At 41.5% G+C, this 1,105,900-nt stretch overlaps 4 protein-coding genes, 4 long non-coding RNA genes and 1 pseudogene across 43 annotated transcripts; 6 read left to right on the forward strand and 3 right to left on the reverse strand.

Moving 5' to 3' along the window:
- Positions 1-1,539: 1,539 nt before the first annotated feature.
- Lepr (leptin receptor) lies at positions 1,540-106,710 on the forward strand. 7 transcript variants are annotated; one of them, XM_087212860.1, is made up of 20 exons: positions 1,540-1,927; positions 36,433-36,678; positions 37,167-37,241; positions 46,330-46,650; positions 49,259-49,382; positions 60,107-60,315; positions 61,872-62,017; positions 63,503-63,647; positions 68,652-68,942; positions 69,099-69,216; positions 71,500-71,699; positions 74,772-74,920; positions 76,442-76,628; positions 76,709-76,791; positions 78,637-78,853; positions 80,699-80,881; positions 82,219-82,314; positions 83,337-83,439; positions 84,390-84,465; positions 103,055-106,710. In XM_087212860.1, the coding sequence occupies exons 3-20, from the start codon at positions 37,202-37,204 to the stop codon at positions 103,880-103,882; spliced, it is 3,516 nt and encodes a 1,171-aa protein (XP_087068986.1). In that variant the 5' UTR covers positions 1,540-1,927; positions 36,433-36,678; positions 37,167-37,201; the 3' UTR covers positions 103,883-106,710. The 7 variants fall into 7 exon arrangements, with proteins under 7 accessions (XP_087068986.1, XP_087068987.1, XP_012926448.2 ...); XM_013070994.3 differs by lacking the exon at positions 1,540-1,927 and adding an exon at positions 14,560-14,928; XM_087212861.1 differs by lacking the exon at positions 36,433-36,678.
- Positions 106,711-156,277: 49,567 nt separating this feature from the next.
- On the forward strand, positions 156,278-166,797 carry LOC110348380 (uncharacterized). Its single transcript, XR_015451909.1, has 4 exons — positions 156,278-157,426; positions 157,929-158,365; positions 163,638-163,745; positions 166,673-166,797. It is a non-coding gene; the product is annotated as an uncharacterized LOC110348380 (long non-coding RNA).
- A 47,525-nt stretch (positions 166,798-214,322) lies between these two features.
- Pde4b (phosphodiesterase 4B) lies at positions 214,323-755,871 on the forward strand. 10 transcript variants are annotated; one of them, XM_021255583.2, is made up of 19 exons: positions 287,778-288,018; positions 297,421-297,510; positions 298,168-298,430; positions 311,089-311,200; positions 317,577-317,815; positions 637,021-637,215; positions 650,220-650,256; positions 650,378-650,448; positions 659,192-659,241; positions 715,968-716,080; positions 738,220-738,313; positions 744,409-744,587; positions 745,781-745,879; positions 746,014-746,178; positions 747,336-747,435; positions 749,359-749,513; positions 749,610-749,732; positions 750,409-750,591; positions 753,616-755,871. In XM_021255583.2, exons 4-19 carry the CDS (start codon positions 311,159-311,161, stop codon positions 753,979-753,981), a joined length of 2,211 nt encoding a protein of 736 aa, XP_021111242.2. In that variant the 5' UTR covers positions 287,778-288,018; positions 297,421-297,510; positions 298,168-298,430; positions 311,089-311,158; the 3' UTR covers positions 753,982-755,871. The 10 variants fall into 10 exon arrangements, with proteins under 10 accessions (XP_087068779.1, XP_012926443.2, XP_087068776.1 ...); XM_087212653.1 differs by lacking the exons at positions 287,778-288,018; positions 297,421-297,510; positions 298,168-298,430 and adding an exon at positions 214,323-214,448; XM_013070989.3 differs by lacking the exons at positions 287,778-288,018; positions 297,421-297,510; positions 298,168-298,430 and adding an exon at positions 215,266-215,497.
- Positions 627,730-633,829, reverse strand: LOC110348443 (uncharacterized). 2 transcript variants are annotated; one of them, XR_002393692.2, is made up of 5 exons: positions 633,670-633,829; positions 633,213-633,327; positions 632,524-632,699; positions 630,861-631,893; positions 627,730-628,105 (listed from the first exon to the last, which is right to left on the reverse strand). It is a non-coding gene; the product is annotated as an uncharacterized LOC110348443 (long non-coding RNA). The 2 variants fall into 2 exon arrangements; XR_002393691.2 differs by lacking the exon at positions 627,730-628,105 and having other exon boundaries at positions 630,067-631,893.
- Positions 740,780-740,917, forward strand: LOC147827574 (U2 spliceosomal RNA; annotated as a pseudogene).
- LOC147827575 (uncharacterized) lies at positions 752,703-753,690 on the reverse strand. The gene is made up of 2 exons (XR_015451808.1): positions 753,543-753,690; positions 752,703-753,065 (listed from the first exon to the last, which is right to left on the reverse strand). It is a non-coding gene; the product is annotated as an uncharacterized LOC147827575 (long non-coding RNA).
- A 117,541-nt stretch (positions 755,872-873,412) lies between the features above and the next one.
- Positions 873,413-1,068,848, forward strand: Sgip1 (SH3GL interacting endocytic adaptor 1). Of its 19 annotated transcripts, none has more exons than XM_013070980.3 (25): positions 873,748-873,972; positions 903,535-903,769; positions 971,094-971,157; positions 975,038-975,062; positions 977,833-977,904; positions 981,475-981,531; positions 984,821-984,875; positions 985,547-985,722; positions 1,008,501-1,008,525; positions 1,009,405-1,009,456; positions 1,010,880-1,010,965; positions 1,013,621-1,013,713; positions 1,016,096-1,016,170; positions 1,018,373-1,018,873; positions 1,023,753-1,023,883; positions 1,024,824-1,024,950; positions 1,028,381-1,028,446; positions 1,029,372-1,029,431; positions 1,049,722-1,049,833; positions 1,058,569-1,058,724; positions 1,059,870-1,060,002; positions 1,063,448-1,063,650; positions 1,064,346-1,064,410; positions 1,064,991-1,065,155; positions 1,066,839-1,068,848. In XM_013070980.3, the coding sequence occupies exons 2-25, from the start codon at positions 903,574-903,576 to the stop codon at positions 1,066,859-1,066,861; spliced, it is 2,718 nt and encodes a 905-aa protein (XP_012926434.2). In that variant the 5' UTR covers positions 873,748-873,972; positions 903,535-903,573; the 3' UTR covers positions 1,066,862-1,068,848. The 19 variants fall into 19 exon arrangements, with proteins under 19 accessions (XP_087068998.1, XP_087068999.1, XP_012926434.2 ...); XM_087212865.1 differs by having other exon boundaries at positions 977,836-977,904; XM_087212868.1 differs by lacking the exon at positions 977,833-977,904.
- A 4,141-nt stretch (positions 1,068,849-1,072,989) lies between these two features.
- On the reverse strand, positions 1,072,990-1,075,281 carry LOC147827576 (uncharacterized). The gene is made up of 2 exons (XR_015451910.1): positions 1,075,166-1,075,281; positions 1,072,990-1,074,825 (listed from the first exon to the last, which is right to left on the reverse strand). It is a non-coding gene; the product is annotated as an uncharacterized LOC147827576 (long non-coding RNA).
- A 53-nt stretch (positions 1,075,282-1,075,334) lies between these two features.
- On the forward strand, positions 1,075,335-1,097,065 carry Dynlt5 (dynein light chain Tctex-type family member 5). Of its 2 annotated transcripts, none has more exons than XM_087212882.1 (5): positions 1,075,335-1,075,460; positions 1,076,590-1,076,711; positions 1,088,332-1,088,423; positions 1,094,410-1,094,534; positions 1,095,360-1,097,065. In XM_087212882.1, exons 2-5 carry the CDS (start codon positions 1,076,596-1,076,598, stop codon positions 1,095,561-1,095,563), a joined length of 537 nt encoding a protein of 178 aa, XP_087069008.1. In that variant the 5' UTR covers positions 1,075,335-1,075,460; positions 1,076,590-1,076,595; the 3' UTR covers positions 1,095,564-1,097,065. The 2 variants fall into 2 exon arrangements, with proteins under 2 accessions (XP_087069008.1, XP_004841554.1); XM_004841497.3 differs by lacking the exon at positions 1,075,335-1,075,460 and adding an exon at positions 1,075,473-1,075,599.
- Positions 1,097,066-1,105,900: the final 8,835 nt, after the last annotated feature.

Below are 1,105,900 nucleotides of genomic sequence, written 5' to 3' on the forward strand. Positions count from 1 at the left end.
GGATTGTTTCTTCCTGCAGTCAATATTCTCGTGAGAGGAAAAGGCAACAGCAATAAATAAGGAAAGCATACCTCAGGCAGGATTAAGGGACACAGAGGAGAATAAGCGAGGGTGATTGTCCTATGCCAGGCTGCATTTTGTGGTTACAAGGGCCTCACTGTGAGGGTAACATTTTAGCAAACATGCGAGGAAGACGGAAGAGGGACACAGATCCCTGGGCACAGGACGCAGGTAGAGGAGGTGACAAGTGCAAAGTCCCGGGGGTGGGGCGCTCTGACGTGCTCCAGGGTGACAGTAGGAAGCCACAGGGGCTGAAGTGTGTGGAGCTCAGGGAGGGGGAGTAATGTGTGAGAGAGATACTGCCACCGGGGACGAACTTGCAGAGGAAGCCGGCCACCAGGAGGGAGTTAATACAGAAAGGAGCCGAGGAGTAGACCGATGAGGGGGTGGATGTAGGAGGAAAGGAGAGAGATGAAAAGAGACAGAATCAGGGACAGAATAATTTTGCATGGTTCAGTCCTGGTGGGTAGCCAGCCAGGCTCAGCCATGTGTCAAAACCCATGGAGCTTTATAGCACAGAATGAGCCTTAATGTATTAAAGTGGAAAAAAATCACTGAGAAGGTTGGGGGACCCTAAATAATTCAACTATATTTTCTATGTTATAAAAATCCTCACTGAAGGGCCTGGGGGAAAAGCTGCTGATCTACGGAACTCTGGAAAGGAGTAGAGACTGCAAGAGTAATGGGGAAAGGAATTGCACGGAAGTCGGTACAGCTCCCCACAGGCGGGTGGGCAAACAATCCTTAGACCACCGACCCCGGGCCTGGGGCTCGACCGCTAAGTAAACGGGATTCAGAGGTGGGAGCCAGGGTTCCTCCTGCTGGAGTGAGGACTCACAGGTAAGGAAGAGGCCGAGGAGCCACGTGACATGGTGTGCAGCTGGAGACATCTGGATCCCCTCACGGCCCCGCTGTCACTAGACAGAAATATGCATAGGCATGTGCACACTCAGGAGTCAGCCACACGCACACACGCCTGTGCACGCACAGTTTTTTCTCCTGTCAATCGTGTCTCAAAGCAGACTCACCTACCCCCCCACCCAGATTCTTTTTTCTAGTACAATTTGTTCCAATGAAAGGAAGTGGAGATCTTTGGAGAAATGACTGCTTTATCAAGAAATACCCAAGATAAGTCTAAATCAGGTTGTAGTGCCATAAAGCAAAGGAAGACTTGAAGAAAATACCCATGGTGGTGGGACAACGTGTCAGAGAGCCAAAAGCCAATGCTAGGAGTGGCTCATGGCCAAGGGTGGAACAGTTTGAGCAAGAAAATAAAGGTGGATTGGATGATAATCTAGAATTTAAAATAAATCTCTGCATTCCACTGATGTAAGTAAATGATTGAGCAAGAAAATGAATGGTGCCAACATAGACTTCCTGTGCCAAGATGGTTTTAAATAGTCCGCAGGGCAGCTCCTTCCCCGAGGGGGCAGAGCAGACATCCTCTCTCTGTAAGCTGGGCCGCACAGAGTGCATTTTCCCCCAGAGCTCAGTAGGGACAGGAGGAAAAGGGCAACTGAGGGCTGAACCTGGTGAGCCAGCCCAGCAGCTGTTCCAGGTCAGTGTCGACTCCAGTGAGTCACGCAGACGGCCTGTGCCCTGGCCTGGGTGAGGCAGGTGGACTTCACCACTGTGGTCCCCACTGCCCCAACACAGAGCCACGGCTGATCGGGGGGAGACGCTATCAAAGCGTGACCAGCAGCCTCCCGCCGCCCAGGCCAACAAGATAAGAAAGGTCGGAGGAGCTCAGAGCAGCCTAAGGATTGCAATGCTGGCTACTGTCACACAGAGTCCTCGAGATCTCGGGGCAAAAAGAACTCTGCAGGGAGAACTGAGAAGTTGGAATCAACTTCAGTCGACACTCAGGGTAAGGACTGGCCTCTTGCTTGTGACCAACACACCACGCCGGTGTAGGGTGTAAACAGGAGGGGGAACTGGGATTAGGGATACAGGAAGACTACACTCGACCTTTTCCCCATCAGTCTAAAATTTCTAAAATAAAAGTTTATTGAAAGAAATCCTGATGCAAGTTCCAGCACAGCAGGCTGGGGCCCGTGGGGAGGCAGAGCGGGGTGCAGAGCCATGGCATTGTGACCCCCCTTATTCATGCACAGGGTTCGGCTCTCAGTGGAAGCTCGGAGTGTTTCTGTTTTATACCTGTGTGAAGTTGAATTTTTAATAATGAGCAGGGTAAAAATAGAGCCCTGGAACAAGTTGCCCACTTCAGCACCACTTGATGTCACACTAGTGGATCTCGAGCCACTAATTGACAAATGTACCAAGCATGTAATTACAAGCAATATTGTATCTTAACATTTCTCTTGTAACTTTCCTGCAATCAAAATGAAAATTAAAAAGGACGTGTGCAAGTACAGCTCTTCCTCTGGCCCATCACTGGTCTGTTAGGGGCTGCACTGGCCCTCGGTACAGTGCCCCTTTTCACCCCACATGGCTGCTCGGGGCCCCAGGAGGGTGGCACTAGGACTGCGGTCCTCCAGCTGGCCTGCCCTCTGGTTTCCAGTGGGGTTTACGCAGGACGGCAGCGATGGGTACTGTGCTCAGCCTCCTCTTCCTGTCCCTCATCATGGTCTTGGCAGGGCTGCATTGCTATAGCTCCTGTCACCTCTGGCTCTCATTCGGCTCTAAGCTTTGACCCCCTGGTGAGGAGAAATAAGGTTTCCTGCTGCTGTTAGTCTCTGAGTAGCTCACTGTCTCTTGTTTTTTGGTACCAGGGATGGAACTCTGGTCCTTGTGCTTGCACAGCAGGTGGCGAAACCACTGAGCTAAATCCCGGGCCTCAGCTCACTGTCTCTTATTGGAGGCATTCTTTAAACTTTCTCCATGCCATGTAAATTGTCTTCTTACTGAGTCATTTTTAGTTTAACCCTCTCAGAATGCCGCCTGGTTCCGGCCTGAATTCTGACAGCCATGACTATTATGTAGCTGTCAAATTTCTGTTCTTGGGAATTATGGCAATCACACCTCACCTCCCTTTTGGGTTAAGATGATGTTTTGTGTACTTTTGGGGCCTTAAAAATGTCCATGTTTGTGTGTGTGTGTGTGTGTGTGTGAAATGATGCTGAGAGTAAACATTATTTTTCCTGAATTCTTATTTGGCAAAAGAAAGAGTTGGCAAAACCTCTACTGGTTCTTCCCACATCTTTGAAATTTCATTTTTGAAATATGGAGTCTGGAAACCATTGATCTGGACAAGGGCTCAGCTTTGCACCATTCACGGATAGGGCTGTAATTCATTTTACCACAAGGATCTTAGGAATCTGGTGAAAGTTGCCAATGGCGCTCAAGTTTGGGTTCCACGGTTTGCATAACTTATTGTCCCACTTGTGGTAAAGAGGAAATAGTACTTGGGGAAAATAGAAGGAATTATAAAAATCAGTGTGGTTATTTCCTGTATCTGTCGCCGCGGGAGATGTTACAACATTTTGTGTTGCATTTCACTGGAGAACTGATGGGGAGGGACAAGGGAGGGGGCTAAGAGTTCATCTGGGCTTTCAGCAAGAAGTTAGAAGGACTCCTCAGCGAAGTGTGGCTATTTGGTGCCAGGGACAGAAATTCCACATTCACAGCTCCAGACATGTTCACCTCTGCACAATTCCAAAACTTTTCCACGATGCTCAGTGACAGGAAGTCAGTCACAGACGACCGCATCGCTAAGCAGCACACCTTGGGCATTGGTGTTTTTGGGTGTTGTGAGTGGAGTGCATCTCCTGACTTGAAGTTCAGCCGGTCTGCGACTGAAACAAAAACTGAGGCAGCCTCTGCTGGCCCGGCCCAGGAGAACATAGGCGTGTATCCAATAGTTTGGCCCCCTTGACTTTACACCTCTTCCATGTTGGGATGGTGGTGTCTTTCTTTGTAGGGTCCTCTCATGTTTAATTTTGACTGCAAAGGCAGTAACACTTTTTTTTTTTAGTTTTCACTGGTTTGGAAACATTTCCTTGTTTTCATTCTCATTACTTTTTTTCTCTATGTTTCGCTTACAAAGCAATGTTTTTAAAACGTATTCTTTCCCTCTATACTTTAAAAAGAGAGGGGACTTTTTATAGTCATCACCCAAACACCCAAGCTGTTGTCCATATAGCGTGAAAGAATTAGTGAATTTCCTTTCTTTTTCTGCTACTCAAACCAGGTAACGGAAACTTTAAACCCTGATTTATTTCTTCCTGATCTGGCGGTGGAAACATCTGTGGGAAACCTGAGAATGGTCACGATGTTTTCCACTGTGTGGAGAAACATGTTGATGGAGAGGAGTGAAACATACACCAAGAAGCTGCGGTCGGAGGGAGAGAAGGCTACTGGTGGCTGTAGGGCTCCGGTCTGTTCTTTCTTCCGTGAAATGAAAATTATTCCTTTTTAACTAAGCTCGTATGCTGGGCAGGATTCCCCAAGGTGCAAGGGGTAGAAATGTGGAGAAGATCAGGGTTCCATGAGGGGACTGAGGACAGTTGCTGAGGTGGCTCACAGATCCTGCACATCAGGCAGGCAGACGCAGGCCCTCTGGGGCCCCTCAGAGCCTAGGGCAGGTGTTCAGGGCTCACTTATGGCCTCTGCTCCTTCCGTCTGGTCTTGGTGTCCTCTGTGGAAGCATATTCTATTATCCTGTGTGTTTGGGCCAGCATGTTCTTGTGTTTATCCTGCCACCCTCTTTGGCTCCTTAGCAATTCTGTCCCATTGCCACCAGAGAGATGGGAGCACACTGTTGTGGGGTGTCTCAGGGACACAGGCCTGCTGCGAGCGCATGCTGTGAAGACCAAGGCTGCAGCCGTCCCATGTGAGTGGAAGAGGGAGGCCCAGAGTGGGGTGGGGCCTGAGCTGGCGCAGCCCGGGCCAGGACTGCAAGCAGGAGACAGCTCTGTCCTGGACTGTGGAGCCTGGACGCTCCCCGGGAGCCTCATGTGGCCCATGAGAGACTGGCTCCGGTTCTCCGTCAACATCCATGGATGCCAATGCTCAAGGTTTTGTGGAAAAAGGAACAGTATTTGCATAGGACCTGTGTACATCTCCTCGAGACTGAGCGGCCTCTAAATTATAATATTATAATAGGTATCAATTACAGTACCTAATACCATGTAAAGAGCTATTTTACTGTAGTGTTTAGAGGATGATGACAAGAAAAACGCTTGCATGTGGTCAGCGTGCACGGAATCATTGTCCTCCACAGCTGTTCGCTGGGTCTGGTCCTTGTCTCGGAGGAATCAGCTCTTCATTCCTGTGCCCTCTCGCCCTGGTCCCTCCTCTCAGATCTTGCTTGGAGAATGATCTTTAGCAGCCTTTCTCTGTTATGCTTCCTGCTCCCCCCAGTGATAGAGCCAGGCCCATCCCTGTTGCAGTTAGGGTTCTGGCAAGGGAATACATTTAATACAGGACACATAGTTCATAGGATTATTTTCTGATATCTATAGTAAAAGTAAAATACAGAGGAGCGCAAGAGATTAGCCGACACTAGAGGCCCAAAGGATCCAGCTGAGGGCCTGGACCCCACAGCAGTGTCCCACACAAGTCCACCTAACAGCCTAGGGTCCAAGGCAATGTCCTCCACCAGTGCCACCAGTGGCCTGGAGCCCATGGCAGTGTCTCATGCTTGTCTGTATCGAGGATCTGCACCTGGAAGGCCCAAAGACCAGTGCTGGAAGCCAGAAACCCTGTGCCTGTGGGGTGAAGGATTTGTGCCACTAGGCTGAGGGATCCACACTGGAGCCAGCAAGTGATGCTTATGGTGAAGATCAGAGCTCCCCTGAGGAGAACAGCAGCCACTCCCAGCCCTGAGCTCCTCCTCGGAAGAGAACAGTCAAGTTTGGACAAGAACAGCCAGTTCCTATCAGGAAAACCAGCCGCAGCAAGCTTCTCCTAGAAATTTAACAGCCTACAATCTTCCCCTCCAGTCCTGTTTTTATGGCTACTGGCAACAGTCCGCAGGTGGGTCTTCCACACCCAACCTGGCTGACTCAGTTCAGCTGGGCTCCAAGCTGACTGTTGGTTCCTCCACCACAGTTGGGGACCACGTGCTGCATGATCACTGTGTGACCTCTGCCCTCAGGACACCTACCTGGCAGCCCAACCCGATCCATGTGCTTGGAGTCTGGGGGAACCAGTTTCTCTACCAAAAGGAAACACTTTGCCAGAGGACAGGGGGAAGGGGAACTGGCTGATAAAAGGTTTGAATGGGGCAGTCTCTGCCCTGACCAGGCCAATGAGAGCCCCTGCTGGGGCATGTCCCTATGGTCGAGGCAAGAGACTAACACAGTTAAGAAGACACCTTGTCTTTCTTGACCTATGGGTTCAGAGCAGGACCTTGAGCGCTGGAGATGGCTTTCCCCTCATATGAGCTCTGCAGCAGCTGTGGAGGCCTGGTGGGCTTTGCTCTGAAATCCCATTATGTTCCTGCGGAGAACAAGGTGCGCGTGCTGTGTGCAAATCGGTTTGCAGTGTGTGTGTGTGTGTGTGTGCACGCGCGCATGTGCGCACTCATGGAGCATCAGAAACGCTGGCTACCTCCCTGGAAGGAGCCTGAATCTGAAGAGCATTTCTATGAAAACTTCGTTTAGTTGTGTAATTCTGAAATGATTTTATTCTAACCAACCATTTATTCACAGCAGCCTATTCAGGCAATATTCTAGGAGTAATTTTCGCATATTTACCCTCTTAACTTTAATTCCCAGTATATTCTTTCAGGTGCAAGAAAATAGTTAATTTGGTTAATATGTAAAATTTAGAGGATTTTGTATCTCTTTTTACACCCTTCTGCCCAGTTCTGACAAATATGCAAATAGATAATAAATATAAGGGCATATCATGAAGTACTGAAAAAATGTTAGTCAGAATTCCGTGAGGAAAAGCAATATTTTAGTTCTGGTACTAATTTTTTTTTTCCTGCTCAGAACTGCTTTCTCCACTGAGCCATCAGAAAGAGTAGTTCTGGTACTAATTTTAACTTTGAGGTTAAATAAGTTTTGTTCTTGCCACACAATTGTAGACAAACTATCTGACTAACTGGTCTTTCAACTTTAGACAGCTTTAGATCACAGCATAAACTGTGAGTGTTGTGGCACAGATGTCTGGCCGTCAAGGCGATGGGATTCTCCTGCATCCTTCCCAGCAGCACCTGAGGGTGAGGGTGGGTGTTCCCGCAGGCTGGGGTCCCACACCAGCCAGAGCAGCACCTGATGGTAACCAGGCTGCTCGAGGCTTTGGGCAGCATCTAAATGGCTCTACTTCCAAGGACGAACTTCTTAAGGACACATATACACAGATGTTTTCATATTTCTTTTTTTCCTCGACTATAAAAGTAACATGTAAACATTGCAGATAACTCAAAAAGGTAAAAATGAATAACAAAGCCATCTCAGCCATTATTCTATAATCCATTGGCTACCTTGTTTTCATGTTGGTACCTTTCTTTTTTCCCTGTGCATATATATTTTAATAATCTGTTCAGATTATATATGTATTTCCTATAATATATGTTCTATAGAAACTTAGAATAAATCTCTTTTCAGTATGTGAATTTTAAGTAGTACTGTAAGTATATAATCACTGAGAAATAACTGTGTAAAATAAAGCATTTTTGTTGTTTTTGTTCTTTTTAATTATACAGATGGAAACTACAATATTTGCCTTTTATAGTTTAGTCCGCTGCCTATTAACTGAGCAATTTCTATACCTAAGATACTGTCATAAATATTTTAGGGCATAAAGAAACAAACAACAACATTAATAAGATTCAACCTTCACCTTCCACCCATTTACATAGATACACACATAACTAAGTACTAGATGAATCAGGTAGTCTTTCACAATAAAAAGAAAACAAAATAAATTTCCAAATGATCGCAGGTCACAGATAGCATAGTTGCAATTTTGAAGATGGCATGGAAGGATGGTTATTTGGATCTTGGGAAATTGGCTAGAATTTCAAGCAGGAGATGGGTAATGGTGGAGACAGGGCTGCCATGGAATAGATGGAGAACTTCAAGATTGGAACAATATGAACCAAATCAGGAAGAGGAAAAATGAAAAAGGGCAAAGATGTGTTTAGCCAACTGTGAGCTGTCTCCTGCCAGGGAAGAGCACTGGTTAACGGGCTGACGACACACAGAGCGTGAATTTGAACCCAGACTGTTTAAACTTTCTTCAGGCAATGCACACCGCAGATACTGTTTTTTTGGTACTGGGGATCGAACTTGGGACCTTGAGCTTGCCAGGCAGGTGGCGAAACCACTGAGCTAAATCCCCGGCCCTAACCGCAGATACTTTTAAGCAAGGGCGTAAAGTAATCCAGGCTGAACCCCAGGAATACTACATGGGAGTTTGGGGTGTGGCTCAGGGGATGCAGAGGTCACCCAGCATGTGTGAGGCCCTGGGTTTCAGCCTCAGTGCCACAAAACAAAGCAAAACATACAAGAAGGAATATTACCCGGGACCTTAGACCTGGGACTCCTAGGAGGGATGGCATGGCCCTCTGGGAGCAGAGGTGTGTTCCTGTGACTGTTTTATAAACATCTTATTTCAAAAGTATAAATTACAGGTAGATACACACTTTTTGTACCCCGAGGTTAGAACTTCAGAGAAGAACACACGAATTTCTTGGTATTTTACTTTCTAAACTTCCTTGTCATTAGTATTTGTTTTTCACAAGTCATGGGTTGACAATAATGTATTCATTTTTTTCTGTGTATTATCTTCTTTCTTTGGCTTTTTTTATAACATCTTTCATTCACTCAAAAAGCATTTTTGGAACAACTATATGAGTAGACTGTTGTATGACAAGCTTAATAGGAACTATGTCTTCTGGATAAATTGGGTCAAATTCTGGGCCTGGGAATAGTATTTTAGTGGGAAAGATTTTGAATATCATTAATTTAAAGAAAAAAATTGCTAGTACTTAAGATAATCAAATGTGGTTAGTTGAGATCAATTATCCTGTCTATTAAAAATATTGAAACCTAGCTTTTCCTTATTTGTCCTTCAGTTTCCTTTCTAAAATTTTGAAGTACTCTTCTTTCATTGCATATTAACTGTTTTGTTTAACTTGGAGTTGCTGAAACCTTTTGAAAAATGGAAGGGGTACTGTTTTTGCTTAATGTGGAAAATTAATTTTAGGCTTTCATTAAATTGGGTTTTACATGATCTGTTCTGAACATTCTCTTGTCAAATGTAGCTTGGTGTAGGAAAGGTAGTAGCTCCTCTTTGCTCAAGTAAGTGAGCAGCTAATTATCTGCAGTGTGTCAAGTGACTTCTGAGTTAAAACGCCTTTATCTAAAAGGGTTTCCCCTCCTAATGTTTACTTTGGTCTTACAATTCAGTATTTAATTAAACAGTCATATTGTTTATCCAGTTAATGCAATTCAGTACAATTAAATATAAGAAGACATTTACTCAAATCCAAGAATATACTTGAATATTTATTGTTGATTGTACTGATTAGTTTTTTTGGGGGTGGGTACTGGGGATCGAACTCGGGACCTTCCGCTTTCGAGGCAGGCGGTGGAGCCACTGAGCTAAATCCCCGGCCCTGTATTGATTAATTTTTTTACTATAACAAATTCGCACATAAAGTTTTATATTCTTAGCTCTAAATATTTTGCATTCATTCCATAAAGTCTCATTTCTTATTCAGAGACCAAAAGTTTGCTACTCCATCCCCCTTTTCCAAGCAATGTTAGCAATACAAAATCATATCAAACACAAAGCTTTAGGGTCTTATCAGCCAAGTAGTCTCAAATCACTGTCATGAATTTTAATATTTATGTAATCTCCCACCACTTTTATTTATTTATTTTTTTGGTAGCAGTGATCGAACTCGGGACCTTGCGCTTGCGAGGCAGGCGCCGGAACCACTGAGCTAAATCCCGGCCCTCTCCCACCGTTTTTAGATGCTCATAGTAATGTCCGTTCACCTCTACCGGTTTGTCCGAGATCTCTTTGACATCACTGATGGGATAGGGAATGCGAAGCTGGTCAGAGCCAAGGAGACTTCCCCAAGTCCCCCCGGAACTGTCAGCACTAAGAGTTCCTGCAGGGTACTGGTGCTCTGGACCTCATGGATTTGCCCACAATCAGTCTGCAGGTCACAGCAGAGCAGATACAGCCACATGTTGTCAAGGTACCCAGTGGCTTTTTGCTTAACAGAGCTGGCTGAAGTCAAGACTTGTGTAGATGTATTTAAGTAACAGTCTGCATTAGTTAATTTTCCTGTTTCAGATTTGCAATTTACCCCAACCACCTTGAAAATAAGGTATCACTATATCATCTATCTGTCTGCCTATCTATCTATCTATCTATCTATCTATCTATCTATCTATCTATCTATTATCCATACCATTGAGAACAGATAAAGCAAAGAAAGCAAGTGAAGTAACCAGCACCTTTGGAAGGAAGAGCAGTTCATATTCTATAGCTGGTGGATCAACTGTCCCGGGACAGTAGGCAGCATTTTTACTAGATAACTCATCGCTGTAGTCCAGGTCATCTTCACGTCCCTGCTCTGAAGCTGGAGCCCCGCTCATAGGTTATCTGATGTGGTGGGGCCGTACCCATCACTACTCCAGTCCCACCTGTGCCATGGTGCTGCCCGCTACATCCTGTTGCACGGCCATGAACAGTTCTCTGAGAAGAGCCCATTTCCTCCCCAGGTAGTGCAGTCCACCTTCAATGGCCATGACAGCTGGAAAGCTGTCCTTGGGATTTGTATCTGGCTCCCTCTGCTTTCTGTCACCAGCGTTAGTTTGGTGTGCAGGAGTGTTATAGAATAGTTACCACAGTGGCTTCCTGGCCATCTTTCCACTGTTTGAAGCAATTCTACTTCTTCCCAAAGTGACTTTTGTCCAGTTTTGTTTGGTGTTGTTACTAAAATGCAGTCTTATTTCCCTAATATCTTTTTTCACATATCCTAGGCAAGTGGTTTACCACTGAAGTACGTCTTTATTCTTTTTTATTTATTTATATTTTTGAGACAAGGTCTTGCTAAGTTATCCCGGCTAGCTTTGAACCTACAATCTTCTGGGACAACCTACAATCTTCCAGGTAGCTGGGGTTACGAGCATGTGCCACCATGCCCAGCCATCTCCAGAGCTGTGTATCCCTCGGGTCTTTAGTGGTCTTTAGAATCTTTTCTTTTTCTTGGTGTGATTTGTGTTTGAAACTGAGCAGTTTTAGTAGCCTATTTCCTGTCTAGTGAATTTTGGGTATCTGAGAGCTTCCTTTAATTCTGTAATTTTATCTGTTTCATTTCAAGCTGGAAGTGTTTCTACCAGTAAAAAATATCCGAAGAACACTGTAGCTGTTCTGCGCATGTCAGAGAAATTCATTCAGGAGAAAAAGGTTTACGCATGGATTTTTCCCTAGATAATTGCATCTCTATTTGGGGCCTCTGCTGGATGGCTAGAAGGCTCTATAAATCACCCACTTAATCTCTTCCAAAAGCCTTTTGTGTGACTGAATACTTTGACTTTTAAATTTTTCTGAGGTATTAGGAAAAGACTGGCTGGCCACTCAGTTTACAATGTGCTGTCCTGACAATGAATCTCTTGCATTTTGCATCTATTGGAAACTAGATGTGTTGAGGACTCTACAAAAAAATCAAATCTAACAATTATTTCATAATTTATCTTTTTTCACACTTCATGATAAGCAGCAAAAAGCCAGGCTGCACCTTCTACGCTGTTTGGAAATCTCCTCAGCAATAACACTGTTTACAAGTTCTGCTTTCCCTGTAACTGCAGGGCCCAATTGGGCTGAGCTTCCTGCCACCAGATGGAAAATACTATCTTTCCTCCAGTTTCTGAAGCACAGTTCTCAGTTCCTCCTGAGTCCTGACTAAGCAGCCACTCGAATGTTCATGCTTCTACCAACACTACTAGCGACGACGCAGGTGTTCTACCAAGTGGCAGGCTCTGTCGTGGCAGGTGTGAATGTGGAAATCTCTTTCCTTCCTCCCTCACCTCCATGCCACTCCCCAGCCGCCCCCATTCTGTTCTTTTTCTTCTTTTTCCTGGAAGCCTCAGCGCTGTTTCTAAGTATTTCATCTGACTTGGAGGCCTGACTGAACCAGGCCGGCCCTGATTATCGAGGACAGCCCCTCTCATTTATAGCCAAGTGGCGGTGGACTTTAGTTGCATCTTTAAAATATTCCTGCCTCCTAGCTCCCAGATTGGTTCATGGTTGCATAACCTGGGCTGTATCCTAGTCATGGGGACACGGCAAAACCCAATCACCACAGAGTTTGCTGTCCCTCGTCTCCACTACCCAAAGCTGCCTCCTCAGTACCACACAGGTGTTGTCCCCTAATACTCAGGTTTACAGGGCTTTATTCTCAGAGGTATGCTAGGAATGAAGGCAGAACTATCTCTACATAACTGGCTAAAGACAAGAATTCTTCAATTAGCAGCTACATCTTGCAAAGTGAAAACTATTCCCCTACAAGAACTTTAAAAAGTTTCATGTATCTTAAACATAAATTTCTTTTTGCTGGAAGTGGCAACAGTATTGATTAAATAGTCTATAGCCCTGCGAAGGACCCACAGCACTGACATCACTGTGGAGCGTGTTAGAAATGTAGACTCCAAGGGCGCACCCCTGCACACCCAGGTCAGGAGACAGGGTCTCCCTATGTAGTTCAGGCTGGCCTCGACCTCACTGTGGAGCCCAGGCTGGTCTCAAACTCACAGCGATCCTCCTGCCTCAGCCTCCTGAGTGCTGGGTTTACAAGCGTGCACCACCATTCCTGTGTCTCAAAGCTTCCTATGCTGATTCACGTGCCTAGCGAAGTGTGAGAAGCACTGGCGCAAACTGTCGTCCCTGGCTCTAAGTTGCCTTTTTCCTTCTCTGCCTCACCCCACATACCTGATATGCTTTCCTCCTAAAAATCTGCGAACACAGTACCAGAGCGTAGGAGTTTGCACTGCTTCACCACTGCATCAGTGAAAGAGGCATAAGGTTGGTAGTGATCATGGTCTGAAGATCTTTCTATTAAGGGAAAGATAAATGGTGAAAATATAGCTACATAAGGTTTTCTAGGGATGTTATGAGGACTAACTGCGTAAAGAATGAGGAGATGTGACAGACTACTAGATAACTAGTGCTACTCTAATATAAAATTACTTTTCATGATAATTTAGAGGTGATTACGACCATCTCCCTTTTTCAAAAAAAGAAAGCAAAGGAAACAAAGGGGAAGGGATTTGTTCTTTCTTCGCGGCTCCCAGGAAGTATGCAGAAAGACTCAGGCCGTCAGGCTCCAGATGCGTGTGCTCCTCCACACTGCCTGCAGTGCAAATGTTTCCAATTTGTGTGGTGGACACATAATCTTAAATTATTATTTTATTGGAAAAATGTTGCAGAAAACATTCAGGGCGCCAATGAACAGGGTTAGGTGCCACTCTAGTTAAAACTACAGTCAATTCAACCACAAACCTTTCTGGATGTCTGTTATAGTGCATAGCTAAATCAACAACCAGAATACCTGGATAAAATGTTTTGTCTACTCTGAGCAATTGTGAGTTCAGTCATGCTTGGTGCTTCCCAGAGAGATCTGTACGTGTGTAAATAGGCAATTCATTCACTTTTCTTTCAAAGAGAAGGTAAGTGTGAGCTCATTAATTTCTTTTTTACACCAAAGTTTTCCTTTTAGGGATACTTTTTCTCTATTCAAGGAAATCCTGTGCGAGTCAGGGTGTTAATCTGCTTTGCTGTGCTGGTTCTAACTCTTCCCCTCTGTCTGTGTTTCGCTGTGGTGGTGATTACCTAGCAGATTTTTAGCGATCCTTTTGGAACTCATTGGTCCTTTCTAGCTCTTCAGCAAGCCCAAGACAAGCCCCACGCTTATTGCCAGAGAGAAGGAGACTCCGAAGTGCCCTGTTCCCCAGAATGTGAGCTGCACGGAGCTCCTGACTGGATCCCTCAGATCCCGGTGCATTGGAGGGGAGGAGTGTGCAGAGGGCCCCGAGGACCAGGATTCCGACTTCCAGCCTCCGGATGGGGAAGGGGTCATCTCTGTTGCTTTAAGCACCAAGTTCGTGGCGACCTGTTACACAGCAGGAAACGAGTACCTAGTTCAAACCAGAATCTCTGCTCCGATTCTTGCCTCTGCCCCATGGAGACTTTCCTCTGCTTTTCAGGTTGGGGAAAACCTGGAGGTTTGCATCTCTGGGTTGTCTTTGCTACCACAGATGGCGGAGAAGCTCAGTGAGGGCCCAAACAGAGAGTGCCCAGCTGTCGGCCTCAGTAAAGCTGCACCAGACACATGGACGGACGGACGGACGGATGGACGGACGCCCTGAGCGCCAAGGCCCTCCTGAAGCATCTGCAAGGCAGGAGACTCTCCTCACAGCTTCTGAGCCTCTCCACCTCACTTTCCTCCCCATTCATCCTTTCCCACGCCGCTGCAGGAGGGGCCTGAGGTCTGGGGTGGGGGGGACCCCATGCTGTGGTCGTCCTATTCATTTTTATTTATTGATTATTATTAATTTTTGGCTGTCCACGGGATTGAACCAGGGGCCTCTGCCCTCAGTACATCCCACCTCCTTTCTTACTACGGGTCTCCATGAGTGGCTCAGTTGCCCAGACTGAGCTGCAACTTGCGATGCTCCTGCTTCAGCCTCCCAGAGTGCCCCGCTCACAGGCGTCCAGAGCGGGTGTCTGCGGCCCCTCAGCGTCGCCGGCTCCCGCCCCCTGAGGGCTGGGGTCCTCCCCCCCCTCCGGCGCCGCCCTGCTCCTCCTCCGGGCCAGGAGTTCGCTGGAGCCGCGCGCCACGCAGGTGCCGGCGCCAGGATCGGATAGGGATCCGGATCGGATCGGATCGGCCCGACTCTGCCCCGGCCGGGCGGACCTGGCTCAGGCGGACCGGCTCAGGTGAGAGCGGCTCGTGGGGAGCGGGGTCGCGGGCGGGTGGAGGCGAAGCCACCTGCGGGGCCCGGAGGGCGCGCCCAGCCGGGGCCACCAGCGACCCGGGACGCGCGATCGCACCGTGGGCCTCGGAACCGGGGACCGCGACCCGAACCGTGAGCCCCGAGAGGGACCTGCCGGGCGGGCGAGGACTCGGCGCCGGCGAATCACAAAGCAACGGCAAAGCGAGCCGAGCACTCCCGAGCCCAGCCGGGCCCAGCCCGGAGCTTACTTGGGGGTTCCGTGGCGCGGGAGGCAGACCCAGCCCGGGCCCGGGAAGCCGCGGGGAGGCGAGGCCGGGTGCGATTTCCCTGCCCACCGGGACGGGGTGAGGCTGGGGAGCAGAGGTAACCCGGAGGCTCCCGGGACGCCGCGGGGTCGGAGCTCACTCTGGCAGGTGTTTTCAGACCTGTGCACTCACTCGGAATCACAAACACTGAGTTTGGGTACCATTTCCTATACGTTGTCAGCGTCGCTATGGTTACCTGAACTCCCGTGGGCCCCAGTTTCCTCATGTTTCAAGTGAACCAGTTGGATTAGGATAGTTTCTGCGGGCCTTTAAAAATAATACCTAACGTGTGTCACAGTTGAGAAATATACGATTCTTTAACTCTTTAACCTGTTACGAATATTGCTAATCTCACGAAATCAAAAAAGTCTGTGTTGAACTTGGCATTTGGCTTCTGTGCATTTATTATGCTTTCAGGAGTTTCCAGCCAAATGTTGTGGTGAAAGCAAAATATTTGTAAAGAGCTCGGAAATGTGTAGTTTTACCTATGACTATTTAGATCACTTCCCATGCTGACTTAAGGAATCATGCTTCTCTTCAAACCATTATTTGCAACACTGCCACAAAAACATGAGGCTTTGTCATACATAGCATACATTCTGTTCCAGGATTGTACATTTGGAGGAAATAAAGATTGTTTTGGAGGAAAACAAAATTGTATCTTTCCTGTCAATTACTGCTCTTGAAAAGTGTTTATTACTTTTTAGAATAAGGTTGTGTGCAGAATGTTAAGGAAGTGGTTTCAGACCACTTCTGAGCCTTTGTAAAATTAAGTGCAATAGCAGAGATGCCAATTTTAGCAATACATTCAGTTGTCTTGGAATGAATCCCAGAAAATAGCAGAGGTTAACTAAACAGGTAAACCAGAGATTAGGAATTCATACCACACACACACACACACACACACACACACACACACACACACACACAGAGTTGGATAAGGGGTATCATGGTAAAGTATCAGTGTACCTTTGCTTCCTTTTTGATTAAAAACAAATCTTGACTTGTTTAGCAGACAGAGAATGATAAATGAGCTTTGGTAGCTACTTGAAATGTTTTGCTGATGGTATTTTCGAAATTATTTGACATCTAGTGCAAGTTAGGATGAGTTTTGAGGTGTTTCTAGCTCTTTTTGTTGGCTTTGGCCTACAATCATAAAATCGTCTTTCCCACCCACGTGTCCTTGGTATGTAGTTTGGGAGAGTAGAATGGATTTGAAGTTTTAGATTATGAACATGTGTTAGCTGATTGTTAGTGCCTTTGGCTTGTGGGCTGCAAATGTCATCGATCGTGCTGGCATGTGGTGGCCCTGTGTTCTCTGGTGAAGGAGGTGGCCATCTCCTCTGGAGAGTCCAGTAAGTCGCTTGTGATGGAACCTGGGCTGCTGGTTGCGTGGAGAACAGCTGAAATAGTGGGCGTATTGGGAGCACACGGTCCAGGTCAACTCCCTGTGGCTCGGGGTGTCGCTGTGGGTGGCAGAGGCGCTTTCCCTCTTCTGCAGCGTGGGGCATCTCTTCACACTTAGATCACATAATGGGACCAGATGGCCAGTGCTGGTGAAGTGCAGTAACTTCGGGAGGTCTTGGAAATAACACAGAAACATCTCCAGAAAAAATAAAAAAAGAATTCTCTTGGCAGATACTGCACCGCATTCTTTATTCTGAGAGCCAAACACACAAACTAAAAACTAAGTTCTGTGGAGTTCAAAGAGAGAAAAAAGGCTTATGGTCTCGTCTGATTCTTAAGCTTTCATGTGATTTACACATTCCGATTTTAATTAAACTAGAAAGGCACAAATATTCACCTACCAGCCAGACTTAGTATGTGGAGCCTTTTGGAGTTTCTCTTCCAGTTTGATCTGCTTATAATTCAGAGTATTCCTTCTCGAACACTTTTCATGATTCCATAGTAAATTTCATCTGTTGTCTTTTAGCATAAGGGATCTTGTCTATCCCTACACAGTTTCATCACTTTGAACTATAACACATGTGGAGAGAGGTATGTCAAATACACATATTGGTTGACAAGCAATACAAGAAATCATAACACAAGGCAAATAGCCTGCTAATCATCTCTCAGGACGGGGAACACTGCTCCTGCCTTGCAACTTATTGCTCATGCCTTCCTTATCACAAGCCTCATTTTACCCTTTTTAAAAGAAAAACACAAACATAGCAGGCATTCTTTTGTAGATAGTTTTGCTTAACATTCTATGTATGAGTTTAAGTCATTTCTTCTTCTCTTCCTGTAAAACAGCAAAACATTCTGAAGGAATTTTTTATTGTCTCTGTTCACAACTCTTTACTTCTTCTTAACCCCATTCCCATTCAACTTTAGTTTTCAATGCATAGTTTCTGATCACATTTTAGAAATAAAATCTACCCAACTTGCAGGAGTTGGGAAAGGTCATTTCTCCTCTGTCCTAAAAGTAGAATAAATCTGAAAATACTCATAAGCAGGAGTTTGTTAGTGATTTATCAGTACTATGTAACAAATTACACCAAAATGTAGTGGCTTTAAACAGCAAGCATTGAGTATTTCAGATACTAAGAGTTGATAAATGCACGGGTCTGTTTTAGGCTGTATATTTCTCCTTTGGCCTCTTTGTGTGTATGTGCCAATGCCACATTGTCTTGACAACTACAGATTTAATAATTTTACTTTTTGATAGAGCAAAGCTCCAATATGCATAAGGAGTTAGGGAATGAATAATTGCATTCTCTGGTTTGTTATGCTGTATGTTACCCGAGGAAGCAACTTAAAGGAGGAAAGATTTATTTGACTAATGATTTTCAAGGCTGCAGCCCATGGTCTACACAATGACTACATTCATTGTAGGGAGTTGGTACATGTACCTAACATGACTTTTTAAGCCATGAAATGGCATTAGGATTGTCGAATGCATTTGTATTGAGATGATGATGTCTTTTCTTAGGATGGATTACATTTACTGATTTTCATAAGTTCAATCAACCCAGAAATTCTGGGTTGAATCATATTTGGTGTAGCAAATCCTTTTCACATTGCTGGATTGAGTTGGTAGTGTTTTTGCATCTGGTTCTTGTCTGGTTTTGGTATCAGAATAACTTTGGGCTCAGAGGAGGGATTGGGAAGTGCTGAGAATGCTTGGCTAGGACAGCTGTATTTTTCACTAGTGACCTTGTTGAAGTTTCCAGTGCATTAGAAAACTTACATGTAAATACGCCTGTATTTTCTGCCTTTCTCATTCTTTGTGAATAATGACAGTTTTGTTCCTTCTTTTATAATCTCCCCACCTTCTCCTGCTTCCTTCGCTGCACTGACCGACCTTCTAGTGTGATGTCCAAGTCAAGCTGATGGAGGGGAGCGGTCCACCCCTCAGAGCCATGTGGGCTGTGGGCTTTGGTGGATGCTGTGGTTCAGGCTTAGGAAATTCCCTTCTGCTTCTGTTTTGCATGTAATTGTCATAATTGAATGGTGACTATTATCAAATGCTTTTTTATACTTACTGATGTAATGAGACACTTTTTCTCCTGTAGTTTATTTTTATTTTTATTTTTTTTTTGGTACCAGGGATCGAACTCAGGACCTTGCGCTTACGCGGCAGGCGCTGGAACCACTGAGCTAAATCCCCGGCCCTCTCCTGTAGTTTATTAATGAGATTAATTATATTAGATGTTTTTAAAAGTATTAAGTCTTACTTGCCCTGGAATGAACTGCTTACCTATGGTACATGACCATTTATATGCATTTATGTTTCTTTTTCATTGATATTGGTTCTCTGTGACTTTTCATCCTCCTAAGAGTCACATTAATTTTATTATCTTTCCAAACACTGACTTTATAGTTGTTGATTCTCAATCTCGTATGTTTGTTTTCTTTGTGCTAGTTTTGGCTCTTTATTATTTTTTCCCTTTTACTTTCTTTGGATTGGATTTTTTTTCTGTTTTAATACTTAAATGAATGTTTTATTAAATGTTTATTCTAGCTGCTTATAAAGGAATAATAGCACATTATTACTCATCAATTTTCTTTTTATAAATATTTATGGCTTTGGGCTTCCTTTTATTTACTTATTTATATGAAATAAATTTGAGATACTGTTTTCACTTATATCAATTTAAAACATTCTCTGACTTCATTTTTTTTTTTGCCAAGTGACTTAAAGTACTTTTCATAATGTCCTGGCATATGACATTTGTGAAGTTGTAATTTTGCTACTTCTTTCTCTCTTAAAAAATTAATTAGGAAAGGTGGATTTTATTTATTTGTTCAACAAATGTTAATTGAGCACTTATGCTGGGTCAAGCATTATTCTAAATATTGGTCAGAACAGCTGAGCGTCTCTGGGCTTGTGAAACATAACGGGACCAGGTGAAATATAAATGTGCTAATGAGCAAGTTATAGCATATATTGGAAGCTGGCAGGCATTACAGAATGAACAAAAAGTAAAAGAAGTCAGTAAGAGGGGAGAGAGAGAGAGAGACAGACAGACAGACAGAATGAATATGATAGCGAGAGTGCACAAGTCCAAGTGAAAGAATGAATGACCACATCCTATGCTTTTTTGGGAGGGTACTGGGGATTGAACTCAGGTCCTTGCGCTTGTGCAGCAGGCGGTGAAACCACTGAGCTAAATCCCCAGCCCCCACATCCTATGCTTTGATCAGTACTTCTGTAAAGTTTGTGTATAAGTGTTTGTCTGCTTGTATTAGATAACTGGATGGAGCCAGTAGAGACCCAGAAGCTTCTATAATGGTATTGTAATAGGCTTTAAAAATGTAAAGTCGTGTTAAAGAACAGCTGTTACCAAATACCTGTTTTGTGAAGGCATAGGAGTATTTAATTTTTCTCACAATTATATTTTCTCATTTTATTTTAACTAGCAGCTGTTATTTGAGTTATGAAAATTAAGAATCTATAAACATGAGATAATAGAACAATTAGATTTCTGTATGTACCAACAGAACTTCTGAACCAAATAGGTCAGTGTTTCATAGATGAAAGAGAAAATAAATTATACATATACATAGATACACACATACACACAGGTATATGTATGTGTGCATTATGTATGAACAGAGAGAAAACATATTGGCACACACATAAGCACCCATTAATTATCATCACTATTATATTATTATAATATGGTGACATGGGCATCTTGCAACACAACTGCTAGTCACAAGTCTAATTTGGGGAAGAAAAGGCTTTTCACAGCACCAGGAAGTTGTAAAAAACAGTCTATAAAAGTCGTCTATGAAATAGGTGATCAAAAGCAGTGATGTGGGCAAGTGGCTTTTTGGTCTTTTGACTAACATGACTCCAAACCTGAACATCAGTTCTCACATGGGAGTTCCTAGTGCCTTTGCCCCATCCTTTGTTGATTTTTCTTTCTGCTGACCAGAAGTTCTGTGGGAATCTTACAATGCGTACAGGGTGCTTCATATTCCTCCCCATTCTTCGAGGGCAGTGTTATGGTTCAGGTCTAAAATGTTTCTCTGCAGTCTCAGGTGTCCAGAGGGGCTTTTGGAAGGTGATTGGATCATGAGTGCTGTAGTTTAATAGCAGATTAATTCACTGATGAGGTCACACTTGATGGCATTATTGGGTGGTGGTAGAAACTTATGAGGTGAGGCCTCGTTGAAGGGAGTGGGTCACAGATGTGTGACCTCAGGCTACGCCTAGAATTTGGCCCCTTCTCTGGCTCTTTCCCTTTCATCATGCTTCCCGGATGCCCTGACATGAGCAGCTCTCCCCGACCATGCCCTCCCGCTGTGTTGTTTCTGGCCCCTCAGGCCCAAAGCAATGGCCCCAGCAGACCATAGACTGAAACCTGTGAAACCGTGAGCCAAAAATAAACCTTTCCTTCTGTAAGTTGTTTTTCTCAGGTAATTGGTCACTGAGATGAAAAGGTCACTAACACAGGCAGTGAAATATCCACTTTATGAAATCATTCATGATTCTTAAACTAGAAGTAACCTACCCTGACTGGGGATAATTCCTTAAATCTAAGACACTATGCATTTTTAAGATACTTTTTTTTAACATCACTGACTTCTTTAAAAATTTCTACCTATTTTACTGTTTTACAGGACTCTACTCATTTAGAGTTTTGTTCTATGATTATTGAAAGAGTTCCTTTAGAATTATTTAGATAAGAATCATATCATTTTTATAAGGAAAGTATAAATCAAGTATTTTGATTAAGGAATTCTTTTTCATATTTAAAGTCTGTTTTATTTACTTGCTTTTCAACTTAGAGCTGTTGATAACAATATTTTTCCAAATAATTTCATACTCTAGACTGTCAAGAATAAAGACACAACAATTCAAAACAGAAAGGCTCACTTTTGCTTCTGAGAATGTTCCTGGAATCGAGATTAAAGAGATTCTTCCTTTTTTTACATGGACTATTTAATTGTTGCATTTGCTCAAAATTATGTCATATTTTATTTTGGTTCATATTTATATCTTGCTTTTTTGTAAAGAGTCCTCCAATTAATTTTACTTTTTCTTATTGGGGAAGCATGTGTGGGCCTCCATCATGTCTTCCTTCATAGTTTTTTTTAGTGTTCTACTTATTCTTTATATTTTTCAGAATACAGTTTTCAAAATCTTTTTTGTTTTTCAGAGGCCATGACTTCGTATTCTAATTTGGAGTTTCTGTCTTCTTTGCCTTCTCACATTTCCCTGCTTTAGCAGGTGTCGCGTTGCCTTCCATCTTGGGGCCATCGATTCTCTTCCTTCTCACACTGCAGACCCATCAGAGGGCCTGCTTGTCAGCTTTTCCTGAATGATCACAGCTCTCCTTTGCTGCTGGTCCTCCCCATTGTCCCTGTTGTCGTGAGTGATATGCTTTCCTCTACTGTAATTCCAAAGATGTCTCAGGAGGAAGAGAAGATCTTGACTCTTAACCTGACCGCCCATTGCACTGTATTCGTATTGACATTATGCTAATTTGATGTGTAAAAACACCATAAAATAAATTAATTCTTATATTTCCAGTTCTTTGTATAGTAATTCATATTTGTTAAATTCAGTATTTAAATGAGTCAGTTTATGTACAAATTTTAAGTTTCTGTGTAGGTGAGATGCAACCTGGTGACCCAGCTTTCTTGACTTGATTACACTGAGGTCTATGAATCATATTTTATCTTTCTGCATTATTTTAGGAATTAATTTCTGACAAGATTGCACAATTAGAGTCATATCAGGGTCATAGTACTTAAAATTATGTTTTCAAAGTGACAAATGCTTATGCTAGGATAATGGAACATTTTAAAATATATTCTTTTTTGTTTTTGGTACCAGAGATTGAACTCAGGACCTTGCACTTGCGAGGCAGGTGCGGTGCCACTGAGCTAAATCCCTGGCCCTAAAATAGATTCTTTTAAGATCATGATACGCAGGGTATTTACCATTGTTATTCTCTAATTATTTTGTAATGAAATTTTATTTTTTCATAGAAGTTTTTTATGTTTTCTTTATTAATGTCTAGTTGTATTACATTAAAATAAAAAATAAAAAAGATAGAAATTTTAAAAGTAATTGAAGTTTTAACAGTAATTAAATGAGAATAACATGACCAATTTCTATCCCACTCAAAGAAACAAAAGTAAATGTACTTCATGTTATAAGATTACTAAAAATAAGTTACCCCACATTTATTTTGTTAAATTTTTGATATTTGAAGAAATAGTGTTTCTTATTTATATTTAAATAAAATGCTTGACTGCTGTTATTTGAGAAAGAGTTGGATTCTTCTCTAACAAAAGGAAAATTCCAAAACTTAGGGGCAGATGGGGTTCGTTGAATTCGTTCATCAAAGCAATGGAATTATCCGAATTGCTCTTCTTACTCACGAAGTTCTCTATAAACTCAGAGGCTTTTTGAGATCACTGGAGCAAGTTGCAAATCATTTTCTTTCTGTCCAATTACTTGTTCAAACACTGAGACTGTTTTGTTTTGTGTTTGAGGACACTTGATAGACAAAAATAACACAATGATTCACAATAGAAATTAAACAGTCTGATTTCCCTCTGAAAACACATAATATGAGCATCCAATGGAATATAGTTTTGGATTTTTTTGTTTAAAGTTTATAGTAATAACTGAAGGGTTAGTGATACTTCCACTGTGCTATGTTTGATGTGTTATGCAAGTTGAGTTATTGGCTACACATCCAGGAATCATAGACACATCATTTACATCAGGATATGGAGGAGTCTTTGTACACATTATAAAGGTTTCTTCAAATATTTGTATATCTTAATATAGGTTTTTCTCTCTTTCTAAATTCCTAAATAACTGATAAAAGTGCTTTAAAAACCACCAGGATGGTTATTATCTACATAAGTGATTCAACAAATATTTACAAAACCTATGATGTTCCAGTGAATGTATGAAAATATTTGCTTTTTAAAAATCAAATATGGATGAGAAACACTGTGTGTTCTTTTCTATGTTCTGGTTAAATTGTATTGCACATGGCAACACTATGTTCTTAAGTAGGAAGGGAACAAACAAAATGCACAGCATTTTTTCTAATGTATTATTTGTATACAAACAATTTACCAAATTTAGGAGATAAATCTCGAATCCACCTAAGACCTTGATGAATGATCTCCCTGAAGAATCCAACTCAGGGGAAAGACTGAGGAGTTGTAGTGACTCGAAAGAGCAGTGGGGAATAATTGAAATGTAAGAACTCATGTTATTATTTCTGAAAAGTAGGGTTACAGATCTAATGATTACGCTGTTTTTAATAGACACCACTTTTATCTGCTTCGTAAGGTCAGTCATCAGTGTATGTTTATGAATTAGTGTACTTTGGAAGTGGAAACACAGATTGCATTGCTCATGTCTATAACTGTGGTTATCATAATAATTATTACAGCTGTAAGGGCAATTGGTTAGCTTTCTGTTGATGTGACAGATACCCGAGAAAGTACTTAAATAAGAAAGGTTTATTTTACCTCATGGTTTCAGAGGTGTCAGTCCACGGTCACTTGGCTCCAATGTTTCTGGACTTAGAGTGAGGTAGAGTATCACGGCGAGGCCTTATGGTGGTGAAGGCATGGTGATGGATGGAGTGAGAAATCAGTGAATCTTGAAATCACATGAAGCTCTGGTACTGTACTTGTTATCTTAGGAAGTTAACCAGGAAAAATGCCTACTTTTCTTAGTGTTAGGATTATTTATACTTTTCCCCTAAGCTATTTTACTTTGAGTACTCTGAATTTATTTGCCCATAAGAATGTTGAAAGCAAATTATGTCTCCTTCTTTTGGAGCATATTCAGATGATTGGTGTCTGGCATATTAGAATTACTTTGCTCACCTTCCCTCTAGTTTGCCCTTTGCCTGATTTTTTTCTCACAGTTTTACATTATCTATCATTCTTCTGTATTGTTTTTGTTTCTATAAACCTCTGTATGTTCTTTTGTTATAACTTAGGGTACACATAAATATTTCTTGTATTGAATTGATGTGAGATGGGACCTTTCACTGCTCTTGAGGGTTGTGTTGATGCCCTGGTTACACTTGTGATTGTATGTTTGTTATACAAGAATGAAACCTGATGCAAGCATTCAGACCATCAGAATAGCTTGTGTTTTCATGGACCAGTAAGTAAATGAATGGTTTTCTTACATAAGAATAACAGCTGATCTTTTTGATCACTTAGGTTAGTTGAGTTAACTTTGAGTTAAGTCAATTTTGGGGCTGAATTATTAGTCCTTAGTTGCATCAAAGCAATCCAATGGTATGTTGTATCTGTGACACATCCTGATTATGAAACTAGGACTAGAGTTTATTTTATAAGAACATTTTGTATCAGAAACAGGTAATATTAAGAAGCAGAGGGAATTTGCATGTATTAATATGACCAGATCATAATGATTCCAAACACCAGACCAGTTTCTAGAAATCCTAAAGAAATGTGAATCAGTGTACAAATGTGATGGGTATAATTGGATCTCGGAGTGGCAGGGGCTAAGTGGCAGCACTCAGCTACTGAAGGCAAGGTGGGTGTATTTACTGTAAAGGACAGCAGAGGCAGAGCACTGATGGGTATGGTCTGACTTGAGTGGACCTGTGGCATTGGCTGATTAATCACAGTGTTCCCAGAAGTGAAGTGGATAAGAAGCCTACTAAATTTTTACAAGCAGAAAAATTCCAAGGCAAGTAAACAAAAATCTACCTCAAATTATAACAACAGAAAATCATAGCACTTCAATCAATTCCTAGATTTGAGCCTGTGTACAGGCCCAGAGTCCCTTGAATGAAGGGTAGGTTGGGCCCCTTTGGGAAGAACTTTGATGCACTACCTATCTTTTCTCTCATCTTTCCTCAAAGGGCACTTATGGACTTTACCAGGATAATTGTACATCGAGAAAAACAAAATGATCAGACATTTTGGGGACTACTGGATCCTGGTTCTGAGCCAACACTGCTTCCAAGAGACCAAAAACATCATTATGGCTTTCCATAGGGGCCTTTGGAGGTCAGGTGATCTGACTCACAGTGGGTCCAGTAGGTCCCTGAATCCATCCTGTGGTCATTTCCCTAGTTTCTGAATGCATAATTGAAATAGATATACTTGTTCTTGGTAGAATTGCCATATTGGTTCCCTAACCTGTAGTGTGAGCACTACTTTGGTGATAAAAGCCAAGTAGAAGCCACTAGAGTTTTCTCTACCTGGAAAAATAGTAAATCAAAAACAATATTGCATCCCTGTAGGGACGGCGGAGATTAGTGCCACCATTGAGGACTTGAAAGATGCAGGGGTGGTGGTTCCCACCACATTACCATTTAACTTTTCTAGTATTTGGCCTGTGTAGAAGACAGGTGGATCAGATAATGAGAATGGGTTACTGTAAGCTTAATCAAGTGGTAATTCCAATTGCAGTTGCCATACCAGATGTGGTTTCCTTGCTTGATCAGAACATATCTCCTACAGCCTAGTATATAGCTATTGATGTGGCAAATGTCTTTTTCTTCATACCTGTCCATAAGGCCTACCAGAAAGAATTTACTTCTAGATGGTGAGGCCTGTAATGTACCTTCACTGTCCCACCTCGTGGTATATCAGTTCTCCAGCCCTGTGTGACAGCTTAGTTCAAAGGGACTTTGATTGTCTGTCTCTTCTACAAGGCACTGCATGATCCATTACATTGATGACAATATGTTGATTGGACCAAGTGACCAAGAAGTAGCAACAGCTCTGTACTTGTTGGTAAAGCATTTGCATGTCAGAGGATGGGAAATAATGCAACTAAAATTCAAAGCCTTTTTACCTCAGTGAGTCCAGCAGTATAGGGCATGCAGAGATACCCTTTCTAAAGTGAAGGCTAAGTTGTTGCATCTGGCCCCTCTGACATCCAAGAAGGAGGCACACTGCCTAATGGGTCTATTTGGATTTCGGAGGTAACACGTTCCTCACTTGGGTGTTCTACTTTGGTCCATTTACCAAGTAACTCAGAAATCTTCTACTTTTGAGAAGTTCTCAGAACCAGAGAAGGCTCTGCAACAGGTTCAGGTGGCTGTGTAGGCTGCTCTGCCACCTGGGCCATGTGATCCAGCAGATCTGATGGTACTTGAGGTGGCAGTGGCAGGTAGGGATGCTGTTTGGAGGCTCTGGCAGCTCCTGAAGGTGAATTGTAGTGGAGGCCTTTAGGATTTTGGAGCAAGGCTCTGCCATCATCAGCAGACAATGACCCTCACTTTGGAAAACAGCTTTTGGCCTGCTGTACCACTGCCCCCAGTTCAGAGGAACAGAGGCCCCCAGTGCCAAGCAGCTGAGCCTTTTGGGCTACCGTACCACCGCCTGCATCGCAGAGGAGCAGAGTCCCACCCAGTGCCGAGGAGGTGAGCTTTGTGGGTGCCAGCAGCATCCTCCCTCCCAGTTGAAATGAGAAAACACATAAACAAGTCTCAAAACGAGACTTCAGATCACCTAAAGCAACCACAAAGGGAAACGAGATGGAAAAATCTGATACTCAAACACCTGGACTCCCTGAACTAGCAAAGAAAGAGGATCTGGAAAAAATGAAATCAGAAATAATTCCTCAGATAACAGCAGAGATTGTGCCCATAGTGCAAGACATGATTAATAAATCTAGAGAGGACACAGATTAAAAAAAAGAGGAGCTGAGGAACATGATGGAATCCCAACATAGGAAACAAATGGAATCCATAAAACAGATGCAAACAGATTTCCAGGAGATTAAAAACACCACTGAAAGTTTATGCAGCAGAATGAGTCAATGTGAGGACAGAATTTCAGATACAGAAGATAAGATTGCAACTAGTGGCCAGGAAAAGAAAAATTCCTTTAAAATAGTAAGGGACCATGAGAAATCAATCCAACAGCTGCCAGACGATGCAAAGAAGAATAACATAAGACTGATCAGAATCAATGAAGAAACAGGAGAGAGTGCAGACAACATAAAAAAACTTCACAGAAGTAATGGCAGAAAACTTCTCAAGCAGGGGAAAAGAACTTGACATACAGATAAGTGAGTCATATAGGACTCCCAACTAGCCGTGATGAAAAAAAATCTACACGTAGGCATATAATAGTTAAGATTCCAGAAACCCAACAGAAGAACAAAGTTCTACAAGCAGTTAGAGAACAGAAACATCAGATACAAATGAAAGCCCACCAGAATCACAGCAGACTTCTCAGTGCAAACCCTCAAGGCAAGAAGAGCTTGGAGTGATGTATTTCAAGCCCTAAAGGAAAACAGCCTCAAACCCAGACTGATGTACCCTGAAAAATTCTCTTTCAGAATTGATGGAGAAAATAGATAGATCAACTAGAAAAAAATTAAGCAATGAAATACTAGAACTCAATTGAACTCTTGAACAAATGAACTTAACAGATGTTTACAGAGTGTTCCTCCCCGCAAAATCAGAATACACATTCTTTTCAGCTGCACATGGGTCATTCTCCAAAATAGACCACATACTCACACACAGAACATGGTTAAATAAGTGCAAAGGAATTGAAGTTATTCCCTGTATATTATCAGACCATAGTGTGATGAAATCGGAGATCAACAGCAAAAGAAACTGCAAAAATTTCATAAACACATGGAAATTGAACGACACACTTCTGAATAACCAATGGGTCACAGAGGAAATTAAAGAAGAAATCAAATAGTTCCTTCAATAAATGACAATGACAATACAACATATCGGAATCTATGGGACACAATGAAAGCAGTCTTATGAGGGAAATTCATAGCAGTCAATACTCATATTAGGAAACCAGAGAGAGCCCAATTAAGCAACCTGATGCTGAACCTCAACTTTCTAAAAAAGAAGAGCAGGACAAACCCAAAGCTCATAGAAGGGAGGAAATTATAAAGATCAGAGCAGAAATCAATGCAGTGGAGACTAAGAGAATGATACAAAAACTCAGTGAAGCCAAGAGTTGGTTCTTAAAAAGAATAAACAAAATTGACAAACCCTTAGCCAACCTTATCAGAAAAAGGAAAAGAAGGCCTAAATCCATACAATTAGAAATGAAAAGGATGAAATCACAACAGACCTAGCAGAAATCCAGAGGATCATCAATACCTACTTTGAGATTCTATGCGCCAATAAGATGGAAAATACAGAAGAAATGGACAGATTCCTAGATAAGTATGAATTACCAAAGTTGAACGAAGAAGTCCTAAAAATTCTTTTTTTTTAAAATTTCATTTTATTGGTACATTTTAGGTATACAATATAATGACATTCATCATTGGAAATTTGCGCTTTTACATAATCTCTCTTGGTTCTTATTTTCCCCTCTTCCCCTCCCCTCCCTTCACCCCTCCATCCCTCCCTATTTACAAAGACTTTGTTTCCATTTTTTTCATTTTCTCATATTAATTCCATTCCCTTCTTTCCTTTCCCCTACCCTTCCCACTTCCCCTTCTCCTTTGCCCCTTTTCTTCCTGTTGTTGGCTCTTTTATTTCTTATTTTTTCCTCCTTTCCCTTTAGTGTCTTACCTTGCTCGGTGGCTTCCCTCTGTTGGGCCTCATGGAGTTGTGACATTCATTGTCTTTTTCTAGGATGTTGCTTAGAATTGTTTAGAGTGCTGGTTTGGTGTTCATGAAATTTCTCAGGTGTTCTTTGTTGTGCAAGTATCTAATTTCCCCATCGATTTTTTTTTTTTTTGGTGCTGAGGATCAAACTCAGATCCTTGTGCTTGTGGAGCAGGTGGTGAAACCACTGAGCTAAATCCTCGGCCCTCCCCATTGATTTTGAAAGATAATTTTGCAGGACACAACAGTCTAGGTTGGAAGTTATTTTCTTTTAGGGCTTGAAATACTTCACTCCAGGCTCTCCTTGATTTGAGGGTTTGTGTTGAGAATTCTGCTGTGATTCTGATGGGTTTCCTTTCTAGGTAATTTGTTTCTTTTCTCTAACTACCTGTAGGATTTTCTTCTGTTGGGTTTCTGGGATCTTGACTATTATATGTCTAGGTGTAGATTTTTTGATCATGGCTAGTTGGAGTTCTATATGCCTCACTTATCTGTATGTCCAATTCTCCATCTCTGTCTGGAAAGTTTTCTACTATTACTTCTGTGAATAGTTTTTTTTAATGTCAATTGTACTTTCTCCTGTTTTGTCATGGACTCCTATCAGTCTTATGTTATTCTTCTTTGCATGATCTAGCAACTGCTGGATTGATTTCTCGTGGTCCCTTACTATTTTTAAGAAATCTTTGTTTTCATGGTCCTTCACCACAATCCTGTCTTCTGTATCTGATATTCTGTCTTCAGATTCCCTTAATCTACTGTGCATGCTTTCAATGGAGTTTTTAATCTCCTGAATATCTGTTTGAATCTGTTTCATGGATTCCATTTCTTTCTTATGTTGGGTGATCATGGTTTCCATTTCTTTCTTATGCCGGGCATTCATGGCTTCCAGCATATTTCTGAGCTCATCTATTTCTTTATCTGTTTCTGCTCTAGAGCCTCAAATCATGTCTTTCCCTCTGCTCACCATCTCTGTAGTTATCTGGGAGATTATTTCTGTTTTGAATTTTTCTAGAGCCTCTTTCATCTGTTTTGTTACTTCCTGTGCTATCAGTTCAGAGTGTCTAGGTGGTTGGTTACGGGACTTTTCCACCTCGTTTGCCCCAGAATTTGCCTTTTGTGGAGTGGAACCCTGCGTTTGTGCCTTACTTAAATGTCTTCTCATTTTTGTTTTTGGTACTGTCCTGGGTTTAGTTCCTGGGTTGATACTTTGAAGTTGTTTATTGTAAGTGTTTTTGTTGATGTATTTAGAACCCTTGTGGAATGATTGCTTCTCAGAGGTATCTTCCAGATATAGCTAGTCTTTAGGTTTTGAGTCTCTAATGGCTCTGAGGCTGTCTCATTTTCATTATACCAGGAAGGACAACTGATTAGATCAATCACAACACCTTAGCCCAAGTGATACAATTAGCAACACAATAGCATCCAGAACCTCTTAGAAAATGACAATTTGTGGTACTTATTAATCTATCACCTTTAACTGCGTGAATTAAATCAAAAGCAAGGACCAACCCGACATATGTTTATAGTGAATAAACTCTTCAATATAGCAACTTTACCCTTTGGAATGGGGAGTTAGAAGGAGTTGGGGAGGGAGGGATAGGTAGGTAGAAGGATAGGGGAAGGTTAGCAGTGAGGCCAGAGGACACAGGTGAGAGAAGGAAAGAGAAAAAAAGAAAAATAAAGATGAAATATGAATTAGGACCAGGACAGGAACATAAAGAGAGATGAAGAACAATGTGGGACAGCAAGGGAGCAAGGGAGAGAGAGAGAGAAAAGAGAAAAGAAAGAAAAAAGAGAAAAATAAAAATTTTAAAAGAGTAGAAAAACAAGGAAAAAAATTAAAAATAAGAGCAAAAAAATAGTGGTGATTTTGAAAATAACAAATAAAAGATAAAAATGAAGGGCCTCCTTCAGAGTATATCTCTTCTGTCAAAATAGACAATGTGGGCAGCAGTGTGGAGATACAAGCCAATGAGTCTCAGCAAGCCAGTAGCAGACCTGTGAGATTCAGGCAGATTTCTGGCTGCAAGTCCCAAGTTGAGTTCCCTGTTCTCCTGCAAGGTTGAACTCTGCAAGGTTCTACTGCAGGTTCCAGCTGCCCTTCCCCTGAAGATAGTCCAGGTTCCGGTGGGAGATGATGATCCCTCCAACTTAGCAAGCACGGTGGTCTGCTGGGCCTTTACTGCAGAGATTCTCTTCACTTTTCCAGTGGGCTTCAGTTTTCATCAAGGAGCCTGAGAGAGGCCCTCTCTCTCTTGTTCACTTCTGTCGCTCAGGACAATGGCCTTTATGTCCCCCTGTGCCTCTGTAGTGTGGAACCAGGTAGCTGCACAGTCAAGAGGCCAGAGGTGGCGGCGGTGGGGCGGGGAGGCTCTGTTGTTGCAGGCGCCCACGCGGCTCCACAGGGGCTGGTGGGTGCGCCCAGGGGGAGAGGTCCTTACCAGCTCTTGGTCGCAAGTAGGCGTAGCCAGCCAGACAGAGCTGGGCTCAGTCAGTCCTGGGGCTCAGCACACGCGGCTCTGCCCGTGCGGCTCCACGGGAGGCTGGTGGGCGTGCCCTGCCCCTTTTCTTCCTAGTTCACAGTATCTGTTATACCTTTTAGTCCTTGTTTACACTTTCAGTTTCTCACACTAGAGAAACTATTCGGTAGTTACATGTGTGTGAAAACCTAAAAATTCTAAACAACCCAATATCAATGAAATTGAAAACATAATTAAAAACTTACCAACGAAGAAAAACCCAGGTCCTGATGGCTTCACTGCTGAATTCTACAAGACATTTAGAGAGGAACTACTGCCACTACTGTTTAAACTCTCCAATGAAATAGAAAGGGAAGCAATACTCCCGAATTCATTCCTGGAAGCAAGCATCACCTTGATCCCCAAATCAGAGAAAGACCTAACTGAAAAGGAGAACTACAGGCCAATTTCACTAATGAACATAGACACAGAAATCCTTAATAAGATGCTGGCAAACAATGCAGAAGATCATCAAGAAGATCATACACCCTGACCAAGTGGGATTCATCCCAGGGATGCAGGGATGGTTCAACATACACAAATCAATCAATGTAATATACTATATCAATAGAGCCAAGGACAAAAACCATATGATCATCTCAATCGATGCAGAAAAAGCATTTGACAAAATCCAACACACATTTATGATAAAAACCCTACAAAAATTGGAATAGATGATCTCTACCTCAAACTGATAGAAGCCATCTATGAAAAACCAACAGCCAATATCATACTAAATGGTCAAAAACTGAAATCCTTCATACTAAAATGAGGAACAAGACAAGGATGTCCACTATCACCACTCCTGTTCAATATAGTTTTGGAAACATTAGCCATGACAGACAAGAGAAGGAAATAAAAGGAATAAAGATAGGAAATGAAGAAGTCAAATTGTCATTATTTGCAGATGACATGATACTCTATATAGAAGATGCCAAGAACTCCACCAAAAGTCTTCTAGACTTAATAACCAAATTCAGTAAAGTGTCTGGATACAAGGTCAACATACAAAAATCAATAGCTTTCCTCTACACGAACAACAGACTCACTGAGACAGAAATAGGGCAAACAGTTCCTTTCACAATAGCATCCAAAAACCTGAAATACCTAGGAATCAATCCAATGAAAGAAATCAAAGACCTCTTCTCTGAAAACTATAGCACTCTGAAAAGAGAGATTGAGGACGATACCAGAAAATGGAAAGACATCCCTTGCTCCTGGGTAGGAAGAATCAACATAATGAAAATGGCCATACTTCCAAAACTGCTACTTAGATTCAATGCAATTCTAGGCAACAGAGACATGGCAGGGGGTATCACATTCCCCAACTTGAAACAATACTACAAAGCTACTGTGATAAAAACAGCATGGTACTGGCAAAGAAACAGACCAGAGGACCAGTGGAATAGATTAGAAGATGCAGAAACAACTCCAGACACACTTAGCTACCTCATCTTCAACAAAGGACCCAAACACCCTCACTGGAGGAAAGATAACCTCTTTAGTAAATGGTGCTGGAAAAATTGGGTTTCAACTTGCCAAACATTAAAAGTACACCTGTATCTCTCACCATGCACTAAACTAAAATCAAAATGGATTAAAGATCTAAATATTAAAACAGAAATGCTGAACCGGCTGGAATGGAGGTTAGGTAGAACTCTTGAAGACATTGGTGTAGGAAAATAGTTTTTGAACAAAACCTCAGTTTCCCGTGAACTACCACAAACAATCAACAAGTGGGATCTCTTCTTAACAGAAAGCTTCTGCACAGCAAAGAGAAACGACCAGTAGTGTGAAGAGACTACCCACAATGTGGGAAAAAATTTTCACCTGCTGTTCCTCAGACAAAGGTCTACTATCTCCATTCTATAAAGAACTTAAAAAAATCAGACCTCCCAAATTTAAAGACCCAATCCAAAAATGGGCATCTGAAATGAACAGACATTTCTCAGACAAAGAAGCAGAAATAGCAAATAAACATATGAAAAAAATGTTCAGCATCACTGGTCATTTGAAACATGCAAATGAAAACAAAGCTGAGATTTTACCTCACCCCAGAAAGAATGGCTGCTATCATGAAATCAAGCAATAACAAATGCTGGTGGGGCTGTGGGGAAAGAGGAACCCTGCTCCACTGCTGGTGGGAGTGTAGACTGGTGCAAGCACTGTGGAAATCAGTGTGGTGATACCTCAAAGAACTAGCACTGGAAATCCCATTTGACCCAGCTATTCCTCTGCTGGGTTTCTTCCCCAAAGAATTAAAAGAATCATACCACAGTGATGTATGTGGATCCATGTTCATAGCAGCACAATTTGTAATAGCTAAAACTTGGAAGCAGCCCAAATGCCCATCAACTGGAGACTGGATAAAGAAAATTAAAAAAAAAAAATGGAGTACTGCTCAGCCATAAAATATGAGAAATTAGAGACATTTATAGTTAAATGCATACACATTGAGGTGATACTCTTAAGTGAAATAAATAGGACACACATGTGTAAATACCGCATAGTTTCTCTAGTGTGAGAAACTGAAAGTGTAAATAAGGACTAAAAGGTATAATAGAGAATGTGAAATAGGAAGAAAAGGGGCAAAGGGGAAGGGGAAGTGGGAGGGGTAGGGGAAAGGAAAGAAGGAAATGGAATCCATATGAGCAAATGTAAAAATGGAAACAAATTCTTTGTAAATAGGGAGGGATGGAGGGGTTGAAGGGAGGGCAGGGGAAGGGGGAAAAATAAGAACTAAGAGAGATTATGTAAAGTGCAAACTTTCAATTAATAAACCCCAAAAAATAGCTGCTGGCCTGCTACTGGTCCTTAGTGGAAACTGAATGCTTGACCATGGGACCCCAGGTTACCATGCAACCTGAGATGCCCATCATGAGGTGGGCATTATGTGATGCCCGAGTTGTAAGGTTGGACGTGCACAGCAAGTCTTGTCATTAAATGGAAACGGTATATATGTAATTGGGCCAGGGCAGGTCCAGAGGGCACAAGTAAGTTACATGAAGAAGTGGTCCAGAAGCCCACGGCTCCTACTCCTGCTATATTGCCTTCTGTTTCCCAGCATGCACCTGTGGCCTCACGGGGTGCACCATATGACCAGCAGTCAGAGGAAGAGGAGGTGAGGGCCTGGTTTACAGATGGTTCTGCATGTTATGCAGGCACCATCTGCAAGTGGACACGGCAGCATTATAGCCCCTGTCCAGGACATCCCTGCAGCACAGTGGTGAAGGGAAATCTTCACACTGGACAGCTCTGATGGGTTGATAGCTTGTCTACCAGTTAGTTATTGGTTGAAGCCCAATCGCCTGAATGAGGGAGCAGCAGGGGGTGAAAGAATAGTATACAAAGAACAAGAAATAAAGAGTAACAAACGATAGTTTATTACTTGGGGGGGGGCCGGGAATTGATCTCAGCTCTCTCCTGGTGAAAGGCCGCCTGATTTTAGCTCTCCTGGCTAAGACCGTGGGCTCGGGATCAGTCAGGGTTTATGATCCTACAGCACATTGGGGGCTTGAGGGCAGATGCAGGGAACAGCAGACCTGATGCACAGTGAGCCAGGCTGTAAAGGGGAGGAGCCATGCATACCTGTGAAGGACAGGTCACAAGTAACAGGCCACCTGTGCTACTGCAGGTTGCGGCTAATGAGCCACCTGCATGATCTTAGCTAACGTTTGATTGTGGAGAATGGCTGCACAGAGTCTTAGTTCCTCAGCTGCAGTGTTTCCTGGCTGTTAGAGACATCGCAACCTCATTGATCATTGAGATCTCAATTGTGGGTTGGCATAGGGAAGTCTGTCTCTGTACACCAGCCGAAGGCTCATTTAGCCATTCACACTTAGGCCTTGGAGCGACTCATAATTTGAATTCATAATCCACATCAATAATATCTGAAGCCTGCTGGTGTGGTTTCAAGCTGATCTCCTGCACAGGCCTTCAGCTAGTAATATATTTTGCTTGGAAGAGAAAATGTCCAGATGTGCTACTTAATATACCAATTCATGGGCTGTAGCCAGTGGTCTGACTAAATGGTCAAGGACTTGAAGGGAGCATGACTGGCGAATTAGTGACAGAGTCATTTGAGGAGGAGGTATGTGGATAAACCTCTCCTGTAAATTTCAGGTGTTGGACACTGTTTTGTCCTAGAGATAAAAAAATAACTAATAGAGGTAACAAAAAATGGGACTTTGCTCATGTTGGTGTAATGAATGCATGATGATTCCAGGCATGGAAAGGATTTCTAGAGATGCTAGACAGAAGTTGTGATGAGAGTTGTAAGGAACGAAAATCTCATGAAAAACTGATAATGTGAAAAACAAATATACTAGAGTGAAGATTATTTATTTTCATCTCTTTTCCTCCTAAGAGTATGTAAGTTGTGCGACCATGAAACCTGCTCCCCTTTCTATTACTTGTCACTTGGTGCCCTTTCTCAGGTATGAGTTATGAGACATGCTTGTCTCTTAATTTTATATTCTTTGCAGGAAAACTGTGATTTCTGTTTTCAAATATAACGTCTCAGGGTCATAGACAGCTCTGAAGGGGCTGTAGAGACCTACTGCAGTCTGATTTGTAGGCGAGAACCCTGATCGTCAGAGCAGCCTAGCCCGACACCCTGAGTCCTGGCCCGTGTTTACTGCAGATTGCACCTGTGTGGAGAACCGAGTTCGCAGTCAGAGGTCATAAAAAAGAGTGAGACATCTAAACCGCGAGTCCAAGCCCAATACGTGGAAGATTGACTACTCTTCTAATTCGTGATGCAGCAGCGCCAATAACAAACCTCATGTGACGTATTTCAAATTGAGTGGCGTTCATGGGAAGGCCTATCTCTAGCATTTGGACGTACTGCCATGAGACCTCTCAGGAATTACTCCACCAACTCTTCAAGGTGAACATCACCTTGTCTGCAAACAAATAATAGGTTTCAAAAACCACTTTGGATGGTTTTCTACTCTTTATGTCATTATCTGTGTATAGTCATTTGTCTTTGTAGTATCTTATAAAAGAGGAAGGTTTTAGAACATAAAGGGTATTTAAGCATGAAGTTTGAGCATGAAAACAACGTGAAGACAGTGATATTAATGGCGTTACATTGGCAGTTACATATTTAATCAGCATTGTGAAAACGTTTGTTTAGTTGACAATTCAGTCTTATCCTGTGATACTTGGAATATATGGAGACTGAAAGCTCTTTTCCTGGCTTATATTTTAACTATGTAAGTTGGCAAGAGTATAGCAATAAGTCTGTAACATGATTGAACAAGGAATACTTCTGTTACAGAGGATTACAATTTAAGGACATATTTATAGTCATTTTATATTTCTCAAAGACAACTTGTATACATGTGTTTTCCTATGTGTGTGCTTTTGTTGTAGATTTACTAACATCCGGTGCACATCTCTGAAGAAAAATGATTTTTCAAACATTCTCTGTGGCTTTGTTACACTGTGGTAAGTTATTTGCTATTTTTATGTCAAGCAGAGATTTTGCTCGTAGAGATGCCATTTCCTTATTGATTAACAGAATATTCTTTTTCCAGCTCAAAATTTTCATGCAAGCTCATGACGAAAAATACAACCAACAAAACTGTAAATGTAAAAATGAAAACCTCCCCCAATCTCCTAAACATGACTCAAAAGTGTATTTTACCAGGATTTTAACACAAACACACACACGTGCACGTGCGCATCACCCCCATAACTACAATTGCAAACATTTTGTTTTCCATGCTGCTTTTTCCACTTAGGTTTTTAATTTATCATCACAGTTTTCCTTATCAATATTTATTGGTGAACTTATTTATGTAGTAGTCAGATGACCGTGTATCACATAAATGTACCTGGCCAATTCTTGATCAATAGGCATTCCTTTTCTTTAACAGATAATGCTGCATTGAAAACCCATATATGTATCTTTGTATACTTGGAAGATAGTTTAGCTCCTAAGAAGGAATTTCTATTTTGAATAGTGTGCACATTTTAAAATTTGATACTGGGAAGTCTCCTTAGAATGGTTTGCATCCTTTGCTGTTCCAATAAACATATATGAGAGTGCTATTCCTTTGTATTTCCACCAAAGATGCAGGTTACTGTTCTTTACTTATCATCCTGTTACCATTCTTTACTTTTTGGCATTTCAATTTTATTTGTTTTATATTTGCGAGGTTGAGCAGTTTACTAACCAGTTATATTTCTGATTTTTGAGTTCATATATTTTCACCTGTTGTTGAGTTTTATTGGTCTCAGTTAAATGCTAGAAATTTCTAAAATGTAATAGATATTTAGTGCTGTGTTAAGGGTCTCCAGAGAAGCAGAAACAATGAGTGTGAGTGTGTGTGTGTGTGTGTGTGTGTGTGTGTGCATAGAGATAGAGAGAGAGAGAGACAGAGAGACCGAGAGACACACAGAGAGAGGGAGTTACTATAAGGAACTGGGGTGGGTAATTATGAAGGCTGAAAAGTCCGAGATCTACAGTCAGCAGGCTGGAGCCCAGAACGCCATGGGAATGGTTCCAGTCTGAATCCGGAGGGCTGAGGACCAGGTACCCGAGGTGCAGCTTCCTTCTGCACCCCCAAGAAGAACCCATGTTTCCCTTGCGGTCCGGGGGCAGGAGAAGGCTCAAGCTCAGCTCCGAGCAGTCAGGCCCAGGAGTCCCCTGGTGATTGGATGAGGTGGCCCACACCATGGACAGCGTCTGTGGGTTCAGAAGTTCTTGCCCCGGAGTGTCCTTGCAGACACACCGAGAAGGATGCTTGACCCATGGCATCCTGCAGGCCCCGACAAACCAGTGCAGATGCACATCTTCACGAGCCTTAAAAACTTGCTGTGTTTAAAAATATTTTCTCACTGCCCATTATTTGCTTTTAAACTTTATTTTCTTTTACAGTACAGAAAATGTATATGTACACACTGATACCTATATATGAACACTCAGAAATAAGATAGAATGGCACTTAAATATTTTAATTTTATTTAACAAATTTAACATTCAATTATAAATATATGTATATCAGATGATAGTCAAACATCTGCTTTATATTGGGAAGCAGTTTATTTGGTGATAATGTTGACAATAAATGACTGTGACACAAAGTGATGGGTTTATTCTCAAACAGAACAGTGAGGATGTTTTAAGAGCTATTTACCATTGTGACTCTGGGAAGTGATGGCAAATATTGTTATCAGGGGACATCATTGAGGCAAAGCGTTAGCATTGGAAATGGCCATCTTAAATGTCATCAGAATGCTTTAAGAAATTAAATAGTTGGGCATCATGGTGTATGCCCAGAATCCCAGTGCTCTGGGAGGCTGAGGCAGGAGAATTGCAAATTATAGCTCAGCCTGGGCAACTTAGTGAAACCCTGTATCGAAAATAAATAAAATTTTACAAAGATCTGAGGATGGAGGTTAGTGTGAAGGCCCTAGATTCAATCCCTAGTACCGAAACCAACCAACCAACCAAACCAAACCAGAAACCAAAAAGATAGAGTAAGAAATTAAATGCACACCTGTCCCTCCACTCACTCCCATAGGACTGCCTTACAGAGGAAGCCTCACATGATCTTTGAATGTCTTGCTTTTTTAACTGCTGCAAGCCATAACAATCTTATTTTTGAAGTTAGTCACACATTATCAATAACCTTTTCTTAAAACAGGAAAACCTATTTTTCATTTATTTATTTTCTGTTTTAGTTCTTTTTAAAATTCTATTTTTATTTAAAATATCAACATATGAAATTGTATGTATTTAGCTTGTACAACGTGATGTTTTGAGGTTGCTTCATGCAGTGGTTCAGTCTAATTACCAAGTGCACTGCCTCACATTTGTGGTGAGAACATTTAACATCTGTCAGCATTTTCACCAACACAACAAATCATCGTTACAGTCTCCGAACTGTAATTAGATCTTGGATTTACTCCTCCTCTCTAGCTTCAACTGGCAGCTCCCTAGCTTCCTGACCTGGGGAACCTCCTCAGCCTCTTATAACCCTCATCTCCTCTTGACTTCTTTGAGATCTGCTTTGCAGGTTGCATATGTGAGCGAGACCATGTGGCATCTGTCTTTCTGTGCCCAGATTATTCCTTTAGCTTCATGTCCTCCAGGTTTCTGCACATGGTTGCAAATGTCAGATTTCCCTTCTTTTTATGGTTGCATGGTATTCTGTAAAATTTCTTCCTAGACCCATTGGCTGCTTAGGATCATGTTGTTTAATCTCCATCTGTTTGCAAATTTTCTGAAGTTTCTCTTGTTCATTTCTAGTTTTATATCACTGTAGCCAGAAAAGACACTTGATGGGATTTCAGCCTTAAATTTGTTAAAGTTGTTTTGTAGCTCAACATATGATCCAGCCTAGACAATGTTCCCTGTATAGTGGAGAAGATTTTGTATTCTGCAGCTGTGGGCTGGGATGTCCTGTATGTGCCTGTAAGGTTCATTTGGTCTGCAGTGTGGTTTAAGTCTGTTATTTTCTTGGTTTTTCTGCCTGGATGAGCTGTCTAGTGCTAAAAGTCAGGTGCTGAAGTCTCCTACTATCATTTACTATAGTCTTTCTCTCCCTCCAGGTACATTGATAACTTGCTTTGGTTTTTTTTTGAGGGGGTACCAGGACAATTCAGGACCTTGTGCTTGTGAGACAGGTAGTGGCACCACTGACCTAAATCCCTGGCCCAGTAATTTGCTTTGTATATTTAGGTTTTCTGATGTTGGTTGCAAATATATTGGCAATTATTATATCTTCCTACTGTATTACCTTCTTCTCTCTTTACAGTTTTGACTTAGAGTCTATTTTATCTGATATAAGCATAGTTTTTCCTGGTCTATCTTGATTTCCATTTGCATGGAATATCTTTTTCCATTCTTTCACAGTCAACTTGTGTGTGTTCTTTCAGGAAAAGTCAGTCAGTCTTTCTCTCTCCTCCCCCCTTTCTCTCTCTCCTCCCTTGGTACTGGTATTTGAACCTAGGGCCTCACACATGCTAGGCCAATGCTCTAGTGCTGAACTACATCACCAGCCCTTTTTATGTTATTTTGAGACAGTCTCACCAAGTTGCCTAGGCTGGCCTCAAATTTACAATCCCCCTGCCTCAGCCTCCTGAGAGTAACTGGGATTACAGGTGTGCACCACACCTGGCAAAATGAATCTCTTGTAGAAAGTATATAGTTTGAATCTTATTTTAATCCATGGAACAACTAATTATTGGCAAACTCAATACATTTGGATTCAAAAGTTATTATTGATCAGTACCATTTTTTGTTTGCTTTCTAGTTGTTCCTTATCACTTCCTCTCTTACTGTCTTTGTGATCAGATGATTTTTCTTTAGTGGCGTATTTTGATTCCTTGATTTTTATTTTCAGTGTATCTGTTATAGGTTTATTTTTCCTTGCCAATTCCAAAAAGTATCATATTTGTAATAAATGCTCTCAAGCCAAAAACATCTTAATTTTGAGTGTAAAAACCCGGCACTTTCATTTCATTCCTGTCCTCACATTTTTAATTTTTAATTTTATAATTTACACCTTTCTTGTTACATATCTCTTAAGTTTTTATAGTTATTATTTTTGTTTTATCTTTTATCTTTCTTACTAAAGATGTAAGTGATTTATCCCCACCATTCCAGGTTTACAGTATTTGAGGCTGATGAGTCAGACTTATACTTTCATGTTACTCATTAGCATTGTTATTTTTTTTTTCAGCTTGGAGAACTCCCTTTAGGATTTCCTATAAGACAGGGTGGGTGGTAATGAACTCTCCCAGATTTTGTTTGTGTTGTTTCTGAGGAATAGTTTTGCTGGGAACAGCGTTCTTGGTTGGTAGGGTTTTGTTCTGTTTTTCTGCAGCACATTGAAATTACCATTCCAGTGCTTCTTGGCCTGTAAGAATTTCTCCTGAGAAGTCATCAGCAGGGCATGTTGGAACTCTCTTGAATGTTGTTTCTTTTTTCTGGCTTTTTTCAGGTTCTTATTTGACAGCTGGATTATACAGTATCTTGAGTTGTTTTATTTGGGTTGAATCTGATTTGTGACCTTTGATCTCCGTACCTGGAAAGATATAAATGTATCTTTCTCCACGAATGGAAATTTTTTTTCTCTTACTTCTTTAAACTTTTACCCTTTTATCCTTTTCTATTCCCTCTCTGAGACCCAATAACTCAAAATTTTGCTCTTTTGATGGTGTTGCATAAATCTCATAAGCTTTCTTCAGTGTTTTTGACTTTACATTTTCAATGAACTGTTCTTTGAGTTTATTCATTCTTCAGATTTATTCATTCTGCTCTTGATGTTGGGTTCCTTTTTTCATTTTATTCATTGTATTTTTCAGCCCCAGGATTTGATTGACTTTTAATACCATTATTACTATTTCAATCTCCATTAATTTTCTTATTCTGGTTGCTCTGTTTCCTTATTTCTTTGAGTTCGTCTCTGTAGCTTTTGAAATTTACCAAGCTATTTTGCAATTCTCTGGGAAGGAATTCATATGATTCCTTAGTATCAGTCCTGGTGGCTGATTTTGTTCATTTGTTGACACCCCGTTTCTCTGCTTGCTTTTAACCCAGGTGGCAATGTATTGATATTTGTGCACTGGAGAAGTACTCTGGACTTTGTACACTGGCCTTGGCTGGAACCCTCTGCACCAAGCCTGTGCAGAGCTCCTGGGCAGGTCTGTGCAGTGGGCTAGCACTGCCGGGGTGCCCAGCGCCGGGCAGGTATCTCCTGGCCACCAGGGCTGACACAGCATTGGATGTCCCTGCAGCCTGTGGGCACTGAAGCTTGCTGGCCTCCGAGGTTTGTCTGAAGCCTGTGGTGGGTCCAGGCCCATTGTGCCAGGGCAGGTCGGGAGGCTCAGTCTGCAGGTTCCACCTGGGTGTCTGCCTGGCACCGGAGTTACTGTGGCAGAACTGGTGTTGGGGACCAAGGTGATGCTTCCGCCTGTTTCCTTGTCTTTTCCCCAAGAGACCGTGTCTGTGTCCACGCCATGCTTCCTGGGGTAGTGTGATGCAGATGGTCTGAAACTGTCCCTTCTTCCTCCTCCCATGTATTTGCGCCTGGTTTCCTGAGCACTTGAGAAGATTTTTAATGTGGGACAGTTTGTCCCAACTGATGTTTCTGCTGAGCAATCATTGCTGGAGAATCCTTTTCTGCCATCTGGCTCCACCCTCTCCCATTATGGATAACATTTGGGCATGTGGTTCTCACTGATTTCTCACTATATTCTGGTGATATTCTGATTTTCTTAAATTTGAATCATCTAATTTAGTTATGTTTCAAGGTTTTGGAATTCAGGTCAGGCTATCTTTAACAAAACCTATTTTATCTGGCGACTGTTCCCCGGTGTCGGTGTCAGCTAGCTCTGGAGATCTCTCTTGTTGCTTCAGGGTACAGGTGGCCTTCAAGGATCTCTGCAGTTCTCCTTGCTGTCATGCTGTCCCTTCTCATTGTGGCCATCTGGGTCCTTACTGGAAGCACCCAGGATAGCTCCACTCATAGAGATGTCAGAAAACCATGCTGCTGGGGTCATCAAAGGAATAATTATCTTTTAAATTCTTCATTAATTTTATTGTATATATTTAAGGGAACCACACACACATTATCTTTCAGATTCTGCGATTTTTATTGGCTTCTACTTAGTTCCATATTGGCTTTTTGAAAAGTTCGTGGTTTGATCACATCTTAGGAACGAGATGAAACCCTGGATCCCTGCTGTCTGATAGCATGTGTCGCCAGATGACGGTTCTGAATCTGTCACTGTTTGGGAGTCATTCTGAGGGGAAGAAATATCATTTGCAGAGGAAGTGTGCAGACAAAATAGGCTCATCTTTTCGTTACACTGGTTCAATTGCTGCTGTGTTTGTTAGTTCATTAGTACTTTTTAGGTTTCGGTACTCTGAGAATGTCAGGCTAATTTCAATTCAGCTCACTGAATCTTCCCCGTGCAGCTAGAAAACATAATGGTTTCCATCAGCAGTACTGCACATTCATGGTTTTTTTTTAAAAAACAAAACACAATTCTGCCTTCATAGACGTTCTGATTTCAGAAGCATATGTCAGAAGAAGGAACGTCAAAGAAACACAGTCATAATGAGGAATTGGTTTTGTGGTGGTGTGATACCTAATCGTTATCATTGTGAACATAATAATGTAACTCGTGTTAATGAGTTTTCATTTTTATTTGTCATGTTTGCAGTAAGTGCTGGTTACGTTCATGTGGGGAGTTGGTGCATGTACATAACACATCTTAATTCTCTTCTTCTCTTTCCCCTCCTTCCTGTCCTCCCTCCCTCTATCTGTTGGCCTCTTTCCTATTTGCAAAAGATCTATCTATGCATATTTATATTAATTTGTATTTGTAGAGAGGATTAGAAACTAAGTCACTAACAGTTATTACTTATGCATTATTTACATATTTTTACTTATATTGATTTTTTAAAAATTAAAAATATATTTCTGAGGGCCAGAGAGTTAGCTCAGTGGTTTTGCCACCTGCTAAGCAAGCACAAGGACCTGGGCCTGATCCCCGGTACCCGCCCCCCCCCCCCATATATATATTTCTGAGCTGGGCATGTTGGTGCATGCCTATAATCCCAGCACTGGGAGGCTGAGGCAGGAGGATCACAAGTTTGAACCCAGCCTAGGGCAACTGTGTGGCTTAGAGAGTCCTTGTCTTAAAGTATAAATAAAAAAGCATTGGGGATAGAGCTTAGTAAAAGGGCCTGGGTTTAATCCCTAGTACTGAAAAAAATTATAATTGCTTTTGAAACATTTCTGCTGTATTCTATTTTTAACAGGCTTTGTTTTGGTTTAATTAGGATTCAGTCTTGTGTGCTCTGTGGGTTTTGACACAATCACACAGGATCATACAGGTTTGTGCAGTTGTTTCCCGGCCTGATTCCCCCTCTGTGTGCCACTTTACTTACCCCACCACAACCACTAGTCCTTTAAATATCTTCACAGTTTTGTTTTCTCCAGAGTGTCACATAGTCCAAATCACAGCCTGTTCAACTGACTTCTTTTCCTAATAATGTGCATTGAAGTTTCCTCTCTATCTTTTCATATTTCATTTCTTTTTGGAACTCAAAAATATTCCTTCATCTCAAAGTGCTGCAGTTTATGCCTCCATTCATCTGCAGGAGAGTGTCCTGGTCCTGGTTTCTTACATGTTTATGTTCCCATAATCCTTCGAGATCCCCGTACCATACACAATCCTCAGATTCTCATTCTCCATTAGTGTGTATATATGGCAACAAAGTTGTTGGGTAAAAAAATCCTAAAGATGAACTGTTTTATTTTCAAACAGTTATTTAGAGATACACTTAATATTTGAGGATTTTTTTGGGGGGTACAGGGCTATAAAAATGTGATCTTTGTGTCTAAAAAGTGATGACTAATCTGCAGCTGAAGCTCCCTGGACAGTCTGTTGGGTGTCATTTCTGGGTGAGTGGGCCAGGGCTCCTTTGTATGATGTCTTGTGTCCAGGGACATGGGCAGATTTGGGAGATGGTCCCGCTGTCTCCACATCATGGACGGACCCTCTCTATACATCATGGAGGAGGCACCACCAACATTCTGCTGTTGCTGTTGGTAATAAATATTAAAAGAGCTCTTTAATGTTTGTTTATATCAGTGCACATGCAGATATTGCTCATTTATGCTAGAAAGTAGAATAATTTTGTTATACAAAAGGGAACTAGAATATTTACTGTTAATTTCTTTCATTAAAATGTAGATATAAGGGGGCTGGGGATTTAGCTCAGTGGTTCCGGCGCCTGCCCAAGTGCAAGGTCCTGAGTTCAGTCCCTGGTACCAAAAAATAATATGTATATTATAGATAGATAGATATAAGATGTTAGATTAATGAGGAAAAATGATGTATGAATTTCCAAAGAGAGGTACCAGAGAGCAGAGTTATTTCAGTAAATCACGGAGCTCTCCCTGGAATAACACACTGTACACATAGCCAGGAACTGTTCAGTAGGCGTTGATTGAGCACTTTGAAAGTTAGATGACTATTTATTTTTCCATTAAGTTTATTGGTACATTTTAGGTATATAGTACAGTTACATTCATCATTGGGACCTTGTACCTTTCCATAATGCATCTTGGTTCTTATTTTTTCCCCATTCCCCTGCCCTCCCTTCACCCCCTCCTCCCTTCCCTATTTACAGAGACTTTGTTTCCATTTTTTTCTTTTCTCATTTTTTTTCTTTTCCCTTCTTTCCTTTCCCCTACCCTTCCCACTTCCCCTGCTCCTTTAGACCTTTTCTTCCTATTTCATATTATCAATTATACATTTTGATTCTTATTTACACTTTTAGTTTCTCACACCAGAGAAACTATTCAGTATACACGTGTGTCCTATTTATTTCACTTAAGAGTATGGCCTCAATGTGCATCCATTTAGCTATAAATGTCTCTAGTTTCTCGTTCTTGAAAGTTAGATGACTATTACCGAGTACTGCATGGTTGGATCTCAGATACTTTCTACTGCCATGTCTTAGGCTAAATGATCGCTTGTTTTCTGTGTCTTTTGAATGTCCTACCAGAATTTCTTCATGTGATAACCGCATTTAACTTGGCATATCCAGTCACTCCCTGGAGATTTAAACTGTCTTGCCTGCCATCAAATAACACTGATGACTACTCCCTCTTGCCTGCTGGAATGCCAAACAACACTTCGTATTTGAGTGGAAGTCATGAGTCAGTGGTTGAAGCCAGATTTAATTCAAGTGGTGCCGACATGGCTGATTTATCCCCAGCAACTTTCCACTGTTGCTTTTGGAGTGAGCAAGATAAAAACTGCCCTGTGCGTGTGGAAGGGGAGACCTCTGTCTCTACAGTGGATTCTTCTGTTTTTCAACAGCGGGGTAGGTATTTTAATGTTCCAAGCAGTAACTGTTCTGTTTTAGCTATATTGCACAAAGTGCTTTAATTTTCTGTCATACATGAAGTAGTTGCCTTATGGATGTGATTATTAACATACATTGTTGTATTAATATTAATAATAAAATTAGGATTCATTATGTGACAAAATTAATAACAAGCCCCCAGTTATTTAATATCCCATAGAATGTAAAAAGAGAACTCTTTTTGCTTTCAAAAAAACTAAAAGTTGAGATTCCATTTGATCTGGCTATTCCCCTTTTAGAGGTCGTCCTGAAAGAGTTAAATATATCAAATAGCACAATTCATAATAGCTAAATCTTGAAAACAACCTGTGTGTCTATCAACAGGGGAATGGATAAAGAAAATGTGTTGTTCACACATTGTAAAGTACTACTCTGCCATAAAAAGTGATAAACTTGAGTAATTTGTAGAAAAATGGATTCAGCTTGTGACCATAATGTTAAGTGAAATAAGTCAGATATACAGGCTTAAATATCATGTGGTTTCTCTTACATGAGAAACATAAAATATAAGTGACAAAATGAAAGATACATAATAGCAAGTAGGGGGATAGATCTTTCTCAGACAGGAGGAGGATTAAGAGTTGGAGGGAAGCAGATGGTGGGGGAGGGAAAGGGGTGAACGAAAGGAATGAAGTGTTACGTACGTGTGCCAACTCAACACAGCCGTTATACACTGCAAACATGGACAAGAAAAATTAAAACTTGAAAAGTAAGAAATAAAATTCACTTATATGTTAAAAAATTATAACCTTCGTAGTCTTCTAAATTTGCTTTGAAACAGAAAAAACATTTAATGTTAAATAAAAAGTACCAAATTATTAGTAACACTATTGAATTAGTCGCATTTAAAAATATTTATGAATGACGATTTTTTTCAGGCAAGGAATCTTTCTAAAACAGTGCCTATTTTAAATCAAGGGATAATTTTGGTTGTTTAAAGTATAAGGCATACTAATTCTACACCTGAAAATATAAACAACACAATTATTTCCACTTCTTCTGGAAAAGCTAAACAGAGCAGAGTCGGCTGACCTAACCATCTGCGGAGTGCTGCAGCCTGAAAGCACAGGCAGGCAGAAGTGCAGCTTTTACCAGGCAGGGTAATCGGGTTTCCAGTTGATACCTTGAGGGTTTGGGCCAGTTACCCCTGCCCAGGGAGCTGCCCTGTGCGTCGTGGGGTGCCTCACAGCAGTCCTGGCCTCCACAGCTGGATGCCAGTAGCATTTCCTCCCCAGGTATAGTAATAACAAAGAACCCCAGATAATGCCAGATGTCCTCTGAACTACAAAAATCGCCCCGCTTCAGTGCTATTGATTAGATGGAAGAAACACTCCAGTATGTGGAAATCAGGTTAGGAATAAAGGGAAAAGTAGCTATGCAATAAAATCAAGAATTGAAAAACAAGTTAATAGTAAGGACTCCCACTGTCTCCAGCTCAGTTCATAGCCATTCATTTAATTTTAATTTTTCTTTTTTTGTCCTGGGATTGAACTCAGGGCCTTTGCACTGAGCTATGTTCCCAGCCCTTCTTAATTTTTTATTTTGAGATGGGGTCTCACTAAGGTGCTCAGGCTGGGCTGGAACTTGTCATCCTCCTGCCTCAGCCTCCCAGAGTGTTTAAGTGAAAAACATTGGTAACACAATTTAACTTGGCCAATCAAGTGATTATTAAATATGCTAAGAATGAGCTTAATAAGTCAAGGTCTTAGTAATGAGGCTTAGAATGGTAAACTATATTAGCACCTTTTTTCAGTGACGAAGGGTAATGACTCTAGTGTTATCTGTTTTAGCTTTTATAGTGTAAATCAGAGCTAATAACTAGTTATTTCTCAGTGGAGTTTAAGCTTTCGTAACTAAAATTGCTAGGTTACATAGTGGTCACATGAGGGCTTCATGGATTCTTCTTCCTGGTAGACCACTTCCTTCATGGGCTCCCAGGGTCAGAATTCCCTAGTAGCCGGGCACCTTCTGGTGGTGCGGAAATGGGTCAGTGTGGTCTTACGTTAGCCTTGGTGTTGTCATGGTCTCCAATTGTTACTGTCCCTGCCTTATAAATTACAGATTTCCCATAGTTTAGCTTCATCATGCTCGAGAGAGTTCTCCAGTGTGCAGTGAAATTCGCTTTCATCAGCTGTGTTTGGGGCTCATCATATTACAGTAACAAAAACTGAAGATGAGAATCACAGTCCCAGTGTGGATCCTGTGCCTCTGTTTTCTGATCTGGCCACAGAAACACAGAAACAAGATTTGCTTCTACCTTGATATTTGACGTTCATTTTTCTCTTGATAAGTGCAAATGAACCGAACTAGTGAATTTTGAGCTCTTCTGTCCTACTTGAGTGGCAGGAGATTACAGACGAGTTTGAGAAGAGATGGTTGAATTTAATGATCTCACTTTAGGATAAGAAAACCGAGGGTCAAAGGGACTAAGGCGCACTCGTTGGAGTTGTTCTTTTCTCTCAGAATGGGCAGCGGGAGGCAGAGCCGAGAACTGATAAATTCTCTTCTCTGTCACTGTGTTGTTCAGAACGGTTTTCAGATTTAATGTAGTTTATTTTCAATTCAGGTGCAAACTGGAACATACAGTGCTGGATGAAAGGGGACTTGAAATTATTTATGTGTTCTGTGGAGCCCTTACTTAAGAGTTCTCTCAAGAATTACGGCCTCAAAGCTCATCTTTTCTATGTCCCGTAAGTACCAAGTAAATTACTTTGGTCATTTCTACTATGCAATTTTTTTTTAATACAAGAGCTCCACATAGCGAGGTGGACTAAGGGACCTCTCCTGTCCTCATCCTTCCTTTTGTATCTGTCGCCATCTATAGAGTGGCTTGTAGTTTTTATATCACATCCTTCTCCATTAGGGAAAAAATTTGTGTGTATTTCTTCAGGTGTATTTTTCATATTTGCTTTTTTATGAAATTAAAAATATGAATAATATTTATTTGTCCTAAGTGCAGACCCAAGATGGTAGTTTAAGTAGCTGTAATGCCAACAGGTAACACATTCAAGTCATCTTCTTACTCCAGTATTAATGTCCACGCTTGATTTTAACCCTTTAAAATAGTTTCTCAGTTATTCTTCCATCTGATGGCTGAGGAGTGACTTACCTTTTTCATTACTGTGGTTATTGAGATCGTACCATTGAGGAAAGTATGCTAAGAACTGTCCATAAAACCCAAATTACAAATAAAGAGAAAAATAAAAGACAGGTAGTAGGAAGCAGGGAGCTGGATCTTTCTCAGATGGGAAGGGGGAAATCAAAGGAGGGGGAGAGGGACAGGAGGGAAGGAGATTGAAGAAAGCAATTAAGACGTGCTAGGCACAGGCACTAACCCCTCACCGGAATGGGAACATGGTGTGCCGCGAACATGGGCTCATCAACATTTTAAAAACAGATGAATAGAGACAGAAAGCAGAATAGTGGCTGCCTAGGACCGGGAGGAGGGGAGTGTGAGATACAGAGTTTCAGTTTGAGAAGATGAAAACCATTTTGGAGCAGTATGAACGTACGTGGTGTCACTAAACTGTATGCTTACAGTGCTTACAGCGGTGCTTGGTATGCTGTCTGTCTTTTACTAAGGTAGACAGTTTCCAATCTTACCTGCAGGCTGGGCAGTGCGCTCAGTTTTAAAGTTCTGTGAACTTGTGCAAGGGCTTAAATTCTGTTATGCATGGACTGTAGTTATGTCTTGAGGTCTTCATTCTCTGAAAAAGAAATTTATATATAAATAAATATACACATTTATATAAATAAATCATTGTCTGTCTGTCTCAGAGCATTGACTTTTAATAGTAATTTAGCAATACTCGATAATTTCAAATTCATTTAGTCACCAGAGCAGTTATTGGTTAATTTCTCCAAATAGAAGGAGACAGAAAATAGTGGTAAATTAAGTATTTCTATTAACCTGCTTATTTGACAAATTATTTGACAGATTCTTTTGGCCTGCTTTTATTTTGGGCTCATGTTTCTGAATATTATTAATACAGTAAAATTCATCATATTGCACTCAGTTTGGGAAGCACTCTTATTTTTTGGCACCACATTATCCCTCTGTATGATGTGGTCAATATGTCCAGTATACCAATCACCACGTGCTATTTATTTCTGCCTTGAATTCTATTTCTGTGTCCTTTTTAAGCAGTATACCTCCAAATTAAGTAAGGCTCTGAATTTGATAATGATGAAGTATGGCTCTTCGAATTGAAAGGAGCTGGTCAGTGTAACAAATGAGACCTTTCACAGCAGCGAAAATCCACAGTGGTGATTACTTTAGACAGATTTTTCATCAAAATCACCTTTTGCTTACATTGGAGAATTTGAGAGAGAAATCTTTCAAAAGCGTTCACGCTTGAGCAAGCATATTTCTTAAGAAACTAAAAGCTGACAGTCACAAGGGATTTAAAAACCTATGAAATATCTGCTGAGGGGCAGCGCTGTTTGCGCTCAGATATTAATGTTTGTCAGTGGACCCGAGGAGAGATAGATACCCTAGAAATGCGGTACTTGGGAACTGCTTTAGACATTTTACCTCAGACCTCGAAGGAAATCCTTCCCTTTCTTTCTGAAGTGCCTACTGTGAGCCTGGCCCTGAGCTGAGCTTGCGGACAGTGCTTGGCCGGCCGTGGGGCTCTGCCTGCTCCCTGTCAGCATGGTTTTGGGGAGTCCAGTGCCTCTGTGTCATTTTCTGTGCTCGGCTTCTGCCTGTGTGTTGGTAGTTTAAGGTAGCAGTGCTTCGCTTCTGTCAGTCCTCCTTCCTTCCTGTCGCCTCTTCTTCCCTCCCTCCCTCCCTCCCTTCCTGTCAAAGTGGACTCATGGATTCTCGCTTTGTGGGACACAGTCAGTTGATACTGTTACTGTGTCACTCAGATTGAGCCATACTTGAGCAGGGGAGCCTATTCAAGGTGACTCTTGTGCTCTTTTATTGTGTTCCCATCTTTTTTTGCAGGGGTTTCTCACTTTCTAACATTATGGGATGTTGCAGGTTGATCTTACGCTTGTCCTCATATAACCTTGGACTCCTCCGAGGGAACAGTTTCTTTTCTTTTAGACAGTGGTCTTTACAAAATACAAACCAGTATCTGAAAGCTTCTCAGTGTACAGAGCTAGCTATGTGTAGTGCACACACACACACACACACACACGCACACACACACGCACACACACAAAGTGTGTATATAAAACGCACAAATCCATTTCCTGCATCTCTCTGTATGTGCATATATTGACTGTGTGTTCGTCCTAAGTGTCTCATTCTAGTTCAGAACCCCAGGGTCCGTTGCCGTATATTATAGCCCCCCAAATCCAGCTGCGAGAAACCTGCTTCTCTCCCCCACAGCACACATTCACGTGTCACTTTTTGCTCAGTCCTAGAGAACACAAAGGGGAGTTTGGGAAGGGCTGATGCATACCACTGAGAAGGACAGACATACCAAATAGAGCGTGGTATTGTTTACACTCACTTTGTCATCAGTAAGGCTAAGGGTGACATGGACAAAATATTATGTTTCACAGTTAATTAGGATGGGTCTTCTCCCCCAGTCACGTGGTTAAATTAAGCTGACAGATAGGAATGCTCTTGCTTTCTGTTTGTATTCCTTTTTTTTTCTTTTCCTCTTCTATCCTTGTTGATTTTCCCTTTGATAATATCTACATGGAAGAGCACTTTGTGTTTTACGAGATGTTTCTTTAACTTGCTCCTTGATAAGCACTGTCTAGGTCGGCACTTCTCACCCGGGCCAGATTCAGCAGGTTGGAGGTGCAGGTGGGTTGTTTGCACGTATCGAAGACGTAGACTCCTTGGCCCCAGACCTCCTGAATCCCTCCCAGAAGGCCTAGGACTCGAGTTTAACAAGTGCTCCCAGACTAGTTTGAGACACCAACCTCCTGTTTAAGTAATTTGGTATTAGCAAAGTAAAGTGTTGGGGTAGCATTTTTATAGATTACCAGTCTGAGATTTAAAATAAGTGACTGGATTAAGTGGTTTCCAAAGCTAATACTAAGATTTACATTCCTCTTCCCTGGTTTGTCTACTGTGCTTTGCTGTCAGTTGATATAATAATCGGAAACTTGGATGACACCCCTTTGTTATTATTCCTACAATAATTTAGCATAGATCTTTGCCTTAGTAAATTCGTAGAGAAATTTGAAAGAAAGAAAAACTGGACCAAAGGTCAGAGGACTAGCTGTGCTTTCTATAAACCATGTGTCGCCACCAAAAATGAAATTTCTGTTCTAAACATTTAGGTCTCTAATTTCTGAGCAGACAGTTTTCTCGGATGGTAAAATTTGCAAAGAAGCCAAATTTTAAAATTCATTTGATAAATGTTTTGGTATCATCTTTACCTTCAAGTAATGCTTATTTATATGCTGAAGGATTAAATAGCACCACTAAATGTGTGTGAGCAAAGCATAAAATATTTTGCTGTGTACAAAATTTCCAAGAATTTCACAAACCTTATGATTTTGTTATTTTAAGCCAAGTACTTCTGTTATTTTAAAAAAATTGGTGATTCTTTTATCCTTATACTTTATAATTACAAACCTTTTAGATTATCATTAGATGTGGTTCCTGAATGTGCTTCATATAATTGGTGATAATGAAATTTGATAAAATATTTAATGTGGTTTCTGTTTTTCTGTCCTTTGCCCATCCAGTACCCAGCACTGAGGCGTACATGATAGTTTGGGCTGTAGGCGAGGCGGGTACAGTTTTTCTTGAAGGACCAGATGGGCATAGATATTTTGGGCAGAGTCTCTGTCACAGCTGTTCAGCCCTACCCTGGAGCACACAACAGCCCTGGTTTTTACGTAGATGAATTAGCTTGATGGCTTGCATGGGTGCGGACATTTCAACTTTGTCATTTCCACATGTCATGAAGTATTTTCCCTCCTTTATAACATTTGAAAATGTAAGAAATCGTTCTTTAGCCCCAAGCAGAAGCCTGGACTTGGCTTGTGGATTGTAGTTTGCTGACCCTGTAGTTTAGGACATTCAGAAATTAGTGTTAGATTAATTTTTATAGTTTCATCACGGAATTTTCTGTTTGAGTGGTTTAGGAAATTTTTGAAAGAAGCTATTTATATTTTTAATTGAAATTATGAAAGACTATAATATGTTTTTATAGTATAGGTACTATATAATATATAGTCATTATGAAGGATATATACTCATTTTTTTTACATATGAAGACTACTAACAAAATGAAATTGAGGCTGAGTAAATAGATAAGACAACAGAGAGGTGATAGAGAAACTATAGCTAATCTAATTGGTAATTAACTATTTTCTACAAATGTCTGTTGTACTCAGAAAAGGATAGTTTGGTGAGACCACCGATATTGAGATGATGTGATTCTAACTTTTCTTCTTGTTTTAGAAGAGAAAAACACGAGTAGGATATACTATATTGGGGAGTTCTTCAGTCAAAGCATAATACCTTAAAATTATGTTTAGACTTAGAATACCACTCTTTATTCAACTTGCTCACACTCTTTTGTTTGTAAAACTTTTATTTTAATATTTGAAAAACATAAAAGGTCTGGCTTGATGTTTTAACAAATTGTACTTTGTTGTCTTCATTTAAACATGTGGGCAAAATTGAAAGCACTAAATCATTCTGTCTCCATTTTAAAACAAAATTTTGTGGGTGTGTAGCAATTAACATTTTTCAAAAATGCTTTTATGTAAATCCGGCCTTTGACAGTCCCAACAGCCTTGTAAAGATAGATAGTGGAGACATTGTCTTGGTTGTACTGATTTAGGAAACAAAGGCTCATATTATGAATGCCCTTGGTCTATGATCTTATGGCCAAAAAGCAAACAGAAGTGCTTGGTTTTAGGTTCATTGTTAATTTAGCATGCTTTCTACAACACTATTAACCCCTTATGCAGTACCCAGGAGACTGCTTTGCACATTATGGCTCCATAACTCTTTCCAAATTGATTTTCTGCTGCTAAAGTAATAATAAACCCAGTATCAGGAAACTTGAAAATCTACTGTCATTCAGAACATTTAGTACTAGTGGGCTGTGTGTGGAAAGATTAGAGGTCGCTTTTTCACAGTTTGTTTGTATCTGAATGTTTGTGCTAGTCCGTACAGTTGGTGCAGCCATGCTTTTCCACACTGAACTTTTAGCATTTATATTTATGAGTTACAGCATTTTTTCTCCAAAAGGACTGCGATATTTCGGAACGCAGTGAGTCTGACGAAGTTTTGGATTGGTATTTCCTCCCTTTGCCGGAGCTTTGTAGGGTTCGAATACCGAGTAAGGCCGTCGGTGTTTATGGACAGAACGGAGGGGCTGGTTCGACTGGGCATGGGGGTTCTGCTCCGTGCCCTGCTGCTCTGCTCTCAAGCCCTGGCTCTCACTTGCACTGAGGCTGCGACTCCCTAAGGAACTAGCACGATTAAAACAAACGCTAATAAATCACAAGCAACGGCTTTCTGTGTCTTTGTTGCATGCTTTATTCTTACTTTTATTTATTTATTTTTTTACTTTTATTTCCATTTATTTTATGCCTAATTTATTCCCGTGCCATAAGTTCTTGTTTCTTCAGTTTCTTCTGGGATATCTTTTTCTTCTGTGCAATTTCCTTCTCTGGTTTAGGAACAATTTGTTCCTTTTCAGTAAGGATCATCTCAGTGTGGCAGGGGGAGCTCATGTAAGGGTTAATCAGGCCATGAGCTCTGTACGTATAGCGGCGCATCTTGGGTGCTTTGTTCACCTGGATGTGTTCAGTAACCAGAGAATCGACATCTAAACCCTTAAGCCCAGCATGACTCTCCGCATTTTGAAGCATGTGCAGCAAAAATTCAGCACTCATTTTGGGCCACCGGCCCTGTGTCCAGCCCCACTGTTTGGCCTGGCCACACCTTCCAACTCCACCGTTGTCACACCTGAATGGCACACATTGCTTCTTTAATGTGACCTCCTTCAGATACTTGGTGGCCTTTCGGATATGCACACCCTGGATGGCCTGGGCAGTTTCACGGGTGTTCTTAAAGTGAACACGAAGATTTGAGCCTCTTGATTTGCATGATTTTGTGGGGGTTTCTGGGTCCAGAGAGCATCGAACCATTTTCACAGGTCCCCTCTGGCCGCTCAGAGGAAGCGCTCTTACTTTTATTTGACAGGTCTTGCTCTGTAGTTCAGGCTGGCCTGGCACTTGTGATCCTCCTGCCTCAGCCTCCCAAGTGCTGAGATTACAGGGCTGCACCACTACGCCTGAAACGTATGCTGTTATTTTTTGCATCCCTCATTAGGTCCCCCTACTCAGCTAATGACAACTATTTTTTAAGGTTAAACTACTCACAAGGTTTACAATACTGGGCAAATATTGCGTACAAAAGCCCTCTGTATTTTCTTTCTTTCCACTTTTGTAAATAGCTTCATTGAAATATAATTGACTTACAATAAATTATTCATTTAAAGTATAAATTTTGGTAAGTTTTAATATATGAAATTATGCATAAAACTGTCACTGTAATAAAGAAAATGAATATATCATCAATCATAAAACTTCCTCCTCTCCTTTACAATTCTACCCTCCTGCTCCTACCTGCCCCCATCCCTAGGGAATGACTGATCTGATTTCTGTCACCAGAGATGACTTTGCAAGTTTTAGAATTTTATATAAATGCATTTATGCAGTATTTTGTCATGTTTTTGCATAACATGATGGTTTTGAGATTCATGAATGACATATAAGACCACATCCAACCCTTTTCATTGCCGAGTAGCATTCTGTTAGGTAGGATATATTCTAGGACTTCTGCACTGTATTGGACTGTTGATAGACAGTTGGGGTGCTTATAGTTTGGGGATCACAGAGGAAGCTGCTCTGTCTCTGAACGGACGTCTACTTTTGGTTCCCTTGGATGAATATCTGAGTGTGGAATGGGGACTTCCGTAGGGTAGATGTATGGGAACTTAAGAAGTTGCCAAAGTGTTTTTAAAGTCGTGTCATTTTACATTTCCACCAGCAATGTGTTAGACTTCCAGTTCCTCCGCACCCTCATCAATACATGATATTGTTAGTTTAGTGTTATCCCATTGTGCTTTTAACTGTGGTGTGTGTGCGCATGTGTGTGTGCGCGTGTATGTGTGTGTGTATGGTACTGGGGATCAAACCCATGGGGAATCTATCACTTCTTAAAAATTTTAAAGTTTCGGGACAAGCTCTCACTAGGTTGCCTTGGAGGGACTTGAACTTGTGATTTTCCCTGCCTCAGCCTCCCTCAGAGCTAAGATTATAGGTGTGTGCTACTACGGCCGCTTAACTTGTGTTTCTTGAGTGACTGACAATGTTTAGCATCTTTCAGGAGGGACTTGTTATCTATATTTTCTATGGCAAAGTGTTTAATGATAATTATCTGTTGTAATCTTTTTTTTTGGTACTGGGGATCGAACTCAGGTCCTTGAGCTTGCCCAGCAGGCGGCGAAACCACTGAGCTAAATCCCCAGCCCCTATTTGTTGTAATCTTGGCGTGTTTTTTTTTAACTGGGCTTGTTTTGTTGGAATTTGAGTGTTGCATATATTTCACACATGAAATCTTTTATTAGATAAATAATTGACAAATGTGTTCTATTAGTCCATGGCTTGTCTTTTTGTTATCTTTCATAGAACAGAAGTTTTCAGTTTTGATAAAGTCCGCTTTATCAAATAGTTCTTTTATGGATTGTGTTTTTGGTGTTATGTCTATGAAATTTATTAACTAACTCAAAGTCACAAAACTTTCCCCCTGCATTTTCTTCTAGAAGTTTCATAGCTTTAGGTTTTCCATTTATCATTCATTTGGAATTAATGTTTTACCTGACTGAGGTAGAGATTAAACAACGTCTTCCTCCTCTTCTTTTTGCTTACTGGTATTCCTTTGTCCTGGAACAATTTTATTGCAACGATTATCCTTTCTCCCCAGAATTGCTTTCATACCTTTGTAAAAAATTTCATTGTTCCTATGCTCACCTATTTCTAGTGTTCTGTTTCCTTAATCTATATTCTGTTTTTACATGATTACTTCATTGCTTGATTACTGTAGCTTTATAGTAAGTCTTAAGGCATTGTTGTTCTTCAAGTATGCTCTTCATTTTCAAGGTTGTTTTGGCTATTTCTGGATCTTTTCTGTTTCCATGTGGATTTCGGTTTGATCTTCTATAACATAGTTTGCTGGGATTTTGATTTGCAAGTCACTGAATCTATAGATAAATATAAGGAGAGTTCACATATTAATAATTTTGGGTCTTCTAGCATTTTAATTAGGTCTTAAAATTTCTAACGACAATATTTTATAGTTCTCAGTGTACAAATCCTAGACATCTGTTATCAATTATCTCTCTAAATATTTCTATTTTTGATGTTATTGTAAATAGTATTTTAAAATAGTTTCAATTTCATCAGTTACCAAATATAAAACTGGTGACATACATGTATTCATATTATTCTTTTATTATCTCTTTAATGTCTACGGGATATGTAGTAATGTCATTTCTCTAACTTTCTATATAGTCCATTTGGGTTTCCCACAGTTTTTTCTGGCCAACTGACTAAAGCGTCTTCAATTCCATTGATCGTCTTAGCTAACTTTTTGGTTTCTTGTGTCTTATTTTTCTGTCCTCTCTTTTGTTGTGTTCTGATCTGATGTTTACCAGTGCTTATCTTTTGTTTGCTTAGGGTTAATTTGTCCCACACCCCATTTGTTAGAGCAGAGCCTGAGACTGGTTTTGAGACTTTTCTTCTTTCCTACTATATGCATTTAGTTACCATTTTTAGGACTATAAATTTCCCTGAAATTATCACTTTGTCTCAACAGTTTATCTCACAGTTCCCACAGCAATACCTCACAGTTTCTTATTTCTTTTCATTTTCATGTAAAGCTTCTTCTAATACCATTTTTAAAAATGTGTTCAGTGACCCATGAGTTATTTAGAAGTATATTAAAATTCAAATATTTAAGGCCTTTGTAACTACCTGTCTTTACTTCTTTTATTAACTACATTTTCGTTTGACTTGAATCTTCAAACTTACTGGCTTAGAATGTGGTCAGCCTGGTAAATGTGTGTGTTCATAAATAGAATGTGCACCTGCCGTTTTTGCTTGAGTGTTCATGAAATGTGCAAGGTCAAGTTGGTTGACAGTGCTCAAATTTTTATCTTTAATGATTTCTGTCTATTTGTGCTAATTATTGAGAAAAAGTTGAAATTTCCACCAGTGTTATGGATTAGTCTGTTTTCTCTCGTGATCCTATTGATCTTTTGGTTCCTGTATTTTGAAACTCTGCTATTAGGCACATACATGTTTTGGGTTGCTATGTCTTTCTAGTGAGTTAATCCCTTTTTTTATTATGGCATGACTTGCTTTATTCTGATAACTACTCATTGCTTTTAAATCAACTTTACCAGATATTAAAATGGCCTTTCCAACTTTATTTTGACTCATCTTGTAATGGTATATCTTCTCCCTTCCATGTCCTTTGCTTATTTGTGTTTCACATTTAAATTGATTTCTCATGAGCAGTTGATAATTGGGTCTTGCTTTTTCATCCAGTTTGATAACCACTGTCTTTTGAATGGGATATTTAGACCATTTGCACTGAATATGACTATTGATATGTTTAGGTTTAATCTTTTTATTTCGTTTTCTTGTTTCATTTAATCTTTGTTCCTGTTTTCCTATTTTATTCCTTCTTTTGCATCAGGTATATTTTTTTATTCCATTTAGTCTTTGTTGTTTATTAGCTGTATCTTCTTGATTTATTATTTTACTGGTTGCTGTAGGATTTAAAGTGTATGTCTTAATATAGTCTTGTGATATTATACCCTTAAATGATATCATACCACTTCACTTGTAGTGGAAGGTGATCACAACTATATCCACACAATCTCTCCTGTCCCAAGCTTGGTACTAGTGTTGTACACTTTATTTCTTTCTATCTTATAATGTCCACCATACATGGTGGTTATTTTTGGTTTAAATAATCAATAAATAATTACCCTGTTAGTTAAATTTTGTTTCTTTGCGTGAAACCCTATTTCCATCTGCTATCATTTTTTTTTTTTTTGGTCAGATGACTTCCTGTGGCATTTTGTTACGTAATGCAGATCTGGGCGTGATGAACTCTTTAAGTTCTGTGGTGCCTGAGGAAAAGCCTTTCCTCCATACCATTTTGAAAAATATTTTTATCAGATGTAGGATTTAGAGTTTAGGGCTATAGTTTTTCTTTCTTTTTAGGGCTTCATCCTTCCCTATCTTCCTCCTTGTGTTATTTCTGACATTTCATCCCCTGTAATCCTTTGTTTTTCTGATAGAATGTATCTTATTTCAGAAGCCCTTTAAGCTGGGTGTTATCATAGCTCTCCCATCCACCTTACTTTACATCCATGTAAATATTTAGCTCTTATTTTTCATATAGGTCTGAAGTGGTAGAAGATTTGCACCTGGCCCCCCAGAAAGGCCGCTTCGAGAGCGTCCAGTGCAACTGCAGCTTTGAGGAACCCTGTGGGTGTCAAATGCCAGTACCAGTAGCCAAGCGCAATGATACCTTTCTGATGTATTTGAGAATCACAGCTGCTGGGGTAACTTTTCAGTCACCTCTAATGTCAGTTCAGCCCTTAAATGTTGGTAAGTTGTGCATGAAAAGGATAAGAAAGCTAAACGTCAAGATGCATGCAGATTGCAGTTTGTTCACTGGTTGAAGATTTTTCACTGGCTTCTATCACTTTCCCTAGCCCTGTGAATGAGGATGAATGTAGTGCAGGGGCCAGATGGCAGCTGCTGGAGGGAGGTAACAGTGATAGAAATGGCTCTGCAGCCATCACTGCAATTCTTATAAAAGCAGTTTGATTTTCTAGACAGGCGTGCTGGCACAGGCAGCTGAGATGGGAAACAGGGAGGACTGGATGCAAGGCTGTGCTGGGACACAGGGCGTCTGAGATGCCTTTTCCAAACCCAGAGATGTCGAGTGGGCAGTTGGACGTGCGAGAGGTCAGGAGATACATGGAAGTTGTCAATAGATGGGTCATAGAGGACGACCCGTTCAGAGCTCAGGAAGGGCAAGGAGAAGAAAGGAGGGAAGATGTGTCCTGGAGGCATAGTGGGGAAAGGTGTTTCGGGAAGGTGGCTGTGCAGCGGTGAAGAGTGAGGTGCCTGGCGACTGGCAGCATGCTGGCTAAGGGCGGGCGCAGTGCAGCAGGCTCAGTGGGGAGAGGAGGAGCATCTGACCAGGGCAGGCCGGTTAGGTGCCCGGTGCCGGTGCCAATGACACACAGTGAGAACTGCCACCTCTTGGGGCTGTGACTCTGGAGGGAGCAGACAGAGGGCGTAGGCATGGAACTGGGGACATAGGAGCCCAGGGTGAGTGTACGTTTCCATTTCGAGTTCAGTGCACATTAATCCCAGAGAGAAAATGTACAATAGTGTGCAGTTTTATGGTCTCCCTCCACTTTTGCGTCTTTGTTTCATTTTGGTTTTGGTCACGGGGACACAATAAAGTTGACCTTGTTGTCTCCTGATTTTAGTATTTAGCTATCTCTGCTTTAAAGTAAAATTTGTGATTATCATATAAGATAAGGCCTAATCAATTTGGCTAAAAGAGGAAAGCTGTGTCTAAATTCTTGAAGCTATAGAAAGTGAGACACATGGCATTTTACTTACTGAAAATAACTTCAAATCAGTAAATGTGTCAAGGTCGCGGGAGTTTCTGTGTGCCAGAGCGATGTCTGCTGCAGAAACCTTGCAGTATAGACATGTGCAAAGAGGAGATTGCGTGCTCTCTCTTCTTCCACTTTGATAGGCTTCTGATTTTTAGTGCATATTTGTACACATCCTTTTATATTTAACAAATCAGGATTCTAAGTGTGAATGTGTGATAAACTTTTTAAACAAATAACATCAATCAGATTTTTATAGCAGGAAATCACAATGATCAAAGTAATCTAATTTACTGATTTATAGTCTTTACCATTTAGGAGGGAGGAAGTGAAGATACATGGATGTTTGTAATAAAGCACACCCAATATTAGATCTTTGTTTCAGTTCTGTAACTAGCCCATGAATAAACTTATCTTTTAAGTAGCTGAAAGGCAGGAGAAGCTGAAAATTCATGTTGACTTCATTGTATTCAGATATGGTTATATTGAAAATTGTTTGACTTAGAAGTATTGTCTTTTTTTCTTAAGTGAAGCCTGATCCACCATTGGATTTGCATATGGAAATCACAGAGGATGGCAATTTAAATATTTCTTGGTTCAGCCCAACACTGGTACCATTTCCACTTCAGTATCAAGTGAAATATTCAGAGAATTCTACCACACTCACGAGAGAAGTAAGTATATTTTAGTAAATGGAATGGAAAGTTGGGAAGCAACTAAAGACTCTCATGCTCTACAGAAATTATGGTCTACATGCTAAGTATCCATATCCCTTCCAGAGCAGAACGAACTGTCCCTGACTATCATGCATTGGAGATATGTTAGACACATATAGCTCTAGGAAGTATAGCTAGAAAAACTTTGAACTCCTAATCGTTTCTATTTCTGGACTACTGATTTTATATTTCAGCCTTCTTTCTTATTGCTCAATACATGTGTTTACACACAGCATATGCAGTTCCACTGTGACGTGTATAAAGTCTTTGTTTTTTGGTACTGGGGATCAAACTCAGGACCATGCGCTTTCCAGGCAGGCGGGACACCACTGAGCTACGTTCCTGGCTGTCAGGTCTTTTTTTAATCATGCAGTATTTATAGAGCAGGGGCTGCTTTATGAGCATCGGGTTGCTTTGGGATGGACTGTGGAGGAGGGTGTGAGGACTAGGACATGCTGAGGTGACAGTGTTGACAGTGAGTGCGTTGGATGGGGCAGGCCACTTGAGAGTGGCATTGGAGCAAGGGTGTGCCCCTGTAGGCCTGGGGGCACTGGGTTCCAGGCAGAGACTGGCAGTGCAGAGGCCAGTGTGGCAGAGGGGTGGAGGCAGAGCCCTCAGCTGGTGAGGGGCAGCAATGGCTTCTTGGCTCCTGTGAATACTTTGCCCCGTTGCATTGTGGACTAAGGGTTATGTAATTCAGAGATATTTTTAGACCTGGGCTAACTTTTTAAGGCTTTATTGTCACAAAGAGCAGGTGGGTCATCCTGTGTATGGAAAATGCTTTCTCTTGTGGACACTGGAGACCATAGGGGCATCTGATACTGTTCCCTGCATTCTGGGTGCTTCTGGATTACTTTTAGTCTATGATTCCCCTTCCCCCAGTCTTAAGAGACCAGAGAGTTTAATAAGTTGGAGAATTTTACTGGAAAACCGAGTGTTTTCAGTAAGCAGTCCTTACTCAGCTGGAGGTTGTTCCACACAAGGTTTCGTCCCGGATGTTCGCTGTGCTTTGTGAACTGGGTTTCGATTCCTGCAGCCCAGTTGACGACTAGGCGCAGGTTCTTAAACTCCTGGTGCCTTCCTTCCTTCCGTGGCCTGGCATCTAGGGGCTCTTCTGCTTCTCGCTCCAGCACAGTGTTTCCTGCCAAGGGCATTACAGAGCGGGAGCTTCCCACCGTCTTTGGCTGCATCACTCAACATTCTGAAAGTCCCATCTTATCCCTCGCTCACAACTTGTGCTCATTGCCGTGACTTTTTGGACCCATGACCAGTGTGCAGACCTTGGCGGCTTGGTCATTCATTTCTGTTTTAATTCCACGGTGGTCAGACGACTCCTCTGTGAGACTTTAATTCTTCAAATTCGCCGAGACTTGCTTGCGATCAACTTTGGGAAAGGTTCGTCACTGCGTGGTGTCGCTGATGTTTTAAACCAATGTTTGACAGGCGGAGGAGACGGTCTCTGTGACAGCCCTCCTGGTGGACAGCGTGCTTCCGGGCTCCACCTACGAGGCTCAGGTGAGGGGCCGGAGACTGGACGGCCCGGGGGCCTGGAGTGACTGGAGCACCCCTCGAGGCTTTACAACGCAAGGTAGGCCTTGGGGCCGTTTCCGCAGGGAAGGAATAGGCTTCCTGAATCTGCCTTTGGTGCATTGCAAGCGTCTTAGGTTTTGTGGCTCTAAAAGCAAAGAGGAGACACAATTTAACTTCTTATCTAAATTTTGAACAGGTTAATTTATTAATTAAAATGGTGTTGGTCCCATGTTCATGTGGTTTCATAGCAGTGATCTTGTTGAATTATTTTTCTTATTAAAAAGTTAAAAGTTAAGATTGAAGTCCTAAATTCAGAACATCATTGTATTGGTAATTCTTTACATGACAGGTGAAAACCAAGTGTCTTGATTTGATACACATTTTAAATGTTAACATTTTTATTTTAACATTGAATATACTTAATGAATGAAGGCTTTTTACTGTAGATGCTTGCATTTGACATTTTCAGTGAAAACTTTTCCTAGTTTTGAAGATTGATTGATTGGTTGTGGTGCTGGGATTGAACCCAGGGCTCATGAGTGCCAGTCCAGACCTGTACCACTGAACTACATGCCCAGTCCCTGAAGTTATTTTTAATCAGAAAAGCTGCAGTTTCCTTGCAACTTCCTATGTGGACACAAGTCCTGGAATAGTCCTACCTGTCAGGGGCTCCGCCGTGATTACAGAGGGACATTAGTGGTCCTTGTACATTTTTTCCATGTCCGGATGTACTCAGGTTGCTTTCAGATATGTGGAAATGTCCAGTGCTGTGTGAAATACCGAGCAAATATCCAAGCCACGTAGTGCAACAAGTTTATTTATGACTGCTTACTACTTAAAAAGTGCTGACGAGCCAGTAACAATTAGCACTTGACTCTTGATAAGCACCGGTAAGTATTAAATACTGTAGCTCACAGATCCACAACCTGTGTATTGAGCGACTCCCAGTCCAAAGCGGGCGCAAGGCTGATCTGATGTGTGGGGAATTGCATAGCACAGAGAAGAGCTCAGCAGAGTCTGAAGCAATGGGAGGGTTAATGCCGAAACACGGGATGCCTGCCAGAGGTGATGAAACCCAGGAAAATTGCAATTGGGTTCTGCTACATAATGAAAACAATATTAGAAGTGTGGAGTTCTTCTAATATCTTTATTAAATGCATTTTAATTGTTACCAGAGAAGAGAAGAAACTGACATAAGGCAGTTTCCACATTGTGCATGTGGCAGCTCTTGTCATGGGTTAGGGAAAATATTTCCCCCTTGAAGAAATACAGCTGCATCTGCTCCAAGAATAAAATAGTCAGAGGTGGGTGTGTGGCCCGGCAGGAGAGTGCTTGGCCAGCTTATGCAAGTCCTGGTTTCCTTGTTTCAGTCACAATCTGTATGCTTTTGAGTAGTTAATGCTGGTAATACTTGTAAGCAGAATATCTTCTTTTAATAATGTTCATTCATGAAGATCTTGCAAAAATATTACTACTTGGTCATGAGAAGAAAATTATTATTGTTCTCATTTTACTCATTGAATGTTGCATAACATCTTGATGAGAATAATTCTTTATTCAAATTAATTATTTAGCATTTACCTCCTGAATTTTAATAAATTTGTTCCATGTACATTTTATTTTTATTTTTAAATTTAATTTAATTTTTTAGAGTAGGAAAAATTTATTGGGAGAAAGAAAGCTTCTGCCTAAGAGAGACAGAAGGGGGACTGGAAAGTGGATTGCCTGCCCAACCCACTTTTCAAAGATGTTTTGTACAGCAAAACCATGTGGTGAGGCGGGTACAAAGTGGGACAAAACTGTAAGACCCAATGGAAATTTACAAGGTGGACATGAGGTGGGACAAAACCATGACCAACCAATAAGATTACATGTACAGTCACCCAGGTAATATTGATCAAATGGGGGTCAAATGGGGGAGCAAGTCAGGTAGCAAGTGTACAAGGATTTTCAGTAAGAATGGGGGTTGGGGATATTTCCTGGAGAGGCTGGGGTAAGACCTTGACCCCCCCCCCTCCACCCCAGGTGACTGATACCTGTTTGGAATATCAATCACTGCTATTTATCCCCAGGGGAAGCACAAGGGTGTGCAGTTTCTCTCCTTTTACAATTCTGGCCTTCAGTGAAAGTCTTGATTGTCCTCCATGTTGGCTCCTTGCTGTGTTGGCTCCTGGAGGGCCAGCCCTGTCTAACTGCATACAAGATGTCTAATTAACTTGCCTATCTGCAATATTCCCCCTCTGAAGAAGTACCCCTAACTGCTGAGAGGGGGCAAAGGGTGAAGACCGTTCTGGCTACTTCTGGCTAAAGAGGGTTGTAGTTGTGATCAGCAGTTAGAGTTACTCTACAGAGAGTCTATCTAAAGGCCCTGGATAGGCACCAGGCATTGTCATCTTGGTAGCCATATAGCTTTGAGTCTGGAGGAGACAAAGGCAAACAAACAGTTAATACATGGGCCAAATTATACAGTCAGCAGGACTGCTATGAATATAGCCAATAAGGGTTTCCACCGGGAGGAACTAGTAACAGCCTCACACAAGGAGGATAAGGAGAAGGTCCAGGGGACTCAGAATCCCAACATAGAAGTCGAATTGTATAGCTTAGCAGTTATGAGCTGTTTACAAGGTCGATCTGGTGGATCCCGGTAAAAGAAGTCTAGCATAATTGTCATTGGTTCCATTTGTATGACTGCTTGGAGTTTGGCAGCCTCTAGGCAAGAATAAACAAAACTTTTAAGAAATCAGAGCATATATAATTGAAGCATGAGCACGCTAGAATGGAAGGGCAGGTTGGGGAGAAAGTTGCATTTAGAAATTGAAATAGTGATTATAACCTGGTGGCTCTTGGGTTCTTTCATTGATAAAGTTTATGTATAAGTCTGATACTTTGTTATAAGTCTCTCTAGTTTTAGCTGTAAGAACGTAAGAGACAATTTGAAGAACAAATCTTGCTTAAGAAATTTAAAACTCTAGCTGAGCTCTTATAGATTCTACCATAGTCTTTTCCTAATGATCCATAACTGTGTCAGCTACTGGTGTAGCTAGAAACTTCCAGAAGGGGTCAGTGACTGGAGCCCCTATTTAAATTTAGCTTTATGACCATGGCATTATTTTATACCTCTTTTGGTTATTCTTTTCTGCTGGGTGTTTAAGACCAAGTTAAAGTGAGACCTGTGTCAATCAGGATGAACCTCTTGCTATCCGTCAAGGTCAGTTAAGTCTCCTCAGGCATTACTTTGGAACCATGCATAGAGCTTCTCAGCTCCTCTGTCAGTGTTAGCCATCAGGATGGTCATGGCCTTGCTTGACCATGTTGCTTTCACTGAAAGCATGGGAGATTTTTCCCTCTTTGGGATCTTCCTTTGGCACATGGTACATTTGTCCTCTGGTGCCCAGCAATCTCCCTGCTCAGGAGGTTGGGTGACTTACTAAAGATGTAGGATCCTGTAGAAAATGTTCCCTCATGTCCTGGATTCTTTGTTGACCTTGAGGGGCCAGGGGCAAAATATTGGCTGTCCTCTTAGCCCTGTTACCTTTCTAGGTTTGGTCTCCAGACTTTAGTTGTTGAACACCCAGAAGAGAAGATCAGTGACATAAGTATTTCAGTAGGAGCAGTGAGCTTAACTATTATAATAGTTAAAACATCAAGGACTTTTGAAGTATAAAGCACAGTTAGAGGGCTGTTATTTTACCAACCATGGTTGGTAAAATGTTAACAGACAACAGTTATATATTGTACTTAAGATCAAGAGCCACTGGTAGCATTTTAGCATGACAATCATGATGATATCTTCTTTGTAACACTTACTTGTCTCTCTTAGTATGGAATAGTCTTTCAGTCAGACATCTTCATCTGATCACAAGACATTAAATGACATAAAGAAAACTCTTTTTTGGACCAGAGATTTAGCTCACTGGTTCCGTCGCCTGCCTTGCAAACCCAAGGTCCTGAGTTCAATCCCCCGTACCAAAAAAAAAAAAAGAAAAAGAATTACTACTAAGAGTTTTCCTGTTTCTATTTGATTATAGGACAACAAAACCCAAATGTCTTGTGTGGATTGTAAATATACAGTTTAGCAAGCTGTTACAGAATAGAGAAAACTTAAAACCAATGAAAAATTTTTGTTTTGTTTTTAGGGGTAATTCAGGAGGTCTGTGTGAAGACAGTTACTCATATTCTACCAAGAGACAATGGCTTTAAATTGTGCAGTTGAGATGTACTGGTATTTTATACCATGTTGTGGTAGAAATAACCTCTTTCTGTGTAAATTATTATCTACTTTTATCCCGTTCCTCCTTGATAATAATGGGCAAACTCTAATAATAGATGACTGAAAGAATAGTATGGAACAAACAGTAAAATAGGAAAAAGTAGTACGGAACAATGTAATAAGCATTAAAAATCAGGTTTTAGGAAATGACTGATTCCCCTGTCCTCCATCACAGGATGCTGGCATCAGATAACTCAGAATGGTATCACAGATGAGTATTTAGGGTTTTCCCTGCTTCATATATGGGTACATTATTCATATGACATTTCCTATTTATTTTTATCTCATTTCTCTACTTTACATGTTTATTTGAAAACTTCATATATCCACACAAGACAATAGCAACAGCTCCGCAGCCCCTTTCTAGTCAGAATTTTGTCTTGGAGTGCTTTGCTCTAAGAACCCATGCTGTGTTTCCCTGAGACTTAGAGAGAGGTTTATGTCATTGTGGAACTAAGCCACATTTCACGTTTGCTGATTCTCTCCTCTCAGTTAGCAAGTGACAGGTACTGATGAACACATATCTTGTGTTGAATAACCCAGTGTGCTTAGAGGACAGCAGAAACGGGATCCTGGGTCATCTCCATCCACTTGAGGGGTGGAGTTCTTGCGATGCTAACTGTTCACCAATAGCCGAGACAGAGTTTCCAGTTTTTTGGTGCATGTGTTTTATTTTGGCAGTGTAACCCTGGCATGCTGGAATGTGGTGAATCTTTTGTCCCCGGGGCAGGTTGCTTGCATGATGTTTCATTTCTTCACCTGATCGCCTGCCTTTCTCTCCTCTCATTACAGATGTCATATACTTTCCACCTAAAATTCTCACAAGCGCTGGGTCTAACGTTTCCTTTCACTGTATCTATAAAAATGAAAACACGATTGTTTCCTCACAAGAGATCGTTTGGTGGGTGAATTTAGCTGAGGAAATTCCTCCAAGCCAGTACGATGTGGTGAGTGACCATGTTAGCAAAGTGACTTTCCTGGACCTGAGAGCGACCAGACCTCGGGACGAGTTCACCTACGATGCCGTGTACTGTTGCCAACAGCACCAGTGCCACCGTCGCTACGCCGAGTTGTATGTGATTGGTAAGAATTCTGAGGTTTTGTTCACTTTGCCACACACATTCAACTTTCATGATGGACCCTCTACTTAGAGTCCTATTAAAGATGTCAGGAAAAAGTTTTCATTAAAAATGATTGGTGCTTTTACTTTACATTAATATTTTAATGTGTTTTAAATAGATGTCAATATCAATATATCATGTGAAACTGATGGGTACTTAACTAAAATGACTTGCAGATGGCCAGCCAACCCAATGCAATCCCTCGTGGGGAGCTCCTGGCAGTTGAGATATTACAGGTACGAACTGTTTGTGCTGCTCAGTCTTCCTGTGTGCATGGTGAGGAAAACATTTGCTTTAGAAACATTGCTACAGCAGTAGCCTTGTAGATTGTGTTTCTGAAAGCAGAAGGTAAAATGTTAAATGGGAAATTTGTGAGAAATGGGCGATCCTTGAAAAACATTCATACCCGAGGTTTAAAATAATTATAATTTGTTTTTATTTCAAATTATCTTTTCTGACAACAAATCTGTTTCCTATAATTGCATTTTAACTCTTGGATGACATATAGAAAAAGTTGGTTTACAGACATTTTAATTTGACTTAGACAGTGGACTAGAGTAGAATGTAGGAGGATTTAAAAAGTATTAAATGGTCGCTGGGGATTTAGCTCAGTGGTTCAGCCGCCTGCCTCGCAAGCAGAAAGACCCGAGTTCAATCCCCAGTACAAAAAAAAAAAAAAAAGTATTAAATGGTCACTAAAAAAAAAAACGTATTAAATGTTTGGGTGAAGATTAATATTTCAGAGAAAAGAGAACGATGAAAAGATTCAGAGAAACAAGATGAACGGTTTTTTCAAACTAGATGAGATTATCTAAGAAATAAATACTTAATACAGTCATGTGTGCCAATAAAGAGAAATATGTGTTTAATTTTATCTTTGTTTTATAAATATTTAAGACATCTTCGCATAGCTTTTGTTCTTATCTCTATAAAGTGTGTTATCTAAAAGGATGTCACCCTTGATTAGAAGGCAGATAAATTTTTATTTTTAAAATATTCCTCAGTAGTTTTCAAGAATATGTATGGCTCTTAAGCACTATTCTGTGTCTTGTTTTTATTTGTACTGGGGAGCTTCATTTGTATAATATACTCATTTGTTCTTAAAATCTAAAATTTCAACTTGAAAAATAAATTGCCTTCCTCAAATACTGAGATCTGAATTTTATTCCTAGTGCTATAAGCGTACTCTTATTTAGCACAGTGTTAGAAAAATGGGGCTGTTACTGCCTTTATTCTCCTTTAGATGGAGATTTAAGAATCAATGCATTTAAAACAAATGTTACTTTTATAATCCATCTTCCTGTGCTTTCTATGTGTTTTCACACTAAGGAGAAGTTTGTAGACTCTCATGTAATCCCTGTGTGTGACTAATTACCTGACTCACATACACAGAGTAACTATGAAACTAGCTGCAGACAACCTGAGTTTCTTAACCTCAGTTTCTTTGGCTGTAAAATGGAGAGAAGAATAGAGAGCACTTACAGCATTTGTATGAGAATTAATGATATATTCCACATAATTATAATTAAGTGATACAACTACTGGACAACATTCAACAAATGATCATGGCTGCCATGATGCTAATCATTTGGTTCCTTGGGAACAATTTTATGCTTCTTCATCAGTCTCGTTTTCTGTCCAGTGATGATTCCTATCCATCGTTTTCATTTTCCCATTCACATTTCTTATTCCAACACACACACACACACACACACACACACACACATGCCACACACGTACATGCATGGAAATCTTGACGAAATAAAAAAATTACAAAAACAAGAAATGAGAGAGTATAGATTTTTTTTCCTTCTCATTTCTTCCCACCCATTCCTGTGGAAAGAGTATTTGCTACTTTCACTAATTAAATACTATACTCAGAGAAAATAGTGATAGAAGAGTTGTTTCAAAGAGGAGAAATACTTTGTATATTCTGAGCTGGAATGTTGGTTGGGATTCAAAATATTTTTCTTAATTTTCTTTTCTGAGAAAATGAGTATGATACTCTCCTACATGATTTGTGGATGTATCAAGAATTGATATTATTTTAGTTATATTAAAATATTAGGATACTGTCAGTAAAGCTATAATTCACTGTCAGTTACATTCTCAATTTGTAGTGAAATTTAATCCCCTGTATTAAAGTGTGAGGAATTTGTTTTCGTTTAATCCCTGGAATCCCCCATTACTACTTTTGATTCATATTTTTAAAATTGTATCTCCAGTATGTAATATTAGCGTAAATTTAAAGTAGTGTGGGCTCTGTCTCTAATGGCATTATATCCTCGTTAGAGCATTTATTTCACTTGCAACCCTATTTAGTGTCTAATAAAATATTTCATAGGAGGTACTATGTGTTTCTGTGCAAAGACGTAAGATTAGGAATTCAAGAATGCCTCTCTAGTAATAACATCTGTTATTAGATGGAGCAAAACTCTTTTAAATAAGAAATCAGTTCTGAAATATTTTGATGCTTTGTTGATGTGATATATTTATTGTCTATTTTTGTATCTTTTCAGGAGCAGCCTGTATTGTTCTGATAGTCCATCTATCTCTCCAGTATCGGAACCGAAAGATTGTCATTTGCAGCGGGATGGCTTTTATGAATGCATTTTCAAGCCCATATTTCTGTTATCTGGCTACACAATGTGGATTCGGATCACTCACTCTTTAGGTTCCCTGGACTCTCCACCGATGTGTGTGCTCCCGGACTCTGTAGGTGCGTCACACTGGGCTGCGTGCTGGGATTTGCTAAGCTTGCAGATCTGGGAATTGAAGCAGGGTCCTGGGCATGCTCGGGGAGAATGCTACCACTGAGTCACACCCCCAGCTCTAGCTGCATTTTTACTGGCATGTTTGGATCTAGATTGATTTAGGGTTAATATTGTACTTGCCATTTTTCTGATCATGCTAGATTTTGAAAAAAATGTTTCCATTTACAATGGAATTGAGATCACCCACAGAAGGTTTTATAGCTTTCAGTTTAATTTATATTATTTACAGTATACTTATTCAAGTTAGAATGTTTTCAACATGCTACTTGATGAATTGGTTGGGAGATTGTAAATAAAATGTTTTAATAATTTTCTTGTAAACAATATACGATTTTACATGTTTTGGTTCCAGTGTATTTATGAAAACATTTGGTATTTTTAATCCAGAAGTTTAACTTGGATATTCTAAGGGTTTTTATAATCTGAGCGATCATAACCCAAGCCTTTGATTTGTGAGGCTGAAAAACAAGCATTCAAAATATTTGAAGTGGAGTAAACAGGCAAAGATAATAAAATCCATCATGAATACTTAAAACATACTTTTCAAAAAGTGTTTTGATTTCCAAGGATTCAGAGCTCTTGAGAAATTTGATGTGTCCCTCTAATATCATTGTGAAATCTTTGAGAAATGACCCATTTATAATCATACAATGGAAGTTAAGACCATCTTTTGGTGCTGAATTCTGTTTTGTTAGAAACTATGGCAAAAATCAATATTTTATTCATTATTTTTTCAGTTAATACACATTTGAATTAAAACTACATTTTGTTAAGTGTAGGTTAAACTTGTTTTAATTACTAGGTTTCTTTTTCAAGATAACATTCCAGTCAATTAATTCTCTCCTCCTCTGTATAATTTCATTCTAAGGGGTTTTGTTGCAAGTGGTACTTTTCTGGTACTAAGTATCCTAGGATAGCCAGAAAAACGCCTACCCTATCCACACACACCTGTAACACATATGTTATATGTGACAAATGCGACATGGACTCAGTAGTACATTCTATCTGAATAACCTTTGATGGTTTGCTTTTCAAAACTAAAATGAAGGTTTAAATTGGGCTTATGTTGCCTTTGCAATAGAAAACAGTGTGGAAATTGAACTTACAAATCCAATCCCAGCTCCACCTCGTACTGGCTTTGTGAACTTGGACTAGTCCGTCACACGAATACTCTCTACCACCCTTAAAATGTGGACAGTTCCCATCAACAATTGCAGTTCGAAGAGCACTTCCTGCAAACTGAGTAGCTACTGAATATATCCATATCATTCAGATGAGTACAATCACATATTTAACTTTTTATCACCTCTTGAGGTTGATACTTCCTTTCTTGAAAAGAAATTCTCTATTCTAAATAAAAAAATATTCATCATCTTACTGGGTTGGTGATAATACCTGCTTTGAAAATGAAGAATTGAATAATCACGTGGATCTATATATTAATGAGAAATTTTAGGTGTTCTTGTATGAGCAGTCTAAAGTATTAGTGTTCACTATTTTTTTAAAAAAGTGATTTAAACAATGCTGTACCAACAGGAGCAGTGCTACACTTTCACACAGTGGTTTTGTGTAGAAAGTGAGACTTGGGGAGGAGGGAATTACTGACAGCAAACACCCACGTTGCGCCAGTCCACCACAGTCTCCTCCCTGTGTGTGCCTCGTAATAACATACGGAGTCCAAGAAAGCAGACCAGAACTTGTGCTGCCAGCTCTGTCAGTCTTCCTATGCATCATGTCTTCTATTTAGTATTAGTTCCAGCTTGGGTCGTTTAGGTGTTTCTGCTTGTTTTGGTGGGCTGGGTGCGTTCTTCCCTTTGCCCACTGGCTTTCCTCTCTGCCACTGTGGCCGTGGGACATCTTGCACTTGATATTGTCCACTGGCAGAGGTGACCTGCAGGGTAATTCCAAGAAGAGAGGCTTTCCAGCCTCAATCCTGATCAGGCATCCCCTCAGTGGGTGTGGGTCGTGGGCAGGTGTGGGGGGGATCCGATATGCACTGGTTTCGGAGGAGATGTTTTCAGGAGAAAAGCTCTTCACCAGGTAGCATGAAAGTATAGTATTAGATTTTTTAACAAGTTTTTCGGCATACCAGCTAACCCTGTGCCTTCTTGTTGTGGTAACGAAGACAGACTGGGGAACACACTCGGCATTTCGAAGGTGACACTTGGAGTAGAGGCCGGGTGCTCCAGTGGCTTGTGTTGTGCTAGAGCTTCTAGGCTTTTGTTTCAAATATGTCAGGTGTCCTTATTGTCCTTTGTCCTTAAAGAGTAGTCCTCAAAGTGACAACTAATAACCTGGGGAAATGTGCGGAGTGGGTATATGCCTATGCTAAGGTTTCTACTTTAGCTCTGGAAACAGCAATGTAAAAAGGTGAAAAGAGAACAAGATAGCTTTTTTCTTCACATTTCTATTTTTTTTAACATTATAATTTACATGTATCTTGCTTATAAGTTTGTATTTTTAAAAGCTGTTGTCTAAAAAAATCACTTGCTATTCAGGTCATTTCTGACTGTTTTTCTGGTTATTAAAAGCCTGTTCTTCAGCCTATAGAAAACCAAAGTTTTGCTCTGAGAAACTACCTCTGACTGTGGCCTTAGCATAGAAATAATTAATAATGAAGAAGAATCTGAAACTCGCCCAATTGGAAACTTATGCAGGGTGTGATTTTTTGCCTCAAATCGGAGCTCCATGCAGACCCTAGTTTGCTTGTTGATGTTTACTGTGTGTTTGGTGTGTTGGCTTTTTGCACGGGGTCAATGACTCAATTTCTGATCAGGCATTTGTATTAATCTGTAGAATGACATAGAGAATCTGGTGCTTTTTTTCATCTTCTTTGTTTGCAAAATAGGATATTCCCTTTCTTATACATCATGTAACGTTACAGGGGATCAGATGTGGTAATGAATGAGAAACTTTTGAAAACTATATTGTTTTATTAATGCGAAGTATGAAACGTAACAGTGTTAAGCATATTGCTTTCAATGACTATTCCATAATACCATTTTAAAAATTTCTAGTGAAACCACTGCCTCCATCCAGTGTTAAAGCAGAAATTACTGCAAATATTGGATTATTGAAAATATCTTGGGAAAAGCCAGTCTTTCCAGAGAATAAGCTTCAGTTCCAGATTCGCTATGGCTTACGTGGAAAGGAAATACAATGGAAGGTACCTTACTCTACATTTCTTTACCCTGACTAACTAAATGCTGTTTCTCATCATATTTAAGAGTTTTATTGCACACCATGTTGTTCTTACTTGCACAAAATATATCCTGCTGTATTCTGTGTTGTCATTAATTTGATTCTTCAAAGTCTAACTCTTTTAAGAACAAAATCTCTTGATCCACTGTTTCCCAACATAATGCTTAAAGAACACCAGCCTCATAAAATGTCCCTCTCAGAAAGATCGCGTGGCTAAGTCCCTTCAGGAGACTGGCACCACCGTCTCTTCATGGTGGGAGCTGTGGTATATCACCTTGTAAAGGTTTGGAGAGATCCTAACTTAGGAAACATTTGTGGCTTTATTAGCTCACCCCATATTTCCCAACCTCATTTATCCAAGGAATTCTTTTAACATCTGCTAATGTGCTGAGGTGCACATGTGTTCAGTGGAGTACATTTTGAAAGAAGCTGTTTTAATCAAACAACCAGAATCACAACCTTAGTGGCACTTGTGCACATGACGGCTTTCTGTGTCAGTTTTGTGACAGCAGGCTGCAAACACCTAAAACTGTCAGGAGCCCAAGTTATGTCAGTCGATCACAGTGATTTCAGGTCAAATGAGTGTGGAGTCGGGTGTGGTGGTGCATGCCTGTAATCTTAGCTACTCAAAAGGCAGGGGCAGGAGGATTCCAAGTTCGAGGGCAACCTAGGTGACATAGCAAGACCCTGTCTGAAGATAAAAAGGGAAGAGTATGTAGCTCAGTGGAAGAGATCGCCCTGGGTTTGATCCACCATACCACTTATAAATAAATCAATGCACAAACAAACAAAAGAATGCGATCATTTACCTGTTTAGTGAGGGAAACAGTATCAGTGAGTGTCTGTAGAGGGCCTATCTAACCACTAAGTAAATTCTCACAAGTCTTGGTGGATAGGGGGTAAGAGGGCGAGGGTTAGTAACAGGACAAGAGAGTGCCTGGGAAATGAAGTTGCAAGTGAAGCGATCCAAAGTCTTTTCATTGGCAATATCAAGAAAGTGTAAATAAAGATTAAAACGAATAATTGATAATGTGAAATAGGAAGAAAAGGTCCGAAGGGGTAGGGGAAGTGGGAGGGGAAGGGGAAAGGAAAGAAGGGAAAGGAAAAATTATGAGAAAAGAAAAAAATGAAAACAAAGTCTCTGTAAATAGGAAAAGGTGGAGGGGGTGAAGGATGCACAGGTAATGGGGAAAAAATAAGAACCAAGATTCATCATGTTCAGGTACAAGCACCCAATGATAAATGTAAACGTATTGTATACCTAAAATGTACCAATAAAAGAATTTAAGCAAAAATAAAAAAGAATCAGAGAAATCCTTGACTCGAAGGTGCTAACGCTCAGAGATGATTACCATGACTCTTCCTGAAGCCAGGTAACACAGTCAGTTCTCTCATAGTTCTGAAGTAGTGTTCAAGTTTGAAACAAAATGCACTCCAGCCTCTGCAGGCAGATGTCGTGATCGACCTAATTTGTGGTCCTTTGCAGACGCACGAGGTGGATGACGCAAAGTCGAGGTCTGCCAGTGTCCCCGTGCGAGATCCGTGCGCAGTGCACGCTGTGCAGGTGCGCTGCAGGAGGCTGGACGGGCTGGGTTACTGGAGCAACTGGAGCAGCCCAGCGCACACTGCGGTCACGGACGTCAGAGGTCTGCACGCCTTGTGCCTTACACTGCGTAAGAGCGTGCTTCAAAAGCGCCTGAAAATGCTACTTCCAAATCTGCTTCTATAGCTTGGTCTTCTTGTCCTTTTACAGTTCCCGTGAGAGGACCTGAGTTTTGGAGAAGAATTAATGGAGATATTACTAACAGAGAGCGAAATATCACCTTGCTTTGGAAGGTGTGCCTGTTTTTATGCTATTGTTAAGTTTTACTTCTGTGCTCTTGCTAGGTCTGATTCATCATTCATAATCCGGTCATCGCCGTTAACCTCTCAGAACAATCCGCAGTCCTGTACTTTAGTTCATTCTCAGGTGGGATTGCAGAACCAAGAGTGTAGTGGCTGGGGCATTGGCATGCAGATGGAGGCTTCAATTCTCGTGTCAGTTTAGTCTGCTATAATTAGGGTGTTATTATTTTGACAGAGTCACTTAGACGCTTTGAGGCTCATTTTCTCCATTTGGATAAGTGTGAGATTGGATCAGATGATATTTAGTGTTTCTTGAGGTCCAAGCTTTATTCATATTAATTCTGAAGAACATAAACGTGCCTTGCCTTCGCACTGCAAGACCATCTAAAACAAGAGACTAATTCTGTCCATAGGATAGCATATGAATAATGGGTATTTCCGTAAATGTATTCAACCTGGAAATTTCAGAGTATTCTTTCTACCAAAGGAGTTGATTTCTATCCCAAGTGAATAGATCATTTGATCAATAGATGGCAGCTCTGAGAGTGATTTGGGAATAGAACACATGAAGTACAAGGATATTTGTCACTCTAAATTTTAATGTGAAATTCATTCTTAGAAGTACCCAACAGTGAATTAATACATGTTTGAAAATAATTTCCTCATCTAAATCTAATCCCTGTGTAAAATTGGGGTATATAAGAGTTTATGTACATTTAGTTTGTAAATCCATTTACTATATGATTTCAGGTGGTTAATAAGTAATGTGATTTCTAGGCAGTTTTCCATTTCAGTATTTATAATGTAATGTTAGCGTTAAGAACTGCCACTGAGGGCCTGGGATTCTGCTCAATGGTTCTGCCACCTGCCTGGCAAGCACAAGGTCCTGAGTTTGATTCCCAGTACCAAAAAAAAACAAAACAAAAACAAAGAACTGCCACTGATATTTATGAAGCACTTACTTATTCCAAGGACCTGTAACGTCTGTGTCTCCCAGGGAATTCAGCATCTGCGTTCTGAGAGACAGATTGGGGAGCTGAACTCCCTGAGGAAGGAGGCTCTGCTGAAGGAGAAATAGCCATCTCACCGGGCATAAGAGTGGTGCACGCCTGTCATCCCAGCACTTTGGGAGGCTGAGGCAGGAGGGATCATAAGTTCAAGCCCAGGCTGCGCAGTTTAGCAACTTAGCAAGACCCTGTCTCAAAAAGTAAAAAAGGGCTGGGGATGTAGATCAGTGTGAAGGCCCTGGATTCAATCCCTGTATTGAGAGGAGAAATTCTGCACCACCATCTTTCCCAACAGGATCTTTTCTCTTCCTTTGTTTTACTTCCGGGACACCAGGTCCAGAGGCCTGCCAGTCTAAGTGAGGGACAGGTAGCCCAGTGCCCCTGAGTCAGGGTTAGGGCAGCCACGAGGAGAACTTAGTTGACACAGCTTTTCCTTTTTTATTTATCATCTCCCAGCTGTAGTGACGGCCCTCCGATGCAGGGTGCGGCCTCCCTCTCTCATGCCCCCAACAAAACTGTCCTAGGAAGCTGGGAGGTGCCAGGGTGAAGCTCTCCTCCTCTCCGCTTCCTTTCGACTCTCCGGGCAGCATTGGGGAGCAAGGCCTTGGTTGCTTCTTAGATGGGGGCCTCTGCTCCTCCTTGTCAGTCTTTGTTTCTTCAAAATGAGCGTGCACCTTCTTGGTAGAAAAGTGTCCTGATGGTGAGCTTACTTCATCATCTTCAAGGGTACAGTTGTTCTTGCTTTATTTTCTGGGCCTCAAGAAAAAAGCCCCGAAGGGAAAGCTGAGTTCGCCCGTAACTCGAGGTTCCCCTGTGTTGTTTTCCACAGCCCCTGATGAAAAACGACTCTCTGTGCAGCGTGAGGAGATACGTGGTGAAGCACTGGACTTCCCACAACGCAACATGGTCAGAGGATGCGGGGAACCAGACCCAGCTCACTTTCCTGTGGACGGAGCAGGCCCACACCGTGACGATTCTGGCCATCAATTCCCTTGGGGCTTCCCTTGCCAATTTGAACCTCACGTTCTCATGGCCCATGAGCGAAGGTAAGAAGAGGCGCCGAGGGGCAATCTGTTGCCGCTTTCAGTGTTTAACCCCTGCAGAGCCTTCCTGCTCTGGTTACTCTCCAGGCAGCCCGAGATTCTCTTCCCTCCTTCATTTCTTCTTTGTATGAAAAATAACAAAGGACCTTGTACATCGATTGTGCTCATGTGGTAAAACACTATTGAAATGGTATTATAATAAACGAGAAAGCTCTAGTGTATCTAATCTTTTAGAGCAGTGGAGGTTGTAGATCAACATTTCTCTTTCTGTAAAAATAAATGAATCATGGAACAAATTCTATGACCAGAATGGTGGAAAGAATTAAGCTCGTGAACCGAGGTACCAGTTGTGATGTATCGGTTCATGAACTTGATTCTTTCCACCATTATGGTCATAAGCCTAGTTGGATGAGAACCAAATTCAATGATTAGGGTCAGTGTCGACCTTGTGGAAAAACTTCTCATTCAGTTCTCATCCAGTTCAGTTTGGGACCAGAATCATGGGGAGAATTGAGGTTGTGAACCGGGGTAGCACTGTATATGTAAATCTGTAGTATTTATTTTATATAGTATACTAGTGATATACTATGTATTTTTATAATGTATATGTAATATACATTATATTTTTATAATGTATATGTAACAGTATGACAAGTTACATAGATGTGTGCTGATTGCTAAGGTTTGAAAATTACATTTAATGTGAGGGATAAACTTTTTAAAAATTAACTTTGGCATATTTGATTAATCAGAATTGAGAACCACTTTCACTAAGAGTTTGTAGTCTGGGTTATATATTCAAAGTATACATTTTTAATGGAAGATACAAATTTCCTGTATTTCTACCACCTGTAAAGGCCTTTCCAAGTGTTACTTCCTCTGTGAAGTTTCTACTTACATATCTCTCTTACCTCTTCTTCAAATTTCAGGGTGCTTTACCTTTCCTAGGATATTTTCACCCTGCCTTATATTATGATTACTTTAAACTTGCAGGGTAAGCTTCTTGTGGTTACTCGTTACTGTTTTACACTTACATCCACTAAGTGGTGGAAATTTCAACGTGAGAAACCTTATACTGCTGGCACCATCCAGAGTCTAATAGGTGAGACAGACATTAATCAAATCATCAGACAGTGAGAATCTATTTATAAGCTGAGATCGATGTTCTCAGGAGAGGAATACAATTTTATGAAAGAAAAGAAAAGAAAATGAACTTACCTGGCGTTGAGGGTCAGAGAAGCCACCTCGAGGACATGGTATAGAACAAAATATCATCTGAAGTGTGAGTTGGAATTGAATTTCCCTAAAAAGTTGGGGTGGAGACTGGTCCCCAACAGAAGAGCAGTCTGATCCGGTCCGTACAGGACAGGGGCTGCAGGAAGGCCAGTGAGGGTTCAGGTGGAGGTCGCGGTGGGTGGAGAGGTCTGTCTAGACTTGGCCCTCGGGGTCTCAGTGAACTGGAAATCTCATCCTTGGGACTCTGCAGGACGTGTTAAAATGAACACATGTGTGCTTTGAAAGCATTGCCCCATCAGCGAGAGAGCAGAGCTTAGAGGGAGTCGGGAGGAAGGCGGATAGGCCTGTGCAGGACTCCAGCAGAGAGCAATTTTGATTCTCTGACAAATTCCTTTTCTTAGATTTTAGGTAGAATCCCTTTCCTCCTCATATCATATATCCCTTCATCTATCTGTTTACATGACTCATGACGCCCAAGTATTCGCCATGTATTATATTTGTGTAAATTGTCTGCCTTCGCCCCTAAGCTAGTCGATTATGTGATCCTCAAGAGTGTTAGTAAATTTCCACTAATTTTGAATTTAAAAACAAATTTCCTTCTTTTCCCCTCAGTAAATATCCTGCAGTCACTTGGTGCTTACCCTTTAAATAGCAGTTGTGTGATTCTTTCCTGGGTTCTATCACCCAGTGATTACAATCTGATGTATTTTATTATTGAATGGAAGAATCTTGATGAAGATGATGAAATTAAATGGCTTAGAATCCCTTCAAATGTTAAGAAGTATTATATCTACGGTAAGTTTACTATATCATACATTTCTCTTATAAATCAATATGATACTATAGATTATCAACTCAAGTTATGTAGTTATGAATGAGAACTTCAAAAATATTGACAATACTACCATCTTAATACTTGTAATCTTAGTACCATATCAAAAATTTCATTTATTTACTTTGACCTTTATTATTGTAATATTTTATACAGTTGCAGTCATATATCATGTCCTGTATTTCTCCCCGATCTTTTCTACCATTATTTTAAGTGGTCATATCACATTTTACTCCAAAATCTACTTAAACTTTTAATTAAATTTGAGATTATTTATGTTGCTTCCAACTTCACCTTTTTAAATCCATTTTTAATGGCTTCTAATATCGACTGCCAAATTGTTGTCTCAAACTGTGTAACCACTTATAATGTCACTAGCAATGAGTGGTGGCACTGCGCCGAAGTGTGAAGATTTAGGACCTGGTGACCTAGGCTAGTGTACGCTCTTGGAGGTAGACCAGTTATCTCAAGAGGCGAGTAGTGCAGAGTGTGAGTGGACCACAGAGCTCCTGAAAGTCAGAGTGGGGGCCAAGGAAGTCAAGCAGGGAAGCTAAGGGTTGTGTGATCTTGTTACACAACATCATGCAGAGGACTCATACCTTCACTTCACTCCAGAGACCAAATGTAGCATCAGGTAAATTTATTTATGAATTGTTGATGGAGATGAATTCATTACGTCATTCTTCTCTGACTTTCTTTGAACCATGAGGATATAGAAGTTAGACTTCAAGAGATCTGCCTCTCTGGAATAATATTTCTATATTATTAGCATCTGGAAAAGGCATTGCTAGATCTGTTTTGAGCTTTGCTATGGGGACGGTCATTTTCCCTGCAGCTAGACCCCTAAGTGTTGCAGGAAGACTCTTCTTTGCATGGGAGTTCATGAGACTTTAGTGTGTCAGATACCTTGAATGGGGAAACTAAGTAATAAGTCAAACTCCTATAGAAAGGTAATATTGTCTACGTGGAGGACAAGGGAGAGAAGGGGCCGTGGTGTCCTGGAGAAGGAAACAAGGGAAGGAAAAAGCCCATACATCCTGAACTTGAACAGATTGGTTATATGAGGAACATGACTGAAAAAACTATGCTCTTCTAGATCTGGGTTAAATTTTTGAAAAATCATGTGGAAAACTATTACCGTTGCTAGAGACTGGAAAGCTTTGTTTAGGTTTGCAGCTACCTCAATCATCAATTTGGTCCCTAAACAACAACACATTTCTGTGTTTGCATACATTTTAATATGCAGGTTCCACTGAGTAGTGGTTAAATAAATGAGCTCTTGCTGTATTTTTCCCCTCAGATTATTTTATCCCCATTGAAAAGTATCAGTTCAGTCTGTACCCAGTATTTTCAGAAGGAGTGGGGAAACCAAAGATAATTAATGGCTTCACCAAAGGTAAAAATTTTACATTTAGTTTCCTTTTACCCCGATATGTATTTTCTAATTTGTTAGAAGTAATATTGCCATTGGATTATTATTTTTTATGGAATCATGGAAGAGTTCACAGCCTTATATGTGTAGATGTGTCAGAGGGTGGATCAGAAAGAAATATTGTTTCCTCTAAAAATAATACTGGAAAAAACTCCCTGGGCCTCTTGTTATTTCCTCTTGTTACTGGATATGGAGTGCCAAATTTTGATACTGGTTTTTAAATTGTCTTCAAATTCAAGCAAGTCAATAATGTAGCTTCAAGAGTGAACTGTCTTCTCTCTTTCTAGAATAAAAATAATTTTAGAGATTATTTGCATATTTTTCAAAAAGCATTTATAGAGCATTGTTCTAAAAACTGGAGATCGAATGGCAAATAAGTCTCTCTTAAACTCCAATATTCTAAAAAGCAAACAAACAAACTCCAATATTCTAATGGGATTGAGGGGCAATAAGTAAATTATGTAGAATATAACATCAGGTAGAAATAAATTCCATGAAGGAAAAGAAGAGTAAGATGAAGAGATGGAGTTAAAACATGATATTTTCATCAGGATGGCCAGAAGTGGTCTTTTTGTGGAGCTGATATTTGAGGAAAGCCCTGGATACAAAAGGGCAAGGACTTCAGGCTAAAGGACAGCATGTGCAAAGGCCCCAGGGAGTGAGCAGGCAGTTCCCCATGTGCCTGGAGTGCACAAGGTAGAGACTGGCAGGTGTTGTAGGTGGGCGTCTTCATCCTAACTTGGCATTTCGACTCACTGCGTGTGAGTTGATCAGGTGGAGACATTTGACAGAGAATTTTAAAAAGCTCTTTTGTTAAATTTGAAGTATATGAACATAATATAGTTTTATCTTCCTCTTTATTTTTATAGTTTTGAAGAAAATGCTGATTTATGATGAAACCAGAAAAAAGTCTACATAGTTTTTGATATAGAAGGAAATTAGTATTTCCTGAAGCTTGAGTTGTATGAATTGTCTTTCTTTTTCAGTTGATGAAAAACACCAGAATGATGCAGGTCTATATGTCATTGTGCCGATAATTATTTCCTCTTCTGTCTTATTGCTGGGAACACTGTTAATATCACACCAAAGGTATGGTTCTTGGTGCCAAGAATCCTTATGGCAAAACCTCGTAAACATATTTAAATCTAGATATAAAGCCCAAATCATGAGTATTATCGTACTAAAATGTTTTTATGTGCACTCCATGTACACTTAATGTAGCGTAAAAAGGAGAAGGCCATTCTCAGGAGATGACTTTCCTTTTTTTTTTTGTGGTACTGGAGATTGAACTCAGGACCTTGCGCTTGTGAGGCAGGCGCGGTGCCACTGAGAAGTCTTTTTGATAGGGCATCATAACTCCAAGGAAGCCCCTGCACCTCACACTCCACATAGTTCAGGAACGACACACAGGACGGCGGGAAGTCCTGGCAGCGTGCTCTTGGGTGTAAAGTGGTTGAGGCTTCTACGGGCAGTCATGGGCCTTTCGAAATGGACTTTCAGTGGTGGCCTGGTGCAGCTGGTTCGTTTCTGACCAGCAGGAGCTGCTGTAGAAGAGCGGCAGTGCAGGCTCCGTCTGCCTGGCCGTAGTTCCAGGATGGACCCAGGGTGCCATCTCTTTCTCTGTGCCAAGAAGCTCAGACCAGTGAGGCGATTTCAAACATCCATGTCTGTGGAGATGTTTGTCTTCTAGCAAAAAAGAGGAAAAGAAGTTTGTAGGGTCTGACTTTTAGTTTTTAGTCACGTGAGAGGATGGGCTGTGTGTCTGACACTCACATGATGACCATTTTCAATATTTTTTAACTATGCAAGAGGTAGCACCGTGCCTGCCACACAGCTTTCAATAAAAATGGGCTATTTTATTATGATAACTAGAGGGAAATTTGGCAGAACTCATCTTGGGACCGAATGTAAAAACGAATCTGATCCTACAGAGGTTAACTGGTCTGATGGACTAATTTCTCTAATGTACATTCATTAACTATTAATATTGTCAGTATGCATTTTTTGTGTGATTCTAATGCTTTGTTTATCCTTTATAGAATGAAAAAGCTGTTTTGGGATGATGTTCCAAACCCCAAGAATTGTTCCTGGGCACAAGGACTTAACTTTCAGAAGGTCACTTTTTCAATATTTTGAATCCAGAATATATAAGATTGCATTTTAGATGCCATGTGACTTCTATATCTTTAAACATTTTTAAGATTTAAATGTTTTTATTTTATTCATTTAAATATGAGTGTTTATTATCTATTCTTAAAGATAGTAGATGGAGGAATTTGTAACTAGAAGGAAACAAAATTCAGTAGTTTATCATATGAGAGCAGACAATTTATATCTTTCTTCTGGTCACAATACATAATAAAATAAATGTTAGAATATTAAGGGTCAAATCTGAGGAAGGATAGATTTTGGGCTACACTTTTTGGTTCAAACTGTCTTTGGGGAAAAGACTTAGAATCAATAATCTCTACTATTTAATACACATAATTATTTAAATCAATTTAAAATTATACATAATTATTTAATTCAACTTAAAATTATGTAAATAATCTTTTTTAAATGCTACAATCTGAAAACATGCAGTTATCCTACTGAAGCTTCTATTTATGGAGATATTCCCATTCAAGATAGAAGACTATGAAATCGTCAACTATAAAAAAATAATTTGAACTTAGTTCTATAATAGAATTTTTTGAAGAAACACTGGAGCTTAATGAATGCTTTGTTAATTAATTTTGCCTGCAACAAGGTTGACTTTCCACCTATAAAATTGGAAAAAATAAAATTCAGTCTGCGTGTAAAATACACTGTGTTTTAACGCAGTAATTAGGGGTTATCGTGTTCTTGATTACGTCTTTCTTAGATGTAATCTTTTTTTTTCTTAAATTCTTTTATTGGCACATTTTAGGTATATAACACATTTACATTTCTCATTGGGAACTTGTACCTTTACATGATGCATCTTGGTTCTTATTTTTTCCCCATTCCTAGCCCTCCCTTCACCCCCTCCACCCTTCCCTATTTACAAAGACTTTGTTTCCATTTTTTCCATTTCTCATCATTTTTCCTTTCCCTTCTTTCCTTTCCCCTGTGCCTCCCACTTCCCCTACCTCTTTGGACCTTTTCTTCCTATTTTGGATTATCAATTATTCTTTCTAATCATTGGTACATTTTAGGTATACAATATAATGACATTCATCATTGGAAATTTGCACCTTTACATAATCTCTATTGGTTCTTATTTTTTCGCCCTTCCTCTGCCCTCCCTTCAACCCCTAAATCCCTCACTATTTACAAAGATTTTGTTTCCATTTTTCCATTTTCTCATATTAATTCCATTCCCTTCTTTCCTTTCCCCTACCCCTCCCACTTCCCCTTCCCCTTTGCCCCTTTTCTTCCTATTTCACATTACCTATTATACATTTTAGTCCTTATCTACACTTTCAGTTTCTCACACCAGAGAAACTATTTGGTATTTATACATGTGTGTCCTATTTATTTCACTGAAGAGTATTGCCTCAATGTGCATCCATTTAGCTATAAATGTCTCTAGTTTCTCATTTTTTATGACTGAGTAGTACTCCATTTTATAAAAAACCCCCACATTTTCTTTATCCAGTCTCCAGTTGATGAGCATTTGGGCTATTTCCAAGTTTTAGCTGTTACAAATTGTGCTGCTATGAACATGGGTGGACATATATCACTGTGGTATGATTCTTTTAATTCTTTGGGGAAGATACCCAGCAGAGGAATAGCTGGGTCAAATGGGACTTCCAATCCTAGTTCTTTGAGGTATCTCCATACTGATTTCCACAGTGGTTGTACCAGTCTACACTCCCACCAGCAGTGGAGCAGTGTTCCTCTTTCCCCACAGCCCTGCCAGCATTTGTTATTGGTTGATTTCATGATAGCATCCATTCTTTCTGGGCTGAGGTAGAATCTCAGCATTGTTTTCATTTGCATGTCTCGAATGACCAGTGATGTTGAACATTTTTTCATGTATTTATTTGCTGTTTCTACTTCTTTGTGTGAGAAATGTCTGTTCATTTCAGATGCCCATTTTTGGATTGGGTCTTTAAATTTGGGAGGTCTGATCTTTTTAAGTTCTTTATAGAATTGAGATAGTAGACGTTTGTCTGAGGAAGAGCAGGTGAAGATTTTTTCCCACATTGTGGATTGTCTCTTCACACTGCTGGTGGTTTCTCTTGCTGTGCAGAAGCTTTTTAGTAAAAAGAGATCCCATTTGTTGATTGTCTGTGCTAGTTCACGGGCAACTGAGGTTTTTGTTCATAAAGTCTTTTCCTACCCCAATGGCTTCAAGAGTTCTACCTAGCCTCTGTTCCAGCTGGTTCAGTGTTTCTATTTTAATGTTTAGATCTTTAATCCATTTCTATTTTAGTTTAGTGCATGGCAAGAGATATAGGTCTAGTTTTAATCTTTGGGAAGTTGAAACCCAATTTTTCCAGCACCATTCATTAAAGAGGCTATCTTTCCTCCAGTGAGGGTGTTTGGCTTCTTTATCAAAGATGAGATGGCTGAGTATGTTTGGTGTTGTTTCTGCATCTTTTAATCTGTTCTACTGGTCCTCAGGTCTGTTTCTTTGCCAGTACCATGCTGTTTTGATCACAGTAGCTTTGTAGTATAGTTGCAAGTTGGGGATTGTGATACCCCCTGCCATGTCTCTGTTACCTAGAATTGCTTTTGCTATTCTGGGTCTCTTCTTGTTCCAAATAATTTTTTGTATATTTTTCTCAAGGTCCTTGAAGTATGCTGCTGGGATCTCAATTGGAATTTCATTGAATCTATATAGCAATTTTGGAAGTATAGCCATTTTCACTATCTTGATCCTTCCTACCCAGGAGCAGGGGATGTCTGTCCATTTTCTGATATCATCTTCAATCTCTCTTTTCAGAGTGCTATAGTTTTCAGAGATGAGGTCTTTGATTTCTTTCGTTAGGTTGATTCCTAGGTATTTCAGTTTTTTGGATGCTATTGTGAAAGGAATTCTTTGCCCTATTTCTCGCTCAGTGAGTCTGTTATTTGTGTAGAGGAAAGCTATTGATTTTTGTGTGTTGACCTTTTATCCAGATACTTGACTGAATTTGGTTATTAAGTCTAGAAGACTTTTGGTGGAGTTCTTGGGGTCTTCTATATACAGTATCATGTCATTTTCAAATAATGACAATTTGACTTCTTCATTTGCTATCTTTACTCCTTTTATTTCTTTCTCTTGTCTAATTGCCATGGCTAATGTCCCCAAAACTATATTGAACAAGAGTGGTGATAGTGGACATCCTTGTCTTGTTCCTGATTTTAGTGTGAAGGATTTCAGTTTTTAACTATTTAGTATGATATTGGCTGTTGGTTTTTCATATATGGCTTTTATCAGTTTGAGGTAGAGACCATCTATTCCAATTTTTTGTAGAGTTTTTATCATAAATGTGTGTTGGATTTTGTCAAATGCTTTTTCTGCATCTATGGAGATAATCATATGATTTTTGTCCTTGGCTCTATTGATATAGTGTATTACATTGCTTGATTTGCATATGTTGAACCATCCCTGCATCCCTGGGATGAATCCCACTTGGTCAGGGTGTATGATCTTCTTGATGATCTTCTGCATTCTATTTGCCAGCATCTTATTAAGGATTTCTGTGTCTATGTTCATTAGTGAAATTGGCCTGTAGTTCCCCTTTTCGGTTGGGTCTTTCTCTGCTTTGTGGATCAAGGTGATGCTTGTTTCCAGGAATCAATTTGGGAGTATTGCTTCGCTTTCAATTTCATTGAAGAGTTTAAACAGTAGTGGCAGTAGTTCCTCTCTAAATGTCTTGTAGAATTCAGCAGTGAAGCCATCAGGGCCCGGGCTTTTCTTAGTTGATAAGTTTTTAATTACGTTTTCAATTTCATTGGCTGATATTGGATTGTTTAGAATTTTTAGGTCTTCTTCATTCAACTTTGGTAATTCATATGTATCTAGGAATCTGTCCATTTCTTCTGTGTTGTCCATCTTATTGGCATATAGGTTCTGTAATTGGGTATTGATGATCCTCTGGATTTCTGCTGAGTCTGTTGTAGTTTCACCCTTTTCATTCCTAATTGCATGGATTTGGGCCTTTTCTTTCCTTTTTCTGATAAGGTTGGCTAAGGGTTTGTCAATTTTGTTGATTCTTTCGAAGAACCAACTCTTGGCTTCATTGATTTCTTGTATCGTTCTCTTAGTCTCCATTGCATTGATTTCTCCTCTGAACTTTATAATTTCCTCCCTTGTATGAGCTTTGGGTTTGTCTTGCTCTTCTTTTTCTAGAAGCTTGAGGTTCAGCATCAGGTTGTTTAATTGGGCTCGTTCTGTTTTCCTAATATGAGTATTCACTGCTATGAATTTCCCTCGTAAGACTGCTTTCATTGTGTCCCATAGATTCTGATATGTTGTATTGTCATTGTCATTTATTGAAGGAACTGTCTGATTTCTTCTTTAATTTCCTCTGTGATCCATTGGTTATTCAGAAGTGTGTTGTTCAATTTCCACGTGTTTATGAAATTTTTGCAGTTACTTTTGCTGTTGATCTCCAATTTCATCTCACAATGGTCTGATAATACACAGGGAATAACTTCAATTCCTTTGCACTTACTTAAACATGTTCTGTGTGTGAGTATGTGGTCTGTTTTGGAGAATGACCCATGTGCAGGTGAGAAGAATGTGTATTGTGATTTTGTGGGGTGGAAGACTCTGTAAACATCTGATAAGTTCATTTGTTCAAGAGTTCGATTGAGTTCTAGTATTTCATTACTTATTTTTAGTCTAGTTGATCTATCTATTTGTGACAATGGGGTGTTGAGGTCCCCCACTACAATTGTATTAGTGCATATATGACTTTTCATGTCCGTTAGTATTTGTTTTATATAGTTGGGTGCACTAGTGTTTGGTGCATAGATATTTATGATTGTCATCTCTTCCTCTTGGATTCTTCCCTTAACAAGGTTGTAGTGTCCTTCTTCATCTCTCTTAATCAGTGTTGGTTTGAAATCTACTTGATCTTCCCAAATGATAGCTACTCCTGCTTTTTTTCAGGTTCTGGTCGCATGGAGTATTGTTTGCTACCCTTTAACTTTCAGTCTATCAGTTTCATTTTGAATTAAGTGTGTTTCTTATATGCAGCATATTGTTGGATTTTCCTTCTTGACCCATTCTGCCAGTCTATTTCTTTTGATTGGTGAATTGAGACCATTAACATTGATGGTTATAACTGAAACATATTGACTTATCATTGTCATGACTTTTTCTTTTTGTTGGCTTCTCCCCTTTACATTTAATTTCTTGTTGTGCCTGATGGCTTCATTTTGCTTTGCTACCTGGGGTTGTGATCCTCATTTTCTTTTCCTAGGATATTGTCTAAAATTTTTTGGAGTGCTGGTTTGTCATTCATGAAGTTCCTAAGGTGCTCTTTGTCATGAAAGTATCTTATTTCTCCATGAATTTTGAAAGATAGTTTTGCAGGGTACATCAATCTGGGTTGGAGGCTGTTTTCTTTTAGGACTTGAAACACATCACTCCAAGCTCTTTTTGCCTTGATGATTTGTGCTGAGATGTCTGCTGTGATTTTGATGGGCTTTCCTTTGTATGTGATTTGTTTCTGTTCTCTAACTGCTTGTAGAACTTTGTTCTTCTGTTGAGTTTCTGGAATCTTAACAATTACATGCCTATGTGTAGATTATTTTTTGATCAAGGCTATTTGGAGTCCTATATGCCTCACTTAATCTGTATGTCAAGTTCTTTTCCTCTGCTTGGGAAGTTTTCTGCCATTACTTCTGTGAAGAGTTTTTTTTATGTCATCTGCACTCTGTCCTGTTTCTTCTTTGACTCCAATCAGTGTTATGTTATTCTTCTTTGCACTGTCTAGAAGCTACTGGATTGTTTTCTCATGGTCCCTTACAATTTTGAAGCAATTTTTCTTTTACTGGTCACTAATTTCAATCTTATCTTCTATATCTGAAATTCTGTCCTCACCTTGGCTCATTCTGCTGGTAGACTTTCAATGGAGATTTTCATCTCCTGGAAATCTATTTGCATCTCTTTTATGAATTCCATTTGTTTCCTCTATTGGGATTCCATCATGTTCCTCAGCTTCTCTCTAGATTTATTATTCATGTCTTGCACTATGAGCACAATCTCTGCTATTATCTGAGAAATTATTTCTGATTTCATTTTTTCCTGATCCCCTTTTGTTGCCAGTTCAGGGGGTCCAGGTGGTTGAGTATCAGAGTGTTCCATCTCATTTCCCTTTGGGGTTGCTGTAGGTGTTCTGGAAGTCTGATTTTGAGACTTATTTATGTGTCTTCTCATTTCGACCTGGGGGGGGGTGCTGTTGGTGCCCAGGCGGCTCATCTCCTGTGAGCTGGGAAAGGTGGGACAGCAGCTCAGAAGCCCCTTCCTCTAGGCCGGGAAGGGCGGGACAGATGGCAACCCGGAAGCCCCTTCCTCTGGGCTGGGAGTGGCGGGATGGATGGTGGCCTGGAAGCCACTTCCTCTGGGCTGGGAGTGGTGGGACAGTGGCTCAGAAGCCCCTACCTCTGGGCCGGGAGCTGCATGGCAGACAGTGGCCCGGAAGCCCCTTCCTCTAAGCCGGAGCGGAGGGACCTCTTAGATGTAATCTTTGTTAGAAGCCTTCAGTGGCTCACTTTAACCACAGGACACAGCTCTTCAGCCAGAGTTCAGGACCTCTCTCTATGCTGTTAGCCACCTGTGTGTCTGGGTATTTCTGCCCTGGGCCCTGGTTGTGCCTTTGCCATCTAGTTCATTCCAGCTTTGCAGAGCCTTTCTCCTCAAGAAGGCTCTTCTTTCCCCTTGCTGTCCTGTAAGGCACATACTAGTTCAGAAGAATTTCTACTCCACTGACATTCCTAGATCACTTTGTTGTTTAATGTGTGTAATGCTGAGTACAAGGGCTGTATTTTATCCATCACAGGTATCAGTGGAAATCTTCTTGCTATATGCAGATTACTAGAGTGGAATTCATTAAATAAGGACCAGCAACTTTTAACCAGAGTGCCCATTTATTCTAAGTCGCTGAGATACTCTTCCACTCATGTGGAATTTCCCTTTAATTCTCAACTTGTTGGTTTCCTTTTCTGTAAAATGAGGTGAGCCATGGCCCTGTTGGGTTATTTCGGAAATTACAGAAGCCAGCACTTGTGACAGAAAGGTCTCAATCAATATCACTTACCATTTTATATTACGGACATATTTAAGGTGATTATTGTCATTCAGTTACCCGTAGGGTAAGTATCATTATCTCCATTTATAGAAGAGAAAACTGATGCTCAGAGTGGTGAGGTTGTTTGTTTTGGAGTCAGGATTAGCTTCCTCGTTTGTCTGATTCTGCAGTTTGTCTGATTCTGCAGCTTGTCTTAAGAGTAGCTGTGCTATGTAACAGTGACTTTCTTTTCCTTTTTATTTGACTGTGATCCACAGTGAGAAAAACATTTGACCTTCCAACTCAGCACACACTTAGATATGTAAAAGTGAAAGGAAAGATGCACAAAATAGTTTACTACTTGCTTGAAGTAGAATAAATAGAACATTTTTAGAATTCTATTTCATTTGTTAACAATGCTGTTTTCAACCTGCTAAATTAATTTAATATTGTTCAAATCACCTATGATTTGCCATTAGAAAACATCACTTTACAGTGTATCAGAGAATGATAGACAAATAATATCGTAGACATAATGAACAATGTGAAAGATTCAGTCATACTCTTTCATTGGAACAACACAGTGCCCTGTTTTCAGAAGAGGCAGTAGTGTAGGTTTCCATGTAATCATTTGTCTTTTGGAAACTATCTGGCCTGACTCTAACTAGCTCTATACTTCTCAGCTACACTGTTGCTTACTATAAACTGTGGCATTTCTTTTTATTACAATACAGCTTCTGATTTTTTTCAATTTACAAAATACTTATTCCTCTTCTTTCTCTCCTATTATAAATTTATATAGTAACATTTCTTGTTGTCATGGTGGTATGTCAGGTACATGCATATGGGATTCATTCATCTGCAGTCAACACATTGTTGATAGGCTCAGTTTGAAGAAGTTCTCTTTACCATCCAAGAAATGAGACAGTGGAGTCAGAGCAGAGTGATTGGCCTGAAAGAATGGGAAGAACTTGTCTCTTTTTGCTTCCGTAAAATAGTTCATTCATTTTTTCATTCATTCATTGGTTCATTGAGTTCCTTTAGAATATTACTGAAGGGCTGTTTTGGGCTGGTCACTTTGCTGTTCCTTGGGATTATAACAATGAGAAAAACACTGTTCGCTCCTGGAGTGTATAGTTTGGTGGGGAGATAAGCACTAATCAACTTATCATGGAAATAACATTATCATCATAAACTATGGTGTTCTACAGAGCCTATGATGTGAGAGCCTGGCTTAGTATTGGGGTGGGGTAAGGGGATGCAGTTAAGAAAGTGACATTTGGGTGAAGATTGTAGAGAGAAATAGTCATTAGCGAGGATTTTGGTGGAGGTTTAGTGTCCTGGAGACAAAAAGCACCGTGGTAGCAAGGACCCGAGCTCACTCACAAACTGGAAAGAGAGAGCCTGGAGGAGACAGGGTAAGCAGGGGATGTTCTTTTCTGTAAATAGGAGGATTTTTGTCATCGTAACCAGCTGCTATCTAAACAAAACATTTAACACTTCACTACATCAGCATGTGTATCCGGTCAGGGAGTGACCGTCGTAGCATCTCTTGAGAAGACCCTAAAACTCTCTCTTGCCAACATGCTACATCTCACCTGTGAACCACTGTGAAAATGGCTTCTTGTATTTACCAGGGCAAGGCCAGACCCACCCCAGCAAGATGCAGTTTGAATCTGCACTGATGGAATTTTCCCCCTTTCAGAAAATGCCTGGCACAAAGGAATCTGGGTGGAGGTAGAAGGGCTGGAGCAGGAAAATATTTGTAGACTATGTCCTGCCCCAAATTCTCCCTTTAACACTTCCTGAAGGTGAGCAAAGCTCCTTCTGCCAGATATTACAGACAAGTAAACTGCAGTGAAACCAAAATTTTCCAGATTCTGGTAAAGAAAGGTAAAAAAATGTAAAAATATATAATCTTTCCTTGGAAAATTGATTGCTTTTTTTCCTTTTGCAAATATTTGACTTTCTAATCTTATAAAATATTTTCTAAGCATAATTGAGGCACAAAAGCTTAGCTTATTACTAGGGCTTAGTAGGTGCATTAGGAATAAATCAGTTTTGAAATATAATGGGAAAATTTACAAAGTGAAGAATACAACTGTAAAGATTTTATTAAGGATAAAAATTGTTCTAACAAAGATACAAACTTGTTTATATCTAACCTTTCCACTTTAATCTCCTAAATGACTAGCATGTATTTTGGGGAGGAAAATAAAACAGTACAACTCACTTTGTATTACTAAAGAATTAAAAGGCAACTTTAGGGTCTTCCTGTGCCTCGATGTTTGTGTTACTGCATTTCATTCTCTCAGAGGCCCAAGAGCTCAAAGCCGCCTGGGGAGAAGCTGTGGCTCAGGGTGGATCCATAGCTTATCTTGACTACACAGCCAGGGCATGTGAAAACCTGCGTTCAAGCCCCTTCCATCTGACCCAGACTCGTACTTCTCATCGATTCCTTATTAACCATGTGTCCTTAAGGCACTTAACACTGAATTACATAGTTAGAAATAGTTGAATTGGTAAATCACACACACACATATACATATATAAATACATGAGCAAGGACCTGACTAGGTATTCATCCAGACAAGGTGTGTACCTTGTACCTAACAAATGGCTGTTCAACATCATTCTACATTGGGAAGATGAAAGTCAGAAACATGAGGTACCACTGCATGCCTGGCAGGATGGATGTCATAAAAAAACCAGATAAATATTGTCGACAATGTGGAGAACTTACAGTAGGATCCATTGCTGGTGGGAGCATTCAATACTAGGGCAGCCCTTGTGGAACAAAATAGCTTCTCAAAGGTTAACTAGGCAACTTAGCAGTTCCACTCCTAGGTGTGCACCAACAGAAATGGAATCATTTATGCATGTGGAAGTTTATCTGTGAATATTTATAAGAGGATTATTCATAATAGCCAAAACATGAAAAAACCCCATGACCTTCAAATGATGAATGGGTAAACAATGTATGGGGTATCTCATTCTAGAATAGAAAGAACAAACAAGGAAGCAAAAACCTCACAATGGATTGCACAGCAAATAGATTTAAACACAATCATTTTTAAAGGAAGTGATACTTTTCTATGTAAAGTATTTTCTTTATTTTCTTTAATTTGTTCTCTAGATTCCTATTTTTAGGAACATTGATTGTTATGAAAGTATTCTATTTGGTCTTGTAATTCCTAGACATCACACATGCTCTCCAAACTGTACTCTAATATTAATTTCTTCCACTTTTTAACTGATCATTCTCCTTCTGTTTGGTTTATAATAAGTTGAAATCTATACTAAAGTAAATATGCAAATCAAAGATGCCAAAATTTTTTAAAAGCCAATATTTTGAGATGTTTCTAAAAGAAAACATTTCTTTAAAACTGTTACATGCAAGACATTGGTAATAACAATAGAGTGATTATAAATGAGATTCAAAATAATTCTCCTAATATAACTTCCTCAAGATCTTTCTTTTGTATGTTATACCCTTTCCCTTTCAATATTTCAGATAATATAAATACATAAAAATAGAATAACATAGGGTTGGTGCTGCTCAGTGGTAGAGTGGTTCACTAGAATGGGTGTGTTTGACAACCAGTACTGGGAAGAGGGGAGCAACTCTATAGACACCGAGTGTCTTAACATCTTACATATTTACCTCACTTTTTTCATAATAAGAAATATATATAAAGTTTGTCCTGCTTATTCCCTTTGCCAGTTCTAATCCCTCTTCCAAAATATAGTGCATGTTAATCCATTTTGTGCTACGCTCACATTTGTGTGTGTGTGGCCAATGGGCAGTCACCTTTTGGGGTATCATTAGCGTTGGTACACTGTCCATTTCATCCCAAAGGACTTTTCCTGCCAGCGTTGTTGTGGCAAAGTCTCCATGGTGATAGTCACTCCAGCTCACCCATTGGCCTGCTCTGTAGCGATGCAGCCTAGGGACCGACCACAGTTCATTCATCCACTTCCCTCTCGCTGCATATGTAGGGTATCTGAGCTCATTTTTTCATCTGGATGTTACAAACAGCTGCAGGAAGTATGGTTGCAAATGTCAGTTTGTTCTCTGAGGTGTGTACTTTAACATTTTCCATTACAGTAAAGAAAAGCTTTTGAAAGAAATACATGTGTGTAGTTTAATGTGAAATAGTATGAAGAACATTTATTAAAATATAGTCTCCTCTTCCACCCTCCTCTACTCTTAGTCTTGCATTTGCAATGCTCCTTCTTTTAACTGTCTGGCATTTCATTTTGCTGGCAGTTTACCTTCAGATTTCTAAAAATTCACATGCTTACACTACACTGAGCTGTAAACATGAGCTGATTTCCAGCTCTAATAAATGATTTGTTTACACAAGTACTTTTCCTCCCCTTCTCCTTTCCTCTTGCTCTTACTATGTACTGTTTTGTCATTGTTTCAATTCCTTGACAACCTCAGAAAAATGTGCTTCCACTTCCACTTCATATTCTTTTATTTTTTTGGTACCGGGGATCAAACTCGGATCCTTGCACTTGCGCAGCAGGTGGCGAAACCACTGAGCTAAATCCCCGGCTCCACTTCATATTCTCTCAACTAGAGACTTCCTCTTTTTGTTGTAAAATTTGTTTTATTTTTGGAGTACTAGGGATCGAACTCGGGTCCTCAGCTTGGGAGGCAGGCGCCAGAACCACTGAGCTAAATCCCCAGCCCCATTTGTTGTAAAATTAATACATTAATTCAGTTATCTTTGTCTCCATTTTCCCCTCTACTATTCAATCTCTAGAAATTACTAACTGTAGTTTTGCGAAAGTCAGAGTTGATAACATTCTGTAATATACTTTGCCCACGGGTTCATTTTTAAAAGTAGCAAACTATTATGTGGAATTTAGATTGTTACAATCATGTAAACACTCCTTGTAGAAACAGGTAGTATAATGTGATTACATTTCTTACTGGATCCGATGTCAAAGGAGACTTTTTTAAGAAAAAGACATTAGACACATTCTGCTTGATCAAAATTGTGCCAAATGTGAGTTGGCTTCATTTTTTCCACTTAGTTTTTACCCTTTTATTTCTTTTCCTAGAGTTTCTAATTGCCTATCGTCTGTCTACCATTTGCCTATTACTTATCATCTACTCATTAGCTATCATCTGTCTGTGTACCATCTGTTATCTGTCTGTCTGTCAGCTTAACCTTTTGTGTGCTTCTATTATATAAACTATTTTATACAGTCCCTGTCTTCACTGGAGACTTGTTCTAGTACAGTCTGTCCTGGGATCCCTTTCTCCTCCAACTTCAAAGTGGATTAGACCTTTTGTAAAATTGCTATAAATCATCACTCTTGAATGTTCCTTTAACTCATTTCTAGTCATTACTGTTTCCTGGCTTCCTTCTCTTCATCTTTCTTAACCACATCCTTAAGTGACCTTCTTAGAAAGGTTCTGGGTTAAACCTCAGTCTCTGCATGTCTGAAGTTCCTTCTGTTGCAACTTCCTAGGTTGATAATTTGATGGAATATCAATTTTTAGTTTGAAAAAGCCTTTCCAGTAGAATTTTGGGACAATTCCCGTCTTCCTTCTGTTCAGAGTAGCTTCTCAGAAGTCAGATACCATTCCAGTTCTTACATCCTACTGAGTACTTGTAGTTTTATCTTTTTAAAATCACATTTCCATTTCTGATGTTGTGAAATTTCAGCATTGTGTCAAAGGTGTTTCTTTTTTCATTTGACTTGGTATCATTTGAAGAGGCTCATTTTTTCCCTCGTCAGCTCTAAGAAATGCCATTATTTCTTTGATTTCCTTCCTGTCCTCTTGTTTTTTTGTTCTCTCTTTCACGTAGGTCTGTTTGTTGGCTGTTGACCATCTGCGTGGATCTTCTGTGCTGCGTATCTCTGATCTAATGTTTTCTATTTCTCTGTATTTTTGTTTTGCATTCTGAGACCTTTCTATTCTTCCAGTACTTTCATTGGACTTTTATTTATTATTATTATTATACATTTCTAAGTAGTATTTACAGAATGTTATATTCTGGTTTTATGCATGTGATGTTTGCTGCAGCTTTACTAGAAGTATCAATTAAAGGATTTTTTAGTTTGAAAAATCATCTTTTCTTTTTATTCTGTGAAATTTCTGTTTCGGTTGGATCATGTTTTCCTCTCAGCTATTCTTTTTTAAAAATTTCAGACCTCCCCCAAATATTTGGCAGCCCTTTCCCCTTTATTCTTATTTGGATGAGGCAGTAGACTGGTTGCTTGAGCGCCTAGGGCATATAGACAGGGATAGTCGTCCCAGGTGAGTAGCGAGGATTCCACCCAGATGCACAAAGATGTGCTCTGAGAGAGTAATATCCCAGGGCTGCTCTCTTTCTCCCTGACTATTCCTCAGCTGTTTTTGGGAACAAGAATCCCCTCCATTGGGATATGGGCGGTCTGTACACAAAGGCTCCTCTGTGCTCAGCTGAGTGTACAGAGCCCCTCCCTGTGCACAGCCTCCAGCCTGCCCCAGTTTCCAGCCCTGAGGCCCCTTTCTTCCTGGTTTCCACCTCCACTTCCTCCCTCCATTCTGCACTGTGTTCAGCAGGGCTAATGGACTTTCTCTGCAGCTGAAGCCCACTCTGGATATGTTCTGCTCTTCAGCTTCCTTTACTTATTTCTTTTGGTCTAACACTGTCCGTATGGTTTTCTATTTTTTACAAATGAATTTAAAATTATTTGTCCCCTATTACTCTTTTCAGATCATCCTTTTTGTTGTGGATCTGTATTTGATTTATTCATATACATTCATACTTACAGAATCTCTAAAGAGATAAGAAAGAAACATGTTCAATCTGTCATTTTGAATTTGAATTCTTCACACAATTTGTCTTTATACTTTAAAGATCAGAATCTTAAACAAAGACTGAGTCCTTGGTGTAGGAAAATATATTGTAGTGACTCAATAGCGTTGCTTTTCCTGTAATACAAATTTCACAAAATAAAAGACAACAAACAAACCTTTCTCAACTTATTTTGTGCTTTTTTTCTTTAGCATTTTTGCCTGATTATTTTTTCCCTCTAAATCCAAATCATCTGAAGCTTTTCCCTTTGAGATATTTTAAAACTTTTGATTTAACTTTAAGCCATTTCATTCTTTTGCATTTTAAAGTTTATTTTTTAATATTTTCTCTTCTTTTATTTTTCCTCTGGTCCAACTCTGTTCCTTTGTCTACATTTATGTCAGGTTTTCTAAGAATGTCCTTAACAACTTAATTGAAGGGGAACAAGTAAAACGAAAGGCAAGTGGATTTTTCCTGGCCATCTAAAGACTCTCCTGAATTATTTGTCAACCAGCTCTGGGCTTTTAAAGAAAGAGCTCAATGAGGCTGGGGATTTAGCTCAGTGGTTTTGCCGCCTGCGCAGGCACAAGGACCTTCCGAATTTGATCCCCGGTACCAAAAAAAAAAAAAAAGAAAGAAAGAGCTTAACAACTGTGAACTTCCAGAAGACTGTCACACAGATCTGAGTCAGAATTGTGCCTGAAATCGAGAGACTGCCCTTGCAAATGTGTAGAAGACCTGGTGCAATTTTGAGTTAGATGTTCTGTTTAGAAGTGGCTAATCTCCATGGCTAAACGTGTGTATTTCTGGGCCTAGAAGCATATATTTCACTACCCTCAAATATTATGTCAGTTTTGTTATTTCTTATGCCTTATATCCCTCAGGTCATGAGGAACCAGGAGAAAATATAATTTAATCGGCTCAACTCTATTCCAGCAAGTAGAAAAGGAATACAACATATTCTCCTGACTTTTTGTGTTTGGGTCTTCCTTCATCCTCCACTGTGTTTTAGAAAGATAGTTGGATCAGCAAAGAGAAGAACTAAGTCAGAGTCCTTACTGTGGTCTAATTGGCTGTATAACCTTAACCAAATAATTTCACAGGCCTTGCTCCTTTGTTTAAAAAAGGGAGAGCTGAACCAAAAGATTTATTAAATCTTTTTTCTACGTTAAGAAAAAAACCTCACAGCAAAGGTTCTGTCATTCTGTTCTTCACTATTTTAGTACTTCCTTCTGTTTATTTTTTAAATTTTTCTTCTCATTGTTCTATTCTTTTTCTTTCTTCTTCCACATGCTCCAATATTACTGTTGGTTTTATCCCCCTCCTTTTTTCCAGCTCTTTGTTGTTGTTTTTTTTTCCTTTTACCTTTTTCTGTTATTTCGCTACAGTTTTTCTTCTGCTGGAGTAATTAAAACCATCTTAGAGTATGACATTAAAGCACAAATGTAAAAAGCCAAAAAGCCACCTTAGTTTAAAATTTTTTTCCTTTCCTAAAAGGATGCATAACTATAATATAACACAAGAATTTAACTTAGAGTCCAGAACCATGCCTAGCAGAAAATGTTTTGGAATCTTTTATCTTTTGCCTCCTGAGTGACTTTTTTTATTTTGCTTTCTTATTTTATTTTATCTAAACAGAGAATGGACATTCTTTGAAGTCTAATCATGGTCACTGCTGATGAACTCAATGTACCAACTTCCCAACAGTTCATAGAATATTAGAAGATTTTTACATTTTGAAGAAGGGGAACAAATCTAAGACATAATTTGGTTGAACTATTGAGAACTAACATGTGGTGGATTATGTTTTTTAGAATTTAAAATAGATGTGTAAATTTGGGTCATGATATAGGTTTGAATCCACGTCAGTTTGGATGTGTGATTTTCAGGTCATCTAAAGTTTAAAAGTAATATTCATGATTTCTGACTTGTTCTGTGTCATTTTTATAGTCATAAAACAAAAAGCATTATGATTGTGTCTATTAGAACATATCTATCAGATACCATCATGTATCCAATAGATAATGCTGTAACCAAGTGGATTCTAGAGCTGCATCTTCTGACAGATAGCCTTGCAAACACAAGGGTTGTAACTGCAAGGTGCACTGCAAGTATTGGTTTTATATTTTTATGTCTCAAAATTTTCATATCAGATTCCTTTTTAGACATTTGAGCCCATGAATTGCCCTATTCTTTTGAATGTCTTGTAGCTTTGGTACATCTGACTTTGGCCAATCTGGAAATTTCAGTTTTCAATAGCCTTGATAATGCCTTATGAACCAACTTTCATTGCAGCCCAAAGAAAGCCAGAAGTTGTGGTTTGTGCTGGTCAGAGACCAGTGAAAATTACAGTTCATATCGGGATAACCCTACACACTCAGGTTGGAATGCCCAGATCAGAAAAGAACATGAAGTTCTGGTCTAGCTTTCTTGTGGAATTCCTGCCCAAATCTAATTTATTTCCATGGAAGTGTCCAAAACTTTTGGCAGGCAGGAAATGTGCCATGATACAGAGAAAGGAGATTCTTTGGAGCTTTTATAAATAGTTCATGGTGAGGATAGGACTGAAAATAGACCACTTGCCCTTGTATGAGTTTAGCATCCTAAGCATGCTCAGTTGCTCACAAACTAAACCAGAGAGCTTAGAGATGAACCCAAATAATATTCAAACAGGCTCTTTATGGATTACTTATATTTAGATTTTACTCATAATTTTACTAGGATGTCTTTAAAAAAACCTAAGAAAGCAGGAAGAATGTGTCTTTTTTCCCCCTTCATTGATGGTTTTTTTTTGGTACCAGGGATCGAACTCGGGTCCTTGAGCTTACGCAGCAGGCAGTGAAACCACTGAGCTGAATCCCCTGCCCCCATTGATTTTTAACAGATGACATTTGAGTGCAAAATCTAAGTGCGAAATTATGAACAGATATTCTTCAATTCTTACCAGCTGAGTACATATTTAATATGTGCCTAGACTGTTCTAAAATCTCAAAATATTAGCTATTTGTAAAATAATTTTAACCAAACATACTTTTAGTTAAGCTTTGTGACTCATATATTTCAATATTATATGGGTATGGGATTTCTTAGTATTAGTGAAATCTTCCATCTGAATGCATTTGAAGATGTGCAGTATTTGGTTTAAACAATTAGTTACCTGTTATGAAGTTTTAAGAAACAGTAACTATCTCAAACAGGAGCACATTTGAGCATGACTGCATGTTATGGGTTATTTGTGTGTATTTTTTAATTCCATATTGATAACATTTAATTCCTTTATTTGGTGATCTTAATTTCCAAGTTCATTTAAATTTTAAAACAATAAATTGTAAGCATGCACATATACAAACACAAGAAACTTTTAGAAGAAACCAGAATGACTAAGCAAATATTTGAAGGAAATCACAGATTTACAGATTTCTCAGAAAGAAAATAAACACAGGATGTCTTCCCTTCCTAAATCACGTTGGTAGAATAACAGAAAAAGTTGTATTAACACAGTATTTGTCATTATGCAGTATTTTAATACCTATGTGATTTTATTCCACTATTATTATATTTAGTGTTTGATATATTTATTCATTCATAGTTTTAACCACTAATATATTTCACTTAATAATTTGAAGATGGGCTAAATAAATTGTAATTTTATATGGACTATCCTTGCCATTATGAAGAACAGTTGAGGACGTCATTATCTCAGGCAATACATGTGAATTCATTCTATTCTAAAAAATGTAAAATTCAAAAGTTCAATTACATGTATGATATATAAACTGAACACATTTTCTATAGGACTTGATTCAGTTGTGTTAATTTTTCAATGTGATGTATCCACGGTATTTTTTATTTTGGATTTATTTTTTCCATATATGTTTCCAATATGTTCACATTGTATGAATTGAGCTTTTTACATACAGATTCTTGATTTGTACCTGCTTGTAAGATTTTTGTTGTGATGTAACCATCATTCCTATAAAAATATGATCTGCATTTGTCTTGTGTATTTGTCTTCATTCCATGTCTATAGTATACATTTTTATATGAAGTATTTATAAGGAGTAGTAATTTACAAGTCTGTTACTGTTTCTTCCATCATTGTTTTCAACACATAACCATTGTTAGCTCTTTCATACACCCTCCAACAGATTCTTAATAGTCACAGTTATTTTATCTGTGTATCACGTTTTATGTCATAGAATTGTTACTTTAAGTATCTTGAGACATGTTTTGCTCATTTGATTTCATTTCTATCTATTTTTTTCTACTTGGGGTTTAAATTTTCAGTTTGTAGGAATGTAATTTACCATCAATTATGAGGAATTCTTCAGAGGATAACATTCTCCATTACTGTAATGATTGTTTATTGAAAGCTAAGCACTTACAGATGCGATCTTATTTCTAATGACAACACCATGAAGCAAGCGTTAAACTCATTTTTACAGAAGAAGCAACTGAAAGGCAGAGAGGTTAATGTACTGGTTCGTGCTCACAGAATGAGAAGAACTCAAGCCTAAGTCTGTTCCATCCCATACAAGCTCCCTCTCCTTTACGATTTTGATATATGTTTTAGTCCAAAAGTGATTAATTTGTGGTAGAATTATGCCCCTTCTTATTAGCTCTACACATTTGCATTTCTGCAAGCATGGCCTAATGAAGTAAAAAAAAAAATTAATATAATTGAGCATTAAAATGTGTCTTTTCTTTTAGCCCGAAACATTTGAGCATCTTTTTACCAAGCACACAGGATCAGTCACCTTTGTTCCTCTTCTTGTGGAGCCTGAAACCATTTCAGAAGACCTCAGTATCGATATGCCGTGGAAACATGCAGAAGACACGGCGCCAGCAGCTCTGGTCTCACTGCTTTTGACGGCTCCTGATCCGGAGAAGGGCTCTGTCTGCACGAGTGACCGGTGTGACAGCCCTCTCTTCTCGGACAGGGGGAACTCTGAGGTGAGTTGGGAGCACGACAGCCCGGGGCCGCCCTCGGTCAAGTACGCCACGCTGGTCAGCAGCTCCAAGTCAGGTGAAGCCGGTGAGGGGCAAGGACTTCTACACACTTCCGTCAGCAAGGGCTTCTCTGGCAAGAGTTCTCCACTGAGAGATTCTTTCTCGAATAGCTCGTGGGAGATAGAAACTCAAGCAATTTTTATATTATCAGATCAGCAGTCTGACATGATTTCACCACACCTTTCGTTCTCAGAAGGATTGGATGAACTTTTGGAGCTGGAGGGAAATTTCCCTGAAGAAAACCAGAGTGAAAAGTCTATCTATTATTTAGGGGTCACCTCAATCAAGGAGAGAGAGAGTGGTGTGTTTTTGACTGAGGAGTCCAGAGTACTGTGCCCTTTTCCGCCCCACTGTTTATTTGCTGACATTAGCATACTCCAGGACAGTTGCTCACACTTGGTGGAAAATAATTTCAACTTAGGAACTTCTGGCAAGAAGACTTTTGTGTCTTACGTGCCCCAGTTTCAAACCTGTTCTACGCAGACCCATAAGATAGTGGAAAACAAGATGTGTGACCTGACTGTGTGATTCCACTCAAAAAACCTTCAGATTTGTGTTCTGATGGATCATAGGAAGTGTCCCGGGTTCCTTTACGGTGTGGACAGGAGAGAGAAAAAACTGTTCCAGGTCCAGTTTGAAAATGATTATGTCAGAATTATGGATGTCTGTCTGTCATTGCTCAGGAATCTAGACCAAACAAGAAATGTGAGGAAGCCTTTGTGAGCTGAGGCGAGTCTGTGGGCTGTTCCAGATTCTGTTCATGAACTAAACCTCTGGGTCTAGCTAGAAAAAAGCCCAGCGAGCACCTCCTTTCGTGAACCTTAGACCTGTGTAGAAAGAACTAACCTCTATTGCAGCAACATCTCTGAAGGAAGGTTTCAAGTTAACATTTGTGAGGTATAATTGTTGTTTCAAGGGTATGTTTGTTTCCCCTTGCATTGTTCTTGTTTTGCACTAATTCACACACATACAAACTTATGCTTAATCTAGGTACCCTTGTGCGTTTTGGAAGTACGTGATGTGTTTGTATTTTTGTTACCAGACTGTGTAGTAGGAAGTAGGCATTTCATTAAATGACGAATGTAGAAAAATTAGCCCTGGCCTAAGAGGTTGGTCTTCTGAAGACGGACGAGTTAGCAAGTGGTGATTTGGCAAATCTGAGACATGATCCACAGAAGGAGACTGCTCCTTGGAATGGCAGGACCCACAGCCAGTTCTGATGAGGACACGGGCAGCTCTGGAAACACAATGCCAGTTGTAACTCTGCGCTCCACAGTGCATTCAAAGGGCCACTTTGTGATCCAGTTTGGTTGCCAGGCGTCACTGTACCTGAAGGTGTGTGACTCACTGTCATCTGACCCATTCTCCACTTGCACTTAAACTGTTTTTCACTCACTTCCTGAACATTCTCTTTTTATATGAACCAACCACTGTGCTAATACTATAACTCATTTACTGCAATAATTGTAGGAGACATTTGTTACTGTTACACTCCTTTTAAAGATTAGGAGATTAAGTAATTTGTCCCAGGTCACAAAGTTACTGGGTGATGAAAAGTTTATTTCAGTATTATAATGTTTGATTGGGTCCTGGTGAAAACTATCTGCTGTTAAACGGTAGATTGGTATAAAAATTTAGAGAAAATTTAGAGTGTTTTATACTTTGGAATGGTTAGTTACTCCCCCCTCCCCACCAGGTCTTCTTTAAAAATAATTTAAGGAAACCAGGAGATAAAATACAAGCTTTGGGCTTTTAAGCTTATCATAAAGTTGAAACTTTTATTTTTTAATTTAAAGACTGTTAATGACAGCATAAGCTACTAATCAGTCTCTTTAAATTTTAACTTTATAAAAAAATTTATGAAGAGAAACTCAGAAATTAATCACGAGTTATGACTTCAAGTGCAAAAAGATTGTTCAAAGCTAAGTTATGGGTCAAGATTTGCAGAATTTTATATTTTCCATTTTTGAAACCCCCCAATTCAAAGATTAAAAAAACCTAGGCATGCTTCCCAAAGAGGATTCTGTTGGAATCCTATGTCCCCTTTTGAGATGAGCTACAGGTTGGCAGGAGGATCGGGAACAGATATCCTTTTTTCTTTAGAGCTAGTCTCCAAATAATAGAAGGAACCCGATGGGGTTCTCAAGCCAGTGGCAGATACTGGGGTTGCAATAAGGATTTATAACCCTGGTCACAACATTCTTCTAAGTCCTCTTGTCTTATTTCAAAAAAACCACCTCTCTTTCCAAATATGAAACTCATGGTCACATTCCTTCAGGAGAATTGATACTAACCCCCAGAAGGTGGAGAAAGATCTCCTTTGGCTGGAAGGCCTGGGTGTGGGGCATGCTGGCCCCCCGTGGAGCTGGAAATGTGCACATGAAGACCTCACAGCCATGGTTCCCGTGAGGGACCTCTCTAAACACCACCTGTGGTCTGCAGGAGAAATTTCTTCTGATTGCTATCTTCCAAACAGTCAGCTTGAGGTTACTTTCACAAACTCTCATGAAACATTTATTATTGAGGACACTTATTCTCAAACCATAAAACACAAAAGTGAAATTGTCCACACTATTGTGATTAAGCTAAGTTGGATTTGAAAAAAAGTAAACGTGAGTGTAAAAAACATGAAGAGCTATTCATAGAGAGTGAGGGAAGCCAGCAATTCCATTTCTTGAACAACTAGTTTAAAACAGGAAAGCACTTCTGTTCCTATTCACAGTGTGCATGGAACAGCTTCAAAGACAAAGCTGTGTATGAGAACTGAGGTACCGTTACATGTGTTTGCAAGCATCCCATAGGGTTTTATATTGAACGAGTTATTTTTATACAAAGTTTATCAAAATTTATTTTAGAAAGCTTCTGAAAATGTCTATTTTTCAAAATTAATTGTGCTTAAGATGTATGGCATTAAGTTTAATTTTATGAGGACCTCTGACAGGTTATTTTAAATAACACTTAAAAAACCTGGAGAATGAATTTGGAAGATATTTAATTTTGTAGTGACAAACATATGTTGTAGATATTGTACTTCTGGTACCTGTCTTTGAATATTTGGCAAGCAGCGAACTTTCTGTTTAGTCACCATTGGTATGGTAATAAATGTTATTTAAGTGTTGAAATACATATCACTAATTGTTCCATAAAATTATCCCATTTCTCCTTCATGTACCCAAATTCATAAAGTTTTGTATGAACAGATATTTTCATCTTTCTATCATTGTGAATCATAAGCAATGTTACTATTTTGGGAAATGAAGGTCCAAGGAGAATTATGAGTTTAAGTTATTTTAGGGTTATTTCATCCACTGTATGAAGAAATAATCTTTGTCGTACATAAATGGTTCATATAAAATTTTCATTCATCATCAGCCCTTGATTGTGTCCTCAAAATTCCTGCAAATATATTGCCTTGTGTTTGGAAGGGATCACAGACATTTCCATCCACAGGCTCGCTTTCACTGTTGCTCTCAAAACCTGCACCGTGGATCACCCCACACCGGGTTCTGTGGGCTCCCCAGCCACTTGTGATGAAAAATTACTCAGCTTACTCATTTTACTCAAGCGCTCTTTAATTTCATCCATATCTCTTTAGCAAGGCTTGATTTATAGTGATTGACGAACATAAATTTTTGTCAGTTAGGTTTCTAGTAAATTGAGTTTTTGCCACTATTTCAGCTAGTATTCAGACTTACTGTCCTTTTTGCTTTTTTATTTTAAAATGTAACTAAAACAAATGTACACAAGAAAAATTTCAAACAGCATGTTGGAATATGAAATAAAATTGAGTCTTCCTTCGCTCCCAACGTCAGCACTGTACCCCCAAATAACCTTTGCTATGACCCTACTACATTTTTAAAAAAATGCACATTATAGAGATAGTGGTCTGCTTGTTAGGAAATTAATTCTTTTCCCATAATATATCTCGATGAGTTTTCTATATAAGCTTAAATGTACCTACTTCATTATTTTAGTAGTCGCATACTATTTCACTTATCAAAGAACAATGATTTAACAATTCAAGATTGGTGAACTTGTTTCTAATTTTGTGTTTTTATGACCAATGCTAAAGTGAGCATTCTCATACATAATTATGTCTTGAATGGGCATACTTTTGTACAACTACTTATCAAGGCTCTTGATTGCAAATGTAAGGAACCAACTCAAGCCACACATAGTGATACACCCCTATAATCCCAGCTCTCTGGAAGGCTGAGGCAGGAGGAACACAAATTTGAGCCCAGCATGGGCAATTTAGCAACTTATTAAGAAAGACCTTGTCTCAAAAAAAAAAAAACAGGGGCTGGAAATGTAGTTCACTGCAAGGGCTCTGTGTTCAACTGAGTCTGCAAAGAAAACAGAAGAGAGAGAACCTTGGGCTCATGTGACATTTGGCATCACATATTACTCTATCACAAGATATCTCTCAGTTATCAAGTTAAAATTTATTGGAAATGTCCACAATCCAAGGTTTTACTGTATTTTAACATGGTATTTCCTGAAGTTCATATGCATATTATTTCTATATTGGCTTCCATTGTTTTATGTCTTGTTTTCCTATTCATATATTTAGTAGTTTGTGTTTATTATACTGGATATTATGAATAATATGGAGGCTCCGGATTAAGTTATCCTCTCCTAAAGAATGTTGAATTTTATCCTTCCAAGCAGTCTAATTATTGATGGGTCACTTCGATCCTATTGGGCTAGGCTCTAGGCTGCTTGAGGGAGGGTATAGTTTTGTCACATCCTCAGGCACAATCTTTACTGTTCCTCCTAGAAATGACCTTTCCAGGTGGCAGATAAGTGTCTTGGGTGTTCACTAATGTTTTTCTATTTTGGCTGAGCTGAAAATATAAATCTTCCCTAACAATGTTCCCTTAACCACTACTAAACTCTTATTCTACAAGCAGTTTAGGGTTTGGCTAAAGACCCCAGGTAAACCAGGTGTGCGCTTTTGAAGAATCCTCCCTAGAGTTGACTTGTAGGAAAATCTTATCCCTACGTCCCAACTGCCTTGCCTTTTTAAATTTATTTACTTATTTATTTTTTGAGATGAGGTCTCACTGTGTAGTCCAAGCTGGCCTTGAACTCACAGCGATCCTCTGCCTTGCCATATAAACCTCTGCTTCCCAGTTGGTGGAGAAAAAGTCCAGGGAGACCGCCGCGGTAAACACGGGGCTCGCTCTTCGTGCCTCCTCTCCTCCTCTGCTTGTGCTGCCCTCTAAAGCCAGGAAGCCCTGTGTTCTGTTTTCTCAGGTTTTGCAGTTGTTGATGGGAGAGTAAGTCCGACACAAGCACTTTGCCATGCCCATGACTGGAAGTGTACAAAAATTCTTTATGCCTTAAAATCTGTCCCTTCCTGAATACATGTAGACATTTCTTATATTTTCCATTTATATTTCAACTGTAGTGTTATTGCCATTAATACATTTTGCATTTTTACAGTTACCTTTTCTCACTTTTCCTTCATGCATTTTGCATCATGTTTAGAAAAGTATTACAAATTTGAGTTCTTTCTTTCTTTCTTTTTTTGGTACACAGGGATCAAACTTGGGTCCTTGTGAGGCAGGTGGTGGAACCACTGAGCTAAATCCCTGGCCCTCGAGTACTTTATCAATAACCAATTTTATGCTGTTTACTGCTATAATTTGGGAATTTGTATTTTTAGTTTATTTGGAACTTATTTTGATGTAAGAAATAGAATAATGATCTAGCTTTTATTTTTTTCTCCATGTGGCTAATCAGTTCTCAGCAGAATTTGATTTTGAGAAAACAATTAATCTTTTATTCCATTCACATGAAATGTCACATTTAGCAATCAAAAATTCTCATGCATATGTGTTTATTTATTTGGGGGCTTCCTATTATTTTTCATTGATTGTTAAATCCATTTTCTCTGGTACTAAATTTATTAATTATCAAAGCTACTCAATAAATTTTAATATCTGGAGGGCTAGACTCCCTATCTTGCTCATGTATTTTCCAGAGCAATTTTCATTAAAGCAAGTTTTTGCAAAAAAAAAAAAAAATTCTGTTGGTATTTCAACTAGTTAAAAGTGTTGAAAAATATCATTACAACATTTATTATTCCAAGATTGTATGTCAATTTTAAAACAAACTTGGGAAAGATATTACTTGTATCTTTCTAAAAAATGATCGAGAGAAATCATTCATATCGTATTTGCGGTATTAAATTTTCCCCAGAATCCTAGAAATGCGGTAGTTGCCCGTCGTCATCAGTCCAGGCTGCTATAGCAAAGCCCCACAGGCCAAGCGGCTTGTCAACCTGGAAGCTGCCTTCTTTCCACTCTGGAGGTGGAAATCTGAGCTGGGTACCCGTGTGGTCAGGGGTGGGGGTTCTCTTCTAGGCTGCCTTCTTCCACTTCTCTTCATATCCTCACAGTGCAGAAGGAGCGGATGTAATTCCCTCCCGAACGGTCTGCCCTCTAGGATCATAAAATGGGATTTCAGCATATGAATTTGGGAGGGGCATAAAACTTCAGGCTATGCCAGTGCTCCAAATGTTATGCCTTAAATGTGGGGCTGTCATCCCACCGTGTCTGTCCTTGACATATCACGTACAGCGACTCCTTTCCTGGGGGTCACACAAGAGGAAGCAAAACTCCACCTCCACCCGCTCAGCACCCTTGCTGGGTGTGAGAATTAAACTGACAGAAGAGAGATTATCAGAAGGGAAGCATACACATGTATTTAATACCAGTTTTCCATGGCTCAGGAGCTCTCACAAGGAAATGAAAACTCAAAGGAGTAGTTAGAGACAATCACTACTGAATTAGAAAAAGAATGGTAAATTGCAAAATGTGGAAAGGTGAAGAGGTTTGGGCTGAGGGAGCTAATTGGGCAGAAAAATAAGTTTAAGAAGTTTTGTTTGTATGGATTCCCTAGTCTTCAGTTTCTTAACTTTGATGATAAGAATGTTGCTTTTAGTCTGCAGATGCAGCTCAGGAATAGAGGGCTTGCCTGACATGCAGGAGGCCCTGGGTTCAATCCCCAGCACCATAAATAAATAAATAAATAAATAAATAAATAAATAAGTATTTTTAAAAAGCTCTCCCTGTGGAATAGGGAGGACATTTTTTTTTCAAACGAGAATTTCAATGCATACTTTTTCAAAGCTGGATAAGGCCAGAGTGCTTGTGTACCTGCTTTTCTTTTTAAGTTCCTTTAATTCAAAATTGTCAATATACTAACTAGAGCAGCTATTTTGCAGTAACATATTCTTACTCTTTCAACTTACATGTGTCCAAGTTTAGACAACAAAATATATGGTCATCCTAAGGGTAGACTCAGTCTTGCTGACAGTACTTGTTACTGCTGTTTCTGTCACCTCAACCCCAAATTGGTTTAGGCTCAGAACACCTGGAAATCATGGTACTCTCTAAAGGCCATCGAGAAATTGATTTCCCTCCCTTATAACACCGGAAAACAGCTACCTACTAGCAAACAGCTGTTATTTGTATCTAGTCTTCTGCTTCTCCAAACTTTCCTTATTCAGCAATGTGGTGAGTTAGATGTTCATAAAAATCCTTTCCAATATAACATAAACCAAAAACTGCTGCAGAACAATATTGCTTTAGTGTACAGATACATGAAACGAAAGAATTCCAGAGGAGGGGACTCAGTGTGGAGTCTGATGACCTCCATGCCTACCGCGGTTGGATCCTCTGCGTCTGTGCTGCAGAGGTGTGTGAACCGGAAGCTTAGTTCTCACCTGGTGAAGCTGAGAGGAAGTGGGGCCGCTAAGGAATGGGGCTCACTGGGGGTCCTCAGGTTGTTCAAAGGTGCTGCCCGCAGAAGGACTAAGCTATTCTAGCTGGATCCTGAGTCAGTTCTGACAGAGGTGAGTTCTTGTGAGGGGCCCTCCCCGCTCTCTGGCTTCCTGTCAGCCTATGCCCTTTCCCTTTGGGTATTTCACCGCGTTGTTTCCATTTCATAATGGAAAACTGATAGGCACAATTACCTACAGCCTAGTTTTGAGAAGGTAACATTTAGGGAAACAAAACAATGGAGAGGACCCCAGATGGGAACAGGATAAAACTGTCTAGGAGAGGAAGATTTTAGGGCTTTTGTGACAATTTTAGTCATTGCTCTGGAGTGAGCTGAAAAAAAAAGGAAGCGAAAGCACAGGTGAACACAGATTTCCGCTCTACAGCTTTCAGTCCTTAGATTTCGAGTTGGGAATCTCACTGCCTGTGTTCCAGAAAGACAAGGACGCACTTAGTTTTAAGAGTCTCAGACTCAAAGTATAAATTAAGAGCAAAATACAAGGCAACAGGAAACAAGGAGATCCATCTTCCGCAAAAGACCAGGCGACTGAGATTATTACAGACAGCTAAGTTAGACTGACGTACATACAGCAGGCAGGCAGGCAGGGCTGAGCCCTGGAGAGAGGACAACAGGTGAAACACACTACAGCCGCGGCCAGAGTCGCATCAGCGGGGGCCAGGCCTCAAGATGAGGACAAGGACCAGGCCTGCATCCTCCCCCAGGGATGAGACAGGTGGCAGCACCTGGTCTGGTGGTCTAGATGGCATCGTCCGCCTCCGTGCATGACCAGGACCCCAGACGTCACCTACCTGCGAAGTTCTTTGTTCTCTCTCTGTACTCTTGCTACGAGAGTTGCTTCCCCCTTGGATCACTGTTACCTAAGCGACCGTACTTGGGACCTTATTGGTCGATCACAGCTTTAACCCACGTTGTACCCATGTGGTTTTGCTCTACAAAACCTCCCCATAAAGAGGGGTCCTTGGTTACCCACTTGGGTAACCTTCTGTCTTTCTTTGAAGCTATCTTTCTTTCAATAAATATTTTCCTACTCTTTTTTTTCAATTTATATATTAGCTTTAATAATTGATTAAAATTCTTGATTCCAATCGATTTTTTCCCCTAAAACTTCACTCAACTTCTTTATGCTCTATTCCTTTTCTTGTTCATATGAATTTTGTCAGCTTAAGTCAGACAGGAAATCTGGCTGCAGCTTTTGTTTTGGTTTCGTTTTTTTTGGTACTGGGGATCGAACTCCGGACCTTGCACTTGCAAGGCAGGCGCCAGAACCACTGAGCTAAATTTCCGGCCCCCTGGCTGCAGCTGTGGCCAGGAGTCACATAGGATAGTACACTAACAGCAGAATCAAAGTCCCCTGGCCCCCACTCCCAAACATTTTAACATGTACTTCATTCTTTTTGTTGTTGTTGTTGTTTTCAGTACTGGGGAATGAACCCAGGGCCTTCATACTGATCTACATCCTCAACCCTTTTAACTTTTTATTTTGAGACAAGATCTCACTAAATTTCTCAGGTAGGATTTGAACTTATGATCCTCCTGCCTCTCCAGAGTGCTGGGATTATGTGTGCTACACCACACCAGGCTAAGAATTTGAATCTTAGACGTTAACCCATACATTAGTGTTTTTTTATTCATATCTTAGGTCTCTATTTTTCTTTTAGTCAGTAACAAAATTACATACTTTGTAAAAATGTGTCTTTCAAAGAAGGATAAAATTGACTTCTCTTACTTTTCTCGAAGTCTCTTCTTCATTAGCTCAGCTTCACTGAATTTTGTATGAGCCTCCTTAAATAGGGACGTCACCTGAAGGTTTAGCGTTTCCACTTCACTTCCAATCTGTGGTACAGGAAATGCCAAACATTCCCATGTGATTGCCATCAGATTTTAAGTGAACCTCTGAGATAAAAGTCTGAATCACTGCTATCCAATCAAGACTGACCAGTGAACAGATTCACCCCTCTCTCTCTCTCTCTCTCTCTCTCTCTCTTATTTAGGTTTCCAGTTTACACAGTTTCTGTTAGTGTTTCTCCTGGCAGCTCTGTATGTCCTGTAAATGAGTTTTACGTCTTAGAAATCTCAATGCTTCTCTGTTGGTGGCTGAATGAGTTTTAGGCAACAAGGTACCACTGTGCATGGGGTTCTTTTCACCTCTGTTTTCTAAATGTTCTTCATTATCATGCAGCTCCCTGCTTGAAAGGGCCGGCATTCGGTATTACATAGTTGGCATTCAGTATAGGTGGTTGAATAAATGAGTTAACTAATAGTTTTTTGTATAAATGCCTCTCACTTGAGCTACTATGGCTATTTTAACTTCATGTTTTCATTAACTTTCCCTAAGCTCAAGACTCTGCAGGCCTAAAGGCATAGCTCCAAGTTACCATGCAACACCAAATATATACATGAACCACTGTTACTGAAATGACTGTCCCTATCAGTGGTAGCATAAAACCAAGATCTTTCCATTCCATTAGTTTCTGAGTCATTCATCAAATGACCTCATTATAAAGCAGGTGAAGGTCCTTTGTCATTTAGTGGGCTAGTTCACTTCAGGATTTAGGAAATGAAATATTGGACTTGTTTCATAGAATATCACACAAATACGTGTCACTATAATTGACACTGAATAAAACTCAAAACAGGACAAGGAAATTGGAGGTGAGGCAAATCCCACCGTGGTAACTCTTATGTGGCCCGGGTGCGTCCAGCTGCCTTGGAATTGGGGTACCCACGGTCTCTGCATCTTTCTCTTCTTTCTCTTTTTCTGTGTTCCCCTCTGTCCAGGTCTCAATCTCAGAGTGATTATTTGCTTTCTTTTCAAACTCTAAAATTCTTTGGCTTCTTTGAGTGTAATTTCAAGCCTCTCCACTTTCTGGTTTTCTTCCCTCAGGCAAGCAGAAGCTGGCTCACAGTTAATTCCAATTCAAATTCCAAATACTTTCTGGTGCCTTCCACAGATTTACTTGCTTCAGGGGAGTCTGTTTTGGGGAGTCTTGATTTCTTTCATTGCCCCTTCAGCTTCTTTGGACATCTGAATTTCTACAAAGGAGTCGTCGCAGGAGCCGCTGGCGTTGAGCTTGAGCTGCAGCTGGGAGACCGTGCCCAGCAGGTCCGCCTTTTCGTTTTGGAGCCTAGCCACCTTTGCTTTCAGCTGCTCTACCGCCTGCTCTCTGCTTCCACCCTGGAGGCCGCCGGGTCCTCTAATGATCTTCTTGATTCCCTTCCTAGCTTTTCAAACTCATCCTTCAATTTTTCTTTTTCATGACTCAAGGCCATTAGGTTCTCTTGGCTTCTTTGCTCTGCATCTCAAAAAACTGGCGTCCTTCCTTCCGTTTCTCTGTCCCAGCTAAGAGCTCCTCAAGTTGTACTTTCACAGCTTGATTGTTTAGCTTCATGGGTTCTTTGATCCTTATGACAAGAGGCTTTGTTTCAGAATATTTTCCTACTCTTAACCTCCGTTAATTCATTCTTTGATTTTAGAGAACACGAAGTCAGCGTATCAGACATCTCACAGGTTGGGAGACAATATTTTTCATATTCATCTCATATCAAGATGGAGGGAGGAGGAGGGAAGAGAAGGTGATATAAAAAGAATTAAGATGCCTCGTGTACGTGTACCAACTTCCCACAAAGAATGCAATCATTATGTATCAAAAACAGGTACTTAAAAAAATGCTCCCCAGAGCTCATATGTCCCAGGAACAGAAAGTGACTACGCTGGAGTCCTAGATTGTTTGATCTCCAAGAACATCACAGGTACAAATGCAGGTGGCATCCGGGAAGGTCTTCCTTCCATGCAGACCTGACACCCTCAAAGACCCAGAGAACCTAAGAACCTAAGGTCGTTAACAGATCACACACAAGGGCATGTCCCCTTTAGTGAGTGTCAGCAGGAACAACGGGTGACAGCGTCGGAATCACAAAGACAGAAGACCAAGCCAATCCACCGAGGAAGGGAGAGGGTTTGGGCCTTGGAGACAGGACTGAATCCCTACCTGTCCTTCACTCCCTGCTTCGGTGCGCCTCAAAGAGTAGTTAATTGTCCTGGGGTTAAACTCTCTTAATTAGGTTTTCTGCTGACAGCGGGAACCATTTCAAGCAATAGGAAAATGACCCCTGGCTTGAGGGTGGAGTAACTGATCACAAAATAGCAATGCAGGGTGATCAATCCCGAAACGATCCCCATTACTGTGCTTCTGGTTTTGGAGACCCAGCCCTGCTAAATTGGAGAGGAAAGGGGGAAGTTCTCAGTTTGAGGGAAACCCATAATCCAGCATAAATACGAATACTGAGCCCCGTAAACCTGAAGAGCAGCTGGCATGTTTCTTCTTCCAGAAATGGTGAATGCAAGTCACATGAATTTCCCAACAGCACCCTGTGCCACAAGCAGAAATATGAAAAGAAGCAAGTGGCTAGAGGCCCTGAGACAGAAAGGGTCTTAACTAACAAACTTAAGTGACAGACACAGGAGGGTCTAGCCAGCCTGGTTGAATTCAGGTTCTCCTTGAGAATGTCGGGATGCTTGATCTTGATATGAATACCCCATTCTTCCTCACAGTGCAGGACTCCATACAAAAGGAGAGTGCATTGAATGCTTTTGGAAGTTATTTTGCCAGTGTGCGGGTACTTTCCCTAAGCCTTCTCTGTGTACGGAGACTGGGGGCTGGAGGGTTCCTGGATTGACTCTAGATTTGCAAACCATTCTTGCCCCTGCCTCACTTGGTGTAGACCCTCCCCTCGCTGGGTCTCAGTTTCCTTAAGTGACTAATGAAAAGCTTGCTTTGCTTAACTTCTGTGTGTTGTTCAACTCCAAATTTCTAAAGACCACGTCTCTTCCTAATACTCCTTTTCCTGAGATTGCTGACCTCAAGAACACAGACAAAACAGGTGCTGAGAAGGGTCCATTTTCACCCGCAAATGACCTTTCTTGATGCAGAACCCAGAGTTCTTGGGCTGTGGTTATCTCAGCTTCAGGGGCTCTCCTGAGGCTGCTTTGGGGGTGATGCCTGCTTGCAAGAACCGCGCCGCAGTGGCAATGGGTAGTCGCAGCTCTGAGATGGGGTTGCATGTATATAAAACTGGTGGGAGCTGTCAACAGCCTGAGGCAGGTGACAGCTGTTGACAGGTGAAGTTGCTTGCGGTTTCCATAGACTATATTGACAACACTAGGATGTAGGCTGGGGATGGATCTGTCTGTCTGTCTGTCTGTCTTCTTCAGCATCATCATTATCGATTATGTTCTATCATCATCATCTATTATCTATCTGTCTATCCATCTATCTATCATCTGTAGTACAAATGGAACAAGACACAGTGAATACTCCTGGTCTGTCTCATGAAAATTTCTTCAGTAAATATTCTGTCTACATCCTTAAAGCTTGGTCTTCCAATTCACTGTAATTTCATGGGAAAGCCTTCAGGGAAAGTCTTTTATCTGCAGGTGTTCATGGTGCCAGGCTTAGGGGGTGCAGTGGCACCACCTCCCCAGGTGTGTAGTGGCAGCACCGGCTGCAGCAGGGACGCAGCGGTGCTGGGCTGAGGGTGCCTGTGGTGGTATCATCTGGGCCGGGCTGGGGCAGCTCACCTTTGGCTCCAGGGTCATTCCGAAGCTTTGGCTCTGGGTGGCCCCAGCAGAGGATGCTCGTGGATGAAGGCTATGTGGTTCCTTAGCAGAAAAGAAAGCAGGGGTGACTAGAAGCAGGGGCTTCTGGGGCCTGGCGTGGTACCACCTGCCCCTCCTCTCCTTTCCCTCTGCTCGTCTGTGGACAGCTGTCAAATGATGGTATCCTGGAGGGATGGGGGCTGTGGCTCCTGCCTGCCATCTTGCTGACACCCCTCTCTGGCTGTTTATCTATTTTTCCTACTTTGTTGCTTGCTTCGGTTTTCCATCCATTTGTAAACACTCGTTATGTATTGTAGAGATCAGTCTTTTGTCAGGTACATGAATCAAAAGCAATAGTGCAGCATCCTCTGATTTTCCATTTGTTTAATGAGATCTTTTAATGAGAATTTAATAACTGTAATAAAGTATAATTTATTATTTTTTCCTCTGTTCAGTAGTTAGCATTATTTTTCTGTCTTGTTTAGGAAATATCAACATACCTTAGGTTTATAAATATATTCTTCTCTTCATATTTGCAATCCATCTCATACTAGATAAGAACTCAGGGTCTCTGTGCTAGTTTTCTTTATTGCTCTGTTACCAATCAACATACACTCAGCAGTTTAAAGCAACACATGTTTCTTATGTTACAATTTTACAATCACCGGCTTGAATTCAGAACATTCAGCAGGCTCAAATTTGGACCCACCGGCAGCCTTCAGCTGCTGCACATGCGACCCCCACCACACCTCTCGGGTTGGTCTAGGACAATACCCTTAGTGGACTGACTCCCTCCCGAGCTGTGGCACAGGTGTGTTTAAATGAAGACTAGCTCCAGCACTTCTGTAAACCCACTCGAGATTCATTTCTTAGGTATGGGCTTGGAAAGTCTTGTAAATCTACTTAGGATTCTTATCCTGTGTAGTGTGGACAGAGCGGTCACTTTAAGAAAAAAGCCAGTGGGACGTGGCCAGGTGAGGCATATGCCACCTTTGGGACTGGGATGGAAGGCTGGGCATTGGCTCCTCTATCCTTTCTTTTCCCTTCTGTTTATACGGAACCCATGACAACCTGCTTCCTGGAATGTAGATGAAAATAAAGACCCAGAGCCTGGTGGAACAGTACACTGCACCCTTGAATGGCCAACAGATGCTGACCTTGAGCATTCTCTCAAACTCCTGAGGGGAAAAGAAGCTTAGCCTCCTTAAAGCTACTGAATTAGTGTTGGGTCTTCTTGGTAGAGCCACCCACCCTTATTTTATTTAGTATTCATTGAATTTTAAAGGATATTCTCTTTCAAATTTTTCTACAAAGTTTTATGACCAAGAGATGTTCATTTTTTTGATAATTGCAACATCTATTGTTAATGTAGTTTATCAGGTATCATTTATATTCTGTGGCTAATAATGCTACCTTTTAAATCTATTTTGTTATTTCTTCTAAATCTAACTCATAGTTGCTTATTTACTCTTGTATATATTTCTTTAAATTTTGGATTCCTGTTTGAAGTTTGATTGAATTAAATTTTTTAAAAATTTAAGAGGTCCAAGTTGAGGATGTTGCTCCTTAGGGTAGATTTGCATATTCTTGTCTCTGGTATTGGAGCACTGTTACTCTTCTAGAACCTTATTTTTTAGCTTATAGTTTTACCCAGTGGGCTGTATTATAAACTTGAATTCCAGTCTCACATTCTCATGGGAAGATTCATTAAGATAACATTTTTTTCTACCCAGAAATGTAGGAAAGACATGGATTTCTATATTGAATCTGTTCCACAGAGGGTCCTGGCTCTCTGATTGTCTCCCAGTGTTTGCATGTGGGAAACCTGGCTTCCAGGGCCTTATGAGTATAAACCATTTGACCTTAGGGTAGGGTTGTCAGATAACACACAAGTCACCTGGAAAAATAGCATTTGAATTTCAGATAAGCAACAAATAATTTTGTAGTGCAAATATGTTCTCTGCAATATTTGTACCACTAAAATTCAAGTTTAGCTAGGTGTTCTGTATTTTTATTTTCTAAATCTAACATCTGACATTTGCTTTTCATATCTTTCTGGTTTTGACTCCCTGCTTAAGTTTTCGACTATCTATTAATATTTTGTTGTCATTGTTGTAATTGATCCAGCATTAGATATTTAGTGGTGGGATGTTTGTTGGAGAATATCTAGCCTACCCTCTCCCTCGAACAGGTTCTCCACCTTCTGTTTCAGTATGTCGGTATGTTCTGTTGATATGTTTGGTCTTGGAGCTCAGCCTAACCCCATAAGGTATGACATATCTCTTTGTAGGATAAGCTCTTTTGATTTCAAGGAATATTTATAACAATTCAAGGAAACAAATGTTTTTTTGGGTACCAGGGATCGAACTCAGGACCTTGTGCTTGCGAGGCAGGCAGTGGAACCATTGAGCTAAATCCCCGGCCCAGCAAATGTTTATTTTAAGAAAATAATTTTAGCTAGATTAATCCTCTGTGCTATGTTTCCTAATATACTAGGAATACTGGAAACACAAAAGGGTCACTTCTTTCATATTTTAGACCTAATATAAATCTCCCAACCTCTAGAAACTTATATGCTAGAATCTTTCCTGCTTACTATATAAGTGGTCCCAACTGAGTATAAATTATTTAATCTTTATGGAACTGATGCTTCACCAAATGAATGGGTGTGTTTTCCCTTTACTGTAAAAACTGCATTCTTCATTCCTTAGGATGGAAGTCGCCCCTCTTAATTTCTCAGCATTGATCCATGAGCACCCACCTGTGCCTTCAGCTTCTTCCAGTCTAGATAGGAACTAGAACTGGAAATCTGTGAGATACTGGAGAAGCTCTAGGGGAAATTATTTCATGATCTCCATTCCAGCTCCTACACTGGGCATCTCTCATGCCAATTCTGCTCTGAAATATATAGATTCAAGCCCTTCTCTATATTCCACAGTCCAAATTACAAGGAGAGGGAGTTTGTTAGTTTCCTGTATTCCTATTATTACAGTGTTATGCTTTGGTCTCATGTTGACCTTGGTTATGGGCTTCCCGTTGAAAAAATCACTGGCCATGGCCACTAATGAGTTTCCTGTGACCTCTTCCCTGAGGTGGAGGCGGGAGGAAATTTAAGGTGGAAGGGCATCTGGGCTGACGTGTCCCTAAGGGCTCAACTGAGGTCCCCTCTACCACTCATGGTGTCATCACATCTTCTATGCTTCATAATGTTGTCACATCCGAGGAAGAGGTGATTCATATTAAACAAATGAGGCCATTGGAGTAGGAGCACGCTGAATGGAAGCCCAGGCTTGGTGAGGAGGTGAGAGTCACAGGGTGGTGTGACTCTTTCACAGTGGTAGGTGTTTGTCCCACTGTAGAGGACACTTGGAGTCAGAAATGCTAATTACTTTCTCCATGGCAACTAACCCATTAAAGTCCTTGTCACAAATTAACTGCTTCAGTTCCCCAAATCACCCTGTCAGTAACTTTAGCAATATGTGTCCACTATTGTTTGGAGCAAGGCTATCTGCCATGTATGTCTGTTCATAAAAACTGGGCAGAGAAACTACTCTGTGTGGAGATTTATGGCTGGGTTCTGTAGCTTAGCCGGACACGTAGGCCAAGAATGCTGGTGAGGAAGGAAATCAGTAGAAGTGCTCTGGCTGTGGGGAGGGTAATGCAGCAGAAGAGAGGAAAAGAAAATCAAGCTGGAAGGGACTCATGCTGAGTAGTACCTGGAGATATGCAAAATTCAGGACGGTATGTAACCCTCAATGTCACAGGAAATACACACACCTAAAGCCAGAAAAGTGTTGATCCTAGAACATTACATAGGAGTGAATTTGCTTCTAAAATAAACATACGTTATAGACATGGAATACTAATTCTGCTCTTTAAAACTAACAAATTATGATCAGTAGCCTCACAATCTTACCCTGTCCAGGAGTGTCTTAACCATGAGAAGCCATGTGCCAGGGAATCTGCAAAGTGAAAATGATCGCCATTGGCAAAATGTGACCAGAAGTTAAACTTCAGCTTTGAGTTGTCTGGTCTGAACCCGGAAGGAAAAGCCAACTGAGCAGAGATAGTGGCCTTGGGTGTTTTTGTTGTCTGTTTCTTTATGGCTATGGCTCCCATCTGCATGCCCAAATGACTCACTCTGGTCAGAGTGTGGCTGACTTAGGGGATGATTGGCTAGATAAGCAAGTGCTAAAGAATCATTGTTGAGAAATGAATTGAGCCGGAGCCCAGTCCTAGATCTGGTTACCATCAAAGGTAATTCCTGATGACTGGTGGAAAGTATGACTATTTAGTGTAATAACATCAATTCTACAAAGATCGAATAACTTATATGCAGTTGGAATCAACTAAAATAGTAAGCGGGAAAGATTCTATTTTATAAAATTTTCTTGAGTTTGGGAGATTTATATTAGTTGAAACATTAAGGCTGATAAAGTGACTGTTGTGATTCCCAAAGTTCCAGAATATTGGGAAACACAGAAGATGTATCTTTGTTTTGCCCTTCTAGTTCAAGAGCTTTTTACAGTTAAATTTGAGAGAGCCATCCTTTTCTTTCAAAACTTTGCCATAATGAAGACATACAGTAACAAGATAGTAATTTCTTTATTAAAAATTCTGTGAAGGGTGGGGAAAGCTATTAAACACATTTTTGGGCATTTGCAAAAGGATGGACATTAGGTGACATTTAGAGATTATCGTCAACGTTCTGTGGATAACATATGGCTGTGTAGGAAAATATCCTCATTTTTACATGATGGATGTTAAAGTTTTAGAGGTGAAATGTCAAAAAGTCTGTAACTTATTTTCAAATGGTTCAATACATATTATATCCTTATGTAGTACATTAATTAAAATATAGAAAAATATAAACAGTTATTGAATGCTGGTTGTAGATTTATAGGTGTTCACTGTTATCATTTTTTAAATTTTCTGTCTGAAATTTTTCATAATAAAACATTGAAAGAGAAACATTTGAAAAGAAAATACAAGCAAAGATAAGCCTCATTCACCAGTGTATTTTAAAATATTACTGGTGTTCTCTCCGCCCTGAGGTCCTGAGCTCTTTATTTTGTACTGTTTGCCCACTAAGTCATGGGCTAGGAGTGGGGAAGGTGAATATCATCCAATGAAGACATCACCTTCAGCTTCAATCTTCAAAGAGCATTCATTTTAAGACTGTGGCCAAAACAATATTCTGGAAAACAATGACTTCATTTGAAACTGCCACGATTTTTGATGGTCATGTATAGTGTGGAAAGAGCCATATCTTAGAGAGTTATTAGATATTATATGAAAGGAGGTCTCTTTAAGATGGATTAAATCAATTGATATTTTCATACTATAAAAGAAAACAAAGTAGGAATGCCCATTCAATATGGTAAGTATCATTTTAGATATTTAGATGAAGCACCACCCCCTGGGGCTCTGAGGAGCTGCGCAGGCCACCAGCAGCAGACCCCCAACTCTGGCAACCAGGTTGCGTCAGTACCTGGATCCACACTACAGAGGTCATAAAGGCCATTGTTCTGAGCTCCAGAAGATCAAGTAGAAGTGAAAACAGAGAGAGGGCTCTCCAAGGTTCCTTGATGAAAACTAAAGCCCACTGGAAAAGTGAAAATTACTGCAATAAAGGCACACCAGACCACTGTAGTTGGTAAGTTGGAGGAATCACCACCTCCCATCAGAACCTGGACTATCTTCAGGGGAAGGGCAGCTGAACCTGCAGTAGAACCTTGCAGAGTTCAACCCTGAAGGAGGACAGGGAGCTTAACTTGGTCCTTGCAGCCAGAAATTAGCCTGAATCTCAGTGGACTGTGGGTGGCTTGCTGAGACTAATTGACTTAGATCTGCACACTGCTGCCCACATTGTTTATTGTGACAGCAGGGACATACCCTTGAAGGAGGCCCTTAATTTTTATTTTTTATTCTTTTCAAAGTTATTTTTTTCTCTTATTTTTAATTTTTTTCAAATTTATTTTTTCTCTTCTTTTCTTTTCTTTCTCTCTCTGTCTCTCTCACTCTGTCTCTGTCCCACCTTGTTCTTTATCTCTTCCTTTTTGTTCTGTTCTGGCCCTAATTTGGATTTCTTTTTTCTTTCTTTTTCTTTTCTTCTCCCAATTGTCATTAGTTTTAAAGGAAAGTTAATACAGTTTCTAGCTTTCCTATTGCTGTTAGTTTGTTCTGTTCTTGTCTTTGTTCTTTCATTCTGTCTTTTCTTCTTGTCATCAACAGTTTCCCAAAGTTTGCATGATCTTCCTGTGTCCTCTGGCCTCACTGCTAATCTTTCCCTATCCTTCTACCTATCTATTCCTCCCTCCCCAACTCATTCTAAGTCCCCATCCTGAAGGGTAAAGTTGCTATATTGAAAAGTTTATTCACTACAGACATATTTTGGCCTGGTCCCCGATTTTGATTTAATTCACATGGTTAAAGGTGATAGATTAACAGCTACTTCAAATTGTCATTTTCTATGCTGTGCTTGATGCTATTGTTGTTGCTGATTGTATCACTTGGGGTAAGGTGTTGTAATTGATCTAATCAGTTGTCCTTCCTGGTATACTGAAAACAAGATTGTATCAGAGTCATTAGAGACTCAAAACCTAAAGACCAGCTACCTCTGAGAAGCAATCATTCCATAAGAGCTCTAAATACAAGCAACAAAGATACTTACAGTAAGCAGTACTGAAGTATAAACCCAGGAATTAAACCAAAAACAGCACCACCAACAAAAACAGAAATGAGAAGACACTTAAGCAAGGCACAAACCCAGACTTCCAGCTCACCAAAGGCAAATTCTGGGGGAAATGAGGTGGAAAAATCTGATGATAACCACCTGGACACCCTGAACCTGATAGCACAGGAAGTAACAAAACAGATGAATGAGGCTCTAGAAAAATTCAAAACAGAAATAATTTCCCAGATAACTACAGAGACAGTGAGCAGAATGAGACATAATTAGAGACTCTAGAACAGAAACAGATAAAAAAGTAGATGAGCTCAGGACCATGCTGGGAGCCATGAATGCCCAGCATAGGAAAGAAATGGAAACCATGAACATCCAACATAGGAAAGAAATGGAATCCATGAAACAGATTCAAACAGATATTGAGGAGATTAAAAAGTCCATTGAAAGTATTCTCAGCAGAATGAGGCAATGTGAAGATAGAATTTCAGATATAGAAGACAGGATTGTGGTTAGTTATCATGAAAAGAGATATCTCTTAAAAATAGTAAGGGACTATGAGAAACCAATCCAGCAGCTCCTAGATGACCCAAAAAAGGGTAATGTAAGACTGACAGGAGTCCACAAAAAAGCAGGAGAAAGTACAAGTGACATAAAAATTGTTCACAGAATTAATGACAGAAAACTTCCCAAACAGAGCAAAAGAATTTGACATACAGATAAGTGAGGCACTTAGGACTCCAACTAGCACAACAACAAAAAAATTCTACACTTAGACATATAATAGTCAAGATCCCAGAAACCCAACAGAAGAACAAAATACTACAAGCAGTTAGAGAAAAGAAACAAATCACATACAAAGGAAAGCCCATCAGAAACACAGCAGAATTCTTCAACACAAACCCTCAAGTCAAGGAGAGCCTGGAGTGAGGTATTTCAAGCCCTAAAAGAAAACAACCTCCAACCTAGACTGATGTATCCTGCAAAACTATCTTTCAAAATTGATGAGGAAATAAGATACTTCCATGATAAATATTTAGATGATACTACAAAAATTAAGTCATAGCCAGATGTAACGACACACACCTGTAACCCCAGTTACTGGGGAGGTTGAGGCAGGAAGATTCCAAGTTGGAGGACAGCTTGGACAAACAAGTGAAATCTTGTCTCAAAAAATAAAAGGACTGTGGATGTAGTAAGTGAAAGAATACCCGTGGCTTCAATCCACAGCACCCACTCCAATTAAGGCACAGACTCACAAGCTTCAAATGGGAAGAGACTAAAACTAGGACCATTAGCACCTCGTCCTCTGTTGCTGACTCTTGTCAGTGTTCACTGGCTTCAGTAACATAGAGGGTTGTGTTTTGTAGTGCCTGAAGGGCAGATGAGGTGTTGGGCCTTTAGAGGATTAGAACTAAGATCAGGTTACTTGAAAGGCTCCATCCTCAGTGAAATCCTCCTGTTATCAAGGAGGTATAATGGTAAGCTTATCTGTTTTGTCCTGAGATTTCCAGTAGGTTAAAATCTTCCATGTGAATTTATAACCAGACTATATCTTGAATTTCAGAAAATGGAATTATCAGATATAGACTTTAAAATGAAAGAATAAGAATTTGTAAAACAAAGGAATGATCTATATGAGAAGAGAGAATATCTAAGATACACCTGCAGAAGACACAAATACCACTTCTAGAAGTTAAATATGTAGTCACTGGAATTAGAAGGTATGGGTGTGCTTCTGATAACCCAAGGTGAAGAGCAGGGGTAATTGCTAAACTTTTCTGCTGGGTTGAGCTCTCCAATGGGGCTGATCTTGAGCTCCACAGACAACTTCATTAAAGAAAAGTAGGCAAGCAACATTATGATGTAAAAGAGTAAACCAAGGACTATACACTATGAGAATAAGTCATCAGACCCAATAAAACCAGGGATAGGCCCATAAAAATGTTTTAATTAGCATGTTGATAATAACTAAAACACGAATTAAAACATCAAAATAATGTAGAAAACTCATTATTACCAATAAAACATAGCTTTTGAAAAGACTATGTGTCACCCCTAGAAACTGTAGAAACAGGCATTCTAGTTTAAGAAATAATGGAGACACCCTACCGAGGTCATGAGTCGGGTGGAACACACCGAATCAGCCCACCCCAGCAAAAATCCAATGGAGCCCCCCCCCCCCCCCCGCTCCTCTGTACAGCCACCTGGTTCCACACTACAAAGACGCAGAGGACACCCAACCACCAGACCACAGTACTGAGTCCCGCCACTCCCGGCCCAGAGGTAGGGGCTTCTGAGCCACTGTCCCACCGCTCCTGGCCCAGAGGAAGGGGCTTCCGGGCCACCATCCCTCCCATCACTCCCGGCCCAGAGGTAGGGGCTTCTGAGCCACTGTCCCACTGCTCCTGGTTCAGAGGAAGGGGCTTTTGGGCCACCATCCCTACCACTGCTCCTGGCCCCTGTCCCACCTCTCCCAGCTCAGAGGAGGTAATCCATGCAGGTGCCAACAGCACCCCCCCAGTTGAAATGAGAAAACACATAAGTCTCAAAACAGGACTTCCAGATCACCTACAGCAACCCCAAAGGGAAATGAGATGGAACACTCTGATACTCAACCATCTGGACCCATTGAACTGGCAACAAAAGGGGATCTGGAAAAAATGAAATCAGAAATAATTACTCAGATAACAGCAAAGATTGTGCTCATAGTGCAAGACATGATTAATAAATTCAGAGAGAACACTTAATAAAAAAAAAGAGGATCTGAGGAACATGATGGAATCCCAACATAGGAAACAAATGGGATCCATAAAACAGATGCAGATAGATTTCCAGGACATGAAAAACTCCATTGAAAGTCTACCCAGCAGAATGAGCCAATGTGAGGACAGAATTTCAGATATAGAGGGTAAGATTGCAAATAGGGACCAGAAAAAGAAAAATTTCTTTAAAACAGTAAGGGACCACAAGAAATCAATCCAACAGCTGCTAGATGATGCAAAGAAGAATAACATAAGACTCATTGGACTCAATGAAGAAACAGGAGAGAGTGGAGATGACATAAAAAATCTCTTCACAGAAGTAATGGCAGAAAACTTTCCAAGCAGGGGAAAAGAACTTGACATACAGATAAGGGAGGCATATAGAACTCCAACTAGCCTTGATCAAAAAAAATCTACACATAGGCATATAATTGTTAAGATTCCAGAAACTCAACAGAAGAACAAAGTTCTACAAGCAGTTAGAGAAAAGAAACAAATCACATACAAAGGAAAGTCCCTCAGAATCACAGCAGACTTCTCAACACAAACCATCAAGGCAAGAAGACCTTGGAGTGACATATTCCAAGCCCTAAGAGAAAACAGCCTCCACCCCAGATTGATGTACCCTGCAAAACTATCTTTCAAAATTCATGGAGAAATAGGATACTTTCATGACAAAGAGCACCTTAGGAACTTCGTGAATACCAAACCAGCACTCCAAAGAATTTTACATAATATCCTAGGAACAGACATTGAGGATCACAACCCCAGGAAGCAAAGCAGAATGAACCCATCTGGCATGACAAGAAATTAAATGTAAAGGGGGAGAACCCAACAAAAAGAAAAAGTCATGGCAATGACAAGTCAATACATTTCAGTTATAACCATCAATGTTAATGGTCTCAATTCACCAATCAAAAGAAATAGACTGGCAGAATGGGTCAAGAAGCAAAATCCAACAATATGCTACATGGAAGAAATACACTTAATTCAAAATGAAACTCACAGACTGAAAGTTAAAGGGTGGAAACCAATACTCCATGCAACAGGACCCCGAAAAAAAGCAGGAGTAGCTATCCTCTTTGCAGATCAAGTAGATTTCAAACCAACACTGATTAAGAGAGCCGAAGAAGGACACTACATCCTTGTAAAGGGAAGAATCCAAGAGGAAGAGATGACAATCATAAATATCTATGCACCAAACACTAGTGTGCCCAACTGTATAAAACAAATACTAATGGACATGAAAAGTCATATATGCACTAATACAATTGTAGTGGGGGACCTCAACAGCCCACTGTCACAAATAGATAGATCAACTAGACTAAAAATAAGTAATGAAATACTAGAACTCAATCAAACTCTTGAACAAATGAACTTAACAGATGTTTACAGAGTCTTCCACCCCACAAAATCAGAATACACATTCTTCTCAGCTGCACATGGGTCATTCTCCAAAATAGACCACATACTCACACATAGAACATGTTTAAGTAAGTGCAAAGGAATTGAAGTTATCCCCTGTATATTATCAGACCAGAGTGAGATGAAATTGGAGATCCATAGCAAAAGAAACTCGAAAAATTTCATAAACGCGTGGAAATTGAACAACACACTTCTGAATAACCAATGCGTCACAGAGGAAATTAAAGAAGAAATCAAACAGTTCCTTCAATAAGTGACAATGACAATACAACATATCAGAATCTATGGGACACAATGAAAGCAGTCTTATGAGGGAAATTCATAGCAGTGAATACTCATATTAGGAAAACAGAATGAGCCCAATTAAACAACCTGATGCTGTACTTCAAGCTTCTAGAAAAAGAAGAGGAGGACAACCCCAGAGCTCATACAAGGGAGGAAATTATAAAATTCAGAGGAGAAATCAATGTAATGGAGACTAAGAGAATGATACAAAAAATTAACGAAGCCAGGAGTTGGTTCTTTGAAAGAATCAACAAAATTGACAAACCCTTAGCCAACCTTATCAGAAAAAGGAAAGAAAAGGCCTAAATCCATGCAATTAGGAGTGAAAAGGGTGAAATTACAACAGACTCAGCAGAAATCCAGATGATCATCAATACCTACTTCCAGAACCTATACGCCAATAAGATGGACAACACAGAAATGGACAGATTCCCAGATACATATGAATTACCAAAGTTGAATGAAGAAGACCTTAAAATTCTGAACAACCCAATATCAACCAATGAAATTGAAAACGTAATTAAAAAAAAGCCGTGGGACCATTCCACAAAGAACGGGTGCTATTTTATGCACATTACAAGTCTTTTTTTCCCCATTAAGTTCATTGGTACATTTTAGGTATACAATACAGTTGCATTCATCATTGGGAGCTTGTACCTTTACATGACATATCTTGGTTCTTTTTTTAAAAATTAATTTTATTGGTACACTTTAGGTATACAATACAATGACATTCATCATTGGAAATTTGCACCTTTACATAATCTCTCTTGGTTCTTATTTTTCCCCCTTCCCCTGCCCTCCCTTCAACCCCTGCATCCCTCCCTATTTACAAAGACTTTCTTTTCATTTTCTCATATTAATTCCTTTCCCTTCTTTCCTTTCCCCTATCCCTCTCATTTCCCCTACTCCTTTAGATGTTTTCTTCCTATTTCACATTATCAATTATAAATTTTGATCCTTATTTACACTTTCAGTTTCTCACACTAGAGAAACTATTTGGTATTTACACATGTGTCCTATTTATTTCATGTAAGAGTATGGCCTCAATGTGCATCCATTTAGCTGTAAATGTCTCTTGTTTCTTGTTCTTTATGGATGAGTAGTACTCCATTTTATATAAAAACACCCCACATCTTTATCCAGTCTCCAGCTGATGGGCACTTGGGCTGTTTCCAAGCTTTAGCTATTACAAACTTGCACATTACAAATCCTAAGCAGGACATGGCAAAGGGATGGAATGCCACCTGTGACCCAGGGGTCGGTATGTATGTAGAGTCACATAACCAGCATCAAGAAGAATGGCAAAGGGGGAGCTGGCCAATTTAACTTCCAAGAAGTGTTTAAATGGATGCACACTGTAAGACGAACGACAGAGAGAACTAGATGCAGATCCTGCATTCCACTTGGAAATCTGTTTCTTACAAAAGTATGGGTTGAGAATTTATTTAGTTACAAGGGTTGAACAAATGTATAATCTATAAGGTGTGAGAAAAAATATATGGTGAATGTTTAAATGTTTAAAAATACAGTAAAAAATACACTGTTGATAACCCCCCAGTGGTTTGAACAAAATTATCCTGTCATTGTTACCACTTTCTGAACCAATGCTAAAAGTCCTCTCTCATGCCTTTACAAGGTTTGAAGAATCAACTGAGATAACTCACCACCTTCGGATCTTTAAAAAGTTTGATAAAAAAAAAAAAAGGTGAATGCTGTTGCCAAGCGCCATCCAAAGGGAAGGCAGCTGGTAAAGACATGACGCTGTGTCCTCATCCGCCTTATTCACAGGATCTGACACCAAGCAACTTCCGGCTCTTCCCCAAAGTCAAAATGACTGTGAAAGGGAAATGTTTTAAATCCATTCAGGACATTGAGGCAGCTATGACAGCACAACTAAAGACCCTCAAGAAAAGGACCTTCCAATGTCTTACTTGTCTTTGTCTCTTAGTGTTTATGATTGTGGCTGATACAAAATAGGTAATTAAGCATAATGAATTTAAGTGAAATGTCAAGAACAATAAAATGGTAACATTGGTAACACCTGGAGGATAGTTAGAAATGAGTTACCAAGGGAAATTCTGGCTTGAGAATCATCCTGTTTCTTTTGTATTTGAAGTGACACCCCCCTCATTCTAGATTTTCTCTATTCATTTCACCTGACTTAGAAGGGGCACCATAACTGACATTTCCTGGGGACTTCCTATGTGACAAGTGTTGTGCTGACCACATAACTCTGTGTTCTCATTTAAATCCTCATAATGCTTGACACCCCTAATGAGAAAATGGGGGACTTACTGACTTTTCTAGTAACTCCGAACCAGGACATAGGAGAATCAGAAGAGGACTCTAGGTCCCAAGTATGTAAGTATCAAAACCAGCTTGCAAACAAGATGTTTCTTGAGAAATATCTCTTCTCAACTTGGAGACTAGGTAGGGCTCTGCATGCCATACAAACAGGGACAGAGAGTGAGTGGGAACAGAGGCCTCTAGGCTCCACATCACAGGAGCCCTTCAGGGGTTGTTAATTGGAGAAGGACTCACTGAGTTACTTAGGAAGTGAACAAGTGGGTCAGTCATCACCCTCATGCAAAAGTGCTCCCGGTGAGGTGGCATCCTGACTAAACCCACTGCATGTTGAAAATATTGTAAGCTGAGGATGCATTTAATACAGCTCCCCTTTTGTACATCAGAGCTTGCAAACACGGCATGTGTTTGCTGCTTCCCTTCCTGATCCCAAAGGCTGACTGGGAGTGGCAGCTCTTTTTCCTTTCCTGGCATTGTAAGTATCACACTTCCTATCACTATTTTGGGAAGAAATCAAAACTTAAAATGTGAAGTATGGTTGCTACTGAATGGTGTCACTTTCTATCCATCACAGAGTTGGAAAGCGTTACGATATGGTAAGTGAGGAACTCTGTATAACGGTGGACACTTAAAAAAATTTAAAATAAAAAATAAAAATTTATTTCTCAGTTTTGGAGGCTAGGAAATCTGAGATTAAGGCACCTTGTCTTTCCCAGGGCTCCTGCAAGTTCCTGATTTGCACTGTGCTCTGCTGTCACCTGCTGGTCATCCAAGAAAAGACAGACGTATACCGCCCCACATGGTCAGTACTGGAAACCCAGCAAGATGCCAATAAGCTATGAACGCTTAGTTCCTGAATAAATTCTCATCAGCTGCTCGGATTTAACCTTCAGTCACCTTATGACCCAAGCCCTCTCCTAGGGAGGTAAATTTTTCATAAGTTTGTGGTACACAGCAAATACATGTATTGTGGGGGAATTGCACATCACAGCCGAATCCCCTTTCCTTCCCCTTCCACTTTCCTCCCAGCCAAAGAATCGCAGCTTTGCTCCTCCCACCCAGATCTATGCCCCATTCAGTAGGAAATAGATTGGTTATCACTTGAGTCCCTCAATAATGAGAAATGAACAGAGATGAGACTGAAACTCAGGGAAAGCCTGGACCAGCCACCTACTCTTAGTTCCTGAAAAGTTCCCTAGTGGTGGGTAACCTATGGAATGCATGCTGCGCTGGATTGTTTGTATCAACAAAGGCTCCAAAAGGTTCACCATCACTGCTCTAGACTTCTTCTGCTCCTGGTTACTTGCCTTTTAAAGATTTAACCAGGGTCACCTGCTCTGAATTCTGAACTATGATTTAGACTTAATCTATTCACCTGCTCTGAGTTAACCTCCAATCACCTGCATAAGTGTTTGTATTAGTCATTGTTTTGTGGCCAGGACATAATACCTGACATGCACAACTTAAAGGAGGAAAGGTTTATTTGGCTCATGGTTAAAGAGGTTTCAGTCCATGGTCAGCTGGATCCAAGGCAGAAACATCATGGTGGAGGAAAGTTGCTCACCTCATGGTGGCCAGGAAGTAGACAGAAGGGAAAGAGCCAGAGAAGAAGGGGCCAAGGAGCGGATATGGCCCTCCAGATCTCACTCCCATGATCCAAAATGTGCTTTGCTATTCCAGGCATCTCAAGCCAGTCAGGTTGACAGTCAAGATGAACCGTTACAATTCCAGAGCCCTGAGCTTGGGAGGCAGGTTTGAGACTTGGGTCTCCAATCTCCTTCTGCTTGGGTGCCTGTGAATAACTTGTCTTGTGCACTTTGCCATTTCAGTGATCAGCAAACTCTGCAGTGGGCACAGTGAATCTGCTCTGGGGACCCTCTGGGGTCTTTGCTAACTGAGCCCTGGTGAGTGACCACAGAGACCCTTGTGCTTACTCTCAGAGTAAGGGTGTCAGCTGTTGACACCCTTTGCTTGTCTCTGGTTTTTCAGGTGTCTCTCAAGTTCAGAGGAAAGGACCTGTGCCCCCGAGTCTGACATTCCAGGCTTCAAACGGGTGGGCAGAGGCTCTCCTGTGGGTCTACTGGCCCATAGTGGGCGTTGCCCATATGAGACCTCGGTCCTCTTCTTCCCCTCTTGTCACCAGAAATGTTTGGCTTCTGCAATCTTGCCATTTGGAGCACACTTGGAATCCAAACTAGTCCTGGGTGTGGGCCTTCTCACTTGTGGCTTAGGACGCCCGAGCCTACAAACATCTGCCGAGGACCTAAGCAAGAGAGCACCTCCGTTGGAGTAGTGCACAGCTGTGGAGTCTGAGGCAAAGCAGCAGGTGCCCTTGATTCCAGAGGATCCCACACCAACCAGAAACCACATGAACGACTCACGAAACTGCCCATTGTTTCTTCAGCCAACATCAGGGGAAGACATCAGCAGTGATATGGGTGTATATGTTCACACATATGCAAGGACCATCAAATTGTGAGAAAAGACCAATTTTCAGGAGTCCTTGTCTGATGGTGATGGAATTATTGCTTTCCCTTATCTGCATTTTCTGATTTATTTCTGGCATTAATGTGCTTTCACTTCCAGAGAGTCTCTTAACCAGAGTCTGGTTGTGTGAATCTGGGCTGGCTGTGCAGGCAGTGGACAGAGGGTTTGTCCTCCCTGATGCCATGGCTAGCTTGGCCTGGCACCAGAGTCCGCAGACTTGGCACCGGTCTTTCTGTCGCCATCTGTCCTCTGTTCTGTCTCTCCTATAATCTCCTTCCACTGCCTCTGACCCTGCCTCCTCTCTCAGTCATCCTATCCCTGCTCCAGTTTCTCTCTGTGGCCACTTGAAAATTTCACAAGTGAGGTGCTAGAAACTGCCATGTTTCCATTAGAATAATTCAAGGGACAGGAGAGGGGGGCCTAAAAGGACTTTTCATTTTTGCATTGGAAAGATTTGTACAAGTCAAAATTTAAGACTTATTAGCTGATACCTTAACTGGAGCTAAGAGGAACTGAATGAAGTTTCTCCCCATTAGCAAATGAAACTCCACGTGAGCAAAATCAAGCCCAATTTCTCCGAACTCCTAATAAATTGTCTCCTCTCCTTTCTGCAGGCTGGGCCGCCATTCCTTCATAATCCAAACATTGCACAGGGGGTTCCTTTTGGCTCCTAACCACCTCAGCAACTGCCACATCCCGAAGGCCTTATCTCAGGGTCCCTCTTCCCTCTTCCCTGCTGTGTCCCCTGCCTTGCCCTGCTGCCTCTGATGGTGTCCTGCTGTCCATCCACCTCCCCAGTCCGTCTGACCTGTCCATCGGAGGACTGGCATTGACGATCTTGCCCTGTAGCACTCATAAGCTAACCAGTATTGGCCAAAGAATGTCCGAATCCCACAATTTGGTATGCAGACCCCTTCATAATCAATCTCAGCCTTATCACTCACTGTTTTCCTCCTTGGCACCTAATCAGAATTATTCAGATTTGACTGTTGTCTTCCAGGCACTGAAGCTGACTCTGAAGCTGTCAAGGTGAGAGAGTGACAGGGTTTGCCCCCAGCAGCTCCAGTGCCAGCAACACTGTACAGGGGTGCCCAGTGCTGAGAACATCAGAGACTCCTTAGGCCGAGGGCAAGGAATAGGAGTCAGCCAGCCCACTTGGGGTAGGAACAGAGATAGCAGTGGACACTTCCTGGAGAAGCAGCTGTGGAAGTGACCCAGCGGATTGCCAGAATACACAGCAGGTGCTGCTTTGTGTGGCTTAAGGATGGCTGGACCACGGCCTGCAGGTAAGAAAGCAACTGAAGATGATGCTGGGGACATAATGACAGCAGCTCCAGCAGTGTCTTCCCGCGGGCCTGAGACTCTGCATAGCTTCTCCTATTGTCACAGGACACTGTGGTTTTGACACTGATTGTTATGCTACTGTCCATGTTTCTGTAACACTGGTACTTCTCATATGATGGGAAAATTGGGACATGATTTCCGTCTAAGAAACTTGGGTGGTTTCAGATAATTTTTTCCTTTGGCAAGGGAAAGTGGAAGAGCAAGGATAAAATTAAAACTTTCAGCAAGAAAAGAGAAAGCCCTCATCTCAGCTGTGGCTTAGACTGGGGCCTTACTGCTCTATTTTAAGAAAATTAAAAATGAGACTCCACCCCGGGGTTTCCTCTCCAGAGAGCCCAGGCTTGTGCCAGCTCCTAGCTCATGGCAGGGACGTGTGCTTCTCTGTCTATGTTCCCCACAGCCCCAGCTCAGAGTTCCACTTCTGTCTGCGTTTATTCAGCCCCACCTGATGCCATTGCACTGTGTAATTTTGAGCTTTTTGTTATGACCTTAAGCAACCTTTAGCCTCGTGGAGTGGCCTGCCTGGATTGTCCGAGTGACATCCTGAGAACCCAGTGATTATTTCTGTTAGTGCTCTGGCTGCACAGGTTCCATTTGTGTAAACAATTTGCACCATTTTATTTTTTCCTTGAGTCTTTTATTTTTACTATGGTTTTAGAAAATGAGTTGTTTTTTCAGGAACATATAGGTTGTACAAAGGGAGCATGTACTGTTTTGTTTCTCATTCTGTAGAGGAGGAAACAGAAATGTAGCTGCAGTAGCTTGCTAATGCTTGTACAGATGGGAGGTAGCAAAAGTGTATTTCACAGCTCAGGCTATGTTGCTTTGTGGGGTCAGATCACAGGGTCTTCCGTGCCATGTGTTTTCGCATTTAGAAAAGCTGCTACCTCTGCAACAGCCCACATCTGCACGTAGGATCAGTGACCCTGGGCCCAGGGCTTCGGGATCACATTTCCCAGTCTCCTTTGCCAGCCACTCTTCTGGTAGGTTGCACCAGTGGGGGCAGGAGAAAGAGGCTGGAAGGCGAGAGAGGGGAGGGCACTTCCTGCCTGCCTTCCTGCTCCTGACCTGTTTCTCACGGGCCACAGGCAGGTGCATCCGGCCCTCAGCTGCCAGCCTCGTGTGCCACTTTCTCCTCCCTTGGCTGCCACGGGACAGGGCAGGGTCCCACCTGCAGCGGGTGGGCCTCAAAGTCCTTGTCATCCGGGTCATGGCTGGGTTCCTTCTGCAGCAGTCTGAGCATTGGGTTTCCAGAACTTCCTCTCAGAAGTCTGAATTCCCGGTCTTCAGAACCTGCCCAGCTCTTTGTCTGGAAACTTCTCCTCCTTCTTTTAGGTCACCCCTTCCCTGGAGTTGAGGTTGTTTTCAGCAGTGCCCAGTCTCAGGATTATAGCAGTCGCCTTCGTGTACTATTTCAGCCTTCCAGCACGTGTGTAACTGATTCCTTGTACCAAATGCCCCCTCTCTCTAAGAAACCAAAGGCTCTCTGTGTCCCTCAGCAGACCCTGCTGTTACAACACGCTCAGAAAGATTACTCTATAAGAAAGGTGAGTCTTAGCGGGCATTTAAGTAAAAAAGTGACTCTTTTTTGTTTGTAATTGTCTTGTTTATTTGTTTTTTTAGTATGTGTTTGCAGTCTGTACTGATTATGTTTCTCTTGGGGAGCTGGTCCATGTACATAGTACATCTATACCTGTTTTTGTCCCCTACCCCTTGCCATAGATTGTACTTCATCACTGAGCAGCATGTGACTCTGTTGACAACTTTTTCTTCCATTGAACATTCCTTTGTCTTCTATAACATTGTGCTCTCATGATTCTTCCTACTTCTCTGGCATTTTTCTCCCCGTTTCCTAAGAAGACTTTCTTCCCTTATCTTGATGTCTCTTAGAGGCCCTTTTATTCTGTCAGTATACATACTTTGCCTGGAATGGCTCATTCATTTCCATTATTATCCGTTTTCTGATGATGTGTACATTCATGTGTTCAGCCACTTATTTCTCCTCAGTTCCAGACCCCTTCATCCAGGGGCCCCTGGACATTCCCATTCAGCACTCCTCTGAGTTGCTTCTGAGGTCCTGACAAAGGGGGACCCGATTGCCATCCAGAGTGTGGCTAGAAAGCCCCTGGTCTGTATCCCAACCTGAGCTGGTCCTCACCCCTTTCCCCCACCAACCCTCTCTCTCCCTCTGTTTCTGGAGTGAACAGCCAACTCTAGCATTCACCAGTTGTCCAGGTTAAGAGAAGTTCTGGATATATACTTTGACGCCTGCTTCTCCCTCACATCCTGTACACAGATTCGTCCTGTGGTTCAAGTCCTTCGAATTTACTTCTACCACTATCACAACCCCAGTCTAGCCCACCACAGCTTCCAACCACCTCCTAACCCATGTCTCAGCTTCTGGTCTAGCTGTTTAAAAATCAGCTTCTATGCAGTAGTTGGAATATCTTTTCCCCCAATAAAAATCTAATCAAAGTCTGTCCTATATTTAAAATCTTTCAGGTCCAATTCTACCCTTATAATAAAACACAAAACCCCAGCATGGCTTATCACGCCCTTTGCAGTCTGGTAGTAGATTCCACTAAGTGAGGGTTGTTTATTTCATGGGACAAGGTTGTCATTTAAAGGCTGTTGTAAGATGTTTACAGGGGAACAGCTGGAAAGCATCTTAGGAGGAGATGTTGCTCTGGAAAGGGTTGTGTGGGTCGTCTCTTTTGCTTATGTACATGCTGGATGGCTAGTACCATTGCCTCATGGGGAGGTATGACAGGATTCTGAGAAGTGTGGCACAGCCTGCCTCTTTGGGGGCACATGAGTGGTCTCCAGGAAGTCAATAGGGGCCTTTGAGTTTCCCAGGAACACACTTGACACCTTCCCTTTTGGGTTTTGAAGTTATTATAGATTCTTTGAGACATTAATAGTATCACCTGACAATATCCCCAGGCAACAAAAATCACCACGGGAGGAAGGGGGGCTTGGGTGCTAGAGATTTAGCCTGACATCATCGTGGTACAAGTGGTTCCCATCTTCGGTACTGGTACCAATAGAAGGAGGTTCTGAGCTGGAAGGGGGGCGGAATGACTGGTCCTGTGGATATGAAGCCAGCTTCTCTCCTTAGCCCTGTCATGGCTTATGCACTGAGCCCACATGAGTCATTTTTGGTAGGAAGAGATGCTATCCTTAAGGGCAACTGCATAGATTTATTCTAAGGCTGATCTACTGCTACTTTTGAGGGGAAACAGCTATATGGCCAGCTACATAATCTGAGAGGACCTGTGTTCAGAAATAATTTTTTTTTTCTCACTGGGAATTGTACCTTTACATAATGCATCTTGGTTCTTATTTTTTCCCCATTCCCTGCCCTCCCTTCATGCCCTCCACCCTTCCCTATTTACAAAGACTTTATTTCCATTTTTTCCATTTCTCATCATTTTTTCCTTTCCCTTCTTTCCTTTCCCCTGCCCCTCCCACTACCCCTACCCCTTTGAACCTTTTCTTCCTATTTTGCATTATCGATTATTCATTCTAATCATCGGTACATTTTAGGTATACAATATAATGACATTCATCATTGGAAATTTGCACCTTTACATATTCTCTCTTGGTTCTTATTTTTCACCCTTGTCCAGCCCTCCCTTCAACCCCTCCAGCCCTCCCTATTCACAAAAATTTTGTTCCTATTTTTCCATTTTCTCATATTAATCCCATTCCCTTCTATCCTTTCCCTTAGCCCTCCCACTTCCTTCCCCGTTGCCCCTTTTCTTCCTATTTCACATTACCTATTATACATTTCGTCCTTATTTACACTTTCAGTTTCTCACACCAGAGAAACTATTCGGTATTTACATATGTGTGTCCTATTTATTTCACTTAAGAGTATTGCTTCAATGTGCATCCACTTAGCACAATTCTTTGGTCAGAGAACACCTCTGAGGAGATATTTTAATGGTGTAAGTAAAGGATACATAACTAAGTGAGTCTTCCAGCATTATCACCATCCCTGTCTTCTGGTGACCCCAGGTCTTGCACGGACCCCAGGAAAATTCTGTTTCTCCAGATCTCCTTACTATAGACACTGATGACCCTAGGTCTGCAGATCAGTGCCAAGCCCTGTCCCCGAGCTTGTGCTGGGAGTCACATTCAGGTTTTGAACATGTCATGTTATCAGCCCAGCATCCACTGTGTCTGGGTGAAACTTCCAGTGCGAGATGTCACTTTGTCTAGGCCTGGCCAGCCTCTTCCTGTGGCTGGGAGTGTGTCCTCTCACTGCCCTGCACCAGTGGACAGCCATGGACAATCCACCTGTAAGCCTCACCTCCACCTGGTACCTCAACTGTGGTACCTGCATAGACTAAACCTCAGAGTTCAGAAAAGTGAAGAGTAATAACCAATGCTTATGTGCTTGAGCCTTATGTGGTTAACATGGTCCTAAGTGCTTTGCTTATTCTAGTTTATTTAATGTTCATAACAGCTCTACAAAGAAAGTATTATATCATTTTTAAAGATAAGGAAATTGAATACAGAGAAGCAAAGAAAATTGTCCTAAGATTAAACAGCGGTATGATTCAATCCAAGCCATCTAATTTCAGAGTTTGTAACCCTAAGTAGTAATAACATAATGAGCATCATTTTAGGCTGGAAGAATATTCAAGTATACTGATAGAGGTTAGTAGGTGGTGTCCATTCAGATAGGTTAGGAGTTTATTCTGTGTGTTAAATATTTTGAATATCATCTGTTCCCTTCAGGCATTGTGAGGAAAATTCTTGGGCATTTTTGGGGACCTGTTCTATAACTAAGCCCAAATCACTCTACCTGATTCTGGATTCCATTTTTTCCACTGCATTTTTCCAAATTTATATCAAGATATTTAATACTTTTGTAGTGGTCCAGGGACATAACAAAATGAAATTATCATATCTCACATTAAATGATCATATTACAACCAAAACATCCACTTCTTTAAATGCAAACTTTAAAATGAAGTATTTTATATTAAAGTGAAAAATTATTCTTAATATTATTATATTCCATGGGAAAATAATGACATAAATGGTTGCACAAAAAGGGAAAAATATTTACTAACAATAGTGTCCTTCCAAGTTCTTCTAATTAGACAAATATTACTTTTACAAACCGCTTAGTAATTGTTCAAGTTCACCTGTTACTGAAAGTTTCAGTATGTCTTCAAAAATAAACATGAGAGCTATGAAATGCACATTTATAACTGACCCAAACCAAGTGTTATTTATGGTTCCAAGCTAGTTCCCCAACTGGTAGTAATGAAGCCAAAGTCTGTCCAGCAGAGGCCAATCTATGTAAGCTTTATTGTTTGCTATAGCATACAATAATGTGAGACCAAAGTGAACCTAAGAAATGCCATCTTGGCCTGTAGATGAACTCCCCTTGTACCCCTCCTCTTACAGAGTGCTAACATTCCCCTCATTTTTGTAACTGCTCGCTCTGCTTCTGTAAACTTGCTTCATCACTTCTCGGAAAATGTTGGTGCCTGGTGCCTCCCTCTAACCACAAAATGTCCTAACCTGACAAGATAGCAAGATAGCTGAGTTGTGAAAAATATTTTGCACCATGTTGACCCCCTTTTGAACTTCTTTAAATAACAACCTATAAAAGCTGTGCTGTTCCCGGACTTGGCGCTTCACTCTACTAGAGGGTGGAGTCCATGTGCGTGAATAAACTCCTTTCAGTTTTAACTTTGTCATTTGTCCCAGTGTTTGGTGATCTACCGGGTCCCTTGGTACAACAATAATGTGCATTTAAATTCTTTCATTCTTAAAGCCTCTTCATGAAAGACCCTATCCATGCCATTATGAAGGTATTTCTCATCCTGGCCATGTAAATTCTATTTATTTTCAACTGGTCCCACAGCGAGGAACATGGCCCCAGTGTGCATAAAGAGGGACAAGACAAGTCCTTACCCTCAATCTTGTTATGATGGACCTAGATTAAAAGACAACAGATAATACGTGATTCAAGGTAGCTTACATAGAATGCCCACTAGTACGTATAGACAGAGCTGTATGGAACTTTGGAGAGAGAGAAACGTTACGGGGACTTCTCATGAAGGAGGTAGGATGTCAGCTGAGCCTTGAAGGAGATGTTGGACCTATAATAAGATTCAGAGCGTCAAGAGTACCATGTGTCCAATAACCAAGGTGATCTGAAATGGCAATCAGCACAAACAACTGCTAAGTGATAGGACAGTCAACATTCAAGCTTTGAACTCTGCTATGTAGGTGTTGATGAAAAGCGGAAGTAAACATCTGTTCTTGAAGATACATTCCAGAATGCTGACTAACTTCCTCTTTGTTATTTGAAACCAAGAACAGTGGGAGTTTTAATTAAGTTCTATTAGCATTTCTGATATAGTTGTACAAGGAGAAGATAAAAGTGTTCTTACAATGGACAAGATATTGAAGTGGAACTCAGGAATGCTTTGGGAGGAGGTCACGAGTTTGAGGCCAGTCTAGGTAACTTAATGAGATAGTGCTTCAAAAAGAAAATACATAAAAAGGGCTGAGGTTGTAGCTTGGTGCTCCCTGGGCTCAGGGCCCAGTACAGAGTGCACGTGTGCACATGTGCCGCGCGCGCACACACACACACACACACACACACACACCCCAACTCCCTAAGGGAGGCTGAGAAGTAAGGCTGGCAGTTATTCAGCTGATGAGAGTGAAGTGACTATTTTAGAGCAGCAAGGGATAGCAAGCAAGAATGTGACCAGATTTGAAATCCAACCTCTGTCCTTTGCTGGTAACTTTAGATATGTTCCTTGAACACCCACAGTCCCAGCTCATTTCCTCTGTGAGGTAGAGTAGTGCTTACATATGTGGGCTTTGTTACTGGGAGTTTTTATTTTTCATATCTTAGACCTTCAATTTCCCAAACCATAAAATGGAATAAATAATCATTCATATAGTTATTGTAGGGATCAATGAATTCATTTAAAAATTAAAATAGCACCTGGCAAATAGAAGTGCTTAATGAGTGTTAATTATGAAATCTGCCGAATAAAGCAAATGGCCATTTATGTCCTCATTTTCTCTCTTGTAAGAATTCTGTAAGGCAATAAAGTAAAATTGTCTAGTAAAGAATAGATACTCCACTTACACAGAAAAGATGACATTGTCTCTATGCTCAAGAAGCTTATAGTTTAATTTGGGACACACAATCATTGGTATGGTATGTGCTGGAAGAGGAGGTTAGATTCTTCATGATTCCTAAATCCCCCAGAGACATTTCCCCCTAAAATATCCATGAGGCATTTCAGATGTTTTCACTGTATATCTTTTATTGGTAGCATGTAACTTTGGAGCTTGAAGGATTCTGGCATTGGACTACTAAATATCTAATCCCAGATCCACATGATCAATAGGTAAGCCCTTCCTGCCTCAGTATCCTCTTATATATAATAGAGACAAAAATACCTACACTTCTTGGAGTGTGATGAAGATTAAGATTTAAAGTTGGTTAAAAATTTAGAAGTGTGTCTGGTACATAGGTAACTTCTATACCTACTACCCGTCATTAAGTCTGCCATTGCTTCCTTCAATGTTGTTTTTCCTGAGGGAAATATTTTCCTTTTCCTGGATAAAATTTCATCTCTGTCAGGTCCCTAAGGACAGTTCTGTCTTTTGAAGTTTCAAAGAAGTATGGATTCATTTGTTAAAAATGTCCAGTCCATGATACCAGTTTTCTTTTGTGTGTGGGTTAAAAGGTAGGACTTCCCTAGTTGGTGACCACCAGCTTCCAGGAATGATGTGTGTTTCTGCTCTCTGTCCACCTCCTCCCCAGGGGCCAGTTGCTCTTTCTGATCCTTACCAGGTGGCGGCACCATCTGTATTTCCAGTGGACTCACTTTGATGAGTGCTCTGGCGGCTGCTGTGAGCAGCAGCTTTGACGCTGGCAATGCTGGACTTGACTACCCAAATCAGTCAGCTCTTCTGTCCCTGAGACACAATACCTGAACCAGCAATTTAAAGGAAGAGAGGTTTAATTTGGCTCACACTTTTGGAGAGTTCAATCCATGGTTAGCTGGCTCCAACCCCATGGAAGAAGGGGATGGCAGGACAAAGTTACTTACTTCATGGTGGCCAGCAAGCAGAGCAGGGAAACAGTGCTGGAGAGGAAGGGGTGGGGACTGTATGTGTTCCTCCAGGCCATGCCTACATGATCCACCCAGACCCACCAAGAGTGTCCTTTAGTAAGCCCCAGTCCTGAGACCTATGACCAAGCCTCGGGCTCTGTCTCCAGCAGATTCTCCTTCATTGGAGTTCCTCACCCTTGAGATATTTGGCAGAATGTAACCTCACTTACTGAGGCTTTCTCTCCTGTGTGGCCACTATCAGGACCACAGGAACAGGTCCTTCTCTCTCACCCTGGCAAACTCTGGGAGTGTGTGGCCCATTAAACTGCGACAGCTTTTATCCTCTACTTGAATCTCATTTTATCTTTATCACATGAAGGCCAGGACAACATTCCTTAGAGTTTCCTGGCTTTAGAAAATAACTTCAAGCCCTCAGAGAGGCCAGAGATGTCCCATTAATAAGACTAAGGTGATGAATGTGATGCTTCCCTTGCTTTAGATGGGTCTCACAGCGAGCCATGTTGTCTCTGAAGAAGACTCTACAGATACTATGGCCATATGTACTCTTCTGAGCCTTTTGGAAACTCACCTGTCGTTTATATGCTCTGCACCACAGTAGTCAAAACTGAGATAGAAAAAGCCTCATTTTAACCTTCTGTTTTTTTAAACCACAACTGAGAACAAGAAAGCCCTCAGTTGTGTCTGTCTGTCTATCTGTCTTTTTCTCTTTCTCAGATGGAGAAGAAAAAATCTGGGTCAAGTCTTAGCAGAAGATGGCAGAATTCCCAACTTGATTTAAGCCTATTTTCTTTGTTGCTTATTTGATCCTTTTACTGGGAAAGGATGCCAATATTCAGCCATAGGGACTTGGTTAAAAGCTTTTTAAATTGATAGCTGTTGGATCTTGAAATGAATAACATTTTGAGGTTTAATAGTGGCTTTACTGAAAATAAGGAATTCTTCATACATTTAATTTAACTCCAAGAATAATTAGGAATGTAGATTTATATTAGTAGGAGTTAGAAATTTGAAATGAGGCTCCGTGATGTTTTATTAAATGGTGCAACAACCAATAATCCTTTAAAGATTCACTTAAATAACACTGGTTTTCCTTCAGTTGTCCTTTTAAAATCCGTATCAACCAGCTGCTCATAAAAAGACGTTACTTGGAAGGCTATGAGCACATGTATGGAATATTTGGTGTCAATGAGTGTGGGAAAGCAGGTGGTTTTACATAATCCAGGTGGAATCATTATAGCCTTTCTAAAGAATAAACTGACAGAAGGCCTCAGTAGCCTTTACAATTATGTAATCTCCAATTCATTAATCTCTTCTACAAATTTCTCTTACAGAATGAAAAAAGATGCAAACATATCTTTTCAAAGATGTTTTTGCAGTGAAGGAATTTAAAATTTTAACTATAAATGCTTTACTAAATTATCATTTATACATATAGTAGAATTCTATGAAATCCTTTACAGGGTAAACAAGGGTAGGCTATGAGCCCTTATTTATCAATAGAGAAAATGTTTAAAGAAATGCAGTGCAGAGGAATATGGAGAACCAGATTCCCCATTAAAAAATTTACATACTTATGTATAAAAATACACATAGTTCAAGAAAAGCCAACATTGTAACAGTGGATATTGAGCAGTGGAACTTGATTTATGCCTTTTTTACCTGTATTTTCTAACTTCTCCATAATGAATATGAATTATGATCATTTGAAAAGAAAATAATCACAATAGGTTTTATGTGATCCAAGATCAAGAAATATGGTTAAAAAGAAGGACAGTTGCATGAATCTAATATTAAACACATATAAACATGAAGAAAAAAATACAGCTTAGTGCTAATGGAAAAGAAAAGACTGGAATCTTTTTCAATGAATGTCATTGATCATCTGTTAATTGCATAATTTTGTTCAGCAGAGAATATTTAAGACATACAAAGTGAGAGAGCTAGATATAGTTTTCTCTATATTAACAAAATGAAGTATCTATTTTAAGCAAGTATTTTAATTACATTTCATAGATTCTGAATGAATGTCCTCAATAATTGATCTATCTATGTCTATAGATTTTGAATGACATAGTTTTTCTTACTGACTTGGGCAAGGTAGTATTTTACTTTTGCTTATTTCTCTACAGTAGACAATACCAGTTATGTGTAGTTAATATGGGGCACATGGTTGTTTCAGTTCATTTGAGTTTGGCTAATCCTTCCCGAATGACCTTTGTACCAAAACTTTTCATGTGCAATCTGTGTGAATTGCACCTCAGGGCAAATGTTTCTAAGAAAGATTTATGGAAATGGAAAAGCTCTAAATATACCAATTTACAGCTGAAGGAGAAAATTACATGTCCATAAATAGTGGATGTGATCATCTTGGGCCAGTGAAATAAGTGTTGCATGTCTGTTCAGGATGGAGGCCAGTCCTAAAGACATACCCCAACTGCTATGCATGCCAGAGAGAGGAACGTGCTCACATCATCTGCTAGCTCTAAAGCATGAAAGGGAGAAAGTGTTTGTGAGAGTAAATGGAAAATCATTAGCAGGCCTCTGTTAAGAGGGTAAGGGAGAAAGCTAATGCATTAGGGCCAAGCTGACTCTCAGAATGTGGTCATCAGATCTATCACCCTCCTCCCTCAATCCCCTCACCTTCTTTCTTTTCTCTTTGTAGTTGCCCCAAAGCCTTGGCCTGTAGGAGAGAGCAGTGATGGATATCTAAATTCTGTAAGTAAAATAGGCAAAACACACAGCCAGATACACACACACACACACACACACACACACAGACACACACACACGTAACTGAAATAGGACAGAAAAAGAACTTTTTCATTTAAGTGGACTCTACCCAATGTGGTGAGTTCTTAGACAAGATTAAAGCAGGAACTTAATCTGCACCAGGGAGACTAGTTTTGTGGAAGACAGTTTTTTCTGTGGATGAGAGTCAGGTAGGGGGTGGTTTGGGGATGATTCAGGCACATTATATTTATTGTGAGCTTTATTTTTATTATTATTACATTGTAATACATAATGAAATAATTATGCAAGTCACCATATGTGGAATCAATGGGAACTGCTATGGCTTGTATCTAGATTTCCCCCCAAGGCCTCATGCAGTCATAAGTGGGGCTTTTTGGAGGTGGCTCAACTTAGGGTGTGTGATTCTGGGATCAAGGATGCAATGGTAGGATTAAGGGTGTGAGAGGTGCCTGCTCTAAGGGTGGGTAGCTTGGATAAGACATAAGAGACAGGAAGAGAGTCCTTGCTTGTTGCTTGCTGCTAGCTGCTTGGCTGCTTCTGCTGCCTTCTGCCTTCTTTGCCATGGACTATTTCTTCTCTGTGATGCCCCTCTGCTGTGCCACCCTGGCTTGGAGCCAGCTGACTGTGGACTGAAACCTCTAAAACTATGAGCCAAAATAAGCTTTCTTCCTTTAACTTCTGATGTCGAGTGTTTTATCTCAGCAACGAGAAAAGTAACTAAGACAGGAACTCTGAGCTTGTTTTCTTGCAACTTGGCAGTCTCATCTGGGGCTGATGCAAGACAGTGAGATCTGTTTCACGTCACTTATGCTCAGTCTATTCCATGGCTGTTGTTGCTGTGAATAACCCTGCTTAACAAAGATGCTGTAAATGGAAGGTGGATTTTCAGTGCTTTTGTGGCAATCTCAGACTATCCCACTTTGTCTTTAATCAAGAACATACGGAGATTTCAATTTGTCTCAAGCACACTTTTTTTTTTTTTGGTACTGGGGATGGAACTCAGGACCTTGCGCTTGCAAGGCAGGCGGCAGAACCACTGAGCTAAATCCCCGGCCCCCTGAAACATACTTTTAAGACCACTGTCACTTGTGTTCTCAAGCAGCTGATCCTCTCCTAGCACAGAAAAGTCCGTGTATTCACAAATGAGCCGTGGATCCATGCCTTCCTGGTTTGGGGCTCTTTGGTCATGGGGTCATGGTGCTCAGACTCTTTTGAAAGCTGAGACAGATGCAAGGAAGAAGGTCCTGCCTCAGTCTCTTTCAAAATCTTGCTAACATTTGAACCATGTCAAACATCCCGATGTTCACTCACTGCTCCCATAATCCCAGTTTGGCTCTGAGTGCAGCCACTTTATCTGCCGACTCGAGCACAGTTGTTGTTCTCCCAGAAGTGACAGATTAAGTTCTTGAGCAGGTTGAATATGTCACATAAGTAAGCAATTTTTCCAACTGATTCTGTGTCACTGAAATATGCTGCCAGGGGTGACGATTTTCTAAAACAAATGTCTAGAGTGGCTCTTGTAACTCAAAAACTCTAGTCATTGATCTTCCTTTAGAAAGCCGTCTCACTTGGGTGAACAAGAGAACATGTGTGTGCTCTGTGCCCATCTCCTCACAGAGCTGTGTAAACAGACATGAGGTAAGGGCATGGACTTCCATGCAGTTGAGAATTTTAATCACTTCTTCAAATGCTATTAAGTTTAGATGACATTTTTTGGCTAGCTAGCGTTTCTCTATGGATGACATGGTGTGTAGATTTACATTCAAAAGCAACGTCTTTGACTTGAGTAGTGAAACCAGAAAGCTGTCCAGTCATAGCGGTCATTCTGCCTGTGCATATGCCAACAAAATCACCAATTCAGTTTTCCTGTATATAATCATTCGAAGACCGGAATAGTTCTGCAGTTGCAGTGTTGGTTGAGAACAACAGTGCACATCCTCCTGAAAAATATATCACACAAAAACAAGCATTGTTGTCTTGTTGTCAACATTAGTACACTCATCAGCCTGGATTGTGTATCACAGTTACTTGCTGATCCTTTTTAACAATTGTGCCTCAACTCTCCTAAGGCAGATCCAGGGGCCACCAATGGAGAGGAAAGTGAACACCCAGTAGTGGAGCTGTACAAACTGATTAAAGAAGAGACAAAGAAAGTTGGCGAGTACAAAGAAAGCATAAGCCAAAAATAATGGAACTACCATAGGAAATGACCAGTATGGACATGGGAGAAGAAAGAAAATATTGAAAGAGCTGACCAAAGAAGTTCAAAACATGAGTGACAAATTGATCAAAGATCGAGACTCCACAAAAAAGGTGTCAGAGAGAAGTACTGGAGATAAAAAAAACTGTAGGGCTCATAAATTTCAGAAATGACCAATGTGAAGACAGGGATTCTGAAACTGAAGGCACATGGTCAATTACTCAGAGAAGCCTTAAAAATTATATGAGAACAAGAAAAATTCTTCCAACAGCGAAGGGAGAAAGAGTTACTCAGACCCATGAGACCAAAGTATGACTTCTGTATGTGCTGGGCTCAGGGAGAACTGGTTACCTTCTGAGAATCTGTCCTTGAGGGAATAAACACCTTATTCTGAAATATTGGGTACAAGAACTTTGCCTGGCTTCTAGCTATATCCCAGAGCAGACTCCCTCTAAGACACATGAACCTTATTGGCATGAGGCCACCTTTGGGTAACATGCTATATAAGTTAGCAGGGAAAAGCAGACTTTGAGAGATTCCTAGACCAGCCGCTGTCTTGGGATTTCCCCAGCTGTCCTCTGGTGTTGAGCTGAGTTGGTACCCCGGCTGGTGACATATTACTTCTGTCTGTCATGCTTTCTTTTTACTATTCTTATTGCTTAAACTTGTAATAAAGCTATCTTTTTTTTTTTTTTTTTTGGTACCGAGGATCGAACTTGGGTCCTTGTGCTTGCACAGCAGGCGGCGAAACCACTGAGCTAAATCCCCAGCCCAAACTATCTTTACTTTTGCTTTCTTGCGGCATGGTGTGGCTTTCTTCGTGGATGGAGTCTCAATCTAACTAACTGGTGCACTCAAGTAGCTTGGTATTAACTCTTGCTACAACAATCAGCTGCTAGACAACTCTAAGAAGACCAAACTAAGGCTGATTGAGGTTAGAGAGAAATCTGAAGTCAGCATACATGGAAAATCTGTTTACAGAAATCATAATGAAAAACTTTCCAAGTATGAGGAAAGACATCAGCACACAGGTAAGCAAGGCTTACAAAGCACCAACTATGATTCAAAACAGAAGCTCCCTATGACCACATCTTACTCAAAATCCAAGATGTCCAACAAAAAGACAGAATCTTAAAAGCTGTTAGAGAAAAGCAAAAAAAAAAAAAATCATATATAAAAGTAAACCCATTTGGATTACAATAGAGTTCTCAATACAAACTTTAAAGTCCAGGAGAATCTGGATTGAAGTATTTCAAGCCCTAAAACAAACAACTTTCCACCCTGACTAGTATATCCTGCAAAACTCTTTCACAATAGATGGAGAGATAAGGACATTTTACAACAAAAAACATCTGAAGAGATAATCTGTACATCAAACCAGCACTCCAAAGAATACTCAAGAATACCTTAGACAGTGTCAATAAAGCCAACAAAGCTGAAAATTAAGATGGGATGAATATATCAAAGAAGGCAAATAGTTAAACCAAAATGGAAAAATAATGAAGTCAGCAACAGAAAAAGATTGCAATGACAGGAATAAATCAATACCTTTCAGTAATAACTCTCAATGCAGATGGCCTCAACTCCTCAGTTAAAAGGCACAGATTGGCAGACTGGATCAACAAACAGGATCCAGCAAGTCTGGTGCACTTAAGAAACTCAACTAATCTAAAAAGAAATTCATAGACTAAAAAATCAAAGGGTGGAAAACAATATTTCATGTACTGGGACCCTGAAAGCAAGCAGGGTGAATAATTTTACTCTGAGACAAAGTTCAAGTTAAAACTGATCAGAAGAGGCAAAGGTCACCATGTACTAGTTTAGGAAACAATTCAACAGGAAGAGATAACACTTGTAAATATATATGGACTGAATATTGGAGCACCTAACTTCACAAAACAAACACTGCTGGACATAAAAGATCAAATAAATATCAACACAATCTTAGTGGGTGACCTCAATACTTCACTTTCACAAAAAGACAGATCAACTAGACAAAGAAATCAACTAAGAAATGTCAGAGCTGGGCCGCATCTTTGAACAAATGGACTTAATAGATATCTACAGAGTGCTGTGCCCCACAACAACAGGGTACATGTTCTTCTCAGCAGCACACAGAACTTTCTCCAAAATTGAGCACATTAAATGCAGAAAGCCTGGTTAAATAAAAACTAAAGAATCAAAATCACCCCGTGTATATTACCAGACCATTGTGCACTGAAAGTAAAAATCAATTACAAAAGAAACCACAAAAAATTTATAAACACCTGGAAACTTAATAACATTCCTGAACACCCAACAGGTCATAAGAACTAAAAGGTATAATAGATAATGTGAAATAAGAAAAAAAGGGGCAAAGGGGAAGGGGAAATGGGAGGGGTAGGGGAAAGGAAAGAAGGGAATGGAATTAATATGAGAAAATGAAAAAATAGAAACAAAGTCTTCATAAATAAGGAGGGGTGGAGGGGGTGAAGGGAGGGCAGGGGAAGGGGGAAAAATAAGAACCAAGTGAGATTATGTAAAGGTGCAAATTTCCAGTGATGAATGTCATTATATTGTATACCTAAAATGTACCAATAAAATTAATTAAAAAAAAAGAAATCAAGGAAGAAGTTAAACAATTTCTGATATCAAACGACAATGCCAGTACAACACACCAGCACCTATGGGACAGAATGAAAGCAGTCCTAAGACAGAAGCTTATTACAGTCAGTGACCACATTAGAAAAACAAAGCTCAAATAACTAACCTAATAATGAACCTCAAAATACTTGAAAAACAATAATCCAAACCCAAACCTAGTTTAAGGAGGGAAATCATAAAGATTAGAGCAGAAATTAAGGAAATTGAGACTAAAAAAATAAAAAGAATCAACAAATTGAAGAACTAGCTCTTCAAAGAAATAAAATAGATACACCATAAGCCTAACTTACCTAAAGAAAAAGAGAAAAGGCATCTATGCAATTAGAAATGAAGAAGGCAAAATCAGACACTGCTGAAATTCAGATGATAGTAATAACTATGAAAGATTGTACTCTAACAAATAGGAAAATTTAAAGAATTGGGCAGATTCTTAGACACATGCAAATTATCAAAAATGAACCAAGAAGACATAAAAATTCTGAGCAAACCAATAATAAGCAATGAAATTGAGGCAGTAATAAAAAACCTACTGACTAAGTAAATCCCAGGACCTGATGGATTCACTGCTGAATTCTACACGACCTTTAAGGAGGTTATAACATCACTACTCCTCACAATCTCTAATGAAACTGAAAGGGAAGCAGTGCTCCCGAACTTATTTCTGGAAGCCAGCATCATTCTGATGCCCAAACCAGTGAAAAACCCAACTAAAAAGAGAAGTACAGGCCAATCTCCTTAATGAATACAGATGCAAAGGTTCTCAGTAAGATGCTGGAAAATAGGATGCAACAGATCATCAAAAAGATCGGACATCATGACCAAGAAGGTTTCATCCAGGGATGCAAAGAGGGTGCAGCATATACAAATCAGTGCACCACATAAACAGAAGCAAGGACAAAAACCGCATGATCATGTCAATAAATACAGAAAAAGATTTGATAAAATCCAATATCCATTTATGATAAAAACTAGAAGAAAATAGATATAGCAGGACCTTATCTCAATCTGATAAAAGCCATTTATGACAAACCAATGGCCAGCATCACATTAAATGAGGAAAACCTTAACGGTTTCCCTCTAAAATCAGGAGCAAGACAAGAATGTCCACTATCACCACTCCTGTTCAACACAGTACCTGAAACATTAGCAGGAGCAAAAAGGCAAGAAAAGAAATAAAAGGAAAGGAAGGAGTCAAAGTATCATTATTCATAGATGACATAACCTTCTACATAGAAGATCCAAAAAATTCCACCAAAAGGCTCATAGAACTAATAACCAAATTCTGCAATGGAGCAGGATATAAAGTCAGTCACAAAAATCAATAGCGATCCTGTGTAGCAATAGTGAACTCACCACCTCAGCTTCACCTGACACCATCAGGTATTAGATTCTCCTAAGGGGCGTGCAATCTAGATCTCTCTCATATGGAGTTCACAGTGGGGTTCCTGCTCCTACGAGAATCTAATGCTGCCACAGATCTGACAGGCAGGGGAGCTTAGCCAGCTCTACAGGTGCTTTGCACACTGGCTCACTGCTCACCTCCTGTGCATCCCAGTTCCTGAGACGGATTGGTTCAGACCTGTGGCTTGGGAGTTGAGGACTCCCGGACTAAAGAAAGGAGAGCATGATTTGTGTTATGTATACTGTATAAACAAGCAATAAAGTGCTAGTTTGCAAATACATAAATTTTGCTAGAGACTCTGTTTAGCCATGCATCTTTCTCCAATATGAGGAGCCTCATTATTGTAAAAAGTTTAACCTCGGATTAATATAACTCTTGGTAGAATCCCCCAAAATATTTCCTCCAAGCAATATTATCTAGAACAGGATTCTGCAAGCTGAGGCCCATGGGCCCCATGTAGGCCATTGCCTGTTTTCATAAATGCAGTTTGATAGGAACACAGCCACATCTGTTTGTTTAGGTGTTGTCTAAGACACCTTTCATAAACAAGCAGCATTCCGGGCAGTCACAGAAGCCATTAGACCTACAAAGGCTGAAATCTGCACTATTTACAGATGAAGGTCATCAGCCGCTGATCTAGAAGGAAAAAAGGCAAAGCACAAAAAAGAATTTGTTAAAATGAAAAGCGACAGGAGCATGAACTTTTATGTTTTAAACAAACAATATGCAAGGGCCCTTGTTTCCAAGGAATACATATTTTTGTATATTTTCAATGTCTTGGAATCAGTGTGAATGTGATGATAGATAAAAATATAAAATTACTGTTCACCAGATAAAATAAGTATGCTACAGTTGTCACTGCCTACAAAATTGGACAAATTTAACTTTCTATAGAAAATATCTCTCATCTTTGTTCCTGGATCCAAGTTATACATATTGTTAACAGTGGACACTGTGCAACAGTAATAAATATGAACTCATTTCTTTCCATCAAAAGTGTAAACATTCTACAAATATGTCCTAAGGAAAAAACATCTATAGAGATGAATTTGTAAGGATAGCAGCAATGTGACCCAGCTTTGTAAAATGATAGGTACGTACTTGCTTCTATGTACACGTATCTCTCTGGTCATCTATTCATCTACCAAGGCTGGAAGAATACATAACAAAATCTTAACAGTTGTTGTCCCCAACTTAGGGAATTATTATAGATTTCTCACTTTTATCTTATATTTTTAGTTATTTAATGATTTAGAAAACAGCATGTAGTTTTTAAAAAAGCCAAGTTATTTTAAATATTTATATTATTAATATAAAACTATTAAATAGTAAATAATGGTTATTAAATATCAGATAAATAGCTATTTAAAATATGTGAAATGGCGTGTATAATTTTTAAAGAAACAAACTATAAAGAAGAGGCAAACAGAAAATTGGAAATTTTGTAGTAGATTTAGCAAAGTGTGTTATTATTTTGTGATAGATGTAGATTATTATATATCAATATATATTACCTATTATATATTATTATGTGTTATTATTATGTAATTATATGTTATATATTATATATATTATTAATTGAAACTTCACTATTAACATAGTCAAAATTATGAAAAGTCACAAAAGAATAAACATTTTCAGACTGCTTGTAATCCAAGTAATGCACTAGAATTAGATTAATTTTTTTCCCATCTTCTCAAAATAGTAAATTATTTTTTGGAGCTAAACTATTTAATGAAGAGCATTGACAATTTTTTTTTGGCAGTGCCCCATGAATGTTGATTCTTCTCTGCACATGGAGGGATTTTAGCTGCATAATCACTTCTGCCTCTTCCTTCCGGGCCCTGACTCTCACCCTGCTACTTCCCAAGGGAGAGGTGAGGCTTGGAGAACTTGGAGGAGAAGCCAAACATGTGCACCTAAGCGCTTTATCATCCCTAAGGTGGAGCAGGCTGCCTGCAGGCAGAACCTGTAGGTCTGGGTCCATGTGGGCAGCCTGTGAAAATCCAGAGTCCAAGACAGAGCTGTAAATTCCTTTGGTTTATAGGTCCTCAGTTAACAAGCCAGCCTGACTATAAATCTAAAGAGTGCTTTGCAATTCATTGCTTATCAGTAATAAAGCTGGTGTTTTCTCCTTCATTTGTTTGCACTTTACATCTCTCTCTAAAAAATTCTAAGATCAAGGTTAAAATCATAGGGGAGCTAACATCCATTACTAGCAGCAGGGGAAAGGTAGCATCTTTCTGTGAGAAACTTCACAATGTGTTGTAACAGTCTTCCTCTTTGCTGGGTCATGTCTCTTTCTAAGAATTCTAGTAAATAAAACAATTAGAGGAATAAACAAATTATGTCCACAAGAATGTTTATCATTTTTGTGGTAGCAAAAATAAGGTGTTCAACTATAAAGTATAATTAAGAGAAATAGGAAGTGTTTGTATATTATTCAAGGCTACTAAAATCATGTTATGGAGAAGTGTTTTCAGCACAGCAAAATGTTCACTATGCATTGTTAGATTTAAAAAGCAAGCAGAAGCTGCAGAATAGCACATGCAATTTGACACTAATTCTGCATCATATTTATAAATCTTATAAATTTGAATAAAGAGTACTGGTAGAACACATACCAAAATATTAATAGCTATTTTTGTATCACAAAAGATATTCTTTTATTGCTTTTGACTTTCCAGTTTTCTGTATTATGTATTAATACAGTAATTAGAAAAATACTGCTAAAATATAATGAACAGTCAATGTAGCAAGTTAATAACTTCAATTTGTGATCATAAACTTTCCATTTAATATTAGTAATGATGTTCATGTTGATAAGAGTTTTTAAATGCAAGGAAGAAAAAAATTCTAATTGAATGAATGTGTCTTGAGTTAAAAACTGGGTAAATATTCTTGCTTTGTTATCTGTATGATTTATATCTTCTAAATCTCAGAGGATTAAGATATTTACTTTGCAGAGCTATGGAGGATGAAACATCATTTATATACAATTTTTTTTTGGTACCAGTAATTGAACCCAGTACCTTAAGCTTGCCAGGTAGGCGCAGCACCACTGAGCTACCTCCCCGGCCTAAAACATCATTTATAAATCTGTGAGACTGTGTCAAGATATGCTCTCAACAAACAAAAATTTTATAATGAGTTACATTTAAAATATACATTTGTAAATGGTTAATGTGGTCAGCCCTAAATCCTCTCTCCTCTAAAGCATGTATTGCAATTAAATAAGGGAGATTTTGAATTGTGAATTAAGAAAACAGAAATTTCATCAATGAGCTCCACTGTATAGTGATAGACAATTTTCATGTCACTTCATTTTATCAACCTATAGTGCCCTGATGAATTCTCCCCTGAAAATAATACTTTTACATTTTCCTGTATTTTGCGTTCTTGAGTTTGTACACTCTCGTGCAGTACATCGTGGTAAGATTCTGGATGGATAGAGGGATATGCACTTAAATATATTTTTTAAATAAGAAGGCTCCCCTATGATGAATGTGATCATTATGTCTATCTAAAGTGTACCAATAAAATTAATTCAAACAGTAAATAAGAGAGCTACTGTGAACACGGGAGTTGGAAATAACTCATCTGGTGCTAGCGAAGGGTAGGAGTTTGGGAGCTAGAAATTGATTCTTTTGTGGCAATCTGTAACCAAACGGCACTTGGAGCTTTCAGGTCATCTCAGGAAGATGAACAATGAAGACAGATCTGGGGGATGGGAATAGCTTTGCTCAGTGTTACATTTCTGGAGGAGCAGAAAGGAAGTAAACAGATACATGAGAAATGACAGTGACCCGCGTACATAATAGGACAAGCGGCGTCTGTCTAGGTTCACAGGGTGTCTATTACAGTTACTCTTGGGAAGTCTTTACGACGTCACTTCAAAGAGGTTAAAAAGTAGAGGTTAGAATTCAGAGTGTTTAAGTAGTTTGCCTAAAGTCAAACGAAAGAAAGTAGCAGAACTGGCCTACAAACTCAGTCTTTTGGTTCTGAAGATGTCCTAGATAACAGTTACTACTTACGCTCTATAAAGTCTGTGGCTATTTTAAATCTTTTTCAAAGATTAATATTTTATAGAAGCTCCCTAAAATAGAATCTCAAGTGTTTTATAAAGGAGTATGTAGAATATATAGGTTTTTTTTCTTACTGCCCACGATTTCTCTGAATCATCAGTTAAATGTTCTATTATTGTTTAGTTCTTGAATCAATACTTATAGAGCATGACAGTATGCATATGACTTGCAATCAATAACTCTCCCATGATAGTTTTGATGGTCTTTACTTTTCATGTAAAATATTCAGAATTTTAGCTTGGGATCTGAAGCATTAAGGAAGTAATATAACTTACTTAGCCAAATAGTATTTTCAGTTAATTAGAAATTAAAGCTGGTATATTATTTTCCAAAATATCCTTTCTTAAGATCCTCTTCTTGCATAAGTTTTGTCTCATTACAAATGATTTAAAAAGTACTATGATAATGCTATTTAAACAGAAGTTTTAAAATATATTTTCTGGCATACAATGAGTAATAGATTACATCTTCTATGTAGGACAGCCTCCAAGGTACAGTTCCTACATCCCAGGGAGATGAAAGTCAGGAATCTGACACAAAAACAAAGCAGGAGATGTTTGTCATACTAACTCATGTACATTTAAAGAAAGCATAATGTATAAGAAATCTCAGTTCATTCTAAAGAGACAGTTATTCAAATTAGAAGCATTCATCCAAGCATCTAGATCTGTGGAGTTCTTTTCACTTTAAAAATCATTTTCTTGAGCTTGGAACATGACTAGGAACTTTCCCCTGATAATTATATCAAAGGAGTAGATTTAAAAAGTAATATGAAGATGTTGCAGAATTTAGAATTGCAAGGAATGATTAGATAGAAGCGTAAAAAGAGAAGTGTGTCCAAAATACTGGCCCAAGGACAAATTCCATTTAATGGCTAAGGTTGGAATAAGAATAAAAAAGAAGGGCCCGGGATTTAGCTCAGTGGTTTCGCCACCTGCCTCGCAAGTGCAAGGTCCCGAGTTAGATCCCTGGTACCAAAAAAAAAAAAAAAAAAAAAGAATGAAAAAAGATAAAAAAACTTATAAGAGAATTCTAAGATCGTGTCTCTATTAACTTTTTATTTTACTTGTATTAAAATATTCTTTTCAATGAGATGATAATGATAGTTAATGGTAGTAGTTGTTTTTCCTTAATGCTCTACCTTGACCGAAAAAAAAAAAAAAGTTGACATCTTAGGTGAGCCTCTCTCTACTTCATCCTGACCTTACATCAGTAACCAACACCACGGGACCACAAAGACTGGGAAACAGGCCTGTGTAGGATCTGAAGGGAGAGGAGGTGAGTGCAGGTGAGTGAGGTCCTTCTGCTCTATTTCAATGACATTACGACCAGATTTCTTACAGTGCCCAGCAGTTCCTGCATGGCCTTTCCCTGTCCATGCTGCAGGCTCTCTCCGGCCATTCGCCCACGTGTCCACATAGCTCCAGCCACCCTGGCCTCCTTTCTTTTTCTTTAAGAGCAGCAGTTCTTGCCTTGTGGTCTCTGAACTCACTCTTGCAGGGTCTGCCTGTTATCCATTCCTTATAGCTCTTCCCATGGCCAACTCCTTCTGAGCTGGTGGCACTCAGCTCCCTTGACCACCCCCTCCGAAGTCCATAACCTCACTCTGGTCACTCTCTAAACCCCAGTCAGTTCCCTCCATTGCACTGTTAATTTTATTCTTCATTCTGCACTTATTTATTGTCTACCTTCTCCTGCTCCAAGACTGTAGAATGTCTTTTGTGTTTTTGATTTTTGTGGTTGTTCTCTGTTGTATCCCTATTTCCAAGAATGGTGTCTGGCAATAAACACTGGGTATGGAAGAGAAGAAGGGAGAGAAGGCAGGGAAGGAAGAGAGGAAGGTGGAAGGGAGGGAGGGAGAAAGAGTGATTACAGCAAGATGTAAAGGCAAAGAAAGGGAGAGGACAGTGACCATAGCAGGAGCTTAGGAATATCGGGCGACGTCTTGATTGGGTAACTATCTGTAACCTCCAGAACAAAAACTCTGTAGGGTGAGTACCTGTTGCTTTTGCACTATTGCATTTCCAATGTCTGCAACAGGGCCTGAAGCATTCGGTAAAGCGTTTGTTGAATGGATGGATATGCTGTACGATGAGCTCCATCTAGGAAATTCTGCGGAATGTGATTAAGAGAGAAGAATATCTGAGTGACAAGAGGTAATTTTTCTAGTGTTTGAATTTGAAAATAAAAACCAATATTATATATAATGTTAATTGGGTCTAGTTGACAATTCCATGACAACGTTTAAAATAACCGCAAATCATTTTAGTAGAATTCTTTGCTCCAAACCGAATTAATAAAGAAGAGAATATATATTAACACCTAGTGTGGCTGAGTGTCATTGTTTTCACTTGTCACCTTATGACAGTGAAATCATGTTTCTTAGATCTAGCAGGGCGTCGTGGCCGGGCTGATATTTTCAGGAAATAAAATTAGAAGTGGCCCTGTCAGTCCAGGCACGGCAGGGTACAGAGGCTCCTGGGGGGTGGAAGTAGGTGCTGCACGTCCCCTTCTGTGTCCCTTCACACCCACTGATGTGCACAGGAGCTGAGAAGTCGCCTGGGTAAAGGGCTTACACCCATCAGCCACTGGATTTCAAGGCATCTGGATGTGTGACAGAGCACGTGAGCTTGGTTTTTGTGGCTTGGATTGTTGCAGGTTTGGTCCCTAGAGTGGCACTGCTGAAGTCGTGGAGCCTTCAGGAGGTGCAGTCTCCTGAGAAGCCCTCAAGTCATGGGAGATGAGCCCTTGCAGGGGGGATTGTGATCTCTTCCTCTTCCACTTCCTGCCCATGAGTTGATCAGCACTGCTCTGCCACATGCGCCTGCCATAAGGAGCTGCCTTGGCCTATTCTAAAGCAATAGGGCCAACCAGCCGTGGACTGGCACCTCTGAAACTGTGAGTCAAAATAAAACCCTTCTGTTTACAAGTCGATTACCTTTAGTATTTTATTATAGTGATGGAAAACTTACACAAATGGATGCCAGATTTGGGGGAACAAAATGGAGCCATGGAGGGTGCCATTTCTTTATGGAAGGAAGAGGACTGGTCTTATAAGATAACATAACCATGTGGTTCATCCTTCTGAGGAGCAGGTGGGTTCCTTGGGGATCAGCGTGGCACTCATAATTAGATTTGCTCTCAATCTGCTCCCCTCTGTTTGTTTATTTCCATCCTGGGGAGAAACGGGCTGTATATCAGTGGGGGCTTCAGTTCCAGATCCCAGATATAACTCTGAGCATGAAATGATTTAACATCGATGCTTACAAAACTGTTGGAAGGACCTGAGGACCCAACATTGGGCTATTTCCAGCAGTGCTGTCCTGAGCAGGCAGGATATTACCATGTCACACCATGATGGCAAAGTAGAGGAATCAGTACATGGCTGGAAGCAGAATTCTCTACCTCATCCACCAGCTAGCTGAGAATATAAAAGATGCCACCACTATCGCTGGTTCTAGATCCACCCCCCTTCAGCCATGATCCATGCCAGCAAAACCAGCACAACAGCATCAGGGGCCTCTATCTTCACTGCTGCAGAAAATTCTCAGGCTTCCAAGACTGTGGTTGTCAGCAAAAGTGGTAGAAGCAGCAGAGAAGTGGCCTTCGCATCACTCTTGGGTTTAAATCTTGTGTGTGGAGGATCTGCTAGGAGAAGCTAGGTCAGCTCAGAATCAAGGCTGTTAGTTGGTCCAAGAAAAGCTATTCTTAATGTTTTACCCTCTGGAGTGTAAACAGCTAGCCTGCAGCACCTGCTACAGATGGGTGATGTGGAAGTCGTGTCTCTGGGCGCTGCAGCAGGCAGGAACACAAGCACTTCACTGTGGGGACTGCAATGAACACTTCTTCAGGCACCCAGATACCTTATAGGAACCTCCTCAGCTAAATGTCCAGAGGTATTCTCTTTCTCATTTTGAAGGAATAATAACAGAGATCTCTGGCATAGAAGTGCCAGGGTGATGTTTCAGGCCCACTGCTACCCAGGCATCTGTCTCAACCTCTACCAACCCTGAGCAACAGTGGAATCATGAGACACAGCAAGTTCGAGGAGCTGCCAGCCAGGAAGCTGTGGGCTCCAAGATAAGGCTGAGTTGTGAACACAAAAAATTCCATAGGCCCCTGTAGGAAACTGGGGAGCAGGATTTGTCATCCTAATATCAAAAAGGAGGGGTCACCATCCTCAAGATGCACATATTAATATAGCCTTGTTTGATTTTGTGAGGACTTTTTCGTTATATTGGTGAAGATAAGGAGCTTAGACAAAGTAACTGAGCTGCCTAAGTCGGGCAGCGGTGCAGCTACAATTTGCCTCTCTGCAGAATGGATATTTGTATCAGCTGAGATGCTTATGGCTGAAAGCTAATCTTGCTTCAAGTTCTCTTAAACAAAGAACCTCTATCCCCTTCCTGTGGCAGGAAGTCTGAGTGGTCCCATGGGCGGGACAGCAGTCTTTAGCTCCTCTCCAGTGCTGGCTTTTACTTCCCATTGGAGACAGGATGGCTGCCACAGTCCAGGGCTCATATCCGAGCATGATGGTGGCGTTTAGAAGAAAGGGCTCACTTTCACCTCTGGTTTCCTTAAGGCCCTGAAAACTCTTCTGAGAACCCAGTAGATTTCCTCTCATGTCTCATTCACTAGATGAGATTTCCTTCTCTAAACCTATCTTTGGAAAAAGGAATGAGGTGATCATGCTTGGCTCTTCTAACTAGGATCCTCCCCTGGAGCTGAGAGTGCAGAAAATTTCCCTGGAACCAAGAGGCTTTGTGGGGAAATGGTGGTATCTGAACAAAATCACTTGTGCTAGTAAGGAGAGAGTCACGATGTAGGCTGGGGAGGGAAGGGATGGGGTTTGTTGCAGTCTCCCTATTAAACACCTATTTTCCTGAGGGGAAATTATGAGAAAAGCACTCTTGTTAAGATTAGGCTGATAGCCCTTCTCGGCCTTTTGGCTAACATCAAGTGAAGATTAGGCTGATACAGTGGAGAATGAGGGAACACCCCGGAGCTGGAGGAAAAGAGGGAACATTGGGAGAGAATGAGAGAAAGGACGGATGGTTCCAAAAGACAGAACACAGGAGGGAATGCACTGTATGATCAGTACAACAGAAGTGCTTGCACCAAAGGTGTGAACCCTGAATAGTCTTTATGAGAACATCCCTGGAGAGGAGGCAGGACACAAAGAACTCAAGATTTAGAGAGAGAGGGGGGCCCGGTTGGAGGGGTAAAGAGAGCTATGGAAGAAGGTGACAGATAAGAGAAAGGAAAGAAAGGGCTGGAAGACCCACTGGCCTGCAGTTAGTCAGTGGCAGGTGCTGTTGCTGGGATACCTGCTCAGGGGCTGACGGATTCGCAGTCCTCAGCAGCTGCATTCTGAAGAGGAGTGGCTCTTCAATAGCTGACACCCTTTGTGCCGCTGGTCGTTAAAAAACATTTAATGATGAGAGAATTCAGCAGAGCTGCCATTCTGCCAGCTGTAGCCCAACACTTAGCACCTGGGAAGGGGCATTTACCACCTCATTGGTTTGGTCCTGACAGACTTGGACGCTGCAGAATCCCAGTATGTTCTGGGCAAGAAACAGGAGCTCCATGTTAAAATTAATGGCCTTCTGGCTCCTCCTGAATTTTGCCTAGAAATGTTTAATTCATTGAACCATAAGCCACGGCCAGGGCCCTCAGGGATGCTTTCTAGGAATATCGCTGTACAGATGCTTTCCAGATGTTCAATCCCCATAGGTTTATCTTCTGCCATTCTCGTCATGTTGGTATGAAGTTCAAGTGCATAGTGCCTGGAAACATTGCGAGCAGATCTACAATGAATGCATATTTCAGATCTACAGATGTTTTATGATTTATGTTCCTTGTATATAATGTATGAATACCTGGTGTTTGCATTTAAATGAAGCTCTGATGATCTAAACATAACACAGCTGAAAGAAGAAAAAGGCCAGCCTTACACAACAGCCCGCTCTTGGTGCTGCCTTAACCTATCCCACATTCCAACTGCTGTTCCTTGTCTGAGATCTCATGTTTGTATGTTGACTTTTTGCATTGGTCTGATTTCCATCTCTCCGCTCCAAGCATTCCTCTAATCTCAGCTCCAATGATTCCTGGAAAAGAAGTTTCTCACAATAGCCCTGGCTGTGCTGGCTGTAGAGTCAGCCCTCATAGAAGGGTCAGGTAGCCAGATAAATCCAAGCAGGAATATCTGTCTGCTCTTCAAGAGTCAAGCACCGAATGTGGCCCGCTGTGGTGCTATGCCGATTGCATTTAGAATGTGTTTAAATTGAGATTGAACCATATGGCCCCTTGGGAAGTCTAGGCAGAAAGCAGGTGAGAAGTTAGTTTTCCTTTGGAAAATTATGATTCATTACCAGGAGAAGAAAGCATAGATGGTGGGTACTGAGGCACACAACCATTGAACGATGATCTATACAATCATTCACTTAAACACTCCAGGAATTCAATGAGTTCTTTGTCCAGAGTATTTACATTTCAACTCTGTGCAGTGATTTCTTGTAATTTTGTGTTGCCTTGGCATCATTTTGAGTGTAAATTTAACTTTCTCATACCAGGAATGGGCTTAGTCACCCATGACATAGTTTCTAGTTCTGTTCCTCGTCCCAGTTCCTTAATGTGATGTCCACTTATGCAACAACCTCCTGGTGTCCACCTCCTTACAGGAGAGCAGGTAGAACCTGCTTTCTGCCTCACTGGTCCCCACACGTGCCCAGACTGCACAGAAATGCTGCAGCAACCAGCTCTCAGTGAGCAGGACCCCAAAGGCCTTAGGACTGCTGGGTAGAACCCACCAGTTAGAGCTCCCTGTGTGAAATCAGCTCAGGTTGCACCCTGCACCCCAAGTAAGTCTGAATGCCACACACCTCTGTCTCTCTCATGCTCCTCAGTCAATGGTTGAGCATGCAAGTCTTTGATGGCTCCCTCTTCTCGTTGGCACAGTCAGGCATGCTGCCCCGGATCTCTGGGCTTGGAGGTCCTAAACCACATCTATGATTTCCTGTGTTGTTGCTTTGTCTCCTCTGTGTCTCAGTGCCTGACACACTTCACCCTGCCTTCCTTCCTGGTCAGAGCTCTCCTACCAAGTGGCTGTCTGGGTAGGAGTAGACTGAACACAGGCCGGAAAGACCCACAAAGATGTGTGTCAGTATAAACATGTCTCCTGTGAGAGACCACCAGGTCATGGTCAGGCATTTGGGCAGCGTGTTGTCTTCCAGGACTAAGAAGTGTCCCCTGGAAGGCACATTGTAAATATTCATGATCAAGTCCCTGGAGACCTGTCAGGGCACAGCTGGAGTTTACAGTCACCCTCATGAAAGAAACTCCAAGACCAAGTTAGAAAACAAAATGCAACACCTTGTAATTGGATTTTTGGATTGCTAAATAAAATTTCAGATCATGGGGTCCAGAAACTCAAATCCTTTACATAACACATTCTGAGAATCTTAACTTTCTTCTTGGTTCTTTTAGTTATGGATTTAAGAAAGGTGTTAAATTTGGCTGACTTACAAAAATAGCAGATGATGTCACATTCTTTGGGATAAGTCAATATGAACTTGTTCCCAAATCACAGCACCTGGGAGAATCTCTCCTGCAAAATACATCAATTCCTCAGTTGCTTAGTTGGTGCAATTGCATAAAATGCAATGCACCATTAAAAGCATCAAAGCAAGAAGGGTTACAGATCTAAAGTTGAACATATGGAACAATCTTCTGAAGAGGAATTTAAGGCTTATGGTGACATTTGATTAAGTTTTCGCATAACAGAGTACAACAGCTCATACTTAACTGCCAAGAAATGCCTTGTAACAGTGGGGCATTGTTATGCAAAAATCATATTTCTTATTAGAGCGCAGACACTGTGTGTCCACCTGCTTCGTGATCACTCTAGTTTGCACCCCAGGCACGTACACTGCTTCATGCATGGCAGATTCAATTTGCAAAGTGGTATGCAGCTTGACAACATCCCCACACTGGCTCAATAAGAGTCAAAGGGACTGCTGGTCACACTTAGTGCTGCTGACCCTGTTCACACAAGCAAGAGACAAAACCAGTGTCATGCATGCCATCCTTTCCCACAAGAGAGCTCAGGGCCGACATGGCCCTGGGGGTGATAGGCCCCACCTGGTTCCTACACATAGGCATAGGCTGCAGGGCACCCCCAAAAGCTATAGATTAAGGGAATCAAAACAATTCACAGATATTGACATAGTTGACAAAGTAGCATCTTTTTCTTAGAAGTCACATGTGGATAGCAATCTGTGTCTCCAAAGTTTACACTAATGAATTTTGTTCATTGTGATTTTAGTTCTCCAGTTCTTTGAATACAAAGAGACTTTCTATCTGTTACAGAGATCTTTCTGCATTTGTCAAAGCTTTTGGAGCAAAGAGGAGGGGACAGCAGTCCAGGGTGGTGATGTGATGAGGTTAAGGTTGTGTATCACCAACCAGGGAGCCAAGGTAAGGAAATCAAAATTACTGGATGACGTAGCCTGTGGAGTTTGGGAACAGAGCTCATGCAATTTTTGCATCATAAAAATCATTTTTTCCTTCTCAGGTTTGTAAGAGTATATAGGTACAAGCCTGGCTCAGAGTAAGTGTTCAATACATAGATATTACATGATGAATTAATAAAATGTGAAAACACAACTACTACAGGATAATCTTAGTTTCTACCAGTAATGACTGCATAAAAATGATGGAATGGAGACGAAGCACCCTCTAGTATTTAACTGGATGAGAAAAGAAGTACTCATTCAATAAAGCAGACAAATCAAGCCAAAAATAACTTCCAGAAACATAGGGAAATTGGAATGATTTATGGTATAAAACTTAAAAAATATATGTATCCCTGGCACAAAAGAAAATGTGATCCTTTTTTGTTGTTGTTGTCTCCTAATTTGTGTCCAACTCCATAAAATCAGTCCAGGGAAAGAAAATCAACCAAACAAATTCTGATAATTTTCATTTGACCTTTAATATAGAGAGAAGAGAACTTAGGAAGTGGTTTTTAATTTTCTTCCTCTTTTGTCTTGTGGGGAATAGAAATAGCTTTGAGGACAGAAGGGCAACATGGAAAAAGTTAACAACCAGCATTGACTGGGTCTGACATAATGTAGGTGCCAATGGTGTACTTGAAATAACAATGTTGTCCACAGAGCAGGCTATACTTCCTCCAGGGCAGCAGAGTGAAGGGACAAGGTAGTTAACAAAGTGTCAGGAGGAGAACATAATCATGGCTTTCCTACAGAACCTGCATGGAACCCAAGCTGATAGCTCACCAAACCCATCCTCCACTGTCAAACTGTGGTCCACGTGGTGAGAAGAGCATCAGAGAGAATCCCCCTCCCAGGAGATCAGAGGAAGCAAAACGTCTGTCAGAGTAACCAGCATTCACGTTGGATGGATTTTCAAAAAACTGCATGACAGTTACATAAAACACCTACAGTGAGAATAGATGGGAAGGAGGGCACAGAACATGAAAAGGAAAACTTAAAAACTGAGGCTGAAAAAAATATATAACTCAAGAGTCAGAAGGCCATTGCCTTGGATAACTTTTGGCTACAAAAGAATTTATATCAAATATGAATTTCATATGACAGGAGTTCTGGTAAATTAATAGAACAAGATGATACAGGAAATGGAGGAGGGGAGACAGATGTGTTCTACCAAAATAACCTCCTTCTGTGAGGGGAAACACCAAGAATGGACTGTATGTGACTCATCTGAATTAATTCATTATTCAAAATATCCTTGAAACACTCCCAGAACAGACAAAAGAAGCTATGTTCTAGTTTCTGCCTCTGCTAGTCCTTTTGATTGCCTTGTGAGAGTCATTAATCTGATTGTCTCTCATTTTCTTTATCAAATTGGTAGGTCTTACTGTCCCAATTTTATGAAAAATGTATTTGTCCATTTTCTGTTGCTATAACATAATAATCAAAGTTGGGTACTTTATATAGAAAAGAGTTTTATTAGCTCACCATTCTGGAGATTCAAGTGCCTGCCTCTGACATCTGATCCGTTCCAGTAAATGTCTCATATGCTTGGCAAGACAGGACATGAGAGGCAGAGAGACCAGGCTCACTCTCTGTACAACCCCTTCCCGGAAACAAACTCACTTCTGCAAGACCCAGTCAGCACTCTGAGCAAAGCATTATCCATTCCTGAGAGTGGGTCTCCTGAGGGCCTAATAACCACCCCCCGGCCCCATTTGTTAAAGGTATCACCACCCTGACCTTGCTTCCACACTGGGACCAAGCTTCCAGTGGGTGAGCTCTGGGGGAACAAACCAAGCTCAGATCCTAGCAAAGAGGAAGCAGCTGTGCAGTGAGAGTAAGGAACTTGTCTGAGTGCATAGTAAACTTCCTGACTCAAGGCAGTGTGACTTTTCTGTCACATCACTGTCAGGAGGAAAAAGAGATAGCTCAGCATTACAGCCAAGTGTTACAGCTCTGTGGGACAGCTAAAGCAGTTTGAAGACACCGGAATCTGAAAGTCACTGGAAGAGGTGGAGAAAAACCAAGCTTTATTAAGCCGGCTGCCTGGCTCAGAGGAGTTTAAGCACTTTGAATTCTGACCCCCACATTGTAGTGAGAGTGAGTTTATATACAATTGGGGAAAGGAAGTTGAGAGGAACCTTTCAGGGCAGAGACATAGCTAGACGCAGGAACCTCCTGGGGTGGAGTTAATGGAACATTCTTGAAACCTTAGGTAGAAATATGGTGCAGCAATACAACCAGTTACATTGTTTGAACAGAACGCTTTGATACATTGGGCAGGAACATTGTGCAGCACAGTTATGTTTGTGGAACAGAACATTTTATGGCAAAAACATGGTCGGAGGGCAAAGGCAAAGGCCTGCCCTGTTGTGTTTGATTCCTTTATCACCACCCTGTGTTGAGGTAAAAGAAAGCAATAGGCAGAAAAGTTACCTACCTGTGTAAGGTCTACAGTGCCAGCTTAGTGGTGGCATTAAAGACAATAGGATTTAGAGGTAATTTCACATGTTTCCCTCCAGCTCAGACCTCTATTGCCATGAGAATAGGTCTATTTGCCTGTCTATTTGATAGTGTTTTGTGTTCTAATAGAATTCTTTGGGCTGAATGCTAGTAAGACATACTGTTGAAAGGCGAGTGACTCTCATTTCAAAGTAGAAAGTACCAATTTTATTTCTAGTAGGCCCCTTTTTACTGGTCCTCCTTACACCTTACACCTGGTCTTAACCATGTAACCTCATGCTGCTGTTTGTCTTCCTCCTTTATGTTTGCATAGACAGAGTTTCATTTACAATGCTATTTAATCACAGAGACCAGGAAAACTGTGCTCACTGCATGGTGGGGCAATGAGAAATGACGGCTTTTTCTGTTCTCTCTTTCGACCCCCAGATGATGGCCCATAGTTGCTGATTCACCCAACAGGAAGAAGAGCAAATGGAGTTTACTGGTACATCAGTACATGGAAGAAAAAAGAAACAGGAAGACAGCTTCCAGAAGAAATATTATGATAGGACATTTATTAAATAAACGTGAGTTCAAATATATCTCATCCTGGAAAATTGAGTTAAAGCATACCGCCTTGATGCACTGGCTGTTTCTAAGCCAGTGGCCGTGGGGCTTTCCTGAAGTTATCCAGACAGTGCCAGGTTAGGGTCTGTCCACTGTTTCAAAACTAAAACAGAAGAGACTATCAATGACAAAGCTCTGTATTTTCTGTGTCCTGTTTTAAAATCTTTATTGTTAGAATCATTCATTTCACAGCTATTTATTCAGTTCCTACTACGTGTTAGGTAGGACATTGAATAAGAAACTGTGGGCGCAATCAATGAGGCCCTTTGCAGATGGATGGTGGGTGTTCACATACTCACAGGACTTGACTGCTCAGGGTCTTTGGCCTGTCCAGGCTCCCAGAGGCCGGGCTGGCCTGACCACAGGGGTGGCCCGGCATGGCCAAGGCTGTGGTATTGCATTCTTTCTCACTTCCCTCTCCCTCCTCCTGGCCCTCATTCTTGCTCCTCCTTTTTCTGTTTCCATCTTATCTGCTCCCTCATTCTCTCTGCATAATACTGTATCTTCTGTCTCACAAGCACACAGCTACAGCCCCAGGGAGCTCTGGATTTTTATCCTTACAGATTTATTTCTGGGGAAACTCACCAGCTTCAGGTCATCAGAAAAACACGACTTGGCCTGGAGATTTGGGATTAGTACAACTCTTGGGCCACTCATAGTTATATTCCCACTCTGCTGGCCAGCAAGGTAGAGTATGCCACCAGGACGTGAGGAGTGGACAGGAGATAAAGGGAATGGCATTGTGTTGTGTAAGGGACAGCATCGCAGCCATAGCATATCATAAGCATGCTATAGGAAAACGTGTTTAGGGTTGTACATTGTTGTTCTAAGGCAGATAAAATTTAAATGAAAGGAGTACAAAGTACATGATCAGAAATATCTAAGAATAAAGCAACAAAACAGTAAAACATGGGTTTTAAATGTTGTAACCAACTTCCACTGATCATCAAGACTCTGCTTACATGTCGTTTCCTGTCGCACATTCACTTGTTGCACATGACTGCTTAGTTTCGCCTTATTAAACACATCTTCACAACACCAGGACTTCTCTTAGTGACCACGGTGACGATTCATTCTTTATTTGTTTAAAGGTTTTTTCCTCTGGTGATATGGTGACCTCAGTGAGCACAGCGTCGCGTCTAGAGTCCCACAGGCCTCCCACGCGGTAGGCGCTCAGCAGATGGTACCTTAGAGGAGACCACTGAACTATTCGGTGAATGTTTAAATTTTAAAAAATTACCAAAGACGCGCTGCCATTAATCCTTCGCAAAGTCACTTGGAATCGCGCGTCTCACTTCCAATTCACTCGTCCCGTCGTTGTCTCCGCTTCTGATGCAGCTCTGGAGTTTGTGTGTTTACGAGCTGTGATGAAAAAACACAACAATACAAAGACTGCTCCTGCTGAGCACCGTCTAACAGAAAGGCAGCTTGTAAAAACACGACCTTGTGTCCTCACCCATCTTAGTCCCCGGATCTGGCACTGCAACTTCCGGCTCTTCCCCAAAGTCAAAATGACCATGAAAGGGATATGTTCTTGCATCGGTTCAGGACCTCGAGGCAGCCAGGACAGCACAACTAAAGACACTCAGGAGAGAGGGCTCCAGAGCTGCTGCAGGATGTGGCGGGAATGATGGGACGCGTGGGTTTGAAGTGGGGGAGGGTTTTGGGGTGATTCATGGTAATGTCTTCTTTTGTCATAAATTTTTTTTCATCACATCTCACAGTAAAATGAAGAGAAAGCATGTATGCTCCTCTCCCTGTCTGTGCACGCCCTCTCTGCAGCTGCCTCCCTGCTGGGTCCCCACTGGGTCGCTGTGCACATCTGAAGATGTGAGCTGTGTGACCCATGCCATTCTCCAAGACTCTTCAGTTTCTTCAGAGCGGTGGAAACCACGCTCCCAACGGTGCCCTCCGGGGATTCTTTCTCAGTCCTACGGTACACGTTAGAGGTCTGTTTCCAACTGGCTTACAGATTTCTCATGTTAGCTTAGTAACTATTTACTTTAAAATCCCCTTTTAAATTACAGTGCAATTTCTGTCTCCTGGTTGTACTACACCAACACAGAAGGCTTGACAGAACAGTAAACACCTACATAAAGGGAAGGGGTCTTCCATTAATCTGGACCGCACGCATTGGTACTTGGCCAGTTAGTTAGTGATCTGTAAGAGCTTTATCTTCCGGTCAATAAGACACATTTATATTGATTATTGCAATTAATTCTGCTCGAATGATAATATAGATGAAAATGGGGAATAAATAAGCGAGGCTGCTAATCTTACAACACATAAATTATAGTTCTTTAAAGAACTAAAGGGCTATTTTGTGTATATATCTAAAACTCAGATACAAAAATATACATGATTCTCAATGGCAGAAAGCTCTTTTCTGTTTTAAAAGTACGGCAAGAGCTTCCAAATTGCCTCCTAATGGGTAATCTCATTTGATTTCTGTTTGAACAGAGTTAATGTCATTGCTCCTCAGTCAGGCTGGTGAGCTACGTGGCTGGTAAACTTCGGCCATGCTTAGCGCTTCCTAACACTTTAGGCTGCCCTGATCCAGATTTAATCTAGCACAAAGAACAGGAGAGCAAGGCAGCTAACAAATCTTTTCCCGAACTATTCCATGTCTCCCTTTACTGTGTTTTGTTCACTGTAGTTATCCCCCTCAACCTGTCTTTATGGCGGTGAGTTCTGCGGGCCTTAGCCGTCATCTCCCAGAAAAACCTCAAGTGGGTGAGGAAGAGATACGAATGATCAAAGCCACTTATGCATTCTGCCTGTAGGAAATTCCATGCCATGAGGATCATTGCAAACACTGATTAGTCTAGCACACAGTCACCCTGACTGGGCACGTTCTATGTGTCAAGCATGCAGTAGAGGTTGCAGGAAGTATTCATTTATTGTAAAACCTTTAAAAGCTTGCTTGTTGCACAAATATTTTCTGAATGAACATATGACTGTGAACCAATGATGGTGGCTTGGAGCAGGAATTCGTAGGGGAAGTCATGGTGGAAGGGATGTGTTTTAACCCTATAAAACCTTTATGCCAAGACAACGTGCTTTTTTTCCTTCAGAGCAGTCAGACTCTGGACACATTGTGAAGGCAGACCTGACTGCTACTCTGACTGTAAGGAAACAAGGCTGGAGTCGGGACTTGAATCCCAATCAAATGATACAGCCTAAGCATAGCTCATCTGAATGAATCACCATGAGCATTTTAAAAGAAACAGCTAAGCATTGGCTGGAAAATGCCCATCTTGTTCCACCGTCCAGATGGGGACAGGTGGATATACTTAGGACACAGCCAGTGGCTCTGTAGCTGTCTGGTCTGTTCAGGTGGGTTGGTCAGAAGGACATGTAGCTCCACACCTAGGAAGGAACACCCATTTACTGATGAGCTCCTACTGACAATTGAGGACACTCATTGGTTGTTTTCCCAAAATTTTAGAAACTCTTTGGGAGAGATAAAAACATTGAAAAATTACGATTGAGCTTTCTGAGAGATGTGTTTTGGTCAAGGAACCTTTGGACGCTCTTCTCTTTGCTGTTCTTCATACGGAATTTATGCAGCAAAGGAGGATGTGGTGCTTTGCAGTTCCCTTGGTGTTATCACAGGGGCTTTCAAGTAGATGAGAAAATATTTTATTCCTAAGATAAAAGAAGGAACTAAGCCTCTTTAGAATCAGTACCTATGTCTTCTCAGTTCTACCCCTATGCTCTCCACTGCCCATATTGCTCAAATACTATGACCCGGGCATTAGTGTGTTTATACTCGTGCCTCCTTGGGAAGCCATTCTGAATGCTGGAATCAAGTCATCCCACAGCGAAGGATTTACTGCTGTAAGGCAAATGATACCGTACAGCCTCAGCAAATCTGAAGAAGGCTCTATGGATTAAAGAACTCAGTGTGTCTCCTTTTAGTCCACTTCTTGTTTATGCTCACAGCCTGGGAGCTGCTGGTGTGAGCCACCTTCCATGTAGCCTCCTGTTTTGTTTATTTTGTGCTCAGTCACCTTTTCCTTCCTCGTTCCACACAGTGTCAGTGCTGCACACTCAGAATTCTTTCGCCATCCTGCTGTGAGAGCTCACTCCTTTCAAGTTACAGAGACATTAATCTATTACTGTCTAGACTTGGCAAATGTTGGGAAACAGACTTGTAAATCAACTCGGTATTCATGGAGATTTAATTGCTTTCTAATACCACGAACACTCAATAAACAGCCAATGAAAAATTAAAAGGTATCTTCGCAGAGGTGAATTGTCAGAAGAGTGCAATCCTACTGTGCGATTTCATCTGTTATAGAAGCATTAGTGGGCAGTTTAATTCTTCGTAGAAGATGAATACAAGGGAATAAAAAACAAAACAGTGAACTTTTGTGTGTGTGTGAGAACAGGACTTTTATAAGACCTGGAAGGAATCGTAATTGTCTCACTTTTCCCAGTGAGAAAGCTAATACTTCTTAAAGAAAAAAATAAACAAATTTACCTATATGTTCTCCTGGGAGCAGAGGCAAGACTATAAACCTTGCTTTTTAAACTTATTAGCTACCATTTTAACTTTCTTTTATTAGTATTTTGGCTAATAAGGTTGTGGAGTTGCTTTGTAAAAACTTTGCAGAGTTGCTGCAACATTTTATGGAGATTTTCCTTAAGTTTCACAACTAATTTACCTGCTCCATAGCCTTTGTTTCAAACATTTATAAGGAAATGTTCTTGATAGGAAACCATCTCAGTATATCAGAACAGTCTAAGAAGCATTTCAAAATGCACTTCTTTTTCTTTTTCTTTTTTCTCTTTTCCTGTTATGATCTGAGCTCAACACTGAAGGCTATTTCTGAAGTCGCTCTTTATAAAAATCCTTGGGACTAATTCAAAGAGGCACTGGGAAAATCATTCTTTCTCCCCTAGCCACTTAGCCAGTGTAATCACCAAGTCAGCCAAGGATTTTACTGACTACAAACAAGAGTCACAAATCACCCAAGCTTATCAAAACACAGAAAATAAACTAAGGCAATAAAATAGGAGAAGCAAATTACATTTTAAATATTCTTCCCAGGTCAGTAATCTCTGCATTGTTACTATAGTTGCAAGGAATTAAAAAATGTGTGATCTCTGTACAGTCATGTTCCCAATGGTTTGTTACCGTAAGATTTTTTTATTCATTAATTTTATTGGTATATTTTAGGTATACAGTATGCTGACATTCATCGTTGGGATCTTGTACCTGTACATGATGTATTTGGTTCTTATTTTTTCCCCATTCCCCTGCCCTCCCTTCTCCCCCTCCACCCTTCCCTATTTACAAAGATTTTGTTTCCATTTTTTCCTTTTCTCGTATTTATTCCTTTTCCTTCTTTCCTTTCCTCCACCCCTCCCACTTCCGCTTCCCCTTTGGAACTTTTCTTCCTATTTCACATGATCTGTCAGTACCAAACAGTTTCTCTGGTGTAAATAAGGGTCAAAATGTACATTACCATAAGGTTTCGATCTGACAGAGCAGTTCGAATGCATCCCTCTGCATTATTACTGCTCTGCAGAAGGGCTGGAAGATGGGCAAGAGCTTTCTAGACACATTCCAGGGGGTCACTCATTAGCTCCGAATGTGTATACCTGAGGAGTTGATTATAGCCCATCACGGTACTCGGATTTACCTGGCTTACCCAGTTTCTTTATGAAAGGCATAAGTGTCTGAAAGACAGCTTAGGTGTTTTCCAAAAGAAAGGCTCAGAATTGAGTGTGGAACAGGGGCAGAGTTAAGGAAACAGGCTCAGGACACAGGAGCAGAGTGCAAAGGAGGCAGAAGGAATCAGCGTGCCATGTTAGGCATTCCTGGGTGTGTTCTTGGTGTCCTTGTTTCCAAGCTTGGAAATCCTGACTACGGGAACACCCGACTTCTCTGAGAGCTTCCTGGCTCCTTCCACATGGGGCTGACCCCTCCGTTGATGTATAACTGTACAGTAGAGTATAACTGTACCTGTTGAACATGGGGCACTGCACCATTCGGCTTCCTATTTAAGCAACAGTATCCACTCACGGCCACTGCTGTCCCCCAGGGATATCCGATATGATCAGGGGAAGAAAATGGATCTAAAGTGTCTCGCCCTAGGCTGGCCAGGACTGCTGACCTGCAGAAATATGGGCCAGGCCAATCTGTTCCTCTCGGGATTCTGAAAGTGAAAAGCCTGTCCTGGAGAGAGCCAAGGTAGGAAATCATGGGAACACCAAGGCTGAGTCTGCATCAAGAAAAGACCTATAAGCTAGGCATGGTGGTGCACACCAGTGATCCCAGCTATTAAGGTGGCGAGGCAGGAAGATCACTAGTTCAAGGCCAGCCTGGTAACTTAGTAAGCCTCTGTCTTAATAATAAAATTTTAAGAAGGGGCTGAGGATTTAAGCTTGTAAGAGATCTGAAGCCACTCTGATTTTTTTTGGTCAGTGCTGTTTGACTTTGTAGGTCTGATAAATACAAAAATCACATGATTATAGTTACATTGCTGAGTCACAGATTCTAAAAAAAGGAAAAAGTTAAGTTGATATGTAAAACTTTCTAGGTGATTGTGTCTTAGTTACTTTCTTGTTGCTGAGCCACAATACCCAACACCCATGACTTAAAGGAGGGGAGGTTTATTCTGGCTCACAGTGTGTAGAGGTTTCAGTCTCTAGGCTCCAGGGCAGGCAGCATGGCAGAGGGGCATTGCAGAGGAGAAAAAGCTCATGGCACGGCGATGGGAAACAGAGACAGGTCAAGAGAGGAAGGAGGGAGACAGACCCTTCCAGGCCACGCCCCCAGTGGCCAGCTCCTCTCAACATCACAGTTAGCTATGAGCTCAGCAGTGGACTAATCACGTTCCCATGATCCAGTCACCCCCCCAAACCACCTATGAGGCACGGGGGCCTGTCTAGATATAACCCGTTACAAACTGTATGCTAATTATTGCTGACCTCTTTGTATCTTACATGCATTTGCATTCCCCAAGTGGACAAGCCTGAAATACAGGGCTGGAGAAGAACACCTGGGTGTGCTGATCTCCCCTCCCTCCCAGAACCAACCTTGATCATATGACAGACATTTTTAGGTTGTTCTCCTAACTGTGTCCGGATAATGAGCAAGATCTGCCTGAACACAGTGCTTTCCAGAATGAGGCACCTGAAAGGTCTGCCTGTGAGCCAGTGCATTCTACTTGAAAGGGCTCAAATGCTGGCAAATCTAGACCTATGTATTATGCTTCTTAAACTATTGTGCTGACTGGATTTGTCTTGCTCCTTTTTTTTTTTTTTTTTTTTTTTTTTGCCTTTTACAAACTCCTACGTATTTATTTTCTTGTAGTGGTCAGCAGTAAAATCCTTCCATCAAATGACTTGAATGTTTCTTTTTTAAAAAATTAATTTTATTGGTACATTTTAGGTATACATTATAATGACATTCATCATCGGAAATTTGTACCTTTACGTAATCTCTCTTGGTTCTTGTTTTTTTCCCCCATTCCCTGCCCTCCCTTAACCCCTCCACCCCTCAATATTTACCAAGACTTTGTTTCCATTTTTTCATTTTCTCATATTAATTCCATTCCCCTCTTTCCTTTCCCATACCACTTCCCCTTCCCCTTCCCCTTTGCCCCTTTTCTTCCTATTTCACATTATCTATTATACCTTTTAGTCCTTATTTACACTTTCAGTTTCTCACACTAGAGAAACTATTCGGTATTTACACGTGTGTGTCCTATGTCCTATTTATTTCACTTAAGAGTATCACCTCAATGTGCATCCATTTAGCAATATATGTCTCTAATTTCTCATTTTTGATAGCTGAGTAGTACTCCATTTTATTAAAAAAACTCACATTTTCTTTATCCAGTCTCTAGTTGATGGATATTTGGGCTGCTTCCAAGTTTTATCTATTACCAACTGTGCTGCTATGAATGTGGGTGCACATCTATCACTGTGGTATTATTTTTTTAATTCTTTGGGGAAGATACCCAGCAGGGGAATTTGGGATTTTGACCCAGCTGGGTCAAATGGGATTCCTGTCCTAGTTCTTTGAGGTATCTCCATACTGATTTCCACAGTGGTTGCACCAGTCTACACTCCCACCAGCAGTGGAGCAGGGTTCCTCTTTCCCCACAGCCCTGCCAGCATTTGTTACTGGTTGATTTCATGATAGCAGCCATTCTTTCTGGAGTGAGGTGGAATCTCAGCATTGTTTTCATTTGCATCTCTCGAATGACCAGTGATGTTGAACCTTTTTTCATATGTTTATTTGCTATTTCTGCTTGTTTGTGTGAGAAATGTCTGTTCATTTCAGATGCCCATTTTTGGATTGGGTCTTTAAATTTAGGAGGTCTGATTTTTTAAACTTCTTTATAGATTCGAGATAGTAGACCTTTGTCTGAGGAACAACAGGTGAAAATTTTTTCTTATTATCTTTATGTTACATTTTCCTTGTAAAACTTTGTAAGTGTGGTTTGGACTTCTGACAGACACCCTGCCCAGTATTTTAAGGTGATAGGCAATTCCCCACAAGACAGACAGGATATTGACACTCCCAAGATCTAGAAAAAATTACAGTAGGATTAAGGCTCATTATTCCTACTTTAAGTCTGGCGTAATTGACCTTCTGGGTGTTCAACAACAGAGGCCTGGACACCAAAGCTAAGGAAGATAAAAGGACTGTGAGGAGAGCCAGTATTTTGGCCCTTGCTTTTCAGGGGCATCCAGGACCCAGGGCTCAAGGGGGTTCCTCTGAGAGGGTCCCTCAGTGGCTCTGGTGAGTCACCCACCCTCCCAAGCAGGGGATTATTGGGCCCCAGAGAAGAACTGACCAATGGGCATTATGCTCAATGGAGGGTGACTGAAGAGGGGACTGTCCTCATGCTTCCAAGGGAAGCCACGTGGTCAGGGAGGGCTGGGACCCGCTGGGCAGATGGCACAACCGGTAAAGATCTGTAGGAGCTAAAAGGGGTCTTCACGTGTCCCCCACAGTAATGGTAGAGGAGCCTTGACTGACTGTGATAGTAAAAAGGAAGTTAATTCGATTACTACTCGGACCTGAGCATCCACAGGATGTATAATTAGAGAGAAGAATAGACTAAGGAGGATAGGGGATAAAGTCTGTGGGGGAATGACAGCCACAGCATAGTCCGGGGCCACCACGAGGACGCGACCAGGCAGAACCCTGAGCCCTGCCTGCTGCTCACTGATAGCCTGATCTGTGCTTTCTTTGGGGACGTAAAAGCTGTTTCCTGTGCACCGAACTCTGCCCTCGGACCCCAGGTGCCCCGCAGGTACCTGAAGGCAGCGCAGAGCTTGCCTGTGTCCCCTGCCCATTGTCGCCATCACCCCGGTCAGCTCCTTTCTCTGCTCCCCACAGGGCGAGTTGATCGTTCAGGGGGAGACTGTCTAGGAGCTGGGCAGGTGGATTTGCCCCGAGTGCACAGGATCCTGGCCCCTTCGGGACCGAGGACACCAGGTGAGAGGTTTACGGGGACCTCAGCTGCACCCGGAAGCCTCCAGCCAGGGTCCCAAACCCGCGATCGCCTGGATTCCAGGGCAGGCGGAGCCCGCGTGGCTGAGCGCCCACGGACAGGGCCGATGTCCCTGGGAAGGAGCCGTCCCTCGGCAGGGAGACAGTGCTGGGCTCTGAGATGACCGTCCCTGGACCCCAGTCCAGCGGCCGAACCTTGAAAGCCGGCCCCTGGCTTTGCCCCTGGCCCCTGGCTTTGCGGGTGACCGGTCTGCACCCCCAGGGTGAGCCCCGTCTGCCCCCGAGCTCGGGCTCTCCCGTTTTCAGGGTTCCAATGAAAGCTTTATTCCTGTTTAAAAAGCAGAGGTGGGTCGAGGGTGGTGGTCTCCGGTGGAGCACTCGCCTAGTGTGTGTAAAGACTTGGGTTCAACCCCTGTACCACAAAAAGGAAAAAGACACATTTCTCTATCAGTTTTATACAAGGAAAACAGGAATACATATTATAAATGAAAACCAATAATCGAGACACTATCCAAAACTTGCAAATAGACCAAAAAGATGACTGGTGTTTCCTTTAGGTCGATGAGGGCTTGGTTTTCTCAAGATGGAGGCCTTTATAACTCAATGTGAGCAACAAATGACTTAGAATGTTTTACCTGCTAGACAGCCACATAATTTCTGCCTGCTGGAGCAGATGTAACGGAACCAACTATTTACTCTCCTGGAAGACATTGCCCTGTATCCAAACCAGCTATCTTGTTCTAAGACTCATGTTTTGAATTCTCTATAGACACTTTACTACTAAAATATTTTTGGGGCCTGTTTTAATATCTTTCAGACTAATAGATTGAGTAAAACCCTTGCATGTATTTGTTTTATATCATAAAGCCGTGTTTTAAAATATTTTGTTAATTATTTTTAACAGTTTTGCAGGTCATCCACTGATGTGGCCAATAAAACTCACTTAACAGAGACGAGACAAGTCAGTTCTGTTGCCAGAGCTGTACACCTCCTGAGCTGCTAAGCTGGTGACAACTCTTGGCCCCTGGAGTAAATTCCAAGCAATAAGAGAACTTTAAACTGCTGATTCTGTCATTTCTCCCCTTCGACTTTCAGTTTTTGGCCCTGGTTTCCTTGTAGCTGGAATATTATCCCCCAACCCCCACCCCGTGGGTGAAGCTGGAGTTAGCTCTCTGAGCACACTGGGAGACGCTGCGGAAGGCTGGTGGGGACCCACTCTCTGTTGGGTGAGAGAGCACAGAACCTGGCTGGCTCGCTTATTTAGTCTGTGCCCACTCATGCGCTCAACTAAGATCTCATGCCTACTAGGAAGAAATGTAGTGGTTGGAGGTCTAGATGGTTGTCTAGACCTGGGCATATTATTGTGCTTACTACTTGCATCCGTGGCTGAGTTGTAAAATAAGCCAGCATAAGAGTGTGCCTGCGATCAGAAGGAGGCTCTGCCCATCATCGTGGCAGTGTGAAGTCTTTTCCTAATTCTGGAGAGTGTGAATACACGAGATTACTATGATCCTTCAATTACCAGAACTTTGTTCTGATTGGTTCAGTGAGATTAATAAATAGTTATAAAAACCGAATATTTACCAACTTCACAAAAATAAAGAAACTGGACCTCTGGTGAAAGAGTTCTAGACTTTTAAGGAAAAAAGACCTTACATAAGATACTATCTCAGAATCATTTTGTGTAAGAGTCTAAGTTTCCATAATTAGGATTAATATTCAGACAAATTAGATTGGTTTGATAATTTTTGCTTTAAAAATCAATGATAAACTGTTTGTCTTTGAAGTATTCACTATGCAGTGTTAAGTAAGTATATAAAACTTATATTTGTTTTCTCATGAAAAATGGGTAAAGGTAAATTTCTTGGCTTTCTCATATTGGTTTCCTGAACAAATAAATTAACATCACTCCTATGTACTGTTTATGATTATGAATAATGCAAAATTGAGTTCATCTGAATTAAATCATGACTCCAACAAACATTTCTGCAACTGAAATTATGTTTTATAGTGTGTAGCTTTAAATATCATTTTAACAATCCTTAGGTAATTTAGACATTTATGCTAATATGAAATTGAGTTATTTTTGAATAATTTTTAAATAGCTACATAATTTAGAAGGAAGATGGACTACTGAAACATAGTTGCTAAGGATAATTTTAAGTCTGTGATGTGCTTCTCATTCTGCTATGATCTATAGAGTGAGTGTATCTTTGGTTTATATAAAGGAACACATCCATTTTTCCTTCATTAGTAAGATAAGAAAGGGATGAGAAGAGAGGTATGTGGTTGGAAAATGTTGAATAATGAGTGTTCATTATGTCTGCTCATCTGTCAAAAACCTTATGGATGATAGGTCATTGTCAACTTTCTACCTTAATCTCTTTGTAAAACAAAAGTTCCTTTCATTAAAAGTTGTAACAGGGACTGGGGATTTAGCTCAGTGGTTCCACCGCCTGCCCTACAAGTGCAAGGACCCCAGTTTGATCCCCAGTACCAAAAAAAAAGTTGTAATCAATTTGGATCATTGAAAGCATCTTAGGAGAACTATAACTGAGTATTTGATTTGGTTTTTACTTAAAAGAGAGAGTCCTTTTGTCCTAAGGTAATGGGTCACCATCTTACAGAAAGAACGAGAGTGCAGAGTGACCTGGACCCTCAGGAGACCACTTCATCTCCTTGAGTTGATAGGACAGAAGCCTGCAGAGCACCTGTGCAGGGTGTTTCCTGTGGCAAAGTTCATATTGCTTTCACATGCACATCCACAAAATGAATTTAAGAAATAAAGGGAGTTTATGAAATTTTATGGCCAAATATATATATATATTTTCATTTTTATTAAATTCTTTTATTGGTACATTGTAGGTATACAACACAATTACATTTCTCATTGGGAATTGTACCTTTACATGATGCATCTTGGTTCTTATTTTTTCCCCATTCCTAGACCTCCCTTCACGCCCTCCACCCTTCCCTATTTACAAAGACTTTATTTCCATTTTTTCCATTTCTCAGCATTTTTCCTTTCCCTTCTTTCCTTTCCCCTGCCCCTCCCACTTCCCCTACCCCTTTGGACCTTTTCTTCCTATTTTACATTATCGATTATTCATTCTAATCATCGGTACATTTTAGGTATACAATATAATGACATTCATCATTGGAAATTTGCACCTTTACATAGTCTCTCTTGGTTCTTATTTTCTACCCTTGCCCAGCCCTCCCTTCAACCCCTCCAGTCCTCCCTATTTACAAAGATTTTCTTCCCATTTTTCCATTTTCTCATATTAATCCCATTCCCTTCTATCCTTTCCCCTATTCCTCCCACTTCCTTCCCCTTTGCCCCTTTTCTTCCTATTTCACATGACCTATTATACATTTAGTCCTTATTTACACTTTCAGTTTCTTACACCAGAGAAACTATTTGGTATTTATTCATGTGTGTCCTATTTATTTCACTTAAGAGTATTGCCTCAATGTGCATCCACTTAGCTATAAATGTCTCTAATTTCTCATTTTTTATGGCTGAGTAGTACTCCATTTTATAAAAAAACCCCACATTTTCTTTATCCAGTCTCCAGTTGATGGGGATTTGGGCTGTTTCCAAGTTTTAGCTATTACAAACTGTGCTGCTATGAACATGGGTGCACATATATCACTGTGATATGATTCTTTTAATTCTTTGGGGACGATACCCAGCAGGGGAATAGCAGGGTCAAATGGGACTTCCAGTCTTAGTTCTTTGAGGTATCTCCATACTGATTTCCACAGTGGTTGCACCAGTCTACATTCCCACCAGCAGTGGAGCAGGGTTCCTCTTTCCCCACAGCCCCACCAGCATTTGTTATTGGTTGATTTCATGATAGCAGCCATTCTTTCTGGAGTGAAGTGGAATCTCAGCATTGCTTTCATTTGCATCTCTTGAATGACCAGTGACGTTGAACATTTTTTCATGTATTTATTTGCTATTTCTACTTCTTTGTCTGAGAAATGTCTGTTCATTTCAGATGCCCATTTTTGGATTGGGTCTTTAAATTTGGGAGGTGTGATCTTTTTAAGTTCTTTATAGATTCGAGATAGTAGACCTTTGTCTGAGGAAGAGCAGGTGAAGATGTTTTCCCCCATTGTGGGTTGTCTCTTCACACTGCTGGTGGTTTCTCTTGCTGTGCAGAAGTCTTTTAATAAGAAGGGATCCCATTTGTTAATTGTTTGTGCTAGTTCATGGGCAACTGAGGTTTTGTTCATAAAATCTTTTCCTACACTGATGTCTTCAAGGGTTCTACCTAACCTCTGTTCCAACTGGTTCAGAGTTTCTATTTTAATATTTAGATCTTTAATCCATTTTGATTTTAGTTTAGTGCATGGTGAGAGATATAGGTCTAGTTTTAATCTTTGGCAAGTTGAAGCCCAATTTTTCCAGCACCATTTATTAAAGAGGGTATCTTTCCTCCAGTGAGGGTGTTTGGCTCCTTTATTGAAGATGAGATGGCTGAGTGTGTCTCGCATTGTTTCTGCATCTTCTAATCTATTCCACTGGTCCTCAGGTCTGTTTCTTTGCCAGTACCATGTTGTTTTTATCACAGTAGCTTTGTAGTAGAGTTGCAGGTTGGGGATTGTGATACCCCCTGCCATGTCTCAGTTACCTAGAATTGCTTTTGCTATTCTGGGTCTCTTCTTGTTTCAAATGAATTTTTGGATTGTTTTCTTAAGGTCTATGAAGTATGCTTCTGGGATCTCAATTGGAATTGCATTAAATCTATATAGCAGTTTTGGAAGTATGGCCATTTTCACTATATTAATCCTTCCTACCCAGGAGCCGGGGATGTCTGTCCATTTTCTTATATCATCTTCAATTTATCTTTTCAGAGTGCCATAGTTTTCAGAGAAGAGGTCTTTGATTTCTTTCGTTAGGATGATTCCTAGGTATTTCAGTTTTTTGGATGCTATTGTGAAAGGAATTATTTGCCCTATTTCTCTCTCAGTGAGTCTGTCATTGGTGTGGAGGAAAGCTGTTGATTTTTGTGTGTTGACCTTGTAACTTGACTGAATTTGGTTATTAAGTCTAGAAGGCTTTTGGTGGAGTTCTTGGGGTCTTCTATATAGAGTATCATGTCATCTGCAAATAATGACAATTTGACTTCTTCATTACCTATCTTTATTCCTTTTATTTCTTTCTCTTGTCTAATTGCCATGGCTAATGTTTCCAGAACTATATTGAACAAGAGTGGTGGTAGTGGACATCCTTGTCTTGTTCCTGATTTTAGTGAGAAGGATTTCAGTTTTTGACCATTTAGTATGATATTGGCTGTTGGTTTTTCATAGATGGCTTCTATCAGTTTGAGGTAGAGACCATCTATTCCAATTTTTTGGAGGGTTTTAATCATAAATGCATGTTGGATTTTGTCAAATGCTTTTTCTGCATCTATGGAGAGAATCATATGGCTTTTGTCCTTGGCTCTATTGATATAGTGTATTACATTGATTGATTTTCGTATATTGAACCATCCCTGCATCCCTGGGATGAATCCCATTTAATCAGGGTGTATGATCTTCTTGATGATCTTCTGCATTCTGTTTGCCAGTATCTTACTAAGGATTTTTGCATCTATGTTCATTAGTGAGATTGGCCTATAGTTCTCTTTTTCAGTTGGATCTTTCTCTGCTTTGGGGATCAAGGTGATGCTTGCTTCCAGGAATGAATTTGGGAGTATTGCTTCCCTTTCAATTTCATTGAAGAGTTTAAACAGTAGTGGCAGCAGTTGCTCTCTAAATGTCTTGTAGAATTCAGCAGTGAAGCCATCAGGGCCCGGGCTTTTCTTAGGTGATAAGTTTTTAATTACATTTTCAATTTCATTGGTTGATATTGGGTTGTTCAGAATTTTTAGGTCTTCTTCGTTCAACTTTGGTAATTCATATGTATCTAGGAATCTGTCCATTTCTTCTGTGTTGTCCATCTTATTGACGTATAGGTTCTGGAAGTAGGTATTGATGATCCTCTGGATTTCTGCTGAGTCTGTTGTAATTTCACCTTTTTCATTCCTAATTGCATGGATTTGGGCCTTTTCTTTCCTTTTTCTGACAAGGTTTGTCAATTTTGTTGATTCTTTCGAAAAACCAACTCTTGGCTTCATTGATTTTTTGTATCGTTCTCTTAGTCTCCATTGCATTGATTTCTCCTCTGATCTTTATAATTTCTTCCCTTGTATGAGCTTTGGGTTTGTCCTGCTCTTCTTTTTCTAGAAGCTTGAGGTTCAGCATCAGGTTGTTTAATTGGGCTCGTTCTGTTTTCCTAATATGCATATTCACTGCTATGAATTTCCCTCGTAAGACTGCTTTCACTGTGTCCCATAGATTCTGATATGTTGTATTGTCATTGTCATTTAATTGAAGGAACTGTCTGATTTCTTCTTTAATTTCCTCTGTGATCCATTGGTTATTCAGAAGTGTGTTGTTCAATTTCCATGTGTTTATGACAGTTTTTGAGTTTCTTTTGCTATGGATCTCCAATTTCATCTCACAATGGTCTGATAATACACAGGGAATAACTTCAATTCCTTTGCACTTACTTAAACATGTTCTATGTGTGAGTATGTGGTCTATTTTGGAGAATGACCCATGTGCAGCTGAGAAGAATGTGTATTCTGATTTTGTGGGGTGGAAGACTCTGTAAACATCTGATAAGTTCATTTGTTCAAGAGTTCGATTGAGTTCTAGTATTTCATTACTTATTTTTAGTCTAGTTGATCTATCTATTTGTGACAATGGGGTGTTGAGGTCCCCCACTACAATTGTATTAGTGCATATATGACTTTTCATGTCCGTTAGTATTTGTTTTATATAGTTGGATGCACTAGTGTTTGGTGCATAGATATTTATGATTGTCATCTCTTCCTCTTGGATTCTTCCCTTTACAAGGATGTAGTGTCCTTCTTCGGCTCTCTTAATCAGTGTTGGTTTGAAATCTATTTGATCTGCAAAGAGGATAGCTACTCCTGGTTTTTTTCGGGTTCCTGTTGCATGCAGTATTGTTTTCCACCCTTTAACTTCCAGTCTATGAGTTTCCTTTTGAATTAAGTGTGTTTCTTGTATGCAGCATATTGTTGGATTTTGCTTCTTGACCCATTCTGCCAGTCTATTTCTTTTGATTGGTGAATTGAGACCATTAACATTGATGGTTATAACTGAAATTATTAACTTGTCATTGCTATGACTTTTTCTTTTTGTTGGGTTCTCCCCTTTTACGTTTAATTTCTTGTCATGCCAGATGGGTTCATTCTGCGTTGCTTCCTGGGGTTGTGATCCTCAATGTCTTTTCCTAGGCTATTGTGTAAAATTCTTTGGAGTGCTGGTTTGGTATTCATGAAGTTCCTAAGGTGCTCTTTGACATGAAAGTATCTCATTTCTCCATGAATTTTGAAAGATAGTTTTGCAGGGTACATCAATCTGGGTTGGAGGCTGTTTTGTTTTAGGGCTTGGAATATGTCACTCCGAGATCTTCTTGCTTTGATGGTTTGTGTTGAGAAGTCTGCTGTGATTCTGTTGGGCTTTCCTTTGTATGTGATTTGTTTCTTTCCTCTAACTGCTTGTAGAACTTTGTTCTTCTGTTGTGTTTCTGGAATCTTAACAATTATATGCCTATGTGTAGATTTTTTTTGATCAAAGCTATTTGGAGCCCTATATGCCTTACTTATTTGTGTGTCAAGCTCTTTTCCCCTGCTTGGAAAGTTTTCTGCCATTATTTCTGTGAAGAGATTTTTTTATGTCATCTGCACTCTCTCCTGTTTCTTCATTGAGCCCAATCAGTCTTATGTTTTTCTTCTTTGCATCGTCTAGCAGCTGGTGAATTGATTTCTCATGTTCCCTTATAATTTTGAATAATTTATAATTTTTCTTTTCCTGGTCACTAATTGCAATCTTATCTTCTATATCTGAAATTCTGTCCTCACCTTGGCTCATTCTGCTGTGTAGACTTTCAATGGAGTTTTTCATGTCCTGGAAATCTATTTGCACCTGTTTTATGGATTCCATTTGTTTCCTATGTTGGGATTCCATCATGTTCCTCAGATCCTCTTTTTTTTTTTTTTAATCTGTGTCCTCTCTGAATTTATTAATCATGTCTTGCACTATGAGCACAATCTTTGCTGTTATCTGAGTAATTATTTCTGGTTTCATTTTTTCCAGATCCCCTTTTGTTGCCAGTTCAGTGGGTCCAGGTGGTTGAGTATCAGAGGGTTCCATCTCATTTCCCTTTGGGGTTGCTGTAGGTGATGTGGAAGTCTGGTTTTGAGACTTATTTATGTGTTTTCTCATTTTGACTGGGGCGGGGCAGCTGTTAGTGCCTGCACGGATTACCTCCTGTGTGCTGGGAGAGGTGGGACAGGGGCTGGGAGCAGTGGTAGGGATGGTGACCCAAAAGCCCTTTCCTGTGGGCTGGGAGCAGTGCAAGGGATGGTGGCCGGGAAGCGCCTTCGTCTGGACCAGGAGCAGTGGGATGGTGGCTCAGAAGCCCCTACCTCTGGGCTGGGAGTGGTGGGAGGGATGGTGGCCTGGAAGCCCCTTCCTCTGGGCCAGGAGCAGTGGGACAGAAGGTGGCCCAAAAGCCCTTTCCTCTGGGCTGGGAGCAGTGGGAGGGATGGTGACTGGGAAGCCCCTTCCTCTGGAGCAGAAACAGTGGGATGACGGCTCAGAAGCCCCTATCTCTGGGCTGGGAGCAGTGGGACTCAGTACCTTGGTCCGGTGGTCTGGTGTCCTCTGCTTCTTTGTAGTGTGGAACCAGGTGGCTGCCTGTCTGCAGAGGGCTGATTCAGCGTCTTCCACAAGATTCGGGACCTCGGTAGGGCATGCACAGACCTGCCTGTCTGCAGCAGGCTGATTCGGCGTGTTCTGTGTGACTCAGGACCTTCGTAGGGCGTGGGCCGACCTGCCTGTCTGCAGCGGGGTGATTCAGTGTCTTCCGCATGACTCGGGACCTCGGTGGGGCATGCTGGCCAAATATATTAATACAAAAGTAGAATTTGGTCATCTCGTTGATAAAATAAGAAACTGGTGTTCGAGCTTCACCTTTCATGTAATCTACCAAAATAGCAGAGATTCCATCTCTCACCACAGTAAACAGTTTTTGGTTTACTTTGCCATGTATTTTTGTTTTTAGGGCCAAAATTTCTTTACATGTAATAGAGCTAAGTTTTCATATTGTTTTTATGTCTATTTGAAAGTATTTTATAATCACCTTTATTAAATAGGTAACTGTTATTTCTCAGGGACCCACAATCCAATATTAATCCAAATATCATATACTTATAAATTTTTTTTGCTTTTTCCTGCTGAAGACTGGATTCTAAATTAAGGGGAAAAAAGAGAAAACTTTCAGGACATTTTTCACCTTGGAAATTGTCCTTAAGATTTCCCACAAGATTCCTGGAAATTTTCAGAGGTTTATTATTGTTTCTTATAAAAAGAGCTATGCTAAAATAATTAAGTTTAAGATTTCCCACATTTCTTAATTGGATTAACATTATTATAATAGTTATATGGAAAGAATAGTAAGTCAGAAGAGGTAGTCTCCCCAGGTTACGTTTATGTAGGAAATATGCTGTTCATAGCGACGTATCACACTGCATATACTGCATGAGAAGGCCTCTTAGGAAATAGGGATATACTGCACAGCAATAGAAAAATTTACTCTCCTTTATTCTGGTGTTATGGACCAGATTAAATAACCAGCTCTCAAATACACCTTTTTTCCTTTTGACATTTGCTCAAAGATCCTGCTGTAAGCTGCAGGGTACACTTTCATCACACAGGGGCAGACTCAGAGCTTGCAGAGGGGACCCTTGGTGCAGGTCTCCACAGTGACATTGCTTGGACAGCTTTCAGAATGTTTCAGGGTACTGAGTTGGAACTTTCGGTCTGGAAGTTGATGTACTGATGATGTGAGATCCATATTGGTAATGACAGGAATTTAATTGGGGTTTGGTTTTTACTATTGTTGATATTAACTTTAATCTTTTCTTTCTTTTTTTTTTCTTTTCTTTTTTTTTTTTGGTACCGGGATCAAACTTGGGTCCTTGCACTTGTGAGGCAGGCGGTCAAACCACTGAGCTAAATCCCCAGCCCTATCTTTTATTTCTTATGCTTATGTGAAGAAGTCTTTTTTCTTTTATCTTGTTTTTTTTTTTTTTTTGGTACTGGGGATCGAACTCAAGACCTTGCACTTGTGAGGCAGGCGATGGAACCACTGAGCTAAACCCCCAGCCCCTTTTCTTTCATCTTAAGCTATTTCATTTAAGCTGTCTTCATCTAACCTGCTTGATAGGTTATGTGTTTATAAACTGAAGTAAAACACTTTAAAATGTTATTTGATTCTTATTCACACCTCAGAATTCAATAACAGTCCCTTTCATTAAATCTTCTCATTTTTCAGGCTATATATTTATATATCTCTCTCTATATATATCTTGACCTCTTTCCTACTAGTATGTAATTGACAAATAAATTATGCATCCCAACCCATATCAGGAATGCCATACTTGACTATAAATATCATTTAATCAGGTATTACAAGTCCACTGGGAAGGAATAAGAATGGATTTTTATATGAGGAATCAATGAGCATAACTCTCCTAAGAAAACTGGTCCAGTACATGACAATGAATAATAAAGAAGGATAGTCCTTGGCAGGCTACTCCTTAGCAAATCTGGTGGTGGGAGGCTCCAAAAGGAAATACATTTAATCAAGTTAATAGGCATTCTAGGTAAAATCTGATGCAGAAAGTCAATTTCTTAGACTTGGGCTAGAAGGGAAAAAAAAATTTAAAAACCTTTTAATCCAAACTTCTTATGAAAGTTCCTGGATAGAAAAGAAGCTTTAAGAAAATCTATTCTTTTAATAATAAATAAGTAAATGAAAAGCTCTCTTGTATTAGTGGTGCATAATACTAGGTGGTTCTAATGTGTAGAGTAAACTCAAAGAGGTCTAACTAATCATTAGCATTGTTATTGCACTTACATAAATAGACCAAGCTTAATGAGATCAGCTATTTTTGTGACCATGAATGTTACTTGGAGATAATCCCAAATGATGAGATCAGCAGTAAAATTATAAAAAATGTAGAAACTGACAAAAGAGATTACTGGGCATACTTTCAGTGTAGTATTGGTCTTAACTTTCTCTTGACCAGTGTTTTACAACTTGGTAAGAATAGAGATTAATTTATAGATTTTTGTCCAACTCTCTTACTAAATAAATGAATGACCAGTCACCTATAAAATGAACAAGAATACCAGGAAAAATAATCAATATAAGCTTCTCCAGAATTCTGGAAATTAACTTTAAAGGTATGCAATAATCTAGGGTGTGTTTATTCAAGATTCAAGAGAAATGGCTGCATCTTGGTAAGAACTGAGCCTTTGAACTTGCCCGAATCATATGTCTCTCTTGCTCTCACTTCATGGTAGTCTTGAAAATCAACAACCTTGAAACTATGCTCACTGTGAAACAGCAGCCTAACAGCCACTGCAGGGTGCAGGATGGGTCCTAACTCCCCAGAAGTCACAGGTTTAGAGAACTGGCACTATTTGACCTCTCTGGAAGTTCTGAAAATTACCATTTTTAAGGTCTGTCTCCTATCCTTACATACGGTCACATGGGGACTTAGGGTTTCAGTATATGAACTTGGGGTCATAATTCAGACTATAGTACATCTGCCTAGTATCCAAAAGAGAGCTGGGTGTTCTTACACTAGTATCAGGAAAAGTAGGCTTTAATACAAAAATCGTTACAAGGAAAATCTAATGGAATTTTTATAATGATAAAAGTGTCTATCCATCAGTAAATATACAAATATAAATACATATGTACCTAACAACAGTGCCCCCAAATTTATGAAACAAAAAGGGATGGAAATGAAGGGAGAAATGAGCAATCCATTAGTAATGGAGGCCTTAGTACCTCTCTTTCAATAATGATTAAAACAATTAGGCAGCAAATTAAAAAAAAAACAGGACGTTCAACTCTATAAATCTGCTAGACCTAATAGGTGTCTAAAGAACACTCCACCACCAACATTTTCAGAGGTGAACAGGAAGCTTCCTTCAGCATAGACCGTGGTTAGATAATAAAACAAACCTCAGTAAATCTGGAAGGATTTAAATCATACATAGTTCATTTACTGACCATGATTATATTTATTGTCCATCTGGGATGAAATTAAAAATCATTAGAAAGAAAATCTGGAAAATTTCAAATATGGAGAAATTAACACATCCTGGAATAACTAGATGACTATGGAAGAAATCACAAAGATAAATTTAAAAATAAATGAGATAAATTAAAAATCTATGGGATAAACCCAGTGCAGCACCTAAAAGGATATTTATAGCTATGAACATCTATATTAAAAAGGAAAAAAGACCACAGGTAAACAACTTAGCTTTTTACCTCAAGAAGCTAGAATCAAGAAAGCTAAGTAAATATAGATAAATCAGAGAAAGAAAATAATAAAGACTGTAGTGGAAATAATGGAATATAATAAAAATGGAGAAAAGAAAAGCTGAAAGTTCTTCATAACAACCTATGAAATCACAAATCTAGACTAATCTAGAAAACAAGAAAATTCAAACTACTAAAATTGGTAATGGAGAAAGATATTGCTATCTGCCTTACAGAGATTAATAAAGAATTATAAAGAAAAGGTTATCAACAAAATTATTTGCAAGCAAATTGGACATTCTACATGAAATACACATATGTCTAGAACAAACTCCTGGAAAGGTAAAATCTTTGAGTCTCTAAAATTAACTATAGAATAAATAGAAAATCTCAAGAGACCTATGATAAGAGATTTTATTAGCAATAATTAAAAAAAACTTCCCATAAGGGAAAACTCAGGCTAAAATTACTTCACAGGTGAATTCTCAAAGGTTGTAAGCAAAATTAACAACACTCTTCCATACTGTTAAAAAAAACGAGAAGGAAATGCTTCTCCAATCATTTTACAGGGACAGTATTATCTTGATAGTAAAATCCTAGAAAGACAAGAAATGAAAACTACATACCAACATTCTTTATGAATATAGATTCAAAAACATCAACAAAATACTAGCAAATAAAATATGTCAGCTATAAAAACAATATGTACAATTACCGAGCAAGATTTATACCAGAAATGCAAGATTGATTAAACATAGGCTAAACAATCAATGTAAAATACCATATTAATTGAATAAGGACAACCCCCCCCCATGATCATCTTAATAGACACAGAAAGAAAATTTGACAAAACCCTACATTCTATTATGACAGAGACACTCATTAAACCAGAAATATCAAGGAGCTTCCTCAACTTGATAAAGGTCATTTATGAAAAAACTGCAGATAACATCTTATTTAATGATGGAAAACTGAATAGTTTTTACTTGCTATTTCGAAGAAATAAGACATTCAGATTTCCCAGGAAAAAGTACAGTTGTCTGTATTTATAAATGGCATGATTTATATAAACAAGATCCTAAGTAATTCATTGGACATATTAGAGGCAATAAATACATTCTGAAAGAGAGCAGCACTGGGGTTGATGGAAGCAAAACAATGGTATTTCTATGCACTTGGAACAGACAATTAAAAAATGAAGTTAAGTAAGCAAATTTAAAAAGCTTCAAAGAGAGTAGAATTCTTAGGGATAAATTTAACAAAAGAAGCATACATTTTGTAGACTGAAAACTACAAAGCATTGTTAAAACAAATTTTAAAAGACTTAAATAAATGGGAATACACTGCAATATTTATTCTTTGAAAAACTTAGTATTGTTAAGATGCTAATACTCTGTAAACTGATCAATAGATTTAATTCAATGCCTGTTGTTAGAGTTTATATTTAAGAGTCTCCCTAAAGCCTCATGTGCTCATAGATGAGACTTTTGGGAGGTGATTGGATCACGGAGATTAATCCACTGACGAGTTTATAGCTAAATGTGATGTTGAGCTGTGCCTGGTTGGAGGACGTGGGTCACTGGGGGGCGTGGGCTGGAAGGGTACATCTTTCCCCTTCCCTTTATGGCTCTCTGCTTCCTGCTTCCATGCAGGAAACACCACAAACTGTTTCCCTTTCACCGTGTTCCTCTGTCGGGCATTTCTGCCTTGGAGCCAGCTGAGATTATGGACTGAAAACTCCATAGCTGTGAGCTAAAATAAACCTCTCCTTTTTAAGTTTGGGTGTTGAGTATTGTGTCTCAGCAATGAGAAAATAACTAAGATACCTGTCAAAATTTTAGCTCTATTTTTTTTTTTTTGCAGAAATTGATGAGTGGATTCTAAAACTCACAAAAATCTAAAGGATACGGAATAGATAAAATACTTTTTTTTGGTACCGGGGATCAATAGATAAAATACTTTTTAAAAAGAACAAAGTTGCAGAACACACACTTCACATTTTCAAACCTTACTACAAAGCTACAGTAGTCAAGACAATATGGTTGTGGTTTAAGGGTACAAACAAAAATCAGTGGAATGGATTTGCGAGTCTAGCAGTAACTTCTTACATTTATGGTTAATTTATTATCAACAGGTTGGCAATAAAATTTAGTGAATAAAGAATAGTCACTTCAACAAATGGTGATAGTACACCTGTATGTCCACAGGGGAAAGAATGCACTTTTACCCCTGTCTCACAGCATATACAAAAATAAAAGTGGATCAAAAATTTAAATGTGAATCAGTCCAAATGTACAGCAAAATCTGTAACTATTAGAAACAAACAGAAGAGTAACTTTTGTGACTTTGAATTAGTTAATACTTTCTTAGATATAACAATAAAAGCATAAGCAATAAGTAAAACATGGATATACTGTACCTCATCAGATTAAAAGCTTTTGTTCCTCAAAGGACATCATGAAGAAAGTGAAAGGACAGCCCACATAATAGGAGAAAGGATTTTCAGGTCCTATAGGCAGTAAGGAGCTTTTATGGAATATATAAGAAAACTCTTACAACTGAACAATAAAAAGAGAATTCTATTAAAAATGAGCAAAGAATTCAAATGGACATTTATTTTTCAAAGTAGAAGAACAAATGGTGAAGAAAAGATGCTTAATATAATTAGTGTTTGGGGAAATGGGAATTAAAGCCACAAAGAGATGCCACCTTAAACACAACAGGATGTTGTGATAACGATGACAAATAGTAGCAAGTATTTGTGAGGACACAGAGACCCTATACTCCTCATACATTGCTATATGAATCCTCATGGACTGCTTGTGGGCATGCAAAATGATTCATCTGCTTTAGAAAAGAATTCAGCAGTTCCTCAAAGGTTAAATATTCCATTAACATACAACCTAGCAATTCCACTCCTTAAGAAAATTAACACCTCTACACAAAATCTTCTACACGAACATTTAACGCAGTGTTACTTATTATAATCAAATGTTAAATGACCCAAATATCCATCAATGAGTGAATAAAATATGATCTATGCATACACACATACGATGCAATATCATTCAGCCATAAGAAAATGAGATTCAATATATGAATAAACCTCAAAAAAATTATGACAAAGGAAAGAATCCAGATACAAAAGGCTACATTTATAAAATATGCCCGAAATTTAAACTGCAGAGCCAGAAGAAGAACAGTAGGGTGGGTGATGAGAGGGGTAATGGAAAGTTCCTCCTAATCAGTATAGATTTATTTGGGGGTGATAAAAATGTGTCTGGAATTGATGATGATTGCTGCACAACTTTGGGAATACACTAACACCCACTGAATTATACCCTTGTGAAAGATAAACTATGTGTAACTTGAATCATGTATTAATAAAAATATTATTTAAAAAAACCCTAAAATGTCTGTAATATAAGTAGCCCAATGAGTTTATGGAAACTGTGGTCTCTTGTGTCTTGTTGACTGATTTATATTTTGCCTGATCTATATTTCAGATTGACCACATCAGGTTATGTTTCCTTTCTGGGGGTTCAGATGGCTTTTTAAAATTTAAAACCATGATTCATATTTAAAAATTCTTTTTTTAAATTTCATGATGATTCGGTGTTTCTTATATCCTTCATGTCATTCATCTTAACTTTGCTAGCTTGGATTCCAGTGGCATTGCTGGAATCACTTTCTGATATATACCCTCAGCTTCTTCCACTGACCTGGTAAGACAGAGCCCTGGCTTGAAGCAATACTGCCTCTTCTGAGCCTGCAACAGAGTAGCTGAATGTGGCTAAAGAAAAATGCACCATGATGCTGTCTCCTCTTAATTACATTCACGGCCATTAACTTCAGGGCAATTCCTGTGTTGTCTGACAGACCTCTTATTAAGTCATTCTCTACTCTTTCTAAAAGAAAGTAAAGGAAAAGACAGAAAGTCAAACGTTATGACTTGTGTCTAGATGTCCTCCCAAAGCCTCAGTCGGTCATAGGTGGGGCTTCTCAGGGGTGGCTGGATCTAGGGTGTATGGTGCTAGGATTAATGATGTGATGTTGGGATGAAGGGTGCCCCACTCTGGGTTGTGAATGCCACACATCCTAAGTGCAGGTAGCCTGGATAGAATAGAAGGGTCAGAGAGAGGGCTGCTGTAGTTGCTTGCTGCTTGCTACTTTGCTGCTTCCCTGCCTTCTGCCTGCCATGCCATGATTTCTCTGCAATCCTCCTTGGCCATGCCACCCTGCCTTGGAGCCAGTCGGCTATGAACTGAAACCTCTACAAACTCTGAGCTGAAATGAACCTTTCCTCCTTTAACTTTGGGTGTTGGGTATTGTGTCTTAGCAACAAAAGTAACTAAGACATCAAACTTCTTTCTTCAACTCTCCAATACCTCCTCTTTTCTTAAATCTGTGCTGATAGTCCAGCATCCCTATTTTCAATGAGAAATGGGCAACTGTCCTTTCTGTCCAGGGTGAGATGGAGCCTAAATGTAGTTTTGATTTGATTTCCCTAATGGATAAAGATATTGAACATTTTTCATATACTCATGGGCCATTTGTATTCCTTTTAAGAAGTGCCTGTTCAATCCATTCATTATTTATTGATTGAACTACTTGATGTTTCTGGTGTTCAGTCTTCTGAGTTCTTTGCATATCCTGGATATTAACCCTGTGTTGGAAGAGTAACTTACAAAGATTTTCTCCAATTCTGTAGGCTATTTCTTCACTCTGTCAGTTGTTTCTCTTGCTCTGCAGAAACTTTTAAATTTGATGTAGTCACATTTGCTGATTTTGCTATTATTTCCTGAGTTACTAAAGTCCTATCAGGAAATTTTTTGCCTGTGCCTATGGCTTCAAGAATTTCTTCTTTGTTTTCTTTTAGCATTTTCAATGTTTTAGGTCCTGCACATAAGGTTTGGATCCGTTGTGAATTGAGTTTAATACAGGGTCAGAGATAGGGACCTAATGTCAATCTTCTGTAAGTTGATATTCAGTTTTGCCAGCACCATTTATTAAAGAGGCTGTGTGTTAGGGTTCTCTAGAGGAACAGATTGAATATAAAATATATGTATGATTGTGCAAAGGATATATGAAATAGGCTTACAGGATCAGAATTAGAAGCATCCCAAAGACCATCTGTTGCATCAGAGAGAGAGGGAGAGAGAGAGAGAATTCCAAAATGTTTACCCTGGTGCTGGAAAACTGGAAGACTCAGCAGCAGTCAAAGGCATGGAAATCCACTGCAGAGTACGGAAGCCACAGAGTGCAAGACAGTGTGAGAAGGGAAGAGCGGGGCATGGTGGGCACACCTGAATTCCAGCATTTGGGAGACTGAGACAGGAGGATCCTCGTGATTATACAACCAGTGTGAACTGCACTGAAAGGCTGAAGAGTCTCTACTGGAAGCCTGAAGGAACTGGGGACCAACATCCAAAGGCAAGGGCAAAGATGAGATCTCCTGATAGAAAGGAATCACTTCCTCCTTCTTTCCCTTTACATTCTGTCCAAGTCACAAGCCTACTGGTTGGTGCCACCCATACCTGGGCGAGTCTTTCCCCCTAGTTTGCTGGCCTATATGTCAGTCATTCACAGATACATCCAGAATTTACTAATCTGCTAGGCGATTCTTACATCAAGTCAACTATCACAATTAACTGTCATAGGCTGTGCTTTTAAAAAAATTACTTTTATTGGTGCATTTTAGGTATACAGTATAATGACATTCGTCATTGGAGATTTGCACCTTTACATAATCTCTCTTGGTTCTTATTCTTCCCCATTACCCTGCCCTCTCTTCAACCCCTCCATCCCTCCCTATTTACAAAGATTTTGTTTCCATTTTTCCATTTTCTCATATTAATCCCATTCCCTTCTTTCCTTTCCCCTACCTTCCTACTTCCCCATACCCTTTGCTCCTTTTCTTCCTATTTCATATTTTTGATTATACCTTTTAGTCCTTATGCATAATTTCAGTTTCTCACACTAGAGAAACTATTCAGTATTTACACTTGTGTGTCCTATTTATTTCACTTAAGCGTATCGCCTCAATGTGCATCCATTTAGCTATAAATGCCTCTAATTTATCATTTTTTATGACTGAGTAGTACTTCATTTTATTAAAAAAACCACATTTTCTTTATCCAGTCTCCAGTTGATGGGCAACTGGGCTGCTTCCAAGTTTTAGCTATTGCACATTGTGCTGCTATAAACATGGGTGCACATATATCACTGTGGTATGATTCTTTTAATTCTTTGGGGAAGATACCCAGCAAGGGAATAGCGGGGTCAAATGGGACTTCCAGTCCTAGTTCTTTGAGGTATGTTCATACTGATTTCCACAGTGGTTGCACCAGTCTACACTCCCACCAGCAGTGGAGCAGGGTTCCTCTTTCCCCACAGCCTGGTCAGCATTTGTTATTGGTTGATTTCTTGATAGTAGCCATTCTTTCTGGAGTGAGGTGGAATCTCAGCATTGTTTTCATTTGCATCTTTAGAATGACCAGTGATGTTGAACATTTTTTCATATGTTTATTTGCTGCTTTTACTTGTTTGTCTGAGAAATGTCTGTTCATTTCAGATGCTCATTTTTGGATTGGGTCTTTAAATTTGGGAGGTCTGATTTTTTTAAACTTCTTTATTGATTCTAGATAGTAGATCTTTGCCTGAGGGACAGCTGGTGAAAATTTTTACCCACATTGTGGGTTGTTTCTTCACACTATTGGTGGTTTCTCTTGGTGTGCAGAAGCTTTTTAGTAAGAAGAGATCCCACTTGTTGATTGTTTGTGCTAGTTCACGGGCAACTGAGGTTTTGTTCCTAAAATCTTTTGCTACACCAATATCTTCAAGAGTTCTTCCAAAACTCTCTTCCAGCCAGATTAGCGTTTCTGTTTTAATATTTAGATCTTTAATCCATTTAGATTTTAGTTGAATGCATGGTCAGAGATATAGGCCTAGTTTTAATCTTTGGCAAGTTGAAACCCAATTTTTCTAGCACCATTTATTAAAGAGGCTGTCTTTCCTCCAGCGAGGGTGTTTGGCTCCTTTGTTGAAGATGAGGCGGCTGAGTGTGTCTGGAGTTGTTTCTGCATCTTTTAATCTGTTCCACTGGTCCTCAGGTCTGTTTCTTTGCCAGTACCATTCTGTTTTTATCACAATAGCTTTGTAGTATAGTTTCAAGTTGGGGGTTGTAATACCCCCTGCCATGTCTCTGTTACCTCGAATTGCTTTTGTTATTCTGGGACTCTTCTTGTTCCCATTGAATTTTTAGATTGTTTTCTCAAGGTCCATGAAGTATGCTGCTGGGATTTCAATTGGGATTGCATTGAATCTATATAGAAGTTTTGGAAGTGTGGCCATTTTCATTAAGTTGAGCAGGGGATGTCTTTCCATTTTCTGATATCATCTTCAATTTCTCTTGTCAGAGTGCTATAATTTTCAGAGAAGAAGTCTTTGATTTCTTTTGTTAGGTTGATTCCTAGGTATTTCAGTTTTTTGGATGGTATTGTGAAAGGAATTATTTGCCCTATTTCTCTCTCAGTGAGTCTGTTGTTCGTGTAGAGGAAAGCTATTGATTTTTGTGTGTTGACCTTGTATCCAGCTACTTTACTGAGTTTGGTTATTAAATCTAGAAGACTTTTGGTGGAGCTCTTGGGGTCTTCTATGTAGAGGATCATGTCATCTCAAAATAATGTCAAATAATGACTTCTTCTTTTCCTACTTTTATTCCTTTTATTTCTTTCCCTTGTCTAATTGCAATGGCTAATGTTTCCAAAACTATATTGGATAGGAGTGGTGATAGTGGACATCCTTGTCTTGTTCCTGATTTTAGTGTGAAGGATTTCAGGTTTTGACCATTTAGTATGATATTGGCTGTTGGTTTTTCGTAGATGGCTTTTATCAGATTGAGGTAGAGACCATCTATTCCAATTTTTTGTAGGGTTTTTATCATAAATGTGTGTTGGATTTTGTCAAATGCTTTTTCTGCATCTATTGAGATGATCATATTGTTTTTGTCCTTGTCTCTATTGATATAGTGTATTACATTTATTGACTTGCATATGTTGAATGATTCTTGTATCCCTTGAGGTTCAGCATCAGGTTGTTTAATTGGGCTCGTTCTGTTTTCCTAATATGCATATTCACTGCTATGAATTTCCCTTGTAAGACTACTTTCATTGTGTCCCATAGATTCTGATATGTTGCACTGTCATTGTCATTTAATTGTAGGAACTGTTCAACTTCTTTAATTTTGTCTGTGATGCATTGGTTATTCAGAAGTGTGTTGTTCAATTTCCATGTATTTATGAAATTTTTTGAGTTTCTTTTGCTATGGATCTCCAATTTCATCACACTATGGTCTGATAATATACAGGGGATAACTTCAATTCCTTTGCACTTACCTAAATATGTTCTGTGAATGAGTATGTGCTCTCTTTTGGAGAACGACCTATGTGCAGCTGAAAAGAATGTGTATTATGATTTTTGTAGGGTGGAACACTCTGTAAACATCTGTTGAGTTCATTTATTCAAGAGTTTGATTGAGTTCTAGTATTTTGTTGCTTGTTTTTTGTCTAGTTGATCTATTTTTGACAGTGGGGTATTGAGGCCCCCCACTACTATTATATTAGTGCCTATGTGATTTTTCGTGTCTGTTAGTATTTGTTTTATATAGTTGGGTGTACTAGAGTTTGGTGCATAGATATTTATGTTTGTCATCTCTTCCTCTTGTATTGTTCCCTTTACAAGGATGTAGTGTCCTTCTTTGTCTCTGTTAATCAGTGTTGGTTTGAAATCCACTTGATCTGCAAAGAGGATAGCTACTCCTACTTTTTTTTGTGTTCCTGTCACATGGAGTATTGTTTTCCACCCTTTGACTTTCAGTCTACGAGTTTCTTTTTGAATTGTGTTTCTTGTATGGAACATATTGTTGGATCTTGCTTCTTGACCCATTCTGCCAGTCTATTTCTTTTGATTGATGAGTTGAGACCATTAACATTGATGGTTATTACTGATACGTATTGACTTTTCATTATCATGACTTTTTCTTTTTGTTAGATTCTCCCCTTTTGCATTTAATTTCTTGTTGTGCCTGATAGATTCATTATGCTGGTCTTCCTGGCATTGTGATCCACATTGTCTTTTCCTAGCATATCATCTAAAATTTTTTGGGGTGCTGGTTTGGTATTCATGAAGTTCCTAAGTTGCTCTTTGTCATGAAAGTATCTTATTTCTCCATTGATTTGAAAAGATAGTTTTTCAGGGTACATCAGTCTGGATTGGAGGCTGTTTTCCTTTATGGCTTGGAATACATCACTCCAAGCTCTTCTTGCCTTGAGGCTTTGTGTTGAGAAGTCTGCTGTGTTTCTGATGGGCTTTCCTTTGTATGTGATTTGTTTCTTTGCTCTAACTGCTTGCAGAATTTTGTTTTTCTATTGGGTTTCTGGAATCTTAAGTATTATATGCCTATGTGTAGATTTCTTTTGATCAAGGCTAGCTGGAGTCCTATATGCCTCACTTATCTGTATGTCAGGTTCTTTTCCCCTCCTTGGGACGTTTTCTGCCATCACTTCTGTGAACAGTTTTTTTATTTTATCTGCACTCTCTCCTGTTTCTTCATTGATTCCGATCAGTCTTATATTTTTCTTCTTTGCATCATCTAGCAGCTACTGGACTGATTTCTCCTGGTCCCTTATTATTTTGAAGAAATTTTTCTTTTCCTTGTCACCAATTGCAATCTTATCTTCTGTATCTGAAATTCTGTGCTCACATTGGCTCATTCTGCTGTGTAAACTTTCATTGGAGTTTTTAATCTCCTGGAAGTCTGTTTGCATCTGTTTTATGGATTCCTTTTGTTTCCTATGTTGGGATTCCATCATGTTCCTCAGCTCCTCTATTTTTTTATGTGTGTCCTCTCTAGATTTATTAATCATATGTTGCACTATGGGCACAATCTCTGCTGTCATCTGCGAAATTATTTCTGAATTCATTTTTTCGAGATCCTCTTTCGCTGCCATTTTAGGGATTCCAGGGGTTTAAGTATTAGATTGTTTCATTTCTTTTCCCTTTGGGATTGCTTTAGGTGATTTGGAAGTCTGGTTTTGAGACTTGTTTATGTGTTTTCACATTTCTAGGAGAGGTGTGTGTGCTGCTGGCACCTGCACGGCTCAACTCCTTGGCGCTGGGGGTGGCTCTGCTCTTTGACTCTGGGGGCCATGGTACAGCAGCCCATAAGGCTCCTCCTCTGTGCTGGTAGTGGCTCTGATCTTTGGTGCTGGGGGTGGTGGTATGGCGGGCTGTAAGGTTTCTCCTTGGTGCTGGGGTTGGGTCTGTAGGCTGTGTTTTTGCAATGTGTATTTTTGGCTCCTTTGTTCAGAATCAGATGGTTGTAATTGTGAGCATTTGTTTCTGTGTCCTCTATTCTATTCAATTATCTATGTATCTGTTTGTGCCAGTTCCATGTTGTTTTGTCAGTATGGTTTCATAGAATAGTTTGAAATGGGATATTGTGACATCTCTAGCCTTGGTGTTTTTGCTTAGGATTATTTTGCCTTTTCTGTGTATTTTGTGTTTCCATATGAATTTTTGTATTATTTTTTTCCAATTCTGTAAAGAATGTCATTGGTATTTTGATGAGGATTACACTGAATCTGCTGATCACTTTTGTTAATATGGAAACTTTGACAATATTAATCCTGCCAATTCATGTATATGAGAAGTATTTCCATCTTCTAATTTTTACCTTTTAGTGCCCTCTTCAATTTCTGTTTTCAGTGTTTTGAAATTTTTATTATTGAAATCCTCAGTTAGATTGTACTCTAGGTATATTTTCAGAAGCTATTGTGAATAGAATTGTTTTCCTCTTCCTTTCTCACCAAGTTTATTATTGTTGTATAGAAAAGGCACAGGTTACTTTTTTTATATCCTGCTAACTTGCTAAATTTGTTTGTCAGCTTTTAAAAGTCTCTTGGTGATGTCTTTAGAGTCATCTAAGCATGGATGATATCACCTGCAAAAAAGAATAATTCTACTACATCCTTTCCTATTTTTATCTTTTATTTTTTATTTTGCCTAATTGCTTTAGCTAGAATTTCAACAACTACATTAAATTGAAGCGGTGCAAGTGGATATTCTTGCCTTATTCCTGACTTTAGAAAAATTCCTTTCAATTCTCCCACATTCAGAATGATGTGGCTAGGGGTTTATCATATATGATTTTTACTATGTTGAGATGTGATCTTTCAATGCCTAATTCTTCAGGGCTTTTATCATCATGGGATTTGAATTTTGTCAAAGAGTTTTCTGTATCAATTGAGATGATCATGTGATTCTACCTATGTGGTGTATTATATTTATTTATTTGTATTTGTTGAACCATCCTTGTATTTCTGCAATTAAGCCAATTTGTTCATTATGTTTCATCTTTTTTGATGTGTTGTTGAGTTCAGTTTGTGAGTATTAAAATCTATTAAAGATTTTCACATCTATGTTCATCAGGGGTACTGTTCTATAGTGTGTGTGTGTGTGTGTGTGTGTGTGTGTCCGTCCCCTTGCCTGATTTTGGTATCAGGTGGGGATGCTGGCCTAGTAGAATGAGTTTAAAAGATTCTTTCCCCTTCTACGTCATGAGATATTTTGAGGAATATGGGTGATAAATCTTCTTTAAATTTCTGGTAAAATTCAGCATTGAGCCGGTTTGGTCCTGGTCTTTTTCATTGTTGAAAGACTTTTCACTAATGCTTCAATCTCATTGCTTGTTATTGATCTGTTTGGGTTTTTGGTGTTTACGTTTAGGTGTTCTTGGTTCAGTTTTGTTAGAACATATGTGTTTGGAAATTTGTTTATTTTATCTTGATTCTCCAATTCATTAAAATAGTTCTCTGGGTTTCAATGATGTGTATTGTACAGTCCTCTTTATCATCTCTAATTATATTGATTTGGATCTTTTGTCTCCTTTGTTTATTTTGGCAAAGGGTTATCAATCTTCAAGTACTTCAAGAAATGAAGTACTTGTTTCATTGATCCTATGTATTGTTTTACTAGTCTTTATCTCATTAGTTCTAGCTCTGGTCTTTATTATTTCTTTCCTTCTCTTGGGTTTGGTTTTGGTTTGTTCCTGTTTTTCTAAGACCTTAAGATGCATCATTAGGTTATTTATCTGAGAACTTTCTAATTTTTTGATGTATACATTCATAGCTATAAACTTTCTTTGTAAATCTGCCTTTGCTATAACTCAGGAATTCGAGTATGTTCTGTTTCCATTTTCATTTGATTCAAGAAATTTTAAAATTTCCTTCCTTACTTTTTCCTTTATTTTCCTTTTTTTTTTTTTTGGTACCAGGGATCAAACTTGGGATCTTGGGCTTGTGAGGTGGGGGGGGCATCAAGCTAATTCCCTGGCCCCCCTCACTGACAGCATAGATTGTTCAGAGTGACTTGTTCAATCTTTAAGTATTCATATAGTTTTTGTGGCTTCTATTGCTGTTCATTTCTAGTTTCATTTCATGATGATATGAAAAGATAAAGTAATTTGCTATGGTTTATACCTTGGATGTCCACCCAAAGCCTCAGGTATTTGGAGGTGGGACTTTGGAAGGTGATTGGGGGTACTGTGCTCATTAGTGGATTGATCCACTGATGATTTCCTGGCTGAGTATGTTATTAAGAGGTCAGAGCCTGGTCAAAAGAGACAAGTCACTAGGGGTGTAACTTGGAAGGGCATATTTCCCTCCTAGGCTTGTCTCTTCATTCTCTGTTTTCTGGCTACTATGATGTGAGCAGCTTTATTCCATGACAGATCATTTTGCCATGTCGTTTCTGCATTGCAGCTGACTGATCATGAACTAAAACTTCTGAAACTATGAGCCAAAATAAATCTTTCTGTCAGTTGTGGGGGTCACATATTGTGTCTTAGCAATAAGGAAAGTGACCTAGACAGATTTGGGTAGAAGATAAATGGAGTCATCAGTGTGTCTGTTCTTGATCATGTGGTTAAGAAGCATTTGGAGGGCCGGGGATTTAGCTCAGTTGTCCCACCACCTGCCTTGCAAGTGCAAGGTCCTGAGTTCAAACCCCGGTACCAAAAAAAGGAGAAGAATTTGGAAAAGGTTTTTAGGGTGAGTTTGGAAAGATCTGGAGATTCTGGCTGGAGAAGCTTTAAAATGTTATAAGCCAAACTTGATGGGAGGTTCTGGTTAGAGCTCAGAAAACCAGAATGATGTTAAAAAAGTAGAAGGTAAAGACCAAGCTCAGCTGGTTTCAATTCAGAACAAGTTTTCCATTGGCAGTTGGGCTTAAAAATATGTGTGTTTCCCTCTGGCAGGAAATTTGTCTTCATTTTATGTCTTGAGATTTTTGTGGAAGATTGAGATTAAGGTTGATGGACTGATTAATCTGAAAGAAAGTTTCAAGGCAGACCAGTGTTTAGGCTGTGACATGAGTATTGCTTCATGCTTTTACCAAGATCTAACATGAGAAGCAGGAGCAAATGGTAGAGTTAAATGATTAAAACATTTGCAGCTGCAAAGTTGGAGGAAAGGAGAGTGTGGTTACTGAAAAGATTAGCGTTGAAATGAAGCCAAGTACTTTTCATTTGATATGAAAGATGCTTGAAGGGGATATCAGTAATCAGAAAGACCTTGGGATTTGCAGGTTGAAATGTGCAAGAATGAATGAGAAAAATTCCTCTGAGAAGAGATCCACAGGACACAATGCTGGATAAGGACTACTTAGGAAATTGGTTCTTTGGGATTTGATTCACAGTACTCAGCCATCCAAGCACTCAGAGGTCTCTGCAGCCATGATTCAAGAGGGCCCAGCTACTGCTAAGTAGCAGACTTTGGTGTCATTCATGTGATGATGGTTTTATAGACATGAAAAGTGCAAGAGTTGTGAGGTCAGGGAGGTTTCTACCCAGGCAGTGCTCCCGATGAAGCTGTGAGAGTGAAACTGAAATTGCAGTGGAGATCTCAGGAAATTGGGGAAACCAGGATTGTAGAATTTCTGCTGAGAAAAACCACAGGCAGTGAGCAAAGCCATCCCAAGAGAGTCCATGAGGACTTCAATCAGCATTCCTATAGGGGTGTGGCCACTTAAGCCATTTGGAAATCATATCCTGTCACAATTTGCTTCAGAACATACAGCTATAGGATTTAGCATTTGCTTTACTGGGTTTTGGTTTTGCTTTGGTCCTATTTATTTCTATCTCTCTATTTCTTCCATTTTTTTCCCTGAAATTCTTTTATTGGTACATTTTAGGTATACAATATGTTTACATTTATCATTGGGTGCTTGTACCTGTACATGATGTATCTTGGTTCTTATTTTTTCCCATTACCTGTGTGCCCTTCACACCCTCCACTCTATTTCTTCCTTTTGGAATGGGAATGTTTACCATATGCCATTGTATGTTGGCAATGTTTAACTTTTGATTTTTATAGGGGCTCATATATGAGTTTGCCTTGAGTCTTAGAGGAGACTTTGGGCTTGGACTTTTTGGCATTGCTGGAACTGTTAGGACTTTGGTAACTCATAGAAATGGACTAAATACAATTTGCATAAGGAGATACAAGTGAGTCTTTTGGGATACAGGGATAGAACTTTATGATCTATATTTAGGTCCACCCCCCAGAACCTCTTATATCATAGACAGGAGCTTTTGAAGGTGTTTGAATCATTGGGGAGCTGTGTACATCAGTGAATTGATCCACTGATGAGCTTCTGACTGAATGTACTATTAGCAGGTGTGCCTGGGCAGAAGATGTAGGTCACTGGGGGGATAATCTGAAGGGTACATATCTCTTCCTGGCTCTTCCCTTTCCTTTCTGCTTCCTGGCTGCTGTGACCGGAGATGCTTTCTTCCATGCTAGACCCTTCTACCATGCTATTTCTGCATTGGAGCCAGACAACCATGGACTGAAACTCTAAAACTCTAAGCCAACATAGATGTCTCTTCTTTTAAGTTTTAGGTGTCAGGTACTTTGTCTCAGTAATGAGGAAAGTAACTGAGATAAAAGTATTTAAATTTTTTGTGTGTGTTTGTAAAGGCTTGCTACGTGACCTAAAATATGACCTATTTTGGAGAATGTTTCATAAGATTCTGAGAAGAATGTTTATTTTGTAGTTGTTGGATAGAGTATTCTGTACACATCTTTTTGTACACATCTTTGGTGTGGTTTAACTCTAATTGTTTTATTCATTTTTGTATCGATAACCTATTGAAGTCACTCACCATTATTATATCATAATCCATATATCCTTTTTGCTGACCAGTGTTTTATAAATTTGAGTGTGCCAATATTTGGTGCATACATATTGATAATTGTTTTATGTTTTTGGTGGATTGTTTCCTTTTCCAATATGTAGTGGCCTTCTTTGTATCATATGATCAATTTGGTCTTGAAATCTGTCAAGATATAAGTCAAGAAATCTGTCAGATATGAGTATAGTTTCTCTTGCTTGCTTTCTGGTTCCATTTGCATAGAATACTAGCTTCCATTCTTTCATTTTCAGTCTATGTATGTTTTTGCTAGTGAGGTATATTTTTTGTAGGTAACAGTGAGTTGGGTCTTCTTTTCTTATCCAGTCTGACAGTCTTTTTTAATTGGAGAATTAAAACTCTACATTCAGAGTTATAGAAAGGTACGTTCCAATTCCTATCATTTTGTTGCTTTTTTAAATGTCTGATCCCCCCCACCCCAATTCTACTTTTTTTTTTTTTGGTACTGGGGGTCAAACTCTGGACCTTGCGCCTGCAAGGAAGGTGCTGGAACTACTGAGTTAAATCCCCAGCCCTTCCCTCAATTCTAAATAGCTTATCTACTCTTTCTTTTCTGCACTTGATCTTAGCCAAAAGGCCGAGAAATGATTACTCTTTCTTTTCTATGTGTGGGATTCATTAAAGTGTCTTTTGCCATGCTGGCTAATGGTCATGAGTTTCTAAATTTATGTTTACCTTGGAAGGCATTTATTCTTCCTTCAATTTTGTAGGATTTTTTTTGGATACAGAAATCTAGGGAGTGATTATTTTCTTTTAGGTCTTCAGATATATTGTTCTATGTCTTCCTGGTCTTTAAGATTCCTGCAAAGAATCTGCAGTTATTCTGATGAGTTTGCCTCTACAAGTAACTTGGTGTTTCCTTTTGCAGCTTTCAATATCTTTCCTTGTTCTGTAATCTTGATATTTTAACTATAACATGAGATGGAAATGTTCTTTTTCAGTCATGCCTGTTTGAGGTTCTAGATGTCTCCTGTACTTGGATGTCTGTATCTTCTCCAAGATTTAAGAAATTTTCTGTTATTATTTCAGTAAATAGATTTCTGTGCCATTAGCCTGAACCTTGATTCCCTCTCCTAAATTAAAAATTCATAAGTTTGACTTTTTTAGCCATGTCCTAGAGTTCTTGGATGTTTTATTCACAATATCTTGGTTTTTTATTTATTAGTGTCTGCATGTGGCAATTCCTCAACCTTATCCTCAACCCTTGAAATTCTGGCTTCTGCTTGATTCTGTCTATGGACAAGGTTTCCCACTGAGTTTTTTTTTTTTTTTTAACTTATTACACTTTTATTTTCCAGAATTTGTTTAGTTTTTCTTCAGTGTCTTTTCTTGTCACCTTCAAAATTCATAAGTTTGACTTTTTTAGCCATGTCCTGGAGTTCTTGGATGTTTTGTTCACAATATCCTGGTTTTTATTTATTAGTGTCTGCATGTGGCAATTCCTCAACCTTATCCTCAACCCTCGAAATTCTGGCTTCTGCTTGATTCTGTCTATGGACAACGTTTCCCACTGAGTTTTTTATTTAACTTATTACACTTTTAATTTCCAGAATTTCTGTTTAGTTTTTCTCCAGAGTTTTTACCTGTCACCTTCACTGTCTTCCTTAATTCATTCTTTTTTTATTGTATCCTCTTTGAAGTCATCCATCATGCTATAAATTAGTCTTTTGAATTTGCTAGCATTTCATTCACTTATATATGCTTACATTCAGTTTTTGGTAAGTTATGGACATTTGGAGGAGTCATTTTGCCTTGTTTTTTCACACTTCTTGTGTTCCCATATTGACATTTGTACATTTGTTGGGATGGATGTCTCTTCCACTTTTATTTGAGGGTCTTATTAGTGTCCAGCCTTATGCCGAGGGCTTAATCTCTGGCATCACTCAGAGAGAAGGAAACAAACTGCATTAACATTGATGACACAAAGATAAACCAGCTATTAACATGCAGTAAAAATCAATTAAAAGCAAGAACTATGCCACTATTAATAATAGAAATGTGCAATATTAATGTAGAGTAAACTAAAAGGCTGAAATTATTAGTAATTAAAAGTAATAAAATGGAAGGAATGGGAAAAGGGAAAAATAGAAGAAGCAAAATTTGAAAAAGAAAGAAAATGAAGGAGTGAAAAGAAATCTTATGATTTCACAAGTCAAGATGAGAAAGAGGAGAGGAAAATTAGATTAAAATACAATTAAAGAATAAAAATTTATTTATTATTATTATTATTCCTCTCTATGTTGTCTTCTGTTTCTCTGTGATTTTAAATTTTCCTTTCAGCACTCTCTTGATTCCCAGAGATCTCTCTCTCCTCGCTAAGTAGCTGTTTCCCAGGTGTCTTGATTTCAGGCCCGTCAGAGGCTGTGATCTGCTACCAGTTTTGATTCCACTGTTGTGATTCTTCCCTTTATGACATTTTAAAATGTCATCACCATCATGTCTTGGCAGTGTCCTGCTGTGTTATCCTGTCCTTGCTCCAAAACTGAGGGTTTCTCCACTGGCACACAGGTGCACCTCTCTTTTCCTCCTCCATAATATTGATCCTACAAATGCTCCCTATTGCATCATCGATTTTTCTAGGCTACAGGGTTATTCCCACACAGCATACAAAATGTTCTCAAGTCTCCCTTCTTTAAAAGCAATTGTCCCTTTAGCTGCTACCTCATTCTTTCATTCCAAATTACAAAAAATATCTTCAGAAGACTTGCCTAAAATCATTCTATCTAGTACTTATATGTGTCCTCCTGCCATTTTTTTCTTGAATATACTTTATTTAAGCTTCTCTTTCCATTCCTTTGACTCCTAGCAATGTCACTAGTGATCTCTACCTGGACAGAAACCATGTTTGGGCCTCAGTATTTATATTATCTGAACAGAATTTAGTAAATTTTCTCTTTCAACACATTATTCCCTTGCTTTAAGACTATCATTTTCTTTCTTAGCAATCCCTGTGATTTTTGGTCTCCAATACTGGGTTCTCCTAGTCTCCATGGCCTCTCAGTATCAGTGTGATCCAGGTCATACCTCTTCTAAATTTATTGAATAGGTGAACCTGTCTAGATGTGTGACTTTATACAGCAGCTTCATATTGATAAATTCCTAAGTTATAGGACAACATTCAGTAGGATGGTTATGTGATAGTGTATGTGGAGCATCACAGCTCTAATCTTTCTGGCTGGTGGAAGCTACTCCAGTATTTCTTGTTGTAGGCCACCACATAGTTCTAGAAAACCAGGGTGCAATGATCAGAAAGATAGACTAGACTTTTCCATATCCTACTTCACAGCTGAAGTTGGATCTCTTCATCTTAACTCTGGATTAACTCTTGGACCTTTGTAATTTAGGCTTGTATAGTCAAATCATTCCTCCAGAAAAACCAACAGAACCTGGATGTTTGCCAAGTCCCTTGGCAGAGTCTCTTTTAGACTGGGGAGAAACAAAAGTCTGACCTTGATAATCATTAGAAGTTGTGATGCGTAGCTCACTCAATATTCTAATCAGCATTATTCATAGCCTATAGGGGTTTTCAGTATGTTTGATGAATGTTGATTGAATGAATGAGCACAGAGCAAAGGTTTTTAAAAATAATATTGGATATTAAATAAGGTTTTATTTTTTACAGCTTATTTTTCCATATGCCACCAGAAATGAGGATGTTTTCTGTCCTTCCCTACCTACCGAGTTAATGGCATAGTGTGTAAATAAGCTCTTTAGAACTAAATATACTCCATTAAAACTCATATTATTCATCCACTTTGGCATTTGTATGATTAATGGTGCTTGTGATGAAACTGGAACTACCCCAAATAATTTGGTAAATACATTGCTATAAATTCTCAGGAAAATATAAGTTTACAGATAATATCAGACCATTGATTAATAAATTATGGTTCATAGTTCTCCAAATTCTTAGTGACTTACTGATATATAAAAGGCAGGAAGAGTTGGTTGGTTTCATGTGGCCAAGCAAATTGATTCTGTTCACTAGTCAGAAAATAAATGAATGACTCAAATTCATGCTAAGAGCTCTATATACATTTTCTCATCTTAGCGCTCTGGAGTGCGTATCATTGTATATATTATAAGTTATCACATATTTCAGACATTCAAGCCTATCCCAAATCCTGGCAAACTCTTCTGCCAGGAGATCAGTGGAATCCTAGTATGTATAAAGAAAACTCTCAACTTCAGTAATAATTCTGTTCTTCTGGGGTTTGTTGTCGATACATTTAGTAGAGTTTCAAATATTACATGTCATACTCTGTATTTTACTTTTAAAAATCACAAGGAACTAAAGTTTATTTAGGAGGTAGCTTACAGGAAACATGACAATTTGGATTGCTGTGAAGCCACACTTTTCCTTCAAAGTAGGTCACTGTGGGTTTATGCTTGCTCTCCCGAAGGATGGTCAGAGAGGTTAAACGGAGAGCTGGTCTACAGTTTCCCAGGACAGTTAACCCTGTCGATCCAGGATTGGTAGTGACTCTTACCTTGAATTTTTGGCTAGTAGTTTTTTGTAAGATGAGCTGGACATTATTCTGAGGTTGGCATTATCTGAGTTTGAAGGACTCCCTGTTACCACTTAAGGCTGAGGTTGGACAACAGAGAGTTGAACTTGGAGATGCTACAAGTCTGTAAGTGGCTTGGCACAACTTTACATGTGGATGTCAGTCAATCTTGGCCTAGAGTCTAATACATTCCTTTCAAACAGGGCTACAGATAAATACATCATTTCTTTAGAAGTTGCCATTTCTTTTGACACTTGAATATGTGATTAACGAAAAAGGAAGAGTATGTACCTGAAATAACCATGTGAATCATGCCTGCTAACATGATTATACCTTGCATGTGAAAATTAATTAGTTTGACCTTTTCACAGAAAGAAATCTCTTGTACCACTATTACTGTTCTGTGGCACATCACATTTTTCCTCAAGATCAAAGAGAGCATGCCAGATAAAAACACATAATTCACACTACATTTAATGACTTTTAAATTTATTTGATTTAACACTGAACTAGACAATAATAACCACGGTTTTCAAATCAAACAATATAAAAATTCACTGAAACTTTTGCCACACACATCCCAGACCCCATCACACTGTAGAGATAAAGGCTTTCTTTGTTGAGTATCTGGAGGTTTTTACAACTAACATTCAATTAAGACAAATATATATTCTTGCTTATCTTCCTTTGTTATCCAATGGTAATCAACTGCTTTTTAAACAATGATTTATCTTGGAAAAATTTCCATATGAATACAGGAAAAGTTGTTTAAAAATGAAAGATGCAGTTAAAGTTTTCAAATGCCTCCTTAAAGTGTCTAGAAATAATCCTGTGGTTTCTGCTCTATAGAGTTTTCCTAATGATAATTTATGTGAATAAATTTACTAGTGCTGGTTATTCTTGCATTCTTGGGTTATGAATTTATAAGTAAGATTTGTTTATAAATTTCTTTTTGTGCAGACCTGGTTATATTTTGCTATCAATGCCATATACTTTATCAAACTGAATTGGAAGTATTCCTTATTTTTTATATTTTTAATAATAAATAATAATTTTGATATTGTAAGAATAATCCGTTCACTGATGATGTGGTAAAAATTTCCTGGGGAAACCATGCTGGCTTGGTCATTCATTGGAAGAAAATAACATCAAAATTTCTCAGGTGTTTTAAAAATGAATTTTCCTTTGAAATCAGCTTTAGTTATATTTCCCTCTAAAAATATCCATTGAAAACCTAGGTTTTCAAATGTATTTTCCTATAGTACAGGATGCATTCTTAATGGGGTACAATAGATCTTTGATATTGTAATGGTTAATTTCTCTCATTAGGGAGAAGTTCAATTAAACTTTGCTCTTGAGGGATCAAAAATGAAAAAAATGAGAAACATTAGAATAGATTAATCTTTAGGATTTTGTTAATATTCTCTTTTTAAATATTTTAATCCTTTATTTCCTGTTTCTACATTTACTTCTTTTTTGTTGGTTACTTCAATAATTATTTTACATGTCTTACTCTTCAATTTTTAAAACCTAGGTTTTGGAATTATGTATTGGTTCCAATCACCTTCTTTTAGTAACTCAGTTTTTGATTCCTCTAAATTATCTAGTTTCTTTTTTTTTTCTGTGTAATAGTTGTTTTTCTCAATTTTTGAGTTGGTGCTTACTTCATTAAAATAACTCATGGACCAGGGATTTAGTTCAGCGGTTCCAGCACCTGCCTCGCAACCACAAGGTCCCCAGTTTGATCCTCAGTACCAAAAAAAAAAAGAAGGAAAAAATTAAAAATAAATAAATAAAATAAAATAACTCATAAAATTCTGATAAGTAGTAACTTCATTTATCATTCTTTTGTAGAAATGCTACAATTTTCTTCATAAGAGGTATTTAACATTTTTTGTTTATAATTTGCAGATGAAAAGATTTATGATTTTCTGATTTTCTGTTAACTTCTACACTTATGGAATTGTGATAATAGAATATTGTACATGGTCCTTTATTTTTGCATTTTATCTTTATAGATTAATATATGACCATTTTTCATGAATATAATATTAGTCCTCATAAAGAACATATATTCTCTACCTTTGAGGCACAGAGTCTGATACATCCAGATTTAGACTGCAGGATGGGTAAAATTTCCCAATTTTGATCTGTTTCTTCCTTGTTTTTCTACCTCTTGTAATACCTGCAATGCATTTGGTTTATAAAAACTCACGAGGCACCTCTTCACTGTATTTTTAATCTTTTTGCATTATATTATACATCTTTTTTGTCTCACATAATGCTTATTGGTGCTGATTCAAAATTGTGTGATATTAAGGTCATAACTTCTGCTTTATTGTTGTTACTACTCTACCTTTGCATGTGTGTGTGTGGGTGGAGCATTATCTGAGTAAATTTTGATCTTCCTATTATTTTCAACCATTTGAACTTTGCTTTTCATGCACTTTGAAGATCTTTTAAAAGATACAGTACCTTAAAATATTTATTAGTTGAGAAGCATTTGTGTCAATTCTGATTTATGGGGTGTATGTGTGTGTACATATATGTGTATTTAGGAAGTTGTTCATTAAGGGGTAACTTTGCTTTCTAATTTCTACTTTTATAATTGTATCCCTATATAATACTCCAAATCCATTACTGTTTTAGATATAAGCATTCATCATAAATAATGGGCACGAACCCTCTTTTCCCTACATTGCATTTTATCCACTATTATGTGTTGTTGAAAGTTACATTTCTTTGTGTTTATATTTACATGGTTATACATGCTTGCTCTACTAATGCCAGCTTTAAATGTCATTTTGAACCTTCACCCTTATAGATGAGTCACTCAGAGAACTTAGTCCAGTCACCACCACCTTTTGCTTTTCCTTTTTGATTATACATGACTCATGTCATTTCTATATTCTCAAAGCCTGTAACATTCATTTTTTACTGTCTTCATTTCACAGTAGAAATATATTGACTGTTCACCACCAGTTCTCCTGACATTTTCCCTAGATTTGTTCCTTTTCATTCATTCTTCGACTTCTCATGTTTTAAAATTATGACCTTTGTATGTGATGAACAATTTGACTAGACAGGAGTCTTTTCATTACACTTGAGAGTAGCGTTACGTTTTGTCCCATTGTCATTAGGGTTTGAATGTTGTTGTTCTGAAGAAGACTGAGGGTAGGTTGATTTATTTTTCCTTCTAGGAACATTTCCTTTTCACTTTAAGACTTTTTTTTATATTTAATAAAATTGGTATGGTACAAGTAAAGTGAATCTGAAGCAAAACAAAATTTAGTAATTCGCTAGCGTATGTCTTGTTTCAACCATCATGAATAGTGTTTATGTTTAACATGTAAATTCAAGGTTTTTTCCAATATTAGCAAAGTTCTTTTTATAATTCAGTTTCAAATATTTGTCCTCTTCCACTGATGAGGTCCCCTTTTTCAGAGTCACAATTCTATGTGTGTTGGCTCTGTTATTGCATTTCTTCAATCATTATCATTTTCATATAAATAATTTAAAATTTTTTCTTTATTTTCATTTAATTTTGACCTCTCTCCTTATATCTGCCTTCACTGTCTTCTACTTAGCCACAATGCTTAATGTCTTTTTGCTTTTTTCTCCCCAAGGCTATTTTATTTCTGTGATGGTTTGGGTTTTTCTTCTTCCTATTTTATTTTTATCAGCTAATTTTACCCTCCTCATTTCTTACCTGAATTTTTCATATGTGTTTCGAGGTGTTCCTTATAACATATCACTTCATTAATCCAGTAGTAAATTTCCTTTATTTAGAAAGACAGTGTAGTGTAATGATCAGGACCACAGACCCTAAAGAACATGACCTACTGGGTTAAACAGGGCTCCTCTCCTAACTCATTTGCATTTGAACACCTGCATTTTCATCTTCCTAATAGGATTAGTCAGGTAAGTACTATGTAACTGTTATCTATGTTTATGAGGGTTGTTACAGAATTCATAGCTAAAATTTTCATTGCCTCTGTGGCAACACTTTTTTCACCTATTGCTAAGTTTTGATGCTCCTTTTGGGGATTTTTATTATAGTGTCTTGGTATCTGTCTTATAACAGAGGCTTCAAGGCAGCCTTTCAAACCCAAAGGCTTCTATCTTCTGTGGCAAACTGTTACATTAATGATCCCCAGCAGCCGACACTTCCCTGCATCCTTGCTCTTGTGTCACTGCTCTAGTCCTACTTTTATGATGTGTTTCAGCCAGTGGCACATTAGCAACCAGGACACATGCAGAAGAGTGAGAGGACATGAACATTTGGCTCGGCCTTGCTTTTGCTGCTGGAAATGCAACCAACTATCACCATGTGAAAATGTCCAAGTCACTTTTTGGAAAGAGATTCCAGGCGTTTTTCTTCTTCTGAGATTCAGGTCCAGAGGGAGACCCCATGAGGCCACACAGCCCCGAGATAATTCATCCCAGCTGAGCTTATCCTGTTTGCCACCTCCCTGAGTGGTAGGCAGATTGATAGCTTTTTAATCCATCATTTTAGGGGTCTGCTATGGAACAGTAGATTACAGACACTTTTGCCGCTGCCTCAAAAACAGACTGCTTCCAATAATTCTGGTGTCTCTGAATACTCACTTCCACTGAGTCCTGAGTGACTTAGCTCCAGAACACCTTCTGCCAATAGCTCTGTGCTTCCTAGTTCTTAGAAACAAGGCACAGGGCTTCTATGTTACAGCAGGACTTCAGCACCATGAGGTTTATAGTTTTGCTGCCCCTGAGACCTGTGACAACAGTATTCCTTGGAAACCTCGTCCTCTCCGAATCCTTAGCTAGGCATCTCTTCTGCCTTCCCCCTGCTTCTGCTGCAGGTTTTGAGACTTAGCTATCACATTTCACAGTATGTTCTGCGTTCCTGGGAGATGTCTTTGCTGGCACTTTCTGGTATCTATAGTTGGTTCCCTTTTGCCTCTTTCCGGGCCTTTTCATGTGACTTCTGCCCAAATGCAGCGGCTTTTTCCACCTTTACAAGCATGCTGGAATTTGGGGGTAAAATCTGTATAAGTTTATGGGACGCAGCATTTAACTCCTACCCCAACCCTTGCCCCTTCTCTTTGCATAATTTCTAGGAAGAAACAGGAGAGATGTTTAACTAGCTGACGTTGTGATCTTACTGGAGCCTATTTTATGCTTTCTGCAACAAGAACCCCTTGGACATATTTTTCTGAAGGTGATGTAATACCCTTAACACCCTTAGTCATCATTAATGTGTTTCAGAGTTCCAGTATTCACAGAGGTGGGGCATGCTCCTCTGGCTGGTTCCTTTTCTCAGATTGAATCAGTTTAGATTCCCATCCACATCGCCTTTGGGCAGTGGTCTCATTGTATTTAGTAAGTCTAACATGATTAGTTTATGTTGTCACCTTTTACAGACAGAGAGGTGTCAGCACTGAGACTGCACTGCAGGGTGACTGTGGCTCCCCCCAGACGTCCACTGCTCAGTACTACTCATTTGGGCTTTGGGCTCAGTTTCCAGGGAATGGATGAAGTGAGTATGTCGGTGCGAGAAGGCAACCTCCCAGCCATGGAGCCCGGTGCTCTTCACCCCAGCAGCAGGGAGCAGGAGTCCATCAGCCCCTTTCTTGGCAAGCTCCTGCTGGTCCTGTAACATGCACTTCAGATGGGATATAATTCCTGGCCCCGCTCCTCCTCCCCCCAGAGAAAACAGCTTCCACTCACGTCATTGTGTTTGTGCGGCGTGACTCCTGTTTTGGCCATTTGGGGCTTCCATAGCTGCTTCCCCCACCAGACGCCATGGACAAGCCCTGTGGCTGTGAGGGCCGCTCTGGCCTTCTCTGTGCTCCTGGCCCTGACTCTGGGAAGTGGCTCCGTGTGAAGTGGGTGCGGCCTTGTGTTCACAGCCCGGAAGTGAGAAGCAGGTGACTCCAACCCACGAAAGCCTTCTGGTCTCCAGCTAGTTAAGTGGTTCCATAGGCACAGCTACCCCATCTCTTCCTCTTCTGTTCCTGACGGCGACCTTCTTATCCGCGACTGAAAGGGCTTGGACAGCTGGGGAAAGGACACCTGTGTGTCCCTGTCCCTGGATCTCTTTTGCCCCACACAGATGCACACAGGCACAAGCACACACACTGACGCGCGCACACACATGCTCACACACCACAGACGCATGCGCGCGCACACATTCATGCACACACCACACATGCACGCGCACACACTTGCATGCACACACACTGCACAGACACGCACATGTATGCGGACACATGCACGCGCACACTTACGTGCACACACACCCCACAAACGCATATGTGCACACACATGCATGCACACACAAGCACACACACCACACAGGCGCGCACATACACACACCACACACATGCACACGCGCGCACATGCATGCACACACCACACAGGCGCGCACACGCACGCGGACACACACGCACTCTCGCAGGACCCCCCCCCCCCCCAGCTGGGAGCTTTCACGCTGGATGGTGCCTGTTGCTGGGTCCCACGCTCCCGAGTTGGGGGCCCACCCCAAGCGTGTCTCGGTGGCACCTCCCCGAGGTGCTCTGTCCCCTTGGCTCACCGGCACAGTGCTGACCCTCTGGAGTCCTTTGTGCAACAGGAGAGCCGCGGGCTCCCACGCTGCTCGCTGGCTGCTCCACCCCTGCCCACCCCATTCCCTCCCCCTCGTGCAGCCCAGCCAGGGCCTCGGAACCTAGCTAGGCTGGGCTGGCGGGGGCTGCGCTTGCGGACTGCGCGCGGGGCGGGCGTGGAGCGGCGGCCGCCGGATTATGAATGGGGGCGGGGGGGGGCGCGAGAGGTTCACCCGGGGATTTTCGGCGCCGCTGATTGATGGGCGCGCAGGGCTGTGCGTGATCCTTCGGCTCCGCAGGCGAGGGATGCGGCGAGCGCCCGGCACGGCTGGAGCTGTTTTGCAAAACTCCCCAGGTGCGGCGGGGCCGGCGAGGTAGGTGCGGAGGGCCCCGGGAGGGCGATCGGGCGACGCGGGGCGGACAGGTGGAGCTGCTGTGGTGACAGCCCGTTCCGGCACCGCGTCCTGCAGCGCGGCCACATTGTTCCCCGCGCGGGCGAGGGCGCAGCGCGCACAGCCGGTGGCCCCCGAGCGGTGTCCTCCGGGCCGGGCGGGGGCCTCGGAACGCCCGCGGAGGGGAGCAGAGCCGGGGTCCCCAATTCCTGTTCCCCGCGCCCCTCTCTGGCTTTGCGCCCAGCCGCGGGGTTCCCGGCCAGAGCAGGCGGCTTCCGCTCGCCGGGGCAGCAGAGGTAAGCGCTGCGGGAGCCTGCGGTGTCGTCCTGCGGCGTCGTCCTGCGGCACCCGGCCACGGCGACTCGGGAGCGCGAGGGGCAGGGGCCGAAGAAAGCGAGGGGCCGGGGTCGCCTGGACGGTGTCGCGGTCGCCTCTTGCAGTCCATTCGCCAGCGGGCCCCCTCCTGTCGCCTTTCCGTCCCTGCTTCTTGCCTCCGCCCTTGGACCTCTCCGCGAGTCCCTGGGAAGGACAGGCAGCCGAGGCAGGAGGCAGAGGCAAGGGGGTCGCGACTCGCAGCCCAGCGGCGGCAGCGGCGGCGGGCGCGTGGGGCCCGGGGTTGGACCGCAGGCGGCGGGAGCCTCGAGTCTCCGGGAGTTTGCGGGACCGGGTGGCTGGGGCATCAGATGGGGCTCGCGCCAGCCTTAGTGAAAGAAAAGACAGGAACTTCTGATAAGCTCTGCGTGGTGTTGGGTGAAGGGTCCTGGAGTGCGTTCCGGGACGGGACTGGGCCCTTTCTAAGGCGCTAGAGTGGGGTTGGAGACTCCCAGGCCCCCACTTTGCTGCTCGTTTTATTTCCTCTCCCTCTTCCTGTTTTGCTTCCTTCTTTCCTTTCTTTTCCCGTAGACCAACTTCCATGTCCCATACTTGACACAAAAATCGGAACCGTAGTAACCAACAGGTTTAAAGCAAATACGAAGAGGTGCGCAGAGAGGAGCAGCTCTCAGGGGAATAGCGCCTTGTTATGTATTCAGCACACACATGACACATGCATGCTTGGAGCAATGTTTAAGCGAGGCTTGGAGACTCCCCAGATGACACTGCATTTATATCACCTGTGGAGGATGCTGCTGAGGAGACGCCTTCTATGCAGTCTACATCTTAGACCTGTGTGAGATGAAACTGCTCCCTCTATCACAGGTGCCTTTTGAATCAGATTTCCAGCAGCTTGAAAGTTCCGAGTTATATGATGAGAATCAAAGGTACATTAAATTAAAGAATTAGAGTGAAAAATAATAAAAGTCCAAGTAGTTTTTTTGTGAGTGGAATTCCCTTTTTGCTAAAAGCGATTGTTATGCCAGTAATTTTCATAAAAACAAAAGCAATTTAAGAATTTCAAATGCTTTTATTTATGACGTGGGGAATAGGGAGGGATCTGAAATTTTTCTATGCATGAATTGACAAGAATGTTGAAGAGGCCAAAGGTTTCACTTCAGGGAGGAGGGAAGTCAGGGCTTTATCTCTGCACACCGCAGGGGAGAAATGTCTTCACTTTGGCCGTTGTCTTCTACATACAAGTCCTCAATCAGTGCTTTCAGGACTTGGCAAGTGACATATTTTGCTGTGTGTTTCTATGGTTTTTCTTTTTAAAAAACGCAGAATGCTATTTTGTTCATTTACAAGCAGAAAATAAGAGTTCAGTGGACTGGAATTGTTCAGATGGCGTGATTGATGCATGAAGCTCCTTAATCTATATGTCTGCCATCTTTCTGTATTCCTTAGCCAGTTGTGAATAAACAGTTTTGCAATATGCCTCCTTCTATTTTTCTCAGCTGATTTTCTTTTCAGTTTACTGCTAGCTTGGCATATTTTGCAATGATGAATTATCTTAAGCTTCTCTAGAGGGTACCTACTTGGACATGCTTGTTTGCTTTTATAATAGAGTTGGTTTTGATTTGATGAATAAGAAATCAATCATATATGGTGTTCTGAACTTGGAGTCTTTCACTCCTCTAGAAACACATATTTAATAACAGGTACTATGTGTGTACAAGTAAGGAGTTATTTGGTGAAGACACTAGAAACATACATTATTTTCATTTTGGTTTACAAAATGAACATTTAAAATCACCGAGGAATAAAGAATCCTAGGTTGCTCTTAATATCTTATTTGACTTACTTCGGCTAAGGAACAAGAGGTAGATGGAGAGGTCTTGAGTTAGAATGTATTTGGAGTTGGTAAAGGATTTGTCTTTTACTATTACGGATGAAATTTCACCCATTGCTCTTTGTAAGAAACTGAAGCAGCGTGATTTGGAATGGGTTCCTTTTGAGCACTTGTTGCGGCCATTTAGAGCAAAATGGTGGGAACTGTGATGTTCCATGTTCTTCAAGGAAGGACTTGTGGCCCCAGCTTCTGTGACTGCTGTCAACAGATGACCATCAATCATCAGGCGTTCCTGAGATTATCCAATGACTGACCCATGTCAAGATCCAGCATCTCAGCATAACTTGGATCAATCTGTAGGATCACCGTAGCTCTGGAGCTCCTAGTGGGATTTGCATTGAGCCCTCTTCTTTGGTTTGCCCATTCCTGCCTCGTCCCTCATCCGTCCTCTATGGACCCTATCAGGGCAGTCTGAGGACAACTGCACGTTGAACTTCCTGTCACAGCTGGCTCGCCAGGGAAGGCAACTCGTTGTGACACTCCTTTTTCCAGTTTGAACACATTTGTCTTTTCTTCCGTTCTTCCATATTTTATCACTCTTTCCTGACTCTTATTAGATTTATTGAATTTCTTCAGCCTCTTTTCTGTCTACTGCTTTGAATATTATATATCCAATGTCTATTCCTGGTGTTTGTTTTTATATTTTTAATATTCATTTTGACTTAGATGAAATTAATCAAAATATCCTTTCTTCTCTGGAATTATATAAGGCCCTAATGATGGGATGAATCTGATTATTCCTCATATTTCACAATGCTGTAGTTATATAGTTCCACCACATTTTATACCCCAATGTCAATTTTTAGGTAATTGCCTTTTCTTTTGTTTGTTTTTACAGTCAATGCTTTCTTAAACTTACCCATATCTTCTATGCCTTTTGGATTTAAATTCCTTCTTATGGAAGTAGTTCTTTGGTGAGCATGTAGAAATGATAAAAATCTCCTAATCTTTTTCTTGTTTATTTATTTGAAACTGTATTTCATCATACCACTTGAATAATGGATTATCTCTGGGAGCAGAATCCTAAACTGATGATGATTTTATTTTTTGCTCCTCACTTTGAAGGTGCTTCTAGCCTCTGTTGTTGATGGTGGGAGGGTTGGTGGGTTCATGGCTACACTTAAGACTATGCTTTGTGGCTGGTGTTGTGCAGTTGCATGGGGTGGCCTGCCCACATGTGGGTTTGTTTTTATTGTTCCTTTGTGGGATTTCCTGTGTTTCTTTAATCTGATGGCTCCTGAGTTTGTTGTTAGAAATTCGCAGGTTCGTCTCACCGTGTATTGTCTTGTCTCCATCTGCTCTGCTATTTCCTCGACATTCTTAATTGGATTTATATTGGACCTTCTTTTTATAATCTCTCATGTCTATTACAGCCGTATTACTTTTTTATTAAAATATTTTTATGAGGCATTTAGGTAATTATTCAGAACCACTTTCCAGCTAACAAATTCTGTCTTAGTTGGTGCCCCATCTATTGTTAAAGTTGTCCTTTAAGCTGTGACTCATTTCTTTGTAGAAGAACCGCTAGATGCCTTTTCAGAATGCCTGTTTTTCCCTCCTAGGTTTTCTATCCTTTTTTTATGGATTCTATCCTTCCTTTATGTCTTTAATATTGCACCTGTGTTTATTTTATAACCGTTGTCAGATTGTTCTCTTACTTGAAACTCTTCTGGGAGCTACTCATCCCGATGGTTGGACTCAGGTTATTCTAGAACTAGAAATTCTCTATAGTGTACCGTTTCTTCCTGTGAGTTGTTATTTGAGTTATGAACTCACCTTTGGTTGAGTTTCTGCTTTTGCCTTTTCCATTTGGTAATTTTATTTTTCCAGGCTATTCTATTGTGTTGTTCAGACTGGGTAAAGTCTACTGACCTGTCCTTGGGTTCACTGTGTATCCTCTGTCACCTGTGCTGTTCATTCAGTGTCCATTCATTCAGTGTTTATTTTTGGTGGCTGTGGATTGCAGCTCTGTAATTTCGGTTTGGCTCTTTTATAGCTTATACTTCTTTGCTGAGATTTTCTATGTTTTCATTTGTTTCTAGAGAATTCATATTTGCTTGTGGAAGCATTTTTGGTAATGGATAATTTGTAGTTCTCGTCTGGTAATTCCAACATCCGCTTAATTTTCCTGCTGTTGGCAGGTGATGGATGGTCTTCTTTTATTCAAGTTGTAATCACCTCCCAGACATTTTTGGTATTGTGTTAGGAGGTCTTGGGTCCTATTTAAATTCTGCATGTTTGCAGCTAGTTACTCTGTTTAGGTTTAGTACATAGGCTTTGGCTTACTTTGTGGGCAGTTATATTTCCAGAGACTTTAGGGTGGTGTTTTAGTCTGCCTGGTTTATTTGCTGCTTTTGGTGGAAGGAGCCTCTCCAAGTGGAGCCCAGGGTGCCTGTGGGTAGGTGAAGAATTTTCTTGGATTGCAGGGATCAGGGGCACTCTTGGGCCTGGGGCATGCTGTGGCAGGATTCCCCTGCCAGTGCTTTGAGACCACTTAGTTTTGTTGGCTGGATCCCCCATTGGATACAACGACAGAACAAACCTACCTGGACATGTTCCGCTGTGAATCCAGGCCTGAAGACTGTACCTGGTAAGTGCTAGTTAGGTTGGGTTGGAAGATACCCCTACTGTTTTTCCTGTGGTCTGGGGGTCATAAAAGGGTCCTCCACCCTGTTTCCACTGTTCTGAGTCCTCCTTTGGAAGGCTCTTGCCTTAGTTCCAGGGTTTATAGTTGTGCTTAGAGGGAAAGCTTGTGGAGATGAATGTATGCTGCCTTGACTGCATAGGAATTATGTAGTTACAAAAAACCCTCTTGTTTAATTCCTCAGCCACATTATCTATGAGTAATAATTGAAAATACTAGCCTTGATTATATTTTCCTGTAATGGATATTGGTTGTAGAAACATAATCCAAACATCAGTTTAAAAAAATCTTATTTAAATTAATTAATATTACTGTAATTAGAGATTGCAATATCAAGTTGCACCCTATCGGAGGAATCTAAGATCAAAATCTATGTCTGATACTTTCTCTAGAAAACATTTTTCTTTAAGCTGTCATAAATCATTTGAAAAATATCAGTACTCTTTTTCTGTGTCTACCTCTGTGGAAAATACTAAAAAATCCCATATCAGATGGACATTTTAAACCTTAGAAAAAATAAATAACATTATTTGTGCAAGCAACTTGCTGATGTTTTGAGAGGATTAAGGAAAAGATACCAAGATTCTCAGTCTTTGGCTGTCCTGGTTATACAACTGTGCTGAGTCATAGAATTAAGACATTTTTCAGCACTGAAGATGATCTTGGAAATCACCTAGTTCAACCGTATTATTTTCTACCTGACAAAAACTGAGACTTTGGAAGACCACGAGGAAATCTAAGTGTTTTTAATTTAACAGTGGGAGGGCTTTTTTTTTTCCTGTGTGGGGGAGGCAGGGATTATTTACTCTGAGTTCTTAATTTTTCCTAATGTTATGTTTCCTTTGAGTAATTAGAATTCCCTTCTTTTGAGAAGACATTAAACGTTTATAGTGAGGTGTGGTTTTTTAGTATCCTTGTCTTACTAAGAAAAATAATCTAATGAGTTGGGCTTGTATGATGGTCTTTTTAAACAAAATTGGCATATTTGAAAATTTGATGAACATATGGAGCAATTTGCCAGCAAAATGAACATATACCCCAAATTTGCATTTTTGTAATTGAGAGTGTATGAACTCCCAGGAAAGACCTCCAGATAGTTTCGTGTTATACTTACGCTGCTGTGGATGGTCTTTGCCGCTGAAAGCCCTTTGCAGATAGAATGTATCCCATAGCCAGTGTCACCCTCCCTGGCTGTGGGCAGTGCGGTTGCCCCGGGCAGAGGAGTGATGGGATGCTTTCCTGCGGGTTCTAGACGGCCCGTGGGCGGACAGGATGTAGTGGGACCAGTAGGTGTTCAAACAGTCCCACTGTCCAAAATACAAACAGGCAATTCAACCTACAGTGCCTGCTGTTTCCTCTGCATATGTGCGCATGTACACACACACACACACACACACACACACACACACACATATGCACGCGCGCGCGTGCACTGGGAGACCTGGATGACTCTTCCGTCTGTTCTGCCTCCTTTTCCCTCTCTTACTATAGAAGGAAGCCACCCTTTGAGATGAATATCCCCTTTTCAGTCGGGCTTTGCTGGTGTCACGTAAAGCTAATTTCGGTCATACCGAATCATTAATTTTTTTTTTTTTTTTTTTTGGTACCGGGGATCGAAATCTGGTCCTTGCGCTTGCGCAGCAAGCGGCGAAACCACTGAGCAAAATCTCCGGCCCCGAATCATTAAATGTTATCAAAAGGATGGAACATCATTTGCAGTATTCACTGGGGGATTTTTTGAGGGTAAAAACAAAACAACATCTATGCTTTTCTTGTATCATAGATCAAAATAATCGAAGACCACGGAATAATAGATGTCTCTAAATTCAGAGATCAGGATGGAAGGCCAGTATTTGTGAAATGAGGTAAAATTATGTTTAAGTGTGCTGCTGTTATATACTTAACAGACAATTCTATGTACTTCTCTTGACTAGTCCAACTCTCTAGATGAGAAAAAAAGATTGAGTTGTTTTACAGTGACAATCTCAAGGCAGAAAAAATGGGAAGATCATACAAAAAGAAGTCATTGATGAGACTTTTTTCGTGGTGCTTTCCCATCCTAAGCACTATGACAGATTGGAAGGACTTCAGTTTCAGGGTTTCTTTTCAGTGAGCGAATATGTGAGGACTAGGAATCCAGAGTCCTGAGTGCCAGTGTTGCCATGGTATGGTTGGCCAGTGGTGACCCCTGGGTAAGCCACAGGTGTGAAACAAGACTTAGATTACATCAGTCCCTAAGAGTCTGCTGGCCTTATGATTTGGTCACACTTCTGATTTGTGCATGTTGTTTGACAATGCATTAGGGGAATTTTGTGATAGCATGTAATTGAGTATTACTCACAAGAAAGCTGTCCAGGAAAGTAATTTCTGAATTTGAAATTGTTATCTTAATATGATCAGAAATTTGCAATAGTAGGAGAGGTATTAACTCATCTACCCAACTGCACAGGCCTGACACATAGCACAGATGGGGAACAAATCCCTCAGTGCTGGCAGTGCTCAAGCTAACGGTGGTGGTGCTCCTGGGGTTGGCGCTAGATCTACTGGGTCTGCAGACATGGAAGTCGCTGCAGAGGGGCTCATTCAGTGTCCCTTCGGCTGTTTGCTGTCATCTTCCTCTGCCATACCAGTTGGAAAGCAAAACATTCAACCTTCCAGCCTCCTTTGAAACTGGATGTGGCTTCAAGGACAAAGATGGGGTGGAGATTTCTGGAGAGTGCTTCCGTTCCGAACAAAATGCAGAGCTTCTCGAAGAGGAGGATGAGGAAGAGGAGGAGGAGGAGGTGGCCGCTGTCCTTCAGCTTTCCTCCTCCTCTCCGTGGGTCTCGGTGGCCTGCTCTGGGGTGAGCAGCCATCCGGCAAGCATGAGGAGTAAACCGTATGCTTAGGAGCCATGGAGCATGGAAAGAGACATAGCTGGAGCCCTTAGTGACACCTCAGGAAAGACCTATCAGCTCTGTGCTTCCTACCTCGGACTCGATGTTCCACGACAAAAAATGAGCCACTTCATTGTTTCTTCCACTAGTATTTTTTAGGTTTTCTCTTATTCCTAGCCAAGCACATTTCCAGCAAAATAAAATAGTTGTTAGGCTTTTGCATTTTATATTTTTGAGGAATGAAATTAATGTCTACAGGTGTTTGTAACTACTGATCCTGAACGGCAAAAATTTGGAGAGTTTGTATAAATATTCTCCTTCTGATGAAGCTTGAGTGTGAAAATTTTGGATAATTTGTAAAATTTTCATTTTATTCATTGCTTAAAGAACAGGATGAACCTCTAAGAGTTTCTGGTTTATATTGCCAAGAAAAGATTTCGAGTTTTATTCAATGGATGGAATTCATAAGAGGAAAACTATTTCTGTGAGTCACACCTCCTACTTAGCTATAATCTTTGATAAGATGGGGATACAGCTGGAGAATACCAATGCGTTTTGAAGAAAAAGTCTTCCCGTTTGGATTACAGGACGGATGTATAGCTGGGTAGGTTGCCCTGTTTACCGTTTAATGGAAGCTTCTCTCCAGCAGTTTCCTTCTGACTTCACACTTTCCCACAACTGAGAAACACTTTAAAAGGAGGATTTTTTTCCTTGGTTTTTCCAGACAGGGTCTCACTGTGTAGTTCAAGCTGGACTTGAACTCAGTGTGTGGCCCAGGCTAGCCTTGAACTTGAGGCTTCTGAATGCTGGGATTACCACACTCAGCTCAAAAGGAAGAGCTTAAAGGTTAAGGAGGGATGACCATTTGTAGTAAGTGGATGTGGAAAAAAAAAAAGGAAAATATGTGTCAATACAGAGAAGTGTAGATGTTGTATTACACACATTTTCCATTTTTTTCATATGCACTTATTACAAATGGTCATCCCTCCTTAACCTTTAAACTTTTCCTTTAAACTGGGTGTGGTAATCCAAGCATTTTTGGGTTAAGGTATATCATGAGAAAAAAAGAAAGGTCCAATTGGAATATAATGGTAATATTTTATTAGTTATGATTGCATTCATTTGGGAGTCCCCAAGAACTTGACATATAATGCTAATCTTATATGTTGTAAGTATCTGGAGGAAGACCACCATTCATAACCAAAGAGGTTATCAAGGATTTGAGCTTCTTGCTTTGGCTCCCCTGATATTAGTGTGTGCTGTTCATCTGCAGTGGAAAGACAACACCTGCCAGGTGTGGTGCTGCACCCCCAGCAGGAAGAGGGGCCAGGCAGAGAACAAGCACACAGCAGTTGAGCTTGTCTTTTTGATTTGGAAGAGGAGAGCTTCCTGGAAGAGAAGAGAGCATCTGGTAGATTTCTACTGATATCTTATTGAGAAGGTGATGTCAATGGCCATGCCTTCAGGAAGTCTGAGAAAGAGTGGCTTTTACCCTTAATTTTAATCTGGTTCCTCTTAAACATCAGAATTCTGTTATATAATAAAGGGGCAAATAGCTTTGGGGTTGGCAATTGCCATTGTCATTGCATATGAAAAATACTTCTCAGTTTTTGAAATTGTATTTTAGCATTGTCTCATAAACTTACAATCTGGAGAGTTCTTAAAATATATGACAGTTAAAATAGTTACTAGTTATTGTTTACATAAATTCATAGAAAGTACAGTCATTGAAAATTTTATATCAGCTGTCACTATATGTCAGGGTAGCTGATATATCATACTGAATGTAAATCTTGGTAGTCATTAGTATTAAGCTAACTGTGGCAAAACATCACAATTTCCTTCTAAACTTAAAATGTGAAATTCTAATAAATAAGACAGTGACAAAATTAGATATTCTTTGTTCATGAACTACTGTGCTTTTTGTTGTTTGAATTTGTATATGTTTTTGGGATATTTCATTGTTCCCAATTTTTAAGTGAGATATATGTTAATACCTAATAGCAGATATTTACAGATTTTGAAAAGAATAACATTGGCCGAATTTCAGCTATTTTACTTTCCTATTCTCTTCCAGAGTATTTGCAAAAATATCCCAAGTAATTAAGGGTTTATTCTCCAATTAATGTTGGCACTCTACTTAGAAGCTGTTCACCCTCAGTAAGAAGGACAAAAATATTACAATAGTGTGAGGCAAATGTTTTTACCACTTTTCAGGTGGATATTACAAAGACAAATGAAATAATGGATGTGAAGTCCATTACTGTGTTCTGGAGGGTGTTACATAAGTTCTATAAATACTAATGTGTAAACAAGATAATGGGTAATTATTTCTAAAACTGAGTATCATAACCAGGAATTTTGAGTGTGGTCCTCAAAGTCAGTTTTTTGAAGGATAGCAATGTAGCAATGCATTCTTGTATTGAAATATCAAAAAGTGTTATGGCTTGTATCCAGATGTTCCCTCAAAGCCTCATACCATCATAGGTGAAGCTTTTGGAGGTGACTAGATCTAGGGTCTGTGAATAGAGATCAAGAGTGTGTGATAATCAAATTACTCCATTGATTACTTTAGCATAGTTCTGGATGTGGATGATGGGAAGGCCACCCTGGTTATGAGTGGCATCAGTCAAAGGGCTTGTAGCCTGAATGGAATAAAAGGGAAAGGGAGGCTTGCTGATTCCTACTTACCCTGCCATGGACTGTTTCTCTTTTGCCATGCCGTTTTGCCACACTGTCCTGTCTTGAAGTCAGCTGACTATGGACCGAAGCCTCTACAAATAGTGAGATAAAATAAACCTTTCCTCCTTGAACTTGTGGGTGTTGAATACTTTGTCCCAGCAATGAGTAAATAAGACAAAAGGTAAACCTCACAGTAAGGAAAAGAGAATGTATAGAAAAAATTTCAAAGAGAGATGATTTATTGAATGATATAATGTAGCAATATATTTATCCAAATATGAAAAATCTTTTGAGCTTCTTAATTTTTTGGTGAAATGGCAAAATTCTTATTCGTTGCTGGAAATTGATTCTTAAATCTAGAATGGAACATCCAATGATCATATTTTCAAAATAATGAGGTTCTACTTGATTCATAAAAATCTTCAATCGAGGCTTTTGTAAAGTCTTCAACAAGGGTTTTGTCTTCTTTCTTTCTTTGCTTTCTTTTGTGGTACTGTGGGTCACACCCAGGTGGATACACATGCCAGGCAACTTGCCTTTCCTTTGGCTACAGTTTTTATGCCTCAAAAGACAATTTGAGATAGGAAGTTGTTCATCATTTCTAATCCAAGTGCCATGTTTTCTAGGTGCAGGTCATGGGGAAAATGAATTGCATGGTATAGTTACTGGAACACTTGACTGTGAGTCAAAGAGCAAGGTTTGTGTCTCAATTTTGCCACTAAATTTTTTTGTAAGAAGTGAAATTATTCAGTTTCTTTGTGTGAAAAAGCATACATTAAAGCGTTAGGTGTTCTGGACTTACGGTGCCTAAGATACTTGACCAATCGAGATCCCGGGGAGAGTCATGCATCCGAGGGAGGAACACAGGATGTCCTTCATGTTCTTTGTATAATAATGGATGTTTAATAATAAAATTGACCTGTGAAAAGTGGCCTAGAAATAGGAAGAATAAGGAAGGATACTTTTCTTCCCTCTCTGCCTTATTTTTGGGCAGTTTGTTGAAGATAAATGATTAGATCTGGGCTCGTAGGTGATATATGCGAAAGAGACAGTAGCTAAAATGGAGAAAAATTGGTCCAAATTTAAATATAGAATGCCATCCTTTGCAAGTCGGGTTGTTCAGATCAGTCTGATTGTCATGGCTGCGTTATGAAAAGTAAGAAGAAAGTCAAATTAAGGAAAGTGCTTAGAATGGGAAGAACTGCCCAGTAGTCCAAACCATCATGGTGGCAGCAATGATCAGAGAAGAGGATTCCAGTGTGAAGATGCAGGTGAGACTAAGAGGTTGTTGGGGAGTTGTGGCTGCCACATAACACTAGCACTGTGGCTGTCATTTTCCAAATGGGATTTTTCTTCCACTGTGTACAACAGGAATCTTTTTCGTGCTCATTTAACAATACTGAGCTATTCCCAGAGGGTTGGGAAAGTAGATTGGAGGATTCATTCAGTCAGAGCATGAAAGAATGGGGGAGTTTTATAGTCTGTTCTTGGGAGAGGCACACATCCCTCCCATTCATATCTCATTGTCTAGAATTCAGTCTTATACCCAACCCCTGACAACAAGAAAGGCTGGGATGCATGTTTTTTCTCTTAATCTGTCTAGAGAAGAGAAAATCAGTTTGGTGGATGGCCAGTGGTTCTTGCAGTATCATCATTTTGCAGATTTCTTTACTTCTTTCCACTGCCGGGTCCTTGTATCCTAATTTCCATACCCTGTTCTTTCTTGGTTTAATCCTTTGTATTGATGGATGGAACACATCTGCCAGCATCTTCCTACAAAGACTCTTTTGAAGGAAAAATTTCTGAAATGTTTTACACCTGAGAATGTTCTTCTATGTTACACCTGATAGATAGTTTTTCTGGATGTAGAATTCTAAGAAGTTATTCTACTTCAAAATTTTGAAGGCCTGTTTGTCTCTTTGTTACCACTTTAGCCACTGAGAAGTTTGTGCAATTATGAATCTTAATTCTTTAAAGATGATTTTTTTCCCTCGTGATCTTTGGAATTTTGAAATTTCCAAGACATGGCCCGGTGCCAGTCATTTCTAACTTCTTTTGTGTGGGGAACTCAGTGGGTCTCTTCTTTCTGGATGCTTGTCCTTTAGTTCTTGGAATTTTTCTTATATTACCAGTTTTGTAGATTCTCAAGTCAATTTTTCCTACAACTTCACATCTTATATCAGGTTATGAGGATGCACCTTCAGTTGATGATGCCTTCTAATAGCCAGTTGGCTGTTACGACTTGTTTATGTAAAAAATTCTGCTGACACTTTCTGATATAAAAAGTACCAACAACAAAAAGTCTTATTTCATAAAATACAGTAAATTTTCATTTATTTCTTCCTTCTCTTTTTCTAAGACTCCTATTACTCTAATTCATCTAATCTAGTACTATTTTGATTGTAGGAAACCCTATTGTTTTATCTATCACTATGACAAACATATTGATAAACTGCAAACAGTGTTTACTTGGTATAGATGATTAATTTTATTTTCATTTAAGAATATATTTAGACTTAATTATATATAAAATTAAACATGTATCTCTCCTATGAATATATACAAGGAAGCACATACTAAAATAAACTAGATGAGATATTCTAAAAACTTACTCACATTCAGAATTTTAAAATTCGCATTCACAATCCATCTCGTCAATCCCAAGACATTAACATCTGTGTTTACCCACGCATTACCACTTTTTGTGCCAGCAGTAGCTTGGTCCTGAGAAGATGCTTAGCAATTATGATGATCAAGCTTGCTTTGTGATTCCTGCTTTGGGGATGTTGTGAGCATGCTTGTTCCCCACTGCTCTGCTCCATTCCTCACAAGCACATGACTTCTAGGTGTTAAGAGATGCTTCATTCATTCTTGTCTTTTGCATTTTCTTCGAACCAAGGGAACAAACATCCATTGTGTAGGTTTCCATGAAGGTGCAGGTCTAGACACCAGACACATTACTGCTGCCTTTCTGAGAGCCATTGTAAGACACTCTCTACTTTAAGAGGTGTCCTGATTTCAGAGCTATAATAACATGAAAAGGTACATGATATTTAGGTGTTGAAATATCTGGACTAATCCTCTAAAAATTTATTATCTTTTAAAAACCGAGTTTCTTTATCTTCTACTATGTACCTTAGTTGCAAGGTAAAAAAGAATTTGAATTTTCTCAAAGAGAAATAGAAATGGCAAGAATCCCTGGGGTTCCTCTACCGTTAAATGCAGCACATGTGCCTGAAGACTCACCTTTGCTGGTCAGTGAGGAGACATAAGGAGCCCTGCATTACGGAGTCAGGCATTCCCTTCATGGGGCCCCTGGGAACCATGCCTCGAAGCCACAGAAAACACTTCTGCAGCTGACCCTCTGCCCTGACTCACAATCATATTGCAAATGTAGCTCCTTGACTTTTTTTCACTCAAACTTGATTAAAATGTAGATTTCTAGTATCTTTCTGAAGGAGTGTGTCGTATTCTCCTGAATAAATATAGTTCATTTAAGTCATTCTCTATGCAGATTCAAGTTGCTGTGTTTAATTTTTGCTTTGTATCAGTGCTTTGATAACCATCCTAATACTAGGGTTTATATTTGCTGAGCGAAAGGCTACATGTACTGTAAAAGGTCTTTGACACCAAGCTTCTTTCTTAGAAGATTATACCTCATTATTTCCATCAGAATGACCAGTTCTTTACCTCCCTTTAATTCTGGGTTTTGTTGGTCTTTGGTCAATGTGAGAAGAGGCAAAAGATTTCTTTGCTCTTTGACGCCTTCCAGGGAGCCTGCAAGACTTGTGAATGTGAGTGCTGTCCTTTGGAGGAGGACAGTGGCCAGAATGGAACAGCTGGGCCACCCTGTGGTAGGTGACAGGAGAGGATGTTTGGTGTTTGGCTGGCAGGGGAGTGTAGTCTGCGGATCCTGGGACCTCTGCCACCCTGAGGCTCAAGTCCTGTAGCCCTCACACACATCCTCCTGTTGCCCTCCGGATGTGGTCGGATGCCTTCCAGCCTCCACGGTTACTGCTGCTTTGAGCCAGTGTCTGTACCACACAGAGCTTCGGCCTCCACATCAGACTGGGTGGCCTGGGGCCAATGGACAGGTGCGGCTTTGAGTCAGTGGAGGTTCGAGGCAGGGCCTACCAGCCTGTAGAAGCACACAGATGTTCGAAGGTGGATGGTATGGGCACAGCGAGGAAACAGTAACTAAATAATCATCCACATAGGAAAGGAATGAGGGGACATGTTTGAAAGGTGGCCTGAGGTCACATTGTGAATTCTGAGTGTGCCTTGAATGTGAATTTAATGAGTTTGCTTTTTACCTTAATGACCATGGGGGAACATCTGAAATTTTTGGAAACTTGTGTGATGAGAACAGGCAGATTAGCATTGGATGGCACTGGAAATAGATGTGGGCGATACAGAAGGTTTTATTCCAGTTTCTCCATGTACTCTGTGGTTGGTAAAGGCTAGCCCCTTTACATCTGTGGCTCATGGGAGCCTGAGAGGCTGCAGAGTTAGCTGACTGTTTCCAGCTCAGGGTGGTTCTCCTTTACTTCCCAGAAAAACAACGTAGGAAGTAGCTCATTTTTTGATAGGCAGGTGAGGCCTTTGGAATATGTATAGCTTGTAAATGAAAGTGAAATTGTTTTTGAACATGCTGTGTGGTATGTGGGTAGATATTTGGCATATAAAATTGCAAAATGGATTAGAAAGTGCAGCAGCGACACCCTGTAGACTTTAAGATTGTCAGCTTTGCCAAATGGCAGCTAATGTGTAATTTCAGATGGAAACCACACTCATTAAGTCATTTAGACTAGCAAAGTTACATGTGTTAGACTTCATTTGTATATGGACGCATCTTTTGCATTCAAAATATTAGACTAAATGAAAAGAACTGAACACTGCCTTCGTTTGATTGGAAAATTATCTTAGGCACATGGAATGGGGTATTTTAAGAGGTCTTAACATTAGTAGCTTAGAATCACATGGTTTCTGATCATTTTTGTTGAAATTTATACTGTACATTTTCAAATGGCATCTATTACACTATTAGATATAATCTGTTTAGTCTAAGAAGTCGGTTCCTGAATAAGTGATTCCATCTCTGGTATCACTGTCTGACAAACAGTGATTTTCAGAGCTGGTCATGAAAACATCATTAATGATCATTTTTTAATTTAGGAAGGCAAATATCTTGGGATAAAGCATGTGTGGTTCTTAGTTTGTTTCTGAATAGTTACTGCTGTAGTTCTTTTCGGTGTACATAAAATGCAGTTAAATTTGTAGTTCAAAAATTCAATTTTGATTCTTCCGGCAGCTGCAGCCAAGGGCTGTCCTCTCATTCAGCCTAGATAAGTCACAGTGACATTCCCGGGGCAGCAGAAGGGTGCTGGCAGGGAGCTGGTGGTGGAGACGGGAGGAGGAGAGAAAGCCTTGCTTTCTTGGTCACGGGGCTTCTCCAGTCCGCAAGGTTCCAGGACACCTTGGCCCGTACTTCCTGTTCTGGTAAAGGCGTTCTTTTACTTGTTTATTTCAACCTCAGGACCTTTACAAAGATTTTGTGTTTCTTTTCTCCTTTGGAGACCAGGTAAATAATTATTGAGTCCCGCCCCCCCCCACCCGTGCCAACTGCCTTGCTGGTGTTTTAACTGCTCTCTTACTTCATCCTCACTGTGATTTTGTGATGAAAGCATCGTTTATGCTCATTTGAAAGATGAAAACATCAAAACCCAGCCAAATCATTTGCTTAAGTTCATGTAAGTAGGGATGATATTTTTGCCTCTCACCAATATAAAGACTAAGACTTTTAAAAAAAATCTATGCTCAAGAATCAATATATTAAAATTTTAAAAATGCTTTTAGAGAGTTTATTTTGTTTCAAACACACAAATTATCTCATTTAATCTGTGCCACAAAAAGAGGAGTAGATATAATTGTTTTTATTTTAAAGATAGGGAAAGTGCAAGGTTCAGAGAGTCTCAGCAATTCATTTAACACTGCACAGAAATAGGATTCAAATATAGATTTATGTGACTCTGAGCCTATATGCTTACCAATGATTGGCTCATATATGACTTTTTCTTAAAGGATTATATTTTAAAATTATTATTTTTTGCAATTACTTTCTTTTTTGCTTTTGCTCTTTAAGTACGAAGATTGTACCAGCTTTCTTGTAACTGTGATGAGTTCATATGGATGACCTAGTGAATGGTGTTAGCACTCTGATAAACGCTTTGTCCACATTAGAGTGTCTCAACCTTGACACTATTGACACTGTGGACAGGACGCTTCCTCCATGCGGGGAGAGAGAGAAGCTGTCTTGTGAACCGTAGTGTGCTGAGCAGCGATGCGGTCTTTATCGACTGGATGTGGATAACGCTCTGCCCACCTCGCCAAGTTGTGACCTCCAGAGCTACCTCCTGATGGTGCCAGGAGCCCTTGCTTCAGGAGGAATTCACCTGAGGTTGAGAACCGAGACCTACATTATGTCATCTTATCCTCAGAGCACCTTGTGAGCTCATATCATTGTGATTTTAATTTACATAGAAAGAATAACTTGCTGAGGGTCACATTGCTCAGAAGTGTTGTCTTTAGAGCTCAAACTCAAGGGAATAATTTTGGATTCATTTTTAGCATATCTTGTGGGCTGTAACTTGACTTCAGGCTCAGTGGAGAGTTCTGGAAGGCATGGACCATGCCAGACTCTCTCTCTCCCTCTCTCTCTCTCTCTCTCTCTCTCTCTCTGTGTCTCTCTCTCTTTTGCCCCAGTGGCACCTCTAAAAGGATTTGATGTCCAGCAGTGGTTTGACATGTTCATTAAGCCAATGACATATGGGTCATATTTAAGTAAGAGTTTTAACATAAAATGTAGCTTAAATGCAGTAATGGAGAATATGGGCTTTAGAATTAGAGCTATCACAGGTTTATACTGTATCCTTGCTATTGACTTTATAGAGTCCTGGAAAAACTTGATTGCTTTTAGCTTTGCTTTTTCTCATCTATTTGCCACCAATAATCCCTCCTATGGATATTGTCAGGAATTAATAAATTAACATACGGAAGCCACCTAGCACAGTACCTGATTCAAGGTTAAAAATTAGGTAAATGGTAGCTACTGGTAATACAACTAATCTTAATATAAATGATAATAAAATGGTTGGATTTCCCCTTTGTGAGACTATTGTATATACTTTCATTTCAGTCAAGTTAGAAACAATGTTTTCTGTTGTCTACCTGGCATAACTTGAAAGTTGCTGTTTATTTAGATTAAATGAAAATGAATAAAATAAAAAAGCAGACAGATAAGTGAGGAAAGTAGAAGGGAAAATAACGCTAAACAATGTCTATGTAACAGACTACAGTGATGTACTGAATGCCTGAGGTTTTAATGCAGAATGGAGTTCAGGCTGTTTCCTCCCAGGGAAGGACTATGAACCCTCTTGGTGGCCCAGGGCGTGGGCTTCTCCTGGCCTCAAGAATAGCTGACTTGACTCCTCCTGATCTCAGCTGTCAGCCTTCTGCTGCTTGGCATCTCCTGCTTCCTTCCCCAAGGTCTGACCTTTTGAGCCATTTTCTCTGACTCATTTTGGGTCTGCTCTTGGGGGTAAGTTTCTGTTCTGTGGTTTGATTTCCTAAGTTCCTGGGACTTCTTTAAGGGACGTCACCGGCTTGATCTTGATTCTCCACTTAAGCTGGTTCCTTAGGGAACAGTGCTTCATCCCCTGACGCACATGAGTTGCATTAATGGCTTGAAGGCAACATTTCTTACCTTCTCCTGTTTTTTCTTCTCTTGGGTCAACTTGAACAAACCTCTTCCAAATGTATTGGGCCATAATCGTGCAGGTAGCGATGTTGAATTCCTCAGGCAGTAAAATGCATTTTGACTTATAAAGGGAAGAAGGTTTTCTAGCTGCTGGTTCTGGAGGGTCTAGTCCGAGGTTGGTGGCCTCATTGCTTGAGCCTCTGGTGAGAGCTATGGATAGCAACAGTGCAGAGAGTGTGTTAGAGAAAACCACTCACATCAGGAGTGAGGATGCAGGGGGAGACAGAGACTGGGATTCCAGAGTCCACTTTCAGAGCAATGCCACCAGACCTAAAGACCTCCTGCTAACTAGGAACTACCTCTCAAAGCTTCTACCACTTCCCCATAGCAACACTCTGGGAACCAAGACTTTAACCCAGGGACTTTTGGAGATATCCATCCAAACCATCGTTGTCCCCAAACTAACAAAGAATGAGGCACTGGTTTTATATTCAGATGGAAAGGCTGGAATGCACTTGAAGGGCCAGCCGTTAAATATACATTTAATATCTTGCTTGGGAAATGAAGCTTTATTTATGCAATAAATTGATTATTGGCAGACCATCATAATTGCCATTTAGATATGAGATGTATAGGGAGAAAGAAGTCAGTAATAATTTTCCAGTTATTGTTTTAAGTAATAGAGTGGTTTTTGTTGCCATTGACTAAAGAAGGAACAGAAAGAAGGTACCATACAATTTTCGGTAGAGAGATGGTATGTTGAGTTTTGAACACCCCATATTTGAGATATTTGTGTGATATAAAATGACAGCTGTCTGGAAAGTGCTTTAAAAGTGGTTCTGGAATTCTTTAGAGTCAGATCAGAGAAACTAGATTTCAGATGTAAACCTTGGAGAGAGCCTGTATTTCCATTGTGGCTCTATAGAAATCATATGCAAAACCATATGCAAAATGTTGTACATTAGTGTAAACTTTTCTGAGAATTGAGCTCTCCATAATTTCAAAGAATTACTGCTACAGATAGTAATTAAGACCAAAGAACAAATTAACACGAATTACAGTTTATGAAGTAAAAGAAGAAAGTGAATCAAAGAGAATTTCAGGCTATTTTCTAGTTTGACAATAATGCAAGTGCATGTAAGACAAATTTTTCTGTAGATACATAATTAGAAATACTGAATTTGATTTGGGGCAGAACACTGGAAACACTACTTGTCCCATTGGCAGTAGAAATTTTGGCAAAGGAATCCAGGTGAGAATCTGTAGAATAGATGTATTGGTCTTCCATGGTGTGATACTGTTAGAAGCCTTGAGTGTAGCTGAGCATTAAACAAAAGGTTAGAGAATCATGAAGGTGGCCAAGTTCAGAGCTCTGGGCATTACCCAGAGTGGAGAGCCAGGTGAACAGAAGGGCTGGGGCACTGCAGGCACTGGGCAGCGAATTCAGCTGTGAATGACTACAGCCCCTTGCTTGCCAACGCCTTGTGTGAGGCAGCTGCTGTTGATGGAACATTCAGGATAGGTACTGGCACCTTGTCCTCTAGGGTGCTGGGCTGTTGGCCTCCAAATCTTTGTGTCCTCACATTACAGTAAATTTATTTAAAGCAGACTGTCATAGAAGTGTGCACAGATGCTGTCAACCTGAAAATAGAAGTTTTATAAAAGCTGCTGTAAATTGATAAAATGTTGAATTATAAGATATAGTTCTACAGCCAGTGGATTCTTTGTGTACCATTGACAATTTAAAAAGTATTTGTTGAGCTCTTGATTAAGTACAACAAATGACATTCATGTATAATGTACAGTTTGGTGGTTTTTGACAGATCTATTCAATTGTGGAATCACCAGAACAGAGATTTCCACCAACCAGAATAGTTTCCTGTTGTTGCTTTGTCCTTACATGGCTCCCTCCAGCCCTTGACAAACATGAGTCTGCTTTCTTGTAATGTGGATTTGTTTGCAGGCTTAAGAATTTTATATAAATGGAATCATATAATATGTATTCATCTTGTCTCTGTTCCTAAAAATTTAATGCCTTTTCTTTTAATTGCTGTATGGATATAGCTCAATTTGTTTATCCACTTATCTATGGATTGGCACTTAGGTTGCTGTAACTATTACAAATACACATTTTTGTAAAAGTCTCAGTGTGGACATATGTATTCATTTGTTTTGGGTAAATAACATAGTAAACACCTAGTTATGGAATAGTGTGGTTATTCTAGGGAATCAGAAAGTATATGACTATATAAAAGTTATTGCATTTCACAGAAGTAATACTTTCATTCATTCTTCAGCCAACACACAGTTTTGAGGAAACACACTTTGTCCTTTGTGAGCCCAAATTAAATATTACATCTCTGCTTTTGTAGAAATTTAATTTAAGAAGTGCCATTTTGGAAGGCATTTACTCTATGATTAAGTTGGTGTTTCAATTCATGGGAGGATACAATTATTTATCCAGTGTTTGATCAGTTTTGGAGAAGAAATTGAACACTATTGGCTCTATAAATCGCAAAGGAGTATAAGCAAAATTAAAAATCAAACAGATTAAATGCAACATGGTACCCCGGAATGGGTGGGGGAGCAGTAGGAGGACCTTCACGGGAAAATGAGTAAAGTGTTTATGAAAACTCTTATTGTCTTTACACTCTTCTGTAAATCTGAAGTGATTTTTTAAAAAGTTTTTTAATTAAAAAGATTGTAGAGATAGCAAATATATACTTAAGTATTTCTGATCAATTAGTCCTAAATCTAAAAATAATTAATCTGAGAAAACCATTTGATGTATATGACAATAGCACATCCTTATTAAATGCACTTAAATTCAATAATAAAAATGCTAATCCTTTGAAAAAATGGACTAAGGACATAAAGGTGAACAATAAAATAATTTAGACATATCACAATGTAAGAGAGCAATTTACCTGCCTGTTTCTACCAAAAAATATTTAGCTACACTAACGCATTGGCCAGCTTCCCCATTTTGCTATCTCTTATAAGAGGAGAAGATCTACCTGTCTCATTTTAAGAATTTGGAAGGAAAAAATTAAACATGGATGGCTCCCCCTTTCTCTTTTTCCCTTTTCCTTTGGATGAGTCTCTGCTTCTTCTATTTCAGTTGTAGAAGACTTTTGAGAGTTTCACTTGGTATCAAAACTCGAGTATTCTTTTGTGATTCATCTAAACAGTCAGAAACTATTTTTTGATCAATGTAGTTCCTTCTACTTTTAGTGATTGTTAGTGCACTGTAAGGAGGCATATGAGAGAGAGAGAGAAAGAGAGAAAGAGAGAGAGATCAGAGGTGGATTGGAAAGTGTGATTAATTATCTCAAATCCCAACAGCTAGTAAACATTTGAAGATATGTGACTTCTTTATAGTAATTAAAGAAATACAGCTTAAAGCAAGGACGTACAATTTTCCTGCTACTGAATTGATTAAGTCAGCTAAGTTTTCAGAGAGCAGGATAGCCAGTATTGAAGAAATGTAGGGAAAGGACCTTTACAACTGAGTAGAAATATTAATTCGTAAAGTTTTCTTAAAAGACAAATTCACCATTTGTATCAATAACCATAAAATAGTCCAGAGTCAATTTTGATTTTATGATAAATCAAAGGTAATGATCAAAGATGCCTCACAATGAATTATAAACAAGAGTGCTAATCACAGTGCTATTTATAATGGACCCATGTGGGAAATAGCTTTATTGTATAATATGAGCATATTATACTACTTATTAAAGCTGTGAAAAGAATTTTTGAAGAGCCCTTATTGAATTGGTTAAAGTAATATCATATAGCATGAATTAGATAAAAGCAAGGTACAACTCCATGCGTACAAACTGATCCATTTCCTAAGCACCTCTCCCCTCCCTGCAAAACATGTTTGGTAAAAAAACATTATCTTCTAAAATTATAATTTTGAAAAACAACTTTGTAACGCAACAAAACCAACCAAGTCCTAAACCAAACACAGTCCCTAATAAAGCAGAATATGGAGTCAGGTCATTCCTGTGTTCTGGGCTTGCTGCTGAGCTCCAAAGCTGAGAGCAAAGGTGAGTGGGAGTCTTCCGGGCAGTACCAGGGCAGGACGAGAGGCCCAGGGAGAGGGCCGACAGCATGCCTGCCATGTTCAGGTGTAGGAAGCTGAGGTCATCGTTAATCAGAGAAACAACAACCAGGGATAGAAGGAGAGGAAGGAGGCCAGTCTCCTGTGCTGTGTTAGGACAGGTTCATGTTTTTCATCTTCCTCTCCTTTAGAACAGTAAGGAGGAGGTGCCTAAGATGCCTCTTTACACTTACAACCTGGAGGAGTCAAATACCATTTGGCATGGGAGTACACGTCTGTAATCCCTGTGCTTTGGGAGGATGAGGCAGAAGGACCACGAGTTCAAGTCCTGCCTTAACTGTATGTGTTCTCAAAATAAATAAAAATGGGCTGGGGATTTTGCTCAGTGGTAGAGTAGCCCTTGGTTGATCCATAGTACCACACATATGCAAGAGTCAACAACAGTATAGCTTTCATTGGTGGCAAAATAGAGGAGTTTTAAATTTAGTTTAATGTTGAAATTTAAACATGAGAGGATTGAGCTTTAACTATCAAAGGAGGACTTCTATAATTCTAAGTGTGTGTGTGTGTGTGTGTGTGTGTGTGTGTGTTTTACTGAGGAATCCCAGTACATTGGAGTGTATTGGTTTTATTTTTTTCCTGATGTGATTTGTCAAATTTCAGTCATCCTCTGTTTATTTTTGCAACTCTTATTGACATATTGACCTGATTTTGTATACAGAACTGCTTTCTGTTTTTATAGAATTGTGCTTACATGTTGCACATTATGAATGAATGAAAGGGAAATAAGATTATGAACTAGAATTAATGCTTGCAGTCTTTGAGGAGTGAGATTATTTATTTTATTCACACCCTTAGTCTTCCTTGTATGTTCAAAAACAGATGTGTATGATTTATTATATCACAATAATGTATGTTTTAGAAACATTTTTATAAAATAGTCACTGAAGCTGATGTCTATGGTGTTGTTTGATTTACATTTTATAAGGACACATGGACTTTGTTTACACTTAAAAGATGAACACCTCAGGAAAACATTTCTCCAGGTAAGCGTGGAAGGTTTCTTTTCTCAGAGAGGGATACAGGGCCTCTTTGGCTTTGGGTATCTGAAAACAAAGCCAGATTCATTTCTCCTGTCCCTGCCCTTGCTTTTCCCCCCTCCCCCTCACATCTCATTTCAATGCCTCGGCAGCCCCCTGGCCATTCCTACTCTGACCTCCTCTGCCCCCAGCTCGATCCTCCCAGGGCCATTTCTGCAGGGCAGACCCGGCTGTGGTGTGTCCCTGCTTAAATTCTTCAGCTGTTTCCTGTGCCACAAAACCCAGCTCCCAGCCCGGCACCATGCCCCTCCATGCTCCACCTAAACGTCTTCCCTGGGGATTGCACTTCGTTCTAATTTGCATCCTGTTCTTCAGCCTCATTAAATTACTTGTCACTTCCCTGGAGGCTGTGGCTTTTTGTGATTCTATGGTGTCACTCCTGCTCTTTGCTCCTCCCTCCTTCATTTTTACGACTGGCTGCTTTGGTGAAGATGACTTTTCTATTAATGAGCTCAGTTTTACCTGCCAGAGTAATCTGTCCCTTTCTGGTGTTCTCAATCACATGTCCAGAACCATAGTATTTTGTTTTTTATAAATGTACATCTTCCCTATAAATAGTAGGAGGTCCTCAAAGGTCATAATCATGTCTTCTTTAATTATCTAAGCCCATGTTGTGCAGTAAATGTTTAATATTTATATGTATAACAGCTAAGAACTTTAAATACATTGCCTTTTACATTCCCTACAACAAGTCTTTGAGATGATGCACAGAAAAAAGTTGAAGCTTAGAGATGTTATGTTCATTTTGTTGTTATTTGCTCAATATCTGTCACTTCCACTGGATGCAAGATCAGCAAAGCCTGTGATGATACTAGTCAAGATAGGCTAGCATGTACTAGAGGGAAATTACCCACTAATTTCAGTAGCTTCTAAAAGCCACAACACGCCATGCATCTCATTCATACTATGTGCTCACTGTGAGGTGGGTGTGCTTCTGCCCACACTTAGATCTCACTCTGGGACCAGTCTGACAGAGCAGCTTTCAGTGACAGTGCCATCTGTTACAGCAGGTGCACTAGGGATGTGGAACCATACAATGGCTTCTGAACTTCTGCCTAGGTTTCATTGGCCAACCCCAGGCCATGGCCAACCCCTAGGACAGCAGGATAGGTATGCCTAACCCTTGTATTGGGAAGGCACTGCAGAGAAGAAAAACAAAATATTTGACAAATAACAAATCTACCTCAGAAATCCTGTTTTGTTGACCACTGCCCATCCAGTACCCTTATGCCTGTTATGTTCTTGCTTTGTTTTAAAATGTTCTTCAAATAGTGGGGAAGTTAGTTACTGTGACTATAAAAGAAGTTAGAGGAAGAATGGCCACAGAGGTAGAATGAGGCCAGGAATGTATAGTTTCAGACAAATCATGTTCAGAAAAATAAAATTTACATGGAAAAGAATAAGAGACAATATCAAACATACCAAAAGAATGACAGTAAAATTTGGTTGGCAAAAGTCTACACTGCCAGATGTTTTGGTAGAGTGATGGGGAAAATAATTGAATATTTTCAGATTTGATCTAGCTTAAAAGGTAGAAGTGGTAGCAGCAGAATTTCTCTTTCAGGGCATTCTGGGATGGGGGACAGAGGTACAGAGAGAATCCAACGTGAGTGTACAGAGAGGTTTTCTTTCTGCAGTCTACTCAGGAAGGCTGTGTCTCCATTTTCTCAGACACAGAGAGGGAAATATCTTTAAAAACAAAGGATAGATTCTATCTCTGAATAACCATAGTGATCTTGAAGGCCTGAAACCAACCTCAACAATGCACTGTAGAAAGAGAGTGCAACTTCAAATGTTGTAAATTACACAAGCACTTTTTGAGATTCAAGCAGTCTTATTTTGTGGTTAAAGTAAATATGAAATTATGAAGACTCCTTGAAGTATTGCTTTCTTGCTTATGAAATTAGATGGTATGTGGTCAGAAGTGCATATTAATGCAAGATATTCAGTAGGGTAATATGAATTTCCTTAGGAATAAGTCCAGAGGCAGAGAATAAGCACAATTCTTCAGGGAGGTGGATCTAGGTTGTTTTTGAAGTTATTTTACTCCTTGGATTTAAATTTTAATCCAGCCTCTATTCCTTGATAGCAGTGAGTCTATGGGAAGGTTAATCTCTTTGCCCCTCCTTTTGTAATCTGTAAGGGGGAGATACAATACTTGCTTTGACATTTTTAAAAAAGAATGCATATAAAGTACTGACAATTGGTGGACTATTAGAAGCAATTAAAGTGATAATTGCTTACCCATCCACTTTAGCTTTTAGGGAAGGGAAGGACAAATGAGATTAGAGGGATTAGAATTTGATCGACACGGATTTACTTTTTGTAACTTGATAATCTTGCTGTGTTTGTCAGCTTTCCATTACTGTGACAAATATCTGAGCTAAATCACCTTAAAAGCAGGAAAGATTTATTTTGGCTCATGGTTTCAGAGACGGCAGTCCATGGTCAGTTGGTTCCGTTGCTTTTGGGCCTGTGGCAAGGCAGAACATCATGTGCGGAGTGCATGACGGATCCAAACAACTCCTCTTCTGGTGACCCCGAAGCAAAGAGAGAGAAGAAGGGAGTGGTGGTCCCAATAGTGCCTTCAAGGCCACACTCCCAATGACCTCACTTCCGCCTACTATGCCCCACCTCCCAAAGAGTCATGTACCTCCCAGTAGCACCAAGAGCTGCTGACCAAGCCTGCAATGTGTGGGTCTTTGGGAGATCTCCTGAATTCCAGCTGTTACAGTAGGTAAGTCAGGCTTAATAGTGCTGCATGGGGGTCCCCAGCAGGGGAAAGCTATTTCCTCAGAGCCTCAGAATCCCATTAGATTATTCACATCTTAATAAAAAATGTCAAATGAAAGATGGTGCCTTGCCCATAACTTTGCAAATGGCATGGCTTGTCTGAATCCACTGAGGAGGAGACAGACACTGTCTCAGGATGGCTCCAGCTCATCACAGCTTGGTCAGGTGCAGTGAAACACAGCTCATGCTGCCCCAGAAAGCTTACTGTACTGTGCCATTTATAAACAGCTAGCTTTTTATTACTTAAGGTTGCAGGAGAATAATTGCCATAGCAACAGCTGTTCTTTCCAATTCAGATAAGAACAAGAATACCCCTTGGTAGAAAGAGTGGAGGTTTGGGAGGTTCGAGTCCTCTTATGATTTATTCAGAGACTCCTCAATTTTAAAGCACTTTAATTCTTTTGCCACATTCTCCTGGAAAGTAACACAGATTCTGGATGATAATTCTTAGGGCTATCTGCTATCACGGGAGGAAATCTGCTTTCTTTGGTCTTGGTCTTCAGCAGATAAATGCTCTCCATCTTATGAAAACTAAATGGAAAATCAGCTTCTTTATCCAGTTACTGTACCTTAAATATATTATGTCTATGTTTCTCCGTAATCCAGGTCTCTTTCTAACTTCCCATTTCGGTTAATGGTACCTGTTTCTCTTTCTATAAACAGAAGCTCATAATGGAGTGTTACATTATACTCCTTATCCCACAATCTAAATTCATTGATCTGCCACCTTGGTCTGCCTGCTCCAGTGCTTCTCATTCCTGCAGGTGTGACAGCCACCTGAATAGCCTTTAAAAGTGCTACTCTTGAAACCTATCCATGGATATATTGGGGTGTGCTGATGCATCCTTTGTGTTGTGAAGTTGAAACGGCAAACAAAGTACCATGTGAAATACAAAAATAAGATCCAATAAGATGACTGTTTGGCTACCACCTAGCCCACAAACTTGAGTATTAGCCTGATCTAACATTTCCTTCCCTTCCTTTTCAATGGTAATTCTGATCCTGAATATTACACTCATCCGTTCATCAGATTTTGTTATAGATATGTTCCTTCCTGAACAATAGATGGTCAAATTTTGTTGGGACTTTATATAAATGTTTCAGACCATATGTAATCCGTGACTTGGCTTTTTTATTCTCTTTATGATGTGAAGATTCATGCATGCTTGTGCTGGCAGCTGTGGCTCATTTATTTAGTGTACTATTCCACTGATGACTATAGCACAGTTTACTCCCCCACTCTCAAATGGATGACACTTGGATCATTGCCAGTGATTCTTTGGGGGGCTGGGGAGAGGCCAGGTACACATTAAACTGAGTCTGTCTGGCACATATCTAGGTATAGGATTGCTGGACCAAATCTTCACTTTTCCATTTTCAACTGTGTGGAATAATGCTAATTATCATCACTATTTTCGAAAGTGGTTGTATTAATTTCATTCCACAGTCATGTAAGAGAATTGGTGATGGTTCATATTTCCATCTTCACTGTTACTGCCATGGTTTCGATGTCTGTGTCTCTGTGAAATTCACATGTTGTGAATTTAAGCCCCAAAGGAATGGTATTAAGAAGTGGGCTCTTTGCACTTCCCAGTCTCCAGAACTAGGAGAAATAAATTTCTGTTATTTATAAATTATTTACTCTGTGGTATTTTGTGGTAGCAGCAGGAATAGATTAAGACATGACCCACCTTTTTGTTCTCAGTTTTCATGCTGGAGGGTACAAAGTGCTGGTGTCTCCTAGTGTTTTCATGCGAGGCAAGCACTCTCTCCTGCCGAGTTAGATCCCTAGCCCTTCATCATAATTTTGATTTCCATTTTCTGATAATTAGTGAGCTGAATATCTTTTCTTCTGTGTGTCTACCATTCTTGCTTCCTCTTCTGCAAAATTCACATAGCTCTCTCTTGCTGTGCATCTGCATCTTTAAAATTCTGCAGGTAGTTCTGAAGAGCAGCCAAGGGTATGAGTGGTGGCCCTGTCCCTTCTGTTCCTTCCTGGCTGTTATCCACCCTGGCTCTGGTCCTCAGCCCCTTAGACTGCCTCATCTCCTCTGAGTCTGCGTCTCACAGTCTCTGAGCCTTACTCTCCCCTCCATTGCATAATCGCACCACATCCTTCTTCCTTTGTCCCTGTTCTGACTGCTCATCTCCCTTATTCAAAATATTGGTGGTTTCCTATTTCCTAAAATTAAAGTCTGCACTTCTTAAGCATCTCTTCAATTCCTGTCTGCCTGAATCCCTACTGTTGAGTCATTCTAGTCTCCTCACTTGCCCTTACTTCTCCTGACCTTGATATTATGTTGGGCTCAGCATGAGGACCGCAGTTTCTTCCTTCCATACCTGGCCACCCATGAGTCCCTAAAGACTGGAGGGAATCTTATTCTCTTTCCCTGACTTCTACACTGTTGTAACATTTTGTGATTGTTCATATTTCCCTTATCCTCCTTACCACTTTCTACCTGGTAGTATAGTTGTTTCTGCCAGGCATTGAATCCATGAAGGTACAATCCTTTGTTTCTCCTGCCTCCATCTCTGTGACTTTATATATTAGGTGAGTGAAAGAAATTGTAGAGTGGAAGTAGAACCCAAGTGTAGGACTGGTCTTCTGTCTCCCTCCCATAAAACCAATGAATTCCTCCAAGCCAATAGCGGAGTCTTCTAAAGCCTATGTGTTCTTTTTCCTAACTATAATATCTTTCTTTTGCTTGATTAAAGATAATAGGAGGCCATAGGCTTTTTAATTTTTTGTTTAAGCAAACATATTTGACATTGCACCATCAACTCTACCCTTAAGACTAATGATACTTTGAAAACATTTCTTAATGATAAAAAATGGTAAATATTTTAGTGTGATTTCAGTTAAGGAAAGTAGTTTCATTTATTAGGAATTAAGCCTCATGAATACAATTAAGTAGTCAATACTACTTATAAGAATATCGACAAATCTCCATGCAAAACATTGAAGAATCAATTATATGGAAATAAAAATAAATATTTACTGAATGTCTTATTGATATGTTTCCTTAAAGTCATTTCTATGTGAATGTTCAAAAAAACATTTTGGAGAAGAGAATTGTTGAAAAATATGCCCCCAGTTTCTACATACATTCTCTTGTGTACAGGAAAGCTGTTCTTGGTTTGTTATAGTCTTATCTGTCTTGGTAGTGTCTGTGCTTTTGACGTTGAATGTGATGTAGCTTCTCCTATGCAGCAACAAGAAGGCTGTGTGAGACCAGGGAGAACCAGGCTCCTCAGTGTTTCCCGGATCATTGGAATGGTTACTCTGGGTGACACCAAAGGTCCATTACACCCAGTCTGTCTCTCACAGTGCTGACAGAAGAACTTCATTGTGAAACTCTCTGTCTCCTTCAGAGCAGTAGAAGACCTGAGTGGTGACTCCAACTTACTTATTAAGCCTCTAATACCAAAACCAGACAAAGATATTATAATACTCAAGATAGATTTTTCTCAGGAACATAAATACAAAAAATCCTCAACAAACTATTCGCACATAGAATTCAACAATATATGAGTGTGAAAATTATCCTGTTGACAAGTATTTAGAGCCAAATGGAGGCAAAAATCCTTTCATTAATTCATTCATATTTTCCCATTTAATCTATATTAATCCACATTTCTTCAGTATTCAGCATGTGCTCAACGTGTGTTAGGGATGGGCTATGCCCCAAACAATGACAAGAGGGCTCGTTTATGACCTTTGAGGTTCAGTCACAGTCATTGGTGCGTTACCTTTGAGACATACAAAAAATAACAAGATGTAGCCATGCCAGGATATGGCTGTGAGATTGATGTTACTCATAAAATCCTCTGACTCCTAGTGATATATTTTTAAAGATTGAAAGAAATCATCAGAATGTCTAGGGAGAGTCTCACAAAGATTTTGAGTTAGAAGGCGAGACTTACGAACTTGGGAGCACATGGGAATGCAGTCGGTGTTTCCATTGCAGGGTGAGATTTTAGAAGAGAGAAGAAGATCTGGAAGTTAAACAGCTGCTGTCTGTAAACTTGAATAAGAACTGAAATAGATTTTGGCTGACGATAAAAAAACATGATCTGCTTGCGAGAAGTGTGGTTGATTGGGATCTAGCTAACTTGGTCAAGAGTGACTGAAACTAAATGGGGATGTGGAGGGAGAACTCGGTCCAGGCAGACAAATGAGTGTGGCTTCTGTGGGTGGAGTGGAGAGAAGGGAGACAAGACGAAGAGTTCTGGTGACATTCAGTGATTCACGGGAGAAAACAGGGAAAAGGCCAGGAATGCTACAGCTGCTTCAGATACCAGTCCACAGCCCAGAGAAGCCTGCAGAGCGCTTTTCGCCTCTAACTTGGTGAAGCATCTTCGATCTTGTAAATACCACCAAGACCTGATGGGACAGAAATAGAAGCGGAGGCAAAATTTGTCTTCTGTAAACTTCAGTCACTGGTTTTCAGCAGAATAAAGAGCGGTGGTGGTGGTGAACGTCAATGTCATGTGGAACTTCTGAAGGTCTCACTGAGTACATCCTGATTGAAGTCATTAGGACAGGTGGAAATGGCATAGCCGAACGATTGGAAGAGTGTGGTACTGTGAGCACAGGGAGTGCTGCCCTTCCCTGCCTCTTCCCTGAGCTTCCTGTGACCGTGGAACATTTCTGTATTGTCTAAAAACGAGCAAAGTGATCAGTGTTATCCAGCCTTGGCACACAGTTGCATTAGAGAGAAATAAATTTTTGCTGTATTGGTTCACTGAAATTTTAAGGATAATGTGTTACTGTTGCATAATCGTATCTTCACTAATACAAAGATATGTGTTATTAGAAAAATTTGTAGATTAGTGGCAGTATAACATATTATGGAGGTGGATTTCCACCGGGCTTTAAGTGTGAAGGTGTTTTCTTGAGCCCGAGCTTCCGGAGACTGCCGATCCGTAAGGAGATGCTTGTGACAGATTGGTTAGAGGCAGAAGCCAGTGTGGTGCGCGCACACGGCCCCTCCGCGCTCCGCTCACCGGCCTTCAAGGCCTTTGAGGTCCTGGGCCCATCGGTGGAACCCTAAGGCTGAATGAAGCGCAGTTCAAACACAGCCCTAGAAGCCAGATTTGGACTCAGGAGGAGGAAGCAGCGTCTTCTCGAGAGCAATGTCCGCAGTCGGGATCAGAGCGGGCCTTAGGGCGCCGGCGGCGGCTGACCCTTTCCACCCCGGTGTTGGTTTTTAGGCTTCCTCCGGGGAATCCTTTCCTCCTTCATCTTTATCGCATGTTCTGCTTTCCATTTCTTTGCTGGGCTACTTGTTTCATATTAGAAATCAATCCATCTTCTAGTTATCAATTAAGAAGTCTGCTGAAGCAATTTTTAAATATTCAGGTATTTTTGAGCCAGGTGTCAAGTACAGACATTATTAAAAATTAAATTATGTAAAATTATATTTAAAAAACGAAGTAATAATTCCCAAAACTCATCACCTCCTCATTACTTCGCTACCTTTTGCTGTTCTCCGTACTCTCGAGCTGATTTACCCTCTGGTGTCTGGATACAGGAAACAATGGCTGCTCCTGAGCAACTCTCCCAGCTTTGCTTTGGCGTGTCCCTCTGGGGGTTTAAGACAGCCATGGTGCAGTGGCCCTCAGACACCATCATGTGCTACACGGCGGAGCATGGTGAAGCCTTTACCAGCACTCTGTCCTGCTGTATCTCTCTCTCCCTCCAGGACGTAGGTTCTGCAAGGATATAGATTTTGTTATGTTCAGTGTTGTCAGTGCTGCAGACGGGTTTATTTACTGCGCACACGAATGCCTGACTCATGCTGAGGGCACCAAAAATTTTAAAAGAAGCAAGATGAGAGAAACCAGGCAGGGTGAGAAGGAAGGTTCACATGGGCTTGAAGTCGGTCTCTGCTTTCTCCTGTGGCTGCCTTGGCTGGGGAGAGGGGTGCTGAGTAGGAAGTGGCATCTCATAGTGTTCCATTTGCAAATAGAAACGATCTCTTTCACTTCTCCAGAGGGCTTCCCAGAGCAATCCCCGAGCCATCCCCAGGTTCCTGAAGAAAATCTGGCAGTTTTTCTTCTCAGGTCGTGTTCAAAAGGGCTGACTTTATGGGCAAAGAGATGAAATCTCAACCCATAAAAATCTAAATCCCCAAACTTTGATCTCAACAAACCTAAAGGAAAAGATAGGCTGAAGAGAGGACAGGCTGTTAGTCCAGAGAAGCCAGCCTAACTGTGTGACCCTCGCGGAAGGCTGGCCAAGCAGAAATGAAGGCAGGCCATGGCATCTGGACAGGGATTTCGCCCAAAAGTCTCCTGAGGTGTCTGAAGTGTCCTGGCTATTGTGACGAGCCACATTTTAAACATGTTTTCTGATGACATTTGCACTGCTGTAGAGCAGGGCTCATGAGCTAGAAATCTGTAGGCAGTGTCTTGGCTATTGATATTTGGTTTGCCCATGGAAGTAGTTTTCAGCAGTTAAATATCAGATTTTCACTAAATATCTTTCTTCCTGACTTCCCTTGAAAGCAGGATATCCAGTAACTCTGGACCTATGCTCCGAAGGGCACAGGTCACTGGAGCCTAGTAATGCTGCCCATTAGGTGTCTGCATCCTGGTCCCTCATGACTATTGCCCCATGTCCCGCTGTCCACACCTGGTCCTCCCTGCTTTGTAAGGTTATTTGCGGGGTCCTTGTATCCCACTGATACTGTTGCATAGCCACTTTCTCCATGGAAAGTTGATTACTTGCTAATGGAAGTTACATACTGAAGCCAGGCATGGTGACACATGGCTGTAATCCCATCATCAGGAGCTCAGGCAGGAGAATTGTGAGTTTGAGGCCAGCCTAGGCTACAGAGGGGGACCCTGTTTCAAAAAACAAACTAAACCTCCTAAAACAATAACCCTCCCCCCAAGTCCAAACGTTCTATTCTGTTACTTAGCAGTCAGAAACCCTGCTCGCCCTCCTGGGTCTTACTTTCTTCAGGTGTAAGTGAAATGGTTGGACCAGGTGATGCTTAGGGCTTCTGTTGCCCTGGCTTACACTGAATAACTTCAACACCTATTCGATTCTCTTACAGCTTTTGTGTCCAGCTCTTTCAGATCTTTCTTATTGCTCCATGTCTCTCCATCATCTCCATCTCCACGTCTACAGCATGTAAAGCATTGCTGTTCCCTTATGGGGGTGTGCAGAGCAGGATGTCCATGCGTGTGAGGGAGGACGAGGCAAGGCATCCTGTGTGCCCATCCACTTCGTTCTTCCTCTTTACTAGAGACACTGTTCTTTGTTTTTTGTCTTCATAGGACTTGAAGCAGTAAAACATGCTGATTCTAAAAGGATTTTAGAACTCAGGAGAATACTTCCCTCTTACACCATTCTTTCTGAGTCTAATTCGCTCATAATATAATGTGTTCAATTGCTGGAAACGTTCACTGTACACGTCTCAATCCTAAGTGTACCCGCCAGTACCAGTTCTTTATCTTTAAGCTACCATGGTGATAGATATCCTAGATACACACATTTAAAGAACAATTTGCATTTTTTTTTACATATTGCACAAGATTCTCATTTATATAAAGGGCAAAGTGCTTATTAGATGTAAATGGGTAGCGTTTGAAATTGTAGTTTTTAAACCTGGTTAACACGAATAAAGATGCTCTCTCCAATGTGCTGGCTCCTCTGGCACCCTGAAAGCCACGTCGCGAGTTAAATAGCAGTGGGTAAACTTGCAGGGATGTGATTTTGTTTTATGCATACCTACTACAGCACTCTTCTCCTGTGCCACCTCGCTTTGGTTATAAAACATTGTGATAAAAACGAAATACATTTATTTTAGCTTTGTAGCTAGATAGGATATACATAGCTATGTGAAAGGATTGTGTTTCCCCCCTCAATTTCTTTTTTTCTGTTCAAATTAAAAATGTATCTCTGGCCAGGGAAGCCTCTGTGTGTAATTTGTATCTAGAGTGCCTAAGGACTGACATTGCTTTTGGAAACAGGTAAGATATTTCACAAACATTTTTGTTATTTTGTATTCTAGATCATCAAAAATATATAGTGACAAGAAATTTAGTTACCTCTTGGTTGTGGAGGATGACTTAGATAATGTGGAAATAAAAATATAGCAGAAGTATATGTTTAAGATTTAACCAAGTGCCTAATACAGAAAGAATTTCGGTTAGAACATTTTTCATTTTGATCCTATTGATTCCACTTTCCTGTAGATCTGTACACATATAAATGTATTCTATTCTGTTATGGCAGGAACAGGTGATGCTAGTGATCAATGACTGGGAGCCCTGAGAGACAATGTGATTTTGTCAGGTTACCTAATTGCATTCCTTTACTTTCTCTTCCTTTTAATAAGAAAGGCAGAAAAATGTTTTTCTGTGTCTCTGTACATTAAGAAAGACTCCTTTAGTACTAATCATTCCTACTGATTAATGAGATCTTGGATTTTTGCTGCTTAAAAATGACAAGTGCAAGGAAAGGTTTTTGTGGAATCAAAAGGCACTTTGAATCTAATAAATGCTTTGTATAATTTTTGTTGAAAGATGAATATAGAAAAGTTGTAGTAAGGAAAAGAATTTATTTCTGAAAAATAGTTGGAACTCCTAGCTTGTGTAGTGGGTATATGTGAGATATGTAAATTTTTGTGATATCCTTTAGGATCTGGAAATTGAAACATCATTATTTTACATTATTTATCTTCAGATTTCCAAGAATGGATCTGTATTCTTTTACTAAATTCATAGTTTGGTGTAATTGTAATTACAGAAAAAAATAAAAGGAATAAACCAAGTTAATGTAAGTGTGTTTAAATTATAAGACATGATTAAAAAAACTGGATTCCTATAATTGTAGGTAGCTGTACTGGGAAATCTAACCATATCCTTAAATGATTATATTGTTTCTCAACAAATATGGTAAGCATTCTGGTTTAAATATAAAAATATATTTATATGTATATCTGTATAGACATGTATCTATCTCTCTCACTGTGTAGACATGCATAGGTTTATCTGTACACACACACACACATACACACACAGTGATGGTAAAGTAAAATGATGGTAAGACAGAAGTGTTGTAGTAGAAGCAAAGGGATATAAATTCCTCTAAGAAATGTAGATTAGATCAAGAAAAAACATTCCCTGTAATACACTTTAAGGTAATGGGTTAATAGAAATAAAAAATTAAAAAGAAAAACACATAGATGTACTAATTAAATTTGATGTGCAAAATAGCTGCACATTGGCTTTAAAAAATATTTTAAGACCTTGAAATTGTCTTGATTTTTATAATAACCTCTTAAGAGTTTAGTTGGTTTGTCTTTAGCATTTTTCAATATTATGCTAAACATTAATAATACCAAAAACCAAAACAGCAGATTGATGATTCAAACTGGCAAAAATAGAAATAACAGTGAACAAATATTTGTAGAAAACCTGAGCTATTTACGGTGTGAGCCACCTCGTCAGTTGTTTTAGTTCCACAGATTCCTAGGAATGCACCCAGCTGCCAGGCCCTGCTCGGGGCAGACGTCCAGTCTCGGGACAGATCAGCGGCTGCCTCTGCGACTCCCTGTCATCTCTGCTTTTAGTACCTACTGTAGAGCTGAACACAGAAGGGACAATCAGTAGCCCCTTGTCATATTGAATAGAATATTTGTCGTTAGCGTGAAAAACAGATTTTAGAATTACTATGCTGAGTCACGTTCAGGTTCCTTAGAAATTGTGTAAATGGAAGAGAGTAGAGGTATCCGATCTCCTGAACTTGCTAGAATGCAGATTGTCTAACAGTGTTCAAAGGAGGTCATTGCAGTTAGAATTTTTAGAGTTGAATATTTCTAGTTATGTTAAGTTTAATATGATGGGCAAGTGGAAGAGTTGGGGCTGTAATACCTGCAGGATAAGACCTGATGAGCAGCTGCCACTTCAGAGCCTGAGATTTCTCCATCTCCAAAGTGAAGCCAAGGTGGGGTTCTCCGCCTGGAGTCACAGATGATCTTCTACTGGGCCCCGAGTGACCCAAAGGGTGTGCAGAGTGATCTGAGCTACTTGAGAATACGGGACTTTACTTGGAAAGGGTCCAGACCTCAGTCGATTTTATAGACGTGTGTACTTCCATTCCCCAAATTTACTTTCTGTTTTCAATCATTTAGAGTTTATTTTACTTTGAAAAAAAGATTTGATCAATAGATTAAAATTAGGAAACAAGCCTTTCAGCTTGTTATCATACAAGAGAAATGTCATGTGGGGTTGTTCCCTCTGTTCTACTCTAATAACCCATGAACCCCCAGTGGTTAACTGCTTGCTAACCACTGCATCTTCTGAACGGAATAACAGGGAGAGAGAGTGAAAGATAAACCAGTCTCTTCAAAGAGTCCACTATCAGCCTGGTCTTTCTTTGCACAGTAGTTGTGGAGATAAATCTTAAACCATGGAAAATTAGAAGGAAGCTATATTTAAGACTATGCTGGCATTAATTTAAATAATTATTTGTAGCAGATTTATTATCTATTAAGTTATTACCATTTTCAAGGTATAGAGCAAATCCATTCATGCAAGACATATTTACTGAGCACTGACTCTATGCCAGGTGCAAAAATATACTAATAAAAGCTGGGTGTGGTGGTGCAGGCATGTGATCCCAGCACTTGGGAGGCTGAGGTAGGAGGATCACTGCCAGGTTGAGGCCAGCCTGGGCTGCATAGTGAGTTCAAGGCCAGCCTGGACTATAAAGCGAGACTTTGTCTCAAAAAACATATGTGTGTGTGGGGACACATACATATCTATCTATCTATCTATCTATCTATCTATCTATCTATACTCATAAATAACACAGAATCTTTCAACATTAAGGACTGTTTTAGGGTAGGAGATGAATGCAGAGACAAATAATCATAGTATTGTGATTGAGTATTTTAATGCAGAAATGAAAAGGTTGCATGGGAAAACAGAAACCAAGTCACTCTAAGGTTGCCTAATTTGTTCTGTCCCTGCTGGTCTCAAGTGTCATTGAGAAGAACAGTGATATATAAGCAACTGAATCATAGGACAGAAAATGTCACAGCATCATTAGTTCCCCAGGGTCACTCTACCCCCAGGGAAGAGTGTTTCCACCCAGTGGGAGGGAGGGTGAGGCCCATCGGAACAAGGCCCTGTGAGTTCCAGGCCAGCTCTGATGAAGGGAGAGGAGCGGAGGGATGGCCCAACAGGGCACTGGCTCTGGGCAGCTTCCCAGCTCAGCCCAGAGCACAGATAAAGGAGCAGTAGGAAGTAGGGTCGGGTCTGAGCTTATCCTAGGGTTGTGGATTTATGCGCAAGGGAAAAATGAGAGGAATTGTGCTCTTTGAAGCTTTACCTGTGATGGGCTGAAATGGGAGAGAGGGACAGAGAGAGGAGAGCTGAAGAGAGCTGAAGAGAGCTGATGAGAAGCCAGACAGGGGACTTGGGGACAGAGAGGGAGCAGATTTCCGTGCGTGGCAGAGACATAGCAGCAGGTTTGGCGGTAGAAGAGGTGTGAGGTGAGCAAGATGACAGGCAGAGATGAGTCAGGGCTGCCTTTTTGTTTCCCGGGTCACTGGGAAGATGCTGTTGCTATTGGCAGTGATAAGAAAGTCAGAAGGATGCAGGTGTGCAGAGGAGCCATGGCAGGGAACAGCGGTAAGGGCAGAATGCTGGGAGCAGGGCATGGGGGCTTGGAAAGTGGGTGCTGACTTTGGGTCAGTGGAGAGGAGAGGTCTGGATCTTCCAGGGTCAGGGAGCAGCGTATACGAGGCTTCGAGGTGGGAATACCTCGAAATATTGTTTAATTTAGCACATATTTACTGAGTGTTACTGGAGTTTGAAGTTCTAGAGTTCATCTGACTTCTTACCCCAAGCTGTCGCCTTCCCTTGGCAAGTGCTTTGGTACAGATTTGCTGAACAGATAAAGGAAGACCTGCTCTTGGCCAGGAATTGGGCAGAATATTGAGAAGAGCGGGAGAGAAGAGTAAGTTCATAGGCTCCCAGGGCTCTGGTTGCACAGAATGGTGTGTTCTGCAGTCACAGAGCTGTTTGCAAAGCATGGAGGTCACTGCACAAAGGCACAGGGAGTCTCAGAGGCAAGGGTGGCAGCTGGGAGGAGGAGGAGGAGTCACCAGGCAGCGGGGGAGATGGAGGAAGGAAGTGCAGACAGAGGGTGCCCTGTGTGCGAGTGCACGGGTCACCAGAAGTGGGCGGGCTCATCAAATTTATATTGTGCATGTGGCGGGGGAAGGGAGAGCTGAGCCTGGAGACGCACGGGGGCCATTTATTAAAGAACTTAGCTGGGCCGGGGATTTAGCTCAGTGCCACCGCCTGCCTCTCAAGTTCAAGGTCCCGAGTCCGATCCTCAGTACCAAAGGAAAAAAAAGAACTTAGCTGTCACCCTAAGGAGGTGAATTATTCTGAAGGCCCAAGTTCTTCCGAGGGCTTACAAAATGAAGAGGCGATGTTGAAGGTACAGTCCCAGGCACAGATGCCACAAAAGTCAGGTTCAGAAGGCCCAGCTTGTACACCAGAAGCACCCCCACAGCCCTTAGGAAGGCATTCAAAAAGATTCACTTGCTGACATCTTCTCGACCATTTGCTTTTTACCCTTTAGGACCTGGACACTCTAATTCCTATGGGGAAAGCTGTCCTTTCCTTCTCTAAGGTACAAGGTATGATTTTAAAAATACTGTTAATGTTTAAATTTTAAAATAAAATTATTTTGGTAAAAACAGTGCCATGAATCCCCCTGAAAGTCCTCCCCTCACTTCGCACACCCTCATCCCACCGTCCTAGCAGCTTCCTAGAGCAATCTGGCGCCCTCTTTCCTGAGTGTCTTAGTTGCACTGTCCTGGCTACCTCAGTGTCCTGAACCCATTCAAAACATTTCCTTTTTAGGGTCATCCTGACTTTGGGGAGGAGCCGGAAGTCACGTGGTGCCAGATCCGGTGAAAAATGTGGAAAAGGACACAGTGTAATATGTTCACAAGCCCACATTTCCCTGGGATGGCACTCAGCTCTGGCATTCACTATATTTTTGATCATACCTTGTAAAGACAGTTGTGAAAGAGGACTTCCAAAGCTGCTTCAGAAAGTGGCAAGAACGATAGGACAAGTGTTTTCAGAGGTAGGGGCAGTATTTGAGGAGGTTTAATGGCAATGTATCTTTTACTGTATAATTTTTAAATTTTAATTTAAACATTTCACTGTATTTTCTGATCACTCCTTGTACATCTATTTTGAGAGTTCACGAAAACTTTTCCCTACTAAGGCCGTGGGGTGGCCATGAGTGGCATCTCATGTTAACTGTTAAAAAATAACAGTATTAAAATATACATGCAGCTTTTCTACTTCCTCACGTTCAATAGGTTATGTATGTATTCAGGTGAAAAAAGTGAAGGCTAAATTTTATACGTATATACATATATTTAATCAGTTTTTTGGCTTATGTTTAAATCAGTAGATATTGAAAGACAGGATATATATTTTTAGCAAATCAACTTGCTTTTTTCCTACATTTGCAAATAAGAAGTTTTGTACCCAAACATATCATTCTTCCAATTTTTTTTAAAAATAAAGATCTACTTTTTAAAAAGCTGTAATTTAAAATTTCCTTTTGGTTAAATATAATTATGCTTAAAATGGCATATCTCCACATATGCTTGCCTGGTAACATTGACTATTACTTGCCTTTTTCTGGGCTGTGATGTAAGTGGGAATAGGACAATTATAGAATTCCGGTAACAGAGTTACCATATAAGGCTTGGATGAATGGGTGGCTTAGTTTTTTTTTTAATTTTTAATTTTTTAAATTTTCTATTTGACCTTGAGAGCAGTTGATCACGTTTATCTCAAACATTTCTTATCCACATCTTCAATATTTAATTATAATGCTTGGCCCATCTGCTGTGCCTGGGACCTGGTATTCATCACTTGCTTTATAAATACAGACCCACGCCCCTTGGGCAAGGCAGCAAAAGCAGGCGCCAGAATAGGCACTTATTGACTGCTGATGATTACCCTGGATGCTGTAGGGGATAACAAAATTGAGAAAGAAAATATTTCCTGTGTTTTCAGGAAGCCTACAATTTAGCCAGGCAGTCCAAACACAAATCCTTTTCTGAAGAAGAATAAAATTAGGGCACAGAGGACTACTTGGTGTTGTTGGGATAATAAGTCTCACATTACCCAAGAAACATGGAATCGTGGAGACCATTGTATTCTCTCCAACCAGTGGAAATTTTGCAGTTAAACTGGTTCATTCATTACTGTTAACTTGGCCGACAGAAAAGGGTTGTCAGCTCGTTTGGCGTTGGATTTTAAATTTCACAGAGATGAAATAAAACCAAAACTAATTGGGAGTTCTTATAATTTCTTCTGTTGCATGCAGTTTTGTCAGTGGTTTTTATTACAGAATTATTCAGGAATTCTGAGGTGACCATGATTTGAAAAGCAGCTCTGTTTAGGAGGAACGTTTGGGTCACTTCAAGGGGACCTGACGTATGAGGTCTGACGTATGAAGTAGTGAGCGTTTGCCTGGACAGGCCTAGCTGTTGAATTTGCAGACACCATGCAGAGCTCTGCTCACCCCAGTCTGTCTGAGCCGCATCTCCACCTATCATGTCTGTACTCTGGGCTTCTAGGGCATGGTAAATTATTTTTAATTAGTATTGTAGACAGTTTTTTCCATCTGTAGATAATTCCTCAACATCCAACATAAGAACTTTGGCAGCTCAGAAGTGAGATTTTTGTAATATACTCATTTCCATAAGTATGAGCAATTGCAAAGGATTCATTGAGGGGTATACATTCCTTGCAATATAAACATGAAATATATTTATTTTTTCCAATCTAAATTTTCACCTTGCTCTCTGTCTTCCTTTTTAGCATCCTTTAACAATATCTGGGGTAGATTATGTGGCTTTCTAGGCATGTTTAATTGTTAAAACTTAGTTTCACCCAGCTTGAAACTTCAATCTTGTATGTGAGTCAAAGCTTTCTCCCCGGTGTGACTGTGGTGTGGGGCAGAGTGTGGCTCTGACACCTTCTGGGCTTTGCTCTCTGAGGCTAAGCTCTTCCAGTTTGGGGGAAGTGGGTCAGCGTGGAGCAGTAAGGAAGCAGAGATGTAGCCTCACGGGTCTCCTGTTGGGGGCGATGGCGAGAAGCCCTGCTGTGACAGCCGTCAGTCCGGGGCCTGGATGACCCTGGGCTTCTCTGTCCATCAAGTGCTGGGTCTGTCCTCTTTGGGGAGTGGGCAGTTTCACTGTCACCCTCTTATCCCTGGACTCCTTCAGAATGAGGTGGTCAAATCTTTCTTGCATTTTGCATCTCATTATTGGAATACACGAGAACCCCCAAGTCTGTCTCTAGCACCTTCTAATGAATGCACAGAGCAGCAGAGCGAGTCCTCATCTTGTCCTGTGAGGCGCAGTCCAGCAGCATTGTCTTCTCAAGCCTGGCCAGGCTGACCACTTCGGTGGGTTTCCCATCTTCAGAAATCTCTCTTTTCAGAGAAGGGGCCAATCTTTGTGCTCACATGTTCCCTTGAACTTCAGGGGCCATGTTCTGCACCCTCCTTCATCTTGCCCAAGTGCACAGCAACACTGGAAAGCACTGTACATCGCTTCTCCCTCACCAGCATCTGGCCGTGGTGGACATCAGGCCTTTCCAGTTTCTATGAAAGAGGATGGCGTGACCTCTGTCCGTGACCTCTGCAATCTCCAGAGTGTGTGGAAACCAACATGCTGCAGGGGACTGGGTTAAATATTGGATACATTATATACCAGCAGGTAACATAGGGCTGCACTGTGGGTTTTCAGATAGGAAGAAAAAATGAACAAGAGTTGAAGAATCAGAACATGTTTGAAGACAAAGATATAGTCACATTTGGTTGTGGTACAGAGAAATAATGAAAAATTAGCTGCAGGAAAGAAAAAACTTTGGGACATATTTTGGAGGATCTTAAATGCCCTGCTGACAAGCTTGAATTGAATCTAACGTGCCAGAGACAGCCCTGAACAGAAGAGGGACAAATGACTTGGACATATCTACATTGCATTTCAAAAACTTTTTTTGGGTAATAGCAAGTGGTTCTGAAAGCTGTAGAATTGGACCTGTGTGTCTGGTGCTTGGAAGAGTTATTACATTTATAGTTACAGAGAGTCTGAATGGTCTGCATTTCTGTTAGCTGACACAAGTGGAATGTCCTTTTTTAAAAACCAGAAATCTCTGTTATTGGCAATGCCTTAGCTTTGAGCAGATAAGTAGATAAGCCCCATAGTGCCAGCCCATGATGATCTTCACTTGGCATTACAGAGGTGGCAGTGTACTCTTGTACTTAGTAAATAACTCCTCTGGTATTGCTTCAATGTAGAAAGAACTCTAACAACACAGTGACGATATGCAATAAATTCTTATTGAAGACATTAACTGTTGTGGGTTTAAAAGCATAGTTTTCTACTAAGTCATAACCTTTCCTGCTATTGTTTGGAAATAGCATTGATTGCTCTTGTTATCACCATGGTCCTCAATACCATGGCAATAAACAATAACCACATAACATAAAATAATAGTAGCAACAAGATGCAGCACTTATTGAGAGCTTACTACACACCTGCCATTTTGCAAACTACTTCTCACCAGCTCATCTGAGCCCCAGATAGCCATGCAGGGAAGGAAATTGAAGCATGAAGAGGTTAAGTGTCCTGGTCAGGGATGCATGCCTTGTAAAGGAGGAGCCCGCATATGACCCAGGCGTCTGTGTGCAAGTGCTGAGCTCCTGGTATCGCTGCCCTGGTTGGGGAGTTTGGGAGCCAGCACAGAGCAACTGCCTTGGGCAAACATGGGCGGGATGAGGCGGTGGCTTGCCAGGAGACTGCACTGCCTTTGTGGAGTAGCCATGAGTTTCCACTCTGCTCAGCAGCCCGCACGCCAGCAGCACTGGGGTTCATGGTCCCCGCTTTACTGTCATCCCTACCTTCACCTAACTGCTGAGTACTGAAAGTCTGGCAGTGACTTGCGTAAGAGAAGCTCTCTTTACTATTAGCCCATTATTCAGCATCAAGCCTTTGGTGGAAACATCTGGAGATGCAGTTTTGTCAGTACAGTGAGAGTTGAGCAAACTCAGGGGACATTTCATTAAAATTAAATGAACAGGAAGAAAATGTATTGATTAATTTCATTAATTTTTAAATCAACCATGGGGCATAATTTTTAAATAATAAAATAGGCCCATTCTTGACATATAGCTTTATGAATTTTAACAAATGTAGTTTAAATTAATTCCCATGACAGTGAATCATCAACCACAATTAATAGGCAGAGCTTTCTATTATCCCAAAATGTCTCCAAGTTCCAGTCCTTCTCATGCCCTGTCTTTAATCCCTGGCAAATCATGATGTGTTTTTAATCATTGTAGATTATACTTTCTTTCTAAAGTTTCATGTAAATGGAATCATTTGCTCTTGTGTGATTGATTTTTCTTGTTCAGAAAAATGTTTCTGCGATTCACACGTTATTTCATGTATTGGTGCTTTATTCATTTCTATTACTGATAATGTTTTATCATATCAGGATACTACAAATTGTCCATTCGCCTTTGTTGAACATTTCAGTTGTTCCCAGCTGCGAATGAAGCTATATTGAAAATTTATGTGTGATTTTTTTGTAACAGCAGTTTTCATTTCTTTTGGATTATTAGTCAAGGTCTAATCAAGAGACAGTACTTTGAATAGTGAAAGTTTGATTTAATAATATTATTAAATCATAAATAGAGGACATCATTAGGAGATTAGAGTAATATAGAATTGACTATTAAGATAAAAGGAGAATTCTCCAGAGTCTGGGAAGAGTGGAGTAGGAGACTAAGACTGAGCCTGTGTTAAGACTAATCTGGAGCACAGGAAGAGGGGGCCTCTCCCTTCCTGGTGCTGAGGCTCAGGCTCATTGGAGAGGGCATGGATGAGCTTCAGTAGATGCTGGAGAAGTGCTGTTTGTGTCTCTCACTGGATATCTGCTTTCAGGAGTACCAGGGGAGGAGGGGAAGCGTCCACTGGGTGATGGTTCATTTGAGAACTCACTGCAGAGATTCCCAAGGGAGCCTGGGAAGCGGTCCAAGGGGTGGTGCCTGCTTGGTCACAGCCTGGGAAATTACTCTCTGGGTTGCCAAGGGACGCTGTTCACGCAGAGGGGGTCCATGTGGCACTCTGTAAGGAAGTCCCAGTGGGAGCTGAGCACAAAGGGGCCAAGCTGGCAGCACTCACTTGGTTTTGAAGCATCCTAAGAGGGCGTGGGAAGCTGGTTAAGTGGAGTTGTCCTGCCTGCCGGGGCACTTCTCTCTGGCTGGGGAAGGCTGTTCAAGGGAATGTCCTTGGCAGGTGGCACTGGTGGGCAGCCCACTGTCTGAGCCCTGGAGAAGGCTATTCCCAGTGAGGCTCCCTATCCCTGTGACCACTGCAAAGGTGTCTGAGGGATGCCAAGGACAGCTGTTGGGGAGGTACCGTATTCTTTTGACCACTGTGCACTACAAAAGAAAACCAAAACCAAACCCCAAAACCTGTGTGCTTTGCTAGAGTCCAATGTGAGGAATATTCCAGCAAGAGAATGAGCAACCCCTTTCCTTTATCGCCTTTCTGGACCATCTCTCCCAAAGCCTCACATGTACCGCCTGGTATAGGGGGAATATTAGCAGGATGCAGCCCCAGCATCGCAGAGCAGGCAGTGAAAAGTGGGTGTGGGGTGGAGGGTCCATGCAGTGGTAATGGGAGCCGCTGAGTCTTCTGTTACTACTACATGTTTGTGTAAGAAATCGGCAAACTCCTTTCCGGAATGGTGATGCCATTTGCCTTCCCATCGCAAGAGCTCTTGCTGCCTCCAGTCACCACCAGCACTTGGCTGTAATGCTGTTTTAAGTCAGTTAGTAAATTTTCTTGCAAGGAATTTTTATCAGTTTTATTGATATTTTCAAAGAGCCTGCTTTTATTTCCACATCCTCATTTTATATTTCATTAATTTCTGTTTTTATCTTTATTTTCTTTCCTCCATCTACTTTGAGTTTACTTAGCTTCTCTACAATCTTAATGTGAAATCTTAGATTATTGATTTGGAACCATTCTCCTTTTCCTTCTTTCTTATTTTCTAATTTAAATCCATATCTCTCATTGTAATACTACTTTAGCTGTTTATTACACATTTGTATATGTTTTATTTTCATTTTTATTTAGCAAGAACTGTTTTCTAACTTGTCTATTTGAAGATTTCCATGCTTTTTTTTCTACTGACTTCTAATTTGGCTGTTGAGGTCGCACAGCATTCTCTGAATTATTAGTCCTTTAAAATTATTTTTTACCTATGTTATGGCCTCTTCGTGTCCACTTGAAGAAAACTTGGGTTTTACTGTCACTTGGTATATATTTTGTAAATGTCAGTTTGATAAATTTATTGATAATGTTAAAAAATTCTTTATTCTTATAGATTTTCTGTCTGGTTATTCTTTCAATCACTAAGAATATTGACTTTTGCAATTATAATTGTAAGTTTATTTCTCTTTTTACTTCTGCCAGTTCTTGCCGCATGTGCTTTCAAGTCTGTTACTAGGTGCACACAAATTTACAGTTGCAATGTCTTCTTGAGCTGCTGATTCCTTATCTTTGACATCCTTGTTTGTTATGATCATATTCCTTGTTTTAAAGTCTGCTTTATTAGATATTAATATTTGAAATAGCAGCATTCTCATGATTAAAGTTTTTGTGGTATATCTTTTTCCGTTACCTTTTATGTAATTTGTCTGTCTTTATATTTTGAATGGTTTTTCCTGTAGGCAGCAAATAGTTGGGTCATAACACTAGCTGCATTTTAATTGGAGTGTTTAAACTTATATTTAATATCATTATAGGAATGTTTGAGGTAAATGTTTGAGTTTTTAAAATTTGTCCCATCTTTTCTTCTTTCTCTTCCCCTTCCTTTTATGCCATCTTTTGTTTTGAATTAAAAAAATATTTAATACTATTCTCCACTATTGGCTTTCTAGCTGTAACTCTTTGGCTTGTTTTTAAAGAGGTTTCTCTAGGAAAACCTTTAGTGTTAAAGGGAGGGAGAAAATTAAACTGTAGTGCCCCCGGTGTATCGATTGCAAAAAGTGAAATAAATTCTTAATTGTCTAATATAGAACTGGATATCTGCTGTTCTTTGGAAAAGTAATAAATAGTCCTTCACATAGTTTCTAGGCTGTGGTTCAGAAGAGAATAGTGCACTGATTATCAGTGCTGTACCAGGATTTACAACGTATTTGTCATAGTGCGCCATCAAACGATGCCATACCGCTTCATGTGTGTGAACAAACAGAATTCCTTCTCTGTCTCTCTCTTCCGGCATATATTTTGTCTCCACATATTATAAGTAGCTCAATCCACTATTCCTTTTGGTTTAAAGAGTAAATTTTTTTAAAAGAAATTAAAAATGTGAGTGATTTATTTTGTATTTCTCAATTACACATTTTCCTTTCTGGCTTTTGTTAGTACGTGCTTGGAGTGCGTAATGATGACATTCACTGAGGGGGTTGTACATGGACAGGATACACTTCAATTCCTTCTTCCTCCCGCCCTCCCCCCCTTTTATTTTATTTTTTTATTTTATTTTTCCAGCATTAGATTCATTTATCTTATAAGACCTTATAAAGTTAATTATCATGTATACAGATTGAAAAACCAGACTAATAGGCCAAAGAATTTATATAACATGTAGACAATTGTACCAAGTCAAGGTACACTTTTAGATACATTATCCACGCTGGATTACAATACTATTTTTCTTTTTTTCCTATTATCTGTCTTTTATTTCATACTTTATATGCATACAAATATGTATATGTATATATATATATTTTGAGTTTTTCATATAAGAGAAACCATGTTATATTTAAGCTTGTGTGTGTCTGAGTTACTTCACTTAACATTATGGCCTCAAGGTGCATCCATTTTCCTAAAGACAAGTCAAGTTTATCCACTTTTTGTGGCAGACTAGCACTTCATTGTGTATAAATACCTCATTTTAAAATCCATTCATCTGTTGGTAGACATATAGGCTGTTTCCAAGATTTAGCTTTTATGAATTGCGCTGCTATAAACATGGGTGTGGAGGCCTGGGGATTTAGCTCAGTGACGCTGTGCCAGCCTCACAAGCTCAAGGTCCTGAGTTCGATCTCTGGTACCAAACAAACAAACAAACAAACATGGGTGTGCATTCCTCACTGTGGCATGATGTCTGTAACTCTTTTGGGAAGACACATAGAAGGTCATGTACACATTTTCAAGCTCTTCATTCTGTTTTGTAGACTTAGTTTTCTTTTATCATTTTCATTGCTTGTAAAACTTGCTTTAATGTGTCCTATAGGGCATGCCTGCTGGCACTGAATTTTCCCAACATTTTCTTTGGTCAGAATAAATCTTTATTTTGTTCTCATTTTTTTTTGGGGGGGGGAACTGGAGATCGAACTCAGGACCTTGTGCTTGTGAGTCAAGTGGCGGAATGACTGAGCTAAATCCCTAGCCCTATTTTGTTCTCATTTTAAAAAATGTGTTCTCTAGGTAAAGAACTATAGGTTGACAAAATTTTTTATTACTTTAAAATGCGGTTGTATTGATTGCTGAAATGAGAAATCTATGATTAGTCTCTTATTTGTTTCTTGTTATGTAATATATCTTGCTCTCTGTAACTGTTTTGAAGTATTTATCTTTATCATTAGCCTTTAACAATTTAATTGATGTGTGAGGTAGGCTTTGCTTGTGTTTGTCTCATGTGGGTTTGTTTAATTTCTTAGATAGAGGTATATAATTTTTATCAATTATTAAAGTGTTAGCCATTATTTTTCTGTATTTTGCCATTTCCCTCTGTCCTTTTCTCAGGAACATCAATTATATGTGTGTTAGAATTTTTACTGCTGTGTTTGAGTTTGTTGAGTTTCATTTCATTGTTTTTTAGTCCTTCTTTTATCTATCTGTGGTTCATTTTGTATGTGAATATGTTTTCAATTAAACTTTTTTATTTTATAATATCTAATCCGTTAATATTATCAATGAATTTTAAAAAATATAATTTTATTTCTAGATCTTCTATTTGTTTCTTTTCCACATTTGATTAGGAGATGGTTACATTTGCTTTTATGTCCTTGCTGGCTTATTGAGTCATCTCTGCCAGTTCTGGGTTGGTTTTTATGGACTGACTTTGGATAAAAGAGTCATATTTTTCAGTTTCTCTTCCATGTATAAGAATTTGTCAGTTACGGGATATTGTGGGTTTTGTTCTTTTCCTTTCTGGTTTAGAGCTAAAATGTCCCACAAGAGCCTGGTGTGTTTGGGTCCTGGGGCTGCAGTTCACTGCTGAGTTTATCGCTGGCTGACACTGACGTGCTCTTAGGTGGTGGGGCATGGTCACTGGGGTGAGCCCCCTGGCGGGAGAATTCTCTCTCCAGGCCTCTCTCTTCTCTCTCTGCTTCTTGGTTGCCATGGGTTGGCATCTTTTCCTCTGCCGTGCCCCTCTCTTCCGTGCCATTTCTGCCTTAGAGCCAGCTGACCATGGACTGAAATCGTGAGCCAAAATAAACCTCTCCTCCTTGAAGTTGTGGGTGTGGGGTGTTTTGTCCCAGTGGTGGGAGAGCATCTAAAACATTTCCTTTGCCTTTTTTTCTAGCTGTTGATTAAATTCATTCAGATTATCCTGATTCTTTTGAGGCCTTTCAAGAGGTTTAGAAATCTAATGTAGCCCAGACTCCAGAGATGGTTCGGACTACTACTTAGGCAGGGCTTCCTGGTTCCTCCAAGGGGTCCATGAAGCTGCTCCCTCCTGGTTTGAACTCAGATGTGCCCAGTGCTGTGTGAGCTCCTGAACTGTCAGTTCAAGGCCTCTGGTTCTTCCGTGCTTGGCTTTGTGACGTGTCTGCTCACATTTGTGTGTCTTGGTATTCAGTGGACTCAAGGAGAGGTCTGAGCATACCTCTAGGGCCCTTGTGCTAATTCCTCCTCTTCCTTTTAACTTTGTCCACAGCTTCCAGCTTTCTCGGTCCGCCTGACATCTGATCTTGGTGTCCTGGGCATGCTGAGACTCAGCCTCTTTCCTTGCCATGTGTGGAGAGTGTGGCTCTAGGTAGAACGCCGGGCAGGTGAAGGGCTCATCTCATTGCTTTCCTTTAGGTGAGGATCTCACATTAGTTCTGTCTCTTTGTCTGTGTCTGAAAGCAGGTTTTTAAAAATATATTGCCCCCCAAAATATATATATATTTCCCCAGCTTCTTGTTTACAGTGCAAGTGTATCAGGACTCATTGTTTTATTATTAGAAGTAAAATTATCCCTGTCTGTCAGGTTTTGATGGAAGATAAAATTTCCTTGTGACTACAATACACCTACTAGCTGTCCCGAGTGCTCTAACACCACTGGGTAGACCGAGGTGATACTGAAAGCTTTCCTAGGTGGGGTTTCTGAAGAGTTTGTTTGCTTCAGCCACTGAAGAGTCTGCGCACACTCCAGTCCCTCCAGTATCTCCCCTGGAGGTGACCCCTTGGTTAAATGCAGTCTTGTGTTGTCAGTTGTCTCAGTCACTTTCCTTGTTGTCAAGACAGTACCTGGCACCTGCAAATTAAGGGAGAAAAGTTTTATTTTGGCTCACAGTTTGTACAGGTTTCAGTCAATAGCTGACTGGCTCCAAGGCAGAACAGCATGGCAGGGGGCCTGGGCAAGAATTGTTCATGGCATGGTGCCAGGAAGCAGAGGGAGGGAGGGAGGGAGAGAGAGAGGAGATAGAGCCTTCCAGGCCACGCCCCTAGTGACCACCACCTCTGACCAGCCTCCACCTCCTAAGTCACATTTAGCTGTAAACTCCTCAGGGGACGCATGCGCTGATGAGCATGACACCCCAGGATCCCATCACCTCCCAAAGCCCCATCAGTGAACACAGGAGGCTTTGAGGGGACATCTAGGTGTGAACTCTACCACCGTTGAATTGTGCTGAGTATCTTGGACTTATCATTGACTTCTCACCTTCTCTTTCCAACAACCCGATCTTTCAGGAAATTCTGTCAGTGCTACCATCAAATCCTCCAGCACCCTGTGGCTGTCTGCACTGCCACATGCTAGTGGGAGCTCCAGGGTTATTTTGTACCTGGAATATTGCAGCTCCCTGCCTCCCTCACAACCTGTGCACATCCCTCTCCCCAGTTTAGGGTTGCCATAGTAGCTAAAATAAAACTGTTAACATGTAAGTCGGATCATATTCATCCTTTATTCTACACTCTGAGTATTTTTCATCTCACCCAGGATGAAAACAACATTCTTCAGATTCGCCTACGAAGCCATACACAGACCAGCTTCAGTTCGTTCCTGCCACTGGCTCAGGCGTGATGATGTTCTTGCTATTTTTCAGTCATACCAGGGATGTTTCCACCCCAGGGCCTTAGAATTCTGTTCTTTGTGTGTGTGTGTGTGTGTGTGTGTGTGTGTGTGTGTGTGTGCGTGCATGCATGTGTGTGTCTGCATTGCTTCTCTCAATATCAGCAAATTTTCATTCACAGTCACTTTCTTTTTAAGTCTTCCTGATCAATCTCTTTAAAGTTTAACTCTTCTTCTTCACTGTTTCTTGATTTTATTCAATAGCATTTATCATCATTCAATATAGCTCTGATATTGTATCAATAAATTTATCTTATCTAGAATGTAATTTTTATCTGTTTTAATTACTGCATTATCTCAGTTCCCCAAGACACCATTGAGTACATAGTCCACACTCCAGAGAGATTGGTGGAATAAATGAATATTTGAAATCACTTGTCATAGTGATCAGATACTTCTGCCTTCCAGAGCCAGTATTTCTTTGCCCTTGACACTGTAATAGAAAAGCTGCCAGGTTCTTGATCTATGGTACTATTTTCTTAGACTTCTTGCAGACCACCCATCTTGCCAAATTCTCCCTTTTTTGCAGGCAAAGCTACATAATAAAGATGACTCAGCCAGAGCTTGCTTTGTATTCAGATATATTTTCCTGGCATTGAAAACTGGTTATTTGTCTTGGAGTTGGAGGTCCTCAAATAGACTCAGGTATATATCCTTTGGAGTGGGTTATTTCTACAGAGAACTAATTTTGTCATTTGCGTTTTCTTTTGAAACTTTCATTCTCAGATGGCAACATTGATTTAAATTCCAAGGTAACTCATTGTAGTCACTAGGAACCACTTTGCAAGTGATAAAAATGAGTTCAACTCAGCTGTGAACATTTGAGTTCGTATAATCAATGTTTATTCCTTGCCACCTCCTTATTATAAATAGTAGTTATGTGCACTGGCAAATCCATAAAAGCCTACTTCATCCACATGTAGCTGAACTGCAGTTCTAATAATATTATATGTACATGATTTATAATTTTTTTATACGAGAAACTGTGTCCAAGTTCTAAGCAGCTGTGAAGTATATCTGGCTACAAGTTCCAAGTAATTGATCTACAAACATTTTTGAAATATAGCTTTATGACAAGCTGGGATTTACAATTACTTGGGAACATTTTGTTATCTAAGACAAAATGTGCCAATCAATGTTGATTAATATTGTATACAGGAACTGGAAGTTTAAAAGTATTAAGTAGTAATATTTAGACCTAATTTTATAGTTTTTAAAAATTTTTATGTAATACAAGTAGATATTAATAAAGAAAATGTAAATGCGATTCTATGAAAAAATAATTTTTCATAACCAAAATTATTAGAGAATAACAACAGTAAATATATTGTGTATCATGATCTTAAAAGAATATATTTGCAATTGCTAATCTATCTTTCAGCTCATTTCTTAATACTGTACCATTTTTTGAATAAAATATTTTTATTATTAGCAAGGTACCTCACATTCGGTATAATTTTGAACAATTGAAACTGAAAGTGTAACTAAGGGCCAGAAAGAATAATAGATACTGTGAGATAATTTTACAGTTTTCACCCGTCTTTCATTGCAAGTTGCAGTCCGTCTTTCTAGCCTGGAGACAGTATTTTCTCCTTCTGTGCCTGTATCTCCTGGGTAAAGAGTAAGATCTTAGGGTTGTCTCTTTTAGCATTTAAAAGCGTAGTGATATTTGCTAACAGGAGAACAGAGGATGTAGCACGGAATGGCAAGGGGCCGTCCTTGTGGCCCCTGCTTGGACTGCTCAGGGACCTTTCGGCAGGCGGGACAACAGATGGGAGGTCTGGTTTTGCTCTGAACTCTGGTCTGCAACACCTGGGACCTTGCCACCATCATGCTGTCACCCTGAGCCATTGGGGTTGCAGAGGGATCTGTAGAAATAAGCCTCCTGGATCCTTCAGAAAATTGAGTAAACTTTTAGATCTCATGATGGCCATTAGATAGGATGAGATCGGGCTATGTCATGTCTCTGACATTCTTCAGGAACTTTACAAAGGACTTTATATGTGGCCTTACCTTTGTATCTGTCAGCCCTTCTTCCATTATGTAACAAGGCCCATCCTCTAACAGATCATTATCAAGAGAGTTGGGGAAACGGAGCCTTTTGCTTCCATCTCAGAGATGTTTGCCTTTGAGAATTCAGCAGGTGAGTTCTTGCCTTCCTTTGAGGACATCACAGTTTGACTGACATCCATGTGTTCTGACATAGATGGCTGCGTCTTGCTCCTCATTGCCCAGTATTTCTCAAATTGGCATCCATAGGTCCTTGGATCTTTAAGAACTTATCTTTCTTTATCCATGAATACAATAAGAATGTTTATATTTTCCATTTGGTGATGCAAAATAATTGATATAAAATATTCTGGGTTCTCTAGATACCAAAGTTGTGTGCTGTATTTACATCGGAACAAAGTGAACCTGAATTGGTATCACAAAAACTAAGTTTAACCTCAACTGGAATTGAGGGCACTCTGGAGAACCATAGGGGATGTGAAATACAGAAGAAGGTGTGCCAGGCCACGTTTCCCTTCTGGGTGAAGGTGCCAGGTGACTGAGTAGATCCAAACTTTACGTACATTGAAAAATTTCTTTTTGTTTTGTAATGCAATGAAGATATTTTGATAACCAATGTTTTAAAAATTTGGTATTTTAGTGTACAAACATATTAATTGTCACATATAATGACCAGTTGGTTGTCAAAGAGGACTTTGTTGTTAGGAAGAGAAAATACTGAATACTAATCAATAGCAGACGTATGCATTAAACAGCGTTAATTAAGCCAACAGTCACTGACGTAAAATGCATAAATACTGACCTAGTTAAATACAGCTTTTCACTAGTGTACTCAACATTGGCAACTCAACTCACTTTTGGAAAAGCATTATATATCACATTAAATTAATGAAGTTAAACTAATGCTTTTTAGGAAATTTCCCCATTCTTTGTATTTACCTAGAGAGATACACACTGGAAAAACTCCTCTGACATCTTGCTTTACAGCTTATGTTGTCTATGAAGGAGGAGTGAATTACATGATTGGAAGTTGATAACCTTCGATCCAAGGTCTTTGGTTAGGTAGAGCTGGTCTGTTGAAACCCTGCAGGGATTATGAATTCAGTCTCTCCCATTCTTATACTGTCTCCCTCCTCTCCAGTGTGGTGAAGCACATTGTGGCTGTGCTGTAGACCTACACGTAGGCTGTCCCTATATCTGGACTTGGATGGGTTAGGATAAGTAATGCTACTCTAACTCAAAGCAGGTTCCTCATGGGCTTTGTCAGCATGAGAGAAGCCATTGTGATCTCTGTGTCTGTGTCTTTCTCTTGGTTAGTTCTGATCTTGAAGGAGGAAGGGGTTGATCATTGTTGAGTCTCTCAAACCCCTACCGTTTTTATTCATCTTATAAATTTGCTTTAGTCCTTTGTTATTTATGAGTTATATGCAAAGGATTTAATTTCTTTTTATGTGAATAAATGTAAGTAAGATTATAATGGAAATAATGTAAGCCAGCAGAGACTCCTTGTGCATGCTTTCCTGTAATCCATACACAAGGGATAATCAATCTATATGATGAACATTTAAATTAAAAATATTATTACAGTAAAAGCCAGAATGCCATTAATCGTCTCAAAAATCTTCCCCTTCACTTCAGAGACATTTATCCCATCATTCTTGATACTTTCCAAAGCAGTTCTGGAAGTCCTCTTTTGTAAATACCTTACAAGGTGTGATTAAAAATACAGTGAATGCTGCTGCCAAGCACCATCCAATGGAAAGACAAGCTGTAAACATGTGACGCTGTGTCCTCACCCACCTTATTCTCTGGATCTAGTGTGGTGTGACTTCCAGCTCTTCCCCTGAGTCAAAATAATCATGAAAGGCCAACATTTTGAATCAATTCAGGACACTGAGGTATCTATAGACATTCATGAAAGAAGACCCCCAAACTGCTTCAGAAAGTGGCAAGAATGCTGGGATGAGTGGGTTTGAAACAAGAGGGAGGATTTTGAGGGTGATTAATGGCAATGTATATTTTATTGTAATTTAAAAAAATGTAAACATTTATTGTAGTCTTTGATCACATCACATATCACTTAAATTAGAGAAAATATGAGATAGAGAACTGTCACCAGTATGTCCAATACAAAATAAAGTCAAAAGCAGTTTCCCTAGAAATATTCAAAAAATAAAGACAATTAAAAACATATTTTTAGACTAATATAGTAATGATGAGTAGTTTTGGAATTTTCTGCATTTTAATAAAGCCAGTAGGGTGGCAAAAACCTAGAGACAATATCTATAACACAGTTAGCTGACAAGAGATGAATTACACAATATGACCAGGTCAGGGTAAACCACAAAGAGCAATAATACCCAGCATTAGAGAAACTTCTCGATGTGACTCCTTGTTTTCCTGGAAGTACAGCAGAGGTGCATGGTAGGCCCCAGACAGGAATATGATCCCCCACTCTGCTCTGTGGGGAGAATCCCTGTGGAAGGGATGGCTTCCTTAATGAATGCCTGAAAAATTAAAATGGGATAGATTAAAAGGACTTCAGACATATAGTGACATACTGATTAGCTGCAATGTATGATCATACAAGGGTCTTGATTCAAACAAACTATGAAAATTATAAAAAAACTTAGCAAAATAGGAATACAACTGAGTGTATAAGAATTATTCAGTTTTTAGGTATGATAATGCTATTGTGGTTATTTAAAAAATTTCTAACTTTTTGAGATTCATAATAAAATATTTTCATGTGAAATAATATGCTATCTCTAGGGAAGACGAGAAAATGAGGTATACGTGAATAAAATTGACCCTGAGTATTTTTGAAGGGGAATGATTGTGAGACATTATAGTATTCTGTCTTACTGTGGAATGTTTGAAATTTTCTAGAATAAAATTTTATTTATTTATTTATTTATTTATTTATTTATTTATTATTTATTTATTTTGGAACCGGGGATTGAACTTGGGTCCTTCTGCTTGGGAGGCAGGTGGTGGAACCACTGAGCTAAACCCCTGGCCCTAAAATAAAATTTTAAAAGATCCATTGAGTACATAAAAGAATATTTAAATAAAGCTATAAGGACCAGGGAATAGATTAGTAGATTTTAAAGGAATTGTTTCCATAGTACTAAGCAAAAGAATGCCAAAAGCTATTTTAAAATCCTGAGTATCTAGTATAAATCATTCCAATTCTGCTCAAAGATTAGGAATCCTTAGCAATCTACAATAACGGGTAAATGAAAAGCCATTTCTTTTTAACTTTGGAATATATTTTTGTTCTTGTAGTTAAAAAGTTCTGGCTGATAGATTGATGATTCCCTCGGCTATTTATTAAACCAGAGCTTTCTAACTTGTGTGCTGAGATTGATTGATTTTTTCACCCTTGGGGCAGCGGGGGGCCTCTGAATGCCTGGGCTGGGACTTCCAGTCTCTAGCTGTTTGCAGCCTCGTCTTTCTGCGCTAGTGGACTGTATCGATACTGTCTACTGTCGTTTTCATACGTGCCACACCCAAACAGGGAGACAGATCTTTTGCAAAGGGGAGGAGACCAAGGAATAGGGGTGGGGGTAGGGGAGAAGAGAGGAGGGGTTGACTAAAGATTTAAGATGTGTTACGTGCATGTACCAGCTCCCCACAATGAATGTAATCATTATGTACTACAGCTATGCCTTCACAAGAATTAAAATTAAAAAAATTATTTCGAGATTAAAAATATGCTTGGGAAGTACTGGACTCTATGAGAAGTCTGACTTGTGAATCTGTCTTCTTAGGAACTATTCTCTGTGTCCTACCTCATTGTTCAGAAAGGTCAGTATCTTTTCTTAAACAGAAATACATACTTCAAAGAGAAACAGATACCAATCTGTCAACCAACATGTGTTTATAGATTTCCTAGACATAGCATAGAGATACGACGTGTACTTTGCCTTGCTATCTGTTCTCATGAATTTTAAAAAATTCTGTACTGACTCAGATGTTTCAAATTCCACTGATGGCCATGAAGTAAACGTGTAACTCATGGATAACAAATGTCTGGCCAGGGCCGGGTCCTAGAGATAAGGAGGCAAACATGAGACATGGTTCTTGCTTCTGTATTTTTTTTTTTTTTTTTTTAGTTCTCAGTTGTTTGTCTTCATTGCTAAACTGGCCATTGCAGAACTCTATGTTATAGGAGTTTTATAAATCTTTTTTAAAAAAATGTAATATATTTTTAAGTTCTTGTTTGCATGCATAATGTTTACATTCCTTACAGGCAGTTTTTACATGCACATAACACATTTTAATTCCTTATTCTACCTTCTTTCCCTCCCCTCTCTCCCCTCTTCTCCCACCTCTTGATTCTCTTGATCTCCTTCCCATTTGTGAAAGATCTCTCTCCCTGCTTCCTATTATCTATCTTTTATTTTGCTCTTTATTTTTGCTGGCTATTTCTTAGACAGAGGACTAATATCTAGAATATATAAAGAACTCAAAAAGTTAGATTCCCCCAAATAAAAGACCAAATCAAAAATGGGCAAGTGAAATAAATAGACACTTCTCAGCAGAAGTGCAAACAGCCAATAAATACGTGAAGAAATGTTCTACATCATTGGCCATTAGAGAAATGCAAATTAAAACAACACTGAGATTCCATCTTATTCCAGAAAGAATGGCAATCATCAAGAAATCCAATAATAAGAAATGCTGGTGAGGATGTACTGGTGGGAAAAAAGGAACGCTTCTACATTGTTAGTGTGAATATAAACTGGTACAACTACTATGGAAAGCAGCATGGAGATTACTCAAAAAATTAAAACTAGAAATTCCATTTGACCCAGCTATCCCCCTTCTAGGTATCTTCCCAAAAGAGTTAAAGACATCATGTTACAGTGAACCATGCACACCCATGTTTATAACAGCACAATTCATAATGGCTAAATCTTGGAAGCAACGTATATGTCCATCAACAGGTGAATGGACAAAGAAAATGTGATATTTACACACAATGGAGTACTCCTCTGCCATAAAGGACAGACTTGAGTCTGCATCTTGAGACCATGATGTTAAGTGAAATAAATCAGACACACATGAGCTTCAATATTGCTGGTTTCTCTTCTGTGAGAACCCCAATGCATAAATAAAGCATGAAATAAAGGAGCTTTATTACTCTTAAGTACTCACATGGTTTGTTCAGATTTTCTCTGGCTCGAGCTCCATCTTTCTGAAAATTCACCAGTTGATGCTGTGTCTGACGAAGCTAGAGGCACCTCTGTCACCTCCCGTTATTTACAAGTGACTGAACGCCTGACTGTGCTGCGGCTCTGAGACCCCAGCCCTCCAGTAGGAGACAGACTCCTGCACACTGTGCTAGTCCCACAGTGGACGAAGGAGGGCAAATCCTGAGGGATCTGCTGCATGGCCAAGGAATGCAGCACAGAGGTGGCACAAAGGAGTCTGCGTTCCAAAGGATGACGCAGAGTCAGGTGAACATTTTCACAGCTCCTCTCTCCTCCACTAGCTGGGATAAGCCATAGGGCATTTGTTCATTTATTCACTCATTGAACAAAAATTTATCAAACACATAGTGTGCATCTGGGACTTTGCTCGGCGTTGATTCTGCAGGTGACCAGGCAGCCAGCCACAAAGAGCCAGGGTGGTCAGACCATGTCCAGGCAGGAGGGTGGAAACCCTGGTCTGAGTCATGACAGTGGCTGTGTCCCCAGGAGGCTTAGGACAGAGTTGGGGCCACGCAGCTTTGGAAATGCAGACAGAGAATGCGGTTAAGTCAGTTCTGCTTCGGGTACAGTGTGTGCCATCTCCATGGGTTCCCATCTCAAACGTCACCTTGGGCAAGGTTATCCATGCGTTATGTACTCTTTATGTTTGTAAATGCAAAAAAGGAGGAGCTACTCTACAGTCATTCGGGGTATTAAACATAATTTATGTAATTCAAGACTTTTTGTCACCTGAAGATGCTCAGCAAATGTAATTATTTAAAGTTTTGGGATTTTGAGCTAAAATTAGTTGTAGCATTTTCTGAAAGATGAAACAGCAAGGAGTGTGTGTGTGTGTGCATGTAGGGTAGACATAAAGAGTGCAGGAGTTTGCAGAATGACAAGGGAAGGATTAATTTGTGAATGAGCTACTGATGCGACCAATTATTACCAGAGCTTTAAGTTTCCAGTGAGAAGAACTGCACCCACTTTGTTTCTGGGAGAGAGGCTGGAGTGTTTCTGCATATTTGTCAATAGCCCACTTGATTCACTCTTAAAAGCTTCTGAGAGGATAATTGTATGAATTTATTTGTTTTAGTTTTTAGCCACTAGAGTGATGGAAAATCTGCACTAACTACTTGTCTTTAATATGTTTTAAACAATGTGTATTTTTGTATTGCTTAGTAGGAAAGACAAATTTTCAATATATTTTAGTGTATAACTATATATCTTTTATCAGCTCATAGAAATGCTATGGTAAAGACAATTAGAACCATTAGTCATTATCGCTGTAATTTTGCTTTTATTAGAGATGGTGAAAATGTAAGTACGTTTGTGGGAAGATTGGAGAACTCAGCTTGCATATGTCATAAGATTAATTTTAGACTAGATTTTTTTCTACTCAATGCTCACTTTCTTTCTCCATTTTTACAATATTTTGCTAAGTTTAAAATAACCAAGAGATTTCCGATCAGAGAGGCAGAGAGAATTGTTTCCCAAGAGGGCTGATTCATTATGCATATATGAATATATTCTTCTCCAAGGTGAATAAATTGCAGAGCGAGGCCGAGGGCAGTATATAGTTTTGCATATCCTGCCCGCATCTCCAGAACTAACATCTTCATGCTCTTGGATGTCATTCTGTTTTCAAAGCATGTCCCAAATGCTCACGGTAGCACCTCTCATTGTTTCTTGAGCATTACAAACCATTTCTCTACTTTTGCATGAACTCCTTGTCCTCCTTACCAGCTCCCCCGCCTCCCCCAAAATGACTAAAAGTTTAAGGAGTGCGATGGTTAAAAAGTACTTCCTACTTTAGGACACATCTGCATTATCCAGAGATTATATGAGGGTTAATTTAATAAATGAAACAAAGACAAATCAGTACATTCTGGCTGGCTACTTAGATGCCACTCCTTAAGAAAAAATCTGAGACTAACAGGAAAATCAGCAAAATATACACAACACACTAAAATTCATGTCTTAAGTCACCAATGACTAAAGTTTTTACTGAGAAGAGGGTGATAGATTTTTCCCCATGTACATTAGACTGTTTAAGAAAAACTAACTCGACATGGATCAAAAACCTAAATGTACAACCTAAAACTGAAACTGCTGGAAGAAAACAGAGAAAACACTTCAACATAAGGGCACAAGGAATGACTTTCTGAATAGGACTCCAGTAGGACTCCAGAAATAATAGCAATAATTGACAAATGAGATCATATCAAATCAAAGAGCTGCCACCCAGCAAAGGACATGATAGTAGATTGAGGAGACAGCCCACAGAATGGGAGAAATGTCAGCCAGTCTTCTGGACAGAGGATTAATATCCAGATTCTTTAAAAAAGAAATGTAAAAATTTAACACCAAAAAGAACAAATGATCCAGTCAATAAATAGACAAGAGACACTTCTCTAAAGAAGATACAAATGGCCAATAAGAATATGAAAAACATGCTCAACATCTTTAGCCATCAGGGAAATGCAAATTAAAACTACACAGATTCCATTTCATACCAGACCGAATGGCTATCATTGAGAATACAAAAACAAAACAAAAACAAGAACATGGGGAAAACAAACTCTAGTGCATTGCTGATGGGAATGTAAATTAGTACAGCCACTATGGATATCAGTATGGAGGTTTCTCAAAAAACTAAAACTAGAAACACCATTGATCTGGATGTACCACTCCTTGGTATATACCCACAGAAGTTACGTCAGCACATTATAGAGCTACCTGAATTTCCATCTTTATTTTGGCACAATTCACAATAGTGAAGGTATGGAATCTGTCTGAGTGCCTGTCAGTGGATGAACAGATGAGGAAAATGTGGTATATGTACATAATAAAGTATTATTTCATCATAAAGAAGAATGAAACCTTGCCATTTGCAGGAAAATGGATGGATGTGGAGAACATCATGTTAAGTGAAATAGGCCAAACTCAAAAAGGCAAGTATTTCATATTTTCTCTCCTTTCTGGAAAAATAGTTGACATGAAAGTAGATGGAAGACAGTGGGAAAGAAGAAGCGGATGGAGGAGAGGGAATGAGGGAGATGGGACTTGTTACTCTACGTAATCAATATGTGCTAATTGAAAATAAAGATGTAAAACAAAATTATCAGCAATAAGGTACGTGTCTTGTCACCATATACATCTGGCTAAGCCTATCGTTTAGAGCCAAACAAGATTATCAGATGGTATAGAGTCAGACAGCAGCACGCGACTTAGGCAGGCATTTTAATGGTCTAAAAGCCAGGGAGCTAAGTATGAGAGCGTCCTGGTCAAGACAGTAGAGTGGTACCTTGGTTCATGAATACTTTTGTTTACAAACAATTTGGTTCACAAACAGAGGCATTTGACAACATATTTTGTTTTTGTTTGCAAACTGCACTGGGTGACAAACACGACCAGCCATCTTTCCCACAGCCATCTTTTCCCATGAATCATGGCATCCCATGTGACACGTCAAATTTGTGATGTTGGCATAAGAGGATGGACCACAGTGACATTCAAGGGAGGTGGAGCAAGGGGTCACTGCTGGGACCCTGGGGAGGATATGCAGGCCCCAGAACAGGTGTGATGACAGGAACTGCATTACCAGGACAGGGTTTAAGGTAGATGCTTGCTCCCTCGGACCAGGTGGAAGCTTGGCTATTTGAGTGAATTCTGAAGTCAGAAACCTTTGTATGTCAGCCTAATTTGACCTTTTTGAAGAAAGCTTTAAATTTCTGTAACTAAGGTCCTGGACCTGGGCTTGTGAGAGAGAATTAAAATACAGACTAAATAGGACACACATGTGTAAATACCGAATAGTTTCTCTGGTCTGAGGAACTGAAAGTGTAAATAAGGATCAAGAGGCATAATAGATATTGTGAAATAGGAAGAAAAGGTCCAAAGGAGTAGGGGAAGTGGGAGGGGTAGGGGAAAGGAAAGAAGGGAATGGAATTAATAAGAGAAAAGGACAAAAATAGAAACAAAGTCTTTGTAAATAGGGAGGGGTGGAGGAGTTGAAGGGAGGGCAGGGGAATGGGGGGAAATATAACCAAGAGAGATTATGTAAAGACACAGATTTCCGATAATGAATGTCATTATATTGTATACTTAGAATGTATCCATAAAATTAATTAAAAATAAAATAAAATACAGATTTTTTTTCTGTTTATGATCCACTCCCTGGTGACACACAGCTCAGAACTGTCTGTGACCTTAGCTGTTGACTGGGAAACAGCATAGTGGTCAAAGGCAGAACTTTTAGTATTTGATGGATGCTCTTACTCACTTTGAGACGCACATCAGGCTATTGAACTTCGCAAAGCCTGTATTTCTTTATAAAATGCAAATAAAGAATTATTTCACTGAATTACTCATAGGATTGATAAAAACACTTGGCACATCCCCTGGCACTTAGCTCATTGCAATTTGTACTTTATTTTTATTTCTAACTAGTTACCAAGTAGGAAAAGAAGACTACATTTGCTGAAGAGTGACAGTCAGGTGCCAGGTGACACCTGCTTCCTAATCATCAGGCCCTGCATTCAGCAGGCTGCACCCCTACCTGTTTCATTGCACCTGTCAGCCTGGCTGAATGGTCTGACAGTCCTGTAATAGGTATCAATAAAAATCCTGTAATAATGCTTGTCAAGAAATATAACATCTGAAGTCCTAGCTCTGGAGGTCTGTTTAATATATTAATCAGTTTCTCCTAAGCTTTGCTTCCTGAACACAATACAGAGGTCTTTTTTTTTTTTTTTGGCAGGTGTTATTCTTTTGTGAAAATGTGAGCATTGCACTGAGCAAGATGTAAATGTGCTTTTCTTAAAAAAAATAAAGAATAGTCAAAGCAAACATGGTTCTCTTAATGGTTACTGGTTTGGTTTCACATGAAATTTTCTGAGAAAACCCTACATAAATTATATAGAAGTGGCTATCAGATTTCTTCCTTTTACTTATCAAACCCATGTTTTTTCCCTCAAATTTATACATCTTAGATTTAATTATGCTTCAGAAAATGTGAATTTTTAAAAAATGTATTCCTGCCTACTCACCAAATTATTTACAACTTTGAACTCATTCTCAGGAAAATGCTCAGGTTTATTAGCAATGAGATTACATGTGCCACTTATTAAATAATTGTTAATAATGAATGACACATAATGAGCCATAGTTGAGACAGATTCTGGCCTCACATAGTGTGTGGCCATTAAAATTGAGCATTTTCAGTGCAGCAAGGTCAGGGTCTGAGCTGACACAGGTTCAGTGGAGAAGGAGAAGTCGGCAAAGAACAGTGGTGGTTTTCATGCTTCCAGGACTCAGTACTTAGATCAAAGAGTTACGTACAGGGCTGAGCCACGGTAACTTCGTAATCCCCAGTGCTCAGTGACAGGTTTGCCAAAGGGCATGTCACTTTGCTTATTGTCCAGTGCATAGAGGGGCAGGCAGCTATGAAGCCATCACCATTTCCAGAGGAAGATGACACGACAGAGCTGAGGGATGTGGAATCTTCTCCATTTTCAGGCAACTGTCACATTTCACGGGATACTGGCTGGGTGGAGCATTCTGTGGAGGAATAGAAGAGTGTGTATCCTGGGCATTTGTGTAGCTCATCTTGGGGAAGGGAAATTCCTTCATGGACATCATTTCATGTGGTCTTTATAACATCTCCCTGAGGAAGGAATACAGATGTCATAATTTTTTCCCACTTTATAGATAAGACAACTGAGGTCTTTTGAGATTGAATGATTTGCTTCATGATCTGCAGAGCCGGCATCAGGTCCACAGCTTCGTATACCAATATTCATTTCTGCAGAAATATTTACTGAGCACCACTATGGAAAGAAAAGTAAAAACACTGTGGCCAGCACTGGTCCGTGGCTCGCAGGGCTCCTGTGCATAATGAGCTGTGGAAGTAGCACATTTCCGTAAGAAGCTGGATGTGGAGCTGGCAGTGCCAGTCAGTGAAATGCACTGACAACTAGGTAGGGGAGGAAGACCCTTGTGCTCTCGCAAGGAAGGTAGGGATTTCTGGCAACTTTGAAGTTATGCATGTGCGGGGAGCGTGCCCTTGAAAAGAAGGGGAGCTGCCTCTGCAGCAAGGTGGAACCAGAAGTACGAGGGAACTAAGAGGCAGCAGTGAAAGATGACTAAAAATAAAGCTCTAGCCAAAAGAGATCATGGAGATCATGGAGGGGTTTTGTGGATGAGAGTGAGCTAAAAAGATCAAAATTTATATGGTCGAATGTGCTGTGTCCACTATGACATGTGAGTTAAGGGTAAAAAATCAGTTTCTTATTGGTTAATTCAAAACACTAATCTTCTGAAATTAACTATATTGTACATGGGATTATTGTAATAGTGAAAATAGACTTAATTATTATTTTGAAATATGGAAAAGGTATTTAAAAGCATTTGGGGATAATTAAGAATTCTAATAATTAAGAATTTAATATAAAAGTACTCTGATTGACTGTATGGGATGAACAATTCTTCTTTTTAGTAACCAAGAGTTTTTTCATAAGACCACTCTGTCAGACTGATAGGCGTTTCATAAATGCATCGAGTTCTACACATCTGTGCTAGGGCTTGGCATGATAGTCCATGAGTGGAACTAGAGATTTTTAAACTAAATGTGATTATTTTTCTTCTCTGTGGTTTGTTCATGGACCTTCCCTCCACATTTAGATTTTTCTTTATATTATACTCTCATCTTCCGTCTTTTGCTTCATTTATTTTCATGGGTGGTAAAAATAGTTCAAAAATGAATATAAGAAGGGCAGGATGAGTTGTTTAGGATTTAAAGAACAATATAGATGAAAAGAGCTTTGTTACATACTCTAAACATTGATCTTTAACTGAATCACCTAATTATTATTTTATTATAGTTTTAATTGTAGATTTTCTCACTGTTACTAATTAGATGCATAGTATAAGTTCCTTAAAATTGTAAACATTCCTCAATGTGATTACATCAGTTCTTTTTTCTAAAAGTTAAAAAGTTTTATTGGCACATTTTAGATATACATAATGGTAACATTCATCATAGGGAATTTGTACCTGTGCATGATGTATCTTGCTTCTTTGTTTTTCCATTCCCTTTCCCTCCCTTCAACCCCGCTTCCTCTCCTTATTTACAAAAGCTTAGTTTCCATTTTTTCCTTCTATTCTCTTTTATTTTTGTCCTTTCCTTCCTTTCCTCCCCACCCCCTCCCTTGTTCCCCTTCTCATTTGACACTTTTCTTCCCTTTCCCAATATCTATTATACATTTTGGTCTTTATTTACACTTTCAATTTCTCACACCAGAGAAACAATGCAGTATTTAAACGTGTTTCCAATTTATTTCACTTAAGAGTATGGTCTAAAGGTGCATCCATTTAGCTAGAAATATCTCAAGCTTATCCTTCTCTATATCAAGGTAGTACTCTATTGTATTTATTTAAAAAACCCCACACCTTCTTTGTCCATTCATCTGTTAATGGGGATTTGGGCTCTTTCCAAGGTTTAGCTTTTACAAATTGTGCCACTATAAACATGGCTGTGCATATATCACTGTGGTATGATGGTTCTAATTCTTTTAGGAAGATACCAAGTAGGGGAATAGCTGGGTCAAATGGAACCTCTACTTTGAATTTTGTGAGGAATCTTCACACTGATTTCCACAGCGATTGCACCAGTCTGCACTCCCACCAACAGTAGAGAAGGGTTTCTTTTCCCCCACAGCCCCACCAGCATTTGTTACTGGTTGATTTATTGATGACAGCCATTTTTTCTGGAGTGAGATGGAATCTCAGCGTCGTTTTAATTTGCATCTCTTGAATGACCATGATGTTGAATATTTTTTCCATAAATTTATTTGCCATTTCTACTTCTTCATCTGAAAGTGTCTGTTCATTTCATATGCCTATTTTGGGGTTGGATCTTTAAAATTGGGAGGGTCCTGAGTTTTTGAGTTCTTTATATTCCTAGATATCAGTCCTTTGAGTAACAGCTGGCAAAATTTTTTCCTACACTGTGGGTTTTATTTTCACTCTGTTGGTGGTTTCTTTTGCTGAGCAAAAGCTGTTTAATAAGATGAGATCCCAGTTGTTGATTCTTTGTGATATTTCCTGTGATTGGGATTTTGTTCATAAAGTCTTTGAATACACCAATGTCTCCTAGAGTTCTACCTATTCTGTGTTCTAGCAGATTTAGTGTTTCCATTTTAATACTTAGATCTTTGATCCATTAGATATTAGTTTAGTTCAGAGTGAAAGATACGGGTTTAGTTTTAATCTTCGGCTTGTGGAAAGCACCATGCCAAAGCAGTTTTTCCAGCACCACTTATTAAGGAGGGTATCTTTTCAGTGAAGGTGTTTGGTTTGGCTCCTTTGTCAAAGATAAGGTGGCTGAGTGTGTTTGGAGTTGTTTCTGCATTTTCTAGCCTGTTGCATTGATCGTTAGGTGTTTTTTGTTTATTTGTTTTTGCCAGTACCATGCTGTTTTTATCTCAGTAGCTTTGTAGTATAGTTTCAAGTCAGGGATTGTGATGCTCCCCGCCTTGCCTTTGTTGCCCAGAATTGCTTTTGCTGTTCTAATTTTATTCTGGTTCCAAATACATTTTAGGATTTTTTTTTCTAATTCTGTGAGATATGCTCTTATGATCGGGATTGCATGGAATTTGTATAACAATTTTGGAAATATGGCCATTTTTGTTACATTGGTTCTTACCCAAGAACAAGGGATGCCTTTCCATTTTTTGATATTCTCTTTGATTTCCTTTTTCAGAGTACTGTAGTTTTCAATGTAAGGATCTTTTACTTCCTTCATTAGATTGATTATTAGATATTTCATTTTTGGATGCTATTGTGGAAGTTGTTTCCCTAATTTCTCTTTCAGTGAGTTTGTTATTTGTGTACAGGATCGCTATTGATTTTTCAGTGTTGACTTTGTATCCTGCTACAGTATTGAATTTGGGCATTAAATCTGAGAGTCTTTTGGTGGAGTTTTTGGGGTCTTCTATGTAGAGTATCATGTCATTCACAAATAATGGCAATTTAACTACTTCCTTTCTTATCCTTATTCCTTTTATTTCTTTCTCTTGTCTAATTACTCTGACTAATGTTTCCAGAACTGTATTGAATAAGGGTGGTGATAGTGGACATCCTTGTCCTTGTTCCTGATTTTGAAGTGAAAGCTTTCAATTTTTGTCCACTTAGTGTGATATTGGCTGTTGGTTTGTCATAGATGGCTTTTTATCTGATTGAGATAAAGACCATACATTCCAATTTTCTGTATGGCTTTTAAAATGAATGGGTGTTGGTTTTCATCAAATGCTTTTTCTTCATCTATTGAGATGATCATGTGATTTTTGTCTTTGGGTCTGTTAATATGGTGTATTACATTTATTGATTTGCATATTTTGAATCATCTCTGCATCTCTGGGATGAATCCTACTTGTTCATGGTATATAATCTTCTTGATGATTTGCTCCATTCTGTTTGCCAGTATCTTATTGAGGATTTTTGCATTTGTGTTCATTAGGCAGATTGGCCTGTAGCTCTCTTTTTTGGTTGGATACTTCTCTGGTTTGGGTATCAGGGTAATCCTTGCTTGTAGGAATGAATTTGGGAGTATTGCTTCCCTTTCAATTTCATTAAAGAGTTTGAGGAGTGGCGCCATTAGATCTTCTCTAAATAATCCATCAGGACGTGAACTTTTCTTTGTTAGAAGTTTTTTTTGGTTCTGAGGATCGAACTCAGGACCTTGTACTTGCAAGGCTGATGGTACAATCCCTGGCTTGGTAGGTTTTTAATTATATCTTCAATTTCATTGACTGATATTGGGTTATTTAAAGTCTTTATATCTTCTTGAGTCAGCTTTGGTAATTCATATGTATCTAGGAATCTGTCCATTTCTTCTGTGTTTTCCATCTTATTAGAATACAGGTTCTCAAAATAGGTATTGATGATCTTCTGAATTTCTGTAGGATCTGTTGTGATTTCACCCTTTTCATTCCTAATTGCATGAATTTGAGTCTTTTATTTCTTTTTTTTAATATAATGTTGGGTAAGGGTTTGTCAATTTTATTTAATCTTTGAAAACCAACTCTTTGATTCATTGATTCTTTGTATTATTTTCTTAGTCTCAATTGGATTAATTTCTAGTCTGATTTTTATAATTTCCTCTCTTGTACCAGCTTTGGGCTGGACTTGCTCTTTGTTTTCTAGTAGCTTGAGGTTCAACATTAGGTTGTTCATTTGAGCTTGCTGTTTTTCTGATATGAGAATTTACCACTATAAATTTCCCTCATAGGACTGCTTTCATTGCATCCCATAAGTTCTGGTAGGTTGTATTGGCACCATCATTTAATTGTAGAAACTGTAATTTCTTTGCTAATTTCATCTGTGACCCATTGGTTGTTCAAGAGGGTCTTTATGAAAATTTTGTGGGGTTTTTTGGCATTGATTTCCAATTTCATTGTGCTATGGTCTAATAATATGCATGGAATAATTTCAATTCCTTTGCATTTGCTTAAGCATGTTCTGTGAGCTAGTATACGGTCTGTTTTGGAGAATGTCCCATGTGCAGCTGAGAAGAATGTGTATTCTGATGTGGGGCAGGGACTCTTTAGACATCTACTAAGTCCATTTGCTTAAAAGTTTGGTTCAAACTTTTGTTTTTGTTTGAATCTTATTTGTTGGTTTTTTGTCTAGTGGATCTGTTTATTTGTGACAGTAGGATATCAAGGTCCCTCATTACAATTATATTAGTGCTTATTTGATTTTTCATGTCCATTAATATTTGTTTTATGTAGTTGGGTGTGCTGGTATTTAGTACATATATATTTATGATTGTTATCTCTTCCTCTTGGATTGTTCCCTTATCAAGTATGTAGTGACCTTCTTTGTCTTTATTAATCTTAGTCTTGGTTTTAAATCCACTTTGTTTCCAAATAGAATAGGTACTCCCACTTTTTTGTGGGTTCTTTTCACATGGAGTATTGTTTTCCATCCTTTGATTTTCATTCTATGAATTTCTTTTTGAATTAAATGTGTTTCTTGTATGCACCATGTTGTTGGATCTTGCCTCTTGATCCATTCTGTCAGTCTGTTTATTTTGATTGGTGAACTAACACCAGTATATTGATGATTATAACTGGTATGTATTGACTTATCTTTGTCATGATATTTTCTTGTTGCTGGTTCCTTTTTTTCTCTCTTCTCTTTAATTACTTGCCTTGCCTGGTGGATTTTTGTTGTTGTTGTTGGGGTTCATGGAGTTGTAATTCTCATTATCTCTTTCTAGAAAGTCCTTCAGAACATTTTAGAGTGCTGGTTTGGTGGACATGAATTTCTTCTGGTGTTCTTTATCATAGAAGTACCTTATTTTCCCATCAATTTTGAAAGATAGTTTTGCAGTGTACATCACTCTGGACTAGAGATTTTTTTCTTTTAGGGCTTGAAATAGTTCACTCCAAGCTCTCCTTGATTTGAGGGTTTATGTTGAGAAGTCTATTCTGATTCTGATGAGCTTTCCTTTATAAATGATTTGTTTCTTTTCTATAACAGGTTTTCGTATATGTGCTGCTGAAGTGAGCACACTAACAGGTTTTAGTGTTCTGTTCTTGTGTTGAATTTCTGGAACCTTGACTATTATATGCCTTGGGGTAGTTTTTTTTTTTTTTTTGGTAATGGGTAGTTGGAATTCTGTATGGCTCACTTATCTGCATGTCAAATTCTTTTTCCATGCTTGGGAAGTTTTCTGCCATTACTTCTGTGAACATATTTTTTAATGTTATTTGCCTTATCTCTTGCTTTCTCAATGACTCTGACCCATCTTTGCATCATCTAGCAGCTGCTGGATTGATTTCTTGTGTTCCCTTGCTTTTTAAAGAAATCTTTCTTTTCATAATCACTAACTACAATCCTGTATTCTATAGCTGATATTCTGTCCTCACATTAGCTCATTCTCCTGCATATACATTCAGTGGAATTATAAAATCTCCTGGATATCTGCTTGAATATGTTTCTTGGATTCCATTTTTTTCCTGTGTTGGGCATTCATGGTTTCCATCATTTTCCTAAGCCCCTATATTTTTTCTGTATCTGCTCTACAGTCACTAATTATGTCCTTCATTATGGTCACCATCTCTGTAGATATTTGAGAAATTATTTCTGATTTTATTTTTTCTAAGGCCTCATTCATCTGCTCTGTTATTTCTGCTGTTACAACTTCAGGGAGTCTGGGTGAGTGGCTTTCAAATGTTTCATCTCATTGGCCCCTGGATTTGCCTTTGGCAAGCTAGAAATCTGGGGTTGCATCTTGCTTCCATGTCTTCTTATTTTCTATTTTTTGTTTAAATCCTGGGTTGTGCTTATAAATTCCTTGTGGCAGATAGCTTTATTGGCAGTATTGAGAACCCTTAGGAAATGACTTACTTCTCAGAGTTGTCTTCCAAGTGTAGCTGGCTTTTAGGTTTGTAAGATCCTACCCCTTCAATTTATTGGGGATGAGAAGTTGCCGCCACTTTGGCCTAGCCCCTGGTTTTTTGGCATTGGCATATAGTATTGTTTATGACCCTCAGGCAATCTCAGTCTTGGCATACCAGGAAAAACAAATGATTACAACAATTATGTCATGTTGGCTAATGTAGTACAATCAGTAATAACAGTAGCATCAAACACAGTCTGTGGTAACTATTAATTTGCTATCTTTAACCATATGAACTAGATTTTTGGTTATATAACAAAATCTAAAATAAACCAGAAAATTATACACAGTAAATTGATTCTCAATATGGAAATTTTACTCTCAGGGGAGAAAATTTAAAAGGGGTTAGAAGGAAGAAAATAGAGAAATAGAAGAAGTGGAAGAGATTAGAAACAAGGCTAGAAGACAAAGGAAGATTATGCAAACTTTGGGAAACTGGTGAAGAAGACAGGAAGGGAAGAGAGAAGGAAAAAATAAAAACAAGAATAGAAGAATAATTTTAAACCCCCTAGAAACAATGTCCACACTCATAAAAACAAGAACAAACAAGAAGAAAAGAAAAAACAACAAATATCCACTTCAGGGCATGTCTCCTCTGTCACTGGTAGACAGAGTGGGCAGACAGCCCAGATATGAGCTGATTAATCCCAGAAAGCCAGCTGTAGATTTCTGGTGGGGTAGTGGGGAATCCCACCAAGCCTGCACCTTTTGTTCCCCTAAGTGAGGCTGGTTTCTGGCAGTGAGGCTGGAACCCTATTTGTTCAGCCAGAAACACTTCATGTGCCTCCTGTTGGCTTGAACTTGGCTCCTTGTAAGCTTGAACTTAGCTCTTTGACCTCCTGCTGACTTGAACTCAGTTCCACCTCATCTTGATACTGGGAACCGCTAGATGGAGCAAGCCTGTAGTTGTTCTGAATTCCAAGCTCAATGGGCCCCTCTCCAAAATGGTGACCAGACAATAGCCCTCTCCCAGAAGGCATCTGAACCTGAATAACTCACCAGCCACTGCAGTCTACTCTGTCTACTGCTCCCTTCCCCTGGTGCATTTCTCCATGAAGTCCTTTCGGGTCTCCAGTAGTCACCACTTGTCTACAGGTTTGAACTGCCCTTTGTATGCCTTGAGCTGGGGCTCAGGGAGAAAGCTCCACTGGCCACCTCCTTCTTCTGCATTGAGTCCTCTCTCTTCACTCTCCATATGGGCTTCAATTTTTGCTTCAGATCCTTGCTGGGACCCACTTTTCTCCTTCTCTTTCTCACAGTTTTATAGTCTAGCATCTGGACACCAAATCTCAGAGAGGTTGTTTCTCTGCTGTTTATCACTCTGCCATCTTCCCAGAAGTTTGCATCAATTCTTAGAGAAATTTAATTAACTGAAACAGTGTCCCTAAGAACATGTTAGTATCTGTTATTTAGGATCTTAAAGCTTTTCATGAATATCTGCACATAATGGAAAAATATTTTGTCATATGATTAAAACAAATATTAATACAGTTACACATAGGTGTATTGTATAGCACATGCATATGTCTGTTTAAAATCCTATTGTTAGAGTAAGGTTTATTAAATTACAAAAGTAAAATTTTTACTATAAAATCTTTTTTTTATGTTAGTGCAAGTGCATGGGCATTCTGTATCTTCAGGATCCTCATTGGTAAGTAATTTAAATTAGTGGGGATTAGTGTTTTCTAATTATATGATCTTACATCTATTGACTAATAAGTTTATATGATTTTTGACATGCTGCACACATATACAATTATTAACAGCTACTACTTGTATTCATATAATTTAAAATATTTTCGTTGTTGGAAATGACAGCTTGAAAATATGTTTCTGTGTAATAGTTTCAAATTAATGTGATCAGCAGAGAAATGTTCAAAAATCATAGTCAATATGAAAACACTTAGAAAATACTTAAATAAAGAGAATGACTCATTTATGAAGGGGTTATGATATACTATTTATTATGTAAGTTAATACACTTATCTTTACTGATGCTGTGTTTTATAATTTTCACTTTAGAAATGAAAGAACCAAGAGACAGGTTACACCATTTCTCCTCTTGCTTTGCCTTCTAGTCTCATCAGTGATTCTTTTGGCTGAATCCTGACTGAAGCCAGAAGACATGGGTGCCTGGGAAATGCAGTATCAAAATTCAACATCCTTGAAATATAAACCAAAGCAGGGAAGGGCGAAGTAAATCCCAGGGCAAACAAGCCCAGAACTAACACTGTGGAGCAGGCACAGGTGTGTGCGACTTTCCCCCTAGGTTTCGTATGAAATTTACTTGGCCATTCCTTTGTTTTAAAAATGATAAGCACTTGCCAGAGAAGTAAAATAAACAGCTTAGTAAGGGAAGAAATACGTTCACACACAAAAACCTAGATGAAACATAATATCACGGAATAAGTATGTATAAAAAGCATTAGAAAAACACAGATGAAATTGAATTTGCAATGCAGGGAGCAGAAGTCTGGGAAGGGTGTGAGATGAGGCAGGTTTGAAAGAAGAAGATTGTCTTGGACCCCATGAGGTCAATGTATAGGCACAGGATAAGCCTAAATAAAAACATGAGACATTTAAAGGGGGTTGTGAGTCAGGTCCAAGGACTAAGCCTGCACTGCTGTCACACAAGGAATCTAGGAGAGAGGGAAAGAGAATTGTCCGGACACCAAATCTGCCCATGCCCTAACCTTGGACTTCCTACCCTCCAGGACTAGGAGAAATAAGTTTCTGATATGTACAGGCCACTTAGTCTACGGGGTTTTGTGACAGCAGCCCAGACAGACAAAGACAGTCTCCCTGGCCTGTGGATTCCAGTTGATTTGGGCTGTGGGAGCCAACAGAAGAAGGGAAGAAAGGTGAAGAGGGTGGTGGAAGCATTTGTTACCTCTCTTCCTCCCTGCCTGACTGTGGGTTTTGGAAAGGCTGTGCTCTTCCATGAAGAATGAGGTGATGCAGCCCCTCATTCCTGACTCTTCTTCTTGTCAGGTTCAAGAGCACTGTGCCCCTGCTCCTTAGGCCTTGGAGCGGAAGCAACTTCTCCCTGTTGCAGGTCTTTGAGTTTTTGCTATTCCTTCTCCATTCTCTTGACCTTGTCTGTAGCTCTGCAGTGTCCCCTCATCTACTGCTTTTAAATTAAAGCCTTTGGTGACTTCTTCTTGGAGCTGATCAGCAGCCCCACCCTCAGGAATCCCTTTAGTCATTGCCTTTGTCAAGGTTCTGCCCCTTCATGAGACACATCATTAGTGTTCAAAGAATAATCACAGCATAAAGGTTTAAAAGGCCTGGCTCCTCTGACCCAAATGGGGACAGCCATAGGGTTATTTGAGACTGTAGTGTGTACTTTTTCAAAGCTCAGCATCTCCCTACCAGGCCTGCTTCCTGGTCTTCACTTCCACAAAGGTGGATCCACAGTCTCTCTGATAATTTTCTGGATCGCTGATCCCAGTCTCAGTGTCTGTTGTACAGTTAAAGCAGTTTACAACACCATCTTTTAAAAAGTAAGTGTGCTGGTTAATCCTTGTGAAGATTGCCTTCTCTTATAATCAGTAGTCAGACCCATGATGGACATGCCTTTGATTTTGTACCTTTTCATTCTTTTTCCTGGGTTCCTTTTGTGGTTCTAAACCCTTGTGTTAATCTATGCCCTTAAAAGTGATCTAGAAAAACTAATTAAAACAACCTTAAACTATATCAGTTTCTATGTACTACATCAGCAAACATTTTGAAATTGAATAGCTCCAGCAATATTGACGTTTTTATGTAACAGATGTATTTATCCATGGACGATGGTGTTGTAAGCCAAAATAACTCTTGAGAAAACCAGCATGACATTATGTATCATTATCCTACCTGATTTAATAAAGACTCTCCTGAAAATTCATTCTTAAGCAATTAGAATGAGGAACATATCTATAAGCACAAATTATCATGTTTTAGAAAAAGTGACCACTACTCAATATCTGAAACAAAACACAGAATTCATTACCTTTTTAAGCAAAGGAGAGCCCCAGTTGTGCGGCATAACACTGTGAGCAAAGCATGAAACTGATTTTATATAGAGTTTTGGGAAAGGCGGCATCCAGGAATACGAGGACCTTCTGAAGGGTGGCTGTTTAGTGCATGGGTTGACCTAAGTTGTAGAAGAATTACCAGTGCATGTCTGTTCCTGATTGGCTGACTCTAGAAGCATGGTCACCAATGGGAAGCTGTTTCCAATGGGCTGGCTTTAGAATCCTGAGCTGTCTTTGATTGGCTCGTTTCCAGAGACATTGCAATGGAAGTGAGTTGTCATTGACCAATGATATAAGTTTAAGTTCAGCTGGGTAGTTCCTTATTACCATGTCTACCATGTCACTCTTTTCCTAGAAGTGTAGAAACTTGTTATTCTCAACAACATTTTCTCTAATAGAAACCTCGACATAATCTCAATATCTGTTAATATGCCAATGGTTAAGAAAATGATGAAAAAGACAATAGGCTACTAGACAATTAATAACCATTTTTAATTTTGAATACTTTTGCATGATAAAAGGTCGATATAAAGGCAGGTTAAAATACAGGGTTTGAATAGAATTTTCTTGCTGATGGCAACACTTTGGAAGGAGGTGTGTGCATGTGAAAGGGCCAGCTCATAGCAGAATGATAAAGGGTGCTTTTAATGTCTCATGTGTATTTATGTCTATGTATGGGTGAATGCACATACCCATAATGCTTTTCAACATAGATTTTAAAAGAAAAGCAATCTAATAATCCAAGTGCTAGCAAGATTATTTGAAATTTAATAGATGCTGTGGTTTGAATATGACTTACCTTCTCTGAAACTCATGTTGAAACCTGATTTCCACTGTGGGTGTTTTGGGGGGCCTTTCGTGGGTCTTTGGAGGGGTCATGGTCTTGGGAGTGCATCCTTCATGAGTAGATTCATGCCTTTCTCTGGGAGCCTGTTCCTCCCATCCTGGGGCTGGATTAGTTACCATAAGAGTGGGTTGTTACAAGGCAAGGCTGTCTCTTGTATTTTGTCTCTCTCTTTCTCATGCACCTGCTTGCTTTTATTTTCTGCCATAAGTTGAAATAGCAGGTGATCATCATCAAATGCAATCACCTGACCTTGGACTTCTCAGCTTCTAGAATATAAGCCAAAATAAACTTCTTGTCTTTATAAATTACCCAGTCTCAGCTATTCTGCTATAGAACAGGAAATGGACTAAGGCAATAGGGATCCTTGCCTTTAAAATACAAACAAACTGATCTCCATTTAGGCCAGAGTGGAGAGGACAGTAATCTTGGAACTGATTCACATTAGTCTTTGGTGTGTCACATTATTGCTTGTCTAACTTTTGGCCAATCATTTGTTGGAGATTTGTTTGGTCATTTTTCAAATGAGATTAGGCATCATATATTTATTTCATAGGGTTCACAGGATTGGATGAGACTTCTATGTGACAGTGCTTGGTAAACTGCAGAACACCATGCAAATCCTGTTATTTAAGAGCCTGCTTGTCACACTTTAATATTTATACTATAAGTAACTCAAATCTAATAGCCAAAAATAAAATGAAAAAAAATTAAGTAAAATGCTTCACAATATGAAATATGTTTAGAATGGGAGCCAAGGGGAGCACATGCAACTGATGAAAATATTTGTGCTTTTGTGCAGGGCCAGTTAGCTCAGTATCTGGGCGATGACCTTCCTAGTGGACTGCATGGCTGCTGCTTTGGTAGGGCGTCTGAGACCATCTGCACTGGCAGCATGGGCCGCAGTGTATTTTTGTTGAGAAGCTTCCTTTGATTTGGGGTAGTAGTAGTCAGTAGACATCCTAGTGGAAAAGCTACAATTCCGTTGCTGCACATGTGTTACACTTGGTGTAAGTGATGAAATAGTAGGCTCCTCCCTACTGAAAAGCATCCACTGGCCTCACAGTCCTAGCAAAGCCTGCACATACCCACGGTGCATTATGCCAACGTTACACAGACATCCATTTGGCAAGGCCAAAAAAGCTAAAGTTCAACCTTTCAAAACATAAACAAGTTATAAACGTTTTAAGTCTGCAAAATACCATTGAGAAGATGAGGAATTTAGAATTGCTAGGCTTGAAAATCTTAAAATAACTAGAGGAATTCTGAAATTTAAAGCTTGATGAATATTTTCTGCCCCTATGGCAAAATCCAATGTCGTATATGCTTATTTAAAAAATCTCGATAGATTCTTCTACTTAAATGAAAATAAAACCTTTGAAGAGAATTAATTTTCCCTTTATTGTTTTACATTTTTGTGAAAAGATCATTTTGTAGAAAGATCATTTAATGTATATACTACTAATAAGTGGTAATATGTGTGAGGGTTTGAGCACATGAAATTTTGCAGTTATTTGCATAGAGTGAAAATACAAGCACAAGCCTTTCTTGCACTGAAAACTGGAGAATTCTGGAACTTAATAGGTGATAGAGTAGACATTGTTGCAGACATACTTAGTTCAGTTGTGTTTTTCTTGCTGTGGGAACTCAAGTATCCGAACCAATTAAATCAAGGAACAAACTGGAGATTGTGACTGAAACATACACATTCTCAGTCTCCAAGTACTTTCCTTTAGCATAGAAGACAAAGTAAAAGCATTGACCAATTATTGAATAACTGAGGTTAGCAGTAATCAGAGTTGAGAGGAGAGTCACAGAGGAGAGGCTTGTGAATAGTATTCATGACTGAACACAATGAGGAGAATGGACAAGCACAAGGCAGCCTTGTATGTACACCGCCAGAGGAGCGTAGCGTGGAATATTTACCACTCTTTTACGAGTTAAGGGTGCAGGTCTGCATAGTCAGTTTGAAAACACACACACACACACACACACACACACACATCTGAAGATCTGAAGAATCAATAAGAACAGGACTGGGATGAAGGAACTACTTTTCTTGTTAGCTCTGTGACCTTGGATGAATCACCTTTCTGATGTCAGCTTTGTTTATTTCAATGTAAAACGGGGATGGTTACACTCCTATTTGAAGGAAGTGTGAAATTTGAAAGAGAGAGGGTATTTAAAACAGTGTCTATCATGTGGCTAGATATTTGGTTTTAATTATCATTCACCATTTGTGGGCCATGTGTTCACCTTTTTGTTACCTTTAATTTATTTGTTTACATTTCCTTGGATTCAGAACCTGTAATTTTACTTTTAATTAATTGGTTCAACATTTACATTTGGAGCATCCATTTAAACCAAGCACTCCAGATAGATTAACTAGTGAAGGGCATCTGAACTTTGTATACTTTACGTGATCTTATTGAATTAAAGTAAATAATTATCAGTCAATAGCAGTATATAATGTCTTAAGGGCTGGTTATTTTTCTCATTTTTATAGTTCCACTAATACTTATTATATCCCTTATAAAGCTAGAGTATAAATAAATTATATTCTTTGGTGAATCATTTTCTTATAAAGAAATGTGAGTACCTGTTTGGAACAGAAACTAGCCTGTCATGCATGACCAAGATCATTGTTCCAAAACATGCTTATCTTATTTCAATAACAAAAATCTGAGTTACATCAGAAATACTGAATAGATTTCTATCACTGTAATTGATCTTAGCAATTTAATTTGTTATTTCAGTGTTTGAATAGATTTAAGATTGAAATGCTTTTAACATAATGAGAGCCAAAGCAGAATTTCCACAGTGCAATATACTAATAATAGTTGACGTAAATTGTTGTGCTGGATTGCATGATTAATGTTAGAAAGAACGTATTATTTGTGCTTCTCATTGTGGAAAATGATGCTGGTGTCTTTTAAAAGTCAGGGAGTTGTTCTAGGAATCATTACTGGAACTACATGCTACCTCAGTTAACCTGTGATGCCAGGCCTTTAGGATCTGATCATTTTCTTTGTACTTTGCAGTAAAGCTGCTCTGTTAATTTCATCAGTATGTATTTTGTCTTTAATTCCAAGTCATCTATGTGGTCTTTGACACAGGAGAAAGTTTTATAATAGTAATTCCCCAAGTTTTGCTTCCTTGCTTTTTAAGTTCTGGAAAAGCTGTAGGTCATAGAATCCTAGAGCTGGAAGGGGTTACAAGATATCGTCAGTGATTCTTTTACTTTATTAATAAAGAAGCCAAGGCAGCAGACTGACCATACTTGCGTGAAATCGTACTTTTGTGAAACCGTATTGGCCACATCAGACTGGAGCTAATGCTTGCTGCTTCCAAGTATCTCTGAACTAGAGAAATTCCTAATACTGATGCTATCTCATTCAAGTGCATATGACCTAAACATTTTGGCAGGGACTACCATAATTGAGCCCCTACTTTAAGTTGAGTGACATTGTTTAATTAAGTCAAGATCTTGTTTTGCTGTTAAAAGCAGTCACCAAGCACAACATACCCAAAAGCCTATTTATGCCTCTTGAACAACTAATAATTCCTGGAAGTCGCTATGTTTTAAGGTCCCTAATATCAGACAATATTTTTAGAAAGAAAATTATGAATAGTAGATACAAACCCTCTCTACTTAACCGCTCTCCCCATTTAAATTGTACCTGTCTACAGCCAAGCTCATCATAGTCCTGACCTCCTGCTAAGGCAAATTATCTACCTGTGCTATGGTTCTTGTACTTTTCTGTCAATTATTCTTGTGCCTTCAGGACAGCTTTTCATTTCTTACAAGTAGACTTATGCAAGTCTCCCAGCTAGAGCAGCAACAAAAAACTTTTATTCCTCTTCTGTGCTTTGGTTTTCTCAGTATCAGTCCCTTTCACAGTGACTGTGGAGCTAAGTTTCATGAATAATTTGTCTCCATTCACCCCATTTCATTAGTGCAGATGCACCCTGCAGACAGTTCTTTTCTAAGTTTTCATAATTTCTATAAATTAAAACGGTACTCATTGAAAACTAATGTCTAGACATGTACTAAATAATGGTGCAAAGGTAAATAGATATAGTTCATACATGAGTTATAATGTAATGAAGATTTATTGTGCTCCTAAAGGAAGGGGCAATGAATTGATGGTCTGTGGTAGTAGAAGGAAGGTGCATGGGAATTAGACTTTGGAAGGAATATTCTTTCAATACCATTTTTTGTCTTACCAGTGGTTGAACTAGTAGGGATTCATGGCTATCTTTCATTTACGTTGCACTTAAAAATAAAAATGGAGTGGGCTTATGTTTGATGAAGTATTGGTAAGATTTTTCCCTAACCATCTGAATAAACAATTTTGAATATGAAGAATAACACTGGAGGATTCACATTAATCAATTTTAGTACATTGTTGTATTTGCATATAGATAGACACTAAACATTAATAGAAAAAAAAAGAGAGTCCAGAAATTGTCCCATGCATATAGGATGAAATAATTTTCTAACTATGTTTCCCAAGTAATTCAATGAGGAAAGAGAATTTTTTTAAACAAATTAGTGTTGGATGTTTTGACATACAGATGGAAAAAAATTTAATTTGAATCATAACTTATGTCATGTATAAAAATTTACTCAAAGTAAACATAGACATACACATAAATTTAAATATATACATTTTGTAGGCCTGGGGATTTAGCTCAGTGGTTCCACTGCCTGCCTTGCAAGCGCAAGCACCTGAGTTCAATCCCCGGTACCAAAAAAACAAAACAAAACAAAACAAATTTAAAAATTAAAATAAATAAATTTATACATTTTGAGATGAAAATATAAGAACATGTTTTTCTATGTGATCATGAGCTAAATATAGATTTGTTAGAATACATAAAAAGTATATACCATAAAACAAAAAAATTTGTAAACTGTCAAACCATTTTCTCTTTAAAAGACATTATTGAGAAAATAAAACTACATATCTTGGCCTTGGAGAGAACATTTTCAAAACAAATATCTTGCAAAGAATTTGTCTTCAGAAAATATAAATAACTCTTATAAACTGATGAGGAGAAAAACAACCAAGTAAACTTAGGGTAAATAATTGGAACATATAATTCACAAAAGAATAAATGTAAATGGGAAATAAACACATCAAACTATGCTCCTCAACATTATCATTTACTAGTGTAATGTAAGTCAAAATTATTATAGCATGCTACTACCCTCCCATTAGAATGGGTAAACTAAAACAAAGACAAGTGGACACCACAGTAGAGAATTGTGCCGAAAGTACAGAATACCTGAACCCAACATTGCTGCTCAGAATGCAAAATACTTCAGTTATTTGGGTAAACAACTTGGTAGTTTCCTTTAAAGTTAAACATACACTTACCAAATGACTCAGAAATACCAGTCCTTGATAATTACCTTTGAGAAATGAAAGCATATGTCCTTATAAATGTTGTACTTAAATGTTAATTGAAACATTGTTCATAATAGCTCAGACTCAAAGTGAATCAAATTCCATGTTAATGTATAAACAAATTGTTGTGTATCCACTGTATGGAATATTCCTTAGCAATAACAAAAGAATTCCTAACACACATGAAAACATACATTGATATCAAAAGCTTTATGCTAAGTGAAAATAGCCATGCATGGAAGACTGCACATTGTATTATTTCATTCACATTAGGTTATTGAAAAATCAAAACTATGATGACTGAAAGGATCACAGTGGTTGTCAGGAGCTAATAATTGGAGGATTTATCACAAACAGGCAAGAGGGAGCTCTTCGGAACAATGGAAAGACTCTATATTTTGATTGTGGTGATGTTCACAATTGTGTGCTTTCCTTAAAGTGGGTGAATTTAATATGATATTTTTACTACAAGTGTACTGATTTTAAAATGGCACTTGAACAATTGGATAAACATAGGGTCTATATCAATATTGACCATGTTACCAGCATGTACAAACATTAATTTGAAATGAATTACAGTACATTATTTAACATAGAGGGGCATGGTTAAACATCTTCTAGAATAAAAGTTATTTTAGTGAAAATCAAAGGATATATACAAAGCAACTGAAAGAAAAAATAAAGATTTATAGAAGTAAATGGAAAACAAAACACATACATGAAAAATATTGACATATGACTAGAAAAAAATTTTAATAAACACATTGCTATTGAATTATGTCTGTTCATTTAAAGAGAAGAGAGAGAGAGAGAGAGAGAGAGAGGAGGAGGCTCTCCACAGAATAAGAATCTTGGAATACAAAATACATTGAAAGAAAATGATGTTAATTTGACTTTTGCACCCAGGGAAGGACTTGCATAAATACAGGAGGAACTCCTGCAAGAACGAGTAATCAGAATGTGAACCACCCAAATAAAAGTGGTTGAAATACTCGATCAGGGACCTAATAACACGTGACTGCTAGAGACCAATGGCACTGGAAAAGATTCTCAATATTCCTAGTAACTTGGGAAATGTAAATGAAAACCACAATTTAAGGCCATCTCATACCAACATTTAAAAAAAACACCTAATGATACAAATGCTGGTGAGAATCTCCAACTACTGGGATTTGTACAAAATATGAAATCCCTTTTGGAAAGCTGCATAGCAGTTTTTGTTAAATTTAAGCATACCTGAGTTATATTAAAAAGTTTTACTCCTAAGTAATTTCTAAGTGAAATAAAAACATATGAACACACAAAAACCTTTGCAAACTTTTTTGTAGGTATATTCATTATACCTCCAAATGGTAATGAATCAATTGTCTTTCAGTATGAAAAAAGGGTGAAGAAATTGTGACCTGTTCATAAAATGGAATATCTCTTAGTAATATTAAAGAAGAGTGAACTGCTCATGAATATGGTAAGCAAATGGAACTGACTGTAATTAAGCTGAACAAAAGCAGCTACTCGATAAAGAGTACATACTATGATATCACATATATAAAGTTCAGAAATATAGATAGTGGTAGGCATTGTTTTTACAATTTTTACTAGTGACTTAATTTCTGTATTGGAATCTGAAAAGATCCTTTCCACATTTCTGAGTCATTAACTTTACTATGATGGGATCATTATGGGTCACTTTTCTCCGAACGACATTGTATCATTTTGTTCTTTTTTAATGAACTTGTATTTCTAGAAAATTATCCATAATCATACTTTTAAATATTTGCCTTATTTGTATTACTGCCTTTTCCAAGTTTTTGTTTCCTTTTGGGGGAGACTGATTATGTGTTGACTGTTTTCTTTATCATTATGTCTCTAATCTCCTCAAACTCTTTGTTCATTTTCAGTTCACTCTGTGATCCTTAATGTGTTTCAAACATTGCTAATTCTCCTTTTGCTGCTTCCGTCTTGCCCTTTATGGCTATGCTGATTTTATGATTTATTTCCACCTCTTCACTACACTTTGCCTATCCGTGTTCTTCTACTTGTATTGATGCACGACAGTCTTGCATTTGACGTTTATTTATTGAATGTCTACTACCATCTTGGTTTTTTTGTGTTGCTACAACAGAATACCTGTGTCTGGGTAACTGCTAAAGAAGGAAAAGGAATTTCTTACAGTTCTGGAAGCCAGGAAGCCCAAGATCAAAGTCCCAGCTGGTTTGGTGTCCAGGGGGCCGGTCTCCATGTCTACATGGGACCTTGATTACTGGAAAGAGGATTGTTGTTCCTTGCCTGGCAGAAGAACCAAAGGGCCAAGAGAGAAGAACTACTCCCCAAATCCCTTTATAAAAGACACCAAACCCACCCTCCAGGCCTACTCACCTCCTCAAGGTACATTTACTTTGGCTGTTAGGGTTCTGCATGAGTTTTGTAGGGGATAGACTTTCAAGCCACAGCAATGATCATGTGTTATTGTTGTAGTGTCTCTGCTATGAGGTCATATTCTGTGGGGTTCTCCCTGTCTGCATCTCTGTCTCTGTCTCTCTCTCTCTCTCTCTCTCTCCTGTCTGTCTCACCCTCCCTCCCTGCAAACAAACACATGCAAATTAATGACAATGTGCTTAAAAATTATCTTCTAGTCACAGGACAGTATTTTTCATATAGTGTGCTTTGTCTTCCATTTGCTTATTTCTATATATCTTTATTTTTTCTTTCAGTTTCTTTGCCTATATTTTGTGTTCTATCCTTTTTGATTTTCACTCATTTTTGAGTAAAGTGAATTTTTGACAGTATTTGTTGGGATTTCATACGAGAGCCAGGTCTGGACTTTTTCTAGGAAAAAGAAATTCGTTTTTCATAATTCTTTTCAAGTAAGTGTGTGATTCCCTTGTATTCATCTTTATTTCTCCTCAACTGACCTACGTTGGCTCTGCAAGAGTGGTTTTATTTTAAATCCCACGTGGGGATACAGTGCAATCTTTGGGCGATTAGGGTCTCCCGTAGCCCCTTCAATCAAGCTTCTGCCTGTTATTTCCTGGAGACTTTTCAAAGCCGTCTAATGAGCACCTAATTTCACTAATTAGTAATCTTATTTCTCAATCCTTGTCTTGTTTGATTTTCCTATGTTAGAAAGGTATGTTTATTGTATCTCTTTCTTAATGTTGCTTACAACTTTCACCTCTGTTACTACTGTCTCTTTATTTTTCCCTGTCCTTCTGATATCTGTTTAGCCTTCTCACTTTTCTTCATTTAACGTCTGCTCTCATCAAATTACTCTTTAATTGCCACAAAGATACATTTTCTATAGCACAGAGCCAAACATTTTGATTCCCTGCTTATAATTATTGGACAGCCTTTCTTACCTCATTATATATGGACTAAAGTCCACACAGTTTAGCATTGCTGTAAAATGCCAGCATGTCTGTCTCTCCATCTTGTAGATCTTATTCTTTAGAGCCACACAAACTACCTTCAACCCCAGGTGCCTCATTATATCAAATGTCTCTGCCACATTTCTTCTGACGATATTCTGCAGTTGTTTTCCTTTGGTGGAGTCCATTCCTCCCTGGGTGCCATGCCCGGGGTCCGGCTGTGACCCCTCCTTCACAGCCCCTCGGCCACTTCCCCAGGTTGGGTTCTACAGAATGCACAGGGCTCATCACTGCCCATTCGAGCCCTGCCTTCTCTCATGAGCTCTTTGGTAGGCACAGTGGCTGTCTTCTGTTAGCAGTGTCTGTCACATAGTAAATAGGTCCTATCTGTTTCCTTTAAGTAAATGAATGAATGTCTCCTAAGATTCAGGATTGAAACCACTGGTTCATTTCTCAGCAGGTATTAAAAAGCATGACCAGATGATAATGGAGCAGGAAAACTCACAGATGGAAATTGTAGGGTATGAAAGTAATTTGCTCTCTATTCAGTATCACTTAGCAGAGTATTAGATTTAGCATGCTTAACAAATGTTAATGGTAGTTATTTGATTATCACTTAGGGTGAGATAAGGAAATAATAGTACTACCCAAAGCCATGTGTAAGAGTTACCTGAAATGTGAGGGATTTGATGGAACTATTACATTCTGTATTTGAAATTCAGTGTTATTTATTTTTAAGCAAATCAATCTATATTTCTATTTTTAATATATAATTCCTACAATACAGCCAGCAGAAGACTCTTTAGCCTGGATTGGCAGTTGTCAGTGACCCATTTTTAATGACAGTTTGAAAAGTAGGAGGCCAGTGGTATTTTGTGATCCAGGAAATGTTATTTCGCTTGATGATGAAAGAGAGAAATGGGTGTTGTTTCTTACTCATTACAAGCATGTTCGATAATAGTTTGTTTTTGCTATTTCTTGTAATCATCCATGAATACAGTGTCATGACTTTGGGGTTAATATTATTTGAGACGTAGCATTTATTCATCTTATTTTTTGTCCTTTGTGGTGATTGTAATGTTTACCTTGTCAAACTCATCTCAGCTACCTGTTCAGATCTCCGGAGAGTCTGTCTCCCTTGTCAGACACTTGGTACTTTCTCTTATAATAAGAAAATCCCAGCATCAATAGCATGGATGGAGAGTTCTGTAAGTCAGGTTATTTCACTTGTGCGATCTTTTAAAAAGAAAGTGAGGTTGAAAGAGGGGATCTTTGTGTGTTAAGGGGACTGGAATTCAGCAGACCATCTAGTGAGGAGCCACTGCCTCGAGACCCTGTCAGTGCCACAGTTCCACTCAGTCTGATGCCCTGAGCACTAACTGGTGGTACCATCATTTTCTAAATAAGGACAGAGTTTCATTGAGTTCACATAAACTGCTGAATGTACCATGGCTAATTTGTGGCAAAATTGGACTCTCAATTCAGTTTCCTGAATTTGTCTGGGGAGAGCTTTCCTGTGCCCTGGATTGCACTGAGGATTGATGATATTGGGGAATCTTCAGATGAGGCCAGAAACACACTGCTCTCGTCTCCCAAAAGCATGCAGCATCTTACCATTTTCCTACATTGCAGCCATGTCAGGTATATAGACAACAAATAATTGTGCACCAATAGAAATGACTCATTAATGATTGCATAGGTACTAATCAAGCTCTTACTGGTAGCCAAAGATTAGCGGGAAGTCTTATTTTGTTTATAAATAAATTAATCTCTTTCATCCCCTGGATAATGTTCTTATCTTACAAGAGAAAGCTTCCCTGGGCTTGTTGGCAGACTGCAGGAAGACGTGTGCCCATATGCTCTTACCGTGCCTGATAAGTACTCTAGCTCTCAGCTGAGACTGGGCCACCCTTGAGGGCACAGCTGTGCCTTCTCACCTTCTCCTCTCCTCCATGCCTCTGGAGTGAGGGCTCTCATTAGTGCTCAGTAAAGCTTTGTTGAATCAATGGTGCCTGAGTACACACATACACGAATTCGTCAGTAAATTTCATGGCGTTGAAAGTTTTAAAGTTTAGGGCGCTCCCTAAAGTATGAGCAAGAACAGCCCCTTAATTTGGAGGCAACAAATATAGACACTGGACCGGAACAATGGTGGACCGAAGGGCAGGTTCCTGGGGTTCTAGTCATGCCACTAATTAGGGGATGGCAAGTCATCTTTATGGAGTGCTGTGTTTCATGTGTAAAATGAAGACATGGATACGGCAAATGTTAGGAGATGGTACTTGGTAAATACAGTTTGAAAATCACTGCTTGGAGGCATTTTACAGGAGCACATTTTGGGCAGTGCTACAGTGGTATTCCAGCTTTGCATTTTAGGTGGTGGAACCGCTTGTCCACTAAAATCGTGCATAGATCGTTAGAGTGTAAAATAGATAAAAACCGAGCAGCTCTTCCTGCTAAGCCTCTTTGTCCTCTAATACCAGCTTGTCTGTTCTCTTCGTTCCCTGCATGTCAAACGTAGTGGATACTTGTCAAAATCATGGTGGGTTCATGCTCAGGGCAAAGCCTAATTATGTTATTTTAAAAAACAAACACAGAAAGGCTAATTTAGAATATAGAGGTACCTAAAGCCTCTCAGATGTATTTCTCTGTGCTCCTTTATGCTTTTTTTTTATGGTCTATCAAGGCGATATCGTCTGTTATTCTGGTATTACCATGTCTGTTTCTGCTGTCTGCTTTTTTTGGTTTGTTTTAGAGACAGTCTCGCTTTTGAACTCACTATGTAGCCCAGGCTTGCCTTGAACTTGCAGTGATCCTCCCGCCTCAGCCTCCCAAGTGCTGGGTTTATGGGCATGCTTCACCACACCCAGCTTCTGCCTTCTGCTTTTGGTATTTTTTTTTTTTATATGTCCATATATACCCAGATACACTGCCATTTCAGTAGGTTTGGGACAGAATGTTTGGCCCCAGATTGGGTTTCTGCCTTTAATTGGGGAGGAATTACTGCATGAATTAATGTCTAGTTACATCAGTCAAACAAGTAAACATTAATTCATTTGAGGTCCTGGAAAGACCCCTCATGTAACTGTGTCTCCCTCATCGGAAGTCTGTAATGATACTGGGTAAGGAGAGCAGAAATTTCCTGCGCTTCCTTATTGGACAGTGATGAACTGTTGCAGCTTACTGTGTTAGTCTTGTTCCCAAGAAAATAAAACGTTTTAATCAACAAGTGAAAGGCCTGGTATCTCCTCACCACAGTGTCCTTGCTAACGTTTTCCCTATGAAGGTGGCCTTCCCTTATCTGCTCCCTGAATGCAACCATTGTCTGGTCCTGTCCTGGCAGTCCCCCCACTGCACCGTGGCACATGCCAGGGATGCATCTGGCACTGAATAATCAGCGACTCTCCTCTTCTAAGACTCTGGCAGTGCGCTTTTGAAGGTCAAGGACCATGTCTTGTACATCTTTGTGGCACTCAACAGCATCTACCACTTGTTGTGTTCTCAGTCACTTTTCTGGTTCTTGTTGAGGAGCTGATTAAAAAGAAGCGGTTGATATTCATGATGGATGGAAATGGGAAGTTTGGATCATGAATGCCATTTAATTTTTTTACTACATTTAAAATTTGGTAATATTAATTAGTATCCAAGGGCAGTTGTAATAGGCCTATGAAAATTACCAAATAGCTCTGAGAGTGGCATTAGAAGATCATCATGGGAGCATGAGTAGGTGCAGTACTTGGCAGTATACTTATCAAGTGAATGGAATAGGTTTCAGACCCTTCATCTCTTTGTGTACCTCCTATGATTCATTTTAGGAGATAACAGACATCCCCCAATCCTTCCTAGACCATCCCTGAACACATCTTCACTTCACTGTGAGAACTCAGAGATAAAAATCCTTAGATGTCACGAGAGTTTGCAATACCCAGTTACTCACTTCTTTGAATACATGTGCTATAGTTTGGGTCTGAAAGTCCCTCGAAGATCTATATGGTAAAGACTAGGCCACCAACCTCGGTGTGGCCGAGTTGAAGGAAATGAGGTCATTGAGGGTGTGGCCTGGAAAGTGAAATTTGTACTTTGGTCTCTTCCTCTCTTCTGGTTTTACTTCTGGCCCCCTAGGAGAACAGACCTCCTCTACCATGAGCTCCCACCACATGGCCTGTGCAGACACAGGCCCAGGCAGCCAGGCCAAGGGACCATGGACTGAAACATCTGATACTATAAGCCAACATAAATCTTTGCTCTTTCTAAGTTGTTTATCTGAGATATTTTGTCACAGCAATGGAAAGCTGATGAATACAACAGGGGTCCTTTGTTCTTTTCCTGATATTTAAATTGAGACTCACAGTGGTTGGAAAAACAAAACAATTTAAATATTACTTTTTGATATTTTAGTCTATAAAAATTTAATTATTAGTAATAGTTACTTTTTGTTAGACTAGGAGAAATGATTTAATTCCTTAAAACTTTCTCACTTAGTATTTACTGCAGAGAAATTCACTAAGAAATCCACTAAGGTATAATTTATACAAGGAGAAACATGGGATTGATTTGTCATTTTCTCTTTATTGTATTATTGCTGGAAATTAACATTCATCAAAACAAATTGTATACTAAAAATTCTTTCTTTTTTGTCCACATGGGTATTGATTTCAAGTTTGTACCCTACCAGTAATTTACAAAGAACACATTTAACGGAGGAATTTGGTTTTAAATGGTTATGCAGGAAACAGTCTCCTCAGAGTACGACTGAGCATAGCTACTTTGCTGTCTGAAGACTATTAAAAGAATGCCATTATCTCTTCATTACTTATAATTTTCTCAGGCTAAGCTAGTGGTTTAAGTTCATATTAATTTCTAACACTTTTCAATTTGTATCTCAAAGTCTTTGGTGCTTGTTGCCTAATTGAACAAGCTAGTTTTTCTATGCAAGAGATATTTAAGTCTAAATTTTAGATGCAAATTTCAAACAGTTTTACACAGAACTTGACTTTTCTTATTGTGTAGACTTTTTTCCCTCAAATTTGTTTGCTTTCCATTATCTGCATCTTTCTGCTCCATTAATCTTTAGGGGAAAGCGCATTTGTCCATTTTGGTTACCTTCCTCATATTCGGATCTGAAAGAGCTAATTGAGTGCAGGTTTCAGAATTTCTGGAAGGGTGATGATATCAGCAAACTCAAGGGAGGAGTTTAGTGCTTTGTGGGTTGAATTCTGGACATTTTTACCTGGCCATTGAGTCTTGAGGATTGGGTTTTATAGTTTGCGTTTTTTCCCATTAGTTTCCTGGAAAGTCATTAGATGCATAAAGTTTACAGTTGATTATAATCCAGCTCCTACCTGAGAGTTGAGGAAACCAAAGGGTCAAAGTTTATGGATAGCAGTACCTAGAAGAGTGTAGGGCTGTGGGTAGAGATAGGAGTCCAGGCTCCTCTTTGCCCAGTATTTCTTCCTCTGGTTAATACTCTGTCAGGTGCTACCTCAAACCACACCCTCATTTTCTTGAGCTAGCTTTTATGCTACTTAACTTTAAAAAGTTAACACCCTCTGGTCTAGTGTAGACATTGATATTTTAGGAACCAGTAACATTTCCAAAGAATTAAAAGGCTGACAGGGTGGCCAATTTTTAGTTTTCTCAGTTAAAGTCCTTGAGAAACAAAAGGAAGAAATAGCCATGCCTCATTTTAATGTCTTCGTTTCATACATGGGCCTTTGCACATGGCAAAGGATGTTGAGCAGGGCATTTCCTTTTGGAGAAAGGGCAGCTGTAACTGAGCTGTGGATGAACAACTGCCAAGTACTCTGCACCCTCTAATGAGTGCTGTGTGCAGATGGGAGCGGGTACTGCTCTCTGTGCCTGAGCTCCCTAAGGTTCTGATTCCAACCACACCCTGGCCCCCTCTCCCCTCTCATCTAGGCAGACTCTGGTTGAGGATGGGGAGAATTCGACGAGGTGTTAGAGAAGGGAGTTACCGGCTGACTGAAAATGAAGAACCACTTCTAGAGATGAGGGGCTTCTTGTTAACAAACAGAAGATCAGCTTCTGAAATCCTTCAGTTCCGCTTAGGAAAACACAAGGAACATAATGCAAGACACTGATTGTGCAGTTATCGGATGATGAAAATGAAAAGGACAGCTAAGTGGCCCAAGGATTAAACATTCCAAGAAGCAGCTACCATTCTCGGGCTGAGGGAAGACAAGGGGAAGATGGTGTCACAAGAGTCTAGAAGGGCAGAGGAGGGGTCACTGGGGGGGAGCTGGGACCACCAAGAGGTCTCTCTGAAGCTGATGAGCAGACCCTGAAGGGTGGTGTCACAGGGCTGGTTCTGTGGCCGCCAAGAAGCAGTCCCCACATCGTGCATACTCCTGGAAGGGAGAAGAGGATCCCTTCTCTCCAGCTGTCCTCTACTTTCCACCAGTGACTCCATGGTCAGCCCCTAGAGGAAGCCAGCTGGTAAGTGGATCTGTGAAGTGTTGTTAGCAATGTTTAAACCTCACTCTCACGGAGCAGAGTTTAGAATGGTTGGCTTGGTACTGAAGGAGAATGGTAAATAATGGATGGCATCTTATTTCTCTATTGGTCACCTATGTGGAAGACTGCTTCATCTTCTCTTTTCATTTTCTTGTGGAAGGAGAAAAAGAAATCAAGGAATAGAGCAGGGCAGAGAGAAGAACTAGCATTAAGGCAGCCTGTACCTTCCCATCTTGTTCTGCATTAAAGCAGCCTGTACCTTCCCATCTTGTTCTGCATTAAAGCAGCCTGTACCTTCCCATCTTGTTCTGGACCCTGAGGCTTGAGCTGTCACCCCATTACCACTCAAGAGCGTACTCTCCTGGGCTGGGAGAACCTGTCATCAAGACTTCAGGTGGGCCAGGGCGCTTCGAACTGGGAAACAGCAGAGTGATTTCTTCCCATTGCGAAGCCTCCTACTCACTCCTCAGAAGAGTCAGCCTTTGTGTATCTGCCTTAGAGAAGGCATCAGCGTAGTCTGATTTTTGCCAAAGATTTTTGCAGTGGCACTTAAAAGAGGTCCATGTCAAAGATCAAGTTAAGCAGGATTGTGCCCTCTTTTGCTAATTTTTCTACTCTGCCATGGTGTGGAAGGGTTAGAACCCAAAGAACAAGGGAGGGAGGATGAAGATGATTTCCTCTTCTTGCTCCAAATCCCGTCCACTGGCCAATGAGTGTGAAAGGGGAAGGAGATGTGACTGAAAGCATTGTAAGATGAGCTGCGTGCATGCACAGCTGTAATCGCAACGCTCTGGGAGCAAGAGGCTGGAGGATCTCAAGTTAGAGCCCAGCCTGTGCCACTTAGCCACTTAGAGAGACCCTGCCTCAAAAAATAAAAAGGGTTGGAGATGTAGCTCAGTGGAGGGCCCTGGGTTCAATCTTCAGCCCTCTCCCTGCAGAAAAACCCCTGGAGTCATGGTCTCCATCTGAGCTGCTGTTAAGGAAGAGGAAATAGATTTGATATTGCAGATGGGAAACAGTTATTGGAGAAAAATTAAAAGCCAGTTCATTCATATCTGTACTCTACCAAGTTCAGAATGTTCCATAAATCTAAGCATTTAGATGAAATTTTACTGAACACCATCTCCAGAACAAAGGACAGCTTGTAACAGAAAGAGTAGTGTTCTTGAAGACTTCAAATATCACCTTTATTTTTCTCCTTTCTACGTGGTGTGGTCTAGCATGTAATCATGATTTAGTTTTTTTTGTTTTGATTTTTTCAGTAGTGGGGATCAAACTCAGGTCCTGACACATGTGTGAGGCAGGCACAGCACTGCTGAGCTAAATCCCTGGCCCTAGAGTTTTTAAATAATTGTGAGTATCCACTAAAATTCCTATCAGGCTGTGATTGATAGAGCTGATAACTAGAACCTGTTAAGAGTCAAATTCTCACAATTGCTATAACAGGCGGGTCCTCTTCCTAACTTCAGGGTTTAAATCACATGAGGAAAGAGAAATGCAGAAAAGGTGAAATTAGATAAATACTATCACAGTGCTTGGATGTAACAGAATGCTCAATACACATTTAAAAAAATCTTTTAAGTTGGGGAATAAATTATTGAAATATGTGAGAAATCAAATTTATAGTCACCACACTTATCACTTTAGACATTCTTAAAATGTTTTAACAAAATACTTTATGTTCTATGTACTGGGAAGTAAATTTTATATTGGAAGAATAATCTTAAATTAAGAAAATGTAACCTCTTATTTGACAATGTTGTTCTTAAATATGACAAATTTTAAAACTTCAGTATATTTTAAAATACTGTTTTCCTTTCTACTGTTAAGAGCACCATTCTAGAAAATTAATCAACCTATATTGTACTTCCAACATCAGAAGAAATAAAAAAATGAAATTATTTCACTCACTTCCACCTTACAAAGAGCTTAGTAAGACCCAGCCAGCTGTATGGTGATGGGTTAAGAGGCCTGGTTTTAGAACTAGAAGTTTTTTTGTTTTTCAATCTTAAGCTGTGGAAAGCGTCACCTTGAGCATGTTTCATTACCATTCTAAGCCTTGATTTCCATATCTGTCGGGATAATTATGCCTGCCTCATTTGGTTGATGCTCTTAAGAGATCTTTGAAATCACTTATGCAGAGTGCTTAAAAGGCACAAAGTAAATCCTTTGTCTGTGTTTATCTACACAAAAGGCAAGAAGACTGAAAAATCGGCAGCTATAGAATACGTACAATCCCTGTTATGTTTCTTACAATTCCCAAACAAAATCAAAATTGCTATCCATGAGTGAGGACATAAAATTATTTCTGCCTCATGAAAGCAACTTGAGATAATACCTGTTGGCACTTCCCCAGAGTACTAAAACCATTCAAGAACTTTAACTAGACTTGACTTGGAACCATTTATTCTTGGGACAATAATTTGTGGAGACACTACCTGTGTCAGTAACCATGCTAGGCACTGAGAGGGGATATTTTAAAAATTACCCTGTGGCTTTCTATGTCTTGAGATCAAGCCTTTATTAGGCAGGACTCTAATGAGAAACAGATTGAAATCCCAAAGGGAGTGAAAGAGAGATTAAGGTAAGAGGTGTTTACAAAATGAACCAAGGTTGAGCATGACCAAGATGGCGCCATGAATCACCTTGATGCTAACAACAGTTGGAAACCATTGTTTCTACCAGTTCTGTGCCTAAAGATGGTGCCTGAGGAGGTAACTTTGACAGTGCAGGACTTTAGCCATGGTTCTCCTCTGGTCATCGAGAGATCCTCTGAAACTAGCTGCCTCCCACTGGCCGAACATATCAGGGGTGGGAATGCTGGTGGAGCCCTGGGCACAGCCACCTAGAGTTGGCCTCCCAGGGCACAGGAGAGGCTGGAGAAGGAGGAAGTGTGGTCTGGAGGGGCAGATGAGGAATGTGCAGGAAAAACATCTGTCTTTCTTGCTTTATTTCTTCTTTTCTTCTATAACAGATGTTGGGTTTTTTTCTGAATATAAACATATTTTATTGTAGAACATTTGGAAAATTGCCTTGTAACTTGTAATCCTGCTTTTTCTTAGCTAGGGCATGTTTCTGGTTGAAGACAGGAATTCATTCAGCGAACTCTTACACTCAGTGAATTATAAAATATAAAATTCAGGGCTGGGGATTTAGCAAAGTGGCGCCACAACTGCCTCACAAGCGCAAGGTCCCAAGTTCGATCCCCGCTACTGAAAAAAAATCACACACAAAAACTTGGCTTTCTTAAAAAAAAAGAATTCATTTTCATGCTTGAGGACTCACAGAAATACTCTTGCTTGTCAACAAGATCTGCTGATATTCCTCTGGACCATTTTTTTCTCTGGCTATCATAAGTTTCCTTACTGTGGTATCTTCCTATATGTATCACATTCTTGACACATTACATCTTTTTCTCTATTTTTGAACACCATATAGTTCTACATAATCTTCACTGAACACGTTCTACCCATTATTTAATAGCAAAAAGAAAATCTCCAAAAACCCAGAATCAATTTTTACTGTTTTCCTTTCTTTAATATTTTTCTTATATTCACATTTTCAAAGGGCTATAGCCATTGAGTGTGTATACATATATATATATACCACATTTAGAGCTGAATTTACTCTTGCTTAAAAAAAACTTAGAAGTATAAACTTTTTTTTTTTTTCCAGGTAAGCCCTATAAAGAAACTTGAGATTAAGGGGAACTCTGTGATAAAATGTCTGGTCCTGACCTACTGTTGCTTGGTTTCAAGTAGCCGTAGAGTATAGGCTTTACCTTCTGCCTGCTGTGTTTTGGTTGGCATTAGAAGAGCACAGCATTCGTAGTCACTCCTTGATGTATTCTGAGGAAATTCTTTTCCTTGACAGGTTGAATCAAATACCTGAAGAACCTCCGAGATTCTCTCCCTTGCACTTACAAAGGCAAAGGGAAAATTTCTCCCTCCCCCAGCTCTCTTATCTACTTTGTCAGTTTTCCTGCCAACTTCTGCATAATATAGTCAAATTATGTGTTAGACATTCAACCCTGGTTTCCCGGGTGATGATACAATACCACTACTTAGTATTCCTAGTCACATAGCTATAATTCCATCATGCTCTTAATCTATATATATCTTCATGTTAGAGAGGCAGCCTTTTCAAATCAGGCATAGATTAAGCTTTTAAATATAAAGAGTGAGCAATATATAGGAATTCTTGGCTCAGCAACAGTACAGGAGCTTTTTTATACCCAAATCTTGTGAAACTGCCATATGGACTGATGCTTCCCGGACTTGATCATTGTATGGTGTGTCTGTCTCCAGTTAAATTCTGCAGACTCAGAATTCTTCCTATTCTCCTTTCATCTACTGCATGACAGGAATTTAATTTTGAACCTGTTTTAACAGCTTGAGCTTTTATAAACCAGGGACTAGTGTTCCTCTGGACCTGCAGAACCAGGGTGTGCAATTAAACTTTGGTAATGTCATTGAACTTTTCTGTTTCTTTCAATGACCTACATAAAACAGATGTCGTGACTGCTGCATCTCTACCACAGAAGAGCCAGGTTGATGGTTTAAACCAGGAAGTTCTAGCTTTTTCTGAATATTGGTTGCTAATATTACCTATGACAAATGCTTTATGTATTTACATAATTGAAAGATTTAAACTATTGGTAAAGACTGAGATTATGATTTTTCCCCAATGGGCATTTTTTGGTAATGGTTTACTTTTTCTTTTTGACAGTACAAAGGAGTTATATTTTCAAAATTCTGAATCTGATATTGTTTAATGGTGTTACTGTGGCCAAATAACTTTTCTGGCCTTTTCTTCTCTCTTTAGAAAAAATTCATGCAAATAGTTTTATAGATGTTATGGGGACCAAATGAACTATTTTATGGGAAGGTAGTTCGTAAGCTATAAAGCTTTATGCAAATGCATATTATTTTATATTCTTTATGGTCATTGATTATTTGGGAGCCTAATTGCTACCCTCTATTTTGTTTATTCTCTCTTCCCAAATGTCTTTGTACCAACCCCTTGGATTAGATAATTTGTGAGCTTCCTTCTCAGCATGTCAAATTTAATTGGCTTGGCAAATTGTGTTATCTGCTTATACATGGGCATTGTACACCTTTCAAATGTGAGTTTTGAGAAGATGCCACATTTTTTTGTTTAAAGGTATGGAGCTGTACCTTTATTGTATCTTTTTTCTCTTGTAGGTCTTAACAATTATCAGTGCAACTGCGTTAAACAGCAGCCTTGCTAACGGACATCTTTCCCACCTCTATAATGAAGAAGAGCAGGAGTGTGATGACTGTGACTGCAGATGATGTGAGTAGAATCTACTGTGTTCCCCCTGTGCTTTGCTCCATAAAGAAGTTATGTGACGATTTCTTTCCATGCAAAGGCAGACAAGGGAGGGCGTGTAACACCTCCACTCTGTGGTTAGGTCTCTTGCTGACTTGGGCGTGGCCAGCACCTGGACCCAGCATTCCACAAGGCAGTCAGCAGGAACAAGTCCCTCTCTGTAGCTTGCTGAGGGGCTGGGCTTCAACTTCGTAGTTTCAGTCACAAAACCACCAGCCTCCAGCTCATGTGGACACTCTCAGTTACTTCTTTCTTCTCTGCTGTATGATCCATCCTTGATCCTGCTGCTCCATGCTTTGACCCAGGCACAGCCAGCCCTTAGAAGTCACTCCCACGGTGGGCAATTACTCTTACGAAGTTTGTAGTACACACCTTGGGACCTTTGCTACCCGAGGATCAGCTTCTCCCAGCTGTTTCCTGGAAATGCAGACACACAGGCCACAGCTCAGACGCGGAGATCAGGCTGTACTTTAACAAGCTCTGAGGACCTATGCCTGTCGATTTTGTTTGAGAAGCCCTGCTCTAAATCATTTGAAGAGGTCTCTAAACATTATCTTCATAGCTTTAGATTTTGGCCAGTTGAGATTAATTATCTCCTTGCTTTCAGTTGAGCTGTCCCCCATTAGTGTGTCTTTAATGATCTATTCTTTACCCAGTTATTTTTGTAATTGAGCTAGAAGCTGTATGCCACTGTGCGAAAGGAAAGAAGGCTGGGAAGGAGGAAAGGGAATTACTCACCACACTATAAAGCTCCTGTTTCACAGGTTGGGGAGGGCCTAGGAGGGGTTTGAACTTGCCAATTAATGGGAAGCGCTGTCTTGGAAAATGTGTGTCTTTCAGGGTTCCTTTCAACTCTTACCCCTTCCCTCAAGTTACCTGGTGTGTGGGCAAATGGAGGACCCTTTGCTGCCAGCAATTAGATTCTCTTGGGTGTTTACTGGAAATGCATAGATAGGCCCTAGTGGAAGGGGAATAGAGGTGTGTGGCATTGTCTACTGCACTGGCCTTTTCCACTGGCTCTGCTGCTATCCAGTTTCAGAGTGGCTCGTGTTCCCAGGTCTTTGTTGTCGGTGTGTGCCCTGCACCAGCCCTGCCTGGGGTAGTGGCACGTGTGCAGGGCACGGTGCTGTCGGCAAGAGCAGTGCACCTTCTCAGCTCACGAGATGTGGAATGTCTCAGACACTGCCCAGGTGCCACTCCAACCTCTCTGGTCCTTTAAAGACTTAGCCCAGCTGACTGCCCTGCTCATATCTTTGAGGACTCACTTCCTGGCCTGCACCTTATGCTGCAGCAAACCCTTGGCAGGGTGCTGGTCCTCAGTCCCAGCGTCCTCCTGTGCCCCCAGGGCTGTGAGCTTCTGGTGTGCAGAGCCACATTTTGGTGTGCTGTTAGGGTCTGGCCTCTAAAACCCACCCCTTTGCCACTGGCACCTCCACTCTGTGTTGAAGAACCTGGTCCACCTGTTCTTTTTCCTCGCCTATAACAGCATCTCTGTTTTCTTCTCTCCCTGCACCTGCACAAAGGGAATGCCCCCTGTTATATGCTAACTTCTCCATACCAGTGACAAAAAGTTACGTTCAGATTTCCGTGCACAGCTTAGAATCTGCATAGAGAAACTTCTGGAATTTAGAAATTCTTTTTCCCTTAAAAAAAAAAAAAGAAGAAAGAGCTTGGGAGTGTCACTTAATACTATTTACAAACAGTGTGCTCTTAAGAGTCTAGTTTTGGGAGATTAAAACTGAGCAGTGTTCACAAATGAAGGTCAAACCATTTCTTTCTTCCTCACCGTATCCTGAAGAGAAATAATCCTGAAGGAATGGTTGCCACAATTAAAAGAGAAAGAAGTCTGTTAGCAAGAACCTGAAAAATAAAAAAAGAAAGCCTAAAACAGACTAGATCAGTACTCCCTGGATTTATCCTAGTCAGGAAGGTGGCCTCTCAACATGTGATTATTAAGCACTAGTCTGGATGGAAATATGTATGCTATAAGCATAAAGTAGACATTGAATTTTAAACATATGCTGCAAATATTTAAAAATGAATATGTTTAATAATGATATTGATTGTGTGTTGGAATGATAATATTTAGATAGAATGATGGGCTAACTAAAATTTAAATAAAATTTAGAATGATGGGCTGAATAAAATGTATTATTAAAATAAAAATACACCCGCTTCTGTATAATTTGAATGTGACTCCTGTGTTAGGGAATGCGCAGTGGTGCCCTCAGCCCTGTCGTGGCTCGCCCGGGTTCCTGGTGGGCCACACGCGGCCTTTCAGGACAGGGCAGGAGATCAGACTGCATGTTTTACAGCCAGTTCTTCCCTTACCACAGCACCAGGTCAGCAGATTATGTTTCATTTTCCATACCCATGACAGAAAATTTCACCCATAAGTCAGGGACGTTCTATTACATTAGGTGTTATTTTAATTCAGCAAAAATTTTATTCCGCAACTTAACATTCATTTAATGTTAATGTGTCACCTACCTGAGTCAAATACGGTTCTAAGTGCTAGAGAGTCAGCGAGATGAAGCATAATGTCTCCATCCCTTTGGGGCTTACAGTCCCGGGGGAAAGAGAAATGAATTATAAAACAATCCAGCTATGATAAGGGCTCCAGAGAACATGAAGCTGGGCAGGGGTGCGAAGCACGACTGAGTGGTGAGGACCGGGATTTGTGGGAGGAGGGTGTGAGGGGCTGACAGATGTGCAGAGAACAGCCCGGCCCTGTGAGAGTCTGAGGAAAGAACACTTCCGGTAACGGAGCAGAGGCTGCAGCGGCCTTTCCGGCCTGCAGACAATGCTTGGTGTCGGGAATGCGAGGGTGAATGGAACCCGAGTGCCGGCTATGCTGCTGTAGTGGGAAGGCGCCTGCAGTAGGAGACTAGGTGTGATGGATGTCATAAGCACAGTGGGCGTTCAGTGCTCCGCATTTGGGAAATAAATTCTAGAAGTAAGAGGTAAATGAAATGCAATCCAAATACTGAGCACAATTGTGACTAACGGGATTATTTACAGGGTAGGGAGCTGGAGGCGTGGAGAGGTGTTGAAAAGCGACTAAAAGGTCGAGGAGAGAAGAACCAGTATATGGCAAAAGAGGGAGAATGAATATATATTATATATGTTAATGTATGCATGGATGTGTAGTTACACGTAATAGGTACGTATGTAAGTGTGCATATACAATTTTAACAGAAGCACAGATATCCAGGTCCGTGTTCTAGTTGTAGTTTTGCATTTCTAATCAAGGACATTAGGAAATTGTTTTGAAGAAGTGAAAGTAGCCAGTAACAGCGACAAGAATTACTTCCAGGCAAACAATGGTTGGAATTGAGGATGACTGTCTTGATAAAATCACATTTTTTCAAAGGAAAAATTACTTTTGTTATTGTTTCATGGACCATCTTGATATTTAGCCTCGATGGGGCTCTCTGTGCCCATGGATGCCTCCTGTCATTTCCATCTGTGGTTTCACAGGGTTTGAACATCACTGGTCTGTGGTCCAAATAGGATGTGACCCGAAGAACAAACACCACATGTCCTTTAGGAAACGCTTTGTCTATTTTCTAGTTGTGAGTTTAACTGGAAGGAGTAAATTAGGAATACTCTCAAAATGACTGAACTAGACCAAAGACACAAACATAACAATAGCAATAAACCCTTTGTTACTTATGCACAAAAACCTGGACAGGTGTCTTGGCCTTGATATGAGGATGGACAGAAATCGGTCCCTTCTGTGTCCCCTTGCCCTCTTCCCTACAAGCTTCTCCTACACAGATGCAGGATTTCACTCTAGCTTTTTCTTTGTGATAACTCTTTGTAAGTACATTAGCAAAAATAATGATTTGTAAGCAAATATGTATACAGGAAGTTACAGTTAATCCAAAACTAGGTTGTTTCTTGAGGGATTATGCAGTGATCGGGTACATTTGCAAATTAGGATGCATTTTAAAAGTTGTAATTTCCAGAGACAGCATTCAGATTAATGTTCCATTCTCAAAAATCCCTGATACTGGCATGAATGTGGCCAGGTCATACTGGTTAAAACAGGAAAATAAGACTGAGACTGCAATGTCAACCTTTGAGAAATGACTGAATTCCATTTAGCTTTTGAAGTTGTTCATAATTTGGGAGGAGAGTAGTATAAATTACAGGTATGAATTATAGAATTTAAGTAATTATGAATAACTCGGCAGGAGTTAATAAGTGTTTTAAAGACAATATCAGTGTTTCCAGTATTTAATTTAGTTTTTGAAAAGCTACTCCATTAATCTTCTCTTTCGTGGCAATGCATTTCATATTAACTGGGGTCTTCTTAAAGAAATCCTTTTAATTCAAAGAATGACTTCAAGTCTGTAAGTTCAAGTTTCATGGAAAGTTAAAGTGGGAGATATTTTGTGGCAGGAGTGATTAGTTGCATTTCAAATAACAAGTAGAAAATAAGGACCCATTTAGCTTCTTTACTTCAACTACACCTGGTTGGTAATATTTTCCATTCCTAAAAGAGAAAAATGTCCAATAACTGTATTAGGAGGCACTAGTGGTTTAGCTAAATGATATCTTTATTTCTGTTCTTTAAGATGATGTTTCTCTCATAAGAAGTAAATAGCATGTTTGAAACTGCTTTCCACGTAACTAACTGTAACTTTTTTTATGTGTGTGTTTGGAACTAGACTGATTATTTACAGTTATGATTTCTGGCTTTTAGTTTGTCCTTAAATCTCTTTAGGAAGGTTTTTCTTTTCAATTAGTTTGTCAGTCTTTTAAGAAAGAAACATATATTCTAAGCTTTCCCTTTAGACTTTAATTTCTAACACACACAGACAGACATACAAACACACACACACACACACACACACACACACACACACACACAGGCCTAGGTGATGCTAGGCCCACAGTGGATTTGCTGTAATAACAAGTCACTAAGCAATAAGCCTGATATATTCTAAGGATATTTCATACCCTAGAAAATTCTAGATCATTGTCTACTTCCTGTTACTGAATTGTAGTTCTACTGAACTTCAAATACGTGATATTTCAAAACTGTAAGTCAAGCATGTGAAAATGGAATGATAACCCATTTCTGGGTAGGAAGAGTGGACTCTTGAAAATCTTCCAGGCTTTTCTTGCCCAGATTTCTGTCATCAGCTTATGGTCTTGTGTGGATCAGATGCGTGTCAATTGCCAGAATGCATTTCTGTGAGAGGAGATGCCAGGCTTCTTTCTGTGATTGAATCCTTCTTAAGTAGCACAGTGCAAAGCTACAATAAATGTGCATCAAATATTTGTTGAGTGAACTCAGCAAGACCCTCAGCTTTAGGTTTATTATTCTTATATGAACTGGCGTAGTGTTGGTTATGTGGAGGAGAGGCGTAGAGAACTTGTGTTAGCTTCCACTTTAGGATGCCAGGTCTCAGTCCTCTTGAGTCTGGTTTGATGGGCTGATGTTGGTGACCTGTTTTGCTAGGGCCCTAGGATGATTTTCAGTGAGCAACCTTGGCCTGATGGTGAGAGTTGCGTTATTTCCTGTTAAGTATGGAGCGGGGGAATCACAGCTTTTCAGGTGCGGGTTGCTCTCCTTGGACACTGCATTTCTGCCTTTGGGCAGACATGAATGGTGCACAAGACAGAGACTCACTTGGGAATCCCACTCCCACAGTACTGGGACCCCTGAGAGGTGTGGGAAGGATAAGAACTGTGATCATGGTTACAACACAGTGCTTTTCCCTTCATAAGTCGGGGTACGCGGTCGAGTGTGTCAGTCTAGGACTGGATAGACCGTTTCTCTCCTTTTTATGAGGGCTTACTGAATTTGACAAAAACAGAACAAAGCAAAATCTCCAACCAAGAGACTTTTTAAGTAGAAACAGGAGCAGCCAGTTGCCCACAATTATCAACACGCTTCTGTCTTAAGACAGAAAATATTTTCACTCTAAAACATGGAACAAGGAACTTCATATCTGATTATAGTTTGTTTTTGTGTTGCAGAATAACATTGACTTCTTGACTATATTTGTAATTTATCAATTTTCATTCTAGCAAATTAAAAAAAAAGAAATATGAAAAGAGTGAATCTGCCCTCCCCTCTGTGTGCCACTCTGGTCAACGTCATTGAGGCGCTCCAGGCCTGCGAGCCTGACAGGTGCTTAGGAGTTGAGATCAGCACCCCACTGACCCACGCTTTTCGCATCAGCATTAGATTCCCACTGTGAGAAAATCGATCGCAAATTCATAAGCGACAGCTTGATCGTTTCCTTTCTTATTTCACGCTAGTATTTTAAAATTTGAATTTCATTCTCTTTTCTTCTTTCCTCTTTCCCTGTGGTTCTTCCAGAATGTTAGAGATTATTTTGAATGCAGCTTGAGTAAATCCTACAGTTCTTCCAGTAACACTCTTGGGATCGACCTGTGGAGAGGGAGGAGGTGTTGCTCGGGGAACTTACAGTTACCACCACTGTCTCAGCGGCAGAGCGACAGGGCGAGGACCCCCGAGGGAGATGGGCTCTGCAGACCCACCACGCTGCCTCTGACGACGCTCCCCAGCATCGCCATCACCACTGCGAGCCAGGAAGGGTGAGTGGCCTCAGGGTTGAAGGCCGGTTCTCAACTTTATCTTCCAGTTTCTCCACATGCAACTTCATGGTGTTGAAATGTTAGTTATTTGTGGAATAACTGAGACTGCTGCCATTGGGAAAATTTATTTTGCTCTGCAAACATAGCAACATAAGATCTTTTACAGTCATAGTATTTTCTGCTTCTTTAGATGAAAGAAGCATGTTCTAGAGAGCCCAGCGAGGAAGGAATGAGAAGCATTCACATTCATGTCAAGGAAACACAAAATTCCTGCCTAGGGTCAGTTTTGTTTCCAAAATACGATTCAGAATTACTTTTTAATTTACAAGAGCAAACTCATTTCAGTCTACTACACTTTGCACGTATCCCTAGCTTCTTTTTATTATAATCCTACTTTGCTAATCTCATTTTTGATTATCTATAAAACACTTCAGTGTAAATTGAAAGAGGAAGGAGAATTGTGTGGAGAGATGTCCGGACTTTTCACAGTCTTACTTGTGCAAGAGGCTCTCTTGGACGAATGTTCAAAGGTTAAGAACGTGACTTCTTACAGCCATGGTTAGGGTTGTGCCGTGACCCGCCAGATGTGTGCTTTAGCATGCCTTAGCTCTTGGCACTTTCATGCCTTTTTTTCCTCTCTGCATAATTTTCAACTATTTTCCAATAATGGCTTGTATATACAACATGGGATCTTATCACTGTAAGGAGAAGTATTTTCTCTATGTAAAGTTTTAAATTATAAAACTATGATACTTTTAAAATCACTTTTTGTTTCAATCATTTATTGAAAGGAAGGACTAAACACATCATTTCACAACATCATTCCAATAAATTGTGGTATCGATGAATTTTTTTGGTGTGATGTGCCGTGTACCTTGGACCTTGCCACATGTGAGTCTACAGTGCTCATGAGTAGACCATTATGAGCTCTTGGAAGAGTAGAGGACATCTTTTAGCTTGTGTTTATTTACCATACTGAAATTCCAGGTATCATAGTTCACAACATGAAAAGGTTCATCAAACAATCTGTGTATAGTAGAGAAGCTAAAACACTGCAGGGAGCATGGGCTAGAACTTTGAGAAGCACTGAATCAACATTATTACACTTATTGCCAATCATGAGGAACAGAAATGGGTATGCTGCTTCTGTAAAGCTTGCTTGGTCACATACCTCCAGGTGATTAATTTTGGTTATGTGTCTGCATAATTGTAGGTTTGGAGCCCTAGAGACTTCTAGAGGGCTGAGAATGTAGCTTAGTGGTAGAGCATTTGCTTAGCATGATGGAAGCCCAGGGTTCCATTCCTAGCACTGAAAATGATACTTCTGTATTTAGTTTTCGGCAAGTTGGCACTGGTATACCAATGGTTATAGCAGTGGTTAAAATATTAAAATGCTATCACACCAGCTGATAAGAGTATGCTTCCCTAAGCTCTCTGATTGCCCATGCCAGCCAAGACTTCTCCCAGAAGCCCCCAGATTCCCCACAATCCAGCAACAGTGAAGTGATGACTGGCAAGTAGAAGTTTGGTCTCGGTGAATGTTGGAGCAGTGTCTGTTGTTTGGTATCTTGAGTAAAACCCTGGGTAAAATGTATCATATAGAGTTTGGGTAATTTAACTCAAAGATATTTTAGGAGTTATGGAATTGTGCCTTCCTTAGAAGTACCAAATCTAGATTCTAATATTTGAGGCAGGCTCAGTTGCCTCTCCTATGTTGAATCTTTTTATGCATACAGAGTTAGGGACAGTACTTACTTCATAGGCTACTGAGAGGATCAAATGAGTTACTGTTTAAAAGGTACTGAACTTAATGAAAAACATGTTAGGTAATCAGCAAGTTCCCTCCTCTTGATTATCCATTAAGGCCTTTGAAAACTAGAAACCATGTCTCTCAGCAGCCTCATACTGGCTAGAAACAGTGTAGGGTGAAGTGGAGGAATTTGCTGTTATCCAGACTTTGTGTTGTTTAGCCAGGAAGAAGGAAGAGGAGGAGAAAAAGGAAGGGTAAAGAAGGGAAAGAGAGGGGGAAGAGACCAACAGTTAAAGCTGGAAGACTCCAGAACCAGTTGTATTGCAAAAGAGGGAACAGATCAGTGCAATAAAATAGCCCCCAAATTTATGCACAAAATATAGTCAATTGATCTTTGGCAAAAGACAAATCTAATTCAATGGAGGAAGCTCTACATTGTCAATAAATGGTGCTGCAACAATTAGCCACCTAAGTGCATCGAGTAAAACTGAACACAAATCTTATTTCTTTCACAAAAATTAAGCCAGAAGGGATCAGATTACTAACTGCAAAGCACAAAAGTATAAAACTCTTAGAGAATAACATAGGAGAAAACCTAGGCTACTTTCATTTTTGCATTGAGCTTTTAGTATAACACCAAGAGTAGACCTATGGTAGTAAAAAATGATGAATTAGACTTCATTAAAATTCAGAACTTATTTTCTGTGAAAAACAATGTTTCTAGAATGAAAAAAAAAGCCTAGAGTTGAATAAAATATTTTTAAAGAACATATCTAATAAAAGATGTACCCAAGAACATACAAGAAACATTAAAAACAATACAATAAGAAAACAATCCAATTAGGAAATGGGCAAATGATATGAACAAACACCCTGGCAAAGAAGATATGCAGATGGCAAATAAGCATTTGAAAAGATGTCCAGCATCATTTGCTATTGGAGAATTATAAGTTAAAGCAGTGATAGACACCATTACACATTTGGTAGAATGGCCAATATTCAGAGAACTGGTAATACTAGTTGTTGGCAAGGATACAGAGCAACAACAAAAAGTACTCATTTATTACTGATGGGAATACAAAATGGTACTGCCACTTTGGAAGACATCTTGGTAGTTTCTTGCAAAGCTAGCCATAGTGTTACCATAATATGGATAAATTCCCATATAGTTTATATGGATATTAGTATCTATACTAAGACCTCCACAGAAATGTTTATAATAGCTTTATTTGAAAAGAAATCTACCAAAGCTCAGAAGCAACCAAGGACATCCTTTAGTAGCTGAGTTAATAAGTAAATTATGATGCATCCATGCGGTGGACTATTATTCAGCATTTTGACGCAGAGTGATACACTGAAGGAATGCAAGTGTTCATGGGGTGTGCAGGTCAGGTGAGCAGGTGTGGGTGGAGATGTGGCTTGAATAAAAAGCTGGAAAAACTAAGTTTGAAAGGTGGTCAGGGGTCAGATCGTGAAGGATCTAAATGAAAGCCATTGAAGTTTTTTTAACTAATGTGAATACAGATGTGTATGTTGGTGGGGTTATAAGGGACAGTATTGAGGTTGTTTGGTAAGAGAGACTGGGTGTTGTAAAGCTAGTGAGGAAAGTTTCAGAGTGTGGTGGGTGAAAAATGCTGAGGGACTTGAATAAGGGGGGAGCTGTGAAATGGAAAGGAAGAGGAAAATGTGAGCAGTAGTGGGCTAGAATAGTGGGAATTGGTGCTGAGTTGAATGTGGATTTGGAGGGGGAAGAAGTCATGCCTGAATCATGTAGAGGTTTCTGACTTGATCAGCTGGATGAATGGTAATGCCGTGGACAGTGACAACAAAGCCAAGCATGAAGTGAAAGAAGACAGCCTCAGTTTTGAGCAGAGTGAGTTTAAAACACACTGGACAAGTGCCAAGTGGACACTGCCCAGCATCTTTACCAATGTGTGTGTAGTCAGCAACCTGCGTGTGCAGTTGTAGATGGAGTTCATACGTGCAAGGAGCAATGAAGTAGGGGAAAAAGTGAGCTTTTCCAGACCAAGCATACTGTGATGAGTTAGTGTCAATCTTATCTGGAACTAAGGACTTAGACTAAGGAATAAAGGCAGAGTCAGAGAGGGAAGAGCAAGCGAGGGAGAAGGCCCAAGATAAGCAAGCAAGTAGGAGCAAGTGAAAGTACAGTAGAGAATTATTCTGAAAAAAATAAAACAGGAGTTGAGCCGTGGAGAAGGTTTGGTTATCAAAGACACATGCTACCCAAAATGCAAGTGTCCTGAAGACTGACAGAAGACTTCTGGATAAATCAATATCCTGAACTCCAGCAGCTGCTGACTCAGTCCAGAGACTGGGCTCAGACTGCACTGCATTTACCCAGGAAGGCAGAAGTCTGGGGAGGAATACCCAGCTATGTGTTGGTGACGTTCTGGCTCTGTTGGTACAGTGTTTTTTGCATAGTGAATGTTATATTAAAAAGTGATAAAGATGACAAATACATAAAACTTGAAAGAAGCATGCATGGCAGCCGAGAAAGAAAGGATAGCAATAAAATTTACTTTTTCAGTATTTTTGTGGGCAAAATGAAGGTAAGACTAGAAGCTGGTTGGGCATAAGCAGGATCAAGGGAAGGTGTTAGGTGGAAAATTGCCCACATACGCTGAGGAGAAGGAGCCTGTCGGTCAGGAAAGACTGAAAATGAGAGAGCCAGTTGGTAACTGATGTGGAGTATGATACACGGTGCACAGGGCAAAAGGACGGGCTCAGGAAGCGCAAAATGTCTTCTTTTGAGATATGTAAATCCATGGAAGAAAGGAATGAATTTAGTGGAAATGTCAAGGAGAAAAATAGAAGAACCTCATTTTTGAAGATGTCACTGTCAAGTATTAGACTCATCAGAAGCACGAGAAAGACTTCTTGAAACACAGACTTCTGTGTCTATAGGATCTGGGAAGTTCTGAGATTTTGTATTTCTGACAAACTCTCAGGTGATACTTGCAGTACTGGCCCAGAATCCTGGTTTTGAGAACTATTGGCCTAGGTTTTCTCAGTGATGTAGGAGGTTCGGTGATCTGCTGAGAACAGGCAGGAGTGGGCTCTGGACTCCGGTCAGCCACAGGCAGACTTGGTTCAGATGAGGAAAGCTGGGGGTTTTGCCTAGGGTGTTTTCTTTTCTATGCCCAGCCAGCTGGCATGGGTGGGCTTGAACTCACAGGTGTTAGGAAATAGTACTTCTCACAGCTGAGCAATGCAGGGGGCCTATTGTCAGCCTTGTTCTCAGTTGTGTAAGAAGAGGCACAGAATAAGGAAGGCAGGGAATCTTCTTCTGGGTTCCTTCTGTGCGCTGTTCATATGGAAGAGTTCTGTGCTCTCCTCTGTGGTTGCCTCAAAGGAGACACAAATTTGAGTTTGTCTCCCACCTCTGATTGCCTGGGGGCCGCGCTCTGCCTCTGTGAGTGTTTCAGTTGTGAACAGGTTGACTCTTCCGGGGCATCTATAACTTGGGTGTGATGTCTTTGGTGTTTGTTGTCTCAACTTTCACCTCCACTGGGGAGAGTGGTGACAGTTTGCCCACTGCTGCCTGAGCACAGGAAGCAGTTTCTGGTTTCTCGTTATCTGGGGGGAGGGCCGAGTTGTTGAGGTGGTGGCTCTGCATATGGGCTCCTGTGCCTGTCACAAGTTGATGGTTGGTCCGAAGAGGCTTTCCATACAAATATTTTATACTTTTATGCTACCTCTCAACTGCAGATCCTACAGCCCTCTTCTAAGGATTAAAATACCCGCAGATGTTGTGTGCAAATATGCCAGAGATTCAAGAAAAGCTGGTGTGAGGGAAGGAAATGGATGATGCATACATCTGAAATCTTTTCGCTAAAGAAACAGCATTAATGATTCATGTACAGTGTCTCCCTGTGCTGGGACAAGTCAGATTCAGAGAGCCCTCTGGCTCTCATCCTGGGTATGTGAAGTTATGAACATGGATATTTAATGTCTTGTACTGACCCCTCTATCCCTCATTGCTTATATATTCTGTTATCAATGTGGGTCTTCTAAAAAAGGTACCTAGGATAGATTCTGGCTCATATGCTTATAATAATGGTATAATGTTTTATAATACAGATAATATGATCACTGTAATACATTATAGAATATAATGTATCCCCCTATTTTACTTAAATTTTATTCCACAATAATCTTGCAAAGTGGATATTATTCCTTAAAGATAAAGCAAAAACCAAACAAGAGTGGCTGCAGATCAGTGTAATAATGGGGATAAGAGGTTTCATAATAAAGACAAGGACTCTGTTTTTGTTTGATGACTGACAGCCTTCAACTCTTCCTTCTCTCCTTCCCCCTCGGCCCCACATCTAGGAAAGATTTAAAACACTGATGTATGTTTTGAGGGGGATTGCATTGTATCTGTGGATCTCTGTTAGCAATGTGCCCGTTCAAACAATATTAATTCTGTTGATCCCTGGATACAGGAGGTCTTTTCATCTTCTAATGTCCTCTTCAAGTTCTTTCTTAAGTGTTCTGTAATTGTAATTGTAGAGGTCTTTTACTTCCTTGGTTAGGTTTATTCCTGGTCATTTTTTAAAGCTGTTGTGAATGGAATAGTTTTCCAGACTTCTTTCTCAGTGGATTTGTATTGGTGTTTAAAAGCTATTGGTTTTTGTGTGTTGATTTTTATCCTGCTACTTTGCTGAATCACAATACCAATGACATTCTTCACAGGACTAGAAGAAACAGTCCTGAAATTCATAGGGGCACACAACAGATTCAGAATAACCAAGGCGATTCTCAGTTAAAAAGGGCAATGCTGGAGGTTATCACGATATCCAGTTGTAAGATATCCTAGAGGCATAGTAACAAAATCAGCATGATATTGGCATTAAAAACAGACATGGAACAATGCAAAACCCCCCATAGCTACAGCTATCTGATTCTTGACAAAAGTACCAAAACATACATTGGAGAAAACATAGCCTATTTGACATATGGTACTAGGAAAATGGATATCCCTAGGTAGAAGAATGAAACTAGATGTCTTTCACCCTGTACAAAACTTAACTGAAAATAGATCAAAGGTCTAAATGTCACACCTGGAACTTTGAAACTACTAAAGAAAACTTGTGGGAAATATTTTAAGATATAGACACAGGCAACAGCTTCCTAATAGGATGCCAGAGGCTCAGGAAATAATTAAGTAGCAAGAACTGATAAATGGAGTTGCATCAAATTAAAAAGCTTCTATAAAGCAAAGGAAGCAGTCAACAGAGTGAAGAGACAGACTGTAGAACAAGAGCAGATCTTTTTCAGCTACTCTTGTAACAGAGGATTAATATGCAGAACATATAAAGAACTAAAAAAAAAAACACCAAAAAAAGAAAAACCACGATAAAGAAACCCAATCAGCAATCCAAAGGACGACTACACTGGAATTCCATCTCAGCTCCATCAGAATGGCTGTCATCAAAAATACAAATATCAATAAATACTGGTGAGGGCGTGAGGTAAAGAAACCCTCAGGCACTGTTGGTGGGAATGTAAATTAGTACAACCGCTATGGGAATCAAGGCAGAGGGGTCTCAAAAAGCTAAAAATAGAACTACTGTATGATTCAGCTACGCCATGGCTTGGAATATCCCTGAAGGAGTCAGAGCCAGCATCTCGAGAGATGCTGTGTATCCACATTTATTGCAGCACAATTCACAAGAGCAGAGCTGGCAACCAGCCTAGGTGTCCAGCAGTGGATGAGTGGGTAAAGAAAAGGTGCTACATGCACGAAATAGGGTATTAACAAATGGAATCAGGTCCCTTGCAGGAAACCAGAGACCATGGTGTTAAGCGCGATAAGCCAAACTCGGAAAGGCAAGTGTTGGATGATTGTTCTTATGTGTGGAATCTAGAAGAGAAAGAGAGGGGAAAAGACAACTGCAAGCAGAAGGGAGACTGTTCGAGAAGATAAAGGGTGCGAGGAGGGTGAGAACAGTTTTGGGAGACATGATCAGAGGATGATACGCGCGTGAATGTCATGCCGCAATGAAAGCCATTGTTCTGCATAACTAAAGGCACTAATCCTGAGGAACCAGAAGGAAAGAGAGCAAGGACACTAAGCACACTCTCCATTGGTATCCACAGTACCATTCAAACTGCCGCCTTTTTTAGGACCCTCATACCAGTTCCAAGTCCCTGCCACAAAAAACAAACAAACAAATCCAAGCTACCGCTACCTCTGTCTCAAGTTACTTCACGTTAAATAAAACTTTCACCTCTAGTTCTTTCCTGCCATTCACCCTGACATTCAGAGATTGCTGGGTAGGGGCTGCCCAGTGTCCAGCGAGGTGCACTAGGTGCCCAGATAAAGTCAGTTGCTCAGCATTTAGGGAGGCTAATTATGATGCTTTATTCCTTCAAATGCTGGTCACTTCAGATTAGAAAAAGGAGGGCCGACAGCTGAAAGGTGAACAGAACGTGACCTGTGCCCTCCCTTTTAGTAGCGACTGCCATATAGAAGAGCAGACTTACAAATTAAAAATGGCAAAGCAGTATAGCGCTGTATATTGCGTGGCCAAGGGACTGTGAGAACACGGAAGAGGGAGTGGAACAGTAAGCATGCAAAGTCGTAGAAGCACAGAAGAGCATGCCTGCGGAGCGAACTTGACGGAATGAAGTGCAGAAAGGACCTGTGTGTTTAGTTCACTCGGATGCAGGTGGAAGACAGATTGGAAGAGGGACCAGTAGACAACTCAGGGTGGTAGTGCTGTCGTCCAAGCAGGTGGCAATGGGGACCGGATGAGGACAGGTACCCGGAGGGAGAGGAGCGTTCCCGGCACAGTGCTCCATGGCTCAAGGAAGATGGAGCAATTCTGTTTCCATGAGGTTTACACTTTAATGGGGTGTAGGAGACTGGCTCCTCCACTGCTCCCTTCTGTAACAGTAAGAAAACCCCAGGGTGTGGCTGAGCATGTGGCTACCCTGGAACCCATGGCTTTGAGCTTTTCTTGTAGCTTCCTCTCTGTCTTGCCAGAACCTCCTGCACTAGATGCTGGCCAGATCATGCCCTGGGAATGAAGAGGCTTCCTTCTCCACCATATCCTCTTCTGCTCCTGAGATTTCTTGTCCTGTGTGCCCAAGCCTGGAGGGGCAAGAAGACCAAAGCATGAGGACACGTGTGTGACAACTTCATGAAGAAGAGAGGTCACACCAGACTGGATTCCAATGTGAAATAAGTTAAATGAATCTATTGCTTTGGGGTTTACTGTGTTACAGAAGCTGAGGGTACATCCTAGGTGATCTTGGCACGGGCATAAATGGTTATAGTGGAGATTGATGTGAACCCTGCTGTGGGGAGAGTTAGAGGGATGGAGGTGGGGATGAAATAGGGCGTCACCTGGGTGACTGATGGCTGCATATTCACCACAGGCTTATGGCTCTCTGTGTACCTGAGGAAGCTAGCCCTTGTGAACTTACTACGTGTGCTCAGTGGGTGCCCTCAGCCCCCTGACCTTTCCTCAACCCAGAAACAGAGGCTTAGATCACACCAGACTGTGAAACAGTGATGTTTAGAAACCAGTGTACCCCTCCAAGCATGAGCATGATGGTGCCCTAAGCCTTGGGAATCATTGTCACACCCCTCCTACCTTGTGGCGTGCCTGTTCCTCGGCAGCTGCTCCTGGCATCCGCAACCTCATCAATAAACTTTTGCCTTGAATTACTTTCACTTCTGACGTCCTCTTTTGGGGTGGGACCTGAATTCCTCATTCTCTGCTGGGACCTTCAGCTCTGAGCCAGTCTCCCCCCACTTCCTGTTTGTTCCTCAGCGTGAAGATGGGGAACCAGGACATGGAGGGCAGGAGGTTGTTGAGGACCCCTGGCCTCTCAAAGACCACCTGCCTGACGCTACACCATGAAGGAAGGCACCTGAGAGTATAATGTACATCACTTACGCATAAGCTGAGTCTGTTTAGCTTCCTGTATTCTTATTCAAAATAGCAGGAGCTGTATTTTGCCTGGAAGGAAGAGGTTTGCGGACTGCCTAAGCTCCTTAGACCAGAAAGATGAATGTGTGTGAGCCACTTGCATCTGAGTGTGCCAGCCAGTGGGATGAGCGAGCCTGGAGCTGGATAGCTGGGTTCTATGTTTTATTATTCACTAATCCTGGCTTCAGTAAGTTGGTTAATTAATTGATAAAGGCAAGAGTCTGTTCTTTGAAGTGTAAACTGACTGCCATAGTAATTACAGCCATTAACAAGGAGACTACAGGCTGAGACAAATGTGATGAAGAAGTAAGTAAGCAGGGTGCTGTGCTGGCGGAAGCGGACGTGGAGCAAGGGAATTGCTGCGTCAGAGAAGCAGCCCTGGAAGTTCTCCAAGAGGAGGTCATGTTCCCTCAATACCCAAGTGATACTCGGCAGCCTCTGCAGAAGTAGGAGGCAGGAAGGAAATTGATAGGCAGAGGGAAGAAAAATAGAAAAGGTAAGGAAAAGTCTCCGAGTAGGAGAAAGGATGCTGGTGTGGATGGTGAAGCCCCAGAGCCGGGAGCGGTTGGGTCACCTGGTTGCTTACGGACTATGGTAAGGGAGTTTGTTTTATTTTGTGTTTTGTTTTTGTTTTTTTTCAAGTTAGATGAAGAAGGACATCAACAAGTTCTCCTTTTAAAAATTTTTAAATTTTATTTTCAATTGACAAATAATAATTATATGTATTTATGGTGAATAATAAATTATGGAATGATTAAACCAGATTCTGGTACCTCAAATATAATGTCTCCGTGTTGAGGACATTGAAAGCTATCTCTTTTAGCTCTTTTAAAGTTTGCAATGCATTATTATTTTCCATAGTCTGCGTGTTGAGCCTTTGAACATCAGAACTTACTGTTCCTATCTAACCGAGACTCTGTACCTCTGGACTGACATCCACCCTCCCCCATCCACGCCCGCCACTCTCAGACTGGGCCCCTGGTGACCGCCATTGCTCCTGCTTCTGAGTTCAACTCTTCTCTCTTCCACATGTTGCCAGGTCAAGGCATCAGGAGGAAACCTCTCTGATCTTCTTGCATCGGCCTCTTCATGCTCCCACAATCTGAGAGCTGGAAAGGATCGACCCACCTATATGGCTGCCTCTTGGTATGAAGAAATTGAGGAATGGAATATGACTTATACTGATATAGATGTGAATTTGTGGGTGATCCCATGCCAGGCTGATTTCACTCAGCCTGATGTCCTCCACATTCATCCACATCATCAAAAAATGAGTTCCCTGGAGCTTTGAGGCTGAAGAATATTCTGTTGTGCACATGTACCATGTTTTTAGGATCCAGTCGGCTGCTGATGGACACAGAACTTGTTCCCGTATTGTGGCTGCTGTGAATAATACTACAGTGAACATGAAAGTTCCGACATCAGTATCAGAGGGATTTTGGTTTAGCAGCAGTGAGGAAGCCACTACACAGCTTCAAACAAACATGGTGATCTGACTTTTGAAAACCAGTGTTTTGTTTCTAGGCATGTGGCTCAGTGTTTGCCTAGCACGCCCAAGGCCCTGAGTTTGATCTCCAGCATCTAAAATAAGTAAGTAATCTGACTTTTGAAAAAATAGCATTTTGAGTATGGGTAAAATGAATGTTAGGGCCCAGGTGGAGGCAGAGACAATAGGAGGGAAGTGACCTGAAGTGGGAGACACCAGAAGCGTGGAGAGGACAGGACTGCAGTGACGCTTAGAAGATGGACAGAGCCTGTGACATAAATGCACATTGCATTTTTACATGGGAGAGGAGGACATGAAGAATGAATCCTGTGCTTTTTGCTTGAGAAGCTGGGTTGATACTGACACCATTTGTTAAAACTGAAAATACCTAGGGAAAGAATTTTGGAAGCTTAACCCAAAAGATCCTTTTTGGACAGGTTTAGTATAAAAAAGTGCCATTGAATTGTGAGGTCCATAGGCATTTTAGTATGTAAGTCTGGGAATCAGAGGAGAGCAAGAAATTTGGTAAGTCATCAGAATATATGGGGTTGGTACTTTAAGGTTCATTTTGTTAGCTCAACATGGTGCTGTATACCTTTAATACTAGCATTCTAGGAGGCTGAGGCAGGGGGACCCCAAATTCCAGCCAGTGCAGGGAGTTTAGCAACATAGTAAGATCATATCTCAAAGAAACAAAAAAAGGGCTGGAGCTGTGGCTCAGTGACAAGGCACTGGGGTTCAATCCCCAGTACAGCCAAAAAATGCATTTTATTTATAAAATATTGCAAATGAAGTACAGAAAATGATTTAAAATCAATGTTTATCAGGGTACCCACCATTTAACAAATGTTGACACTCCACCTTTTCGTGACACAGAAATCTAAGGAATATCATGTTGCTGTGAGGTTAGGGGAGTGAGCCTATTCGTAAGTATGTGGGAGACAGTGGCCAGAAGGCATCTTGGTTCTTGTCCACTCCCAGCTCTGCCTCTTCTGCAGAAGACTGGTCCTAGAGGACAAGGTGAAGCCTCAGGTTGGTCAGGGCCTTGCCAAACAGAAGCAGCACAGGAATTTCCTTTGGGAAAAGGAGAGCTTGGAGATTAGCACCGAAGAGCTCCAGGATGGATCCTGGGACAGTGTCGCCCTTCAAAGCTCATGGACTCCCAGAAATTCACATCTGTAGAACTGTGCCTAACGTTCTATTTCAGGACTCCTACATATTAAGGCACAACCAAGCAGGCGGGCGAGATCCTTTCTACCTCTTGATTACAAGATCTTAAAGAGGCCAGAGCAAGAAGATCACAGAGGTTTTCTTCCGGTGGCTTTGCTTCTTTTGATACCAATAAAGGGCCCACCTAGGCCCTAGTGAGTTGTGAGTGGAGACTTGCATGATTGCTATCACTCATCAGAGCTCAATACTCTAAGCCCCGGTGAGCAGACCAGGAAAAATGCCCATGCAGGTAAGGATTGTAGTTTACCGGAGAAATGCAGGGCAAGGAGGAAAAACAGAAGAGGAGACAGACAGTGACCTAAGGCGAAAGTACAGAGTCCATAAGGAGATTCAAGTATAGCATAAGAAGATGTTCTGGAGAGAAAATAATTTTTAAAAAATAAATCGCAGATGAATTGAAACAAAGTAAAATATTTGTTAGTATGGAAAACAGTACACACACAACCACAAATGCCCACACACAACTCACACATATAAGAACTAGTAGAGTTCTGGAAGATTGTGAAGGAAAACCATCTCAAATGAGAAAGAAAAAAATAAAAGACATCGGATGTATTACAGAAAAGAAAAATACTGGGAGGCTGGATGAACAAGCCCTAACATGTACACCATGCTCTGGAAGAAGAAAAAGAAATGCATAGAAGATAGCCAATAGGTGAATAAATATTAGTCCAATATTTTCCAGAGTTTAAGGAGGTCTTAGCTTGCAAATTGTAAGGGCTTCTAATTCCAGGAAAGGCATGAGAACTTCAAGCTCACATGTACACTCACTCTTTTTAAGCTTTCAGCAGCATAGAACAACTCAGTAACAAGAGGGATTTGTATAAGATATGATTTGAGTATTAGTTTCAAAGTGCGAAGCTAAATAAAGGAAAACAAATGAAGTGTATGATATACAGACTACCAAGGAAGAAGGAACCCAACCTATCCCTGTACCCAGCCAACATGTAATTTGCAAAATAATGGATGTGATTAATGCTAAGGGCCTTGATAATCTTGGATTACACAGGTGGGCTTAATCTAATCACACATATACTTAAATGCAGAGAATGTTTCCAGGCTGCAGAGAACTGGGGAAATGGTGCATGAGAAGGACTTGACTGCTGGCGCTTGCTTTCAGGATGAAGGAAGGAACTGTGAACCCAGGAATGCAGGTGGCCTCTAGAAGCTGGATAAAGCAAGAATGGGTTCTTCCTTTGCTATGGTTTAAATCTAAAGTGTTCTCCAAAAGTCTTGTGTGTGGAAGGTGATTGGGTAATGGGCCACCATATTCATCAGTGGATTCATCTATGGATGAGGTGGGAGCTGAATGTGTTGTTAGGAGGTGGGGCCTGGTTGGAGGAGATCACTAGGGCCTGCCCTGAAAGGCGAAGCTCTGATCTCCAGCTCCTCTCTTCTCTTCCTACTTCCTGACTGCCATGGGTCAAGCACCTTTTCTTCCGCTACGCCCCTCTGCCATTCTGTTTCTGCCGTAGAACCAGTAAACCATGGACTGAAACATGAGCCAAGATAAGCCTTTCCTCCTGTAGGTTGTGGGTGTCAGGTGTTGTGTCTCCGTGTCTCAGACAGTGGCTAAGATACCTGACAGCCTCCGGAAGGGAAGGCAGCCTTGTTTATCTTTCAGCCCAGTGAGACCTTTGTGGATTTCTGACCTGCAGAACTGTAAGCTGAAAACTTTTTTTGTGTTAAAAACTTTGTCTTAATTTATGATAGAAAGAACAGAAAAGTCATAAAAGTTTCTATGGGGACAAAAAAGGATTTAATTTTTTGCAATAGAAAGGTTTATAGCATTGATTATCTATATACCCCGGCTGAAGAAATTTCTCAATAAAAAAACTTTTAAAACTAGCAAATTATAACAGAAAACCCCAGGTAGAAGTTTGGAAACAATAATGATAAATGAATCTTGCAATGTTTAAAGTTAAAACTAAGTGGACAGTTGTGGAGTCTTGGGGAACAGAAGAATGATAATAAATAAGAAACAGAAAGTAAATGGACGCAAGGAAAGGAAAACTCCTAAGAATTTGGAAATAAACATAATGACTCTTTCAGCACAACTTAGAAGTTGGGAATTCCAATAAAGGTTCTCCAAGTTTCTCTTCTAAATGGTCTGGGGAAGGAGTATTTGGTGAGGGAAATATAAAATTCCAACCACACTGGCAGATATAGGAGAAGAGCACATGCTGCTGAAAGACATGGTCGATGTCTTGTTTTCCTGTGACACAGAGAAATTGGTGTGTGGAAATGTAGAGCAGCTAACAGTGGAATACAAGAGTGCAGCAGCTTTTCCAGATTAAAATGGGGAAAAATAAATGTGAATTAAATCAAATGAGAAGAAAGAAAGGCAGGAAGAGTAAGCATTTCCTTTTTCTTTAGCTTCATGGGGTTGATCATTGTAAAGATAATGAAAGACTGAAATACATTTGTTTTAACACTAAATGTTAATGGACTGATGATGATCTTGTTAAAAGACAAAGGTTGTGAAATTGGATTACATGCCCCCAAATCATCATGTTGTTTTAAACAAATAGTCAAAACCAAGTGTTAGACAAACTTCAAAAATACATATAGGAGGAGTTTTAATAAATGTGAACTCTGCTTCCAAAACACAGCAGATTTTACAGATTTTTTTAAAAAGCCATCCTAGACCTGAAATGAAACAGAAGATCCAGATAGTGGATTAGATGGAAGCCATCGTCTTTCCAGGTCCCAGGAGAGGAAACAGGAAGAAGCCAAAATCTTTGCTGGAGATGCTTGGCCTGGGGTGCAGACTCGCAGCTCCTTCTAGTCATGGTGGAACTGCAAATGAATCAAATAAAATAAGGGCAGGACGTGTGATCTGGGTTTGGCAATTTGAAGATCATTAGTGACTTCCCATTTCTCCACTTTAACCTCTGTGAATCTAGCTGTCTTGGTTCCTAGATGAGGGATCCTCCCACCGGGAACACATTAAGAGTTTTGATAAATTAAGATGACAGCTGCTATCTGGTGACTTTGGATTCTTTATGCCAACAGACCAGTGTAAACAGAAAAAAACCAAGTTATGGTATTGGCTGAGGTAATGGACCCCAGCCATCATGGGAAAGAGAGTTTCTGCTACATAATGGGAATAAGAAGCACACATATCCCAAGCAGAGTAATGGTGGATGAAGCCATGTGTATTTTTACGCCTTTATTCCCTGGCCTGTTTGTTTTCCCATTTGACACTGTAGAACCATAGAGTGGGTATTGGCTCATTCTTTTTCCTGAAGAATAGTGCCCTGTTGTTACGGTTAAAATTTAGATGTCTCCTCCCAGGAGGCCTTGGGTGCTCATAGGTGGGCTTGTAGAAGGTGAGTGAAGCATGGGGGCGATAGAGCTGACTTCCTGTTAGGAGGTAGAGCCTGGGAGAGGCGGTCACTGGGGGCGTGGCCTGGAAGAGTTTCTCTCCCTTTCCTGCTCCTTGCTTCTCTCTCCACTTCCTAGCTGCTGCGGTGGGAGCAGCTTTCCTCCACTGTGACCCTGTGCCATGCTGTTTTCTGCTTTGCCACCAGCCAGATGTAGCCATGAGGCAAAATAAACCTCTCCTCCTCTAAGTTTCCGGGCCAGGTGCTGTGACTCAGTGACTCAGAAAGTGACTAAGACACCCATCTTACAGGGTGTCATCTCCACACTGGCCCCTCAGTGGCACATTTAAGAGTTCATTATATTCTTCTCTAGGCTGGCAGCTTCTTCCTGGCGGGAGGATAATAGGATCAGTATGCCCTTTGCTTATCGCCTGTCCACTGTACTTCCTTTGCTGGATAGTGACCCCTTGGCCTGAGTTGATATTATATTGGATCCAGTTTGGTCATCCCATACTTTGAATCCTTGGGTAGTGGGTTGGCCAACACACTGCAGGTAGGGAAAGCAAACCCTAACCAAGAATACATGTTAATTCTGGCTAGATTGAACATAGCCTTTTCTTGGCTGAAAGAATCCTATGTAGTCAGGTTGCGTTCCCTTGAGAGATGGCATCTCCATGGCCTTTTGTTGGTAGCAGACTCAGCGATCAGAAATAGCGGTTACTTGATTAGCTTTGAAGAGATGGAGCCCATCATAGATGTATGCACAACCTCATCTCTACCACTGTGGCCATCTTGTTTACAAGGTCATCGTCGAGGCACCAGGTGGCCAAGAACAGAAAGTGAGTGACATTTACTGGGCAGGCCACCTTTTGGCTCTTCTCATCAGCAGTATGAACATACAATATAATAATTCCTGCACTGCCTGCCCACTCCAGCCTGATCGTCTGTATGCTTCTCACCCCAAATGTCTCATCCCAGTCTTTCAGATTGGCTCATTTCAAGGCCCTAACCAGTCAGTCATTAGTCTGCATGTCACAACTGCAGGTCACTTCTCTTCTTCTCTTATCTATCATTTTCCGGGCTCTTGTGTAATGCATTAGCAGTTCATTTTGAGCTTACACCCACATACTGAGTTGATCCATCCATGAACCAACCAAGCTTTTCCCTCCTCCTTCTTGACAGGACACAGAAGACTTTCCGTGAATTCATAAGCACAAAACAGGGGGACACACACTGCAACAGCCGGCACTGGGGCTTGGGGCATAGGGTTGTGCAGCTTTCTCAGACACTCTGGACCGAGTTCAGTTGGATCCCAGTTGTATCACATCCATTTTTTGGTGGATTGCTGCTGGAGTCACCAGACTATTCATGCCTTGTTGAGTCTGTTAGTATCACTGTGTGCTCGTAATGTTTAATACTTGCTCTAAAAATTTCTGCCCTTGTTTGAGATCTGTGGTATAAACATGTCCATCATGGGTGAGTTCAAGGGCCAAAATGATGCCAAAGGATGTGGACATGGAAGAGATGTGCTAGTAAACCTGTCTGGCTACTGCATCTCCATCCTGGGGCCTGGTTCCCTTTAGGTTTGCCTCCAGCCACAATGCCATGTCTGTGTTTTTTTGTGCTGACTTCCTTGAGGGCCCAGTACCTTTCTGAGTATATTAATTTTTATTTAACTTAGCTTCCTATAACACTAGGAGACAATGAATAACGTGCCCTTTACTTTGGAGCAGATGTTCCAGGGTGCCTAGAACACTAGAGCCCTAGAAATTCTACCCATGTGGCAGGCTCAGCAGTCTCTCTGGATTTTGTCTCCTCTGGAACGCACTTAATTTTCCAAAGACTCCAGGATACTTTCCACTTCCTGCTCATCACACACAATTACCTTGACAGCCTCAGCATGGTGGACCAGTGTGGTGATCTGCAGACTGCCCGGATGATCCAAGGCTTGTCTGACAATATGACAGAAAGCAGGAGAGCATGTCCACTCTTGTCTGCCTGTGTGAATGGGAACTTATTTTGGTTCTTCCTTCTAATAAGAATAAAAAAAGAAAAGAAAATGAATAGTTCAGTGGTGCCATGCCAGGTAGTCAGAACTGTATTAATCACTAACAAATGTCACATCTAATGAATCCCATGTTCAGTGGCTACAGCACAAGTGACTGGTTCAGTGGGATAGTCCACTGCAGTCTTCTACAGCTCTTCTCATTTTTGCCCAACCCAAATGTGTTAGACAGGGTCCTCCTGGGGACCACAACTCCCAGGTATTCTTACTGTACTCTTTCTGTGTTTACATATGCTCAAATACATGGACACTTACAGTTGTCTATAGTTCTCAGTACAGTAACCTGCAGGACAGGTTTGTAGCTGAGGAGTAATAGGCTGATACAGATGACCTAGGTATATAGCAAGCTGTACTATTTAGATTTGCAATGTGTGACTGCATCTATAAAGCAGCACCTTTATTGCCTGTCTGTTTACCTTCCCCCTAAGGACAAAATGTTCTGAGAGCCATTCCCATAAATTCTATGGGTCAGAACTCGCTGATTCATTCCAAACTTGCTAGAGATTATGGTAATTCCGTTCACCTTCCCTCTGATGGGTCTGTGCCGCCCACCACCTGGTCTCTGCTGTGCTCAGATCCTGTTACCCCATTGCTATTATGCCCCACCCACCATTCCTTCCAGGCTTTGGAGTGATGCAGGTATTTCCCTACCTTGCTGCGTGGATGAGGGGGCGGGTGTCTTAGGGTCTCCGTAAGGCATATGGGCAGTTACAGTGTTTTCTATTTTATAGAATGGACCCCTGTCCTTGTATTCATGCTTCACTGAGTCTTTTAATTTCTTACTCCATCATTTTCTGCAGCTATATTGGTATCTCTGCATGTTGGCTTTTCTTTTTTCAAGCGTTCAAGGGCCATTACAGCAGCCTATTATAACTGTCACTTGTGAAATCCTGTGTCACTGGAAAGTATCCCCATAGTGCAAAACTTTCCTAAACTTTCCTTTAAAATACAACTTTATATCCTGTCCCCCCTTGTTCTGTCTCTCTCCGGGATGCACTTTCCAGTCCCTATGGTTAACTTGTTATCTAGAGCTTGAAGCTTTATAGGCATATCATCTCTCTTTTATCTTAGCTGGCCCAGCACTTCCTGAGTCAAGTTATGGTGATATTTGATTCTAATTACAAGCCAAAGGTAGAAATGGAGCAAACCTTAAGAATAAGAAATGTGATCTAAGCTATGTGCTTTGAGGCCATAGAAGGCCTTTGAGTCCTTTAGGAGAGGGAATTGGCCATTTCCTTAGCATATAGGATTCATGATTCCAGGATAGCTGTGTTTGCATAGATATCCCATCCAAGCGTCAGTGCCACTCCTTCCCGATGAGAGCCCTGTGCTTGTATAGAACCAAGATTGAGCCATCTCAGAAGTGCTGCTAATAATTAAGACCTGTCCCTATTCAGCTATGTCTGCTGCAGGAGTGAGCGTTTTCCTTAAATGCTGCCAGAGAGGCCCTCTCATTCTCACACTTCAGTTAATTTGTTGATTAATAATTAAGCCTGCCATTTTTCCTTTTTTCTCCTCCATCACAGGTGCCTAGCAACAGCCAGCCGATTCCACAGTTCCTTTAGTTGTTATGTATTCATACCTCTAAAATACCTAGGATATTGTTCCAGGTATTGCATCTTTGGTCATCATTGGTGAAAGGCAGCAAAAGGCTCCAGCTTTCCGAAGACCACTGATATTCCAGCTGTCACCAGGGAATGGGTTCTCACTATGAACCAGCTGGGAGGAGATGGAGCTCCACATGGTCCATTGTCCAAGTCTGCTTCCTAGGAACACTTCTGGTATCAGTCAAGATTGATAAGGATCCTGGTTTAGAGAATTTGGGGGTGGGGGCTTTAAGGAAAAGGAGGTAAGGGAAGCAGAATATGGGGTGGGGAAAATATCAAGCCCCCAAATTATGGTCTTAGTAGAGATTATCTTCATTCTGATCTCACAAGACACTCTGTAAGACAAATTACATGGCAGAGCTTGTCCCACATTAGGTCAGAGAGGCTGGCCTTATACTGTCAGGCCAGCGAGTTATTAGCTGAGTCAGCCCTGGTGGGAGGATGGGAGAGGAGTACCCTGTCAGCTCCAGGGTAAGAGTGCAGCGTACTTCTCTGGAGTAAAGGTGAATGGTTAATTGTTATCCCTGTCACTCACAGTAAATGGGACATGGCACAGCCATTAGGAGGGATCCGGGTGGACACAGTAATGCTCAGCTGTTCTGAACATAATGATCAGCAAGTTGAGCCAATGATTCTGTATCCTGTTTGAGAAATATGTTCCTTTGGACTTTTGCAAACTTTTCTAGGTTTGGGCAGTGTTTTAGTCACTTTTTCATCTGGGGCAGATTGCCTGACATGCACAACTTTAAAAAGGAGAGGTTTATTTTGGGTCATGTTTTCAGTACATAGCCCGCTGGCTCCAAGGCAGGATGGCATGGGAGAGGGGCAGAGGAGGAAAAGCTGTTCACAGCATGGTGGCCAGGAAGCAGAGAGTGAAGGGAGAAACCAGGAAGAGAGATACACCCTACCAGGACCTGTCCAGTCAGTTCCTACTTCTACCATCACATCCACCTATGGTGCTCCTATTATTCAGTCACCTTTCAGAAGCCCCACCTATGAATGCACAAGGCTTTAGGGGCCATCTACATATGCAGCATAACATTCTACCCCTGCCCACCAAAGGGCTCATGTACATCTCTTTATGCAGATTGCATTTAGTGCATCTCTAAGAGTTGCGAAAGTCTAATAGTTCTAGCATTGCTGCAAAAGTCCATGTCTAAAGTCTCCTCTGAGGTTCAAAGCAAACTCTTAGCTGTGAGCCCTTGTAAAAATTGAAAAGAAACACTGCTGACATACAATGGCACGGGAAAACATTGCCATTCCTAAAGGGAAGACTAGGGGGGTAGAAAGTAATCACAGCAAGCAAGACTGAAATCCAGCAGGGCAAACATTAAATCCTGTACCTTCTGTGCCAGCATGCAGGGCAAGTTGTGGCCAGATGTGAACTCCCAATGGCTTTGGTGTCCCCACCTCTATGGCACCACCTGGCAGCCCCTACAGCCTCCTTCAGGCAAGCTCCACTAACAGCCTGCAGCTTTTCTCAGCAGGTATTCTGTATTCCTGGCTTCTCCAACTTCCTGGGGGCTCCACTGCACTTCTGGCCTTACTCTCACAGCTTCACACACTGCCCTTTTGGGGGCATGCATCCAGGCCTTCTTCTGAAATCTGGGTGAGAACTTCTCTGACCCTACAATTCTTATATTCTGCATGACTGTAAAACCATCACCACATGAATGACACCAAGATCTGCTGCCAGCTTGAACAGAAGCTGGGCCTCCTTGAATAATGGTTGCAGAGGCCTCTTGAGTGCCTGTATGGCTAAGCACTGTGAAATAATCAACGCACACCAATTCCCTAGGTGGCCCTTCTCTAGCATACTGCCCCAGGACTCTCTCCTCAAATGTAAGTTTTACAGCCTTGCATATTTTAGCCTGTGATGGGTAGGGTGTTGTGGATTCCTCACATGCACTCAAGACAGCTTTTCTATTGTCTTGATTCAAAATATTTAGCTTCTTTTTAATGCTGATATTTTTAGTAATCAAGCTCTCTTCAGCCAAAACTTTTGCATGCCCTTCCTTTTTGGGGAAACTGTAAATTTAAATCAGCAAGCAGCACCCATGCTACAGCTTGAACATTAGACTACCTAAAATTTCCTTGTCTAGATTAATTAGCCTGACACCCTTAGTCTCCCACAAACTCTCTAGACATAAAAAAAAGTAGACAAATTTTCTGCTAGATGTTAACACATATGATTTCAAGTCCATCTGCCAACAGAGTCCTTGTTCCCAATTGATACATTCTGAGCCTGGTCTTTAGCATTTGCCATTTTACCAGCATTTGGGTCTTCTGAGCTCTGACCAGGATCTCCCATAAAGCTTGGCTTACAGCACTCTAGGGATTTTCTAACTGGCATCTCAAAAATTCCTCTCTTGAACCAGTTCTAAAGGCTTCTGAGCCACATGGTTAGGTATATTCATAGCAACAGCCCCACTTATGTGGTATCAAAATTGTCTTAATCACTTTCTTCATAGCTGGGACAAAATACTTGACACCCACAACTTAAGGGAAGGGAGATTTATTTTAGATTTCAGTTCAGAATTTTCAGACAATGTGTGGTGGAGTGCCTGGCACAGAGGAAAGCTGTTCATGTCCTGGTGGACAGGAAGCAGAGAGTGGAGGGAGAAACCAAGGAGGGAGAAACTGTTACTGGCCACTTGGGTTAATATTTTTCCTCCCTCCTTTCTACCTTTATTCTACAGTTTGACTGGAGTGAGAGATAATGAAAAATCTGGTATGAGATACATTGTCCCATGTGGAATAGCATGGTTGCAGGAAAAGAATGCCTTACCATTTTGCTTTCCACATGCAAGTAAAGATGTCTCTGTTTTAATATGCATTATTTCTGAAAGGGGGACAGTAAGAAAGAAGAGAGGAAAGGGATGATCCAAAAGTAATGCATAATGGCTGAGAGTGAGATTTTGATTTTCTTTCTCTTTTTTTGCTCTTGAGAAAAAGTATAATCTCAAGTCAAGGTTTCATTGTTCTCAAAGGGTTTGGAGAAAACCCAGTGTCTCCTGAGTTGACCTAAGGCAATTTACAGTGAGGATCACCCTGTTCCTTCTTATTCCCCCAGAGTCTGAGCACACTGCTGAATGAGCAGTCTTGCTGTATCAGCACTGGAAACATGGTGATGCATGCTGAAGTGTTTGGAAAACTGTGAAAATAAATCTATGCAGAAACCAGGTATTATGGTTGCTTTAAATGAACCTTTCCAAAGTGTGAGCTGAAGTTATCTTTCCCCTTATATCCCATTTTCCACACACACAAACCCCTCACTCCAGCTGAGGTTCTTCCTCCCACTTGAAACAGAATGCCCTTTTTACTTTCTCCTTCCTAGGTATGGAAATTCTGCCCACAATTGAGTCTTGGCTTGGTTTGAAGCCACTCACTGTGAGGAAACAAATCCTGATGCTCAAAGGATTGGTAATAGAGTCAGTTTCTCTGTGGGGAAATGATGGCAGAAACTTGCAGGCTTCACCCTTGTCCACTAAGATTCTTCTTCAACAGAATTATCCTTCAATAAGACAGTGTTGCAAAGTGAGGACTCCAGGCCAGAGTCTTAGTATCACTAGAAAAGTTGTTAAAAATAAAAACATTGGTGCTACCCTATGCATAAGATGTAGAGTCAGCCTAGGTGTCCATCAACAGATAAAGAAAATGTGGTATATATACACAAGGAAGTATTATTTATCCATAAAGCAAAATGAAGTCCTGTCATTTGCAGTAAAATGGGTGGAATTGGAGGACAGTATTTTAAATAAACTGGATGTGTCATCTCTCATATGTGGGAACTAAAACAACAACAACAACAACAAACCCCCCAAAAACAAAACAAAAAAATCACCAGAAAGTAGAATAGTGACTGCTAGTTACTAGAGTTACTAGAGACTGGGATGGGTTCTGAGGGGTGGGAACAGTAGAAGAAGGGTGACTGGATGTGATCAGTGCCCTCTGTGAGTACGTATGGAAATAGTCCTTTGGATTCCACTAATATGTACAATTAATATGTACTAACAAAAATATAACACATACTGTGGCCATGCATCATGATAGGTCAACTTGAATGAATTAAGAAATGCCCAGAAGATTAGTAGAGCACGGGTCTGGGTATATTTGTGGATGATTGATGTGTAGGCCAGCAAACTGAGGGGAGAAGACCCACCCAGGTTGTGGGTGTCACCAACCAATAGGCTTATAGCCTGCATGGAATAAAAATGGAGCTCTTCCATTTTGGAGGGCATTGTTCTCCAGGGCTCCAGTTCCTTCAGCCTTCCAGTGCAAACTCCCATGGACAACCCTCTAGTGAGTTTCCGGGCCTTAGGCCTTGGCCTGGAGCTGTACCCTTGGTCCCTCTTGTTTTGAAACTTTCATCTTCTTGAGCTGAGCATCTGCTAGGTCCTCCAACTTTCCAAGAAGCAGATGGCTATGATGGACTCTCCCATCTCTGATCTTTAAGCTCCCCTAATAAATTTTCTAGAATAATTATACATAAAATTTCTACTGACCCTGTTCCTCTAGAAAACCTTAACTTACACACACACACACACACACACACACAGAAACCCTGAGTGCTGTCTTAGTTACTTTCTCATAATGGAGACACAATACCTGACACAGACAATTTGAGGGAGTAGAGATTTACCTGGCAAGCTCATAATTTCGGAGATTTTGGTTCATATTGGCTGGATCCAACACAGAAACAGCTTAGTGAAAGGGTCTGAGGGAGGAAAGCTGCTCACATCATGGTGGCCAGGAAGCAGAGAGAGATAGGAAAGGAGCTGGGGAGGGAGATAAACCCTTCCAGGTCATGACCTCCGTGGCTTGCCTCTTTCAACCAGGCCCTGCCTTCTAACACTCAGTCATGGACTCAGCAGGGGATCACTCTGCTGATGAGCTCAGCAGCCACATGAGGCAGTGACCTTCCAGAGTCCCATCTCTGAACACTTGAAGCTCTGAGGGGAGGTTCCAGCTCTAAATCATAAAAGGTGCTCCATAATCCACATTGTAATAAACTTTCCAGGTGAATCTGGGGGCTGCTAATCTTGGGGAACAATTGTTGAATGAGATGCCTTACCAATTGCCTTCAATACCATCCAGCTGGCCTCAAGGGGTGCTCCCCAATTTAGCATATCAGATCAAACGAAACCACAATTGTCATGACACAGTTGGAACATTTAAACTAACTTTGCTAATGGCTTCTCCATAATAAATGAGAAATGAATTCCCAGCATATTGTATAATTGGACACCATGATTCATAGCTATGGGAATATATTATGGTAGTTAAAAGTACCATGTTTAAAGCCAGACAAACTCGACTTTGATTCCACTTTGTCACTTAATCATGTTGATATTAAGGCTCTACATCTGTGAAGTGATGATAATAACTTTATCTACCTTTTAAGACTGCTATAAAAGTTAAGGGAGAGCATAAAAGCAAAACACTCAGCAGAGTGTCTGACTCATAGGAGGTGTTCATTAAATGGCAGTAAATTATTATTAGCTTAGTCATCATCAGGTCATAGCTCTCTTGTCTGCAGAGGTCTGTATGATTCCCTCCCAGGCCACATCCACAGGGCATGGGCCACTGTTTACCCTTGGAATTCAACAGCACCCCTAAGTGTGTCTTGAGTCTTTGGGGTCTAGGCCAAGAGAGATGTAGGAATTCTCACCTTCATGTATTACTCCCACAGTCAAAATAGTTTGCTACCTGTAGGCCTTCTCTCATCTAGGTTATTGATTTTGGAAACATCAGGCCTGCTCCTAACTAGGGCCTGGAGCAAGGATAGAAGTGGAGTCCTACATAACATAGATTTATATGTAAAATTTTCAGAGCACAGAGCACACTAAAAATATGTTATCCTTGAGTAGGTGGAGTTATAACCCCACAATCCCTAGCCTCTGTGAATGTGCTACCTTATGTGATAGCGGGCCTTGGCAGATGTGATCAGATGGAGGATCTGAGAGGGGAGATTATCCCAGATGATCCCGTGCAGTGTAATCACCGGCTCTTGATAAGAGGGAGGGCGGAGAGTCAGAGAAGGAAATGTGACAGAGGAAGCAAAACTGGGAGGCAAGAGGGGCTAGGAGAGAGGAAACCCAACAGCTCCTAGAAGTTGGAAAAAGCAAATAGTGAATTCTGGCCTGGGGCTTCCAGAAAGGACACAGCCCTTCCGGATTTCTTATGGCAGGCCTGTCAGATAATACATTTATGTTATTTTAAGCTATTAAGTTTATGGTGGTTTATTATTGCAGTATTAGAAAACTAATAACCCTCATCTTCATAACAGTAAAACATTTTAAATGCGTACAAGTATGCTTTTGTGACTACAAGTAACAAATATCAATGATGATTTAGTGAGTGATCTTTTGCATAGTGAATAGTCTGAGTGACCCACTAATATTTTAAGGAACAATAAAAAGGTATAATTTATTAATTCATCTGATTCCATAACACTTATTTTTCTCGCCTTTATTTCGGCACAGTTGAGTTGTATTGTTCAGAGAACTTTTTTTTTTTATTGACAATATAGACAAGCTAGATTAACTTTCTGGAGTTGTTTTAGTTCTTGGATAATTTAAAAAATTACTTCCAATTTGGAGAAGTGGCTCCGTAAAGGCAGTAGCAACTGAATAGTCATTACAACTCTTTAAAATAAACTTTTAGTATGTGATGCATCATTATGATTGCCAAAAAATCATCAGATATTTAAATTAAGCAGGTAGATTATTTTATACATTGTGACTATAAAGCAATATCTAGATGCACAGAGTTTTACTTTAATTCTTCATTTCCTCAACCTTTTAAAACTGGGATATTCAAAAGGAAAAAAAGTTTGAAAGTATGTATTATGCTCAGTTTGTTCAAATTGCTGTCTTCTGATCTAGAATGGGTGGACTGTAGCCTCAATTTACATATACCTGAATTCCCTTCTCCTTGTGCACATGAACAATTTCATTTCCTCTTTCTAATTTCCTTATATTTTATTTGAATGTCACTTTGTTGCATATTTCCCATGCAGTTTATTTCAATTTAGAAAAAACTGGAACAAATTAAAAAATACTTTTTGTTTTAAAGTTCCCAAAGCTAGATCTATGTGTGTTTTTGTAAGCTTTTCTAAGTTATAAATGGCAAGCAGCAATTCACACTGCACCAATCTGTGAGGACTTCGAAAACCATGGGCAGGAACATAGAGAGGTGTAGGAAAAAGGAGCTTGGGCCTATAGGAGAAATTGGCACATAATTCTATAAGAATCCACTGCATCTGTTCTATCTGAGAGGACAGATTAATGAGCTTTCTGTCTTTGACCCCAGTCGTTCCTTGTCCTCTGCAGCCATATCTGTCTCCTGTGTTGGATGTAGCATGGCCCATAACCCTTCAGGCCTGGCACACAATGACCTTTTCTTCCTGGGACTGAGACAAAAGAAATAGAGAGGCGTTTCCCTGGGGTGTGGACAGCTTACCATGTACCCCTCTAACACCAAGCCTGGGACTGAGAGAACTTCCCCTCTTGTATGGCCCCCTGTTTTATGAATTTCCTACCCACAGAAATGTGTCTTCTTCCTATTACAAAAAAAAAAAAAGACTACAACAAATGTATATCAAATTACTAAGTGGCCCATGTATGTGTGGAATCACACACGTACACACACACATACAGAATTTAGAGAGATGCTCAAAGTTGCATTAGTAGCAATCAGACCCGGGGTTCTCATCCTGTTTGGCTTTGCTTTGATCTCATTCTTGTCCACCAGCTTCTTTCTTCAGGAGCAGAATTTTATCCTCCTTTTTCTAGTTTAATTATCAAGCATTTTAACTGTGCTTGTCACTCGAAATCGGCTCATATTTAATTTCTTGGGGGAAGGCCCTTTGGTTCTCTTTTTAACTTTTATGCTTGATTTTGGTGTTACAAGTAGCACGTGATTTAATTATTTATTGGCTAACATTCTAGTCTACTGGTCCCTGAATTTCTTGAGCACAGGAATTGTGTTTTACTAAATTTCTTCATTTTAAGAACCAGCTAGTGTACAGGGAATATATTAGGAAGCTTTTGATTAAAAAAGAAATCCACTAGCCACCATAATTCAGCAAATATAGAGCCATTAAGTATAGGCATGACATTCAGAAGTCACTCAAATGTCTTTAGGGCCTGGACCAATAGCCTCTGGGGTATTTTAAGAGAAGTCCTGAAAAGATTTCAGTTTTCTTCAGTAATTTATTCACATGTGGGATGTTCCATGCTGTCAGCAAATTCTTTCTGATATTTAACCTGAAGCCATAACCTATGAATAATATACAGAGGCCCTAAGAGAGTTGCTGTAATTGCTAGCATTTCGTTCTCACTACTGTGGTATAGTTAAGGTATGGAATATCTTAGCTCAGCATACTTTAAAGGGTAGAATTTTCGGTTTCTTGGGAAAATAACCTTGTTCCAATTCAGGAAACAGAAGGTGTTGGTATAACTAACAGTACGATGGCACCTCAAATATTATTTCAAAATCTCTGAAGCCTTTTCCTCAGCCACTCTCTTTTTCTGTGTTTTCAAGGACTTCTTATTTAAAACACACATATACTTGCCTACAGGAGTGTGTGTGCACGGCCCCTGCTATCCCCCCATTACAATGCTATTTTATTTTATTTTTATTTTTATTTTTTTTTAGGTACCAGGGATCGAACTCAGGTCCTTGCGCTTGCACAGCAGGTGGCGAAACCACTGAACTAAATCCCCGGCCCTTACAATGCTATTTCAGATACAGGAAGAGGTACAGATCGTAGGTTTTTGAGTTTCTGAGGATTTTCTCCTTGTGTCTTTCCAATGTCCTGACTCCCAATAAATGTGAATGATGTAAATAATAAACAAGGAAAAGGGAGCTGGAGCATTTCCCTAGGGATACCCACCCCCACCCTTCCGGACTTAGCTTTGCCTGAAGAAAAGTGCCGTGTTCATGGGAAACGTGCATCCAGTGACTGTGGAGGGGGAGCTTCAGCTCAGGATAATTTGCAAAGACCACCTTGTTAACAGCTCCCTAGAGTCAGCGGAGTGAAGCCTTTCTTGTGACTGTATCACTGCAGTGTCCATGCAAACCCTGCTTCTCTCATCTCCCGGGTCTCGTGATGTCAGGCAGCCACCTTACCTACATGCAAATCTGTTTGAAAGTGTTTTCCTGGGAGACTTTGACCTAAGTCAGTCTTGTTTTCAAAAATATTTAAATCTAACATGGCTCCTTTCTTCCATAGAGTAACACTAAAAATATCTACACCAGTCCATGAATTTGAGTTCTAGAATTTATTTAAAAATAATCTAATCTAATATCATTCTAAAAAATCAAGACCCAGAATTTAATTAATTCATTAACTTGCTCAGTTTTCTCATGTTTTTCTCCAAACAAAGACACTGAATGTTCACCTTTAAGGCCCCTATAAGTTCTGTGATTCAAATTATCTAATGCCTTAGATACCAAAGCACTTACCAGCTTTAGTACTTCATTCTATCCCTGCCTCTTTGTTATATATATATTTTAATTCCTGTAAGGTATTTTTGAGCTGTGGTCATAAAAAAGGGTATAGAAAAGCAAGTCAAATGTATTATATCAGAGAAATTTAATATATCTTGCTTATTTCCCACAAAGCACTTCAAATTATTGGGCATCCAGGACTACCTTCATAGGCTTGGGCCTGAATCACAGGATCCTGCATTCAAAAGGGCTGATTTAATGCATGATCGCATCTTGAAATTCATAATCATTTTCAGCAAGAAATCCTATGTTTTGCTTCTCTATCAGCTTCATAAATAATGTTGCTAGCCCTGCACAGACAGTTTGGTATTGCATTAGTCACCTTCCCATTGCGGGGATAAAATACCCAATACCCACCCTTTAAGGAGGAGAAGTTTATTTTGGCTCAGGGTTTCAGAGGGCTCAGTCCCTTGAGTTAGCTTGAGTTGTTGGCTCCAAGACAGGAACAGTATGGTAGAAGGTTATGGTGGAAGAAAGCTACTCAACTCATGTCAGCCAGGGAGCAGAGAGGAGCAGAGCTGTGTACAAGAACACCCACTTTAGGCCATAGCCCGGTGACTCACCTCTTCTGACCAGGTGCCACCTCGTAGCAGCACATTCAGCTCTGAACTTAGTAATGCAACCGTCCACTTGTAAGTATGTCACCCTCATGACCCAGTCACCTTCCCAAAACACCACCTCTGAACACATGAAGCTTTTGAGGGACATTTTAGATCCAAACTATAATAGGTAGATGGAGGAAAGTGAGCTTTAGATGTCTGAAAGATGTGAGATCAAATCCTGCCTTTGTCCTTTATTTTTGTGAACCTCTTTCTTCGTTAAAATGTATTTATAACCTGCAAGTATTAAAAGCTTGCTAACCAGCAAATCAATGAGCAAATATAACTGTAGTAATCATCATGGGAATAAACAAGAATCGGTTTTAGTCAGTGGGTTCTGGAATTGGATTTCCTAGGTTTATACCTGAGTTCTATAATTGACTAACAGTGTGTATCCTAGACAGGCTTCTTAAATGTTCCTCTGTCTCATCTAAAAATCATAGAATTGTTTTGAATGTGAAATGATTGAACTGTAACTTCTCAGCATGGTACCTGGTCAATAGTATTGATTCAAATGATAGCTATTACTGTTTTTAGGAAAAGCACCTACACTCCTCTAGAACACACAGTCTAGGAAGGAAAATAAAGGAAATCCTTGTAGAGAAAAAATCAGGAACACATTTTAATGGCGCTATCATGCAGGATGTGACAGCTATTAACCACCGAGCCAATCCACCGCTGCACCCATCCATGTGTCCCTGAGGGTTAAGGGGCAATCTCTTGTCAGATGTCCTACATAGCTAACTCTGGTGCACAGTTTCACACAAATTCCCCATGGATTATATGTTCTTGACTTCAGTGTTGTATTCTTGGCACCTAATTGGAGCACAGTAACTGTTTCTGTCATGATTTATCACATGACTCATGCTCACATGAGAAGGAGTCCAGGATAAGCTCTGAAAGGAAAGTCCTGACTCTTAGGAGATTTGTTTTTGGGTGAATCCAGTGCATGGTGTAAAGAATAACTAAACCAAACGAAGGAGAGGTGTGTGTAAAACAGTCAGCCTTCTCCCTACTCTATGGAATGAATTGTACTCTTTCACATGTGTGTTTTGAATTCATAAGCCCCAAAGTAATGGCATTTGAAGTTTGACCTTGAGAAGCAAATAAGAACTGCACAAGGTCAAGGTCATGAGGGTAAACCCCTTGTGATGAGGTTGGTGGACTCCTAGGAAGAGGAGGAGAGGATATCTCGTTCTGTCCATTTGTGTGTGCTCCTGGGAAGCCCCCGGGAGAACACAGTGAGGAGGCAGCCATCATCGAGCCAGGAGCCGAGCCCTCACTGGAACCCATGCCTGCAGCCCTCGGGTCTCAAACTTTCAGCCTGCAAAGCTGTGAGAAAATCAGTTTCTACCGTTTAAGCCACCCAGGTTGTGTTACATTATTATAGCAGCTTGAGCTGAGGCAATCCCTTTGGATAGTTTTCTTCCATTATGTGTTTTTTCCCTACTGTGATTTGGAATGCCATTGTGCGTATGCTAGTAGGTTAGCTACCAGAAATATTTAGGTAAAAAATAGGAGGAATTCCCCTTTCTCAAGAGCATTAAGAGAGGATTTGCCTTTCTACTGTGGGCTAAGTTGTGTCCCCCAAAAGGTAGGCTAAGGTCATGACATGGCATGAAAGTGACCTGATTGGGAAATAGAATCTTTGAAAATGTCACCAAGGTGACGTTTTACGGGAGTAGTGAAGAATCCCTGATCCAACAGGGCTTGTGTCCATATTTAAGAGAGGAAAATGGAGAGACAGACAAGAATGCTTTCTGATGATGTGGGAAGACTGGTGGGATGCAGCCTCCCCAAAGCCAACTCATGCTAAGGAATGCCAGGGATCATGGCCCCCACCGGAAGTGAGGAAGAGGCCAGGAAGGACGCTGCCCAGATTCTCGTGGAAGGAAGCATGGTCCTGTGGACGCTGTTGACTTCAGATTTCTGGCCTCTAGAACCGTAATGGGATACATTTCCAGTCTTAGCCGTCTAATTTGTGGTACGTTGTTACAGTGGCCCTAGATGACAAATATTTGTTTTGTTCAATCAGTATTTCGTTTTTGGTTTTCCTTTTCCTCTCAGTGACTGTCAACAGTTGCATTAATCTTCAAAGAAAATGAATAAGCTTCACAGGAGTGGGAGCCGATTAAATTCAAGTTATCCGTGCTAAAAGATGACTTGGAGAAGAGAGTCCCAGAATCCAGGCCACCGTTCCCTCTAGTCCCTCGGCCCCATGCACTTTTCCTCCTGTTAAGTAAGCCCGTCCAGTCAGCAACAGACCGAATGTCCATGTGTCCTCTATGATGGGCAGGCGACTTCAGTCTCTATAAGCCGTGCCTGGCTCCGAATGGCCACCAAACGAGTGTGTTAGTGACGAGGGGGCTGTACAAACCGGGAAGGACAGCGGACTGTGTGTCAGGCATCACAGGAGCCCTCGGGGTGTGGAATCTCTGACTGTGGCTGTGTTCTTTTCAGAAATCCGTCTGAGCTGGGTGTGACCACATGCCGGTATCCCCAGCTGTGGAGGCTGAGGCAGGAGGATTGAAACACTGAGGGCAGACCTGGGGAACCTGGCAAGAGCCTGTCTCAGAATTTTAAAAAATGTAATAAAAGGAGCTAGGCATTGTTTCTCTAATATGAGAAACCCAAACAGTAACTAAAGAGCAAAATTAAAATGAGAAATAAGGAGATAGACCTTTCTCAAGTGGGAAGGGGATTGAGATGGGGGGGTAAAGGAGGGATGGGGTGCCAAAAGATTTAGGACGTGTTGTGTACATTTCCAACTCCACGCACGGAAGGTAAACATGTATGGCAAACATGTACTAATATTAAAAAGGGGCTAGGGATGTAACCCAGTGTGAGGTCCTGGGTTCAACTCCAAATACCATAAAAAGTTAAGCTTGCAACTACCAGTACGTTTCAGAAGAGTAATATGGGATATATTTGAATAATCATTTAAATTTGAGTTCATTCTGTGCCCCCATAAGCAAAAATATTTTCATGTGTTTCACTTTTCTAACACAAGGGGGAACCATTGTCGCACTGTTCATTTCCTGTAGGTCTCATGCTGCTGGATTGTGCGTAGGTTTAAATAACACGGTGCATCTCTTTCACATGGATAATCATTTGATAATTGTACAAACACAGACCCGGGATATTTGTTACCCACATGACATTCATTTTAATATTAGTTCTGAAAACAATACCCTGTGATTACCATTCATATGCATTTTATATTCGCTTCTTTGTTTCTGATTCTGTAATAATCATCTGATTCTAAGAAGACTTGGTACTGTTGTGTTTCATAGTGTTTACGTGTGATAATTTTCTGGAAATATGAATTCATTTAATCGACTTTTCAATCATATTGCTGAGATATGCGGAGGGTGCCAGGAGATAGGACTGTTTGACATCAAGGATGAGTCACCCCTACGGCTGATGAGCTTCCTGTCGGACGTGACACATGTCTGCAAGAGAATAACGCTGAGGCCGCGTGTGCTGGCAGGTCCCTGCACAGTGCAGCATCGCTATCAATAATACCAAGTGTCATTTTTTGCTACATACGCTATCTTAGGTCCTTTATTTACTTTACTTACATTTAAAACATAAAATAAGGTATGTGTTATTGCTCCCATTTTTGCAGATGAGGAAGCTTTGCAGATCTGAAGCTTGGCTTGGTTCACTCACCCCACACTTTGTGAAACTCAGAAGTAGTGGTGCTTTCTGGTAAACCCAGGCTGTGCCCCAGAACTCCACGCCGCCTTTTCCTTGGCAGGAAAAGACCTTGGCTTTGTGTTTCAGCAAATATCGTCATTTGACTGGACTTTCAAACTTCTTTATCCATGGCTACATCTAGGTCATGCATTTGAATTGGTCTAGGCCACTGCAAGCAAAATAAAAAATGTTCTATAAGTCTAGATTTTATTATTTATGTACTGCTTTCAGTGGGTCACATCTGAGCAATTATGTAATGCAGTAGGTTCAGGAATCTTGATCTCAAGAGAAGCATGGGGAGATTCCAGGAGACTCCAGTGTCTTCGGAGTGGTTGTTTCATTGTAGTCCTGAACCAGTGACTGAGAGGGGGCAGCTTCTCTGTGTGGCGGCAGTGGAGACTCACCTAACACAGGAAAACCAAGGCGGAAAACATAGGGGTCACCATCTTTGTGTCTTCCAGGGTGGACCTGGCAGGTAGAATTCCGTGTCAGCTTTGGAGAGACAGCACAGCAGTTGAAGCAAGACGACTGCTGACCTAGGTGGTCCAGGATTGCCAGGGGTGAGATTTTTGAGCTAGCGCTGTCTATTCCCGCCCCAGATTGAGTTATAAATCACTTTAGGAGTCAGAGATGCTTGAATTTGAGTCCTAGCTTTGCCATTTTCTGGTGTTTGGCCTTGGACAAATTCTCTGAGCATCAGATTCTTTACCTGTGAAAGATGAAAATGAATTCCAGTTCCTCAGAAGTGTGAAATACGTATTTACATATAAAACATATACACAGATACATATTTTTTCATAAATGTACATTCAGTAAATAATGGCCATATTTTCTTAATCTACCCTGCTGTGTGATAAAGGCATCAATCTCTTTAAACACAAAGCCATCTGCAACTCTGAGCAGTGCCCCCTGAGCCCACTAGGTGTCTCTAGAAACCTTCAATTTCAGGAATAAGGAAAGACATGTTTGGGAATGTGCTCCATAAACTGTAAAGCCTTACAAAAATGGGAGAACATTATAATGGCAGCTTTCTCTGAACTCAACTTCCAGTTGATAAAATGCCTATACTTTTGTTCTTATCTAATTAGTTCCGATCAGTAAACATTTATTAAGCACCTAATATCTGCCAGGGAAATAGTCATGCATTTTAAAATATTTAAATATTTCCTTGGGCCCTGGTGTTTGAACAGCGAACAGACGACAGGAATCCTTTGTCGCGAAGCTCGTCCTTGTCGGTTGGAGTGGCGAGTGCAGGTGGAGCAGATGTGTTGGATGTGAATGCTCAGTGTTGACAAAGACAAAGGAGAAGCCTTCCGGTTAGCGAAGGACGGAGCTGCTGTTCTGTGTAGAGTTTAAAGCCTTCTGTGAATGAGCGAATGTGAGTGAAAGAAAGAATGAGCTGCAAAGAGGTCTTGGAAGCATGAACTCCTAGAACAGGAAGCCAAAGGCCTTGCTGTTAGGGGCCATGCTGGGTGTTTGTGAAACTGCAGGGAGGCCAGGACAAGCCACACTAACGCTAGGGCTTTCTACAGAATTCATTGTCTCACTGACAACTAAGATGGATTATAATATTATTTTATAACTCCTTTATAGGAGTGCATTATAAGAATGACAGTAATTAGTACTAACTGAGTACTTGCTACGTGCTAGGTTAGTCCTTGCAGTTTTACTAAACACATATAATTATCTGCTGTTATCCAGTGAATCTGAATAGCTTTCCGAAGCTGGAAGTCAGTGAAGGAATACCCTTGGGTTCCCAAGCACAGGCTGCAGGGTGACCCAGTGGAATGACAGGGGACTGAAAATGCATAATAATGTGAAGGGCTACGGAACTCTACCAAGCGCACTGCCGAGTCGCCTGTGGCACGGAGGTGAGGGTGAGCTCCTGAGAGCCCTGCCTGGCCTGGTGGCCTGGACCTGCATGGTGTTTGTGCACAGGAAGTGGCAAGGGACCCAGGGCAGCCCTGGGTGTGTGCTGGTCCAGCCCAATGGATGCCTTCGTGCGTCCGCAGGCAGGGAGACCCAGCTGCTGCCTTGTCAGACACCTCCAGCCGGGGCTGATCAGGCACAGGCGGAACTGGCCCAGCTGTAGTGGAGTCTGCCCTTCACTGAGGAACTTGGGGGACCGAGGTTCTCCCACGTTATTGAAGCCAGGACAGGATGTGGAGGTTTGCTGCTCACTGTGGGCCCTGGAAGGAGGAGGGCCTTATCTGGTCTGGGGCTCAGGAAGTCAAGTGAGGCCACCTGAAAACTGGCTAGGAAACCGCTACAGAAGACTGAAAACGAGCAAGTGCAGAGAGGACAGAAGATTGGACATCATACGGCCTTGGGACAGAGGAGACGAGAGAACAGGCCCTCAGTTTCCGGTGCATTTCTGTTTCTCGGTCTTTAAGCCCCAGGGATGGCTATTTCCTCCTGGATCCCACCAAGCTCTGTCCCCTAAATTAAGGGGTCTATATAATCCATGATACACACCCACACACTTTTAAGACTGAAAGTGGGGGCTATTACTATTCTAAAAAGGGTGCTTGAACTGTATGGGATATGTTTTTAAAAATTTAAAAATTATTACAATAAAAGACATGTTGCCATGAATCCCCCTCAAAATCCTCCTGGCTTCAGACACACTTATCCTATCATCTTGCCACTTTTTTTTTTTTTTGGTACCGGGGATCGAACTCGGGTCCTTGTGCTTGCGCAGCAGGTGGCGAAACCACTGAGCTAAATCCCCAGCCCCCATCTTGCCACTTTCTAAAGCAGTTCTGGAGTCTTCTTTCGTGAGTGTTTTTACAAGTTGTGATAAAAAACGTGGTGAAGGCTGCCACTGAATGTCATTTAATGGAAAGGCAGCTCATAAAAACATGGCTGTGTGTCCTCGTCCACTTTATTCAGCGCATCTGGCTCTAAGCAACTTCTGGCTCTTCCTCAAAGTCAGAATGACCATGGAGAGAAACATTTTGAATCGATTCAGGACATAGAGGCTGCCAGGGTTAGGTGTCCTAAGAGGTGGCAGCTGTTGGTAGGAAGATGACTTCTGAATCGATGCTTTGGGTGCTGCAGGTCACCCAGCTGTGACTTACGCGTTGCCTGTCAGTGGCGGGAAAGTAACTGGGACAGCAGTCAACCCGCTCCTGGGGTTGTAAGGACCAGGCTCTGATGATCACTAGATCTGTGGGTTTTCAGCTCACCATCCTGCATGAAACTCCAGGCTTCATAAGCAGAAACTGAAGTCTGTGAATTCAGTTACAGGCGGCCTGACTCTGTAGCACTGGCTGATCAGCAGGCTTCCTGGCTGGATTGCGCTGGCCTGAGGCAGGTGTTGTCTTGTCCAGTCTCCATTCTCCAAGTAGCACAATATTCGCCTTCCAGAGAGAAGACTCTTCCATCCAGTTTTAGAAAGACACTGGTTGGCCAAGCTTATTAGTTGAGCTTGAATTATTCAGCTACATTCTTACCTGGATCCATACCTGGCTTTTCTGTTCCCTCCTTTCTACTCCTGTTTTTGTTGCTTATATGTGAACATCTTTACACATTTTCAGACCTGAATGAGATATCAGAAGAATTCGATTTCTACCAGATTTCCTAAAAGCAATTATTTTACTTGTTTCTGAGAAGTGATGAGAATGGAAGACATTTCCTGTGAATGTCCTAAATGTGTTAAATGATTGATTTGGCAATTATGTTTGGACAAAATTTATTGCAAGTCAAGCGTGTATATGGGAACACACACACACACACACACACACACACACCTTCTCCAGTAGTTCTCAGCTGAAATAGAATGAAGAGAAATAGCAATTCTGTCTGTATCCTAACATTTTCCTTTTTAAGTGAGTTGTTTAAACAGTTGTTTATTTATACAAGCCTTCCTAGGTGATATGCTAACTAATAAAAATGGTTAAATAATTAAAAGTTTTCTGAGGCAAGTTATTCCAAATTACTATACACGTTAAGCTGTGAAATCACACTTGTACCCAGAGACTGTCTCAGCTTTCAGCAGACACACATTAGTATCAAGAAGGTCAAGATTCTCTGCTCTTGCTACTTTTGGTTAGAGCAAGAGAAATAGCACTTTTATAAACCCTAGTGGGAAAATCAATTCACCGCAAAATCCTGTGTCCTTCACTGCATCTGTCCCTATCCGTGTTGATGTAAAATAATGACGCCATGAATCTAAATAATGGATGTTCTGTGTACAGAAATGTTGGCTAATATGTTATTTAAAATTCTGGAAAAAAATAGAAATTGTATGTGTCTAAGAAATGAACACAGTTCAGTTTTGCACTGTTTAATAATAAACTGCTATCGACCATTTAAAACCATGTTGTAGATAGAATATTTGCTATTGTGGAAAGATAATCCAAATATACTGCCAAGTGGTGAAAAAAGCTACAAAGATTTATGATAACGTTTTTTACCTATTGTGTGTATATGTGTGTGAATGTAACACTAGAAAAATATAATGTCTTAATAGTGGTTACACCTAAGTGCATAACTAATGGCCCATTGCTTCTTGCCTTGCTTTCATTTTTCTTTATGCTGTGTTGTTTTTATGAGCTTAAATTTGGAAGGGAATAGAGTTTTACATGATTTGCTATAAAATGAGGCATACACTTCTGCTAAATTAATGGAACAGGGACATGTACGTGGACCCCCGAATCCTTTCCTTTAGGGTAAGCTTTGGAAAGGTGAGCAGGTTAGGCAGGGGAAATGACAACACCTTTAACAACAGGTGCCAAAGGCTGCTGTGAAGAGTTAGGGCATCTCCTCCCTCCATGCAGCAGGCAAGGAGAACAAAGCCTTTACTGTCTATTAATTGGAGTTCAGCTTTGCATAGTCTGTGGTTACAAACCTCGAGGAAATTGGTGCAGGACCCTATTCTCAAAGGATTACAGAGCACGTATTGTTGTCCAAGTAAATCCAGTACAGAAAGATGGTAACTCTGGGGTAAAAATTAAATACATTTGGTATGGAGCAAACCGCCGTGGCCACTTCTGTAGGTGAACAGTTTTAGGGACTGCATCAGCTTTCTTACCTGAAATGAGTGCCTTCATTCTCTGGAAACCTAAGATTCGACAGTTTTTCTTAACAGTTTGTGATGAAAAAAATACTGAACAGTAAGTATTGTCAACAGTGATGATTCCCAATTAATGGATCAAGATTTCCACGAATTCATTTCCATAAAGCAAAAATTCATTCTCACCTTTCACCCCCATGCTTAGCACAGGTTGGGACACATAGGAGGAGCAGGTGAATGTGACAGAGCTAGGAAACGAGCTCACCTGAAGGTGCTCACCTGTGCTGCTCTTCATCAGAAGAGTTGGTGGAAAGAGGAACGGACTGAGGCTGCTGACTCGAGTTTGAATCTCGGCTCTTCTGTTAACCCTGTGTATAGCTTCTTCTATTTGTGACTCCATTTGCCCATTTGTTAAAAGGAGCGGATCCAGTGGGAGTTTCTTTCTCTCAAAACTGAGCACCTATAATTCTAAGGGATCCTTGGGGGTTTTCCCTTTCTCTCCCTGTTGCCCAGGCTCATGTGTTTATTAATGTAGCCCCAGTATTGTGCATTGGGCCTGGAAGGTGCACACAGAGCCAGGTATTGGGCTCCCTCTCCAAGGGAGAGGGTTGTACTCCTTTCCTGAGTCAGCCTCTCTCTCTCTCTCTCTCACCCCTCCTCATGCACATGTAATCTACTCATTCCTCAAGGTAAGATCATATTGGAGAGATTGTCACTGTAGAGTGCTCTTTGCTGAGACAGAGGACTTTAGAAAGGCTAACTCCTAATTTGCATTTTCTCAGTGAATTGTTTGGATGGACTGAAGGAAGGACCGACTAGAGGCTTTCTAGCTTTTTAGTGACATTGTAGGTGTATGTCCCATCACCTTGTAGATAAAAGGTTTAAAATGTAGTTCATAAATCCTACACTATAAACCATCACATTTTTAGTGTACTGGAATAAACTGACCATTTGAAAGAATGTTTTGCTTCAACACACAGTCAGATTATCATGGAGTTACTACTCAACCTGTATTTTTCTATTACTTATGATTTTTCTTAATGCACAGCATCTCCAAACTTTAACACAAAGGAGATAATTATACTAAAGTATTTATAGCCATATTTTGGCACAGAATAACTGTCTTTATTGCTTTGATCTAACACTATGCACAAGGGAGGATGTATTAAAATATCTCAACTAGTTTCACCTGAGAACCACTCTGCCTTCTCAGGGTGTAAATCAGGAAGTTGGCTATGATGTGGGAGCAAACAACTCCAAACCCTCAGAAGTGTACAACAGTCTGGATCTTCCTCCTGCTCATATTCACTCAACTGGGTGTGGACGAGCTGGACTGACAGCCACCCTAGAACCCAGGCCAATGGCAGCTGCCATTTCAGCCATTCTCCTGGAAAGGGCAAGAGGGCAGGAAGAGCCCTGCATGGTGTCCCCTGGCAGGGAACGGCTTACTGGTGTCCAGTTACAAATCACTGATCAGAATGGTCACATGTATCTGTTCGCTTGGGAGAGCCAGGAAGTGCTATCCTACCATCTGCAGGGGAGGAAGACAGCTGTGGTAGTTGATGAGTAACTCTCATCACTTTCATATCATACACATGGCTCAGAAGAACTGTTCCCAGCCACCAGCTCTCTTAAATTGCTTGGGAATCAATTAACTGTTGGTTATCCCAGCAGTGCCTTTATTTGAGAAACCATTTTCAAAAACAGAGTATTAAGTATTTTTTAAATTACATGATATATTGATAGAATTCCATAAATATTCTCAAATTTTAGATTTATGACAGTATTGCAGTGATGTATATTTCTACCCTTTTGTCCATGGATGTTGACCAATCACTTCATTATTGTGATTTTCCAAAGGTTTAAACAGGAGGAAGGAGAGAGATTATTAGGTTATAGTAGGGTTTTGTTTCTTTCATTCTCTTATTTCCCATTGTGTTTTCCTTGGGATTTCAGTGTTATTCCTGGCAATGCTCTACCAGTCCTTCCTCATTTTCCATTCTCATGTCAGTTCTGAGCCTGAGCAGAGAGGGCTTTCTCAGAAGATCATTTTCAGCTCTCAAGCACTTCTAGGGATCAATCTTGAAAGTTCATTATATGCTCAGCCTTTGTAGATAAAGTAGTAAACAGTGTATGAATGATTCTTAATGTACATCTTCAAGCTAAAGTATTATTTTTATCTATTCATTCACTTATTCACCATATCTTTATTGTACTCTTTCTATGTAGGAGGCACTCAAATTGGTTTCATTACATGCATAGTACTAAAAATTGATGTAAAGCAATAATTTGTAAAGTGAGTTAGTTATGTTTTAAGGGTCATAAAGTTCCTAGTGTTCTATATGAAACTGGAAACACATGCCCAACAGTGGAAAATGTGTCTTGAAATACATGTGTGGACTACATGCTTTCCTATGACCTGCGCAGAGGGGTTCCTGCTTTGGAAGACTGTTGACTATGTCACTGGTAAATATTCTGGCTCTAGGCTCTATTTCCTTAACCAGCACAAGGTGAGTGATTCTGTATCTACAGTGGGTTTACCCTGTAGCAGGAATTTAAGACATAAAGATCACTAAGGGATGCCAGACTGAATTCTCATGTAGTTCACAGTCAACTTGGAAAGTACATGTATTAATATGTAGTTAACAAGTGTATGATACAAAAAGTTCTGTGGTAAAAGCACCCACTGAGTACAATGGAAATACCAACTTGTGGACACTCAGTCGGGAGGTGTCAGGAGATCTCCCAAGACCGGGGTTATTGAGTGATTTTTGACCAGAGTTTGAGGTGGAGTGCACCGGTGTAGAGGAGAGAGAGAACATTATGAGGGTAACAAGTAGCGTGCATGATCACTCGCATGGAAGTGTGAACATATGTGTGTATGGGAGGGGGGGAGGCTGCAGGAGGTGTTGCTGGAAGAAGGTTCCAGGCCAGGCAGAGCAGGACCTTGCCTTGAATTTATCTCAGAAGAGCATCCTTTCCAGATGGGAAAGGAGAGGCCCACAAGCTTCTGGACAGACATTAGCTCAAAGGACTGGAGTCTATCTTGGCCATACCTAAGATCAGTGAGTTTTATAAAGCAAAAGACTGACTTGGTCAGGCAAGAAGTTCAGGAAGAGAATAAAGGAGAAACCAGGTACAGTCCAACCTGGAGATGCACAGAATTTAAATTGTGGCACCTTAGCTTTATTGTCTCATGACTAGGTTCTAGGGATAGGTGACTAATTCTTGTACTTTAATTTATAATACTATGACTATATGCTTAGAAAATGGCAGCTGGTCCTTTAATAGCTTAATTACTTTTTCTACACCAAGCAACTCCATTAAATTTTCTTTGAATGCATTCATTAGAGAGCGCATGCTGGGCTGGGGATTTAGCTCAGTGGTTCTGCCACCTGCCTCGAAAGCGCAAGGTCCCACATTCGATCCCCCGTACAAAAAAAAACCAACAAAAAAACCCCACAGAAATTATTTATTTTTTTATTTTTAATTTTTTTTGCAACAACAAGCCTTTATTAGGGGAACAGATCTGCCGGGCTGTCTCTGAACAAAGGAGAGACAAAAGCAATATGGCCAGGACAGCAAGTGCCTTTCATAGGAGTGGGGGTGGGGCTCGTAGGAATTGAGGAGCGGTTGAGTGAGGTAGTGGCTAGGGAATGGAGGAGCCGGTGATGTCACTAGGTGGTAGCAGGTGAGCGAGTATTAGGTTACTCTCTAGGTGGGAACAGGGGCATGCTGGGAAGAAGGGTTTGTTCTTTGGTGGGAGCAACCATCTTGGCATGACGTCACACAGGGGAGGGGGCAAGGCACCACAGGAAGAGGGCAGCTACTATGCATAATAGCTGCTGAGGTGGTGGGAGACCTATCATTCCAGGCTTTTGTTGCATGATAGTTGGGTGAAGGTCTCTTCTTCTGGAGCTGCTTCCTGCTGACTAGGGGTGAAGATCGGGGCTAGACCTGGATCTGGTGAGGCCCGTGGCAAGTGGGGACCTTTTCCTTTTGCCGTACTGGCTGGTACCCTGCCATGATGAACTCCGTGACTGTCCGGTTGGTGAATGCCCTCATTTGTTCCTGCAAGAAATTTTGAAAACAGCAAAAGAAGCATGGTCCAAAGCAGAGGATCAGACAAATACTGAGGGGTCCCAAGAGTGGTAATAGCCAGGGGAACCATAAGCTCCAGGAACCAAATGTACCCCACCATTGATTAGTACCTTGGGGGCATATCTATCTGGCCCATTGAGTCTTAAGTCTTTTTCATTTGAAGTGTAATTTTTTTTCATTATTTACATAGGTTTTACAGAGACAGCTGGTTGTTCAAGGGCTCATTTGTTATAGAAGAGACTGTTATAGAAGTAAAAGATCATAGCTCCTGATCTAAGGGCCCCTGTGTCATGTCTTTGCTCTTAGAGAATGAGTGGAAATGTGATAAACACAATTTATATAATCTGTATAATCTTTTCTTGGAATATAAAAGGTGTATGTAACTGAGCAAATGTCTTTTGGAGGCCAACATACCAATGAGTGTAGTGTTACTATGAACCTTACTTGTCCTTTAAATTCAAAGCCATGAAAACACACATTTTACGTTGATAGTTCCAGCAAAGCCATGGAATAGTTGTGTAAAGGACAGTTTTATTCCTGTATCTCTCAGTTTTTGGAGGCCTCCTAGATATATTTAAAAATAAAGAGAACTGGTAACCTCAACAAGGACATTGGCCAACTTAAGGAGATCAAGTGTAACATAAAAGGCTTGATCTTTTTAGACATGGGTAGGTATCCAGGAAATATGAGCACAGTGAGAGAAGAGGCATCATAAACAGAGAAAAAGGATGTACATTATTTTAAAAGGAACAAATCTTGTAGCTGCTTGGTATAGAACTTATCCTGACTGTGGCTAACAAGCAGGTAATTTTTTCCCAATACTCTTACTTTATGGGTTTTTTTTTTCATCACTACAGGATAGTTAATTAGTCATCACATAATCAGGAAAACACTTATCTAAAAAGAGAGATCTGGAGACCAGTGGTTTCTAGGATTGGACACCTGTAAAGAACTTATTTTAATTTCTCTGAAGAGAATCTATACACACTTATAGCTAATTAATGATTTTCCCTTCTATTTAGTCCATAAAGATTTTTTTGGTGTTTTTTTTTTGAAATGGCTGTGTCATGAGTGAACCAAAAGATTTTTATGGATGGGCTATGTCTTAATTTTTCTGAAGTCTAGCTTTATTATTATGTCATTATTTTATACCTCTTTTGGTTATTTTTCTGCCGGGTGTTTAAGACCAAGTTAAAGTGAGACCTGTGTCAATCAATATGAACCTCTTGTTATCTATTAAGGTCAGTTAAGTCTCCCCAGGCATTACTTTGGAACCATGCATAGAGCCTCTCTGCTCCTCTGTCAGTGTCAGCTGTCAGGATGGGTCATGGCCTTGCTTGACCAAGTTGCTTTCAGTGAAAGTGTTGGAGATTTTTTTCTTGGTGACCCTCCTTTGGCACACAGTACATTGTCCTCTGGTGTCCAGCAATCTCCCTGTTTAGGAGGTTGAGTGACTTACCAAAGATGTAGGACCCTGTAGAGAAGGTTCCCTCATGTCCTGGATCTTTGTTGACCTTGAGGGGCCAGGGCCAAAATATTGGCTGACCTCATAGCCCAGTTACCTTTTAGTTTTGGTCTCCAAACTTTAGTTGTTGAACACCCAGAAGAGAAGGTCAATAGCATTAGCATTGTAACAAGAGTAATGAATTTAACTATTATAATTTTACCTGAATAACAAGCATTTTGGAATTTAAAATATAGAGAAGTGTTATTGTTATCAGTCATGGTTGTTTTAGTAGTTGAATTCCTGTAGAAAATTTACAGAAAAAGAGCCACAAATAATATTTTAACATGACAATTATGATGACTTTACCTTTGTAACACATTTAAATGTCCATCTTGATATAAAATAGCCATTGTTAAACATACTCATTTTTTAAAAAAACACCAAAAGTTTTTACCTAAATTATTATCTTAAAAAAAAAATAAATAAATTATTATCTTTTGATAGGGTACCATCTAAAGAAAATATCTCAGCCCATAAATGTATCTGTTGTTATAAATAGCTGGAATGTATGAAAAAGGCAAATACCTGAATCAAAAAGAGGTTATTATCATAAATGAATATTAGAAAACCTGTACAGTCAGAGAGTATAAATACATTTAGTACACCAGAAAAAATAAAACCTTGTTATTGTTGTTTTTTACAGGATATTTAGTCCTTTAAAAATGACCAGTGTAAGCATACCATAATAGCATATTTAGAATTTATCCCTTTGATGACAACTGATGTAAACAGTATAATAATATATTTAAGTAATATTTATTGATATAAGTCTTTTATAAGGCTATGAAAACTATCAGGTAGTCTGTTGTCAGACAAAACTGTTGCGGTCCCCCTAGTGAACAAAGACTGGAAAATATTTCCATGCGGCCACTCCTTTGTTCACCAGGGGGAGCATGCCTTGAACTTAATAACCTTTATCTATAAACAAAACAGCTGTACGATTGGACAAAAAACAAAGATATAAGACAATTTCTAAAACTAGAGTGCACTCAAATATTTAGCCCAATGGAATTAAAATATCTTTATAATTTTTAGGTTAATTATAAATAAGACTATTCAAAACTTTTTATAAGTCAATTAACAGAGATCTGTTGTAGAATTAGAATCAGAAGGAATGAAAACTCTATTCCTGTAAACATTTTATAACAAACGTGAAACCAACAAGCAAACAGATATATTTCCTTCATAAATCATGATTTTTTTTTTTTTGTCTTATCAGAGTTAACAGACTTGTGAGTTGTCTTTTTTAAACTTTTATGAGGCAGAGAGTCAGATGGTCTCTGCGGCCTCTCTCTGTCTGGCCTAGCTGAGAGTCCCATTGTGAGTCTTTTCTGGGGGGACACCCTGCTTTCTCACTGGCTTGGTGTTATCAGCAGCATAAAATGTATCTGCTGTGGTCTGAGCCACCATCCAAACTCTTTTCTTGTCCTGGGGGGAAGGGTAGAAGTCAGCATCATATAGATTTTGTCAAGTCAGATCATAGGACAGAGTCAAGTAATGAAATTTTTTGATATAGACATCAGGATTAGAGAAGAAGGCGCCTAAGCATTTTTTAATTTGAGAAAGATCAAAGAAAGAGAACAGCACATGTACTCTAGCATTGCCCTCGGTCCCAGCAACCTCTCAGAGAGGCATCTGTGTGGCTGGGGCTGATGTTGGAAGGGTGGTAGTGAGAATGGGTTCAGGGAGATGGTGAGGATGGGGGAGGAGGAAGTAAAGAAAGGTCACAAGATGGCGGAGGAGAAGCATGGGACAAGGCAGAAGGGTTTAGAGGGTTATAAGGTGGGGGAAGTGTGTGTGGTGGGTGATCAGCTGGATCGAAGGTGTTGGAATCAGGAGTGGAATTGGGAAGGGTGGACGGCGAAGCTCAGGGTAGGAGTACTTGAGAAGGAGAACAGGTTTGACAGAGGGAGGGTCGAGAGCATAGGTAGAAAAAGGCTTGTATGTAAGGGATTTCTGACCATTTGCCATTGTGCTGACAGAAGTTGTGTAAATCATACAGTATGTTAAAATCGAAAGTGCCATTTTTGGGCCATGGAAACACATTATCTAATTTATGCTGAGGCCAAACCTGATTCCAATAGAAAACAAGTCTTTTTGGCTTAAAGTCTGGTCTCAACAATCTGAGGGTTTTGAGTTGTGCCAGGAGGTGGCCCAGAGGCATTGAGGGAGGGGGTTTGGATTGTTGGGCCCCCATATTAGAGTGGGTGAGGAGGAGGCAGCCCCCTGGGAGAGGGACAAAGGGGAGAAGCGTCCTTGTCTCCTTTGACAGTCTCCGAGTGAGTCTCCCATAGGGAGAGAACGAGAGGAGGCGGGCCGATGGGACGTCTCCCAGGGGCACGGTCCTGGGCCCAGAGGCCGTGGGGGTTTCTCTGACCAAGCGCTTGGATTTCTGAGAAGTCCCCGGAGGGAGAGAGAACGAGACAGAGAACCCGACGAGAGGGAGGCTGAACTCCCTACGCACCCAGACATTGGTGACCGGTGTGGATGTGTAGCGCCAGCAATGGCAAAGGTAGAAAGCCCCGGAGGGTCCAGGCAACGGCAGACAGGTCCGTTGGAGATGGCCAAAAGGTCGATCAACCCCGTCCTGCGGGGGATCGTCCATTAATGGACCATCTACCATCCGAGTCACGGCACCAGAAATGTCAGGTAGAAGGGCCAAAAACCAAGACCAGACCAGGCCACAACAAGCCTTTATTAGGGGAGCCTATCTGCCGGGCTGTCTCTGAACAAAGGAGAGACAAAAGCCCCACAGAAATAATTTAGAAAGCACATGTTAATGGCAGTCATTACCTCTCCCAGCTATGAAAAACCTATGCCGTAAGAAGTACTTATTTGGGTTCTTTATTAATAGATAGTCATGGGAAGTAACTGGGGAGGTTTCTAAGGGAACCATTTCACGACCAGCTTTATGTGACTTCCATGCAAGAATCCATGAGTGAGTAAAGGTATGTTACGTGTATTCCCAGGATGCTACGTAGCTGAAGTGAAATGAAAGTGCTGAGGTATTTATTTCAGCTGTATCAAGACTAGAATGACAGTCCTTGGCAGTGTTCAGAAATGATGCTGTCATCAGCACTATCAGCCGCTTAAGACAACTCAAGAAGAAAAAAGAATGATTAGCGTCAAAATCATTAACTGTAAACATTACTCCTAGAGTGCCTATGCAGGTGTTTTGCTGTGTTCCCATCACAATAACGATATGTAATTTGAGAGACTTCAGATAGAAGCATCAGCGTCAATAGCGAAACAAAGTAGGTCATACTCTCTTCTTCCTTTGGTTTTTTTTGGGGGGGTACCAGGGATCGAACTCGGGCTCTCGTGCTTGCGCAGCAGGCGGCAAAACCACTGAGCTAAATCCCCAGCCCACTTCCTTTGGTTTTTAAAATGCCATGTCCTGTATTTTAGAAGTAGAAAGCCGCTTTCTGTGCTACCAAGAAATGCCCATCACTGTTACTGCTCTGATATGAAATTTTACTGCTTTGGCCAGTTAGACTAGGTGGAGACTGCTACAGAAAACCTTTGTTAATGCATTGTGACTGCATTTGCTGAATTTTCTGTTTCCTTTCAGTAGAGTTGAATTTTAAACTCCTAAACATTAGGTTCCTTGCCCTTTAACTTCCAGGGGAGGGTGACACAGATGCCATTTGTTTGTGGATCCAGTTTGCCATTTAAGGGATCTGTTTCCCAATGGCCAGAGATTCTCCCTTCAAGGGGTCTCTGGGCAGGTTTGTACAGTTCTCTAGCTTGCCGTGGCCCCAAAGATTATCTACCATTTTTGTTATGCATCTATTTCTGTGATTGAGTTCTTCAGAAGTCCATGTATCTTAACCTTTTGAGTCTTCTGTTTATTTTTTCTTGTAACTTTATATAGATCTAGATTGCTTGAGAAGATATTATAAAGCTGATTATTCCTCTGAGGAAGGGACAATTTGAAGTCTTCAATATCAGCATTTTGGCATGGAAAGCACCTTTGGCAAAAGAGTAATTCTTCAATTTCTGAAAGTGGAATTAGAGGAGAGAGAGAATAAACCTGAAGTGGTACAATACTTACTGAAAAGTAGGTGAGAAGTGGAAGAAAACTTCTAAGGGATAGCACCGTCAGATGCACTCTGACTCAGTGTTTCTGCGTAGCTATTTTTGGAAGGCATTTCCAGTTACCTCTCTGACTTAGATGCAACTAGTCTTACAATCTATTTCAGCTGTCATACAGAAATACTGGTTGAAGCATATATTTTTAAGTAAAGGCAGGAGAAACTAACATACCCTGTGGTTTTCAACTTGTCTAGGACCAACCATGTACTGAATGATCCATTGCGTCAAGCATAAAGTCCAGTGTGACATATTGCCATCTTAGAAAAGCTCTGGATCAATGACTATTTTGTCTTGAAGATTCTTCTGATTGCATTTAGATAGTTCTAGGAACAAAGTGTTCTGTTGGCTGAAAAATCTGTTCTGGCTGTTTTTATCAAGAAAACCCAAGGCTAGCCAGCTATGAACATTAGCTAATTGACAATTTTGGAAAAAAATCAGCTCCAGAGCCAAGACCTTTTCCCCACTAATTGGAATACCACAAAATAATGTTCTTTAATGTAGTTCCATTTCCACAGAAGTAAACTGAGGGCATATAGGTGACAGAAATGCTTCAGTTCACAGGTAATTATGAACAGATGGAGGTTTAGTAGGCATTCAAAACCATTGACTTTTTATACTCTTTTGTGAAGCAATTGATTTTTTAGAGAAATCACTTTGGAGTGAGATAGGGCTCGGTTTGAATAGAGACTTCAGTAGTTTTCAGCTTTGAATCTCTGAACTTTAAGTGCACAAATGAAGTTGGAAATACATATTGTGCAAAGTTATTATATTTCCAAAGCTGTCAAACACAGTAGACACCCAGGAGTTGGTAGCTATTTTCTTTTTGTTGTTAATTTGTTTTTAATGAGTACTCAAGAGCTTGTATGAGGAAAATATTTCAGGAAGTTATTGTGGGAAGCACTCAATGGAAAAAAAATACAAGACCCCTGTCTTTTAAAGAAATTGCCAGTTTGGCTAGGGAGCTAGACATATTCACACATCAAACAAATCCTGAAACAATTCTCATGTCAAACATGCAAAACAAGGCAACAACTCTGGAAGGCAGAAATGTAGGGTGGGGATAATGCTTATGTCATCAGGCTAGAAATTCTATTCATGCCTGTCCTCTTTTCTAGTCTCTATTTAGAGGTCTCCTCCCCAGATGTGTAAGTAATGTGATACTTTTACTAAACTCAAAGATGCTCTTCAGAGCCACTCTCGGGCATGGTGGTGCATGCAGCCACACTAAGAGGGACTGTGTTTGTGATGGTCTTGGGTTGCTTTGGCTCAATTCCATATTCAGATCCCACTGTTACTTGCAATAACATAAAAACTGTCACAAAAACTGCATCTTGAAGTTGGCTCCTTGCATGGGAACTTATTCAGGTGTTAATAAAATCACGGGTGCTCCTGGGAGATCAGGTTATAATGCGTGGATGCTTCTCCCTCGTCCACAGCGATGTTCATCCTGGGTGTTTTGCCCCATGGAATGCAACCTCATAAACCTTTTATCTTGGTGTCTCTGGCAGTCACAATTATTTGGCTTAACTCACAAGGTGGAACCTGTTTTTCATTCTGACTTAAACATTTCTGAGTTTCAGAAAGCCCATGCTCACTATTTTAGCTACCATCTAGCTCAGCAAATCTGCATTTAGGAAACTGACCAAGTAGATATAATTCTGGCTTTTTTCCTTTGGCCTCTAGCTGTGCTGGAATTCTGTGATATCAACTTAGAAAGCATGGCAGAGTGCCGTGGTTCCAAACGATTGGCATGCATCACAATCACCTGAAAACTTTTCAAAGCACAGCCTCTGGGCCGAATCCCAGAGTGTCTGTTTCAGAAGGCAGCGATCTTTCAGATCAGGTAGAAAATACCTGTAGGAAAAATAACCCCAAGTGGTGCTGGTCATGAAGCTACACTTGCAAAACCATGGGTAACACGAAAAGTACATAGAATTACAGACAGAAAAGCCTTTGGAGCACCATTAGTAGTGCTTTGACCTGAAATTTTGTCAGCTTCACGTTTTCTCTACAAAGTCTTCTGTAAAGTAAAGCTTGTGTAGAGAAATTATGTTAAACATAACCTGAGAAATACTTCAAGTATTTAGTAAAATAATCCAATAATCCCTCAGGAAATATTTGTTCCATTTGTATAGTTTTTTGCACTTTGTAATAAAACAATAAAGATCTGACATTGTTCTCAGTACAGTAGGCAAATCAGGACAGTGAGGTATTATTCCTGCTCTTCCTTCCATGAAATTTTATGTATGCTAATCTCCAAAAACTTACTGTATGTTATTTTAAAGATCATACTATATTTGCCCTTTCCTTTGAAAGGCTTGCTTTTGTCCCTGAGAAGAAAATTTTATTTTTAAGTTTGTGCTACTGAACAAACGGTAATCCATCAAGTAACTGTGTGTAAACTAGGAGCCCTATTGAAACTGGAATTTCCTTCTTTACAGCGAATACCTATAAATGAGTGTGATCACATCTATAACACTTTTTAGATCTTGTAAGGAGTATACTATCCAAATATATATATACCAGATTGCATGGCAAATGCACTGCCATGTAAATTTAAAATTGTAATTTGTTCATTTACATGAATTACCCTGCATAACACTTGGTATGAACATTTCTGTCTGTGGCTGACAAACTGAGAAACAGAAAATTGCTTGAGGATGATGAAGAACCTGGTTTAGGTTTGATGTCAAAGCACAGACTCTTGATAAATAATTCATTCACTTAGGTCATTCTCTGCTTGATTGTTCTTCAATTTGCTGGGGGGTTTAATTTGTTTAAACAGAAGTATTTTCACATGCAGATTCTTTAAAGATTGCTATATTTTTGTGCTTAGTAATTTATTAAAAATATCAAGAGTACTGCTTAGGAAATACAGTGTTATCTATGGCAAGATAATTCTTAATTTTAATGCCATGTTTTTGGCCAGTGTAAGTGACAGCTTAGAACTGAGAAGGGAATTACTACACTTCCCATAAATCTCCCTGACAACCAGCTTAATGTTTTGAACACTGAATCAGTTAGAATTTTATACAGATGTACAAGTCTCTCACCTTGGCATCTTATTTCTTTATTATCCATCTGGAATTTTAATAGGCATTTTAAAAATTCCCACTAAACATTATAGGTTACTACGTATTTTTGGTGATCTACATTTGAAATGTTTGCCAAATTTTTATTGTCCTCCTCCTCCTCATTTTTCTCCAATATTTATTGAGCTGTGAAAATTAAATTCGAACAACATTCCGGTTTCTTTACTAAAATGAAGCCCCTTTTCGGAAGTCCACCCTAGAGAGAAAGGAAGGAGCCCCAGACCTGTGGTCTTCTACCTAAGGGACATGTGACGGCCTTGGGCAGTACCATCCCCCGCTGCTGGCCTTGAGTTTTGAAATCAAAGCGAGCCCTCTCCGCGGATAGCTTTCTGTGCAGATTGTCTTTCTGTCTTTGGCGGGGCTCCTGCTTCTCCTGTGAATCATTCCTTGGTACACAGTATCACCATTGTGCGATATGAAAGAGGGAATCCTGCTGCTGGCGGAGCAGCTACTCCATGGAGAAGGTCAGAAGTTCATGCCTGCCTTGCCTTCCATCTAGCAAGAAGTGTTCCCTCGAAGGACAGAGAATTGCACTCTGTCTCTGCTTATGGAAGGTTCAGCTTTCAGTGGAGCCCCAGCAGTGAGGGCGAAATGGCCATTTAGTATCAGCGAATTTAAGACAAATCTTCTCCTTGCTTGTGGCCTGCCGCTTGGAGCGAGTCTCTCAGCATCTCTTCTCAGTGGCTACAAAAATGAAATTGCCTGAGAATTTGGTTAAAGTGATGGAGAATGAAGCATATGGTGCTCAGTGGTAGCCCAGAGTAAATGCATTTGCAGTCGAACTACGTGAGTTTCTTTCTGAGGCAGACATGTGGGATACCTGCTGCATGCCAGGCCCCGTGTAGGTGCTGGAGCGAGGGTGTAAGTCAAACTTTCAATGTCCTTTTCCTCCTGGAACTTTTATTCTGGCTCAGTGGGGGTGTCAGACAGCAGCAATGCCCAGGAGTGATGGAAGTGATTGGAAGAACAAAGCTGAACAAACTGCAAGGGACGGTGGAGATGCTGTTTCCTGGAGGTCATTAGGCGCAGCTTCTCTGAGAGGGCACGTGAGCAGAGACTGGAGGGAGGAGCAAGGGCAGGACCACTGGAAGATCTAGAGGAAGTGGATGGCCCCAAGGAGAGAGTGGGCTTGGCCATGTGAGAGGGGCACACGTAAACTCAGTGTTTATTAGAATGAGGCTGTTCTGTTGATGTCCACTATCCACATTTATATACATACATTTGAAAATATTGAGAAAGAGCCATGACCACTTTAACAACCATGTGAATAGAGGAAGGCATCAAATAATATTTTCTGTCATGGATCTTTCTCCCAGTAGAGCCATTGCAGGGTTAAAACAATAAACATTCTACATGATGTACTGTAACTGCTTTTTTAACAAGTGAAAATGTACAGAAAATGGTGTTTTGACCGCCTATCTTTAGTCTTGAGCTGTTGCCGTCACGATTCAGAAATTTGTATCTCTGCCTTGAGAGGCACAATTCCTTTGCTGTAAAATCTCCGCTGGAGTCTACAACTGTAATCATAGGCTGTGATGTGAGAATAGAAATCACTTTTCTAAAGGGGGAGGGTATTGGTGTTCCTTTTCTCTTCATTTGGTTCTCTTTTGTGCTCACATTTTGGGGAGGATAAAATTGTCTTTGGCTACAGTGTATGGCAAGCAGACCTATTTTACTTTATTTTAGCAGTGACAAAGTTTATTTGAAAAAGTAAAATGAAGAGTGAGGGAGAAACTGGCTCTGCAGAGAGAGCTTGGGCAGAGCGAGTAAATAGAAAAAAGCAACATAAAAAGAAAACCCTGGAGGACACAGGGCTGGGTATTGTGAGGAAAAGCGAGACAGTAAGCACTTCTTGGTGCTGTGTCCTTTTATGCTGTCCAAATCTCGAGGAAACCAGCGAGAACTTCTACATCTGGGTGCTGACAGGCAGTGCTAGGATCCCACGTCTCAGGCTGATGCTGGGTGTAGGCATCCTACTGAAAACCTGCTCCAGTTCTTTCAAGTCCACATGCAGGGCTTAGGGAACCTTCCAAGAAACTCCAGTATGTATCGGGAAATCCAGGAAATGGAACCCAGAAAGGGTGACAGATAGACAGGAAGGAGAAACTAGACATCCCTGAGTGCGCTGTTCCAGCTGGTAGGAAGTGGCAGCTTGGGCAGCTTCTAAAATTTTATCTATACCCAAAATAATGCAAAAAATTTTTAAAGATTAAGGAATAGAATTTAGACTCTTCTCTAAAATTTCTAAATAAGCAAAAATAAAATGAAAACATTGGTTCTAGTTAATGGAACACAAATTAAACTTTAAAATTCCAGCCTAGTGTTTGCAAAATCAGTGTGGATTTCATACCAAAACACTATTCAAAGAAATGATAGTTATGGAAGTAAGTATTTAACCTAGGAGACCCTAAACATACATCTCAGGAATGTCTATTAGAAGGTACAAGGGGCTAGGATAAAATCCTGGGACAGTGTTTCCATCTCTAAGATAAGAAAGAAAGTAACACATTAAATTTTCTAGATTGTAGCAACACATGAAGGTCAAATAAATTCTAGTTGAACTGTGAATGAACAAACATACTACACCCCATGAGACCAATGATTCTCTTCAAAAGTTGGCTTAAGATTGACAAGTGTGCATTCAGACATAATTATTTTTTAAAATAACTCATTTATAAAATTAGTTTATTGCTGGAGTGAAACTAATTTTCATCACATACTCAGATTGCTTTGTTGCCCTGAACTATGGCATCTAGGCAGATACGTGCAAGATTCTAGTTTCAAATATAATGTAACTAGAATTAGCAGGTTTTTATACAGTGGGTTTTGTTTATTTAAGACATATCCGTGTTTCTTTTTCATTTTTCCTTTGCAAGGAAGTGGAGTGGATTAAAGTGTAAATTTTGAAATTTAATGGCTTTGGGTTCTAACACTAGTTGACATTGGATAATTCACTCACTCTGTAATTCAGTTTCCTTGTCTATAAAGCATAGATTATATGCATTAAAGGGATATTATAATGATGTAAATAAAAGTGCTCAGTGCGTAGCAAGCTGTCAATCAATGCCATGTATTAGATCTCATTGCTCAACTGACTTTCTTTCTCCTCTTCTTCCCTCCCTATCTCTCATTCTGAGTGAAGTCTGACACAGATCCTGTCCCCATCGTCCTCAGAAAGAACCAACCCTGCCAGCCCCCTGACTTCTAGACTTCTAGTCTCATAACTGAGACAATACATAGCCATCATTTATGATACTCAGTATAAGTAGTAGGGTTGCGCTGTAACTAATCTTTTAAACTGGAATTTGATCATGGGAAGTGACTGGAAGTGATTTGAGGTCCCTGAAGACACTGTTGGGTAGAAAAATGAATGGCAGAGGTGCTAGGGGTTGGGTCTTCGATGGAAACGAGAAACATACTGTTGTGAGCTGGAGAAAAGGTGAGTCTTGTTACAAAGTGGCAAATAACTGGACCTCCTTGGGTCTAGTTTTGTTGTGTGAAAAGTGGAACTTGTAAATGATGAAGTTCTTATTTGGCTGAAGAGATTTCCAAGCACAGTGTTGCAGGCACATCCTGGCTTCCATCAGAGAAGGAGTTCTTAAGCCAAATTAAGCAGAGCTTGAAGGTTTGGAAAATCCTCAAAATTCCCAAGGAAGCATATTGTGGAGCAAACATCCAAGGTGTGAAGGGCAGCTACTTCCCAAAAGGGGATGAGAACAGTGGGTCCAGTCAGCAGAATCAAGAAAGGCCAGGAGTTGAGAGGCAGTTCCCCAGGAGGGATCTGTGGAGGGCACCCTTGTCTGGTGGCTTTGACCCCTGTGAATTCCACTGGAATCCAACACGATTTCTCGGAGAGTTTTATATCAGTGAAAACCCAATTAACTTAGGCAGAAGGGGAAAGGAATGGGATGAAATGAAGGAAGACATAAACTTCTGGGATTCTACAGGCAGGAAAGGGTTGTTGGGGCTACGGGTGGCAGATGGGCTTTATGAGGAAAGGGCAGGAGGCCAGTGGGTGCTTCAGAAGCCAGTGATGCTGGCATCACCAGCACAGGCCCAGAAGGCACAGGGCTGGGCAGGAAGGCCGATCTCAGGTTCAGGTCCAGAAGGTGTGGCCGACTTCTTGATGTCAAGGAGTAGCTGATGCCATCACGGTGGTGGACTTTGAGGTCAGCAGACTGAGCCAAGAGTGATTATTCGCAAGCCTTAAAACCACATGGAATGTTCCTTGCTAGTTTTCAACCTTGTTTGTGACATTGCCTTTTTCTTTTCTTCCAAGTTTCCCTTTTGGAATAGGAATGTCTGGCCTATGACTGTCCCACCAGCATTTTTTGAAAACAGATAACTTCTCTGTTTGCAGATGGAGAGGAACTTTGTCCCAGTTCTACTCCAAGTCTCACTCATCACCGATTTGGATGATTTCATTGAGATTAGGGACTTAGGTTGATTAACACTTCTAGGAATGTTGGGATGGGGTGAATGGGCATGAATTTTGGGGATCAGCAGGCAGACTGTTGTAGATTGAACTGTGTACCCTGGAATGTGGATGTTGAAGTGTGCTATGATTGGGATTGGAGTGTGCTATGAGTGTCCCCCGCCAGTCCATGGGTGCAGCATGTTCCTCAGCGTGGTGCTGCTGGGAGGTGGCGGAACGGTTGAGGTGTGGGGCTGGGGGAGGCCTTCAAGCACCATGGCACAGCTCCCAAGGACACTGCGGAACCCCATCTCCGTCTTGCTGTGTCTTCTGGTCTTTCACTTTCTGACCATTAGGTGAATCGTTTTGCTTCTCTAGTCGACCCCACCACAGGATGCTCAAAGCATTAGAGCCAGCTAATCACAGACTCCCAAACTGAGAGCTAAAACAACCTTTTCTCTTTGAGGGTTATTTATCTCACGTATTTGTTATAGTAATGGAAAGCTGATTAGTGGAAAGTCCTGAGTGTGACCTAATTTGGAAGGTAGTCTGATTATCAAGTTAAAAGAAGGTCATTAAAGTTAGTATTATTCCAATGTAACTGACAGTCTTATAAAAGGGGGCAGCTGGGGCACAAAGATATGAATACAAGGAAGACAGTGTGAAGAGATGAGAGGAGAAGGCAGCCATCTGTAAATCAGGAAGAGAGGCCTGCACCAGATCGTTCCTCAGGCCCGCAGAAGGAAGCCATCCACACACACCTTGGACTTCCTGTTTCCAAAAGTGTGAGACAGAAATAAGCTTCTGTGCCTAAGCCGCCCATGTCTGGGCTTTGTTAGGGTGGCCCTAGCAAACTGCCCTCCCCCATTTTCATCGTATATGCCAGCGGTTTAGTCTGAGAGGCATAGAACATGGTCTACTCTCTGTGTATAGGGACTCGTCAAAAGAGCTGTAGTTACTCAGGACGGAAGGGGAACAGTGTTAGCATTTATTTGAAGGTTATGAATGCCTTACTCATTTGTAATTCCAGGGGGTAGAACTCGAACCAATAGAGGCTGCACTATTGGGAGTCAGGCTTTGATTAAATGTAAATAAAAATCTACTTGTTATTTGCAATAAAAATTGGACAGAGCTTTCCTGGTGTTCTAGTCAGGATTCAAGGAAAGGTAAAGTAAGGAGATTTTTTTAGTCGTTTGAGTTTGTTGATGTGTATTATCGGGTGGGCATCTACATGTCTTTACTATTTTAGGAAATCTATAGACTGAGCTATGAGCAAGAAACAGAGACTGACAGCGTAGACTAGGGGTAAAGTCCAGAACCTCTGGCCAAAAACACCTCTAGTATTTAATCTTACAGGACAGTCTGGATGAGGATAAAGCACTGTGAAACAAAGAAGAACCAAAGTATGAGGTAGATGAAAGAGTGTCTGATTTTATCTCCTTTTAAAGGAGAATAGGTGAATAATAGGAAATAAGTCTATAATTATGATCAGAATTAGACTGTACTAGTCCTGTATTAGAATGTAAGTATCATGAGGGCAGATGTAGGTCTAGCTCTTCATTGCAGTATTTCTGACTAGCACAGTGCTTGATTTGTAGTTGACATTTAGCGAATACCAGTTGAATGAATGAATAACGCCTATTCATATTCTTGAGTTTTAGACACTAATTTCTCATGTAAGAAGCATGTGCATTATGTGTGAAATAGTTTCAGATAAAGCAGTTAATGCATAAAGAATGAATTGTGGTCCTTATCTGATAAGAACATAGAGCTTTTTTGGTGAGGCCCATACATAAAAGGAAGCAATTATGTTCTTAGCTACTATACTATTATTCCATTTAAGATTTATTATGTATATAGAGAGTAATAGTTCACAAAATTTCAAGTAAAAAAGTTAATTGATAATGTTATATAGAAAAATCAAGTCACAGCTATAATAAAATTTTCATAAAGCTTTTTACATTTTTGATTTTATGTTTAGTAACAGATATGCAAACTTCAGCCAATAATTCAGGGTTACCAAAGAAAATGAAAATCATGTTCTTGCCACATGGTTCCTACTCAGTAAGTCTATGATTGAAGGCTGTGTGAATTAGTAGAAATATAGAACTAAGGAGGATGAGGAATCAGATCATGTTCCCTCTAGACCTCCATGTTTTGAGGTATTCATGGCACCAGACCAGCAGTGGAGAAAGGAGATTGTTGCTTGGGAAAGTGGTCTGGACAGAGCAAACAGATTAGGTGTCAACTGGAGTCCATGTCTAGAAGGCTTTTCTCTAAATTACTGTGAAAGACACCAAGCCATCTACTGTTCCCCAGCGATAGCTTCTCCCAGTAGCAATGGGAACTAACTGCAGCAGAAGTTACTCGTAGGAAATGACTGTGCGCAGTGCAAGATGCAAGGCTTATCTTGGCTCTGGTTTTGAGAGTTTACTTCATGGCTGCTTGGCTCCAAGGCAGAAATGGCATGGTGGAAGGTATGGCAAAAGAAAGCTCCTCACCCCAAGGCAGAGAGGAAGAAGGATGGGAGAGAGGAAGGAAGGGAGATAGGGAAAGAGAGAGAGAGAAGGAGAGGGAGGGGGAGACAGAGACAGACAGAGACAGATGGAGATGGACAGAGAGAGAAAAGAGGAAGAGGAACAGGAAGAAGAAGAAGGAGAAGGAGAAGAAGAGGAGGAGGAGGTGGAGGAGAAGCAGCAGCAGAAGCAGTGGGCAAGGGGGGAGGGGGAGGGGAAAGAGGAGAAGGAGGAGAGAAGAGAGAAAAGAGAGAGGAACAATGACAACAACACCTCCTTCCAGGCTGCCAGGGACCCGCCCCTCCCACCAGGGCCCGCCTGCTGACAGCACGGGAACTCTCTGAGGAGCACAGCGCCCCACGATCCAGCCATGGTCCCAAGTCTCCACCTCTGAACACGAGAATCTGGTGGGACATTTTAGATCTAAACCATAGCACAAGGTTGTAAGCTATAAAACCAGTTCAAAACTTTCAGGGTATTCTGATTTTATTTTATTAAAAGTTTTTAGTTCACTGAAAGGAAAGTTTTATGCTATTATCTCTTTGTTTCTTTTCTGTAAAAGAATCTTTTTTGTCTATGATTTGCATTGTGAGTAACATTTTGGTCATTTTTTAAAAGATTATTGTATACAGTGTATGAACTGGCGTTATTCTCTAATAATTTTGTTATGAAATTTAGTTTTATTTTTCATAGAAGAGAAAGTTTTATATTTTCTTTATTAATATGTGCATATGTTATATTAAAAATAAAAAGTGAAAACAATGTTCTGATTCTAGTTAATATAGGGTTAATATCTTTATTCTTTTTCTACCTGTGGATAGCTTTGACTGACAGAATGAATGAGTAGAGCAGGTAGTTGAGAACACCAACCTTAACCCTAACCCTAACCCACTACTGGTGGGCAGATGGGGGGAGACTTATAGAGAAAAGAATCAGTCCAATTTCAAAATGGGCAAAAAACTTCAGTAGACGCTTAACCAAAGCTTATATGTGCATAGCAAATAAGCAATGGAAAGATGATCAGCGTTAGCCATTAGGGAAACATAAACAAAAACTACTGTAAGTTACCACTGCCCATCTATTAAAATGGCTAAAATTTAAAAAACCCAGGCAAGAAGTGCTGGCAAGCTTGTGGAGCAGCTGCCACTCTCATGTATTGTAGGTGGAAACAGAAAATAATTCAACCAGTCTGGAAGACAGTTGGGCATTCATTATAAAGATGAGCGTACACTTACCACATGACCTGGCAGTTTCTCTCTTGGGTTTTGCTGTGAAGCACTGATGGGCCATTTCCACGCAAACACTACAAGCATTTGTAGAATTTCATTTCATAATTGCCCCAGTCTAAAAATGGCCCAGCTATATTCCAGTACGTGAACAAACAAAACAGATCTTGGCACTTTTAGACAATGGAATACCACTTGACAATAAAAACAGATAAACTATTAATAAATCTGGGCTGAACTTCACAGCCCTTGTCCTGCGTGAGATAATTTGGCTGAAAATCTTAAATATTGTATTACTGGGGAGAGGGCGACAGAACAGTTCTATATCCCGACTGCACTGTGGTGGTAATTGCACTAAGCTTTGTGTGTGTTAAACGTCATCGCAGAGAGATGTCCCAAAGAAGGTCAGTCTCATTGCATGGTAAATTAAAAAATGAAAAAGACAAAAAAAAAAATGACATAAATCTTCTAAAAGTATAGATTCTCTTTAGGAGTCTTTTCTGTAAAGCTCGGGATGCTTCTACATAAAGTATCTTAAGCCTGTGATTTTACCTGTGTCAATGTTGCACTGTTTTGATCGTATGAAATATTTATATGAAATTAAATTTGAATTACTTAACTCTAGAATTTCATAACTAGTCTTGGTCGACAATATTCTGTTTTCTTCATTAAAAATCAGGAACCCATCATTATTAATGTTACTGAATTTGAAAAGATTTCCAATATGAACAGATTTCAAATTAATAATCTACGTAGTGAATAAATAAACTTTGAAATTAAGTTAGGCAGCTTTGTTCTAACTCACGATATTTGAAGCATTTTTTCATGTTTATGTGTATTCTGCACACTTTAAAAACTCATTGAAATATTAACTTCATTTTTTTTTTTTTTTAGTACCGGGGATCAAACTCGGGTCCTTGCGCTTGGGCAGCAGGTGGTGAAACCACTGAGCTAAATCCCTGGCCCAGAAATATTAATTTCAGATAATACAGTTTCTGGGAAGCAGCTCACAAGGGTAAACGTAAAGGGGAAATGGACCCCGAGCAGCGCTCTCCTCCTTGGAGAGCTGAGGGTCACTTTCCCCTCTGTCCCTGATCTCTGCTCTGTCATGGTTCATCAGACTTACACACACAAGCATCTGCACTGAAAGTTTTAACTGCAGACTAACGCTGCATCGTTCTCATCTACTTCACAGACAATTGCTGGCAAGATAGAAAATAATAAAAAATGCTCATTTTTAGAGTAAAGTCTTTCCAATCATGCCTTTGTTTCTAACATTTTCTGCCTTCATCTTTGAGGTTTAATTCATTTGAAATCATCCATGTAGACAATTCTCTGGCAGGGTGGTATTATCCTTGGGAATTTTAGTACCCTCTTTTGGTGTGGTTTTTAAGAAACCCTGCCATGGGAACAGTTTCTCTCCTTGCATTTAAGCATCTGACTCATCCTGTCTAATATAACTTGATGCTAACAATGACCTAGAAAACAAAGAGGAACTTCGTGAGCACTTTTTATTCTATGCTATCTTCCTTCGCAGAATGTGCCCTGTGAAAGAAGTACCTAATTACTCTGCCAAAATCGGAAAGCTCTGAGAGGGGAGAGTTTGGCAAACCTGTCGTACTGGCGTGCCACCTTGAGAACCAAGATTACAATGCACTGGGATCCATCCTGCTTTTACATTGCAGTGAGGACAGCAATACTATTTTTTAAAACAAAGGTGATACTTAAAATGGTAAAGATTACTTTTTACCCCAATTTGAGAAAAGATAGGTTATTCTATTTTTGTTTGATGTGTCCCTCCCCATTTTATTCTGCACTTGGAAGACGGGCATCTATTCATTCTACTAATATTTCTTTTTTTTGGTACTGGGGATCGAACTCAGGACCTTGTGCTTGCAAGGTAGGTGGCAGAAGCACTGAGCTAAATCCCCGGCCCTATTCAACTAATATTTATTGAAATATTTGCCGTTTGGCAGACACTGTTTTGGAGCTGGGATTAGAAGATTGAACAAAGCAAAATTTTTTGTCTTATAAAACTTGAATTCTAGGGATGCTAAATGCATAGTAAATAGGTAACAAATATCTATAACATGCTGACAGACACTGGACAGCAAGGTCATTATGGAAGGTTCCATCAGGTGAATGCTACTGAGCAAACACTGGAAGCAGATGAGAAAACCATGATGCAGGTATCTTGGGGAAAGGAAGCTTGCATGACATAGTCAGTGAACAAGGAAGAGGCCAGTGTGGCTGCAGCAAGTGAGTAGGAGGCAGTGGAAGGAGATCATGTCCACTTCCTCCCTGATGGTACCACTTCCAAGAACCATACGAGACCGCACTCAAGCATCTACCCTCCAAGCTTCCCGTTCCCTAGGAACCAGCTGATGTTACCAGGTGTGCAGGTTAAACCTCAACTTTTACGGCACCACTTCACTAACGATGAGTGGGCGAACAGCATCACATGGGTAAAAGTGAAGCATTCACATCGCGTCATCTTATAAAGATGACAGGATAGATAACTTCAGACTTAGGACATCTAGTACTGGTGAAGATCAACCCCCAGCCATAAGACTAAGCCACCTGAGGAACATGCATTCTTTCTTCTGTCGCATTGGTTGTGTTTTCTTTGAAAAATTTTAGGTAGCATTGGTGTAATATAATAAAATGATGGAAGACCTGGGTTTATTTCATCAACTCTCTGACAGTTTTGTAATTCTGTATCTTGGCATTCTTAGCCGAAGACAGACCAAATAATGTACATTCAATCAATAGTTATTGAGTATCTACTCTTAGCCAGGCTCTATCTTACATTCTAGATACAAATATCATATGAGACTCAGTTCAGCCCTAAAGGATCTAATAGTTAATATCATGGGGAAGTCAAGCAAATTCTTTCAACAGTCTTTGATATATTTGGGAGGATCAAATTGAAAAAATATTATAATGTGTACTACCATGTGTGGAACTCAGTAGATAATAATAAATGTAAATTATATCTCTATAATCCTAATTTATTTAGTGGTGGTGGGATTAAACCCAGGTCTTGAGCATGCTAGGCACATGCTCCATGGCTGAGCTACACAGCCCAGCACCTATAATCTTTTTATTCTTAAGAATTTCCAGTTAACTATAAACTTCCAGGATGACTAGATGGTTATTTTCATTCAGTTGGATATTATCTTTTTTTCGGTCATGTTAGGATAATTCTCTAGCTCCATTTCTTAAGGCCAACATAGAAAAATTAAGTGATTTGTGGTGGTATAGTCATATGCAATGGTCTGTCTGCTGTTTTATATTGTTAAATAAGGCAACAGCTGTGTGCTTGTGTTCTATACTCACTGTGTTGCCTTTGATGGAAGAAAAGGGGTTTATGTGTCTTTAATTCAACTGAGTTTAATGGTGGCATTCAGGGGGTGCCTCGTTTTAGCAAAAAGGAGCTAGATAGTGAAACAGATATAATTGATCGTTTAACTGTTTATAATGACCGTCATATCTACTCTTCTATTTTTTCTTTCCATTTTTATTAATATGTTTGCCTTACATTCATCAGGAGGTGATGTGCATATACACGTTACATTTTCATCCTTATTTACTTTTTCCCTTCCCCTCCCTCTGGTCTCCTCTCTGTTGCCAGATCCCCTTTTATCTCCATGATGTCTGCCTCCCTTTTCCCTGCCATTTCTGTTTCATTTTTCTCTTTAAATTATTTATACTTTGGGTTTCTCTTAGAAGAGAAACCATGTAATATTTAACCTTCGGTGTCTGATTTATTTCACTTAGCATTATGATCTCAAGGTGCCTCCATCTTCCTACAATAACTCAGATCCATCTGTCTTCCCAAATATCCAGCTTTGTATTTACAGTAAATGAGAGCAATGTTATTTTCAGTTCACTGTTGTGCCAGGTATAATATTATTGTACAAAACCTGAAATTCCATGTCTTTAAAATGCATTTGTTTTATGATAGTTGAAAAATTGTCTTTGAGAGAAAATTTATTCCAGGTCAACTTTCAAAGTTCAAAGGATATTGAATATAAAAGAATGTAATTATTTTAATCTAAAATAATTGTATTACAAAGTGGTTGAACTTTTAAAAACATTTTAAACAATGTTACTATACTCATGTTATAAATTTATAATTTTCTTTGGTTTTAATTAATTGGCCTTCTTTTTCAATGTAGCAAAACTGAAATGTTTTCAATTGGTCCATAATATTTATTACATTATTTGATTATTATTGATTATATTATTTTGTTTAAAAATTTAATGGTAGTTTTACTATGATAAATTCCTGATTCTTACTGCTTTGAAAAATTGTAGATAGCAGAAATTTCATTATGTGACATGAAGACATAGCTGTAGTTGGAGTTCTCAAATAATTGCTCAGGGCAAATATTTGTACACTGATGAATTGAAAAATCACTCATTTCTCCTTTGCGATATTGAGAGCTAAGGATGCTGTGTGCACAGGAGGGTTTCATTTGCTCCTTGGTCTCTCACTGGACTCTGTGTACGGCACATGAGCTCTGTTTGCTTTCTCTTCTGTTCTTTGTTCAGATGTAACAGTCTGTTTGTTTTTACTCTTGTTTCACCATCTCCTGTTTCCTATCATCTCAATTCATCTTTGGCTTCAATATTTGGCACTGTGTCTTGTTTTTCTCTTATATTTTGACTCTAGAAACCAATTTTCTTGCATTTACCTGTGATCATATTCCCACTACCCACCGGTGATAAAGAATTGAGACTCACACACAGTCTGATTATCTTTCTAATTTTGTATTTCAGTTAACTTCCTTTGCTATTCTTGAATTTTTTTCTAGGGGAGGCAGAGTTAATAGGTTGTACCTGGTTTTGAGAACTGTATTTCTTAGAGTGATTCTGAAAGTGTTTTAATTGAGATGTTGGGGCAGTAGGTAATGTGAAAATGGTAACAGAAAGTCATGTGATGACACAAAACTGGAAATAAAAAATGGAAAATAATTGCAACTGGACTGTTTTTCTATGTTAGGTGCATTTATATCAGTGTTTCCTATTCTGAGCTGCAGTTAACATACAGCTAAATCTGGCTTGTGAAATTTGTCATAATATTTTTGGGAAGAAATTCCTAAAATGTTTAGTATAGTTTGGCAGCTTTGAAAAGTAAATATGAGAAATATCTTTTGTGGCTTCAAACTGCTTTGTTTTTGCTTATAAGTCACTCTGAGTAATGGCAGAAGCATACAATCTCATGTCCCAGTTTTAAATCATAGTATTTTTGAACAGAAATTTTCAGATTTTATATCATAACCCAGCAAATAATAGGCAGTGTTAACCATAGTGTCTCCCACAGTATTACTGTTGACTGCCTGTCTTCTCAAATAAGGTAGTCAAGATATCGCCAGGTGCTAAATGTGCACCAGGGCTACCTGGAGAAAAGCACAGCTTTGTGATTGACTTACAGAGCAATCAGGTGGGAATCAGAAAATATGGGGTTCAGTTTTAGCTGTAATGTCCAGTAACGGTATGACCTTGGACAAGTCCTTGAATTTCTCTAGCTCTGTTTCCCTGTCTTTGGAATGCATTGCAAAACCAGGTGATCACTGAGATTCAATACAAGTCTCAAATGCCATAACTATGCTTTTGTCCATAATATATTATAGTCATGTAAATACTGAGAACCTTTCCTAAGTACTACCTGTAAATCAGTGGTTTAAACCCTATTGTGCTTGAATCACTTCCTGAAGGGGTAGTGTGGGATCCACTTGTTCCTCTCCATTGGGGCCAGGGTGGTCTAATTTAGCCCATCTTTCACCAGAGCAGGTGACAGGTGTGACTGTCTAAGGATGAAAGACCTCATGCATTCATGGGAAAAACCGACGTCTTCTTTTTCACTGAAGTGTCACTGGGAATCCTCCCTCTTCTGCCACTTGCCATGACCAGCTCTAGTTCTGCTTTGTCAAATTCATTTGAGATTAGGTTGGCTCTCATAACAATTATTTCCAAAATACCTGGAAACTTTAAGCATCACAATATTGTTTCTACTTCCATTTGCTTTTTAAAGGATAGAAGCTGCACTCTAGGGCTAGGGAAATTGTCAGCTACAATATCTGTTTTTGGTGTCCACTCCCCATGGCACTCACATGAGTCCTTGTGAGCAAAGTGCACACGCACACTGAAGTATGCATACCCACACATAAGCCTGCAGTATCTTGCACACCTACCTGCGCACACCTACACACATGCACAGACGTGCATATTATCTAATTTTTGATTCCACACCATCACAGGGCACCCATTTTCCCCAGATGTCGCCTCCTTTTCAGTTTCAGGGAACCTGGCTGCCAGAAGAATTTGGGCAGCTAACACAGAGTGCAGCTGTGGGCAACTCATGAACAATGAGCTTAGACAGAAGAATGAGTGAAATGCTTGTTGGAATAAAAATTAAGCTTCAAATTCCTTGGAGGGAATGAACCAAATCCAATGTTTTCCTGTTCACGGACTTTTTTTTTTTTAATTGATGGTGTTTTGGATTTTCTGGGGAGGAGAAAAAGGAACTTCAGCAAATCAGCTCTTTGATTCAGAAATGGAATTTGGAAGGCTGTTTTAGCGAGGCTTCCAGACACTCCTCGATTTAATCCATCTTTACTGTGATAAAGACAGGAGCCTCCCAAATTTTGTGAAAATCTGAGCAATGGAGAGTGTTCTTAAGGGGGAAACACTGCAGTTGTTTAAATAATCCCGGGCCAATAGCATTTGGTAGGTGGAGTTTGTGTTGTGTGCATTACAAAGCAAGATAATTCTGAATGAAGACTTTAAACGTTACACACTGGGCGATTCTGATCTGCTCTTTGTGCAAATGAAATAAGTATCGGCTGCTATCTGTTAGTGAATGCAGCTTGTTTGATAAGATTTTTAGAAGAATACACTGCAAGGATTATCAGGCGCTCTTATGAATATTTCATGAGTTGGTATATTCAGCTGAATGAATTCAGCCAGTGTCAGTGTGTAGCCTGCAGACTCGCTTCACCCACAAGGAGGCTACTGACATAGGAAGCACTTTGGCGCATTTTCAGAGGCAAAGCCAGCCTGATAAAGCTCCCTGTGACAGCCTGACTTGCCATTCTTCCAGCATGCTGCTCTAGCTCTGAGCAGCTCCTCTGTTGGAACCACAGCTTCTCAAATTAAACCGAGGAGAGTTTGCAGGACTTCTCAGCCTTTTCACCTGCAACGGGGTCTCTGCTATGTTTGAGGTTTTTGTTTTAGGCGGTGAAAGCTAGCAGTTTATACAAGACATGACAGCAAAAAATTCATCAAAGGAACTTACTGCTTCTGAACCTGACGTTTGCATAAAGACATTCAAGGAGCAAATGCACTTAGAACTTGAGCTTCCGAGGCTGTTGGGAAACAGACCTACGTCTCCCAAAATCTCTCCACGAAGTTCGCCCAGGAACTCACCATGCTTTTTCAGAAAGTTGCTGGTGAACAAGAGCATCCGGCAGCGGCGTCGCTTCACGGTGGCTCATACGTGGTAAGCCGGGACGGAGAGGTGTCCGTGGGGCTTTTCAGATTCTTGCATTAGCAACAGTGACTTAAAATCTTGTAACTGGAGCATTTGAGTGGGTCCTGAGTACATACCAGAAGTGGGAAATGCATGGAGAGAGCAGGTCCCTGAAGAACACAGGCTCTGTGTGCTGAGCAACCGCTGTGCTACCTGCTGTTTCTGCATGCAGCATGCTCTAACTGCACAGGTGCTGCAAAATCTCAGCTTATAAGAGCAGGCAGGCACTTCGAGGTAAATGTGTAATGGAGGAGTTTTTAAAAGTCAGATTTTGGTTTCGTCTCTGCTGAAGTAATAGGTGACTTTTTTGGTATGTTTTGTGGTTTGGTATGATTTTTAGTAGGATATTTTTGGTACAATAATAAATACTTTCATCTTAGTTCTAATCTATTAAGACAGTGTATCAAGCCTACCTTAATTCACTATATTGTGTTCATAGTGCAGAAACCAGTGAGTTTTTCATTTATTTACTTTTATCTTTATACTGCTTAAGGAAAGGGACACTCTGTTCTCACTTCTGAAATGGCATGATTAATTTCTTTTATTTATGCTTTCAAATTGCTGTTATCTTTAAGAGCCTCTTTTTAATTTTTATTTTATTTATTTATTTATTTTTGGTACTGGGGATGGAACTCAGGACCTTGTGCTTGCGAGGCAGGCACTGGAGCCACTGAGCTAAATCCCCAGCCCAAGAGCCTCTTTTTTTAAAAAAACTTAAAATGTATAGATATTTTGGGAATGCCTATTAAATAAATTCAAGAAACCTCTGTAAAAACTTCAGTGAGCCTGGCACCTTTAATATATATGTTGAAAGAATGTAAATACACTTAAACCAGTACCATAAGGAAATATATGGAAAAACAGAGTGAGGTTAGAGTACTTTGAGGTGATAAACCCTGGCCACTTCAGATTTCTTTGAAGGGTCTGTTTTCTTTCAGATTAAGGTGCCTTCCAAAATTGGTTATCTGTCCCTGAGTTTTATTTAATAGAGACCATAGCAATAAAGGGAACTAATGTCTCCAAAAGACAATTCTAACTGGGATTCTGTGTTTACATGCTAGGCTCTTTACCAACACCGTAAATGAAGGTATCTGGTTTTTAAAAATTAATAGTTACTTGAATTGTTTTCTGCTCATCTTAAATGTTTGTCTGCCTAATCTCCTGCATAAACATTGGCCAGTTAGAGTCACCTACACAAAGATGGAGCTTGCTTTTGATGAATACCACATGCTTGGCCAACATGTACTTTACCTGGCTAAGTATGATTTGGTTATTCTTGTTTTCTGACAGTACTCTTATGTATCTAGTTGCTTTATTGGATAATATTTTGGTCATCTTCTTGGTGAATTAAATATTGCTATTTAATTGTAATTTATTACTTGTGGAACACATGTGGTTAGTTTTTCAAAACCTACCCATGGTGGGTAGCATGTATAAGAAGAGAAGGTTTACATAAAAGTAGGTACTCATTTGAAAAAGCCCTCTCTCTCATACTTTACCTCGCCCCTAACATATGTCTATTTTTAGCTGGTTTTCTGAGTAGTACAACTGAATAGGGAAAGATACATAGTTATATTGTCAGTTAGATCTCATAAAAAAGAAAACATACAGTTAAGTAGATGCATATGTCTTACTACTAAAGTGACTATTAAGCAGTTATCTGGATCCAAAGGACATTTAATTTTAGGTAGGTAGCTTTCAAAAAATGATAAATCTTCTTAAAACCTTGGTGATATTTTTCTTAATATATCATTTTGTTTCCTGAATATAATAATGTGACCTTTCTTTTTCTCAGAATAAATTTTTGATGTGCTAGGAACATTGAGCTATAAATACTAGGGATTTTTTTCTTTTCAAAAGAACCAAAATTTTAGAATGATTAAAGAGCCAGCTTTACTCATGCCTTACACAGATTTTCTTGCAGCAATTTGCAAAAAGAACAACTTAATGCTAACAGGTTAATTATGCTAATGAAATGATACTCTTTTAGGTGAGATAAAACAAAAATTTCCACAATTGCCATAAAAAAAAGCACATGGTTTGGTGTAATGTTCTTCAATACAGGCTAAAAGAATTCATTAATCATCAAACATATAAATTAACTTTAGTTATGACTATGATTCATTTTCACCCTTTTTTTCTTCCAACTCACACCCTCCCCTTCTTAAGTTTCTTAGTAAAGCTGTATCACAGTTTGTTTCCAGCTCCTGATTAAGTCTATATATAATTATTTCTATTGTTTTATCTGAGTATGTGCTTAATATTTTTCAAATTAATTTTCATAAAATATGTAATGACAATCTCAAGTTGGAAAATATACATACATCTTATGTATTGGAATGACTTCCTAATCTTAAAAAAATTATATGCTGCTCTTTTTTGGCATACTATATAAAATAGTTACATGAGGACATGAGAGCAGAAGTACTTTATTTTTGCCTCTTTTTCGTGATGAAATGCAACCAGCCTTTCACAATCAATGATTAGTGTTTTCCAAACCATGCATTTAAGTTAGAAATTCCAAGAGATGCACTTAGAAGTCTCATAAAACATGCCATTACTTTACAGTAGACAGTAGGCTTCTCTTAAGAAAATTGGATTATTTTGATTCCAGCATCAAAATTAATTTTCATGAAGAAGCTAAACAACGAAGAGGATGCTGTTTATATCTCAACCCATTGAACAGTTTTTTTAATCTTTAGCTATTTATAGATTTCATATTTTTTTACATGAGTGTATAGTTCTGATTTTGCAAACCCAAAGTATGGCAGAAGATTTGGGAAACATTTGTGAAATTCTGTCTTTGGGATTATTTTTGAGCTATCTGAAGAAAAATAGATGTTGATTGTGTTGTCACTAATCAGAATGTATACACAGCCTCCAATCTGGAGGACGCTTGTGCAACTGTCTCATCAGTCTCTTCTACCCCTGGGCAAAACCACACTTACTCTGTTTCTGACGTATAGAAACCTGCCCTACTTTTAAGACTGTAGAGAAAACATTTCTCTAACCTCACTTAGTATAAAGTTTTCCCATTTCATAGTCCAGATGCTGGAGAATTCTTCCTCATAATCTATGTACTCTTTGTATAACATGTCATTTTTTTCCTCTCAAAGGATAGTAAGAAAAGGCTTGTTAGAACCTACATAAATCTGAAAAGCATTATCAGTTGGTCCCACGGTTTTCTTTTTATTCACTCAACATATATAATTGAACCCTGCTGTGAGCAAGAAAAGAAAAAAACTTCTGAGTCAATCTACATGTATTTCAGCACCTGCTGTATTTTAAATTCTTTACTAGAATATTCACACTTATAATCTCACTTAAGTTGCATACTCCAAATTTAGGTTCTTTCAGTATTTAAAATGTTGGAGATATAAAAAGCACTCTGAATTTCCTGAGCTTCTTTTAAGTATATTTCTATTCAGTTGATCACTGTTTTGACTCTGAACCACAATTCTGAATTTCCAAATTCTGCTTTGGATTCTAACTGCTACCCCCACCCGCCATGGGTACCATGTTCCTTGTTGCATAATGTGAGGATGTATGGATAAAAAGCATGTGAACCCTTGCAAGGTGTTATTGGGATCTTCAGCATTGCTGAAAGGGAATAGGGAGATTTACTGCCCGGATTCTGAGGTCATTGTATTATTTATCCTGAAACCCAAATCTGAGCAACAGCTCCTGAGGCACAGTGTCGCCTGCCCTGGGTTGCGCAGCCCCGTTGTCTTGTCTGGCACTTGGATTCAGGGCGCAGTTCTTCAGCCTTCTCGTGTGCTGATGTCCCAGCCTCAGTCTTCAGTTCTCTCTGAAGCAAGCTGCCGCTGCTGCTCTTAGATTCACCCTGTGCCCGCTGCACACCTCCCTGAAGTGCTCTCTTCTTGAAGAGCGAAAGTACAGCCCAGCACCCTCCTCTGTCCGAGCAAGCTTGTGCAAGGCGACTAGCATGCCTTTGGTTAGCAGGCCCAGGAGAAGACCTTGTACTCTTCTTCCTCTTTATTCAGTCCTGCCTATTTCTTGAAAATCGTTCCTCAACAAAGATTCACAAAACATGTACTTTTGTGCCTGATATTTGAATATAAAAGTATTAAAAGCCACAGTTTATACTGTAAAGGAACTTATACGTGGTGAGCCACAGCTGGAATAACTGGAGGGGTAGGAAAAGAAAACAATGAATACAGCACTTGTTTGACCTTTCTCTGAATTTTCGGCGCACTTAGTGTAGAATACAGTTTGGTCCCGGTTTGCTAAATTTCTTCAATCTGTGTCTAGCATTATTTTTCAGTTGCCTTGAATTCTTTCCTAGTAAAGTGGAAATTTTTGAGAGATGTCTGTGTTTTTGTGTATTTATTGACCAAAGAAAAACATTGGTTGAGAGCCGACTGTGCACGGGGCCCTGCTCTGGGCTTAGTTACTACAGAGTGAGAAGGAGCCCTCAGCGAACTCATAGACTAGGTGGAAGGGAAATTTGTAATTTATAAGTAACCAGTGGAGTATGTGTGATGCTATTAAAGTGTGATGTTCAAGGTGTCACGAGGACACAGGAGACAGCCATCACTAGAAGGCGAGTCAGTGCGTTAGGGGAGGTGTCAAGAAGAAAGGTCACTTGTATGGGGTCTTCAGAATGCATAGGAGTGTTTCAGGAGAGGAGTGGAGAGAAAGGGCAGTTTTTGGCCAAATAATAATAAGGAAAGAAACAGTAAGTGCTCTCATTCATTCAGCGTTTGCAATGTGTCTGACATTGTTCAAAGTGTATCTATACATTCAGCCTCATAACAAGCCCATGACTTGGGTACTACACATTGACCATCGCCTACCGGAAATGCTTGGGACTTAAAGTGCTTCAGATTTTGAATTTTTGGATCATAGAGGCTCAACCTGTACTAATATTTCTATCTTATAGGCAAAGGAATGAAGGTAAGAGAATAGAAGTGATTTGCCAAAAGCACATGAGGTGAAAATGGCTGAGCTGAGATTCAACTCTGTGCATGATAGAACTGTGTGTGTTCTCTGGGTTATCATCCAAGATGGAAAGTGGGAAAGATAGAAAGCACAAGTGTGCTCCTCAGGGCTGTAGCCTGGGCTTCCAGGCTTGTTTGCAAGCCTTGGGGCTGTTGTCGGTCATCAGTGAGGAGCCACTGGGAGGTTATAAGAGAGATTGGCATCCACGGTTTTTCCTTTGGAGAGAGGCTGTGCAGGTAGTATAAGGAATGGATTGGAGAATGAGAGGTTAAAGGCCAGGGGAGAAAGGAGCCTGTGCATTTGTGAGGTGGTAGCTTCTAGTTGTATTGTGCATCCCATATCATTGGGACCTGTGCTGAAGACCTTCTTTGTGACTTGACCAATTACTGTTTATGGTAAATGGGAAGGAAGTTCATGAACTTGGTGTCCCTTGCATTCATTGGCTACAACATGAGGCTATGTACGGTGCTAGCTGTCACACTACCCCCACATGTGGCACAGGTGGTCATAGCCAATGTGCCTGGGAGGATGGGTGTGTCTGAGAAAGCCCTATCAGCTCAGTCCTAATCTACTAGAAGTGCTTTGTGTCATGCTTTAACTGGAGTCCCCTTGAGATTTTCTTTTTTAAAAACAGGAATTCTCTTTAGTCCACAATTTGAATCAAATGCTAGTGGAGATCTATGCCTCATAGATTCTGAGTCTGTTGCTTTCATCAGAGTAGATATTTTATCAGTAAGTCTGTCAATGGCATTTTCCTGGCCTTTTAGTGTCCTCAAGTCTTCAGTATATTATATTTTAAAAAGACTGTCTTTCAAAAGGTCTCACAAAGTAATAGTGAAAACCCTTAGGAGGAGGGCCAGAAGTGGCCCTAGAACCTTGCCTGCTGACTGACTCCAAAAATCTGAGGCCCTTTTGCAAAACTCCATTTGCTTTCTCTTTCATTTCTTCCTCTTTCATGATCTATCCCAGTTTTTCTCCTTTTACAGAGTTTCTTCTCCAACATCACTGTCAAGCGCCACGTGAGCTTGCTTTCCGCTCATCAGGGAGCCCAGCGCATTTCTACCCCTGGGTCTTTGTACTGGGCTTTCTTTCTGCCTGGAAGATTGGGAACATAGATGTTGTTGCTCACTCTTCTGTCCAGCTTCTACTTAGATATCAAAGTGGAGAGGTCTTGACTACTTCTCTTCTCCATACTACCTTTTCACTTTTTATTTCCTTATTCTGCTTTACTTTCCTCCTCTTCCTTCTCTTTTTCCTTTTCCTCTTCCTCTTCCTCCTCCTCTTTCCCTCCCTTCTTCCTCCTTCTACTCTTCTGTTGTGTGTGTGTGTATGTGTGTGTGTGTGTGGGGGGGGATATTGGAGACTGAACCTAGAGCCTGAACAGCACTGAACTGCATTCCCAGTCCTTTTTAAATTTTTTTTTAAGACGGGGTCTCACTAAGTTGCTAAATTACCCTGTCTGGGCTTGAACGTGTAATTCTCCTGCCTCAGGCTCCCAGACAGCTGGGACTACAGCCCTGTGCCACCATGGAACTTATTACCTGAAAGTGATGTGTTTGTTTGTTACATTGGTTTTTCATCATCTGGCACCCCTGCTAAATTGTATGAGGGCATTGATTGTGTCCTGTTTTTTTATATCCCAGAACACACAGCAAAGGGTGACATTTAGTAAACACTTGTTGAGAAAAATTAAAAGAACCATGAATATGACTTCTGTTTCCTGTTCTTTATTCTTAGGTCATGCATCCTTTACTCTGATATGAAGAAGGAGGAGAGGAAGCTCAGCTGGTACTTACCCCATGAGCATCCTCGCTCCTCCTAGTGGGAGAATGTGCTCTTTTTCTGCCAGAAGAGTTCCTCTAACTTGGTTCCTATCTTGTGTTGTGTGACTTGCAGATGCAGGTTTAATTATAATATCTCACTAGCAGCTAGTGTTTTACATGGCAGCCCATTTAATTAAGCCAGCATGTACCAATCCTGCTCCCTAGCCTGCAGTGTTATCATAAGTCAATATTTGTCTAAAACACTGCACAATTATTTATTTAGTTATTCTTCATGCGTCCAACAGCACAGTTGGTACTCTGGCTCAGGAAAGCTCTCCGTATCTCTCATTAACCATCTGAGTGGGATTGTGAATGGGGTAATCCATTTGTTATTTTGCCTTCAAAGTGTTTACATATTACAAATTACAGTACTCTATCATCTATATTTTTGCACTAGTACAACATTTGGAATACTAAAAGCTACAGTGATTTGAGTTTTTATGGGATTCCCTAGGGGAACACGGAAGTAAGAGTCCATGACTTGCAGATGAGAAGAGACATCACCAACATGGAACTTTTCACTTGGTTCTGCCTCCTTTTATTCTGACCTAGGCTGTTGGGGACTTTGGCCACTCGTGGTAACTTGTGCAACAGATACCATTGTGCATGTTAAATTAAAAAAAGGGACTTGTTGACCTTCTCAGGTTGCTTCTTGCTAGAACGTGTTTTGTCCTCAAGGGGGACTATTCATGACCAGGTCCTAAGACCTTTTGTGCAAGAAAATGCTTGTGACACTGCTTGTCCTCCTCTTCCAAACTATGCTTCTCACATCTCAGACTTGTTGAAAATTATGCAGATTGGAAATAGAGGGACAGGCATGGTGTGGCTTTGAGGAGAGCTTCTTTCAAACTCTATTTTCCAGACATCACTGTTGTAGGTGTCATTTGGGGATTCCCTGAAATAGGGGGTGAAGAAGATCTGCTTCCTGTCCTGGGTCCAAACAGAGAAAAGTGGTTGACTGTTGGCCTGGGGACTCTGGCGGATCCTCATATGGATTCCATAGGCTCCAAGTGCACAACACCACCAGCGTAAGAGATAAATGAGTGCAGAGAAAAGTGAAGTCTGTGTGGCTCTGCCCAATAAAGATACAGAAATTTCTAGGTTCTGTGCATCCAAGTGTCCAGGAAGGGTAGTTGGATAAATGAAGAAGATGAAATTATCTGTGGTTCAAAGAGGTCACTGGGGGTGAAATTTAAAATTTCAGAAAGTTGCATGGACAGTCCACTGAGGTCCCTTACTTAGACTTACTAATTGTTACTCTATTTCCATATCTACCTCTGTGTCTCTTTCCATGTGTAAAGTCATACATGCTTTTATTTGTGAGTGAAGAGAGCACATTCAGATGGACAGCAGTAGCATGTATTCTTAAGGTATGGAATTATTTCTGTTCCACTAGATGTTCTCATACCCAGTTTAAGAGTTTGATTTTTTGTTAACTTTCTTTGTTTTTATTTTTATTAATCCAAGTTTGCAGTGTATGATGAGTACCCTCATGGCGGGGAGTTGGTCCATGTCCACGGCACATCTTGGTTCTTTTTGTCTCCTTCTCCATCCCCATCACGGTCCCCTTCCCTATCCATTTCTCTGTTTCCTGTCATCTATCTTGTATTTTGATGTTGAATTTATTGATATTTTGGGTCCCTTGTGTAAGAGAAACCATGCGATATTAAAGCTTGTGTGTCTGATTTATTTTACTTAACATTAAGGTCTTCTTATCAGGGTGCTAACCTATTAACCAGTTAGAAGTAAATTTGTGGCCCTGTTCTTTTTTTTTAAAAGTAAACCATTGAGACACAATGGGAGGTTAGAAGGATTTATAATAGTTTGTGACTTTCCACAGTGATGATTTGTTGGTTTTAGATACTTGAAAACTTTCTAAAATGTCTTTAAATATGCAAATTTCCTTTTCGAAGACAGGAGGCAATTTCTTTTTCTGAAAGTATAAAATTTGTACCATTTGTGTCGAGCATTATATAATGCTTATATTACACAGGGGGCTATATCATTATATAATTTTGATGTTTACTTTTAACATAATCTTCTTAATTATTTTAAATTTGGAACCTTATATGTAACATAATTTTGTTTTGTGCTACTTCATCTAAAGTCAAGGAAGCTAAATTTAGCACCAACATTTTCTCTGGACTTACTGTTGAGATTTTAGGTTGACCAATTAACTGTCTTAAACTCCTTCATTTGCAAATTGGATAAAATAGACTATCTTCAAATATTTTCAAATGTGAATTTATTTTTAAAAACATGTCTATCTAGCCTGCCAGCAATCTATCTTTTGAGATAATGTATTAAAGTACTTAACACAATATTTACTGTATTGTAACTCACATAATAGATGTTGTTGCTTAATTATCTTCCTAAATCTCTAAACATACATAAACATTTGCATTATTGTCAGACTGGATCCGTGAAGCAGAAATTAATTTTTATTTTCTGAAAAGCGTTTCTGGGTATTGAATGTGAATATTTCATTCTAAAGTGCCAATTTGAAAAACTCAAAGTATACATAAGCTTGTAAAGAAATACATTTATAATATTCACACAGTAACAATTCAATATACCAGAGAAAGAAAATATAATTCATTTACTATCATGCAATAATAACATCCCAATGAACTGAACTCATTTATATTCAAATGCAGTAATGATCAGAGGGTCCCATATGAATTGCTTATGTCGCCAATAAGAGGTTTTGTTTTGGTCTCATCAATACATTTTGGAAAGCCATTTGTTATCATTCACTGTGTGAGAGAGATAGGAAGAGCCAACTTCGAAGTCGTTCTGCCCATTTGCCCCAATAAACTTGAAAAGAAAAAGGGAAAAAAAAACCCAAAACATAAGAAGATGCCTGATCTATTTCAGGATCCTGCATATGAAAACCCAGAATAGGATTCAGTGAACAAATGCCTGGGAAGAATTCCAGTACCGTCAGAAACTCATTCCTCACAAAATGTCTCCTTGCCACTCTTTGCATTGCTCCACAGAATTAATAAGCTCGGAAGCTGTAACAGTGGGGTGTGAAGATGCGTCTGTGGCTTGTGTCATAGTTACCTCAGCAGTTTGTACTGGGCACTTTTACCTCGTCATCAGGACGATTTCTGCCTCCTGAGGAGATGTCGAGAAGACAGGACAGGTACATCCCAGCTTTGGCATTCGGGTCCCTCTTGCTGGCATCTGAACCGCCCAAGACTCCCCTGGAGATTTTACCACTGAAATCCACGTGGAGCTTTTAACTTCATGGCACTAACCGGGCCTGTCCCTTACTTGTCATCCAGGTGTGCCTCTAAAGCGCTCCTGTTTAACAGAACAAGGAAGCTGTGGGAGGCCAGGGGCTATGGTTCAAGGATTATAGCATTTAAATTCCATCTGCACCTTTTACAGGACTTAGGTTTTGGGAAAACCATTTCACATAGCTTAGTTCCACTTTTTACATCTGCAAAATTAGAAAAATGCTACTTGCATTTCATTAGGGCTACATGAACATTAGATAAAGTCATGTGAGTAAAATAGTGTAGTCCTTGCCCAATGGCAGGAGACAGCAGACATCAGTTGATTAATATGTCCAGGGTGTATGATTGCATATAAAATTATATATAATATAAATCACTGAAGTATTTTATATAACAGATTATATAAGTTTTTATGGAGCAACGCTAGTGCATCTTAAATATACTTTTTTAGATCACTTTAGCTATTATTTAGTTTTAAGCATTACTTTATTTTAAAGCCTATATTAAGTGTTTTTGCCCAATAAAATTTTTTTAAATCCTCTATGTATTATAGGGTACGATCATTCTCATTCTTCACAAGGATAATAGTAAGTGACTTTGGCCATAAAAATAATCTTTCATTTTTTTCAAATTCCAGTTACAGTACCTTCTTGAATTTGATACTTTTCTCCATTAGTGAAACTAGATACCAATGAAACCCTAATTCTTTAAGTTAGTGCCAATATCTTTTTACTAAATTAAGACCATAATGAGATGTCTTTTTCAAGTACTAGAATGTCTCTAAAGTTGTTTTCCCTAGGCAGTAGACTCTAACCTGCTAGAGACCTGTTTATGTAAGAAAGTCTATTTACAGAGGTGATGGAAAAGTTCCTTAGATCTGGAGTCAAAGATCTAGACATACACCCAGGCTCCATCTCTTATGAACAGGTTTATATTTAACTTTTATTTTTGAGTAGGGGAGAGGTAGCCATTTAACCTTTGCAAGCTAAACTTCCTAATCAGTAAACTAGAGATAAAATAGTAAAGCTTATTTCTCTATATGATGTTTACAAGTATTAATTATTTTGTTGAAAACATGGCAGCAGGAAGGTAAATTTCCCAGACAAAATAATGATAAACCATTATCATAACCTGTGAATAAAACCTAAAAAGTGATGTGCTTGGCTTCGAGGCTGCAAGTGTATTTCGGGGGTATGGACAGAGGATCCTGCTAATTAAGCATCGATACCTTAAACCTTGCACCAGATTGCTGTTACAGAAGGTGAGTGATGTTTATGCTGTGTGTGCCCACTTAGGCGGGAAACTGGGTGGAAAGGGTCAGAATAAATGGGTCCTTCAGTTTTGTCTACCCCTTGGGTGTTGGTATCACTTTCTGGCTTCCTGAAGAAAGATAATAAGAAGCTCATACGACCAATATGTAATGCAGTATAAGTTGTATTTAACCTTTAGCCGGATGACATTACCACATCTAAATCAAATTACTCTTTATTTCCTGATGGTTTCCAAGAGTATTTAAGGATGAAAGCAGAAATAAAGGATATTGCTTCTCTTTGGACAGACTTCCCTCTTGCCTTATCGTCGATCGGGCTGATTTTGTCTCCTCAAAATTTAAAGGCTGGTAAAGGTCGCATTTTTAAGATAAGTATTTCTACTGAAATGACCCAGTACGTCATTAAAAATGGCAATATGGGTGAACTCAGAGCTTAGTGACAGGGAAAAATAAAGTAGAATACTTTTGGACTCCAGGAAAATCATGCTGACTTTCTAGTTCTATCTAAAATAATAAAAAGTAGGATTCTTAGGGACCTATCTGGAAAGTGTAGATTAAATTAAGCAACGGGCTTCATCTGAAGAAAGCCCTGCAGAGTGTCCTATTTTGAAGGAGCTATCTTCATAAGCACAGCACTCTCTTGGGAATCAAGGGATTTAAGTTTTTCTGCAGGCTGAATCCCAAATGCACAGAGGGCACGTGTGCGTATGTTTGCTGTTGGTAGCTCTTTTGTCAGCTGGGACTAATAATTACCTGCTCTGCCACCCCTACCTTGTGCTGAGAGATGAATATTCAATAGCAGTGTTTATGGTGTGGCCTGGCTGTTTGCAAAGGAACACGTTAGCAGCATTCAGAAGAGAGAGAAGAAAAACGCTTCTAAGAAGTTCTGTATTCATCAAATTTTTTAAATGTTTCAATTTTAAAATGCATGAATAAATTTTACATCTAATGTGACTCCTAAAAAAAATACTCCTGCCCAGTATTAGTGCCCTGTAAGTTGAAGCGTTTGTGTTTAGGGCTCCTTACAACACTGCTGTATTTGTGTATATTAGCCTTTTTTCAGGGGCTACAATCCAGATGGGCAGTGTCACTTGGATTTGTATTTATTTGAAAACATTTAAAAAATTTTAACCCACACAGAAAAGCATTAAATTGCAGATAAGGGGGTTACTGTGTTATGCTTCAATATATGTAAACATCGTGTAATGTTTAAATCGTGCTAGATATATTTCCTTCTCAAACATTTATAATTTCTTTATGGTGAACACTTTAATCCTTTCTTCTAGCTTTTTAGAATGTGTGGCGCATTATTGCAGCTGGTGGTCACCCTACTGTGCTGTAGCGCCACAGCCTCTTGCTCCTGTCTGGCTCTATTGATCAATCCCAATAAGCAAATATTTACTGTCCGAGGAGCCTCCATCTAGGTAGGGAGAATATGTAGTCATTGGGCTGTGAAATGACTTTAATTACACAGCTCCAAGTATGACCAGTATGCAAGTATGAACTATAAAGCTTCTTCCTTTGAAGCCAGGCAGTGCCAATCTGACTGGGAACTAAAGGTTTTGAGAGGCTCCAGCTCCTAAGCTCTGCTGGAAAACATCCAAAATAATCATATTTTCATGTCCCTTTATTAAAACCTTCCTTACAATGAGGGCCTGGTAAATTCATTTCTATTTAAGCATAATTGACTCATTGGGCTTAATAGGTGATTCCATTTTAAGGGAATACATATTAAACCAGAAGAATTAATCTCAACTTATGTAATTTGGCACATTAGAGAGAAGAGGCAAAGGGAAATATTTTTGAGGAGGAAAGAGTCTTTTCCAGTCTGCTCAAGGCACAGGACAGATAATGGGCCACATCCCTCCCAGATAGGTGCATTTACAAACCGTACACTCAGGCCCCAGGTCACCTGCCTTCCTGTTCATGCCTGCGGCTCCTCCTCCCCTTCCTGTTGCTGTGAGTCACTCTCTGTGTCTGGAGAAGGCCAGCTCCTCTGCTGTGTCCTGCATCTTGGTCCCTCTTACCCACAAGGCTTTGCACGTGTTCCTTCTGTTTCCCTCTGTATTAAGTGACTTCTTTAAGTCCACCAACATGCTGTCTTCCAGGTTCCTCACAAAGCCCTCTGACCCAGGCATCCTTGCTTCTTTTACCATTTATGGCAAAGCTCTCATGAATAACTGTCGATGCTGCTTTCCTTGTTTCTTTCCTGTCAGTTCTCTTTTGGAAACTTCTCGAGTCTCCTCCTATCTCCAGGTGTTCTTACTGAGTTTGTGTCATCCACGTGCTAAATAGCATGTCGTCATCCAGCTAAGTCTACCAGCGGCAGGTCACACAGTCAGTCACTGTCATTTTCCTGAAACACAGGCTTTACTCAGCTTCCAGGACGCTAATGTCTCTTCTTCCTCTTGGACAGCATGCTCTTTCTCTGTATTCTCAAGTGGTTTGTCCACGTGTCTGCAAACGCTCTACACACTGGGATGTCCCAGAGGACTCTCTTCTCTCTCCCTCCCTCCTTCCCACTCTCTGCCCCGCCTTTATTTTATTGTCTACAAGCTCTCCCTAGGCCAAGTATTTCACTTAGATCGCAGCTTTAAACACCATCTGTATGCCGATGATTCCCAAATTTTATCTGGCTAGATCCTTCCTCTGAACTCTAAACCTGTATATCTATCCAACTGCCTTCTTGACAACTAAAACTTAGCTCCTCCAAAACCGTTGTCATGGTTTTTGCCCCCTACACCCCACCTTTTTACAATTTCTTCCCAATCTTCTCCATCTCAGTAAAATGCAATTCTGTTTCCAGTTGCTCAGGCCAGAAATCTTGGAGTCTTGCGTGACTCTATTTTTCTCTGATATTTCACATTCCATATGCATCAACAAATCCTATCTGTTCCACTTTTACAATGAAGCCAGAATATGACCACTTTTTATCACTGCCAGCCAGCACTGTGATTCAGGTCACCACAGCCTTACGTCTGACTGTTAAATTAACCCTTACCTGTTGTCCTTACTCTCACACTGTCCACTCTGTCATATTCCCCAGGCAGCATCCGGGGCAGGCCTTCGTAATGGGCTCCTCCTCTCTGCAGGATTCTCCAGCAGTGTCCAGTCCGAGTCCCTGGCGGTGTGTATGCACCATGCCGGCACTGGCCGTGGGGTCTCGTCCTGTTACTTCTCTACCTCCCCTCCTTCCCCTCACACCACCCTGGCCATGCTGCTCTGTGTCCTGGGGTCCGCCGACTGAACAACATCTCATATCAAGGTCTCTGCATTTTCTTGTTATCAAGAAAGAATTTCTCCCAGACACCTGCATAGTCCTTTTCATCCCCTTTTCAGATCATTGCTTCCATTTCCTAATGGAGAAGACTTTCCTGATCGATCTTCTTTCCTATCCTCTTTAGATTCGCTTTAGTTACTGTGTAGCTTTATCACCACCTAATGTTTACATCTGCATGCATATCTGTATGTAACTGTGTATACCACACGTATATCCATATTCAGATCTGTATCGACTCTCTCTAAATCTATCTTACGCTCTACTTCTCCCCACTACAATGTAAACTCTAGTGAATGAAGGGTAAATAATAGTGAATGAAGAGACAAAGGAGTTGTAGGCTATTTGGGTCCCTTCCAGGTTTAAACACAGAGCCCCCAAGTTGAATGAGAGAGAAGTGTGAACAGAAAATCTAAAATGCTACATGAGAAATAAAATGAAATGGTAAAAGTAACTACCCCACCCCCACCCCGGGGTAGTTTTATCTGCAAATTATATATGAGAAAAACATACTGAACTTACAGTAAGAAAACTTAAATTCATATTTTGATAATACTGTTTAATAGTTTGGTGTTTGGCAGATAACAAGTCCACTCTCTTCTTCCCATCATGCCCAGCGTGCTGTCAAGTTTGTCTTCTGCATTTGTGCAGGGAGCTCAGGTAAGATGGTCCTGACAGGCTATACCTAGATACTGGTCTCCTCTGTTTGCACATTCAATGTTTCACTTTACATTTACAGGTTTAGTTCTGTGTAATGTCTCGAGGACTTTCTAAATTCCAACCTTGTTGACTTTCTTCCATTTTCATCCTGTAAGAGTTTTCTTTTTTTGGCATCATCTGATGCTGAAATCAGATTCACCCCTTAAAGACTAATCAACGTCCTCCTGTTGCTTTAACAATATCAAAAGAACTGGCGATTCCTTTAGTTCTGTTTCTGCAGGTGGAAAGCTGGACCAATCTTTACTGTAGGAGACTAAGTGAATATTCATTTTTCAGTTGGAAGTTTGTCCCTTTAACTCACACTCTAACTGTCATTCTAATTCACTAGTAGGTCAGTGAAAAGGATACTCATGGAGCAAATACAAGGGAAATTGCCCATAAAGAACATGACTTTTTTCTTTCTCTTGTGCAGTAGGCAGACTGTTGAAATAACAGCAGCAAGATGAATATTTTCAGGAGAGATATCACAATTGTAAATGCTATATGAAGGGAATTATGTGGAAGACAAAATTATCAAGTGTCACTGTATTAGACTAACCCAGCAGTGGCGAACCTATGGCACAGGTGCTGCAGTGGGCTGTTTGCATTGTTGAGAGCTCTAACAGGTTCGCCATCACTGGCCCTAATCTCTTTGAGGACAAGAGCTGTTTCTTTTTTACTGGCAAGTAGCTGTGGAACCAAAGTTCTGATTTTTTCTCTAAAGTGTCTGTATTTTTGTTCAACTGTGATGAATTTACATTGAGATATTGGCAGTCCGAGGGCGTCTTAATAATATAACATCTGAAATTATGGGCTATGAGAAAACCCACACACGTATTATTTTTCAAACAATTAGGATATTTTAAAAATGTGAGCAGATGTACAATAAAATTAGCAAAATGAAAAAATCCTTTCTAATATAAACATAATGAATTAATATATGCTTTTTAAAATTTTTTATTTTTGGTACCAGGGATCGAACTCAGGCCCTTGCGCTTGCGCAGCAGGAGATGAAACCACTGAGCTAAATCCCCGGCCCAAATGTATGCTTTTTAGGTGATGCTAATTTAGAACCTCTTTATTCTAGGGATTCAGTTAAGAATTTATTGTTAATTAAGACCTAGAACTTACTGTTTTCCTTTTTATATTATAATAGTAAAAAATACAAAGAATTAAGTCTTACCACTTTTGCCCAGACCCAAATATGATTTTTTGATCTTTCATGCCAGATATTTTTAGCCAATTTTTCATCAGTTGGGAACTCTTAAGGGTTGTTTAGTTTTCAGTGAAAGGCCATCTTCTTTGCAGTTTATGTCCTAAATATTTTCGGGTTTTGCAGTAGCATGCATGAGACATACTCATTGTGTTTGGATTGGGATTTTCATTTTTAACATGTTCTCACATTCTCTAGGCATTTAATGTTTCCATCTGGTCCTCATAAAAGATTTCCCATTTGTGATGCCGCTAAGGCTTCTGCTCCAAGTGCATCATTCTATTTCCACCCATCACTCTGGATCGACAGAGCACATACTTTTTAGACTCTGGGTTTCTTTTTGTTTTTGATTTTTTTCTTTCTTAAACATAGGAATAAAATTTGATTTTGTTGGTGCATTTCTCTCTGAAAATAATCTGAGCATGCAAAGCATGAGGGCGTCTTGCTCCCCACTTCCTTCTGTGCAGTTCGAAGCTGTGAGGGCAGGAGAGTTACCACCCCGTGAGCCCAGGCCAAGGAAACTGCTCTGTTAAAGTTTCTCTTCATTTAACAATCTGTCTCCAGCTGTCACAGGTGGAGGAGATATTTTCAAAGACTTGAACATGTTTTGGAATAGCCAAACAGCTAGGAATTCCCCTTGCTGGGTTAAGGAGGTTCTGGGGCACAGTTTGAGGAGAGTCTCTAGCTTTGGGCAGGCCACGTCTATGTAGCTAGATGTGCGTGCAGTTCCTATTTGTGGATTTGTTTCCTGAGTACACATGTGACCCTCACTATATGCCAGGCAGTGCTCGCTCATGACTTCACAAATATGAAACTGTTTCCTTCTCGTAGCAGCTTTGTGAATAAGGTACCATTGGCATCCTACGGAGGGATGCAGACACAGAGGCAAAAAGACCCCATCTGGCAGTGGTAGAGCCAGATTCAGAGTTAGGTGGGCAGACTTGAAACTCCATGGTCTTAACTGCTGAACCGTGCTGTGGCTGACGGGGTTCAGCTGCAGAGTTCCGAGAATCCACTGTTACGTTCTCCGAATTGAATTGCATATTCACCCCCACCCCTCCTGCACCATGCTTGACTCATAGTTGGCACTCGATGAATGTTTGTTTATTTTGGACTTTAATTAAGAGATACTGCAATAATAACTGAGTTGATTGTAATTTGAAACAGGCAGAAGCAAAGACAAATTCCTGGGAGAGCCAGGCTGCTCCTCTTCCTGAATGTCCGGGGGTCTCAGGACCCAAAGGTAACATGTGCCCAAGACCCAGGTCCTCCCAGAGAGATGCTTCAGACTTTGGATCTTCAACTCTTCCACAGTTGTCTTTATTTCACTAATCCTGTTTTTTATTATTTCACTAGTTCTTATTTAATGATATGGCTGTTTTTGAAGCAGCATTTGAGTGTGGGAAAACAACATAAAATTTGCCACTATCACTGTGTGCAGTTCAGTAGTGTCGGCACATTCACAATCTCTAAACTCTTTTTATCTTTTGAAAACTGTGTAACAATCAAATAATTCGCCATTCTCTCTTCTTCTGTTTATTCTTTTTTACTTTATTTATTCTTTCCTCTGCCCGTGGATACTTGGGTTGCTTCCATCTTTTGGCTACTGTGAATGATACTATTACGAACATGGGTGCACAAATATTTCTTTGAGATCCTATTTTCAGTTCTTTTGCTTATATACCTAGAAATGGAATTGTTGGTTTATACTGTAACTATTTTCTTTTTTTGCTGAACTACCACACTACTTTGCATAACAGTTGCACCGTCTACCAATTCAACAATGCACTAAGGTTGCACTTTCTCCATGTCCCTTCCAGTATTTGTTATTCTCTGTTTTGAGCATAGCATGTTTTAATGTGAAACCTATTCAAGCCCTTTGCATGTATTTTAGTTGGATTTTTTCGGTTAATATTCAGTTGTAGGGGTTCTTTTTTTTTCCCCTTAAATTCTTTCATTGGTACATTTTAGGTATACAGTATGTTTACATTTATCATTGGGTGCTTGTACCTGTACCTGATGTATCTTGGTTCTTATTTTTTCCCCATTACCTGTGCACCCTCACCCCCTCCACCCTTCCCTATTTACATAGATTTCCTTTCCATTATTTTTTTTTCTCATAATTTTTCCTTTCCCTTCTTTCCTTTCCCCTTCCCCTCCCACCACTCCTACACTTTTGAACCTTTTCCTATTTCAAATTATCAATTATTCATTTTAATCATTTTAATTCTTATTTACACTTTCATTTTCTCACACTAGAGAAACTATTCGGTATTTTCACGTGTGTGTCCTATTTATTTCACTTAAGAGTATGGCCTCGATGTGCATCCATTTAGCTATAAATGTCTCTAGTTTCTTGTTCTTTATGGCTGAGTAGTACTCCATTTTATATAAAAAATACGTCTTCTTTAACCAGTTTCCAGTTGATGGGCACTTGGGCTGTTTCCAGTCTTTAACTATTAGGGGTTCTTTATATATTCAGATATATTGGTCACTCATCATATCCCTTACCACATGTATCGGCCACTTTTCCACTGCTGGAACAAAATACCTGACACCCGCAATTTAAAGGAGAAGTTTATTTTGGATCACAGTGTCAGAAGCTTTAGTCCATGACTGGCTGGCTCCAAGGCAGAAACATCATGGCGGAAGAGTATGTTGGGGGAACACTGCTCCTCAGCTGGGAAGCAGGGAAAGGGAGAAAGAGCCAGAGCGGGAGGGAGGGCTGGCAACAGGGCACAGCCTCCGGAGATGCCTACTTCTTGCAACCAGACCCCGCCTCCTGACAGCACAATGGGCTGTGAACTCATCGACGGATTAATTCGTGGAGGGGTTACTACCACTTGATCCCATCACCTTCCAAGAGCCCCACCTCTGAGCACATGGACTTTTGGGGATTATTTTGGATCCAAACCATAACATCAGATATGTAATTTACATATATTTTCTCCCTTCTGTAAATTGTTGTTTCACTCTACTGACTGTGTCCTTTGAAGCAGAAAAGATTTACTTATGTCTGCTTTTATTCCCTATGCTTTTTGGTGTCTTTCCAAGAAATGATTGTCAAATTCAATGTCATGAAGATTTCCTCCCTGTTTCCTTAAAATTTGGGTCTTCTGTTTAGGCATTTGAGCCATTTTGAGTGGATTTTTGCTTATAGTATTAGGTAAGGGTCCCACCATGTTTTTTTGCATGTGGATATCCAGCTCTCTCAGTACCATTTGTTGAAAACATGGACATGGGTGTAAGTGAAACTCAAACTACATAGCTTTAGGCCTATAGTTTCCCCCATACTATGGTCCAAACCATAATACATTTATAGGGAATCATTTCTGCAATCCTTACCTGGAGCAATTTTGTCTCCTTGGGGACATTTGGCAATATGGGGAGACACTTTGGGTTATCAAATCCTGGGGTAGCAAGAGTAGCAGTTGCTATGTGTAGCTGTCAGGCAGAGGGCAAACATGCTGCTCAATGTCCTGTGATGCACAGAGTGGCTTCCTACAGCAAAGGGATTGTTGGCCCCTCTGAGCCTGTAGTGCTGTGGTCCAGGAACAGTGGCCTGGGGCACAGTGGGTAAGGGCAGTGGTGTGGGAGTGGAAAATTGGAGAATTCTGTTCTTCTTCTTCGTGATTGGAAGAGTTGATGTTATGATAACAGAAGTACCAATAAGGGCACAATTGTATGGCAAGTTGGTTTTGGAAGAGCACTGCATTTTATATGCATCTTGTTAGGTTTTAACCACAGAATGCTATTTGGTATCATATTTTTGCTTCTAAGACTGTTGTTTCTTACTTTTTCTTACCATAACTTCACCCATTTACACTTTCAATTTCTTCATTCATTCAGGAAGCAAATAAATAATTGTAGGTTTTATCATAGCATTTGAGATCCTATTAAGTGGTCTAATGGTCAGGGCTTACAAAAATGTCTAAAGTCTGCTTGGCCCAGCTACTGCTATTTACTTAGAGTTACTCCAGAGAAAAATGCCCAAAGGACAATATAAACAGGAAACAGATTATTTTACAAAAAGAAGAGAATTTATAATACCTGCTCTTGTATTTGATTTTCCAAAGCTTGAGTCTCTGCTGAACTGAGCCAGAACACACAGTAATATTGGGTGGTTGTGGTCAGGGAGGCTTTATTGAAGAGATCATGATTGAGCTCTTTGGAATAAGGGTTTTTCCACCAGAAAAAATAGAAAATTACAAGTGCAAAGGTCTTAAAGTGGGAGTGAGAGTGGCATGATCAAGAAATAGAAATGAGGCAGGTGAGGCTGATAATATGAGTTAGCAAGAATAGTAGCAGTGTGATTTAACAGAGGTAAATTCATATTTCTTTCTCCACGGGAAGAGAGGGAAATATTGAATTGAATTACTGCTGGAATGGAAAGAATCCTTGAGATTGTCTCAATTTTAGAGATCTGCTGTTGACAGATATGTTAGGCAGCTTTCCATGACTATAACAAACACTTGAGATGATCGATTTATAGGAGGAAGGGTTTGTTTGGCTCACAGCTTTGGAGGTGTGAGTCCATGGCCAATTAGCCCTCTTGCTTCAGGCCTGTGGCAGGAGCATGTCTTGGAAGGAGAGCATGACAGAAGAAGCCTGTTCACCTCCTGGAGGGGAAGTGAAGTCCTTCGAGGACACACTCCTCTCTATGACCAGTTTCTCCAGATTTCTGACCTCCTGATGGTGCTGCACTGGGTACCAAGCCTCTGACACAGGGTCCTCTGGGGAACCCTCCAGATCTCAACTGGAACAACATGTTGTGGAAGGAGTTGGTTTTGTTTTTGAAGGTTGACCCATATTAGTAATTATTATTCATCATTTATCAAAACCTACCAAGTACTTTCTGTATTCCTGGCACTGTTTTAGGGTTAGGAATTGAAAAGTTCAAGTTGAATAAGACAAAATGTTTATGTCAAGGAGTTCATGGTGTGTGTGTGGACGGGAAGTTTGCCGAAATTCTTCTATTATTGAATGAGACCTTGGATAGGTTCCTTAACCTTTCTGTTTCTGAAAATCTCCTCTATCTATAAAATGAAGGGTTTATTGTAGCTGCCTCCTGGAGTTAGGGGACTGAATGTTTTAATAACTATTACCTGTTATTGTTCTGATTGTTTTATGGAAGGAAAGAAAGAGATGAGGCAATTCAGTCTCAAAGGTTAGAAAAATTTAAAATAAGAGTTGAAGCTTGACTTCATTCATTTGCCATCTGTTAATTTAATGAATGCAGAGCAATTGTCTAACCTGTCCGAGATACTGCTCTTCTGCATTTGCACACACTTCCTTCTTGTAGCCTGGATTATCTTCAATACTGCAGTTCATCGGTCAAACTTTAAAACTTGCATCACTCCTTCAATGCAACCTCTTTCAAAGCAGAAAAAAGTGCATAATATGTGAGAAATATAAATACATAAAGAATCATTTAGTTATAATTGTGAAACTGATAGCAAGTGTAATCCAGCTAACGAGAAGAAAAATGCAACAAACACAATAAAAAGAAAGATGATGAACTATCCTGACCAAGAGATGAAATAGAAATAAGAAATACAAGACATCATAAGAAGAAGTGGAATAATACATAACTTTGCAGATTTCCTAATCTTGTTCTACTTCTACATCTGTCTTACTTTAATACTGTAGCAGTAAAACACAAACAAATGGGGTTTCTGCTTGTTTTGGGTCAGCCACAAATCGATAAGGCACAGAGAAATGTAGCTTGCTTTCAACTGTGGGTCAAACTTTACATGGGAGAGATGTTTGGGAAGAGGTTATTTATTGCAAGAGGAGAATATGTAGGATATCTCCCAAAGGAAAGAAGTCTAGGCTTTTTGAATATTTCTGGGAAAAAAAGGTCAAACAGAATGAAGATCAGAACTAGGCTAGAATAGTGAGACTTAAGTTGGAACAGGAAGGATAGAATGTATTTCTCTGGAATTTGGATTATATTTATATAAATGCCTTTTTGTCATTTTAGATATATATTTTAGATATATATTCTCTATTAGACTGTTGAATATTATAAAAAAGATTTGAGAACAGAGAATTTATTGTCTTTGTATAACCAGAATCTTGCATTGTACTCTCTCTATGTCTTTAGTAAATATTTGCTGAATTACTATATTCAATTAATAAAGTAATAAATTTGGAAGCAGAGAATTCTATTGTTAGACTTAGCTTACAGTTTATTCTATATATACTTTTTTTACAATTTATTTTCTATTGATGTGTTTAAAAAATTACCTAGATATAAGATAAAATTACAGGGTAGTGTGTGGTGGTTACCATGGTCAATATTTATTTAGAATTTCTAGCATGCATTTATCTTTCAATTTATTCTATGTATATTCAGTGGTGATGGTAGACCACTGATTTGCCAAGTTCAACAGTTGCATATAGAATCATATTTTCTTGCTAATCCAGTTTTCTCTGTTTGAGCACAGTTAATATAGTGGAATGAGTAAAGTGTTTTCAAAAGTTCTACATTTTTAAAGCTTCATTTGTGACTTTAATAACTAGGGAACTCTAAGATAGTCTAAAACAAAATAAAACAAGTTATCTTCCCAGAAAAAAATCCCTATTCCATGAATTTCTTGGGCTTAGAAGCTCAGTTGAGAGTAGCTATTGATTATTCTCTGACTCCATCTATTTGTGAGGTACACAAATATCAGTTATGATAATCCAGTATTGGTAAGATATTTAAAATATAAGGATGTCTTATAAGAGCAAGTTATAGTTTTCCAGTTGTACAGAGAATTGCATGTAAAGGTCAAATTTAACTATCACTATTACAATTATATTTAGAAACTTCTTACAGATTGATGCTTGGGTAGTTAACTACCTTTAACATAGCTCTGAGTATGTCATAGAGTCTTAGAGGTGGAAGTTATTGTCTCTCTTTTACTCTTGTGTCACAAGGCATCGTGATATTTCTGTAAAGGGTGACAAGCATTTCCACCTAAAGGATAATAAAGGACATGTCATTTGGACTTTTACAGAAGAGTCGATTCTGACTGAATAGTTTCTAAGGTGATGGATCTCAATTTTGTATCTTGCTTGGGCAGGCCCAACAAACGTCTCCCAAGACTTTTATGGATTAATATTTTTATACCACACATCAAACGATCTGAGCACTGAGAAACTTGCGGTGCCAATCAAAAACTTAGAAGGTCCTCCAAATAATGCAGTTTAAGGTCAGGACTAGGAACTTAGATTATCAGACTGAAAATAACATCATTTCATAAAGTGTGTATGGAACACAGTCTTATATTAGTGGAATATGCTTATATTATACCTTTATCCAGTCAATATCAATTGAGGACCCACTGGGTGTTGAGGCGGACAATAAATGTGTATTATAATAATTAAGTGATTTGTGATACAAACTGTGACCTGAGGATGAAATGTTGTAGTATGTGATAATGACTGTAGTTTTATGTTATAGTGACAAACCTACTTAAAATGGAAAACACCATTTCCTTCCTATTCTCTGCGTTGGGAACAAATTATACGCTTATATTATTGGTAGGAATTCTTTACTTCAGTTTTTACCTTTAAATGCATGCCATGTGTTGACATCGAGTTTTGATGACCTGCTTAATAGCAATGGAAGTTTTCAACAGCACTGTCTGGGGCTAGTAGTCTTCTGGGTATTTTATTTTGATGCCATTTTAATAATAACTAAATGCATTAGTGCTCTTCCTAGCTTCTCATTATCAGTTAAGGGACAGAAGCCTAATTTATTTAAAAAGCAACTTTTAGAATATATTTACAGTTCATGTGGAGTTAGTTAAATATCCTGTGAAAAATTATAGGATCCAATATTGTACAAAAAGTTACTTCCAACATACCATACCATTTTCATAGTCATTTCAAACCAAAACTCCATGGGCGTTCCTTTGCATTCAGGAATGCAGACATTAGATATTTGCACATCAACTTTTGTTTGTTTAATCCTTTCTTTAGCACAAACCTAAATCCAAGCTGAAAGCCTGTCCAGATCCAGTTTGAGGGAGCAGTTAAGAAGACAGTGAACTTAGAGAGGTGCAGGAGTTAAGTGCATGCTGGCTTATTTCTGGGCATTATTAAAGTCTTCAACTAGGATTCCTTTGTTTAGGTCAGCTGGTCAACAGTAACTCTGAGTATTCACTGAAGACAGATCTGTTCTCTACTGTGTACACAGAAGTCAGTGAAAAATATCATCATGAGCAAGTATTTATTGACACACAGAGGTATAATTCCCTTTTGACAAGTTTGCATTAGTGTTGAGGATACTAGATATGTGTGTTTTTAAATTGTCTGTTTGAAGGCTGGCCTGGAGATTGTGTTGCTGGTCAACAGGTGAGGTGGGCTAGTTGCAAGGATGTCAGGCAGAGGAGAATTCGGGTTAAGGAGGGTTCTGGCATCGTAATAGTGAAAGTCAGAAAGGGGGGAGTCTAAGTATATGGGATCACTGAAAGAACACTTAGAAACAAAGCTCTTACATTCTAAGTAGTGATCGTCCCTTGGTACCTTGGAGAGCTCCCATTGACCTCAAACTTTGGTGTTACTAAAAATCTACTTGGGCTTTTGGTTCTCTGAATCCTAGGCTGACCTGATTAGATCTGTCATTCTGCTGGGACTAACAAGTAATAAATGCAACTGTACTTAAATTTGCTGAGATTAGATGCATGGTGCTGGGACATCTTCTTCATCCCACTAAACATATTGGCCATCATTCTGGATCATGGGCAACATTTTTAGGTTCTTTAAAGGACCTGAGCACTGAGGGAGACAGATAGTCCTGTCAGGAGTTCACAGTGTTGGCACATTCTCTTTCCAGGGAGGAACATTTTCTGGCTGAGACAGGAGAAGTGTTGCCAAGGATGAGGTGGCATATGCTCAGTACAATTAGTACAATTAGTAGTAGAAGTGATCAACACTACAGAAGTTGTGAAAAGGAAGTTCTTACTGAAGGCTGTAGAGCTAAGGGATGTTTCCACATGATAGCAGCTCTCTAATTGTGAAAGCATTCAAGGGGGAGGGGGAATTCTAGATGGGGAAAATGGTCAGCATTAATATTCTATTGATTTTAGGGCCGGGGATTTAGCTCAGTGGTTTTGCCGCCTGCTGAGCAAGCACCAGGACCTGAGTTCGATCCCCAGTGCCAAAAAAAAATATTCTATTGATTTTAGAGAAAGGCAATTCCAAGACAAGGTCTTTATCTTCAAGTATCTCACAATATCTCCCACCTGAGGGAGAAAAGAAATATATAAGCATGAACCAACACTAGAGTAATTACTACTTACTTGGTAAAAAGAATAAGGAGGTATAATGAAACTTAATACTGATGCTTAGGAGATAAAGGCTTAGGAATAAAGGATTAGTACTGGATAGGGCTAATTAGGATGTCTTGTGGATAATATTTATCTCCTGATCCGAGTGACTATGTTGTCTATTATGTTAGTGCTTCATCATTGTATGTTGTGTGTGCTTCACTGAGAAATAAGCTCAGGAAGAAAAGCCATAAAGTAAAGGACAAATAAAACCTCCTTTGTACAGAAAGGTCTTAGTTATATATATTTTGACCATTAATCATATGAGTCATTTCAGGCTGAGTTTATTTTTATCTGTTGAGCTGCCTACCCACTGTTTCTCATGCTCTTGCTGTCTCTCAGCTTTTGGGCACTCTACTCTGAAAGACTCTCCAGATGAGTATCCTCCATTAATGTGGAGTAGGCACTCTTACACTTGCAGAGTCCTAAAGGAAAGAAAAATAATCAATAATGGTTATAAATTACAGATATACACTATATTCAACAGTATTTAATTAGATCTTTTGCCAAGCCATTTTCAGAACATTTCTAAAAATATAAATTCAGCCTGACAGTGCCTTAGAACTAGAAACCCTTCAGGAACTGTTTCATCTACTCAGTGTCTAGTCAGGTAGCCATCCAACCTGCAGTGCAGCCCAAGAGTTGGTCACTAGACTCTGTGGGACCATTTTCAGAGACAAGAAGCTCGCTGCCCAGAGGCAGCCATTTCACCGTTGGCTGATTTTAATACCTGGAAAACTCTCAAGTTAAGCTAGAAGCTGTTTCTTTCTAGGGAAGCTAAACAACTAGGTAAATGCTTAAGTCTATTTAATAAAATATACTCTCTAAATAATTTGTGTGAGGAATCGTCTAGGTTCTGCAAATGATAAAATTATGAATCAAGCTATAATATTTGCTCTCAGTGGGAAGACAGGGGTTTAATAAATGCTTTTTTATTGTTGGATGTGTGTATAGATAAATAAATCATAATATTTTCTCCTTTCTATCATTAAATAATGAGCAAACTCTTGATAGCTATGTAAATTTTGATGTATTTTTTGATGAAAGAATGATGTGCACATTATTATCCTAATATTACCTGGAATGGTGATACAAGGTTTTTTTGTTTTTTTTGTTTTTGCATATCCCATTTGTATAAACAACACTCAGATCCAGCCAGGTGTGGTGGTGCATGCCTGTAATCCCAGCACTTGGAAGGCTGAGGCAGGAGATTCACCATGAGTTCCAGGCCAGCCTCAGCTACATAGTGAGTTCAAAGCCAGCCTGAATTACACAGCAAAACTGTCTCAAAAACAGACAAACAAACAAGCAAAACCTACTTGAGTTAATATTTATGTATTCACTTTCAAATTATGAACATGAATTACTGAACTAAAGATTATATATATAAATAAAATATTTAAAATATTACTGACTATATATTCCAGTAGTTTATTCCCACATCTCAATAAAGTGATTTACACACCCCACTTTGGAGACTATGTGACAGTGGGTGAGATTTATATCTTTGTTAGTTATTCATATATGTACCTCCTCTTTAAAACCAGCACTTTAATTGTCTACTATTCTTTCTTACAAGTTGGAATCAAGCAATTTCAATAAGGTAGGGTTTATGATTTGACTCTATAATATATTAGATTTCATCAAATTTTTAAAAATTGGTTTTGAGACAGTATTTGAGAACTTAGAGTTCTTCAAGGAAGTGTAAGTAATGTCTGCTAAACAATGGAAAAGAAAGCTGTGTAGTTTTAATGGAGAAGTACAGTGTGAAAACAATCAACTGTAGCAATACACAAAAGGGAAGTAGAAGTTTGAAACCATGCCTAATAAGCTGAAATCTTGATCTCATTAGGGGTCTAATCACTCAGTAGGGCTCTTCCATTGGGTAGAAATCTATGATTTTATTAAAAATAAATATTTTGATAGCTCACAATTGTACAGAGGCAAATTTTAAGGTACAGAAAGAAAAAGCAAGTGAGCAAGTAATGCCTGTGTCCTTCCTCTGGTTAGCACACCACAGCCTCAGTTTCTCAGGCTCCATGTGGAACTCGCTGTTTCTCTTCAGACTGCTGCCTCCACCCAGGTTTCCACGTTCAGTTTGTGGGGTCACTGTCTTCTCTGAGTCTCCCGGGCCCCCAGCGTCTAACTCAACATCCCTCTTCTCCGGTTTGCAACGAGCTGGTTACCAAAGTGTTCCAGTTCTCTGCAGTATCCAAGCAAACCATCCTACATTCTTAGATACAATAAACACTTAGGTCTTCTACCATCCTTAGAGGTTCATGCTTTTAGTTTAGTTGCATGCTCTGGAAAATCTTATAGTATTAATTCTCAGACAATTTAGGTTGGCAAACGAATTTTGGTAATCTCATTTTTAGTTTCAGTTTTGAGGAATCTCATCACATATATATGTCTTACAATTTTTTTTCTTTCTGCTCAATGAAATGTTTTATTGTTTTCACTGTCCTTCAATATAAAACTCTGAAAAAGAACTTTCAAATGTCTCTAGCACTTGGTCAGTATTGCTTTATAAATAAATGTATAAATTCAGGTTCCATTGTTCACTCTCACAACCTGGGGGTGGCCCAGGAGTGGCCGTGTCTCCTCGGGGCTTAATATTGATTACAGTGAAAGTGTCCTAGACCCCTCTGCACTCCCAGCTGTCCTTTCTGTCTGCCCCAGCCTGGTTTTGCACATGGATAGTCCCACTCCGGGTTTGGATGGGGTTTGATAATATCAAGTCGTCTTCTAGATCTAGCTGGCATTGTGTCTCGTGCCTTCACTTATCCCAAGTGGCATAATTAGATGAGGCTACAGTGTACAGTGTAGCTTGGAGATGCAACTCTAAGGTTCGGCGTGGGGCAATCCAGATGTTCACCTCATTTCTAACTATGATGAAAGGGGAAACAGCATTCAATTTCTTTATGTTTTGTTTCTAGATCTGCAAAATGGGGCTAATTATAGAACTTAATTCATAGGGTCATTGTGAGAATCCTGCAAATTCATGTATACAAAGTGCTTAGGGCACTGGCTGGCACGTAGTAAGCAGTATGTGTTTTCTATTATTGATACTCATATACAGCATTCAACATAGGTCCTGGCGTATAAGGTCTGCTTCCTAAGAATATGCACTTATTCTCATTGCCAGGAACTCCGTTCCAGTTTCTGTAAGCCTTATTTCAGACTTTGGTTACTAAGCAAAACAGATGGGAGTATATCCTCCTAACACCAATTCTTGCTCTTCACTTCAGTGAGCAAACCCACAAAACAGTTTAGGCAAATGGCCCCTGAGGAAGAGTGTGTGTTGCACCTTGTAAAGTCATAACGTAAGCCTGCAAAGGTCTCTTATACAACGCTTGGCTTAGGAAACCTACTTTTTTTCTTTTCACAGCTGCAAACCAAGATTTGTTTTGAGTAATCCTATTAGTTAGTGGCAGAGGTTTTTGTTGTGAACGGACATATTCAAGTTCTTGGTCCTTGCTTTATCTGTTAGATTTAATGCACTTTCCAATTTAGTAAGATAACCCAGTAAAATTTTAAAACATAGGATCAGATAAGAGTCTCTCTCTAAGTCAGTAGAACATAATTTAATGCAAGCAGGATTGAATAGAAATATTTTGAGATAAATATGATTTATATTGCAAATATTTTACAGCAAACTTTTTTCCAATTTACCATTGTTAAAAATGTGCTTTAGACTTATTATCTATGGTCTGTTGAATTTTATTTCTTAAAATATACAGCCCCAATATAGACTCATGTTAATACTGATGAATGTTATTTATTTTTCATATGAAATACAAGTCATTCGTTATTATAATAACTAATGCTACTGACAAAAACTAGTTCTTAGTTTCAATCACCATAACATAATGAAATGTTTCCTAAAGGTAGACATGAAATCAAGAAATACCTTAACTATTTAATCTAGGGTAGATTTGCTCACAATTTTAAATTTGAACTGGTCAGTTTCAGATTTCTCCCCCATGACCATAGCGCAAAATGATACTGGCTTGAGTTACAAATATACTTTCAAGCAATTTCCTTTCTTTTCTCATTGTGAATAATTAACTCTAATTTCAGAAGACTTCGAGAGAGTGAGTGATGTAATGAAGTGTAATCACACAGCTGGTATTCAGAAATGGACTTCTGTTGCCAAATCTTTCGTCACAGGTATCTAAACAGACTAAAAGAATTGATTAAAAAATTGTAAGAGGGCTAAAAGGTTTTCTTTATGGATTAAGGAAAAAGTAATTAAATTCCTGTTCCTTCCCCACCTCTACTTTCCTTGGACAGTTTCTTTGCAGAGAGGAGTCCTGAAGAGACAGGGCAGGCAGAGAGAGGACAGTGACTCATGATCAATAAACACATTTTTTGTGGGAGGAGCTAGCTCCCTTTGGTGAAAATTTGGTGCAGTATAACCAAAATATAAAATCAAATTTATATTTTTTAAATTGACATTTTCTGCATTAATAACTTTGAAGGAAAATGAAGTATTTCAGAGACCCACATATACATTTTTATGTATGGATGTGGGTGGGTGTGGTCCCCCCATTATTCCAGAACTGGCTTGCAGCCTATAAGTAAATTAGAGAGCACTTGTTTTTATTTTTAATTATTGATTGGCTGCCTGTAAGGTTCATTTTCTATTAATGCGGAGCTGGAACTGTGTTTTTTACCTTGCTCTTCAGCTCTTGCTGAGCTCCAATGGTTCTGATGTTCATAGCTCTTTAATGATTGAAGCTTAGCATGGAAAAATATCATCAAGTTTTGAAAATCTAAATCAGCGGTTCTAAAAGTTTTTTCTCTTCTAACAGTAGAAATATTTTCTGACATTAAATTATAATCTAGACTCCAAAGTTTAAACTGTATGAAAACAGAGCTGCTTGGTTTGGATACAGGAAGGACTTTTACTTTCTGAATCATTCAGCTTTCCATCTTCTCTGGTAGCCCCAGAGGTAGCTTCTTAAACGCCTGGTGCCCCCTTTCACAGACGCAGAAGGACACTGATGTTGATCAGAATATGACCAATTGTCCTAGAGCCCAGGCTCTGGCCTGGGACAGCTCTGATATTTGTGCAAACCATGGCCTTAGCATGAACTAGCCCATCCCTGTAGTAGCACAACTTCTGCCAGTTTCGTCTCCAGTAAAAATGGGGATAGAGTAGTAACCACTTCATAAAACTGATTTGAATATTGGAGTAAAGCTTATAAAGTGGTTGATTTGTATTATTACTAATGGCAATATTTAATAATCTCTCCCAGAGATACAATGTTGGCAGGGTGATGGGATGTCAGAGATGATGCTATTCATATTTCCAACGACTTTTTCAATGAGAGACTTAAAACATTTCAAACTATAATCCTGAGACACAGAGTTTAAGCTTTTCTTTCAATTCTAAGATCTACGTAAAGAGATATATAAGTAAGAGGCACCCACTTTAAATTATAAATTGCAAATTTTCCCTTAAAAATAGTACATTGGTAAAAATCTTCAGGATACTGTAAAATTTCCTTTGATAGAATGTACAACATTTAAGACAGTTTCACAAGGACACGGTTGCAAATCTAATCTCTCTATGTGCAAGCAGACTATTTTATTCAGGGCAGAATCACTAATGTAGAAGTTTTCAATGCTACGCCATTATTTCCTTAATTCTTAATAAGAATCTGTATCCCTTCTTTCCCCCCTTCTTTCCTTCCCTTCCTTCTTTCCTTTTGTTGCAACTACTCGGTACCAAACATGGTATTTTATTTCTGATGTGAAAAATCAAATGAGTGTCACAGCCTCTTCAGTGGCGGCTGGTCACTGGTTTCTGTGTCTTCCATGCCCGGGGTCATTTTACTCCTAATACTGTGCAACTCAACCTTGCAGAAACGCAGCAGGGGAGAGACCCAGGGAAAGCACCCTACAAGACCAAGACGGCGTGAGAGAGGCACCGTGGGGAGCATAGTCCTTTCTCCTTTCTCCTTTCTCTGTCTGCCAAGCCCCTTGGCTTCCAGTGGACTTCCTGTTTCCCAGCCCAGGCTGTCCTTCTTCATCCTGCCACACTGGTCCGAGTGCTGCACTAAGCTCAGAGAGAGGAGAGACTTGTTTGCCATGATGTCCAGGCCTTGGGGATATGATGCTTCAATTCATTGAGTACATTAAGAGGCCTCTTCTTCAAAAAATTATATATGTGTGTGTGTGTGTGTGTGTGTACGTGTATACATAAATACATATCTCTATCTCTATCTATCTATCTATCTATCTATCTATCTATTTATATATGCCGGGAAGAGGTATTCTTGAGGGTGCACTTCTATTAGAGCCTTAAGAAGCTGGAGGAAGGGGAGATGGGTCAAACAAGAGAAGACAAGAGCACCAAACTGAAAACATGGCAGGAGCTGGAGAAAAGGCTGAAAGTTTCCCTCTCTCTCTTGTCATTTTTTCCATTCAAATCATTGTGTGCTTTTTAGAGGAGCTATTAATATTCCACTTGTGGTTCATTAGCCTTGCAAAGAGGTGGAGACAATGGGTATTGATTCTGTGAGTCACCTGCTCCGGGTGACAGCCTGACCAGCCTTGGGGCAGGCACAAGGCCCAGGCCTTCTGCCCTCCCTGCTTCTCCAGCTCAGGGCCCCTTGTCTCTCCTCTCACTTTGGGAGCCTCTTCTGCCTCTGCTCTGAACTGTTTGTTTTCAAATCTTTCTCGCTGTCTCCGTGTTTCTCTATTTCTCTTACCCTTTGAGGTAGCTTTCTCTGCATATGTTGCCTACTTCTCTTACCTACACATGCAAGGATTTGAGTTACATGTTTAAAATATTAACTGTAGTTAATAAACTAAGATCTACAATCTTAGCTTTCTGTTAAATAAGGAGGTTGGAAATTTAAAATTTCACTTTTCAAAAGAATGTAATCATTTTTTTTCTTTTTGCAATGTGTGCCAATCGTCCTTTGGCTCTAAATCAGAATATTTAAGTAGAAAAAGGATAACCAGTCTCGATATAAGCTGCTCTTAAAAGTTATTAGACAATAAATTTTATTTATGCATGCTGTCATGGAATATTGGTGGGTTACCTGGGCCTATAGTTTTATGCTACCAAGTTTCATGACCTGGCATAACTCTAGAAACCAGTGTTTGAAACCTAAACTAAACATTAAATAGGTAGGAAGAGAGGAGAAAACATCTAGGTGTTCAAAAATTCTGTGTGAGCCTCGGGCTACAGATCCATTAATTCACACATAACCTCCATTCTTTGTCCTGTGTTTTTGTGTTTGGACCCCTAACATGACAGGAAGCTAGGGCTGAATCTGCTCACCTGGAAGTGATGCTATCTTTTTATTTCTATAACTTTCAGCTCCTGTGCTCTGGCTTTTCGGTTCTGGGCATAAGGTTTTGATCTGACTATTTGCTCTCCCAGGTAGCCCCAGAGCAGACCAACTCGGTCATTTCCATCTCCCAAAGCAGCCACAGCCTAAGGTATGTGACCACCCAGAGGTCACTTAGACCTCATCACCTCAGGCCCTCATCTCTGCACTGCAGTGTGAAGAGCAGCTTCCCAATCTACTGGTGCTTCAGGGCCCTCTGAATCAGTCTTTCAATGTTTTTGTGCATTATTTTCACCTATAGTTTGGGGCAGTTTTCACAGTTAATTACAAATATTGGCCAATGTGAAATTTTAGTTGAATGAAACATTGGCATAATTTTCAACAATAAAAATATTTTTTAAAACTGTATGTTGCAGTAAAATCTGCCAATTGGAGATATTTTTATTATTGAGTTACAGATCATTTAGACTTTACACAAGTCTAAACTGGGTGGTAAATCAGAAAAAATAAACAAAATAAAAGAAGTTCTAGAAATTTAAAAGATTTACATAATTTGAGTAGAGAAAAATTGGAAAGAATCTTTCAGTGGCTCAGAATGGCAGGAGTAAGGGGATATTAAGGAATGAAAGTTGGTATGGGACATGGCTGCAGAGAGTTGTGCAGTGGCGAGAATTCATTTATTTAGTCAATCAATCAGTCACATATTCAAAAACTATCTCATTGTTCTCACCTTGTGCCAGTCATTGCATGCTGTTTTGGAGTTACAGTTGTGAATAAAAACAGAAAAGATAAAGTCTGTGCCTTTATAGGCATTAGTTACATAAAAGATGACAGTAGGGTCCCAGCACCCGGAAGGAAGCTCCTCCACTCCATCCCAAGCTCCTAGGGCAGAGAAGGTGAGCTGTGTGGGTGCCAGAACCACCCCCTCCCGTGGAAATGAGAAGACACATAAACAAGTCTCAAAAACAGACTTCTGGATCACCTACAGCAAGCCCAAAGGGAAATGAGATGGAACAATCTGATACTCAACCACCTGGACTCTGAACTGGCAAGAAAAGAGGATCTGGGAAAAATGAAATCAGAAATAATTACTCAGATAACAGCAAAGATTTTGCTCGTGATGCAAGACATGATTAATAAATCTAGAGAGGACACAGATAAAAAAATAGAGGCTCTGAGGAACATGATGGAATCCCAACATAGGAAACAAATGGAATCCATAAAACAGATACAAACAGATTTCCAAGAGATTAAAAACTCCATTGAAAGTCTGCACAGCAGAGTGAACCAATATGAGGATAGAATTTCAAAGATAGATAGATATGAAGATAAGATTGCAATTAGTGACCAAGAAAAGAAAAATTGCTTTAAAATTGTAAGGGAACATGAGAAATCAATCCAGCAGCTGCTAGACGATGCAAAGAAGAATAACACAAGACTGATTGGAGTCAATGAAGAAAGAGGAGGGAGTGCAGATGACATAAAAAAACTCTTCACAGAAGTGATGGCAGAAAACTTCCCAAGGAGGGGAAAAGAACTTGACATACAGATAAGTGAGGTATATAGGACTCCAGCTAGCCTTAATCAAAAAAAATCTACACATAGGCATATAATAGTTAGGATTCCAGAAATCCAACAAAAGAAGAAAATTCTACAAGCAGTGAGAGAAAAGGAACAAATCACATACAAAGGAAAGCCCATCAGAATCACAGCAGACTTCTCAATGCAAACCCTCAAGGCAAGAAGAGCTTGGAGTGATGTATTTCAAGCCCTAAAGGAAAACAGCCTCCAACCCAGATTGATGTACCCTGCAAAACTATCTTTCAAAATGGATGGAGAAATAAGATACTTTCATGACAAAGAGCACCTCAGGAACTTCATGAATACCAAACTGGCACTCCAAAAAATTTTAGAAAATACCCTAGGAAAAGACAGTGAGGATCACAACCCCAGGAAGCCCAGCAGAATGAATCCATTGGGTGTGACAAATTAAACGCAAATGGGGAGAATCCAACAAAAAGAAAAAATCATGACAAGGCTTTTAAAACTTTTAACTTCATCTCCCTAATGAGTGTATAATTCAATCTTATTATTGTACTGATTAGTATTTTTCTGATTCTAGAGTTGCACACCATTCCTTGTGCTATACTGGCTATTTATCATCTTCTTATGTCTACATTTTAATTTGGTTGTCTATTAATGAGCTCTAAGAATTCTTTATATATTCTGGTCATAGATTATATGCATTGTAAATATGGTCTGTTTAAGGACTACTTTTCATTTTAATGATGTCATTTAAAGTTCTAAATTTTGATGGAATCTCATTTATCAATTTTTTTCTTTTATACATCATGTCTTTTGTATCCTAGGTAGTTCTTGCCTACCCTGAATTCATAAATATTTTCCCTTATAATTTCTTCTTAAAGTTTTATACTTTTAGGCTTTCATATTTATGTTCATAGATCCCTTCAAGTTATTTTCATGTATAGAAAAAAAGGGTTGAGGTTAATTTTTTATATACGGATACCAGGTGTTCTAGTGCCATTTGCTGAAAACACTATCTCTTCCTCAGCTCTTGAATTGAGTTTATATTCTATAAAATGCTAATGTTAAATAATCTTTCAAAAGTCAGTGGACCATATATGTGTGGTTCTATTTCTAGATTCTCTGTTTTATTCCAATGATCTATATGTCTTTCCTTACACCAACACTGCCTTGACTACTGTAGCTTTAGAAGAAGTCTAAAAATTAGGTTCTAAGCGTCTTCCAACACTGTTTTTTTTTTTTTAACTTTTCTAGGTCCTTTGTACTCCTACATAACTTTTAAATTTCAATATCCAATTCTTCGTTTATAGCAAGTATACACAGACCTGAATTTTTATATATACCTTGTGTTTTCTAATCCTGCTAAATTCAAGTACAAGTTCTCAGGGCTCCTAGAGATTTCTTAGTATTTTCTCTGTAGATGATCATTTCATCTATATATAAAGATTTTGCTTCTGCCATGCCAATCCTATCCTAATTGTGTCATTTTATTGCCAGACTATTTTGGTGGGGCCTATGTTTCAAAGTTTAATGGACAGATAAGGAGTAAGCATATCTGCCCTTGTTCCCCACCTTAAGGAGAAAGGATTGTATCTTCTCCATTCATATAAGGCATTCTCACTGGAAGTATGGAGTACATGTCTTTAATCTGTTGAGAAGGTTCTGTTCTACTTCTAGTCTCCTGATCGCTTTTACCATGAACAGCTGTAGAATTTAGTCCAATACTTTTTCTCCAACTAGTGACAGGATCATATGGCTTTTTCCTTTCGTCTGTTAAAATGATGACTTTTGGGGGTGGATCTTCCAATGCTGAACCAACACTGCCATCTCTATAACAAAACCACTTTCTACATCCTGCCAGATCTGACTTCCAATAGTTTGTTTTGTTAAACAAATTTCTATGTATGTTCATACTTTTTTCTTCTATTATCTTTATCCAGTTTTAGGATTAGCACAATGTTGAGTTCCTAAAATGAGGGGAGAAGTGTTCCTTCTTTTTTCTGCTTTAATTGTTTGATATAGTTTATCAGTTAAAATGTTTATGAGCCTGCTGTTGTCATATAGGTAGGTTTTCAAGCTAGGAATATACTTTCTTTAATAGGTGCTATTCAAATTTTATATTTCCTCCAGAGTTAGTTTCATTAATTTGTCTTCCAAGGTACTTCTTAGAAGTTGTCAAATTTATTTCAAAACAGATATTTGTAATATGCTTTCTATATCCTTTTAAATTCTGTAAAATCTGTGGTAATGTCTCCTAGATCTTAATATTGTAATTTAAAAAATGTGTAACTGATATTGTGTAACAGGAAGAAAAGGTCTAAAAGAGCAGGGGAATTGTGAGGGGTAGGGGTAGGGAAAGGAAAAAATATGAGAAGAGGAAAAAAAATGGAAACAAGGTCTTTGCAAATAGGGAGTGGTGGAGGGGGTGAAGGGAGGGCAAGGGAAGGGGAAAAAAAAATAAGAACCAAGATACTCATGTAATGGTACAAGATCCCAATCATAAATGTAACTGTATTGTATACCTAAAATGTACCAATAAAGTTAATGGGAAAAAGAAAAGATGACAGTAGCAGAATTCACAACAGCTAAGTCCTGAAAACAGCCTAGATGCTCACAAAGAGATGGTTGGATAGAGAACGTGGTATGTACAGTATACACAGTGGAGTCGTGGTGTATATACACAATTCAGCCATGAAGAAGAGTGGATCATGCCATTTGCAGGCAATGAACAGAAATGAAATCCATTATGTTAAGCAAAATAAGCCAGTCCCACAATATCATGTTTTCTCTTCTATGAGCCATCTAAAAATAAATTCAAAAAATAAACTTTAGGAAAGATGGCAAGAAACTGAAGGCAGACTTTTAGAGATGGAGAAGGGGACCAGGGAAGGAGGAAGGGGTGAAAGAGAGGGTTAAATGGGGGTGGAAATAATAAGAAAATGTTATATGCATGTTCCAATATACCAAAATGAATCTCATCATTCTGTGTTACTAATATTACTAGTATGAAGCATTTAATGAAATATACAAAATACGTCAGCCATGTAATATGTGTATTTTTACAGGAAAAGAACTTAATGTCAGAAAGCTGTGTAACAGGAGTCTTGATATCAGAGAATAGAAGCATGACATTGAGCTAACATTCAAATGGGAGTGAAGAGAAAGTTCTTCTTTTTCAAATTTAAGGTTGCAAATTGTTGACGTCTTAAGGTTTAGAGAGAAGGATTTGGCACCTGGACAGCAGTTGAAAATCGAGAGGAGTGGAAGAGGTCTGCAGGATGCCTGAGATGGTAGAAGTAAGGAATGGAGTTGCAGGATTTCAAGCAGAGAAAACAGTGATGGGACAGTTGGGGCCAATTGTGGCCTGGATCCTGCTCAGGGAGTGAAGGTGTGGAGGGACTGTTTAGAGGACAGCTGCACTGTGGTCCGATTGAAGTAGAAAAGGAAGGCGGGCAGTCTTCGGGGGAGAGCTGTGATCGCCATGCAGAGGAGTCCTCCCGTCACAGCCAACCCCCAGGGAGTGTCTGTGTGAAAAATGTCCTGTGTGTGACATCTTTTCATTTTTATTTTAAAAATGGAATCATGCAAATCTTGAAAGTCATGTGTTCAGCGAAATCTTTCCCTATTCTCTCAGAAAGACTTATTGCTACTCCCCCAGATTCCCACAGAACTCTATTTCTGTTAGCACAAATTCTATAAAACAATTAATTATTTATGCCCTTGTTCCCTGAATAAAACTGTTAGTCTCATGGGCAAGGAGAGCTATGCATTTTACATAGGGCATTGAAGGCAGAATTTGGAAAACACTGGACACAGGTGCACATGGAAATTGTAATTGGTGGATGGAGCACCCAAATGAAGAGTCAACACTTGCACTTTTGGTATTTTTCTACATGTATTCTGTCTTGTTGCTAAGCTTCTTAATGTGTCTCCAGGTAAGAGACCTTGTAATTGTAATTGGGCAAGAGGCAATATTTATCTTGCTCAAATCAGCTGCAGGTCCAAAACAGAATTGGTAACTTTTCCTGACATAGAGTAATCACTGATTTATTAAACAGTATTTGTATTTAGTTTTCAATATGGAGCACAACAAGACATTTTTTATTTTTCCATTTTTAATGTCTGGTCTCAGAAATTTTCCAATGATGTGGCTCAACTCTCTGTCTCTCTCTTTTTCTCTCTCTCTCTCCCTCTCTCTCTCCCTCTCTCCCTCTCCCTCTCTCCCTCCCTCTCCCTCTCCCTCTCTTCCCCCATTAGTCTATAATCACATATAGCATCTATATGTACTCTGAAACCAAATAAATAAACATGAACCAAAATCTTGTTGGGTTTGCCTGACTATGACCCAGAAATGTCATAGAGTTTCTGAGCCTCAGTTTCAGCATCTGAAAATGGTGAAAACTTCCTCTTGTCTTGCAAAGTTTATGGGAGGATTAGAAAATCTATGAAGTGTCCTCATATACAATTCATGGTGCTTATTATTTTATGTATGTTTAGGGTACATTTCTGTGCAGTTGCGAATAGATGTAAACAGTTATTATTTTCCATAACCGACTTCACATGTTCTGGTCAACTTTCTGGACCTGCGGGAAGAATATCCGATTTCAGACTCTTCCCATTTGAGGATGGAGGGCTGGGGAAGAGAAGTGAGATTCTGTTTTCATCTTCTTCCATGAAAATCCCCACTTGAGCCTTCAAAAGGGAGGGTGAGTGGGGTCCTCCGCTGAGAGATGGTAATTGCAGCTTCGCCGCCCTGACTGTTTCTCAGCCCCGTCCGTCGGTCAGACTCTACCGTTAGGATGTCCGCGGTAGCGGAGGAAGAGTGCTGTTTGATATCGATTTGTGTTTGTGCCCAACTCCTTCCTCCTTCTGTAAACCTTTTAGCAGATGGTACCCAGGCCGGCATGACTGTTACTGAACAAAGAAACAGTTTCACTTAGATGTGATGCTTCAGGGCCTCTTACAGTGAGGCTGAATTCTCTCCTCTTCCTTACAGAGCAGGAAGAAGGAAGCTGGAGATCCGAATGCTTGTTACTTCCCACTCCCAAGAGGAAGGCTAGGGAGAGGGAGTGGGCTGGATGTTACAATTCTTTGCTGCGTTAAGAAATTAAAATGACGGCTGACAGTTCTCTTTTATAAACCAGACATCCACGAGGGAAGGGGGAGAGTGTCTTGCTTTGGTTATATTTTTAATAAGAAAATGCTGAGGTGCAGAGTGTTGGAAAATAGAGTAAGAGGTTGACTGAAAGCTGGAAAGGAAAGCAGCTGCATTTCTAGCACAGCACAAACATGCGCTCTTCTGGTGTTTGAGATGTTATTGGAAGCAGTTTTCAAGAAGAGGTTTTACTCAGGAAATAAAGCTTTGGTCAGGGAGAGTGCCGGTAAGAGGGACTTTGTCATTTGGCTTCATTTATAGGGAGGACTGCAAGTGCAATTGTGTAGGCTCCTTGGCAAGTCAAGCCCGAACCCAAGTTCTGGGTAAGTGCAGGGGAAGAGAAAGAAATAGGAAAAGCTTGCTTACTCGTGATTTTGTTTAAAATCTAATGCATCAGATCTGCTTAGCTGAATTCCTCCCTCTCTGAAAAAAATCTTTTCAGCCAGTATTTTCTGTAATTGGCAAGATTAGATATGAATAAGAGCTGGATGTGTCCTGAAAAGATTTCTTGTTGTATAGAATGATTCCTTTCTCTAAAACTGACCTATGTAATATGTTGTAAACAGGAGGAGTGTGCTGGTTATTTCTTAGGCAAGGATGCTTCCCGAAGTAGCTTAGGGATTGCAATGGCCTAAAGATAAACTACTGGCTTAATTCCAGTATTTCAGTAAGATCCTACTTAGCACGATTTGATTTTAGTAGTTGGGTTGTAGGTTCCTTTTTTACCCTCTAATCCTCACAGATGTACTAAAAAGGTTCTAGCCCCCGTAGTGAAAGAAGCACTGCCTTTGTACTGGCAAGGCTCTTGATATTGATTTATTTGCACATTTCCTCCAAAGCCACAGTTATCAATATGGTATCTGTAATTTCTTATCACTATGCCTTACCGACTTCTTTCTCTCTTTTGCCCTAAACTTATGACCCAACTATATAAAGATTCTACAAAATGCTGTCTTTGCCTACGCCAGATGGTTGGAAGATTTTTACTTATTCTCCACTTGCCTGGTCTGTTGAATCCTCAAGACAGAGCCCATCATCCTGTAGGAAGCATCCTGTGAGCCAGTTTCAGGGTGAAGCCAGAGTTAGCTCTCTCTCCTGTATGCTCTAGTTAGATTTATGTGGTTTCTAACAGCACTTTTCTCTACACATCCCTAGTTGTTTTCCTGAATCTCTCTTCCTAGTTCATGAGTAATTGGAGGAGACAGACTGCTGTCTTTTGCTTAAAGATATACACACAGCACCTGATGTATAATCTGATGTAGTGTCTGATTCAGTGAATCAGTAGGTTGAATGAATAAATGAATATATAAATTTCAAGTGTTCTACATAATGGATATAAGTAGGTTAATGTTAAATGTTTTCAAAGGAATTGCTCAGTCTTTTTATTTTTTACTTTTTGGTACTAGGGATCAAACTCAGGACCTTGCACTTGCGAGGCAGGCATGATGCCATTGAGCTAAATCCCTGGCCCCAAAGGAATTATTTTTCTTGAAGAAAACAAATCCTTGAATTCTATTTTTATCACAAAAGTTTAAAGATCTAGTTAATGAGCCATTTTCAAAAGAAATGTCCCAAGTAGCAGCCACTTATCATGTAATAATTTCTTTTCAGTTTTTGGTGATTATTTTCCCTGGACATCTCCCATTTAAATAAATATTAAAATTATTTGCATTAACATTAGAATGATACAGTATCACTCAGATTTAAAAAACATTTAATGGTGACTTTTAATTAAAAAATCTAGCATACATTGTCTAAAAAGATGAAGCTGAACTACTATGGCTTAGTTTATGATATATTCTAACATTAATGAATTTTAAAATGATATGCTTGTTTGCTTATCTGAAGAAGGTAAATGCTGAGGTCCACTCTCTTTTAATATGTTGGTTCACTGTGGCAGACATAGTAGCATTCATTCTTATCACATGACTGAAATAAGTTTCCCAGTGAGAGATTGTCTTACTGAATTTGAGAGGCAGAAGATAACCAAAGTCCAAGATAACAGAGGGAAGGGATAGAGGGAAATAGAAGAGTCCAACAGTTCAAATTCTGCCTTCCTCACTTACTAGCTCCAATAGTTTTGTAAGTTGCCCAGCCTTCCTGAGCAGCTTTTCTTTGCCTGGTCTCCTTGATAATGATGGCATCTGATCAAGTTGCTGCTAAGAGGTTGGCAAAGATAATGTGGGGGAAACACTCAGCCCAGGTCACAGCACCCAGCAGGCACCCAAGAAAACATCATTTTCCTTTAAGGACACTGTTTTTAAAGCAGTGTGTGTCAGTAGTTTTGTCAGTTTAGATTCAGTTAGACATTTTGCTGGTACTGAAACATTTCCGATCCATAAAGGAAAAAATTTTTTATGAAAGACTGATGATTTTGTACAAGAAAAAAGCAGATATTGTTGCCAATGTAAAAATAGATTTGATGTATTTCTTAAAAATATGTGATTCTCCAGTGCCTTTCTAACGTCCAGACATCAGTAGTAGGGTGAGCCCAGGAAAGAATTGGAGCCATACTCAATGCTGTAGCTGTGTACTGTGTAGGCTGTTATGTTAACTATTTTCTTACTGCGTGAAATTCACATGTTCTTTCCATGTCGTTCCTCATATTATTAAAACATGAGGTTATTGTGCAATTTGTGAGTTTGGTGCTAAAATCCATCTTTAAGACATCTCATTGAGGAAGAAGGGGACACATGATCAGTGTCCCTATGTGTTGTCACGTAGAGACTCCCGAGTGCTTTTGAAACCAGAAAGGTGAGTAAGTCTGAGCCCTTTAACAATGGTTCTTTGGAGCTTTCAGAAGAAACCAAGGAAATTAAAGAAAATCCTTTTGAGCTTTTGGCCAGCTAGAGAATAAAACAAAACAAAACAAAATAATGAAATGTAGAAGTCAACTAATTGGATTTGTGGCCATGTTACGGTCAGTCTGTATTAAATCTCTGCATAAAACTGGTTGAGCGGCTTACATGAGAGTTACCCAAGTAAATGGAAAATTTCCCAAGCTCATGCTGGTTAGGAAACAGAGGCCTCTTTTAAAGTAGTGCAGAACTCAGCAGTTTGGGTTTCATCAAACTGATTTAGTGGTTTCAATTTATATAACTTCCATATGAAAACTTAAGGGGAACATAGAAATGAAACCCTCTTGTACCACCTGAGAGCAGCTGCTATGTTACGGGTCTCAGTTAAATTGTCCAAGACCCTTGTGATTAGTTCTTTCTGAAAAATTGGATTTCTTTCCAAAGACCAACAAAACCATAAAAGTCAAACTCATTAAAAGCTAATTTCTAATGGGAGTGAGAGGAGGAAATCCAGTTTAATCTCTTTTTTAATGTGCAGGATCTTTTGGCACTGGTTCATCTCAACATCAGCAAAGGATCAGACAGAACCAGAACCAAATGGCCAACGATTCTATGTTCCATAGCGAAGCAAGAATTTTGTTTTGCTTTTGAAGTAGTCTAATGGCAACTGAGAAAATTAGGTTGAGCATCCTCAGTTGCAGCCAGTGAGGGACCATGCTTGGTGAGGACTAAAGAAGTAATTTTGAGACTAAGTCTTGGTTTTGAGAGGGCACTGAAAATAACTGAGTGCCTATCAATTTTTATATTAAGCATCTTCTGTGTACTTTCCCATCTCATTTTCTTACCACTTCTATGGGTGGGAATTATTTCAAATTCACTTTAGTTTCTGGAGAACCTGACCAAAAGAGGATAGTTTCTTTCTGAAGGTCACATGATAGGGAAAAGTTGGATCCAAGACCAAATTCCAAGTGTACTTCAACCTCTTTTCCATACACCACACTGTAGTTTGAAGTGTTCATAATCTGTCTCTTAATTGTATGGCTTTATCAATAGTAAGTTGAACTTTGCTCAAAATATTGACAGGATTTTTTTCAAAACAAGCTATTGTGAAAGCCTTAGCATGCCTAAACATGTTGATTATATCTTGGATCAAGCTCTGTACCATTGTGAATCTGTTGTGAAATAAAGACCTGTGTTTAGAAGGCAAAGTAATGAGCTATTTGCATATGGCCAGTGTTTTGATCTGATAATTTAAGGTTCAAATAGCTCACTGTTCGGATTGCTTTAGCAGACTGATCACAAGCTCACTGTTTTTCAAGTAAGTGTTTGAAACATTCGATACATCTTTATTTTTTTATTTTTTTTGTTTTTTGTATTAAATTCTTTTATTGGTACATTGTAGGTATACAACACAATTACATTTCTCATTGGGAATTGTACCTTTACATAATGCATCTCCGTTCTTATTTTTTCCCCATTCCGAGCCCTCCCTTCACACCCTCCACCCTTCCCTATTTACAAAGACTTTATTTCCATTTCTTATCATTTTTTCCTTTCCCTTCTTTCCCTTCCCCTGCCCCTCCCACTACCCCTACCCCTTTGGACCTTTTCTTCCTGTTTTACATTATTGATTATTCATTCTAATAATTGGTACATTTTAGGTATACAATAGAATGACATTCATCATTGGAAATTTGCACCTTTACATAGTCTCTCTTAGTTCTTATTTTTCACCCTTGCCGAGCCCTCCCTTCAACCCCTCCAGTCCTCCCTATTTACAAAGATTTTGTTCCTATTTTTCCATTTTCTCATATTAATCCCATTCCCTTCTATCCTTTCCCCTAGCCCTCCCACTTCCTTCCCCTTTGCCCCTTTTCTTCCTATTTCACATTACCTATTATACATTTAGTCCTTATTTACACTTTCAGTTTCTCACACCAGAGAAACCATTCAGTATTTACACATGTGTGTCCTATTTATTTCACTTAAGAGTATTGCCTCAATGTGCATCCACTTAGCTATAAATGTCTCTAATTTCTCATTTTTTATGGCTGAGTAGTACTCCATTTTATTAAAACCCCCCACATTTTCTTTATCCAGTCTCCAGTTGATGGGCATTTGGGCTGTTTCCAAGTTTTAGCTATTACAAACTGTGCTGCTATGAACATGGGCACACATATATCACTGTGGTATGATTCTTTTAATTCTTTGGGGAAGATCCCCAGCAGGGGAATAGCAGGGTCAAATGGGACTTCCAGTCCTAGTTCTTTGAGGTATCTCCATACTGATTTCCACAGTGGTTGCACCAGTCTACACTCCCACCAGCAGTGGAGCAGGGTTCCTCTTTCCCCACACCCCCGCCAGCATTTGTTATTGGTTGATTTCGTGATAGCAGCCATTCTTTCTGGGGTGAGGTGGAATCTCAGTGTTGTTTTCATTTGCATCTCTCGAATGACCAGTGATGTTGAACATTTTTTCATGTATTTATTTGCTATTTCTACTTCTTTGTGTGAGAAATGTCTGTTCATTTCAGATGCCCATTTTTGGATTGGGTCTTTAAATTTGGGAGGTCTGATCTTTTTAAATTCTTTATAGATTTGAGATAGTAGATCTTTGTCTGAGGAAGAGGAGGTGAAGATTTTTTCCCACATTGTGGGTTGTCTCTTCACACTGCTGGTGGTTTCTCTTGCTGTGCAGAAGCTTTTTAATAAGAAGAGATCCCATTTGTTGATTGTTTGTGCTAGTTCACGGGCAACTGAGGTTTTGTTCATAAAATCTTTTCCTACACTGATGTCTTCAAGGGTTCTACCTAACCTCTGTTCCAACTGGTTCAGAGTTTCTATTTTAATATTTAGATCTTTAATCCATTTTGATTTTAGTTTAGTGCATAGTAAGAGATATAGGTCTAGTTTTAATCTTTGGCAAGTTGAAGCCCAATTTTTCCAGCACCATTTATTAAAGAGGCTATCTTTCCTCCAGTGAGGGTGCTTGGCTCCTTTATTGAAGATGAGATGGCTGAGTGTGTCTGGCATTGTTTCTGCATCTTCTAATCTGTTCCACTGGTCCTCAAGTCTGTTTCTTTGCCAGTACCATGCTGTTTTTATCACAGTAGCTTTGTAGTAAAGTTGCAGATTGGGGATTGTGATACCCCCTGCCATATCTCTATTACCTAGAATTGCTTTTGCTATTCTGGGTCTCTTCTTGTTCCAAATGAATTTTTGGATTGTTTTTTTAGGTCTATGAAGTATGCTGCTGGGATCTCAATTGGAATTGCATTAAATCTATATAGCAGTTTTGGAAGTATGGCCATTTTCACTATATTAATCCTTCCTACCCAAGAGCAGGGGATGTCTGTCCATTTTCTGATATCATCTTCAATCTCTCTTTTCAGAGTGCCATAGTTTTCAGAGAAGAGGTCTTTGATTTCTTTCGTTAGGATGATTCCTAGGTATTTCAGTTTTTTGGATGCTATTGTGAAAGGAATTATTTGCCCCATTTCTCTCTCAGTGAGTCTGTCATTGGTGTAGAGGAAAGCTATTGATTTTTGTGTGTTGGCCTTGTAACCAGCTACTTGACTAAATTTGGTTATTAAGTCTAGAAGACTTCTGGTGGAGTTCTTGGGGTCTTCTATATAGAGTATCATGTCATCTGCAAATAATGACAATTTGACTTCTTCGTTTCCTATCTTTATTCCTTTTATTTCTTTCTCTTGTCTAATTGCCGTGGCTAATGTTTCCAGAACTATATTGAACAAGAGTGGTGGTAGTGGACATCCTTGTCTTGCTCCTGATTTTAGTGTGAAGGATTTCAGTTTTTGACCATTTAGTATGATATTGGCTGTTGGTTTTTCATAGATGGCTTCTATCAGTTTGAGGTAGAGACCATCTATTCCAATTTTTTGGAGGGTTTTAATCATAAATGCATGTTGGATTTTGTCAAATGCTTTTTCTGCGTCTATGGAGAGAATCATATGGCTTTTGTCCTTGGCTCTATTAATATAGTGTATTACATTGATTGATTTTTGTATATTGAACCATCCCTGCATCCCTGGGATGAATCCCATTTAATCAGGGTGTATGATCTTCTTGATGATCTTCTGCATTCTGTTTGCCAGTATCTTACTAAGGATTTTTGCATCTACGTTCATTAGTGAGATTGGCCTATAGTTCTCTTTTTCAGTTGGGCCTTTCTCTGCTTTGGGGATCAAGGTGATGCTTGCTTCCAGGAATGCATTTGGGAGTATTGCTTCCCTTTCAATTTCATTGAAGAGTTTAAACAGTCGTGGCAGCAGTTCCTCTCTAAATGTCTTGTAGAATTCAGCAGTGAAGCCATCAGGGCCCAGGCTTTTCTTAGGTGATAAGTTTTTAATTACATTTTCAATTTCATTGGTTGATATTGGGTTGTTCAGAATTTTTAGGTCTTCTTCGTTCAACTTTGGTAATTCATATGTATCTGGGAATCTGTCCATTTCTTCTGTGTTGTCCATCTTATTGGCATATAGGTTCTGGAAGTAGGTATTGATGATCCTCTGGATTTCTGCTGAGTCTGTTGTCATTTCACCCTTTTCATTCCTAGTTGCATGGATTTGGGCCTTTTCTTTCCTTTTTCTGACAAGGTTGGCTAAAGGTTTGTCAATTTTGTTGATTCTTTCGAAGAACCAACTCTTGGCTTCATTGATTTTTTGTATCATTCTCTTAGTCTCCATTGCATCGATTTCTGGTCTGATCTTTATAATTTCCTCCCTGTATGAGCTTTGGGTTTGTCCTGTTCTTCTTTTTCTAGAAGCTTGAGGTTCAGCATCAGGTTGTTTAATTGGGATCATTCTGTTTTGCTAATATGCGTATTCACTGCTATGAATTTCCCTCGTAAGACTGCTTTCATTGTGTCCCATAGATTCTGATATGTTGTATTGTCATTGTCATTTAATTGAAGGAAGTGTCTGATTTTTTCTTTAATTTCCTCTGTGACCCATTGGTTATTCAGAAGTGTGTTGTTCAATTTCCACATGTTTATGAAATTTTTCGAGTTTCTTTTGCTATGGATCTCCAATTTCATCACACTATGGTCTGATAATGTACAGGGGACAACTTCAATTCCTTTGCACTTACTTAAACATGTTCTATGTGTGAGTATGTGGTCTATTTTGGAGAATGACCCATGTGCAGGTGAGAAGAATGTGTATTCTGATTTTGTGGGGTGGAAGACTCTGTAAACATCCGTTAAGTTCATTTGTTCAAGAGTTCAATTGAGTTCCAGTATTTCATTACTTATTTTTAGTTTAGTTGATCTATCTATTTGTGACAGTGGGATGTTGAGGTCCCCCACTACAATTGTATTAGTGCATATATGACTTTTCATGTCCGTTAGTATTTGTTTTATATAGTTGGATGCACTAGTGTTTGGTGCATAGATATTTATGATTGTCATCTTTTCCTCTTGGATTCTTCCCTTTACAAGGATGTAATGTCCTTGTTCATCTCTCTTAATCAGTGTTGGTTTGAAATCTACTTGATCTGCCAAGAGGATAGCTACTCCTGCTTTTTTTCAGGTTCCTGTCGCATGCAGTATTGTTTTCCACCCTTTAACTTTCAGTCTCTGAGTTTCCTTTTGAATTAAGTGTGTTTCTTGTATGCAGCATATTGTTGAATTTTGCTTCTTGACCCATTCTGCCAGTCTATTTCTTTTGATTGGTGAATTGAGACCATTAACATTGATGGTTATAACTGAAACGTATTGACTTGTCATTGCCATGACTTTTTCTTTTTGTTGGGTTCTCCCCCTTTACATTTAATTTCTTGTCATGCCAGATGGGTTCATTGTGCTTTGCTTCTTGGGGTTGTGATCCTCAATGTCTGTTCCTAGGCTATTGTGTAAAATTCTTTGGAGTGTTGGTTTGGTATTCACGAAGTTCCTAAGGTGCTCTTTGTCATGAAAGTATCTTATTTCTCCATGAATTTTGAAAGATAGTTTTGCAGGGTACATCAATCTGGGTTGGAGGCTGTTTTCTTTTAGGGCTTGGAATATGTCACTTCAAGCTCTTCTTGCCTTGATGGTTTGTGTTGAGAAGTCTGCTGTGATTCTGAGGGACTTTCCTTTGTATGTGATTTGTTTCTTTTCTCTGACTGCTTGGAGAACTTTGTTCTTCTGTTGTGTTTCTGGAATCTTAACAATTATATGCCTATGTGTAGATTTTTTTTGATCAAGGCTATTTGGAGTCCTATATGCCTCACTCATCTGTATGTCAAGCTCTTTTCCCCTGCTTGGGAAGTTTTCTGCCATTATTTCTGTGAAGAGGTTTTTTTATGTCATCTGCACTCTCTCCTGTTTCTTCATGGACTCCAATCAGTCTTATGTTATTCTTTTGTGCATCATCTAGCAGCTGCTGGATTGATTTCTCATGTTCCCTTATAATTTTGAAGCAGTTTTTCTTTTTCTGGTCACTAATTGCAATCTTATCTTCTATATCTGAAAATCTGTCCTCACATTGGCTCATTCTGCTGTGTAGACTTTCAGTGGAGTTTTTCATGTCCTGGAAATCTATTTGCATCTGTTTTATGGATTCCATTTGTTTCTTATGTTGGGATTCCATGATGTTCCTGAGCTCCTCTCTAGATTTCTTAATCATGTCTTGCACTAGGGGCACAATTTCTCCTGTTATCTGAGAAATTATTTCTGATTTCATTTTTTCCAGATCCCCTTTTGTTGTTTTGTGTTTTCTCATTTTGACTGGGGCGGGGGGCTGTTAGCGCCTGCACGGATTACCTCCTCTGAGCTGGGTGAGGTGGGACAGGGGCCGGGAGCAGCGGTAGGGATGGTGACCCAAAAGCCCTTTCCTGTGGGCTGGGTGCAGCCGGAGGGATGGTGGCTGGGAAACCCCTTCCTCTGGACCAGGAGCAGTGGGATGGTGGCTCAGAAGGCCCTTCCTCTGGGCCAGGAGCAGTGGGACAGAAGGTGGCCCAAAAGCCCTTTCCTCTGGGCTGAGAGCAGCAGGAGGGATGGTGACCGGGAAGCCCCTTCCTCTGGACCAGGAGCAGTGGGACGATGGCTCAGAAGTCCCTACCTCTGGGCCGGGAACAGTGGGACTCAGTACCTTGGTCTGGTGGTCTGGTGTCCTCTGCATCTTTGTAGTGTGGAATCAGGTGGCTGCCTGTCTGCAGCGGGGTGATTCGGTGTCTTCCGTGCGACTCCGGACCTCGGTAGGGCGTGCACAGACCTGCCTGTCTGCAGCAGGGTGATTAGGAGTGTGTGATACATCTTTAATTAGATAAACATTTCTGGACTCAAAATGAGCAGAGGAATTTTAGAAAATAAATACAGTTAAAATTCATGTAGAGCAAAGTCACATTAAATTTCTTTTATGTTTCAGGGAATGTAAATGAAATATTCCACACAACTAAAACTGAACTTTATGAGGAAAATATTTTTAGAGTTTTGAATGAAGAGCACTCTCAAAAATTCTATATTACCCTGACTTATATGATCATTTCCTGAATAAAATCTTACTTTTTTGGAATTTAGGGGGATCATTGTAAACATCAGTTACTGAAACATTTTGTTAACTGACATTGATACAATTATTTGAAACATAAACTTGAGGACCAATTGGTAAAGGGTTTAAAAAAACAATACCTTAAATTAGTGGTCTCCAACTTTTTGAAACCAGGGACTGCTTTTGCGGATGGCAATTTTTCCGTGGGGGTGGGGGGCAAGATATAGTTTTGGAGCTATGTTTCCATCAGGACTGCACAACCTAGATTGTCCCCCTCCCCAAGCACAGTTCACGCTAGGGTTCGAGCTCCTGTGAGAATCCAACGCTGCAGTGGATCTGGCAGGAGGGAGAGCTCAGGGAGTAGTGTGAGCCAGGCGCAGTGGCTGTGAATACAGATGGAGTTTGAGTAGTGGACTGCTCACCTCCTGCTGTGTGACCTGGTTCCTAACAGGCCAGGCAAGTATCAGTCCATGGCCCAGGACTTGGAGGCCCATGACTTAAATTACTCCCGTCTTTGCAATGTATATTTGGCATATGTTAAAGACCCCTGTGACTGGAGTAAGATACCCAACCGGTTTATACTGGACCACTTGTGCTATAATTCTAGCCACATGCTATAAGCCAAACTCCTATGTACATGATTTTTGTCCTGCCATAGAACTTATCAGGAGTTACTTTCCCCCCAGACAGACTTTTGTCTCCTTTTACTCTTTCCCTTCACTACAGAATCTCAAACTAGTGCTAGGTTACCAGATATCTGTTTCCATTGATTTGAAACTAAATCAAACTCCTCTATCTCCCCAGAGGTATAGCCAAGTGCCCTAAAGAAAGCACCCTTAACTCAAAGTTAGAGATATCAAAGTCCTTAAGATCCCCTCAACTGTCTCCCCCTTACATGTTTTACTGAAATGACTCTTAGCACAAATGTCTCCTGCCAAAATGGTTTACTGACCTGTTTCTCCTAATTTTATTCAAGAGTGTCACTGGAAGTTCACAAAGCACTGATAAAGTGCCTACGCTACGGGCAGTTCCCATTTATAGTCTCTTCACACAAAGGTGGTACGAGATCTGCTCAGAGAGAGATGCTCTTGAAAAATGATCCTGGAAGTGTGAATGGGAGCTTCAGAAAGTGAGAATGAGCATGAGAGGCAGTGGGAAATGACATGGAAATAAATGCTGTGTTACAGGAACTGTGTACACTAGAGCAATGCTGGGCACAGAAGTGGGGGAGCTGGAAGGAGAAGCAGCTGGAGGGTGAGACCACAAACGAGGCCATGCTGGGAACTAGCCCTGATTCTGTCCATGGAGGGTGCTTCTGGGCTATGTTTATTTTAGCTGAGTTACTCTCCAGCAAGAGTGTAGGAGAGACATTTGAAAGGGGCAACACTGGAGGCGTAGAACCCAGTTAGGAACTGACTGAAAATAGTCTAAGCTGCATACACTGAGACTTGGGCTAGGCGTGTGGTGGTAGAGAGGGAATGGGAGACACTTTGGAGAAATATACTGTAGATCACTCATGACATGAGAATTCTAAGGGTTCATATTCAGCAACAGGAATAAACCTAGATTTTTGTGAGGCCTATACATAATACAATTTGTGAAAAAGTAAAATTTTGAATTCAAAATTAGGCAGGAAAGTACATTTATTTGAAATGAGCAAAGAAATCACAAGATTATGCATAAGGTTAAGAAAATAACAAAAGGCACAAACATCACAACAATTGAGAAAAAGCAATGGTTTGTTTGTTTGTCTTTTTGGTACCGGGGATTGAACTCGGGTCCTTGCACTTGCGAGGCAGGCGAAGAAATGTATTTCGTTATAACATATCTCAGCTTCCCTGTAGCACATGCCAAAACTGTCTGTGGCCAGTCTGATATTTCTCAACAGGAAGAAATGTGACAGAGATCAGAGTTCAAAGAGGATTGAGGAGAGAACAATCCATCTTAGAATCTTTTGTTCTTGGTGATAAATTGAATCAGTCACATTGGTGGACACAAGCCCAGGTGAGGACTTCCTCCTTCTTGTACATGAGACAGTCTCAATTTTGTATCAAGGAGATTCTGAATTAACAGAGATTACATGTTTTGGGCCACAAGAGTGGAATAAGGACTATTAGTGTTGATAGTAATGATGAAGGAGCTGTTCAATGAGGAGAAATTTTGCATCCTTGAGTCACACAGAATACTACCTACCCCCTGTGATATTAATTTTTTTGTACCAATCTGAATAAAGCACCTGCAATGTTCAGATACAGTGAACTCTGTAAGAACCAAAAACATGAAACCCATAATGAATCAATGCGGATAAACTTTCTGAGATTTGTATCTGACTTGAGGTACCTGAGCAGAAACAAGCTAGCAAAACTAAACATACAAGATTGTGTAAATTGTTTTATTTAGAGAAGAGCAAATGTTAGCAGTACAGTTGATCCTGTGATTTAGTTTGCATTTTTGAGTCAGCTGGTCAATCCAGGAAGAACTGTGGCGAGATCTAATGAGATATGCCATTCATGAAGCTTTGAACCTCTGTGTTGTGAGCCAGGGCAGAACAGGGAGCAAGAGTGGTCACCCTGCAGCCGGGCTGACCCAGGTGGACTCCAGGTTTGGCTGCTTACTGCTTGTGGTTAACCTTTTTGTGCCTCAGTTTTCTTACCTGTTAAATGCGGACACTAATAACCTCTCTTAACAGGGTGCTGAATGATCCTAGGTGTTAGTATACGGGAGGAGCCTGGAAGCAGCATCTGGCACTTCAGATAAGCATTGTACAGGGCTCCGTTATTGTTGTCATCCAAGGAGAAGGAAATGTAGCTTCCCCTGTGTAGACTGGCGGGGGACGGTCCTGTGCAGTGGAGTCCGTCTGACATCCAAACAGCGCCAAGCATGCTGAGCTCTAACCGGTGTTTCTCAAACTGTTCCACACGGGGTTCTGAAACAATCTGTAATGCCCATTAGATGTTGAACTGCACTCACACAAATATTGTGGAGGTAGCAGAGACTTCTGTGCAGTTTTTGTGCCTTAGACACATTGCTCCAAGTTTCTAGGGACGGGCTGTGAAGATGACTGAGCAGAAACCTTTCTCTGCGAGCTCAGGAAAATACCATTGTGACCTCAGTCTGTGGCCAGACACGGCTTTTCTCAGCCGTGCTAAGACATTGGGCTTTCCCACGTTGGTGGTGCAGGTTCAGAGGCCTTGAAGAGGAAGATTGTGAATGTCGATTAAATAAATTCTAACCGGCATTAGCTGTGCCATCTGGCCAGGGAAAGTATTGCTTGTTTACTTAGCTTTTCAATCTTGATCTTGTTAATACTGGGATGGCTATCTGGGGGTGTGAATGGGGCTAACAGGCTGCTAAGGGACAGATGAACATTTCCATGGGGTGTATGCACAAATTCTGTTCTCTGGATCATGACTAGAGTTGTCCTTGGAAGACCAATTGCCATGTTCAGATTTGTTTCCAGTATTCTCATTTATCTGTTCTGTCTCAGCAGCTTGTCCCTTAACTTGGGCAGAAAGCTCGGGCATTCTCTCCTTGCTGTGCCTCTGGAAGCAGCCTCTGAGCACAAGGTGTAGGTGACTCCATTGGCTTTGATCAGTAAACAGTCAGTATCTAGGCATCACTGGTATTTGTGAGTAAACTTTTCCTTTGGAGCCACCTCCATACCCCAAGGCTTCTTTCTAGATGAGCCATTTCCTGACAGTGAAGGAGCAATCAACTCCACCAACCTCCTACATAAGGAGAACTAATCTTTTCTGCAGTTGATAGCACAGGCTCCCACGACTGTATCTTCTCATGACTTGGGGCTGGTGAGGAAGGATCTTGACCAGATATTATTTAATTCAGGAGAGCAGCACGTGTGTATGGTATTCGATGTGCTTTTCAGTAATTATCTGGAAAGCGGAACAACCATGTCAGACATGATCTATGCTACAAAGGAAGTAGTTAAGGGGAAATAAACCATGGAACCCATGGGTGGTTTGTAATAAAAGGAGTGATGTATTGTCTGGTCTCCTTCCTTTATTTTATGCTTGTGGAAGCTGAGGCGAAGTAGAGTTGACTCGCTCAGGGAGCACAGTTGGGAGCAGCAATGATACTGGAATAGAATGCACTGAGTCATAGCCTGGTGCTCTTCCTTCTCAAATATTTTGTGCCTGATAGTGAGGTTGAAAATCTCTGAATGGTTTGGGTTGGAAGGCTCCTTGCAAATATTGGTTCTTTTTTACCCAGTTTCAGAGGACACACAGGAAGCCCATTTTAACATGTCCATACACCAGTGGAGGGTTCAGTAAAGAAGCAGGTGCAGACTCCTCTATTTTAAGTGACATTGTTAGTGTGGAGGTGAGAAAACTCCTGATGAGTTAGCTCCCAGTCTTCTGTGACTCTCTGTGTTATGATTGCTATGGAAACTGATTGGCCCACTGAACTGTGGAAGCTTTTCCTAGATTCTCAATATCTTGTATTTGAACTAAATTTTAAAATATGTATTACTTGTTGAGAGTGGAAAGAGTATAAACCTAGAACAAGGAGATTAGATTCTACTTCAAATTCTACTATGAATCTGAAGCCTAAGTGACCTAGATTCATCTGAAATTCATTTTCTTTATTATGAATGGGAAAAGCTGCAATTGCTGAATGTTACAACTGTCAGGTCATTTACTGTCGTGCATAGCATGTATAGCACTCCCAATACCTGGTTGTTGGAGGGGAGAAGAGGGTGGGAATTTGGCATCCTGTGCTTAGAAGCTGGAGTCGTATGGCTTGCATAGAAAAACACCTTCCCAGGTCATCCCACAAAGTAAAGAGAAGACGTGAAGAGAAATTCTGTGTAAAAGCATCTGGGATATTTTTGCTTAACTAAGCCTCCATTTCACATTAAAAAAAAAAAAAAAGAAAGAAAGCAACTGATGTAAATACCATGTAGCTGATTCGTATTAAAATTAGTGTTCTGGCATTCGTGGTACGTCTAAGCCAGGTGGAAATGCTAAGTGGCCCTTCCAGTGAAGACTGCAGGAAGTTAGTTGCAGGCCTTTACTTGTGCCCATTGCCACGTGGCCCGGGTCTTCCTGAAAATCTGGAGGCAGCAAGTGGGTATGTGTGTGGGTGAACAAGCTCCTGGCATTTCTCAGCCCTCAAGATTTCATCACTGTGTACCTCCTCAAAATGCCCTTTGGTTCTGCAGAAATAGAAATTGAACCCTGTGTTAATTTTTGCATTAAAGATGAAAAAAATAAATTTAAGGCTCCCATACTGATGTTCAGAATTTTCTTTTAAAAAAAAGCAGTGTGGAAAAGCCTGCACAAGGAAGTAAGAATTACATTTTCATATACTACTAAAGGAATAGTTTGAAATGGAAGTAGATTGGGGGAATAGACAACAAAATGTCCCCTTTCCTAGGCTTCTTTGATTTCGCACGTCATTGTCATACATGTGAGATTGATACGGTCTCAGAAAATTAAACAGCATAGGTGTTACATGTTTGCTGAACCGAGGAAATATTTCTCCATACCTCCTGTGTTCAGCTGCAAGTATACATTGGATTCATTATCAGTGAAAAATCTACTGTTGGTCGCCAGTGCCTCAGGTGCTCAAATGATCTATTGTATCAGTGGCCAGGGTCAGCAACGAGGCGCCGTGCAGCATGGTCGCCACCAGGACATGCGTGACGCCATTCAGTGGGAGCAGAATCTGGAAAATCTGGGAAACAAAGTGGTGGCTCCTTCACTTGACTCTGTGAGAACCTAATGGATACTGTGCTAATACGTGTGCTGGGCTATGTTGATTTCTCTGTGTATATTTAGCATTGCACATACTTGCCTCCATAGAAATATTTTACTTGACTTTTCCTGCTAATCCACGAAGTTTGCAATGCCTGACAGACTCTGAGGAGAGTGCTGATCTGGCATTGCGAAGCCACGCTTTGCTTTCAAAGCAATACCTTTTAGATTTTGCAGCATGTGGACTCAACAGGTTCAAGAAAGACTCAAGGGGGATTCTCCTCTGAGAGACACCCGTGACGAAAAGCGTCCCGGGGAGTGTATCCTGTGCAGGGCTGTGCTAGGCGGTGGCTTTACAGACTGAGGGGGAGCATCGGGGTTGCTACAGAAACCAGAGCTCTGTTCCCGTCACGGACGCACAAAAACCAGACTGCAAACTGAGGAGTGGAAGGAAGAGCACCAGCTGGATGGGGCGCACGGATGAGAACGGAGGACACTGCAGACCAGTCCCGATTGAGAGAAGAGCCGCCCGCGGTGGGCGGGGAGCCAAGACGTTAAAAATTCACCAAGCAACCCAGGCAAACAGCACCGCAGCCAGGTGGGCGCAAAGCAGTGAGGCTCTCTGCTTCTCAAAGCTGTCTTCTCTCCGTCTGTTTCCTTTGGGATTACTCTTTGAACCCTGAAGTCTTTCTTCAAAATTAAATTTGGAGAACAAAATAAAGAAAATATTGAAGTTTATGGGAGGTTCTGTATTTGATTCCTGAATCTTAGATTCGGGACAAATCACTTGAGCGAATTTAAGATAAGAAAAGTAATACTGGGCCGGGGTTTTAGCTCAGTGGTGCCGCCGCCTGCCTCGCAAGCGCCTCGCAAGCGCAAGGACCCGAGTTCGATCCCCGGTACCAAAAAAAAAGAGAAAAGAAAAGCAATACTAATCCTACAATTACTGGGTTAGTATATGAGAGATCCAATTTCAAACCTTGTTCCACTGAGTCAACATTTCTACTTGGGGAAAAACATTGGAAAGAGAATCTGGGATTATATATCATTTTAGGTTTGAGAATGAAGAGAAAAGAGAAGAGAAGGGTTTCCCCCTTCATTGCTCCCTCTATAAGAGAACAATTTGACTATATTTGAGTACTGTGGATATAGTATTTAATATATAGTAAAAATATTCATTACGCTCATATTAATCTGTATGTAGATGATAATTTACAACATGAATGGATAAAATGGTGTCAGTGTTACTTTTGACCTTCAAAAAGATCTTATTACTTCCTGTTTCAAATGATCTATTAAAAAAGATGCAAAGCAGAAGGGGAAGGGGGAGGGGGAGGGGAAAGGAAAGAAGGGAATAGAATTCATATGAGAAAATGGAAAAATGGAAACAAAGTCTTTGTAGATAGGGAGGGATGGAGGGGTTGAAGGGAGGGCAGGGGAAGGGGGAAAAATAAGAACCAAGAGAGATTATGTAAAGGTGTAAATTTCCAATGATGAATGTCATTATGTTGTATACCTTAAATGTACCAATAAAATTAATTTAAAAAAGATCTTATTACTGATATTACTTAGTAATTTGCTGATTTGGCTAGATTGGCAAATAAAATAAAATAAAATTTTATTTTAGTCTTCTCGTTATGTCATGCATAGAATATACAAGATGATGTTTCTATAAAATTCAATATACTTTGTAGTAGTGGTTACCTGTAGAGTTGTTCCTTCACGTCCTCCAGCAGACGAGGTGATGTGTGACTTAGATGTCAAGGGAGTGGTTGCCCGGCCCTGCCCCTGTGTCCGGAGCCACCATCCAGCTGCAGCAACTCCCAGGGCTGGCGCGGGTGGGCTGAGAAGCCCGGCCTCCGTTGATTGGTTGCAGGACAGTTCCGTGGGCCTGAGGTGCTCACTGTGGTGGTGATGGGGCTTGCCTTTCTGCTCTGTCCTTCCTGTTGCCCACCATGCCTCCTTCCTTTCCCTGCCACGTGTGCTGAGTCCGCCAACACTCCTTCATGAACACCCTGCCTGCCAAACTCCCTCCCCAAGCCAGAGTTCTGCACCCCACAACTGGTATCACGCACTTCCTTCCATGATAAGTAAATTTTCATGTGAATAACTTTTTTCCATTTGAAATATCCATAAAGTTAAAAAGTCAGTTTCAAATGTATGCGTGGCCTCAAATTACCTATATTATTACAATTCATAAAGGAAACGCCGCTTACAAAATTTCAGTTTCTCATGTTTGACATGTATAATCTTAGCCACCAATGACTTTTGAGACAATGACTGTAATTGCAGGGTCTAAGGAGTCCCTAAAACAGTCCAGTAAAGCCACTCCCAGAAGTGAGAAGGCTGAGGCCAGGGAGCTGAAAGGACTCAGTCAACGTTACACGGAGGGTCAGGGAACAAGGCAGGTCTATGACTCCCCTGGCTTTGTGTGTTCGGGGTCTACTTTGCCCTGCTTTTCTTCGCTTTCCTCTTCCTTGGATCTCACTTCCCTCCTCATGTCCCTAAGCCATGACCGTTTCCCAGCACTGTGAAATCCTTTCAGAGAAATGCTTAGGAGTGTGTGTGGAGAGGTGCACAAAGGGCACATGTAGCTCCCACGATTCTGTCAACTTCCAATTGTGCTTCACGTGTATCAAATCAAGGGGCGCTTTCTGAACCCCACGACACTAAGCAGTTTCCTAGGATGAGCTAAGTCACAGCCAGGCTTCCTCTGAGCATGGAGGAAGCAGGCTAAGAGACACTTTCTTCATTCCCAGTCTGGATTCAATGTTTGTGTCTTCCTCTCCCATGAGCACGAGAAATGTATTCAGCATATTTTAGACTCAGCAAAGTGCCACTGGGGTTGTGTAGTCTAGAAAGTGTATCATTTCAGAGCCCATTGTGACCCTTGCAGTGTCTTCTCTGCTAAACATGTGGCCCTGTATGTGTCCTGGATTCATTTTCCTTTCATCTCATACTAAGCAGATAATTAATTAGGTAATTGAGATTTACTCGTCTTTCCTCTAATGCCTGTAATATTTTATAACCTGTTGGCATGTACAAAATGCTTTCACATAAATACATCAAATGTTTGTTGAATAAATAACCCCATACATGTTTTTATAGTCATACACCAGATAGGAGAGTGATGGAATAATCTCACTTTATTTTAGCGCTGCAGTCACTCTACACGGTTGTCCTCATCCACGTTTTCAGAGACGGACTGTGAGGCTCTGCATGTTGGTGGCTGCTCACACTTGCTGTTTATTATCTCTTAGGCGCATGCAGGGAGCTCGACGTATGTTCATGATGTCCTTCTTGGAACAAGCTAATTAAAGTTGTTGCAGTTATTATCACAGGCATCTCATCCATTAGTAAATAGAGACGCAGGGGGCGGGGGAAGTGGCCCAGCCGGAGTCACAAGCTGGCACTGAAGTGTGGCCAGCCGTCCTGGTTTGTCCCAGCCCAATGGCTTTTGGTGCCAACCCGTGCCAGTCTCAGCAGGTAGAACATGGGTCACCCCAGGTCCACGCTGCCCCCTCAAGGGCCTAGAATCAAGGTCTCTGCTCCTCTGTCTCTCAGGCAGAAGGTGGGCTAGGGTTCAGGACTGGAGCTACGGTCAGGTGAGTCTGAACTCCATACTCTTCAATTTCCATCTTGTTGCTGTGGTTTAGACCTGTATTCCCAGCACTTGGGAGGCTGAGGCAGGAGGATTTCCATGAGTTCAAGGCCAGCCAAGGTTACATAGCATAAGTCTGTCTCCGAAATCAATCAATAAATAGACTTAAGATAAAAAAAAATTTAAAAATCACAAAAGTGATCGTGGTATATTTGTCTGTAATATGTTTAGATATAGGTACTCAAACAAGAGCTAATGAATTCAACTTGACAGAAACATACATTAGGTATTTATTGTGATTGTTTTCAAAACAACTTTATTGGTGTAGCTGGTATACCAAACAAAAGCACATATTTGCCATATAAAACTTGGCGATTTGGGACATATGCCTACCCAGTGACACATGGCTGTAATCAAGGTAATAAACATAACCATCACTTCCAAAGTTTTCTCCTATCTTCACTTAAAAAAAAAAGCACGGGCTGGTGATTTAGCTCAGTGGTTCCGCTACCTGCCACGTAAGCGCAAGGGCCTGAGTTCAATCCCAGGTACCAAAAAAAAAAAAAAAAGCCCGAGAGGTCCATTGTACAGCATAGTGCCTACAATGGGCAGTGCTGTATTGTGCAGGTTAAAAATTGCTACGAGTGTACATCTCCTGCTGTGATTCCTAATGAGTCTCCTTATTAAGTTATTAAGCCATTCATTTTCTTATGCTTTGGTTTTTCCCATAAGCCTAGTTCTTATTTCCCCTAAATCATGATGGACTTTTAAGGTACATCGATGTCTATGTCCCCTTCTCCCATGGTCACTCCGGAATGATATCTTTGTTGTGTACACTCCATTTCAACTTCACTTTCCCCTGTGGGTCTGGAATGTATGATTTTCATCTTCTTCTAATGTCCACACCTGGAGAAGGCTGTTCCTTCTCTAAGTGTTAGCTTCGCTCTCCCACCCCCCACCTCTGTAGTCATTTTTATTCCATCTCTCTATAATATAGTATGGATAAAACTGCCTTAGGATTTGAGAGAAGAGAGAAATCAACGTAGGCTCCTGTTGTCATGGATACCCTCATGAGATGATATTAATTGAGTCGAGTTTTGAGGCATGCAAATGATTTAGATGAGAATCAGTGATGTTGAAGTTTTGATTTTATGGTTTTAGATTTTTAAAGGAGATTACTAAGGAATATTAAATTAAAGTTTTAAAATATTTTTTCTTTTTTATTATTTTCATTAGGGTTAGGGTTAGGGTTAGTGGTGATTAATTACGTTCACCTTGGGGAATGAGCTCCTGCACCTACTGAATCTCGATCGCTTTTACTTCTCCTTTCTCCCAGCCCAAATCTCCCCTCCCTTCTACCCCAGACCCACTTCCCTATCCAGAGTCCACCTCCCTATTTCCTTCTATCTCACTTTTATTTTGCTCTTTAAATTATTTATATTTTAGATGTCTCATATTAGAGAAATCATGTGATATTTCACCTTCTGTTAAGGTATTTTTTATTGCATGAAATTAATCAAATAACTGAACCACTGGCAGACTTAGCAAGTCCTAAGGCCTCTGTGTTTGAAGGGAGTGTCTCCGAGGTACCTGGAACCTCAGAGCTTCTGTGAGGTGGAGGCTGGTTTTAACCCGGTCAGGTAACACTTGGCTAGCATCTACTGAACTTCTCTGAGCCCCGTCGTCTTTGGCTAGCAATACCTAACATCAGCATTGTTGTGAGGATACAGAATAGATAAAGGATTAATAACACTGAAGTTAAGAAGTAATATTCTGTCCTAAGGGATGACAATACCCTAAAAAGCAGTTGATTTCCACTCTTTCCAATAACCTGCTAAGATTCCAATGGGAATGGGTCACTGTGGTTGTACTGTAGGTTAGAAAGAAGAAATTATTTTTAAACCCATCTGAGCCTTTCCCTCTATAGCAACGCCTCCTTCGTCTGGATTGGCTTTACGTAGGCACACTTCCCCCAGGCCTCAGTACTACATGTTTAGAAAAAGAGATTTTAAAAAAACTTTCTATAGTATACTTTTTCATATAAGGTGATGTGTTAGAAATCAGAATAATGAGAGTAAATAAAAGTGTGAAATATAAAATAAATTATGACAATGCCCTGAAAAATTTTGCATTAAGCATAGTGATACATTGGATGTGAGACAGAGGTAGATGCAGTTTGTGATAGTGTATTCTGTCTACACAAAGGTAATTATCAGAAACATTTCATTGCTTTACACAGTTTGCATTTATATTTCAACAGAGATACTGCTTTGTGTGTGTGTGAATACTAATGGGTGTAACTATTTCTGGCTATAATACTCCCAGGACAAAATACTGTAAAAGGGGCAAAGTGATTTTATATTTTTCCTATGGCTGATTCAGCTTTACTATTTTGATATTTTTATGCTGTTACATAGATGATGCTTACTGCTTTTGATTTTTACAATTATTATTCTAATGTGCAGTGATTTTCAAGCCATTAGGCCTTCTGAAGGGAACAAGAAAAAACTTCGTGGAAATAAATAGCATTTTCAACTTGAATTTGAATTCTTATTTGCATAAAATTTGTTTTCTTTTAGATCCCTGGTCAATTATGGGGTGCTGATGGGGACAGAGAGAGAGAGAGAGAGAGAGAGAGAGAGAGAGAGAGAGAGAGAATGAATTAAGAAAGCAAGCAAACACCTTTCCTGGCTGTGATCAGAGGGCATTGTATCTATAGAGAAATTGTTAGGGTGATAATGATGTTAACAGCTTTGAAGATGAAAGAAGGTGACTGATAAACAGAAAATATAGTGAGTGTCTCAATGTGGAAAAACAAAAGATTCTTCCTCTCTTTGCAATTCATCTTTAATCATTGTGACAGAAAATAATGAGTCCACAGACCATGACCCACACAAAGATGTCCACAGACATCCACACCCTCCTTCCTGCTATCTTCCTTGGTGAAAGTCACTTTGTAGATGATTAAGGATACAGACCTTGGGAGAGTTACCCTACCCTGGGTTATCCAAGTGTGCCCAGCCGAGTCACATGCATCTTTAAAGGTCGACAGCCTCTCCTGCCCTTCCTGGCCATGGTCAGAGAGAACTGCCACTGCATCCCTGTGTGGATATAATGCAATGGCTCTGGAGATGCAGCATGATGGCCCTGGGGCAAGAAACTGGCTGAGAATCTAGAATCTGGAAAAGATGAGGAAGTAGATTCTCCCCAAGAGACGCTAGGAAGGATCTCAGCCCTGCTGACACCTTGATTTATGTCTCATGAAACCTGTCTCAGGTTTCTTCTGACCTCTTGATCTGTAAGAAAATTAATTTGACTTGAACCACTAAACCTGAGTTCTTCATTCTTTGTATTTTTGTGCTTTTTGTTTTTGGTATGGGGAATTGAACCCAGAGGCACTCCACCACTGAACTATATCCCTAGCCCTTTGTCTTATATTTTACTTTGAGACAGGGTCTCAGTTTGCCCCAGGCTGGCCTTGAACTTGCAGACTTCCAGTTTCCCAAGTAGCTGGGAATCTGAGTTTATTTGTTATAGCAGCAATTAAAACCTAATACAAAAACAATCTACACATTGTATATTACATGGAAGGGAAGAATTTTACTTTTTGTTTTTGAACTTGTAGGTGTTCATTTCTGCTGTCTTCTGTTGACAACATATATTTCAGTTATCATCCCCTGCCCAAGGCAAATTCATTTATAGGAGGCTTCAGTTGGCTGCACCATAAAATCACATAGCTCTCCTTGCTTCATACAGTGGGTATTTGTGCAGCGCTGGGTGTATACCAGGAATTTAAGTGCTGGAGACATTGTAAAGAAGAGGAGACATGTTTCCACTCTCACTACTTTATCGCAATGCTAGTTCTGACTGCTTCTGTTAGATTCCTCCCATTTCAGTTTGCACACTTCCTGAGGAAAAGGACTTTTCTCTCCTTTGTTTCCACTCAGCACCACTTTAGCATTATCATCCCATAAACAGTTCTCAGAGGAACTAATTCATGTATACTCACGCATTTTAATATTTTCACACACGATGTAGAATCAAGAGACAGCTCAGTTTCTTTGGCTTTGTCATGATTTTAAAATACCTCTTATGATGGAACCCTGGAAAATTTCAAACAATTTTATCCAACATGGCAGAGAGCAAGGAAAAAGCCCAAATAGAATTCCAAGTCCTGACACATATTTAGATTCCAACTCTGACTTCAGAAACAGTTTCTAAGTAAGTTGTTCTGTGAAAATTAAATTGTAAATGACAGATCTGCCAAGATTAATTCTTTAACTACTATCGCATGGGATGCTTCATGAATGTCAACAGTTCCTATTTCATTCAGCAGGCATTGCAGCCAACAAATTATATCGTGTGGTTTTCAGTATGGCTCCATTTGTCATTGAGTTCAGAAGCTTCAGTATTAAAATTTGCAGGACTGAAGGACACTTTCTCCAGTGTTTTTGATTACTACTTCTAACATTTTAGGCATGCAAAAGTAGGGAAAAATATAAATAGGGTCTAAAATTTGAGTTTTTACTTTCTGTAAAAATTCTCCTATATTTGAAATAGATAATACCATATCTATTCTTTCCCTGAAAGAATTTTCAGAAAGATGTGGCACTGTCATTATACTGTGTAATATAGTTGTTACCCTATGTGTGTGACTATTGAGCCCTTGGAATGTGGGTATGTAGCCTACATTGGACAGAATATAATTTAGAGTATACACTGGGTTTTGAAGACTTAGTAAAACAGGAAAAAGTTGGTAAGCTATCTCCTGAGCATTTTATATTGAAAATATGTTGTAATGGTAATATTTTGGATGCATTTTGCTGAGAAAAAAATATATATATATTTTTGTACCTGAGATCAAACTCCGGTCTTTGTGCCTGCAAGGCAGGCAACAGGCGGTGGAACCACTGAGCTAAATCCCCAGCCCAGGAAAATATACTTTTTTTTTTTTTTGGTACCGGAGATCGAACTTGGGTCCTTGCGCTTGCGCAGCAGGCAGCGAAACCGCTGCGCTAAGTCCCCGGCCCTGGAAAATATACTTTTAAAATTAATTTCATCCATATCTTTTTCTTAATATGGCTATGGGAAATTGACAATTATATATGTGCTTTGCCTTTGATATTTCTATTAGTCAGTGCTGTGTTAGGTCTTAAATGAGCCATGTCAGTTCTAGGAAAAGATGGGCAACCATGTTTGGATAACAAGCACTAAATGAGAGGTCAGCGTTGGTGCTTTGTGAAGCCATTCCTGCTTGGTCCTTCTTGAGGCTAGTATTTCAGACAGGAGTCTCTTGTTACAAGAGAACAATAGGTATGGTAGATATGAGAGAGGGGTAAGAACACTGAATGCTATCAAAAGAAATTAATAAAATTGAGAATGAGGAGTGGGGAGCATATTCTGTGACCAATAACTAGGCTCTTTGTCCTCTGCAGGGGATCTCTAGAACCTTCCCTTGAAAATGAGGAAGACAGCCTCTCCACTCCCCAGATAAAGATTACATGTTGTGTCTAGCAAGAAATGTGAGCCTGGGAGCCTGTGAGAAGGACAGATTTTTGCCTGATTTGCCACTGTCTTCATACTGAACAATAAGTGAAATTGTTTGGAATTGTAGAATTTATCATTTTGTGGTGGTTAAGCTGACTGTGTCAACTTGATGAGTTGGGAGCCTCCCATGGGCTTGGTAGAACACATTTCTGTGTGTATATATGTGACCATGGGTGTCATGGAGGTGTGGTCTTGGGGCTTTTGTTTAGTCCTTCACCCCTTCCTCTCTGGTGTTGTTCCACCATTCTAATTCCTGGGCTCCATGAATTAAGCATCTTTTCTCCACCATGTGTTTCTGCCATGATTCTTCTACCTTGGAGCCAGCTGACCATTAACTGGATTTCCGAAAACAGAGAGCCAAATTAAACCCCTCCTTCTTTATGCTGTGGATGTCGGGTATTGTGTCCCAGCACTGGGAAAGATGATTAACACACTTCTGTTGTAATGCTGTTCTTACAGCATAAAGAAGTGGTTATCTAAGTGTTCATGCTTTCCAAAGAAACCAAGTCTGATGTCTTCTAAACATGAGTTCAGACTTTCTGCTGAGTGAAAACTTACTTTCATGAGCAGAATGTAGACAGGCAGAAATACCGTCTATATAACGGATACAAGGAGAAGAGGTTACAAGGTTGGATACAAGGTTGAATTGTTAGTCTGTAACTCCTTGTCCAATTATAAGAGTTTTTTCATCTTTTGCTTCAAGGCTTTGTTGAAGTGCCATGGATGACACTCACTGTGTAGAATTGATAGAAGTTAATATTGCCAAGTAATCTGCTGAATCTTTTTATTTCTTTTAAGCTGACCCACCAAGAAAACCATAAACTCTGTGTTAGCAAAAAAGGAGAAATTTTCAGTATCTTCTCACTGCACATAAGCATCTGTTTTCAAAGTTCTTAATTATCTCCAGGGAGAGAGGGACATAATTGTGAGGTTCACATGGAAGCCATTTAAAACTGATCCTATTTAGCTCCCCAAAGAGGCCTTGGCTTGTTTTGAGAGCAGAGATGGGAGGTTGCTTATTCATTTAGTTTTGCAAAATGTTGAATACTTTTGCCATTTTAGCATTGGAAAAGTACTAATATTCTATATCCTGAGTCATTGTAAGTGATAATTTTACTCAAGCAAGCAAACCCAAACACTATAATATTTTCCTTAAAATAAAAAGCAGGGAGTGCTCCAAACTTCTTTACAAAACAGTTTTCTGCTTTACAGTAGAAAAGTAGGTGCTAATTGTGAAAGCTGTAATAGCTATGACTCCTAAATTAACACAGTACTCTGTGCAGTAGTAGCATGGCCAGGGAGTCAGTTTTAGGGTTCTGGATAGCTGTCTTCTAAGAACTGAAAGTTCTCTCAGATGGCAGAGGAAATTAAACTTGTTCTGCATGACTTCAGATGAATTAGAAGGAAGAAATGTAGAAGGAGCAGGAAATTTCTTTAAGCTTTAGTAAAGAGCCTCCTAGCAAATAGAGATTATAGTGGAACTGGTGGCACTTGGAGGTTTTGTTCCCCATGAGAAGTGTTAAGCAGAGGACTGACAGCTATCTAGGATGTATCCCACAACAGGATATTAACCGTATGTAGAATTTAAGGTGTTGGACAAGCTAACTCTCAAAGATGCTTCAGCAGTAAGATTTTATGGAAATCTTGATTTGTTTTACCTGTTTTCTAAAAAAGAAACTTTCAGTGCCTGTAATGTGTTATCCATTACAAAGCTGAGTAAGATTCAGTAGCATATCTAAAGCTGTTGACCGTTTGTATAATTCATTGTGATCTCTTTCACATGCCATCTTCAGCACAGAGAACATGCTTATTTGTATGGATCATCATACTCCAGGAGAGATCTTTTGCCGGGTGATGAATAAAGAGGGGGTGTTTTGGCAATCCTCCCAAGTAAACAGCCCAGGATCTGATGGTTCTGTTGGTCCAGTTTGTTACTGTTCTGATCTTATTAAAATATTGGCCAGCTAAGACCTTGTGAGCTTATTGGCACCCAGACACCTCCTGGTAAATGTTTACTCTGAACTCTAGTGGTTTTGGACAATGAGTATTTGAAAGGCATCAACTAAAACCATCACAAAACTGAACATGGTGATGTGTCTTTAGTTTCTTACTCAGTTGTGAGGTCAAAATGTTACAAGAAGAGAAGATGGGTGGTATTTATTTCAGTGACTCTAAATTCTAGATGTTCTTTAGAGTTGCCTGGAAATTCTAAAAAAGTGTTTATTAGGATCTGGGTCTCTTATTCAAGGATTCTATGTAATTGTTCTAAAGTGGTCATTGGGCTGTGGTATGTTTTTGACAGCTCCTCAGTTTACTCTGTTGGGAAACTAAGGTTGAAAGCCACTGTTATTTTCTAGTTTTGTTTTGTTTTAAGTTTAAAATTTGCAACGCATTCTCAGAATCTCTCAGTTTGGAAAACACACTTTATGAGTACCTAGAGAACAAAAGCGACTCTGAACCACCACGGGCCCAACCAGCAGAGCACACTTACTCCGTGGGATGGTATGAGGCAGCCGTGTCTGCAACAGCACCCTCAGTTAGGTGCTGACTTCCAGGTGGACCTTGTGAGCAGTGTTCCATTGTCCTCATCGTGCTTTCTTACATTATCACAGCCAAAATCCTGACAGGTTCTCCAGCTTTTTTAATCCTCCTTCCTTATACTGAAGGAGCTGTACCCTCTTTGATACTCAATTCCGTGGCCTGCTCTGCTCGACGTTTCACCCATTCGTGCATCACAGGAGATGTAGTCATCCAGTCCCTGCCCTCCAGATGATTATTTGCTTAATAATCTTTTAAAAATTGTGTTCATGAAATGTGCAAAGAACTAGCACAGCTCTGTCAGAAAAATGTAAAATGGTGGTGTGGCCAAACCAGGAAAGTGTAGGAAAGGCTTCGCGGAGAGAGAGGATGCAGGACTCAGCTGGGCTGAGAGTGGAAGGAGGAGAGCACTCCTGACCAAGGACGTGAAGATTTTTCTAATAATTTGCTCTTCAGTGGTGACAAAATATAATGTCACATAGGGATCAAAGTTCAGCCGCATACTGAAGAATGGTTCGTGTGGCTCTGTGTACCAAATGACTTTGCCTTGGAATCTAACGACTACAATGAGTTCAAATGACCCCTTGGAAAACTTGGAAATGATGAGATTAGTGAAGATTTGATTCTTGATTTTGATAAACTCCCAAATCGAAAGCGCTAATATTTTTATAAATGCTCTTGGACTTGGGATGCTGTAGAAACTCATAAATAGAAACTTCATAAATAGATACATTTATATAAATGGCTTCTGGTGTTTCTGGTGGGGACAGTTTTCAGGGAATAGTCATCCTACTCTGATAGAAAATTCAGTGCTTTAGATAACTTAGAGAGCGCATTGTGCTTGTTTAATCCGGATCAAACAGAAGAAATATTTCTTTCTTGGTGTACTTACAATCATTGCTGAGAGTATAGACCCACTGTGGTCGCCTTGGGGAGCAGAATAATTTCCTCTATAGCTTTTTGAAGGGTAGAGAATGGTAGATCAAGGCTGAGAGTGTAGCCCAGCGGTGGTGCAGCGTCTGCCTGGTAAGCTGGAATCTGTGAGTTCGATTCCCAGTTTGTGTGTGTGTGTGTGTGTGTGTGTCTGTGTGTGTGTGTGAGAGAGAGAGAGAGAGAGAGAGAGAGAGAGAGAGAGAGAGAGAGAGAGAGAGAGAGAGAGAGAAGGATAGATCAGCAATTCTCAGTCTTTTCTATTGAGCCCATGCGATGGGTGTCATAGAGCCATGGGTATGTGCTTTTGATGCAATAGCTCTGTGTTTCTTCATGTTTCTTCTGGTCCTGAAGAAATAGCATATAAGTAAAAAGAGTACAGTAGAGGTATCTTTGAGGCTTGAATTAAAACATATACCTATTTTGCAAACTTCTCTACTTTATGATATTTGATCCTTTCTCATGCGTCATCATAGCTCACAATTTATCCCTTGTTTTAAGTTAGGGAACTTTTGTATATTTTCTTTAACCAAATTCAAGCATTTTAAAAATATGAGAGGAGAGATTTTTTTACCCTAATAATCATTCCATTGAACCAGTATTTATTTCTAGAGAACAACTTTGAGTTGAGTCTTCCTATTGCTACTCCTTTCTCCTAGTGACATGACATTCTCTAAGGTGCTGTCTTGAAGAGCTGCAGAGTAAAGATAGGTGGAAAAGATGGCTCTGTTTTGACTTCAACCCTTGGCACCTGCCATACCATCCCACCGAAATGCTTTCTTCTCACTTCATGCCACAGAATGTTTGTTCATTTTTAAACCCAACTCCTGTGTGAGTCTTTCCAAATGCCTTGCAGGAAGTATTAGCTGAATACCTGGTTCCTACTTCTTCTCTGTGATATATTCCCAGTTGTACAGTTTATTTACCCTCACCTGAAAATCGGACTCCTCCACACACCCACTAGGCCTCCTCTGTGGATACCTCCTGGCATGGTTTTATCACATGTTTCATCTTGTACACTCAAGGTGTTTACTGAAATAAAATAAGCCATAAGGAATGAGCACAAGTGAAGAAGCAAAGATTCTGTCCTAGGGAAAGTGAAGCCAATTAAACAAATGCTAAGGCCGTGCATTTATGCCTGGTAAGTACCAAAGGATGTGACAAGAATCTTGCTCCCATGTGGAATAAGAACATTTAGCATCCTAGGCTCTAGGCAGCAAGGACCACATCAAAGAAGTGGAAGGCTCAGGACCTGGAGGTGACACCAGCCTGTCTCCTAATGAGTTTGTGAATTTTGATGATCTCAAGAATGAGACCTCAGTTTTCAAACTCTCCCAATCACGTGAAATGAGTTACCCAAATGTGGGAGCCAGCAGCATGGGACCTATAGCCTTTGGGCTGGTTTTCCCAGCATGCCAGTCTAGGCATGGAGCCTGGGGCCCGCTTTACACAACTGCCATTGCCTGTGCTTCCTGTGGAGCCATGTGTCCTCATGCTGCTTAGGGTCCTGGTTGCTTTCCAGATACTGAGACTCTTGAGTCCTGAGAAACACTGTGTAAATCTTTGGCCAAATTCAGACTCCACTGCTGTGCCTGAGGCCTAAGAAAACTGAGGGGCTCTCATGCAGGTGCTCATTAGCAAGTCGTCACCTCACAGGGAGTTCTTACGTGACATCTGTCTTCTCTTTTCCTTTCTTGCCCTAGCTTTTCTTTCCCCAGGGAACCTCGTGTCTACCAGATGCGCTGCCCCTGAGATACCAGGAGACCTTTAGTACACACTGTACAGATCAAAAATACTATCGTGGATGAATGATTTCATTAATATTCTTTTGTGTGCTCTCAAAAACTTAGCCTATACCAATATATAGAGCAATTCTTTACAACAATAACACTGCATAAGGGACCGAGGGTTTTTCTGTTTTGATATGTTCATTTCTCAAATTTCAAAATAGAAAAATACTAAATGTATTAAAATAAGTGAACTGTCAGAGCCAAAATCAGAAGCAGAAACTTTTATAGAACACGACAGAAGACGATCTTGCATAGAATAATCCATGAAGAGCATATAATATGTTCTCTGAGGCCTCTGAAATGAGGGATGCTTCCCACTGAGTCAGGACTCCCACTACTGAGCATGATCCTGACATTTGGGAACAATCAGAATTCACGATGGGCCATCGAGTTACCCAAAGTTGAGTCAGTGTTTTTCTTCTGAGAGTAATGAGATAATTTGTGAACAAAAATTGAGGTATAATTAAACACAATTAGGTTTTCATACTCATGATTATTCACATTTTAGGTTTCAATTACATTTCTCCGCAGCCTTTGTCAGTCAGGGACCCAGCGAAGACAGAATTCAGGCCACATTGTTCTAATAAGAAGATGTTAATGAAGCAACTGTTTACAGACATGTGGTCAGCAGGAGACAAAGCGATGGTGGATAAAGCATGAAGAAAGTGAAAACAGTAGGATGACTTGTCTGAAGGGGCAGATTAAGCGTTACTGGGTCAGTGAGCTGAAGTTGAGGAAAAGCACCACCCAGTGGTACTGTGGAAATGGAAGGCTGTGACTGCTGATAAAAGTGAGGAAGAAGAGGAGATGAAAGGGGAGGACAAGAGAGAAGGAGGGAGACCAGAAGGAGAGGGGAAGGGGGGGGTAGATGACGGGAGGGGAAGGCAGGGAAGAAGAGGAGGGAGAGGAGTCTGCAAGGAAGGGAGACCAGAGCTACAAGGGAGCCCAGAAGAAAGCTATGGTCTGGCTTTCATCTGCTCTTCAACTTCCTGCTGAAGTGTAGAGTTACAGTAAAATGGAAGCCAAGTATATCTTTCTTTTTACACCATTTACTGGTAGTATTCACATTGGCTCATTTTCTTCTGGTTTATTTTATTGTATTTTATTTTGTTTTTGGACTTTGAAGCCTACTTTTTCTTGCTGTCTATAGGGAACTATTTAGTCACAGTGGTGTGCTTTACTGATTTCTTGGACTGTGCTCTCCTATCTTTATTAGAGATAAGGTTCCATTTGAGCACCAACTCCTATTACTAGCATTTACTGAAAAGAATTCTGAAAAAGCTTTATGTATGTTATTTTTTGTTGAATCAAAGGGTAAAATTTTTTTGGAAACTTTTGCAGTTGTTTTCCAGAAACTATATTTTTGCTCTTTCTATTTTATAACTGTTGCATGATTTTGAAAATAAGGTAAATTTTTTATTACTTTTAAGTAATAAATATAAAATTTGCTGATTTTAAATTAACATTTAAAACAATTTCATTTACTTTAAATTTCTGTACTGAAATTTTATTCAAAATTTTGAATCAAATTTCAAAATTGGCTTCAAGGTTGATTCAAAAATAATCTATTGATTTTTTTTCCTTTTTTAAAAATTCATTTTATTAAGCTCCCCCACCACCATCCCAAGTTCCTAGGCTCCTAGGGCAGAGAAAGTGAGCCGGTCCCAGCACCTGGAAGGAAGCTCCCCCACCGCCATCCCAAACTCCTAGGGCAGAGAAGGTGAGCCAGGTGGGCACTAGAAGCCCCCCCCCCAACTGTGAAAATGAGAAGGCATGTAAACAAGCCTCAAAAACAGACTTCTGGATCACCTACAGCAACTCCAAAGGTAAACGAGATGGAACAATCTGATACTCAACCACTTGAACTCTCTGAACTGGCAACAGAAGAGGATCTAGGAAAAATGAAATCAGAAATAATTACTCAGATAACAGCAAAGATTTTGCTCATCGTGCAAGACATGATTAATAAATCTAGAGAGGACACAGATAAAAAAATAGAGGATCTGAGGAACATGATGGAATCCCAACAAAGGAAAGAAATGGAATCCATACAAGAGATGCAAACAGATTTCCAGGAGATTAAAAACTCCATCAAAAGTCTGTGCAGCAGAATGAACCAATGTGAGGATAGAATTTCAGATATAGAAGAAAAGATTGCAATTAGTGACCAAGAAAAGAAAAATTGCTTTAAAATTGTAAAGGAACACAAGAAATCAATCCAGCAGCTGCTAGATGGTGCAAAGAAGAATAACATAAGACTGATTGGAGTCAATGAAGAAGGAGGAGAGAGTGCAGATGACATAAAAAGACTGTTCACAGAAGTGATGGCAGAAAACTTCCCAAGGAGGGGAAAAGAACTTGACATACAGATAAGAGAGGCATATAGGACTCCAGCTAGCCTTGATCAAAAAAAATCTATAGGCATATAATAGTTAGGATTCCAGAAATCCAACAGAAGAACAAAATTCTACAAGCAGTGAGAGAAAAGAAACAAATCACATAAAAAGGAAAGCCCATCAGAATCACAGCAGACTTCTCAATTCAAACCCTCAAGGCAAGAAGAGCTTGGAGTGATGTATTTCAAGCCCTAAAGGAAAACAGCCTCCAATCCAGATTGATGTACCCTACAAAACTATCTTTCAAAATTGATGAAGAAATAAGATACTTTCATGGTAAAGAGCACCTCAGGAACTTCATGAATATCAAACTGGCACTCCAAAAAATTTTAGACAATACCCTAGGAAAAGACAATGAGGATCACAACCCCAGGAAGCCCAGCAGAATGAATCCATTGGGTGTGACAAATTAAACGCAAATGGGGAGAATCCAACAAAAAGAAAAAATCACGACAAGGCTTTTAAAACTTTTAACTTCATCTCCATAATGAGTGTATAATTCAATCTTGTTATTGTACTGATTAGTTTTTTTCTGATTCTAGAGTTGCACACCTTTCCTTGTGCTGTGCTGACTATTTATCATCTTCTTATGTCTACTTTTTAATTGGGTTCTCTAATAATGAGCTCTAAGAATTCTTTATATATCCTGGTCATAGGTTATATGCATTGTAAATATGATTTGTTTAAGGACTACTTTTCATTTTAATGATGTCATTTAAAGTTCTAAATTTTGATGGAATCTCATTTATCAATTTTTTTCTTTTATACATCATGTCTTTTGTGTACTAGGTAGTTCTTGCCTACTCTGAATTCATAAATATTTTCTCTTATAATTTCTTCTTAAAGTTTTATACTTTTAGGCTTTCATATTTATGTTCATAGATCCCTTCAAGTTATTTTCATGTATGGAAATAAAGGGTTGAGGTTAATTTTTTATATACAGATACCAGGTGTTCTAGTGCCGTTTGCTTAAAACACTATCTCTTCCTCAGCTCTTGAATTGAGTTTATATTCTATAAAATGCTAATGTTAAATAATCTTTCAAAAGTCAGTGGACCATATATGTGTGGTTCGATTTCTTGATTCTCTGTTTTATTCCAATGATCTATATGTCTTTCCTTACACCAACACTGTCTTAATTACTGTAGCTTTAGAAGAAGTCTTAAAATTAGGTACTAAATGTCTTCCAACACTGTGGTTTTTTTTTTAACTTTTCTAGGTCCTTTGTACTCCTACATAACTTTTAAATTTCAATATCCAATTCTTCATTTATAGCAAGTATACACAGACCTGAATTTTTATATATACCTTGTGTTTTCTAATCCTGCTAAATTCAAATACAAGTTCTAGGGGCTCCTAGAGATTTCTTAGTATTTTCTCTGTAGAAGATCATTTCATCTACATATAAAGATTTTGCTTCTACCTTGCCAATCCTATCCTAATTGCCAGACTATTTTGGTGGGGACTAGGTTTCAAAGTTTAATGGACAGATGAAGAGTAAGCATATCTGCCCTTGTTCCCCACCTTAAGGAGAAAGGATTGTATCTTCTCCATTCATATAAGGCATTCTCACTGGAAGTATGGAGTACATGTTTTTAATCTGTTGAGAAGGTTCTGCTCTACTTCTAGTCTCCTGATAGCTTTTACCATGAACAGCTGTAGAATTTAGTCCAATTCTTTTTCTCCAACTAGTGGCCGGATCATATGGCTTTTTCCTTTCCTCTGTTAAAGTGATGACTTTTGGGGGTGGATCTTCCATTACTGAACCAACACTGCCATCCCTATAACAAAACCAGTTTCTACACACTGGCAGATCTGACTTCTAATAGTTTGTTTTATTAAACAAATGTCTATCTATGTTCATACATTTTTATTTTTATTTTTTTATTTTTTTATTTTTTGGTACAGGGGATTGAACTCAGGTCCTTGAGGTTGCGCAGCAGGCGGCTAAACCACTGAGCTAAATCCCTGGCCCGATACTTTTTTCTTCTATTATCTTTATCCAGTTTTAGGATTAGCACAATGTTGAGTTCCTAAAATGAGGGGAGAAGTGTTCCTTCTTTTTTCTGCTTTAATTGTTTGATATAATTTATCAATTAAAATGTTTATGAGCCTGCTGTTGTCATATAGGTAGGTTTTCAAGCTAGGAATATACTTTCTTTAATAGGTGCTATTCAAATTTTATATTTCCTCCAGAGTTAGTTTCATTAATTTGTCTTCCAAGGTACTTCTTAGAAGTTGTCAAATTTATTTCAAAACAGATTTTTGTAATATGCTTTCTATATTCTTTTAAATTCTGGAAAACCTGTGGTAATGTCTCCTAGATCTTGATATTGTAATTTAAAAAATGTATAATTGATATTCTGTAACAGGAAGAAAAGGTCTAAAAGAGCAGGGGAATTGGGAGGGGTAGGGTAAAGGAAAGCAGGGAAAAGAAAAACTATGAGAAAAGGAAAAAAATGGAAACAAAGTCTTTGCAAATAGGGAAGGGTGGAGGGGGTGAAGGGGAGGGCAAGGGAAGGGAAAAAAAAAAGAACCAAGAGACTCATGTAATGGTACAAGATCCTAATGATGAATGTAAATGTATTGTATACCTAAAATGTACCAATAAACAATGGAAAAAAAATTCATTTTATTGGTACATTTTACGTATACAGTATAATGACATTCATCATTGGGAATTTGTACTTTTACATGATATATCTTGATTCTTATTTTTTCCCCCTTCCCCTGCTCTCCCTTTAACTCCTCCAACACTCCCTATTTACAAAGACTTTGTTTCCATTTTATCCTTTTCTCATATTAATTCCATTCCCTTCTTTCCCTTCCCCTACCTCTCCCACTTCCCCTTCCCCTTTGCCCTTTTCTTCCTATTTCACATTATCTATTATACCTTTGGTCCTTATTTACACTTTCAGTTTCTCACCCCAGAGAAACTATTTACACATGTGTGTCCTATTTATTTCACTTAAGGGTATCGCCTCAATGTGCATCCATTTAACTATAAATGTCTCTAATTTTTCATTCTTTATGGCTGAGTAGTACTCTGTTTTGTTTTTTTTTTGGTACCGGGGATCAAACTCCAGTCCTTGCGCTTGTGCAGCAGGCGGCAAAACCACTGAGCTAAATCCCCAGCCCAGTACTCTGTTTTATAACAAAACCAAAGCAAAACACATTTTCTTTATTCCGTCTCCAGTTGATGGGCAACTGGGCTCTTTCCAAGTTTTAGCTATTACAAACTATGCCACTATGAACATGGGTGCACATATACCACTGTGGTATGATTCTCTTAATTCTTTTGGGAAAACACACAGCAGTGGAATAGCTGAGTCAAATGGGACCTCTAATCCTAGTTCTTTGAGGTATCTCCATGCTGATTTCCACAGTGGTTGTACCAGTCTGCACTCCCACCAACAGTGGAGAAGGGTTCCTTTTCCCCCACAGCCCTGCCAGCATTTGTTACTGGTTGATTTCATGATAGCAGCCATTCTCTCTGGGGTGAGATGGAATCTCAGTGTTGTTTTCATTTGCATCTCTCGAATGATCAGTGATGTTGAAGATTTTTTTCATATGTTTATTTGCTCTTTCTACTTCTTTGTCTCAGAAATGTCTGTTCATTTCAGATGCCCGTTTTTGGACTGGGTCTTTAAATTTGGGAGGTCTGATCTTTTTAAGTTCTTTATAGATTCGAGATAGTAGACCTTTGTCTGAGGAAGAGGAGGTGAAGATTTTTTCCCACATTGTGGGTTGTCCCTTCACACTGCTGGTGGTTTCTCTTGCTGTGCAGAAGCTTTTTAATAAGAAGAGATCTCACTTATTGATTGTTTGTGCTAGTTCACGGGCAACTGAGGTTTTGTTCATAAAATCTTTTCCTACACCGATGTCTTCAAGGGTTCTACCTAACCTCTGTTCCGCTGGTTTAGTGTTTCTGTTTTAATATTTAGATTTTTAATCCATTTTGATTTTAGTTTAGTGCATGGTAAGAGATATAGGTCTAGTTTTAACCTTTAGCAAGTTGAAACCCAATTTTTCCAGCACTATTTATTCTTTAATAAAGGGCTATCTTATCTCTTTAATAAAGAGGCTATCTTTCCTCCAGTGAGGGTGTTTGGCTCCTTTGTGGAAGATGAAGTGGCTGAGTGTGTCTGGAGTTGTTTCTGCATCTTCTAACCTGTTCCATTGGTCCTTGAGTCTGTTTCTTTGCCAGTACCATGCTGTTTTTATCACAGTAGCTTTGTAGTATAGTTTCAAGTTGGGGATTGTGATACCCCCTACCTTGTCTTTGTTGTCTAGAATTGCTTTTATATTCTAGTTCTCTTTTTGTTCCAAATGAATTTTTGGCTTTCTTATGGTCTGTGAAGTCTATTAATTTTTAAACATCAAATAAATTATTTGTAGTGTCATTAGTAGAAATGAAATCAAAGGTTTAAATTAATATGTTCCTAGTTTACATCAACTTTTATTTCACCTATCCATTCATTCCTGGAGCAAAATATTTAGTGGAGCAAAATGTATCATTGAATATACATAGCCTTCAATTTGAAGTAGCATCTTGATTTTAACAGCTTTAAATTGTGGGAAAAATGTATGCTTTGGAACTGATGAACTAATAGTGGATGTAGTTATATAGAAATAATGTATGTGCAAGCTATTTAGAATAACACGTGGTTGGGAAATAGCTGATAAGCTAGGATTTATAACTACAGACAAAGAAAATAAAACAAAGCCGGATTATCTGGTCCTAATTGTCATTTTTATATGTTATTTTTGTTTGTTTTAGTAAATCTTTTTTAATGCATACTTTTGTTATACTTCTCTGATATTCTCTATAGTGAATATCAATCATATATGTAATCAATATAATCAATATACTATAATCATAGAATCTGTCTTACTTTTTTCCTTGATGAGAAAGAAATACCTGACATCCAAAGTTAAAGGATGAGAAGTTCATCTAAGCTCAAAATTTGGAGAAGTTTCAGTCCATAGTTGGCCGCAAGGTAGGACAGTATGGCAGAGGGGCATCACAGAAGAGAACCAGTCCATGGCAGGTTAGGCAGGAGGAAGCAAACAGCAAGCCTCCCTTCCCTTTTATTCCATTCAGGCTACAAGCCTATTGGTTGGTACCACTCACACCCAGAGTGAGGCTTCTGTTATCCACACCCAGAACTATGCTAAATCAATCAGCGGACTGATTTGGTTATCACATCCTTCATCCAATATCACATACCCATGATCCAGTCACCTCCAGAAAGCCTCATCTGTGAGTGCACAATGCTTTGGGAGGATATCTAGAAATAAACCATAACAGAATCTTAGTGTTAGAAAAGACTCTACGGCAACCCCCTCCTTCACAGAAGAAGAATCAAAATCAGGCCTTTCTTGGTCATCAAGTTGGTCAGTAGCAGAGTGCAGATTGAAGACTCATTCTCAGACTCTTATTCTAGTGTTTTGTCCATTTGTACAATGTAGTTTTAAAGAGGTAGAAATCAGTGAATAGCATCACATGTTTCTACTATATGTTTACCAAATTCATATGTAAACTCCAATGCTAAGATCTCATTTAAGTGTTAGGGTTTTACTATAATTTACTCAGTACAAAAAGCCCTGTGGATATCTTTGTGTCACCTGTAGGCTAAGTGTTTTAACAATAGATTTTTAACTTAGGAAAATTTCATCTATTTCTTGTTATTTTAAATAGCCCATCCAATCTTCTTTTGAGTATTCTTTTTTTTCCTTTCAGAAATGAAAAATTGTTTAAAAATATATAAGTAATTTGTATGCATTTGTATGCATAAAGAATATATATAATTTGATCATTTATTTGTCTAATCCTTAACAAGCAATTAATTTTAATTTCCTGTAATGAGTATTCTCAGACACTTAATTTTGTTATTCTTAGTAATGAGATAATCCCCGTCCCCACCTGCACCCTCATTACCTAGAGTAATGCATTGTAGAGTCATATAGAAATAGTGAGATTCAGACAGAGATGTGTACTGAACACATTCAACTATCTTTTATTTTGTTGTAAGAACCATTGTTGTAATGTGCTTTTAATCTGTTTTCTAGTATATTATTGTCTAAATTCACTTTTGTATCACTGATTACATGCAAAGAAAAAGCTTGCCCTGAGGCTTTGTGGATTTGGAGAGCAGTATTCATTACACAAATTTTCTAAGTGTTCAAAGATAAATTATTTTTCAACAATGTAAGTGCGACATGATTGGTATTATTTCTATTGAGTAAACAAAGCTGATTTGCTTTTGCTTTTAACCACCACACTTTGGCACTAGCTTTGTTGAAATGTTAATGTAGATGTGATGTGTCAACATTCAGAAAAATGTAAATAAAAATGGTTCATTTCAGGAGGATTCTTATACTCCTTAAAATCTGCAGAATATAATTTTGTACATAAAAAGCACTTGATTTTTTTCATTCTTACTAAAAAGTTATTGTTTCCTATCCATTTTTGCTTGTCAATGATTTTTATCTTACAGCTTTTATTCACCTTTCCCAGCTAACATTAAATATGAATCTTAGCTCCGACTCCTAACTAGGGGTGACTTTTGTCACACTACTTGATATTAGACCTAGTTCTCATATGTGTTGAATATAAAAAATAATACAAACTTTGTAAGATTATTCCGAAAATTTAGCAGGATAGTGAATGTAATGTTTTGGTTCAGCTCACATTGTTGAATGCATCGTAACTGCTATTTTTATTTTATAATATTTACATACAGAAATAAAACTTCAGTTGCTGGAGCTAGGAGATGTGTCAGATACAGTAACCAAACGCTAGGGCCTTGGAGGCAGTATGGATAATTGTTCTTGTTCGCTGCAAAACCAGGAGTAGAGCGCAACAGGAAGGAATCTGAGTAAAAAGCACAGAGCAGAAATACACAGCTCAGTATAGGGAGGCTATTCCCAAGGAACAGGGAAAGAGTCAGAATTTTGTGAAGCATGCATCTGAGTTCAGAAGACTTCCTTGGAGCTTTGTGGAGCAGTTATTAAAACTGGACCATCGCTGGAACTATAGAAACAAAGCTGATGAAGGAATGATTTCGAAAGCAGTGGCTCTGTATTTTTAAATCGAAAAAACTCTACTGTTCTCAAAATTTATATTTTAATCTTTCTGAATTTGAAATTGATCTTATAATTGGGATTTATGTCATGTTTTTCCCTTACTGAATTAACTTAATTTTATGGTTGGTAATCAACTCACATTGCTGGGTTGAGGACATAAGACATGCTTTGTTATATTAACTAATACGCTTTTAACAATTGCAGATGAAGAAACAGAAAATGACTCTTATTTAAATATATTCCCTAAAACACGTTATATTGTGACATGTTATAATATAATAAGCTGAAAGAAGATATAGAATATAATGAGACGTTGAAGAAGGCTAATTCTGAATCACAAAAAGAGAAGGACCCAAAGCGGGTCAGGACATAGACATTTTGCATTGTTTTGATCAATGTGACCAGAATGACGTATTATTTAGGGTTTGAAGTGTGTAGATATGTGTTCTGTAGGTAGATTTCACCTTGCAGTGTGGCTAAGTCACTTTGAATTAAGATTTATATTTCCTTACTAAAGTCCTGAATTAGAAGAATTCTATTTTAAAATAAGAGGTTAGAGTTAAATACAACTTTGAATCGCAGATATAGGTGCAAAGACCAGATAGATGTCTCACTGATAAAAGCAGTGGGAATCTTCTGATGAGGAATGGGTGGAACAGAATGCAGCCATTCTAGGAATAATTTCCAGACAATCTTATTTCTGTTTGGAGACTGTGTTCACTCCCTGTTCTGCCCTTACAAGGTTCCTAATTGTCTGTGTCCACTTGGTCACTGAAATGTCTCAGCTGTCTTCTCAGAGCCAGGGCCCCAATCAGCTTTTCTGGCCTGACTCCCATGATGATGTCTTCAGCATCCAATGAAGCGTATCTTTCTCTGAGCATCCTGTTTCTTTCCCGTTCCCACGGTGCAGCTCACGATATTCCTTCCATTCTGAAATACCCCTTGTTCCTAACCTTTGTGTGATAAAATCCTAACCAAACTCCAAAGTGCAACTGGCATTGCCACCATCCAATAAGACAATTTTCATGATCATCACAGTATTAATTCCTATTCTCAATTCTTCCATTACATATTTTTACTTCTGCTTTTAGCATTTGCTACAATTAGTTCTCTTTATATTAATTTCTAGATAGGCTAATGATCTTTCCTAGTAGAGTTTAAACATTTACCGAGGGCATACTCTATTTGGAATGTAGCAGTATGGAGAAGAAATTGCCTTACTCCCTCCATTCTAAGAACTAAAGCCTAATGAGGAAATAAAAAAGAAAATCTCATAGTGCAGTGTAAGTGGCGTCATGGCTATATAACAGTGTCATGGGACACAAAATGTGACATCTAACTTAACCTTCATTTTAGGGTAACAGTGAGGGTTTGGGTCAGAAAAACATTTCCAGGAGAAAGTCAAATGTTAACTCTATAAATAACCCCTATCTTGTATTCTCTCCTTTAAACCATTTTGGGTGGAATTCTATTGCATTTGGGGTCTTACCTTATGCATTTATGATCATAAAACATCACTCTTTTCCCTTTTAAATATTTGTGCAAACCTCTTTTAATATTTATTTCATGTTTCCTTACATTTGTATTTACATGTGTGTGCATGCTATGTGTTTGTAAGTCTGTTTGCCCAGTGGGGCTGTGAAACCTTGATCAGGTTGTACCCAGTGTTTCTGTACACTTGTTACTCTGCAGACATCAGCTTCCTGACTGCACACCCGTAGGAGATTGTGAGTTCTGTTTTGCAAGTGCTTCCCCCGTAATCACATGTGGTGCACAGGGCAGGCATTTGGTCAGTGTGGTGAGCTAGACGGATTAATTTGTCTGTGCACATTTTCTTCCTCAGGAGGAAAATGTCTGTTGCGACTTTTGGCTGGAATATACGAGTGTTCTTATTACTATGTATAGTCCATAACTGCATAGAGGAAAGGCTTTGAGGGTGGAGGAGACAGAATTGCAAGGTGGGGAGAAAAAGAAAAGTGTCAGGGGAGAGGAGAATGGCAGAGGGAGAAGTCTACTGTGTAGGAAGGCAGTAAAGTGAGACGCAAAGTGACAAGAAACCATTTAATTATTGTCCCAAAGTGCTCCCTATTTCAAATACATCTTTGTGAGAAAGTCTGTATTTTTGTACCTTTGGGGAAGGTAGAGATTTAGGGTGGGGAAAAAAGTGGACAACTTCACATTGCCATGGAAGAAATTATCATGAGATGCTGAATGACAAATTTATTAAGAAGGAGGAAAGAGAAGAGATAGTTGCCATGGAAACATGGCATTTAGAGACACTTGAAGAGATACCTTCTTATTTATTTTAGCTGAATAACTGAATAGTCCAAAGTTGGTACACCTTGGTGGTCTTTACTTTTTAATATTCCTATGGCTTTAAGAACATTTTTTCAGACCCTAGTAAATTATATCTATGGGGATTTCTTTGTTTTTGATTATGTAAAACATCATTTTTATAATTAAAAATTCATTTACAAATATGACATATTCATCTTATATGCTATGGAAGCATTATTTTGTAAATTTGGATCTCTTTAATTTACTTTCTTGAGAGTATATAATGTTAATAATGCCATTTTTCTTAATGAAACTTAAGTTATTGCTTTTTTATTAATTACATTGGTAAATTTAAGGTATACAATATAATGACATTCATCATTGGAAATTTGCACCTTTACATAATCCATCTTGGTTCTTATTTTTTTCCCCTTCCCCCTGCCCTTCCTTCAACCCCTCCACCCCTCCCTATCTACAAAGACTTTGTTTCCATGTTTTCTTTTTCTCAGTTATTGCTTTTAATTTGCACTAAATAGAAGAAAAAATGCTCTATAAATACTAAGAAGATCATTGCAAATATAATACACTAAAAGCAGGCCCGACTTTTCTACAGACTCATTTTATGTGAGATCTCTTCTGAGTGTAGAATTTCATTTTGGTTCTTTTGGGAGTCTGCTTACTAAAGAAACATAAAAGAATTACTGTCAAGGACATTGTGTCTTTAGTTCTGAAATGTATAGAGATTACAGAATCCCAAATCATCGCATGTATACAGACACGTATCCTATATAAATTTGAATTAATTGCATAATATTAAATGTTAGTGTTGCCTATAAGTTTGTAGGATTCAGTTTTAAAGTTCTCTCTGCAGAATACCTTTGATAATATATCCTGAAACAATTCCCCACTTTTCAGTCATGGAATACTGAAATGTAAGGGGCTCACTGAAAATACATGGTTTCCTTCCAAATACATATATACCTTAAGTGTCACACTGAGAGGGTGTTGCCTTTTTTTGAGAATTGCTTTCCCCTTTTATAGTGGCCAGAGTCTAGCATTCCAGAAAAAGGGCATGTTGATCTCTTGTGGATGCTATGCACCTGATTATCACGGGTCTTTTTTGTCTTAAGAAGTAGGTTACAGGAAAAGCCTCCTTGATGCTGTAAGACTGTGTGTTTTCCGTAACCTTAGGAAGATAGAGTGTGTTGATATTTCATACTCTGCAGACAACTAAGAAGTCCTCTCATTTTCTGAAGGTCATACAACTTTATAGGTAGGAGGAACCTACTGGTGGACTGGGACAACTTTTCATTTTGAAGGGAGCATCTGAGGCACAAAGAAGTTTGGTGGCATAAAGAAGCCAGGTCTCCTATTTGTCCCCGTAGCATAGCTTGGGGATTCCTTATCCAACACCCTCATCTGTATTACCCAACTCCTAAGCCAGTACAAATAAATATCCACAGCTAGAGAGCTCACGCTGCCTAGGGGGCCCAATATCTCACTGTGTACCTCTCCTATAAAAAATATTCTCGACCCCACTGAATCCCATGGAGCCTGTGTAGAAAGATTAACCTTCCCCTCAAAAGACGTAAATCCAAATCAGTTCTAAGTGAAGGAGCAGACTTGGCTTCCTCTACAGTCATTTGACTGAGACTGTTCTTATCTTTTCTTAGTGCTAATATTTTCCATCTGGCGTTGTGGACATTTTCTCGTGTCTCTCTGAGAGTAATACTATTATGAAAATGCTTTTGCCAATTTTAGTTTGTAGAGTTAACATTTCTGGGGGAAACATGCTGGTAGCTCTCCATCTATTTAATAGTTGGACGGTGAAGCCTTCCCTTTTGTAGAGTGAAATGGCCATTTTCAGAATGCTGGTGCTTAAACAAGGATGTGTTTCAACATGGCTCCCCGGTGGCGAACTCACTGGGATTCTGTCTTTCCACAGAAAAGGAAAAAAATGGCTACAGTGAGGCTATTGAAGTGCATACAATAAAAATTTCCTGAATACCTGCAGTATTTTAGGTACCTTGCTAGGATCTAGGGATATTCAAGATACATATTGAAGTTTTGTCCTCTAGAGGGGGAGGAAGGCAAACAAGCACAAAATTGAGTATAATATTTGGCATATTAGAAATGAAAGCACAGAGCCAAGACATCTAATGGACATTTGTGAAATCAGAGTAACGTTGCTGGGGCTGAAAGTGAAATAAACTGCCAAGCAAACAAAACAGTCCTGTTTCTCTGACATAAATTATACCTAATCTTTACCATTCTTTTGAAAATTAGCCACATCCTTATAAGAAAAATATTTACTGTTGTGCACTGATTTCACAATGCCCCTGCTCTGGTTTGACGATGGGTCCTGGCAGACCTCAGGCGTTTCTGGAACAGGGGTTGGGTCTTGTTGTGCCTGGTCTGAGTTTGGAGTTCCAGAGAACTGGACCCTCCTGCAGCACATCTGGGTACCTGTCTTCACAATCTTACCTAGCATTGAACAGCCACAGAGTGGGGCTAAGCAGATCTATGTTTGATCTAGGCTCTGCATCATTTGGGGGAGCACCTTCATTTCTGCAAGCCTATTTCATGGCATTGCAGTGAGAAGTCAATGTGACAGTGTTAACTAGTTTTAGAATATTACCTGGATGATAAAGGCTCAATACTGTATGAAATGCTGTAAGAGGTCAGCATAACTAGGGAACTCACGAAGAGCCTGAGTGCTGACAGTCCTCGGAGCCCAGCTCTATCCCAACATCCTACATCCTCCTCCTTCTGCAGCCTCCCCAGACTTACTCCTCTCTTCTCCTTCAGTTTCTTCCTTGGAATATGATGAGGCACCTGTGGTGCAATTTTGTCTCCCCCTTGTACTTTTTGAAAAAAAATTATTTGCAGATGCCTTCATGTTTTATATGGCCACAAACCCCAAAAGGACATCAGATAGCATGGTTCTCCCCAAAGCAATTTTAAGTTTAAACTGCATCAGTGGAAGTTTCCTGAACTCTGGGACTCCTTCTCTGGCATAGCATGACCACATTTGGAGCACTCAACTTAATTTTATTTTTTTATTAAGTTTATTGGTACATTTTAAGTATACACTACGATCATACTCATCATTGGGAATTTGTACCTGTACGTGATATGTCTTGGTTCTTCTTTTTCACCATTTCCCTTCCCTCCCTTCCACCCCTCCATGCCTCCCTATTTACAAAAAACTTTGCTTTTGTTTTTTCCTTCTTCCTTTTCCTGACTTCAAAATCACCTTATTTTTAGTTGCTGACCCTAAGGACATCAACACCATGGAGAAAGGCAGGGTCAGGGAGAGAGAGAAAAGAGTGTATGACTTAATGTTGTAGCAACCATACAGCAGGAAGAAAAGGCAGAAAGATATAGGGATATTTATTACAAGAAAGAGTCGACCTGGTGTATGAGAGCTGTCTTTTAAGTGAAGAGCGGGCTTCAGTGCAGAGTAGGGAAACTCAAGGCTAGAGCTATTTATCATTCCCTATATTTTGTGGGCATATTAGTCAGTCATAAACAGTGCCTGCATGTGAAGTGAGAACCTCCGCCCATTTCAGACTCACTGTCTGTGTCTGGAAAGGTTCTGGAGAGATGATTGCTCATTGCTCTATCATCAGAAGAGGACTTAGAAGATATTTGATTTAAAACTTTTTGTGTGCATTTATAATGGAAAACAAACTCAAATGTTTTCCTGGTCAGAAAAATGTTAGCATCAATGCCTTTTGTGAAAAGTAATCAGGCCTTGCTTGCTTTTATTCATCATTACTTGCTATCCATTCTTCTAGTTCTGATTAAGCCATTCACTTGTTTAAGAAAAGCTTACTGAATAAAGATATGTTGACAAAAGAGAACAAATCTCCTGTTCTTTGAGAACCAAAGTCTTATAAACCATGCCTTTTAAAAATTGTGGGAATATAGACACAGTGTAACATTTACAATTTTTACCACTTCAATATGTGTGATTCAGTGGCATTTAGTACATTCTCGGTATTCTGGAGCTATCACTACTGAGTAGTTTCAGAATGTTCTCGTCACCTTAAGAAGAAATCCATAGCCATCAAGCCCACTACTCCTCATTTTCCTCTTGCCAGGTCTCTGGCAGATGCTGGTCTGCTTTCCACTGCGGTCACTATGAATTTGCCTATGGTGGGCAGTCCTATAAATGGGAGGGTAAAATGTGTGGCTTTGGGTGTCTGTCTTATTTAACTCAACGTGTTTCCAAGGTTTCATTATGTCCTAGCATGCATCTGTATTTATTTTTTTTAGCCCAATAATATTCCACAGATATTTGGTAATATTCTCTTAGATATGAAAATGGAAAAAATACTATTCATAAGTTGCCAAAGTATAATCCTGCAGGTAAATTTTTAGGAAAGGGGTAGATCTAAAGGGGGGCATCTGCGTGTCTCATGCCATCCTTTTTTATGAGGCGTTGTATAGTGGGAGACCTGGTCCTGCTGCTTCCCAGTAGATCTCTGACACCATATAATGGGAAGAGATAGCCAAGCCATTTGAGTTGGTTCAACATCTGCTCTTACTGATGTTTGTCAGGAACAAATATACTTGCCCATTTTTAGATTTTTTAAGGAAACACTGGAAATGTGAATTTTCATGCAATCTAACTTTTAAATCTTGGAAACTCATTACATTTAAAATAAAACAAAACAATAAATATTCTGTGGGCCAAGCAAAACAAGTCGGGGTCTCAACTGACTACTCCTGCTTGCTTTTTCCTTGTAAGTATCACACTGCTTAGAGGATTATGTCAATAATGAACTCAATAATTGCTAATGCATTTAGACTAACTACTGTGGTCTAGGCACTGATCTAAGCATTTGCATTTAACATAGGTCAAATTAATTTAGTTCTCATGACAATTCAATGAATAATTTCACTGCCATCATTCCCGTAGCACACTTCTCAAAGTACTTCAGTTACTTATTTTTCAAGTTGACTTTCTTTGTATATCATAAGCTTCTCATAAGTAAGAATCATGTTCTATGTATAATTATGACCCCAGAACTAAGTCCTCTGCCAAATACATGTGGGTATTCTCCAAATTTTGGTTAACACAATGAATGAATTATATCTGTCTGTTCTTGCATATATTTCTGACAGTAGAACAAACACTAATATTTAAAGTTTTCTGTGTACTTAAGACAGGTCAGATACTTGGCAAGGATATTACCTTATGATTAAAGACAGAAGGTGAAGAAATTATGTGGACTCTAGAAGCAGACTTCCTGATGGGAATCTTGCTTCTGCCAGTTATGATTTGTGCGCTCTTCATCAAATAACAGTTCTCTACGTGCCTCATTTTGATTATCTTCAAAATGGTGACAACAGTGCCTGTAGTCACACCTAACCTGTTCTAATGATTACTACATGCTCTGTACTGTTCTAAGTATTTTGTAGGAATTGTTTCTCTTAATGGTACCCAGTTGTGGATTTTGTGAGGATTAGTATGGCTTCAGCACAGTTGGCTATTATTATGATTCTCATTTTACCAAAGATGAAATTAAACAGCAGAAATGGACAATTGTTCAAGGTTGCATGGCCAGGGAACTGCAGGACTGGCCCTGTACTCCGTACTTGGGGTGAAGCTTCTTCCCCTACCCGCCTTGCTCCATTATGTGTGTTCCTGCCCCTCCTCTTTCTCTCCACCTAGGCAGGATCTACTTAGGCCTTAGGATCCGGTCAGAGTCAGCTCGCTCTCCCTTCTCTGCCCTGCGGTGGTGTTCATTGGCCAATTCATCTTGTACAGAATTGTGATCTTTTTCTTCTAGCATTATCTTAGGCTGTACGTTAAATCTTGTCAATAGATTTTTAGATTTGATCTTTTCTGTTTTCTGTAACACAGACTAACACAAGTCCTGGTATTAAAAACACATAACAAAAGAGAGGTTCTAGTAGGGGGAGAACTGCATTATAACTTTGATCAAAGGTTACATTTATTCTCTTGGAATGGGGGTCACTTCCAGCTTTGGGGACGGGTAGTAAAAGAAGGAATGTGACTCAGTCCCACCACCTGCCAGGTACACCTCCTTTCACTTGTTCATTCCAGAAATGCTCAAGACTTCAGGGCCCTTACTGGGGACTTAGGCTAGGCTTATGTGCTGTCTTTGAAGGGCTTAACCTTGGACACATTCAGGTCACAGGGGTTAACTCTGGTGATCAAAAATGTGACAAGCTTTGCAAGCAGAGCGCTATGCCTCTTTCTCACTCAGTGAATGTTAATTTTTTTTGAACTGGTTTAAGAATGAACATGTATGCTCTGATGACTCACTGAGTTTCTGTATTTTCCTGCCTCTTTTCTTTTCCCTTTGTCTTTCTTGATTCCAGATATTTCTAATTAAAATGTAACTATTTATAGTATAAAACTCCTCCTCACTGAGTTGTGGGTGCCCTTGTTAGTGACTTGGGGCTGCTTGAAGGTTCTAATCCTTTATCCTTGGTATTTTAGACACCTAGAAGCCTGCAGAGTTTACATTGGAAATATGACACATTGACCTGCTGGCACTCTAAATTCTCCCATGGATCCTCTGCAGAATAGTTAATCAAATGTGTTTCACATAGTCTGTGTGGTATAACTGTACAGCATGTTTGATACAGCTCAACAAATGCAGTTTATTAAAGGAACTTCAGAGAATGCACTTCGAACTGATTAAGAGAATGGAGGAAGTTATTAAGAGAAAACATTAAAGGAGTTAATTATACACAGCTTGACTGAGCAGAAACTAAAAGGAGAGTTAATGGCCCTCCAATATTATTTGAAGACACTAAATGTCAAGGAGAAATTTACAGAATACAATGAAGTATTATTAACAGCAATGAGAGAGAATTGAGAATGAGAATATTTAAATGAAGCATGTGTGAACTCTATTAAAATAAAATGTATGAAGTTAGGAAGTAGTCTTTCCAATTACAAGGTGGAACCCTTTCTTCAAAGAAATAAAAATAAGCATAAAAATGTATACTAATAAATTTTTAATCATAACCCTTGTTGGACAATTTAAATGACATTTTTCTAGTGCTTATATATTTGAGCAATCCTTTCATTCTAACAAGGACTTATTCTGTCACTAAATGTTTCCCTATCGTATGCTCTGGAAAATCCTATGTATCAGTCTATGTAGGTCTAGGATACTGTATCATTATTGAAAGAATTTTATTTTCTTGGTGCATTTCTGAGAATAGTGAAAACCATTGACCAGCCTATATTTCCATGTTCTTATTCCACAGTATTTTGTTTTTCTTCAGTGTTATTCCAGGTTCACAGGAAAATTGTGTTGAAGTGTTATTAACCAACCTGTTTTAATCACTTTCTCGTTACTGAATCACGGTACCTGACACCACAACTCCACAACGAGGAGAGGTGTATTTTAACTCAAGGTTACAGTCCATGGTTGACTGGGTCCAAGGCAGAAATGGAAAGACAGAGGCACAGCAATAAGAAGCTGCTCATGTCTTGACAGCCAGGAAGCAGAGAGCAAAGGGAGGAACCAGGGTGAGAAATGTACTTTCTGGGTTGTATCCTCAGTGACCCACCACTTCTGGTCATGTCTCTCTTCCCAACAGCACACTTAGTCCCTGAACTCACTGATGGAGGAATCACTGATGAGTACAGCACGCCATGATCCAATAATCTTCTCAAAAGCCTGCCTGAGTACATGAGGCTTTGGGGGAACAGTCTTTAATTTTTATTTTAATGTAATGCAAATGTATATTAATAAAGAAAATATTAAAAAACACTCTTCTATGAAAAACTAAAACACAACTTCACAGCAAAATAATTATAGAATAACAATAGTTACTACACTGTGTTTCATAATCTTAAAAAGAATAGCCAAAATATTCTTGATCTAAACCATAACCCCCCCGCAGAAGACTCATGCACATCTCGTTATGCAAAATGCATTTAGTTCCTCTCTAAGAGTTGCCAGAGTTTTAATGGTCCCAGCATTGCTGAAAAAAATCCAAGTCCAAAGTCTCCTCTGAGATTTAAGGCAAACTCTTAAGTGTGAATCCCTGTAAAAATAAAAGAAAGTTAAACACTCTTAACATACAGTGGTACAGGGTAAACATTTCCATTCCAAAAAGGAGAAATGGGGGCTAGAGAGGAATGGAACCAAAGCAAGACTGAAACCCAACAAGGCAAACATTAAATCCTACAGTTCCATGTCCAGCACCTGAGACAAGTTGTTGTGAGGTGTGAACTTCAATGGGCCTGCCCCTTCAGCATTGCTGATTGCAGTTCTTCTGGTCTCTCTCTTGGAGTGGCTTTGCTCACTGCCTGCAGCTTTTCTCAGAAGATATTTCACATTCCTGGCTTCTGCAACTTCCCAGGGTCTCCACTACAATTTCAGTTTTACTCTCACAGCTTCACACACTGGCCCCTCAGGGGCACACTGCCTAATCTCCTAGGCCAGTGGTGGTGAACCTAAGGCACATATGCCACAGTAGGCTTTTTGTATTATTGAAAGCTATAAAAGGTTTGCCATTACTTCCTAGGCCTTATTCTGAAATCTGGGTGGAAGCCTCTCTGACCCAAAAATGCACTTTGCATTCCTATAAAACCAGTGCTACATAGATGACACCGTTTTCTGCTGTCAGCTTGAGCAATAGCCAGACCCTCTTGGATCATGACTGCAGAAGTCTTTCAATGCCTGGTTGAGTGAACACTAAATGAAGGATTCACTAAGTGAATCCTAAGAAATCAACACCCTAGGTGGCCCTTTTGGAGCAGGATGCCCTGGAGATTTCTTCTCAAAGCAAATTCATTCACTTTTGTATTGTTTAGCCTAGAAAGGGTGGGATCTTGCTGATATCTAAGATGACCTCAAGACATCTTTCCTATTTTCCTGTTGTAAAGTATTTTGTTTCTTTTAAATTCATTTAGCAACCAAGCTCTCCTCTGTTCCAACTTTGTAGGGGCTTTTTTGGGGGGGAAGCTGAAAACATTTTAAATGGGGTTTTTGCTTCTGTTTCTCAATTTTAATCTTGTTAAAAAACAGTGAGAGTACCCAAACCACCCTGAACAGTGAGTTGTCTTGAAATCTTCTCTGACAAATTAATTAATCTACCACCCTTAATCTCAGTCTAGTGCAGTCTGTGTACATGAGTAAAATGTATAAAATTATGGTACACAATGTAGTAATTATTGTTATCCTCTAATTATTTTGTTATAAAATTGTGTTTTTATTTTTTTATAAAAGTAAGAAGAAAGCTTTCTATATTTTCTTTATTAACATATACATATTCTGCGAATGTATAACATATGTGGTCTTGAGTCCAGCTGTGAATGAAATCCTTGTTTCCAACTGAAACCTCCTGAGCCTGCCCTTTACTGACTGCATTTCTATCATCATTTTGGAGTTCTGAGCTCTGACCAATATCTCCCATCAAGCTTGGTTTACAGAATTCTAGGACTTCTCTAGCTAGCATCTCTAAACTTTTCTGAACACTTTCTGTAGACCATTTTAAAGGATTCTAAAACACACAATTAGGTAGTCATAGAAATGACCCCATTCCTGATAGCAAAATCTCTCATAGTCATTTTTTTTTGTTTGTTTCTGGGACACCCACAGCTTAAAGTTTGAAAGGCTTGTTTTTGTTTAGTTAGAGTTCATGGCCAGTCAGCTCCAAGGCAAAAACAGAAAGGCAGGAGGGTATGGCAGCTGAAAAGCTGTCATGTCATGGTGGCCAGTGAGCAGAGAGCAAAAGGAGGAGCTAGTGAGGTAGGCACAGCCTTTCAAGTCATGCTTCCAGGGACCCACCTGCTCTGACCAGATTGCATCACCCACCAGCACACTCAGCTATGGAACTCACCAGTGGATGAATCCACTGATGAGAAGGGCACTCCATGATCGAATCACCTTCTGAAAGCCTTGCCTCTGAGCACATAAGGCTTTGGGGGAACATTTTCAATATGAACCATAACACAAGGATCCCCAAATCCTATGAGACTAACAGTAGAACATGCCTATAATATATGGTGTTGAAACAGAATAAATAACATGAAATGCAATCGTTACTTCTACAAAACCAACCAGTCTCCAAGTATAGTTATATTTTTGGTAAGAGAGAAGATAGTGAAATTGAAATTTGAACTTACTTGAAATTACTGTGTGAGGGAAAACAAAAAAGAGGAAGCTTGATATTATGGGTATAATTCAAAATATAATTATTGTAAGCATTAGCAAAGATATTAATGTTTGGACTCTATTGCTAAGGTAACTTTAGCTTATAATAAAAATGATAGAAGATGTAAATATAGTGGGAAATACAGAAACCAAAGTGTCCCCAGCTGCTAATAGAAAGGGCCTATTTTAGAGGCAACACTGATGTGTTCACTGTGTATAATAGGTACACTCTGTTTAGCTTTCTTCTCTATTTGAGTGTTATAAATTTTTAAAGAATAAAGAAGTCTCCCATATTACATTTAGTTCTTAGTACAAACCTTCTAAATCTTCCTTCCTTTTTGCATAATCTTCCTGACTCATTGTTATTGCTTACCCTACAAGAGCTTTCTCCATGATATTCTCCTCCATGTAAGGAAATTCATTTTTAATGTACTATTTCTTGTTTATCCTCTTTAAAAATCCCTGTTTAGTCTTCAAGGGGTAAAGATTCTATTGTTACTGCAGACTGAGATTGGTTTGCATCTAGTATGTAATTAATTCTTAATTACATTCAGAAAATCCAGTTCTGAACAACAATAACAGTAGCAACGAAATTAGCATACAACCACAGAAAATAAAGGTTACAACCATAGAAAACCATCAAACCGGAAAGGAAGATAGGAAGACAAGAAGAAAGTCAAAACTAAAACCATTAATCCATATATTCAAATAATCTTACAAAGTCTAATTAGAATAAATAGGCACATAAAAGTAAAGTATCTAAAAACCAAAGATTGATTTTAAAAACTCCTAAAATATCTGAAAAAGGAAGAGAAATTCCCTTTAGTGGGCAACATTTGAGGAAACAGCAATCTTCTAGAGCAGATTTTTCAACAGGAGCAATTGAAATAAAAACAATATTTATAAAGTGATGGTAGAAAATAATTTTGAACAAAAAAGTATATACTTATTGAAACGTTCTTTTAGAAAGACAAGTTTCTTGGCAAAAAAAGAGAAAAAGAGAAAGAATTGTAGGACCTACAAAACAACCATGAAACCAATTACCAAGTGGCAGCCACAAGTCCTTATGTAGCAATAATTATCTGGAATGTAAATGGATTAAATTCTCCAATAAAAGACATAGAATGGCTGAATGGGTAAGCATTAGCAAAGATGGGTTAAAAAAATAAGATCCAACTAAATGCTGCCAAAGAAACTCAGTTTGTCATTGAGAACACAAAAACTGAAAGTGAAGAGATGTAAAAAAAGCATTCCATGCAAATGTTCAAAGAGAGTAAGAGTAGCTATACTTGTACCATATAAGAGAGACTTTAAGTCTAAAGCTATGAAAAAGTACAAAGAAAGCCATTAGATAATAGTAGATTAATTAATTTACCAAGAAGACATAACAATTATAAATATATATGCGCCAAACATCAGGACATCTAAATATATGAAGCAATTACTAACTGATCTGAAGGGAGAGATGGACTACAATACCATAGCAGTAGGGGAACTTTATGCCACACTCTGGAACAGAAGATTATCTAGACAGAAAACTATTAAAGAAACACTAAACCTAAATTACGTTTTAGAACAAATGGGCCTTACAGACATACAGAGAACATTCTATCTAATAGCAATGGAACACATTCTTCTCAACAGCATAAAGAACATTCTTTAGAATAGATCATATGTTAGACCACAAAACATATGTGAGCCAATTTACGAGCACCGAAGTCATATGGAGCATCTTTTTGGATCATAATGGCATGAAATAAAAATAACAAAAATCTTGGGAAATACACAAAAATGTACACATTACACAACATTTTTCTAAACAGCATTCTTTTTACCAGTGAAGATATGGAAATATTCTAAGTGTCCATTAATGAATAAATAAATATGGAAAAAGTGAGACACACACAAGCATGCACACACACATACACACACACACACACACTATTTGACTACTGTCCAACCTTTAAAAAGTGCTGATCCTGTCATTTGTGACAACATGAGTGAACCTGGAGTACATTATGCTAAGTGAAATAAGCAAGACACAGAAAAAAATGTTGCAGAGTAGCACTCATTGTGGGATCTAATAAACTTGAGTTCTTGGAAGTGGAGAGGAGAATGATGACTTCCAGAGGCCGGAGGTGAAGAAAAGGAAGGAAATGAGGGAGGTATTGATCAAACTATATAAATTTTCATATAACAAGGAGAACAGACTTTCAGATCTATGGCATGGTGAGGTGATTATAGTCAATCATAAATTTATAAGTTTTTTGCTTAACTTCTTTTATTGGTACATTTTAGGTATACAATACATTTACATTTACCATTGGGTGCTTGTACCTGAACATGATGCATCTTGGTTCTTATTAATCCCCAGTCTCTGTCCTCCCTTCACCCCATCCACCCTTCCCTATTTACAAAGATTTGTTTCTGTTATTTTCTTTTCTCATAATTCCCTTTCCCTTCTTTCCTTTCCCATTCCCTCCCACTTCCCCTGTGGACCTTCCCCCTCTGGACCTTTTCTTCCTATTTCAAATGATCAATTATTCATTTTAATCATTTAAATTCTTATTTACACTTTTAGTTTCTCAACCAGAGAAACTATTTTGTTTTACACATGTGTGTCCTATTTATTTCACTTAAGAGTATCACCTCTATGTGCATCCATTTAGCTATAAATGACTCTAGTTTCTCATTCTTTATGGCTGAGTAGTACTCCATTTTATAAAAAAACCCCACCTCTTCTTTATCCAGTTTCCAGTTGATGGGCACTTGGGCTGTTTCCAAGCTTTCGCTATTACAAACTGTGCCACTATAAACATGGGTGCACATATATCACTGTGGTATGATTCTTTTAATTCTTTGGGGAAGACACCCAGCAGGGGAATAGCTGGGTCAAATGGGACCTCTAGTCCTAATTCTTTGAGGTATCTCCATACTGATTTCCACAATGGTTGCACCAGTCTGCACTCCCATCAACAATGGAGAAGCATTCCTTTCTCCCCACACCTCTGCCAGCATTTGTTATTGGTTGATTTCTTAATAGCAGACATTCTTTCTGGGGTGAGGTGGAATCTCAGTGTTGTTTTCATTCTCAAATGACCAGTGATGTTGAACATTTTTTCATATGTTTATTTGCTGCTTTTACTTCTTTGACTGAGGAATCTCTGTTCAATTCATATGCCCATTTTTGAGTTGGGTCTTTAAATTTGGGGGGGTCTGATTTTTTTCAGTTCTTTATGTATATTATATATATATATTATTAAATATTTTTAAAATACATGTATTTATTTTTGTATTAAATATATTAATATATATTTAAATATATTATGTATTTATATATAATATATAATATATATACAGAATATATATATTCTAGATAGTCTTTTGTCTGAGGTACAGTAGCTAAAATGTTTTCCCACATTATAGCTTGTCTCTTAGCTCTGTTGGTGGTTTCTCTTGCAGTGCAGAAGGTTGATTCTTTGTTGATTCCTTGTGCTAATTCTCATTCTACTGAAGTTTTGTTCATAAAGTCTTTTCCTATGCCAATGTCTTTGAGAGTTCTACCTAACTTATCTTCCAGCAAGTTTAGTGTTTCTGTCTTAATATTTAGATATTTAATCCACTTTGATCTTAGTTTAGTGCATGGTGATAGGTATGGGTCTAATTTTAATCTTTGGCAGGTTGAAATCCAGTTTTTCCAACACCATTTATTAAAGAGGCTATCTTTCCTCCAGTGAGTGTGACTGGCTCCTTAGTCAAAGATGAGGTGGATGGGTATGTCTGGAGTTATTTCTGGATCTTCTAATCGATTCCACTGATCCTTGGGTCTGTTTCTTTGCCATGACCATGCTGTTTTTATCACAGTAGCTTTGTAGTATAGTTTCAAGTTGGGGATTGTGATACCCCTTGCCATGTCTCTTTTGCCTAGAATTGCTTTTGCTATTCTAGGTCTCTTCTGGTTCCAAATGAATTTTTAGATTGTTTTCTCTAGTTCTGTAAAATATATTGTTGGAATTTCAATCATCATTGCATTAAATCTATATAGCAGTTTTGGAAATATGGCCATTTCCACTATATTGGTTCTTCCTACCCAGGAGCAAGGGATGTCTTTCCATTTTCTGATATCCTCTTTGATCTCTTTTTTTCAGAATGCTGTAGTTTTCAATGCAGAGGTCTTTTGTTTCCTTCATTAGATTGATTCCTGGATGTTTCATTTTTTTGGATGCTATGGTGAAAGGAATTGTTTCCCTAATTTCTGTCTCAGTGAGTCTGTTATCTATGTACAAGAAGGCTATTGATTTTTGAGTGTTGACCTTGTGTCCAGCTACTCTACTGAAACTGTCAATTAAGTCTAGGAGTCTTTTGGTGGGGTTTTTTTGGGTCTTCTATATAGAGTATCATATTGTGAGCAAATAATGACAGTTTAACTTGTTTGTTTCCTATCTTTATTCCTTTTATTTCTTTCTCATTTCTAATCACTGTGGCTAACGTTTCCAGGACTATATTGAACAGGAGTGGTGATAGTGGAAATCCTTGTCTTGTTTCTGATTTTAGCATGAAAGTTTTCAGTTTTTGACCATTTAGTATGATGTTGACTGTTGGTTTTTCACAGATAGCCTTTATGAAGTTGAGATAAAGACTATTCCAAAGTTTTAAAAGATTTTTATTGAATGCTTTTTCTGTATCAATTGAGATGGTTTTAGTCCTTGGCTCTGTTAATAGAGTCTACTACATTTATTACCTTGCATATGTTGAACCATCCATGCATCCCTGGGATAAATCCAACTTGGTCAGGGTGTATGATCTTCTTGATGACCCTCTGTATTCTGTTTGCCAGTATCCTGTTGAGGATTTTTGCATCTGTGTTCATTAGGGAGATTGGCCTGTAGTTCTCTTTTTGGGTTGGGTCTTTCCCTGGTTTTGGAATCAAAGTAACACTTGCTTCCAGGAATGATTTGGAAGTACTGCTTTCCTTTCAATTTCACTGAAGAGTTTAAAGAGTAATGGAAGTAGTTCTTCTCCTCTCTAAATGTCTTGTAGAATTCAGCAGTGAAGCCAACAGGACCTGGGCTTTTCGTTGTTCATAATTTTTAATTACATTTTCAATTTCACTGATTGTAATTGGAATCTTTCAAATTTTTATATCTTCTTCATTTAACTTTGGCAATTTGTATGTATCTAGGAATCTGTCCATTTCTTCTGTGTTTTCCATTTTATTAGTGTACATATTGATGAAGTAATTATTGGTGATCCTCTGGATTTCTGCTGGATCTATTGTGACTTCACCTTTTTTGTTCTTAATCGAATGGATTTGAGCCTTTTCTTTCCTTTTTTTGATAAGGTTGGCTAAAGGTTTATTGATTTTATTTATTCTTTTGAAGAACCACTCTTTGATTCATTGATTTTTTGTATCATTCTTTTAGTTTCATTGCATTGATTTCTGTTCTGATCTTTGTAATTTCCTTTCTTGTACGAGCTTTGGGTTTTTCATGGTCTTCTTTTTCTAGGAGCTTGAGGTTCAGCATTAGGTTGTTTATTTGAGCTCTCTGTTTTCCTAATATGGGCATTCAGTGCTATGAATTTCCCTTGTAGAACTGCTTTCATTGTGTCCCATAGATTCCTGTATGTTGTACTGGCATTATCATGTACTTGTAAAAACTGTCTAATTTCTTCTTTAATTTCCTCTGTGACCCATTGGTAATTCAGGAGGGTGTTATTCAATTTCTATGTGTTTGTGGGGGTTTTGCAGTTTCTTATGCTATTGATCTCCAATTTTATTGCACTATGGTCTGATAATATACAGGGGGTAACTTCAATTCTTTTGCATTTTTTAAACTTCCCCTATGAGCTAGCATGTGGTCTATTTTGGAGAATGACCTGTGTGCAGCCGAAAAGAATACATACTCTGATTTTGTGGGGTGGAACACTGTTGACATCTATTAAGTCCATTTGTTCAAAAGCTTGGTTCAGTTCTAGAATTTCATTGTACATTTTTTGTCTAGATGGTCTGCCTATTTGTAACAGTGGAGTATTGAGGTCCCCCACTACAATTGTGTTAGTGCTTATTTGGTTTTTCATGACTATTAATATTTGTTTTGTATAGTTGTTGGCATTCATATTTAGCGCATGTATATTTGTGATTGTCATCTCTTCCTCTTGGATTGTTCCCTTCACAAGGATGTAGTGACCATCTTTGTCTCTCTTAATTAGTTTTGGTTTGAAATTTACTTTGTCTGCAAATAAGATTGCTACCCCTTCTTTTTTCTGGGTCACTTTTGCATGGAGAACTGTTTTCCATCCGTTTACTTTCAGTCTATGTATTTCTTTTTGAGTTAGGTGTGTTTCTTATATACAGAATATTGTTGGATTTTGCTTCTTAATCCATTCTGCCAGTCTATTTCTTTTGATTGGTGAATTGAGGCCATTAACATTAATGGTTATGATTATTAGATATTGACTCATCCTTGTCATGATCTTTTACGGTTGTTGGCTCTTTTATTTTTCATTTTTCCCCCTTTCCCTTTAGTTTCTTGCCTTGCCTGGTGGCTTCCCTCTGTTGGGCCTCATGGAGTTGTGACCTTCATTGTCTTTTTCTAAGATATTGTTTAGAATTGTTTGGAGTGGTGTTTTGGTGTTCATGAAATTTCTCAGGTGTTCTTTGTCATGGAAGCATCTAATTTCTCCCATCAATTTTGAAAGATAATTTTGCAGGATGCAACAGTCTAGGTTGGAAGTTATTTTCTTTTAGGGCTTGAAATACTTCACTCCAGGTGCTCCTTGACTTGAGAGTTTGTGTTGAGCAGTCTACTGTGATTCTGATGAGCTTTTCTTTGTAGGTGATTTGTTTATTTTCTCTAACTGCTTGTAGGATTTTGTTCTTCTGTTGAGTTTCTGGGATCTTGGCTATTACATGTCTAGGTGTAGATTTTTTTTGATCATGGATATTTGGAGTTCAATATGCCTCACTTATATGTATGTCAAGTTCTCTACCTCTGTCTGGGAAGTTTTCTGGTATTACTTCTGTGGACAGTTTTTTAATGTCAATTGTACTTTCTTCTGCTTTTTTGTGGAATCCTATCAGTTTTATGTGATTCTCCTTTGCATCATCTAGCAGCTGCTGGATTGATTTATCGTGGTCCTTTACTACTTTTAAGAAATCTGTGTTTTCCTGCCTTCTGTATCTAATATTCTATCTCTCAAACTCCCTCAATCTGCTGTGCACACTTTTGATGGAGTTTTTAATCTTCTGGACATCTGTTTGAATCTGTTTCATGGATTCCATTTCCTTCTTATGTTGGGTGATCATGGTTTCCATTTCTTTGTTACACTGAGCATGCATGGCTTCCAGCATGGTTCTGAGCTCATCTATTTTTTATCTGTTTCTGTTCTAGAGCCTCTAATCATGTCTTTCACTCTGCTCACCATCTCTCTAGTTATCTGGGAAATTATTTCTGTTTTGAATTTTTCTAGAGCCTCATTCATCTGTTGTGTTACTTCCTGTGCTATCGGTGCACGGTGTCCAGGTGGTTGATTGTCATATTTTTCCACCTCGTTTCCCTGAAAATTTGCCTTTGATGGGGTAGAAGTCTGAGTTTGTGCCTTCCTTAAATGTGTTCTCATTTTTCTTTTCGGTTCTGTCCTTGGTTTAATTCCTGGGTTGATATTTCAGAATTGCTTATTGTAAGTATCTTTGTTGCTTGTATTTAGAACCCTTATGGAATGATTTCTTCTCAGAGGTGTCTTCCAGATATAGCTGGTCTTTAGGTTTTGAGTCTCTAATGCCTCTGAGGCTATCTCATTTTCATTATACCAGGAAGGACCACTGACTAGATCAATAACAACACCTTAGCCCAAGTGTTACAGTCAGCAACACCATAGCATCAAGCACAGCTCAGAAAATGACAGTTTATGGTAGTTATTAATCTATCACCTTTAACTGTGTGAATTCAATGAAAATCGAGAAAAGTGGCAAAGGGGAAGGGGAGGTGGGAGGGGTAGCAGAAAGGAAAGAAGAGAATGGAATTAATATGAGAAAATGAAAAAATGGAAACAAAGTCTTTGTAAATACAGCGGGATGGAGGGGTTGAAGTGAGGGCAGGGTAAGGGGGAAAAATAAGAACCGAGAGAGATTATGTAAAGTTGGGAATTTCCAATGATCAATGTCATTATACTGTATACCTAAAATGTACCAATAAAATAAAATTTAAAAAATAAAAAATAAAAAAAATATATAGACCTCTACTTGCTATGTAGGAGCAACATAGAGGTCCATTTACTCAGTGTGAATTCTTCCCCTTCTGGCTTTTCTGGAGGATAAGGCAGTCTGTAAGATTTTTATACTTACTGTTACAAAATTTATCAATTGTGAAAAATAAAAAATCTCCAACTTTTAAAGCAAAAAAAAAAAAAATCGAGGAGCAGCCCAACATATGTTTATAATGAATAAACTGTTTAAAATAGCAACTTTACCCTTTAGGATAGAAGTTAGAAGGAGTTGAGGAGGGATGGATAGATAGGTGGAAGGATAGGGAAAGATTAGCAGTGAGGCCAGAGGACACAGGAAGATCACACAAACTCCAAGAAACTGTGGAAGACAAGAGGAAAAGACAGAATGAAAAAACAAAGATGAGAACAGAATAACAATAGGGAGCAATAGGGAAGCTAGAAACTGTATTTACTTTCCTTTAAAACTAATGACAATCGAGAGAAGGAAAAAGAGAAGAAAAGAAAAATAAGAAATCCGAATTAGGGTCAGAACTGGAACAAAAAGGGAGATGAAGAACAATGTGGAACAGCGAGAGAATGAGAGAGAGAGAGAGAGAGAGAGAGAGAGAGAGAGAGAGAGAGAGAGAGAGAGAGAGAGAGAGAGAGAGAGAGAGAGAGAGAAAAGAAAAATGAAGAGAAAAATAAAAATTTGAAAAGAGTAGGAAAAATTAAGGAAAACATAAGAGCAAAAATTTTTTGGAAATAACAAAAAAAATAAATAAAAATGAAGGGCCTCATTCAGGGTATGTCTCTGCTGTCACAATAGACAAGGGGGACAGCAGTGTGGAGATACAAGTCAATGAGTCTCAGCAAGCCAGTAGCAGACCTCTGAGATTCAGGCAGATGTCTGGCTGCAAGTCCCAAGTTGAGCTCCCTGTTCTCCTGCAGGGTTGAACTCTGCAAGGTTCTACTGCAGGTTCCAGCTGCCCTTCCCCTGAAGACAGTGCAGGTTCCGGTGGGAGGTGATGATCCCTCCAACTTAGCAAGCACGGTGGTCTCCTGGGCCTTTACTGCAGAGATTCTCTTCACTTTTCCAGTGGGTTTCAGTTTTCATCAAGGAGCCTGAGAGAGGCCCTCTCTCTCTTGTTCACTTCTGTCGCTCAGGACAATGGCCTTTATGCCCCCCTGTGCCTCTGAAGTGTGGAACCAGGTAGCGGCACAGCCAGGAGGCCGGGGGGCGGGGGGGGGGGGGCGCTGCGAGCGGGACTGAGCAGGTCTCCACGTGGCGGATGTCCTCACCATCCGCGGGCTGGTCGTGTATGTTACAAAATAACACAGTGTATTTCAAATACCTCACCATAAAAATAATAGGTGTATGAGGTCTTGGATAGGTAAGTTAGCTTTATTTATTCATACTACATTATATATACATATCAAAATATCACATAGGATACCATAGATTTGTACAATTAGGATTTGTCAATCAAACAATAATAAAAATTTTTAAAAATCATCAAAGGTTGTTGACACCTTTCACTTGGAAAGTCCCACCAGCCTTTGAGAATCTAGCAGGTGATAGTCCATATACCAACCATGCCATGTTCTACACTTTCTACAAAATCTCAATAAAAATCAGCTGAGGAAAAACATTAACTGAAAGTAAATATCTTTAAAGTCATATTTTTAAAAAGTCACTGACATGTATAATCATGGTCTATGTATACTAATTCTTGAAGTAAAATAAAGGGTACATAATAAAAAATTCAGGATTAAAGCAAATTCTATTCATAGAATTAGCAATTCAATTCTATAGTGTCAGTGATTCTGAGGGAGACTTTATTTTTAAGCAGAGAACTTGGTAGCAACATAAACTCAAAGAAAGTTGCAGGCTGTAGTGATCTTTCTAGAGAAATTTGCTGCCCTTCTAGTCACTTCCTCCTTGACCTTGAATGAGTCATTGTCATGGTTTAGATCTCAAATGTCCCCCAGTGTCCCGTGTATTTGGAAGGTGACTGGATCATGGGGGTACTAGAGTAACTTGCTGTTAGGAGGTGGGACTTGTTTGGAGATGGGTCACTGGGGCCTGCCCTAGAAGGGTGCCTTCTTGTTTGGGGCTCCTCCTTTCTCTCCTGTGTCCTGGCTGCCATGAGTTGAACAGCTTTCCTCTGCTCAGGCCCTTCCACCATGCACTTTGTACCTAGGAGTCAGCCAACCCTGGAATGAAACAGCCAAAATGTTGTGAGTGTTGGGTAATTTATTTCAGTGACAGGAAAGTGTCTAGTATAGTCACCTTTCTGGACATTAGTCATTTTGCCAAACATTATTTTCCAGATTGATAAGAGAGAGCTAATGAAAGCTTTTCTGTAAGAAGCTCAGCCCTACCATTGTCAGTGTGTCCTGTGGTAAGTTACTTAACATCTCAGTATCTTAGTCTCCTAATCTGTAAACTGAGGATAACAATTGTACATAATTCAGAGTTTTAAGGACCAAGTTAAAACATGTGAAGTACTTAGAATAATTGGTCACATAAGTTAGGTGCTATAGAAGGAATTATTATTATTACAACATTATATGAGGATTAGAAATCTTTATAAAATGTGTAGGAAAGATTTGAGTACATTCACAAAGTAGTTAGGGTTTATAGTCTGAATACTCTGGTTTACCACGTAAGCCCCTCTCATTGCCTGTGAGGTTTTTCTGAATTAACTTCCTAGCGTTCCACTCTTACCACCTGCAAGAGGGAGTCAACAGTGGTAGGTCATGGTTATTGAAGACTTACTTGGTGTTGCAGAAATTTAATATGACTAGCTCATTTAACCTTCATTAAATTTTTTGAGCTAATTGCTACTAATAAGCCCATTTTACGGATGAGAACACTGAAGTAGACAATAGTAAAATATTTTTCCTAAAATGAATCATACTAGTAAAGGATAATAATTGGATTTGAGAGTCCAGAGCTTGGGCTGGGGATTTAGCTCAGTGGTTCTGGTGCCTGCCTAGCAAGCACAAGGTCCTGAGTTCAATCCCCAGTAGCCCCCAAAAAAGGGAGAGTCCAGAGCCCATGACCCATGCTATTTATAACCATGTTATACTCTCACTAAAGTTAAGAATTGTACAGTACCCACTCATAGCATTATTGTGAGAATTAAATTAATCCATGTAAAGGCATAACATAAAACATATCACACAGAAAATGTGTGATCTTAAGATCAGAAAAAATCTTAGCCATCATCAAAGGAGTATGATTATCTGACCATGCCTTGAAATGCCAAGGCTGCCTCACAGAGAAGGGAATGTTGGTCAGTAATTAGCAGCACAGAGGTGGTGACAGATTTGAGTCTGAATCTTGTCCCCTCTATTTGCGAACTGTGTAACCTTGGGAAAGCAACTTAGTTTTTTGCCATCGCTTTGTAAAACAGGGAAGTATGATACCTGCCAGTGCTGTGTATTTACAGATCACCTTTCATCTTGACGTCCTTCCTTTTTGATACCATGCTACAATGCTGGAGATGGAACGCTGCGGACGGCACTTCTCAGACTCCATGGATAGCTGGCTTCCAGCCAGGTCTGCCAGTGGGAGGCACCAGTGGAGACTGAAAGATGGGAGATTGGAGAAAGGACCATTTTCCTCTTTTCAGATCCTGTTGTTGCCTCTCTGACAGCCCAGAAAGCAAGGCTCCCGATTTCTGCTTTCCTGGTATCTAGGCGCCTTCCATGCCCCTTATGCATGGCAGCTGTGTGAGGTGTCCTCCTCCTCTGAAGTTTTGGGCTCCACTAAACCACTCCTGCCTCTGCCTCCGCTGGAGGACAGTCAGCTCCTTCTTACATTTTCTAACACCTGGGTTGCCTCAGCATTTTCTTTCTCTTCCTCAACCACTTAATATGTGTAATAAATTCCCTGTTAAATTAACCTCCCTGGTTTGAAATATCTAGGGTAGTTCTCATTTTTATGAGTGGACCCTGAGCAAAACATTCACTCCTAGGGTTCCTGTGAATCAAATGAGACAGCAGTGAGAAAAGTCCATACTCCAGCACCTGGCATGGGTAAACATTTAAGAAACGATAGCCTCTTCTGGCCTTATCTGGAAACCTACTGCCAGGACTTGCATATGTCAAGACTGTTCTGGGTCCCGTGAGCATCATGAACCTCAACCTTCTGTGCCTTGATAACAAGGAGAAGAGGCAGCTGCTGGGTGACAGACATGGTGAGCAGAAGACGAGAGAGCTGGACGTCCTGCCTTTAGTCATTGGTGGTGTAAAAGCTTGCTCTGTAGGACAGGTGATGTTATAAAGATCCCAGGCTTGTCTTGGCCATGGCAACACTCTCTATGGGAGTGGAAGCTGTAGACTGTGTAGCTACAGATACTCTGGATTTTCAAAAACACTACTTCACCTGCTGAAATGTGGTGCGCTTATTCCACCAGACATCTATTCTAAAGGGTCCTTGATGCTTGGCAAGGGAGCATTTTATAAAACACTTGAGATGAGCTGGTATATTTTATACAGCTGTATACTGGAGAAGTAGAATTGAAAGTGCATAATGTGGAAAGAAGAAAGAAAAACCAGAGGAGTGTAGGAACAAAGAACTATGAAAGCATTCCTGTCGGCTCTCAAATCATAGCACTTCTTAAACTGCTGCATCCTCACTGTACGCTTAAGCAATCGCTGCTTTGCAATCTATTTCCACTGTTGTCTTTTGTGCTTATTTTGCTTTTCACATTTATTCTCCTCTCCTCAGCTGTCATATCTCTGAGGTTAGGGAGTCTCCTTTCTCTCTATGGGTACCTCACTTATGTACTTAAACCAAAGTGAATATTTAGCTGTGGATCTGATCCAAAGTAATGTTTAAGAAGTGCAAGGTCTATTTAAGTTTCAGTACTTTTCCAAGTTTCCATTACTTCTGTTTCTTTTTTGACAGCAGGTCCTCTTGTCCCAGGCCCATGCTCAAGTACACTGGCTCTGATGTCAGAAGGCACAGGTTTGAGTTTTGCCTCTGCCATTTTCCAGTCCAGGGACCTTTGGTCAAGTGCATAAACTGATTCTGCCTCATCTTATCAGTTTGAAATGGAGATATTAGTCTCTGCTGCACAGAAACTTTGCTGAAAAATGCTTAGAATGTGCTCAGTAAGCGATTTGTGGCAGTCATTAATGTTATATTCCCACTCAGTTATTTTCCAGAAACGAAATTCCTTTAGTTCATTATTCACTGTTGAAATGTGATTGAAGTATCTCTTCCATGCTTGAAATCTGGTGAACAAAGCAGAAGTGGTGTTTTTCCAACTGGAGCTCAGAATCTAGCAGGTGATAAAGACCAACAGCAGACAATTACTGGGCAATTACTGTGATTAAGCTTGATGTTTGGCTTATGTGCCTGCCCTGTATAGCGTCACACTTCTCTCCAAAGAAAGTAAAGAGATGTTTACAGTAGTTCAAAGCCTCCCTCCACAGTCTCCTGCCATCTCCCTCACCCCGTGCTTTGTCACTTTGTGCCCGTGATCCCCAGCAGCCTTCTGGTCAATGTCCATGCCTGGAGTATTTTCTCCCTCTCTCTCTTCCTGTACAGCCACATTAATCTTCTTTAAACACTACTTTCATCTCATCACTGCCCTGTTCAGTAACTCTAAATAGCTCACTTGTTCCTCTTCTATCAAATCCAAAGTCATCTGCTAACGCACAAGCCGATCCATCATTTGTCCTCAGCCCAACTGTGTAATTGTGCTTTCCGCCTGCCTTCATGCATTGCCCCCGCTCTGTGTCCTGAAGACAGTAAACGCCATTCTTGTCACTATTGCCATAGCAGTGGCTAACCTGTGGCTGCTTAAGATGTGTGAGGCATGGTGCTAGCTGTTTTACACAGCTGATCTCTAATTTTGGTAAAAATTAAAACTTCTTAGACAATATTATTTTGATTTACAGAAAAAGAAAAGGATTCTGAGAAGTGAAGGATAAGGTTAAGGGATTCAAGATCCAAACTCAACTCTGTTTCCCTAAACTTTCTGATCCCTTTCGCCACACCTCCACTCCTCACTGTTCATTTGACCTTGTTTTATCAACCCACAACCTGAAATTCTCTCCATAAGCAAAGTACTCGTTCAAGTCCTGCCTCTTGGAAAATGTCTTAACTCTTCCTGCCTTCGTTGATTTATCTTTGACCTGAAATACTAATCATCAAAACTCTTTACACTTGCATTATGTGCTGTTATTTTCCATGCACCAGTCTTATTTCCTTTCACAGCCCCTTTGTAGGTACCTTAAGGGCAATGCTGTCTACCTTATCATCCCTCAGAGGAATTGTAGTTTTTCCAAGTATTGATTAACTATGTAAGACACACCTACTGATAGGATTAGTTGTCATTTTTAGCCTTTTGTTATCTTGTTGTCTTGAGTCCAGATGGAAAATACAGGAAGAAGTTGACCAAGTATTAATTTGATTAAAAAAGACATTTAAGAGACATTTTGTGAGAGATATGGGAAATATAATGAGAGCATGTAGTGAAATGAAAGAAAATATAAAAATGAAAATGAGGACCGTGTTTCTGGGAATGTGGTTGTAAAACATACAACATAACGCTAGAGGTTGGCTTTGCTTCCTAGCAGTCAAAGGTAAAAGCAGAAGCCTTCTGTCATAAAATTTAGTGTCCATGAGCTAAAAACAAAGCCAATTCCTCTTGAGCAGTAAATCTATTTTTAGTATAAAGTCCAGACAGAAATTTCTCTCCATGGAGTCTCATTAAAGAGAAATTGGGTAAAGTAGTGAACAATATCCTTGCCAATATCATTACAGTGTTTACCATAAAGAATTTCATAGAACTCTTGCTTATAATGAGCTGCAGTCTAGCCAGCGAGACATAATATCAAAGTGAAATATGTATGAACAATTCCTCGGGTGGGGATCAGGGTAGACACTGTGGTTTAGACCCCAAGCAATTTATCTAGTAGAGGGGCCAAAGGGCAAACTGTAAAAGAAAGCTCTGGTCCAAATCACTACTCCAGGGCCAGGGGGCTCAGACACAGAAGTAGGGGATTACATGAATGTAATGGAATCGGACATGAGGTCTTAGCTGCTTTATACTCTTTTTTCAGGTATGTTGTGGTCTTTTCATTCTACTTGGGAATCTGCTTGAGATTAATAGAAATTCAAGCTATGACCTAAGCTAGCCTGGAAAGGATCCTTCCTGACGAGAACAATGTGGGGCCATAGCAAACTGGGTTGAGATTCTGCACACAGTTCTCGTTTTAGGAACAAACAGTGGTCAGAAAACGAAAGGTAACACAGTATCGTTCGCCTAGAGTTAGCAAGGTAGGAATGATGGGGGCTGCATGATTAGCTTGATGGACTTGGAGGTGTACTGGGCTGCACTGAATATTAAGGTTTGTGAGGATGGGGTCTGACATACGCCAATGCCAGGTTTTGTTTTAATGCTCATGAATGGTCCTCAGTGTGTGAAACAGAAGCGCCTGGGGATGCTCATCATCACGTGCAGCCTCGAGGCCCACCCAGGACCCACTGAGTCAGCATCTTTGCCACATGTCTTTCGCAGCTGCATTTTTAACAAACTCCTCAAGTGATTCTCCTGTAGACTAAAATTTGAGAACCATTGAATTAGCACCCAACTGGGACGAACCTGCAGGCTTCAGATAGAAGTATCTGCTCTTAGGCTGACTCAGAGCGATCCTTGGACACAGAGCGATTTTAGTGAGACTTAGAGGATTAGACACCATTAAATTCTTTATGAAATATAGAATGATGAAGTAGTTTGAAGCAAGTCATTGAATTAAAAAATGATTTTTATGAGACAAGTGCAGATGGGGAAATTTAGAAGTCCCCTTAATGATTTAAGAAGGAACAAATTTAATGAAGGGGCAGTTTTAATATGAGCTTGTAGCACATCCTGCCATTTACCTTCCCATGAAGCAACTCTAAGAGTATCTGGGAAATTTTATTTGGAGAGAGGGAAAATCTAGAGTGTCTCAACATGCAGCTAGGGAAATAGTACCGTGGCTGTGAAGGAAAACAGAGACAGGCCGCTGTAACAAGCAGAATGGCCTCAGACTCCAGAATGTCCTCCTACTTCTGGGGACGTTTTACCAGAATGAGTGTAAAGACTCAAGGTAGGCAGGACACGTTTCCCTTGGCCTTGACAAGTTATAAGGACTCCTGGCAAGCCTTGTTTGGTTAAACTCCATAACAGGCATTTTGACTGCAGGTGTGTGTAGCTGTCTTTGGTGAGGTGGAGCTCAACCCACGCTATCACCTGTTGTGTGATTGTTCTGTTTATTTGTTGTAGTGATATTAAATAGAGAAAGAAAGGATTAGGGGGCCAGGCTTCAACCAAAGCATCAGGCACCTTTAATAATGAAATGCTATGCAGGCTTTGCAATAGGAAATCTATGCAATCCTACTGCTAATGCTATCGTCACTATAGGGATTCATGGAGCCTATTTTATCAGCTCAGTGGGTTTGATGCCTCTCTCCTCTGAAGGGAAAAGCAGAATTATCACCAGGGTAATGAAAAACACCCTCCTATGTTTATGGGGTGTTTTATTAAAAGCATGTTGTTTTGGTCTCATATACCAGTGGCAATACTACGCGAGTAGAAAATGCCAGAACAGCTCCCAAGGGAAATATTTTCCTTCCTGCTAATTTAAAATTCCTCAACACTCATGCAAGGCAATCAGGTGTGATGCTAATATTTTGTATCTTTGCTACCTGAGATTTTTCGTGAAGGGAGCTGGTAGATGCAGTAGAGCAAAGCACCAGCTGAGTTACGGAGACACCTGCCCAGAGCTGCCCAGAGCTGCCCAGAGCTGGCAGTGTAGTATGCTTTGTTTTCCAAACCGCTCTTCTCTTCCTGGCATCTCTCCCTCTCACTCGTTTCCTGAGTCATTAAGCACTATAGAATTCTAATTAGTGTGATATTGTGATCCGGCCAGTGGGATTTTACTTCTTATTCCTGTTAATAATCACATTTTACTTTTTATAGATTAATTCTCTATTTTGCCAGTGGCATTTTCACACTTTAGTTTCTGAAAATCTTAACCCAATGAATTCTGTTTTTTTGTTTTTGTTTTTTTAGCTTTTAGTTTTTTGGTCTTTTTTTCCCAAACACTACCATTAGTTCCATCCCATTAGCATTTCACTCTCAGCTCATTTCCATTCTAATTCTTCCAAAACTTTAAGGCTCCTGTTAAATTCTGGGACTATTAATCCTACCACAGCATGCCATCTAGTAAGAAATAATGCAACTACCATGTGATAAGGAGGGTAATAGAGGTGTGTAAAGAGAGAATTGCAATGGGGAAAGGAGATATTTGATTGGACTGAGTGAAAATTCAATGGATTTTGAAGGAAAGGCATTTATGCCAGGGAAAGTGACCTGTAAGTCTGAGGGAGTGGATCTTTGGAAGATCAGGGTTTGGTTTATCTAGAGACTCATTGATAATTCCATGTTCATTACATAGTGGCTGAAGGGCTAAAGATGAAGCCAGAAGTCTGGGGTCCAATGGTGCAGGCCTATGTGTTCTGCAGAGATGGGTTTATACTTTATCCTATGGATGTTGATAGTGAGACAGTACTCTGAAAAATATCTTGGAAAGATTACTCTAGAAGAAGTGTACGAAATAATCTGGCATGGCCCTTGCTTGTGGTAGGAAGATCAGTTAAGGGTTAGGCAATATTCCTAAGAATACCGGGAGGAACTACAGCTTGGCTCAGACCCTCTGCTTGGAGAGACATTGCTGAGCAAAGATTAAATGAGCTTGTGTTTGACCATTTGAGGCAGAGGAGAGAAGAGAGAACATAGTGAGTCAGGGAGTTAGCTGGGGATATGTCAAATCAGATAAGCTGCGTGTGGGAGAAGGTTGTTTATTTCTCAAGAACAAGAAGTGAATAAGTTCAGTTTTACAATGATGCATGTCTCTGTGGAGATGTCTCATGTTCAGGCAAAGTGGCCAGGAGCTCAGGAAGAAGCTGGACAGGGACAGGGGCTTGGGAACATGGGGCCTTACGACAGTCCAGGCTGCATCATGATGTACAATGCTATCAATAGAAACGACTTATGCAGCACCCACATTTGCAGATTCTACTCTGATAATTCTTCAGTATTTTTACATCTGTGGCCCTGCGACAGCTCTACTTTGCACTGTTCGTATATTTCTGTACTTTCTCAGTTCTAAAGGAAGCAGGAGCTTGTCCATTTGTCTCCATTCAAAGGCATCCTATTGAATATTCAGTAAGGGGAAGGGGAGTGGACAGCACTTGGACGTGGCACTTTGCAGTCATTGGAACTTTCGTTCCCTTGCCTGGAGCAATATAATTTCACCATGGTCCCCTTGTAAATTAGATTCAGCTGTGTGACTACACAGCAGTTAGCTCTTAAAATGGAAATGGACAGACCATCAACCCCAAGTCAGAACTACGAGAGTTACCCTGAAATTCAGCACACTCGCCTTCCCCACCTCTGTGGTCTTGGAGATGGGACCTCCACCCCAGCAAGCAGGCTCCCTGAGTGACTGCAATGAGCAGAGTCCCCGAAGCCCCATGGTGGACAGTGAGTAGAAGAGTTTGCTCCATCAGCCCCTGAGACTGTTACTGTCTCTCAAAGCATACACCTGCCAATCTGACTGCAAAAGGGCTAACCTCCCGGGCCACGTCTGATTATTTAACTGCAGCAAGTTATACATCTCTTTCGAGCCTGCATTTCTTCATTTGGGGTGGGAATAGTGGTACTGAATCTGTAAGACACTTTGAGAGCAGTGCAGACACAATATACACAGGGCCTGATAAATAGTGGGCATTTGCTATGTTACAACCTCCGTCCATCCCTTTAGACAGCTACTCATTTTTAATATATTGATTTTGTAATACATTATGATGGCTATACTGCTCGGATTTGTGTTGTACTCAGACTTCTTAGACATGTTATCTAATTATCTAAGCAATTGCTAAGAATAGGAAAGAAGAAAAGACCAAAGACAGGATCAGGTGGTCATGACAACATAGATAGTCTCACGGATCCATTTATTAATGGACTGTTGTTCTGTGGAGGTGCACAAATAATTCACCTCAAACTTAGCCTGAATCGTCATCTTGTCCCTCATAACACAGAGCTTTTTAAAGAACTGCCACACACGAGGGTTACCTAGCCAGCCACCTTGCCGACACAGGTCTGAGACAATCACAAAGGTGTCTTGCACATTTGCAAACCATGTTTAGTGATATTTTGCCTTTTTTCCCAGACAAGCTTGTTGCTCTGTACTTTCTGAAATGCACAAATAATTTCTCAACCATCCTCTTTGCTTCCAGTGTAATCCTAGACCACAGTGCCTGTCGCTCTGCCATCATAGAGTTGTCTTTCTACGGTGGCTTGAATATCTTCCTAGACCATTTCCCTCATTTAAAACTCTCCATTGGCCCTGTAGGAAGTTGACCCACTTGATAAAGTTTGTGAAAAACTTCATCCATTAGGGCTGGGGATTTAGCTCAGTGGTGCCGCCGCCTGTTTTGCAAGCACAAGGTCCTAAGTTCAAGCCCCAGTACCAAAACCAAACCAAACCAAACAAAAAACCCAAAACTTTATCCATTCAAATATCAACTGAAAATCTAAATCTACTTAAGGAAAAATACCTTAGACTGTACTTTCTTGATGTATGTGGATGAAAAATTCAACTTTTAGAAAAGAGAAGTCAGGATGATAGAAATAGCATCTAATAAGTTCATGTTGAATTGGTCGGCATTGTGCAAGAGGTGCAGTTTTGGGATATAGTGACCCTGGCTAATACAGAAAAAACACAATTAAAGAAAGATAATAGGATTAATAAGTCAAATATACTTTTTTCCTTCTTTGTTCTTTTCTTGCTTGTTTCCTTCTTTTTCTGTCACTCTGTCTCTTCTGTCTTTGGGAGTGGAGTCTTGCTATGTTGTCCTCAAAGACACAGATCCTCCTGCCTCAGTCTCCTGGGTAGCTGGAATTATTGGCAGGCACTTCTGTTCCCAACAAGGCAAATATGTTTCTAGAATAAAAATGATTAATTTTGGAGTTAGGTTTGGTATAAAAGGAAGTATCATTTCCTGTGATGGTCTGGTTAAGCTATATAGCCTGTTTCTCCCAGGGATGGTACAGGCTGCAAAGATACCTAAATTCTACACAAGTTTAGATACACATCAATAATGTACCATGGAGGGCAAAGCAGCAGGTCATAGAATCATAAATCTAGCCATTTTCATGAATATGTGTATATACATATACTGAAATTATAATTAGGAAACATTTTGGCCTTCTAGGAAGACGCATGGGCTCATTTACTCTGCACGAAATAAGAGAAATGTTGTAAGTCAGGTCCAGCAATATTCAGTTACAGTGCATTTTCTTTAACATCTATCCCTCTGTTGAGGAGACAGTAGCTGTCACCATACCGCTTCCCCCAGGTAGCCAAATTAATTGGGAGAAGGAGAACAAGTGTCTTGGAATCAGGATTCACACAGTGTCTCGCCTCTTTCTGTCAGCCCCGCAGCACCCTCTGGTGTCCCCTGTCCTACCTGTATGATGGTCTTTCAGCAATGACAGTTTCTCTTGCTGGAGAGACTTAACTGTCAATTAAAGAGGCATCCTAGATTTCTTTTAAAAAATAACTGTAACTTCATAATTTTATTTTCCTAGCATCTGTTCTATTCAGGCCAAGCCCACTGTGGTGATCTTCATGGAGACAATTCAGTAGTTTCCTAGCAACCAAGTTTCCTGTGGTTTCCTTGGTTATATGCAATGACATAGCTCTTGTGGGCAACTTCAAAAGCATAGAAGAAAGCCCTTCAAAAGAATGGGACTCTGAAAAATCCAGGTTACCATTTGCTGAATGTCTGTAATGAAGAAATTTCTTCCCATGGGCATTATAACACTAGTAAATGGTGATATGGAGGTTTTAAAGTGATTATATATTTTCCTTCATGGTCTCTATCATATGCCTTATCCTAAAATTTTTCCTGAAATTTGAATTCTTTTTTCATACCTTTTAATTAACTAATATCCTTAAACATATCCAGCAGATGAAATTTAAACACTTCATAAAATAAGTGACAGGTCATTTTTGAAGACTTAGCTGCTCAAGAATATGGCCCAGTACTACTGAGTTGTTTTCACTAGTAGGATATCACTGTAACTCACATGGGTTAAAGGCTTCTACGTAAGACCTGAAATTGTAAAAATACTAGAAGAAAATATAGAGGAAATTTACTATGATTTTTTGGGATATGATTCCAAAAGCATAGGCAACATAAGCCAAAAGAGACAAATGGAATTTCAACAAACTGAAAATTTTCTGTACATCAAAAAGCAAGAAATAAAAGTAAAGAGGGAAACAATAGAATGGAGAAAATATTTCAAACCATATATCTAATAAGAGATTAATATAAAAAGTATACAAGGAACTCAAAGAACTCAATAACAAGAAAATAAATGACCCCTTCTAAAAATGGGAAAAAGATCTACATAGATCTTTCTTGAAAGCATATAGATGACCAAAAAGTATATGGAAAAATGCTCCACATTGCTAATCCATCAGAGAAATACAAATTAAAACCACAATGAGATTTCACTTCACACTTGTTAGAATATCTGTTATCAAACATGAAAAGTGTTGAAGATGATGTGGAGAAAAGGAAATGTTTGTGCACTGTTGTCAGGAATGTGAATGAGAATAGCCTTTGTGGAAAATGATATGGAGATTCCTCACAAAATTAAAACTAAAACTAGAATAATTATGATTGAATAATCCCATACTAGGTATATATCAAAAGGAAATAAAATCAGTAGGTTAAAGAGGTGTCTGTACTCCCATGTCTATTGCAAGACTGTTCACAGTAGCCAAGATCTGGAAGTAACCTAAGTGTCCGTACATGGATGAATGGATAGGGAAAACGTGGTATGTACACAAAATACTCAGCCTGGAAAATGAAGAAAATTATGTCATTTGTGATTACAAAAAGGAATCTGGAGGACATTATATTATGTTAAATAAGCCAGGCACAGAAAGACAAATACAGTAGTGTATGATCTCACTCGTATATGGGGTCTAAAACTTGGACTCATTAGAAGTAGAAAATAGAATGATGTTTACCAGTGGCCAGGAGGGATTGAGGAAATGTTGGTCAAAGGGTACAATTTTTAGGTATTCCTAATACAATTTAGGTAGAAGGAATGAGTTAGAGATCTGTTGTACAGCATGGTGACTATAGTTCACAAAAATGTACTGCTGTAGTCTTGAAAATTGCAAAGGGAGTAGATTTTAAGTACTTTCACCACAAAAAATAAGATAATATGTGAGATAATGTATATGTTAATTATTTGATTTTGCCATTCCACAATATGTACCTATTTTAAAATATGTTATACATGATAAATATATTACTGTAAATATATAATTTATATTTGCCAATTAAAAATTTTAAAAATAACCATTAATTTATATTGAACCTATATGACCTGTATGAATTAACTACTTTTACATATTGTTTTTCCTTCAAAGTTCAAGTCTAAATAAAGACTATATTAGGTAGCAATGTTCTCAACTGATATATATATATATATATATATATATATAAAATTCAGAAAATGTCAATAGAAGAAGGAAATATAAGCTTGCACAATTAAAAGTGGAATTAGTGTGGTATAAAATATTCATCTTTGCATCTTCAAAGCCTATCATAGAATGTAGCTTGTGATAAAAATGAAAGACTGAATTAATGAATGAACAAAGATAAATAGCTTTTTTAGTTTTTCCAGGGTAAATCAGGTTTTTGTTGGGGATTACCAAGCTAAAGCAATAAAATTTTGAAAAGGAGAAGATAATATGAATTCTACATATAGAAACTTTACAATTTGAGTTGGACTATATTTCTTTGTATGTTATTCATTTATCCACTCACATGTTTATTATGGACCTGCCAAGCAGTGTGCTAAGTGGTCAGAGTACAAAGGCAGACAAAATTAAGTATTGCTCCTGCTTCAAGGAGCTTGAAAATATAATTTTTAAGAATTATAGATTAAATCATATTAGAAAGTAAAATTACAACCTTTAATTGCAATTCTATAAAGATGAAATGCATTGTTCTGTGACTTTAACAAAGAAACATGCTCTGTTTTGGTGGTGGGGTAGCCAGGGATAGTTCCTCAGAGGAAGTAACAATTCAGCTGAGAGAAGGATTGGGTGGTCATGGCTGGAGAAAGATGAGTGTGGCTGGGAAGTTGAGCATCCTTCAAGAGCCTGTGAGACTAGAGGAATCCAAAGCAGTCCAGAGAGGCAGGCCTGTGGAGAACTGGGTAAGCACAGAATGAAAAGGATTTTCCCTTGTCTTAGGGTTTGGTCAGAGAGTTGGTCACGTTGAACATTTAGAAAATAAAATATAGAAAAAAATTAAAAACATGCTGCATAATTGCATTTTAACATTTATAGCACAGGCTGAGTATCCCTTATCTGAAATCTTTGGAACTGAAAGTGCTTTGCACTTTGGAGTTTTCAGAATTTTGCACAAACATTATGGGCTATCTTGGGGGTGAACCCACAGTCTAAACATAAAATCCATTATGTTTCACATGTACTTTACACACGTAGCCTGAAGGTAATTTTACACAATATTTGTAGTGCACCTATGTTTTGTTTGTGACCCATCCATCACCTGAGGTCAGGTGGGGAATTTTCTACTTGTAGGTTCATGTTGGAGCTCAAAAAGTTTTGGATTTTGGAGAAATTCATGTTTCAAATTTTCTGATTAAAGATTCTTGACCTGTATTACACGTGTTTTACAAATCACATATGACATTGACTTGAGGTGAAAAATTAAATTTACTGAGATAGGTAGGCTCCTATAGAGCAGAGCTTGTGGCGCAAGTGGAGCATTTGGACACACTGCCCTAGCAGGTTAGGGTTCCAATGTGGGAACAATAGAAGACTGGGTGACAGCATCAGTTATCCAATCAGGGAGACTGGGAGTCTAAAGCTCAGAACCAGGAAGAGATTTTAGTAACTGGAAAGAGGAGAAAATAGAATTTATTAAGATGGTTTTATAGCAGATGCTTTATAGATATCATTTACTTCTAAATAGCTCATGACAAGGCAGGTATTATGTTTCCTGCTTGTTGATATTATGAAACTGAAGAATATTTAATATAAGTAGCAAACTTTGCATAACCAGCAAGGCTGGAATTAGAATCTAGAACATTCATGAGTTCTAAAACCATGCTTTTTCCCCCCAATAGAATATATCATGTTTCTACTTTTCCCTGTAGCAGTTTAGGTCAAAGAGCCTTGATATCAAGATGGTCTTTATCTAGTGGCTGCTGATGAGAGAAGTATAGGTTTATTCTAATCTTTTTTTTTAACTGTGCTGGAAATGGGGAACAGTAAACCTAATGCACTTTTAATAGAACCATTTTTATGCATTTTAAAGAAACTTTATTCAAGCATCCTTGAAATCACATGCTTCGTGAACCTTTGAAATTGATGTACTTGAAGTTTGACGTATTCATTTCTGCCTTAAGATGAGCAGAATCAAAGTCATTCACACCTGTGCTCCTCTTGTCGTAGTGTCAAATACTGAGAACTAAAAGAGACTAAGAGTCCATTTGGACCTCTGAGATTCATTCATTTATTCATGTTTTTAATTGAAACTCTTCTCTATGCCAGGCACAGTTCTAAGCGGTGTGCATATTCCACTGCACAATGTCCTTGGCTTTGTGGAAAACAAACAAAACACCTAATGGAATGAACTGCAATTCACAGTCGAGTCAGAAATGACATGAAGTAAAATAAATGGGTGAGAGTGATAAATGTGGCCAAGAAAGACATTCTGAGGGAAGGACATCAGATCAGAGACCCGAGGGAAGGACATCAGATCAGAGACCCAAGGGAGGCTAAGGGATGTTTGTACAGGGCAGAAATTCAAGGCACAGGGACAGAAAATGCAAAGGCTGAGACTGACACCACGTTGGGTAGTTGCAGGAATAGCTGCATGTGAGACTTTGTGAAAACTTAGTGATTAACAGCTTTTCAAGCTAATGAACCAAGCTTATACTCACTGTGGAACAGATGTTCAAAGATCCATAACAAGATCACTTCCCTAACAAGTCCTGCAGCTGAAACTATGCAAATCCAAATCTTCCCTTCTTTAATGTGAACAGAGGTATGAAAAGCTGTTTATTTTCAGCATTAGGATTTAGTCTTTTAAAAACCAAAACACCACTCAGTTTATAAACCAAAACTTCATTTTGGAATTTTTAAAACAAAGACACAATCTGGCTCAATTTCAAGTGAAGATGTTTCTCTGTTGGCTGCACAATATTTTATAAATTATAGAATCACAGAATTTTAACGACATCTGAACCCATGAAGTGTACCTGATACCTAACATTTATAGAGTCAATTATCATGCTAAATGTTTAAATCATACTAATGTATGTTGTCCTAAATTTTGCAGATATTATAATCTGTTATAAGATGTGGGAAATTGTGCAACACTGGAGTAATTTCCACAGTGTAACACAGCTACTAAGCAATGAATCTATGCTGTCTGACTCTAGAGTTTTGCATTTAACCATCATCTACTACACAGTATGAAGGAACTGACATTATTAAGTGATGAAGTAAAGCTTCCAAGATTGTACCCTTCGAAAGTGCAGGTGCACTTCAGCTCTGTCCTGCATGACCCTAGAATTTGAGTCCTTAATTACTACTCTCTCCTATGTAGCATCCTCAACTCTGGAGAACATCTACTGTAAACTCCACTTTGAGAGACAATGATGTTTACTAGAATGTACATGGGCTTTTTGAACTAGAAGAACCTTTGTTTAAATCTGGTTCTCTTCTTTTTAGCTTGCAATCTTGAGGAAGTGACTTAACTTTTCCAACTAAGCCTTATTTTGGTTTCTATAAAATTTGGACATTCATACTTGCCAAGCTATATGATCGAAAAAAAAAGGGATGATGTAAAGTGTTTAACAGCACAAGTATGTATGAGACATTGATAGACACATAGAACAATCATTACCATTACTGGAGAGGAAACTAAGTTAAGAGGAACTCTGTCTCTAGCTAATAGGAGAATATCCAGGACACAAATCAGATTTCTGGATTACTGTGTTTCTAGCACTGAACTGTAGTTCAGTGGACTTAGTTCAAACTGTAGTTCAAAGGACTTAGCAGTGACAAAATTCATTCAAAAACAACCTGCCAGTTTCTCTGTATGTCTCTTGTTATATTTAGCTCAGAATCTATGATATGACTTCCTGTAACTGAATTCCTTAACTTTGATTTTAGACTAGTCTACTGTCCGTGTGTGTGTGCACGTGTGTGTGTGTGGTACTAGGCACTATTTAACTTTTTACTGTGAGAAAGCATCTTGCTAAGTTATTAAGTTGCCAAGGCTGGGCAAGAACTCACAATCCCATCTCAGCCTCCTAGGGTGCTAAGATTAAAGGTGTGCACCACCACACTGGGCTGGGTCATGCTACTTTGGTTTTATGTAAGACTTCATGGATTGCTGTGTAATAAAATATGCATTGTTCTTGTTTTCTCTGTTAGATTATAAAATCCTCATACTGGATTGGTTTCTTTGTATGTTGCTTCTGTATTCTTGTGATTTTCTTTCAAGGGTGCATGGAAAGGGTTTTATGATAGCAGACTTACAAATCAACTACTTTGACTATTTTTTAAAATCTGCTTTGTTGATGGATACTTTACATACAACCAACTATACCAACTTGAAATGCACGGGTTCCATGAGTTTTTGCAAATAAATCCTGTGAAGTAACCATAGTCATAATCACAACAAGGACTCTTCAGTCCAAAATGCATGCTACCAGCCTCTGTGCCCCTAATTAAGCCATGGTGCAATTATTAAAAAATATCTTGGATTCCAGAACCTTGGTATGAAAAAAATTTAAACATTTCCAATTTTATAAATTGGCAATATTTTGGTGTATTAAATAAAACATCATTATTAAATTAATTTGTTTCCTTTTATTTTTAAATGTAGCTACTAAAATATCTAAATTATGTGGCTGGTTCTGTATTTCTTTTGAAAAATGCTTATCTTGAACATTGCCATCAATTCTAAAACCCTCCCTCACGCCACTTTACAATCAGTCTCTTTCCTCTAGCTCACCCTTTGGCAACAAGATAGTCTATCTGCCACCATAATTTTATCTTCTGTAGAAAATTACACAGTGTGTATGCATTATTTTCCACTGGTTACTGTTGCGATTCAGCCATGCTTTATGATTCGGTAGCTTATTCCTTTATTGTTGGGTGGTACCTCTGGGTGAATATCCCCTAATTTCTCTATCTGCCTCTCAGCTGATGGACATTTGCATTGTCTTTCAGTTTTTGACTATTTTTAATAACCTGGCATGACCAGGTGAGCACAGGTCTTGATATGGACATGTTTTCTTTGCTATTAGGTAAGTATATCAGAAGAGACTTTCAGGTCAGGTTGGTGAATATATGTTCAACCTGAAAGAAACTTCCCAGCTATTTTCCCAGTGGCTTTAACATCCTTACTAGTAGTGGCTGAGAATTTTAGTAACTGCACATGTTTATACAGTTGGCATTGGTCAATCTTAGTTAATTTTAGCCATCCACGTGGATACCTATGGTTCCTCATTGTGGTAGTCTCACTGCATGTTTTCCTTATGGCTGATGATGGTGAGGATGTTTTCGTGTGCTTATTTGACACTCACATTTCTTCACTCAAATCCTTTTCAATTTTTTCCATGTAACCTATCTACCACATGAAAAGAGTAAAGAGTTCTGATTTTATGTCTTTTGAGTTTCTTCTGTGGTATTTAATCTGCTGGCAACAAAATACATTGCACTTCTTCATTTTAGATATTGTAGTTTTCATCTCTGAATTTTCAGGTGGCTCCTATATCTTATACCTATTTCTTTCTTTTCTTTTTTTGGTACCGGGGATCGAACTCAGGATCTTGCACTTGCGAGGCAGGCAGCGACAACACTGAGCTAAATCCCCGGCAGTCTTATACCTATTTCTAATATTCTTTATCTCTATCTTCTTGAACACATGGGAAATATTCGTGGTAATTTTTAAAGATCCCTATCTGCAAATTCTATCACATATGTCACTGCTGGGTCTGTTTTTATTTGTTGATTTTTCTTTTGCTTATCAATCTTATTTTCTTATCTTTTTATTAATTGGTTTACTTGTTCAGATTTTCCATTGTTTGTGGATGAATTTTATTGTGTTTTAAAAACAAGCAGTAAGTATTTGTTCTGGTACAGTTGAGCTGCTTGGAATCAGTGTGGCTCTTCTGCAGCTTGCTTTTAAACTTTGTTAGAGAAGGTCTGTAGTTATCAGCAGTCAGTGCTAACTAACCTTCACTGTGGTAGTAAGAAGAATAAGATGATCCTTATTGATGTTCCATGTAATCACATGGGCAGATGGGAGCATAAATTATGATTAGATCCACATGAATGCTGAGAATTTTTCAGACTGAGGTCCTTTCTTCAGTCGTGGGTAGTTTTTTCTTACACAGTTGCACATCAGTGTTCAGCCAGACCCAAAGGGACCCTCAGAACACCCCCAGAGCTCATCTCCGAGTCTTGGGGTCTTTGGCCCTCTTGCCCTCCCTAAATTCTGATCTCTTTCCTAACTCAACTAGGTGTGAGCCCCTGGCTTCACCCGCTCTGAACTGTCACCTAGCAGCTGCCATGGGGCTGTACATTGGGCATTCACTGAACTCACCCAGTTCCTTTGCCTTCATTCAGGAAGCACAGTCAATTGTTCCATTGATTTGTCCAGTTTTCTAGTTATCTCATGTGGGAGGATTAATCCACTTGCTTTTTACCTCATGGCTGGAAGCATTAACTGTGAAATCAAATAGCTTTGAAACATGCACACGGTGCATATGCAGCCTGAGTTTTTCCTTTTCATCAATAGTTCTAGATATCAGCCCTCCTAGTGGTTCTTTGAGAGGTCCGTTTTGAATTCTGCTCTCTAGGTTCCAAGAAGAACTAAATTAAGAGTTCTAACACATTAACATTCAAGGAAGAAACTCTCCACACTATAATGAATGTGCCCATTTCTAAATTTTCAAGGATTTGTCTCTATACCAAATTGGAACATTAAAAAGCATTTTTAATTGTAACACTTTCATTTACCTACCCATAAATGTTTTCTCACAACCTTATTTTAACATTTTGCTTTTAGCTTTCATTAAGGCTTTATAAAAATGTATTGTATATATTGTACCTTCTGGTAAATCACACACACACACGTGCACACACACACACACACACACGTATACATGTGCACACGTACACAGACCTGGATACCAGGAAAGTAGAATCACTATAATACATCTCCCATAACTTCCTGCATCTTAATCTGATTTTCAGAACTCTTGGTAAAACACTTAAAAATTTAAAATGATGAATTAATGGATCACATTTAATGTATTTTTGTTAAGTTTGACTCTGATTTTAACTTTAAATTTCAAATACCCTTTTCTTTATGGCATTATGGTTTTTATACTTTATTTTAATTAAAAAGCCTATCTCAGAACTAGAGAGTAGAAAGAAGAGGAAAAGGGAGAGATTTCTCAAGGAGCACAAAGTTTCCACTGGACTGAAGGAATATATTTTAGTGATCTATGTTATTATCATTATTAATAGAATACACATTTTAAACCAATGAATGTAAGGAATTTTTTTTAATTTGACAGTGCTGGACACATAGTTGTTCCTCAGTAAACACAGATAAAATAGAGGTCCATTGCTGATAGACCTAAAATAAAATGGAGCTCCATTGCTTATATACCTAAGATAAAATGGAGGTCAACTGCTGATAGATCTAAGATAAAATGGAGGTCCAATGCTGATAGACCTAAGATAAAATGGAGGTCCACTGCTGATAGACTTAAGCTAGTGAACAAATCCTTTTTTATTTTTTCTTAAATACTGAAGTAGGCAGGAAGTGAGTTAAAGTCAATTTATTCCAGTCCCAAGAACATATTGGGACCCATAATGTGCAACATAAGTAAGTAGAGATGTGGCCTCTGTCCTCATGGACCAATTACCACATAACTCTATTCTCTACTATCACAGTCACCCTGCAATACCCCTTCCCCAGGCAACCTCCCATCTTGCTCCTTACCTCCTTTAACCCTTTACTTAAATATAACTTTGTCAAAGAAGCCTTCCCTGGCCATTTTTCCTAATTTATGGACACCTCTTTATATTTTACACTTTTACTCTGCTTTATTTTTTCTTCACTGATATACTGTTTATATATTTAATTTCCCCTCTCCCCTTCACAGTATGCTCTGTGAAAAGACAGATTTGGGCTCTTAATAAATGTCTGCTTAATTAATCAGTCAGTGAATAAAAATGAATTCTCTATTGTCAGTCTGATTGTAGATATACCTGAGCTTAGCGTGAATGATCAGCAACTTGCTGGGATTTTCCACAGCTGACCAGTTGTGTTAGGGTTCATAGAGAGTAGCTCCAATCCCATATTTGTGAGGAGGGTATTCTAGGGGTAGAGTTTAATCACACACCCTCAGAAAACCATTATTGCTAAGTCAAAATACCTAAAACTTTTGCTATTACCTCTGTATGGGTAGTTAGACTCTAAGATTTTGAGTTTTCTCCCTCGATTTTAATAATTAATTTAAATAACCATCAATTTTGTACACTGAGATCTCAGAGGTTTTTGTTTGTTTTTCAGAAAAAGGTTTGTGCATTGAGCTATGAATATGTGCTTTGAATATGGTATTCACATCAGATATTCAAAGAAGATAAATGTGTCTACCTAACTATTCTTTATTTTGAAATTTTATGAAAATATAGCTAGTCTCAGCCAGACTAAATTCTGTAAATCATAAATTATCTTTCCAGCAGCATATGTGAAATACTGGGATTACTTTTGCTGGTACCAAACTGATTAGGTAAGCATTATTGCTGAACGTAACATCTTCAATATGTTTCAGAGTTAATCATACATGTTTGGATTTATGAGAAAGTCTTTGGGGTTATTCTAAAATCCTAATGGGTGGCTTCTGCTAAAATTCCTTCAAAATACCTCTGATATTTTGACTTGATTTCAAAATTTACTTAATGACATAAAACAAAATGAATAACTGCATTTTATACTGACCCACTCTCAAGGAAGAAGACGTCATCACTTCCATCTGATGAAAAGCTGGGACCCATTCTCCTGTCAAAATGCAACTTTTCAAAAACACAAAGCTAATGAAGTCAGAAACCTCATGTCCAATTTACTCCCAAATTTAAGGCTTCTTGATTCCAAATACTTTACCTATCATCCCTTAAATATCATTTCCATAGTAAAATTTTCCTCTTAGAGATAGATATATCAGACAATACAACATAGTGTATTTTTCAGAAAATTAATTATTTAAAAAGCAGAATTTTATGGTTCTTTAGGAAAATAATATATGCCACAACCAGCAAATTAAGACTTGTTATTAGCAATAAAGTAAAATCACTTTTACTCTGTAGGAGCTTAGGGGTAAGTATTGAACGTATTTGTAAATTCCTAATTTTGTAAATAGCTGACATGTGCTATGAAGGAATCACCATAACTCTTCACCTAAAGGTTAAAAGGAGGCGTTCGTATTGCTGAGGGTAAAAAGATAAATCCTGGCTTCTGTGGGTCTCTCCACATTAACTCATCCACGTGTGTACTCAAAACCCGAGACAAGGCAATGACGAATGTGTCTCCCAAGGATTAGAACATTAAACCATTTACTCCTTTTCTTAGCATCAGATTTCCTCTTCTTCTCTGGCTTCTTATTTTGTGTTTTAAACTTCTGATATGGGGCCAGCATGTCTGCCATTGGAAAATGGCCTTAGAATTCTTCATTTAGTAAAAGGAGTATTTTTCATAGGTATTGATAGTGACGCAGTAGACATTGATTCAGCATGACAGAGCTCTAGAGGAAGGATGTTTTTTCTAGTGAAGCACATAGCAACCCTTTTACCTTATATACAGTTTCAGCATAGTACTTAATTTACAGAAAAATCAGCAAATAAATACCAGTAACATAAAGCACCATTACTTTTCAGGAAATAGAAAGTGAAAGCACACTGTGAATACATGAAAACATACTAACTACATACAAATTAAATTAAGATTGAGAGGCATCATTTAGCATTTTTAGTGTGTACCTGAAATAAAAAAGACAATAATAAATTCGGGTTGTTGAGGTCAACCTATTTTTTTCCTATTTATGAGGGAGTATGATGTAGCTTAAAAACTATTTTGATTATTGCAGTTAGAAAAGTTTTTGGCTGATCATATAATTAAGAAAAGAGCAAAAATACCTATCTTCCTGTGAGATTTTTTATGGAAAGTCCAGCATGATGACTAAAAAGACATTTTGTTAGCCTCCTTACACCAGGAAATAATATATTTTCATGGAGATGTATTCATTTCTAGGCAGAACACCAAGTTATTTCCTAGCGTTTTTCCCTTTAGGAGCTCTCATGATTCTGCCTCTTCTGAGATGGATAAAGCAAGATTTTTGAAAGACAAACTGGCTGCTGTAAAACACAAAAGTATTCTAAGCTACCAGGTGAATGCGATCAATCTCAGTTGTGTAAGCGTCAACCCAAGACAATAACAGATGTCTTGCAGCCCTTCTTGCTGTGAAATGAATGTTAATATAAAACAACTGCACCAACAAATTTTTGCACATCATGGTGAAACTTGAGTTAAGGCATTTCACTTTGATTTTTAAAGAAAGATACACATTCGTTTTCAAATTGCTTTAAAGGGACTAAATTGTGTCTATTTCTAGTGTACAAGATGTTTTGATATAAATGCTTCACTATCTCACATACCTAACTTTTTTTTCTGTGGAGAGGACATTTAAGAAGTTCGCTCTTGGCAATTTTCAAATGTACAATACATTGTCATTAACTCTAGTTACCTTATCATGCAACAGATTCCCTGATGTTTTCTCCTGTCTAATGAAATTCTGTATTCTGGGACCCATATCTCCCCATTTCCTCTCCCATCCTCCAGTGCTTCAGGCCCTGCTAACCATAATTTTATTCCCTGCTTTTATGAGTTTGATTTTTTTGGATTCTACCTATACGTGAGATCATCCAGTATTTGCCTTTCTGTGCCTTGCTTATTTCATTTTGAATAAAATGAACATTATGACCTCTACATCTTTCCCTGTAGATTAAGTACTTTAAAAAAAATGGATTAAAGATTTGTGCATTAAAGGCCTGAAACTGTAAAACTACTTGAAGAAAACACAAGGGAAATGCTTCTTGCCACTGGTCTGGAGAAGGACTCCGAAAACACAGTGAACAAAAGCAAAACTGGAAGAATGGGATGGCATCAAACTAAACAGCTTATGCACAGTAAGGTAACAATCAGTGGAGTGAAAGAACACTACAAAATGGGAGAAAATATTTGCAAACCATACATCTAATAAAGGATCAATATTTAAAATGTATAAGAAAATCAAATACCTCAATGCAAGCAAACAACTGGATCTTTTACAAAAGTGGACAAAGGATCAAAAAGGACATTTCTCAAAAGAAGATATACAAGTGGCCATAAGGTATAGAAAAAATGCTCAACATCATCAATCATCAAGGAAATGTACATTCATTTTAATGTCTTTTATTGATAATGGTGTCAATATATAAGTATCAGTATTTACTGTCTAATATCCAAAATATTCAGTTGCTACTTACAGAGCAGTTATTCTGATTGAACTGACTCATCAAACCAAACAAATTATTTGGTATCATTTTCTAAAGAACTTATCTTGCCTAATCCTAACTTTTTGCTGAATGTAAATCAAACTGTCACTTAGATTGAAAGCCCCCGTTCCCAGATCATTGGCTTCGCTCCATTATTCTCTCCATCGACTGTTTTTCTGCCCAGTGTGTTGACAGCAGTGCTGTTTCAGTAAAGGAAGATGGAGAGATGAAGTCTGCATTAATAGAAATAAGATATTAAAATATCCTGTGCTAATCACTGTGCCTGATCATTAGGAGATAAGGCAATTAATGCATTGTGATTAAGATATAGAGTCTTGGAAATTCTGTTTCAGAATGTCTGGGTAGAGATATGTCTAGATAGACCAACAGATGTCTCGGGATACTTTAAAAATTATTTTTTGTTGTTGTTTCTTAGAATTCCTTCCTCAAGTTACATGCAAGAACAAAAAAGTCATTGATAATCATGAGATAATTCTGTGAGTGAGTATAACAGTAGTTCTGTAGGTGAAGTTAAAAGCCTGTATAATCGTGCCAGGATTCTTTTTCACCATAGGCTTTGTTCATAGAATATCAGGAGTTGAATTTGTGGAAACCTTAAAATAATACATAGGTGACTCAGTTTGTTTCTGTGCAGTACTCCTAGATCAGACATTTTCTGACTTGTGTGCATGCAGAAAGACCAAGCACTCACTGTTGACGTTTTTCTACTGAAATAGTAACCTTGACGTAAATTTCCAGCATTAGAGCAAGGTTCAGGTGCCACATAAGCCAGACTGTTCTAGCGAAAAGTTTGAATGTCTTTGTCTTCCTAAATACAGAGCAATGCTGGTGAGCAGGATCCTGACCTTGGTTTCATTGTCAGTAAAGAGAAGAAATTAATGAGCGTTTGAAGGAATGGTGACTAGTGGACATAGTCAAGGCAGAAACTTCTATCACAGTTCCAAGTACAGAAGAGGTGTTTATGGGAATTGGGACTTGCTGGCTGCCTCATTGCCTCTAACTTCGGCAGCTCGACATGATTGGGAGAGTTGCAGGGTGAATAGCTGGCTGTAGGGATCCGTCCTGAGAGAAACAAGAGAAGGCAATGGCTAAATGGACTCCACAAGCTGTGTCTGCTGCCAAACCCCCTGGTCAATGTGATTGTGTGAAATGAAGCACAAAACAAGTAGCATGGTCCCTGGCATAAACCAAAGAGGGTAGGGAAGCTGAATGGCTAGAACCACAGACTCTGATCCCAAACCATCTGTGTTTACATGTTGTTTACACAACACCTGCTGGCTTAACTTGAGAATGTTAGCTTCTCCAAGGCTTGCAAGATAATAATAGTGTCTATCTCACAGGCTTGTTGGGAAAATAAATGAGGGAGAATATTCATGGAGCAATTAAAGCAACACCTAGTATGTTCTACGCACTCAATTTAAACATCAACTACTTAAACTACAAGTATAACCCAGAAGGAAGATGACTCTGGCTACTCTCACTACCTCAGCTGCAACTACTGTATCTTTCCTCTCTGGTTAGGAACTGGCTGGGAACTTGTGGGGGCTTTGGGTCAGCAGGGCTGGGAAGATCACAGGCTGATTAATGTGACCAAATTGGGCAGGGCTGAACTTACCGTGTAACATTTCTAATGTGAAAAACCAAGTTGTCATGAGGATTCAGCTATCTGAATAAAACAAAGAATCTTCATCAAATTATTTATTTCTAGGCAAATGATGAAATGATGTGATTTTAATCACAAATTTAAGGCACACAAAATTCTCATCCACGTGAGAAAACTTGAGCCCCAAGATTAATCAGTAAGAGCCTCAGATGGTATAAATTTTGAAGTAAGTTTTTAAACAGTTTTTCTATGATCTTTAGAATAAGCACCTTTTTATTTTGGTGGAATATGCGTACATAACAAAAAGTTTACCATTTTAACCATTTTTAAGTATACAGTTCAGTGGCATTAATTACAATTGCACTGTTGAATAATCATCATCACCATCTACCACCGGAATATTTTTCATCTTCTCAAATTAAAACTTTATACTTCATTTCCCCTACCCTAAGTGCCAAACAACCACCATTCAGCTTCTTGTTTGTATGCATTTGACTACTCTGTGTGCTTCATATAAGGAGAATCATATTATTCCATTTAAATATGGCTAATTTCACTTAGCATAATGTCCTCATACTTCATCCATGTTGTAGTATATGTCAGAATTTCACTCTTTTTGGAAGCTGAATAATATTCCATCAAGAATTTCACATTTTGTTTATCTGTTCATTTGTTGGTGGACATTGGCTTGTTTCTACCTCCTGGCTGGTGTGAATCATGCTGCTATAAACATGGGTGCAACTGTAGCTATTTTTAAAGACTATTGTTTAATTTACACTTTCCATTAAAATGAACTTTCTGCCCTAATAATTCCAATAATGAGTGTGTTAGTCAGCTTTACATTATTATAACAAAATACCCAAGATAACCAATTTAAAAAGAAGAAAGATTTTATTTTGCATCTAGTTGTGGAGGTTTTAGCCCATGGCTGGTTGGTCTCATTGCTTTTGGACCTGTGGTGTGAATTGCTTCTCGGCCTTTTGGCTAAGATCAAGTGTGGACCTGTGGTGTATCAGTACACCACGAGTGTGCACAGTCCAGAGGTGGGGAGTTGGGGCCCTCTACGGACTTAAATTCTTCCCACTTAGGCTCTATCTCTTAAGGATTCCAGCTGCCCACCCCCAATAGTACCATAACCTGGCAATCAAGCTTTTAACAGATGGGCTTTGGGGAATGCTGATCTAAACCACAGCATTGAGCTTTTCTTGTGTCTCATTTATTTGATATTAGCCTGGTATCTTAAAACAGTGATCGTCAAAATTAGCATGCATCAGAATCACCTACCTAGAATGCTTGAAGTACACAAATTGCTGGCCCCTTCTCCAGAGTTTATGATCCAGAAGATCCTGAGTGGGGCCTAACAATTTGCATTTCTAGTGATGATGGTCCTCTTCACCCTAGAACCACATTTTTTTTTGTACCGGGGATTAAATGCCAGTCCTTGCATTTGCACAGCAGGCAGCAAAACCACTGAGCTAAATCCCCGGCCCTAGGACCACATTTTGAGAACCATGTTTTACTACATTGTTTTGGTTCAAACAAACAGTGTCTGGTACTGGTTTTCTTGCTAGATTTGTCACTTTGAGCAAGCAATTTTCCTTCTATTGCCCTACACATCAAGGTGGACATACTAATATATAGGAGCTCTAAAAATTCTACAAATGTGAATATATATATATATATATATATATATAATTTAGGATTTAAGAAGGACCAGTCGGTGCTCTCGAGTGAGCCGAATTTGAGATTTACTAAGACACTTGTTTATAAAGGTGTATAAAGGAGCAGCCATAAAGGGCAGTTCAGTTGCCCTAGCTCTAAATGAGGTAGACATAAATCACTGTTCCTGAGTCTCAGATGGAGAGGAAAAGGTAAGTTGCGTGAAGCTGAGAGGAGAGAGCCATCTTGTCAGAGGCAGCCCTTTCTGCTGGATTGTTGTGACCCTTGGGAAGGAGGCCTGGAGAATAAAGGCCTCTATCGTTCTGTACCTTCTCCCCACTGGCTGAAACAGGAGCTAGAGAGCCAAGTGAGGCTACTTAGGCAGATCAGTAACCAGAATGACAAAGAGTACAAAGGGCAGAGAGTACGGGAGGTCTGGCACAATGGAAGCAGCAAGGAAACTTTCCAGCTGCTAGGAAATGTACCACGGTGAGTTTCTTTTAAGCACAGTTAAGCTTTTTCTGCTGCCACTAGCATGACTCAAAATATGATTTCAAATCATGTTTGTTGTTTGTCCAGGCCCAAGTGAGTATAGTTGTTGGTATCTAACAGATGTTGATTAGTCATATTTGTTAGTCTGGGCCTTATTTATGTTGCAAAAATGTGTGCAGGTGTGATCACACATGGAGTGAGGCTCAAAGAAGAAAGGCAATGTTCCTACTTGGTTTTATCTTTCACACTGGCCATGGATCATTATGGTCCCTCTATGAGTGGCTTGATTATAAAACTCATACTTCTTTTTATAAGACATTTTAAAATTTTGTCTGGTTATGTTTTTAGTAACAGAAAACAGTGTCAGAATTTACTGTAATAATCATTTCCTAATAATGAAACAACTGAATGATCACAACATCTTGGCCAGGACTAAATCCTTTATATTGTGTCTTAGTCACTTGCCCATTTCTGGGACAAATACCTGACACCCACAGCTTAAGGAGGAGAGATTTATTTTGATTCATAGTTTCAGAAGGCTCAGTCCATGGCTAACTGGCTCCAAGGCAAAAGTGGCATGGCTGAAAGAGCATGATGGAGGAAAGCTGCTCAAACCATGGCAGCCAAGAGTTAGAGAGATGGAGAAAGAGTGAGGGCTGCACTCTCCAGAGGTATGCTTCTAGGGACCACCTCTTCCAACCTGGCCCCTCAACCTCACAGCACTTGCAGCTATGAATTCATCCATGGATGAATCCACTTAGGAATACAGTGGCCACGATCCAGTTGCCTTGCCAAAGCCCTGCTTCTAAACACACGTGACTTGGGTGGTACATTTTAGATGGAAACCATAACAAGTTAGAAAACCAAAGTTTCTGAGTATAAATGAATTCAGAGCTCTGCCATTTTAGAAAATTTGCATTTTATCTAAGGACAAATCTATAACAACAAAAAGCATTGGATACAAGTTGCACAGGTGAGATGCTTGGAAGATTAGAAACCTGTCATTGAGTCATACTGAGGAGCTTAACTTTAGCTGTGGAAAAGGGAAGTCTTGAAAATAAACATAGTCCTAAAAAGGTAGAAAACTTCCCTACTTTTCATTTAAATGTTTCTGTATTGCTTCCTTCAGTCATTTCAGAGCATTTTGTTACAATTGATATGTAGAGAAATTATTTATGGAATATCTCCCTCATCCCAGACTCTAATGTAGGTAGAATTAGATCACTGGGAAATGTCCACTGAATTAATTAAATAACTGCATTAATGCAGATATAAACCGTAAGTCATAGGTGAGCTGCTGAAAATGGAGCCTCAGATTTATTAGCAAGGTTTACTGTGAGCCAGACACTTCCCACAGGTTGTCATTTAAGAAGAGTTGGCGAGGAGACGCCTAAGTCCACAGCACCTCCTGCCGCTGGTGCTGCCACATGGTAACTCAGTGGTCTCCCTTTGTCTTTTCCGTGGCCATTTTCTTCCTGTCCCACTGGCGTCAGTGCATCTACACCTTATCATACTTAATCATTTCCAAGTGTACTTGGGCTCACAGAGGGCTTCATAGCCATAATCAGCAAATCCCCACAGCAGCTCTATGCAGAAAGGAGTGTCTTCCCCACATGGCAAGAGAGCAAATGGACTCAGGAGAGAAACAAGACTGTTTTGCCCAAGACGCCACCTCAAATAAATTGCAGAACAAAACTTCCAGCTGGCTCTTTCAGTTTCAGTCCAGCGCTGTCCAGACTGTAGGACTGGACTGAGTTTCTGTCTGTAGCGACCGCCACAGCTTCTAAAGTGGCCAAGTTTCTTTTTGGTTCCTTTCCTCCTTTGGTGTTGAGTTTTTGTGAAACAATTGGGATTTGCATTTAGAATTCTCAGCCTCTGAAAGGTGTTTTTCCCCATGGATTTGAAGCAAACCTGTGAATGGCATCAAAAAAGGTCACTCTGTTTACCCAGCCAGAACATTTTCTACTGCAGAAAAACCCCGAGTTTGTGGCTGGGCTGCTCCAGATGTCCTAGGCTTTGAGCTGCTTTATTTGCATTTGGTATTTCAAAGCTTGTGATCAATTTACAATTATAATTGTCATCAAATTTTTACTTTAACTAGCACTTTGTGAAGGAAAACATCAATTTACATTATCTTGCAGAGTTGGAAAATATCTAGTCATTTATGAAACAAAAATGGGTTTCATCAAGACAAGTGGTTACAAAATTGCTGTTGCTGCTCTACATTGTAATCATTTTCTAATACAAGATCCTGTTATTTTCATACATGTGTTTTATATTCACTATGCTCGTCCATAATAAGGTAATTCTAGTCGTTGAATTATACAGCTGCTCTAAGAGAATGAAGAGCACAAACATGAATAAGAAAATGAAAGAGCTGATTATAAAATGCGCTTTGGATGTCTGTCATAGTGGCACTTGTAGCTAGATTAACAGCAAGCCTGACTCCACACGTGAGATGTTTCTTACTTTCTGTGTCTCTTAAAATACACAAAAATGTGTTCACTTCATAAACCATTGATGAAGTTCTTATCGGTTGAAGTTCCTAGAGGAGGAAGAAAAGAGATAATAGATTATACATTGACTATATTGATTTGACAGTCAATTGATAAAAAATAAGCATCTAGTAAGCCCTTGTTTTGAGCTAGGTTCTGTGCTAAGAACATTGTATGCAGAAATTAATTTGATATTTGCAAAAATCTTCTGAGAGTAAGCTCTCCCACTGCTACAAACTGCTGTGGTCCCAATGCTTGTGTACAAAATATATACAAATTTAACACCTAATCACCAATGGGATGGAATAAGAGTTGGGACTTTGGGAAGGTGATTAAAACATGATGGCAGAAACCTCATCAATGGAAATAGTGCTCCTGTAAATGAAGTCCCAGAGGTTTTTCCATGTTCCTTTCCACTCTGCGGGGACACAGCAAGAAGGCATTATTCATACACAAGAAAGCAGACCTCAGCAGAAAACAAACCTTCCAGTGTCTTGCTCATGGTCTTCCAAGCCTCCAGAACTGTAACAAAAACATTTCTGTTGTTGAAAGGCTACTAAGACACGAATGCTTTCCTAAAATGAAGAAACTAACATTTAGACTGGTTCATTTAGCTTAGACTCTATAGCCAGTTGGAGGAAGATAAAACATCAAATAATAAAGTACATTTTCAGATCAAAGTGAAACCCAAGAAAAGGCAGAAAGTACTAATACTGGGTACTGAGTTTTATTATTAGTCTGATAAAAATAAAATAATTGATGTGTAAGTTACATAAGCTTAGAATGAAAAGAAATCTTAGGTTGAAAACTCCATGAAAACAAAGGCTATGTCTTACCCATTTTTGGATCTCCTTGCATATAACAACCCACAGAATTTTGTCCAGAATCAAACTCTTCAGGATTAAGACTTTGCAATCCCATCTACTTTTAAGAAGTTTTGGTGTGAAAATTTTTCAGTTTGTTGAGTGATAGTCTTTCTCTCCTTTGTCTGATCATGGAGCATAAATAAGTGTAATGAACACTGATGTTCAACGTGGGTGTTGTGATCCATGTTGAATGATCAGCAGCCGAATATCAATTCAAACTCCTGAGCAGTCATGATTTACCTTAGAGAGATGGCTCTCTTCTCTGATACACTTTGGGGTCAGCCAGTAAGTACTTCCTACACATCACTGGCCACTTCTTACCACAGATCAAATGGATCTGAGTATCTGGAGTTATTCCGAACATAAGGTTTTTTAACAATTCTGTCGTTAATGCAAATGTACTGCTAATATTGAGAATCACTGCTATAAATATATATATATGTATATATTAAATAGAGAAGATCAAGCCACACATGGAGCTAGCTAGCTGTCCAGCCAACGTAATGCACAATGGAATTATTTTTGTGAATTCATCAAGCATTTAAGTAAAAATTTTGCCTTCCGCCTTTCATATGAGTTAAGCATATCCTAGGAAATTGACAACATGTTAATCAAACATGAAGTTGTCTGATATCAGATATATTAGAATACCTAAACTAAGGAAACTTTGTATTAGGCACATCCACTGTCAGAAAATCCCTTCATCTTTGTTTATTAGCTGGGAAGACAAATTTTCTTAGGTCATTTTTTTGGCAGGCAGAAAGAGTAAATACTATTGAGATATTTTGCTTAATCTTGGTAAAACGTCCCTGCCTCAAATACTAATCACATTCCCCTCTTCTCCAAATTCTGATGTCTAATGGATTCAAGGTTCTCTAGATATTTTTATTTTTTGTGGTACTGGGGATTAAACCCAGGATACTGTACATGGCATCTCTGGATACTTTTAATCAATGTTGCCAAATCTACTTCTTTGACTCCTACTTTTTTTTATGACTTTGTACATACCTGCTTCTCTCATCACAGTTTTTAGCATTGGTGTACTCTGTTTCCACTGTGTGTCTTAGACTGTATTCGTTAAGTTCTTGGGCTCCAGAAGCCCAGTGTATGAGATGTTTGTTGTGTGTGCAGGAGGCAGACAATTGCAAGGGTGACACAAACATTAGAAGACAGTGAGTTTGGAACCTCCTTTCCCACTGAGATGCTCAGCAAGGTTGATGTTCCCTTGCATGGGCACGCCCAGATTTTGAAAGCTTTGTCAAATTATCTCTACTTCTGTTTCTTTATCTGAGACTTTCTCATGGCTTAGACTTTCTTCTAATGTCTAATGATTCTTCATTGTCTGTTTATATTTAGGAATGAGTCCATTAAAAAGCTGGTTTGGAGTTCTGTGTTCAAGAATGGGTGTGGCTTTGGAGTCATCATGCAGAATGTGGATAGGGCATTTGACCAGCTGCCCCTCACCACACACACACACACACGCACGCACCCTGAACGACATTTGCTGTGATTCCACCATACAGTTTAATCCAGTTCTTGATCTGACGAATGGGGTGGGGGTAGATGTAAATATTTGAAGGTCCATATGAAAACTTTTGATTTCTTTTCCAGTTTTAGTCTGCAGTGGATTCTGGTTCCCTTTTCAGTTGCAGCCCCAGGATGTCACCGAGCTGAGTCTCTCTCTGCTCTGCCTCCTTGTTTTCCACCAGTCCATCCAGTTTTGTCTCTCCCATGTGCTGATGAGCACACTTTCTTTTCTTCCTTGTGTAGTTACCAATTTTTTGAAAATTCTGTTTTTGTTTTTAAAATATCTAAAGAGGAAAAGGAAACAAACACCTGTAGATAAAGAGTAACAGACACCAGGAAATTAATTATTGAATGTGAACTGCAGCATGGATAAGAAGATGTAGATCACACACAATTCCAGCTCTCTAGCTGCATTCCATCTCTTTGTCTTAAAGATTTTCTTAAATAGACCCAGGTACTTGGGCGTTTACAAGAAATTACTTCCAAGGGACCTTCTCAATTGGTTATGAATAGCCACTCTGTTGTGATCCTGATTTAAAGCAGTTTCCTGGAAGGACTCAAGATGCCAGAAGATCTACACAAGTTGTAATTATGAAAATTACCTGGCAAGGAAACATTTAATACTAGGAGATATAAGATTGCACTTGAGGATGAACTCGCACATTAAGCACATAGGTTAGAAGAGATGAAGTGTGTTAGGCAGCTTTCTGTTACTGTAAAAAATTACCTGAGAGGATCAATTTAGAAAGAGGAAAGGTTTATCTTGGCTTAGAGCTTTGGAGGTTTCTCTCCATGGTTGGACTAGTTGCTTTGGGGCCACTATGTTATGGCTGGAGCACGTTTCAGGGGAAACCTTTCATCTTGTGGCCAGGAATGAAAGGAGAAGGGTACAGGTAGGGGGAGAGGGCTGGGATCCCACAGTCCCTTTTGACAGCACACCCCAGTAACTCCAGGCCTGCTGCTAGGCCTCACGTCTTAAAGGTTCTTCCACTTCTCAGTAGTGCCAAGACGAGAACAGAGCCTTTAACAGGTAGGCCTTTCAGGACATTTCAGAGCTAAAGTTCACCAGGAAGTAACACACAGAATTCACCTGACATTGTTAAGTCCCCAGGGATGCAATTGCTTTGCAAAGTATGTTTGTAAACCCCTCACAGCATCCCGTACAGAGCTTTATCCACAGTGAGGAGACAGTTTTCACTGATAAGCCGAGACAGTCTCTGGCAGCCCTCAGTGGGTAAAATGTAACAGAAGGAATTTACAGAGTCCTCTAATTTTCCTTTCCTTCTATGATGTTTTTCTTTTCAATGCATCACAATTACTGCAGAAGAGGAGTTACACAACAATTGATAGGTACAGAGAGCGTGTTAATGCTTTTTCTCCCCCCCAAAATGCACAGCTGTTATGACATTGATGGATTATAGTTGGTGGCATTTAAGAATTGAGTAAACAGTCTTTACTTGTCTCTAACGTGTCTCATCTTTTCTTTCTTGTTTACTATTTCACGGGCTTTTTCTTTTGCCTAGAATGTTCTCTCTCTCTCTCTCTTTCTCTCTCTCCCCCTAACTGTATTTTTTCAAATGTTCCCTCCTTGGTGAAGCCTTCCCAGATTCCCACAGCACTGGCTAATTCTCTTTTCTACTGTATCTTCTCTATGTTTTTATACTAAACTTCTTCATTTAACAAGCAGCAAAACATGTCCAGAGAGACAAGGTGACATTCCCAAGATTGAACATCAACAGAGCCTGGAGGCCAGAGAGTCAAGGTGAAGACCTGGGTGATCTCCACAGATCCAGCTGGGTGGCCCACTGGGTTCCCTGTTTGGTTGAATTCCAAAGCAGTTGGAAGAGGAAAGAAGGTGTTAGGAAAGTCAGCAATTCACCATAGGAGACACGCTCGGAAGACCTCCTTACATGGAATCTGTGTATCTGCAGAGTCTTCACAGTATACGGTCCACTGTGATTTCAGTCCACTGTACGGCGGCATTTGGTACATGTGGTGCTGTATAATCTAGTGGACTTGACCCTTTAAGGATATGATATTACTCTGGGATGGGACACCCAGAACAGTTGTTTCTGCAGTGGCTATATCCATAGGTAACAATGTGTGTCCTCAGAAAACGGGGAAGAAAATAGTGTGTATGCTTATTTGTAATGATAAATAATGTCTCCAGCATTCACCGTAACCAAAGCAGAAAAGCAAGAACAGCAATCTCATGTTCCCAGACCCTGCCTCATAACTGATACTACAGCCCCAATTCTCAGACCTCACACTTGGCCCAAGCTTCCGCTGGGATTTCCACCAAGCAGAGGGATACCAATTTGTGGATACCACTGAACTGTGCATCCTCACAGGTTGTGGAAGCCCTGTTCCTAGTGCCTGTGAACATGACCTTGTTTGGAAAAAAGAAACTTTACCAATGATCAAGTTGGCATGAGGTCATAAGGTAAGCCCTGTTCCAGTATGACTAGTGATTTTACGAATGAGGGAAATTTGGACACAGAGACAGATATGTAACTTGTTAGTCAGGTCTCTGTCATTATAATAAAGTATCTGACACAGGGTACTTATGGAGAAGAGAGGTTTATTTAGTTCCCAGGGCAAAGTCCAAACTGGTATTGTGCAGGCTTCCCCAGACTGTCCACTCACACTGCAGACAGCAGTGATGGAGTGCAAGTTGGACCAAGCGGTAACATCTGAAGCCAGGAGCAGAAAGAGTGGGAGAGGCCGAGCTTGCTCCTTTTATAGCAGCCCCTTTTTGAGAACTCCTGGGATTGCACACAGTTCCCATCCAGGGCCACACTCCGATGGCCTGGAGACCTCCCTGGGCTCCACCTCATAAAGGCTTTACTGTCTCTCAGCAGAACTTCCAGGGACCAAATCTCCAATCTTTTGGGGTGACATCAGTAAACAACTGCATCTCAACCATAGCATGCATTAAGGGAAGAGAGTGAGGCAGTGAGAATGCCATCTGTGAGCCCAGGAACTGCTGATGTTATGGGAAGCTGAGAGAGAAACAGGATAGAAATCTTTCCTCTGGGCTTCCAGAGGGAAAGAGCCCTGCTTGATTTCAGGCTGTGAGATAGTACATTTCTGTTTTGTAAGCCACCTAGTTTGTGAGTCTTTGTTACAGCAGCATTACAAAACCAATGAATCACTAATTTGCTTTCATCTTTGTGTCAATTTCCCCAAATCTCAGTTCTTTGTTTCCAGAAGAAGCAAGGAAGTTGTCTTACTTGCTTTTTTCTCTTTGCTGAGACAAAATATCCAACACTCAAAGTTACAGGAGGAAAGGTTTCTTGTAGTTCACAGTTTGTAGAGGTTTCCATTCATAATTGGCTGGCTCCAAGGCAGGATAGCATGGCAAAAGGGCATTGTAGAGAAAAAACAATTCATGGTAGGCAGAAGACAGCAAAAGCAGCAAGCAGCAAGTGACAGCAGCAGCCCTCTTTCTGTCCCTTATATTCTGTCCAGGCTACATGCCCTTAATGCAGATAGAATCTATGCCAAATCAATCGGCAGACTAATTTGATTATCACACACCCTTAAACCCAGCATCACACACTCTAGATCTAGCCATCTCCATCAAGCCCCATCTATGACCACATGGGGTTTTGAGAGGAATCTAGACCCAGCCAGAACAGAAGCAGATAACATGAGCTCTAGCTTTTCCCAAGTCCTTCTCAAGCTGACTGATGCCCTGGATGCACAGCTGAGCCCCTCCAACACTCCCTCTTTGATGTCAAACCTTTTAGAGCTTTCAGTGATACATACAGCCCACCGAGGCACAGGTGCCATTGGCTCAGCACCACTGGCTCAGACCCGTGCTTGGGACTGAGCATAGCCAGGGCACCTCCCCCTTCTCCTTTCACCTGGGGAAATTGCAGTCCTTCCTCCCCTATACAGTAGCAATGACAAGAACTAGAGCAGATCTCACTGTGTCTTGCACGGAGGTCATAGACCTCTGACCCCTTGTGTTTCTGACCTGAGAACCTGAGCGTTTCAGGCCAGATAGCCCGTGCTGGAGCCCCAGCCCCCACTCAGCACACAAATAGGTTTTATTTGCCCATACAGTGTTTTATTTAAAGAACAAAAGCTAAAAAACTTAGCAGCATGGTTTAAAAATTGCATGATTTCACATCAAAATCCAAATTTTCTAGCACAGTGGGCTGGTGTTCCATGAGTAACAGTAACCATGAGCTATTCTCAGCTCATTTCCAATGAGAGGCGGTCACTAATGAAGGGCTACATGCTCTCTAGTTTGTCACTGCCAGCGCGCCTGTATTCGGCCTGTACCAACCCAGTTCTGGATTTTCTCATGAGCACTGCTTCCGTAGACCAAACAGGCAATTGAGCTGGGGCCTCTATAGACATTATGGTAAAACTACTTACTTTCCTCTTGTTTTCTCTGGAAGTACAAACTTACTTGAAGTCATTTTACCTGCCTTCCATGTTACATAATTGTACATTAAATTTCTACAGTAGTACTTCTACAGTAGTACTTCTACAGTAGTACTTCTACATGTGCCCTGTAATGATTACGCATTGTATATTATGGAAATTAATCTGATATTTATGTAAAATCTTCTTTTCCATTATCTGAAATAAATCAATCTTTTAAGTACCATGAGTTCTATAAAATGGACAGGGGGTGGTGCTACCTTAAGGCTGGGGTGAGGTTACACTGGGATATAAGACATCAAATCTTGGGGTGGAAGAGTCAGGAAGGAAGGCAAATGTGTGAAAACAAATACAGACAAGTCAGAAGAGAACTCAGAGAAAGGACAGAGATGTCTGGCTGGAGCAGGGTGGGGAGGAGATTTTGCAGTGTGTTGGGGGGTGTTAACTAGCATTTTGGAAAATGGCAGGGTATGACCAATGGGAAGGAAAATGAGTATTTGGCTGGGCAAGGATGAGGTAATTTTGAGAAATGACCAAGAGTTTTGTTAGAATGGGGGCAGTTGTGAGAAGGAAAGAGAGGGGAGGTGGAGCTGCCTAGCTGAGGGACTCGAGCCAGATCTAAGGGTTTCAGCTGGGCTGAGTTCCAGGTGTGCTGGAACATCCTGAGAGGGCCTGTACGTATTCCCTAGATGCGATCCAGAATCGGACAAGGAAGCTATGCTGAACTGGTGTTGCTGAAAAAGACAAATGACTCCTCCTGTTTGCATCTAGTTCAGTATCAAAGGAGAAAATCTCCCTTTTTATTTTCTTCCTCCTGCTACCACTGGCAGGTTAGGGGAATGTGCAGCACAGGTCTCGGGAGGTGACTCCAGGGCAGAGCCAGAGAAGCCTTGCTCGGCCCCACTCCTCTCCCCAGTATCCTCACCCAAATGCACTGCCATTCTTTGTCTTCATAAAAGTCTTCTCAGTAACTTAGCAGTTGAGTTTTATGACTGTTTGAGGGAACTAACTTGTCTTAAGCTTGAATTAGACAAGTCATTACCATTCATATTTTTCTACCACCCTTTCATCCTCCCAGTTTTCTCTCCACGTCTCTCCCTCCCTCATCTGTCTCCCTTATCGTCTGTTCTTGTCTCTTCTTCCTCTCCTCTTCCCTGCTGTCTTCCTACCTATTAATGCTTTCCTACCTATTAATTATTAAGAGCAAAGTCCTGGAGTCACAAGACCTGGGTTTTAATCCCAGTGCTACTACTGGTGATAGAATACTGAGATAGATAGCAACTTTTTTAAGCTTTTGTGTTTTTTAAATATGCAAAATAGGATAATACTAATACATACCTCAGAGAGTTATTGAGAACATCCTTAAATTAATACATGCATTTAGCACTTAGAATAGTGGTTGGAACATGGTTAGTCTTCACGATGTGTCAGCTATTGTTTTTGTTTTACAGCAGCTGCTTTTCTTCTTCACATTCTTTCTCATAGAGGATGGATTCTAATATATAGATAGATAGAGAGAGAGACAGAGAGACAGAGAGAGACAGACAGAAATAATTAAAATATAACTTTCTTTTTTGGAGACTTATTTTGATATTGCAAAGGTTTTTATTATTACGGAATAACATATAAAATCCACAGTTTAATGCACAGAGTAACTAAAATACAAAGGGTGATTGAAATTGAAATAAAAGGTGAATTTTCAATTTAAAAAATGTATTGTATTAAAAGACACATTGCCATGGATCTCCCTCCAAATACTTCCTCTTACAACACACTTATCTCATTGTTCTTGACACTCCCGAAATAGTTCTGGAAGTCCTCTTTCCTGAGTGTCTTTACAAAGTATTATAAAAAACATAGTGATACAGCTGCCCCGTGCCATCCAATGGAAGGCGGGCTTGTGAAAACATGACAGTGTGTCCTTATCCACCTCATTTACCAGATCTGGCACCGTAAAACTTCTGGCTCTCCCCTTAGTCATAATGACCATGAAAAGCAAATCTTTTGAAACAGCTGGTAACATTGCTGCAGCCAGGAGAGCACAGTTGAAGACACTCATGAAAGATGACTCCAGAGCTGCTGCAGAAAATGGCAAGAATGGTGGGATGAGTGTGTTGCAAGTGCAGAGGAGAAGTTTGAGGGGATTCGTGGCAATGTGTCTTTTACTGTAAAATGCTTCTTAAAATTTCTTTAATATTTACCATATTTACTGATCCCACCTCCTATATTATCAGATGCTGACTGATAAGTGGGTTAGTTTTACCTATCACCCTAGATCACTTTTGGAAGCATACACTGTCCTGCAGAATCCGTTCATTTGGGGATTGAGATGGAAATTGGACTGTGATATGACAGATTTTATAAGTATGGGGTCAGAAGGTTTGGAGTTTCAGGGAAACAATTCAAGATCTGTATGTTTTGATGATTTATTTATTTCCCTTTTCCTTTATTGAGTATCCAGCCTACTATACTTTGACACTTGATAAGGTTGATGTTTTTCCACACACTAGTAAATATACTTTACTTGACATTGGTGAGACAAGGAAATTCTAATTCCTTCTTATGAGGTCACTGCTTATTTTGTTGTTGCTGTTGTTGTTGGTGGTGGTGGTTTTGGTGCTGGGGATAGAACCTAGAGCCTTGCACATGCCAAGCAAGTGCTCTACCCCAAGCTACTCCCACAGCCAGGTAGCGATTTTAACAAGAGAAAAGTAGCACAACTTAGTCTGCTCTGAAAACTGGGTTGTTCGGGGTGTCGGGCAACTGAGATTCCCCTCAGTTGGGAATGAAAGTGTGTAAGTATCATATTCTTGGCCCCAATTTGAGGTTTGACCCTCCATGTACCTTTGTATATCTGGGCCATTGGTTCCTAAAGCACTTTCAGATATTTGCTTGACAATTTCACATTTGATATTTCAAGTGAGATCATGAACACAGGTGGGAGATTAGTCTCCCTCCCTCCCTAGCTCCCTGCTCCTTCTTTCCTTGTTCCCTCCTCCTCTTATTCTTTCCCTTTTCTTTTTCCCCCCAAAGGCTTTAGTGTTACTCTGTTTCTGTTAAACTGGTAAGTATTGCCATTAAATGCTCATCACAGACACTTTGCCCTCCTCACCATCAAATAAATCAATCCATCATATAAAAACTAGTTATTTGTGTTCCTACACCATCTACTACCTTGTGAGTGCCTTTAAGCCAAGAACAAAGCACTCCTCTGAATACTAGATGGGATTTATTCACATATATGTGACCAAGAGGTACTCACCTGTGGCTTGGTTACAGCAAGATTCTCCCTCTGCTGTGTGCTTCTCTAGGTTATTACAGCACAGTTATGATAAAAACAAGCTGAATGGATGAAGAAAATGTACTTACACACAATTGAGTACTATGGTGCCATAAAGAAGGAATCCATTGGAGGGAAATGGATGCACCTTGAGACTATAATGTTAAGTGAAATAAACCAGACACACAAGCTTAAATATCTCATGGCTTCTCTTACATGAGACACCCAAAGTATAAATAAAAGAAAGTGCAAAATCACAGATAGAATATTGAAAGCAGGGAGATAGAACTATTGGAAAAGGATAGGGGCCCAACAGATGGAGGTGAGACAGGAGGGGGAATACGGATGAAAAAGATCTAAGTTGTGTTAGGTTCCTGTACCCACTCCCCATGATGGATGCAGTCCTTATGTGCTATAGATGTGTACTAATAAAAACAAAAATTAAAACCCTTATATTCAGCTCATAAAACTGCTTAAAATGTTCCCATATATGAAGTGATAATTTTGAAAGTGCTTTGGAAATACAAAATACAAATCAAATGCAAGGTATCATTTTCATTAGCAAGTTTCAGGAAAACTGTTCTGCACTGAAATAGGTCTGTGTGAAACCATTAAGCATTTAATTTATTTTCCAAATGTTGGATCCGTCTCACACAAGGTGGTGTGCTTAACAACATCATCTTGAGTAATGCGGGTGGGTTATGATGTATAAATGTAATTCCCGGCCAGCGGGATGGCAGCAAAATATGTGCTTCCTTTTGCCATAGCTTGAAACGGAAAATGGTCATTCCTCTGGTGAGTGCTGAAGAGCTGACAGATTGACAGTAGTGTAAAACAAGGCCTAACTTTGTACTGATGCAGTTTGGAGAAAATATAAAAGTCCTAGTGTTAGAACGAATGCGTGTACTTGCTTATGAATTTGATTCAGTTAAACGCCTTGAAAAGAGTACAGCACTCGCATTTCCACAGCATCCACGTGGGCGCTAAAGTGATGGAAAGGATTGTGGAAAGCGATGCTATGGATCATCTAGTCAGTTAATTCGACGGGGAGCCTGACAGTCAGAAAGGCAGGGTGGCCACATGATCTTCCTGTGGCTGAGCTGGACTCTGGGTGTGTTGTCCTTTCATTTGCCTGTGATGATCAGAATGCCCTCCAGATTGAACTCTGAGGGCTGGCACTTTGCCTTTTCAGTGTATTCATCCATTCATCCACCAAGAATGGATTCAGTCTTCATTTGAAGCCTCATGTCTTAGTCCATTTTCTGTTGCTTTAATAAAACGCTGGAGAGAGAACAATTTATAAAGATTTGAATTTATTTGCCCATGGTTCTGGAGGCTGTGCAGTCCAAGGACATGGTGCAGGAGCTGCTTGCTGTCTGGTGCAGGGAGAGCTTCCTCCTCTTCCCGGAGAGACACTAATGCCACATGAGGTCCTTGCACTCATGACCTCATCTGATCCCAGTTACTCGCTAAAGCTTTCACCTACAAATACCATTAACACTTAAAGTTCCAACAACTGAACTTTTGAGGACACATTCAAATCATAGCGCCACTTAGGTATTTACACTGCGTTGTTAAGTAATGGAGAGACAAGGATATGAGGGTGAGCTCAAGGAGCTTGTTGTCACTGGGCATGTTGGTGTATGGCTGTAATCTGAGTACTTAGGAGGCTGAGGCAGGAGGATCACTGCAAGTTCAAGGCCAGTCTGAACTACATATCGAGACCCTGTCTCAAAAAAAACAAAACAGACAAACAAAAAATCAAGGAGCTTATTGTCTAAGAGGAGGGGGAGGAAAGAAAAAGAGAGAGGTGTTGACAATTAAAATATTGTGTAATACAGGCATCAGATATGAAGGTCACCCTCTAAGGTACAGTGGAAATGAGTGGATCGTTATACATGCGAGGACTTTCTACAAATCCACTGTGCAGCTCTCTTCAGAGAATAAAGATCACGAAAGACAAAGAAAGGCAGGAACCACCACAGACTGGAGCTGAAAAAGGAAATTTAAAACTAAATGCAATATGAGACGCTGGATTGGATCATGGAACAGAAAAAGGACAGTGGTGGAAAAATTGAGAAATGTTAATGAAAACTGTAGTTTAGCTGATAATACTATATTCATTTTTAGTTTTGATAACTGCACAATCGATATGCCTGGTGTAAACACTAGGGGAAGTGCATGAAGGGTGAAGTGTAAATGACAAATCTCAAGTATTTTTGCAGCTTTTCTATAAGTTTAAAATTATTCCAAAACTAAAAATATTATGAGATAACTGTCTTTGCACATTAGAGATACCTCTTAGTGATTTCAAATTTGAAGACAGGATATAATGTTCGAAACTGATCTAAATCAGTGCATTAAATAAAATTTGAAATAAAAAGCAAAAATGGATGCTTTTTGTAACATCTTTATTTCAGAATTTAAGTAAAGTATGGAATTCAAGTATATGATTAATTTTACAAAAGGAATAATTATGAGCCCAATATCAGTCTTAACTAATTTCAGGATTAGCCTTAACCTCCTTAATGCTCCACTTCTGTTTAGAATTTTATCTGAAAAATAGAATAAAATACAAAAGAAGAAACTTCCCTACTTCTCCACTGAATCCAGGAGCTTGATTCTGGGGTGTTGAAAGTGTAGGGCTTTGAGGCTCTTTAGTAAAGAAAACAGAATTTATTTCCTTTAGAGAGCAGGTTCTGTTTCCAGGAGACGATATTGGCTTGCGATTCCTGGAATCGCAGTGCTGCCTTTCTCATTATGACATTTTCTAATAGCTAATATTTTTATTACTCAGTTGATGCCTTTCTTGACTTTTCCTTTATGACAGGAGATTGTTATAGTCAGAGAATGATTTTAATTGGAGGATTTTCTAAGCTATTCAAATAGAAGAGTTTTTAGATAATTCTATCAGTAGTTAACTTCTAAGTTGTGTAAGGGTTTATTTGTTTGACCTCAGCTGAGCTAAGTGTGTTTTATAGCATATTATTTCTAATAATAACACATGTCTGAAAATTTCAGTAGTTTAAAATAGGTACTTTCTAGGCCTAATTACTAATTTTTTTGGCTTAAAATGCTGTGTAATCAAGGTGAAAAGTTTGTTTCCAAGGAAACAGATGCACTTCATTTTTATCACATACAATGTTTTTTGCAAGAAAATTCCATACCAGTCTCCAGGGAGATGCTATGTCATAAGAGCCTTCTCATTGGAGATTTTCCCAAAAGAATACTTTTTACATGTTTGGTTCTCCCCAAATCATCTTGTATTTGTGTAATCATCATGTTACTAGGTTTCAAAACATTAGCAATAAAGCTGTTGTCATTACCTTTTTAGAGTCATTGAATGTACAATTCTGAGCAAATGTAGTTTTCCTTTGACCATTAGGTTCCATTTCTACTGGAGTCTAAGTAGCAGACAGTGAGGATGTTCACTTGAGAGGACACAGCCTGCTCTAAAGATGATATTTGCCATCCTGAAAGCTGCAAAAGAAACTCACTGTTTATTGGTATTTATTTAAAGTTGAAGGTGACTGCTTCTAAAGAACCATATTTGAAAGCTTTGCATACCCTGGTGGCTAAATAAAAAAACATGGGAATTGAAGGAAGTATATTCAGGTCACAAAAATCTGAGGTTTTGTGCCGATCTATCTTTTGTTATAACATTTGGTCGTCCTGTGGGAATGCTTGGATGTAGAAACACTGCATTATTCATTTTGCAGGCTGGACCTGGCATATAATAAGTGGTGGAAGCATGTTTGATAATGGAATGAAAGAATTAATTAATATTACATCAGGAAGACATGCTTTAGAAGTGGAAAACAGTACCTGTGCAGTAATGTGGGAGTGGGGCTAGCGTAATATTCAAAATTAATTAATTCTGTGACTTTGCTAATATGTCACTGACACTTCTATGAAATAGGAAAATTACTGCCTCATGAGGTTGTTAATTAACATGATAGATGTAAAAAGGTATATTTATTGGAGGAATCCCTTTAAAATTTGAGGTCAACTCCATAAAGCGGAGTGTGAATTCTTACTTTATAAAAGAATAGCTACATAATTTGACTTTCTCTGAATTCAGATGCATTATCTCCTAAAAAAAAAGTGATTTCTTTTAAATTCTGTGAGAGTGCTTCTGTCAGCCTAAGTGCCCAGTGGAACATTTTCCCAAAGGGCCAGTGGATATCTGCCCGGCTCTACCCATTCAGCCCAAAGTTCATTTGACTTGGAAGTATAGATCATCAGGCAAAGGTGATGGGACAGAGGTCACCTTGTGAGAGGGAAACAGGACCCTTGTGGGACACCTGGAAGGACATCTTTTAATAACAAGCAAAGACACAAACAGTAGCACGTGGGAAGTGACAAATACTGACAACAGGATGTGACATCAGTACAACATTCACGCACTCATTCATTGTGTGGCCATTATTTATTGGACGTTGAGTGCTAGGGATTAGATGCTGTCCAGTTCACGGTCCCATTTGAAGTCACAAGCAGTTTAGCAATGACCATGAGAACCCTCCACAGCCTGCACCAGTGGAGACGGCCCAGGTCCTCCTGAGGGCTGAGCTACACTCCCTGACCTAGCTGCCCTCGGACGCTGGCGGGTGAAAGCTCTTTTCCAACTCCTGTCCATGGCTTGCTTCCGACCACGGACAGCCATTTGGTCCTGTCGTTCTCCTTCCTCTGAAGGAGCAGCCTGTATCCTGTGACGGAGTCTGTGGGTCACACTCAGCCTCCGCTGGGACATCATGGAAGGGCCGGCGAGCCTGGGCCCGCAAGGTTCAGCTGAGGCCTCTGCTGTTGCAGCAGAATCACAGCTGGTTTCTCCCTGTCTTATCCTGTTTCCCTTGCCATCATGGGTCACTTGTGCCCCGGAGCACCGGCCAATAAAATTACTGCTCACAAATCTTAAAGATTCTGTTTCCTGGAAATAATGAGGAATCTGAGGCTGAAGGGGTTTTATTTCACCCCAGCTCAACACAGGCAATTCGTGTTGCATCAAGAAGCTGTCTCCAAATGTCATGCATGTTGTAACAGCTCAGCGAGAACTGAGGTTGGAAATAGCCCCTACAGCGTCGATTTAACTTCTCAGTCCCAGACTGGCAGTCTGAAACTCAGTATTGCTCAAACAGGTTGTGTGGAACTAAATCTAACTAGGGTGGATAGATCCAATTGTTACCACTAAGAGGAAGAGGGTAGGAGCCATTGAGAAGATATAATGCGAAGATAAAAATCTCCAAAGGGAAGCAGACATTACACCATTTGTTTTATTGGGGCGTCATTAGTGGGTCACTTCCCCTAAGCAGAGACCCATTGAACCTTTTCCATAGGTGACAAAAATTGCATAGACCCCACCTCACTGTCAGCTGAGCTGTGAGAAGCGAGGTCTTGGCCACACTAGGATCCATGAGAAGAAACTTCTAAGAAAAGGCAGAGGTGGAGGCCTCTGGGGGTACAGGGGAGCTGTGAGCACAGAAGGAAGGGCTGATGGCTGGAGCTGAGCTGGCGATGGGGCAGGCGTGGTGAGGCTTGAGCTCAGGTGAAAACCGGCCTCACCTGGGCTGGGGAAAGGAGTTCGGGTTTTATTCTACGTGTGATGAGAAATCTGTCCTGTCGGTGATGGGAAATGTGTCTCTCGCAGTGAAGTGACACGGTCTTCCTTGTACTGTTATAAGGTCATTCTGACTGTGGAGTGGCCCGAACACATGAGACCATTTCATTGGCCATTGAGCATCAGCTGTTGTCCTGGGCTGAAGAGGAGGTGGAGAGCGCTGTGTGGCAGGAGTGAGGACTTGCGGCTGGAGCAGGATGGAGCTACGTTCAGCCTCCAGCTCTGTTTCTGCCTGGAAGTTCCCCTGATTCCCAGTTCCTATTCATTAACTGGGATAATAAATTTTAGATTGTGGGCAGTTTTTAGGATTAGATAACACTGCTAAGGAATTGGTATGGGCTGGTGCTCGTTGTCATGTGATAGATATGAATGAGGGGTATAGGATTGCGATATAAACTGTGCTGCTTTTTTCTCTCTGATCTGTTTTTAGCTTAGAAATAAACTCTGTTCTTGCTGAAGTGAAAAAGAATTGTCTTAATGACCTTTTAGCTTCAAAGGAAGTTAGACATGAAGGGCTGCTGGCTGCACACTGACATGTTTCCCTCCTATGTCTCGCTCCCTCTTTCTCATCACCTTGAGACTGCCTACTTTGAGACCCCAAGCACATGTTTTTCTTGTCTGCAGACCATGCAGAAGAACCTTAGGTAGTAGCCTGGGCTGATTGGGATAAGGTTATGCACTGTATATCTTTGCATTTGTGCTACTTTTCTTGCTTTAACAGTGATTTAAGAACAAAGCACCGGGCAAAGACCAAGGTCATTTGACTTGTTTAATAGGCTTTTGAGGACTAGTGGAGACAGTTGGGATCATATGCAGTCCTGACATGGCATGGAAAATGTTGTGTTTGGAAAATCGGGGTGCAAAAGTTGTTGCAACCAGGGCTACTTGCTTAGAGAACATGCATCGAGGACAAAGAGTTCCAGTCATCTCCTCCCACATTGCATTTTTATGACTTTCTTTACAATGAAGGAGCAGGAAGAGAGGACTTTGAGATAAGTACTCAGATGCAGAAGTGTAGGGGGGTTGACTGTCTTTTCTTCATTGAGTGATTACATCTTTGAGCAGTGTATCCCACAATATTATGCCCCACAAAACTGTAAAGTGTAGAGAATCTCCCTGATTCCCACATACTAGAGGCAGCTTTGGATATCACTATCAACCAAGTGTCTAAACAATTATCCAATGTATGGTATTGTTATTATTGCTTATTTTGCAACAAATATCACTGTCTTCACTTTCACTAACATATCTGAAATTCTGTCTGAGTCCTATTCTGCTTACCTGGTGGATAACTTAAGCTTAGATCTCCTTGGTGTTCTCATCCTCCGGGGTGAGTCACAAGTCCTGGACCTACTACCACGTATGAACAAAGGGCAGCTTCATCTTTGCCATTGGTCCCTCAGGGTGACTTGACCACTAGAAGAAGCCTGTTGTCCTACAGTCCTACTTCCTTCTGTCCTCATCATGATTGGGCCAGAGGAATTTTAATCCAGGCTCCTTCTGATCCTGTTTGTTCAGGACTGGGAGACTCAGAGCTCATAGGCAGCAGTGGTGTCTAGACTAAGCCTTATGCCTCATGGGGTCTTTCCTGCCTCCCGGTGATAGTATTGGGAAGCAGAGACCAGGACCTCTCTGTTCTCAGGACCCCAACCTAGACTGCTTACTCTCTCCATGGCTCCTTTTCTACTGTCTCCTAAATCTTTCTGACCTTCCCCACGTCTCCTTGGGGCGTTGAGCTCAGAGACTGCATCTTGCTTCCAGGGGGGAGAAGGAGCGGTTAAAAAGGCAGGGAGAAAAAAGTCGGATTTGCTGTCTCAAAAATATATAGATAAATTTGAGGAAAAAAACACTTCCAACACTGCCATTGGGGGGTAGCAATATTATCTAATTTATGAGATAGAGATGCAGATGAATAAGTTGAAACCAAAAGAACAGCTCACTTGTGGTGCCAGAAGCATGCTGGCTTCCTGAAGAAAACATCCTCTGATTCAGCCTGACAAACAATGGTGTCTCAGGCAGAAAGTCGCAAGTTGGCACTGGAGTTGCTTTGGATAAGCCAGTACAGCTGTATAGTAATTTAAAACCTTCTCTGTTTAATAACAGGATGCACTAAAATAGACATGGCATATGCAATGACGGAACTCTCTAGATATCGCGATTCTTTACCGCATCGCAGAACCGTCTTGGGCTCTATTACTTTTTTACTATGTTGGATTCTTTTCTTTTTGATGTTTCTTTTTTTCCCCTTAAATTCTTTTATTGGTACATTTTAGGTGTACAATACGTTTACATTTATCATTGGGTGCTTGTACCTGTACATGAAGCATCTTGGTTCTTATTTTTCCCCCATTGCCTGTGCGCCCTCCACCCTTCCCTATTTACAGAGACTTTGTTTCCATTTTTTTCCTTCTTTCATAATTTTTCCTTTCCCTTCTTTCCTTTCCCCTTCCCCTTCCTTCTTCCCCTACCCCTTTGGACCTTTTCTTCCTATTTCACATTATCTATTATACCTTTTGATCCTTATTTACACTTTCAGTTTCTCACACTAGAGAAACTATTCGGTATTTACACGTGAGTGTCCTATTTATCTCACTTAAGAGGATGTCCTCAATGTGCATCCATTTAGCTATAAATGTCTCTAGTTTTCTCATTCTTTATGGCTGAGTAGTACTCCATTTTATTTTTTAAAAACCACATCTTCTTTACCCAGTCTCCAGTTGATGGGCATTTGGGCTGTTTCCAAGCTTTCGCTATTACAAACTGTGCTGCTATGAACATGGGCACACATATATCACTGTGGTATGATTCTTTTAATTCTTTGGGGAAGATACCCAGCAGGGGAATAGCAGGGTCAAATGGGACTTCCAGTCCTAGTTCTTTGAGGTATCTCCATACGGACTTCCGCAGTGGTTGCACCAGTCTGCACTCCCACCAGCAATGGAGAAGGGTTCCTTTCTCCCCACAGCCCCATCAGCATTTGTTATTGGTTGATTTCTCGATAGCAGCCATTCTTTCTGAGCTGAAGTGGAATCTCAGTGTTGTTTTCACCTGCATCTCTCAAATGACCAGTGATGTTGAACATTTTTTCATATGTTTATTTGCTGCTTTTACTTCTTTGAGAAATGTCTGTTCATTTCAGATGCCCATTTTTAGTACATTTTAGGTATACAATATAATGACATTCATCATTGGAAATTTGCACCTTTACATACTCTCTTGGTTCTTATATTTCTCCATTCCCCTACCCACCCTTCAACCCCTCCATCCCTCCCTATTTACAGAGACTTTGTTTGCTATAGGATTTTCTCATATTAATTCCATTCCCTTCTTTCATTTCCCATATCCCTCTCATTTCCCCTTCCCCTTTGTCCCTTTTCTTCCTATTTCACATCATCTATTAGACCTTTTAGTCCTTATTTACACTTTCACTTTCTCATACTAGAGAAACTATTCAGTATTTACACATGTATGTCCTATTTATTTCACTAAAGACTATCACCTCAATGTGCATCCACTTAGCAATAAATGTCTCTAATTTCTCATGTTTTATGGCTGAGTAGTACTCCGTTAAAAAAAAAAAAAAAACACATTTTCTTGATCCAGTCTCCAGTTGATGGGCATTTGAGCTGTTTCCAAGTTTTAGCTATTACAAACTGTGCTGCTATGAACATGGGCGCACATATATCACTGTGGTATGATTCTTTTAATTCTTTGAGGAAGATCCCCAGCAGTGGAATAGCAGGGTCAAATGGGACTTCCAGTCCTAGTTCTTTGAGGTATCTCCATACTGATTTCCACAGTGCTTGCACCAGTCTACACTCCCACCAGCAGTGGAGCAGGGTTCCTCTTTCCCCACAGCCCCACCAGCATTTGTTATTGGTTGATTTCATGATAGCAGCCATTCTTTCTGTGGTGAGGTGGAATCTCAGCTTTGTTTTCATTTGCATCTCTCGAATGACCAGTGATGTTGAACATTTTTTCATATGTTTGTTTGCTCTTTCTACTTCTTTGTGTGAGAAATGTCTGTTCATTTCAGATGCCTATTTTTGGACTGGGTCTTTAAATTTAGGAGGTCTGATTTTTTTTTTTTAAGTTCTTTATAGATTCTAGAGAGTAGACCTTTTTCTGAGAAACACCAGGTGAAAATTTTTTGCTTCTTCACACTGTTGGTGGTTTCTCTTGCTGTGCAGAAGCTTTTTAATAGGAAGAGATTCCACTTGTTAATTGTTTGTGCTAGTTCACGGGCAACTGAGGTTTTGTTGATAAAGTCTTTTCCTACCCCAGTGTCTTCAAGAGTTCTGCCTAACCTCTGTTCCAGCTGGTTTAGTGTTTCTGTTTTAATATTTAGATTTTTCAATCCATTTCAATTTTAGTTGAGTGCATGGTGAGAGATATAGGTCTAGTTTTAGTCTTTGGCAAGTTGAAACCCAATTTCTCCAGCACCATTTATTAAAGAGTCTATCTTTCCTCCAGTGAGGGTGTTTGGCTCCTTTGTGGAAGATGAAGTGGCTGAGTGTGTCTGGAGTTGTTTCTGCATCTTCTAATCTGTTCCACTGGTCCTCAGGTCTGTTTCTTTGCCAGTACCATGCTGTTTTTATCACAGTAGCTTTATAGTATAGTTTCAAGTTAAGGGTTGTAATACCCCCTGCCATGTCTCTGTTACCTAGAATTGCTTTTGCTATTCTGGGTCTTTTCTTGTTCCAAATTAATTTTTGGATTGGTTTCTCAAGGTCCATGAAGCATGCTGCTGGGATTTCAATTGGGATTGCATTGAATCTATATAGCAATTTTGGGAGTATAGCTGTTTTTACTATGTTGATCCTTCCTACCCAGGAGCAAGTGATGTCTTTCCATTTTCTGATATCGTTTTCAATCTCTCTTTTCAAAGTCTATAGTTTTCAGAGAAGAGATTTTTGATTTCTTTTGTTAGGTTGATTCCTAGGTATTTCAGTTTTTTGGATGGTATTGTTAAAGGTATTGTTTGCCCTATTTCTCTCTCAGTGAGTCTATTGTTCGTGTGGAGGAAAGCTATTGTTTTTTGTGTGTTGACTTTGTATCCAGATACTTTACAGAATTTGTTTAAGTCTAGAGGACTTTTAGTGGAGTTCAGATGCCCATTTTTTAACTGGGTCTTTAAATTTGGGGCATCTGATTTTTTTCAGTTCTTTATATATTCTAGATAGTAGTCCTTTCTCTGTGGTACAGCTGCTAAAATTTTTTTCCCACATTGTAGCTTGTCTCTTAGCTCTGTTGGTGGTTTCTCTTGCAGTCCCGAAGCTTTTCAATAAGATGAGATCCCAGTTGTTGATTCTCTGTGCTACTTCCCATACTACTGAGGTTTTGTTCATAAAGCCCTTTCCTATGCCATTGTCTTCAAGTGTTCTACCTAACTTGTATTCCAGCAAATTTAATGTTTCTGTTTTAATATTTAGATCTTTAATCCACTTCGATCTTAGTTTAGTGCATGTTGATAGGTGTGGGTCTAGTTTTAATCTTTGACAGATTGAAATCCAATTTTTCAACACCATTTATTAAATAGGCTATCTTTCCTCCAATGAGTATGATTGGCTCCTTTGTCAAAGATGAGGTGCCTGAGTATGTCTGGAGTTGTTTCTGGATCTTCTAATCGATTCTACTGATCCTTGGGTCTGTTTCTTTGCCATTACCATGCTATTTTTATCACAGTAGCTTTGTAGTATAGTTTCAAGTTGGGGATTGTTATACCCCCTGTCATGTGTCTGTTGCCTAGAATTACTTTTGTTATTCTAGGTCTCTTCTGGTTCCAAATGAATTTTTAGATTGTTTTCTCTAGTTCTGTGAAATACATTGTTGGACTTTCAATCAGCATTGCATTAAATCTATATAGCAGTTTTGGAAGTACAGCCATTTTCACTATATTGGTTCTTCCTACCCAGGAACAAGGGATGTCTTTCCATTTTCTTATATCCTCTTGAATCTCTTTTTTCAGAGTGCTGTAGTTTTTAGTGTAGAGGCCTTTTGCTTCTTTTGTCAGATTGATTCCTAGATATTTCTTTCTTATTTTTTTGGTACCAGGGATTGAACTCAGTTCCTTGTGCTTGTGAGGCAGGCGGCAGAACCACTGAGCTAAATTTCTGGCCCAATATTTCATTTTTTTGGATGCTATTGTGAAAGGAATTGTTTCTCTAATTTTTCTTTCAGTGAGTCTGTTATTTGTGTAGAAGAAGGCTATTGTTTTTTGAGTGTTGACCTTATATCCAGCTACTCTACTAAGTCTGTCAGTTAAGTCTAGAAGTTTTTTGGCAGAGTTTTTTGGGTCTTCTATGTGGAGTATCATATTGTCAGCAAATAATGACAGTTTAACTTCTTCCTTTCCTATCTTTATTCCTTTTATTTCTTTCTCCTGTCTAATTGCTGTGGCTAATGTTTCCACAACTATATTGATATTGAATTGTAGTGGTGATAGTGGACATCCTTGTCTTTTTCCTGATTTGAGCATGAAACTTTTCAGTTTTTGACCATTTAGTATGATGTTGGCTGTTGGTTTTTCATAGGTATCCTTAATCAGGTTGAGATAAAGACCTTCTATTTCAATTTTCTGTAGGGCTTTTATCATGGATGGGTGTTAGATTTTGTTGAATGCTTTTCATGCATCTACTGAGATGATCATATGGTTTTTGTCCTTGGCTCTGTTAACATAGTGTATTACATTTATTGATTCATGTATGTTGAACCATCCTTTCATGCCTAGGATAAATCTGATTTGGTCAGGGTGTATGATCTTCTTGATGACCCTCTATATTCTGTTTGCCAGTATCTTGTTGAGGATTTTTGCATCTCTGTTCATTAGAGAGATTGGCCTGTAGTTCTCTTTTTTGGTTGGGTCTTTCTCTGCTTTTGGAATCAAAGTGTCACTTGCTTCCAGGAATGAATTTGGAAGTATTGCTTTCCTTTCAATTTCATTGAAGACTTTAAAGAAAAATGGCGGTAGTTCTTCTCTTCTCTAAATGTCTTGTAGAATTCAGCAGTGAAGCCCATCAGGACCTGGGCTTTTCTTTGTTGGTAAAGTTTTAATTAGGTTTTCAATTTCACTGATTGTAATTTGGTTATTTATAATTTTTATATCTTCTTCATTTAACTTTGACAATTCATATGTATCTAGGAATCTGTCCATTTCTTCTGTGTTTTCCATTTTATTAGAGTACATGTTCTCAAAGCAGTTATTGGTGATCCTCTGGATTTCTGCTGGATCTATTGTGACTTCACCTTTTTTTCTTAATTGCATGGATTTGAGACTTTTCTTTCCTTTTTTTTGATAAGGTTGGCTAAAGGTTTATTGATTTTATTTATTCTTTTGAAGAACCAACTCTTTGATTCACTGATTTTTTTGTACCATTCTCTTAGTCTCCATTGCATTGATTTCTGCTCTGATATTTATAATTTCCTCTCTTGTGCAAGCTTTGGGTTTGTCATGCTCTTCTTTTTCTATGAGCTTAAGGTTCAGCATTAGGTTGTTTATTTGAGCTCTCTCTATTTTCCTAATATCTGCATTCAGTGCTATGAATTTCCCTTGTAGAACTGCTTTCATCGTGTCCCATAGATTCCTGTATATTGTACTGCATTATCATGTACTTGTAGAAACTAATTTCTTCTTTAATTTCCTCTGTGACCCATTGGTAATTCAGGAGAGTGTTATTCAATTTCTATGTGTTTGTGGAGGTTTTGCAGTTTCTTATGCTATTGATCTCCAATTTTATTGCACTATGACCTGATAATATACAGGGGGTAACTTCAATTCTTTTGCATTTACTTAAACTTCCCCTATGAGCTAGCATGTGGTCTATTTTGGGAAATGACCTGTGTGCAGCTGAAAAGAATGTATATTCTGATTTTGTGGGGTGGAATACTCTGTAGACATCTATTAAGTCCGTTTGTTCAAACGCTTGGTTCAGTTCTAGAATTTCATTGTACATTTTTTGTCTAGATGGTCTGTCTATTTGTGACAGTGGGGTATTGAGGTCCCCCACTACAATTGTGTTAGTGCTTATTTGGTTTTTCATGTCCATTAATATTTGTTTTGTATAGTTGTTGGCATTCATATTTAGCGCATGCATATTTATGATTGTCATCTCTTCCTCTTGGATTGTTCCCTTCACAAGGATGTAGTGACCATCTTTGTCTCTCTTAATTAGTTTTGGTTTGAAATCTACTTTGTCTGCAAATAAGATTGCTACCCCTGCTTTTTTTCTGGGTTCCTGTCACATGGAGAACTGTTTTCTATCCTTTTACTTTCAGTCTATGAATTTCTTCTTGAGTTAGGTGTGTTTCTTGTATACAGCATATTGTTGGATTTCGCTTCTTAATCCATTCTGCCAGTGTTTTTCTTTTGATTGGTGAATTGAGGCCATTAACATGGATAGTTATAATTGATAGATATTGACTCATCCTTGTCATGATCTTTTACGGTTGTTGGCTCTTTCATTTTTCATTTTTCCCCCTTTCCCTTTAGTTTCTTGCCTTGCCTGGTGGCTTCCCTCTGTTGGGCTTCATGGAGTTGTGACCTTCATTGTCTTTTTCTAAGATATTGTTTAGAATTGTTTGGAGTGGTGGTTTTGTGTTCATGAAATTTCTCAGGTGTTCTTTGTCGTGGAAGCTTCTAATTTCCCCCATCAATTTTGAAAGATAATTTTGCAGGATGCAACAGTCTAGGTTGGAAGTTATTTTCTTTTAGGGCTTGAAATACTTCACTCCAGGCTCTCCTTAACTTGAGGGTTGTGTTGAGAAGTCTGCTGTGATACTGCTGGGCTTTCCTTTGTAGGTGATTTGTTTCTTTTCTCTAATTGCTTGTAGGATTTTGTTCTTCTGTTAGGTTTCTGGGACCTTGACTATTATATGTCTAGGTGTAGCTTTTTTTTTTTGATCATGGCTAGCTGGAGTTCTATATGGCTCACTTATTGGTATGTGAAATTCTCTACCTCTGTCTGGGAAGTTTTCCACTATTACTTCTGTGAATAGTTTTTTTTATGTCATTTGTACTTTCTCCTGCTTTTTCGTGGACTCCTATTAGTCTTATGTGATTCTCCTTTGCATCATCTAGCAGCTGCTGGATTGATTTCTCGTGGTCCCTTACTATTTTTAAGAAATTTCATGATCACTAACTGCAATCCTGTCTTCTATACCTGATATTCTATCTGGACATTCGCTTAATCTCCTGTGAATACTTTCAATGGAGTTTTTAATCTCCTGGATATCTTTTGAATCTGTTTCATGGATTCCATTTCTTTTCTATGTTGGGCGATCATGCTTTCCATTTCTTTCTTATGCTAGGCATTCAGGGCTTCCAGCATGGTTCTGAGCTCATGTACTTTTTTATCTGTTTCTGTTCTAGAGCCTCTAATCATGTCTTTCACTCTGCTCACCGTCTCTGTAATTGTCTGGGAAATTATTTCTGTTTTGAATTTTTCTAGAGCCTCATTCATCTGTTTTGTTACTTCCTGTGCTATCAGTTCAAGGTGTCCATGTGGTTGATTATCATATATTTCCACCTCATTTTCTCCAGAATTTGCCTTTGGTGAGGTGGAAGTCTGTGTTTGTGCCCTGCCAAGGTGTCTTTTCATTTTTATTTCTGTTGTTGGTGCTGTTTTTAGCTTTAATTCCTGGGCTGATACTCTAATATTTCTTATTTTGAGTATCTATATCACTGGTGTTTAGAGCCCCTATGGAGTGATTGCTTCTCAGAGATATCTTCCAGGCATAGCTGGACTTTTTAGGCTTTGAGTCTCTAATGACTCTTAGGCAATCTTGTTTTCAGTATACCAGGGAAGACAATTGATTAGATCAATCACAACACCTTAGCCCAGTTGACACAATCAGCATCAAACATAGCTTAGAAAATGACAATTTGTGGTAGCAGTTAATCTGTTACTTTTAACCATACAAGCTATATCAAAATCTAGGGCCAGCCCAAAGTATGTTTGTAGTAAGTAAACCCTTCAGTATGGCAAATTTACCCTTCAGGATAAGGATTTAGCAGGTTTTGGGGAGGGAGGGGTAGAGAGATTCAGGGAGAGGGAAAGGTTACAGGTGAGGCCAGAGGACACTGGAAGATCATGCAAATTGTGGGAATCTGTTGAAGACAGGAGGAAAAGACAGAGCAAAAGAACAGACACGAGTATAGAACAAACTGACAACAAAGGGAAGCTAGAAATTGTATTCACCTTTCTATAAAAGTGACAGTCGAGAGGACAGAGAAAGAGAGAAAAAATTCAGAATGGGACAGGATCAGGAACAAAAAGGGAGAGAAATATAGAGCCAGAAGGGATAGAGAGAGAGAAAAAGCAAAGAAAAAAAAATATATATATATAAAACAAAACAAACAAACAAACAAAAGTCTCCCTCAGGACAGGTCTCTGCTGTCCTGGTAGGCAATGTGGGCAACAGGGTGTAGGTCTAAGTCAATTAGTCTCAGCAAGCTAGCTGTAGTCTACTGAGATTCAGGCTGATTTCTGGCTGCAAGGTCCAAGTTGAGGTCCCTGACCTCCTGCAGGATTAAACTCTGCAAGGTTCTACTGCAGGTTCCAGCTGTTCTCCCCTGTGAGTGAATCTGGGTTTCCATGAGAGGTGCTGATCCCACCAACTTACCAACCATGATGGTCCAGTGTGCTTTTATTGAAGTTTTTCTTCACTTTCCCAGTGGGCTTCAATTTTCATTGAGGAGCATCAGAAAGTCCCTCTCTGTTGTTCACTTCTGCTCTATTTTCTGGGGCTCATAACCATGGCCCTTATGTTCACCCTGGCGCCTCTGCTGTGAGAATTCAGATGCCGCACATGGCATCCACGGGACCGGGTTCCCTCTTTTTGATGTTTCTTGACTGGAGGAAATTCTTGTTCATGTTCTGAGGCACTCCATGTCTTGTTTCACATATACAAGACATAATACTCCCCATGTCCCTCACTTTGGACACACTTATCCCATCACTCTTGCCACTTTCTGAAGCAGCTCCGGAGTCCTCTTTTGTGAGTGTCTTAAGTTGCACTGTTGTACCTGCCCCAATATACTGAATTGATTCAAAACATTTCCCTTCCAAGGTCATTTTGATTTTGAGGAAGACCTAAAAGTTGCACAGTGCCAGATCCAGTGAATAAGATATATGAAGATACCGATACCACATGTTTTTATGAGCTGGCTTTCTGTTGCATGGTACTGGGGAGCAGCATTCACTGTATTTATCATGTCTCAGAAAGACACTCAGGGCAGAGAACTTCCAGAGGTGCTGCAGAAAGTGGTAAGGATTATGAACTAAATGTGTTAGGAGCAAGCAAGTACTTGGGGGATGGTTAAGGGCAATGTATCTCTCACTGTCATAAGTTTTTTACATTTTAGATATTCTTTGTATAATTTGATTACACCTCCTACATTTAGGTGCAATATCTGACAGATGCTAGTGTGGCTCAGCAGGCTGCATATGAATCCTAGACCAGGCAGACATTGTACAGGTTCCTAGCTACACTTGATTTACTTGGGGGTCTCTAGTGGGTTGTTTATGCTGTCTAGAACTATTTCCTTATTTGTAAATAAGGAAGGGATTCAATGTATCAGAAATAGAGTTGAGACATCAAGATCAGGTCACAGGGACTAATTAGTCTAGAGGACCAGAGGAAGAATGACAAAGATATGAATTAGCACAGTGGTAACAAGGACAGAGTGTAAAGAACAGAGCAGTGCTTAGGAGTTGGTCTTGCTCTTGGGAATATTCACTTATGTATGGGCATCAGGGATGGCTGATGCCAATGACTGAGAAAAATACAGAGATAGGAAGAAGTTTATGTGAGGGTGGCTTTAGTTTGGAACATGTGTGATTTGAATGGTATGTGATCCAGGAGGAGATGCATAGTTAGGCGCTGGGATTATGAATTTGATGCTCATAACTTCAGAAGTCTATGTGTTCATACACTGAGCAGCTGCCCTCAATAGACAGCAAGCACAGGACCTTTAATGGTCACTTCCACTTACTCAAGAGTCTCATATTAGTAATCAAAGTACCTGATCTTATATAATGGTTGAGATTTCAAATTGGTATGGTAATTTAAATTTTCCATCCTCCCACACCTTGGGCATGCAGAAGATGGTGTTAGGGTAGGAAAGATCTCCCTTGACTGGCACCAACATAATCCACTGTTGGGTTACTCTGGTTGTTCCAGATATTCCAGCATGACCCTTCTCCTGGGCACTTTCATGGGACCCCTAGAGAATTATCCTGACCTATGTTGACCACAGCTTCAGTGATGTCAGAAGTGTGACTCCTTCAGCAGGTTACTTATGCCACCCAACACCTCCCACCATTCCTGCCATTGTGCTTGGTAATGGTACACTTGTGTGGCTCTAATCTAAGATGTCCTTTCCTCTCTGAGTTATGCTTAGTATTATAGCACTTTATTCTGGAATATGGTACTAGTTGGCATGTGCTGAGTGGGGGCTTCAACCAAAACCAAAGTAGAACAAAACTCATTTTTATCCAGTTTTTGAGATGTGTAATCATTCAGTGAGTAGTGGTAATTGGAACGAAGAGGTCTTCCCTCCCCTTCAGCCCTTCAGAGTGTTTCCACTACCCTGCTACAGGGGGTGCTCACAAAGGAAGATAAGCAGAATGCAGACAAATTGCATGGGGAAAGCAATCATTTAGAAGGAAAGCAGAGGCAGAAGAGAGAGCAGAGAAGAAGCAGCAGTCATGGAGTTAGAAGGAGAACTACAATAGGAAGAAGTCACAGAAATGACAAAGGTGGGAGTTACAAGGAGCACATAATCAACAAGTCAGATGCTGTGAAGAGATGGAGCTAGATAAGGATGAGGATGGAAAAATGCTAGATTTAGGAATGAGGAGATCAGTTGGTACCTTGGGAAGCAAATCCAGTTAAAGAGAAGGAAATGATGGCTTTGAGTGAAAAATAAGTGATACTAGATGTTGGATGGAGGAGAATTGAATTTTTTGAATGAGAGAAACTTAAGCAATGTTCTCAGAATGAGAGAACACAGGCCCTAGCAAGGGCTAGTTTGAAGAAGCAGGAATTGGAGGGAGTAACTACTGGTGGGTAGTAAAAGTTGCTTGATTTTCTTGTGATATTGCCATGCTTTAGGGGGTACTGGAAGGAAGGAGATCAACAGTACATGAAGGAGGTTAGGACTGATTAGGTGGAAGAATTTCTCTTCCTCTGGAAAAGGAGGGAAGTGACCTAAGAATGCATTTTGATGTGTTTGTCTACGTGGTAGAGAGTTGAAGGTGATGGAAATTTGGAAAAGATCACATTAGAGGGCTTTAGTTTCCTCACTGAAGTCAAGTATAAAGCTACTGAATGTGGTGAGTCAGGATCTGAGTCACTTATTCTAATCTACTCATTTAGAAATTAGAAAGGCCATGCTGAGTGGAGTGGTATTATTATGCTTAACAGAGAGATGTGCAAATGGTGATTCAGAATACTTGAATGACTTGCTAGAGGTCACCCAGGTGGCTAATGTTAACTCAGAACTACATAGGGCATCTACAGATCATTAGGAGATTTGCACTTAAAAGTCATAAGAGATTCTTGTTTTGTCTTTTAAGTTCATCAAAAATGAGTGATAAAAATGGAAAATTATTGTTAGGATGCAGATATAAAATATCCTCCCAAGGTCTCATGCGTTCAGAGCTGGGGCTTTCAGAATGTGATTACATCATGGGGGGACGATATTCACCACTGGATTAATCATTGATGAGTTCATTTGCTGTTAGGAGACGGGGCTGGGTTAGAGGATGGGCCTCTAGAAGCGAATATTCTTGTCACCAGCTCTTTCCTTTTCTCTCTTCTTTTTGGCTACCATGAGGTGAGCAGCTTTCGTCCACCTACCCCTCTGCCATACTGGTTCTGTCTTGGAGGCAGGCAATCATCCATTGCCTGAATCCTCTGAAAACTGCAACACTGAATGTACTTCTCTTCCTTTAATTTGGGGTGTGAGATATTTTGCCCCACGAAAGGAAAGTGACTAATACAATTACAAAAATAGTTAAAAGTTTGCGTGTCTTTTATCACTTTTCTCCTCTCTGTTTAATAACCAAGGTTTAACAATTATTTACTGAATATCTAATATCTTCTAGTCACTGATGGGAACTATACTGGGAAATCAAATATATAACTAATATTCAGTGAGCACTTAGTTTGTGCCAGGAACCAACTTAAGTATTTTGCACATGTAAAGGAATAGAATCCTTACAACAACCCAATAAGAGTGTAGTAAACTCTTATTATCTCCACATTACAGGAAAGGCAACCAAAATACCATGAGGTTAACTTATGTGCACATATTAAGTAACAGACCAGGCCTGCTTCGCTCTAGCACCCATAGTTCTGTCCATTGCTATCCAGTTTCCTCTATCAAGAAGATTATCTTCTTTGGAAAAGGTAAAAGGAAAGCATGGGTACTTTATAAACTAGAAACAAAGCAATCAGTAACACAATCAGGTTAATAGTGTAAGAGCTGAAAAATTGCTAATCCAAGCAACCAGAGTTCAGTGAGGACTAGTCTGCTGGGCAGGTAGGATGGGCTTGTTCTGATCTGAAGAGGTGAAGAGACATGGATCTTGAAGATAGTCTTAGGGTTCATACTTCATTGTCATGAGAAAAGGAACAAAACAAAAGTTGGGTTTTAGACGCAGCCAATAATTTATTCTTTCATGCTTCTATCTAGCCAACAAATATTTGCTGAATCTTTGCTCACGGATTTGCTCTAGACTGGAGCTGTCACTATTCTTGATTTGGAGACCATTACTTCTGCATCACATGGGCACATTTTACTATACTAAAGACTCGCAAGTGTTTGTTCACTTGGAGAAAAACTAAGACAATCCATTTGTCCAGGTAGCCTTCCATTTGTGCATTTATTCAAACCCTTAGACACTGATGTGAAACTCAAATGACCCAGCAAGACTTTCCCACTGAGGGGAATTCCTCCTCAGGACTTTTATTCCCCATAAACCAAAGTTAGAAGCTCTCTAGCCATTGTGGGAGACCCTTGTAACATTGACCCCTCAAAAAGTAAAAGGGTGCCTTGATTCTTCCCATGATATGGAGACTCTGTCCACAATAAAAATTTACTGACTTTCTTTTTAATTCAGCCACATTGCAGAAGTACATCAAGAGGGGCAGCTTGTGTCAGAGGATCTATTATTCATTTTCTGTGGCTGACATAACATTAACATGAAGTAAATGGCTCAGGACAACACCCATTTATCATTTCATGATTCTCCAGATCAGAAGTCTTGTTAGTGAGAAGACTGAGGGAGGAGGATTGCAAGTTCAAGACCACCCCAAGCAACTTGACTTAGAGAGACCCTGTCTCAAAACAGAAAAATCAGAAGGTTGCTCGCTGCAAGGGCTTGAGCTGAGTCCTCAGTACTGGAGGGGAAAAAGTCAATTAGAACATGGGTCAAGTGGGTCCTTAGCTTGGAGTCTCATGAGTTAAACCCAAGGTCTCAGTGTGGCTTCTTTTCTTTCTGGCTTCTTTCATGTTCATGCAAGTAGTTGGTAGAGTTCAGTTCCTTGGGGCTATGAGGCTGAGTCCTTGTTTTCTTCCCAAAAGATGAACAGGAACCTCTTTCGGCTTCTTTACATTGGGCATTTTCCTTGTCACCTTGTCTGTCCATCTTCAAAGGAGCCAAGGTTCATGCTTCTAAGACTTTGCATTTCCCTGTCTTCCCCTTCTACTGAGTGTGTCTTCTGCCAGGGGAGTGGAATTTTCTCTATTTTTGATAGCTTTTGGAATTGGATTGAGCCCACTGGGATAATCTAAAGTCATCCTTGTATCTTAAGGTCTGTAACTTTAATGATATCTATGAATTCCCTTTTGCTATTTAATGTGGTATATCCAAAAATTCTAGAGGTCTTTCTGTCTGCTGCATCTTCCCTTGGGGTCACTGGGATGTTGTTCGTAACAGCCACTGAAGTCATCATACCTGCCAGAACACAGCACACTCCAGAGCTGGACATCAGCTATCTCTCCAGCTCCACCCAGAGGAAGGTGGACAGGACTTGAAAGGGAGGCTTCCCACCAAGCATCCCATCATCTCTGTACCGGGCAACAGGCACTCTCCACCTGGATGAAGCACTTAGGAAATGACATTTGTGCTGGGATGATGGCAACCATCCTCCTAGATTTGACATAAGACAGTAGGCTGATTCCTGAGCAGATTCCAAGCAAATCCAGCATTAGCCTTGCTTTGGGAAAATGGCGGTAAGCAAATAAATCAGTAGACAATAGTGCAATAAGGCCTTAGAAAGCAAATTCCTTCTCTTGATGGCTCTCTCTGATGGTCCTTTGAAATTGTCCTCACCCAGAGATAATGAAGCAAGGGGTGGAGAGCTTGGTTTGTTACCATGTCATTTATTCTGCCTGCCACTCATCCGAAACTCAGTGACAGTCTTCCAAATCCAGGAAGGCTACGCACATGAAGACTCGGCCTCAGAGGGCTCGGAACCGGGGAAGCTCGGCAAAGCCTCCTTGACTTAAAAACAAAGAAGCAGAAACCAAAGGACTCCATGCAGCTTGCACAACCACAAACTAAATGCAAAGAGTGACACATCATTACATAAGCAGCACGGAGTATAATTTAAATGTCAAAAGAACTGAAGATTCTTTAATCATGTAAGGGAAACTTGCAAAATACGTTAAACGTCTCGATTTGTACTATATGGAGAGAGTGGAAAGTAGAAATGGCATTGTTTTATTATGTGAGAATAAGAAATCAGACATGTTTTCCTGCTGTTTTTAGGAATCCTTATGTTTATTTTGCACAACTTTAAAAATATTCATCTTTTCAGAATGCTGGTGATTCTCGGGGACTGTGGATAGAGTTGAGTCCAGGGCATTGTCTAACATGACAGTGCTTAGAATCGATTTGGGTCCCTGGAGAAGCCACAGGGCATCTTACAGAGGGAGCATACATTTTCCCCGTGAGGAGCAGGTGTGTGTGATTGCTCCACTACTTGGAATATGATTCCACATACATTTTTGCTCTCTTGAAAATCAGCTCTGTGGCAATTGGTTTTCCTACTTCTGCCACCCACTTAGATTTTCAAAGTCTGTTTTGAAGCTTAAGAGATATATTTAAAAACATCATATTAACATTTTAGGTCTCTGTCTGGATACAGTATTTCCACATATGCCATTCTTTGGCAGATGCAGAATTGTACTAGTTTTTTGTTGTCAAAGATATCAATCCAAGATAAGCTAAATATACACATGCATGTTTGTACACATGCATTTCTATGTGTATGCATGTATAAACTATTTCTAGAAAATTTTTTCTTTGTTTATTTATTAAACATTCACTGTGCTCCCAATGTGTTCCCTGAAATGATCTGAACACTGAGAATTATTAAGACCTGGTACCCTAGACCCAGAGAGCTCTCAGAATACTGCTTCAGGAAAAATTGGTTAATGTTGCAATAACAGCCAGCATCGCATGTAGAGAGCTTTGGGAATGAAGCTTAATATAAACTGTAGCAGAAAGAACAGAGCAAGGTTTCCTGGAGATGGCTTTGTTTTAATGAATAAATCATTAGAAGTAATTTGTTTATTCAGGTTTCTGATATTTTTGTTCTCACAGTGGGTTAATTTCCCAGTTTAGCAGAAGGCAGGCTGTGAAGGAAAGGAGAATGAGCTAGAAGAGGAGAGTCAGTTCTTTCAGAAGAGTTCCACGGTTTCTCCTGGGCTGTAACTTCTGTCTCTGGCGATTGTTTTCCTGCTCCGACCTCTTAGGAGCGGGAGGTGGGGACCATCTTACCATCTCCAGCAGAAATCACAGCAAAGTCAGCGATCTTTGGGCCTGTGTAAAGAGGACCTGAAGGACAGCTTAGAGCAGCTGCCTCTAGCATAACATCTCCTGGCCAGTCTTCGGAGGAGCTTCGACGTAGCACGAGGTCTTCTCTCTCTTGGGCAGCACTGCCCAGACTAAGACAGCAGCACTTATTGTAGACATGAGGTCCACAGGGAAGAGGAGCAACTTGACATAACCTCTAAGAATGTCAATAAATAAGTGGTAGCGATGAAAGATTGAAAGTCACTTCTGCTGATTCACACATTGCTTCGCTTGCCTCAAAGCACTCCAAAATTAGAAAAGCTGCAATCTTTTGCCAATAATTCAGTATGCAAATATTTTCTAATGAAGAAAGCCATAGGGGAAACAAAATTTTTTCCAGGGTGCCAACATATTGACAGTGTTTTGTTGTTGAACGGAGAGCAACATAGAAAGCAAGCATAATAGAGTTCATTTACAAGAACACCTTCATTGAAAATAACCCTACTATCAGGGGAAACAATTTCCAGAAGGGGGGAGAAAAAGAGAAAGAGGGAGAGAATAAAAATCTACAAGTAGATAAAGATATAGAAAAGTTGTTGTTCATTTGCACTGTGGACCAAGTTTTATATCCTATGTGAAGTTCCACAGTCATATTCTGATTACTGAGATTGTAATGTCTGTGTTTTGTCTCTTTTGTTGACATCTGTCACATCTGGTAATCTTCGTGTGTTTATAGCCTTTGGTTCAGAAAGAAGCTGGAAGGAAAGAACATTTGAGGGTTGCCTTCCACCCTCAATCAGCCACCAGGAAAGCTCTCCAAATAAACAGTTCTCCCAACATCAGACAGTGGCTGGGTAAGATGAGAATACGGGTATACAGAGAGCAGTTCAGTTCATGTCTATGCTGTACATCTGTCTGTGTCCTAACAGGCATTTGCAAAAGGCTGTAGTTGCAGTGTGAGGACCTCAACACAGGAGCCAGGCAGTGAATGACAATAAGAAACAAGAAAATGCTCCAGGAATCAGAAGAGTGTCACAGCTGTGCAAAAGATGCTTATCAGGGGCCTCTCTTTTGCCAGATACTGAGCTACTAGAAAAGGCAAGATACGGCCCTTGTCTTCAAGGTTTACCTTTGAGCCTTGTACAACAATATGCTGACTCCTTTTGACCAGGGAAAGTTGGCAAATTTCATTAAGTAGGTAACACCTGGGTAGAGCCTTGACAAAGAGGAGCAATATCAACAGGTAGCAAAGGAGAGTAGGCTTGTCTGATCAAGATCAGGCATTAGATCTGGAATCCAGGGCAATAGTCTAATCATGATTGAAGGATTCAGAAGAAGGGCAGGGAGGAGAGACTAATAGAACCTGCATTGGGTCAGGACAGCATCATCAGAAGACTCCCGCACTCCAAGGGCACAGGGCTGCTAGGATGGGTGGCATAGTGGTCACTGGTGATTGCTGTGTGTTTATAGCCTTGGTTTCAGAAAAGGGCTACAAGGAAAGAACGTCTGAGGGTTCTAATTCTAACGAACAGGGCACTAGTTCTAATCTGAGAGGCAAAGTGCCCACATAAAATTGTTTACCTTCTCAAAACTTGCTTATAGTCAGTGATGGCTATAGAATTAAGTTTGGGCCATTGAGATCTAAGCAGAAGTGGCCCAGGATACTCTGGAAGGCTCTTTAAAGGGACAGACAGCTGACAGCCCTATTTCACGTTGCCTTTTCCCCTTGTTTATAGTCAGTTCACACAAAGATGGAGATAGTATATTGGTCAGCTTTCCAGTTGTTGGACAAAGTACCTGACACCTACAATAAAGGAGATGAGTTACTTTGGCTTATGGCTTCAGGAGATTCAGTCCATGGTTGACTGGCTGCAAGGCAGGAACATCATGGTGGAAGGACAAAGGTGCTTAGTTCATGCCATCCAGGAAGCAGAGCAGAGGAAAAGCACCAGAGAGGAAGGGACCAGAGACCAGATGTAGACCCTGAGGTCACAACTCCATGGCCCACCCAGACACAATTACAAGTGTGCATTAGTAATCCCCTAGGCAACTCTGAAGTCCATCAGGTTGATAATAGAGCTTAGCTGTCACAGACAGCCATCTAGCAACTAGGATGGCAGGCATAGGAACAGAGAAGAATCTTCTTCATGCATCTGCAAAAACTCTGGTCTGCTTACCCCAGGCTCCTTGTTATGGAAGAGAAATAGACCACTGTGGCCAAGTTTCTGCTAATGCAGCTAATATCAATCCTGATCCATAAGGCTATGTTGTCCATACTCAGCAATCCACAAACTTGACTGCTAGTGTCTAAAATAAACATTTAATTTGAACATTAATTTATCCCTTTCAAACATTCATCAAACATTATTGATCACCCACTATGTACCAGACAACATGGCAGGTGATGAGAAAACAAAACAAAGTGGTATGGTGCATGCCCATAAGCTCCTGGGAGCCTGAGCATGTGAAAGGAAAGAAGTGTGTAGCAGGCTGCAGAGCAGGCCCCTGAGAAAGCACAGAAAGCACACGGATGATTAATTCAGAGGAAGCCAGGCAGATTTGACAGTACCAGACTCCTATGCTATCCTTCTAGACAGTATAACTCAGGCATTGCTAGAATTCATGCAACAATGGGCTAGGATATTATTTCTCTCCCTGATATTTAGATCTTACTACAAATAGCTGGATAATAGCTCCAAGGTATATAAGTATACCTTTGGATGTTATAAGACTTTATGTCCCACAAAAGTCAAAACATGGATCTTTCATAGGGACAGAAGCACTACTTATTTATGTTTGTGTGAGGCATACAATGTGTCCTGAGGTCTTGAGTCTCAAGGACCTTTGGAAATCATGTCCAAACGTTCTACTTAAGTAATAATCCCGTGGTGTTCAGATCATTGTAATGACTTTCACAAAGGCTTTAATCCCTTATTATTACTCTCTCTTTAAGAAATGTGAGATGAGAGAAGACAAGGAAGGGGCCTTTCCAAGTGTTTCTTGACGGTTTTGCTTCCCACAGTGAATTGTTGTGTTTTATCAACAGTTATTGTTTTTTTTCCATAATTATTTCCATAGTGTGATAGCATCAGCTCTATGATGTTGAGTGAAGATCCCTGCTAAGAATATTTTTATGTATTTTGAAAATTGTGAGACTTCTGTATGAATGTAATATTAGCTTTGCTTCCAGAAGTCAGCAAGGATAGAAAAGCATTTAACAGGTCAACCAGCCCATTCCCCCACTCCTGGAAGTGACTCCTAAGTTTAACCTCAGTTAGACATCGTGATCTTTCTTTTCCAATCAAAGTATAATAGGAATGCATTAAGGCCACTTACTGTAAACAAGTGTCAAGAGAGGGCCAGAGCCTCGACAGCATGACTTTCGTGGACTTGTTCTACCAAGTTCTTTTTCTAGATGAGAAGTTCAACAGTTACTGCTCATGCACAACTCCCAGGAGTTCAAATCAGAGCCTGTGTGGACTGTAGCCCTAAAGTTGTGCAATGAACAATCCACAGCTCCAGGCCAAGATCCTTGAAATTTGCCTACCTTAGCATCATTATACACATTGAAATTCAGCCCGCTGTCTTGAAGCCTCATGGTTATATACTAAAAATTTCATGTAAATTTCACTTGTATTGTAACATACATCTCTTTATTTCAGTATGCAAATCATGTTTCAAATTGCTTACCAGAGAGGACCATTAATACAACATGAAAACTTCTATGTTTAAAATATTGTGCTTTCTTATATTAATGCATTCCAAAAAAATGGACCACTTCTAAGATAAGGACATATATACAACTCAGGAGCCTGGAAATTAGACCTGTTTTGACTGGTCAGTCCACATTCGCAAGGGATTTTATATGACTATGTTAGGGAACCAGCTAATAGCCTTGAAATAGGTCAACAGCCACTGAAACTAAAATGACACCATTTGTGTGGCAAGAAACAATTCATGTGGAAGAAGTACAAAAATAATGTCTGAGAACTGATTCATATATTATAGAAACTGCTTTCACACTAGAATGTGAGCTTCTTCAATCAAAAAGCATTTTAAAAAATTCTTTGTGTTTCCATTGCCATAGACCAAGCAAGGGAGACCCTGCCAAATGCTTTGTAAGTCAGTTAGTTTGTGAGTCAGTCAGCCCACCTGGAAATGATGCCCATGGCACTGGGTGGGAAGAGGTTAGGTGTTGACTTGCCCAAAACAACACTGCTCATGGTGAATCCGAACCCATTCCCAGCAGAGCATCAGTGGGGCTGCTCACAGTGCCAGACACCTGCTGCATGCCCACATTCCCAGCTTCCTCTCAACAACCACACAGTTTCAGGAAGAAGGAAGACAGCCCACACATATCCCATTGCCTTTTCTGGTTCAAACACCTGATGCAGACTATAAGCTATTTTCTAAATCTGGAAAATCTTCTTGTCAGCCTGGATTCCATCAGACCTCACGACCGAAGAAGCAAATTATAGATGTCAGCAATAGGCTGCTTCTGGGAGGGATCCTTCTTGCCTACTTTATTCTGCTTCTTGAAGTTCCACTTGGAATTGTTTTAAATTACTCGGGAAGAGAAACTAGAATGAGGAAGCCAGACTTGAAGTCGCTGTGGCCTGCAGGTGTCTTTAATGATTTGGTATTCTTCTGTCCTTTGAGGCTCTGATTAAAGTAACCCTGATCAAGTCTTGCAGGAAGACAATGGAAATAATAATGAACATGTGTTCTCCACTGGGGCTCACTAGCACATGTGCATCATTAAAGAGATATATTCACAGAAGTGTAATAATTTGCCCTAGCTTGCCCATGGAAGCTTCTCCGACCTGTTTCTTTGCTATCAAAATCCTGTCTATTCTTCAGGGCTGTGGAAATGCTCTTCTTCTGTTTCCCATGATGACTTGCATGTTACTTGCTGTAACTTAGCACACATTTGTTATTTGTTTTCAACATCTCTATTGAGTTATAATTCACATGTCATAAAAGATATCCTTGTGAATTGCAATTCACTTATTTCCAGTATGTGGACAAAATTGTATATTCATCACCAAAATCTAAGTTTAAAATGTTTCTGTAACACCCAAAGTAACCTGTATCAGCATTTACTCTTGTCTTCCTAAGCCCTGAACACCACTAATCTGCTTTCTGTCTCCATAGATTTGCCTATTCTAGGTGTTTTGTATAAATGCAATTAGACAGTGTGTGAGCTTTTGTGGTTGATTTCTTTCACTTGGCATAATGTTTTCAGCATTCATTTATATAGCACATATTAGTACTTCATTCTTTTTTATTGTTGAATAATGTTCTATTGTATGGACATACTATGTTTTGTTTACCCATTTATCAGCTTGTAGTCATTTGGGTTGTTTCTACATTTCACTTATCATGAACAATGCTGGAATGAGCATTCATGTAAAGAGTTTGTATAGAACTAAAAGAAGAATCACTATCCTTTTGAGGAATTATTAAATATTCCCAAAGTGTCTACACTATCTTATAATCCAACCAGAATGAGCAATCCAGTGTCTCTACATCCTTTCCAACACTTGCTATTGTTCATCTTTATTTTTTAATTTCTTTTAGCCTAGTGGGTGTGATATATAATTGTGGTTTTTATATGCATCTGTCTTGAATAATGATGTTTTCTTTTCATGTATGTAATGGCCATTTGTATGTATATTTTGAAAACTGTTTAAATCTATTTTTAAATTCCATAGTTTGTCTCAATCAACTGAATTCTGTATGTGTTTTGGACAGGAATATATTCAGTTATCAAGTGCATAACTTGCAAGTACTTTCTTCCTTTCCTGGATTGTCTTTTAACTTGCTTGGTGATATTATTTGTGGCACACTATTTTAATTTAGTTAAATTTATAACCTCTTAACTCTCGTCTTTTGGATATCATTCTCTAACTCATGGTTATAAATATTTCCTCTTGTGTTTCCTTCTAACAGTTTAACGTTTGGGTTCTTATATTTGGGTCTATGATACATTTCAAGAAAATTTTAGTATCTTTTGAGATAGGAGTCCAATTGCTGCCTTCTTTTGTGTGTGAATATCCAATTGTATCACCACCATATATTGAAAACTATTCTTTCCAACTGGATTGTTGAGTATCCTGGACCATAGATGTATGGATTTATTTCTGGACTCTCTTATAGTGCACTGATCTATATGTCTATCCATATGCCACCACCATACTGTCTTGATCATCTGAAATTCAAAAATTGTGAGTCCTTGAACTTGTTTTTTTCCAAGACAGTTTTGGCTATTTAGGTACCTTTGTAACCCATAGGAATTTTAGAATCAACATCTCTATTTTTGAAAAAATTGGGGGAGGGCACATCTTGGTAGGTGTTCCACTAGAGGTAGACTGTATTAAGGAATATTATCATCTTAACAATATTATCTAGCGTTATCTTCCAGTCAATACACATTGGATGGCTTTTCAGTTTTTTTGTTTAATTATTTTCAGCACTGTTTCATAGTTTTCAGTGTGCAAGTCTCCTATCTGCATAGTAATATTTTCCCCCAAGTATTTTATTATTTTTGACGCTGTTGCAAGTAAAATTGTTCTCTTCATTTGTTTTTCAGATTATTCATTGCTAGCACATAGAAATATAACTGACTTTTGCATACTGATCTTTATCTTGCAACTTGCTGAATTCATTTATTTACTTTATGTTTTCTAATGGATTCTTTTGAGATTTTCTAGCAGTAACATTATGTCATCTGCTGATACAAATAGTTTTATTTCTTCCTTTCCAAGCCCAGTAAGTTCTATTTCTTTTTATTGGCTGATTGTAGTGGCAAGGATCTCTAGCCCGAGGTTAGGAAGTAGTGAGAACAGTCACCTTGCTTTGCTCCTGATTGTGTGGGGAAAGCATTCAGTCTTACACCATAAATATGATAGTAGCTGTGGTTTTTCACAGATGTCTTTTATCGGGTCCAAATACTTTCCTCTTCTTTGTAATTTTTTGGGATGTTTTTATAATGAAAGGATATGGAATTTATCTTATGCTTTTACTGTGTTTATTGACATAATCATGTGTTTTTTATCCTTTCATTGTATTTATACAGCATATTACTTATATTGATTTTTGTATATTAAGCCAACTTTGGATTCTTTGGTTAAGTTCACCTGATTTTGTCATCTAATGCTTTTATATTTTGCTGGGTTTAATTTCCTAGCATTTTTGTTGTTTCCAACTAAATTCATATTAGTTACAAGAAATATTGGCCTGTATTTTCCTGGATTTTTGTTTCCTTTGAGTGGTTGTAGAATCATAATAGTACTGAGTTTTTTCACTTTTGGGATAATTTGATAAGGGTTTGTGTTAACTCTGTAAGTATTTGGTAAAATTTGCCAGCAAAACCATCCGGCCTCGGAATTTTCTTTGTTGAGTGGTTTATGGATCAAGGAACTTTTAGGCAAGTGATGGTGAACCTTTTAGCGCTTCCAATGATACAAACAGCCTGCTGTGGCACACATGCCATAGATTCGCCACCACTGTTCTTGGCAAAATGAACAATAATATGTAATAGACTATTTTTTTAGTTTTTACTTTTTAAAGTACATATTTGAAGTACATAAAGATTGCATTGGGGATTTTAGCTCAGTGGTTCCGCCACCTGCCTTGCAAGCACAAGGTCCTGAGTTTGATCCTCAGTACCAAAAAAAAAAAAAAAGATTGCATTCTGTGTGGGGAGTTGTTACATGTACTGTACATAGCACATCTCAGTTTTTAAAAACCTTTTCCTCTCCTTCTTTCCATCTCTTTATCCTCTTCCCATTTGAAAAAAAAGTATGTCTTCTTGTTTCCTATTATCTATCATTTGTTTTCTAATTTACTCATAGTTTGGATTTCTCATATAAGAGAAACCATGCGGTATTTAAGCTTGTGTACCTGATTCATTTCACTTAACATTATGGTCTCAAGGTGCATCCATTTTCCATTTTTCTACACATGACCCAAGTTTATCTTTCTCTATGGCAGAATAATACTCCCTTGTGTGTAAATACCACATGCAATAGAGTTTGATAGTTTTCCTCTTTAAAGGCGTAGTTAGAAAGCCAAGGCAGCTGGGCTGAAGTAACTCCCCATTTGCTGCCTGCTAAAATTTCACTCCTTAGTTGGATTCATAGCTCTTCCAAATGTGGAACTTGATTAATCTCTCACCTCTCGGGTCCTTTCATTTCTCACCACTATTTCTTCACCTTGTAGGAGCTGTCCTTGCTGGACGAATGATAATAACAGATGCTCCTCCAGGTGCTGGGTCACCTGCCTGGGAACCTTATATTCAGTTTCCCAGGAGGAAGGTCCCTCTCACTTCCTGGATTTAGTCAGGAAGCTCCTACTCCCAGAATAAACTACTGTATGCCTCTATCCATTCCTGCTCCTTCCCTGCTACTGTCCTGGGCAATGGACAACCACTCACTCAGGGTTTAACACATCCCCGCTGGCTTGAGCCATCAGCAGTACACGCATGACTGTCCCATGGGGCAGCTTGTTCCGCTGTGGGAAAAGTGGTGTAGTCATGCATTGAACAGCCTTGCATGGGCCACTGGTGGTTCTAGCTGCCCAGCTGTGGGACATACACATTAGAGTCCCATTGTGAGCATGCTAAGACCCACCTCAAAGATCATCTTCATGATAAAGGCTTTTTTATGTTCCTAAATAAAATATCAGTAAAGAACATCTGACAGTATGGGTAAATTTTGTTATTCTTTCATTTTTTATATTGTTATTCATCCTTTGCAGGCAGGAACCATGTTTAAGCATCTCTTTATTCCCCATTTACCTAGTGCCTGGTGCAGTACACAGCCAATATGCAATAAATATCTGTCCAATTGATAGAAAAACTCAGCTATCCAGAATGAGTGTTTCCCCTGCATTTTAGAAAGGCAAGATGTTATTCTACTTCTGTATACATCTCAAAGCACCTGGTACAACACTGATAAATGCTCATTGAAGCTAGCTCTACTGAATGACAAATTAATATTATAATGTCAGTAGCACATTTTGAACTCTTCAGTAGAAAGGCACCATAAAAGCCTCAAACTAGCTATAAAATTGAAATGATAAAAATCTGTTTGGATGACATCTCTTTTTGAAAATACAAAATAGTTCTGTTGTGTTTTGATACATAATTATACTTGACGATTTTGGGTGTAACCAAGCTGTGTTTGGGGACTTGGATGATCATAACAATACTGCTTGATATGGGAGGAGGGGAAATCCATTTTGTAAGCTTTTCAGTTACAAGCTTTGCTTTCTGTGTCTGGGAGCAACTCCCATTGCTGTTTACAGAAATGCCTCAGAATATGGGGAATTCAGGAGCACCACGATGTCCCTAAAGACACAAGCAGATCTACTGTTTCTTCTATTCTCCCTCTCTCACAAGACAAAAGTGTGCAGCCCAAATGGCAGCATTGAGTGTGGCAGGAGCTCCAGCCTGTGACATCTAAGCAAGATCAGAGCTTGATTTGTTTTGTTTCATTGCTGGGGATTGAACCCAGGACCTTGCACATACTAGGCAAGTGCTTTGCCATTGAGCTATAATCGTATATTTCCCCCTCACCTAAGATCTGTACCTCTAAAAATGGCACTTGGGCTTTATAACAGCTAGGGTTTCAGCTATCAATGTGAATAGATACATATATATCAATAGATTAGATATATAACTTATTTTAAGGGGCTGCCTCCCACCCTGTAGGGTCGGGCCCGTCCAAGCTTGTTAGGCAAGCTCGGATCCTAGCAACTCAGGCTGGAGTTGAGTCTGAAATTCATAGGTGAGGCCAGAAAGCTGGAAATGAAAGCAGGCGCTGGCGATGCAGTCTTAAGGTGGAATTGCCTCTTTGAGAAATCTGTTTCGGCCCTGAAGGTCTTCAACTGACCTATGAGGTGCCACCTATTACTGAGAGTAGCGTCTTTACTTGGAGACGACTGGTGACCGACGTTGGGCACATCTGCAGAGCATCGTATCAGTGTGTGATTAACACATGAGTACTAGAGTCTAGCCAGGCCAATACAGAAAACCAGTTACCACAGAGCCCCTTGTCAAAAAACGCCTGTGCTATGGTTCAGATATGAAATGCCCCCAAAGCCTCCTGGGTGTGGAAGGGGACTGGATCACAGGGTGCTATGCATATCAGTGAATTCACCCATGGCTGGGCTCACAGCTGACTTGCTGGAGGAGGTCACGGGGTGCGACCTGAGGGCGCACTCATGTCCCCAGCTCCTCCCTTCTCTCTCTTCCTGACTGCCATGAGGTGAGCAGCTCTCCTCCGCCCGGCCCCTCTGCCATCCGGTTTCTGCCTCAGAGCCACAGGCCACGGACTGGAACCCTGAGCCAAAATGAACCTCTTTTAAGTTGCAGGTGTCTGCTAATTTGTCCTGGGGACGGGAAATTGGCTAAGGCAGCCAGACCCCCTTCTGTCACTTCACATTTCCTGCGTGTGCTGGCCACACACCAGCCTGCTGACCCTGCCCTGAAGGAACCCTGCCTTCCTGCCTTGGGATGCTCTGCACAGCCCTGCATCCCTAATCTAGACTCTCCTCCCTCTCCACCCCAGCTGTCACATGCTCTTCCTCCCCTTGAACCATGTGCAGGTGTCCTTGCCCTTCTCAGGTGTAGAGCATTGCTTGAGCCCCTGCAGACTTCCAGGCAGTGAAGGTGCCTTGCCTTGTGTTGCATTGTTCCTAAATGTATTCATAGCAGCCAGCCCCTTCCTTGGCCAAATGGGTGAAGAACCTCATGACTTTTATGTTGTTTTGTTTCGTTTTGTTTCGATTTCTCTTCTCCCCCAGGGTGTAGAGCTTCCCTGCATGCACCAGTCTTTATCCTCAGTCTGTACCTTCCTGCAGCAGCTGCCCAGGAAGACGATCAATTAGACAAGTTTTCAGCCCTCTGAGACTTCACAGTCTCATGGGGGAGATGGATAAGCAAACTGTAGGTGTCCATCAGTTTTTGTTGCACTGAATTAATTCCTGCGGTGGAAACATATTCACTTTAACTTCACCCACCCCCACTACTCCCACGGACAGACATTAGCCAGAGCAGACAGTAGGCTTGCAGTGAGACAGAAAGCTCTGTCCTCATGAGACTTTCAGAAGAGCAGTGTGTGCAGTGTGATGCCAGAAACACCAAGGAGGACAACGATCCAAAAATATCTCTGTTGCTAAGATGCTGACATCCACTGTTGGAAATTCATTTATTTGGGTTCAGAATTAACCTATCACCAAACGCTCAAGGAAGGAATTACTAAATACCTACGTAATATTTCTTTCAAGTGCCTTTTTCTTCTTTCTTTACCACTCTGTCTTCTCTTCTTCCATTAAGACTTAGGTAGATTGTCCCCCGCAAAAAAGGACTCCCACCACCCAAAGCAGTTAGCATTCTCTGGATCCTCCTAGCAGCCTGTGCCTGTTAAAATAGCTAAATATAGAGCAGGATAGATTTTTCAGCCTCTGTTGTTTAACTGCTTATTGTTTGTCCGAGTTCTCCACTAGACTGAGCTCTTCAAGGGGAGAAAAAACGTGTTTTTCATTTCTGTGACCCCAACATCTAGCACAGTACCAAACACATAATGAGATGCTGGTGGAATGACCATGTGACTGCATGAAAATGTGTCCTTAGCTAATTTGCTCCTGGGTAGAATGAGCCCAGAGCACAGGTATGGGATAGTCCTGATGAAAGAGAGCTGAGGGGTAGAGAAAAGACAGGTCGGAAAGGGGACCTTCGGGAAGCCACAATGTCGGGGCCACTCGGGGTTCTCTGTCTGCTGTTGTAGTCTTTTGGGGTTCGGTTATGAGTAAAATCCCTCATGAGTACACATGCTTTTTAGGGGGTCCACAGGGCACAGTTTGGAGCATTCTCAGCTGACAGGAGTTTGTCTGCAAGCATTTTGTCAAGTGGAAAGGTGGCCACATATGCTTCATTTATAAAAACAAAACTACTTTTAAAATATCTTACTTGGTGACTCGGGAGCTAAAATCTTCTACTCGTCCCTCCAACTGCAGTCTACTCCTTCTTCCCCTTTGCTTCGAAGAACAAGTGAGTGAAGACCAACAAAACCTGTTCTTCCCAAGTCCCTTCACTTGCAAGGCACACATACCTGCATGAGTTTTCTCATGTTATCAAGCTGGAGATTTTAAAGATGCATCTAGATGAGGGCTGAAATTGGAGTTGGTGATCTCTTCTACTCTCCATAGCTGAACGAGTTCTCTTTCTGATGATGTCTCTTTCCTCCAGAGTTGCTCCATTTTTGTCTTGCTCAACCTGCCTTCCTCATTTTTCTCTTTCTTCATGTCTTTCGCTCACTGCCATTTCTCCCCATTGCAATTCCACAAGGCCCATCATGAGTGCCCGGGTCTCCCCTGCTTCACAACCCCTCAGCCTTCAATGTGTGCACCTCAAATAGCTACCCTCTGACTCACTCATTTCAATGTTGGCACGAAGGTAGGTTTTTTAAAGTTAATTTTAGCAACAGATGGGTTACTTTGCTTTAACTTAACCAAGATATGATTATACTTTGTAGTTATCTGAGTGTCAGTAGTTACCTCTAGATTACTTATTATCTATACAACATACCATATGCTATTTGGTGTATATACAGGATCTATAGAACGCCAGGAACTATGCTACATTCTGAGGTGCCTTGATGCATTTTCTGTTGCTAATAGAACAGTACCACGGATTTGGTAAGTGATAAAGAAAAGTAGTTTATTTTGGTTCGGGTCTCTGATCAGAGATTGAAAGAACTAAGTCTGGTGATAGGTTCTCGTTGGCAACATCTGGAGAGGGTGCAGAGCCTCACACGTTGACACCAAGGAGTGTGCAAGAGCCCCGGACAGAGTGGCTTCCACAGCCCACCCTCTCTGAAGATAACACTTCGCCCACGAACTCGCTAACCACATGGAAGACTAACCCGTTCCCTCCAACAAAGCCCTGACCACCTGTAAGGGTCCCACTTGGCTCTACCTCTTCACAGCCCATAATGGGGATTAAATTTCAGCATGAGATTTAGAGAGAACAAACTATACTCAACCCATAGCGTGAAGATCCTACCATCGGAAGCCATGGCTCTGCCCTGGGGTCGCACCCACCAACTCTTTTCCCTCCTCTTACTCCCCCACTTCCAATCCACCCTCACAGGGCAACCTTTCCAAATCGAAATGGAACGTGGCATTCCCAGCTTGAAATCATTAAAGGCATTATCATCCAAATTAGTATAAGGATGTTTATTTTCCACTTCTCTAAATTTTTTTCTAGCCCTGCCCAATCTCTGGTACTTTATGCGTGTACAAATCCAGTGTCATTCATGAAATTGTCGATGTAGTTCCGTGTCCTTGCCTTTGCACGTGACATTCAGGAGAAATAGAAAATGTGGGACGGAGAGAAAATAAATAAGACACGGGTTGATAGAATTCAATGTTTAGAGAGCATGGTCTTAACTAACGTGTGGATTTCACAAACCCAGCTATCGGCCTCTGGGTAGTAAGCATCTGATGTGTTTTTGTTAGAGCGGCCTTTCAAAGTGACATTTGTGTTTTTGTCTGACTTCAGATCCGGTAGGAATGAGTGAATGAAAGGAAACTAGAAGGGTGAGTTCATTGCAACATGAACAATTTCATCCTTTTTCAAATTCAATAGCTATTCTTGTGGCTAACAAAGCAACTGTTATAAGTTGAACACAAACAAGAAGTAATCAGGAGAGAGTTTGTAGTACCATAAATATTTATAATAGGGACATAATACAATGCATTGTGGATGTCAGTTAAGAAAAGTTAGAGTGGAAGTGTCTATTTAGAAAAATTATTAAACATGTGACACTTGTATAGCCTTTTCCAATTGAGAAAACACACTTACATCAATTATTCCATTTAAACTTCAATTCTCAACCTTTCCCAGCCCTTTATCTTTGGTGTACATGCAAGCTGTTAATGTCTCTGGCCTTCGTGTTCTCTCCCTCAAGCCGGGCCCTGCACCAGAAACAAGCCCTGTGAGTCTGTTCTGTCTCACAGCAAAGCCCAAGGCTTGTCTCTACGTCCTCTGCTTTCTCCCCTTCCTTTCCTCAGCCAACTCAGACCTGGCTTTGCAGCCCACAGCTCCACAGAAACCCTTTCATCTTTCACTGCTGCTTTAGCAACACCTGCCGTGTTCTCCTGGGAGCACGCTCCTTCTCTTCCCTGCAGCCGGTGCTTTCATCTGGGCTCCCAACACACTCTCCAGCCCCTTCCCTCCAGCCTGCTCAGTGTCCTGCTGCTCAGTTCTTGTCTCTGTCTACACAGACACCCAAATTGGTCTCCAGCAGGCCTAGCAGCAGATGACTACCTTGTTTACACCTTCAGCCCAGGTCTATCCCTTGACTTAGGCCTTGTGCATCCAGCAGCTCTCTTACTCGCTTTGGATAGGTGTCTCAAGCCTGCCTCTCTGAACAGGAACTCTGGAAGACTGCTCTAACCCAATCCAGAAGACTGCTCTAACCCAGCCCCAGAAGACTGCTCTAATCCAAACCAGAAGACTGCTCTAACCCAGCCCCAGAAGACTGCTCTAATCCAATCCAGAAGACTGCTCTAACCCAGCCCCAGAAGACTGCTCTAACCCAGCTCTGGAAGACTGCTCTAATACAACTCTGCAAGACTGCTATAATCCAAAGAGACCCTTCTCACCAAAGGGTGCTTAGTGCGTCTGGGCACCCTCAGAAGAAACTCAGATATTATCCTTAATGGCTCTCTTTTTTCAGGCTCAGCATATCCTGCTGGCTTTGCCTTTCAGATGCACCAGGAATCTGACCACTTGATTACCTCTACCAACCAGGCCAAGTGGCCAGTGTCACCAATCTGCACCTCTGGACTGGTTTACCAACTGCACTGTCCACTCCCCTTCTTGCCCGTTCTACAGGCATTTCTCCACAGTGTGGCTACCAGGCTCCCCTTTATTCCTCCCGTTTCTGCTCACTGTTCTCCCATCCATTTTTCTATACCCTTCTGTCCCTTAACCAACTTTATTATTTTCTTATTCACTTGCTGTTCATTTATGGCCTCTTTTTCCCTCCCTGGAATATAAGTCCAGGAGGGTTTGTTCCTTCTGTATTTCTGCTGTTGAGGACACTGCTGTGTCATTGTAGAGGCTCAGTAAATATTCATGGAATGAAAGAATGAGGCTTACATATAACTGTTTTGGCCAGAAGTCCTGTCCTCTTGACCAGAGCCAAAGACCATGTGAAAAGTGCTTATCATTCCGTATTTTCCGTATCTCTAGGATATTCTCAGGGAGCATCTCGAGAACCTCAGTTGCAGATTACACTGGATAAAAGGAGATGCGTGTTGTTAGGACAGTTGTATAGCTGCAGTTTGGGTTGGTGGCATGCATTTGTACAATAGGGACATCAGCTCCATGTCCACTGATTTAGAGTTGTCTGAGAGTGTTGCTCCACAGTGTACATTCAAGGCACAGTGCCAAAAGTGGCAGGGGAGCCACCCCAAAACAAACAAAACAAAACAAAGCAAATTCTTAGGTTTTTACATTTTGTACCATTGAAGCTGAGAAGAGCAGAAGAGAGTACATGCTTCATAAAGCTGCTCCAGGTAGGGTGCTGTGAATAGTAGAATCTTAGATAGGGCCCAGTGTAATCTTGAGGGTTCTGCCCGGTACCCTGAGCCCTAGCTCCCTGAGGGACAGTTCTCTTTTCCCTTCATAGAGATTACTTAAAATCTCTTGTATTCCCTGATCTTTCTGCCCTTGAGCTCAGGGCTCCCATGCTTGCCTGGAAGACATTTAAAGTTGTTCCAAGAAGATCTGCAGTGGAACAGGGCAGCTGGCATTCTGGGGAAGCTCCTCTGTGCCTGTCATCTTGTTTGACCTGGGGCTCCAGAGTTGGGTATCTGGAGCAGCTGCAGATGGTCTCCTCTGTCCAGAATAGGAAACCTCTCTTCCTCATCCAAACCCTAGGACTCTGCAGCCCCCCACTTGCTGGTCAGAGCAGTTGTTATGTGACCAAAGATGAGCCAATTGGAGTCCTCCCACAGGAGTTTTACAGTAAGCACTGAAGGGGAGAAAATGTCCTTCCCTCTGATCACGAGGCTGGAAGACAAAGCCCACAGCTATGTCCCACTGTGGGGAGGAGTTGGGCTCAGAATTTGCTTGCCATCTGGAGAATAGAAACAGACCAGAGCCAGAGTCACCCAAAGGTGTCTGAATCCCTCTATTGCGTCTCCCTGGAGGTTGGCACTGCCTCTTCCCTTTCAGTGCTCTCAGCGGCTTCATTATGTGGCCAATCCCCCGGCTTTGGACTATGTCCATTGTAATTGGTGCTTGGCTCTAGCAACTTTGCAGGAACCCTAAATAATACCTCAAATTTCCACTTTATAGACACGAATCCCAAGGCATGAAGAAATCAGATTACTTATTATCTACTCAGAGGCTAAATGAGACTTAAACTCAGGTCTGTAGGTTTCTCATTACCCCATTCTCTGTACCCCATGGGGTCTTGTGGCTCCTTTCTAACCCTCTACAGGAAATGTCAGCATTCAGGCAGTAGTTAAACATGCGACACAGTTTTCTTAGTGTGTTGTTATTTTTTTAAACAGAGACACACCTCTAATTTATATACCCCCCCCCAAAAAAAAAGAAAAGAAAAATGATTCTAACTATGCAATAAGCTCACACAAGTCCATTTGAAGGGGTGGGGTTTTTTATTTGCAAAATGACCACGTTGGACTCAGTGACCTATGGTTTTCTTTTTTCATGGGAAGATTTCTAAAATCGAATTGCTTCTTAGCACCTCTGAAGATCTAATTATACTGCCCATGCCTGTAGGATTTATTTAAATATGAAAGCACAGAGCCATCACGAGGAGGTGCCTCTGTCAGACTCCGTGAACCAGAGCCAAGTTGGCTTCCAGCCTCCAGCAATAACTCTTGAAGAGGCTGTCAGAACACCGGCATGTTATTATCTCCAGATCACAGTCCTGTCCTAGAGGACATGTGTGCCCTGCCAAGGGGGGATTAAAAAACATTCACAACCAGTCTTCTGGAAGATGAAAAGGTCGTTTTTGTCTTGGAAAAATAATAGTATACACTTCTACATATTGAGACTTTGAATGAGTGTGAGCACCTAGCCCTAGCATTCACACAGGATGCCCTGCCACTCCCAGGAGCGCTTGGACCTCTGTGGGTGACCACACCGTGCACATCAGAACAGGAGGCTACTGCAGCACTGACACACACGGGCAGGCACAGACACAGACCCGAAAAGAGAATACACATGTGTGCACACGCACGCACATGCACACACGCACACACACACACACATGCACATGCACGCACCTTTGTGTTTTCTGTGGAATGTGTTCTTAGACTGGATGCTGGGAAAGTCCCCTGTGGGAGCTTTTTGATACTTCCCCGAGTCTAAGTATCAGATAATGTTACCCTGAATGCATTTCTGGCTTAACTCTCAGTTCTTTGAATAAGAAAACCAATTCATCTTTTTACAATCTCTTTTCCATAGAAATTCTAATTTATTTAAAATTCATTATTTATGTAGTACTTTATTATTAGCCAGCTGTTTTAATGCAAATAACTGATTTAAATTATCTCCTAAACCCATAACATCTATGCAAATATTCCTCATTTAATGGCCTACCTATTAAAGGACTGTTCACTTACTACCCACTACTCAGACTTATGACCCATCCCTTTTTTTGTACAGTTCTGTATATTATTTATAGAACCTTTTTTGTACAGTACACCTTGTTTATACAGCACTGTAATTTTTGCTGATTGTACTGTACAGTACTGTGGTTTTATGATGTTATACATTACAGCATTGCACGTAAGAGTTATGCAAATTAAAGTGAAGTCATCAAGTTAGAATTTCCTTTGGCCATTTCTTTGATCTGAATCTTGAACTGTACATACTCTATACAGTTCCTCATTTAACCACCAATTCCATCAATGACTTAGTCACTGGACCGTAGCTCCAACCGTAGCTCCGTCCTTAAATGAGGAACATCTGTATTGTTATTATTTATATGTTGTCTATTTGTCTTTTATCAACACAGCAGCTCTATTTGCACTTAAACGTGAAGACACTGAGGCTCAGTGAGATCAGTGACTCTCCCTGGAACACAAGGCTAATCAGTGCTGTGTGTCTGAGGATAAGTCATTTATTCCCATGTTATTTTACTCAGGCTTCTAGGAGTACAAAAGCAAGAGCTAAAGAGACAGACATAACTAGGTTGGAATCCCAGATTCACTCACTAGCTTGCTGACTTTGAATAAATGACTTCTGGGATCCTTGATCCCATTGTCTTTGAAATGGAGACAATGGTTACAGAAATGTAAACTTGTTTATTAAGTGAGGAACTACAGAAACCCCGCGGCACGTACAAATGCTGGTGTAGGTACAGTACCTTTATTCATCAACTCCCGATAGGTACCATTAAATGGCTTTAGTTTAAACCCAGCTGCTTTTGGATGCTACACATAACAAACAAACAAAAAGTGCCATATTCTGGAATAATATATTAAGATCTATCAAAGCTCCACATGTTCAGTGCTTCAAAGCTCCAAGGACTTTCTACCTCTTCACTTTTCCTCTATTTAAAAACTACTGCACAGGGACAAACTGAGGTTTCCCAGGGTTCTTTGGTCATAAGCTTCATGGACTTGGCTTTAATCCCACCAGTGTGAACACACACACACACACACAAAATCTAACAGTGTATGGCTTCCAGGGAAGGGAAGGGGGCTGACTCTCACTCCCTTACTGCTGCTGTCTGGGACTGGTATCTAATGGATATGGGTAAACTCTTAAAGCAGCAGACTTGGGGTAAGTCAGCTAACTCTGTCTTCCACGCCTACAGATTTCGGCTTGCTGCCCAATCTGTACTGGCCTCTGGTCAGAGTGTGTAGATGAGGTAAACTGAGGAGTGAGCTAAGGATTATGAGTTATTTGGATAATGAATCAATGAGTCATCAGTTGTGAAGATCTGATCCAACATGACTTGAAGTCAGTTCCTGTATTGCGGTCATTGATAAGTCACTGTGCCTTTCTTAGTTCATTTTCAAATATCCTAAATCAAGATAATAATTCTCCACCCCTCTAGGGTTATCATAAATTTTCTTCCTGGAAAAGCGTTAGCCTAAAATTCTAGAGAACTGCATTCAAATCCTCCCTGGTTCCCACTGGCTACAAGATTGGCCAATTTTAATTCTTCCTGAGACTCATCTGCAGAAAGGAATTTTAACAAAGCTGGCCTTGAAAGGTATTATGAGTGGTAGATAAGATTCACGGTAGACTGGACTGCATGGAGAACGGTGCCTGCCGTGGTAGCGGATACACTGATGTTTGTTGAGATTAAGTCTGGATGTCAGTTTCCTGCTTGGTTAGATCAAGATGAAGGTGCCCTTCTCTTTTAGGAGATTGTGATTGTGACACAGAATGATAAATGTGACTGCCCTTTGAAAACTCTAAAATAATGCCTAAAGATAAATTATCAGTTCCATTACTAGTAGACTGCTATGATTATTTAAGATATATAATTACTATATTAATCATTAGAGCTGCTCTTGTTGTTTCTAAGTCAGTTAGTTAGATTATGGGCCAGCGATTTAGTGGCAAGTTCCTGAGTTTGATCCCTAGTACCGCAAAAATAAATAAATAAATAAATAAATAAATAAAATAAACCAGTTAGATTTTGATTTTTTTCATATCAAAACAATACTACATAAGGAGATTGCTTGGAAATAAAGTTTCAAGTGCTGTCCCGTGGATGGCTTCTGGCTCTCTCACTGGTTTCCAGCCCCAGCTTGTGGCAGGGCTACACCTGGTGTTGCTGTGTGTCTCCTGACTGAGTGAAGCTGTATGCCCAGGCGGGGCTGGTGCAGTGTCTTTCACAGTTAGCTGTTGATGCACTGCCTACCGGCCTCTGTGCTCTTAGGTAATAACATTTATTCCTCATCTCTTTTGCTCCTAGTAAGCTTTAAGTACAAATCTTTAGTCACATTTTTCTGTAAGTATGTGAATCCTTGCCATCACTTTTCTTCCATTTACCTCCAGCCTTCTCAGCTGGAGACCACAATCCACAATCCACAACGTGTGCCTCAAGCAGTCAGCAAAAGCGGGCCATTTGCAGACAGCATCCTAGCCTAAGGTAGTTCATGTGTCCAGACCACTGCCCCCCACCCCGAGGAATTTCAACCACTAGTGGTTCTGCTGTGATGAAGAGTCCATAGAGTCCACAGTCCAAGGACTCAGACTCAGGCACCCACTGGCATGCTTTGGTGAATGAGGCTGTGTCTGTCAGGCTTGGTTTTTTTAAAAATTACATTTGGATCCTTGAAATGCTACTATAGCTAATTAACTGTGTCCATAGGGAAACCTTAGGTCCCTTCTGAGACTCACTTTATGTTGTAAAATGAGAACAAAAATTGTTCTTACTTCAGAGTGTTGTTAGGAAGATTAAATGAGATAAATTGAAAAGTATGCTCCATATTTACATATATTAGCTATTATTAGTAGCATAATTATGTGACTGTTAATATTGTAACTTTTGGTAAAAGAGGGAAATTACAGTTTATTATTTTTAAGACTACTAGCTAAGGATCAGTTTTTTTCTCTAAGAGACTCAAAAAAGAAAAATTTTTCTTCTTCAGTTTTGGTAAATAAACCAAACAAATTTCATTGCCAAAGAAGTTAACATTGCAGGTAGCATAAGTTCTGAGATAGGATCCTAAGAAACATATAACACAAAACCACACAAATGCCAAAGAAAAACTAAAATAACTAGTAAATAAGATTTCAGATTGTAAGATCACTACACAGACTCAATCATAATTCTATATATTTGCAATAAACAACTTAAAATGAATTAGGAAAACAATTACACTAACAATAGAATAAAGAAGAACACAATACTTAGAAATAACTTTTCCAAAGATATACAAGGCTTATGAACTAAAAACTACAGAAATTATCCAAAGAAACTAATGAAGAGCTAAGCAAAGAGAAAAGCATCCCATGTTCATGGATGGTAAATCATAATTTTTAGATGACATTATTCGTCAAAGTGGATTTACAAACTCAACACAATCCTTAACAGAGTCCCAATTGCCTCTTTTTAAAAAGTGATCCTAAAATTAATATGAAATTCAAGAGACCAAGAATAGTCAAAATGAACTTGAAAAAGAAGAACGAAGTGGGAGAACTTTCCCTTTTCAGTTTAAAGGTCTACTAAAAAACGGTAGTATTATATTGATGTAAAGTAGAGTTAGATCCATGTGATAGCTTTGAAAACCCAGAAATAAGCTCATATAAGTATGACTGATCTATTTTTGACCCAGGAGCCAAGACAATTCAATGTGGGTTGGGGGAGCAGTCTTTCCAACAAACAGTGCTAAGACACATGGGAAAGAATGGAATTGGACTCCTAATTCATACTATAGACAAAAGTTAACTCAAGATGAATCTGACACCTACAAGTAAGAGCTAAAAGAATAAAAAACGTGCAAGACAATATAAGACTAAGTATTTATGACATCAGCTTAGTCAGCGGTTTCTTAGGACAACAAAGGCACAGATAACCAAGAAATAGTAAGTGAAATAGACTTCATTAAAATTAAAATCTTTATTTTTGCCCCAAAAACACCATTTAAAAAGTGAAAAGACTTTTTCATAATCCACAGAATAGAAGAAAATGTTTGTAAATCAAGTATCTGATAAGATACTTGTTTCCAGATTATACAAAGAACTCTTACAAGTCAACAATAAAAAAGTCAAATAATCCAATGTTTTCTAAAAAAAAAAGGCAAAGTATTTAAATAGGACATTTATCCAGCAAGGAAATTCAAGTGGCCAATAATCATACGTAAGTAGCCCCAACATCACTAACCACCAGGGAAATGGAAATTAAAACCTCAGTGAGATGCCACTTTACCTCTACTTGGATAGCTATAGCTAAAAAAAGCAGAAAGTAACAAATATTGGAGAGGATCTAGAGAAATCAGAGCTCTCATATGTTGCTGGTGGGGTTGTAAAATAGCACAGTGATGCTGGAAATATTTGTCAGTCCTTCAAAATGCTAGACACACAGTTATAATATAACTCGGTGATCTCATAACTAGATTTGTATCCAGAGTCCAGAGTCAGAGGACTCTGGGAAAATGAAAACATAGTCATACAGGAAAGCAATCCATGAATGTCCAAGAAGCATTATTCATATGTAATAGCTAAAAAATAGAAAGGCACTCAGCATAAACAAAATGGTGTATATCCATGCCTTGAAGGCTTTTAGATAAAAAAAGAAGTACTAATACATGTTACAGCATGAATGAAACTTGAAAACTTCATGTTAAGTGAAAAAATCCTCGTGCAATATGTATGACATATATAAGTATAATGTATAGTACATGCACATATTGTAGGATTCCATTTATTTAGCATATTCACAGTAGGCAAATCCATCCAGACAGGAAGTTTATTAGGGTTTGCCAGGGGCTGAGGGTTCAGGGGAACATTGCATGGAGATAGAATTCCTCATTGAAATGGTGAAAATGTTATAAAATTTGATAGTGGTGACAGTTACACAGCTCTGAATATACTGAAAACTACTGAACTGGACACTTTATAAAGGTGAATTATATCTTAAAACTGTTAATTAAAGTAAGGAAATTCTGCTTCTTGATTGATGCTATCCAATTGAAAAAGAAAATACGTTATGTTTTTCTCTTGTTTTGTTCCATTCGGGAGTCAAAGCATAGTCTCTCAATGTGGACATAGTGGCGAATTAGTGTGAATTGTGTGTGAATTAGTGTGAAGTGGTGAACTAGCCATGCCATCATCTTCAAAATTCCCTTGTCAAAGACCCCAATCTTTGATGATCTACATTTCTTTCATAATGTAACAATAATCCTTTAGCAACAGTTTCAGATGCCATCCTGCTGCCTGGTTAGATTAAACAAACCATATTTACCAGTGCCTTTTCTTCTCTGTTGAGTCCCTCTCAATAATTACATCCCTCCCCTAACCACCAGAAAAAAAAAGCCTTTCTTATAAAAGAGTTACTGTGAACATTGTCCTTGGCCCAAAATATTATTTTCATGAAAACTACTTCTATTTCATTATGAACTGGTTCACTATCTTCTTTCTTGTTAAATGTAAGTCTGTGGACCCACACATATATCTACTCCCTTATTGATTCATTCATTTTCAACAAATACTCACTGAGCAACTACTCTGTGCTGGGTGCTAAGGCAGGCACTGAGAATAAAGCCGTGACAAAAATACAGAAATCCTCTTTCTCTGGGTCTTGGATTCTAGTGCAGAGATAACATGATGTAGCTAGTAAATCACATGGTACCATGAAGAATGATACATACTGTGAAAGAATAATAAAGCGAAGTACAGAGGGTGCTGGGGTAGGGATGTTCTGGCCAGGTCTCAGTAACAGTGGCGTTTGAGTGATGATTTGAGGAAGTGTAGGGGAGAGCCTCAAGCCAACTGGGGAAGAGCGCTTCGAAGCACATGGAATATCCATTGACAACTCCCGAAGTACGGCACTCCCGGCTCAGCACCGTGAGGAAGGAAGCAAGGAGTTAGTGAGCTCACGAGACCTTACCTCCGACCTCTGGTGCACTGTAAGCGTTTGCTCCCTCCTTGAATGACGCAGACACCAGGGAGACAGTGTTTGGTTGATAAATGTGGGCCCTGACGTGAAGAATTATCCTGAATGCTACTGTGAAAATAAACTGTAGAGAGGCAAAGCCACAAGAGAAAGTCCATTTAGAGACTGGTTTCCAGCTGGACACAGCAGTGCAGGCCTGTAATCCCAGCACTTAAAAGGCTGAGGCAGGAGAATCCTGAATTTGAGGCTAAGCTGGGCTGCATAGTGTGGCCAAGTGAGGATAAATAGTGAGACTCTCTGTCAAAAAAATGAAAGGAAGGAAAGAAGGAAAGGAAAAGAGGGAGGACGGAAGGAGAAAAAGAAGAAAGAAGGAAGGGAGGGGAAAGAAAACTACATGTCTGATGGTGATCTACTGTGAACTGTGGTTTTCATACAAGTTGCCGTCATTGCACAAAATGAGTCCTGTCCTCGGCTGGCTTCTCTGAGACTCTATGGAGGTCGGAAAGTTGAGATGTGGAAGCAGATCTGAAAGGAAGAAATCAGATAACCCAAATGGAAGATAAATAAGACTGAGTAAGGCCTAAAACAAGAGACAAAGAGGAGGTGCTTCAAACCCAGATCTCATTGGATCGCCATTCCTGTGAGTAGCACGGCCACCCTGGAGGTGGAGATCCAGAAGGCGGGGACCCTGTGCTCACTGTCCAATGATTTTGGAGCATAATTGGGCACTTTGGGACCTGCCTTTCCATCTTCCCAGATCTGAGGATCTTTGGAACTATGACTTTTCTGCTGGGTGAGTAGTGACCCTGGTGGCCCCAGACTAGCAGTCTGCTTAGAGATCAGTGTGCCTGGGCCGGAGGTGACAGTTCAGACTCACGCTTGCAGCCGGAGGAGCTGGTCCCAAACCTCAAAGGGGAATTCATTATTCCAGTCGCACTGTTATTTCTTTGTGTAACATGGACATTTTCTCTGCTCTGTAATCTTCTGCAATGAAAAGGACTTTTCATCTCTCCAGGGTTCTCTCCTTTGTTGTGGTCGACCATATGTCATTCAGGAAATCTGACCCAAGTGAGAGGTGTTCTCTCACCGCGCACTGACTGGGCTAAACAATGCAGATCCAGTCAGACAGAAGGCTCCGTAGCTCCCAGTGCAACACACGAGGTAGAAGGAGAGAGAACTGCATTGGATTAATCTGATCGCTGTAAACTTCGGCAAAAGGAAAACCCCAAACATGCTGACATATCACCAGGCATGGAGGAGAAAACAGAGTGACAGAGAAAGCAAAAGAGACTGTTGAAGGCAGATTTTTTTTCTGCAGTTTTCGAAATTCCAATTCCTTCCTTTTCGGAGGTAAATTAGATGAAACGCTCCTCATGCCGTGGGAAGTATCCTGCAGACCTGGCTGCGGACTGACTTTCTCATTTGATTTCTAAAGGAGACCAATGCGATGCTCCTGTGGAGCGCCTGTCTGCTGATTGCTAAGTCATTTGTATTCATATTGAAAATGATATCACTCTGCAATGGGAGGTGACATGCCATCAGAAGGAACAATAAAAGGACAAAGAGCCCAGTGGTGCCTATGTGGCTGCAGGAACACAGGGGAGTCAGTGACAATGCACTAAGCTGCCCAGTGGTGGGGTCCTGCCCCTCGTCACCCCCTCGGGATGCTGAACGTCAGCGCCTTGCCTCCTCCTCGGCGACATTCCTGGATATGGTAGGTGCTGGTGACGCTGCGGACGGCAAACTTTATCTGACAGTTCAGGAATAGAGCGGGGAGATGCCTTCTGGTTAAATCACTGAGCAGTGAGGAATTAAAGATAAGCAAAATGCCAGGGGAGATATTATGCTTTATAAAACTACATGAATTTGTTAGGAAAATACTTTGAGTATGTGCCTGTAGTAAAAATTATTTGTTTTTTTTCTTTTTCATTGTAAAAGTACAGAATGCAGTGAGTGGAATTTCCTGGAATAGTAAATTAGGTTTCCTCAGGCCAGGGTGAAATGTGTGAATGATACTCATTTTGCTTGGCTTGAAGTTTAAGATAAAACTATATTGGAAGATCTTTCCTCTTAAATTCTTACAAAAAGAAATATGAAGTAATAAGCAGTTTCGATGAATTGCAAAGATTTTAACCACTCCCAAATGTATATTTTAGGTGGCTAATGAATAGTTAGTGAAATTTTTTTTAAAATGTTGAGCTATGGAGAGATTTAAAGTACTTTGTTTAAAATGCTTCTGTTGTCTGTGAAGTATGTCTCCATTTTGAGGGCTAACACAGCATGAAGCATGGAATGACAGGATAGGCGGGAGACAACAGATACCAAAAACCAGACCCAAGCAGGGACCTGACATTGATTTATCCTTGTGTAACTGCATAGTCCCAGAAGCATCTCCACATATATTTTAAACACGGGCACTGCTTGTTTGGAGTCACTTAGTTTTTTGACTACTCTGAGTGCCACGTCTTCCACAGGGCAGACACTGTGGCTGGTGTGATTGTTTTGCTTGGTGCCTAGTTCAGTGCCTCGGGAATTCATTCAGTATCACTTTTGGGGGTGTTGATACAGAAATCAGAAGAGCAATGCACTCTTACCCTTAACTTTGAGCCTAATTAATTCTCATATACCAACCCACAATATTCTTCTGACCACTTTTTTTCTAAAATTAATAAAAAATGTGAGGGATATGCAAAGGAAAAGGGATTAAATTTTTTCTGTTTTCATCAAACAAGAAATTCAAAAGAGAATTTTGACTAATTGGCTCAGAAAGAACCATCTTCCTTCTATTTACTATAACTCCCACTGAAGGCAGTCATGAACTTCGAAAGGTGGAACATTAATGTTCTGCCAAGAAATAAAAAAGGGAGCAGTTTCTTGAAACTAGAAAATACCTGAGTGGATACTTAGGGAGGTCCTTGCTCTCAGACCTGTGATATACAAATGTTATTGTGAATTTCCAAAAGAAGACATATTACAAAGGAGAGAAGATGGCTACAACTTACCTGACCGCATACCCCTTTATCCAATTTTGTTCCTTGTGAATAAGTCTACAATGCCTTCCCTGAAATAGTGTCAAATTCGTGGCATGATAGAAGCACCTAACATAGGTACAGGCACGAAAGAAGTACACATAAAATCAAATTCAAATTAAGAATGAAATACAAAAAATGATGTGGCTGGTATGTGTCTGATTGTAATGTTCGTATGAAATGTAGAAGAATTTAGCCCAGTGCCTGGTCCAAAGAATTAATTCAACAAGTATTAGCCTCTCTCTACTCCTTGTCTCTTCTTCACATCATCTTTAGGTTACACTAGCCCTGTTAGAATCTCAGATTGTTTTAGTAATGGTACGCCATTTAGATCAACTTTCTAACAGTTCTTCTTATCCACTAGAGTAGTGGATTCCTTCATCTTTCCACCATGCATTTGTTGAGCTCTTATTATGTACCAGGTACTATGTTAGGTTTCTAGAATCCAAAGTTGTATAAACATCAGATAGGGTGAACCCACAAATAAATCAACAATTACAAGTCAGTGTATTACAACAATAATAGACATGAACATAACCTGCTTTCAGAACATAGATGCAGCTATATCAGATGGGGACATAAAGGAAGTGACCCATAATTAGCATTTTGATGAGTAAGTAGTCATAGCTGAACAGAGAGCCAGAACCAAGATCTTCTGGGCATAATACAGCATAGCTTGATTCATTTGGGCAGCAGTGGTATGGGGGCATTACTGTCCTGAGTCACAAGAGGAGAAGTAATTATTTGAGATGAGGCTGAAAGGACAGACAGGGCTGGATGAGTCTTCATAATGACTTCAACTCTATCATCCAAGTCTGGGGGACTAGTAAGTGCATTAAAACAAGAAAGGACACAACCCAGTGTGGAGCCAGCCTTGAGACAGTAGCTAGATAAGGTGGTTTCTATGGAAACAAAGGGTGCTTCCCAAGAAGTAGGACAGTATTCTATTTTAGGAGGAAAGAATCAAGACAAGGGCTGCTCATCCCAAAAGTGTCTATCATTTTTAAGGTACTCCAGTGGCTCCATCACTCTTCTATGGTGACTTAGAAATGGGACATCATAATTAGACTGTTAAATTGGAGGTGGTGAAACATTTTCATATTTCAACAGCTAAAGGCTTGGAAGTCTACTGAGTCTCCTCATAAGCTCTCTACCTGACAATGGTTTACCTCTTTCTATATAACTCTGTAAGAGTTAAGTGCACATGTATCTTTTTTCCAGTCGAATTCATTAGACTTCTTTATTTTTAAGTTACTTTACTTATATACTTTTTTCCCTATTGAAATACACTTAACAGTAAATTTGGGTGAGAAAATAAAATTGAACTCTCCATTTTTCAGTTACACCCACATCAGTTACTTATATTTAAGCAATCACTGAAATGCACTATGGGAGCCAAACTAAAATAATCCCAGGGGAATTTCTTCAGCAATGAGAGAATTATTATTTTTATGGTTCAATTGCTTTTCAACTCACATATTGTTCCTAGAATGCGACATACCTGAAATTAATATATTTAGTAGGGGATTATTGACAATCTAGAACAATTTTGGCTACAATGGCCATCACCCTAGGAGCTAAGTAATAGATTTGTAAACATGCCCAGAAACATTTATTCTTTAAACTGCTAGAAAAGTCATGGAGCATGACAGAGTCTGTTTATCACTGCTAAACGCTGAGCAGAAGCTAGTTAGTGGTCCAAGAGTGTAAGAGCCAGTTTCAAGACCCATTCAGTTACAATCCTATGTGTAGTTCTGTTGTGAATGGTAGCTCTTTTTTTAGTGCAGAAAAGACTCTTTGCTTTAATTACTTAGCCAGCATGAGGAAAAAATGTGCCCGAGACTAGGTTCCTGTGATAAAGAGCCTATGTGTTCTAGACAGATAAATTTTAAAAATGTGGTATTTACATACTGTGGAGTACTACTCTGCCATAAAGAAGGATAAGCTCAAGTCATTTGTAGGAAATCAGGTTCATCTTGAGACCATCATGTTAAGTGAAATAAATCAGACACACAAACTTGAATATTGCATAGCTTTTCTTGTATGAGAAACCCAAATTATAAATAGTGAAATAAATGATAGTAGGAAGTAGAGAGATTTTTCTCAAATGGGAAAGGGATCAGAATATGGAAGGGGAGAGAAGGGACGAAAGGGGGTGAGACAAAGAATTGAGATATGCTATGCACTTGTGCCAACTCCACCTGAGGAATTAAAAGTTATGTGCTCCCAACATGTACTTCTAAAAAGAAGCAGTGAAATCTGAACACAAATAAAGATTTGAATACATTGCCTTCTGCTGATGGACATTGATAGGTACAGACAGCAGAAAAATTTATTTCGATCAACAGCTTATTCAACAATTTATTCATAGACATTCAAGACTAAAAAATGGGTTGGTGTTTTTGGTGTGTGTGTGCGGGGACCAGTATTATTCTCCTCTTGGCATTTTAGCCCTAGCCTAAACAAGCAGTACAAGAGAAATTCCTGTAATTCAACTGTGATGACAAAAAGTGCATATAACATTTCTTTTTCCTTCCTATTTTATTTGAAAAAGTTGCACACACACTTATAAGCCACTCAGCTACCTTGTGTCACATATCTGCTGCTCCCTTCATGAAGCTAGGAGTCAGGAAGGGTCATAGAAAAGAAGTGTGAATTGCATGCCTCAAGTTGGAGGCAGAAAGACAAGCTCCTTCCTGAGGTTACTTCCTTGACAAGTCATGCAAAAGATTTTCTTCCACTAGACAAAGAGCAAGAGGAAACACATTCTCACTGAGACTACAAGGTACTTAGTTCTTAGGCAGATGGCTCAGGCCATCAGTTCAGTAGAAGACCTAAAATTAAGTTGATTGCAGGAAGGAATGTTAGCTGGCTCCTAAGACCTCTCTCCCTGGCAGAAATGCAACTTCCTCTCTCCTTGCATAGTTGAATCAACAGAGGTAAAGTTCCACAAACTGAACACAGACTGAAAACTGTTTCCAAGACTGCAGTCAGCCGGCAAAGAACAGTGAATCTGATGGATCCTGTCTTGAGAGAGTCCTGACTGCAAAACCATAGGTCAGACAGACAGGGCCCTGCCCACATCTCTGGGGTGCAGGTGCAACCATTCCTAAGCCACCCCTGCTCCACGCAGCTCCCCTCAGGAGCTCTGCTGCCCCCATCACAGGAAGTTCCTCAGCAGCTAAGACTCCCCTCTTAAAATCACACAGTAATTTAATTCTCTTGTGATCATTAGGTTGAAGGAAATAAACATCTTAACTACACTCTTCAACTCATTCCAATGATGGAAGCATCAATGAAATCAAGCATTTTAAGACAATCAAGTCATAAAACTAGTATTTCTATCAAGGCTCTTGTGTCAACTAATTAAAACTTACCTTTTGAATTACTATCCCTGCTGGATCAGCTTTTAATAAGGCAGTGTGTATATAGTGCACATAAAATAGCTGTATTTCAAACAAAAGGTTGCCAAAGTTCATGAATTATTCAGTTTGGTGTGGATGGTATGCAAAGGAGCATCCTAATCACAGTTAACATCAACATTAATCTTCCTTTTATAGTAGAGTAGGACTGCAATCCCTCGCCAACGGCACATTTTTGAGAATGTCATCCCCTGTGGTCAGTGGACAATTCTTCGTAAGAATTAGTCCTCACCGGGCTTCTCCCCCAGAGGAGCTGGCCCTCTAGCTGGAGAGACAGACATCCAGAAGACAGAAGCCTAGAAAATGCCATGAAAAGCCATGTGGAGAGCCCAGGAGGCCCCGAGGAGAGGTAGTGCCGAGGGGACATTCAACCTCAGTCCACGGGAAGACAGGGAGGTGTGCCACCCAGAGACAAAGCAACAGGGAAGGGAGGGGGTCCCCGGAGACAGATAAACCCTATAGATGGCTGGGTCCTCCCCCTCCTGTGTTACTCATGGCCATGGATGGGATGTGAATCCCGGCACAAGCGCTTTTGTCTGTATTGTTAACTGATTTGTCTTAATGCTTAGAACAGCTTTTAACACATAAGAAGTGCTTAATTCTTGTCAAAGGAATGAATGCATGTGTGTGTGTGTGTGTGTGTGTGTGTGTGTGTGTGTGTGTGGAGCTGAACCCGTGTGACTTGGGGCTTAGGCATATCCAGCTGAGTGACTTGGTACAAATGTCCTCTGCCTAGCCCTGGTCTTAGGTCCTTGTACCTCTGTTTGAAGGCTTTACTTCAAAATTAAGAATCACTCGGTAGTCTTTACTCCAACAGCAGCAGTTTCAAAGCCCTGCAAGGCCTTCATGTTGCTGATCAGGTCTTAGTCTGCAGGCAGGAATGAGTCAAGTTCAGGGTTTGGGTCCAGAGCACATGTAGCAAAGCCAGATTATAAATATTCAGGCTCTGTGACATTTTGGGAAATCGGCTCATGGAGAGCTTGCATAGCTCCTTGGTGTTTCACTGATTTCTAGATAATCAATCAAAGACTGTGGGAATGCGCTGCAGGCTTTCTTAGAGGTAGGGCATCCTGATGCTTCAGTAGGCAGGCAGAGCTTCAGAGCTATCATACAGGCTGTGCTAGGCGGGCCCTGTCCAGTAAAATTTCAGGCTCATAATCGCGAAAGGTTTTCTGAGATACAAAGGACACAGTCTTAGAATTGGAGTTATACTTCCCTTTTTAAAATACCACAGTTTCATTATAATGACAGCCATCCTTAAAAAAAGATAAAATGGCAATGAGAAGAAGAGATTATATACACATCTTTTATTCTCATATATATCTGAAAAAGCTCAGGATAGGGAACATATTCTGAAATTACCATGTAATGATTTTCCCCTTCCCAACAAACACAAAACAAATGAAATTTTATTATATTGTTTAGCATAATAAAATGTCTATTGTTGCCAGTTTACAGTATTTTTATACGTATTTATATGTTCTTCATTAGAACCTATTAAATAGGTATTCTTATATTACAGATTAGAAATTAAAGCTTTTATGGGACTAACTTTCCTATTTTCATAGAGCACATATTGAGCAAAATCTGAATGAAAACCCAGTTCTCTGCAATTCTAAAATCCTTAATCTTTCCATCCTATGATAAATACAATTTGTATAATTACCAATTTATTGGTAACACTTTTAAGTTCTTGTTTATAAAGTTTATAAATATTTAACTTTTAGCTAATGAATATATGTAAGTTATTTTGTGCTTTTTATGAATATGATATTTATTTCTGTTTGTTTAGAATTATCCAATGCTGTTATCTAAAAACATTTTAATTCCCTACAAAGGCAGTAGTCAGAACATTTTTATGGCATTTGTACTGTGAGCAAGAAGAAGGTGAGTGAAGTGTGCTGCTTATGAAACTGCTGTGAATAAGTACAAGAACCTCCAGGCTCCTCCGCCTGGGTTTGGATAATGAAGCAGGTGCTCGGTACTCAGGCTCCCTGTGTGAGTCATCCCATCCGTCAGAAAGGATCCAACTTCTCCTTTTATTGCTTTGATTGATTCTGAGTCTCTGCTTCATGAGTGTTTGTCAGTCTTGCCATGGAAACTCACGCAGGACATCTCTGTTAAAAATCAAAGTACCATCAAATGGTAGATGGGCAATGCCAGGCAGTCTGGGAGCCGTGCGTGCTTGGACAGCAGCAGTCCCTCTGTCCTCTGTCCGTGAGTGGGCAGTGGAGGCCGTACAAGGGATGGGTAGAAGCACAGCGCAGGATGGAGGGCATGGACTGGACACAGGGTCACAGAGAAGGAGAAAGGCCCCGCAGTGTGGCGTGGAAAGTGGGCTCCACACAGGGCCATGGTGAGCCCTCTGCATGGGCTGATCACACATCCGAGAGGCGATGCTTACTGCATATAAGCTGGCCTGCTCGCACATCCCACCCCGTGTCTACCGCCAACTGTCAATCACTATTTGCTGAAAGAATAACTGAATGGATGAGTAAATGGCCTAGGTCATTTGGACCAGTTCAAGTTGTCAACAAGTGACTAGCTTGCTGTGTGGACAGATGCAGGCTGTTGCTCTGGCTTCACTGCAATTTCTGGACTGATGTGGTAGACTGCACACTTCTTACAAGCACAGGGAGCCCTCGGAAAGTATGACTGTGAATCTCTGAACCCAGTTCTGTGACTTTCAGTACCTTTCTCTGGGCTCCAGGATCCAGCCAAGGGAAACAAGGTGCAAGGGGGGAAGAATGGAGCTCTAAATGCCCAGGAGTTCCACGAAAGATCCATCCCTCATCCCCTCCCCACAGAATGGGCACTAATATCCCTTTGACAGTGTGGATCAGGGGAAATCATAAAAATGAATATTCATTGTTTCATTCAGCGTCTTTCAAGAAGAGCATCCCTTTCTGTGCCTCTCTAGGAGAAAGAGAAATGCCTACCTGTTACTCTTCCGAATTCATGGTTGAGTAGGGAGGGTCTGCTTTAGTTTTTTGTTTTTTTCTTTGTTTGTTTTTGGTACTGGGGATCAAACTGAGGACCTTGTGCTTTCGAGGCAGGCGGCAGCACCACTGAGCTAAATCCCCAGACCTGTTTTGTTTTTTTGAGACAGGATCTTTCAATGTAGTTCTGGCTGGCCTTGAACTCACTATGTAGTCCAGGCTGGCTTCCAACTTGAGGCAGTCCTCCTGCCTCAGCCTCCCACGTGCTGTAATTATAGGCGTGTGCCACCTCGCCTGGCTTACTTTGCTCTTCTTGGTACTGGTAGTGGGGGTAGCTGTGGGAGGTGATGGTGATTCTCAAGTTCCTAGCTAGGTTTGCTCTATGAATGTTGTGTGTATGTGTATTTCCATCATTTAGCACAGTACTGAGGCTGAAGCATCAGAGTGCACTTTTTTAAACCAACATCTAAAGATGATAACTATCACATTGAGAGTGTCTCTGAAGTGTTTTCTTCATGTGCCCTTTCGCTGCATCCTGTCCTTACGTGGAGTTGTTCAAGGACATGTGTCTACCAAGAGAGCAGCTGCGACAGACTCACCTCTCCCACATGGCAGGGCCCACATCAGTAGTGAGTCTAGCTCAGGGCCAGATCCACGGAGAATCTCAGCCTTGTAGGACTGCACAGGCTAGCTGTAGCTCTACCTGTGATTACTGTCTGTTAGGAAGCATGGAGGAGGGAAAATAGAGTTATCATATGGTAGAGAGCTCTTTAGATCCCTACCTTTGGTAAACATGATGGGATTGTTATTCTGGCTAACCTGAACTCCTATACCGACGCTCAAACACTTGCTCTCTTGCTTGTTCCTCATGGCAAAACTAAGTCTTCTTAAGCTAGAGAAACGTACATCACATGTAATATTAGCTGATGAAATAACACAGGGTGAGCTGATGCTGACAGTGTTTTGTGGATAACATGCTGAGCAATACTGTTTCCTGCCAGTTGACTTTCTGGACTACTCGACCGTAGATCTTATTCAGTTTGGCTGCCTAACCTTGAGATTGACGTTGATGTTTTCTTCCATAGTTTTATCCCCGATCTTCTTTCAATTCCACTTTACCCTTACTCTGTCACCAGCGTTGCTGGCCAAGAAACAATCCAGAAGGCTGGGAATCCAGATAGCAGTGGGTTTGGAATCCTTCTCTCTGTGGAGGGTGGGCTGTGTCTAGATCTCCTCGGTGACACTGCAAACAACAAACAAACAAACGTCTTCAGGGTGTTTATTAGTGAGGCTTGTTATGATTGGCCTTGGATATCCTTAGTATTTTAAAGTTACCTTTTAAAAAAATCAGAGAAAACGAAAGAGACAGAGTAGAGACTTTTTCTTCAAAACTATATAATTAGATTAAGTGTTATATTTTTTCAGATTCCACTATGCTTTTATATACTCAAGGAAGTAAGACTATTCCTCTGAAAAGAGCTTGAAAAGTCAGTAAATAATGCTGTGTTTAACAAACCAAAAGCAGCTGGCTATGCTTTCTTCTTCTTGGTATTATTTTGGATGTTTTTGAAGAAATAAGTTAATTCACAGAATACTAGTTTTCTTCCTGTCAGCTGTCATGGGTCTTCTTGTTGTTGTTGTTGTTGTTGTTGTTGTTGTTGTTTTTCTTTGTTTCCAAAATGAGAATAATGCTATGTTATATACAAGTGGGTTTGTTTTTTTTTTACTGGACATTTCTTGGCCACTGGTTAAAGTTTAGCATGGCTTGAATTCGTGTTTTGGGAAAAGGAAGCATTTTGGTTGTTTTGAATTTTTATATAGAATATATGTAGAGAGCGACCTTTAATTATTTGACACATGAAACATTAAAACATTGCTCCCGTATTTCAATTAGATTTGTTAGTAATCATCCTCTCATTTAATTCAGTTTTAATTGCATTATTAATTGTCATGAACAAAATATTCCTAGGGAAAAAGCTGAACCCATCCTGTAATTGCAGCTTTTACTGCCTGGAGTGATACAGTGCCTTTGATTTGGTGCTGAGCCAGGAGGGCTTGATTGATAATATCTGTCTCGGATGTCACCCTGGGAGAGAAGAACAAAACCTCAGCAGACTGGGAGCTTCGCAGCTGTCTCCTCTGCTCCAGTTTCTCGGTCTCACTGACGTCACCGGGAGGTTTCAAACCAGCCCGGGGTGTCCAGTAAACCTGTACATAAATGAGGGGAAGAAGCAGAAGAGCACTGATTCGTAACCCAGCCCTAGCTCCAAAGAGGAGGCTGCTCCATTCTCTCACATCATGGGCAGATGTTTTCTCCTTTTCTAGATTTAAAGAGAAAGAAAAAAGAGTATCACCGGCTACCCAAAATGTGGGAAAGCCGCAGTCAGGGAGTAGGAGATGCGTGCGCCCCTCTGAGATGGGATCGCATCACAGTGAGCAGCATTTGTCCCGGAAACAGCTTCCCCCGGCCCAGGGCTCTGGCACATCCCGGCTGCCAGGACCTCCTCCCCTTCATCTGCAGCTCTGTCCCAGTTCCAGGCGCACAGAGGAGAGTCAGAGTATTTCCAGGAAAGAGTTTGTTTTTATTTGTTTGGAGATAGGTTATTTTTAAAGCTTCTTGATCAACTTACTACATTAAATGTATGAGGAACTTTAAACCTAAAAAAGTCATACTGAACCTTTTCTAAATCCTGTGATGCAGGATTTTAGTAATTAGGCTGAGCGCTGATGTTGAAATATGTTCACATGCTCATTTCTCATCTGCTGGGGAAGGAGAATGCTCCCTTTTCCCCTCTCCTCATCCTCCACCGGAAATGACAGGGAAAAACTCACCATAACCAAACAGCTTTCATTCCTTATTTGTGCTCCATGGCACACGATTCAAACATAACCGGAACTTTATACTCCTTTAAGTTTACGGAGCATTGTGATTTTCACTTTCCCAGTTAACCTGCCTGGACAAGATGATGGTAGATAACTTAAGTATCACCATTTTATCCAATCCTATGTTCTAATTTTTGCAATCGCTTCAATTTAGCAGATATGTATTGAACATTTGGTCTGTGTGGTGGGGGCTTTAGGGTGAAGGGTAAGTAAGGCAAAATTGTTGGACTTCAGGAACTTAGAGAGCTGGGGATAAGATATGAATCCACACATAACTATAGCACAAGGCAGAGTAAGATGGGGCATAAGACAAAAGGGTGGCCCTTGCATAGCGTTTCAGGAAAATATTTAAGGATGGCGATCCTTTAGTGGGTAAAGGGGCAAGGATCGTGCATGCACAGACTCAAACTGGCGCGACAGTCTGAGGGCTGACTCACGACGCGGAGGATGTTGTCTTGAAAGTGAAGGCTGGGATCTGGTGAAAGGCAGGTTAGAGCCTTTGATGGCCCTTCTGCAACCATGGTGAGGAGTGTCTAATCATAGAGATTTTACAGATAAAACAAATCTGTGCTTTCAGAAAATGGGTTATGCAGCCATGTGTAAGGAGCGTAAGAGAAAGGAAAACCTAGCTCATGATGCCAATGGTCCCATGGGCACAGGGGTGGCACGGGGAGGCCTGAGGACACAGAACCAAGTAGAAATAGAGAAACCCATGCCTTTGTTTAAATGTGTTTATTGAGCATCAAATACTGGAACTCTCTCTTCTGGCTCTGACAGCATTGCAATCAAAGGCTGACAAAAACCTTTCCTTTCGTAGGTCTTTCATTCAGTAAGAAAGAAATGGAGAGGAGAGGACAAACACACCCAGTGCTAAGGTGCAGAACCAACAGCATTTAGGAGGTTCTGAGTACAAGAAGATTCAGGGCCAACCTGAGAATTTCTTGGCTTGAGAGCACACACCCCAACCCTTAGCTGAAAACACGCTTACTCTACGCAGGTAGCTCCAATGGGTGGGCAGGGGCACCTCGCTCGGGACCAGAGCCCCCAATAAGTGGAGGAGTGGAAGGGAGTTTGGCAAAACAGGAAGCTCTGAATAAATATTACCATCAGCAGCTGGGGACGGTGGACTTGAGTGTGTTTTCACTGTGACAGAACAGTATTTCAGAGCATTTAGTCTGGTGAATTGTTTCTTATTTTATTTACCTGAAGACAAATAGTTGCAATGTGTTTATATTGATTGTGTGTTTTCAGTAATCTCAGGAAAGGCATGTGGTTTAGTATTTACCTTGCCATATATTTTCGTCATTCTGCTGCTGTGACTTCTGGTCATATCCCGACCTAGTATGTAGTGTGAAGAATCCTACTGTGTGTTGTGTAGGGAATTCCCAACACTTCCATCCAAGGTTGCAGTGCCTAATGAAGAAGAGATTTGGTTCTGAAGAAAATGCCTATGGATTGACAGGTTTTGTGAGCGATATCCTCATAAGCATTCAATGCTTGAAACATCTAACCATCTTCTCTGAGGTTGTTAATATGAATAATACATCTAAAAGTTTCTGGCTTTATTTAAAAGGGCTTGTTATTAGTAACACTTTTCTACCACTTATATTTAAAATTCAGCAGAAATTAAAATCTTATTTCATGCCCAAGTAAATATGAGCCACATAATCAGATGACTATCCAGTCAGTGGAAGCATTGGGAATATCATCATGACCTTCTTTATAAATCTGGCTTTTGTCAAGCTAAGCATGAGAATTCACACTGGAAACCTTACCTGGATAATTTTCCTTGAGAAGTCCTGTTAGTAAAAACAAGATGATAAAAGAACCTTCTTATATTTTCAGTTACCCCCTACACACATACAGATTACAAATTTACTGAAAAAGGCTTACTCGGTAAATGCTATGTATATGTGCAAGGCTTGGTACCCAAAATATCCTCTCTCTCTCTCTCTCTCTCTCTCTCTCTCTCATTGAAGATTCTTGTGAGTCTTTCTGCCCAATCAAACAAGTCTAGGTAGTCTAGTAGCTAATTTGATCAGTGACCTCTTCTTGTCAATAAATTTTTAGTTGAAAAGAAACATGCTTAGTGACCATGATCCCTTGTTGTTATTTGGCTTAGAATTTCATCTGGGTTGTGCTGTCCACAGTCCCCTCCTGGTCCCGCCCACCCTCTTCCTGGTCTCTTGTCTTCTCTCCCAGCGGGCTGTTTTCACTGTTTGCTTCTCCATGTCGTACTGTGCTTATCTGTTGTGATGATTCTTTCACACTGGGCCAGAAAACCCTTGAGGAGCACGACAGTTGCCTTCGAGTTTACATCCACAGCTAATAGAGTCTCCGGTGCATAGTCAGTCCTCAGAAACACAGGAAGTGTGTGTTCCACTGAACTCAGGTCATGGATACCTGGGCTTCACAGCTTCGGGAGTTGCACTGTCCTAAAAAAGAGCCCTTCCATTCCTGATGCCTGGTAGAAAGGCTGTATCTCTCCTTATCATGTGGGGTAAATTTCTGCCTGTTGAGTTATGTGCCAATGATAATACCAGCAGTGGCACCTACGGTTTGAGGAGCATTAACTCTGTGTTAAGCCCTAAAAATAGAATATCTCATCGAATCTAGGTGGATATTCTACTTCACATTTTGCAGATGAAGAGACAAAAAGTTATGACTTACCCAAAGTCAAGCAGAATATTAAAACTTGAGCAAGTCAAGATTAACCCAAATCATTCAGGTTTACTTTTAACACTTATAGAAAGTTGGTAGTTAACATATTCCAAACCCATAAGAAAAGATATAGATTTTTATTTGTATACGAAGTTAAAATCTAGTGGACAAATATTAATGAAATGATGGGTACCCATATTTGTCAGTGGACGAAAGTTCCTGAATTATGTTCATGATATGGAGAGTAGCAATTACTTCCAGGAATTCTGTGTTGTTCGTCTAATCTCTTATATGTCTAGATATATTTTGAAACATACTTTTGTTCAAATTGCCATTGCTTTGGGTCTTAGAAAATGAAAAATATGAAGTCACAGTAGGGAGACAAAACACTTGAATTCTGATCTCAGTTTCACATTTACAAAACTGTCTGTTCCGGCCTAATCTCAGCACTTCCCAAGCCTATTTCTTGGTTGTCAGGTCGCAGACTGGATGTCGTGACATTGTGGGTCCACTCTGTCCCACTCCCACCTGGGACTGCTGTAATCCAGTGTCAACTTTACTTAGTGAGAAAACGCCTGAGAGATGGCAAAGACCTTGCTGGAGCATATTATCATCTCAGAATTTCAAAATAATGATTCCCACTGGGCTTTTCCATGGTTTAGGATTATCACGAAACTTCATGAATGAACAAGACAACAGTTCTCCAAACGCGAGCCTCTTCCCACACTTGGCCTTTAACTGTTGGAAACAATGATCAATACTCCTTTAAAGCTGATTCAGGAAAAACCCTGAACTGAGGTTTCTGCCTCTACGCAGTAGGCACACCATGAAAATGCTTTTCGTGGCTGAAATCATCCTAGTAATAACTTATGAAGCTTAAAACTTTAGAGAAGCCATCTAGTCCGTTTTTCTGCCTGGGGCCGTGCCGCATTTAAACCGTAAAAAGAGATGAGAAATCATTTTCTATTTTCGAAAGGAGATTCCACAACTTCCCTTGGTATCTTGTTCCAGGAAATGACAATCTCACCTGGTCACAAATCATTTTTCATAGCTAACCTAAATCCCTGGGGATGCAGTTTGGATTCATTTTCTTCTGTCTTTAGACGTTGAAAAAACAAAAAAAACAGCGGATATAACTTCTCATGTAGGTGAAGACGGTGATCCAGATGCCGTTCACCTCTGGTCCTAAAGCCAGAGTCCTCGAAACTTTCTTCATTGTTTCTTTTTGTCCGACTCTTTCATAACCTGTCCTTTGCACATAGGCTGGCTCTTCTCAGCTGTGAGACACAGAATAATGTATCAGAGCACTCTTAGCTATTATGCCCTATGATTCCATGGCTGACTATGTTATATGAACATGATAGCCTGGGTCCTGTTTCTACGTAAGCAAACATATAATGGTAACTTTTCTTTAATATAAATGCAAAGCGTTGAGTTGACATAAGAGAGATAGCAAAGGTACATATTTCCTTAAAATTTCTAAATTTATAAAAATTATGAACTAAAAGCTAATAAATTTAGAGAAATAATTTTTTAAAATATGCCCACAAGTACTTTCCTCTAAGTTTCAATTCCCATTCTAAGCAGAAGCTTATAGAAAAAGGAAAGAATGATGTTTGAGACCAAAAAACTGCAGTTTCATTCCTGGGTATAAATGGACTCAATGAGCAATATATACAAAAGATTATAGCCATAAAAGTAGTAAGTTTTTTGAGAGTAAAGACCATTTCCTACTGATTTATCTCCAGGACCTAGCCCAATTCATAGTGCAGATTAACATTCACTGGGTTTTTTAATTTTACTGAAGTATTGCTTGTGAAAATTAAGTGACATTATATATGGGAAAATATTTAGTCAACTGTTGAACTCAGTATAAGTTATAGGCATTACTATTAATGATTTTATAAGAATCATTATTAGTTGGGAATTAAACCAAACACTGATTTGTGCTTGGCTTTTCCGGAACATTTCTGTTATTCATTCACTGTGTTATCTTGGAAAACTGTTACCTAAAAATGAGTTTGCTAAAATGAATAATCCTTGGTACAAAACATAGTGCCTGGAGTTTAATCCTTGATTGCTTCTGATGAGCAATCTGAGAGCAACAAATGAACTCAGATGTGACAAAAGTGACCTCCTAGAGTGAATCAGGAGTCAGCCTGGCTCCAGGGGAACAGAGCTCCTCTGAAACATTTATTTTTTTCCAGGATATCCATGACCTTGGTGCATTTCCCTGTGAGGGAGAGAAAATCAGTGATCCCTTTGGCTGACCAAAGCACCCCGCCATTTAAGTATACCAGCTTGACTTATTAACGGCATGGCTAACAGGAGTCTTTTGGGGACGTGCTGTTCTTCCAAGGGCTAGAGAAATAATACAAGGACATTTCTATATCCGAGACTTAAAAGTAATCTTTGTGAGTAATATGTCACATCTCTCTGAAGAGCCCCTTCGCTGTCTTCTACTTGATTTACAAAAATTCAGTTCAAGGAAAACGAGCTTGAAGTCACAGTGGCTGAGGTTGAGATCTTGCTCTGCCATACAGTGGATTCTTGGGGACATTGCTTCACCTCTCTGGCCTCAGCTTTCCCATCTCTAAACTGGGAAAGTTACCTGGCTCATCTGATGGTGGCACTGTTGGGTTCTGGGTAATTGCCTCTGCCACCTTCCGTCCCTCTCTCCTTTGCCTATCTCTTACGTAAGAGTCGCTGGCTGACATGACTCACAAAACTGGTACATTCAGGGGACTGAAGGGCCTCTCAAGAAGCAGCTGCAATTTCGGATAGAAATTTTACTGAGTTTCTTTTCAAGAGCGATATTGATTACTAGATAATGGCACAAAGCTATAAACCTCTGAGAATGCACTGCTGTTTGAGGAATTAAGTTGAAAAAATAAAAATGCAGCTTTGAAAGTATAAATTGATTACAGTCTGGCAAGGCCAAATAGGCTGGGCAAGAATTTGGGGTAGGGAATCAGGAACGCTGGGTTCAGCTTTCTTCCAACTAGAGAACTTGGGGCAAGTTGCTTTTCTTTTCCGGACCTTTTTACTTCCTCTAAAGGAGACAGTGCTGGCTGAGCCCTTTTTCTGCATGGACAGTGGACGAGATGGACACACGGGTGTCAACTCTGGTGACATCCAGGGCTCTGCAGAGTGACAGGGCCCTCAGGCCAGCCTATGTCCATAGGGCAAAGATCAGTCACCCCGTGTGAACCAAAGACCCCTCCAGAGACACCTTGTCCCTCACTTGTCTGTTTCAGGTGGAGAACTTGCTAACTCATTTGGTGAGAAAGTTTGTCACTACATAGCAAGTCTAAAGAGCAACAAAGAACAAGAGAAACAAATAGAAAAATAAAAGGAGCAAAGCAGATACCATAAGCAGGCATTAGGAATTAAGAAAAGTCACCAAAAGAAGAGAGTGAAAACCAAAGCAACTTTAAATAGGGCCAATAATTGATGCTGCTAAATCAGATTTCAAAGAATGAAGTTCGGATCTGCTGCGGTCCTGCAGTCTCTCTTGAATTTGCCAAGTAGGAATATCATTCTTGGTAATTCGATTTCTGTGGAGCTAGAAGGTACAGACATTTGTGAATCTACCACTGAAGGCCTAAATTAGATCTTTTTATTTAGAATGAAAAATGTATTTGCCAAGCTTGTGGAGTTTTTTTTCCCCCTCCATGTGTTTTTGCACTTCAGAAGGGACTGTGTCTAATTGTACATTCTGCCTACAGACATATTCTTGGCCATAAATGATGATAAATCAACCTAATTCTCCCAACCAAAAAGGAAAAATAACCTGTGGATGTTGCTCTCCCATAGCTAGCAGCAGTCTTTTCTATTGTTAGAGAGAATAAAAAGACCAGCCAGAGACACACTTGCTATTCATGCTTGTTTGAAATAGAACACTCAGTAATGGTATTGCTGGCAGTGGAGACTGAGCTGCATACCTCTCTAGATTTGCTCTCTAAACTATAGCAGAGAGCTGCTGCTTTGCTCTTTTCCTGTGCTGAGGAAAAAATAGAAATCCCAGGAAGCACTGGTTCCTACAAATCCCATCTGGATCTTGGTTTACCTATTTTGTGTGAATTCATTTTGTCCTCTCAAAAGACAACAATAAAAAAAATCCCCTATGTTAAGACCCAAGGGAAAGCAAACCAGAAATACATAGGCAAAATCTAGAATTCCCAACAACCTGAGATTTATCTTGGAATTGTTTGCCAAATTTAATCTGAGAAAGAAAAGGCTGCCCTCTGCTATATAGTTCTGATCAAATTTTACTACTGTTTCACTGGAGTAGGATGGAACAGGCTCCTGTTAAGCTGGCAAATGAGTGTGCTTGAACCGAATGAAGACAGAGAGCCAAGGAAATGACACTGCTTTTGATATTTTCTTTGCAAAGAGCTTTTTTGAACTTAATCCATGACTGCTACAAGAAAGGACTCAGTTGCAAGAATGTGAGTGGAGATCAAGTAGGCTGTGGCTTTGTATTAATACACCATTAATGTTACTCATGTTAAGTGGAATCTGGAGACTTCTGGACAAACCAAGCGCTGATATTCTGCAATAATAATAATTCTGCAGTTTCCTTTCCTAGTGAGTCCTGAGTGTCGACTTTTAAAAAAATCTTTAACCTGATATAAAATACACTCTTCTGGGTGATTGCAAAGTAGCTGATGTTAAGAGTTCTAAATCTTACTTTCCTATTCACAGATTGTGTGTAGCTATATTTTTTAATTTTAATTTTTTACTTTTTATAAAAGTCTATAAAAGAATTGTGTACCCATGGTGGAAAATTTATAAAAACAACAAGAATAAAGAAAAAAAAATCTCTTGTATTTGGTAAAACATGCAGAAAGCATAATCAAATGAAATAAAGCAAAATGTAGCCATACTGTACATTGAATGAGGAATCCTGGACACTCTTACAGTAGCAATGTCTCTGTTCCCAGATCCTCAGAAACCATTAGGACTCACTTGTGGTCTCTTCCTAGTCCTCCGTACACTTTTGTTATGTTCTCAGCGTCTTTGGTAGTCTGGAAAGAATGACCAAAAAGCGCCTGATTTAGAATTTGTAGCCCACCTATGCTAAGAAAAATTTTGTCTCTCTCTGTTTTATACCTAGACTTTTTAGAAAGAGACCCTTAGGCCCAACCTGGGTCAGTAGGCCACCTTGCATGGACACCCCGGGCCGGGGTGGGAGGTTATGATCGAGGAGACGAGGGACGGGAGCAGACATTCCAATAAATCTCCTTCCTAAGCCTGTCTTTCCTCTGCAGAAAGAGGATTACTGGCACCATTTTGGTACTGTTTCCTCTGTCTTCCTCCTTAACCCTGTGTATTTTAGTATTGTTAAGATGATTCAGTTTATAAACCTTTTAATCTTGCTTCTTCCATTTCATATTTCATCATTATCACTCATTTATAGTTTATTTTTCCAAATAACTACAACATAGCACCAACCACACAGGTAGCAAGTGCTACATTGTTAAGACTTTTACATAAACTCATTCACTCTCACCAGGGTGTAATATTTGTTAACTTGTGTGCAATTTGTCACAAGTTACAGCACAGGATCATAGCTATCGTTCCATTTTATTATTCCAGCAATGCTGTGAAACATGAAGTTGTTATTAATTTCCCTTCTTTGCATATGAAAAAGGAAACAAAAAGCCATTCAACTAATAAATGGTCCTTTCTCAACAGACTTCAAGTCCCATTCCCTTGAGTCCAGCCTTGCTGCCTCCACTGGTATTTTTCTGGATTTGGGTAGCCCCACTGCTCAGTTTTTCAAGGCCCCTGTTATTTACACAGCAATGCCCTCCTGTGTCAGGGACTTTCTAGACATGCACAGTGATCACAGGGAGAAGGCGAAGGTGTAGAGGAGCTGGCAATTTGCAAACTCTGACCTCCCAGGACATGGGTGGGGCAGCAGTGGCCCCAGATGCCCTCCAAATGATGGACAGGGTCTCTTTCCCCACAGACCTCTGCTTTTCTTCTTCAGTGACCTGGACCCTAGCATATACATATCAGGGCATTTTCTCTTGGCCCTCACTTTCTCTTTCTACTCTAATTTTCTTCAGGGAAACAGATTACACTCTGCAGGATTGCAATTACGGGTCAAGTTCAGAGGACCAAGCAGTGGGCTCCTGTGTGACCCAGAGCACAGACAGAACCTCTAAGGGGTGACATAGCCCAGCCCCACCTGCATCCATTCCAGGCAGAGCCCAGTGACCAGGGATTGGACCCTGAAAAGAAAGGCGGAGGAGCAGTGATAAGGCAGAAGACCTGGCCATCATGTTAGCTTTCTCACCTCGGGATGTGATACCTGACACCCACAACATAAGGAGCAAAGGATTAATTAAGTTCCCAGTTTCGGGAATTTCCCCCATTCTCAACAGAGCCCAAGGCAGGCACATCGTGGTGGACGGGTGTGACAGAGCACAGCTGCTGGGTTCATGGTGGCTGGAAGCAGCACAGGGGAAGAGCTCCAGAGAGGAAGGGCCAGCGACAGATCTAGTCCTCAACGCCCTGCTTCTGAGACCCACCCAGACACCCCCAGAAATGTGCTCCCCCAATCCCTGGGCAGTGGCCAAGCCAACCATGTTGACACAATGAAACTTAACTGTTACACTCACACTAGGTGTACAAAGCCTTCTCCGATCATTTGCTATCTTAAAAAACAAAATCCTTTGGGTGGGCTACTAGTAAATGATACTGTGAAATGTGTATCACCTATTAAAGTACCTTCATTTTGCCAGTCGCTGGCTTGGTTCAGAAATATACATTGCCAGTAATTTGTCACAGGTAAAGAGGCTGGTACAGCTGTGATCTGTACCAGCTTATCTGAGTGTGGCCAGCACAGATACACATAGCTGGTTGCTTATAGGACAGAGGATATGGAGCATAACTATATACTCAGGTGTAGAAGTTCAGAGACTCTGTGTTCCTCAAGCTCAGGGGCTGGCTTTCTTTGTCTTTGCATCTCTAGCATGATAGTTTAAGACATGTAAATTAAACTGAGGGTGGATTAGATGTAAGCACAAGCCAGAGTCTATATTACAGCATAGCTTACAATAGACTGACCAGCCCCCTGCCCTGGAGGGATTTATTTTGTGTCTTCCTCAGGCAAAAAAAATCCAACACTGAGCCCACTGATCAGGGAAGGAGCAAGAGATGGGAGGAAAGGAAAGGGAGAGAAGAGAAAGGGGATGGAGGGAAATCGAAGGAAAAAATGGAAATAGAACTTTTGCAAAAGGGAAGGGCACTCAGGAGTTGGAAGGAGCACGAGGCGGGGGGTTGAAGAAAGTAAGATATGCTGTGTCCATGTACTGGCTCCTCACGAGGAATGTAAGCAGATATCCTGCAAACAAGGGCTAATAAAAAATTACAAAGAGCAGATATTGTCCTAACAAAAGAAGAAATGGTGCATTGCTTTTCTCGAGCCACCAGAGCTGCTAGATTTCAAAACAGAACTGATTAAGTACACTCAACTTAAAGGACAAAAACTGACACATTCTTGGTTCCCACTGGCATGAATGGAGGATTTTACTGTTTTTAGCGTAACTTGTTTATAGTCACGTTGTTTGTTGGTTATCTCGTACTTGTAGGCTTGTGGCATGATTCCTTATTAATAATACATAGAGATTTATAATGAGGTTGTTACAATATTTATTGAAACTCAAGCAAATACATAAACATTTCTCAACTTGATTTATAGAGTTAGTCTCAAGAATTTAGGAACTGAACTCCAATTATTTACACGGATGGCATTTTGCTATTATAAATATTCATGAACCACACATCACTGAAAATATAAATTAATTTCCCACCAGTGAAAACCAGCACTTTAAGGCAAATGAAAAACATTTCCGAAACAGAAATGTCTTGTGTTTTAGTCACAGCTTAACCCTACTCCTGACCTTGTTACTGGCCAGAACTTTAGAAATGAAATCAAGCTGGAGGGTCATTCTAAAACAACTGTAAGTTATGAGGAAATATAGTCTGCTTAATTTCTTATATGGTACACAGAGGGAAAACCAAAACACTATTCTCGGATGTGCTGCCCGCTGTAACGGTGAGTCACTGCCGGCAGCAGTCATAATAACAGAGGAATCTGTTTATTTCGGTTCTCTGAGCTTCACACAATGAAGCCATGCAGAAATTATGTAATTATTCCTCCTGGATGGGTCTTCTTATTGGTTTGTAATTACAAAATACCCTTTGAGTGTTTTCGTATTCTAAAATTAAGTCTTCAGAGTTGCCTAAAAATCGTAAGAGTTGATCTCAGCGTGTTTATCCTCTTTATATTTGATTTTACCAATTAATAGTGTGGCTTCCTAAGTGTTAAAATGTAACTTCTTTATCTTTTGTATGACTCAATTACTTAGACTAATTTTAAATAAATCCTAAGGGAAACCTCTTATTTGCACAACGACACGGTGTGTTTTTCTACTACTTGAAACTGCTTCCTGGATAAATTGCCCTATGTTGCTCATGCTCCATGCTGTCTAAATGTGCCCCCTTCAGTGTTTCCTGTCCCGGTGGGCCATTTGTCATAAATGCTAAGTAATGGTCATAATTTCCTTTCATAGGAACCTTGAGGGACAGGCACAGCTCTCTGACATAAGCAATCCTTGATTCCGGTTGCCTAACAACCACCCCCCAACTAACACAAATGAGTGGAACGTGTACCCTGCATTGGACAATGGGAATAGAAAGATAAATTATGCTTAAAAAATTTTATGATTTAGGTAGAACCTATTTCCAGCTAGCTGTTCCAAAAAGAGAGATGCCATACAGGTCACTAATATGTGCTTACCTCTTAAAAATTCTTCTGGGATGAACAGTCAGGTAATTGTCAAGAAAAGTCGTGGAAATTATCTCCCTTAGAAGGTTCCTATTTCTTTGTGATTGTAGGTATGAGGAGCCTAAAACGTGCTTCGGCATAACATTCTGGACTCCGAGAACACAGTCTATCCCTATGCAGCCTCACATCCTTCCCTCAGTACCACATGAACCTCGGGGACGTGTGTGGGATATGAACCCTTAGCCTTGTGCTGCCCGCCTCATGGGGCTTAGACTTGTTCAGATGAGTTTTATAGATGTTGATGTTCCAATTTAATGATGTGTTCTGGTCATGCAGCAATCTGCCTGCAGGGAGTTGCTGATCTTTGCTTTGCTCAGAAAGAAGCTTGTTCATAGTGTTACTTAATGGCACCGTGTGCCCAATTTGGGGTTTACTGAAACAATTCTTTATTGAGTTTCTACTACATGCTGGACAGTTTTGTGTTGTCTCTTTTAACTTCATTTTAAAATAGACGAGGATACCTCTTTTCAACCTTCTGCATTACTGCTCTGCCTCATAGAATATAACACAGACTGCAGCTAAGTTCTGAAACTCTCATATTTGCAAGCAGTTTTTGCTCAGGTACTTAGTGATGCATTCACCTTGCATGCCGTTTGCACTGCACTTTATCCTTTTGATGAACACCTTGCTTTAGAGTCAGTAACCTTTTCACTCTCCATGCGAATCATATTGACCACTGTCTCAGTCAGACTGCTTAGTTCCAGCCAACGGAAACCAATTATCTGTCTCTTAAAAAGTGGGTGATTGCTGGCTGGGATGTGGGGAAGCTCACATCATCACCAGGAACATGTGCAACAAGGCTTGCAAATAAGCAGGAACAAGGAAAAGCCATGCAGCTGCCAGGACCACTGCGAAGTTCACATTCCAAACCCGTCTGTCACTGACTCTGCTGCGCAGCTGCTAGCATAAGACTCTCCATTTCTGCTCCTGATAGGGAGACCCTAAGTAGTTATGCCCGGCTCAGCTTCCAACAGCTAGTCCACTTCCTGCTTGCCTTCCCATGGCTGCACCTATGAAACTTCTAGTGAGGCTGTGGACCTGGTTGGGTGGAAGTGGTAGGTTGGCAGGAGGAGGCACATTTAAGGTGTGGGCCAAAACCATTGTCTTCTACTTGTGACATCAGATGTGCTTGAGTGCTTTCCTGTGGTGACAGCACTCCAGAGCCGCATCTGACAGACTTTAAGGCTTGAGAGCTAAGATGTACCATTCATGACAAACAACCCAGCTGCAGCATCACCTGAATCCCCTGTGGTGAACATGATATTCCACAGTTATAAGTTTAGTCTCTCCTAAGGCTTGACACTAGCCAGATACAACTCCTTCTTTATACAAGTCCTGGCTTTTTCCAGGTAATCAAACTCTATTCCACTTTCATTCTTTCTCAAATTCTGTGTAGATTTTTTTTGATCAAGGCTAGCTGGAGTCCTATATGCCTCACTTATCTGTATGTCAAGTTCTTTCCCCCTCCTTGGGAAGTTTTCTGCTATTACTTCTGTGAACAGTTTTTTTATGTCATCTGCACTCTCTCCTCTTTCTTCACTGACTCCAGTCAGTCTTATGTTATTCTTCTTTGCATCGTTTAGCAGCTGCTAGATTGATTTCTTGTCTTCCTTTACAATTTTAAAGCAATTTTTGTTTTCCTGGTCACTAATTGCAATCTTTTCTTCCATATCTGCAATTCTATCCTCACATTGGTTCATTCCGCTGTGCAGACTTTCGATGAAGTTTTTAATCTCCTGGAAATCTGTTTGCATCTGTTTTAAGGATTCCATTTGTTTCCTATGTTGGGATTCCATCATGTTCCTCAGCTCCTCTGATTTTTCATCTGTGTCCTCTCTAGATTTATTAATCATGTCTTACACCATGAGCACAATCTTTGCTGTTATCTGAGTAATTATTTCTGATTTCATTTTTCCCAGGTCCTCTTTTGTTGCCAATTCAGAGAGTCCAGGTGGTTGAGTTTCAGATTGTTCCATCTCATTTCCCTTTGGGGTTGCTGTAAGTGATCCACAAGTCTGTTTTTGAGGCTTGTTTACGTGTCTTCTCATTTCCACCGGGGGGGTGGGGTGCTTCTGGCGCCTGTGCAGCTCACCTTCTCTGCCCGAGGAGCATAGAATGGTGGCAGGGGAGCTTCCTTCCGGGTGCTGGGACCAGCTCAACTTCTCTAACAAAGCCCTGCACGATCCCGAGTGGGTGGCCGAGCCAGTCCTCCCTGCAGGGCACCTCACTGAGGTCCAGGTGGTGGCTCTCCACAGGTCAAGCACTGCGGAGCCCAGCTCCTCCTCAGGAGCTTGGCCGCTCCTCACCCACGCCCTCCCATGCATAGCGAGCACGGGCTGTTCTGTCCTCCCATGGCTCTGGGAGCAGCTGCTGGTTCGGTGAACACCAAAGGGCTGCAGGTGACAGGCAGGCAAAGCGCATGGGCCCCAACCTCCACTTTGCACCTTTCTCAAATTCTGGATGTGCATTTTTCACCACTACCTCTTTTTAAACTCCCAATACAGCCTCTCCCATCCCTACTCCACTGATGCTTCCTTCTTCCTACTTCACTGAATAAACTTAAGCTAGAAGAAGAGGACTTTCATATACACCCATTTCCCAGCAGTTACTAGCACTCAGGTACCCTTTCCTGCCTATAGCTAGATTAGCTATACTTATATTAAGTCCAATTAAATAATAATGGTATGTATCAGAGTGAACAATACTGGTTTATTAATAATAGAATAGCATTGTGCTAAATTCTATGCATGCATCATATGGTTCAGTCCTTTCAGCAATATCTGCACATAGGTACTTTATCAGCTTTAATTTATAAATAAAGCACATCTTAGAGGAGCTAGGTAGCTCCTGATGCATCTGATGTTCCATTTGTACCCAGACTTTGTCCCAACTTTGTGATGTCCTTTGTGTGCAGTAGAACATGGCACTGGTGTTCAGCATGCCCTCATTCCAGGTTACATTATAGTCTTAGTTACTTTTTCTCTTATTGCTGAGACAAAATACCCAACACCCAAAGTCAAAGGGGGAAAGGTTTATTTAGATCACAGTGTGTAGAGGTTTCAGTCCATTATCCTCTGGCTCCAAGGCAGGGGGCTTGGCAGACAGGAATCTCAGAGGAGAAACAGTTCATAGCAGACAGAAGGTAGCAAAACTAGCAAACTGGGGCCTTAGCAGCATCTTTCTGCTCCTTTTATCTTATCCAGACTTCTCAGGGCAGGTAGCACTCACGTCTTTAATCCTAGTGCCCTTGAGCCCAGTACTGCACCATGACTCAATCCCAGGGTCACACACTCTAGATCCAGGTACCTCTGAAAAGCCCACCTGTGACTGCGTGAGACTTTGGGAGGCCCTCTGGACATAGCCATAAAACTTAGAACCTTCCAGCTGCATCCCAGCAGGGGGCTATTCTTTCCCAACCAGAAATCCAGACCTCTGTCCTTGATCTGCTGAATCCTGGAGCTCCTGGATGTGTCACCCTGACACCCACTGTGCTTTCCTTCCACCACTGGTTGTGAAGCTTCCAAAAGTACTCCAGAGAATTTCTGAGTTCCAAGGTAGTTTCCCCACCTCTTTTGTGTAGCAGCAACTCGTAGCTAGCTGCACTGTATGAATGCATTTGGGTGTGGGACTCAGTATACTCTTTCAAGAAGGGTGCTAGTAAGTTGTGTCCCACAGGGATTCCTCTATCAGCAAAATCCCTCTTCCCCATTTTTCCCTCGTGCCCTGTGACCTCTCCTATTTCACGTCACAGGATCTGTCCACAGTTGGCATCAAACCTTGAAATCTTGCTCTCATGACCTACGTAAAGTTTCAGGCTGCCATTACTTCTCTGGCTTCTAACTTCCTTCTCAGGCTTTTCCCTCCAGCACCGTCTGTCTCCATACTGTTCTTCAGCCACTGCATGCATGCACACTCCTGCCCCAGCCTTCACTGGGGCTGATCCTCTGACGGTTCCCCATCTCCACATCTGCAGGACTGAGTGCCCCCCATTTCCAAGGAAGCCCAGCATTTCTTCTTCCTCTCCCACTAGAACTTCTGATCCTGCTTTATGATTTTTACTTTGTTCTGCAGCACTCACCAGTCTCTAACACACTTTATAATTGCCTTATTTGTTATTTTACTGTTCTTTCCCCCTTACTAGAACATAAACTCCTTGATGTCATTTTTTCGAGTTCACTGACATACCACACGTGCCGTGCACAATCCTGGCCCATCCTAGGCTCCCATTACATGTTCTTTACATCAGCACCCATCCTGGGGCCTCCATCCCGATCCTCCTGCTGAGACCATTGTGTCTCATACAGCTGCAAGGCTCTGCAAACACTTGCGTCTTCGCTGGATGCCTGGACCACAAAGACTGAGTGAAATCCTAGCCAGTCTCCCTGCAGCACAGCGCAGCAGCGCAGCCCTCTCCTGCTCTGTGTCCTCCTCAGAACTGAAGCCCTCAGTCAGGCAGAGGGGAAGTTGGGACAGCAGCCCCATGTGCTGCACATGGTCTCCACAAACCTATGGCGACCCGATGGGATTTGTTCCTCTTTGATGGCACTGGCTCAGTCAAGTCCTATTCCGTGGATCTGGATTTTCTGGTCTTTTCCATTGTTTTCTTTTAGTTCTTTTTGGTTAGTTTCTGCCCATTGATCTGGGCCATAAGATATCATGATTCATTAGCTTGTATTTTTGTAGTCTTTCATCAAGCAACATTCAACTCCTCGAGGAAGCCTCCTGCTGAGGAAGCTGCAGAAAGCTCCTTGAGTCTGAACTGGGTGATTTCAGTAGCACAGAATCCATAAGTGTCACCAGAAAGGACCAAAGGACCTTGACTTCTTCTTCTTCAGCCTAATTGTGCTGTCCTGACAGGGAGCACCTTTCCAGGTATTTTCTTCCAGACAGTAAGATAAAGACCTTTCATCCTACAGTTCCTTTCAACATTTACCCTCCGAAGCCTGTTAATGCTTTAAGTAGAATTGTCGATGTCCAGACCTGACATCCAGTTGTCCCATGGGACACCTTGGTCCTTAGGTCTCTGTTGTATATCTGAGGGGTCTCCGTTTTTATAGAAACTTAATCAAGCTTCATTATTATTCTTACTGCAGAGTCATAGGCTGTGTGCAGTCTCTTGAATTCAACACAATTATTGCTTTTTCCCTTTGTGGATCTCCTCCCAAAATTTGATTGTGTAAGTGATCACCAACTGTATGTATTAAAGGCAATTTTTAAAAATCTTCCTACGTGAAGGAAACCACATGTATGGCTTACGTTCCTGTGTTCATTTGGTTTTGTTCCATTGCACCTCCACCATATATTTACTTTGGGTTGAAATTTAAGAGTCTTTGTGGCTTTTGTCTCCAGAGCAGACTTAGAGCACTTGTACTTTCATTCATTCAGTTCTTTGTCATATTACCTCTGAATGATTTGTTAGAAATGCAAATAGAAGCATCTGATTGTCTCATCTTTATCTACAAAGAATCTTTCTATGATTCCTTTTCTCTTTTAGGAAAAAAGTCTTAACTAATTAACATGACCAAAAGATTCTCTCTGCATGAGCTGGGCATGCAGTGGTAGAGAAGTTACCTAGTAGGCACAAAGACTTGGGTTTGAGCCTCAGCATGGGAAAATAATTAAAAAACAAGAAAGAAAAGAAAAATGTCCACAAGTTAGTAGTGCTTGTCATCCCTGACCTTTCTGTCATCCATATAGATGCCTGCTGTACAAAAATAATACTTTAATATCAAAAAATTGAACTATTGCTCTAAACATACCTGTGGTGAGAGATATACTGTACTATGATCTCGGGAATAAGACGATGAGATCTGAGCCACGTCCAGGGAGGCGGTGTGTGTGTGGGAGGGTAAATGAAAAATGAAAATGGTTTTGTTTCTTGGTCCACAGAATAATCTCTGGGTCCAAACTAGAACAATTATTTCCTCCCTCCAGGAAACTATGCATCTCGGGCTAGTACTATGTGTGTTGGAAATTTAAGTGAAGAAAAACTTCTATTTAGGCAAAAGTAAACAATCAAATATACCCCAAGATCCTTTATTCATCTCTACTTCTCCTCCTGGTATTTTACTGTAAGACTGAGAGAGTTTTAAAGAGATGAGAGGCACTAAGAAACGTCACAGTGACAAGGGAGGGGCTGAGCGCCTGCCTGCCTGGTGCTTGCTCTTGATAAGGTATGGAGCTGAGATGTTGCACATGTGTTACTGTAGCATCTCTGAGCTTAGCATTTATTTTAAATTTTGATATCTCAGAAATGTCTCAAAAGTCAGTTAGTGGTGTCTTATATTTCATGACGTATCCCTTTGCTGCCTCTGAGCATCAAGTTCACTAAGTTTTCCAGATCAAGAATCTGTAGATCAGGGAGATCATTTACCCTGAGGCACAAGTGGCAGAACCAGGATTCCAACTGAGGTGTGGACAACTTCAGAATTCACGAACAAATCACACAGATTACCTCAGGTTTGGAATAATGTCCTACTGTGCCCTGTGACATGATCCACAGTGATTGCTGATGGAAGAGTAGGCCAAGGCAAAGTACGTGAAACTGGAAGCGATCCTGTCTCAGAACATGACCAGGCTTGAGGAAGCAGATGTCAATGAGGGAGCCCAGGTCACCTGAGAGCCACACCACCGGAGGAGACAGGGACTGGCAGCGCAGGCCGAAGAAGGAAGTCTAGGCTGTAGTTACAGGCAGCACAAACTTGCTGTGACAAGTGAGGGAAGGTTTAGTGAGTGGTAACAGGGTGTTTTGACAGGCAGGAAGAGCCTACCAGGTGGAAATTTCAGTGCAGACAGTAGGCAGATGCAGACAGAAAGCTTCGGCGATCTCTCTCAACTGGTCACAGGCAACAGGTCCATAGGAAGGGTCTACCATAAAGTACTTCCACTCCAGAGGCAACTCGTTCTGACAGTCAGTGACAAACATGACTCTTCTAGGATGGTAGCTAGGACAGAATCCTAGGGCTGAGACCTGCCAGGGGATGGGAGAGACAGCAGGAGTGTACTGCATTGAGTCTGCAGGTGTGGGAACCCCTACTTTCTAGCCATGCATTGCTGGGAAGAGAAAGACATGCACTCCAGTAGCTCTGTGTACTCCGTGTGATGAAGGTTAAAGAGGATGCTTTCAGGAGGCATGAGAGGGAAGCGGGCAGGTTGACTTCCCGTGGAGTAGCACCGCGTTCTGTCTACGGCTGTAGAAGAAGTGAAGGGGTGACAGTGCCACACTCCGCACCCTGTCTTGCAAGGTGCTGGGTTAGGAGGGAAGTGACAGAGCCGAGCGAGGCCGAGAGTCCGGCGGGTGGTGATGGAGGGTGAGGGTGACGCTCGCTGTGGGAGCTTTGAAAGCAGCATGGATTGGAGCCCAGTAACTGAATGTGCTCGCCAAGCGTGGGCTGTCTGGGGATGTGATGAAAGTGTCTCAGCCGAGAGAAACACACGCACGTGCGCGCACACACCCCCCCCAAACTGAGCAGCCCAACTCTGAAAGGGGGACATCCATGGAAATCCTCAAATCCAGTAAAGTCTCTGCAAACCTTCCAAATTCAGCAAAAGCATGAATCTAGAGCCCCTCCGGTCACAAGCACTGCAGAGAAGGGAAGCTCGGCTGCATAACTGGTCATCAGTTTCCTGTGTCACTGTGCCTGGGCCCCCAGGTTCCCCAGGATTTGATCAAACACTGTTCTGGGTGTGTCTGTGGTTGTTTCTGCCGCAGAGAAAGGTTTCAACTGGTGGTTTGAACAAAGAAATTTGTTTTCCCCAATCCTGCTGGGCCTCATCCCCAATCGTTTCTGTTTCTCTGAAGTATCCAGACAGATACAGCGTATTTTATGAAAACAATTAGAGAAGATTATTCTGGGTTCGTTCCCAAGAGGGCTGGAATTTTGTAATAAACTGGCTTCGGTTGGTGCACAGAGGGAGCGCCACGCTCCACCGTGGGATTGGCCTCACCTCCGGGCCGCCTACAACACTGTGTGGGCTCAGGTCGGTACAGTAGCCAGTCGCCACACTGCTTTTGAGAAAAGCAAACCACTGTATTAGACCAGGTGAGGCACTTGGGTCACAAGTCTGCTTCTTCAGACTCTGATATTATCACAAAGCCATAACTGTTAGCCAGGGACAGAACTTGGTGTGCTCACTGCAAACGAGCCAGGTCACGGTCATGGGAGAAGGGAGGAAACTGGAGACGGGGCGGCTCACAGCAGCCACAGGAATGGCCAGGCTGACGGGAGAGAATGGCGTCTTGGCGGACACAGAGCCATCAATTTGCCCGCCTCGCCCTGGGTGGCGTGTGCTCAACCTCAGCCTTACTGGGCACCACTTCGAGATGAACGGAGGGGGAGTCCTGGCCCTGGATGCAGGGCCGAGCTGGAGACTTTTGCTTTTGGAATTGAATAAAGCTTTGAGCTTAAGTTACTCTCTTTTCATACTATTCAACCTGCTTCATAGGCTCCATGTTCTCTTCCAGCGTGAAAAGTGTGGCAGGTCACAAGTACAGGAGGGGGATGCAGAGACCAGGCGGGCCTCACTCCACCCCCTGCAGAGCACCCAACTCATTCATTTTTAAAGGTCATGGGAGGCAATGACATCTAGGCAATGAGTGTTTTTTACCCAGGGACATAAAGCACACCCAGCTGGGGATTCATGTAGGATTTGATAAAGTTTATTCACAAAAGCATAGGCAAGGTTGGGGCAGCCAATAAGGGATGCGAAGATTTCCAAGACCAGTAGGAGGCGGTTACTACTCTGAGGCCTGGAGAACAGGAATTGTAAGGAATTAAGCCTACTCACGGGGTTACTGTGGAGTGGAAAGTGTCACTCACTAGAACCGCAAGGCAAGCTGAAGGAGCAAGAGGAGGGCCGCCCGGAAAGCTTTCTTCTTCTGCCTTCCTTCCTGACTCCTGCTGGATCTCCCATCAGCCCAGCTCAGCCAAAGCCAAGTGTAGGGCAGTGTGGTCATCCTGCTGAATCCACAGGACGCTGGCGGAGCAACTGGTGAATAAGGACAGGAAGAGGCTAATGGACAGCACCCAAGCAAGCTGTTGGAAGTATCTGAATAGTTTGGCTTATTGATTTTATTAGTTATGCACTCATTATTGAAACACTGTTTAATCAAAAACTTTACTTCTCAGTTAAGGTCTGTGTTTTGTCGTGGAATTGTTCTTTATTACCTTGCAGTATTTCTGGTTCTGAAATGGCATCTGGACTCTTCCAAACAATATACCGTTTATGCATTACAGCGAGGGGAGCATCTAGTAACTATTTTGCTAATGAAGTCACTGAAGTCAAAAAAAGTTAAACTGTCCCAAGTTCTCTCTAATAAGTAGGAAATGGCAGAGCTGACACTTGTGCCCAGGATTTCTGACACTCGATCCATTTTTATGTCCACAAATCATGGGTGCACTGGACTGAATGTCCATAACATAAATGCATTTGTACATACATCCAAACACCATCTGCCCATCTATTAATTCCTTATCTAAACTCCGCCAGGGAGTATTTTGAAACAAGAGAATGAACCATGAATATTTGGATACTTCTCTACCACACCCTTTGTGTGACCTTAAACAAGAACCTTCACTCTTGTAGTCTTAGATTTTTCAACAGAAAATGAGACTTGGGATGTTTGAATTAATTATTTTAACCACAGTGAAATTTTTAAAATAATATCCTTGGGGCCTAATTTATGTAAGGCTCAGAGGTAAAGCCCTTGCCTTACATAAATTAGGCCCTCCAAAAACAAAACAAAAAAATCCTACCCAGAAATTTAAACAAAATTAATGAAATTGCCATTCTCTGGCTAAAGCCTAGAGACTTCAAGGGGACTTATCTTAAGTGTTTTCCTGGATCCAGACCCACCTGAGTCCCTGCAGGTAGCCAACCCCCAGGTCAGTAGTAATTCCTAGGATCCCGACCCACTCCACACAAGTCTGTGGGTTGGTCATTGCTTTGCTGTAACAACTGGATGAGCTCTTAGGCTGTGTTTTCAGTAGCAATTAATGTCAGCACACTGGCTCTCATTCCAGAAGACAAGGAAAAGGGTGTTTATAACTTCTTAAATCAGTGGGGTTGGGCCAGTTTGTGTAATCATTGGATTTTTCCAGTCCTAAATTTATGAGAGGTTACCCATTATGATTGCATTCCCATGGTCTTCTATTTCCAAATTACATCCTCATCCTCAAACTGTCATGGTGTGCTTTTTTTTTTTTTCATCCAAATGCATCCAATAATGAGGTTATAAAATTGAAGAGCATATGTGTTTCCAACTCTGGACAGGAAATGAGTTGCATTTCTTCTACTGTGACCCAGATTTTTAAAAAAATGAGAAAATTGCACTTTGACTTTTAAAAATGATAGCTTTGTGTTTGCTTGGCATCTAGTAGCTATAGCAATCATATTTGCTGAATAAATTTATGCTTTAACTATTTCTAGTACCCCCCCCTCACACACCCTATGTGGTAATTTCTTAACAGTAGCTATTTAAACCTCAAGTATCATGACTAGTTCTATGCACATGTAGCTGTTTATGGGATCTCTTCTGAAGTAATCCTTGAGGCACCTGTGAAAGCTTTCTAGAGGGAGTACTATATTTGAAAAGAAACTTGGAGGGAAGCCGGGATTGGAAGGGTGGGAAATGAGAACTGTGGAACAGTGCACAAAATCCAGAGGCTAAAACCTGAATTGTGCCTGTGGGATTGGAGTTCTGCTTAGCTACTGGTTAAGGTTTAAGAAGAAAAGACACAAAAGGTCCAGCTGGAAGAGTAGTGTGAGGCCAGCCTGAGAACCCCATTGGCTGGCAAGGGTTCTGATGGGCACTGGGAGACACAGAAGGATGCTGTGAAGACAGTGGCTATTTAGAAAGGGGTTAGAGATTAATCTGACAGCATTAAATTAGATAGATCAATGAGGGAGGGGCTAGAACAGGGAAAACACTGGAGGAAGCAGCCTTCGCTGGTAATGATCCCCCCAATTGGGCACAATAACCCCTAATCTGTTAGCTGTGGGGTGCATAGCTGGAGATGGACCGTCGGTGCATGGAATGCAGGCCCATCCATTGTCCACCCAGATCTACCACATTGAGGACAAGGGGGATCCAGTTCACTCAGTCAGGGGTAACAGATCTGAGCTCAGGGCCAGAGAAGACATCTGCGTGAAGTCCAAGAGCAGATATTAAGACAGGAAGTCATGGGCCTCCATGACAAGAGTGAGAGGGCTACTGGGCCTCCACCAGGGGCAAGCTCAACAGTCTCAGCCCCTCACCTCTCTTCCTCCTCCTCCTCCTCTTCCGCTTCCTCTCTTCTGTTTGGAAAATGTGAAGAAGGGAGGTAGAAGGATGACTCTTTAGCCATGCTTGGGGATCAGTGACTACTGCTGTTTATTTCCCTTAATGTTCTCAGTCCTATTGGCCAAAAGCATGCTCCTCCTAGATAATCCGTCCTTTCCAGTTTTAGTGCTTACCAACTACCACAGCTCAGCAAATTTAAATTTTCCTATGACCTCCCTGAAGTCTCTTCCCTCCCCTTTAGAAACGCTTTGATCTTTGAGGAAATTTACTGTTGGACCCTTGTACGTATGTGACTTCACCACTAGGTTGTATTGTTCTTGACAGCAGAGGTGGTATTTATTCATCTTATTTATCACTTACCATGTGGCATAGGGCATGGATTTGATACAGCCACAGAAACGTTGGTGGAATGGTTGCAAAGAGTTATGAAGATAGTTGCCATCTCTCGCTCTGTTTTATTGGGTTTTAGTTGTGGGGTTCAATTATGTTTTCCTTTTAGAAAAAAGCATGCTATCATAGCAGTTATTAATTGCCTTATTTTTGTGAACAGCAATTGACAGCATTAGTATCCCTGTCTGCTTGGGCTGAAAAATAAAGTCAAATCAGCTCCCACTTAGAGGCTACAAATATGTAGAGATCCTATTCTCATACAGTTCCTCTACAGTTGAGAGGTTAGTCCTTCTAGCCTCTCAAATATAGGCTCAGGAAAGATAAGCTACTGGAAAGTACTTTTAATATGGTTCCCTTAGGAACGGGCCAGGACCAGAGCAACATTTGGCCCGTACCAGTGGACAAAGGTGTGATACTGCTAAGGTGGCAGGTTGCCCATGCAGCTGTGTCAGCTGCTACTAAGAACTGGTGTTTTTAATTGGTGGCTTAGAAGTTTAATAGAGGTTCAAACAGTAGTAAATCCTCATAGCAAAACAGTTGATAGTTGATATAAATAATTTCATACATCATAGCATTTCCCAAAGTTGTGGTTTCAGTTCCAGCCACAAGTGTGTGATCTGCTTTGCCTGTGGTGTTGGAAGCCAGGTCATGGAGAAAATTGAAATCCAAAGAAGTGCACAAAATTATCCCTGGTTTCTCTGATACGCTTTGGACCCTGGGCTCCATTTTTATTCTTGTACTTTTAAGGTGTTTTAATGATTGCTGGGTCAGGCAATGACATTTGAAGTAGTCTAACCTCAGCCAGGCAACAAAGAGATGAGATTATCCAAATAAAACTTCTTGGGTGGAATGGTCAAATACCCTGCAAGAAGATGATTGTGAAGGAAGGATTCTGTGTGACCCTTCAGAGAAACGGAATCAGACAATTATGGAAATAAAACAGCCTTCTCTTTAATGATGAAATCAGAGAGCAAGAGCTAAGAGGACTTTCAGTCACTAACTTGGTAACGAGTTAGAAAAGAAAGACCAGAGACTTCACACTTCGTCACTTGTCTGGAAACCTTTGCCACTCATCTAGTTTATTATTTTTATTATTTCTTGGCAGTTCTCCTACAGCAATTAGTGAGAGAGCTCATAAAACTAGAAAGGCTTCCACAGGGCTTTGAAAGCTGGAGAAAAATTCCCAAGAGTTGGGAAAAGCCGCTTAATAAGGAGACAAACTAAGTAAAAGGAAGGAAGAAGTTCAGGAATATCTGGAGGCTTGATGGAGTTGGAGGATGAGCAGCCGAAGTGCTCACAAGATTGAATGTTGCCCACCTTACTGGGAGAGAGGGGTGCAGCAGCTGATAGCAAGAATGCTCTTAGATTCCCTCTACTTCAGGGCATCACTGCTCCAGATTAATATTCAGTGCTTCTTTGCTCAGACGCTTGTCTTGCATCCTCACCTCCTGTCCATTAGTGTGAGAAAACATTTCATGGCTTCCAAATGGCCTCTTCATAAATTCTAGGGGATAAAGTGGGAGACATTCAGGAGCCTGGTACATTACATCCCCTTAAGGCAGTATGCAGTTGAGGGGTTTTTAATGTGGATATTAGTTATCCCAGCTGATTCCTGAAATTGTGAAGAAGAAAACCGTGTGTGCTGCTTGTGAGCTATGCCGATGATGGCAGGAGCCCTTTGGATTATAAATGAGAACGGATGCTCTTTTTATGGCCATTGCTCTTTCAGGTTGCTAATTTATCTTTTCATCCATGATTTATCCCTCTCCACTCACATTCTTAAAGTGTCTTCCCCTCTGCTACTATTCCTTAATGGCATGGGATTGGATTCACTGTGACAGATTTGGCAAATTTAGAGCTATGGAAAAGTGTCTTAAAATTGTTGCTGAGAGCTTTCTGGAGATGGATAATAACATCGATTGGAATTGATTGTCCCTTGAAGAAAAATAAGTTGAAAATGTTGCTGGGGATCCAGAGAATGACATGAACTTGATATCTCCATTTAGTTTTCCAATTAAGCCTTGGCTATTTCTGTCTAAAGTGATAAACTGATGTATAAATTTTACTATTACTAACAGTAGCAATAACAATATATAATACATAGTGATATATTTGCTGCGGTTGTTTGCTTTCTTACAACAGCTATTGATTTTGACTAACTTAAAAGAAAATTTATTGAAAAGATATTGGGAGATCTTGCAATCATTGGAGACCTAGACAGAAACCCAGGAACTTGGCAAGAAGCAAGACTACCTTAACGACAGAATCAGGGCCCTGTGGACGGGACTTCCAGACAGAAGGATCTGAAAATAATCACCTTGTTAGGAGGGAAAGGAACTCCATTTTTAGCCTCTTAGTCTTCCCAAGAACATGTAAATTGGAAGGATGAGGCATCTTTTGGCCTGGCGGGGGTCACAGGGGAGCCCCTTGTCTGACTATGCAGGATCTCTGATCACTCACTGTATCAGCAGCCTTCAACAGTGAGGACAGAAGTGCTGAAGGGAAAATTGACCTTTTTTAAAAATGGAAAATGTATACTCAGCCACCAAAAATATAAATCCATTGTGCTTTCTTTTTCATGAAAAATGTAAAACATTATCTAACTTAAACTGTGGGGCCACACTCTGAAGTATGTAAGTGATATTGGAACTGTTTTACAGATAAAGTAATTTGGAATTCAATATAACAGATGAAATCTCTCAAGTCTTGTAGCAATTAAGATCCAATAATATTCAAGATAAGATCTCCTGTTACATATTTTATGTCCTTTCTCTCTCTCTCTCCCTCTCTCTCTGTCTCTCCCATTCTTTGGTGGTTAACACTCAATTAGATAAGATTCCTGAGGAACTTCCATTCCTACATTTGTTCTCTGTTCCTCTCTATTTTTCTCCTACTCTTCAACGTTCCTCTCATCTTTCCTTTTTCTCTTTGGATAATAATATTCAAAGCTTATTGAATTCTCTCTTTAAGTGATTTGAATTTGAAAAGACCAACTCCAGGTGCTGAGTGTATGCTCTCCTTCTCTCTCCAGGCCAACGTGAGTTAGTGTCAGTTGGGGCAGAATATGCTGGGAAATCTAAAGCGACAGTGGCTTAAACATGAAGAAGGTGTTTTCCCCCATAAAAACCAAGGTGACAAACCAAGGTGTCGTACAGTAACTCTGGAAAGTCATCGGCAACCCGGCTTCCTTCCCTTCTACATTCGTGATGTTGTCTTACGTTTCAAAACCCCCTTCTTAGTCACCGTGAGGGCCTGAGCTCAGCCGGCAGGTAGGTGGGTGCTGCAGGGAAAAGCAGAAGCACCTCTGAGGCCTCCCTGGCTGTTTGTGGTCCTCCTTAAGCAGCCTCTGTGAAGGCCCTCCCAGCCGCCTCTGCTCATCTCCCATTGGCCAGGTCTTTGTCACAGGGCCACGCCTGGCAGGCCCAGGGTAGATGTAATCTCTGATTGAGGCTCCTTTCTTCCGTGAGTTGAAGATGATCTCTAATTCTTAGAGCTGTTACTAGGATGAGATGAGGTTATGTGTGAGTGCACTTCCCAGCAAAAAGGCTTAGCAAATAATGAGGAAAAAGTTGATTCCATTCTGCTCTCTCCGAGGCTGGACATTAGGGCCTGTGTGGTACCTGCCCTGGGTCCTGGGCTCTTTGTAGAATCCTATGACCTAAAAGAGAAAAGCTTTCTCAAATCAGTTAGGACTTCACCAAAGTATCAAAGATTGTATTAACTAACTTGTTGCTCTTAGACAAATCATTCAACCTGTCTGCTCCCGTGTTTTGTCACTGTGTGATGTGATGTGGCAAAGCCTGTCCTGTGGAGTTGTGGGAAGAATGATGTGACTCAGCACAAATGGGTTTCCAGCTTAGTTTCTGCCTTGAGAATGGAGAATGGAAATGGAAGTCGCCCTCTACACTTTCTCCATCCCAGACTGACAGTCGTTTATCAACAGAGGCTTTTATCTTCAGGGCATAAAATGGGCGTGTTTATGGCTTTCCGTAATCATTTTTTAAAAAAGAAGAAGAAGAAAATAAAAGATCAGTAAAAACCATTTAGCAGTTTGCTTTTCTCCTTGCGAGCTTGGAATGCTTCAGGTCTCCGGGCTCCCCGTTACCGTGTTCTGAGGCTCCAAGACCTTGGACATCCATTTGCTGTGCTCCTGCCATGGGCCAGGTGTGTTCCACAGACTAGGAATTCAGCAGCAGACAAACCTGAGGAGGTTTCTTTCTGAAGCACATTTTAGAGGCACAAATAAGAAGTATGTGAATGTATTTATATGATATATTATCTAATACACATTTACAATTATATGCTGCAACTATAGGCAGTGATGGATGCTGTGAAGACAAGCAAGGAAACAATAGGGCCACAGCGGGGCCATCGGATGAGGCTCACAAGGGAGTCATCCTGCAGGGACTGAGCTCCGACCTGCAGCCCCACGGCACCTGGCCTTGGGCCTCTTCAGCCTCGGGCAGCTTCCAGAGGAAAAGGCTGCGCTTATGCTGAGCACCCAGCTTGCCCACAGGCCCACTAGGTCAACTCCAGCTTTCCTGGCAAACCCTTTTCCCTTGTTCCTATGGGAACCCCAAGCCTCCCAGAATCCCCCTGACCCTTTGCCCCACAGCCTGACACGTCCGCTAACATAAACCGATGTCCACTCATTTCCCTTGTGCTCTGGAACCCTAATCTGGGAATCAGTGCAGCTTTCTGCATCGTCTCTCTTAGTCTGCTGGCCCTTTCTTTGTTCAGCCTGACTTAAGGCTCTCCTGGGCCTCTGAGATACCCTTGCAGTGTCATGAAAAATATGCTCCTTTGTGCTTTATCTCCTGCCGTGGTCAGTGCATCGTAGGCTCTAGAGATACAGAGCCCTCCTCTTCCACCTCTTCCCTGCTCGAGGGCTTTGATTCCTGTTCTCTGAGTCCTGGCCAGGCCACGAGCCCACATGGCCCTCTGCTCCCCTGTGCTGTGGTCATTCCCGGACGTTGGGGTCATTTCCTCCATCCGCTAAACACTGCAGCATCTGGCTCATGTCTTCACAACAAACTGTGTCACTATTTGTGACCACTTCTCTATTCGCCTAGATTATCCATTCAGCACCCTGGCAGATGGTCACCTGCGATCACTTTGCATGACCTTTGCTTCCACACTGAGCTGTCTTCTCTCCCGTCTGCCCTAGTGCTTCTCATTGCCAAGAACTAAACTGTTGCCAAATGCTGATGTCAGCATTGTGTCGCCCCACCTCCCGCCTGCCCGGCCCATCCCTCTGCTCCCTCCGCTTAGACTTTCCCCCATCAGGACTTCCAGTCCGTCAGCCCTTCTCCTTGTCTCTGTCCCTCGCCCCTCAGCTGTCTCACACACATCCCCCGTCTCTCCTTACGCAGCTTAGATTTTAGTGCTTGTATTGAAATCATTCCTTTCTCAGTACCCTCCCTGCTCACCAGAATTCTGGGCAAGATTTCAAAGCCGGTGAAATCAGCTCTCATCTACTAGGAACCATCACAGGAGCCAGCAAGCATGGCTGGAGGAGTGGCTCAGCCGTCCTGCTGAGGCTTCTGTATTACAGACCACAAATGTCAGAGTAGCTGACAGCGTCACTGCGCGGTTCTCCTGCGCGTCACTCACTCTCCCAGTGTCCAAAACAGCTCTTTTATAGCATCTCATCTCCTCAGACCTCCCAGACCATGTTCCTCTGTCTCGGTCTCACTGAGAGAATAAAAGAAATCACAAGAGCTAGTTTATCTGTCACGAAGCCCACCAGTGCACTCGGGACACAACCTGGGCACACCGGACCGCGTCTTGGCTCCTCGCAGGCCGCCCGCACCTCTCTTCCCTCACGCTGATCATCTACTTCTCCCACTCGGCACGCAAGCGACCCTTGAGAAGCGGCAGCGGTCTCCACAGCCCCCTCGGTTACTGCTCCCTGACTGCCATTCCCTTCCCAACAAAACTCGGAAGAGTTGTGCTGATGCCCCCGCCTCCTGTTCTTGCCTGAACTCGTTTCAGTGGGGTTTTTGTGTGCGACGCCTACAGGGAAACCGGGTCGTTCCTCTCCTCCCTTTGCATCAGCCTCTGTCTGACTCTTCACTGCAGAGCTCCAAGGATCACTGCACCTGACGGTGAGCTCACGTATCCCCACCCTCAGCTTTCACCAGAGCCTCCAGGAGCTTGCTCTCGTTATACCCACTAAGTGAGCCTGACCAGAGCTGGGGTCTGGCTGTCCTCGGACACAGGCGCCCCAGGGCTACGGCGTCCTCCTGTGGACTCTGAAGCAAGACTCCTTTGCCCAGTGACAGCCCAGCCAGGCCTCTCTAGACTACAGATATAAAATGAAAGCTTGGGCCCAGCAACTAGGGAAGGAATATTTGATGTTTAACTCAGCTGTTTTTGTTTAGCCATCCTCTATTTAACTTATGTAAATTTCTACCTTTTTTTTTTTTGACTCTCCAATTTTATTGTGCTTTCCTGGTGATTAGAAGTTTTAATTCGCTATCTGTTTGAAGTCAATTTTACTTTCATGGCTTTGTAACAATTTCCCATCAATAATTGACCCACTAAAAAGAAGCGATATATTCATTGTATGGCCAGTGTCCTGTTTGACTTAAAGAAGGCCTAGCTGAAGGGGTGACTTCTTATGAGGATACAAGTAGTGATAGGTAGTGGAAAATATTTTTCCAGGAAAGAGTTCTTTGTTTGCATAAATTCACACTCACTCTATTTCCAAATTTTCAAGTCCTCAGCCGTTTTGTAGAATTGGTGAGGGTGGTTTAGGAGGTGAAGTAGTGATTACAAATTCTAATAGATCTGTTGATTTGGCCAATGAATTGTTTTAAAGAAACGTAAGCTAAGAATGAATTTAGTTCATCAAGACCCTAAATATCATCTCTTATTCCCTTATATCCAACCTATTTTATATCCAAGCAAATTTTGTTGCGAGCCTCTATGTGTCAGGACTGTGCTAGGCAATGGGGCTATAGCAGGAGAGAGGAGAGAGCAGAGTTCCAGATCTCAGGAAGTCTGCATCCAAATGGAGACGAATGAGAAGGAGTACACAAGTAAGTGAACACGAAAGTTTCAAATGACGTTGAGCGTGGGGAGGTAAATAAATGAAGATGAGACCATGTAGAGCGGCAAGTGGAGGCACCGACTGGGAGCGCCTTCCCGAGGAGCTGATATCACAGTGAAGTGTCCGTGTTAGGAACAAGTCACTGGGTGAGAACCAAGGGAGAGATGACACAGAGCCTTCAGCAAGAGGAAAGAGGCCGATGTACCAAGGGTCTTCCTGCTCCAGGAAAGGGCGGTCGGCACAATATGAGCAAGACAGGTGGTAGTACAAAAGGCAGCAGAGAGGAAACAGAGAGCAGGTCACAGCCAGCTTAGATGTTGTTCCAAACATAATATGGAAGATTGCAAAGCATGATTTAGTTTGTATTTTCAAACCTTACTCTGGGTAGTGAGGGCAAAGTAGTTTTTAGAATCCAAGCATAAAAACAAGGCCAGCAAGTGCTGATAAACAAGGCCAGGGGTGAGGCAGTGGCACCTTGGAGGTTTGGGACAATTGTGGGGACAGAACGTGTAGATGTGGGGGATTGGAAGCATGAATTGGATGCATTGGGTCCGGGAAAGGGAAATCGAGGACAATATGTGATTTGAACATTTCAGCAGTCTGCAATGCAATTGACTGGCAGAGGAAGGAGTAGGAAAAACAGATTCAGTTGGGAAAATGAAAGAGTTTGTTTTGGCCCCATGTCATTGAAGATGCCTGTTAGATATCCATGTGCGAATGGTGAGTGGCATTGGATAAAGGAGGCACTGCTTACCTGTACATTATTCCCAAGGGCTTCTGAGCTTCTAACTCTGCTGTCATATGTGGGTTGAGGATGTTGATTTGAGAATAAAATGTTCTTTGTTTGAATCCAAGTTCTACTGCCTACCAGCTCGTAAGATTCTTGAGTTGTCTAGCCTGGCAATCCTCATTTACATAATGAGGTTAAAATATATACCTCACAGGTTGATTACGAAGAGTAAATAAGTCAATGTATGCAAAGTGCTTAACGATGTGCCTGGGAAGTATAAGGGCAGAAAGTATGTTAGGTCTTATTTCCTGGACATCTACTCTGAAATACGCCTTTTGTGTACTAAATCTCCACATATCCCTCAAGCCAACATTGTCAGCTAAAATTCTGTCTTCAGGAAACTGAGGACAGACTAATGCAAGCACAGATGCATTTTTTATTTTTTGAAAATGTGTGCATGTGCACATACTACCCCACCTTATCCATGTAGAGATATCCTGGAGAACCAGAACTACTTGTCTGCACAGACTCCAGACTCACGCCCAGCTGCTACTGGGCATCTCATGCCTGATACCTGTCGTCTCTCACTCGACACAGTCTCATCTTTACTCCCAGACCCCAGTCTTCTTCTCTTTCTTCCTCTTCTAAGCTGATGACTTCCTGGGCCTTCCAATGGCTTCGCATGACACCCGGCAATCATCACTGGTCCCATCCTCCTTACACGTGTTTTATGACAACCTCCTATGCAATGGCTCTGGGGTTGCCCTGTCTGCTGTCATCCCTCCTGCTAGCCTTCCCTCATTCACTTTGCTGTGGCCTTGCTGGCTGCTTGCTAAGATTCCAGTGCCCAGACCTGCCCTTCACTCACTGGGTCCTCTGCTTGACACTGTTACCCACCTACTCTCCGAGCTCTCTGGTTTGCTAGCCTGACCTCCTGCCTAAAATCGAAGCTCTCTGGTACTCCTCTCTGCCTTCTTTCCTCTCCCCTTGCTTCCATTCCATCTGTCCTTGTTCCCCACTGAGGCAACCCCAGGGCTTTTCTATGCAAATGGCCTGCTCATTCTGAACTCAGCTTCTCAGGGGTCACTCTCCCACCCGAAGGTCCTCACCAGTCACCTCACAGACCCAGCACCTGGCATCAGTTAGGATGGCTTTGATCTGCAGTAGAAGCTACTGAGGACAGTGACTGACCCATTAGGGCTATATTGGTCTCATGCGACAGGAATTCCAGTGTCATCACCAAAGACTCGAAGATCTCTTCTTTCTCTACTATCCTGGTGTTTACCTCAGAGCCACAATATTGCTACTGATTATGCATCAGGTCCCAAATCCAGGCAGGATAAAAGGGGAAAAGGACAAAGAATAAAGGAGAGGGCATTTTCCTGTGTAGTAAGATTTGTTTTCTGTAGGTTGAACTAGCTGAAATGACTGATTTTGAGCTATATTTTCACCTATAAAAATGGCGCTGTTAAATGGAAAAAATGGAAATAAAGTCTTTGTAAATAGGGAAGGGTGGAGGGGGTGAAGGGAGGGCTAGGAATGGGGAAAAAATAAGAACCAAGATGTATTATGTAAAGGTACAATTCCCAATGAGAAATGTAATTGTGCTGTATACCTACAATGTACCAATAAGAGAATTTAACAAATAAAAAAAAATGGCGCTGTTGTGCAATCTGACCTAATGTTTGGACAGGAGCACATCCCCAGAGACTCACCTGGCCAGGGCTGTGCCACTAGGACACTCATAGCTTCAAGGCAGAGTAGGAGACCAAGGTCAGGTGAGACTCCAAGTGGTGGTCACTTCTGTTCCGGCCACATGAACTTTGGCCCCTCCTGAGTCTCTGATCTTCCAGGAATCTACCCAGACTCCCAGATATGGGCCATCTTTCGGGAGCCACTGTCAGAAGGTGAGCAGCAGTCCTTCACAGACAAGGCCAACTCAACCCCAGCTTCCTGATCCATGCAAGAACTTCAGGGTCTACTCTGTGATGTCTGCAGGTTTCTGGCAATTACGTTTCAGAGAGCAGCACAGGCCAGAGAACTCTTAATCCCTGTGTAAACCATTCTACCACTTCTCTTCTAACTCATTTGTCCAGTCCTGGCATGGCCAGAAAACTGCAGTGTTAAACATCTGAGTCTCTGCACACATTGTTTAATTTAGTCCTCACAGCATGCTTTTAGCTTCCTCTTCTGTCACTATTTTACTTGAGGACTTTGCATCTCAGAAAAGCTAAATCCAAAACCCTTTAGCTAGCAAGTGGCAGAGCTTCTACTAAACCCAGCTCCTTCTCAATGTAAAGCTTCTGCCTGATCCAGTATATTAAGCTGCTTCTGAGTAGGTATTTCCCAGGATAGTCATTTTCTACCATCTATGGGACGCCTTGAGTTTCTGAGAATTTCTTAATGGTTCTGACAAGTAAGGGGAGCTTTCTAAGTAGTTACTCCCACTTAGAGTTGCCAGACTCGCCCTGGTTGATGGGCTCTTCATTCACTGTTCCAGACTCTTGCTCATACTTGGTTTGTGGAAATAGCAGGAGAGATATTCTAGATGGCAGATACTCTAGACCAGTGGTGGTGAACCTATGAAAGGCGTGCCACAGTGGACAGCCAGAGCCCTCTCTGTTAGAACATGAGCCAAGTCACACCAGCCAAGGTTTGACAAATTGTCAGGATGCGCACAACTGCAAAGATCACATTAATTGTGCAAAAGCCTGCCAAATGCAGACTTTTAGCTTTCAATGAAAAGCTGTTTTGTATCTTTGAAAGTTCTGCCGTTATGTTTTTAAGACAAAAGATGTTAATGTATGACTTGTGTTTTCTAAACTAAAATTTCAGTATTCAGGTTCAATTGGAGTGTTGGCACTTTAAGATTAAAAAAATAAATGAGTTTGGGTTGCAGTTTGGCCACTTGTCTCTGAAAGGTTCACCATCGCTTTCAGTGATACAAACAGCCCAGCGCAGCACACGTGCCATAGATTCGCCCCTACCGGTGTGGGAGAGGGCGAAGCATCAGCACAACTGAGAGGGAGTACGATTCAGCAGGGCAAGGGCACCGAGGCACACAAGCTTCGAAGGTCAAGTTCGGATCACACCACCAAGACCGCCACTGCTAAGCAGAGGCATTTGAACTTTCTTTTGTCAGCAGGGATTGAGTTAGAGGTTTTCACCCAGGAAAGTTAAATGACACTTGGTGTTTTATGCTACAACTTAACAAGCTTTTGAAAATTGCTTCGAGTACCAGGTTAACATGATATTCCTGCACCAGAGATTAATAGGAAAGGTCTGAGAGTTTTATGTCCTTTCTTATTACAGTGTTTTTTCCAAGATAGAATAGAGATTTATGGTTTGGAAGACCAGTTAGCCATTAAACAGACAAAATAGAAAATCAACTATCTCCAATGTCAGTTTTCCTCGTAATAATGTAAGTTGTTGCTACGGGGGTTAAATAAGAAATGACCTCAAGCATCTCCCAATTCTATGTTAAAAATAGTATCTAAATTGTAAAACTGGGAAATAGAATGGATATTATAGCTTCCTCATCTAGAATAAGCTAGTCATGTTTCATAATGGAATTTTCTGAAACATAGGGAAGAATAGTGAAGACGTTAAGGGACTCATAAAATTCAGAAGCAAAATACAATAATTGCAGATAAACTGCTGAACGTGGTGGCTTCATTTGTCTCGTCTAAGCCATGCCATGATTGAGGCTACGCAGGAACAGCGCCTCCCACTGTGAGTCCCGAGCACGCGCTATGCGAGAGCCCCCGCCGTGCTTCTGATTCCTGTGGGTGATGTTTGGGTTGGACCTGGTAATTTACCAATAAGTTAAGATAATGGAGTATCAAAGGGGAGATCCATGCTGAGAGAATTGGTTGTGAAAAGATAAAACGGAAATGAAATATCGGCAGAGCTGAGGGTATTCGGGACCACAGTGTGCAATGAATCAACCCCTCAAATGGATTGGCCCCCTGTGAGCGACTCGCAGGCCAGGCTCCCAGAAGGAGCAGTTGAAAAGAGGATTTGCGAATGTGTTTCCTCAAGGACTTGGACTCAAGACAGGCACTGTTTCTGTCTTTTGAGAAGATGAATCTGTAAAGTAACAACGCCCTTCCCAGGATGGGAGTTTCAAAAGGGATGGACAAATGCAGAGGAAAGTGAATTCACATTGGTTAAAAATGAAGGACCTCTCTGTCTACTCCAGCACACTGCTCCTGTATCTGCCTTTTAAATGATTGCTCTGGGAGGAAGGACGGAAGCCTGCCCTGCCATGGTGATGTCAGGTTTGTGCGCTGCACTTGAGGGTGAAGTGCAAGGTGAAGGGTAGGCTGGGCTCCCAGACCTGCCTGGCTCCTCCTTGGTATCTGGGGGTCAAATGGGGCACTTCCCAGCTGACACAGGGCAAGATGTAACCTGTGCTCGAGCATCCGGTTTCAATCACAGCGAGATTGGATTTCTGAAAATAACGACGAATATTGACAAAGCCTGGAGACGTTGCTTAACCTCTAATAGAATCCTGATACCCTGTATTTTCGGAACATTGACGTCTCTGAAACTCTTCAGGTGCAAAATCAATGCTAAGTCATTTTATAGAAGCAGGATGCATCTTCCATAAGGTTACCACAGAGCCGAAGACAACAATGCAGTGGCACAAAACAGTGTAGCCCCTGGGCCCACAGGAACACCTGTGTCCACACCACACGCCGACCTTTCTCCGCCGAGCTTGTCTTTGGCCTTCTTGAGGTGATAGTTCGGTCAAAGGCTGCTCAGGAGCTTGTGTTTATACTACTTTTTGTGCTGGCCATGCCAATCTACACTCCTATCAACAGTGTATAAGTCTGCTATCTCTTAAAAGATGAGTTCTTGAAGTTTGGTTTAAAAAGAATTGCCAAAAGACAAGGCATTTGATGGAGGAACACATTGGGCAATCATGGGTCTTTTTTATTTTTGCAAAAGTTATCTTTATTGAGGTACAAACAACATGCAAAAAAAATTTTTTACCTAAAATTCCAAGGCCAGGCATGGTGGCACACACCTGTAGTCCCAGCACTCAGGAGGCTGCAGCAGGAGGATTACCATGAGTTTGAGGCCACCCTGGGCTACAAAGTGAGACCTTGTCTCAAAGAACATAAAATTCCAACACATCTACACCAGTGAAATCCCCTGTGTGTTCGAGATAAGGAATAAATCCATCGAACCCCCAAACTTCCCCTCCCCCTCCCTGCTATGTTCTGCTGCACCCAGGAAAGAAAGCATTGATCTGCTGTCAGTCCCTAGAGATCAGTTTCATTTCCCAGAACTTCACTTGAATGGATCGCACAGTGCATGCTCCTCCATCTGCCTCCTCCCCCTCAGCATAACTGTTTAGGGTTCATCTGCGTTGAGGTGAGAACCAGTAGTTCATTCCTTCTTGTTGCTGAGCGGCGGCCCCCTGTAAGGACAGATCGCAGTTTGCGTCTCCATTCACCTGTTGCATTCAGCTGCTCACTAGATCCGTATTCTACAGCCAACCACTATGAGCAAAGACAAAGCTACTCTTCCCAGCCTGGATGCTTCCGTGTCTCCATCCTGCCTCGTTGCAGGTCCAGTGTGGTGTGCACAGGGGCAACTGGAATGCAAGTTCCTGCCTTGTTCCTCACTGTACGGAGAAATAATTCAGCATTTTACCCAAAAGTATGATGATAGCTGTATGTTTTTCATAGATACCCTTTACCTGATTAAAGAATTTTCTTTTTATTAATTTTGTGGAAGTTTTTCCTTTAAAATCAGGAATGGATGTTGTACTTTGTTAATTCTTGTGCTACATTCATATGTCTTTTGTTTACTTGTTTTCCTGTCTTTAATATGTTGAATTACATTGATTATTTTTGCTTTGTTTTGTGGTACTGCGGCTGGAGCCCAGGCCCTTCACATTGAGGTACATCCCCAGCCCTTTTTGATTTTTTATGTCACTAAATCACTAAGCTACACAGACTCAGCTCAAAGTTGCAACCCTCCTGCCTCAGCCACCCAGATTGCTTGGATTATAGGCATGTGCCACCAAGGCCAATTTACATTGGTTTCTGAGTATTATAATAACCTTGTATTTTTTTAGATAAACTCCATTTGATCGTAATGTGTAATCTTCTTCAAATACTAGTAGAGTTGATTTACTATAATTTCTTTTAGAATTGTTCCACCTGTGTCACAGGAACCTTATGGGCAATTTTATTTTTTGAGGTTGTTTCTCCTTGGCATCAGAGATATCCTGACCTTTTGCAATGAGTTGTGAAGTTTTCTCTTCCCTTCGATGTTCTGAAGAGTTGGTATGATTGGTGTGATTTCCTTACATTTTTGCAAGCAGTGAGTTTTTTGTGGGAATGTGTTAAACTTTAAAATTTACTTTCTATAAAATATACAAGCCTATTCATGTTTTTTCCTCAATTTTTATGTTTAGATCAATTTTAGTGGTACACTTTTTGGTGTACATAATGATCCCATTATCACAGGGAATTTGTACCCGTACACGATGTGTCTTGGTTCTTCATGTTTATAGTGCACAGCAGTCACTTCTTTGTATGGAGCTCCCCCTGCCCCACCTCTTGGTCCCTTCCTATTTGTAAAAGATCTACCTCCCTACTTCCTATTATCTATCATTAATTTTGCTCTTTATTTATATTTTGGGGTTCTTATATAAGAGAAACCATGCACTATTTAAACTTGTGTGTCTGATCTATTTCACTTAACAATCAAGGTGCATCCATCTTCTATTTTATATAAGTTTCAAATGTACTGGCTTTAAAGTCATTCATGATACTGTCTTACCTCTTCAGAATTCTGCACCGTCACAAACTATTTCAATTTATCTCCTCTCATTCCTAATATTGATAACTTGTGTACTTGTATTCTCCCAATCTCTCTCTCTGTCTCAAAATCTGACTAGAAGTTTTTGAATTTTATTGATCACTCAAAGAACTTGTTTTGGTTTTAAATTTGAGTAGAGCTTTCTGAATTTTATTGATCAAAGAATTGATATTTCTATCAATAAAGAGCTCTTCTCTGCATTTATTTTCATTCTGTATTTTATCTTTGTTTTTCTTCCTTCTGCTTATTGGGATTCATTTGTTTTTATTTCCCTAACTTCTTAAGTTAGATATCAAAGTCATTTATTTTCTTATTTTCTGTAGGCATTCCTTTTGCTGTAGACTTCCTTATAAATACTGATTTCTCAGCATCTCACAAACTTCATTTGTTTTCATTTCTGTTCAGTTTTCATTTCTGTTTTCATTTCTGTTCAGTTCAGAATACTTTAAATATCCCTTTTGATTTTGGCTTTGACCCATGAATTACTTAGAATATGTTTAGTTTCTGAATAACTGGGCCTTTACCAGGGATCTTTCTATGGTTATTTCTAACTAAATCTCACTCTGGTGAGAGAATAAACTTGGTAAGAGTTGGACTTTCTGAGAAGCACGTTCAGACTTGCTTTGAACTCAGAACATTGTCTGTCTAGGTAAAGTTCTGCGCACACACTGGAGAGAACATGTGTTCAGCTATTGGTAAGTGTAGGCTCTGTCCATTAGGCCAGACGTATAATGTATGCAAGTCTTCCTTCTCCTTATGGCTTTTCTATTTGTTCTATCAGTTATTCAAACTATAATTGTGAATGTTTTTATTTCTCCTTTCAGTTTTATTTTTTGCCTCATGCATTTTGACACTCTTGATATTAGGCACATAAGCATTTAGAACTATCACACTTTCCAGTATAAAATTGACTCCTGTGTATTATGAAATGATCCTCTTTATTCCTGGTAATAATTTTGGCTCTGAAATCTGCTAACAAGCAGGCTATAAATACAGCCACTCTGGATTTCTTTTGATTAGTGCCATCATGATATATATTCCCCATTCCTTTCTCTTTAACCTACTTGCATCTTTATATATTTAGAGTGGTCTCTTAGAAGCACACTAGAGTTGGAACACACATTTTTGTCCATCTTGAAAATATCTGCCTCTTAATTATTGTGTTTAGACCATTGCCATTTAAAGAGATTCTTGCGACAGCCAGGTTTAAATCTACTGTGCTGTTGTTTCCTGCTTATTTTATCTGTTCTGTTAAAAAGAAAAACTTTACACAAATTAAATTAAACAGTTATATTGTTGCAAATCCTTGAACCAGAGAGCTCTGAGAGCTTCACTTCACCACTGGGACAGGCAGTATTTATGGGCAGAAATGAAAGAGAAGAATAGCGGCTTGATTGGCCACCACTGGGCATTTGTCTTATTTGCAGGCCTGGCAGCCCTCTTCACCTGAGCAGCCTGTCACTGACTGAGGAGATATCACGAAAGTGCACTCTTAAAGTTAGTGTGTACTGAATTGGATTGCAGATTATTCTGTAAGGGTTCGAAATATGGTGGCCAACTCAGGCCAAATTTAGTATAGGCTAGAAGTTCATGATATACGTTTTTCTCTTTTTTGCACTGTGTTTGGCTAATTGTTTCATGCCTCCGTTTTCTTTCTTTTGTTTGCTTATTTACTTTAACTCTGTTTAAATGATGTTAATGTTTACTTTAGATCTTTTCTGCAGACTACCTTCAGGCATTATTACACTACTTTATGTATAGAATAAGAATCTTTGCAAAGTATACTTCATTTCACCCATCTTTGCCTTTGTGTCCTTGTCTTGTGATTTACTTTCACATGTTAGGAACTTCATAATACACAATTAATGTCTACTTCTCAGTCAGTCATCTTTTAAAGAGATTTCAATGAAAAGAAACAATAAATATTCCTTTGTGTGGACCCAGATTTCCACTTGGCATTATTTTTCTTTTGCCTGAAGGATTTTCTTTAACATTTCTTGGATTTCAGTTTTGCTGGTGATGAGACCTTCCAACTTCATGGGTCTGAGGAAAGTCTACGTGATTATTTTTGTTCAAGGGTTGGTGTGCTTTAGATATAAGTCTGCACAGTTGCTCAGGCGCCATGTGGAAAATGAGGATGTGGAGACAGTGCTGTTCTGTAGTAGTAAAATCCACAGGGAAGAGGAAGGGCAGGGTTCAGAAGAAAGCAGCTGCAGCAAAATCATGGAAATCGATCTGGAGTAGCTAGAGAGAAGAACAGATGTTTACAGTTGATCCATTTGTTAGTGTATCCAATCAAACTAGGTTTCAATCCAGGATTACCACTAAATAGTGGGTAGAGTGCTTGTCAATGAGTTACTGAAACCCTCAAACTTCAGTTTCCACGTCCATAAAAACAAGTTCCTTCCTTCCTCAAAGTGATTAGCACAGTGAAATGAGGCACTGTGTTCCAAATGCTTGCACTTGGCCTGACACAGACCATGTGCTTGATACCACTGAGGAAAAGATGCAGAGCTGTCCCGTGCTTTACTGTCTATGTGAAGAAGAAAACCCTCTGGGATCTCAGTTTCCCACCTCACTTTCTCCCCCCCCCCCCCCCCGCCAAAAGCATATTTGAAATCCAAATGCCAGGCTGTCTGCAGGTGTGGTGTTCACGACCGATAACATTTGGAGGCCAGATGTGGACTGACGCAAACACTGTTAAGAGCTATGTAGGCCGGAGGCTGAGGCATTGATTTCCAATTTTATGGTTATTATTTGAGTTACTCCCTCCTGTCCTTCCACCTCAACCACAAGGGAGATAGATGGCCTATTTGTTCTCCAGAGAATATAGAGTACAAAATTCTTAAAACAGTAAGTAATGGCATTTTACAAACCCAAGAGTGGAAATTCATCTCCTGAAAGCTGATGACTTATGAAATTTGATCTGAAAACCAGTCTCATTTTCTGAAATCACCTCAGAGTAATAACCACAAAAAATACTTCAAACCTGGGACAGGTTTTTACATCAACTGATATTTTAAATTTGAGTTTCCTTAGAATTGGTATGGAAGTTGGCCCAAAGTTAGGAAATAAATAATTCCCTCTTTGAAGGAAGAAATGCTTATTATTTTCTTCTCTTTCTCCCCTCCCCTTTTTCCTCTGTGGTGCTGGGGATGGAACCCAGGGCTTTGTGCATGCTGGGTAAGCACTCAACCAGTGAGTTATGTCCCCAGCCCTTGAAGAAATACTTTTTAAAAACATGAATAAGCAGGTCCACTTTGACCCCTGATGGTGGTAGTGGTGGTGTTTATTATACCCACACAGGCTCCTGTGCCTGTACTAATTCATCCAACAGACGTTTGTTCCGAACTAGCGGCATGTCCCAGGTGGCCATCACAGGGCTTAAAGTCTTAGGAAAAAGGAAGACAACTTTAAGAGGGACCACAAATGTAGCAAAAAGCTGGTATAGGTCCTCCAAAGACACGTGACCTATTAGTTAGTGGCAGAGAAAAGTTTTTAATAGTGACTTAACCCAACCCTTAAAGAATAATTAGGCAGCCATGCAAAGAACAGAAGAGAAAACAAGTGGGGAAGCCAGCATTTATTCATTCTTTGGAGAGATACTCACTCAGCCATGTCTGGGCACTGGGGTGTGTTAGGAACACAGAAATCACCAGTGAACAGGGCACGCATGTGCAGGACCCGGGGCTGGTAAAGAAAAGACGTGCCAGCTTTCGAAAATACAGAGCCACCCCGGCACACTGAGCAGAGGCCAGAGAGGAGGCTCAAGAGATTCGCCATCCGTGGGGAAGTTTGGATGGTCTTCCAAGTGCACCGTCATGATTTTACGTTTGTGTTGAAAGATGGGTCTTTCTGTCATTGGAGAAGCGTTTGAAGGACAGGCTGCGGTGGGGAGAGGGTGCAGGGAGATCATTTAGGGCCTCCGTTCCCATGAGGATCTGAGCGCCCCAAAGCTGTGGTGGCCTTCGAGAAGTGTATGGTTCCCATGTCGGATGGACAGCCCGAGAAAGGAAATAAAATTAGGGATTATTCTGTTTGGTCTAACTGAGTAGGAGGCGGCTACCTTGACACAGGAGGACAATGGGCGAATAATAGGCCAATAAGTGTATGAGGACAGGGAAGTGGGCTAGAAGAAGAGCAGTTTCCTGACCCAAGTCATAAAGAATTAAACCAATCCCAAACTGAAATTCACTGCCTCTTGGGGTTAACATGTTCCCCGTCACTGAGGTACACAAACAGAGGCTACCAGACCATTTCGCTGCATTACTTCAGGTACTGGTTTCCAGCTCCTTCCTGGAGATGACTTCCAGATGATGTGTGAGACTTTACAAAAGCAGTAACGTCTTGAAGCTGTCTCCGGTTGAGAAAGAGCTAGTTTTCCCAGATTAATTTCATTTCCCTAATTACCCTTGAGCTCCTGAAAGCTGGCACCATTACTTCCCCATAAATATTTTATTTAATTAATTGATTTTGTTATTGGCAAGAATACCTCACTCAGAAACTGGAGTATTTATATCTTGTTAAGAGAGCATTTGAATGTTTCCTACAATTTCTTTTAAAAAGTAGAGAATGTAGTGTGAAACGTATTGGTCTAGTAGGGTGATCCGTATACCCACAGTGCATCCTGGGTACACACAATGTTGTCCCCACACCCTCTGTCTGATCTTCCTGAAAAGCGTGTCCCCTCATGGGGCTCCATCTTTCCTGAGAATGACTGTGCTGTAGAAAATGACTCCTACTGTTCAGAGTTGTCATGTTCCTTAGCGGATTTTACTGAGTGAAGGTTTGAGAGGAGCCCTGTGAAATTTCAGCCATAATTAGAAAAGAGAAAGAAATTTGCACTCACATTATAAATTCTTATTTCTAACTTGGAACTAGATAGGACATTTTGTAAATTTGCTAGAAAAAATGGTCTTGTGATTATGAGGTAGGGTTATTTGCATCGGGTCTTGTTTTTCTTGTGGGTTAAATAGTATGACATAAGAATAGCACAAAGTGAAGTTATTATGGATTATAACAAAATATACTCCTGAGCATTTGAAACAAACTCTTTAAAAATGGCCTCTATCTTACAATCTCACTAGAAAAAATGTGTGTTGGCATTAATTTTTCAGTTCTCCTATTTCTTCGGTGAAATGTGTCTAGCCTCAAAAAGAATCTCGAGTGATAATTGAAACAGTTTGCAATAAAAGTCCTCAGCAAAAGAAAGCTTCCTGCCAAAGGACCATGGAGAGGAATTTTTGTGCTCTCTCCCTCTCTCCCACCATCCACACCAGGGGATGGAAGCGCTGCTGCCACCATGTGCTCGCTGGCCTTCTCCTTTGGGTGGGTGTTCCATGGAAGAGGTGGTTTTAGTAGCAAAACCCTGGTCCTGCCTTGTGGGGATAGCTTTGCATGGCTGGCTAAAGCTGGGAGCAAGGCATGACTCAGTTTCCCCACACTACTCACAGTCCTCATTGGAGGAGCCATGGGTGCTGTAATAGATACGAAGGGGAGTTTGTGGAACATCCTTGGCCCTAAGCCATTCATTCTTTCATTTGTTTGTTCATCAGACATCTATTAAGTACCTACAGCTTGACAGGCAAGGAAGGTAAAAAATAGGGAAAAGGTATTCTGTGTCTTTAGAAACACAGCCCACTGAGGGAAGACTAGGGAACTAACAATGTGCAGGACAGGTGTTATGCTAGGACTAGGTGTCTACCCATGTACAGAAATACCTAGATGTTAATATGGCTGCAACCATATCAGTAACTATAATAACTATAATTATTGTTTTAGTTGTTAATGTATACTTATATATGATAAGGTATATATCGGTATTGATGTATACTAATATAGTAATAATGTATACTTATATATACTTACAAATAACAACTGTAACTATATATTATCGTAGGACAACTGACTCAGCTCAGAAAGAAGCTCAAGCATAGAGAAAATTAGGTCATTCGTTTAATACAGTAATTGGTACTAAATTCCAAGCATCATCTGACCCAATTCGTGGTTGAAAGGGGGTGTAGGAATGAAGACAAGAAAGAATGAGAGGGCAACCTTGGCCATAGCCTTATCCGATCTCAACCCAAACGCCATCCCCCGAGAAAGGCGAGCTGTGCAGCCCAGTGTGGGCAGGAGGCAGCCATGGGGCTCTGTCGGGGGGGCCTGCTGACCACGCAGACTAAAGCAGACTCTCCTCTGAGTCTGTGTCTACCGTACCCTTATGTTTCCTTTTCTTTTTCTGTGGCCAACCCCTTCATCTGAACGTGTCTTATTGGACTGCCTACTGCCCATCCTTTGCCCATGGACCCTTCCTGTCTGGCACATTGCTACAGTCTCAGGCCAACAGCGATGCCTTGTTTCCTAGTGGGTGCTCAGTAAATTATTTTTGAATGAGTGAATGATCATCACCATTAACACAAAACCAATCTTTTTGTCCTCCGAGAGGCCAATGTGACGCCTCATCTTGGAGGCACTCAGAGGTCTTCTACCCCACAGCTTCATCTGAGTGGTAAGAGACTGAGCAGTGAGGGACGGGGCACAGGGAGTCTGTTTCCTGTCAGTCTGTCCTTCATGGAGCAGGGCTCATGGGGTGCAGGAAGGACCCTGGGTGCAGACAGCAGGGTATGACACAAAGGGGTCACACACTCAGATTTCTCAAGTGAAGCTTCATGTAGAGCCTAATTTTTTCCTCTTTGAAACTAGTCGAAGAGAATTGGCCTACCAGAGTTGTAGGGAGAATTCAGTGATGAAGAGGATGTCCAGTGACTGGTTTCTGAGAAAGAAGGCAAATTCAGGACAGCAGAGTTCTCTTCCTCAAAAGGCAGGAAGCTGTTAGCTGGACCCTTGAGTGTAAACCTCTTTCCTGGGGTCTGCGGTCTTTCCAGGCAGACCGTTGGTCAGGATAAGCCAGCGAGGCTCATCTGGAGAATGCTGACTTGAGAAAGAAAAATGCCCACTGATTCAGAATTGAGTTCTTCCTGGAATATTGCTCCATGTGTCTTTGTTCCAGGAACTGGGGTTTGTGGAACTAATTGTGGGTCAGGAAACAACCACGCCGGGGACAACTGCAGGCAATTCTGCAACCACCTGGCTTCGCTAGAATTCTCAGAAGTAACCTTCTCTCAGTTTAATCAAAGATTTCATGTGCTCCTTGAGGATCGGTTCTGTAGCCCTCAGTCTTCCTTCCAGGCTGATGAAAAAGCCTGGGTCCAGTCTCTGAGCTGCTCCACAGGCTCAGACCGAAGCTGGGAGCCTCGAGGAAGCAGCAGCGGTCTCCTGCCATCTGCTGGCTGCTCCTGTCCCCACCCAGCACCAGCGCCCCAGGCTCTGGGGTAGTGGAGGCCTCCAGGAGAGAGGCGTGGGGCGGGGATGCCCCCTTTATAGAAACACAGGTGAGGTGAGGGCAAACAGATGCTGGTGAGAGGACTTTTTACTTACGGGGTCTCTGCGACAACGTCACGGGTTCAGCCATCTAAGCTGGTGACTTTTCTATGCAAGTCTGTTTTGCTCAGGGAAAACACAACTATGCGTTTTTAAAAGGAAATATTGAATTTGTAGATCATTGTCTCACATGCCTCATCAAAGAAATTAAAGCCACATCTCTACAGACTCGTTTGAAGGAAACAGGAGAAATCTATGTCCTAGAGTCAGAGGGAAAGGACAGAAGAAAAACATTCCCAGTGTCTTAGGATTTCTTGAATCCGTTTGGATGACCTTTTGAAGACCTGCTAGTCACAGGGCTCTGCTACAAATGCCTGCAACACAAAAATGAATAATATTATTGCCTGAGGGCAACAGCTTTGTGGGAAGTGGCCAGATAGATAGATTGGAGAGCTGGACAGAAGAGCACAGGTGCGGTGTGAAGTGCGCTGGGCCTGCGCTTCTTGGCTGTGGAGGTGGTCAGTCCCAGAGAGAGACTATCTGAGAAACAAATTGTGTCTGTCTGGCACTTGTACAGATGTTCTGATACCACCATTCCCTCCGGAACTCAGCAAACCAGCTGTTTACCCAGTGGTGACGTCGCACGAGGCATCATAATGATCTAGAGAGGAGTTGCTGGCGGGGTGGGGGTCTGTGGGGTTCTACGTCACCTCCATGCTGTTTTATGTAAGGGGCTTGAACTTCCCTGCCCGTGGATTTCGATAGCTCAGGGGTCGTGGAGCTAAGGGAATGCAGGGTGCTCTACTGCCTGAGCTCCTAAGGCCACAGGGGGCTCCCGCGTCACTGGAGGTGGCCCGAGCCGAGGAGAAGCCAGTGTCCTGTGGGGGCAGTGGGGGGAAGGGCACCTCCGTGTCTCACGTGTGCCATCCCATGCCACCCCCACCCCAGGACCAGAGAGGGGCAGACACAGCGCGGGGTACAGCGGTGAAAACGTCAAATCAGACCTGCAACAGGAAGGTCGGCCGAGAGGCAGGTCCAGGTGAGCAGGCCGCAGGCAGTCCCGCAAGCCAGAAAGCTGGGGCTGCAGGGAGGGCTCGCTGGTCCAGAAGAAAGGCCGTGGTCAGCACTGTTTCTGTGCGCACGCTGGACGTGAGCGCCCCGCTCCAGGCGGGCAGATGAGCTGCGACCGAGAAATATGGCGATATTTTAGAAAAACTTAAAACGAATGAGTAAAAGAAGAATTGCCGTGAGTCACCCTCAACTCTTCCCCTTGATCCAGATACACTTATCCCCGTGTTCTTGTCACTTTCTGAAGCAGTTCTAAAAGTCCTGTTTTGTGAATGCCTTTATGAGGTGTGATCAAAAATATGGTGACTCCGGCTGCTGGGCTCCAACAGAAAGGCAACTTGTAAAAAAACCATGACGCTGTGTCCTCATCCACCTTATTCACCAGATCTGGCGACTTCTGGCCCTTTCCCTAACTCAAAATGACCATGGAAGGGAAACATTTTGAACTGGTTCAGGAATCGAGGCAGCTGGGACAGTGAAACTCGTGGGAGAGAAGACTTGAAGAACTGCCCAGAGAGTGGCAAGACTGATAGAATAAGTATCTTTGAAGTGAAGGGAGTACTTTGAGGGAATTCATGAAAATGTGTCTTTTAATGTCATTATTTAAAAAAAATTAAACATTCACCTTAGTTCTGCATCACGCTGCATATGGCCATGTCAGATATTCTGAAACATGTAAGGGACATCCTCTCTCACTCTTTCTGAAACTCCTCCATGGCTTCAGCTAAACTTTGAAGTAACTGCAAAATGAAAGATACCAACTGCAACCCTACTAGGTCGTGCATAGAATGGTAAAAAAAAAAAAAGTTAAGGAAATTTTGGTACAATGACTGGATGAGCTATTAAGGAGCCTGAGAAAAAGGATTAATTCTAGAAAGGTAAAACCTTGTGAAAAAAAATCAGGATCTGAAGCTGCAGGAAAAAAAAATCAGATGGAAAAATTCTAAACTGGTAGCAGTGATGCTATTCTTTTCTCTCTTGTCTAAGTTTTATGTAACATTTTATATTACTTCCACAGTGCTTTAATCTCAAGAAGCCTAAAGGTGAAATGTGAGTCCTGATTAAGGCAGGGGCAAAATTACCTTACATAAATCATGACCGTATTTGTGTGCTTGCTCCCGCTGTTGCAGACCCGCCGTTCCTCCTAATTCTATTTCTGTTTTTGGGGTGTGTTCACTTTGCTTGTTAAGTCTGTCTCCATCATCCCTTTTCCCTCAACACACCACCCCCCTCCCCGCTGGGTCTGTGGGACGGATTGTGATGTCGGCCTGCTAATTCTGCTGTCACTGGGGCTGGTGTCTGGTTGGTGATTCATGTTTGTTCCAGAGCTTCGCATCTGTGTTGGTTGCTTTGAAACAGTGCCCCAGGGAATATGAAAGGCCATTTGTCTCACTAAGACTGCTTCTTTACACCAGGGAATTCTTCCCTGGCTTCCTCCAAATTCCAGCAAGCCTGCTATGAGATTAGGCAGAGTAGGGGAACCAGAAAACCCATCCAAAGAGGAATGGCGTGGAGAGGGTTTGAGTGTCTGGGTCTAGCCCTCACTTACCTGGCAGAGTAGAACTTCTGGATGCTAATGAGCATGAGGGACAGGAGGTGCTGGGACACTTACTGCCCAGGGAAATGCTTTGTGGACTCACCCTCTGCCCAGCAGGATTGGCTCCAGCAGAAAAGAGGGCAGAGCCAGCCCTGGTGGAAGCCAGCATGGAGAAAGCCCCGAGAGCTGTGTGGGCTCAGCCACTTGGCATCTCTGCTGAGCCTTTGGCGCAGATACCCACAGGAGCAACATCCATAGCGTTTCACGGCTGGTACCCACATGAGCACTGACCAGTGAGGTGGACCCAGGCCACGGGCTGGGGCTGAAGGTCGCCTGCTGTTCCACATGCCAGCCCTCTGGTAACTGGATTGCCACTAACTCCAGCCCATCCTGCAGGGTCTGGGGACAGGGGCTGGGTGCCAGCTGTTTTAAAAGTAGTTAGTTGTTTTAATACCCAGCAGGCTGTGCGGACGCGTACCAGATAAGTGGCAACATGAACACACATCAGCTTCCGAGCTGGGGCCCACCATCATTTTGCTGAAGGCCTCTCCCCATCTTTGGACTTGCAGATTCTACAGCCTCCACAGGGCAGTTTTTTATGTTGCTCAGCTCTGCAAGTTGGCTTCATTGTCTTTCACTTCCTGTAGCCTGTGTGGAGATGGTGACCACCCCTAGGCCTGCTGCTGCTGAGCTGTGATGGGGGGGCTCCCCGCCTGCTGCCCCCAGACCACTGCCTGCTGGGAAAATCCATGCTTGCCTCTTGAGAGGCCAAATACACCCTGGCTCAGCCCTCATGCTCATCCATAGTCTTCATCCTTTTACTCAAAAGGGTTTTGCTTGCTACTTTTTATCAGACTCCTGGAGTGTGCAGGTTGTCTGATGGGCTTTTTGGTTTTTTGGGGGTTTTTTGGTTGTTTTGTTTTGGTTTGGCTTTTGGTTTTTTGAGACAAAGTCTCAACATGTAGTTCAGGCTGGCCTTGATCTCGTTATGCAGCCCAGACTTGCTCAGTGATCCTCCTGCCTCAGCTTTCCAAGTCCTGATCAAGAGCATTTTTTTTTAGTCCAGAGAATGAAAGGAAATCACACTCCACTGTCCCGTGGCCAATTCTGGAACTCTGTGATTAGAGAAATCCAAAAATGTGAAGAAACAAGTTGGAGGACTTTGGTCTTCCATTGCCCTATCTACAGATTATAATTGATCCCTCCTGCACCCCGTATCTGTGGTTTCACTTTGCTCAGTTTCTGTCACTGCAGTCAGCCATGGTTCAAAAATATTAAGTGGAAAATTCCAGAAGTAACTAGTTCATAAGTTTAAAATAATTTGAGTATATTGTAAAAGTTATCCTAGTTTATTAGTATTTGCTATTAATCTCTTACCATGCCTACTTTATAAATTAACCAATGTCATAGATATGTATCTCTAGGGGGAATGTATTATATATAGGATTTGTCACCCTCTGTGTGTCAGTGAGGTCTTAGAGCATTTCCCCCATGGAGGAGGGAGCGGGGGAGCTCCTATTCTAGCCTGTTACTATAAGCAAGGCATCTGTATGTTCTTAAGTCCTATGTACCTCAAGTGTAGAGTAGAATCATATTATCTACGTCACAGGCTTTTTAGGATTAAATGAAGTAATACATTAGAAAGCTCTTTGCAAAATGAAGAACTGTAAGCAAAACCCACCCAAAGAGAACTGCATTGTCAGAATTAGTGAAAGAAAGGAACAAAAAACATAGAAAAAATGATGGCAGCTGGATTCTGAAGGAAGCTAGCTATTGAGGTCCAAGTTGGAAAGGTGCTATCCGAGCCCCACATCCCTCTTCAGGTGTTAGCTGGGGAGCAGTGTGTCATACAGAGAAGTGCTTGGGTCCAGCTTGGGTCCAACTTGCTGTCCCCTGAAGGCCAAAGGGGGTCGAATATACAAGAAAAATGCATTTGAACCCATAAAGGAGAACATGGGCGGCACACAGTGCCGAAGGAAATACCAGGATAGGGAGAGAAAACAACAGACAGAACTGCTACTGCTTCTGTCTGTACATTCATTGGTCAGAGCTTGTTCAAATAATTGTGGGCTCATAAGGAAGGAAAACTCACTGAAGTCATTTGTAGGAAAATGGCTGCACCTGGGGCCATAATGTTAGGTGGGAATAAATCAGAGACACGAGCTTCATATTAAATATCACATGGTTTCTCTTACAGGAGAAGCCCTAAATATGAATAAATTAAAGAGCAAACTAAAAGACAGATGATAGGTAAGGGGAAGGTGGCTGTTTTGCAAAAGGGACAGAGATGGAGTGAAAGGGCAGGAGGGGCAAGGAAGAGCAGGAAAGAAGCCCACCAAGCAAATCTGGGCTCGAGAGCACCTACTCGGTGTGAGGGAGGCGCCAGTAGTCTCGCTTTGGCCCCACCAGAGCCTGCTAGGGCCTCCTCCTCCCAGAGCAGCCCTGAAGGGGAATCTGCCTTTATCAGATCGATTAAGTCACTTTCTGCAAGCTAAACTTGCACATGAATATGAAATCTCAGGCCCCATCTAATCAAATAGTGCATGTTGTCAGGATAACATTTTGTTCCCGAAACACTTAGAAATATGCACTGAGTCTTAGCGAGGCTGTGACATTCACTCGGGCAGCAAGACTGTCCTGGCCTGACAGCTCCATGTCTCACAATACTCTGGGGGCTAGGGTTCACCTTCTGGGTCACTGTTGACAGGTAGGGGACCTGGGCAGACGACTGTGTGTGACTTGGCTTCCTATACACAAAATGGGAATAGTGACAGCAGCTTGGAACCGCTTTGAGGGTCACAACTGTTGGTGAAGTCTCCAGCCTGATGGACCTGCCACGCATGGCCTCCTCCCCTGTGACTTTCACGTGACCGGAGTGTCCTGCTTTCTCTTTCAGCTTTGACGTGGAAAATGGCCCTTCCCCTGGTCGGAGCCCGCTGGACCCCCAGGCCAGCTCGTCCTCGGGGCTGGTGCTCCACGCCACCTTTCCCGGGCACAGCCAGCGCCGAGAGTCCTTTCTCTACAGATCAGACAGCGACTATGACCTGTCTCCAAAGGCCATGTCGAGAAACTCGTCGCTTCCAAGCGAGCAGTAAGTACACTGGTTGCCTGTTTCTAGTCTCTAACTCGCCTCACCGTCCAGCCTGTCACCCCTGCAGCTGCAGCTGCGCCCCCTCTAATCCCCTCACCCCAGGGCAGAGGCGGGGAAGGAAGCCAGAGGTGAGAAGGCCACCTGTCCCAAGCCGCCCACCCTCTGCAGCCCGTGGATCTGTAGCCCCCGCCCCCGAGGGCTACAAACCTCAGACGCTGTGTTCACCTCACATCCGTAACTGATACTTTCAAATTTTTTTCATTGAGCTTCATTTCCTGAACTGCTGAATCGTTTATGGGATGAAGACTTTAACACATTTTGCGAATCACACTTGAATTTTCAGCTGCTTGTGCAATTCGCATGAGGCTCCTCCAGGAGAGAAGAAAAATGATGGTTGGTCACTTGCATTCTCTCTCACCAGCCTTTGCTTGGTGGCATTTAACTAAGTTGTCATCCAGCCAAACACCAGGGCCCCTCTGGAGCCCCCCCCCACAGTACCCACTTGACTGACACCTCCGTGGCGACACAACACACTCCTTTGCCCTGAGATGTTTTTGTTTTGCTGCTATTAAATGCAGATCTCTAATTTTTACTTAAAGAACAATAGCAGGGCTGTATTGCTTGTTTATTAGATTTCTCAAGTCAAATAAAATTGGCTGCTGAAATCCTTGCCTTAAAGGTTTCTGGGCACACATACAAATGTTTTTAATATCATATATTGTAAAAATATTAGTAGTTCCCTAAAGTTGCCAGCCTGGAAAATTCCACTGGGTTCTCTTCTTCTATTAGACAGACAGCCAAAAATGTTCACCTTCTTGTGGTGTGGAGAGGGGACACTTTAAACTATAGCAGCAAAAAAGGGTCCCCCACAGCATTTTTGCTGACAAATTTTAATAAAAGACTCCAGCCCTAAAATATTTCAATCATGGTATGCCCCAAATTTAACTTATTTTTTTTCCATTCATTTGGCAAATATTTAGTGAAACCCTCCTATGTGTGATGCAGTATGCCAGACTATGCATAAAAGATGAATGAAACAGAGGGGAAATCACTGATGAATGAAAAACAAATTCATCCACCAAAAGTTTGTAGGTGATTGAGGTGATTACAGGTAAATAGGAGCAATGAAAGGAACACACAGGTACACATACAACTCTGCAGAGCAGAAGGAAACCAACATCTAATGATCATTTACCCTACTACTGGAGTTCTTCACATGTTATCTATGCTACCATCATAGCAGCTGATGAAATGGGGTCCCTGAGAGATTAAGCATGCCTGTATTTTATGCTATATCCTGTGGTGTAGCTAAGGGCGATTGTATTAGATCCATTATTTGTTCCTATAACAAAATAGCTGAGACTAGACAGTTTACAAAGAAAAGAGGTTTGCTTGACCATCTTTCTAGTGGCCTGAGGGTCTAAACAGCATGGCCCCTGACTGGGCTCTGACTGCATCTCAATATGGCCAAGAATGAAAAGGAAGCTAGCCATGTGCAGAGGGAGCCATGTGTCTGTGATAGCCCCATTCTCATGAGAATAACTCACTCTGCGAGAGCTACACTAACCCCTTCTGATGGCAGCACCCAGTGACCTAGTTACCTCCTACTATGGCCCACTGCTGACCTCCTTTACCTCCAGTGTCACTGTGCAGGGGACCAAGCTTCTAGCATGGGACCCTTTGTGGGACAGACCCAAACCTTATCCAAACCCTGGCAGTAACCATAGGAAAACTGTTTGGACTCATTTTTGTCTGTGTCCTTTAATCTGAAAGTGGCATCTGGCTAGCAGGTGGGTCACAGAGCAGTGCAGAGCAGAGGGACCGAGGCCAGAGGAGAGCTGGCCACCTGCCAGGTCTCATGCACACATGCCATCCCCACTGAGGGGAAGTGGCTCTGGACAGTGACTGTGCTGGGAATTCTCTCCTCCACCAAGATCAACAGCTTTCTGCTGCCATTGTGATAAACCATGGATGTGGTGAGCTCAAAGGAATGGGAAGTTTATTCACATGTCATTTGAAGAGAAGAGATGAGCTTGGGAAGAGGTCATTCTGAAGATCCATTGCCAAGCAGGGCTCCTCAGACCCACACTGAGCACCACGGTGCATCTCGAGGTGCATCTCACAGAAGACACTGGCGAGATCCTAGACTAAACTCCAGTGTTTCCTTATGTGGAATCGAAAGGTGTAGAACATTCACACTTGAAGAGATCTTAAAGATCACAGTTCAGCTCAATTTGTAGCTGTCAGACAGAGCTGCTGGCCTGTGTGCCCGGGTGTCCAGGGTCCCTGACACTCACAGTTCACCCCATTTGCAGTTTTCACTAAAACCAGTGAAATTCCCTCCCTGACTTCAGAACCTACATAGTATTGCCAGCTTTAACTTTATGCAAATAAGGGTTATATATGTAAATCACATGGTATATTCCTCACTTTCTAAATATAAGGACTTTAAGAAACAAACATAGGGAGAGGCCCCTGGCACCAAGCAACTGAGCCTTTCAGGCTGCAGTACTACTGACCCCAGTGTAGAGGAGCAGAGCCCCACCTAGCACTGAGGAGGTGAGCAGCGCAGGCTCCAGCAGCAACCCCATCCCCCCTGCCTTGAAATGAAAACAAGTCTCAAAACCAGACTTCCAGATCACCTAAAGCAATCCCAAATGGAAATGATATGGAACAATCTGATACTCAACCACCTGGACTCCCTGAACTGGCAACAAAAGAGGATCTGGAAAAAATGAAATCAGAAATAATTTCTCAGATAACAGCAAAGATTGTGCCCATAGTGCAAGACATTATTAATAAATCTAGAGAGGACACAGATTAAAAAAAAAATAGGGGAGCTGAGGAACATGGTGGAATCCCACCATAGGAAACAAATGGAATCCATGAAACAGATGAAAACAGATCTCCAGGAGATTAAAAGCTCCATTGAAAGTTTAAACAGAAAAATGAGCCAGCGAGAGGACAGAATTTCAGATATAGAAGATAAGACTGCAAACAGTGACCAGGAAAAGAAAAATTTCTTTAAAATAGTAAGGGACCATGAGTAATCAATCCAGCAGCTGCTAGATGATTCAAAAAAGAATAACATATGACTGAGCAGAGTCAATGAAGAAACAAGAGAGAATGCAGACAACATAAAAAAACTGTTCACAGAAGTGATGGCAGAAAACTTCCCAAGCAGGGGAAAAGAACTTGACATACAGATAAGTGAGGCATATAGGACTCCAACTAGCCTTGATCAAAAAAAAAAAAATCTACACATTGGCATATAATGAAGATTCCAGAAACCCAACAGAAGAACAAAATTCTACAAGCAGTTAGAGAAAAGAAGCAAATCACATACAAAGGAAAGCCCATCAGAATCACAGCAGACTTTTCAATGCAAATCCTCAAGGCAAGAAGAACTTGGAGTAACATATTTCAAGCCCTAAAGGAAAACAGCCTCCAACCCAGATTGATGTACCCTGCAAAACTATCTTTCAAAACTGATGCAGTGGGGCTGGGGATTTAGCTCAGTGGTTCCACCAACTGACTCGCAAGCACAAGGTCCCAAGTTCAATCCCCAGTATGAAAAAAAAAAATTGCTGGAGAAATGAGATACTTTCAAGACAAAGAGCACTTTAGGAACTTCATGAATGCCAAACCAGCACTCCAAAAAATTTTAGACAATATCCTAGGAAAAGACAGTGAGGATCACAACCCCAGCAAGCCCAGCAGAATGAATCCATCAGGCATGACAAGGAACTAAACATAAGGGGGAGAATCCAACAAAAAGAAAAAGTCATGACAATGATAAGTCACTATGTATCAGTTATAACCATCAGTTTTAATGGTCTCAATTCACCAATCAAAAGAAATAGACTGGCAGAATGGGTCAAGAAGCAAGATCCAACAATATGCTGCATACAAGAAATACACTTAATTCAAAAAGAAATTCATACACTAGAAGTTAAAGGGTGAAAAACAATACTCCATGTATTGACAGGAACATGAAAAAAAGCAGGAGTAGCTATCCTCCTTGCAGATCAAGTCGATTTCAAACCAACACTGATTAACAGAGGCAAAAAAGGATACTACATCCTTGTAAAGGGAACAATCCAAGAGAAAGAGATGACAATCATAAATATATGTGCACCAAACAGTAGTGCACCCAACTATATAAAACAAATACTAACAGACATAAAACTCAAATAAGCACTAGTAAAATAGTAGTGGGAGACCTCAATACCCCACTGTCACAAATACTAGACAAAAAATAAACAACAAAATATGAGAACTCAATCAAACACTTGAACAAATGAACTTAACAGATGTTTACAGAGTGTCCCACCCCACAAAATCAGAATACACATTCTTTTCAGCTGCACACAGGAAGTTCTCCAAAATAGACCACATACTCACTCATAGAATATGTTTAAGTAAGTGCAAAGGAACTGAAGTTATCCCCTGTATATTATCAGATAACAGTGTGATAAAATTGGAGATCAATAGCAAAAGAAACTGCAAGAATGTCTTAAACACATGGAAATTGAACAACACACTTCTGAATAACCAATGGGTCACAGAGGAAATTAAAGAAGAAATCAGACAGTTCCTACAATTAAATGACAATGCCAGTACAACATGTTGGAATTTATGGAACACAATGAAAGCAGTCTTATGAGGGAAATTCATAGCAGTGAATACTCAAACAAAGCGACCCCAATTAAACAACCTGATGCTGAACCTCAAGCTTCTAGAAAAAGAGCAGGACAAACTCAAAGCCCATAGAAAGGAGGAAATTATAAAGATCAAGGCAGAAATCAATGCAATGGAGACTAAGAGAATGATACAAAAAATCAATGAAGCTAAGAGTTGGTTCTTCAAAAGAATAAACAAAATTGACAAACTCTTAGCCAACCTTATCAGAAAAAAGAAAGAAAAGACCCAAATCCACGCAATTAGGAATGAAGAGGATGAAATTACAATGGACCCAGGAGAAATCCAGAGGATCATCAATACCTACTTCGAGAACCTATATGTCAATAAAATGGAAAACACAGAAGAAATGGGCAGATTCCTAGATACATATGAATTACCAAAGTTGAATGAAGAAGACTTAAAATTCTAAACAACCCAATATCAATCAATGAAATTGAAAATGTAATTAAAATCTTACCAACTAAGAAAACTCTGGATCCTGATGGCTTCACTGCTGAATTCTACAAGACATTTAGAGAGGAACTACTGCCACTACTGTTTAAACTCTTCAATGAAGTTGAAAGGGAAGCAATACTCCCAAATTTATTCCTGGAAGCAAGCATCAGCTTGATCCCCAAAGCAGACAAAGACCCAACCAAAAAAGAGACCTATAGGCCAATCTCACTAATGAACATAGATGCAAAAATCCTTAATAAGATATTAGCAAATAGAATGCAGAAGATCATCAAGAAGATCATACACCCTGACCAAGTAGGATTTCATCCCAGGAATGCAGGGATGCTTCAACATATGGAAATCAATAAATGTAATACACTATATCAATAGAGCCAAGGACAAAAACCATATGATCATCTCCATAGATGCAGAAAAAGCATTTGACAAAATCCAACACACATTTATGATAAAAGCCCTACAAAAAATCAGAATAGACAGTCTCTACCTCAATCTGATAAAAGCCACCTATGAAAAACCAACAGCCAATATCATACTAAATGGTCAAAAACTGAAATCCTTCACACTAAAATCAGGAACAAGACAAGGATGTCCACTATCACCACTCCTGTTCAATATAGTTTTGGGAACATTAGCCACAGCAATTACAAAAGAGAAAGAAATAAAAGGAATAAAGATAGGAAACAAAGAAGTCAAATTGTCATTATTTGCAGATGACATGATATATAGAAGACCCCAAAATATATAGAAGACCCCAAGCACTCCACCAAAAGTCTTCAAGACTTAATAACCAAATTCAGGAAAGTAGCTGGATTCAAGGTCAACACAAAAAATCAATAGTTTTCTTCTACACGAACAACAGACTCACTGAGAGAGAAATAGGGCAAACAATTTCTTTTACAGTAGCATTCAAAAACCTGAAATACCTAGAAATCAACCTAACGAAAGAAATCAAAAACCTCTTCTCTGAAAACTATAGCACTCTAAAAAGAGATATTGAAGATGATATCAGACAATGGAAAGACATCCCTTGTTTGTTGGGTAGGAAGAATCAATATAGTGAAAATGGCCATACTTCCAAAACTGCTATATAGATTCAGTGCAATCCCAATTGAAATTCCAGCAGCATACTTCACAGACCTTGAGAAAACAATCCAAAAATTCATTTGGAACAAGAAGAGACCTAGAAGAGCAAAAGCAATTCTAGACAACAGAGGCATGGCAGGGGGTATCACGATCTCCAACTTGAAACTGCACTACAAAGTTACTGTGACAAAAACAGCATGGTACTGGCAAAGAAACAGACCTGAGGACCAGTGGAACAGATTAGAAGATGCAGAAACAACGCCAGACACACTCAGCCATCTCATCTTCAATAAAGGAGCCAAACACCCTCACTGGAGGAAAGATACCCTCTTTAATAAATGGTGCTGGAAAAATTTGGCTTCAACTTGCCAAAGATTAAAACTAGACCTATATCTTTCACCATGCACTAAACTAAAATCAAAATGGATTAAAGATCTAAATATTAAAACAGAAACGCTGAACCGGCTGGAACAGAGGTTAGGTAGAACTCTTGAAGACATTGGTGTAGGAAGATTTTATGAACAAAACCTCAGTCGCCGATGAACTAGCACAATCAACAAGTGGGATCTCTTCTTATTAAAAAGCTTCTGCACAGAAAGAGAAACTCACAATGAGGGAACCTGTTGTTCCTCAGAAAAAGGTCTACTATCTAGAATCTATTAAGAATTTTTAAAAATCAGACCTCCCAAATTTAAAGACCTAATCCAAAAATGGGCATCTGAAGTGAACAGACATTTCTCAGACAAAGAAGCAGAAATAGCAAATAAACATATGAAAAAGTGTTCAACATCACTGGTCATTCAAGAGATGCAAATGAAAACAATGCTGAGATTCCACCTCACTCCAGAAAGAATGGCTGCTATCATGAAATCAACCAATAACAAATGCTGGCAGGGCTGTGGGGAAAGAGGAACCCTGCTCCACTGCTGGTGGGAATGTAGACTGGTGCAACCACTGTGGAAATCAGCATGGAGATAACTCAAAGAACTAGGACTGGAAGTCCCATTTGACCTCGCTATTCCCCTGCTAGGGATCTTCCCCAAAGAATTAAAAGAATCATACCACAGTGATATATGTGCACCCATGTTCATAGCAGCATGATTTGTAATAGCTAAAACTTAGAAACAGCCCAATTGCCCATCAACTGGAGACTGGATAAAGAAAATGTGGTTTTTTAAAAATAAAATAGAGTACTACTCAGCCATAAAAAATGAGAAATTAGAGACATTTATTGCTAAATGGATGCACATTGTGGTGATACTCTTCAGTGAAATAAATGGGAGACATATGTGTAAATACCAAATAGTTTCTCTAGTGTGAGAAACTGAAAGTGTAAATAAGGACTAAAAGGTATAAAAGATAATGTGAAATAGGAAGAAAAGGGGCAAAGGGGAAGGGGAAGTGGGAGGGGTAGGGGAAAGGAAAGAAGGGAATGGAATTAATATGAGAAAATGAAAAAATGGAAACAAAGTCTTTGTAAATAGGGAGGGATGGAGGGGTTGAAGGGAGGGCAGAGGAAGGGGGAAAAATAAGAACCAAGAGAGACTATGTAAAGGTGCAAATTTCCAAGGATGAATGTCATTATATTGTACACCTAAAATGTACCAATAAAATTAATTTTTAAAAAACCAAAAGAAAAGAAACGATTGTAGGAAGGGCACAGTCCCATGGTACTGGGCAGCCTCGCACAGGAAGGCCTATTTGACCACACGGTACCATCTGTTCCAAATCACCGATGACACCATGTGTTAAAGGTTTGGGCGTGAGCCAGCCCTCGATTTTGTTTTGAAAATATTTCAACATTACAGCAAAAAACTTCTTTATGTTTGTCAGTTTAGGATTTAGGAGCTTACATTTCTCACTAGGACAAAAAAGTAGAATTTGAACAATGTCCAGATTCTTCTGGCATTTCATTTCATCAATTTCACACAGGCATCCGGCTCGAAACTGAAGCAATGTTTGTGAAGCTTCTCCTCCCCATGATTCCCCTTCAGGAAGGACTGAAAAAAATAGAGGAAGTGCAGCTCCTGGGCTTCCCACTGCCTCCCCTGTCTCCTGCCAATAGGCCCAGGACGGAGATGGCCGTGACAAAGCCAGAGTCCCGTGGGGCAGCCCCGGAGGGCTGCAGGAAGCGCCCTCCACGGCACCCTTAAGCCAGCACAGGGCAACCGTGCACCTCACGGAGGCAGGTGACTGAGCCCTAATCATAGAGGAAACACTAGCTTTGGATCATTTCTCCTGTGAAGTCTTTCAGAAGAGTCAGAGGAGATTATGGTGGAGAGAATACGTATAAGAATAAAAAATGTGAATGGAGAAGTAGAAATGGCTGTGACTTTCAGCGACAGAGGAGAGATCACAATAAGCCTGTCTGGTAAAGGGAAAGATTACCATGGGGTCCCAAGGGAAGTTTCAGACACCTTCCTAGATGTGGCAATGGTCTACGGGTTTCTCTCCAGTCTCTGCCTCCTTGTCATCGCTAACTTAATGCCTCCGTACGCTGAGACAGATTTCCCAACGGGAACATGAAGTTCTAGAAACCAGGGAGGTTTGCTCTATTACCCGGAACTCTGGCAGGATCGCCCCTGGACAGAGGAGCCTGGATTATCCACCTGCCAAGCCATGGGGAAGGAGGCTGCACGCTGTGTGCACTGGGTCATCCTGTCCGCAAAGTGCACAGACCCAAGGAGCTGCTAAAACTGCCTGAGCACTAAGTGACTTCTCGAAAGCTTTGTCAAGGAAAGGCCTAGAACCAAGAGGAAAAGCACAAACACAATAGCCCACTCAAAAGTAAGGTTTTGTTGATGGATGGACTACCCAGACAGTACAATGAGGGTTCTATAACTCCAGTTACCAGCTGGACAGTGAGACACAGGATCTCTTTTGTGGGCTCTAAATTTAGAAAAAGACACATTTATGGGTCATTGCCTATGTTTTACGTACTGTGTGAAGCCCATTCTAGTTCCTTGAGTCTCCATATCCCCGCGTGGTAAGTGCTGTAATGTTCTCACTGGACTGATTAGGGCATTGGGGGCGTCAAATGGGAACCAAAGCTTGAACCAAGGGGTCTGGGAGGCTGAGCTGTGTGTGCATCCAACACGTAAACTCTAAGGGAGGCTGAACACGGAAACAATGCTCCAGTCTCAGCTCCACCTACCTTGCCAGCTATTAGGAGGGTCTTACTGACCCTTTTAATAGAGATTTACTTAAATGTAGGCACTTGGCTAGCGGGTTTAGGAAGCGTGGTGTTCCCACCTGGGCCAGGAAGGCACAGAGGTTCAGAGAGGAGCGGGCGGGGCAGGCGGTGCTGGCTGACTGGCTCTAGCTGGGGAGCCCTGTGGGGAGCCCTGTGGGGAGCCCCAGCTCCTGTGGCTGAGGCAGAGGCTGTGCGGAGGGGGACTGCTGAAAGAGGAGGCTGGAGAACGAAGAAAGGGCTTGTGGCGAAAGACCTAGGAGTCGCCCTTCACGCTGCCTGCAAGCTGTGGGCGGCTGCCGTGGCTTTGAAAGCAGGAAAACATGTTCTCAGGGGTTCTCTGACGGCGCTGTGAAGGGAGGTCTGGACGGACAGTGGACGGGCTGAAAAACCAGAGGAGACGCTACGAGGTGTGCACAGAACAGAGCACAGGTTTCTGCCCCCCCGGAGCGGGCCCAGTGGTCCCCTAAGGCCGATCGTGAGAGGAGGGAAAGGGAAGTTTCAGGTTTGGCCAACAAGATTCGCAGTTGCGTCATTCCCTGGGACGAGGGGCTTTCTTTTATCCCGTGAGATAGGTCTGTGAAAGCACTTGGTAAACGACAGGGTACAATGTTAACTCGAGCTCCCCTGACTGCAGTGTGGGCAGGGCGGAGTGTCTTGAAGAAAATCTCATGCATCAGGAAGTAGACACGCGACACTCCGGACGACAGTAAAGACGTCTACTAAGAATGCGCGTCACGGTGGTGAAATACAGGAGATGGCTTTCTGTGCCGACCACTGTTGCTGGGAATGACACACATACAGAACTCACTCAATTCTCACAGGAGCACATCTTACAGATGAAATTAAGACAGAAGAGGTTGCTATGGTCATAGCAGGGAATAGTGCAGCTGAGGAGCAAACCGGGCTGTCTTGCTCCAAAATCTGAGCTCCTAACCCGTCTTTCTGTAGACAGACTAACATCAGTCCCAGGAAAAGTACAAATACAGTTATGTGTGTAGGGAAGACAGAGAGGCGAAATTAGCTGATAAAATTGAGAGTCTAGGAGTGAGAAGCAGCATTTTGCTCTCCGGGAAACCATGTCCTTCCTTCAAGCAGACCCACGCGAAATCCCAAGACCCAGCTACACAGAGGGAACTGTCAGAGGAGGTCTCGCGGCCCGGGGTTCTGTAGGAGTGTAAATGCCAGATTTGTCACTAGAGGGTGCTCGTGCCATGCTTCTGGATATCTGGGCTAGTTCCTGAGGAATTTGCCTTCTCTGGCGGTTTGGGAAGTTCAGGAACATCAGTTTCCATTAACAAGGTTTTTGCTATTCTGATGCCAGAGCACTCTTCATTAGTAATATATCAAACCACTGTTTTTAAAAATTCAGAGTATTTCTATAATCTGTAGAGGTTTTTTTCCTTGTAATTTGTTCCCTGATACTTATTACAAATTATCTGATAATCTATCTAGCAGTCATTGTCCTACATACACTATCTTTTGCAACTTAATGCTTTTAGGAAGTCAATGCTAGGGAACTACCAATCTGCCTCCTGCATCTAAGTGGTTTCTTCTCAACTTGAAAAAAATCCCGTAATGATGCATTCATGTTGATATCATGCCCTATTAATATTTATCATTAGTTCATACAACATTTGTAACTCCACAGTTAATTCATCAGTACACCAGCTCTAGGCCCTGCATACGTAGGAGCGTTTGCTTATATTATTTCACTTCAGTAGGATATTTGCACTTCAGGAGTCCAAGAGTCAGAGAAGATCTGCTTGACCCTCGGTTCATTGCCTCGTCTCTCACTTCATCCTGGCGTCCCATGAACAATGTGAATTTCACACCAAGAACATGAACGAATGGCCAGACTTCTCATTCACCTCACAAATCCGTCTCCAGAAAGTAGCCTGGGAAGGGCAGTGTTCGATACAGCTCACCACAGCACACTTATCACAACCGCTCCTCTCCTCTTCTTACTCTCTTTTTAGGGTGCACTGAGGGTACCCTGAGGTTCTTGTCCTTTTCCTCTCTCCGTCTGACCACCTAAGCTTGTTCAGAGTTCTCCCATCCGATGCCTCTGTCCTGCCATTTGCTCATTGGTAGCATCTGCGTCTTGCCTTTTTAAGGCCTGCTCCTCCACCACCACTCACTCTATCAATCTCTCTACCTCCTCCAGCCCTGATTTACCTCTCCTGTGGACTCAATTAAGCATCCATTGTTTGTATTTCTCAGCCTGGATTTATGTTTGTTAGTTTTTTAAAATATTTTTTCTGTCTCCTCTAGTGGTTTTGATTTTGAGGAACCAAGATTCTATATGATGTGATTTGTCAACCTTGCGCTGCCTTCATAATGTAGGAAGTGTAGTGATTAAAAGTACAGATTTGGGCAGTAAAAGAGCCTTGTGCTAGGTAAGAACTGCTAAACTGCTCTGACGCTTTGTGTTAACTGTAACAGGGAAATGTTAAGAACATTGCTCCACCACTGTGTTGCAAAAATTAAACGAGACAATGCACACAGGTCTCCCAGGTAGCAATCACACCAAGAATGCTTCCTCTTAATAGTATGCTTTCTGTGGTCACCATTCAAAGTGAGAGCGCGAGAACTTCACTGGACTGAATTGAAGGGAACTTTAGCTGAAGACAAAGGCACAAAAGCCCATGTTTCCTAGGACCATGTGCAAAAGCCTGGTTGGAGAAGAAACTGAGAAGGAGGTCGTGTGTGATGCTCAGCTCGGGGTCACTGGCCACCCGCAGTGGCTGACTCAGGGCGGGTGTTTAATGCTTGTTGATTGCACTCATACATGTGGTGAAGCCAGCTTTGAGGAGAAAGGAGGGGTCGGTGTCCCCAGCTCCTGTACTATTGTTAATTGGCCTGACCTTGGGACTTGGGCCAACCTGCTCCTAAAACCTTCCACAGGGAGCTCGCCTCCAGTGAGCAGGTGCTAGAGAAAATGCATCTCTGAAGACGCATTTGTGACCAGTCCAGAGTACAGATGTACAAAACATGAGGTTCAGCTTAATCAGGTCTCGAGGCCCGAACGAGAGACAGTGGATGGGCACAGTCTGTCTGTACACTCCCATTGAAAGGTTTTCTGGGGTACTTTAAGAAAAACATATGTCAACAATAAAAAAGTAATGGAATTCCCAGACAGAAATCTGTGTTTAAATGGCATTAAAGCTGTGGTTTAAATCAACAAAAGCCAGGAAATTCAAAGTTACCCTTTATCCAGACTGTTATACCATTTTTCCAATGCTGTGCGTGTGTGCCTCAGAACAGCCTCCCTCCGAATTCCCTGGCTCTGGCAGCCGAAATCTGCAAGTGGCTTTGAATTACAGTGCCTGGGTCTGCCCTAAAGGGACTGCACCCCCGGGTGCGCTGGCTTGTGGAGGCTTTTATGTGATATCACTACAAATGTGGGCATCCTGGACTTGCTGCTGCCCCTCTTTCTTTAAAGCCTTGGGGTCTGCATTTTTAGCTGATCGTGGGTCTGGGCAGGTGATGGAGTCTGTCCTTACTGCTTACACATTGCAGTTATAAGTGGACAGCATTTTAAAACATTTCTTTTCCCTCTTTCCACTAGACATGGCGATGACTTGATTGTGACTCCTTTCGCCCAGGTATGTATCGTGCTCACCTGTTCACTCTCCCCTGCCCCCGGGGTGTGGTTTCTAACTGTGGCCTCTGAACCTGGCATCGGGCCCCTTTTGTCTTAAGCTGTCTGAAATATTTTCCTCCTAGGTGCTTGCCAGCTTGCGAAGTGTGAGAAACAACTTCACTCTACTGACAAACCTTCAAGGAGCATCCAACAAGTAAGCACTGATTTTTGTGGCGTTTTGAATTCCTTCCATTAGAGCAGGAAACACTGAGCAGCATTGAAAAGCACACACAACTATTGCATGGAAACTCGCCCTCCGAGCTAAGCTAGGCTAACTACACAAGGAAATTCGAAAATGAGATCAAGCACCACAGGAATTGGGAGCAGGTTAGAAATTGCTAGAAATTATCTGGTTTGTGTTTTATTGATTTTTATAACCTTAACACTTAGCACACAGTGGAGTCAATAAAATGAGAGGAGGCATTTTTTTGTGTCATATATTTGCCGCTTTGGCAGTAATGATCATAAATGCTATTAAAAACATTTTTCTATAAGAAATTAATGAATTCAGAGGCCCCCTCAAAGTTAAAAATACTCAGAAATTCAAGTCCAAGTTACTGTGGGTTTTTTCCCTTGGATAACATATAAAAAGTTCATGCAGTTTGATGAAAAAGAGTGGAATTGTATTCTCTTCTGCCCCCAACTATATAATGACCTTGGTCATTTCAACTAACATTGCTGACTCCTGGTATCCTCATTTGTGAGGTACAAATGCAGAATGAACTTGTTCCCTCCAGGAACTTTCTCCTCCAAAATCATTCTGGTCTATGTGCCTAATCTAAGTACTATGAAATTCGCATTTCTGCATCTTGACAAGATCAGCACAGTCTCTGAGGGTCATAGAACCCGTGATCCTGGAATGGTGAGGCCGAAGGAGGCCTTGAAAACCACTCATTTAGCCAGGTGTGGAGGTGCACGCCTGTGAGCCAGCACTCTGGGAGGTTGAAGCAGGAGAATCCCAAGTTCAAGAGCAGTCTGGGCAACTTAGCCACTTAACAAGACCCGGTCTCTAAATGAAAAAAAAAGAAATTAAATGACTGAGGATGTAGCTCAGTGTGAAGGTGACAGACAGACAGACAGACAAACACACACAACCATTCATTTAACTTCTTTGTTTTACTGGGAGATAAACCCAAACCCTCTGGAATACAACAACTAGCAAACAAATATATCATAAGCTAGAGACATGTTAGAGCCAAAACCTAAATCTCCTGATTTTTCAGCCAGTGTTCACTACAGCGTATCCTATCTCTGCAACTTTCGTAAAGTTATCCTCAACCCTGTTTCGCTTTCATCCAGGACTGTATAGACTGAGCTGAAAAGCAAGGGTGAAGTCTGCTTTCGATGATGACTTCCACCGTCCTCTAACTTGTCTTTGAGCCTCCTTGTGAGCTAACTAATTTTTGTACCCCAATGGGTCTTTTCCATATTGTTCCCTGCTCCTCTAAGTTCCTCTCTAAACTTGCAGCAGAGTAAACGTTTCTACATGCTGAGGGGTCAGTGTCGCTCTCCAGCTAAAGGCACTGTCACTGCTGGCCATCAGAGAAATGCAAATGAAAACCATGCTGAGATTCCTGGCTTACTCCAGAAAGCATGGCTATCATCAAGCAATCCAATGATAACAAATGCTGGAGAGGCTGTAGGGAAAGGGAGCCCTTCTATGTTGTTGTTGGGAATGAAAACTAGAACAATCACTATGGAAATCATTATGGAGAGTCTTAGAAAAACTAAACACAGAAATTCCGTTTAATCCAGATATTCCCCTTCTAAGTATCTTCACCAAAGAGGTAAAGACATCACGTTACAGGGATCCATGCACAGCCTTGTTTATAGCAGCACAACTCACAATAGCTAAATCTTGGAAGCAATCTCTATGTCCATCAACAGACGAATGGATAAAGCAGATGCGGTGTTTACACACAAGAAGTACCGCTTACTGCTCTGCCATGAAGAAGGATAAACTGGAGTCATTTGTGGGGAAATGCTGCACCTTTAGACCAGAATGCTGAGTGAAGTAAATCAGACACACGAACTTCAGCATCACATGGTTTCTCTTCTATGAGAAAGCTAAAATGTAAATAAAGAGCAAAATAAAAGATAGATAACAGGAAGTATGGAGACAGGTCTTTCTCAAGGGAGAAGGGGGTCAAGACAGGGATTGTGTTATGGGAAGATGTGTTAGGGAAGATGTGTTATGTACCTGTACTGACTCCACACAAGGAATGTCATCGTTATGACAGCAAACATGGACTAATAAAAAATAAAGTTCAAGTGCTAGTGTTTGGTACCCAAGACACCTGGTGACCCAGAGTGAGTTAGTGTGACTGAGAGTCAGCTGGATTTACTTCAGTGAAGTGTACAGGTTGAGCACTCCTCATCTGAAAATCCAAAATTGGAAACTTTTTCATCACCAACATGATGCTCAGAACTGAAAAGTCCCACACCTGACCTGGTGTGACGGGCTGCAGTTGACATACAGGTGCACTAAAATTATTGTATATGTGTGGAACATAAGATGAATTTTGTGTTTGGACTTGAGTTTCATCCCTAAGATCCCTCATTATGTATATGCAAATATTCCAAACAGGGAAAAACCCCAAACACTTCTGATCCTAGGCATTTTGAACAGGGGATTCTTAGTATATGAAACGTGGAGATGGTTCCACCAGCCTCCTTCAGAGTGGAATTCCTGTTTTTTCGTTTATTAACCCATACAACATGTACTTATTTAGTACATGCTTTTCGTTCACACTCGTATGTGGGATTAGCAAATATTTTCTGGCATCTACTCTGCTAAGCCCCAGTGATGTCATAGTGACCAAAGCAGACAAGGACTCTGCCTTTGGGAGTTTCCATCCATTCTAATGGGAAGTGGCCAGGATGGAGTGGGGAGCAATGTGACCAGGTCTCCGCCTGGTGGGATTAGGTGCGCCAGCTGTGGCCCTGTGGTTCCCTCCAGGCTCCCTTCTCCAACTGACCGCAGACTTCCTGTTCCCTCTTCTGGAAATGGCTCTTTGCAGGTCCCGGGGTCACTTGGCTGGATGTTGCCCACCTTTTGCAATATTATGCTGTCATGTCTAGTATTGCTTTTAGCAAGATGCTTTCTCTGGCCTTCCCAAGCCTGGCTGAGTGTCCCTTCTTAGGCCTGAGGGGATCTAAAGACCTGTTCCTCTCTCCTTATGGATCAGTGCCCATTTCTTCCCCTGATGGGGAAGACTTGTGTTTATTTTTCTTTAAATTTTCAAGAATTAATAGAATGTCTGACACCTAGTTTATACTCCATAACTATTTGTTGTACACATGAATTTGTGAATAAATAATTGTTGGAGAAAAGATCAACTAGGGAAAAAAACCGTAGAAGTGACACCTTCCCTGCCCCTGCCTCTTCTCTGTATAAATACGGCCCACGGACGGGTCACACTTACTGGCTTCATAACTCGGTTCTACCCTTTGAAAATTGTGTACTTGGGCAAATTAATTGCCTTCTCTAAATCTGTTTCCTAATCTGTAAAATAGAGTTGTTGTGATGATTAAGTGAGTTGATATTTCTAAAGCACTGAAAACATCATCTAGTACAATGACGGTGAGCTATTATGATTGATAGTTAATTTCTCTCGCTGAGTCCAGCAGCAGAGTAACGCTCTGGGGCTCTCATATCCGTCATCACAGTTCCGATCCTCATTCCTGATCTGCAGTGCTCTTCCCGCTCGAGGCACCTGTCCAGTCTTCTGGGCTCTGAGAAGAAGACCCTGGAAGGCTTTGGAACAGAAAGCGTTTTTGGAAGAGCCTAGAAAGAGGTGAAGGTCAGAGAGCCTAAAGGTAGAGACATCGGCTGAGCTGGAGTTTTTAGGACTGAACATGAGAGAGGACGCCCTGGACCAAAAGGATGAAGTAGGCTGGGGAGGAAGGATGGGCAAGGAAGCAGTGAAGGCTTCTAGAGCAACCTCAGACTCAGAGCTGCCATACTGCACAGCCCAAGACAGGAGAGGCCGTGGGCGTGGGGTCCTCCTCACAGTGGTATGGGGCGTGCGGCCTCCTCCTGCTGGGTAGTAAGCCACACCAGTTTCAGCTCTTTCTCAAGAACCAGGTCTACAGACAGCCTTAGTGGCTGGGCCACACTGACTTTTCGGGACCAAGTGCCTGGGGGCCGTGCTTGACCCAGAGCCATCCCCACAGTGCGGCAGAGGGCCACCCTCAGGTCGTGGCCCTCGTGTCAGCTTTGCTCCTTTGTGTAACCACAGTCACCAAGCAGAATAGATTTCCAACAGCAAGACAGCTGAATCAATTAATTTTTCTCGAATCCATCCCCGTATTTGTACAATTGATCCTGTTAGTAGTTTGAAGTGCTTCTTTATAACTAAGGCCAAACAACAGAGAGTGAAGGCAAGACGAATGTCCCTTGGCACCTCTCCCAAGGGAGACAAGATGTCTCAGTGTAGTGCAGGCTGAGGCCTAAGGGGTGGGTTTGGGCCACCAATAGTGCAGGTTAGAGAACTCAAGGTACATTCGATCCATTCTGCTCTATTCCTAGAAACTCAAGGCCCTAAAACAACACAAGAAAATGCCAGGGGCGGGGCTAAAGATAAGACATCTGCTAGGAGCAGATACCCCACACACACATACACACATGTGCACGCATGCACACAGGGTAACTTACACTGACAAATGCAACTGTAAGATTCATGGAATTCAGAAGTTCCTTTCTGGCCTATTTGACTTGGGTTCCAGGCTGCCACTCCCTGTCTTGACTGTAACCCTGAAGCAATAATTATGTCCTTGGAGTGGTTTTCATGAGACGTCTGGTTAGTGTGGTTTGTTGTATGAAAAGGAACTCCCATGAAGAACTATACTTCTCATAAGTTAAGGCTTCTTTTATCTTTGGGTCTTTGCTCTGCACAAAAGCTGTCCATTGTCTGCCGAGCTTGGCCACTCAAAGGGTGAAAATCTCCAATATCCCGTTGAGGTGATTTCTTTGCACTTCCATAAGCGGTCCTGTTGAGGGTTATTTGATTGGGCCTGCAGTTCTTGGCTGCAAATTAAAACCTACATTTCTTTTGTCCCAGGAGTTAAGTTTGAGAATGTGGCTTTCATCTAGCGTTGCTAACTCAGATGAGCATCCCTGAAGCATTTTCTGGCTTCCAGCATGTGCCCATGGAGTGGCCGTGGGTAGAGTGAGGGTGGCCACGTTCAGTCATTGGTAATCAGAGAATGGGGCTGGGAGCAAAGTACCCGCCTTTGTCATCCGACTCTGTCACTGCGCATCAGATTTCACCTGTGGCTGTCAGGAAATCACGTCACATCTTTGTAGCAACATTCTCCCAAAGCACTATTTTGTCAAAATGGATGAAATCTTTGGGAAAGAATTAATGACCACTTAAATTTTTGAGTGTGTATCTGAAATGTCTTTCATTGCTTTCTGTACTCTGGCCTGGAATTTTAATTAACTGAGAATCGTAAATTCTTGAGCATTCAGAACTGGAAAAATCCTAGCGAAATTTCTGCAGAGTAAATGAAGAAATAGATGGAAAACCTCTCACACAGGACCTAGCACACTGTAAATCAGTAGTAAATGTTCGTGGCTGCCTGCTCTCCCCTTGTGAGGAAGAAACTAAAAAGTTCAGTGAGTTGTGGCCATACTGCTCTCCTGTCGCCACTTACGCCAGCCAGGCATGTAACTTACTCTGACTCTTCCATTCATTAAGGACCACTGGAAATCAGACGAGCAAATTCATTTTCTCTTGCACACAATGCAGTTTGGTAGCTGGCCCTGTCAGGCTCCCAAGCAGTGCTGTGGCTTCTGGAAGTCATTCATTCATTCTGGATGTACTGAACCTCTTCTTTGTGGCAGGTGTCAAGAATAAGTGAGAAACCAAATACACACAGCCCCTGCCTTTCCGAAGCTTGTTCACAGAGATGCTTATATGAACTAGTAACTCTAAATAAAAACCATATTTTCAAAAGTAATTTCTGGGACAAAGGTACTTGTGTCATATGTATGATTTCTAGGTGGTCACTGAGAGAACAGAGTGCTGTAAGTAGCCACACTGCGAAGAAAATCGAAATTTCGGACACTGAAAACCTCCTAGATCGAGTGTCCTTTTGTACAAGTCCCTCTGGAATTCAGGCAGAGATGCAAAGCCAAAGTATCACGATGTGCTATGAATCTAGTGGACATTTATTGGATGCTTGCATTACCCCAAATATTACACTGGCTCACAGTAGTGCAGCTATGAATTCAACACAATCTTGGTTTACATTTCTCACGGGTGCACTGGGGAGAGAAAGGAAGATGGGAATTGCCATGGTGACAACAAAGGAATAGGATTGGGTGTAGGATACTGCGGAGCACAGGCTCGGGCCACTCAGGACAGAAGGGCACCCGAGGAGGTGCTGGGACATGTGAGTGAGTTAGCAACTTAAAGGGGGCAGGGGTTCTGTTCAAAATATACACAAAGGCACAGTCCCAAGGGAGCTCAGAGAGCAGAACCCAAACCCTCTGTGAAGAAGAAGCTGGCAAAACATTCACACCCACACCGAGTGACTGGCTCCGCCAGTACTTTTACATCAGTGCTTCACTTGACCAGCAGTCCGACAGCATGCTCGGAATGCACACTGTTCACCCGGAAGTTGATGGGTCTTGCACAGGAAAGAGGGAAAGGGGTCAGAACTACATCCTATTGTCAACAGGTCCTGGATTAGAGGTGCAGGCGTTATGACCTCTGTGAATTGTAACATGAGGAAATGACCCCAGAGGCGCAGATAGAACACCACAGCAGACCAGACCGTTCTCAGCTAAGAGGGTGACAGCCTTTGAAGAAGATGCTTGGCCTTTGAAGGCTGAAGGTCATATTTAGTGTAAGCAGAGCTTCCTTGCCCAACATAGAAACAGTTTAAGCAATGGTGGGAAAAGGACAGCACGTGTCCAAGGAAAGGAAGTGACCACGTTTGGCCTCAGCAGCATATAGTCAGTTCTTTCATCCACCCACCCATCCATCTGTCCATCCATCCATGTGTTCATTCACTCATTCACTCATTTTTTCTTCCACTCAATAATTATTACCCACTGCTTGGCAAATGAAGGGACATCCTTGGTGCCACCCTGGGACCCCATAGTGAATAATCATTTGCTGCCTACACAGAATTCACTGCAATCTAAGGAGCCTTCTATTGAATGCTAATTAGACAGTGCCTGTTTTCATCCCAATTTGAAATTTCTGACAAGGCGAAGTACAAGATTCATGAGAGAGCACGAAGCCACTCAGTGCTCAGAGATACAAGATCAGATGGGGAAAAGGCCTAAGAGATAAGCTAGAAAAGCGTGTTGAGGCCAGAGAGCAAAGTACTTTGCCAGACCAAAGAGCTCAGAATTTAATCTCTCGATTTTCCTGGAAAACAGCCCTCGGTTTGGGTGCAGGCCTTACCAGTTGTATAGCTAGAAGAGCTTGCCCTTTGGAGTAAGAGTCTTGGCTTTCGAAACCACGTGGGGCTGGGTGTGTTTCTCCACTTCTCTGAGCTTCACGTTCCCTGTCCTTGAATACTCTCAGTGGAGGCCAAGAGGTACCTAGCACCTAGCACCGCACCTGCTAGAGGAAACCAGTCACTAGTTGGACACTTTCCTTCTCTGTCACATGTGGCCACTTGTACCACACCTGCTACCTAGGGTCACCCAGCTGGTAAATCAGCAGCAGGGCCAGGTCCCATCCACAAACTCTGCAGCTGCAAGGTAAGGTAACAGGGATCAGAGGTGGGTGTGGAGCACTTGAAGACCTAGCACCAAACTCAGCTTCTTTCTCAAACTCATCTGTGCATGGGAATGAATGGATGAGTAAAACATGCAGATTCCCAGGCCTGAGACGGCCTCTCCAGGATGGGCAAGGGAACTTTCTAGCTCACCACAGGAGTCTGATGCTTTCCATGCTTGACAACCAGTGGCTGCAGCCCAGGCTTGCTCACTTCCAACAGCCCACTACCTCTTAGTGGGGCAGAGTCCTCAGGCTCTGCGTGGGTGGTCCCCAGCCGAGCAGCATCAGCAGCGCCTGGAAACTCATCAGGAGTGCAGACTGCTGAGCAAGCCCAGGCCTGCTGAGTCAGACACTCCAGAGGTGGGGTCCAGGAGGTCACAGTCTGCGGCCTGCGCTCATATCCATGTGTCGTGAAGCTGGAGAGCCCTGCCCTGTCCTTGGCCTGGAGCTGCTCCACCAGTGCACCTGGAGTCTGGCAGAGGAAGCTGTGCAGAACATGAGGATAGTGAAACCAGCAAAACTGGGGGAAAGGTGTGGAGAAAGAGAACGAAACTGGAAAGGGAAGGAGAAGGAGGCCCAGTGTGAGTGGAACTGGGTTTGTTCACTTGTTTCATTTGACCCTGGAGGTGGCAGGCTTGCTGCAGTAACAATGCCCAGTTCCTCCATGCAGACTTCCCTAAGTGAGAAAGCTGGATTCCTTTTTCTGGGGCTCTGTGTAACCTTTGCCAAATGACTTTGCCTCCCTGGGTCTCAGTTTTATGGATGCAAAAATGGGGGCTTGAACTGCCTGGTTTCCCAGGATTCTTTTGCCTGGGGCATTTAAGGAACTGGAGTCCAGACTGCCTTTTGGGGTGCAGACTAAGCAAGTGTCTTCTCCTTTAACACTCCTGGGCCAGCAACAGAGGAGCTGGTGAGGGACCTGGAGTAAACAGCTTCCTTCCTGGAGAGTTGGAGCATCCTGAGGCTGTGTGGAGGGAAATTCCAGGCCATCTGGATGTGACAGAAATGCAGCCATCTAGCCACACGTTACAGGCCCTCTTTCGGGAGTAGCACTATGTCACTGGATGGCTCTCGATGTCCTGGAAAGCTCCTCGGTGTTGCAGGGGTTGGGGGATGAATTGCCGAACTCAGTCCCTCTCTTCTCCTTCTCCACAGGAGGTCCCCAGCGACCAGCCAGCCTCCTGTGTCCAGAGTCAACCCGCAAGGTAGGCCATATCACTCGAGATCTACCTCCATGTTTCAGAATACTTGTGCTTCCAATTCGGGACTGGTTTTAGAACTCGCATACTGTGACCCTAGAAATACTTCTCTTGGCAGCCTTTTCAGTGGTACAGCAGAGCTGCCCTTTGCTTGGTATGAACCCAAATGAAAAGCAGTGCTTTGTCCGTCATGTGGCCATGCTTGCAGGACAGGGTGAAGGTCTGATGCTCGTCTCCCTGCAGAGCAGCAGGAGCAGAGCTGAATGGGGCTGCAGCCTGACCTCAGCTCTGGAAACCCCAGAGGCCCCAGGTGCCCATGCCAGCCTGAGAGTCCCCAGGGTAGGCTACTGGTTCCCCCTTGGAGTCTACCATAGATCCTACTTGACTCTACCTCCTTCCCAAGTGTGAATCCAAAGGTTCTTTCCAGATCACAATCATTTCTCCTGGAGGTCAGCCAACTTTGTTCTCCCAAGGTGTGTTTTTTAAAAGAACCAGCCTCTCGTCTTTCAGAACTGTGCAGCCACTTTTGACGTAGTGTTGAGCACTGCTGAAGGGAAAGGTCCCCTTCAAGAGATGCCACGGAGAAGTGTTGGACATAAATTCTTCTTTGACACGAAATGTAAACAGTTAAATGACCTTTCCTAAAGTCCAAATGGAGCTCTTTCCCTTGAACCCGGACAGCATTGTAGCAGTGAATTTCAGCAAAACAATAGGAGAAACAGTTAAGGTGAAGTCACACCAAGACCTCCTAACATCTCCCATGCCTTGCAAACTTTTCTATTCCAGCAACACTCTTCCGTCCGATTTGGACTTAGGATCCCCCATCCTGGGGTGTTGAGATCACCCGCTAGGATGATGACCTCAAGTACCACAGAAGTATTTATAAGAGCCCATCTTCTCTCTAACAGAACAAAGGCAGCAGATTCAATCGGCTCACTGCCTTCTGAAGTATTTAGGGTATATGCTTGTAAAAATATTTTTATAAGATGGACAACAAGAATAAAAGTGGAAGGACGATATTAAGTAAAGGTGAGTTTACTCTAGAGCCCTGTGGTACAAGAGAAGAAGTAATAGTATTCCATCTATGGACTTCAAAAACCTGGTGGCTGGATGTATTATTTCCTTTAGAAGTTTTATAAAAAGAGACAAAATAAGAGCGTGCTAACACGGAACTGGCATTACATACGTGGAGATCAGAGCAGCTTGTTTTGAAGCTTCTTCTTCTTACTGGTCCACCTGTGGGCCACTGTTGCCTCAGTTTTCCAAACTTACTAAAGGCGTTTGGAATATTTAGACTGTTTTCTTTCCTTGGAGTAAATACTGACAAACACCAGGAGAATCTGCAATGTTTATGGTCCCTTAAATGAGCTCAGGAGATGAAGAAGCTGAGGTGAAGATCATTTTGTGATTATTGGCACAATAACTGCAGCTTGGCAACTAGAGAGCCTTTTACTAAATTCTTTAAAACAATAGAGCAAAGAAATGACAATACCACTTAGGCAATTTGTTTTTGTCTGTCTTTGTGGCAAAGTACAAAAATCCTGGCTTTTCGTTCGGAAGAGAATGTAGTGATACCAATTATTACGTAATTATGAGTTTCAAAATCTTCTTAACGTTTAACCACAGTCAGAAAAGGAAGGAGGGGACACATCCCGTGTTTTGTTCTTATTATCAGCTTAAATAAGCCAGGCAGATTTTTCCTGTTATTTTAATATTTATCAGCATATGACAGAGAGCTGTGTTTAAATAGCACTTGAAAGAGCAACGAGAAATAAATGGTGCAGAGAAACCGGATGGAGAACCGGAGCGCTGGTTTAAAATACGGTATTTTGTGATAATTAGGTCAGGTTTTCAGTTGTCAGTCCTGAATTGAACTCATGTATTTCAATTCAAGTCTAATATGAAAAGCACAAGAAACTCATGATAATTTAAACAGGGTTAGCAACAATGTAGTGTATTAGCAAACCCTGGCTCACTTAGATAACTGCATTCTTATATAGAAAAAATTTTACAAAGCCACTTTTCCTCCTCCTCCTCCTTCTCTTCCTCTTCTTTCTCCTTCTCTCTTTCTCCTCCTCCTCCACATAAAAGAAGTTCAATCCATTGTAAAGCTACCTGTCAGAAGCCAAAGTTAAATTGGTACCTTTGCAAGTTGATCATTAACCAAAACATTCAACGGGGAAATCTCCCAACCTGAAACACCTCCTCCTCCTGTCAAACCACGACAATTCCCAGCTCTCTGGGCTCAACACAAATTCCCCTCCTTTGAACAGGCATCTTGGTCTTTTTAATTTGGCATAAGTGCTCCTTCCTGTGCTGTGTAACCATTTCACTTCGGACTGCGGTGACCCTGGCAGCACGCCTCCTCCCCGGGGGGGAAGGTTTGGAAGGCAGGGGCTCCCCCCACGTTTGCACAGTGGGAACACAGTAAATGTGGAATTGGCCAGAACCCCCAAACCCTTGGGACTTTGAGGGAAACTGCTCATAACATTTAACCTTAATAAGGTACAAATTCCCAATGATGAATGTTACCATATTGTATACCTAAAATGGACCAATAAAATTAGTGAATAAAAAAATTTAAACTTAATAATCAGCTAATATTGTTATCTCTGTGGCTATAAAAGAGATTAAATTGTTTTTTTTTAACTGTATACTAAAATCAATTGTTGCATTGAAATCAAAAGAGGTTTGAAGCCCATGTAACTGCTCGTACCTGTGTGTTCATATAGGAGCCAGAGCCTTGCAGCGCTAGGCAACCCTCTACCAATAAGATGCAGTTGCAGTACGTTTTACTTCACTTACAGGGTCCTGCCAAGTTGCCCAAGCTGCCCTCAAACTTGAGGTCCTCCTGCCTCAGGCTCCAAAATTCCTGGGATGAGATATGTGCTCCTCCATGCAGGCTTAGGTTTTAAATAAAAAGAGTTAAATATAAGAAGTTGGCATCTTGTTTTGGCCCTTAAGCAGGAAAGCCAGGGTAAAAAGTAATGGAGAATTTTAAACCTGGAAAAAAGAACCCAGTGACAGTAAATCTTCCTGGAGAATTGTAAATGCTAATGCTGTGGGGTTTGATGGGGATCTCAATTTGTATCACATTTTGCTCTTTCAAAAGCATGAATTCCAGGCTTTTTCTGATGGTGCTCAGGCTTGAAGCAGAAAGCAAGGAAAGGAGAAAGAAAGAATAAAAGAAACACCACAAGACAGGAACGTGAAGCCTATCCTCTATACATATTCAAGATGGAATCTGAAATAGCGCTCAGGATTTTGGACCCCAAAACCACTTTTAACAGAAAAGAGCATCAGCTATTTGGAAATACCCAATGTCCATGTGTGGTGTGTGAGAGTCCCCATTTTTCCACCCTGCCTATCCCTTCCTTTTGCATTTCTGCATTTCCATAGTGATTACAAGTTCATGCTTTCAGTGAACATTTTCTGAGAAGGTGAAATACCAAGTGATCTCTCCCTTTACAAAGTGACTGCTTTGCAAAAAGATGAAGGAAATGTTGCCTTTAACAGACAGCACCTCCAAGTCATGGAAAAGTGGTTTGATTTAGTACTTCATACACATGACATTTTAGCAGCCAACTTGGTATGTAAGGTGGGAATGTTCTATACTAGGATTTTTATTCCAAAATGTATCCATAAACCTACCGAGCAGGACAGTCATCAGACATTATTAAGAGTAAGCCAGACATCTATAGGTCATCAGAAGTGACAGTGAGCTATGTCCACCCAGACGGCTTTGAAAATGCCTCTGTACAGCCTGCGTCAGTCTAGGTGTCCACGGTCTCCTTGATTTACAGTGGTTTTCAACGTCAGTCGCTTGGAACACACTTCATGAGGAGACTGTGTTTGGAGAAACAGGAAGAGGTGTCCAAGATGGGTTTGCCTAACTGAGAAACAGACTTAATTAAGGTTCTTCCAGTACTCCAGGGAAACCATTCCTTCTCATATGTATCTAGGCCAGAATGGAGCAAGAAATGACCCTTCACCAGTTGATAAGACTGCAAGAAAAGACTCTCCTAGGAAGCCTGTTCCTCCATGTGGGTTCTTCCCATTGCTTGGCATGATTGTGACTGTTGCTGAGTGTTCAGGGCAATGCACCAGACAGATTCTGCTCAAGAAATGCACGTGGAGTTCGGGAGTTATCTTCGATTCTGAGCAATTCCGAAAGTCAAGACACTGGTTCAGGTCTCCTTCCAGAGCTTCCGGGCCTGGGCGCGGGTGTGGGGCTCCTGGCCACAGTAATGGCCCAGAACTGATCCATGTCACAGGAGGAAATGGAGGCAGCACAAGCAGCCCCTTCTTGGCACCTACGTTAGGCAAGAACTGTCAGGCAGGATTACAGTACTTATGGACAAACAGAAATAAAGTCAATCTTGTTACCAAAGGCTTTGACCAGGGCTGGAGAAAATTTAAAAAGAAAAAGAAAGAAAGAAAACAGAAAAAGACAAAGAAAAGCAGAAATAATAGGCTATTTTCTTCAGTGTTTTGAATGCTGTGTGACCTAAATTATTGGGATAATCAGCTTAATTACCACCTTGAGTGTCCAGACAGCTGCATACAAAGAACGATAAAAAAAGGCAACCAGGGAAAAGCCCCAGTAATTCTGAGGATAATTCCCCAAATGATTGTTTTGGAAGAATTAATTTTGTCTACAGTAGCCCTCTTGTGAAAGAAAGTGTGCCCCAGAGCATCAACACAGAGCTAGTTATATTGATTTGCAATTATTTCATATATGTCTGAATTTGGGTAATGGGGTAGTTGCAAAAATATTCCCAAGACAGCTAAAGTATGAACAGTTAAAATGTTACCCTTCAGGAAACATTGCCAAAAGTAACAACCTGCTCATGAGTGGCTGGTTTCACTAGTTCAAAATTAATTCTAAATTTAGGGTGATCATTTCTTCCTATTAAATATGACTGATGAGAACCACAGCATCTAATCGCTCAGGAGTTGCCTCAATAGTTGAGTTCATTCCGTGTGGACTCCAGTTCAGGTTTTTGCACTGCTGAGAAACACTGCACGCCCTGCCCCCTGAAAGTTGGAATCATGCATGTTAGTAAGTATTTCAGTTATGCTATTGACGTCAATGGAGTCATTAAATAGATTGCTGGCCCTCCCAGAGGCGAATCACTGCCAGGGACCTAGATACAGACATTTTTTTTTTTTTTTAAGAAAGACAACCATCAGGTTTTGCTATAGCAGTAAGCCAGAGAAAGGGAAAAGTTTATATTGTAGCAGACCTATCTTCAAACAGTTTCTTTTCTTTCTTTTGCATTTTATTTCCAGCCTTTCTTTCTCTTTGGTTTCTTTGGACTCAGGAAAATACCCAGATACTGTTGCCTGAATGTTTTGTGTCCAGAACCATCTACTGTATTTGAGACAGTGCAGGGAGGTACCTCACTTTCAAAAACGAAGCTCACCTTTGCTCTAAACAGCCCCTCTTGGTGTTTATTCAGTGGCATAAATGATCCAGGCAAATCGCTATTGTCTGCCAGGAAGGGTGTGTTTGACATATAGCTCCCTGAATAAACAGTTTCCTCCAGACACACACATGTGCGTGCACACACACACATGCAATTTGTCCTTTCAGCCACCTCTGCACGGCTCCAAGCTGCAGCCCTTCCTGTATGAATCGACTTTATGCACTACCTCTGCAGCACCAGGCACCAGGCTCCCTAGCAAAGGGTGGAGGAGGAGGCTGGGAAGAAAGAGTTGCTTCTTCCTCTGCAGTGCTCCCTCCTGCAGGAGGCTGTCCACGTGCCTGCATCCTCCCAGACCCCAGCTGGCACCTGCCTCAAGCCTGGTCATGCAGCTCCTGGGCGCATTGCGCTGGAGAGAACCCTTTGGGAAAAAAGCTACCTCTTCCTGAGTACTCTTGACAGCTCTGTTTACCTGGGCAGCTCCAGGAGTCAGAGCTAAAAATTCCACCCACACCTGGACTCTGCTATTTCCCAGGTGCAAAGTCGGAGAGCCATCTTTCTTGCAGTGTGGCTGTAGAATGCCTCCCTCTCTTCCACTCCTTTCCCTCCTCTCCCTAGAGGAACCCCTCCCCTTACTTGTTACTCGGTGTGGTTGTAAATGCCAGGCATCTGCACACCCAGTAACCTCTTTGGTTCATCCAGACCCCTGGATCCATCGCCTGCCCCACCCCCAGTTCCTTGTCCCCCCATCCCTGGCTTTGAGTGGCAGCATCACCATTGCGCCTTTAGCTCACATCACCTACCCCAGCCAATCCCTTCAGTCTCTTTTCTACTCTTTCCTCCCCCAACCCCACCTTTACCACCATGCCACCTCTCCTGGGGTTCTGTCACTTTGTACCTAAACCCCATGATGTCTGTCCTTCCACCTTGATTCATGTTCTCAGTCTTTCCCCACCCAACTCAGTCTCCTTTCTGGTTCTAGAATTATTCTTCTACACCCAGTTCTGATCATGCTATTATATTTGGCTATCCTTGGCCTTCAAGATGACTCAGACTTCTTTCCAGGTATGCCACGAGCTCTGAGCCTTCTCCTCGCCTCCTTAAGCACAGCCGTGGGCTGGGTGCCCCGACTATACTGGACTGGACTAGCGTAGGCTCTCCTGCCTTCCTGACCCTTCACATGCTGCCCCTCTCCTGGGGTTGCCCATTTCCAAAAATATCACTTGTGCATTCCACTCAGGGATTTTCTTATGTGGACACCATGAACAAGTCCTTTGCCTTCTCTGGTTTGCGGATTTTGGAGTCAGGATTAAAATGCTGTCCATCCAGGGCCTGGCATATAGTATGTGCTTAGCAAACAGCTCCCTTCATCCTTTCCCAACTGGAAAGTGTAATGTTGATCCCTCCAGACTCAGCCCATCTGCCATCTTCGGGATGTAACTCGCCCCAAATTACTCTAAATTATTGTCTGCACTTGTCATATAGTATTGCAATTATTTAGTTAATTTTTCCCTTCCAAGTCAAGAGCATCTCAAGTTCAAATATTAACCTTTTTTAACAGTCCCCGTGTACAGTATAAAACAAAATCAATAACCAGTACGTGTTCAAGGAGTGAGCACGGTCAAATGTGTGAATGCCCACACCTTAATCTAAAAGCACTGGAAAAGGTCTGAGGATCATATCTGGCTTTGTTCAGGCCTGCCTAAATGTCGTCTAGCTCAGAGCATGTGCACGGGGCTGGCATCCCTACTGGGACTGCATGTGACTGCCAAGACACTTGAAATACATCTTTATTGTCTGTCACTTCAGCAAGAAATGATGATGTTAAAAGAAATGGGAGAAAACAAACTGACTAAATATTTCTTGTTTACCACCCTGTGCCAGTGATGGCGAACCTTTGAGAGACTGAGTGCCCAAACTGCAAGGCAGGGCCCACTTATTTATCGCCAGCTGCCAACACTGCAATGAAACCTGAATAGTCAGCTGGCCATGAGACAGCTTGGAGTCGCTGCTAGAGTCTGGGATTGTGACCTCATCGCCCGGCACCGTTACTCTGTCTGAACATGCGCGTGGACCTGTGCACTGTCCTGCAAGGGGAGGGCTCCGTGTGCCTGCTGCGGCACCTGTGCCCCAGGTTCGCCACCTGTGCCTCCTGCAGCATTATTCTCTGTACAGACCGAGCCCAGGGTCTGTACAAAGTAGGCACTTAAATAGCTTATGGGGTGGAATTGAGTTAGGAATCTAGGTCAACCACTCAGACGAGTTACTTCTCTGAGACTCCATTTTTTTTTTAATCTGGAAAAGGGGCATTTAAATATGCTCTCTCTTAAATTTGTGGTCTGGATTAAATTAGAAAAGCTGTGTATAGTGGTTATAGGTGAGCCAGGCTGCCTCTTTCCAAGTCCAGCTGCACTGCTAGTGACCTTGGAGTAAATGATTTAACCTTTCTGTGTCTCAGTACCCTTCTCTCCAGTATTGGGGGGATAATGCCCATACTGCAGATATTAGTTGTGAGGATTAAGCCTATTTAGTATCAGTGCTAGTAGCCTTGTAGAGCATGCCGCCCCCAGTACCTACCACGTAGCGAGTGGTCAATGTGTAGTTGCTAAGAGCCCAGGCTTTCTGGTATCAGTAAGGAACCAAAACAGAAAGCCTGGCTTAGATCTTTCTAAAAGGCTCTCATTTACTTCCCTTCCACAGTAATACAGTCGTCACCCCTCATCTTCAGCTTTGCTTTTGATGGTTTCAGTTAGCCTCAGTTAACCCAGGTCTGAAAACCTGAGGTTGAAAATTCCAAAAAAACAATACCTAAGTTTTACATCGCCTACTCTTCTGAGTAATGTGATCAAACCTTGCACCATCTTGCTCTTTCCTGCCTGGAACGTGAATCACCACGTTGCCCAGCATACCCATGCTGTCTCCTCCATCTGCCAGTTAGCTGCTTAGACATCTTGATCATCAGATTGCCTGTTGTGTTATCATGGTACTTGTGTTTGGGTAACCTCTGTTTCACACAATAATCATATTTGATTGTTAGCAGTTGCACCTACTGTGCCAAGTTTATAGGTTAAATTTTAACATGGGTATGTATGTACAGGAAAAAGCATACTGTGTATACCCTTGTTCTGTGCTATGATTTCAGACCCTATCTGAGGTCTTGGAATGTATCCTGCACAGACTGGGGGGAACTAGTGTGTCATCTAAGCAGGAGTCTTTCTTTGAAGTTGAAGATGCTTTCCCCCTGCAACCATAAAAATCTGTCGCAGTGGAAATAGACTGAAGGCTGACAGTAGATTCCCTAAGACACACAGTGGGAAGTGAGGGGCAGGAGAGGGGATGCTGTCTACACATGGCCGTTGCTCTTGAAAGCAGAGTGCAAAGACGAATGCCAAATTATTTAGGATGCTGGGAAGCCGGACCTCAGCTGAGCGTGGGGGGTGTGCCTTTGTCAGACAGCACAATTACAGCTGCGAGGAGCGCTAGTTCTCTCTGAATCGGCCTTTGCCGCCTTCAGGGCTGGCACACACAGATGCAGGTCAGCAGGGAGCAGAGGTCGGTGTCGCGCGGCCTTCGCAGACAAGAGGATTCCAGCTGGCACAGCCTGTCGCCCAGAGCGCTGTGACTCCTTGTGCATAGACGTCAGGCCCTCTCCGGTTACTGCCCACAGGGAAAGCACCGCATACCGAGGAGGCTGGGCCGGTCCGGAGAAGGATGGATGCACAAGTCTGCTAGGAGAAAAAGGCGGAAGGAAGGGGTGATCTAAGTTCCTCTTCTGCCCCCGGCTCCTAGGGGCAGGGTGGATGCGGCTTGCTTTCGTCTGCTCAGGCCCCGGCCCGCACCTTGTGGAGTGTCCTCCAGAGCTGTTCTCGGAAGCCAGGAGCATTTCAGGGAATGGTCTTTCACACAAGAGAAGAGAAACAAAGCAGGGACTGTCCCCTTGAAATGGAAAGCAGGCAGCAGAACTGACTGGGGATTCTTTACTTCCTCCGGGCCAGAGCTGTTGACCAAGACCGAAAGTGGCCCACCGGGTTTGGCGCCGCTTCCCTCCCGCTCTTCGGCTGCGTGTGGAGTGAGCTGGTGCCGTGGCAAGGGTCCTGGCCATCTGTTCCCGGGAGGCAGCCGGGTCCGGTGCTGCAGGCTCTCCCTGTGCCCCCAGCTCCGACTTTGCAGTTCAGATGCCCAGGGTCTTGTCTGGAGCAGAGCTGGCACAGTGAATGAGAGGATCCCCAAAGCGCCGGGAGAGGACCTGGGCTTAAGCCCTGCCCATCAGGGCCCTTGTACCTGCTTTCTCCCCTCACCCTCCCAAGTTCGCTGATGGGCAGCTATTATTGTTCCTGAGTCACAAAGCTGAGCGAAGGGGGCTCAGGGAGCATCTGCAGCTGACCCCAGACTGCACTGCGAGCAGATGATGGAGCCAGAGCCAAGCCTAGACTGGCATTTCTTGGAGACCTGTGTTCTTCCTCCTGGATTCCAGGCCATGCTCACGCCTGCCTCTCGACGTTAATCTTGGGTGTTACATTTAAGAGGAAGGGGCCAGTGAGACGTCACAACAGGACAGCAAACAGAGCCAGTGGAGTGGCCGCAGCCTTCATTGACAGCACCCTCTTAGGTACTCCACCGAAGCCTTCAGTCCAGTCTTTGGAGCAGCATTCTCATCTGTGTCTGTTACACATCCGTACTTTTATTCACAGGTCACTTATTAAATGCTCACTGTGGACAGGGCGTGGTGTTGGGTGCTGAGCATGCAGTCATGAAGAATACACACCGGCCCGGAACCTGAGCAACGTGGGATGGCACTTGATGAGTCTAATGAGGAAGCCGCACCAGGCTGGGCCTGCCTCACTTTCTCACCTGTAAACATAGGGAGGATTCCAGTGTTTACTATTAAGGTGGTGGTGACACTTAAATCACTTAGAACCCTGCCTGGCACCTGTATTATTTAACATTTGCTTGAATTATTATCACCATGAATTGCTGTAGGGACTGAAGACAAGGAAGGTAAGTACACGACCTTGAACTTGAGGCTGAACACTGTTGGAAGGCTGAGATGGGTGGATGTTTGCTCTGCGGGCACCCAGCACCTCACAGGCACTTCAGCCCGAGGCCTGGGTCACTAAGACAACAGTGAGGGAAGAGGCCAGCGAGGCTGGGGAGGTCACGTGGGGCGGGACCTCTGTAGGTCCTGACAGAGGATGACACTGTATCACACATTCAGTTGCAAGCCATTAAAATATTTTGAGCAATAAACTGCATGACCTGCTTTGAATTTCGATACAGAGCTTCCCTCTGAGCCCCAAGCCTGGGTTGCTGGCCCCTCCCATGTGTCCCCCTAAACTTTCCATTCTAAGGCTCAGCTCTTGCCCCTTGCGTCTACTTCCTGAGGAAGCGGGCAGGTTCTGGTCTCCACTGCCTGAGTTGAAATCCAGCTCTATTCCTTTTTCCTCTAGGACTGTAGACAAGAGCTTTGACTTCTCAGGGCCCTGGTATTCTTACGTGTGCCATGGGGACAGTAGAACTGACCACCCTGCATGGATGGGACCAACATGAGTCAGCTGCCCAAGAAGCACTGGAACAGTGGCTGGCCCACAGAAAGCGCCCGGGAGTGGCCAGTGACTGTAGCGTATTTTAACTGCCTATCTTCGTGTCACTTTGCATCTGTGGACTCTGTGCTCCGGGTTGACACAGAGCAGGGGCTCAAGTTAAATTACCGAAGAAAGAATGAGCAAGGAAAGAGAAGGGTGTGATTCATCGCAAGCGAGAGGAGGGGCTGCTGCCCTGCTCACAGAAGGCAGCTTCCTTGGGTCAGAGTGCATCCAGTTTACCTCTGGAAAGGGGGAGCCTGGGTGGCTTTGGGGAACTTGAAACAATGTCCCTGGGACAGAAATTTGTTTCCAACACCATGATGCCAATCTGGAGTGCAATCTGCAGGCAGAAGACTGTGCTTATGAAAGAGCCTTTCATCCTTTCAGGCGACGTGACTGTATCTCCGGAAGGAAGGCAGAGGCAGGTGAGCCTGAAGCTCCACGGTGCTCCATCCGCTGCCTGCAGAAAGACAGGTTCACTGAAGAGCCAGTCATGAGGACTTCCTGTTCATCGCTGCACGGCTTGCAAGGCCTAGGGAAGTTAACTCAGGGTAGCCAGGTGCCTAAGCCCTGGAGGAGGCCTTGGTGGATCTGTAAAGTCCAAGTCTTTCAAGGATTTGGCCCGACAGCACCTTTGTTTCTTCCTGCAGCTCCGCAGGGCGCTCACCTTGGCAAACAGCCCATGCCCAGGCCTGGCTGTGCAGTGCTGTGTGTGTGTATGTATGTGTGCACATACACGTGCGTCTTTCTGAGCATTGGTTTGTTACTCTCTTACCCCAGGGGAAAATAAGGGTTGTTCCCCGTGTTCTTGGTCAACACAGTGGGCCCCTGTTCTGACTTGCTTCACCATTATTCTTTCCTTCTCTTTGCTCGTTTACCCTGTCTGCCTCTCTCCACCCACCGATCATCCCCAGGCCTTCCCCTGCAGGGCCCCTTTCTCTGGGCTTCCACCCACCCTTCCCAGCCCCCTTACCCTGGTCCCCTTTGTCTCCTCCACAGTCTGCCCTCAGGGTAGCTGCCTACAGTGAGTCAGTCCCGCTATGGTCATAGCTGCTCACTCAGTTCGTGTTGCGCTGGGTGGACATGTCCTGTGTTTTCCTGCCTTGACCCATTTTTTCCAGTTGGTATTTATTTCTTAAGCCAGGGAGTGTGACTCCTCTTGTAAATAAAACACAGACTCAGACCTGAATTGGCACCACATGGAAGTAAGGAACAAGGTGGGTAAAGATCAAGACCATGCTGGCCAGGGTCCTCTGGAGAAGCAGAACCAGTAGGAGAACACTTGTGTTAAGGATTAGGCTACAGATTGAGGGGTGGGCAAGTTTGAAATCTGGAAGACAGGAGTACACTGATGTCTTGCCGCAAGACCTGTTCTTTTCTGGATAATCTCAGGTTTTGCTCTTACAACCTTCAACTGACTAGACAAGACCCACCAAGATCACCGAGGGTCATCATCATCTTTAATTTAGGTCCCTCAGTTCCAGCGCTAACCACATCTACAGACACCTGCAAACCACCAAGCAGAGGTGTGTTAGTGATTAAACAACTGGGTGCTCAGTCTCGCCATGTTGACCCACCACCCCACCATGCTAGTCACCATGGGGAGCAACCAACCTAAACAAAAAACTTGCTTTGGAAGTCAGAGTAAACTACAGATAAGATATACACACTCCAGGAAAATAAAAACCTGCATATTCCTTCTTATTGATTGAGACTTTACTTCATTTAGGATTGTTCTGAAACTTGGCAGGGTCATGTACACCAGGATTGCAAGTTCAACTCCCACGTGTGCAACTTGGTGAGAGCTTGTCGCAAAAACAAAAATAAAAAAGACTGGGATGGAGCTCAGTGTGAAGGCCCTGCGTTCGGCCGCTAATCTCTCTCTCTCTCACACACACACACACACACACACACACAGAATTGTTTTGGAAACTAAAGGATCCTGACAGAGCCTGAAGTGTAAGCACTTGCTCCTGTACCCCTCGCTGGTGCCCCAGCCACTCAGCATTGCTGGCCGCACCAGTGCCCTCCGTCTTCTCGCACTTGGCCACGTCCGCCATTCTTCCCGCACCGCGGTCCCAGGGAGCGGGGCTGCCAGCTGATAATCGGCTTCCGGTCTACACTGACCTGGAAGTGTCTCTCTTGTTACAAAGTTTCCCCTGCAAGGCTGGGGAGGAGGTGTCAGCCTGGGGTCTCGCGCTAGCCAGGACCGGATTTGCTCTGGGACCCTGCGGAGAAGCTGTCTTGTCCTCGCCGCCAACCTCCGTTGAAGTCAGTATTATCGCCCATTTTTAAGCCAATATAACTGGGCCTCTGAGGGTTGCTGGTCAGCGGCAGAGCTGGGGCTGAACTCAGCGCTGGCCCCGTGCCTGTCCTGTCCTTGTCCTCCGTGCACAGGTGAGGAAGAGCGCTGCTCAGACACTGTCTTGCAGGCCTGAGCCCTGTGTGACGCTGCTGCTCTTCCAGTCGTCCCTGTTTCCTCCGACCACGCCCGTGCGTTCCCGAGCTCTGTTGACCCTGTATTTTTTCCAGATTCTAGAGCTCGAGGGAATGTAGACAAACATCTTTCAACTCTTGTCTCCTCTCGGTGGGATCACTGAGCCAACTGGGAGGTGACCATGTCTTCTTCTCTTGCAGGAGCGAGTCCCTTCCCTGGGAGCCTGTGGGCTTGGGCTGGGCCAGCCAGGCAGGGAAAGAGGCGGGCCAGATGCTGCTCCCCGGTCAGAAGCCCTCCGGCCCCACAAAACAGGAGAGAGTTGGATTGCAGATCTGTAGTGAAACTGGGGTGTGTCTTACGTGGCCTCCCAGAGGCAGCTGTCCAATTCTATGCGCTCTCTGGAAAGTCCCATTTTGAATAATTTGCTTTGTTCAACTTCCTTACCTCTGATGAAACTGTGTGACTTCAATGCAAGAACACTGGGCTGGAACTCCAGAAACCTACAGTTTAGTACCAGTACCAACCAGGTGTGCGACCTGAGGTAAATCCTTCCACCCACCCAGACTTCGTCATCTTTATTTTGAGTTATCTGAGCCGTAGAGTGAAGAATCCAATCTTCCAGAGCCCTCAAACTTCTAAAATGAACCCTGGCCCAGAGATAGTGGTAGGTGGCTGTCGGGAAGGAGAATTCTTTGTCAGGGAAGAAGCAGCCACAAGAACAGGGCATCGGGAGTCTCCAGGGCTCCCTGGTGTGGCTCCAAACCTTAGTCTTCTCCCCTGCTCCTAGACACTGGGCTGCAGGACTGTTCAGAACACAGTGCGTCTTTAGTGTTTTCCCAGCACTCTCAGCCCTGTAGCTGGCACAATTCAAGGGCAAACATTCAGTGAAATGAAAAGGACAGGGTGCCTCGCAGAAGCGCAGTAACACTTTCCCAGGCAGGTTTGGAGCCAGACTGCCTCCGTTTAGATCCTAGTTCTACTACTCCTTAGGCTAATTATTTCCCAATCCTTCTCCACGCTTCAAGATTTCCTCATTTCCTTTTTTTCATCATTAAACCTGTCCTCTTAGAGTTGCTCTGAGAATTAAATGAGTTATTTCATGTAAGACACTTAAAATAGTGCTGTGCCCAGTACAGTCATGACATCTCGGTCCATTCTGATTGCTGCAGTTGTGTGTCTGACAGCCCCCCTGGGCCAGGAGTCTGGGAAAGCTGAATGAGGGTCTTGTTCATTGCACTTAATAAATGTTTCTTGGATCCAATTATCAACAAATATTTGCAGTGCTCCCACTATATGCAAAGCCCTTTGCCAGATCCGTGGTAAAAATCCAAACTTCTCACAACTTAGGAAAATTGACCACGTCTTGGAGCTTACGTAAGTGTAAACAGAAACAATTTCTCTTCATCCCACTCCTTGATTCCCTTGCCTGCCTGCCTTCCTTCTCCTTCCTTTCCTCCCTCCTTTCCTTCCTTCCTTCCTTCCTCCCTTGTAACCCTTGTTTAGAAAAGAATGGAGAGAGAAATGCTCCATGTATGTACTTACTAATTAATCGAGTAAGCTATCTTGGAGGAGATAGGATTAGCAGTATGCTGACAGCAAGATTAGGGTCTCTCTTAGAGGAGAAACCTCTTCTAGAACTCTGAGTTCAGACAAAAGCATATTGCCTGTGTTTAACAGGTTTCCTGTGTCAGAGGCAGAGAGAAAGGGAGTCATTCTCATCACTGTCTTGCTCACTAATCCAGTCACTGACACCATGAATCAGGCCGGGTGCGGGGAAGGGGGCACAGGGCTGAGTAAGGGCAGCTTCTGCCCTGGAGGAAGTCACACACTAGTTGGGCACACCACGTAAATCAATATATGAAACAGTGTGATAAGAATTTGTCAGAAGCGTGAATAAGCCTCTCTGGCAGCAGAGAAAAAGGCAGGTGCAATGGACCCTCAGGTTATGACCAGCCTGACATACAAACAATGTGAGTTAAGACCAGAATTTTAGTTTTAGCTTATGAACAAAGTCTTCAGTTATAAACTGACTGCTTGTGCTTCCAGATGGCCTCAGATACAGACAGCCCTTAAAGAGCTCTGGAAGGAACTTGACAGCGTCCTCTCCTGAATGGGGTTCACTGAGAAATCCCGGGCCAGTATCTCTCTAAAGGACACTGAGATCCGCCTGTGCACAGGAGAGAGACTCTGAAGGCTGTGTAGGGGAGCCTGAGCTTCTGTTGACCAACTTGAGTTGCAACCAGCCCTTGGAATGGATTGAGTTCATAAGTCAAGGGCCCACTGTAATTAGAAGCAGGATCCTATCTTAGGTACAAATAACACTCTACTGAACTGTACTTAGGAAATCCATAAATTAGGTTTTATTAAATTTTAAATATTAGTATTTCCCGTGCCTGGATCAATCTTTACACCACAGAGCTTTTGAGTCCTTTTAGATTGAGTCAGTTGTTACTGAGCACCCACTATGAGCAAGCAAGTGGGCTAGGAGAAAGTAGGTTAATGCAGATGAGGGTCACTATGACCAGGAGAATGAAGCATTTCAACTTGAGCTCTGCCTTAAGGGACAGGCAAGCTTTCACGAGACAAAGTGGGAAGTGGTGTTTCAGAAAGCAAAGTGAAGACAAAGGTCCAGAAGGCAGAAGAGTGTGGGTTGTTTTTGGCATAAAAGTCATCCTTAGACCTCTGCAAAGAAAGGAGAGGGTGGCAGGATGTGTCAGGGATTGGACAGCAAGGCTGCGTGGGGAGAGGAACCAGAGGGCTTTGTATACCCAGCTCCCGGGCTGTGACCTTATGTGCAGGGAGGAGTCACTGGTATTTGCTCAGCCCAAAGTGCTGGGTCTCGGGTTGGGTAACATCACACTGGGGACAGTGATGGCAAACAGTCCCAGACTTGGAGTCAGAAGGAACGGGAGAGGTGAGTGAATCACAGGCCATCCGGTAGTTTCTGTGATCTTTTTGAGCTTTGGGCGACTCTCTCTAAAAACAACTGTGACAGTTTCCACTGGTTGTTACTCTATGGTAGCATTGGACTAAGCCATTTCATTGTAACATTTAAGTCTCAACACAACTTGAGAATCCTTAAAGAGTTCAGTATAAATTTATCCATCCCACCCAGCAGTTCACTGTCAAATAGCTACAAAGGGAACTGAAGACATATATAGGCACAAAGTGTTCAACACAATATTATGATCGAAATTATTTATAATAGCCAAAAACTTACCACCTAACTGTCCATCCACCGGTGAATGGCTAGACAGAAGGTCACACCTGTACAGTAAATCACTATTTGGCAGCAAGACACAAACTAGAGGAGCGTCCTATATATGATGGGAGGAATTTCAAAAATATGATGCCAAGTGAAAACAGCCAGATACAGGATGCCACATATTGTGTGATTCTACATATAGGAAATATCCTCAAAGGCAAAGCTATAAAGACATATACGGTTTGCTTATTGTTTGGGGTGGAAGCAGAGGGTAGGAAATACTAAAGATACATGGGAGATAATAATAGGCTGATACATTAGCTACAGGATGGAAGTGGCCTGGATGCCACCCACGGATGAACGGATAAGAAAGTGTACTCCATGTGTACACCGCAGTGAACTTCTCAGACATAAAGAAGGTTACATTTGGGTCATTTGTAGAAGATGGATGGATCTTGAGACTAGTACTGAGTGAAATAAGTCATGGTTTCTTTCATCTGAGAGACTTAAAATATAAATAAAGAGTAAAATAAGAGAAAGTAGGAGACAGAGAGGTAGACTCGAGATGGGAAGGGGTTCTGGAGAAGGAGGGGGAGCAGAGGGAGGGGAAATGCTCGAGGTGCAGTGTGTGTATGTACTGACTCCCCACAATGGTCAAGTATAGACTGATGAAGAAGAGAAAGATCACAGTGATAAAAGTATTTCTAAACTGACTCACAGTGCGGGTTGTACAATGAGGTAAATCTGCTAGAAGTCAGGGAGTTGTACACCTGAAGAGGTAACGTGGATGGTGTGCAGCATACGCCTCCCTGTGACTATCTCAAAGCAGGCGGCAGCTCTCGGAGGAGGCCCTGTTCCACTCTCCCAGGACGGAGGAGACTGGCTTTCCCAAAGCCTTGACAAAGTAGCGGCGCTAGGACCTAAGGCTCTTTCTGGGTGCTCCCGGCACCCGCCCTTGGCTGCTGCACCCTATCCTGCAAAGGGGCCGTGGGGTCAAATCGAGCATGGCGTGCATGTTGGTCACTCTCACCCAGGACATTCCTGTGGGTAGCTCCCACAAAGCTGAGTGGGACTCGGGCAGCAGAGGGCCAGACGGAGTGGAGGGGTAGGAGAGTTTGGGGTCCCGGGAGCCCCAGGAACCTGGCCGTACCCCATCTGGAGAAAGAACAGAAGCGATGCTCTTACTCTACTACCCAGGGAGGCAAAGCAGAGCCTCCATTCCCAGCACATGGCTGACACAGTCCCATCACCAGCAGCTTTGTCATTCAGGATGTAAAACCAAACCCAACATCCCAACCCAGCCGGAAGGTTAAGTAAATACGTGCTAAATAAACAAATGTGTTCCCCACCTCGGCCCACGGGGCTCTGTGGAAGACACCACGTGCTTCGGGGTGCTGAGATCTGCTGCTGCGTTTTTCTCCCTGTGTAAACCTGGGGGAACAGCTTGCTCTGGGTTGTGAGCTGAAACTTTGAGGAACTGGAACTTTTCATGTGTTTTGTTTATCTTTTCCCATCCTGAGCCCCGCCACCTGTGAGCGCTGTGAATCGCAGGTGAGGGAGGGCTGCTGCCACTTTGTCTTTTACTTGAAAATGCTGCTAACACTCAGTGTTGTCCACAGCGTTGGCCGAGGCAGGACAAGGTGACTTACAGGGGTTTTCCTGCGTTGCATTTTGAGACGGATATTTTGTAGCACTGATGTGTCCCTCACATTGTGAAACTTTATTATTAGTAAATCCACATTTCCCAAAGCAAACAAGATGGCATGGCCAGCAGCACTGTTTGCTCTGCATACATGTGAGATGGCTTCGTCATCTCACATCAAGGCGCTGGTCCTTCCCATTGCATTGGTGGAAAAAGAAAATGTAAGCATTCCCAGTCGGCCTATTTTGGCCACAGACGCATGGGGCAATTTGTGGTCACCGAGTCAGGACTCCTTGTTCCAGAGGGCTTGGTAGCAAGTGAATAGGGCAGTGAGGCTCTGCGGGGAGGACAGTATTGAATCTGCAAGTGCCCGTGTGGTGGTGAGCATCATGAATATCCCTTGGTTTTATGACATTCAGCCTTTGAGTCACTGTCCCCAAAGAGCCAGGAAAAGCTAGTGTGTGTTGCCATGGTAATTAAGTGTTCGAGCCTAAAGAGGCTCAGAGAAATCTTAAATGCAGCAAAACTGACACTGCCGACCGACTCCAAGTGGCCGTGAGAACTCGCAGGTCGTAACTACTGCAGGTGCCCTTCTCGGGATGTGTGTGACAGGACCCGGCCGGGAGGGTTCACACGAGACTGAGTCTGCAGAGCGTGCCAGTGCATGCCAGTGAGGATGATATATAATCCCGACACACTCACCTTTAAATGATAGTAAAAGTGATAAGCACTGGTTTTTGACTTTGAGAGATGCCCACACCCCGGGCAGGCCTGACATCATGAGAAGGGACAAAAAGGAGGGAGGCGGTGAGATTCAGCGTGAGACAGCTCTGCCTAGACACCAGGCTGCCTGCTGCTAGGACTGTAGGCTCCGTGAGGGCTGAGCCACTAGAAGCTGCAGAGTGTGATGTGGGGCCTGTACCTTCATGGTACATGCCCAGCAAACTCAGTCTGTGCCCACCTCTTTGGGAATCCGGAGTGACCGCAGCTGCACACTGGGGTCGAGCAGCGGCCGGAAGGCGGCGAGGACGGAGCTTCCCTGCCCACCCTGGCCCAAATCCCAGCCTGTCACTCAGCTGGTCTGCGATTTGAGCAAATAGCTTGTCTTTTCCTGAACTTCTCAAATGATCAAATAAGGATAGTACTGCTTCCTACCTGTTGGGTTTGTTACAAGGATTAAGTGAGTGAATACTTGTACATTTCTTAGACTAGGGCCAGGCACATAGCACATTCTCTGTAAACACATATTCGTTAAGTAAAAATAAGCAAAATACCGGTTTACATGGCAATGCGTGAGGGCTGATATTCCAAAAGGTCTAGCATATCCTGTCCCAAAGATGGTGAATAAGTGTTAAAAATTGTATCTTTGTCTCCATTCCCTGAATCAGGGCCTGGTCTGTGAGAAATGTGGATCACATACTGCACGTTTTCCAAGAATCTTGCGGGCCAGACACTTGAGAAAGGGCTTTGTCAAGGACCGGGAACTCAGGTTGCACCTGGCTCAGGAATAAAGCAGGAGCAAGGGAGAGCACACAGTGGAGGCATAGAACCTGTGAACACTGGGGGAAGGAAGGATTGGTCACAGTCACAAGCTTCCACAGCCAAAGGACTTGGCCCCAGGTTCTGGAAGAATCATTTGTTAGATTCCAGCTTTTTAAGTGGGTTTGGCCAAAGCTCTGCTTTAGTTTTGTGGCTTCAGCTGCTCAGATTCACAGTTTGATGGCTGCCTGACACTTCGATTTGCTTGCTCATTTATTGAGAAAGTGTTTTTGTGGATCCCAGATATTTTGTTAAGTCATGGTTAATAAAATAGGAATGGAACTCATGTGTTTTTAAGCCAAGAGGGAGAGAGAGAGGACAAAGAAGGGAATAAATAAATTTGGTAGGGGCTTTGAAGGATGGTATCTTAGTCACTTTCTTTGTCACTGGGGTCAAATATCTGACACCCACAACTTAGAGGAGGAAAGGTTTATTTTGGCTTACAGCTTTTAGAGGGTTCAGTCCATGGTTGGCTTGTTCCAAAGGAGGAAGGCATGGTGGAAGGGTCGGGCTGAGGACAGCTGCTCAGGGCATGGTGCCCAGGAAGCAGAAAGCAAAGGGAAGAGCTGGGGAGGGAGATGTGCCCTTCCAGGACCCACCTCCTAACAGGGCCTACACCATGCAGCTGGACAGACTCATCAGTGGCTGAGTCTACTCGTGATTATAGTATGCCGTGATCCAATCAATTTCCGAACGCCCTGCCTCTGAGTGCGGAGAGGTTGGGGGATCATTCTGCATCTAAACCCTAATATCTAGTAAGAAGTTACAGCAGATGAAAACAACAGGAGGTGGAGAAGAATTATTTAGGTAGGAAAATGGGAAAAGGTCTCTCCAAGGAGGTGCATTTTCACGGAAGCCAGAAAGTCAAGAAGGAAGGGGGAAAGTTGGGGAGCTGTTGGAGGCAGAGAATAGCAATGTGCAAAGGCTTTGACATGGTATATTTAAGAAAGAAAGCTGCAGTGGAATATGCTGGGAGTGAGGGATAGAAAGTGGAGCTGAGGGCAGGGACCAGGTCATGCCGGGTCCTAACGGCTACGTAAGCAGTTTGGATTCTATTAAAAATCAAGGAGCCACTAAATTTTTTTTTGATGGAGAGGTGGAATGTTACCCATTTTGTTAATGCACTTTCATACTTTAGTATATACATTAAATTGGACTGGGGACTCAAAGAGGAAGTGAGAGAAATACTGAAGCAGTGTGACTTCCGGATAGTGTACTTCATTTGAGATGCAAAATCAGAAACATAAAGTGAAAGAACACCAAATGCAGCTGGGTTTGCTACCGCATCCAGTCCTCACTTTGGTGGCCTGACTTCACTGATGCTCAGTCTGGAGGAGGGATGATTTCCAGTGGCTGCAGGGATAATGGAGTGGCCTAGCATCCCTGACTAGCACCCTTGCTATGAGTGGGCTTCCACCCTGGTGTGACCCTGATTCCCAGCTCAGAGGGGACTCAGAAGGTGTACAGGGTGAGCTGCAGCAGCCCATCCGGGCAATATTAGAAATGGGCTGAGTTTGAGCTGTAGGCCTAAGAGGCCCACTCGGAAGTTCTGCCCCAACTGACCACACAGCTGGCCGCACTTCTGTATTGAGAGTTCCTCCCCTACCCACAAATTCACCATTGCCCATCCCTACTGCCGTGGTCTCATGAATGAAGAAGGACTGCACAGTCTGCACCTGACAGCTGAAGCTTTAGACCAACAGCACGTAGTGATAGCCAGCACTAGTTGAGCACTTATTTTGTATGCAGATCTGGGTTAAGGGTTTATAGTCTCCACATTGCAAATATGAAAGCCTGAATGTTCAGGAGATTGAATAATTTTTCTAAGACTGCCAAACTAACAAGTAGAGAAGTCAGGATAGAAACCAATTTAACTACAGAATCTAGGGTTTTGTTTTTGGCTGTACTGGGAATTGAACCCAGTGCCTTCACACTTGAGCAACATCCCCAGACCTTTTTTAATTTTAATTTTTTTTTAATTTTGAGATAGTTTTCACTAAGTTACTAAGTTGCCCAGGCTGGACTAGAACTGAGGATCCTCCTCTTCGGCTCCCGGAGTGCTGGGAGAATGCAGGCTCCTAGAATATTCTAATAGAGAATCAGCCATGGTTATCAGAAGATCACACTGCTGAGCTCATGCCACCATTCTATAAATTTTACTCAGAAAACACATGGATCTCCTCTCTCTTTATATATTGAGGCTCTCTATATATTCAGCTCTCCGTATTCTCAAAATGAGACACCAATTCATTAGGGAGATAAGAGAATTAATTAATGGACTGCTTTGTATCTTCTGCTTTTGAGAACAACCAGTTTCAAGTGAAAAATTATATGGTTTGTTAGTTGTTTTGCAAGCTTAGTGACCTGCATCCGTAGAATTTCCCCTTAAGTCCAATGTGCTGGAACAAGTGACCAAGCCTAAGAGCTCCATGGCCCTAAGGACTGGCAATGACCTGATCTTGTCCCACTGTATAATTATGAATGGGGTTTGATCTTTATAAAGAATTCCAGATGATTACGGACTGTAAGAAAATTTTAGTGTCAAAATCTGGGCATCTTAACTGTCTAGGCTATTTGTGGATCCACAGGTGATAATCTTTTCATGAGGACCTACTTTTAGGTGAGGTGCCAGGTTTGGGTAACTGAAGAATGTGTAGATTTGCATGGATCCCTACATGCTGTCCGCATATAACCAGAGCCCAGGGTGCTCAGTAGCAGTGTAGAGGAGAGTTGAGCTTCTGTATTCAGGCCTGGGAACCAGCATGATTAATCAAAGCCCCAAGTGACTCTTGTATAAGGTCTTAGAAACCTGAGTAAATGTCCTTTAGTTGTTTGATTCCCCTCCTTTCCATCTTAAGGCGAGAATAATTAAATGAACTCCTAAGGCTTAGCTATCCCCATCATAATAATAAAAACCAATAGCTGGTTGGGTGCTTACCATGTGCCCACTGGTGCTTTATGTTCGTATTTCCTGAATAGCAATTCTTAGGCAGAGACAGCCAGTCCAAGTTGGGAGGTAAAGAAGCAGAGGTGGAGGGAGCCCAAGATCACACATAGTTACTGAGATGCAAAATGAAGATGCAGAATGATTCTACAAAAGGCCACGTCATCAGATAATAGACAGATAATCATGGCTCGAAATCACAGCTTCACTGCTTGCCTGTTAGAATGGTGATGTCAGCAACACGGGCTTGGCATGGCTGTTGTGAGAATGAGGGAACAGCACCGAGTGCGCTCCTGCCAGGCAGCAGAGGCTGGTGAGAGGCTGGCTGTGATGATGAAAGGGGGTGAGCTACAGAGTTAAACCAGGATCCCATCATTCTGATCACCATTAAACGCCAGAACTCAAATACAGTTCTGTATGAAATGCACTCTCCTCATTGTGCCAGTTAGACAGTCAGCTCTACTTCTTCTGTTTGTCAGATGTGATCAGTGCTTCATCCTCCCTCAAGCACTCTTAATTCTATGTAATTTGAAAAGTGACATCCATATTTCTATTGCCTTTCTGTCCTTGCTAAGCAACTTTGAATGAAGTCAAGCTATTTTCCCGGTGGCTTTAAGTACTGATGTTTGCAAAGGGCTGGAGCTCCCGGGGGGTGAAGTGAAAAACAAACCCAGCGAGTGTCGTGGCCGGGGCCAGTGGCCCAGCCCTGCCATAATAACCTGTTTGGGGATGACACGGCATTTGGCTTACTGGTTCCAGTTGTGACACAGGGTGATTCAGGTTTTCTCCTGTACACACTGGAGCCTCACAAAATGACCTTTTTTGAGGTCCTTGAGGTCAGGCAAGCAAGCGGGGAGGAGCAGTGGGTGCTCTGAGCAAAGCAGTTTTGTTTTGACACCACTTGTTTGTACAAATGACCCCCTCCTCACGCGCTGCATTTTCTGTGGGGCTCCTGGCAGTGACTCAGGTGTGACGGAAATGTAGGGCAGATTCTGAAATCCCCTGGAAAAGCACCTCCTGGCACGTGGGAGAAAGCTATTTCTTGCCATCCACATCTTTCCTTACTGTTTTCCTTCATGGGCACTTTAAAGGGGTCGAGTTGGGTGTGTACTGAGCGTGTGCTGTCTCCCTTGCTCGCGTGCACCAGGTTTATGGAGGGCGGAGCCTGGCTAGGATCCCGCCCCTTTTCTGGTCACCGTACTCCTTTTTATAAAAAGGGGCCTAGGGCCACATCAGTTATACCCAGGTTCTGTAAATGTAGCCTAAGAAAACATGTTCAGCAGTGCAGTTTAATTGAAAACACACACATAGAAGAAAAGCACCTCCAAAAACCAGAGAAAATTAACTTTGACAAAATCTTCTTATCCTACGGGCGAAAAAAGCCTGGAATCTCATCAAGAGGCTGCTTGAATCTGCATAAAGCCCAGGTGTGCGATATTTTTATCTTCTCATCCATATGAAACTGGTTGAGAAACTTGGGACCTGATAATTGCTAAGATTTGTTTCAAATTCAAAAGTTTGTGATTCTATGTCAGCTTCTCCCAATAGAGTAGCTATTTTTACAGTGCAGAGGAGAGCTATATATTCTCAGAAAAGGAGAAATCATTAGGACTTAGGAGATAACCAGACCTTTCTAGCGCCGACTTTTGTTTATTCCCACATGAATGTGTGTACTGACCCACAAAACATCACCTTCTGATTGATTCTCCTGATATTGTCCACCAAATTAATTTAAGCCCAAAGTGAATTTGGACTTGTCTTTTTCAGTCTTTTCCATCTTCATAGCCCAAATTAATCTGATAATTTAGCTAAGAAGTATTTATTAAACCACTTCTCTTGATTTTCTTTCAGGCTCTGATACTTCACAAACAGGTTGGTAATTAACAGAAAAGAAACAATAAATCTTAATTTTTTTTCTATTTAGAGCCATGTTTTATAGACACTTCTATTTGCCTCTTAACTAATCTTTACTAATTCAAGATGATCAGACCAAAAAATAAATAAATAAATAAAGGAGAGAGACAAAATGAAACCCAGCAAAGCAAGAAAACCAAAGAGCAGAGAAACTGGTAAGAGACAGAATTAGAAGAGAAAGTGAAGAACTTCAATGGGAATTTTGGGGGAACCCCCTTGTGAAGGCAAAGGGGACAACGGTGCAGTCTACGGTGTGTTCTGTGGCTTCTATCCCCGCCTTGACTTGGTACCTGGGTGACTCATTTGGTGGAAAACATAGCTGGCTCCCAGAACTTCTCATAGGCCCCGAACTTTCTTGGAATCCTTTGCAACTTTAGTTTGTGTGTATATTTTTCCTCATTTAAAAAAAATGGAAACATTGACTGCTTATCAAAAATAGCCCTCATATTGGGAGTGTATCTGTATAACCAGTTGAGGTTTGAATGTATGAACGTTTATTTTTATTGGTCCACGTTTGCAGTACATCAGGATCAGATTCGGGGGGGGAGCCGATCATAAGATGTGCATAGCACGTCTGTATTCTTTTTATTTCCCCTTGCGCTTCCCCCTTCTTCCTTCCTCTGTCTCTCTACCATGGACTTTGGAATGTGAAAAAGATTAGAGAAAGCAGACAGATTCCTTCGGAGCAGCCTCTGTCTCCTGAAGAACAGACGGAGAGTACACAGGTCCCCAGGGTCTGTACGGGCCAGGAGGCGCAGACTGGATGAGAGGCTTTCCAACTTCATCATGACTCTTACAGGACGTATTTTATATCCGGACCACATCCACATGTTCGTGTGTTTTGTGAAACAACACTCACCTTTTCCTGCGCATGTTTGCCTGATTTCTTCTATTCTATTCCATCTCATCTCATCCTATTCTTTTGTTGTTTTAAGTGAGTGTTGGCCAAGATCCACTGCACAGATTTCCCCACTCACTCCTAGTTCTCCAAGTGTTTTCCCCAATTTCTGAGCTGTCCGCAACCACCCCACCCCCATACACACATTGTTAAAATAAGCACAGCCAGTTTTCAGAAGCATCTTTCTCACACTCCATCCCTCCTGCCAAAATACTTGCAGTTCCTTAAACCCCCAGCTGTCTGTCATTTCCTGGGAGAAAAGGCATTCTTTCTGCTCAGAGCAGCTTAGTACTTTCCCACCGCCTCTCCTTGCTGAGCCAGCCCAGTCCAGCTGGGTAGGACTCAGCTCCAGGGTCAACACCCCTTTCTCCCGGCTGTTTATTTGTTCTCCACAATCCCCAAGCATCCTGGGCTTATCCTTATCTCAGCCTTAGGCTATGTTGTGATGTCTGTTTACACGGTTTTCGGTTCTACTAGAATCCTGGCAAGGCAAAAGCTGTGTCTTGCTTTATATCCACAAGAATGAAACTGACGCTTGACACATCACTGATTAGTAAATTTTGGGCTAGAATTAAGTTCAGTCTCTTTAAGGCTGATTCCCAGAAAGCTCTATAATTCTGATTCGGAGTCCTCACACATGGGCCTTTGTCTCTCTCCTCTCGTCTGTTTTTTTGGTGTACATCCGTCAGGATGTCGCCATCCACTGTGTGTCAGACTCACAAAGACTCAGATTCAAAGTCTCAGGGAAATTACGGAATTTCTCAGTATTCCTAGACTTGTTTCTCTCTCTTTGCAGAGATCTTGTGTAAGATCCACAGGAGTGGAATATCCCTTGTTATTTCACGTCGTTTCCTCCTTCCCATTCGTGAATGGCTGTTTGTGTTCTGGGCTTTCATTCGGGGCCTTTCCCATTCTCTGCACTTGTTTTGCTTCGAGTTATTGTCGGGCCACATAACCAAGGTATTGTTTTAAGCTCTTACAAGTTTCATCAGCCCACAAACATCTCGACACATTCCATTTCTACCCAAAACTAAGAAAAAACCCAAATTTTATGCAGTTTTCAGACTACAGGACATTGCAGAATCTTAGAAATACCAGAACTTGAAAGTAGCAGAACTAAACAATTCAGATTATGAGCCCGTTACTGTCTCTGGCCTTACATTTCAGAGGGATGAAGAATGGGGTGCATGCATGGGACTGTCCTGTTACCTTCCATGCCGCATATACAGGTCTACCAAAAGCTATTTTACTCACCTGTTAATGATCTTAGTATCATTTCAAACTGCCTTATCATCAATTCTTCAAATATTTACTAAAACACCATATATACAAGAGAATGGAAAAACCGATAGCACTGTATTAATTTAATATTTTAATATTTATATTTTAAAGTTCATCAGTAAAACTTTAGCCCTCATGTTGACTTTCATTCTCACATTTAAGGTTACTCCAAAGTCTCCCTACATAAACAAAACTGTTAAGTTCCCTCACCTGTCAAAAGTTGCATAACTCCTGTGGGGCAGGATCTGGATTTGAATCCAAGTCTTCAAAACTTGTGCTTTTTACACTCCCTACATAATCTCAGAAAGGCTCCAGTTAAACCTATTATGTTATACGGCCAGGCAGGATGGATGGCATTGGATGTCTCTTGGATTTGCACTTTACTTTTAAAACATTCCTGGATAAATTGAGGGGAGCAGTTCCACCCAACAGAACCTGAGATACGGTCTCTTCCAGCTTTGCACTCTGAATGGCCTCTCTGGAGTCATCCCTGTATCCTGAACAGTCTTTCACATGGGTCCAAAAACATTTAGTGCTGCAGAAAGTGCTGTGTATGTAATAGCCATTTTTGCGGTACTTCTTTTGGCAATACTACATTCAATTGCAGGATGAAAATGTTACAGAGAAAAGTATGTATATGTGAATTCATAAAGGCAAGAATGTTAAACCTCTGAGTGCACATCGAGAACATGTACTTGTTTATTATGTTGAGAACATGTACTAGCAGACTTGGACACCCAGAGGAACGTCTTTCTCGCTAGTGTTCTTGACTTTCAAGGTTTCTATTTGTTCTCAGAGTTGACAGGCTCAACCTGCAATGGGCAGAGTGCACAGAAGCCAGTCGGTTCCTTGAATAAATGCATGTTCTGCAGATTTTCATTGCCTCCTCTCAAGCCTTCCTGAGAGAGGTAGCTAACTGAGCGCGAAAGTGAATGGTCCTCACGGAGTGCAGAGAGCCTGAAGCCCTCACCTGGTGGCCCGATTCCCTTCTCTGTGGTCCCCCAGGCCCTGGAGCCGGCCTTAGGGTGGAGAGGACCAGGGCACTCCCTCCCCCTCGGAGATCAGCCGGGTCCTGATTGTGCACAGATGACTCCTCCAGCCCTTTCACTTCAGATGTAAGGGAGCGCACTGGGGGTGATTCCCTGTCCTTGTGTAGCAGAGGGGAGAGTAGGGCCCAGAATGCACATCTCTTGACTCCCACTCCCATCCACTCACTTATTCCTACACTCACCGAAGGTCGATCAGATGCCAGCAGAGTGTGAGGGCGGTGGTGTGAGGGCCGCGACTTCCAGGATGAACTAGACTCTGCACTCAGGCCTTTGTCCTGCCTTGGGTCTTTGATTGCCCAGGGATGTGTGTTCCATGAAGAAGGTGACTAAGCCAGGACTGTCTCTCTCCACCCTAGCCGGGTTGGGCAGGAAGAACTGGCTGCACATGGTCTCATCTTAGAAGCCAGACAGACGCTTGATAAATGGCCCCAACTTTTAACTTTCTTGCTGGAGTTTCTTCCCCAAACATGGCAAGACTGATGAATAATATTTAAGTGGGTAAGTGTTGAAGACCAAGCTAGGAATACTAGAGATGCCTCATTTTTCTCAGTAAAAGAGAGTGACACGTGCATATGGGCACGTACATGTGTGTCCTTGTGTGTGTGCAGGGTGTGAGTCCCTGAGATGCTCAGAATAGTGCCTGTTTGCTCACTGGTGGGGCACAGTATAAGCAAGGCTTCACACAGCTTCCACATTCACCAGGGCTTGGATAAGCAGGGGTTTTTCAACCCATAATTTTTAATCATTTAAGGACGCTCTTCACTCATTATTGTAAACCCCAGCTATGAAGCCCTTGTTGTCCAGCAAGCGTTTCCCCGGAGCCTGCTATATCCCCAGCCCTGCCGAGTGCAAAGATGTGATCGGCCCAGTCGGAGACCACGATCCTCAAGCCACTTTCACACTCATCTGTTGTTGTGGTTCTTGCAGCACCTCCTCCTGCGGTTTACGACACTAGGAGTGTAATTCCTGTCACAGAGGGGAAACTGAGGCTGGGGGAGGTTTGGTGACTTCCCAGGTCGCTCAGTGCCCGTGAGCTGTAAAGCCGGATGCCGCCTCCAGTCTTCTTCCCACCAGGACAGCAGCTCTTTTTTGTTTTTAACTGCACAAGATTGGCTGCCTATATTTTTTTAAAATATAGGAGGTATGAGAGAAACTTTTGCAAACACGTGAAAGCAACTTCATAATAGAATAATAGCAATGAAATCAAAATGTTAGCCTTCATCTTAAACACTGCTCCAAACTGGGTCATGAGTCTGTCCTGCGTCCTCTCCTCCCACAGACATGATTGAGCTCCTGTTCTAAATGACCGGCTTGGAAGTTCCACCCGTGTGAATTATAAGGTCCTTTTCTTGCAAGAATTGCAGCTGGACCTGTAGGAAGTGATTTTGTGATGGGAGAGATACAAGTAACATGGTCCCTGGGCTTTTATACCTCTAGGGAAAGCTTCTTCAGAAACTTGGCACTTGCTGCTCATCTGACTGATTGACTTTGTGGAAGACACCTGACAGCTCCTGGCCCACAGAGCTTCAGGGTGGTCGATTACAGTAGGCCTAGAAGCAGAGAGATTGGGGCATTGCATCACTGAGCAAAAACAAGCGAGGCTAACCTGCTTCCAGATTGCAGTGCACTGCTCGTATTAGTATCTGGAGGGCTTGAGAAAGCCCTGCAGCAGGATGCATAGACCCAATCTACCCACTGGATTTGTAGATGGAAGGTAATAGAAATGTACAGTTCAGCCGCAGACCAGCCACCCAGAGCATCACTCTAGCTGGGTGACGTTTGTAAGATCCTTCATCAGTGAGCAAGAAAAACACAAAGACTTACAGATGGCCCTGTTTGATACGTTTCTCTGATGGTCACCTCCCCATCACTGCGACCTGGCCTGGGAGGATCTGGAAACCGGTGTTTCAGCTTTTGATCTCCTGTTTGATTTGTTGTCAGCAGATGATATTAAAATGAGCTTGCATTAGCTGAGCAAATCTGGATGGGCAATGGGGAAGGGAAATAGGGAGTGGCCAGGGTGGTGGCTGGAATTAGAAAAATAATCTCCTGGATTGTAGAGGTTGCAAAGCACTTTCCCACACATTGTCTCATCGGATCCCTACAAATCCCTGCAAACATATTCTTGGCACCATTGGAGAAATGAGAAATTGAAGCTCAAAAGGTGAAGTGACTGGCCAGGGAATTAAAAAAAGAAAAGGCAATGCTGAAAACAATGAAAACCAGAGGTCTTACTTCCTCATGCAACACACCAGAAGGTAACTGGAATCTACAATAAAGCTTTTCAGCTCTACTCAGTCAACAGTGGATTACAGCATTCAGAAACTCAGCTTCTGCAGGGCTTGTATACCTGCTCTTCTTGTGGCTTCCCTCCTCCAGCTTCAGTTTCTCACTTGGAGACCACTTTCTCCAAGAAGACCCAAGGCTGTGGTAGAGAGGCCTATCATATGGTTTCCATGGCACCCAAAGATGGCCACCACTCTAACTCAGTTGGCTGTGTGGGAACAGAATTCCATTTAGACACTAAGATTAATTATTCACTATTCATTCTCAAGTGGCTAATTTTTTTCACCTTTGTAACTCCAACATCCAGCACAGTAGAGTCTGGGTGAATATTTCGTAAATGAATGTTGCATGATCAGCTGTAGCTAAGTTTTACCTCTCCAAGGATAGGAAGAGATTTAAAGCTTTTTCTTCAGCCTACTTCCAGCTTTATTCAGGTATAATGGGAAAATAAAAGCTGTACATACTTAATATGATGTTTTGCTATATATATCCTTTGTGAATTGATTGGCATATCCATTGACTCACACAACTTTTTTTTTTTTTTGGAAGGAACATTTAAGAGCTACTTTCAGTAATTTTTACATGTAAAATATTATTATTAACTATAACTGCTATGCTATCCAACGAACCTCCAGGGATTACTCCCTGAGTCTAACTGAAGTGCTGTACCCTTTGATCAATGCATGAAGCTAAGACTTCACTGCTTCCAGAAGGAGGTTCTCAGGAAACCAAACTCAAACCATTTGCCTAAAATCTTGTATCATTCCCAGAAGTAAGCTCTAGAGTTGGGACAGGACTAGAAGTGTGACAAGGACAGAGTTTGGGGTTTGTGTAGCTATCTGGGGAAAGGTAAGAGCAGATATTTTTGGAGCTACTGGAAAATTTAGACATGACACTGGTCCTACTCATGTGTCTGGTGCTATTGCTGGGAACTGAACTTCATGCCAAACTTCTAGCTGTCAGGAAGAGGCTGAACTTGGTAGTGTGGATATTTATAACTATTTTTCCTATTGAGTTTCAGGTCAGAAGGCCCCATAAGATCACTGAAATGTGTTATCTGCACCACACATATGTGGCATGGGATGGGTGTGGCAAGTGATGATAAAGACCAAGGACTCACAAATATTATAAATACAGATTACAAATATGGTAAAGTAAATACAGTAGAGACCACATTTAACCTAGTACCTAAATGTGCAAAACCCTCTCAAGTATTTAGGAATTAATGAACATGATCATATGAAATGAATTATTCTAGTCATGTCATTGAGGGCATTTTGCAATGGCATATTCCTAAGGATGTGTAAAACTCTACAAAGTTTGGTCGATGCAGGCACTGTGTTGTATTTTCAGCAAACATAGTCATAAGAGATCTGTAAACAAATGGTTAAGGCTGTGTCCCAATAAAACTTTATTTGCGAAGATAGGAAGTAGACTGCATTTGGTATGCCATAGTATCCTAAAATTTCAGCTGCCAATTCCTATTTTTACTATTTTATTTCCCTCTGAAAATCTTGCTGGGGTTCTCTATTTTCTGTAAGCTGAGATCTCTATGCTCTGAGCTGAGCAATATTTTCACACTTCCTGGTACTTAATGCTCCTTTTCTTCTCTTTGTGCTCATCTTACTCTGTTCTATGCAGATAATATACTTGGTTATGGTTTCTACCAAGCCAGATCTTTCCCGTACTTTATGAGAGATTTCTTGAAATGGAGTGCATATCAGATTCGCCTGAGAAGCCTTTGGCATTAACACAGATTGCTCATTTCCCATGCTAAATTCTCACAGGCCCAGTGAGGACAAGGAGGACAGAATCTTATGGGCTTTGAAAATGTTGCTCAGCCTCTTCAAGCCATGTCCACTGTCACCCCAAACCATTCCTTTATGGCATTGCTCAAATCCTATTTTCTTCAAGAAGCCTTTTGTGACCACCTTCACCCATACTGAGGATTTTCTCTTTCTGCAGGCCTCCTCCCTGGGTCCTCATTGGTCACAGAATTCTTTTTGAACATCAGCTGTATTATTTGTTTTCTAAGCTTTTCCTGGAGCAGCCATTGTCCTGGGAGCTGTGGATACAGCCCTGCATCTGACCATAGGCCCTTCTCTCTGTAGATAAGAAAAGCAGACAACGTGTGCCCAAGAGTAAATAAGATGTTTTCAGGTAATGAAAAGAAAACAAGATAATGGGCTAAGGAATGCCTAGAGAGCAGGATTAGAAGAATAAAGAGGTGGTGCTTTTTAGATAGGGAGGTCAGGAAAGGCTCGAGGAGTCTGCAATGTAGCTAAAATCTGCAGAGTTAGAGTTAAGGAAGAGCAGGCAAAGGTCTTTCCCTCCACTGAAAATGCTACTGAACATAGATGGTTGGAGTAGAAAGACTCAGATATGACTTTAAAAGGTTATCTTGTTTACCATGGCCAGATAATATGCAGCACAGGATGCCTAGCTGAATCTGAATTTCAGCTGAACAACAATTGTTTAGTATAAACACTAATTGTAGTGTAAGAATTAGACAATATGTTGTTTTTCTGAAATTTGAACTTAACAGGATTCTGTTGTTTGTTGTTTTATTTGGTTGTTTTTAGCTAAATCTGACAACCCTACATTTTACTCATAGGAAAAAGTGGTCCAGGGTGAACTGTGTCTGTATCATACAGCTTCTTCAGAGCAGACCTGGGACAAAATCTGAATCCAAAGCAGAAGTCAGTTTAGTGTTGATGTCTCAGAAATTTTACATTGTTTTGTAATGGCTTCTTTGGGAAATAGTGTGTCTCCCTGGCCACTTCTTAAGAGCCTGTTGCTTATGACTTTTCTAAAAAATCATATACTAAATGTAATATTAATTCCTTCATTCATTGAGTTTGCTCTCCTTGCAGTCTTGTAAGGAGACACTTTTCTGGATACACAGTTGATACTACCTCAAGTGAAATGGAGAAAATTAGTGTGCAGAAGTCATTATAAATCAGCTTAGATGATATTAAAAGGCCAGAGCAGATAGATACAGTGGTCGGGACTTCTGAGTAGAGACAAATTGCTTCCAGTCCTGAGAACCAAGGAAGACTTCATGTAAGAGCTGACATCCTGCATAGACCTTGATCGATTATAAAGAACACCATCAAGGGGGTACTGATCAAAGAAGGAGAAGGGAGTGAAAACAGTCGGACTTCTTTGGGGAAAAGCTCAACTCTGTGGTTGCACCAGAGATGTTAAATCAGGGTAGTAAAGAGCCTTGAGTGACAACTAAAAGGATTTTGATGAACTGGAGAGATACTGGGAGCCAACAAGGCCAGAAATGCAGAAACCCAATCTGGTGGTGATGTAAAATGTGGAGACCAGGAAGAGGAGGACTAAAGATGCCCTAGTTAACTGTACAAGGGCTTAACTCTGATTTATAATAAGACAGAAGGAAAGACGGGAATGAATGCAATAGACATTTCTGAGGCCGACTGAGCTCGCCAAATGATAAGATGTAGAAATTGAGGAAAATGGAGGCGGCATTGAAGCTGAAACTGGGATTTAAATTTAGATGACTGAAGTGGTGGTGCTAACAATAGAAATAGGAAAGTCAGGAAAAGGGGCTGATTTTAGGTGGAGAGATGATGACTTTATCTTTTCAAAATGTTTTGTTATAGAATGTCACAGCTATGGACATCATCCTGATAGTCCTCCATCTTTGTTTCATATAAAAGAACGTTAAGCTAAAGTAAATTACTTGCTGTGATCACCTGGTGAGCTAGTGGGATTGCCAATTTCAGCAATCTTGTTTTATGTTTTCCCTGAACGGTGCTCCTTTCATAAGATGATCTGTCTCAGGATGGGTTCCCAGAAATGGAAGTGTCCCATGGTGAGACACAGAGGTCTGATGGAAATGTACATGTGACACTGGGCACCACCAGGAGCGAGGATTTGGGGGCATCTAAATGGAAATAGCATTTGAAGGTGCAGAAGCAGGTGAGACTCCTAAAAAGAGATATAGTTTATCTAAATCAAATGGAGAGGTTGTGATTGGGTAAAGGTAGCAGAGCAAGAAGCAAGATCTTAAGCAATTAAATTCGGGGCTGGTGAGGAAGTGGAAACAGGATTTAAACCAGTTTGGAAGCGGACCATGAATGGAGAAAGATGGCGAACTGCTGCACCTGGGCCCAGCAGAAAACTGTGAGGTTGTCTTTGGGAGGAACAGAAATAAGTGAGCAGGCAGCAGAAGCCTGGACCTGGAAGCATGAGAGGGTAAAGGGACCAAGAGGGAGGATCTCACTGAAGCTTCGAGGCCGTGCACAGAAACCAGGGGAGCTGGAGAAGCATGAAAATAGGTGGATAAAAGTGGTGAGGAAGAGCTCTGAGGGAGGTCTGAATGAGGGAGAGGTGGGTGATATTTAAATCGACCTTTATCTTATCAGTGAGGGAAGAAGTTGGATCCTCCCTTGACAAAAGCTGGAGATTGGAAGTGGAGATGAGAATTTGTGTACAGTGGAAATGTTCAGGCCTTACAACTGTGGAAAAGCCTCAAGGCAGTGATAAAGCTGTATGCAGGTCAGAGTAGTTTATTTGTGGTAAAACTTCTCAACAGTGGAAGGAGAAGAGCAAATATGGAAATGGGAGTCTCCCCCAATTCCCACAAGGTGGTGAGCATTGTTTTCTTGGGTTTTGCTTGTGTATTTTTAAAATTGCTGTTATAAACCATGCAGCAATTCACATTGGGTAAAGAACCAAGCAGACTGGGAAAATATGGGTGTAAGGAGTCAGGAGAGTGAAGTCACCCTGAGGATCCAGAGTGCCTTGGTGCCAACGTGCCACACTGGGCTTTGCACACGTTTTTTTCAGTTAATCCTCCTGGTGAGGAATCACATTATGAGGTCGCCATCATAGCCCCAGCTTTATAGCTAGATGTCCTCAAACTCAGATGGTGTAACCAGTGTAGTCAGACATATAACTGTAGCCAGGTACGGGGGTGCACACCTGTGATCCTAGCACTAAGGAGGCTGAGGTAGGGGAATCCCAGCAAGTTCAAGGCCAGCCTGGGCTACCTAGTGAGTTCAGTTGTCAAGGCCAGTATGACTATATATCAAGATTCTGTTTCAAAAAATGAAACAAAATGACACACAACTATGAATAGCAGAACTTCCTGCTGCTACCTCCAGTAGCCCAGAGGAATATGCAAAGTGAGGCAGATATGGGAGTTGAGGTTAAATGAGAAATCTCAGGATTGGCAGTGTGATCGAAAACTATTGCACATTGCCATTAATTCCTTCAAAATACTCTCCATCGCTGTGAACATGCTCATTGCATTGTTCCTGCCACTTTCTGAAGCAGTTCTGGAAGTCCTCTTTCGTGAATGTCTTTAGTGCGCTGCCCTGGCTGGTCCTGAATAACATGACAAGACCAGACCGTAAGCTGGAGACACTGGGGAGCAGCCAGATTTGCTCTTTCATGACCATGCTCTCAAGAGGACAAACCAAGTGCTAGGAGAACGACATTAATTCCTCCCCAGGCCAGTTATTCCCATGGGGCTCCACTTCGTAATGATTTCACTCACCTCCCATTCCACACTGAGAGCCCCACTCCCCACACGTGAGCCCACAGGCCATGCTCAGGCCATCTTCACACCAGGGCACATGCAGAGAGAACAGTGCTGGTCACAAGAGAGATCTCAGTGCACACCCATGAGAGAAGAGTCCCAGGCCCATTCTCCAGACCAACACACAGATCATTGCCAGCCCACAGAAAGCCCCTCGGTCCCTCCTGCCCAACCAAACCCACAGGGTGGCCACTACCTCAACTTCCAGTGTTGTAGTCTTTGCTTCTTTGGAACTTTATATTTAATCATACTTCCCCCGTGCAGTTTCTGATGTCAGGTTGCTTCTGTTCATCCCTGTTGCACACAGCAATAGTTGTGATTGAATTAATCACTAATATAACCTCATTATGTGCTTTCTCCAGATTAAAAAAAGAAAATATGGGCAACAAAGCTCTGCGTATGTACATGAGAGACATACCTGTGTTACAAGATCTGTATATGTCAGAGACATAATCTGTCTGACATACTCACACATGGCCTCGTTAAAATTCCATTTAGTTGATGTAGTTTGTAGAAGAGGCATAAGAAAGCTCAGTATGATGTACTCAACAGCACTGTCTGCAAATCAGAAAGGAAGCCTCAAAATTCAGTGCAGTTGACATACATTGTCAGCTCAGAAACAGGTTCAGTGCATGTGCTGATATTTTGAAGGAAGAGAACGACCATTGGGAGGGGTCTGAACTTTAGAGTTTGCCAAACTATTCTTAGTTGTTTGGAAACGATGTGCACATAGTCCTGGAAGTAGATTTAAGGAAACACCAGCTGCTGTTCAGTAATATCTGTCTGGGAAGGGCCCTGTGTTGACCATTCTGCAATACAAATATAAATAACTGGATGCGACTTAAAACACATGACACAATGTTCTGAAAAATGATGTCCCCGAGTGCTCAGAGACTTAGACAAGTGCGTGAGTACTGCAGCAAGTGGGTCTTAAAGCCTCTGTGTTACTCGATCTCCCCGGAGGCTCAGTATCCTCTTCTATAAAACAGAGATGTGCTGCGGCCAGCTCTCCGGGCTGCCGTGAGAACCAGGAGGCGTGATGCGTGAGGAAGCGCTTTGTGGGCCGTAAGGTAAGAAGACAGTGTGATGTTGATGGGCTGTGTGTCCTTTTCAGCGTTACTCACTGCAGGTCAACATGAGTGGAAAATACACAGACCCTAAGCACCACAGGTTGGGGCAGAGTTTATCACGCTGAGGGAGAACGAGGCCTGGAGATGTCAACAGCCTTGGAAGAGAACGCGGGCTCTATCACGTAGGCATGGCCCCATGGCTGCAGGAGAATTCTTTAACCTCCGGCAGCCACAGGAGTTTCTCCAGCAGAGATAACAGCGCTTCTCACACTTGCTCAACAGGCAACCTAAGAAAGAACTCCTCCTGGCGCAGCACACTGTGCGTAGCATTATCCTGAGACAGCCTTGGTGGCCGTAACTCTATGATGTTAATAATAATAGCATCATGTCTTCCAGCAGCCACTGAGTGCTGCTGATAACAAGACATCTGGTGGGCTCCCGCCTCCAGGCCACCTGGGAAGGTCTCCTCCTACTGGTTGGTGGTTTTATTACTCAGGGGATTCTTCCACACTGATGACAGAGACCAAGCTTGGCACCCCGGGGCCCGTGCCATGTGGTGGCCGTTCACCTGCAGGATCAGGGACCAGTAGGGGTTCTGCTGAGACCAGCCACCCTGTGCTCTCCACTAAGGCCTCCCAGTCAGGCCTGCTCCTCCCTGTACCGCCTTGAGGAGCCTCTGGATGATGAAACACTGGAGTGAGAGACCTGAGGTATCATCAGGTTCAACACGCACATTTCACACCAAGGGGTGAGGCGGGGCTGGGCTGGAGATCAAGCCTAGAAAGGGGCCTGCCTCAGGCGTTGGGTCCAGACAGAGGAGGGCACTGGCTGGCATGTTCTAGACACTTTGTGGCTCTAACTATTTCCTTCTTTGTAAAGTAGGGAAGACAATCTGCCCCTCATGGGGTGTTTAGCATGGGTAGTGTGTGAAGTTCTGGGTACTGTGCTCTGCACCCAAGGAACGTGCAACAAATGTCTCACTGCTAGGTTCAGCACAAGTTCCACATGGATGTTGTCATTTTCCTCAAGTCTAGAGCCTTACCTAAGCTTTGGGCACACAGGGCCTTGGATGGTGTTGTCTGGTGCATGCTAGGTACTCATATTTCCAGAGAGGGAGAAAAAAGGAAGGAAGGAGGAGGAGGAGAGTCTGAAGGGCAATGGAGCCGCATCCAAGAAACCTGGGATCAGGCCCCGGCTTTGCCCGACGCTCGGTGTGGAGTCTTGGCCACTCGGTGTCTGTGAAGTGGGTTCTCTTATCAGCAAAGTGGGCTTGCCAGTGTACACCTTGTTGAGTGTGAGCGGGGATAATGTGTGTGAGTGCTGTGCACACCAAACGCACTCGGTGAATCGGCCACTGTTGCCCTTGTGCTGAGCAGACAGGCAGCGCTGTCTCCTCGCTGTACTCAAGGACCAGTCAGCCTCCGTGCAGACCACTGGTGCACACAGGAGAGGTCTCAGGAGCTCTCTGTTTTCAAGATGTTTGCAGTGTGGAAAGGCGGCTCTGCCTGTGGCCAGGGGAGGCATCTTGAGAGAACTGCTAGGTGGGGCCTTTGCCCTTGATCGACCTCCTCCGAGTGCCCAGGAGCAGCAGGCACCAACAGTGTGTGTGTGTGTGTGTGTGTGTGTGTGTGTGCGCGCGCATGCGCACGCCGAGCCTGCCCAAGCTCATCTGCTGTCTCCTTGGTCAAATGTCACCGGTATCATTTTCTCATTTCCCTCATAACACACATTTTAAAGCAGCCAACTGTATTCCTGTGACGTAAATGGCACAGTGGCACAGCCGGGGCAGCCGGTGGCCTGGTGCCAGCAGAATAGAGTCAGGGCTGGCTCCTGCCAGCCCACTTCCCCATGCTGAGTGCAAGGCCTGCAACTTTCATCTTCACCCTCGCACTCAGAATTTCTCTTTCCTGGGGTACAAATCCCACGCGTGTGGATCTGGGAACCCCTAGAGAAACACCAATACAGAGGAGTTCGTTTCAGTGCCCCTGGCCCCCATCAGCCTTTGCAACCTGGAAAGCAGATCCTCCACTCTAAAGCTAAATCCATCTTTAACTCCCCTCTGCATCTAACTGAGGTGTTTCAGGGCCTGTAGGGCCAGCCTGCAGCCTTACAGCTGCAGCTTGGGTTTCCTCAGAGACTTGAAGGCTGAGCGCCTGTGGGTGGTGTGTTACTACAGCACCACGGGTGTTATTGTCTGTTACTGCAGTAATGCACTGCACAATCTTGGTGGCTTAAAACAACACAAGTCAAGGTTTGGCGTGGCGGCCGTCCTTTCTGGAGACACTAAGGGAAAATCCACATTTTTTTCCCTTCCCAGCTTCTGGAAGGTGCACATCCTTGGCTTCTGGCCTCCGTCCATCTTCACGGGGCACAAATCAGCTCTCAGATCTCCTGTTTCCCTCTTGCACATTTAGGAACCTGTCCATTACCCTGAACCCTCAGCCCCAGATAATGCAAAATAATCACCCATTTACCTCAAAGTTTAGCTCATTTACACCATTTTCTTTCTCTGCACCCTTTTTTCCCCTAACACACCATGTTTACAGGTTGCAGAGATGAGGGGTAAAGATCTTTGCAAGTCTGTCATTCTGTCTACTCCAGGTATTAGGAGTGACTACGAGATCTCAGAAAGTCTCTATGGCAAGACGCTGAGCTGTGACCCCTACGCCAGCCGCCTACTTTGCAGGTGAAGTTTCACTGGAAGACAGACACTCTTGTCTGTGTATCGTCCATGCTGCTTTGGTGTGCAAATGGCAGAGTTGAATATTTGCCACCAAGACCCTGTAGCCCACCAGTCTAAAGTACGGCTGTCTGGCCTTCAGAGTCTACCGCCACTCTGCTGTAGTACTCCTTAGATCTCCGAGTCTGACTGTAACTCTGTAGAATGTCCCTCAGGGCCCCTGTGGGTGTCTTCTTCATGGTTTTAAGTTTTCCAAATCTCCCAGGCCCCTGTTAAAGTTCTGTCAGTGTCGACCTCCCTCTGTAGCTTTTCTTCCTCTACCCTCAATTCCCATGAAGCTACTCAACCCCTGAGTAACTCCAGGCACCACAAAGTCTCAAGTCTCTTCACTTGGCTACGTGCTGTTCCCTCTGTATGGAATACATTTATCTTTTCTTATCTCTTGCCAGAAGAGCTCCTATACATCCTTTAAAACCCTGCCAAGGCACAACTTCCTCCAGGAAATTTGGCCTAAGACCTCCACCTAGGGAGAAGTAATTTGTCCCAGTCTTGAATGGTCTTTCTCTACTTGTGCTTCCTGTATCTCCTTCTGCTTCATGGAAGGAATGCTTGTGTTTTCTTAAGGATGTCAGTTCTCTTCTCCTGCCTAGGTCTCATCACCTGTGAACTGACGACTTGGAGAAATATGGCTAGGCTCTGAGAGTTTCCAGATTTAATGTTTTTTCCATCTGGGAGGATTTGGCCTGGTTCCTTCCAGATGCTGAGGGCAGAGAAATCTCCTGCATTAAGCTTTCGCCCTAAAGAGCTGGAAATCATCCCAGTCGTCCGGCACTCAAAGCCTCGCTTTTACTGGGTGGTGACTGGGGATGGTGGAGCCGCAGGGCAGGTATAGAGGAGAGCAAGGCATTGGGAGACCATCTGGGGGTCGCCTGTGAGTAGATGCCTTCCTCTTTCTCCGGGAGAGCGCGCAGCCTCGGGGGATCACGATCCTTTGGACACCCACCCCATGCGTGGGGCTCTGCCTGCACACTGGGGAGCCACCCTGAACCCTCCTGGCTGGTGGGAATCAGGCCAGGCTCAGGGTGGTCCACGTTAGCATCTCTCCTCCACCCACATTTGCTCTGCGTCCCTTTCCATAGCTGGAAACCTCGCTGTCCCCATGCCCGTGAGTCCCGTCTTTATGCAGATGTCTCTATTTTTTTCTCAGCACTACTTACAGCTGCTCTCTCTCTTCTCTCCATCCTATGGTCACCCCTTTCTAGCCGCACTGTTTTCCGTGCAGAGTCCTAGAGCAGGGTCTCCAGTGGCTTCCCAGTGAGAAACCTCTTCCAGACTCCAGCCAGCCTGCTTGTCCAGGCCTCTTTCCTTCCTCAGGCTCCTCCCCTGTGCAGGAACTTCCGGTGCAGAGGGAACTTCCGGTGTCTGCAGCGAGTGCTCAGGCGCCCTGTTCACGTCCTGGCCCACTTTCAGTCAGGGCACTTCCACAACCACTGAGGAGACATCAGCCCTGCTGGCTGCTCAGAAGCCCCCTCTGGGGAGGCAGCAGCCCCCAGTCTGCCCTTGCTCCTGCTGCCCTGTGTCCCTCCTGACTGCAGTGCCGAGGACAGCAAGGACTGGCCTTTTGCCCTCTGCGACCCCGGAGTCTCCTTCTTTCCATCCCCAATGGTGATCTGCTACTAAGTCCAGACACCAGGCCACCTTTCCTGCCCCGTTCACCATTTCCCTTCCACCTGCTCTGTCACCATCTATAAATCTGTTAAGAAATCTACCACACGAGCTTGTTTTGAAGATTAGTTTTTATTGTTTTGGGTTTTATTGTATTTTTGTGGCACTGGGGATTGAACCAGGGCCTTTGCACTGAGCGTCATCCCCAGCCCTTTTTAAATTTTTTGTTTTGGGACAGTCTCTCACTAAGTCACTCAGTGGGCTCTAAACTGCTATCCTCCGGCCTCAGCTTCTCAGGCAGGCTTGTGCCACTAGGCCCGGCCTTGATCAGGGTGGACCTGCCAGGCTGGTTGTGATAACTAGCATCATCCCTCTTATATACCCATCCCAGTGCTCCAGCCTCAGTGCAGGAGCTCTTAGTGTTTGGAATTAATTAAAGCAAGTTAACAAAAGGGATTCGATCACTGCTAGGCATAGACGTTGCTCCTCCTCCTAAGTCTGGAGTGGAAAATTCCACACTCGGCTCTGCACACTACATGAAGCTAAGGTGTACCACTTCGCCTGCTCACAGGCAAATATTTATTAAATGCCTGCTGTTTACCAGGCTCTGTGCAAGGCCTGCCATTGGCAACTTTAATGGCCTTTCTCATAGATGAATCACTCCCTGTTCCTCGGTTCAGACCTGCTCTCCCCACCTAAGCGGAAGTGCAGAATGGGAACCTTGCAGCTCAGGTTTTCCCTGAGGAAGCTTCCATTGCTGCTCATGCTTCTGTGCCCTTCTCCTCTGAAGCTCTAGGAATCTGTTATCTAGAGTATCTCAGTCTTAAGACTGTTCTGAATCAGAGTCCAGTTGCTGTATGTGTGGAGATGGCAAAAGAGACCAGGACTTCAGAAGTGACATGCAAAACATGCACAGTCTTTGTCTGGATGTGTGTGTGTCTCAGGGGGAGACTGATTTAAGCCAGTATTTTCTACCTAGCTTGCACATTTACTTTGGCAGGATTTCACTGGTAAACATTGGTTTGAACCAAACACTGAAATCTTTAATCAAATTTAAACAGACCCTGCATTATTCTGCAGTAGTCACTGTGTCGGAAAGGAAGAAACAGGGAAAGAGTAAGCCTGGCCCATAGCTACAATTTTTCAAGAGTCAGAAGGAAAAATCGGAATTAAGTAAAATTCTTCAGGGGGAGAGATGCCAAGAAAACCACTGCTGAAATACAAAATTTTGTTTTCCTAAAGTCTGGAGCTGTGTTAAGTGACGTAGTTTACAAACCAGGGGAAATTAGGACAGGCACGGAAGTCCTGCTAAATTAGGAGAAATTGGCCAAAGGAAAACGAGCTGGCTGAGACACACTCCGCATTGGCTTCTTTCTCAGATTCTCAAATCATTCTTGTTTGCTACTGTGTCAAGTTGGGTTGCCATGAAACCCAGGGCCTAATTTTATATTTTGTTGGAAGTTCTGAATCTGTCCCATAAAGCAACTGTTTGTCAGCCCACAGAGGCTGCAGAAAGCATACACTTAACCTTTCCTAGCACGCACACGCAGAGTCCCAAACCCAGAAGAGCCAGTTGGCTCAGTCCCCTCCGTGTCTCCCTTAGCTTCCAGCTGTTCCTGTCAGCCCTGCCAAATCACCCCAAGAGTCCATGAATCTCCTGCTCATTCCCTCCACTTTCTCCTAAATTCCTGCCCCTCACACTTTAGACACAGCCCTAGGCTGCTCAGATACTCCCTGAGAAACCCTTAGGAGGGCCAGGTGTCTCATCTCCAGAATCTGCTCCTCTTTGCCAAATAAAGCCACTGTTCATCAAGTTCCTAGGTGAGTGTGAGATGAACAGTCAACCATACAGCAGGCTGCTTAAGAGAAATGTTGTTTTCCTTCTTTTCTTTTCCTTTGTTAAAAAAAAATCAGCTCCCAAAAGTGAAGGAAGAGGTAGGTCTTGTAGGAAACAATGTTTAAAAGCAGAAGGCTCAGAAAGAATGGCGATCACCAGACCTGGTGGGCTCCGTACGCGGGTCGGGAGCTTCTAGAGCAATTTTAAAAAGGACGAGTACCAGAGGCCACCCTGGAGAGACTGCACGCGTGCACACACACGCACGCACACACGCACATGCACACGCACACGCACACAGGGGTTAACCTGCGAATTGGCCCCAGGAAATTCAGAGTCGACCTCGAATTTAGGCTGGATTAAGAAACTGAGCTCCAGCATGCACTTAGTGGTGTGACTCGAGGCAGATTGTGTAACTCCCTGAGCCTCAGTTTGCTGGCCTAGGCAAGAAAGATCATAACTACTTACTGGGGTTGTTGCAGGGATTAAATGAGATAATGTACAGAATCTTGCATGCGCAGCCTGACTTTCAGTAGGCCAAAAGTAAATCTATGCCAATCCAGTGTCTTCCTGAGACCTGCTCATCTGAGAGCTGGGTTATCCACGGGTCTGGACACAGACACCGAAGTCTGAGTCTCCAGTCCAGGGAAAGTTACTGAATTTCTGTTTCTCATCTATAAAATAAAATGATCGAATATATATAAAATAATATATTGTCAAATTATGCAAGAGATTAAATTAGTGGACCTAAAGTGTTTAGAAACAGTGACACTCCAGGTGTGGTGGCACATGCCTGCAATCCCAGCCCTCGGGAGGCAGAGGCAGGAGGATCACCAGGAGTTCAAGGCCAACCTGGACTACATAGTGAGACCCTGTCTCAAAAATCCAAAACAAACAAACAAACAAAGAAACAATGACCAATGTTCAATAAATACTGGCTACATTCATCACTGGATCACCTTTTTTAAAGCAAGCGTTTATGATGGAATGAATGGAGACCTCGGAGTGAGTGTTAAGTCTCAGCTGCAGCTTTATGGTCTGGCCCCATAGAAATACAATGCTAGCTCCTGAGGAATTTAACATTTTCTAGTGAGTACCCAGAAAGAAGCAATCAACCCTAACAACGTATTCTACCTAACTCAGTGTTACCATTTCAACTTGCAATCAAATGTAAATATCTATTGAGCTATTTTACATCATTTGTGCCTACAAAGTCTAAAATGTGGTATGTTACCCCAACAGCACGGTTCACATCAGATTAATCACATCTTAACTGCTCCTCATGATTAGCAGGTAAGCCAGATCCTGAAGCCAGATCCTCACCTTGATGAGCCTCAATCATCTCATTTGTAAAAACAGAAATCACTTTAATTCCTTGGCTTGCAGAAGAAAATGAGCCAACTTGCAAGTGCTGTGTGACCTGGAATGGGTGGTTGCAGCAACAGGCTTCCTGCTCCTTGCAGCACTTCCCGATCAAAGGCAGTGCTCCGCTCAGTGGCCTGCCAGGATTCCTGTGGGAGCCCACATATTGCCCCAGGTGGCCCTGGGCAGAGACACTTTCTGATAGGAAGATGAAAGAAATTTCAGCTGGTCATGTTGCAGCAGACTGGAAAACCTGTGGTCTCCTCCTCCTCCTCCTCCTCTGCAGTCACCATATTTATACTCAACAACAAATACATTTCCTTCTGTTACTCCTCACTGATTCTTGAAATTTCTTTGATAACTTTCATCCTAAATACGAAGTTACACTTTTGATATGAATAACTTTTGCATCCCTGTGATAGAACCTTAATTTGAAACCTCATTGGTTCTTAAGCTCTACACTTTTGCTACAAATAATAATTTCTGATTTTTTTTTTCTTAAATTCTTTTATGGGTACATTGTAGGTATACAGCACATTTACATTTCTCATTGGGAATTGTATCTTTACATAATGCATCTTGGTTCTTATTTTTTCCCCATTCCTTGCCCTCCCTTCACCCCCTCCACCCTTCCCTATTTACAAAGACTTTATTTCCATTTGTTCCATTTCTCAGCATTTTTTCTTTCCCTTCTTTCCTTTCCCCTGCCCCTCCCACTTCCCCTACCCCTTGGGACCTTTTCTTCCTATTTTGCATTATCGATTATTCATTCTAATCATCGGTACATTTTAGGTATACGGTATAATGACATTCATCATTGGAAATCTGCACCTTTACATAGTCTCTGATATTAATAATTTACCACACCTTACTCTCTGTCATACCTTACAACTCTACTACTATCAGATCAATAATGTGTCTTCTCGGCTGCATTGCAGAGAGCAGGAAGATTGAACCCAAACTCAGAAATCCTCGACTCTAGTCCGGGGTTCGGGTTTGCTGGTTACAGCTCTGGGCTGAGACCTGGCACTCTTCAGACTTGTGTCTTCCTCTATGACACAGAGACGACAGCAGATCTCTCACAAGGTATGAAGAGGATTAAGAGAGATGACACATAAGAAAGCGATCTATAACTGCAAAGCAGTAGACAACTATAAAATGGTCTTAAGAGATTTATTCTGCACTTGTGCATGCCATTCTTCTATTGAATAATTTTCAGGGGCTCCACACTGCCTGCCAAATCAAGTAAGATTCCTTACTCTAGCATACAAAGCTCTCCAAGATCTGCCTGTGACCTTATTACTCTTGTGAGTTTCTCCTACTCTACTCCACCAAATGTTCTAACCAAACAGGACTGACATATCTGTCCTTCCCAAGCAAGACTGATCGCTGAGACCTATTTCTGACTTCATACCATTCTTCACATGGTCCACTGCTTTCTTCATTTTTCCATCTCTCAAAATTCCACCCATTCTTTGTCTGGCCTCTAAATCTCTCCTGATCTCCCTCTCCTCCTTGTCTTAAACTCTGCCTGCTCTGAACTCTGCTTGTATCTTTCTTGTGACAGCTGAAAAACCTGTTTGGGTTTCTGGTAACATTAAGTGCACAGAAGCCTACAGGAAGTTTGCTAAATATGGCCACTCAGTGAGAGTTAAGTCTTTAAATCTGTAGGTAATTTTGCAGAAGTCTCACTGAAAGGCAGAATGTTCCATGTGTAAAAGCTAGCTAGTCTGGAAATCTAACCAAGAATGCAAAAGACACACATTGCTCATTGAATAAATCAGCAAAAATAAAGTGGTTTGTTTGCAGACTTGCAAAAAAGGACAAAAAACAACTTTTGACATCATATCTTCAACAAGCCCCTTTCCCTTTGGTAATAGTCCATCTTTCAATACGTTGAGCAAGTCCGTGTGTATTTTTTGAGCTACTAGTGGGGAATAGATGTTGTTCTGTATAAAAGACCAGCCATAAAGATATGATCCCCAAGCATCTAAGAAGGGAGAAAAACACTTGCAATAAAATACCATCAGTTGGAAATAGCAGTCAACGCAAGGTGTCCTGAGACCTCAGAGAACGGGAGTTAATTCTGCCTCAGGATATTTTGAAGCCAGTGTGTAGGAGATAATCGTGGGCTGCAGTGTCAAAGATAAGCAAGAGTTAGCCAGTGAACAAGCTGGGAAAGCCACTTCAGGTGGGTGGAAATGTGTGAGCAGTAACAACTGCAGTCTCTCTAGCGCAGCTAAAAACAGTCAGGCTTAAGGAAAGGGCCCATTTACACCTTGCAACTTACTGCTCTGCTCTGATTTTATGCTTCCAAGTGATTCTGGGATTATAATTTGATCTCTAACATAGAGGAGCATGAGACAACCAGAAGACAGAAATCTCTTCTTTGGAAATAATTGTGCATGCTCTCTCTCTCTCTCTCTCTCTCTCTCTCTCTCTCTCTCTCTGTGTGTGTGTGTGTGTGTGTGTGTGTGTTAATGCATTGGGCTGCTACTAGATTCCTGTGAGTTGGACTTGTATGAGGTGAATGAACTCAAAACACACAGATAAAAATCTCAATTCTGGGCCTGAAGAGCTGAAGTGACGGTGAATTTTGGTCATCAACCAAATCACCACCTTTGAGGCCAAATAGTTGACGAAGGCCTCGAATCCGTCACCCCTCTTGGCCTCCATTGCTGTTACACCATCCTAACCCTTATCACCTCCTGCTCCTCTAGGCCATGGCAATTTACAAAATAAGCTTTTCAGTTCATTCCTGTTGCTAGAGCAAAGTGTCCGAGCCTGGGTAATTTACAATGGACAGAAATGTTTTTCTCACCTTTCTGGAGGCAGAAGTGTGTGATCAGGGTGGCTGCTTGCCCAGGTCTGAGGAAGGCCGCCCTGTCTGTCAGGGGTGGTCCGGGTAGATGCATCCTTAGAAGAGGTAGGCGGTGTCCTCTAATGGACACAGGGACAGAAGGGCACAAGGACCTAGCTGCGGCAGGGTTGCTAATGCATTCACAAGAGTTCTGCCTCTGTGGGTTTCTCCTCCTAACGTCCCCAGTTCTCAATATTATGGCATCATCAGTTAAGATTTGACATACAAATAGAATCAGTTATTATTCTCACTACCTGGTTGAAAAAACCGAGACCTACACGGCTTAATAAACTTCTGCAAGCCAGGGGTGGTGGCTCACACCTGTAATCCCAACACTTCTGGGAGGCTGAGGCAGGTGGTTGCAAGTTTGAGCCCAGCCTGGGCAGCTTAGGGACTTAGCAAGACCCGGGAGAGGGAGAGGGAGAAGGAAGGAAAGAAGAAAGGAAGATTTCTTCAAGCTTAGCTAATAACAAATGGTGGTGCTAGAATACAAACAAACCTTAGCTGTCTAACTCTGAGATCATGCATCTAACCATCACTTTGTACTCTTCACAAATCTTTCTTGTAAGTGTCTGTCAGATAAATAATCAGAATGCAAACGGCTGCCATCTCCTTTGTGTCATTGATCCTTAATCCCTGCACAGGTGGATAATCAAGTTCCACGGGCGTGCGTCCTTTTGAGCTGGAGGCCCTTGTTTTTAACTGAGTGAGCATAGATTCCGATTAGTAAGTAAAGGCCACAGGGTGAGTTTTCCAGGAGAGCATTTTTCGGGAAGACAAAGTCATTGAAAGAATGGGAATTAGGGAAAAAAGAGAGGTCCTCCGGAGGCTGGCTCCCATCAGAGAAAGAGCAAATGCGACCATTTGTCAAACAGGACCACAGAGTTTAGGTTTCCTTTCCTTCCTGTCTTCCCTCCTTCTGTCTCTTCCTTCTGCCTCCATTTCCCCTCACCTCTCCCTCTTTTCTCCTCTCATCATATGAGTCTGAGCACAGTGTTACACATACCAAAGCCTCAGTTTTCTCACATGCCTAATGGAAAATGTGTGTCATCATCATCATAGTTCCTATCTCATGGGATTTACTTTTCAAGGAAAAAATGAGATATGCAAGTGAAAGTGCCTGGCGAGCCATCGAGTTATGTATACAAAAGCTAGTTGTGATTGGAGGTTTTTTTCATTTCTAGTCTTAGAGGAGTTTGCTGAAGACCATGGAAATGACCTACTTCCCCCTGTTATTTCCCTTGAGGGCTGGCTGTGAACCTGTCCTTCAGTGAATCCACTCGGAGCAACATCTCTGTCATATGAAATTGCAAAGTTGTGTATTCATAAAAACAGATGGATAAGGTCCTCCCCAAATAAAGGCCATGCAGGCCTCACAAATCTTTCCTTTGAAAGAATCGCACTGCAGAGTTTACCAGTGCTCTGCTGTTCCTGTCATTTGTTCTAAGAATGTGTTACTTAAGGTCCGAACAACATGCCTTCCTGAAATGTTGCACTCTAATGTAAGTGTATTTCATTTACTAAACATTCATTGAATGTTGGTGGTCTCTCTAGAGGGAGACCTGGAACCCCGGACAGCACCGACTTTTAAAGAAAGAAAAGGAGACAGCCCGGGGGACGAACAGCAGTTTAATTCCTCTGGCACTATTCGACAATCACAAAGGGAAGAAGCAAGGCTTTTATACATGCAGGAAAGCAGCTTGGTTATTCTGGCTATCGTCTTTCTGATTTTAACCTCTGGTGACAAATGACTTTAAGTGACTCATAAAAGCTACAGGTGAATTCACAAGTCCCCTGTTTCCTTTAACCAATCCTGTACATCAAAGAGCACACCGCAGTCCTCTTCTTATCAGATAGCATCAAGAGAGCAGGACGACTTTAGCCAAAAATCAAGCCCACTGGCCCACCACAAACATCACAGATGTGCATAGTGAGTCATATCTCTCTTACCACCCATAGAGTCATTGGGTCGAGGTCCTCTGATCCCAGAAAATGGTAAATAAGAAAACTAGGAAAACCTGTTTTTCTCCTGTGAGACTTTTACAAGGTCTCTTAAAGTTTTCTGGCCTTAACAAACAGACTTGTGGAATTTCCCAGAAATGACTTAATTTTCTTAGTTAACAAACTTCTTGTGATCTATTCTTACAACTAGATAGCTGAATTCTACCATTTCCCACAATTGAAAGAAAAGATATAGGTTTTGGCATAATAACTTATAACAAAGAAAGATACTGTTAACTAGAAAGGGGAAAATCATAACCAAGACCATCAAGTAGACAGGCCACTATTCTCAGTCTACCACCTTTAAATAAGGAGAGCTGATCTCTTTATTTAGGAAACTATTTTACATTTTAGTATGTGTGCTGCCAAAGTGAGCACAAAACTATTTTACATTTTAACAAGTATTTATCGCATCATGGAAAGAAGTGTAAGAAAGACATACATGTGCTAACTCCAAGGCACCAAGGGCCTGTTGGGAAACGTAGGTTAAGGGCATCTGTGGGCTGAAAGCTTGTGCTGGAGTCACTGAGTACTGAGTGTGAAGAATCCAGGGAATCCATGCATTACACATCCAAGGATCAGAAGAGTGGGGAAGGAACCAGCTCCATGGATTCACCTTTGGAGAGTGGAGAAGGGCTTTCCAGTATGACCATTCAGTGTGGTGACAGGGCCACTTCTTAGGTGTCTTCTGCAGTGCTGTAACCCAGCACCCCAGCCAGCAGTAGATGTCAGTGTACTTTGGTGGAATGAATGAAGAATGAATGAGGAATGAAAAGCTTGGTGTACACTTCCAGGTCAGACTGTGCTGGTGTGTGTTAGAATTTAGAGAAAACCAACAAACTAACCCGAGACAAGTACCAAAGAGACAGTTCCTGTAAGTTGTGCAGTGGGAGGGATTTCATGGCCAACCTTACACACACTCCTGCCCCTGCGTTTACAGCAAAACTTCACTGGATTTAGCTGTCAAATGTATAAGTCTACCCTCAGGAAAATGATTCAGGACAAGAGAAAAGGGGGAGAAGGGGGAGAAAGTCCCTGGCCTGTGTCAAATGCTTGGCCCAGGGTGATTCACCTAATTCTGTCTGCATGCCGACACTGTCTTCCTGTCTCCTGGGTGGAGAAATGGAGGCACAGTGGGGACTGACTTACCTCGTGCAGGGTGGCTCTGCTATCGCACGGCGGGTCAGGGCTGCTGAAATGCTCACCAGATCCAATGTGCCTCCCTGACTTGGAGTTAGGAGGGCTGCGCTGGTCTGTGTCCTAGGCAACCAACCTCTTTTTCTGTTGTTAAAGCTCAGCGGTGTGACACTCACTCAGAATCTGCCACGGACACCCATTGCACAGCTCAGCCAGAGGACAGGAAAGCACGTTAAGAAATCCTGCTCTTGTTTTGATCAATCGAGCTTTCCCTACAGGGGACTCTGTTGAAATCCCACACAGAAACACAGAAAGAGAGAGCAGTGCCTAAATGACAAGGGCAGAAGGCGGTGGATTTCCGGAAAATGGACGCACTCACTTAAGCAGTATCCAGACCAACAAGTGAATCACTGCCAGCCCCGCAGAAAGCCCTTCAAGCCCCTGCTGGTCACCGCCTGCAGGAGAGCCACCGTCTTGGCTTCTCATATCACGGTTTGGTTTTTCTCTCTTTTGAACTGGGTGTAAATTGAACCGTACCTTTTTAACGCACATTTTAGGGTATCGGTTCTTTTGTTCAGCATTTATGTGTAGGAGATTCATCCCCATTGTCACAGTGGCAATAATTCTGATTCACTTAACCATGAATATAACCTTGCAAATAGGTACCACCTTCTCTAATAGGAAAAATCCAGTTCTGTGAGCAAAACACTACTTAGATTTTTTTATGCGCTTTCTTTGAGTGGAAAGTGGGGAGAGATTTGCCAGCCATGTTTCTGATATTTACAGAGCTGTAATACAATTGCATTTAGATGTGGTTTGTAGGAAATGTCTATGACGGGTGTACAGTGATGCCTGCTCTTGCCAGTTTTGTGTATTTGGGGACAGAGCACACAGGTCCCTCTGCTTATTTCCTCATCTGGATTAAGAGTGACGAGATGTACAATTTCAAAGTTAAATGATGTCAAGTAAAAGGCTGCTCTCCCTACTTTTCCATGAGACCAGTAGGGAAATAAGGTCACACATTGATATACAGGCTGCAGAGGCCACTTCCTGGGGGCCTGAGCTCTGTCACCAGCTCAGCCTGGACTTCACCCCTGCTAGGACCCCTTCCGTATTTTCTAACTATGAAGAGATGAACAGATGTTTGTGGCCAAGAGAGTTTTCTGATTCCCCCTTCCTGCTGTCATTCTTCTCAGGACACACACACACACACACACACACACACACACGCACACACACACACTGCTACAGGATTTGCATGGGAAGGCCAGAGAAATTCAACTATGAGCCAAAATATTAGATGACCTGAAAAAGTATTAAAACAGAAAAAAGAAACCATTTCTGCTTTGTGATTCTATTTGATTCTGTTTCTATTGTGGACACACACACACACACACACACACACACACACACACGAAGCCATGTGCCCTAAGGAGTTAGTGGGGATCTTGTCTTGGTAAAAATGTGAGACTTGTTGAAGTTTTGCTTCTCTGTGATTTTCTAATTTTCTACAGTGCACCTCTGTCCCATTTTTGATGACAAACAAGAGAACTGCAGAGGTGCATCGTAGAGATTTATTGTCTGCGGTTGTGTGTATTCTCCTACCTACCTTCCCCATGAGAATAGGATGTTTTCCTCAACTTCATTTTAGACAGGAAGAAATGCAGTCTCAGAGAATTTAAGTCATTTGCTTGAGGTCACCCACCGAAAGGGCAAGGCAGGGTGGGAGCTGCCCTGGGGCTTCTGAGTAGACATTGCACAGGCTCCCTGGAAGGGCTGCGTCAGGTGGATCAGAAAAGGGAAGAGGAGACTTGGGAGTGACAGCATTTAGACAAGCAATTGTGCAATTTTAAATAGAAAAGACCCAAGGGTGAGGTGTAGCTTTACATGCAGCACTTTCAGGAATGTGTGTGTTTTGCGGTGCTGCCCAGAATCCTCTATTTCGTAGCTCAAGATACAGTCTTGGCAGGAAACTGGAGGGGACCATTTGCGTTAGAAATTTCATCTCTGACTTCTGAGTTTGTGCCTTGGGGTGAATTAGAGGTCTTCTCACCTCCTCCTTGTCTCTCGCGGGAGATGCCACAAGGATTCATGAGCCCTGTGTTTGGACTGCTCTGAGGAAGCTCCTTGAGTGTCCTCATGCATTACCACCAGATTAGTATTCACTGTGATTATTCATCCGTTTGCTCCTCCTGTTTCTCAGGGTCAATTGCAGTACCTCCCAGACCTACCAAAGGAAAAAGCCTTCCTTTGCCACTCTCCTTGGAGTGAAAGAGGAAAAGTGTTGAGGATGGGAAGGGAGCTGGTTCTTCCTGCTCCTTTCCTGGGAAAAATCTTGCAACCGAGGATTGACCATGTGGCCACCCTGGTCGCACCACCTGCCCTGGCTCGCTTGAGCCTTGCTTCTGTGCAGTGAAGCATGTTCCTTCTCACCACCAGCCTCAGGAGCATGCAGCCATGCTCACAGGTTCCAGGTTTGCTGCCCTGAAACTCAGAATTTATCTTGGAACTTAGACTCTGTAGGTGGAGTCTAACAGGATAGCAAAATATGTGCCAATAGCTTGGAGCCTCTCCTCATGCCCTATTCCATTTCTTGCCACCTTCCTGTCTCTCCTGGACATGTTCTCATAGCTTTTGGATTCTTAATCTGTCTCAGTTCTGTGCCAGGCAAGTGCTGCAGCACTGAGCAACATCCAACCTTGGGGTCACAGCCATGCTCCCCCTCTGATCCCCAGGGTCTGGGGATTCACCCAGCTTCCTTCTCTCTGCCCCACCTGTGACCACTGCTTCCCTCTCTTCCCAGCAGGGGGCTGGGTGCAGGGACAGGAAGGTGCACATGGGCCTTGCAGAGGCCAAGCAGGGCAGAGGAGCAGCTGCCCCATCCTGGGCTGGCGGAGCTGTAATGTGGAAGACAGAGACCATATCTGGAGGAAGTGAACCTCTTGTTCCCTCTGGCCTTAGCATGACCCAGGGAAGAGGTGGTAGCGCTCTTGGAGTACACTTTGCTACCTAAAGGGTTGTCTCCAGTGGAGCACTACACTGCAGCTGTGGGAAGAAGAAAGCCTGACTGCTTTCGGGGCCCACGCCTGCCTGGGGCATAGCCCATCACCCTGGCACTGGAAGGAGTGCCCAGCTGCTGGTGTGCTGTGTGTGCACCCCAAGTCCTAAGATGTGGATCTCCTGGCCTGCTGGGAGGGTCTGCACCTACCCCGTGGCATCCCTATGTCAGAAGACATAGGGAATGAAATAAAACCCATCCAGCCACTTATTCATTGTGACAAAGGTACCAGAATAATGTAAGGTATTAACATGAATGAAACCAGGCTGTGGGGTCTATGTTGTCCTTGCAACTTCTCTGTTGTCCAAAAGTATTTTAAAATAAGAAGTTTAGGAAATCATATCATGGAGAAGAGAGGGAAAAAAATCTCCAAACTCTAGAAACTTAGAAATGTCCCTGCAGCTGATTCTGGCTACAGAACCGCCCCTGCTGCAGGTGCAGCTCTGCTGCTGCCCTTCCAGCTGGACTTCCCCCTCATCTCTGTCAGGCCTTTGAACTTCTTGATTGCCATGAATGATTACTCCTGAGCATCGACCATCTAACTGGCCACTAAGCGCTTGATGGACTTTACCCCTCTCATGACTTCCTGGGGCAAACGTTCTTATCTTTAATTTACAGAGGCAAGAGACTGAGGTCCAGGATCACGTAGTACATGCGAGAAAGGAAAGTTGGTCTTTCTGGCTTCACTCCAGAGCTGGTGCATGCGGACTGTTCTGCCAGGGCCTCCCAGGCAGCTACGCTGGCCGCCATCCCTCCAAGTATTGCCTGGGTGTCTGCTGGGCGCCAGCAGTGGAAGTCAAGCCTCTGCTGAGCTGCCCTGGTGCTCTCCTTTGGTAGTAAGGATGAGCAGCTGGTGATGGGACCCCTGCTGCATATCTCATTCATATCTGTGCCCCCTGCTTTAGTGACCACGCTTAGTGGGACACAAGGGAAATCTTGACTGTAGATTGAGAATTTGGGAAGTGACAAGGCTAACATAACTTCAAAATGGAGTCACATTTGTTTTAAAAATATTGTGGTTGGCCTGAGCAACAGCAGGTGATGGATGGAGAGCCTTTGGTTCCACCGGCCAGGAACCCACATCTCCTACTGGACCCATGCCAGGAGGAAAGCAGTCACATAGAAAATGGGTGTGGTGGCCATAGCCCATTGTTACATCTTTGAGGGGTCCCCTTTTTAAAATTTCTGTGCTTCTGCTTGTATAATTATTGTATTTCCTATGTGAAGCTGGAGTGGAAATAAGATGTCTTTCTTCCTCTTCTTAAGAAGAAGTGTACTATGTCACCCTGTAGTCCCTAGCATCTCTGCTGATTCCTGGGGCTCAGAGCAAACTGTTTACTCTTCGCTGTCCAGGGGAATGTCTGACCCCAGCTGCAGGTCCTAACGTGGAGGCACTGGGGTGGTAAAGCCTGGTGTCTAGGGAGTGGCTGGACTTTTCTTTACAGGCAGGGAATAAGGATGGAAGGGCTCTGTCCAGGAAAAGCTTCCATGGAAGAAGTGCCCTTCTGGAGAGAAACTGAGGGGCAGGGCACATTTCAGACACACTAGGGAATGAGGGGAACCTCTGTCTTAGGCAGAACTCCATGAGTGAAGAGGAAGAATGGAGGGAGGTGTGCCAGTCTGGCTTGAAGTGAGATTTATTAAAAACACACCAATTATTGTCTAAACATTTTTGAAGAGTGTCAAAAAAATGGAGGATGGGCTGGGGATTTAGCCCAGTGGTTCCGTTGCCTGCCTCGCAAGCGCAAGGACCCGAGTTCAATCCCCGGAACCAAAAAAAAAAAACAAAATGGAGGAAGTTACCTCCAGCGGTTTTGTGGGTTTTCAAGTATGACATACAAGATATTGAGTGTTAACCCCCGTCTATCTGAAAGTGTCCCACATATGGAGGTCACACAGAGCAGTGATTCTTTGAAATAGGGGTTCACTCATGGGAATCATGTTTCTCTCTGAGAACCACACACATAAACTTATTCATATAATAATAAAAAGTTATATAGTCCTACTAGGATTTTTGCATAACTGCAAAAAAAATGTGTTCTAAATCAGGTAGGAATGTTATATTAGAGCTCTGTAGGAGATTTTTTATTTTTTACTTTTTATTAGTGAGTATTGTATGCTTACATTCCAGAAAGCTTGGTAGAATTCATGGGTGTTATTCCCCTCCAAAACAGCCAAGTATGTGTGAGAGTCGGGCTGCTTTTTATAACTGTCTGTAGCTTCATTAATTCATCTAGCATTATAAAATTAATTCAGTGTTTATGAACATAGGTTTGTTAAGTCAATACCCTGAAGTAGTTTAGACCCACAGATTTTTGAATATGAAATGCCATGTTGTGGATAAGTTAAAAAAGAGTCTGAATTGTCCAGGGAAAATAAGTCTTGAAAATAATATTTTTTGTAAAGAGTCCTTAGAATATGTTCAGAAAAGCATAGCTTCTTGTGGGCCTTGTCAGAGGCCCCAGCTTTAACCACACAAAAGTCTTCAGAGTTCACACGTGGCTCCACCTGAAAGTCTGGTTCAGAATTTCCCTGTGATCCTGGCCCTCCCCGAAGGGAAGTTTTCCCTTTGTTTAGGATAACCAGCGCCACAAGACTCCTGGGCCAGTAAACGTGTTCACTAAAGCCTCAGACAGTTTCTCTTAGACTGAAGTCTTATCAGGGAGACCTGAGTCGCCTCTAATTAAAGAGAGAGTCCGAGGAGAGGAAAAAACAGCCTACATTTCCTACTGTGCAGGTCCGGGTTTGCTGAATCCGAAGTTATTCCAACAGGAACACGTCCCAGGAATGAATGAACGCCTAGTGTTTAACATAATAATCAGACAGTTTCTCCGATTCTCACCGCCTGCTTCCTTTAGGAGAAAAGCCAGTGAGGAAAGGCTGTGCTCATTTCTCCTCTGAGTGCAAACGCTCAGAAATGACATCACACACCCTAATGAGCCCCAGGATGACTAAGGCAGAGAGATCTTGAGAAAACGCTGCTGCTTCTCAGTCTTAGGGCACATTTATGCAGATGAGCATACAACAGCCGGGTCCGCCTTCTTCCTCAGAGGAAGTTGCTCGGTAGCTCACTGACACCTCATCCAGCTAGGGGTGTAGACTTGGCCCGAGCGCCCTCTGGGCAGGCAGAGCACCACGGTGATTTGAAAGGAAAGAGTCGCAGCAAATAATGAAGGAGCAAGGGGGCACCTTCAGCAGCACTGGGCTCGGTGGCAGTGGCAGGGTGGACTCTGCCATGGACAGCCTGCAGCCGCTGCAGCCTGACTACATGCCTGTGTGTTTGTTTGCAGAAGAACCGTATCAAAAGTTAGCAATGGAGACTCTGGAAGAGCTGGACTGGTGTTTAGACCAGCTAGAGACCATCCAAACCTACCGCTCCGTCAGTGAGATGGCTTCCAACAAGGTAAGCGCCGCCGCCCGCCGCACAGCACGCGGAGGACGCCCGCGTCCCTCTGCAGAGGTGCGCACTGCTGCGGGGAGGGCAGGTCTGTGGGCCGACTCACAGGATCAGGATCGCTCCCCACTGCCGCACTGGCTTGTGTCTCGGTGCTGCTGCAGCAGTTTAAAATCCTCCCTCAGCTTTAATTCCCAGAAATCAAACTTATCTTAGCTGATACTCTTCGGATATATTGAAGCTGAAAGATTTCTATGAAGCTTCCAAGGCACTGCACAAGTGAAAATGCTGGGTTGTTTTTCTTTCTTCTTTTTACAGTTATCAGAAAACTAAGATCCGGATGGGGTAAAATGTGCAACATGTCACATTGCAATGAGATGTTACATCTATATCTTAAACAAGGAAATATGACCTGCTTATATCAATGAGAAAAAAATGGTTTGCCTTCGAGTTTGATAAATTCCTTCTGAGAATAAGGACATTTTGAGATTTTCTACCGTTTCTTTTGTGCTGCTGGCATGACCTAAGATAAAAAAGAAACAATATACTTTCCAGAGACAGAAAGTTATTTTTTCTGAAGTTTGCTGATTTTCAAAGTGAAATCGTATGAAATCAAATTCCACCCATACTGCAATTAAAAAAAGGTTTTATTTGCAATATCTAGACAAAACTTATTCGTGCAAAGCTTTAATTATCTAGCATTATATCATTTGTTTAATTAACACCTAGACTTGGTGTTCTAATTTATGCAAGTTACATAGTGAGAGTTGTTGGCTGTTATTGTTGTTTTTTGTTTGTCTTTTTTCCTCAGAGAAAGTAACTACATATATCGTATACATAGTAAGAGTTATGGAGTTTCATAAATATATATGTTGTATCATGCTTTGATGAAAGGCCTTGACCCTATCCAGTGGCGATGAACCTACAGCATGTCTTATTTGTTTTTCTTTTAAGACAAAAGATGAGTTGTTGTATGAGTTGTTTTTCTAAACTAAAACCTCAGCGTTCAGGTTTAATTGCAGTGTTGGTGCTTTGTGATAAATAAGTGGGTTTGGGTTGCAGTTTGGGTGCTCGTGTCTGAAGGGTTCGCCCTCGCTGCCCTCTGAGGGCACATTTCAGCTGCCCAGTCATTCTAGCCAGAGGCACTGTGTGATTGTCTTATATTCCGGAGGCTGGGGAAGGATTCCACGAACACCTGCCAGGAAGCCTTTCCCAGGCCCGAGGGCCCCAGGGAACCCCTCCTCCTCTTCTGGGGTTCAAAAGTGTCAGCTTTGGATCCAGGCTCTCTGGTCGCCCTTCAAAGGATCCGAACACGGGAAGAAGTAGAGCATCCTGAGAAGATTCTGATGTGGTGTTGGTAGGGGGAATCTTCTCACTCCTGTGCTCTTTGATTATTGATTGATGAAAGGGGAAAAATAAGGCCCTTACTGAAATTTTTGTTCAGAGTTCAAGTTAGTGGGGTAGAACTGTGAACAGGACACATTGAGGTTTAAATATCATTTACTGATTTCTCTGAAACTCTCAGTTGAGAGCTAAATTCTGGGACTTTCCAGGCTGGTGTAAAACTCAACTAGCTGCTTCCCCATGAGGGGCCTGGCCTGCGAAACTTCTCCAAATCACACTAGAACTCCGTGGAGAAGGACTCTCACACATACTCAGCCTACTCGGGAGCATTAGCAAGTCCCTGGGCTCTAGGTTCTGATCACTGATACCTAGGCAACTTGTAAATCTGATGTTTGGGAGTAATTTTTCAGCACATTTTACCACTGCAGACATGGTAAGGTGCGGGAGTCACCAAGCTAAAGCAGGCAGTCACCTGCAGGAGGAGAAAAAGAATATTCCCAGGGAAAATACAAGTTACAACTACTTTTTCATTTTGAGTGTTGAGGTGCCGAGGTGCTCTGCCCACATTTGCGTCTGGGACGCTGACATTGGAAGTGGCCTGTCTTGCAAACTTATTTGAAATCATTTCCTACTCAGCATAGTAGCGGATAAGGCTCTGACACCCTGACACCCGGCACTGTGTAGGTCCTGGTGAGAACTCCCACCCTCAGGCTTCTGCTGGCCCTTGATGATGTCGCATTCAGGAAGCAATGAAAGCGGAATAGATCTCAGCCTCAAGAAAGGGGAGCCTCTGGTGCTGGCAGATAGCTTCAGTAGGAAGTTGTGGCCCCGCCTACCTCTAAGAGCTTCAGCCGAAGGGTTGTGGGGCAAAGCAATTACCCAGGGGAAGGACACCCACCTGACAGCTGAAGTCAATTTTGATTAGAAAGAAAGGCTCTCTTTTCACTTTGCTCTCTGCTTTTCATCTTCACTATTCAGACAGTTGTTTGGCGTAGAGCTTAAGCTTAATGTAAACCGTGGCTAGTATGATATAATGCAATAGAGGATGTTTTTGTTGTTACCAAAAAGAAGTTTGATCTATACTAGTTTTGGGGCTAACTGCACTACCTTTGATAAGAATAACCCACATGCCCTTTTAAATGTTGTCTAAATAATTTGAGGTTCCCATCCATGTTGCCGTTTAAAAAATCGCCCTCATTGTCACTGCTGTTACTCTGTAGTCATACTCAGTCTTATTCTGCTTATCCTCACTGAACGAAGGAACAACACCAAGTATGAGCTACAGAGCCGGAGATGAGCGTGAAGATGTTTTATAGAGGGAGAATAGGAAGGGTATGGCTGTGGAGTTAGAAAGTCGTGACCCAAGTAGGTCTGTACCCTCGACTGGCTACTGGACTGGGCCAGAGTACTCACCCCGCCCTAAGCCTCAGTCTCCTTACCCAGAAAAGAGGGGTAAAAGCAGTGCCTACCTGGTCAGGTGCTGTGTGATGGAAACAGTGCACTTACAACATTAGCAAGGCACCTCATGGATAGTGTACATCCAGGAGACCATCACTTATCAACAGCATCTGCAAGTTTCACAAAGAAAAAGTCCATGTCCCGACTTCTGTATCGACTGAGTGACCACTGAGCTTTGTTTCCACCATCTGACCTAAGAGTGTGCAAGGCAGGAGCCAGTGTCACACACAGGTACGTGCAGGTGACCTGTGCCAGTCCACAGGCACACGGTGGGGAGCTGAGTCTGGGGAGGAAAAACAAGTGGTGTTTCCTGCTCATTTCATCAGGTGGGGCTGTGCTTTGGCTTAATTTTTTATTTATTGGATTGTTTCCCTTAACTCTTCTATAGTCTCAGGGAGAGCGAGTGGCTCAAAGATTGTTTGCTTTTTGAGACAGGGTCTCACTATTGTAGTTCAGATTGGCCTTGAACTCACTATGGAGCCCAGGCTGGCCTGAAACTCTCAGCGATCCTCCTGCCTCAGCCTCCTGAGTGCTGGGATCACAGGTGTGCACCACCACACCTGGACTCAAAGATTGTAATTAACTTTCCCAAGTGTTCTTCAGGGCCCAGGGAGTTGAAGGACTGTTTCTGTGACTTATAAAAGCATAGTCCTCTCCATTGGCCGAAGTCTTCTTGAGCCCTCAATGCCGGCCCCAGGCCATACAGAATCGTAAAATGTGAGAAAAAGTGGCACTCAGGTGGGTTTTTGTCCCAGATCATTTTCTCCAAAGTGTGACAGGAAGAGGAGCGAGGTTGGGCAGAGTTTTAGGAGGCAATGGCACTGTTTTGCACGATGAGAGGGATGTCTGTGCGCCTTGTGCCAGCGGCCAACTTCAGTGAGACGTGCCAGAGCAGTTCTGCTCAGCGGCAGAGCACCGCGGCCTTCAAGTGGCTTGCTGATCTCGGTGTTTCAACTTTCATCACCTCCTGAAGTAGAAGAATTGAAAAGGCGCCGGAGCATGAGCTGCTCCATGGCAAAACAGTCCGATGTTTTGAAAACAGGATGCTTTGGCTCTGCAGTATAAAAAAAGAGGAACGGAAAGAGAAACGGTATAGAAAGGAAGACAGCAAACAGCCTCAGCGGGATCCCCCGGCCAGGGCGCATAAACAGTGATCTGTCCCTCTGACCTCCACTGTGGCTCAGTTCCTGACCTGGTGTCGCAGAGCCGGTGGACGTCCCTGGAGGAGGAGAGGAGGAATGGCACAGCTGCCTAGAGGGACGAGGGTGTCCTGTCCCCTTCCTGACAGCGGCAGTCGGAAAGTACAGGGTTGCAGCAGCTCCAGCTGAGAAGAGCCGGCCGGGACAGTGGCAGGGAGGCGTAGCTGGGACTGACAGTCGGGAGTGGGGGTTGTGGCTGGTGCAGGAGCCTAGCTCCCTCCGAGGACTTCGAGTGAAAAAAACGTCGAAGGCTTGCCAGACAGAGAACACGGTGTGGCAGTCCATAAGACGCTGGGTTCGGTAACTTGTCCCTGCCCTAAGGTCCCTTGAAATGCCTTCCTCTGAACTTTTCTCTCTCCACCCCTGTGCCCTGGGACAACTCTATGTTCAGGGTGAAGATCTGAGCCTTCTCGGTGACAGTGGATGTGCTGTCCTTACCATTTTCTTCACAGTGCAGCACCAGGTCTGCGCCCTTCTGTAAACGTTTGCTGAGGAACCCTACGGGACAGGGCGGCAGGCGGGCCTTTCCAAAGGGCTGGTGAAATCAGCCCTGGGCACCATCCCCGGGGAAGTCAGTGCTCCTGGCTTCACAGGTTTCCTTTTCCAGTTTTTCGGGAGCAGCTGTGTCAGAGCCCTGCACACTGAGCACAGAGGTAGCCACTTGCCTGGGCTCTTGGATGGGACAAAGAGAGTCCCAAGTTCCATCAACCCAGACTGGAGCCACTCGGAAACCAGGCTCCTGGACACAGGACAGCAGTCTCGAAGGGCTGCGTGTCCCAGTGTGGGGAGAGCTGTGCTCTGTATAACAGAACAATCAAAAACTATGGGGTAGGTTGGGACCAGTGGATCCTAAAGGAGACAGATCTTATGGCCAACAGATTCATGTCACCATCCTACCAGTCGATGGTAGGCAGGTGCCCAATAGTTGAAAGGGATTAATGCCACATTGGCCCAAATCTCAGTGATATTTATTAGAGCACTGCCCCCCTACACCCTTAGCACAAGAAGGGTCCCTTGCCTGGAGCCTGTGCTTTAGAGAGGCTGAGCACTGTCTTCTGCCACCTGCCCACTGGCCCAGGAGGTGAGCAGGCCAGGCCGGAGGGGTATTCACACACACCCATCTTGAGCTCACTATGTCACTGCCAGACACCCAGTTCCTCTCCCAAGTGACCGAATGCACTTGCGGGGCCTGAGTAAGCCTCTTCCCTTAAATGTGCAGCAGGGATGAACATCCTTAGGCCAAGGAGTGGGCAGGAGGTGGTAACTGGGCCTGGGGAGCATCAAGTGGGAGGAGCTTGGACACAGGCGGTGGCAGTGGGTCCATGAAGGCTTCCACAGGAGGCTCCTGCTGCTGGGGTGGAAGGAGGCTGGGGTGCAAGAGCAAGGCCCCCAGTGGTGCCCATCCGAGATGCTCACCAGCCCAAATTCAGCCTGGCCTTCTGAGCTGACTCCATCGGGGTTCCAGGGACAGCTTCACCTGTGTCTTTATACCCTTGGGCTTACACTGATGGGCCCCACACCTGTGCCAGGTGACCTTGAATTAGAGGGCAGAGTAGAATGAAGATCAGCTCTGATGGCCAGGTGGGCACACATGTGCTTTTTGGTCCACCTGCTTTCTCTTTACAGCTCAGATTTACATACATTAAAGTATGGAGGCAGCGGACTAAAGCCAAAAAATGTAAGGGAACGAGCCATGAGTTGGAGTTCCAGCTGTGGCTTTATTGGCCTGTGTTATTAAGGATAATTAAACCATTTGATTGTTTACATTTTCTTATCAAGACAGTTAGAGACAGTTATCTTCATGACCTCCTTCAGGTCTTGCACTTATTGGTAGAATTATAGAATAATCATGATAAAATACCAAACTACTTGGACAGAGGCAGACTCTGTGTGCAGGCCTGCACTAAGCTCTTTACCCACATTTTCTCGTTAATATTCACAACCACCCTTTAAAATAGGTACTATTATTATCTCTGTCTAAATCTGGCCATCATTGGTTCAGTCTGGTTCAAAATTCTAATCCGCAACTACCGTATTTCCAGCCTGTAGGCTGGCTAGTACTGAGTGGGAAACAATCTACTAACATAGATAAGAAGGAAGAATGGTTGCAGTCATAGAGATGTATTGTAAAGCACTCATAGAAATGTGAATACCAATATTAAACACATCTATTCTTGTGGATCAGTGTACTGAATTCAAGACCTATTTGTCCCCTAAAATCCTTTAATATGGCTATTAACATAGTAGAGTTTTATTTGAAAAAAATCTTAGCCTACTCCCAAATCCTCTTTTTTTCTCCTTCCCCCAAAATTATAAAGAGAAGAGAGAGCTTTCTTATTTTAAAAAGATGTTTTTGGTCATCATTTCATTGACCAGGGAAATTTCATCAGTGCATGTAGTTTGATCTTAAAATGAGAATTGATACTTCAGTAGAATAATGCAAGGCGAAATACCCTTGAAGTAACCTGTAGACTGTTCTCCTTATTCATTGTCTTCTGAGATGAAAGAGATCAAGTCGTTTATTCTTTGTCTGTCATTATTTTAATTACTCTTTTTATGACAAAACAGAATTGTATTATGGATTGCAACTCAGCATTCCAAGTTCTACTCTTATCCAAATTTAGCAAATTAAAGAGTTTGGAAGTTATTTTGTACTTTGCAATAAATTTGATTTCTAATATATTTTATTTAGCTTGAATATTTCTACACTGGAATATGGAACCATTCCCTTCACTAAATTCCTATCAGTTAGCCCAGTCTTTCTGATAACTCACTCAGAAATTCCTGAGCGGGCTAATCTCTGGAAGGCAAATAGGAATGAAGTGAGGGTTATTACCTTTGGTTGTTGTAATTCTAGCGAGCTGATAAGAGAGCATTATAGTCTCAAAGTCGCATAAATAAGTCATTTTAAGAGAAGCCTCATTCTCTACATGGGAAAAACAGTCAGATATTGTGTTCAGATTGTCAAATAAAACTCTAAAACACTCGTCTTGAAAGATAGAATTACAGTACACCAATGGAACAAACAGCGGGTTTCCAATCTCTTTACACTTCCTTCTTGTGTTTTTAGGGGCAGGGGGCATTTTTACAATATATCCCAGTCTAAAAGCCACCAAGTTCGATATCATTGTTGTCTAGGAAAGAAAGTGAGGGCTGCTCCTGCATAATTCTTCCCAAGCGTTTTAGTCCTGAGGCGCGGTGGGCTCAGCCTGTGGAGTTGGCCGCGGTGGGAAGCCAGGGCGCCCTCACCAGAAGATCCCAAGGCAGCTTGTGCCACAGTGGAGAGGTGTCGCGCTCGCAGGCACCGTGCCCACTGCTGATGTGCCTCCCTGCACACCCTTCCGGGCGCCCCTCTTCAGGGCTACGCCAGCCCCCTGACCTGCCCACTCGTACGCGATGTTTCCCTCAGCTGGTGCCAAACTGCTCAGTCTCTCGGCTATGTCACTGTAACTTCCTTTGTTTGATTTACTCTAAAATGGCCAAGAGCTTCCACAAAGAAGGGACTGTTCAGTTATTTCAAAATGAAGAAGACAGTAAAACTCCTGTTTCTTTTGTTTTTGTTTTGGGAAGTGCCTGATAACCTTTTCCTCTCCGTGGAGCTGATTTTAAAGCTATAAACCATGCCATTCTGCTCATTACGCACAGAATTTTTCCTTCCCATCACTTGCAGTCAGTCTTACTATGTCTCACTTTTGAAGCCTGAAGCCCTCAGAGACTGAAGTTTGGCCGATTTATTAAATTCATGTTTGTAGCTCAGTCACTTTGTCTTTAAAAATAATTTAAAATATTCAAAATATAAGTAAGTTTCAAGTTGATTATGAAAACTCTTAATGGTCAAATTCTCAACCCTCTTTTCCCAAAGTATTATGATTAAATCAACTCAAAAGTTTCAGAGTTAGGACAAGAAACATTGGTCTCTGATATCTGAAAAAAATAAATCTTAAGTATTTGTTTCAGAAATAAAATATTTATTTTTGTTTGATTTACCAAATATCACCATCCTCAGTGACCAAAGATATTAATAGATGCCAAATTAACTCTTCACTTTGTCTTGTCTGATCCGCTTTAGCATGGCCAAAGTGGTTGAGTTGGAAATATATATTTTTATTTAGCAACTGTTTTATTTCTAGTTAATGGTTGTACATAGTTGCATAGCTGCAAAATCTCAGAACACTAAGCCCAAAGGGAGTCTTAAGTATTACCCATTGGAAGTCATGTTATATGGATAAGAAAACTGTCTCACTGAAAAGCAATTGTATTACGGGATGTCTTCTCCAGAATGAGCCGGATAATTTGCGGGAATATTCCTGGATCCAAGATCCAGGTCTGATTATAATTCTGTCTTCAGCAAAAGGCTGCTTATGCGGAAGAAAGACATGGAACAGTTGCTCCTTAGACTCAGGTGATTTTCAAGCTTCTTATTTTCCATTTACCTTTCTTGTGTAAAAGCTATCCGTGTCTTAATCATTTCAAGCAGAGAGAACAGTTTTAGGATACTTAAAATTTGGTGATCGAAATACAAGAGGAAATAGTTGGAATGAGTTACTTTAAATGCCCTTGCTCTTCTTGATTTTCTTCACTTTTTATTTTAATTTCTGAATTAAAAAAAATTATAAAATATTAGAAAAAAATCTCATCTTACAAAGGCAACCAAGATTAATATTTTTAGCATTTATTAAAATGGTGCCCTATGGATAACTTTTTCCAGTGTTTTCAGCCAAAATACTATCCTATATCTTCATATTAATTTCCATTACTGATATTTAATGTCTACATGATATTAATCATGAAAATTGTACTGCTAATAACTTATCCATTTACAATAATGTTTCCAATGTTTCATCACTATAACTTTATACTACTGTGGTTCTTTTCTTAAATTAAGTTAGGTTCCTACAAATGGCATTAAATGGGTAGGAGAACACAAACATTTTTCAAGTTTTTGATCCTTATTTGCTTTCTCACTATTCCCAAGGTCAGAGTTTAAGTAGTAAAAATGTCCTGTGGTTCAAGTAACTGCCCTTAACTTCTTTCCGTTTCTCCTTTCCTCCTCTGAATCTCAGAACAATCTAAAAACGTTGGAGATTTTTACTTACTGATGTAAAGTACCCAGCCTTTGAATTCTTCCCACCAGGTATCAGAGCCACGGCTTGCAACTATGAAATCGAGATCTCGCTTTGACCCTCGCCCTATTCTCTAGATTATTTCTGCCCAGCAGCTCAGTGTGAAGTTCTCACAACTCAACTGACTTGTTGATGCTTGAGTCATATCACAAACATCCTAGAGGAGTTAGGTTCAGCAGTGCTGGCTGCTACTTATTGAGAAACAATATCAACATAATTAATGCCTTGTAAGGATTTAAATCAAGTAAATCCATTTGCAGTACATAGAAACATACTTTGATGTATTTAGGCAGCTTAAGATGAGTTTTAGTATTTGTTTAGAATTTAGGTCTCTGATAGGTACTGCAAATATTTTGCTATAAAATACGAATAGTGATCTATTAATCTAATTATTTAAAATGAGAAGATGCAGAGAAAACATAAAGAGAATATGACTTGGAAAGAGTTGATCGTGTTGGTATAATGCTTATTAAAGGAGACTATTTCATGCCTAAAAGGTCCCTGACCCTCTGACACTTCATTTCTAATCACTTTTTAGATTGTAAAATAGAACCAAGGAAGAGAAATTTCTTGGCACATAATGTAGAACATGAGAAGAAAAGTCCTAATTCTTGGATAAGCAGGTTTGGTGTCTTGGCTATTGGAATAAGATATAGATGACTTGAGTCTAAAAGGCGAAAATATTTAAAAGGAGATTCCATTTGGGGAAAAAAAAATACGTAAGAGCCAGAATAATTCTTTTGGTGAGAAAGGAAGAAATATAATGAAAAAAACATAGCCTAGAACTTTAGTAACTCGTATTGACCAATGCAGACTTTCAACTTCCTTTCTCCCCTGATGTCAGAAAGTCTGCTGAAAACATGTCTTACAACTCAGTCAGAGTCTTATTATTGCTTGAGAGTGGAGAAACATAGGTCTTTGTGTCTCTTTTGTAACTTCATAGCCTAGGAAACTTCCCTTTGGCCCACACACGTGATCAGGGCCAGTCTATGAACCGTCTTTTCGCATGCAGTCTCTCTTGGCTTTCTTTTTTGAAATCCTCCCTTCGTTCAGTAGCCTTCATCAGATTCCCATCACCCATCCTCTTTCCTATTGTATCAGTCGACATCATAGCTATCATTTTAGTTATCTGAGATATTAGTTTTGGTTGCTCTCAAGAATTGAAATCCTGTCTCGGAATGTTTGAGACTCCTATAGTATCAGGGTTATAAGCATCAAGGAGGCATATCTCTGTTTCTGTTAAATTGCAAGGCAGGACATGAAAAGCAAAGTAAAATTGATTTTTGATTTATTTTATTTTAGAAAGTTGTGCAATCCTAACCAGGTCCTTGGAGAAGTTTGTTGATACAGACACATTGGGTTGAGTATCCTGCTCTCAGCTGCTGCTGGGTCAGGGGATGGGAATAGAGCCACTGGTCAGCGCAACACAGTACTAAAGATGAAAATTCTTTCAGCACTTCAAAACTTTTCAAATTTGGGAACACCTTAGGCTGTCGAGCAGTGGTGTGCAAATTCCTGTTTATTAAGAGAAGTTAGAGACATCCAGACAAGGAGCTAATGAGATGGACTCCAACTCTGGATTCCCCCTCCTGGACCACAGTGGAACAAACCGGCCAGATGCCACCCATTCCCCCCCTGGAGGGTCTGGAGCCCCTCTGCTTGCAGCCTCTCCCCCCTGCCCCTGTGACTGCTGCTGCCACGGGCTCCCTTCTGGGACCATCAGGTGCTTTAGATACAACTGTGTTTGCTGGGCACGCTGCCCTGGCCGGGCCACTCCATTATTGTGTTCTGACAGGGTGAGCTGCCCCTGACGTTTCCCTTGCTGTGGTTTAACGCCCAGCATCAGGTTGCACAAGGCTTATTTGCATCTTTCTCACCTATAACGTGGGTGGGTGCTTCCCTGAGAACATCTCTGGATTTGCCTGTATAATTTTTTTTAAAGATTTTAAAAATCCTTGTCATGTAAGCTCAGAGAATTTATTTTTATTGGAATTAGTTAGCAGTCCTATTGTGCTAATATTCCTCTTCTGCAGGTTGAGAGTCTTAGGATTATTGTCTCCTGGGTTGCATGTCTTATGCAGTAAGTCACAAACTGGAAAAAGCTATGTATTGATTTTCAAGAAAAGACTTTCTAGGACCCTTAAGAAAGCACTTTGCTTCAAGATAAAGAAATTTGCCAAAAATAAAAACATGAACCACTGGGGAGGAATTGAGTCTCTCTCTTTTAAAAGTAAGGTAAATATGCTGGGTTTAAATGAGTAAAATATAAGCTTGTTTTCACAAGTAGATATTCAGGAAGGTTTTTTTGTTTCAATCACTGCTTTTCAAGTCTAATCACATGATCCAGAATACGTTTCCCAGAAAACTCCAAATCTGCTGGAAGAAACCTTGGTTGCAAGGAAATGCTGATTTCAAGGCCCATGTTTTCATTTAAAGCTCATTTGCCTCAAAGCTTCTGATAAGTGTAGAATTTCTACTCATCATGCCCATGTGGCTGTGTCCAGGGCAGCATGGTAAGGAACATACCGGAAGAGCCCTTTCCATGCCCATGGATACCCACCACGAGCAAGTCTTGTTAGATCCCATTTTCAGATGCAAAACCAAGATTCAGCATAGAGAACTGTGCTGGATGTGGTGGTGCACGCCTGGAATCCCAGCACTCGAGGAGGCTGAGGCAGGAGGATAGCAAGTACAAATTCCACCCAGGCAATTTAGCCACTTGGCATGTCTCAAAATAAAACATCAAAAAGGGCCAGGGATGCAAGTCAGTGCAAGGCCAGGGGGTCAATCCTCATTACCACCAAAAGAAAAAGAAAAAAAAGATTTGTACAAATCCTTCAGCTACCAAATCTTGAGGCTTAGAGTCAAGTGTTCCTCTCTTTCAGTGATTTAAAAATTAAAATTAAGGGGAAATCTGCAGGGTAATTTACTGTATCCTGGTACAGCCTGTTCACAAAACATATAATCATAGAATTTGGAAGCTAGATGTCAGCCCAGGCTCCTTTGTACTCCCCGCCCCCCCCCCCCAGCTCAATGTAGATGTTATCTTTTCAGTGATATCTTCTCTAATTACCCAACTCGGCAGTTTGTTGGTATAACAATTTATGGCGTTTGTTTTCAGTTGTAAAGCTTGGTTTTTCTTCATCTCCTGTATTAGAATGTAAAGTTGTGGGGGGCAGGAATTGTGTCCACCTTGTTCATATTGTACCCTTGAGGTTAGCTCTAGGTACATGGCAGGCAAGTAAGTAAGTATTTTTGTGAAGATTCCCTGAGGTCCAGAAACTTAATGCGATTTGTATAGAGCCAAATATGAATAGAACATCCGCTAGAACCCGGGAATGCTCTTTCCTGTTATAGAGGGACAGACTACATGTAGGTACTTGCCACGCCTGATTCCAGTGGCTTAATTGCCAGGTTGGATGAGAATCCCCCTACAGGGTTCACAACAACTCCTCAAATCACCCTCAAAGGGCAGCAGATATGAACTAACGGAACGGGATGGCTCTGTGGCAGGCAGTGTGCGTTTATGTTCTCTATTCCCAGCTTCTGGATGATGTACCATTTACCCCTGCTTTGCGTTCCATCAGCCCTCACCTGTTCCAGGGTTAATCTCAACTGTGCAAGTATGAGTATCGTGCACCCTCGGTGCAGTTCTCCTGATGTCAGGCAATCTGTGTTATTCATGGCTTTGGCCAATATCTAAAGCGTCCTAAAATCTCTTAACTTGAAGTAATTGGCTAAGCTAAGGCAGCAAGGATGGGTACAGTGCCCGACAGCTGAACCTCTTCAATAAGCTTTCTTTATGCTACGGCTCCAACAGGATAAGGCCCTTTTAAGTTAGGGTCTTCGTTTGACGTCGTTCATCTGTCTTTCTGGCCATTCTGGTTTACACTCCTTAGACAGGTGAATAATCTAAATGTCAGCCACCAAGCCTGTACTCGTATGAGTAACTCGTGTGTCACATAATCTATCTGACATGGCCCTGTATCGCACCTGCAGCAGCATATTGTGGGAAATTCCCTAGTTAATTAAATAAGCTAATGTCAACACAAAAAGAGTGTAAGTGCCAAAGAACCATCCGAAACCTCCACCCACAAGCAAATCCAAGGTGAGGAAGACACAACGAGCTCAGATTCTTTTAAAATTCAGAGACAAAATCTCACTTCCCTTCCAAATCCTGTGGAGTGAAGAGCACCCACGAGGTGTCAGACACCTGACTCTATGTGGATAATTTCTAGTTGTCCCATTGTAAGGATGGGAAAACTTAGCCTCTGAGCGCTCCATGACTTGCAGTTTCTCAGGCTAAGTTACAGGCTTGGGCGGATGGAGCCTTGGATGCGCCTGTGTGGTGGGGCTGTGTCCTCTGCTGCTGGAGTCTTTTGTACTGTTCCAGCCCCAGTCACCCAAGCCTACCCAGCATGCCCTGCTCCCCACAGCCTGATGTGGCTGTCACGAACGTAATAAACCGGTACCTCGTGTGGTATGCAGCTGTTCAACATGTCCATCTCTTTCTTTCTAATTACAGTGGCTATCGTAGGAAAACCAAAATACAGAACAAGTTTCATTGTCTTTGTTCATAGAGTAAAATTATTTGAGATTGCTGTTTTCATCCTTTATGATTTACAAATCCATTCAAACCTCCAACGTGTGGCAGATTCTGCTCAATTTGGATGTATATACGTCTAGGGTGGGGTTACCAAAATACCGAAACAGGTAAGGCATTGCTTTCAGGAAAGGAAAGGACAGGTTGATGTAGCCCATCATTTTCATCTATGTATAGGAAAAGCCCCAGATTTGACCTTGAAAATTGCCATGGCAGCGGACCATCTGAGGCCTGAGAAAATGCTAACCCAGGAGCCATGATTCCTAAGGCAGCTCTGAAGCCTCCCCATGTCTTTTTATCTTCAGGAGTATGTGAAAGTCACCAGCTGAAATCAATATAATGAATAATAAACACTCTGTATGCGAATCACTGTGATTAATATTAGACATCTTACAAGCCACGTGTTCCCCTTAAGAGCGTGGAGTAAAATAGTAACCTTGAATACAAGCTATGATAGATTTTTGTAGGTGAAAAAATATTGGAAAGTTTTATAAAACAGGATTTAAAATAACCCTAGTGATGTTGTAGACTGAAAGAAATCGGTGCTTACAAAGAATCGTGATGAATATTTAGAGGTTATGCCAAGTGGAGTAAAGTCTGTCTGGGTGATGGCTCCCTGCCCTGTGCAACTGGTTTCAAAGCAGATGCGAAAGTCCTGAAGCACAGGTCTTGTTTTCCACTCATCAGGAGAGGACACAGCCTGGATGGTGCGTGGGTCAGATCCGATTCTGAGTGTGAAAAGTTCCAGAAGAATCCTCTGCAGCCTGCAGGAGATGTCAGCCACTATGTCGACATGGCAAGTGTAGAGAAGGCTCGGCTGACAGCACAGACAGGCAGCTAATGATGCCCTCGATTATTTGATTTTTCTCATTTGCTACATGACTTCAGTCATCTGTTAAAAAGGGACCCTGCTGTAGTTACCATGTCAGCACTCAAACTCTGCTAAAATGCCATTTTTTTGTACTTTCTGTTAACAGATAACTTAAAGGGGAATGAAGAAAACAAAATCATCTGGTAAAGTGCCAGGAATTGGGGTCACTCTTGAGTTTCCAGAAGGAAAAGCCTTTGTGGAAGCAAGTTTGAAAATTTTTAATTATCTGAAAAATACTATATAATGCCCCTAAACTTGACACATTCTGATGAGTGTATATCTTTGACTCTCTTTATGGGATAATTGGATGTGTGATATCTGTAACATACATATACCAGAAAAGTGTCTTGTTGGGCATGGTGACACAGGTCTGCGATCCCAGCACTCTGAGAGGCTGAGGCAGGAGGATCACAAGTTTGAGCCCAGCCTCAGCAGCTTAACAACTTTATGAGTCCCTGTCTCGAGATAAAAGTACAAAAACATGGACTGTGGATGTAGCTCATTGTGAAGATCCTAGGTTTAGTTCTCAGTACTGAAAAAAAATTAATTTGAATTTTGAATCTAATTGGGTGTCCTGATTTTTCATTTGCTAAATCTGACACCCCTACATATGTGGAAATTCTATACATTTCACTATATATACATATATATATCTTATATATTGTGAATTGTATAGAACATATACATAATATATAGTATATATAGAATAATCTAAAATATATTATAAATATTAAATATATGTTACAAAGTATAAAATGCAGCAAATATGTCAGGCTTTAGGCATTAACTGTTAGGTGTCATTTGCCTATTCATTTATATCACTGCTGCGACTTCCAGAGTTTAGGAAATGTTGGGTCGTGAGAATTTGCTACAAATGTTCTGATGGGAATTGCTGTGGGTCTAAGAAAACTCATTTTTTGGAGTTCTGATAATGTGTGTTATATCTCCTTTTGAAAAGATTTCAGAAGTTCTAAGAAAAACAGCAGCAAAGGGGATAGAGAGGAGGGAAGAAATACCTAAAAATTTTGAGGGTTAATCAAGACCTAGTCTCAAATTGTAAAACAGTTCTATTCAATTTTTGTTTCAGTTCTCTGAACTAAAACACTGACAATCTGTTCCAACTTTGCTTTACATACCTCACTTGAGAAAATACTTGTCTTCTCTCCAGTAAATGAAATTCACTCCAGTTTTGCCTCATCATAAATGCCAATATTGTACTGCAGAGTTGTGGTAGAGATATGCATGTTGTTTTTCATTAAGTATGTTATTTATTGTGGTCACTCCATTGCTGGGCGGTTGAGAAGGGCAATCTCCCAGTGCTGATGTGTTTAGAAGCGTTCCTTCCCGGTGGGCCCACAGGCAGTGGGTCTTGCCCTACTGTGCTCCCTGGTGTCCTGGTCACAAGTTGTTCACCAGGTGGCCCCAGCTGGACCCCTGGACTCTGGCTCAGTCCATGTGAGTGAGCTATGGCATGGCCGTTTCTCCTTCTTTACCTGGTTACCAACTTGCACCACTCTGAACGCAAACGTGGCCTTAGGACAGAGCTTATGCGGAAGACAGAAAGGAGGGAAGAGACGAGGTACACGTGATTACATAATCCAACATCTTGGGAATTATGGGTTTCATTAAAGATTTTAGAGAAAGCATAGTATAACCATGTTCCATTTTTCCTTTTAATTTTTTTTTTCTTTGTGGTACTGGGGATCAAACCCAGGGATAATCCACCACTGAGCTACATTCCCCCTCCATTTATTTATTTTTAAATTTTGAGACAGGCTCTTGCTAAGCTTGCTAAGACTTTTCCCAGACCTTCTATAGTTGAAGTCAAATTTACAAAAGAAAGTGCAGGCTTTTACAAATTAAAGTCCATTTCTTTAGACTTCGTGTCTTCCCATGGTAGATGCAGTGTTTTTAAAAAATCACAAGAGACCTCAGAAATTAGCCATCTCATAACTAAAGAAAATGAAGCCATAGCTAAAGAAATTGAGTGCCAAGAAAGTAATTCGTCTCACTCAAGATGACACACTTGGTTAGCTGCAGAGTGAAAACGGAGACAAGCTCTGCTTGTAATCATTCCTCATGGAACTATGCCACCAGTTTCCACTTCTTCCTGTCTCTACCAGCGTTTTGTGATTTGGGGAGTAATTTTCAACCCCTTTGCCTTCCTGCTGCCCGGGAATTCTTATGAAGTTAAGACTCCCAAAGTATAAAATGTGAGTCAAAAGTTAGTCCCTAATAAAGTCATTGTGACTTTAATGACTTCGGCAGTTGTTTGATACTGCAAAAACAGGAAGGTCCCACACAATAAGGCGCCTGTCTCACAGCTGGGCTCCTACGTAGACAGCCACCCACAAGAGAAATGATGGCCTGTCTTCCTCTCTTTGGCACCTTTTTTTTCCGTCCTTACAATTTTCTCCTACTGACTTCATGAAGAGGTTATCATTGAGGAGACACTGCCTGCTGCTTTAACTAGTCTTTGATACGATATACTTGATCACTTAGGATTCACCCCTAACAAACCTAGATTAGTCTTAAAACCAGTTCTTCCATTAGCTCCTTATACTGTCTCCCCTGTGGACTGTTTACCCTGAGAAACATAAAAACAAAAAATTTCAGATTTGGGAAGATTTGGATCATTGCTGTATCCCCTCTGTATGATCAGTGTGAATGCTCATGATCCAGTGCCTTGCTTGTCTGTGGATCTTTGTACAACCTTTAACAAGTCCTCTGAAGAGATGCGTAGAAAAATGATAAAGTTTTATCACTTCAGAGAAATTGGCTCAGAGGAAACTAATTTCTGTAGACAGCACTGAAACTAAAGAAAAAAACGGAGCCATCAAACGAGATCATCACATCAAGTGTCACTGAATTTCAACCACTGCTAGTTACTCTATATATTCGAAGTCATTTCTGACTGGTAAAGAAAGCCTATTTTAAAAATCGCAGATGATTTTATACAAAAGGTATATTGCAGGCAAATAGCACTCAATCATTTAGATAGAAAATGGTACCTTCTTCCCTTTTCAAAAACTCACTGAATTTTTGTAAACAGTGTTTGCGAATCTAGCATTTAGGGAGGCATTGGCAGAATGTGTTATAAGGGTTCATTCACAAACTTTGCCTGTCTGTGTTGAAAAGGAGCTCTGGCCATTTCCTCTGGGACATTATTTCTAGGTAAGCACTAACGGGGTTTTCTTGTGATGGCAGATCCTTAAAGAGAAGTAGGATCTGTGTGCATTGGACATTAGAGACCCATTGATCTTTGAAAGAGTGAGCTCTTCTTGGTGGATTTCTCTGCCACATCTGGCGAAGTAAACAATGCCCATCTTCTTTCAATCTCATAATGCTTTGGGATCTAGTTTAACTCAGGACTGATCTTACCTTCTATTTGGAATAAGCCCTTAACTTGATAAATAGGGAGGCTCCAAGAGCCCTGAAACACGACGAATTCTCTCTTCCTTTGTTGGTGACTTATTCATACAGACTGAAGCATTTCTTACAGTGTGCTCTTCTTCTTAGTAGTGTGGAAGCAGTTTTATTTTCTGGGAAGTATTGGTTGCAAGTAAATAAGGTGCCCAGACTGTAGGAGGCTGACACGGAGTTTATCACAGAATCATGCAAGGTTAGGGCTGAGAGGCTGAGACCCTAAACTCATGCATCATTCTCATTTCATGTAGACCCTTAGTGAGAAATGAGAATGAAAGTCATGGTTGGTGCATGGCATCAGGGCTGCCTCTAGCTCCCCAGGAATGGCCCCATCTGGGAGTCAGACCTACAAGCGCAGTGCCACTGAGCATGGCAGCTGTCCTCAGCCTTAACCTCAAACATATGCCGCATGTGTTCCATTGTTTGATGTGCCTGCTCCTACAGGCCAGCCCGAATCTAACTAATGGGATGCTACCTCACTTAGAACGGAAAGACCCTCCCTGTCTGGCCCCTTAAGGTCATGTCTACCCCACTTATTTTGTACAGAGCCCAAGATAAGTGGGTCCTTCATAAGTGTTTTTTGATGAGAGGATTGATTGCCTTAGTCAGTGCGGTCGGGCCCTCCCTTATACAGGAGGAAAACTAACAGTTGTTGCTAAGCAATATTGAAAGGGCTGGGTCAGTTTCTGACACTGAGTGACCTCCATTTGCGTACTTGGTTGCGCTGTATGTCCTAGGGTTGCCTGAAGATGACTTGGTTTTCTGATGGCATTGCCATGTCCTTAGCAAGAGGCTCATAGAAGAATCTGTTTGAGCACGGGAATAAGGGAATAAGCATGGCATTCATCCTTCAGCTACTTACATGAGCACATGGACCCCTTCTGCATTCTTTTTTTTTTTTTTTTTTGGTACCAGGGATCAAACTCGGGTCCTTGCACTTGCGCAGCAGGAGGCGAAACCACTGAGCTAAACCCCGGCCCAAGTATATTGTTTGGGTTTTTGTTTTTGTTTGTTTGTTTGGTTTTGGTACTGGGGATCGAACTCGGGACCTTACACTTGCAAGGCAGGCGGCGGAACCACTGAGCTAAATCCCCAGCCCCAATTTTTTTTTTTGGTACTGGGGATCGAACTCGGGACCTTGAGCTTTTGAGAAAGGCGGTGGAACCACTGTGCTAAATCCCCAGCCCTGCATTCTTGATTCAGGAGAAGAAGGGAGAAGAGAGAGGTTTGTGGTCAGTCCTGGAGCTGAGAGCCACCTCTCTGACTGACATTTCCCATAGAGTCCTCCTGCAATAGGAACCTGTAGAAAGAAAAGAAAAAGGAAATCACTGCTTCTTCCAGTCTGCTTCAATGTCCACCCGCCCCGTCTTCTCCGCTTAGACACTGATGTGGCTAATAGAACACGGCTCAGGCTGTGAACTGGCTTAGCTAACCCATGTTCCCGAATAGATTTGTTTCTGCTGGAATGACAGCTGTTTAAGTGCATGCAAAGAGTTTTTGTTTGCTCATTCATTCTTTAACTGCAGTATCTTTACTGTTTGGCCTGCCCACTTTAGGTATTCAATAAATATTTGTCGAGTACATGATAAAATGTCATTATTGAACTAGTACAAGAGTCACTCCAAAATACCATGAAGGATTTCAGCAATACTAGAAGAAACAGAACGAGAAAGGACTTGTTTGACTGTTACCTTTGGTTAAGACTGGTGCAGGGAAAACTTATGGGACAAATAAACTGTCTCTATCCTTTCTACGAGATATCTATGTGACGGTCCAAGTCAAGCTTGGCTCTTTGCATGTAAGCCTGTCTTTCTGCCCCTAAGACTTCAGCATAAGTGAAGAGCAGAGATGGTTGGACAGAGCACTTGAATCTTAAAAAAATGAATAACTTGGGATCTCTGCAAGAGACACAAGGCACAGAGAGGTTCAGTAAACGATGCATACCGGCTGACATGAGGGACGAGAGATGCCGGCCTGCTTGTGGTTACTAACATAGCGGCTCGTGGGGAAACACACATGTATGCCAGCATGTGCCTCTGTGAGGACCACGCATGATGCAGGGAGCCTGCAGGGAGCGATGCTGGTTTGCGTTGGCCTCAGCTCAAGAGACCCCATCTCTGGGAGCAGGCAGTGGACACCCGAGGTCTGGGACGGCTGAGTGGAGCTGCTGCGGGTGCCAGACGCCCCTGGGAAGGAGGTGGCTCGCTGAACCTCAGCCAATTCCACGTGAAGGCTGTTGCTATGGCACCGTGCTGTGCAGAAATCCGGGGAGGCAGGGCTGGGGAGCTGAGGGGAGGGAGGAGAGAAGTGGGGGAGTGGGTAGGGAATCCCACTGCGCTTGTCTTTTGCCTGAGCTGCAATGTCAGTGAGAAGGGAGTGGCAGGGGCTGCAAGAAAGCAGTGACCTTTCCAGCATGCCCCAGGTTGTGAACATGGAATAAAAATGAGTTTAACTCCTAAATATTTCTAACATGCATGAGGAGATGTAACCCTAAAATACAGACTAGGCCTGGCCACCCACAACCCCAACACATTCATCATCCATTCCGCAAGTGAGAACTTGGTTCCTAGCACACTTTAGACCTGGATCGAAAGGTTAAATGAGTTTGACCCATTTGTGAATGCAGTCTAATATGCACATTAAGGAGTTGGTGGAGTGCGGAAAATGGCATGCTGCCTAGGAAGTACTTTTGGAAACACATGAATCCCACCCACATTCGTTTCATTGTACAAGGCTAAACGCAGCTGTACATCATCGGTGGGCAAATAACTCTCCCCAAAGCTAAAGTTAAAATAACAATATACTGGAAGCCTGGTCTGAAAACAGCTGCAGTGCTAACCTTTGTCTCTTTCGAAAAAATGTCCAGAAAGCGACTGAATCCAATGAACCATCCCTTTGAAACCCGCAGAGCTGATAGGCTGTGTGCACATCTGCAAAGAACTGGCCTGCAGGGAGGGAGAGTTAAGGAACACCTCGTAGCCTTGGGGGAGGGCAGGACTTCCAATTTCCTTAACTCTTCATGGGGCTTCCTCCATTTTAATCTTCTCCTTTTAAAAAGATGGCTGCGTGTCCTCGGCTGGAAGCAGAATTGCTGCTCTTTGCTGAGCCGGCCCAGTAGTGCTAATCTAGGGAGGAAGCCCCTCGGGCCACCAGGACTCTTCATAATTGATGAGCCTTCAAGCAGCCGGCTGGATGCCTTTGGATGGGCTCGAGCTCCTGCGGGCACAGCCGGACCTCATGCCTCTCCTCTGCCCGGGAAGACACGGGGAGCACAGGCTTCTTGCAAGAAGAGATGGGCTTTGTTCTCACTAGGAAATGCCGTCAGTTTGGAGGCTTTATCTTTGCTGAGTCTTGATTATTTTTCACCACTGAATCGGCAGGGCTTTCCTGACTCTGGAGATTGCGCTCTCCAAACTGAATTCTTTCAAAGGAATTTGTGGATTGTGGCAAAAAGAGCATCCAAAATGCCTGAGGCAAACTATTTATTATCTGTATCTTGGGGTTATATCAAGGTGGGTCCCTTTGATTGTGCTCTGTGTCTTTGATCGGGTGGGAGCCAAGTTTCATTTTCTGTGAAGTAGAGGACATTGATAGTGATTTGTGTATTCCGTTAACCCACTGGGGTTCTTAATTCTGAACCAGGGCATGCTGTGTTACATTGTATTTAAATATATTGTGCTGTGTTTTAATCCTGTTCTCATGCAACTCTGTTTTTTTAAAGGGTGATTTTTTTCTTTCGTTTTTCCTTTAACTTTTCACTTAATTACCTCTCGCTGAAAAGCTTATCAACTGAAATTAAATTTTAAAGTCAAGTCTCAGTAAATGTGTTTTTTATAATAGCTACATTTTTCAAGTAAAATGATTTTGAAATTCCTTTTCCTGTCTTTGCATCTTCAAAAGAAATCAGGTGTCAATTGTAAGAAATCTTAAGAAAACCTTACCTAAAGTAGCATTGGAATAATATCAAATTAAGGGGTTGTTATGTTCTGTAGAATCAATACCATTTATCTGATGCTATCTGCTTGTCCAATCTCCTGATTCCTAGAAAGTAAAGTTGGAAACATTGAAAGTGATCATTTTATCTGTTTTTAAAGATAGCTAATGCTTTTTTTTTTCATAAACAGTTTAAAAGAATGCTGAACCGGGAGCTGACACACCTCTCAGAGATGAGCCGGTCTGGAAACCAGGTGTCTGAATACATTTCCAATACTTTCTTAGGTAAGTTGTGAACTGGGCAGAGCCACGACCCCAGAGGGGCATCCCATGTCCATTTGAAATGGGTTTAAGTCATATAAAAATGTATCTATTTAAAATAAGAAAAAATAATAAAATAAAATAAAGTCAGAACTGAAGGGAATCTTTAAGAGACAAAGTAAGCAGGAAGATAATGTTTTCCATGCCAATCCTATCCTAGTTGTATCATTTTATTGCCAGACTATTTGGGGGGGGGGCTAGGTTTCAAAGTTTAATGGACAGATGAAGAGTAGGCATATCTGCCCTTGTTCCCCACCTTAAGGAGAAAGCATTGTATCTTCTCCATTCATATAAGGCATTTTTGCTGAAAGTATGGAGTACATGGTTTATCCGTTGAGAAGGTTCTGTTCTACTTCTAGTCCCCTGATAGCTTTTACCATGAACAGCTGTAGAATTTAGTCCAGTACTTTTTCTCCAACTAGTGACAGGATCATATGCCTTTTTCCTTTCCTCTGTTTAAATGATGACTTTTGGGGTGGATCTTCCAATGCTGAACCAACACTGCCATCCCTATAACAAAACCACTTTCTACATACTGCCAGATCTGACTTCCAATAGTTTGTTTTGTTAAACAAATTTCTATCTATGTTCATACTTTTTTCTTCTATTATCTTTATCCAGTTTTAGGATTAGCACAATGTTGAGTTCCTAAAATGAGGGGAGAAGTGTTCCTTCTTTTTTCTGCTTTAATTGTTTGATATAATTTATCAGTTAAAATGTGTATGAGCCTGCTGTTGTCATATAGGTAAGTTTTCAAGCTAGGAATATACTTTCTTTAATAGGTGCTATTCAAATTTTGTATTTCCTCCAGAGTTAGTTTCATTAATTTGTCTTCCAAGGTACTTCTTAGAAGTTGTAAAATTTATTTCAAAAATGTTTTTTGTAATATGCTTTCTATATCCTTTTAAATTCTGTAAAATCTGTGGTAATGGCTCCTAAAAAAAAAAAAAGAAAAGAATTTAAAGCTCTATTCAAGGCAGAAGGCTATTATGAGGTAATTGTATTTCTATAACCACAGGTTCCAGTGATCTCCCCACCCACTTCCTTCAATGGCAAGACCTCCAAAGCAGAGGGGCAGAGCCAGACACCCAAGTCCTAGCCACCTCTCCCTTAGCCCCTCTCTCCTGTGTCATAGTCTTTCAGTCTTCCAATAACCGGGCTTTGGGGGAAAAGATTATCTCTATGGTGTTCTGTGAGGAATACCCTGGAGCACTAACTCTATTGTGAGTCCAGGAGAACAAACTTTGGAAGTAATTTGACTATTGCTTTGCTAAGTTTTTTCTTAAAGATAAATAGGGGGGAAGGAGAGAATTTTCATATCTTAAAAAGGTTTGGTCTTCACTAAGCAAAATCATTGTCTTCCCAATCTAAGCCTTTATTATTCTCTGTCATTATGTTGCTGGTACTTTACACATGACCTTGACAAAAAGGTTGGCATGAATGATCCTCAATCACTATCTCGAATCTTGTTTGATTATTAGGGCTTTCTGATCTCAGGTTTAAAGGCAATTCAATTGTATAATGAACCGAGTTGGACTACTCTAATTTAATAAGACCTACAGAATCTGCAGCTCTGTACTTCCATGTGGATGAGCAGCATTTAGATTCCAATTCTGTGGACTGCTAAATTATGCTTGTTTATAAAATTCCATTTTCCAAGGAAATGACCCATTCTTCCAGCTGGGGCTCACACCCTCTTTTTTGGCATAGCTCCATATCATGAAATCAATGAGCATTTGTCTTGACACTGGTGGAAGCACACACCTCTTCTGGTTTTAGTCTTAAAAATCAATTCTGTGTCTCCGACACCAAGGCAGTTTCTGCTATCAGCAAGTCAATCAGCATTCTCTGTGAGCAGCCAAGCACAAAGCTCGCCACCTTAGTGGGTGGCCTGTCCTCTCTGGCCGTGATTATCAGGTGCTTTCTAACAGATTCTATATGTGAGCGTCTGCAGCACAGGCTTTTCCTCCACTGCAGTTGCAACAGCTTTCATCAGAGAACAAAGAAGAGGAATTTTTCATACATCCTATCTCCCAGAAGTGGCCAGAATCCAATGGAACAGAAAACAGTCTATGCTGACCCTTTTCTTCTTGTTTCCCCCTTGGTCCCTTTGAACACAGGAATCTTCCGTGAGCATTTCATGAGCTGGGGACTGTTTCAGGAACATCTGTGGGTTATTGCCTACAGAGGAGGAGAACAAAGCCTACGAGTTCAAGAATTCATTTTGTTTTAATATCTGTTACATTTTAAAATACCAGAGCTTGTCTGTCTTTGCAGAAGACACTGTGACATCTCTAAGCCCTTCCTTTAGCAATCAGGACTGGACCAAGGCAGTCCTCTGAGTTGCAGTGTCTTCCAGTGCTTCCCACGGCAGTGTCTACTCTTGAGTACCCTCTTTGCTACTCAGGCACATATCAAAACCAATTGTTTATCGCTTCTCGGCCTTTTGGCTAAGATCAAGTGTAAAACCAATTGTCTGACTTCTTGTTATTCTGAAGATTAGATTGTCAAGAACAAATTGTTGAGAAAGGTTATTGGAATCCAAATTCTTATGTACTCTTAGCATTTGGAGGGTGGTGTGTATATGCGTGTGTGTGCGTGTGTGTGTGTGTGCATGTGTGGCAGACTCAACATTCAGATGAGACAGGAAGATTAGAATTTTTAAAGTTCTTAGGAAAATACAAGAAGAAAAGCTACTACATAAACACAAATGCATCATCAGTTGCTTCATCTGTAAAATGGGAGGACTGCAATAGAGGGAATCTCACAACCTTCCAAGTCTATGATTCTAAGATTCTGACATGGACTGAGATTTTGGTTTCACTAAGATATACTTGGCAACCTGGACGCTCTGTGATGAACCATAGGCTTACAATTTGACAATCTTCATAAATAAAAAAAATAATCATACAAATAAAGCTTTTTCAAATGGCAGGATTTGGAGCTCTTAGTTTTATTCCTGTGAGCTGCTGAGTCTCCTGGAGGGCTATCCAGGCATCTGTACAAAATGTCAGATCTCAAAAGAACCATTCTGTCTTCATGGTACAATTTTCTCTCTCTTCAGGAAGGAAGACTGAGGTCCAGGTGATAAAGTAACTGACCAAGATCTCTTGGCTAATGTGTTTCTAAGCCACAACTAGGACTTAGCTTTCTTGATTTCTGGACTTAGATACTCTGCCACTCTTATGAGGGGTTCAGAACATAGAGAAGAAAATCATATCTAAGGGCATTTAAGAAATATGCACATTATTTTGCAAAAAACGTCTTCAAGTATCAAGATTGTTGGGCCTAAAAAACAAAATGTTGATTAGCAGTTTCCAGTGATATGGACAGCTTTGGTCAGAACATGGCAACCATCCCAGTCAGCAGTTTAAGTTAAGATGCTGACCTTACAGTTCAAGTTAAGCTTGAAAGCAGTATCTCAGTAAGTCACTGAAAGTTACAGTATGTCACCTGGGGAGGAGGACGATCTCTTCATCCAGGGTACTGTGAAACTTGTGCTGTTGCCACCTAAAAAGATAATGTCTGGGTGGGTAAGTGGAAAAGCTGACAGTAGACCGTTGACCAGTCCGTGCACTTACCGGAAGCTGTGAATAGGATGACTTCCAGATTGCTGGGATGAGTGGAAATCAAAGTATGTAATATCAGGGTAATTAAGAAGGATGAACTTGGAAAGAATGTAAAACAAATAAACAAACAAGATTTTTAGATGTTACATTGCGATGTAGCTACTATTTTTACAAACAGAAGAAAGCATCCTGAAAACTAGAACTTAGTATTTTCAAGATATGAGGAAAGAGTTTAGGAATTTTCATGAGGACATGATGCTGGGATCCAGCAAGGAAAGTGTTCCAAGTAACGTGGTGAACAGAGTGTGCTTAAGACCTACCGTTGGCATCGGTTCTGGTTGGCTTGCCACTGGCCCGCTGCTTCCCCGGCACACTGATGGTTCCAGCTGTAAGTGTGCATTCGCTAAGGGTTCCTCGTGACTCTGAGCCTGTCTCAGGCCACGTCCACACTGTGCTGGCTAAACGTTCAACAGAGGAAACTCGGAACAGGGAAGCCTTCCAGCCCGCCGTTCCAGGGCTCACACAGGGAAGCATTGCAGGTGTTTTTCTGAACAGTGCTCTTCTTCAACGCGCAGACACAGCCATGGCTCAGCTCAGTTACTGTTGTGGGTGAGCTTTAATTAAACCAAGGGGGAAGCCACAGGTCCTGGAGAGATGATTCTCTCCGCAGAGGTCCAGGGGCATCCGACAGCCTCTTTAGCCCGATAAGAACCAGGGTGATCGGGAAAGCCAGGAGCTTCTGTAGCCTTTCGTTTTAGCAAAAAGTAGTAATTATTAGGAGTGCAGTGATATGAAGAAAAGCAGCTTCGCTAAGAATACAATGTATGGTTTCTAGGCCAGTTGCTGTGTGGCAGGAAAGTGGCTTTTATGGGGAAACTGAAGGCCTGGGTTCTATGCCATGAAATCACTGTTTCTGGAACAAAGTAATTGCAAACTAAATATTTGTTAAATAAATTGTCCTTTGAGTTTGGGCAAGTTTCTGACCTCATGTGAAAAATGAGAGCATGGGCTTGTCGTTGGTTCTTAGTCCTGGCTCTCATTTCCCAAGTGACGGGGGAATCTTTGTAAAATTTCCCATTCAGTAGGACAGGGAGGGTAAGGCCCATAAATCTGTAGTTTTGAAAGTTTCCTGGGTACTTCTGGTGCAGGATTAGGTTGGAAACTCCTAAACTAACTGAGATGAAATTCCTCCCTACTCAAAAGTCATAGTCTAAAGGCTCGTGGGCATGGAAAGACTGCACGGGGTGTAGGGGACAGAAAATAGCCCTGCTGCAGCCCAGAATCCAGTTAGCAAGATGTCCAGGAGCCAGGAGGGTCTCGCTGCGTTTGCCTGGCTGTGACGATTGTCCGCAGGGGCCTGTGAGCAGGCAGGGGTCCCCGGGGACAGCATGTGACTGTGCCATCATCTGTAAGAGTCTAATGATCTCGGTCCTGGGGCGCCATCTGGAAGAAAGTCGTGAATCCACTGTAACAAGCAGAGATAGATGTGGGTCCTTTTGAAAGCTGCCTTAACCCTTCATCCACAGGGTGTCGTTTAGTTCAGCGAAGTAGTGGCTTAGCCCTGGAGTCAGTTTCTGCTGTGCCTTCTCGGGTATCCCTAGGCCTGAAAGAGTTCATGCTTTTCTTTTCTCAGGCATTCTCGGGACCATCTCCCTGGGAAGTGAAATAGGCTATGTGATTGCTGATATTTTTCATAGCATCGTATAAAGGCAAGAGCTTCTATTAGCAGAAAGACACTTCTTTTACTACTGTTAGCTCTGTGGCTACCTTCTTGTAATAAAATTTTTAAAAAATATTACATGAGATGACTATAAATATTTAATGAGCATAAATATGTTAGTAAATGCAATCCTCATTACAAATGAGAGGCCTTATTAATAGAATTAATAGACAAAGCATAAAATAAAACTGAAAAATATAGTTTTTCTCTAAACCTCACATGGTAACATGCCGAGGTTTAAAGTACTTGTCTGAAGATTATATAAACCATTTATTTTTCTCATTTAAACTGAACCCAGCTAGAGTCATGTGAATTTTTAAAATTAAAAAAAGATCGAAAACATAATAAAATGAGTAGAACATGAAGCTTATTGTTATTAACCTGGGTTTGGCTGATGAATATTTTTTTGTTACACAAGCATATAAGTTACTCGCTTTAGTAAAAAATTACACGTAAGTGTTGATGTTCCATCTTGAGCATGGATGCAAGCAATTCTCCTGAGTTACACTGAGGACAGTGTTGGCCTTGAGAACTGACTTTGCCACCTCTTGGACCAATCGCTTAGCTCTCTCGCGCCTCAGTGTACTTAGCAATCGCATGGAGCAATAAATCATATTTTCCCTGACTGCTTTACAGGATTACCTGGAGATCCAGAAAGATCAGACCAGGAGAGTCTTTTATCAGATCAAAAACCCACTGCACGTGGCAGTGTTGTTTGGAATATTGCAGGTACACACACACTGAAAAATGCACTCCTTTGTCTGTTGCAGACAAGCAGAATGATGTGGAGATCCCATCCCCCACCCAGAAAGACCGGGAGAAAAAGAAGAAGCAGCAGCTGATGACGCAGATAAGCGGGGTGAAGAAGCTGATGCACAGTTCCAGCCTGAACAACACAAGCATCTCCCGCTTCGGGGTCAACACTGAAAATGAAGATCACCTGGCCAAGGTGAGTGGGAGCTGGGGTTGTGTGTGGCACATGTGACCGTGGGGACAACAGTAGGGACCCTTGGCTTGGTTTATTTCGTGGCAGGGATCGAACTCAGGACCTTGAGCTTGTGAGGCAGGTGGAGAAACCACTGAGCTGCATCCCCGGCCGCTTTGTTGTTAAACTTTGTAATGAAGAACCTGGCAGAGCCTCTTTGTCCCTTGCTGAGGCTCCTGGTAGAAGATCCTTCTTCCATACAAAAGATCCTTTCATGTCCTGAGTCAGCAGCTCTGATTCATCCCAGGGGACATTTTGGGGACTGTATGCCAAGGGCCAGTGGGAAGATTTGCACTGATCGGGAAGCCTGGAGAAGACACAAAGAGACTGGACCCCACGGTCTCTGGAGCCCAAACCATAGTGGAGGAAGTCACAGAGCCAATTTCTAGGCTTGAAGAGGTTCACATGGGGCCTTCCGAGGCCCTCACAGCCTTGTGAGAGATGAGAGGAGTTTGCGCTGACCATGGGGACATTCAGGGACGCCCTCCAGAAGCTGCTGTTAGAGCGATGAAGATTAAACTATGGGCCACGCCCCTAGGCAGTCATTAAGAATGCAATAAATTATTCCTGCTGTCAGATAATCTTAGAATCACCCCTCCACACAGGCCTGAATGATTGTTCTTCCTGGTCCAACTGTGGCCCTGGAGCCCTAGGATATAATCCGTGACTGGTGTTCTTCATGACCTTTTACATGCAGTCGGGGTTGATTTCAGGGTGGCAGCTGAGTTTCTCTGGCCTGACTTGGATGTTAATAACTGAAGGGCAGAGGACTTTCCCTGCCCCTGTTTCTGGCTATCACTGATGGGCCAGGGGAGAGGCAGGGAAATGAAGCCCAAGTGAGCTCTACTCACTTGTGGCTGCCTTCAAAAGCAACACTGGCTGAGGGCCGCGGCAAGGCAAATATGGGTCAGCAACTCAGTGTATAAACAGAGGCACACTTTCCCTTTCTTAAAAAGAAGAAAATGTGCAGAAACTTGTAGTTGTCATGAAGAGGGTAACCTACTTTCTAAGCCATTCCATCTTCAGGTTTTCATACATCGGAGACACTCTAAATAGACACTGCAATGACTTAGGCAGTGAGTGTCCAAAAAATAAAAAGTTTTAAAGTGAACTTAAAAACTACCCTTGTTCCTAAATGCCTCTACTTTTGATGACAGGAGCTAGAAGACCTGAACAAATGGGGCCTTAATATCTTCAATGTGGCTGGATACTCACACAATCGGCCCCTGACCTGCATCATGTATGCCATATTCCAGGTCAGTAAGCGGGGACAGAGGTTGGTGGTCCAGTCGGCAGCTCTTTTTCTCCATCACAGCTTATTCTTGGGATTTCGTCTTCTTCCACTTTTGAACACCCACTTAGTCATACCCTAATCCATTTCACCACACAGGAAAGAGACCTCCTGAAGACGTTCAAAATCTCATCTGACACATTCGTGACCTACATGATGACCTTGGAAGACCATTACCACGCCGACGTGGCGTACCACAACAGCCTGCACGCGGCTGACGTAGCCCAGTCAACCCATGTTCTCCTCTCCACGCCAGCCCTAGATGTGAGCAGTCACCAGCTGTTTCCCCCTACCTGTCCACCCTCTTTTAGAGATATTATGTGATGTACAATATACTTATAAAAATAATGTCACCAGACATCCCCAGATATTTAATTTGTTCTTTACTATGTGTAGTACACATCAGTTGGATTATTTATAAACGAGTAACATATCTACTTGCTTTGCTTTCTAATACCAGAATAACCTTTCTTTTATATCTCTTCTAATTGAGAAAGTATTCAATTATTAATTAGCATCATCCATCCCTTATTTTTCATTGTATTCCTCATAAGGAATACCAGTGTCTCAAAGTGTCTTGTTTAGCGACTGGTATCTGGTGTATCCTCAATACGTGTGTACTTTGTGAATTGCCAACACCACCCCAGACCTTTAGACAAAGGAGACTAATGTGTGCCAGAGGAATAGCACTGGTCTTGCTGGAAGAGGTGGTTGGCATTTGAAGGACCAGAGGATGAGAAAAGAAGTTTCTTCCCTACAGTCAGCCACAATCCGTGCTAATAAATCCAGGTTTTAAATCACTGTGCATGGGTGGGGGCTGAGAAGCCTTTGTGACAGGGCATGAGACAGTTGGCAGATGCTCTCAAGTCCTGCCCATGGCAGACGTGGATATGTGCTGAAGGAATGAATGAACATATGGAAACCTGCCTACACTGTGAATTTAACTCTGGAAAATAACTGATAGCTTATCTTACAAGTCTGGAATTTAGCCTTTTTTCTCTAAGTTGCTTAGCCAGAATATGAATGTTGTCATATCTCAGAGCAGAGCCAGTCTGACGAGCTGCTTTGACTTGTATGTGCTTGTGTTACACAGTCACTGTGCTGCCACACCACTGGTCCAAGAAACAAACACCAAGTGTTCACACACACACACACTCACACACACACACCGAGAGCATTGTGCTGATGACTTTGTAAACCTCAGCTCGATGCAGGAACAAGCTCTGGTTGTCATCCCTTTCACATCAGAGACTTTATGGTGATGAATGGAATCCATGTTTAACTAAATTGTCCTACTGAGATATTATACAAATCATCGGCCTCTCCCCCGGTGGGAGTGAAATGGGAAATTTTAAAATCAAACTGAACCAGCTGGACAGGCAGTTCGATACAGAGTTAAATGGACTCCCTTCGGCCCACAGGCAGTCTTCACAGATCTGGAAATCTTGGCCGCCATCTTTGCAGCTGCCATCCATGACGTTGATCATCCTGGAGTCTCCAATCAGTTCCTCATCAACACAAGTGAGTTCACCGCTAGAACAGTCATGCAATTAATTGTATGATTCACTGCGTTTCTTTCCTCCTAATGTTTTCATTGTGGATAGTAACAAGGGTAATTATGAGATAATCCTTCCATTCCACTGAAACTGCTCAGGCCTTTCCTGGATACTGCATCCATTCTGGCAACACAGTGTTTGAAGTGCATGGAGAGCTTGAAGAGGGTCAGTGAGAAGCCATAAAAAGTACTCAAAATTGGGAAAATGTAATGTGGAAGGAAAGAATAACAGATGTGGAATTGTGTAGTAAGACAAGAAGCGGCTTAGTGATAGCATGCCAAAGGCTTTCAGTGTTATGCAGGGCTCTCTCACACAGCACAGTGACCTGCCAGTGTCTCTCTCTGCTGGAGAAGCAGCTATAGGTACTGGACCTCAGCACGGGAACCTTCAAACATCAGTAAAATGCCCCAGCATGCGCTGGAATGGGATCCCCCAATGTAGGAAGTAAAATCATCGAAGGTTCCACACACTCTCTTCCAACTGCCTAGGATTGATTATGGACTGGCCTGTAGCCAGGAAGGTGGCCTAGTGGCCCCCAGGGATGCTGTAACTTTAGGATCCCAGGCCATACTCAAAGATTTGTCATGCTCGTAATGTTTGGGCTCTATGAAAATTTCCAGTGAAAATTCACTCATTCTCTCAGTTGAGACACTCACCTGTCTGTGTTGCAAATCTAAGTACTTTTTCCTCTGAGAGGAGTGGCTGTCCTGTTATGGTCATGATTGACATCCAGTGCTGAGAGTTGTATTAAAATGGTGTTTGAGGTACTTGCTATAAGAGAATCCTTGTTGTCACTCCTTACCTTTATCTTCAGAATATGTGAGTCATTTAAATTGAGAGTATACTGTTTAAAAAATGTCATTCTTCTACTCAAAGAACATAAACTTTGGGCAGGTATTTGTCCACATGGGTTATATCAGCTGACTTAATGGCTGCCAGGAATGTATCCATATGTATTCCTGCTTCATTCAGGAAAGTAATCTTTCTGCTACAGACATAAACATATAAAGCCTGCTTGCAGAACTGTAGTTATAGAAATCGCACAGGGTGAGCAGAACCGAGTCCTTGGATAGCTATGGAGAGCCTGCCACCCTTTCTTAGGTCCATAGCTCCAAGCACACTCTTAAAGCAGTGGTACATGAGTTACACCATTGTAGATAGGAGCACATTGCCATCACTTGGCTATCATTCTTGATTAAGAGAAAATGTGATTTCATGAATTGGATGACTCTATTTCTAAGCGCAGAGCACTATCTAACAGAAGGTGTGTAGGCTCCTGTAGGTACCTAGGTATCGGAATTTAGGGAGGCAGAAGACAAGAAGTTTAACATCAGGATTGTTGAAAAATTATTAATGTTTAGTTACTGTATTTATGCAAAGTTTCAAAAAGCTACATCATTTGAGTAAAACAAAATTTTACCCAAACACATTATCTTCTCTGAAAATCTAAAACTCACAATTGCCAGACATCAGGGAGCACATATAAAAGTGAATACAGTTTGAAAATCTTAATGGACAAGATAAAGTTTAGTGGTATTTTCATTTCAGAAAGGAAATTATAAGCTGAGATAAAAATATGATGTAGTTGCCTGGGAGTGGTTTTTGCTGACATCAGTTTCTTCATCTGAGGTGTGAAAGGAGATAAAGGACTTTCAGAGGCAATGTTCTTTTAGCCAAAGAGAAAGCTGAAGCCCCAATATCTGCTAGAATCATTTTTGCTTTTTGCTGACAAACTATTTCTGCTGCTCTAAGAGGCAGCGGCCTCCAGCTGGAGACTCTTGAAATAACATGGAGCACCAGATTTGATTTCACCCTGAGGTGACGCCAGTGTTTGAGGTAGATGGTTCTTGCTGTAGCCTTTATGAAGTAATCATTTCTTCTTCGTTAGATTCAGAGCTTGCTTTGATGTACAATGACGAGTCTGTGCTGGAAAACCATCACCTTGCCGTGGGCTTCAAACTGCTGCAAGAAGAGCACTGTGACATCTTCCAGAATCTCACCAAGAAGCAGCGCCAGACGCTCCGGAAGATGGTGATCGACATGGTGAGACGCTGGCCTCTCCACATTCTGCCTTACATTTGCCATTCTCTCTTACACATTGGATTTACCAATAAGTTTTCATTTGGTCTTTTTCCCAAGGTGTTAGCAACTGATATGTCCAAACACATGAGCCTGCTGGCAGACCTGAAAACCATGGTGGAAACCAAGAAAGTCACAAGCTCGGGCGTTCTTCTCCTGGACAACTACACTGATCGCATACAGGTATTCAGTGAAACTTTAGTTTAACACAGCGCCAAACCACCTGACATTTTGAAAAAGCATCAATTCCGTTACTTGTATGTCCTAGGCTACTACATCAGCTTTGAGCTTATTTTAAGTACAAATTTAAGAAAATAGACATTCAAGTTTTTCTCTAATTTATGAGGAAAAAAATTGCTTAGTTCTAAAAATAAACTGCAAAATCTACTTATAATAGGTTATGCATGACTGTGGGCCCCAGTGCTCATGTCTGAGTATAAATCCCTCCGACTTGAAGTTTGTGAACTGAGTTTTGGTGCTACAAATTTCCATCACCTTGCCCCTTCTTTCAAGAAATGGGAAATCTGAAGCCAACTCCTTTTAGTAATTCTTTGCATTCTTTCCAAATGGAGAAAAGGAAATGATAGCACCATATGCCCCCTAATATTCATTCCAATATTTAAATCCAAAGTCTGTCAGTCTACACAGATAACATGTTCCCCATGGGACCTTTTCAATGGTAAATGGCCAGTCCTCTCCAAACCAGTGTAATCCTGCTCCGTGGGGCTCGTGCGTCATAATTAAACTGCAACTAAAATGTTCCTGACTTTTGTGCTAAGTATACTAGTATGAGAGACAAGATGTTCTGGTAGTGTTTACACTTGATTTTTATGGGATTTCCAAAACTTGACGATGACAGGTCCTCCGCAACATGGTACACTGTGCAGACCTGAGCAACCCCACCAAGTCCTTGGAACTGTATCGGCAGTGGACAGACCGCATCATGGAGGAGTTTTTCCAACAGGGAGACAAAGAGCGGGAGAGAGGAATGGAGATTAGCCCAATGTGTGATAAGCACACTGCTTCTGTGGAAAAATCCCAGGTACTGTGTCTAAAATGTGATTTATTGAAGTTCTTGTGAGCGCTGCTGACTGTGGAACTGGAGAATTCTATATAGTTCCTTTCTTTTATGCATGTATGAGTTGCTAAAGAAACAACTGCACACTAATTCCATTATGCACCCGGCCCATCTGCCCTCTCCGTTACCCTCAGCTTCACTGGGTCGGCATTAAGCAGTCTTCAGAAACCCCCAAAGTTGGACTTAGCTGTCTCTGGCTGAGCAGATTGAGCCAATATTGGAACATGGCCCCCTCTCCCACCCATTCCTCCTCGCTCTGGCTTCATCCAGGAGCTCAGCCCCTCCCCTCTGTCACAGCCTTCACGGCTGTGGCCCTCGGACCATCTTCAGACACACTGCCACCATCCCCGGAGGTATTTATAGCCCTGGCTGAGCCCCCTTCTAAGTCGGCTTCTGTGCCTTGGGGAACCTTCTGACATTTGCTGATTGTGTCCACATTCTCTGTCTTCTGAAGACAAGAAATAGTGCTCTGGGGAGTTGGGGTTGCAGAGAAGCCCCAAACCCCACCAGCTGCAGGATGTGTACCCCTAGGCGTATCATTATCTACACAGGCTTCAGAGGACACTGACATGTTATTGTTTTAGGACAACAGAGTCTGAACCAGGTGCTGTGATTTAGAATGGATTCAGAAGATGTCCATAGTCTTTAACACAAAACACTTGGGAGTGGTTTTTTCTATCCCCTTTCCCCACTACCTGCAAACCCCCAATTTGCGTATATTTGTACTACCAATGTAGAGCTCCCTTGCAAATAATTTTTGTTACTTCTTAAAAGAAATCTGGTTTTAATATCTGTGAAGCTGTTCTAAAGCCTAAATGCTATAAAAATGCAAGCTAGCATTAAATTAATCAGGGCCAACTCAAATATCATAAAGGTTTAACTGGACTAAGAGATGAATGAAGAGCAATACACCTCTGCTCAATGACCGTGATGCTTTATGTCTCTATGATGTTCAGTGTGGTTTTCTACACACTGTCCCATGCATTACCCTACTTGAACCCCCAAACAGTCGTGCAGGATAGAGGAATCAGATGTTTGGCCCAGGTCCAGTGAAGAAACCGTCTTCTTGGTCCAGGTCACCGGCCTCGGTGGTACCCAGCTGCCCTCCGCCCAAAGATCTCCCCTCCATCACCATGGGCAGTCTGCCTGCGGCCCATGACCGCGCTGCGGGCTGGGGTTTCCCACAGAGGGATTCTACTGCACTGTGTCTGATTTATCTGCCCATAAAGGTCTGGACTAGGTACTCTTAGGAGCTGCAGGGTTCTCTCAACCCACGACCTAGGACATAAGCAGGGCTACCCTTCTAGAAAGTCCTGTGCATTTCTCAGCAGAAGCACAACGAAGAAAGGAAATGACTGCACCGTGTCCCGCTTACTCAGTTTTCGCCGTTGCCTCGAGATTATTTCTGATCCCTAGAAAACACCTTGAACATAGCTCCAAAAAGTCCATTAAACACACATAAAGGAGAGAAAAGGAAGTGGTGAACACAAGAGATATATCTGAATCATCCACAGTCAAGTTCTGATAACCAGAGTGGATCAGAGATGCTCCAGCTTCGGGGTGAATCTTATTCGTTAAGGCTAAGAAAGAACCAGAGGGGAAATCAATCTGAGTCTCTCTCTTCTCCTCTCTCTCTCCTCCCATATATGCACACATATATATTTGCACATGCATTTCTACATAAGGGAGTCACATATGACCAAAGTGTTTGACTATAACACAACTTGACAATGTTAAATGACTGGCCGAATCCCAAAATGTCAATAAAGGAAATTTTCCAGTGCAGCAGAAAATGGCTCTCTAACGCCCACTGTCCCGTGGGGGCCTTGTCCATCTGCCCCGAGGCCCAGCCCAGCCTGTCCAGCCCAGGACCACGGCTGGGGAATTCCACGCCCTCGCGGGCGGTACCTGTCCCTCTGTGTACCTGCTCCCAAGCCCAGCATTTGTCTCCTGTTTGTGTGACAGTGCCGGGGTCAGCAGAAGGCTACCCACGAGCTAATGCAGGATACACAGCCCCTGTGTAAACCGTGACAAAGCCGTGTGCCTCAGGCTTATTCACAGGAACTCCAGCAAAAGGAACTGCCTGATTGTTTTTATTTTCCTCCTTTCTTTGGCTGGAAATGACCGTGTGCCTGGTGGATCCCGAACAATAGGAGGCCTGTCCACTGAGGGGATATTTGTTTGCTTAGGGCTTGAATTATTTTCAAGTGTTTCAGCAAACTCCTCTACCAGTCACAAGGATTCTCCAGAACTTGAGATCCCAGAGTAGACAGAAATGGCTCCCATCGCTTTGTCACGGTAGCATATTTTGAAGTTATCAGGGGAAGAATGTTGAGTCAGAACACTGCAGACCTGGGGCTTCCTTCTTTGGAGAATGACTCACAGAATCCAAGTCTGGCGAGGTCGTTCCCAGCCAGCTTCACATCCAGACTTCTTACCTGGCGCACAGGAAAGGAAAAGCAAGATGAACACAGGCGTTGGAATCAGATCACCGGTTGTGTGCCCTCTACAGGGAATTTCATCTTGGCCGGGTGCGGTGGCTCACACCTCTAATCCCGGTACTCTGGGAGGGCTGAGGCAGGAGGATCAAAAGTTTCAGCCCAGTCTGGACAAGTTAGTGATTTAGCAAGAACTTGTCTCAAAATAAAATAAATAAGTAAAACAGGCTGGGGCTGTAGCTCAGTGCAAAGGCTCTTGATTCAAACCCCAGTATTGCAAAATAAAGAAAAATAAATAATAAAATAAATAAAGTAAATGTAACTCCAGTGAGACTCCATTCCCGGCAGACAGCAATACTTAACTTGCAGGATTAGGAAATGTGTGGTATGTACCGTATCCACTGCAGGACTCTATAGTAAGTGCTCCAGTAAAGGTCTCCCATGTCATGGTCTCTTGAGGTTGTGATTTCCCCTTACCTGGAAACCACGACCCCGGCTTGGTGGTCACAGACCCGTCACGGTCACAAAGTATCCTCTTCTTTCTCTCCAGGTGGGTTTCATCGACTACATCGTCCACCCACTGTGGGAGACTTGGGCCGACCTGGTGCAGCCCGACGCTCAGGACATTCTGGACACACTAGAGGACAATAGGAACTGGTATCAGAGCATGATACCCCAGAGCCCCTCCCCGCCGCTGGACGAGAGGAACCGGGATTGCCAGGGCCTGATAGAGAAGTTTCAGTTCGAACTGACCCTGGAGGAGGATGATTCGGAAGGACCCGAGAAGGAGGGGGCGGGCCACAGCTATTTCGGCAGCACAAAGACACTTTGTGTGATTGACCCAGAGAACCGGGATCCACTGAGTGAGACCGATGTCGACACTGCAACAGAAGACAAGTCCCCCACTGACACCTAGTCTCCCTGTCCTCGGGGAAGGACCTCCCACCCTTGAGGAGCAGGCGAGCCGTGTGGCATGGCCAGCCCACCACAGGGCGAGGCCTGCGTGAGACAGAGGCCACCTGCCTTTCCAGGTACCGGAGTTTGGGGCCAGATCACAAGGCAGAGAAACGAAGAGCAGCTCGGGAAACCCGAGGTCGACTTGCCTCACTCGCAAGCTTGGCAGAGAGCCGGGGCTCTGTGTGGTAGCGTGGGCCAGTTCCGATCACGACCAAATGGCTTGAACACGGAAGACACAAAACTGAGAGATTTCTCCGCACTCAGTTTCGGGCCCTGCCCGACTAGTGACTGAACTCACTGACTAATAACTTCATTGATAAATCTGCTCACTGTCCCCTGTGTGCCAACCTGTGTGCCTTTTTTGTAAAACATTTTCATGTCTTGAAAATGCCTGTTGAATACCTATAGTACCAACTTCTACACAGATAAGCGTTCAAAGTTGATATAAACTTTTTTGATTCTTTCTGGGGGAGAAAAAAAAAGAAAGAAAACAGTCTTCCTTTTTTCTTGGGCAATATCTTTCGCTTTCCTACAGTTAACTTTTGCAAACAGAAAAGATGCACTTCTAACCACATTCTACTTCCTTCCGCAGTGGCCCAGTCCGGCTCCACAGTGGCCCTTGTCACTTAGCTCTGTTTGCTTGCTTCAAACAGTACTGTCCCCCCGAGGTCTCACTGTTTGTGCTAGAAACAGAAACACATCAGCCACACTGTGGGGCAGCGCAGGGTAGCTGTGCTGTAGCCACAGGTGAACACGGCTGCCTACCTGCTTTGTCTTTGGCCTCTGAGTCACACGGCCCGACCTGTCCCTCTCCCCAGTCCCAGCACTGTTTCCAGGTTGATCTCCCTGTTTTTCTCTTGCACTGCCTTTCACGCTAACACCTCCATTCCTGTTGATAACCATGTATTTATTACTTCATGTATATACTGTAATGTTTTGTAAGTTATTAATTTATATATCTAACATTGCCTGCCAATGGTGGTGTTATATTTGTGTAGAAGACTCTGCCTAAGAGTTGCGACTTTTTCTTGTAATGTTTTGTATTGTGTACAATATTAACCCAGACACCGCTTTGGAGAGACAGAGGGCCCCTCCCTCCCTGCGCACGCAGTCCAGACAGGGGAGGCGTGGGGCCCACAGGGCAGCCCTTTCCCTGTCTGAGTTACCAATGATGCACAACCCTTTGTGAACCAGTTTGCAAGCAGGATCCTCACATTAGATATAAAATGGTTTACATCAAGCTTTTACTTTTGTATAGTTTAATAAGGGGTGGGGCAAAGGCATGCGGTTTTTACCCGTGTTTTATCCAAATCTGTGTACACGTGAGCTGGGTTATAACTGGATTATACTCCAGTTGTGGCTTCGGTTCCAAAAGCAACACTACATTTGCTCACAAAAGAGTCTTCTGAATGTCCCCAAACTACTGACTTTTGAAGAGCTAGCATCCTGCCTGCTATACTGGGGGAGTGTCATGTTCCAACTCATTATGGAAGAAAACAATAGAACAATGTGAATTTTTATAATAAAATGTGAACTGATGTAGTAAATTATGCAAATGTGAAGCTTCTTCTGATGACACCTGTTAGGCCTCTTCCTGGTGTTGTTTCAGTTTGTAAAATATGTTTCAAGCTTCAGTTCAGTGTTATGACGCAATAGCTAGGGAAATAGCACAAGCGTGCGTGACCATGGGTTGTACGTCTACCAACACTGCATTGTTCCAGGTGGACATCTTATTGTTTTCCAAAGTTTCTCACAATGTACGTTATAGTAATATTATTATATATTGTGCTCAAATGCATTCTTAAGAGACTTTTATATGAAGTGAATAAACAAAAGCATGATTAGATTAGACTGTAGGCCCAGTTATTTTGCGTTTAGCTCTGATGTATTAAAGCAGATTTTTTCTCATTTCTCCTTCCATATCCTACAAAGAAAACCAACCACTATGCCAGCCAACATCACATGTGAAGTTTCGGAATCTGTCCCCAAAGTCCCATTGCTTGGAACATTTCACTCTTTTTCTTAGCAACTGTTGAGCCAGCCCAGCAGTGCCAGAAGAGGAAGGAGTGAAGGAAACAAACAAAACCATTGTGTTCATCCTGGATTGTTTTTTTCTACCTCTTTAAGAACCTGAAGAGGTAATCTACTCAATAAATAAAAGGCAACTTCATCTTGGCTGGGTTTTCCAGGAAAATGACTCATAGCATCATCGCGTGTTAGGGTAGTCAGAGAGCCTTTGATGCGTCGGACACATGAAGCAGCTGAGGTCCACAGCGTCAGCTTAAACCAGAATCCACAGAGCCCAGAGGAGGCCCTGTCTTCTCAGTGATTTATGGAGTCCCTTGCTGATTATATGACTACACTTTTCTTTCTGGAAAGACCTGTTTAAGGGTCATAAGCAAAAATCCTTAGAAGTGGGTGTGTGCCCGTGTGCGTGCGTGCGTGTGTGTGTGTGTGTGTGTGTGTGTGGAGGTTCCAAATAAGAGCCAGTGAGTTCTTAGTAAACTAATCACAGGGAAGTGGTCTGTGAACCAGCAAGAGGATCTATGCGAGCAGATCCCACTCAACAAGCTGAAATGGCTGTGTTTCTCTGCAGAGACAAGCGACAGTGAGCCAACACTGCAGAAGCAGCGCTCATGTTGCTCGTAGAGGTAATGCTGCCTGAGATACTCCACCACCCCTCATTTCTGGTCGGACCTCACCATCTCTGAGCCCTGCTGTTGATGAACGTGAATGGGTTATCATAGCTATAGCCGTGACTTTCATCAGGACCGCAGCTATAAGTATAAATATTTGCAGGGATGTTTTCTACTGAGAAGGGGTCTTTAACCTTTGCTGCAGATGAGAATCAAATGGAAAGTTAATTTTTTTAAAAACACTGACGTTTTGGTCTTATTCTCCTCCCCTGATTTCTGACTGGAGGTCTTTGACAGGGCCCTGGGCGTTCAATTTTAAAGATAGACCACAAGTAATTGTCATATACAATTGGAGTAAAGAACCACTGCTTACAAGCCCAAACCATGCTTTCTTTCCTCAACTGTCTCCGGACATTCCTCGTGCACCCCCGTGGCCAGCATGGTGTGCTCTATACAGCTGCCTTCCATAGTAATTTCAGTTATTCCTAGTTTTATCTTCCTCACTGACTTCTCATCCAGCCTCCAGATAAAATGGGACCCGCGGTTTCACCAGTCTCCTAGGTGGAAGTCTGAGGAAGACCAGAACCCAGGAGTCCAAGCCAGCTGTGTCCTCTGAGGTCAGGGACCATGTTAGAGTCTTGTGCCTGCTTCCACGCTCCTAGCATCTTACCTGGTACAGTTAACCCTCGTGTTATTCTGGTGAGTAAGTCCAGATGTCGACAGTACAGCCTCAATTAACAGGGAGATGAAACGTGTGTACATTCTGGGCGACTTCACTTGCTGTTTCTCGTTTCTCTCCCTCAATGATCTGCTTTCAGATCTGTCTCCCTGCTCAATACTGACACTCTTCAAGATAAGACAATGGTTTTTGCTTGTTGTCTTTTTAAACTTTTATATCCCTCACCAACAAGCACTCTGCTGGCTCCAAGTGAAGATGTACCCCAGGATGTCTGCAGAGCGGATGATTCAAGAAGAAAGGCAGAGACCCTTTCTATTGCAATTACTGGTGAAGTATGTCCACTTACGTGGCTTTCTTGGCAAGTGAGTAGAAAGCATGAGACAGAAGAAAGCATCGTCGACAAATCTGTGTCCAGGCCTTTTCCAGTCCCTTCTAAGCCATGGGAATGTGAGAAAAACCACTTATATTTTTGAGTGGAAACTTTTTTCATCATTAAATGTGCTAACCATTGAAAGCTGGGCATGGAATCAGATGTAGGATTACATACAGTAGGTGACGGTTAAATCTTTGTTGACTGGATGTATAAAAATTGCCTTCTGACTTAGAAAAGCATAATTCAGCAACACATTTTGATTTAGTGTTTTGTTTTGTTTTTTTTTTAATCAGGGATCGAACTCAGGACCTTATGCTTGCAAGGCAGGGGGTGGTACCACTGAGCTAAATCCCTGGCCTGATTTAGTTTTCTTGAAATCAAGTTCCAGTTAACAGATTTTTCTATATATACTTCAAGATTCCAGGAGGATAAATACTTCCACTCCCATCTACCAGTAGGGGACTATGTTGGCACTGATGGGCTTGTGGAATCTGGAGGAAACATGGAAACATATTCTCTACCCTCTTCCAATGCTATGGACGCCCTCTGAAAACATGCGTGATCCAAAACATCGAGGGAGAGAAGTCCACAGTGTCCTTTTGAAATCACGTAAATTGTTAGGTCTCTGTGATGGCACCAAATCACAATCTTTCAGAGCACCTTCTCTGGTTTGTTCTTTTCTATCTGTAGCCAAATAATGTATATCATTCCTCTTGTAATTTCTTATTGCCAATGAAAATAAAAGCCCAATTGTCACCGATTTTGACTGTGACCTTGAGAAAGGGCATATGATCTCTATGTGCCTCAGTTTCCTCTTCTGTGAAATAGAGGGGCAATAGCAGCACTTCTGTCTTAAGATTATCACCAAACTCAAATGAATTAATGCTGAGAAATATTTTAGACTAGTACCCGGCCTAACAAATATACAACTATAGTTAGCGTGTTTTCTATAAGGACTGACCAAAAATACAGTCTGTTTGAATTTTAAAAATTATTCAGTAAGAGACACATTGTCAATAATGCCCTTCATAATACTCCCTCTTGCTTTGAACACACTTATCCCATCATTCTTGTCACTTTCTGAAGCAGTTCCAGAGTCCTCTTTCTTGAGTGTTTTTAATTGTGCTGTCAGGTCTGCCTTGATGTCCTAAATCCATTCAAAACATCTGTAGCAATTCCTGTCAAATAAAAGCATTATGGAGTTACCTCATCCACCTTATTCATAGGATGTGACACCATGGGGTTCTGACTCTTCTCCAAAGTCAAAATGATCATGCAAGGTAAACATTTTGAATGGATTCAAGACATTGAACCAGCTACCACGGGACAACTAAAGACACTCATGAACAAGGACTTCCATAACTGTTTCATAAAGTGGCAAAAAAAATGGGATAAGTGTGTTCGACTGAGGGGAGTATTTTGAGGTGGATTAGTGGCAACATGTATTTTACTAAAACAAATTTTTAAAAAATTTGAACATTTGTCATATTTGTGATCAAATTTTGTATATTGTAGTTTCTTCAGCCATTGTTCCTATGACCACACAGATCCAGTAGTCCAAGGCTTGTGTCAGCTGACAGTGCTTTCATGGGATTAGTGTCTCAGAGCCAAGCACTATATTTCATTCATTTGTAGGGCACATTGTGATTCTTACCTTTCTTTGTTCTGAGAATGATTCCATATTCCAAGATTTTATTCCTTCAGTGGGATCTCAGCGACTCACCTGGACGGTACACAAGAAGTTTACAGGCAAACAAAACCTTCCACATGTTTTCACAGGAGCAGTGCCCTTCCGTTTGGTGCTTGAGTTTCTGACTCTTAAAGCAGAAGCATACTTTCTGGCAACATTCTATGTGAAAGAACACAGTACAGTATTGGATGTCAGATGGACCTATTTGTAAATTCTGTGTCCAGCCCTGCCCTGTGACCTCGGAGAAGGTGCTTCATTGATCTTCAGTTCCCTTTTCTGAAATAAGGAGGAAAGATATCCACATCAAAAGATTATTTAGAAAGACCGAGACTACTATGCAGAGTCTGGCACACTGCAGGCATACAGTAAATGAGACGCATTGGTAATATTCATACCCACTCTGATGATTAAATGAGATGATTGGACATGGAAAAATACTCGTATCATTGGTTGCTATTATTCTTGGACTAAAAGTATTTTGAATTCTAGTTCTCATAACTCATCGACTATCTCCCCTCCAGCATATTTGATTACATCTTTGATAGTAATGTATTTTATATTTCAGTTTACCTTGTTAGGTGCAGGCAAGGACGGGCAATCAGCACTGATCCCTTAGTCATTGTTCCACGGACAATAGCATTGAGTTAAGTGTAAATTCACCTCTACTACCATCTAAGACAAACTAGATATGTTTGACATCAAGAAAAATGTGTTAAATTCTTTTGATAAAGTCAAACATGTTTAAAGTATTTCTATCCTTGGTAGAACTTACTCATCCTAACAGAAAAAACACTGTGGTAGCATGACTTGTCCTTACAGAATTAATGCTAACTATTTCCCTCCCAGATGGTTCACAAACATGTTAATAATCTGTTCCATAATGGTTCACACAATTGATATTATGCTTGACAATCTATAGTGCTGGACTCTTTCTTTCTGAAGAGGCAAATAATATTTACCTATCACACATTCCTAGACGTTTGACCAATTTTGTGTTCTTTCTGGTTTCTAGAAAAATCATCCATTATGAGTCAAAAACACATGGGAAATCCCTTTTGATATCTTGTGAATCATGCAGCTACAGACGTGAAACCACTTAAAGAACAGAGATGCTATTTGGACACTTCTTTGCCTTACTTGGCCAGTCCAACAGAAGAGCATGGTACTTAAGCACTGTGAGATCAGGGCTTATCTCCTTCTACCTGAGAGAAACTGTCCTCTTCCACCAAATCTACAGTTTCAGATAAGGTGCTTGTGAAGTAATAAAGGAGGACATGGGAGCCAATCTACTAATTCATGTTGGTTCTTCAGCACCTACCATGAAGTCAATCAATCAATCAATAAATATTGATTATGCAGGAGTAGGACAGGGGGTGAGCTCTTTCCTGCCCATCATAAAAGATCATAACCAACATGCTTAGAGAAAAGATAGGTTTATATGACACAGGAGACTTCAGATTGAAGATCCAAAGATTTAGGGTAAACTATTCATTTTTTGTACTTAGATTTGATGAGGCACAGACAGCTGTATTGAAATATGATTGAACAAAAAAGGATATGATTTAATAGAAATAGATTGAGAAAGAAAACCCAGCAAGATCTGCCTGTTCAGATTCTTCTTGAACTCTCTGTGCAGCATTCTTTTCTTCTGGATATGGTATAGGGCCTTGTTATGGTTTAGATTTAAAATATCTCCCAAAGTCTCATGAGTTTTGAGGGTGATTGGGTCATGGGTTGCTATACTCATCAGTGGATTCATCCATTGACAAATTCAGTAGATGACTGTGCAGTTAGGAGAAGGAAAATAGTTGCAGGATTGCCACTGGGGCATGACCTAGAAGGGTGTATTCTTGTCCCTGGCTCCTCCTTTCTCTCTTTCTACTCCCTATTTGTCATAGGTTGGACAGCTTTCCTTCCCCATACCCTTCATCATGCTGTTTCTGTCTTGGATGTAGCTGACCATGGACTGAACCCACTGGAAACTGTGAGTCAAAATAAACCTCCCCTCCTTTAAGTTGCAGGTGTTGAGTATTCTCTCCCAGTGATGGAAAGGCTAATATAGAAAACTTGTATCAAGAGTGAGGTTGTTGGTGTGACTGTATCTGACAATGGGATTTAGAAGCATCTGGAACTGGTTTGCAGGAAGAGTTTTGAAAGGCTTAGACATTCAGGCTAGAGAACTTTTAGAATGCTGCAAGAAGAGCCAGACAAGTGTTGTATCTCAGAAGACAAGAATGCTAGTAGGAATACAGATAGTAAAGCCCAAGCTCAAGAAGTTTCACCTGTGAAAGGAGACTCTACTGGAAACTGGGTAAAGGGCATTCATGTTTCATTTTGGAAACAAACTTGTCTATATTTAGCCCATGTCCCAAGACTGTGTGAGGCTGAATATAAAGGTGGTGGACTAATTGATCTAGCTGAGGAAATTTCAAGGAAGCCCAATGTTCAGGCTGTAGAATGAAGGCTGCTGGCTGCTCTCAGGAAGATTTATAGTGAGAATCAGGAGCAAAAGGCAGAGCTGAATTATGTGCATCTTGGCCAGAAAGGAAGTCCTTGTAAAATTGAAGCACAGGAAATTGTGGCTGCTGACAACATTAGCATTTTTAAAAAGCTACATACTTTGCACCAGAACAATAAGAAAGACAGTTTGAAGACATCTCAGGAATTAGCAAGACCCTACCCATCACAGGCTCAAGGATGCAAAAGTATAAATCTTTCATTTGAGGAGACAGCCTTTAGGCCCTCTGCTCAAAAATAGGAATTGGTTCTCAGGGATTCATTTCACTATGCTCAACCACTCATGTACTCAGAAGCCACTGTGGCCATTGTCCAAGGGGGCCAGGCTACTGTTTGAACTGACAGAAAACAAATCTTGGCATCTATTGTATGGTGCTAGCTTTCTTGGCACACAGAATGCAAGAGTTGTAGAGTTATGGAGGATTGCATCCAGGTTTCAGAAGAAGGACTGAAAGGCCAGTTAGTATGCCCTAGAGAGGACAATGGATGAAGCTGTGAGAGTGAAGCTGAAAGTTCAATGAAGACCCCAGGAAGTTGGAGATACCAGGACTGTGGGATATGTGTTGAGGAAAGCGATAGGAACGACTAGCACCAACTCAAGGAAGAATCCATGTGAGCTGCAACTGGCATGGTCATGGGATCAGGGCTGCCCAAACCCTTTGGACCTCATATGTCACCACAGCCTGCCCTGGCTGCTGGACATGGAGCTAAAGATTTAATGCTTGCCCTGCTGGATTTTGGCCATGCTTTGGTCCAATTCCTTTTTATCTCCCTATTCCTTCCTCTTGGATTGGGAAAGTTAATCTATGCTGTTGTAATTTGAAAGTATTTAACTTTCTTTTAGATTTTTACAGGGGATTACAGCTAAGAGCTTGCTTTGAGTCTCAGAGAAGAGTTTGGCCTTGGACTTTTCAGCAGTGCTAGAACTGCTAAGACTTTGATGACTCTCAGAGATAAAATAAATACATTTTCCATGACATAGTTTAGAACTAGAATGACCCCCAAAAGTCCCATGTGTTTGCATTGTGATTGGATCATTGGGGTGCTATACCCATCAGGGGATTTATCCACTGATGCGTTCAGTAGCTGAGTGTGTGGTTAGGACATGGGCCATGGTTAGAGGTGACTATGGTGTGACCTGGAAGGGTGTCTTATTGTCCCAGCTTCTCTTTTCTCTCTGACTGCCATGAGTTGAACAGTTTTCCTCCACCATACCTGTTCTTCCTTTGTAACCAACCGGATGTGGACTGTACTCATGAGAAACTGTGAGTCAGAATAAACCTCTCCTCTTTTATTTATTTATTTATTTTTCAGTCCCGGGGATTGAACTCAGGACCTTGAGCTTTCCAAGCAGGTGTGATGCCACTGAACTACATCCCTGGTCCCCTCTCCCCTTCTCCTCCTTTAAGTTTTACGTGTTGGTATTTTGTCCCAGAAACAGGAAAGTGGGATAATACAGACCTTTCTGGAATGGGAGAGATGTGTGTGAACTGTAGTAGAACAAAGTAGGCCAGAGAATTTTTTAATGGAAAATTGTTACACAAAAATGTAGACAAACAGTTAAAATGATGTTTTTCCAGTATTGTGGCTGACTTTGGGGCAAAGGGTGTGGTTTCTATGACCTGGCTTGGAGAAGAGGAATTTAGTTTTTATGGCTCGCCTCAGGGGAGAATCAGAGGTGAGAAACACTGGGCAGGAGAAGATAAGAGAGGAAATTTTCTGCATCTTCTCCTGTGGTCTCCACTGTCGGGGTCCCAACAAGTCCCTAACACTTTTCAGGCATGGTTCTAAGAGACATTCTTGCTTCCTAAGTATTAGAGGATGTAGAAAAATAGATGTGCAAATAATGGACTGAGTAACATTGTAAGAAATGGTAAAGTGGAAGCACATGAGGAGCACAAGGATGAAAGCACTAACTCTTGGTGTGGCAGGCATTCGGGCAGTGTGTCTCACAGTGTGTCACCGTCAAGTCCTCAAGCATAAGAGGGAAGCAGTCAACAGACCAAACGGATCTGGAGAAAAATGGCAGGAAGCCCTGGCTTCCAGGTGAAAAGAATACAGAACCTGAAAGGATATTTTCAAGACCCATGCATATAAAGTCATTCTTTTAAAAAACTGGACACATACTCCGCACCCTGGGCTCTCCCAGACATCGGGGATAGAGAAGTTCACAAACAGAGAAAAGCCCTACTGTCATTAAATCAGCTCCAGTGAGGAGATAGTTATAAGGTGTGACCGAAAAGTGAGCAGTGCTTAAAATTTAAAATAATTTATGAAAGTTAAAGACAAAATATTCAGAACACTCCCTTTGTTTCGCACACACTTATCCCTTGTTTCACACACACTATCATTCTTGCCACTTTACCAACCAGTTCTATAAGTCCTTTCTCGTGAGTATCATTATTTGTGCTGTTGTGGCTTCCACAATGCCCTAAATCGATTCTAAACATTTCCGTTTCATGGTCATTTTGACTTTGGGGAAGAGCCAGAAGTCGCACAGTGCCAGATCCAGTGAAAAAGTTGGATGAGGACACATTGTAATGGTTTTACAAGCCTGCCCTTCCGTTGGATGGTGCTCAGCAGCGGCAGTCACCATATTTTTTGATTACACTTCTTAAAGACATTCACAAAAGGGGACTTCCAGAACTGCTTCAGGAAGTGACAGAAAAGAGATAATTGTTCAAAGCACAAGGAATATGTTGAAGGCCGTCCATGGCAATGTGTTTTTTACTGTAATAATTTCTAAAATTTAAACATCACTGTATACTTCAGTCATATCTCGTATTAATGAAATTTTTAAAAGTGAATATGTCATTAGAATTGTATACAAGGACTCCAGAGAATGCAAATACACTCATATGAAAGTTCTTAAAAGAAATCATCATGGTCAGTGTGTAAGGAAAGGGGAGGGAAGCATTTTATAGGTGTAAAATCACCTTGCCCAGAGCCCTGTGGTGGAGTCAGCACAGCCCCAGGAGGAACTGAAACATCCAGGTTTTTTTGGTTTTGTTTTTGGTACTGGGATCAAATTCAGATCATTGCACTTGCAAGGCGGGCCTCGGAACCACTGAGCTAAAACCCCAGCCCCGCCCCCAGGAGGAACTGAAAGCAGCAGGTCTGACTTGGGGCGTGGAGGGCGAGAACTCGTGGCAGGGTGACGCGGGTGGATCCTGTGGGGCCTGGCAGGCTATTATAATTTTTCTCTTCTTTAAACACGATGGGAATCCACCAAAAATTTTAAGTAGGGAAGCGATATAATCATAAATGCAGTGGGGGAAAGATCCTGAGAGGATGGTAAAAATGTGAGAGATGAGCTAACAGACGATTCTGCAGTGCAGCCAGGACAGCACAGGGTCTTAGGCTAGGACAGGGCTACGGGGACAAAAGGAATGAATGGATGTGGGGTTATTTAGATATTCCAGGTACAAATCTTGGTGCTAGATAGTGTTACAGAGGTAAAGACTATAATAAATGTCAAGATTTTCGGCTTATGTGACTAGAAAGGGGGCAAAGTCATTCTCTGAAATAAGAAACATCAGGGGAGGTAGTTGGCAGGGAGGGGAGGCATAATCCAGTTTAGGCATGCTTATTTGGGGCCATCTTTGTGACATCCAAGTGCATGTAAGGGGACAATTAAATATGGCAGCACGGAACTCAGTGAAAAAGTCTAGGCTGGGATTTGATCCTACAGATCATACATAGGTTACCTGAAGTCGTGGGATACACCAAGGAGAGCGTGTGTAGTGATAAAAAGGATACAGGTAGCAGTGATTCTTGAGACACTCTGGTATTTCATGAGCGAATATCAATGGATGGGCCTGTAAAGGAGACTGAGAGAGAAATTGTAGGCGAATCTGGTGTTCAAGAGGGCTAAAGACAGAGGATGTTTTAAGATGGAAATGATCCACAATATTAATTCTACTGAGAGATGAAGTTTTCTTTAAAAAGAAGAAAAATATCCATTTTATTTAGAAATTCGTACATCACTGGTGAACTTAAGGTGTTTTCAGAGGAGTCAAGGCCCAGTAGCTAGTTTTCAGTGAGTTACGGGTAAAAAAGGAAGCAAAAAGAAAAAAAATGACGGTGGTAACAGATAAGAAGCCCAGCTTTGAAGAGGAAGAGTGAGATTCAGTGACTTCTAACAGAGGGAGACAGATAAGGGAAACTTCTTTTAAGAATGACTTGAGCGTGTTATAATGAAAAAGGCAAGCATTCTGCTAAGAGAAGGAAACTGAAAATACAGAAGAGAGACAGGACCCTGCACTGGTGGAGAAGCCACTCTTAGAAGAGAGAGATGTCACATTCTCTGGGACACTGGAGGAGCAGGACACAGGTAGAGGTGGATTGATGGGTTCACTTGTGGGAAACTGAAGCTGCTCCATTCCTCCGAGAGCTGACATTCTTTCTTCTAAGAAAAGCATGGGCTCCTTCTCACTCATGATTTGTTTTAACCAAGAGGAAGACCAAGCTATTTAAAACACCCTCAGAGGATGCTAAAGAGGCTTGCTCTCAAATTGTTGGAAGAAATAAGAATGTTGGATATGTGCACATGACAATTCTACTCTAAGAAAGAAAATGATGACAACCTTCAGATCTGTAAGGTGTTTGCATATAAAAAGAAAATTAATTTTTTCTTAATTGCACCAGGACCCAGGCCAATAGAATTTATGAGGAAGTTTGATTGGACTCAGAAGAAAGACGAACTGGATTTTTTGACTACTCTTCTTGCCTCAAATGGAGTAATTTTTCTTAAGATACAGTGAATCCTCAGATGCCAGTGATTGTTCAGGAAGACTTATTCTGAACAGATGTAGATGCAAAGCGAGAAATTCAAACAGGATACGCAGTCTGGATTTTATGTCTCTGAATAGTTTTCTCTTCTTTATACCACAAAGACCAGGTGTTCTGCCCTCTTCAGCATGAATTTCACTCTCCTTGGTAAAGAGAAGATAGGGGATAAGGGCTACTGAGGTAGGAAATTAGGGCCAAGGCAAGATCCATCTAACTGGACAGATCTGTCAGAGTCGTGGAGACCCAGGGCACATGTGCAGAATACAGGATCCGGGATGACCCTGAAGCTCCTGGGCACTGTAGGTGGCACCAATCAGAAAAGTGCTTCTTTCAATTCCTCATTTGCGTCTGACAGGAAACCCAGTGAATCTTCCATAGCCCAATTTAAGTCTGGTACCAACCAGGCCACGTGAGTTGTTGACGGGACAGCCGTCCCAATGCCTGATTTGCATGGGGTGGGGGGCGAATCCAGGAATTCCAGATACGCAAGACCTGCTCCCTGACCCTCAGCACCCTGAGTCTGCTCACCTGCATGCCCTCTCTGCAGAGCATACTTCTTTTCCACCCTTGAGAAATGTACCTCCCCGCTACCTTGTGCGTATGACTTGTCCAATTCTTTGTTCAGCACACCAGGAACCTGGAAAGAATTTCCCCAGGACCCATTAACTGGTAACATTACCAGGCTTGAATTTTATTACCTCTACACTATGGGCCCAAGCTGAAACAGTCCATCGTGTGTGTGAGTGTGTGTGTGTGTGTGTGCGTGCGCGTGCGCGTACACGCGCATAGGGTTATTTGTCTTGGTTTTCACCAGAGCTTTCAACACCCTCTTTATTGTCCTCAGCAGTTTTTCACCTAGCTTGCACTCCCTTTTTTGTTTCTTGCTGGACTCCTTCCTTCTCTCACTCTGCACATACTCACGTTCACCAAGTGGCCTGCTGACTCTTCTTCCTGCTCCCAATCATTTGTATTCATTTTGGAATATTTGTTCCTCCTCTGACACTTTTTATACCTGTTATTTTATAACCTGAGCTTTGCAGACACCATTCCTGTGCAGCCATCTAAGTTTTTCTCATTCTCTTCCGAAAGCCCAGGAGTGCAGATCCTCTGTTCAGCACTTTACGGGGTTGGTGGCACCCATTCCTAGGCATCGCTGCACGTGCTCATCACACACTGCACAAAGGCGGCCTGGGCTCCTCCAGCTCCACCAGCATCACCACAGCTGTCACCACCCCACCAGTTCACCTGTGAAGAGCGAAGCAGAGGGCCAGGGGAGTGGGGAGCTTCTTTCCGGTGGAGCAGTGCAAAGGAGAGGGTTCACCCAGGACCTGCAGGGCCTCCACCATCCCTCCAGGCCTAGGGAGACTCTGTCCAGTGCAAAGCCACTGCCCCAGGCTACCGGGTTAGCCCATGTGAACATGGAGCCCAGGAGGTCACTTTCTCAAACTTTCCTTTGTTTGTGATTCCATGGAACTGCACTTCCTTTACTTAGTTCCCCAATTATAAGGAAGGCTTAATGAACTAAGACATTTCTGAGACCCCCCCTTTACCAAATTCTCTTGAACACTGATGTTTCTTAGGTAGTCGGAGCCATTTCCTGAGTCAAATTTTCCTGCCCCTTTGAGACATATATAGAGACATACATAACTTCCACCCTCAACCATTCAGCTAATCCTATTCAGCGTGGATCATTTCATCCAGCAGAAGTGATTTATTATTTGCCTGACACCTCAGGCAAATAATTGTCTGTAACCTTAGACTACAAAGGTAAGAAACAAAAGAGATACATAGGCCATCTAGACAGACATCAACCAAATGATTACAAAAATAACTGTAGGAATGAGTAGTTGTCTTTCTTTTCTTCTGTTAACTCTTACTTTTCCCTTTGTTAATCTTTTACCGTTTATATGACCAACCTGCCCCCAGAAACGTTAAGTCTTTAGCCTACTATGACCTTTCCACAAAGCGCCCCGCTCTGCTAGAAAACCACCATGCCCATTCCATGGCAGACAGTCCTGGGTTCCAGGGTCCTGGGGTCCCAGGCTAGAGGTGTTTTCTAGGTTTTTTCTGTCCTTAAAGAATTGGTTGAGACAAGTACAAAAGGGGGTAAGGTTTTATACTTATTAACGGTAGGAAAGGAACGCGTACTGCAGAGCGAGTGCAGGCTAATTGAAAGTAGGAAAAGAAGTACACTCTACAGGAGAAGAGCAGACCAGTGTGAAACAGAGCACAGTGGCCAAGAACTTCATACCGGGCACCCTCTGTACCCTCCACTCTGTATCCTCAGGTCTAGGCTGGGCTGTCAAAAACCTGCTTGCGTTATATATCGCATTCTCTGGTTGGTTCCAGATGCAGGGCTTTGGGACTGTTCTGCACATGTCCTGGACCTCCATGATTGGAAGGTCGTACCTACTTGCCCACCTGTTTTATCACGCCCTAATCTTCCGCCTCCACAGGACTTTGAATTGAAAGAAAAGTTTGAAATTAGCCAGTTTGGCACTTCTCAAACTTGAATGTGTTTACAGATCCCCGGAGGCTCTTGTCAAAGTACAGAGTCTGTCACAGCAGGATGAGGCTGAGCTGAACTTAGGCCAGCTCCCTGGGGATGCTGCTGCTGGTACTTGGACAACATTTTGAAGAGCAAGGATCTAGTCCATAGCCATCAGATCTCCTTTCTTTTGCAAAAATATAGACTGAATCAAATTCTACTCACGAAGCCAGGCATAGAAAATTTGAAAAGGCAGCCTCCGACTTTCACTTCCAGTCAGTATGGAACAACAGGAACTCGATTTACCATTTTACCTGAAGCAACTAAAAGAATCAAACCTGAAAATTTTCAAATCATTAAATTTTAGTCAATGAAGAAGAGTGATTCTTGAGTGACAGGAAATTCGTGAGATAAACCTTATAATTGTCCCTGATTGCCACCTTGAAAGTTTCCAAACCATGACAGAGAGAGTGGTAAACCAAGCAACAACCAGCTCTGACTGGCTGAGTGAGAGGACAGTGTACCTGAAAGGAGGGAGCTACACTGAGAGAGGACTCCAAGGAGCCCCCTTGAGTGTCCAGCACAGCGCTGATCACCACATGCATGTGTGAGAACTACCTGTGGCAAAGGTAAGAACTGCTGGAAAGGGCAAGAGGGAGCAAGACTGGTGGTGTGTGTATATGCTGGACTGTGGAAAGTGTCATGACTCGTGGAGCTTTCCTGGGCGGACTCTGGAAGGAGGCCCTAGGGTAAGGAGTCTAGCTGAGCACTGCTGCAATACCAGGCAACAAATCTTAAACACAAGACTCAAAAAGCCCAGACTGTTTCCAAGTAACCTAACTGTGCCACAGAATAAATCTCAAGAATATTTATAGGATTGCAGACTATCCAGCACCAAACAAGGAAAAGTTCATAATGTATGGCATCCACTGAAAAATGATCAAGCATGGAAAGAAGAGAATAAAACTTATAGAAAGGATAAAAATCAATTAATAAAACTGATCCTGAACTGACAGAAATGTTATAATTAGGAGTCAGGAATACAATAAACATGGTATTCCATAGGGTCAAAACATAGAGGTAATGAAGCTATTTCTTAAAAATACACCAAATAGGGTTAATAGCAGATTAGGGATTAGGAAAGAATTGATTAATGAGCTTCACGACACAGCAAAAAAAAAAGGCATTCAAAATGAAATACAGACAGAAGAGAATTTTTAAAAAAGAAAGAAAAGGGCTGGGGATTTAGCTCAGTGGTTCCACCACCTGCCTCACAAGCACAAGGTCCCAAGTTTGATCCCTGGTACCAAAAAAAAAAAAAAAGAAGAAGAAGAAAAAACTGAACCAATCCCCATTATACTTATTGTACTTTGGGACAAGTTTGAGGGACCTCATATTATATGTGTAATATATTAAAGTATTATAAAATAAATGCTGGACATTTTCTGAATTTGATAAAAAGTATAAATAGCAAAGAAAGCCAACCACAAAAAAAAAATGAAACAAAATACATTATAATCAAATTGTCCAAACCCAATGACAAAAAATCTTAAAATTAACCATAGGAGGAAAGAAGACATTTTATGTACATATCAATAGTAACAAAGTTAATTTATGTCAACAAATTTTTTTTGTCAGAATCATGGTAGTAAGAAGATAATGGAACAATATATTTAAAATACCAAAAGAAAAAAAAACCTGTCAACTAAGAACTCTGTATGAAATGAAAATACCTTTCAAAGCTGAAGGTGACATAGACATTTTTAGACATACAAAATTTGGAAGAATCCATGGCCACAAGAACTGTTAAAGGATGTTCTCCAGCAGTAAGGAAAGGAAACCAGATAGAAACAAGAATCACCAAGGAATGAAGAGCAACCGAAATAGCAGAAACCATTCAATATGTAAATTTCTTTATTTCAAAAACTCTTTACATGAAAATTGACACTTGAAAGATAATTGACTTTTAAAATATTAAAACAAAGTAATATGAAATTTATAACTTAGTAAAACTAAAAAGAAAGACAAGTACAGTACAAGGAATAACAGTGAAGATATGAAAGCATACCACTGGAAAGCTTTTCATGATGTGTGTGTAGAAAAGCAAATATTTTCAGCACAATTACTCTAAAACAAGTGTTGTCATTTGTGGCAGGAAATTAACATTTCTCTGGCTTAAAGTTAACAACTTTCTCTTTGATTTTTTTCTAGAAGTATATTTTGCCACCACTATATTTTGCAAGACACATGAAGGCATTATACTGTTCAAAGTTATCTGTTCAATGGATGATAGTAATAGCTAACATTTATTGATGCTTTCCATTTAATAAGAAATCCAAATCCTGACATAGCCCTGGGAGATAAGTGCCTTTATGAGCCTGATTTTATAGATGAGAGGACTGTGGGCCAGGTTCATAAAGAGTAGAGATAGTGCACAAACCCAGGAGGTCAGGCACTCAATCTATAGGCTTAACTATTCAAATCTGCCTCTCTGTTTTGGGTTTTCTGGAAATTTCTGCTTGCTAGTTCTTCTCACTAAAATGATTAAGGATTTGCTCCATGTGTCAAATACTGGGAACTTAGACTGTTTTCCTCACCATGTTACTTGTGTTCTGTTATAAAAAGTAACTTAAAGCCAAGTGTGGTGGCATGCATGTATAATCTCAGCACTCAGGAGACTGAGGCAGGAGCATCACCACAAGCCCAGCCTGGGATACATAGCAAGACTCTGTCTCAAAAAACATGTAGTTGAATTTATTCTTTCCACACATATATAGTTAGTATTGGGGAAATAGAGATGTTAAGTGACAGTCATTGATTTCACTGAATTTCTCTTAGCTGACTTATGGGGAGGAAGGCAAGGTAGGAGAACTTTCCATTATAACTCAGTGGAGGAAATATCATGCTAACGGCAAGCAGAGGGTTCTAGAAATCACAGGGAATAGGTTTTGCTTGATCTGTTTAAAGAGCTGGAAGGGATATGGCTAGAGCCCTGGGAAAATCTGATTAGAATTTGTAGTGGCAATTCAGTCACAATTTAGTTTGATCTTTGAATATTTTATTTAAATTATATACATCTGTTCTTGGACAGTGATGAAAGTGTGCATGTATGTGCTGTGAATTTTTGATTTGTCAGATATTGATTGAACATTTTTCATTTGCCAGCCTCTGTGCAGGCAGTGTATCTCCACACACGCACACCCACTGAACTCTCTTGGAACACCTACAGCTGCCTCGTTTGGACTTCAGCCTGCCTCACAAGCTTCTTACCAAGACACCGACACTGCGTCAGGCGATTCACAAATGACCCCAATGCTGATGACTTACAACGACGGAAATCTAACTCCTCACAGTCCCGGAGGCCGGAAGTCCAAAGTCAAGGTTCTGGTAGGCCCAGCTTTCTCAGAAGGCTGCAGAAGATGCTTCAGATGCTTCGAGGCTTCTTCCAACTTCTGATCCCAACCATGGCCTTGCTTGTGGTGGCATAGCCCCATCTCTGCACCTGTCTTCACAGCCCTTGCCCTGGGTGTGTGTGTGTGTGTGTGTGTGTGTGTGTGTGTGTGTGTGTGTGTTCCTGTTCTCTTACAAGAGTGTTTGTCATTGGATCGAGGGCCTATTAATTATGCAGAGTGAACGAATCTTAAAATCTATAACCAGATCTGCAAAAACTCTTAACATAGTTTTCATCAAAGGGGCCAAAAATATGCTGGAAAAAATGCAAACGCAGCCTCCACTAAATAGTGCCAGGGAAACTGGATAACCATGTGCAGAAGATTGAAATGTGATCCTTATCTCTCACTGAGAACTAAAATCAAATCCAAGTGGATCAGTGGCCTAGATATAAGACCAGAAACTTTGAAACTGCTGGAAGACAACTTAAGGGAAGCACTTGAAGCTCTAAGACTTCCTGAATAGTACCACTAAAACATAGGAATAATTACACAGAATCAACAAATGGGTGGAACTACATCAAATTAAAACACTTCTCTAAGGCAAAGAAGCAATTAGCAGAATGAGAGACAGCCCACTGAATGGGAGAAAAACTTTGCTAGCCACTGTTCTGATAGAGGATTAATATCTAGACTATATAAAGAACTCAAAAAAATTAACTCTGCCAAACAAATAACTAAGCAAAAAGTGGGCAAATGAGCCAAATAGACACTTCTCAAAAGTAGGTCAAGTGGCCAATAGGTATATAAGAAAATGTTCACCACTTTTAGCCATAGAGAAATGCGAATCAGAGATATACTGAGATTTCATTTCATCCAGGCAGAATGGCAATGGCCATAAACATGCACTGCATCTACTGCTACTGAAAAGAATAGAAAAACAATGAATGCTGGCCAGGATGCAGGAAGAAAGGAACCCTCCTGCACTCTTAGTGGAGATGTAAACTAGTCTAACCCCTATGGAAATCAGTATGGAGAGTCCTCAAAACTAAACATAGAAAACCATTTGAGCCAGCTATTCCACTTTTGGAAATATCCCCAAAAGAATTAAAGTCAGCCATACTACAGTGATATGATACATGTGTTGTGTGTGGAGCTGCCCAGCTCACAATAACTAGCTGTAGAAACAGCCTCATGCCTGCCAACAGATGAATGGATAAAAAAGTGGCAATATACGTATGAATATTATGCAGCCATAAAGAAGAATGAAATCATGACACTTGTAAGAAAATCGATAGAACTAGAGAGCATCATGTTAAGTGAAATAAGCCAGAAACAGAAAAGGTTAGATATTGTGTGATTTCTCTATATGGGAAGTCAAGCAAATAAATAAGAGTAGACAGGAAATGAGGACGTAGACTTTTGGAAACAGGGAAGGCAATCAGAGGGAGGGCAGAAGGGAAGGAGAGGGTGGTGATGGGATAGGAAGAGATCAAGACACGTGTCTTAGTTTTCTCCTTGCTGAGACTAAATACCCGACACTCAAAGTTAAAGAAGGAAAAGGTTTATTTGGCTCACAGTTTGTAGAGGTTTCAGTCCATAGTCTGCTGGCTCCAAGGCAGGGTGGCAAATGGCAGAGGGACAACAGTTCATGGCGGCGGAAGACAGCAAAAGCAACAAGGCACCTAACAGCAGCTTTCTGCAGATTACTTAAGGCGGGCAGCACTCACACCCTTAATCCTATGCCCTCGGGTCTAGTATTGCATCGTGAATCAATTACACACTCTAGATCCAGCCACCACCGGAAATAGCCCAGCCTAAGACCACTTGAGGCTGTGGGAACTGCTAGACACAGCCGCCACCCCATGTAAAATGTAGAAACCAATTTACCAAAATGAACGTGGCCATTCTGAATTACTAACATGCATTAATTTTTAAAACTGAGGGAAAAAAGAGAAAAGAACAGCCTCTGTGCTTTAAAAATTCTTCCAAAGCAAGGTGAAGAGGGTGGTTTCAAATCCCTTGAAGGAAACACAAGCAAACTCCACACCTTTGGGCTCTTCCGCTGTCTTCCACACAGCTTTGCATCATCGGCCGTTCCTGGGGAGGTAGTGGCCGGTGCTGAGGCTGAGGTTGCACGCTGCTGCTCGGTCAGTCCTTTCTTTAGCCGAGCTATTGTACTGTCTCAGCACTCCTGCGCCACCGTATTACACAGCGGATGGAGATCTGTGTGCGGTTAAGTTTCCATTCCCGTTCAGCTCTGGATGGTTCTGACTCTTGGAGGTGCTCAAGTAGACGATCCTACTGCGCACCTGCTTTAATCTGCCTGTCTTTGTGGTACACATACCCATTTACATTTTTCAAAAAAATAAGATCGCCTTCACAATCCTGGGGGCTAGCACTTGGGCACATCTTTTAGGGGCCACAGCTCAACCCACAACATGTCCAACAGGGCCAGGACCACGGTAGGAAGGGTAAGGCCCTCAGTATTAGGTGAGAAATGTGAGGGGATACCCTTAAATTCAGCAATCAAGATGGTTGAGTAGTGTCACACTTTTCAAATCAAAATCAATGCAAAAAGTCAATGGTAAATAAAATGGAAATATTTGAAAGACAATCAGTACTACCTTCGGTGTGTTTCCTTTTCCGGTCTCCAGTGTGATTCAGTGACAGCTCCTTACCTGTTCTCGGTGAGCTTGAGTTCGGCTCCGCCTCGTCTTGCGTGTGTAATTTAGATCACCCTTCTCAGAACGCTGCTCCAGGGAGCTGTGCCCAGGACCCAGGCTGGGGCGAGCTGGGATTCTCCTCCTTACGCAGGTTTATCTCACGCATCCTGCAAACAAACACTGCTGAAAAGCTAATTAAAATGCAAGTCGGCGCTGCAAATCCGGGAAGCCTGCAAGTGACCTCACGAGGCTGCCAGAAAGCGTTATGGGAGCACAAAGGCTCCACACTGGCCCAGAACCGCACAGAAAGGGGACTAGGCGATGGGAGTTGCTGAGCCCCCTGCCTAGGAGGCCGACAAAAGGCACTGGATACGAGCACGAGTGAATACCTGAGCATGGTGGGTGGCTGGAGTTAAAGACAGGAGTAAAGTGGGACACTCTGCCTCCAAGCGCCGCTAAGAAACACGAGATGCTATTTACGTGTGATTAGTGTGCTGCCGTGTGGAGCTAAGTTAATGAGACAGAGCAGCAAGTTGGGCCCGGGAGAAATATTGAAATATAAAATCTGCTACGATATTTTAAGGGATCTCACAGGAGTTGGGCAAAAGTACATTAAAACACAGTACCTAGGAACAAACTTAGCAGGCAATAGGAAGCACTTATAAGACAAAAGCTCAATGACTTTTCTAAAGGGCTAGAGTTTGCTAAGTGGCAACAGACACTGTGCACCTCAAATATAAACCCACCTCAAATTCACACATAAAATTGATGTAATTTCAAAAAAAGGATCAGTGGTAGTCTTAGGGGATTTAACAACCTAATTTTAAAATTCATCTGAAAGGTCAAAGCAGGAAAGAAACTGAAGAATTTTTTTGGAAGTAAAAATGGACAAGAACTTCCTTCCAAGTAGGTAAAATTATTATATCATAGAAAAATTGAGAAAAGAACATTTTTGGCTAAGAAAAAATGGGCACATGAAACAAAATTATGATCCCCATATGTAAGATTTTAGTAAGTGGAGAAGCTTTATAGACAGTACTTTTGAAAGGAAGGCTTGATAAATATTGATCAATCTAGAGCTATTTATTATTAGAGAAGAATAATTTCCCTTTCATACATATATCTTTAAATTTCAGCTGATTAAAGTCAAAGCTAGAGGTGAATTATAAAAATGTTTATATGAGTCTACCTTATCTCAAGGTAGAGATAGATTTTTCTAATTAAAAAACAACAAAAGATGAATCAATTCTTCCTTCATGAAATTTAAAATCTTTATGTCAAAGCTTACCATAAACAAAACTAAAGGCAACAATAAGTGTAGAAAATCTAGGCCACCTATAAAAGGCAATCATTACTAGTTATGTAGAAGAGGGTTCTCAAAAATAATAAAGGTTGATTTTGGTTCTCTAAATAAATCAGTAATAAAAATTGATACTCAAAAAATGAATGCTGCTTGTGAATAACAAGGTCATTTAATAGGAAATTCAAAGGGTCAGCTGTGTGTGGAAAACTTTAACCTCATAAGTAACAAAACACATGCAAGTTAAAATAACAACAGAACTACATTTCTCAAACTGATAAAAGTACTTTAAAAAACCAATAGTGAGATTCCAGTCGAAGTCACATTTCTCCATGCTGATTTGTGGCAGATGTGTCAATTAGTATACACTTTTAAATTACTATATATCAAAAGCAAAATGTTCTGATTCTTTAACCCAATAATTTCATCTTTCAGGGAGATTGGCTGTCTAGATGATTTAAAAATATACGTAAATTCGTAAAGAAGATATTCATTATAATATTGTTTATGATAGAGAACTTACAATATTTTCAGTACCAACAACGTGGAAATAATCGCATGCTGGAATACAAGGATCCCATTAAAATAATATTTTGAATAATATTTAACTATTTTAATGTTTTGCTTAAAATCAAAAGCTTTAAAAATATATAAACATATACACATAACTGTACAAATGTGTACTGCAAGAAAAAAAGAAAGATTAACCTTGATATATTAATATTGGCTTTTTCTTAGGTATAAACTTTTGATTGCCTTCTTTTTATTTTCGGCTTTAGATATTTTTATGATGAGATCACTTTATTTTGTAATCGGAAAAAAGGAATAAAATTATTCTTAAAAAGCTTGATCATCAGCTCATAGGATACTCGAGACCATAACTCCAGTGAAATAAATCAGACACACGAGCTTAAATATCGCATGGCTTCTCTTATATGAGAAACCTGCAATATAAATACAGAGCAAAATGAAAGAAAAGTAATAGGAAATAGGGAGATAGATCTTTTCCAAGTGGGAAGGAGCTGAGAGATGGAGGGAGAAGGGGGGAGGGAAGGAGATGAGAAAAGGGATGCAGGAGTGAGGAGCACAGCCAGTATTTACTGAAAACGTGACAAAGAGGAGTAAATTAAAAAGGCAGCCATAAAATAAAATAGTGTTAAGAAGAGCCTCACCGCACACTCTCATTTTTCCCATGAGCCAGGCTGAGTACGCTAGCTGACTGGCAGTGGCCAAGTGCTATTCCTAAGCAGAACCCGAGCGTCCCCAGGACCCAGTCCGTTCCAGAGGGTGGGCAGGGCAGGTGCCCAGATGGGGAACAACTGGCCCCTGGGGCTCCTCAGGCATGGAGACCAGGCCAGTTTTCTAATTCACCGCAGACCTCCTGCAGGCCAGAAAGTGGAGCATCTGCTCGGGCCTTGGCCCTGCTTCCTAGGAGACCAAAGCCATGGACAGGGGCAGAAATGGGCACCGGGGAGGAGACTGCGCCGCTGCCTGGAGGGCAGCAGAGCAGGGCTGCAGGCGGCAGGAGGGGTCGCTGGCAGTGCCCGATTGGGAAAGGGCTTGAGGTCTGTGGGTGGGAGGCCAGAGGTCAAGGGCAGAGCAGAGAGTGGGCAGCAGGGTGCGGCCCCAGTGGAGAAGCAGTCCCCGTGGGGAGGGAGGCACAACAGGCAGGAAGCGCCCTGGAGACCACAGACACCGGGCCCAGCCTGGCCAGGCCGCCACTGCCCTGGAGGGGCCTGGGCCACACAGACTTCCTGCCCTGCTGAGCAGCCTCCCTTCTGGCTCACTGGGCTCAGAAAGAAGGCGAGGGCCCTGAGGCAAACCAAGAGAGGAAGTGGCTCACTGTGCTCAGGCGCGCGGTGCAGCTGGGCCAGAAATCTGCAGAAACCCTGGGAGGAGGCCTGGTAAGAAGCAGTGCGGCCCAGTACCAGCTCGGCTCAGCTCAGGGATGGCAGAGGCACTGGGTGGGGGACGGACACGGAGCACAGCATCCTGTGCTACGGTTTCCTGGTTTCCTCGCACACAGGGTGGATGGCAACAGCGCTGGGGAGTGTCCAGGGCATGGACGCTCCGTGATTATTCACTTCGTTGTTTGAGACAGGCTCTCCCTCTTAGCCAACCTGGCCTTGAACTCGCTGTGACCCTCCTGTCTCAGCCTCTAATGGGGGGTGACAGGTGTGTGCCGCCATGCTGCCTTGAATTAGTGCTAACTTTGAAATTCCCTCTTTCTGAGACCCAGACCTATTGCGTGTATTTGTCAAAGAAGATGAAGGGCTAAGTGAGCAGTCACTTTTTGAATCTCTTCCCATGAGTTGCCCCTTCCTTCTCCCAGGAGGAGCTGAGACTCAGAGAAGCTCATCCTCCACCTAAAGCCGTGTGGAAAGAGAATCCTGCCCCCCCCCCCAACTCTTGCCTCTGGGACCCAGCCTGGCCCAGCAGAGCTCCCCGGCTTCCTCACCTGCTGCCATGGCAATGCGGCTCCGCCCCTCAGCCTCCCAGCCCTGGAAAACTCCTCTTCCCCTGGCCAGGCTGACCAGGCCAGGATGCCACCAGCGGCGAATCCTGGGCTCGGGGTGGCTGCGGTCACAGGCAGCCCTGTGACGAGGACACTTCACACCAGGGCCACTGTCCAGCAGAGCCCGGGAGCCCTGGTGGAGAAGGGCACCTATGCCTGGATCCCACGGGGCATTGCGGGGGCTGCAGGAAGCCTTTGGGGCCCTCAGAACCCAGAGAGGCCAGGGGCGGAATCGGTACGGGGTGGGGAAAAGGGGCGGAGGGGAGGCCCCACAGTGCCCCCTGCCTGGGCTTAGCCTCTCACTGCACAAAGTGGGAAACAGGATCGGGAGCCCCAGCGAGGCGCTCAAGGTAGAAAGACGCAGGGCATACGCACCCTGGTCTTCTCTGCTCTATTGACTGATTTTGCCATGTGTTCTTCAGCAAGTGGCCCAGTCCCAGACTGGCACAACCCTGACATCTGGGCCCCCACTGACAGAGGGCCCAAGGCTGGGCCTGGCAGAGGCGCGGAGCCTTCACACTGCTCCGGGGACACGGAGCTCTCATTGTGGGTCTTTCGAGGCCTGGGGGCCCCCATCAAGCTCAGGGTGCTCAGTCCCCGGAGTGCCCACCTGGGCAGGTGACGCGGGCAGATGCTGCTCCTCTGCAAAGCGTGGTGGCTGGGAGAGTCCAAACGCTGTCTCGGAACACTGTTTCCTTAGATAAGCAGCGCTCTGAAGGCTGCCATCGGGGTGGCTCCTGGGGACACTCAGGGCAGTTCTGAAGGGCAGCAGACTGTGTGGCCGGAGCCACTTTGCTGTTCAGCCTCAGCCTGGCTCTCATCCAGGGAGCAGACCCCGCCCTACGCTGACTCTGCTTCCAGAAACCTCCGGCTTTGCAGCCTAAGAGCCGGGGCTGTGATGAAACTCTGTAGAATTCAGGGGAAATCTTTGCTGGGTCAGAGCCCGTGCTGTCTTCCCTCCGGGAGTTTCCAGGTCTCTGCGGGCTCAGTGTCAGTGTGTTTGTTGGAGAAGCCTTTGAGCTGGCCAGAGGCCAGTGCTCTTGGTGCCGAGTCCAGGTTGCTGGTGAGAAAACTCCAAGGTGACACGTTTATGAAAGGAAGAGAGATCACCTCCGCCTGCCTGTCTTGAGGGCAGAGGCAAGGGCCAGAGCTGCCACAAGCCCAGTGTCACCTCACTTGGCTCCTGTCCTGGAGGTGGAAACATTATCTCCACTGTGGAGAAGAGAAAACCCACTTGGCCAGTGTCGCCCTGCAGCCAGACCTGGGAAGCTCTCCTCTCTCCAGAGGTAGCACTTTTGTCCTTCACTGCCTGTGTTTTCCAGCTACTTCTGCAGTGGGGCAGGCTGTGTAGCGCTGTGAGGGTACCCACTTTAAACACGGGCTGGTTAGCGTTGGAGCCTGACCCCAAGAAGGGTCCGGTGTGTGGCTGTGGACAAGACACTTCACCTCTGTGAGTCCCGGTCTCCTTGAGCATGGACGGAGGCCAGTGGTGGTAGGAACTGCCTCATCGGGTCTTGTGGGTTTGAAATGGGTCCGCAGGAGGGAGCGCTTTGAACAATGTGCTGACATAGTTAATAATACGACTTGATTCCAAAAGTGCAGTGGTCTTGCAGGAAGCAGAGTAGCCCAAGGAAGTAAGAAATCTGAAAGGCGGCCCCATGTGGAAAGGCACCTCGGGCCTGGGAGGGGCGTCCGACAGGTGAGGACAGAAGCGGCCATGCAGGTGGCAACGCTGAGTGGCTGCATGACACTAGCAGTGGCGGTGCATCAAACCTGGCCTCAGCACCTCCTGTCCTGCATCTCACAGTCTTCACCTCCTCCGGGGACACGGAGCACCGTGACCAGGCCGGGCAGGAGCCGGGCTCTGAAGGGTGTGGCCGTCTCTGACGGTCCTGTAGGTTCCCTAGACAGAGCCTCAGCACATTAGATTGCAGGTAATGCTTTGGAAGCGAGGTGGCCGTTCACACATCAGTCTGCATTTGTGTGTTTGCTTCCTGAGTCCTCACTGTGCCCCAGTTCCAGGCTGGGCAAGTCCGTAAGGGCATGACAGAACTGATTAAATAAGCACACATCATCAATGACAGACAGCACTCAGGAAAGCTCTGCAGTATCTAAAGGGGCGCACGGAGTTCTAAGCTGGAACTGATTAAATATGCACAGATCTTCAATGATAAGCAGCACTCAGGAAAGCCCTGCAGTGTCTGAAGGAGCACACGGAGTTCTAAACTGGAACTCCAAAGCAATAGACAACATGCAAGGATCTAAAGGAAGTCAAACAGGCGAAGAAGGAGAAGACAGGTATTTCATCGAAAACAGCATGTGCAAAGGACCTGTGGGAGAAGGGAGTGTAGACTATTTGAGGAGCTGAAAGAGTTTCACTGTGTTCAAAGCACAGAGAAACAGGGAGCAAGATGTTCAAGAGGAGGTTGGAAAGGTCAGAAAGGACAGGGTGAGCAGGTGAAAGGTGAGAACATAGATTCAGTCTCTCTCAGGGGATGAGAGGTATTTAGATCAAAAGAAGGAAGCTTTTGGTAAAGCTCTAAATCTTTTGAGACTATGGTGAATGCAGTGGTGGCCATTGTATTGTAAAGGGACAAAAAACCTTTAAGTTGCCAGGCAGCTGTGGATGACAGCTAGTGGCTACAGGAATAACGTGGGAGACGCTCCGGGTCCTAGGAATGGGCGCCATTGCCCATGGATAAGGGAGGCCCGTGTGGGCTGCTGCTGGCTGCTCCACCTCAAAGGGCCATGGCTCAGGCTGGAGCCGCAACCCTGCCAGGGAACACACCCACCCCCAGCACCCACCTCCAGGGCCTTCAGGAGGGTCCTAGGAGTTCAGGTGTCTAACAAGCCCACCTGACGGCTTCCGTCACAATAAACTTTCTCTGTGCAAGGGAAGGCAGAGAACACTCGAGGATCCGTGAAGTTGGCAAACCTCCGTGTGCAGGAAGGGAGAGCTGAAAGGCCCTCACCTTCTCACAGCAGAGCCCCACTGTCCTCGGAGGGCCGCAGGAGCCCGGCTCTGCACTGGATATGGAGGACTGAGATGACTTCTTCAGAGGGCACCGGGAGCCACAGCCCCAGACACCACATCCTACTCTGACCTCAGCTGGGCATGGAGTTGATATTCCGCCAGCATTTACTGGAGGGCAGATTGAATGAATGACTCGTGAGTATAACCTAAAATAGGTAAAGAATAGAAAAAAGGCTTGAAGATTCTTTAATGAACACAGAGCCAGCAAATTCACATAAGTGATAATATATAGGGTTGCGGAAGCTCATAGGTATTAGGAGCTCAGAGGTATTTAAGGAAGCTCGTAGGAATTTAAATAATCTTTGAAGAGTATGTAGTAAGATTCTAGAAGACTGGAAATCAGCAGGTTTTCATTTTTAAAAAGCTGGCTTTCAAAATGATAAACCTGTGCCATTCATTTGGGGCAAACTCTCGGGCGTATTTCTACATATTTAGTGACCCAGGTTTTATTTACTATCTGGGGTGTTTGTGATAACTTCGGTTTTAGGGTGGAAGCGTTATTGGAAGTCATTGCAGATATTTTAGAGAGGGAAACTGAGGTTCGGAGTGGTTAAGTAAGTTGTAAAAATACACACAGTCGGGCAAGGGATGTAGCTCAGTGGTTCTGCCGCCCGTCTGGCAAGCACAAGGTCCCGAGTTCGATCCCTGGTACCAAAAAAAAATACGCACAGTTAAAGAATGGTAGAGCAAGGACTTGCAGAGGTGAAGAAGAAAAAGAAGGAGGAAGAGGAGAAGGAGTCAGAAGAAAAGAGGGAGGGAGGGAGGGGCAGGGAGGGGGGAGGAGGAGGAGGAAAAGGAAAGGGAAGGAGCCAGGAAAGAGGAGCGGAGGGCCAGCGAGTGGGCGGCAGTTCCTGCGTTGGGCTTCTCAGAGCACTGCAAACAGTTTGGCCTTCCCCAGAGGGAGCCTTCACCGGGGAAATCCCCAGGAAGCTCCCGAGAGCCACTCCAGGCCTCCAGGACTGACTCTCTGCTGTGGGCCAAGAGGGTGAAGGAGCGAGCTCCACGCCCAGGAGAGTGTGAGGGCTGAGCATTGCCTCTGTCTTCGCCTGCATAGAGACCCTGGCCCAAGGACGGGTGAAGGAAGATGAAGGTGCTTTATGGCAAAGCACAAAACTCTCCATGCAGGAGGCTCAGAAGGGTCTGAGCAGTGCTGCGGCTCTAGCTCGGACTCAGAGGGCCCGGTGACTTCCAGCAGTCCCCAGGGGCCCCGTGTTCTCAGGAGCCAGCTCCGCAGGCTGCCCTGTTGCTCTACTGCACTTTCCCCTTTTCTGGTAGCAGCTGCATCCCACCTGCCTTCCACCCTATGCATGGCATTGAGCGAGGTGGCACATCCAGGCACCCACACTTCAGGATTTGTTGTGACAATGCCACCAGTAATGGAGGAAAACAACCCTGTGGCTCCTTCTGCCGGGGTAAACCAGATGCCCCAGGCAGCAGGGGGCGCAGGTAGGGGCTGTTTCGGACTTGTGAATCGAAGGACCATTCCGTTCTACTGATGATCGTCACTCAGACTCTAAATGTAGGAGTAGGACCCAGTCTGCATACCACACTGGGCACGCACCTGCTGAAAGGGTCACTTCTCCCCAGGCCACAAGCCATTGCCATGTCCGGGGCTCTTCCGGTCCTCCCAGGGTGCTTTCCTCCTCTTCTCATGGGAGACTGTGAAGGATGAACTGAGCTTCCTGGCTCTGCACCTTTGATTCTGAGCCAGACAGAGGCCTCATGTGACTCTGCCTGTCACATCCCCAGGGGACAGCATATGCAAACACCAGCTCCAGCTGTGGGTCATTCTGTTGTTGGGGGGGCCTTGACACACACTCGGGGGGGCGAGCGATGCTCAGCACGTGCTCCCTTTTCTGAAGAGGTCTGCAGGGACATCTGGGTCACCCTGCGCGGGTCTCTGCAGGAAAAGGTGCTCTCCGCCTCGGGCCTGGCAAGAGATGCCCCATGTGGTGAGGCAGCTTCCAGTGGGTGGCAGAGCTCCAGGCTTGGAACAAGATTCCCCCACATTTCTAAAAGGCCCTTGGAGGGCAGGGGCCACAGAGCTGCTGGCTGGGTCTCTGCTTCAAACTGCTGCTTGACACGGGGTCTCACACTTGCTTCAGTCCTTGGATCCTTTCACAAAACACTTGCTCTGATACCACTTTGTGTTCAGGTCCTCATTACAGAGCCTAGATTAAAGATTTCACAGGACAATATCCAGGCTCTTCCTGTGCAATGCACACCGTGTCCTCCAGTCCAACCCACATGCAGCCAGCCAACCGCATCTGGAGCTCAGAGCGATTGAAGCAGAAATTGCTCCAAGGGCCACGATCAGAGTCCAGTGTTGAGCCCATGAGTGTCTGGGGGACCCCTCTCTGGGGCAGTGTTTGCAGAGGAGAGTGGGGCACAGGACTGGGGAGAGGAGGACGTGGAGCCCAGAGGAAGAGGGCTTTGGAGGAGCCTCACTGCTGTGAAGCTGGGGTGCCCTTTGGGACATCCCAGGGCAGCCTCTCTTTGACCTCCGCACAGGCATGCCCATGGGGAGGGGTTGCGTGTGACCAGGGGCAAGGCTGTCACCTTGGGTCGAGAGACAGCAGTGCTCAAGGAGAAACTGAGCCCTGGGCCACCAGCAGCGCAGGACCACAGAGCTTAAAGCTCCCTCTCCACCAGCCCACCCGCCTTTCGCAGAGCAGCTCCTCAGTGCTGCTGCTGTGTCCAGCCTGCTACAAGGGCTGTGGTGACCGATCACAGGGACTCCCTGCGCACGAGTTACCACCTTCTTTTGTTACAGAGGAAACTGAGGCCTCAGAGTGCTTGGCACGGTGCAGGGCACACAGGAAACATCTGTCTCCAAAGCCTGCACTCAGCACCCCACCTCTGTCCCTGCCACATGCCCGGGGCCTTCTCTCTGCCCTGTTGTCCCCGATCATCAGCGATGGAAGTGAAGAAGTCACACTTCCTGCCCAGTAATCGCTCACTGCAGAGGACTGCCGACCTCCTACTCTGAGGACCCCTCTCTGGCCCACCACAGTTCTCCTGCTTGCCCGATGAGATGAATTTCTAGTTTATCCAACCAGAGGTAATGTGGGTCACAACCCTACCATGAAGCACTTTCTCCCGGGCACTCAGCAGGTACGCGTGAGGTCCGCCCTCTGTGCCAGCTCCATGTGACACGATGCACATATTCTCTCCTTCTACCTTATCAGGTGAGTATTTTGTCCCTCTTTCATAGAAGAAGGAAACAGAGGCTTAGGTAATTCAATCGCTGACCCAGGATCACGCAGCCTGGATTCACATGCACATCTGCTTTGCTTTGACAAAGTTTTTTCATTCATCCTCTGTTATTAAACAAATAAGTACTGGATGTGTACGTGCTGTCCAGCACTGCCCAGCACTGGGCCCTGGATGAGGCTCTATCCAGGCTATGCGCTCACCTTGTAGCTGCATTGCTGCTGCCTTCTAGGCCGGTGCAGCAGCGCAAAGGCTGCTGGGCCAGCAGGGATGTGCTCAGTGGGGAATGTGCAGGAGCAGAATGCAATGCAGTTGCTTCTGCAGGCAGCAGCTACTCTGCTCCAGCCAAACGTTGCACTGTGAGATCACAGACCCAGAACTGCCTTTCCAGTCTTCAAGAGGAGTATTTGATGAGAAATATCTTGATATTTCAGAAGGGGGGACTCATCCAACCATTCTGTCATCATTCATGTGGACTAAACAAAAGGTCTATGTGGGCCACATTGGCCCTGGGGGACCACAGATGCCAGGGACCCTAGAGAATCAGCACACCCGAATCCAGACCAATCTCATAGCGGCAGATCCAGTGCACCCTACATTCCAGAGATGCTGCCCACATAGCAGGAAGCGCCAGGCTCGGGCTCAAGTTTTCCTGCTAGGAGAGCTCTGCAGCCTCTGTGGGGCCTTTCTCGGTTCCTTGAAGCGCTATTCCTTCCTGAGAGCAGGCTCTTTGCTGACCTTCTTCTGTCAGGAAACAGCTTGATTGTGGGCGTCCGCAGAGAGACAAGCTACGTGACCACCCCTCACAACCTCCTTTCCCCTCATTCCTGCTGCCCCCAGATGGCTCAGAGATAATGCCACTGCTTTCCTGCAAAAAAACACTCCACATTCCCCAGCCGTGCTGCGATCCCTCCCGACCCTCCCGGGAATGCAGTTTCTTGCCCTCTCCCCGGCAGTCCTTGTGTCCCCTGTCTTATCTCTGGACAGCTGGCGGACCTGAGCTGGTCGCATTCCAAGAAGTGCCCATCTCCCACGCCGGCAGGAGTCCGGGACTCAAGTACACCACACCACCCTGCAGACTTGGGGTTCCGCCCCGCACGGATGCTCACAGTGTGTCTGAGACCAGCCTCGCAATCGCTCCCGCTCCCCAAATTATTGATGGTACCAACCTCGCTCACTCTCTCAGCTGTTAAGACTGATATTCTCTAATCAAGCAAGTGCAGTTCTTGCCTCTCACAGATACCCCGGGAGACAAAAGCGAGATGAGCTTAGTCCACAAACCTGGCGCCCAGCCCAGCTTTGATCTCCGGTTGCAGTGGCGGTTAGACAGCGTCTCTCTGCAGCCAGCTAACAGCACAAGAGGCAGGGGCTGGGCCTGACCAAAAGCTATTGCCCGCTCTCCTGGGTATTAATTAGTAGGAGGGAGAATTAGGCCTCAGAGAGGATCGGGATTAGCGGGCATTATCACTCTGGACCATTCTCTTTTAGGTGCAAAAACAAGACCCCAAAATATGGACGATACACTGAAAACATTGCTTGACATCAGCAAGCCTTGGGACCTGAGGTTTTTACCCTGGACGTTTTTGTTATTTTCAAGCTACCCTCCAAAGGCTATGTCATGCCATGGTGTTAGAGTTTTGCTGAGGCACAAATTTGGACGACCCAATGACACATATGCCATTTAGCAAATAAATTTGGGCCTCACCAACTGTCTGACATCTGCCTCTCTCGGAAGCTTTGCATGATTTCATTTCATCCTCAGAAAGCCCTGCTGGAAAGGTTTAATTGCTTTCGTTTCATATATAGGACATCCTGGGCTATGATGATATTCACAAAGATAAGGGTTTGAAAATGCCTCAAATCGAACCTCATGCGCACATCATGAGCACTGAACTCCCTCTCCTCGGTTCTGTGGAATGATTCAACCCAAGGGGGGGAGGCATTAGTGTGGCAGGCATGGGGTCTTCTTAGCATCCCCTGAGCATCACCGCCTGAGGCCTCCCGAATCGAGATCTCATTAGAGCTCCAGGACTTCCAGTTCTCCTCTCGAGGAAAGCCTTAACCCCAGACTCCCTGCCAGCTCCCAGGGGACATTCCCTGCTCTTCAAGCACTGCCTTCAGCCCTTGGGAATACCCCCAGGCCAACCAGTCTGCCGATTCCCATCAAAATCCAGACAAGCGTTTTAGGGATTTGCAGACACTGCACACATTGGCTTGTTTTATGTGGGTGAGCAGCGGTGACTGAAGAGGAGAAGCCCAGCTTTTCCTGTCCTTCCCTTTGCCTAGGCCTCATTCTCCCCTCCCTCTAGGAGGCCTAAGTCCTCCCCCGTCATGTGACCCCTTGTCCCCTTTAGGAATCATGGCCAGCCGACTCCCAGGCTTGGGGCGCCGAGAGCTGTCTAGGGAAAGTGATTGGGGTGATTTAGGGAAATATTCTCGCATCTGTGCTGGAGGACGGAAATATTCTCCCGTGGGTGACATAAGCATGAGGACTGTCCTCCGATGAAGCAGGATCTCCCAAGAGGTGTGGAGATTAGAGGAGGATTTAGGTGGACCATGAAGCCAGAGTACTTTAAGATCCTTCCGGCCCAGACATTCTCAAGCGCTCTCCGGTTTGACGGCCGAGCCTGGAAATAGTCAGCTCTGTACTCCACCGAGGGTGCAGGAGCTCAGGACACTGTATATTCTCCTCACAACGCAGCTCCACTCTGGTCATAACAGGTGATAACTGACACTCGATGTAGTGTTTCTTGGTTATTTAACACAATGCCTGCTGCCAGTCCTACACCCTAACAAGGGGCTGGCACTATTATCTTTGTTTTATCATCATTGTGAGGTGGTCCAGATCAGGGAGGTAGCAGGACTTCAAAAAGAGGTTTTAAATTAGGAGTCAGAAGAAATCAATTCCAGCACCCCGTCGGCTACCTTGTCGTCTGAGTGGTGGTGAAAGTTGTTACTTCATCAGTCTAGGCCTCAGTTTCCTCACCTGGAACTGTGGGGTGACAAGACCCACGTTCTTTGACTGCCTCTTACGCTTGTCATGAGACTTCTACAGGAAGACTAAGGTAACAGTATTCTGAAATTTTCGATTACCTTATAAATTAGTCACAGTGAAGGAGTTTGACACACCTTTCCTGGATTCCAATGCCATAGTTCCTGGGCTGTCTCCCCACTGCCATGTTCTTCTTGGCCCAGCTGGTCTGGGTCCCACTGAGGCATTGCCATCTTGTTCAGGCTTCTGATGAAATCAGCCCAAATCTTTTCCCTCCTCCTCCCTTAAAGCTTATCCATCCCGTGGTCCCCACCAAGAACTCATAATGACTCTGGAAGCTACCACTGTGCTTGCTTTAGCAGCACATGCAGTAAAATTGGAAGCTACCATTCTCAGGAATCATATTTGTATTTTAAATGGGAGCCTTCTAGAGGCATTGTCCCCCGAACCGACAAGAAGATAGAGATGGTGCAGTTAGCTTAGAGGAGACAGAGCTCATGGCACCCGTACAGCAACAATTCACTGCACCTAAAGGCAAGGCAGACGTGCTCTGAGCTCTGTGCTCTGTGCTCTGTCCCAGGGCCCTGTTGACCTGCTGGGGACCCGTGGTCACATGTATCACGAAGCAACGTTCCTTCGATCCACACTGCTCTCCCATGTGGCCAGGAGCAGCGACACAGACCAGGTGACCCCAGACTTGGCTTTCCATTCTTGGAATCAAATATCAAAGAAATTCCAGGCAAAGTGAGTCCAACCTTCTGCCATCTCTTCATCAGCAAGCATTTACTAAACCTCAGTAAGCCAAGCACGAGGAGAGAATCTGAGGACACTAAGCTGAATTAGATGCAACATAAACTGGAACTGGGTGTCAACCTTTCCATGAAACTAAATAAAAGTAGAACAAATTCCTTTTTGAAAAAATAAAAATGAGAAACCTTCCTATAACACTTCCCGGCAACTCACAGTGATATAACTGACAGCCCCACGTAGCACCAGAGGCAGCTGAGGGATTTGCCCTGCATCCGAGTGCCACTTCTAAGTAGGAGAGGTGGAATTTGAGGGAGGTGGGCACCTCAAGCCAATTGTCCTTAGCTTATACCATCTGTCCTCGGGATCCTGTTGAAGGGAGCACAAATCACACAGAGAAATCTGTGTAAGAACAAATCCCCCTGCTCATTCTGGTGTGTCAGACATCTCCTGCTCCATATCCCTGCAGCCTCTGCCACTGGCAGCTAAGCCAGGCTTGGACAAATGCAAAGGCAGGGTGGGTTTGTACACCCCTCTGAGCCAGCATGGACCTTGAGGGGTGTCGGCCGAGGAGCCCTTATCTTCCTCTGCATAGGCAAGGCCCAGACTGCCCAGCACAGGTCAGAGCTGAGGTGTGACCATCAGAATTCTGGCTGCACAACAGTGCTGAAGCTCCCAGGCCCTTTGTCTGGAGGCAGCCACGAGCCCAGAGGGCTCCTAAATCCAAGGACTACAGTTGCCTGCAGTTTCCATGACAACCACTTTCTTTTTTTTTCTTTAAGTAGACCTTTGCTAAGCACAGTGCAAGCTTGGAATCAGTTCTTAATAAGTTTCTCAAATGGTTGGTCCATGGCTGGAAATGCATCTCCCTTCTCCAGTCTACGACTTCCTCATCCCCAGTGTGATTGTGTTTGTCCATAAGGCTTCCTGTGCCTGCCCAGGAAATATAGTGTTCTGAGAAGCTATCAAAAGTAGATTTCAATAAGCATTCTCTATGCCTTTAATGATTCAACTATTTAAAAAAACAGTCCTTAAGTGGCATTTCTCAGGAAATCGGTTCAGTTTGGTTCTCAACAACTCAGTGACAAAACAATATTTTCTGTCTCCTCACCAGCCAGCTGCTACAGCATTCCCAGCCACCTCCAGCTCCTCCCCTGCAAATTCAGGGAGTCCTCAGGGAATGGGCCTTCCTAAGAGACTCTTAAGGAAAGCGCATGGTGGCCACTTCCTCTTTTCCTTTTCAGGCTTGCAGCAGTGACGTCCTCTCTCACGGCCAGTACCAAGCCTCCACGCTGTGCTCTTACATTCCGGATGCCCTCAGAGGCCTGTCCTGCAGGTGTGCGTGGAGCTGTCCGTGTCCCACAGTGAAGACGATTTGGACCCGGCTACAAAGCCAAAGTGGTCAAGCATTTGCGCCAGGTTTGCATCAGGAGTGGAACCGACTCCAATCTGACCAAGAGGTAGGGATGGTTTCCTATCATGCAGTTAAGTTCAGCCCTCTCCTGTTGTCAGGGAGCCCCAGGGAGAGTCGACTTCATTGGAAGAAGGAAGATGGAGAAGAAACTTGGGTCAGAGTCTTAGAGGACAGTCACCTGAGTGACATTTCTCAACAAGAAGTGGAGTCTCACATTTGACAAGTGAGCTTATTCTAGGCAGTGGGACAGATGATGCGGAATGAAGGTTTTTCAGAGACTGCAATTGTTATTTACTTCCTGCTTTCCTCCATGGAGGAGTTTAGGGAGCCACCAGGGACATTTCAAGACAGAGAGGAACAAACAAGAAACACCTATAAACAAAAAGAGACAAAGGTGACCAGGGCATAAGACAGAGCTGGACTGAGGTCCAAGGAAAACTGTCATGCGTGGGGCCCCGGGCTTCCCAACATGGACCCTGAGTGCCCGGGTGAGATCTGGGACTCTCAGATTTCTTAGAATTTGTTTTCCTTTTCTCAAGAAAGATAGTTTATACAAATAGGAATACATTTCTCCCAAGAGGCCTTCCACACTGTGCTTTGTGAATAGTTCTAGAAAATGTGGTTTCTGAAACCAAGGGACGCACTCAGCTGGGCAGAGGGGGCTGGAAGGTTCAAGACGTCTCCACCAGCTCTTGTGCAGGCCCTTGACCCTTCTGCCCGTCCACTCCAGCCTCTCCTGCTTATATGTTTTGCTTCCCTTGCACTGCACTTCCCAGAATGTTTTCCTCATTGGTTCTATCCCACTTAGCTCAGTAAAATGTTTCTTCTTCTCATCCTGAAGTTCAGAAAGCAAAGTTTTGGCCAAAGGTCAAACAGATGAGTAGCGACCTTGCCGGATTTAAGGCTGGGAGTCAGACCTATGTTTCAGCCCAGTCTCTTTCCCCAACATTCACCCAATAGCTCACTCAGATACTCACTGAGGGAGGTGAGCTCTAGTCTCAAAACTTGCACAAACACCTCTATGCTCCTGTGGCCCGAGATTATGCTTCTGGTCCTGACCGCTCTTCTGAAATCCCGACTCCTATGTCCAGTGCCTCCAGTTGTGTCCATGCTGATGCCGAGAAAGCACCCCAAGGTGTCTGTATCTAACGTACCATGAAGTCCGGATGCTTCCTCCAGAGCTTTTCCTGCCTGCGTCTTCTGATCTTAGAAAACAGCATCTCCATTTACACTGTTGCTTAAGTGAGTTTATCGTCCCCACTCCACTGAGTACATTAGGAAACCTGTCTGCTCTGCTGTCAAGATGGACCCAAATCCAGCATCCCTAAGCCTCCCGGTGCCATCGATTCAGTCCCAGCTCTGTCTCCCATGCTACTGCTCACACGGCCTCCTGGGTAACCTCCTCATTTTAAATTTCATCCCAGGCCCAGGCCAGTCTTCACCCAGGAGTCTCAGCAACCTCTTTCCAACTACATCAGTTCATGGGAGGGCCTTGTTCAAAACTTTCCAGTGCTGCCTATGTGTTGAGCAAAATCTAAATAAAGAGTGGCTTGATGGCTGCATGGACCTGGCCCCTGGCAATTGCTCTGAACTCATTTCAAAACAATTTCCCCTTCTCCATGGCACTCAGTCCATGGGCACTCTTGTTTCTGGGACAGGCCAGCTGCATTCCCACCTTGGGGCCTTTGCCCTTGCTATTCCCTAACCCTAAAGCAGAGTCCTGTGTTAGCATTTGGTTCTGTGACAAAATGCCTGAGACCATCAGCTTCCAAGGAGGGAAGGTCTCTTCTGATCACAGTTTCAGAGGCTCCAGTCTTTGGTCAGTTGGGTGCACAGCAAGGAGGTGAACACGGTGGGAGCACGTAGCAGAAGAGTCCTGCTCAGCTTGTGATGGGCCAGAAGCAAAGAGAAGGCAGGAAAGGGGTGAAGGATCCACGGTCCCCTTCTGTGCACCTCCCCCCAGTGACCTGACTGCCTCTGAAATGCCCCCCACCTCTCAGGTGCCAGCCAGGACCAAGACGTTAACGCATGGGCTTGTGGCAGAGAGCCTGGATCCCAACTACAGTCGTTCCCCCAGATCTTCACGGGGTGACTCTCCTTCATTCTTGTGGATTAAATGCTGTCTCTTCCAAGAGGCTTTCTTGGTCACCCCAACTTGCTCCACTCTCTCCCCTCCTTTGCCTTATTTCTCCTCCCACACTGGTTGCCCCAGGTACAGTTAGTCCCGTTCTTGCTGATGTCTCCCCCAGCTGAATGTGAGCTCCACTGACATTTGGGGATAGAGGCCTTGCCTGCTGGGTCCCCCAGCATCTTCAGCACCCAGTAACACAGCCAGCTCGTTAGACAGATGCACTGCGTGGTCACGGCTGAGTGGCCAGATGCACGGGTACAGTGGAGCACCTTTAACTGAGTGGACAAATGCCACCCAGCTGGGACACAGTAATGAACAAGATGGACAGACCTGGACACTAATGGGGCTCAGCTAAAGTGTCTTCAGTGACTCGTGATAGCAGTAAGATCAGAGGCACTGTGGTAGTGGAGGTTCAGGGACTTCTGACCCAGTCTGACTTGGAACCTGACAGCTTAGCTGAAGGACCTTAGAACACTGACTTCCCCAGGCCCCTCTGCGCACAGAGGGGATCCTGCTCTGACCTGCTGAGAAGTGGAAGAAAGGAGGATGTGAGCAGCAAGCTCGGCACAGAGTAGGTGCTCGGGGACTTTTGGCTGCTATTGCTCTTCTGAGGCATTGAGTCCGTGGGCCTCCTCAGCTTCCTTCCTCCACTGGGGAGAATGCCACATGAGAAGCCAGAGGCCTCTTTCCCAATGTATAATGCTTGGCTTCACAAGCAACGTGTCTTCTTGATCAGGAGAACAGCACAGTGACATTCCAGGCCTCTGTTAGCCATGGACGCCTGCGGTCTAGCATGATCCGAAGCAGGCGCCTGTCTGAGAGGCGGCCACGGAGCGACGCCTCATCCACAAGGGGGTTTAGGTGTTGCTTCCAGCTGAACGGCCCCAAAGCCCTCCTGGAGATTCTGCGCACTTCCTAAGATCTTCAACAAATTCCTTTGCTCTTTAAACTAGTTTAGGTGGGTCCTGTGCTCACAGCTAATAACCTGGCTGGTGACATGCGGATGGGTTAGTAAGCTGTGTGTATGTGTGGTTACTGACACAGGGCTTGTGCAGGTCACGGGTGTGGAGGAAGGGACTCTGGGGTGAAGAGTCATTGCTCCCCCAAAGGCAGCCTGTCTCTCATCACTCTGCCTTTCTAAGGGCACCTGGTGGGACTCCCACTCTCCCCCTTACACCTGTCCATGATGCTCAGGGATACTGTCACAGTCACCCACCCTGTCTCCTCCTATCTCCCCTTCCACTCTGGATTCACCCAACTTTCCCTGAGCATCTACTACATGCCAGACAGGGAAGACACAAACCGAAAAGGCACTGCAGCCCCTGCAAAGAATTCAGTGTCCTCAGACTCCCAGCCTGCCAGCAGGAACTCCAGGGCCTCGGGATGTTGGCCGTCTACAGTAAGGCAGCCTGAGCCAATGACAATGCACAGACTTTGGAATTACATTCACCTAGCTGCCAATTCCGGCTCTAACACCAGCTGGTGAAGTTTGCTAAATTACTTAATCTCACAAGCGTCCACTTCCTGATCTATAAAATAAGGTTAATAATGACTAATCCATAGGCTGTTTGTGAACATTGGATAAAACAACACACATGAAATGTTTAGTAGAATGCTTGATTCTTTGTGACGTTCGATAAATATTATGACCAACAAGTCTTTCTGAGGATGTCAGGAAATCCTCCGCAGAGGGAAGAAATTGTGCATGATTGCTTAAAGGAAGCATTCTTCATCCGAGCAGCCAGCTGCACCTGCTCATTCTCTTAGTCAACAATTATTCACTTTTGCAAATTGTTCTTTGTAACATCCCAGGATGAGGAGTATCCTGTTTTGATTCTTCTATTTTGCAAACAGAACAGTTAATGAGCTCACCCAAGTGCACACACGATGTGTGCTTTTGTCAGGAGAGGCCGTCAGGGAGCAAAGACTGCAGAAACCCGCACTGGACGCCCGCTGTGTGGACAGCCTCCTGGAGGACACAGAAATGCACAGCCTCCAAGAAACATCACAGCTGCCACTAGGGATGAGCGAGGGGCCCGCAAGAGCAGGAAAGAGCAAAGGACCACTTCGTGGTGCTAGGCTAGTTACAGGAATGAAAGCAGGCTTGGAGCAAGAGGGGTGCTCAAAAAGACCATCCTAAAGGAAGCAAACTTGAGAACTGAGCCTTAATAAAACTTGGACAGTGGGTGGAAAGCTGGAAGGGAGCATGTTTGAAAGAAGACAGGATAGGAGTTTGGATCTCATCCTACAGACAGTGAGCAGCCTTTGGTTGGTTTGATGAGAAGACTTGAGGAGGAATGTAAGCAGATGGTGATGGGAGGAAAGAAAAGGCAAAATCAGCAGCAGCTCCTAGTGACTGGTCAGCTAGAGCAAGGTGGCCAGGTACAGGGACAGAGCCGGAGGACCCCCTGCCTTTCCGGAAGAGCTATCCTCAGACCACTTGTAGCAGAGGCGGTTAGGCGCTTGCCAGCAGTCCAGATTCCTGAGCCCTGTTACTGCTTCAGCCTCCAGGATCAGTGGTGCTGGGTGAAACAGACTCCTCAGATGATGCTTAAGGCGCACTACAAGGTGGAGATTTGCAGAGAGGATGTAATCAACCATATCTGTTTCAAAGATGTGGAAATGGATTCAAAGAGATCAAGGACTTTCCCAGGGCACATAGATTATCCAGGACTAGGCTGAGGTCTTCTAATCCACAGCTTACTTACTCTGCTATTCCGCGCAGAGTTGATCTCTGAGAGCTGGATGTGGCAAGGAAAGCAGGATGCTTTTGGCTTTCAAAGCAGTGAACGGAAAAATGAGCCCAAGCCTCCTGGATAAGACCTGATTACCCCCAATCTGTGCAGGCCCATGTGACCTCTGGGCCACCCCATAGGGAGGCTGCCGCCGCCGACCGTATCTCTCACGTATTCTGACTCTCACACTGAGCAGGTGGTTTGTTGACCACCATGGGCGGGGCAGGACCTCCTAAGCCATGACCGCTGCAGGGCAGATCGGCACAGAGTGTCCTGGCCCTTCAGAGGAACAGCAGCCTTACCCCAGAGGGGGCAAGAGTTTTGGGTTCCCAATTAACTGGTCCTGATGTCATGTCAGCCTCTTTGATATGCAGTGTTATTTAGAAGGCCATGTATTGAACTTGGACGTAGGAGATGTAGGTTAAGACCTTTTCTAGCTTTCTTATTGGGGATAAGTTAATTATGATATAGTGTTATCACGGTATCGGCATAGCTATTGTATGGGTTAAAAACACGGCAAAACAGATAAAACCAAACCAGACCAAAACAACAGCAACAAACTCAGAACTCAGATGAATAGGACTTGTTCAAAGCCATGCAGTATGCTAAATTTCTGAATTTCCATTTCCTGGAAACAAGAATAATAATATCAACTCTTCCTTCCTCACAAAGCATTCTATGTGAATCAAATAAGAAAGTGGGTATGAAAATGCACCATAGGGTTTGCTGTAGATATTAGAGACCTGTAATCTTCTCCTTCTACATGTGTACAATGATTACAACCACACACACACACACACACACACACAGTACATGCACAGCATAACACACTATCAGATTTACTTTTTAAAAAAATTTATTTTTATTTTTTTTGGTACCGGGGATTTAACTGAGGACTTTCCGCGTTCGAGGCAGGCGGCGGAACCACTGAGCTAAATGCCCGGCCCACTATCAGATTTACTTTAAAGGACCTTGAGACGAAAAAGGCTAACTCAGGGCAGGGATGTATTTATGAGCCCCTTTCTAGATCACATTCAGCACTTGACCATATGGGGTCCGGGCCCACACCCCACCATGGCTGTGAAAAGCCCTGCAAGTCTTGCCACCCCCATAATTCAGAAAGCCTGTGACCAGCACTCTGTGTCCACCCTGCTCTTCCACTTTCTGCTTTGTCCTTCCTGGGGAGCAGAGGGTGGGCAGCCAGCACAATGTGTCCAATCAGGTGCTGCGAAACAAGGAAAGTCTCAGCTGCTATTTAGGACCTGAGGTGCCCAGCAACCTCAAAGGCTTTGAGGACCCAGGAAGCCTGTGGTGTGGCCACCCCAGTCAGGACAGTTTTTATACAAACAGTCTACATTCATCTGAGGACAAAACCAAACCCTCTTCTCTCAGCTTCACAACAGATGAAAGTGATGGGGGAAATACACAGAGGACAGGAACGGGGGGATCTTTTTACTTGTTTATCTGTTTGTTTGTTTGTGTTTTAGGAAATAATTTACAACATGAGCACTTTAAGTAGGACTTCCACCAGAGACATAATAATTTTTTAATTGAAAATATTTGTTTTCTTCTCAGCCTTTGGCAATAGCCGCAATATGTAGCACAAGCTGTAAGATCTTATAGAGGATTTATCATCCAGATAATCCCCATGTGTTTATTAATGCAAATCTAATTCATCTTCATTTCAGACCAACTGGTTCAGAATTATTTGCATAAGTAAGTTCAACAAGCTCTCAGTAAGATTCTCGCACACACTAGATTTGGAAATCACTACATAGTCCTTCAAGCAGATGAAATCATTTGTTCTCCTCACAGTTAAAATAACCTGTGAACCTGAAGTCTCACATGTCTGCAGGCTGTGGTGTCTGTCATGCTTTCAAGACCACCGTATCTAGTGTTCAGCACAGAGCTCAGACCAAGAGAGTAGATGAGGTACAAGGAAATACTGCTTCATGCTTCCTTCCTACTCTAAATTATTCTTTTCTCTCTTCCAGCTTCCACTTCCTCCACCAACACCCAGCAATAAAATACACCTATTTTTAAAGTTCTTTCTTATTTACCCCAAGCTTAAGTGCCTTTCTCGTAGTTGCTGCCACCCAAGCTATGTCTCTGACAAGGGGGTCGGGGGAGCAGGAGGAATCTGGGGCCAATGCGTCAATGGGAGGAAGGAAGTCCGGGAAAATAAAGACAAGACGTGAAGGCTGCAGGGGTGTGGCGCCCGGAGCTGGGAGAGTTAGGCACTGGTCCCAGCTCTGTCATTCACTTAGTGTGTGACCTGGGGTGAGTCAAAGCCCGCTCTGGGGCACAAAGTACTCAGGACAAGGCTGAGTTGGCTACGGCAGAGCCTCTTATCTGTGTGCAGCGCCAAGGTGTTGTGCCACCAATGGATGCAAGCATGCTATGAGTTATGGAATCCCTAGGCACCGGAGAGAGCCTCTGCCACATGAGCCTCATCAGTGTTGCTGGGGAAAGCCTGAGCAATGAAGACATCCCAGGGTCGTCCTCCTAGTCCTCAGAGAAGGAATGGGTGCAAGGGGCCACATTTACCATGCATTGTTCCACCACAACCTCTGAGTACAGCCAGGAAGGTACTCAACTTCCTGGGCACCCAAGGAGCCAGCCAAGGAACTGCCATTACCCATCCTAGACAGAGTCTGAGGACCGTGAGGGAGTTTGTGTCCAGTGCTCAGCCCAAGATGCACCCAGATGAGGATGAGTTATGTAGAAACAGGGTGGGCGCTTCTGGTCTTCCCAGCAATAGGTGTCCACCCAGGATTTCCATCTTCACATGGGACAGGTACTTCGGTCCATCTGTAGCCAACAATCAAGAAGCCATTGAATGGTTTCCGTGCTGCTAAGGGGCAACTGCCTTTCCAGCGCACATGCAGTGTGTAGACTAGACCCTGACAATTATTTTGAAAGGCAAAATAATTTGAATTTGAAATATATTTTCTTTTTCAGAAAACCTTAAGCATCAATTTTCCACTATTTAAAAAAAGGTAAGCTACTAGTTTCTTCAGTTGCAAACTTCTAACTGCAAACAGTGACTCGAGTTTTTTAGTTACCTGCATACATGAGTGCTCTCATTGATTGATTGGCACCACTAGGAATGTGAAATGATCACCCCTAAAAAGCCTTGACCATCATTGAACTAGCCATTTTCAGCACAGTATCTGTTAGAAAAAAGACTTGTCAATGGGAATCAGTTCAAATTCTCATTTAAAATTTTGACATTTTATTTGGAACCTTAACATAAATTTAACATGTAAGATTTTCCTAAGTATTTTATATTTTATTGTTCCTAAAGTACATAAATGTGGATGTGTGTATGACTGGGTGTAGTATTTTGCAGCAGTGGTTTTCAACTTGGGGTGATTTTGCCTCATGGGGGACATTTGACAATGTCTGGGAACATTGGAGAGCTGCTTCCTGACCTCACTAGAGGGGGCCAGGAATGCTGCTAAGCACCCTACAATGCACAAGAAAATCCCCCATGGCAGGAATTATCTATCCTCAAATGTCAGGGATCCCAAGATCAACTTCGGTGTGAGGCTCCTCGTTCAGTGTTCGGACTCTGACTTGTAAGTGTTCTTGCCACTAGAGGCGGGTAATTGGCAATAATGGGTCTGGCCAGCAGCAGCCCCTGCCACTTCCTCACTGTATCTCTAGCTGGACACCCAGCAGGCAGGCAAAGCATGGCAGGACTTCCTCCTGCCCGCTTGACACCAGGCCATGGGTACTTGCTTGAGATGGTAAGCATTTCAGACAGCACTCATCACTTTAATGGCGGCCACCTCAACCCCTCTTGTGGAGTCTTCTTTTCTGTTTTGTGTTTTAAAGTTCCATGTTCTGAAAATGGCATTTTTGCTCCACTGGACTGTGACTCTTGTTATTTTTCAGCATTTCCCCTCTCCTTAGCCACTGCTCTCATATCTCACTGTGATCCAGTGCTTGGTTGGAATGGGTCTTCCAACAGGCAAACATTTGTCCTGCATAGTTTGTCAACTTCCTTCCTTCTCCATGCTCTACAATATCCTTGGAAGTCAAAGCCACCTTGTCTTTTGACATTAATGCTCTGCCTTCAAGACTAAACACACCTTCCCCATTCTCTCTCTGTGACACACCCACTCCCATTGGGTTTGCCTGTTGGCTTTCTTTCTTTCTTTCTTTCTTTCTTTCTTTCTTTCTTTTTTCTTCCTTTCCTTTTCTTTCCAATTCAAGATGTTTCAAGTGATTGGAAATTAAACCAGTCTAGCCAAACATACTCCTTTATCAATAGGTGGCTGTAACCACCTCTTCAGTCAATTTTTACAACAGAAGCATATCTTCCACCTAATCCCAAGAGTGGGTTCAATGGAACACTGGGTGCTTTCATTTATCCTGGGACTTCATTGGGCAGGGACACATTTCTTAAAACCTGCTCTCAGGTAGAAGAAATATCAGTTTTGCCAGGGCCTTTGCTATGTGTGTTTAAGTCACTTTATTTTGCTTATCTGTAAAAGATCAGTTAGGACTAGAAGGCTGCTTAAATTCTTTCCAACTTTAAAAAGCAGAAAAAGCATTGAAATTGTTTGAATAATGTATCAGTGTTAGAAAATGCACACTTTCACGGTTCTGACTCATCATCGGCAATGTGTCATTTGTATTGTAACGAGGAAGTTGGTTTTTACAGTTGGAGTCAGGAAGTAGTTTACATCCTCTGCAGGCCTTAGAGCCCCTGGAAGATCACAGTCATTGATGTGACTGCTGATAGCACGGTGGTGTCAGTGAACCAAATCATTAATTCATTTAAGGAATATAAGTTAGACTGCATGATGCTCTTCAGTGTAGCAATATTTGTTTCTGTGTTTTGAGGAGGAAACAGAGGCACCAGGTCAAGAGAACCCAACAATTCTCACCAAGGAGGAAGGTGAAGGGCAGTAGGACCTAAGAAGAACTAAGTCCAGAACAATAAAAGCATTCCCAGTTCTCAGCTTTATGATTTGAATCCCAAATATGTGCTTCCCTGACCAAAAATGCAACTGCATAAGTCAAATACTGACTTTTACGGCCTTATTAATTATAGTGCCAAGTTATTGATCAGAAACAAGACCTTCAGCTAGTGTTACCTTTTAAAATAATTTATTGTCTTGATTATTCAAAAACTTGAGTGTTTCTCACACTTCAAAGCCGTCCTCATCTGGTGGACAACATCCAGTGATTTTCCTTGACACTGAAGCTATCCCCTTTAATTGTCCTTCTCTTATCAATAGACAGTTGAATTACACTGTCAAACTTCCACTTATGATGAACATTTTCAACAGTGGAAGCTGAGAGTTACAGGAAGAAAATGTGTTCTGTTGATGTCTATTGCAATGTTGAGGTCTTCCTTTCTATCTTCTTTCTTGGGGAACAGCCCTAAATCCTGGCCTATGTCTGAAACCCACTGGAACTTCAATGGGCATTAAAACTCAAAACTTGCAAAAGTGTTAGGATGCCTAATTGTTCAGCCGTTCTAAACTGGAAGGCAGATGACCACATCCTCAGGTTCCCTTTATTGCATTTACCCCAAACTTTGGTTCACTAAGTACATTTGTGGGTGTTTAGTCAAAACACTTCAGTGATAGTAATGAAGGAAGGCAATTTGAAAGGTGTCTGGAGAACAGCTTCCAGGTTCCGATAGCCAAAGCTTAATATCCTTGACAACATTATACTCTCAGTCTTTTTTTTTAGCTATTATAATAGGTATGTAGTTATCTCTGTGATTTTAATTTGCATTTCCCTAATGGTTAATGATTTTGAGCATCCTCTCAAGTTCTTATTTTCCATAAATATATCTTCTTTGATAAACTACACAGATAAATGGATAGATAGATAGATAGATAGATAGAAAGACAGACATGTATAACATAATGATGTTTTGGGCAGTGATGGACCCTGTATATGTCAGTACATTCCAGATAGCCCCAGAGCAGTGGGGTATATACTATAGAGATTTGTGTCAGTATGCTCTATACTAGTTTGCAAAATAGTCAAATCCCCTGACAATGCATTTCTCTGGACATATTCTTTGTTGCTAAGTTATGCATGACATATGTATAATCAAGTCATTTTTCAAATAAATTATTTTCAAATATCATCTGTCAACCTACCTATCATCTTTCCATTGTTTTAACAGTAGTTTGTAAAGAATACAACTTTTAAATTTTGATGCAATCCAAGCTATCAAACTTTATTATTTTGCATATTTTGGTTTTGATGTTATATCTAAGAAGACTTTGTAATCTTAGTGACTTTCTCACCACTGGAACACAATACCTGGTACCCACAAATTAAAGGAGGAGAGGTTTATTTTGGCTCACAGTTTGTAGAGATTTTAGTTCATAGTCAGCTGGCCCCAAGGCAGGATGGCATGGCAAAGGGGCCTGGCAGAGAAAAAACAGCTCATGGCAGGGCAGGCAGGAAGCAGAAAGGTATCAAAGGAGGAGGAGGGAGGTACATATACACACCCTTCCAGGCCATGCCTCCACTGAGCCACCTCTTCCAACCAGGCTTGAACTCCCAACATCTCATTTAGCTATACACTCTTCAATGGACTAATCCACAGATGAGTATTATTATGGTTTATATCTAGATGACCCCTCAAAGTCTCATGTGCTCATAGATGAAGCTTTTAGGAAGCGGCTGGATCCAGGGTATGTGATACTGGGATTAAGGTTGTATGGTACTAAATTAGTCCATGGATTGATTTAGCATAATTTTGGGTGTGGATACAGGAAGGCCCACCCTGAGTGTGGGTAGCACCAAACAATAGGCTTGTAACCTGGATAGGATAAAAGTCCAGAAGGCTTTCTGCTTTGCTGCTTCCTGCCCTGCCATGGACTGTTTCTCTTCTGTGATGCCCCTCTGCCATGTTTCCTTGCCCTGGAGCCAGCCAACTATGGACTGAAACCTCTATAAACTGTGAGCTGAAATACACCATAAATCTTTCCTCCTTTAACTTGTGATTGTACAGTATTGTGTCCACCAACAAGGAAGTAACTAAAACAAGTATCACACCTCCATGACCCGATCACCTGCAGAAAGCTCCACATATGAGAGCATGAGCCTCTCTGGGACATCTAGATATAAACCGTAACAACCAAAGTCACAGAAATTTCCTATATTTTCAAAATTATGTAGCTCTAATTTTTAAACTCATATATTATGCAACATAAGTTTCTTTCTTTGTATATGGATATTCAATTGTTCCAGAACAATAGGCAAAAAAAAAGAATTATTTGTCCATAGCTGTTCTTTTGTACCATCATCAAAAATCAGTCACCATATATATGCAGACTTTTTCTGGACCCTGAATTCTGATCCACTGAGCATTTTGCTTATCCTGATGGCAGTAAGACACTGTCTCAATTACTGTGACTTTAAAATGAGTCTTGAAATCAAATAGTGCTACTCTTCCAATTTCACCTAACTTTTCCAAGGTTGCTCTAAGTCATTTGCATTCCCATTTGAATTTTAGAATCAAATTATCCCTTTCCACCACATTCTGCACAGGAAGTTCACCAGGCCGCTCTTTGTTCCCCTCCCTCATGCCATACCTGGACCCCTTGAGGCAACACAAGTGGACAAAGGACTCAACTCATCTCTCAGGCATCTCTGTTCTTCCCTGGTGGCCAGAGTCCTGCAAAATGTGGCTTCATGTATTCCATCTTCTGTTGTTGTTTCAGACAGGAGCATCTTCCGTCTTGCCTGGAAGAAGTTCTGTGGTGACATTTTTTGAAGTACCTTCCTCTCCCAGGGTATCGTCGTGAACTAGGTACAGATAAGATGACCTCAGATGTCATACTCCTGGCCCTGATGGTGGGTGAGACATTGACCAGACAGAGCTGGGCCCAGCCTGTGTCTATATGGTTCATACCGTGTGATGGGTATGCTACTAAACTGTACTCTAAGAAAAAAGAAATTTCTACGGGCTTAAACTTTTTAGGAAAATGATTTTCAACAGAAGGATCTTGAAACTCTGCCTAATTCACAGGATTGCCGTGGAGACTGTGCAATGGCGTGTAAAGTGTTCACCACTAGGCTTAGAGGTGCATGAAGAGTGGCCACCAGTCTTACTTGCCTTCATGGAACCAACCACCAAAGACACCGGGGAGAGGCTTTATAAGGACCAGAGAGATCGCTCAGTGGGGCAGTGCTGGCCCAGCCTGTGTGAGGCCCTGGGTTCCATCTCCAGCACATGAGAAAAAGATGTCTGCTTACAAACTTCAGTTTGAAAGACTGACAAACCCCCTGACTGCTGTGGCGGTGGTCTCTGGGCCAACTGCTAGTGAGTTTGGGAGAAAGCTCCTCCAGGAAGACCCCAAAACCCAGCGAGACTAGGTGTGGCGCCTTTCCTCTGAATGTTTTATCTCCCTGCCCCTTCCAGTCTTAAAGCACTTCAGTGCGTTCTGGCCGCCCTCCAGCCCTGCAGCTGCCTCCTGTGTCCTGAGATCTCCTACATTTTGTCTCAGTATCCTCGAGCCAGGGAGCATAGTAGACGCTCCCAGCACAACGACCGATCGGTGTGATGCTGTCTGCTCCGGGCCCTGCTTTCGGTGTGCCCTGTTCCTGCCTCTGAGCAGTCGGCCCTGGGCTGCTGCTCTCCTGGGGGGGCCTTGACATTCAGTTTCTACTCATGTTCTTCCTCCACCTCACTAGAAGAAGTGCGCATCTTTCCTTCTTCGGTTAATCATATTGCCACAGAAGCTCTGTGAATCTCCACTTCTCCAAATACCTTTTACTTGATGTGACTTGTCTGGGCTATGCAGCCAGAGTAACAGCAAGTAACAGTAACAGCAAATAACACAACTAACGGCAAGAAGATGGCACCAGGAGGAGAAAGAGGGATGTGGATGGGGAGCAGAGGCCTGTGAGGTGCCACTTTCAGGACGGACCGGAGCCCACATCCTCTTAGTAAGAACACGAGTAGGCCAAGGTGACAAACTGAACCACGAAACCAAGGCATCACAGAAGGTGAGAGCTGGAAGATGCACCAAGGTAACTGAGCTTCAGGTTTCCTTCTGACACAGGTTACATTCTGAAAACAAAACAAAACAAAATGAACCATTCCAACATGGAGCGGTTCTGGTTGAAAGGGCTGGAGAAGACTGTCCTGCTCCCATTCTCCTTTCACATGCAAACGCACACACACGCGCGTGTGCACACACACACTGGGGAAGTTGGATGCATTTCTGAGGACTCATTGGGTCTGGAGGAGCAAAAGCAGAGTTTGAAAACCACTGGGCAGACTGGATATTTCCACTTTGAAGAAAGTCACACAGGGACTTGAGAAGGGATCCAGTGTCAGAGCTCCTGGTTTCCACTCTTTTTATTAATTAATCGACACTGCCACCTCCCATCAAACAGCAGCAACGATTCTCCCCACAGGTGCCTCTGCCTTCTGCATTCAGAGCTGCAGAAATCTCAGTGTGGATCCAGTTGTAGCCAAGTGTTGCTGGAATAATCATCACTCTTAACGAGGAAAGAGAAACACTTTCAGTTTTTCTCAGAAGGCGAAGTCTGGGTGTCATCCAGACTGAGATGGTTGAAAAAGATGGGAGTTGAGAGAAAGGCTCTGCTCAGAAGCCCACAACACCGGGCAGTCCATTTTCATGTGTGCATGAATGGTTTTCTAGCACCATCCAGTGGCACAAAGAAATACTGACACTGAAGCTCAAAAATCAATTCTGCCTTCCTTTCACTATATTTCCAATTTCCCAGGGTTCATTCTGTAGCCCCTGGGTTGTCAGGACTTACACTAGGCATTGACAGCATAGCAAATGTTGATTATAAAAGCTGACTTCACCACGACCTCTCTCCATCCCTTTCCCACACAGGCACTTCTAGTCTGCGGTCTTCACTACCAGGCCTCTACGGCAGCTTCTAAGACAGATTCCTCTCATTCTTTGATCTAAGGTCCAATTGTGACCTTAGTCAGCTTGGGGTCTGTGAAGTCGAGAATGGGGAAGGAGAGGCTTTGGTAAAATCTCACTGGCTACTCTGTTGTCATCCATCTGAGAAGGAAGACAAATGTGCCTGCTTGAGTGTTAGAAGGTGAGGCATCTAGATTTGTTTCATCTCTACATACTCCTGAAGACAGATTTCTGAGCTCAGAGGTAGAGTGCTTGCCTGGCTTGCTTGAAGCCCTGGGTTCCATCCCCAGCGTGAGGGGAAGAGAGGGAGGGAGGGAGGGGGGGAGAGGAAGGGGGAGGGGGGGAGAGAGAGAGAGAGAGAGAGAGACTATGATGAGACTATGATGAAAGTGGATGTCCTATCATGTCTTCAAGAAGATAACCCACGTTGTTCAAGACTCAAAAACTGTCTAATCAATTGGTACATTTTCTTTCCTTTCAATTTTTCATAATTCTACTTTGTAGATGCTGATCAAATTCCATCTGGGTAGATAAAATTATGGTTTGCACCTAAAATGAGGGAGGAGAAACATCTTTGCTGCACGTCCAGGATGACCTGTGTGGCCAAGCAGTCTGCTGCTAGGAGAACTCTTACTTTGCCATTGTCTTTGGATTTTATTCTAATTCATAAACTACTTGATAAGCCAAAAGAGTTTCTCAGTTTCTATTGATAGGTTCTAATCGTATTTTCAATTGCTGTAGTAATGTGGGCCAATCATTTCATCAAACTGGCCTTTGTTTCTCTCATTGGAGAAATAGGGTTTGGAAGAACTGGACATGGTAACCAAAGTTATGTTATCTTCCTGCAGAATGGAAACATGCAAACAAAATGCACACATCCTTGGAGATTTAGACTACACAAACTCTTAGCCTAATTCAACAGTTTTAATTTATCAAGGAAATATTTGGATTTCGATTTCCAGCAAAATGACATGCTAGCAGCTCTGAAGGACTTTCTGGATAAAATATAACCAGATGACTAATTACACAAATGTAATAAACATAATTTTGTGAAGGTCTAAGTAAGAAAACCTTAGCAGAGAGCATTAAGTGACAAGCCAGTGACTAAAACACAGCAGGCTCTGCATACAGCACTCTATGGCTTCTCCACCCTGTGTCACCAACTTCCTCCTGCAAACCACTTCCAAGAATTTCTAAACCTCATAGTCATATACAGCCACAGCAGTGACCTCATTACTCTAGTAAAAATTTTCTGTATTCGTCAACCTTCCTGCTGCTGGGGCACAATATCCAGCAACCACAGTTTAAAGGAGGAGAGGCTTAACTTAAGTTGCAGTTTCAGGAGAGTCAGTACATTGTCATCTGGCTCCATGGAAGGAACATCATGATGAAAGGGCATGTTAGCATAAAGCTGATTAGTTCACGGCAGCCAGGAAACAGAGCAGGGGAGTAGTATGGAAGATACACAGACTAGGGACCATATATTACCCAAGGTTGCACCTCCATGAGCCACACACACACACCTAGGAGCATGCTTACTAATCTGTTAGGTGTATCTTAATCCAGTGAAGTTGACAAATTAGGATTCATGGCCATAATCCACCCCTTGTCAAATTCACACCCAAACACATCTCCTTAAACCATACCTAATCTCCAAATAAAGACAACAGCAAGTTCATAATTCCAGCTAACACAATATAACTATTCCTGTTCAATTGAAAATACAATCTTTTTTCCCAATGTCTCAACAGTTTCTCATATTTTTGGAAGTCTAAGTCCAAATCTTTTCTGAGACTCAAGCAAACTCTTAGCTGTGAATCTCTGTAAAAATAAAAAACAAGGTACAATGGCAGAAAGTGAATATTCCCCTTCCAAAAGTAAAAAGGGGGATAGAGAAGACTTGGATCTAGCAAGGCAAATAACAACTCTTGTAGCCCCATGTCCAGCACTGAGGGTACATGATGGTAAGATGTGAGTTCAGAAGAGCAGAATGTTGATGGGAATGTAGACAGTAAAGGCCAGGCTCAAGAGGCTGTGGTTGGGAACAAGGACCCCATTAGCATTTGAACTAGATACTGAGTGTGTTATACTGGCAAAAAAATTCTACATTTTCCCCACATTCTGAGACTTTTTAGGAGACTAGGATTAAGGGCAGTGGACTAATTGATTTGAAGGAGGAAATTTCAAGATAGCCCAGCATTCAGGCTGTGGCATGGGTACTGCTGGCTACTTTTAGCCAGATTCATGACAGGAATAGGGGGCAAAAGGCAAAACAAATCTGCTTAGTTTGTAGTGTTCAGGAAGCAGAGCAGGAAAACAGTGCAGTGAAGAACAAGCTAAGGATTGTATATATTATTCAAGGTCACACCTCCATGAATCACTCAGACCTATCCAGGAGTGTGCTTTACTAATCAATTAGGCATTTCCTAATCCAATGAAGTTGACAAATCAGGATTAATAGTCACAGTAGGGGTTGACACCGGTTTTTGCTAGTATCAAATTGAAAGAGCAATTTTTAAAGATACACTTTGTATTTTCATTTTGTTTTTCTATTTGTTTTGTGGTATAAATGATGAAACCCAAGACCCAACTCCTGTTAGGCAAGCTCTCTACCACTGAGCCACATAACCAGTCCATTGTTTTTAATGAGAAAGGCAGACAATGTACATAGGAACAAGCTTAGCTTTTAGTGAAAGTGTCTAGTCAGATACCACATTGTTTTACAAGAGGTTCTTTTGCTTCCATATTAGCAAAGAGCAGCTTTCCAGAAACCCAGTGCTCTACATCTATAGTAAATAACAAGATCAGACCAAGACCTGTTGAGTCTGGCCACAAGAGAAAGCATATTCTGACATTTGTTGTGTTCTCAGCAATAGGGTAAACATAACAGGTTATTGAAAAATGACAGATTCTTAGATTTACAGAGCAGGGACTTAGAGAGAGAACCAGATATAAACACAATTTGAATTGCTTGATTCCCTTGAATTCTTTTTTGAAACTCTGCTGTTACTATAATGACCACAGCAAATAAGAAGTCCTTTTATGTTTCTACTGGAGTCTATATCTACTGTATTAGAGACTTTTTTGTTGCTAGGACACAATCCCAACAGCAAAAGTTAAAGGAGGAAAGGTTAATTTTATCTTATGGCTTGTAGAGGTTTCAGTCCATAGTCAGCTGGCTGCAAGGCAGGGCAGCAAGACAGTGATGGATCACAGAGAAGAAACAGTCTGTGGCATGGCAGGAGGGAGCAGGAAGCAGCAGGAGCAAGTTTCCTTTTCTCTCTTTATTCCACACAGGCTACAAGCCTATTTGTTGTGCCAACCCCACCCAGAGTGGGTCTTCTGCCATCAGTGAATCCATTCAGCCACATCCAGAACTGTGCTAATCCAATCAGTGGGCTAAGCTAGTTATTACACATCCACAATCCATATTCACACCCCCTAGATCCAGCCACCCCCAAAAGGCTTCACTTACGAGAACGTGAGGCTTTGGGGAGATATCTAGATACAAGCCATAACAACTGCATATGCCCTGGGCCTCATTATCAGCCACTTTTTCCAGGTTGTACAGAAACAAAATAGAGCATTCTGGCTGTTTGGGGCAAGGTAATAATTTTTTAAAAACTTTAAAATCTAATCTAATTCTCTCTCAATAAAGTATACAGTAGTCAAGTAGGTGGTGGTAATATTACTAGGTAACATTTATACTCTTTCAATTTATTCAACAAATGATTGAATGATTATTTAATATATGTCAGGCTCTCCTGTAGATAGTTGGATTTGACAACAAGGACTGATGACTGGAGTTTACAATCTAAACAGGAAGGTTGATAATGAGCAAACAAATGCTTATCTCTTATAATGACTTCTTGTGTTATGTGATATGGAAAAAACAGGGTGGGAGAGCAGAGGGTAACAAGGGGTTACTTAGTTCGGGTGGCCAGTGAAGGTCTCCCTGGGAAGGTGGCCTGTAAACATAGACATTACAAGAGATAGAGGGAGACATGTGATGAAGGCCTAAAGCCAGACTTGGGGTAGAATCATGGTTCTCCATGAACTTGGTTGAGTTTCTGGAACTTTCTGTGCTTTGAATTCCTTCTCTATAAACTGGAAATACTTGTGATTGCTTCATAATGTTACTAGGATTAAATGATTTACTTGTGTGTTAATTTTGTCCATTGCTATAACAAACTATCTGAAGCTGAGTGCTTGATAAGGAAGAACATTACCTGGCTGGCAGTTTTGGAGATCTAAAACCATCACATGGGTATTTGGTGATTTGGTAACTCTGGTGAGAGCCTTTGGGCTGCATCACACAACTGCAGATGGCACCATGGTGGGATCACATAGGAGAAGCAGAGAGAACATGGTGAGAGAGGAGCCAGGGTATGATTCTGGGGCCAAGCTTGCTCTTTTGTAACAACTCAGTCTCATCAGAACTAGCTCAGTCCGTAAGATGGGCATTAACCACTTCCTAGGGCCATGGCACCAGTGACCTCCTCACTTCCCATGAAGCCCTATCTTCTGAAGGCTCCACCCACTCCACACCACCACACTGAAGACGAAACCTCCCAGCGTATGAACCTTTGGGAAACCAACCTTATCTCAACCACCATGGCAACTGAAGAGCACCAATGTGGAGACTATTTCCCCCACATTTTAACATCTCAAATTCAAGAATGTCCCACAATGAACAGGGCTTAGTTCACTGATGGCCATGGAGCAATCCTGATTTAAGACAGTCACTGAGTGCCCCTGAGCCGGGACTGTCACCTTTCGAGGTAGAGGTACAGGACATCTGTAGCCACTTCATGCCACAAACCATGTCAGGACCATTGCAGAAGAAAACACAAATTCTGATTGCTGGAAAATAGTCTCTGTGACACACAGTAGTGAGATCCAGGGAGCTCAGTCATCAAAACTGAGGAGAAAATGCTGGAACTGGAATCCTGGAACATCTAAGAAGTATAAACTGACGAATCTCTTGATGGCTCTGACACACTTATTTTGTGGAAAAACTCGGACTTGGACAAATGTGTCAAAACAGCCTTTAAAGATGTAAAGGAGTTTTAGAAATGCTTTAAATAATTTATTTTACTTGCATTTTCCTTTTTATGTAGGAACAAGTGTGAGCTCTGACTTTTAAAATTACATCCAAGTAGGGTCACCTTTCAATAAGAACGAAGTAAAAGTTCAAAGAGATGAGAAAGCAGTGTTCATATTTAATTGGCAGAGTTTTTTCTTCTTTGGTGGCTTATAAAATAATAATGAATGTACCTTACGAAGGATGCATCTTAGAGTCAATGAAGTGTTGTTAAGCTTTTTAGAATAGTGCCGGGCAGTAGTAAACTTTTAGTAAGCACTCATACACTCGGGGGATAATCAACCACTCAGAGCAATTTGGAATTGTGGGGATAGCAGAGGCGTTTGCACTGCTCCCCACCTGGACTTCCATAGGTCCCCCCGCCCAGGTGATAGAGTAGAGAGGAGATGCTGTGTGGGCTTCCCAGGTCGGTGAGCCACAGGCAGATTCCCGGCTCCTTTACCCTCTAGTGGAGCTCTGAGCACAGCAGTGTGTTTCTGGTGTAGCCAGGAGGATCACAGATGTGGCTGTAGAGGAAATAGGAACTGGGTTCTTGGGGCGGACAAATCTCCCATCATACCATTGTCAAAAGCTCCAAAGGCTCCCAGAAACCTAGATGCCATAGCACAGAAAGAAAGTGCAAAGTGGTATGATTTTAGCCAATTCCCAATATTGTTCATTTGTGGCTTTCCTCTGTTATCTACCTAACTACAGATTCATCAACTTTATTGATCTCTAAGAATAAGCTTTTATTTTCAAGATTTTCTCTGTTGCTATTTTTTTGGATTTTGGTTTTTGTTGTTTTTTTTTTTTTTTTGCACTGACCTTCATTTTTTTCTTTATTTGTTTTGGGTTTAATATGTTCTTCTCCTGCTAGTGCCTTACGATCAGAGCTTGGATTATTACTGATTAGAAATTTTCTTCTTCCCTAATGTAGTTAGCTCATGCTATAAATTTCCCTTCAAATACTACTCTGACTGCAATATACAAATTCAAATACATTGCATTTTTATTTTCATTTTTTAAAAACATTTTCTTATTTGCAGCATGTCTTGTTCTTTGAGCTATGGGTTGATTAAATTGTGTATTTAATTTCCATTATGTTTTGAGGCTTTTCAAGATATTTTTCTATCAATTTTCAGGTCAATTCAATATAGTGAGTGAATATGCTTTTTATTATTTCAGTTCATTTAAAGTTGTTAATATTTGCTTTATGGCCCAAGAAAAAGCTCTCTCGTTCCCCTTCCAGCTGCCCTTGGAAATGACAGATTCTCATGTTGTCAGGTGGAATGGCATGCTCGTGTCAGTTTCATCAATTTTGTTGATAGCATTGTTCCTATCTTCTCTACTGTTCTTGATATTTGACGTCTATTTACTTAGTTACCAAAAGAGGATATTGAAGTCTGCAGCAGTAATTGTGGGTTTGTCAGAGCTAGCTGCAGTTCTATCAGATTTTGCCTCAGGAATATTGCAGCTCCGTCAATAGGATCACACGCATACGGAATTGTGACTCTTGTCATGTAATGTTCCTCATTACACATGGTAAAGTACCACTTTGTCTGGTACGTAGCCTCTCCAGCTTTCCTTTATCAGCGTTCTCACGGTGCACCTTTTTTACATACTTTTAATTTTTCAATGTATTTAAAATTAATTTCTGGTAGAGAGCATATAGTTGATGGTATACAGTTTATCCAATCTGATGATGTCTATTTTTATTTATGTTTAAGGTAACTATTGATATATTTTTATAAAAACTCATTTTTAAGCTGGGTATGATGGCACAGGCCTGTAATCCCAACACTCAGGAGGCTGAGGTAGGAGGATCACAAGTTCAAGGCCAGCCTGGGCTACCCAGGGAGACCCTGTTTCAAAGAACAAACAACAAACAAAACAAAAAAGCTTATCATTTCTTTACTTGCTTCCTATTTGTTCCACTGGCTCCTTTTTCTTTTTTCTCTTCACTTTGAATTATCTTTTGACATCAATCCTTTTTCCTCTTGAGACCTGTTAGTCATGTACTTTTCAACAACATTTTCTTTTAGTGGTTATTCCAACTCTTATAATAGTCATTATTAACAAAGTACAGTTCTCAAAAAGTTAAAAGGAAAGGATTTGGAAGTTTTTGCCATAAAGAAATGATAAATATTGGAGGAGACTGCTAAGTTTAACCCGGTGTAAACACTACACCACCTACATGTTACATGTGTATTGAAACACTCATGTGAACCCATTAATATGTGCGAATTTTATATATCTGTTAAAATAAATTTAAATAAAAATACATGCCAACATAATAAAGCACATTTCCTAAAACAATGTTGCACTATTTCAAGTGTAGTGTAAAAAGTTTGTAGAATCCTTTCCCCAATCTTTCCTCCCATATTTGAAACTATTGCTGTCAGACATTTTACTTTTATATCTGCCAGAATATAGCATTTTTATTTTTTACTTTATATGGCCAATTATTTACAGTCATAAAAAATGAGAAAGACAGTTTTTATATTCATCATCTCCAGAGGTCTTCATTCTTGGCATACATCAGTTTCTCTCTATTAGCATATTTCTCTCTCTCTGGTAGCATACTTCATCTGACAGAAGATCTGTCTTTAACATATATCTTACAGTACAATTTTTTCAGCTCTCATGTCTAAAAAGTCTTTATGTATTCTTCAGGTTTCAAATGAATCTTCACTGGGTATAGTATTCTAGCCAAATTTATAGTTTTTGTCTTTGATTAAGCACTCAAATAATAACACTCCAGTGTCTGTTAGCTTGCATGGACCACAAGATGCATTCTGTTTTAACATTTTTCTTTGTTTCTCTGTATGTGTCTTATTTTCTCAGATTCACTTTATAAATTTTCTTTTTTTTCATTAATTTTATTGGTACATTTTAGGTATACAATATGATGGCATTCATCATTGGGAATTTGTACCTTTACATGCTATATCTTGGTTCTTATTTTTGTCCCCATTCCCCTGCCCTCCCTTCAACCCCTCCACATCTATGTACAAAGACTTTGTTTCCATTTTTTTCTTTTCTCATATTTCTTCCTTTTCCTTCTTTCTTTCCTCCTACCCCTCCCACTTACCCTTCCCCTTATAATTTTCTACTTATATTTTATTTCCAGGAGTTTGAATGTGCTGACTCTTTGTGTGAGTGTGTCTGTGTCTGTGTGTGTATGTGTGTGTGTGTGTGTGTGTGTGTGTGTGTGTGTAATCTTTATGCTTCGGGTTTTCCAATGTTTTTGAATCTATCCTTTAACATATTTCATTATCATGGGAAAATTATTAACTATTATCATCTCAAATACACATTTCTCCCTTATTCTCTCTCTCTTTTTTCTAGCATTCCAACTTGATGGTAGATCATTTGCTGTATTTATTCTACAGTCCCTGGATTCTCTGTCTGTTCTATTTTTTCCTCTCTGTGTCTGTGTTTGCGTTTGGGTATCTTCTTCAAGTTTACTATTCTTTCTTTAGCTGTATCAAGTCTTCTGATAAGTTAATGGCAGCCGTTTTTCATCTCTGTTATCATGATTTTTATTTCAAGCCTTTCTACTTGCCCTCCTCTTTATTTTTAAATCTCGTGTGTGTGTGTGTGTATGTGTGTGTGTGTGTGTGTGTGTGTGTGTGTGTGTATGTATTCATTCCATGGTCCACCATACTTTCTCATAGAATAACATTTTAATCATAGCTAATTTAAGTTCTTTTCGATCATTTCCAGTATCTCTGAGTCTGATTCTGTTGATTGCTGTATCTCCTGACAATGACTAATAAATCTTTTTATTGCATGTACTATTGGATACTGTATGTCAGACAGTGGAGCCCACAGTAAGAGGTACTTATGCCTGTGAATAGGACTACCTCTTCTCCTGTCAGGTCGCTGAGGCTGGGGTTGGAGTGAACATGGTCAGCACTTCAGCTGCATCTCAGTTTGTCGTCCCTTCAGTAACCACCAGTTTAACTACTCCAATATTCGCCTGTGCTAGAGGAGGGTGCTGTTTTGCCTGACAGCTTTGCTCAGTGGGTCTGAACCCCGTAGCTTTAGGCCCTTCCTGTGCACTCCCGGGACAGAAGCTGTCTGTCCAATCCTCTTGCCTGTCGCCTGGCCGTAGACTGCTGTCACTGTCCCTCGGTGCCCACTAGCACGGTAGCAGGTGCGATGTCTCTGTGGCACTGTTTCTGCCTTCTCCTTATGTGAGCCCTGTGTCCAAGGGCCTCAGAGTTTGAGTTTTCACAGCAATCTTTCCTTTCTCCTGGACTAAGAACCTCACGTGGTCTGAGGCCACTTCTCCGGTTTTAGGGTTATCGATTTTTTAAAATATCTTCCTTCCCTAAAACAACAAATAGAGAGCTATTTTCTATTTCGTATCTGTACCATGGATGGATGGATCTCCACTTCCACTGAGAAAAGGGGGTGACAATTTAAGCCTTTTGTTCCTTTGGGAATAGGGAGCTGGGCAGCATTTTGTGTCTTTCTCATAGCAGTGTATTTATTTCCCCTTTGTCCAGGCCAATAAGAACAGTTAGGATTTTGCAGATTTTCTGGAATCTTATAATGTGAAGTAAGAGAAGTTTTATCTTCAGCTTTCTGTAACCTAGATGGAAACTAGGTGTCTCTGGGTGTATTCAAATTATGAAATTTTTTTCTTTTTTTTTTTTTGGTGTACAAGTTTAAGGCATAATCACTGCAAAAAAAATAGAATTTAGTGAAAGTTACTTTTTTAAAAGACAAAAATCAATTAGAAATCATTTCACACCAACACAACTCATTGAGCATTTATTTTTCCTGTTTCAGTTCTACACTTCGGAGAAGACGGCTGTGAATGTAGACTAAGGAATTGCAATGGAAGCTCCAGTGAAGACTCTGAAGGTGAGAAGGAGCCACATGCTGGTCCTGGTGGGGAGATTCCAACCTAACAGTGCAGAACAAGTCCATAGCAATAAGGCCAGGCAGACTTAATCTGGGCATCAGGATTTGAGATGCAGATTTCCTGGTCCTCTCGCTTCATCTGAGAGCAGAACTCTTACTGCTGTGTTCCCAGTGCCCGGGACAGTGCCCAGCTCATAATGGCTGTGCCACAATAATTCTGTTTTATGAATAATCATGTAACTGAGACAGTGTCTGGGTTTCTTTTGCAACTAACGATAAAGCCTCAAAAAAATCACGTGGCCTTTCTGCTGGTCATAAAGCAGAATGGGAGTTAAGTCCTTGATGGAAAACATGAAATGGGCCACCAGTTATATCTCAGCTAATGATCAGCTAGTGATGTCACGCTTCTTAAACAAGATTCATGCTGTTTGATAAACTACATTTTTGCTTCATTGTTACTTCTAGATGTATTTCTACCAAAAAGAAGTAAATAGGGAAATTAAATTTGTGGAGGTGTGAAGAAATATTGATTCCCAAACAAGGGTAATTGACTACTTCCTTCCATCCAGCTCCACGAGAGGCACTGAAGAGAGCAGGCACCAAATAGTACTGGAAAGGCTGTCATTAAATAGATGCAGGAAAGTTGGGTAGAATTTAATAGAGGAAAAAAAAGTCAAAGGGAAAAAATTCAGCTCTGCACAGACCTGTGCTTTATTGAAAAGAAACCAGAAAAGATTTAGGGAAGGAGAAATCAAAGTATCCTGACCCATCATAGAAAGCTCCAGCACATAAAGATTTATTGATCGCTGTGACTGGCCATTGTTCATCCACGGACATTGATGACCTTGGGCCACCCTACCACTTGGAATCTACAATATTCTCTAACAAGTTCTCTTTCTGTCTAAATTATTTTTCACAGCAGAAAAAAAATATCACTTTTTGCATTGCCACCTTACCCTACTTTGCTGTTGCCCTGGTAACATCACAAGATAAAATGTGCCACTGTGCCCACCTGTGCTGTCACAACAGATGGCACTTCCTGGGCACTAGAATAACATGGTCGGTCTCTGGACTTGCCATGTGGACTGTCTGAGAAGTATCACTCACAGAAAGGATCACACAATAACTATTTTGAATGTGATGCCCTTTTGATAACTAGATTGCTCCAGAATACGTCTCTCTTCCTCCATGTCAATCCACCCAGGACAGGAATATAGCATGGCCCTGGGTTCCTGTGGCTCACAGTGGGTATTGCTTACCATTTGCTTCCTGTGTGTCGTTTACGATTCCTTCCTTCATTTTCCCAGTTGTGCTTAGGTAGCCATACCTCACCACGTTGACAGTCACATTTGTGACTCAAATAGCAGAAACCACCTGCACACCAGAAAAGGGTCCAAATAACTAGACAGCCATAAGAACCCCATCCTCCAGCCAGAGATTTGTGCAGAGACCCAGGGGTGTAAGCTAATCAGCACACAGCATTTCCCCGGGGACTTCATTGGTCCAGGATTAAGCACACAGCAGTTTGGCTCAAGCAGAACCCTAAGAAGAATGTCTGTTCCATGGCTGGAGGAAAAGATCTCTTTCATCAATTAGACAAGATCCAGGAATTATTTCACCATGATGACAGCGACCAGGCTGGCTATGCAGAATGCAAGCCTGAGCCCCAAGCTGGCACCTGGTCGAAGGCCAGAGCAGAGAGACAGTGGGATAAAGGAGTCAGAGCTCTGGATCGTGCCTGGCTTGTGGATGGCCTCACCTCTGGACTTCCCTTGCTATGATGTAATGCATTCTGTTACTGCTTAGCATAGTTTAGAGGAACGGTTTCCTGTTTCTTGTAACTGAGAAATTCTTAACTGATACCGTTCTGGTATCCAATAACAAATATGTGATCTTGGAAAATCCCTTTTATGTCTTCATATCTCAGCTCTCCTACCAAACAATGAAGGAGTTGGGTCAAAGTCTCCAAACTGCCTTCAGCTCTTCTAAAGGCCCATGTCTAAAGGGCACAGCATGGTTCTAGGCACGGTAAAGTTTCAAAACAGTGTAAGAACTCAAGCTGGCTTCTAAGGTCCAAAGCTTTGAACAAAAGCATTAAAACATACGCCACATTTCAAGAACAACAGGCCCCTAACGGTTCACCCGAAGGGCTGAATGAGAGGTGCCAAAGCTTGCAGCCTCCTGCCAGTACAAGAGCCACAGGGGAAATACAGAGCCTTTGGGGAGACCAGAGTTTCCAGAAGAGATTGTCTCCTCCTTTGCTCGTGCCTGTGGAGGGAGGGTGGCTGGTGGCTTTTCTGCCTCCTAACTAAGAGGACTGGGAAGACCTCTCATAAGGTCTGCAGGTACCTGCAACAAAGGGAGACTTGAGTTTGTTCCCAGGGAGATATTTGCTTGGCTACTGGCTTATTCATCTGCCCCTTTCCCCCTGGGCAGGGGAAGATGGTACCGGAAAACAGCAGCTCTGGGAAGAGACTGGAGTGAGGCAGCCTGGAGCAGACTCGAGATTTCTGTGGATGACACCTAGAAAGGTACGCGACCTCCACCGGAACCTGAGCGCCCAGCAGGATGGAACAAAAGTGGGGAGCCATTAAACTCCACTAGGCGGGGTTGCTGAGTCGCGCATGTGCAGACAAGAGATGCGCCGGCCTAGAGGGGGGACCTGAACCTCCGCCACACCTGAGAGGAGGCCCGCCCTGCAGCAGGCGGACGCCCGGTGAAGATTTATGGCGGAAAAGAAAACGTTGGGTGGTTTGCTCTTCGCTGCGCTCACACACTCAGAAATGCACTCTGTGGGGAGGGGGAACAAAGGCCGTTGCTTAGGCTTCCGGTACTGCTTCTCACTGCAGTGCAGCTCAGAGCCACACCTGACGTGGCCTCCGTGCCTTTCTGTGTCTCCTTCGTGTTTCCCCGAAGCTCCTGGGCCCGGATCCCACACGCTGGGGCCTGAGCACTGGCTGCTTTGTCTCCTGTTCTGTCGGAAGACCACTTTCCGCCAAAAGGAAGAGATCCCAGACACTTTCTCGACCTTCCCTCGAAAGATTTGGGGGTATTGTGACATCCTGTGCATCTCTTCTTCTTTATTCTTTATTGAATCCCTGACTCACTTTAGCCAAAGTCTCTTATCCGATTTTAGTACCATTTACATCTCCCTGAATTAATTTCTAATGAATGCTTTTCTATTCCTGTCTTCTTACTCTTTTGTCTGAACAAAAGTTCCCTGACATTCAGATCGTATCCTCTAGGGTGTTATCCACTCTCTCTTCTGGAAAGATATCAGCAGAGCTACCCAGAGAGTAAAACCCTGGTATGTTTTTAAAGACAGGAAGATTTGTGAAGGACTTAATCAGAATCCTTGTTTCAGTGCTAAGGAACCCGAGGTCACAGAGGTCAAATGGCTTCTCCAAGTCTGCAGAGCTACTTCATAGTAAGCCAGGACCCGAAATATGATATCCTAGTGGACGCTGGTGGTGCCCTGTTGTCGCTTTTTCTCCAACCCTGAAAATGAAGCAAAACAGACCTTCTGATCCTGAGTTCATTCACAGTTCCATGATGAAAATATTGAACATCATCCGAGTGATCTTCACATTGATTTCTGAACCTCTGGCCAGAGATTTGATGTAGGATACTCTAAGCCAAAGAATGGCATGTTTATACATAACACATATAAGAAAAGAAATAATTAGCATGGAAGAAGATCCTAGCAATAACTATATATATACTCTGCACCACTGTCAGAATTGGGGATTCCTAATACAGAAGGGGACTGTACAAGAGGTCTTTGCTGGTGTTAAACTTTTTTTTTCAGTACTGAGGATTGAATCAAGGAACGCTCTTTTTTGTATTTTGTTTTGCTTTGTGTGTTGTGTTGTGTTATGTTGTGTTTTGAGACAGGGTCGTGCTAAGTTGGCCAGACTGGGCATACAGCATGGCCCTCATACAGCCGCCTCAGCAGCTGCAACTACATATGTGTCACCATGCCCAGCTGTGTGGAATATTGTAGTAGCCCATTGATGTGCATCTTACCTTTGATTGATTGATTGATTGCAGTTCTGGAATGGAACCCAGGCCCCCATGCATGCTAGGCAAGTGCTCTACCATTGTGCTATACAGCTGTCCCTAGGTCTTATTTATTAATCACAAAACAACCACATGGAGGAAAATATTGCTTCTGCTTTTTTAAGTGACAGGACTCAGGTTCAGATAAAATAAATATTTATTGCCAAGAAATTCTGGAGTGGGTCTACAACTCCAGTGTGTCCAGTCCATGACATCTTAGGCCTTTGTGCCAGAATCAGATTTTAATCCCCAGTCAAGAATTCTCTTCTATGGTCTGCATGGAGCATCCTCTCTGGCTTCATCCAGAACATCTCAGTCTTGGGCAGACTCCTGCTTTGAGCTCTTTCTGTATTTGAAGAAGTCTGTGTTTTCTTTCTAATTTTAGATCCCCCAAATTTGCCTTCCAGAAACATCTGCCGAGTTCTTCTGCAGCTCTCTGGGGCAAACCTAAGCAGGCTAATTCTTAGCAATCACTCCTGTCAAGGTCTTCTGCTTTCCCAGCCCTGAGTCTTCATTTCTTCAGGGAAAGCATCCAGTATTCTCTCAATTATTATTAATAACACTTTCCTAGGAAGGTTCCTCTGTGGGTGGCATTTTGTGTGCATTGCATTTCCAGTGTTGCTGCTGAAACACAGCATCCAAAACAGTACACAACAGTCCATTCATAGCCTGTTTACAACTTGATATAAGATTTCAATAAATGTGGCCTAGGTTGATGAGCTTTTTCACCCAGATCCCAACACACTGAAGACAGATTTTCTGAGCACCACTCTACAAGGTTTAAGAATACTCAAGGAACTCTCCAAAACTTAGCAAACAGCACTTCAGAGGCATCCAATTCAAAGGGAGCACGCTTAACATGCAGTCAAATGCAGCTGAGTTGAATCTCAAGTCCTAGCACTACAGACTTGTATAGGAAATCACAAGCCACTCGGGCTGGAGTTGCTCCTGCTGAGTTAGCTGCAGAGCCATGCCATCCCTGTGGGATGTTTGCCAGCATCTGTGCTGAGATATGCATTTGCCTGCATCTACTGCCATTCCTACGAATGCCCAGTTAGTGGTACATAAATGCAAAGAACCACACATGTGAGGCTGGATCATACACGAAGAAATGCACTTCACTCCTCTGCCTAGTCATAAAAGTAGAATGTGCCTTTATTTTCATGGGTTCTAAGGGCACTGCTTGAGCTTTTGTTTTCCACACAGTGGAGAAGAACCCACATTATTCTACATCCTTGATAACTGAGAAAGACAAAGAGAAGTAGAGAATCTTCCAGCCAAAGGTGAATAACACAGGTCACTCTTTTTGTTAGTACAAAAGCTGCATGTGATAAAAGAAAACTTTCTGCTTTGCATGTCACAGCCAGTAAACATTGCCTAGCTGTATATTTATGATAAATAAAAAAGCCAGGAGATTGCAAGCAACGTGAAAAACTTTTGACCTTAACCATCCTATTCCAAACCATAGATAATGCTGAACTACATTTGGATGAATAATTAAATGAATCAATGGAATCAAACCTTTATGTGATTGTAGTTGGCTTGAATCATGAACTCTGGATGTCTCTTGAGGAGGGGTCTAGATTCTTTTTCAATGGAGTGGTCTTTAGTTGGTTTTTTTTTGCTGCCATTTTCCATTAGCAATCCCCATAACTTCCGCTCCCACATGAATCAAATTCCCCAGTTTCGTAAGTTAGTTGGATTAATTGGGCAAACTGAGTTTCTCCATGCAGACAATTTATTACCCTATCTTAGGAGAGATGAGGTGATCAAAGAGATCCTTGTAGTGGGCATGTCGGTTCCTCTTATCCTCCATGAGACAAGAACAAGTATAACCAAATGATATTTTACAATGCACACAGATAAGGAAGGAAGAAATACACACAAAGTGCTAAGAAACACAATCAAGGTCTAGTCTAAAGAGTATTTCATAAAACTTTTGAATGATAGGGAAATAAATTACCTGGTAGATTTCAGTGAGATCGAAGAAAACAAAAAGTTATTTCTAATCAACATTTTTAAATGGCTTTGATACATGCTATATGAAAGTACTGTTCCTGATGATAGAACATCATGTGGTCCAATTTTCTATATTTTAGAGTATTCAAGAATATAAAAAGAATTATCCAACTGCATAGCGGACTAGGGGGAGAGATAGAATTTAAACTTGGGCCTTTCCATGTCAGTCTGGTACACTGGTCACCCAAGTTAACGTTTACTGCCTGCTTCCTGACTTCCTCAGATCTCTGTAGGCATCAGTCTGTAAAATCCATAATTCTAAATCAAGTTAGGGCTGTCTGTGCTACTTTATTAAAACAGTTTATTGTGATCACTTATTATTTTGTTACTGGAAGCCACTCAGTACTCCACGAGCTGGGGATGAACATGCGATGCTATCCTGGTTAGCATGTCAGAGATGGGCCCTCTGTGGAGGTCACAGGTGAGTAGAGAGACCAGAGTGTGAAGAGAGGAAGTGAATCCAGCACAACCCAAACCTGGCAGTGTCACTAACAGATCCCTCACCTTTGTCCCACCAACTGCAGCAGCTCCTTCCTTGACAACGATGCTATTTTGAGGCTGAGGACATGACTCATGCTCTCTCATGTCATCAAGAACATGACTCCCATTCTGCCATTTATTCTGTCCCCTTTGTGACCACAAACTCCCATCGCTTCCTCCTCCCATCAGCATGTTCATACTAGTGACCCATCCCTCCAGATGTAGCTCCTCAATTTTTTAATACCTAGGATTAGTATATAAATGTCTGGTTTTTAGACATTTACAGACATAGAGGAAACAGTCCTCTCTGTAGCAGGAATCTCCAGTTGTTTTGATAGCAGGGATCCTTTTCTCAGATGGGGTCTTGTGTGAAACAGATCACATAGCATGCAAGGCAGCAAGCAACAGGGCTGATCTGAATAAGGCAAGGGTGGAGGACCCAGGGTCTCACTGTGCACAACTCTACACTGCAGGCCCCAAAGCCCTGCAGCCATGTCCCTTTGGAACAAATAGAAAGAAGGTGAAGTTCACTGAGAGTGATTTTTTAAAAAGAATTAATCAACACTCATTCTTGGAATGTCCGCTGAGTGGAAACGGTCTCTCTGCACTTGATGCTCAGACTTCTGAGGATGCTCTCACCCCAGCTGCTCTCGGTTTTTCTGGGGTCCACTGCTGAGAGTGCTGAAGAAGCTGGAAGCTGCAGCCAACTGCCACTGTAGGACAACAGTTGCAACCAGAAGGCAGTCCCTTCTTTTCTCCTTGAGCATTTTATCTCCCTTTAGTGCCCTCTGCTGTCACTTGGATTTCAGCACCCCCCCCCAAAGGCCATATGTTAAAGGCCTATTTTGGAGGGGGGTGCTATTGGGAGCAGGAAGAACCTTCAAGAGGCGGGGCCTAGTGGGAGGTCTTTGGGTTATTGGCCGGATGTTCTTGCAGAACACTGTGGGATGCAGCCCTCTCCCCTCTGTCTTTGGCTTCCTGGCCATGAGATGAGTTTTGACCACTGCATCCTCCTTGCAATGGGCCCAAAAGCAGTCAGTCAGTTGATTGTGGACCAAAACCTCCAGAACTGTGAGCCAAAATGAACTTCCTCTTTATAAGTTGATGATTTCAGATGTATGTTATGTTACAGTGACAAAAAGCTGACTAACACACTCCTGTAAGCTAATATCAAGCCAGGTAGCAGAGGAATCCTGGAGAATATAGAAGCTGAGAGAAAATAGGTAAATTATTGGCAAATTGATTCATGGAATTCAAGAAAGACACAGCTCAGGACAATGAGAGCCAGGACCTGCCTGCTGCTAGGATTCCTCCCTCTTAACTTCTGCTCAGGCCATTATGAGCATGTGGCCACCATGACCTTCCAAGCCTGACCCTTCACAACTGGGGCCAGGCTGAAATTTAATTAAATTACACCTCCTTTCACTGTGATCTTGCCCAAGAATGACCTTGTAGAGTTTCACGGGGATTTTTTCCTTTTTCAAGTTGGAATGAATAAGATTGGGTTGGGTGTCCACAATAATGCTGATAAAATACTTGACTTTGGGGAAATGCAGATGAGAGCACCTCAATTTGGAAGTTACAAGGAGGATCTCTATTCTATTTGATAGTAGCTCAACAATGGATCATTATATCAGGAGACAATGAGATTCTCCTAAGATCCAGACTGGTAGACTCAGGTCTTAGAAGTACCTCTGTTCTGCTGTAGGGCTCCCTCGTTAGCTCTTAGATAGGACCACCCATCTCCTTCCTTTCCTCTCATTTCCTTTCTGTCTGGACACTATTAACAACATACCACAGTGAAAGATGAATAAAAAGGCAATGTTAATGAAATTTAATTCAGACTGTGGCATTTATTTTTCAGGATTCTCAAGACTTGAGTAGCAGGCACAGAAGCAAAACAAGCTAAGGAGGCCCCGGTTTGCCATGAGCTGCCTCTTGACCATGAGTCTTCTGTAGGTCTCAGCTTTTCACTTTTATAGTAAGACTACTAATTATATTTCACAGAATATGAGGACAAGAGTAAGACTTATTTCCATTAAAAATCACTTCTCTGGTCTCCAAGCATAAACACTGTCATGACCAGCACAGAGAGCAAAGGGTAAGATCACCATACTTGCCTATTTTAGTGTAAGTGGCCTTTGTGGGCCTTGCTGCTTTCCTTCCCTTACCTTTTCCATTGCTGAGGTTAGAAGTCACCAGGCTGGGGGAGTCCCAAGTTCAGGGACAAGAAGAGCCTCACCTCATAGGGGCCCAAGGCTGAGATGGACACAGCTCAGAAAGGTCAGGGCTTCTTTTAAGTCAAGTTTAGCTCTCATATACATGTACTGAGCTGAGAGGAACAGTTGAGATTTATCCCATATACAAGGTATTTTTTTTCCATTAACTTTGTTGGTACATTTTAGGTATAAAATACAGTTGCATTCATCATTGGGATCTTGTACCATTACATGAGTATCTTGGTTCTTTTCTTTTTTCCCCTTCCCCTGCCCTCCCTTCACCCGCTCCACCCTTCCCTATTTGCAAAGACTTTGTTTCCATTTTTGTCTCATATTTTTTCTTTTCCCTTCTTTCCTTTACCCTACCCCTCCCACTTTCCCTACTCCTTTAGAGATTTTCTTCCTATTACCCAGTATCAATTGTAAGTTTTTAAATTACAGTATCAAAATTTAGAGGACATTACCACAGATTTTACAGAATTTAAAAGAATATAGAAAGCATATTACAAAAATCTCTTTTGAAATAAATTTGACAACTTCTAAGAAGTACCTTGGAAGACAAATTACTGAAACTGACTCTGGAGGAAATATAAAATTTGAATAGCACCTATTAAAGAAAGTATATTCCTAGCTTGAAAACCTACCTATATGACAACAGCAGGCTCATAAACATTTTAACTGATAAATTATATCAAACAATTAAAGCAGAAAAAAGAAGGAACACTTCTCCCCTCATTTTAGGAACTCAACATTGTGCTAATCCTAAAACTGGATAAAGATAATAGAAGAAAAAAGTATGAACATAGATAGAAATTTGTTTAACAAGCAAACTATTAGAAGTCAGATCTGGCAGGATGTAGAAAGTGGTTTTGTTATAGGGATGGCAGTGTTGGTTCAGCATTGGAAGATCCACCCCCAAAAGTCATCATTTTAACAGAGGAAAGGAAAAAGCCATATGATCCTGTCACTAGTTGGAGAAAAAGTGTTGGACCAAATTCTACAGCTGTTCATGGTAAAAGCTATCAGGAGACTAGAATTAGAACAGAAACGTCTCAAACAAATAAACCATGTACTCCATACTTTCAGCAAAAATGCCTTATATGAATGGAAAAGATGCAATGCTTTCTCCCTAAGGTGGGGAACAAGGGCAGATATGCTTACTCTTTATCTGCCAATTAAACTTTGAAACATGTGCCCAGCATGAATACCAATGCTGATTCTCTGAGCATCCTGATCGCCTTGTCTCTTTCACTAAGAAATGATTTATTCATGGGGATGTTAAGAAACCCTGGTAAGAGTAGGGAGAAGATGATTTTGGACTTCCTGACCTTAGAGAAAGATTTTTCATCCTGATAGAAGGAACCTGGAGATAAAGAAGAGCTTCTTTCTATGTTTCCATGTGACTGTGCGAGCGCATGGGGCTGTCTCAACCAGAGTGGAAAGATGGAAGGCAGCTGGATCCTCAATAAGAATATTATCTTCCTTTGTTGGCAAAGAATGGAAGAGCTTCCCTTCAGATGTCTACTTAAGTAAAATGACAAATCCATTATTGCTTAAGCCATTTTGAAGTCCTATTTTGCTTCTCCAGCTGAAAACATCTTGAGAACTATAATAACCTTTTGGTGAACTGAGCTATATGACTAACAAAGAATTATTAAAAATTTCCTTCAAGTGAGTTTGAGAGAATAGTGGTAATGCCACCCTCAACTTTGTGAGCAAGATTTTTTTAATAAAGCAGAAAAATAAATGCAAAATTTCAACAGTCTTAACTCCCCAAAGAATTTCCAAAATATAGATAAGACCTTAAAACATAAAGATACATAATGCTTAAGAGAAAATCTAGCTGACATCAAATGCAAAGTTTGTTAAGTTTGCCCATACAAAAATTTAAACTTCTAAACCTGACAAGTAATTCCATAATCAAAATTAAAGGGCACAACAAATTAAGAAAAATATATATAAAAAAGTGTTCTTTAATACAACATGATATTTTCAAGCCCATAAAGATAAGATGTTATAAGGAAAAAAATGGCTAAATGCATATTCATTTAATAGGCACAAACAGTCAACATTAATGCAGTAGAAATAAAGACACTGGGAAATGTCTTTTTTGATAACAATTTATCAAGATTTTAATGTTGATGAAGGATTGGTTAAATGACTACCTTATAAACTAATAGAAGTATGTTACAGATTTACCTGATTAAAATTTCACAACCAATAACAAAAGTTAAAAATGTTAATACCCTTTGACCCAATTACATTGTTTGTGGCATTTCACTAAGAAAATAATCAGAACTGTGTACAAAAATACAGTACGTGCATCAACTTCTGCAGAGCACTAGCAAGACAGCAGTGTCCACAATGATCAGGTTCTGTGAAGTGTAGGTATCATTTAATGACTTGGTCTAGGACCACAGCATGCAGGAATCCCTCTGACTGGTCTTGGCGTGCAGTGAACCATCTGCAGGAACAGTATGATACACCAGCTCTTATGACATGTTGTCTGGGTCTGAAGTTCTCTGATAACCACTCAAATCATTTCATTGTGAGAAACTCTGCTATGGCAGACATACCAGAGCCCTTGAGCAATCAAGAGTCAAAGCCATTAAAACTCAGTCTGTGAAAAAATATGTGAACACAGGCCAGGGATTTACCTCAGTGGTTCCACTGCCTGCCTCACAAGCACAAGGTCCTGAGTTCAATCCCTGGTACCAAAAAAAAACACAACATAATGCCACTTAAAAAAAAATACATATATATATATATATATATATATATATGAAAATAGAAAGCACAATGTTCTGTTATTTGTGCCAGAGATGTGACACTGTCAGAGTCCAGACCAGGTTCCAGGCTTGCTCTCCTTGTAACTATATTGACATCCCCACACTAAGCCTATAGATCAGATTTTTCATTCATCTGACTGTATTATAAAAATTGTCTTTCCTTTCATGACTAGCTTTCTGTATTATTTTAAAGAGGGAAATAAAATACATCAGAAAAACATACTTTTTTTTCAACTATATATGTTGTAAAATATATGCAACTCAATGGTAGCTACAGATTTTAAAGGAAAAACAAACAAAAAGAAAGGTAATTGAAAGGTAAATTGGGAACCAGGGAGTAATAAAATAGAATAGAGCCATAATGAGAGTTATCCAATTGTAATTCTGTAATGGATAAGAAATGATACCCCCATCAAATTTTCTATCACAAAAGCATTCATTGAAGGCCTGCAATTGTAAATAATTGTTCCAATCAGAGGTTTAAATGAGTCACAATAGGTGGTATGTAAACAGTCAGTTAACAAAATGAACCATAAAATGAGATAAATAGTTCTAACATCAACTAAAATCCAGTTTCTCCCTTGTTTTACCTTTTAATAGAATAATGAGGAGGTCTGGTGATGGGTAAGGTGAAGTGTTAACATTTAACAAGAGGCTGTGGCTGGGGTCCTGAATTGTCAATCACAAGTCTGATTGTACGTAGTCAATGGATATGCAAAAACCCACGAATCAAAGCCTACACCCTCATTTTACACATAAGCACTATAGATCTTAGATTAAAGTGTATTTTTCTTAATTCTTAAAAATGATTTTAACAGTTATTTGGTGGCTTTTCAAAGTTTACTAAGGGCAAGTTGTTTTTTTAAAATCTGGTTTAAACAAAATACAAAAAATTTTAAAGAAAGATAGTTGGCTAGCTCCAAGGCAGGGTATCACAGCCAGAGGGGCATCACAGGGGAGAAACAGTTCATGATGGGCAGAAGACAGGAAGGCAGCAAAGCAGTGAAGTAGAGAAGAAGCAAGCAGACAGAATTAACAGCCTCCCCAAAGAGCCCCACTCAGTGCCAAGGAGCTCACTGGCCCCAGCTCAGAGGAGCAGAGGCTCCCAGCACCAAACAACTCAGCCTTTTGGGCTGCCATACCATGGGCCCCCGTGCAGAGGAACAGAGCCCTGCCCAGCACCAAGGAGGTGAGCCACGTGGGTGCCACCAGCAAATACCCCCCACCCCATGAAATGAAAAGACACATAAACAAGTCTCAAAACCAGACTTCCAGATCACCTAAAGCAACCCCAAAGGGAAACAAGATGGAACACTCTGATACTCAACCACATGGACTCCCTGAACTGGCAACAAAAGAGGATCTGGAAAAAATAAAATCAGAAATAATTTCTCACATAACAGCAGAGATTGTGCCCATAGTACAAGACATTATTAAAAAATCTAGAGGGGACACAGTTGAAAAAATAGAGGAGCTGAGGAACATGATGAAATCCCACCATAGAAAACAAATGGAATCCATAAAACAGATGCAAACAGATTTCCAGGAGATTAAAAATTCCATTGAAAGTTTACACAGCAGAATGAGCCAATGTGAGGACAGAATTTCAGATATAGAAGATAAGATTGCAAATAGTGACCAGAAAAAGAAAAATTTCTTTAAAACAGTAAGGGACCATGAGAAATCAATCCAACAGCTGCTAGATGATGCAAAGAAGAATAACATAAGACTGATCGGAGTCAATAAAGAAACAGGAGAGAGTGCAGATGACATAAAAAAACTGTTCACAGAAGTAATGGCAGAAAACTTTCCAAGGAGGGGAAAAGAACTTGACATACAGATAAGTGAGGCATATAGGACTCCAACTAGCCTTGATCAAAAAAAATCTACACATAGGCATATAATTGTTAAGATTCCAGAAACACAACAGAAGAAAAAATTCTACAAGCAGTTAGGGAAAAGAAGCAAATCACATACAAAGGAAAATCCATCAGAATCACAGCAGACTTTTCAATGCAAACCCTCAAGGCAAGAAGAGCGTGGGGTAACATACTTCAAGCACTAAAGGAAAACAGCCTCCAACCCAGATTGATGTACCCGGCAAAACTATCTTTCAATATTGATGGAGAGGGGCCGGAGATTTAGCTCAGTGGTTCCACCACCTGCCTCGCAAACACAAGGTCCCAAGTTCAATCCCCAGCACTAAAAAAAAAAAAAAATTGTTGGAGAAATAAGATACTTTCATGACAAAGAGCACCTTAGGAACTTCATGAATATCAAACCAGCACTCCAAAAAATTTTAGACAATATCCTAGGAAGAGACAATGAGGATCACAACCCCAAGAAGCAAAGCACAATGAACCCATCTGGCATGACAAGAAACTAAACATAAGGGGGAGAATCCAACAAAAAGAAAATGTCATGACAATGATAAGTCAATATGTATCAGTTATAACCATCAATGTTAATGGTCTCAATTCACCAATCAAAAGAAATAGACTGGCAGAATGGGTCAAGAAGCAAGATCCAACAATATGCTGCATATAAGAAACACACTTAATTCAAAAAGAAACACATAGACTGAAAGTTAAAGGGTGGAAAACAATACTCCATGTGACAGGAATATGAAAAAAGTCAGGAGTAGCTATCCTCTTTGCAGATCAAGTGTATTTCAAACCAACACTGATTAACAGAGACAAAGAAGGATACTACATCCTTATAAAGGGAACAATCCAAGAGGAAGAGATGACAATTATAAATATATATGCGCCAAACACTAGTGCACCCAACTATATAAAACAAATACTAACAGACATAAAAATCAAATAAGCACTAATACAATAGTAGTTGGAGACCTCAATACCCCACTGTCACAAATAGATAGATCAATTAGACAAAACATAAACAACAACATACGAAAACTCAAACACTTGAACAAATGAACTTATCAGATGTTTACAGAGTGTTCCACCCCACAAAATCAGAATACACATTCTTTTCAGCTGCACACAGAAAGTTCTCCAAAATAGACCACATACTCACTCATAGAACATGTTTAAGTAAATGCAAAGGAATTGAAGTTATCCCCTGTAGATTATCAGATAATAGTGTGATGAAATTGGAGATCAATAGCAAAAGAAACCACAAGAATGTCTTAAACACATGGAAATTGAACAACACACTTCTGAATAACCAATGGGTCACAGAGGAAATTAAAGAAGAAATCAGACAGTTCCTACAATTAAATGACAAGGCCAATGCAACATATCGAAATCTATGGGACACAATGAAAGCAGACTTATGAGGGAAATTCATAGAAGTGAGTACTCATACTAGGAAAACAGAATGAGTCCAATTAAGCAACCTGATGCTGAACCTTAAGTTTCTAGAAAAAGAAGAGCAGGAAAAACCCAAAGCTCATACAAGGGAGGAAATTATAAAGATCAGAGCAGAAATCAATGCAAGGGAGACTAAGAGGGTGACACAAAACATCAATGAAGCAAAGAGTTGGTTCTTTGAAAGAATAAACAAAACTGACAACCCCTTAGCCAACCTTATCAGAAAAAGGAAAGAAAGGCCCAAATCCATGTAATTAGGAATGAAAAGGATGAAATTGTAGGGAACAGGGAAAGGGGACATTACTAGAACCTCTACAGTAAGTCCTAGTCTCCTGCGAGCTATGGCAGCACAAGAAGAATTAACTTCTTATACAGAAAAGATAGAAAAATGAGACTTTGAGAAGAAGCTGAGCTTTGGGTCTGACCAGTGCTGCTCTGGACAGCAAAGACGAAAGATTCCAGCTTACCATACCTTTTATTCAGTACATCAAGAGAAACAGATGTAACAAATGACTTGCAGAAAGTTCAGTACATCTGGATAAACAGGGTGTAACAATTCAAGAACAATGAGGAACTGAGTAGAAGAAGATTTTGTTCCTCCCAGAATGTCTTCAGCTGGTATAATCTTGTCCTGGAGCATCAGAGCATCACTGGATTATTGAGGTCTCAGCTGTGACCAGGGGCCAAAATAGAATTACGTCTCAAAATTCCATAGCTGGCCTATAGGCAGGAGAACTAGGTCTAATCAAATGATTTTTCCCTAAAATTATGTAGCATTGCTCCCAACATGAAATTACAACAGACCCAGCAGAAATCCAGAGGATCATTAATACCTACTTTGAGAATATATATGCCAATAAGATAGAAAACACAGAAGAAATGGACAGATTCCTAGATACATATGAATTACCAAAGTTGAACGAAGAAGACCTAAAAATTCTAAACAACCCAATATAAATCAATGAAATTGAAAACGTAATTAAAATCTTACCAACTAAGAAAAGCTTGGGTCCTGATGGCTTCACTGCTGAATTCTACAAGACATTTAGAGAGGAACTACTGCCACTACTGTTTAAACTCTTCAATGAAAGTGAAAGGGAAGCAATACTCCCAAATTCATTCCTGGAAGCAAGGATCACGTTGACCCCCAAAACAGAAAAAGACCCAACCAAAAAGAAAACTATTGGCCAATCTCACTAATGAACGTAGATGCAAAAATCCTTAATAAGATACTGGCAAATAGAATTCAGAAGATCATCAAGATCATACACCCTGACCAAGTGGGATTTCATCCCAGGGATGCAGGGATGATTCAACGTACACAAATCAATAAATGTAATACATTATATCAATAGAGCCAAAGACAAAATCCATATGATCATCACAATAGATAAAGAAAAAGCATTTGACAAAATGCAACATGCATTTATGATAAAAACCCTACAAAACATTGGAATACACAGTCTCTGCTTCCATCTGATAAAAGCCATCTATGAAAAACCAACAGCCAATATCATACTAAATGGTCAGAAACTGAAATCCTTCACAGTAAAATCAGGAATAAGACAAGGATGTCCACTATCATCACTTCTGTTCAATATAGTTTTGGAAACATTAGCCACAGCAATTAGACAAGAGAAAGAAATAAAAGGAATAAAGATAGAAAATGAAGAAGTCAAACTGTCATTATTTGCAGATGACATGATATATAGAAGACCCCAAGATATATAGAAGACCCCAAGAACTCCACCAAAAGTCTTCAAGACTTAATAACCAAATTCAGGAAAGTAGCTGGATTCAAGGTCAACACAAAAAAATCAATAGTTTTCTTCTACATGAACAACAGACTCACTGAGAGAGAAATAGGGCAAACAATTCCTTTCACAGTAGCATTCAAAAACCTGAAATACCTAGAAATCAACCTAACAAAAGAAATCAAAAACCTCTTCTCTGAAAACTATAGCACTCTGAAAAGAGACATTGAAGATGATATCAGAAAATGGGAAGACATCCGTTGCTTCTGGGTAGGAAGAATCAACATAGTGAAAAATGGCCATACTTTCAAAACTGCTATATAGATTCAGTGCAATCCCAATTGAAATTCCAGCAGCATACTTCATGACCTTGAGAAAACAATCCAAAAATTCATTTGGAACAAGAAGAGATCTAGAAGAGCAAAAGCAATTCTAGGCAACAGAGATATGTCAGGGGGTATCACAACCCCCAACTTGAAACTATACTACAAAGCTACTATGATAAAAAACAGCATGCTACTGTCAAAGAAACAGACCTGAGGACCAGGGAACAGATTACAAGATACAGAAACAACTCCAGACACACTCAGCCACCTCATCTTTGACAAAGGAGCCAAACGCCCTCACTGGAGGAAAGATAGCCTCTTTAATGAATGGTGCTGGGTTTCAACTTACCAAAGATTAAAACTATACCTATATCTCTCACCATGCAATAAACTAAAATCAAAACGGATTAAAGATCTAAATATACTACAATTGATCTTAGCCAAAAGGCTGAGAAGCCATGTAAAGATCTAAATATTACAATAGAAACATTGAACCAGTTGGAACAGAGCTTAGGTAGCGCTCTTGAAGATATTCATGTAGGAAAAGATTTTATGAACAAAACTTCAGTTGCATGTGAATTAGCACAAACAATCAACAAGTGGAATCTCTGCCTATTAAAAAGCTTCTGCACAGCAAGAGAAACCACCAACAGTGTGAAGAAGCAACCCACAATGTGGGAAAAAATTTTCACCTGGTGTTTCTCAGAAAAAGGTCTACTCTCTAGAATCTATAAAGAACTTTTGAAAAAATAAGACCTCCTAAATTTAAAGACCCAGTCCAAAAATAGGCATCTGAAATGAACAGACATTTCTCAGACAAAGAAGTAGAAAGAGCAAACAGACATATGAAAAAATGTTCAACATCACTGGTCATTCTAGAGATGCAAGGGAAAACAATGCTGAGATTCCACCTCACCCCAGAAAGAATGGCTGCTATCATGAAATCAACCAATAGCAAATGCTGGTGGGGCTGTGGGGAAAGAGGAACCCTGCTCCACTGCTGGTGGGAGTGTAGACTGGTGCAACCACCGTGGAAATCAGTATGGAGATACCTCAAAGAACTAGGACTGGAAGTCCCACTTAACCCAGACATTCCCCTGCTGAGTATCTTCCCCAAAGAATTAAAAGAATCACACCACAGTGATATATGTGCACCCATGTTCATAGCGGCACCATTTGTAATAGCTAAAACTTGAAAGCAGCCTAACTGCCCATCAACAGGAGACTGGATAAAGAAAATGTGTTTTTTAAATTTTTATTAAATGGAGTACTACTCAGCCATAAAAAATTATAAATTAGAGACATTTATAGCTAAATGTATGCACATTGAGGTGATACTCTTAAGTAAATTAAATAGAACACATGTGAAAATACCAAATAGTTTCTCTAGTGTGAGAAACTGAAAGTGTAAATAAGGCCTAAAAGGTATAATAGATAATGTGAAACAGGAAGAAAAGTGGCAAAGGGGAAGTGGAAATGGGAGGGGTAGGGGAAAGAAAAGAAGGGAATGGAATCCATATGAGAAAATGAAAAAATGGAAACAAAGTCTTTGTAAATAGGAAAGGATGGAGGGGTTGAATGGAGGGCAGGGTAATGGGGAAAAAATAAGAACCAAGAGAGATTATGTAAAGGTGCAAATTTCCAATGATGAGTGTCATTATATTCTATACCTAAAATGTACCAATAAAATTAACTTTAAAAAAAGTTTAGGGCCGGGGATTTAGCTCAATGGTTTTACCGCCTGCTGTGCAAGCACAAGGACCTGAGTTCGATGCCTGGTACCAAAAAAAAAATTGGTTAAAGAAAAACATTAAACATCAAAGAGTAATACAACTGCACAGAAATAACTGATTGCTATTTTGTGTATTTTAATATAATCTTTTATGCTTTGTATTCACAGATACATAAATCTATTGCAAAGTAGGAATTATTCTGTCTCTAAAATTTATATCCTGCCTTTTTCATGCTGCTGGTTATTTTAAGCACAGAGCCCATAAGTTTGGTTGACTAAAATATTTATAGTCTTTTAGAAACAGCACATTAGAAGAAAGATTTGAGGACTTTTAAAAGGAACTATACTCTCAAATGTAAAATAATTTGTGAGGTTTTAATAATTTAGAAAAATATTTGGACAAATAAATAAGAAAAAAATCTCAGGATTGCAGGGAAACCCAGAGACTGTGTAATTCAACCCTTGTGTAAATCCCCTCTATGGCATCCTTGTTAAGGAACTACCTTAGTGGTGCTTCCCAGTGGACCTTTCCATTGTCAGATGGTTCTTCTATGAGTGCAGTGCTGGAGCCTTTAAAAGAAAATCTAGTCAAGTCCAAAGTAGGTCATCTAATTGGTAGCAGGTACTGATTCAGGACTTAAGTTCCTTCCATCTTTGACACATAATTTTAAATGTTTCCAGAGTCATCAACACCAAGCCAGGGGAAGAAAGAATGTGGAAGAGTCTTTCAGTGAGAAGTGAAGCACGTGGCCTCACCTAGCTGCAAGGGAGGCTGGGAAATGCTATTCGAATGTGTGTCTGGATGTGGAGCTACAGGTTTTATAAATGGCAAGCCAATCTCTGTTTCATTTCTGTTCATCAGAAAGTTTATTCTAATCAGGAGCCAGAATTCCACATAGGTTGCTCCTGATTCTGCTCCAAACAAAACATAAACTAATTCTCACCTCTCTTCTCCAAAAAAATCCTCAAGTATTTATGGAATGATTTCTTACTTCTCATATCTTGCTTTATTCACTCTAAATACCCTGTTTTCTTCATATGACATTACTATTAAAGTATGACTGGGGCCACTTGGTATAGAAATAAGTGAATTCACATAACTCATTACTCCCCAAAGATATGAATGTTTTAGGCACAACAGAGCTGATATGCATAATAAAATTGTTCAAGCACCCGTAAATTATATAAGCTCACAAGCAACGTATGTGATACATATTTAAAATATATATCATGAAATAGGATGTTAGAATGGGGATCATTTGCTCTTAGTATTAAATAAGTCATCAACACTATAGATACCAGGAACTCAAAATGAACTTGAGACAGAGTGTCCCTCTTCCATAAGTTCCCTGTATGAAGATTTATAAAGAAAACAACTGAGAAGTTAATCAAGGTCTCTTACATCCCTCAGCAAAATCCAATATTTAAACTAAGACGAAATAATATACAGTGGGAAAGGTGCCATCTTTGAGGAGTGCGTCTGCCTTGCTATGAGTCACCACTCACTCAAACTTTGGACAGAAGTGAAGTTGCCGTCCTCTCACATCAAGTCTAGGGAAGTGGTCTTCAAAAGGTTCATCTAGAGAACTGATGTGTTCCCTGCAGTTGGGAGATGCCAAGAAGACTGGTGACTGGAAAACTATAAGTGGACTGGGGGCTGAGGAACACGGAGATTTTGACTAATCAGATGTCCAGGGCTACATAAGCGATTTGGCATTGAGATCAGCCCCTGCTGCAGTCAGTCAGGGAAAACGAGCAAATATTGCCTATAGACCATGCATGGGCCACACTGAAGAGTTTCTTGGTCTTATCCAATAAAGCCACCTGGAGAAGTAGGAAGGTATCTGGAAGCTGAGAAAGTAATCACAAGTCTTACCATGTAGAAAAAGAATGTACAGCCCACCCAGGCCTAAAGAAATGCAAGAGAGTAGATGCAATACAGCACCTTCACAGAGCCCACAAATGCAGTGCAAGAGGAAGTCAGCCTTGACTCCCTATCCAGTCCATCCAGCGGTGTCAACTCAATCATCTACTAGGGCTGTAAGGCATAAAGGTGCACAGACAGGTAAAAACAGTCCTAGTTCCTACCTCACCTCCCCAAATGTTGCAAACTACAGATTTTGTCCTTGCTATAAAACAAAGATAAAGGTGAAGAAAGAGAAGGCTCAGAAAGGTCAAATCTGGATTACTTTAGCTGCCAGCATCTTGAACTCATTTGTTTGAACAACATGGAGAGGCAGTATCTCAACAGTGAGTCCAGAGGTCCTTAGTCAGGGCAAGTCCCTGGACAGTCTTTCTGGTAACACCAGTCCCCTGGTTATTTCCACCTTTCTATTCGGCCGCCGACAGCACCAGCTGCTTCTTGTTTTGGTGATGTTCCCCAAGCTGCACCCACTACACAAAAGAGAGAAAAGCTGCTTTTTGTTTCTCAGAGGCCACCTGTTTAGGCCAGAGGTTCTTGGCTAGGTAGGACTGTAACCACCAAAGTCCCACAAGGGAAATGTGGTGGTCTGGAGAGAACTGTGGTTGTCCTGACTGCACAGATGCTGGTGCAGGATTGCATAGGGATAGCTTCCCTCAAGGAGCAAGACCCGATACAAAGTGACAATGGAGCTGAGGCTGAGCACCCTGTGTTAGACTAAAGCTTCATACACCCAAGAAACGTGCACAGTTCCAGTATTAGCAGAGTGCCTACTGCAGAGAAGGTGGGTGGTAAACACCTGCAGAAAGAATTGGTGAGATAAATTTGATCCTCATGATGCTCTGTGATGTAGGCAGGGTCAGTGTCTGTGTAGGTTCAGAGAGATTAAATGCCTAACCTCAAAGCAGTCACAGAATCAAGATTCAATCTCAACTTTTCTAAGAATGCCCAGTGGTGCTCTTTTCTCTTCTGCATGCTTCTCTGCCCACATAGATCTTGGCATAAGACTACCTTCAACCAGGTTCCAAGGATCAAGGTTCCAGTTGCTGCATACAGACCCTTAGTTCCTAAAGCCAAGTCTCCTTGTCCATATGGAACCTCTCTCTGGGCCCATGACCATGCTCACTTTGCCATCGCTGGTGGCATCTGTGTCTACATGAGAAGCCTGTGGAGCTAGTGTAGTCTTGTTCTACACCACAGGATGAAGTCTCAGCTATACCCAAGACCCTTGCCAGAGATTGTTGAAGTTCTTCTCTTGATGAATCTCCTTTTCCATACTTCTGGGAATTATTTGGTAATTAATTCAAATGAGCCATAGTTAAGGGAGGCAAGGCATTTGTTCTCGGGCCCTGAATTTGATGATTCCCATAACAGTATTTTCATACAAGAATCTCAGGTGAGTCTCCAGGGTCTGAGTTGGTTACCTGAAGACATCAAGGATTTCACAGCGCATAAGGATTAACAACAAGACAGGAATGCTGAGAGGAGGGACTTTTAACCTCATGTGTTTCAGCACCCCAACCTTCACAAGAGACTGCTGGTATGACAGGATAATATACACCACCACACTTACCATGGTAGCAGTCAGATAGGTGCTTGCCTCCTATATCCCTTTTCACCACTGGGCTTTTAAATCTCCATTCATTTTATGGCAAAGAGTAAAGTTTGGGGAATTGCTTACATCCTGATTTCAGTGGTGTTGAAAGGCCTTAAAAAAGAGCCTTATAACAATCAAGAGGCTCCAACTGTTACCTTTATTTCTCTTCATGTTTACTGGATAACTCAATGGTTATTGAAATGTGGATGCTACTATTGAAAAGAGATCTTGTGGAGAAAGAAGACAGCTTCTTTAAATGGTCACGAAGACAAAGAATGTACCAAGAGGTAGAACTGAGTCTGACGGCAAACATTGGTTGAGTCTGTTTTGTATAACTGTGCACTAGGCTCTTGAGATGACTCAGAAGCCTTAGACTTCAGTTCCCCCTCCAGAATATTCTAATTTATCCAGAATATTTTTCAGAATATTCTAATTTAAACTCTCATGGGGAATAAAGGTAAAAACATGTGTAAACCTAAAACCAAGTTACAGAACTAATAACAACTGACAACAGCTCTCCCAAAAAGAGTTTCAACACGATATGAAAGGAACAACCAAGTATAGAGCAGTGGAAATTACCTGTAAACAAATTAATGCAAAATGGAGATAGGTATTGGGTGGTTTCATTTGAGAAGACTTCAGAAATCAGATCAGATATGAGATAAATTTTAAAGGATACACAGTGTTTAGGTAGAATGGGATCGCAGTGGATTGTCCAGGCCACTTTACCAAAAAGAATTTGTTCATGGAATTAGAAGTTGATTTACTTGTTTCTAAAACATACACAACTCCAGGAAATGATTCATCATTTCTTGGTATATTCTTTTTGAAGTGAGATTGCAGAAAATCTCCTTTTTTAAAAAACAAACTTTCAAGGTAAGTTCATATATATTCAGTCACACACACTGCATGATATCCAGGTCAATGATGGGGGCCCCTCGAGATTATATCACCCAGTGACATCGTAGTTGTCTCTGTTCAAATAAATACATTCTATGATGTTCTCATGATAAAGGCACCTAAGGACACATTTCTCAGAATGTACATCTGTTGCTAAGCAATGCATGACTGTGTCCCATCCATCATTTCCTGTGGTTCTTCCCACCTAGTGCCTAGCGTCTGAGTGACTACTAAATATCAAGGAGATCCTGAGGTAACAGCTTCAGTCTGTGGGTCTGACCTGCCCCTGGGAAAGTGAAGAATCACTTCCCTAGTCCCTGCTTCCTCTATGGCTCTGTCTAGCTGGCTTTGGCTTTACTCCTTTGACCTCCGACGTCAGTTCCACCGCTTGGCCAGATACCTATTGATCTCTCTCCTCTTTAGCCGATGATGTCTTTCTAAAACTCAGGTTTGAAGATACCACTACCCTGATTTCAAAGTCCTCATTGTATATACCAACAGGCTCCAGGGATGTGTACACTTGTGGATTATAAAAACATTCCAAGGAGAACGCAAGCAAGGGTAGTTTTAAAATAATTGATTTCCAAATATGCAACTTTCATTTTCACTCTTTGCCGAAAGCAATGTACTTGAGATGTACCTGTGGTCAAAGGATCCTCTGCAATTACCGCTTTTCTACTTAAAAAACAAAATCACAACAAAACAAAACAAAACAAAACAAGCAAACATCACATTTATTCTGAATTTCTTTAGGAAATTCCTCTTGTAAACACCTGTGGGGTATCAAAAAGGAAACAATTTGAGATATTAATGGAGAAAGTGAGTATCTGTTGAGAGGGTAATAAATTCTATTGCAAATTTGATCGGTTTTATATCCTCCATTTGCAAAAATTGAAGAAAATAACCCAAAAAGTTAGCTATTAAAGTTTGAGAATTAATCATTATGCAGTTTTTAGACACATGATTGATAAAAAATTCCAAAAACAAGAACTAAGGGATATTACTCTAATAAAAACTTCCATTTCCATCCACTTTATTTTCCTCAGAATGTAAAGTTTTAAATATAAAAAAGAGGGATAGAAATAATGCTGATACTTGACCCATTCTAACAAAAATTAAGTTATCCATAGATTTTAAACTAACATTTTAAAAGACGTTATTCTTCATATTAAAAAATTCAGTGTCAAAGAAATGATGTTTAATATTTATTGAAATTCATATTTATGACCTTTGACAGACTATACATATTCCACTGAAATTCTGAACAGTTTTGCTAAACAAATATGTTCATTGCTAATTTAGAAAAATGTTTTCATGCTTTAAAATTTCAAATTTATTTTTAATTTTAGGTATTTCTATAAAGAATTGAGAAATAATCCTGTGCTACTAAAATAATTGTAATGATAACACTATCAAGAAGAACACTGAAAATTTAAGATTCCAAAATTTTCTTTAATGTTAAATTTTTTTCTAGGAAGTAAGAGGGAGTGATCAACTAAGTACTTTCATAAATAGAAGTAATTATTAAGATCAAATTCTGAAGGAGGAACACTGCTGTGTAAGAGTGAGGTTTCCTACAAACGGAATGACTCTTTCAACAGTCTGCCATCTTGGAAGGAAGTCCAATCCTGGGGCAAAGGAGGGGGACCAGGTGGTGTCCTTTACAATTGTTTAGGAAACATTTTTCTCTTTTTGATGGAGATCTCATCTTAGTTTAGCTGGTAACTGCTTGTGTTCTGAGTCCCAGAAGTGTTGAGGATAATTAGGATATCTCTGATAATATTGGGGGTGAGGGAGAGGAGACAAATTGTCTCCTGCCAAAATTAACAAGGGATTGGCAATACAGCATCCCATGCCTGTTTCAAAAAAATATTCTTTTAAGCAAGTCCTAAGGACATCTTATTCATCAGAAAGAACAACACAATCTCATTCAAGTATCAGTTCCTTGCAGTATAAAACCACACATCTTATATAATGGTTTAAATATAGGAAGAGGTAATATCAGCTATTTCATAACAAATTAACTTATCAAGGTAACTTTACTTCTTTCTTAGAAAAATATCTTTCTGGGCCTCAGTTTCTTAATCTATAAAATGGAGACAATAATAGTACCTCTTTCATAGGGCTGTTTGTGGAAACTTAAAGAGGTAATGGATGCCAAATACTTAAAACAATGCCTAGAGTACCTTAAACACTCATTAAAGTCAGTGTTCGTTACACGAGCAGCCCGATTCCTGACTTAGATCACTTGTGAGCAGCTTCAGAGGTCTCTCCAGGGGAGTAGTATGGATTTTGATGGAGGATCCATTTGTATAAAGCCCAGCAGAAATGGTGGAGGGACCCAGGGAGAGGGAGGCTGCCCGACCACTGAGTGCCTGCATCTTCAGCTGAGGTTATTTTTATCTCGAGATAGTTCTGATAGAGTAAATGATTTATGGGAAGAATACACAATTACACAGCTCATGAATTGAAAAGTCTACCTGGCACATCGAAGCAACAAAATTGTGTTTTGGTTTAGAGACTGACAGAGGCACTTTAAATTTAAACCACAGAAGAGAGGAGACAATCAACAGAACTGCTATCTCAAGCACTTGAAATTACAGTGAGATTTTCATAGTTTCACAGACTAAGTAGCTTAGATTTAGGCATGGAAAGAAATGTGCATATATGCATACAATAAAACACACACACATTTAAGACCAGAATTAAATAAAAATATATTTTTTTAAATGATGTACTTATTGTTCATATAAAATATGAGAAACCTAAATATAAATCTAATAAAATGTGTAAGATTTTCAGGAAAAATTAATAAAATTTTATTGAAAGAATTTAAAGAAGACTAAATAATTGTTTATAAGTTAGAAGATTCATGATACATCACCTGTCCCCCAGATCATTCTATAAAATCAAAAAAGATGGACAATAAAACCTCAGCCAACAATTTTTGGTGTCACATGGTGTAACTGTTTTGTCCACCCCTCAAAATCATTTAACATATGAAGATTCTAACATTAAATGTATTTGGAGACAGAGTCTTTAAAGAGTGATTAAGTTAAAATGAAGCCATCAGGGTGGGCCCGATCAGCATGACCTGTGTCCTTACAGGAAGGGAACACTGGAGACTGTCACGGATGGAGAGATGACGTGGAGACTCTCTAAGGAGAAGGTGGTCACTCTTAAGCCACGAAGAGGAGCCTGGGACTGATTCTCCTCTCAGCCCGCAAAATGAACCAACCCTGACAATCCCTCCCTCGATTTGGACTTCCAGTTCCCAGAACTATGACAAAATAAATGTCTGCTGCCTAAGCCACCCTGTATGTTGCTATGGCAACGCACTTGGTAGGACTTTTCTAGAGTTTTATAGAGGAACAAAAGACCATGACCAGGCTAGACTACTTTCAAAAACCAAAACAAAATGAAACAAGGTGCCACAAAGGACATTAATTTTATTTAAAGCTGTGTTAGTTGAGACAGCAGGTTTGGCGTAGAAACTGCCCGCCAGCATTCCGTCACTATAACTAAGTATCTGAGTGAACTGACTTCGAAGAGTAAAGGTTTATGTGGTTCCTGGTTTGGGAGCTGCCACTATCACCGAGTGGCCTCTTGCCTTGGGTCTCTGCTGGGGGTGCTGATGGCAATGTTGGGGAGCACGTGACAAAGAAAAACCAGGAAGCAAACAAGAAAAAGAGGCCAGGGTCCCACAGTCTCCTTGGATGTACACTCCCAGTGACCTAGGATGCCCCACAAGGTGCCACCTCCTAAAGGTTCCCCTCTCAGCAGAGCCACTCTGGGCACCAAGCCTTTATATCATGGGCCTTTGGGGACATTTATCCAAACCACGGCAGAGACAGACAGGGGAGAGTGGAGAAGCAGAAACAGCCTGGTTTAAGGACAGATGACAGACGTTGGAAAAAGCCTTAGTAAAGGGCTTGGGGACAACTGATGATACATGGGAAAATGAAATTAAATTCTTACCTCACATGATACATAAAACTCAGCACCAACTGGATTGGGACCTACAATATAGGGAGAATACATTTAGACCTCTAGAATATATTGGAAAATATCTTTATGTACTCAGGGAAGAAAGAGGTTCATTAAACAAGATACAAAAGTCATAAACATGTAGAAAACAAAGAATAACACAACTACACTAACACTGAACACATCTGATCACAAAAGACAGCATAGCGAATGGAAAGATACATTGTATAGCAGAACAAATATTTACAAGACATGTAACCAACTACAGAATTATTCTCAAAATATACAAGTAAAAATTATAAATTGTTCTACAACAGAAAACCAGCAGTCTAAAAGGGCAAAATACATGACTGGACAACTTTCAGGAGGAAGAAAACCTCAATCCCACCTCTAATTTGCATTCCAGGAAAATGAAAATTAAAACCACCTGTTACTGGAGACACCTGCAGTTAGGTTCCAGCTTCCTGCCCAGTGTACAACTCAGGCCTGACAAAAAAATCTAAAAGACCAAACTAAGAGAGTCATAAAGCGGGGAGCCAAGACAACCAATGCTGGTGCAACCGACAAAGGTGTGGCCAGGCCCAGGCACTGACTTACTGGCCATCAATTGGGGTAAAGGCGAGCTATGTGCAGTTTCTATGGAAATTAATGTAAACAAGGCTCCTAAGGACAAGGCAACATATTCTTGAATTAGGAAGAGAATAAACAAAATAAGTGGTTGTAATTAGAACATTGTCCTTCTAGTCTGAAGGTTTTAGTAGTGGGAACGGAATTTGGGTGCAAGTTACTCTGATCTCGGCTTCAGCCGGACTCACTTCTCAAAACAAGCTGACTGTGTGGTTAACTTTTCACAGCCTGCTTTGGGCATAATCGGTATTACAATATTACAGTCTCCCGCAACCTGTCACACAGGCAAATGTAAGAAAGTCTGGTGCTACCAAGTGCTAGACAGGAAGAGCATGTACATTTCTCGTGGGAGAACAACTGGGCAGAAGCACTTGCAAGAACTTAGCAGAAGTTAATAAATTTGAAAGTGAACACACCCTATAATTCAGTAATCTAACTTGTATATATTACACATGATACATATTCAGTGGACACATAGAGTCACATACAAGGAGGTTTATAAAGGCATATTTTATAATAGTACATAATAGAAGAAAGCCTAAATGTTCATCTACAGGTAAACGGGTACATGATTTTTATTTAGCAGTGAAAATAAATGAACAAGAGCACCATCGATAAGCATGAATTATCACAGCTATAATAATTAGATAAAAATTAAATTGCAGAAAATTAAATTGCAAAAGATAAATCTTAATATGTGTATATGTTAATGGTGTTTCTCATATATACATAATATATAATGTTCCCATTAACAATGGTTTCATTTGAACTTGATATCAATGGTATATCATTCTGATATCAAGTTAAAAATGAAACCATTGTTAATGGGAACATACATATAAAGTAAAAAATATTTTTTAGAAAGGAATTGAAACCTCACGATCCAATTTGAGACAGTCTCTTTGAGTGGATTTCATCAATTTTGGTAAAATTTATGTTTTGTGGTTATTACACTAGATTTATACCTTTATATATTTTAAGTACTTTATGATGCATCAAAAGAGAACAAGTACTTTTTGTAAGTTCTACTACTTCCTAGTTATTACAAACAAGTAACCCTAGCCATTACAATTTCCTTCCCTAGCCATGACTTACCATATCAGATACATTTATCATTTCTTAGAAGTATGAATTCCATGAAACACAGCTGCTCACAGTTCTAATGGGTGAAGGCAGACTGCTTTTAGAATAATTTGACCCAAAGAGAGTCTTTACTTCTATATTGAATGGCAAGAAAATACAGAGCAGATAAATCTAAGAAATTCTTTCTTAGTAAGAATAGCCAGAATTCATCATCCAAAAAGAATGCTTTTGAGAATGATATGGAGAAATATTAAGTTAAATTAAATCAAATAAATAATAGATCTGGAAGCTAAACTTTTTTTTTAGGATACTGGGTAATGAAGCCAGGGCCTTCACACTGAACTACATCCCCAGGCCTTTTTCTTTAGTTTTTAATTTTGAGACAGGTTCCCACTAGGTAGGCTGGGCTTGCTGGAACTTGAGACCTTCCTGCCTCAGTCTCCCAGAGTGCTGGGATTATAGGTGTATTCCACCGCACCACAAGGGCAAGCCTCTCTCTAGTTTATGATTTAATTAAACAACGCTCTTTGTTTCCTTCACTACTCGTTAAATGGAGCTTTCTTCTTAGCACACAACATATCTGAATTAAAAGTATATATATTTTAGGGCCGGGGATTTAGCTCAGTGGTTCGGCCACCTGCCTCGAAAGAGCAAGGACCCGAGTTCTATCCCCGGTACCCAAAAAATATACATATATACTTTACGTCCATGTCATCCTTTGCCCTTTTTTAGAGCCGACTCCTAGATTTCCATTTCTGACAAACTGTTGAGTGGGCCAGAGAAAATTACCAAGATATGTCACTGAAAGTCACTTAATAAACATTCATTCAAGATGTAATGGAGTTGGAGCCCAACAAGGTCAGAAAAGACAAGAACGTGAGACAGCAGCAAGGTAACCAAGCTCTGGGGTGGTGTTGGCCTGGGAGGTGTCTTCGGTCCTCCATGCGTCAACTGGGGGACCAGGGGCGGTCGCTGGAACCTGTGAGTGTTCAGCTGATCCAGAAAGGACTTTTCAGTCTGGGCCCCGAGAGAGGTCACCCTGAGGGATTATGGGAGAAGCGCCCTGCAAGGGGGCGGGCAAGGTCTTTGCCTCTGGGCCCTGCCTGCCGGTGGGAAGGTCAAGGAGATAAATCCCCCGGCAGAGTTCTCACACAAGTCCGTGGTCACAGGGTGTGCGGCAAATTCTAGGGAGCCTCGGAATTTCAAGTTGAAAAGTTGAGGGGACTGCGGCGCCGCATTGGGAGTGTCTGGCAGGGACCCGACAGCTGAGGCCGGTCCTTTAGGCAGTGTTCAAAAACATGGCACAGGTAAATTTCCAGGCCATAGCAATTCATAGCAAGAAATCTTATGAAGCAGCATTGTGCAGCAACAATAAGCCGCGGAATTAGATCCAAAAAAGATTTATGGCTAAAATTAACAGGTAGATGATATATTTTTAAAGAATGTTTAATATTCTGAAAGTAACAATGAGAAAATGAAAGTATGGCCTGGAGTATATGACAAAGGAAGCAAAACTCTTAGAAATGAGGAATTCAACGACTGAAATTAGAACTCGGCAGGCAGGCTGGATGGATGATTAGACAAAACCAAAGATAATTATGGAATCAGAAGCTAAAAAGTGTCACAGGTTGCCTGAGGCAGGTTGATTTCATTTTTAGTCATGTTTTTGTTACTGATTTCAGCGTATACATGTAACTCATGGATCAAAGAACCATGATGCAAAGCAGAAAATACTTTAAATTGAATGTAAAAATACATCACATCAAAACAGGTGAGGTTCAACTAGAGCAATATTTGAAGGAAGCATGTTGAAAATGATAATATTAGAAAATAAAAAAGAAAGGGGGGGGTAAAACATACAAACCAAGTTTTAAGCTTAAAAAGGTAGAAAGGATGCAGGAGAATCAGCACCCCCCCAACAGGAAAATACAATTAAAAATTCATTGAATGAGCAACAAAGATACAATAAAGTTCAACAATCCAAATCTAGTAATATAGAACAAAATGAATATGTAATATCTGGGTTGAATTTATCCCAGCTATATGAGGTTTTAAGTCTTAGAAAGCCAATTAATTTAGTTGGACATAGTATGTTATGAAAAGAGGGGGCAAAAACACAGGAAACTCTCAAAAAATGTGGGAAGCCCAGCCAATAAAAATCAACAATTCTTGATAACGAATCCTTGTAAACTAGGAAAGAAAGGGAATTTCTTTAATCTGATATGGATTATCTTTTTCAATCCTGTGGGAAAATACCATATTCAATGTAATGCTCAAGACTGCTCCATTTTATAGAAGGACTAGCTAATGCTATAATAATGTGAAACCTTAGTGGTAAATGCATCTTCTGTGTAGGTGGATTGTATTTTAAAATAACAGTAAATAGTTGAATTTTCCACCTTACTATTGGGTATTATTTATGGATAACTAAGAGGCATATGAGGCTTAAAATACCCTCAAAGTGTTATTGTAATTTGGTTGTTTTTGTTGAAATGTACCAGGTTAAACATGTCTCAATTTCAGTGACTACGTTTTCAGAACCTCAAATCAAAGCTCATTAATTTCAGAAGAAAATGGAACAGAATATTTGAAATCTAGACTCTTCAGTAAAATTTGCTATGAATGTTTATTGGAACTGAATAGCCATACAGGACCTTGCATTTGTTAGTAGGTTGAATTCAGAAAGTACATGGCACACCATGGGAAACCTTTCTTATGTTATTGAAATGGCATGATTGAAAGCATGTTCTTTTAGAAATCCTGTTTACACAACTGTTTTGCATGGTTATTTCTAGAAATGCTATCTTTAGATTAAAACAAAAATTTCCATTCGGTCTCCGAAGTCCAGTAGTACTGGCCTTAAATTCCAACATTTCTTACTAGCTCTTTGCCATTTGTACTTAAATTCTCTGGCTCTCAGTTTCTTTATCTGTAAATGGAGATGATGCTACCAATACCAGAAAGTGCTTTGCTGATAAAAGAAATACTGCATTTAAGAACTCAGCAAATGCTTGTCTTTCTTCTCCATATGTATTTCCAGGTCCATTTCCCCTGTGAACCAGCTAGACTTTGAAACCCTACTTGAGCATTCCTGGTTTTATATTTAGCTGTGTGTACTGCAATGAAGGCATCAAATCAGCGTCTAAGATTAGGACTAAGTATTAGAAGTAGAACAGCACCCTCCTGAGGACAAAGTGGATTTAACAATCAGTGTCCCTCAATTTCACTAACCATCAGAATGATGCAATGGGAATCACAGTTAGATATCACCTCACCCCACTGGAACAGCTATCATCAAACACAAAAACTTTAAAGTGCTGAAAAGGATGCACAGAAAAGGATACTCTTGTCCAGTGTTTGTGAGACTGCAAATTACTAGCCTAGCCATTATAGAAAATAGCACAGAGATTCTTCAAAAAACAAAAAATAGACCTACCGTGTGACCCAGCAATTCCATGCATGAATATATATTTTCACGCCCAAAAGGCACTTCATTTCCACAATTCACAGTAGCTGGAATATGGAATCAACCCATATGTTCTTGAGTGAATGGAAATGGGTAAAGAACATGTGGTATACTTACACTATTCTGTCATTTTTTAAAAATCCTACTTTTGCAGCAACATGGAAGGGACTGGAGGTCATTATGTGAAGATACAGAAACCCAGACTCAACACGTCATTTCTCATTAGTGGGAACCAATCAGTCAGTCTTGGAGAAAAACAGAACAGAATGGCTGTCACTAGAAACTGAGAAGGTTGGGGAGCAGCAACAAAATTCGCTAAGGGGCACCCAAACACAGATTGGTGGAATTATTTCTGATTCCTCTTTAGTGCAATAGGGTTAAAACAACCCATGGTAAACCTCAAAATGGCCAGTAGAGTGTAAACGTGGTTAATGGCTAAAGAGATGGGAATGCTTATTTTGATTATTACTCATTGATACATATATTAAATTACCATAATGTACTCAACAAAGACACAGAAATATTATGTCTCAATAAAAATAGAAAAATTAATAAAATAAAAATTTTAAAGTAGCATAATTATTACATGGACATCATTGATCCTGAGATGGAAACTAAAAAATTCTCAAGAATGTATGTATTTTATAGACTATGGCTAGAAACTTTTCAAATCTTTTTCCTAAAAAGTTTTCAAGTTCAAGGGAGGAAAAATGAAATCATGTAATTTACAGGAAAATGGAGACCATCATGTTATGTAAAATCAGTCAGATTCAGAAAATCAATTATCACATGTTGTCTCTCATAGGATGAATCTAGAGGAAATTTTTAAAAAATAAAAATAGAGAAAAGAGAAAAATAAAAGTGAGATTGTTAGAAAGGAGCAAAGGAGTGGGTTGGGGGAATAAATGGAGGAGGAGGTAATGTGGAGAACATGGTCAATGTATGTTTTATGCGTGTACAAATACACCAAAATAAAACTCACTAGTCAATATAACTAATATGCACCAATAAAAATCTTAACAGAAAACTGGAGACAAAAGAGTGGAAAATGGCATCAATAGTTCATTCTCAATTAATGAAAATCCCTTTCTCCAAGAATTTTGATTAATTAAAAATTCTACTGCATTTTGAATTAAACTTTTGAAAATCAGATCATATGGAAGCACTGTGCATTGTGCTCAATGCCCAATGCGTGCTATCTTATCTCCCCAGATAGACTTTAGAGAAGATGAAAGGAATAGAAACAAGTGTCCCATGTCCTTAGTCCTCAGTCCTTTCAGATACTGACAACTATTTATGCCACCTTGTCTCTGCCATTTGTGTTCGCATAGCTTCTCTTCTGCTAGACCCTGTTGCATGATTTATCGTGTTCCGTTTTTGCAGAATTGCCAACCAGACCTGGGGTCTGGGAAGAATTGAAGAATAGCTACGGCTTGTGCATGAACTTAGGAAACAAACATACACATTCGCATACTTGCATGAGCATATGTAATTTTTCAATTTCCTCATTTATAAATTCTGAAGGACCCTAGTTAGCAAGACAGACTCCATATTGCTGCTTGACCCACCTGCCTGTCCTTTAGATGAACTCAGACGGAGGAAGCTTAGAAACCTCCTCCCCTTAAAAGGTCCCTTTAGAAATAACAATTAATTGGGGCAGAGAAGCTGAGCCAGTCCCAGCACCTGCAAGGAAGCTCCCCCGCCACCATCTCAAGATCCTAGGGCAAAAAAGCTGAGCCGGTCCCAGCACCCGGAAGGAAGCTCCCCCGCCTCCATCCCAAGCTCCTAGGGCAGAGAAGCTGAGCCCCGCGGGTGCCAGAAGCACCCCCCCCCCCACACCATGGAAATGAGAAGACACGTAAACAAGTCTCAAAAACAGACTTCCAGATCACCTACAGCAACCCCAAAGAGAAACAAGATGGAACAATCTGATACTCAACCACCTGGACTTTGAATTGGCAACAAAAGAGGATCTGGGAAAAATGAAATCAGAAATAATTACTCAGATAACAGCAAAGATTGTGCTCATAGTGCAAGACATGATTAATAAATCTAGAGAGGACACAGATAAAAAAAATAGAGGATCTGAGGAACATGATGGAATCCCAACATAGGAAACAAATGGAATCCATAAAACAGATGCAAACAGATTTCCAGGAGATTAAAAACTCCATCGAAAGTCTGCACAGCAGAATGAACCAATGTGAGGATAGAATTTCAGATATAGAAGAAAAGATTGCAATTAATGACCAGGAAAACAAAAATTGCTTTAAAATTGTAAAGGAGCATGAGAAATCAATCCAGCAGCTGCTAGATGATGCGAAGAAGAATAACATAAGACTGATTGGAGTCAATGAAGAAAAAGGAGAGAGTGCAGATGACATAAAAAAACTCTTCACAGAAATGATGGCAGAAAACTTCCCAAGGAGGGGAAAAGAACTTAACATACAGATAAGTGAAACATATAGGACTCCAGCTAGCCTTGATCAAAAAAAAATCTACACATAGGCATATAATAGTTAGGATTCCAGAAACCCAACAGAAGAACAAAATTCTACAAGCAGTGAGAGAAAAGAAACAAATCACATACAAACGAAAGCCCATCAGAATCACAGCCAACTTCTCAAAGCAAACCCTCAAGGCAAGAAGAGCTTGGAGTGATGTATTTCAAGCCCTAAAGGAAAACAACCTCCAAGCCAGACTGATGTACCCTCCAAAACTATCTTTCAAAATTAATGGAGAAATAAGATACTTTCATGATAAAGAGCACCTCGGGAACTTCATGAATACCAAACTGGCACTCCAAAAACTTTTAGACAATACCCTAGGAAAAGACAATGAGGATCACAACCCCAGGACACCCAGCAGAATGAATCCATTGGACGTGACAAATTAAATGCAAAGGGGGAGAATCCAACAAAAAGAAAAAGTCATGACAAGGCTTTTAAAACTTTTGACTTCATCTCCCTAATGAGTGTATAATTCAGTCTTGTTATTGTACTAATTAGTATTTTTCTGATTCTAGAGTTGCACACCTTTTCTTGTGCTATACTGGCTATTTATCATCTTCTTATGTCTACTTTTTAATTGGGTTGTCTATTAATGAGCTCTAAGAATTCTTTATATATTCTGGTCATAGGTTATATGCCTTGTAAATATGGTCTGTTTAAGGACTACTTTTCATTTTAATGATGTCATTTAAAGTTCTAAATTTTGATGGACTCTCTTTTATCAATTTTTTTCTCTTATACATCATGTTTTTTGCATCCTAGGTAGTTCTTGCCTACCCTAAATTCATAAACATTTTCCCTTATAATTTCTTCTTAAAGTTTTATACTTTTAGGCTTTCATATTTAGGTTCATAGATCCCTTCAAGTTATTTTCATGTATGGAAATAAAGGGTTGAGGTTAATTTTTTATATATGGATACCAGGTGTTCTAGTGCCATTTGCTGAAAACACTATCTCTTCCTTGGCTCTTGAATTGAGTTTATATTCTATAAAATGCTAATGTTAAATAATCTTTCAAAACTCAGTGGACCGTATATGTGTGGTTCTATTTCTAGATTCTCTGTTTTATTCCAGTGATCTATATGTCTTTCCTTACACCAACACTGCCTTGATTACTGTAGCTTTAGAAGAAGTCTTAAAATAAGGTACTAAATGTCTTCCAACACTGTTTTGTTTTTTTTTTAACTTTTCTAGGTCCTTTTTACTCTTACAGAACTTTTAAACTTCAATATCCAATTCTTCATTTATAGCAAGTATACACAGACTTGAATTTTTATATATACCTTGTGTTTTCTAATCCTGCTAAATTCAAATACAAGTGTTAGGGGCTCCTAGAGATTTCTTAGTATTTTCTCTGTAGATGATCATTTCATCTACATATAAAGATTTTGCATCTACCTTGCCAGTCCTATCCTAATTGTGTCATTTTATTGCCAGACTATTTTGTTTGGGCCTAGGTTTCAAAGTTTAATGGACAGATAAAGAGTAAGCATATCTGCCCTTGTTCCCCACCTTAGGGAGGGACCATTGTATCTTCTCCATTCATATAAGACGTTCTCACTGGAAGTATGGAGTACATGTCTTTAATCTGTTGAGAAGGTTCTGTTCTCCTTCTAGTCTCCTGATAGCTTTTACCATGAACAGCTGTAGAATTTAGTCCAATACTTTTTCTCCAACTAGTGACAGGATCATATGGCTTTTTCCTTTCCTCTGTTAAAATGATGACTTTTTGGGGTGGATCTTCCAATGCTGAACCAACACTGCCATCCCTACAACAAAACCACTTTCTACATCCTGCCAGATCTGACTTTTAATAGTTTGTTTTGTTAAACAAATTTCTATCTATGTTCATACCTTTTCCTTGTATTTATCCAGTTTTAGGATTAGCACAATGTTGAGTTCCTAAAATGAGGGGAGAAATGTTCCTTCTTTTTTCTACTTTAATTGTTTGATATAATTTATCAGTTAAAATGTATATGAGCCTGCTGTTGTCATATAGGTAGGTTTTCAAGCTAGGAATATACTTTCTTTAATAGGTGCTATTCAAATTTTGTATTTCCTCCAGAGTTAGTTTCATTAATTTGTCTTCCAAGGTACTTCTTAGAAGTTGTCAAATTTATTTCAAAATAGATTTTTTAAATATACAATTTCTATGTCCTTTTAAATTCTGTAAAATCTGTAGTAATGTCTCCTAGATCTTGATATTGTAATTTTAAAAATGTATAATTGTTATTGTGTAAAAGGAAGAAAAGGTCTAAAGGTGGAGGGGAAGTGGGAGGGGTAGGGGAAAGGAAAGAAGGGAAAAGAAAAAATATGAGAAAAGGAAAAAAATGGAAACAAAGTCTTTGCAAATAGGGAAGGGTGGAGGGGGTGAAGGGAGGGCAGGGGAAGGGGGAAAAATAAGAACCAAGATATGCGTGTAATGGTACAAGATCTCAATGATGAATGTAACTGTATTTTATACCTAAAATGTACCAATAAAGTAAATAGGGGGATAAAAAAGAAATAACAATTAATCAACTATTGTTTTACAAATGTTCTAAGGGCAGGACGTTCCGCTTCTGTACCTTTCGCTTGCTTTGCTAGTTCTCTCCCATAGGGGGGCCTAGAAACTGCTGGCCTCAAAGGTGTATAAAACGTGTTTGTCTCCCCCCAGTTGGGGCTCGAGTCCGATGTTCGGCTCGGGTCCTGGCTGGTAATAAACTCCTGTGTGGATTTAATATCGGTCTCTTGTTGGTTCTTTCTCGCTGGGTCTAACAAATTCAACTTTTAAAATGCCTTCTAGGTTCCAGCCACTGTATTTAGATATTCACAAAAAATGGTCTGATTCATCCATATAAGAGTGCTATAAGGTAATCATATTTTTGTCTCACTTTATAGACAAGAAACCTGGAGCTCACAGGGTGGAGTTATTCCATCAAAGTCAGGTGACCAGAAACCATAAAGTGAGGCTTAAAAATTTAATATGTATAATTTCCAAGCCCAAGCCTTCGACACTAAGACACTTTTATCTTCCAGGAGAAATGGAGGTGTGTCTGCAGTCTATAAAACTGACCAAAATAATAAAAATAAGGAATACATTGTAATCCTGAGCCCAAAGAAAGATTCCTGCTTCAAGGCTGTCTTTCTTATTGTTTAAGTGAAAAATACCAGTTACTAAAGCTGAACATGAGTTATCTCAGTATCTCCCATTTCCCTCCTCCTCCACATTCAATTTAGATATATGATGGTATTCACTGAATAAGAGTCATAGAAATAAGTTATTCTCACAAAACTCTACTGGATCTTCTTTTCAGTTCAACTGCTCCACTTCACATATGAGTAAAGTACCCGAAGTCATCTAACAAGATAGTTATCGAAGTGTAATTAGGACAGAGCACTTCCAATAATCCATTAACACTGTTTTCCTTACATCATTCTGTCAGCTTTGCAAGACATGGCTGGATGCTATCAAATGACACACTCATCAAATATTTACTGACACCTATCATGTGTCAGGCACTGTAATGTAATGGTAAGCAAAAGGATGTAATATTAATAAAACAGCCTTTCTTGGAACTTGCAGATTAATGGGAGTTAGAGACATTTATTATCAAATAACTATACAAACATAATTACAAGTTATAAGAACCACAATAAAAACTACACAAGGGGAAAGGAAGGGAAAAGAAAAAATGAGAAAAGAAGGAAAATATGGAAACAAAGCTTTTGTAAATAAAGGAGGGGAAGAGGAGTTGAAGGGAGGGTAGGGGTATGGCAAAAAATAAGAATCAAGATAAATCACATAGAGGTACAAATTCCCTGATGAACGTAATCATTATGTACACCTAAAATGTACCGATAAACTTAATTAATCATTTTAAAAAGTATTTATCATGAATGAATGTGAATAAAATTTTAAAGGACTATGCAGTGCTGCTATGAGAGTGTGGTCAGTTTGACCTGGCGGTGTAGACCAGATCTGTAGGAAGCCAGGCTAAGCTTCTCCTTGAAAGTGATGTTTGAACTAAAACCTAGGTGAGAGGTGGGGCCATGAAGCAAAGGCAAAGCATAAAGTGGATCCTGTCTGCAGCTGTTGTGGAGACTTGGTTTCCAAATCCCAAAGAATGTCAAAGCAAAAACCAAGTTCAAACACACAACCACATCTGTCAGTCTGTCAACAAACACAATGGACTCATCCTTTGGTAGGTACAAAGCACATAAACATAATCAGCAGATAAAAGAGTGAGGAAAGATTTCTTGCTTGTACAAATAAGAAAAGCCCAGGAGATAGCTCCCAAAACACCAATGTGTCTTCCCCAAAGCAAGCAGGGGACTTTTATTGAGGACATTCCTGCATATTCATTTTAGAAAGACTGCTTATTCCATGTAGAGGTGGACACGTTCCTGAGTATGCTCAGGCAGAGTTCATGATTCTTCATACATGGAAAGTTCAAAAGGGGCAGAGAGAATGTCCTCTGGGCAGGGAGCCTAACATAATAATGAGATTATAATGAGCACAGTTTTCTCCTGGTCGCCTAGGAGACTCAGAGTGATTCCACAACTGTGGCTGGTTCCTTCTTGTTTTCTCTGGAGGCCCTTATCTGAATCAAAAGAACAACTTGAAGGAATACTAACAGTCATTGCTTCCAGTGGTTCAGATTCCTCCACTCCTGACTACCCACAAGTATAGAGTTTACCCCTGAAATTACTGCCCACTGTCTGACATCTCCAGGAACATGGTCTCTAAAGCCAGCGTAATGTTCTAACAAACACAATTAAAGCACATCATGAGAGCAATGCCTAGCAGTTACGTTTGGGAGTTAAGTCACTAATGATAGGAGGAGTACTCAAAAGCAAATTGAAGTCAAACAAGCAAAGGTTGCTACAGGGGGCAGTTTGACAACAGTGATTCATGAGAAACTATAAAATTAATGAAAGTGCTCCTTATGTTTTTGTCAGCTTGGTAGCCCTCATCTCTTTTAAGGCTGAGAACTGCAATGTCCAGGATGCCCTTGCCTGTTACATTTGTGGGTTGGCATTTGCCAATGAAGGAACTTCCACGTTATTTGGAAAGCAGAAGTGAAGCAGAAACCATTATACTAGGCAGATCATGACAGACTTCCAGAATTCACAAGCTTCTCTTTCACATTGCAGTGGTTCACAGATTCACCCACTGGAAGAAACTTTCTCTGTTCCAGTGCTTTCCCTCACGTCACAGTGAAAATCTCTCCAATCAACCAGCCTTCACTTCAGACATTTCAAATCCCCAGATGGTCCCAATTTCCTTGAGCTTTAATTCTTATATAAAAATATTTATTCTTACAATACTTTTTCTGGCACTTATTTTCACAAAAACCTCACACTAATTAATGTACCTTTTGAAATGAAAAATTAATAGAAATGTGCGGATAAAGTACTGGCTTTTGTTCTCTGATGTGATTACATTCAAAGGCATTAACGGTCATTTTCAGCAGAAATGGACCACTGGTAGTTTATGGCAGGTGTCTTAGTTACTTTCCTTGTCTCTGGGAAAAAATACACCACACTCACAACTTAAAGGGAGAGGGGTTTATTTCGGCTCACATTTTCTGAGGGTTTAGTCCATAGTCAGCTGGCTCTAAGGCAGGAAGGGTATGGCAGGAGGGCCTAAGTAGGGGACAGCTGCTCCCATAGCACCCAGGAAGAAGAGTGTGAAGGGAGACAGGGAAAGAGTGTACTCTTCCAGGTCATGTCCCCAGTGACCCACCTCCAAACAGGCTACACCTCCTAACAGCAAGACCGCTATAGCTCCTCATGACGCAATTACCTTCCAAAACCTCCGCCTGTGGAGACATGAGCATTTTTCAGGGGCTCCCTATCTAAGCCATAAGTGCAGGAAAATTAGACACTTAAATTCTGACTGTAGATATCTGGAGTCATGTACCTATAGAAGCAAAGCTTCTGCAATAGAATATTACAGTGGAAATAATGTATGTATATCAAGACTGGGTTGGAGTGGTTGCTTCTAAATGTAATTCAGAAAGGGGAGATGAACATCCTCCCTGAGACTGGCTAATGAGAATACTTCTAAGACTATTCTGGAAGAAAACTTATTTCTTGTATCCTCAGAGTTGAAATTTCTAAAAACAAAACAACAACAACAACAAAACCAATTCCAAGGTATTATCCTGTGGGTAGTTGATCTATAGTGTAATTTAAATGCACACCTATGCAAGGGCTTTCTTGTTAAATTTGGGGAAAAATTAGGGTTTAAAAAATTGAAAAGAAGATACCTGGCCAGATTTTTAATTAAGCTGAGGACCTGAAACCCCAAGGTTCCTCTGAGTTTCCCTTGCCAGGAGAAGCAATCTTTCTTTCTCTGTAAAAGAAGGTTAGACATCTGTTGCCTACAGAATCTATGATGACTACTTCAGAAATAGTTTGCTTGTAAATGAGAGCTGATCTTGAAGACAAACTCCCACCAACTCTATTGATTCTAGACTTCTAGTATGACTCAAAACTCAGTATTCCTCAAATAAGCAGGTAGTTGGTATAAGGTTTTGCTACTTAACATCAGCAGAAAGTTGGAAAATATGGATAAGAGCCCTAAGAGTGTTGGCCCAGGACAGAGAGAATACAATAATGCGTCTAGGCCAGACTGAATTTATTAATATGAGTACATTAACTAGAGATTGTGAATTGAATGGAGTGAATCTAATAGTTTCTTGGTTGGTTGATTGAAATCGAAGCCCAGTAGTAGCCTATGGTTAATGAAGCTAAGATACTAAAACTCCCTTGGTAGATCTTAGAATATGGTTTTCAGTTCAGGCTCTATTGATACTTAGGGTCAGGTCATGTTTGTTGCAACTTGGAGGAGGGCTGTGCATTGGAGGTGTTTAACAGTATTCCTAACCACTAATGACTAGTACCATCAGTGAGTAATGTCAGTAGTACTTCCTCCAAGTTATGCTAACCAAAAAGTCTGTAGGCACTCTGAAATGTCCCCAGTTGCAAACCACTGTTGTAGAATGACACTCCATGCATAGTTTATGGAGCTATGGATGTTGGGGTGGATTTATTATGAGTGGCCTGCTTACCTTCTGCTAGTTACATCATCTGAGAAGGCTCAGGATACATAGAGTTCACCAAGGCTTTGAGAAATAGCAACATAAAGGCTGCATCAGCATCCTTGAGAGGCTCTGTAGTAGCAACGTAGAAGACAGCTCACTGAATTAAATTGGTGGTGAAATCCCAGAAGGGCAGAGTTCAAAAAGTAACCAGAATGATTCTGCCTATAAAGTGAGTTGGGGGTGACTGATTTATCATGGAACCCTTAGGACCATCATGAACCACACACTACAATCTTACTTGATTTGAAAGCACAAACCAGCAAACAATGCACAAACTCGAGCTGGGGAGAGAGATCTGGCATGAATCACTGCAACAGACCATTGCACTTCCTGGCTGAATCCCCAGGCTTCAGTCAAGTCACAGATCTGAAGACCAGATATAACAGGCAGAATTGTGGCCCCTCCAATTCTTGGACTATGTGAGTTACTTGGCAAAGAAGAAACTGAGATTGCAGGCAGAATTAAGCTTTCTAGCCAGCTGGCCTCCAAAAAAAGAGATGGCCCCTAGTTTTCTGGGTGGGCTCAATGAGATCACAAAGGTCCTTAAAGATGAAAGAGTCAGCAACAAAGATAAGACACGGTGAAGAAGACTCTGTGGCTCACTGTTGGTTTTGAAGACAAAAGTGAGACATGAGCCAGAAGTTGACTCTCAGAGTTGAAAAAATAGAGACAACTGCGGTCTGACACCACCAGAGAGGGACATAGTCCTACCAGTACCTTGATTTCACCCCACCGAGACCTATTTTAGGCTACTGACTTCTGAAACGGTAAGGTAATAGATTCAGGGTGCTTTGAGCTCCTGTGTTGTGGTAATTTACCAGAATAGCCACAGGAAACAAATGTACTAGATCCTTCTTAGTAAAAGCTTGCTACACTTACAACAGATTATACGGTAAATCTTCCCCAGACTTTTCCAAAAGGAATGTATGCATTTATTAGGGCAAATCTGCACTAGGGAAAGGGAAGTAGCCAGACTTACCAAGACAAATGGGAGCTGACTCTGAACTGATGCTAGGCCCGGAGATGCAAATGCCAGCTGTGGTCCAGTAGTCAAAGTAGGGATTTACAGAGCCTGTGTGACTCATAAGGTTTCAGCTCATGTCTGGCTCACTCTAGTTGCATTAGATCTCTAAGCCATGGCTACTTTCCTAGCTCCAAAAAGCATAGGGTTTGTGGACAGTGGTTGTTGTGGCTGTGTCTAGCTGTCCCCAAAGCCTCATGCAGTCATGGGTGGGGCTTTTTCAGGGGTGGCTGAATCTAGAGTGTGTGACTGATTCCTGGTGCAATACTAGGATTAAGGGTGTTAGGATTAAGGGTGGGTGATTACTAAATCAGTCCAGAAATTGGTTTGGCACCACTATAATCCTGGTAGCCTGGATACAATATAAGGGACACGAAGAGGCTTGTTTTATCCCTTGTTGCTTTGCTATCTTCTGCCCATCATGACCTGTTTCTCCTCTGCAATGCCTATCTGCCCTGCCACCCTGCCTTGAAGCCAGCCGACTATGGACTGAAACTCCTACAAACTGTGAGCTAAACAAACCTTTTCTTCTTTAGCTTTGGGTGTTGGGTATTTTGTTTCAGCAATGAGAGAAAAGTAACTAGGACAGTAGTTAAGAGTTGACCTAATTCTTCCTAGAGTCAGAAGGCACCAAAATTGGAAAATTGTCTACAAGGAGATCTGGAGAACAGCTAATTCAATAAAGCTCTGCAAAGTAACACAAAATATGTGTATGTTTATGTCCCATGCAAATGTGTACCAAAGAATTAATACACCAGAGGAAACTTTCAATAATCTTAGGGACAAGATGATCCTATGCATGGATGTCAATTGGTCTCATTTGCCAACCATACTTTTCCTTGCCCAGTGTGCTTATGATCAAAATGGCCAGCATAGCAAGGTGAAGGCCCCATTCAGCAGGGCTGTTAGCTAAAGTTTCTGGCCAACTTTCCAAAAGCAAAGATCAATACTGATATCTCCAATATGGTACCATTCCCTGGGAGGGTCAGCCAGCTTTCTGCTGTCAGTGATTTGTTCTTACTGAAACAAACATTCACAGATCTGTATTTCCTTCCCTACATGCAATGCTTCCACTAAAACTGTCATCTTTGGATTTAGAGAATACCTCATGACAGTCTGCTTATTCTACAAAGACATTCTCCTTAACTAAGGAAAGAGTTTTGCAGTGACTGCAGTGTGATGTAGAACTCTGCCCTCTGAATTCACTTGCCTTGCCATATTTGCCATCATCCTGAACCAGCTCACCTGCTGTAACACTGGCCCAGCCTTTTGAAGACCTGGGGATTTAGCCACATACCACATTTTGCAGGTCAGGTGCTTTTGGTCAGCAACAACTCTAGGATGTTATTTCACCCAAAGCTGGATGCATGGACTATGGAACTCCCCAACTTCTCTCCTAACTACCCCCAACCAACCATTAAGGTTCTTCCCACTCTTACAACACCATGTGCCTGTTGCTTTTAGGATCTTAATTCCTCAGAACAATGGATACAACAATAATTATTGTGAACCAGAAAACACAACTGCCATCTGACCACTCCGGGCACCTCCTGCCACTGAACCAACTTCAAAGTAGTGTTACTGTACAGGCTGGCAGTTCATCCTGAGCATGAAAAGGAAGCCAGTGCACTACTGCAGAATGGGAGTATTCATGTGACTAGGACCCAGAAAAGTTTGGGGTACCTCTTTGCACTGCTGTGTTCTGTCTCACAAGATAGTGCAAAATTATAGAATCCTATTAAAGACAGGGCAGATAATAACAGAGACCCTTCAGAAATACTTATTCCTCTGAGCAGAGAACTACACCCAACTGAACCACTCACTGAGTACAGAGAGACTAAGAAAGGGTTAAGAAGGATAATCGTATCGGTCATGCCCAAATCATCAGTTATAGAAACAAAAATCATAGTGTCTATGCTCATTGTCTTTACTGCTTTGTTTGTTTATATTTCCCTAGATTAATGCATTGTTTTCTTTTTGCACCTTCAGTTTTGTATTGTCTAAGATATTATAATAATGATTAACCATGTATTTTAGCGTTCATGTTACAGAGTTTCAAACACACAGGTATAACTCAGCTAGATGGGGGGTAAACACCATCCAGAGACAATTAACATGACCCACAAGAGAAGCTGAGCTGGTCCCAGCACCCGGAAGGAAGCTCCTCCCTCCATCCCACACTCCTAGGGCAGAGAAGGTGAACCACACAGGTGCAAGAAGCACCCCCACACACACCGTGGAAATGAGAAGACATGTAAACAAGCCTCAAAAACAGACTTCCGGATCACCTACAGCAACCCCAAAGAGAAACAAGATGGAACAATCTGATACTCAACCACCTGGACTCTGAATTGGCAACAAAAGAGGATCTGGGAAAAATGAAATCAGAAATAATTACTCAGATAACAGCAAAGATTGTGCTCATAGTGCAAGACATGATTAATAAATCTAGAGAGGACACAGATAAAAAAAAAATAGAGGATCTGAGGAACATGGTGGAATCCCAACATAGGAAACAAATGGAATCCATAAAACAGATGCAAACAGATTTGCAGGACATGAAAAACTCCATCAAAAGTCTGTGCAGCAGAATGAACCAATGTGAGGATAGAATTTCAGATATAGAGGATAAGATTGCAATTAGTGACCAGGAAAAGAAAAATTGCTTTAAAATTGTAAGGGACCATGAGAAATCAATCCAGCAGCTGCTAGGTGATGCAAAGAAGAATAACATAAGACTGATTGGAGCCAATGAAGAAAGAGGAGAGAGTGCAGATGACATAAAAAACCTCTTCACAGAAGTGAATGCAGAAAACTTCCCAAGCAGGGGAAAAGAACTTGACATACAGATAAGTGAAACATATAGGACTCCAGCTAGCCTTGATCAAAAAGAAATCTACACATAGGCATATAATAGTTAGGATTCCAGAAACCCAACAGAAGAACAAAATTCTACAAGCAGTGAGAGAAAAGAAACAAATCACATACAAACGAAAGCCCATCAGAATCACAGCAGACTTCTCAAAGCAAACCCTCAAGGCAAGAAGAGCTTGGAGTGATGTATTTCAAGCCCTAAAGGAAAACAGCCTCCAACCCAGATTGATGTACCCTCCAAAACTATCTTTCAAAATTGATGAAGAAATAAGATACTTTCATGGTAAAGAGCACCTCAGGAACTTCATGAATATCAAACTGGCACTCCAAAAGATTGTAGACAATACCCTAGGAAAAGACAGTGAGGATGACAACCCCAGGAAACCCAGCAGAATGAATCCATTGGGTGTGACAAATTAAATGCAAAGGAGGAGAATCCAACAGAAAGAAAAAGTCATGACAAGGCTTTAAAACTTTTAACTTCATCTCCCTAATGGGTGTATAATTCAATCTTGTTATTGAACTGATTAGTATTTTTCTGATTCTAGAGTTGCACACCTTTCCTTGTGCTATACTGGCTATTTATCATCTTCTTATGTCTACTTTTCAATTGGGTTGTCTATTAATGGTCTATTAATAAAAAGTTCTTCATATATTCTGGTCATAGGTTATATGCCTTGTAAATATGGTCTGTTTAAGGACTACTTTTCATTTTAATGATGTCATTTAAAGTTCTAAATTTTGATGGACTCTCTTTTATCATTTTTTTTCCTCTTATACATCATGTTTTTTGCATCCTAGGTAGTTCTTGCCTACCCTAAATTCACAAACACTTTCCCTTATAATTTCTTCTTAAAGTTTTATACTTTTAGGCTTTCATATTTAGGTTCATAGATCCCTTCAAGTTATTTTCATGTATGGAAATAAAGGGTTGAGGTTAATTTTTTATATATGGATACCAGGTGTTCTAGTGCCATTTGCTGAAAACACTATCTCTTCCTTGGCTCTTGAATTGAGTTTATATTCTATAAAATGCTAATGTTAAATAATCTTTCAAAACTCAGTGGACCATATATGTGTGGTTCTATTTCTAGATTCTCTGTTTTATTCCAGTGATCTATATGTCTTTCCTTACACCAACACTGCCTTAATTACTGTAGCTTTAGAAGAAGTCTTAAAATTAGGTTCTAAACTTCTTCCAACATTGTTTTTTTTTTAACTTTTCTAGGTCCTTTTTACTCTTACAGAACTTTTAAACTTCAATATCCAATTCTTCATTTATAGCAAGTATACACAGACTTGAATTTTTATATATACCTTGTGTTTTCTAATCCTGCTAAATTCAAATACAAGTGTTAGGGGCTCCTAGAGATTTCTTAGTATTTTCTCTGTAGATGATCATTTCATCTACATATAAAGATTTTGCATCTACCTTGCCAATCCTATCCTAGTTGTGTCATTTTATTGCCAGACTATTTTGTTTGGGCCTAGGTTTCAAAGTTTAATGGACAGATAAAGAGTAAGCATATCTGCCCTTGTTCCCCACCTTAGGGAGGGACCATTGTATCTTCTCCATTCATATAAGACGTTCTCACTGGAAGTATGGAGTACATGTCTTTAATCTGTTGAGAAGGTTCTGTTCTACTTCTAGTCTCCTGATAGCGTTTACCATGAACAGCTGTAGAATTTAGTCCAATACTTTTTCTCCAACTAGTGACAGGATCATATGGCTTTTTCCTTTCCTCTGTTAAAATGATGACTTTTGGGGGTTAATATTACAATGCTGAACCAACACTGCCATCCTTATAACAAAACCACTTTCTACATACTGCCAGATATAACTTTTAATAGTTTGTTTTGTTAAACAAATTTCTATCTATGTTCATACCTTTTTCTTCTATTACCTTTATCCAGTTTTAGGATTAGCACAATGTTGATTACCTAACATGAGGGCAGAAGTGTTCCTTCTTTTTTCTGCTTTAATTGTTTGATATATTTTATCAGTTAAAATGTATATGAGCCTGCTGTTGTCATATAGGTAGGTTTTCAAGCTAGGAATATACTTTCTTTAATAGGTGCTATTCAAATTTTATATTTCCTCCAGAGTTAGTTTCATTAATTTGTCTTCCAAGGTACTTCTTAGAAGTTATCAAATTTATTTCAAAACAGATTTTTGAAATATGCTTTTATATCCTTTTAAATTCTGTAAAAATCTGTGGTAATGACTCCTAGATCTTGATATTTTAATTAACAAATGTATAATTGATATTGTGTAATAGGAAGGAATGATCTAAAGGAGCAGGGGAAGTGGGAGGGGTAGGGGAAAAGTAAGAGGGGAAAAGAAAAAACATGAGAAAAGGAAAAAATGGAAACAAAGTCTTTGCAAATAGGGAAGGGTGGAGGGGGTGAAGGGAGGTCAGGGGAAGGGGAAAAAGATAAGAACCAAGATACTCATGTAATGGTACAAGATCCCAATGATGTATGTATTTTATACCTAAAATGTACCAATAAACTTAATGGGGAAAAAAAAACATGACCCACACGACTTGAATCTATCCTTTGAGAAGAGGTTCTGTTGTTTTTAAGAGATAACTGCACTGAAATAAAGAAAAGCATGTTGTAATTATAGTCTTTTTTTAGGAGATAAATGTGATTAAGAGAACTGGGAATACAGGTCAAATTTCAGAAGGACTAGACTTTGCTGGATTGTTTGTTAGTAGCTTGGTAGTTAGTAATTTGGTAGTAGCTTGACAATTCCCTTTCGAGCCTGGAAAATGCGTTTCCTAAGATCCCCTTCTTTCTGTAGTGCTGTAGAAGAGTTCTCCAATGTGAATAACTTGCATGAGGTTTGGAAGGCAGAAGTGAAATATGGAAGTTTTGGAAACTCATTGCAATCCCATGTAGCACGCCTCATATTGCTTCACAAGCTCTTCCACAGGAGTCACAAGTTCGAAAGCTTCCCCTTAAGTTGTCTGTCCTTTCCCTATACCTGTCTCTCATTCTGAAATTATCATTGTTTCCTGAGTCTCCAGTCTCTGCCTTCCAGTTTTCCCCAGCTCTTCCTACATCAGTGTAAGCCATGTTCTCTTTATGAGATCCAACTGTGCCCTTTAATACTTATAGTGGTTCTATTTTCTCGAACAAACTCAGAGTGATATAAGTGAGTGATATCTATCATCGGTTTGTATTCTGTACCCATGGCCTCAGTGGAAGTTAGGTTGTTATATAAAACTACAAGTGAACAAATGGATACTAGGGAAATTGGTAAAAACAGAGAGGTGGCAAAGCCCTGAGACACAGGTCCTGTGAAGTCAGCAGGAAGACTGAGTGTAGATCAGGTATATGGACCAGAAAAAATCGTGGTGAGCACTCCAGCATCCAGAACTAAATGCTGATGCCACACTACAGACACAGATAGTTCCAGGCTCACCTGCTGGTTGTAATGAATACAATTCCTGACATTCTTTTCAGCTTTTGTCAGATTAGGTTCACTACCAGTGCAGTTGATGTTACAGATGAAAGATATCAGTGATGCTGGCTCAAAGGCACTTTAAAAAGGCATGGTGTGACAACAGGAATGCAAATATGTAGAGGATTCTTATGGTTCAGAACTAGAACTAGGGCAAACTTAGCACCCATAATATTAAATTAGCACACTGAATTATAATCAGTTAATGCTGTAATGAAATTAGCAATCACTGCATTACTTTGGATCACAAAGAGAACATATTTCTCATCTCAAATCCATTTCTCAAGTTCATCATGTGTATCCAATTTAGAATGTAGAGTTCCTCTCTTAAAAGAATTTATATCCCTATCACTATTTTTCAAGCAACCTTGAAACTGAAGTGATTTATTCAATAAGATCCTTCTCTTCTTTCATTTTATGGGTGTAATAGGTAGAATTGTCAACTGTAAAAGTGATGAGATTAGAGAACTTGGTAATGTGTCTCTTTTATGGTAGAAACATTTTACTGTAGCCTATTTCCTGGGCAGTGGCAAAATAGGAGCACAACCATTTTCTTAAAGAGGAAAAAATAAACCCCACTGTATAAGCATCTTCATTTTTTTTGTATATAAAAACGAATCCTTCCCAAACTTTAAACCCTTCAGCAAATAGGTCAACCAATTAATATTACAGCTTGGATGTACCTTGCTCCATTTAAATAGGCAGTCTTCAATCATTTGTGGTCATATACATACTGATGGATTCTGCAGTAAATTGGGCTGGATACTGCTCTTGTTCTGGAGAATAATCACAAACCTACATGAAGCACTTGGCTCTCTAGCCATTTTTACCAGACTCTGCATTATGGAAACACTGCTCAGCTTCGGCTGATACACATGTTCATGTCTGCACTCACTCACACATGCCGTGCATGCCACATGCCTGTACACATGTGACAGCATGGAGGGCAGCAAGAGATTCAGCACTACCCCTACTTTTCTCTGCTGCCAGCAGCGTCCTGATCTAATGGGATCTGTTGACAAGGCCCCTTCTGGACACTTGCTGACAGGGACAAGGAGCTTATGGGTTTTAAATGGAAAGGATTTGCTAAATAAAGCTTCAGCCCAAGCCTTCCCCTCCCCCTTCCTGAGGTCAGGGCACTGAAGTCAGTGCTGGCTATGGAAATCACAAGGTGAACCAATGAATTATTTACATCTTACAGCTTGTGCTAGACACTGATCCCCAGTTAAACCCAGTTAGGAAATTAAGCTTGTGCAATTATATTTTCAAATGAAAATGCAGAATGGGAATGCTGCTGGTTTCCTCAGCCATGTAATCAGAGGTGTTGTGTGCTGCCTCAGTCCATTGTCAAAGATTGATTATCTCCAGTGGAGACCTCACTACATTATCTTAGAGAAATTAAGACTCCCAAGAGCCAAGGCTCTTTCTCTCCTATGTTAATTCTATATGACCTGGGTTCCTTGGCTAATATGGGTTATATATTCTAAAGTCTTTCATTTCCTTTCCATTTTGTCCTTGGGTCTAGCATATGATTATTTAGCTTTTAACAAACACTTTAAAATGGAAGTGAATACCAGAGGAAAATACTGTGTTAGGTTAGAAATGGCCTCCTTGTGGCCTGGTTCTTAGAAGAAATGCTTTTGTCTTCTGACATTCTAATTCCTGCTCTTCCTCCATCCACGTCTATTTTAGAAGGTGGGTGTACATGCTATGTGAATATTCTACTACTGAGAGACCTCCCCAGCCCCTGTGGATGTCTTTGAACTAAGCTGATGCATTGATCTTATTTGGGCTAGCAACCTTTTGAAAGAAAAGAACTTCAGGTCTCACAGAGCTCTTTCAGAATAAATGACCTCAGATGGCCCGACTCCCATTGTCACACACTCTCTGGTCCACTTTGGGTACTTTCTGGCTGGTGTCTTTTTGCCTTTGTCTCCTAGTTCTAGCATCTGATTCTCTTGTGGAGCATATGTACAGCTCTCAGCATTTCTGATACTGAACCCTCAGTACTTACTGGAATGGGCTAATTCACGTCAGACTCCTTTGCAAGTGGCAAGCCACCCTGAATTTGCTTGAGCAAATTTTGTGGGGAACGTATATGTCTCCCCAAAATTCATGTTGAAGTTGAATTCTGATGCAGTAGTGTCGAGAGAAGAGGTTTTAAAGAGATTATTAGGTCATGAGGGCCCTTCCTTGTGAAGAGGATGAAGGCCTCTACAAACGGGGCGCCATCTTGGACACAGAGATGCTGCCATCAGGGGTGACCAGAGTGGACGGTGAGAGGATTGAGGCTGTGATACAGTTGCTGAAGTCACAAGGGAAAGCTTGGCCTGGAGCTGGTCTGAGGCTGGTGACAAGATGACCAGCATGAGAGAAGGCAGGCAGAGTACACCTTAGGAGCTCTCGCAATGGCAGTAAATAAACAGCAGAAAAACTGAGGTGGAAACCGAGAAAATCCAACTCCTGCTCCTCACCCAGTGAGGTGGGCATGAACAGTGGGACATGGGAAAGAGGAGAGGGCTTCCACTGGAGCAGCTGTGGAAGGAGTGGAAATACCTCATTAAAGAAAAACTAGGATTGAGTTTAGGCAAGCTGATGCTAAAGTTTGACTATAAATAGTTTTGCCTACCATTCAATACGATTCCAAACAGAAAACTGGTGGTGGTATTGGAGGAGAAATTTAAATTAGAATAAATGAGGATGAAGAAGATAATAGGACTTGATAAGATGAGGTCTGTAAGTACTTTCCTTACTTGCCCTCAAAAGGGCAGTTTCGCTGCCGGGTGTGGTGGTGCAGGCCTGTAATCCCAGCACTCGAGGGGTTGAGGCAGGAGGATCACCATGAGTTTGAGACCAGCCTGGGCTATATAAAGAGTTCAAGGGCAGGCTGAGCTACATAGTGAGACCTTGACTCAAAACAAAACAAAATGGCAGCCCTGTCAGTACCTCTGCTAGGAAGGCTTTCCATCCCTCCTCCATCCCATGGGCTTTCTTTGTGCTGCCCTCATGCTGAGCATTTGTAAGTCTGCATGGAATCGTTGGTTTGCTCATCTGCCTCTTCCTTTGTACTAGAAGCTTCTTTAAAAGGTTTGCATCTTTTTTATCTGTGCGTCCCCAAACCTGACACAGTGCCTGGGCAAGAAAATTCTTAGGATCTTTGCTGAGGAGAGGTGCGTGGAGGGGATGTGCACCTCCACGTGTTGCGTCTTGGATTCAGCCCTTCCTCCCTACACGAGTTGGCTGGGTTGGCTTTCTGTGAGTGTCCAAAGCAGTGTGGTTCAAGCAAGATGTAAGGCGAGTCACAAATGTGACTTTCTAATAGATACATTAAAAAGAAACAAGTGAAAGCAATTTAATAATGTATTGTATTTAACCAAATAAATGAAAACATTATCATTTACACATGTAATCAATATAAAAATTATTAATGAGACATTTTACATTTTATTTATATTGATCTCTCCTCAAAATCTGGTATCTTATATTACATCACATCTCATACCAGGGACATTCCAAGCACTAAATGTGCACATAGCACATGACTACCATATTATGTCATGCAGCCCTAGATTCTAAAGTACGCCTAGTTCTCTCCAGTTCAATGGCCCCCACACATGGGAGTTTCCTGTAGCTCTTTTGTAATAATACACATTTTTAAGTATGTCACTCACAAAATATTATACACACAATATTACAAAGAACCGAAGTTTATGCCCCTCTAAGATTCATACTTTGAAATTCATCCTCCAAAGTGGTTACGTTAGAAGGTGAGGGCTTTGGGAGGGCAGAGTTCTCCTTAGTGAGATTAATGCCCTTATGAAAGGGACTCCAGAAGATCCCAGGACCCTTCCACAATGTGAGGACAAAGCAAGAAGAACAAAAAGCAGGCCCTCACCAGACATCTGCTGGAAACCTCATCTTGAGATTCCAGCCTTCAGAACCATGAGAAATTAATTTCTTCTGTTCAACAGCTCTTTAGGTTTTAGTGTTTTGTGATCACACCCAAATGGACTACATATAAGGTATACATATGTAAATATGATGTGTACAAATAGTAAAGAGGCAAATACTCTGAAAGTTTAGTTCTTTCACAAGATCTGATGAAGTTCAGGTGTTCTCTGATACTTGGAAGGGGCAGAAAAATATAGAGTATGCAGAATGCCTGGAGAAGCCAGGCCTAGAAAATTCCACTTAACTTAATCACATGACCCCACCCAGAATCAAGGAGGGGTGACAGATAGCTTCTTCCTAGGTGTCCAGCTAGAGAGGACGGTGTGGTGAGCAGTGTATGTCACTGTTTCTGACACAGCTTCATTTCTTTATCTTCCTGAATTTGGGCTGCCATCCACCAGGACAGTATTAAATATTAAATAACAGTAATGATAAAGGACACTTCAGTTGCATTCTTGAGTTTTATTCCTTAGAATAAGTTGTTCATTGTGTCCCCATTTAACAAGTTATAGATTGAGGTTAGACAGCTATATGTTTTGTTTTCCTAAAGAAGTTTTAAAATATCATTTTTGTATGATTTCTGTTTGTGACATAAGTGGAAATTTATCAAATATATTTTTAACAACTATGGAAATAATGATATAGCTGTTGGTAGGTTAATACTGTAAATTATATTAGTAGTAATTCTTAATGTCAAATTATTTTTCCTTATTCCTAGAATAAAGTCTAAGATAGTGTGATATATATGTATATGTATATGTACATGTATAACATATACAGTATGTCATATTGTTTAAAAACTGGATTATGTTCACCATTATTTTATTTTACATTTTTGGCATCAATGTTCATAAGATTGAGCTATAGTTGATTTTTATTGTTTTTGTCATGTTTTGTAATTTATCAAGTACATTTTGGAGTTTCTTCCCTTTGTCTAATTTCTTGGACTGTTAAAGTTGCACCTGAGTAAACTGATTCTCTTAGAAAGAAAGCGCTGCACAGTGTGTGGGCAGCATCCATTGTGCCTGTACGCCTGTGCTTCACCCCTGCGGTCCCTGTTCTGTCAAGAGTCAACTGAGCATCCCCTCCATGGCTGACAGTAACGATAGCACTTAGCAGTGCTTAATAAGAATGTCTTTCTGGCCCGGGGATTTAGCTCAGTGGTGCTGCCACTGACCTCACAAGTACAAGTCGCTGAGTTCAATCCCCAGTACAAAAAAATGTCTTTCCTACTTTCACCCTCTCTTAATCTCAGTATTCCTGAAATAATATCAAAACTGAAAACTAGATTTAAAATATAATTCTACCGTTTTCAATGTAGGTCTGGACTGAGCACCACCAAAACTGGTACCAAACTCTTCACATCCACACGGGTATGGGTACGTGGCTCTTCCAGCGAGCAGCATATACAGTAATGGACAATAGCTCTCAAGTCTGTGTCCTCTGAATGACTCTGCTTCCTCATGATCTTTTGGCAAGCTTTATCTTAGGTCCACCGAGTGGCAGGTAGCTTTTGTTTCTCTCCCCACACTTGTTCTGGTAACAGCATCCTTTCTTGCCTTGACAATATCTTGTCTAGCCTTCCTATCTTATTAGGGCTTCATACCCTCTATAAGCTGCCCCCATAAATCCCCCTTTGCCCATGTTAGTGCAAGTTGGAGTTCCTCCATTTTAAATAAGAATAATGAGTATGGAGAGATATATAGACCTATATCATCTCATGGAAATCCAACTCTTCTAGGACTTGGACAACATTTTCCCATCTGCACTTATTGAATTACCTCATTGCAAAAGGCAGACAAGAGTCAAGTGTAGTGCTCAGACCTTGAACTTTCCCCTTATGTCAGTTTTCTTTCCTCCTTATATTCAGTTCTTTTTATTATCTTCTTTCTGATTCTAAAATATCTACAGATTATCCTCCAAAACATTAAACTTGGGAAATAGTAAAGAAATTCAATGTTCACAATAATAATATCATAAGATTATGTTCTAAAGCACAGGTAACGGAGCACCACTACTTTACAAGAATTATTTCAGAAAAATGGATCAATGTCCAGTGACTTCGTCAGTGAAGTTGGGGCCTTGTATGAGTCACAGGCAGTGTGTGAGAGCTCGGTGTGTTCAGGACATACTGTCCCTATCCCAGACTTACTCGAGGGCAGTCACTGCACTCAGACGCAGGCAGTAATTTGCCAATCTTCTCCAAGATCCTTTGACTTCCATTTCAAGTTTGCAAAAAAGTATTCCATTATTTTAGCAGCTAGAAATTCTCCTTTGTACTTATTGAAAGGCTGAAACTGTACCATGAAGTGATACAACTTGATCACAATCTAAAATACTGTGTTCTTGAGCAAAACTAGCCCCCACCCCCCAAAAAAAACCCCTATAAAACAAATGAAGATGTTTCAGTCCATGGTTGTTTGGTTTCATTGTTTCTGGGCCTGTGGTGAGGCAGAGCATCATGGCCAGAATGGTGTGGTGGAGAGACAGAGACAGAGAGACAGAGAGAGACAGGGAGGTGCAGGGAGGGCTTGGACAGGAACACAGGCTTCCAGGTTATGCCTCCAGTGATCCACCTTCTTCCTCCAGCCAGGCCCAACCTCCTAAACCACATTCAGGCATGAACTCATCCATGGAAGAATCCAGTGATTACACAGGGCCCGGGATCCAATCACCTTCCAAAAGCTCCACCTCTGAACACATTAGCCTTTGGGGAAACATTCTAAATCAAACCATCATATCACTCTTCCACTGAGCAGAACTCCTCAGCACGCAGCCCCTCTGGACATGCCACAGGCCTTGCCGTCCACCTATGTGCTACAATTTCCAGTTGGCTGAGAACATCTTCGCTGCATCTCCAGCCCTTCTGTGGTCATAATACAACCCTGAAACACTAACACGGAGAGCTTTCAATGAATGCTCCAGACAAGATGCTGTGTAACTCACCAGCAGAGTAACTGGCACATTGTAGGCCACTGATGTTTGTTTCTACTACTGTTTACTACTATTGTTACATCTACTATTTATAGTCCTGTAAACTGGGGATAGGAGCGTGGTATTATTATGATTATCTCCACTTTACAGGTAAGGAAACCGAAGCACTGGAAGTTACATTACTTGCCCAAGGTCATGGACCTCAGTAAGAGGCAGAGTCACAACTCAATCCCATTCTGTTCGACACCAATATTTATCCACATTCTTAACCATTACAAAACTAACTTGCTAACTGCATGCACACTAATCCATCCCTTTTGCAATAAATGGTCTCTGGCATTGAGAACAGTGCAAGTTGTGCTTACGGTAGGCTTTACTTTGGAATTCATTGCCCTTTAAAATTCAGCCGCCTTGAAGATACAAAGGAAAAGTCATAAATATTTGTATTTTCTCTAGAGATTTTCATTCTGAAGGAGCCCACCAAAATATGTGTCCTTAGGGAGAACAATGGGTTTTTAATACATCTAGTTGCTAAGGAGCTGAGTTTTGTTTTTGACTATAATGTGCTGCTTTATTCTGCCTATTTAGTTGTATTTTATGCTCACTTTGGCAGCACATATACTATTTAGCTATATTTTCTTTAGTATTTCTTGGTCAGCAACAGATCATATTAGCTCTGGTAGAAAGAGCCAGGCTGCATCAGGGGCTGAGAAATATTAAAAGTTTGTGAGTATTCAAGAGGTTATCTACATATATGATCAATATTTAAAATTTTTTAAAACTTATGACAGTAAAAGACACAGTACCAAGAATGGTGGGATAATTGTGTTTGAAGTGAGGGGAAGTATTTTGAGGAGGACTCATGGTAATGGGCTTTCTACCATATTAAGTATTTTTGATCACTCATTGATCAACCATTTATGGCAATTTCTGTCAATTAAAAACACGATGCTATGTCTTCATCCACCTTATTCAGCAGATCCGGCACCACGTCATTCCTGGCTCTTTCCCAAAGTCAGGATGACCATGAAGGGGAAACATTTTGACTCTATTAAGGACATCAAGGCAGCCAGGACAGCACAACTAAAGACACTCGGGAGAGAGGACTCCAGAGCTGCTGCAGGAAATGGCCAGAACAATGGGATGAGTGTGCTCAAAGCAAAGGGGAACCTTCCGAGGGGGATCAGTGGCCAGGTGCCTTCTACTGTACTGCACTTTTTAAACATTTGAACATTCACATTTTTCAATCACACTTTATATTATAATACAAAGGACCAGTGAGTGTTGGCACCTCAAGCCTGATCACGTAAGGCATCTCTTTAAAGGTGTTTTGAAGCAGTTTCCTTCCCTGCTCACAATTTCTCTGTAAAGGAGACGGGAGGGAGGAGAGCTGGTGGGCCCCGCTCTCTCCTGGGCTCCAGAGGCCTCCCAGCCTCTCAGCTGCCTTCCTCTTCCACTCCCTCCTTCCCGCCCCAGCCCAGTCAGTGGCCCCGGGGCCTGGCGCCTTCTGGAAGGCCCGGTCCCCGGGAGCAGTCAGGTGACTCTCAACCCCAGCAGCCAGGTGCCTGACCCCGTGGCGACTGGCACCCAGCTGTGACCCCTGGAAGCGGGGGACCCTGGGCCCTGCCACCCAGGCACCAGGCTCCCTCCGATTTCCCGGGGGCGCAAGGATGGGGTCCAAGGCCGGAAGCGTCCCCAGACCGGGACAGTGGGCTTCCTGCAGGGACCGCGGCTGCTGCGGCGGGAGGACCCGGGTCCAGGTCTCCTCGCTCCGCGCTGCAGTCGCCTTCCGGGCTCCTCCCGCCTCCCGCCCCAGAAATGCTTCTGAGCCCCGCTCCGTGGGTTCTTTTGTTTCTTTGTTTTAATGACAGTTCCCAGCCCTTGGGCATGGCATGCGCAATTAATTCCCTGGCTCCCTGGAAGGCAGCTGGGGTGAATTTTTTTTTCTGCATCATCCTTTTGGGGATAATTGTTGATGATGTGACGTCGTCGGCGGATTGATTTTTCTGTGTTGAAGGAGAGCGGGGCGGCGGGGGGGAGAGGGGAGAGAGGGGAGAGGGGAGAGGGGAGAGGGGAGAGGGGAGAGGGGAGAGAGAGAGAGAGAGCGCACAGATGTGCAGAGGCCACCGACTGACATTTGGGAATTAGGAATCTGGGGCAAAGCAGATGGGAAGGGGAGCATACATGTGTGCTGCCGAGACTCTGGGCTGCATGGGATTGTTAAGAAGTTTTTCTTAAAAAAAGAAAAAAAATCTCGCGGCGGCCACTTCTGCGCGGCCGGCCGGGCCCTGCAGGTGGCCGCGTCCCTGGGAGCCTGCGCGCAGGTGGGCACAGCCGGCGGCGCAGAGCGGGGACGCGGCCCTGCCATGTGACGCGGGCCCGCGGGAGGGGATTGGCGGTGCCGCGGGCGGCTCTGCCCCGCCCCTGCCTCCGCCTCCCTCCTAGCATCTCCCAGCCCCGAGGTGCAGCAGCATCCATGGCCCTGCTCCCGGGGTGACCCTGCCTCCTCCGGCCTCCGCAGCCCAGAGCCCACCTCGGCGGCGGCGTGGCCCGCAGCCCGCCAGGACCTGGAAGCCTGCCCTCCTGCACTGCTTCAGACTCCTCGGAAACTAAGGAATGCGATTCCGCCACCATGATGGAAGGTAGGGTGCTGCAGGCGGGGTCTGGGCAGCAGCCGGCCCTGGTGCTCGGCTGTTCTAGAAGCTGGTGGCCGGGTTTTGCCGGCGAAATGCTGCAGCTTGCTTCAGCAGACTAGGGCTCGACCAGTGGAATCGAACCCCGGGGCTTGAGGCCAGCTCAGAGCCACCGAAAGCTCTGCTCCTTTGAGTGAGCAAAGCCCGAATTGTTGGCAGAAGCTAAGCAGAGCTGGAAAAGAGCTTGCGGAGCAAATAAGTTGGGAGAGAAGATAAGGTTGTCTATGCTGGGTTCCTGGAACTGCACTGATTAAACATTTACAATGGAAACTTGTTTTCTGAAATTGACATGAGACAAGGGAAGTCATTGACAAGAGTTATCGTGCTGTCCTTTTCAGCCAACTGTTTAAACATTTAAAAAATTCTTCTAAGATATTTTAATCTCTGCAATTTGTGTCCTATTACTGGAGCCAAGGGTGCAGCACATTTGGGCCATAAACTGTATTTCACAGGGATGTCATTGCCATAGAACGAGAATAGAAGGGAAATATCCGGGCCTTTGGGCTTCTGAATCGGGATCTTCTCACATTAGAAGAAGAAGTGTGTGTGTGTGTGTGTGTGTGTGTGTGTGTGTGCACGCGCGGTTCTGAAATGTTTTCTCCATGCAGTGGTAGCCAAGCATCACATGATTACTTGCTGGTTATCTTTGTGCACTCAGTATTAAGTGTAAGAGGAACTTTCCCTGGAGAGACGCTGTTTAAACCATACATTATTCTACTAAATTACCATTCCCAGCCGGAGATGGTGACAGCCAAGATTGCCTCAAAAAAGCAGCAAGCTGATCAGAAAAGAAGCAGGCAGCTCTGTGCTGGCTTTGATGTTCTGTTTTCACACTACAGGGTGGTGCAAAACTCCTGGCCTTTTCCGAGATGACAGGCAGAAATTTGTCCCCAGCCTGGATTTTACAATGCAGAATCAAGTGCATAATAGGTCTCAAATCAGCCATGAAAATGGCAGAGGCCACCTCTTAAGCCAAGGTCTGTCCTGCCGATTGCAAACGTTCCTCAGAAATTTACCAAAATGGACCGAGGGCAGGGTGGTTTCAAACCCAGCCATGTCACCCATACTTACCTGTCAAAAATGACTTCCTTTTTTGGCTCTTTCTGTCACTGTGTCAGATGTTGTTAATGTGATTTGAGGAAGTGAAGCATTCTGGAGCCAAAGCCCATAGATTTTGGGAAATAGCCTTCAAAGCAAGGTTGGACATCATTTTGCTATGGAACCTGGTCTTGTCTGCAAAGGCATCTCAAGCTAGTTCTTTATATTTGGGCCTAAATAAACTGAGATTGCTAATGCTCCAAGATTCAATAATTTCTCATTAATTCAAAATGAATTTAATCTTTGAATAGCAAGACAAGACAAACAGATGATCATTTATGGATTTATCAATTAAGTAAATGTAGATTATCCTCTTCAGAAAAAAAAATCTTATCTATAAAAATGCTATATTTTCCCAGCTAAATTTCATGCAACCTTTCTTACAAATGCATCTGTCCACAGTCTGACTAGATTCTGATCTCACAGGAAATGAGAAGATCTGTCATGTTACTTCTTGCTTTGAGAAGATAGCAGCATTTATTGATGCTCATGAATGATTCTCCCGGTAATATGGTCCATTGTGCCACCCCTGAGCACCAGCTTAAAGCCCTGTGATGAGCTTATCTAAGCTGCCTAACCTGAAATGAGAACTGTAACAAAGACTTGTGCTGGCACTGAATTAGCATAGCACTATTGCCAGGGTTGCCAAATTTATCTACTGAAGGATGCTGTCTTAGCACTGGTGGGAACTGAAGGTGACACTGAGGATACAGTCGGCCTCTCCGGGACCCTCCAGGAGACACTGGACAGGTGTTTTCACTGGTTTAAAAATTTAAGTGCACCCAATAATGTTTTTCTACTCACAGTTCCTACTTAAATGCTTTTTGAGCCTTGTTATCTTAATGGCTTGGTGACCTTGGGGAAGCAGGTAGGGTCTTTACCCAGTGGTCAGTGTGGCTGTCAATGGATTTCCGCTCAGTTGTCATCTTTGGGGTGATGTATGCTCCTGTGTCTGATATTGCATCCCAGGATTTCACCTCTGAATCGCTCTTCTTTTGAAGATCTAGTGTGGCAGTTATTAACTCGACTTGGTTCACCTGGAGAGAAAACCGGGCTCTAGTGTCAGCCATAGTAACCTTGGAAGGATGGGAGCCCCTACCAGACACCCTAAGATGCCGTCGTGGTAGTCCTCTGCCCAAGCACCATGAGCCTCCAAATGTCAGTGTCCTATCCCAATTTGTACAGCTGTCTCACACATACACAGTCACATGTGCGTATAATCATCCACACAAACATCTTTCTAGAGAAGGAGAGAACGTGTGCGTGTGTGTGTGTGTGCGCGCGCGCATTTCCACATTGCTGAAGTGTTTCTGTCTGCTGCTCAGGAAAGCAAGGCCATGGCAACTTTTCAAAGCCTCTTCTCTACTTGGTGTAGAAGAGGAAACAAATATTCAGAAGAGTGGCTCAGAGTTTAACTGTGTATTTTTTCTGTGGAACAGGATGTGGGCTCCACTCAGCCAAAGCCAGTTGGCAATTCTGGTCCACGTGGAAGAGTGCTCCTGCCTCCCCACATCATGAAAGGCATCTTAATAATTCTGCAGGGATCTTATGCAGGGGATCAGTACTTGTGTCTCCATGGTTCTATTTCAACTCTTTTTATTAAAAATCTGTATATTTTAAGGGCATCGATTGGTTGCTTTCTGCAGTATGTATTTTTTGGCAGTGGCTCGTTTGAGTTGTTTCTTTCTAAGTGTTGGGCTCTTGGTTGGGCTGAATGTGAAGGCTAAGAAGGTGAGCAAAGGAGTCATCTGCAAACAGGCACATGGCTGGCTACACTTCCAGTGCAGTCTGTGTGGCCAGGCAACTATTTAAGGGCATTTTTTCACATAATTGTCGAAGTTGGAAAATGGCATTTTTAAAACTATCTTTCCTAAGATAACTGAATCTAAGGCAGGGTTATTTTTTTAAAGATATCTACTCATCTGTGAAGCTGCCTGGTAAATATTTCCTTGTCCATTCAGAATGGGCTGAAGGGATTTGTGTTTTCAGTTTAGACTCTTAGGTGCTATATTAATGAAAGATAATTTTATTAATGAAAGAATTTTAAAGTGAATGAGCATATTCTTGAGAGTTTAATTACCACTGAAAGTAGAATAAATGTTATTAATTAATTTATTACTACCTACAAGTAAGTATATTCTACATAAAGTACTTTAGCAGTGTTTTTTCTAAATCTCAGGAAGAAAAACAATACATTAAGGTAGAAAAATGTTAGAATGAAATATGAACCCAAATCCGTTCAACAAGATTTATCTTTTTTGACCCTCTAGGGATTTATTTCTTTTTACTTTGTATTTTGAACTGAAAAATAGACCTTTATGTCTTTAGTTGCATATTCTTTCTTTTTATTTTAAATGAGTACTCACAGAACCATATTATTTAATTCCTTACTAATATCTTATATGTCCAAAGTCATTATTTAGATAGTAGTGCACAGTTTGAGAATAACTGAACTTTTGTTTCAATAAACTTTGTAAACAAAAAGGACTTTTTTTCTATGTAGAAATGGGGTTTTGTAGTATTTGGAAAGATCTTAGATATGATTAAAAATGGAACAAAAGATCTCAAAGTAAGGCTGGGCATGATTGCTCAGGTCTATAATTCCAGGACTCTGGAGCCTGAGGCATGAGGATCGCCTTGAGTTCAAAGCCAGCCTGGGCTACACAGTGAGTTCAAGGCCAGCTTGTACTACAAAACAAGATGCTGTCTCAAAAAAACAAAAACAAAACTTGAAGTGGGAGCTGTTCATTTTATAGTTAGCTAGGACATTTTAAAGTGAATGCTTCTAACCCTATCAATTCCCTTCCCTTAAATGTTGAAGTTACTTTAGAAAATCTAAAGCATGTGTATGAGATTCTGTTTTATGTGTTAGCCCATGTTTGTAGTACATAATGTCTACATTCCTTGTGAGGAGTTGGTACTGTACATAACACATCTTCATTCCTTTTTTCATCCTCTTTCCCTCCTCTCCCTTCCCTCCCTCCATCTGTTAGATAATTTCTATCCTCCCTCATGTCTGTGTTAAGAGACTCTTAGATGTATAAGTTCCCACCCAATTCCAAAGATTGATTTCTGAAAAAAGTACATAATCTTTAAAAGATATCATACTAGAAAATCCTAGACAATTCTTTCATTTGGATTTGTTGCATAAACTACCCATTTTCAAATAAGTCACAGGAAGTCACCAACTCACAATTTTTATTTTCCTGAAACTTTCTTGGTGAGTTGGCTCCTTGGAACATGTTTTCTCATAGAAATAATGATATAAATGCTGGTTAGTCTCACACTAGTCAAACAGAGGATACTACCCAGTAACTAGCTGAAATACTAAATACTGGCCATGAAATGTTTGAAGAACAATATGGTTACCATAGTAATTAGCCAGAAGAAAAGGGTTGTATTAAATGTTTTTAATTTCAAATATTATTGGGGTTAATATTGCTGTTAAGACTTCTAGCATGGTTTATCTAAGGCAATTATGAATAGAGAAAGTTTAATTAGAGGAAATGAGAAGCTGAGGAAAAAAATCTGAAGATATTTTCAGAAAAATCTTTTAGATATTTTTGGAAGTTTTAGCGACTCATGACGCTGGATTTTTCAGTTATATTCAAGTTTACTACCATTCTTGTGGCTTACCCTTTCTTGATTCAATGTTATTATATGAACTGCTCTTAAATTTTCAGTGAAAAATTATGTAAGTTCACAAATGATATTAAGAGGAGAGAGACTTTACTGAGATAACTGTAAAGAATTGGAGGGAGAAAAGGCATAAAGAATTTGGGCTTGTGTTCCTGAAAATACCACCCCCCCCCAAGAAGGAATTAGCTGAATAAGAAAGGCAGTCAGAGATAGAAGGGAATGCGGAGTGGGTGTGGAGCAAGGGTATTGGTTCTAACCAGTCTTTTACCACTGAATGTGTCTATGGGCACAGAATGCTCCCCCACCAGAGGGAGAGCTGGAGTACTTTGGACGTGGGGAGGGATCAGTCCCCATTCCTGGAATTTGCTTTTCAGTTAATTACATCTACAGGATATTAGAAAGACATTTGGCATCTAATTTTAAATCACATCATATTACTTCCTTGTTAAACAGCTTCAATTTCTTCCCATTTCTCTTACAATTCATAAAAGAGACTGCATGCTCTGGCCTGCTGTCTTCTTCAAGCTTATCCAATGCTTCCTAACATTCGTGGCCTGTTGTCTCCCTGTGCTTAGGGGAAAACCCTTTCCTGCCTCTGAGCTCGTGCTTTGACTAAAACACTCTTTCCCCAGTTTATGTAGTGATGGATTCTCTTCTTGTTCTAGGCAACCTGCGACCTCTTCCTTATCATTCTTGTTATCCCACTCATATACCCTGTATATGGGCTCCTGAGTCTTCAGGATTGTATTTATACACTATGCTTGTAGAACTGTGTGATGGGTTAGCTCTGAGAGGGCAGACATCTGGTCTACCATCTTCACGCCTGCACCTTCAGTGCACAGTAAATGGCTAGCAGATTTGTCTATTGAACAAATGAGCAAAACTACATATAAATGGCTCAGATGACTGTGTACTGCATGTTGTTAGGTATCATTTGGGGCATTATGGTAGATATGAAAAATAAATGTTCAAATTTGTATTCTCGCCAGAGAAACAAAATGTATGAACATGCCACAATTAGGATATAAGAATGCATTATGAAGTGCTAAGCAGAGGTAGATAGCGTATCTTAAGAAACAGAGGAAAAGAGATTGTTCATTTGAAGGTGTATATTTGAGTTTGGATTATTTAGGTGATTATCTCCAAGGAAATGGTTTTATAACAGAGGCACGTTGTAGCCCAGCTATTGAAAGCCTTTCGCAGTCAGTTTTGCATCCGTTTTTCTTTTCTCTCTCTTTCACCTTCTTGTATTTTTGCCTTTTCTTTCCTCAGTTTCCCCACCCTTCCATCCCACCTTTCCTTTCCTCGGTTCTTCTTCCATTTCTCTGCTTTATGGCCAGGATTGAAAACGGTGGCTGCTAGAGTTACAGTGTTTGACTTGAAATCAGGAAAAGTATTTTTTAAAAAAATAATAAACAAATACAGATGAATGTAAGGTTGTATGATATACATGTGCGTTAGGACAGGGTGATGGTATGTAAGGTTTTTCAGATGCCAAATTACCTCTGATTGGATAATTTTTAATCTTACAAGCTTAGGGTGTTTGGTAAATTTGCATAGCTTAGGCTTTTTGTTAGAAAAAACAAAGACCCAGAAATTAGACTTGGGTTTGAGTCCGTGTATCATTTCTGCTTGGTTGTATGTCTAGAGAAAGTTACTTTACATTCCAAGACTTCCTCACAAACAAAATGAGTTTACTGATCCGACACACCTGGAGAACATCCAGCTCTAAGCGTCTCTCGTATTTTCTAAATGATTTGATTCCCCACATCTATTCCCTCCAAATTTGAATTCTAAGAATTGACTCCACTCTCTCACCTCACCTTACAATATACCTGCGCCTGGCACACAAACAGTTCAGGTGCATTACTATCTTCTTCTTATTGGTTTACTCTTCCTCCATTATTGTTTTGCAAGTATGCCACAAGTTAGCTTTGTATCTTACTGCATTGGAAGATGAAAATGCATTTATACCACCTTCCTCTATAGCATGCAGTACAGAACTCTTTCTTGGTGCATCAGGAATTTCAAGTCAAATGCATACTAGAGGTCAGGTACTGTGCTGGGTGCTGTAATTCGATAGTGAACAAAACAGGCAAACATTTCTGCCTATATTGAGCTTCCAGAGATGATTTAAAAACATAAAATACAGAGTGCATCTGATGGGGATAAGTACTTTGGAGAAGACTAGAGTGGGGTGGGCGATGAAAAACCCCAAGGAGGGGACATTTGGGTGAAGCCTTAAGGGAGGGGAGGAAGAGAGCAGTCATGTAATTATTTAGCTGGGGAGTCCAAGAAGCAGGGAAAAGCAATTGCAAAGGCTCAGAATGGAGCTGTGCTGGGCACAGGGGCAAAATAGCAAGGATCCCACTGTGTATGGATGCCAATCAGAGGTTGGGGGAGTGACGGGGAGAGGAACTCAGACACATAGTATGCAAATTAGCGCCCAAGAGTCCTTTTCAATGGTAGAAAACCCAGTTGCCTTTTACAGAAGTCTGTCGACATCAGGCTCTGTGATCTGCACGTCAGATGACAGTTGGACAATCAGAAGACTGGGATTCTCATAATGACTCTGTGGATGTCTGGAGATGGCATCACTCAGACTCATTCTGCCCACGTGTTGTCATGTCCGTGTCTTAGCTCAAGATTCCGGCTCCAAAGATAGAGACAAAACATGAGCTACAACTCTAGGCTTGAACATTTCCATAGAAGATGTGGTATCCCCAAGATAAGGGTCACTTCAGAATCAGAATTATGCATTAATTCACAAGTGTGGGGGCTGGGTACCAAAGACCTTCATTTACATTTCCACTTCCAGTATACATCAGGACTGTTGTTTTAGGATTTTAAAAAAGGTAACAGACTGACCCATATTACATATCTTTAAAAATCAGTAGAAGGAAGAAAATATTATACTCACTTAGGACATAGTTATAAGATTACGTGACACTGTACATGCTCTAAAGGTTTTAAAAGTGCTTTAGCAATTGGACAGGTAGATTTGAGGGTTTTGCCTTTAGTCTCATGAACTCTGCTAGACACTGAAAATGACAGTAAAAACAAAACAAAAATGCCACTGGCCCTGTCTTTAGAGACATAGAATCTAGTACAGTACTTTGTGTGATATCACATATTAGTGTACACATTTTATTCTCACATATGTCTGTCTAGGGGAAACATAAGTATTTCTATCATTATTTAAATAGGAAACCGTGGCTCAATGAGTTTAAGTGACTTGCACAAAGAGACTAACTAAAAAGTGGCACAATCCACATTTGCTAGCCGGGCTCCAGCTGGAGCACTTTGTTTGTGTAATGGAGTACTTGGAAAGTTGCTGGCTGGGTCTCAGGCTGCCAAGCAAACAGCAGACCACCTGGATGTGATCTGGTGTTTCTTCCTAAGCAAGCAAATCGATGTAATTATCAGACCTTGGTCCTTCAGTCCAGGCGATGCCTCGAAGAACACAAGTGTGCAATCCCATCAGATTCCTAGCAGGGACACTTATTGTCCCCTATGATTTAATGATGAGGAGGATCACACTGGGATGTCACTGGTCCCGTGGACTCTCAACTTTCACAGCTTACATTCTACAAAGCATTTCTCAAAAAGCCTGGCTCCCACCATGAACAAAAGCCTTTTCTCCCTGAAAAGGACGATTCATTGTCACTGAGACACTGTGAAAGTCTCGGCCATTACCGTGAACACATGATAGTGTGCGCCATCATTGGAAGATTAGCCAAAGTGATCCAACCTCATTTTACAGTTGAGGAAACCAAGGCCAAATGAAAGAACTTATCCAGGGATTTTTATTCTCTCTGGAAGAGAACAAGCCCAGGTTTATTTTAGCAATGATTCCAAAAATGTGTGTAGACAAAGACTTGGACCGTGATGTCTTTCACAGTCAAAGGTGCTGGGGCTGGTTGGGTGACTGCCAAAAGACACACACATGAATCTGTCCCCAGGGTGGTGGCTCCACTGAGCGCACATACAATGTGACCATTTATAGCTCTCTCCTCTGCTTTCATGGCTCTTGCATCTGCCATCGCCGAGTCAGTCCAGTGTGGTGGGAAGCACCAGGCCTTGAAGAAGGTCTCTTCCTTCTCCCAAGCTGCATGACCTTAAGAAAGTTCTGGAACCTCTTTGGCCTCAGCTTCCCGTTCATAAGGTAGGAATAATACTGGGTCCCATCTCACAGAGTCATTGTGAAATTCAAATAAGATAATAAATCTGAAGCAGTGTGGTGCAAATGCCATTTATTTTCTCATCTGTTTCTCGCTCAGCTTGTGCTCACTTGCTGGTGGCTTAGTGTTCGGAGGCTACACATCACGGCTTGCTATTTTGTTTTTCACATAGATTATTCTTCTTCTACAGAGAAGCCTTACAGATTTCTCTCTTCACTGTACTGTTAATTTATTAGCATTTTCTATCATCCTTCATTCCCAGCGTCTATGTGATATGGTACTCTTCTTGGCCATGAGTGGCATCATGAATCAACTACAACTCTCTCTCTCTGGCTTCAGCACTGTCTCAACATCACACTGCAGGTCACCTCTGTGAATTGCTTAGAGTTGGCACAGGAATGATATCACTTTGCTTTTCCTGTAGTGGGCAGTTTCCCAAATTTAAAATACAGGGGATAGAGGTGGTCCGGCTGTGCATCCACCATTGCAAATGTCCTTAGTGAATCACGGAATGTGATGTGTGAAAAGCTGCTCACACACTAGCTGTTGTAACAGCATAGGACATGGACTCTAATCCCTACACCAGGTGGTATTCTTGTGCAATTAACCCTGACCATCAAGTTTCTCTTACCGTTCTTATATCCCCAATATGAAGAACTATGTCTCCCAGGTAGCCAGAATAGAGCTAGTGTTTGGATTCATTCTGTCCCACCTCAGAGGCCCCTCAAAAGCTGTAGATAACGCTTCCTAAAGAGCTCTGGACTCTGTTCTCTTCCTTCCACCTGCTGCTAACACCTCTGATCAGACTTTGCTGTTGCCACCTTCCAATATGTCTCCTAACTGCCATCAGAGGTCAATGTCTCACCTGCCTTTGAGATGCAGTCACACAGCTGAGTGCATTGTGCCGGGTGGTCAGTCACAGGCTGCACTGTACCTTCATCTCTCACTGTCCCGGCCAGACAGAACTCCTTGGCATTCTCCGTATTGTGTGTGCTATTCCTTCCCTTCTGCACATGGGTAACAGTCAGCTCCCATCATTCAGGGCCCAACAACAGTGCCCCCTTCAACCAAGTCCCCCTATATGCAGTGGGTTGAGCGTGAGATGCTCTCTTCCCTGTGCATACAGAGCCCTTAATTCTCAACTTCCAAGGCCAGTAGCGGAAGACTGGAGGGTACTGGCTTTGGAGTAGTCTGATTGACCTAGGTTAATCCCCATGTGTGTGACCTTCGGAACCTAATGAACCCGCTTTCTCATTATGAAAATGAAAGCGATGATAACAGTCTCTTGTTCATGAGTAATTTAACATGTAAGGTTATAATAATTAAATCAGTAAGTGCACTTGTAGCATCCAGAGTTCTCCCGAGAAACAGAGCTGAACCAATAGGGGATATGTTGGTGGTGGTAAGGATTTTCAGGAATTGGATTATACATTTGTGTACTGCTGGCATGACCCCCAGAGTCCCAAATCTGTAGGGTAGGACAGGCTGGGAGGCTACCAAGTGAGGCAGAGGTTGATGTTTCAGTTTTACTTCCCAATAGATCTTAGGTGCTATATTTTGTTAAGTCCATTGCTTTCTCGTACCTGCTTTGTTTGTTCCTCATAGAAGGCCCAAGGACTCTGCTGGCACAGGACCGTACCTGACTCATCTTGATATTTCCCAATGTGGGATATGTGTAAGGGCTCAATAAGTATGCAATGAATGAATAAATTCCAGGTAGGGATCAGACTTTTGGAAACATAATCAAGGCACTCAGCATATGGTTACCATGAGAACTGCCCAAGTGAGTATGTGTAACCCATTTAGAGGAGTGCCTGGGCTGCAGAGGAGGGGAAATAAGTGCCACCCCAGTGGGCCATCAAAGGCTCCGGGTGTTTCCTGGGTGCCAGGCAGCCCCAGGCCTGTGCTCTATGCTCACCCTGCGCCCCCATCTGCTGTGTGGGAGCTCTGTGGTCGAAAGCCACTCTCTCTTCCAGCACCAGCAGTTAATTCATCTAACATCCCACACATGTTTGCCTGACTCTTTTAATTATTTTCATCTGATTTTCAGAGGCCAGGTATCAGAGAAAATTTTGAAAACAGGAAGATTCAAAGAAGAAATGGAAATACCAATAACCTCGCTGTTAGGAAATAAGCAACAACTTCTCTAATTTGTTGAGTGTGGAACACAGGGTTGAGAGACAGGTAATCTGAAGTTCTTTAACCCCCAGCTAGCATATCTGTAAAGTGGCCAAAATAATACCCACCACATGAGATTGTTGGGAAAATAAGACAGTGTGTAGTCTTCCCCAACTTAGCACAGTACCTAGCACTTGAAGCACTCAATAAATGTCAGCTTTTAATTGCTTTATAATCAAAATATAGACTTTTGTCAACACTTTATAAGTACCTATACACACATGCATGTGGGCTCATGCATGTATGATTTTTACCTTTGCATTAAATTGGGACCACCATCTTAGGCAGTGTCTGTATCATTTGGTAAGAGCATAGCTTCTGGAAATGACTGCCCAGATTTAAACCCTGCCCTCCCTGCCCTAAGCAGATGTGTGAACTTATTCAAGTTACCTAACCCCTCAGTGCCTCAGTGTCTTCTTCTGTATAAGATAACCTCTACCTAAAAAGGTTATTATGAGGGTTACATTAATTCAATCTGTAATATGTATTGCTATTATTATTTTATATTCTATACATTGTTGTCAGGTTGATAGCCTGACTACCAGTTAGTTATCGGATGAAGCCCGATCGCCTGAATGAGGGTACAGCAGGGGGTGAAAGAATAGTATGCACAGAACAAGGAATAAAGAATCATGAACGATAGTGTATTACTTGAGGGGCCAGGAATTGATCTCAGCCCTCTCCTGGCGAAAGACCGCCTGATCTTAGCTCTCCTGGCTAAGACCGTGGGCTCGGGATCAGTTAGGATTTATGATCCTACAGCACAGTGGGGGCTTGAGGGCAGATGCAGGGAACAGCAGACCTGATGCACAGTGAGCCAGGCTGTGAAGGGGAGGAGCCATGCATACCTGTGAAGGACGGGTCACAGGTAACACATCACCTGTGCTATCTGCAGGTTGCAGCTAATGAGCCACCTGCGTGATCTTAGCTAACGTTTGATTGTGGAGAATGGCTGCACAATCTTAGTTCCTCAGCTGCAGTGTTTCCTGGCTTCTGGAGACATCACAACCTCATCGATCATTGAGATCTCAGTTGTGAGTTGGCATAGGGAAGTCTGTCTCTGTACACCAGCCGAAGGCTCATTTAGCCATTCACACTTAGGCCTTGGAGCGACTCATAATTTGAACTCAAAAGCCACATCAATAATATCTGAAGCCTGCTCAGTGTGGTTTCAAGCTGGTCTCCTGCACATTATATAACATATAGAGAGAGAAGAGTATTTCTTACACAATCAAGAAATGTTAGTTATCATTGTTGGAATCATGAAATAGTCTCCAAAAACATTATTTTTACTGGTTGCATAATTTTCCATTGAATGATAATTTATTATTTCCCAATGGTCATATGTTTACACTATTGTCTGGAGCTTAATTTGTGTATTGACTTAGAATTGCTTATATTAATGGCCACATGGTGTGATGTGAATTTTGACTCTCGTTGATAAGCTACCTTGGTAAAATGGGGAGAGCTCTCTGTTGAGCTGCAGCATGGGCGTTGCACCCAACAAAGATGACTTTGGAGGAGCCAATGGAAGGAGAAAGTAAGGTAGCTGAAGGAGAAATTGATTTTAATTTAAAAAATTCCAACATCTCCTGACACCATTGCTTATAGGTTATGAGATGTGGCTAGGGATGCGGTGGGTGGGTGGGGTCAGTTTTTGACATCCTCTCTCTCAGTGGGCTGTGTATCCTGGAGGAGCCACCACTTCTTTATTGTTCCCTCTGGAGACTGGTAAATGACCTGAGAATTCTTGATGTGTGCACTTTAGTAAATATCAAAGCATGAAATATGTGCTGAAGTGTTTTGGAAACCGTAAAATTGTCATCTGAATCAGTGATATTATCATCTTTAGTATTTTGGAGACTCTGGCCTCAGCTGAAGGGTTCGGTTAGATGATTTTGGAAGTGGTAACTGGTTTTAAGGATCTATGATGAGCCCTGGCTTCAGTCATTCCCTTCCCCCACCCTCTACCTTTCATGCCCACAAATGATTTCCTTCATTTCTGGAGACCAGGAAATGAACACTTTTCCTAATTTGGTGAATTATTTATTAGAAAAGGGAGACATACGTGTAATTTTGGCTATAGGTAGTTTTAAACTGCATAAAAATATTGTTGCTAACAAGGGATATGTAGTGGGGCAATTTATAATACAGTCCAAGTGTGTTCAACCAAAATCTATCTTTGCCTAGTTACAAAACCAAATATAGTTCTGTGTTCAATTTCAGACTATAGATAGAGAGGATTCAGCCTAATGCTCTCACTCTAAATGCCGAGTTAAATTATTTAATCTGGATTTCTTCTGAGTCTTCTGTTACCTTCTTCTGACTCATGGCAACACTGCTCAAGTTGGTTCACTGAAGAACAGAGCTGGTCACACTCATGGTCAAAGCCTGACTGAGATATAGAGGAAATGTTTTTGTGGTAGTGGAACACCATGCTGTACCCGAGTCTATGCGTAAGACATACACACAGGACGCATACAGTCCTTGCTCTAATGGACTCCCCATTCTGGCATAAGGAGATAAGAGTAAACAACCAAATGAATAAAGAAGCTGGCCTACAGTAACATCAGAATCATGGGGTCAACAACGGGAAGAGTAGCAGTGACAGAGGCACCTCCGGTGGTGGTCCAGGAAGATCTCCCTGAGCAGTCGCATTTGAACTGAGGCACCACCGTGTCATGAGATTGGAAGGTCTAGGGACAGAACATTTCAGGAGTGACAGCAGCAGGGATAAATGATGGGGGCTTGGTAAGCTCCAGGATCAAAAACAAAGTCAGTGCAGCTAGAGACCAGCAAGGAAGGGGAAGATGGTAGAGAAGGGTGACAAGATTCAGGTCATCCCGGGCTTTGTGGGTGAGGCAGTATATCTGGGAGTTATTCTGAGGCAGTGGAAAGCCACTGGAGGAGTCTAAGGAGAAGGTCATGATCTCATTTGCATCTTTAAACAATTACTTTGGAAGTTGGATGGACGTCAGATGCTGCAGATGGGATTCTGGCTATGTTTGGTTTGTGTTTTTTGTTTTTTGAGTGGGTGTTGTCTTGAATCTGTGCATGATAATAAATACTCTGATTTTATTTAAACTTCATGTTTATTTGTGGAGCTGATGGAGAATGGAAGGGATGGTGGCTTGGGTCCCTTGCCCACCCCCAAGCCACCCACTGACTCCACCATAGATGGGGTCCGAGGGATCACGGTGAAGACCTAGTTCACCCAGTGAGCAAACTCTGTTTCTATCCCAGATGGTCCTGCACTAGGCATTCTCAGAGGCATGCTGACAGGTGGAAAAAATGATGGTATTAGAGATCCAAGTAGATCATGTGCTTTTATTCATGTAGCTGTTTTAATGGCTTTGAAGTACTTCGATTCTTTGATAGTCATTTCCATAGTGAGTCCATTATTGTATTGGGCTGGCTTTCGTCACAGAGGCACCTTCTTTGCAGGCCAGATCAGAGAGACAGGAAGGAGGCCTTCCTGATCTGGCTGTTGACAGAGGCTGACCTTGCTGTGCTCCCTTTTTCTCCACAAATGCTTCTTTACAATCCTCGTGTCCTCGGTGAATTTCATCAACCAGATCCCCACTGTCTGCCTGCCAGACTATGCTCACCTGCACTCTGCTCGGACTCCAGAGCTCCTCTCTTCCGACCTGTGTGGAAATGTCCTGTGCTCCCAAGTGCATCTGTACCCTAGAGGGAAGGGGAAGAGCTGCCCTGCAGGTGGGAGCTGTTCCTGGTCCAGTCTGCTGGGCATAGAGATGCTGGTGTTCTTTTCTAATTACTCGTGTGATACGGGAGCAAAGGCCACAGGCTTGGAAGTTAAAATATACTTGGGTTCAGATGCAGGCTCTGTGACTTACTTGCGCAGGCTCATGTGCCTGTGGAAAGCTGAGATCCACGTATCTGCCCTCCTTCTTTCCCCTCTTCCTTCCCCCTTCCCTTCCTCCCTCTCTCCCCCTTCATTCCCTTCTCTCCTTCCTTCCACCATTTCTTCCTTCCTCCCCCTCTTTCATCTCCTCTTGGTTCCTTCACCTCCTTCTTCTCCTTCCAATCTGTCACCAATTCACAAGATTGTCACCAAGCCTTTACTGAGGTTCCAGACGTTGTGCGGGCACTGGGTGTGTACGGTGGGTGGGCATCATAAAATAAACTGTGGCACTTACAGTTTCATGACATTCAAGGAATACGGATAACTAAACAATTATAAGTGAGTAATGTGCTAAGAAGGAAGCAATGAGTGGGATCTCAAAGAACTTCTGAAGGACAGGCCCTAAACTGGAAAGGTGGGGTGAGTCGAAGTTGTCGCAGTAATGACACTGCATGTGTGGAGCCAAACACATTTCCTGTTTCCTTTGCATTCAGTGGGTCCTAACTTGTCATTGTTGTCATTGCCATTGTGACTGTCAGCAGCACACGCACCCTGTGTCTATACCGGTGCTGATTCGGGGAGCTTCCCTGGGATTGCGTTCTTGGTGACTTGCCTAGACCTGCCCGGCACTGTGTCTCCTAGCTCCTGCCAGCTTACCTAGTTTCTCCCCCCACATTTGCAGTCTCTGGGCTGCCACTCCAGAAACCTGGAGTATTTTGCCTGAATTCTCCTAGATGGCTCCTGACTTTATCTCACTTTCTCTAAATGAACGTCATGGCCCGTCCCAGAATGACTACTGCCACGTGGCTGTTCCAGAGTAAAGCAGAAGCCTCTCGGGAAATTTTCCAAATGCAAAGGACACTGAAGAGCCCTGCACCAAGCCCACTCTGCCCCACGCACCCCTGCTCTGGCTGAGGTACAGACCTGGGGGATATTTCTCCCTGTGTTTTTGGCAACCTTTCTCGTTCACCACTGGCTTAGAGACCAAGCTGTCAATCCAGTCCTCAGACTTTACTATTTCTCCATTCAAACGCTATGAACCTATGGGTTTTGTAATTTTTACATCATCAGCATATCTGTGTTACATGCATCTAGGCATGGCGAACCCTTGATTTTCCTGTCTGATTGGTGAGTGGAATAGCTCTCTTTCGCTTACCATCAGCTCTTCTACCAAAGTTCCTTAAAGCTGACTTCAGCTCTTCATTCCTCGTCTTTCCATACTCTCATTAGACCTTATTCAAAGATAGCTGCCCTTTAACTGAACCAAAAGTTAGCTACCCCCAAACCACCCTGGATCTCTGGATGTTGTGTAGTAAGAAAGACTGCAAATTATGTTGTTGTTGAAATGTTCTAGAATGTTTCTGAAGTAGGTACGGCTATCATCACTACTGCTCCACCCCAGGAAGAGGAATGTTGAAGTAGTGTTCAGATTTATTAACGTGAAAATAGCTGTCATTTCTTAGCTCTTGTTAGAGGTCAGAAACTGTTCTTAAATTATCTATAAGCATTTGTCTCATTTAACCTTCATAATTCCTCGAGGGTGTTGTGGTCAGGGTTTGCAAGGGAATAATTTAATACAGGACACATAATTTATAGGGCTATTTTATACTATTCATCCAAAAAGTCAAATGCGGAGGAGTGTGGGAGATCTGTCCACATGAGAGAGACCCGAAGAATCCAGCCGAGGGCCTGGATCCCATGGCGATGTCCCACACAAGTCCAGCTGAAGGCCTAGGACCCACAGCAATGTCTCATGCAAGTCCCTGTCGAGGATCTGCACTGGGAGCCCCAAGGGCCAGGGGTGGAAGCCAGAAAGCCTGCATCGGCGGCTGAAGGGTCTGCGCCACTAGGCCGAGGGATCTGTGCTGGAGCCCGGAAGCGATGCTCACAGTGATGACCAGGGCTCCCCTGAGTAGAACAGCAGCTGTCCCAGCAATGGTGAGGACCCAAGCTCCCCCAGTGAGAACAGCCAAGTTTGCATCTGGAAAACCAGCCGCGGCAAGCTTCTCCAAGAAAATCAAGAGCCAACGATCTTCCCCTCCAGTTCTCTCCTTATGCTGTGGGCAGCAATCCACAGGTGGGTGTTCCAGGCCCAGACCACGCTGACTCAGTTCAGCTGGGCTCCAAGCTGACCAGTAGTTCATCCACCACAGAGGCTGATATTATGATAATTATCTCCTCTATATAGATCAGAAAACTGAGTCTCAGGTAGCGTATGGCTCACCATATAAATGGTAAAAGTCACCTTTGTTTCCTATAATGCTGTGAAAAATTCATAATACAACACATCAAAGTTACTGGCTAACAAAAAAATGAGTAAATGGTGTAAGGTAACAAAACTATTATCCAGGTTGTCTTGTTCTGATTATTTTTAATCAATTTGGCTTGCAGTTTCTCACATTTTACTTTATAGGTTTCTATAGCAAATATTTGTTAAAGCAAACTTTAATAAACTATATTGGATATTTCAGATAAAATTGTCAGTGCCTTTTTCAGTACTTAATGCAGTTCTCCTATGCTACAGTAGGAAAGCTATTTCTCTTAGCAATTATTGGGTACATTTCTTGCTTTCAGTTATAATCAAGTTTTTATTTTATAGCACTTCAAGGAAATCTACTCAGCAATCGACTTTTGTTTGATGTGAGAACAAGAAGCCATTCCGACTGCATGATTTGGAAAGGGTCACGGGTCCCGCCTTCATATCAACAGCTGCATTGTAGTTAAGGCTGAGCACCATTTTTGATTTATGCATATTCCTTGCAGACACTTCGTTCTCAATATGTATAATAAAATGCACATTTTAGAAATGTGCAAAAATGTGCAGCTCCTCTCCAAGTTTATTTATAGACCCGACATAGAGCACTTATGCGATCGACTGCAGTAAACACAAATACAATCCTTGGTGCTGCCTTTATCTGCGCTCTAAGGTCTTGTTCTACTGCATGCTCTTTAGTCAAAGCACACAAAGCAGCAGAGATGAACTCCAGGCATAAGGCTCCCACCCACAAGGCCCAGTCCAGCAGGCAGAAGATTCTCCAAAGACAAAACGGATGCACTGAGAGGTGGATGCGGTCAGTCCAGGCTGGTCATAATTGTATTCATTATTAATTAATTAATTAATCTGTAGGGCTCATCAGGCCCAGGCTCTGCATACGGGTCTACATACATACAGGTACCCTGTCTCCCACCAAAGCTCTATAAAGATTATTCTTAATCCCACTTTTAAAATTAATTTTAATGTTTATTAGTACGTATCTGCAACACATAATGATCCCATTCCTCACAGGGAGTTGGTACATGTACATAACACATCTTAATTTTCTTTCTTTCTCCTTCCCCTCCCTCCACTTTTGCAAAGGATCTATCTCCCTGTTTCTTATTATTTGTCTTTTATTTTGCTCTTCATTTATTTTGGGTTTCTCTTGTAAGAGAAACAATGCAATATTTAAGCCTGTGTGTCTGATTCGTTTCTCTATGGTCTCCCCATTGGATGAGTTGAGGCTCAGGGTCATAGGAGAGCCAGGGAGTGGCAGGCAGGAGGACACCATGGGGCGGTGGTTCCCCCAGCCTTCCCCCTGGGTCGAGGTGGCGAGGCTCCTGTCCGTTGTCCCCAGGAAATATATGCTTCATGTGGAACTCTTCGTCACCACTCATCGCCCCGTCCAAGCCCTTGAACTCGCCTGTCTTGTCAGCCATGTTTTCACGATCCTGTGGAGACTCTACCAACTCACGCAGCAATGCAATCCCCAGGGCTGTGTGACCCTTGGTGCCTCACTTCCCCCTTCTTTTCAAGACTGCTAATTTTCACAGCTACAATACTCCTTCTTTTCCTTTCTTCTGTCTCCTTTTCATCTTCTGTTCCCTCACCTGCTTCGCATCGGGCTGCCCCTCCCTGTGTCCCTGCCCTGTGGCCTCTGCCCTCGCTGCTTCCCACATTTGCTTGAGTTTAGATAGCAGCAGAACAGCAGCAACAGGACCGCAACCTTTAGAGCAAGGCAGCTTGGCCTTCAATCCCAACCCACTTCACTTCCCCCCTGCTGTCTCGGTGAATTTACTTCTCTGTTCTGTGCTGCTGCTTTCTGTCTTCTTAACTTCAGAATAAATATTACAATTCTAATACCTATTTGGTAGAGTTTTATGAGGAACCAATCAGTTGTCATATGTAAAGTGCCTAGTGCATAGTAATTGCTCAGCTAATCACTCTTCGCCATCCTGTCTTTGCTTTAACATTTGCAATGACAGGTAATGTATGTCAGGAAAATATCCCATCACTGGGATTAGAGAGAAGTGAAACCCTTCCCCCAGGAAGAAACCAGAAGAAGTCCTGCCTCTAAGGTGCTTCCCGTTTCTTCATTTTCAACTTCCCGTCGGCCATGACGAAGCGAGTTGGCCAACTTCCCTGGGACCTCAGAGACCAATGCATCAGCCAAGTTTAGTTTTTCTCTTAACTCTTGCGGCTCCTGGGTCCCCAAGTGCCAGGCAGCCACGTCCATGGTGCAGGGAGAGGCTGACCTGAGTCTTGCAGGAAGCAGATGGCTTTTTGTCCCCCTGCAATGCAGCAGCTGTGTGCCTGGACACAGCTGCTAACTTTGCACTGAGGACAGGGTGGAGTGGGTGTTCCAAGGGACCCTCAGAGCCAGCAGCACCCAGAGCTTTTCCTGAAGCCTTCAGCTTGATGCTCCCGGTTTCCTGTTACAGATGGTTTTATTGTTAAATTTTATTTATTTTAAAATACAGTCAGGAAAAATGAGGCAGAGAGGAGAGAAGTCGTCTGTCTAAGATCTGCTCATTCCAACACCAGTGCTCTGACACACCTCGCCCCGCAGCCCCCAGGGGCCTCGGGTGTGCTGTCTGTGAAGTGACAGGGCTCAGCATGGTGATTGTGGAGTTTCCATCCGGCGGGACATCCTGGCACGCTGGGGTTGGCTTCAGGGTTTGGAAGCGCCGTTGGGATCACTTCCTAAACGTCTGTCCAGATGTACTCCGGTTTATACCCCAGCTGCCTGTGACTCTCGCTGAATCACACTGCAGCCTCCATGAGCACACTTCCTGAACCAAGCACACAGACTTCGTTCTATTACCACTGAGCAGATCCCTCAGGAGTCCAGTGAAGCTCCAAGAATTCCCTTCCAGTTGGTGCTTAATGTAAGTGGCCCAGACCCACAGGGACTGGTGTTTCAGAAAAAGAAAGGAAGCGCCATAGACTCTCATGGAGGTTGGGGTCATGGGCAGAAGAGAGGGAGCCTGAGGACTCCCGAGCTCAGCAGAGTCCCACACCACATGCCTCCCTCCTGAGGGATCCATCCTGTCTCCAAGGCCAAGGAAGATCCATGGCGATGCAGGGAATTTGGACCTGAGTCTGCCCTGCATCTCTGATGACACCGTGACCTCTCTTGCTCATGAGAAGAGAAATATCATTCCAGCTCTGTGCTAATCTTTAACGTGTTCTATTGGAATACAACTCACTTCATCTATGACCCCGTCATAAAATTGATCGGCTTTTTTACTTTGTGATTCTCTATCTTGAGCCAAGTTAAGGCTTTAATTATCTCAACTAATTAAGAGGACTTTGAATCACATTTTCTCCACCTTCTTCCTCCTTTGTCTGATAAATTCAGTCACCACATACTATTAGTTCTATCTTCAAAAGCCTGTTCCTTTTTCTATTTCTGTGACCGCCATTGTGAATCCGTACCTTCTACTACTTCTGGAATCCTGAAGTAGATTGCGAACTGTCCGTGTGCCCAAGTTCTACCTGTTTTCCCTCCCTTGTGTGTGTGTGTGTGTGTGTGTGTGTGTGTGTGTGTGTGTCTTTACTTCTTGCTCTTTTCCAGACCTCAGTTGTTCCTCTCCTGCTCATGGTACCAAGCCCTCCAAGCTCCCGTAAACAGAATCCACCCCAAATAAACTTCCTGTTCTCCTTGGCTGCCATCTTTATCTGATCTCTGCCGAGGTCATTTATGCGACTCACTTCATTCCTTTCTCTCAAACCCTTCAAGCTCCAGCCCAAGCACAAAGAAAATCCCTGTCCCCCCATTCATCATCAAGAGGGCCCTCACTGTTGGCCTCGAATCCCACGTGGATGATGCCAGCTCAGGAGCAGCACCCAGGAAGTGTGTGCTGAATTAATGACGATGTCTTTCCACAAAGTCTCCTTGGCCACTGCAGCCTGGTTCATAGCAGGATTCTCTCAGCCCCAGTGTAGCACATCCATGGTCCTGTAGTTGCAGAGAGAGAGCTGTTTTCTTTTCATCTGCTCAAGGAAAACTGAAATCGGTGAAACTGAAAGAAAGTTTCATACAGGAGAATGCTTTCCCTGGCCATTTTTCTATAGATGGAAGGATCAGAAGCATTTCCATGTGCCAGGCCCTGTGCTGAGCGCCTTATCAATACTCTACTCATTGAACTGCTATAACATTGTGAGGCAGGTGCTCTGTTATCTCTGGAGATGAAAATAGGGATCCAGACAGATTAAGTAATGTGTCCAAGATAAGAAAGCTATAATATGGTTCAATCAGTATTTGAATCCAAATATTTGGGCAAGAGAGTGCACAGTCACTAGAATTATACTACGCTGCTTCTCTTACCACTGCAAAGCCTGCAAAATTATCTACTATCTCCCATACTCCATGCCTGGAAAAGAAGCAGCTCCTTTGTCCTCTTCTACAGTCAGTGGAGCCCAATGTCACCATGCTTGAAAGTGACATCCCTCTAGATTCCCCTAAGACACTCTCCCCACTGTGTACAGGGAAATGTGCACTGTGTTCGGGCACCCAGTGATAACAACTGTGCCATAATAGCTGGAGCTCCCTTTTTCCCTTTGAAGGGAATTCTCCAACCCTCGGAGACACCATGAGGTAAGGGCAGGATGCACCTTCTTTAAGGAAGCCCTACTTCCTGGAGCTGTCCTGGCATGGCGTGCTAGGAAGCTCTGCTCTGCAAGCCACTGGGCAGCTGCATAAAAATGAAGTGGGCGTTTGTGCTTCCCTGCTGATTGAGTTGGCTAGACCTAATGTAGGTTCAGATTCACAAAAACAAAGTCAGGCCTGCTTCCAGGCTTGCAATGGAGCTGGAGGAAGGCAGGCTGTGTGCCCGGCTCCTTGCAGAGCGTGGCCTCCAATGTGTGTCACTGGTACCCTATAAAGCCAAGACTCAGAACCCCCCACCCCCACCCCCAAATCACGGGATGATTTGTGCAATGTGCCCTACTTCTGATGTCAGCTGGACCCTGCTCAAATAAACATGCAGATCAGAAAGTGTTTTTTAAAGGCTGAGTGTATCCATCAGGAGAAACATTTTCTGTTACCCAAAATGTCTAACCCACCCTCCACATTGGTCACTCAATCTTAATATTTTCACTCTATACTTGAAAGCTTTTTCCACCACAAAGCCTAGATCCTGATCACATGCATACCAGTTATTTTAGAGACCAGTTATTTAGAGACCAGTCATTTTAGAGACAGCCTGGTCAAATTATGAGTTCTGAGTTCTTGTTCGACAAACAATTATATTTACAAGTTTAGCATGTGGGCTTCCATTTTTTTGTGGAATGCATGTTGGGTTCATAACAAGGAATAATTTGTAGATTTCCTGAGATGTGAATATGAATCAACCCCTTAGGGCTGCAGGGGTTTAGATGGGGTCAGTCAGAGAATACATCTAGCTGTGTGGTCAGCATCTGTGCCTCAACATGCTCTGCTTCTCAACTTCCGAATTGGTGGCATCCCTTTAGATTGCTGTACAAATGGTTGAGACCTGAGACTTTTAGAATTTTCCCATTCCACACGCAGGGCAGATGTTGCTAATCAATCAACTGCACTGGCCAGATGCGGCCTGCATCAGAATCTTTTACAAGAGGTTAATTAGACTTGATGCCTGAAGATGGGAAATTGCTCACTGTGGCTGGGTTTTGTAAGGTCTCAAATAAGCTGCTTTCTTCTTTTTGTTCATTTGAGCTTGCCTTTAACACGGATTTCTCTGTACCCTCCTCCCCGTATTTGGGTCTCTTGCTTAGAATTGCCAAGTATTCTCCAAACAGATAGGGAACATGACTCTTCACTTACTGTGCTCTTTTTTGGTAATAGGGCTGAGAGGTGCTTCAGGAGGAATAGGAGCAGAGAAGGAGGAGGGAGGAAGGAAACTGGTAGACATGTGGTGGCCCAAACTTCGTGTGGGGAACGTGATGTGCCCAGCAGGAACAACTGCAGTACCCGGGACAGCCTACTTCTTGGTCATGTTTATAAATTTGGCCACATCCCAAATGAACTTTTGTTAGAAAAGGAGATGTGCTAATCCTTAGAAGATCCTTGGATTTTGTGGATTTGTGACTCAGTTGCCAACACTTAAACTTTTCGCCTTCCTCCATCATACCTGGCACTTCTGCGGGCTTGTTTGGGTGTTGGTCTGCGGACTGGAACCTGAGCTCCGTGAAGATGGAGTGCAGAGGACACCTGCTTTTCCTTGAGTCCAAGAAACTACCAATGGGTGGTTTGGTAAGTTTGAATGAAGAAGGTATAAGTTTGAATGAAGAAATGAATGAATGATATACTAAATACATCGGTGAATGGTTTTATCTCTGAATCTTATCAACCATGAACCAATCACAGACCTGTTCCAATGACTCGTGTGATTGCAAGAAGTTTTCTGAAATCAGAGATGACTGCGCTCATCTCTGTTTCACTCGTTTTCTCCTGAGAGCTGGCTTCGCCATCTTTCCGACACACAGCGGTCGCATCTCTGTGTAAGTGTACACACGGCTGTGTGCTAGGACTTCGGACATTTAGAGACATTTGAAAAGAATGTCTTCAAAGATAGGCCCAACTCAAACTGGTTTGAACAATGAGAAGATTTCCATTTCCCAAAGGAGCAGAGCTAGTTAGAAAAGGCTCGAGGCGCAGCAGAATGCCTGGCTCCACAGTCCCACCGAGCCTTCTGCTTTCCCCTCTTTTCTCTGCACTGCAAAAGGGCTGTGATTGTTATGACATCAGCCTCAGATAGGACAATGTCCAGAGGCAGAAAGATGCTGTCTCTGATTTCTGTTTAGAGCCTGGGTATTTCTCTTCGTCTTCATAGTTCATCAGTTCCAAGAAGCTCTGAGCAAATGTCTCACATTTCATGTCATGGGTCTGTTCCTAACCCAATCATTTCCCCAGGGGAAGGAATGGCTATGATTGTCTAAGCAGAGTGAAGGTAATCAGGGTGTCCTGCTGGAGCCAGGGAGGACAGGGCCAGCATCCTTGACGAACGAGGATTTATGAAGGAGTGGATATATGAAGAAACCCCCAGGTTCTATTGGAAAGAGGAAACGCACCCTGCAGGGGGAAGGGAAAATGCATACTGAGTTGGCAAACCTGCAAGTGTCTGCTCACACACACTCCTCCGCAAGAGGCCTTTATTTTAAGAAGAGCAAGAGTCCATCTCACCGAAAATCTGCAGCAGGGAACCCCAAATTCTCTCTTTGCTTACACTGGATTGCCTATGCAGAAGCTGACCTCTAGAATGTTTGGTTTGACTTTGAAAAAATAACCTTTCCCGCTGCTCTTGACCGGACAGCTGATTCTCCATGCTTGGTGACAAAGCAGGAGAAGGAAGAAGGCTGTGGCTACCAGACAAGCACCTGCTTGAGTTTGGTGTTGCCAAGTTTGTCCTTGTAGCTCACACTTAAAAAATAAATGGAGCTCTGCAGCCCAGCGCTTTGTCCAGCCGTCGCTGAAATCTCACAGCACTAGTTTTTGCCAGCATTATGGAGCATGGTTCCCCTGCGTAGACACTAGAGGAATTTTACAGTGAGCCATGAAAACACAACCAGCCTTCTTGATAAAATTCCTGGAAGACTCAGTGAACTGCCAAAAACTAGTCTTAAAAGTATGTTAGGAGAATCTGTTCCTTTATATGAACTCCTATAGTTAGAACATGCATTAATCGAACTTTCTGCCCCTAGTTATTATGAATGTTGCTAAAGAAAAACAAGGAGGAAAGCAGGAAGTAAGGAAGGAAAGAAGGAAGGAAAGAAGGAAGGAAGGAAGGAAGGAAGGAAGGAAGGAAAGGAGGGAGGGAGGGAGAAGCAATGATGAGTAAAACAGATTCTGAAGCCAATCTGCCTGGGCCCAAATCTGTTAAGCTCTCAAGGAGCTGTGTGACCTTAACCAAATTCCTTCACCTCTGTTTTCTAATTTAAATCACATCTCTTTCTAACAGATACATAATGTGTTGCCATGAGATGTTTCAAAACATACATGCACGATGTGATGTTTAGCTCCGGTTAAATGCATCTGACTCCTTGAATATTTGTCCTTTCTGGTGAAAACACCAAAAACTCTTTCTTTTGTGGGTGTGAAGTATACACTGCATAACTGTGTACTGTATTGGGCCTACCGTGCACTAGCACACCAGAGCTTCATACTCCCGTCAGCTTGGGACTTAGTACCCAGTGACTGACCTTTCCCATCCCTCCAGGCTTTTAGGAACCGCTGTTCTCCCCCCAGTTCCCATGATATTAACTTTTTAGATTCCACCTGAGTGAAATCATGCAGTTCTTATTTTTCTGTGCCCTGCTAATTTCAGTTAACAGAAGTCTCCAGCTCTGTCCGTATTGTCCAAAATGATAGGCTTTCGTTCTCTTCGTGGCTGTGTAGTATTCCACTGTGTCTGTGGCCTGCATTTCCTTTACCCTTCCGTCCATTGGTGGATCTCGGGTTGTGTCCCACTCTTGACTGTAGTGTCACAGTGAGTGTGGGCGTGCAGAGGTCTGTTCCACACACGGACTGCTCCTTTGGTTGTACCCAGGATGCGATTCCTGCATCATATGGCAGTTCCACCTCTAACATTGTGAGGAATCCCACAGTGTTTCGTTTACATCCCCGCCAACAGTGTGCCCGGGGTCCCTTTTCTCTCTACCCCGCCAGCACTTCTTATCTTTTGTCTTTGTGACAAGAGCCATCCTAGGTAGCTTGGGGTGATTTCTAACTGTGGGTCTGGTTTGCATTTTCCTATGATTCCTCTCTCTATGCTCCGTTTCCTCACCTGAGAAGTGAGGACAGAAGTAGTGCACACCTTTGTGGCTATTGGGAACACTCCTTGTGCACACAGACAGAAGAGTGCTTAACATGAAATAAGTCCTCAGTAAGTAAGAATACATGTTTCTGTTCCTTCCATGAGGCAGGCTCTGTATTTACACACGTTATTCTAATCCCCAAAATGATCCTGCAGGATCACATAATATTGCAAATACCAGTGACTAATAATAGCCAGCATTAATTGTCCACCTACTCAGGACTGTACTCCGGCTACCAAATGACCAGGATCTCATGGAAGCCCCAATAACTCATAGAAATATGGGTTTTTTTTTCCAGTTTTACAGGTACAGATACTGAAGTCTGAAGAGAAAAATTAATTTGCCAATGGCACAGTGACATTCACTTCATCGGTGCCATTACTGGGCCTGGTCGCCAATTAGCTGGGGTCTCCGGGCTGCACTGCACACAGAGCACACAGAGCACACAGAGCACAGGATTAGATGACTTGTGTCCTCCACTTCCCCATGCTCCCTTCCCCATCCTGGCCAGCGGGCACGCTCTTCAGGGTCTGCTCGCCCTCAGGAAGGGTGTGGGATGCCAGGGTCACATGATCAATAAAACACAGCAGACCTGGAAGAAAGGAAGAGAAGCCTTTCAAACGGTATTAAGAATAGCAAGTAGCTATTCAGTAGACTTTAGTGTCTGTAGAGCACTTTCATATTTAACTGAACTAAATGAGGGTATTAATTGTGCGATGAGTCATAAACTTGCTATATGGAGTGCCATGGGGGGTGGCAAAGTCAGGGTCCACAGAAGCAAGGGGGACATGGCTCTCCCATGGACCAGCCTCTTGCTCCCAAGGGTACCGAGTCCTCCACAGTCTTGGATGGGTGGGGTCACCCCTTAGGAAGCAGAGCTCTTTGACCTGATGAAACAGATACCTGCTTTGTAATGCTACAGTTGAGCCCATCAACGAGAGCAGTTAGTGTCCCTCAGGCTTAACTTTGGCTTCAAGTTTTCCTGTGTCTCGCTTTTGGGTGTGCATCACTGCTCAGATCTTGAGCAGGACCAGTAGCTACAGACAGTAACGACTCTGGACTTCTTCCTTCCCAGAAATTTCTTCTGTAAAAGTTTGAGTAGATGTGAGAGTTTCTCTCGGCCAGAACAGTCTCTGTCCTTCACTGTCCTTGGGTCCTACCGAGCACCTACTAAATGCTAAGCACACGAGGGACAAGGCCGACGAGGTCCCCATCTTGAGCAGTGCCACCTTCACACCCCGCACAGCAGCTAGTTTGAATTGTTCATTACGTGTTTTCCAAAGGCAGTGATATTTGCAGAAACTTTTAAAACAAGAACATGTTTGCTAGACAAGAGCCTCATGTTCAGACCGGATTCCTCAGAGATACCCTTGGCGATGTGAACTCGGGTGGGTTCAGCAGAATATTCGTAGGGTCTTAATCTGACATTGGTTGGTTTGTTTACTTTTCACAAAGATACTTTGGACCACTTCAGATGTGGAAAACTAGTCCCAGGCTATGGCCAAGGAGAACGAGGGGGGAAAGAGAGGAAGAGCTGAACTGCTGGAGAAAATGGAGTTGGAGAAAATGTGAAGCACCCGGCATTGGCCTGGAAGGGGCTCGGGGGGAGGGAGGGGAGCCAGGGTCTGCAGCCAGCTGGGGGCAGGGGCGTGAGAGGTGGCTGGTGACACGTCCTCAGTGATAGCCCTGTCCTGCAAGTTTTAAAAATACAAATGCCCCAATTCCATTTGAAGTTAGCTGCCTTTCCGTAATGTCACTCTCCTATCGTTATTCCCTATTTGTTGTGGCTGCTAAATTTTATGACCTAGGTTCTTTTATATGCAGCATTTGGAGGAAATTGAAAAAGGAGGGGTAGGCATTGCACGGAGACATAAGCATAAAGTGGAAAGAAAAAGCTGTAAGAGGAGAAACACAACAGGATGTGTGGGTAAAGAGACAATCTAAATGAAGATACACCAAGAGCAGGGTCAGAGGGAGACCCGGGGTGTGCCATGGCCAGAGGGGCTGGGGCTTAAAACATTTCTACTTCAACAGGGCAAAGTGTCCAACAACCGGGGCTGGGCATGTGGCTGACTTGTGGGCTGTTTTGGAGCAGCACGTTGTGTTGTGACAGGAAGGGCTTGGTGACACACATCTGTCCTACACGGGGTGACCGTGGGGAAGGAGAGGCCGAGGAAAGGCCACAGCGGTCTCCTGCCCTCCGTCCGCGGGCCCTGCCTCTCCCGCTAGGACTGCTCAGAGGATGTTTGGATAAAGTCTTGGTGATTTAGAGCTCTCCAGCGGCCCACTGGCTTAGCAGCTGGGAAATTCTGAATCACATCGGATGGAATGTTTTGTTTACTTCCTCCCTTTGCTCTCCTCCCTTCCCCCAGTAAATACTTTCCAGCAGGGAGCTTTTTCTCAGGTCTCGCTCTCCCTTCTAACCCGTGGCTGTCTCTCTGTGGCTGGTTTCAAAGAAACAATATCCCTTGGAGTACTGGGTTGCTTTTCAGAAGCTGGAGAAGTGAAGGAAGGAAATCTGCATTACCCACCCGCTGTCCTTCACTATTAGTGGCACGATGCAAATGAGGTCCCGACCAGGGCAGCCAGCACCACCCGGAGAGGAAGTGCGCAGGAGATTGTGAAACCAGACTTACCCCAGGCCACTGGATGCTCTGCTGAGCACTGCAGAAGCCCTTCTTTAACCCAAATTAGAGGCAAATAAAACCTGGGGATGCTGGAGCTGCCTTCATTCCTTGAGGGTTGAGGGGGCTCCGGCCCTCCTCGCCCTGGGGAGCAGCAGTCCCCGACGGGTCCCCAAGGAAGCTGCCAGGCCCGAGCAGCTGGCTGGCACCATCCTTGGTGACACAGTATTTCCGAGGGAGGGCCCAGGCCTGGCACTGAGGAGTGGTGTGTCCGAAGCTCAGGTCTCATCGGGTTCAGATCATGACCTTTCCTGTAACTCACTGAAGGGGTAAAGCATCTCGGGACCAATGCCCACCCCAACCTGGACCTAAGGTCTCTTTGGAAGCAGATGGGGGAGTGAAGAGGGTGGACCGGCAGAGGGCGCTGTGTGCAGTGACGGGGACAGACAGGGAGGGCTTGGCCTGACCTAAAAAGAGCACACAAACATGCAAAACAGGCCCCCTAAAATAATGACTGACATGTCACACACTGCCCATGAAGCAGGTACATCTGAGATGTGCACAGGCAGGTTGTGTCATCACTGTGCACACATCACTCCCACACAAACCTAACCGTGCCATCCACCACACACCTGTGCTATGTGGTATGCACCTGTGCATGACTGTTCCTCCTGGAGACGTGAGGGACAAAGCAACCCAAGAGTCAGTCGAGCACGGGGAGACCAGACTATCAAGGGCCTTGGCAGACATTAACGCTGCACGCTGCTTGAGAGCAAACAGTTTCATATAAGTACAAGTACCTTCTAATAGTTTAAAAAGAGTAGTACAGCAAATACCTAAAGCAGCAACATGGTCACTTACTATCATTTCCAGGGTGATGGACTTCACACAGCTCCATTGCTGCACCTTTGTATGACTTGCACACAGTGGGCTGTTTACACCAATGTCGCCACAAACGCACGAGTGATGGACTGCACTATGATATTGCCATGGCTACGGCGTCACTGGGAGACAGGCATCATCCACCTCCAATCATGCGACACCACGCGGTCTGCCATCGCTGTACATGTGCTGATGCAGCACAGGATGGTCACTCCGCAGAGGCCTGGTATGTCTGTGTCATGTGCCGTTTCCCCTTTTCATGGGCCCAAACACAGCCCAGGGATGCCCTTCGTCCTGGGGAAAGGGTGGAGTGGGAAAGCATGCAGTGTCTGTTACTCTTGGGAAAAGCTGGGTGTGGGAGATGTTCTCAGGCCACAGAGTACAGAAATGAGCTTTGCACCCACGAGGGGCCACTGAATCTGCACCCTGGTCCTTCCTCCTGCTGAGCTTCCATCCAGCAGGAAACGAGAGGGAAGCAAGGCATTCCACATGAGCCCTCAACCCATGTGTCCGATCATTCTAGCTGTTATTTTCATTATGTTACTAGCATGACGATAATGCTTCCTACAATAACACGGGCTTAGAGTTAGCAAAGTCATCCTCTCTCCAATGAAAAACTGAGGTCTAGAGAGTTTGAGCACTGCCTATCAAACCTGGAGCCCTCACCACCACCAGGCCACACTGCTGTGGCCTCTAACAGGTTCAGCTTCAGTTTGATTGGGGAGGAAGTGATTCTGCCAATGCACAGTCATCCAGTATGTAATTCAGGTGTCTCGCTCTTTGGAAACAAATGTATTGTTGGGTATAATGATCTAATTACCTCTGAAATAATTGAGCCCTTTTCTTTCATTGACATGGCCTCTTATTTTCTGATCAGACCTCCCAAATTTAAAGACCCAATCTGAAAATGGGCATCTGAAATGAACAGACATTTCTCAGACAAAGAAGTAGAAATAGCGAATAAATATATGAAAAAATGTTCAACATCACTGGTCATTCAAGAGATGCAAATGAAAACAACGCTGAGATTCCACTTCACTCCAGAAAGAATGGCTGCTATCATGAAATCAACCAATAACAAATGCTGGTGGGGCTGTGGGGAAAGAGGAACCCTGCTCCACTGCTGGTGGGAGTGCAGACTGGTGCAACTATTGTGGAAATCAGTATGGAGATACCTCAAAGAACTAGGACTGGAAGTCCCATTTGACCCAGCTTTTCCCCTGCTGGGTTTCTTCCCCAAAGAATTAAAAGAATCATACCACAGTGATATATGTGCACCCATGTTCATAGCAGCACAGTTTGTGATAGCTAAAACTTGGAAACAGCCCAGATGCCCATCAACTGGAGACTGGATAAAGAAAATGTTTTTTATTTATATTTTAAACATCTTGCTGTCTTACTCTTCGGTATGTCTTTCCAAAAGCTATGCAGGTTGTCAGAAACAGGTACAAATTCAAATTTAAGTATTTGAGGGCTGTGTTAAGTTATAAGGGCCATAAAAATATAAACCAAGGTTACTGACACAACAAGACTTATACCACAAGTGAGGACAATAAAATCTATACGTGAAAGTGATGAGTCTGTAGATTTCCAAGTGAGAGGAGATGAGCAGAAAGTACAAAACCACTCCAAAGGGAGGGCTTCTAAAATTGGAAGTTATATTGGAGAAGACCTTCTGAAATTTGGGCTGAGAATTCTGGAAAGCAAAGTGGGTCTCAGTGGAATCCAGAAGCTGGAAGACTCTTGATCCTCCAAGAAAATTAAAGAAATCATTTGCTTCCTCCTATTCTACACACTTCTGTTTCCCTGCCCCATGTGGGGCTCTGTGCAGGTTCCAAGTGGTGGGTGTGGTGAGAATCACCTTTGCCCTGGTGGAATTGACAATGTAGCCTTTCAAGCAAAAAAAAAAAAAAAAAAAAAATCACTCGTTCTTCCAAGTTATACTTCTAGGAGAAAGCAAAGAGCAAGAGGAAGAAGTAGGAGGTAGACTCATCATTTGAATTATAAGTACTCACTCATTCCCATTTGCCAACCCATTTTATTTCAGTAATTTATTCTAGATTCTCATGGCTTCCACCAAGTCCGATGCAACCCAGCCATTGCACTGAGCGGAAGGTATGTTCATTTCAATGTCTTTTCTCACAAGGAGAAACTAACATTCAGTGACGATATTTTGGAACAACCCCAACCTGCAAGGTCTCCATTTTTAGAAGGACAGAGGTTGATTTTCCTGGTAGTAGGAAAAACCCTCAGTACAGCCTGCCAGCTAATTTGCCACTCGAATCATGTGATATTTTCAAGAGCAATAGGAATAATGAGAAATTGTTGTCCCTGGGGCCATCAACTTTCTCAGAACCTGATTCTCATCCCATTCATCATTTTGATTTCAGAGACATTTGCAATAGCAACTGATAATATGGAAAGGGAAACTTTTCTATACTTGCCTCCAAAATCCTTTATTTTATCCAGCAAAAAAAAAGAAACTTTTTCTGAGGAATGAGTTTTTTTAATTTTTAAAGTGATGAATCTGATTGTGCTGAGTCTGCAGCACAATCTAGTCTAATGAAATAATTCCTCTTCTTTCTTTGTGGTGCTGGGGACTGAACTCAGGACCTTTGCACTGAGCCATGTGCCCAGGCCTTTTTATTTTTATATTTTTATTTTGAGATAGGGCCATGCTGTGTCACTAAGTTATCCAGGGTGGGCTCGAACTCGGTCCTGCCTCTGTCTCCTAGTTCTGAGATGGTGTGTATGTGCCAGCACGCCTGGCTTGGGACAACACTTCCGCAGTGAGTTGATCTGAGTTTCATCCCAGTAGCACTTGATGGTCTTGGTTCTTCATCTGTGATGTGGAAATGATCATGAAAACTTCAGAAATGAAAGCTAAAGGAAAGTGTGGTACGAAATAGAGAACATTTGACTGGTTTTGCCTTCCTTGGACGCATTTGCTTTTCTCGTAGTGGTATCCTGAATTCCCCTCCAGGACCGTTTCCTTACGTAGCACCCAGCATGCGGCCCAGATCTGACCAATCAGCGAATGATGATGCTTGCTTAGAAAACCTAAAGGAATCACAGCAACTGGCTCTGTAAAACATATGCTGTCCAAATTGATCAAATCAGAATGAATTCAGGGAACTACGTAGAAGCTACTTGGGTGAAGAACTTACTCTCTTTCCTGCATTTAAACATAGAAGGACATGAGCCTGGGGCTGCAGTCTACAAACAAACAGTGGGCTTGATTTCTTCCTCCTAAATCTGTGTACCTTTTATTTCCTTTTCTTATCTTATTGCACTAACGAGGACTTCTAGCACAGTGTTGAAAGGGAGAGCGAGAGGGGACATCCTGCCTTGTTCTGATCTTAGTTCAAAAGTTTTATCACTGTTAAGCATGGTGCTTTGTTGGCTGAAGGTTTTTGTAGACATTGTTCATCATGCAGAAGAAAATTCCCTTGTTCCTCATTTACTGAAAGTTTTTATCATGACTGGGTCCTGGCTTCCAACAGCTTTTTCTGCATCTACTGACGTGATCATGTGGTTTTCCTTTAGGATGATGATACAGTAGATTATAATGTTAGATTTTTCAAAAAAATAGAAGAAAAATGTATATATAACATTTTTAATTAATTCTAGCCTGATAAATTAGTTAGGAAATATTCCCTCTGCTTCTGTTTTCTGGAAAGGATGGTAGAAAATTGATCTAATTTCTTCGATGATTGGTAGAGTGCACCAGTGAACCGTCTGAACCCAGGGTTTCTGCTTTGGAAGTTACTACTTATTGGTCCAGTTTCTCTGAGATATAGGGCTATTATCTGTTTCTTCTTGTGGGAGCTTTGGCAGACTGTGCCTTTGAAGTGATTGGTCCATTTCCTCCAGGTTATCAGATTTGTAGGCATAGAATTATTCATGATGTTTCTTTGTTATTCTTTTCATGTTCATCAGATCTGTAATGATGTCCTGTCTTTTATTTGTGATTGTTTTAGCCTGTCTGAGGCCTATGTTTTATTGATCTTTTCAAAGAACCAGATTTTGTTGATTATTATTTTTAATGCACTTGACTTCACAATACGAAATGCCATCAATGGCTATGTGTAAATTCTCCCTTATCATCATCCCAAGAACTTTCTGAAACTTCTCCTGTATGATATGATGCCAAAAGAATATTTTCAAAATTTCCTTTTACAATCCTATAATCCAGTTATGCATGCTAATGAATAAGTTGAGATTCATTTGTCTTTTTCTACACGCTAAGGCTGTACAATTTGGAAAATAAATTTAATGTTAAGCTTCTAAGCATTTTCCTGAGATTCTAATAATTAAGGCAAATATCCAACAGGCAAGTCAAATTTGAAGGAAATCCTGTATTCTCTCCCCAACTTGTTGATCTCTGGTAATAGTGTGAACAGCCATCTAGTTTTCTTGTTTTCCTATTTTTAAAAGTAGTGCATATTAATTATACAGATGATTGGGTTTCTTTTTGGAATTTTATACATGTATGTAACATACTTTGATCATGTCAACTCTTAGAAGTTTCAGTGGTATTCATCCATTCATCCAATCAACCAAGCATTGAAATATATAATGAACACATGCGTCTTGAGTAACTGTATGTGTCTAGTGCCATGCTAAGCATTACAGGTTCAGCACTGAGCCAAACACACATATCCCCCTCCCGTCATGGAACATGTAGTCTTTTCCCCTCCTCTCTTGCCCGCCCACCCTGACTCCCATCCTTCATTAAATTTGGACTCGATTTCCAATCTTCCAATAATTCTACCCCAGAATTATTTTTTAAGTCTATGACCCTGTTTCTCCACTTTTCCTGCCTTACATCATGTCTACCCATTCCTCCTGTAGCACTGTAAATCCTACAGCTGGTGCTGGCTCCTAGCTTTACCATTGCTGATCTCCACACAGCTCCAGGGCAGCTGTCTTCTGGAAAGCCACCTCTCACATCAGTCTTAGCGTCACTGCCAGTGTGCCTGAGGATGGGAAGTTCCTCCCAGGAGGATCCACTATGATGTATACCATGCCTCCTGTGAAGTATTCTCACCCTGAAAACATTGGAGCTGATCTCAGGCCTTCTGCAGTCAGTTGCCAGTTGTAGGGAATAGGAAGACAGAATACAAAATTAAATGGCACCAGCAAGGACAAACAGAATACTGCAGCATGTGAAGTAATGACTGAACATTAAACCGTGCTGTCTGTAAGTCAGTGGTGTGGGCATGAATGCTGGTGGGGTGGAAGGAAGTGCTCCAAATTCATATTCCGAAGAACACTTATAACCTCGGACAACACGGCAAACTAATTGGGGTCCAAAGTTGAGCAGACACAGGATCAAATAGATATTTATGAGGTAACTGAAGCTATCTGAGGGTGGGCCTGATTAAACGATGCCAGTAAAACACTTTACCTTACTCACCCGTGAACATGGGTTGTGGTTAGACAAGAACACACCAATATGTGAAGAAGACTTGCGGGCAAAGTGGAATCAGGTGAGAGCTTTGCTTTAAAGCCACTCATTTACATAAAATAAAGCAAAAGTGGCAAAAGCTTGATGCTTGTGGATCAGTTGATGAAATTAATTTTTATGTAATATCATTTTTATATTATTCTTTGTCATGTATACAAGTTTTCGTGGTAAAGTTTTTCAATAGTTCAATCATTTATCTATTTTTTAAGTTTGTTAATTCTCTCCTGGGTACAGAACAAAATCTGAGCTCATGAGCTTCACATGCGGACCCCACAGGAGACTGCGACCAACTTCCGGCACCCAGTGACCCGCCTGGCACAGCTCCCTTTGTCCTCAGCCTGGGCCTTTCCGTGGGTCCAAGTTGTGGTGCCGCCCATTCCCACCACCCGGGATTTGCTTACTGTCCTGCGCACTCAGCCCTGAGGACTCAGCACAAGATATTTTGCACTGAGACTAATGAGAATTAGTCATTCTCTCCAAGTTGCCCTTTCACCCGTGATTCTTGCAACATTCTGTCACAATCACCAAACCAATGGCCCTGAATCTCCACGTTCTCCCACCGTCGCTGGCCACAAGCACAAGGTGCCTGAAAATAGTCTTTCAAGTGATCTTTTCTTTGACCTCATGACCTAAAGAGAACAAATTCAGAAAGTGTTTTTTTCTGTCTTGCATTTTTGTCTCCCATCTTGTAAATCTTCCCAGAGATTTGATTTTCCTACAATGGAAAATCAGTCATGGTTCTGACCTCCCAAAATGCAGAAATATGCTAACATTTCATTTATAAACACCATCAACAAATTGACCCTGTTGTAAGATTTATCGGTTTTTAGAATAGCTGGGATTCATCTTTAAAAAAACACTGACCCTTGATTCCTCTAATGAACTCTTTTCCCTGACTCAGCAATTGCTGATTTCTACTTAATTGCTTGGTGTTGACATTAGACTTAATTTCTCAGGTTCCCTCCCTGAAATAAGTCCTCAAGAAGGCTGCTCCTGCATTGTGTGGTTGCAAAACATTATTTTCTCCTTAAATTATCAATTAAATGGTTTGAAAACATACGCTTTCCTTTTAACTCCTGAAGACTTTTTGTATTATCAGTCTGACAGTAGTTTCATGTTTTCTGAGCATGTTGGAATTAAATTTAATTTGAACTGAATTGAATTTGGTAAAATTTGGAGAGTTGTAACTCATAGGATCCTTCATGTGCCTCCTGTAGTTAAATCCTCTTTGGTGTGTCTACTTTTAAAGTGTAGAGTATTTTTTAAAAGACTGTACCAGAGAGGATAAAAGCTGGGACATGAGTCATTAATGAATGGATGCGTACAATGTGACATAACTACACAATGGAACATTGTCTAGTAATGAAAAGGAATGGGCTACTGATTTATGCTACAAGATTAATGAACATTTTTGTTTTAATCTTTTATTTTATGAAAAACAAATTTCATAACAAGATAAGAGAATAACAATAGTTAACAGTATGTATCATTATCTTCAAAGTAGTTACTCAGACTACAAGACAGACAAAAATAAATTCTCTCTTACAAAAAAAGAAGCAAACAAATAATAGCAGAAATGAACTTTGAAAGCATTGTATCAGGTGAAAGGAGCTAATCACAAAAGATCATAATACTGCACTGGGAAACGTCCAAAATAGGTAAAAATAAGCACAGGAAAATAGATTAACGGTTACTAAGGCTGGAAGGGTTGAGGGGAAATGGGGACCGAACGCTAATGGGTTCATTTGTGAAGTGATTTAAATGTTGCAGAATTGGATGTGGAGTTGGTTGCATAGCTCCGTGAACATAGCAAGCATCACTGAATTGTGCACTCGTGGTGTGTGAGTTTTACCTCTCCCCTGGTCTTTAGGACTTCCTGGTCTTCTGCCCTTAGGGAGTCTCAGTGTCTCTTCATTTGGCTGGCAGATAGGAGAGAGAAAGGGAGAGGCCCATACGTTTGTTCCCGTGCCTCTCCAATCCGGAGTACTCCAAAGCATTTCCATGAGGGCTGCTATGCTGCGTGCCACGCCCAATTCCCAGACACCGGAAATGGGAGGGAGTTGTGTGTCCAGGAATAAGAGGCTCTTGTGGCCAAAGGCCACCCTCCCCATCCTCTTTATCCTCCCGCCTGCCCAACTTCCTAGTGCCCCAAGTGGTATGATTTGTGTGGTGTGAACACCCTGCCTTCCCTGAGTGCGTGGGGTACAATGTAGGAGGAAAATTAGATTTCTAACCCCGTTGGGGAAGGAGGATTCGGCTGCCGATGAGATTTATCAGCCCGCTCCTCCTTCACTCCCCTTACCCATCGCCTGTTCATCAGACAGTGCTTCCTTTAGCAAATCTATTCTTGATACTTCCTCTTCTTAGAATACTCACTGGTCCTTTGTTGCTTATGGTTGTGGTTTTCATATGACTGTAGATTACTTGTAATCTATACTGAAATGATCAAAATTAAGGCACTGAAGTGTGTGTAGGGTGTGTGTGTGTGTGTGTGTGTGTGTGTGCATGTGTGTGTATTTCATTACCAAATGCCCTTGGTCAAGAAATTTATTTACGGATTATATCTGTTTGATTTTTTGGGTGTGAAAACATTATTTTCTTTCATGAAACCATGGTGCTTGTTGATTATTCTTAAATGTCCTTCTATTCTGAAATAGACTTAACCTTACAGTTTGTTAAGATGCGGGCAAATGTGTGCTTTGGCAGCCTGAGAGCTTGTGAGATGCCCCCTGAGAGAAGAGTTTAGAGCTGCCACTCACAGAACACTTGGGAAACACATCATCTCCAGGACTTCTTAGAAGGCTTGTGCCAGGATGTGGTCCATGGAGATCCTGGGAGGGGCCTCCAGGGTTTAGGAAGTATTGCTAAGAGGGTGGGTCATGCATATCTTTCCCATAAGACTGCTAGGCGTGAAAATACAGCTTCTCATCCTAACTGCAGTCCATAATGTGCATTTTCAAACCCCACTTCACTTGGCCAGCTTTTCTACTCTTGTGCTTACCTGACTTTATATTCAGAATCGACTTGGATCTTGTAGTTACTTACAAATGTACCCTAAAATCAAATGTGGCTTTGCCATTTACTTTTAGATGTACCCCCTAAATCCTTTCTATTTGCACTGTTTTTTGTTTTGTTTTGTTTTGTTTTGTTTTTTTGGTACCTGGGATCAAACTCGGGTCCTTGCGCTTGCACAGCAGGAGGTGAAACCACTGAGCTAAATCCCTGGCCCTATTTGCACTGTTTTTATAAATAAGCCACTTAAAATTGACAGTCAAAATTTCAAAATTGGAACTAAGTATCCTTGGCACATATTTAAATGTAGTAAATATCCCTCCTGTCAAATGCACTGGAATCGATGTCCGCATTGACCTAATGTCTGTCTTCATGCCAGCCTGCTAGGGTTCAGTGTTCGTCAGGAGAAAAGCGAAAGAGTGGGCCGCTCTTGTTTTAGTGTCTCTGTATTTTCTATTCTGTACACTGAATTATTAATGCTGGGGAATTCACATGCTTTCCTACGGAAGGCTTGATTTTCTCTCCTTACTTAGAATCTGACAAACTTCAAAGCAAGTAAAATTGGTGCATACGTTTAAAGCTCAGACAGACACCACCTGTCAGTGCAGTGTCCTGGAGAGACAGACAGAGATGCAGTTTGACTTTGTCACCAGGGCTGGACTGTGCTCCAGCAGATTGGGTGGGCAGCAGCTTTGTCTTTGTGAGGAGCAGTACACATGAGGTTCCTCTCCCACGGGGGTGAAGGTGCAGAGCCCAGGGTGGGCGAGTACTTGTTGCCACAAGAGGTCAGAAAGTAAGAATTCACGATAACAGCACAGAGATGGGATTAATAAATCCTTACCGGGAAGGGCGGACTGTGCTGACATTAACCCTTTTCTTCTTGGAGAGGAGATGAAGGGACATCAGCATCATGTGGAATTGCTGAAAATGAGGGAGGATGGGAAAACCTTTCTCTGCTGTGTGAACCAAAATCATTGTAACAAGAAGCTTCTGGTTACTGAACCCATGTAATTAATCCCATTCTAATGTGGGGTCGGGAACAGGAGCTCTGTTCTCAGCTACCTGGATTCAAAGTCTGGCTCAGCTACTTCAAGCCTTGTGACAGAGCTAAGCTGTGCACCTCTGCAAGTGTCAGTGCCTCAGCTGTGGAATGGAAATGGTAGTAGAGGATCATGGTAAGGATTTAAAACTTACCAACCTCCAGGGTAAGCACTCAAGGAATGGACAGCCAGTTTTCTCACTTCGCCAATGGTAATACACATCCCAATCATTTTTATCTATACCATTTTTGCTACAAAAAAACCCATCCCTTTAAATTTTCTGAAACTGTTTTCAGTTTTGTTTCTTCTCTTTCTCCTTTCTTCTCTCGCCCTTCCTCTCAGAGTTGGTAAGATTGGGTAGTGGCCAAATGCCACACTGTCCCTGAAGGAACATGCCTTCGAATTGTGTCATCTGAAGTTTTCCATCTGAGGATTGCTTCTCGGTGATTGCAAACTAGACAAGAAGCATTGTCGTTTTCCCTCCATCTCCTCCTCGAGGTGCAGCCTCACCTGTGTCGTGCCTGATGTTTGGAGTGCAGTTGTCACTAGGAGAGCTGATGCTGCTGAGTTTCTGTTGTTGTTGTTGATGTTGTTTCAGAAGGTCAGTGGCCAAAGGGTCAGGACCTGCTGGAGTGTCTTGAATACCACCTACCTGTTTTATCCTGGCAGGGTAGCTCTTCCCCAGGTAAAGCTCAAGTTTTACCATCCTGCTCCTAGCTCTGCTAATTAAATGTTTTGCTGATTCTCCAAGGTCCATTTCAAATATCAATTCCCACACGAAGGTTTTCTTAGCCTCCCCTGTACTTCTTTCCTTCTCAACACATGGCACCTGCTAAGATCAGAGACCTGTACACCGACGTCTCCTTGATGAATCTGGCGACTTATCCAGGGTCTCCCCATGGAAAAGAACCCCTAGGATATGGTGGCTCATAGACTGGCCCTGAACAGTTTCTTGTACTCTACTTGTTTCTTGATTTGATAACCATTCTCTGGCTTTAATCCAACATGACCCAAGTCTTAGATTATCTCATTAATTTTGTCCCTCCTGGCTTCTGATTTTCAGCACAACAGGTGCTGGTCACATGTAAGCCAAGGACATAGAGGAGAAACGTCATGGGCTATTTTGACTGATGGATGTTCCCTTCTTCCTTCTGTACTACAGTGACAAGTGTATTCATCCTATGTGTCTCCCCTTCACTACGAATCCAGGCACTTGATATGTAAAACGATGCTTTGGACATTAGCAGGTGCTCAAATGATTAATAATGCAAATTTGATGTGCTAATTTACTTAGCAATCTGGAAAAGTGACACTAATGCCGTCCTTGTGTGTGTGTGCTGCATACCTAGAAAGAAAAGGAGAATAGAAAAAACACAGCAACAACAACAGCTCAGTCCTAGGTTTCATTGAGAAATGTTTCTTTCTTTACTTCTTTTGCACTTCCCCTTTATGAAGTCAACATTCAACACCAGTTGATCAACTTTAGGTTTAGGATTGGTTTCTATTAATTATTCCCCTATTAAGACCTATACTGACACCCTACCGAGGTCCCCAGTCACGCGGAACACACGCCGAATCAGCCCACTGCAGACAGGCAGGTCTGTGTACACCCTACCAAGGTCCTGAGTCGCACAGAAGACACCAAATCACCCCGCTGCAGGCAGGCAGCCACCTGATTCCACACTACAAAGACGCAGAGGACACCAGATCACCAGACCAAGGTACTGAGTCCCACTGTTCCCGGCCCAGAGGTACGGGCTTCTGAGCCGTCATCCCACTGCTCCTGGTCCAGAGGAAGGGGCTTCCCGGTCACCATCCCTCCCACTGCTCCCAGCCCAGAGGAAAGGGCTTTTGGGCCAGCTTCTGTCCCACTGCTCCTGGCCCAGAGGAAGGGGCTTCGGGGCCACCATCCCTCCCACCACTCCCGGCCCAGAGGGAGGGGCTTCTGAGCCACCATCCCACTGCTCCTGGTCCAGAGGAAGGGGTTTCCCGGTCACCATCCCTCCGGCTGCTCCCAGCCCACAAGAAAGGGCTTTTGGGTCACCATCCCTACCGCTGCTCCCGGCCCCTGTCCCACCTCACCTAGCTCAGAGGAGATAATCCATGCAGGCGCTAACAGCCCCCCGCCCCAGTCGAAATGAGAAAACACGTAAATAAGTCTCAAAACCAGACTTCCACATCACCTACAGCAACCCCAAAGGGAAATGAGATGGAACACTCTGATACTCAACCACCTGAACCCACTGAACTGGCAACAAAAGGGGATCTGGAAAAAATGAAATCAGAAATAATTTCTCAGATAACAGGAGAAATTGTGCCCCTAGTGCAAGACATGATTAAGAAATCTAGAGAGGAGCTGAGGAACATGATGGAATCCCAACATAAGAAACAAATGGAATCCATAAAACAGATGCAAATAGATTTCCAGGACATGAAAAACTCCACTGAGAGTGTACACAGCAGAATGAGCCAATGTGAGGACAGAATTTCAGATATAGAAGATAAGATTACAATTAGTGACCAGGAAAAGAAAAATTGCTTCAGAATTATAAGGGAACATGAGAAATCAATCCAGCAGCTGCTAGGTGATGCAAAAAAGAATAACATAAGACTGATTGGGCTCAATGAAGAAACAGGAGAGAGTGGAGATGACATAAAAAATCTCTTCACAGAAATAATGGCAGAAAACTTCCCAAGCAGGGGAAAAGAGCTTGACATACAGATAAGTGAGGCATATAGGACTCCAAATAGCCTTGATCAAAAAAAAATCTACACATAGGCATATAATTGTTAAGATTCCAGAAACACAACAGAAGAACAAAGTTCTCCAAGCAGTCAGAGAAAAGAAACAAATCACATACAAAGGAAAGCCCATCAAAATCACAGCAGACTTCTCAACACAAACCATCAAGGCAAGAAGAGCTTGGAGTGACATATTCCAAGCCCTAAAACAAAACACCCTCCAACCCAGATTGATGTACCCTGCAAAACTATCTTTCAAAATTGATGGAGAAATAAGATACTTTCATGACAAAGAGCACCTTAGGAACTTCATGAATAACAAACCAGCACTCCAAAGAATTTTACACAATATCCTAGGAACAGACATTGAGGATCACAACCCCAAGAAGCAAAGCACAATGAACCCATCTGGCATGACAAGAAATTAAATGTAAAGGGGGAGAACCCAACAAAAAGAAAAAGTCATGGCAATGACAAGTCAATATGTTTCAGTTATAACCGTCAATGTTAATGATCTCAATTCACCAATCAAAAGAAATAGACTGGCAGAATGGGTCAAGAAGCAAAATCCAACAATATGCTGCATACAAGAAACACACTTCATTCAAAAGGAAACTCATAGACTGAAAGTTAAAGGGTGGAAAACAATACTCCATGTGACAGGAACCCCAAAAAAAGCAGGAGTAGCTATCCTCTTGGCAGATCAAGTAGATTTCAAGCCAACACTGATTAAGAGAGATGAAGAAGGACACTACATCCTTGTAAAGGGAAGAATCCAAGAGGAAGAGATGACAATCATAAATATCTATGCACCAAACACTAGTGCACCCAACTATATAAAACAAATACTAACAGACATGAAAATCATATATGCACTAATACAATTGTAGTGGGGGACCTCAACACCCCACTGTCACAAATAGATAGATCAACTAGACTAAAAATAAGTAATGAAATACTAGAACTCAATCGAACTCTTGAACAAATGAACTTAACAGATGTTTACAGAATCTTCCACCCCACAAAATCAGAATACACATTCTTCTCACCTGCACATGGGTCATTCTCAAAAATAGACCACGTAATCACACATAGAACATGTTTAAGTAAGTGCAAAGGAATTGAAGTTATCCCCTGTATATTATCAGACCATAGTGCGATGAAATTGGAGATCCATAGCAAAAGAAACTCAAAAAATTTCATAAAGACGTGGAAATTGAACAACACACTTCTGAATAACCAATGGGTCACAGAGGAAATTAAAGAAGAAATCAGACAGTTCCTTCAATTAAATGACAATGACAATACAACATATCAGAATCTATGGGACACAATGAAAGCAGTCTTATGAGGGAAATTCATAGCAGTGAATACGCATATTAGGAAAACAGAATGAGCCCAATTAAACAACCTGATGCTGAACCTCAAGCTTCTAGAAAAAGAAGAGCAGGACAACCCCAAAGCTCATACAAGGGAGGAAATTATAAAGATCAGAGGCGAAATCAATGCAATGGAGACTAAGAGAACGATACAAAAAATCAATGAAGCCAAGAGTTGGTTCTTCGAAAGAATCAACAAAATTGACAAACCTTTAGCCAACCATGTCAGCAAAAGGAAAGAAAAGGCCCAAATCCATGCAATTAGGAATGAAAAGGGTGAAATGACAACAGAACCAGCAGAAATCCAGAGGATCATCAATACCTACTTCCAGAACCTATACGCCAATAAGATGGACAACACAGAAGAAATGGACAGATTCCTAAATACATATGAATTACCAAAGTTGAACGAAGAAGACCTAAAAATTCTGAACAACCCAATATCAACCAATGAAATTGAAAATGTAATTAAAAACTTATCACCTAAGAAAAGCCCGGGCCCTGATGGCTTCACTGCTGAATTCTACAAGACATTTAGAGAGGAACTGCTGCTGCTACTGTTTAAACTCTTCAATGAAATTGAAAGGGAAGCAATACTCCCAAATTCATTCCTGGAAGCAAGCATCACCTTGATCCCCAAAGCAGAGAAAGATCCAACTGAAAAAGAGAACTATAGGCCAATCTCACTAATGAACATAGATGCAAAAATCCTTAATAAGATACCGGCAAACAGAATGCAGAAGATCATCAAGAAGATCATACACCCTGATCAAGTGGGATTCATCCCAGGGATGCAGGGATGGTTCAATATACGAAAATCAATTAATGTAATACACTATATCAATAGAACCAAGGACAAAAACCATATGATTATCTCCATAGATGCAGAAAAAGCATTTGACAAAATCCAACATGCATTTATGATAAAAACCCTACAAAAAATTGGAATAGATGGTCTCTACCTCAAACTGATAGAAGCCATCTATGAAAAACCAACAGCCATTATCATACTAAATGGTCAAAAACTGAAATCCTTCACACTCAAATCAGGAACAAGACAAGGATGTCCACTATCACCACTCTTATTCAATATAGTTCTAGAAACATTAGCCATGGCAATTAGACAAGAGAAAGAAATAAAAGGAATAAAGATAGGAAATGAAGAAGTCAAATTGTCATTATTTGCAGATGACATGATACTCTATATAGAAGACCCCAAGAACTCCACCAAAAATCTTCTAGACTTAGTAACCAAATTCAGTCAAGTAGCTGGTTACAAGGTCCACACACAAAAATCAATAGCTTTCCTCTACACCAATGACAGACTCACTGAGAGAGAAATAGGGCAAATAATTCCTTTCACAATAGCATCCAAAAAACTGAAATACCTAGGAATCATCCTAACGAAAGAAATCAAAGACCTCTTCTCTGAAAACTATGGCACTCTGGAAAGAGAGATTGAAGATGATATCAGAAAATGGACAGACATCCCCTGCTCCTGGGTAGGAAGGATTAATATAGTGAAAATGGCCATACTTCCAAAACTGCTATATAGATTTAATGCAATTCCAATGGAGATCCCAGCAGCATACTTCATAGACCTCGAGAAAACAATCCAAAAATTCATTTGGAGCAAGAAGAGACCCAGAATAGCAAAAGCAATTCTAGGTAACAGAGACATGGCAGGGGGTATCACAATCCCCAATCTGCAACTGTACTACAAAGCTACTGTGATAAAAACAGCATGGTACTGGCAAAGAAACAGACTTGAGGACCAGTGGAACAGATTAGAAGATGCAGAAACAATGCCAGACACACTCAACCATCTCATCTTCGACAAAGGAGCCAAACACCCTCACTGGAGGAAAGATAGCCTCTTTAATAAATGGTGCTGGAAAAATTGGACTTCAACTTGCCAAAGATTAAAACTAGACCTGTATCTCTCACCACGCACTAAACTAAAATGGAAATGGATTAAAGATCTAAATATTAAAATAGAAACTCTGAACCAGTTGGAACAGAGGTTAGGGAGAACCCTTGAAGACATCGGTGCAGGAAAAGATTTTATGAACAAAACCTCAGTTGCCCGTGAACTAGCACAAACAATCAACAAATGGGATCTCTTCTTATTAAAAAGCTTTTGCACAGCAAGAGAAACCACCAGCAGTGTAAAGAGACAACCCACAATGGGGGAAAAAATCTTCACCTCCTCTTCCTCAGACAAAGGTCTACTATCTCGAATCTATAAAGAACTTCAAAAGATCAGACCTCCCAAATTTAAAGACCCAATCCGAAAATGGGCATCTGAAATGAGCAGACATTTCTCAGATAAAGAAGTAGAAATAGCAAATAAATACATGAAAAAATGTTCAACATCACTGGTCATTCGAGAGATGCAAATGAAAACAACACTGATATTCCACCTCACCCCAGAAAGAATGGCTGCTATCATGAAATCAACCAATAACAAATGCTGGCGGGGGTGTGGGGAAAGAGGAACCCTGCTCCACTGCTGGTGGGAGTGTAGACTGGTGCAACCACTGTGAAAATCAGTATGGAGATACCTCAGAGAACTAGGACTAGAAGTCCCATTTGACCCTGCTCTTCCACTGCTGGGGACCTTCCCCAAAGAATTAAAAGAATCATACCACAGTGATATATGTGCACCCGTGTTCATAGCAGCACAGTTTGTAATAGCTAAAACTTGGAAACAGCCCAAATGCCCATCAACTGGAGACTGGATAAAGAAAATGTGGTTGTTTTATAAAATGGAGTACTACTCAGCCATCAAAAATGAGAAATTAGAGACATTTATAGCTAAGTGGATGCACATTGAGGCAATACTCTTAAGTGAAATAAATAGGACACATATGTATAAATACCGAATAGTTTCTTTGGTGTGAGAAACTGAAAGTGTAAATAAGGACTAAATGTATAATAGGTAAGGTGAAATAGGAAGAAAAGGGGCAAAGGGGAAGGAAGTGGGTGGGCTAGGGGAAAGGATAGAAGGGAATGGGATTAATATGAGAAAGTGGAAAAATAGGAACAAAATCTTTGTAAATAGGGAGGACAGGAGGGGTTGAAGGGAAGGCTGGGCAAGGGTGAAAAATAAGAACCAAGAGAGACTATGTAAAGGTGCAAATTTCCAATGATGAATGTCATTATATTGTGTACCTAAAATGTACCGATGATTAGAATGAATAATGGATAATGTAAAATAGGAAGAAAAGTTCCAAAGGGGTAGGGGTAGTGGGAGGGGCAGGGCAAAGGAAAGAAGGGAAAGGAAAAAATGATGAGAAATGGAAAAAATGGAAACAAAGTCTTTGTAAATAGGGAAGGGTGGAGGGGGTGAAGGGAGGGCAGGGAATGGGGAAAAAATAAGAACCAAGATGCATTATATAAAGGTACAATTCCCAATGAAAAATGTAATTGTGTTGTATACCTACAATGTACCAATAAAAGAATTTAATACAAAAAAAAAGACGAATACTAACCAAAATCTCATGTAGTCATTTATAAATGAGTATTTTTAAAAGAAGTTTTCTCTTGAACCAACATGTATTTTACTCGTTCTGTCTTATCAGGTATAAATTCCTATTATGTCCTACTATAGGGCATTGTTGGGAGTGAAAATACCCAAGGGGACCTCCTGATCCTGGGCCCTTCTCTGCGGTTTCTGAGTCAGGACATCCGACATGGGTCAGGAACTGAGAACGTGTTTCTTTTCAAAGCTTCTTAAATGGAACTAATGAGCAACTGATGTGGAAACCACTAGGATGAAAAGATTAAGTCCCTCCCATTAGGAGCTGTTAAGCTGCTCAGGGGAGATCAGACATGCAAACAAATAACTCATGAGCTTTAATTACATTGTGAAAGACCTTGCACGTGTACAGTGCTTTACTGTTTGTGAAGCTTGTCACACTGCACCCCCATTGACCCCACCTCTCTGCAGCTAATCCAATTGTTTTTATTCTTATTTTCTCACATGAGCATTGAGGCAAAGACGAGAAACCCAAAGTCCTGGCTTCACCCCACTGTAAATGCAGTGTGCCTTGTGTCCTTGACTGCACCAGTGATTGCCTGGCCTGAGGTATTTGTTGATGGTGAAATGAATACCTACAGCACTGAGCAGAGAGAATGGGAGATGCATATACCTGTAAAATGAAACCGGGGTGCAGACACATCTGTAACCAGGTGTTTTCCAGTTACTGTATAAAAATCTAATCTGTGTCTGTAAGTATGCCAGGGGTGTGGATTCACTTCGCTTCCTTGGGGTTTCTTGTGACTGTGGACGTCCCTATTAGGACGGACCATGTTTTGTTGTGGTGCTTGTCCTAGTTCTTTTCCTTTAAGAAGCTGAAGGAGCTGAGGAGGTGCCCCTCCCACCGTGTCAGTCCACTTGACTCTTCCCCAGGCTGCCCTGCCCAGCCCTCCCTTCTCCCAGTGTCCCTGGGAACGCGCCCCAAGGTATAAGATGACAGGAAGTCCTATATCAGAGTTTCTGTGAGATTCTGTGACGCCAGACATGGACATCTCCTAGGATAGAAAACTAGGTCTGAGAGGGCAGAAGTCTCTAAAAAGACCTTGAAAGCCATGCATGTGACCACACTGGCTAAACTGACCATCTGGCGAGGCACTTGTGGAGTAGATTTCAAGTTTATTAGTGAACATGAAAGGCTCTTCATTACGAGCCCTGCTGACCTCCCCGGCCTTACAATCTGCCCCAGTCCTAACAGGCTTCTTGTAGCTCTTAGAACAGTCTCACAGTTTCATCTGCCCCTGCCATGGCTCCCGGTGCCCATTCTGACGGAAATAACCATCCTTGTCTGCGTGCACTCCCTGGACGGCCTTCTCAGCCTGTATAATACCTCCTCGAGACTTTGTTTGAGTGGTATTCACACCGACAAAAGAGTTTTTTGGCAGCCCTTCACCCAAATACAACTGGCCATTTTTTCCTCTTCTCCATCTTTGTAAAGCCCAGCTTTGTTTATCCAGCTGCTCTAACCCCAAATTTTTGAAGCTGTCCGGGACTTGGCTCCCTTTCCCCCATACCACACCCCGTAAACCAAGTACACTTTTATCTCTAGTGTCAGGATATGCATATCCTAAATACGGTCACTCTTCACCATATCCAAAGCTTTCGCTTCTTTAAACCACAGCTTCCTCTCAACTGGCCTATTTCAATAGCTTTCTAATTATCTCTTCTCTTTCCATCTTGGCCCCACTTCAGTAGATTACCTCCATAAGCAAGGTGAGCCTTTAAAAACAGAGAGCAGGCCATGTCCCAACACTTGAATAGGTTCCTTGTCTCTCAGAAGAAGAACCAGGCTCTCAATAAATCACCTACCGGGCCCCACTATCGCTCTGACTCCCCCTTCTACCTCTCTCAGCCATTTAAGGGTTTTTGCTGCTCCCTGTACCCGGGCACGTTCCTGTCTCGGAGTCTCTGCTCTTGCTCTTCTCCTACCAGAAAAGCTTTTCTCCAATAACCATGCCACGCATTCCCTTGCTTCCTTTAGGTCTCTGGCTACGACTTACCCAACAGGTCTTTCTTGACCATAAGCATAAAATAGCAACCACTACTTCAAAGAACCAGATCCACCCGATTCTGCTTTTTTCCTCTGCATAATATTTTTCTCCACCAATTGTTTATTTTTTCATCTGCCTTCCCATATACAAAAAGAATTTTGTTGGTTACCGTGTGCTTAATATACACTATAGTGCCTGCGTAATTCATCCCTACTGGTAATCTATTGTAGTTATTTCTTCATACATATTGTTCTTGATTAGACAGGAATTCACTTCTTAAACATTTTTATCTCCTGTACCTGGCATATAGTAGGTGCTCAATCAATGTTTAGACTGCTGGATGGCTGCACACTGGTTTTCAGGAAGCACGGAGAAACGTTGAGACACTTCCTTGGGGTGATCACTAGTCAACCATGAGACTTTGTGATGCAGCCTGAAATCACTACAGCAAGCACACATCTGTAAGAAATGAGCTGTTGCAACTGACAATCAGCTGTTTCTGTGTTTTATGTTTAAATCAGTACTTGCTAGAGAAAATAGATTTAACACAAGATATACAAATACGTAGCAGTTCACAAGACTGGCTCCCAGTGGCGGCCCAGAGTCAGGTGTGGAAGAGTGCAGAGGCTCTGTCCGGACAGCGGAGATCTGAAGGACCCAGCCGGAGGCCTGCAGCTCCATGTTGCGTCCCATGCGAGTCGGTATCTGGAGGCCAAGGGCCTGTGCCAGAAGCCAGGAGACAGCGAGACAGCATCCAAGGTGAAGACGAAGACTGAAGCTCCAAAGAAGAAGCAGAAGCAGCCTTCCTTCCTCTTTTCCCTTTCACACCGTCCTGGCGACCATCCGCCCTAGCATGTCTTCCACACCCAGAAATGCAGGGCACTAATTTAGTCGGGGGTTTCTTACTCGAGTTGACACAATCCACCAACCAGCGCAATGTTTATATTTATTTATTTCTTCATTTGTTGGGATCTGTGGTCTGTGATTTGTAGAGAAGCCATCACATACACCAAAAGTTTCAGAAAATGCATAGAAAATTCTGGAGACATTTTGTTCTATGATTTATTTTCACATCACAATTATTCATTTTGTTAGTAGTCAGAGTGGAAGACCTGCTCGAGATCCTGACATTGCGAGTCATGAACATAAGTTGTGTGGTAGCCCAGTAAAGCTCAATCTGTCTGTTTAAATCACCCATTCATTTATTGCAGGTAGCATGGCACGGTGATGTAAGGTCGCAGACTCCGTACTCAGACTGTAGTAAATTCCAGATCGAACATTTAGTCATGTGAAGCTAGGCAAGTTCTTCACTTCTTTTTCTTGAATATAAGTAGGCATGATAGCATCTATACCTCATAGTGTTGATGAAAGGGTTTAATGAGATATATTCAGAAAATACTTAAAACCATAGACATTAGGGTCTCAGTCTTGGCTGTTCTTATTTACATTCTCCTAAATCATCATTTTTATTACTTTTAATTATAAATGGTAACTGTCGTCTAGGTATTTCCTAATAGTCTGTACCAGTCTTAATAAATAAAAACTATTTATGATCAACCTCTCTTTCTACAAAAATAATTCCTGGAGATAAGGCTGTTTCTCAGTGGTAGAACACCTGTCTAGCATGCCAAGGCTGTAGGTTGGATCCCCAACCCCACCCAGAATATAACATATTAATATAACAATAATACAATAATAACATTAAAACAATATAATAATATATTTCTTAAGTTTAAAATGTTTTGCTTGGCTTATCCTCAGCTCAGCATGAGTGATTATGCATCCTTCATTAAAAAACTCCAAATTAGAGTAGTTTTATTTTGTGTTCCCTTGATGAAGAATGACCATCTTAGAAATACAAGGTATCAGATGTAAGTTTGCTGTTAATACTTCACCATTAAAAAAGACTGGAGTCTTATCCGAATTTGCTTCAACAATTGAAGACACAGACATTAACTGGAATTTGTTCCATGAGGCATCAGGGGCCCATGGGCTGTCTCATTGTCCCCAAGCTCACAGGAGAAGACTTTTGTCATCCCGTGTGGGAGCTGCCACAGATGCATGGAGCTGGCCTGGGGACTGGTGTGTCCCCAGAAGAGCTGCTGCCCACAACGCTGTAGCTGACTAGGTAGGAACAAAGCTAGGTAGTCCACAGCTTGGGCATCAAGAAAGATATGCTGAAGAAGAAGGAAGAGAGAGAGAGAGGGAAAAGCAAAGGGAGGAGCAGGAGAACTGAACTGTAGCCTCCAGAGGAAGGTGATATATTCTTGACCTGTTACTTCCCAGAGGGAAGTGACTGCCTATGTAGTGGCAACAGGTCAGCATCCGGGTCTCCCAGAGTCCATCCTGTCCTCCTCCCACTTAGAGCTGGTAACAGAGGTTGTCACCGATCTGGAAACGGGGAGGCGAAGGACTCACTGTGATTTTACACAGGCTTATAAATTCTGAATGAGAAAAAGTAGACCAGACTAGTAAGGGGTGGATAATATAAAACACCACTTAGCTTGGGATGTTGTCTGAGAAGATGAAGGGTTTCCCTCCCAGGTGATTTCTGGGGAAAAGGCCAGAGGGGTGTGTGGATGAAGGGACGAGGTGCTACTGGGCTGTCTGCCTCTCTGCTGGGGAAATGGGTGAGGGGCGGCTACAGGGCTGAATGGGGAGCCATTATTCTCTGGGCGATCTGGAGAAAGACGTTTAGCTCTGAGATTTTTATTAAGTGAAGAGGAAGACACTTCACAGGCTGCTGCTTTTTTTTTTTTTTTTGTAAATGAAGGTCCGTAGAAGAGGAATTAACTCTTTATAGCCAAAGACATACACAGGAATCACGGTCATCAGTGCCTGAATTAAAGTAAAGAGATAATCCACCTCAAATAATCTAATGTTAATATAAATTGGTACGAAATCTCTTTCGCAAATCCTTATATCGCTGTTAACTTTTAACAGAGTGCCAACCAGGTATACTATGCTAGAAAAACCAATATAAACTATAGGTACATGTTGCTATCAAGCAAACCTGACTTAAATTAAGATTTGCGCAAAAACATAAAGTACTGAATTATTTTGATTCTCATATATTTATAAAATTCTGTAATATATCAAGTGTCTGATGTGTTTGGTATCAACTCACTCATAAGTATCATATGGTTTTATAGACTGCCTCAGAAGTATTTAGCAAGTATGTGTAGACGCACCCCCAAATATGTGCTTCCTCAGCTAAAAACCCAGCTGCCATAGCATACCAGGAAAGTCCAGGTGGTTCTGGGGAGACCAGCAGATTGATTGTGCAAGCAATGGGCCATCAACTCTTTCCCTGGTAGTAGCACAGTTGGGATTGTCCAAAGTGATCTCAGTGTGATTTGTGTCCATTTGGATCATGATCCTCTGAAGTGTTTTTTACAAATCCAGATTAACCCCATTCTGCTGAGTCTTTGACAGCGAACTCAAGTAACCCCATTGGCTCTGAGTTTCTCCACGTGCTCCTGTGTACCCTCAGTTGTGCCAACCAGGGAGATTAATTACTTGCTTATAAGCTGTATTTTACCCTTGTAGAAATCGATGGTCTTTTTATTTTCATGAATAAATGTTCAAATTCTTCAGTTCATAATTCAAAACATTTAAGCATAATTTTCTGGGCCCAAACAGCCTGTTGTTAGGCAAACTAGAGAGAAAAATCCTCCTGCCATCTCAGCTGTGTACCACTGGTTAAACCTCCCTATCTGCTCCTTTCCCATTTCCAGTCTAAAGCTGTCTTTCCCCTGCTCTTCCTTTGTCACATGGTGTCACATTTGCTTACACAGCTGGCTCCCGTCAGCCCTACTGACTACTCTACGAAGGCTAGAAAGTCTCTCATCCCAAGCCTTACAGTACAGTAGTCAACTCATAGTCTCAATAATGTTTTTTGTTGTATGATTTTATCTCTGGCTAATAAGGAGATGTTGAACTAAAAATCATTTGGGGAACTTTTTTCCTAAAGAGAAGGGCAGCTCTTAGAGCGCACCAAGTGACACCAAGAAATCCATTTCAGATAAATTAATAAGTAGAATGTCTGGAGTCCTGGGTTTTGTTTGTTTTTGTTTTTATTATTATTCATTTGTCTGTCACATAGTACCGAAAGCTTGTCAGGTTAAAATAGTACTGATATTTTGGTGTCTGCTTTCAACTAGACTATAAGCTTCCTGAATTTATGAACTGGATCTCAATCATCTTCCTATCTCCAGTACCTAGTACTGAAATCCCCAGTAAGGAAAAACTGAGTTAAGCTGGATGTAATTTGTGCACAGCCTGTGGAGGTAATAAATGCCTAGCAGATACTGTTTAGATTGCCCAGGGCCTACACCAATCAATATAGATTCCTTAAAGAGAAGCAAATATCTGAATATTAAAGTTGGAAGGGACTTCAGAAATCATTTGCCCAACTACTAAGAGTGTGCATATCGCTCTGTCACCCTTGTTAAAATTCCTCCCGCCCTTCTTATTCACCCAGGCCCTGTTAAAATTCCTCTAGCTCCACAAAGCTCGATTACACCAAAGGCAAACCAGTCTGTTTAAATTTCTGGAAGTGTCCATGAGGCTTTCCCCATGGGTCAGAACCACTCAGGTCAACACAGTACTGCAGAGCTTCCTTCCCCAGGTTTTTCCGTGTTGGCTCACACCTAGCAGCACCCAAAGTGTGACAGCAGTTTTTCACAGGGTGCAACAGTAAGTTTAATTTACAGAAAACAGCATTAACATAGGGGTAGATGTGCTCATGCAAAAAGCCCTGCTTCCCTGCAGCTAGATCCTGTGCCCATGAATGTTACTCATCAAAAGTGCTGGACAACCATGTGGAGAGTCTTTCCTCAATGTCAGTGCTTTCCTGACACCAGTGCTGGGTGCCCTGCCTTGGCCAAACTTTGTGCATGTCTCCAGTGTCTCACATAGACTGAGGCCAGGGTTGCCACCCCCGCCCCCAAAACAAGAACAAGCCTGATACATTCTTATTCTTTCCCTTGCAGTGAGTTTGGGCCACACCTCTGCTCAGAAGCTTCCCTTAATTCTGTTCCAGTTACACCTGTGTTTTCTTTTATTGCCCAAATTGCATGTGCCCTTTAGACTCTAATTGTACTCTATGCTTTGCCCTTGGTCACAGGATGATTTTACATCTTACTTGGAGACCTCTCTCTATCAGTCAGTTGCCACACACCCTTTCCTGTAATGTGATGACTTGGCCATGAGTTTGTTTGCTGTGTTCTGCTTTATTGCCTTTGACTGTCTAATATAATTTTATGTTTATTTTGAACTGAACTCTGCCTCCTGGAGACTTTGATCCACTGTCTTTATTACCTGTCCTCAGTGTAACATCTTGTAGGTTTTCCCTTATGGAGTCTGAGGCTTTATTTTGTGATATTATGTCGAATATTTCCTCTGCATGGGAGGGGTGCAGGATGTAAGGTTATATTAGCTTAGATGTGCATCTTTAAAAGGACCCTTGATAAAGAAGGCAACTTACTATGCCCTCCCCCAATAGGTAGTGCTACTTGCAGAAAAATAAATGAATTCATCTAATGAATACCAAGTTGCATGCCTATCAAAGAGTGAGCATAAAAGAAAATCCAAATCTAATAATGTCTCCAAGAACTCTGCTAAAACAACTTGCTGATTTCCTGTCCAGTTGTTCTATTTGAGCGATGAGTGTTCAAGTCTCCAAATATAATTGTGGATTTGAATTTTTTTTTCTTTTAAATCCATCTATTGTTGCTTCACACATTTTTCAGCTCTGTGGTTTGGTATATGCACATTTAAGATTGCTAATGTCCCTTTTTATCATGGTATAGTTTTGCTCTGTATCTCTGGTAATTTTCCTAGTCTGCTACCTACCTTGTCTAGTGTTAATATAATTACTTCTGCTTTCCTTTGATTAATGTTTGCTTAATACATGTTTTCCCACTCTTTTATTTTCAAACTATGTCATTATATTTGAAGTAAATTTCTTGTAGACAGCATATAAATGTATCATATTTTTAATCTGCTTGGCCAATCTCTGTCTTTCCGTTGACATACTTAGACCTTTCATATTTAATGCAGCCAATGATATATTAGGGCTTACATGTGCCATTTTTAAGATTTTTTTAATTTTTCATCACTCTGTGTCCTTTTTCCTACTGTCCTGCATGTTACTACTTGAAAATTTTTTTGATTTTATAATTCTTAAGTGCATCTTGTTGCATAGCTGTTTTAGGGGTTGACCTAGGGATTACATTTTACCTACACAATTATCAGAGTGTACTGTGTCATCATTTGCCTAAGTGTAGAAATCTTACTTCTATTTATGTTCCTTTACCCTATCTGATTTATATTATTGTCTTCAATATTTCTATTATATGTTTTTAGAGCCACATTAGACAGTGTTATAATTCTTGCCTCAATCATCAAAAATAATTTATGAAGTCAAGAGAAGATGGGAACACAATTGTATTTACTCACATTTTTTTGTTGCCTTCTGTTTTCTTCCCTCCCAGTGTTCCATGTTTTCTTTCCCCATCTTTCCCTTTCAGTTAGATAATTTTAAGGCATCTTTTAGAGTAATCTTCTGGTGCTAAATTAGCTTCCCTCCTCTTAGCTTTCACTCATCAGAGAATGTCTTGATTTTCCTTGATTCCTGAGTGCTGGATTCTAGGTTGATGGAGGTTTTCTGCTTTTGGGTGCCTGGCTTTGGCACTTACATCTATCAGGCCACTCTCCTGAGGCCTCCATGGGATGTGATGAGAAAGGCACTGTCATAGAATTTATTTTCCTCTGAAAGTAAGGTGCCAGGCTGGAGATTTAGCTCAGTGGCACCACACCTGCCTCACAAGCACAAGGTCCTGAGATCGATCCCTGTTACTGAAAAAAAAAAAGAAATGAAAGTACGGTGCCATGCTTTTCTGGACACCTTTAAGGATCTGTTACTTTCATTTAGTTTTCAGAAATTCAACTGTGATGTCATCATGGTGGATTTCTTGGACTTACCCTCTCCAAAGTTTGTTTCTTGAGTCTGCACCTCATGTCTCTTGTCTCCTGTTGTAGTTGGGAAATGTAAACCCTATTTCTTAGAGTTCCTTTTCATCCATGCCTCCTTTCTCCTCTTCTTTTGAGATTCAAATGACACAAATGAAAGCTATTTTGTCATAGTTCCATCTGTCCTTATGGCTCGATTCATTTTTTTTTCCTCAGTCTAATTTCCGTTTTCAGATTGGTAATTTTTATGGTTCTGTTTTCTAGTTCACTGATTCTTTCCTGCTATTGAGCCCATCCATGGAGCTTTTTATTTCAGTTATTGTATTTTTTAGATGGAATAAGTAAATTTTCTAACCCATTCTTTGCCTTGTTTGTATTACTTTCTTTGGGTCTCTTGATATATTGGAAAGTGAATTGGGCTCAGTGCTTAATCCTGAATAGCTAGATTGCTACACTCCTCTTGCTTATATGGACATTACAGCGTATTTCTAATTCCAGCTCATTTTACCTTAACAAATTCCAGGGAATCATCCTGCTGATAGTGAAACAATCATCCTGTACAATTAACTACATTACCTCCACCTTAAAAAGTCCTCCTTTCTTGTTCCATCCTTCAGTTAATCATCTTCAAAAAGATGGAGACCAGGGAAGGGAAAGAGAGGAGAAGAACCTCATATGACCCAGTAATATGTATCCCTACATCTTTTCCCAATAAAAGAATCTACTCTATTTAATCTTTATCTAGAATAATCTGCTGATGTATCTGTCATTCTCTATTTGTTATTTAGATCCTCTTTGTATTAACGTCAACTAATAAACTTCCAAAAGTGCTGCATTTTATCCTTTGGATAGGAAAGCTGCTGGGAGATCATCCTTTATTATTACTAACTAGAGAAAATTGAATCATTGCACACAGATTTGTCCCTCCTAAGCATTAGAGTATGGTAGTAAAATAATATGCAAGTAGGGATGCCTAACTCTGAAGGCACCTACCTCACTATAGTCTCTAGGAAGATGCGTGTTCTCATTCTTCTTCAGCACATCCACCTGCAAAACATGAACATATTAGAGTCTCCTCCTCCCTGAACAGGTGGTGGAAAGTGGAGCAATGGTGTTTCAAAGCTCAATGAAGAACAGGTTTGTTAATATGCAGGATTTTTTCAACATTTAAGGCCAACTGCTCAAAGGCAGAGATGTATTCAGTCTAATAATATATGGAAATATAACTTTTACAATAAAAAATAGAAATAAGAATTAACTTAAGAGAGTTGATTTTTCATCCTTTCTACTTAGTCACTCTGTATTTCCCATTTTAGTCCAAGTCTATGATCTGGGAAACTCCATGTACAGTTAACAGTGCAGTTGACCTTCACCATGTTCCGTCCTTTCTTCATTTGTCCTTCCCGTTTGATTTCATCTTTAGTTTGTGTCTGGTTGTTTGCTGTTAGCAATGGATTCTCAGTTGAATATTGGCTTAGATGGAAACAAAACTTTAGTGTTATTATAAATCCTTTATGTTCTCAAAGAAGAACATGCTGCCTCCTTGGTTCTGGAAGCTTTAAGAGCAAAATTTAGTAGAAATCTGATTTTTAAATTTTTTCTAATACAAGGAACACAGAATTCTTACCTTCTTTCTTTGGGCCTACTGTAATCAATGTTAAATTATAGCTTCTGTCTGGTTTTCTTCACTTAGATTCCCCATACCCACATGATAACTGTTTTAAGCAAGGTTTAAGGTAAAGATAAGTTGAAGAGTTCAAGATTTCTCATGACTGGAAAGAAATAGAATGAATTAATGTAATGTTTGCTGAAGAGGCAGAGATCTGCCTACTTTAGACCTTGTTTTCTTAAATCATTTGGGCACAAAAATCGCCTGTATCCTTAACCCCAATTTCTCCTCATTTCTTATAAATGAAATGAATCCCTAAACCCTGGACAGAAGAGCAAGATTCTTAAGGAAAATTCAAACTTGTTGGCCTTTGTAGGGCATAAACCCTACCAAGATGGGTTTTCCCAGGGTCTCCTGAGCTAATGATGGGACTTTACCCCTTCAACACCAACCCAGATGTCCAGAATAAAACCCAAGTGCCGTGACAAATGCTCTCCTGAAGCCCCATCCTTCTGCATCTAATGGGCCCCAACCTGGAAGACACAACAAATAATGATTTTTGACAACCTATTCCTAAAACATTAACCATAAGGAAAGACTTTTGTAATGAATCATCTTCAGATGTCATGGAAATGTCTGGCTATTTAAACCCTTCATGGCCATAGAATTTCCACTTCTCTTTCTGAACGTCAAGCCCCTACTCAATGCTTCTGGGCTAATTTAAATCTCACCACTGCTATAAAACTACAAAACTATTATCCAAGGTATTATAAAATTTCCAGTGCATTTGTAGACAGTGACACGCAGTTTGCCACCTGATGATAGATGCCATGCCTCACGTAGTGCTTCCTCCTCGCTAAGATTTTAAATTCCATGGGGAGAGAGTCATATTAAGACCTCAAGGCAGTCTCCGTACTGAAAAGGACTTGGCATCTCCTGCTACCACCACATCTAATTCAAAATAAAAATGAAGTTATTCATTTAAATTAGGATAAGAGAGTCTAACAAATTTCAAATTTTTCTACACTTGTTTTTAAAAATGCCATCCTTTAAAACAATTTTTCCAATTGTTGGAGCCCCAAGAAGATGCATAGATGGCCTACTGGATAATCTCGATCTGTTTGATGATAAAAACAAATTTTACGTTCCTTGCATGTCCAATTGGCATCTGCCTACATTTGTCTTTTTGATTAATGGAGTCTTTTAGTAAATCTCTCTAAAACTGAGGATACAGTAGGAAGCAATTTTTATCAGAATTATTAGTTTTACAGTGTGTTATGTCAGAATTTCTTCAAATGAAGAACATATTCTATTTCTGTAACCCAGATGAAAGTGACCCACTTGTCTTCATTTTTAAACTGTCCCCAATAAAAACTCCATTCACAATGCTTCTATATGAGTGGGAGATGAAAATTTTGTTCAAAATTTTAGGACAGTGGAGGCATATTTATATCATGTATCAACAGTCAAATCAGAATTTTATGTGTTCAGTGTCTTTTCTTTACAGTTGAGCACTGGCCATGCCGTTTCAGGAGGGAAGAGAGGTCTTTCACCCTTGCCTCTACCTCAGAGTCTCTCCCCTTTCTGGGTCTGGTACCAAACCATTTTCCCAGCAACACCAAATCCCTCTTTAGAAGGAATCCTAGATCTAATTGTTGATAAAAATTTTCTCAGATAGTTAGACCTTGCTTAAACTAACAATCTGATTCTTAAGCTAAGTATAAACCTGTCAGAACAATCCTTGGTCCCCTTTTAACAAAGTCCATTCTTTGCTCATTTCTGTTCACTTTTTTCTAATTGATACATTTTATACTTTACAGCTGTTTACACCTCCAAGCGCCCCCAAAACCTGCCCTGTTATCAAAATCTTAAATGAGAACAGTGCATCATTACTGTGAATAAAGTGGGACACACCATTACCACCAGAGTCTGTACTTTTCATTTGGATTCACTCTTGGTGTTACGCATTCTGTGCATTGTGACAAATGTACATGACAGTTATTCACAATATAGATTATACAGAAGAGGTTCACTAACCTAAAAAATCTATGCTCTGCCTACTCATGCCTCCCGGGCCCGCACCCTGACAACAATGGACTTTATGCTGTCTCCACAGTTTCACCTTTCCCACAATGCCATATATTATCATCATGAATATGTAACCTTTCCAGATGGCACTTGAGATTCTTCTATATCTTTTCATGGCTTGATAGCTCGTTTCTTATTTTTTTTCAGAAAGTTTATTGGTACATTTTAGGAATAAAATACAGTTACATTCATCATTGGAATCTTGTACCTTTACATGATGTATTTAAGTTCTTATTTTTTCCCTTCCCCTGCCCTCCCCTCACCCCCTGCACCCTTCCCTATTTACAGGGATTTTGTTTCCATTTTTTCCTTTTCTCATATTTTTTCTTTTCCCTTCTTTCTTTTCCCCTTCCCTTCCCACTTTCCCTATGTTTTTAGACCTTTTCTTCCTATTTCACATTATCATTTATATCATTTGAACCTTATTTGCACTTTTAGTTTTTCACACCAGAGAAACTATTCGGTATTTACACGTGTGTGTCCTATTTATTTCACTTAAGAGTATGGCCTCAGTGTGCATCCATTTAGCTATAAATGTCTCTAGTTTCTCATTCTTTATGGCTGAGTAGTACTCGATTTTATAGAAATACCACATCTTCTTTATCCATTCTCCAGTTGATGGGCATTTGGGCTGTTTCCAAGTTTTAGCTATTACAAACTGCTGCTATAAACATGGGTGCACATATATCACTGTGGTATGATTCTTTTAATTCTTTTGGGAAGATACCCAGCAGAGGCATAGCTGGGTCAAATGGGACTTCCAGTCCTAGTTCTTTGAGGTATCTCCATACTGATTTCCACAGTGGTTGCACCAGTCTACACTCCCACCAGCAGTGGAGCAGGGTTCCTCTTTCCCCACAGCCCCGCCAGCGTTTATTATTGGTTGATTTCATGATAGCAGCCATTCTTTCTGGGGTGAGGTGGAATCTCAGCGTTGTTTTCATTTGCATCTCTCGAATGACCAGTGATGTTGAACATTTTTTCATATGTTTATTTACTGCTTTTACTTGTTTGTATGAGAAATTTCATTTCAGATGCCCATTTTTGAATCGGGTTTTTATATTTTGAGGGTCTGATTTTTTTCAGTTCTTTATATATTCTAGATAGTAGACCTTTGTCTGAGGAACAGCTGGTAAAATTTTTTCCCCACATTGTAGGTGGTCTCTTAGCTCTGTCGGTGGTTTCTCTTGCAGTGCAGAAGCTTTTTAATAAAATGAGATCCCAGTTGTTGATTCTTTGTGCAAGTTCCTGTGCTAATGAGGATTTGTTCATAAAATCTTTTCTTATGCCACTGTCTTCAAGAGTTCTGCCTAACTTACCTTCCAGTAAGTTTAGTGTTTCTGTTTTAACATTTAGATCTTTAATCCAGTTCAATTTTAGTTTAGTGCTTGGTGAAAGATAGGGGTTTAGTTTTAATCTTTGGCAGGTTGAAATCCAGTTTTTCCAACACTTTATTAAAGAAGTTATCTTTCCTCCAGTGAAAATGGTTGGCTCCTTTATCAAAGATGAGGTAGCTGAGTATGTATATCTGGAGTTGTTTCTGTATCTTCTAACCTATTCCACTGATCCTCAAGTCTGTTTCTTTGCCAGTACCATACTGTTTTTATAACAGAGGCTGTGTAGTATAGTTTCATGTTGGGGATTGTGATACCCCCTGTCATGTCTCTGTTGCCTAGAATTGCTTCTGCTATTCTAGGTCTCTTCTGGTTCCAAATGAATTTTTGGATTGTTTTCTCTAGTTCTGTGAAATATGCTCTTGGGATTTCAATTGGGATTACATTGACCCTGTATAGCAACTTTGGAAGTATGGCCATTTTCACTATATTGGTTCTTCCTATCCAGGAACAAGAGATATCTTTCCATTTTCTTATATCCTCTTTGATCTCTTTTTTTCAAAGTGCTGAGGTTTTCACTGTAGAGGTCTTTTGTCTCCTTTGTTAGATTGATTCCTAGATTTTTTTTTTGGATGCTATTGTGAAAGGAATTGTTTCCTTAGTTTCTCTCTCAGTGAGTCTGTTATTTGTGCTCAAGAAGGCTATTGATTTTGAGTGTTTACCTTGTATCCACCTACTGTACTGAATCTGTCAGTTAAGTCTAGAAGTATTTTGGCAGAATTTTTTGGGTCTTCTATGTAGAGTACCATACCATCAGCAAATGACAGTGTAATTACTTCCTTTCCTATTTTTATTCCTTTTATTTCTTTCTCTTGTCTAATAGCTGTGGCTTATGTTTCCAGAAGTATATTGAACAAGAGTGGTGATAGTGGACATCCTTGTCTTGTTCCTGGTTTTAGTGTGAAGGTTTTCAGTTTTTGACCATTTAGTATGACGTTGGCTGTTGGCTAATAAAGACTATCTATTTTTCGTAGATAGTCTTTATTATCTTGAGGTAAAGACCATCTATTCCAATTTTCTGTAAGGTTTTTAATCATGAATGGGTGTTGGATTTTGTGAAATACTTTTTCTAAATCTATTGAGATGATCATATGTTTTTTTTCCTTGACTCTGTAAATATAGTGTATTACATATATTGATTTACATATGTTGAACCATCCTTGCTTCCCTGGGATAAATCCAACTTGTTTAGTATGTATGATCTTCTTGATGACCCTCTCTCTGTATTCTGTTTGCCAGTATCTTATTGAGGATTTTTGCATCTATGTTCATTAGGGAGATCGGTCTGTAGTTCTCTTTTTTGGTTGGGTCTTTCCCTGCTTTTGGAATCAAAGTAGCAGTTGCTTCCAGGAATGTATTTGGAAGTATTGCTTCCCTTTCAATTTCATTGAAGAGTTTAAAGAGTAATGGCAGTAGTTCTTCTCTAAATTTCTTTTAGAATTCGGCAGTGAAGCCATCAGGACCTGGACTTTTCTTTGTTGGTAAAGTTTTAATTACATTTTCAATTTCACTGATTGTAATTGGGGTGTTTTGATATTTTATATCTTCTTTGTTCAACTTTGGTAATCCATATGTATCTAGGAATCTGTCCATTTTTTCTGTGTTTTCCATTTTATTAGAGTACATATTTTCAATGTAGGTATTAATGATCCTCTGGATTTCTGCTGGATCTGTTGTGAATTCACCTTTTTCATTCCTAATTGCATGAATTTGAGACTTTTCTTTTTTTCCATTAAGTTTATTGGTACATTTTAGGTATAAAATACAGTTACATTCATCATTGGTATGTACCTTTACATGACGTATCTTGGTTCTTCTTTTTTTCCCCATTCCCCTGGCTTCCCTTCACCCCCTCCAACCTTTCCTATTCACAAAGACTTTGTTTCCATTTTTTTCCTTTTCTCATATTTTTTATTTTACCTTCTTTCTTTTCCCCTACCCCTCTCACTCCCCCTATTCCTTTAGACCTTTTCTTCCTATTACACAGTATCAATTGTACATTTTAAAAAATTACAGTATCAAGATTTAGAGAACATTACCACAGATTTTACAGAATTTAAAAGGATATAGAAACCATCTTACAAAAATCTCTTTTGAAATAAAATTGACAACTTCTATGAAGTACCTTGGAAGAGAAATTAATGAAACTGACTCTGGAAGAAGTGTAAAATTTGAATAGCACCTATTAAAGAAAGTATATTCCTAGCTTGAAACCCTATCTGTATGACAACAACAGGCTCATATACATTTTAACTGATAAATTTTATCAAACATTTAAAGCAGAAAGAAAAAGGAACACATCTCCCCTCATTTTAGGAAATCAACTTTGTGCTAATACTAAAACTGGATAAAGACAATAGAAAAGTATGAACATAAATGAAAATTTGTTTAACAAAACAAACTATTAGAAGTCAGATCCGGCAGTATATAGTAAGTGGTTTTATTATAGGGATGGCAGTGTTGATTTAGCATTGGATGATCCACCCCCATAAGTCATCATTTCAACAAAGGAAAGGAAAAAGCCATATGATCCTATCAGTAGTTGCAGAAAAAGTATTGCACTAAATTCTACAGCTGTTCATGGTAAAAGCAATCAGGAGACTAGAAGTAGAACAGAACCTTCTCAACAGATCAAAGACATGTACTCCATACTTCCAGCAAAAATGCCTTATATGAATGGAGAAGATAGAATGCTTTCTCCTTAAGGTGGGGAACAAGGGCAGATATGCTTACTCTTTATCTGTCCATTAAACTTTAAAACATAGGCCTAAACCAAAGTAGCCTGGCAATAAAATGACACAATTAGGATAGGATTGGCAAGGTAGAAGCAAAATCTTTATATGTAGATGAAATGATCATCTACAGAGAAAATACTAAGAAATCTCTAGGAGTCTAGAACTTGTATTTGAATTTAGCAGGGTTAGAAAACATAAGGTGTATATAAAAATTGAGATCTATGTATACTTGCTATAAATGAAGAATTGGATATTAAAATTTAAAAGTTTTGTAGAAGTAGAAAGGACCTGGAAAAGGAAAAAGGAAAAAAAAGTGTTGGAAGACATTTATTACCTAACTTCAAGGTTTCTTCTAAAGCTACAGTAATCAAAGCAATGTTGGCATAAGGAAAGGCATATAGATCAATGGAGTAAAACAGGGAATCTAGAAATAGAACCACACATATATGGTCCAATGATTTTTGAAAGATTATTTAACATTAACATTTTATAGAACATAAACTCAACTCAAGAGCAGAGGAAAATGTTTTCAACAAATGATACTAGAATACTTGGTATCCGTATGTAAAAGATTAACTTCAACCATTTATTTCCATACATAAAAATAACTTGAAAGGATCTATGAACCTAAACATGAAAGACTAAATCTATAAAACTTTAAGAAGAAATTATAAGGGAAATTGTTCATGAATTTAGGATAGGCAAGAATTTCCTAGGATACAAAAAACATGATGTATGAAAGAAAGAAACTGATAAATGAGATTCCATCAAAATTTAGAACTCTAAAAGACATCATTAAGAATATCAAAAGTATGGGCTGGGGATTTAGCTCAGTGGTTTCGCTCCCTGCTGTGCAAGCACAAGGACCTGAGTTCGATCCCAGGTACCAAAAAAAAAAAAAAAGAATATCAAAAGTAGTCCTTAACCAGAACATATTTATAATAAATATAACCTAGGACCAGAATATATAAAGAACTCTTACAGCTCATTCATAGGCAACCCAACTAAAAAGTAGACACAAGAAGATGATAAATAGCCAGTACAGCACAAGGAAAAGTATGCAACACTAGAATCAGAAAAATACTAATCAGTACAATAACAAGATCATATTACACACTCATTAGGGAGATAAAGTTAAAGATTTTAAAAGAACAAATGTCAGTTTAGGTGTGAACCAGTTAGAACTTTCTAATACTGCTAATGTGAATGTAAAATAATAAAACCAATTTGGAAAACAATATAGAAATTTCTTGTATTACTGTTAAGAACCAACAGTTCTGTTCTTAAGTTTTTACTTAAGAGAAATGAAAACCCATATTCAAAATAGATTTGTATATACAGGTTGACTGTCCCTTAACTGAAATTCTTGGCACCAGAAGTGTTTCAGATGTTGAAATCCACTTGATCTGCAAAGAGGATAGCTATTCCTGCTTTTTTGGGGGTTCCTGTTGCATGGAGTATTGTTTTCCACCCTTAAATTTTCAGTCTATGAGTTTCTTTCTAAATTGTGTTTCTTGTATGCAGCATATTGTTGGATCTTGCTTCTTGACCCATTCTATTTCTTTCGATTGGTGAATTGAGACCATTAACATTGATAGTTATAACTTATACATATTGACTTATCATTGTCATGACTTTTTCTTTTTGTTGGATTCTCCCCCTTTGCATTTAATTTCTTGTTGTGCCCAATGTATTCATTCTGCTGGGATTCCTGGGGTTGTGATCTTCATTGTCTTTTCCTAGGATACTGTGTAAAATGTTTTGGAGTACTGGTTTGGTATTCATGAAGTTCCTAAGGTGCTCTTTGTCATGAAAGTATCTTATTTCTCCATCAATTTTGAAAAATAGTTTTGCAGCATACATCAGTCTGAGTTGGAGGCTGTTTTCCTTTAGGGCTTGAAATAAGTCACTCCACACTCTTCTTGCCTTGAGGGTTTGCATTGAGAAGTCTGCTGTGATTCTGATGGGCTTTCCTTTGTATGTGATTTGTTTCTTTTCTCTAACTGCTTGTAAAATTTTGTTCTTCTATTGGGTTTCTGGAGTCTTAAGTATTATATGCCTATGTGTAGATTTTTTTTTAATCATGGCTAGTTGGAGTCCTATATGCCTCCCTTATCTGTATGTTAAGTTCTTTTCCCCTGCTTGGGAAGTTTTCTGCCAGCACTACTGTGAACACTTTTTTTATGTCATCTGCACCCTCTCCTGTTTCTTCATTGACACCAATCAGTCTTATGTTATTCTTCTTTGCATCATCTAGCAGCTGCTGGATTGATTTCTCATGGTCCCTTATTATTTTCAAGAAATTTGTCTTTTCCTGGTCATTAATTCCAATCTTATCTTCTATATCTGAAATTCTGTCCACACATTGGCTCATTTTGCTGCGTAAACTTTCAATGGAGTTTTTAATCTCCTGGAAATCTGTTTGCATCTGTTTTATGGATTCCATTTGTTTCTTATGTTGGGATTCCATCATGTTCCTCAGCTCCTCTTTTTTTATCTGTGTCCACTCTAGATTTATTAAACATGTCTTGCACTATGGGCACAATCCCTGCTGTTATCTGAGAAATTATTTCTGATTTCATTTTTTCCAGATCCTCTTTCATTGCCAGTTCATGGAGTCCAGGTGGTTGAGTATCAGTGTTCCATCTTGTTTCCCTTTGGTTTTGCCTTAGGTGATCTGGAAGTCTGGTGTTGAGGCTTGTTTATGTGTCTTCTTGTTTCAACAGATGCAGCCTGCTGTGCCTTTATTGAGGCAACTTTTTTCTGACCCAGTGGTCGTCAATTCTCAGCAAGCCACAGAGCTGCCTTTTCTCTGCTGCTCACCAGTACACTAATTCCTAGGTTCAGAAAGATGGTCTTTTGAATCCCTGAGCTGACCTGTTGTCTGGGTCAGCTTCTGGCTCAGGCCTCTGCATACTTGGGATGATATGTAATTGTGCCACTGTCTATGGCCTCTATGTAGCTGTTGTCTGGGAAGGTCTTCGGCTGGGAGCTGTGCACCCCAGTTCTTGTTGTGTGAGCAAGATTGTAGCTAGGATGTTTCGCACTTACTGGTGGTATTGGAGCGAACATCTGGATGTTGATTGTGTACCTGTGCAGCTCTTTTCCAGGCAGGCCCTTGGCTTGGGCCAGTGTGCCCCAGCCTCTGGGGTTGGGGCGGAGCCCTGGCTGGGAATGCTTGCAGCAGTCCTGCTCTGGTCCACACTGCTGCTCCCCCAGTGAAGGTGGTCTTTATTTATTTATTGCAGAGATTTTCTTCACTTTCTTAGTGGGCTTTAATTTTCCTCGAGGGGCCTCAGAGAGGCCCTCTTTCTGTTGTTCACTTCTACTCTATCTTCAATTTGAGCCTTTTCTTTCCTTTTTTTGATACAGTTGGCTAAAGGTTTATCCATTTTATTTATTCTTTTAAAAAACCACCTCTTCGATTCATTGATTTTTTTCTATCATTCTTAGTCTCCATTGCATTGATTTCTATTCTGATCTTTATAATTTCCTCTCTTGTATGAGCTTTTGGTTTGTCATGCTCTTCTTTTTCTAGGAGCTTGAGGTTCAGCACTAGGTTGTTTATTTCAGCTTGCTCTGTTTTTATAATATGTGCATTTACTGCTATGAATTTCGCTTGTAGAAGTGCTTTCATTGTGTCCCATAGATTCCTGTAGATTGTATTGGAATTATCATTTAATTGTAGAAACTGTCTAATTTCTTCTTTAATTTCTTCTGTGACGCATTGCTTGTTCAGGAAGGTGTTATTCAATTTCCATGTGTTTGTGAAGTTCTTGCAGTTTCTTTTGCTATTGATCTCCAGTTTAATTGCACTATGATCTGATAATATACAGGGGATAACTTCAATTCATTTGCATTTACTTAAACATGTTCTATGAGCTAGCATGTAGTCTATTTTGTAGAATGACCCTTGTGCAGCCAAAGAGAATGTATATTCTGATTTTGTGGGGTGGAACACTCTGTAGACATCTATTAAGTCCACTTCTTCACAAGCTTGGTTCAGTTCTATTATTTCATTGTTGATTTTTTTGTCTAGATGATCTGTCCATTTGTGAGAGTGGGGTGTTGAGGCCCCCACTATAATTGTATTAGTGCTTATTTGGTTTTTCATTCCCATTAATATTTGTTTTGTATAGTTGGGGGCATTAGCATTTGGTGCATGTATATTTATGATTGTCATCTCTTCCTCTTGGATTGTTCCCTTACATGGATGTAGTGGCCTTCTTTGTCCCTAGTTTTTATTTGAAATCTATTTTGTCTACAAATAAGATAGCTACCCCTGCTTTTTTCTGGGCTCCTGTCACGTGGAGAACTATTCTCCATCCTTTTACTTTCAATCTATGAATTTCTTTGTGAACTAAGTGGGTTTCTTGAATACAGCATATTGTTGGATTTTGCTTCTTAATCCATTCTGCCAATCTATTTCTTTTGATTGGTGAGCTGAGGCTATTATCATTGATGGTTATAACTAATATGTATTGGCTTATCCTTGTCATGTTCTTTTCCTGTTGTTGGCTCTTTTATTTTTCACCCTCTCCCTTTAATTTTTTCCCTTGCCTGGTGGATTTGCTCTGTTGGGCCTTATGGAATTGTGACCTTCATTTTCTTTTTTGAGGATTTTGTTTAGAATTGTTTGGAGTGCTGCTTTGGTATTCATGAAAATTCTCACGTGTTCTTTGTCATGGATGTATCTTATTTCCCAATAAATTTTGAAAGATAATTTTGCAGGATACATCAGACTAAGTTGGAGGTTGTGTTCTTTTAGGGCTTGAAATACCTCACTCCAGGCTCTCCTGGACTTGAGGGTTTGTGTTGAAAAGTCAGCTCTGATTCTGATTGCTTCCCTTTGAATGTGATTTTTCTTTTCTCTTAACTGCTTGTAGTATTTTGTTCTTCTGTTGGGTTTCAGGGATCTTGATTATTATATCTCTAGGTGTAGATTTTTTTTAATCATGGCTATTTGGAATCCTATATTCCTCACTCATCTGTATGTCAAATTCTTGCACTCTGTTTTGGAAGTATTCTGTCAGTAATTCTGTGAACAGTTTTTTATGTCATTTGTACTTTCTCCTGATTTTTCATGGATTCCTATCCATCTTATATTATTCTTCTTTGCATCATCTAGGAGCTGCTGTATCAATTTCTCATGATCCCTTACTATTTTTAAGAGATCTCTCTTTTCATGGTCACTTACCACAATCCTGTCTTCTATACCTGATATTCTGTCTTCACATTTGCTCATTCTGCTGCAAATGCTTTCAATGGACTTTTTGGTCTCCTGGATATCTGTTTGAATCTGTTTCATGGTTTCCATTTCTTTCCTATACTGGTCATTCATGGTTTCCATCATGGTCTTGAGCTCATCTATTTTTTTATGTTTCTGTTCTAGAGTCTCTAATCATGTCTTTCATATTGCTCACCATCCCTGTGGTTATCTGGGAAATTATTTCTGTTTTGAATTTTTCTAGAACTTCATTCATCTGTTTTGTTACTCCCTGTGCCATCAGTGTAGGGTGTCCAGGAGACCGATTATCAGACTTTTGCACCTCGTTTCCCCCAGAATTTGCCTTTGGTGAGCTGGTAGCCTGATTTTGTGTCTTGCTTGGGTGTCTTCCCATTTTTATTTTTGTTGTTGGTACTGTTTTTGGTTTAATTCCTGGGTTGATACTTCAATACTGCTTATTGTGAGTATCTTTGTTGCTTGTATTTAGAACTTTTATGAAATGATTGTTTCTTAGAAGTGTCTTCCAGATATATCTGGCCTTTAGGTTTTGAGTCTCTAATGACTCTTAGGCCATCACGTTTTCAGTATACCAGGAAGGACAACTGATTCAACTAATCACAACAGCTTAGTGCAAGTGATACAATCAGCAACAACAATAGCATCAAGCACAGTTTAGAAAATGACAATTTGTGGTAGTTATTAACCTATTACTTTTAAACATGTTAATTAAATCAAAATCAAGGACCAGCCTAAAATATGTCTATAGTGAATAATCTCTTCAATATAGCAACTTTACCCTTTGGGATGGGGACTTAGAAGGAGTTGGGGAGGGAGGGATAGATAGGTATGATAGGGAAAGGTCAGAAGTGAACCCAGAGGGTAGAGAAAGATCACACAAATTCTAGGAAGCAGTTGAAGAGAAGAGGAGAAGACAGAATGAAAGAAAAAACACAAAAACAGAACAACCTAACAGTAATAGGGAGGCTAGAAACTATTCACTTTTCTTTAAAACTAATGACAATCGAAAGATTGAAAAAGAAAAGTAAGAAAAAAAGAAATTCAATTTAGAACAGGAACAGGAATAAAAAGGGAGAGAAATTAAGAACAAGGTGGGAGAGAGAGGGTAAGAGAGAAAGAGAAAATAAGGGGAAAATTTGAAAAGAGAAAAGAATAGGTAAAAATTAGAAAAAATGTTAAAAATAAGAGAAAAAATTACTCTGAAGATAAAAAATAAAAATAAAGGGCCTCCTTCAGGGTATGTCTCTGCTGTCACTATAGACAGCATGGGAAGGAGTGTGCAGATCTAAGTCAATCAGTCTCAGCAAGCCAGCAGCTGTTCCCTGAGGTTCAGGCTGATTTCGACCTGCAAGGCCCAAGTTGAGATCTCTGACCTCCTGTAGGGTTGAACTCTGCAAGGTTCTATCACAGGTTCCAGCTGCCTTTCCCCTGAAGATAGTCCAGGTTCCAATGGGAGGTGATTATCCCACCTAGTCTACCAACTGTGGTGGTCTGGTGTGCCTTTATTGCAGAGATTTCCTTCACGTTTCCAGTGAGCTTCAATTTTCATCTAGGAGCCAAAATAGGCCCTCTTTCTCTTGTTCACTTCTGTTGTATCTTCTGGGGCTCCGATCAATGTTTTTTCTTTGTTTGTTTTTTGTTTTTATGGTACTGGGTTACGAACTTGGGACCTTGCGCTTACGAGGCAGGCACCAAAACCACTGAGCTAAATCCCCAGCCCTCAATGTCTTTTCTGACCCACTGCCCCTCTGTGGTGTGGATCCAAATGCTGCCTTAGCCCAATGGCCAGTGGGAGGGGGTTGCGTTGGTGCCCACGCACTCTGTGCTGAAGGGGCAGGACCACTGGACATCCCAAGTGCTGCTCAGGACCTGTGCTCAGCTCATTTCTTTTTAACACTGAATAATATTCCATTGTCTGGAGGGACCACAGTTTATTTATCCATTCACCTACTGAAAGGCCTCATGGTTCCTTCCAAGTTTTGACAATTATAAATGAAGTTCTACAAACAGTCATCATTTTCACCTGGTTCAGGTAACTATCAGCGAGCTTGATTGCTAAATCATATGGTAAGAATATGCTTAGTTCTTTAGGAAACTGACATATTGGTCTTTCAAATTGGCCTTACCATTGTGCATTTTCATCACCAATCATGAGAGTTCCTTTTTTTCCACAGTTTTGTTCACTTTTAACATGAGTCGACAGTGTCAGTTGGCTCATGGCACTTACTACAAGATGTGACTGAAGCCAGGCATGGTGGCCCACACAGTAATCCCAGCACTCTAGGAGGCTGAGGCAGGAGGGTTGCAAGTACAAGCCCAGCCTGGGTAACTTGGTAACTTAGCAAGACTGACTCAAAATTTAAAAAAAAATTAACAGACAAGAGGTGTAGCTCACTGCAAAGGCAAGAGCTTAATTCCCAGTACCACAAAAAAGTGGCTGATCAGGCAGTTAGTTCTCTTGTAATAGTCTGGGCTGGTCCTTAGGAAAATGGAATGCTTTGCTAGATGTAAGACACAATGATTTTCACCTCACAGACCACAGTATACTCAACAAAGACCCAATTCTCATCTTCTTGTTATGCACCTCGTTAAGATTTTTAAAATTTCTTACAGGCTTTGATTTTCTGTTCTTCTCAAACCAACAAATATTTACATATTTTAAAGAATATTTGTTTAATAACATTCTTAAAGAACAGAGCATCTTGATGAGGATTGCGGTAAGGATCTCTTAATGAATCACATTATGAGACGTGAAATAAAAGAAACTCATTCATACTTGCCTCATAGCACATGTATTTTTCTTTCTTACTTAGAAAGCACAGCTGGGTACCATTGTTCACACCAGTCACTCCAGCACTTGGGAGCTTGGGAGCCCGAGGCAGGAGGACTGCACTGCAGAGTGAAACCCTGTCCAAAGAGCAAAACAAAAAGTTATAAAGTGCAATGCACATGTAAACTTAACTTTAAAAATATTGATATAGCTATCAAATGTAGAACAAAGATTATTCAAGGAGTAGTCTAACGGGAATAAAGAGCTATGTGAAAGAAAAAAATAGAAACACTTTTTTCCTCAAATACAAAGGTTTGTGCTTATCTGAAACTCCTGACACTCGCTTAGTTTTCAAAATTCTTTCTTTCCATTTCCTTATAGGTCTCCTTGGGAAATTGGTTCCAATTTATTACACTTCTTAGCATCTCACTTCATCTACCACGTAGATGCTCAAAAATACAGCAGTTGTTTCCAGTACTTCTGTGATTCGTGATGAGATCTGGGTTGTGGCTGGCTGGCATGTGAGGAAGCAGTGAGGCTGCCTCATGGCTGGGCGGGCAGCTTCGGAAAGCTCCTTTGGGTCTCCAGTTTCCCAGTCTGGTCCTTGACCTTGGGGGAAGCCAAGGGTGATGCTGTCGGTACCCAAAGCTGAGTGCATACTGGGAGCCTGACATCGTCCTGCAGGCTGGATCACCTGAGATTCACGTAGATAGCATCGCTCTACATGGGAGCTTTCAGTAAGATGGAAAACATCATGGGTTTGAAAGCACAGCAATGCAGGCCGACAGGGGAGGCCCTCTGTCTGCGTTTGGGGGTCCCCACGTCTCTCTGAGCCTCAGGCTCCGTCTCTTAGTGGGATCAGTAGTGGGCCCAGCGCCCCAGACTTAGTAGAAGCCCTGACGCATCAGCATTCGCTCTCACCTCGGGACACTCAGCTATTGGAAAGAAGGTGCTTCGGCAGTGCCTTCTCTCCCAGAAAGATATTTCACCAATGAGTGTAGATTTGAGATGAACAGGAGTTGGGAGCTCGGTGGAGCTGCCTTTTCCAGCCCAGAAATCCATCCACCGAGCCTCCGTGGTCACCAGGAGCGTCCGGCTCGACAGTGCTGAGGATGCTAAACAATGCTAGAAGTATCTGGGCTGCTTTTTGAAACATTTTTTTAGACACTTGGTGCTGGTCATTGGCCTTGAGTTGTGATCTTTCCTTAGCCCTGACCACACAACTGTGACCAACACCTGGCACAGATGGGACAGTGCCCATGTCAGACGCTGCAGAGCCCAGCCTCACCCTCTGAAGCCTCCACAGCACTCTGCCCCAGGGACCCACAACCAACCGCCCAGAACTTCTACTGGGAGGGACATTATTTGCCACACTGGGACTAGGCCACAATGAAGTCACTGGCCCCTGCTTTTAGTTTACACACATTAATCCTCATCGTTGTCTGCATTTCTGTTCAACATGCTAAGGAATTTTAGGATAACTTTCAAATTTTCCACAACCTCACCCACCACGAGAGGATAATGATAAAAACTGGTGAATGCCCGAGTTCAACTCTCAGGTGTGTACTTTGGCATTTCCATTTATCAATTTTCCTAACTCCATCATAAAATTTACAATAATGGTGATTGGCTAAACAAAGCATTGTGTGGAATCCATGGTATGGAACAGGGGTCGGTGATGAGGGAGCTATTGATACCCACAACGCCCCAGACAGACCTCAGTGGAATTGTGCTGTGTTGAAAAGGCCAGTCATAAAAGGTCACACACTGTATGATTCCGTTTGTACAATATTCTCAAAATGACAAAATTATAGAGATGGAAAAGAGATTAGTGTTTCCCAGGGGTTAGGAAGGGCAAAGGAGGGAGATGGCTGTATCTGTTAAGAGTGGCACAAGGGACCCTTATAACAGAACTGTGCTGTAGCTTGTCCGTGTTGTTGACCACAAGAATCTATATGTGTTATACAAGCACATTTCAAGACAGAAATACACACATCCTTATAAAACTGGTGAGACCTGGATGGATGGATAGATTGTATCAATGTCAGTTTCCCGGTTTTAATACTGTGCTGTAGATATACAAGATGTTACGGTTGGAATGAGAAACAGGGAGAAGGGAAGATGGGGTCCTTATTATTTCTTACAAGTGCATGTGAGTCTACAAAGTATCTCAAAGGATTTTAAAAAGATCCATAATGAGCATTTTGAGAATTGCAACTGTATCTTACAGCAAGTAAGTGTCAAATGAAAGAGATTATTTCTTCACAATAGTAAGAGTGTTCCTCAGACGTTTTCAAACTTAACCTGGCTGTTTTCTTAAAATGTCCTGCCGTCTCTGCCTGGGACTATTCCCAAAGACTTACTTCCTCCCTCATCTGACCCGGATCACCTAGATTACAGTAGGAAACTCCTCTCCCGAAGTTCCATCAGCCCAAGAGCTGATTCATTTATAACCTGAACAAATATTGGTTTAGGGTTGTTTCTTTTATTTCCTATCTATCTTTACTACAAGTACAAGAAGTAAGTAAAAATGGGATCTGGTGATTTTCCCCTTAAAATCAAGGAAGAAGGGAGTGTTACGGAGTTCAGCCAGAGATGGCAAAATGGGGCGAGTGTGCTGCCCATCAGTGCCAGCCCTGAGTCTGTGGCACAGGGCACATATTGATCTCGGCACTTCATGTTTCTGAGGGCCCTGGATGTTTCCTCGGAATCCCTGATGTATGCTGAGGGTAGCCGTTCACCGCGAGTTGCCATCGATGAGAGGCAGTGCTCCTGAGTCCCTGCTGATGATCTGATTCTCCTTCCCAGCAGGTGGGGTTTGTGGTATATTCTGTCTCCATCCACAGCAAATAAAAATAATCATATGCATTCACATTCTGTTTTCTTCTCCAGCTTTACCTCATCTAAGCATGAATCACATGCTCGCTGGCATGCTTTTATCTTTTATAAATAAATATTCCCCAATTTGAGTGTTGTTGCACTTGAAATATAGCATTCCTTAAAAAAAAAAAAGTCATACCATGTGCAGCTGGTAAACTGAACAGATTTTAAATCCCTGAACATGTCAAACAGGCTGCACGGCTGGCCATGGGGAAGGAAAATAGGTCCTGTAGGGCAGTGTGTGTTTGTAAAGCTATTCGTCCTTTTTCGTAATAATTGATACATACTAGCAACCTAAGTGTCAAAGCTTCTCAGTATCTAGATGTTGACCATGTGACTATTTTTTATAACAAGGTTACCTTTAATCTGGAGGAAAGAGAAAAATGAGTGATTTGAATTGATTTTATTTACATTTGCATCTAGACTAATAATAGAAAAGCAGTAAAACTGCCAGCTCTTAAAACACTTTGCCTGGCAGAGAAATGTCACCTAGCTCTGGTCCTCCCTGCGTGGTGGTCAGGTTGCCGGGCAAGTTCCCAACTGCCCACCAAGCTCAGCTGAATGCACTGACGGTAGTTCACACTTCCAACCTTAGGCCATGCCTTTAAGTGAGTTCACGTCTTTGCAGAGCGGGGTCTGGGGTGCCACTGCGGTGAGAAGCAAGCGCACCCCAAGATCAGTGTGGAATAGGGAAGGAGGGAGGCTCAACATTAGTAAGCAATTGTGGTTATTTACAAATACAAGAAAGTTATTGTTTTTCTTTTAATAAGTGCGTGTCATCCTTCCAAGAGTGACTAAAAGCTGTTAAGGACCTAAATGCTCATCAGCTTATTTGGACCTAATGACTTAATGAACGGGACTGCTAGGTGTTTTTATTTTATGGAAATGTTACTTAGACCGCAAGTGAATTTGCGAACCTCAACCTGAAGGCACTGGGGAATATCCTTCTTGCGTGTTACTTCCTGTATCCCTAGGAAGTCCCACACGATAGGCATGATGAGCTGCTTTTACTTGTAGGGTTCTAGTGGTTTGTCCAAGACCACACCACTGCTAAGCAACTGGGGCTGTCAGCTGCCTAAAACTCCCAGCAAATCAGAGAGAATTAAAACTAATCCTTGGGTCCTGAATCTCCTCTCAGGACTCCTTGTATGGACCAGACTGCTCTCCATGTGTTCGTTGCCTTCCTCCTTCGGAGTCTGAACCCCAACATAAAGAGACAGACTTCCACGCTACCTATCTTACTTTACTCCAGGGGTACTGGAGCAAGATGACTTCTCTGCTGTCATCTTGATCTTGAGTATGTGAGGAAAATGCACCAGATAGGTCAGAACAAAAGCAAAGCAGACGCTTGCATCCAGTCTGGATAAATGCTGCAACAATGCTAAAATAACGCTAGGGCTCCTGTAACCAAGGAGGCCCCGAGGCCTACCAGAGAAGCCCTCCTCGAGTTTCCTGCTACTAAATGGCTGATACCACCTGGCAGGGAATTAGACACGCAGGATCTGTTTTCAACCTGGTGAGCTCCAATTTAATACTGAAGAGAGTCTGGATTTTCCCTGCAGCCCTCACTGAAATGACCCCTGATACCATCTTTCTAGCCCAGAGGGACAGCCTATATTAAAACCTGAAGTCCCACAAATGCTATTGGACCTGTTCAAGACCAGACACGTTGACCTCTATCGTCCTGGGTATTTTAAAACACAGATATCCCTGGCTCAGTGAGTTTGCTTTTGTTTGGCGGCATTTAACACTTAGCCTTAGGAACAGCTCATTAAGCACTGAGTCTTTGTGCCTTTGGGCTCATTTCAATACACTGATAGAAATGCAATTTTTAAAACGATTGATTACAAAGCTGTGTCATTATAACTCACATCGGGACACAAATAGATCTCTCAGATGGAAGGTCCCTTTCATCTAAGTAGCGTTCTGTTGCTCAACTATTGATTGAGCATGTATCATTTGACATTCACTCTGCTGGAAACTGGAGATCCAAAGAGGAACAGGCAGAGAAAGGCCCCTCTAGTCCATGGACGTCACGTGGGTGAAGCTGTATTCGGACGGTGGCTGGGGTAATAGGCAAAACGAGTTCATTCGGAGGCTGCCAGAGGAGAGAGGGACCGATTCTACCTCCACAGTGCTGCCCAGGCTGCCTTTGTAGCAGAGGTGTTGATCCCGAGCACCACCAAAAAAAAAAGATTATGGTTAAGAATAATTTGGAAGAAAGAAGTAAAAGAATCAGACCACAGAGATATATGTGCACTCGTGTTTATAGCAGCACAGTTTGTAATAGCTAAAGCTTGGAAACAGCCCAAGTGCCCATCAACTGGAAACTGGATAAAGAAAAACTGGGTTTTTTTATAAAATGGAGTACTACTCAGCCATAAAGAACGAGAAACTAGAGTCGTTTATAGCTAAATGGATGCATATTGAGGCGATACTATTAAGTGAAATAAATAGGACACACATGTGTAAATACCGAATAGTTTCTCTAGTGTGCGAAACTGAAAGTGTAAATAAGGATTAAAAGGATTAATAACTAATAATTGATACTTTGAAATAGGAAAAGGTCCAAAGGGCTAGGGGTGGTGGGAGGAGATGAGGAAAGGAAAGAAGGTAAAGGAAAAATTATGAGAAAAGAAAACAAAATGGAAATGATGTCTGTGTAAATAGGGAAGGGTGGAGGGGTGAAGGGTGCACAGGTAATGGGGAAACAAGAACTAAGATACATCATGTACAGGTACAAACACCCAATGATAAATGTAAACGTATTGTATACCTAAAATGTACCAATAAAAGAAGTTAAGGGGAAGAAAAGAATAATTTGAAGTAAGTCACAGATAGAATTAGTGTTAGATTTTGGAGCAACTGTTAACCAGAGGTTAGCATTTCCACTCTCTCCGACGGTGAGCGCATCATGAGGTGAATCCTGAGGGCACATGCACATGTCAAACTGCCCTGAGGGTGAAGCAAGTTCTAATGTATGGGGAAAGGATTAAATATTTCTATTTTCAAAATAAAAAGAAGAGGTGGCGATGGAGGTTAAGCCTGAGTCCCCAGGAGGGGCTCTGCTGGGTGAACCTGTTGAGAAGGAATTCAGAGCGGACGGAGGAAGAGTGTGGCCGGAAGCAGAGGCTGCCCTGGTGTCCCACGGGGAGGGTGCCGCCAGCAGAGCCCCGGAGACAGAGCCCAAGCACCGGCCAGATTGTGGTGAGGAAAGGAAGACCCGGGGATCTTGCTGCGCCTCAGGGGGATAACTATAAATGCCACCTGCCCCTGAGGAGAACGGAGATACGGGGCTGGGCTGACTCTAGGCCCTCACTGGAAATTTCACATTACAGTAAATCTGTGGAAGAATTTGAGTGTCATTACAAACGATTGTCACATGCTCTGGCTCAAGCTCACCCGTGTGAATGCACTGGTGTTCTCTCTCGGGTCCTCCTTGGTTGCCTTACCTGGGAGGCCCCTTGGTGCTGGAGCCTGACCACCTGCCTGGGCCCATTTTTCTTTCCAGTCAGCTTTTTGGCTCCTGTAACTTTTACTTTTCTCATCACTAAAAGAGCAATAACGATCATATCTCACAGGGTGTTAAGATCTAACCTTGGCTAGGCTAATTTATGAACAGGATTATTTAATATCATTCACATGATAATTTAAGGTTTTCAGAACAAGCCCCCTCTTCCCCTTTTTCTTGAAGGCGGGCACTGCTGCATTTGCACCCTGCTCTTTGCCAGGCTCTTCCTCCCCGGCCTCCAGGCACAGCCAGCCCGCCCGTGTCACACAGCACTTCTTCCTCTGTACCCCCTCCAACGTTAACATCTCCAAGGCTCAGTCTTTCCCTGCTTCTGTTTCCAAGAGGCCAAAGAGCTCAGCCAGAAAGAAGGGTAAACGTGGGTCTGGTAGGAAAATGAGTGCAACTTTCGACCATGATGTTAAGGGAAATGAGTCAGACACACAAGCTTAAATATTGGGTGGTTTCTCTTAGATGAGGAATTCAAAGTATAAATCAACTAAACTGCAAAATGAAAGATAGACAATAGGAAACGGGAATCTGGGTCCATGAATCCTGACCCAGAGATGGAGGGAGGGGAGGGCAGCGAAGGGCCACACTCTTCTTCCAGGTGTGTTGTGACCGCACACCAATCCCCTGGATGAGAGTAATCAGTATATACTGATTTCTGGTGTTCATCCCTGGGCCTCAGAGAAGTAACCCAGTGCCAACTGGGATTTCCATTTGCACATCCCTCTGAGATTCCAACTTTACCGTGCACATAAACCCAGCTCCCCTTACACACACTCATTCTCGTGTGCGCAGTAAATGGGCTATTATTTATCCTAGTTACTTAAAATCGATTTCTATGTTTATCCTCTTCCTCTGATCAAGAACAAGGTCTTGCCAACTCGAGCTGGCAGTTTCCTTTCGTACACTGAATCTCTTCATCTCAATTCCAGCTGTCACAAGCTCCACCACCTCGCACTTGGGTCACTGGGAAGTCCCTTTTGATTGGCCTTTACCTCTGAAGTCTTAACACCACCCCATTCCACACTCTACTTGGCTACCAGAGCTTTCTAGCAAACCAAAACACTTCTGACGCTGTCAGTCCCAGCATAAAACCATTCAGTTGCCTCCAAGAGCAAATCTGTGCTCCTTATCAAATGGTATAAAAATCAGCACGACCTTGGCCATTTTAAGTGTTATTTTCATGGTTTTCTTTACATTCCAGTTGTTCCGAGATGCTCTTGTACCTACTGTGCCATTTCTCACCTCCAGGTATTTGTTTCTGCTGGCCCCTCTAACTCACTCACTGCTTCCTGGACTGGATTGTCCTACTGTTTGTTGTTGATATCACTGACATTTCCTTGGTGCTTTTCATTTTTTTAGAGTAAGAGCCATTTAGATAGCATTACTTTCGGATGCTATTCTGCAGGACATTGCCTTCTGAGTCACTTTAATAAACAGTATTTGCATGATTAAAACTTACCATTAACTTAGACTCATTGTTGAAAATGTGTGGGAAATTAGCCCTGAAATTTTTCCTACCCATGAAAAAGATTCCTTAATATGAACACAATGGGAGTCTTGGCCTTCCAGAGTTGGATGTTGGTCCTGTTCAAAAGAAACAAAAAGATTCTACTAAAAATCACTTTTATAGTTGTTTAGAAATATATACAGTCTTCCTTTTCCATGTTTTTGTCAGTTTTGGAGGGAGGTTCTTCTTTAGTTTTTAATCATGTGTGTGTGAGAGAGAGAGAGAGAGAGATTGAGAGTAGAATTCTAAAAGCTATATATAACTGAAAGGAAGCTAAATGATGGAGTGCGGTGTTTTCAAAACATATGTTGCCAACCCCCCACAATAATATAAATATTTTACATTGGACCTAGACACACAGATGCACATACAGAACAAATTAGATGTAAAATGTGTTTTAAAAAACAAACAAAAATTATTTCCTGAATGATACTCCGTTTTCTACCGTGTTCTACTTTAGTAGAATTACTTGTCAAAATCCAGAAAATTGATTTCTTGACCCACTAATGAGTAGTTTCTAGTCCAAAACTACAGATCCAGTTCACCTTCTCTTCTGAGGCAGAAAGCCTTGCCTGTAGTAGACTGATACAGTGCACCGGCTGAGTTCAGGCACACAATCCTTTCCTGTGAACCCTACCTTTCCGGGGCAACTCCCAGCACATCTGTAGCAGACTGGGAGCTGCTGTCACTGGAGGCGATTTAGTTGAGCTGAGAATCAGTGATCTAGAGAAACTACAATCTCAGCATCTCTAACCACAGGGAATTTTCTGTTGGGAAGATGGAGTCCAGCTAGATGTCCAAGGTTCAGAGCTGAGCGAACAGAAAGAACCATGGCCCTGGACTTGGGTCAAGTGAGCTCAGCTTCCCAAACCCTGAGCCAGCCCTTTGAGAGTCGCTGGGAACTTTCTGATGTCAGATCCCTGGGCTTTACCCCCAGAGTGATAGGAACAGGAAAGAGACCTCAAATATGGACATTTGTCAAGCAACCCTGAGTAGCAACCTGGCCTCTGTGGACCTTGGGATCAGATCATTTTCTAGAAATCAGTTTTGTGGTCTGCTTTCCTGCCGTGATTGTTATGGAAACAAAGGACATGGGGCAGGTGAAAGCCCCAAACAGGCTCGAGGTGCCAAGGTCTACAAGCTTTGCCCTGAGACCGAGGAAAATTAGAGATGTTTGTCTGAGTCTAGAAATTCCAGGTTGAATGACAGTGTTTACCCTGCACACAACCAGAAAAACCAAAGAACCAAGTGCGGAAGACAAAGTAGCATGTGATCATCTCCTAGCCAGCTTGCATCCTCCTGTTTTGTGGTTCAGTGTGAGGTGATGTCTGAAGGGGACATTGCTGGAAAACACTCTACTGATCAGAGTTACTAAGACTGTAAAATGCATACCTTGGATTTATTCCCAGGGTTCTGAGATTTAGCTCATAACATAGCAGATAAATACTCTATTCAAGACACTATTAGAATATAAAAGCAGAAAGATTCTAAAATAAAGAATGATTCAGAAGCAGCCTACATTTCCATCATGGACACATCAGACAATAAGATTCTTCCACTGAGAAACAACATAGCAAAGTGTCAAGTCACAGTGGCCAAAATAGTCAAAAAAAGATCATCTTGCAAATGGTTTCATGTGAAGAAGAACATCATTTTCTAGATTTGTCTGTGTAAGTCAGAATCTGAGCCCCTCCCTGCTTTGTTGTATGACCTTGACCAAGGTCATCTAACTTGCCCCAAACCCACATACTCATCCACGAAATGGACAAGATAGTGCTGATCTCATAGGATGGTGAAGAGGACCACATATGTGATGTGATGAATGTTCAACCCATAGACCATCACCACAACATAAACAGCTGTTGTGTTGGGTCAGCAGTGTGTGTGCTGGCTGTTTGTGCAATCCAGAACTGCCCGATCTTCCCTGGTCAGCCTGCAGCTCCTTACTCCTAACCACAGGTCATCTTGAGTTCTCCCTACTCCCTCAACCCAATAGCCAATCATTCACTAAACTTTCCCACTTCGTATCCTAAATCATTATTTAATCCACCCTTTTTCTGTGGCACTCTCCCATGGTATATCTTGACTGGATGGTTGCAGTGACCTTAAAACCCATCTCCTTCATGTAAATCCTTCACTGAAAGCCTGTATTTGCTTCCCAGTACCATACAGAATGAAATCCAAATCACTGCCATGTCATAAAGGTCCCCCGCCCTGATCTTTACCAAACTTTTCTTCATTATCCCCTGTCATTGTCTCTTTCTTAGTATTAATAACAAATAAATTTTAGTTTTCCATACACATCACCTGGTTCATCCATCCTTATGTAACTGTGGAAGACATCGCCTGGGTTGATTTAAAGGCTCCCTTGCCTGACAGCAACTACTGTACTTGGTGGTAGTGGTTGCCCAAGGAAGCCCTGGTAGAGTTCTCTAAAAACAGAGCCCCTGCCCTGGCTGCTTACCCCATGCAGCTGCTTCACTCCAGAGGAGAAGTAAAAGATCTACAAAAAGGACGGTGATAAAGAAGGTCCAAATGATGTGACACCTCCCACACATCTCCATGAAGAGCTGAAATGTGGCTTTGTTTTCAGCCTGGATACTTGCATTTAGGAGACTCATCATCACTGTGTGAAACCTGTGTTTAAAGGAAAGGGGAAGGGAGGGCAATCAGTCTAGATGTCAGAACATGATTATGTTACCTGGATTAGTATACCAAAGCCCTTCACCAACACAGCACAGTCAACAACTCCTGACCCCTTTGTATCCTGGTACAAGGTGTTATCCTGCAGGACAGTTCATAAAGGGTATTACTTTTGATCCAGAAGGAAAGACAGGTGGTGGCTGATTTCATGACCTGGGATGAATAGGAAGAGGACAAGAGGTTTTTCTCCTTCCTGCCTAACACCCCTGATGTCTCTAGTTCACTTAGCTGAGTGTAAATGAGCTGGACGGAAGCCTAGTCCTGCAGGTGAGTTTCCAATGACCTGTGGCTCAAGACCACTGACGTCGGTGTTGGGATTCCCCTGAGTATCTAGGTGTGTCGCCTTTTTCCTATCTGCATCCAAATCTTTTCATCTGCGGATTCTTTGAAGCCTTCAGACATAATTTCAAGACACAGGAATCAAGGAGTTAAATCTCAGTGTTTTATTAAGAAATGAGATCTTATAAAAGCATAATATAGAAGGAAAAAGTACCAGACCTGCGGTCAGACGCAAATCCATGTAAGTCTCAGTGCCATTCAGGAACCATGGGATCTAGATGAGTCACATGTTCCCCGGGGGTCTCTGGCTGCCCACAAGTGCAGAGCAGATGGACTATGTCTGTGCAGCAGGACTGATTTAAGGATTAAACAGACAAGGTCCATGAGAGGGACTGGAGTTATAACAGGAAAAACACAGGAAGAACTAGGCCTCTCTCTTCCTCACCATCACTGCTAATGGCCACATTCTTCATTTTTGTTTCTAAAATAACTGGAATTTTGTCTTTTTTCCCCTTCTACTCAAATCTGAAAGCTGCAGGGCCAGCAAAATCACTGTGGCTGTTTATGATAGAAACAGATGGATGACTTGTGCAGCCAGAGGAGAAACAGGCAGGCTCTGTGTAGCAGACATGATGGAGGGCTCGGCTGATTGACTGTAATTCAGATCGTCCATCATCGAGGGTCCAGGGACAGGCACTGTGGATGCTGGGCCTGCCTCTGGCTCTGACTCCTTCCCAGGCATTAAGAAGCTCATTTACCATCTGATGGAGACTTGCTAGAATGCCTGGCATAGCTAGGCTGTCTCTGCCAAGATAATTCATTATGGACTGCTGTTACACCTTAATGCAAATAGCGCATCCTGACAGAGTAAGAAGGGACGAACCATTCGAACCAAAGGGATGAAGCCTTTGTAGAGACATTTAGGCAGCCTGCAAACTCCCTGGAAGAGCACACCCAGGCAGGCAGACAGATGTGCATGTCAGTGTTTTATGAGCAGAGCACCCATAGCTTTTATTAGATTCTCAATGGAGTCTGTCACCACAAAGAGATTAAAAGCCACCACTATATGGCAAAAGCTCTTATTGGTTATAGCTTAGGGAGGCCTTTCTTAGGAGTGTATTTCTGCTCGGATCCTAAACATATTCCCTGTTGAGAACAGGACTGGAGCTATGCATTGTTTCTGTGAACTTCACTGTGGCATCGACACGTTTCTACTCCATTTGTTCTTGAACATAACAGACATTCCGAGTTCCCTCTCAAACACTGTTGGAACATGCTTGGGTTCACAAGACTCTTCTAACCATAAACTTTCCCTGTCAACCTCCTCTTTTTTAAAAACAAATACTGACTGGTTTTCTCAAATGACAAATTCCTTGGGGTTGAGGCATTCGGGCTTGGAGTTTTATCATTCACTGTCCAGAGAGCCCAGGTGTAATTCTTATAAACACAGTGGTGCCTCCGCCTACTGACTTCTTTCCATTGTGGTTGCAAACTGAATTGGACAGGAACCAAATCCACTGCAGTGGTCAGGTTTAATGTTGACCTTCTGGGGAAATTTGACTCGGTCCATGATCAATCAGTTTGCAACCAGAAAGGTGGAATGAATTAAGCTCGTGAGCCACAGCAGCAGTATAAAACCTGCTGAGGGCCAGCGAGTGCCCCAAGCAGATGAGAACCAGCGAGCAACTTCAGATGTGGCCCACGCCCCTGGGCACTGGCAATGACACAGCACTACAGGGTGGGAAGGTGCGGTATGCAGGACCTCGGTGAGCACAAAGCCAGTCTGGGCTCCGTAGTGAGTTCAAGGCCACCCTGAATTACATAGCGAGAACCTGTCTCAAATGAACAAACTAACTAAATAAATAACCACAGCCCCTGTAAACTGTAAGATCACAAGAACAGGATCTGTTCTGTAACGAAGTTGTAGGTGGCATTTGGAAAAACCCCAAGTGGGTAAATCCTCTCTGAAAACTGGCTTCCTGGGGTTCCAGAGGGGTGTTTCTGAGTTGGCTTGAGGATGTTCTGGTTGCCATCCTTGCTGACCCCCCGAGAGGTGCCCTAGCAGAAGCAAATCCTTGGGGCTCGAAGGGCAGAGAGCTGTGTGGAGAGTGCAGAGAATTTTCATTTGGCAGAGTAAGGACTCAGCAACAGATGGCGCTGGAAAAGGATGGCAGAGCAGGTTTCTGACTGCGCTGTAAGCAGGGCGCTGTCTCCCCAGGACTTCAGAGCTGAGTGGGTTCTGCTGAAACCACTGAGCCGGGCTCTCCTGGACCGCGTGACGGAGCGGAGCCCGGTGTGTGGTTGGGCAGCAGCTAGGGGCTTAGCCAGGGCGCGGCTGTTCAGGAAAGGGGTCTTCTGTGACCTCGCTGTGTGGCTACAGCTGGTGCAGGAGGACTCCACGGGCCACTCGGCGCACTCGAGAGACGGGGCACGGCATCCTGGCATGCACGCTTCCTCCGGAAATAATGATTAGCAGTAGAGGAAATAGCTGAGCCAGGAGCCTCAGTATTGACACCGCCCGGTGTACGTCGCTGTGCGTGCCGTGCCGTGCCTTCACCTGAGGGGAGGGTTTGTTTACACCAGAGGCACCCTCAGTGCGGGGGTCATTGTCACGCTCAGACCCTGTGACCCTAGGAAGTCCCCGCTGGTAGGAGCATGGAGCTCATTCTCATCTTGGGAGACCACTGTTGTCCTTGTGCCCTGGCAGTGACCAAGATGTCATCGTGGCTCCCCTGGCTCTCAGAGCAGGAAGAAGGACCGAGCAGTCCTGGGTCCTGGAAGAGTTTCAGGGGGATCTGCGTGGGCAGCCCGAGCAGGGTGCAGGCAGCTTCTGAACCCAGCACACAGTTTCTCTTGTAAAATGCACCTGTTCCAGGAAGGACGAAACGCATGTGAGAGAGGACCACAGAAGTAGCTCCGTTACTCCTCTGCGTCCGGACGGCGACGTTCCCCCGGAGCCCATTTCTAATGACACTTTGTTCTGTTTTCTGTCATTATATACGTCACCTTCGACTTTGCTTCTGCCTTGAAACCATCGTCTGATAAACTGAAGCGTCTATTAAGTGTACTTACCAGAAAATTCACTCAAAATGCTGAGCAAATTTTGGCTTGAAAGAATGAACGTCGTGGGAATGTGACTCAGATTGTCGGGGTAATGCTTCGCGCCATGCAGAGCTTCACTACGCTGTTCTAGACATTGAAAGAGGAAGGCCATATATTTAGCATAGAAACAGAAAGGAAAACTATACGCAAAGCTACAAAATTACTCAATGCACCAGAGGAGACAGAAGACAATATATCATTTATGTTCTGTCTCTCTCAGTAGGGATGATTACTCATACTGTTATACGAACATACTGCTCACACATACGCCCACTCATAATTATGGTGTAGCACGGGGAAGAAATGGACATTTGAATCCACAACTTCTGCCAGGCTGCAGCCCTACTGCTTTAATCTCCTTGGACTTGGGTTTTTCTCACCTGTTGTTCTGTCATTTGACCACAGTACCTGTGATTTATGCCATGTTGTTTTCCCTCTTTAGCACTTGCTTGGACACTGATTAAAAGTGCCCTTCCAAAAACAACCATCTTTTGCATAAATTGTGATTTTTTTACTGGCAAAAAAAATTTTTTTTTCCAAGTCTTCTTTAATCATCACCTTTAGGGGAAAAATTAATTCAGCAAACCATTATATAAAGCATTGTTTTTAAGGATTTATCTTAAGGTCAGTTTTATGTTCAGACTGAATTTCTAGAAAATATTGATCATGAGTGCTTGTAATGCCATTGAGCTTGCTGCTGCATGCAAGGCTGGCTTGCTGTTCATTGCCAGCTATGGGAAAAGACTTGTTACGGATTTTACTTAGAGAGGGAATCCTGGGCTTGGGAGGAAGGTGATGACTACGGCCATAGATTGTATACACACCCCACGTGAGCGCCTGAGGGAATCCTGATAGGTTGCTGGGAATTACCAAGATTACAAAGAATTTTAGAGTTAATATTACCCAACAGAAGGAACTGGAAAAAACACTCAGTTGGTTTATGAGGGGAAGTGAATTTTCCTCCCCTTTACATATGAGCTCTTCCCATTGCAACTTGGCTGGACCTTCTACATTTAGAAGAAGCACACTGTTATTGTAATTTACTGTCTTCCTACCCTCAATCCAATGGTGCCAAGAATTACACTAACAAAGGGTGATGCTTTTACTTGGGTAGCCCTTGACATATCCAGATACATTCTCTCCTATAATGCTGTAATCATGGGAATCAAGCATTTTGCAGTTACAGAATCTGAATTCCTGTGAGATTGAATGATTTTTTTTCCCAACATTACACAACTGGTTAGTGACAAAGCTAAAATCTGGTTTCAGGTCTGACTGCAAATGTAACAAATCTCTTGAGAGGTTTGATTTCAGAAGTTATGGACAGTTAAATAGAAGGCTCTGAATTAGTCTGCATTTCAATTATTGTTATCAAAATTGCCATAGTTACACCCTGTCACAACTGGAAAACTCATAAGAAATGTGAAGTACTCTGGTATTCAGCGGTTCCAGTAAATGAGGTATTTTAGCTGAAGGAAGCTGTGTCAAATAATTATATAGCATAGTAAAACAACACTCAGTGTAATTTTGTCTTTTGGTGATTTAGAAAACACTCTAGATTTTTCTTTAGCTTACCACAGTTGCAGTGCAGTGCATACATCAGTCACTGTTGCCTTGGCTGTGGTAGGGGACAGGTGATAGAACTGGATATTGAGGGGAAAATGTTCAGATGCTGTTGGTTTCCCACTCTGTACTGTGCTTGATGACTGCCTGTTTCATTTAAAATCCAAGTCCTTAACTGGGCCTTCAAGTACGTGCCTGACTGGCTCCTGACAACTTTCTCTCATGTCACTCTTCACCTAAACATCCAATTGCCTCCCTTGATGAGTAGACAGGGAGGAGCTAAAGTGGGTGCCAGCTGCCTAATGGAATGGGGGTTGGGGATTTTGGAAACTCACTCTACCAGTTCTCAGAGATTGGAGAAGAGGATACTGACCCATGATGGAAATTTTTGCCATTCTGAGCTTGCCAAGCAAATACTGAGGACCTAGAATCAGACCATTAGTTGAACAACAAACATGAGTTTAAATGTTTGGAATGTAGGTAAGAAAATAATAGTAAGATCATTTAGCAAGAAGAGGGTGGCTTAATAAATCTGCAGGTCTAAAAAGGTTCATTTTCTTGGAGAACTGACTTGAGGGAATACTACGGGGGAGCAGATCTTCACTATACCCACAGGGCTCTGTGCTATAGCCAGAAGAACCTCACGCCAGTGGATGTGGGACCCGCTGGGACACACAGCCAGGGCGAGGGGCACAGGACATGGCTGACAGTGATGATGACTGTCAGTCTTGCAAACAAGATCAATCCACACACATCCCTGAGGCCTTTAAGGTCTCTTAAAAGAGCATAGAACTGGGCCGGGATTTAGCTCAGTGGTGCCGAAAGCACAAGGTTCCAAGTTCAATACCAAAAAAAAAAAGTTTAGAACTAAATTGTGTCCTTTGTTCTCTTTTTGAGATTTTATTCCTGTGTATGCATGTTTGAGAGCTGATCATCTTTAAAAAAACCCTGTGGTAGCCGGGGATTTAGCTCAGTGGTTCTGCTGCCTCCCCTGCAAGCGCAAGGGCCTGGGTTCCATCCCCAGTTCAAAAAATAAAAAAATAAAATAACCCCATGGTTACATGATTTTACATAAGCCATTCCCATTCCTTTTTGGAATTTCTTGGGTCCTTCCTAAATAAACTTGGCTCCTAACCTGTGGCATGAGGGATGGGGCAGGGCCATGTTAGTCTCTATCACCCCGGCTTCTCTCTGCCTCTTCCATGTACTAGGTTAGAACTAAACCAGAATAAATATCTGAGCTTCATGTTCCTGCTTTCTCTTGTAGAAAAACTCCAATGTGTAGCAACAGTTTATAGATTTTACCAAAAAACTTCTCCTTCCTCCCTGAATCAAATACTAAAGCGTAGAGAGTATGTGACAAGGATTTCCATTACTGTCCGGTTTGCTTTCTTTTGGATTTATTTTCCACTGGAATTTTCCAAAAATGAGATTTAGTGAATTACAATTCAACTGAGCTTTTCTGTTTATGCCTGAAGTCAGAGTTTGTCTCAGCAGAGCCCGGGAGTTTCATTGCTTTCCAATCCTCCCTGGTGGACAGTAGCAAAGTGAAGCAGAGAATGCAGGAGAGAAAGAGAGAATAAGAAAGACAGAATAAGTAGGAAACCATTGGGCAGATGGAGGTTCTAATGGAGCAGGCCATATTAATTTTACTAGTATCTGAAATCTATTCTCTAAGAAGAAACTGTGTGTCCCTCCACTGGGCTGGAAGCTAAAAATTCCAAATTCCTTCTGTCTCAAGGAGAAGTCCCCTGGCTTAGTGTAGAAAGGCACCTGATTAATTAAAGTTTGTAATAAACTTGCACATAGAGATTTCATAAGAGCATCTCCAGAACGTTACACACCTTGCTGAGAGTCTTCCAACCCCGCTATCTCTTAGGACAAATGTTAACCGATGATATTTCTCGAGATTGAGGGTTTTTTTGGTTATGATCGCAATAACAAGGAAATTTGAGACTGAAAATTTTATTATTTTCAATTTTTGGCATCATATTTTTATTTCTAAAGAAATAGATCCACAGAGCCACTATAAGTGCTGAAATCAGGCCTTTAGTTGATCTGATGTAATCAGTTAAAATAGCAGATTTCTGCTTGTTTTGTAACTATCAGTGCTTCAAGAAACGTGAGAGAAATCTGTATAGAGTGACAGCCAATATATTTCAGGTGTTATTCGAGGTCCTTAAAGTCTTTTAAAATTTACAAAACCTTTGGGGTTGTTAGCTGAGAAAAGTGAGACTCAGAGAGAATGAGATTTCATCTGTCTTAAAATGTAATGCTGACATTTTTCTTCCCAACTAAGTATGCTTTCCATTGATCTTGCTGCCGTATTTACAGCTTTATAAAAGTTGTTCACTTGCATAAGATTCTTAGCAATTTCACTCAGCCCCATCAGTACGTTAGTATTTGCACAGCGAACACCAAGCCTTTTTGTGTCAGATGTATTCCATGACTATCTTCCTTAACACTCTCTCCCATGTCACCAGAAGGTCAAATACTTTTTTTTAGAAAGATATTTGAGTCCCTCGAAGTTCTTAATTGCCTTTTAGAAATGCCCATCTTACTGTCTGGCCATGAATTTCCATCTATCAAATGTGAACATCAGGGCACATTTGGATCCAACTCTGGAGACTCACTGTCTTGGAGGGCAGCATCAGCACCCTGCCCAACAGGCTCAGCTCCGAATGACAGGCTCTGCCTCGCAGAGAGGCTTTGACCTTACACAGCACAGAGACGCCTGGGTTCCCCTGAGTTGGCTGAACGCTGATGTAAGGTTGTCAAACCAAAGAGCACACTCCCACCAACCCCAAGCAATTCATTGTGGTCAGAATTACAAATATGTAGAGCTGCCAGTAGATGTTTACAGAGGACCACCATGAACTGGGTCCTGCTAGACAAGATCTCAGTTCTCCTGCTTCCTGGAGCTCACCTGGATTAAGCATCTCATAAATCCAAGGCACGAGTCTATCATTAAAAACCACAGGAGAGACTGGCCTTATCTTAACCAGGCTTACACCTTTCTTTAAGACCTCTGTGTGACAGAGGCGAAATTGGGTTATAGGACTTGTACTTAAAACTTAGAGGAAAAGCTGATATGCAAAACATTCTGAGGTCTCCTGACAAACATAGTGACTGTCCTAATGACTAGACACTGCCAGTCCATAGGCGGCATTATGCCCAGGGCAATTCAATTTGCCTGTTTTTTATTACTGAAACCAAATGTTCGGCCTGGGCTCATGAAGTAAATAAGCAATTCCATTACATGTGATTCACCTTTGAGTAACCCTCTCAGCTGATGAAGATGCAAGCTGAAACTCACATTTATTAGAGAAATAATACATTTAGTAAACATGTATTAGGTCTGTGTGTCCCCTGGGGAGTGGGCAGAGATTTCAGCATGCAAAGTACAGTTCCGGGGTTTAAGAAATGTACAGCCTCATTTGCCAAATAAGTTTGCATTTGAAAAACAACCCCCCATCAGACTGGGTTGGACTGGGGAGGAGGTGCCTGGCAAATTCCCTAAAGATAGATGGTGAGCACTCAGGAGATGGTGTGTTTCCTCTCACGGTGAGGTTTTCGGCGTGCACTGGCACAGTCTCTACCTGACGGTGAGCTCAGCCTCGCCGCGTCTGAGCCCAGCAGCCCGGTGCCAGCCCAGCCCAGCCCAGCCTGTGCGCCTCCTCTTCCTCACGGCTGTTGCTCACACAGACAAGCACCGGGAAGAGCTGGGCAGCACCGCACCGCAGCGAGGACTGCAGAGGAACGCAAACGCGGACTTTCCAAACCACTATTATACAAATTCTGAGTGGCTTTTTAAACAGAAATAACAAGCAAAGCCTTGATGCCGTGCCCGCTGGGTCCTGGGCACTGCTCTGGCACTGACTCGTACCCGTGACCACTCTGTGAACAGCTGCCTGGCTTCAGAGCCAGACCGACTCTGCTCAAAGCCTTGCTCGCTCTGACTCGTTTCGTGCTCCACAGAATGGGGGCTGGTAAGACCTTCCAGGGTCCTGGAACTGACTGGCACGGATGAGTACTTAATCATCAGGAGTGGTCTTCGCCTCTGTCCCCGAGCTCACAGGGCAAAGAAGACCAGGGTGTCCTCCAACCCTCAGATCCATCGCGGAGCTGAATCTTAACTGCAAGTAGGACAGCAACACTCGGATTCTTCTCTCAGTCCATAAGAAGTCAAATTGGGATTTGAATCCAGATCTTTGAATTCCAAAGAAAAGCCAGGTGTGGTGGGAGGCTGAGGCAGGAGGGTACTAGTTGGAGCCCAGCCTGGGCAATTTCACAACTTGGTAAGACCTTGACTCAGAATATTAAAAAGGGCTCGGGATGTAGCTCAGTGTGAAAAGCCTGCCTCCAGCCCCTGGCACCCAAAAGAAAAAGACATCCTGCTGCCTCCAGTGCTGTCTGGATGGCGCTACGCTCAGGAGCCGCCACCTCCCCTCCCAGGGCTTTTCCTTGTCCTCCAGAGCTCTGGCCACTTGAGGACCTGGCTTTGAACCTAGTTCTTGCTTCCCCCGGCTCTGCTGAATGCACAGTGTGGGGTAGGGGAACAGGAGGAGCAAGTGCACCCCAGGACAGGACCCCCCCAAAGCGGGGCATGTTCAGCCACGAAACACCAAGCAAGGGCAAGACTTTTATGAAAAAACATTTATCTTTTCTATGCACAATGCATGCTTGGTTTTTCTCTTCTATTTCATTTTCTAAATAGAGGTTACACAGTAATGAATTCATTTAATAAGCTGCAAGGGCCTGATTTGTACTTTACAAAGAGGATTGAGAAGTAATGTCTCTCTTTTAATACAATTAAGCAAATGATTTTAAAGAATGTCCCATCCATGCATGAGGGAGGGGAGGGGAGATGAAAGCACCCTCATGGGTATGGAGCTGCTGGCTTCATGGACTTTGCCATCTAACAGGAGTAATGTATATATTAGTCACTTCCCAAATCTAGGACAAAATACCACACCTGCAGTTTAAAGGAGGAGAGTCTCATTTTGGTTCATGGTTCCAATAGATTCAGTCCATGGTAAGCTGGCTCCAAGGCAGAAATGGCATGGAATTTAACAGCATGGCAGAGGAAAGCTGTTTACTGCATGGTGTCCAGGAAATAGAGGGGGAGGAGGCTAAGGACAGCAATCCATCCTTCTAGGCCTTTCTATTGCCCATGACGGATCTCCTAACAACACAATAAGCTACTAAAACCTCCATGATCCAGTCACCTTCCAAACACATGAGACTTTTGGGGGACGTTTTAGATCTTAACCATAATAATTCAACAGTATGGTTTTATGAGAAATGATCAAAGGAACAAGCAGCAGAATAAAAATGTGTTTGTGAAAAGTTGTTTGTAAACATTTGGTACTTGAGAGAGAAAAACTTGATGTTCTTTTGTAAATTCTCATGGAATTGCAACTTTCTCGTGGTGGAGACCACTATGAACACAGACTGGTGACTGTTTAGATCCTGATTTCTTCACTAGATATTGGACAACTATGACAAAGTAAAACAGAACCATAGGCCACAAACTTTAAATCAATTTGCCTTTTTTTAAATGTATTCCCCACTCAAGAGGTTCTTCCCTTTATCACAGAACAATCTAAGCTGAACTATTCCATTTATTTCTTTGTTGTGATAAAATACACATAGAGTGCAATTTTCCATTTTGGCCCTTTTAGAGCATAAAAGTCAGTAGCTTTTAGCATACTTTCACTCCAAAACATGCATCATCCATCTAGGGCCAGAATCTTTGGTCACTGGAAAAGGAAGCCCAAGTCTTTCCCGTCCTCCCCTGACCCAACCACTGTCAACATCTAGCCTGCTTTCTCTACCAGTGAATGTGCTGGTTCTGGATATTTCCTACCAACAAAATCACACAATATATAGCTCTCTCTGATTGGCTCCTCTCACTGAGCATAGTGTTTTTAAGATTCATTCATGATGCAGCATGTATCAGTACTTTACTCCTTTTTATGGCTGAATAGTATTTCTATTGCATGCATACAGCAAATTTTCATCTGTTGATGGAGAGTCATTTTATTTTAAGGGAAATTCTATTTACAAAATAATGTAAAACTCAGTGATCATGCATACCTTTACAGCTGTAATTGTATATATAAGTTTAACCTAAAGACTTTTTTAAAAATTTGACATCTCTGGCAGAAGCCTGCCTATGAGATAGTCTATATATGAAGCACATGAGATAGTGCTGGACCTCACCTATAGATTCAGGATTTGCCTCCATATAGGCAAGGAAGCCATGGACAAAACTGCCCCAGGAAAGATTCTAGAACATAGGACAGAGGCCTGAAGAGGCCCAACATTTGGGGGCAAAGTGCAGGAAGAGAGTCTTCTTGAGATTCTCCAGAGAGAGATGCTGCAGGTGAAAAAGTATAACTTAAGCTTATTACTTGAGGAAAAACACTGCCTGCTTTTCTATAGGGCTTGGAAGAGATCTAAATGAGACCACAAACTGAAGAAAGGACAACATACGCAACCAGTCTCTGACCGCTGGTCAGACTCAGGGACAGCTGCAGGCAGCGGCACAGCGATGGAACTTCCTCTGAGCCTGTGTTTCCCAGCCACTACCACCAGCTTCTAAATATGTTGCTTTCTTTATCTTATAGCATCATTCCCAACGCTACCTAAATGGAAGCATGATTCTTAACCTCTTAAAAATCAGTCTATTTAAATTTTTTTCGTGATCATTCACCATTAATATTAATTAATTATGGTGATAATTAATTAATTATCACCATTAATACCAAAGGAAACGGAGATCTCTAGCAAATGGAAGGAGACCAAGAGGTGGAGTGGGAGAGAAGAGGTAAAAAGAATTAAGATATATTCTGTTCTGTGCTCACTCACCATGAGGACTGTGGCCACCATGTACTGCAAACGTGGACGAAAAACAATAATTTATTTCAAATACCAAAGGCAGCTAGAGGTATCTGAGTTGGGTGGAGGAGCTGGAAATGGAATCCAGATTCCAGTGTGGCAGAGGCAAGACTGCGGGGTTCCCCGGGAAGGTCTCACCTCCACACTGGGCCTGTTCTAGCCCTGGATTATCGCACAAACAAAAGCCGCACCCCAAAAGATCTCCTTGTCTTGATAGTGGCAAAGGAAAAGTTCTTGTCACTTTTCAAGAATATTTCATATTTTCCCTCCCATTTTGTGGAGGAGGGTACTGGGGATCGAACTCCGGACCTTGTACTTGCGAGGCAGGCAGCGGCACCGCTGAGCTAAATCCTCAGCCCATTCCCTCCCATTCTTGGTAAAGAACAGCTGGCCCAGGTTCATGCCCCACCCCAGAAACAATTTTATTATAGAAATTAACTTTAAAATCTTCATAAAGTTATAGAGTCAAAAGTGGAAAAATCACTGGATAGAGCATTTGTTCTTTCTTTTTGAATCAGATTATTAATGTCTTAAACTTGTTATTCCTATAATATCTTTGACTGTCATTTCTCCCTTTTGAAAAGTTTGTTTGAAATTTTTTTTTTAGGCAGGGTCTCACTATGTAGTTCAGCCAGGCCTTGAATTCATGGCAATCCTCCTGCCTCAGCCTCCCAAGTGCTGGGATTATAGGCCCGACTATTTGAATATTTTGTATAGACTCTCAAAAGACATGGTCCCACCTCTGCATTCATTTTTAATGTAGTTGATGTGATTGTTTCCTCTTGGATCTTCTAAAAGATCTGTTAAGGTGTGAAAATTTTTATAACTTTATTTGCTGTAATCTTTCAGCACTGTAATCTTTCTTCATATTTTTATAAACTCAAATTTTTCCATTTTTCAGAGAGAATTTCTTCATGCTTCTTCTTATTTAACAACTTGATGAGGTTTTTTCTTGGAATTTTATATTTTTGGTGTATTCTTTTCTTTTTGTATGTCCTTTTATTGGCACATTTTAGGTGCACAACATAATAACATCCATCATTGGAAATTTGCACCTTTACATGATGAATCTTGGTTCTTATTTTTCCCCCTTCCCCTGCCCTCCCTTCACCCCTCCATCCCTCCCTATTTACAAAGACTTTGTTTCCATTTTTTCATTTTCTCATATGGATTCCATTCCCCTCTTTCCTTTCCCCTACCCCTCCCACTTCCCCCTCCCCTTTGCCCCTTTTCTTCCTATTTCACATTACATTTTTGGTGTATTCTTATATATCTTCCATATGTAATTGTATTCCATGCAATGAAAACATGATTTTCTGTGAAACCAAAGTTACAGACTGGCATAGCATTTTTTCATATGAACATGTACAAATTCTTTCATTTCTTATATCTGGTACAGACTAAGAGATAGAAACACAGGGAGAATGTAACTTGTATTAAGCTAAGCAATTAGAAATGATGCTAGGAATGGACTCTATGTCCCCAGTCCTGATCCAGTGCACTTTTTGCTGGAAAATGGACAACTCGTGACTTTCATGACCTAGTTCACATTCGCTGTTATCCAAATATGGTTAAAAACAGGACAGGGCCTATGGAAAGCTGCTCCTGCCTGATCTGTTAGTCCTTTAATATAAGAAGTAATGGAATTTGTGTGTGTTTTCTGATATATTCGGTAGTGTGCTGTCTCTGATAGGTTGAGTTACGGGAAATGAAGTACTTGAAAACACAATAATAACATTCATTCTATGGTCCTCAAATCACCAGTGGTAATTTGTGAAAATAACATATGAACCCAAAGCTAAATGGGAAGCATAGAGAAGCTGAGGAGACTTGAAGCCCAAGGGAAAATGTTGATTACACAACCATGATATTTGTTCCTTAAGAAAATGAAGTGAGAAGGAAGAAGCAAGAAAAATAAACAAAATTTAAAATGATAAGGAGAAGGTGTTCCTAAATATTATGGGTGGATAGCTTTAAATGTCAGTAAGTTTTCCTATAAACTCATCATGGGAAGAGTAATAGAAAATAGTTTTATGTGGGAAGAGAATTTTTTTTAAAAAATGGCATTTAAAGACCTAAATGTCTTAAGTGGAATGACTGTTAAAATGCAGAATTAGACCGCAAGGAGATGTTTGGGGAGTGCATTTGAGCAGTACCTTAAGAGGCAGATAATGGGTGACTCACATCACCCAAGTAGTTTGGGCTGACTCACTTGTTTTGGAAGAAGGTGTCATCAAATTGCCGATTTTGTCAGTGTTTTTCCCTTTGTTCCACCTGGCAGTGCAAAACAAATTCTAAAACATCGGTAACTTTTTCTAGCTCCATTTCCCAAGACAAGGTTCCAAAGCACCCTGTACTGAATCTAAGGTTTTGAATACATAGACATTAGGTAAATTCGAACAGCACTTGCTATCAATAAACTCACACCCCAAGTGTCCCTGTGGAATCCCAAACAGAGGTGACCGGATAGGAAGAGAAGATCCACAACTGGCTTGGATTATGAGGATGGAAGGAAGGTCCCTTCTTACCCCGCTGCTACCTGAATGATACTTCTTGGAACACAGTTTTAACCAATGAATATTATCTGCCTATCCGTACAAGATGTTGTGGACATCCAAATAATAAGGCATCGGTCTTTGTCCTAGAAAGATTCATAGTCCAGTTTCCATTAAGGAAACTGGCACAGTCAATAATGAGGAGTAACATTTGATACGTTATGATACATACATGAAGCAACATTGGGGGAACCCAGGGCCGTCAGCATCTTAGACTTCTAGGATAGAGAGGCCTTCACAGAGCACGTGGCCCTCCGGGATGAATGGAAATTAGGTGATGAATAACGGTTGTCTAAGAAAAGCTTACAACCTTCTCCATACCCATACAGCCTTAGGGGGCTCATAGAGCACCCAGCACCAAGTCCTTGACAAACATCTTGAAAAATACAATGAGGCATACCCACAGGTTGCACACTTACATAGATACACAACTGAGGAAAGTCCCATCGCCTCTGAGCACACACATTTCACAGCTGTGTTGCAGCTTTCTAAATCTATGCCCACTTGTACTGCAGATAGATTTCTTTGACCCTTTGCTGTTTCCCCACAGGATTGAAAAAACGTACAAGGAAGGCCTTTGGAATACGGAAGAAAGAGAAGGACACTGATTCCACGTACGTACTTTCCCTCCTCCAACAAACTACTTCCTAAGAGAGGTTGTAGTCACTGTCACTTAGAGATTTCCTTGAATATCAAGTGCGTTCTGTGTTCGCCTCATTTCTGGGTAAACTATGGCTGCTCTGCATAAATTCTCTTAGGTCTGTACTAAAAGGTACAGATGTTCAGATTGTCATGACTTGTTACTTTTTACTACCTGATATGTACACTTTCCAGAAGTCCTAGGAGGCAGAAAGTGTGACAATTACTTCTAGAGTAAAGGACTAAAAACTTTCCTTTCCACTTCTTAGCATTGCCTCTTGGGTGTCTGAATGGAAGGAATAGCAAAACACCTGTTTAGGTGGCTTAGCCTTCACCAAGACCAGAGCTGTTTAGTAGGTAACATCCCAAAGCTGTCACTTGGGATGACAAGATTTTGTTCAAACAGAAATTATGAGTCACGCAGCAGAGTCCAAAGCAATGCCAGAAGGGGGCTTTTATGGATCTAACTGATCTCGTGCAATTGCCCATGGACACCAATAGGCCCTTGAAAATGTCGATAACAACAGTTTCATTATAATTCCTTCTACTTATTTGATCATCTTGAATTATCCTTCAAATATATTTGGTCTGACAGCAATCTCAGCTGAGTCAGAAAGGTAACTTCAATATATGAAGGCAGCTGGCCAGGAACTCAGGATTCCAGCCCAAGACCAGTAAAAGGAGACTGGGATCGTCCTCAGAATGGAGCCCTCTAAACCCATCATTTAGCTGGACTCCCTAAAAGTTGTAAAAAAAAAAAAAGTGCATTTTTATGATGCATAAATTTGATCCCAAGATACTCAGCATTCGCTTCATCCCTGTCCTCCATGAACTTATAATTCACGGAATAAAACACTACACACATTAAAATCTCTTTCATACAACTAAAGGAGATCACACATTTGAAATGTTCCCCGATCCTCAGTACTCAGGTAATGCTCAGTACATGGCGCTTGCTGCTATCTTATTATTACGGATATGAATTTATAGTAATGTGTCCCCTGTGAGCAAAGGAGATGGAATTTCATGGGCGTTAGCGGGCGAGGAAGGCTCACATTTGGATGATGATCTGTTATGCTCAGGGCAGGCGGAGCACTGATCTTGGTTTCAGGAACGTGTGGCCATGGATTTCTCACAACAAGAGCAACAAGAGCAAAGGCAGAGGGAGGTGGGAAAGTCGGGAGGCCCGGGAGAGTCGAGTGGTGAGGTGTCCCGCTGGCCACAGGGAAAGGTGACGTGGGAGGCGAGGCTGGAAAGGAGCCAGCCAGGAGAGCCAGGGAGGAGAGCTCCAGCGCTGGGCTGAGGTGCCTGGGCCCCCTTCCTTAGGCGGAGGCTCACCTTGACACCACGGAAGGATTTAAGCCACAGAATGCAATGGGTTAGGGAGGCAGGAGTTATTTATTGGGTCTAGATACCAAATGTTAAAGTCTCTTTTTGTTATGTTTGTGCTTTTTTTCTTTTGGAAAATACCTCATGGAAATTATATTTACTGTAGTCCTGACAGTTTTCCTGAATGATTGAGATAGAAATATTTTTCTACAATTTACAACGCTTCTTAGTAAGCTTGACACCACCCAGAACAGGTGGCGTCCCCTGCTAGGTTGGAATGCCTGCACTCTTGTCCCAACTCTGACAGTGACACTGTGGCCTTAGAAACTACATTTTCTTTGCTGGGCCTCCATTTCCTCAACCATCAGAAGTTTACTCTCACTGGAATCTCCTTCACCTGAAGGGCCAGGCACTGCACCAACCATTCTGCTAGCAAGGCCTGTGGGCGCCAACCATGAGCCACATGGGCGAGGGCCACTGTTGCTTGCACTCAGCACATCAGAGCAGAAGCCAAGTCCATTGTCCTAGGCAGACAGTGTCGGTGACTGCTCTCTCTAAAGGAAAAGAGAGGCCCAATGTGGTGATGCAGGCCTGTAATACTAGCACTTGAGAGGCTGAGACAGGAGGATCACCTCGAGTTCAAGGCCAGCCTGGGCTACATAGTGAGATCCTGTCTCAAAATATCAGAGGAAGGGAGGAAGGGAGGAAGGGAGGAAGGGAGGAAGGAGAGAAAAGAAAAGAAAATTAACCTCTCCAGGACAGGCTGAGCTAATTTACAAGGGGCCAAAGCACTTTCTCTGTCACCATTTCTAAAGCAATGCAAATAAGTAAGTTACTCCTCGTGGCTCTGGGTAGGTGCCTAGTTTCGTTCTCCAGCCCTCTGAGGAGGCATCTCTGTGTAGAATCCCGACTACCTCTCCTTAACCTCTTACATCTCAGAGCCCAAATTTTTTATCTGACAGCAAATGAGCCATACTCTGCTTCCCCTAGCAGCGATGGCCAACAAACGAGCTGCTTTGTAGAACCCTTTGTTTTCCCTGAACCTCTGCTCACTAACTGGATCACATAGCATTTTTGGAAAAGGATTCATCATCGCAAAGGCGTTGGTGAAATGCTCTGGCGATTTGCGGGCCCTTCAGCTTTCGTTAGAGCTCACATGAGTCCGCAGTCCCAGAAACCTTGTTGATGAAAACTGTTTTCAGGGCTGCTGAACTGGCTCGGGTTGCTAGGCAACCTGCTAGGGTAGCCGCTGGCACCAACTTGCGCCGACTGAGCCCCTCAGCCAGAGCTTCCTGATTTGATCACCGTTACAGGGCTGATTGAGAGGGGAGGGGAGAGAGCCTGACAAGTGGCAGCACTGTGCAAGATGTTTTGTTGCGCTGATATCCTTTCTAATCCTCAAAGTAATTCGTAGGCCAGTAGTTAAATCTCAGTTGCAGACATGAGAAATCAGTGCCAAAGAGGCTCAGGTCTTGCTGAAGGCCATGAGGAAAATGGGATTTGGAGCCCGCATCTGAGTTCACAGACGAATGCAGATGCATACAACATGCACAGATCCAGATGCTGTCCCAGCTTTGCATTTCTCTCTCCCCATAGGTCCCACCCTGTGAAGCAGTAATGAATTTCCTTACCCGGTCCACCTCCTGAAGAACAGTTCCACCCCTACCGAACTCCTAGAGACATCACAGGCCATCCAAGCACTGATGTAATTGTTTTTCCAACAAAACAGCTCCCTCTCTGAGCATAATTCTGGTTCTTTGTTATAGCAAACATTTTTAAGGTCCTTAAAAAGTGAATTAAAATTGAGAGTTGGAACTGACAGTGGCCACCAGCCTAGTTCCCTAAAGTAATGATGAAAATCCCCCTCCCACATCACTCTACCACCGAGTGGAAGAGACGGCATGGAAATCATAGTCAGCTACACTTTGATTGCTTAGCATGTGTCAGAAAGCATTAAGTTCCTCATGTCTGTTCTCCTCCTTACCCCGGCCTGGAGGGAGTGGGGAACATGTTCAAGGTCACAGAACCATGTGTGTTGAAGTCTGAACTCCAGATTCATCCTCCTCAGGAGCCACTGCCCCTAACTGCTATTGCTCAGTGTCACCACGCACAGTGACCCTGTAACCAAGAGAGTCATCTGAGGGAATCACTTAGCAAATATCACCCTGTTTCCTGCCCTTCTGTAATTAAAGGAGACATAAATATAAAAATATAGAAGAAGGTACAGATTCTCAAAATAAGTTGAAAAAACGCCAGAAAAGACTACGATTATAAGAGACAATTCAGGACTGCTCACGGGGTAGCAAGATAGGAGAGAAGAGACGCATTTATTCTGCCTTGTAGTCTTGTGGAAAACTCTTTCATGTTCAAATATCAAGGATCTTACAACTTACTTGTTTTGAGTTAGCTTTCCTCAGCCAGGTTGCTGGGTGAAGACAGTGGTTAATGATTCTTATTGTGATAGGGTAAGCTGCGAAGCAGGAGTGCTTGATCTTCATAAATGCTATCAATTTCTTTCTCTTACAGAGGTTCTCCAGATCGAGATGGAATTGTAAGTATTTAAATAACCATTTTAGCAGGTTTGCATGTAATATATGCCATGTTTCAATTGCTTGAAGCCCCATTATTTTTTTCCATTTTTCCTCCTGTAGGGTTAAAAAAAAAATAGATTGGATGGCTTTTCAGACTTCTCACTGCTATAATTTTCTCCAATAATTGCATGAGACAAAAATGTAGTCTTGGTGAAGTTGGACTTATTTATTGCATTCCCCTGAACCCCTGTCCAGGAGCAGGGAAGAAAGCTGGGTATGAAGGGTGGGTCAAAAGCCAGACTGCACGCAGGGGCTGCTGCCATTGCTGTTTTTCTGTTTCCAGTCTAACGATGTAAAATCTCATTATGTGAGAACGTATTTCTCCAACTCAGGCTGCAGAGTCATAAAGGAGCTAGGATCCAATAAAAATGAAAGAAGCTTTTTCCCTTGGTAGTTGGGCTGCAGATTCATTTTCTATAGTAAATTCAAAAATAGAGAATGGTCTTAAAACCATTTATGGCCAAATTTACAGCCTGAAGGGAGAAATACATCCACTGGACTTAGATTTAACAGACAATCTGACTCCTTGCTGGCTGCCAGATTTCTTGCTTTTTGAAGACGCCTGGGGTACGCAGGCTGAGATTTACCGGAGCTGTGCTTACAGGATTCTGCCCCAACTTCTAAAACAACTTCCTTCAAATCTAAATCAGATGCCTATTCACAGGGTTTAAAAGAACAGCTGTTACTGGAGAAAAACATGAACTCATATTAGGTTCTCTGGGCTGGAGTGGGAACTAAAATAAACCTGGTGATTAAAAATACTTTTTTCCCCAAAATCACCCTTTATAATAGTATACCTAAGTCGGGGCACTAATGGAAGCTATAGCAGGATCCCCCCCCCCACACACACACACGAGCCGAGGTTCTTCGGATGGGGTGCGTGTACTTCTGTGGTTCTCACTATGGATGTTGAGGAAATAGACGGAAATTCACCAGACACTGGGTAACACTGTAATCAAGGCTCTATTCAGCAGGGGAAAAAAAGACCCAGAAGACTCAGCTTCTCCTCAGCCCTTGCTTCTGGCTCAGAGCCCTCTCCTTAACTCTGTCTCGGGTACTCTTTGCGTCTGTGTCTTCTCTCTGCTACTGCCGCAGCCCCCACCCCAGCCCTCCCGTCCACTCTGTTCCCACCTCTGCAAGGCCCTGCCAGCCCCTCCGCTTTGCTCCGACCACCCAGGACCGGATCCCTGGCTCTTGCTACCATCACTGCCCCTCCTGGTCTCATCCTTTTCCTCTCTCCACGCTCACACCCCAGCCCTGCTTGTCTCTGAGTCATCTCTGAGGCCCCCTCGCTACCTCTGTTCTCTGCTTTGGGGGGGCCTTGTCTAAGCCTCTGGTGGAACACGCACCTTAACGTGGCAGCTGGTGAGGACAGGTGACCGGACACTCTGGGGACACATCCTCCTGAGGTGACGGCTTCAAGCCTGACCCCAGAGCGCTCCCTACGCACTCCAGGTGCCACAGAGTTGTTTGATAGCAGGTGCATCCCGTCCTCTTCGGTCCTTAATCAGAAACCTTTAGTATCACTGGTCGTGGTCAGTGAGAAAGAATTATTTAATTTCATTTTCTCAGGAAAGAAAGCAGAACTGCTCTGAAAGCTACAGTCGAAATAGTTGCATTTTCTCAGAAAGAGGGTAGACGGCTTCATAGGTAATTGGAAATTACTCAGCTACTACCTTTACTACTTGAAAATGTTCCCAAAACTTGGTGGCACAGTTTGAAACCCAGCGCAGACGGTTGAACCCAAGTTTCTGGCTCTATTCAGTCCTTGGAAATCACAACCTGGTTTTCTCTCACTCACACGGATTCCTTGCAGACCTTGTACCTGTGGGCTCAGTCCCCTTTCCAGTGCCTGAGGTCACTCCCAAAGGATGATCCTCATGGGGTCCTGTGAAGCACAGGAGGTGTAGACCCAGCTGGTGCCCATGAGCTGGGTAAGCACATGGCAGCGGGCATGAAGGCTCTCAGGGGTGAGGCTTACTTAACTTCCCTTTCTCAGAATCAGCGCACCCCATTGCTGGTGGCATTGCTCTAACGGAGGCATCCTGGCTGGGCTGTACACATGCCGGTGCGCTTGTCCTGCTGTCCACCACTGAATGTGGCCACGACTGGCAGAGCTGTCCCTCACAGTGTCAGGACCTCGGGCAGCTGAGTGTGACACACATGTTAACCCAGAGACGAACTGATGTGCCCAGCATACACGAACTTTCTCCTAGGCAGTTCCGATCCTCCACAAACAAACCGAAGCTTGAGCGCCACAGCTCTTACCGGAGAGACTCTGGCATGCTCCTGGCTGGACGGGCCAGCAGGGAAGACACACTGGGGACAGCCGGCTGTGTGTGCTCGAGGGGTTGGGGGAGCAAGGCAGAGCTAAGCTGTTCACACTTAGATCAAGAGCGCAGCCATTTCTTTCAGTCTCTTCTTGTTGTCTTGGTGTCTAAATGCTGGCTGAGTGAGGACTAGATCCACACGGGCCGTGCCTGGGACACATCCTCCCCCTCCCGTCCTTCTCCTCCCTTCCTCCCTGGCCTCACCAGTCTCGCTGGCCTGCTGAATAGAGCCTCGTTATGGGCCCCAAAACTTTGCCCAGGTTGGTAGGCCATACAATTTGGCCTAGAAACTGTTTCTTTTATGGCATGTCTGCTGACTCCATGTGATTCTTTATATGAGTCTTGAAGAACAAACAGATCCTTTAATAACTTTTTTCTACATGAAAACAATCGATTCCAGCAGCCCAGCCCACACGAGCCACCCTACAGTAACAGAGCAGAGTGTGCGCGTGAAGGAGGAAAGAAGGTTTCGGTAAGCAAACAGCTTTGAGTTGAAAACTTCCAAGGGGTTGTAGAAACAGTGAGTAAGATCCCAATTTGAAATTTGGAAAACACTGTAGCTTTTTTATTCACCCTACTTTAAAGAGGAGTCTTTCTCCAGTATTTCCAAATTATTTCCTGAACACCCAGGGCTGATTTTTAAACCAGTCATAGACATCTGTGTATCGACTTCTGAATATTCTTTGAAAGAATGATCAGGTATTTAAAAAAGAAGAAGAACTTTTATTTTGTTTGTCTTGGACAAAAAACAAAGATCCAAATTTTTTTTAAAAAATCTGCTGTCTATAAGGAAGGCTTTGGCGATCATGTAAACATTACCGTGAAAATTGAGTAGCGTCATTTGCTTGGATGAGCACCTTGCCAATTACATCGGGAATTTTCCAGGACTTACTCTGTAGGAACCCTGTTCTAAAGGGTGTAGGATCAGGGACCCTACACAGCACTGATGTGCTGTCTCTATAACTGCATGATCCAATGTGGTAGCCAGTGTGACTATTTAGTTAAAATTCAGTCCTGGTCACACTTACTGCCTTTTAAATATTCCACAGCTGCTCGTCCCTGGTGGCTACCATATTGGACGGCAGTGGTTGGAACATTTCCATCTTCTCAGAGAGTTCCACTGGACCGTGCTGTTCTGCAGCATCTTTTACAAAGTGATTCCAGTCTACTTTGGTAAAGATGCTGCTTGGGCAATATATCAGGTGTCTTTAACACTTCCTACCCAGGGACTGGTACAGTGCCATGAGTTGACCTCAGAAAACAGTGGCCATTCACAGTGGAAACTGAGAACTTGGAAGGATGTGTAACGGGACACAGTTTTACTAGATTTGTCGATTTGGCCCATTACATTATCTGAGAATAGATAATAGGACTAACTAAATAAAATACCCATTTAAAAATATTAACATCCCCATGAGCCTCAGTTATCTTTAAATAAGTCATATATTTAAGTTATAAAGGTTCCTTATGCTAGGTGTAGAATGTTAGAAAATACAGAAATAGAAGAGCGGAAAGAATGCACTACTCCCACTGCAGGAGAAAAATCACCACTTCACACATTGATGAATAACTCACTTTGCTTTCAAGATCAAGCCTAGGTGTCAAATGATGCCCCCCCATCCCTGCGCTATGTTCCTTCCCGCTTTCTCTTCAAAGTTTTTGCCCTCAGTGTATCGCGACTGGAAAGCATACCTTGTTCAGTGCACAAGCAACAAAAAAAAATCTTTCTTAGGATTTAACAAGAACCATTCCCCAGCCTAGCTTGAACAGTTTTCCCTTGTGAAACTAATGTTGGTAAGAGCACACTGCCGTGAATGAGGCCAAACTGTCAATGTCTCTAGTAAAGCCAAGTGTGTGAGTGTGTGTCGAATATCTGCTAAGAAGAATGTATTGTTATGAATTGTTGTTTGTGTTTAGTATTTGTTTTTAAAATGTTTCTTTTTTAAACGAAAAAATTTTATGGGTTTTGCTTTTCCTTCATCTCAACCTTCTATTGGTTTTCATAGAAATGGAAATTTTCACTCAGCCCATATATAGAAATTCAGGAACTTCTGTACATACAATATGAGACATGTATTACAAATTGTATGTATAGTCACATACATGCACATGGACATTTACAATTTGCTCAGCTGAACATATAGGCTATCTTGGTTTTAAAGGGCTTTAATTGAGGAGATGATATTGTCATGGAAACAAACTGTAGAACTGAAAATTTTGAACTCAGTAATTTAATCTTTTTTAGCTTTTAGATGGCAGTGCTTGGAATTAAGGAATTATTAAAAACTGAAAGGCATATTGATAGCAGTATCATGTTGATCACAAAATTCATGAGTTTACTCCTCTGGAATCAACTTAGTTCATTTGATTCCTGATTATTATAAATTAAATTTTATATTGAACTTAGTTATTACACATGCTTTCTAAGAAGGAGTTGGTGCATTTTGCAATGAAATTGTATACAAAAAGATCAATAAAACAGAAATTTAAAAAATACGACAAAAATAGGAACCACACCTATTTTCAGGGAAGAGAGGAATTTTTATTGTCACATGATAAGTTATTAAGTGGAATTTGCTCTCAGCAGTAGCTTCCTAAAAGGAATAGGTACAGAACTGACATGGGAAGTTGTGAACAAGATCCGTGAAGAAAGTAGAAAGAACATCACTGAGACATCAATTGGAAGAAGTCATTCTATGGGAGGATTAGGGGGCGCAGCACCTTTGACGGGAGCAGGGCAAAGATGGAGAGAAGCACAGGCCTGGGTTTGGGGTGCAGGCGTCTGTGGATGCACGAAGGGGTTCCCCACATTTGTACCTTCCATGCAGTCGTGTTAGAGAAAGAAGGGGTGTCCATATATTCTCTGCCCCTTGTCCCCCTGTGCCCTTGCTAACCCACTGGCAGCTCTTGGGATGCCCAGTGAACATTCGGGAATGTTTGCTCACTAAAGATCCTCTTGCAAACAGAAACACTTCCTCCCCTCACCTATTTGTCAAATTGAGTGTTAGCCACTTAGGCTGACGTTCGAGTGGTCTCTGTGTGTCAGTGCAAAATCAAAAGTCCTGTCCTCAAGCCTCGGGCCGCACCGTCTGATACGTGCTGTCCTGAGATCCGCTGCGTGGTGACTTGGATGCACCACCATGAGCAACTGGACTTATGTTTCGGTCCTTTGCTCACAAAAGGAAGAAAATTTTAGCAACTTTTGTTTGGATGTTCTTTGTTCATGTGTTTGTGGTCACACGTCACAATTGTACTTTAAGATAAAGTTCCTCTCTGGAAATTCTTGAAATAAACTTCAAGATAATCAAGAGCCAAAGTAAAACTTTAAGACAATCAAGACTGAATAATGCTCATTTTCAATCTACTCACAAAAATATGGGCACAGGGAGGCAGGGAACACATGGGCAAGGGAAATCCACCCCGATCCTCAAATTCTATGCTAATAACTTGGTGAGAAACTGCCAGTTGGAAGGAATACCAGCCTCACTTGTAATAACTAGGGACTGAATAAACTAATCTGGAGCTTTCTTCTTTTGTATTTTATCTGGTAGTTAGGAAAAAAAATTAAGTCAGTGTTTGAAATGCTGAAAGATTAGTTAATGGCTTGGATGAACACTCTTTGGATATGTTGGAATTAATTGTATATGATAGCAACATAGAAGTCAAAATGTTGCCATTGGAAATATATCTGTATTCATTATATCCCCTGAAGGTATAGAGAATTAAATTATAATGTAGGTGTTGCTCATTCTCCCATAATTACATAAAACTTGAGCCTCTAGCTGTTAATAGCTCTCTCCCTAGGACCCTACAGGCTTTGTGAAGTGAGTGTGTAGGTTTTTTATTCAGTGTCATGGCAGCCGGATTTTCCACTCATTACCCAGTGTGGTTTCATACTAGGCTGTTCTCATTTGTCTTTCCAGTGCTGGATTTTGGTAGCACTTGATAAATATAGATAAGAGTTCCATGGTTTTTGTTCTGTTATTTGTTTGGTTTTCATTTAAATGTTGGTCTCCTAAATTTATTTTGAAATTTATTACAGAAGAAAAGCAATGGAGCACCAAATGGATTTTATGCAGAAATTGATTGGGAAAGATATGTGAGTATCAAAATGCTGTCTCTTATATCGAGTATTGGATAATTTAGAATTAAAGCACTCCAATTTATAATAAGACATGGAGAAAAGTGAAATACATGAAAGTCCCTCCATCTTATAAGGAATTTCTGCACTCTCAGGACAGCAGGGAGCTGTCTCCTGATTGGACACCTGGTCCTCCCACCCGTGTATTAGCTCTGTGTGGCCATAGAACAGTTTTTTGTTGAAGTTAGTATAGTAGTTAATTTCCCAACAAAAGTGGAGTTGGTATAATAGTTACTTCGTATTATTGTGACAAGGACTCGATGAGCCTTAAGTAGCTGCTCACAGAACCTTTCCAGAGCATACCAACCCAGGACGTGCTGAGACATGCTTTTTCTTGTAGTAACGCTGGGTGTTTCTGCCCAGATTCTGAGCAGCTTTGAGAGTCGAGGCAAGTCACTTAACCACTGAGCCTCATGGTACAGAGTCCCAGGTCAAATGACAATCACATGTTGCTCTCCAAGGAGTGGTGTGAACCCAGCAGAGCCCTAAACTCTCCCCGTAATTCCCCCCCAAACCGACTAATGTCACCACCACACTTCACACACCACAACAGCGCCACCTGTTGGACCGAGCCGGGATCACTCTCAGGTGCCTCATGGAGAAGGAGGCAGTGGTTTCTGTCCTGAAGTTCGGGTGGGTTGCATGTGAAATACCCAAATTCATGAAATCACCGGATGAATTTGCTCTTAGCCTTTAGCCGACTCTCCTAGCCCGACTGTCTATTTCATGAAAAGTAAAGCTTTTGCATATTTGTTAATAAGACTTGTTTTCATAATAAATACATCACTTATTGCATATTCACTGTCATTTATAATAGTAAATGCTATTAAAACCTTTCCTCCTGAAAAGTAAAAGACCACGTTTTCTATACTGTCGAGAAAACTGAGGCTCAGGGAGGTGAAACTCCTCATGTTTGCCACCTCTGCTGCCCAGATATGCCGCTCTGCCAACATGCTGTCTTCTTCTCAGCTTATTTCCCAAGATTGAGATCCTTTTGATATTTTTAGCACTTCAGCCCCCTAGAATGTTTAATAGCCCCCAACTTACATTCAGATTATTCACAGATAATGTTACAAGGGAAACTACTAGATAGGAAGAGGAATTTCTTTTCTCAAAATCAATTCTTTTTTACCTAGAAAGATTTTCTTGTATTTTGTAGGATTCTTCAATACACAAGAATAGTAAACTCTAAGCAAAAAGGAAGAATGATCATTAAAATGTCAAATTATTCATCAAATTCTACAAACAACCTCCCATCCCTCACAAAAACCCTAAACTCTAGTGCTGCCCCCAGGCATGAAGTGTTTAAATGACACATAACTTCCTTCAGATGGATTTGGTCCTAAAAATCAGATCACACAGAAATTGCTGTTCAATTGCTCTAAATGTTAAGAAGAATTTTATTCTTGACAGCGCCCCCATTGTGGTAAGAAAAGTCTCAGAAAGAATGTGAGCGTTAAGCAAGGTTCTGAATGTAGGTAGAGGCAAGCCAGCTGTGTATTTGAGCGAAGAGAAGTCCATGCTGGCAAAACTGCATTCGTGGGGACCCTGAATGAGACAGTGCTGCAGAATCCAATGGTAAAAGTTCACAGCAGGACCCAGACATGGTGGGAATGCCAGCATTCTCAGAGGCTGAGGCAGGAGGATTGCCCAGAGTTTGAAGCCAGCCTGGGCTGCATAGTGAGTTCAAGGTCAGCCTGAACTACAGAGCAAGACCCTGTCTCAAAAACCAAAAACGACGACAGCATTTTCCATGGAATCCAGGGCCTGTTCTTCCTGCGTGGCCACGGCGTTATCATTGCTTTAGAGGCTCTGAAACTCCTCCGCCCCACCCATGCTCTCTGTCCCAGGCCTGCAAACGGAGCCACCGTCCTGCTGTCCGTCTTCCTCCCTTCCGGCTCACAAGGGCCCTGTCTCACCTTGCCTGGCCCCGGGCATGGGAACGAAGCCCGATGCATGTGTCTTGGCACAAGGCATCTGGTTTCACCTCAGTTCCTCCTTGGTGATTGGGATCATGTTTTCCACTTAAGGCTGGGCTGTCCTGCAGGGAGATAAAGTGTGAGCCCCAATTCTGACCCTACAGTGGGAACTCAAATGTGGACTATGGAGCCCAACCCTGCAAGTGAAGTGGCCTTTTATCTTTCCTGCCTTTTTCTTACAAGTACGAGCTGTCCTCGGGCAGGGTTGAAGCTGGAAGTACCGGGGGCTTCCAGGACCTGGAGGGTCCAAACCTGGACTCTGCTGGAAGCTTCCTCACCCTTTCCTCCTGGACCTTATCTGTTTCCTCAAGCTGATGATCAGCCCTGGACTCCTCCCATCCCACTGACCTGAGCCAGGGTCTTGGAGCGTCCATCTTCACCATCCTTGCTCCAGGCCCTCTGCCCTAGGCTCCCTGGAATCAGATCCCCAAGACACCTTGATTCTGCAGTCAGCGTGCCACACCCCACAGAGAGGCTACAGCTGCTCCGACCTGGAAGGCACGGGGCCTCCCACACAGCTTCTGTCCCTTGCTGGCTGCTGTCATGCCTCCTGCAGGCCCTTCTGCCCTGTCACTCTGTCCTCTCCTGGCTATACAGAAAGGTTCATGTGAACATGCCCGCATCTTTCAAATATCACTGATTTCGTCTTCCTTTTAACACTGGTGGGCTGTTTTTGTTTGTGGGTGTTTTGTTCTGCTCTGCACTGGGGATTGAGCACACCAGCACTCTACCACAGAGCTACATCCTCGACCCTTTTTTAAAATTTTTAATTTTGAGATAAGGTCTCACCTAGGGTCTCACCTGGATGGGATTCAAACTTGCCATTCTCCTGCCTCAGCATTCCTAACTGCTGGGGATACAGACTTGTGTCACCACAAATGGCTTAATGTTTCGTGTTGAGTTGTTTTTCTTTTTGATTTTTGCCTACTCAAAAATATTTCAGGTTCCCTGAGGACAGATCATTTGCATTATGATCCCTGCATTGCTGGGCATAGTTCTTGGCTTACAGGAAATGGCAAAATAATGGCAAAATCTCTTTGTGTGCCACCTCTTGATGACAATTGATTCCTCCTCTATTTTCAGACTAAAAGAATTCTCCAAGTTTCCCTGGGTAAATATCTAAAGATACACTGCTCAAAAGTTAAAACCTTAGCCCCCTAAAGGAGAGACCTGCCTATATCCTCAAATAGATGATGCTAGAAAGAAAACAAATAATTCCTCCATCATTTCAGGGTAACGACCTGCTCCTGTGCACTTGTATTTTGTAGAACTCACCTGAACTGGATGAAGAAGGCTACAGCATCAGACCCGAGGAACCCGGCTATATCCTTTCTTTATTTGTTTTAATTGTAATTTTTATTCTCTCTCGGAAAACAGTAAGCTAAATTCAGATTTTACAAAGGTGATGAAATCATCTAAGCTACTTTTCCTAACTTTAGAGATGGATAAAGAGCCCAGGGAACGGCCTGAGGGCTACCAAGCAAGCAGTTTGCCCTAATCTATTCATGGGGGAGGGGGGAGAACAGGAAAAAAAGCACTGAAGCCCAGTTGTGTGATTGTGGGTATTGAGCCGTCTGCTCAAACCTGACCTGACAGCGTCATTCATGATCACTGGCAAGTCGCTCCCGCCCTGCTGCCCCGCCCCCCATTCATTGCTGGGCAAAACATGTCTCCCCCGAAGCACTTACAACTCAACCCCAGCTGTAGAGTAGCCGTCCTCCCCTCTGTCTGAGGGTGATGGGCTCGGGCACCTGTGTCATGCGGAAACGCCCTACGGCAGCAAAGATGTAGGCTGTCAGTGATGGCTCCTTCAAATTCACCGTCTTTGATCCTGCTCAGAGGACAGGTGAAGAAATCCTAGCCTTCGCCTGTTTATTTTTAGTTTTTTGGCTTTGATTTCTCAGCCTCTGAGGACCCTTTGCCATGTCTGTGTCTTAGCCTCATCGGCAACTCCCAACAGAAGAAAGAGCTAAGTATCTTTAACTGTGTTCTACCTACCAAAGGAAAGCACTTTTACTCCTCCAGTGAATCAGAAGAGGAAGAAGAATCACACAGGAAGTTCAATATCAAGATCAAGCCATTGCAATCAAAAGACATTCTTAAGAATGCTGCCACTGTCGATGAGCTGAAAGCATCAATAGGGAACATCGCGCTGTCCCCATCACCCGTGGTGAGTGGCATTCTCATGCTAAGCTTTGGTGACACTGGGCAGATACATGTGTGCTGCTCATCGGAGACTCCTCACACTGGAGGCTGCTGCATACGCTCACCATTTCCTGAATTCCGTCACTCTCTAGCTTAAGAAAATTCACTCACTTAGTACTGCACTTCTTATGCTTTGCAAAATGCTAAAAATGCGTGGAAACACGTTTTCTTTTATATTCCTGCAAGTATTATAACATAGAAAGGAAAAAGTAACAAAAAAAAATCCACACTTACTTCTGAGGCAGACTTAATGATTAAAAACAACATGAAGTTCACAGATTTACTGAGTTTTAAAAACACATCTTAGTTTCCTTTTTCCTGGTACAAACACATGAAAGGAAACTAAGAAAAATGTTTTTAGAAAGATTTTTCCTTGCTCTGGTCCAAAAGGAAATAATAAAAATCAGTTTAACTTGGTAGTAAAACTCCTATTCTTTATATTTTATTATCCAAGGGTCTTAAACACTCATCGTCAGGGTACCACAAGTGCAATCATTGACCTGTTTTATATTATTCAAATCAGTATTGTCTCACAATCTGTGCTTCCTTCTGTTCCTCGATTCCTATCTACTAAATTTCTTTAGTTGCTAAATTCTGAATCTCCAAATTTACTGGGTTTTTTCCCTGTGGTGTTTGGTAAATGCCACCATTGTTTTCTAAAAATAGCTGTGAGGAGCAGCTGAAGGCTTTTGTGTTGCAGCCAACACGGTGTTGGCATCTTCCTTAGGGGACTCTGATCTCCCAGCAGCCTCTGCCTGAACAGACTACTTAATAAACCCGGGGTCATTTTCCAGGTACTTCTGGAAATTTCTCAATTAACCTTTCTAAAGGAGTTGTAATCGTTCATCCTTGGAGAATAAATTTCTGCCTGCCTGGGAGGAAGGAAGTCTATAATGACACCTTCCTTAGACCTTGGTGCTTATCAAGACTGTTCTCAGTGCTGTTGGAGACAAATAAAATGATTGCTAATCATAACTGACCACAGCAAGTGATATTCTAGGTAATTTTTAGTCATATACCACCTGCCACCCAAGCATAGATTTCTGAAAAGGATGAAATAGATTAGTTTTCTTGCACCTCCTTAGAACAAGATACAGATTTTAAGTTCACATTTCTAGTAATGGGGGAATCTTAAATTCATACATTTTCACTTTTCAGCTGGCACCTTTCAAATCAATTTGAACTTAGAGAATAATTTGTGATAGTGAAAATTTATTAAGTGCCAGAAAACAATTTGCATTCACTTCTCTGTGGGGCCTAATAACTTTAGCGGGCACTTGGAAGCTACCTGGGGTAAGTGGAAGAGGGCATATTGGCGAGATTATGCGAACAAATGTACGTGGAGTCCCAGTTAGGGGAACTGTCCCAGAAACACGGTACATGTATGCTGAAAGCTGGTTGAATCGAGGAAAGGAGAAATCCTGCATCAAAAAGAACATGTGCCTGAGTCATCTGCTAGAGAGTCTTTCAAACTGGCACTGTTGAGAGTGCAGGGAGAAGAGTATTTGCTGGTTTTGATCTCTTCTCAACACCGGCTGCTAAGGTACGATATTGGCATGATGTGCTTACTTAAGACTGGTGAAAAAAACCTTAGGACCAGCAACCACCCAAGCCAGCGGATCCACTGTTCCTCCTCCCTCCACACCTCCAATTTTCCCGCCAACATGAGAACTCATTTCTTCCATTATGTGGTTCTCAAGTGTGTGTAATTTTTGATGTTTAGTATAGAAGAGTAGGCTACTCATATTTTAAGAACAAGGGAGCACAACATTCTTAGCTATAGAATGCTTGTCCTCTTCTAGATTACCACATGTCCAGAGCATGATCCAAAATACAGTGTTTCACTTTTTAAAATTTTTATTACAGTGAAAGATATGTTGCCACTAGCCCCCCTTGATATTTTCCCCCTTGCTTCAAACACACACTTTTCCCATAGCTCTTGCTACTTCTTGTAGCAGCTCTGGAGTCCTCTTTCCTGAGGGTCTTTAGTTGTGCTGTCCTGGCTGCCTTGATCTCCTGAATGGATTCCAAACATTTTCCTTTCATGGTCATTTTGACTGTGGGGAAGAGCCTGAAGTCACACAGTGCCAGATCTGGTGAATAAGGTGAATGAAGATACACCATCATGTTTTTATAAGCTTCCTTTCCTTTGGGTGGTACTCGGCAGCAACATTCACTGGAATTTTGATCACCTCATGAAGATACTCAGGAAAGAGGACTTCCAGAACTGCTTCAGAAAGAGGTGAGAGTAATGGGATAAGTATATTTGAAGCAAGAGAAGTGTTTTGAGGGTGACTAATGGCAATGTTTCTTTTACTGTAATGAATTTTATAATTTAAGCATTTGCTATACTTTTCTACCACCCTTCGTATATCCCATAATTGACATGCACCACTGCATCTCCATAACCAAGCAAGTAGAAACAACTTCCTGAAATCCAACTGACACTGTGATAAAAGTGGCAAATGATTTGTACCACTTTAGGTGTCTCCAGCCAGACTCTTAGACATCTATACTTTCTTCAAATAGTTAAAAAGAAATAGAGCTACACCAGTTTAGAATGTATCAACATATTTCACTAAGGTGTGGCTGTTGTGGTACAAAAGCATCAATCACTAAGTTCATAGAAATAGAGGATATTCCAAATGATTTATAACAATGGCTTGGGCCAAATTTCTAACTTCTATTTCTTTTGTGCTTTACTTATTCTTTTACTATTTTTATTCTTATTATCTTCAGTACTGGGGATTGAACTCAGGACCTTGTGCATGAACTCAGGCAGGCACGGTGCCACTGAGCTAAATCCCTGGCCTCTACTTGTTCTTTTTATTCATCTATAAATATGTATCTATGAATTATAACTCATTTTACCTTGAATTGGTTTTATTTTATTTAAATAATTTCCCTGTACTCACTAGGTGACCAAATTACTCAGCAAATGAGTAAAATAAAATTAACTAATTAATCATGTGTATCCATGTACATATGCAATATAAACCTATCTGAAAATGACTACATGTTAAGAAAAAGCTTCAACAACATAGAAAAGTGGGGTTTAATTGCTGGCAAAAGTCCCAGTGTGTAGCTAAACAAATAAATATAATTTCAGTCCAGCCCTTTGGCTGACAATTTTTATATAGAAATAAAATATAACATGGGCCATAAGAAGACCAAACAACAGAAAAAGAAGCAATGACGCAGGACTTAGCTCCCAGGTAAAGGATGTTACTTCCTGTTCTTACCCTGTTGTGGCCTCCTGATATTGAGATACTGTGCTCACAGGCAAAGAATGAACATCATATAGGTTTTAGTTGCTGATTGGACATTACTGTAAGGTACAGTGTTGGTTCATCTGCCTTACCTGAGACCAAAGTAATAGTGCCTTAAACAAAGTAAGTGATTTCTCTCCCCCATAAAAGTCAGTGTTGGGAGACCATCCAGAGTGTGATAGAGTCCTATTTCAAGGGTGGCTCAAAAATCCGGGAACTTCCAGTGCCATTGCTCCTGTTTTCCAAGGGTGCTGCTCTCTTACCACCAGCAAGCCCTCCCATGTAGGAAAGAGAAAATGAAAAGCAACTGGTTTCCTTTAAGGGTTTAACTCAGAAGTTGAGCACACCACTACCTCTCAGATCCTCTGACCTTCATTCAGTTACATGGACACTCTAGCTGCAAGGGATGCTGGGAAATGGCACCATCTGCTGAATAAGTATGTAGCCAGCTAAAGTTCAGGTTCTAGGACTAAAAGACAAAGGAACAGCTCTCAGAGGACAGTGGTGGTTTCTGACACTATGTTTTAGATAATCTCAGTTTATTTAGAGGAGTTCATCAGGAAATGGGATTTTCCCCCATTTGTCTTCAAAATTATTCCCTGAACTAACTGAATCCATGATGTCCCCTTTTAAAAATTTCTAATTGCTAATTTCAAAAATGTCAATGTTGCCATATTCCATGTTAGCTAATAGTTGGAGGAGCAGATACAAATTTCAGTGAGAACTCACCCTGTTTGGTTAAGGTGTACCACTCCAGCTGTAACAGTGCTTCCTCTGGCTAAGGATGTTCCCTACTTTCTATGGTAGGCTGTTTCATTTTTGAGAGATAAGCCTTCCTTCCATTAAACCATATGTGTCACTCTTGTCCTTGGTTGGAGTTGTGCTCTTTAGAAAGTGAACAAGGGTAAGACTGCTCGTTTTGCGAGCTGGTTTTCCATGGAGCAGACAGATTCCAACTCAAAATGCAGTGTGCAGGATGTGTATTAAGGGTGACCTCGATCTTCACCCCTGTGGGTTGGGGTGGGAAATGGGAAAAGTTGAACCATTCTGCACATCCAGCCACAGTCTGCACTGGTCCCAGGGGAAGCTGGGGGTAGAATGATCCTTCCATACCATTGTGAGCTTGGCTGAGATGAAAGCCTTTATCCTCCTGCATCAGCCAGTACTTGGCTAAGAGCCCCACGTGGCCTTGGGCAAGGCAGTGCACTGCAGCAGAGGCTGACCTGGAGGTATGGACACTCGAAGGCTGTCTGTCAATAATGCTCTTCCATAACACGTGCCACTCAGCAAATGCTTGTGAGTGAACCAACAGCATGTGAGTAGGACCGGGGCAAGGACGGAGCACTGTGACTGGTGACCACACCCTAGTTTCACACTCACCCACCCTTTATAAAGCCACCTTGTTCACCACACAATGAGCCACCTACCTGCACCTCCATCTGGCCACATATTTCCGTTTGATTCATTCGGTAATGGAGCCTTTATTAAATGCAGTGGTGAACTGGACAAACATGAAGACCCCACGGCCCGGCTCTGCCATGCGAGAGCCCTGGGGAGAGCTGAGCGTCCCTGGACGCTTTGCACCTGCACTTAGGGCCACCGCCTTCCTTCCAGGTGCTGTGTGGCCATCTGCACAAGTCACCCCTAGAATTTGGAGTCCAAGGAGGCAGCATCATAGTGGCAGAAGAGCATAGCATGGGGACACAGGCAGGCCTGGGCCCCGAAGCAGCGCTGCGTGCTAACCTGCTTCACACACGACTGCTCCGGAGCCTGGGGCTCTCCTCCTGTAAGCGCAGGCTGAAAATGGTACTGAGGGATTTCTCCCTTCGAGGATTATCACAGGCCTCGAGCAGGATCGGATCCTTTTGGCTGTGTTTACCCTGGGCTTAGCACACTGCATGACACTCATCAGGCTTTCAGAGAGCCATTTCTACATGTGACAAACAGGAGCCACAGCAGGTCCCAGGGAGCGTCTCCATCATGCTCTCTCATTGCTGGTCTGCATGGCTGTCCCTTGTCTGAGTGTTGTGCTCCGCTTCCCGTTTCTGATCTCCTGCCACTAAGGGGGTGTAGTATCTCCGTGTCCTGGAACATAGCGTTCACCTTCCTAAGGCAAATCTTAGGTAAAGGGGGTTTGCGAACCTCTTACCATGCCTGGACTTTCATTCTTAACCAGATGTAATCCACCTTCTAGGGGAACTAGTTTCACATCCGTTTTCTCCATTTTGGACTGTTAGGATTAATCTTTCTTTCAAGACCAGTACAAACTGCACTTTCCCCTGAAGGAGCTGAGTTCGGGGAGGGAAAGATGACAGACTGAGCCCAGCCTCTTGCTGGCTGTGCTGTTCAGGCAAGGTACGTAAGCCTGCTTGGGTCTCAGCTTCACTGCTAAAGCAGAAATAATGGTGCACGCCTGTAGTCTCAGCACTGTGGGAGGTTGAAGCAGAAGAATCTCAAGTTGGAGATCAGCCTGGGCCACTTAACAAGACCCTGTCTCAAAATAAAAGGGGAGGGGTAGCTAGGGATGTAGCTCAGTGCAAAGGCACTAATGTACACACACACACATGCCCACACAACAACAACAACAACAAATCTACTTTACAGAGCATTGTTGGGATGAATGTCCATCCTTTGGGTAGTACAGTGTAAAGACCAATCCCAGGGAGGACACGGAAGTGGGAGGAGACAATATTCCTCACCATTTGCTTCCTGCACATTCAGGGTAGATATAAACCTCCTCCATACCATCACCCAAGAAACATCTTGCTCTTAAAGAGTAACTTGTTAGGCCGGGGATTTAGCTTAGTGGTTCCAGCACCTGCCGCAGAAGCGCAAGGTCCCAAGTTCGATCCCCAATACAAAAAAAAAAAAAAAGAGTAATTTGTCTCCTGAAAGGAACTAAATAAAACAACAGGCCCAAGATTGAACTTCAAGGAAATGTGCCTTTACCACAAAGCAGCGCAGTCAGAATTCAACATAGAAGTGAATTGAATTAAGCTGAATCGAACTGAATTGAATTGAATACAATTTTCTTTAAGGTAATTTGAGGGAAACAGAAATAGACACTTGATGTCACAATTATTCAAACAGATGGGCTCTGCATCCTTCTCTGGTGACCTTGGGCACATTATCAAACTTGCGCCTTGATTTCTTCATCTGAAATGGGCCCGATTCCCACAGTTACTCCATAGGGCTGCTTGAGGACCGAATAATTAGTACATATGAAATGCTCAGAGTAGACACTACATTTAGAGTTGATCTCTTTGTCAGAATTGTCTGCAAAGCCGAGGACACAAGTTTAAGATATTATTAGTGATAATAAGCCAGAGAACCCCAGTAGCCAAAACTCATTTGGATCCCAGATCCATAACTATTCTAAGCATCCAACTGGGGACTCTTCATGACGCCTATGAGCTGATGTGGAAGATCATTCCAGGGCATTCCTAAACTGTGCTGAGTAGCTTGCCCATCCCCAGTGTGGTATCACAGGTGACGTTTACAGAGTGTGTGGTACCATGCTGGCCCTGCCAAGTGCGCTTCCTAGCGGATGGGCGTCCTCACTGCCCTGCGAGGCATTCCACCGAGAATGTGTCGCGCACCCTCCACAGAGTGGTCGGAGAGCCTACCTCAGAAATACTGAGCAGCCTGTCCAGTCTTCCTGCTAACACTGCCTTAAACATGATGAGAAACAGTGTGAGACACTGTTGCTAACAGCTGAAATTCCCCCGGGACCCAAACCCCTCTGCCTTCCCTTCTCTTTCCTGATGGAAGATGGGGTCTGCTGCAGTCAACTTAGGGTCCCCAGCCTCATCACCCTCCCAGGGCCTCTGACATGGACACTGCCGTTCCTCCTGGGACCCACACAGAGCTCTATCTCTGACTGATCCAAAGCCACACACAGGGCTCACCAGGTACATTGACACCAGGCTGGCTTCCGTGGCTCTTGTTGACACAAGAGACAAATACTATGGTTTAATTCATAGTATAATCATCTTCCTTTCTCATGGGCTCCTTCAGATTCCTCTGCCTGTTTTCAGTGAGCCAAACTCACTGCAGACTTGAAAAGTTATATTTTATCTAGAAGCATGCAGTGCTGTACTGATTAAGAAATTTTGTTCTGAAGTAAGTCAGAACTGAGTCTGCATTCTGATTCAGCACGCATTATCCATGAGAACTCAGACAAGTTACTTAAGTCTTTAAACCTTAGTCACAGTCAGGGCTTAATCAAGAGCAAAATGAAGTGAATGATACTACCCCTTCCTAGAAAACTGTGGGGGTTAAAGAAGTAAGGCACATCAAGTGCTTAGTAAACAAATGTATATAGTGTGTGATCCACAGATACAGTGAATGCTCAGATTTGTTAAAGGACACACTGCCATCAATCCCCCTCAAAATACTCCACCTCATTTTGAACACACTTATCCCATTGTTACATTTAGAAGCAATTCTGGAAATCCTCTTTTGTGAATGTCTTTCTGAGGTGTGATCACAAATGTGCTGAATGCTGCTGTCAAGTTCCATCCTATGGAAAACCAGGCTGTAAAAATTTAAGAGTGTGTCGTCATCCACCTTGTTCACCGGATCTGGCACCATGTGACTTCTGCCTTCCCCAAAGTCAAAATAGTGTGAAAGGGAGACATGTCAAATTCATTCTAGACATCAAGGCAGCCACAACAGCTCAACTGAAGATACTCATGAAGGATGACTTCCAGAACTGCTGTAGAAAGTAGCAAGAATGATGGGATAAGTGTATTCAAAACAACAGGGAGTACTTTGAGGGAGATTAATGGCAATACGTCTTTTACTGCATAGGTTTTTAAAAACATTTTCAGTCACACCTCCTTTGTAAATAAAATCCAAAGGAAGTCCTTAGTAATTGATAGCTATTATTAATCAGAGCAACAATGCAGTGTCTCATGGTGACTACTCTCAACCCTCCTTTAAGGTTCCAGACCACTGAAGAACCTACAGTGGTGATGGTGATGCCAGGGGTAGAGTGGTGGTTAGAGTAATGGTGTGGATGGTGGTGGTGGTGGTATACATGGTGATGGCGATGGTGATGATGTAGGTGATGTAAATGCTGGTGGTGGTGATGCTGTGGGAGGTGGAGATTCAACAATCAAGCGCTGCCTGTGTATCGGCCGCAACAGACGCATTGCATACATTAACCTATTTGCAATCACAACAACCTGTGAACAGGTGGTATAAGTGTCCCACTTTGCAGATGAGAAAGTTAAGGTATTGTGAGATTGACTCACCCAAAGAATCACAGCCAATAAGTAAAGTTAGAACAATTTCAATCCAGAAAGTCCAGTTTCTAATTCAGAACTCTTAACCACTGTACTATGCTTCTGTTGATCAAAGCTCTTGGCTGTCCAAGAAAAGTCCCCTAGCTCAACCAAAGCATTTTGTGTTCAACCTCCAAGCATTCACAAGCCTTTGAGGGTGATAGGAATGCCCAAAGCCCACCTCCTGGCCTTCCTGCAGGGAGTCAATCAACAGACACTCCCTTCTGTGGGACTTTCTGCATCGTCCCTCGTGACGAGTGATCCAGGCTAGGCCCACACCCTGCCAGGTCTGGCTTGAGTCTTGCTCCATCATATGTGATTCCTAATTTACTAAAATTCTCTCATCTTGTATTCAGACACCTTTGTTTTAAATGTTAAAAGTGACACCTCATTTTTATGTGACTCAGCCTCCCTAAGCAATGACTCAGCAGGTACTTTTTTATGTCACTAGTGCTATGCAACAATGCCTCGTGCTGTGCAAATGCCCAGTGATGAGCAAAAGGGTAAAACTACGAGCAGGCGCCCATGGCCCCACCAGAGAAGGAAAGAGACTCAGGAAGGCCAGCAGCCTTCTGTGGGTTCCAGGCCAGGACTTTGGCTCCAGTATCTGCTCCCTTTCTGCCTCAAGCACAATATGCTTTCTCATCCACAGGATTAAGATCTGTGCTTCGGTTATGTGAAGATCCCTCTCGGCTTTAGTTTGCTGCTGTATATTCTGGCCTGAGTCTCGATTGTAGGGCCAGAGCGGGGGTCCTGGAAGGGAACCCAGAAAGATAGGATTGCCTTTGAACCACAAGGAGGAGGAGGACAACCTCTGAGCCCCCAAAGTGGGAAGGCGTTGGAATCTGTATCTTGTTATCTGGGGGCCATGGACGAGTTTCTCACCCTGAGCCTCTGACCCCAAGTCTTGGGGCTGGTGCCAGAGGACAGAGGAGGTCATGCCGTGACATGCCCCAAGAAGAGGCTCTGCTCGTCCCCATGCCCTAGGCTGCACTTTCTTCTCTTTTATTTGAAGGACTGTAGGAGGCAGAAGGGAAATAAATACAGGGAGTAAGAACTTGGGTCAAGAGGAAGGTAGATAGAAAAGATGCAAGAGGAGGTCCTCTCTGGGCCGGTAGCTGGTGTCCCTCCCTTTCCTCTGTAGAATTCGATGATGGAAGAAATTACAGAAATCAGTGCTGAGCTATGAAGGAGCAATTAGTTTAATCTTGCTCCTGGAGGTTTGCAGTCTGTAACAGAATTATTTACTCAAAAAATAAATAAATAAACTAGAGGAGGGGGAGCCAGCTTTGCACAGGAGGCAGCCTGGTGCTGTTCGCCTATTCCAGGTGGCCCACCCACCCTTCTAGCCCTGAATTAGCCTGCCAGAGAGCAAACTCCATGCATTTGCTGCTGCTTGGTAACACCACCCTCCTCCTGTGTCCACTTTGGCAAAAGGTTCAGTGCCCTGTGGAGTTCAGTAAAAACAAGGAGTCGTCAGGGGGAGGAGCGCTCTGTCTCCTACACTGAAGCGCCATCTCGCTGCAGACACACATGAGGCACAGGAGACCTAATACTGCACACGTGTGGAGATCAGCAATCAGCCCAGCCTGGGACCTGGACCACCAAGGCTTAGCTTAGGCCCTACTCAGCAAGAAAGCTTAAAGCGTGTCTTAGTTACTTTTCTCTCGTTGCTGAGACCAAATACCTGACACCCAGAGTTAAAAGGGGAAAGGTTTATTTAGCTCACAGTTTGTAGAGGTTTCAGTCCATAGTCAGCTGGCTCCAAGGCAGGGTGGCACACGGCAGAGGGACTACAGTTCATGGGGGAGGAAGCAGCAAAAGCAACAAGAGACCTAACCGTCTTTCTGCCCCTTTTTCTTATCCAGGCTCCTTAGGGTGGCCAGCACTCATGCCCTTAATCCCAATGCCCTCCGGCCCAGCCCCACCATGAATCAATCACACTGTAGATTCAGCCACCTCTGAAAAAGCACGGGGCTTCGGGGGCATCTAAACACAGCCAAGCACAATTTGGGTTGGTGATGACCAGGACTCACATCCGAGGCGTAGAGGCTGGCTTTCCCTTCTCCATAGCTCGGGACTCGTCGGGACTGGACCCGAGATGCCATGGGCAGCCCCCTCTCCAGAGGGGCAGCCAACCAAAATCAGCCACAGTTTGCCCCTTACATGAAACCTTTGATTATTTTCTTTATCTTCAGGCCTTACAGAGAAGGATAGATGGTGAAATGAGCGGGAAGTTTTTCTTTCAGAATATATTGTTCTCCCTACATTTTAAAACACCACACACTGCCCGCAGAAGAATTAATTTTGTGTCTAATATACATTGTTTCTTTCCTTCATTATGAATTTTTTTTTCCTGGAGAATTCTCTGCTGCTTCCATTTCCTGACCTTTAAAATTACAGTCTCGTTTTCCAAGCCTCTCCTGCCCACCCTACTTTGGTAAGAGGAATCCCTAATTATGTTTTGATCTCCCTGAAAACGGTAAAATATCCAGTAGTGCATCTGGACCACCTTCGTCATTACTTTTCCAGTTCCTGTTGGTTGTACCCTCAGAGACTGTGGTATTCGGTTTCGATGTGTGAGGTGGAGGAGTCAGATTTTCCTTGCCTAGCTCCAGATTCTTAGGCAAGCCGACCCTGTTTGAGGGTTTGGGCACCCCTGCTGGCAACCACGAGCACTCAATTCCTGCTACCAGTTTGAAGTCTAACAGAACAAGACCGTATGACACCGTATGGTTACACAATGTTAAGGAGAGCTCATCAGAAGCAACGAATTCTTCAGTTACATGCTTTTAGTTACAATGTCAATTGTAATTTTTTAAAAAGGCTAATGTTCATGTTTGTGAATTCTTCTACCTTGATTGTGTGACCCTCCTGCTGTAGAGTTTGGAATTTTAAGACTATTTTTAGTAACTAATAGCCAGAATCAGAGTAGCAGGGGCCCTGGAAAGAAGCAATTGATTTGGAAAATAAGTTTTTATTAGAAGCATAATTTAAGAAAGCTCACGGAGTGTGGCGTTCCTGACTACTTCCCTGCTAGGCTGCTTCTCCTAGAGGCCTGGCGCTGAGCGACACATTGCAGGTGCCCAGAGCACCTTCACGTGGCTCTGGGAGTATGGATTCACCTCGATTCACCCCGGGCGACTGTCCGGAACTCAGTGCCTGGCCATGCTCTGGTGCAGTTTACATTCCTTATATTAAAAAGACGTCAAAAGAGCAAGTTCAGTGTTCTAAACTTCTTAGATCCTTTCCCCTTCAACTCAACAAAGTTTCTCCATTGCTGGACAGACAGGCATCAGAAGGAATAATTCCCTGTCTCTTATCATTCCTCTTAAAGTTCTTTGTGAAAGTTGATCGATTCGTTTTCTGTCGGTCCTTGACATTTATCTTACTCATTCTCCCCTCGACCTGCACCCCCAGCAGGGTGTCTTTTCTCATCTGCAGCCTGTGGATTCCTGTCACTTTGCGACCCTCAGTCCTGAGCACCAGGTGTCTATGATTACATTTCTTAAACTTATAATTATTTGTACACTCAGGAGTTTCTATAAATGCTGGAAAAATAGAACAAAACACATAAAACACTGTAAGGGAAAAAGCATTGTATCTTTTTGCCCTCTGATGATTTTTTTAGTGTCAGAAATCAAAGCAATCTATGTAATCATTGTTTTAGAAAAATTAGAATGTAAATCACCCACATTAATTATATAAAAAAATACTTTCTCAGAGATGAGGAAAATTTTATTTCTAAACAAAAGGAAGGTAGCATTTTTTCCTATCTCTTGCAGCTGCCCCACTTTCTAAAATTATGTTATCTTCTAAAAGTCTTAACACTGTGCTGCTTTATTCCATCAGCTATTGTTGACTATCTCCTATTCCCAGGCTAAGCTCACTGGAGCCTTCCTGGTGCTCTTTCTCCTGTTTACTAATGTGCCTGGAATCCTGTTGGATATTTATTAAGTGTGTGGGAGAGAGCTGTTAATGGCTTAATAAATGAATATAAATAACATTTTGCTCTTGTGAATACCTGAGTAGTCATAAATAATTAAAAGGAAATTATTATTTTATAATAGAATTGCATTAGTTAAAATATTAAGGTCCAGAATACAGCTGTTCTATTTTTTTTCCCATGGTAGCAGGGATCGAACTCAGGACCTTGCACTTTCCAGGCAGATGCAGCAACACTGAGCTACATCTCTGGCCCCCAGCCATTCTATTTTTAAAGCTAAGCCACTGCAAACTCTGAAAAGGCTTGCAGATCAAACCCAGCTTCCGATGCCTGGATCTCACTTGATGACACTTGATTGCCAGGCTATCTGGAATAATAGTGGCTGGAAAGAGCTTCCCCACCTGCGAGAGGCAAGCGTCTGTCTCGTCCCTGGACAGCTGTTGGTCACATGAGCTCACTGCCTTTTACTGAGACTTCCAGGGCAAAAATTGTGTCTGTCTTCTTAGTCCATGGGCTGGGAAAACCCGTGTTCCTGGAGCCCATTCAGTGGGTGTCCCGTATGTGACTGTTCTGTCCAATCCAAAGCATACTGGCTCTATCTCTATTCACAGGTAAGCCCAGAAGTCTACATCTCTTTCTCAGTTCTATAAAAATCTACTCAAATGCTATTAGCTCACTTTACATCAAGGAATATTTTTGTTTTCCCTTAAAAAGAATTGTCATGTTTTACATTTTCATTTGTTTTTAAACATTCTGAAGCTACCCTCCAGTTAGGAGGCCATAGCCTAAATACTGGTGAGTGCCAACAAAGCAAAGCCACATGTTGAATGAAGATGATTTAATGTATCGTGTGGGCTGGGGTGGAAGCTATAAAGGGGAAGATGAGGGTAACCCTTATCATTTGTGTGTTCCATTTATTGTTCTGATTTTAACTGAATGAAATGCCTTTAACTCTAAGAAGGGATGACAAATGTACCCTATCAACAGAGTCTGATCTTGGGGACTGAAAGTGCCCTAGACACACTGGCTCCACTTGGGGGAGCTTGCTCTCGAGCCCTCCGTTACTGCCTGGCACGATCCATTCAGCCCTCTCCACTGGAAAGGTCCAAGATTCTTTTTCTGACTCTGTGATCTATAAGCATTTACCTCAGTTGTTTCCCGATCTCGATGCTGATAAAGCCCAGAAAGTGGGTTCAGCCTGTTCAGGGGCCCCAGGTCCAACCTGGACCAGATTGTCTGCAGTCAGAGAGTTTGGGCTCCTGCCCCAGTTCTCCCCCTGCTAACCATGCCCTGGAATTCTTCCAGCCTCCTTTTCTCCATCAGTAAACCAGAGCCGATGAGGATGTCAGCCACACAAGGCAAAGTCATAATAAATTCTCACTGAATGTCAGCTGCCAACATCATCCTGTGCTCCATCCTTACCCGGGAGCAATTATCCCTTCCTTACAAATCACGTGTTTGAGGCATGGTGTGACTTGCCCAAGGATATCTGGAAAATAAGGAGTTGAGCTAATTAGAGAACATAACATCTCACGATCCTCCTTCTACCCTGAGACCCCCCTTTAAAGCAATTGGATTTTATCCCAGTATTATGGTTGTCTGTAGATTGAGAACCTGGCTCTTGTCAATGATTTCCATTTCACTTGCATCTGAAGGTGGCACCAGGCACACTCCCCTCTTGTGGCCTGCAATTGTTCTGTAGCGCTCCCATCTGCTGCTGTGGGAAAGGATTCCACACGAATGTCCCCGTAAAGCAGTCACTAGTGGGTAGATAGCAATTAACAATTATGGAAGAGCTGAGTAGAATATGTATGGGTGCCAAGAAAGAACCCTTAGAAGGGGGACTGTGGGCCTTGGGCCTTTGCAGTTCAACTGTACTTTAGGGAGAAATTCATCTCTCCGTATTTCAGATGACACTGTGTTTCAAACACTTGTATCATGTTTTAATGTCCCCAAAATGGGAATTTGTAAATGTACTTTCAATGCCTACTATGCACCTAGCACTGTGGTCAGGCTAGAGAGAAGGTGTGCATAACCCTAACTGTGAGTTCTTAGCCTCATAGACGTGGAAATTATACAGAACAAGAGAACTGCCAAAAATATACCAGCTATGCATACCTCCATTTTCCCTGAGGTTAGGAAATGTCAAGAAAACAGAAAAGCCTTCAATATTTATTATTTTGAGAGAAAGAAATGTGTGGCCATTGACCAAGAGAAAGGAACATTGTATTCTGACTGCGAGGCTTGGGAAAGGTCTCTAGAAGGAAGTTCCGGGCCTTGAAGAGCAAGTGTGATTGTGACCAGGGAGAAGGAGGAGGAGGGAGAAGCAGTGTAGGCAGAGGCAGGAAGGCTGCGAGTGCCTGGCACACTGGGGAGGTGATGGGACAGCCAGGCTTCCAGAAAAGATGATGGTGGGGGCCAGGGATGAAGCTCAGTGGCACCGAGCCTGCCTTTGAGCGTAAGGCCCTGAGTTCGATCCCCAGTACCAAAAAAAGACAATGGCAGAAGATGAGGCATGGAGACAAGGCTGGAGCCATCCGGAAGGCATCAGATGCCATAGCATGGAGTTTGCATTCTGTTCCCAGGATGCCAGGGAGGCACTGGAGGGACAGGGTAACAGCGTCCTCCGCTGGTTCTGGAAAATGACTCTGGGCATGGCGTGAAGGGTGGATGGGAGCTGAAACTACAGCATTAGTGTCAGCTGGGGACCCCCAGGCCTTGCTAGGACAGCAGTTCTCAGGGGCCAGGGACCGCTCACCAGGAAAAGAATATGCACTTGTTCATGAAATGTGGGGGGAACGAAAGATGGGTCCAAGGAGAACTGACAGCTGTAGCCATGGTGATTGGGAAGAGATGGTAAATACCGATTTCCCTAGCAAGATGCGGAATTTCTGGGGAAAATCTTATGTGGCTTCATGAGCCACTCCCGGCTGCAATGCATTCATGGCATTCGCCAACTCCTTCTAATATTCAAGGCCTACTTCTCTCTTCAAGGCAAAACTCTGTTTGATAAAAGTGGACCACTCAAAGGACAGCACAGCGTGTGCCTCTCTACCTGTGCCCTCTAGAACCCGGGCTAACAATGACCGCCCAGAAGTGGCCGCAGGAGCAGACACGCACTGGAAGCGGCTGCCTTTAGCGGAGAGCCTGAGCGTTTCTTCTTGAAGATACATGTCACTTTCTCACGTTCTCTTTATTTTTCCTCCCCACGCCTTCGCTCTTAGAGGAAAAGTCCGGTAAGAAATAACAAGTCCTTTCCATGTTTTGGCCAAACATGATTTGTTATGTTCATTTTCACCATCTGCCTATCTAATGACTGATTGTGTTTGATACCTAAACAAAGTTTTGAATTTTGAAAACAAACCTTTGCAAACCAGGAGAAGGTCTAATTGTACCACATGGGAAAAAGAGGAAGTCCATTGCTAAGTGATTTTTCCAACTCTGTTATTAAGGGATGTGGGGTAATTTTGTAAAGATTCACCTCTGCCTCTGTACAAGCATATGATCAAACATCTTAGGTCCTAAGTTTCATTTATTGCAGCTCCCACTCGAATTAGTCAAGCTAAATAGATACCATGAGCTAGGCACATATTTTTTTAGTTAATGTTTTGTTTAATGTATAACTGGCCTGGGAAAGGGAAGTTGTAAGAGAGGCTAAAATGGTTTGTTGTTGTTGTCACTGCTACTTTTTGTTTTAGTAAATCAAAGTATCCTCTCCTGAAACTGTTGGAGACTAAAAAAAAGATCTTTATAAAATGTAAATTGCCATGCAGATGTTACATTTTAGTGGTAGCACAACCTGATATGATGTACCTATATCTTTTTGTTTTAGAGTGTTGTGGAACAGAACTTTAAAAGAATAAATAAATGGGCCGGGATGTAACTCAGTGGCACTGCACCTGCCTGGCAAGTGCAAAGTCCTGAGTTCGATCCCCAGTCCGGGGAAAATAAATAAATAAATAAATAAGAGAAAAAGAAAGGGAAATTATGTTCTCAGTTGCCTGCTTCTGTGGGAGCATGTTCCCTGCATGGCCAACCCAGGTGACCTCTACTGTAAAATATGAAAAGTATTTTTATGTTAGCAAACACCGAGAAGTGGCTGGTTGGTTCTACTTCACTCACCTGAGCAGATGTTACAGGAAGTGTGGTCATTTCTTACCTCTGCGCCCTGCGAGGATACTGAACTGGAAGAAGTCCGTGTGAGAGGAAGGTAGAGGAAGGCAAGGCACAAAGACAACAACAAATGGGACCCAAACATTAAAATGCATCAAAATGTGGGTCCAAACCTTTTTGTTTCCAAAAGTAAAATAAGCATCTGTGATTGATTCTGACCGTGGCCAAGCTGTATGGCCCACTTCTGGTCACCGAGCGCCATCTCTCTGACTCAGGCCACAAGGCAGGACAACCTCGATGCTCCTTAATAATGGCTCTTCAGGTGTCACCAACCTCATGCATTCTCCTTGACCCTGAATCCTTCTCTGAATTACCTAAATGTGGCCACTTTGAATATTGAAATTTACCTGAGGGACTTTCAGACTCCTGTGTTCCTCCTTGGCTTTGCTTCGGCTGACCTTACTTTAATAAGAACACCTTTTCATTTTCACTTCATTTCCAACTCCCTTACCTCATTTTTCTTTAGAAAATGTTCATCCAGCCAGCTCCTCAGCTGGGCATCTCTGAATGATGCATTGGTTACCACTAGGTTCTTTGCTTCATTTCCCACGTGGGTTTCAAGATCTTCTGACCATCTTGTTGAAAACAATAATATTCTACGTACTTGGGCTTGTAACACAGGAGCAAGTTTAAATATAGACAAACTCACCAGTGGGACAAGTAGATGCTCAGCAGATAGTTTGTCTTTATTCTGAAGCATTTAAAAACAAATAGGAATGTTAGCTGGGATCGTAATAGTAAACATAAGGATCCTACATTCTAATTCTTTCCCAGAAATTTCTGTATCATGAATCACTTAATTTTCTATGTCTAGACATAGAAACAAAAATAAATATTTGTTTGGTGCTTTGTAATTTATAGCCCATTTTTCTGTCCCCCTATAACACTGAATTCAGCAAATGAAGATATTTTAAAACTTCGAAAACTGAGGCTGGTTGTTTAGTGAATTTAACAAGCAAGACAGATTACGTTTGGTTGCTTCTTACAAATGTCTCAAAACAATTTATTCACATTGATTAAGACTAAGGTACCCCAGGAGCTGGGGATGTAGCTCTAGTACAGCGTTTGCCTACCACGCATAAGGCCATGAATTCAATTCTCAGCACTAGGATAGGGAAAAAAAGACTAAGATATCCTAGTTAACAAATTTAAATTAATCCTGTTACCCTAAAGCAACAACACAAAACTGCTATGATGGAAAGACACTTTGGAGACTATAAAGGCATAGCCACAGTATTTTCTTCTAAAGGCACATTCATATGCAAAATCATGTAAATTCTGAAATAAAAATCTTCATTCTAGTGATCAAATCATAAACTAGCAATAAACCACTTTGAAAATAGCCTCTAATACACAGTAAGAGTTACTTCGGAGTTAAACAACAAAATTGAAGTAGAAGCGTAAATAAAATGATTTCCAGAAAGTTTCCCACAGTGCACCAGGAGACCAGGAGAATTGAACAACTGATGTCTAACTAGGGATTTGTTCAGAAAATAGGCAGACCAACTGCAGTCTGTGTCTGAGGAATCAGATGTAGATGTGATGGAGATTCCTTATGTGTGACACAAACATCTGCAAGTTGGCCACCTGCAGACACTGAACAACGGAATAGGTATTTTATCTGTCTGTGCAGTTAAAAATAATTTTAGTCGCCAGGCCTGGTAGCGCATGCCTATCATCCCAGCACTGAGGAGGCTGAGGCAGGAGGATTGTTGCGAGTTTGAGGCCAGCGTGGGCTACATAGTTAGTTCAGGACCAGCCTGAACTACAAAGGGAGACCCTGCCTCAAAAGAACAAAATAATAATAATAATAATAATATTAATAATAAATAATAATAATAATAAATAATGATTTTAGCCCACATTTACAAACTGGAGCACTTGAACTTTAAAAAAAAAATCTAAATGTTCATCTTCTGAATTTTAGTTTTTTTAATAAATCAAGACCAAATTCTGAATTTGTTTATATCCACCTTTGAGGCATATTCTATATATTGGTACCACCAAGCAGAATGCTAAGCCCTTAAAGTTTTTAGGAAATGACAGGGAAAGGATAAAATAAAATTTGTAAAGTTGAAGATGCTTCTGTCCTGGTTGAGAATAATTTTCCTGACCATTTTGTCCAGCAAGCTCGTCTGTGGTGATGATAGTGTACATCAAGCCCTTCCATTTGACTTCTGGAAATCTTTTTCTTTTGAGGATTTCAGAAAGCTCTTAATTATATTCTTTGAATATATTCTGCCTTACACTGCACCCAGCTTCAAGCTGTGTCTTTTGTCTTCTCATTAATCGGTTTGTGACCACATGAATCAGGGCAGCTAGTTCTAATGAAAGAATGTTGCAAATGGAATTTCCAAAATGCTATCTCATAATGTTGTCTTTTACTATAAAAACAAAATACCAGCATGAACTACAGATTAAAAGCATAGGCTTTTAACTCATTAGAAATTAAGATATGACTTAATTCAAATAGATTAATATATTTGAAATTATCTTGAAATGCATTTTGTATTATTCTACATTGATGAATTTTTTTATATTTAAGATTCTGCTTCTATATGGTTGCAACCAGGATTTTATTTTGCCTTACTTCTCAGAATATTATATGGGGGAACTTTTAATTTTAGTCTACTATTAGCTATATTTTGAAAGTTTGTCATGAAATTCTACATTTTCTTCTTTAAAAAGCTTTAGTCTGTTTGCTAAAGAATAATAAACTCTAAATCATTACACGTAAGATTGTTTCAATTTTCCACAAAACACAGTAAGGTTTAGGCCAAGGGAATTTAAGCCCACAAATAGGCACTGATGTGTCCCATTTCTTTTCAAATTTTGACTCGATTGCATCCAAGCACACAGACAGGTTTATGAGAAAAGTGGAATCAATATGAACCAGTGCCTGAAAAATAAAATAAATACTAAACTCTAAACTATCACAAGTAAAACTGGCTAAAAGAAGTCAATCGAAAGGCCTAGTTGTTTACATATTTGGTCTGAAAAAGCACCATTCCTGGTGTGAGCCTGAAGGTCTCTGCCTTGTGAGTTCTCCATTCCTGAAGGAGAGCATCAAAGAGCAGGAGAATGGGAGGCCAGAGGTCTGAATTCTGTCCTTGGTGACTTGCAGCCCAGCCTCAGAATCTCACTCCCCTCTGCATCCGAAGGGCACTTGGCCTGGATATCTGCAGAGGCCTCCTGGAGTAACAGGCTGCCCGCCTCTGTTTGCTCTGTCCTGGAGCATGGTCGCCCCTTGTCATCTGGAGAACTTCCCACTCATGCGTCTGCCCTCCTGGCCTCGGCCTTGGGAGGTGAGAGGTGACCCGTGGTGAATTCTGGGTTAATCCACATCCTGAAAGTGAAACTCGGCAGGTTTCTCTCCCACTACTCACTGTTGTTATGCAGAAAGATGCTCCAGAGGGTGAATGAGAGCTTATGGGGTAAATTGACAGCCGCTGATGAGGCTGGTAGAGCAGGGGGTGGGGAGGGGTGGCTAAGGCTGTGTGCCTGCTTGGTGTCTGCAGACCTGGTCCTGCCCCCAGTGTTCAGTGTCATCACTAGGCACTTTTCCTCTCCCCCTGTGTTTGTCTGGGGCTCCCCTGGGCCCCTCACCCTTACTACCCTCTGGGAGGGGCTGCCAGATGCCAGGTCCCGAAACAGCGGAGAAGCAGGCATTCTGAGGGACACTCAGCGCACAGCCCCAAGGTGCTGTCTGCAGCCTGCCCAGTGTTTTCAAGCCTCCCTTCAGGGCCTGGGGTCTGGGGAATGAATTCCATCTGCGGTGCTTGTCATACTCTGTCCCACAGGGAAAGTGTGTTCCTGTCCCATTTGGTCCTCCCAAGTCCCACACCCCAAGTAACCTGGAGGAAAACTCCTGACGACAGACATTAAACACATCCGTAGAGATCTTGTGTTTCTGCCTTGCCCTTCTGTGCACATACGGAAACGTGGACACCCACGCGGGCAACAAGGTGCTAGAGCCAGGTCCCTCTGAAGGGCCGCAAAAGCCCACTCCGTCTTGGATAAGGGGTGGACGCCGTGCGCGGGTCCTCCCGGGCCTGGTTATTTGGGGAGCGCAAGCGGGGGCTGTTAGCAAGTCTTCTGCTACCCATACCCGTTGCCTGAGGCGTCATTCTCTGACTAGGTGTCTGTTCTCTCTTCCTTTTTGCTGATCACAGAGGCGCAGCCCGGTAAGAACTCTCAACATTTCCCCCTTAAATATAGAGAGAGAAAATCGCTGCCCAGGCAAGGCGGCAGGTTGATTTCCGTTGCATTTATGATAACCCAGTGTGAACAAGGCAGACAAATTAGGTGGACGCCCTGGAAGGCTCTGGCTCTCTGAAGAGATACTTTATAACCATCAGAGGACTTGTCCATAATGGACTCGATTAATACATGGGAATTTTAACTTTAGAGCTAAACGTGAAAAATAGATGTCTGTGTGTGTCTGTGTGTGAGTGTGTGCACACGCGCATAGGTGTGTGTGTCCAAGGACTGCAGATTGGCTGGAAAGCCCCGTAGAAGTTGATAGCAAAGCGATAATGCAGAAACGTAAAACTGCAAAGAAGGTAAGGAATCAGCTTAGAAGCCACAGTGTGTTTTACTCACTTTTTTTTTTTTTTTTTTTTTGGTACTGGGGATCGAACTTGGGACCTTGTGCTTGCGAGGCGGGCAGCGAAACCACTGAGCTAAATCCCCACCCCCACAGTATGCTTTAAACCCGAATTCACACTGTGTCCTTGGGCCCTTGTGCATGTCGGCCAGCACACTGACACCACTTTGTTCCCTCTTGGTACCAAGGACACACTTCCTGTCAGTACCCTAAACTGTCACCAATCTAAATCTGTCACTGAAGATGACTGGCAGGGAAGATCATGAGACAAAGTGAAATCTCAGTCATTCAAAGCAAGAAAAAGAAGAGCCTTTGCTCCGCTTGGTCACACACGCACACACACACACCTGCTCATTCCCTTAAGCGAGGAAATGAAACTGAAACAGTCCTCTCTAAAATATCCCCAGGCCTTGGTCGATCCAATTAATCAATTACTGTTTGAAGCAAATACCTTGCCCCGGAGGAAACTTGGTGGTTCTGTTTGTGCTACATAGCTGAGGTTCAGTGCGGAAGCGGAATCCGGTAGCTCAGCGAGGAGACTTTTAATCCAATGGGGTCCTCCCTGAGTGTGATCAATAGCACCCTAACCTTGTGCTAGATTTTCCTGCTGCCATATCAGGGTGGGCAGAGATCTGTACACGAGACCCAGCTGCCAATGGGAGTTCTTGTTGCTGGCTTGCTTCTCATCATTCAAATGTCTGTTCCTGTCTGAATTGGTGATCGCTTATTCTTTCTCATTTCTAAACAACAGTGTTTTCTTGTGTGTTTCTTCCATGTTTGGCTGCCACTTAACTTGTGATCATTCGTCCAAGAGGAGTATTTAATAAAAATGTTACGGGGAATTCCTCAGTGCCTTTCAATAATAAATATCTGTGGGATGAATTGCCACACCTAGGAATCGATGAGCATGAAAGAAGCTGTCTGCCTTTCTATCACATTTTAAATAAAAGGGATAAGACAGAGAGAACCACCTTAGTAAGTCGTGATTGTTTCTCCTAACAATTTGGGGGCCCGCCTAAATAGCAGCAGACAGCACTCCTAAATACGTTTTAGAATTTTCAAATATCAATCATATGGGAAACTTGGATTTACTTTCTTATCTGCGAGAGTTCAAGAGGGCTTTTGTTTTTAATGGACTGTCTGATATTTCTCTTAAAGTCCCGAACCTCTCCAGGTAGGGGGTTTTCTCATTTAGAAGATTTGTGATTCCCCTCCTTTCCTCGCTGTAATTTTGAGTAAAATGAAAATTGATTTGTGTGTGTGTGTGTGTCTGTGTGTGTCTGTGTGTGTGTGTGTGTCTATGCAAGTTCCAGCCTGAATGCCGGGCCTGAGAACAATTTCATTTGTCCCCTCCTGCATTTCTTTGAGTTTAGTTTAATTGCAATAACAGAAATAATAAATACATATTGTACATAACGTATATGTGGTCTTAAGCCTCATAGTGTCTATTTCTAATTCTAGGGTGCAATTAAAAGGAACTTATCCAGTAAGTATATCTTAGCTACCAGAAATAGAGCATAATGTAAATGAAGGAACAGTTCCTTGGATCTTGGAGTATGTGTACATTTGAATTATTCAGTCTTGGTTTGATTTCTAAAGCTTACTTTAAAAATCAAACCTTTACAGTAAGGAATCCTTGTCACAATAAAGGGCCTCTGGAGGGTCTGATGATTAGTGTTTAAATTCACAAAAAGAATGTGTTTTTGAAAAAGCATTGCTACTTTCTTCCCGTATTTGTCAACTCTTGCTGCATCATTTAAGTTTAGAAATGAATATAGTCTAGGGGTGGGAGAGGACCAGGGCAGAAAGGAATCGAAGACTGAGACAACTTGCAGATTCTGGTGTAATTTGATGTGAAACATTTTAGTCACTGAGGTATATGATATGGGTTATAATATACAGGGCGTGATTTCCTCTGCTGCATACAACACATTCTAGGAAATTTTAAATGCATGATTCATCGCTAAAAATATAATATTCTTGAAATTTCAAGAAAAGAACAGGCAGAGAATAACTGGATTCGGGTACTATGTACAGATGGCCTGACTTAGCTTTCTCTTGTGGTAAGAGAGAATGGTATGCTGTTCCTAAGCTCCACAGTATACAAATCTTCCACTCTGTGGCTTTGTTTATGGTAGTTCCTTGGTTAATGAGGTTGTATAAATGCCAGAGAAAATACCATTACAAGTGCCAGACATATGGGTGTTGCATTGCCAGGGGAGAGGGTTGATTTCGAAAAGTTTTCAGATTGAGTTGTTTATTGATGAGATTTAAATCTCTATGTATTTCCAAACATAGTTCGTAAGACATGTCAGAAGGGAATGGTAACAATAGGCCTAAACAGGTCTTTTGTCCTGTGCATAAGGTGAAGAAGTGGCGAGACCCAGGCGTTCCACACCAACTCCAGAACTCATAAGGTGAGCACAAAAGACATTCGTTGTGTGTGATCCAAGGCATTATGAGCTTTGAATAATTAAACAAGTACCCTTTGAGCTGAACTCGGCCCCTATTCCTGAAAGGCTTCCTGGCTAGGTTCATACAACCATAGGGTTGTCCAAACAGGTTCTTTCTGCTAAAGGCAGCCCACTACTTTACGGAAGTAGCCTTGCCCTTAGCTAAAGTAACTGCCCATAGGGATGTGGGTCTCTCGCTCCTGAGGAGACTGGAGGACCAGGGAAAGAGGCCCTTCGGTTTTCGGAGTGCTGATCTGAAATAGAGGCTTGTTTAGCTGGATGCAATTGCTTGATGCATTCCACCTGCCACATACCAAAAGAATTTTCTACTTTGGTTTTTGGTTTTAGCAAAGCATTATCTTTCACAGTGTATTCTTTCAGTGAGTGTTGTACACATGTGTGTGGGTTTCTGAAAAGACTGCCATTTCTCTTTAAAATCTGGATCTTTGAAAAGCTTTTCCCTCCTGTTCCTCCTCCTCCTCCTCCTCCTCCTCACTTGCCCCTCGCCAAACACAAAGAGCTCTTTAGGTTCTATGAGGGAAATCATATTTGGAGAAGAAATGTAGAAAGCTGTATACCATTCTTTCTTCTTTCTTTTCCTCCTCCTCCCCTTCCTTCTTTCTGGGTGTGTGTGTGTGTGTGTGTGTGTGTGTGTGTGTGTGTGGTACTAGGGATGAAACACAGGGCCTTCACCCGAGCTACATCCCTAATCCTTTTCTTAATTCTTTTTTTTCCTTTGAGACAAGGTCTCACTAAGTCGCCTAGGCTGGGCTCAATCCTGCCACCTCCTGCCTCAGCCTCCCAGAGTGCTGGGATTAGAAGTGTGCCCCACCACACCTTTCTCTCTTTTCTTAATAACCAGTACAAATGAGCAATTAGGAGGATGGGTCCGGGTTTGCTTCCCATCTTCCCCTTCCCCTTGAAGTCTTGATGTCCTTGTTGCTCTGAGACCTGCTGTACTGGGGGATTAGCACATTGTAAGTGGTCCATTGAGTGGGAGGGGAGAGGGTCATGTCAGAAGCTGATCTGCCTAGTTTCTTACTCAAACACAAACTTCCAGACAGCTTGTTGCTGAATATCCATTGTTCGCCTTCGAGGAATCATCAGCTGCATGACACAGAGAAGTGGTGTAGACACAGATGAAGGGCTTGAGACCTTAGGGTCTAAGACCCTTATCTCCCAGAGACACTCCTGTCCCATAATATATTTGACATCTCTACATAATACTTCCTTCCTGTACAGTAGTTTGTGTGCACGTGTGTGTGTATATGCACAGGGATACACACACACTCTTGTTTTACCCAGAGGAATATGTGAAAGCTTGTTTGCCTTTCTGAGCATGAATCGTTGAGCCCTCTCTTACTTTGCTTTCCTGTGTGTGATTTAGCAAAAAGCCCCCGGATGACACTGCGGCCCTCGCGCCCCTCTTTGGGCCCCCACTAGAATCGGCTTTCGATGAGCAGAAGACAGAAGGTAGGAAAACGCTGTCAATGGGTAGATTTGTTTTTCTTTCCTTTAAAGTATAACTTATGTAGAGTAAATATATGTATGATGAGGCATAATTTTTCATCTATCATCAGATCTTCATGGGAAAATGGGTTTTAATCTATGACATGTAATTGAAAAAAATGTTTAAAATTTTAAGACACATTGCTAGGAATTCCCCTCAAAATCCTGCTCCTTACTTTGAACACACTTATTCCGCCATTCTTGTCACTTTCTGAAGCAGCTCCAGAGTTCTCTTTCCTGAATGTCTTTAGTTTCCCTGTTGTGGCTATCTTGATGTATTGAATTGACTCAAAACATTTCCCTTTAGTGGTCATTTTGACTTTGGGAAAGAACCAGAAGTCACACAGTGCCAGATCTGGTGAATAACGTGGATGAGGACACAGTATCGTGCTTCTATGAGCCTGCTTTTCTACTGGATGGCCCTCGGTGGCAGCATTCACTATATTTTTTATCACACCTTGTAAAGACACTCAGGAAAGAGTGTCTACAACAGGGAAACACTTGGTGTTCCTGAGGAACACCAAGGTGTATGTATGCTAACACGGCATCGATCTAGAACCCATTGGTGGAGTTCCTTAAAAGTCAAGGGAATCGAAGCTTGGAAACCTGCTGAGTAAACTAAGTTACAATTAACAAAGAGACCTCGAAGGGTAATGAATTAAACAAGGGAGGATTTTGTTTCATGTTCACAGTCTAGAAGTAAACAGTGCAGGGCTGGTGAGGAAGCTCTGTTTTCTTCCGTGATTCCCCTCCTCTGAGTGGAAGAGAGCTGTACCAGCACTTAGCCCTGCTGGTCGGGAGGAGGGCTTGGCAGAGGCCAGTGGAATGGCTGCCTGCTGTAGGAGGAAAGCCTGGAAGAGGCACACATCACTTCTTGCCAAAGCCCGCTGGAGAGAATTTGATGCTGGCTGAGAACCCTTTTATTATAGAGAAACGGAGAATGGATCTGGGAAGCCGCCAACAGTCAGCCACACCTGAATATTCCCAGTAATTGAGTCAGGAAAATGTAGAAAGAGCATCCACAAACATCCCTTCAGTGACTCGGCGTCTGTAACTCAGAATCCCTCTGTAAATGTGGCCTTGTGGTAAGGCTATGATTGGCCTTATTAACCCACCCATCTGTGATCAGCCTCGCTTTAATGATGTAATTTAAGGTGACCAGAAGAGGAATTTGACTTGTTGACCCTGAATCTGCCTATTTAAGAAATTCCATAACTGTATGAAAGCCTTATATAAAAAGTAGAAACAAGTCTTAAAAATCACGGCAGTGTCCCGCTTCAGGTTCATGAAAACAGTGCTTCCCCACAGTATCTTCACAATACAGGCACTAAGACTGCCTTGGAGCTCGAGATGGAGAACTCAGCACCCCAGAGTCTGACTTGATTGTTCTTTGAGTGGTCTCAACCCCTGAAGTTCTGTAAAATCCCCACCATTGCAACAACTACAGTAGCTCTTCTCATATCCACGCTTCCCTCTTGGCCCTTTCGGACCTACTCACTCCTTTTGATTGATTCTTCTGTTGCTGATTTAAAAGGCTTTGGGGGGAAATCCTATCATTTGGGATCAGATATGCCTGGTCCAGATCTGGGTTTCTCTACTTTTTCTACCGACAAGTCATTTAATCACTGGAAGTCCTTGATTTCCTCTCCCCAAAGTGGCACTGAAATCAACCACACAGTGAGGTTGTGAGGATCAAAATATAATACGTAATCACAGCTTCAGGTCTCTGTGTACATCTCACAGAATCTGTATCTGTTGCCTTTTTCAATATCAGTAACTCCTGGGGTTGCTCTTCTTGTCGCCACTTCACACTGAAGGAAGGAAACTCAGAGAGGTTACATGACCTGCCCAAGGTCCCACGGTAAATCTAGAGGCTGAATTCAAATCCGGGTCCAACGGACCTCCCAGCCTGGCTCTCCAGCGTAAGGAATTATGCCAGTTCTTGCTGAGAAAAATGGCGTGGGTACTTGTTTATCACAGCAATTTTTAAAAAATCAGAACAAGAGAAAAATGTTAAGTTCTATGTCCTCAGTCCCAATACCTAATTGTCCTGACTTACTGCAGACCTACGAACTTGCTTACTTTTCTGAATCTCTGGAGATAGTCACCAAGCATTTTTAGAATAATGTAATTCTTTGATATTATGAAAGGTTTACTTAAGGACCCTGGAACACCTTTAAAGACAGGAACCACTGCATAGAACCCAGACATTTTCAGTTTTAAAGCTTATTCATAGCTCACTTTAAATGAACCACGTTATAACAAAGCAAATGCCCGTAAGATTAATGCTTGGATTTTCAAATGGGCACCAAAAACAGAGCCAGTGTGGGTACTGCTCTTCAGAATATCCTTAAGTGACCAGCCAGGAAAAAGATGCAAGTTCTATCTTGAAAGCTTTTCTATGGCTGTATGTACAGAGACACCCTTCCCACCCTAGCACCCCACGCTCTAGTCTGCTTCCAAAGAAGGAGCGGCACAATCCTAAATTAACCTTCCAGCGCAGGGCAAGGCAGAGATTATTCTGTGAAGCTCAGCTAAACTGAAAGTTCAAGTTCTAAAGTTGGGGTGGGGTGGTTCCTTTTTTGAACTTACCTTGGGAAATTCTTTTTATATTTCCAGTTCTTTTAGATCAGCCTGAAATATGGGGTCCGGGCCAACCAATTAATCCAAGCCTGGAGTCACCGAAGCTAACAAGGCCTTTTCCCACTGGAAGTAAGTTCTGTGTCTGTCGGCTGTCTGGAAAATGAGAGTCTCAGTCTGCTGTCTGTCTGCATAGTGAAATGAGGCCACTCTAGAAAGTCTATGTAAGCGAACTTTAAGCCATACCATGTTAAGAAGAAATGTTATGCAAACAAGGTTTTAGAGTTGAAGAGGCTATGACAGACTATGTAAGAGTAATAAAGTAATAAAATGAATGAAAATGATGAGCCCTGAATCAATGACTCTTCTGTCATCCCATTGCTCATTTGTTGCTTTCCTTCATTCATTCCTTCATCCCAGATGTTTGTGTAAGAATGAGAAGGAAATGAGTCAAAGAATCTGTTATGGTCCAAGCCCTGGACTATTGCCCAACATAAAGGTGCACAAGGAAGATACAGCCTCTGCTAGTCCTGCAGAGCAACTGAGGCTGCTTAGGACAAAGAGGACACGATGAAAGGAAAGAGTAGCTATTGAGAGCAAGAGAGACAAGACTGGATGCATGGGAGTGAGAAACTGAGACAGGAGAGGAGGATCATTTATGTAGAGCATATGGACCTGCTCATTCCAGCCTGCTCAGGTGGCTGGAGAAGGAGGTCTGAAGGTACAGCCCTTTACCTAGGGAGATTATGGATTGCTCATTTGGTCAAAGCCACCAGTGTGGTGGATCCATTGAATCCTCCTTCAGTAGACTGCCCATAGCAAGATGCATATGGGAAATGCTTCTTAAAATACCCACTGGAGATTGGATCAAAAAGTAGGCAAGTGAAATGAATAGACACTTCACAGAAGAAGTACAATAAATATATGAAGAATAGCCAATAAATATATGAAGAAATGTGCAACATCTCTGTCCATTATAGAAATGCCAATTAAAACAACACTGAGATTCCATCTTACACCAGAAAAATGGCCATAATAAAGAAATGAAACAATAACAAATGCTTGGGAAGCTGCAGGGGAGAAAGAAGCCTTCTGCAGTGTTGGCAGGAATGTAAACTAGTGAAAACACTATGAAAATCAGTATGGCAATTCCTCAAAAATCTAAAACTAGAAACTCCATTTGACCCAGCTAATCACCTTCTAGATATCTTCCCAAAAGAGTTAAAGACGTCGTGTTACAGTGATCCGTGCATACTCATGTTTATAGTACCACAACTCATAATAGCTAAATCTTGGAAGCAGCCTATGTCTTAGTTACTTTTCTCATTGCTGAGACAAAATACCCAACACGCACAAGATAAAGGAGGAAAGATTTATTTTGGCTCACAGTTTGTAAAGGTTTCCGACCACAGTCAGCTGGCTCCAAGGCAGGGCGGCATGGCAGAGAGGCATCGCAGAGGACAAAACAGTCCATGGCAGAGCAGGCATGAAGCAGCAAGCAACTAGCAGCAAGAGCAAGCCTGCCTTTCCTCTCTCCCTATATCCAGGCTATAAGCCTATTGGTTGGTGCCACCCTCAACCAGGGTGGGGCTTCTATTATCCACATGCAGAACTAGGCTAAATCCATTTAGTTATCACCCACCTGTAATCCCAGTATCACAAACCCTAGATCCAGCCACCTCCAAAAAAACCCCACCTATGTGTGCATGAGGCTTTGTGGGCACATCTAGATAAAATCCATGTAGATAAAATCCTGTATATCCATCAACAGGTTCATTCTTTGAATCTACCAAACATGGGCAATAACAAGAAAACATACATTTAAAGGAAGAAGAAAAAAAAATGTAGCCGTAAAAACAATAATTTCTAACTTCACCCACAAAGTGATGAGCCCAGTTCACAAGGGCAAATCCCTCGGTAAGGGTCATAATACTATACTTTTTCTTTCTCAACATTCTGTTTGGCTACAATTTTTACCAAGAGAATCTGGTCATTCTTTTTTGACTCAAGTCATTTTCCTTCTGACTTTCAAAAATATACTAAAATTTAAGAAATCTTTCCAGGCTCAATCTAGGCAATAATATCAACACTGGGTTAAAAACACCTCCCAGAGACCCCACCCAACCTGTTACCATTCTCCTAGATTTTAGCTATCTGTTAATATGATATTCCTTATCAGTCATAACTCCTGGAGACTGTTATCAACTGGTGCAGGAGATGAGACTTAGTTGTGGTATGAAGTTTTCAAATAATATTTGAATGAATAAAATGTTGATATTACTGTTGTCATGTAACATTCTTTTGACAAACTCTTGTTGTAGTACTATGGAAGGATCTGAATGGGTCCTGCTTCAATCTTTTGGCTTGGAACTTGAGAAACTGTAGACCATTAATGGCTAACCACCTCTAATGTCAGCCATGTGCGTGACAGTAGAAACTATGCCACTTATCTACAGCGCGCTGAGGAGCCCTGTCAGGGAGAACTCGGTCACTAACACTCCCTTCTCTTTACAGCACCTCCACCACTGCCTCCAAAACATGTCCCAGCCACCCCACCTCGGACAGGCTCCCCCTTAACAGTTGGACCAGGTAAACTTTCGGTCTTTTCTGTCCCCAGATGACTGGTAAACAACAGTGGCCCTGGGTCTCAGCGCGGTTGGCAGTTGTCATGCACTGCAGTGGTACAATGATGGCATCTGCTTTCACTTCCGATACAGTGCATTGTGCAGCCTTACTTTAAAACCATGCCAGCTTCACAAAAAGCGGGAAGAGTAACTCTTCAATTAATTTTCATCAGTGTAATTTTGTAAACAAGACCCACATTTACTTGTAACAATAAAACAAAAAAATGGTAATATGAAAAGTCACTGCTTAATGGGCCACTCACTTTCTTGGATCGTATTTAATGGTTTTTAAATTAATAGTCTCAAAGCACAATTTGTATTTTTCCAAGAACCAATAAAATTTGTGTTAGAACTGAAACTGTCAGGTCTATAAAGTCATCACAAGGTTCCCGGGGCAGGCAGTAAGCTGTTGGTAGGGATTTTTCCCCAGTAGTAGCCATTCACGTACTTACCACCTCGAAGTGAAGAGATGTGTAGAGATTATGAAACGGCAAGGAATTGGCGCAGCTTTTAGACACGTGACTTTCAGGGCACATTTTTACCATCTCTTACAATCAGTGCTGTGTATTCATACAATTTATAACCTGCCCAGTCTCATTGCACTAGCAGAGCAAAAGTAGTAATTGGCTATTTCCGTTCCTGGACCCTAGAATGCGGCTATCACTTTTGGAATTCTACTGCAGCTTCATCCTTTGCTATTTATGCAGTCTGATGAGTTTGATAAGTACAGAACAGGATATTTATCAACAAAAAAAGAAAGGTAGACCGGGGATTTAGCTCAGTGGTTCCGCCGCCTGCCTCACAAGCGCAAGGTTCCAAGTTCAATCCTTGGTACCAAAAGAAAAAAAAAAGAAAGAAAGGTAGACACAGTCATTTAGGAAATTTATATTGACTCAGTCCTGACAGAGAATCATCCAGAGTCTCATAAGCTAAGGTGCTTGCAAGCCCAAGCCGTCGGGGCCCTCTGTGTTCCCATAAATTATGTTAGCTATAAATAACCCTACCAGCAACACAATTATAAATATGGTGGGTGATGCAAAATGCTACCCCATTTCTCTGCAACCTTGAAGCCTTGAAAGTTAATTTTTTTCAGACTAGAAATATGGAACTATCAAGACAGTTCTTACTGTCCAAGAGTTATTTAAAGGCAATGCCTTCCAGTTATTTAAGTAATAATTTCTAATTTGAATAGCCTTAGTTAAAATAAATAATTACAATTCCTCAAGTTGCAATTGTTATCAGATATTTCCTGCAAGCTGTAGTAGTTTTTAAAGTTTTTTCCTATATTATTGATACAAATTATAAAGAATAGCTTCTATTAATGTTTAAAACAAAACTTTTTCTGTGTCATGGCTCCAGAGAAATAGTATCACAGTTATGCCTGTGATGTTAACAGGTTAGACATGATGAGAAAAGAAATTATGCAGATGTGTCAGTGACTTTCTTCTCTAGCGACCAGGTTTACATGTAGTGGTAATAAGTACATGTAATAAGTACCAGGTGCCTTCTCAGTAGCCCAGTGCATGTGTACCTGGGGTGTGTATGTGTGTGCTTGTAAATATGTTTATGAGGGTCTCTTAATATTTAAGTCTTTCCAATGTATTTAAGAGGATCTACAGCTAAAAGTGATGTCCGTTGTTTTTTTTTAACTAACAGGTATCATTAATTTCTCCTAAAATTTCTATGTAACATTCCAGAGTAGACAATCTTTATGAAACATGAGGGTGATTTTCAGTGCTCAGTTGTTTGTACATTTTGTGTGTGGATCTCACTAGGCCTGAGACCCAGACGCACCCTCCCTGTTGGGAGGAGTCTGTGCTTCTCCATACACCCACAGCTACCCCCTCAAGATGATCACCTTTGTCCACGGCTGAGCAGCCTGGACAGAAATATCATGTTCAGCATTTAAAAGATGATAAAAATGGCCAGGACCGGTCACTTTGCCAAAGAGTGAATAATAGCATAAAAGCATGATGCTTGCATGATGGAAGCAGGCAACCCTCACCCTCAGCTTGTAATCCAGTATTTTTCCATCATGAACTATGCCCACCATGGCCCCTCCCAAGGAAATATACTTACCCAGCTTGGCCTCAGCTCTCCCGTTCCCCCATACAAATAAGATGAACAAAGTCAATTAAAGGTTTAAAATCAACTACTTTAACCACAGGAAGTGACCAGTCAGCCACAGAGGCCAAAGTTGAAAAACTTCCGTCCATCAATGACTTGGACAGCATTTTTGGCCCAGTGCTGTCCCCCAGGTCCGTTGCTGTTAACACTGAAGAAAAGTGGGTGCAGTTTTCTGACACGCTCCTGGAACACGTTACTCCAGAGTTGGCTTCAAGGGAAAAGGTGGCGTCCCCAAGGGCGGCATCAGACGACCCAGCCGACTCCCCACCGCCAGGCTCTCCTGGCCCCCTGGGACCCTCGGGTCCCCCAGGGCCTGCTGGTCGTCCTCGTCATGTACCATCTCCACTCAATTTAGAAGAAGTGCAGAAGAAAGTGGCTGAGCAGAGCTTCATCAAGGATGATTACTTAGAAACAATCTCATCCGCGAAGGACTGGGGGTTGGGACAGAGAGCAACTCCGCCCACCCCCCCACCTCCCACCTACAGGACTGTGGTCTCGTCCCCTGGACCTGGCTCGGGCAGTGGTACCGGGACCGCCAGCGGTATGTCTTGCGGGTTGAGTGTGCTCGTGTGCCGGGGAATGGCCGTGGCTGTTGCAGTGTGAGCGACACCCTCCTCCCGCCTGGCATCAGCTTCAGGGCCCCTACCATTCCTCCCTGGTCTGGCGTCCCTTGGCCCCTGGCATGTCCTGGCCCATCCAGTGCTCACAGGGCAGTCATGGTCCAAGTCTGCAGATGCGTCCTGCCTTGCATCCCCAGCCCCAGGCGGGCCGTGCCTGCCACCCCGCAGTTAGGAGGCATCCATGTCTTAAAAGAACGCGGTGATATCATTGCTTGACCTTCAGGAGTGTTCTGCAAAGACAGATTTCACAGCGAGTGGGGTAAGGTCAGATGTCAGGTATTCTGCAAGGGCCTTAGGGTTTATGGGCGAATGCGGGGAGACAGTGAGCCTGTTTGTTTTCTTTTCTTTCTTCCATGAGTAAGGAGAAAACCATGCCAACCCTTCTTTTTTTAGAAAAAAAAGATACAAGGTTTGAAAAGGAAAATTAGGAGATTTTTAGAGAATAGCAGAAGAGAGGAAGGGAGGCAGGTAGGGAAGGGCTGACCTGTGGCTTCCCCAGCCCCATCAAGCTGGCCCCAAAGACAAACTTGTCCTCTAACCTCCATCAACTGCTACACGCTCAACTCTAAGTGTGGCGATGAGAAAATCTACCAGAAATGTACCTTCAGGGACTCTAATGGAAATTGTTACATGGAACTTAATTTTTTTGTTTTCCTTATTTGAAGCTGCATTTTGTGTTTTCTAATTCTGAAAGGCCTGGAACACTTCCTGTGCATACGAACGAAACATCGCAATTTTGCAGTACGTCTTTTCCATATCATTCAACTCACACTGCTCACCAGTCCCTGGCCAGGCCCCGGGTGCCTTCCCTCCCGCACATGTGGGTTCAGTTCAGACCCTTTGGGGTGGGGTGCTATTTTTTCTTCATTTGCTCTGAAAGACAACCCTCCAAAAGGAAAACTACTCAACACTCGAGTAAGTTTGGGCAACACTGCATTACACAAAATCAGCAAGGGTCTCTACCTCGGGGCGTCTGCCGGTCTTGACTTCGCCAGTAAGAACAACCCCAGTTCTTGGCCCTGGCACCACCCGAGAGCTTCTGCTTCTGTCTCACCCTCCCTACAGCCCCATGTGGTCGGTTCTGTCATGGTCCCCATGTCACCAATGCAAAAAGTGAGGCTCAAAGCTGTCAAATAATCTGCCCCAGTTTCCAGCTGCGGCCACAGCCCCAGGGTCTGTCTGATCCTAATCGGTGTGCTGCCTGGGCCTTTGTGAGGATTGGTCACAAAGTGGCCCAAACTGTTCCCCCACGCGCATCCACCTGTACAGTGCCATGTTGTCCACAAGATCCCAAACCCTGCGCCCTAAATGTGCCTCTCTGTGGCCCTGTCTCTCTTCTGCAGGGCTGGAGCAGCCTCCTCCAAGTGTCTGTTGCTTTCTGGTCTTTTCTGGGCTGCGAGTCTCCACACTGACCTGGAATGGTAACAGGTTAAGCCTCCAGATTGCAGAGCTGAAGAAGCCAGATATGCTCCGAGAGGGTTGCCCCTATGTTGTTTTCTAGGGGACTCCTTCTCTACCCAGGCTTCCCAGTCCCTCCAGAGGGGAACCCCAATACTCTCCACAAAGTGGGGGTCATCAGCATTTCTTCCATCGCCTCCCACAAAGCCCTGGGAGATGTTTGTTTCATTGAATTGACCATCAGTCTAATGAAGAAGAGAACAGTGTTAGCTTTCTCTTTGGAATCTTTGAAAGTTTCCTTTTAATGTTTATTTTCCATACCTTTTTGGAAATATTTTTTAAAGTTACCAGTAAAGACTGTTGATTCTTAGTAATTGAGCTGGAAAAAGCTGCACTTTGCTGGCACTAAAGGATTCTATTTCTAATTGGAAGATTGAACTGGGCCTGTGAAGTTCATAAATAAAGTCCCAGTTGGTTCGCTGCTTAATCTTTTACTGATGAACTATACCCAAACTAGCAAATGTAAACTGAAGATCGCAAAACATACCATCTGGCCTATGGTTTAAAAGATAAACGATGGTTCTCATTCCCGGCTGTTTATAACACTTAGCCTTGTGGGCCTAACCCTTCCTATCCTTTTCAGACTGGGTCTATCTGGATCAAACTGGGTCTGTTCTGCTCACAGAAGCTTGTGAGGCCGTTTTCCAGGGGTGATTCTTTGCGGGGCCTCTAGGTCCTGCAGAGCAGGTTTTAGTCAAAATGCCCTGTGGCTTCTAACTCCTGTAGTGTCTTTCTAACCTCACAAAAAAAGAAAAATCTATTACATCAATTCAGTAAAGAAAAAAGTGAGTTAATTGGGAGCATCCACAGAGGAAAAGGAAAGCAATTAACTTTGCAATTAACAATTTTCTCTTTTTTTGTTGTTGGATCTGTATCAAAAGTCATAATCTTTATATTATCAGTATCTATTGCCTTCTGTTTGGGTGGCTTTTCATATTTTAGCAAATACTTTCATAAGCATTTGCAATTTGAACTGCCACAGCTACCTTATAAGATAGAATGATATCTTGTATTAAAAAAAAAACAAGGAAACTGAGGCTCAGAAGACGCAGATTCCTCAGCTGACAAGAGGTGGGCAAGGGCAGAACACAGCCCACCGCACACTCCATCTAGGGTTGTCCCAGATTCCCCGCTGCCCTGAGGACAGACCCCAGTAACCACCATCATTACTGAAAGGGGGTTTTAAACTTCTCTTCTGCAGCATGAAGGGAAACTCAGAGCAGCTGAATTTTTCCTGAGGTTGCTTCAGAAGACTATTTCTTGGAAGAGAAATGTCTAATGCATAGACATTCGGGGCCATGCCTCAGCATGGTTTTCCAAAAGCTGAATGCAGTATGTGCCCCCATCAATAAAAACAGCCCCCTGAGACTTCTGATCCAGATCTCACTGCTCGAAGTACGAGTGTCCAGCCTGTGGCCTATGGCCCTGGATAGCTCCTAACTGAGCTGCCCTACAAGATTTTAAGCTCTTAACATTATGCTGTGATTTTTTGCAATATTTTTAAGGACTCGATTGCTCAAGACAAGCCAAAAGGTTGGTTTAAGCCAAAAACCATGGTTTAAAGGTTAATTTCCCATTTCCACACTGTCACTTCTGTCTTCTGAATAATCTCTCCACATAATACCCCAAAGAAAACTTTCCAATGGAGCCTAGCAGAACATTCCCCATTTTTTAAGTTTTGGTTCTATTTTTCTAAAGAGAACTTTAGCCACCGACTAAGTACATTTACATGGAAAGAGATGTGAGCAGGCTCAGTATGCCAAAATAAGAAGAGACTTTATGCCAAATGTAGTGGAACTCTGCTGTCTGTCTAAAGCCACGCGAGGTTTAAGAGCTCTGGAGTTGAGTAGAACATTTGAGCTTTGTGATCTTGGGCAAGTTAGAATCCCTGAGCTTCTGTTTCCCTTGAGATGTAGCAGTACCTTGCTCCAAAGCTTGTCACATTGACCTAGCATAGATCCTGGCCCCATAGAAGAAAAAGCACAGTAAAGAGAGAATGCAGTAGGTGCTGAATCAGGTGGAGGCGGGAGGGTAGAGGAGGACACAGTAATCTCGAGTAGATTTTATACCAGTGGGATTTCAATCAGCACAGCAATACAGAGAAACGCACTCGAGATTTCACATGGTTAAAAAGAGAAGCAAGGGTCCCGCTCCCCGGGGACTCCAAAGATGAGGCAGATTCTGAGATAGTGGGTTTGACTACTTAACTTCAAGCTTCTTTGAAAATGCAAAACTTTTGAGTCTGAGATGCTGGAGTAGGACTCTGGAGAAGTCGGTTTCCTGCTGTGGCTGTAAGGGAGGCTGAGGTTTGAGGAGACCTGGGAGAGGGGAGGGGATATTTCCCCGAGGTAGGATTTCTTAGGGTTTTCTTGGGACAGTTGGAAACCTGTGTTTCTAACCAACATGAGGAAACCTCTGAACAGCAACTGCTTGAATATCGATGTGACCCCCTAAGGTCGCGGCCGAGTGGCCTCCCACGCATCTCAGACACATGACGGAAGACAGGGACCCCACGAGCAGAGACCCCGCTGGTCTGCTGATGGTGTGCATGCCAGCCTCTGTGTGACATCTGTGTTCATGTGCTTGTCATGGGCGGCCAGAAAAGTAAATCCGAGAGGCTCTTCCGAAATTCCCCATGAAAATCACCACGGGTAAACTCTGCATGAACATGTACCCAAGCTCCGCCTTCCCAAAGTAAATCCTCCACATTTGGTGTGTTCCTATAATGAAGATTTAAATCACAAAGTACTCAACCAAAAGCTAATTCACTTTCTTATCATTTCTCCTTTTTTGTTTTTACAGCAAGTATTCGGCTACATTGATAAAGTTAGCATTAGTATTTTGACACATGGTCAGAAGCATAATTCTCTGATCCATCTTTAAAAAAGAGAACTCTTACGTGGATAAATCATCTGCCTTCATCCAAGTTCTCCAAGTTCTCTTCCATTTTCATCTTGGGCATATATATTCTGAATATAAACAAAAACCAAAAACTTTGTCCTAAGTTCGGTGGGTATATGATCAAAATGAAAAGCACCTACCAGCCACCCAAGAGTCATAAGAATTTATCCCCTGTCACAAAAAGAGAGTAGCAAAGGATTTACCTTTCAGTGGGTGTCCCATGACAACAGAAGGTAATGAGCTTCAGCTTCTGCCATCAACCATAGTTCAACTGAGTAAGTTTTTTTCTTTATTAAACAAAAAAGAAAAAACCATGTGTGCTGCAGTTTTTAGTGTGGTAATTGACAAAAATAAAATTGTCCGTGATTGGCATTGTGCAGTGATGTCAGCGCTTGCTGCACCCGGGGCTCCAGCCACTTCTGATGCCAGCCTGTCTTCCAGGTGCGTCATCGCCTGCTCGGCCAGCCACTCCCTTGGTCCCTTGCAGCGGCAGCAGCACTCCACCGCCCCCTCCTCCCCGCCCTCCATCAAGACCAAAGCTGCCTCCAGGGAAGCCTGGAGTCGGAGATGTGGTACGTGCCCCCCGGCCCCCCGCTCCATCAGAAACAGATGGTGCGGATGCACAAGACCTCAGAGTACCCTGGCACAGGATACCCCAACCCTACCACTTCATGCTCCACTTCCTGGCTGAGCCTCAGACACCCATGCCCATAACCTCAGGGGTGGCTCAGGAAGGGTCTCCAGCAGCTCTGAAGCCAAGGTCTGAGGAGGCAGGAATAGGACCCGTAGGCCCTCAGCTCTGCAGAGGAAGAGAGTGATGATCAGTAGTGCGAAACCCTTTAGAAAGAGAGATTTCCCTTCACAAGATTTATCTGATTCTGTCCAACTCCAAGCAAGAGCCAGAGTTGATTTTGAACCCTAGGTTCATCCCAGGTTTTGACACCAATGCTGACAAAATACTAGTGGCTGGCACTCTGGTGAGAGTTAAGAGGAGGGTGGTGGCCCCGTGGACAGACGGATGGACGGGCGGGCGGGAAGCAGGAGCTCCTCGCGCTGTCTTAAGGGCGAGGGAGGGGTGGGACACATTCTGTGAGAACAGTTAAGGGACTTGTGGCAGAGGTAAATTCGATCGGCACCTGTGCACAGGGTCACAAGCAGCCACATCCATAACACTTGGGTGGCGGCTGGGCTAGCAGAGTCCAGGATTTTGTGTTGAAGATCTTCAGATGTGAGCACTGCTTTCCTAGTCCCTGGAGGTTTGGGGACTGCAGCACAGGCCCCAGCTTCTCGAAGCCTGATGTACGCCTCGAGTTTAGCGGGCTGTGGTTTAGGGCTCCTCCGGCGCTGCCCCACACTCCCGGATACACAGTCTGCCTTGGGGTGCACAGGAAGTCAACGGTAGGCCCCAAGAGCCCCTGTTGTCCTACCCAGGGCTGGGAGACATTAAAAAGGTGGGAGCAAAGTGCTACAAGCTGCGTATCTAACTTTTCACCTCTTTTCTTCTCCCCGCAGTCCAGGCCCTTTAGCCCTCCCGTACACTCTTCCAGCCCTCCTCCGATAGCACCCTTAGCCCGCGCAGAAAGCACTTCTTCAATCTCATCCACCAATTCCCTGAGCGCAGCCACCACTCCCACCGTCGGTAAACTCTCTCTTCTCTCTTTTCAAAGTCTGTTTGTGGTGTTGACCGGCTGTCTTTCGCCCCAAACCCGCCAAGGCCTGTGTTTCTGGTTGAAATTGTTCTGCTATATGTTCTGCTCCTGCCACCGGACTCTTCTGAGCAAAGGGGGCCCAGCGCTTCCCAAATGCACAAATAACAAGAACGCGAGCTCCTGGGTTGGCAGATGTTTTCTTATGCTGCTTCCTACAGAGCTATTCACAAAAGCACAGGCAAAAGCATCAAGGAAGGTCTTGTAATTCAGTTATTCCTTACAATACACATAGCCTCCTTTGAAGGGAAATGTTTAAATTCCAACTGTGCACCACCTCCGAAAACATCAAATTGGTTTATTTTTTGGAAGGTTTCATTTCTCCATCACTTGGGGGTTGTCCTGAAGTTGACAAATGGTATAAACACTGGCATTGTGAGACATCCATGAATTTTTTGCCATTTTTTTTCCTAATGCTCCTCAGTGATATGTAGTCAGTTTTCCCAGAAAAAAATAATAATAAGTCATTGCTGACATCTGCAGAAAATGTCTTTGAGCCTCTTTCTTTGTGCTGTGATGGAAGTGAAGGCTCGGGAATGTGCGCTCAGCTGGGTGGCCCCCAGGAGGACCTGCCTGACCCCCCTTCCGCTCCTGCTGTCCTGGCCCCGCTGTTGCATGGTGTCCTGGATCAGGGCTTTTCCCATTCTTTCCCTGTCATCTTCCCATGTGGTGGGGACTCCTCCCCAGTCCCTCCAGGTCACCAGGCATCTCCCCCTCCTGCCTTGCTACCCTGCCTGGGATGTAGCCTGATCCAAGCCAGGCCCTCTCTGGATGAGAACCACCTGTTTCCGCAGAGAAACGAGCAGAAGTGTGCCTGCCTCTCAGAGGCCCCTCAGAGAATTCGACTCCATCGCGTGCTCTGTCAGACCGTCCAGAAGAGCCCTTTACGTTTCCTGAAAGTCTAGCCAGGAATCCAACTCTGTGCAGTATTGTCAGATGGTTTACACTGTGTGGCCACCATGTCTGTTCCTTATCTTCATCAACTGTGGCACATTGGGGTTTCCGGGCTTTCAAAGCCCATCGGCTCTTTTCTTTCTGATTTTTTGTGTGTTTTTGTTACAGCCCAACTTTATTTTTAACTCTCTTTAATTGCCTTGATCATTGCGTCCACACACACACACCCCCACCGCACTGTTTTGCTTTCTCACGAGGTTTGTCCAGCGCACATGCACACATGCACTCACACCCCCTGTGATCTGTCTTTTGGTCACAGAGGAAAGCAAGAGTAACTGTCATGGGGAGCAGACTCCAGTGACCCCAGATGGAGCATCTAACAGATCCTCTCAGCTCACCACTATTCCGAGAGAAAATTGCACGCACAGGGAGTGTGAACTGGCCCCGTGCTTTGGATCATGTGTTTCTGTCCTCCCTGCTGCAGATGTTGCAATTCCTAGCCAGCAACTCTGATTCTCAACACACCTGAATTGTGTTCTTTCAAGACAAACCACAGCAGGGTTTAACAAAGCCACCTAAGAGGATGGTCACATCACTTCACTGACCCCACCCGCTTGCTTCTGTTGCTTTTATTTGCTTTTGTCTGCCTGCCCCCTGAATCCTTTGCCCTCCTGTTCTTCATTCCCTCCTACTGTGTGTCCCCTGGTAGCCCCTTCTCTCCGAAGTAAATCCTTTGCTGAGGGACCAACCAAGCAATAGCTTCGTGTCTGTGTTGTTTCTCTGTCCCTGGGGAGGATGTGCCTTGGCTGTTCAGCACCAAGAGGCCTAATCCTGGTGGACTTGGAAGGTCTGCTCAATGCAGTCAGAGCCCTGAGGGTGGCCAACCATGTCCACAGCAAATTCCTGAATTTGACGTCCCAACATTCCCCTCCCATGGCCACAGGACTTTTTTTTGACATTTCCTATGGCAGTCAAGCCACACTTGGGACAAGTATGTGGAGATAAAAGAGCCAACTTTAAAGTGATTTTTGAGATCTAAAGTTTTAACAGCAAATCTAAGCCTCTACACATATAAGAAAATGCACCTGATTGGGGCCAGGGATTTAGCTTAGTGGTTTTGCCGCCTGCTGCGCAAGCGCAAGGATCCAAGTTCAACCCCTGGTACCAAAAAAAAAAAAAAGAAAAGAAAAGAAAATGCCCCTGAAAGGCTGTAGACATAAAATTTTTAGTAAAAGCTATAATATAGAGTAGAAATCTGATAACATATAAGAAAACAAAACATAAAATATGTCCCCCAAGATGGACAGCAACTCTAAAGCTTTCTTTAAAAAAATAATAACTACATCAGTGTCAATTATTCTGCACAAAATGCTATTTTGTTGGAAGGGCCTGTCTCATAGACCTTCCCATAGATATTTTAGGGCTTGCATTCACTTGCATTCTAGCTACTGAAGACGCTCAGTGCATGAGAAAAGCCAATTGACAGGCGATACCCTAAAACTTTAAGACATGACAAAAAGTAGCTTCCCTGCCTTATTCCCAAAGCCCAGGCAACAAGCAAATAAAATATTTCCCAAAAACTTTATCAGATACTTTCCTACCCTTTTTATGTTCTTAACTGCTCTACAGTGTAGATCGGTCTTTGTACAGATTTTCTTCGAGGCTCTATTAGGGTTGTGATCATACTTTTAAGACTTGTGGCATTATTATCTTTTTAAGCACATAGAGTAAAAACCGCAATCACACCTGCATTTGATAGATGGTGAGAAGAGAAACCATGTAAAGATCTGACACCATGGAGGACCAGAGCCTCAATTCATGACGCTGTGACCCATTCCCAGAGACATTTAGACGCAGGTGGATACCACAGCCAAAGATGGAACTATGATAATGCTGTTCAAAATTAACAGCCCGTAACAATCAAAGGCATGTGCAGGGCAAACTGAATCTGGATATTGAGGAGATTGGAGTGGGATGGATCGTGCAGGGACTCAGATTTATACCGTTGCTGCCGCAGCCATGTTGAGAGCCAGCTTCTGTAAAAACCTGTGAGCTGGGTGAGGCGAGGCGTGGGGATGTCAAGGCCCCATCCGGAGGCTCCTGTGCAGGGCACACGTCTGGCCTCTTGGGACTGTGCTGGAGTGAGACGCACTTGCACAGGTCAGTTATTACGGACAGTGCCTGTAGCGCCTGTGTCAGAGCCGGGTGGGCTTTTCCCCTGGACCTGACTTCTACCAAATTCGCAGATGCTAAAATTTGGCATTTTTAAGAGTTTAGTTCCTTCTCATAGAGTGGTCATCCGAGAAGCACATCACTTCCTATATTCTAATCACAATTCCAGTATCCTGTTTCCTTTTCTCATGAAAGTCATTCCTGTGTTCCTATCAGTAAAGTGCACTGCTTGATTTCATTTGGGATTTGTTATTTGTGTTTTCGTTTTCCATTTGTTTATGTTTCTTTGGTTCGTAGTGTCAGAAGATGATGTTTTTTATGACAAACGCCCCTCGTTTGAAAGGCGCTGTGACACGCCTGCAGGTATGGTTCTAGCCGAGTGGTCTCTAGATATTTAGATTTTAAAAATCCAAGCCATTATCCATCTGAATGCTGGAAACATCATGGATACACTCTTCACCTCATGAGTGTCCAGTGCCCTCAGGTGCATCCTGTCCATTTGTCACCCATCGTGGAACTCATGCCCCTGAAACATTTTTAAGTGGACATATTAAAAAGCAGCGGGTTGCATGACAGTTTCTCAGTGAAAAGGTTCAGAAAAGGTGAGATGCTACTGCTTCGTCAATTTCCAAAGGAAGAAATAATTGAACTGCTCAGAATCACATGTCAGGTGACTGCTTTTTAAGTGGAAAACATGACCGAGCACCACTAGAGCACACTGTCTTTGGTACCGAGGTAAAGGGTGCCTGTGTCCGACGCCTCAGCGGATTCCACTGGAGAGCATGGAAGACCTACGTGATCTTCCATGAACTTGGAACTGATATGCAATGCTGGTGTCATTGAAAAGCTAAGCTAATAATTCAGACGCTCCATAACTCTGAGTTTATCTTTTTGGAAACCTAGAAGGGGATGACACTGAAGATGAAATGGTTACAGCAGTTGCTGAATGACAGTTTGCCCAAATTAGTGCAGTTAAAAGATGCTGGCGCCCCTGCATGGCCAGGAAGTCTCCTCTGCAGGCACACGGCACCCGGTGTCAAGCCCCCTACCACCACCCATGCCTCTGGGCCCCCACGCTTTGCTTTTGCTTTCTGTTCCCTCAACTAAACAAGCCTAGGACACTGCCTTCCCTGTTTCCCCGCACGCTGACGCTGACGCTGACGCTGACGGCATGCAGTGCCTCCGCCCTACCCCGTGGCGAGATTAATGACCTGCTCTGTAACTCATGTTTTGTCCTTCTCTCTCCCTCCTTAACCTTCCCATCCCGCTTCAACTCCTGGCCATACAGAGAATGAACAGCCTTCCCTCGTTTGGTTTGACAGAGGAAAGTTTTATTTGACTTTTGAAGGTAAGTAGTGCATAGCATACCAGATTCTAATTTATACTCCCTGTCCTTTCCCTGATGGCATTTCAAAATCCCAGTTCTCTTCAAAAGTTCTGATCTCACTTTCTACATTGGAAGCAAAAATGCTATGGCTACTTAGAAAATTTTAATGACTAAAGAAAACATTACATGAATTTGGTCTGTCTGTGATCTTCAATTTTTCATATTGAACAAATTAAAGCCAATTTGCAGTTAATATTAGTTACTTGATTAATTATGATCAATTAAAACAAAACAAAACACACCTTCTTTTTGACCAATGAACTTAACTCTGTCAACCAGGGCTCTTTCCTCACTCTTGCAAATGGAATGCAACAAATAGAAGGACATTTTGGTTGGTACTGACATTCAACTTTGCTTTGGATAATTAATATTCCAGATATAGCATCCATTATTGTAAATGATATGTGCATATATTCTTATGACAAGGTATGCCTAGGAGATTTGAAAAATAGAGGGGGAAAGGAGGGCTTTAGTAGGTTTGATTTGCAACTAAAATGACTGCAGTAAAATGGACAACTATCGCTGGACTTGCCATTTGTGGAGAATGTGGAAAATAGACGTAAATATGATGCCAGGTTTCTAAGCTCAGTGTTTGGTAATTTGTTATACCCTGAATTAAGGATTAACCTTCTTCTGTTTTATATTTAAGTTCTTAATCATCTTAACAAGTCTGGCAGCTGATAAATGGTCCATTTAAACTAATGGTGGCGGGGGGGGGGGCCGGAATTAAGGCATTTAACTTAATTAATGGGCCACCTTCCACAGAAAGATTCATCATATAAGCCCCTAGTTGCTAGATTTTAAATACTTTAATGTATCCTGAGGTTAAAAGTTGGCCAAGAAATGTTCTACTCTAGAACTGAATCTCAATATTGAACTTGTGTTTGGGTTTAATGACAAGTGGAATTTTCCTCAGATGTGTGATTTAATGCAATTTTTTAAATTAGGATGGCTGGTCTGGGATTTAGCTCAGTGGTGCCGCCACCTGCCTTCCAAGTGCAAGGTCCTGAGTTTGATTCCCTGTACCAAAAAAAAAAAAAAGTTAACATGGCTGATACTGTATACATAAAAATACTTGTAGCTTTTATCTCTCAATAGTGAAGTTTGTTTGCAAGATAGCACTAGAGACAGAAGTCCTTAGCTCAGAGCAGCTCAGGTAGCTGTAGGAGGGATGGTCTGATTTCAAACTTTTCAAATATTTTGATGTCATTCCTGACAGTGGACAGGTGGGTAGTGGACATTCCTGATAGTGGACTGGTACTAGGCAGATTTCTTGGAAAGATGGACATTTTCCTCATGATATCAAAGTCTTCATTGCCTTAAGTCATTAATTTTAAAATAACTAAGATGCGAGGTCCAAAACATGTGACTTCCTAAACTTTGTTTGAATCAGGCGAAGTTAAAAAGTGTCCAGGTGTTTTTTATTGACCAGCACATCCCATAAGAAGAAGCTACAGCTGAGTAGGTTGAGAAAGGAAAACATTAGACTGTAATTCTACCTCACAAGCGTCCTGAAGCTTTGCTGAACATAGATCTTTTATAATCAACTTCACTGAAATTGTAATCTGTTTGGTTTAAGCTGGGAAAAGAAAGCACACTGGGTCATGAACGTGCCGACTTCTTAAATTCATCCAAGAGCATATCCTGTTGAACCCATCAGTTGTCCTTCTGAGGTGAGAAGGAAAGATATTTCCATGATAAATGTGCCCGCTATACATTTGAAAGATAGTTTTGCAGGGTACATCTATCTGGGTTGGAGGCTGTTTCCTTTTAGGGCTTGGAATATGTCACTCCAAGCTCTTCTTGCCTTGATGGTTTGTGTTGAGAAGTCTGCTGTGATTCTGATGGGCTTTCCTTTGTATGTGATTTGTTTCTTTTCTCTGACTGCTTGGAGAACTTTGTTCTTCTGTTGTGTTTCTGGAATCTTAACAATTATATGCCTATGTGTAGATTTTTTTTGATCAAGGCTATTTGGAGTCCTATATGCCTCACTTATCTGTATGTCAAGCTCTTTTCCCCTGCTTGGGAAGTTTTCTGCCATTATTTCTGTGAAGAGATTTTTTATGTCATCTCCACTCTCTCCTGTTTCTTCATTGAGCCCAGTCAGTCTTATGTTATTCTTTTTTGCATCATCTAGCAGCTGCTGGATTGATTTCTCATGTTCCCTTATAATTTTGAAGCAATTTTTCTTTTCCTGGTTACTAATTGCAATCTTATCTTCTATATCTGAAATTCTGTCCTCACACTGGCTCATTCTGCTGTGTAGACTTTCAGTGGAGTTTTTCATGTCCTGGAAATCTATTTGCATCTGTTTTATGGATTCCATTTGTTTCTTATGTTGGGATTCCATCATGTTCCTGAGCTCCTCTCTAGATTTCTTAATCATGTCTTGCACTAAGGGCACAATTTCTCCTGTTATCTGAGAAATTATTTCTGATTTCATTTTTTCCAGATCCCCTTTTGTTGCCAGTTCAGTGGGTCCAGGTGGTTGAGTATCAGAGGGTTCCATCTCATTTCCCTTTGGGGTTGCTGTAGGTGATCTGGAAGTCTGGTTTTGAGACTTATTTATGTGTTTTCTCATTTCAACTGGGGCGGGGGGCTGTTAGTGCCTGCACAGGGGCCGGGAGCAGCGGTAGGGATGGTGACCCAAAAGCCCTTTCCTGTGGGCTGGGTGCAGCCGGAGGGATGGTGGCCGGGAAACCCCTTCCTCTGGACCAGGAGCAGTGGGATGGTGGCTCAGAAGCCCCTCCCTCTGGGCCGGGAGCAGTGGGAGGGATGGTGGCCCGGAAGCCCCTTCCTCTGGGCCAGGAGCACCCGCTATACATTTGAACAAATCCCTAGAGCATTTGAAGATCAAGATGTTTCCACAGATGTGCTGTCCCTCTCCTGGGTTAGCTTCCATAACTGTAAATCTCTCTTGTATGTGGTGGTGAGAAAACAAACAACTGCTTGTCACCAGAAGTTCTCGAGTGTCCTCGTGTCTAACATCATCATGAGCTTAGTCCTTTGGCCTCTCACCCCCCATTCAGCCTCCTCCTAGACACCCCAGCTCCTGTGTCCCGAGTTCCTCCCTTGTCCTGGGGGAGGCTTACCTAGCAGGACCCTTCTCTAGTGAGCACACTCTATTATTTAGGGTTACGTGCCTGCATTCTGCTGTCTTTGCCAGTAATGCAGGTGCAATAACTCTATGCTAATCAGCAGACCTCCACAACTCATGTAACCCACATGTCCTTGCAAGGAGGCGCTACTATCATTGACATCTTACGGGTGAGCAGAGGCTCTGAGAACTAGGTAACCATCCCGAAGTTATACACCTAGTCAGTGGTTAAATTGGCCCTAGTATTAAAGCATGAAATTGATGCTTGTAATCACTATGAATGTGAATTGCATCACTTCAGAACCTTGTGCTCTTGAGCAGATAACATCTGAGTCTCCATTTTAGTATCTTTAAAATGTCAGGTATAATGCCTACCTGGCAAGATAATTAGTGAAAATCAAACAAGATCATTGTTTATTAATGTACTCTGCAATATGAAAGAATTTTTATTATTCCGACTTTGAGATTGCTTCAGACTGACTGAGGAGAACTAAGAGAAAAGATCGAGACTAGGTTCCAACATGCACCTTTTTCGTATTTTAGTTCTTTCTTTCTCGCTCATGTGAGCTGTCAGCCCTCCGGTGGTGACTAAGCCACAGTTGTCTTGTCTGTCCATCAGACTGGTTGCTGGTGCATTTCTTCCTCTGCTGGCCATAGTGCTGTGAACACGGAGCTGTTTCTGAAGTATCCCTCACTCACAAGAAAGCAAATATTAGTCCAACTTGGACAACTTTTGCTTTGCTTGAGATTGAAGCATTTCTTTCCCCAGAGAGGAAAGGAGGAGCCTTGAGGGTGAGTCACAATTGCCTGGATGCAGAAGTTGGTTTCAGACCAGGATCTCTGTCTGCCTGGGTTACCAAATGGGGAACTAACTCACCTAGAACAAAGTCTGACAATTTTGCAACCTTAAGTATAATTAAATACTTCCCTAGAACAGGAAAAGAGAAATAGGACCAAGATGAACAGAATAGCTCATTTATTTCCTCATTCAGAGGCTCATAATTATTCCGTGAACTCTTCTTAGCTACAGGCTTCTCTGAGGGAATGATGGTGGTCAAACAAAATGGCTTCTAAGAAGTCACAAGAAACAGAAGAGTTTAGCACTTCCTGTAAAGTGCTGGAGCGAGTGCCATAGCAGAGTTGCAAAAACATTCTAGAAAAGTATGAAAGAGAGACTTTTTAAAGTAGGAAAAATCTGGAATAAGTTCTTGGAGGAACAGTGACATGCAAGGACAAATGAAACTTCAGAAAGCCAAGCGTGGCCCGTTCGAAGGAATAAGTTGAACAAAGGCATTAGGTGGTTAATATCCAGGCTGTACCCAGGGAAGAGAGGCGAAGCAAAGTGAAAACTGTTTGAAGAGATGAATTGAAAGGTCAGTAGAGGTCATCTTGTAAAGAGACAGGGTCATATTCTTACTGGAAGAAGGAATTTGAATTACACCCCTATGCAAAATAGAATTTTAAGAATTTTTTGAGAAAGAAAAATTAGATTTTGATCATTAGAGGCAAGGAGAAACTTAAGCATCTAAGTAGCCTGAGTCCAGAAGTAAATGGACTGCGGAAATTTGAGGGTCGTATGCTTAGAAGTAAGGGCTGAATCTATGGAAGTGATGGCTGAACATTGGGGAATCCTTGGGCTCAGGAGCCATAGTGGAAAGAGAACACATTCGTAACTTGAACTTCCTCCGTTGTGTTTTTCTTTTTTTAAAAAATGAGCGATTCATTTTGAGTATGACAGTTAATAGTTGTGCCTTTGTAGGGTACACTAATGGCCCAGATCTTGCTGGTTGCTGTCTCTCACTGCCCAAGCCTGAGGCAAGGCCTGGGTGGCTGAGCCATCACACCCAGTGGGACAACCTGAGCTTCAGACAGGAAATCACGGCCGTCCTGCGGGAAGAGAACCCAGCGTTCCGTGGCCCTTACTGCAAATGCACGTTACACAGTGCTGATGCACTGCTCCTTCCTCCCGGCTGCTGCCCATCAAAGCACTTAGTACTCTCTTGAGCATGCCTCATCCACGTCTGTTTGGTAACTTACCTTCTTTCTACTTTTTCTTCCTCCTCTCTCTCAGACATGAACATCAAAACAGAATACGAGATTGAAGGAAAATTTAGTGTTTGTTGTCCACATCAAAAAAAAAATGAAATGGCTTGCATAAACTTTTAAAAAATTAATAAATCTTGCATTTCTTTGCTCCTGAATAGGAAGAAAGTTATCTTTATGGGACATTTCATTTTTCTTTTCCATGTAGTAGGAGCTCTTAGGGAAAATGTTAAAGTTCTCCACCTACCCCTCAGTAACCTTAGACATGTAAGTCATGTTCAACTGGAGGAATTAGTTGTGCCTTCATTTTATAAAACTTTGACTAAAGTACGTCTCACACTAGCTTCAAGATGCTCATGCCTATCTGTGCTCAAGTTAATATTCTTTAGCAGGAGACAGAATTATCTTACATGTTTTAAGCATTTGTACAAACTTGAATATGATGAATGTGCAGCAAAATGCTAACAATTTCCGTATTCACTAACTCTGCAGTAGGTAGACATCTGATAGGGAAAACAATTAACACATTTGTAAAAAGAGGACTTCATAATGTTGCTGCCAATGCAGATACTGTTATGGCATATTCATGCCATCAACTGGTATTTACCGAGTGCCTGTGATGTGTGTGACACTGTGAAAGGTATCGGTAAGAAAGACTGTCCCTGTGTTCATAGGACATAGAAGCTATACATCAAGCAAGCAGTAACAATAATGTGTAAAGAATATTATAAATACGGAGGCACCAGCAGGGACCTGTAACCTGGCCTAGAAGTTGGGGTAATAGGAGAAATGAGAGTGACATTTAAATCTGGGGAGAGAGAGCTTGCTTCAAAACAATATGAAATGTTGCTGGGTGAGAGTTCTAGTATAAAAATCTAATCTAATGTGTATTACCCTAAATGTATACAGGGTTTTATCCTAGATATTAGAAATAGAAGAAGTTCCAACTAGTATCAGTTTACTCTTAAAACATGTATACACGTGAATGCACACATACATATGTGTGTGATCTCTACATAAAGATATGGAATATATACTTCATATCAGAAAAAAAGAGATGTGTGTGTGTGTGTGTGTGTGTGCGCGCGTGCACGCACTGCATGGGCCCTGCCGTAGTCCTTCTGGATCTGACTTACAGCCTCAGCACACTGTGTATTTTAGGCAAGTTACCTTCTCTCTGCATCTTAGTTGCCTCCTCTGTATATGAGAATAACAATGTCCCCTATTTTATACGGTCGAGGTGAAAGTCTGTCTAAGTCAAATCTAAGTCACTGCTTCCAGTGCTTGAGTCCTACTCGATAAATGTCAGATTCGCGGCATTGATCCACCCTCACAGCTCCCTGGCTGCGGCAGGCTACCCCTGCGGTTCTGGCTGGTGTGGGGAAGTCTGAGCAGAGGCCTCTGGTCTCTGACAGCTTGATCTGCTTCGGGTTGCTCTGTGGCCTCCTCCTCGTCAGCAGGGACAATGGGTCTTTTCCTGGCTGCTGTGGAGCAGGAGATGAGGTGGGAGGGAGAGACCTCATCCCTGATGCCCACCCCACCTCCACAGCAAGGGTGAGGCTGGCTGGGGCCCCGAGATCTGCCCTGTGCACGTTCTCGGGCGCCATGTTAACACTGGTGGGAGATGTGGACTAAAATCTGTTACCATCTTTTATTAAAGAACTTGTAAATCATGGCATTTCATCACATTTGAAACTAATTGCACACCTCCTGAGAAAAGAACGAAAAAACTGAATCCCAGAGGTATCCACTTCCCCTGTAGCTGGTGCTGAGCCTTACCCTATGAGAGCTGGCCAAGGACCTCACAAATGCTTTTGCTTTTATTAGGAGTCCTTTGCGGAGCTGTCCTTAGATTTAGCCTACCTACTGAATACTTTCTTTTTGAGGGTGGGGGGACTAAGTCATTAAGTTGTCTTGACTGGGCTTAAATAAAAATCCTCCAGCCTTAGCCTCCCCTAGTGCTAGGATAACAGGCCATAATACTGCTTTTATGGGCTGGGCATGTGGCTCAGGGGTAGAGCACCTGCTTACCATACATGAGCCCCTGCATTCAATCCCCAATACCACAAAAGGAAAAATGCAGAAGAAAAAAATACTCTTTTTATGAACTTCTGACTACTCTAGAAAGGAAAGGTGACATAAATTAATGAAGAAGGTATACTAGGTATTCAAAGAGATAATGTCAAGGCTCAGGATAATCTCCCGTGTCCAACTAAGCCTTTTTATGTATCTGGATTGGATGTATTTAATTGGTACCAAATCCACCCCAGACAGACTTCAGTCTGTTAGTTGTGAAAGGCCTTTGCAACTATAAATTGCTATACAAATGTAATCATTATCTAAAACAGTTAACATGAATGAATGTTTAGTGTATGTTAGGCATGTGCTAAGAATGTTACATTGTTTCATTTATTAGATCAAAGATTGATTTGAAGTCATTGCTTTTAGGATTTGAACCCTCTTCCACCGTCAGCTGTTTTGTACCACGCGTGTGATAGTCATTCCTGCCAGTGTGGACCAGGTCCTCGCACAGGCTGGCTCTGCTGTTCAAGTCACTGGGACCCAGTTAAATTACAGGCACGTGGCTGCTGACCGTGTGGGTCTTGGCCCTGAGGGCCGCATGGCTCCTCCAGGAGCTGACGTGGGGGCCCACGGCTGCCGGGAAAACACCACAGTCGTTCTGGGGCAGTGTCCAGGAGCAGGCATAGTCCTGATTTTCAGGATGTTTTGGTGGAGTTGCGATTGTGGAGAGCAAGTCCAGGAGGAGGAAGGGGGAGAGACTGACTGTTGGTGGCTGCTTTCTTTAGATTGGGCACTTTGAGTCTCCTCACAGCCCATCCCCAAACACGCAGCTATGGCAGTGGCGAGGGCAGCCGCATCCTCCCTCCTCTTCTCCTGGGCATTTGCCCCCCTGAGAGTAGCTGGCAGGAGGCTCGGAGTTGCCAGCACCTGCTTCTTCACTCTAGGGACCCATGCAAGAAACAAGAGAAATGTTATTTAAAATCCCAGAATAAGGGCAGGGGATTTAGCTCAGTGGTGCTGTGCCTGCCTTGCAAGTGCAAGGTCACAAGTTTGATCCCTCGTACCAGGGGGGAAAAAAAGTGGGACTAAAATCACAGAATAATTCTCAATGTCTGTTTATTTTAGCTTGCCACAATAGCAAAGTAATGTATGTACATTACAGAAAACTTGGGGAAACAAAAGTATAAAGAAAATGTAAAAGATCTATAATCTAGTAACTAAAGATAACCACTGTTATCTTGATAGACCACAGTTCTAAGATGTTTTTTATGTGGCTGTGACTCTGTGTGTGTGTGTGTGTGTGTGTGTGTGTGTGTGTTTAGTTTATGTTACCGTCCGTACAGGAGATAATTATGCATCTTTTTCTTTTAACATATGAGAATTTGTTCTATGCTACTACAAAGTATTTGAGAATAGTTCATAATTTTTGTCCTAATTATATTGATTTAAGCATAATATTTTTACAAATTCAAATAATATGGAAAATTATACATCTATAAATTTAGTATATACATAGGGTTTGATCACCCAATGTGTATGTATATAGATACACAAAAAACATTATTTTTTTATAAATGATGTTAATTAAAAAGCATCACAGATATAGGATTTGTAAACAAGTGCAACTTTAAAAGTAAATTTAAACTAAAGAGCCAAAACCCACAAGCAGGTTATCTGTAGGAGACAGTGTTGTTCTCATAAGAGGGGATCCCATCCAGGACACAGAGGTGACTCCATCTCCCATATGGTATCAGCTTTGCCTTCTGAGTTCACTTTGCCCATTTTAAATCGTCTTGAACTGAAGGCAAGAATGGAACTGGTTACTAAAAACTTGATTTTTAAATTTCAATTGACACTTAATGAAAAAGACACCACAGAGCACGGTATACCAGTTCGAGCTAACGTCTGAGCTCTGAATAGTAGTTTTATTTAAAAGACACTTTGGAAGACTAATTACAAATACACTATGCTTCCTGTGTGTGTCCACAGTATTTTCATAGACCTGTGTACGTTAGAAATCACTCCATCCTCTTCAGAGTTATTTTAACCATTTGCAAATTGTGCAGTATGACGATTAATCTTGTGGACTTGACTGGCTTGAGAAACATGTAGGGGATTAATGAAGCTCCCTTTGGGTGTTTCTGGGAAGGTCACAGAGGCGTGGCCTTCAAGTCTTTACTTGGCCCCTCACTCCTTCCTCTCTGGTGCTGTTCCCCCACTCTACTTCCTATCCACCATGATGCAAGCAGCTTTGCTCCACCAGCCTCTGACATCGTGATGCTCCTGCCTGGGGGCCATCAAACATGGACTAAATGTGCAAAAACCATGAGCCAAAGTAGCCTGCCCCCTGTAAGTTGTGAGTTTCAGGTATTTTGTCCCAGTAAGAGGAAAGCTGATGGATACATGCACTAAATCCAGTTTTCTCTTGTTTTTTTCTGTCATTCTTTCCATATCTTTATTCCACTTTGGAGAAACTGTGAAATTTTTTACCCTGACAAGTTTTGACTGCTCCTTGCTGTCTCTGCAGCTTCTAATATACATAATCATTTTAACGTTTCTATAGTATTATGTTATATACAGGTACTTGTCTTTTATTCATGGATATTTGAATTTTTACCTTTGTTCTGCTATGTAAAATGATGCAGTGACTACCCTTGAACCTGTAGCTTTTTGTAGTTGTCTGAGTGTATCCTAAAGATGCGTTGTTAAAAATGGAATTTGCTGTGTGAAGGATATTCACATTCCAAATATCACTACATATTGCCAGTCATCCCTCCAAAGTGTTGATTAACATTTCCCATCAGTATTATGAGGACTATTTTTCCATGACCTCACCAACACGGTTATGTCATTATTTTTCACTTTTTCCGGTCTAATTGGGAAAAGAGGATATGTAATTATTAGCTTCATTTTTATTACTGTATTTTTAATATCTACATAATATTCCATCTTATCACTAATCATGATTTATTTCACACATATTACTTATGCTATATTTAAGTTACCCTTTTGATTTTTTCTCTCAAATGTATCCTTATTTTTAAAACAAAGCTGTTATGATTTTTTAAGAGGTTACTTTATTAATCATCACTTTACCTACAATGCACAAGGATGAAGGAGTGTACTCACCCTTTCGATGTCAGCGCGCATGATTCTTTTCTTTCTACTAAGCTAGAAAGAACTTCTTATCTTCTCCCCATGCTTCCTTCCCATGCTAAATTCACAAGGTGTTGAGGGGAGCCTGGAATAATGCGTGAGACCATACCTGTCATGTCGGCAGACTCTTCTGCATTGCTGATGGGAATGTAATTGCTACCATGTATTGCATACCTTGTGCCAGTACTGCAATTTACACACACTGGCAAAATTCCTTACCCAAGTGTTTACTTATTTTTTTGAAGTGAAAGATTCACTGCTACATTTCAGTATGCATAATGATAACATTCATCATAGGGAATTTGTACCTGTGCGTGACATATCTTCCTTCTTTTTTCCCATTCCCCCTTCAATCCTTCTTTCCCTCCTTATTTACAAAAGCTTTGTTTTCATTTTTCCTTCTAGTCTCTCTTTTTTATTTCTTGGCCCTTCTTTCCTTTCCCTCTCCCCCTCCCCTGTTCCCTTTCTCATTTGAATGTTTTCTTCCCATTTCCCAATATCTATATTACATTTTAGTCCTTATTTCCATTTCCAATTTCTCACACCAGAGAAACAATACAGTATTTAAACATGTGTGTACACTTTATTTCACTTGAGAGTATGGTTTCAAGCTGCATCCATTTGGCTAGAAATGTCCCAAGCTTATTCCTCTTTATGGCAGAGTAGTACTCCATTGTATAAAAGTACCCACATCTTCTTTATCCATTCATCATTGGAGACGTTGAAGTTACTGAATTCTGAAGGCAAAGATCTCAGTGACATGAAAGTATTTACTTCAAACATTAGTCTTCATTCCAATGTTCATTTTTCCAAATTACCCCTAGCATATATCCCCATCCATTACATGAAATGCAGAGCCAGTAAGTTTTTCCATAAATATCTGACCTTACAACAAGGCTGTATTATGCAAATGCAATGCATATATTTTGCAAAGTGAAATTTCCTGTCTCGGAATGGATCCAGGATTCTATGAAGTCAAGGGCAGTGATGACAGAAACTGCTTCAATAACACCAAAATCATTGTCCAAGGGAGGCATGACAGAAATAAAACTATTAGTAAAAAATATGCTTACATTATACCCAGTTTAAAAGGAAATTGCAAGGTCCTTAGAATTTATAGAACTCTCAGATAATCCTCCAACAATATTTATAATCATCAATTAAATCCAAAACCTGACTGTTGGATGGTATGGAGAGTTATAATATAATTTTATCAGAAAAAAATGCCCTTTTTGAAAATATCAGTAGAATTCATTTCTGTTCATTCTAAGAACTCATGAATCAACATTGCAGCCTCAACTTTATTAATAAAAGATCTTTTCACAAGTTTCGTTTATGACAATTTGGAGTCTCAATCAAACCTTCCTATTATCGTGTGCCATTAAATTTTAGTACCCATTTTAAATGTATCACTTTTAAGTGACTTGGGTATTGACTATCCTCAGACAATAAGGCCTCGCTATGTCTTCACAGTTAACACTCAGTCAATCTGTAGGAAGTCCTGCCTCTGTTCTCCAATATGAGGAAGGTGAAACCCAGAGAACAGGTAATTAATTGTCCCAGGGTTCCACGTTGAGGGACCGTCAGGATTTGATTTAATATGACCACTTCCCAACATGCTTTATCTTTATCACTGTACTATATCCAGAATATGCTCCACTGAGCTATCAAGGAATTGAAAATAACTTCTCCTTTCACTCACTCTGATATGATCAGCTTTGTCAGAGTTGTCCTGCATAGTACAACTGGTGGAACATCTTTCTCTTCTTCGTACTCAAGACTTCTGGTGGCTTCCATCCGCTGGGTCTGCTTTCTGCTCTCTCAGCCCTGGACATCGGGGTCATTTGCCTCTCACTGGCAGCAGGGCCTGTGGAGCAGGCAGATGTTTGGGTCTGTGATCTGCAGGATGAGGAAGGTTCTGTAGACATGCAAGACACCTCCTTTGTTATCCTTGCTTCTCATTGTGCCCTTGGGGTGACTCTGTCCAACCCGATGAGCAGAAGGTAAAATTTGCTGTTTTCATGACACCTGCATTAGTAGAGGGCATCCTCCCTATGTGTAGACAGGCCTGGCACATGGACATAATTGTCCTACTGTCGTGGAGGTGTGGCTAGAATCATTGGCCTGTCCGGCCCAGGGAGGATGGGGAAGACGGAAACCCACACCCATGACACAGCCCTAGACTCTGTGTCAGATTGGGCAACCTAACAAAGCAAGTGCAGCTCACCTGCTGTCTGAATTTGGGCAGGATACTTCAGTGCTGAGTTTCTTATCTGTAAGAAAAGGGTACGAGAAACAGTGCCTAACTGCGTGGTAAGATTGTCACAAAGGTGGTAAGACATCACCCAGAGCCTGGACACAGTATCTAACAGATGTGAAAAGGAAGTTGCGTACCTTTGGTACCCATGGCAGCAGTGGGATTTGAGACCTCTCTGGAGCACAGAGCACAAATGCGTACTGACAGAAAGTGCACCTTCGCTTCTTCCTTTGCTGTATTTGTGCATTTCGCTTCCGGTCTCCCTCCTCTTGTTCCTTATCTTTCCCTTGGTTTGTTAAAATCCCTCTCCCTTTCTCTCCTTGAACATTTCTACGTAGTCTGTGCGCTCACAGTCGTGTTTCATATTTCCGTGGACTACTCATGAAATGACTACACAGACACCTCATCCTCCAAGGCGTCTCAATGGCAGGGGGACATTCGTCCTCAGGCTCTGTGCACGTGTGTGCTGCTGTGACCTTGCTCCCAGGAAACTGTTTTTCAGTCACAGCCTGGTGACTCAATGTGCCCTTTCCCATTCCTCAGAATTCTCTACCTGTGCTGTCAGTTGCTTTCCAGCACCCTGCACTTGCTGCCTCAGGAGCCCCAAGCGACAGCAGCAATTCAGCCTTCTGGGGTTGCCCCGAGTGCACCCCAAGTGCCCAGCGCCATTCTGCTCTGCTGTCCTCGTTCCTCTAGTGGTGGAGGTGACAGGGTGGCACCCAGACCCAGGCAGTGCCAGGTCCACCTCCCGGCTGGTTCTTGGTGTGCACTTGCTGGGGGAGTCCCCCAGGGCTCCCGATGTTACAGACCCGGGACAGGGACGGCGGGGCCGGGGGGGGGGCAATATAAGCAAAGCCCCTTGAATAGATCTCGATGTGTGGTCAGAGACAATTACAACTGGTGATGGAGCCAGAAAACCTAGGGTTGAGTTCAGCTTTGCCACAGAAGAGCAATGGCCATGGGCTCGGGAGATACAGGAAACCACACCGCGCCTGTCTATCCCTCCAGTGTTAGTGCTACTATCTGACGTACTGAAGAACAGGCATAAGAGCCACTTGAGTAAACACTACCTCCACCAAGAATTCTTTTGACATTATTAACGGTAATGGCATCATCACTATAGTATTAAAGTGTTCTCTGATTTCCTTCAACACTTTATGTTTCATCTGTAGTTCACCTCACTTTCCCCTTTCATACTAAACCCCAGGAAGTGACATGCCTCATTTCTGTGTTCCCTCAGCCCCAGCACGATGCCTAATTGTTGCAGGAACTCACCTTTGAATAAATAAATATTAATTAAGCAAAGAATAAAGTTGTTCATGTGAATAAGACACGCATGCGCTCAAGCGACTTTTATCTCCTGTTGGTACCAGTACTGTGTCAAGCTACTGCAGTGGACACCAAGGCCACCTGTGCAGTGTGACAGGCTAGATATACACACAAAGACTGCACTGTGGTGAGAACAAAATTGTGGAGAGGGAGCAACCTGAAAATTCTATCTCCCTGCTTAGTGAAGAATTCTATTTGTATTACCACCTCCCCTTATTTTCTACCTAAAAAATCTATTCAATTTCTAAGAATCAACCCTAATTCAACAGCCTTAGTAAAGCTGACCTCCACAAAATAACAGCAACAAAAACAATAATAATGTTTTCCTTTTCTTTTTGTTCCCTTGAGTCATTGAGAATTGAACCCACTGAGCTATACTCCCAGCCTTTTTATATAGAGACGGGGTCTCACTAAGTTGCTAAGCTGCCCAAGCTGAGTTCAAACTTGTGATCCTCCTGTCTCAGCCTCCCAGAGTGCTGGGATTACACGTGCACTACCATGTCTGGCAGTAATATGTTTTTTAAGCACATACCATGTGAATGAAGGACTTCGCAAGACATCTCATCTGATGTTCACTGCAAGTCTTTAATATGGATACTATTTTTATTGATATCGTTTTAAAGATTGGATGCTGTTTTTATTGATGGCATTTCAAAGATGAGGAAACTAAATCACAGAGAGAAGAAATAGCATGTCCCTAATCATACAAATTATAAGTGGGTGGCACCGTGCCTGCCTCACAAGTGTGAGGTTCTGAGTTCAATCCCTGGTACCAGAAAAAAAAATTGTAAGTGGGAAAGCCAGATCCACGCCTAAGTCAAGATGACTCTATAGACCGAGCTTCTGTTTGTTACGTCATGTAGTGATGTCCCCTGTACCGCTCATTTACCAATTAATCTCGCAGTGAAATAATCTCACAGTGAAATAATCTCACAGTGATAGTCTTCATCCCCTTATTTGCATACACCGTTGCTCTGTAATTTCCCACTAGTTTACATACGTGTGTCCCCCACCTCTGTACACACCAGAGGCTCAGTGTGGCAGACCCCCTCAAGCCTCCAGAGAGGGGACACTATTTTCTGGGCAGCTCATTCCTCTGGTAGAAAGTTGTTTTACTGTAAAAACCTTAAGTGTCTATAAATAACTTAAAATCATAGGATCCTAAAACAGTATGTGGGTGGACTATTGCCTTCCCTTTGTGCTTGGGAGAACTGAGATTAATCAGCTTCTCTGAGGTCACCAGGCTGATAGCTGGCACATATGTGGTCTTGAACTCTGGTCTTCTTCATCCCTGTATTGTAATTTTATTTCACATATTAGAAAGTGCTTTCTGGGCCTGTCTTAGTCCTCTCAAGACATAAGGTTTGAGTTGCTCGATTGATGTGGCCTGGTTTTAGCCCAGTTTTTAATCCAATTAAAGAAAGCCTTTTAGGTACTGTGGGGAACGGAAGCATTCATTTATGACTAACAGCATTTACATGGAGGGTAAGCTTTACATACCATACCCTGGCATTTTAACAACTATAAATGACCTGCCTTTCAGTTTGTTCATCCTTTGTGGGAATAAAATCATATCTTCAGGAAATAATTAAAAAGAAAACGATCGGTTTATACAATGATGATTTAGATTGCTACCTAGGAATGTCCCAGAAAATGTAGAGTAAAACATCATTGTGAGAAGTGACAAAAGTATATTCACTGTCATGTAGAAGCATGTGAAGAAATTAGAACTGCAAGCTGTGGATGTTTCAAGGGAAAGGGTTTAACTCTCAATGTTTGTTGTTCTATGTGTTTCTCTGGCTTTGCTGATTAGATCTGAAATCAGGAGGACAGCCCGCAGAGGCGGGCAAGGCGAGGGTTAGGAGACAGGTCACAGGAGACACACAGAGTGTCCCTCAGAAGGCCCACACTCCATTGCATGCAGCATTTTGTCTTTGGTATTCTCCTCACCATCTGGCCAGCTTCACAACAAAGCACAGGAACAACCAAAACAAAGAAAACCACCCTTCCTACCGGTTGATCGGTTCCTCATCCATTGACATAGCCCAGCTGGCCAAGATGTTCAGTAGCCAATAGAAAATTGATCAACGAAAACCCCCAAATGGTTCTTTTCTTATAGTCTTCCACCAAGCCAGTTTTCCCCGAACTACAACAGTTTGACTAATTTTTCATCTTCTATGCATGAATTTCACATTTCCTTTTGCTGATATTTTTCTTAGCAGTTCCAGCTCCATATCACAAAAATCTGAGGCAATTTGGAGCACTCTCAACCGATCTGTCGTTATTCCAGAGAACTCCTTCTGTATTATCTTACATTGCGACTGTCGTCGTAGAAATAAGTGATTGTTCCTGAGTGGGCCAAGCACTCGGCCAACGTTTTTTCTTTGTTTCACCTTTAGAACCAGCCTCCAATGTGGGCTTCTTCCACCCTCCTGCTTAAGGTCACTTAGATAACAAGGGCCAGAGACAGGACTTGGTCCTGGGTGTGCCTGGCACTGACCCCGTGCTCCACACCTCCCAGGTGCCATTTCTGAGCTTTTCTTCTGGTTTTAGGGAAAGCACTGAAGAGCCAGGCTAAGGCCAATCAGAGACAACTCCCTAGGGAGCCCCTTCCCAGTGAACAGGGAACCCCTGATTCATGCTCTTTGGATATTGGGGTTCACCTCATTGCAACTCACTTAGAAAAACTACTGTGGCCCAACCTTCTCTATTTTATTCACAAGAATTTTGTAAAAGACTATTAAATGCTTTGCAGAACATCTGTGTTTCTTGCCAGACCCCCCCCACACACACACTGGGGATTGAATCCAGGGCCTTTAGCCTTCTCGCGAAGCTACATCCCGGCCCTTTTTTCACTTTTTTACTTTTTCTACTTTTCATTTTGAGTCAGGATCTCACTAAGTTGCCTGGGCTGGCCTTGAATTTGCAATCCTCCTGCCTCAGCCTCCCAATTAGTTGGGATTACAGGCCTGTGCCATGACATTCAGCTGTCTTTCCTCCCATGAAGTTTCCTCATCTCTGATATGCATTATTCTCTCCCCCATTGAATTATTCTGCACACTGAGCTCAGTGAGACCCTAACCACTCCAAATGTTCCAGAGGTCTCTCTCTTCTGTAGGAGGTGTTCTCAGCTCAGCTCCAGGGTGCCCCAGGGAAATTTATAACCTCAAGAAACTATAATTGTGCTTCACATTCTCTGAACGCTATAAAACATGCACTTTGTTCTGAAGAGCAACCATAGACTTCTATACGATTATCAAAAGAGAACTTAGATCCTTAATGCTTATAATTCATTTAAATAAAGACACAAATTCCTGAGTATTTATACAAAAGTCTTAACGACCTAGTTCTGTGCCAGCCAGGTTTCTCCGCTCCTCTGAGTCGGCCATGCCTGCCTCAGTCACCCGGAGCAGGTCATGTCCTGGGCTTTCTCACCAGCCCTGGGCCTCAGCCCGCCGGCACTGAGACCCTGCACACGTGCAGACCCTGACCCTAGCAAGACCTTCTACAGAGCTGTGCACTGCAGTCTCCTTTATAGCATTTCTAGAAGTCTGTAATCACTGGTGGCAGACCTGTCTGCCCCCTGGCCAAGGCCCAGAAAGGAACATCCAGCCCTCTCCACTCTGGCCTCGTTAGGGAAGCCTTTCTCCTCCAGACACTGGCTCTTCCTCAGTAAATACGGAACCAAGGAGAGAGCAGAGAAACTGAGCGACTCTCTCATGACACCATGGCCTGTCTTTTGTGCCTCTGTGGTTGACAAATGTGTATAGACTTCTCTCTGAGACTCCACAGTGATGTGTGACTCAGTGTGTGTTTACCAAAGAGTGATGCATTCTTGGCCCGGTTTTAGGAGTGCAGAGTGCCATACCGGAAGCTCAGCCAAGTCCTCCCTTTAAAAGTCTGCAGTCCCACAGGCCAGAGAGACTTAGACCTGCACACTCTGAAGGTAACATCGTCATTTGCTTGCCCTGGAATGACACCATGATGGCCTGCCAAGGAGGCACAACAATATAGTTCTCAGAACCTAACTTTTGAATTCATACAAACCTCAATACCAGTGGTAAATTTCTGTATACCACTTATACAAGTCTGAGCAAGAAGTATAATAAATTCATTGTGTCTGTGTTTCTGCATTACCAAATTTTCTGTTACTATGACAAAATACTTGAGACAATCAGAGGAAAGTTTCTTTTGGCTCAGTTTCAGAAGCTGCAGTCCTTGGTCACTTGGCCCTATTGCTTTGGGCCTGTGGGGGCACAGGACACTTTGGTGGGAACATGCACCGGAGGAGGCCTCCTCACCTCATAGTGGACAAGAAAGGGGGGAGTGGTAGTCAGGTCCCAATATCCCCTGCAAGCTCATGCCCTAACCTCATGCCTCCCCTGGACCCCAGCTCCTTAAGGTTCTATCACCTCCCAATTGTGTCACAGGCTGGCCACCAAGCCTTTCACACATGGGCCTGGGGTACATGCTAGATCCAAATACAGCGGCTCTGTCAACTGTCAAAAAAAGGTAAAGTTTACTCCAAACATAATACACAGTGGGTGTGCAAAAGGTGATTGTGATGGAGGGGAGGCCTGCAGCAGATGGTGACAGTGGTGGTGGTGGTGGTGATGCTGATGGTGATGATGATGATGACGATGATGATGACGATGATGATGATCATGATGGTGATGATGATGATGATGATGATGATGACGATGATGATGATCATGATGGTGATGATGATGACGATGATGATGATCATGATGCTGATGATCATGATGCTGATGGTGATGTGCTGATGGTGATCATGATGCTGATGGTGATGTGCTGGTGGTGCTGATGGTGATGATGATGCTGCTGCTGATGGTACTGATGATGGTGATGATGATGGTACTGATGATGATGATGATGATGATGATGCTGATGATCATGATGGTGGTGATCATGATGCTGATGGTGATCATGATGCTGATGGTGATGTGCTGGTGGTGCTGATGGTGGTGGTGATGAGGGCACAATGAACTGTAGTGCCTGAGGACAAGAACTGTGTTAATCTTTGAATCTTCAGCACCCACAATAGTGCCTGGTACACAATCAGTATAAACAAAGATTTGTTGAACTAATGATCAGTTACCAAGTCCAAGCTACTGAGAGCCAAGAGAAGACAGAGAAAGAAGGGATTTGCATGAACTCAAGTCATCAAAGAAAGCTTGATTGAGGAGGGTGGTATCCAACACAAGGGTTTTTTTCACAGTAGAAAAGCACAGAAGCTACTCGGGCAAAAAAAAAAAAAAAAGTAATCAGAACACCAACCTATGTAGTCTGTGCCAGAGTGGAGAGGAACAAATAGCTTTTGTTTCACAGGAGGAGAAGCAGTGAGCAGGACATGAGTGCTTTTCACTCTTCTGTTCAGACCTTGCCTGGAGATGAACTCCCAACCGGCAGCCCTCTGCTCTGATCTTGTGGATACCACGTGTCCCCACAAAACAATAGAGTGAGCTGCTTCATAGCGACAACCTAGAGGGCACAGTGGTGAAAATATGAGCTTTATAGGGAGGCAAATCTGGGCTTGAATTTTTGTTTCACTACCTGAGTAATTATATTCTCTTGGGAAAGTCACTTTCCTCTCTGAACTTCAGGCTTCTCTTCTATAAAATGAGAAGCATCATCCCTCTCTCACACGACTGAGGTGGAGACTGAATGAAATAATTCATGTTGGGCACCTAATCCAGTACCCTGGGTATAGCAGGTGCTCAGTGAACATGCTGTTCTTTTTGATAGTGTAAATTGGTGCATTTATGGGCTTGTACTTAGTCAATGTGCATATTTCAATTATACGTGTTTGTAGACGTGTGAACTTGAGTTTATTTGATCTAAAGTAATTGAGCTTGTTATGTGGAAATAGTCCAGAAAGGGACTACATGTAGGACAATGTGTAACATGATCCCACTTGGCAAGGTTTTGAGTTTGAGCAATTGATTAGGTTGAATTCTCAAATAAGAAATAGAAAGCTAATAATTTTCTTTACTAACCACCTGCTGCACAAACTGTCATGCAAATACTGCCTGATGCTTTATGCAAAACATTTGAAAGCTCCTGTGACTTTGTCCTTCTGCTTGGATTTTCCTCTGTAGTGAAATACACCGTAGAATTAATTTCAAGTGTGTTTGTCTGTAAACTAGCCAAATATTTCCTTTCAAATACTTGAGCTCTATGTTGGACATATGTACAGAGTTATGGTTGTGAACACATTCATTTCTGGTGTTAGATTTTATACCTTAATCCTTGAATGAGCTTTAAGCTCCACCCTTACTAGGCATCTCTTACACCTGTAATAAACAAAAGCTTTCGACTTCCCACAGGTTCTTCCCGGGGACCCAGCCCCCTAACCATGGGGGCCCAGGACACCCTCCCCGTGGCAGCGGCTTTCACGGAAACCGTCAACGCCTACTTCAAAGCTGCGGACCCCACCAAGTAAGCCCCAGACATGGTTCTCTGTGTGCTCCGCCCCCACCCTGGCGAGTAGGGACACCCACAATTAGACAGTTGTATTCCTCTGTCTAAAGCCAAAAAGAATTCCGTTAACAATAGCAGGTGACATGCCTAGGACAGAAGATAAAATTTAATTAGTGATATTAATCTACCGCTTTTTAAACAGGTACCAAAATATCCAATAATATCTTCCTAATGAGAAATCTCTCTGTTACAGTTGCAAGTAGCAGAAAATCTCAGTCTAATTCTGCAACAATCAGGAAGCTTATTGTCTCTTAGAAATAACATCCAGATCATAGCTTTTATTGCCTTAGTCTTCCCAGGATGAGAATCACCCACATATAAACTGTAACAGTGCATCACTAAAAACACACCTTCCCAAAACATCCAGAGTTGCAAGGGAACAAGCACTATGCCACCCTCACTGAGAAGGGCAGAATGGTCCCAAGTAAACTAAAATCAGAGCAAATTAAAAACTCACTCCCCTCTGTTTTCATGCACCTGATTTCACCAAGTCAATACCCACTGACCATGGCTTTGACCTGAATGCACATGTGATAGAATTTAATATTTTACCTCTTGGTAAGAATTCAGGAAGTCTATGGGTTCCCCAAAATTGCACTGCACATCTTACATGTTTGTTTATTGAAACTAGAGCATTTGTCACTTTAACAAAGAAGTTGGTGGTACAAAAAACATGACGGATGTGTACTGGTCACCAGCCATGTCCAACCTACAGCCTGCCAGCATTGTAGTAAAAAATACTTTTTAAAAAGGAATTTGTGTTATGTATATGCATTAACAATAGTATATATTTTACATATGTTCCAGCGTAATTCCTCTTTATTCAGTGTTGGCCCATGAAATCCAGATGTGTCCAAATCCAGGGGCCAAGGTTTCTAAACACTGAATACAAGGTCAGATTTGTTTCCAAATGTGTCATTTACGATTCCAGATCTGAATGTGATTGGCAAACAAAGGGGGACCATAGATGAGCCAAAATGGCTTTTAATCTTTTTACTTATGGATATGATCAAAAGATACAGTAATATTTAAATTAATTTTTTAATGCATTATAGTAAAAGACCCATCACTATGAATCCCTCTCAGAACACTCCACCCTCACCTCAAACACACTCATCCCATCACCCTCACCACTTCCTGCAGCAGCTCTGGAGGCCTCTCTCCTGAGAGTCTCTAGTTGCGCTGTCCTGGCTGCCTCAGTGGATTTGAAACATTTCCCTTTCATGGTCATTTGACTTTGGGGAAAGGCTGAAAGTCACCCTGTGCCAGATCCAGTGAATAAGGTGGATGAAGACCCAGTGTCATGTTTTTACAAGCTGCTTTTCTGTTGGATGGTACTCAGCAGCAGCATTCACCAGATTTTTTATCACACCTCATAAAGACACTCAGGAACGAGCACTCCAGAGCTGCTGCAGAAAGTGGCAAAATGTTATGTAACTGTAGATCTTGCTCCTATGGTTAAAAGTACCAAATGAGCAGTTACCACAGTTTCTAGGCGGTCCTTGATGTTAGTGTTATTGATAACTGTATTACTTTAGCCAGGATGCCATACCTGTTGTAATCAGTCATTTACCTTTATGTGACAACACTGTGATTGTCTGGGGATATAATCATCACCAGAGTCCATTACTGAAGGACTGGGAGCTGAGCCAAATCCATAGCAACTTCTCATCCCTAATGAACTGGGAAGGTAGGGTCTTGGGATGGACACAAAGACCAAGAGCCAGCTATACCTAGAAGACATCTCTGAGGAGCAGACCTTTCCTAGGGAAGCCTCAATACTAGTGATAAAGCCACCTAACATGAGAAACTTACAAGCATCAACACACTTACAGCCTTCAACAAAAATGTGTTGATGCTTGTAAAACAAATTAAAATTTAAAAAACAGAAAATGATGAGATGCAGAAGCAAAATGCAACCCCAAACCTCCAGCCCATCCAGAGGACAACAAGACAGAGGAAATCAGAAGCCACCAATGAGAATTTTCTGGAATGACAGCAGCAGAAGTAAATAAACAGATGAATGAGGCTATAGAAAAAATCATAGAAGAAATAACCTCTCAGGTAAAAAATAAGAGATGATAATCACAATGAAGGACCTGTTCAGCAAATCTAGAGTGGACATAGATTTTTAAAAATTGAAGACCTTAGGAAAATGATGGAAACCATGAATGTGCAACATAGGAAAGAAATGGAATCCATGAAACAGATACCCAGGAAATTAAAAATTCCATTGAAAGTTTGTAAAGTCAGATGAACGAAAGTGAAGACAGACTATCCGACCGAGAAGAGAAGATTGCAGTGAGCGATCATGAAAAAGAAAGTAGCAAGATCCGTGGGATAAGTGTGTTCAAAGTGAAGCCCAGGATTCTGAGGGGGATTCTTGGCAATGTGTCTTTTGCTGTATTAACTATTTTTAATTTAAACAATTAAATGAAATTTTCATTATTCAATTCATTTGGATTGCACCTTGTACAAAGACTAGGCCTTAGAAAAAACTTCACCATCTACAATGAGAGGAACTAGAGAAAAAAATCACACATGCATACCAACTATGTCAAATTTTTTTGAATCAGGGATAATTACGTACAATGAAAACTTGGATCACCACATATATTTCAGTGGCAATTTGTATGACTAAGTGTGAATCCTATTTATAGTTCGGAAACACTTGTGTATTAAAGTCTGAGTCTCAACGTATTAGACTGAAACGCCAGCGTAATTATAACCCACCTTTAACTGCCCCACGCAACCACACCCGGCCATTTCCCCAAATGTCACGTTTCTTTCCATACCGTCTACGTTTTGGTCCTGGCCCAGAATACTACAGAGAAACCAGCACAGTGGGCTCTGGTTTCTCCCTCATCCTTGTCCTTTCTTTCTGAAGTCCCTAGGCCACGTGCCCATCCTCGTACCCATGGAAATTAAGTCATCTTGCGCCGCACGCGTGTGTGAACGCCAAGGGCTTGGGCTGTGTCTGCACTTCCGGCCAGTGGTGGCTTCTGCGGGAGTCTCCTCGGATGAAGAACCTGCGTGCATTTCCACTGTAGCAGTGCTAAGAACTATGGCGCACCGAGCGACGACTCCTCTGGAAGCTCAGCCTGGCCGGAATTGAGAAAAACAGGCAGAAGCAGTCAGGAGTGCGGACACGAGGTGTGCTCCTGAGAGCCACACAGAAATGAATTCTTCAGTGCCTGCTCCCTAACTGTCTTTCAATCGGCCCCTGATCTATCCAGAAAGACCTAGTGGTCCCCCCTTCCCTCTGCCCCCTGAGCACAGGCCCGTTTTCAACATAGCAGCTCCCCCTGCGCTCAGAACCCCCTGATCTTGCTCAGAGTCCGAATAAGATGCTTCCAAAAGGCGGAGAAGGCCCCAAGGCGCTCTGGGACCGGGTCCCACCCACTGGCCCTCTCCGGTCCCTGCCCCCGCCCTCCTGGGCTCTGATCTCCTCCCCCTCTCCTCCCGGCCCCCTCCTCCCATCACCCCGTGGGCACCTCAGGTCTCTCATTTGTCTCTTTCTGCTTTTGTGGAGTTTCCTGCCACGTATGGAAGTGACTTGTCCCTTCAGTTCCTTCATGAACTTTTAGTAAATTTATCAAAGGGAACTTCCCACCCTGGGTGTGGTGGGGATGCCTTTCATCCAGCACTCTGGGAGGCTGAGCCGGGAGGATTGCAGGTGTGAGCCAGATCTGGGCCATGTAAAGACTTAGTGAGGTGCTGACTCAAAATTTAAAAATAAAAATTAAAAAGGGGCTGGGGTTCAGTGCAAAGGCTCTGGGTTCAGTCCTCAGTACCAAAAAGAAACAAACAACTTCCCTCCCCTCTATAGCTCACTTTTTCTTTCTTACAGTCTTCTCCCTAAATCTCACATGGTTCTCCTACTGCCTGTTGCCTGTCTCTTCCCCCCAGAATGTAAACTCGGGAGAGCTGGATTATTTTGTATTATTTATTTATTGTGGTTTTTTTGAGACAGGGGCCTGTTATATGATTCACGCTGGCCTTGAACTCACTACCTAGCCCAAGCTGTCCTGGTTTTTCATCCTGGCTGAGTTTCCCCAGCACACGGTGACAGTGCGGTATTGTCCATGACACTGCTAATTCCAGTGATGTAGCACTGAGCCTACTGAACAGCAGTGCTTCCCTGTTCCCTCCCAAATTAAGGAACCTTTGAGCTGTGGATATGTGTGCAATCTCTTCGTTTATGTTGCCATAAGTACAGTAGTTGCAGTGGACCCTGTACACTGGGAGATGGAGACCCAGTATATTTCATTGAAATTTTGAGATCTGATACTGATAGAAACAGTTAAGGTCAAAACCCCCTTTGGTGGATATAGAAAATATTGTTTTGCATAGAAAATGACAAGTCCACGTCAACCCTGGATAGATTTATCAATCAGCAAATTCTGACAGCGGAGATGCCAAAATATAATTGAGTGTTTCTAATCTGGACCATATGGATTCCACCTTCCACCCAATACTGCAAGCTCTTCAAAGACAGGAGGTGTTTTGATCATTTTTAAAAATTACTTCCTGCTCAAAAAAGTAGTAATGACTTGCAGTGAATAAATTCTTGCTGGCTTCGTAAGTGTCGCACACTCCCTCTCTGATTTGCTGTCAGAAAAGAACCTGACCCCTGTGAGGACCCTTCTGACCCTTTCAGAGCACTCTGGGATGGAAACTGAGAGGATGGACACTAAAAGCACTCAGGCCTCCGCTGCTGACAGTGCCCCACCTCCATGGCTGCTGGAATCTAAATTCGCAAGCGCTGCACTCACTGCTTCTCCCAGGCTGCTCCCTGCACACCTGTGCACTGACAACCTTCAGGAGTAGCTCAGTCTGGGGCCAACCCAGGCCAAGCCCATGTCAGAGTAGCAGTCAGGCGAGGTTAAGCATCTGCGAGGCGCAGGAGGAAAACAGCAGTTTGCACTCAAACTGGGAGATGAGCAGTACAAACTCCCAGAAACCAAAATCCTCAGTCAGAGCAGCGCAAAGATGCGGGTGACCTGTCGGAGTAAGGGAGAGACACGAAGCGATGAAAGGAAACTTGCCACCCCTGCCCCACCTACCCCAGGCCTGGCCTCACTCCTCCAAGGCCCTAGCGAGCAGTTCTTCACCTGAGCTACTTTGAATATGGACCAGGGAGCACCTCACGTGAGCCAGGTGTGCCCCACGAACCTCAGAGGCACACAGTGCACCGAGGGACGAGGGGAAAGCCAAGTCACCTGTGCTCCGCTGGGAGCAGCGTTTTCACCCACGAACCTGTTCCCTGGGAAGCACACTCCTGGGTCTAGACGCTCCCCATTTTACACACCGCTGTCCCTTGGCTGGGGGTGGAGGGTCGTGCCGGACACACGGCCCCACCCCCAGGGACACCAGAGCTGGTGCTCAAGTCCCCTCTGACACCGGATTTGTATGCAACCTTTCCACAGCTCCCGAAGACTTTAACTCATCTCCACGGTACCCACGGTTCATGATACACCGTCCAGGCTGTGGAAATAGCTACTGCGCTGAATTGTTTAGGAAATAAGGACAAGTAAAAGAACTCTGGCCATGTTCAACAAACACAGCTTTTTTCCAAATGGCTTTGGTTAAATCTGCAGATGCTTATGGCTGACTCTTTACTGTTTCCCGAGCAAATTAAGCCCGTGAGGTGTCTCTTCTGGCTAAGGTGGGGACACCTCGTGCACAAGAAAAGCCCCAGTGCATTGCTAGAACCTTCTTGGAGAGCTTGAGGAGCCCCAAAGGAAAACGCTGTGTCTTCTTCTCGCAGTGTATCCGCGCGCCCTCTACTGACAAGACGTAGCATGGCACTTCTCGGCACAGAAAAAATACAGAAAAAGCTCCTCATTCACTGCCTCAGAATAAGAACTGAAGGTCACAATGAAACTGAGAGGCGGAAACCGGCACTGTGATTCTGAATCTCACAAGGGAATGAGAAGGACCCTGCAGTAGCCAAAACAACTTTGAGAAAGAACAAACTTGGAAGGCTAACGTTACTTGATTTCAGAACTATTATTAAAGCTACAGTAACCAAAGCAGTGGTGTTGGTTGAAAGATAAAACAAAAAACCTATCAACAAATAGAATGGTGGAACCAGAAACAGACCCCAAGCTTACGTAGACAGATGAATGTCAACAAAATTTCCAAGGTCGTTTGGTGAGAAAGGATTGTCTTTTCTCAATGGTGTTGGGATAATTAGATATTCATACACACACACACACACACACACACACACACACACTCACACAAAATGAACTCAAATCTACATTTCACGGTCCATACAAAACAATGAAAAATGGACCACAAATCTAAATGTAAAACTTTGTTTAAATCTACATAAATGTAAAACTACATTTAAAACTTCTAGAAGAAAATATAAGTGAAATTTTAGATTTGGCAAAGACCTCTTAAATAGGACATCAAAAGAATAGATGGATTAAATACATCCTATAAAAATAAATTAATGAATTTTAAAACTTTTGCTTCTCAAAATACTCTTAGGAGAAAGGAAAAAGCAAGCCACAGAATGAGAGGAAAATTTCTGGGAATTATTTATATGCTGTAGATATATATCTAGAATTATTAAAAAATCAAAATTCAATAAAAGAACAAAAATCTTGATTGAAAGTTTGGCAGAGAATTTGAGCAGATGCTTCTCCAAAGTAGATAACTGATAACAAAATGAGCACAGAAAAGGATGCCTCAGGGGCCAGGGATGTAGCTCAGTGGTCCTGCCACCTGCCTCGCAAGCACAATTTCCCCAGTTCAATCCCAGGTACCTCCCCCAAAAAAGATGCCTCAGGTCACAGCGAATTGAATTAATGATGTATCACCATTCATCAATTAAAATGGCTACAATTACAAAGACACATTCTGCCAAGTATTGGTGAGGATGTGAAAGAAACTTTCACACACAGCCGCATCTTCCACTTTAGAAAACAGTTGGGCAGTTTCTTTAAATGTTAAAAATACACCTGCCATGAGATCTACCCCTGTACTTACCAAGAGAAATGAGAACAAATGTCCGCAGGAAGACCTGTACAGACATATAGGCCACGCCTTAGTAATAGGCAAAACCTGGAAAGAAACGGAGTATTTTTCAACAGGTGAATGGATTAAAAAAAAAAAATTGATACGTCCATGCACCACACAGCAACAAAAAAGAACCAACTTTTGATGCATGCAACCAAATGGATGCATCTCAGAATACTTACCCTGGAAGAAAGAAGCCTGACTCCCCCCCAAAAAAGCACATACTTTATGATTGTGTTATGTAAAATTTTAGAATAACCAACTAACTGACAGTGATAGAAAACATAGTTAACAATTGCCTAGGGGTGAGAATGGGAAAGTTGGATGAGGGAGCTTACAAAAAGGGAATACAAAAAGAAAGAGGAAACTTTTAAGAATGCTGAAAATGTTTATCTTAGTTGTATGGCATACTAATCTGGTTTCCATTGTTGGGACGATGTCTGGTATACATAGTTTAAAGGAGAAAAGGAATTTATTTTAGCTTATTTTAGAAAATTCCATCCATGGTTGGCTGGCTGCAAGGCAGAAGCATCATGGCGGGATGGTATGGCTAAGGAAAGGTGCTCTACTGGTAGCTTGTGGGAAGGAAGGATGGGGAAGGAGCCAGACGGGAAGGGGCGAGGCCAACTACATTCTCAAGGCCACGCCCTCTTGGCTCACTTCCTGCAACCCAGACCCACCTCCTAATGGCCCCTCGGCTAGGAACTTATCCAGGGTTGGCGGTCTCACCATGCAGTCACCTCTCCAGCCAAGCTGACAATCAAGATCAGTCGATACAGGTCATGACTTCACATCATACAAACTCATGGAATTTCACACTGTAAATAAATGCAGTTCATGTGTGTTAACTGTATCTCCGTCGAGCCTTTTGTTTTTTAAGAGGTTTTTTCTTCCTTTCAAACTATCACCTTACTGTATTAATCTCTTTTTTCAATTTTTATTTGCTACCACATGTTTCTGTGTTAATTTCTATGGCTGAACTTACAGTTGTGACTGTATAGACAAGTTAATGACACAAAGAACTAATTGGGAAACAAGAAATTTACCTCACGAGAACATAAAAGACAATGCTCAAGGCACGGATCATGTTAAAGAACTAAAATAAGGCCAGAAAGTGTGATCATATTGTGCAGTTTAATGTCCCCAGATATGCTCCCCAAATTCACAAATCAAAAATCACAAGAGTAGGTGATTTCATTTATGAAGACTCGATGCTTCTCTTCCTATAGTTTAAAGAACATTCAGTAAAGTAGCCTGCCAGGTGTTAAGCGTGGAGTGCACAGATCTGTTAGAAATGACTCGGTTGTGGCGAGTGGACCTGTAAGATCTTGCCTTCTCCCATAGTGGTGCTTGCCTGTAATCCAGGGACTCTGGGAGGCTGAGGCAGGGGTACCACAAGTGCAACCCCAGCTTGGGCAATTTAGTGACTTAATGAACTAAAAATTTTTCAAAATTTTCTCAAAATAAAAATTTTTAAAAAGGACTGGGGATGTATCTGAAGGCCCTGGGTTCAACTCCCAGGCCTGAGGGGAAAGGAACTTGCCTTTCATCTCTTTTGCTGTTTTACACTGCTGAGCAAATCTCTTCTCTTCGTGATTGTTCTGATGCCCACAGGCTGACCTGGGCCTCCTCTCTTTCCTGTCCCATGTTTTGCCATCCAGGTGTATCGTGAAGATTACCGGAGAGATGGTGTTGTCTTTTCCTGCCGGCATCACCAGACACTTTGCCAACAACCCGTCCCCAGCGGCTCTGACCTTCCGGGTGATAAATTTCAGCAGGTTAGAACACGTCCTGCCAAATCCCCAACTGCTCTGCTGGTAAATATGATTCTGCATAAATTTTTAGAGCTATGGGTGGCTTAGCACTTTGTATTTGCATGAAGGGTGTACCGTAGCGCTATAGCTGAATTAACATTTGAGATATTCTTGCTGATTCAGACATAACTTTAACCAGCTGCATCTGTAGCTGCATATGTATATTTTAATAGCCAACTAATTAAACTGGTTAAAGAAGGGTTCAAAGTAATAAAATCTGTATTAGTGACAATTCATTCATTGTGTTCATTATCAGTAAACAGTGCGTACGGATGGTGTATAAAGAACCCATCCAATAATAGGAACTTCCTCTTATTTTATGAGCATCTTTTAAAATTATATAATAATTGAATTGTGAGCTGCTCTCCACATGAGCTTGAAAACCTTTTGTGTGAAACATAATTTCATTTGAACAGTAATTGTTTTGATGGAACTTTACATGTATAACATCAAAGAACCTCAAGCAAGTTTGTTTATATAAATATATTTTTTCACATTTTCTGTTAAACCTGAAGTGAGTCTCCTTATGCATATGCATATGCTCAGCCACACATTTATACACACTTGATACTGAAACGATCAGCTACATCAGGTTACTTATCTACAAACAAAAGAAGTCATTCTTGACATGGTTCTCTCCATCAGCAAGTCCACTCCTTCTAAAGATCACGCTCTACAGTGGCCCCTTTTTTCCTTTATTAAAATCTCCCTTGTACAAGTGACTGCCGTCATTTTTCTGGACCACAGCAATTGCTCCCCTCCCTGAACCCGGTCTTGCCATGCTTGGCAACGTGTTTACAGTCAGAGGACCTTTCATGAGACCCCTCAAGATATCTTTGGGCCACTAAGTTTGGCTTAAAAAATAATTCACTCTTTAAAGCAACCAATTGCCATCATGACTGGTTCATAGAACTGGCTACTCACTGAGATTTACAGCAATATGATAGCTCCTCCCTCCAGGTATTAATCTGTTAATAGAACAGTATTCAGAACTGCGTTGTACTAAAACCACAGTACTGTAAATGCTATAAGTTCACCAGTTGTCAAGATGGACACAGAAATCAGATGGATATTTGCTAAGATGCTTCTTATGTACATGATATTTGTTATAAGGTGCTAATCGATTATTTCTCTTCCCTATTGAACAGTGATAACACTCAAAATGATGCCAATACCAAGGAATTCTGGGTAAACATGCCAAATTTGATGACTCACCTCAAAAAGGTGTCTGAACAAAAACCCCAAGCTACCTATTATAATGTGGACATGCTCAAATACCAGGTAAGCCTATTTATGTGGTCAAGGTGTCTCTTTCAAAGCACAAATTTATATTCTAAATGACCTAGTATTGCAAGAAAATAAGTAAAGTAGCATTTCTGTCAATGTTATGTAAAAGCTACAATTAAAAGAAAATAGAAGTGTTAAAGGACCATTTGGGAATAGTGACAAGAATATTAATACATATTCTTAGTTTAAACTTACCAGTGAAGTATTTTTATTTAAAAAGTACAGAAATATGCCACAAAAAATGAAATTGCAAAAAAATTATACCCATTAAGATTGTAGGTACTGATAAAATAGATCACTGTCATATTATTAAGAGAATTAGGGTATTAGTCAGTTTTCCCACTGCTGAGACGCTGACACCTATGATCTAAAGGAAAAGAGGTTTAATTTAGCTCATAGTTTCAGGAGATTCAGTCCATGGTCAGCTGGTCCAATGCAGGAGCATCGTGGCAGAAGGGCATGGCCAAGCAAAGCTGCTTAGTTCATGGCAGTGGGAAGCCAAGCAGGGGAAGAGGCAGAGAGGAAGGGACCAGGGACCGGGGACCAGACACAAGGCCACACCTCCATGACCCACCCAGACACATCCGACAGAATGCTCTACTGATCTGCTAGGCACTTCTTTTTTCTTTTTTTGGTACCGGGGATCAAACTCGGGACCTTGCACTTGCAAGGCAGGCGCCGGAACCACTGAGCTACATCCCCAGCCCTGCTAGGCACTTCTTAACCCAAAGTAGTTCACGTATCAGGATTATTAACCATCACAATCACTAATCTAAAACTTCTTATTTCAAATGATTCTAAGTAAATAATCTGGATTTTTCTAATGCAATAGTCCTATGAAACAGTTCTAATAAAACTTAACATTAAGAGAGAATTCAGCATCAAAAGAATGTTTGATACAACACAATACTGCACATGAGAACTCTGTTTTGTCCAGAGATGCCCTTTGCCTGAAATTATTACTAATCTAGTAAATAAGCCTATTTAAAAACAAGACCCCATAGCACCTGGGTATACCACTCATTCCAGCCACTTGATACCTTGGATCATTGTTTTTCTTGTATTTGTTGGTGGTGCTGGGGCTGCAACCTGGAGCCTCAGGCATTCTAGGTAAGTACTGTACCACTGAGGACATTCCCAGCCCCTCCCAGACCATTGTTAGTGCATAGTAATTTTGTGATGAAATATCTTCTGATTATATGTTTGGGGGTGGAGAAAGCTGTATTTTAGTAGAAATCGGTACATCTCAAACATGACTGCACTTTTCAGTTATCAGAGAACTTGTAAACAGATGCTAGCACTGAAGTACATACATATATATATATGTAGATGTAGATGTGTCTTCACTCTGATACCCCAGAGACTTTTGTTTAATTGTCTCAGGATATGACCCAGTGTCTACATTTTCGGTAGGTTCCCTGAGTGATTCTAAAGCATCTTATGGTTTAAAAAACACTTATTTAAAGCACTGTAAGGAAACCACTGAAAGTGAACTACCCATATGATGGTACGTTTTACAAAAATGCAAACAAATGTAACATATTTTCTATGAGAATAGCATTATTTAAACTTTGGACATCATAGATAATATAAGAACTTAGGAATAAAGCATGTGGCATACATTCATCACTTTAAAATATGATAGAAAACGTATTTTTTAAATTTTTTTCCAAAATGTTTAAGCTTGTTTAGTGGATGCTTGATGCTTGTGAGAGAAATGAAAAGAAGTAAGAAATGGAATCTCCCGGTGTGATGTTCGCCTGAATGAGAAGCTCAGCATCGGGTTCTTGCATGGTTCCCGTGTCCACATGTGAAAATGGAATGGTGCTTATTTTCCTTCATGAATTCTAATTATAAGCACTGCAGCTACATTTTCATTTCAGTCTTTTTTTAACTGTGGAGACTTAAATCCTGTGGAGTTCTTTCAATCTCTATATTTGTTATTAAGTGAGGAGCCTAGAAAGTAGACAGTTCTTCTACTGTAATATGAGCACTGTGTAAGCTGTCGAGTGCAGCCGAGCACTGCATTCAGTAGACTTCCTGGAGGCCCTGACCCTGGGCATTTATTCTCTGACAGGCTCAGTTTCCTCAGCTGCAAACTGAGGTATGGGTAATGGCCGTACCTACCTCAATACTGTCCAGGCCACTGTAAGAGGTAGTAGCCTAATACATTTCCAAGCACTGTGTGGCATGTAAGGAACCCTATTCCTGCCTTGATTTTCAAGTGTGCTCTGAGGAATCCCTTTTGTTGGTATTCACTTGTGTTTTTCAACAATGCCAGGAATTGGGAGGGGGACACAAGTAGCATTTTGTGCTATTTACCTTAAATCTAAGCTTGTGTAGTTTCTGGCCACCAATAGCATGTCCCAGAAATGAGGAGAACCAAAACCTCAAACTCCCCTTCACCTCTGCAAAAAGCACTTCCATGGGTAGAGGTAGTGTCCTGCTGGGTGGGAAGGACAGAAAAGGGGTAATGAGGGAAGGTGTAACTGCGTTTACAGAAAGGGATTGTACTGCTAACAGTATTTAAAGTTTAAAAATTATTATTGTGGTTTCCTGGCTGTATTTGTCATCAAAAGTCCTATCTGACATCTTATACATGAACCTAGTCCGGACTGGTTTCCACAGAGACCAGTTCAGCCTTGGAGCACACCCGCCCCTGGGACTTTCCCCAGGGCAACCCGTGTGCCCTTCCCTAGGGAGCTGCCTGTGTTCTCCAGGAACAGAAAATGTGAACTCCATGCACAAAAATCCAAGGACAAAGGACCCTCACACAGTTCCTACGGCGTGCACAAACTTTGCAGAGTAGAACCTGTCAGAGGTCTACGCACTATCACAGTAAACAATCAAGAAATTCTAACTGGATTGTTCACTGGTGACCCACACCAGTGTCTTAACTTACGATGAAATTCTTTGATTCTCCAAACTTGGCTTTTCCTTGGTCTAACTCATTCGTGGACAGCTCTAACTAGAAAGTGATACTTCCAGTTAGAGGAACTGGGTTCAAGTCCTCACTCTGGCAAATCAGGAAGGAGTGATACTACCTGCTTGGTTTTTTTGTGAAGAGCAAAAATGCAAGAAAATTACTAAGTGACATTTATGAAAACCTCAGTTCCTTGCTGGTGTTAGACTCTGTGCTGTTCCATCTCCAATTTCCCTCATCATCCAGTGGGGAAAGATCATTGCCACAGTTCCCATCGGGCAAATGAACAAATAGCTGAGGCTCAGAGAAGGTGGGTGACTTGTCCAGGGTCCCTCGGTGACATTGCACTAAAGACTGGCCCTCTCCTGGGCGCCCCTCACCAAGCTGTGAATGCAGCACAGACATCAGAACACCGGGCCACCAAGGCAGCGCTCCGGGAGAGAGCCACAGCTCCTCCTGGTTTTGCTTCAGATCCAAGGTCACGCCTGACTATTCTCTTTCCTGTCTTTTGGCCAGGTGTCAGCCCAGGGCATTCAGTCCACACCCCTGAACCTGGCGGTGAACTGGCGGTGTGAACCAGCCAGCACCGACCTGCGCATCGACTACAAGTACAACTCGGACGCCATGGCCACCGCAGTGGCCCTCAACAACGTGCAGTTCCTGGTCCCTGTGGATGGCGGTGTGACCAAGCTCCAGGCCGTGCTCCCGCCAGCCGTCTGGTAAGAAGAGCTCCTTCTGGAGGTGGAACCAGGGCCTGCACGGAGCGGCCTCCCCAGCCCTCCTGTATGCTTTATTTTGAGACAGGCTCTCCTACAGCACCAAGTTGCCCGGGCTGGGCTCGAATTTAGGTCGCAGGCTTTGTAACACCTGTGTCTCCCTTAGAAGGAGACAGCAGCGTGTGCAAGCGGGTCCAGGGCAGGAAGCCGAAACTACTGCAGCTGTTTTGTTTTTGTTCCTACTTTTTGCTTTTTAAAAAATGTTTTAAAATTTAATTAGTGCCTGTCTGCAGTAAATAACCATCACAGTCGTCTTGGGGAGTCGGTGCACGGACAGAACCCGTCTTCATTCCTTTTCATCCCTTCCCCTCTCCCTCGCCCTCCTTCCAACCCCAGTCCCCTCCCATCCAAGAAGACCTACCTCCCCGTTTTCTATTATCCATCTTTATTTTGCTCCATAATTTATTTATAACTTAAGTTTCTTATATGATATTTATGTGACATTTAAGCTCATGTGTCTGATTTACCTCACTTAGCATTATGATCTTAACGTGCATCCGTTTTCCTACAAATGACTCAAGTGTATCCTTCTTTAATTTTTAAGTTAAACTTTTGAAGATCTTTTTTTTTAAAGTGAGCATTATCTGGGTAAAAATATGGAATGCATCTGGAAAAGCTTTTGTCTGTCTCATTTTCAGGAATGCTGAACAACAAAGAATATTGTGGAAGATCCCTGATATCTCTCAGAAGTCAGAAAACGGAGGTAAGGGAGTCACAGGCTTGTTTTATTTAATATGCAGAGCCAATCTACTTGGAGATATCGGCCAGCTAGGAACCAAAGTACACATAGTACTAAACACAAGCAGCATGTTTGACAACTTCATTTTTGCTTTTAGGTATTTCAATCAGTAAAGGCAGAGAATCCTCCAGTGACTCCTCCCCTTCCTCTTCCCCTCTTGCTACCAAGATTCAACCCCGTGCAGATGTCCTTGGGACAGAGAAGTGCCCTGCCTTCTCCATCTGCCCCCAGACCCCGCACCCTAGATGGAGTAGTGAACATCACTTTCCTCGATGCAACCTTAGACGGGAAAGTACAGGCCCCTCCGTATAGTGCAACCCCAAATTTTGAAGTACCATTTTGCTGAATTGCGCTTTTACCGGTGTCCAAAGAGAATTTCTCATGATATTCAGTGATACATTTTACTTATCACTGTTTTGTCCCTGAAGAATTTATTATTTCGTAGCAAGTCCAAATTCATGTGCTAACTTCCAAACAGAATTTTCAAAATTGTATCTAAATGTTGCCTTGACCATCATATTGTAATAATTCTTTTTGGTTTTAGGGGTGGGTTCTCTATTGGCAAGATTTCAGTTATCTGAAGGTCCGAGCAAACCTTCCCCGCTGGTTGTCCAGTTCACAAGTGAAGGAACCACTCTTTCTGGCTGTGACATTGAACTTGTCGGAGCAGGGTATCGATTTTCACTCATCAAGAAGAGGTTTGCTGCAGGTAGGTGGCTATCTCGAAATTCACTGGCACAAATAAGGTTGCCTTAATTCTTTTCCCTGAGAAGAAACAGGTCGTGGTTTTCAAAGCATCTTCCCCTCCCTTACTTCTAACCCCACCCCACTTGGAAGGCGGACCAACTGTTGAATGAAGCATAAATACAACATGAACTTGAAGTCAGGAATTCTCTGGCTCCTTCTTTGGCTGCGCTGACCAGCCATTTCCACTCTATAGACGTGTGTTTAAGCTCCATGGAGTAAATTCGGCCTTTCTTACATTGACAAAGAGGACAAAATGCTCTTGGCTTCTGGATTTGTGTTCCACCTGAAAACTAAGAAAAAAGGAGAAAAAGAACGCACAAAACTTTTGACATGCTTCTGACAAAGGAGTATTAGACTCCTTGAAAACTTTTGTTCTCCAACAGGACTGTACAGATTTTAGATTTGCCAGGCTTACCTGAGACCTAGGAGGGTCTATTTTTTCATTTTACCTTTTTCTTTTTTTGGTACCAGGGATCGAACTCAAGTTCTTGCACTTGCAGGGCAGGTCGTGGAACCACTGAGCTAAATCCCCGGCCTATTTTTTCATTTTAACCCAATCGTAAGAATCTAGGCCACAGATTGGAACTGTTTCCCATGAAGTGGATGTGGCCTGAGATGGGTTTTTGGGGGCACAAATGATTGGTTTTTTTCAAGGAGGTAGGAAGTTCCCCCAATAATAGGCTGATTATATTTGTCAGTGATTTGCTGGTATAAATCCTGGGAAGGATTTCTTGGGTTTTTCATTTATTTTTATTTAGTGGGTTTTTCGTTTTCTTTTTCTTCCTGCGTTGGCGGTCACAGTGCTAGGGAAGCGCTGTCCACTCTGCCATCTCTGCAGCCCCTAAATCTCATTTTGTCTGGCTGTTACACTGACGCAGTCAGTGATCCCATCATTCTCAACAATGACCCGAATTGGAAAATTCATTATTTGAGCACTCATCCTACAATAATTTGGATTCTCACATGCAAGAATTAATGCTCCATATTTACACTTTCAGTTTCTCACACTAGAGAAACTATTCCGTATTTACACATGTGTGTCCTGTTTATTTCACTTAAGAGTATCGCCTAAAAGGTATAATAGATAATGTGAAATAAGAACAAAAGGGACAAAGGGGAAGGGGAAGTGGGAGGGGTAGGGGAAAGGAAAATATGAGAAAATGTAAAGATGGAAACAAAGTCTTTGTAAGTAGGGAGGGATGGAGGGGTTGAAGGGAAGGCAGGGGAAGGGGGAAAGAATAAGAACCAAGAGAGATTATGTAAAGGTGCAAATTTCCAATAAAAAAAAAAAGAAAACTATCCTAGAGAAATTACACTTTTTCCAACTTTGGGCTCCATATATTCCTATTCTGGACTGTTGCTACTTTTGAGGGGGCATAGAAAAAAAAGAATTAATGCTCCAGCCTATTCTCAGCAAAACCCAAACCTCTACAAATGACTCACCTCTCGAAGTCTGAAAAGGCACCTCGTTGACATGGAAACTGAAAACTTAATACTTTAATGCATTTTATGTTAGTATTTACCCCCAAGTATGTACTCTAAGAGGGAGGGTGGGAGGAATAGAAATGTTACTCATTTATCAATAATCACTCAATAATCACCCTATTGAGCCAGCAGGTAACCTGTTAATATGTTTCTTTTGCAGGAAAGTACTTGGCAGATAACTAATAAAATCTTTTTGCAAGGATTTGGAGGAGTCATATAAGGCAGAGCTGCTGTGTGAGAAACAGGTTTTGACTCTGGTTTGATGAGAACAAACTCAGGTCTGCACCCGGGAGGGATCCACGGGCAGTCCTGACAGGCCGCACTGCCCTTGAACCTGCGTGATGCCGCAGTCCTCCAGTATTTACTTTTAGGTGTAACATTGTTAATGGTTTTAAAATGTAATTATTGTATTTGTAAATTGTACTCATCCCAGTAAGGCAGTTAAACACTTGAGTTTTAGCATTTTACCATTCCTGAAACAGATGTAATTTAAACCGTGGTATGTAAATTTAATAGTAGTACTGTCAGAACGGCACAGTGCTTCCAGAGGTACGTTGCATTTTGTCAATACGTAAAATTTAAATATAATGTTGATAGCTGTCAGAAGGGGGTGCCACATATAAAAAAGCTTAAATGGAACCAGGAAGAAAAAAACTGCTTTTCTTCAGTCCTTAGTATGTTTTACTCTAGTGCTAAAGAAAAATTCTATCTTCGAATGTTTAGTGGGCTAAGTTCAGAAACTATTTCAGAAAAAAAAATTCTAAGGTTACAGCATATTCAGAGAAGCATTAATTACCACTTTTTAAACAGCTTTTTTTTCAAACTGCAAATTTCATAAAAATGCAAACTGTGTAAACAGGGCCTCTTATTTTTGTAACTTATGTAAAAAAGTGAAAGCAATTCATATTTAAAGTTTAAGTATATTAAATTATAATCAAGAGTAAAGAAGATGTTGAAGTCTTAACTACTTCCCCCTCTCTCTACAGTTTAGCATATGTGGAGATTGCTGAATAACCAGTCAGACCAAAATCAAAATTGTGATTTTTAAGTTTCCGAGTTTTTCCATAATTGAACTGGTTAACAAGTTTTGCACAATTATTCTGAACAGATGGTCTCTCCCTCCTGCATGGGACAAAGATACCTCAAGTCTTCCTCTTCACCCACAGAAATAAAAACATCAAGAATGAGAATCTTAGGGGAAAAAATACTTTTTAGTTTCCTGTTTTGATCCAGAAGGAGAATTTTAATTGTCAACATGTATATCAATTAGGAAGGAACAAATGTGGTTTAAAATTGAAATTCTATTCACATTATTGTGCAATAAATTTCCTGTTGGATAATTAAGATTCACTGTATAAAATGCAAATCTCTTGTCATTCTTGGGGAATGAAGAGAAGAGTTATCCAAGTCATTTTACTGTTGCAAAATAAAATAAGAACTGCAATTCTTCTGCCTGGCCCCACAATGCGGGGTTACAGAGACAACAGCTCCACCTGTCCCTGCTGTAAACCCTTCCCCCGTTACCATCTGAACCCATTCGTCTTCCTTTAAGTCACAGAGCTTGTTTTAAACATAACCAATTCCCATCCTAGGTTATACTACCAAACAACTAAAATTAAGCTGTTATGTTTATCATTTGTTGCTAAATTTCATCTTCTATTCACTCAAATGAGACAAAGAATCTTTAGCTCCTTTAAATTTGGGGATCAAGTTAAATTTTTTAAGTCTTATTTTTAAAATAAGATTGTGACTGGCAGTTGTTTATAGTGGAACTTTTTAAATTAATATTTGTACTCTTTAGTCAGGGCTACCAAGAGTATATGCAAAAAGATGGGTCTTACCTTCTCAGAATTCTTAGGACTCAAACTCTCATTGGGCTCCCAACAGGACTTTCATGCTGAAGTTTTTTCAACAAACTAATTAACATATTCATTTTAAGTAAAGATATTGTATTTGATTTTGAAACCAAAATAGAAAATTGGAAAAAAAAAAAATTTTTTTTTCATCCTATGAAGCCTGTGGAAATTTAGAACACAAAAACCAATAAAGAGTAAGTAGCAGAAAACTGAGAATTATCCAGCATATGACTATAAACATGTGTTTTTAAGTAATCCGTTCATGAAAAACATATTGAGTATTAACAAAGCATATTAAAAATGTGTAAATATTATGGTTCTCATGTCTTTCTCTTCATATCTTATTTTATATAGATTTAAAATGAATTAGTAATTAAACACAAGGTTTACTTTTTTCAAAAAAATTTGATTGATATTGTAAAAATGTCATTAAAAGCAGGTTTCAATAATCTCTAACACTATTCAAATGTTTCCAGGAACTAAATTTGAAACTATGAAGAAATCCTAGGATTCCACAGTTGGCCTTTATGAAATAGAATAGGAATCAGTGATTTCAAAAAGTACTGACACTTGATAACCAGGACCTTAATAGAGAAGGGACTGTCGTGCTTCCTGAAAATCGGGCAGTTCAGAGTGGGAATTTAGACTTTGATGCTTTGTTTTGTTTTTTAATCTTGTGGGTTATAATCTGCTCCTAAGCCTATACCTGCAGTACTGTAGAATATGAGTTTATGTTTTGAAAAAGTATCCTAGTCCATGCCGGAGTCTCAGTTGTCAACGGCCTGTCAACTTAGGTTCCTTATCTGACCTATGCCGGATCAAAATGGGCCTGCCCAGAGTCAGGTGACCCTCTGGACTAGCGATTAAAGTAGAAAGAAATTCCAATTAACAAGAACATTATTTCCTACAAATTACAACTTTAAAAACTCTGCTCTAGAAGATAGAAAGTATAAATGATACTACTTTATTTTGGCAACATGGAAAGTATGTTTTTCTCTTCGAATAAAGCCCATATTTTCTTGAAATTTTTAAAAATAATCAGTGACCTGCATTTTATCATAATTGGAATTTATAATTACTAAGAATTAAACTTTTAATTTTTTTTAAAAAAGATCTGTTTTATGCACCTGCACCCAACATGGAAATTCACTGTGTAGCATTTGAGAATATTTTGCCTCTTAAGAAAGAATGACCACGTTTCAAATGGTTTTGATTGAATGTACATATAGGAATGTCTCAGAAGACAAACTACAGATACTCATTTTTGTTTTCATATACATGTTTTTACTCAGTCTGCAAAGTAATTGAGCCATAATTACACATATTTCCAGTTTTAAATCTTCTCTTCAAAGAAGCAGAACTACATTAGCTCTACCCCTGATTCCACCATGTGACCTCGCATAAGTCACTGACTTTTCTGGTTTCTCTCCTTAAAGCGAGGGCTGGGACTTCTAGTGGTTTTCCAGCTTTCTGTAATAGGACTTTCTAAAAATAAAATTGTGCATAGAATCCTGTTAGGCAAAACATCTCCAAGCAGTGAAGGAGCTTCTTTAGAAGTCTAATATAAACATGATAACAACACATAAAAGAGCTATAAATTGTCTTCCAACTCTCAAGTTCCATGATTATCCTTTTCTCAGATAACTCACCTCTTAAGGCTTCATAAATAAACATGTATACTCATAGTAATCAGCTGATACACAGTAGACATGGCCATGTACCTGAGCGTTTACCAAGTACAAATTGCTACAGATACCAGCTCATTTAATGCTTATAAAATTTCCCAAATGCTGAGAGCCTAAGGACTATTTTTAATTCCCACTTACCCCTTATGACATTGAGGTTCAGAGAGACTAATTTTCCAGTTGCCCAGTTAACTTGAAAGAAAAAGTGTCTGATCTGTTTTGCTCTGTCCATTCCGGGAAAAGCTCTATTTTACTGTCTATACTCCACTTGAATGCCAAGGTGGAGGGCAGCATGTGGCATTGAAATGAGAATAATTCTGATAACAAAACTGTTGAAAAGAATCAGTGGTCCTCAAAGTGTGATGTGCAGACCACTTGTATTCTCAAATAAGAGACAATGATTTAGAGCAAATCATTACTCTGTCCCCAGAGCCTAAATGTAGTGGGTGTCAATCAGTTTTATTGAATTAGTCTCTAGGGATGGGATTTGGGAATATGATTTTGATAACCACCCCGAATTTGAGAATCATTGCCCTTATAGATCTCTAAGGTCTTTTTTAGTTCTGACATTGTATCAGATTTGAAGCATTACATCCTAATTTGAGTATCATTTTTATACTTTCATTCAGTCTACTGAACTGCCTTCAACCTTATAAGAAAAAAAAAAAAAAAGTGTTCTCCCTCCCTAGGAAAATCCCTATTCTTTCTGTATTTTTGTTGTTGTTGTTATGCTGTCTCCTTCCCACAATAGCCTAAAATGTGCTCTCTTATTTGCATATTCCTGTCCTTTCGATGTCTTAAAAGTCTTGAAGTAGTAGGAAGAAAAGTTACAAACTGTCACAAGTAAAGTCCTTTCCTGGAAAAGAACACCCAGACCCGGAACTTGTGAGTTGACTTTATTCATTTTGCAGGCTTTTGACTTTTCAGGCACCTACTGACCTCACTCCAAGAGTTAGAAGCATCACTTTTGCATTTTTTTTCAAAATAATCAGGGCTTATTGATTAAAGTTGACAGATACAGTAAAATATGCAGATGTCTACTAAAGAGCACACATTTGCACAAAGTCCCATTCAGTCTACATGGGATTATTTTGCCACTTGATGTTCTTCTGATCAGCAGTTTTGTAAGAAAGGAAAGCAGGATTTTTAAAATAACATTAAAATTGAGGAGGGCTCTAAATATAGCTTTAAATTCTAATAGGTTTCCCTGAAATGATTCAAATTAAATTACTCTCAAATGAGCAAACCAGTCCATGTGACACTAATGGAGGGCCTATTATGATGCTCCAACTCCCAGCCCTCACTGTGTGCTCTGCTCTCTGAAGGTTTTATGGTATTTTCCCTGCTTTTTTGGCCTTTTAATGTTAAATTTCATCCACGGTGAAAAAGAGATAGAAGTAAAGTACTTAAAGTCTCCAAATAGATAAACAACAAAATACCATTCTCCTGTCACTGCTCTGATGCTCTGTCCTTTGCAGGATTCTAGGGCTGCATTTTAAACATTGCCTGGAAATCTAAGTCTCTTTCCTCATGGAATGTCACATTTTAGTATTTTTTGAGTTGACTATGGTGAGACTGATTGATCGGCCTTTGTGTTTAATGTCTGATTGCTATCCTACTGGGGCAATCTTCCAAGCAAAAGCCTCCATTTGGCCGATGGTTCACCATGGGTATCGTAATTTATTCTCTACTTTCAAAGTTATTTTTCCTTTGATATATAGTATTTCTGATTACCTCTTTCTATCCTTAGAGTAATGCATCACTTCTTCTAAATGCATTTCCAACCTTATAAGAAAAGATGTTTCAATGAAAAGTAAATATATTTTAAAAGTCCCTTCATGTTATAAAGAAAAAGAGTGAGTATATTGGGCTGTATTCAGCAGTAGCACAATGTCTTCCCAGTCCTGTTCAGGTCTACTAATTTGGGCAAATGTTCATGGCAATCCTGAGAACAAACGGAACTGTGCAGTCCTTCTCATTCCTGGGACATTGACAATAAATGTTCATGTTTTAATGCAACTTGAGAATCTGATTGGATCAGGAAGACTTTTTGTTTCTAAGCACCCCTTGAAAACACTTTGGAATTTTTCCTCCTTCAAGAACATCAAATAATAGAATCAAGAATGCTTTGAAAAGATGCTTCCAGGATGTTTTTTAACTTTAAGGGAATTCCTGCCATTTCACATCAGTTGCTATTTTCACTAGTACCTCTTAGTGAATTTAACTTTGTCATCTAAAATATGCCCAAAAAATTCTTTCAGTTTTTTAGTATTATCTTTAACACCTCATCTGCACCTCTGACCACCACACCATGCCCCTATTAGTTAAAGATGTTCAAATTCATGGCAGTATGGAATTCACACTAGTAAATGATCTTTGGTAATATTTTACTAAAAAGTTTTAAGAAACTGAATCCTGACAGATGAATGTTGACAGTATTTTTACATAGGCTCGTTTTAGAATTTGTATGAAAAACATGATCGCTGATGCTAGGGGCAATGTGCTCATCCGCAGTAGGTATTAGAGCTCTACTGCACCCTTCTAATGCACATTTCTGTTCTTTTCTGCTTTGCTAATTTTAAAATTTTTCTCTTTTGTATAAAATCGACACGCTTCCTTTAAAAAAAACTCCTGGGTAAATTATTATTAGATAGCAAAGTGTAAAGCTGAATCATTCTACATTTCCCTAAATATAGTGCATATCTACTCAGAATTTGTGACTCAGTTGATAGATCATAAGCCATCTATAACTTCGAAATATTTCACTGAATGTGTGTATCATACAAATGTTAATTCCATCGCATTCCATTTTATATTACTTTATTGACTTTTCGGCAAAAAAAAAATGCATAGTGTTATTCACATATCATCATTTTAAACTATTTTAGATAGTACACCAAATGAGTGTCACAGGGGTCTCGGTCGCAATATCCGGAGCTAGATATTTTCCTTTCCCTGGCGTTGCTGGGATGGCAGTTGTCACCATGGTGCTGATTTTGCAGGTCAGCCCGGAGCTCTGGCTTTGTCGCTGAGCTGCTCCTGTCTGCTTCTCCCCTCCCTCCCCCACTTCACTTCCTCCTCCGCTCCTCCTTCCCTTCCCTGCTGACCCTCTCTTCCCCTCCCTCTCTCTCCCTCCCACACCCCTTTCTCTCAGCCCAAAACAACAACAACAACAAACAAACAAAAAAAGGGAATTGGACAATTGCTGCTGAATAATTTTTCCTGAAAAAACAGAGAGTTCGGATGATGAAAACTTAGTCTTCTCTGAGAGCAGAGCTTTACTACAAGCCAAGCAGTCGTTTACAGGGCTGACTTTTTAAGCTGTCTGAACATCATTGCATTTTAATCTAAAAGAATTTTATTTTTCACATTCATAGGAAAATATGTGTCAATGGAATGGTGAATTTTTAACTTTCATTGCTATAAAATGGCAATGTAAGCCACTGATTTAAAAGAAAAAAACTTGTATTTTAACAATAAGAAACTAGGAAAGGAATCTCAGAGAAATTTCTAAAGATAATGAAATGCAACCAACAAAAGAAAATACTGTCATGCCCGTGTGAACTTTGATTTGGTGGCAGTCTTAGGGTTCTCAATCCTGTGAAGCAAAAGTACACTGAATTCCTTTGTAATCTTGTGCTGAGTACATAACTTCACAAAATACCTCCTGCATAAAATAGTTATGAAAGGTATTGTGGATTACAATACTCGTGATGCATCTTAAATTTAACCAGACGGTTGCTGCCTCGTGTTTTATTCCTACACGCTCAGTTCAGTCCAGTTTTCTGATAGCCATTACTGCTCAGCCCGGGAGGGGCTCCACTGTCTATGCAGCACTCAGATAACCAGCAGTAGCAGCTTGTCCTCCTGCGGGTGAGGACACAGATGTGGAGCATCAGCTTGGGGAAGATAATCTTAAGACCATCTTAACGTTACTTGCCTTATAAGTTAGGAAAAGTGTGGATATCACTTTTTTGTAAATGATGATTTTTATAAAAGTTTCTTCCTTCATGATTTCCCAATCATCCATTTCACAAAATCTTGAATATGCAAGTCTTTATCATGACACAATTCTTCAAATAGAGTCCACATTTTGAATCAAGTTGAATTCTACAGTGAGTAAGTTGTTATTGAAATGTGACTTTTTTTCTGGAAAAATAAATTTAAAAGTATGGAAATAAATCGAGTTGTGAAACTCTTTTATTGCCAACCTCTTAAAACTTTTGCCTGCGTTTCCGGGAAATGTCGTTGCATATTTGGGGTGGGGAGGGCAACTGAAAGGTCTGGCAAAGGCCAAGGACTTCCGGGTGGGACAAATCCCCGCTCCAGAACTAGCTGTCGGCTCCAGGGAGCGTGTTACCCGATGATTCTCCACTTCTTTATCTTCCAAAAAATGAAACCTTAAATATCACATGCCTTCTCTTAATCGAGAGACCCGAAGTATAGATAAAGGCCAAGGCAGCTAGCAGGAAGTAGGGAGAAAGGGCTTTTGCAGATGTGAGCGTCCGAGAGTTGCGAGAAGGGAAGGGAACCTAAAAAGAAGTAAGATGAGACATGCGTACGGGCCAGATCCCCACGATGGCTGCAACCGTTCTGTGCCACAAACCTACGGATAAAATTAATACTGATAAAAATAAAATGCAAATATACTGCAATGCCCAAAACTTTGAAAAGATTGAAGAACGTGATCCCCAAACCACTGCATCATTAGCCCATTCAATAAGATAGCATTTAATCAGTTTCTCGGCAGCTCCAGCTACTTCTAGGGAGATATGCAATAAACAGCCCTTTCCCGGGTTACCTTTCTGTGAAAGGCGACTGGGATGGACCAGAAAACTTGACTGCCCTCCTTCCAAGTCTGTCCTAACTCTGCAGCCGGCCCTGTGCTGACTGAGACCTGCAGCGGCCTGCAAGGGTCCTGCTCAGGGCTGGGGCCCAGAGGTCACCTTCTCTCCTCCTCCCGTGCCTGATCCGGCCGAGGTGCGGTGGGGTCGCTAGGTTGGCTTTGCTTGTGGTTGGGGGAAGGACGAGGCCCCTGGGCCCGAGAAGGCAGCTTCAGAGGAGGCCGTGAGCCACGCAGGGCGCCCGCGGCCCCGTCCCAGCCGCCACGGAAAGCGACGGCACGAGGCCAGGCTTTCGGGACCCGGCCCTGGGTTTGACATCACAGGGTCTCCGCGGCCTACGTCTGAAGGGAAGAGCGGGCCTTGCCCCGCGGAGCTGCGACGACTGCGCGAAAAGCAGGTGCCTCCTCCCCCGCCCACTTCCCCTCTCGGCTCGGGGGCTGCGGGGCGGGAGCCCAGGAGGCGCTGTTTGGGAGGTCGCCGTGGAGACGGAGGTCGCCGGAGGCGGAGGGAGCGCCAGCTGGGTCCGCGGGGCTGCGGTGAGCGGGACTGCGCGGGGGGCGCGGGGGGCGCGGGGCAGGGTCTCTCCGCCGCCGATCCCACGCTCTGCCAACAAATCAAAGAGCAAGACAGGGAACCCCGCCTCTGGGGGCAGGCGAGGTCCCGCTGTGGCCCCTCAGGGTCCCCGGCCCTCACTGTGACCCTGGCCGGGACCCCGGACTCCGCGGGGCGCACGGCTGGGAGGATGCGGAGACCTGGGCTGAGGGCGGCGCGCCGGGTGCGGGGAGCAGGGTGCGTGCGCGGGGGTGCGACACGCGCCGCTCCGCCCCTGCCCCCGGGACCCCCGCCTGCCCAGGCTGAGCTGTGGCCGGATGTGGGGTCTGCTCGCCCCAGCTCCGCATCTCGGGTCCGACTTCCTGCCGGGCACAGCGTTCCCCAGTTCAGTTCCGACAGCTCAGTGAGCCCCTGGAGCGCAGACGGTAGTTCGAGGTCTTCGGCTCTTTAACGGGCTCGGCTCTTTAACCAGCATTTGCGAGAGGGGCCAGGACTTTAAAGTTAGTTCCTATTTGCTCTTCCAAAATAAATTACTGCTGCTTGCAGAAAAAAAAAAAAAAACCCTTTGGGGAAAATGGTTAGTTTTAGTTTTTGAAGCAACAACGAATATTAGCAAACTTTTATGAAGATTAAATATGGGGACCATCAAAATAATGGTTCCTGGTGTGGGAGCTCATCTCTCTTTTCCAATTACTTTCTCCCTCGGCCAGGGAAGCGTTTTTGTGGCCACTTTGTATCCGCTTGTGTGAATCAGATACACTGCTGGATAAACACTTTTTCAGAGCCTCTGATTTCCAAGTGTACAGACCAGAATAACAGCACCTGCCGTGCATTGCTCTTGCGGAATCCCCTACTCTCGTGCAGTAGGGTGGCAAAAAGTGCCTGTGTACGTTATTTGGGGCGGTTCGCTGTTACACCAACTAAAATGTTTTCAGATCTTTCTGGTGCTATTTTACAAAATTCTTCTTCCCTAGAGCGTGATGATGTCGGACAGCGCTAAAGACAGAGCCCTTCACTCACTGAGGAAAAAGGGAGGTCTGTCCCCTCTAAGTGGCCTCGAGTTCCACAGAAGGGAAGTTCAGGCCCGCAGCAAAGAGTGAGTAGCCGGTGCCTGATGCTTCACTTCGATTATGGAATGGACGGGTTTGTAATGTTTATCAGGAGGGGAACAAACACATCTCCTTGGGGAAGTAAGAGAGAAAACGGTAAGTACAAGGTTAAATTCATCTTTTGGGCCATATTAAAATAAGAAAGAACAGGTACTTAAGTGAAAGGTTGATGCTGTCGGCATTTTTACTATTTCCAAGACTACCCCACACCCCTCAATTCCAGACAAACACCACATGCAGTGCAGACCAGCTACTCTTACAAGATCTCTTGGGTTCTTCTCTATATCATATTAACTACATAGTTTGTATGTACATTTATATGTTAATCAGTATATGAGGCATAAGACAAATGTGCTATGTGTTTAAATTTTTAAGATGTATTACAGCAAAAGACATATTACCATGAATCCCCCTCAAAACACTGCCTGACCTCAACCTCACTTGTCCCACTGTCCTGGCCACTTCCTGCAGCAGCTCTGGAGTCCTCTCTCCTGCGTTTCTTTAGTTGTGCTGTCCTGGCTGGCTCAATGTCCTGAATTGATTCAAAAACATTTCCCTTTCATGGTCATTTTACTATGGGGAAGAGCAGGAAGTCACACAGTGCCGCATCTGGTGAATAAGGTGGATGAGAACACAGCATCATGTTTTTATTTGACAGAAATTAACTTAAACATTTTGCAACAATTCAGGACATAGGAGGCAGCCATGAAAAGATCCTCAGGAAAGAGGACTTCCAGAACTGCTTCGGAAATTGACAAGAACCGTGGGATAAGTGTGTTCAAGCGGGGCGGGGGGGATTGATGATAATGTGTCTTTTACTGTAATATTTTAAAATTTAAATATCCAACATGTATTTTGAGCACCCTTTTACATATACAATCCACTTAACATTAATACAAATTCTGTACTATATTTTCATAGTCTTTCTCTCTAGCCTTTTAAATGGCTGTCTATATTTTGTGAATTTATAATCTGAATTAACATTCTCCAGTTACTGGACAATTGAAGTTTGTTTCCACTTTTTCTTTCTCACAGTATAGTAACACTTGCCTGGGTTATTTCTCTGCAGTATGATTATTGGGTCAAAAGCACTATTTTTGGCTCTTGCTACATACTGCATTTGCTCTCCTAAAGAGATGAATCAATTTTTAATACTTGCATGGCCTTGGAAAGTAAACAAAGTATCTGGTAGAGTGGTCATGATCTTATATGATAGGTTTTCCTTCTTAACAGTCTTCACAGTGCTGAAGGGTGTGACCCACTAAGCCCCCTGGCTGCAGGCAGGAATTGTTGTGCACAGGGGACAGAAGCCAGGAGAAGTGGAATAATTAGTCCTGAAACCAAGATCCTTCTGTTCTCAGAATGTATTCATGCGCTTGCTCACAGCCCTGCTCTCCAGCTCTGGAAGTCTGAGGGTTCCACACACGTGTTCTCTGTGGCAAAACAGTGGCAGTCCTACTGGATAAGAAAGGCTGGGAGGAAAATTAGCCTGTAAAGGTTACTTAATTCTTTTGCTTCTGACCTGGAACCATTCTGGCTGCTCTTTCCAATATTTCAGTATGCAAGTTCTTTTTAAAATTATTTTAAAATAATTACTTGCTTAAGTTCAATTTACTTGTTCCAGGAAAATACTTAAATAAAAATCTGGCATGATGTCCCCATGATTTTTTTAAATGGGCAAACAGTTCAGTGGCTGTCCTATGCATGGGTCTTCAGCTGGTAAGAAAATCCCAAAAGCTTATAAGCTATCAAGTGCAGGCATCATTGGAAATTATACAGCAGCACACTTCTTTCATTTGGAAGTCATTGTGAAATAATCATTTGCAAAGATAAAAGTCAAGAGTATAAAGTGTATCTTGAAGTGTGTTGAGGACCTGATACATTGTCACATTTAATCTCCCCAGCATGATCCCTACTACGTAGACGTGGATCATACGGTTTTACTGTGAGATGACTGAGGCTTACAGGTCAAGTAACTTGAGTAGTGCCTGGGGCACATCCATGGCACCATGTGCCCACCGTCCTGCAGCACCCCACCTCCAGCCATACCCCAGGTTCCTTGGCGCTCTCTGGCCTCCCGCCTCTGCCTCAGTTCATTCTCCACTGGGAAGCCCACTCCTTGCCTGCAGTGCCCTTCTTATGTGCTTCTGCTTCCTTTTCCTATTCCTTCAGAGTTGAGCTCCATCCCCAGCTCTCCAGGAAGGTCTGTAACTGTCCAACCATAACCACCTCCACCTCCAAACTCAGGCGGAGGTGCCTTCTTTTACTCCTCTCTTTCCCTCGGCATAGATGTATATTTGGTGATTTCCTTGCCTGCCTTCTTCAAATCCACTGTGGACTTACTTACTTACTTTGTAGCCATGATCACACTGAGTGAGAAGCTAGGCTAGAGAGTAGCAGTAGACCTGTTGGGAAGCTGCTTCTTGGACATAGCATGAGACCAGCATGGACTTAGCCCTTCTCTCTTGGCTTCCAATCTACCATCTTCTGAAGTTGCACAGCAGTGACACCAGGCGCTATAAACATCTAAGTACCTTCAGAATTGTGCAAGGAAAATGAATTTACACAGTATTCAGTATTGTAGGGAACAGGGAAAGGGGATGTTAGCAGAACCCCTGCAGTGGGTCCTGGTCTCCTGTGAGCCACAACAGCACAAGGCAAATTAGAGAATAAAGACGGGAAATGAGACTTAGAGAGGAGCTGGGTTCTGGGCCTGATCAATGCTGCTCTGGGCAGCAACGATGAAGGCACCTGAGGTTAACACTATTTATTAGGTTCATAGAGAGTAACAGATGACTCAGAGGGTGACAGTAATCATAGAAAGATGAGGATCTTATTATTGAAGGAAGTATATGTCTCAGAGGGTGACGATGATCCTAAATTGACAAGGATCTTGTGCTGATGAAGATCTTATGTTGACTGGGATGGTAAGATGAGCAAAGCTGTTCTTACAACAGTAGGTGGGATGAGTTAAGCTGATAAGGTATTTGTCCCTCCCCAGGTGAAATCTTTCTACTCAGTTCTCAAAGAACCAGGATGCCATCAGCTGATGTAATCTTGCCCTTGAGCATCACAGCATCACAGGACCATTGAGTTCTCAGCTGTGACTGGACCCAAAAATAGAGTTATGTTTCAGCATGTCACAGCTGGTCTTCAGGCAAGAAGACTATGCCTAATCATAATTTAATTGTGAAATGATTTTCCCCAAAAATTATGTAGAATGGCTCCTGACACAACATCATTAGTATTAACTGTGTTCAGCATTGGGTCTTTTCTGTCTCAGTTTTGTTTTTATTATAATGTAAATTTCATAATTTATTAAAGAATAAAAGAAGCATCCTAAGGTAGATCTTGTACCCTAATATCATAACTGTTGACATGTTGGTATATTTCTTTTTGTACCTACTTATTTGTCACTGTCCTGCAGCTGTACATCTGTTTTGCTTGTTTCTTGCTTAATCAATAACAATAGAGACGGTAGCTGCTAATATTTATTGCACCCTTGCTGTGGACTCATTTATGCCCCCTAGAATCTCTTGCTATAGGGATTGGTGAGCTACAGCCAAGTATCAAGCATTAGCTGCCACCTATTTGGAATTTTCCCTTCAATGAGTATGGCTTTTGCATGGTTGAGAAAAAATCAAAAGAACAACATTATTTGGGTTAAGTGAAAAATTATAAGAACTTCAGTTTCAGTGTCCATAAATAAAGTTTAGCAGAACGCAGCCATTCTTGATCACACATTATCTCCTGCTGCTTTCAAACTCGATGTCACAGAGTCGAGTGTTGACAATAGAAGCCAACAGTACCTGCTGTGGGGCCTCCTACAGAAGAGTTCGCCAAGTCTCACTCTGTAAAGATAAGCACTATTATTATCCCCATTTTACAAATGAAGAAACAGAAGTTTAGACAGGTTGAGGCTACAAAGCTGGAATTAGCAAGTAGCAAAAAAAAAATAATAATAATAATAATAATAAAAAGGCTTTTTTTCATCAGCCAAATATTTTCACTCCCTGAAACCAGCAATCCATGTGTAACACATTCATGAGACTACTCTGTATATACCCCAGAACCTTCTGCCTCCCACCCGTGAGTCAGAGCGGGAGTTTACAATGACATCCTTCTCACTGGAAGCTTAGCCTTTGGCAGACATGGGATAGGGTTTGAATATATGAGCTTTTCTTGTGTTCTCAGAATGGAAACAGAATCCATGAGGACAAGTGATATCCCCAGAATGATGTGACATGATACACAGCCTTATTATCCCTGAGGCCGATCCTTCCACTAGAGGCTCAGGATGAAGATCAAGGCCTGAAGCGTCTCTCTTGGCATCAAACCAAGGTGCGGTGATGTCATGTCAGCAGAACTTTCCATACAGACCTCACCCCTCTCCTCCTGGATCTGTTCCTAACACACCATGTGTACTTTTCACACGCATTTATTCAAGATTTAGTGAGCTTCTACTGTCTCCCTACACTGTGCCACATTAGGCACATAACGGTGAATAACCATGGGGTTCTAACAGAAGGAAACTTGTTTTCCAGGAAACTGAGAGCCACCTGGTAACTTTTTCAGAGTGGGCCAGGTCTTTCACTAAAGTAACCAAATTGGAAAGGATCATGTTCATTACTGAATTCTAAGCATTTATGAACCACACAGAAACAATCCTGCTTTGTAGAATTTAAAATCCGGTGGGAAAGACAATAAACAAGTCATTTTAAATGTGATGAATTTATTACATGATTCCAACCCATAGTACTGCGAGCTGCTCCCAGGCAGCTGCAATGATGTTGCCAGGCCTGGTTCCCCATTTCAGTACCCGTGGGGTGAGGCAGCCATCTGATCAGAGCTGGGGTGAGTGACACTGCCTCCTATATCACACCAAAGTCCCCGTGAAAACTGGCAGAGGGACAGCTTCGCCCACAGGGAGAGAAGCCAGGAAAACTGGAATGGCCACGTTTCCAAATTAAGCCACGATCATAGCTAGTCTTGTATGGGACTTTCACACACAGTATTCATGTGCTTCTTAAAAAAGTCCTGTGGGTTAAGTAGAGAAGATACAGCTTTCCTGTTTATTTTGGTAAATGAGAAAGTGCTGCCTTTTCTATAGAACATGTTGGGAGGACAGTGGCTCGTGATGGAGGGAGGCTGAAGCAGGTCCCTGACCCGGGACACAAGCACCGCGGGGTCAAGATGGGAGACTGCAGTGTGGGATCCGAGAGGCCTCCGGGAAATTTGGGGGATGTGTTCTCGGGACAAAGCGCTGTCTTAAGTATGATCCCAACATGAAACCCTAAGCCATAAAGCAGAAACCATTTTGGTAGATGTAACTACAATAGCTCTGGCACTTCTGTTTAACAAAGAATATAGTCGATGAAGTTCCTGAGCTGGTAGAAGGCCTTTTTCAGATCTTGTATGTTAAACAGTTTTTACAAGGATGTCAAGTTTAAACACAGCCGAAGGAGATAGCAGTTTTCAGAGGCAAAACCCGAGGGGCTAAGCAGAATAGGGCCAGGCAAAATAAGACACTTCAGCCTCACTTGAAGCAAGACAAACGTAAGTCAGAACAAGTCTGCTTTGTGCCCGTCAGATGGCAGGAGGGAGAATGATACCAATCATCCACAAGTGGGTGAGAAGAAAATGGACCTTGCTATTCAGTAAGAATCCCCCTGGCCATGTTTAGGAAATACCAAGCTTTGGATAACCTGTAGGCTTGCTGCGTCAAAATGAAAATAAAGGTCTGGCAGTGGCCCACGAGGCCCATCCAGATTGGCTCCCCAACCAGTCCGTGACTCATCCTCTCCAGCTGCACCTGCGACATCTGCACTGGCGGCCTCCGTCTAAACCCTGCCGGAGCTGCTCTCTGCCGTGCTGATTTTCCGTCATCATCCTCCAGTCCATTTTCTCATCTCCTTCCGTTCCTTGCTCACAAACATCTTTCTTGCTCAGTTTATTTTAAATTGCACTCAGCACCCTCCCTGTCACCCACTTCAATCCCCCCTTACCCTGTTCTATGGTTTTTTGCTTTTTGTTTTTCGTTCTTTTTTTTGGTACCAGAGATCGAACTCGGGACCTTGCGCTTTCGAGGCAGGCGGTGGCACCACTGAGCTAAATCCCCGGCCCTGTTCTATGTTTTCTTTTTCCTCACCGCAGTTATCTTCTCATATAATATAAATTTATTTGTCCATAAAATTATGTTGTCTACTGTCTGCCCTTCCTCACCAAAATGTAAGTTCTGTGAGGGCAGAGAGCTTTGTTTAGTTGGAGCACTGTACACTGAGGGCCTAGAAGAGTGCCTGGCACATAATGCTTCCTTGATAAATATTTTTTGATTGTTGAGTGAATAATTACTGCATTGTGTTAATTCCTGAACAAGCAAGCTCTTCTGTTCACAAGCAAGGTAGAAGCAGAGCTCCACGTACACACCAAGTCCAGGGTGAGTGGGAGCTTTCGTCTCATAGCAGAAGATGCACTTGGAGCAAAGGAAGAAATGCTTGTTCAAATGTCTGATATGAGAAACACTTTTTCTTCCTTACTGAAACATTCCATCATGCACCTACTTTAAAAAAGAAGAAGAAAGACAGTTTCATTTGTGCTGCAGTGAGTTATGAGAGGACCCCACAGGGGAGCGGAGGTAACCGTGGTGCCCGCACACTCAGGGTCGCCTTTCTCTGACGGCTGGGGGCTGCGTGGCTTCGAACCATGCACCCTGCGGCAGAAGCTTCGCCTGCCGCCCTCGACCATGACCTTGTCCTCTCGGGTGAGCGTCAGCTCCGTGCGCTTCAGATACTCGCTCCTCTCTCCACGTCAGGATCGGATTTTGTCACTGTGCCCTGCTATCTCAGTCACAGGAGAGGTGGCTCCTCCACCGGATGCGGGCTCCTTCTGGGTCCGTCAGTCGCTGGGGCTCCTGAGCATCCATCCCGAGAGCACCTCGCCAGTCATTTCCTCACCTCTTCCACTGTGAAAGCTACCTTGGCTTCTGTTTCCACTGGAACCTTCCTGTTACAAGTGAGATGGGGCCAATAATAGGAGCAAAATCCCTCAAAACTGCATTGAAACCCAGTAAATGTGTTGTAAACTAAGTGGCCACAAAATTTAATGAGCTTGCTAGACAAGTAGCACCACCTACTGATGGGAGAATTGGTGTGCTTTTGATCTGAAGCGTAATATATTTTCGGGGCAGGGGGATTCCCAAGTGAAGGAGCCCATGCATACTTTATCTCGTATTCTATATCATGTGTAGAACGCGGGAGTCTGTTTTCTTTCTATTACTAGAACTGCACGTATTGTGCCTGACATATTGCGGGCAATAAATCCTTGCTGAAAGAATTAAAACGTCAAAAGGTTATTTTTTCAAATGTAGAAATTTAGGATTTGAAGCCTTCTTTTTCTGTGTACTCTGAAATCTCTCCACTGGGAGGCAGAACATGATTTTAGTAACAGTTTACACACACACACACACACACACACACACACACACACACACAGCCCCACAACCCACCCAAAAAGGATTGCACTTCAGTAGATATATGGTAGCTCCAGACATTTCATGGTTACAAATAGATGAAAAGGAGAATTCTGACATTTTGAATCTATTATTTTAAGGGCTCCAACACATGGGCTCAAATATCACCTCTTATTGCAGCTTCAGAACATCTAGATAAACAGTAACGTCCTGTATGTCTTTTAAAAAGCAAGTAGAAAGGATTTTGAATATTTTCATTGCAAGAAAATATTTGGTTAGATAGATAGGCTCAACCTGAATTGCACAGTTACAATGTGCACATGTATTGAAACATCACATAGCACCCAAATGTTATTATTTAAATTTAGCTTATTCTTCTCTTTTCACTCTCTCCTTTTCCAATCTGTTTTATTCCAATGTGAGAACTAGGTGATCTGGCTTTTTAAAAATACCTTAAATTAGGGGCCGGGGATTTAGCTCAGTGGTTCTGCCACCTGCTTTGCAAGCACAAGACCTGAGTTCGATCCCTGGTACAAAAAACAAAAAACAAAGAAAAACCTTAAATTAGTCTGGGGATGTAGCAAAGTGTTAAAGCACTTGCTTAGCACAGATGGCACTCAGTTCAATCCCCAGCAGTGCATAAAAACTAAAAAGGGAAAAGAAGAAAAAACACCATCAACACATTTTGTCTGTTTTCATGGCACTGGGGATTGAATCCAAGACCTTCACGTTCAGTTACATCCCTATCCTTTTTTTCATTTTTTATTTTAAGACAGGGTCCCACTAAGTCACTAAATTGTCCTGGCTGGGCTAAAACTTTCCATCTCCTGCTTCAGCCTGTCACCATGCTGATTACAGGCCTGTACCACCATGCCTGGCTTAAATACAGGTTTTACAAAGTAAAATTTTCTTTAAAATAAAAAAATTAAAAGTAAAATTCTCTGAAAATTTTCCTTTTTTTTTTTTTTTTCTAAACAGGATCTCACTATGCAGTTCAGGCTGGCCTCGAACTTACTATGTAGCCAAGGCTGGCCTCGAACTCATAGTGATCCCCCTGCCTCAGCCTCCCAAGTGCTGGGATCACAGGCCTGCACCACCACACCTGGCTATTTTCCATGTCTTGAGGGAGACATAGCCAGCCTTGCAAGGTACAGAAAGCAATGAGCACCACAAATATTTTCCTTCTGCCTGGTAAGTGTTGCCAGGTGTCCAGGAAAATATCTAAACCTTACTCCCAAAATCCTCAGCTCCTCCACAAAACTAGCGTCAAGACTAGTTTTGTTCCACTACAAGTAGCAAATTCTGCCTCAATTTAAATTTGCATCAGTTGTATCTAATGCTTCCTATGTAATAGTACATTTTTTAAAACCCCAACAACTAGTGATGTTAACAAATAGAAATTTATTTTTCTCTTACATGAAGGAAGAAAAGGAGGGAGGCAATTTGGGGACACAGGCTCCAGTCATTCTGATCTAAAGCCCATAGGATCACCTCTACACCCACAAAGCTGCTGAGCCCTTACCATCACAACCACATTCCAGGAACCAAGGAGACGAAAAACAAGTTCCTATTGGTTAAATTAGTTGTAGTTTGTTGTTGTTGTTGTTGTTGTTTTAGGAATCTTCTCAAAATTTCCACCCAGCAGTTCCATTTATATCTCATTGGTTCATAAGCCACAGAACTATAATAGCATAAAAAGACACTAAGAATTCGCCTTTAATCTAAACATAAATATTCTCACAAATTCAGGGTTTCATACCAAGGAAGGGGGAGAGAACATTTGAAAGTAATGACAGCCCTGCCACAATAGTCATTACGATTTTCATTATAATAGCAGAATATCAAAATACCCTAAATGGCTAGAGAGACCACAGTTGAAGAAACTGCAGAATACTTATATTTTATGTACCAGCCTGACATTTAAAATATTGATGTAGACTACTCTCTGCTGGCATGGTACATTAGCCACGACACAGTTTTAACTGAAAAAAAAACCCCAGCATCTATACAAGGGTCCATATGTAATGTCGTATGTGTGCAAAGACATTTTTTAAATGCAAGCAGTATTTAGATAACTACTGGGGTTGGTGATTTTTGTGTAACGTTACTACCTGTGTGACTTCAAATTTTTACAATGGACACTATTTTTTTTTTTTAAACCCATTATTTATTTATTTATTTTTTGGGACCGGGGATCAAACTCGGGTCCTTGTGCTTGTGTAGCAGGCAGCGAAGGAACTGAGCTAAATCCCCGACCCTTACAATGGACACTATTGAAATGGTTACTGCAGAAATAGGAAGGTGCTGAGCAAAATCATCTTCAGTAACTCAGAAAAGCCATCTGATAACCTGCTGTTTGCATTCAGTCACCAACTATGGGCTTTGATGCTGCCCTATGGCAGCAGTTTCATAGCATTAATATTATAAGGTACACTTATTATTAACTTTCAGTCACCGTGAACAAAGCAATAGCAAGAACTTGTTCTAAAATCCTTATTTTCTTTTTTGTCTTAGACTTTAAACCCAGCTAATTTGAGTTTTGTGCAACTCTATTTCTTTCTGAGACTTTTCGTTTGGTCTTCAGTAGAAAAGAAACAGGGTTTTTTTATCAATGCCTTTTGTATGTTTGTGCATCTACGTTATAATTGCAGTGATTAATTCTTCCAGCGGCCATGGCCCCTCTTATTCTGTCAGGTGTGATTGCGTGTGAGACTTTGTCACCGGAGGGTGGGGGACCTTGGAAGTGAGTCTGAAGCTGCCTTTCCTTCCTGCACAACATTAAGCCCTGTGCCATGTGTCCTTGATCTCCGAAATGGGTGGAATAGTGATTCCTTCACTGATGTTAAAGCTAACTGCTGGGGAACGTTTTGCAGCGTTGAAAGCAGCACACGTAACTGACCGTGGGGCCCAATAGCTCACCTCCGAATGGAGGAAGTGATACAACCCTGGCTTTCTAAAGCAGAAACTATCATCTCTAGCGCAGCCCGTGACACCTGAGCCACTCCGGCCAGGGGCTGCTTGCTGCTTCAAAAACGGAGGGCAGCAGGTGGGTTAAGAAAGAAGACTAAATCACTAATCCAGAAATCATTGTGAAAGAAGCAGCCGTAATTTCTAGCATCGCTTTCCTGGGCTGGGTGGGTAAACCTTAATTTAGCCTGTAAATTATATTGTATTAAAGGATTTTTTTAAAATATCAATTTGCAAGAAGTTTGCTAATTCCAAGCAGCTGAGAACAAAGTATTTTAATCTCTGTACGGAAAAAGAAATCCCAAAAGATTAAGAACAAATGTCTTTCTCAGAGCAAACACAGAGCCTGTTTAGAAAAGTGGTCACTTTGAACGTACACACGTGCGCACTATTGTGGCACTCCCTTTGAAATGACATCTGTCCCAACTTACATTTTCACAGGTGGGGAAACAGGGTGAAGCATTGGAGACTCATTAGTTACAGCTGAGTTTCCTCAGGCTCAGCTGAAATAAACATTGAGGGACCCCAGGGCTCCCCTTTGCTGGGGTCGCCTGCTTAGCACCTGGACAAGCTCAGATTACCACGGTAACCAAGCCAAACCCCTTTTCTGTGTTGAAAAAGGAGATGGAGGCTTATGGATTTGGGATAGTTTGGGTGAATTGCGGTTTCTTTCACCTTATAGATGAGTTTCTTGTTTTTCTTTTATACGCGAAGGAAGGACTTGGTGGGAACATGTAATCAGGAGCTTTGTATAATACCCTGCCCATATAGGTTTGTTTCCCAACATTTTAAGCTGCCTGGTGTGTCCCCCATGGCATTTGGGAGCTTTGTCTACTTGAGGAGCACTTTTGTTTCTGTTTGTGGTGCCATTGGCGATGGCTTCTGAAACAAGCGGTCCATTCCCTGTGGACAAAGATCCACCCACGAGATCCACCCACGAGTACCTTCTGGATTCTCGGCCCGGGGTCATCACTAGATGGCTACCACACTGGGCCCTCCTCCAAGTGACCTTTCAACCTGTCTGCACGTTCACCTCTCGTGTCCTCTAGACTTTAACTATGACCTTGGGATACTGACATAGGACTAGCCTGAAACTTTCTTACAGAAAAAGTGGGCTTTTGTTGTTATGGTTATAAATCATGGCTAAACTGTGTTTCCTCCCTTACTTTCAGCTCCGTAAGTAGCGTGTCTTATGTGGATGAACCAAGCCAGCGTGATGAGATTTCTCGCCTCACGGTTCGAATGGAAAATACCTATCAGCTGGGTGGGTCCCTTTATCACTTCTGATGTGGTCACTGATGTCTACTGAACATGGCACCTGACAGCTTGCCATCCAGCATAAAGAGCCTTAGTTATTTGAGTGATTTGAGGCTACTTTATTTTCTTCCTACTTTTCTTGATCAGTGTTTCCTAAATACCAAGCAAAAGGCTGGGAGGCACAGATGTGAATAACGTATGATGGAATTAAGAAGCTCACCATGTATTTCTGGGTGGAGTTACTATATATAAATATAGGGATGCATTAAGTGAGAGAAATATGCGTTGGTGCTTTATCCAGCAAAACCAACTCATCTGTTGATCAGTGGAAGGAAAATCCTCCAGGCAGAGGTAAAAGATTCTTGGTCCCCATGGACAGAGGCGTTTGTCTATTACCACCGAGGTTTTGGGTCTTTGAAAACAAAGGCCTTTGCACCTGTCCCTGCAGTCCCAGGTGGAGTCTGCGGCAAGTATCTTTTCCCATTCGTGTTTCTTCACAGACCTACTTGTTTTCTCTAAATGTGCACCTGCCTGCTATTATCTGAATTTATATATAATTACTGCTGTATGGAAATTCCATAGAGATTTACCAGGGGGCCAAGGAAGCCTCTATGGGCCATGGTGCTTCCATCTGTGGCCAGTTCACCCCAAGGAAGTTATAAGCCATCAGCCCAGCCTACTAGGCCTTGGAGCTATTTTTCCACAGCAATCCCAATACTGCATGGCCTACAAGGCTCAAAGGGAGTGTACTGGTATTTTCAGGGTGCTCGTGGTGGAGAGCTCATATTTCTAGCACCCAAAACACTTTTATGTTCCTCCGGTAGCCATGTCAGTTTCCTTGGGAGTATTTTCACCAACAGCACCATCATAACTTTCGGTGCACAAAACTGTACTGGAGCAGACCTGGCTTCACAGATGGAGCAGGACTGATTTGGGGATGGAAAATAAGCCCAGTCAACCCTATCAAAACCCTGGAGATTGAACTCAGGAAATACGGTTTGACAGTTAGAGAAGCAGACATGGCCGCGGAACCCAAACGGAGGAAGGGGCCTCGTGGCTTTGGTCATCTTGTCCCCAGCACCGAGCCTGACATGGAGAGAAACAGCCCAAGTCCTGGAATCACACTTGCATCCTAAGTGCAGCTGGCTTCGACTTTTCAGTTGGGGAATGCAGTTTGAGTTAGTTTTTCCCCTGACCCAACCAAAAGCTCTGAATCACTGGGGACCTCTGACTTTGAGTCAGATTTCAGCAAGGCTGAGCAGTTGAAATGTGGATCTGTGTGTTTCTTCTTCATAAAGCTATATTTTCACAACTTACTTCCTCACATAAGCAAGCTAAATTGTCTTGTCAGTTTGAGTACTAAAGGTTGGACCAAGTTAGAAGAGTAATTTTTTTAAAAACCAGCATAGTATAGATAAACTATTTCTATATTTCCTTATAAAAATCTGTGTGAATCATTTTTTTATGATTGATGTCAGTTATGCCCAGCAATCCATTTTTCAAAGCACTCAGCTAGCCATTTTATTAATACTCAGTGTTGCTGGACTTATTTTGAACATGAAAGTTATTAGTAAAGTTTTTTTTCCAGTATCTATACAGTGTAACATTCCCCAGAAGAGTTGGGGGAAAATCAGTTATCAGAACTATTATGTTTCATTAATTTTTCAGTCGAGCCAATAATGTTTCATTATCTGACCCCATGTTACGTGTGTAGCATGTTTGTTCTCCCTTTCAATAATTACAGCTTTCAAAAATGAGGTGACACAGGAATGTAATTCATGAGAGAAAAAGGGGAATGGGAAAAGTAAAGTCTATTTCTTCTAATTAAACTCCATTTTCCATTTTCTCACCAATTACTGAAACAAGAGTGTGGAAGAAAACAGAGACTGTGAGATCAGATGGATCTGAATTGAATTCTAGTTTTGGTAATATCTAGATAAATGAATTTTGAGCAAAATTATGCATCTTAGTCACCTCACCTGCAAATAGGAATAATAGTCCCTATGTCCAAGGGATGCTATGACAATCGAGTGAAGAACTGCGTTTCAGTTGTTTCTCCACCCATTGTCATTGCTCCTAAAAGTGACGGGCTCCAGGACCTTACTAAGAATAAGTGTCTCCTTGATATTCAGTGTAACTTCCTGTTAATTATGGGATGAGTTTGCCACAGGACTGTTTCTGGAGCTATGATTCAAGCGGTAATTGATTCTATAAAAAAAAAACTGATAATGAACATCAGCTCGGATGAGAGGTTTGGGGGCCACTCTGGCCGACGCCCCAGCATGAAGCCTACACGATGGGAAGTAGAACCTCAATGGTGAGAGGCAGGAGAGACCCCTGAGCCTGGACCCCATGTGAGGCTCAGGCCCTGTCTGAGGCTCAGGTTTCGGGTGGGACCTGCCAGCCTCCCATGATCTGCCCTCCATGGGGCCTCCCAGGCTCCCTGCCAACTCCACCCTCCTCCTTCCATCCTCTCCTGTCCCGCCCCACAAAGCATGAGAAACACAATAACACCAGCACGCCCATAAGAAGAACTATCTATGGGTGCTCTAGTATGTGGAAGGCACTGCGTAAACATTTTTAATTTTTTATCTCACTGAATCCCAACCAAAGAATAATAGGCAGTCATTCTTATTACCCCAGGTTGGGGGGGGGCTGGGCCACAGATATGTTAAGCCATTTGCCTTTAGCTGTCCTCTCAAATCTGAGTCTTCAGGTCTTTGCCTTTTGATTTCTAGAGCATTTTTTTCTTTCTAAGGAAAAGTTATTTCAAAAAATAATAGCACTCAGAAAAGAAGAGCTTTGCTGTTACTTGGTTAACTCTGAGAGTAGCTTCAGGAGCTTCTGCATGTTGGAAATGAAAAGCTGAAGGTTGACTCTTCCCCTCTCTTTGAATCTCAGCGTCCCAGTCTGAGCAAGGCTGTGGGTGATTCTGCATGTATGCGGGAAAGATGACAACAAAGTGAGGGAAAAAATGCATTGCTTTATTTAAAAAATGTTTCAAAATATAATCTGGCTAAAGAGATTTTTAAAAAGCAACTAAGCAAAGTGCTGAAAGGACACTGGCACAGCTGGCCAACGGGGACTACTGGACAGAGGACTCCAGGGTGGGGAGGGTTCTCTCTCCAGCACTGGCCTGTGTGTCGGTTCCGTCACTGACCAGGCCCAGCTTCCTCCCACCATGGAACACATGGCTGCCAGCACGCCTGAGGGTCATAGGTCATAAGGTTGCCACAAAAAGAGGCTGACTCATTTCCTTCCTGGTCTCAGTTTAAAATAAAAATTCCAAGAAAGGACTTTTAAATTGCCTGGCCTGGGGCAGTGTCACCCCTGAGTCAGTCAGTCTGCCCTAGACTTGGGCTCACAGGAGGGAGTGGTGGATCCCGAAGAGCCACAGAGGAGAAGAGGAAGAGGGTCCATTTCCAGAAGGAGACACAATGTGCCCAAGAGGCAGGGAGGAGCACTGGGTAGACAAAACATGAGCACGAAAAGGATTTGCCATCTCCTGAAGGGCACGATGCACCCAAGGGGGTGTGATGCCAGGGAGAGCCAGGGCCCACAGGCAGATGCTGGTCAGCTTAGGGACCCCACACCTGAGTGCTCAGGGACCCGAGACAGAGAGTGCCTGGGTCTCAGGGCCCTGAGCTTCATTTAGTCCAGCCCGGTGGAATCCTTTCTGAACTCCTTCAACAGAAAAGGGGAAATCACCTTCGAGTTTGGCTTCATCTCACAGGAGTATGAAGTGGAAACCTGAGAGACCCACAGGAAGGTGACACAGAGCCTGAGTCCCCAGGGCATGCTCGTGGGACCCCATCGACTCTGACCCCCAGGAGCAGGCACAAGCAGAACCAGCTGCTCATCTGGGCCCCCAGGAGAGGGACTCGTGCTGGACATCACGGTCATCAGAACCACTGCACAGTGTCTCTGAACAACTCCTGTACTGTCATCAAAATAACAACTCTGTTTATGGAGCCTCAGGGGCTGACCCAGCCAGACCCCGCTCCCAGCTTAGCCTTCTGTTGATTTAGCCCAAGAAGCCCCAGCAGGAAGGCAGAGGGGATATGGGGTCTGCTCCTGCCTCCTTGGACCAGGGGCAGAGCTGGGCTCTTCCAGGACCTCAGAAGAGCTCTCTCCTGGATTCCACCAGCCGGGGCAGGTATGGCCACACCCCATGTCCACCAGCCCAGAGGGACAGCACTGTCCTTTGGAATTTCCTCTGCCCTGCTTACACCTCCCTGGAGGCACCTTTCATGAAATCCTCCTGCAGTTTTCCTAACTTGAGTGTGACATATGCTTCTTTAGACACTGACTGAAATAAAACTTTAAAAATAAACACCTCTTAATAGACACTGATGACTATTAAAAGGGAATTTGATTTTTTTTTTTGTAGTTCTTAGGGTTGAGCCCAGGACAATCACACCACTACATCCCTAGCCCTTTATTTTTATTTTGAGATGGAGCCTTGCTTAATTACTCAGACTAGCTTCAAGCTAATAATCCTCCTGCATCAGCCTCCCAAGCCACTGGGGTTATAGGTGTGTGCCACCATGCCCAGCTGGATATAATTCTTGATCTCATTCTTTGGTCTTTATCAATTCAACAGTGGTTAGTTCTCTGCATGCCCAGCCCTGGGACATGTGTGCATCGTGCAGTGACACACACAGGCCCCCAGAGGGCTGTCATGGCTATGATTCCAGGATGCAGGGACAGCAGGTGCCTGCAAATCTCTGGCCCCAAGCTGCAGTCAACGTGGCTGAGAATATGGACTTTGCACTCCAGGGCCAGGCGACCCTGAGTGTCCGCTCCACCCCACTGCTGTGTGGCTCCGGGCCTGACCGGTCACTCCAGGTATCAAAAGCTGTTTCCCACCTGTGAAATGGAAAACAGTGAGATTCACCTCTGGGAGCTGTTGGAAGCTTACACATGGTAAATACGTGTAAAGTGTCTATCACCGTGGCTGACACACGAGAAATGATGGGCAAAGAGGTGCCAATGCGTGCGCAATGATTATTATCTATAAAATGTTTAATTCTGCGGTGATGCAGGTCTGTAATCCCAGCACTCTGGGAGACTGAGCCAGGAGGATTGCCAATTGGAGCCCAGCCAGGGTAATTTAGCCACTTAGTGAGATTCTCTCTAAAAAATAAAAAAAAAGGGGGTAGGGATGTAGCTCAGTGCAAAGGTCCTGGCTTCAAATTCAGAAGTCATACATTGCACATCTGCTGTGCCCATAGCATGAATTGGAGAGAAGCAGAGAAGTGTTTTAGTTACTTTCAGGTAGACTAGGAGCCAGGACAGTGTGGACCAAGGAGCCGGGAGAAGTGGGGTGCTTGGAACCGGGGGAGTGAAGGCTGCCTGAGAAGGAGGACACGTGAGCTGGACTTGAACCTGGAGAGGCTGATTTCTCCACCTGACAGATGGGAAGGAAGCCACACTGGAGAGAAAGAGCAAGAGCAGAGCCCAGGAGCACCCTTGCGGCCTGGGCTGCAGTGAGGGCCCTGTGGCCGCTGGATGGGAGCCGAGCAGGGAGCAGGAGCCCGTTAGACTGAGAGCTGCTAACAGCATGGTCCAAGGGAGGAGACTGGGGAGTCCGGCCTTTTGGGTGGTCTGGGAAGCTCCTGAGGCTGCAGGCTTCAGAACCTGACTTAACTCCTAATTAGGATCTCTTTCTTCCCTAAATAGAGGCCACCCAGATGAGCAGATGGCTAAAGGTCTCTGTGTTTCACTATTCTTTTGATGAGCTTAGGAGCTAGGTGGACACATCTGAAAATTACTTTTTTTTTTTTTTGGCAGTACTGGGGATTGAACCCAAAGCTTCACACATGCTAGGCAAGCACTCCACCACTGAGCTACATTCCAGCTATTGATTGGTTGATTGATTGAGATAAGACCTGGCTAAATTGCCCAATCTGGCCTTGAACTTACAATTCTCCTGCCTCAGCCTCCTAAGTATGCAACTATTTCTTAAAAAGAAATTCCGTCTGTTTTTTCAGGTCCTATGAAACATTTTCCTATGGTCATCATCAATTGTATTTTGAAAGATGTGTTAACAAACTATCTACAAGAAGAAAAATACAAACCAGAGCTCTGCAGGCAGATGACTAAAACACTTTCTGAGGTATGAGCAAAACTGACCCAGAGTTGTAGCTGTAACTACAATATTTGCCAAAAGCACAGCTCAGTTGTTCCTTTGTGATGCAGGGATTTGTTTTTGGCAGTAGTTAAAAGGCATATTTATATTTTATGGAAATATTTATTAGCTCATGTGCTGCATGTGTGTGTATAACAAGCCTTTGTCTAAAACAATCGTGTATTTTGTAACAGATACAGAAAACTGCCCACTTCTAAAAATTTTTATTGCAAAAGATACAATACTTTCACGATCATTTTCTCTCCACCACGGCAACTTCTTTTAGTACCGTTAACTACAAACATCACAGTCTTTAAATACATTTGTAGTTTTATCAGCTACAGTGCTGGCCCTTTCTGGTTGTTTCCTATACCTTCGCTTTTCTAACAAACTCTTTAATACACATTCACAATTAGTCATATTACAGGAGACTCAGATGATGTTTCTTTCATTAGACGTGAACAAGACAGTTACAACCCTCATGCCACGAAGAGAAGTGATCCTAACACAGTTTTCAAAGAACCTAATGACTTGTTAAATTCTCTGCTCTAGATTACAATTTTTCCATGTGTTCAGCAATTGCAGATTTATCGCTGGTGTTATCATTTTGTCCCTGAATGTCCTATCTCATGAGGACAGTACTTACAGGAAATCACAGTCACAGTTCTGCAACAGTTACTGAAAATATCCACAATGTATCACGCTGTCTGCTTAAATTAAACCCACTCTATTGATGACAGCAGTTAAGAGTTTTGAGATTCAATGTTTCTATGTTGTGGTTCCCACCCTTTTATTATTTTTTTTAATTTCTAGGTTATTAAAACCCAGGTCAAAGAATTAATGATTCCACGGTATAAACTAATTGTGGTCACTCACATTGGACAACTGAAGGATCAGAGCTTGTTTATTGGAAGCAGATGCCTCTGGGATCCTAAAAGCGATACTGTCTCATCCTACATTTTCAGAAATTCTTCCCTGTTTGCTCTTGCCAGTGTCTATGCAGTTTACTCTGAGTGACTGAAAGTAACATATGTAGTTCTTACTTTTTTAAATCATAAAACATATTTATGTTCCCCAAAATTTTACTGCCAAAACATTGAAAAAGAAACAAGACTGTAAACAAATACATTTGAAGCTTTCAGAATTTTTAATACTCTGAGAATTGGGCTTGGGGAGTGTGATCCAATCTCCTCAGTCCTACAGAACGTAATAAGGCATGGTACCGCTAGACTGCTTTTCACATGCATAGGTTTTTATTAAATATTACTTTTAGTATTCATTGTTTGAATTACTCTTTAATTAGAGAGTTAGAATTTCCTGAATTACTTTTTGATAAAGAGAAGTTTTAGAAATATATGGCTATATATCCTGACCCAATAAATGAGAGTAGCATATCCAACATGGAATATACAAATGATCAATGGTCATAGGGCTCAGTGCTGCATATAAAAGAATTCGCGTTTTCATTTGGCACTTAATAAATTGAGCAGCATTCATTAACTGCAATTACTGTTACATGTACCTGACAGTTGGAACTGCTGAGGTAGAATTAATGACTTCATAACAATTGATCCCAGTCCCCAGGGACCACAAGCTAAAACTAGAAGCTCCTGTGGGTTGACTGCACTTTACAAAATTGCGGGAGAGCTACACATTGGCTCTTCAATAATGGAAACTATAAAGTGAATAGTGGCTTTTTAGAACAACGAAGTGGACAGTGTTCTATTAAATATACATGATGCTTAATAGTAAATGTATCTGTAACACATAAAATCCTGCATTAGAAGGAGGCACTGCTTTAAAATATACACTGCCTAATGTGCCTGTGAATAGATTTTCCTACGTTAATGAACTTTTACACAAAATATATAGCTGGCAGCTCAGCAAATAAAACATGTGTATTTACCATCTTGTTCCTATATATTTAATACTAAAGTGACCCGGTATGGTTTTGAAGGGATGGGCATTAAAATTTACAGGGCTGGAATAGCTTATTATTTTGCTGGTTAATGCATCAAGTACCATGGATCGTTTACTTTTATGGTGCTTTCAGCCTTGCTGTGTGTAAAATGATGCTGTGGCATTGCTCTTCATTGGGAAGCTGACAGCCAGGGGACGTGTTAAAGGTCAAAGACAAATTGTCCACATATGGAGAAAATTAGCAATGTTATAGTCTCAAGGAAAAAATGATGCGCAGTTCATGTCAAAAAGAATTTAACAAATGGAGAAACCAGTCAATGCTTTATAATTTTTAAATGTTTTTGTGTCTTACATTACCCTACAAGTAAAGAATGTATACTTTGTCCCTGTCCTTCTTGTTTTTTGGCTTATAAAGTATCTTTTCAAAGTGATTTTGTCAGCTTCATTATTTTTTATGGTAGTCCTTTAGTGGAAACATATCTGCATAGTAATTTATCACAACCTATATTTGTCAATCTCCACTGGCCAGCTGTGAACCTAGGTTAGATTGCAAGTATAGTGGGTACCTGAGCTTCATGTTTTCTCTACATGTGCAGACATTTCCCTTCTTAAAACTATAGCAGGGGGCAATCACATAGCCATTTTGCTTGAACAAATTAGAATGAAGAGACTATTTGGTATGTAGAAAGTCATCATAAAAATGGCTTTTAAAAAGAATTCTGAAGTCTAATGCATGAAATAATTTCTGACCATCTAGCCTAGGCTATGCTGGGAATCAAAACCTTAAAACACAATGGTCATTAAAGAATAAAAGAGAAAGCAATTTGCCTCATGTTGTCACATCTGTAGTTCCAATGAAGTCAGTGATGAATGCTAGCAGTTAGGCAGCAGTACAGGAATACACAGTAATAACTCACTTATTGTGGACTAATTTAGGAGAGTGTGATTTATTTCACAGGACCTTGGAGTGGGAAATTTTGAGGAAATGACACTGTGAAATTGAACAAAGAGTTGCTTTACTCTGAAGCGCCCTGAAAGTCCCTGGCGTTTTCTCCTCTCCATGGGTTCCCCACGTGCTGTCCTCTGAGACTGGCACTCACCTTCTCCACTCCTCAGCACCAGGCTCAGCCCATCTCTCTCCTCTTCAAGCCCCTCCAGCCATCCTTTCCCTCCTGCTCCTCTTCTCCAATCACTCCCATAACTGAGCTCCTGGTTGTTCTCTGGCTGATTTTCCAACGTGGGTTTTATTTCCATTACTAGGTTAAAACTGTTGAGTGCATGGACCTGACACATATGCTGACAACTCCCAGTAATTAAATCAAAATGAAATTCGTCTTTCCTTTTAGAGCAAGAACTTTGTGTGTGGTGCTGCACTACCTAACCACCTGCTGCAGAAAACAGCAATCCACACTTCGACCCTCAAGGAATTATACGGGAACTAGAGCCAAAACCCACAGGCACCACCACACAGGGCAGAATCTGCACTCACAAGAAAAGCCCAGAATATCTGTATCTGGTTAAGGGGACAGAAGACTCAATCTAAACTGTGAAGGAGACCCGTAGAATTCCAACAAACAGAGCAGCGCAGGAAGACGTCCAGGATGGATGAAACTCCAAGTTCATGAAGGTAAGGGCTCAGAACAACCATTGGAAGGATACATAGTGACTGAAGACTACACTCAGACCACAAAGAGTCATTGAGCGTTTTCCTAAGTGAGTCGTGTATGTGAAGTGACTCTCCAGCAAGAATGTGTTGAGAAAGGGCAGGAAGACCGTGTTGGAGAGGGAACGAAAGGCCGACCTTGGCAGAGGCATTGAAAATGAAGATGCCAGTTGTGTGGGGCCTTTTAGGGACCAAGTCCCTTGAGGGGAGGAGGAGTCAGGGGGAAGCTAAGACAGAACGACAGGAGGTTGGAAGTTCAAAGCCCACTCAGTTATGAATCCTGCTAGCCCATGTGCAGCTAAATGATCTGAAATTGTTCAGCTAAGCTGCGCCTCCCCTATGGTAAAGTAATGGTAATGCTGGTACCCACTGCACAGAATTTTGGAGGATTAAATACATGTTTGCTACTCTTTAACAGGATAATTCCCTACAGGAAGCCCTTGATAAGTAGCAATCCCCGTGACTGTGGAGGAAAGTTTGAGTGTAAGTCACTAGATCAATGGTCCTGTTAGCAAAAATAAGGGCGTCAGCAGCAAGGGCCTGAGAAGGAAAATACTGAAGTTCGATTTTGCACTCAAGGTTAAGTTAGCCATGAGACCTCAGATGAAGAGAGCCTCAGGCAGCTGAAAAGTGTCTGGCGCTGAGCAGCCACATAGAGGTGAGAGGTTTAGTACTGGCAGTCTTCCAGATTAAGACCTAACATCTTCCTCCTGCTTTATAAAATATTCATTAGCTCAGTCTTCAGCAAGTACATCAGTACTGATAGCAAATCGCGGAAAACTCAGTTAGCTCTGGGAGCATTGACCAAAAACGCTCCCCCAAAACCAACAGGGGAAAAAATTCCTTCCAAACCAAAATCAAGGGATGCCTTTCCTTTGTTTCTCCATTTTAAAAATTCCTACATGATCCTCTCTTGTCAGATATGTTCACATCTCCAGTGGAAATATCAATGTTCTTGTTGTTAACTGAATGACTAAGAAAACACATAATAGGAGGACGTTACAACAGAGTCCAGTAGAGTACATATATGGAAATTAAGTGCTAGCTCAGTTCATTCATCTTTAAGAACGCTTGAATGAATTACCCAGTACATGGGAGTAATTTTAAGAAACAACAGTTGAGAAAGTAGAACTTTAAATCTAAGCAATCTTAGAGAGACCATCGTTTGCTCTATCTTTCTAGACATTACCCAAATGTGCATTGCAAAACTCTACATTAAATAGTCACTGATATTTGCTGTGCCTTTTGGCTCTCACGATTTTTATGCTCCTCTTCTTTGCTCTGACCACCTTCAGCAGTCTCCTCTCATCCTACTCCTGTGCTGCTTTCCCAAACAGTGAGGTTGTTCACACGGGCCAAGTATGCAGGACGTTTCTCCTCAGCTGCATTCCCCCTCCACTGTCCTCTGAACTCATTGAACAGCAGTGTAATGCAGCAATTGGGTGTTGTTTGTTTGCTTGTAAGCATAGAGTTGAAGACAAACCCCACCTCTGGCTCCCAGCTCTTCCTAGCTGTGTGTGACTTGGGAAGTCGGCTCATGTCTTCAATCTGTCTCCTTGAGACACGCATGATTATGGCTATGGTCCCTACTCAGCTTCAGCTTCTTGCTGTGAAGAATAAATGAGGGTGCAGAAAAGACTTCAGCCAGGCCAGGGATTTAGCTCAGTGGTTTCATGGCCTGCTGCGCAAGCGCAAGGACCGGAGTTAGATCCCCAGTACCAACAAAAAGAGAAGACTTCAGCCACCCTGGAAGCTTGCTCTCCACCTCTAATTTCTATCTACAGAATCTGCTGTCTAAAGAAATGAGCCATTATCTTGGTATTTTCTGTTTACCACTATGATGTTCTATTTTAGGTTACAGTTTTCTTCTTTGCAACGTTGTCATCATCTGCCACTGCCTTCGCTGAATGACAAATGATTCCTCTTCGGGTCCACATTGGACACAGTCTTATCCATCCCCAATTCAGCCTCTCTTTGCTGAGCTCTACTCGTTTTCATACATTTTCTATTCAGAGGTGTTGGCACCCACGCAGTAGTTTCTTGGGCTGTTATGATTTTGCCTGCTGCTGCCCACTCTTTCCTGTCTCAGTGTCCGTCTGAATTTGGACTTTCTCTTCTTCATACACATGAACACAAACCACTAGGAGTTTTCTTGAGATTTAAACCTGTAAGGTATCTGGTTAGTCTCCTATAATCACTTTTCAATTTCTTTCCCTGCCAATTTAGCTAGGGTGCACATTTTCTTGTCTTTTCCTTTCCTTTCTTTCTCTTTTTCCTATTGTAGTACATGATGTAAACCGAACTTGTGGTTCTCCACCTGCCCACCAGGCTGTTTTCCTGCCTAATAAAGCAGTGCATCAGTGTAACCAGAATGGCAGCCTCTGGCCTCACCGTATGCTTGGGATCTACAAGCTAAGCTGAGGCTTCCCTCAGACAGGACAGTGGGCCATCCAACTAATGAAAGGACAGACACTCAGCCTGAATTGCTGAGGGCATGCTGGGAGACCATTTTCGAATTCATATGAGAGATACTAAGTTTAGAGAGGTGCTTCATTTTGAAATTGAACAAAAGTAAACTGTATGCCATTGGTTAATTATACAAATAAATATATCTTTATACTTCCCTCTAGCATACTTTGGTCGAATTGCTTAAAAATTTTTTCTTAAGGGCCGGGGATTTAGCTCAGTGGTTCTGCAGCCTGCCTTGAAAGCAGAAGGACCAGAGTTCAATCCCCGGTACCAAAAAAAAAAAAAAATTTTTTTTCTTAAAAACATAGCTAATGGGCTGCTTGAATCCAGTTTAAAAGCACAAGTAAGAGTCATCTATGGACAAATTCATTTAAAGATGAAATATTGTGATCTTAAACATTCAGAGATTAGAGAAAGAAGGAACACTTCCCAATTCTATTCAATACAAAATATAAATAAGATATTTATTAGGATAAAACTTAAGAGAATCCTTGTGCAACCTTGCAGCCAGAGAGAGAGATCTTCCTAGGCAAAATAGGAAACCCAGGAACCATGAAGGAAGAGATGAACATAGTATGCCAATAGTCATCTGAAATAAGGTAAATCAAGACATAGAGAGAATTAGGGGAGGGACACTTTACTCAGATAATAGTCAAAAAGTAAATATCCTTAATATAAAAAGCTTCAAAGACTGAAAACTATTGTAAATAAATAGAAAAATGAGCCAAGGATATATGCAGACTACATTATAGAAGTGGAAATACAAGTGGTCAATGACTATAAAATCATCCATGGTCAACATAATGCTAGTTAGACCCTCAAATGATCGTCAATATTTCATCTGTATGAACTGTGAATTTTGCAGGTATAATAGCATCATGGACAGATGAAGATATACAGAAATCGCCACACACAAATTTCTGGTGGAAATGTAAATTAATACAGGCTATTTAGATGGTAATGTCTTGTTATCCGTTTAACTGTAAAATGCATATACTAAAATATTGAAATGTCTTCAAGATCTATTAAATAAAACAACAATGAGATGTAGGATGGTACCTATGATCACTTATGCTGTGAGCAAGGACGATAGATTCAGTATTTGATGTAGGAGAGTAGTTAACACCTAGATAGAAATAGATTCAAACAGAAAACAAGTTGAGAGAGAGAGTGGGGGATTTTATGGAAGAATTTTGCAAGTGGTTCCTATCAGTGCTGCTCACGTTTAATCACGTGCAACTCAGTCACATGACCACACATAACCACAGAGGAGGCTAAGAAATGTAATCTCGCCAGGTGCCCAAGAGGAAGAAGAGAAATTTTGGTGGAGACCTGTAAGTCTGCAAGAGAGACAAACATAGGCAAAGAAAGCTGTCTAGCTATATTTTGAGCTGTACTGAAGCAGGACTTTAAAAAGAAGGGAAAACGAGTTTCCCCAATCTAAGCCACTCCCCCTTAGAATTCCCCTCCCTACCACTGTTGTTCTTTGTTCTAGTACAAATACAATTAGTAACTTTGTCGCTGTAAGGTTTCACAACCTCCTGTTCTCATAAGATCCTGTTTTTACTTGACCAAGTCCACCAAGATTTGGTAAGTTGCAAAACTGTCACAGCTTTTGCCTTTGTTCTGCTTCTGCCCACAACCAAATCCCCTCCACAACATGTATAAAACTAGAGCCCTGCCTTTGTGCTGGGCTCAGCCTTTGGATATGAGTCTGCTCAGATGTGTGCATCTAAATAAATCCTCCCGTTTCACCAATGGTCTCTCAGACCTCTTAAATTCTACAACAGTACTACATAAATTCAGTATAAACATGAGTTGTGTTTCTGGAAGAAATTACAAGAAACTCCTAATATGGGGTATGTTAGGGGTAATTAGGGGTATGTTTGCATTTTGTTTTTGAGTTTGTTTGATGGGTTAGGCTTTCCTAATCTTACACATACATTATCTTTTGTTTTCCCCTAAAAAGTGGCTACAGAATTATTTCTTCTTCTTCTTCTTCTTCTTCTTCTTCTTCTTCTTCTTCTTCTTCTTCTTCTTCTTCTTCTTCTTCTTCTCCTCCTCCTCCTCCTCCTCCTCCTCCTCCTCCTCCTCCTCCTCCTCTTCTTCTTCTTCTTCCTCTTCTTTTTCTTCTCTTTCTTCTTCTTCCTCTTCTTCTTCTTCTCTTTCTTCTTTCTTTGGAGAGGGTACTGGGCATGAAACCTAGGACACTCTACCACTGGGCTACATCCCCAGTACCCTGCCTTTAATTTTTTTATATTGATTCAGGTCTTTCTTAGTTGTCCAAGCTGGCCTCAAACTTGCAATCTCTTGCCTCAGCCTCCCAAGTCGTTAGGGTTATATGCATGTGTCACTACAGCAAGCTAGAACTTCTTTAAAGTGATTAGGTCTCTCTTTTATTCTTTTTTCCTTTATGCACTTAAATTATATCAATGTATTAATAATATCTAGTAAGTATAAATAAGATACAGTAAATAATAGCACATACACACTTCTCTCCCCAGCAGTTTAGTATGGTATCCAATAGAAACGAAAGAGTCAGTACATAAAGATAAATGAATGAAATTTATTCTTTGCATCTTATTTGTAATTCCAAATATGCCAAACAATCTAAATATATATTGATGAGACTCCCAAGAACCGTAGCAATACAAATTATAAAACAGCATTTCTCAAACATTTTGGTCTCAGAACCCTGTTGCACTCTTAAAAATTAATAAGAACTTCAAAGAGCTTGTTTATGTAGATTGAACCCATCAACAGTTTTTGTTGTCAAACTTAAAACTGACAAATTTTAAAATATTAACTTATTTAAAAATAATAAATCTACCAGTGTTAACACAAATAGCGTATTGTTTTTTGTTCTTTCATTGGTACATTTTAGGTATACAATTTGTTTACATTTATCATTGGATGTTTGTACCTGTACATGATATATCTTGATTCTTATTTTTTCCCCATTACCTGTGTGCCCTTCACCCCCTCCACCCTTCCCTATTTACATAGATTTCATTTCCATTTTTTTTCTTTTCTCATAGTTTTTCCTTTCCCTCTTTTCCTTTCCCCTTCCCCTCCCTTCACTCCTTCATCTTTGGACCTTTTTTCCTATTTCAAATTATCAATTATTCATTTTAATCATTTTAACCCTTGTTTACACTATCAGTTTCTCACACTAGAGAAACTATTCAGTATTTGCACATGTGTGTCCTACTTATTTCACTTAAGAGTATGGCCTCGATATGCATCCATTTAGCCATAAATAACTCTAGTTTTTTCATTCTTTATGGCTGAGTAGTACTCCATTTTATAAAAAAACCCACGTATTCTTTATCCAGTTTCCAGTTGATGGGCACTTGAGCTGCTTCCAGGATTTAGCTATTACAAACTGTGCCGCTATGAACATGGGTGCACGTATATCAGTGTGGTATGATTCTTTTAATTCTTTTGGGAAGATACCCAGCAGGGGAATAGCTGGGTCAAATGGTATGTCTAGTCCTAGTTCTTTGAGGTATCTCCGTAACAAATAGCATATTTGATGAAAACTGTAGTTTCACAAAGCAAAGAATGTTGAACAGGAAGGGAGTATCCTCTTCCATTTTCTGGGAGTCTCCACCGGCTGGCTGAATGAAATATGGTTCAATTCCCAAACCAGCTCTGCTTTCCATCTGCTACTGTGTGTTGTGTTGGTTGAGACACAATAAAGAAATCCCACCGCATATAAATATGAAGTTGGAGAAAATTATTTCAACCAACTTTTCAGGTAATTTTTCCCTTCATTTTATAATATTATCTTAAAAGACTTGTGGTCTTTTTATTGAAAGTTGCAGTGTATAATCTGAAACTATATCCATGATTTTTTTATACTGTTAAATTAAATTGTTTGCACTTTGAGTAGATCTTTTACCCATTCATTTTTAAATCATTCAAAAATACTGGTTCACAGGAAGCTCCCTGCCTCCATCCCAGACTCCTAGGGCAGTGAAGCTCAGCTGGTCCCAGCACCCGGAGGGAAGCTCCCCCACTGCCATCCCAGGCTCCTAGGGAAGTGAAGCTCAGCCGGTCCTAGCACCCGGAAGGAAGCTCCCCGCCTCCATCCCAAGCTCCTAGGGCAGAGCAGCTCAGCCGGTCCCAGCACCCAGAAGGAAGCTCCCCCGCTGCCATCCCAAGCTCCCAGGGCAGAAAAGGTGAGCCATGTGGGAGCAAGAAGCACCCCCCCGCCATGGAAATGAGAAGACACATAAGCCTCAAAAACAGGCTTCTGTATCACCTATAGCAACCCCAAAGGGAAACGAGATGGAACACTCTGATACTCAACCACCTGGACTCTCTGAACTGGCAACAAAAGAGGATCTGGGAAAAATGAAATCAGAAATAATTACTCAGATAACAGCAAAGATTTTGCTCATGGTGCAAGACATGATTAATAAATCTAGAGAGGACACAGATAAAAAAATAGAGGATCTGAGGAACATGATGGAATCCCAACATAGGAAACAAATGGAATCCATAAAACAGATACAAACAGATTTCCAAGAGATTAAAAACTCCATCAAAAGTCTGTGCAGCAGAATGAACCAATGTGAGGATAGAATTTCACATATAGAAGATAAGATTGCAATTAGTGAGGAGGAAAAGAAAAATTGCTTTAAAATTGTAAGGGAACATGAGAAATCAATCCAACAGTGGCTAGATGATGCAAAGAAGAATAACATGAGACTGACTAGAGTCAATGAAGAGAGAGGAGAGAGTGCAGATGACATAAAAAAACTCTTCACAGAAGTGATGGCAGAAAACTTCCCAAGCAGGGGAAAAGAACTTGACAAAAAGATAAGTGAGGCATATAGGACTCCAGCTAGCCTTAATCAAAAAAAATCTACACATAGGCATATAATAGTTAGGATTCCAGAAGTCCAACAGAAGAAGAAAATTCTACAAGCAGTGAGAGAAAAGAAACAAATCACATACAAAGGAAAGCCCATCAGAATCACAGCAGACTTCTCAATGCAAACCCTCAAGGCAAGAAGAGCTTGGAGTGATGTATTTCAAGCCCTGAAGGAAAACAGCCTCCAACCCAGATGGATGTACCCTGCAAAACTATCTTTCAAAATGGATGGAGAAATAAGATACTTTCATGATAAAGAGCACCTCAGGAACTTCATGAATACCAAACCGGCCCTCCAAAAACTTTTAGACAATACCCTAGGAAAAGACAATGAGGATCACAACCCCAGGAAACCCAGCAGAATGAATCCATTGGGCGTGACAAATTAAATGCAAAGGGGGAGAATCCAACAAAAAGAAA

The sequence above is a fragment of the Heterocephalus glaber genome, unplaced genomic scaffold (genome assembly GCF_053883595.1).
Source record: "Heterocephalus glaber isolate CG9 unplaced genomic scaffold, H.glaber_assembly_v1.0 deba00001442, whole genome shotgun sequence".
Taxonomy (NCBI): domain Eukaryota; kingdom Metazoa; phylum Chordata; class Mammalia; order Rodentia; family Bathyergidae; genus Heterocephalus; species Heterocephalus glaber.

Bases quoted from the DNA above. Each gene is read 5' to 3' on its own strand.
- Pde4b (XM_087212653.1), top strand. From the start codon at position 311,159: ATGAAGAAGAGCAGGAGTGTGATGACTGTGACTGCAGATGAT. The intron at 311,201-317,576 runs GTGAGTAGAATC...TGGTTCTTCCAG, and splicing joins TGACTGTGACTGCAGATGAT to AATGTTAGAGATTATTTTGA. The intron at 746,179-747,335 runs GTGAGCAGTCAC...TTCGGCCCACAG, and splicing joins TCTCCACGCCAGCCCTAGAT to GCAGTCTTCACAGATCTGGA.
- Lepr (XM_087212860.1), top strand. From the start codon at position 37,202: ATGATTTTTCAAACATTCTCTGTGGCTTTGTTACACTGTG. The intron at 69,217-71,499 runs GTACGAACTGTT...GTATCTTTTCAG, and splicing joins TGGCAGTTGAGATATTACAG to GAGCAGCCTGTATTGTTCTG. The intron at 82,315-83,336 runs GTAAAAATTTTA...TTTCTTTTTCAG, and splicing joins AATTAATGGCTTCACCAAAG to TTGATGAAAAACACCAGAAT.
- Dynlt5 (XM_087212882.1), top strand. From the start codon at position 1,076,596: ATGATGTCGGACAGCGCTAAAGACAGAGCCCTTCACTCACTGAGGAAA. The intron at 1,076,712-1,088,331 runs GTGAGTAGCCGG...CCTTACTTTCAG, and splicing joins GTTCAGGCCCGCAGCAAAGA to CTCCGTAAGTAGCGTGTCTT. The intron at 1,088,424-1,094,409 runs GTGGGTCCCTTT...CTGTTTTTTCAG, and splicing joins GGAAAATACCTATCAGCTGG to GTCCTATGAAACATTTTCCT.
- Sgip1 (XM_013070980.3), top strand. From the start codon at position 903,574: ATGACTTGCACACAGTGGGCTGTTTACACCAATGTCGCCACAAACGCA. The intron at 1,063,651-1,064,345 runs GTAAGAAGAGCT...TCTCATTTTCAG, and splicing joins GTGCTCCCGCCAGCCGTCTG to GAATGCTGAACAACAAAGAA. The intron at 1,064,411-1,064,990 runs GTAAGGGAGTCA...TTTTGGTTTTAG, and splicing joins TCAGAAGTCAGAAAACGGAG to GGGTGGGTTCTCTATTGGCA.